General features: G+C 43.2%; 5 protein-coding genes, 2 long non-coding RNA genes, 1 other non-coding gene and 1 pseudogene across 12 annotated transcripts; 5 read left to right on the forward strand and 4 right to left on the reverse strand.

The window, feature by feature from the left end:
• The first annotated feature begins 52888 nt into the window (after positions 1-52888).
• Positions 52889-54472, forward strand: LOC124553469 (vicilin-like seed storage protein At2g18540). The gene has a single exon (XM_047127327.1). The coding sequence runs from the start codon at positions 52889-52891 to the stop codon at positions 54470-54472; it is 1584 nt and encodes a 527-aa protein (XP_046983283.1).
• Positions 54473-75250: 20778 nt separating this feature from the next.
• LOC124553655 lies at positions 75251-351578 on the reverse strand. Its single transcript, XM_047127537.1, has 5 exons — positions 351526-351578; positions 109011-109124; positions 100430-100609; positions 95544-95732; positions 75251-75484 (listed from the first exon to the last, which is right to left on the reverse strand). The coding sequence occupies exons 1-5, from the start codon at positions 351553-351555 to the stop codon at positions 75317-75319; spliced, it is 681 nt and encodes a 226-aa protein (XP_046983493.1). The 5' UTR covers positions 351556-351578; the 3' UTR covers positions 75251-75316.
• LOC124553653 (serine/threonine-protein kinase OSR1) lies at positions 145285-695274 on the forward strand. Of its 5 annotated transcripts, none has more exons than XM_047127534.1 (13): positions 145285-146181; positions 340029-340142; positions 581705-581919; positions 582835-582947; positions 596904-597151; positions 613578-613743; positions 627390-627491; positions 633141-633274; positions 645542-645656; positions 670317-670421; positions 680225-680550; positions 687577-687790; positions 694724-695274. In XM_047127534.1, the coding sequence occupies exons 1-13, from the start codon at positions 146138-146140 to the stop codon at positions 694799-694801; spliced, it is 1974 nt and encodes a 657-aa protein (XP_046983490.1). In that variant the 5' UTR covers positions 145285-146137; the 3' UTR covers positions 694802-695274. The 5 variants fall into 5 exon arrangements, with proteins under 5 accessions (XP_046983490.1, XP_046983488.1, XP_046983492.1 ...); XM_047127532.1 differs by having other exon boundaries at positions 145288-146181; positions 596901-597151; XM_047127533.1 differs by lacking the exon at positions 145285-146181 and adding an exon at positions 296011-296350 and having other exon boundaries at positions 596901-597151.
• Positions 234664-234781, reverse strand: LOC124554336 (annotated as a pseudogene).
• Positions 428684-428755, forward strand: Trnad-guc. The gene has a single exon. It is a non-coding gene; the product is annotated as a tRNA-Asp (tRNA).
• A 29711-nt stretch (positions 695275-724985) lies between the features above and the next one.
• LOC124553912 lies at positions 724986-726346 on the forward strand. The gene is made up of 2 exons (XR_006968163.1): positions 724986-725982; positions 726142-726346. It is a non-coding gene; the product is annotated as an uncharacterized LOC124553912 (long non-coding RNA).
• A 61343-nt stretch (positions 726347-787689) lies between these two features.
• LOC124553836 lies at positions 787690-790224 on the forward strand. The gene is made up of 2 exons (XR_006968146.1): positions 787690-788471; positions 788542-790224. It is a non-coding gene; the product is annotated as an uncharacterized LOC124553836 (long non-coding RNA).
• A 2276-nt stretch (positions 790225-792500) lies between these two features.
• On the reverse strand, positions 792501-795266 carry LOC124553470 (piggyBac transposable element-derived protein 2-like). Its single transcript, XM_047127328.1, has 2 exons — positions 794076-795266; positions 792501-792623 (listed from the first exon to the last, which is right to left on the reverse strand). Exons 1-2 carry the CDS (start codon positions 795264-795266, stop codon positions 792501-792503), a joined length of 1314 nt encoding a protein of 437 aa, XP_046983284.1.
• A 155025-nt stretch (positions 795267-950291) lies between these two features.
• Positions 950292-953057, reverse strand: LOC124553471 (piggyBac transposable element-derived protein 2-like). Its single transcript, XM_047127329.1, has 2 exons — positions 951867-953057; positions 950292-950414 (listed from the first exon to the last, which is right to left on the reverse strand). Exons 1-2 carry the CDS (start codon positions 953055-953057, stop codon positions 950292-950294), a joined length of 1314 nt encoding a protein of 437 aa, XP_046983285.1.
• Between the last annotated feature and the right edge of the window lie 99339 nt (positions 953058-1052396).

The following is a 1052396-nucleotide window of genomic DNA, read 5'->3' on the forward strand; positions in this document are numbered from 1 at the left end:
TAATTTTTAGCATCGTTGTATTCTGAAGTTCACACAGATTGCATGTATAGTAAATTGTGAACATTTCTTTAAATATGGTAATTCTATAAGAACTAAATACATTGTCATCGGCAATTGGTAAATTACACAGTGAATAATGAAGTTTGGTAAAATATTGCCTGAATAAGAAATAAAACAACGGAGAGTTCAGGCCAAAGTGTCCAAGTGTTTGTAGGTTGTGAATATGTGTATGTTTTCCATTTACGGAGGAGGACTTTTTCATACAAAAGTTTAAATGTTTAGCAGCCTCATTGTTGTACTTGTGTGTGACTCAGTTATGGTGACCAAGTATTTTAAAAGAAAATAAGAGAGATACTTTCATCCGTGACAAAAAATAAGGAAGATCTTTAAATGCACAATGAAATTTCACCAAATATCAAAGCAGTATTCATAAAAGATAACAAATATTTACACATATTTTGCGACAGATTTTGCATTAGACAGTAGTTTTACGTCATTCTTAGCAAATTCAGAGAATTCAACTATGTGAATAAGGCAAATTCATGGCAACTGGCAGTTCAGATTTGATTAGGTTTGTACTACTTCCCTTCCTTACATCTGCCCACTTATTATTCATAAGAGGAAATACTTTCTCGGTGTGAGCATACCTTCCTGGTACAACATAACCTACTAAATTATCCAAGTTTTCAAAATTCACATTATTTTACTTTAAAGTTCGTAAAACTTTTGTCCATTTCTGGCTAATGCTACCCCCTATAAAGAGACAGCACATTTAACGGCATCATTAGAACTACAAAATTCCTCATATAATTCCATTTTTTGAAAGCCTTTCTACACGAGATGTGAGAGATAACCATGTAGTGTTTACATATTGCAGGATTTCAGCCTATACATCATCAGCAAATTCAAAAAGACTCAAACTCAGGACCTTTGCCTTTTGCGGGCAAGTGCTCTACCATGCATGCATGTTCCATGGTATTATGAAGCACATGGTTAAAACAACTGGCTTTGAGGATTTTTTTTTTCATTCTCATTACGTAATAATTTTATGACAGAACGGTGCTTGCCATATTTTATATTGGCACCTTCAGAACAATATGATGATCTATTACTGACATTCAAATTATGTGACTTCAGTGAGTTTTTAACAACCTATGGACACCCATTGCAGTTTCATCTGCCTGTTCTATGAAATCCAACAATTTGTTTTGAATTCTATAAAAGGGATCAAAATATCATGTTACAAATGGAAATATGTTCCTGTTTAGGTGACTGGAGACATCTGTTGCTAAAGAAAAGAATATCCTACACTTTTTGGGGGTCATTTAAAACTTCCAAAAAATAGTTCACACTTCTTGGGGCCAATATGTTCATTATGATCATTTCAGCTTTAGTTTGCCTGCAAAATATTTTGTTTGACATATTAGATTGTTTGAACATGTTTTTTGAAAGTTTGGTCACACAATCCAAGCTCCTATAGCTTATATTGTGTTGTATTGTGTAGTAGACTAATGATGGGGAACTTTCAATAGTTTTCACATTGTCATTTGTTAGGTCTGTGCTCAGGAATCCTCGCTGCGAATAATAAAATCTTGAACAATGACTCACAGTAAGAGTGGCACTACAATGAAGTCATGTTTAACCGCCAAGTGTCGATTGACCATTTCTAAGATAATCAGTAGACATAGTGTCAATATGGAATCAGATGTGTCTGCTGTCCAACGTTTCAATGAAGTCTGAAAACACGTGAAAAATTTAAATGCTTGAAAAATATTTGTATGTATGTAAAAAAAAGGGGGGGGGGGTTGAAAACTGGAGGAAAATGCCCAGTGGGCCTGAAAATATGGGAGGCAGGATGATAGGAAGATCCCAGGAAATACAGGAGAGTTGGTCACCCTAGACTCTGTGGTGAGTAGAAGTCTATCCTTTTCATAAAATTGCTGAATAAGAAATTAGTCATTTCATGTAACTATCATGTATGCATTACTAATGACAAGAGATCAGAAGAGAAAAAAATAATATTGACATCAGGAGCAGTATAAGACAAGCAGGATAGTCCCACCTTGCTGTGTTACAAAGTAAAGTACAGACTGCACACTTTTCATCCAATCTGTAATGCTTGGTCAACAAAAATGTGTATTTTGACTGCGAAATGCCACAGATGGTGACAGAGATGTTCCTGCTCTCTCTTGGCTTCCTCATAAAAATCTTTCAGAAGCCATTTGACTATGTGAAGGGGTCAGCAGAAGAAAGTTCTATCTAACTCACAAGAGCTTCATTTTGAGTTGTTACATGATATACACCAGTTGAGTTCAGATACAAGACCATAAATACAGTAAAATGAAGCAATTTATATTGTAGACAGTTCCTTCTAACAGCACAAATGGAATTACTTTTTACCAGCAGATGCTGTGTCGAAAAAAGATAATAGGTGTGATCAGACTGAAAATTACAAAATTGATGGTTAGCACCTTCTTCTACCGACCCTTTTATTTAGTCACCGAGAATTATTTTGCTGCAGGAAGTGATACGTGTTGTGTAGCTGTTGAAAAATACCTCCCTTGCACCTCTGCTACAACTTGTTTAGTTTTGTCCGCAGTACAGGGCAGTTTTCAGCCTTTGCATCAATTTTCATCCATCTCCTGCATGAAAGCATGAAACGCATTATAAAGGCTTATTGTAATCCAGTTTCACAGGACAGAGTGGATCAGGTTATGGTTGTGCAAAGGGGCCTTAGTGAGTTACTGTTAGTTGCACAAACACGCAAACTTTTATTTTGCTAAGAACGACTTAATTGCACATTGCCTTAAAAGGATCAAATTAAAACAATACAGCTGAAGGCTTAGTTAAGAAAACTTGCGATACCTCCTGGGCTGAAGGCCCAAAACCACACCAAAAAAAAAAAGACAGCTGAAGGCCTGAAGACAAGTTATTAAAAATGCTTTAAAGAATGCAGCAGCTGAAAGGCCTTTAAAAGAGAAAATAAATACTTGCCTGAAGGCCACACTGGACATTAAACAACTCAGGTCTTGGGGCCTGGATAACAAGAATTGTGTTTGTCTATCTTTTACAGTTCAGAAGTTACTAATGTTCAAAGTTACCTTGATGCATGTGTTGTAGCAGTCGATATGAAGGTAATTTCCCAACTTTGAACATTAATAACTTCTAAACTGTAAAAGATAGACAAACACAAATTTGAAAATTGATTTGTTTAAAAAGTATTTTTTTTTTTAAAAGTTTTTTATAGACCACAACAACAACAACAGATAAAAAAGTTTTTTTAAAAAAATACTTTTTAAACATATCAATTTTCAAATTTGTGTTTGTCTATCTTTTACAGTTTAGAAGTTATTAATGTTCAAAGTTGGGAAATTACCTTCATATCGACTGCTACAACACATGCATCAAGGTACTTTGAACATTAGTAACTTCTGAACTGTAAAAGATAGACAAACACAAATTACACCACTAAATTCCAGAGCTCAAGTGAGTGTTATTTCCCATTAAAAAAAAAAAAAAAACTTGAATCCAAAATGGTGGATTTCAAGATGGCGGCCATGAATGGCATTCACTCCAAAAGTTGCGGCCCCACATCAAACCTATGTTCCCATCATCACATTTCAGTTTGCCCTTTAATCTTTCCAACTTATGAAGGTGTCCAAGTACTTTTGACTCGCGCTGTACATTGTCATCAGCAAATGGTAAATTACACAGTAATTAATAAAGTTTAGTAAAATACTGCTTGAATAAGAAATAAAACAATGGAAAGTCCTGGCCACAGTGCCCAAGTGTTTGTAGGTTGTGAATGTGTGTCTTTTCCATTTACGAAGCAGGACTTTTTCCTACAAAAGTTTAAATTTTTAGCAGCCTTTGCATTGTGCTTGTGTGTGACTTGATTATGGTGACCAACTATTTTGAAAGAAAATAAGAGAGATACTTATATCCTTGACCAAAAAAAAATAAGGAAGATCTTGAAGAGCACAGTGAAATTTCACCAAAAATCAAAGCAGTATTCATAAAAGATAACTATTTAATTACACATCACAAATATTTATACATATTTTGCAACAGATTTTGCCTTAGGCAGTAGTTTTATATCATTCTTAGCAAATTCAAAGAATTCAACTATATGATGGCTGAAGGCCTTATTTTAAAATTAAAACAAGTAAATTAATAGACAGCTGAAGGCCTCAAACAGTACATCAGACTAAAATGAAAAATGACAATCTAAAACCAACTGAACAGTGTTGCTCAGAAGTGTTCCAAGGGTCGGCCTGAGGAGGTAGCTCTAACGTAAGGTGAGGCGAGACAGGCAGCCAAAAGCAAGGTTAAACAATCAGATGGCAACCCGACCCAGGGACGGCTGAAAGGCCGACCAACGACCTTATCATTTGCCTTCCTCCTGACCGACGGCTCAGCAGCGGAAAGTATCAGCTGAGGACGAAGATATCGGGAGCACTACGTCTTCAAAATTGGCGTCTAAAAACGGCCAAAGCACAATAACCATTCTAAGAAAAAAATATGAACAAACCACTAAAAGGCTGTCGAATGACACGCCGGGCCAGACAGCGTCAGCACGGCGAGGAAAAACACGCTGCCGGAAAGCTACGCTAACGACCAGGGCAGGTACCTGGGGCGTTAATGGCCACAAGGCAGAAAATACTGCTGCTCCACTTCTCTGATAAGTAACAAAGAATTTAATAGTTAGAGACCATACAGGAAGATGGCTGCAAAATTTCGCCGACTTCAACACACCATACGTTGCTGCTAGCTGGGACGGCCCAGGAAGCAACAACCCGGGATGAACGAAGAGACGTCACAGCAGTTGAGGTTTGATAACAGGTTAACTGATCACTCAACTTCAGTGGCCAGGTTCGGTGGGCAACGAACTTTGCAGCTCTCGCAGCTTGCGCCTCTCAACCCGACCGCGCGTGCACACTTGCCAGTGGTCCCGGCCCTCGGAGACATCCTCGCTGCTCTGTCCAGACCAAACGACTCCGTGCAGCACGCAGACAGCATTAAAATAGCTGCTTAGGCAAAACCTCACACGGTTCCACGAAACAATTCCACAGACAACTCGAACAGTAATAAAGCCAGTGACTGTGGAAGAAAAGACGAATCACAAATCAACACACACAGAGAAGCGGTAGGCGACTAAATACACGTTGTTCGATTAGACGACCGACCGAATGACCAACCGAGGTCATCCCCACTCAAGTTACGAGTGTCGGCAACAGTCGGGCGAGTCATGGGTGTATGGGCCTCACTTCTGCTGTGTCCCCGACTGAACCCCCAACACAGGACGCCCCAGAAATATTAGCGGACACTCCAAAGATAGTACGACAGTGCTCGTACCGATAAGTGCTGCTGCTGCCACTCACGGGCAGGCAAAGATGTCAAGCAATAAACGGCACGAACAAGAGCCGCGCCCGGCTCACTTCTAGTATGTGTATAGTAGAGTTGTGACGATTCGTGAATGAGTCTAAATAAAGAATCGAATCGTGATACGGACGAATCGTCGTTCGAAAGAATCGTAAGAACGATTGCGTGATTCCGAGTAGTGACGATTATTAAGTTCCAACGATTCATCAATTCTTAGTACGCTTATGCTTCGAAAGCAACTTCCGAGTCGTGCCGAATGATTACGACCGCCAGATGGCAGTCAAGTGGAGGATGCGTGTGAACAAAGGAAGCAATTTTGCACCACTTTTCGGACAGATCGACTCCTCTTTCCTGGCATACTGAAATAAAACAATAGATGCAATCAAATCAAACGTGACCTTTCATCAATTAAGCCATTACACGTATAAATCGAGAATCACACTTGTAACGTTATATGCATGTTTACTCATAAATAAACTATTTCTCGCATATCTTATCATGACACAGTTCGATTCTAACCCCATTGAAAATTTCAGACGTGTCCTGCCATCTGTAAGTAAGATGTAGAACTTTTTGCATTCCGGGAGGTTAAAGGGACCAGACTGCAACGGTCATCGGTCATTCCGTAAAAATCGTGCCATCGCAGACTAGAATGAATCGTGAACGAATCGTAGGAATCGATTCGCAATGCGAGATTGAATCGTAGGAATCGAATCGGGAAAAAGAATCGTATAGCATCCAACTAAATAATGAAGGTCACATCAATGTGAGACATGGGATTGCACGGTGAGACTTAATCATGCTACTTCAATTGCATCGTTGTGTCAAGGTGGAAGGTGAAGGGAATATACAAAAAGTTTCGTAAACTCTATTGACCCTGATAATGCTTAACTTCCCACCCTACATATGAGTAAATAAAAAATCTACTCACATTATAAAACACAAGTGTACACTGATGGAAAAAAAAATCGCAATAATAAGGAGTTGTGCCACATAACGAAAGTTGGTACGTGTGTTTCTACATCTGAAAGACTGTCTACTCAAATTTTGCACCAGTGCCATGTGCGATCCACTCGTTGCTTATAGGATGCCTAAAGGTTGCTGCGTTCTCGGAATGCTATACAACAATTCAAACAAATCACATTAGTAGTTTTATTTCTATAAAGCAATTGACAGTACCTAACTTTGGAGATACATCGTCATCACAGGCAACACAAATGGTAATAGTCTCTGCTATAGGCAAAGGCCAGACAAGTAACTGATGAGGATCAGTTATCAATTGATAACATTTTTATAGACAAATCAAAGGAACAAAATCATATCATAAAACCTGTTATAAATGGACTGTCAGATCATGACATGCAGCTCCTTGTTTTAGATGTAAATTCTAATTAGGTTATCAAAATATCCACGGGTATGCTGCCGGTCTATAGTGTCCAACGGGCACAATATTTCGGCGATCAAACATGTCGCCATCATCAGGTGAACTGACGGACTGAGCTCCTGTGAACGTGCCGGCACGGAGATCCGTACGCTGTGGCTGCTCAGAGGGAACTGGGTTCGGTCGCGGCGGCGGCCGATTTAAATACCCTCCGCCCGCGGCGCGCTCCCTCCGCAGTCCGCGCCCAGCGCCACGGTCGCGCGGTGGAACAGATTGCGACGGCGTCTGAGATGACGTCGGTGTGATGGCTCTGTCCGCCGCGGTCGTCACAACTATACGTCTGCTCGATTTACTCTTGATTAACCCGATCGCTGGTTCCCAAGCCTTGCTAAGATTATAGCCACAGTCACGGTTTATGAGCGTTGTTAGAGAGGCCATCGAAATTCGCACCAATGACGAACTCATAAACCGTGACTGGCTATAATCTTAGCAAGGCTTGGGAACCAGCGATCGGGTTAATCAAGAGTAAATCGAGCAGACGTATAGTTGTGACGACCACGGCGGACAGAGCCATCACACCGACGTCATCTCGGACGCCGTCGCAATCTGTTCCACCGCGCGACCGTGGCGCTGGGCGCGGACGGCGGAGGGAGCGCGCCGCGAGCGGAGGGTATTTAAATCGGCCGCCGCCGCGACCGAATCCAGTTCCCTCTGAGCAGCCATAGCGTACGGATCTCCGTGCCGGCACGTTCACAGGAGCTCAGTCCGTCAGTTCACCTGATGATGGCGGCATGTTTGATCGCCGAAATATTGTGCCCGTTGGACACTATAGACCGGCAGCATACCCGTGGATATTTTGATTAAATAAATACGCCGGGAGAAACTCAAGAATCTCTAAGCAGATTATCAAGACTTCTAAATCTGAGTACAGGAGAGTAGTCAGTCAACAAAAAATTGAGTGTTTTAGAAAACTTCTCAAAGATATGAACTGGAAAGATGTTTATAGTACGCATGACATGAATGAAAAATACAACACATTCATGAACAATGTCGGTACCATGTTTGAAAACTATTTTCCTCTAAAAGTTACTCAAATTTAACAGAAGTCTATAATAAAACCATGGATTACACAAGGAATAAAGATTTCCTGTAAGAATAGCTCCAACACTGATGATTTAGCTAAATACAAGGAATACTGTAAAATATTAAAAAAAGTAATTCAGACATCTAAACAAATGCACTACGAGAAGACGATAGCAATGCCAGGGAACGAAATAAAAACAATATGGGATATAGTGAAAGAGGAGACTGGTAGAACCAGAAACGAACAGGAGCAAATAGCACTAAGGGTAGATGACACATTAGTAACCGATGGGCATAGTATGGCAAATCTATTTAACAAGTACTTTATATCTGTTACTGATAGAATGGGATTGCCAGGATCAGTAAATAATTCCCTTGAATATCTGAAACTAGCCTTTACAAATAGCTTCAGGTACATGAATATGTCACTCACTTCACCAAAAGAAATAACTTCCATAATAAAATCTTTAAAAACAAAGCATTCTAGTGGTTACAATGGAATATCAACAAAGTTAATTAAGGCATGTTCTTGTGAGTTTAGTACAATTCTGAGTTACTTGTGTAACCAGTCAATTATAACTGGGACATTTCCTGACTGACTACAATATGCAGATGTTAAGCCTCTATTCAAGAAAGGGGATAAAGAGATACCATCAAACTACAGACTGATTTTACTTTTGTCAGCATTCTCAAAAATTTCAGAAAAAGTAATGTACAGGCAGCTTCTCAACCATCTGACCACAAATACCATACTGTCAAGAACACAGTTTGGATTTCTGAAGGGTTCTGATATCGACAAGGCAATTTACACATATAGCGAAAATGTACTTAATTTATTAAATAACAAGTTACAAGCAGCGGGTATTTTCTGTGATTTGTCAAAGGCATTCGATTGTGTGAACCACAACATGCTTTTAAATAAATTAGAATTCTATGGTGTCACGGGCAGTGCTGCAAAATGGTTCAAGTCATACCTCGCTAACAGGAAAGAAAGGGTGTCAGTGCAAGGGACTAGTGGATTAAGTCATCAGTCATCATCAGAATGGGAAGAAATTACATGTGGTGTCCCACAAGGATCCATCTTAGGGCCATTGCTTTTTCTTGTGTACATTAATGATCTCTCATCAGTTACACTGCCAGAAGCAGAGTTCGTTTTGTTTGCAGATGACGCAAGTATTGCAATAAATAGGGTGTCGAGTGTAGTTCTAGAAAGATCTGCTAATGAAATTTTCATGGATATTAATAAATGGTTTAAAGCATACTCACTGACATTAAACTTCGAAAAGACTCACTATATGCAATTCAGAGCCTGTAAGAGGTTTCCACCCAGTATATGTATAAAGTATGAAGAAGAGCAAATAGAAGAGGGTGACAGTTTTAAATTCCTGGGATTACAACTTGATAATAAATTCAGTTGGGAGGAGCACACCACAGAACTGCAGAAACGCCTTAACAAATCTGTATTTGCAATTCGAGTGTTAGCAGACATAGGCGACATAAAAATGAAAAAGCCTGCATACTTTGTCTACTTTCATTCCATAATGTCATATGGTATAATACACTCCTGGAAATTGAAATAAGAACACCGTGAATTCATTGTCCCAGGAAGGGGAAACTTTATTGACACATTCCTGGGGTCAGATACATCACATGATCACACTGACAGAACCACAGGCACATAGACACAGGCAACAGAACATGCACAATGTCGGCACTAGTACAGTGTATATCCACCTTTCGCAGCAATGCAGGCTGCTATTCTCCCATGGAGACGATCGTAGAGATGCTGGATGTAGTCCTGTGGAACGGCTTGCCATGCCATTTCCACCTGGCGCCTCAGTTGGACCAGCGTTCGTGCTGGACGTGCAGACCGCGTGAGACGACGCTTCATCCAGTCCCAAACATGCTCAATGGGGGACAGATCCGGAGATCTTGCTGGCCAGGGTAGTTGACTTAGAGCACGTTGGGTGGCACGGGATACATGCGGACGTGCATTGTCCTGTTGGAACAGCAAGTTCCCTTGCCGGTCTAGGAATGGTAGAACGATGGGTTCGATGACGGTTTGGATGTACCGTGCACTATTCAGTGTCCCCTCGACGATCACCAGTGGTGTACGGCCAGTGTAGGAGATCGCTCCCCACACCATGATGCCGGGTGTTGGCCCTGTGTGCCTCGGTCGTATGCAGTCCTGATTGTGGCGCTCACCTGCACGGCGCCAAACACGCATACGACCATCATTGGCACCAAGGCAGAAGCGACTCTCATCGCTGAAGACGACACGTCTCCATTCGTCCCTCCATTCACGCCTGTCGCGACACCACTGGAGGCGGGCTGCACGATGTTGGGGCGTGAGCGGAAGACGGCCTAACGGTGTGCGGGACCGTAGCCCAGCTTCATGGAGACGGTTGCGAATGGTCCTCGCCGATACCCCAGGAGCAACAGTGTCCCTAATTTGCTGGGAAGTGGCGGTGCGGTCCCCTACGGCACTGCGTAGGATCCTACGGTCTTGGCGTGCATCCGTGCGTCGCTGCGGTCCGGTCCCAGGTCGACGGGCACGTGCACCTTCCGCCGACCACTGGCGACAACATCGATGTACTGTGGAGACCTCACGCCCCACGTGCTGAGCAATTCGGCGGTACGTCCACCCGGCCTCCCGCATGCCCACTATACGCCCTCGCTCAAAGTCCGTCAACTGCACATACGGTTCACGTCCACGCTGTCGCGGCATGCTACCAGTGTTAAAGACTGCGATGGAGCTCCGTATGCCATGGCAAACTGGCTGACACTGACGGCGGCGGTGCACAAATGCTGCGCAGCTAGCGCCATTCGACGGCCAACACCGCGGTTCCTGGTGTGTCCGCTGTGCCGTGCGTGTGATCATTGCTTGTACAGCCCTCTCGCAGTGTCCGGAGCAAGTATGGTGGGTCTGACACACCGGTGTCAATGTGTTCTTTTTTCCATTTCCAGGAGTGTATTTTCAGGTAACTCTTCAAGTCAAACAAAAGTTTTCTGAGTCCAAAAGCGTGTAATACATATTATTTGCGGAGCAAATTCACGGACGTCATGTCAAAACCTCTTCAAAGAACTGGGTTTACTAACTACTGCCTCTCAGTATATTTACTCCTTAATGAAGTTTGTCCTAAATAATATATCTCTTTTTCCAACAAATAGCTCAGTTTGTACAAACAATACCAGGAACAAAAATGATCTGCACAAGGACTTAAAAGCACTTACTTTAGTTCAAAAAGGGCTCCACTACTCAGGAACACTCATCTTCAATAATTTGCCAGCAAATATAAAAAATTTAGTTAGAAATAAAGATCAGTTTAAAAGGAGCCTGAAAGACTTACTAGTGGCCAACTTCCACTCCATTGACGAATTTTTTAATAGAAACAAATGATGTATTGTATATATTCATACTACTCGTATTAGTATTGTTATTTCAGCAAAAAAAAAAAAAAAAAAAAATTGACGTGTTCCACAGCCACAAGGATCTCCTCAGCATGGATCTATGGAACGAAAACCTAATCTAATCTAATCACAACTAGTTGTTGTAGCACACTCTGCAAATACATCCCACTAACAGCAGTACACTGAGGTGCCTGAGCGGCCGTGGTTAGCAGGAGCGGTGCTTCTATTCACTTCTTACAGGTGTCGCCCTCGGTGCGGTGCGGCCCAATTCTGCGCACCATTGGCCATTTCCTCACCGCCTTCTCTCGTCTTTCATTCCACATCTTCGTTCTGGCGCTTGTGGTTACACCAGAACATCCCGTGAGGATCAAACTGGGGTTGCTTTAAACACATGCTGTAATGGTCGTGAGTGTTAGTTATCTTTGAGATCGGACATGGTGAGTTGATGTCAGTCAAGAACGTCTTCAAGGGGAGGTTTACTATCTTTTGGTTCAAAAAATTGTTATTTTTAAGAATTGCATTTTTGGATACATAGAAGTGTTTATAATCCACCCCTGAAACGGTTTTTCCGAATACGCAACGGAAATGTTTGATATTCGCGATTGAACATAACAATGCACCTGCCTGAAATCGGCCTTTTTCACGCACCAGTTCTTTTTTTTTTTTTTTTTTTTCGGAGGGCGGGTTATTGTACCGCTGCTTGGGAGGAAACACACAAAATTTAAATGAAAGTTTGAACGCGTGTGTTTTGAAAGTTAGGCCCCAAGCATTTGCATTCTGGTGCGAAGACTGTACGACTTTCCTGGCAGTGAGCAGCTTCGACTAAGGGTAATCGGCAATTCTGAAGACCGTGACAACAATGGACGTAACCCTGGGACTCTATTCGACGCAGTTCGCCCAGCATTCGGACGACCACCGGATTTGAGCGGCCGAAAACCGCTAGTCACCGACCGTACGAGCGGCTCTGGAGGAGCGCAGCATGGCCCAGATCGAGCAGAACGCCCTCTGTGAGGAAGAGGAAGGACTAGTTTATGGTCCCGAAATAGCAAAAAAATGGTTCAAATGGCTCTGAGCACTATGGGACTTAACATCTATGGTCATCAGTCCCCTAGAACTTAGAACTACTTAAACCTAACTAACCTAAGGACATCACACAACACCCAGTCATCACGAGGCAGAGAAACTCTGACCCCCCCCGGGAATCGAACCCGGGAACCCGGGCGTGGGAAGCGAGAACGCTACCGCACGACCATGAGCTACGGACCCGGAATAGCAGATTCAACGTACGTCGCATAATATTGCATTTATATGTAGTCGAAACTTGAAACGCGTTTTTCTCTAAATGACTTTTTTATCGCACGTATGGTAACTTCAAATGTACCGAACCGATTGGCATGATTCTTTGTTTCCGACTGCGCTAACTACATTGTGTAGGAGTTGTACCACTTTTATTCCGATCCATCAACTATAAATATTTTTACTCGGCCGACGAAATCAAAAAATCGATGAAAAAACCATGTGTTTTTTTTAAACGGCCACCATTTTGTTTCCTATGTCCCAAATACCTTAAGCGAGGTCCAACTCCTAAAGAATCTTATATACTTAATGTGGTGTGCATACTGTAAGACCTTCGGTACACACACCATCAGATTATTTGACTTGTTGCTCTAACGAAATATGCGTGTGTCAGCAATATGTCTCGTGGTCTTATCGTGGCATGTTTATCTTCTGCCGTTAGGTCAGACGGTAGAAATGCCACTTGCACGCTTAGAGTAGCAGATTGACGGTGACGAACTTTAAACAGAACTTGATTAATTTTCACACACATTTATTAAAATAACAACAATCATAAACCTTACTTAACTTGATTCTGGATGCTATTTACAATTGACAATCTAAAGTCCCTGGGTCTTGGTACGTTAATCTTATTCTCACATATCTCTGATACTTGACAAAGTGTCTATTCATTTATCTTCATGGCTATGTAGAGGAATATGATAATCTTATTAGGCGCAGATTGAAACTTGACTATAGACTGGTACAGACAAATGCAGACTGACTAATTGGAGGTCTGAACACTCGTTATAATACCTCGAGCGTTCAGGTATCAATGCGCGAGTGTGATCCATGAGGAGAAAAGGTTCTACGTTAGCAGCAATCTCATTGGCTGCGTTACATATTAATACGCGGATCGGCGGAAGCAGAATTTAGTCCGTCTCTAAGACAGCGCCATCTCGTAGTGCGGAGACGGACGAGCGCTGCGCCTGCGCTGTTGTGCTTAGCGGGGCGCGCTCTAGTGGGAAAGTTGTGTACGCGCTGACTACGCGGAACTATGTACACAACACTTCAGTAACGTCAACTCAATTTTGATTTCAGACGAGCCGTCGGACCTGTGACATACCGCGCATGGAGGTCTACATCGAAATTTTGTTTCGTTCCGACGGCACTTTCGCCTTTGCTGTTCGGCATTTCCGGTCGAAAAAATTGCAGTTTATAGAGGAAATATCAATAAACATTTTGACCAAATTTGACATTGATATCTATAACACACCCTGAGAAAAAAATTCACAAAGAACATGCTGTTTTTCGGACCAAAGATAGTACACTTCCCCTTAAGGCGACAAAGACGGCAATGTCAACACTTCACTGAGGTTCAGCTAGGTCATATAATAGGGCTACAAGAAGCTGGATGGTTCCTTCTGTGCTACTGCAGAAAGACTTGGCAGAAGCGTAGCCTCTTTACATGATTGCTGGCAATGGTGGTCATGACAATGTACAGTTGCAAGAAGACGGAGCTGTGGAAGGCCACGTGGCACTGCCGAGAGGGAAGACCGTCCTGTTCAGCATACAGCTCTGTTACATCGTACTGCATCTGCAGTTGGCACCACACTGACACAATGAACTGTTGCAAATCGGTTACTTCAAGGATAGCTCTGAGCCAAACGCCCTGTACTGTGCCTTCCACTGACCCCATTTGCGACTTCAGTGGTGTCGAGCAAGAGTTCGTTGGAGAGCAGGAGGAAGTCTTGGTTTTTTGTGATGACAGCTGGTTCTGCCTCAATGCCAGTGATGGCCATGTGTCAGGAGGAGGCCAATTAAAGACCTGCAACCAACTCGTCAGCATTCTACACACACTGGATTTACACCTGCAGTTACTGAGACACCCTGCTAAACCCACAGGACAGGTAGTTTAAATTGTGGAAAGGGGCCAAAATAAGGGGCTGTCAGTTACACTTGAACATACAACTTTATTATTTAATCAAACATTACAAGAGCCCAAAAAAAATTATTTTTGAACACACAGCTAAAAATTTTGCGACTTAATTTAAAAATGGCTGAAGGCCAATAACTTAAAACGCAAGCATTGTTTTATATGTTAACCGGGGACCCACAAACGACGGAGAGGCTCCGTCCCACCACAGCCGCAGTGGTCCGCAACCCGACGACGACTACCGCAGTCCACTTCACCCCTCCGCCGCCCCACACCGAACCCAGGGTTATTGTGCGGTTCGGACCCCGGTGGACCCTCCAGGGAACGTCTCACACCAGACGAGTGTAGCCCCTATGTTTGCGTGGTTCAGTAATGGTAGTGTACACATGCGTGGAGAACTTGTTTGCGCAGCAATTGCCGACATAGTGTAACTGAGGCGGAATAAGGGGAACCAGCCCGCATTCTCCGAGGCAGATGGAAAAGCACCTAAAAACCATCAACAGACTGGCCGGTTCCCCGAACCTCGACACAAATCCATTGGGCGGATTCGTGCCGGGGACCAGGCGCTCCCTCCCGCCCGGAAAGCAGTGCGTTAGACTGCACGGCCAACTGCGCGGGCTAAACGAAAGCATAATCAGGAATTTAAAAGGCAAGCCTTATCTTAAAACTGTTCCTCAGTTAGGCTGAAGGGCCAAAGAATCATACACTTCAAGAACAAACAAGTTAAATTCAAATCGGCTGAAGGCCTGACATTTCAAATTCAACAACATTAAAATTTTTAAAATGCCAAAGGCCTTACGTGAAATAGTTCTTTGAACTAGGCCGAAGGTCTAAAGAATCTTACGCCTTAAGGGCAAAAGAACCTTAATTTTTTAAAAAAGTGGGCTAGAAGCCATACAAGTACAAACAACAAGAACAAATAAAAAAAGGCAGTACGCCCAAGGGCGCTCAGATGTTCGAGAGTCGGCCTGTAATTCAGACGCCAGCGCTCGCTTAGGTGAGACAGGCAGTCGGGCCAACCATTCACGATCCGACGACAACCCAACCGACCGACAGTCAGCGGACCCACCGACAAGATAACTTCCACTGCACCCGAACAGTGCACAACAGGGAGTTCAACGGAACAACGTAGAAGATATTGGCGCCCACAACCAATCATACACGGAGCTGTCAAACTACACACAGTGCTGGACAGCAACAACACGATCAGGAAACCACACCGCCTGAAATTTACATCAACGTCCAGGGCAGGTAACCGAAATGTTAATGGCCACAATGCAGAAGATTCCGCTGGTGCACTTCGGTTCAAACAACCAAATACAGTGAAACTCCACCGGAGGGTGGCTAGAATTTTCCACCTTGAAAACCACGTTGTTGCTCGCGGGAATATCCCAACAGCCGACAACGAACTCCGAACGACACAATGTGAACAGTCTTGACTTGCTGGTAGATTAAGTCAAAACTCAACTTTCGTGTCCAGGGTCGGTCAGCCACGGACCTCGTAGCAATGGGAACAGCACCACACACTCCGACACTGCACAGAGGCCGCTAGCAGCCTCGGCCAAACTACGCGCCGCGGACATTTCCTAGCTGCTCCACGGCAACCGACCAACTGCCCAGGCCCGGAAACGGTGAAAGAACCCAATATACGTCGGCCGATGAGACGACCAACCAACAGTCGTCGCACTCTGTCGGACAGTTCATGTGTGTCGCCAGTGGTCGGCGAGCAGTGGCTGTCGGCGCATCACCGGCGCTCCGTCCCAGAACTTCACTGCTGCTGCCTCCCGACTGCACTGCTGGTCCGTCCCGAACTGACTGCCAGACACACGACGACCCGGAAATACTATCGGTCGCTCCAGAGGTGGTACGACAGTGCACTTATCGGCACGCGCTGCTGCTGCCACTCACGGGCAAGTAAGGCAGGAAGTTTGAGACGCCAGTAAATGGAATAAGAAAACGAGGTGGCACTACCGTAATAGAAGATGATAAACAATAAATGGGATACTAAAATGTAGACTTTCACGGCCGGAAATATCATGTCCATTATAATTATCCGGGCTGTTATGCCGTGGTCGGTTGATGAATTTTGTCTCACTTCCCAACGCTTCGTCTCCGACTGCGGGAGACATCTTCAAGGGGGTCTGTAGCTCGATGGAAGGTCCAACACACCCACTGGATCGCTACTGACTGCCGATAACTTCCGTGTCCGCGCGCTCCCGCGCCGCGGCGTGACGTCACAGGGAGGAACTAAGCCGGTTCCACAAACATCTGAATAGTATAAACTCGAGAATTCAGTTTACAAGCCGGCCAGGGTGGCCGAGCGGTTCTGGGCGCTACAGTCTGGAACCGCGCGACCGCTACGGTCGCAGGTTCCAATCCTGCCTCGGGCATGGATGTGTGTGCTGTCCTTAGATAGGTTTAAGTAGTTCTAAGTTCTAGGGGACTGATGACCTCAGAAGTTAAGTCCCATAGTACTCAGAGCCATTTGAGCCATTTTCAGTTTACAATGGAGGAGGAGGTAGACGATAAATTACATTTCCTCGATGTGCTTGTTTTTAGAAACGAAAATGGTAGTTTGGGCCACTCAGTATACCGCAAACCCACGCACACGGACCGTTATTTGCACCGGGATTCGAACCACCAGCCACAACAGAAGCGGGGTGTTATCAAGACGTTAGCGGACAGAGCTAGAAATATTTGTGAACCTGAGTTGCTCGACGCTGAGATGGAACATCTCCACAATGCACTAATGAAGAACGGATATTCGTCCGCCGAAATAAAACGTGCGTTGAGGCAGCCACGCAGAAACCATAGTGACGTACAGGCTACTGCAGAATCTAAGGTTTTCTTGCCGTCTGTTAAAAAAGTAACGGAAAGAATAGGGAGGATCTTGACGAAGCGGAATATCACCGTAATTTACAAGCCCACCAGGAAGATACAGGAATACCTTAAGCCTGTCAAGGACGCTCGCAAACCATTGGAAAAAGCTGGTGCGTATAGGATCCCATGCAGCTGTGGAGATGTTTATGTGGGTACCACTAAAAGAACTGTTTCTAAACGTTTGGAAGAGCGCAAGGGCAATTGTAGAAGAGGAGAAACGGAACGATCAGCTGTTGCGGAGCATGCTTTCCAGCCAGGTAACCACCACATTCGTTTCGAGGAGACGCAAGTACTAGCGGCCACAAACGGATATTACGAAAGGCTCTACAGGGAGGCAATCGAAATCGCCAGACACCCAAATAATTTCAACCGAATGGAGGAGGGTGTGAAATTAAACGGTATACGGGTGCCGGTGTTACAGAAGATGTGTACCACCCGTCCACTACTGGCTGATGGCAACGGCGATCGACGGCAGCGGCCAGCGGCCAATTGCACTGACGTTTCCAAAACACGTGACGTCACGCCTCGGACACGGAATTTAGCGGCAGTCAGTAGCGAGCCAGTGGCTGTGTTGGATCTTCCATCGAGCTACGGATCCTCTTGAAGATGTCTCCCGCAGTCGGAGACGAAACGTTGGGAAGTGAGACAAAATTCATCAACCGACCACGGCATAACAGCCCGGATAATTATAATGGGCAGTAAATGGTATAAACGCGAGCCGTGCACGGCTCAGTTACAGTCTGGGACTCGATTTCGTATGGCGGCACAAGCACTCTTGTGGTTATCCCGTGCACCTTACTGCAGAACTGTATGTCAACTTGGTGATTCGGCCTGTTGTGCTGCTGTACATGAAAAACATTCCAGGGTGTTTTTTCTACCAGGATGAAGCTTTCCCACATACCGCTGTTGAAACCCAATGTACTCCATAGAGTGACAACGTGTTGCCCTGGTCTGCTCGACGACCAGATCTGTCTCTGGTCAAGCAAATATGGGACATCATCGGCCAACACCTCCAGCATCATCCACAACCAGCGTTAACTGTCCCCGTATTGACCGACCGAATGCAACAGGCGGTGAACTCCATCCCACCAACTGACATCGGGCACCTGTACAACACAGTATTTGCACGTTTGCATTCAACATTCAGGTAGTTAAAGCGGTTATTAATATACCAGCATTTCACATTTGGAATGGCTTATCTTGCACTTACACTACTGGCCATTAAAATTGCTACCCCAAGAAGAAATGCAGATGATAAACGGGTATTCATTAGACAAATATATTATACTAGAACTGACATGTGATTACATTTTCACGCAATTTGGGGGCGTAGATCCTGACAAATCAGTACCCAGAACAACCACCTCTGGCCGTAATAACGGCCTCGACACGCCTGGGCATTGAGTCAAACAGAGCTCGGATGGCGTGTACAGGTACAGCTGCCCGTGCAGCTTCAACACGACACCTCAGTTCATCAAGAGTAGTGACTGGCGTATTGTGACGAGCCAGTTGCTCAGCCACCATTAACCAGACGTTTTCAATTGGTGAGAGATCTGGAGAATGTGCTAGTCAGGGCAGCGTCCAGAAAGGCCCGTACAGGACCTGCGACGTGCGGTCGTGCATTATCCTGCTGAAATGTAGGGTTTCGCGGGGATCAAATGAAGGGTAGATTGGTTCAAATGGCTCTGAGTACTATGGGACTTAACATCTATGGTCATCAGTTCCCTAGAACTTAGAACTACTTAAACCTAACTAACCTAAGGACATCATACAACACCCAGTCATCACGAGGCAGAGAAAATCCCTGACCCTGATGGCAATCGAACCCGGGATCCCGGGCGTGGGAAGCGATAACGCTACCGCACGACCACAAGCTGCAGACGAATGAATGAAGGGTAGACCCACGGGTCGTAACACATCTGACATGTAACGTCCACCGTTCAAAGTGCCATCAATGCGAACAAGAGGTGACCGAGACGTGTAACCGATGGCACCCCATATCATCACGCTGGGTGATACGCCAGTACGGCGATGACGAATACACGCTTCCAATGTGCATTCACCGCGATGTCGCCAAACACGGATGCGACCATCGTGATGCTGTAAACAGAACCTGGATTCATCCGAAAAAATGATGTTTTGCCATTCGTGCACCCAGGTTCGTCGTCGAGTACACCATCGCAAGCGCTCCTGTCTGTGATGCAGCGTCAAGGCTAACCGCAGCCACGGTCTCCGAGCTGATAGTCCATGCTGCTGCAAACGTCGTCGAACTGTTCGTGCAGATGGTTGTAGTCTTGCAAACGTCCCCATCTGTTGACTCAGGGATCGAGACGTGGCTGCACGATCCGTTACAGCCATGCGGTTAAGATGCCTGTCATCTCGACCGCTAGTGATACGAGGCCGTTGGGATCCAGCACGGCGTTCCGTATTACCCTCCTGAACCCACCGATTCCATATCTGCTAACAGTCATTGGATCTCGACCAACGCGAGCAGCAATGTCGCGATACGATAAACCGCAACCGCGATAGGCTAGAATCCGACCTTTATCAAAGTCGGAAACGTGATGGTACGCATTTCTCCCTGTTACACGAGGCATCACAGCAACGTTTCACCAGGCAACGCCGGTCAACTGCTGTTTGTGTATGAGAAATCGGTTGGAAACTTTCCTCATGTCAGCACGTTGTAGGTGTCGGCACCGGCGCCAACCTTGTGTGAATGCTCTGAAAAGCTAATCATTTGCATATCACAGCATCTTCTTCCTGTCGCTTAAATTTCGCGTCTGTAGCACGTCATCTTCGTGGTGTAGCAATTTTAATGGCCAGTAGTGTACATTAAGCTGTGATCTTTTAATGTTGATCACTTAAATATGTTACCTAGACAAATGTATTCCTGAAATTACTCTACATTAATTATTCTCTTTTTATTGGCATTTTTTTCTATCAGTGTAATACTGTCTCAGGTCTTCAGTAGTTGCTGTGCAGTTACAACATATTTTACACACGATGTCCAGTGTCAGCGGTGGAAGTCTGAATCTGTTTATTTTTATTGGAAAACACTCTATGCAGATCTGATTGTAATATGCTTCTCACATTCACAGTTATTTCTGTTTTTCAGTCACAAGGCGTGTTTGCACGGTTGCAATACACTACAGATTTTGCTGCATCCCAAAGAAAGGAGTCTGGTGGAGTAAGGCCTGGCGAGCGAGGGGGCCGTAGGTTTTTTGAAGTGCGACTTTCCCCAAAAAACTCTCCCAGAAGATGCGCAGTGTTGTTATCTGTGTGTGCAGTAGAGCCGTCTTCTTGAAACCGTGATTCCTTCCGCCTTTAGCTGGCCAATGAGAGTGTGGAACATTAGACAATAACACTGACTGTTCATGGCTTCTTCAAAATAATAGAGATCCATTACTGAAAAATTTGGGAATTGCTACCCACCCACATTCCAGTTTTCTGATCAAAAATTGGCATTTTGAGAACAGCATGATCTTTCTCCGTTGATTGTAATCGTGTGTCTTGTGTGTTAACATGACCAGATAGGTGAGAGCAGGCCTCATCTGTAAAGAAGGTGACATCAAGAGTAACAGTGGCATTCCTCCCACTAAAAGATGTAAACCATTTGCAGTAAACGGGTTCACTGTTCATGGTCCACATCTTTCAGTTTTTTCACAATTCCAGTGTTTGCCTAACCGCTTTATGTGCTTTTGGAAGCCCAATATCTTATCCTCGTGCCAGCTTCCACAGTGATTTTGCTGGATTCTGTTGCATACAGCCAGAAATAGCCAACAACTTCTGTCTGTTTAATTTAGATAGCCTTCCAGTTCATTCACCATCTGACTTTGATCCCATCTCGCAAAATATCTCAATAAGTTGACATTCGGCATTACGATAAGGTACAGCTCTTTTTGAGAATTTTTCACAAATGCCTGCTGCAGTAAATGCATGCATTTGTCGCCATGTCTAAATGCACGTTGACCAGGAAAAATACACTCCTCAGTTGATCATCATCATCATAAACTAAGGGCTACGCCTTGTCGATTTAGCCACGTCCCTCTCTCCATTGTCATCCTCTTCAATCCTTCATATAATTTTATCCCCGTATCTTCTTTGATGTTATCAAAATACGTTGCTCTTGGCCTGCCTCTTGGTTGTTTTCCCTAAAACTTTTCCTTCAAATACATTATTTAGGAACTGGTTGTGTCTCATTATGTGTCCTATCATTTTTGATTTTTTTCTTCCTACATAATTTAGCAGCGTTCTGTTCTCATTCACTTCTGTTAAGAGTTGATCATTACTTTTTCTATCTACCCAGCTTGTTTTCGTCATTCTCCTACATATCCACATTTCCATTGCTTCCAGTCTCTCTCTTCCTCTGCCTTTCCCAGAGTCCACGCTTCACATCCGTATGTTAAGACACTCCAGACCAAAGTTTTGGCAAACTTTTTCCTACTTTCTAGGCTTACATTATTGTCTGTTCGTAAACTCCTTTTATTTTGGAAAGCTTGCTTTCTTCTCTTTATCTCTGTCATACATTTATTGTCGTCATTGATTGTGCGCCTCAAATAACAGAAGTTCTCAACCTGCTCTAGAACCTCATCTTCTAGTTTAATATTAACTTCACCATTTTCTTTTGTCTTCACTACTACTATAGTTTGTGGTTTTTTCTTATTTATTTTTAGATCAAATTCTCTTAGGATTTTGGCAAATTTTAGCACCTTCATACTGTAGGTGGCGTTACTGTCCTTCCAGCTATCTGTTGATATCGTCGCTATTGGCCATCGAATTTGGCGCCTCCACGCATGCGCCCTTTCTGCCTAAGACTGGCATAAATAGGGGGCCCTGGTCCTACCTTAGCGTCTCCATCTCTCCACCCTCCTTACCCTCTCCCAAGGTGGCTTCCGCCAGCTCCCCCTCCCTGATGATGTCCTCCTCCCCTGCATCTACCCCTCCTATCAACTTTGATCCTCCCCCCCCTCCTGTGTCCTTTCCTTCAGGCACCCTCCCTCCCCCCCCCCTTTTCCCTTCCCTTCTCTTTCCTTTCCCCCCTCCCTCCTACCCTCTCCTCCGGGCTTCACTCCCCCTTCCTCCCTCCCCCTCTCTCCTTTGCCCATGGCATCTCTGCTCTCCCCTCTCCCATTTCCCCTTCCTCCTCCTCCACCTCCTCTCTTGGCAGGTCCCCGGACTCGTACACGCTGAGTGGACATTCGCGCGCCAGAGATCATCGCCATCAGTGTCTCGTGAGTGCCGTCGTGTTTCGTGTTCAGTGTTCCCGTCATACTCCATCGTTCACCTGTGCCATCGCCATCTTCAGTGTTAGTGCGTCGTGACAACAGTTTGTAGTGAATTTTCGTCAAGTGTGAACGGCTCCGTGTTTGTCTTTATGTGTCTACTGTTTTATTACCCACCGTTATGTCACATTTGTGTATTCTTTCTGTTCTATCTTTATCTCCTCTCCGACTGAAGAGCGGCGTACCATGCTGCTGACAGCCTGCCTGTTTGTACGGGTTTGAAAATAACAATAAAGAAAAAAAAAAAAAATCCTACCTTAGCAGTGTGTTCGTCGCACCTGAAGATGTCGGCCAGTTGCGCTGACGAAATATTGTGGAGTTCTCACTATGACATCCGACATCTCGCCCGAGAACCATATATACAACACGTCCGTCGGGAAAGCCTCAAGCAACACAACATAAACTCCATTTTCTTTACTGAGTCAGCAAGTACTACTAAATCATCTGCAAAACGGATACAGTATATTCGTTCCCCATTAATTTTAATTCCTTTGGTTATTCTTTTCAATTTTTTTTTTTAATTCTCAGTCGAAACCACCATAATTTAAAAACAAATTGAACGTGTAAATGCTACACATTTCATGCAATTGCTTTCATTGACTAAACCAAACAGTTAAATTGTACACAACAGTAGAACAAATTAAAAACAATAGTGTATCTATGAAATAATAGTCCTGCCAGTTTTTGTTCTGATGGCTTTGTTTTGAACTTCCGTCTTCATTTTCGTCCACAGTTCAGCGTACAGTTGACTTTCCGAATGTACTGTATCTCCGTGGACATGTTCTGATGGTAGAGCCAAATAATGTTCACAAATACACACCATTGCCGTCAGCACTGTTCTGGTTTGTACGTCTGAATTACAGTAATGTAGAATACCTTATTATATGCTCTCAACTGACTCGTGATAATATCTGTACTAAAGTTGAGAAGCAGCCATAGCTGTATACTGATATAGCTTACGCATCAATAGTGTGGAAGCAGTACCTAAGGATAGCTTCGCTCTCACATTGTGAAACCCTCTGTATCTAACAACACACTTCATACGAGGGGGGACCCAAAAGTAACCGGAATCGTAATGCTGCCCATCGTGTACTTGTAGTAGCAGGTTGCGCCGCCAGAGGGTCGTAGTAGGAGCTCTGCCGAGTCACTCTGCCACGCGGCGTCACCCAACAGTGAGAAGTGTGGTTTCTTTGGCAGTTCTTTGAGTGTGCGAACAGTGCAGACGTGATACGAGGAAGTGGCTCGTTCTTACGAACAACGTGCGGCAGTGGAGTTTTGTTTCTTGCTCGGCAAGAACGCAGCAGAAACTGTTGCGATGATTCGGACAGCCTACAAATACCGTGCTCTTAGTGAAACGCAAGTGTACGAATGGTTTAAAAAGTGAGAAATGGTGGTCGAGGATCAGCCCCATTCCGGTCGACCTTCCACTGCTCGAAGGGAATAAAACATCGACAAAATCCGTGATCTCATCAGTGTAGATCGTCGCAGGACAATCGACCGACTCGAGAACTTGTCCGGCTTGTCCTGGAGCTCAGTTCAGCGCATCTCGACCGTCGATTTGGGGATGTGAACAGTGGCAGCAAAATTCGTGCCGAAGCTTCTTACCAGAGATCAAAGGGATCGTCGTGTTCGAGCCTGTCTCGAAATGAAGGACGCGTTCAAAGATGATCCACATTTTTTCGATAAAATCATTACAGGTGACGAGTCACGGTGCTACGGGTACGATCCAGAAAGTAAACAACAGTCATCACAATGGAAGTCACCTGGCTCACCCCGACCAAAAAAAGCTCGACAAGTGAAATCGAATGTGAAAACGATGTTGATCTGTTTTTTTTTTTTTTGACATCAATGGGATGGTACACTCCGAATTTGTCCCTAAAAACCAGACAGTAAACCAACAATTCTATGTGGAGGTTATGAAACGGGTTCGCAGAAGTTTGTCGCAAAAACGTCCGGCTTTATAGGACTCTGGCATGTGGTTCCTGCATCACGACAACGCTACCGCGGACACGGCTCTCAGCGTTCGCCAGTTTTTGGCCTCAACGAAGACGACTACCTTGACCCACGTGCCCTATTCGCCGGATTTAGCACCCTCGGACTTCTTTCTGTTCCCGAGGATGAAAAGAGACTTCAGAGGGAAGCATTTTGCGCATGTGCAAGACGTAAAATGCAATGTCACGAAAGTGCTAGCAGGTATCAAAGAGGACGAATTTAAAAGGTGCTTCGAACACTGGAATGAACGTTTGGACAAGTGTATTAATGCTAATGGAGAGTACTTCGAAGGAGATTAAGGCTGTATTTGAAAACAATAAAGTATATGCTTTTTAGAAAGAAATTCCAGTTATTTTTCGGTTCCTCCTCGTGTTAGATGTGTAAATAAAACGATGAGACTGATAGCATTGTGTTCGATACGGTGACGCCAGACTTGTAAGGGAGGCAAGTGAGCACGTGATTTGCCAGCAATGCCCGTTGGACTGTGCTATAGTCCGATCCACGAACGACGGCAGTTCGCGCAGGTCTAGACAAGTACAGGGATTGCATTGTTGCAGGTTCCAAGCGACTGTTGTGGTATGTGCAAACATGTGCTTCACTCTTGGAGAAAGCATGTATCCCAAAAATTGCCCCTCCCTTGCTTGTGTAGAAATTGTCACTGACCACCGCCATCACCTATGACAACTCACAACAAATGGATTATACGAGGCGTGTTTTTTAAGTAAGTACTGTTTTGAAATTAAAAAAAGACGTGCTAAGATATCTCAATAATTTTATTTTTACATGAAAGCCTGTACCTTAATCTACGCACTGACGCCATTACAGTCTGACTCTTCCTTGTTTACGTTGTGTACTGAGTGTTTAAGATGCTCCGATAATCGTGAGTCCCGCCAACTGTGAAGTACGGGCTGTTGTAAGATTTCTTACTGCTAAAGGCCTAAAAGCGATCAATATTCATCGTGAGATCTGTGCAGTTTACGGAGAAAACACTATGAGTGACGGAATGTTAAGAAAGTGGGTGAGAGCATTTAAAGATGGCCGCACAAATGTGCACGATGAACAACAGAGTGGACGTCCTTCGGTCTTTAATGAAAGTTTGGTGCAGAAAGTGGACAATAAGGTGAGAGAAAACAGACGCTTTACGATTTTCTCCTTGCGGGATGACTTTCCTAATGTTTCTCGCAGTGTTTTGTATGGCAGTGTGACCGAACACTTGAATTATCGAAAATTGTGTGCACGTTGGGTACCGAAAATGTTGACGGATGTGCACAAAACCAAACGTTTAGACAGTGCATTGACTTTCCTTGAGCGGTACCACAACGGCGGTGATGATTTCTCAAGCCAAATCTCTACGGGCGATGAAACATGCGTGGCCTACGTCACACCGGAATCAAAGCAACAGTCCGTGGAAGTTGAGCAAGGGCATCGTTTTGCTGCAAGACAATGCCCGTCCGCATGTGGCGAATCAGACCAAAGATCTCATCACATCTTTTCGATGGGAAACTCTAGATCATCCTCCGTACAGCCCCGATCTTGCGCCCAGTGCCTACCATCTGTTCCTGCACTTGAAGAAACGCCTGGGCAGTCAGCGTCTTCGAGACGATGACGAAGTCAAAACAGTGGGGATGCAGTGGTAACAAGTCAGGCGGCAGACTTCTATGAGGAGGATATTCAAAAACTGGGTCAACGTTATGACAAGTGCCTCAATATTGACGGAAATTATGTAGAAAAGTAGATTAAGGTACAAGGTTTCACGTAAAAATAAAATTGTTTAGATATCTTAGCACTTCTTTTTTTTTTAATTTCAAAACGGTAATTACTTAGAAAACACGTCTCGTAAATCCACTAAATAACTAACTACAATCACATACATTGCGTACGAAATTCACAGCACAGTGCTGAGAATACTACTGAATGGCCATTGGCTGTCGGAGAATGCGTGACGTAGGTATGTAGAACACGCCAAAACTCGACCGCCATGGTTCATGACTCCAGCTATAGAGCCACATTGGTTGACAGTAGCACTTTTTACTGAAGAAGGTATTTGCTTGTGTGTTCAGACAATGAGCAACATGAATTTCAGGCAAAGGTGAGCAATCAGATTTCAGTTCACACTTGGACTCTGTGTAGTGGAACACGACAGGCAACAGACAGTATTTTGTCGAGGGCTCGAGTGTTTGGTGGTTTCAGGCATTTGCAGACAGCAGATGGACAGTTGAAAATGAACATTACAGTGGAAGGGGTTCAGTTTCCAAAAACTGATGGAAATGTTGAAAGAGACCAGGATGTTGTGCATGCAGATCATTCGTTGACAGAATGATTGGGGCAGAGTTGAATTTGAGTCATACCACTGTTCATCAGATACTGACCTGTGAATTGGAAACGAGAAAACTCAAAACTGGTTCTGAGAAACTTTACACTTGACCAACAGAATATGAGGAGGGACAGGTGTGTTGAATTTTTGGAAGCAATTCAAAATGGTGCTGTTGTTTGGATCATATAGGCCCAGTTGTGGGTAAAGCAGGTGGTGGACTTCAGTTTATTGATAGAATATTGGAGACATGCGATCAGTTTGCAGAGAAGATGCTTGCAAATCACTCGTGTGACCCAGTCTCAGAATATTGCTCAAGTGTGTGGGACCCATACCAGGTAGGGCTAACAGGGGATACTGAATGTATACAGAGAAGGGCAGCATGAATGGTCAGAGGTTGTTCAGACCATGGGAGAGTGTCACAGAGTATCAAATGGTTCAAATGGCTCTGAGCACTATGGGACTCAACTGCGAAGGTCATTAGTCCCCTAGAACTTAGAACTAGTTAAACCTAACTAACCTAAGGACATCACAAACATCCATGCCCGAGGCAGGATTCGAACCTGCGACCGTAGCGGTCTTGCGGTTCCAGACTGCAGCGCCTTTAACCACACGGCCACTTCGGCCGGCCACAGAGTATCGAAGGAACTGAACTGGCAGACTTAAAGACAGACATAAGCTCTGGTGAGAAAGTCTATTAACAAAGTTTCAAGAACTAGCTTAAAATGGTGTCTCTAGGAATATACTACAACCCCTTGGTTACCACCATTTTGGGGTAACTCCACAACAGAGAAAAAAATTTTAGGGTGCAGAAGCGTATAATAAGAGTAACAAGTTGAGTAAATCCAAGAACACCATGTCGAAACCTATTCAAAGAATTGGGCATATTAACCACAGCTTCTCAGTATATTTATGCCTTAATGAAGTTTGTTGTAAATAATACATCTCTTTTTCCAACTAACTGCTTAGTACATAGTATCAATACTAGGAATAAGAACAATATACATAAAGATTTAAAATCACGTACTCTTGCCCAGAAAGGAGTCCAGTATTCAGCAACACATTTTCAGTAAGTTACCAGCAACCATTAAGAGTTTAGTTTCAGACAAGGCCCAATTTAAACATAATTTAAAAGAATTTTTGGTGGCCAACTTCTTCTATTCCATCCATGAGTTTCTCAACAAATGCAGTAGACCATTTTAATGAAAATTTATTATACTTTAATTTTTGGTAATACTTGGTTGTAACAGCCAAGTAACTACCTACTGTGTGAATGATGGATGTATGGAAAGCAGATGTATGTCTTAAGTCTGTAAATAGTGGAAGTTTAATTTTAAATCTTGTACAAAATCTGACTGTTCCTAACTGAGGATCATCCAAATGAATCATTTACTTTAATTTTTGACAATACTTGGTTGTAATAGCCAAGAAACTAGCAAATGTCTGATTGATGGATTTAATGAAAGCAGATGTAAGTATTAAACCTGTAAATGTTAGAAGTTTAATTTTAATTCATGTACATAATTTTACTGTTTATTGACTGAGGATCATTAAAATTAATGAAACTTAAGTTTTTCTAATTACATTTTTGTAATGTTTTTATCTGACACGTTCCACACCCAGGAGGATTCCCCCTTTTATGGGTCTATGGAATGAATAATTAATCTAATTTAATCTGATCTAATCTAACCAACATAGGGACAGTGAGGGCAAGATAAGAATAATTACAGCACGCACAGAAGGATTGAAACAACGATTGTTCACATGCTCCGTGCACGAACGGAACGGGAAGAAACCTTAGTACATGGTAGAGCTGGAGGTATCCACTGCAGTGCGCTTCATAGTGGTTTACAAAGTATGGATGATGTAGATAAAAAATTGTTGGTGGTTGTATGGTGAGTTCTTCGGTAACGAAGCAAGCCAAAGAGTTTGGTGTTTAAAGAGGCTATCGGAGATTTATACCGCAGACAGGTGATGCGGAAAAACATCATAGGCAAAGTCAGAACGCGGACGAAAATGCGTGTCGAGTTATCGAGACAGACGGTCACTGAAGAGGACTGTGACGAAAAATAAAAGGACGATAGCTGCAAAAGCCACTGCAGAAATGCATGTCGCGCTCGTGAATTCTGCCAGCACCAAAGCAACACGAAGGGACCTCCATAAGAATGGATATGGAGGAAAGTGATTCTGTCGGATTACAGTTTGATTTAAAGTAGTTGTCACTTGTTTGCGGCGTTGTCACGTCAAGTACTCAGCGCATGGCCACCCCCGGCGATAGAAAATCGTTTGAAAGCCTGCACCTTCTACAAAAAGTAAGTAAAAATTTCAAACCCACATATGATGTACATCTCTACAATGTCTCTCAATCTGTCAAATATCTATTCTTAATTTTAATTAGGACAAGAGTTACGTTAATTTGTTTGAAACCATTTAAATTCTCGATTTCGGAAACAGCTTCTAACTTATCACGTCATTACTAAAAAACTATTCGTTTTTCGTAGTGCATTACGTTTCCTGTATATAAATTTCTGAGAACAGCGTTTTTAAGCAATCCTATCAGTACTAAACTCGAAACAAGTATGACGTTTAAAATCTCTATCTCCTATAAATATTTTGCCGCGCGGGATTAGCCGAGCGGTTTAAGGCGCTGCAGTCATGGACTGTGTGGCTGGTCCCGGCGGAGGTTCGAGTCCTCCCTCGGGCATGGGTGTGTGTGTGTTTGTCCGTAGGATACTTTAGGTTAAGTAGTGTGTAAGCTTAGGGACTGATAACCTTAGCAGTTACGTCCCATAACATTTCACACATATTTGAACTTTTTTTTATAAATATTTTGTAAATATTTTGAAATTTACGTAGAGTATCGATCTCAGTGGTATCGATAAGCATATCAAATATCTTTTCTTAATTTTAATTAGGGCCGTTGTTACATTAACTATTGAAGTGTCAGAAATTTCCGCGTGCGGAAAAGTTTTCTTCTTTAGATTGCAAATCTCGAGAACTATTACACACATTGAATAACATCTTGGTGTATATACAAAATGAAATAGAATTAAAATTCATCTCTGCGTCGTAGTCGCAGATCTTATTTGAACTGAATAGCAGCAGACAATTTGAAATGAAACCTTTTGAATTTCCGGCATGTGCAACAATTATCCTTTTTCCTCTGCCGATCAAAGCTGCCATACTACCGCTGATGGGTCCGTCTGTCCAGCCTTTCTTTAAACTGTGTCTTGCATTTCATCTACATCTACATGACTACTCTGCAATTCACATTTAAGTGCTTGGCAGAGGGTTCATCGAACCACAATCATACTATCTCTCTACCACTCCACTCCCGAACAGCGCGCGGGAAAAGCGAACACCTAAACCTTTCTGTTCGAGTTCTGATTTCTCTTATTTTATTTTGATGATCATTCCTACCTATGTAGGTTGGGTTCGACAAAATATTTTCGCATTCGGAAGAGAAAGTTGGTGACTGAAATTTCCTAAATAGATCTCGCCGCGACGAAAAACGTCTTTGCTGTAATGACTTCCATCCCAACTCGCGTATCATATCTGCCACACTCTCTCCCCTATTGCGTGATAATACAAAACGAGCTGCCCTTTTTTGCACCCTTTCGATGTCCTCCGTCAATCCCACCTGGTAAGGATCCCACACCGCGCAGCAATATTCTAACAGAGGACGAACGAGTGTAGTGTAAGCTGTCTCTTTAGTTGACTTGTTGCATCTTCTAAGTGTCCTGCCAATGAAACGCAACCTTTGGCTCGCCTTCCCCACAATATTATCTATGTGGTCTTTCCAACTGAAGTTGTTCGTAATTTTAACACCCAGGTACTTAGTTGAATTGACAGCCTCGAGAATTGTACTATTTATCGAGTAATCGAATTCCAACGGATTTCTTTTGGAACTCGTGTGGATCACCTCACACTTTTCGTTATTTAGCGTCAACTGCCACCTGCCACACCATACAGCAATCTTTTCTAAATCGCTTTGCAACTGATACTGGTTTTCGGATGACCTTACTAGACGGTAAATTACAGCATCATCTGCGAACAACCTAAGAGAACTGCTCAGATTGTCACCCAGGTCATTTATATAGACCAGGAACAGCAGAGGTCCCAGGACGCTTCCCTGGGGAACACCTGATATCACTTCAGTTTAACTCGATGATTTGCCGTCTAGTACTACGAACTGCGACCTTCCTGACAGGAAATCACGAATCCAGTCGCACAACTGAGACGATACCCCGTAGGCCCGCAGCTCGATTAGAAGTCGCTTGTGAGGAACGGTGTCGAAAGCTTTCCGGAAATCTAGAAATACGGAATCAACTTGAGATCCCACGTTTCATCAAGCCAAACGATATCATCAGAATTTCTTCCCACTAATTCTCTAAGAAAGCGGCAACGCCAGGCTGCAGTATCTTGGCGTTCCATTAGTAACTTTCCGCCAGAGGTGGATTTACAGCGGAATCCTAACATTTTCACGACTCGTAACACAGACGATTTACTACCCTGAAACAGGTCAGCAGCTGTGAGGGTAGCATGTAGTTTTTTGAGTGTCGGATACTCCTTCCTCGAATAAAATGCGTATATTTGACGACGAATGGCATCTTCCTGAAAAGAGTCAAGTTTTGTGACCCTCTTCTCTAGTCGCCTCTTTTTCCCAGGTGTCTCCAATTTAGACGATTCACTTGAGCCTTCTTTCGCGAACTTCTCCTTGCAGATTCTTATTACTACTGATCGTTCGCTACCTTGCAGAGCAGCTGCAGTTCGCTCCACCACCTTATCCACAGGAACGAGAGGCCCTCCTGCATCTCTCTCTCTCTCTCTCTCTCTCTCAAAATACTCCTTCAAGAGACACACGTATTCACGCGCCTGGCTGCGTACAACGACGCCATGTCCGCCACTTTTTGGAGGTTTCCGAGGAGTGGTCAGCCTCGGCCTCCCTCTCTCGCGACTGCTTTCGTCAGACATCGTAAACACGCGAAGCTACAAGCCACTCAAATCTCTCACCCGCACGTCTACAACGGCTCGCTGACGACCGGCTGGCACAATGGCTCAGTCAGCGCAGCAGAGCCAGGGGGGGCCCAAATGGCCTGCGCAGATCGGCGAATATTTCGTCGTTCTGCGCATGACGTCAGCATAGAAGCACGTTGTGTCGAAACGCCAAAAGAGCTGTTTTACCGGTGTTGTTGTTTTGCTTTAGTGTGTGGTGTTGTTGCGGTGATTCGTAAAAGTGTTGCGTTAAAATGCCCGGGTGTGCTGTAACAGGGTGTCTGTCGTACAGCCGAAAGACAAAAGGCACGGATATAATTTATGATTCGTTCCCAAAAGACGTTAAAGTGCAGAAGGCCTGGATTATGAAGTGCCACCGAAAAGATCGCTTCAACGTTGCGACGTCAACTGTTTGTTCATTGCATTTCACATCCGATGATTATCTACGTGACTTGCGAGCAGAACTTCTCAATTTACCGCCGAAGAAAACACTTAAACCAGACGCAGTGCCGAGTGTGAATATACCAGGAAGTGTTCCCAGTGTTAGTGGAAATTCAGGCCCTGATGACACAGTTTCTCCGAATAGGGCAGACAGGTTGCAGGCAAGAAAGACTATGAAAAATGCAATTGAGCACCTGGTTAGTGTGTCTCCGAAAAAAAAGAAAAATAGACCAGTCAACAACGACAGATGACTGTGGCACTGATAGTAAACAGATCAGCGAACTCTGTAAACGTGTAGAAGAATTAGAATACAGGAACCGCAGACTGACAGCTATGTGTGCAAATCTCAGGTGTTGTGAGAAGCGTTTGAAACTCAAAGTGAAAGCTTGTGGCGAGGAAATAAAATATCAACAAAAGTGTGAAAAGAAGCAAGTGCAGGAGAAGAGTGACTCAAATATTAGGCAAATGGTTTTCAAAAACACAGATAAACTGTTTGTTGAGCGGAAAGAAACGAGCAAAATGGCAAAGGGAAGATATTTGTAAAGTGGTCACACTTCGTGCTGTGTCTAGGAAGTGTTATTTGTTTTTAAGAAATCGGGTCGGTTTCCCACTTCCAGGACTGTAAACATTTAAGAGATGGACGTCACGCTCTTTCAGATGCTTTCCTGGTGTGCTGACAGATGTTTTGCAACTAATGAAAGCCCGCTCGTCAGTATTGACAAAAACTGAACGTGTGTGTGTGTGTGCTATCATTCGACGAAATGAATGTAGACAGCAATATTATTTATGATCCTGTTGAAGATCGTGTTGTAGGGCCACACAGTACTATTTGTTATGGTACGTGGTTTGTTTTCTGGGTGGAAGCAACCCATTTACTATGATTTTGACACACAAATAACAGCTGATAGGTTAAACAGTATTATCTGCTCTGTACAAGATGTTGGTTACGATGTTGTTGCGGTAGTGTGCGACCTTGGAACAAAAAAATCGATCTGTGTGGAAAGATTTTAATGTGACAGAAACAAATTCCTGCTTTTCCAATCCGCAGTATGAAAATAAACGAATCTGGGTGTTTTCAGATGTTCCGCATTTGTTTAAATTAATGAGGAACTACTTTCTGGATGACGGACTAAAGCTTCCAAGTGGGAAAATTGTTAATAAATCTATTGTAGAAAGACTGCTCGCATTAGATAGGAGTGAAATGAAGTTGTGTCCTAAACTGTCACAGCTTCATCTCAGTGTCAAGGGGAGAGAGCGTCAAAGGGTTTATTTGGCAATGGAACTTCTTTCGAGTACCACAGCTAAAGCCATAAAGTACTTAATGCCTGAAGAAGAGGAAGCAGCAAATTTTTTTCAGTTAGCAAACGACGCATTTGACATTCTGAATGCTCGGAGGTACAATAAGAATGTGTTATCATGTGGTTATGGGATACATAAGGATGTTCAAGAAAGAATATTGAGAGAACTGTATACGTGTGCCGAAAAAATGCTCGTAGGCAATGCAAATCACTTGCTCCCATTCCAGAAAGGCATTATGACAACTGTTCGGTCATTATTTGTACTGTTTTCAGATCTTCAGCCACTACAAATAACATATATTTTAACTGCAAGATTGAACCAGGATGCACCGGAAACTTTTTTCTCACAGATCAGAGGAATTGGTCATTTCCATTCGAACCCTTCTCCAACAGAAGTAAAATATCGATTACGGCCGTTACTGCTGGGACACAATGCTCATGACATTCCTCGGTCAAGTGACACATCAGTAGAGGCAGGTGAGTGTGACGGATTTTTGACGTCACATCTGTTCACAGGAATTTTGCCTGACATGAGCGAAGCACTGCAAATGATAGATGGTGAAAAAGAGCTACGAGATATTGACTTTCCTGTTCAACCTGCACCAGAAGAATCTGCTGTCAAAGAGGGATGTTACTGCTCTGCAGAGGGATTCCGTTACCTGGCTGGCTACATTGCATATCGTGCAAACAACTCTGACAAGACACTGGGAACACCGTCTGCTGATATTTTAAGTCCTCCAACAAATGAAAATTATGCTTGGATTGAATTTCTATCTCGCGGTTGGCTTACAGTTCCAACAGATGAGTGGCTACATAAGGTGTCTCAGTTTGAACTAATTTTTAATGAATTTAATGGATTGGATAGTATTTCCAAGGGAAAAAATATAGTAAAAACAAACTAAATATCCGGCATTTTCGTCACACGTTATAAAACTGTATGTCAGAACACGACTTTTCATTCGTATGCGGTACCTCAATACGAAGCATAAAATGCAGAAAGCAGCACAGAAGCGGAAATCAAGACAGTGGCACTCTTCTTCTACTACAAAAATCTAAACAGGTAAATCAATTGCTTTAAATAATTTCCTGAGAACTTATTGGTATTATAAGTAGTTGCTTGTCCTTACAAGGGAACCTCCCATCGCACCCCCCTCAGATTTAGTAATAAGTTGGCACAGTGGATAGGCCTTGAAAAACTGAACACAGATCAATCGAGAAAACAGGAAGAAGTTGTGTGCAACTATGAAAAAAATAAGCAAAATATACAAACTGAGTAGTCCATGCGCAAGATAGGCAACATCAAGGATAGTGTGACATTAGGAGCACCGTGGTCCCGTGGTTAGCGTGAGCAGCTGCGGAACGAGAGATCCCTGATTCAAGTCTTCCCTCGAGTGAAAAGTTTACTTTGTTTATTTTCCCAAAGTTATGATCTGTCCGTTCGTTCATTGACGTCTCTGTTCACTGTAATAAGTTTAGTGTCTGTGTTTTGCGACCGCACCGCAAAACCGTGCGATTAGTAGACGAAAGGACGTGCCTCTCCAATGGGAACCGAAAACATTTGATCGCAAGGTCGTAGGTTAACCGATTCCTCCACAGGAAAACACGTCTGATATATTCTATACGACACTGGTGACGGCATGTGCGTCACATGACAGGAATATGTTGTCGACCCACCTAACTTGTACACTTGGCGAATGGGTAAAAAGATTCTTCTACCTTGCCCGATTTAGATTTTCTTGTGGATGTGATAATCACCCCCAAAAAAGTGATGAAAACATAAGAGTTTGTCACATAAACTGCAACAAATGAATGCAACAGTTTCACAGTCGCGCGGTTTTCCCTGTGCTCTGTCAAAACATATGTTTTTACGTTTTCAAATTTTTCGGTGTGTAGATCGTCAAACCCTGCGTATGTCCAAGCAAATCTGAACATGTCCTGGAATTTTCCAGAGCGGCTGCTCACGCTAACCACGGGACCATGGCGCTCCTGGGCTCGCATTATCTTTGATGTTGCCTATCTTGCCCATGGACTACTCAGTTTGTATATTTTGCTTATTTTTTTCATAGTTCCACACAACTTCTTCCTGTTTTCTCGACTCATCTGTGTTCAGTTTTTCAAGGCCTATTCACTGTGCCAACTTATAACTAAACCTGAGGGGGCTGCGATGGGGAGGTTCCCTTGTCAGTAAGAGTCGCTTGCTGCTCTAGCCGCTGCCTCGCTTTGCCCCTACAGTGACGTCACTGCGCCAGCCAATCACAGCCGACTTAGCTTCGGGCCCAACCTCCCTTTTAAATAACCTTGAGCAGAGCGAAGTGGCAACACAGTGGCAGCCGACAGGGTAGCATTCATCTCACGCTAGGTGAGGAGAACCTTACGTCATAATGACGAAACGCTACGTCATCGTGACGTAAATAATCTAAATCGGCTAAATGAGTACGTATATCGATCTTTGCAGTTGTACCGATAACGCCAAAGCTAAATGTAAATACGTGCGTACAATCGAAGTGGCAGGAGTTGTGTGACATGCTCATCCCAGCTGAATGAATTGTTAAATGTAATCCCAACAATTTGCGATGTTATTGTGTATTTCACGAACATAATTAATGTCTGAGCGCAGAAGCCATAACGAAATAAAAAAAAGGCTTGTCATTCTTTTTAAATCCGAGGAATCGTGCATAAAACGTGTGGACAGAAAAGTGAAGTAATTAATTATTAAGCTGCAATCCAAAGAATGTGGGATGTTATTGTGTGTTTCGTGAACGTAACGAATATCTGAATGAAGGAATCATAACCACAACGAAAGTTAAAAAAGTGTCTAGTCATTTTTTCAGTCCGATTAATATTGAATAAATCATGTCGATAAAAACGTGAAATAGGAAGAAATTAAAGTGTTTCGTATTTTTACAAAATCCAATGAATTGTACATAATTCATGTCGGCAGAACGTTAAACTTAGAAATTGAAGTGGTTCTAAAGATAATTCCGAATGTTGCTAGAAACATTAAACCATCTAGTTCCATTTAATTTTGACTTCGTGTTGTAAATCAACTAAGAAAGATAGTGAAATCTTCCAGACTATCTTCATGCATCTGCTCGAAAGTTATCTCATCTCCGTTAGAGCCCATGTTCAGAACGACGTACACGCTAGCAACACCGGACAATAGGACAATGAAAGCACATAAACCAATAACAATGCAGATTCAAGACGCGCACAACAGTCGATATATATTCAGAATGCACACAACAGTCGATAGGACAACTCGTCAAACTCACGATGACGCGTGCGTACGTCACTATGACGTAGGACTTTCCTCAGCTGCCGTGAGATGAATGCTACCCCAGCCGACAGCGCCGGCTGCCATTGGTTTATTGGTGCCGGGGAAACACAGTGGGGGTTTGTGATATAACAGGGTGTATACGGCCCGGGAGATCCGGGAAAAACCCGGGAATTTTTTCATCCGGGACAAACCCGGGAATTTCTTAGAATTCCGAGATTTTTCATTGTTTTCGATTTCAGTTAAAGTTTTGTAGGTTTGACGTGTAAGATCTGATACTCTGACAAAGAACTTGAGTCCAGTACTGCTGAATAATACTGCAGCAGTGAAACATAAATCAGGGAATAACACCAAAATAAAGGTTTAGTTGCATAGAAAATGGGTAATTTATAGAATGCACAGACCAGTTTGCCGACACCGTAAAGTGTCAAAGGCTTTAGGTCGAAGATTGTGCAGTACGTCCGTAACAACTAACGTGCATTCAATGTGCGTGACGTCACAATTGTTTACATTTCTAACGGATCACCAGAAAATATTACGAATAGTGGCTTGAGATGCGTTACTTTTGTAGAAATGCACTTTGCCGAGTTGAGCGAGTTCGGCCTACCTTCGTAACGTATGCGCCGCGGCCCGTCTTTCTCGTAGGCCTCGTGCTCTGGTTAACTGCCGTCATTCGCTAGCGAGATCACGTGACATGAACTATGACTGGCTGACAAAAGTGCATCGCTCAACGCAATCTCTATTTCAGAGTTTCCGAAGCTACCGTGCTGTAATTTGTGGAATTTGTGTAAATACTTTCGCAATACGAAAATAAACTCTGTGCATATTGTCTTGCATCAAACATCTTTCCAAACGTTATTGTTTTTCCTGGATTTCGTTTTCTTAAGTGCTGGGACGTCCTCCGCCGGTATAAGACCTTTACGATTCAAAGGACTGATAGGTTTTACAGCCCCGAGGGAAAGTATACTGTTGCTTAACACGGATGTATTTTCACCCGCTTTATACGTAATTTCATCCGGGAGAAATCGTGTTTTTAACCGGGAAATCCGGGTATTTTTTTTCTTGTCCACGTAGACACCCTGGTGATGATTTGGGCAGTCATTTCGTGGTAATACATCGGCCCCGTGGTTACCCTGCCCAGGATTCCGTGACCATTTTGGCTGAGCAGGTACATCCCATGCTAAAATGCTTGCTCCCTGAGCGGTGCTGTTGTGTTCCGAGACGGCAGGTGCCCCGTTCGCAAAGCTCGCGTTGTCCAGGCCTGCTTTCGTGAGTACGGGAACGAGCAGTCGCATTTCCCTTGGCAATCACGTTCACCAGGCCTCAGTATCATTGAGCCCTTGGAGAGGAGGGTATGTACTCACAACCCACCTGCCCCATCGTTGCCTGGACTGGCCAGTATTTTGTAGGAAGAACGGTAAAAGACTCCCTTGAAAACCAACCAGGACCCATACTTATCCATTATGAAACGACTGAAAGTTGTTTGAATGCCATCAGGTTTCCTACACCGTATCAGGCACGGCAGTGTGTTTTGTTAAAATGGTGTTCCCATAGTTTTGTCCAATCCCTGTACTTCGCTATAAATGCTAGACGACAATTTTACCATTCTATTTCTCTTCCTCTAACATATCTACCTCTTCTATATCTCTTTCACCCCATTCTATCGTCTTATGTCTCTGCTTGATGAGAATAGCTCACAAGCTGCAAGAATATAACGAGAAAATTCCCAACTAGCAATAGCACTGACATTCATAGAAGAAAAATATGTTTACTTTCATATACATAGTCATTACTATTATTATTATTATTCTTGATTGTTATAATTATTTTTTGATTGTTATAATTATCTTTGTACTACTTTTATAATCTCTATTTTTTTCTTTAACATTAATACTGTATAACATGTTATATGTCCTTAATGTCCTGTAGAAACTGAAATTGGTTGAATCTGAGTATGCCTGGTTAGGTGTAAGAGAGGGCCTGAAGGCCCTAATCTTGCCGGGTAAAATAAATGCATAAATAAATAAATAAACACGAACTACAAGTCAACACTGAATTAGAACTATACAGAGTGGTCCATTGATCGTGACCGGGCCAAATATCTCACGAAATAAGCGTCAAACGAGAAAACTACAAAGAACGAAACTTATGTAGCTTGAAGGGGGAAACCAGATGGTATTATGGTTGGCCCGCTAGATGGCGCTGCCATACGTCAAACAGGTATCAACTGCGTTTTTCTTTTAATATGAAGCACCATTTTTTATTACATATTCGTGCAGTACGTAAAGAAATATCAGTGTTTTAGTTGGACCACTTTTTTCGCTTTGTGATAGATGGCTGTATAATAGTCAGAAACATATGGCTCACAATTTTAGACGAACAGGTAAGTTTTTTAAATTAAAATACAGAACGTAGGTACGTTTGAACATTTTATTTCGGTTGTTCCAATGTGATACATGTACCTTTGTGCACTTATCATTCCTGAGAACGCATGCTGTTACAGTGCGATTGCCTGTAAATACCACATTAATGCAATAAATACTCAAAATGATGTCTGTCAACCTCAATGCATTTGGTAATACGTGTAACGACATTCCTCTTAACAGCGAGTAGTTCGCCTTCCGTAATGCACTCACAATGCGCTGACGCATGTTTTCAGGCGTTGTCGCTGGGTAACGATAGCAAATATCCTTCAACTTTCCCCACAGAAAGAAATCCGGGGACGTCAGATCCGGTGAACGTGCGGGCCACGGTATGGTACTTCGACGACCAATCCACCTGTCATGAAGTATGCTATTCAATACCGCTACAACCGCACGCGAGCTATGTGCCGGACATCCATGATGTTGGGAGTACATCGCCATTCTGTCATGCAGTCAAACATCTTGTAATAACATCGGTATAACATTGAGTAGGAAATCAGCATACATTGCACCATGTAGATTGTCATCGATAAAATGCCGGCCAATTATCCTTCCTCCCATAATGCCGCACCATACATTAACCCGCCAAGGTCGTTGATGTTCCACTTGTCGCAGCCATCGTGGATTTTCCGTTGCCCAATAGTGTATATTATGCCGGTTTACGTTACCGCTGTTGGTGAATGACGCTTCGTCGCTAAAATCTGTCATCGTCCTGTAGTTTCTCTTGTGCCCAGTGGCAGAACTGTACACGACGTTCAAAGTCGTCGCCATGCAATTCCTGGTGCATACAAATACGGCACGGGTGCAGTCGATGTTGACGTAGCATTCTCAACACCGACGTTTTTGAGATTCCCGATTCTCGCGCAATTTGTCTGTTACTGATGTGCGGATTAGCCGCGACAGCAACTAAAACGCCTACTTGGAGATCATCATTTGCTGCAGGTCGTGGTTGACGTTTCACACGTGGCTGAACACTTCCTGTTTCCTTAAATAACGTAACTATCCGGCGAACGGTCCGGACACTTGGATGATGTCGTCCAGGATACCGAGCAGCATACATAGCACATGCCGTTGGGCATTTTGATCACAATAGCCATACATCAACACGATGTCGACCTTTTTCCGCAATTGGTAAACGGTCCATTTTAACACAGGTAATGTATCACGAAGCAAATACCGCCCACACTGGCGGAATGTTACGTGATACCACGTACTTATACGTTTGTGACTATTACAGCGCCATGTATGACAAAGCAAAGAAAGTGGCCCAACTAAAACATTCATATTCCTTTACGTACTACACGAATACGTAATAAAAATGGGGGTTCCCATTTAAAATAACGCAGTTGATATCCGTTTGACCTATGGCAGCGCCATCTAGCGGGCCAACCATAGCGCCATCTGGTTTCCCCCTTCAAGCTAGACGAGTTTCGTTCTTTGTAGTTTTTCCGTTTGATGCTTAATTTGTGAGATATTTGGCCCGGTCACGATCAATGGACCGCCCTGTATAGTGCAGCGGGCTACGGCACAGGAGTCGGCATGGCTCCGTAGCCCTGTCGGTGCCTGCCACAACCTCTCTGATTCCCTTCCTGCTCGCCACGCGGGATTAGCCGAGCGGTCTGAGGCGCTGCAGTCGTGGACTGTGCGGCTGATCCCGGCGGAGGTTCGAGTCCTTCCTCGGGCATGGGTGTGTGTGTGTTTGTCCGTAGGATAATTTAGGTTAAGTAGTGTGTAAGCTCAGAGACTGACGACCTTACCAGTTAAGTCTCATAAGATTTCACACACATTGTTTTGAGAATGTTTGGAGAATTACGGATCTACATCCAACGCGGGATTCTGATGATCTGACACGCCAGCTGTATAGAATTTGACGCTATGTATCTCAGGAGGATGTCCAACAACTGTGTCAATCAGTGCCAACCTGCTTCCATAAGGGCCAGAGGTGGACCAATGCGTTATTGACTTGATCAATTTGTCAAGCTCTTTCTCTTGAATAACTCATCCTATTTTCTGAAATTATAATCATTTGTTTGTATGTACATCACATCTACTGATTCCCGTCCCGTTTGGAGATACAGGGCAGGTTGTACTGAGACATAAACGTTAAGAAGGAAATTGGATACGTTGCTCCGTTTGCGAGTTATTTAGCACAGAATTTAGCCAATCGGGGCGCCGCTCGCTCACACTCAAGTCTCGTTAGCTGGGACTTGAATTTACGCGCGCCACGATCTGATTGGCTAACTTCAATGCTAAATAACTCGGAAACGGCGCAACGTATCGAATTGCTTTCTTAACATTCACGTCTCAGTACAACCTACCCTGTAACATTCCTACAAGCATTTCACACATTTTCTGACCACCCTGTATTCGCTGAAGTACATGTTGTGCCCCGATTTGCGAGGGCATGCTAGAAAGAAATGCCTCCGAACTTTTTTGTTCTGTTCACAATGTCACCCGTAAAATTAAGTCGACTTTCTTGTTTCGCTGATGCAAGTTGAAACCCTCCGCCACTAGAGGGCTACGCTTTGCAGTGGGCAACATTGGTGGCGTGTACTGTAATTATGTCGTTGCGTAAGAAACAACGTGTTGTACTCGCGCCCACACTTGCAGCACCGTCTCCTTCCCTACGACTATGGGAGACCACATACACTCCTGGAAATTGAAATAAGAACACCGTGAATTCATTGTCCCAGGAAGCGGAAACTTTATTGACACATTCCTGGGGTCAGATACATCACATGATCACACTGACAGAACCACAGGCACATAGACACAGGCAACAGAGCATGCACAATGTCGGCACTAGTACAGTGTATATCCACCTTTCGCAGCAATGCAGGCTGCTATTCTCCCATGGAGACGATCGTAGAGATGCTGGATGTAGTCCTGTGGAACGGCTTGCCATGCCATTTCCACCTGGCGCCTCAGTTGGACCAGCGTTCGTGCTGGACGTGCAGACCGCGTGAGACGACGCTTCATCCAGTCCCAAACATGCTCAATGGGGGACAGATCCGGAGATCTTGCTGGCCAGGGTAGTTGACTTACACCTTCTAGAGCACGTTGGGTGGCACGGGATACATGCGGACGTGCATTGTCCTGTTGGAACAGCAAGTTCCCTTGGCGGTCTAGGAATGGTAGAACGATGGGTTCGATGACGGTTTGGATGTACCGTGCACTATTCAGTGTCCCCTCGACGATCACCAGTGGTGTACGGCCAGTGTAGGAGATCGCTCCCCACACCATGATGCCAGGTGTTGGCCCTGTGTGCCTCGGTCGTATGCAGTCCTGATTGTGGCGCTCACCTGCACGGCGCCAAACACGCATACGACCATCATTGGCACCGAGGCAGAAGCGACTCTCATCGCTGAAGACGACACGTCTCCATTCGTCCCTCCATTCACGCCTGTCGCGACACCACTGGAGGCGGGCTGCACGATGTTGGGGCGTGAGCGGAAGACGGCCTAACGGTGTGCGGGACCGTAGCCCAGCTTCATGGAGACGGTTGCGAATGGTCCTCGCCGATACCCCAGGAGCAACAGTGTCCCTAATTTGCTGGGAAGTGGCGGTGCGGTCCCCTACGGCACTGCGTAGGATCCTACGGTCTTGGCGTGCATCCGTGCGTCGCTGCGGTCCGGTCCCAGGTCGACGGGCACGTGCACCTTCCGCCGACCACTGGCGACAACATCGATGTACTGTGGAGACCTCACGCCCCACGTGTTGAGCAATTCGGCGGTACGTCCACCCGGCCTCCCGCATGCCCACTATACGCCCTCGCTCAAAGTCCGTCAACTGCACATACGGTTCACGTCCACGCTGTCGCGGCATGCTACCAGTGTTAAAGACTGCGATGGAGCTCCGTATGCCACGGCAAACTGGCTGACACTGACGGCGGCGGTGCACAAATGCTGCGCAGCTAGCGCCATTCGACGGCCAACACCGCGGTTCCTGGTGTGTCCGCTGTGCCGTGCGTGTGATCATTGCTTGTACAGCCCTCTCGCAGTGTCCGGAGCAAGTATGGTGGGTCTGACACAGCGGTGTCAATGTGTTCTTTTTTCCATTTCCAGGAGTGTATAAACACTGCGACGTCTGTAAGAATCCGACATCACTTTCATCGACTATTTTCCATACGACCGACTTGGCCCCATCTGATTTTCACATCTTTCCAAAAGTTAAAGAACACCTTCGAGGACTTCACCAGCATAGTGATGAAGCGGAGGTGAGGTATGGCTCCGTCAACAAACATTCTGCACTGACGGTATCAACAAACTAGTCTCTTGTTGGGAGAAATATGTTCGTCACCAGTGTAACTATTTTGCGAAATAAATATGTAGGCATGTAGAATAAAGATGTAGAACGTTAATGAACTTCGTTTTATTTAAAAAGTTTTAATAGTTTTAACATAAAACTTTCGAAGGCATTAATTTTCAGCACGTCATCATACCTACACTCTTTCCTGATTACCGGCCCAAGTGGCCGAGCGGTTCTAGGCGCTACAGTCTGGACCCGCGCAGGTTCGAATCCTGCCTCGGGCATGGATGTGTGTGGTGTCCTTAGGTTAGTTAGGTTTAAGTAGTTCTAAGTTCTAGGGGACTGATGACCTCAGATGTTAAGTCCCATAGTGCTCAGAGCCATTTTTTTTCTTGATTAAAAAAAAAATTCTACAAGGTGTACAGCTTTGATTCCGCGGCTTTTTCCCCAACATTTGTGGCCTTAATGAAACAAATTGGTTCCGCATGTATCATTCAAAGTATTTCCCATCGCTGGCCACTACTTTCTCCCTTTTTTCGGGCAGTGTACGAATCCCGCGTCGAAAAAATTGTTTATCTTTTGAAATGATCCACGAATCGATCCAATTTGTGACTTCTTCATGAGATCGAAAGTGTTGGTCAGCCAGGCCATGCGTCGTTGATCTAAACAGGTGATAGTCAGAGGGAGCAATCTCTGGAGAATACGGCGGTGGAGCAGCACTTCCCATCTTAACATTTCCAAGTACCTTTTGATCTCTTTTGCAACGTGCGGTCGAGCGTTGTCGTGCTGAAAAGTCACTTTATCCGGCCTGTCAGTATATTGCGGCCGTTTGTCTTTTAATGCTCCGCTCAAACGCATTGATTGCGTTCGATAACGAACACCTGTGATTGTTTCGCTCGGTTTTAACATCTCATAGTACACGACGCCGAGCTGGTCCCACCAATTGCAGAGCATGATCTCGCAGCCGTGAATATCCGGTTTGGACGCCGACGTGGAAGCATGGCCGGGATATCCCCATGATTTTTTGCCTTTAGGGTTATCGTAATGAACCCATTTTTCGTGCGCAGTCACAATGTGATGCAGAAATCGCTTCTGTTTTTGCCTCTCAAGCAACTGTTCAGCTTACACGGGACCCAAGCTCCTCCTTTCTGAATCATGCCTATAGCCTTGAGACGTTTTGAAATGGCTTGCTGTGTCACTCTCACTAATCGTGCCAATTCTTCTCGAGTTTGACGCGAGTGTTCACTTAGCAATGTTTCCAGTTCTTCAAAATGTTCAAATGTGTGTGAAATCATATGGGACTTAACTGCTAAGGTCATCAGTCCCTAAGCTTACACACTAGTTAAACTAAATTATCCTAAGGACAAACACACACACACCCATGCCCGAGGGAGGACTCGAACCTCCGCCGGGACCAGCCGCACAGTCCATGACTGCAGCGCCTTACACCGTTTCCAGTTCTCCATCTTCAAAAACATTCTCTCTTCCACCACTATCCGGTCTACGACATTAAAATCACCGATCCTGAAGCACTGAAAGCACTCACGGCACGTTCTTTCACTAATGGTGTCCTTACCGTACGTTCTTCAGAGCATTCGATGAGACTCAGCCGCTGTTTCCTTCATATTCAAACAAAACAGTAACACCTCCCGCAAATGACGAGAATTAGGCTCGTAAACTGGCATTTTCAATCAAGAACAGCTTTATGATGCAGACACATATCGAGTAACGTTTGAATGTGGTTATGTTGACCGAGGTCCAAGCTAACTGTCTGACGTCTGCGATCTGTTTCTTTCGACCGCTACTTACCGTCGTAGTCACCTATCGGCAAATGGCGGAAGCAAAGTTGTAAACCTTGTAGATTTATATAAATACTGTATTAAAAAATTTTCACTTTCTATTTCATCCCCATAGGATTAAATTTCCAAAAATGCTGAAATACGTATTTCTGGCCCAGAAACCATTTACCAATTTTAGCTGGCCTAGATTCAAAATTGTCTTATTTCCAACATTTTCAAAAAATCATGCTCTATTTCACTCCCTTAGGGTTGGGATTTCGAAAAATCCCTTCTTAAACGATGCCTACAGGATAAGGTCATCGCCCGCTGCAAAATTCAAGTTTCTGTCTCTGACGGTTTTGCCTGCACGATGATGACTCAGTCAGTCAGGATATTGCCGTTTATATATAGAGATTAATTAATTTCCGTAAAAGATGTTGGTGCTCCTTGTGGTGGCTTAAACTTTTGTGGGATGATATTTTTAATGTATTGTCTTGCTACTTCAGCTGAACCATTCAATCCTACATTTGTTGCTACGTTTAGAAAGTGATTGTTAAAAGTACTTGCAACTGGTGGCTTGTCATTGACAGCTTTATCATTTAGTTTAATTGTTATGGAATGTTGTACACCGACTGGCTGGCCTTGTCTCCTCTCTCATAATTTCCAATATACACTACTGGCCATTAAAATTGCTACACCAAGAAGAAATGCAGATGATAAACGGGAATTCATTGGACAAATATATTATACTAGAACTGACATGTGATTACATTTTCACGCAATTTGGGTGCATAGAACCTGAGAAATCAGTACCCAGAACAACCACCTCTGGCCGTAACAACGGCCTTGATACGCCTGGGCATTGAGTCAAACAGAGCTTGGATGGCGTGTACAGGTACAGCTGCCCATGCAGCTTCAACACGATACCACAGTTCATCAAGAGTAGTGACTGGCGTATTGTGACGAGCCAGTTGCTCGGCCACCATTGACCAGACGTCTTCAATTGGTGAGAGATCTGGAGAATGGGCCGGCCAGGGCAGCAGTCGAACATTTTCTGTATCCAGAAAGGCCCGTACAGGACCTGAAACATGCGGTCGTACATTATCCTGCCGAAATGTAGGGTTTCGCAGGGATCGAATGAACGGTAGAGCCACGGGTCGTAACACATCTGAAATGTAACGTCCACTGTTGAAAGTGCCGTCAATGCGAACAACAGGTGATCGAGACGTGTAACCAATGGCACCCCATACCATCACGCCGGCTGATACGCCAGTATGGCGATGACGATTACACGCTTCCAATGTGCGTTCACCGCGATGTCGCCAAACACGGATGCGACCATCGTGATGCTGTAAGTAGAACCTGGATTCATCCGAAAAAATGACGTTTTGCCATACGAACACCCAGGTTCGTCGTCGAGTACAGCATGGCAGGCGCTCCTGTCTGTGATGCAGCGTCAATGGTAACCGCAACCACGGTCTCCGAGCTGATAGTCCGTGCTGCTGCAAACGTCGTCCAACTGTTCTTTGTCTTGCAAACGTCCCCATCTGTTGACTCAGGGATCGAGACGTGGCTGCACCATCCGTTGCAGCCATACGGATATGATGCCTGTCATCTCGACTGCTAGTGACACGAGGCCGTTGGGATCCAGCATGGCGTTCTGTATTACCCTCCTGAACCCACCGATTCCATATTCTGATAACAGTCATTGGATCTCGACGAACGCGGGCAGCAATGTCGCGATACGATGAACCGCAATCGCGATAGCTATAATCCGACCTTTATCAAACTCGGAAACGTGATGGTACGCGTTTCTCCTCCTTACACGAGGCATCACAACAACGTTTCACCAGGCAACGCCGGTCAACTGCTGTTTGTGTATGAGAAATCGGTTGGAAACTTTCCTCATGTCATCACGTTGTAGGTGTCGCCACCGGCGCCAACCTCGTGTGAATGCTCCGAAAATCTAATCATTTGCATATCACTGCATCTTCTTCCTTTCAGTTAAATTTCACGTCTGTAGCACGTCATCTTCGTGGTGTAGGATTTTTAATTGTCAGTAGTGTAGAAGAAGGAAACAAGTGACGACAGAAGAGTGGGAAATTAATGTTCTCGTTGCTGTTGCAGTTGATCTGCACATTAGCTCTGTGCAACTGCACGACAAAGTGGCTCCGGCCGTACGTGGGCTCTGGACCCCTCCACCATCCTCCACACCTATAAATCCCTCATCCGCCCTATCCTTTGTTATGCCCATCTGGCCTGGATCTCTGCCCCCCCTCCCCCTACCTTTTATAAATCCCTCCAAATCCTTGAACGCCATGCTCTCCGCCTCGCCTATCGCATCCGTCTCCCCTCCCCCACGCGGATCCTGTACGATCTCATCCCCTTCCCCCAATTCCTCTTCTGCCTTGAAAGGATACGGATCCTGTACACCTCCCACAAACTCGATCCTCCTCACCCGCTTGTCTCACTTGTCCTCTCCCACCCCTGCCCCTCTGCCGCGCCTGTACTCCCACGTCCCACCCGGTCTCCATCTCTCCACCCTCCTTACCCTCTCCCAACGTGGCTTCCGCCAGCTCCCCCTCCCTGATGATGTCCTCCTCCCCTCCATCTACCCCTCCTACCAACTGATCCTCCCCCCCCACCTCCTGTGTCCTTTCCTTTAGGCACCCTCCCTCCCTTCTCTTCCCTTCCCTTCTCTTTCCTTTTCCCCCGTCCCCTCCCTCCAGCCCTCTTGTCCCGGGCTTCCCCTCCCCCTTCCTCCCTCCCCCTATCTCCCCTGCCCATGGCATCTGCTCTCCCCTCTCGCTCTCCCACTCCCCTTCCCCCTCCTCCTCTCTTGGCCGGTCCCCAGACTTGCACACGCTCAGTGAACATTAGCGCACCAGAGATCTTCGCCATCACTGTTTCCTGTGTGTGCCTTCGTTTGTGTTTAGTGTTTGTTCGCCATCACGCCACCACTGTTCACGTGTGCCGTCGCCGTCATCCGTGTTATGTGTGCCGTGTCAACTAGTGTTAGTGATGTTTCTCGTCTAGCATGAACGGCTCCATGTTTTTTTGTTTTTTGTTTTTTTTAGTGTCTACATTTTTTTCTCCCGTCGTTTCGATCGTATTCTCTGTGCCACCTATATGTACTACTTATTGTCAACTCAAGGCTGAAGAGCGGCGTACTGTGCTGCTGACAGACCGCCTTTGTATAAGGTGTTTAAAATCACAATAAAGAGAAAAAAAAAAAACGACAAAGTTGGATGAGTCAGGCAAACATCCTATGCATTCTCAATCGATATCTATACCGTCCCGTCTCTCTCAATCAAGAGCTGCACGGAAACAATTATGAGAATCATGTTAACTTGTCTATATGGGTATTAAACGCTGGATACGGTGTTTAGTGGTGAATCCATATTTGCTAATTATGGCCAGGTAAACAGTCGAAACGTGCACTATTGGTCCCTAGACAATCCCCACTGCCCTCATCAAGTGTAATGTCAGCATGCAAGGAGTGCAAACGTGTGGTGTTGCAAGGTGAACCATCAGCTCATGGGCCTGTTTTCCATAAATGGATCAGTGAACGTGCACAAGTATCGGTCTTCTAACAGACCATCTTCCACAGATGCCAGAAGACGATCCTCTGCAGACTAGGAGGAATGTGTGGTACCAACATGACGGCTGTCCAGCCCATAGTGCACAAAGTACTACAGCATGTATTCATGAACTATTTTCAGTTCGTTGTATTGGACGCAGAGGACCTGTATGTTGGCCATCCCATCCCCCATATTTGACGCCTGTAGACGATTTTCTGTGGGGAAGCTGAAACACGCTCTTTACAAGGATATGTCAACAACACCTGATGATATATAACGATGTTTTACTGCAGTCTGCTGGCAAATCTCCGCCGAATAGCTAGCTCGTGTCCAGCAGCCGTTGCACACCAGACTGGAAGCGCACACTGCTGCAGCCGTTGGTCATTTTGGACACAACCTGTGAGGGGCAGTTGTCTCGTTACTGTTCAAAATTCACGTTAACTAGTTTATGCACTTGTGGTGTTCTTTAGTGTGTGCTGCCAGAGGTCTTGTTCAAGTATCAGTGTGGGAACGTTTCAGGGTGTATCAAAAAGAATCATCTGATTTAAGAAAATCATAACTATTATTATCCTGGCCGGCCGAAGTGGCCGTGCGGTTAAAGGCGCTGCAGTCTGGAATCGCAAGACCGCTACGGTCGCAGGTTCGAATCCTGCCTCGGGCATGGATGTTTGTGATGTCCTTAGGTTAGTTAGGTTTAACTAGTTCTAAGTTCTAGGGGACTAATGACCTCAGCAGTTGAGTCCCATAGTGCTCAGAGCCATTTGAACCATTTTTTTTATTATTATGTTGTTTGGGATATGAGCACTGACCCGTGGTCGGCTCGTGTTAATGCCATTTTTCCTTTTGGGCATTTTGTCTCCATCGAATGGTGTCTCATTCCTCCTTCAGTTACTACCTGAACGAGTTGCTCACTTGCCTCTGTCAGTGGCGGCAGCAGAGTTTATCTATACTGGTACTGCTGTAACTTCTTTGGTATGGCAGTTATATTTCTGTGTCACTGTGCGTGTGGGGGTTGGTCAGTTGCGACAGAGCAGCGAGGAAGTCTCTGCGGCATGTGATCGGGCTGGGGCTGCTGGCGGCGTGCAACGGCGGTCGGAGTTTTGTGGCACCAGCTGCTAGAACTGCTGAGTTCGTCGCCCACCGCACCTGCATACTGGAGTTGAGTAATCAGTGGACCTGTCATGAAAGCTCAACCGTTGTGACATCTCTCATCTCTTCCTTGACTCCTGGTTGTTGCATCCTGGGCTGTCCCCGCAAGCAGCAACGGGCCGGTGTGTTGGACTCGGCAAAATTTTGCAGCCGTCTTCCTGTATGGTGTTTAACCTTCGAAATGATTATAATTTACTAGTGAAGTGCACCAACGGTATCTTCTGTCTTGTGGCTGTTAACGTTCCAGTTACCTGCCCTGCCCATTAGCATGAGATAGTGTGTTTTCCTCGCCATGTTGATTGTTGTCCGGCACGGCGTGTATTTCAACAGCTTGGTGTTGTTCTCTTTCTCTCTTTGGGTGTTTATTCTGCCTTGACTGTGTTTATACGCCAATCCTACTGTGATCCTCGCCTTCGCTGGTACCTTTGGTTGTCGTTCTGTTGGTCGGGTGGAAGGGAATTGAGTAGGTAGTTGGTTGGTTCGTCAGCCATCCGCAGGTTGTGCTGCAACCCGATTCTTTAGTGTTATGCTTGGCGATCTGCCTCACCTACACTCTGGTTAGAGTTTCCTCCCCAGGCCGACCCTTGGAACACTTCTGAGCACCACTGTTTGTTGTTTGTGTTGTCATTTTATTTGGTCACAGGTACTGTGCCAGGCCTTTAGCCTTTTAAATTAGGTCTTCAGCCGTGTCTCATTAACAATTCTTGTTGCTCTGTATTTAGGCCTTCAGCCGTGTCTGTTTTAGAATCTGTGGCTTTAATATGTAAAGTAAGGTTTCTCTTTAATTATTCTGAATTCTTGAAATGCCCTTCAGCCATGTTCTGTAAATTTTTATCTTAAGGTTTGTAAGGGGTCTGTAGGCCCTTACTATAAGTTTGCACTCGGCACAGGTCGATAGGGCGAACAATCGATTGTGTCGTGTTGCGGGAGTGAGTGTGAGTTGAGCCAGTGCCATGTTGCGGGTAGAGATGTGTGGAGGTCGTTGTTGTAATGCAAGGCTTTAACGACAAAGGGAGTTGCCATCGCCGTGGTTTAACCCCTTTGTACTAGAATAATACCGGGAAAGTGAAGAAGTATAATTACGAGAGTGATTAGTGATATTCTAGGATCGATATTTTGGTTTCGCGTCTACCACGCCGGCGTCTCTTTGGATTGCAGTGTTGGATTATCGTGTGACGATAATGAAAAATGAAGAAGCCTGTGCTGAGATTAGCCGTAATTAGATATGTATGACGAAGGCAGTGGCTCTCTCCTCCTTTTTGTGTTTTTGAGACGAATATAGGTTCGTAATTAGTGAAACTGCGTTGGTGTTTTTCTTGTTACCAGACATTTCATTATTACAGCGTTTGAGAAGGACGAACTGGAAAGTAACAACTTCTGTAGCAGTCAATTCCTATTGCCAGCCCCATTAGGTACACGGTCACATTAATAATAACTATTGGGCTGCTATTCGACCAGATCAGATCAGGTCGGGATAAATAAACGGAGGTGTTACACCTTGGCTTACCGTGAAAGGACAAGTGCAATCTTTGGACGAATAGTAAGAACAATAGGTAATTTTATCTTGCTTAACTCGAGAAAATATTTTTCAATTTCGGATCAAGACGGAGCATAAACTTCAAAATCGCGACAAGAAACAGTGCATTTTGAACAATACGAAGTAATAGCATCTTATAATTGTGAATAAACTGTTTTTCCGCCATATTAGATGAGAGTAGTAGTGTCGATAAACTGTGTTATAATGTGCAAACGCGTAAATCCGCGCGAAAAACTGTGAAAAGTGAACACCAAAGAAAGACACGTGTGAACATTACCACAGCAAAATGAGCTAAGAATTCGTCACGGGAGCTTTTAAATAAGTGTTTAGTAGTAATATTATGACCGAAATTGCTTTTTGAGTAGTGAAAATCGAGCAACTTCATGTGGACCCATAAAATGTTATGCAGGCGACAATATATGTGGCGACGCAATTGTTGAGTGACGTCATGCACACCCGTGTAGCAGCTGCGCCAAAGAGCTTCGATCCACGAGGTGATTCCACACGTCATCCCAACTACCTGTGCATGGAGTAGGTCAGGCGCAGACGCACTACACTGACACCGAGCGCCAACCCGGCATCTAGCAGCCGAACTACAAACTACGCCCGCCTGCAGCGCCACGGAGCGGCCGACTGAGAACTACGACGACTCGCCACAGATCTTCAGCGCGACTTCACGTGGCTCCGGCGGCAGTACAGCGCCACGCCCACTTGAAACATCAAAACATCGCGAGTCGTGGTAACGTCAGTTGGTGAGTGAAGACAACTGGTTAGCATAACATTAAATTGCAGTGTACTGTTTTCACGATAAATAAACAGTTTTGAACTGTGTTTTACCTTAGGACAAGTGCCCAATTACAGTAATTTCCAAAAAGTTTGCGAAACATACTCTGAAATATAGCATACTTATTGATGCATGCTGCGCTGTCTAAATGGTGATTATACAGATATGCTAATTGTTTTTGGGGATTTTACATTTATAGATTTAATGAATGGTGTGATTTATCTTATTTAAAACATTTTACATAAATTGTGTATGTGAAAATTGATATTTGAAACTATTAGGTTTTTGAGGTTCGTTATGTTCAGTATTCATACGTATTGTATCAATTTTGGAATTAACTGAAGATACTGCAGTTACTGTTTGATTAGTTTCGCGGTAATTAGGAGTGTTTTGGGTTACTAGAGGTTATTTTATATTACTTGCCTGTGCATTAAAAATAAACCAAACATGTCTACTGAAGATAAGCAGGTTTGTGAGGCAGTAGTTGAAAGGAAAGGGATAGGACAGGAAGAGAGAGATGATTCAGGAATCAGTGATTATGGATTGTCATTAGAAAGCCCATTAGCACATTCAACTAGTTACCCCGAAACGCCGGGACAAACGACGAGAAATAAGTCAGTTTCAGAGGGTGCAGATATGTGGTCGATGTTGTCAGATTTGCTAAAGGAAACCACGGCAACATTAGAGAAAGGTTTACAAGAAACTAGAGAATCATTAAAGGAAGATTTACAAGAAACTAGAGAAAGGGAAGAAATATTCCGCAAATCAGTAGAGGAAGGTTTACAAGAAGCTAGAGAAAGGGAAGAAATATTCCGCAAATCATTAAAGGAAGATTTACAAGAAACTAGAGAAAGGGAAGAAATATTCCGCAAATCAGTAGAGGAAGGTTTACAAGAAGCTAGAGAAAGGGAAGAAATATTCCGCAAATTAGTAGAGGAAGGTTTACAAGAAGCTAGAGAAAGGGAAGAAATATTCCGCAAATCAGTAGAGGAAGGTTTACAAGAAACTAGAGAAAGGGAAGAAATATTCCGCAAATCATTAAAGGAATATTTACAAGAAACTAGAGAAAGGGAAGAAATATTCCGCAAATCAGTAGAGGAAGGTTTACAAGAAGCTAGAGAAAGGGAAGAAATATTCCGCAAAGTAGTAGAGGAAGGTTTACAAGAAGCTAGAGAAAGGGAAGAAATATTCCGCAAATCATTAAAGGAAGATTTACAAGAAACTAGAGAAAGGGAAGAAATATTCCGCAAATCAGTAGAGGAAGGTTTACAAGAAGCTAGAGAAAGGGAAGAAATATTCCGCAAATTAGTAGAGGAAGGTCTACAAGAAGCTAGAGAAAGGGAAGAAATATTCCGCAAATCAGTAGAGGAAGGTTTACAAGAAACTAGAGAAAGGGAAGAAATATTCCGCAAATCATTAAAGGAAGATTTACAAGAAACTAGAGAAAGGGAAGAAATATTCCGCAAATCATTAAAGGAAGATTTACAAGAAACCAAAGAAAGCTTAGAAAAATCAGTTAAGGAAACTATAGCACAAGAGATCAAAACGTCGCAGATGAAGATAGAATGTAATCTGAAGAAGGAAATGCAGGAGTTACAAGAACGATTGAAGATGGACATCAATGAGAGAGAGAGTAAGCTACAGAAGAGCATAGACCAAGTCCAGGGAGACGTGGAGAAGGTGGAAAGAAAGTTAACAAAAAAGATAGAAGACGATATTGAAGAAACTAAAGCCGAATTGGGAGAAAGGATCACCGAGGTGGAAACAAATTGCAGTCATCGAATCGCCGAGGTGACGCAGATGCAGAAACAATGCAGTGATGCGGTTAGGGGGATAGGAGATAGGCAAAACCAACTGGCTGTCAATCTGAGAAATGCTATAGCCGTGCAACGAGAAGAGGATAACAACAGGGTTGCAATGGAGGTCAGGCAATTACAACAATTACAACAATTGGAGAGCAAGACAGAACAAATTGATAAACGAATTAGCAGTGCCACTTTAACCTTGGGGAAGGTAGAGTTGTTACCTTGATGAGCGGTGATAATCGGTACGTCCAAAGTAATGCAGGGCAGAAATTTAAACCGAAAAGAGGGTTGCACCCAATGATATTTATGAAATGGTTAAAAAGGAGTTTTCCCAGCACATTTTAAAGACGCAGACAAGATTCAATTTGCAATAGGTAGGATGGAAGGTGAGGCCTTCACTTGGGGAGTCAGGAAGAAGGAAGAGACTACTAGTTATGATCAGTTTGAAGGGGAATTCTTGAAGAAATACTGGTCCAAAAGTCATCAGTGCGCAGCAATTGAGGACCTACTACACCGCAAGTCACTTAATACATGGAGAGGAACGTTGAGAGAGTTTGCCGAACATTTGTGGGAATTGAACGAGACCTTGGAACAACCCCTGAGTGATGACATAATGATATCAGCGATAAAAAGAAGATTGAGCCGGAGAATGCAAGAAACTGTATCCGGGAGCCTAATTAAAGATAGGGAGGCCTTGATGAAGGTACTATCAAGGTCAAAGGAATGGACAGAGATGCTAAATGAACACAAAATAGAGCAAATTGCCATTTCTAGATATAGGCCAGCTTCTAACCCTGCAGAACGAACAATGAAGGAATTGAACCGTTTATGCCGAACATACTGTCATAGGAAGCATGGTTCATGGAAATCTGGGAGAATTTGAGCAGGTCAGGAATCACCTCCCGCATGATTCTACAGGGTTTGCACCATGTGAAGTATTGCTCAATCAAGAACCCGACAGTATTTTTTGCGAGTTGCTAGTCTACCCACCAGGAAGTTCATTGACCTGCGAAAGGAAATTGGAGCTAGTGGAATTAAGTATGAAGGAGAAAGCTAGGAAAAGACAGGAGAGACACGACAAGCTAGTGAAACCGATAACTTACCGAGTGGGAGACTTGGTACTAGTAAAATTCAAGCAAAATCAAGGAAAATAAACTCTGAAATACACAAATTCAACCACGTTTATAAGGGACCATACAGGATTATACAAATTGGTCATCCTAACATGGTGGAGTTGGAATATGCACGGACAAAGAGAGGGCATGGTAAGGAGCATGTGGAAACATAAAGAGGGACTACTCACATGAGAACAGGGATAACCCAGATGAGGAAGAGGAACTCGATTAGGGCGAATGTCTGAAATGAGAGTGTTCAAGCTCCTTGATGTAGTTGGGTAAGACATGTTTAGAACATTTAGTTGTTAAACGGACATTTGAAAAAGGGGAATGTTCATTTGCATTGTATTCTCTGATGTCTTATAACTAGAACTTCATATTTCATATCGATGATTACCTGAGAATGGGTGTAAAACCTGTAACAACTAATTTGTAATATAATAATTCATATGTCCTGTGTTCATGTAATAATTTTTTGATTGTATATTGTGTGTTACATTCAATATGGACTATAGAGGATTATTGCTATTTGATAAAAAAATTGTGATTTGGACAATGCCATGTTTGTGAGATGTAATAACCTTTTGTAGAATATTATTGTGGAGGCAGCCCACTACCGGAGTCGAGGGATTATTTGGTGAATTGTAATTTCATTATTTACACTATGTGTTTTGTTCAGATGTAATGATATCTAATTTTCCTTGCTGATTCTTTCTCACCAAAGGCTCCAAAGAAGTTTTCGAGGGCGGGGATGTAAGGGGTCCGTAGGCCCTTACTATAAGTTTGCACTCGGCACAGGTCGATAGGGCGAACAATCGATTGTGTCGTGTTGCGGGAGTGAGTGTGAGTTGAGCCAGTGCCATGTTGCGGGTAGAGGTGTGCGGAGGTCAGTTGTTGTAATGCAAGGCTTTAACGACAAAGGGAGTTGCCATCGCCGTGGTTTAACCCCTTTGTACTAGAATAATACCGGGAAAGTGAAGAAGTATAATTACGAGAGTGATTAGCGATATTCTAGGGCCGATATTTTGGTTTCGCGTCTACCACGCCGGCGTCTCTTTGGATTGCAGTGTTGGATTAACGTGTGACGATAATGAAAAATGAAGAAGCCTGTGCTGAGATTAGCCGTAATTAGATACGTATGACGAAGGCAGTGGCTCTCTCCTCCTTTTTGTGTTTTTGAGACGAATATAGGTTCCTAATTAGTGAAACTGTGTTGGTGTTTTTCTTGTTACCAGACATTTCATTATTACAGCGTTTGAGAAGGACGAACTGGAAACTAACAACTTCCATAGCAGTCAATTCCGATTGCCAGCCCCATTAGGTACACGGTCACATTAATAATAATTATTGGGCTGCTATTCGACCAGATCAGATCAGGTCGGGATAAATAAACGGAGGTGTTGCAGGTTGCCTTTAATTATTGTTGAGTAAGTGCTTGGGCCTTCAGCCGACAAGTTTTCTTACAATGTTTCTCGGTTTTACTGTGTAAAGGCTTATCTTTAAAGTCTCTCTTTTATTATGCAAAGAAAATTTTTTTAATTGGGCTTTCACCCGAAGAATTAACTTGAATTTTGGCCTTTAGCCAGAATTTCTAGATGCTTTGCTTTTAAGGAATTTCCTTAGCTGAACTGAAATATTATTTCGATGGTTGGTTGGTTGTTTCGGGGAAGGAGACCAGGCAGCGAGGTCATCGGTCTCATCGGATTAGGGAAGGACGAGGAAGGAAGTCGGCCGTGCCCTTTGAAAGGAACCATCCCGGCATTTGCCTGGAGCGATTTAGGGAAATCACGGAAAACCTAAATCAGGAATGCCGGACGCGGGATTGAACCGTCGTCCTCCCGAATGCGAGTCCAGTGTTTAACCACTGCGAAATATTATTTCGGTCTTTAGCCGAGAAGATATTGTGATTTTACTTATGTAAGGCCTTCAGCCGATACTCTAAATCCTGTTGTTTCAAAAGCAATCATTTACACTTATTCTGGAGATGTTACTTGGGCCCACATCTGTGAATTGATCTTTGTTGTTTTAAAGAGAAAACTGTGTATTTGTTTCGAGGAATAAAGTTGTGTGCGTTCTTGTGTAACTACCAGTAATTGACCTTGGCCCCTTTCCACAACCTGATCCGCTCTGTCCTGCGGCACCAGATTTCATGCATGAACAATGCGCTGTTGGATAGAGCCAACTCTCGACTTTTACACGCTTCCCGCTAGGTAGCAGCAGTGTGCGCCACTTCAGTTGTAGTAAAAATGATGTCGGGACAACAGCGTGTTGTGGTCTACGTTTCGCGCAGTGCGGGTCAGTGATAACTGTTCAGGATGACTTTCGTACTACACTGCTGGCCATTAAAATTCCTACACCAACAAGAAATGCAGATGATAAACGGGTATTCATTGCACAAATATATTATATTAGAACTGACGTGTGATCACATTTCCAAGCAATTAGGGTGCACAGATCCTGAGAAATCAGTACCCAGAACAACAACCCTGGCGGTAATAACGGCCTCGATACGCCTGGGCATTGAGTCAAACAGGGCTTGGATAGCGTGTACAGGTACAGCTGCCCATGCAGCTTCAACACGATACCACAGTTCATCAAGAGTAGTGACTGGCGTATTGTGACCAGCCAGTAGATCGGCCACCATTGATCACGTTTTCAATTGGTGTGAGATCTGGAGAATGTGCTGGCCAGGGCAGCAGTAGAACATTTTCTGTATCCAGAAAGGCCCGTACAGGACCTGCAACATGTGGTCGTGCATTATCCTACTGAAATGTAGGGTTTCGCAGGGATAGAGTGAAGGGTAGAGCCACGTGTCGTAAGACATCTGAAATGTAACGTCCACTGTTCAAAGTGCCATCAATGCGAACAAGAGGTGACCGAGACGTGTAACCAATGTCACCCTCTACCATCACGCCGGGTGATACGCCAGTATGGCGATGACGAATACACGCTTCCAATGTGCGTTCACCGCGACGGCGCCAAACACGGACGCGACCATCACGATGCTGTAAACAGAACCTGCAGTCATTCGAAAAAATGACGTTTTGCCATTCATGCACCCAGCTTCGTCGTCGAGTACACCATCACAGGTGCTCCTGTCTGATGCAGCGTCAAGGGTAACCGCAGCCACGGTCTCCGAGCTGATAGTCCACGCTGCTGCAAACGTCGTCGAACTGTTCGTGCAGATGGTTGTTGTCTTGCAAACGCCCCCATCTGTTGACTCAGGGATCGAGACGTGGCTGCGCGGTGCGTTACAGCCATGCGGATAAGATGCCTGTCATCTCGACTGCTAGTGATACGGGGCCGTTGGGATCCAGCACAGCGTTCCGTATTACCCTCCTGAATCCACCGATTACATATTCTGCTAACAGTCATTGGATCTCGACCGACGCGAGCAGCAATGTCGCGATACGATAAACCGCAATCGCGATAGGCTACAATCCGACCTTTATCAAAGTCGGAAACGTGATGGTACGCGTTTCTCCTCCTTACACGAGACATCACAACAACATTTCACCAGGCAACGCCGGTCAACTGCTGTTTGTGTATGAGAAATCGGTTGGAAACTTTTCTCATGTCATCACGTTGTAGGTGCCGCCACCGGCGCCAACCTTGTGTGAATGCTCTGAAAAACTAATCATTTCCATATCACAGCGTCTTCTCGCTGTCGGTTAAATTTTGTGTCTGTAGCACGTCATCTTCGTGATCTAGCAATTTTAATGGCCAGTAGTCTAATACACTCCTGGAAATTGAAATAAGAACACCGTGAATTGATTGTCCCAGGAAGGGGAAACTTTATTGACACATTCCTGGGGTCAGATACATCACATGATCACACTGACAGAACCACAGGCACATAGAGACAGGCAACAGAGCATGCACAATGTCGGCACTAGTACAGTGTATATCCACCTTTCGCAGCAATGCAGGCTGCTATTCTCCCATGGAGACGATCGTAGAGATGCTGGATGTAGTCCTGTGGAACGGCTTGCCATGCCATTTCCACCTGGCGCCTCAGTTGGACCAGCGTTCGTGCTGGACGTGCAGACCGCGTGAGACGACGCTTCATCCAGTCCCAAACATGCTCAATGGGGGACAGATCCGGAGATCTTGCTGGCCAGGGTAGTTGACTTACACCTTCTAGAGCACGTTGGGTGGCACGGGATACATGCGGACGTGCATTGTCCTGTTGGAACAGCAAGTTCCCTTGCCGGTCTAGGAATGGTAGAACGATGGGTTCGATGACGGTTTGGATGTACCGTGCACTATTCAGTGTCCCCTCGACGATCACCAGTGGTGTACGGCCAGTGTAGGAGATCGCTCCCCACACCATGATGCCGGGTGTTGGCCCTGTGTGCCTCGGTCGTATGCAGTCCTGATTGTGGCGCTCACCTGCACGGCGCCAAACACGCATACGACCATCATTGGCACCAAGGCAGAAGCGACTCTCATCGCTGAAGACGACACGTCTCCATTCGTCCCTCCATTCACGCCTGTTGCAACACCACTGGAGGCGGGCTGCATGATGTTGGGGCGTGTGCGGGACCGTAGCCCAGCTTCATGGAGACGGTTGCGAATGGTCCTCGCCGATACCCCAGGAGCAACAGTGTCCCTAATTTGCTGGGAAGTGGCGGTGCGGTCCCCTACGGCACTGCGTAGGATCCTACGGTCTTGGCGTGCATCCGTGCGTCGCTGCGGTCCGGTCCCAGGTCGACGGGCACGTGCACCTTCCGCCGACCACTGGCGACAACATCGATGTACTGTGGAGACCTCACGCCCCACGTGTTGAGCAATTCGGCGGTACGTCCACCCGCCCTCCCGCATGCCCACTATACGCCCTCGCTCAAAGTCCGTCAACTGCACATACGGTTCACGTCCACGCTGTCGCGGCATGCTACCAGTGTTAAAGACTGCGATGGAGCTCCGTATGCCACGGCAAACTGGCTGACACTGACGGCGGCGGTGCACAAATGCTGCGCAGCTAGCGCCATTCGACGGCCAACACCGCGGTTCCTGGTGTGTCCGCTGTGCCGTGCGTGTGATCATTGCTTGTACAGCCCTCTCGCAGTGTCCGGAGCAAGTATGGTGGGTCTGACACACCGGTGTCAATGTGTTCTTTTTTCCATTTCCAGGAGTGTACATTACAACGTAACCCTGCGAAGAACAAAGATTTGGCCACAACTCTAGAAACACCAAATTTTCTGTCTTAATGATAAAGACATTTAATAACAGCTTGAAAATTCCAGATACACGAATTTTGTAGTTGGCGTTACTCCGACCAACCTGCCGGGCAAGTACTAATTTCATCTAATGAGCAAAAAGTAAATGTTAGTTTTGGACAATAAGTCTATATGAACATATTTCCAGTGTTGAAATAAGAAGCTTTACAGAGATGCATTTGTTAAAATACCGGGTGACAATTACTGAACTATATGAAAAAAAAGGAAATTAGTTACAATCTACGGCGCATGCACAATTTATTCAACATGTAAACGTCACTACACATATTCGGATTTCGGTTATGACATGTTCGATATGCCTCCCACTATTGGCGATGATGTGGCGCAAACGAGTAGCGATGTTCTGCATGACCCGCTGAAGTGTCGGAATATCGCTGCTGTGGATGACCTCCTGAATGGCTGTTTTCAGCTCAGCAATGCTTTTGGGTTTATTGCCGTACATCTTGTCTTTAGTATGGCTCCACGGAAAGAAGTCACAAGTGTTCAGATCCAGAGTATATGGCGGCCAATCGAGGCCCATGCCAGCGGCCTCTGGGTACCCCAGAGCCAGAATGCGGTCCCCAAAGTGCTCTTCCAGGACATCAAACACTCTCCTGCTTCGACGGGGTCGAGCTCCATCTTGCATGAACCACATGTTGACGAAATCAGAGTCACTTTGCATGATGGAGGTGAAATCATCTTCCAAAACCTTCACGTACTGTTCGGTCACCGTGAGATTGAGGAATATTGAACAGATTATTCCGTGACTGGACACTGCACACCACACAATCGCCCGTTGAGGATGAAGAGACTTCTCGATCTCCAAATGCGGATTCTCAGTCCCCCCCAAATGCGCCAATTTTGCTTATTGACGAACCCATCCAAATAAAAGAGGGCTGGTCCCGGCGGAGGTTCGAGTCCTCCCTCGGGCATGGGTGTGTGTGTTTGTTCTTAGGATAATTTAGGTTAAGTAGTGTGTAAGCTTAGGGACTGTTGACCTTAGCAGTTAAGTCCCATAACATTTCGCACACATCTGAACATTTTTTGAAAGTGGGCTTCATCGCTAAACCAAACCGTACATGCGCGTACTAATTCCCATCATGCACCGCAACCAACCGTGCAGTGTGAATGTGCTAACGCAAACCGTTCGGAACTTATGACGATTTTATTTCATGTATTTCAATAATTGTAACCCTGTATGTATTTTAAGATTAGAAAAGGACCGCCACTTCTGCAAGTGCCTATATACGGGCAAAAATTAATAAATAGGTACCGATTTTTTCTGTGTAACACCCATCTTTGAAGACACTGCTACCGAATTCTTCATTAAATACATATACGTACACGAAAACTGTAACTGGCAGCCGGCCGGAGTGGCCGAGCGGCCCTAGGCGCTACAGTCTAGAACCGCGCGACCGCTAGGGTCTCAGGTTCGAACCCTGCCTCGGGTGTGGATGTGTGTGATCTCCTTAGGTTAGTTAGGTTTAAGTAGTTCTGAGTTCTAGGGGACTGATGACCTCAGATGTTAAGTCCCATAGTGCTCAGAGACTTTTTTTTTTCCTTGTAACTGGCAGATGTCTGTACATAGGACATATTTAATAAAACTGTATAGGAGGGGTCGTTACAACAGCAATAGAGGTCAAAACAAATATTTTCGGAATTTTTATTAGTTTGTTTGTCTGTCTGTCCATTTGTATGCGCTTCACCCAAAATCTACTCCACGAAATTGAATATAGTTATCACAGCGGTGCTGTTCGAGGTCTAATATAAAATCTGGTACATGTTTTATCTTGATACGCCGCCTAGAAGGAGATTTATCTGTGTACATTGAAGCGTTAAAGGAACAGATATAGGTATACGTATTCAAATGCAGAGGTGTATAAACAGGCAGAATACGGTGCTGCGGTCGGCGCCGTCTATATAAGACACCAAGTGTCTGGCGCAGTTGTTAGATCGGTTACTGCAGCTACAATAGCAGGTTATCAAGATTTAAGTGAGTTTGAGCGTGGTGTTACAGTCGATGCACGAGCGATGGAACACAGAACCTCCAAGGCAGCGAGGAAGTGGGGCTTTTCCCGTACCACCATTTTACGAGTGTTCCGTGAGTATCAGGAATCCGGAAAAATTTCAAATCTCCGATATAGCTGCGGCCGAAAAAAGATCCTGCAAGAACAGGACCGTCGACGACTGACGAGAATCGTTCAGCGTGACAGAAGTGCAACCCTTCCGCAAATTGCTGCAGATTTCAGTACTGGCCCATCAATAAGTGTCAGCGTGCGAACGATTCAACGAAACATCATCGATATGGGCTTTCGAAGCCAAAGGCCCAGTTGTGTACCCATGATGACTATGAAACAAAGCGTTATGCCTCGCTAGGGTCCGTCAACACCGACATTGGACTGTTGATGATTGGAAACCTGTTGCCTGGTCAGACGAGTTTAGTTTCGTATTGTATCGAGCGAGTGGACGTGTACAGGTGTCGAGACAACGTCATGAATCCATGGACACTGCATGTCAGCAAGGGACTGATGAAGTTGGTAGAGGCTGTGTAATGGTGTGGGCCGATGCTGTTGGAGTACTATGGGACCCCTAATATGTCTAGATACGACTCTGAGAAGCGACAGGTGCGTAAGCATCCTGTCTGATCACCTGCATCCTTTCATGTCCATTGTGCATTCTGACGGACTTGGCCAGTTCCAGCAGGACAATGCGACACCCCACACATCCAAAATTGCTACAGAATTGCTCCAGGAACACTGTTCTGAGTTTAAACACTTCCGCTGGCCGTCAAACTTCCTAGACGTGAACATTATCGAGCAAATCTGACGCCGGCCGCTGTGGCCGAGCGTTTCTAGACGCTTCAGTCTGGAACTGCGTTGCTGCTACGGTCTCAGGTTCGAATACTGCCTTGAGCATGGATGTGTGTGATGTGCTTAGGTTAGTAAGGTTTAAGTTGTTCTAAGTCTAGGGGACTGATGACCTCAGATGTTACGGCTCATAATACTTAGAGCCATTAGAACGATTTTTGGGCAAATCTCAGAGGCCTTGCAACGTGCTGTTCAGAAGAGATCTCCACCCCACGTAGTGCTACAGACAGCCCTGCAGGATTCACGGCGTCAGTTCCCTTTAGCACTAGTTCAGACATTGGCAATTCCAGCAGGACAATGCGACACCCCACACATCCCAAATTGCTACAGACTTGCTCCAGGAACACTCTTCTCAGTTTAAACACTTCCGCTGGCCGTCAAACCTCCTAGACGTGAACATTATCGAGCAAATCTGACGCCGGCCGCTGTGGCCGAGCGTTTATAGCCGCTTCAGTCTGGAACTGCGTTGCTGCTACGGTCTCAGGTTCGAATACTGCCTTGGGCATGGATGTGTGTGATGTGCTTAGGTTAGTTAGGTTTAAGTTGTTCTAAGTCTAGGGGACTGATGACCTTAGATGTTACGGCTCATAATACTTAGAGCCATTAGAACCATTTTTGGGCAAATCTCAGAGGCCTTGCAACGTGCTGTTCAGAAGAGATCTCCACCCCACGTAGTGCTACAGACAGCCCTGCAGGATTAACGGCGTCAGTTCCCTCCAGCACTACTTGAGACATTGGCAATTCCAGCAGGACAATGCAACACCCCACACATCCAAAATTGCTACAGAGTGGCTACACGGGTTGGAGCAGGAGTGAGGTTCGCATAGCCATGACTCGCCCTACCGTTGCTATCAGACCATGGCTCCAGTGGGGACGGTACACTATATTAGGCAGGCGTACCAGTTTCTTTGCTCTTCAGTGTGTAACAAAATTGTAACTGGCAGACGTCTGCACGTGAGAAATATTTAAGAAATCTTCATATGAGTGGTCGTTATAACAGCAGTGAGCTGTGCGTAGCTTGTGTTGGAGCCATCTCTTATTTAACATCCTGTATTTGCATACTGCCACCTCATTGTGCTAGTTTCAATTACTTGTGTCACTGAGTTGCTTCTTTGCCTCCCCGTGAGTGGCAGCAGCAGCGCTTATCGATATAAGCCATGCCTTATTATCTTTGCGGCAGTGCTATTACTTCCCGGTCGTCGTGTGTCACGACGTTAAGTTGGAACGCGCCAGCAGTGGGATTCGGACCCGGCAGTCGGACAGTTGGGACGCGGCAGAAGTCGGTCGGGTTGGAGCGGCAGTGAGGTTCGGATAGCCGTGACTCCCCCGACCGTTGCTGGAGGACACGGCTTCAGTGGGGACGGTCTCTGTTGAATGTCAGCAGGCCGTCTTCCCGGACAACATGAATTTGCTCGTTGATCACTTATGGGACGGCTGTGTGTGTCTCACCTCGTGGTTCGTTGTGCAGCCTCTTCTTTAGTATTGGTCACGTTCTGTGTCCAAGTGTTTGTGAAATTGTGTGTGGCCTGTGATGTCGAGTGCCCAGTTATTTTAGTGCTGTCTCCGTGCTGATGTACAGCAGTTGGTCGGTTGCCGTGGAGCAGTGAGGAATTATCGGCGGGGCGTAATTTGGCCGGGCCCACTGGCGGTCTCTACGCGGTGTCGGAGAGTGTGGCGCTGTTCCCAGTGCTACGGGATCCGTGGCTCACCGATCCTGGACACGAAAGTTCAGTTTTGATTTAACCTACCAGCAAGTCAAGACTGTTCACATTGTGTCGTTTGGAGTTGGTATGGCTGTTGGAGTATTCCCGCGAGCAATAACGTGGTTTTCAAGTTGGAAAATTCTAGCGACCCTTCGGTGGAGTTTCACTGTATTTGGTTGTTTGAACCGAAGTGCACCAGCAGAATCTTCTACCTTGTGGCCGTTAACATTTCGGTTACCTGCCCTGGACGTTGACGTAAATTTCAGGCAGTGTGGTTTCCTGATCGTGTTGTTGCTGTCCAGCACGGTGAGTAGTTTGACAGCTCCGTGTATGGTTGGTTGTGGGCGCCAATATCTTCTACGTTGTTCCGTTGAACTCCCTGTTGTGCACTGTTCGGGTGCAGTGGAAGTTATCTTGTCGGTGGGTCCGCTGACTGTTGGTCGGGTGGGTTGTCGTCAGATCGTGAATGGTTGGCCCGACTGCCTGCCTCACCTAAGCGAGCGTTAGTGTTTGAATTACAGGCCGGGCTGGCCGGGGTGGCCGAGCGATTGTAGGCGCTACAGTCTGGAACCGCGCGACCGCTACGGTCGCAGGTTCGAATCCTGCCTCGGGCATGGATGTGTGTGATGTCCTTACGTTACTTAGGTTTAAGCAGTTCTAAGTTCTAGGGGGCTGATGACCTCAGAAGTTAAGTCCCATAGTGCTCAGAGCCATTTGAACCATTTGAATTGCAGGCCGACCCTCGAACATCTGAGCAGCCTCGGGTATACTGCCCTATTTTTTAAAATTTGTTCTTGTTGTTTGTACTTGTATGGCCTCTAGCCGATGTTTTTTTGAGTTGTTTTGCTCTTAAGGCCTTCAGCCTAATTTAAAGTACTGTTTCACGTAAGCCCTTTGGCATTTTAAAAAATTTTAGTGTTGTTGAATTTTTAAGTCTTGGAGCCTTCAGACGATTTTGAGTTTGAGTTGCTGTGGTCTTAAGGCCTTCAGCCTAGTTCAAAGAACTGTCTCACATAAGGCATTAGGCATTTTAAAAATTTTAATGTTCTTGAATTTTAGGTCTTGGGCCTTCAGCCGATTTTGAGTTTGAGTTGTTGTGCTCTTAAGGCTTTCAGCCTAGTTCAAAGAACTGTTTCATGTAAGGCCTTTGGTGTTTAAAAAAATTAGTGTTATGTAGTTTTAAGTCTTAGGCCTTCAGCCGATTTGAATTTAACTTGTTTACTTCAGCCTAACTAAAGAAGTCTTTTAAGAGAAGGCTTGCCTTTTAAATTTCTGATTATGCTTGCGTTTTAGGTTATTGGCCTTCAGCCGTTTTTAAATTAAAAGGCTTCCAGCCGGTAATTAAGTACCAAAGATTAAAACTGTGTGTTTAAGAAAAAAAAATTTTTTTTTGGGCTCCTGTAATGTTTGATCAAATAATAAAGTTGTTTGTTCGAGTGTAACTGACAGTCCCTCACTTTGGCCCCTTTGCACAATTTATATTGTCTATCCTGTCCTGCGGGTTCAAAATGGTTCAAATGGCTCTGAGCACTATGGGACTTAACATCTGAGGTCATCAGTCCCATAGAACTTAGAATTACATAAAACTGTCTAACCTAAGGACATCACACACACCCATGCCCGAGGCAGGATTCGAACCTGCGACCGTAGCGGTCACGCGGTTCCAGACTGTAGCGCCTAGAACCGCTCGGTCACTGTCCTGCGGGGTTAGACGGGCATCTCAAGCAGTAGAACTCAAAAGAATTATTTTTAAAGTTTTGTTAGTTTGTTTGTTTGTTTGTCTGTATGCGCATCACACAAAAAGTACTGCACGAAACTGTGTGTGATTATCACTGTGAGTGTGGCGGTTGCATTGTGGCCGGCCGAGCAGCCGAACTGGAGATGCTGCTGTGACTCGCTGTCAGAAAGTTCCTTCTGTTTACGAGTTCAACCTTCCTCACGCTGGTGTTACTCTGGCCATTACCTTATTAGCCGCATTTTGATTAATATTGTTAAAGGTGAGCTGTTAGTTTGGTGCTTCTTCATCTGGTGGAGGTACAGCGAGACTTGTTTCTGCCGTATTCTGGCTTGTGCTGCTGAGCAGTGAGTGTTCCCACGTCGCGTGTCGAAATACTGACTCGTGCCCAGGTTGATTTACGCATGAACTGGAGTGCTTATGTGGGCGTGTTTGTTTAAATTGTTGATGAAGTGTTTCACAATACCCTTACTCGAGTGTCTTTAAATTGCATTTCAGTTTGTTACTGAAGTTATGTCAGCTAACGGACGCCCAAATTGTCACGCTAGTCAAGTAAAGTTTAAGTCTACTGTGACACCACTGTTTACCTGTTGAATTAAAATTAGTTCAATCTTAACCACAGCCAGGAATAATTCAAGGGCAATTGTAAATGCCGTGTGTGTTTGTTTTTTGTCCATTTCTCTTACTCACTACTGTTGAGTGTTAAACTGTTTTGGAAACCCCTTTGACGTCATTTCACGGTGTGGTTTTAGAAACAGTTCTGTGTGTACTGTTGTTAACGGCTCCTGTTGCAACGGGGTTTCTGGCCCACACATCTATCGCACGCCAGGGGTTTACTGCCAACCTCCAACAGTGCGGTAACTTGAAACTTCCTAGCAGATTAAAACTGTGTGCCAGACCGAGACTCGAACTCGGGACCTTTGCCTTTCGCGGGCAAGTGCTCTACCAACTGGGCTACCCAAGCACGACTCACGCCCGGTACTCACAGCTTTACTTTTGCCAGTACCTCGTCTCCCACTCCGCTGCAGAGTGAAAATCTCATTCTGGAAACATCCCCCAGGCTGTGGCTAAGCCATGTCTCCGCAATATCCTTTCTTTCAGGAGTGCTAGTTCTGCAAGGTTCGCAGGAGAGCTTCTGTAAAGTTTGAAAGGTGGGAGACGAGGTACTGGCAGGAGTAAAGCTGTGAGGACGGGGCGTGAATCGTGCTTCGGTAGCTCAGTCGGTAGAGCACTTGCCCGCGAAAGGCAAAGGTCCCGAGTTCGAGTCTCGGTCTGGCACACAGTTTTAATCTGCCAGGAAGTTTCATATCAGCGCACACTCCGCTGCAGAGCGAAAATCTCATTCTGTAGTGCGGTAACTTGTTATCGTCCCTTTTCGAATCACCGTCTGGCCTACGACTATTCATGGATTTCTGTGGTAAAACTCTTGTTAACTTGTCTGAACTGGATGTGCTTGCCTCGTAAAACCGTCCATTACTGATTCTGAGTAGTTTAACCAGTGGTAGGGCACTCGTTGCTCTGGACCAGACTGTACTTGGCATTAATTGTATTGTGTCATAATTATCTGGGCCGGTATGCCGTGGTCTGTTGATGAATTCTGTTGTCAATTTCCAACGTTTCGTCTCCGACTGCGGGAGACATCTTCAAGGGGGTGTGTAGTTCGATTGAAGGTCCAACACACCCACTGGCTCGCTACTGACTGCCGCTAAATTCCGTGTCCGCGCGCCCCCGCGCCGAGGCGTGACGTCACAGGGAGGAACTGACCCGGTTCCACAAACATCTGAATAGTATAAACTCGAGAATTCAGTTTACAAGCCGGCCAGGGTAGCCGAGCGGTTCTAGGTGCTACAGTCTGGAACCGCGCGACCGCTACGGTCGCAGGTTCGAATCCTGCCTCGGGCGTGGATGTGTGTGATGTTCTTAGGTTAGTTAGGTTTAAGTAGTTCTAAGTTCTAGGGGACTGATGACCTCAGAAGTTAAGTCCCATAGTACTCAGAGCCATTTGAGCCATTTTCAGTTTACAATGGAGGAGGAGGTAGACGACAAATTACATTTCCTCGATGTGCTTGTTTTTAGAAACGAAAATGGTAGTTTGGGCCACTCAGTATACCGCAGACCCACGCACACGGACCGTTATTTGCACCGGGATTCGAACCAACACCCACAACAGAAGCGGGGTGTTATCAAGACGTTAGCGGAAACAGCTAGAAATTTTTGTGAACCTGAGTTGCTCGACGCTGAGATGGAACATCTCCACAATGCACTTATGAAGAACGGATATTCGTCCGCCGAAATAAAACGTGCGTTGAGACAGCCACGCAGAAACCATAGTGACGTACAGGCTACTGCAAAATCTAAGGTTTTGGTTCAAAATGGCTCAAATGGCTCTGAGCACTATGCGACTTAACTTCTGAGGTCATCAGTCGCTTAGAACTAATTAAACCTAACTAACCTAAGGACAGCACACACACTCATGCCCGAGGCAGGATTCGAACCTTTGACCGTAGTGGTCGCTCGGTTCCAGACTGTAGACTTAGAACCGCTCGGCCACCCAGGTCGGCTCTAAGGTTTTCCTGCCGTTTGTTGAAAATGTAACGGAAAGAATAGGAAGGATCTTGACGAAGCGGAATATTACCGTAATTTACAAGCCCACCAGGAAGATACAGCAATACCTTATGCCTGCCAAGGACGCTCGCAAACCATTGGAAAAAGCTGGTGTGTATAGGTTCCCATGCAGCTGTGGAGATGTTTATGTGGGTACCACTAAAAGAACTGTTTCAAAACGTTTGGAAGAGCGCAAGGGCAACTGTAGAAGAGGAGAAACGGAACGATCAGCTGTTGCGGAGCATGCTTTCCAGCCAGGTAACCACCACATTCGTTTTGAGGAGACGCAAGTACTAGCGGCCACAAACGGATATTACGAAAGGCTCTACAGGGAGGCAACCGAAATCGCCAGACACCCAAATAATTTCAACCGAATGGAGGAGGGTGTGAAATTAAACGGTATACGGATGCCGGTGTTACAGAAGATGTGTACCACTCGTCCACTACTGGGTGATGGCAACGGCGATCGACGGCGACGGACAGCGGCCAATTGTACTGACGTTTTCAAAACACGTGACGTCACGCCTCGGACACGGAATTTAGCGGCAGTCAGTAGCGAGCCAGTGGCTGTGTTGGATCTTCCATCGAGCTACGGGCCCCCTTGAAGATGCCTCCCGCAGTCGCAGACGAAACGTTGGGAATCACCACAGAATTCAGCAACAGACCACGGCATAACAGCCCGGTTAATTTAATGGACATGATATTTCCGGCCGTGAAAGTCTACATTTTAGTATTAATTGCATTGTTTTGCTAAATCGGTATGCTACGTAAGATTATAACGCAAGCGTCATTGTGGGTAATATTTACCGTCTGTCTACATGAGTTGGCTCTGTGAATCATTGTGGCATACAAGGTCACGTAAGACACTGCTGTAGTGGGCAGATATTGCTATTCGTCTGTGACATTATTTCCCGTAACCCATTGTGTCCATTAGGTTACGCAAGGCTTAAATACAGTGACCAGTTTGGTAATTTTCTGTGTTTCGTAATAGTAATTTACAAGCATTAAAATGTTGGGAAAGGTTTAAATCTCACATTTGCAGATTGTTTGATGTTAGATAACTTGTTGATGATTCATGTTAAATCAGCGGATGTACCAGGTGATCAAAAAGTAGTATAAATATGAAAACTTAATAAACCACGGAATAATGTAGATAGAGAGGTAAAAATTGACACGCATGCTTGGAATGGCATGGGGTTTTATTAGAACAGAAAAAAAAACATATTGCTAGACGCGTGAAAGAATTCTTGCGCATGTCGTTTGGTGATGCATGTGTGCTCAGCCGTCACTTTCGTCACGCTTGGCCTCCCAGGTCCCCAGACCTCAGTCCGTGCGATTATTGGCTTTGGGGTTACCTGAAGTCGCAAGTGTATCGTGATCGACCGACATCTCTAGGGATGCTGAAAGACAACATCCGACGCCAATGCCTCACCATAACTCCAGACATGCTTTACAGTGTTGTTCACAACATTATCCCTCGACTACAGCTATTGTCGAGGAATGATGGTGGACATATTGAGCATTTCCTGTACAGAACATCATCTTTGCTTTGTCTTACTTTGTTATGCTAATTACTGCTATTCTGATCAGATGAAGCGCCATCTGTCGGACTTTATTTGTACTTTTGTATTTGTTTGGTTCTAATAAAGGCCCATGTCATTCGAAGCATGTGTGTCAATTTGTACCTCTCTATCTACATTATTCCGTGATTTAGTCAGTTTTCAAATTTATACTGACTTTTTGATCACACGGTACATTTAAAATGAGCGAGTTATATGTCAATATGTTGTTACCAGTCCCTTGCATGAATTTCCTTGAGTAATCAATTAAATTTTCATATTCTATCCTCAATTTGTTGCTCAGCCCCTGTATCCTGCTGCCAACCATATCAATCAGAGTTGTGCTGTTGGAGGTCTGACTGAAAATCTGGTACATGTTTCATCTTCATATACCGCCTAGAAGCAGAGTTATACAGGGTGTTACAAAAAGGTACGGCCAAACTTTCAGGAAACATTCCTCACACACAAAGAAAAGATGTTATGTGGACATGTGTCCGGAAACGTTTAATTTCCACGTTAGAGCTCATTTTAGTTTCGTCAGTATGTACTGTACTTCCTCGATTCACCGCCATGATTTCATACGGGATACTCTACCTGTGCTGCTAGAACATGTGCCTTTACAAGTACGACACAACATGTGGTTCATGCACGACGGAGCTCCTGTACATTACAGTCGAAGTTTTCGTACGCTTCTCGACAGCAGATTCGGTGACCGATGGATTGGTAGAGGCGGACCAATTCCGTGGCCTCCACGCTCTCCTGACCTCAACCCTCTCGACTTTCATTTATGGGGGCATTTGAAAGCTCTCGTCTACGCAACCCCGGTACCAAATGTAGAGACTCTTCGTGCTCGTATTGTGGACGGCTGTGATACAATACGCCATTCTCCAGGGCTGCATCAGCGCATCAGGGATTCCATGCGACGGAGGGTGGATGCACGTATCCTCGCTAACGGAGGACATTTCGAACATTTCCTGTAACAAAGTGTTTGAAGTCACGCTGGTACGTTCTGTTGCTGTGTGTTTCCATTCCATGATTAATGTGATTTGAAGAGAAGTAATAAAATGAGCTCTAACATGGAAAGTAAGCGATTCCGGACACATGTCCACATAACATTCGAAAGTAAAATTCTGTGTACCGACTTGACAGAAAATCCTAGGAAGTTCTAGTCTTACGTTAAATCAGTAAGTGGCTCGAAACAGCATATCCAGACACTCCGGGATGATGATGGCATTGAAACAGAGGATGACACGCGTAAAGCTAAAATACTAAACATCTTTTTCCAAAGCTGTTTCACAGAGGAAGACCGCACTGCAGTTCCTTCTCTAAATCCTCGCACAAACTAAAAAATGGCTGACATCGAAATAAGTGTCCAAGGAATAGAAAAGCAACTGGAATCACTCAACAGAGGAAAGTCCACTGGACCTGACGGGATACCAATTCGATTCTACACAGAGTACGCGAAAAAACTTGCCCCCCTTCTAACAGCCGTGTACCGCAAGTCTGTAGAGAAACGGAAGGTTCCAAATGATTGGAAAAGAGCACAGGTAGTCCCAGTCTTCAAGAAGGGTCGTCGAGCAGATGCGCAAAACTATAGACCTATATCTCTGACGTCGATCTGTTGTAGAATTTTAGAACATGTTTTTTGCTCGAGTATCATGTCGTTTTTGGAAACCCAGAATCTACTCTGTAGGAATCAACACGGATTCCGGAAACAGCGATCGTGTGAGACCCAGCTCGCTTTATTTGTTCGTGAGACCCAGAAAATATTGGATACAGGCTCCCAGGTAGATGCTATTTTCCTTGACTTCCGGAAGGCGTTCGATACAGTTCCGCACTGTCGCCTGATAAACAAAGTAAGAGCCTACGGAATATCAGACTACCTGTGTGGCTGGATTGAAGAGTTTTTAGCAAACAGAACACAGCGTGTTGTTAGCAATGGAGAGACGTCTACAGACGTTAAAGTAACCTCTGGCGTGCCACAGGGGAGTGTTATGGGACCATTAATTTTCACAATATATATAAATGACCTAGTAGATAGTGTCGTAAGTTCCGTGCGGCTTTTCGCGGATGATGCTGTAGTATACAGAGAAGTTGCAGCATTAGAAAATTGTAGCGAAATGCTGGAAGATCTGCAGCGGATAGGCACTTGGTGCAGGGAGTGGCAACTGACCCTTAACGTAGACAAATGTAATGTATCGCGAATACATAGAAAGAAGGATCCTTTATTGTACGATTATATGATAGCGGAACAAACACTGGTATCAGTTACTTCTGTAAAATGTCTGGGAGTATGCGTGCGGAACGATTTGAAGTGGAATGATCGTATAAAATTAATTGTTGGTAAGGCGGGTACCAGGTTGAAATTCATTGGGAGAGTCCTTAGAAAATGTAGTCCTTCAACAAAGGAGGTGGCTTACAAAACACTCGTTCGACCTATACTTGAGTATTGCTCATCAGTGTGGGATCCGTACCAGATCGGGTTGACGGAGGAGATAGAGAAGATCCAAAGAAGAGCGGCGCGTTTCGTCACAGGGGTATTTGGTAAGCGTGATAGCGTCATGGAGATGTTTAGCAAACTCAAGTGGCAGACTCTGCAAGAGAGGTGCTCTGCATCACGGTGTAGCTTGCTGTCCAAGTTTCGATAGGGTGCGTTTCTGGATGAGGTATCGAATATATTGCTTCCCCCTACTTATACCTCCCGGGGAGATCACGAATGTAAAATCAGAGAGATTCGAGCGCGCACGGAGGCTTTCCGGCAGTCGTTCTTCCCGCGAACCGTACGCGACTGGAACAGAAAAGGGAGGTAATGACAGTGGCACGTAAAGTGCCCTCCGCCACACACCGTTGGGTGGCTTGCGGAGTATAAATGTAGATGTAGATGTAGATATAGAAAATATTTTCTTTGAAACTTCCTGGCAGATTAAAACTGTGTGCCCGACCGAGACTCGAACTCGGGACCTTTGCCTTTCGCGGGCAAGTGCTCTACCAACTGAGCTAGCCAAGCACGACTCACGCCCGCTACTCACAACTTTACTTCTGCCAGTATCTCGTCTCCTACCTTGCAAACTTTACAGAAGCTCTCCTGCGAATTGTAAATAGCCTTTCGCTCCCTGTATTTCGCAGAACACTTTCACACGAACTATGTTATGCTATGCTGGAAAAGTGTCACTGTCAAAGTGTAAACTAATATAGTTTGTGTGAAAGTGTTCTGGACATCAAAACGGAGGCAGACAGATCCGAAGAAAGCCGCCTATACTGTCGCAGTAAGTAAAAACTAAATTTACATCCAGATCGACAGATGAGCTATAGTCATGGCGATACATTAAAGTGTGACCCATCTGCAGTAATGGTTCGCAGGAGAGCTTCTGTAAAGTTTGGCAGGTAGGAGACGAGATACTGGCAGAAGTGAAGCTGTGAGTAGCGGGCGTGAGTCGTGCTTGGGTAGCTCAGATGGTAGAGCACTTGCCCGCGAAAGGCAAAGGTCCCGAGTTCGAGTCTCCGTCCGGCATACAGTTTTAATCTGCTAGGAAGTTTCATATCAGCGCACACTCCGCTGCAGAGTGAAAATCTCAAATGGTTCAAATGGCTCTGAGCACTATGGGACTCAACTGCTGAGGCCATTAGTCCCCTAGAACTTAGAACTAGTTAAACCTAACTAACCTAAGGACATCACAAACATCCATGCCCGAGGCAGGATTCGAACCTGCGACCGTAGCGGTCTTGCGGTTCCAGACTGCAGCGCCTTTAACCGCACGGCCACTTCGGCCGGCTGAAAATCTCATTCTGGCATATTTTCTTTCTTTGTGTGTGAGGAACGTTTCCTGAAAGTTTGGCCGTACCTTTTTGTAACACCCCTGTATACAGTGTTTTGTTTAACTCGGTCGGTACGGGGAAATCGGAATCCGTAGGAGATACAGTGAAACTGTTTTAGGAACCCTCAGGTGGTTTCTTGTGGAAAGAATTCTGCCATAATCAAATTTTTGGTGAAGCACGATTTGTCCAGATTCGTGCCTCGTACCACAACACGCTCCTTAGCACTTACCGCGTCCCTCCGCTCTGCAGTCTGCGCCGAGGGAGTTTGTCTCGTACGAGACAGGACGTGAGGGAGTGGAGGGAGGTGGGGGAAGAGAGAGACTAGTCGCGCCCAGTTGAGCTTGCACGGAGTTTATTGAGACTAGCGGATACAGTGCAGGGGCGCTATGCGAGCAGAGTGTCCCGGGACACGCTCAGCGCCCGGCGAGTCCGGAGCGGCGTCCACGTCGGCGTCAGTAGTGGCGCGAGATGTCGCCGAAGCGGTTCTCGGGCCACATGCACTCGCAGCCGGAGGGCACGGTGCGCGTCACCATCTCCCAGCAGCTGGACTCGTAGCGGCGGCGCGTCAGCCACACCTTCTGGTAGCGCTGGACGCACGTGAAGCCCGGGTGCACGCACATCTGCAACACCGACCACAACAACCGCGTCGCCTTCACCCTCGAGACCGGGGCCGTCGACAAAATACCTGCACTGGAGCGCCCAAGAAACTGGCATAGGCACGCGTATTCAGCGGGATGGACGTGTACAGCCTCATCAATCCGTGGACCCTGCATGTCAGCAGGGGACTGTTGGAGCTGGTGGAGGCTCTGTAATGGTGTGGGGCGTGTGCAGTTGGAGTGATATGGGACCCCTTATACATCTACACAAAACTCTACCATCTGGGCCGGCAGCCTTATTCAGCGGGATGGACGTGTACAACCTCATCAATCCGTGGACCCTGCATGTCAGCAGGGGACTGTTGGAGCTGGTGGAGGCTCTGTAATGGTGTGGGGCGTGTGCAGTTGGAGTGATATGGGACCCCTTATACATCTACACAAAACTCTACCATCTGGGCCGGCAGACTTATTCAGCGGGATGGACGTGTACAACCTCATCAATCCGTGGACCCTGCATGTCAGCACGGGACTGTTGGAGCTGGTGGAGGCTCTGTAATGGTGTGGGGCGTGTGCAGTTGGAGTGATATGGGACCCCTTATACATCTACACAAAACTCTACCATCTGGGCCGGCAGACTTATTCAGCGGGATGGACGTGTACAACCTCATCAATCCGTGGACCCTGCATGTCAGCACGGGACTGTTGGAGCTGGTGGAGGCTCTGTAATGGTGTGGGGCGTGTGCAGTTGGAGTGATATGGGACCCCTTATACATCTACACAAGACTCTACCATCTGGGCCGGCAGACTTATTCAGCGGGATGGACGTGTACAACCCCATCAATCCCTGGACCCTGCTTGTCAGCAGGGGACTGTTGGAGGTGGTGGACGCTCTGTAATGGTGTGGGGCGTGTGCAGCTGGATTGATATGGGACCCCTTATACATCTACACAAAACTCTACCATCTGGGCCGGCAGACTTATTCAGCGGGATGGACGTGTACAACCTCATCAATCCGTGGACCCTGCATGTCAGCAGGGGACTGTTGGAGCTGGTGGAGGCTCTGTAATGGTGTGGGGCGTGTGCAGTTGGAGTGATATGGGACCCCTTATACATCTACACAAAACTCTACCATCTGCGCCGGCCGGAGTGGCCGTGCGGTTATAGGCGCTACAGTCTGGAATCGCGTGACCGCTACGGTCGCAGGTTCGAATCCTGCCTCGGGCATGGATGTGTGTGATGTCCTTAGGTTAGTTAGGTTTAAAGTAGTTCTAAGTTCTAGGGGACTGATGACCACAGTAGTTAAGTCCCTTAGTACTCAAAGCCATTTGAACCTTTTTTTTTCTACCATCTGGTGAGAAAGATATATGAGTCAGGCGAAATACCCTCAGACTTCAAGAAGAATATAATATAATTGCGTAGGCTTCCGCGGCCAGAGTCAGTCGACATAAAAGTTTTCTGGGTTTGGTACCGCGTCATAATGTAAAAACTACTGCTGCTATAGAAAAGCCAACGTTTCGGCCACGATTGCAGCGGCCTTCTTCTGGGTCTAATGGTGCGTTCTAGCTATGCAGTGTCCTTTATATTTTGTTGTTAGTGTTCACTGCGCATGCCATTACGTCATAATTTTAAAAAGGTAGTTGGTTTATTGGTCACTTAAGGAAGAAGGAGAGGGAACTTTATTTTAATAGGTTATTGTGGTGGAGGGAGAACATGACCTCTGTTGTCCATTGGCTCTTGTGTTATGTGCCATGATTGGTGGCCACCGTCGAATGAGAAGTTTGCTGTGTGTTTACCAGCTGCTGGACGTCGGCCGCGCGGCGGCAGTTACTCGGCGGCAGTGCTCGGGCCTCGTGTTGACAGTGCGGTCTGTTGGGCTCTGATTGCTGGCAGCCAAGATGGGGCAAGCCTGAGTCCATCCTCCCTGTTCATGTTGTTAGGGTGTTTGAGAATTTCGATGGCCTCTCTGATTTTGCGTTTCGTCTTAGTTGGCTGCTTGGCCAACACACAGGCTTCGCTGAATTTTATTTCTTTTCCGCAGTCAAGGTGATGTTCTGCCACTGCGGATTTATTGTGTTGCCCTAGACGAATGTAACGCTCGTGCTCCCGAATGCGCGTTGCTATTGGCCTACCAGTCTCGCCGATGTATGCCTCTCCACATTCGCATTCCACCTTGTAAACACCCAAAGAAAGCAGGTGTTGGCAGATGAGAAAATTACCGAACTATCAGTTTAATAAGTCACAGGCTACAAAATACTAACGCGAATTCTTTACAGACGAATGGAAAAACTCATAGAAGCCGACCTCGGGGAAGATCAGTTTGGATTCCGTAGAAATGTTGGAACGCGTGAGGCAATACTGACCTTACGACTTATCTTAGAAGAAAGATTAAGGAAAGGCAAACCTACGTTTCTAGCATTTGTAGACTTAGAGAAAGCTTTTGACAATGTTGACTGGAATACTCTCCTTCAAATTCTAAAGGTGGCAGGGGTAAAATACAGGGAGCGAAAGGCTATTTACAATTTGTACAGAAACCAGATGGCAGTTATAAGAGTCGAGGGGCACAAAAGGAATGCAGTGGTTGGGAAGGGAGTGAGACAGGGTTGTAGCCTCTCCCTGATGTTATTCAATCTGTATATTGAGCAAGCAGTAAAGCAAACAAAACAAAAATTCGGATTAGGTATTAAAATCCGTGGAGAAGAAATAAAAACTTTCAGGTTCGCCGATGACATTGTAATTCTATCAGAGACAGCAAAGGACCTGGGAGAGCAGTTGAACGGAATGGACAGTGTCTTGAAAGGAGGATATAAGATGAACATCAACAAAAGCAAAACGAGGATAATGGAATGTAGTCGAATTAAGTCGGGTGATGCTGAGGGAATTAGATTAGGAAATGAGACACTTAAAGTAGTACAGGAGTTTTGCTATTTGGGGAGCAAAATAACTGATGATGATTGCAGTAGAGAGGATATAAAATGTAGACTGGCAATGGCAAGGAAAGCGTTTCTGAAGAAGATTAATTAGTTAACATCCAGTATTGATGTAAGTGTCAGGAAGTCGTTTCTGAAAGTATTTGTATGGAGTGTAGCCATGTATGGACAAGAAGAGAATAGAAGCTTTCGAAATGTGGTGCTACAGAAGAATGCTGAAGATTAGATGGATAGATCACATAACTAATGATTGAATAGAATTGGGGAGAAGAGCAGTTTGTGGCACAACTTGACAAGAAGAAGGGACCGGTTGGTAGGACATGCTCTGAGGCATCAAGGGATCACAAATTTAGCATTGGAGGGCAGCGTGGGGGGTAAAAATCGTAGAGGGAGACCAAGATATGAATACACTAAGCAGATTCAGAAGGATGTGGGTTGCAGTAAGTACTGGGAGATGAAGAAGCTTGCACAGGATAGGGTAGTATGGAGAGCTGCATCAAACCAGTCTCAGGACTAAAGACCACAACAACAAACATACTTCTACATGTGATAATGCTTATCCATTACGGATATTTCAGAACCATGACCGTATATTGAATGTAAATAAGTTATACACAACTGCAACCAGTCACTTTTTTGAATAATAATGCTTTATTCCATGAACCGGTTCTCGAACCTTTTCAGGTTCCTCTTCAGATGGTTTTGGGAGGATCAGGGAAGTTACATCATTACTGGTAGTAGCATAATGCTGGGTGCTGGTTCTATGGCAGAAAGATGGGTCATACTTTAATGTATCGCCATGACTATAGCTCATCTGTCGATCTGGATGTAAATTTAGTTTTTACTTACTGCGACAGTATAGGCGGCTTTCTTAGGATCTGTCTGCCTCCATTTTGATGTCCAGAACACTTTCACACGAACTATATTATGCTATGCTGGAAAAGTGTCACTGTCAAAGTGTGAACTAATATAGTTCGTGTGAAAGTGTTCTGGACATCAAAATGGAGGCAGACAGATCCTAAGAAAGCCGCCTATACTGTCGCAGTAAGTAAAAACTAAATTTACATCCAGATCGACAGATGAGCTAACTATTTGTAGTGTCGTTCCCAGAACCGATCGCGGTCCTCTGGTTTGGAGCCGAGTGGAAGGCTTAAACCAGAGGCTCAGACGATTCTGCGGAGATCTGGGGTGCAAATTTCTCGACCTCCGCTATCGGGTGGAGAAACGTAGGGTCCCCCTGAATAGGCCAGGCGTGGACTACACGCCGGAAGCGGCTACAAGGGTAGCGGAGTACGTGTGGAGTGCATATGTCGGTTTTTTAGGTTAGAGAATTCCCTCCCTAGGCCCGACAAGACACCTCCTGAGACGTGGCAAGGTAGGAGAATGCAAAATGCAACAGGGAATAACAATATTAATCTGTTAATAGTAAACTGCAGGAGCGTCTATAGAAAGGTCCCAGAACTGCTCTCATTAATAAACGGTCACAACGCGCATATAGTACTAGGGACAGAAAGTTGGCTGAAACCGGACGTAAACAGTAATGAAATCCTGAACTCAGATTGGAATGTATACCGCAGAGACAGGCTGGACAGTGAAGGGGGAGGCGTGTTTATAGCGATAAGAAGTGCAATAGAACGGAAGGAAATTGACGGAGATCCGAAATGTGAAATGATTTGGGTGAAGGTGACGGTTAAAGCAGGCTCAGACATGGTAATTGGATGTCTCTATAGGCCCCCTGGCTCAGCAGCTGTTGTGGCTGACCACCTGAAGGATAATTTGCAAAATATTTCGAGTAGATTTCCCGACCGTATTATAGTTCTGGGTGGAGATTTTAATTTGCCGGATATAGACTGGGAGACTCAAAGGTTCATAATGGGTGGCAGGGACAAAGAATCCAGTGAAATTTTTTGAAGTGCTTTATCTGAAAACTACCTTGAGCAGTTAAACAGAGAACCGACTCGTGGCGATAACATATTAGACCTTCTGGTGACAACCAGAACCGAACTATTTGAAACAGTTAACGCAGAACAGGGAATCAGCGATCATAAAGCGGTTACGGCATCGATGATTTCAGCCATAAATAGGAATATTAAAAAGGGTAGGAAGATTTTTCTGTTTAGAAAAAGTGACAAAAAGCAGATTTCAGAGTACCTGTTGGCTCAACACAAAAGTTTTGTCTCACGTACAGACAGTGTTGAGGATCAGTGGACGAAGTTCAAAACCATCGTACAATATGCGTTAGATGAGTATGTGCCAAGCAAGATCGTAAGAGATGGGAAAGAGCCACCGTGGTACAGCAACCGAGTTAGAAAACAGCTGCGGAAGCAAAGGGAACTTCACAGCAAACATAAACATAGCCAAAGCCTTGCAGACAAACAAAAATTACGCGAAGCGAAATGTAGTGTGAGGAGGGCTATGCGAGAGGCGTTCAATGAATTCGAAAGTAAAGTTCTATGTACTGACTTGGCAGAAAATCCTAAGAAATTTTGGTCTTATGTCAAAGCAGTAGGTGGATCAAAACAAAATGTCCAGACACTCTGTGACCCAAATGGTACTGAAACAGAGGATGACAGACTAAAGGCCGAAATACTAAATGTCTTTTTCCAAAGCTGTGCCACAGAGGAAGACTGCACTGTAGTTCCTTCTCTAGATTGCCGCACAGATGACAAAATGGTAGATATCGAAATAGACGACAGAGGGATAGAGAAACAATTAAAATCGCTCAAAAGAGGAAAGGCCGCTGGACTTGATGGGATACCAGTTCGATTTTACACAGAGTACGCGAAGGAACTTGCCCCCCTTCTTGCAGCGGTGTACCGTAGGTCTCTAGAAGAGCGTAGCGTTGCAAAGGATTGGAAAAGGGCACAGGGCATCCCAGTTTTCAAGAAGGGACGTCGAAGAGATGTGCAGAACTATACACCTATACCTCTTACGTCGATCAGTTGTAGAATTTTGGAACACGTATTATGTTCGAGTCTAATGACTTTTCTGGAGACTACAAATCTACTCTGTAGCAATCAGCACGGGTTTCGAAAAAGACGGTCGTGTGAAACCCAGCTCGCGCTATTCGTCCACGAGACTCAGAGGGCCGTAGACACGGGTTCCCAGGTAGATGCCGTGTTTCTTGACTTCCGCAAGGCGTTCGGTACAGTTCCCCACAGTCGTTTAATGAACAAAGTAAGAGCATATGGACTATCAGACCAATTGTGTGACTGGATTGAGGAGTTCCTAGATAACAGAACGCAGCATGTCATTCTCAATGGAGAGAAGTCTTCCGAAGTAAGAGTGATTTCAGTTGTGCCGTAGGGGAGTGTCATAGGACAGTTGCTATTCACAATATACATAAATGACCTTGTGGATTACATCGGAAGTTCACTGAGGCTTTTTGCGGATGATACTGTGGTATATCGAGAGGTTGTAACAATGGAAAATTGTACTGAAATGCAGGATGATCTGCAGCGAATTGACGCATGGTGCAGGGAATGGCAATTCAATATCAATATAGACAAGTGTAATGTGCTGCGAATACATAGAAAGATAGATCCCTTATCATTTAGCTACAATATAGCAGGTCAGCAACTGGAAGCAGTTAATTCCATAAATTATCTGGGAGTACGCATTAGGATTGATTTAAAATGGAATGATCATATAAAGTTGATCGTCGGTAAAGCAGATGCCAGACTGAGATTCATTGGAAGAATCCTAAGGAAATGCAATCCGAAAACAAAGGAAGTTGGTTACAGTACGCTTGTTCGCCCACTGCTTGAATACTGCTCAGCAGTGTGGGATCCGTACCAGATAGGGTTGATAGAAGAGATAGAGAAGATCCAACGGAGAGCAGCGCGCTTCGTTACAGGGTCATTTAGTAATCGCGAAAGCGTTACGGAGATGATAGATAAATTCCAGTGGAAGACTCTGCAAGAGAGACGCTCAGTAGCTCGGTACGGGCTTTTGTTGAAGTTTCGAGAACATACCTTCACCGAAGAGTCAAGCAGTATATTGCTCCCTCCTACGTATATCTCGCGAAGCGACCATGAGGATAAAATCAGAGAGATTAGAGCCCACACAGAAGCATACCGACAATCCTTCTTTCCACGAACAATACGAGACTGGAATGGAAGGGAGAACCGATAGATGTACTGAAGGTACCCTCCGCCACACACCGTCAGGTGGCTTGCGGAGTATGGATGTAGATATAGATGTAGATGCAGATATTTTAGAACCGTGACTGTATATTGATGTAAATAAGTTATACAAAAGTGCAACCAGTCACTTTTTTGAATAATAATGCTTTATTCCATGAACCGGTTTTCGAACCTTTTCAGGTTCATCTTCAGATGGTTTCGGAAGGATCCGGGAAGTTACATCATTACTGGTAGTAGCATAATGCTGGGTGCTGGTTCTATGGCAGAAAGATGCGTCACACTTTAATGTATCGCCATGACTATAGCTCATCTGTCGATCTGGATGTAAATTTAGTTTTTACTTACTGCGACAGTATAGGCGGCTTTTTTCGGATCTGTCTGCCTCCATTTTGATTTCCAGAACACTTTCACACAAACTATATTATGCTATGCTGGAAAAGTGTCACTGTCAAAGTGTAAACAGCATGTTAGCAGCGGACTGTTCAAACCGGTGAAGGCTCTCTAATGGTGTGGGGTACATCTACATCTACATCTACATGCCTACTCTGCAACTCACATTTCAGTGCTTGGCAGAGGGTTCATCGAACCACAATCATACTATCTCTCTACCATTCCACTCCCGAACAGCGCGCGGGAAAAACGAACACCTAAACCTTTCTGTTCGACCTCCGATTTCTCTTATTTTATTTTGATGGTCATTCTTACCTATGTATGTTGGGCTTGACAAAATATTTTCGCATTCGGAAGAGAAAGTTGGTGATCGAAATTTCGTAAATAGATCTCGCCGCGACGAAAAACGTCCTTGCTTTAATGACTTCCATCCCAACTCGCGTATCGTATCTGCCACACTCTCTCCCCTATTACATGATAATACAAAACGAGCTGCCCATTTTCGCACCCTTTCGATGTCCTCCGTCAATCCCACCTGACAAGGATCCCACACCGCGCAGCAATATTCTAACAGAGGACGAACGAGTGTAGTGTAAGCTGTCTCTTTAGTGGACTTGTTGCATCTTCCAAGTGTCCTGCCAATGAAACGCAACCTTTGGCTCACCTTCCCCCACAATATTATCTATGTGGTCTTTCCAACTGAAGTTGTTCGTAATTTTAACACCCAGGTACTTAGTTGAACTGACAGACTCGAGAATTGTACTATTTATCGAGTAATCGAATTCCGACGGATTTCTTTCGGAACTCGTGTGGATCACGTCACACTTTTCGTTATTTAGCGTCCACTGCCACCTGCCACACCATACAGCAATATTTTCTAAATCGCTTTGCAACTGATACTGGTTTTCGGATGACCTTACTAGACGGTAAATTACAGCATCATCTGCGAACAACCTAAGAGAACTGCTCAGATTGTCACCCAAGTCATTTACATAGATCAGGAGCAGCAGAGGTCCCGGGACGCTTCCCTGGGGAACACCTGATATCACTTCAGTTTTACTCGATGATTTGCCGTCTATTACTACGAACTGCGACCTTCCAGACAGGAAATCACGAATCCAGTCGCACAACTGAGACGATACCCCATAGGTCCGCAGCTTGATTAGAAGTTGCTTGTGAGGAACGGTGTCAAAAGCTTTCCGGAAATCTAGAGATACGGAATCAACTTGAGATCCCCTGTCGATAGCTGCGTTGCACAGGAACGATGTTTTCTGAGACCGTGCTGATTACGTATCAATAGATCGTTCCCTTCGAGGTGATTCATAATGTTTGAATACAGTATATGCTGCAAAACCCTACTGGAAACCGATGTCAATGTTATAGGTCTGTAGTTCGATGGATTACTCCTACTACCCTTCTTAAACACTGGTGCGACCTGCGCAATTTTCCAATCTGCAGGTACAGATCTATCGGTGAGCGAGCGGTTGTATATGATTGCTAAGTAGGGCGCTATTGTATCAGCGTAATCTGACCAGGGCCGTCGATAAAATATCTGCACTGGAGCGCCGAAGAAACTGGTATAGGCATACGTATTAAAATACAGAGATACGTAAACAGGCAGGATTCGGCGCTGCGGTCGACAAAGCCTATGTTTTACAGCAAGTGTCTGGTGCAGTTGTTGCATCAGTTACTACTGCTACAATGGCAGGTTATCAAGATTTAGGTGAGTCTGAACGTGGTGATATAGTCGGCGTCGCCGAGGTAGCGATGGAGTGGGGATTCCCCCTGTGCAACCATTTCATGAGCGTACTCTGAGTACAAGGAATCTGGTAAAACATCAATCGCTGCGGCTGCAGATGGATCCAGGAAGAATGGGACTGACGACAACTGAAGAGAATCGTTGAGCGTGACAGAAGTGCAACCCTTCCTCAGATTGCTGCAGATTTCAATGCTGGGTCAGCAACAAGTGTCAGTGCCCGAACCATTCTACGAAAACTTTGAACATAGCTGCTAAGGTTCAGTGACCGTGTCAGAATTACACTCCTGGAAATTGAAATAAGAACACCGTGAATTCATTGTCCCTGGAAGGGGAAACTTTATTGACACATTCCTGGGGTCAGATACATCACATGATCACACTGACAGAACCACAGGCACATAGACACAGGCAACAGAGCATGCACAATGTCGGCACTAGTACAGTGTATATCCACCTTTCGCAGCAATGCAGGCTGCTATTCTCCCATGGAGACGATCGTAGAGATGCTGGATGTAGTCCTGTGGAACGGCTTGCCATGCCATTTCCACCTGGCGCCTCAGTTGGACCAGCGTTCGTGCTGGACGTGCAGACCGCGTGAGACGACGCTTCATCCAGTCCCAAACATGCTCAATGGGGGACAGATCCGGAGATCTTGCTGGCCAGGGTAGTTGACTTACACCTTCTAGAGCACGTTGGGTGGCACGGGATACATGCGGACGAGCATTGTCCTGTTGGAACAGCAAGTTCCCTTGCCGGTCTAGGAATGGTAGAACGATGGGTTCGATGACGGTTTGGATGTACCGTGCACTATTCAGTGTCCCCTCGACGATCACCAGTGGTGTACGGCCAGTGTAGGAGATCGCTCCCCACACCATGATGCCGGGTGTTGGCCCTGTGTGCCTCGGTCGTATGCAGTCCTGATTGTGGCGCTCACCTGCACGGCGCCAAACACGCATACGACCATCATTGGCACCAAGGCAGAAGCGACTCTCATCGCTGAAGACGACACGTCTCCATTCGTCCCTCCATTCACGCCTGTCGCGACACCACTGGAGGCGGGCTGCACGATGTTGGGGCGTGAGCGAAAGACGGCCTAACGGTGTGCGGGACCGTAGCCCAGCTTCATGGAGACGGTTGCGAATGGTCCTCGCCGATACCCCAGGAGCAACAGTGTCCCTAATTTGCTGGGAAGTGGCGGTACGGTCCCCTACGGCACTGCGTAGGATCCTACGGTCTTGGCGTGCATCCGTGCGTCGCTGCGGTCCGGTCCCAGGTCGACGGGCACGTGCGCCTTCCGCCGACCACTGGCGACAACATCGATGTACTGTGGAGACCTCACGCCCCACGTGTTGAGCAATTCGGCGGTACGTCCACCCGGCCTCCCGCATGCCCACTATACGCCCTCGCTCAAAGTCCATCAACTGCACATACGGTTCACGTCCACGCTGTTGCGGCATGCTACCAGTGTTAAAGACTGCGATGGAGCTCCGTATGTCACGGCAAACTGGCTGACACTGGCGGCGGCGGTGCACAAATGCTGCGCAGCTAGCGCCATTCGACGGCCAACACCGCGGTTCCTGGTGTGTCCGCTGTGCCGTGCGTGTGATCATTGCTTGTACAGCCCTCTCGCAGTGTCCGGAGCAAGTATGGTGGGTCTGACACACCGATGTCAATGTGTTCTTTTTTCCATTTCCAGGAGTGTATATTGGAACAAATAAGACCTCGGTCACAAATATTAATTCAAAATTGACCTGGTTTCTACGCTGCTATGAGCGTCGTCTTCAGAATTAGACTAACTGTTGTAAAATATATTAGGTATATAGTACATTAATGAAATTAAAGTTTGTACTGAGTGGAAAAGATGCAGTACTTACAAGTCACATATTGAAAAAGATCTGAGCCGGAAAGGCGACGTCATGAACAGTTGTGAGTCTTGCTGCAACCCTTGTTCACAGTACGAGCAGCCCTTAGCGGCTCGCCATGCCACAATTCTGAAGACGACGCTCATAGTAGCTTCGAAACCAGGTCAATTTTGACTTAATATTTCTGACCGAGGGCTTATTTGTTCCAATAACATTCTACGAAACATCGTCGATATGGGCTTTTGGAGCCGAAGGCACCACTCGTGTACCCTTGATGACTGCACGACACAAAGCTTTACACCTCGCCTGTGCCTGTCAACACTGACATTGGACTGTTGACTGGAAACATGTTGCCTGGTCGGACGAGTCTCGTTCGCTTTCGTAGTCCATTCTCGTATTCACAGGCCCTTCGCTTCTGTATCCGTAATGACATCATCATTCCATCTTGTCTGTGGCATTCCTCGGCCCATTCTGCCCTCCACGGATCCTGAGAGTGCTACTCAGGGATAGGTGAACTCAAAAATCAAAACAACCTTTGGTGAAATTCAAAGCAAACGTTGGTGAGTCTCGTTTCAAATTGTATAGAGCGGCTGGGCATGTACGGGTGTGGAGAGGATCTCATGAATCCATGGACCCAGCATGTCAGCAGGGGTCTGTTCAAGCCGGTGAAGGCTCTGTAATGGTGTGGGGCGTGTGTAATTGGAGTGATATGGGGCATCTGATACGTCTAGATACGACTCTGACAGGTGACGCGTACGTAACCATCCTGTCTGATCACTGAGTCCATTCATGTCCATTGTGCATTCCAACAGGACGTGGGCAGCTCCAGCAGGACAATGCGACACTCCACACGTCCATTACTGCTACAGAGTGGCTCCAGCAACACTCTTCTGAGTATAAACACTTCCGCTGGCCATGAACATTATTGAGCATATCTGGGATGTCTCGGAATCTGCTGTTCAGAAGAGATCTCCACCCCTTCATACTCTTATGGGTTTATGGAGAGCCCTATGGCATTCGTGGTGTCAGTTCCCTCCGGCACCACTTCAGACTTAGTCGAGTCCATGCCAGGTGCACTCGCGCTGCCCCTACACGATATTAGGCAGGTGTACCAGTTTCTTTGGCTCTTCTGTGTATGTAGGTGATGGTTTTTTTCACCGCTGTATCGATATCCGATTTCGAGATGGAAATATCGGTTGCCAATATTTTAAGTTTAATTTTGTTCTCAATTTAGACAAAAATTTGAAACTGAGGTAGAACATGATTTTACTTTCACTGCAGGAAGGAGTCTTACCTCTTTTTGAGCTTTCATCACGTCCAATATTTCTCTTTGACTATATGATGCAAGTATAGGTGACACAGACAAGAAGTCCCCATAGCACTGAGGGGGCTGGTGGTGTCAATGAAATAACAAGGTTGCGGATGTGTAGAAACAGCACACCAGATGCGTTAAAAAAATTGGCTCAACCATTGAGCTATTTCTTCACATCGGCATTCTTAAAAAACAGTCGCTGAGACTGGTCAACAAAAATCTAAATGATAAGATTAGTCTTTCCAGTGGGTGGAGACTTGTGAGGGCAAATGCAGATGTAATCGGAGCTCCTACCTCCGTGAACCACGGACGTTGCCGTTGGTGGGGAGGCTTGCGTGTCTCAGCGATACAGATGGCCGCACCGTAGGTGCAACCACAACGGAGGGGTATCTGTTGAGAGGCCAGACAAACGTGTGGTTCCTGAAGAGGGGCAGCAGCCTTTTCAGTAGTTGCAGGGGCAACAGTCTGGATGATTGACTAATCTGGCCTTGCAACACTAACCAAAACGGCCTTGCTGTGCTGGTACTGCGAACGGCTGAAAGCAAGGGGAAACTACGGCCGTAATTTTTCCCGAGGACATGCAGCATTACTGTATGGCATGGAGAGGTGCATGAAACCAGTCTCAGGACTGAAGACAACAACAACAACATCGGAGCTCGGTGCTACCGACAAAAACAACAGGATTTCGACCAAACAGAAGCTGCACAGGGCAACTTCTGAATCTCATTCAGTTTATAGAGAATGGCTTTGAAACCCGACAAGTAATGGACGTGGTCCTCGTGGATGTCACAGCAGCGTATGATACTGTCCAGCATCGGTTACTCCGTGCAAAACTATACAATATGATCAAGAACGCCCACCTCGTAAATCAGCACCTTCCTCTAAAACCGCAGGTTTTTTGTTGAATTTCAAGGACAGCGCAGAAAAATATTCTGCCTCAGGGAAGCGTCTTGCCTCCACTTCTCTTCAACATTTATACCAACGACCAGCCACTCACCCTGATCAGAAAGAGATTCTTATATGCAGATGACCTAGCCCTTGCTACGCAGAGCTCGTGCTTTGAAACAGTGCAGAGAAACCTGACAACTGCGCTTAGAACACTGTCACGCTGCTACAATCGGAACCAACAGACCAAACCCTTCAGAGAGCAAGTTTGTGCCTTTAATTTAAGGACCAGCGGGGCTAATTGTGAGCTACATATTCAATGGTCAGGCATCCAACTCCAGCATCATCATTTCCCTAAATACTTCAGAGTCACTCTCGACAGAGCTCTGATATTCAAAACTCACTGAAAGAACACCAAAATGAAATTCTCCACGCGAAACAACCTAATTCGCAAACTAGCGAGTACACAGTGGGGCTCATATCCACGAACTATTCGCTCCTCTTCAATGGCACTGTGCTTTTCTACTGCCGAATATGCTTCCCCAGTCTGGTGCAGGTCACCTCATGCCAGACAAGTAGACACTGCTCTCAACGAAACCTGCAGGTCGATCACAGGTTGCTTAAGACCTACCCCAACTGATAAGCTCTACCACCTGGCTGGAAAAGCTCCAGCAGAGCAGTGGCTGCCAACAAGGAGAGACTGAAAGTGGAACAGGACAGTGCCCACCCACTGCACGGACATGATCCACCATAGCAAAGGCTGAGCTCGCCAAAGAATTTCCTGAGGACATCCGAGAAGCTCACCATTTCACCAGAGAAGTTAAGGCTGGAGTTAAGGAAGAAGTCGACGCCTCACCAGTACAAATGGATGCCAGAAGCTGAAGAACTACCACCTCAGCACAATGAGAGCTGACTGGCGTGGAAACCTTTCTACAGATTACGATCAGGAGTTAGACGACCCAGAGACAGCCTGAAGAGATGGGACTTCATAGCAGAAGGTACGTCCTGTGATTGTGGACAAGGACAAACCACAAGCCACACGCTTCAGTGCCCATTGTGCCCTACATCCTGTACGAAGAATGATCTCCTGAAAGCCACTCCAAGCGCCTTGGAAGATGCAAAATACCGGGCACATGTAATATAAATACAATTTGTGTATATATACGGGGTGGCCCATTGATCGTGACCAGCCGGCCAGAGTGGCTGCGCGGTTCTGGGCGCTACAGTCTGGAGCCGAGCGACCGCTACGGTCGCAGGTTCGAATCCTGCCTTGGGCATGGATGTGCGTGATGTCCGTAGGTTAGTTAGGTTTAATTAGTTCTAAGTTCTAGGCGGCTGATGACCTCAGCAGTTAAGTCGCATAGTGCTCAGAGCCATTTGAACCATTTTTGATCGTGACCGGGCCAAATATCTCACAAAATACGCGTCAAACGAAAAACTACAAAGAACGAAACTTGTCTAACTTGAAGGGGGAAACCAGATGGCGCTACGGTTGGCCTGCTGGATGGCGCTGCCATAGGTCAAACGGATATCAACTGCGTTTTTTAAATACACTCCTGGAAATGGAAAAAAGAACACATTGACACCGGTGTGTCAGACCCACCATACTTGCTCCGGACACTGCGAGAGGGCTGTACAAGCAATGATCACACGCACGGCACAGCGGACACACCAGGAACCGCGGTGTTGGCCGTCGAATGGCGCTAGCTGCGCAGCATTTGTGCACCGCCGCCGTCAGTGTCAGCCAGTTTGCCGTGGCATACGGAGCTCCATCGCAGTCTTTAACACTGGTAGCATGCCGCGACAGCGTGGACGCGAACCGTATGTGCAGTTGACGGACTTTGAGCGAGGGCGTATAGTGGGCATGCGGGAGGCCGGGTGGACGTACCGCCGAATTGCTCAACACGTGGGCCGTGAGGTCTCCACAGTACATCGATGTTGCCGCCAGTGGTCGGCGGAAGGTGCACGTGCCCGTCGACCTGGGACCGGACCGCAGCGACGCACGGATGCACGCCAAGACCGTAGGATCCTACGCAGTGCCGTAGGGGACCGCACCGCCACTTCCCAGCAAATTAGGGACACTGTTGCTCCTGGGGTATCGGCGAGGACCATTCGCAACCGTCTCCATGAAGCTGGGCTACGGTCCCGCACACCGTTAGGCCGTCTTCCGCTCACGCCCCAACATCGTGCAGCCCGCCTCCAGTGGTGTCGCGACAGGCGTGAATGGAGGGACGAATGGAGACGTGTCGTCTTCAGCGATGAGAGTCGCTTCTGCCTTGGTGCCAATGATGGTCGTATGCGTGTTTGGCGCCGTGCAGGTGAGCGCCACAATCAGGACTGCATACGACCGAGGCACACAGGGCCAACACCCGGCATCATGGTGTGGGGAGCGATCTCCTACACTGGCCGTACACCACTGGTGATCGTCGAGGGGACACTGAATAGTGCACGGTACATCCAAACCGTCATCGAACCCATCGTTCTACCATTCCTAGACCGGCAAGGGAACTTGCTGTTCCAACAGGACAATGCACGTCCGCATGTATCCCGTGCCACCCAACGTGCTCTAGAAGGTGTAAGTCAACTACCCTGGCCAGCAAGATCTCCGGATCTGTCCCCCATTGAGCATGTTTGGGACTGGATGAAGCGTCGTCTCACGCGGTCTGCACGTCCAGCACGAACGCTGGTCCAACTGAGGCGCCAGGTGGAAATGGCATGGCAAGCCGTTCCACAGGACTACATCCAGCATCTCTACGATCGTCTCCATGGGAGAAGCAGCCTGCATTGCTGCGAAAGGTGGATATACACTGTACTAGTGCCGACATTGTGCATGCTCTGTTGCCTTTGTCTATGTGCCTGTGGTTCTGTCAGTGTGATCATGTGATGTATCTGACCCCAGGAATGTGTCAATTAAGTTTCCCCTTCCTGGGACAATGAATTCACGGTGTTCTTATTTCAATTTCCAGGAGTGTAGGAACCCCCATTTTTTATTACATATTAGTGTAGTACGTAAAGAAATATGAATGTTTTAGTTGGACCACTTGTTTCGCTTTGTGATAGATGGCGCTATAATAGTCACAAACATATGGCTCACAATTTTAGACGAACAATTGGTAACACGTAGCTTTTTTAATTAAAACACAGAACGTACATTTGAACATTTTATTTCGGTTGTTCCAATGTGATACACGTACCATTGTGAACATATCATTTCTGAGAACGCATCGTGTTACAGCGTGATTACCTGTAAATACCACATTAATGCAATAAATGCTCAAAATGATGTCTATCAGCCTCAATGCATTTGGCAATACGTGTAACGGCATTCCTCTCAACAGCGAGTAGTTCGCCTTCTGTATTGTTCGCACATGCATTGACAATGTGCTGTTGGTGAATGACGCTTCGTCGCTAAATAGAACGCGTGCAAAAAATCTGTCATCGTCCCGTAATTTCTCTTGTGCCCAGTGGCAAAACTGTACACGACGTTCAAAGTCGTCGCCATGCAATTCCTGGTGCATAGAAATGTGGTACGGGTGTTATCGATGTTGACGTAGCATTCTCAACACCGACGTTTTTGAGATTCCCGATTCTCGCGCAATTTGTCTGCCACTGATGTGCGGATTAGCCGCGACAGCAGCTAAAACACCTACTTGGGCATCATCATTTGTTGCAGGTCGTGGTTGATATTTCACACGTGGCTGAACACTTCCTGTTTCCTTAAATAACGTAACTATCCGGCGAACGGTCCGGACACTTGGATGATGTCGTCCAGGATACCGAGCAGCATACATACCACACGCCCGTTGGGCATTTTGATCATATTAGCCATACATCAACACGAAATGGACCTTTTCCGCAATTAGTAAACGGTCCATTTTAACACAGGTAATGTATCACGAAGCAAATACCGTCCGCACTGGCGGAATGTTACGTGATACCACGTACTTATACATTTGTGACTATTACAGCGCCATCTATCACAAAGCTAAAAAAGGGGTCATACTAAAACATTCATATTTCCTTGCATATTACACGAATATGTAATAAAAATGGGGGTTCCTATTTTAAAAAGAAACGCAGTTGATATCCGTTTGTCCTATGGCAGCACGATCTAGCGGGCCAACCATAGCGCTATCTGGTTTCCCCCTTTGAAGTTAGGCGAGTTTCGTCCTGTGTAGTTTTTCCGTTGGACGCTTATTTCGTGAGATATTTGGCCCAGTCACTATCAATGGACCACCCTGTATATTAGGGATGGGAGGTGTTAGATTACAGAGAGATTTGAGACCCGAGGAATGTAAAGAAAACAACCTGTTGTCTGTCATGTTGCATCCTTGAGAATGTGAGAGCCAGACTGGCCCACAACCAGCTTGCTGACTGTAGAGCTGGATCACTGAAGAAGTCTACAGCCTGGTGGTGCCCCATTATGGAACCCATTTTAAGAATGGGAAAGTTCAGATCAGAGCAGTGTAGAGGTCCACTGGAGCACCACAGAAACTTGGCACCTGGTGCATTACCTGCTTGCTGACTGTGGAGCTGAGCCACTGAGGATGTCTACAGCCTGGTGGTCCCCCATTATGAAACCCACTTTAAGAATGGGAGAGTTCAGGTGAGAGCAGTGTAGAGGTCCACTGGAATGCCACAGAGACTTGGCGCCCGGTGCATTACCTGTTTACTGACTGTGGAGCTGGGCCACTGAGGATGTCTAAAACCTGGTGGTGCCCTGTTATGAAACCCACTTAAAGAATGGGAGGGTTCAGATGAGAGCAGTATAGATGCCCACTGGAACATGACAGAACCTTGATGCCTGGTGCATTGCCTTCTTGCTGACTATGGAGATGGACCTCTGAGGATGTCTACAGCCTGGTGGTGCCCTGTTACGAAAACCACTTTAAGGATGGGAAAGTTTAGATGAGAGCAGTGTGGACGTCCACTGGAACACCACAGAGACTTGGCACCCAATGCATTACCTGCTTGCTTACTGTGGGGATGAGTCATTGAGGATGTCTACAGCCTGGTGTTCACCCTTATGAAACCCACTTTAAAAATGGGAGAGTTCAGGTGAGAGCAGTGTAGAGGTTGACTGGAACACCCCAGAGACTTTGGGCCCAGTGCGTTGCCTGCTTGCTGACTGTGCAGCTGGGCCACTGAGAATGTCTAGAGCCCGGTGGTGCCCCCTTATGAAACCCGCTTAAAGAATGGGAGAGTTCAGATGAGAGCAGTGTAGAGGTCCACTGGAACACCACAGAAACTTGGCACCCAATGCATTACCTGCTTGCTGACTGTGGAGATAGGCCACTTAGGATGTCTACAGCCTGGTGGTGCCCCGTTATGAAATCCTCTTTAAGAATGGGAGGATTCAGATGAGAGCAGTGTAGATGCCCACTGGAACACCACAGAAACTTGGCACCTGGTGCATTACCTGCTTGCTGACTGTGGAGCTGAGCCATTGAAGATGCCTACAGCCTGGTGGTGCCCCATTATGAAACACACTTTAAGAATGGGGGAGTTCAGATGAGAGCAGTGTAGATGCCCACTGGAACACCACAGAAACTTGGCGCCCAGTGCATTACCTGTTTGCTGACTGTGGAGCTGCGCCACTGAGGATGTCTACAATCTGGTGGTGCCCCGTTATGAAACCCACTTTAAGAATGGGAGAGTTCAGATGAGAACAGTGTAGAGGTCCACTGGAAAACCACAGAGACTTGGCGCCCAGTGCATTACCTGCCTGCTGACTGTGGAGATGAGCCACTGAGGATGTCTACAGCCCAGTGTGTTGCCTGCTTGCTGACTATAGAGCTGGACCACTGAGCATGTCTACAACCTGATGGGCTCCTCATTATGAAACCCACTTTAAGAATGGGAGAGTTCAGATGAGAGCAGTGTAGAGGTCCTCTGGAACACCCCAGAGACTTGGCACCCAGTGCATTGCCTGCTTGCTGACTGTGGAGCTGAGCCACTGAGGAAGTCTACAGTCCGTTGGTGCCACAATATGGAACCCACTTTAAGAATGGGAGAGTTCATATGAGAGCAGTGTAGATGCCCACTTGAACACCACAGACTTGGCACCCAGTGCATTACCTGTTTTCTGACTGGAGCTGACCCACTGAGGATGTCTGCAGCCTGGTGTTCCCCCCCTTATGAAACCCACTTTAAGAATGGATGAGTTCAGATGAGAGCAGTGTAGAGGACCACTGGAACACTCCAGAGACTTGGCACCTAGTGCATTGCCTTCTTGCTGGCTGTGGAGCTGGACCACAGAGAATGTGTACAGTCTTATGAAACCCACCACAAGAATGGGAGAGTTCAAATGAGAACAGTGTAGAGGTCCCCTGGATCACCCCAGAGACTTGGTGCCCAGTGTGTTGCCTGCTTGGTGACTGTGGAGATGGACCACTGAGGATGTGTACAGCCTGGTGTTCCCTCCCTTATGAAACCCACTTTAAGAATGGATGAGTTCAAATGAGAGCAGTGTAGAGGTCGGCCGGGGCACCACAGAGACCCGGCTTCCAGTCCATTACCTGCCTGCTGTGGAGATGAGCCACTGAGAATGTCTACAGCATGGTGTGCCCCCATACGAAACCCACTTTAAGAATGGGAGAGTTCAGATGAGAGCAGTGTAGAGGTCCACTGGAACACCACAGAGACTCGGCGCCCAGTGCATTATCTGCTTGCTGACTGTGGAGCTGAGCCACTGAGGATGTCTAGAGCCCGATGGTGCCCCCTTATGGAACCCACTTTAAGAATGGGAGGGTTCAGATGAGAGCAGTGTAGTGGCCACAGAGACTGGGCGGCCGGTGCGTTACCTGCTTGGTGACGACGGAGCTGGTGCGCAGGCTGAGCACGTCCGCGGCCTCTCGGTCCTGCTGCTGCTCCTGGCTGGCGGCCGCGGCCTGCCGGCACAGCACCTCGTGGTAGTGCGGCGGCCGGTACTCGTACACGCCGTCGTTCAGCTCCACCCGGTTCCTCTGCGTCTGGCAAAGCGGCTGGTAGCTCTGCAACACGCGACAGCGCACCGTACACATACTGTTGTGGGATGGCAGGCTAGCTTCACAAACAGACACTCCTTACTCAGTCAACATTACAATATGCATTCCACACTATGTGGACACCCCCTATGTAAAGTGAAATTGGCCACTAGATGTCATGAGCGGTGGACCCACAGGTATAAAATGGGTGGGGAGTATTGTGATCTCAATAGAGAAGCAGCAACAGCAGAATCGGTTAGAACAGCACAGTCACTTCAAATGTTGACTAGTCATGGGACGCCACCTGAGTAATAGACCCATCAGGGACATTCCATCCCTTCCAAACCTGCTGAAGTGACTGTGAACTGGAAATGTGAAGAAACAAGCACAGCTACACTATGTGATCAAAAGTATCCAAACACATGGCTGAAAATGACTTACAAGTTTGTGGCGCCCTCCATCGGTAATGCTAGAATTCAGTGTGGTGTTGGCCCATCCTTAGCCTTGATGACAGCTTCCACTCGCGCAGGCATACGTTCAATCTGGTCCTGGAAGGTTTCCTGGGGAACGGCAGCCCATTCTCCACGGAGTGCTGCACTGAGGAGAATTATCAATGTCGGTCGGTGAGGCCTAGCACGAAGTCGCCGTTCCAAAGCATCCCCAAGGGTTTGTATAGGATTCAGGTCAGGACTCTGTGCAGGCCAGTCCATTACATGGATGTTATTGTCGTGTAACCACTTCACCACTGGCCGTACATTATGAACAGGTGCTCGATCGTCTCGAAAGATGCAATCTCCAGCCCCAAATTGCTCTTCAACAGCAGAAAGCAAGAATGTGCGTAAACGATCAATGTATGCTTTGCTGTGATAGTGTCACGCAAAACAACAAGGAGTGCAAGCCCCCTCCACGAATTAAACGATCACACCATAACACCACCGCCTCCGAATTTTACTGTTCGCACTACACACGCTGGCAGATGACGTTGACTGGGCATTCGCCATGCCCACACCCGACCCTCAGATCGCCACATTGTGTACCGTGATTCGCCAGTCCACACAATGTTTTTCCACTGTTCAGTCGTCCAATGTTTACGCTCCTTGCACCATGCGAGGCGTCGTTTGGCATTTACCGGCGTGTTGTGTGGCTTATGAGCAGCAGCTCAACCGTGAAATCCAAGTTTTCGCGCCTCCTGCCTAACTGTCATAGTACTTGCAGTGGATCGTTATGCAGTTTAGAATTCCTGTGTGATGGTCTGGATAGATGTCTGCCTATTACACATTACGACCCTCTTCAACTGTCGGCGCTCTCTGTCAGTCAACAGACGAGGTCAGCCTGTACGCTTTTGTGGCTGTACGTGTCCCTTCACGTTTCCACTTCACTATCACATCGGAAACAGTGGACATAGGGATGTTTAGGAGTGTGGAAATCTCACGTACAGACGTATGACACAAGTGACACCCAATCACCTGACCACATTGGAAGTCTGTGTGTTCCACGTAGTGCCCCATTCTTCTCTCTCACGATTTCTAATGACTACCGAGGTCGCTGATATGGAGTACCTGGCAGTAGGTGGCAGCACAATGCACCTAATATGAAAAACGTGTGTTTTGGGGGGTGGTCGGATACTTTTGATCACATAGTGTAGGTCTCTCTAAGTCCATCTTTATACAGATGAAGGACCTCGGACGTTGAGTACAGAATGTCGAATCAAAACACCTTCCAGTTGTCAAAATTTTCAATTGTTATTTTATTCAGTAACCAGTTTCAGCGATATATTACGCCATCTTCAGGCCCCTAACCGACGTGTAGAAAGATTCCCACCTCTGGTCCAATCAAAACAGAGACCATCATTCATTGCTTGGTATCCATAGATTTTTGCCGCAGAAATCTCTCGGATCCAAGGGATTGCTACGAATGTATATCTCCTTCCCCGCGATAACACACACGTGTCTCTGCGCCTGAGAGGAGAACACAAACTTGGTTGCACTGCTCTTCCTCATCCACCCTACACCCCAGATTTCGCACATACTGACTTGCATCACTGAAGTATGGATTCCACAAGAAGCACTACGGCAATAATGGCGGAGTTACTGATGCGGCAAGAATTTGGCTTTGACAGACACCTGCAAAGTGCTATCAAGCCAGTGTACAGGCTCTCACCCTAAGATGGTGAAAGGCTGCAGAAATTAAAGGAGATTTACGTAGAATAATCTCTGAATATAAAAGCCAATGACCCCACAGACAAAGTCACCTAGCCCAAACCGCCAAGGACAAGAAATTTGGTGAGGGTGTTGATCTTATACAGTAGGCATCGTTTAAGAAGGGACTCTCGAAATAGGGGAGGATAGGTGTTTTTAAAAAAATTTGTGGCTATTAAGGCAAATTTGAAGCTAGACCTACAAAAACTGGTATTTGTGTTCTCAATAAGAAATAAAGAAATATGTGTTTCAACACTTTTGAAAATTTAACCCCTATGGGGTGAAATAATGGGTGAAAGCTTTTTTTTAAATGTAAATAATTATACAAGAACTGCTAAATAGTTCTTAATGCTACATCTTTGAATACTAGTGTTTGACTTACAAATAAAAAATATGTGATTCATTGTTTTGGAAATTCAACTCCTAAGAGGGGTGCGAAAGGGGATAAATCTTTTACGAAAATATTTCATTATGATAGCGTTTGTAAAAGCTAAATCTATGGAAATTTGAATTTGGCTTCTCAGTTGGAAATAAAAAAATGCGCGTTCCACTGTTTTGGAAATTCAACCCCTAACGTGGTGAAATATGGAATGGAAGTTTTTATGGGAATATTTCATTATGAAGCCTTTATGAAGTATATCTATGAAAATTTGTATTTGGCTTTTTTGTTAGAAGCGAAAAAATACACATTTAACTATTTTTTGAATGTCAACTCCAAAAGGTTTGAAACAGGGGTTGTAATGTATTATGAAAATATTTCATAGCTAAATCTTTGAAAACTCGTATTTCGCTTCTGAATTAGAAAGAAAAAAATACATGTTTCATACTTTTTGGAAATCGGACCCGTAAGAGGGTGATATGGAGCATGAAAATTTTCAAGAAAATATTTAAATTTTTAAAGCAATGAAAATTTTTATTTCATTTCTCGGTTACATACCAAGAAATGCGTGTTAGGGGATAAAATTTTCTATGGAAATATCGCCAAAAGAATGAAAAGGCATGATTAACAATAACACAAGATACCAGAATCGCTTTCTGGTCAGAATGCACCATGCTTCTGTGGATTAGTTTACGTGAGAAGCTTAGATACTGTTGCTGTTTGTCAATAACATAAGAATTCGATTAAATAAAAAATAATCTGCGCAGACCGTACAGTCTACGTGTGTAAAGCAGTGGTTTCTAAGCTTAAGGGTTCTGTATTCAAAGACTCGAGGAACGATACGGTGTATTCAGATTATGAATATACAAGGTGTCCGAAAAGTCTTTCCCTGATTACATAAATTGATAACTCAGGCTGGGAGATACAAATATGAAACTGGTTTCTAATTGTTTACAAATTACCAAAGTTTTTTTCACACATCAGTAAACTTCCACATGAGCACCCTTGGTAGCACGTAGCACATCTAGGCGATATTCAATTTCCTTCCATACATTAGCCAACATCACTGGAGGGATCGATTCAGCGACTGTGGTTATCTGTTGCCGCAGGGTTTCAAGGTCTGGTACACGTGTTCGGTAGAACTCGTCCTTGACATAACCCCATAAAAAGAAGTCTAATGGAGTTATGTCAGGAGAGCGTGGAGGTCATACCGTTGGCCCATCACGACCGATCCATCGCTCAGGAAAGGTCATATCAAGATGGGCTCGCACGTTCAAACTCCAATGAGGCGGTGCACCGTCTTGCTGAAACAAGACATCGGGGTGATACTGAAGCAGCCGAGGAACAGCATACAGCTGCAACATGTCCAGATACACAGCAGATGTGACGGTAGCCTCAGCGAAGAAGAATGGCCCGATAATTCGATCGTGCAATAGCGCGCATCAAACGTTCACCTTTGGACTGCCTATGGTGCACTCCATGACCTCGCCAGGGGGTTGTGAACCCCAAATGCGCACCTTATGGCGATTCACTACTCCACAGACAAAAAAAGGTCGCTTCGTCGGAAAAGGCAATTCGTCTGAGATAACCATCATTGTCCTCTATACGTGATAGCATTTTGACCGCAAAGTCATATCGACGTGTACTGTCATTGGGCAACAATGGAAGTGGAAGTTTACTGATGTGTGAAAAAAACTTTGATAGTTTATAAACAATTAGACACCAGTTTCATATTTGTATCTTACTTCTAGCCTGAGTTATCGATCTATGTAATCAGGGAAAGACTTTTCGGACACCCTGTAGTTGCCTGCTTTGAGGAAAGGATGTGTTCCATTACTTACTGAACTATCCTATAGCTGAGGAGACCAGAGAGGTGTCTCAGAGTTGATGAGTCAGGAACCAGAAGTGATGGTACGTTCTAATGGGACCAGACTGCTGAGATCATCAATCCCTAGGCTTACACACTACTTAATCTAACTTAAACGAACCTACGCGAAGGACGACACACACACCCACACCTGATGGAGGACTCGAACCTCCGACAGGGGAGCTGCGTGATCCGTGGCGAGGCACCTCAGACCACTGGCTCGCGTGACAGGAGCAGCACGTCTGTCAGACAATGAGAGTAAGTGGCGGAGGGTACTCACGACGCCCGAGTCGCGGTCCTGGCGGGAGGTTCCTGCGACGGGCAGCCCACCGCCGTAGGGCTCGACCAGGTCGCCCTCCAGAGCCGAGTCGTCGGGGAGGAACAGCTCGTCCCACGGGAGCACCGCCGGCGGACCGCCGGGCTCCTCGTTCCTGAGGCTCCGGGCCGGCTGCAGCTGCAACTGCGCAGAGACAGAGCACGCTAAAGGTCAGCCCGGTCTGGGGACACCGACACTGGGCACCGCGTCAGGTCACGACAGGTCAGTCCAGTCTGAGGAAACGAATACTACACAACATGTCTCACTGCAAGAGGTCAGCCCTGTCTGGGGATACCGACACCATATCATGTCACCATAAAAAAGGGGTCAACCCAGTCTGGGGACACCAAAACCGTGCCACATCATGTTACAAGATGTCATCCCAGTCTGGGGACACCAGAACCATGCAATGTCATGTTACACGAGGTCAGCCCAGTGGGCGAACACCAAAACCATGCAATGTCATGTTACAAGAGATCAGCCCAGTCTGGGGACACCAAAACCATGCCACATCATGTTACGTCATCCCAGTCTGGGGACACCAGAACCATAGAGTGTCATGTTACAAGAGGTCAGCCCCCTCTGTGATCACCAAAACCATGCCAAATCATGTTACAAGACGTCATCCCAGTGTGGGGACACCAGAACCATGCAATGTCATGTTACAAGAGGTAATCCCAGTCTTTGAACACCAAAACCATGCCACATCATGTTACAAGACGTCATCCCAGTTGGGAACACCACAACCATGCAATGTCATGTTACAAGAGGTCAGCCCAGTCTGCTAACACCTAAATCATGCCAAATCATGTTACAAGACGTCATCCCAGTGTGGGGACACCAGAACCATGCAATGTCATGTTACAAGATATCAGCCCAGTCTGGGGACACCAAAACCATGCTAAATCATGTTACGTCATCCCAGTCTGGGGACATGAGAACCATAGAGTGTCATGTTACAAGAGGTCAGCCCAGTCTGCGATCACCAAAACCATGCCAAATCATGTTAAAGACATCATCCCAGTGTGGGGACACCACAACCATGCAATGTCATGTTACAAGAGGTCAGCCCAGTGTGCGAACACCAAAACCATGCCAAATCATGTTACAAGACGTCATTCCAGTCTGGGGACACCAGAACCATGCAATGTCATGTTACACGAGGTCAGCCAATCCGGCGAACACCAAAACCATGCAATGTCATGTTACAAGAGATCAGCCCAGTCTGGGGACACCAAAACCATGCTAAATCATGTTACGTCATCCCAGTCTGGGGACATCAGAACCATAGAGTGTCCTGTTACAAGAGGTCAGCCCAGTCTGCGATCACCAAAACCATGCCAAATCATGTTAAAGACATCATCCCAGTGTGGGGACACCACAACCATGCAATGTCATGTTACAAGAGGTCAGCCCAGTCTGCGAACACCAAAACCATGCCAAATCAAGTTACAAGACGTCATCCCAGTCTGGGGACACCAGAACCATGCAATGTCATGTTACACGAGGTCAGCCCAGTGTGCGAACACCTAAACCGTGCCACATCGTGTTACAAGACGTCATCCCAGTCTGGGGACACCAGAACCATCCAATGTCATGTTACAAGAGGTCAGCCCAGTCTGCTAACACCAAAACCGTGCCACATCATGTTACAAGACGTCATCCCAGTCTGGGGACACCAGAACCATGCAATGTCATGTTACAAGAGGTCGGGCCAGTCTGGGAACACTAAAACCATGCCAAATCAAGTTACAAGACGTCATCCCAGTCTGGGGACACCAGAACCATGCAATGTCATGTTACACGAGGTCAGCCCAGTGTGCGAACACCTAAACCGTGCCACATCATGTTACAAGACGTCATCCCAGTCTGGGGACACCAGAACCATCCAATGTCATGTTACAAGAGGTCAGCCCAGTCTGCTAACACCAAAACCGTGCCACATCATGTTACAAGACGTCATCCCAGTCTGGGGACACCAGAACCATGCAATGTCATGTTACAAGAGGTTGGGCCAGTCTGGGAACACTAAAACCATGCCAAATCAAGTTACAAGACGTCATCCCAGTCTGGGGACACCAGAACCATGCAATGTCATGTTACACGAGGTCAGCCCAGTGTGCGAACACCAAAACCGTGCCACATCATGTTACAAGACGTCATCCCAGTCTGGGGACACCAGAACCATCCAATGTCATGTTACAAGAGGTCAGCCCAGTCTGCTAACACCAAAACCGTGCCACATCATGTTACAAGACGTCATCCCAGTCTGGGGACACCAGAACCATGCGATGTCATGTTACGTCATCCCAGTCTGGGGACATCAGAACCATAGAGTGTCATGTTACAAGAGGTCAGCCCAGTCTGCGATCACCAAAACCATGCCAAATCATGTTAAAGACATCATCCCAGTGTGGGGACACCAGAACCATGCAATGTCATGTTACACGAGGTCAGCCCAGTGTGCGAACACCAAAACCGTGCCACATCATGTTACAAGACGTCATCCCAGTCTGGGGACACCAGAACCATCCAATGTCATGTTACAAGAGGTCAGCCCAGTCTGCTAACACCAAAACCGTGCCACATCATGTTACAAGAGATCAGCTCAGTCTGGGGACACCAACACCGCACCATGTCATCTTCCAACAGGACAGCCTAGCCTGGGGACACCAACACCGCACTGTGTCACATCACAAACGGTCAGCGATGTTTGCAGACAAGTTAAACTGGCACCAACAGTACATTGTGTCACATCACATGCGGTCAGGCGAAACTGGACACTGATCAAGTTCTGAGACTGGTGCCTCATTCCCTCACCACAAACGAATTCGAATATTTTCATTTATTTATTGATCTATTTACTTAATCTTGCAATATGCGCAACATCGCCACTGTTTGTAACGAAGCAAACGTCTATATTTGTGTACAGTTGCTGACAGGAATAGTACCTGACAAGTTGTGACAACAGCCCACTTTGAAAATTTGGCCATCACGAATTGGTGAACGCATGTGTGGGTGCATTTAAAATGCCTAGGTGCCTACATGACGTCCATCGGTGAACACTACATAATATTCTTACTGCTCGCTTTTGTGCAATCAATACTTTCTTGTCAAGTGACGAGTTACCCCAAAAAATTATTCCCCAAGACATTATTGAGTACAAATGTGCAAAATATGTCAGGAGGTTGATTCTTTTGTTTCCAGTATTAACAACTGTACGAAGAGCAGCACTAACTGATCTTAGTTGTTTGAGAAGCTCAGTAATATGCTTCTCCAATTCAAGTTTTCATCAATTTGTACACCCAAAAATTTGGAGCATTCTACCCTATTTACTGACTCCTGCTCGTGTGCTACATCAATTGTTGGCATGATCCTGCTTATTGTACAGAACTGTGTGTCTGTTTTCTAATTTAAGGGAGTCCATTTTCAGAGAACCACTTAATAATTCTTTGGAAAACATTATTTACCATCTCTTCTTTTGTTTTCCCTCTAAGGGGATTTATTATGGTAGTAGTATCGTCTGCAGAAAGTACCAACTTTGCTTGTTGAATGTTAAGTGGGAAGTCATTAGATAAAAACGGAATAGGTATGGTCCAAAAATTGAACCCTGTGAGACTCCTTTGGTGATTTATTTCCGCAGTCACTAACGTTTCCTACGTTTCCGACACTGTGTGACTTATTCAGCAAAACGTTTTGAATTCTGCTTGTTAAATATGACTCAAACCATCAGTTCCATAAAAGTTGAGTTTCTCCATGAAAGTTAATCAAACACTTTGGGAAGATCACAAAAATACTAACTGGCGATATACTATTATTTAAGGCTTGTACTCTTTGACGAGTGAACGTATAAATAGCATTCTCACTCGATCAGCTCTTCTGGAAGGGCATCACTTATTAAGTTTGAACAACTTTTCGGAATTCTGTTTGAAATTTCATCAGTCTCCCACAACCTTTTCCTTTTTAGAAAATTGGTAATTGTATTACTTTTAGTGAAGGATGTTGGTGCTACTTCTAGCTCCTTTGTTTTGTGGAATTACATTTTTTAATATATTCTCTCGCTTCTTCAACTGAACCATTTAATCTTTCCTGTATCTGCTGCTATGTCTAGAAAGTCACCATTAAAAGTGCTCGTAATTTGTGAATTATCAACCACAGTAATGTCACTTAGTTTAATTGTTGTGAAGTTTTGTATACTGACTGGCTGTCCTGTTCGACAATGTCCAAAATGGGCATTATTTATTTATTTCTAAACAAACATATTTTTGGATATTTTAATGACTTTCCCTAAAATACTACAGTAATCTTTTTAGAAAGCAACTTTCAAATACAGACACGAAATTTACTACGGAATAAACGGAATTTGACATTAGCACCCTTTCTACATATAGCTCACCCCATACTACACTATTGGCCATTAAAATTGCTACACCACGAAGATGACGTGCTACAGACGCGAAATTTAACCGACAGGAAGAAGATGCTGTGATATGCAAATGATTAGCTTTTCAGAGCATTCACACAAGGCTGGCGCCGGTGGCGACACCTACAACGTGCTGACATGAGGAAAGTTTCCAACAGATTTCTCATACACAAACAGCAGTTGACCGGCGTTGCCTGGTGAAACGTTTTTGTGATGCCTCGTGTAAGGAGGAGAAATGCGTACCATCACGTTTCCGACTTTGATAAAGGTCGGATTGTAGCCTATCGCGATTGTGGTTTATCGTATCGCGACATTGCTGCTCGCGTTGGTCGAGATCCAATGACTGTTAGCAGAATATGGAATCGGTGGGTTCGGCAAGGTAATACGGAACGCCGTGCTGGATCCCAACGGCCTCGTATCACTAGCAGTCGAGATGACAGGCATCTTATCCGCATGGCTGTAACGGATCGTGCATCCACGTCTCAATCCCCGAGTCAACAGATGGGGACGTTTGCAAGACAACAATCATCTGCACGAACGGTTCGACGACGTTTGCAGCAGCATGGACTATCAACTCAGAGACAATGGCTGTGGTTACCCTTGACGCTGCATCACAGACAGGAGCGCCTGCGATGGTGCACTGGACGACGAACCTGGGTGCACGAATGGCAAAACGTCATTTTTTCGGATGAATCCAGGTTCTGTTTACAGCTTCATGATGGTCGCATCCGTGTTTGGCGACATCGCGGTGAACGCACATTGGAAGCGTGTATTCGTCATCGCCATACTGGCGTATCATCCGTCGTGATGGTATAGGGTGCTATTGGTTACACGTCTCGGTCACCTCTTGCTCGCATTGACGGCACTTTGAACAGTGGACGTTACATTTCAGATGTGTTAGGACCCGTGGCTCTACCATTCATTCGATCCCTGCGAAACCCTACATTTCAGTAGGATAATGCACAACCGCATGTTGCAGATCCTGTGCGGGCCTTTCTGGATACAGAGAACGTTCGACTGCTGCCCTGGTCAGCACATTCTCCAGATCTCTCACCAATTGAAATCATCTGGTCAATGTTGGCCGAGCAACTGGCTCGTCACAATACGCCAGTCACTACTCTTTATGAACTGTGGTATCGTGTTGAAGCTGCACGGGCAGCTGTACCTGTACACGCTGTCCAAGCTCTGTTTGACTCAATTCCCAGGCGTATTGAGGCCGTTATTACGGCCAGATGTTTTGTTCTGGGTACTGATTTCTCAGTATCTATGCATCCAAATTGCGTGAAAATGTAATCACATGTCAGTTGTAGTATAATATATTTGTCCAATGAATACCCGTTTATCATCTGCATTTCTTCTTGGTGTAGCAATTTTAATGGCCAGTAGTGCAGTATTCCCAGCACACTCTTGACACTGTGAATCTCGGAATATTGAATCCCCTAACGACCTCCAGTATGGAATGTCCCACTCTTCTAGCTTCAACTACCATTCCGTGATCAAAGTCTGTTAATTACCAACGTGCAGCCATCATTTCGGAAGCCTTTTCACATGAATCACCTGAGCTCAAGTGACAACTCTGTCAATGCACTGCCCTTTTATACACTATGTTCGCGATACTACCGTCATCTGTACATGTGCATATCGCTGTCCCACGACTTTTGTCCCCTCACTGTACTACGTTTTACATAGAGCCGTGCAAAGGGCTGATCCTCCTTGGTTCACAAAACGGGTTAGAACACTGTTGCAGACACAACGAAACAAACATGCCAAATTTAAACAGACGCAAAATCCCCAAGATTGGCAATCTTTTACAGAAGCTCGAAATTTAGCGCGGGCTTCAATGCGAGACGCCTATAACAGTGTCCACAACGAAACTTTGTCTCGAAACCTGGCATAAAATCCAAAGAGATTCTGGTCGTATGTGAAGCATGTTAGCGGCAAGAAACAATCGATGCCTTCTGTGCACGACAGCAATGGAGATACTATCGAAGACAGTGCTCCTAAAGCAGAGTTACTGAACACAGCCTTCCGAAATGCCTTCACAAAGGAAGACGAAGTAAATATTCCAGAATTCGAATCGACAACAGCTGCCAACATGTGTAACGTAGAAGTAAATATCCTCGGAGTAGTGAAGCAACTTAAAAATCACTTGATAAAAGCAAGTCTTCTGCTCCAGACCTTATACCAATTAGGTTCCTTTCGGAGTACGCTGATGCATTAGCTCCATACTTAACAATCTTACACAACTGTTCGCTCGACGCAAGATCCGTATCAAAAAAATGGTTCAAACTGCTTAACATCTGAGGTCATCAGTCTCCTAGAACTAAGAACTACTTAAACCTGACTAACCTAAGGACATCACACACATCCATGCCCGAGGCAGGATTCGAACCTGCGACCGTAGCAGCAGCGTGGTTCCAGACTGAAGGGCCTAGAACCGCTCGGCCACAGAATCCGTATCCAAAGACTGGAAAGCTGCACAGGTCACACCAGTATTCAAGGAAGGTAATAGGAGTAATCCACTAAATTACAGACACATACCGTTAACGTCGATATGCAGCAGGATTTTAGAACATATATTGTGTTCGAACAGAATGAATTACCTAGAAGAAATCGGTCTATTGACATATAGTCAACGTGGATTTAGAAGACACCGTTCCTGTGAAACACAACAAGCTCTTTATTCACATGAAGTGTTGAGTGCTATTGACAAGGGATTTCGGATCGATTCCGTATTTATGGATTTCCGGAAGGCTTTTGACACTGTACCACACAAGCAGCTCGTAGTGAAATTGCGTGCTTATGGAATATCGTCTCAGTTATGTGACTGGATTTGTCATTTCCTGTCAGAGAGGTCACAGTTCTTAGCAATTGACGGAAAGTCATCGAGTAAAACAGAAGTGATTTCTGGCGTTCCCAAGGTAGCGTTATAGGCCCTTTCTGATCCTTATCTATATAAATGATTTGGGAGACTATCTGAGCAGCCGTCTTCGGCTGTTTGCAGACGACGCTGTCGTTTATCGACTAATAAAGTCATCAGAAGATCAAAACAAAATGCAAAACTATTTAGAAGAAATATCGGAATGGTGCGAAAACCTTAAATAACGAAAAGTGAGGTCATCCACATGAGTGCTAAAAGGAACTCGTTAAACTGCGGTTACACGATAAATCAGTCTAATCTAAAAGCCGTAAATTCAACTAGATACCTAGCAATTACAATTACGAACAATTTAAATTGGAAGGAACACATAGAAAATGTAGTGGGGAAGGCTAACCAAAGACTGCGTTTTTTTGGCAGGACATTTAGAAAATGTAACAGACCTACTAAGGAGACTGCCTACACTACGCTTGTCCGCCCTCTTTTTGAATACTGCTGCGCGGTGTTGGATCCTTACTAGATAGGACGGACGGAGTACATCGAAAAAGTTCAAAGAAAGGCAGCACGTTTTGTATTATCACGAAATATGCGAGAGAGTGTCACAGAAATGATACAGGATTTGCGATGGGCATCATTAAAAGAAAGGCGTTTTTTGTTGCGACACAATCTTCTCACGAAATTCCAATCTCCAGCTTTCTCCTCCGAACGCGAAAGAATTTTGTTGACACCGACCTAGATAGGGAGGAACGATGACCAATATAAAATAAGGGAAATCAGAGCTCGTACGGAAAAATATAGGTGTTCATTCTTTCAGCGCGCTGTACGAGATTGAAATAATAGAGAATTGTGAAGGTGATTCGATGAATCCTCTGCCCGGCACTTAAATGTGATTTGCAGAGTATCCATGTAGATGCAGATGTAGACGTAGATGAACAGGCTTGTACAAATTGTTTAAGGAAGGAAAGACGTTCTGCAATGAAACAACGAGAAAAAGAGACCAATATGCAACACAATGAAGAGACATCACGACTGGGAGATTATTACGACATGAGTCGTTGCTGAAGAATGTATTTCAAGAGATGGTACAGAGAAATAATGTTAGAGTACATAAGACTGATGGTTGATGTTGCGGTATCCAGCATTGAAATCAAGAGTATACCTGGCAAGTCATAGGAACGCAAAATTGTATCAAACCAACTCTAGCTTTCATGACCAATATAAGCACAGCGCAGGCGGGTACCTACCTGCGATCTGTTATAGCGGCGCACGAATCCCAGCTCCATGGCATCTCCTCCTCCTCCCATGGTCATCATGGTCGCCACCGTCGAGAAGACGACGAACTTCCACAGCCGGCACCACTGCACACACAAGAAACGCAAAAAGTTAAAATGGTGTACGTCATGCAGAAAATGGAAATATTCACGTATATCCACGGAACAGAAACACTATGATCGCTTTCAAGACCAGTTGTTTCAGTCACTGCTGAATCTTGCAGATTTTATGGTAGTGTTCGGTGAAGCTTTTCCATTTTGTGACGTTTCATCCAGAACTGTACACGACGCATTTGGAGATTGCTCCTGGTTCGGCCGAGTTTTGCCGACTGGTGGATGTAGCATTAGAAAGGGAAATAAATGCTGTGAAAAGAGGCATGGTAGGAGTTTATGTGTGATCAGCAGAAGTACAGGGATCAGCAGAAGTACAGGAGATAGGCAAAATAATATGAACAGCGGTAGTAATGGGATGGTTTTGTTTGCCGGTCAACAACGCAGGTAAGACACGTGTCGCACTGGACTGTGCGTGTTGCGTGTTCAGCATGGACTAGGAACCAGTGCAGCTTGTTCACGAGTACTGCACGCTTCTTATTTGCATTCAGAGGCCGAGGTCGACGTGCAGTGAAAGACCTAACAAGAGTTCCAAAGAGGGCAGATTGTGGGAGCCCGATCAGCTGGAGGATCAGTAACCAAGACAGCCAACTTATTGAATGTTTCGAGAGCACCTGTTTCAATGGTCATGACAGCCTGGACAAAACATCATCGTGTAAAAGTAATAGTGGACTATATGACAGAGATCGTCGTACGCTAACATGAATTGTGTGAAAATAAAACAAAACTATGGCGGCAAAAGTGACTGCAGAGCTCAATAGCCATCTTCGAGGCCCAATATCTATCGACACTGTCCGCCGAGAACCCCATAAAGCGAATATTCGTGGACGAACTGTCCGAAACCATTAGTGGCGAAAACCAACGCAAAGAAGCGTAATAAATGGTGTCTAGAGCACAAATCCTGTGCGGCTGATCATTGGAAACACATCAGACGGCCCAATGAGTCAGCGTTTTCGTCATTTCCAATATCGGGCCGGGTTTATGTCTGGAGAACGCCAAAAGAAACCTACGAGGGTCAGTGAAAAAGTAATGCCTCCTATTTTTTTTTTCTACGTTTAATTGTCAGGAAATTTAAATGCAATTACATAGGTTGAAAACCACAACATTGAGGATCATTTTGTCATTTTTCAATGTAATCTCCGCCCATCTTTACAGTTTTGGTCCATCTTTGAACAAGGGCATGTATCCCAGCACGGTAAAAATCACAGCTCTGCTTCCTAAGCCATTGACGCACGGATGTTTTGACGGCCTCCTCATCTTCAAAATGAATCCCACGATGAGCTTCTTTTAGTGGCCCGAACAGATGGAAGTCTGATGGTGGCAGGTCAGGGCTGTATGGGGGATGAGGCAAAACTTCCCATCCAATTTTGACAATCTCGTCAGAGGTGTGACGACTGGTGTGTGGTCTTGCATTGTCATGCAAAAGAAGAACATCTGCCATTGATTTTGTTGGGCGAACTCGCTGAAGACGTGCTTTAAGTTTGTTGAGGGTTGTGACGTATTGAACAGAATTTATTGTGCATCCCTGCTCCAAAAAATCAACCAGAATCACACCCTCTGTATCCCAGAAAACTGTTGCCATAACTTTCCCTGCCGATCGCACAGTTTTGAATTTTTTCTTCCTCGGCGAGCTTGTGTGACGCCACTCCATTGACTGCCTCTTTGATTCGGGTTCAAAAAAATGCACCCATGTTTCGTCCCCGGTCACAATTTTTTCAGAAACTCATCTCCCTCCAAACGGAAGCGCTGCAAGTGTTGGGAGGCTATTGTTTTCCTTGCCTCTTTATTCTGATCGGTTAACATTCTTGGAACCCACCGTGCACAAACTTTTGAGTACCCCAATTGTTTAATAATCGTGATCACACTGCCTTTACTAAGAGAAATAATGCGACACACTTCATCTGCAGTCACCCGACGGTCACCACGAATGATGTCATCAACTTGCTGAATGTTGTGTGGAGTCACTGCACTCACCGGCCTGCCGCTCCGCTTTTCGTCAGTCAACGGTGTTTGCCCTTCAGCTTCCTTACAACGACGAACCCATCGTCTAACAGTGCTGACATCCACTGTCACAACACCATACACCTTCTTCAGTCTTTCATGAATGCGTATGGGCGTTTCACCTTCTGCATTCAAGAATTCAATCACACAACGCTGTCTCAAACGAACATCGATGTCGGCCATCTTACAAACTTCTGCTGTGCTGCCACCTGTTGACACAGAAAGTTACTACTGCAGTGGATTGCAGAAGAAGGTTTGAGGAATGGCGCCAAATTCAAATTTTTCACTTAACTTAATTTCTTTAAGTAGAAAAAAAATGGGAGGCATTACTTTTTGACCGACCCTCGTACAATCCTGGCTGCTTGGTTCTGACAGTTAAGCATGGAGGTGGAAGTGTGATGGTGTGGGCAGCCATATCATGGTATTCTGCTGGTCCCATCATGACTGTCAAAGGCCTAGTTAGAGCCAACGATTATATGAATATTGTAGGTGATCAGGTGCACCCCATGATTCAAATGTTGTTCCCCAACGATGGTGCCATATTTCAAGGCGACAATGGACCCATTCACACAGCCAGGACAGTACAGTCTTAGTATGAGGAGGAGCATGCAGCTGAAGTGCAGCGTCTTCCCTGGCCAGCACAGCCCCCAGACTTAAACATTATCGAACCCTTGTTGGCAGTATTGGAGCACAGACTCCGGAGCAGATTTCCGCCTCCCTCGTCACTACAGGAGTTCTGATCGAAGAGTGGCATAACATTCCACAGGAGACAATACAATCATTACGTGCCAGTATTTGAAGAAGAATCGCAGCTGTATTATGGGCAAATGGGGGCCCAACCCCTTATTAATAAACCATTCCCAGGTAAGTACAGGTGTCCACATTATTTTGCTATCCCCTGTTGTTGTTGTTGTGGTCTTCAGTTCTGAGACTGGTCTGATGCGGCTCTCCATGCTACTCTATCCTGTGCAAGTACCTACTGCAACATACATCCTTCTGAATCTGCTTAGTGTATTCATCTCTTGGTCTCCCTCTACGTATTTTACCCACCACGCTGCCATCCAATGCTAAATTTGTGATCCCTTGATGCCTCAGAACATGCCCTACCAACCGGTCCCTTCTTCTAATCAAGTGCCACAAACTCCTCTTCTCCCCTATTCTATTCAATACCTCCTCAATAGTTACGTGATCTACCCATCTAATCTTCAGCATTCTTCTGTAGCACCACATTTCGAAAGCTTCTATTCTCTTCTTGTCCAAACTATTTATCGTCCACGTTTCACTTCCATACATGGCTACACTCCACACAAATACTTTCAGAAACGACTTCCTGACACTTAAATCTATACCCGATGTTAACAAATTCCTCTTCATCAGGAACGCTTTCCTTGCCATTGCCAGTCTATATTTTATATCCTACTTCGACCATCATCACGCTCCTGGATAAAATATGACCTTGAACTCCCCACCTTGCTCCTTTGCTCTACCCCCTCCCATCCCCTTGTATGCCACACCACATTCTCAGAAATAGGTTAATCAGAGAATTAGCTGATCGAGGTACAGCACACCTCTTCTGGGATTCACTTCATATTGCCAGCCGGCCGTTGCTGGCCGAGCGGTTCTAGGCGCTTCAGTCTGGAACCGCGCGACCGCTACGGTCGCAGGTTCGAATCCTGCCTCGGGCAGGGTGTGTGTGATGTCCTTAGGTTAGTTAGGTTTAAGTAGTTCTGAGTTCTAGGGGACTGATGACCTCAGATGTTAAGTCCCATAGTGCTCAGAGCCATTTGAAGCATTTTTTTGACTCTGCCAGGTGGACTGATGACGAGGGCCAGTCCGGTTTCTAGGCTGTTTCCCGCATCACAGTAGGTGACTACTGGACTGGTACCCCAGTCCCATCTCAGTTGCATGGGTTGGAAACATTTTGAAATATGCTCTATCACTTTCACATGGACAACACTAGACCCAAACAGCCTGGGTTCATAATTTCCATCCTAGGGGAATGGACGGTAGGGGTAGAGGGAAAATGAGGGGATGGTGACAGGAATGGTATCTGACCACCCCATACTACTAACATTGCCAAATCCAGGTTAACATGCTGATGGTGTCTAGATATAGGGTAAAGGTAAGGGAAAAAAGAAGAAGGCCAATCATAGAGTTTCTAAGGGAACACGCACATATTTCACTCTTTCAATAAGAATCTGTTATTTTACCACCATAAAAAATGAAACAACAAATCGGTACATAAGTTAGACCTGGCATCTTGTTCTTATCGATCGATCTCTGTCCCCCACCGGCTGCAAAACGTGACCAAAAGTGCACCAAAAGTAAAACAACACTTTTAAGAAACCAAGAATTGTCTCTATTACTTGTCAAAATATATAAAGATTTATTCAATAAGAGTACGAAAGACACGTGGCACTACTGATGTAAATTTCAGGATAAGATACACTTGGGGCCAATTGTGGTACAGAGACCAAATTATGAGTAAAATATGGCGGATCTAGGGTACATGCTGACTTGCTGCTTCATTTTTTGTGGCAGTATAACTCAGGGCCATGACTGGGAGAGCAAAATATGGGTGCATTGTCTTAGAATCTCTCTGATTGGCACATTTCCAAGAAAGTGGCGTCGCTTAAATGAGAGACAGGGAGTGCGGATGGCAGAGGTGGAGGTGACTTCGAGGCCATATTTTACCCAGAATGCCTATTGCACACCCACTGACACAGATAAAACCTTATCGGAGATGTAACTTTACTGACAAAGATATACCGAGCGAGGTGGCGCAGTGGTTAGCACACTGGACTCGCATTCGGGAGGACAACAGTTCAATCCCGCGTCCGGCCATCCTGATTTAGGTTTTCCGTGATTTCCCTAAATCTCTCCCGGCAAATGCCGGGATGGTTCCTTTGAAAGGGCACGGCCGACTTCCTTCCCCATCCTTCCCTAATCCGATGAGACCGATGACCTCGCAGTTTGGTCTCCTTCCCCAAACAACCAACCAAACAACCAACTGACAAAGATAGAAATTATTCCTCGAGTCAGCAGAGTTACTACCAATATATCGACAAGTTTAAGTTAAAACCTAAAATTCCAGTTTAGCTTGGAAATGAGAAATGATAATGTAATATCCTTTCTGGATATTTTGATAGGAGACAGACTGATGGAGGGCTAGAACATAAGATTTTTGAAAGTCACTCATACAAATGATTGATCTAGCGTATCCCAAATAGGGTGAAACGAAAGAAGAACAAACTTCTAATACTTTACTGATCTGTAGAATTCGTTGTATACATATGAGCAGCACATCCTGCTGTAGCACGGAAATGAAGTGAACCAGTGAAGAAATGCTCCTGTCGGAGCACGAAAATGGCGAACATGTTCCTCTTTAAAAGACTCTGACAAAAATGTCGGGAACCAGCTTCGTAAATCTCAATCCGCCTCCTTCAGCAAAAATTTTGGCATGCGAACTTATTGGGGCTCTTTTACCACAGAACGTTCTAAATCCTTTCTCCGCTAGTATTTGTATCACTAAACAGCTAACACTCCACACAGCTCCGGTTGCAGTTTGCACGTCTAACAGGTTCCAGAGCAACAAAATATTGATTTCCAATATTTAATCTAATTATTTACCAAACTTAAAAACTTAAAATGCTGTCATAATGTCATAATGCACTTGTTAAGAGGTAGAGTCTCACATTAAAGGTTTAACACATTAAAGCTGGAAACTGCGTATATGGGTCCAGACAGGGTGACTCGTATACATGGTGTTACAAAAAGGTACGGCCAACATTCCTCACACACAAATAAACAAAAGATGTTATGTGCACATGTGACCGGAAAGGCTTAATTTCCATGTTAGAGCTCATTTTAGTTTCGTCCACCTACGCTCAATGGAGCACGTTATCACGATTTCATACGGGATACTCTACCTGTGCTGCTAGAACATGTGCCTTTACAAGTACGAAGCAACATGTGGTTCGTGCACGATGGAGCTCCTGCACATTTCAGTCGAAGTGTTCATACGCTTCTCAACAACAGATTCGGTGAGCGATGGATTGGTAGAGACGGACCAATCCCGTGGCCTCCACGCTCTCCTGACCTCAACCCTCTTGACTTTCATTTATGGGGGCATTTGAAATGTCTTGTCTAGGCAACCCCGGTGCCAAATGTAGAGACTCTTCGTGCTCGTATTGTGGACGGCTGTGATACAATACGCCATTCTCCAGGGCTGCATCAGCGCATCAGGGATTCCGTGCGACGGAGGGTGGATGCACGTATCCTCGCTAACGGAGGACATTTTGAACATTTCCTGTAACGAAGTGTTTGAAGTCACGCTGGTACGTTCTGTTGCTGTGTGTTTCCATTCCATGATTAATGTGATTTGAAGAGAAGTAATAAAATGAGCTGTAACATGGAAAGTAAGCGTTTCCGGACACATGTCCACATAACATATTTTCTTTGTTTGTGTGTGAGGAATGTTTCCTGAAAGTTTGGCCGTACCTTTTTATAACACCCTGTGTATTCCACTGCATATTTGTATCAAGTCCAAAGTCCAACTATCATCCACAACAGGAGAGGGGTGTCAAAAGTCTTTGGCAACAGAGGCAAAGAATTTCCACACCAATACATCTGCATGCTGAAGTAAATTATCTGAGGCAGGCTTTCGAAAAAAAAGAAATGGCTGTTTAACGAAAGAAGTAAATAAGAGTTCCACGACCAAATAATAGCAGTGCGAAAGGCAAGAATAAAATACAACAATGAAGGAACACAGTTCCTTTCTCTGTTATTTAAAAAGTAGCTCACCAGATCGGGTAGATTTTACAGAAACATCAGACCAGTTTTCAGACCAACAAAGAAAATATGTCAACTACTCCGTCGACGGTTGGCATGCGAGGTATTTAAAATTCCGTGTGTGTGTGTGTGTGTGTGTGTGTGTGTGTGTGTGTGTGTGTGTAGTGAAGGTCTATATTTAACTACCAGGAGAAGCATGAATACACGGCTGAAGGAACATAAAAGTCTATGCCGACTGGGGAAAATAGAAAAATCATTTGTAGCATAATGACTGTGGAAGTCATGAAGTGTTTCAGAACCATTATTTTTTTTAAATGACGAACTCTTATCCACGATTACAGACAAAAGCCACAGAAATAGATAAACATGGGGATAGTTTTAAAACAAGAGAAGAAGCCATGGAATATGCCGACAAAAGTGCATATACAGGGTGAGTCACCTAACATTACCGCTGGATATATTTCGTAAACCACAACAAATACTGACGAATACACACGATCGGACAGCGGAGGAGTGGTACTCAAGCGTCTACTTTAGGTTACAATATCTCCGGATGTAATTAACAGTTTACAATGCAACAAACGGCACTGATTACGTATTTGTTTATATGTTCAGATGTGCTAACAAAACTAAAGCGGTTCCATTTAAAAAAACGTAGGTTTGTGTTAAAAAACTTACTTGCGTGTATTTTTGTATGGTTTGTATTAACCAATTACACTAGCCCCTCTCCTCACGTTCGGTCTGTGGAATCGGTTCGTCAGTATTTGATGTGGTTTACGAAATATAGCCAGCGGTAACGTTAGGTGACTCACCCTGTATATATGAAGACAGTAACTGTTCTCGAAAGAACAGAATACTGTTGATGACCGCGCAGCTTGCAGCTTTTCCCTGGAATAAATGATGACTAACTGACAACCTCAGCTGCCGACAGGTGTTGTTGATATACCTCGATGAGGACAGTCGAAAATGTGTACCCCGACCAAGACTCGAACCCGGGATCTCCTGCTTACATGGCAGACGCTCTATCCATCTGAACCACCGAGGACACAAGTGAATAGCGCGACTGCAGGGACTTATCCCTTGCACGCTTGCCGTGAGACTCACATTCCCAACTGTCCACAATTCTACATATGTATTGTACCTTATTTTCAGCTGTCCACATCGAGGTATATCAACAACACCTGTCGGCAGCTGAGGGTTTCAGTTAGTCAAAAGTGCAATAGCTCTACATAATCAACGGATAAGTTTTATGTAAACATGGGCTTTCGTGGCCGTTATCACTGTCAATAAAATTCTTCAGGAATGCGACCGCATTGCCAATGTGTAAAATTCTGCGACATTTCAGTCACTGTTGCAAATGGCCCTCCTCATGGTGTTCGCCGAATCAGTCCGCCGCAATAGCCGAAACGTCGGTGAATTTTACATATTGGCAATGCTATCACATCCTGGAGGTAAAAAAAGAAGGAAGTTGTTTGTCACAAACTTAAAGCCGACGTCCGCCATATTAAGTAGTCCAAAAGTCCGCCCCCGGTGGCTGAGTGACGCACGGTCGCTCAGCGTGTTCGGTCAGAGGGTTCGCTGTCTTCTGTAATAAAAAAAACCTGAGTGACTGGATCAATAATGAACTTCAACGGGCGTCTTGCGAAGTCCGCTCCGAGCAGATGCAACCAACAAAAATGAGATTAAAAAAAAAAGAAAAAGTGGTTAGCGCAGTATAATGCAATCCTAAGGGCCCAGGTTCGATACCCGGTCGGGTCGGAGATTTTCTCCGCTCAGGGACTGGGTGTTGTGTTGTCCTACCAAGTGGCGTCAAATCAAAAGACCTGCACCGGGCGGACGGTATACCCGACGGGAGGCCCTAGCCACATGACATTTACATTTTGTTTTAGTAGCCCGCATTCACACCTCCTTGGTTTACCGCAATGATACCACACCTGCGCTTATTGCCAAAAGAACGATCATATGGGGCGTCAAGTGAAATGCCCTCTAGTATTACGGGTAACTCTAAAATATTTCTGTTAGCTGATGACACTAGCTTGGTAGTAAAGGATGTTGTGTGCAACATTGACTCGGTTTCAAGCAGAGCAGTACATGACCTCAGTTCATGGCTTGTAGAAAATAAACTAACGTTAAATCACAGTAAGACTCAGTTTTTACAGTTCCTAACACATAATTCAACGAAACCTGACGTTTTAATCTCACAGAACGGGCATATGATTAGTGAAACTGAACAGTTCAAATTCCTAGGTGTTCAGATAGATAGTAAGCTGTCGTGGAAAGCCCACGTTCAGGATCTTGTTCAAAGATTTAATACTGCCATTTTCACTATTCGAACGGTATCGAATGTGAGTGATACTTCGACACGTAAATTAGTCTACTTTGCTTATTTTCATTCACTTATATCGTATGATGTTATGTTTTGGGGTAACTTTTCGCATTCTAGAAGGATATTTTTGGCTCAGAAACGGGCGGTTCGGGCAGTAAGTGGTGTGAATTCACGAACCTCTTGTCGACCTCTGTTCACGAGAGTCTGGGGATTTTGACATTGGCCTCTCAATACGCATATTCCTTATTGTCGTTTCTTGTTACCAATATTAGTTTATTTCCAACAATAAGCAGCTTTCACTCGGTTAATACTCTGCAGAAATCAAACTTGCATTTGGATAGCACTTCCTTAACTCTTGTGCAAAAAGGTGTGCAGTATACTGCTGCATCCATTTTCAATAAGCTGCCACTCGAATTCAAAAATCTTAGCAGTAATCCACTCGCTTTCAAATCGAAACTGAAGAGTTTCCTCATGAGTCACTCCTTCTATTCTGTCGAGAAGTTCCTTGAACAATTAAGCTGATTCTTATTGTATTGCTGATAGCGTTTGCTTAAACTTATGGACTGATTTTCTTTCAGGTTCATGAACATTTATTTTTATCTGTTATTACTTTTTATGTTGTAAGTTCATGTACTGACACGTTCCATGACCTTGGAGATTTGCTCCTCAATTTGGTCCTACGGAACTTGATGTGTAAATAAAATAAAAATAAATGGAGTGAGGACTTTTTGGTAGGGACGACACAGCATGTTATCTTCGATGCAGTCATCGTCAGATGAAGTAAATTCAGTTGTGCCCCATAGAAGTGTGTTGGGACCCCCTTCTGTTCATGTTGTATATTAAATACCTTGCAGACAATATTAGTAGTAAAACCCTGCTTTTTGCAGCTGATGCAGTCACAGTTGAAATATGCCAACTCATACAAATAACTGGGTTTAACAGTTTATATGGATATGAAGTGGAACGATCTCATAGGTTCAGTCATGGGTAAAGCAGGTGGTAGAATTCGGTTGATTAGTAGAATACTGGGGAAGTACAATCAGTCTACAAAGGAGATTGTTTACAAATCACTCGTGTGATCCATCCTAGAATATTGCTCAAGTGTGTGGGACCCATACCACACAGGACTAACAACGGATATTGAACGCATACAGAGAGGGGCAGCACGAATGGTCACAGGTTTGTTTAATCCGTGCGAGAGTATCACAGAGATACTGAAGCAACTGAACTGGCAGACTCTTGAAGACACAGGTAAACTATCCCGAGAAAGTCTGTTAACGAAGTTTCAAGAACCGGCTTTAAATGTCTACTCTAGGGATATACTACAACCCTTTATGTAACATACTGTGCATACATAGGAAAAGGAATCCACTACCGTACAGCTACACTATTGATGACAAACAGCTGGAGACAGCGTCTGCCGTAAAATATCTAGGCGTAACTATCCAGAGTTCAAATGGCTCTGAGCGCTATGGGACTTAACTTCTGAGGTCATCAGTCCCCTAGAACTTAGAACTACTTAAACCTAACTAACCTAAGGACATCACACACAGCCATGCCCAAGGCAGGATTCGAACCTGCGACCGCAGCGGTCGCGCGGTTTCGGACTGCAGCGCCTAGAACCGCTCGGCCACTCCGGCCGGCGCGACCTCAAGTGGGAAAAGCAGATACCAGACTCAGATTCATAGGAAAAATCTTAAGCAAATGTAACTTATCCACGGAAGAAGTGGCTTGTGAGGAGCTCGTTCGCTCGATTCTTGAGTACTGTTCATCTGTCTGGGATCTCTGTCACGTAGGACTGACGGAGGAGATAGAGAAGACCGAACGAAGAGCGGCGCGTTTCTTCATGGGATCGTTTAGCTGGGGAGAGAGCGCTACGGAGACCCTAAACAAACTCCACTGGCAGACGTTACAAGAGAGGTGTTGTGCATCACGGAGAGATTTACTATTGAAATTTCGGGACAGCACTTTTCAGGAGGAGTCGGACAACATATTACTTCCCGCAACATACATCTCGCACAAGCACGAGGAGAAAATGCGAGAAATAAGAGCCAACACAGTGGCTTACCGACAATCATTCTTCCCACGCACTCTTCGCGAGTGGGACAGGGTTAGATGGATCAGTAGTGGAACCCGAACAACCCTCCTCCGCACACCATTAGGTGGCTTGCGCAGTATGCTGTAGATGTAGATGTATCACACGGGGATAAGTTTAGAATAATGACTGCTCACACAGTTGCATTTGAACAATCATTCTCCCCACGCTCCATACGTGAATGGAACAGGAAGAAACCCTAATAACTGATACAATGGGGCGTACCCTCACGGTGTATGCAGAGTATAGATGTAGATGCATATGTGGATGTAGACTTCCCCGTGACGTGTCTGTGACGTACCTGTGCCCAGTTTCCAAAGAGTTGGGTGCTTTGATTTTGTGGGGACGTAGTTGTTTCATCAAATATGCCAGCTTGCGTTGTTTACTGGTGTACTTACCGATCCGACCGTAATCTACAGGGTATCCGAACAGTCCTTCCCTGATTACATAGCCGGCTGGAGTGACCGAGCGGTTCTAGGCGCTACAGTCTGGAACCGCGCGGCCGCAGCGGTCGCAGGTTCGAGTCCGGCCTCGGGCATGGATGTGTGTGATGTCCTTAGGTTAGTTAAGTTTAAGTAGTCTAAGTTCTAGGGGACTGATGACCACAGATGTTAAGTCCCATAGTGCTCAGAGCCATTTGAACCTTTTTTGAGGAACAGCACACAGTGGCAACATGTCCAGATACACTGCAGATGCGACGGTAGCCTCAGCGAAGAAGAATAGCCCGATAATTCGGTCGTGCAATAGCGCGCACCAAACATTCACCTTTGGACTGCCTCTGGTGCACTCCATGACCTCACCTGTGGGTTGTGAATCCCAAATGCGCAAATTATGGCAATTCACTACTCCACTGACAAAAAAGGTCGTTTCGTCGGAAAAGGCAATACGTCTGAGATAACCATCATCGTCCTCCATACGTGATAGCATTTCGACCGCAAAGTCATATCACGTGTATTGTCACTGGGCAACAATGGAAGTGGAAGTTTACTGATATATGTGAAAAAAACTTTGATAGTCTGTAAACAATTAGACACCAGTTTCATATTTGTATCTTATTTCTAGCCTGAGTTATCAATTTATGTAATCAGGGAAAGACTTTTCGGACACCCTGTAGAATTTAAAGGAATCACATTTCATTCGTAAATGGAGCCGTTCAAGCTATATTTTCTTTTGTATACACGAAATACGGTAGTACTGTTGACTTTTATTGTAGTGGTTTTATTTCTCTCATTTCACTTTACTCTTTCTCTTTTTTCCTGTGTTTTTCATTGCTTTGCAAATCGCAAACGTTCCGACATCCGGGTTACACTGTACCAACGGTCTCGTCCCCGTACAACACACGATCACGCAACAGCGCTAATTGTTGGTGCAACATCTCACGCCTTAAATTATTCTTTGTTCACATTTCCTCCACCCTACCGCAACAAAGGTCAGCATTTAATAACGATTGTGGTGTTGCTCACGCTGCTAAATACTGCATTTTCGGGCAACAACAAAGTTATTATGTGCCAGGTGACATTAGAACACAGTTAATAATCAAAAAACTAGGCACTCATCTTTTTGTGTTTCCCACGCTGGTTTCGTCGTAAAATCATGGCTCAATCGTTGAAAATCTAGGTGGTTATGATTCCAAGCTCGGATGCAAAGAGGCCTAGGTTTTATTCTGCTATATTCAAAAGTTATGTAGATGCGCTTCTCAAACCATTCTTGGAGATTAAACCTTTCAAAGTTAGCACAATAGTGATGTAAAAAAAAAAAAATAATCAGCACTCTGAATTTAAGTTATACTTCCTTCTAACTGCAATATCACGTACACACAAAACATCACTTCACAATACAAAACATACTTGAAAACATCTTCGTCACATTTTATAAGCCAACTACAAAATGCATCTTCCCAACATGACGTCCAAGACTTGGCCTTCTCAAGGTCCGACTCTCTAACAAGTTAACAACTAAATAACTATCGCTTACGCGCCCAGAAATCAGAGTTACAAGTACGTCAAAGATCATAGTGACAAAAGAACGAATACACATAAGAATAATATCATTGCAATATAAACATATCGATGTATCAAAATACCACTACATTAATGAAATCAAATCTGAATGTTGTCTCAGAAATATGGTAAGTAGTTAACAGAAATACGGTAGAATATTGCTGGTATCGAGAGGTTCAGGTGAGGTGCCGTAATGGTTGCGTAATTCAAGTACCATTACAACCTTCAAGAAAGATTCTGACTAAAACAGCCGGAGACAGCGTTCATCTGAGTGTGAGTTTTGTGTACATAATTGTATGAATGAGTGTGTGTGCTCTTTGTTTCCTTTCTGAAGAAAGCATTGGTTGAAAAATTACGGGATCACTCCTTTCGTCGTGCCTGCTACTGCTCGGCGCGTGAGTAGCAATCTATCCGTTTCAACGTATAGTTATTCCCCGATGAAGTTTGTTGTAAATAATCCACTGCACTTCAACAGGAACAATGATGCACATAATTACAATATCAGAAGAAAAATGACATTTGTTACGCTGCTTTAAGGTCGTCGGTAGTACAAACAGTGGTTCAGAATGCTGTAGCCAAAACTTTGGTCACGTACCCTTTGATATAAAATACCTGACAGACAGCAAAGTAAAATTTGAAACTAAGCTGAAAACGTTTATCTCTGACAGCTCCTCCTATTCCGCAGAATATTATCTATTACTGTAATGTGTAAATGTTGATGGCTAAGAGTTACTAACATCCGTCTGTCCTTAATTAAAAAACGAAAAAAGTAATAAATGATCAGCATGAAGGCATATTTGCAAAAAGAATGTTAATATACAGGGTCATTCAGAAGATACGCAAATATTTTAATATGTTATTCTGCAAGGAAACTAAAGAAAAAAGTTCATATAAACGTAGGTCCGCGAATGCTAGTTACGGATAACAAAAGATTTTGCGTGAAATTTAGCAACTTAGCTAATATGAAACCATCGCAAAACTGTAAGAGGGTAAAGTAAAGCACGATTTTCATTCATTTTGTTGTTATTGGTCTGGTGAATCTAATACAACATGTCCCAGACCTATATCTGCATAGTTTTCCAGAACATCTAGAGAAGCAAAGAATTAATTTCGTAAAATTTTGAATTTATTAACTACTTGGCCCAATTTGTTTTTTAAATTCCAGACAATTGCACAAAGTTTTTAACATAAGTTGTAGAGAATTTAATTTTGGAAAAATGTTAGTAACAACGTAAACTGAAACTGTATGAATGTGTCAGATAATCTGCTTTTATTAATACAATAGCACACGTGAATTCACTTAAATACGGTGTTGTTATTATGTTATTTCACTGAACAATACAGAAAACTCGTTTCAAGGTTAGGAAGCGACTGAAATAACACACTAACTGTTGCCAACAATGACATAAAAGTTTCTACATTCTTAAAAGAAACAAAAGGAATTTACTTGTATCATAATCTTTGCTTCTCTGGATGTTCTGGAAAACTACTGCAGATACACGTCTATGTCATGTTTTATTAGATTTGCCAGATCAATAACAACAAAATAAATGAAAATCATGCTTTACTTCAACCTCGTACAGTTTTGCGATGGCTTCATATTAGCAAAGTTGCTAATTTTCAGGCAAAATCTTTTATTAGTTGTAACTCCGTGACTAAACATTCGCGGACCTATGTTTATATGAACTTTTTCTTTAGTTTTACTTGTAGAATAACATATCAAAATGTTTGCATATCTTCCTGACTCACCTTGTATAATGACTCGTTCATCATTACGACTTCTGACGCAAACGAACATGGGACATGAAATCAACTAAGTATCTAACTACTGGTATATCACAATGCGTGGCATACGCTTATACAATTTGAAGACCTCAAAATGAAATTTAAAAGTAGAACAAAATAGACGATGAAGTAGACGTAAATTTCAGTTGTGCTATATTTGGTTACTCCTGAAAAACTGACAGAGTTACTGGCGAGAAATATTTCGGGGAAAGAAGCAAATAGGCTACTGTTGGAAAGGCAGCTCTACATCTTACACAGGTAAGGCTATAATTACTAAAAAATTTACTTACGTACAACTTGAAGAAAATTCCCATTTTAGGGGTCTTCAGCGTTTGATACCATTCCTTATAGCATTCCACAATGCTGGAAAATGTTTCAAAAATTATATATATATGCCTGTAAATTGCTATTATCATCACGCATCATAGGTCAGATTTCAAAGTGAGAAGATATGTAAACTATAGTGAGACTAATGCACTGACAATCTAATAAAAAAAGAACTCTATTCCACATGGAGGTATATTTCAGTGCATTTCCATTTCTATGACATTTCAATAATCGTTCACTTTGATCACATGCAGATGATGCAATAGCATGTTTTGCTTCTTTGCTCATTGAACACGTTTATGATTTAACAAAAGCACGCGTAGATCAGTTTTTTGCACATGTGGACAGTAAAAATGTTGTGCTTACGAGTTGAAAATGTGACGAACAAGAAGCGGTACCAATAAGCAAACAAGCGTTGGTTTCAGGGTTACAGCTTCTTTTGCTATCGACACAAATACTGTAGAAATGGAAATAAGTGGATTATGAATCATGCTTTTGACATCACTTCCTCCTCTTCTTCGTTATTCGAAATATATCAGCATAAATCAGGTTACGTTAACGAGGACAAATGTGACGTATTACTACAGCAAATACGCATCAGAAAGAAAATCCCGCGTACAGGCGACACATCAGTTGATCATTGATGCACGTCTTCTCGAAAGTGTGTGTGAATAAGCGATGAGGGGATCGAATCTGTAAAATGGAAGAAGGGTCACATGTCAGCCGCCCTTTTCACCGATGATCCAGGTGCGAGGGGAGTCGTTGAAAGCGCTCCGGAGAAAGTTCGAGAAATATTGTTGGTACTGCACAATGTCTGCCATTAAGGTACAGCCAGAAATCGAGAGCCGATTTGTCACCGCCACCAAACAGGTATTGGGCTAGAATGAGATTTTTACTCTGCAGCGGAGTGTGCACTGATATGAAACTTCCTGGCAGATTAAAACTGTGTGCCGGACCGAGACTCGAACTCGGGACCTATGCCTTTCGCAGGCAAGTGCTCTACCAACTCGGCTACCCAAGCGCAACTCACGCCCCGGCCTCACAGCGTATTGGCAGAAGTAAAGCTGTGAGGACAGGGCGTGAGTCGTGCTTGGGTAGCTCAGTTGGTAGAGCACTTGCCCATGAAAGGCATAGGTCCCGAGTTCGAGTCTCGGTCCGGCACACAGTTTTAATCTGCCAGGAAGTTTCAGGTATTGGGCTGCATGCCCTCTAATCCAAATCACTGAGGTCTTTGCACGCAGAAAATAGTCTACGTCTGGGAATAGAATGATTTTTGGGGTGATGCTGTCAGGAGTTACACCACTTGACCATTATGAACTCTAATGTCTAACACCTACACACAGGTACATCAGTTTCTTAATAGACGTGTAAAACTTCTCTTGCTGCTGTGTACATAGTTCCGCGTAGCCAGCGGGTTCACAACTTTCCCACTAGAGCGCGCCCCGCTAAGGACAACAGCGCAGGCGCAGCGCTCGACCATCTCCTCACTACGAGATGGCGCTGCCATAGAGACGGACCAAATTCTGTTTCCGCCGATCCGCATATTAATATGTAACGCAGGCAATGAGATTGCTGCTAACGTAGAACCTTTTCTCCTCGCGGATCACACTCGGCAGTGATACCTGAATGCTCGAGGTATTATAACGAGTGTACAGACCTCCGATTAGTCAGTCTGCATTTGTCTGCGCCAGTCTGCCTTGGTCTGCATTAGTCTGTACCAGTCTATAGTCAAGTTTCAGTCTGCGCCTAATAAGCTTACCATATTCCTGTACATAGCCATGAAGAGAAATGTACAGATACGTTGTCAAGTATCAGAGATATGTGAGAATAAGATTAAGGTACCAAGACCAAAGGAACTTCAGATTGTCCATTGTAAACAGCATCCAGAATCAAGTTACGTAATATCTATGATTTTTATTATTTTAATAAATGTGTGTGAAAATTAATCAATTTCTGTTTAAAGTTGGTCACCGTCAATCTGCTACTCTAAGCGTGCAAGTGGCATTTCTATGGTCTGACCGAATGGCAGAAGATAATCACGCCACGATAAGACCACGAGACATATTGCTGACACTCGCCTACTTCGCTAGAGCGACAAGTGAAATAATCTGATGGTGTGTGTACCGAAGGTCTTACAGTACGCACACCACACTTGCTATTTTTTTTCGGAATTGCCAGAGCAGTATACCTTAGTCCTTGCACATTGTGTTGTTTTAATGGCCTACGAAATTTGTACAAAGTTTGAAGCAAATCTTGTAAGTAGGCTGTTTAGGTTTTTTTATTGGTAAAGCCACGTAGCGCTCTGTACGAAAATCACTGGCTGTGCTGTGTGCAGTCTGTGGCTGGTTTGCATTGTTGTTGGCTATTGTAGTGTTGGGCAGTTGGCTGTTAACAGCGCGTAGCGTTGCGCAGTTGGAGGTGAGCCGCCAGCAGTGGTGGATGTGGGGAGAGAGATGGCGGAGTTTTGAGAGCGGATGATCTGGACGTGTGTCCATCACAGACAGCAAATTTGTAATATTGGATGTCATGAACTGCTATATACACTCCTGGAAATGGAAAAAAGAACACATTGACACCGGTGTGTCAGACCCACCATACTTGCTCCGGACACTGCGAGAGGGCTGTACAAGCAATGATCACACGCACGGCACAGCGGACACACCAGGAACCGCGGTGTTGGCCGTCGAATGGCGCTAGCTGCGCAGCATTTGTGCACCGCCGCCGTCAGTGTCAGCCAGTTTGCCGTGGCATACGGAGCTCCATCGCAGTCTTTAACACTGGTAGCATGCCGCGACAGCGTGGACGTGAACCGTATGTGCAGTTGACGTACTTTGAGCGAGGGCGTATAGTGGGCATGCGGGAAGCCGGGTGGACGTACCGCCGAATTGCTCAACACGTGGGGCGTGAGGTCTCCACAGTACATCGATGTTGTCGCCAGTGGTCGGCGGAAGGTGCACGTGCCCGTCGACCTGGGACCGGACCGCAGCGACGCACGGATGCACGCCAAGACCGTAGGATCCTACGCAGTGCTGTAGGGGACCCCACCGCCACTTCCCAGCAAATTAGGGACACTGTTGCTCCTGGGGTATCGGCGAGGACCATTCGCAACCGTCTCCATGAAGCTGGGCTACGGTCCCGCACACCGTTAGGCCGTCTTCCGCTCACGCCCCAACATCGTGCAGCCCGCCTCCAGTGGTGTCGCGACAGGCGTGAATGGAGGGACGAATGGAGACGTGTCGTCTTCAGCGATGAGAGTCGCTTCTGCCTTGGTGCCAATGATGGTCGTATGCGTGTTTGGCGCCGTGCAGGTGAGCGCCACAATCAGGACTGCATACGACCGAGGCACACAGGGCCAACACCCGGCATCATGGTGTGGGGAGCGATCTCCTACACTGGCCGTACACCACTGGTGATCGTCGAGGGGACACTGAATAGTGCACGGTACATCCAAACCGTCATCGAACCCATCGTTCTACCATTCCTAGACCGGCAAGGGAACTTGCTGTTCCAACAGGACAATGCACGTCCGCATGTATCCCGTGCCACCCAACGTGCTCTAGAAGGTGTAAGGCAACTACCCTGGCCAGCAAGATCTCCGGATCTGTCCCCCATTGAGCATGTTTGGGACTGGATGAAGCGTCGTCTCACGCGGTCTGCACGTCCAGCACGAACGCTGGTCCAATTGAGGCGCCAGGTGGAAATGGCATGGCAAGCCGTTCCACAGGACTACATCCAGTATCTCTACGATCGTCTCCATGGGAGAATAGCAGCCTGCATTGCTGCGAAAGGTGGATATACACTGTACTAGTGCCGACATTGTGCATGCTCTGTTGCCTGTGTCTATGTGCCTGTGGTTCTGTCAGTGTGATCATGTGATGTATCTGACCCCAGGAATGTGTCAATAAAGTTTCCCCTTCCTGGGACAATGAATTCACGGTGTTCTTATTTCAATTTCCAGGAGTGTATATCATGACTTATGAACACTATTAAGGTAAATACATTCTGTGTTCTCTATCACAATCTTTCTTTTGCTAACTATGCCTATCAGTAGTTGGTGCCTTCAGTGGTCTGAATCTTTTATTTAGCTAGCAGTAGTGGCGCTCGCTGTATTGCAGCAGTTCGAGTAATGAAGATTTTTGTGAGGTAAGTGATTTGTGAAAGGTATAGGTTAATGTTAGTCAGGGCCATTCTTTTGCAGGGATTTTTGAAAGTCAGATTGCGTTGCACTAAAAAAATATTGTGTGTCAGTTTAAGCCCAGTCACGTATAATTTTTCTAAGGGGATGTTTCAATCTGTGTTCAAAGAATCGCGGCCTTCCCCTGTTAGCTCCACAACGGACAGACGACGCAGACAGGTGAGTGCGCGATGGCGCGTCACATACTGTGCTACGTAAAAAGCGGCGACTGACACTGGCGTACGAGCTCTCCGTCCGAAACGTGCCACGCATCACACACTTACTGCACGTTCTCGATAACGGCTCGTCTTTGAGCAAGCAGAGTTGGTTCGTAACCTCACAAGTCACTCCCTCGGACATACTAGGATGAAATTACAATGAAATGAACACCCTTAGCCGCTTACAGGCGTTGATATACGTCAACGGGGACAGATGAAAATGTGTGCCCCGACTGGGACTCGAACCCAGGATCTCCTGCTTACAGGGTAGGCGCTCTATCCATTTTTTTTAAAGCCTAATGCTCTACCAACTTTTTTTTAAACTGTTTTTTTTTGCTCTACCAACATTTTTTTTAGAAAGCCCCTTAATAAAAAAAAAACCTAAGTGCCACCGCCACTTTTCATCCTATAACAAAAAAATCTGGTCCACTTCAGGCGTTGGCTCCTGGCTAAACCTACTCCAGAGAGCTGCCTATATACCAGGGGAAATCAAGGCTAGGGCTATCCTTTCAAACAACAAAACCTTCTTTTTTTTAATTTTATTTTTATTTTTTTATTTTGTTTTGTGTAGTTTTGTTGTGTATTTGATCAGAGGCCTTCTGCGCCCCGCTGGTAATATGTTCGAGTCACGTCTTCTCGAAATTGATGTGTTCCGTTAAATTGTTCAGAAATGTTCATTGGTTCAAACAGGGAACCTTCTTCTCTCTTGGCTTAACACATTCCAGCTGCGAGGTGGCTCGTGGAAAGCACTCCCAAGGAAGTTCGAGAAAAATTGTCTGTATTTTGGGTGATGGACAACGACATAATGACGGTCATTGAAGTATGTCCAAAAATCGAGTGCAGAGTCTACAGTTTGTCCAACTAGGTAGTCAATGGCATGTCCGCGAATCCAATTCACAGCATTGGTCTTTGTCCGAGGAAAATAGTCACGTTCCGGAAATAATAATGAAAGGGGAGTAATCCGATCCGGAATGTCCCGCGTTAGAAGAGCCGCAATACGTCGAACCTAGTGCCAAACCTCCGCCGCCGGTCCGCAAACAAACCGATGTTCATCATTGTCTGGCACTCCACACGTGGAACATAGAGGTGATGTCCATGTGAGCCACCGAGCACACAGAGGATAGCGCGACTGCAGGGATTTGTCTCTGGCGCGCCTCCCGCGAAACCCACATTCTCAACGTATTGTCCCGCACTACATGCTTAGTGCCCCCGCCCATTATACTCATTACACGCGGCGCGTTGCCGATTCCCGTAAGAGTTCGGGCACTGTTTGTGCATTCGCACACAAGAAGAAGATGGTCAAGTGGCCGGTGAGCCTTAACTATATACATACTACGATGAGTCAAATGAAAAGCTTAAATATTTTTTTAAATATTATTTATTGTGCAGAAGTGGTACAAAGCTGTATCACTTTTCAACATAGATTTCCCCCACGCTCAATGCAAGTCCTCCAGCGCTTACAAAGTGCATAAATTCCTTTAGAAAGAAATTCTTCCGGTAGTCCGCGCAACCACTCGCGCACCGCGTGACGTACCTCTTCATCAGAACGGAACATCTGCGTCTCTGAGTGGTCCAGACTCTAACAACCCTACCACAACAAAGGTCAAAATTTAATCATGATTGTGGTGTTGCTCACGCTGCTAAATACTGCATTTTCGGGCAACAACAGTCATATTATGTGGCAGGTGACATTAGAGCACAGTTAATAAAGTCATTTCATGTAATAATGAATAAACTAGGCACTCATATTTTCGTGTTTCCCACGCTGGTCTCGTTGTAAAATCGTGGCTCAATCGTAGAAAATCTAAGTGGTGATGATTCCAAGCTCGGTTGCAAAGAGGCCTAGGTTTTATTCTGCTATATTCTAAAGTTTTCTAGATGCGCTTCACAAACCATTCTTCAAGATTAAACCTTTGAAAGTTAGCACAATGGTGATGTAAAAAATAATCAGCACTCCGAATTTAAGTTACACTTCCTTTTTATTGCTTTTGTTTGCAATATCGCATAACACACAAAACATCACTTCACAATACAAAACGTACTTGAAAATATCTTCTTTACTGTGAAAGTTCACATTTTATAAGCTGACGACAATATGCGTCTTTCCAACATGACGTCCAAGACTCAAGGTCCCACTCTCTAACTAACTAAAAATCGGTTACGCGCCCAAAAATCAAGAGTTACAAGTACGTCAAAGATCATAGTGATAAAAGAAAGAATATACAAAAGAATAATATCATTGCAACATAAACATATCGATGTATCAAAATACCTCTACATTAATGAAATCAAATCTGAATGTTGTCTCTTAAATATGTTAACTACTTTACAGAAAGTGAGGTGCCATAATGGTTGCGTAATTCAAGTACCATTACAAGATATATTGAAATCACTTGGGGCAAGGTCTGGTGAGTATGGTGGATGAGGAAGACACTCAAAATGCAGGTCCGTGATTGTTGCAACTGTTGTACGGGCAGTGTGGGGCCTTGCACTGTCATGTTGCAAAAGGACACCTGCTGACAGCAATCCACGTCGCTTTGAGTTGATTGCAGGCCGCAGACGATTTTTTTAGGAGATCTTTGTACGATGCACTGGTGACAATGGTCCCTCTAGGCATGTAATGCTCCAAAATGACGTCTCTTTCGTCCCAAAAGAGTCAGCATAACCTTCCCTGCTGATGGTTCTGTTCGAAACTTCTTTGGTTTCGGTGATGAGGAATGGCGCCATTCCTTGCTCGCTCTCTTCCTTTGCGGTTGGTGGAAGTGAATCCAGGTTTCGTCCCCAGTTGCAAGGAAGCCATCACCTTCTCGTTTAAAGCGCCGAAGAAATTCTTCACAAGCATCAACACGTCGTTCTCTCATTTCAGGAGCCAGCTGGCGTAACACCCATCTTGCAGACACTTTGTGAAACTGCAGCACATCATCCACAATGTGGCGTGCTGACCCATGACTAAACTGTAAACATGCTGCAATGTCATTCAGTGTCACTCGGCGGTTTTCCTTCACCATGGCTTCAACTGCTGCAATGTTCTGTGGAGTCACAACTATTTGTGCCTGACCTGGACGAGGAGCATCTTCCACTGACGTCACACCATCTGCGAATTCCTACTCCATTCGTAGACCTGCTGCTGTGACAAACGTGCATCACCGTACTGAACCTTCATTCGTCGATGAATTTCAATAGGTTTCACACCTTCACTACGCAAAAGCCGAATAACAAAACGTTGTTCTTCCCTGGTGCAAGTCGCAAGTGGGGCGGCCATCTTTATACTGATATTGCCACGGTATGCGTGCATCTGCACTATGCTGCCACCTACAGGCCATACTGCAGTGTTTGTAGCACGCTTCCCAACTTACAGGATAACGGCACGAAATTTCGATTTGTTATTACAAATTTAAGGTTTTCCTTTGAGTCACCCTCGTATGCACCTGCGGGGTGGCTCAAAAGGTCAGCTCCAGGATCTAGCCATATATATATATATATATATATACTCTGCAAACCCCTGGAACTGCATGCCAGAGGGTACGTCCCATTGCAGCAATAGTTCGGCCTTTCCTATTCCATATCGACCTTGAGAAAAATTATTAACGTCTCCATGCGTGCTGCAGCTAATCCACGAGATGTGCAAGAAAGGCAGTGACGCTAATTATTTATCTACCAAAGTTTTTATACAGCAGCGGAATTTTTTTTTTTGCCAATTATGGCAGTAGTGTTGATAGGCTTCAACTGGTAGGGCAACATTCTTATTAATTTTCTTCAGAGTCTCAAGATGATGTCTTCCTAAGATATTTTTCATCTTCGAGTAAACAAAACAGACACAATGACTCAGATCAGGTGAATGGGGGGGGGGGGGGGGCTTTGGAACAACGACGGGAATGCCTTCTGACAAGGGAACCTCCCCATCGCACCCCCTCAGATTTAGTTATAAGTTGGCACAGTGGATAGGCGTTGATAAGCTGAACACAGATCAATTGAGAAAACAGGAAGAAGTTGTGTGGAACTGTGAAAAAATAAGCAAAATATACAAACTGAGTAGTCCATGGGCGACATAAGCAATATCATGGACAATGTACGCTCAGGAGCGCCGTGGTACGGTGGTAGCGTGAGCAGCTGCAGAACGAGAGATCCTTGGTTCAAGTCTTCCCTCGACTGAAAATTTTAGTTTCTTTATTTTTGCATAGTTATTATCTGTCCGCTCGTTCATTGACGTCTCTGTTCACTGTAATAAGTTTAGTTTCTGTGTTTTGCGACCGCATCGCAAAACCGTGCGATTAGTAGACGAAAGGACGTGCCTCTCCAATGGGAAGCGAAAACATTTGATCGCAAGGTCATAGGTCAACCGATTCCTCCACAGGAAAACACGTCTGATATATTCTATACGACACTGGTGACGGCATGTGCGTCACATGACAGGAATATGTTGTCGACCCACCTAACTTGTACACTTGGCGAATGGGTAAAATGATTCTTCTACCTTGCCCGATTTAGGTTTTCTTGTGGATGTGATAATCACTCCCAAAAAAGTGATGAAAACATAAGAGTTTGTCACATAAACTGAAAATAAGAAGTTAAACTTTTCACTCAATGGAGGATTCGAACCAAGGACCTTTCGTCCCGCAGCTGCTCACGTTACCACGAGACCACGGCGCTCCTGCGTTTTCAGTCTCCTTGATGTTGCATATCTTCCCATAAACTACTCAGTTTGTATATTTTGTTTACTTTTTCACAGTTCCACACAACTTCTTCCTGTTTTCTCGATTGATCTGTGTTCAGTTTTTCAAGGCCTATCCACTGTGCCAACTTATAACTAAATCTGAGGGGGGTGCGATGGGGAGGTTCCGTTGTGAGGTCAAAAATACGTTGATGTAAATGGCCATGTAACATTGGGTGTTGTCATGTCCACACGTCTACAATGTCCAGTCTCACTTGATTCACGCTTTTCCTGAGACTTTCAGGGACATGTATGTAAAACACTTCAGTGACAGTTTGTCCTCGAGGAACAAATTCTTTGTGCACAATACCCCTACTGTTAAAAAAGCAAATCAGCATTGTTTTGATTTGCTTATTCGAGTTTTTTTCGACCGAGAAAATGTATCGGTGTGCCAGCCCTCACTTTGACTTTTCCATCGGTTTTTGAAATCTCTGGCAGAGGTTCATTTTCAACGAGTTCTCGGCCTCTCGAAAACGATTTGTGCCAGGGAAAAAACTTGTGTCCTTGACAAAGGATGATCCCCACTGGCCTTTCTCTCCGAGTTTAACACAAAAATTGATAGCCTAACGCTGCTCTAACTTCCGCTGTTACATTTTCGTAGCATACAACGAAAACTTCACTGATGACGCTCTCAAAAATCACGTGGTGGCTGTATGGAGCGTTAGAGACGATGAACCCACTGTCTACACAGGTAGAGAAACACAGCATTGCAAGATCCCTTGCAGTGTTGTCAGTCTCATTACTTTCCTCACACACCTCCTAACCTTGTCCTCACGATCACTATGTGAGTGATGTTTAGGGTGTCGTATTATAGCCGGCCGAAGTGGTGCCATAGGAGACGGGTTGACCCCAGCGTGTGTCGAACCCCTACAGCTTCGTGGCACTATCAAATGTCTCGGAATAGAGTTTCACGACGACATACGGCGCACTGCGGCTCTTAACTACCGCCGCTTATTACAACAAATTCGGGTCCAGATCTTCAACCTTCGTCTGCGGACCCTCGACATTCTCCAAAGGACACACTTCGTTAATGTTTACCTCGCATCGCGCCTTCCACACATAGCGCGTGTTCTCCCAATACCGTTACTGATGGCTCGACGTCTATTAGCGGCATTCGGAGCCTACGTCAGTAGAGGCATGCTCTTCAAAGTCAGTTATGAGTCACTGACCCTTCCCCCAGAAAGGGGAGGTCTTGGCCTAGTCCATGTCCACGACAGAGCTGTGTCCCTGTATGTCAGCTCACACATCAAGCTGTGGCGCCACCACCCGGAAAGTTTGACAGGTTTGCTGTTGGAGTCCTTAGCTCCGCCGTCCATTATGCCTCCACTGACGACGCAAGACATACCCCCACCCTTCTACTACTTCGGGAACTTTTACATTGAACACAGCTATTTCCGTATCGCAGTACCACCGACGAAACAGGCGTCGGCGCGGGATATATATCATGTCCTTCAGCAGAGGCGCCCACCAAACATCGTGGAGACGAAAAGCCCTCAGGTTAATTGGAAGGTGGTGTGGAAGACGATTCACGCGGTTCCACTGGACACAGCCGTCCGATCCACATGGTACATCACAGTCAGTGGTAAACAGATCACCCGATCACGCCTCCACAAGATAAACATGGCGGAATCGCCTCTCTGCGTAGACTGCGGGATACCAGACACGGACGAACACCGTCTCACATGTGGCGCGGCAGAAGACGTATGGCTCTTGGTGCGACAAATTTTGTCGTATTTTCTACGAGTGACTCCGGAACACATTACACCTCGGCTTCTACTATTTCCGGATCAACAGTATTTCCCGCGCGCCAAGACCAACGCTGTCACGTGGATCCGTGCGCATGCGGTACACTACTTATTTCACGATGGACCTAAAGATGTATTAGACTTTTGGAACTACCTACAAGAACGTCATTGTAAGATCGTACGGAACCCAAAATACAGACAGTATTTTTCTAATTACTTAGGGAGTGCCCTACGCGACCCTCCGCGCAGCTGGATCATCAACAGGTAGGAGAAGATACCCATTGAGTGAGCTGACATGACTACGTTCGATTCTCGGTGGAACAACATGATATACGTGAAGACGTACCTGGATGATGAAGCGTAAGGAGAGTAGCGACACACCCTTCTGTATCCTGTATGAAGCACTTTTTTTTTCGTTTTCCCCATATACATTACCTCGGTGTCGGAACGTGCCGAGATATTGTTTTCTTTTTCTCAGAGCACGATGCGGTGCGCGAGACCGCTACGGTCGCAGGTTCGAATCCTGCCTGGGGCATGGATGTGTGTGATGTCCTTAGGTTAGTTAGGTTTAACTAGTTCTAAGTTCTAGGGGACTAATGACCTCAGCGGTTGAGTCCCATAGTGCTCAGAGCCATTTGAATTTTTTGTTGTATTATATTCCTGTTATCGTACAATGAAGAGCCAAAGAAACTGGTACATCTGCCTAACGTCGTGTACGGCTCCCGCGAGCACGCTTAAGTGCTGCAACACGACGTTGCATGGACTCAACTAATGTCTGAAGTAGTGCTGGAGGGAACTGACACGATGAATCCTGCAAAATGGTTCAAATGGCTCTGAGCACTATGGGATTTAACATCTGAGGTCATCAGTCCCCTAGAACTTAGAACTACTTAAACCTAACTAGCCTAAGGACATCACACACATCCATGCCCGAGGCACGATTCGACCTTGCGACCGTAGCAGTCGCGCGGTTCCGGACTGAAGTACCTACAGCCGCTCGGCCAGCGCGGCCGGCATGAATCCTGCAGGACTGTCCATAAATTCGGAAGAGTACGACGCGTGGAGATCTCTTCTGAACAGCAGGTTGCAAGGCACTCTAGATATACTCAATAATGTCCATGTCTGGGGAGTTCGGAGGGCAGTGTTTAAACTCACAATTGAAAGAAAATCAGCTCTCGGTCACTATTTTTAACAAATTAACCTGGTTTCGACACTGCTAGGAGTGTCTTCCTCAGATTTTAAATCAAAGAATGGTCTATATTCTATAACACGGGCACAGAGTTATGACTAAAAACGTATGATAGAATGTAAGTAAGGAATCGTCGTCAAATACTGGCAGTTCGATTCCGTACTTATATTCTATCATACGTTTTTAGTCATAACTCTCTGACCCTGTTATAGAATATAGACCATTCTTTGATTTAAATTCTGAGGAAGACACTCCTAGCAGTGTCGAAACCAGGTTAATTTGTTGAAAATAGTGACCGAGGGCTGATTTTCTTTCAATTGTAACTATTCACGGTCTCTGAACGTGCAGCCATGTACAAGATTCCGTTTAAACTCAGAAGAGTGTTCCCGGAGCCACTCCGTAGCAATTCTGGTGTGTCCTGCTGAAATTACCCAAGTCCGCCGGAATGCACAATGGACACGAATGCATGCAGGTGATCAGACAGAATGCTGTCAGAGTCGTATCTAGACCTATCAGGGGTCGCCATAACTGCACACGCCCCACACCATTACAGAGCCTCCGCCAGCTTGAACAGTCCGCTGCTCACACGCAGGGACCATGGATTTATGAGGTTGTCTCCATACCCGTACGCGTCCATCCGCTCAATACAATTTGAAACGAAGCTCGTCCGACCAGTCACGAACAACGTCAGTGTTGACGGGTCCAGGTGATGCGCAAAGCTTTGTGTCGTGCAGTCATAAAGGGTACACGAGTAGGCCTTCGGCTCCGAAAGCCCATATCGATGATGTTTCGTTGAATGGTTCGCTCACTGACACTTGCTGATTGCCCAGCACAGAAATCTGCAGCAGTTTGCGGATGGGTTGCACTTCTGTCACGTTGAACGATTCTCTTCAGTCGTCGTTGGTCCCTTTCTTGCAGGATCCTTTTCCGGCCGCAGCGATGTCGGAGATTTGATGTTTTACCAGATTCCTGATATCTACGGTACACCCGTGAAGTGGTCGTACGGGAAAATCCCCACTTCATCGCTACTTCGGAGATGCTGTGTCCCATCGGTCGTCCGCCGACTGTAACACCACGTTCAAAGTCAGCTACGTTAGGCCGCCCTGGCAGCTGAGTGGTTAGCGCAACAGAATGTCAAGCCTAAGGGCCTGGGTTCGATTCCCGGCTCAGGGACTGGGTGCTGTGTTGTCCTAATCATCATCATTTCATCCCCATCGACACGCAACTCGCCGAAGTGGCGACAAATCGAAAGACTTGCACCTTGCGAACGGTCTAATCGACGGGAGGCCCTAGTCACTCGACATTTACTTATAGCTCACTTAAATCCTGATACCCTGCCATTGCAGGAGCAGAAAGCGATCTAACAACTGCGCCAGACACTTGTACACAGGCGTTGCCGACCGCAGCGCCGTATTCTGCCTGTTTACATATCTCTGTATTTGAATACACGCCTACGCCAGTTTCTTTGTCGCCTCAGTGTAGAACGTGCATCCATTTCGGGAACCGACGATATTCCGGTAATCGAATACCCACATTTAGCCGGCCGGAGTGGCCGAGCGGTTCTACGCGCTTCAGTCTGGAACCGCGCGACCGCTACGGTCGCAGGTTCGAACCCTGCCTCGGGCATGGATGTGTCTGATGTCCTTAAGTTTAAGTTGTTGTAAGCGTAGGGGACTGATGACATCAGATGTTGAGTCCCATAGTGCTCAGAGCCATTATCCACATTTATTCTGGCGAGATATCGCTCCTAGGGATTGCAAAACTTTCGAGTATATTTTAATTTCAAGTGTGAAGTCGGACAACAAACGACAAAAGTATCTTTTTCGTGTGATTTAATTATAAATTAACACTTTTCAGACTTTTTTTCTTTTTCATATACTGTGAAACCTTACTTCTTGCCAAATTTCATGATTCTTTGTCAAGGGGAAGTAGCCCATAGGTTTTAAATGAGTGTGTTTGCGAGTATCAAAACATGTGACATAAATGACCGTCTCTTTTGACTGACTTGTAAGCTTAACATTTTTACATCTCCAAAGACTTAGGTGCGTGACATAAATGTGAACTTGACACGTGTATCATTTCCTGAGAAAAAGGAGGCTTAAGGAGACCACCCTGTGGTTCAGGGCCAAAAAAATCGATTTTCTGATTTCATCATATTTCGATAAATTAAGGTTTTATTTAAGTACTCTGAAGAGGATTCTGATGCAAAAATTTTTTTAGTGCATTTAAAGAGCATTTTCCTACCCCGTGTGTTTATGTTCCACGCCCACTTTTCTGTCACCCACTTTTCTGCATATATTTTAGATCTTTATATCCCCTGGTGCTACAGAAGAGTGCTGAAGATTAGATGGGTCGATCACATAACTAATGAGGAGGTATTCAATAGAATTGGTTAGAAGAGGAGTTTGTGGCACAACTTGACTAGAAGAAGGGATCGGTTGGTAGGACATGTTTTGAGGCATCGAGGGATCACATATTTAGCATTGGAGGGCAGCGTGGAGGGTAAAAATCGTAGAGGGAGATGAATACACTAAGCAGATTCAGAAGGATGTAGGCTGCAGTACGTACTGGGAGATGAAGAAGCTTGCACAGGATAGAGTAGCATGGAGAGCTGCATCAAACCAGTCTCAGGATTGAAGACCACAACAACAACAATCCCTGCATTCCACGTTAGGGATTTTGTTTTTACTCCCGAGTGTGTTGGCTATCCTTGGAATTCAACGGTCGGCATTCTTTTGTTTCTGCTGTTCGTAAACAACACGCTTTCAAACACGCAGTTAGTTTTGTTCAAGTGTGATTGCGAGTAGTTGTTATAGAAAACTTGCAGATATACTATGGGCAGGCAATTAGGAGAAATTAAGAAAACCTGGAGGCAATGAACAGAGCTGTTTGGGCCATATTCTTCCATAAGCCTGGTCATGGATTGTGTCCATCAGGAGAAAATTCGTGGTGCAAATACAATAGGGCTCAGGCAACTGGAGAATCTTATTCTTACCAGCATTCTCTTCCTGCTGCTGTTATTACAGCAATTAAACCTATTTTCAGAGACTTGGCTCGTCCTGCTCTTCTAAGGAAATGTCTGCATGGGCAGACACAGAACCCAAAATGAATGTTCCAACAGCATAATTGTAACTGCCTTACTAAAACTGTATTTGTAGGCATGCATACAATGAAGCTAGGAGTTCATGGCGCTGTTATTACATTCAGTTGTGGTAATATTGGAAAATGTTGGGTACTGAGAAAGCTGGGAATTAATCCTAGTGAAAATATGATCACTGGGCTGCAACATTGCGATAAAATGATGATAGCCGATGCAGACAGGTCTGCATCTAATCTGGCCAATAAAGCAAGACAAACATCCAGGAAGGTGAAAAAGAAGCTGGAATATCTGCTAGAGGCCAAAGAAGGGCCATCATATGTAGCAGGACAGTTTTAATTAACTGTAACTAACAAATTTCAAACCTTTTTCCTTTAAAGTCAATTTTCCGCAAACTAAAATTTTCAGTACATATGCCCCATTATATCAGAAACTATCTATGATAGTTTCTGAAATGAATGAAATTTTCAGAGATTCTGCAGAACATAAAAAGCCACCTCCGGCACAACATTACATACCCATTAGAAAGTTCACAAAAAAAATTTCTGCAGAAAACTTAATAATTTTTGTTGATAAATTTAAAAAAGTATTTCTTAAAAACTATAAAATGGATAAAGTAGATTTTAGTACAGTTGACTCTATTAGCTTCATGTAATATACAGTAAAAATATTAAGGTCCTGCATCAAATACTTTTTTCAGAAATGGGTAAAATACTTGCCTAGATTAACATGGGTTAGATAGGCAGGGTGTTGTCCCCTTAACAGACGGACGGACACTTGGTGACTCAGATAACAATTTTTTTCGTGTGATATAATTACAAATCAACAATTTCGTAGTTTTCCCTTTATTCGTACTGCAAAACCTTCTTGCCAAATTTCATGATTCTAGACCAACGAGAAGTGCACTGTACCTTTTGATGAGTGGGTTTGCGAGTATCAAGATATGTGACATAAGTGGCTATGTCTTTTGATTAGATTGACTTAAAGTTTCCCCCTTTTCTACATCCCCAAGGGATCGTAGACCTTAACATGTGGCGTAAACTTCAACATATTTTTGAACAGTCGGAAAGGTAGACAGACGGACAGACAAACAGACATCAAAAGTGATCCTGTAACCTTTCCGTGTTTACCGACTGCGATGCGGAACCTTAAAACAGATACTATTGAGCGAAAATTTATTACTTGCAACTTTCATATTATGACAAGTGGAGCAGATTTCGAATATTTAAAATTTGTATCCCGCGTTGCATCTCGTACACTGGACGACATTACGGAAATATGTGAAGCAACAGATGAAACATTAACAAACAATATTACTTTTTCGAACTCTCGCTTGTACGAGGCGTGTTTTTTAAGTAAGCACCGTTTTGAAATTTAAAAAAGACGTGCTAAGATATCTCAATAATTTTATTTTTACATGAAAGCCTGTACCTCACTCTACTTTTCTACATAATTTCCGTCAATATTGAGGCACTTGTCATAACGTTGTACCAGTCTGCATAGAAGTCTGCCGCCTGACTTGTTAACCACTGCATCACCATCGTTTTGACTTCGTCATCGTCTCGAAGACGCTGACCGCCCAGCTGTTTCTTCAAGTGCAGGAACAGATGGTAGTCACTGGGCGCAAGATCGGGGCTGTACGGAGGATGATCTAGAGTTTCCCATCGAAAAGATGTGATGACATCTTTGGCCTGATTCGCCACATGCGGACGGGCATTGTCTTGCAGCAAAACGATGTCCTTGCTCAACTTCCACGGACTGTTGCTTTCATTCTGGTGTGTCGTAGGCCACCCACGTTTCATCGCCCGTAACAATTTGGCTTAAGAAATCGTCACCGTCGTTGTGGTACTGCTCAAGGAAAGTCAAAGCAATGTCTCAACGTTTGGTTTTGTGCACATCCGTCAACATTTTCGGTATCCAACGTGCGCACAATTTTCGGTAATTCAAGTGCTCGGTCACAATGCCACACAAAACACTACGAGAAACATTAGGAAAGTCATCCCGCAAGGTGGAAATCGTATAGCGTCTGTTTTCTCTCACGTTATTGTCCACTTCCTGGACCAAACTTTCATTAACAACGGAAGGACGCCCACTCCGTTGTTCATTGTGCACATTTGTGCGGCCATCTTTAAGTGCTCTCACCCACATTCTTAACATTCCATCACTCATATTTTCTTTGTCCGTAAATTGCATAGATCTCACGATGAATATCGATCGCTTTTAGGCCTTTACCACTGAGAAATCTTATAACAGCCCGTACTTCACAGCCGGCAGGACTCACGATAATCGGAGGCACCTTAAACACTCAGTACACAACGTAAACAAGGAAGAGTCAGACTGTAATGGCGTCAGTGTGTAGATTAAGGTACAGGCTTTCATGTAAAAATAAAATTATTAAGAAATCTTAGCACGTCTTTTTAAATTTCAAAACGGTGCTTACTTAAAAAACGCCTTGTACGTCGTACGTAGAATATTGATTTTATTGTTTGCATAGGAAACACTAACACCCCTCTGATTTTGGCAATGGCTTGTGATCCTTTTATTTTTCTTTATATAATTCTTTGATCTTAGTTTCTACAATTGTGGAACCTCGCGATACGAATAGATAACTACAATAAGAAGTCGGTTTTCGTCATAATGTGGAGCGAAAGACTAACATTCGTAGAATCAGTCATCTTCCAAATTTGTCACGCTATTGATTTCTGTTTGAGACTCGCTTGCTGAAACGGACAAACGGTTTGTCAAATCGGCCGTCATTCTAAATTCTCTCAAACACCTCACACACGGCTTTAATTGACAAACGCGACAAACAGAGCTACATTCTATAAAATAATTTGACAAACACACGATGTTTGACAAACTGTATCATCATCTACGAGAATGTTTAGAATGCAGGTTGCTCAAGAGTCGCCAGATGAAGTTAAACAGGGTTCCAGAACTACTCAAACTTGTCACAACAGGTGATGAAATATGGGTTTTGGGGAAAGACAAGACAAAGACAAACTCCCGTGCGGTAAAAGGTAGGAACCCTCACTAGAAATAATAATCTCAGAAACAGGTTTAGTACGGTAAGCTAGGATTTCCCTAGTTTCAAAGGATTCCAAACCTGCTCTTCCTCCATTGTTACAAGCAACGAAAGCTACAGTTAGCCATCCGTTACCCAAACTGGAAGAAGAAGAAACTTTCATTAAAGAAAAATTTAACTTGGCACCACAAAAGAAAGTAGGTCCATGAATAAGAACAAATTGAGTAGTTTTACCTACTCCTCTTACTTCATTCTTTTTACCCTTCACAGAAGATGTCGAAGCACCAAGACTGCCGTCCACATTGACAAGTGATTTGTAAACCAGCATTCGCCGGCGACGACGAAAACAACGTTTACGCGCATTCACTCGGTTTGAGTGAATAGCCACTGAGGCTAAAGAAAAACAAAATAAGCCTGTGCTGAACATATACTGTATTCTACGAGCGTCAAGCATCAGGCGCTAAGCTAGTATAATATAAACGTGAATAACATTCTGAAGATGTGCCTTTCGGTTCGAAACCGATAACGGCGCTATTCGTGTGAATAAATATCATTATTGACTGTGGCCTTGCAAGAATCAGCTTGTGTTTTCTATACAACGGCGATGTCAAAAAGATCTATTTTCGACAGAATAGCGCGAAGACAGTTTTTGTTCAAAGCGCAATCAGTTCTTAGGTACTATATTTTATTTGTGAGAATAATGTACAGAAATACTGTATGAAGTTTTTAGTTAGTACAACTATAACCAACAAATACCGCTTCACGTATCTTTGAAATTTTGGAACTGTAGAGGTAAGCACGTCTGGGCACAAAGATCAAGCGCTATCTCCAAATGCATGTTTGAAAAGACTGGGTCAAGTCTAGGAACATGAAACAGAGTACCGAGAATGCAATGGCTCTGAAAAAGTGTTTCGTGAAAAAATGGCACTTACGTTTTTCTACTTCCACTCCTTAGTCCTTGTGCGCTCATAGTTACGTGTGTGTGTGTGTGTGTGTGTGTGTGTGTGTGTGTGTGTGTGTGTGTGAGTGTGTGTGTGTTTGTGGGTGTGTGTGTGTATGTTTGTGCGCGCACGAGGTTGTGTGTGTGTGAGAGAGAGAGTGAATGAGGTTGTGTATAATAATAACAAGTTAATAATATGCTGTTTAACAATATGTGTTTAGTAAGTTGTTAAAGAAAAAGAGTTACTCCTCAAGTGCCATTTAACACTGGCAATAAGAACGCATTTCCTATAACGAGTACTGCCAAGCGAGGAGGTGAGTACGTGGCGATCATAAAAAATTTTAAAAAGCAAATTTTACTAATTATTATGAATTTTTGTTAACAGAATCTTTTTTAAATAGTTACTTATGTATAAGAAGGGTCCTGCACCTGAAAATATCTTTTAGTATAATCTTAACTGTACTAACACATTCTCCGTAATGTGTACTCGATGACCACCATAAATAAATTTTAAAAAATACAAATTTCATTCACTGCAATTGATTTTTACTCACAACATACTTCTTAATGATATATAGATATGTAAGAAGGATCTTGAACATGATAACAAGAAAATGACATTTGTTGCAAAAAGTCACATTCACTACTAAGACCAAAGTTTTTGAGCTACGTTTTACCGAAAAATTCAAAACAGTAATGGAGACTGGTAGAACAAACAATTTTTTTTTCAGAATTTGAAAATAATAAAACACATCACCAGATTACTACGTTTCCAAAAGGTGGGCATAAGGTATCCCCCTTCCTTGATCTTGCGAGGGTTAATATTCGGGAGAAAAAAAAAAAAAAAATCCACGAAGATAGCGAGGTGCAATTGTTCTCGCCGTGGCCTTGTGGAACTTACTAGATCTAAAAAGCCGTCGCCGAGGTGCCACACACGGCTTCCTCTACTTCAGGCAATTAACCGACGTTGACCCTGAAGGTCAGTTGAATGGGGCCCTCCGTCAGTGTATGTGCTCCGTAGCCAGTGCGAGGGGACCGGGCGGCCGTGGTGGGGGCAGACAAAACACTCACGCCGACCGGCGCGCCGTCAGTTGTCTTCCGTCCGCGGTTGTAGACAAGTGACGGTTTGCCTGAGCGTCTACTGCAGTTCGCGAACAATCACGTCGCTGTCTCCCCGAGGGTTCAAGTCATATGCGCGAAGCCGTGTGTGACAGAAGTCGTTCTAAACTTTTGCCTTCGTAGCTCCTATCGGAAAAAAAGTGCTGGAAATTCAGAATATATCTTAATTAAAATTGCCGCAGGATCAACTACAATAATCTCCCTCCTCATTTTTTATTTAAAAATTTAGACGATAATTTTTTTTCAGATATCTGTTTTAATACATTCAAAGTAAGACATTTTTGTTCATTTCCTCAGAGTGGACCGGCAAAGAAAAACATAGTGTGTAAACATACTGCCACAGATGTATCTTTTCCCACGACTTCAAGCAAATTTTCTCTTGCCCCACTGAAATACGAAAATTACGTGTGTGGATTTGCAACCTTCTTTTTTATCTTTTTGTTTTAAAGATTCTTGTGCGACAGCACTGCCGGCAGAGTACGAGTTCTTTTTTTTTTTTTTTTTTTTTTTGCGCGAACTAATTATCACCGCTTATAAAGTCGATCTCTGAAGAGAAAAACAGAGTAGAATTTATTCCTTGTTATCGCAAGGAGGAACTTACCGCATGGAAAGAGGAAAAACTTTTATAGTGGGGGCACTGAATTGCAGAAGTAGCTGTTTCAAACAGACAAACATTGCTTCTTCGTGCGCTTTCCTCTACACGCTCACGTGAATCCAGTGATCAGAGACGTATTTTTAGCATACGCTGACATATTTCCATAAATTCAGTAATATGCATTCAATAGAGTAATAATCTCCGCGGCTTTGTTAACGCTACCCACATTTATTCGCCAGGGCGTATATTTGACACAAACAATTTTACGTAGGTAAATTTCTTCTGTCTTGATTGAATAACGTTATTCAAACAGAGGAAACTGACATACGAATGACAATCTGGCGGCAGTAAAAGTGAATAACGATCGAAACGGTTTTGTAATTGCCGTTCCAAATTTCGGCCTCTTCTTAACGATAAAGTTGCAGTCGTTATTTTGTAGCTGCTCGGTTACTTCCCCACAGACATTAGCTTTTTAATAAGGCTCAAAGAGTTTACCAGTTCGCCGCTGCAGATATACAGGTGCGAACTATTAAGTTCCTTGACCTAATATCGCAGTCACAGGACACATCATTATCTCTGCTTCCCATCCCCTCCACGTGTGGACCAATCAGAGAGGAAACCTCTGGTGACAGAGGGGCCAAAGAATTTCTCGTGGGAGTTGCTTGCTGGGCGTCATCTCAAGCGCATTGTCCCAGGACAGATTTTTATTTTTCGGTCTTCTGCTTTAGTTTCGGTAACAGTGCGGTTAACATTTGCTTCTCTGGGGGCACCCACTGGAAGGCAAACTGGTGTTATCTCTGGTTAATGTTATACCGAGAAAATTGGCGGAAAACGACAAGGAGAAGAAGAAAATGTCAACAACAGACATCGTGAAGATGCCCTTCCTCGCCACAAGGTAAGACAATGACAACAAAAATAAATATAGAAAATGAAAAACACTAATTTTTTTCTCCTGTATAGTATGCCAGCTTTATTTCCAGTTAGAAAGTTATTCGAGACCTACTAATTTTTCTAGTTTCTCTTATGTACCACTTGAGGAATGGAGCAGACACATATAAGACAAACATTAACGATTAACGAGATTGCCTTAATAATCTACTTAGTTTCTGTATAGTCAAAATGACACTTAAAATTTTTCTGGTAGATTTGAAAGCTTTTTTTTCTCCTCTAACATCTACCTTATACAGGTAAAATTGACAAAGTTATTTAGAAAAATTCATTTGCTTTCCAGAAACCATACAATTTTAGTCTCTTTCTGTCTCTCAATAATTTTCCAAACTTGTTTGACTATCCAGCTTTTACTCAGTCAGCGCTATTCCTTATCGTTTCTGCAAAGTGTGCATTAATATTGCAGCAGTTAAACTTCACGGATAGGGACTATCTCAAACACATTTCTGTTCAAATCAAACATTTTCCAGAAATATTGAACAAGTACATTATCTTTTCAGTTCTTTGAATTTATGCGAAAATCTGCACCAAAAATTAGTACAGTGCCAGATTTTAAAATCAGCTGTAATTTATTTGTTTATTCAATTCATAAACTTGAAGAAACGTGTGTATTCTATAGGGCTTCGTTTCGGTGAATAAATTGAGCTACATCTCACACTTGTAATATGTTTTTCTTCATTGTTTCCTCTCAGCTTATTTTTAGACAACTGAATGAAAAGATGTACCATATTGTCACTACCACAACTACAGTGTTCCATTTTATGTAGTTATGTTTCCTTCTGGTCGAATGTTAAGTGACTGATCAAAACTATATGGATACAGAAAGTGTGTGATTAGTTTAAAAAAAAACACCTCTGGAGGTAAAACATAGAATGAGGGGAGTGACATACAGGCATGTTGAAAGAAATGTTTGATAATCTTATAATTCTTCTTTGAAAATGGCAGTCACAGATTTTAGGAGAACAATTGTAATATTACTTTTTCTTTTATCTTTGATTTAATAAATATTGCTATAATACACATATTACAGAAGGTAGTTCGAAATTCTGCATAGACAAACTAGTACAAAAATCTGTTGTATGAGGATAAACATAAACTATAACAGCTAATAGTAAAATCAGCATCATAAAGTCGTGTAACAGTGGGTATAGCAGTAACTGTGTGTGACTGAAGTTAAAACACTCGCAATGTACGTTACGGCAGGGGTGAAACACAACTCAAACTGCCGTGAATATGTCATGTCTGATAGAATATTTAGTAACATCAGTCAGATTTACTAAATACCTCCAAATTCAAAGATGCTTATATGTGAATAATCGGAGGTAGTATCACATAGGATAATGATAAAATGCCCCATTTTGCAATATTGAGTTTGATAAAACAATAAATTTGATAAAACAGAATTGTTTGTCATCACTGTTTTAAGCTTCTAGTGCTAATATGTGGTTGCTTTTGTACTGTGGCCGAGATACGATACTCATATCCACCATAACGTACATCTACATATTTTTGTAACTTTGGGAATAGACTAGCACTTGCAAATGATAATACTACCATGAATATGTCACACCTGATTGAATATTTAGTAATATCAAAAGAAATCTTAAAAAATTCTCGTCTGACTGAAGACAAGCAGAGAAGTATAAAATTACGCTCTTACTGAATCGTAAAATGTCGTACCTTTTGACTGCTGGATTAGTGAGCTACATCTAGAGTCAATTGTGGCATGCAAAAATTTTGCACCTACAGTGTGTACATATACAAAGTGGAATGGCTACGTCGTCTCCATTGTAGGTCAAGAAAATAGCAGGCTGTGGTTCATCGGTGAGATATTGGCAAACTGGAATTTGCTATAAAAGCTATTACATGAAAAATACTTCCCTGGCCCATACTTAAATGCTGGTCAAGTGTATGTGAACTAAACCAGATCAAGTTAACAAGGGGCATTGGGTATGCACAACAAAGGATGGAGTGAATGCTGCTACTGTTGTTTGATTCTTAAGAATGCCATTATAATAAGTATAAGTGAAATTTATTTGTATTTGACGACTAGTTTCTTATGTTTTGCAAGCTGATTGTCATGTTGTTTCATTGATTTGCTCCAATAGTTCGTTAATTGCCATAATTTAAAGATTTTTTATGCGCCAAGAAATGAATTTGACGAGAGAACACATCCTGGCTGTGATTTTTTCGAGATTTTAAATCGTCATTAACGCATAAACAGTGCAAAGATAGGCTTTGAAATGCATTTGACGAAGAATTCCGACTAAGACAACGATATATAATTGGTACAGCGAATTTAAAAGAGATCGGTTTTTTCTTTGTGATGAATTTCGTAAATAATGTCCAATGACTGCTGTTATCGATGAAAATATTGCCTCTGTTTGAGCAATGCCTGAAGGGCATCGATGAAAATTTTATGAATTTATTAGGATCACATTGGAAATTGGCACGAGTCAAAACTAAGACAATAACGGAAATGAGCAAAATTTGTTGTCGATGGATTCCATATAAAGCAACTCTCATTCCGAAACAATGACGCGTTGACTGGTGGAGAATACTGGAAAAAATTCCAAGGCGGCAATTCAGATTTGATTTGGTGATCATTCTTGGATTAATTGTTATGGTCCTGAAAAGAAAAGTCAACTGGTTCAATGAATTATTCGACAGAACCTAGGACTGCAAAAGTCCGACAAATTCGCAGAGCTGGCAAAAAGACGTTTGCTAGTTTTTTTTTCTGAAACAGGCTAGATTGTTACTATAGCGTTAGAAGACAGACAGACCATTACAACCGATTAGTACACAGATGGGCGTTTACCGCTTACCGCAAGTTGTTGAAAAAATTCGTAAAAAAATTATTTTCCATCACGACAACGCATCATCGCATACTGCAAAAATAACTGACTGTTTGGATGCTCTAGAGATCAACACCATGGTCCCTCCACCATACAGCCCTGACCTAGCACATATTTTCTTTTTTTCTGAAATTAATGAATAAATAGGTGGAATCACTTTTTCATCACCAGATGAAGCAGTGGAACATTATAGAAACCTGGTTTGTGAAGTGCGTCATGAATAGTGGCATCATTACTCTACGGACTGGTTTCATCAACTGCAAAAATGTGTTGACCTTGAAGTGTGATATTTTGAAAAAAAAAAGTCCGCCCCAGTTAGCTGAGTGGTCAGCGCGATGGAATGCCACGCCAAGGGGCCCGGGTTCGATTCCCGGCTGGGGGAAGGAGATTTTCTCCGGTCTGGGACTGGGTATTGTGTTGACCTCATCATCATTTCATCTCCATCTCCGACACGTAAGTCGCCCAATGTGGCGTCGAATGCAATAAAGGTCAGGTCCTGCAGAAAGTGTCGTCACTTCTGTCTCTATGGTGGTCATTTTTGGAACACAGCCTGCAGGACCTGACCATCATTTTGCAGGACAATGCTCAAGCACGTACAGTGCAAAGCTGTTACTGATTTGTTTGGCTGACGGGGCTGCTAAGTGCACTCCCCTGACTTAAGCCCTCGTTGAGTTCAACTCGATTTCTACACTGAAGGAAACACTTCACGGCATTCGCTTCAGAACTGCTACAAATTCGTCGGGCAATAGACCGCGCCGCTCGAACTGTCAACACAATTGGCACTGCTAAGAGCATCCTACGACTTCCACATCGCCAGCAACGCGTTATACACAACGCTGGTGACTACTTTCAAGGTCGATGCACTTGAGGACAATATTATGGAAATGGCAGAGGATGTAGATGAAGATGAAATGGGAGATATGATACTGCGTGAAGAGTTTGACAGAGCACTGAAGGACCTGAGTCGAAACAAGGGTCCCGGAGTAGACAACATTCCATTGGAACTACTGACGGCCTTGGGAGAACCAGTCCTGACAAAACTCTACCATCTGGTGAGCAAGATGTATGAAACAGGCGAAATACCCTCAGACTTCAAGAAGAATGCAATAATTCCAATCCCAAAGAAAGCAGGTGTTGACAGATGTGAAAATTACCGAACAATCAGTTGAATAAGCCACAGCTGCAAAGTACTAACACGAATTCTTTACAGACGAATGGAAAAACTAGTAGAAGCCGACCTCGGGGAAGATCAGTTTGGATTCCGTAGAAATACTGGAACACGTGAGGCAATACTGACCTTACAACTTATCTTAGAAGAAAGATTAAGGAAAGGCAAACCTACGTTTCTAGCATTTGTAGACTTAGAGAAAGCTTTTGACAATGTTGACTGGAATACTCTCTTTCAAATTCTAAAGGTGGCAGGGGTAAAATACAGGGAGCGAAAGGCTATTTACAACTTGTACAGAAACCAGATGGCAGTTATAAGAGATGAGGGACATGAAAGGGAAGCAGTGGTTGGGAAGGGAGTAAGACAGGGTTGTAGCCTCTCGCCGATGTTATTCAATCTCTATATTAAGCAAGCAGTAAAGGAAACAAAAGAAAAATTTGGAGTAGGTATTAAAATCCATGGAGAAGAAATAAAAACTTTGAGGTTCGCCGATGACATTATAATTCTGTCAGAGACAGCAAAGGACTTGGAAGAGCAGTTGAACGGAATGGATGGTGTCTTGCAGGGGGGATATAAGATGAACATCAACAAAAGCAAAACGAGGGTAATGGAATGTAGTCTAATTAAGTCGGGTGATGCTGAGGGAATTAGATTAGGAAATGAGACACTTAAAGTAGTAAAGGAGTTTTGCTATTTGGGGAGCAAAATAACTGATGATGGTCGAAGTAGTGAGGATATAAAATGTAGACTGGCAATGGCAAGGAAAGCGTTTCTGAAGAAGAGAAATTTGTTAACATCGAGTATAGATTTAAGTGTCAGGAAGTCGTTTCTGAAAGTATTTGTATGGAGTGTAGCCATGTATGGAAGTGAAACATGGACGATAAATAGTTTGGACAAGAAGAGAATAGAAGCTTTCGAAATGTGGTGCTACAGAAGAATGCTGAAGATTAGATGGGTAGATCACATAAATAATGAGGAGGTATTGAATAGGATTGGGGAGAAGAAAAGTTTGTGGCACAACTTGACCAGAAGAAGGGATCGGTTGGTAGGACATTTTCTGAGGCATCGAGGGATCACCAATTTAGTATTGGAGGGCAGCGTGGAGGGTAAAAATCGTAGAGGGAGACCAAGAGATGAATACACTAAGCAGATTCAGAAGGATGTAGGTTGCAGTAGGTACTGGGAGATGAAAAAGCTTGCACAGGATAGAGTAGCATGGAGAGCTGCATCAAACCAGTCTCAGGACTGAAGACCACAACAACAACAACAACTTTGAAGGTCAGTAAAGCTTTGAAACACGTGTCTATTTTGTACGAGCTGTAAACAAGTAATTGCCACTATTGAAATTCCAACCCTCGTATATAGCCTCCCTCCATTTGCGTACGCTGCACAGAACGTTGATAACCCTACTGCGGCATCCAGAATGAGATTTTCACTCTGCAGCGGAGTGTGCGCTGATATGAAACTTCCTGGCAGATTAAAACTGTGTGCCCGACCGAGACTCGAACTCGGGACCTTTGCCTTTCGCGTTCGCAGGAGAGCTTCTGTAAAGTTTGGAAGGTAGGAGACGAGATACTGGCAGAAGTAAAGCTGTGAGTACCGGGTGTGAGTCGTGCTTCGGTAGCTCAGATGGTAGAGCACTTGCCCGCGAAAGGCAAAGGTCCCGAGTTCGAGTCTCGGTCGGGCACGCAGTTTTAATCTGCCAGAAAGTTTCTACTGTGGCATGTTGTTCAACTCGAGCATTACACTCGTCCCTTATCCCCTCTTGGCGAACAAAGTGACACACATTCTGCACTTCGTCGTTTTGTGGTAGGCTCCTATTGACAAAATCACCTCCTGCAATCCGTGTTGATTTTTTCCAAGAAGGAATTTTGTGCTTTCTTTCATTTCAATCAAGTCGCGGCAGTCGTCCACGCGTAGTTGTTTTCGATCAAGTGTCAAGGTGTGCGGGACAAACATTGCACACACTTCCCTCTCCAGGGAATGTCTTCAACTCTTGACTTAGGCATGTTGCTCCATTGCAATTTGCGATACGGCAATGTTGACGCACCAAGCCCGCACGTTGACTGCTTAAACGTTGTCTGCCTACAACTCACTGCACAAATGCACATCTTTTGTTTTTAGCTGTCGTTAACTGCGTGACGTCATTATTCGCAAGGAATAAAATCGCTCTCGGAATTTTTTGGGCGGTAGTGCGTGTATTGTGGAAAGTAATTTACATCTACACGATTACTCTGCAGTTCACAATTATATCACACCAAAACATACACACACACATACAAAACAAAAAAAATTAATATCACACCAAAACACACACACACACACACACACACACACACACACACACACACACACACACACAGCCAACAAAAAAAAAAAATTATACCACACCAAAATACAGACACACACACACACACACACACACACACAGCGCAAAAAAAATCATATCACACCAAAACATACACACACACACACACACACACACACACACACACACACATACATACACAAACGCACACACAAATACATACACGAACAGACCACAGATACTTCAGTAGTTACACTCATAAGTTTGGCAATAACCTTCGATCTTTGGCAAAAACATTTGAAAGTCGGCAACAGAAACCAAAACATTGCATTAAAACAAGCGTTCAGTTCATAGTGCTGTGGAATGTGGGGAAAAAAACCGCAAATTGGCGTTCATAAGAAGAAGACCAACACCAAATATGCAACAGGAGCATAATATGTAAGAAATTGTCCACGCGACCTGTAAGTACAGTTCCAAACGTTACTACTTAATAGGAAATACCAACCACCAGAACTGTTTATAACCTATAGGCACAGTGACAAATATGTAAATTAAATACCTAAGGTAAGTACATAGCCGGCCGCGGTGGTCTCGCGGTTCTAGGCGCTCAGTCCGGAATTGCGCGACTGCTACGGTCGCATGTTCGAATCCTGTCTCGGGCATGGATGTGTGTGATGTCCTTAGGTTAGTTAGGTTTAAGTAGTTCTAAGTTCTAGGGGACTGATGACCTCAGATGTTAAGTCCTATAGCGCTCAGAGCCATTTGAACCATTTTGAACGTTATCATGACCACCACGGCCAACTGATCGTGTACAGCGACTGCATTCCTACCAAGTCTTTCTGCAATATGGGAGGAGGAGAATCCAGCTTCTCGTAGCCCGATTACACAGCCTCGTTCAAATTCAGTGAAGTGCTGACAACGGCGTTTTTGTCGCCCTAAAGGCATTCTTGACTAACATCAACTCACCACGTCCAATCTCAAAGACGACTAACACTCCTGAGTGTTACAGCGTGTTTTTAAAGCAAACCTGTTTTGCTTCCTCATAATGCCCACTCTTATACGACTGGCGCCAAATTTGAACAGATCTCCTCTTTCAGGTTGTAATGGTACTTGAATTACGTAACCATTACGGCAGCTCACCTGAACCTCTCGCTACCAGTAATATTATACTGTTTCCGTAAAGTAGTTAACACATTTCTGAGACAATCTTCACATTTGATTTCATTAATGTAGAGGTACTTTGATACATCGATATGTTTATGTTGCAATGATATTATTCTTATGTGAATTCTTTCTTTTGTCACTATGGTCTTTGACGTACTTGTAACTCTTGATTTTTGGGCGCGTAAGCGATTATTAGTTTGTTAGAGAGTCGGACCTTGAGAAAGTCATGTCTTGGACGTCATGTTGGAAAGACGCGTATTGTATCCAGTTTATAAAATGTGAACTTTAACAGTGAGGAAGATGTTTTCAAGTATGTTTTGTATTCTGAAGTGATGTTTTGTGTGTTACGTGATATTGCAATAAAAGCAATGAAAAGGAAGTGTAACTTAAATTCGGAGTGCTGATTATTACAACACCATTGTCCTGCCAAAGTGTAATCTTCAAGAATGGTTTGTGAAGCGCATCTAGAAAACTTCTGAATATAGCACAATAAAACCTAGGCATCTTTGCATCCGAGCTTGGAATCATCACCACCTAGATTTTCGACGATTGAGCCATGATTTTACAACGAGACCAGCGTGGGAAACACGAAAAGATGAGTGTCTAGTTTTTTGATTATTACATGAAATGACTTTATTAACTGTGCTCTAATGACACCTGCCACATAATAACTTTGTTGTTGCCCGAAAATGCAGTATTTAGCAGTGTGAGCAACACTACAACCATAATTATTGGCCTTTGTGTGATAGGGTTGTTAGAAGGTGCAGAAACACGCCTACCAACTTTTGTTTATGTCGCACGTCTCCTGCTTGGTGTTGCGATCTTTTTCCAGTAGTGTCTATTATACAGGGCTATTACAAATGTTTGAAGCGATTTCATAAATTCACTGTAGCTCCATTCATTGACATATGGTCACGACACACTACAGATACGCAGAAAAACTCATAAAGTTTTGTTCGGCTGAAGCCGCACTTCAGGTTTCTGCCGCCAGAGCGTTCGAGAGCGCAGTGAGACAAAATGGCGACAGGAGCCGAGAAAGCGTATGTCGTGCTCGAAATGCACTCACATCAGTCAGTCATAACAGTGCAACGACACTTCAGGACGAAGTTCAACAAAGATCCACCAACTGCTAACTCCATTCGGCGACGGTAAGCGCAGTTTAAAACTTCTGGATGCCTCTGTAAGGGGAAATCAACGGGTCGGCCTGCAGTGAGCGAAGAAACGGTTGAACGCGTGCGGGCAAGTTTCACGCGTAGCCCGCGGAAGTCGACGAATAAAGTAAGCAGGGAGCTAAACGTACCACAGCCGACGGTTTGGAAGATCTTACGGAAAAGGCTAAAGCAGAAGCCTTACCGTTTACAATTGCTACAAGCCCTGACACCCGATGACAAAGTCAAACGCTTTGAATTTTCGGCGCGGTTGCAACAGCTCGTGGGAGAGGATGCGTTCAGTGCGAAACTTGTTTTCCGTGATGAAGCAACATTTTTTCTTGATGGTGAACAGACACAATGTGCGAATCTGGGCGGTAGAGAATCCTCACGCATTCGTGCAGCAAATTCGCAATTCACCAAAAGTTGTGTTTTGTGCAATCTCACGGTTTAAAGTTTACGGCCCCTTTTTCTTCTGCGAAAAAAACGTTACACGACACGTGTATCTGGACATGCTGGAAAATTGGCTCGTGCCACAACTGGAGACCGACAGCGCCGACTTCATCTTTCAACAGGATGGTGCTCCACCGCACTTCCATCATGATGTTCGGCATTTCTTAAACAGGAGATTGGAAAACCGATGGATCGGTCGTGGTGGAGATCACGATCAGCAATTCGTGTCACGGCCTCCACGCTCTCCCGACTTAACCCCATGCGATTTATTTCTGTGGGGTTATGTGAAAGATTCAGCGTTTAAACCTCCTCTACCGAGAAACGTGCCAGAACAGCGAGCTCGCATCAACGATGCTTTCGAACTCATTGATGGGGACATGCTGCGCCGAGTGTGGGAGGAACTAGATTATCGGCTTGATGTCTGCTGAATCACTAAAGGGGCACATATCGAACATTTGTGAATGCCTAAAAAAACTTTTTGAGTTTTAGTATGTGTGTGCAAAGCATTGTGAAAATATCTCAAATAATAAAGTTATTGTAGAGCTGTGAAATCGCTTCAATCATTTGTAATAACCCTGTATATATGTATTACAGATATATATATATATATTACAGATATTAAAAAAGAAACTTAGGTCTATATGAATGTTCATAATAGTATAGTGTAGAAATCTGAAGCAAATCGGTAAAGAACTTTTCGAGATTCTTCGTAACAACTTTTCGTCGTTATATGATGTATATATATTTGTATAACATATATATTAGGAAAAGATACAGCCTATATCCTTCTGAATCTCCTTTAGAGTGTTGTGTAATAATTAGAAGTAAATTCATAATAATTTTTGAGCCTTTGGTATATAGGGTGTAAATTTTAAGTTGACAAACCAGAATAACTCGAAAAATAAGCTTCACACGAAAAAATGTGTAGAATCCCAAGTTGATTATTTTCGAGGGGAACATCTGCTGGAGCTAAAATTAGCCCACCACCCCAGCCAGCCCCCTGGCGGTGGGGCGGGAGGCAACTTTAAAATTTCAAATGGGAACCCCCATTTTTTATTGCATAATCAGATTGTACATAAAAAACAACATACATCTTGTCGTAAACATTTGTTTTGCTTCTCGGTAGTTGGCGCTGTAATTCAAGAAAATCCATGTTCTCATTTTTGCGTGGAAAATGGTTACGGATAAACAAAAAACACTTATTTACTTCGTAAATTTTGATTCGCTAAAACTAAAACTCTCCCTCTCTCTCCCCATAGGGTGGAGTTCGAGAGAGAGGAATTCGAGTTTTACAAATGTCGACTTATCCGAATCTGCGGAAAAAATTAATATTTGGGTCAACGACCTCAGGTCAAATGCACCGCATGGTCATGCCCCGAAGTGATTTAAACCCACAAACCGGCCACCAGAGCGTGTTTCATCACGTATCAGCATTACCCTTAATTTATGAGCATGAGTGTATGTGACCTGTGCATAGACATCAAACGCCACATACCACCGCAAGCCTACCAACAGGCTGTCGGATCCCACATCCGCAGAATCAGTGACTTATTTAGTTCCAAAGATGGACAAACAATCCATTAAGCAAGAGGTCATAATGTTTTGGCGCATTAGTGTGTAAGGTTTACACAAAGCAGTTAGCTTTATATTTTTCTTGTGTGTGTGTGTGTGTGCTTTGCTCATGGATCGCAATCATCAAAAACGACCGGATATGATTTCTACCTGAAAAGAGCAAAACTGTTACTATAAATATTTTACTGAATTTGCAGTCTTTCCAGTTTCACATAATTCTTGGCAGTCAAATGGCTCTGAGCACTATGGGACTTAACATCTGTGGTCATCAGTCCCCTAGAACTTAGAACTACTTAACCCTAACTAACCTAAGGACATCACTCACATCCGTGCCCGAGGCAGGATTCGAACCTGCGACCGTAGCAGCAGTGCGGTTTCGGACTGAAGTGCCTAAAACTGCTCGGCCACAACGGCCGGCCCATTGGCAGTCATTTGAAGTTCTTTTCAGGTATGTTAAGGCACTTTTTAGTCCACTTTGATGTCACAGCAGTAGCAATTTGGACATCCCTGTACAGGTGCAAAGCACGCACTACACAGACACAGGGCTTCATAAAGTTTTATTGGAGAAAATAGCTGACTGACAACATGGTGTGGTAACCTCAGAACCGCTTCGATGAACCCAGAAATCTTACCATGTGGTCGCTTCGTCATTTAAAACCACATTTACGGCTCAAACCGGATTTTACGTGCATTAAGTACAGTATATTTGAACCCCTGGGCATCGGTAAAGGATAATGATATCGAAAAAATTTCCAAGGCTCCCCAAGAACATCATCTTATAATATACGGTAAAAATTTCGACGACTTGCCATGAATAAGCAACTGTAGAAGTGAAACTTCCTGGCAGATTAAAACTGTGTGCCCGACCGAGACTCGAACTCGGGACCTTTGCCTTTCGCGGGCAAGTGCTCTACCAACTGAGCTACCGAAGCACGACTCACGCCCGGGACTGTAGAAGTGACCGTCGTCACAATCGGTGCTTTCGGTACCCAAAAATCGTGGTCTTTCGGGTGTGTCTTGATAACAACACGAAAATGGTGTTTCTAGATGAATGTCTAAAGAATGTACAGCTAAAATTTCAGCCATTTGTTGTGTTTATTTATTTAGATAATTGCGGCCTACGGTGCTAAAAAACACATTTTGCAGTTTTCTGCCCATGTATTGTAAATTTGAACCTCTGGATCTCGGCAAAGAGTAATTATACAGAAAAAAATTTGGAAGTTTCCCCGCGAGAATATTATTTCAAGAAAATACGGTAGAAATTTCGAGGATGTGACGTGAATAGAAATTATAGAAGTAACTGTTCCCACAGTCGGTACTTTTCGAACCCGAAAAATCATGGTTTTTCCTTGTTTTCTAAATAACTGCTCATGAACAAATGGTGGTTTCGCAACCCAAACGAGGCCCATCGTAGACCACACCTCATGCTAAAGAACCAACCAATGTGATCAGTTTGCCTGGGCTGGAGGAAGTGTGTAATTTTGACCCTGTGCTGTAAACTTGAAGCCCGCAGCTCGTGGTCGTGTGGTAGCGTTCTCGCTTCCCACGCCCGGGTTCCCGGGTTCGATTCCCGGCGGGGTCAGGGATTTTCTCTGCCTCGTGATGGCTGGGTGTTGTGTGATGTCCTTAGGTTAGTTAGGTTTAAGTAGTTCTAAGTTCTAGGGGACTGATGACCATAGATGTTAAGTCCCATAGTGCTCAGAGCCATTTGAACCATTTGTAAACTTGAAGAACTGAAGAAAGCAATTCCTCTGGAACTCGTTCGGATTGACAGAGCAATGTTGGGGAGAGTGGAAGCCAACTTCCGAGAGTGGCTTGAGAATTACGTAGCCGAAACGGCCGTCACCTGGGAGATGCTATTTTCACGCAATAAATTTGTACACTGTCAACACCGTTTGAGTATTACTCTGTAAATAAAAAAATTTTTGAAGCACAAGTAACGATTGCATGGGGGCTTAATTGTAATAGATTGCAAATAATTTTAATTTTAGTCGCTGTATGTACGATTACGAAGTCTCGTAACCGGTTGGCCCTGACTGGTTTTTGTACGCAATCTGACTGCATAGAACAACAACAAAGAATGAAAGAAAATTTCCGTTAACACAATTAATTAATTAAGTCCCCAGCAACTATAAAACCTACGAATCAACAAGGCACAAGTGTCGCTGTTCTGTGTGTGGAAGTGTGATTCAACGTACACATTTGGCACGGTTCTTCCTCAATACGACAAGGTATTTTAAATACCATTTATACTGAAGTAATTTAAAAAAACCTGAATTACTATAATTGTACATAGAAACCAGAAATACAGTCTAATACAAGAACACGAGCCAGATGCTTTGTTGACTGAACCTGTGACCAAGAGGCATTTTTGTTTAAGACATTGAAATAAATTTAAAAAAAGGAATTTTTTTTTACCTTCATATATATTGACGAAAAGCACATTACAGCATCCCCAATCCAACAACATCTGGTGTCTAGCCCATCAAAACAATACTACAAGTTCTGAACAAGCACTCTCCATGGGAATTTCTCAACAACGACTCAGCACTGCCACATCTCAACAAGCACTCTCCACCACGAGTTCTCGACAAGCACTGCCAGTGGAGGCGGCTGAATAATACTCTTTGGCGCAATCTCTGGCGCTGTGGCTCAGTGTAGCCACCTTTCAGATATATTTTTTTAAAGCGTCCGTCCCATTCCAGTGACGTTACTTTCATAACTTTTAGGAGTTTAATATTGAATTTTCCGTATACTGCAATTATTTTAATTTTTGTCTGTCATTAATAACATTCACTTTGAATATCTGCTAAAATGTTTAAGAACCATACCAATTTTTTAATTTTTTTAATTCAGTTTTATTTTGCCCAAGAACAATGCAATGAACAACAACATACAAGTTTTCATTGATAAAATCTGAGCTGAGGACCGAAGAGGACGCGTCAGCTACACGGGAGCCTCGCTCTCCTGTACGGTGGCGCAGGTCTGGGTAGCTGCTAGGCATACGACCTTCCCCCATCCTACTGCATCCCTTACAAGGGCGCCGGACCTGCCTGATAGACGAGACGCAGACACTTGTGGTCGGTGGTCGGCTGTGGGGATCGTCCACCGCAGCTTCGCCGCAGAAACCTCGGGCACAAGTCCACAGTTATCACCCAGGTAGCGTGTCCTTGCTGGCTCACCGGATTCATGTTCACCTTGTCGGCTGTTTAGAGGACAAGTACGAATTTTAAGATCATCCGCGTTTTTTTTTTTTTTTTGTTTTTTTTTTTTTTTTTTTTTTGTTTCTGTAAGAGATCAGCCTGGGCACGTAAGTACACAGCAGCTACGCACGAAAAAGCCGACTTTTTAGGAGGCCATATCTCAGGTTCTATTAATCACGCAGATAAGGGGCCAAGTGTTTTCGATAGCCCCTGGACTAACGACCATTTGTACACCTATCGGGACAAGGTGCATACTGTAGCTGTCCTACACCGTCAGTTAAAATTTCAGCCATTTGTTGCGTTTAATTATTTAGATAATTGTGGCCGACGGTGCTAAAAACCACATTTTGCAGTTTTCTGCGCATGTATCGTAAATTTGAGCGTCTGGACCTCGGTAACGAGTAATGACATAGAAAAAAATTTTAGAAGTTCCCCCTCGAGAATATTATTTCAAGAAAATACGGTAGAAATATCGAGGGTATGACGTGAATATAAATTACATAAGTGACTGTTCCGACAGTCGGTACTTTTTGTACCCAAAAATCATGGTTACGTTGTTCTTGGGAAAAATGAGACTGAATTACTAAAATTAAAAAATTGGTATGGTTCTTAAAAATTTCAGAACATATTCAGAGTGAATATTATTAATGATAGAAAAAAATTAGAATAATTGCAGTATACGGAAAATTCAATATTAAACTCCTAAAAGTTATGAAAGTAACGTCACTGGAATGTGGCATACGCTTTAAAAAAAAATATCGTTACTTGTGCTTCAAAAAAAATTTTATTTACAGAATAATACTCAGATGGTGTTGACAGTTTACAAAATTATTGCGTAAAAATAGCATCTCCCAGGTGACGGCCGTTTCGGCTACGTACTTCTCAAGCCACTGTCGGAAGTTGACTTTCACTCTCTCCAACATTGCTCTGTCAATCCGAATGAATTCCACACGAATTGCTTCCTTCAGTACATCAAGTGTACTTGATTTATGCTCGTATACACATAATTTGAGGTAACACACAGGGTGGTGGTAAGTTCCTATGGGACCAAAAGCACTCCGTCTTCAGGCGACAAGTGGCCCATCGGGAACATCCGACCGCCGTGTCATCCTCAGCTGAGGATGCGGATAGGAGGGGCGTGTGGTCAGCACACCCAGTCGTTATGATGGTTTTCTTTGACCAGAGCCGCTACTGTTCGGTCGAGTAGCTCATCAATTGGCATCACGAGGCTGAGTGCACCCCGAAAATTGGCAACAGCGCATGGCGTGCCGCCCACGCCCGACAGCGCCTACATTCGGTGATCTGACGGGAACCGGTGTATCCACTGCGGCAAGGCCGTTGCCTATGGGATCAAACTGCTGAGGAAACTGTCCTAGGCTTACGCACTACTTAATCTAACTTACACTAAGGCTAAGCACAACAGATACACCCATGCCCGAGGGAGGGCTCGAACCGTCGACGGGGCGGAGCCGCGCGAACCGTGACAAAGCGCCTAAGACCACGCGGCTACCCCGGACGGCAGTCGTACATGGACAGGTCTAGGGAACGAAGAGACCAACTAATGTCACCAAACCGGGAAATAACCACGAGAAACAGTCCGAACAGCTTCCACTGGCATTTTTGCTGTGTGAGCTGTGGTCCCATCGTGCTGAAACCAAACTCGCCAAATAGGAATACGTTTTTTTTTTTCTTAGTTCAGCTAGGAAGAATTCTCTGATTGTCTGTTTATAGCATTCCGAGGTTACAGTCATAGTGGTCCCGTTATCATCCTGGAACAAGTATGGACCAATAACATCTGTACTGGTTACAGCACACCGAACACTCACCTTGGGACTATGTAATGGTCTCTCGTGCATTAGTTTTGGATTTTTAGTGGCCCAATAACGACAGTTCAGCTGGTTTACCATGCCTTTCAAATCAAGATGAGCTTCATCACTCATAAACAAAATAACATTGTCATGTACTGGTTACAGCACACCGAACACTCACCTTGGGACTATGTAATGGTCTCTCGTGCATTAGTTTTGGATTTTTAGTGGCCCAATAACGACAGTTCAGCTGGTTTACCATGCCTTTCAAATCAAGATGAGCTTCATCACTCATAAACAAAATAACATTGTCATGTACTGGTTACAGCACACCGAACACTCACCTTGGGACTATGTAATGGTCTCTCGTGCATTAGTTTTGGATTTTTAGTGGCCCAATAACGACAGTTCAGCTGGTTTACCATGCCTTTCAAATCAAGATGAGCTTCATCACTCATAAACAAAATAACATTGTCATGTACTGGTTACAGCACACCGAACACTCACCTTGGGACTATGTAATGGTCTCTCGTGCATTAGTTTTGGATTTTTAGTGGCCCAATAACGACAGTTCAGCTGGTTTACCATGCCTTTCAAATCAAGATGAGCTTCATCACTCATAAACAAAATAACATTGTCATGTACTGGTTACAGCACACCGAACACTCACCTTGGGACTATGTAATGGTCTCTCGTGCATTAGTTTTGGATTTTTAGTGGCCCAATAACGACAGTTCAGCTGGTTTACCATGCCTTTCAAATCAAGATGAGCTTCATCACTCATAAACAAAATAACATTGTCATGTACTGGTTACAGCACACCGAACACTCACCTTGGGACTATGTAATGGTCTCTCGTGCATTAGTTTTGGATTTTTAGTGGCCCAATAACGACAGTTCAGCTGGTTTACCATGCCTTTCAAATCAAGATGAGCTTCATCACTCATAAACAAAATAACATTGTCATGTACTGGTTACAGCACACCGAACACTCACCTTGGGACTATGTAATGGTCTCTCGTGCATTAGTTTTGGATTTTTAGTGGCCCAATAACGACAGTTCAGCTGGTTTACCATGCCTTTCAAATCAAGATGAGCTTCATCACTCATAAACAAAATAACATTGTCATTTTGTTCAAGTTGTGTTGTTGTGGTCTTCAGTCCAGATACTGGTTTGATGCATCTCTCCAGGCTACTCTATGCTGTGCAAGCTTCTTCATCTCCCAGTACTTACTGCAACCTACATCCTTCTGAATCTGCTTAATGTATTCATCTCTTGGTCTCTCTCGACAATTTTTACCCTCCACGCTGCCTTCCAAAACTAAATTGGTGATCCCTTGATGGCTCAGAACATATCCTACCAACCGATCCCTTCTTCTAGTCATACCGTGCCACAAATTTCTCTTCTCCCCAATTCTATTCAATACCTCCTCTTTAGTTATGTGATCTACCCATCTAATCTTCAGCATTCTTCTGTAGCACCACATTTCGAAAGCTTCTATTCTCTTCAAGTATGTCGTCCATTTCTCGAGCAAAATTTAGCTGTTGTACATGATCTGTAGGGTTCAATTGTTGCACCATGGCCATTTTGTAGCTATGAAATCGTAGATAAATACGCAAAATACGCCTTACTCAACGATTACTGAGGCGCACTTCAGCAGAATGCCTCCTAGCATATTGACCAGGATTACGGAGTATGATTTTCCGAACTCTTTCAACAATCTCTGCAGTGCGTACTGTAATCTCCCCGCACCTTCCTAGTTGCAGCTATTGTCCACAATAAGCAAAGTCTTTTATGAAAAACTTGAGCGGAGTGAAGATTACGATACACTTTCTAGTTTATTTAGCTTTTCGTGTGGAGTTGGCTCCAGTTCTTCTTGTCTAGGGGTCTGTTTCTTGAAGCAGAAATTCTCACATTTTAGGTCCTCATTATTCAATTTATCTAAATAAATTCGAAGATTGTTGTAGCAGAATATTTTTCTTACGTTAATATATCTTGTCACATTTTAGTATATCATAGAATCTTTTGAATTTGCACATTAACAAAGTCGAAATTGCATTGTTCGTCCAAAATACAGAAATACATCCGATCACATCAAAGGCATGCTTACTACTCCTTCACTCTTCGGTAATAACCATATTCCCAAGGGTTTACAATTTTTCTTGGCAAATGAATATCCATTAATTTCGATTACTATTTCATAAGTGAATCCAGAAATAAACATAGTTAACAGTACTAGATTGCGTAATTAATAATAGAAATTTTAAACATGGCAAATAATTCGTAATTTCAAATGTTTCAAAAAATATAATTTTTACTGTACATTCAGTGCAGCACAAAGTAATTCCTTTTCATAAACTTCAACTTGAAATATAACATATTCTGAGTGAAATTATATGAAAGTTTTCAAAAATGCAGCTGAGATAGTACCGACCAGCCCAAAATTCGAAAAATAATACTGGTATCGACAACTGCTGTTGAGGAAAAACAGCGCTAGAGGAGGATGTCCCGTTACAATACTGAGAGAGGAGTCCCTGGCGGGTTTCCATTCATCACTGTTCCTCGTACGTGAAATGATTTGGTGCGATGTAAAATGGTGTTAGGAGTGGGAACGATTGGTTCAAATGGCTCTGATCACTATGGGACTTAACATCTGAGGCCATCAGCCCCGTAGAACTTAGAACTAGTTAAAACTAACTAACCTAAGGACATCACACACATCCATGCCCGAGGCAAGATTCGAACCTGCGACCGTAGCGGTCGCGAACCGCTCAGCCACTGCTGGCGGCGCGCAAGATTGAAATGGTGACAAAACTGACGCTGAACTGCAACGATAAACTCATTATTATGCAAAAAACTATCTTAAGGAATCACACGATGTTGCACAGTCTATGAGTAAACAAAACAGCAGGAGCTACAGAGCACGTGACCACATCAGTGCCCGCATCTCGTGGTCGTGCGGTAGCGTTCTCGCTTCCCACGCCCGGGTTCCCGGGTTCGATTCCCGGCGGGGTCAGGGATTTTCTCTGCCTCGTGATGGCTGGGTGTTGTGTGCTGTCCTTAGGTTAGTTAGGTTTAAGTAGTTCTAGGGTACTGATGACCATCGATGTTAAGTCCCATAGTGCTCAGAGCCATTTGAACCATTTGAACCACATCAGTCCCCCACTGAGCCTAAATACTATCTGTTCAAAATACGTTCTTCCTTTCTGCCTGATCCTGTATAAGAAGTTGCCAAATGTGGTCCCAATGCTACATCGAAAACAAAACATCGCTATGTTGTAGTGATGAAATTAACAATCACTTATTCGATTGTGTATGGTCTATTAGCACATTACAGCAGCGTCTAAACGCATTCTGGTACAAACTTAGTAAAAACAAACAGAAATTACGTTTATTTTTCCAAGCTATGCTGGCACCACAATGAGCATCTTTTTTAAGCATCGGTGCGAGCTACTGGGAACATGCAGAGAAGGAAATCAAGTAATGCAGCGAAATCACATGGTCTACAGTATATGTTACAATTAGGCGTAGCAGGTTTGTTTTATTCCCTGAGCTAGAAAGAAATAAAATTTCAATGTACCATTACGATACATAGGGACTGAAGAGGCTGTGTTGCCACTGCCCGCTGCTCTCTACATTCTAGTGTATCATGAAGGACACTAGGTGTAGTGACCACGAAGTCCTTGTAGCGAGAGGAAATACCGTAACATCCAAACCCACCAAAAATAAACCCAAAGTACAGCTCTTTAAAAAAAGCAGGTAAGAATTCGCTTGACGTCTTCATAAAACACAGTCTCCATTCCTTCCAAACTACGAGTAACTAAATGAGCTGAACCAAATGTACGTTGTTGTTTTTGTTGTGGGCTTCAGTCCTGAGACTGGTTCGATGCAGCTCTCCATGCTACTTAATCCTGCTTTATCTCCCAGTCTGTACTGCAGCCTACGTCCTTCTGAATCTGCTTAGTGTATTCATCTCTTGGCCTCCCTCTACGATTTTTACCCTCCACACCTCCCTCCAATACTAAACTGCTGATCCCTTGATGCCTCAGAACATGTCCTACCAACTGATCTCTTCTTCTTGTCAAGTTGTGCCACAAACTCCTCTTCTCGCCAATCCTATTCAATACCTCCTCATTAGTTATGTGATCTACCCATCTAATATTCAGCATTCTTCTGTAGCACCACATTTCGAAAGCTTCCATTCTATTCTTGTCCAACCTATTTATCGTCCATGTTTCACTTCCGTACATGGCTACACTCCATGCAAATACTTTCAGAAACGACTTCCTGACACTTAAATCTATACTCGATGTTAACAAATTTCTCTTCTTCAGAAACGTTTTCCTTGCCATTGCCAGTCTACATTTTATATCCTCTCTACTTCGACCATCATCAGTTATTTTGCTCCCCAAATAGCAAAACTCCTTTACTACTTTAAGTGTCTCATTTCCTAATCTAATTCCCTCAGCATCATCCGACTTAATTCGACTACATTCCATTATCCTCGTTTTGCTTTTGTTGATGTTCATCTTATATCCTCCTTTCAAGACACTATCCATTCCGTTCAACTGCTCTTCCAAGTCCTTTGCTCTCTCTGACAAAATTACAATGTCATCGGCGAACCTCAAAGTTTTTATTTCTTCTCCATGGATTTTAATACCTACTACGAATTTTTCTTTTGTTTCCTTCACTGCTTGCTCAATATAGTGATTGAATAGCATCGGGGATAGACTACAACCCTGTCTCACTCCCTTCTCAACCACTGTTTCCCCTTCATGTCCCTGGACTCTTGTAACTGCTGTCTGCTTTCTGCACAAATTGTAAATAGCCTTTCGCTCCCTGTATTTTACCCCTGCCACCTTCAGAATTTGAAAGAGAGTATTCCAGTCAACATTGTCAAAAGCTTTCTCTAAGTCTACAAATGCTAGAAACGTAGGATTGCACTTCCTTAATCTAGCTTCTAAGATGAGTCGTAGGGTCAGTATTGCCTCACGTGTTCCAACATTTCTACGGAATCCAAACTGATCTTCCCCGAGGTTGGCTTCTACTACTTTTTCCATTCTTCTGTAAAGAATTCGCGTTAGCATTTTGCAGCTGTGACTTATTAAACTCATAGTTCGGTAATTTTCACATCTGTCAACACCTGCTTTCTTTGGGATTGGAATTATTATATTCTTCTTGAAGTCTGAGGGTATTTCGCCTGTTTCATACATATTGCTCACCAGATGGTAGAGTTTTGTCAGGACTGGCTCTCCCAAGGCCGTCAGTAGTTCCAATGGAATGTTGTCTACTCCGGGGCCCTTGTTTCGACTCAGGTCTTTCAGTGCTCTGTCAAACTCTTCACGCAGTATTGTATCTCCCATTTCATCTTCATATACATCCTCTTCCACTTCCATAATATTGTCCTCAAGTACATCGCCCTTGTATAGACCTTCTACACTCCTGGAAATTGAAATAAGAACACCGTGAATTCATTGTCCAAGGAAGGGGAAACTTCATTGACACATTCCTGGGGTCAGATACACCACATGATCACACTGACAGAACCACAGGCACATAGACACAGGCAACAGAGCATGCACAATGTCGGCACTAGTACACTGTATATCCACCTTTCGCAGCAATGCAGGCTGCTATTCTCCCATGGAGACGATCGTAGAGATGCTGGATGTAGTCCTGTGGAACGGCTTGCCATGCCATTTCCACCTGGCGCCTCAGTTGGACCAGCGTTCGTGCTGGACGTGCAGACCGCGTGAGACGACGCTTCATCCAGTCCCAAACATGCTCAATGGGGGACAAATCCGGAGATCTTGCTGGCCAGGGTAGTTCACTTACACCTTCTAGAGCACGTTGGGTGGCACGGGATATATGCGGACGTGCATTGTCCTGTTGGAACAGCAAGTTCCCTTGCCGGTCCAGGAATGGTAGAACGATGGGTTCGATGACGGTTTGGATGTACCGTGCACTATTCAGTGTCCCCTCGACGATCACCAGTGGTGTACGGCCAGTGTAGGAGATCGCTCCCCACACCATGATGCCGGGTGTTGGCCCTGTGTGCCTCGGTCGTATGCAGTCCTGATTGTGGCGCTCACCTGCACGGCGCCAAACACGCATACGACCATCATTGGCACCAAGGCAGAAGCGACTCTCGTCGCTGAAGACGACACGTCTCCATTCGTCTCTCCATTCACGCCTGTCGCGACACCACTGGAGGCGGGCTGCACGATGTTGGGGCGTGAGCGGAAGACGGCCTAACGGTGTGCGGGACCGTAGCCCAGCTTCATGGAGACGGTTGCGAATGGTCCTCGCCGATACCCCAGGAGCAACAGTGTCCCTAATTTGCTGGGAAGTGGCGGTGCGGTCCCCTACGGCACTGCGTAGGATCCTACGGTCTTGGCGTGCATCCGTGCGTCGCTGCGGTCCGGTCCCAGGTCGACGGGCACGTGCACCTTCCGCCGACCACTGGCGACAACATCGATGTACTGTGGAGACCTCACGCCCCACGTGTTGAGCAATTCGGCGGTACGTCCACCCGGCCTCCCGCATGCCCACTATACGCCCTCGCTCAAAGTCCGTCAACTGCACATACGGTTCACGTCCACGCTGTCGCGGCATGCTACCAGTGTTAAAGACTGCGATGGAGCTCCGTATGCCACGGCAAACTGGCTGACACTGACGGCGGCGGTGCACAAATGCTGCGCAGCTAGCGCCATTCGACGGCCAACACCGCGGTTCCTGGTGTGTCCGCTGTGCCGTGCGTGTGATCATTGCTTGTACAGCCCTCTCGCAGTGTCCGGAGCAAGTATGGTGGGTCTGACACACCGGTGTCAATGTGTTCTTTTTTCCATTTCCAGGAGTGTATATACTCCTTTCACCTTTCTGCTTTCCCTTCTTGGCTTAGAACTGGGTTTCCATCTGAGCTTTTAATATTCATACAAGTGGTTCTCTTATCTCCAAAGGCAGTGGTGTAGGCAGCATCTATCTTACCCCTAGTGAGATTAGCCTCTACATCCTTACATTTGTCCTCTAGCCATTCCTGCTTAGCCATTTTGCACTTCCTGTCGATCGCATTTTTGAGACGTTTGTATTCCATTTTGCCTGCTTCATTTACTGCATTTTTATATTTTCTCCTTTCATCAATTAAATTCAATATATCTTCTGTCACCCAAGGATTTCTACTAGCCCTCGTCTTTTTACCCACTTGATCCTCTGCTGCCTTCACTACTTCATCCCTCAAAGCTACCCATTCTTCTTCTACTGTATTTCTTTCCCCCATTCCTGTCAATTGTTTCCTTATGCTCTCCCTGAAACTCCGTACAACCTCTGGTTTAGTCAGTTTATCCAGGTCCCATCGCCTTAAATTCCCACCTTTTTGCAGTTTCTTCAGTTTTAATCTACAGGCCATAACCAATAGATTGTGGTCAGAGTCCACATCTGCCCCTGGAAATGTCTTACAATTGAAAACCTGGTTCCTAAATCTCTGTCTTACCATTAGATAATCTATCTGAAACCTTTTAGTATCTCCAGGGTTCTTCCATGTATACAACCATCTTTGATGATTCTTGAACCAAGTGTTAGCTATGATTAAGTTATGCTCTGTGCAAAATTCGACCAGGCGGCTTCCTCTTTCATTTCTGTCCCCCAATCCATATTCACCTACTACGTTTCCTTCTCTTCCTTTTCCTACTATCAAATTCCAGTCACCCGTGACCATTAAATTTTTGTCTCCCCTCACTATCTGAATAATTTCTTTTATCTCACCATACATTTCTTCAATTTCTTCGTCATCTGCAGAGCTAGTTGGCATATAAACTTGTACTACTGTAGTAGGCGTGGGCTTCGTATCTATCTTAGCCACAATAATGCGTTCAGTATGCTGTTTGTAGTAGCTTACCCGCATTCCTATTTTCCTATTCGTTATTAAACCTACTCCTGCATTACCTCTATTTGATTTTGTGTTTATAACCCTGCTGTCACCTGACCAGAAGTCTTGTTCCTCCTGCCACCGAACTTCACTAATTCCTACTACATCTAACTTTAACCTATCCATTTCGCTTTTTAAATTTTCTAACCTACCTGCCCGATTAAGGGATCTGACATTCCACGCTCCGATCCGTAGAACGCCAGTTTTCTTTCTCCTGATAATGACATCCTCTTGAGTAGTCCCCGCCCGGAGCTCCGAATGGGGGACTATTTTACCTCCGGAATATTTTACCCAAGAGGACGCCATCATCATTTAACCATACAGTAAAGCTGCATGCCCTCGCGAAAAATTACGGCTGTAGTTTCCCCTTGCTTTGAGCCGTTCGCAGTACCACAACAGCAAGGCTGTTTTGGTTAGTGTTACAAGGCCAGATCAGTCAATCATCCAGACTGTTGCCCTTGCAACTACTGAAAAGGCTGCTGCCCCTCTTCAGGAACCACACGTTTGTCTGGTCTCTCAACAGATACCCCTCCGTTGTGGTTGCACCTAGGGTACAGCTATCTGTATCGCTGAGGCACGCAAGCCTCCCCACCAACGGCAAGGTCCATGGTTCATGGGGGGGACATCATATATATACGTGAATAAAAGTAGTTATAAATGTGAAACAAGTTCTATGGGGTGTACCAAAAGTATCATCCGATCTGGCACATCTATATTTCTGAAGATAATAGACTTATACAACGAATTTTGTTTTTTGATGAATGGCAAATTCAAAAAGTTTTCTTTCATACCTTTTCACACATCTTCAATAGGCCCCGCTTGAGATGCATGGCATACGTCGATGCGCTATTCAAATTGTTCCCACACTGCAGCGGGCGTGTCTTTAGTTACAGCTTCCACAGCTGCTGTTACGCGATATCTCAGTTCATTGATTGTGGTCGGTAATGCAAACACACAAACAAAGTCTTTTATAACGCCCACAAGAAATAATCACATACAGTCAGGTCCGGTGACATTGGAGGCCAGTAATGTAAGGCTGAACCATTTGGTCCAGAGCGACCGATTTATGGTTCAGTAATTTTCCGATTTAAAAGTTCCTGCACTTCCAGATCAAGTCTTTTGAATCAGTCTCCAACTGTAGGAAAACAAAATTCTCGAGCATATCGAGATATCTGCTTCCTGTAGCAGTGTTCTCGGCAATGAAAAATGGACGATACACCTTTTCCCGTGAAACTTCACAAAACAAATTAAATTTTGGAGAGACCCACTCAAGTTGTACAACTTCATGTGGTTGTTGGGTACCTCATATTCTCATATTATTACAGTTCAGCCGGCTGTGTTGGCCGAGCGGTTCTAAGCGCTACAGTCTGGAACTGCGCGACCGCTACGGTCGCAGGTTCGAATCCTGCCTCGGGCATGGATGTGTGTAATGTCCTTAGGTTAGTTAGGTTTAAGTAGTTCTAAGTTCTAGGGGACTGATGACCTTAGAAGTTAAGTCCCATAGTGCTCAGAGCCATTTGAACCTTTTTTTTTTTTTTTTTTTTTTTGACAGTTCACCTTTCCATTTAAATGCAACATTGCCTCGTCACTAAACAGTAAGTGTGGAAGAAAACTTTCATCCTCCATCTTGCCAAGAACGAAATTACAGAACTCCACACGTTGTTTGTCACCTTCGCAAAGAGCTTGCAGTAGCTGAATTTTGTACGGTTTCGTGTGTAATCGTCGACGCAACACACGCCAGACGGATATTGGGGGCGTGTTGAACTGTCGAGCTGCACGGCGCAGGGATTTCTGTGGACTCCTCGTGGAACTACGGCGGATGCCCGGCGATTTGCCTTTACACAAACAACCTGTTTCTCGGAGTTGTTCATGGCTCGTCCAATGCTCTGTGCTGTAGACGGATCCACACCATACCTAGTGCGGAAGTCAGGCTCAACAGTTATTACTGACCCGCACTGAGCAAAACGTAGAACACAAAACGCTTTCTCTTGTCCCGACACCGTTTTACTGCAGCCCGGTCCATTAACGATGGCAGTTGCCGCATGTCCAGGCACCACTGGTGACGATTTCAAGCGACAGTCACGGTATGCGCATGCGCGTGCTTCCCGCTTGAAGAAAGTGCATATTCTGCAACTTCTGTCTGTCGCTTGTTTTTGCAGAATTTATCACTTTTCGCCACAATCAGCGATGACAACGCGCAACAAATGAAGTCGAAATTCACTAAACAACTCGCTCCAGTCATGTTTAATGCTCTCATTAGCTACGGCATTCACAACACAGCGCTCAGAACACTACTGTACGCTCATTGGCTGCCGCAGAACACGTGACGTAGCTGCGCAAAACAAGCCTAAACTCAACCGCCATCGTTCGTGATTCCAACTACAGAACTAAAGTGGGTGCATACTGCTGCTACCTAGCGGAAACCGTGTAAAACTCGAGAGTTTGCTCTTTGTAACAGTACGTTGCTCACGCACATATCTCAAATAACATTATAGTTACGATTTTTAAAAATTGGATGATTCTTTCTGATACGCCCAGTATAATGATCTCAAACCTTCCGTAAACTTTTTCTCGCTTACATGCTCAAGGGTAAATGGGTAACGGATTAACTCATTTGGTAAAATAAGCGGACGTTTGGAGCTATTTTCTACATCTACATGGATACTCTGGAAATCACATTCAAGCGCCTGGCAGACGGTTCATTAAACCACCTTCGCAATTCTCTATTATTCCAATCTCGTATAGCGCGCGAAAAGAAGGAACATTTATATCTTTTTGTACGACCTCAGATTTCCCTTATTTTATCGTGGTGATCATTTCTCCCTATGTAGGTCGGCGTCAACAAATTGATTTGCATTCGGACGAGAAAGATGGTAATTGGAATTTCGTGAGAAGATTCCGTAGCAACGAAAAACGCCTTTCTTTTAATGATGTCCAGCCCAAATCCCGTATCATTTCAGTGACACTCTCATATTTCGCGATAATACAAAACGTGCTCCACTTCTTTGAAATTTTTAGATGTACCCCGTCAGTCCTATCTGGTAAGGATCCCACACCGCGCAGCAGTATTCTAAAAGAGGACGGACAAGCGTAGTGTAGGCAGTCTCCTTAGTAGGTCTGTTACATTTTCTAAATGTCCTGCCAATAAAACGCAGTCTTTGGTTAGCCTTCCCCACTACATTTTCTATGTGTTCCTTCCAATTTAAATTGTTCGTAATTGTAATTGCTAGGTATTTAGTTGAATTTACGGCTTTTAGATTAGACTGATTTATCGTGTAACCGCAGATAAACGAGTTCCTTTTAGCACTCATGTGGATGACCTCAGTCTTTTCGTTATTTAAGGTTTTCGCACCATTCCGATATTTCTTCTAAATCGTTTTGCAGTTTGTTTTGATCTTCTGATGACTTTATTAGTCGATAAACGACAGCGTCATCTGCAAACAACTGAAAACGGCTGCTCAGATAGTCTCCCAAATCATTTATATAGATAAGGATCAGAAAGGGCCTATAACGCTACCTTGGGAACGCCAGAAATCGCTTCTGTTTTACTCGATGACTTTCCGTCAATTACTGTGACCTCTCTGACAGGAAATCAAGAATCCGCTCACATGGCTGAGACGATATTGCACAAGCATGCAATTTCACCATAAGCCGCTTGTGTGGTACAGTGTCAAAAGCCTTCCAGAAATCCAGAAATACGGAATCCATTTGAAATGCCTTGTCAATAGCACTCGAAACTTCGTGCGAGTAAAGAGCTAGTTGTGTTTCAGAGCCGGCCGTTGTGGCCGAGCGTTTCTAGGCGCTTCAGTCCGGAACCGCGCTGCTGCTACGGTCGCAGGTTCGAATCCTGCCTCGGGCATGGATGTGTGTAATGTCCTTAGGTAAGTTAGGTTTAAGTAGTTCTAAGTCTAGGGGACTGATGAACTAAGATGTTAAGTCCCATAGTGCTCAGAGCCATTTGAACCATTTGTGTTTCAGAAGAACGATGTTTTCTAAATCCGTGTTGACTACGTGTCAATAGACCATTTCCTTCGAGGTAATTCACAATGTTCGAACACATTACATGTTACAAAATCCAGCTGCATATAGACGTTACTGATATGGGCCTGTAATTTAGTGGAATACTTCTATGACATTTCTAGAATATTGGTGTGACCTGTGCAATTTTGCAGTCTTTGGGTACGTATCTTTCGTCGAGCGAACGGTTGCAGATGATTAAGTATGGAGCTAATACATCAGCATACTCTGAAAGGAACCTAACTGGTATACAGTCTGGACCAGAAGACTTGCTTTTATTAAGTAAATGTACGTGTGACGAGGGCCTCCCGTCGGGTAGACCGTTCGCTGGGTGCAAGTCTTTCGATTTGACGCCACTTCGGCGACTAGCGCGTCGATTGGGATGGAATGATAATGATTAGGACAACACAACACCCAGAAAATCTCCGACCCAGCCGGTAATCGAACTCGGGCCCTCAGAATTGACATTCTGTCGCGCTGAACACTTTTTTTTTCCGGTATTGATCGTTGTGTTCGGTCGTTCCGGAAGTCACATGAATGACATCCGTTCATGTTCGTTTTGTTGAGCCTTCCACTCAGTTTTTTATCACAGAGGCAAAGCAACTCTCTGACCGATCACGCTGAGCTACCGTGCGGGCAAGCTAATCATCTACCGGGGGCGGACTTTTATTAAATGATTTAAGTTGCTTCACTAGAGCGAGGTTATCTTCTTCTATGTTACTCATGTTGGCAGCTGTTCTTGATTCGAATGTGAGTTCGAATGTTTAGAGAATCGATGGTGGGGCGCCGGCCGGGGTGGTGGAGCGGTTCTAGGCGCTACAGTCTGGAACCGCGCGACCGCAACGGTCGCAGGTTCGAATCCTGCCTCGGGCATGTATGTGTGTGATGTCCTTAGGTTAGTTAGGTTTGTTCTAAGTTGTAGGGGACTGATGACCTCAGAAGTTAAGTCCCATAGTGCTCAGGGCCATTTGAACCATTTTTTTTGATGGTGGGGCTATATTCTGAGATTTTGCAGAGGACATATTCGGTTGCAGAGGAGACAAGCAGAAGATCCTCTTGCCCCGTTCGGTTGCACAACGGCCAGCGTAGCTACTGCGAACTCGCCTAAACAGACGTGAGGACAGCATGTCGGTTCCGCCTCGTTCGTCTTGTAATGGACGGCCGTTTTGAGTCCTCACATACCGCACAGCGCACGGCTGGCTGGCTGTAACTCCGTCCGCTGCGCCGAGGTGACGGCCACAATCCACCAGACTTCAGGGCCAGCACTATATTTTCCTGCAGCAGTCGAAATAAGTTTAAAGGCAAGTTGCCTACGAAAGTGATAGTAGAATGTCTGAAGCGCACTGTATCGAATTTACTACGAAAGCAGTTGATACATTTTAGACGTAAACGATCATTATGGTACGAGGGGCGTTTGAAAAGTCCGTGCAAAGCCCGAGAGATGGCACCACCGGGGCGTATCGAGGTCGTGTTTAGTTAGTAGTAGAGATGGGCAAACTGAAACAGGTAACTGTTTCGAAACAAATGAAACAGTACAATGTAATGTTTAGATACGCTGTTTCGAAACAGTGAAACAGTTTGTGTTTTGTAATCTAATAAACCTACACATTTTATCATCTTTTTTTTTCCTTTATTGAGTTTCGATTCCCCCTAAAGGGGGCGGGCTGGCAGCAGCTTATTACGCCGCTCTTCAGCCTACAGAATCCCCCTCCCGGATGGTGCCCTCTCTCCCTCCATTTACCTCTCCTATCAACTCTGATCCTCACTCCCCCTCCTTTCCTCTGTCCTTTTCCCGGGCTCCTTCTCCTCCCCCTTCCATCCTCTTTCTTCCCCACCTCCCCTCTCTTTGCCCCCTTCTCTCCCCCGAGTCCTTTTACATTTCCCTCCTCAGTCCTTTTACATTTCCCTCCTCGGCCTCCTCTCATTCCCTCTCGCGTCTGCCCTTCTCCCCCTTTATTAGTCCTCTCCCTCCTTGGTTCCCCCCCCCCCCCCCTTTTCGTTTTTGCTCTCCTCCCTCCTTGTTTTTCCCCCTACTCCAGGTCCCCCCCACCATCTGCCTTGGATCGGGAGTGCCATCTTTGTGCCGCCTTTTTCGTGCAGTGTTTTACAGTGTGTTTTTCCAGTGTGTGCTCCGTGTTGTCTTTTGGGAAGTGTAGCGAACAGCCATCATACTCCAGAATGAGATTTTCACTGGCAGAAGTAAAGCTGTGAGTACCGAGCGTGAGTCGTGCTTCGGTAGCTCAGTTGGTAGAGCACTTGCCCGCGAAAGGCAAAGGTCCCGAGTTCGAGTCTCGGTCGGGCACACAGTTTTAATCTGCCAGGAAGTTTCAGCCATCATACCGTCGCTGGGTGTGCTTTTTTTTTATCACTTGCGAACAGAAACCAGACTGTCGCCATGTTTTTTAATTGTGTGTCTACTATGTTACTTGTCTGATTCCTGTGTCTTTTATCTACATTGCCAACCCCTTTTGCTTTCTGTTTTAACTTTCCGCCATTTTACGCCCTTTTACACTTTAAATCGCCATTTTATCGCCTGTTTTTCCTTGTTTCTTTCTTCTTCCTTTATTTAAAAAAAGTCTGTAGGCTTTAGAGCAGCGTAGTAAGCTGCTGCCAGCCCGCCCCCTTCGAGGGGAATTGAAAATCAATAAAGAAAAAAAAAACCTACAGAATTTGTTTTAAAAAGATGAAGATAATAAAAAAGTAATAAACGTTGGCGATAAAATCGGTGACTTAAAGGTAAAATGGCAGAAAATTCTGGAGCTTAAAACTTCAAACACACGGTGGATGATGCTAATAAAATACACAGGAAACAGAAAAATAATAGACAGACAATTAAAAAACGCGGCGACAGTCTGGGTTCTGTTCGCAAGAGATATAAAAAGCACACCCAGCGACAGTATGATTTCTGTTCGCAACACTGTGGAAGGACTCACAACACTGAACACTCACTTAAACACTGCGCTAAGAGTTGGCACAAATATGGCATGCCACACCCGAGAGGAGGTGGGGGGAAACTGGTCAGATGACGGGAAAAAAGGGGGGGGGGGAAGGAGAGGAAAAGTGAAGGGGTAGTGGGGGAAAGGAGCCAATGGAGGATCCATAAGAGGGGTGGGGGTTTATCATCTTGAATGTCTACTGTATAAGTATGTCCATATAAACACAAATGAGGTGCGAGAGCGCTAATCATATCCCAGAAAGTATGAAGCTATCACTTGGGCGTCTTGGCAGTTTCGTATTTCCTGCAGCAAATGTGTTGCTTTCGCGTCGTGTTACTTTCATACTTTTCAATTAGGTGAGGACAGCCATAGCTGAAGACAGAAGAACCACCACGAACGGAACTGGAGGTGGGAGCAAACTACAGAAACAACGGATATGCTACTGGGATTCCCACATTCCGTTAGTATGGGTAATATGCCCATCCTGCTAATTTCCATTCACACAAAGGGAATCATTGTGGATAATAGGCACAGTGACTATAGACTCACAAATAACGCCAAATAATTCGAATAAATAACAAAATATAACAGAAAAAAATTTTGTCTTTCAAGATGTTTCGAACCGTTACTATAAATTCACCATGCTTCCCAGCCCTTCCCGTTCACCATGACACTATCAGTGATTTGTCAAACAGATTGCTTGCAATTATACCTACATCAAATTTATGTCTCTGTCTAATAACTGTCACTCCACGCCTTTTTGTATTCAAAATGTTGTAGGCTTCCTTGCGTTTCTTAATATGATTACTGTACATGAACAGAGAAGTGTATGTTATAAAAAAGTGTAATTTAACTGAATGATTTTCACATATTTATTATTTTGAATGTGAATAGTATGCGTTGTTTTATTGCTTGGTTAGTGTTTACAAAGCAGATAATACACCATTTCGGAATATGACAGTCAGCTAGAAACGAAGCTTTATTTTCGGATATCTTAAGCTTCATACTATTGTTTGTCACAAAGATTTTGACACTCTTGAAAGTGTTTCACGAAGTGTTATGCTGTGTTTCAGTACCTGCGCCGAGCCCGAATCTCGTCCGACACAGAGCGGAATGAAACATCACTTTTTCGATTCAATTAGTCGGTTCCAAGCACAGGTGGACTGAAACAGCCTTATTTTGAAACAACGATACAGTTTCTGTGTCTGGCTCGAGATCGAATCTGGCCCGGTTATCAGAGACAGGGGCGGAATGAAACACCACTGTTTCGAAACAGTGAACCACAGTCGTTCCGAAACACTGAAACAGTTCCACGTATCGATACACTGTATCGAAACATAGAAACAGTGGCCAAGTCTAGTTAGTAGCACCTTTGGAAAGAACGCACACCAAGTTTCAGCCATATTGGTCTATTTCTTTGTGTTTGGCATTCGTGTGAATCAAGGAAGTAGAGTGATTGTCAAAAAATGGACGAAAAAGAATTTCGTACGGTGATTAAACATTACTTTATGAAAGGCAAAACGGCTCAGGACAGCTTGATAAACATTACGGTGATTCTGCACCTTCGGTTAGAACAGTTTATAAGTGAAACTTCCTGGCAGATTAAATCTGTGCGCCGGACCGAGACTCGAACTAGGGACCTTTGCCTATCGCGGGCAACTGCTCTGTGAGGACGGGGCGTGAGTCGTGCTTGGGTAGCTCAGATGGTAGAACACTTGCCCGCGAAAGCGACACAGCATCTCTGAGGTAGCGATGAGGTGTGGATTTTTCCCGTATGTCCGTTGCAAGAGTGTACAGCGAATATCAGGAATCCGGTAAAACACCAGATCTCCGACATCGCTGCGGCCGGAAAAAGATCCTGCAAGAACGGGACCAACGAGACTGAAGATAATCGTTAGACGTGACAGAAGTGCAACCCTTCCGCAAATCGCTGCAGGTTTCAATGCTCGGCCATCAACGAACCATTCAACGAAACATCATCGATATGAAACTTCCTCGCAGATTGAAACTGTGTGCGCGACCGAGACTCGAACTCGGGACCTTCGCCTTTCGCTGGCAAGTGCTCTACCAACTGAGCTAACGAAGTACGACTCACGTCCGGTACTCACAGCTTTACTTCTGCCAGTACCTCGTCTCCTACCTTCCAAACTTCACAGAAGCTCTCCTGCGAACCCTGCAGAACTAGCACTCCTGAAGGAAGGGATATTGCGGAGACATGGCTTAGCCACAGCTTGGGGGATGTTTCCAGAATGAGATTTTCACTCTGCAGCGGAGTGTGCGCTGATATGAAACTTCCTAGCAGATTAAAACTGTGTGCTAGGCCGAGACTCGAACTCGGGACCTTTGCGTTTTGTGGGTAAGTGCTCTACCAACTGAGCTACCTAAGCACGACTCACGCCCGGTCTCACAGGTTTACTTCTGCCAGTACCTCGTCTCCTACCTTCCAAACTTTACAGAAGCTCTCCTGCGAATCTTGCAGAACACTCCGCTGCAGAGTGAAAATCTCATTCAGGAAACATCCCCCAGGCTGTCGCTAAGCCATATCTCCGCAATATCCTTTCTTTCAGGAGTGGTAGTTCTGCAAGGTTCGCAGGAGAGTTTCTGTAAAGTTTGGAAGGTAGGAGACGAGATACTGGCAGAAGTAAAGCTGTAAGTACCGGGCGTGAGTCGTGCTTCGGTAGCTCAGTTGGTTCAAATGGCTCTGAGCACTATGGGACTTAACATCTTAGGTCATCAGTCCCCTAGAACTTAGAACTACTTAAACCTAACTAACCTAAGGACATCACACAACACCCAGCCATCACGAGGCAGAGAAAATCCCTGGCCCCGCCGGGAATCGAACCCGGGAACCCGGGCGTGGGAAGCGAGAACGCTACCGCACGACCACGAGATACGGGCAGCTCAGTTGGTAGAGCACTTGCCCGCCAAAGGCAAAGGTCCCGAGTTCGAGTCTCGGTCGGGCACACAGTTTTAATCTGCCAGGAAGTTTCATATCAGCGCACACTCCGCTGCAGAGTGAAAATCTCATTCTGGATCATCGATATGGGCTTTCGAAGCCGAAGGCCCAGATGACAGCACGACACAAAGCTTTACACCATGCCTGGTCCGTCAACACCGACAATGGACTGTTGATGACTGGAAACATGTTCCCTAGTCGGCCGAGTCTCGTTTAAAATTGCCGCCCGCAGTGGCCGAGCGGTTCTAGGCGCTTCAGTCCGGAACCACGCTGCTGCTGCTACGGTCGCAGGTTCGAATCCTGACTCGGGCATGGATGTGTGTGATGTCCTTAGATTAGTTAGGTTTAAGTAGTTCTAAGTTCTAGGGGACTGATGACCTCAGATGTTAAGTTCCTTAGTGCTCAGAGCCATTTGAACCACTTTTTTTTCGTTTCAAATGCTATCGATAGCGGATGGATGTGTATGGATATGGAGAGAACCTCGTGAATCCATGGACCTGCATATCAGCAGGTGACTGTTAGGTCGCGTGAAGGAAGGCTCTCTAATGGTGTGGGGCGTGTGCAGTTGGAGTGATATGAGACCGACGATCTGTCTAGATGCGACTCTGACAGGTGACACGTACGAGGCCTGTTCAGAAAGTAAGCTCCGATTGATTGCCAAATTGAAACCACAGTGAACATCAGAAATGTTTTACTTGTAACAATTAGCTACACCTTTCAGCTACTTCTCTACGTAGTCGCCGTTCTGACTTAGACTTTTGTCATAGCGTTGTACCAACTTTTCAATAGCCTCATCATAGAAGGCAGCCGCCAGTGCTTTCCGCCAATTCTCCACGCTGGCCTACACCTCGTTGTCTGTGTCAAAATGTTGTCTTCAAAGACAGCGGTTCATGTGACCAGAGATGAAACTCAGGGGGAGACAATTGCGGACTGTATTATGGGTAATCTAACATTTCCATTTGAAAACGATGCAGGAGCATCTTCATTGCCCCTGCAGAATGCGGCTGAGAATTGTCGTGAAGACGAAACAGCACGACAGTTATGTAATGTTAGCTGCATAGCTTCAGGCGAAATTTCTCACCAGGCCCTCGTACTTGGCGGCAGACACTATTTTCTAGACATCTTTACGCGCTCACTGCGAGCTCAGAAATGAGAAGAGCGACGTGATGCTAACTGGGGTTATACTAGAGACACTACCCAACACATCTGTGCAAAGCTTTATCGGATTTTCATAGTCGATTCCATTTCGCGACCGATCGGAGCTTACTTTCTGAACGCCCCTCGTACATATGCATCCTATCCGGTCGGCTGCATTCATTCATGTCCATTGTGCATTCCCATGGACTTGGGCAATTCCAGCAGGATAATGCGACACCCCACACGTCCAGAATTGCTACTGAGTGGCTCCAGGAACACTCTTCTGAGTTTAAACACTTCCGCTGGCCACCAAACTCCCCAGACATGAACATTATTGAGCATATCTGGGATGCCTTGCAGCGTGCTGTTCAGAAGAGATCTCCACCCCCTCTTACGGATTTATGGACAGCCCTGCAGGATTCCTGGAGTGATTTCCCTCCAGTACTACTTCACACATTAGTCCATACCACGCATACCACGTCGTGTTGCTGCAGTTTGGCGAGCTCGGGGCCTTTGACGATATTAGGCAGGTGTACCAGTTTCTTTGGCTCTTCAGGCAAGACAGCCAAGTCACAATGAGAGGAAGCCGAAAGGCATGCGCTTAAGCTCACGCAGGCCGGCGCGAGGTCTGGAACAGTTAAGGGAATTACACTCCTGGAAATTGAAATAAGAACACCGTGAATTCATTGTCCCAGGAAGGGGAAACTTTATTGACACATTCCTGGGGTCAGATACATCACATGATCACACTGACAGAACCACAGGCACATAGACACAGGCAACAGAGCATGCACAATGTCGGCACTAGTACAGTGTATATCCACCTTTCGCAGCAATGCAGGCTGCTATTCTCCCATGGAGACGATCGTAGAGATGCTGGATGTAGTCCTGTGGAACGGCTTGCCATGCCATTTCCACCTGGCGCCTCAGTTGGACCAGCGTTCGTGCTGGACGTGCAGACCGCGTGAGACGACGCTTCATCCAGTCCCAAACATGCTCAATGGGGGACAGATCCGGAGATCTTGCTGGCCAGGGTAGTTGCCTTACACCTTCTAGAGCACGTTGGGTGGCACGGGATACATGCGGACGTGCATTGTCCTGTTGGAACAGCAAGTTCCCTTGCCGGTCTAGGAATGGTAGAACGATGGGTTCGATGACGGTTTGGATGTACCGTGCACTATTCAGTGTCCCCTCGACGATCACCAGTGGTGTACGGCCAGTGTAGGAGATCGCTCCCCACACCATGATGCCGGGTGTTGGCCCTGTGTGCCTCGGTCGTATGCAGTCCTGATTGTGGCGCTCACCTGCACGGCGCCAAACACGCATACGACCATCATTGGCACCAAGGCAGAAGCGACTCTCATCGCTGAAGACGACACGTCTCCATTCGTCCCTCCATTCACGCCTGTCGCGACACCACTGGAGGCGGGCTGCACGATGTTGGGGCGTGAGCGGAAGACGGCCTAACGGTGTGCGGGACCGTAGCCCAGCTTCATGGAGACGGTTGCGAATGGTCCTCGCCGATACCCCAGGAGCAACAGTGTCCCTAATTTGCTGGGAAGTGGCGGTGCGGTCCCCTACGGCACTGCGTAGGATCCTACGGTCTTGGCGTGCATCCGTGCGTCGCTGCGGTCCGGTCCCAGGTCGACGGGCACGTGCACCTTCCGCCGACCACTGGCGACAACATCGATGTACTGTGGAGACCTCACGGCCCACGTGTTGAGCAATTCGGCGGTACGTCCACCCGGCCTCCCGCATGCCCACTATATGCCCTCGCTCAAAGTCCGTCAACTGCACATACGGTTCACGTCCACGCTGTCGCGGCATGCTACCAGTGTTAAAGACTGCGATGGAGCTCCGTATGCCACGGCAAACTGGCTGACACTGACGGCGGCGGTGCACAAATGCTGCGCAGCTAGCGCCATTCGACGGCCAACACCGCGGTTCCTGGTGTGTCCGCTACAAATTGGTAATGGCGCCTTGCTAGGTCGTAGCAAATGACGTAGCTGAAGGCTATGCTAACTATCGTCTCGGCCAATGAGAGCGTGTTTGTCAGTGTAGCATCTGTAGCAAAGTCGGCTGTACAACTGGGGCGAGTGCTAGGACGTCTCTCTAGACCTGCCGTGTGGTGGCGCTCGGTCTGCAATCACTGACAGTGGCGACACGCGGGTCCGACGTATACTAATGGACCGCGGCCGATTAAAGGCTACCACCTAGCAAGTGTGGTGTCTAACGGTGACACCACATATTTTATGTTTATTTATTCAATTTTTAGGGGCTCTTGGTGAAGTGCGCAATTCGCCGAGGCGCCATGCCGCGACCTCGGAATTCAGATCGGTTTTTACGTAACGGCTGGGAGTAACCGCAGGAGAGCAGGGAAGCGGCCGCACTGAGATCCAAGGCTGTCGCGTGAAATGTGATACTGGGGCGAGACCGCCAGCCTGGCTGCGGCGCGGTCGAGTTTAGCGCCGGGTATCGATACTAGGAAAGGCGATAGGCGAGCAAAACGGCGGCGTCACCTCGATCACGGCCCCAAGGGGACTCCCCGAACACTGACTCGCAGGCCCACATTTGAGAGATCTGGAGAATGTGCTGGCCAGGGCAGCAGTCGAACATTTTCTGTATCCAGAATGGCGCGTACAGGACCTGCAACGTGCGGTCGTGCATTATCTACATCTACATCTACAGTTGTACTCCGCAAGCCACCCAACGGTGTGTGGCGGAGGGCACTTTACGTGCCACTGTCATTACCTCCCTTTCCTGTTCCAGTCGCGTATGGTTCGCGGGAAGAACGACTGTCTGAAAGCCTCCGTGCGCTCTCTAATCTCTCTAATTTACATTCGTGATCTCCTCGGGAGGTATAAGTAGGGGGAAGCAATATATTCGATACCTCATCCAGAAACGCACCCTCTCGAAACCTGGACAGCAAGCTACACCGCGATGCAGAGCGCCTCTCTTGCAGAGTCTGCCACTCGAGTTTGCTAAACATCTCCGTAACGCTATCACGCTTACCAAATAACCCTGTGACGAAACGCGTCGCTCTTCTTTGGATCTTCTCTATCTCCTCCGTCAACCCGTTCTGGTACAAATGGTTCAAAGGGCTCTGAGCACTATGGGACTCAACTGCTGTGGTCATCAGTCCCCTAGAACATAGAACTACCTAAGGACATCACACACACCCATGCCCGAGGCAGGATTCGAACCTGCGACCGCAGCAGCAGCGCGGCTCCGGACTGGAGCGCCTAGAACCGCACGGCCACCGCGGCCGGCACAACCCGACCTGGTACGGATCCCACACTGATGAGCAATACTCAAGTATAGGTCGAACGAGTGTTTTGTAAGCCACCTCCTTTGTTGATGGACTACATTTTCTAAGCACTCTCCCAATGAATCTCAACCTGGTACCCGCCTTACCAACAATTAATATTATACGATCATTCCACTTCAAATCGTTCCGCACGCATACTCCCAGATATTTTACAGAAGTAACTGCTACCAGTGTTTGTTCCACTATCATATAATCATACAATAAAGGATCCTTCTTTCTATGTATTCGCAATACATAGGGTTTCGCAGGGATCAAATGAAGGGTAGAGCCACGGGTCGTAACACGTCTGAAATGTAACGTCCACTGTTCAAAATGGCGTTAGTGCGAACAAGAGGTGACCGAGACGTGTAACCAATGTCACCCGATACCATCACGCCGGGTGATACGCCAGTATGGCGATGACGAATACACGCTTCCAATGTCGCCAAACACGGATGCCACCATCATGATGCTGTAAACAGAACCTGGATTCATCCGAAAAAAAATGACGTTTTGCCATTCGTGCGCCCAGGTTCGTCGTCGAGTACACAATCCCAAGCGCTCCTGTCTGTGATGCAGCGTCAAGGGTAACCGCAGCTGATAGCCCACGCTGCTGCAAACGTCGTCGAACTGTTCGTGCAGAAGGTTGTTGTGTTGCAAACGTCCCCATCTGTTGACTCAGGGATCGAGACGTGGCTGCACGATCCGTTATAGCCACGCAGATAAGATGCCTGTCATCTCGACTGCTAGTGATACGAGCCTGTTGGGATCCAGCACGGCGTTCCCTATTACCCTCCAGAACCCACCGATTCCATATTCTGCTAACAGTTATTGGATCTCGACCAACGCGAGCAGCAATGTCGCGATACGATAAACCGCAATCGCGATAGGCTACAATCCGACCTGTATCAAAGTCGGAAACGTGATGGTGCGTATTTCTCCTCCTTACACGAGGCATCACAACAACGTTTCACCAGGAAACGCCGGACAACTGCTGTTTGTGTATGAGAAATGGGTTGGAAACTTTCCTCATGTCAGCACGTTGTAGGTGTCGCCACCGGCGCCAACCTTGTGTGAATGCTCTGAAAAGCTAATCATTTGCATATCACAGCATCTTCTTCCTGTCGGTTAAATTTCGCGACTGTAGCACGTCATCTTCGTGGTGTAGGAATTTTAATGGCCAGTACTGTAAATGTCTCTTTCCAAAGCTCTTTCACAGAGGAAGACTGCACTGTAGTTCCTCATTCTCTAGATTCTCGCACAGACGACTACATGGTAGACATCGAAGTAGACGACAGAGAGATAGAGAAACAATTAAAATCGCTCAAAAGAGGAAAGGCCGCTGGACCTGATGGGATACCAGTTCGATTTTACACAGAGTACGCGAAGGAACTTGCCCCCTTCTTGCAGCGGTGTACCGTAGGTCTCTAGAAGAGCGTAGCGTTCCAAAGGATTGGAAAAGGGCAAAGGTCATCCCCGTTTTCAAGAAGGGACGTCGAACAGATGTGCAGAACTATAGACCTATATCTCTAACGTCGATCAGTTGTAGAATTTTGGAACACGTATTACGTTCGAGTCTAATGACTTTTCTGGAGACTATAAATCTACTCTGTAGCAATCAGCATGGGTTTCGAAAAAGACGGTCGTGTGAAACCCAGCTCGCGCTATTCGTCCACGAGACTCAGAGGGCCATAGACACGGGTTCCCAGGTAGATGCCGTGTTTCTTGACTTCCGCAAGGCGTTCGATACATTTCCCCACAGTCGTTTAATGAACAAAGTAAGAGCATATGGACTATCAGACCAATTGTGTCATTGGATTGAAGAGTTCCTAGATAACAGAACGCAGCATGTCATTCCCAATGGAGAGAAGTCTTCCGAAGTAAGAGTGATTTCAGGTGTGCCGCAGGGGAGTGTCGTAGGACCGTTGCTATTCACATTATATATAAATGACCTTGTGGATGACATCGGAAGTTCGCTGAGACTTTTAGCGGATGATGCTGTGGTACATCGAGAGGTTGTAACAATGGAAAATTGTACTGAAATGCAGGACGATCTGCAACGAATTGACGCATGTTGCAGGGAATGGCAAATGAATCTCAATGTAGACAAGTGTAATGTGCTGCGAATACATAGAAAGAAAGATCCCTTATCATTTAGCTACAAAATAGCAGGTCAGCAACTGGAAGCAGTTAATTCTATAAATTATCTGGGAGTAGGCAGTAGGAGTGATTTAAAATGGAATGACCATATAAAATTAATCGTCGGTAAAGCAGATGCCAGACTTACATGTCATGTTGCAAAATACTAACGCGAATTCCTTACAGACGAATGGAAAAACTAGTAGAAGCCGACCTCGGGGAAGATCAGTTTGGATTCCGTAGAAATGTTGGAACACGTGAAACAATACTGACCCTACGACTTATCTTAGAAGAAAGATTAAGGAAAGGCAAACCTACGTTTCTAGCATTTGTAGACGTAGAGAAAGCTTTTGACAATGTTGACTGGAATATTCTCATTCAAAATCTGAAGGAGGCAGGGGTAAAATGCAGGGAGCGAAAGGCTATTTACAATTTCTACAGAAACCAGATGGCAGTTATAAGAGTCGAGGGGCACAAAAGGAATGCAGTGGTTGGGAAGGGAGTGAGACAGGGTTGTAGCCTATCCCCGATGTTATTCAATCTTTGTATTGAGGAAGCAGTGAAGGAAACCAAAGAAAAATTTGGAGTAGGTATTAAAACCCTTGGAGAAGAAATAAAAACTTTGAGGTTCGCCGATGACATTGTAATTCTGTCAGAGACAGCAGAGGACCTGGAAGAGCAGTTGAACGGAATGGACAGTGTCTTGAAAGGATGATATAAGATGAACATCAACAAAAGCAAAACGAGGATAATGGAATGTAGTCGAATTAAGTCGGGTGATGCTGAGGGAATTCGATTAGGAAATGAGACACTTAAAGTAGTAAAGGAGTTTTGCTATTTAGGGAGTAAAATAACTGATGATGGTCGAAGTAGAGACGATATAAAATGTCGACTGGCAATGGCAAGGAAAGCGTTTCTGAAGAAGAGAAATTTGTTAACATCGAGTATAGATTTAAGCGTCAGGAAGTCGTTTCTGAAAGTATTTGTATGGAGTGTAGCCATGTATGGAAGTGAAACATGGACGATAAATAGTTTAGGCAAGAAGAGAATAGAAGCTTTCGAAATGTGGTGCTAGAGAAGAATACTGAAGATTAGATGGGTAGATCACATAACTAATGAGGAGATATTGAATAGAATTGGGGAGAAGAGGAGTTTGTGGCACAACTTGACCAGAAGAAGGGATCGGTTGGTAGGACATGTTCCGCGGCATCAAGGGATCACCAATATATTATTATTGGAGGGCAGCGCGGAGGGTAAAAATCGGAGGGGGACACCACGAGATGAATACCGATTTCCGTCCCGTTGTGGTGAGTCGCTTCCTTTGTCTCCGTGCTATTCTGCGAAATTTCGGGGTCCAGGTCGTACGATTGAGCTCTTAGCACTGTCCTAGTGTTGAAAAGTGGTAGTGCTTCTTGATGCAGAGAACTGCAAACAAAGCTGTCGCCAGTAGCCGGCTGTAGACACAGGTTTGCGCCAGACCGACGTGGAGCCCCAGCGCGTGTTTGTGTTTGTCTGTCCCCGTGTATCGACCGTCGCGTGCAGACGTTCCCCCGCTAAACCACTCGTCACGAGCGGCCGCCGTACGAGCGACGCCAGGAGCCGAGACAAACTGAAACTCGGCTCCGGCGATATTCTCTGCTCACGCCGTCAACACGGCGTGCTCCCGCGGTTAGCACTGCGCTGCCGGCTCCGCTGACACAAATAATCTCTCAGGCCGCAGCGCGCGAGGTCACGTGTCCACGCCGTCGGTGGCGTGCTGCAGACACGTAGCACGTACGGGCACCGACCTCAGCTACACAATAGAGATGGGTAGTTCGCGAACGAACGGGTGCAAAGGAACGGTTCACCAAGATGAACGAAAGCACCGAAGAACGAATTCCAAGGAACGATCGGTTCATAGTTCACTTCGGTCGCGGCGGTCTACTTATAGTCCCCGGGAACGAGGAACGATCGGTTCATAGTTCACTAGTTCACTTCGGCCGCGGCGGTCACTTGGGCAGTTCTCGTTCCAGCCTGGGTCGCGTGCTCGTCTCAGTCTCGGCCTCCCTCGGCCTCCCTCGTCGTTCTTCGCGTGTCCACCTGCCTCACTTCCACTGCCGACTGCTCCTAGTTAGTTCAGCATCCAGTTGCTCGTTTCGTTCACTGCGCTCGCGTGTTTTACATGTCTTCCAAACTGTTCTTGCACTTGGTGCTGGCTATTCAGCGTCCACGACCGGTAATCAAAAAGTATTTTATAGTTACGTAAAGTACATAAAAATTACGTTGTATGTAATAGGCACATCTTTTCAGGTAACAAAACGGCATATCAGCTCACTTCATTATATCGATGAACAGGAGAAGACATACTTATAACAAGGCGTTTTTTTTGTTATTCACATATTTTTTGGTTTCATCGACTTGATTTAGCAGCTAACTTTCAACAATTTGCTTCATTTTTAGTGTAAGAAAATTCATATAAGACGATTTTCGTGTTTCTTTCATATACGAAACATTGCATTTAGAAAGGCTCTAATTATTTTTAAGTTTGGTTGTTTCCAACTTGCATTACCTGCTAGTTTGGTTTCTTTGAAAAAAATAAAATAAAAAACAAGCTGGTTGTGAGTCATTTTGGCTCAGTAGGAAAAACGGTGCCTCTCCGTCTCAAAAGACATAGATTGCCATAAAATCGTATTTACTTATTATCTCAAAAACATTTGTTCAGAAGGAGCTTTCAGACCAAAAACTATATTACTGCGAACTGTATTATTATTATTATTATTATTGCTATCTTAACTTTAACTTTAATAATGCAGCATAAAAACCTAATTTTTAGTAAGCGTGTGACGCAAGTATGAGAAAACCACATTTTATTTTATGCTTCCATAAAGTCTCTACTTCGCCTACGAACTCAGAGACAACGTGAAGTATATATAAGGTGTAAACGATTATTGTTTACAACGTAGCATAGCTATGTAGTGGAAGTCTAAACGAAGAATCTTATACAAGACACTTGTGGTCTATAAAGGTGGGAAACAGCCACCAACAGGCTTAGAAGACTACATGAGCGTCGCGTGAGATTTTCATGATCTCTTCTCCAACTCTCTACACATCGTCATCGATTGTTTCGCAATTGTTGCTTGCATTAGCTTGTTATTTCTTCACTGCCTAATTATTAGTTGTCTGGCTCTGACCACTATGGGACTTAACATCTACGGTCATCAGTCCCCTAGAACTTAGAACTACTTAAACCTAACTAACCTAAGGACATCACACAACACCCAGTCATCACGAGGCAGAGAAAATCCCTGACCCCGCCGGGAATCGAACCCGGGAACCCGGGCGCGGGAAGCGAGAACGCTACCGCACGACCACGAGCTGCGGACTATTAGTTGTCTGTCTGTTTGTTGTATCTGCTCGTAATGGGCAACACATCGTCCGCAATTGGCGAGCAGTCTGAACTCGGGGCCGGTTTTCCGTGCGCCACCCTATATTATTCCCCTGCGACCAGCCACACGAGACTACGGTTGGCTAAACGAGAGGTCCTCCAGACTCACAGACATTACTTCTAAAAGTGTGTAAGAATTCTGTAATGAATAAAAACTCTACACTCCAGGGGGGAGGCAAGTGCCCCCTCTTGGTGCCCTCCATCCTTCAGTCACCTACACTACTATAGTTCAACTCTTTTATCTTGGCGGTTCGCGCATGCCCGCCCTGACGCGGGGGATTGCTGTGTTGCCAGTTGCACGCGCCAAGAGAAGCAGCGCCATAGTATAGTACAGTTCGCAAACTTACGTTTAGGGGGGAGCGCGCAGTTCACGAAGTAAAGCCACCACGGCCGCATTAACCCTTCCGCTGCTACAGAGACGTGTTCCCCGCATTCCGCGATGTGCGCGATTTTGTCATCACTGCACTGCTCGCCTGTGCTGACACACGGTGTTCCGACTGCTTCGACACACTTTATCATTCGATTTCACAAAAACTATTTGGCCCAGAAATTTGATTTTTACACATCTTCTTGATTGATACCTTCCCCCCATAAATGACTTAATTTTGTTTCGATGTTCAACGCAGTTATTGTGCAGCATTAGATGTCGTAAAGCATTGCACGAAATTTTGAACAGTTTGCAGGGGTGAAAGTCCATAGCGTATACTTACCATATGGTCGATTTTAGTTGCTACTGATGATGATGTGTCCCATACTCCTGTACACAGTGTAGGGGAGCGACGCAGGAGACCTGCGCCGCCTTACTAGGCAAGGTCCTAATGGAGGTGGTTTGCCATTGCCTTCCACCGACCGTAATGGAGATGAATGATGATGATGAAGACGACACAACAACACCCAGTCATCTCGTGTCAGGAAAAATCCCTGACCCCGCCGGGAATCGAACCTGGGACCCCGTGCTCGGGAAGCGAGAACGCTACCGCTACTAGAAATTTCAAAAAATTACATTCAAACGAAAAAAATTCATGAAGTAAGACAAGTATCTTTTTTTTAAATAAAGATAATTTTAAGCACTGAAGAAGGTTTGAACTCGCAACCTTTCGCTAACGTAACTCGTCGTTCAATGTGTCTCCCAGAGGACTGTAAAATATCAAGCAAAATACCGACAAACACTGTTGATATGATAATGAATTCCTCACGTTTCGTCGAAGTACAATAGGAAATAAACAAATACCGCTGTTCTTTATTGCGCAAAAGCGGTTAGTGAGAATGATACAAACACGTTTCCTTGCTATCGCCTGAATTAGGAGGCTTATTGCTTGTTTGGTTTAATTAATTAATAGAATATGAAGCAGTTGGCATAAAGAATGTTTTTTCCAAACTTTCTATAAAAGAAAGTCTGCTATCAAGACATTGCTTTTGTTCAATTCCTTTATTTATGACTGAACGTTTCTAAAACTGAAGACACTCGTCCGTGCTCTGCACTGCAGTCGAGCTCTGGCAACGTCGTTCTCTGTTCATTGGCTGACTGTGTTTAATGACGTCAGATGCGCAGAACGAACCTAAACTCGGTCGCCGTCATAAATGACGCGCACTTTAGTTTTCAGTTTTTCATAAGAACCATATACCAAGCACAAATGAACGGTGAACGAGTAAAAATGAACGGTTCCCAAAAAAAGAACGATCAGCAGTGAACTAGTTCCCAAGGATGAACGAGTTTGCCCGTCTCTAGTACACAACGCCGTGTGGCATTCTACACCGAACAGCCAAATAAACTGGTACACCTGCTTAATATCGTGTAGGGCCCCCGCCACCAAGCAGAAGTGTCGCAACACGACGCGGCATGGACTCAACTGATGTGTGAAGTAGTGCTGGAGGGAACTGACACCATTAATCCTGCAGGGCTGTTCATAAATCCATAAGAGTACGAGGGGGTGGAGATCTCGTCTGAACAGCACGTTGCAAGGCATCCCAGATATGCTCGATAATGGTCACGTCTGGGGAGTTTGGTGCCCAGCAGAAGTGTTTAAACTCAGAACGTAGTTCCTGAAGCCACTCTGTACCAATTCTGGACATGTGGGTTGCCGCATTGTCCTGCTGGAATTGCCCAAGTCCGTCGTAATACACAATGGACATGACTGGATGGCAGCTGTTCAGACAGGATGCTTACGTACCTGTCACCTGTCAGAGTCGTACCTACACGTATCAGTGGTCCCGCATCATATCAACTGCACACGCCCCACACCAGTTTGAACAGCCCCCTACTGACATGCTGTGTCATGGATTCATAAGGTTGTCTCCATACCCGTACACGTCCATCTGCTCGATGCAATTTGAAACGAGACCCGTCCGACCAGGCAACAAATGGTTCAAATGGCTCTAACAAGGGAACCTCCCCATCGCACCCCCCCCCCCTCCCCCCCCAGATTTAGTTTTAAGTTGACACAGTGGATAGGCCTTGAAAAACTGATCAATCAAGAAAACAGGAAGAAGTTGTATAGAACTATGAAAAAAACAAGCAAAATATACAAACTGAGTAGTCCATGCGCAAGATAGGAAACATCAAGGATAGCATGAGCTCAGGAGCGCCGTGGTCCCGTGGTTAACGTGAGCAGCTGCCGAGCGAGAGGTCCCTGGTTCAAATCTTCCCTCGAGTGAAAAGTTTAATTTTTTTTTTCAGACAATTATTATCTGACAAACTGTTATGTTTCATACACAATGGACATGAGTGGATGGCAGCTGTTCAGACAGGATGCTTACGTACCTATTGGGAGTGATTATCACATCCACAAGAAAACCTAAATCAGGCAAGGTAGAAGAATCTATTTACCCATTCGCCAAGTGTAAAAGGAAGGTGGGTCGAGAGCATATTCCTGTCATGTGACGCACATGCCCGCACCAGTGTCGTATAGAATATATCAGACGTGTTTACCTGTGGAGGAATCGGTTGACCTATGACATTGCGATCAAATGTTTTCGGTTCCCATTGGAGAGGCACGTCCTTTCCTCTACTAATCGCACGGCGCTCTTGAGCTCACATTGTCCTTGATGTTGCCTATGTTGCGCATTGACTACTCAGTTTGTATATTTTGCTTATTTTTTCATAGTTCCACACAACTTCTTCCTGTTTTCTCGATTGATCTGTGTTCAGTTTTTTAAGGCCTATCCACTGTGCCAACTTATAACTAAATCTGAGGGGGTGCGATGGGGAGGTTCCCTTGTAAGCACTATGGGACTTAACATCTGAGGTCATCAGTCCCCTAGAACTTAGAACTACTTAAACCTAACTAACCTAAGGACATCACACACATCCATGCGCGAGGCAGGATTCGAACCTGCGACCGTAGCAGTCGCGCGGCTCCGGACTGAAGCGCCTAGAACCGCTCGGCCACCCCGGCTGGCCTTCATGGATTATTTTGGTGCCTAAGTACAAGAATTCCGTAAGTTCATCTGCTTCGAGACCATCAATCCTGATGTTAAGTTTCTCGCTGTTCTCATTTCTGCTACTTCTCATTAATTTCGTCTCTCTTCTATTTACTCTCAGTCCACATTCTGTACTCATTACATTGTTAATCCCATTCACCAGGTCCTGGAACTCTTCTTCACTTTCATTCAGGACAGCAACGTCATCAGCGAATTGTATCACTGATATCTTTTCACCTTCAATTTTAATTCTATTTTTGATCCATTTTTTTTATTTCCGTCAATGCTTCTTCGATGTATAGGTTGAAAAGCAGGAGTGAAAGACTACATCCCTGACTTACACGCTTTTTAATCCGAGCTCTTCATTCTTTGTGTTCCAGTCTTATTGTTCCCTCTTGGCTCTTGTACATATTGAATATTACCCGTCTGTCCCTATAGCTTATCCCTATTTTTCTCAGAAATTCGAACATCTTCCACCATTTTACATTGTCGAACGCTTTCTCCCGGTCGACAAATCCAATGAACGTGTCTTGATTTTTATTTAGACTTGCTTCCATTATCAACCTTTACGTCGGAATTGCCTCTCTGGTGCCTGTTTACCTTTCCTAAAGCCAAACTGACCGTCCATCTTGTACATCCCCATTTTTTTCTTCTGTTCTTCTGCATACTTTTCTTGTTGGCAACTTGCATGCATAAGCTGTTACGTTGACTGTAGGTTAATGCCCTTGTCGGCTCTTGTAATCTTGAGAATTGTGAGGATAAATTTTCTTCCGAAATATGTATGGCCAGACTCACACATACTGCACATCAAAGTGAATAGTCACCCCCTGATTTAGCATACTGTGATGGAATGTTATCTGTCCGTTTTGCCTTATTCGATTGTAAGCTCCAAACCTCTATCAAATTCTGATCCTAACACTGGATATCCTATTTCTCATAAATCGACTCGTTTTCCTTCTCTTATCACATCAGACAATTCTTCCTGCTGATAGACGCCTTCAGTGTCCTCTTATTACATATCCCCTCTCTCCTCTGCATTTAACAGTCGGGTTCGGATTGCACTCCTAATGTTACCGCCCTTGCTTTGAATTTCACCAAAGGTTGTTTTGATTGTTCAGTTGAGCTATGCCTGAGTAGCACTCTCAGGATCCGTGGAGAGCAGAATGGGCCGAGGAATGCCACAGACAAGATGGAATGATGATGTCATTACGGATGCGAAGGGCCTGCGAAAAGGAGAATGGGCTACGAAAGCCGGGAAAAGTAATGACTAGTGGAGGAATGTACGTCAGAGGAAAATGAGCTTCGTCTGTCCGTAGGATGGTCCAGGGCCAGCCATCGACAGGTTCAACCATTGCGACAAAGTGGAGAGCGAAGTCAACACGCGGTTGTGCGTCCTGTGGTGCAGGCTGCTGTACCATTTGAGAATGGTTCGAAGCACCTCGCGCACTGCATGACGACCGAGAATTGCGCGCAGTGTTTACTGCCATGTTGTTGTGGTTGTTGTTGTTGTGGTCTTCAGTCCTAACACTGCTTTGATGCAGCTCTCCATGCTACTCTATCCTGTGCAAGCTGCTTCATCTCCCACTACCTACTGCAGCCTACATCCTTCTGATTCTGTTTAGTGGCCGGCCGCGGTGGTCTAGCGGTTCTGGCGCTGCAGTCCGGAACCGCGGGACTACTACGGTCGCAGGTTCGAATCCTGCCTCGGGCATGGGTGTGTGTGATGTCCTTAGGTTAGTTAGGTTTAAGTAGTTCTAAGTTCTAGGGGACTTATGACCTAAGATGTTGAGTCCCATAGTGCTCAGAGCCATTTGAACCATTTCTGTTTAGTGTATTCATCTCTTGGTCTCCCTCTACGATTTTTACCCTCCACGCTGCCCTCCAATACTAAATTGGTGCTCCATTGACGCCTCAGAACATGTCCTACCAAGAGATCCCACAAACTCCTCTTCTCCCCAATTCCATTCAACACCTCATCATTAGTTATGTGATCTACAAATCTAATCTTCAGCATTCTTCTGTAGCACCACATTTCGAAAGCTTCTATGCTCTTCTTGTGTAAACTATTTATCGTCCACGTTTCACTTCCATACATGGCTACACTCCATACAAATACTTTCAGAAACGACTTCCTGACACTTAAATCTATACTCGATGATAACAAATTTCTCTTCTTCAGAAACGCTTTCCTTGCCATTGCCAGTCTACATTTTATATCCTCTCTACTTCGACCATCATCAGTTATTTTGCTCCCCAAATATCAATACTCCTTTACTACTTTAAGGGTCTCATTTCCTAATCTAATTCCCTCAGCATCACCTCATTTAATTCGACTACATTCCATTATCCTCGTTTTGCTTTTGTTGATGTTCATCTTATATCCTCCTTTCAAGACACTGTCCATTCCGTTCAACTGCTCTTCCAAGTCCTTTGCTGTCTCTGCCAGAATTACAATGTCATAGGCGAACCTCAAAGTTTTCATTTTTCTCCATGGATTTTAATCGCTACTCCGAATTTTTCTTTTGTTTCCTTTACGGCTTGCTCAATATAACATCGGGAATAGGCAACAACCCTGTCTCACTCCCTTCCCAACCACTGCTTCCCTTTCATGTCCCTCGACTCTTATAACTGCCATCTGTTTTCTGTACAAATTGTAAATAGCCTTTCGCTACCTGTATTTTACTCCTGCCAGCTTCCGAATTACACTATCATATTTCTTTGACAAAGAAATATGATCAAATATTCGTCAAATTTCTTTGAGAAAGCTTTTTCATGTGGCGCTAAAAAAGGGTATAACACTATCGTCATATTTTTCGTCAGATTTCAAGATGGCCGACAACTTGTTATTGTGCGGTGCTCTTGCTAGTACCACAATTGCGTTGTGTGTGTACTTGGAAGAAAAGCGGCGGAAAAAAGGAAACGTACTTGGATGAAGCCATAGGTATTAGTAGAGATAATAAAAACATTCATCAAGATTTGTTACAAGAGCTGCAAGTGGAGCAAGTCCAAGCTGAGTATACAAATTACTTACGAAGGGATGAGAATGTATTTCAGTATTTTCTCGGTAAAGTGGCTTCTCATATTACAAAACACAATACTCTGTTGAGCAATGCTATATGTGCAGAATACAGGCCAACTCTGGCACTGTGATTTCTTGATAGGGGAGAGAGCTACTCTAGTTTACAACAGAGCACTCGAATGTTACATAGCACATTGACGAAAATACGTGTGAGGCGATTTATAAAGCACTGAAGGGGGAATATGTGAACGTAAATAAATGTTTAATACCATATACGAGCAATACAAACTAGTTCTAGTTTGAATAATTTAATTACTTGAATAAGTGTTCCAATGACTACACAATTAATAAAAAGTACGAAACAGGTGAAGCGCTTTTTAACTTGTTGCGTCCAGAATTCAAAAATTGGCAAAGTAGAATGGAAAGCTAAGAAAGAATTTTTTATTTTATTTTAGAGTGTGACCACATCGTCTGTTCCGTCTTGCTGAAAAGCTGCCTGGATGTTTCCACATGTAGAGGTGGATGGCTATAGCTGTGACTGTGGACGTGGAGTCGCCTGCAGCATATCCCACCCCCGTCAACACACTACTTAGCGGGCACTGTGCTCCCTCGCTCACCTCCCACCCAAGCCGAAACAAGTTTATTAAAAAAAGAAGAGTCGAAGGAAGACACCAACTTTGAAGCCATGTTTACAAGCACACTACAGTGACGCCAGCGCTCCAAGCGGTTACATTGCACATTGCGATCAACAGAGCACGAACTACTTTTATGATCAAATCTACGGTGAGGCCCTACATTTGATCATACACTACTGGCCATTAAAATTGCTACACCAAGAAGAAATGCAGATGATAAACGGGTATTCATTGGACAAAATTATTATACTAGAACTGACATGTGATTACATTATCACGCAATTTGGGTGCATAGATCCTGAGAAATCAGTACCCAGAACAACCACCTCTGACCGTAATAACAGCCTCGATACGCCTGGGCATTCACTCAAACAGAGCTTGGATGGCGTGTACAGGTACAGATGCCCATGCAGCTTCAACACGATACCAAAGTTCATCGAGAGTAGTGACTGGCGTATTGTGACGAGCCAGTTGCTCGGCCACCATTGACCAGACGTTTTCAGTTGGTGAGAGATATGGAGAATGTGCTGGCCAGGGCAGCAGATGAACATTTTCTGTTTCCAGAAAGGCCTGTACAGGACCTGCAACATGTGGTCGTGCATTATCCTGCTGAAATGTAGGGTTTCGCAGGGAACGAATGAAGGATAGAGTCACGGATCGTAACACGTCTGAAATGTAACGTCCACTGTTCAAAGTGCCGTCAATCCGAACAAGAGGTGACCGAGACGTGTAACCAATGGCACCCCATACCATCATGCCGGGTGATACGCCAGTATGGCGATGACGAATACACGCTTCCCATGTGCGTTCACCGCGATGTCGCCAAACACGGATGCGACCATCACGATGCTGTAAACAGAACCTGGATTCATCCGAAAAAATGACGTTTTGGCATTCGTGCACCCAGGTTTGTCGTAGAATACACCATCGCTGGCGCTCCTGTCTGTGATGCAGCGTCAAGGGTAACCGCAGCCACAGTCTCCGAGCTGATAGTACGTGCTGCTGCAAACGTCGTCGAACTGTTCGTGCAGATGGTTGTTGTCTCTCAAACGTCCCCATCTGTTGACTCAGGGATCGAGACGTGGCTGCACGATCCGTTACAGCCATTCTGATGAGATTCCTGTCATCTCGACTGCTAGTGATACGAGGCCGTTGGGATCCAGCACGGCGTTCCGTATTACCCTCCTGAACCCACCGATTCCATATTCTGCTAACAGTCATTGGATGTCTACCAACGCGAGCAGCAATGTCGCGATACGATAAACCGCAATCGCGACAGGCTACAATCCGACGTTTATCAAAGTCGGAAACTTGATGGTACGCATTTCTCCTCCTTACACGAGGCATCACAACAACGTTTCACCAGTGAACGCCGGTCAACTGCTGTTTGTGTATGAGAAATCGGTTGGAGACTTTCCTCATGTCGGCACCAGCCTTGTGTGAATGCTCTGAAAAGCTAATCATTTGCATATCACAGCGTCTTCTTCCTGTTGGTTAAATTTCGCGTCTGCAGCACGTCATCTTCGTGATGTAGCAATTTTAATGGCCAGTAGTGTATTTATTTGACGACAGGCGAAATTTGACAATGTTCCCCATTACATCGTCAAATTTCTTTGACACAAATATTTGACATATCAGCTTTGACAAAGAAGTATGACAGTGTAATTAATCAGAGCATATTAATGCCTACTAAATGGGGTCCGGATACTTCTGAGTAAATAATGTACATCAGACGGATTTTTCGCCAGTGTCACCTTGTATATGCAGCGCCGCCGCTGATACAGAAGGTGATATACACTCCTGGAAATGGAAAAAAGAACACATTGACACCGGTGTGTCAGACCCACCATACTTGCTCCTGACACTGCGAGAGGGCTGTACAAGCAATGATCACACGCACGGCACAGCGGACACACCAGGAACCGCGGTGTTGGCCGTCGAATGGCGCTAGCTGCGCAGCATTTGTGCACCGCCGCCGTCAGTGTCAGCCAGTTTGCCGTGGCATACGGAGCTCCATCGCAGTCTTTAACACTGGTAGCATGCCGCGACAGCGTGGACGTGAACCGTATGTGCAGTTGACGGACTTTGAGCGAGGGCGTATAGTGGGCATGCGGGAGGCCGGGTGGACGTACCGCCGAATTGCTCAACACGTGGGGTGTGAGGTCTCCACAGTACATCAGTGTTGTCGCCAGTGGTTGGCGGAAGGTGCACGTGCCCGTCGACCTGGGACCGGACCGCAGCGACGCACGGATGCACGCCAAGACAGTAGGATCCTACGCAGTGCCGTAGGGGACCGCACCGCCACTTCCCAGCAAATTAGGGACACTGTTGCTCCTGGGGTATCGGCGAGGACCATTCGCAACCGTCTCCATGAAGCTGGGCTACGGTCCCGCACACCGTTAGGCCGTCTTCCGCTCACGCCCCAACATCGTGCAGCCCGCCTCCAGTGGTGTCGCGACAGGCGTGAATGGAGGGACGAATGGAGACGTGTCGTCTTCAGCGATGAGAGTCGCTTCTGCCTTGGTGCCAATGATGGTCGTATGCGTGTTTGGCGCCGTGCAGGTGAGCGCCACAATCAGGACTGCATACGACCGAGGCACACAGGGCCAACACCCGGCATCATGGTGTGGGGAGCGATCTCCTACACTGGCCGTACACCACTGGTGATCGTCGAGGGGACACTGAATAGTGCACGGTACATCCAAACCGTCACAGAACCCATCGTTCTACCATTCCTAGACCGGCAAGGGAACTTGCTGTTCCAACAGGACAATGCACGTCCGCATGAATCCCGTGCCACCCAACGTGCTCTAGAAGGTGTAAGTCAACTACCCTGGCCAGCAAGATCTCCGGATCTGTCCCCCATTGAGCATGTTTGGGACTGGATGAAGCGTCGTCTCACGCGGTCTGCACGTCCAGCACGAACGCTGGTCGCACTGAGGCGCCAGGTGGAAATGGCATGGCAAGCCGTTCCACAGGACTACATCCAGCATCTCTACGATCGTCTCCATGGGAGAATAGCAGCCTGCATTGCTGCGAAAGGTGGATATACACTGTACTAGTGCCGACATTGTGCATGCTCTGTTGCCTGTGTCTATGTGCCTGTGGTTCTGTCAGTGTGATCATGTGATGTATCTGACCCCAGGAATGTGTCAATAAAGTTTCCCCTTCCTGGGACAATGAATTCACGGTGTTCTTATTTCAATTTCCAGGAGTGTATATCGGTGGACGTGCGGGCAGGTGCTGGTAAACGCAGGCCAGATGCGGTCGCAGTCGTCAATACAGCTTGTTTAGGCCGATTTGCGCCTTGTGTATACACACCTCCTGCAGCGCCTTGACGTCACGCCTCGTGTGTAAGTGTGTGTGTGTCTGTGTGTCTTATAGACACAAGTGGCTGTCGCTTTGGCGCCTCCCAGCCTGTGTTTGCATTCCACAGGTGGCAGCAGCTCTGCGGCAACCTGTTGCATCGTCGATGTGCCAAAATGGTAGACCTAGCAATTCGAGAGCAGCACCAACATCCTCTTACCAACAAAACCCGCCATTTGAATCTGCTTTCAGTATTCATGGCTTGATCTCCCTCTACAACATCAACACCTGCCGCAGTCAACGATTTCTTCCTGCCTCAAGGTGTATCCTATCAATCAATGCCTTCTTTTGGTCAACAATTTTTCCTCCAATTCACTTCAGTAACTCCTCACTGCTTACTCTATCTACCGAACTAGTCTCCGTCATTCTTTCGTAACACCACTTTTTCTCTATTTGCCTCAACTGTCTAGAGTCCATGTTGCATTTTCGTACAAGCAAATACCATCAGAAAATAATTCCCAATACCTAACATGTCTTGGGGATAGTCAAGGTTCAAAAAAGGTGTTATATGGGATGATTAAAAAAAGTAAGAGGACGAACGGTACGAGACAGATTATGTTCGAATGGTGAACAAAAGTGGACAAGATGTAGAGAATAAGGAGGAACTGAAATTAAGTGGAAGGAGTATTTTGAACTACTCCTGAACCCGAATGGAGACCTGAATGAGGAGGAAAAAGCCGGGGAGAAAAAAAGAGGAACAGCAAATAGAAAAAGACCTTGGAAAAGTGGAAGAGGCATTGGGATGGTAAGAGCAACAGGAGAGGTGGGGATACAATGGCTATATCGAGTAATGAAAGTTGTGTGCAGACAGAAGGTAATGGTTCAAATGGCTCTGAGCACTATGGGACTCAACATGTGAGGTCATCAGTCCCCTAGACTTAGAACTGCATAAACCTAACTAACCTAAGGACATCACAAACATTTATGCCTGAGGCAGGATTCGAACCTGCGACCGTAGCAGCAGTGCGGTTCCCGACTGAAGCGCCCAGAACCGCTCAGCCACAGCGACTGGCACAGAAGATGATCCCAGAAGACTGGAAGAAGGGAATAATTGTCCAGATCTTTAAGAAGGGATATAGAAGAGAGTGCAAGAACTATTGGGGGATAACACTGATGAGCCATTGTGCAAAGATTTTTGAGAAAATTTTGGAAGTACGAATTTGGGCAAAACTAGAAGGAAGAATGACAGATGAGCAACATGGCTTCAGAACAGGAAGGTCCAAGGTGGATCTAATTTTTGCTGTAAGACAAGTGCAGGAACAGGACTATGAATATGGAGTAGATCTGCTAATGACCTTCCTGGACATTGAAAAAGCGTATAATGTGTACATAGAAGCAAAGTGTGGAAAGCCCTGGAGAACAGAGGAGTAGCAAAACAGATTATTTGGAGGATAAGGGAAATGTATCATGGAAGCTTGAGCTGTGAGAAAATGGGAGGGGAGAGATCAGCTTGGATTGAACAGAGGAATGGCTTGAGACAGGGAAGTGCTCTTCCACCATTACTCTTCATTGTAGTGGTGGATGATATAATGAGTACAGTACAAAGTTATGGGATGAAATTTATTATAAGTAAGAGTGAGATGATTATCATAACGGAGTGGCCGAGCGGTTCTAGGCGCTACAGTCTGGAACCGCGCGACCGCTACGGTCGCAGGTTCGAATCCTGCTGCGGGCATGGATGTGTGTGATGTCCTTAGGTTAGTTAGGTTTAAGTAGTTCTAAGTTCTAGGGGACTGGTGACCTCAGAAGTTAAGTCCCATAGTGCTCAGACCCATTTGAACCGTTTTGATTATCACAACAAGAAAGAAGGAGAGAGGAACAAATGGAATAACAATTGGTGGGGAACGATTAAGGAGAGTGGATGCCTGATGCAGTAAGATGGAAAAACGACAGAGAAACAAAAGAGTGGAGGAGAAAAGCATAAGCATTTCGGAAGAGTGCCAGAAGCCTGATATGGAGCAAGGATGCACCCCCAAATCAGAAATAAAGGTTATATACCGGTCATACTATGTCCCGATCCTGACATAAGCATCAGAAACCTGGGTTATGAAAGGAAGAGAGAAAAGCAAAGTACAAGCTAGTGACGTGAAATTCTTGAGAAACAGTATTGGAGTGACAGGTTAAGAAATGAGAGGATCAGAGAGTTAATGAAGGTGGAACCATGACAGGAGAAACAGTATTGGAGTGACAGGTTAAGAAATGAGAGCACCAGACAGTTAATGAAGGTGGAACCATTACAGGAGAAATCAAAGCTGAGATGGTATGGACACGTTAAGAGAATGGCAGAGGATTCCCAGGAGGATACACGAGATGAAACTAGAAGGAAAGAGACGACGAGGAAGACCGAGAGACAGATGGCTGAAAGGAATAGAGGAATGCGTCCAGAGGAAAGGAGAAGATTGTGGCTAGACAGAGCACGATGGAGAGGCCTATGTTCCATACAGACCCAGCCAGAGGCTGGAAAGTGTCCAAGATGATGATGATGATGACCTAACACGTATTAGATGCTAACATTTTCCTCTTTCCCATATCTATGTTGTCGCTGTAGGCAATCTAAACTGTATACCAGAAACAATTATACTAACAGAAAAAAAATCACAACACCAAAAAGTAATTACTGTAGAGTAACGAAATTTCGGGAATACGTCTGTCTGCGTAACATATTTAAGCGTACCGAGCGAGGAGGCGCAGTGGCTAGCACACTGGACTCGCATTCGGGAGGACGACGGTTCAATCCCGCGTCCGGCCATCCTGATTTCCCTAAATCGCTCCAGGCAAATGCCGGGATGGTTCCTTTGAAAGGGCACGGCCGACTTCCTTCCCCGTCCTTCCCTAATCCGATGAGACCGTGACCTCGCTGTCTGGTCTTCTCCCCGAAACAACCCAACCCAACATATTTAAGTGATTAACAATCCAAGGTGACAGGTTAATGTAAGTGCGAGATATACTATTGCAAATGTGAAGTGCTGGTACATTAATAAAAGGTTTAGCCCGGCAGAATGTTGTATGCAAGCATGCAAACGTGCATGCATTTTCTTGTACAGATGCCAGATGTCCGTCTATGGGATGGAGTTGCACGCTTGTTGTGCTTGGTCGGTAAGTACACGGTCGGTTAATGTTGTTTGTGGGTGACGCTGGAGTTGTTGTCCAATGATGGCCCTCGGTTGCAGACAGGTCTGGTGATGGAGCAGGCCGAGGCAACATGTCAGCACTCTGCAGAGCATGTTAGCTTACTGCAGCGATAGGTAGGCGAGTGTTATCCTGTTGGAAAATACCCCCTGTAATGTTGTTCACGAATGGCAGCACAACAGGTGGAATCGCCAGACTGAGGTACAAATTTGTGCAGTCAGGGCATGCGTGATAACCGCGAGAGTGCTCCTGCTGTCATAGGAAATCCCACCCCAGAGCGTAACTCGGGGTGTATGTCCAGTCAGTCTAACACGCAGACAGGTCGGTTGCAGGGCCTCATCGTAACCACCGAGGCAGAGTCAGCTTTCATCAGAAGAGGTAACAGACCTCACCCTGCCACTCAAGCGGAGGCGGTGGTTTGGGGTCAGTGGAATGAACGATTCTACATCTACATCTACATCTACATCTATACTCCGCGAGCCACCTTACGGTGTGTGGCGGAGGGTACTTATTGTACCACTATCTGATCCCCCCTTCCCTGTTCCATTCACGAATTGTGCGTGGGAAGAACGACTGCTTGTAAGTCTCCGTATTTGCTCTAATTTCTCGGATCTTTTCGTTGTGATCATTACGCGAGATATATGTGGGCGGTAGTAATATGTTGCCCATCTCTTCCCGGAATGTGCTCTCTCGTAATTTCGATAATAAACCTCTCCGTATTGCGTAACGCCTTTCTTGAAGTGTCCGCCACTGGAGCTTGTTCAGCATCTCCGTAACGCTCTCGCGCTGACTAAATGTCCCCATGACGAATCGCGCTGCTTTTCGCTGGATCATGTCTATCTCTTCTATTAATCCAACCTGGTAAGGGTCCCATACTGATGAGCAATACTCAAGAATCGGACGAACAAGCGTTTTGTAAGCTACTTCTTTCGTCGATGAGTCACATTTTCTTAGAATTCTTCCTATGAATCTCAACCTGGCGCCTGCTTTTCCCACTATTTGTTTTATGCGATCATTCCACTTCAGATCGTTCCGGATAGTAACTCCTAAGTATTTTACGGTCGTTACCGCTTCCAATGATTTACCACCTATGGCATAATCGTACTGGAATGGATTTCTGCCCCTATGTATGCGCATTATATTACATTTATCTACGTTTAGGGAAAGCTGCCAGCTGTCGCACCATGCATTAATCCTCTGCAGGTCCTTCTGGAGTACGTACGAGTCTTCTGATGTTGCTACTTTCTTGTAGACAACCGTGTCATCTGCAAATAGCCTCACGGAGCTACCGATGTTGTCAACTAAGTCATTTATGTATATTGTAAGCAATAAAGGTCCTATCACGCTTCCCTGCGGTACTCCCGAAATTACCTCTACATCTGCAGATTTTGAACCGTTAAGAATGACATGTTGTGTTCTTTCTTCTAGGAAATCCTGAATCCAATCACAAACCTGGTCCGATATTCCGTAAGCTCGTATTTTTTTCACTAAACGTAAGTGCGGAACCGTATCAAATGCCTTCCTGAAGTCCAGGAATACGGCATCAATCTGCTCGCCAGTGTCTACGGCACTGTGAATTTCTTGGGCAAATAGGGCGAGCTGAGTTTCACGTGATCTCTGTTTGCGGAATCCATGTTGGTTATGATGAAGGAGATTTGTATTATCTAAGAACGTCATAATACGAGAACACAAAACATGTTCCATTATTCTACAACAGATTGACGTAAGCGAAATAGGCCTATAATTATTCGCATCTGATTTATGACCCTTCTTGAAAATGGGAACGACCTGCGCTTTCTTCCAGTCGCTAGGTACTTTACGTTCTTCCAGCGATCTACGATAAATTGCTGATAGAAAGGGGGCAAGTTCTTTAGCATAATCACTGTAGAATCTTAAGGGTATCTCGTCTGGTCCGGATGCTTTTCCGCTACTAAGTGATAGCAGTTGTTTTTCAATTCCGATATCGTTTATTTCAATATTTTCCATTTTGGCGTCCGTGCGACGGCTGAAGTCAGGGACCGTGTTACGATTTTCCGCAGTGAAACAGTTTCGGAACACTGAATTCAGTATTTCTGCCTTTCTTCGGTCGTCCTCTGTTTCGGTGCCATCGTGGTCAACGAGTGTCTAGCTCGCCGGCCGCTGTGGCCGAGCAGCTCTTGGTGCTTCAGTCCGGAACCGCACTGCAGCTACGATCGCAGGTTCGAATCCTGCCTCGGGCATGGATGTGTGTGATGTCCTTAGGTCAGTTAGGTTTAAAGCACTCCATCTCCAGGCCACAAGTGGCCCATCGGGACCATCCGACCGCCGTGTCATCCTCAGCTGAGGATGCGGATAGGAGGGGCATGTGGTCAGCACACCGCTCTCCTGGTCGTTACGATGGTTTTCTTCGACCGGAGCCGCTACTATTCGGTCGAGTAGCTCCTCAATTGGCATCACGAGGCTGAGTGCACCCCAAAAAATGGCAACAGCGCACGGCGGCCTGGGCGGTCAGCCATCCAAGTACCGGCCACGCCCGACAGCGCTTGACTACGGTGATCTGACGGGAACCGGTGTATCCACTGCGAAAAGGCCGTTGCCATAGTTAGGTTTAAGTAGTTCTAAGTTCTAGGGGACTGATGACCTCAGATGTTAAGTCCCATAATGCTTACGAGGGGACGTTCTGGGAGGTGCATCGAGCTATGAGTTCCCACTTCGCCTGCTTATAGTGTGGGTAGGCACCTATCAGACCCTAAAATTGTAGGTACCAATGCGGTCTCGTTTTTGAAATATATTCAGAAAAGTTTCACTATTGTGGCAAGTGAGCGAGTAGCCGAGTGGGGGAAAAAAATGGCAAGCGAGCGAGACCCCCGTCCAGGCGACCCTGGTTCAATACCTGTCTACGCTACTTTTGTTTTTTTTTTAATGCTTATTTTTATTTGTAATTACTCATGAAAATTTTGCAAGCAATTGATTAAAAAGGATTACAAGCCTCTATAAATCAAAATCACAAATTGAATGTCACATTTTGTTTCAATCTTTTGCGTTTATTTTTATTTTAACAGGAAATTAACCGTAACTAAAACGTTGGCATACGTACATTTGCCTATTTACCTGAAAACTGAGAAAAGTTGTTAAAATATTTCTTCGAAAATAGTCATAAACCCGTCGTACAAATGTTGGGACAGGGTCCTAGAAAATTTTATAGCTGTCAGATCGTTGACGCGCCGTCGCGCCTAATCCAGTTCATTGCCTGTGACCGTTGGCGTTCCACTATTTGTACCTGCCGTTCCACGAATAAAGGGACTCTACTGTCTGTGTACGTGAGTAGCGACGGTTATAACTGGCGAATAAACGTTTCTCGTCAGTTGAAAGCTTGGCTTTGAAGTGTGCAGACGTTTATCCTTTAAAATGGAGCAAAGTGCAAGTTGTTCACGAGTTGTCAATGTGCGCAATTTTGACAACATTGAACATTTGGTGGAAGACCAAGGAGGTTCAAAAAATGTTCAAATGTGTCTGAGATCATATGCGACTTAACTGGTTAGGTCATCAGTCCCTAAGCTTACACACTACTTAACCCAAATTATCCTAAGGACAAACACACACACCCATGCCTGAGGGAGGACTCGAACCTCCGCCGGGACCAGCCGCACAGTCCGTGACTGAAGCGCCTCAGACCAAGCAGGTCTCTTGTGGGCTGCAGCTAACTATGAAGAACGGCAGGAGTTAACAAATTTTGACAAAATTTGACATTCAATGTGTAATTGTGATTCGTAGAGTCTTGTAATTCTTTTTAGTCAATTCCTTGCTGAATATTGATGATAAATTATGAATTAAAAAAGGCATTTGAAATAAAAAAGGAAACAAAAGTAGCATACACGGGTCTCGAACCAGGGTCGCCTGGACGGGAGTCTCGCTCCCTTGTCACTTTTTTTTATTTATTTTTATTTATATAGATATCAATGTGCGAAGAGTCATAGTTAATGAAGCCTGGAAAACTAAAACAGAATGAAGACACCATCGAAGATAGTAAACATAAATAACATGAAAATAAAGCTACCACTTCGTAGTTAGGCTTCCCAGCGACTGCGCCCACTGATAAAGATAGTTCAATATGTGATCGTTTGCAGTTCGTTCTGACCTCATCTGCCACTGCCTGGAACATTCCAGCTGCACGGCGGGCTGTGAAAGGCACTCCAGAGGTGGTTTGCGAAGCATTGTCGATATCTGGTATGCCCGGAAATAGAGCCAGAAGTCAAGGAAATTCTTGTGTCCGTCTCGATAGAGGTAATGGACCGCATGACCACGTATCAAAGTGACGGAGTTGGTCCGAGTCTTGGGGTAGAATGTCTCATCCGGAAACAATAACGTGCGTGCAGATGTATGCTCCGGCGTAACTCGCAAGAGACAAGCCAGCATCTGCCGCACTAGGTGCCAAACCGCTTCCGCCTCTGTACAGGAGAAGGGGTGCTCGTCAGAATCTACTGTATTGCAACCCACACACTTGGGAGATTCTGTCATGTGGCTACTCGGCTACTCGCTCACTTGCCACAATAGTGAAACTTTTCTGTATATAAAGAGCTGCCCTAACTTCAACAGGCAATATTTGAAAAACGAGGTCGCATTGGCACCTATAGTTTTAGGGTCTGATAGGTGCCTACCCACACTGTAAGCAGCCGAACTGGGAGCTCGTAACGCGATGCACCGCTCACAAGTATTATTGTTCCCAATCGCTACAAACACAAAAACAGAACTAATTTCAAATCTATCGCAAAGACACGCGAATTAACTGTCTACACCATATCTACTTACGTTTTCAAAATAAAAAAGTAATTTTCAAACCCACAAATCCGTGCACAAACACCATAAAAACCTCTCTACTTTCCGCCAAAACACACGCGCGGCAGTACATCCATACGGCTGATTGTCGAACTGGTTCAGTTCATCCTGTCATTTACGATCGCTGTGAAGAACTACTACGAGCTTAACAGCAGCAGTAGAGTGTACACACTTAACTAAATAACAAATTTCGTACGAAATGTTGCTCAGTATAGGATACATCGAAGGAATCAAGTCTGTAGCTGATCAGCTGCACTATGCGTTAAAGGGTTAAGTACTTCTACACTACTGGTCATTAAAATTGCTACACCAAGTAGAAATGCAAATGATAAGCGGGTATTCTTTGGACAAATATATTATACTACAACTGACATGTTATTACATTTTCACGCAATTTGGGTGCATAGATCCTGAGAAATCAGTACCCAGAACAACCACCTCTGGCCGTAACAACGGTCTTGATACACCTGGGCATTGAGTCAAACAGAGCTTGGATGGCGTGTACAGGTACAGCTGCTCGTGCAGCTTCAACACGATACCACAGTTCAAGAGTAGTGACTGGCGTATTGTGACAAGCCAGTTGCTCGGCCACCATTGACCAGACGTTTCCAATTGGTGAGAGACCTGGAGAATGTGCTTGCCAGGGCAGCAGTCGAACATTTTCTGTATCCAGAAAGGCCCGTACAGGACCTGCAACATGCGGTCGTGCATTATCCTGCTGAAATGTAGGGTTTAGCAGGGATCGAATGAAGGGTAGAACCACGGGTCGTAACACATCTGAAATGTAACGTCCACTGTTCAAAGTGCCGTCAATGGGAACAAGAGGTGACCGAGACGTGTAACGAATGGCACCCCAAACCATCACGCCGGCTGATACGCCAGTATGGCAAAGACGAATACACGCTTCCAATGTGCGTTCACCGCGATGTCGCCAAACACGGATGCTGTAAACAGAACCTCGATTCATCCGAAAAAATGACGTTTTGACATTCGTGCACCAAGGTTCGTCGTCGAGTACACCATCGCAGGCGCTCCTGTCTGTGTTGCAGTGTCAAGGGTAACCGCAGCCGTGGTCTCCGAGCTGATAGTACGTGCTGCTGCAAACGTCGTCGGACTGTTCGTGCAGATGGTTGTTGTCTTGCAAACGTCCCCATCTGTTGACTCAGGGATCGAGACGTGGCTGCACGATCCGTTACAGCTGTGCGGATAAGATGCCTGTCATCTCGACTGCTAGTGATACGAGGCCGTCGGGATCCAGCACGGCGTTCCGTATTGCCCTCCTGAACCGACCGATTCCATATTCTGCCAACAGTCATTGGATCTCGACCAACGCCAGCAGCAAAGTCGCGATACGGTAAACCGCAATCGCGATGGGCTACAATCGAACCTTTATCAAAGTCGGAAACGTGATGGTACGCAATACTCCTCCTTACACGAGGCATCACAACCACGTTTCACCAGGCAACGACAGTCATCTTCGTGGTGTAGCAATTTTAGTGGCCAGTTGTGTATATGTATGAGGCACTGTGAACAATTAAGTCAGTGATTGGTGCATGGGTCGTGTTTGTTAACTGCTGTAATTGTCACAAATAAACAATTACTTCAATGAGTGACATTCTTCCTGTTGCACTGTAACGCAATAGGCTGCTCAACCTTCTTTCACTTGTCCACTGTAGAGTTAGACAATGTTTACATTGTTTGGCTAGAACCAATTTAGCCTCCGCCATACACCGTACGGAGCCTTGAACAAGAGACTGGATGGTACGCGGTGTTAATCACTGCACCACAGTGGGGCTTTTGATAAATTTGCGGATTTTACGACTGGACCTCGTACTGAGCCTTGCGGGATCTTCCCCTTTTCGCTGCCCCAGGCAGAACGCCAAATCGTCCGGCCGCCGAAACTCGCACGCAGCAGCCTGTGGTCCACTTAGGCCGCCCCACCTCCGCTTGGCTCTGCCCACACTTTATGTCCAGTGGCCGCCCACAAGCGGCTTCTCAGAATTCGCACATCAGACAACACAGGCGCTGCTCGTAGCGCGGGAGTGCCACCTCAACCACACGCATCACCGTCCCTGGAAACTGCCACACTGTGGAAGCAACTTACATGACATGCACCCCACGTTGCGACCACTACTGCTTCACCAAATCCTCTTGCACAGTTCTCCAGCATTCCAGTCTCCAGCGACATACATCCCTGTAGCTCCAGCACGTGTTCTGACGTCGCCGCCCCAACTCCAATCGGGGCACAGTCCAGCGGAGAACTCCCGTGGCCCTTCTGCTCGCTCGATACCGAGCTGGTCCACCTTCAGAACGCAATACAAGAGAGATTCTGCATGCCACAGATTCTACCTCGGTAGGTTTCCAGAAGGAGGTGGCACGTGTCACACAATTCCCGTAAATTATGGGTCGGTGGTTTGGAGACGGAGGGCTGGCGCCAGACAGTGATCGAGATGTGTTCCATTGAATCCACATTAGAAGGCCTTTGTGGCCGAGACATCGACATGAGTCCACTAGAATGCCCCCCAAACCACTGTAGGCTAGTGCGTGCACATTGTCCTGCCGGAAGGTATCACCACTGTCGGCAACTACATCGAGCGTGAAAGGACGCAGGCGATCTGTAGTAATGTTTGTGCAGCTCACAGCTGTCATCCTGCCTTCGATTTATTTATTATTTACTAGCTGTATGAGGCCACACTTGCTGTTCCTCAGTCTGTTTAAATGGAAAAGAAACAAAAGAGAAAGCACACCTTTGTAATATGTATCGGAACTGGACATACTGTACATCCTAATCTGCTGCTCTCCCCTGTCTGTGTCCATCTCCCCCTCACGCTTTCTTTGTGCATGTCCTCCTCCTTCCTTTGTCCATCACCTCCTACCCTTCACTCTGACCTTCTCCTCTCTCTCTCTCTCTCTCCATCCCCTCCTGTGACCTCTCTGTCACTCCCTTTCTGTCGATCACCTCCAACTACTCACTCTCTCCATCTTCTCCTCCCTCCCCTCTCTCGCCGCCTCCTTTTGCCGCATCTCAACCTCTCTTTGTCCTCACCTCCTCCCCCTTTCTCTGTCTAACTTGTCCTCCCTCCCCTCTCCATCATCTCCTGCCCCCCCCCTGCTTCTCTTCCATCACCTAGTCCCCCCTTTCTCTATCCATCTTCCTCCCGCCCCCCCCCCATCTTTCTCCATCTACTCCTGCCCCCCTCACTCTCTCCATCTCCTTTTTTTCCACTTCTGTGTTCATTTCCTCCCACCCCTTTGTGCGTTTCCTGTTCCCCATTCTGTCATGACCTTCAGCCTTATCTATTGTTATTGCAAATCCATATTCTGTAATACTTTTCTAGTCAACAATCGATAAGCCATAAAGGTAAATCTCCTAAGACACTGCGGGAAAAACGGTTTATGTCCATTTCATTCGGAGATTAGTTTATGGCACATTCTGATGGCCAGCTGTCGGTGTTCGAAGGCAGTTAAAACGACTATCAAATATCGTGGCAAGTCACCAAAATACAAAGAATTTTTAAGCCAGTCTTCTCACAGAAAGAGTGGTGCAAGTCCAAGGTCCCCTTACACTGTTTCCCTTACACCTGATGGGTCAGTTGGCTTGGTGATCGGTTGAATTTCTTACTCTGTGGTTCAAAATGGTTCAGATGGCTCTGAGCACTACGGTACTTAGCATCTGAGGTCATCATTCCCCTAGTCTTAGAACTACTTAAACCTAAATAACCTAAGGACAGCACACACATCCATGTCCGAGGCAGGATTCGAAACTGCGACCGTAGCAGCAGCGCGGTTCCGGACTGAAGCGCCTAGAACCGCTCGGCCACAGCGGCCGGCTTTACTTTCTGTTGTGTTCTTTAGTAACATTGTTTACTTTGAAGTGTGATTACTGTGTGATCCTCTTAGGATCTTTAAAATGTGTGGATCAACAAAAGATAAAGGTGAGAAGCTACCTATTAATCAGTCTGCTAAACAGAGACAACGTCGTGGCAGAGTGAGTAATAATTTTGGAAACTTTATGACAATGTCTCATGAGTTAGGCAGTGGCCGAAATTGCCCACTGAGTTTTTCAAAGAAATCAGACCTCATGAAAGAGAACAGATTCTCAGGATATATGAAGTCTTCACGAGTTGTCAGCCAAGTGGCGTCGCCGTCTCGTAGCAACGATTCGCTGGAATGCGTCTCCATCATCTTCAGGCGAGACGACGACGCTATTCTGCTGACAACCCGTGAAGACTTCATATATGGAATTCGCCGAGAAACCATGCGCTCACATACATGTTCTCAGGAACTTTAATTTGTTAGGTAACTGTAATAATCCACGTTCTTATAGAGTGAAGCGCCAAAGAAACTGGTATAGGTGTGCGTATTCAAGTACACAGATATGTAAACAGGCAGAATACGGCGCTGCGGTCGGCAACGCCTATATAAGACAGCAAGTGTCTGGCGCAGTTCTTAGATCGGCTACTGCTGCTACAATGGCAGCTTATCAAGATTTAAGTGAGTCTGAACGTGGTGTTACAGTCGGTGCAAGAGCGGTTGGACATAGCATCTCCGAAGTAGCGATGAAGTGGGCATTTTCCCGTACAACCATTTCGCGACAGTACCGTGAATATCAGGAATCTGGTAAAACATCAAATCTCCGACATCGCTGCGGCCAAAAAAAGATCCTGCAAGAACGGGACCAACGACGACTGAAGAGACTCGTTCAACGTGACAAGAAGTGCAGCCCTTCCGCAAACTGCTGCAGATTTCACTGCTGGGCAATCAACAGGCATCCCACGTCGTTTTGCGGCACTTCCGCGTGCTCGCGGGGGCCCTAAACGATATTAGGCAGTTGTGCCAGTTTATTTGGCTCTTCAGTGTATTTGTGTACTACACATATTTAAAAAATATAGCCTACGTCCATCTGAAAGTTCATTAGAGTATCATGTAGAAACTTGAAGGAAGTTGGTCAAGCCCTTTTGAGATATTGGGTACTAACGTCTCCTTTTATAAACTGCAGATTTACTTATATATAACATATAAATATATTAGATATAAATATATTACATATAAATACACTCCTGGAAATGGAAAAAAGAACACATTGACACCGGTGTGTCAGACCCACCATACTTGCTCCGGACACTGCGAGAGGGCTGTACAAGCAATGATCACACGCACGGCACAGCGGACACACCAGGAACCGCGGTGTTGGCCGTCGAATGGCGCTAGCTGCGCAGCATTTGTGCACCGCCGCCGTCAGTGTCAGCCAGTTTGCCGTGGCATACGGAGCTCCATCGCAGTCTTTAACACTGGTAGCATGCCGCGACAGCGTGGACGTGAACCGTATGTGCAGTTGACGGACTTTGAGCGCGGGCGTATAGTGGGCATGCGGGAGGCCGGGTGGACGTACCGCCGAATTGCTCAACACGTGGGGCGTGAGGTTTCCACAGTACATCGATGTTGTCGCCAGTGGTCGGCGGATGGTGCACGTGCCCGTCGACCTGGGACCGGACCGCAGCGACGCACGGATGCACGCCAAGACCGTAGGATCCCACGCAGTGCCGTAGGGGACCGCACCGCCACTTCCCAGCAAATTAGGGACACTGTTGCTCCTGGGGTATCGGCGAGGACCATTCGCAACCGTCTCTATGAAGCTGGGCTACGGTCCCGCACACCGTTAGGCCGTCTTCCGCTCACGCCCCAACATCGTGCAGCCCGCCTCCAGTGGTGTCGCGACAGGCGTGAATGGAGGGACCAATGGAGACGTGTCGTCTGCAGCGATGAGAGTCGCTTCTGCCTTGGTGCCAATGATGGTCGTATGCGTGTTTGGCGCCGTGCAGGTGAGCGCCACAATCAGGACTGCATACGACCGAGGCACACAGGGCCAACACCCGGCATCATGGTGTGGGGAGCGATCTCCTACACTGGCCGTACACCACTGGTGATCGTCGACGGGACACTGAATAGTGCACGGTACATCCAAACCGTCATCGAACCCATCGTTCTACCATTCCTAGACCGGCAAGGGAACTTGCTGTTCCAACAGGACAATGCACGTCCGCATGTATCCCGTGCCACCCAACGTGCTCTAGAAGGTGTAAGTCAACTACCCTGGCCAGCAAGATCTCCGGATCTGTCCCCCATTGAGCATGTTTGGGACTGGATGAAGCGTCGTCTCACGCGGTCTGCACGTCCAGCACGAACGCTGGTCCAACTGAGGCGCCAGGTGGAAATGGCATGGCAAGCCGTTCCACAGGACTACATCCAGCATCTCTGCGATCGTCTCCATGGGAGAATAGCAGCCTGCATTGCTGCGAAAGGTGGATATACACTGTACTAGTGCCGACATTGTGCATGCTCTGTTGCCTGTGTCTATGTGCCTGTGGTTCTGTCAGTGTGATCATGTGATGTATCTGACCCCAGGAATGTGTCAATAAAGTTTCCCCTTCCTGGGACAATGAATTCACGGTGTTCTTATTTCAATTTCCAGGAGTGTATAAATAGGTACGAAAACGTTGCGCGTATGCTAATGCGACGTTGTGTCAAAATATCAAGTCAAGTCAGTCAACTGACTGCTTTTCGAGTTTTGCCAGCTAAAAAGAAAATAAAAAAATAAAAAAATAAAGGCTAAGTTATATATATATATATATATATATATATATATATATATATATATATATATATATATATACACCTAAAGATTTTTTTCCAGTCTGTATTTTATACTGTCTCTGCTTCGCCCAGCGTGGGTTATATTGCTACTCCAGACAGGAAAACTCGTCTACTTATTCCAACACCTAATTTCTTAGGCTAGTGTTTCAGCATCGATTGATTTGATTCGGCAATACTCCACCACCCATGTTTTACTTTCATTGACCGTCTTTTGAAGACAGTACCCATACCGTTCAACTGGTCTTTAAAACCCCTTGCTGTCACCGACAGAACTGCAGCGTCATCAACAAATCTCACAGATTTTATTTCATTCCCCTGAATTTTAATTTTCCTTGGTTTTCTTTTACTGCCTGCACAGTGCAGAGACTGAATAATACCGGGGACAGGCTACAACGCTGTCTCATTCCCTTGTCAACCGCTGCTTTCCTGTCGTGTCTTTCGACTATTATGACAGCAACCTGCTCTCTGTACAAGTTGTAGGCAACTTTGACTACCTGTAATTTGTCACTGGAACTAAGCCGCAAAACAAATACCTTGGGTAGTCATAAAGGTCGAATTACCAGCACAAAAAAGTTATGTAACACATTTTATGTGGGGGAGTTTGTAATAGTCGGAATCGACATTTGCATTTTACGCCGCAGAAGTTCAATGTATCAATATAACACGCACGTGTTACAAGAGCGATGTTCTTGAGGATAATATTATAGAAATGGAAGGGAATGTAGATGAAGATGAAATGGGAGATACGATACTGCGTGAAGAGTTTGACAGAGCACTGAAAGACCAGAGTCGAAACAAGGCCCCGGGAGAAGACAACATTCCATTAGAGCTACGCACAGCTTTGCGAGAACCAGTCCTGACAAAACTCTACCATCTGGTGAGCAAGATGTATGAGACAGGCGAAATACCCTCAGACTTCAAGAAGAATATAATAATTCCAATCCCAAAGAAAGCACGTGTTCACAGATGTGAAAATTACCGAACTATCAGTTTAATAAGCCACGGCTGCAAAATACTAACGCGAATTCTTTACAGACGACTGGAAAAACTGGTAGAAGCCGACCCCGGGGAAGATCAGTTTGGATTCCGTAGAAATGTTGGAACATGTTAGGCAATACTGACCTTACGACTTATCTTAGAAGAAAGACTAAGGAAAGGCAAACCTACGTTTCTAGCATTTGCAGACTTAGAGAAAGCTTTTTACAGTGTTGACTGGAATACTCTCTTTCAAATTTTGAGGATGGCAGGAGTAAAGTACAAGGAGCGAAAGGCTATTTACAATTTGTGCAGAAACCAGATGGCAGTTATAAGAGTCGAGGGGCATGAATGGAAAGCAGTGGTTCGGAAGGGAGTGAGACAGGGTTGTAGCCTATCCCCGACGTTATTCAATGTGTATATTGAGCAAGCAGTAAAGGAAACAAAAGAAAAATTCGGAGTAGGTATTAAAGTCCACGGAGAAGAAATAAAAACGTTGAGGTTCGCCGATGACATTGTAATTCTGTCAGAGACAGCAAAGGACTTGGAAGAGCAGTTGAACGGAATGGACAGTGTCTTGAAAGTAGGATGTAAGGTGAACATCAACAAAAGCAAAACGAGGATAATGGAATGTAGTCGAGTTAACTATGGTGATGATGAGAGAATTAGATTAGGAAATGACACGCTTAAAGTAGTAAATGAGTTTTGCTATTTGGGGAGCAAAATAACTGATGATGGTTGAAGTAGAGAGGATATAAAATGTAGACTGGCAGTGGCAAGGAAAGCGTTGCTGAAGAAAAGAAATTTGTTAACATCGAGTATAGATTTAAGTGTCAGGAAATCGTTTCTGAAAGTTTTTCTATGGAGCGTAGCCACGTATGGAAGTGAAACATGGATGATAGATAGTTTAGACAAGAAGAGAATAGAAGCTTTCGAAATGTGGTGCTACAGAAGAATGCTGAAGATTAGATGGGTAGATCACATAAATAATGAGGAAGTATTGAATAGGATTGGGGAGAAGAGAAGTTTGTGGCACAACTTGACCAGAAGAAGGGATCGGTTGGTAGGACATGTTCTGAGGCATCAAGGGATCACCAATTTAGTATTGGAGGGCAGCGTGGAGGGTAAAAATCGTAGAGGGAGACCAAGAGATGAATACACTAAACAGAGTCAGAAGGATGTAGGCTGCAGTAGGTACTGGGAGATGAAGAAGCTTGCACAGGATAGAGTAGCATGGAGAGCTGCATCAAACCAGTCTCAGGACTGAAGGCCACAACAACAACAACAACACGCGCGTAGGTAACTTTGGCGCTTTCTGTACTGCCACGCGCGGGCCTTTCACCGTCGGAGGACGACTTCCAGCGTGCGTGACGTCACGATTGAGGGAGGAGCTATAAATAGCCTGTCCGCCCCCACAGGATGGTGTTAACAGGACAGGTCCGGGACACCAGAATGGACCGCCGCGGACCCGTGTCTGGCGAGGGAGCGGCCAGTTCCCGGAGCGGTAAATTCGACCGCGTGAGGTTGGTAATGGTCCAGTTCCTCATTAGGGCGACTCGCGCCCAGAGACGGGCCGCGATCAGAAACGCTGCCCGGCGCGCGACCTGCTGTTAACAGCCGAACATGTGTCTTCGTCTACGTCTACATGGATACTCTGCAAATCACACTTGGAGCATATACTGTATTATGAATCACCTCGAAGGGAACGATCTATTGATACATAATCAGCACGGTTTCAGAAAACATCGTTCCTGTGCAACGCAGCTAGCTCTTTATTCGCACGAAGTAATGGCCGCTATCGACAGGGGATCTCAAGTTGATTCCGTATCTCTAGATTTCCGGAAAGCTTTTGACACCGTTCCTCACAAGCGACTTCTAATCGAGCTGCGGGCCTACGGGGTATCGTCTCAGTTGTGCGACTGAATTCGTGATTTCCTGTCAGGAAGGTCGCAGTTCGTAGTAATAGACGGCAAATCATCGAGTAAAACTGAAGTGACATCAGGTGTTCCCCAGGGAAGCGTCCTGGGACCTCTGCTGTTCCTGATCTATATAAATGACCTGGGTGACAATCTGAGCAGTTCTCTTAGGTTGTTCGCAGATGATGCTGTAATTTACCGTCTAGTAAGGTCATCCGAAGACCAGTATCAGTTGCAAAGCGATTTAGAAAAGATTGCTGTATGGTGTGGCGGGTGGCAGTTGACGCTAAATAACGAAAAGTGTGAGGTGATACACACGAGTTCCAAAAGAAATCCGTCGGAATTCGATTACTCGATAAATAGGCTGTCAATTCAACTAAGTACCTGGGTTGGTTCAAATGGCTCTGAGCACTATGGGATTCAACTGCTGAGGTCATTAGTCCCCTAGAACTTAGAACTAGTTAAACCTAACTAACCTAAGGACATCACAAACATCCATGCCCGAGGCAGGATTCGAACCTGCGACCGGAGCGGTCTTGCGGTTCCAGACTGCAGCGCCTTTAAATACCTGGGTGTTAAAATTGCGAACAACTTCAGTTGGAAAGACCACATAGATACTATTGTGGGGAAGGCGAGCCAAAGGTTGCGTTTCATTGGCAGGACACTTGGAAGATGCAACAAGTCCACTAAAGAGACAGCTTACACTATACTCGTTCGTCCTCTGTTAGAATATTGCTGCGCGTTGTGGGATCCTTACCAGGTGGGATTGACGGAGGACATCGAAAGGGTGCAAAAAAGGGCAGCTCGTTTTGTATTATCACGTAATAGGGGAGAGAGCGTGGCAGATATGATAGGCGAGTTGGGATGGAAGTCATCAAAGCCAAGACGTTTTTCGTCGCGGCGAGGTCTCTTTACGAAATTTAAGTCACCAACTTTCTCTTCCGAATGCGAAAATATTTTGTTGAGCCCAACCTACATAGGTAGGAATGCTCATCACAATAAAATAAGAGCTCGAACAGAAAGGTTTAGGTGTTCGTTTTTCCCGCGCGCTGTTCGGGAGTGGAATGGTAAAGAGATAGTATGATTGTGCTTCGATGAACAAATGTGAATTCCAGAGTAAACATGTAGATGTAGATGTAGAAGTGGCTGCCAGAGGGTTCATAGAACTGCCTTCACGCTAGTTGTGTATTATTCTAGACTCGAACAGCCAGCGGAAAAAACAAACACCAATATCTTTCCTCGCGAGCTCTGATTTCCCTTATTTTACTATGATGATCGTTTCTCCCTACGTAGGTCGGTGTCAACAAAATATTTTCGCATTCGGAGGAGAAATTTGGTGATTGGAATTTCGTGAGAAGATTCCACTGCAACGAAAAACGCCTTTGTTTTAATGGTGTCCAGCCCAAATCCTGCATATGTCCGTGACACTCTCTCCCATATTTCTCGATAATACAAAACGTGGTGCCCTTCTTTGATCTTTTTCGATGTACTCCGCCAGTCCTACCTGGTAAGGATCCCACACTGCGCAGCAGTATTGTACAAGAGGACGGACAAGCGTAGTGTAGGCAGTTTCTTTAGTAGCTCTGTTGCATTTTCTAAGTGCTCTGCCAATAAAATTCAGTCTCTGGTTAGCCTTCTCCACAACGTTTTCTATGTGTTTCATCCAATTTAAGTTGTTCTTAACTGATATTCTTAGTATTTAGTTGAATTTACAGCTTTAGATTCGACTGATTTATAGTGTAACCGAAGTTTAAAGGATTACTTTTAGCACTCGTATGGGTTACCTCACACTTTTCTTTATTTGGGGTCAGTTGCGAATTTTCGCTCCTTACAGATATATTTTCTAAATCGTTTTATAGTTTGTTTTGATCTTCTGATGACTTTACTAGTCGATAGACGACATCGTCACCTGCAAACAACGTAAGACGACTGCTCAAGCCGGCCGTGGTGCCCGAGTGGTTCTAGGCGCTACAGTCTGGAACCGCGCGACCGCTACGGTCGCAGGTTCGAATCTTGCCTCGGGCATGGAAGTGTGTGACGTCCTTAGGTTAGTTAGGTTTAAGTAGTTCTAAGTGTAGGGGAACGATGACCTCAGATGTTAAGTCCCATAGTGCTCAGAGCCATTTGAACCATTTGGAACGGCTGCTCAGATCGTCTCCCAAATCGTTAATATGGATAAGGAACAGCAAAGGGCCTATAGCACTACCTTGGGGAACGCCAGAAAGCACTTCTGTTTTTCTCGATGACTTTCCGTCAATTGCTACGAACTGTGACCTCTCTTACAAGAAATCACAAATCCAGTCACATGACTCAGACGATATTCCATTAGCACACAACTTCACTACGAGCCGCTTGTGTGGTACAATGTCAAAAGCCTGCTGAAAATCCAGAAATACGGAATCGATCTTAAATCCCTTGTCAATAGCACTCAACACTCCATGTGAACAAAGAGCTAGTTGTGTTTCACAGGAACGATGTTTTCTAAACCCATGTTGACTGTGTGTCAATAGACCGTTTTCTTCGAGGTAATTCATAATGTTCAAACACAATATATATTCCAAAATCCTGCTGCATATCGACGTTAACGATATGTGCCTGTAATTTAGTGGATTACTCCTACTCCTTTCTTGAATATTGGTGTGACCTGTGCAAGTTTCCAGTCTTTGGGTGCGGATTTTTCGGCGATCGAAAGGTTGTATATGATTGTTAAGTATGGAGCTAATGCATCAGCATACTCCGGAAGGATCCTTATTGGTATACAGCCTGGACCAGAAGACTTGCTTCTATTAAGTAATTTAAGTTGCTTCACTACTCCGAGGATATTTACTTCTACGTTGATCCTTATTGGTATACAGCCTGGACGGGAAGACTTGCTTGTATTAAGTAATTTAAGTTGCTTCACTACTCGAAGGATATTTACTTCTACGTTACTCGTGTTGGCAGCTGTTTCACGGTATCCCTGCAGTCATGAAGGGGGAGGCTAAGAGCTGTTGTTTTTATAAAAACAGGACCGGTTTGCATGCCGTTCTCTGTCTATAACGAAGCGGTCGTCGACGGGATCTCCCTTCGTCCCTTGAATGGCGCGGGTGCTTGCTCAAGGAATGCCGGACATTTGGCACGCCGGACATTTGCCACACTTGCCCCTTGGCCAGCTAACTTGAGTAGTGATCCCTCAGGTAAGGGACGCCCTTCCTCGTACCTCTTCTGTCCGCATTCAAACCGCCGCCTCCACATCTTACTCGATACGACCAGTACCTAAGGGACCTTCTTCTTCGACATCTCGGCGAAATACGGAGCTTCTTTTCCGAAATCGAAATATTTATAACTTTTGGGAAACGAAAGCAATACCGACGATTATGCCAGTATGTAATTAGTTCTGCCAGCTATAAATATAGATTCCTCTGTCTGTACGGTAGCTTCCTTTCACGATGAAACGAGAATGCGAATGTACGCTAATCATTTCATTCTGATCACTGCATTTGTGCCTACTTTAATTACTACAACTGCATACCCAAAAGACAAAGACAATAGGGAAAGAATAAATGGGTTTGTGAATGTTTGAAAAGAAGAACGACATACTCCATATTAATTTACTCTCTAAAAACATTAGTTAATAAAGTGTAGAGGGACAATGTTCAAAACATGACTGAAAACACGTTCACTAAATAGAGATAAGGAACATCTATGACTGACATGTCATCTAAAGTAGACTTAAAATTTTAAAATGTTAGAAATAAGGATATGAAGTAATACAGAACGCTATGCTTGTAACGTACGTTGTTGTTCTATATTGTTTAGCTCTCGTATTCACAGCGTCACAGAGAAAGCATCTTAGGTTCTGGAGGGAAAAGCCGTAATTGTAATGATCTGCACTACAGCAGAAACAAGAAGCACAACTTAAGGAAAAATAATGTAATGTGTGTTTGAGTTCACAAGCGACATTGAAGCAGATAGTTCCTGTGACTTAGTATGGACAAAGGTTATATTCGACAACCGGAATAAATTAATAACTGGCTCCTTTTACCGACCCCCGGTCTCATATGAAACAGTTGCTGAACAGTTCAAAGAAAGGAAAACTTGAGTCTCATCACAAACAGGTACGCTACTCATACAATTATAGTTGGCAGTTACTTCAATCTACCTTCCGCATGTTGACAAAAATACAAAACCCCTCTGAGCACTATGGGACTTAACATCTATGCTCATCAGTCCCCTAGAAGTTAGAACTACTTAAACCTAACTAACCTAAGGACATCACACAACACCCAGTCATCACGAGGCAGAGAAATAATTCCCCGCCGGGAATCGAACCCGGGCGCGGGAAGCGAGAACGCTACCGCACGACCACGAGCTGCGGACCGACAAAAATACATTTTCAGACCCTATTGTAAATAGAAAACAACTTCCGTAATTGTTCTAAATGCTTTTTTTAAATTATTTTTAACAATTAGTTGACGAGGCCATTCAAATTGTAAATGGTTGCGAAAACACACTTGAACTCTTAGCCACAAATAATCCTGAGCATCACGACGGATACAGGAATTAATGAACACACAGTCGTAGCGAGGCTCACTTCCGTAACAAAAAAATTCACCAAAACTAAACGCGAAATATATCTATTTATAAAAGCAGCTAAAAATTCGGGTGACGTCTTTCCAAGAGGCAGTCTCCAATCCTTCCAAACTATGTAAAATTAAGACCATATGTGGCTTAAGTTCAAAGAAATAGTATCAATAGCACTCGAGATATTCATACCAAATAAATTAATAAGATACGGAACTGATCCTCCATGTTACACAAAACACGACAGAAAGCTGTTGCAGGAGCACCGCAAAAGGCACGTATAATTTAGACGAATGCAAAATCTCCAAGATTGGCGAAGTTTTACTGAGGCTCGAAATTTGGTGCGGATTTCAATGCGAGATGCATTTAATAGCTTCCACAACGAAACTCGCTCTAGGAATGTGGCGGAAAATCCAAAGAGATACTGCTCCCATGTTAAGTAAACCAGCGGAAAGGCTTTACTGCGCGACAGCGAGGGTAATGTTACTGATGACAGTGCCACGTAAGTGGAGTTAGTAAATGCATTTTCCGAAATTCCTCCACCAAAGAAGACGAAGTAAATATTCCAGAATTCGAAATGAGAACAGCTGCAAACATAATTTAGAAGTAGATATCCCCGGTGTTACAAAGCAACTGAAATTACACTGTCAGTGACAGAGGAAATGATCAAATGTCTTTTCAAAAAGTCTCTAATGTATCTATAAGAAAAGTAGGTCTAATACATTTGTTTCTGATGTTCTTTAGTAACAATTAATTTTCAGTAGTAAGGTCCTTGCTTTTACTGACCTGTTTAAAGATAATCAACAATTTAGTAAGAAATTTTAATTTTTAAAGGACTATATTTAAATGTACTTAAGTAGATTTACATCTACTATAAATGTTTGCAGCTAAACTTAAATAAAAAATATTTGAGGTGCCAAAATTGTCAACCTTAGTTTCAGATCAGTTTTGGGATGTCAATTTTAGGTGCAATCCAAAGGTTCAGTTCCCATTTTCTTTTACGAAAGCGTATACTATCAGTTTAACAAACCATGATATTTTAGGTGATAGTTGCGATTCTGAAGCTTCAGAAAATTATTTTAGAACTCACAATTATTTAATAGTATGGCCATAATATTGGAAGGTAGAAAAAAGTTATCTTAACGTGACAACAATAAGGATACTTTTGTGAGGCTTGAAAGACTTTTTAATTTTTACATTAAAGGCTGATTCGCTTCACACTTTGCACAGGCTTTGGACCGTGAAAATGATAAATGACCATCTACACATTCTGGCGTGTGTAAAATCAGCCTAAACACGCTGAACTAATGTACACTCTAGTTACAATTACAACTTACTATTAGCTCCGATAATGCTGCTTCAATCTTTTAATAGTTTTATCTCGGTAACGTGCGAGGACTCGGTGGTCTTCATAGTTTTTAATACATTATTTTTAACGTATTTTAGTCCATTTTCTGAATATGGACAATGGCTTTCAAGCAAGGCCTAATGTTGCCAGCCTCTTCATAATTCTTTACGATTCTCTCTATCCTGTCGTCCAGTTTCAAGTACTTCTTCTTCCTCTTCTTACCTTCAAGATTCATTTCCAATTTCATGTACATGCAGTTTGTGAGCTCTGCTTCCTTTCTCAAGCACTCCACCAAATAGTTGGTTCTAGGGTGAGGGTTTCCAATAATACTATTTATTTTGTTGTGCCACCCTTCAACAGCATTCGTCGTTCGGTGCCTTTTTCCGCAACAGTACCACATTTCTATTGCGATATCGACAAAGTAGTCAAAAAATTGAGAGAACCTTCCGTTATCAGGAGCTTCTGCATGAATCTCAATCCATCCATTGCTTACGTCCTCCGGTTTTACAACTGCCAGCGCTGCACACATGCTGACGTGAAGTCTCAAATCCTCGTTCTAGCGGTACTCCTCAGTTAGACCGGTAACTCGAATTCTTCTCCATAAACTCTTCTTCATATGGAAATAGAATCCATTTATTTCAGTTGTGGGAAAAACTTGACGAATGGCCGATATCGGAGCTGCCTCAAAGTCAACCTTTACTTGTTTAGGACACCAGTCAGAGACTGCCTGTTTTATCAGACGAAACAGACGAACAGATGTGTCTTTCTTCTTATTAGGGAGCAGTGCAAATACAGTAGGAAGAATGTTTGTTTCTTTAATCGGGCCTCCTAAGTCTACGTGTATGGTGTAGATCTGTGCAAACTGCTTGCTGCATCTCTTAAATGTTCCATCCATAAAAAAATGGGAACTTGTTTTTAAACTTTCTTTGCTTCCACTAAAAATCATTATTCTCACCTCTAATCTACCGTCTTCCAGAAGAATACTACTGCCACCTCCCATTTTTAATAGATCTTCATCAAGATTAATTTCATAAGAGTTCTTAGGCTCTTGTTGGTTCCCCCACTCTTGACTCAATCAACGACGCACGGTTCTCTTAATACGTAGATTCTGAATTAGGCATCACTGTAACCAAGTCATAAACTTTATTATGTAGATTTCCCATTTCATCCGCATTTTAAGACCTGCATCGTCAGGTGGTCCACAGAGATGTTCTAATACGCTCAACACTTCTCCGTTCCTCGAAAGCAGCTTTCCCTTGCAATGATCCGCTTTTCGGCGTAAGCACATGCACGTAACAACACCTTCTTTAGATTCCCTCTGTTTAAGATACGCGTAACCTTTATAATGAGAAAGAGGCCGGCCCTTGTTCGTTGTAATAACTTCCATACTGACGGTCACGTTAGGAACTTCGAAATCAAACTGGGCGGGTGGGTGAGGAGGAGGAGGAGGAGGTGGAGGAGGAGGAGGAAGGGGGGGGGGGAGGCAAGGGACCCGACCCTTCGGAGCAGGTAAAACCGTGGCAAATGTCCGGCGTGGCAAATGTCCGGACACCGTTCCACGGTTTCCCTGCAGTCACGAAGGGCGAAGTTAAGAGCTGTTCTTTTTATAAAAACGGGGCCGGTTTGCATCCCGTTCCCTGTCCATAACGATGCGGACGTCGACGGGACGCCGAACGCGGATCTCCCTTCGTCCCTTTAATCGTGCGTGTGCTTGCTCAAGTAGCGACCCGGACAGAACCGGTCGCTGTCGGTCAGCAGGGCAGTGCTACGGGTCCATAAAGCTGTGTTTACGTCCCACAGTAAACAGGTGCAGCGTACAGCTGACCGGGCAGTCCGTCCGGTTACGCAGCCGTCTTGGAGAAGACGGTAGCCACGTTGCTTGAGGCAGTGGCTGTTGCACGTTACAGTCGACGCGTCCCAAACACACGTCTGTAGTTTGCACTACTTGTTTCACAAGAGTGCTAAATGCTTCAAATGGCTCTCAGCACTATGGGACTTAACAGCTGAGGTCACCAGTCCCGTAGACTTAGAACTACTTCAACCTAACTAATCTAAGGACATCACACACATCCATGCCCGAGGCAGGATTCGCACCTGCGACCGTAGAAGCAGCAAGGTTCGGGATTGAAACACGTAGAACCGCTCGGCCACAGCGGCCGGCTGAGAAGAATTGTCCCATGTTCTTACATCAGTTAGTACTGGTCGAAACTAGAAGGAAAATCATGTACCCGGCCGCTGTGGTCTCGCGGTTCTAGGCGCTCAGTCCGGAACCGCGCGGCTGCTACGATCGCAGGTTCGAATCCTGCCTCGGGCATGGATGTGTGTGATGTCCTTAGGTTAGTTAGGTTTAAGTAGTTCTAAGTTCTAGGGGACTGATGACCACAGATGTTAAGTCCCATAGTGCTCAGAGCCATTTTTTTTTTTTTTTTGAAAATCATGTAAACAGACGCCCAGAAACAAGTTGTTAAGACACGATAGCATTATATCCACTGAAGAGCCAAAGAAACAGATAGACCTGCCTAAGATAGGGCCCCCGCGAGTACCAAGAAGTGCCTAAGCATGACGTAGCATGGACTCGACTAACGTCTGAAGTAGTGCTGCACGGAACTGACACCACGAATCCTGCAGGGCTGACCATAAATCCGTAAGAGCACGAGTGGTTGAGATCTCTTCTGAACAGCACGTTCCAAGGTGTCCCAGATATGCCCAATAATATTCATGTCTGCGGAGTTTGGTGGCCAGCGGAAGTGTTTAAACTCAGAACAGTGTTCCTGGAGCCATTGTATAGTAATTGTGGACGTGTGGGGTGTCGCATTGTCCTGCTGGAATTTCCCTAGTCCGTCGGAATGCACCGTGCACATCACTAGATGCAGGTGATCACAGAGGATGCTTACGTACGTGTTGTAAGTAGGCTGTTTAGGTTTTCTTATTGGTAACGCCACGTAGCGCTCTGTGTGAAAATCACTGGCTGTGCTGTGTGCAGTCTGTGGCTAGTTTGCATTGTTGTCTGCCATTGTAGTGTTGGGCAGCGGCAGCTGGATGTGAACAGCGCGTGGTAGAGATGGGCAAACTGAAACACGTAACTTTTTCGAAACAAATGAAACAGTACAATGTAATGTTTCGATACGCTGTTTCGAAACAGTGAAACAGTTTGTGTTTTGTAATCTAATAAACCTACACATTTTGTCATCTTGAATGTCTTACTGTATAAGTATGTCCACATAAACACAAATGAGGTGCGAGAGCGCTAATCATGTCGCAGAAAGTATGAAACTATCACTTAGGCGTCTTGGCAGTTTCGTATTTCTGCAGAAAATGCGCTGCTTTCGTCTCGTGTGGCTTTCATACTTTTCAATTGGCTGACGACAGCCATAGCTGAAGACAGAAGAACCACCACGAACGGAACTGGAGGTGGGAGCAAACTGCAGAAACAACGGATATGCTACTGGGATTCCCACATTCCCTTAGTGTGGGTAATATACCCATCCTGCTAATTTCCATGCACACAAGGGAATCATTGTGGATAATAGGCACAGTGACTGTAGACTCACAAATAACGCCAAATAATTCGAATAAATAACAAAATATAACAGAAAAAAAACTTGTCTTTCAAGATGTTTCGAACCGTTACTATAAATTCACCACGCTTCCCAGCCCTTCCCGTTCACCATTACACTACCAGTGATTTGTCAAACAGATTGCTTGCAATTATACCTACATCAAATTTATGTATATGTCTAATAACTGTCACTCTACGCCTTTTTGTATTCAAAATGTTGTAGGCTTACTTGCGTTTCTTAATATGATTACTGTAGATGAAAAGAGAAGCGTATGTTATAAAAAAGTGTAATTTAACTGAATGATTTTCACATATTTATTACTTTGAATGCGAATAGTATGCGTTGTTTTATTGCTTGGTTAGTGTTTACAAAGCAGATATTACGCCATTTCGGAATATGACAGTCAGCTAGAAACGAAGCTTTATTTTCGGATATCTTAAGCTTCATACTATTGTTTGTCACAAAGATTTCGACACTCTTGAAAGTGTTTCATGAAGTGGTATGTTAAATGTGTTTCAGTACCTGTGCCGAGCCCAAATCTCGTCCGACACAGAGCGGAATGAAACATCACTGTTTCGATACAATTAGTCCGTTCCAAGCACAGGTGGACTGAAACAGCCTTATTTTGAAACAACGATACAGTTTCTCTGTCTGGCTCGAGATCGAATCTGGTCCGGTTATCCGAGACAGGGGGGGGGGGGGGGGGGGGGGGGGAATGAAACACCACTGTTTCGAAACAGTGAACCGCAGCCGTTCCGAAACACTGAAACAGTTCCACGTATCGATACACTGTATCGAAACATAGAAACAGTGGCCAAGTCTAGCGCGTAGCGTTGCGCAGTTGGAGGTGAGCCGCCAGCAGTGGTGGATGTGGGGAGAGAGATGGCGGAGTTTTGAAATTTGTAAGACTGGATGTCATGAACTGCTATATATACACTCCTGGAAATTGAAATAAAAACACCGTGAATTCATTGTCCCAGGAAGGGGAAACTTTATTGACACATTCCTGGGGTCAGATACATCACATGATCACACTGACAGAACCACAGGCACATAGACACAGCCAACAGAGCATGCACAATGTCGGCACTAGTACAGTGTATATCCACCTTTCGCAGCAATGCAGGCTGCTATTCTCCCATGGAGACGATCGTAGAGATGCTGGATGTAGTCCTGTGGAACGGCTTGCCATGCCATTTCCACCTGGCGCCTCAGTTGGACCAGCGTTCGTGCTGGACGTGCAGACCGCGTGAGACGACGCTTCATCCAGTCCCAAACATGCTCAATGGGGGACAGATCCGGAGATCTTGCTGGCCAGGGTAGTTGACTTACACCTTCTAGAGCACGTTGGGTGGCACGGGATACATGCGGACGTGCATTGTCCTGTTGGAACAGCAAGTTCCCTTGCCGGTCTAGGAATGGTAGAACGATGGGTTCGATGACGGTTTGGATGTACCGTGCACTATTCAGTGTCCCCTCGACGATCACCAGTGGTGTACGGCCAGTGTAGGAGATCGCTCCCCACACCATGATGCCGGGTGTTGGCCCTGTGTGCCTCGGTCGTATGCAGTCCTGATTGTGGCGCTCACCTGCACGGCGCCAAACACGCATACGACCATCATTGGCACCAAGGCAGAAGCGACTCTCATCGCTGAAGACGACACGTCTCCATTCGTCCCTCCATTCACGCCTGTCGCGACACCACTGGAGGCGGGCTGCACGATGTTGGGGCGTGTGCGGGACCGTAGCCCAGCTTCATGGAGACGGTTGCGAATGGTCCTCGCCGATACCCCAGAAGCAACAGTGTCCCTAATTTGCTGGGAAGTGGCGGTGCGGTCCCCTACGGCACTGCGTAGGATCCTACGGTCTTGGCGTGCATCCGTGCGTCGCTGCGGTCCGGTCCCAGGTCGACGGGCACGTGCACCTTCCGCCGACCACTGGCGACAACATCGATGTACTGTGGAGACCTCACGCCCCACGTGTTGAGCAATTCGGCGGTACGTCCACCCGGCCTCCCGCATGCCCACTATACGCCCTCGCTCAAAGTCCGTCAACTGCACATACGGTTCACGTCCACGCTGTCGCGGCATGCTACCAGTGTTAAAGACTGCGATGGAGCTCCGTGTGCCACGGCAAACTGGCTGACACTGACGGCGGCGGTGCACAAATGCTGCGCAGCTAGCGCCATTCGACGGCCAACACCGCGGTTCCTGGTGTGTCCGCTGTGCCGTGCGTGTGATCATTGCTTGTACAGCCCTCTCGCAGTGTCCGGAGCAAGTATGGTGGGTCTAACACACCGGTGTCAATGTGTTCTTTTTTCCATTTCCAGGAGTGTATTATGACTATTAAGATAAATACATCATTTGTTCTCTATCAAAATCTTTCATTTGCTAACTATGCCTATCAGTAGTTAGTGCCTTCCGTAGTTTGAATCTTTTATTTAGCTGGCAGTAGTGGCGCTCGCTGTATTGCAGTAGTTCGAGTAACCAAGATTTTTGTGAGGTAAGCGATTTGTGAAACGCATAGGTTAATGTTAGTCAGGGCCATTCTTTTGTAGGGATTTTTGAAAGTCAGATTGCGTTGCGCTAGAAAAATATTGTGTGTCAGTTTAAGCCCAGTCAGGTATATAATTTTTCAAAAGGGGACGTTTCATAGTGTCACCTGTCAGAGTCGTTTCTAGACGTATCTGGCGTCCCATATCTCTCCAACCGCACGCGCCTGACACCACTGTAGAAAATCCACCAGCTTGAACAGTCGCCTGCTGACATACAGCGTCCATGGGTTCCTGAGGTTGTCTCCATACCCGCACACGTCCACCCGCTCGATACAATTTGAAACGAGACTCGCCCGACCAGGCAACATGCTTCCAGTCATCAACAGTCCAACGTCGGTGTTGACGGGCCCAGGTGAGGCGTAAAACTGTGTGTCGTGCAGTCATCAAGGGTACAGAAGTGGGCCTTCGGCTCCGCAAGCCCATATCGATGATGTTTCGTTGAATGGTTCACACACACTGACACTTGTTGATGGCCCAGCATTGAAATCTGCTGCAATTTGCGGAAGGGTTCCACTTCTGTCACATTGAACGATTGTCTTGAATCGTCGTTGCTCCTGTTCTTGCAGGATATCTTTCAGCCCGCAGCGATGTCGGAGATTTTATGTTTTACCGGATTCTGTTCACAGTACACTCGTGAAATGGTCGTACGGGAAAATCCCCACTTCATCGCTACCTCGGAGATGCTGTGTCCCATCGCTCTTGCGCCGACTATAACACGACGTTCAAGCTCACTCAGGTCTTGGTAACCTGCCATTGTAGCAGCAGAAACCTATCTAACAACTGCACGAGACACTTGTAGTCACATATAGTCGTCGCCAACTGCTGCATCGTGTTCTGCCGGTTTATACACTGCTGGCCACCGTAAATGCAACACCAAGAAAGACAAGAGGTAGCACAACAAGATTTATTTTGTAGATAACATGTTGACCAAGTATCAAATGATTACGTTTACAGACGTCTGTGACATGTGGTTCCTGCCAGAATCAGAAGCCAGAGTAGCCGCCATTGTTGGAGATCACTGCTGCCACACGTCTCGGCATTGAGTCAAAGAGACGTTGGATGTGTTCCTGGGCTACAGCAGCCCAAGCAGCTTCCACACGTTGCCAAAGATCATCTGGCGTGGCAGCTGGGGATGTAATCTGGGTCACTCGTTGAGCAACCGTGGACCACATGTTTTCTATCGGCGAAAGATCCGGAGAGCGAGCCGGCCAGGGAAGCACTTCAATCTGGTTATTGACGAAGAACCTTTGGACAATGCGTGCCACGTGTGGTCGCGCATTATCCTGTTGAAATATGGCTGTGGCCGAGCCCTGAAGGTAAGGAAGGACAGCTGGCTCCAGCACCTCGGATATGTAGCGCCGGCTATTTAAAGTACCGGCAATGAGTACTAGAGGCGTGCGAGAGTAATATCCAATACCGCCCCATACCATAATACCCGGTGCAAGACCAGTGTGGCGGTGCATAATGCAGCTGTCCAGCATCCTCTCTCCACGGTGTCTCCACACTCGAATCCGACCATCGTGGTGCTGCAGACAGAAGCGTGCCTCGTCAGTAAAGACAACGTCATTCCATTCTGCCGTCCACATCTGTCTGTCATCACACCATTGGCGACGGAGACTTCTGTGGTTCTGCGTCAATGGTAGACGAAGCAATGGACGTCTTGCGGACAGACCACTCTGCTGTAAACGGCGTCGAATGGTACGCGCAGACACTGGATGATGCGTTACAGACGCAATGTGCTGTGCTATGGTTCGGGATGTCACTGAGCGATCCGTCACTGCCATGCGCACAATTTGCCTATCAGCACGTGCAGTGGTGCACCGAGGTGAATGCGATCGACCACGTCGGTCCGTCGTACCCTCCTGCATCCAACGGTCACATATCCGCATTACAGTTGTTTGGTTTCGTCCAACACGACTAGCGATTTCTCTGTATGATAATCCACAATCTCGGTAAGCCACTATCCTTCCTCTGTCGAACTCGGATACTTGATCAAAAGATGTTCGCTGTTGTCTACGAGGCATAACTGATCGTCTTGTGAAACAACCACCAGGTAAACACACGTGCCGAACGTACACTCGTCGAAGTCGCCAAGCCTTAAATGGCGCTATGAGGTGGCGCCACAGGCGTGCGTGATGTGCGTCTGCGCTGAAATTCTAATCAGTTGCATATCTCATCGCTGCAAACCCATGGTGTAAATTTCACTTGATTCGGATGCTTCCTTCAAGGTGTTGCATTTACGGTGGCCAGCAGTGTATTTCTCTGTATTTGAATACGCATGCACATACCAGTGTCTTTGGCGTTTCAGTGTACTTTAACATGACTCAAGTCGTGGGATATCTCCTAATATCGTGTGCGATCTCCTCTGACCAGCGTAGTATAGCAATTTGGCGCGGCATGGGCTCAATAAGTCGTTGGAAGTCCCCTGCGGAAATACAGGGCCATGCTGCCGCTGTAGCCGCCCATAACTGCGGAACTATTGGTGCCGGTGGAGGGTTTTGTTCACGAACTCACCTCTCGATTATAAAATTTAGCATGGGTTTCAGGTTGGGCGATGTGAGTGACCAAATCATTCCAAATTGTCCAGAGTGTTCTTCAGACCAACCACGAACAATCGTGGTCCGATGACATGGCGTATTGTCATCCATAAAAATGAAGTCAGTAAATGGCCGAAAAAGGTCTCCAAGTAGCCAAGCATTACCATTTCCAATCAATGACAGGTTCTATTGGAGCAGAAGATCCAGTCCAGTCCATGCAAACACAGCCTGTACCACTATGGGGCTACAACTAGCTTGCTTCGTGGGGTCTGCGACACACCTGAACCTTACCATCAGCTCTTACGAACTGAAATTAAGTGGTGTTATAGTCGGCGCACGAACGATGAGACGCAGCACTTCCGAGGTAGCGATAAGGTACGACCATTTCTCGAGTGTATGGTGAATATGAATAACCCAGCAAAGCATCAAATCTCCGACGTCGCTGCCGCCGGAAAACCAATCTGCAAAAACGGGACCAACTACAACTGAAGAGAATCGTTCAACGTGACAGAAGTGGAACCCTTCCGCAAATTCCTGCAGATTTCAATGCTGGGTCATCAATAAGTGTCATCGTGCGAAGCATTCAACGAAACATCATCGATATGGGCTTCCGAAGCCGAAGGCCCACTCGTGTATGCTTGATGACTGCACGACACAAAGCTTTATACCTCATCGACCCCGACGTTGGACTTCTGATGACTGGAAACATGTTGCCTCGTCGGACGAGTCTCGTTTCAAATTCTGTCGAGAGCGGATGGACGTATAGGGGTATGGAGACAACCTCATGATTTCATGGACCCTGCAAGTCAGCAGGGAACTCTTCCAGCTGGTGGAGGCTCAGCAATGGTGTGGGGCGTGTGATATGGGACCCCTGATACGTAAGCATCCTGTCTGATCACCTGCATCCATTCATGTCCATGGTGGATTCCGACAGACTTGGGCAATTCCAGCAGGACAACGCGACACCCCACACGTCCAGAATTGCTACAGAGTGACTCCAGGAGCTCCGACAGGCACTGCAGCAAGAATGATAGGTTATACCCTGCAGCTGCTCGACCACCTGATCTAGAGTATGTCAACCCGTTGTGCGGCTTGGGTACGTGTGCACGGTGATCATATCCCATACTGATGTCGGGGTACATGCGCAGGAAACAGTGGCGTTTTGTAGCACACGTGTTTCGGGACGGTTTTCTCCACTTATCACCAATACCGTGGACTTACAGATGTGTGTCGTGTGTGTTCCCTATGTGGCTACGCTATTAGCGCCAGTTTTGTGTAGTGCCACGGTGTGTGGCACCACATTCTGCAGTTATCCTTAATTTATGAGCATCAGTGTAGTTTCCGTGTTCTAACCCGGTACCTTCCGATCATTTATTGTGTTCGAATATTATGAATTACTTCTAAGACCAGGATCTAATGACATTAGCGGCACACATTCAGAAAATATAATTCTAGCAAGACACAACTGGCTCTTTATACACACGAAGCGACGACTGGTATCGACGGGGGATCTCAAATTTACTCCATATTTTTACATTTCTAGTAGGCTTTTGACAGCGGTCTTCGCAAGCTACTTTTAATCGTATTGTGTTCCTACGGGGTATCGTTTGAGTTGGGCGACTGGATTTATGGTTTCCCGTCAGAAAGGTCAGAGTTCGTAGCAATTGACGAAAAGTCATCGAGGAGGAGGAGGTGGTTGAGATTGGTGTTTAAGGCGCCGTCGACAACGAGGTCATTAAAGACGGAGCACAAGCTCGGGTTAGGGAAGGCTGGGGGAAATCAGTCGCGCCCTTTCGAAGGAACCATCTCGGCATTTGCCGTCAGCGACGCAGGGGAATCACGAAAAACCTAAATCACGGTTGCCGTCGTCTTCCCGAATGCGAATCCACTACGCTGACCACCAAGCTACCCCGCTCGGGGAAAAAAATCATCGAATGAAACGGAAGTAATAGCTGGCGTTCGTCCAGGAAGAGTTATAGGCCCTCAGCTCTTCCTGATCTATATAAACGATGTAGCAGACAATCTGAGCAGTCCTCATAGATCATTTACAGATGATGCTGTTATTTACCTTGTAAAGTCATCAGCTAATCAAGATGAACTACAAAACGATTTAGAGAAGGTATCTGTGTGCAAAAGTGGAAATTGATATTAAATAATGGGAAATGTGAATTCATCCACATGAGTACTAAAAGAAATCCGCTAAATTTCGGTTACAGTGTAAATCAAACTCTGTCCGAACAGGCCTTGGAAGGCCCAACGGTACCGACGGGCCGCCGTGTCGTCCTCAGCCCACAGGCGTCACTGTATGTGGTCAGCACACCGCTCTCCCGGCCGTATATCAGTTTACGAGACCGGAGCCGCTACTTCTCAGTCAAGTAGCTCCTCAGTTTGCCTCACAAGGGCTGAGTGCAGCCCGCTTGCCAACAGCGCTCGGCAGATTGGATGGTCACCCATCCAAGTGCTAGCCCAGCCCGACAGCGCTTAACTGCGGTGATCTGACGGGAACCGGTGTTACCACTGCGGCAAGGCTTTTGGCAAATCAGACAAATCTAAATACTGTAAATTCAACTAAATACTTAGGGAATACAATTACAAACAACTTAAGGGGGGCTTTACTATCTTTTGGTTCAAAAAATCGATTTTTTTAAATTGCATTTTTGTTACATAAAAGTGTTTAGAATCCACCCCTGAAACGGTTTTTCCGAATACGGAACGGAAATGTTTGTTACTCGCGGTTGAACAAAACAATGCACCTGCCTAAAATCGGCCTTTTGCACGCGCGAGTTTTCTTTCTTTCGGGGGACGAGTTATTGTTCCGGTGCTTGCGAGGAAACACACGAAATTCAAATGAAAGTCTGGACGCGTCTGTTTGGAAGTTAGCCCCCAAGCATTTGCATTCTGGAGCGAAGACTGTGGAGACTGCGACTTTCCTGGCAGTGAGCAGCTTCTACAAAGGGCATGCAACATTTCTGAAGACCGTGACAACGACGGACGTCTCCCTGCGACTCTATTCGACGCAGTTCGCCGAGCATTCGGACGACCACCGGATTCGAGCGGCCGAGAACCGCTTGTCACCGGCCGTACGAGCGGCTCTGCAGCAGCGCAGGATGGCCCAGGCCGAGCAGAACGCCCTCTGTGATGAAGAGGAAGGACTAGTTTATGGACCCGGAATAGCAGATAGAACGTACTTCGCATAATATTGCATTTATATGTAGTCAAAACTTCAAACGCGTTTTTATCGAAATGACTTTTTTTTATGCGCGGTATGGTAACATAAAACTTCTGAACCGATTGGCGCGATTCTTTCTTTCCGACGAAGCTAACCAAATTGTCTAGGAGTTGTACCAATTTTATTCCGATCCATCAAATGGAGTAATCGATGAAAATATCCCTATTTTTCAAATGGCCGTCATTTTGTTTCCTATGGTCCAAATAACTCAACCGAGGTACAACTCCTGAAGAATCTTTTATACTTCGCTTCAACTCGATATTGATTTCAGACGAGCCGGCTGACCTGTGACAAACCGCGCGTGGAGGTCTACATCGAAATTTTGTTTCGTTCCGACGGCACTTCCGCCTTTGCTCTTCGACATTTCCGGGCGAAAAAATTCCCATTTGTAGAGGAAACATCAATAAACATTTTGACCAAATTTGACATTGATATCTATAACACATACCTAGAAAAAACATTCTGAAAGAACATGTTTTTTTCGGGCCAACGATAGTACACTTCCCCTTAAACTGGAACGATCACTTGAAAATACGGTGAGGAAGGCGAACCATGGCTATCGTTTTATTGCCAGAACACTGAGAAAATGCAACAGACCTACTAAAGAGACTGCTTACAGAGCTCCTGGAGTGTGGGATGCATACCAGACAGGATTCACGGAGCACATCGGAAACGTTCAAAGAAGGGCAGCTCGTTTTGTAGTATCGCGAAGTGGGACAGAGAGTGGCACGGATATGATAAGCGATTTGGGGTGGCAGTCATTGAAACAAAGGTTTTTTTCGTTGAGACAGGGTCTTTTCACGAAATGTCACCAAATTTCTCCTCCGAATGTGAAAATACACTACTGGCCACTAAAATTGCTACACCACGAAGATGACGTGATACAGACGCGAAATTTAACCGACAGGAAGAAGATGCTGTGATATGCAAATGGTTAGCTGTTCAGAGCATTCACACAAGGTTGGCGCCGGTGGCGACATCTACAACTTGCTCACATGAGGAAAGTTTCCAACCGATTTCTCATACACAAACAGCAGTTGACCGGCGTTGCCTGGTGAAACGTTGTTGTGGTGCCTCGTGTAAGGAGGAGAAATGCGCACCATCACGTTTCCGACTTTGATAAAGGTCGGATTGTAGCCTATCGCGATTGCGGTTTGTCGTATCGCGACATTGCTTCTCGCGTCGGTCGAGATCCAATGACTGTTAGCAGAATATGGAATCAGTCGGTTCAGGAGGGTAATAAGGAACGCCGTGCTGGATCCCAATGGCCTCGTATCAGTAGCAGTCGAGATGACAGGTATCTTATATGCATGGCTGTAACGGATCGTGCAGCCACGTCTCGATCCCTGAGTCAACACATGGGGACGTTTGCAAGACAACAACCATCTGCAGGAACAGTTCGACGACGTTTGCAGCAGCACGGACTATCAGCCCGGAGACCGTGGCTGCGGTTACCCTTGACAGGAGCGCCTGCGATGGTGTACTCGACGACGAACCTGGGTGCACGAATAGCAAAACGTCATTTTTTTGGATGAATCCATGTTCTGTTTACAGCATCACAATGGTCGCATCCGTGTTTGGCGACATCGCGGTGAACGCACATCGGAAGCGTGTATTCGTCATCGCCATACTGGCGTATCACCCGGCGTGATGGTATGGGGTGCCATTGGTTACACGTCTCGGTCACCTCTTGTTCGCATTGACGGTACTTTGAACAGTGGACGCTACATTTCAGATGTGTTACGACCCGTGGCTCTACCCTCCATTCGATCCCTGCGAAACCCTACATTTCAGCAGAATAATGCACGACCGCATGTTGCAGGTCCTGTACAGACCTTTCTGGATACAGAAAATGTTCTACTGCTGCCCTGGCCAACACATTCTCCAGATCTCTCACCAACGGAAAACGTCTGGTCAATGGCGGCCGAGCAACTGGCTCATCACAATACGCCAGTCACTACTCTTGATGAACTGTGGTATCGTGTTGAAGCTGCACGGGCAGCTGTACCTGTACACGCCATCCGAGCTCTGTCTGACTCAAAGCCCAGGCGTATCGAGGCCGTTATTACGGCCAGAGGTGGTTGTTCTGGGTACTGATTTCTCAGGATCTGCGCACCCAAATTGCGTGAAAATGTAATTACATGTCATTTGTCCAACGAATACCCGTTTATCATCTGCATTTCTTCTTGTTGTAGCAAATTTTAATGGCCAGTTGTGTATGTTGGGGGCAGCATAAGGCGTGCGACGTGGCTTAATGGCCACGTAAACTCTCAAGCAATTTGTCCAACTTCAGTATATTTCGCAAACAGTTGAACGTGTATAGTGGCGTTAGAAGTGTTTGTCAAACACTGAGCGTGTCTTACGTGTTTACCAGAAATTTTGGTTGACACAAAACTTGACAACATGGAGGACGTCTTCTGTGTCGACGTTTTGGCGCATATATTTAGTGAAAAATATCTTTATTACGATTTTTCTCACCCTATCGTGAGTGTTCAGAACTATGTGAGCTACGATCAAGGTTAAAAACAAAATAGCACTGTCTAACACACTCTTTTTACTAGGTTCTAACCAAAAGTGTTCGAATAACATACTCTTGGATTACGTGTCTGTGTTAAGTTGAATGAAAAGCTTAGAGTGTATATTTATCTTGTTGGTTTCGATAGTTTTTCTCCACTAGTTCAGTGTTAATTGGGGTCTATAATATAAATTGCTTCACTGGAGAAATCCCAGGAGTCAATGTGAAATGCCAATGGTAATTTACACCAACACGTAGTTTGCATTTTGTGTGAATGTTTATATTGTTCCAGAACATTCGTACAGCGCACAGCCCTTAAGAATCTGGCTTTACAGATCATCTACTAGAATTAACTGAAAACAACTGCCACTCTACTGCCACTCACTGCTTGATACAAGTTCTTTGAAAGTATTGTTCAACAAATCGCATTAACTGAGTAACAACAAAAACGTTTGTTCCATAAGAAACTACAGTTACAAATTTGAAGATAATAAATGACTGATTATAACAAATCTGATTTATAAAACCTAACAATACCTGATACAAAATAATTATTATCTCGTTAATTACAATAGGTATTTTTGACGCTAACACATTTCGGAGTACTTTACATAATGCGGAAATAGATTTTGAGATTCAGATTTCACATACTAATCTCGTTTTGACCAAATGATCGAAACAATAGTTTGTTAATGACGAAGTTACTGAGCTAGTAATTACAGAATTAATTACAATAAATCTGATACGAGTTTTTACAGAAACATAATCTCTCGAAAGTGATCGTAAGTTTCAGTGCAACAGTTAGCTAGAAATCTACCCAACATTAATTTTCGCGTTCTATGGAGTAGTCGAATTTTGACAATTAATTTCCCATTTAATGACGGCAATCATTTTCACACTAACATTTCTATATGATTATAGTCTGATAGTTACATAAATGAAATAGTTAGCTTTTCTGTAAAGTTCGTGCCGGCCGTTTTGGCCCACTGAATATGGTTCCTCATTCTTTGAATTCTGTAATTTATGACTGCAATTATCTGTCACCTTATTTATGCCATTTCATTATAGCCATTTTTGTTACTGTTTTTGTGGAATAAAAAAAAGCTGAGTGGAAAAAAAGCGGTTCTAGGCGCTTCAGTCCGGAACCGCGCGATTTCGCAGGTTCGAATCCTGCCTCCGGCATGGATGTGTGTGATGTCCTTAGGTTAGTTAGGCTTAAGTTGTTCTAAGTTCTAGGTGACTGATGACCTCAGATGTTAAATCCCATAGTGCTCAGAGCCATTTGAACCATTTTTTAAATTTCGTAAAATTGATGATTAAAATAAGATATTTCCACTAACAAGTTTTCTGTTGACTGTATTTAAACGAGCTGTACTTGACTAAATGGATGTGTTACATTTTATATATGGCGTGTACAGTGCTACTTGATACAATACGGAGCACCAAAACTTGAATTTTAACTGTTTAATGTGTAAAAGCGTGGTACCGAACATTTCATAGAAGGGTCTTCATAGTACGTCCTATCACAACTGGCAGCTACCAAAACTGTAGCCATATATTTTTTTACACGTACAACGTACAAGCGGTATGCAGTGAAATAAAAAAAAATAATAAAATAAAAAACAAGTTCCCTTATTCTTGCACGGGCAATGACCGGTATACGCGTATGTTCCCACACAATGGCGTTTTAATGCACTGTCATTAGAGGACCATGTAGAAACAGAATAAGTTTTCGTATACTTTCGCCTTCTTTTTCAGTCCGAGGACAAAGTAACTTTAAACCAGTTATTAAAAGTTTCACCAAACTTCTGCAGAGAGTTGATATAATCATGAGGTTCCCAGTGTAAGATTTCCTTTAGCAGCTTTTCATGTGTATGTTTCTCTGATTTTAAGCCATTCCCTGGACAGTGTCTTGTTTACTACTTCTTCTTCTTCGAATACACTGTTAGTGTTAACAATACTTCATCTGCGTTTGTAACCATTCCCACTAGTTTCAAAGTACAGCATATCGAAGGTAGGCAATTAAAACGTCGTAGCTGTATTTTGATAAATTTTACACCGGCCGCGGTGGTCTAGCGGTTCTAGGCGCTCAGTCGGGAACCGCGCGACTGCTACGGTCGCAGGTTCGAATCCTGCCTCGGGCATGGATGTTTGTGATGTCCTTAGGTTAGTTAGGTGTAAGTAGTTCTAAGTCCTAGGGGACTGATGACCACAGATGTTAAGTCCCATAGTGCTCAGAGCCATTTGAACCATTTGAGCCATAAATTTTACAGGAGAAGCAAAAGCGATTTTTTAAGAAATGTATAAAACCATAAATATATTTTTGTACATGTGTAAGTATACACTGAGGTCACAAAAGTCATGGGACACCTCTCAATATAGTGTCGGACGATTTGTTGAACCTATGCCATATCGAGAAGCCGAGAAATTGACAGATTAGAGAAATCCATGCAGTTTCAAATCTGTCTCTGATAGTGAAGTTACTGGTTACTCGAATTACGAGGTTTTTATAGATTCGTAGAGTTCGAGCTTTTCATTGCCTATCGTCGATATACATAAGGTGACTGTGAAACTGACAAGTTCGTTTGTACGCAAGCGGGCTCGTTTGAAACATCCGTGGCTAGATAAGAGCCAAATTCACAAACACTTTTGCTTGTTTAAGAGGCCCTCCAAAGAGTAACTATAAGTTTCACTGTCCATTCGAAGAAATAAACAGAGATCCTTTGAAAGTCAGCTCGCTCTGTTCCTCCGTGAGATCCACAGCGCAGTGGACGACGGCGTTCAGCTTGATGTCGTGTTTCTCGACTTCAGTCAGGCATTCGACGCCGTCCCGCATTGCCTTTTAATGAAAAAAAATACGAGCAGACTTGCGATTGGATTCAATACTTTCTTGTAGATACAACTCAAGACGTCGCTCTTAACGGAACTAAATCGACAGATCTGGGGGTAAATATCCGGAGTAGCACAGGGGAAGTGTGATATGACGTTCCTGTTTACAATAAGTACACTACTGGCCATTAAAATTGCTACACCACGAAGATGACGTGCTACAGACGCGAAATTTAACCGACAGGAAGAAGATGCTGTGATATGCAAATGATTAGCTTTTCACAGCATTCACACAAGGTTGGCGCCGGTGGCGACACCTACAACGTGCTGACATGAGGAAAGTTTCCAACCGATTTCTCGTACACAAACAGCAGTTGACCGGCGTTGCCTGCTGAAACGTTGTTGTGATGCCCCGTGTAAGGAGGAGAAATGCGCACCGTCACGTTTCTGACTCTGATGAAGGTCGGATTGCAGCCTATCGCGATTGCGGTTTATCGTATCGCGACATTGCTGCTCGCGTTGGTCGAGATCCAATGACTGTTAGCAGAATATGGAATCGGTGGGTTCAGGAGGGTAATACAGACCGCCGTGCTGGATCCCAAAGGCCTCGTATCACTAGCAGTCGAGATGACAGGCGGCTTATCCGCATGGCTGTAACGGATCGTGCAGCCACGTCTCGATCCCTGAGTCAATAGATGGGGACGTTTGCAAGACAACAACCATCTGCACGAACACTTCGACGACGTTTGCAGCAGCGTAGACCATCAGCTTGGAGACCACGGCTGTGGTTACCCTTGACGCTGTATCACAGACAGGAGCGCCTGTGATGGTGTACTCGACAACAACCTGGGTGCACGAATGGCAAAACGTCATTTTTTCGGATGAATCCACGTTCTGTTTACAGCATCATGATGGTCGCATCCGTGTTTGGCGACATCGCGGTGAACGCACATTGGAAGCGTGTATTCGTCAGCGCCATACTGGCGTATCACCCGGCGTGATGGTATGGGGTGCCATTGGTTACACGTCTCGGTCACCTCTTGTTCGCATTGACGGCACTTTGAACAGTGGACGTTACATTTCAGATGTGTTACGACCCATGGCTCTACACTTCATTCGAACCCTGCGAAACCCTACATTTCAGCAGGATAATGCACAACCGCATGTTGCAGGTCCTGTACGGGCCTTTATGGATACAGAAAATGTTCGACTGCTGCGCTGGCCAGCACATTCTCCAGATCTCTCACCAATTGAAAACGTCTGGTCAATGGCGGCCGTCCGCCCAAATTGTGTGAAAATGTAATCACATGTCAGTTCTAGTATAAAATATTTGTCCAATGAATATCCGTTTATCATCTGCATTTTGTTCTTGGTGTAGCAATTTTAATGGCCAGTAGTGTATAAATTATCTTTCAGAAAGCGTCGGATGCTCTTTAATGCTATTCGCAGATGATGCAGTTGTCTGTACCAAAGTAGCAACGCCGCAAGATAGTAAGAATTTGCAGAACGACCTGCAGGGAATTGATGAATGGTGCAGGCTCTCGCAGTGGACCCTGAACGTAAATAAATGCAACTTGTTTCGCATACATAGGAAAAGCAATCCACTACTGTACAGCTACACTATTGATGACCAACAGCGTCTGCCGTAAAATATCTAGGCGTAACTATGCAGAGTGATCTTAAGTGGAATGACCATACAAAACAGATAGTGGGAAAAGCAGACTCAAGACTCATTCATAGGAAGAGTGTTCAGGAAATGTAACTCATCCACAAAAGAGGTGGCGTATAAGGCGCTTGTTCGCCCGATTCTTGAGTATTGTTCATCTATCTGGGATCCCTATCAAGTAGGACTGATAGAGGAGATAGAGAAGATCCAATGAAGAGCGGCGCGTTTCGTCACGGGATCGTTTAGCTGGCGAGAGAGCGTTACGGAGTCGCTAAACAAACTCCGCTGGCAGACGTTACAAGAGAGGCGTTGTGCGTTCGGAGAGATTTACTATTGAAATTTAGCGACAGATCTTTACAGGAGGAGCCGGACAATATATTACTTCCCCCCACCCCTCTCCCACACACACACACACACACACACACACACACACACACACACAATTACGCCTATTGACCACGAGGAGAAATTTAGAGCCAATACAGAGGCTTACAGACAATCATTCATCCCACGCGCTATTCGCGAGTGGAACAAGGTTGGAGGGATCAGATAGTGGTACCGAAGTACCCTCCGCCACACACCATTAAGTGGCTTGCGGAGTAAGATGTAGATGTAGAAAGTTTCACTAGCTGCGAGATCGTCGCGATTAAAACAGTGACCCGTACATACAATAAGTTTTCTTTAATTTAACGTCTATGGTCACAGACTTTTTATTAACAGGTTACCGGTTTCGGTGTATAATGACCATCATCAGATCTGTTTTATAAAAACAAAGTGCTAATGTATGGCTGCAGTACACTAGGACTTTGTTTTTATAGAACAGATCTGATGATGGTCATTATAGATCGAAACAGGTAACTGTTAACAAAAAGTTTGTGAGCATAGACGTTAAATTAAAGAAAACTTATGTAGAAAGTTGATGCAATCGTCAGGTTCTGAGAGTAATATTTCCATTAGTGGATATTAATCCATTCACTAGAGCAGCGTCTTTTTTTCTTGGTCTTCTACATCTACATCTACATACATACTCCGCAATCCACCATACGGTGCGTGGCGGAGGGTACCTCGTACCACAACTAACATCTTCTCTCCCTGTTCCACTCCCAAACAGAGCGAGGGAAAAATGACTGCCTATATGCCTCTGTACGAGCCCTAATCTCTCTTATCTTATCTTTGTGGTCTTTCCGCGAAATGTAAGTTGGCGGCAGTACAATTGTACTGCAGTCAGCCTCAAATGCTGGTTCTCTAAATTTCCTCAGTAGCGATTCACGAAAAGAACGCCTCCTTTCCTCCAGAGACTGCCACCCGAGTTCCTGAAGCATTTCCGTAACACTCGCGTGATGATCAAACCTACCAGTGACAAATCTAGCAGCCCGCCTCTGAATTGCTTCTATGTCCTCCCTCAATCCGACCCGATAGGGATCCCAAACGCTCGAGCAGTGCTCGAGAACACGTCGTATTACTGTTTTATAAGCGGTCTCCTTCACAGATGAACCACATCATCCCAAAATTCTACCAATGAACCGAAGACGATTATCCGCCTTCCCCACAAGTGCCATTACATGCTTGTCCCACTTCATATCGCTCTGCAATGTTACGCCCAAATATTTAATCGACGTGACTGTGTCAAGCGCTACACTACTATGGAGTATTCAGACATTAGGGGATTCTTTTTCCTATTCATCTGCATTAATTTACATTTATCTATATTTAGAGTTAGCTGCCATTCTTTGCACCAATCACAAATCCTGTCCAAGTCATCTCGTATCCTCCTACAGTCACTCAACGACGACACCGTCCCGTACACCACAGCATCATCAGCAAACAGCCGCACATTGCTATCCACCCTATCCAAAAGGTCATTTATGTAGGTAGAGAACAACAGCGGACCTACCACACTTCCCTGGGGCATTCCAGATGATACCCTCACCCCCGATGAACACTCACCATCGAGGACAATGTACTGGGTTCTATAAGTTAAGAAGTCTTCGAGCCACTGACATATTTGGGAACCAATCCCATATGCTCGTACCTTAGTTAGGAGTCTGCAGTGGGGCACCGAGTCAAACGCTTTCCGGAAGTCGAAAAATATGGCATCCGTCTGATACCCTTCATCCATGGTTCGCAAGATATCATGTGAAAAAAGGGCGAGTTGCGTTTCGCAGGAACGATTCTTTCTAAAGCCGTGCTGATGCGTGGACAGCAACTTCTCTGTCTCAAGGAAATTCATTATATTCGAACTGAGAATATGTTCGAGAATCCTGCAACAAACCGATGTTAAGGATATTGGTCTGTAATTTTGAGGATCCGTCCTTCCACCCTTATTATACACAGGCGTCACCTGCGCTTTTTTCCAGTCGCTCGGAACTTTACGTTGGGCAAGAGATTCGCGATAAATGCAAGCTAAGTAAGGAGCCAATGCAGCAGAGTACTCTCTGTAAAACCGAATTGGAATCCCATCAGGACCTGGCGATTTATTTATTTTCTTCTCTGAACACAGTGCCAGAAATGCTTTGTCTGCATTTGTGGCCGTTCTCAGTACTGTCAAAATACTCAACGCACACGAATAGCCGGCCGAAGTGGCCGTGCGGTTAAAGGCGCTGCAGTCTGGAACCGCAAGACCGCTACGGTCGCAGGTTCGAATCCTGCCTCGGGCATGGATGTTTGTGATGTCCTTGGGTTAGTTAGGTTTAAGTAGTTCTAAGTTCTAGGGGACTAATGACCTCAGCAGTTGAGTCCCATAGTGCTCAGAACCATTTGAACCATTTGAACACGAATACCGTCTGCTTCTAATGGGGTTAAACCAACACCGACTCAAAGGAAGGCCTCGGCGCTTGCTGGTGACATCACGTCAGCTAGGCACGGCGAACGACAGGTCTGTTGCAGGCAGAAACGCCTCGGCGTGCTCATCACTATAAATCTCTTATTTTTGGACAAAATGTTTGGTACTGTTTTGGATTCTGCAGTTTTTATTTGTATTGAGTGACTTGTGCAACCAGTGAAATCCATAATTCATCACACTTCTTAGCAAAGCATATACTGCTGTACTTGAATGTCAGTTAACTTTTAGTTTGTTGCACAGTCAGTGTATATTCTACAGTTCTTTTATCACTGAGTGATCTGAAAACGTGTTACATGCATTGCGGGTTTCATAACTAGGCTTTCTTATTAGTGAAAGTGTTGTGGATTGGCAAGACAGCCAGCCCACTATGAGAGGAAGCCGAAAGGCACGCGTTTTAGCTCACGCAGGCTGGCGTGAGGTCTGGAACAGGCCAAGGAAATGAGACTAGCAAAAAAGGACGCAGCTGTGGAATACTTAACTTTAATCCATAATTGGTGAACATCGCTCTTGACGGTACATGTTTTACAGCATCAATAAACTGGTAATGGCGCCTTGCTAGGTCGTAGCAAATGACGTAGCTGAAGGCTATGCTATCGTCTCGGCAAATGAGAGCGTATGTAGACAGTGAACCATCGCTAGCAAAGTCGGCTGTACGACTGGGGCGAGTGCTAGGAAGTCTCTGTAGACCTGCCGTGTGGTGGCGCTCGGTCTGCGATCACTGACAGTGGCGACACGCAGGTCCGACGTATACTAATGGACCGCGGCCGATTTAAAGGCTACCACCTAGCAAGTGTGGTGTCTGGCGGTGACACCACAGAAAGAGATGTATGTCAAAACTTTAAATGTGTATGGAGTGTTGGCACCTGGGACTATTTTTATTATACTCATAATGGTGGTGTCTCCGTGAAACAGGAAAATGTGAAACTATTAGCGGTACTTGTCCAACACACATTGTTCTGAGAGATTTCTGCAATCAATTAATTGTGCAGTTCATTACACTTCTTAACAAATAGTGTACTCCTGAACTTAAATTTCCACCTGTTTTAAGGATTGACATACAAAAACAACTTCATGGTCCAGCACCAACAGAATTCGTGCTTCTTTACCTTATTTGTAAATCTGAGGAAGTTACGTTTGTACTGGGTTGCTTTTACAAGAAACTGTGAACATATTGGTGGTCTTCTTTAGGTATCTTGGGTGACAATGGGGTGAGGAGCACTGAATATTAATGAAATATATTGCGATTGTACACGTTGGGGGAGGGGGTGGGGGACAGAAGAAGAGACAAGAGAGAGATACTTGTTTTATCAAATAAAATTGTTTTATCCTATAAACATTCTCCTTTCAGTTGCAAGAGGGGAATATTTATCTTTTCTAATGTGCTTGTTTAAAAAAGTTTAAGCTCAGCAGTATTTTCGATGTATAAAGCTGTTTTGGTTCCTGTTTAGAATTCCTTTCGTTAAAAACGATTGTAATCTAATGACTGGCAACAGTTGGACATTTACACATGTAAATTAGTAAACATTTCCAGTGACGCTGTCAAACGAAAATAAATAAATAAAAGAAACGAATTCATTGTTAAGGGGGTTGGGGTAAGTTTCGATAACAAAATGGATCAAGTAAATATAGTTACTTGAATGTAAAATTTCCGAAGCTTGCGATGGAGCAAAGCATCTTCTCATATTGATCTACGTTTGTTTCGACAGGATTCAGTAATACAGAACTATGGTCTTCATTTGTAGCTTTACGATAGTAAGAAAATCTTTCACCTAAATAAAACTGCAGAATCCAAAACAATACCAAACATTTTGTCCAAAAATAAGAGATTTATAGTGATAAGCACGGCCAGGCGTTTCTGCCTGCAACAGACCTGGCGTTCGCCGTGCCTAGCTGACGTGACGTCACCGACAAGCGCCGAGGCCTTCCTTTGAGTCGGTGTTGGTTAAACTGACGAACTTGTTTGGCAAATCTGGCTACAAGGTGGCGAATTTGACAAACACGTTTGTTCGCTTACGGCGGCCTCGGTGAGTAAACGTGGGGGCCAACCCGTGTCGCAGACCGTGGCTGGGCTTTCGGAAACTAGACAGTACAGTAGCCCCATGTCCGTGTCCGAGATAAGCCGGGAGGCTGGAGGTTGCGCAACGCAGACATAGCAGCTGCGGCAGGAAGCGGACGATTATCCAATAGCGGCCCGCCGTACTCTGGGTAGCCAGTGGTGGGGGTAAGTAGAGAAGGCGCAAGGTGGGAGGGGGAGAAGGGGGGGGGGGGGAGCAGAGGTCTGCATACGACACGTCCCTCGTCCGCTCCGTCACCGGCTGTATCTAGCCCCGTGCAGTTCACCTCTCTCCATCTACACATCTGATCAAACTTAACCGGACACTATTTAGTGGACATTAACATCGTCTTTCGCATTTGCCATGGCCTGTATTCTGCTGGGGACTCTGTCAATTAGGTGTTTGGATGTCTGTGGACCTCAACACCAGAACCACGGCGTGGTAAGGTGCGGGGTCCAAAGGTTGTCACCTTAGTGCGAGGGAGCCTTGAAAAGTTCTCGAGACAGAACAGTAAACAAGTACTTGCATCACTGAAACTTTATTTATTTTTCAATGTAGGTTAATGCACGATGTTCCTGTGCCTTCATCCCATCTCGAAAATGAGTCTCCTCCAGGCCTACAAAATATCTACATCTACATCTAAATCCGTACTCCGCAAGCCACCCGACGGTGTGTGGCAGAGGGTACTTTGAGTACCTCTATCGCCTCTCCCTTCTATTCCAGTCTCGTATTGTTCGTGGAAAGAAGGATTGTCGGTATGCCTCTGTGTGGGCTCTAATCTCTCTGATTTTATCCTCATGGTCTCTTCGCGAGATATACGTAGGAGGGAGCAATATACTGCTTCACTCCTAGGTGAAGGTATGTTCTCGAAACTGCAGCAAAAGCCCGTACCGAGCTATTGAGAGTCTCTCTTGCGCAGTCTTCCACTGGAGTTTATCTATCACCTCCGTAACGCTTTCGCGATTACTAAATGATCCTGTAACGAAGCGTGCTGCTCTCCGTTGGATCTTCTCTATCTCTTCTATCAACCCTATATGGCACGCATCCCACACCGGTGAGCAGTATTCGAGCAGTGGGCGAACAAGCGTACTGTAACCTACTTCCTTTATTTTCGGACTGCATTTTCTTAGGATTATCCAATGAATCTCAGTCTGGCATCTCCTTTACCGACGATTAATTTTATATGGTCATTCCATTTTAAATCACTCCTAATGCCTACTCCCAGATAATTTATGGAATTAACTGCTTCCAGTTGCTGACCTGCTATATTGTAGCTAAATGATAACGGATCTTTCTTTCTATGTATTCGCAGCACATTACACTTGTCTACATTGAGATTGCCATTCCCTGCACCAGGTGTTAATTCTCCGCAGATCCTTCTGCATTTCAGTACAATTTTCCGTTGCTACAACCTCTAGATGTACTACAGCATCATCTGCAAAAAGCCTCAGTGAACTTCCGATGTCATCCACAAGGTCATTTATACATATTGTGAATAGCAACGGTCCTATGACACTCCCCTGCGGCACACCTGAAATCACTCTTACTTCGGAAGACTTCTCTCCATTGAGAATGACATGCTGCGTTCTGTTATCTAGGAACTCTTCAATCCAATCACACAATTGGTCTGATAGTCCATATGCTCTTACTTTGTTCATTAAACGACTGTGGGGATCTGTATCGAACGCGTTGCGGAAGTCAAGAAATACGGCATCTACCTGGGAACCCGTGTCTATGGCCCTCTGAGTCTCGTGGACGAATAGCGCGAGCTGGGTTTCACACGGTCGTCTTTTTCGAAACCCGTGCTGATTCCTACAGAGTAGATTTCTAGTTTCCAGAAAAGTCATTATACTCGAACATAGTATGTGTTCCAAAATTCTACAACTGATCGACGTTAGAGATATAGGTCTACAGTTCTGCACATCTGTTCGACGTCCCTTCTTGAAAACGGGGATGACCTGTGCCCTTATCAATCTTTTGTTGTCAACTCCGGCTGTCAGTTCTTCGTTTGAAGTGAATCTTCGTCCACCAAGAAAAATTTTCGGTTTTGCAAAGAGATGGAAGTCTGACGGAGCTGTATCAGGTGGATAAGGCGGGCGTGGCAACAATTCATACTTTAGTTTGTATAATTTTTCCATGGCGACGGCACACGTGTGCGGCTGCGCATTGTCTTGATGGAAGATGACTCTCTTTCTTTCTAAACCTGGCCTATTTTCGCATAATTTTTGTTGCACTTTTGTGCAGGAGGTTAGTATAATATTCTCCAGTAATTGTTTGCCCAGTGGGAAGATAATCTAGAAACAGAATCCCCTTCGCATCCCAGAACACTGATGCCACGACCTTTACCGCAGAAGGAATTGTGTTTGCTTTCTTTGGTGGCGGACAATCAGCATGTTTCCACTGCATTGACCGTTGTTTTGTCTCCGGGGAATAGTAGCGCTCTCAAGTTTGATCTGCAGTCACAAACCGGCGCAAAAAATCTTGTTCTTTCCCCCTAAAACGGACCAAACATTTTTCTGATATGTCCGTTCTCACGCGTTTTTGATTCAGCGTCAGGATTCGCGTTACCCATCTTGCAGATAATTTTTTAATTTTTAATTTTTCAGTTAAAATGTGATACACCCTTCCAGGTGACATCTGGCAAGCGTGAGCAATTTCACGCACTTTCAATCGGCGATCCTCCGTGGCCGTTTTGTACACTTTTGCAATGATTTCTGGAGTAGTCACACATCTTGCCCGACGACTGCGCGTACCTTCAGCTAATGTCTCTCGACCAAATTTAAATTCATTTGTCCACTTGGCAACAGTTGAATATGCAGGAGCAAAGTCCCCCAGTGTGTTCTGGAAATCGGCATGAATGTAGTTTGCTTTCATACCGTTGTTTGCTCTTGCCCGCGAAAGACTAAGGTCCCGAGTTCGAGTCTCGGTCCGCCACACAGTTTTAATCTGTCAGAAAGTTTCATATCAGCGCACACTCCGCTGCTAAGTGAAAATCTCATTCGGGAGACATTATCAAATGGTTGGCTCTGAGCACTATGGGACTCAACATCTCAGCTCGTAAGTCCCCTAGAACTTAGAACTCCTTAAACCTAACTAACCTAAGGACATCACACACACCCATGCCCGAGGCAGGATTCGAACCTGCGACCGTAGCAGTCCCGCGGTTCCGGACCGCAGCGCCAGAACCGCACGGCCACCGCGGCCGGCAGACATTATCACTATATTCCTAATCATGCAATTACGCTCAAAAACAATTGTTTTCGCTGGCTACCGCTTCTTAAGGGGGATACGACGTCAAACGGGGCGACTTGGAGCGGGAGAGGAATCACAGCACATTTTAATTTCTACTGTCTATACTTTTACAAACAAATTCATAAAACTTTGTCATCATGACCAGGAAGGATTGAGGACTCACATTCATCGCAGGGGAAGTTCAAAAACGTAGCAAAATACGTTTTTTTACATGTGAAATGTCATCATTTTTTTCACTTATTTCTGGCTGCATTTGTTGCTATAGGCACACTTTTCTTCCTAAGTAAGAGAGATTCCTCGATGAATTTTGCATAGCATACAAACAGTAGTTACAGGTGTATGAAACTCTAGAATTTTCCAAATCTATTAAAAAACTGTGGAAAAAATTGAGATAATTAACTACAAAACTGGAGTTTTTTTCTAAACATTAAGTTTAAAATGTAACAGTTCATTCATTTTTTCATACATTAAATAACTTCTAGAGTTTCATACACCTGAAACTATGGTTTGTATGCTGTGCAAAAGTCATCGAAGAATCTCTCTAACTTAGGAAGAAAAGTATACCTATTGCAACAAATGCAGCCAGTAGTAAATGAAAAAATGATGAAAGTTCACGTGTAAAAAAAAGTGTTTTGTTACGTTCTTGAGCTTTTACTGCGATGTGTGTGAGTCCTCAATTCTTCCTGGTCATGGTGACAAAGTTTTATGAATTTATTTGTAAAAGTAGAGACAATGGAAATGAAAATGTCCTGTGGTGCTTCTCCTGCTCCAAGTCGGCCCGTTTGACGTCCAACCCCCCCCCCCCCCTCCCCACCATTAAGTAGAAATTCGTCAATGGAATAGAAGGAAGTGAGCAGGAAAAGATTTTAAATAGGATTTAAAACTTGCTTCGCTATCTGTCAGACATTTTATATTGTTGGACAAACGATTAAAAAATTTTATTGTTGCGTATTGATCTCCTCTGGGCCACTGACAACTTTAACCACGGGCAATAAAGGTCACTTAGTATTGTACGTATATACATCACTCTTCTTCTAAAATTATGGTGGATTACTTATGACGAGTTTTACTAGCGAAAATACGTACTGTGACGGCGCAGTTAAAATGCCTAGCTCCTTGAAGAGTACGTCCGTGGATGAACACCACATATTACTCTTACGGCTCTCATTTGTGCAATCAATACTTTCTTTGTAAGAGATGAGTTACCCCTGAAAATTATTTGGTGAGGCATTATTGAGTGGAAATATGCAAAATACGTCAAGAGGTTGACACGTTTGTTTGCAAGATTAGCAGTTATACGAAGAGTGAAAGTTCCAAGTTTTCATCAATATGTTCACTCAAAATTTGTAGCATTCTGCTCTACTTAGTCCTGCTCATGTCCTACATCAGTTGTTCATATGACTCTATTTGTTATACAGAACTAAATTTTTGAGAATTTAGGGAGAGTCCATTCCCACAAAACCAGTTATCAATGTTCTGGAAAATATCATTTACCAACTCTTCTGTTGCTTTCTCTCTATTGGGATTTATTGTAACACTGCAAAATGTTCCAAATTTGTTCGTTGCATGTTAAGTGGAAGATCATTCGCATGTATAAGGAACAGACGTGGATCCAACACTGAACACTGTGCAACTCTTTTGTGATTTTTTTTATCCTAGCCACTAAAATTTTTCAGCACAACCTTTTACATTCTGTTTGTCAAGTGTGATTCAGACTAGGTGTGTGTAAAGCCGCCAATTCCATAAAACTTGAGTTTTTCTAAGAGGGTATCACGATCTATACAGTCGAACGCCTTAGAGAGATCGCGAAAAATACCAACAGGCGATGTATTATTATTTAACTATTTGCTGAGTAAATTATAAATTGCATTCTCAGTGGAACAATCTTTCTAGAATTCAAACTGTGATATGCTAAGTAAATTGTTTCCACTTAAATGTGCGACTGACTACTCTTGATTACAGTACTTTTTCGACTGTTTTGGAGGAAGATGTCAGTAAGGAAACTGGTCGACAGTCGTCACTGAGGACATTACTTATTAATTGAAAGAAATTTTCAGAATTCTGTTTGAAATTCCATCAACTCCACTAGAGTTTTTGTTTTTCAAAATTTTTATTATGTGGAAATATAACTGTTGTTATGAAATGCCTTTGAACGTGATTTACAGTACTCGCCATTAAAATTGCTACACTAAGTAGAAATGCCGATGATAAACGGGTATTCATCGGACAAATACACTCCTGGAAATGGAAAAAAGAACACATTGACACCGGTGTGTCAGACCCACCATACTTGCTCCGGACACTGCGAGAGGGCTGTACAAGCAATGATCACACGCACGGCACAGCGGACACACCAGGAACCGCGGTGTTGGCCGTCGAATGGCGCTAGCTGCGCAGCATTTGTGCACCGCCGCCGTCAGTGTCAGCCAGTTTGCCGTGGCATACGGAGCTCCATCGCAGTCTTTAACACTGGTAGCATGCCGCGACAGCGTGGACGCGAACCGTATGTGCAGTTGACGGACTTTGAGCGAGGGCGTATAGTGGGCATGCGGGAGGCCGGGTGGACGTACCGCCGAATTGCTCAACACGTGGGGCGTGAGGTCTCCACAGTACATCGATGTTGTCGCCAGTGGTCGGCGGAAGGTGCACGTGCCCGTCGACATGGGACCGGACCGCAGCGACGCACGGATGCACGCCAAGACCGTAGGATCCTACGCAGTGCCGTAGGGGACCGCACCGCCACTTCCCAGCAAATTAGGGACACTGTTGCTCCTGGGGTATCGGCGAGGACCATTCGCAACCGTCTCCATGAAGCTGGGCTACGGTCCCGCACACCGTTAGGCCGTCTTCCGCTCACGCCCCAACATCGTGCAGCCCGCCTCCAGTGGTGTCGCGACAGGCGTGAATGGAGGGACGAATGGAGACGTGTCGTCTTCAGCGATGAGAGTCGCTTCTGCCTTGGTGCCAATGATGGTCGTATGCGTGTTTGGCGCCGTGCAGGTGAGCGCCACAATCAGGACTGCATACGACCGAGGCACACAGGGCCAACACCCGGCATCATGGTGTGGGGAGCGATCTCCTACACTGGCCGTACACCACTGGTGATCGTCGAGGGGACACTGAATAGTGCACGGTACATCCAAACCGTCATCGAACCCATCGTTCTACCATTCCTAGACCGGCAAGGGAACTTGCCGTTCCAACAGGACAATGCACGTCCGCATGTATCCCGTGCCACCCAACGTGCTCTAGAAGGTGTAAGTCAACTACCCTGGCCAGCAAGATCTCCGGATCTGTCCCCCATTGAGCATGTTTGGGACTGGATGAAGCGTCGTCTCACGCGGTCTGCACGTCCAGCACGAACGCTGGTCCAACTGAGGCGCCAGGTGGAAATGGCATGGCACGCCGTTCCACAGGACTACATCCAGCATCTCTACGATCGTCTCCATAGGAGAATAGCAGCCTGCATTGCTGCGAAAGGTGGATATACACTGTACTAGTGCCGACATTGTGCATGCTCTGTTGCCTGTGTCTATGTGCCTGTGGTTCTGTCAGTGTGATCATGTGATGTATCTGACCCCAGGAATGTGTCAATAAAGTTTCCCCTTCCTGGGACAATGAATTCACGGTGTTCTTATTTCAATTTCCAGGAGTGTATATTATACTAGAACTGACATGTGATTACGTTTTCACGCAATTTGGGTGCATAGATCCTGAGAAATCAGTACCCAGAACAACCACCTCTGGCCGTAATAACGGCCTTGATACGCCTGGCGTGTACAGGTACAGCTGCCCATGCAGCTTCAACACGATACCACAGTTCATCAAGAGTAGTGACTGGCGTATTCTGAAGAGCCAGTTGCTCGGCCACCATTGACCAGAAGTTTTCAATTGGTGAGAGACCTGGAGATTGTGCTGGCAAGGGAAGCAGTCGACCATTTTCTATAGCCAGAACGTACGGCACCTGCAACATGCGGTCGTGCATTATCCTGCTGAAATGTAGGGTTTCGCAGGGATCGAATGAAGGGTAGAGCGACAGGTCGTAACACATCTGATATGTAACGTCCACTGTTCAAAGTGCCGTCAGTGCGGACAAGAGGTGACCGAGACGTGTAACCAATGGCACCCCATACCATCACGCCGGGTGATACGCCAGTATGGCGCTGACGAATACACGCTTCCAATGTGTGTTCGACGCGATGTCGCTAAAAACGGATTCGACCATCATCATGCTGTAAGTAGAACGTGGATTCATCCGAAAAAAATTACGTTTTGCCATTCGTGCACCCAGGTTCGTCGTCGAGTACACCATGGCAGGCGCTCCTGTCTGTGATGCAGCGTCAAGGGTAACCGCAGCCACGGTGTCCGAGCTGATAGTCCGTGCTGCTGCAAACGTCGTCGAACTGTTCGTGCAGATGGTTGTTGTCTTGCAAACGTCCCCATCTATTGACTCAGGGATGGAGACGTGGCTGCACGATCCGTTACAGCCGTGCGGATAAGATGCCTGTCATCTCGACTGCTATTAATTCGAGGCCGTTGGGATCCAGCACGGCGTTCCGTATTACCCTCCTGAACCGACCGATTCCATATTCTGCTAACAGTCATTGGATCTCGACCAACGCGAGCAGCAATGTCGCGATACGATAAACCACAATCGCGATAGGCTACAATCCGACCTTTATCAAAGTCGGAAACCTGATGGTCCGCATTTCTCCTCCTTACACGAGGCATCACAACAGCGTTTCACCAGGCAACGCCGGTCAACTGCTAATTGTGTATGAGAAATCTGTTGGAAACTTTCCTCATATCAGCACGTTGTAGGTGTCGCCATCGGCGCCAACCTTATGTGAATGCTCTGAAAACCTAATCATTTGCATATCACAGCATCTTCTTCCTGTCGGTTAAATTTCGCGTCTGTAGCACGTCATCTGCGTAGTACGGCAATTTTAATGGGCAGTAGTGTAGGAGTTGAACAGTATCATCTGCTGATGTGACTGGGTGAGCTGCCTGATGTGTTACATCATGGTTTTCTAGTGCCCTTCTGATGAATTTACTGGTGGTAATTTAGTCAGTGATTTTATTAGCAACTGTATTTGATTTATTTTGCGAACGTGAAGTATTCCTCAATTTTCGTGAAATTTTTCTCGCTTGTGGTTAAAACGTTAAGTTTCTTCTTTTGATTAGTCAGAATTAGTCAGGGCCTCTTCACGATTACCAAAAACTCGCTTACGTGAAGGGGATTGCATGCTTCTAGTAGCTTACCAGCGTAGCCCCTGATCTGTGTGGGTTCGCGTCACCCCCTCCCCCAAACCCCCCACCCCCCGAGGTAGTAGTCAATGAAGCCCTCAACTTTCAAGAAATTGGAACGGTGGAGAAACACATACTCCCGAAGCAAAACAAAGAGTGACTCATACGGGAATCGTCATAGCGCATTAGATGAAAGATTTCATTTTCGTTCTTGGCTTCCATTCTTAATGCCCCGCAAAACAGGGCTAATTTGAGTATTGCACTAGTATTGTTGCTCGGCCTACGATGTCTGTCACTTTACAATTTGAGTATTGCACTGGTATTGTTGCTCGGCCTACGATGTTTGTCATTTTACACTCATGCTCATAAATTAAGGACAATGCTCATTGATACATGGTGAAACAATGCTCTGCCGGCCGGAGTGGCCGAGCGGTTCTAGGCGCTACAGTCTGGAACCGCGTGACTGCTACGGTCGCAGGTTGGAATCCTGCCTCGGGCATGGATGTGTGTGATGTCCTTAGCTTAGTTAGGTTTAAGTAGTTCTGAGTTCCAGGGGACTGATGACCTCAGAAGTCCCATAGTGATCAGAGCCATTTTAACCAAACAATGCTCTGGTGGGCTTAAATTACTCCGGTGTACGACCATGCGGTGCATTTGAACTGTGGTCGTCGCACGGTGGCGCTGGCAGCAGTCCACATACGCACAGGTGTGTTGGTGCTGTCAGAGTACGGTGCAGCGAGTAAGTGTGCAGACGTGCTAATGGTGACTGTGTGTTGAAAATGGCTCAAAGAACACACATTGATGACGTTTTGAGGGGTAGAATACCAGGGCGACTGGAGGCTGGTCAAACACAGCAGGTCGTAGCACGGGCCCTCCGTGAGCCACAAAGTGTGATATCCAGATTATGGCAACGATTCCAGCAGACAGGAAACGTGTCCAGGCGTTACAGTACGGGACGTCCACAGTGTACAGCACCACAAGAAGACCGATATCTCACCATCAGTGCCCGCAGACGGCCACGGAGTACTGCAGGTAGCCTCGCTCGGGACCTTACCGCAGCCACTGGAACAGTTGTCTCCAGACACACAGTCTACAGACGAATGAACGGACATGCTGTATTCGCCCAGAGACCTGCAAGGTGCATTCCACTGACCCCTGGTCACAGGAGAGCCCGTAAAGCGTGGTGTCGAGAACACAGTACATGGTCATTGGAACAGTGGTCCCAGGTTACGTTCACAGACGAGTCCAGGTATAGTCTCAACAAGTGATTCTCGGCGGGTTTTCATCTGGCGTGAACCAGCAACCAGATACCAACCCCTTAATGTCCTCGAAAGGGACCTGTATCTAGGTTGTGGTTTGATGGTGTGGGATGGGATTATGATTGGTGGACGTACACCCCTGCATGTCTTTGACAGAGTAACTGTAACAGGCCAGGTGTATCGGGACGTCATTTTGCACCAGTATGTCCGCCTTTTCAGGGTTGCAGTGGGTCTCACCTTCCTCCTGGTGGATGATAACGCACAGCCCCACCGAGCTGCCATCGTGGAGGAGTACCTTGAAACAGAAGATATCAGGAGAATGGAGTGGCCTGCCTGTTCTCCAGACCTAAACCCCGTCGAGCACGTCTGGAATGCTCTCGGTCGACGTATCGCTGCGCGTCTTCAAACCCCTACCACACTTCAGGAACTCCGGCAGGCACTGGTGCAAGAATGGGAGGCTATACCCCAGCAGCTGCTCGACCACCTGATCCAGAGTATACCAACCTGTTGTGCGGCCTGTGTACGTGTGCACGGTGATCATACGCCGTCCCGAGTGAGGTGGCGCAGTGGCTAGCACACTGGACTCGCATTCGGGAGGACAACGGTTCAATCCCGCGTCCGGCCATCCTGATTTACGTTTTCCGTGACTTCCCTAAATCGCTCCAGGCAAATGCCGGGATGGTGCCTCTGAAAGGGCACGGCCGACTTCCTTCCCCATCCTTCCCTAATCAGATGAGACCGATGACCCCGCTGCCTGGTCTCCTTCCCCGCCCCCCCCCCCAAAAAAAAATAAAAGAAGTGTTTCGGGACGGTTTTCTGAACTTATCACCAATACCGTGAACTTACAGATCTGTGTCGCGTGTGTTCCCTATGTGCCTATGCTATTAGCGCCAGTTTTGTGTATTGCCACGTTGTGTGGCACCACATTCTGCAATTGTCCTCAATTTATTAGCATTAGTGCAGCATTACTCTTTTCCAGCACATTACAACTAACATTTGTACAAGTTTACACGTACTGTACTGTTTATTTACATGTGCACTCTCCATTCCCTGGAAGGAAACAAGGAGGACAAGCCTGTTTACTGGGAAGTCATGATTACTGGGAAGTCATTACTCGTCCATAATGTGGCTCCGTTCTGTCATACTTACGTTGTCCCTGCTGGCTGTTCGTGAGACACAGCACATCCTCACTTTAGTGTTGATGTCCTCAACCATCTCAATGCTATATTTCCTGGTCGCCGGATTGGAAGCGGAGGTCCTATTCCATGGCCTGCGACGTCATCTGACCTGATTCGCCTTGATCATTTCCTATGGCTGTTCGTGAGACAGAGCACATCCTCACTTTAGTGTCGATGTCCTCAACCATCTCAATGCTATATTTCCTGGTCGCCGGATTGGAAGCGGAGGTCCTATTCCATGGCCTGCGACGTCATCTGACCTGATTCGCCTTGATCATTTCCTATGGCTGTTCGTGAGACAGAGCACATCCTCACTTTAGTGTCGATGTCCTCAACCATCTCAATGCTGTATTTCCTGGTCGCCGGATTGGAAGCGGAGGTCCTATTCCATGGCCTGCGACGTCATCTGACCTGATTCGCCTTGATCATTTCCTATGGCTGTTCGTGAGACAGAGCACATCCTCACTTTAGTGTCGATGTCCTCAACCATCTCAATGCTATATTTCCTGGTCGCCGGATTGGAAGCGGAGGTCCTATTCCATGGCCTGCGACGTCATCTGACCTGATTCGCCTTGATCATTTCCTATGGCTGTTCGTGAGACAGAGCACATCCTCACTTTAGTGTCGATGTCCTCAACCATCTCAATGCTATATTTCCTGGTCGCCGGATTGGAAGCGGAGGTCCTATTCCATGGCCTGCGACGTCATCTGACCTGATTCGCCTTGATCATTTCCTATGGCTGTTCGTGAGACAGAGCACATCCTCACTTTAGTGTCGATGTCCTCAACCATCTCAATGCTATATTTCCTGGTCGCCGGATTGGAAGCGGAGGTCCTATTCCATGGCCTGCGACGTCATCTGACCTGATTCGCCTTGATCATTTCCTATGGCTGTTCGTGAGACAGAGCACATCCTCACTTTAGTGTCGATGTCCTCAACCATCTCAATGCTATATTTCCTGGTCGCCGGATTGGAAGCGGAGGTCCTATTCCATGGCCTGCGACGTCATCTGACCTGATTCGCCTTGATCATTTCCTATGGCTGTTCGTGAGACAGAGCACATCCTCACTTTAGTGTCGATGTCCTCAACCATCTCAATGCTATATTTCCTGGTCGCCGGATTGGAAGCGGAGGTCCTATTCCATGGCCTGCGACGTCATCTGACCTGATTCGCCTTGATCATTCCCTGTGGGGATATCTAAGGCCACTTATGTTTGAGAGCGCAGTGGAAACAGAGACGAAATTAGTTGCCAGAATTGTAGGTGCCTGTGATTCGAAACACAACAGGGGTATTTGTCAGCGTGCGTCAGAATCTTGTTCGCCAATGTCATGCTTGCAATGAGGGTGATGGCCGCAGTTTCAGCACATTTGGAAGATTCAGTATAAATGATAAGGTTTTTAACATGACTGTCAGTTGGCGACTGCTGTATAATACAAAATTTTGAAAAACAGAGCCCTCAGTCGCGAACACAATCAGATTGTAACCTAGGTTTCGGTGTCACAAGGGATACCTTCTTCGGACAAAATTGAAACTGAATGTTATACCATGACGTACCAAAAAAATACGAAAGCTGCGGTTATACCTGACAACGTCAGATAGAATTAAAATAAAATACAACAGCGGTGCAAGCCACTAGGGGCTGCCACGTGTCCTCAGCTACAGTCAACACAAAACTGAAACATCGTGTGGCTTGTGCGCCACAGCAACTCAAGACAATACCGCCATCTGGTGGCTAATTGGTAAAACAAGCTATTTTGTAAACATCTCTCGTAACTGTAGAGGGGGAAATAAACAAACAGCTGAACGGTGTACGTGAAGTAATTACAATACCGGGATAATGCATGATTTTTTTAAATTTTTATTTATATGTCAAGTTTCGTAGGACCAAATTGAAGAGCAAATCTCCAAGGTCATAGAACGTGTCAGCACGTGAACGTACAACATAAAAGTAATAACAGATAAAAATAAATGTTCATAAACCTGAAAAAAAGTCAGTCCATATGTTTAAGTAAACGCTATCAGCAATACAATAAGAATCAGCTTAATTGTTCAAGGAACTCCTCGACAGAATAGAAGGAATGACCCATGAGGAAACTCTTCAGTTTCGATTTGAAAGCGCGTGGATTACTGCTAAGATTTTTGAATTCGAGTGGCAGCTAATTGAAAATGGATGCAGCAGTATACTGCACACCTTTTTGTACAGGAGTTAAGGAACTCCGATCGAAATGCAGGTTTGATTTCTGCCGAGTATTAACCGAGTGAAAGCTGCTTATTCTTTGGAATAAACCAGTATTGGTAACAAGAAAAGGAATATACGTATTGAGAGGCCAGTGTCAAAATACCCAGACTCGTGGACAGAGGTCGACAAGAGGCTCGCGAACTTACACCACTTATTGTCCGAACCGCCCCTTTCTGAGTCAAAAATATTCTTCTAGAATGGGAAGAGTTACCCCAAAACATAATACCGTATGACATAAGTGATCGAAAATAAGCAAAGTAGACTAATTTACGTCTCGAAGTATCACTCACTTTTGATACCGTTCGAATAGTAAAAATGGCAGTATTAAGTCTTTCAACAAGATCCTGAACGTGGGCTTTCCACGACAGCTTTCTATCTAACTGAACACCTAGAAATTTGAACTGTTCAGTTTCACTAATCATATCCCCGTTCTGTGAGATTAAAACGTCAGGTTTTGTTGAATTGTGTGTTAGAAACTGTAAAAACTGAGTCTTACTGTGATTTAACGTTAGTTTATTTTCTACAAGCCATGAACTGAGGTCATGTACTGCTCTACTTGAAACCGAGTCAATGTTGCACACAACATCCTTTACTGCCAAGCTAGTGTCATCAGCAAGCAGATGTATTTTAGAGTTATCCGTAATACGAGGTGCATTCAAGTTCTAAGGCCTCCGATTTTTTTTCTAATTAACTACTCACCCGAAAGCGATGAAACTGGCGTTACTTCTCGACGTAATCGCCCTGCAGACGTACACATTTTTCACAACGCTGACGCCATGATTCCATGGCAGCGGCGAAGGCTTCTTTAGGAGTCTGTTTTGACCACTGGAAAATCGCTGAGGCAATAGCAGGACGGCTGGTGAATGTGCGGCCACGGAGAATGTCTTTCATTGTTGGAAAAAGCCAAAAGTCACTAGGAGCCAGGTCAGGTGAGTAGGGAGCATGAGGAATCACTTCAAACTTGTTATCACGAAGAAACTGTTGCGTAACGTTAGCTCGATGTGCGGGTGCGTTGTCTCGGTGAAACAGCACACGCGCAGCCCTTCCTGGACATTTTTGTTGCAGTGCAGGAAGGAATTTGTTCCTCAAAACATTTTCGTAGGATGCACCTGTTACCGTAGTGCCCTTTGGAACGCAATGGGTAAGGATTACGCTCGCTGTCCCAGAACATGGACACCATTATTTTTTCAGCACTGGCGGTTACCCGAAATTTTTTTGGTGGCGGTGAATCTGTGTGCTTCCATTGAGCTGACTGGCGCTTTGTATCTGGATTGAAAAACGGCATCCACGTCTCATCCACTGTCACAACCGACGAAAAGAAAGTCCCATTCGTGCTGTCGTTGCGCGTCAACATTGCTCGGCAACATGCCACACGGGCAGCCGTGTGGTCGTCCGTCAACATTCGTGGCACCCACCTGGATGACACTTTTCGCATTTTCAGGTCGTCATGCAGGATTGTGTGCACAGAACCCACAGAAATGCCAACTCTGGAGGCGATCTGTTCAACAGTCATTCGGCGATCCCCCAAAACAATTCTCTCCACTTTCTCGATCGTGTCGTCAGACCGGCTTGTGCGAGCCCGAGGTTGTTTCGGTTTGTTGTCACATGATGTTCATTAAAATGTCGCACCCACGAACGCACTTTCGACACATCCATAACTCCATCACCACATGTCTCCTTCAACTGTCGATGAATTTCAATTGGTTTCACACCACGCAAATTCAGAAAACGAATGATTGCACACTGTTCAAGTAAGGAAAACGTCGCCATTTTAAGTATTTAAGACAGTTCTCATTCTCGCCGCTGGCGGTAAAATTCCATCTGCCATACGGTGCTGCCATCTCTGGGACGTATTGACAATGAACGCAGCCTCATTTTAAAACAATGCGCACGTTTCTATCTCTTTGCAGTCCGGAGAAAAAAAATCGGAGGCCTTAGAACTTGAATGCACCTCGTACTAGACGGCATATCATTTATATAAATAAGGAACAGGAGTGGCCCCAACACTAATCCCTGGGGCACCCCCCACTTAACAGTACCCCACTCACATCCCACATCACAGCCGTTATCAACATTGTGAATAATGAGCTTTTCCTGCCTGTTGCTAAAGTAAGACGTGAACCAACTGTGAGCTATTCCCCTTATTCCGTAATGGTTCAGCTTCTGGAGCAATGTTGTGAGATCAACACAGTCAAATGCCTTAGTTAAATTAAAAAATACGCCAAGCGTTCGAAACTTTTTGTTTAGCCCTTCCAGTACCTCACAGAGAAAAGAGAATATAGCATTTTCAGTTGTTAAACGATTTCTAAAGCCGAACTGTACGTTTGATAGCAAATCGTGTGATATAAAATGATCAATTAACCTTACATACACAGCCTTTTCGATAACTTTTGCAAACACTGATGGCATTGAAATAGGTCTAAAATTATCTACATTATCCCTTTCTCCCTTTCTATAAAGCGGCTTTACTACTGAGTACTTTAATCGCTCAGGAAACTGACTATTCCTAAAGGAAAAATCACAAATATGGCTAAATTCAGGGCTAGTATGTGCAGCACAGTACTTTAATATTCTTCTAGATACTCCATCATAACCATCAGAGTCCTTAGTCTTCAGTGATTTAATTATTGACTCAATCTCCCTCTTGTCTGTATCACAGACGAGTATTTCAGACATCAATCTTGGAAAGACGTTTGCTAAGAAATGCAAATGATTTCCTGTAGAAACTAAATCTTTATTTAATTCACCAGCAATGCTCAGAAAATGGTTGTTAAATACTGTACATATATCTGATTTATCAGTAACAGAAATATTATTACTGCGAATTGACTTTATATCGTCAACCTTGTGCTTCTGACCAGACGCTTCCTTCACAACTTACCATACGGCTTTAATTTTATCCTGTGAATTAGCTATTCTATTTGCATACCACATACTCTTTGCCTTGCTACTAACATTTTTAAGCACCTTACGATACTGTTTGTAATGGGCTACTGTAGCTTGATTGTGGCTACTTCTAACATAAAATACAACTAATCCATGAGGGTTGTTCAGTATAAATGGTATGTTCAATGTGTCCATGACAGTATTTGCAGTTAACTGTCACTAATGTAAATTAAAAAGTAGACAGTAGTGTAATTTTATTCCTGTCATAAGATGGCTTCTCCGACCCCAGGTTCCCTGCCTCAAATTGGTCAACGAAGCATCCTCTACTTCCTGTTAAATTTTTTCATGTTCTTACCAAATCACGCTGTGGAGCGTTGTGACTATACCGCAATTTATCCTATGTTTGTTGTATATTTTTATGAATGAATATCGAGTTTTGAAATCGGGTTATTCTTTTTGAATTTGAAAATTGTCCTTATCCCACAGGTGTAAAAACAATCTACAGGGTATTTCAAAAATGACCGGTACATTTGAAACGGCAATAAAAACTAAACGAGCAGCGATAGAAATATACCGTTTGTTGCAAAATGCTTAGGACAACAGTACATTTTCAGGCAGACAAACTTTCGAAATTACAGTAGTTACAATTTTCAACAACAGATGGCGCTGCGGTCTGGGAAACTCTATAGTACGATATTTTCCACATATCCACCATGCGTAGCAATAATATGGCGTAGTCTCTGAATGAAATTACCCGAAACCTTTGACAACGTGTCTGGCGGAATGGCTTCACATGCAGATGAGATGTACTGCTTCAGCTGTTCAATTGTTTCTGGATTCTGGCGGTACACCTGGTCTTTCAAGTGTCCCCACAGAAAGAAGTCACAGGGGTTCATGTCTGGCGAATAGGGAGGCCAATCCACGCCGCCTCCTGTATATTTCGGATAGCCCAAAGCAATCACACGATCATCGAAATATTCATTCAGGAAATTAAAGACGTCGGCCGTGCGATGTGGCCGGGCACCATCTTGCATAAACCACGAGGTGTTCGCAGTGTCGTCTAAGGCAGTTTGTACCGCCACAAATTCACGAAGAATGTCCAGATAGCGTGATGCAGTAATCGTTTCGGATCTGAAAAATGGGCCAATGATTCCTTTGGAAGAAATGGCGGCCCAGACCAGTACTTTTTGAGGATGCAGGGACGATGGGACTGCAACATGGGGCTTTTCGGTTCCCCATATGCGCCAGTTCTGTTTATTGACGAAGCTGTCCAGGTAAAAATAAGCTTCGTCAGTAAACCAAATGCTGCCCACATGCATATCGCCGTCATCGATCCTGTGCACTATATCGTTAGCGAATGTCTCTCGTTCAGCAATGGTAGCGGCGCTGAGGGGTTGCCGCGTTTGAATTTTGTACGGATAGAGGTGTAAACTCTGGGGCATCAGACGATACGTGGGCGTTGGCGTCATTTGGACCGCAGCTGCAACACGGCGAACGGAAACCCGAGGCCGCTGTCGGATCACCTGCTGCACTAGCTGCGCGTTGCCCTCTGTGGTTGCCGTACGCGGTCGCCCTACCTTTCCGGCACGTTCATCCGTCACGTTCCCAGTCCGTTGAAATTTTTCAAACAGATCCTTTATTGTATCGCTTTTCGGTCCTTTGGTTACATTAAACCTCCGTTGAAAACTTCGTCTTGTTGCAACAACACTGTGTTCTAGGCGGTGGAATTCCAACACCAGAAAAATCCTCTGTTCTAAGGAATAAACCATGTTGTCTACAGCACACTTGCACATTGTGAACAGCACACGCTTACAGCAGAAAGACGACGTACAGAATGGCGCACCCACAGACTGCGTTGTCTTCTATATCTTTCACATCACTTGCAGCGCCATCTGTTGTTGAAAACTGTAACTACTGTAATTTCGAAAGTTTGTCCGCCTGAAAATGTACTGTTGTCCCAAGCATATTGCAACAAACGGTGTATTTCTATCGCTTCTCGTTTAGTTCTTATTGCCGTTTCGAATATACCGGTCATTTTTGAAACACCCTGTACTTTCGAATATTGACCGGTTAACTATCGAACGCGTGAGATAATTTAGTTCTGTATATTTCCTGTTACGGTCGTCAAAAATGGCAGTTTTGGAATCTTGCTGCGTCTAGGTACAATGTTTGCAGACGCCCATGTAAGCTTTCGCCTTTTCTAACTTGTCAGAATACTTTTAATCCACGCGCCTGTTTGCATCCTGATCCCAACTTTAGGGAGCCTGTATAGGCTCTCTACCCAACTTCAGTTTGCAATGCCATCTGTCGGTCGCTGCATGAACTGTCCAGTGCAAGCTAGCGCAGTTACCGCTCTCGCCGCTAGGGTACACTACACGACGACAGCCGTCGACTATTGATGCCTTCGCATACAAAACGAAACGGGTCTAGGTTGTAGTCTGTTGGGCTCGTAATTTACATCTGCGCCGACATAAATACTTTGCAAACCACCGGAATGTGCCTGGCAGAGTGTACATCCTATTGTACCTGTTATTAGGTTTCTTCCAGTTCCTATCACGTGGTGAACGCGGAAAGGATGATTGTTTGAATGGTTCCGTGCGTGCCGTAATTATTCTAACCTTATCCGCACAATCCCTATGCAGTGGCGCCCGCAGGAAGAAGGGGGAGGGGTGGGGGTCAGGGGGGTGCGATTGCCCCTAGTGAGAATTCATTCAGTTTACGAATATAAAAAAATACCTGTAACTTCAGGGCTCAGTTATGTATGATTTAAAATACCTTTAAAATTACCACTAAAATAACCGGAATATATCAATGGAACGACGTAAAAATGATATTAAAACATATGTAAACAGAATTAAAGGATGAACTAGAGCAATGAAAAACTTTAAAGGAGAATCGAACTAAAATTAAAAAATGATGATAAATTTAAAAATTGAGTGTTTTTCTTTAAGAAATCTCGCTCGTTGAAAATGTGCAAAATTGTTATACAGGGTGTTACAAAAAGGTACGGCCAAACTTTCAGGAAACATTCCTCACACACATTTAAAGAAAAGATGTTATGTGGACATGTGTCCGGAAACGCTTAATTTCCATGTTAGAGCTCATTTTAGCTTCGTCAGTATGTACTGTACTTCCTCGATTCTGATGATCAAATTGTAAATTTTCAACAGCGGAGTGTGCGCTGATATGAAACTTCCTGGCGGATTAAAACTGTGTGCTGGACCGAGACTCGAACTCGGGACCTTTGCCTTTTGCGGGCGGCACACAATTTTAATCTGCCAGGAAGTTTCAATCCTGTGACCTTTCGTGCAGTTAGACCTGTCTGGTACGGGTCCCACATACTTGAGCAATAATCTAGAATCGGTCGCATGAGTGATTTGTAAACAGTCTCCTTTGTAGACGTATCACACTTACCCAGCATTCTACCCACAAACCGAAGTCTGCCACCTGCTTGATCCATGACTGAGCGTATGTGAACATTCCGCTTCATATCCTTACAAAGTGTTGCCCCCAGGTGCGACTCACTGATATTATAGTCATTGGATACTACTTTTTTTCGTTTGTAAAGTGCACAATTTTACATTTCTAAACATTTAAAACAAGTTGCCAGTCTGTGCGCCACTTTGAAATCTTATCAACATCTGACTGCGCGTATGTGTACCAAATTACATCGACTTTCGACCATGTCTGCTCGTTATTTTATTTCCTTGTCATGCGGTGTAGACCATTGTGGCCGAGCGGTTCTAGGCGCTTCAGTCCGGACCCACGCGGCTGCTACGGTCGCAGGTTCGAATCCTGCCTCTGGCATGACAAAATGGTAGATATCGAAATAGACGACAGAGGGATAGAGAAACAATTAAAATCGCTCAAAAGAGAAAAGGCCGCTGGACCTGATGGGATACCAGTTCGATTTTACACAGAGTACGCGAAGGAACTTGCCCCCTTCTTGCAGCGGTGTACCGTAGGTCTCTAGAAGAGCGTAGCGTTCCAAAGGATTGGAAAAGGGCACAGGTCATCCCCGTTCTCAAGAAGGGACGTCGAACAGATGTGCAGAACTATAGACCTATATTTGTAACGTCGATCAGTTGTAGAATTTTGGAACACGTATTATGTTCGAGTATAATGACTTTTCTGGAGACTAGAAATCTACTCTGTAGGAATCAGCATGGGTTTCGAAAAAGATGATCGTGTGAAACCCAGCTCGCGCTATTCGTCCACGAGACTCAGAGGGCCATAGACACGGGTTCCCAGGTAGATGCCGTGTTTCTTGACTTCCGCAAGGCGTTCGATACAGTTGCCCACAGTCGTTTAATGAACAAAGTAAGAGCATATGGACTATCAGACCAATTGTGTGATTGGATTGAAGAGTTCCTGGATAACAGAACGCAGCATGTCATTCTCAATGGAGAGAAGTCTTCCGAAGTAAGAGTGATTTCAGGTGTGCCGCAGGGGAGTGTCATAGGACCGTTGCTATTCACAATATACACTCCTGGAAATTGAAATAAGAACACCGTGAATTCATTGTCCCAGGAAGGGGAAACTTTATTGACACATTCCTGGGGTCAGATACATCACATGATCACACTGACAGAACCACAGGCACATAGACACAGGCAACAGAGCATGCACAATGTCGGCACTAGTACAGTGTATATCCACCTTTCGCAGCAATGCAGGCTGCTATTCTCCCATGGAGACGATCGTAGAGATGCTGGATGTAGTCCTGTGGAACGGCGTGCCATGCCATTTCCACCTGGCGCCTCAGTTGGACCAGCGTTCGTGCTGGACGTGCAGACCGCGTGAGACGACGCTTCATCCAGTCCCAAACATGCTCAATGGGGGACAGATCCGGAGATCTTGCTGGCCAGGGTAGTTGACTTACACCTTCTAGAGCACGTTGGGTGGCACGGGATACATGCGGACGTGCATTGTCCTGTTGGAACGGCAAGTTCCCTTGCCGGTCTAGGAATGGTAGAACGATGGGTTCGATGACGGTTTGGATGTACCGTGCACTATTCAGTGTCCCCTCGACGATCACCAGTGGTGTACGGCCAGTGTAGGAGATCGCTCCCCACACCATGATGCCGGGTGTTGGCCCTGTGTGCCTCGGTCGTATGCAGTCCTGATTGTGGCGCTCACCTGCACGGCGCCAAACACGCATACGACCATCATTGGCACCAAGGCAGAAGCGACTCTCATCGCTGAAGACGACACGTCTCCATTCGTCCCTCCATTCACGCCTGTCGCGTAACCACTGGAGGCGGGCTGCACGATGTTGGGGCGTGAGCGGAAGACGGCCTAACGGTGTGCGGGACCGTAGCCCAGCTTCATGGAGACGGTTGCGAATGGTCCTCGCCGATACCCCAGGAGCAACAGTGTCCCTAATTTGCTGGGAAGTGGCGGTGCGGTCCCCTACGGCACTGCGTAGGATCCTACGGTCTTGGCGTGCATCCGTGCGTCGCTGCGGTCCGGTCCCAGGTCGACGGGCACGTGCACCTTCCGCCGACCACTGGCGACAACATCGATGTACTGTGGAGACCTCACGCCCCACGTGTTGAGTAATTCGGCGGTACGTCCACCCGGCCTCCCGCATGCCCACTATACGCCCTCGCTCAAAGTCCGTCAACTGCACATAAGGTTCACGTCCACGCTGTCGCGGCATGCTACCAGTGTTAAAGACTGCGATGGAGCTCCGTATGCCACGGCAAACTGGCTGACACTGACGGCGGCGGTGCACAAATGCTGCGCAGCTAGCGCCATTCGACGGCCAACACCGCGGTTCCTGGTGTGTCCGCTGTGCCGTGCGTGTGATCATTGCTTGTACAGCCCTCTCGCAGTGTCCGGAGCAAGTATGGTGGGTCTGACACGCCGGTGTCAATGTGTTCTTTTTTCCATTTCCAGGAGTGTACATAAATGACCTTGTGGATGACATCGGAAGTTCACTCAGGCTTTTTGCAGATGATGCTGTAGTATCTCGAGAGGTTGTAACAATGGAAAATTGTACTGAAATGCAGGAGAATCTGCAGCGAATTGACGCATGGTGCTGGGAATGGCAATTGAATCTCAATGTAGACAAGTGTAATGTGCTGCGAATACATAGAAAGAAAGATCCTTTATCATTTAGCTACAATATAGCAGGTCAGCAACTGGAAGGAAATGCAATCCGAAAACAAAGGAAGTAGGTTACAGTACGCTTGTTCGCCCACTGCTCGAATACTGCTCACCGGTGTGGGATCCGTACCAGATAGGGTCGATAGAAGAGAGAGAGAAGATCCAACGGAGAGCAGCGCGCTTCGTTACAGGATCATTTAGTAATCGCGAAAGCGTTACGGAGGTGATAGATAAACTCCAGTGGAAGACTCTGCAGGAGAGACGCTCAGTAGCTCGGTACGGGCTTTTGTTAAAGTTTCGAGAACATACCTTCACCGAAGAGTCAAGCAGTATATTAGTCCCTCCCACGTATATCTCGCGAAGAGACCATGAGGATAAAATCAGAGAGATTAGAGCCCACACAGAAGCATACCGACAATCCTTCTTTCCACGAACAATACGAGACTGGAATAGAAGGGAGAACCGATAGAGGTACTCAAGGTACCCTCTGCCACACACCGTCGGGTGGCCTGCGGAGTATGGATGTAGATGTAGATGTAGATGGATGTATGTGATGTCCTTAGGTTAGTTAGTTCTAAGTGCTAGGGGCCTGATGACATCGGATGTTGAGTTCCATAGTGCTTAAAGGCATTTGAACCATTTTTTGGACCATGCGGTGTACAAAGATCCATCTGAGAATGTTCACTCCTTACCGGTACGGTACTTCCTCTGTTACAGGTACGAATCGTCGTAATCGCGAAAGGTGACCTCGCAACTCGCCCACAGTGGCAGGTTTATTGGTAAGATGTGTTCTCTGTCAGTAGTCGCTGCCATATTGTTGTTCTCAGAATTGTATAAAGAAATATAATATATATGTTGCATATCTTCAAGTGTACACACATCAGGCATTCATCAAGATGGTTCAAATGGCTCTGAGCACTATGGGACTTAACATCTGTGGTCATCAGTCCCCTAGAACTTAGAACTACTTAAACCTAACTAACCTAAAGACATCACACACATCCATGCCCGAGGCAGGATTCGAACCTGCGACCGCAGCAGTCGCGCGGTTTCGGACTGAGCGCCTAGAACCGCTAGACCAACGCGGCCGGCATTCATGAAAAAGAACTCACGCTTCCCAACAGGGTGGACAGTATGTACATAAGATACTTTACCACTTTGGCTAACTTCAAAGTAAATGTCATTTTCAAGCATATCTGCTAACCATAAAACATGGAGTGATTTGTGCCACGGCACTGTCTCATTTCCGTCCCTCCCTCTCACCAACTCAAATACGAGGGTGGTTTGAAAGGCCTGATAAGAAAGCAAGAAAAATGTATATTTCGTAAACATTTTACATCTCCACACTGTCTTCTTTGAGGGATATACCCTCGGTCCAGCGATCCACCAGTTTTTTCATCCCATCGAAAAAACAGATTCTCTCAAACTCTGCCAAATAGCCGTTTGCTGCAGCTATCACTTCTTTGATGAAAATTTCTTCCCACAAAGCCAAAGTTTCAAGTTAGGGAACAGGGAGGAGTTACTTTGGGTTACGTCTGGTGAACACAGTAAATGAGGAACCAATTTAAAGCCCAGTTCATGCACTTTCGGTATTGTTGTTGTTGTTGTGGTCTTCAGTCCTGAGACTGGTTTGATGCAGCTCTCCATGCTACTCTATCCTGTGCAAGCTTCTTCATCTCCCACTACCTACTGCAGCCTACATCCTTCTGACTCTGTTTAGTGTATTGATCTCTTGGTCTCCCTGTACGATTTTTACTCTCCACACTACCCTCCAATACTAAACTGGTGATCCCCTGATGCCTCAGAACATGTCCTACCAACCGATCCCTTCTTCTAGTCAAGTTGTGCCACAAACTTCTCTTCTCCCCAATCCTATTCAATACTTCCTCATTAGGTGATCTACCCACCTTATCTTCAGCATTCTTCTGTAGCACCACATTTCGAAAGCTTCTATTCTCTTCTTGTCCATACTATTTATCGTCCATGTTTCACTTCCATACATGGCTACACTCCATACATATACTTTCAGAAATGACTTCCTGACACTTAAATCTACACTTGATGTTAACAAATTTCTCTTCTTGAGAAACGCTTTCCTTGCCATTGCCAGTCTACATTTTATATCCTCACTACTTCGACCATCATCAGTTATTTTGATCCCCTAATACCAAAACCTCTTTACTACTTTAAGTGTCTCATTTCCTAATCTAATTCCCTCAGCATCAAACGATTTAATTCGACTACTTTCCATTATCCTCGTTTTGCTTTTGTTGATGTTCATCTTATATCCTCCTTTCAAGACACTGTCTATTCCGTTCAACTGCTCTTCCAAGTCCTTTGCTGTCTCTGACAGAATTACAATGTCATCGTCGAACCTCAAACTTTTTATTTCTTCTCCGTGTATTTTAATACCTACTCCGAATTTTTCTTTTGTTTCCTTTACTGCTTCCTCAATATACAGATTGAATAACATCGGGGGTGGGCTACAACCCTGTCTCACTCCCTTCCCAACCACTGCTTCCCTTTCATGCCCCTCGACTCTTATAACTGCCATCTGGTTTCTGTACAAATTGTAAATAGCCTTTCGCTCCCTGTATTTTACCGCTGCCTCCTTCATAATTTGAAAGAGAGTATTCCAGTCAACATTGTCAAAAGCTTTCTCTAAGTCTACAAATGTTAGAAACGTAGGTTTGCCTTTCCTTAATCTATTTTCTAAGATAAGTCGTAGGGTCAGTACTGGCTCGTGTGTTCCAGCATTTTTAGAGAATACAAACTGATCTTCCCCGAGGTCCGCTTCTACCAGTTTTTCCATTTGTCTGTAAAGAATTCGTGTTAGTATTTTCCAATCATGACTTATTAAACTGATAGTTCGGCAATTTTAACACCTGTTGACACCTGATTTCTTTGGGATTGGAATTATTACATTCTTCTTGAAGTCTGTGGGTATTTCGCCTGTCTCATACATTTTGCTCACCAGATGGTTGAGTTTCGTCTGGACTGGCTCTCCCAAGGCCGTCAGTAGTTCTAATAGAATTTTGTCTACTCCTGGGGCCTTGTTTCGACTCAGGTCTTTCAGTGCTCTGTCAAACTCTTCACGCAGTATCGTATCTCCCATTTCATCTTCATCTGCATCCTCTTCCATTTCCATAATATTGTCCTCAAGTACATCGCCCTTGTATAAACCCTCTATATACCTCTTCCACCTTTCTGCCTTCCCTTCTTTGCTTAGAACTGGGTTGCCATCTGAGCTCTTGATATTCATACAAGTGGTTCTCTTCTCTCCAAAGGTCTCTTTAATTTTCCTGTAGGCAGTATCTATCTAACCCCTAGTGAGATAAGCCTCTACATCCTTACATTTGTCCTCTAGCCATCCCTGCTTAGCCATTTTGCACTTCCTGTCGATCTCATTTTTGAGACGTTTGTATTCCTTTTTGCCTGCTTCATTTACTGCATTTTTAAATTTTCTCCTTTCATCAATTAAATTCAATATTTCTTCTGTTACCCAAGGATTTCTATTAGCCCTCGTCTTTTTACCTACTTGATCCTCTGCTGCCTTCACTACTTCATCCCTCAGAGCTACCCATTCTTCTTCTACTGTATTTCTTTCCCCCACTCCTGTCAATTGTTCCCTTATGCTCTCCCTGAAACTTTCTACGTCCTCTGGTTCCTTCAGTTTATCCAGGTCCCATCTCCTTAAATTCCCGCCTTTTTGCAGTTTCTTCAGTTTCAATCTGCAGTTCATAACCAATAGATTGTGGTCAGAATCCACATCTGCCCCTGGAAATGTCTTACAATTTAAAACCTGGTTCCTAAATCTCTGCCTTACCATTACGTAATCTATCTGATACCTTTTAGTATCTCCAGGATTCTTCCAGGTATACAACCTTCTTTCATGATTCTTGAACCAAGTGTTAGCTATGATTAAGTTATGCTCTGTGCAAAATTCTACAAGACGGCTTCCTCTTTCATTTCTTCCCCCCAATCCATATTCACCTACTACGTTTCCTTCTCTCCCTTTTCCTACTGACGAATTCCAGTCACCCATGACTATTAAATTTTCGTCTCCCTTCACTACCTAAATAACTTCTTTTATCTCGTCATACATTTCATCAATTTCTTCATCATCCGCAGAGCTAGTTGGCATATAAACTTGTACTACGGTAGTAGGCATGGGCTTTGTGTCTATCTTGGCCACAATAATGCGTTCACTATGCTGTTTGTAGTAGCTAACCCGCACTCCTATTTTTTTATTCATTATTAAACCTACTCCTGCATTACCCCTATTTGATTTTGTGTTTATAACCCTGCTGTCACCTGACCAGAAGTCTTGTTCCTCCTGCCACCGAACTTCACTAATTCCTACTATATCTAACTTTAACCTATCCATTTCGCTTTTTAAATTTTCTAATCTACCTGCCCGATTAAGAGATCTGACATTCCACGCTCCGATCCGTAGAACGCCAGTTTTCTTTCTCCCGATAATGACATCGTCTTGAGTAGTCCCCGCCCGGAGATCCGAATAGGGGACTATTTTACCTCCGGAATATTTTACCCAAGAGGACGCCATCATCATTTAATCATACAGTAAAGCTGCATGTCCTCGGGAGAAATTACAGCTGTAGTTTCCCCTCGCTTTCAGCCGTTCGCAGTACCAGCACAGCAAGGCCGTTTTGGTTATTGTTAGAAAGCCAGATCAGTCAATCATCCAGACTGTTGTCCCTGCAACTACTGAAAAGGCTGCTGCCCCTCTTCAGGAACCACACGTTTGTCTGGCCTCTCAACAGATACCCCTCCGTTGTGGTTGCACCTACGGTACGGCTATCTGTATCGCTGAGGCACGCAATCTTCCCCATCAACGGCAAGGTCCATGGTTCATGGGTGGTGATAACTCATATGATCGTACTTTTGACAATAACAGTCGGTGGTACCGAGTGAAATGCCTTTAGGAAGTAAAGAAATATAGCATTCACGTGACCGCCCTGAAGCAAAGCGCACAGCATGTCACGTGAGAAAAGGGCGAGTTCGGCTTCGCATGGTCGATGCGTTCGAAAGACATTATGGTTGGCATTGTTCTGCCAACGCTTTTTTTGTGTTTATTAATGAAAAGAAGAGAATTGTATGTTACATTTTCGTGACACACACGCCCTAGGGACAGGTGAGCAGTCTACTCTGCAGCCCGCACCTGCCATCTGTCGGTGACCGTTCGCACCACACCAGTCGGGCTATTCTCCACTGCAGGCAGCTGCTGCCCTCACGCGTCACTCCTCTACACTACTTACAGCTGGCTTGCTTGCCTGGATTTCCAACTCTGAACGCAGCGGACAGCATGACGCCGTAGACGAAAGAAAAATTTATTGTCATTTCAATACTGGAGCGAGGGAAGACTAATGCCAAACCAGTTGGTACGAAAGAAGATATATTCATGGCATTTAACCAGCACTTTTCGTCATAATTCACGCGTTCCACTGGGTGAGACGAAATGCGGGATTAATTTTTACGTGAAGCACCCTGCTTTTTGGCTGACGGCATTTTGCTGTTTACATCTAGTCCACATAAACCCGGAGGACAGTCGATGAAAGAACCTAATGTAGCAAGTTTGAAATTATGCTTGGAATGCGATACAAAAAACTAAACTAACATACAACGAACAAATCGATAAAAGATACAGGTTGGGCCGAGAAGAAAGATAAACAGGAAAATAAAAGTTCAGCTGTTTCACTGTAAACTCAATATATGCTTTCCAAAACAAATTTTCCAACTTGTTTGAAAGACGAAGCTTGGAAATACAACCAGTTTTGACTTTTAGTACCGGAATTATCGCGTTGTGACTTGACCCTGATACGCGATGTCTAAAATGCACATTTTGACATAATATATGGACTTGGAAGTATATCACTCAAGCCCTCCAAAAATTTTGTTAATGACTTAATATACTTTGTAACTGGTAATCGTTTTGTAGGAAGTTACCATATGTAAGGAATACCTTACCAAGAAAGTTTGTGGGTATGAAACTCATTCTTCTCAGATAATAAAAAGACTTGGGCCTTTATTGCTATTTTTTTAGCCAATTAGAAAAAAGCAATTGTTGTAGCAGCGGAGATGTTTGTTACTTCCAATATTTTCGTGCTAAACTTGAAGTAAAATAAGCAACGCTTGAATACTTCAGTGTTGCTCGGTGGTGCCAACAGATGTCAGCTCGAGACGCTGCCTCAGAAATTATGGCGATCCTTTTTGCCCCGTCTTTTATCCGCGTCTACAGTTAGTGTTTGGCTGAACACGAATCGCATTGGCGGCGTAAGTTAGGTTCGTTTAAGCAGTTGCAGGCGGGCTCATGCGCAGAGCCCACGTTTCGTACGAGCAGCGCTTCCTGCCGCTCCCGACTGTTTGCGGTGTGCCTGTCACCTCTGCGAGCAGCGACAGCAAGCAGCCAGATTCGCGCATGCGCAGAGTGGTCTCAGTTGTCGTTCGGGCTGGTCTTCACGTCACCCTGTTTATTGTTTCGTGAATTCGTTTTTGACTCGCTACCGCAATAACGGCAAATAAACAACTGCATCATAATGTATGTACAGGGTGATCCATTAATCGGGACCGGGCCAAATATCTCACGAAATAAGCGTCAAACGAAAAAACTACAAAGAACGAAACTTGTCTAGCTTGAAGGGGGAAACCAGATGGCGCTATGGTTGGCCCGCTAGATGGCGCTGCTATAGGTCAAACGGATATCAACTGCGTTTTGTTTTTTTTTTTAAATAGGACCCCCAGTTTTTATTAGATATTCGTGTAGTACGTAAAGAAATATGAATGTTTCATTCAGTTGGACCACTTTTTTCGCTTTGTGATAGATGGTGCTGTAATAGTCACAGACATATGGCTCACAATCTTTGACGAACAGTTGCTAACATGTAGGTTTTTTAAACTACAATACAGAACTTTGGTACGTTTGAACATCTTTTTTCGGTTGTTCCAATGTGATACAGGAACCTTTGTGAACTTGTCATTTATGAAAACATACTGTTACAGTGCGATTGCCTGTAAATACCACATTAATGCAATAAATGCTCAAAATGATGTCCGTCAACCTCAATGCATTTGGCAATACGTGTAACGACATTCCTCTCAACAGCGAGTAGTTCGCCTTCCGTAATGTTCGCACATGCATTGACACTGCGCTGACGCATGTTGTCAGGCGTTGTCGGTGGATCACCATAGCAAATATCCTTCAACTTTCCCCACAGAAAGAAATCCGGGGACGTCAGATCCGGTGAACGTGCGGGCCACGGTATGGTGCTTCGACGACCAGTCCACCTGTCATGAAATATGCTGTTCAATACCCCTACAACCGCACGCGAGCTATGTGCCGGACATCCATCATGTTGGAAGTACATCGACATTCTGCCATGCAGTGACACATCTTGTACTATCATCGGTAGAAAATTACGTAGGAAATCAGCATACACTGCACCATTTAGATAAAATGGGGGGCCAATTATCCTTCCTCCCATAGTGCCGCAGCATTCATTAACCCGCCAAGGTCGCTGATGTTCCACTTGTCGCGACCATCGTGGATTTTCCGTTCCCCAATAGTGCATATTATGCCGGTTTACGTTACCGCTGTTAGTGAATGACGTATCGTCGACTAAATAGAACGCGTGAAAAAAATCTGTCATCGTCCTGTAATTTCTCTTGTGCCCAGTGGCAGAACTGTACACGACGTTCAAAGTCGTTGCCATGCAATTCCTGGCGCATAGAAATATGGCACGGGTGCAGTCGATGTTGATGTAGCATTCTCAACCCCGACGTTATTGAGATTCCCGATTCTCGCGTGATTCGTCTGCTACTGATGTGCGGATTAGCCGCGACAGCAGCTAAAACACCTACTTGGGCATCATCATTTGTTGCAGGTCGTGGTTGACGTTTCACACGTGGCTGAACTTTTCCTGTTTCCTTAAATAACGTAAGTATCCGGCGAACGGTCCGGACACTTGGATGATGTCGTCCAGGATACCGAGCAGCATACACAGCACACGCCCGATGGGCAGTTTGATCACAATAACCATACATCAACACGATATCGACCTTTTCCGCATTTGTTAAATGGTCCATTTTAACACGGGTAATGTATCACGAAGCAAATACCGTCGGCACTGGCGGAATGTTACGTGATTTCACGTACTTTTACGTTTGTGACTATTACAGCGCCATCTATCACAAAGCGAAAAAAGTGGTCCAACTAAAACATCCATATTCCTTTACGTACTACACGAATATGTAATAAAAAAAATGGGGGTTCCTATTTTAAAAAAAACGCAGTTGATATCCGTTTTACCTATGGCAGCGCCATCTAGCGGGCCAACCATAGCGCTATCTGGTTTCCCCCTTCAAGGTAGACGAGTTTCGTTCTTTGTAGTTTTTTCGTTTGATGCTTATTTCGTGAGATATTTGGCCCGGTCACTATCAATGGAACACCCTGTATAATATAACAGAGCACACAATTTCGATAACGGAGATTATTTTCATAAGCATTTGATGATGACTGATATCTTGAACGCAATACGGCAAACAGTTTACAACATAAGTTATAACCGAAACTGTGACTTCTCGCTCTACGTCTTATAATGATGATGATGAAGCAATAAGTAACTGATATTCGTACCTTTTCGCTCACCATTTTACGCTGACGATTGCGCAGTTCCATACAGCCCCCCATCATTGCTGCAGTCGGGCTCAGCACCAAAACCGTCTTCATGGTCGTCATCACAAACACAAATCATGAGCCATAACAATACGCACATTTTCTAACAGGACTCTGCTTTCGCCTAGCGCTTTGTAACGGTAATTTGTACATTTCAGCACAATTTTTAGTTACGTTTTCCCAGCCTTGAAAAGTTCACTTTCTTCTAGCGACAGAATTAGCTCTGAATTCTTGAAACTCACGTTTACATCTTTCAACTTTTGATATAACACACTGTCGCTTACTACTGCTCTTGCACTAATTCCAAGAACTTTTGATATTCGCCCCACAACTTTATGTATGTGTCATACAGTGCCGTAATTTTGCAGGTGCGTTCAGTCATATATTCTTCTTCTTTCGTTTCACCCTCTTTGGGGTGCGCTGGCTCCATCATTTCTTTGTGCGTTGTCCTTCACTTAGGGCCCAGTATTTCTTCATTCTTTCTGATCTTTTCCTCTCTTCTTCGGAGACGAAGGGTTTGGACTTTTGTGTAGATTTGTCTCGGAACCTTATGTTTTCATCTTCAGTAATTAACTTAGCTGTTCGATCAATAAGTGAATTTTCTGAAATCTTTAGTTCTACTAGGTCCTTCTCAGTTTCTTTATACCAGGTAGCTTTCGTTTTGCGCTTTCGGAAAAAGTGAAAGATTTGTTTAGTTAATCTGTTGGAATTCATTATGAGACGATGACCATAAAAATTTATTCTCCTTTTTCGCATAGTATCTGAAAGTTTTTTATTTTTCTTGTAGACTGTTTCATTTTTTTTATTGTCTTGAAATTTTGGCCCTATGATTTTTCTTACAATTTTCCTGTCCTTTAGCTCAAGTTTCTCCATTTGGCCTTTGAAATTCTTGTTTCTCTTTCTGCTGCATACAATGCTTCTGGCTTAACCACTGTCTTGTAATGTGTAATTTTGGACCCCCATGAAAGGGATGTTTTGTTGTATGTGTTTTTTGTTAGTTGGAAGGCCAATTCCAGTTTATTTTTTCTGGATTCCTTTGCTTTGCTTTCCTCAGCATTCCAACTATGCCATTCTCCGAGATATTTGAATTTTTTTACTATTTCAATCTTTTGTTCTTGAACTTTGAGGTATTTACACGAGTGCTTGATGTTTGTCAATACCTTAGTTTTTACAAAGGAGATGTGAAGACCTATTTTAGCTGCTTGTTTCTTTAGTTCAAGGATTTGCTCCCGTGCTTCTGCCATTGTTTCAACAAACAGGGCCATATCTGTAAAAGCAGTGAAATTTACTTGCAACGCAGCCTTACACCACTCTTAATATTTCTGTTCCATTCTCTGACTACTTTCTCAAGCGCACAATTGAGAAGCAACAGTGAGAGCCCATCCCTCTGTCGCACTCCCGTTTTTATTTCAAAGGGTTCCGATAATACGTCCGTAAATTTAACTTTCGAAAATGGGGGGTCGCTTTCCACTAGTGGCCATTAAAATTGCTACAGAAAGAAGAAATGCAGATGATAAACGGGTAGTCATTGGACAAATATATTATACTAGAAGACATTGGACTACATTATCATGCAGTTTGGGTGCATAGATCCTGAGAAATCAGTACCCAGAACAACCACCTCTGGCCATAATAACGGCCTCGATACGCCTGGGCATCGAGTCAAACAGAGCTCGCATGGCGTGTACAGGTACAGCTGCCCGTGCAGCTTCAACACGATACCACAGTTCATCAAGAGTAGTGACTGGCGTATTGTGACGAGCCAGTTGGTCGGCCACCATTGACCAGACGTTTTCAATTGGTGAGAGATCTAGAGGAAGTGCTGGCCAGGGCAGCAGTCCAACATTTTCTGTATCCAGAAAGGCCCGTACAGGACCTGAAACATGCGGTCGTACATTATCCTGCCGAAATGTAGGGTTTCGTATTGAAGGGTAGAGCCACGGGTCGTAACACATCTGAATTGTAACGTCCACTGTTCAAAGTGCCGCCAATGCGAACAAGAGGTGAAAGGGACGTGTAACCAATGACACCCCATATTCTGCTAACAGTCATTGGATCTCGACCAACGCAAGCAGCAATGTCGCGATACGAGAAACAGCAATCGCGATAGGCTACAATCCGACCTTTTTCAAAGTCGGAAACGTGATGGTACCCATTTCTCCTCCTTACACGAGGCGTCACAACAACGTTTCACCAGGTAACGCCGGCCAACTGCTGTTTGTGTATGAGAAATCGGTTGGAAACTTTCCTCATGTCAGCATGTTGTAGGTGTCGCCACCGTCGCCAACCTTGTGTGAATGCTCTGAAAAGCAAATCATTTGCATATCACAGCATCTTCTTCCTGTCGGTTAAATTTCGCGACTGTAGCACGTCATCTTCGTGGTGTGGCAATTTTAATGGCGAGTAGTTGTTTTCTTATCCAAACCCATTTCTTCCAGGACTAATAGTAGAGATTCTCTATCAATCGAATCGTATCTTTTTTTTTAAATCAATGAAGGAGATTACGTACGTCTTTGCCCTTCATTTTTACAATGCCATAATGTTTTTGAGGTTTAGTATTTGTTCCGAACATGATCTACCCTTTCTAAAACCTCCTGGTATTCCCCGATTTGATGGGTCCAATTGCGGCTCTGCCCTGTTTATTAAAGGAAAAGAAAAAAATCAAACACCCTCCGAATAGGCCTTGAAGTCCCGAGGGATACCGACCGGCCGCCGTGTCATCCTCATATATTGGCGTCAGTGGATGGGGATACGGAGGGGCATGTGGTCAGCACACCGCTCTCCCGGCCGTACGTCAGTTTCCGAGACCGGAGCCGCTACTTCTCAGTCAAGTAGCTCCTCAGTTTGCCTCAGAAGGGCTGAGAGCACCCCGCTTGCCATCATTTCTCGGCCGACCCAGGCGGTCACCCATCCAAGTGCCAGCCAAGCCCAGCAGCGCTTAACTTTGGTGATCTGTCGGGGACCGGTGTCACCCCGCGGTAAGCTGTTGGCGGTATGTGCACATAATGTCTGCAGAGGGTAACGCCAGTATAATTAGTTACAAAAAAAGGAAAAAGTTTAAACATCGTGTCTGATGTTTTACGGCACGCCATTTTAATAAGAGGCAACTTACTACATCTACATGGATACTCTGCAAATCACATTTAAGTGCCTGGCAGAGGGTTCATCTAACCACCTTCACAATTCTCTATTATTCCAATCTCGTATAGCGCGCGGAAGGAATCAACACCTATATCTTTATGTACGGGCTCTGATTTCCCTTATTTCATCTTGGTTATCGTTCCTCCCTATGTAGGTCGGTGTCAACAAAATATTTTCGCATTCGGCAGAGAAATACGGTGATTGGAATTTCTTGAGAAGATTCCGTCGCAACGAAAAAAGCCTTTCTTTTAATGATGTCCAGTCCAAATCGTGTATCAATTCCGTGACACTGTCTTCCATATTTGGCGATAATACAAAACGTGCTGCCTTTCTTTCAACTTTTTCGATGCACTCCGTCAGTCCTGTCTGGTAAGGATCCCACACCGCGCAGCAGTATTCTACAAGAGGACGGACAAGCGTAGTGTAGGCAGTCTCCTTAGTACCTCTGTTACATTTTCTAAGTGTCCTGCCAATAAAACGCAGTCTTTGGTTAGCCTTCCCCACAATGTTTTCTATGTGTTCTTCCCAATTTAAGTTGTTCGTAACTGTAATACCTAGGTATTTAGTTGAATTTAGATTAGACTGATCTATATTGTAACCGAAGTTTAACGAGTTCCTTTTAGCACTCATGTGGATGATCTCACACTTTTCGTCAACTACCAGTTTTCGCAGCACCAGATATCTTTTCTAAATCGTTTTGCAGTTTGTTTTGATCTTATAATGACTTTATTAGTCGATAAACGACAGCGTGTTCTGCAAACAACCGAACATGGCTGCTCAGATTGTCTCCCAAATCGTTTATATAGATAAGGAACAGCAAAGGGCCTATAGCACTACCTTGGGGAACGCCAGATATCACTTCTGTTTTACTCGATGACTTTCCGTCAGTTAGTACGAACTGTGACCTCTCTGACAGGAAAGCACAAATCCAGTCACATAACTGAGACGATATTCCACAAGCACGCAATTTCACTACGAGCCGCTTATGTGGTACAGTGTCAAAAGCCGTCCGGAAATCCAGAAATACGGAATCAATTTGAAACCCCTTGTCAACACTTCATGTGTATAAAGAGCTAGTTGTGTTTCACATGAGCGATGTTTTCTAAACCCATCTTGACTGTGTGTCAATAGACCGTTTTCTTCGAGGTAATTCATAATGTTCGAACACAATATATTTTCCAAAATCCTGCTAAACATCGACGTTAACGATATGGGCCTGTAATTAATTGGATTACTCCTGCTACCTTTGTTGAAAATTGCTGTGACCTGTGCAACTTTGCAGTCTGTGGGTACAGGTCTTTCCTCGAGCGAACGGTTGTAAATGATTGTTAAGTATGGAGCTAATGCATCAGCATGCTCCGAAAGGAACCTAATTGGTATACAGTCTGGACCAGAAGACTTTCTTTTATCAAGTGATCTGAGTTGCTTCACTACTCCGAGGATATCTACTTCTACAGTACTCATGTTGGCAGCTGTTCTCGATTCGAATTCTGGAATATTTACTTCATCTTCTTTTGTGAAGGCATTTCGGAAGGCTGCGTTTAGTAACTCTGCTTTGGCAGCACTGTCTTCGATAGTATCTCCATTTTTATCGCGCAGAGAAGGCATTGATTGTTTCTTGCCGCTAACATACTTCACATACGATCAGAATCTCTTTGGATTTTCTGCCAGGTTTCGAGACAAAGTTTCGTTGTGGAAATTATTATAGGCATCTCGGATTGAAGCCCGCGCTAAATTTCGAGCTTCTATAAAGGATCGAAAATCTTGGGGATTATGCGTCTGTTTGAATTTGGCATGTTTGTTTCGTTGTTTCTGCAACAGTGTTCTAACCCGTTCTGTGTGCCAAGGAGGATCAGCTTCGTCGTTTGCTAGTTTATTTGGTATAAACCCGTCAGTTGCTGCCGATACTATTTTTTTGAATTTAAGCCACATCTGGTCTACACTTGTATTTTAACCTGGAATGAGTGGAGATTGTCTCTCAGGAAGGCGTCAAGTGAATTTTTATCTGCCTTTTTGAATAGGTGCTTTTCACGTATATAAATACACTCCTGGAAATTGAAATAAGAACACCGTGAATTCATTGTCCCAGGAAGGGGAAACTTTATTGACACATTCCTGGGGTCAGATACATCACATGATCACACTGACAGAACCACAGGCACATAGACACAGGCAACAGAGCATGCACAATGTCGGCACTAGTATAGTGTATATCCACCTTTCGCAGCAATGCACGCTGCTATTCTCCCATGGAGACGATCGTAGAGATGCTGGATGTAGTCCTGTGGAACGGCTTGCCATTCCATTTCCACCTGGCGCCTCAGTTGGACCAGCGTTCGTGCTGGACGTGCAGACCGCGTGAGACGACGCTTCATCCAGTCCCAAACATGCTCAATGGGGGACAGATCCGGAGATCTTGCTGGCCAGGGTAGTTGACTTACACCTTCTAGAGCACGTTGGGTGGCACGGGATACATGCGGACGTGCATTGTCCTGTTGGAACAGCAAGTTCCCTTGCCGGTCTAGGAATGGTAGAACGATGGGTTCCATGACGGTTTGGATGTACCGTGCACTATTCAGTGTGCCCTCGACGATCACCAGTGGTGTACGGCCAGTGTAGGAGATCGCTCCCCACACCATGATGCCGGGTGTTGGCCCTGTGTGCCTCGGTCGTATGCAGTCCTGATTGTGGCGCTCACCTGCACGGCGCCAAACACGCATACGACCATCATTGGCACCAAGGCAGAAGCGACTCTCATCGCTGAAGACGACACGTCTCCATTCGTCCCTCCATTCACGCCTGTCGCGACACCACTGGAGGCGGGCTGCACGATGTTGGGGCGTGAGCGGAAGACGGCCTAACGGTGTGCGGGACCGTAGCCCAGCTTCATGGAGACGGTTGCGAATGGTCCTCGCCGATACCCCAGGAGCAACAGTGTCCCTAATTTGCTGGGAAGTGGCGGTGCGGTCCCCTACGGCACTGCGTAGGATCCTACGGTCTTGGCATGCATCCGTGCGTCGCTGCGGTCCGGTCCCAGGTCGACGGGCACTTGCACCTTCCGCCGACCACAGGCGACAACATCGATGTACTGTGGAGACCTCACGCCCCACGTGTTGAGCAATTCGGCGGTACGTCCACCCGGCCTCCCGCATGCCCACTATACGCCCTCGCTCAAAGTCCGTCAACTGCACATACGGCTCACGTCCACGCTGTCGCGGCATGCTACCAGTGTTAAAGACTGCGATGGAGCTCCGTATGCCACAGCAAACTGGCTGACACTGACGGCGGCGGTGCACAAATGCTGCGCAGCTAGCGCCATTCGACGGCCAACACCGCGGTTCCTGGTGTGTCCGCCGTGCCGTGCGTGTGATCATTGCTTGTACAGCCCTCTCGCAGTGTCCGGAGCAAGTATGGTGGGTCTGACACACCGGTGTCAATGTGTTCTTTTTTCCATTTCCAGGAGTGTATTTATGGCATCGTATCTGATGAGGTCTGTCGTACAAATTCTGCGGGTGCCTCCACTGATATGTGTAGTAGAGGCGTGCATTAAGTAATGCAACGTAATTTTTTCTACACTGCTGGCCACCGTAAATGCAACACCCTGAAGGAAGCATCCGAATCAAGTGAAATTTACACCATGGGGTTGCAGCAATGAGATATGCTACTGATTAGAATTTCAGCGCAGACGCACATCACGCGCGCCTGTGGCGCCACCTCATAGCGCCATTTAAGGCTTGGCGATTTCGACGAGTGTACGTTCGGCACGTGTGTTTACCTTGTGGTTGTTTCACAAGACGATCAGTTATGCCTCGTAGACAACAGCGAACATCGTTTGATCAAGTATCCGACTTCGACAGAGGAAGGATAGTGGCTTACCGAGATTGTGGATTATCATACAGAGAAATCGCTAGTCGTGTTGGGTCGAAACCAAACAACTGTAATGCGGATATGTGACCGTTGGATGCAGGAGGGTACGACGGACCGACGTGGTCGATCGCATTCACCTCGGTGCACCACTGCACGTGCTGATAGGCAAATTGTGCGCATGGCAGTGACGGATCGCCCAGTGACATCCCGAACCGTAGCACACCACATTGCGTCTGTAACGCATCATCCAGTGTCTGCGCGTACCATTCGACGCCGTTTACAGCAGAGTGGTCTGTCCGCAAGACGTCCACTGCTTCGTCTACCATTGACGCAGAACCACAGACGTCTCCGTCGCCAATGGTGTGATGACAGACGGATGTGGACGGCAGAATGGAATGACGTTGTCTTTACTGACGAGGCACGCTTCTGTCTGCAGCACCACGATGGTCGGATTCGTGTGGAGACACCGTGGAGAGAGGACGCTGGACAGCTGCATTATGCACCGCCACACTGGTCTTGCACCGGGTATTATGGTATGGGGCGCACGCCTCTAGTACGCATTGCCGGTACTTTAAATAGCCGGCGCTACATATCCGAGGTGCTGGAGCCAGTTGTCCTTCCTTACCTTCAGGGCTCGGCCACAGCCATATTTCAACAGGATAATGCGCGACCACACGTGGCACGCATTGTCCAAAGGTTCTTCGTCAATAACCAGATTGAATTGCTTCCCTGGCCGGCTCGCTCTCCGGATCTTTCGCCGATAGAAAACATGTGGTCCACGGTTGCTCAACGAGTGACCCAGATTACATCCCCAGCTGCCACGCCAGATGATCTTTGGCAACGTGTGGAAGCTGCTTGGGCTGCTGTACCCCAGGAACACATCCAACGTCTCTTTGACTCAATGCCGAGACGTGTGGCAGCGGTGATCTCCAACAATGGCGGCTACTCTGGCTACTGATTCTGGCAGGAACCACATGTCACAGACGTCTGTAAACGTAATCATTTCATACTTGGTCAACATGTTATCTACAAAATAAATCTTGTTGTGCTACCTCTTGTCTTTCTTGGTGTTGCATTTACGGTGGCCAGCAGTGTACAATCACGTTGGTTTTCTTTAGGATTCCATTACTCCACATTATTCTTCATTCTTGTGGCAATGAAAACCCTACTTTTCAACATACTCTCCGTTCAACGCGACGGTCTTGCGCCCCTACCCATCACCCACGTGTTACTTCTCGCAGAGTGTATCCTTCATTGGGCCAAACCGATGGAAGTCGGAAGGTGCGACATCCGGGCTGTAGGGTGGGTGAGGAAGAACAGTCCAGTGAAGTTTTGTTATCTTCTCTCCGGTGTGTAGACTTGTGCGAGGCCTTGCACTGTCATGGAGAGGGAGGAGTTCCTTTGCAATTTTGCGGCGATGATTATCTCGAATGAGAGTGTCCGCACGTTCCGACATTGCAGGATTCACAGTTGCGTGCAGCCGGTCGCTACGCGGGAGATACGAGAGGTTTGCGCGGCCTCGTTGCGATGAAGACAGCCTGCTCGCACAACGACTTTTTGTTCACTGCCAGGCCCCGTAGACATTCTGCGAGCGCCTACGAATATCTGTGATGCTCTCGTTTCCCGCCAAAAGAAACCCAATGACAGCCGTCTGCTTGGATCGTACATCTACATCTACATTTAAAGCCCGCAAGCCACCCAACGGTGTGTGGCCGAGGGCACTTTACGTGCCACTGTCGTTACCTCCCTTTCCTGTTCCAGTCGCGTACGGTTCGCGGGAAGAACGACTGCCGGACAGTCGATGTAAGAACCTGAAGTAGAGATTTTGGAAGTATGCTTGGAACTCGATCCAAAAAAACTAAACTAACATGCAACGAACAAATCGATAAAACGTACAGGTTGGGCAGAGAGGAAAAATATACAGGAAAATAAAAGTTCACCTGCTTTACTGTAAACTCTATATAGACTTTCAAAAACAAAGTTAGTAACTTGTTCGAAAGACGAAGCTTGGAAACACTACCAGTTTTGATTTTTAGTACCGGCATTATCACGTTTCTAATGTAAAATGCACATTTTCACAAAATTTATGGACTCGGATTATATCATCCGAGCCCTTCAAAAATTTTCGGTTAGTTTGTATGAACAATTAGCAATTATAGTGTAGGAAGTTACCATATCTAAGGAATACCTTACCAAGAAAGTTTGTGGGTTAGAAATACGTTCTTTACAGATATTCAAAATACATGGGCTCTTATTGCTATTTTGCTAGCAAACTTGAAATAAGCAATTGTTGTAGCAGCGGAGATGTTGTCACTTTCAATATTTTCGTGCTAAACTTGTAAATACGAAATAAAATAAGCAGCGCTTGAATACTACGGTGTTGCTCGGTGTTGTCAACAGATGTCAGCTCGAGACGCTGCCTCAGAAAATATGGCGATCGTTTTAGCCCCGTCTTTTGTCCCCGTCCTCAGTTTGTGATTGGCTGAACACGAGCCGCATTGGCGGTGTAATGTTAGTTTCGTTTAAGCAGTTGCAGATGTATTCATGCGCATGCGCAGAGCCGACGTTGCGTACGAGCAGCGCTTTTTGCCGCTCCCGACTGTTTGCGGTGTGCCTGTCACGTATGCGAGCAGCGGCAGCAAGCAGCCAGATTCGCGCATGCGCGAATTGCTGTTTTCTCTTCGTTTACAGCTCTCCCGCAAAATGAAAACATCACGGATTTCTGTGACTAGATGCTGTCAACTGAATTACAATATTTTTACACAATCACCGAAGACTGAAATATGCTATTATACATGCGGGGAAACATTGCAGTTGACATTTCGCACTGCGTCAAATTCGGTTGGCTACACTGCAATAACGATGTTACAACAGCAGCCTCTACACACATAGCAGACCGTAAGCTATGAGGAATAACTGTATATATAAGAATCCGTTTTTGACTTGCTATCGCAATAACGGAAAATAAACAGTTGCATAACGATGTATATATAATCATAAGGAAGCACACGATTTCGATAACGGATATTACCTTATGACTGGAAAGTTGCACAAGTCACACCAATATTCAAGAAAGGTAGTAGGAGTAATGCACTAAATTACAGGCACATATCGTTAACGTCGATATGCAGCGGGGTTTTGGAACATATATTGTGTTTGAACATTATGAATTATCTCGAAGGAAACGGTCTATTGACACACAGTCAACATGGGTTTAGAGAACATCGTTCCTGTGAAACACAACTAGCTTTTTATTCACATGAAGTGTTGACTGCTATTGACAAGGGATTTCAGATCAATTCCGTATTTTTGGATTTCCGGGAGCGGCTCGTAGTGAATTTGCGTGCTTATGGAATATCGTCTCAGTTATGTGACTGGATTTGGGATATCCTGTCAGAGAGGTCACAGTTCGTAGTAACTGAGGCAAAGCCATCGAGTAAAACAGAAGTGATTTCTGGCGTTCCCCAATGTTGTGTTATAGGCTCTTTGCTGTTCCTTATCTATACAAACGATTTGGGAGACAATCTGAGCAGCCGTCTTCGGTTGTTTGCAGATGACGCTGTCGTTTATCGACTAATAAAGTCATTATAAGATCAAAACAAAGTGCAAAACGATTTAGAAAAGATATCTGAATGCTGCGAAAAGTGGCAGTTGGCCCTAAATACAGAAAAGTGTGAGGTCATCCACATGACTGGTAAAAGGACCTCGTTAAAGTTCGGTTACACGATAGATCAGGCTAATCTAAAAGCCGTAAATTCAACGAAATACCTAGGTATTACGATTACGAACAACTTAAATTGGAAGGAACACATAGAAAATGTTGTGGGGAAGACTAACCAGAGACTGAGTTTTATTGGCAGGACCTACAGAAAATGTAACAGACCTACTGAGGAGACTGCCTGCACTACGCTTGTCCGTCCTCTTTTAGAATACTGCTGCGCGGTGTGGGATCCTTACCAGATAGGACTGACGGAGTACATCGAAAAAGTTCAAAGAAAGGCAGCACGTTTTGTATTATCGCGAATTATGGGAGAGAGTGTCACAGAAATGATACAGGATTTGGGCTGGATATCATTAAAAGAAAGGCGTTTTTCGTTGCGACGGAATCTTTCTTACGAAACTCCAATCAGCAACTTTCTCCCCCGAATGCGAAAATATTTTGTTGACACCGACCTACATAGGGCGGAACGTTCACCACTATAAAATACGGGAAATCAGCGCTCGTACGGAGGGATATAGGTGTTCATTCTTTCCACGCGCTTTACGAGATTGGAATAATGGAGAATTATGAAGGTGGTTCGATGTACCCTCTGCCAGGCACTTAAATGCGATTTGCAGAGTATCGATGTAGATGTATATGTAGATTATTTCCATAAGCATTTGATGATGACCGATATCGTGAACACAATACGGCAAACAGTTTACAACATAAGTTATAACCGAAACTGTGACTTCTCGCTCTACGTCTTATAATGATGATGATGATGATGAATCAATAAATAGCTGATATTCGTCCCTTTTCGCTCACCATTTTAATCCGACGATTGCGCAGTTCCATACAGCCCCCCATCATTACTGTGTCGGGCTCAGCACCAAAACCGTCTTCATGGTCGTCATCACAAACACAAATCATGAGCCATAACAACACGTACATTTTCTAACGGGACTCTCCGTTCGCCTAGCGCTTTGTAACGGTAGTCTGTACTTTTCAGCACAATTTTTAGTTACGTTTTCCCAGCCTTGAAAAGTTCACTCTCTTTTTGCGAAACCATTAGCTTTGCCGCTCTAGGATGCTCTTTCCTGCTGTTGTACGCATAAATATGCCTCTGAACGTCACCAGTCTTGAAATAATCCATGTCAGGCTGAAGCTGCTTTTTCTTCTTTCCAAGAGTCGCTAAAAATATATTATGTGATCCAGACGGCTCCGAATTGTTGCAACTGACGTTTACATCTTTCAACTTCTGTAATAACACACTGTCGCTTAGTACTGTTCTTTACACTAATTGCAAGAACTATTCATATTCGTTCCACAACTTTATGTACACTATGTGAATTTTTTTTAGTTAGTTATTTTGTCTGTTTATGTGCACATCACGCAAAAACTGCTGCACGAAACTGATTTTCATTACGAAAGTTGTGTTTTTGGAGATCTAACTTAAAATCTGGCACATCTCATCTTGATACGCGGCCCAGAAGCAGAGTTATCTATGTACACTATGTGATCAAAAATACCCGGACACCTGGCTGAAAATGACTTACAAGTTCGTGGCGCCGTCCATCGGTAATGCTGGAATTCGATATAGTGTTGGTCCACCCTTAGCTTTGATGACAGCTTCCACTCTCTCGGGCTTACGTTCAATCAGGTGCTGGAACGTTTCTTGGCGAAAGGCAACCCGTGCTTCAGGGCCTGCCGCACTGAGGAGAGGTATTGACGTCGGTCGGTGAGGCCTGGCACGAAGTCGGCGGTCACAAAACATCCCAGAGGTGTTCTATAGGATTCAGTCGGGACTCTGTGCAGGCCAGTCCATTACAGGGGTGTTACTATCGTGTGACCACTCCGTCGCGGATCGCCATCCCGGAATTGCTCTTCAGCCAATGTATGCCTGTGCTATGATAGTGTCCCGCAAAACAAGAGGTGGAAGCCCCCTTCGCGAAACACACGACCACACCATGACACCACCGCCTCCGAATTTTACTGTTGGCTATACACACGCTGGAAGATGACTTTCAGCGGGCATTCGCCATAGCCACACCCTGCCATCGGATCGCCACATTGTGTACTGTGATTCGTCACTCCACACAACGTTTTTCCACTGTTCAGTCGTCCAATGTTTACGCTCCTTACACCAAGCGAGGCGTCGTTTGGCATTTACCGGCGTGATGTGTGGCTTATGAGCAGCCGCTCGACCACGAAATCCAGGTTTTCTCGCCTCCCGCCTGTCACAGTAGTTGGAGTGGATCCTGATGCAGTTTGCAATTCCTCTGGGATGGTCTGGATAGATGTCTGCCTCTTTACGCATTACGACACTTTTCAACTGTCGGAGGTCTGTCAGTGGGGTTGTACGCTAATGTGATGTACGTGTCCCTTCACGTTTCCATTTCACTATCACCTCGGAAATAGTGGACCTAGGGATGTTTAGGAGTGTGGAAATCTCGCGTACAAACGTATGACACATGTTGTTGTTGTTGGTGGTGGTGTTGTGGTCTTCAGTCCTGAGACTGGTCTGATGCAGCTCTCCATGCTACTCTATCCTGTGCAAGCTTCTTCATCTCCCAGTACCTACTGCAACCTACATCCTTCTGAATCTGCTTAGTGTATTCATCTCTTGGTCTCCATCTACAATTTTTACCCTCCACGCTGCCCTCCAATACTAAATTGGTCATCCCTTGATGACTCAGAACATGCCCTACCAACCGATCCCTTCTTCTAGTCAAGTTGTGCCACAAACTCCTCTTCTCCACAATTCTGTTCAGTACCTCCTCATTAGTTATGTGATCTACCCATCTAATCTTCAGCATTCTTCTGTACGACCACATTTCAAAAGCTTCTATTCCCTTATTGTCCAAACTATTTATCGTCCACGTTTCACTTCCATACATGGCTACACTCCATACAAATACTTTCAGAAACGACTTCCTGACACTTAAATCTATACTCGATGTTAACAAATTTCTATTCTTCAGCAACGCTTTCCTTGCCATTGCCAGTCTACATTTTATATCCTCCCAATTCGACCATCATCAGTTATTTTGTTCCACAAATAGCAAAACTCCTTTCCTACTTTAAGTGTCTCATTTCGTAATCTAATTCCCTCAGCATCACCCGACTTAATTCGACTACATTCCATTATCTTCGTTTGGCTTTTGTTGATGTTCATCTCATATCCTCCTTTCAAGACACTGCCCATTCCGTGCAACTGCTCTTCCAAGTCCTTTGCTGCCTCTGACAAAATTATAATGTCATCGGCGAACCTGAAAGTCTTTATTTCTCCTCCATGGATTTTAATCCCTACTCCGAACTTTTCTTTTGACTCCTTTATTGCCTGCTCAATATACAGATTGAATAGCATCGGGGAGAGGCTACAACCCTGTCTCACTCCCTTCCCAACCACTGCCTCCCTTTCATGCCCCTCGACTCTTATAACTGCCATCTGGTTTCTGTACAAGTTGTAAATAGCCTTTCGCTCCCTGTATTTTACCCCTGCCACCTTTAGAATTTGAAAGAGACACATGCGACACCGAATCACCTGACCACGTTCGAAGTCCGCGGAGCGCCCCATTCTGCTCTCTCGTGATGTCTAATGACTACTGAGATCGCTGATTCGGAGTACCTGGCAGTAGGTGGCAGCACAATGCACCTAATATGAAAAACGTATGTTTTTGGGGGTATCTGGATACTTTTGATGACATGATGTACGTGTCATACAATGGCGTAATTTCGCAGGTGCGTTCAGTCATATATGTTGATAAATAGAAAAGAAAAAAAAACAAAGACCGTCTGAACTGGCCTTGAAGGCCCACCGGTACCGACCAACCGCTGTATCATCCTGAGGCTGTTGACGTCTCCAGATGGGCATATGGAGGGGCATGTGGTCAGCACACCGCTCTCCCGAGCGTATGTCAGTTCAGGAGACTGGAGCCGCTACTTCTCAGTCAAGCAGCTCCTCAGTTTGCCTCCCGAGGGCTGGGTGCATCGCGCTTGCCAACAGCGCTCGGCAGACCGGATGGTTACCCATCCAAGTGGCTGCCAAGCCAGCGCGTAGTTTTGCTGATCTGCCGGGAACCGGTGTTGCCACTGCAGCAAGGGGGTTGGCGGTATGTGCACGTAATGTCCCCAAAGCATATGGCGAATAGAAATATTTACAAAAAAAAGTAAAAAATTAATAATTTGTGTCTGATGTTGAATTTTTAGGGCACGCCATTTTAAAAAGATGCGAGTTCACGTATCTACATACTTATACCGACCAACATCTCATGAACTGTGTCGTACAAACAATATAATATTGCGGATACCTTCAGTGATATACAGGGTTATTACAAATGATTGAAGCGATTTCACAGCTCTACAATAACTTTATTATTTGAGATATTTTCACGCTTTGTACACACATACAAAAACTCAACAAGTTTTTTTTAGGCATTCACAAATGTTCGATATGTGCCCCTTTAGTGATTCGGCAGACATCAAGCCGATAATCAAGTTCCTCCCACACTCGGCGCAGCTTGTCCCCATCAATGAGTTCGAAAGCATCGTTGATGCGAGCTCGCAGTTCTGGCACGTTTCTGGGTAGAGGAGGTTTAAACACTGAATCTTTCACATAACCCCACAGAAATAAATCGCATGGGGTTAAGTCGGGAGAGCGTGGAGGCCGTGACAGGAATTGCTGATCGTGATCTCCACCACGACCGATCCATCGGTTTTCCAATCTCCTGTTTAAGAAATGCCGAACATCACGATGGAAGTGCGGTGGAGCACCATCCTGTTGAAAGATGGAGTCGGCGCTGTCGGTCTCCAGTTGCGGCATGAGCCAATTTTCCGCGGGCTACGCGTGAAACTTGCCCGCACGCGTTCAACCGTTTCTTCGCTCACTGAAGGCCGACCCGTCGATTTCCCCTTACAGAGGCATCCAGAAGCTTTAAACTGCGCATACCATCGCCGAATGGTGTTAGCAGTCGGTGGATCTTTGTTGAACTTGGTCCTGAAGTGTCGTTGCACTGTTATGACTGACTGATGTGAGTGCATTTCAAGCACGACATACGCTTTCTCGTCTCCTGTCGCCATTTTGTCTCACTGCGCTCTCGAGCGCTCTGGCGGCAGAAATCTGAAGTGCGGCTTCAGCCGAACAAAACTTTATGAGTTTTTCTACGTATCTGTAGTGTGTCGTGACCATATGTCAATGAATGGAGCTACAGTGAATTTATGAAATCGCTTCAATCATTTGTAATAGCCCTGTATATACGAGTGGCGAGCAATAAGTAATGCAATGCGTTTTTTTTTTCTACAATTAGGTTGGTTTTCTTCAGGATTCCAATACACATTATTCTTCATTCTTTTGGCTGCAAAACCCTATTTTTCAACATGCACTCCGTTCAATGCGACGGCCTTACGCCACCTTATTCAGCGAGCCTACGAGGGTTGAATGAAAAGTAATGCCTCCACCTTCGTTAATTGGGTTTGGATGGGAATTTTTTTAATAAATCAAACGCACGAATAATCCTTAGAGCGTGATATTTAATTACCAATATTCACTTTTCCACATAATCACCAACCAGTTGGATACATATCTGCCAACGATGAACGACTTTTGTGAAGCCATCACGGAAGAAATCGACACTCTGCTTCCGCATCCACAGTGTCACGTTTCGTCTCCGGGTCGTAAAGGTGTACCCACGTTTCTTCTCCTTTTACAGTTGAATGGAGGAAGGCGTCACCTTCATTCTCGTAACGCGAGAGCAGTTCCTGGCAAATTTCAAGTCTGTGCGCCTTCATTTCAGGAGTCAGCATCCGGGGTGCCCATTGTGCACAGATCTTCCGATAGCCAGGCAAAGCAATAAAGTGAACCACGCGTTCTTGTGAAATGCCTATTGTGCTTGCAAATTCTCTCTGAGTGATACAACGATCGTCCTGAATCAATCTGTCAACATTTTGCTTGTGAAACTCGGTGGTTGCTGTCACAAGACGTCCAACTCTTTGTTTGCCACGCACCTTTTGAAAATATTGTAATCTAGCCAGTTCCTTTACATTTGAAAATTTTGAAAAAAAAAATATTAATTCTTTTTCATGAATTTTTCTACCAGATTCCATATATGTTTAAAATTTTTCATTTAAACGTAATATAAAAATTTAAGTATCAGTAGCAGATGTCACTTGCCCAGCGAATGTCATATTCAGTACTGTCAGGTTCACGCCCTTACTTGCACATCAGTAGTTCTTTAAAAAGTGCGCTGAGAGTTAAAATCAACAGCAACGAAGGAAATTTGCATATTGTTTTTGGTGGTGGTCATAAAGTCCGTAGCAGACGTTATTGGAACAGCGTTGATATTGATGAGAGTGTGTTAAAAAGTCATTTTCAGGTGCTACTCGCGCATCAGTAGCTTTTCAAAAAGTATGTTGTTAAAATGATTCTCGTACAACTAACGAATTTTGTATTTTTATTTTTGTATTGTGGGCGCAAAGTAACCCCTCCCTTCAGTAATGCACGTTGTGGAAAATGCTGTGGTACTGATAGAATTACTGAGTAGATTATGACAGAATCCAGGATTTTTGAATTACGTTCATAATTTCATGAGATACTGAAATCCAAAATTTTGATGCTGCTAGCAACGTTTAGATTGACAGCCTTCAAATGGGATCATGCTCTGTTTTAGTTCAGTAATACAGATTTCTTCATTCACAGGGAGACTACCCCTTGGTATCATCTTGGTACCGCAATTTGTGTGTATGTTTTATGTTTGTATGTATGTATGTGTCAGAGGGGGAGCGGGGGGGGGGGGGGGGGGGGGGGAACGCCAACCTTGGAGTCCTGAGATTGCGAAGGCGCTGGCGCCAGCAGAGTTAGATTCCGCGAATTTGGAAGCGAACCGAAACGCACTCACAGCGAGACATGGCAGATTTCGCGACGCGGCGGAACAGATAAATTTGTAGACAAGCAAAGAAGTTGGGAAAACACAGGCCGTTGTGGCGCCGCCGTGTTGCGTCACTCCCGATGAAACGGAAGCCGAAAATTTGTAGGAGCGGTGGCAAATAGGCGGTTTAATGGGGCAGTCAGCTAGTGGTAGCATTTGACTCTGGGCCTGCTCTGGGCGTAGCATCTCTGGTAGGGATTGTTGGCTGCCGCGAGCCGCTCGATCATTATCTCTGTTCGCGTTGCTTAGTTGATTGTTGTCGTGGCTCTGTCGCTGTTTTCGTTGTGTAAAGGGACTGTTACAGATCTTTTGTTGTCACGATTTCATTCATACGCTTTTTGAGAAATACGTGTACGCATTTTACAGAGACTCATTAAAATATAGTGTTGGTGGTACGGCTGCAGGACAGTTAGATCAGAAGAAATTATGTGTTTGTGTGGAATCGTTGCTGCTTACTTTCAGGAGAAAAGGTACGTTCAAGACAAATAGCATCCATTTGTAGACTTTGTACCAGATAATTTTTATTTGCCCACTAGTTTCCATCAACTGTGATTGTGAAAGCTTGACATGGTGCCAAGTGGAACTAAATCTGTGGGAAATGAATTAATATTGCTATTTTTTATAGCTATAAAGAGCTTCTCTTGGCCTGCATTTTCATTTTTGTTTTCTGACAACACTCCAAACCATTCGAGAAACTCGAGAACATCGTGAAAATTAACAGACTAAACTTGCATTTAACACACAGTTCACTACCTTAAACAAATCAATTTCACTTTAAGAGGGGTAGGGCGTCAGACAGGCCGACTTCGAGCAGGAGAGGCACCACAGGACATTTTATTTTCTACTGTCTATACTTTTACAAATAAATTCATAAAACTTTGAAAGCATGACCAGGAAGGATACTCATAGCATTGGAAACTCACAAACGTAACAAAATACATTTTTTTACATCTGAAATTTCATCATTTTTCACTTACTACTGGCTGCATTTGTTGCTATAGGTACACTTTTCTTCCTGAGTAAGAGAGACTGTTCAATGAATTTTGCACAGCATACAAACTATAGTTACATGTGTATGAAAATCTAGAGTTTATTTAATTTATGAAAAAAATGAATGAACTGTTACATTTGAAACTTCTTGTATAGAAAAAACTAAAATTTTATAGTTAATTATCTCAATTTTTACCACAGTTTTTAATAGATTTGGAAAATTCTAGAGTTTCATACACCTGTAAGTACTGCTTGTATGCTGTGCAAAATTCATCGAAGAATCTCTCTTACTTAGAAAGAAAAGTGTACCTACAGAAACAAATGCAGCCAGTAATAAGTGAAAAAATGATGAAATTTCACATGTAAAAGAAGGTATTTTGCTACGTTTTTGAACTTCCCCTGCGATAAGTGTGAGTCCTCAATCTTCCTGGCCATGGTGACAAAGTTTTATGAATTTATTTGTAAAAGTTAGACAGTGGAAATTAAAATATCCTGTGGTGCCTCTCCTGCTCCAAGTCGGCCCGTTTCACGTCCTACCCCCCCTTAATTTATTTCATTTTCTATAACATTAACCTTTCCTTGATGCGATCTAAGTGATTTCGAATAGTATACCGACACATGAATCGGTAATTTACAAGAACGATTGCCTATCGAAGTCGCGGAGTCCCAACGATACATATCGAACGTGCGATCCTAAATCGATCACGCGATCTGGTGGCGGGCATTATGAGTATGTTTACGGTGGTCACTACAGGAGCGACAAAAGAAGAGCTTTACAAACATACTTGTAATTACAAAGGAGACGACTTACCTTACTCGTCGTCATGTGAAAGTCCGTGTAATGTGTGCGCTACGGGAACAATTCCCTTTTTGGCATAGCCTGGGTAAACTCTGCCAATATCATGCAAACGCAAGTTGTGGAAATAGAGGTACTGAAACAAGTGTAGTCCGTCTCTATCTCCTGGACGACCTTCTCTTTTAAGCAAACAATTAAAATCGCTCAAAAGAGGAAAGGCCGCTGGACCTGATGGGACACCAGTTCGATTTTACACAGAGTACGCGAAGGAACTTGCCCCCCTTCTTGCAGCGGTGTACCGTAGGTCTCTAGAAGAGCGTAGCGTTCCAAAGGATTGGAAAAGGGCACAGGTCATCCCCGTTTTCAAGAAGGGACGTCGAACAGATGTGCAGATCTATAGACCTATATCTCTAACGTCGATCAGTTGTAGAATTTTGGAGACTAGAAACCTACTCTGTAGGAATCAGTATGGGTTTCGAAAAAGACGGTCGTATGAAACCCAGCTCGCGCTATTCGTCCACAAGACTCAGAGGGCCATAGACACGGGTTCCCAGGTAGATGCCGTGTTTCTTGACTTCCGCAAGGCGTTCGATACAGTTCCCCACAGTCGTTTAATGATCGAAGTAAGATCATATGGACCATCAGACCAATTGCGTGATAGGATTGAAGAGTTCCTAGATAACAGAACGCAGCATGTCATTCTCAATGGAGAGAAGTTTTCCAAAGTAAGAGTGATTTCAGGTGTGCCGCAGGGGAGTGTCGTAGGACCGTTGCTATTCACAATATGCATAAATGACCTTGTGGATGACATCGGAAGTTCACTGAGGCTTTTTGCAGATGATGCTGTGGTGTATTGAGAGGTTGTAACAATGGAAAATTGTACTGAAATGCAGGAGGATCTGCGGAGAATTAACACCTGGTGCAGGGAATGGCAATTGAATCTCAATGTAGACAAGTGTAATGTGCTGCGAATACATAGAAAGAAAGATCCCTTATCATTTAGCTACAAAATAGCAGGTCAGCAACTGGAAGCAGTTAATACCATAAATTATCTGTGAGTACGCATTAGGAGTGATTTAAAAGGGAATGACCATATAAAATTAATCGTCGGTAAAGCAGATGCCAGACTGAGATTCATTGGAAGAATCGTAAGAAAATGCAATCCGAAAACAAAGGAAGTAGGTTGCAGTGCGCTTGTTCGCCCACTGCTCGAATACTGCTGAGCAGTATGGGATCCGTACCAGATAGAGTTGATAGAAGAGATAGAGAAGATCCAACGGAGAGCAGCGCGCTTCGTTACAGGATCATTTAGTAATCGCGAAAGCGTTACGGAGATGACAGATAAACTCCAGTGGAAGACTCTGCAGGAGAGACGCTCAGTAGCTCGGTACGGGCTTTTGTTGAAGTTTCGAGAACATACCTTCACCGAAGAGTCCAGCAGTATATTGCTCCCTCCTACGTATATCTCGCGAAGAGACCATGAGGATAAAATCAAAGAGATTAGAGCCCACACAGAGGCATACCGACAATCCTTCTTTCCACGAACAATACGAGACTGGAATAGAAGGGAGAACCGATAGAGGTACTCAAGGTACCCTCCGCCACACACCGTCAGGTGGCTTGGGAGTATCGATGTAGATGTAGATAGATGTAGATATAATGGAAGACTTCACAGATTCCCACAGCCGCCCGATATTCTGCGTGTGCACACTGGGGCCATCCAAAGACACCAAGTCTACAGAGTGGTTGACGAACTCGTGGTCCAATCCTTCTGCTTTGAGTGTCATGTTGGACTGGAACCCGTCGGTAATGAGTTTACTACCAGGCAATATAAAGTGCTGTATCAGAGCCACTAAAGTGACCTTGTCCGTGGACAATATTGTGGCAACGAAACACTTCCGGAACTCTCTTTCTATTCCACCAAATAGCCTAATATGTTCGAATTCACTCTTTGAAGGTCGTCCTCTATGGTTCTTCCTTCTTGCTATGTGAGATTCGTCCACTTCAACAACTTTACTCGGACCACCAGTAGCTCCACTGTCGTTCGTGGCTACCACATAACACACTTCTCTGCAAATCCGGTAATAGTCGCACACGGTAGCAGCAGAGAAGTCAGTTTCCGATGCTGTTGCTTGCGAGGTGTAATCTCGAATCCAGCAAGATAGAAGAATTACGTTGGTCTGGATGGATGATTGGTAAGAGTCGAACCATGTATTCTTCCTGGTACTCAAATGGTTCAAATGGCTCTGAGCACTATGAGACTTAACTTCTGAGGTCATCAGTCGCCTAGAACTTAGAACTAATTAAACCTAACTAACCTAAGGACATCACACACATCCATGTCCGAGGCAGGATTCGAACCTGCGACCGTAGCGGTCGCTCGGCTCCAGACTGTAGTGCCTAGCCGGCCGGGGTGGCCGAACGGTTCTAGGCGCTACAGTCTGGAACCGCGCGACCTGCTACGGTCGCAGGTTCGAATCCTGCCTAGGGCATGGATGTGTGTGATGTCCTTAGGTTAGTTAGGTTTTAGTAGTTCTAAGTTCTAGGGGACTGATGACCTCAGAAGTTAAGTCCCATAGTGCTCAGAGCCATTTTTTTTTTGTAGCGCCTAGAACCGCACGGCCACTCCGGCCGGCCGTGGTACTCAGTTTTCCGCACTGTCTGCAATGAAATTTTCACGCTATTTCAGCATCGAAACACTTCTTAATGAAGTTTTACACACATGGAGTTTTACACACTTCGCACCACCACAGTATACATGGTCCCTCCTTTCCTCGAAGAAACGTCAATAACACCACACATCCCACTCACTACCGACATAAATCGTCTGGTTTTCCCTAGCGACTCACAAATAATTCGCGGGAGTACGTAACGTAGAGCAACTAAGGGAACGACGCAAAACAGATAAAAATGACGATGATAACGCCCGCCACCAGAGTAGCATGACCGATTTACAATCGCACTTTCGATATGCATCGCTTGGATTCCGTGACTGCGAAAGGCAATCATTCTTGGAAATTACCCATGCATCTCATCGTCTCGTATGCCTACCCTTATCAACTCGAATGTATCCTCACCACAACAGAATAATGAAACATTCGAGGATATTCTCGAATGTTCTGTAAAATTCTAGAATATTTTGAATATTCTCGAAGTTTCTGAAAGATTCTGGAACATTCTAGAATACTCTACAACATTCTCGAACATTCCAGAAAGAACATTCCAGCCAGTCTCGGCCACTTTGCTAATCAGTTGCCAGCTGCTTCACCTACTTCCCATAAGAAGTTTATTGGTGCGATGTCCTCTTTTTGAGACCCATATATTCAAACCCAACCACTGAAGTTCCAAACCGAAACCATCTTCATGGATGGGGAGTAGACCCCGCAAGAAGCTGTAGAGGTGGTTTGCTGAGTTATAGAGGCAGGCACACAGAAGACACATTTGTAAATATTACCAAAATACATTATACACGGTGTTACAAAAAGGTACGACCGAACTTTCAGGAAACATTCCTCACACACAAAGAAAGAAAATATGTTATGTGGACATGTGTCCGGAAACGCTTACGTTCGATGTTATAGCTCATTTTATTACTTCTCTTCAAATCACATTAATCATGGAACGGAAATACACAGCAACAGAACTTACCAGCGTGAATTCAAACACTTTGTTACAGGAAATGTTCAAAATGTCCTCCGTTAGCGAGGATACGTGCATCCACCTTCCGCCGCACGGAATCCCTGATGCGCTGATGCAGCCCTGGAGGATGGCGTATTGTATCACACCCGTCCACAATACGAGCACGAACAGTCTCTACATTTGGTACCGGGGTTGCGTAGACGAGAGCTTTCAAATGCCCCCATAAATGAAAGTCGAGAGGGTTGAGGTCAGGAGGGCGTGGAGGCCACGGAATCGGTCCGTCTCTACCAATCCGTCGGTCACCGAATCTGTTGTTGAGAAGCGTACGAACACGTCGACTGAAATGTGCAGGAGCTCCATCGTGCATGAACCACATGTTGTGTCGTACTTGTAAAGGCACATGTTCTAGCAGCACGGGTAGAGCATCCCGTATGAAATCAAGATAACGTGCTCCATTGAGCGTAGGTGGAAGAACATGGGGCCCAATCAAGACATCACCAACAATGCCTGCCCAAACGTTCACAGAAAATCTGTGTCGATGGCGTGATTGCACAACTGCGTGCGGATTCTCGTCAGCCCACACGTGTTGATTGTGAAAATTTACAATCTGATCACGTCGGAATGAAGCCTCATCCGTAAAGAGAACATTTGCACTGAAATGAGGATTGACACATTGTCGGATGAACCATTCGCAGAAGTGTACCCCTGTAGGCCAGTCAGCTGCTGATAGTGCCTGCACACGCTGTACACGGTACGGAAACAACTGGTTCTCCCGTAGCACTCTCCATACAGTAACGTGGTCAGCGTTACCTTGTACAGCAGCAACTTCTCTGACGCTGACATTAGGGTTATCGTCAACTGCACGAAGAATTGCCTCGTTCATTGCAGGTGTCCTCGTCGTTCTAGGTCTTCCCCAGTCTCGAGTCATAGGCTGGAATGTTCCGTGCTCCCTAAGACGCCGATCAATTGCTTCGAACGTCTTCCTGTCGGGACACCTTCGTTCTGGAAATCTGTCTCGATACAAACGTACCGCGCCACGGCTATTGCCCCGTGCTAATCCGTACATCAAATGGGCATCTGCCAACTCCGCATTTGTAAACATTGCAATGACTGCAAAACCACGTTCGTGATGAACACTAACCTGTTGATGCTACGTACTGATGTGCTTGATGCAGAGCAATGAGTCGCATGTCAACACAAGTACCGAAGTCAACATTACCTTCCTTCAATTGGGCCAACTGGCGGTGAATCTAGGAAGTACAGTACATACTGACGAAACTAAAATGAGCTCTAACATGGAAAGTAAGCGTTTCCGGACACATGTCCACATAACATCTTTTCTTCATTTATGTGTGAGGAATGTTTCCTGAAAGTTTGGCCGTACCTTTTTGTAACACCCTGTATATGTGTGTATGTCTCATATCTCCTCCTAAACTACTGCAGCGATGTCGAATGTACACGTATCCTTTACCGTTAGGCGACAATCGCTGTGCGGGTAAGAACAATCTGCCTATCATAGTTCAGGAGGCCTGACAATCATAAACAACGACGTGCATGAAGAACTGTCACATGGTGCATAACGCTTAAATTTGTTACTTCTTTGCTGCTAACTCCACTGCAACAAATTTTCTCAGACACCATCCACATACGATAATGCAGTGCTTGTGTTGCGTTCGCGTAGCCTATTTGTGCACGGTATACAACATGCTCTAGATACCGGCTCGCAGGTTGATGCCATATTATCGACTTTCGAAAGGCGTTCGACTCAGTTCCCCACTGTCGCTTGCTACAAATAGTGCGCGCTTACGGTCTATCCAATGACATACGCGGTTGTATAGAAAGTTTTCTAACATACAGTGAGCAGTATGGCGTCCTGAATGGCGAGACTTCAACAGAAACAAGCGTAACTTCAGGTGTGCCCCAGGGCAGCGTAATAGATCCGCTGGTTTTTACGATTTACATAAATGATCTGGTTGATGGTATTGACAGCGGCATTAGGTTGTTTGCCGATGATGCTGTAGTCTACAGGAAACTAGTATCACACGAAAGTTGTGAACAAATGATTGAGGATTTGCACAAAATAAATGCGTGGTGTAATGACTGGCTGTTATTTCTCACTATTAGTAAGTGTAACCTACGGCGGGTAACAGGGCGAAAATCCCCATTAATGTCTATCTATATCCGAATCCCGCTCCAGCTACTGCCGGGTCTGAGTCCTCTCCATTTGGCTCGGTCCTCCCACCACTTTTCTTCCCCCACTTGCTGCCAGGTCACCCCTCTCCTTTCTACAGATTTTCTCACTCCCATTTTCCACCGTGTTCTTGAGCGCCCTCTAGGTCTTTTCCCATCCATCTTCAGTTCTTCCATAATTTTGGGGAGTCTCTGCCCATGCATCCTTTAACATGCTCATACCATCGCAATCTGTTTTTTTTTTTTCAATTTCTTCTCGTGTACTTTCTTGTTTAAGGTCCTTTCTAATCTCTACATTCCTTACTCTTTCCATTCTTGTTTTTCCCTTAACTGCTCTGAGAAATTTCATTTCCCCTGCTTGCAGTCTGCTCCAGTCCCTTTCTGTCATTGTCCATGTTTGTCCACCATAGGTGACAATAGGGATGTAATAATTCTTATACATAAGGAGTTTCGCTCTTTATGAAACTTCATTAGTCCAAATCTGCCAGGAAGTTACATATCAGCGCACACTCCGCTGCTGAGTGAAAATCTCACTCTGGAAACACCCCCCAGGCTGTGGCTAAGCCATGTCTCCGCAATATCCTTTCTTTCAGGAATGCTAGTTCTGCAAGGTTCGCAGGAGAGCTTCTGTAAAGTTTGGAAGGTAGGAGACGAGATACTGGCAGAAGTAAAGCTGTGAGTACCGGGCGTGAGTCGTGCTTGGGTAGCTCAGATGGTAGAGCACTTGCCCGCGAAAGGCAGAGGTCCCGAGTTCGAGTCTCGGTCGGGCACACAGTTTTAATCTGCTAGGAAGTTTCATATCAGCGCACACTCCGCTGCAGAGTGAAAATCTCATTCAGGTGTTTTATTGTTTGGTAAAAATTGCCTCCCTTCTGTAACCTTCTATTAATTTCGTTAGTTATTCTTCCATCACTAGATATTTTACTCCCTAAATAAGTGAAACTTTCTACCACTTTGAGGGGTCAAGTATCTCGGTGTGACTATTCGAAATTATCTCAAATGGCTCAAATGGAACGATCAGATTCGACAGCTACGGTCGCAGGTTCGAATCCTGCCTCGGGCATGGATGTGTGTGATGTCCTTAGGTTAGTTAGGTTTAAGTAGTTCTAAGTTCTAGGGAACTGATGATGACCTCAAAAATTAAGTGCTCAGAGCGGATTTTTTTTTTATTTTTTTGGAACGATCAGTTTACACTAGTAACGGGCAAGGAGAACTCTGGATTGCAGTTTATTAGTAGAATCCTGAAGCGATGCAGTCCTTCAACAAAGGAAATTGCTTAGAATTCGTTAGTTCGTCCAGTCTTGGAGTACTGTTCGTCTGTATGGGACCCTTACCAGTTGGGTCCGATTCAAGAGATTGAGAAGGTCCAAAGAAGAGCAGCAAGATTCGTGACTGGTACATTTAGCCATCGCGAGAACGTTACAAATCTCATAGAAAGTTTGAAGTGGGACACTCTTGCAGATACACGGCGCGCTAAACAGAAGGGGCTGCTCACTAAATTCCGAAATCTGATCTTCGCTGAGGATGTAGAGCATATATTGTTACCACCAACTTTCATATCGCGCAGTGATCACCATTCAAAGGTAAGGGAAATTAGAGCTCGTACTGAGGCGTTCAGACAGTCTTTTTCTCTCGCGCGATCCGTGAGTGGAACGGGGGGGGGAGAGGGGAATATGACTTTGGCGCGAATTGTGCCCTCCGCCACACACCGCCTGGTGGCTAACGGAGTATATATGTAGATGTTCACGATTAGCGGAAAATCGTGTTCGAGTCCCAGTCCGACACTAGTTTTTACTGTCGTCATTCCATTATACAGTTGATGGTTGTCCATACTGCGAATAGATTTCATGACTGTCAACATATGCCGCTAAATGCACCTCCAAAATTATATTGCGGTGGCACACACAGTTAAAGGAGACATGACACAAACACTAAGAAGCTTGAAAAGCTGCCGTATTGTACATGATGTTTAAATTTGTTACTTCGTTGCTACTAAGTCTGTTCGCAACACATTTTATAGAAGGCATTCACATATGCCGCTGAATGTACGTACAAAATTATATCATTGTATGACGCATGAAGCCGGAGATGTGACGTCATAAACACTATGATGCGTGAAAAACTGCCGCAGAATGCTTGACGTTTAAGTTTATTACTCTTTCGCTACAAACTCTATTCGCAAATTTCGCAGGCAGTATCCACATATGCCGCTGACTGTACCCACACAAACGTATCACCGTACAGCACATGGGTCAAGAGTGTGTGAAAAAATTCCGCATATTGCATGAAGTGTTAATACATGTACTCTTTACCTGCAGTTTAGTCAGCTTAAGGGAATCCCTGAAACCCGGTAATGCCTTGACAACTTTCAACCGCGAAGCGCAAAACCACTGCAGGCGAAAACAATAGCCGTCTACAGAGCTATGTAGAGGCGTTGCAAAAGAGGCATTTTAAAATCGCCTTGCAGAGACGCGAAGCAATTGCGCCCTGCGTGCACAAACTGTCAGGGATCATGTTTCTTAATTTGGATACTGTGCTTTTGTGCATTATGCGTATTTATTTCAACGATTGTTTCAGAATTCAAAGGGGTTGTCACGAAAACGCGCATATGAATTTTTTTTCGGTATTACACTACAAGCACAATTCATTTTATGTTTTCGTTTCTAGTAAAAAATCAGCAAAGTGATCACCCAGCCAACGCCGAGTGTGTCAGCTACTTTACGTTGTTGTTGTTGTGGTCTTCAGTCCTGAGACTGGTTTGATGCAGCTCTCCATGCTACTCTATCCTGAACAAGCTTCTTCATCTCCCAGTACATACTGCAGCCTACATCCTTCTGAATCTGCTTAGTGTATTCATCTCTCGGTCTCCCTCTACGATTTTTACCCTCCATGCTGCCCTCCAATGCTAAATTGGTGATCCCTTGATGCCTCAGAACATGTCCTACCGACCGATCCCTTCTTCTAGTCAAGTTGTGCCACAAACTCCTCTTCTCCACAATTCTGTTCAGTACCTCCTCATTAGTTATGTGATCTAATCATCTAATCTTCAGCATTCTTCTGTAGCACCACATTTCGAAAGCTTCTATTCTCTTCTTGTCTAAACTATTTATCGTCCACGTTTCACTTCCATACATGGCTATGCTCCATACAAATACTTTCAGAAACGACTTTCTGACATTTGAATCTACACTCGATGTTAACAAATTTCTCTTCTTCAGAAACGCTTTCCTAGCCATTGCCAGTCTACATTTTATATCCTCCCTATACGACCATCATCAGTTATTTTGCTCCCAAATAGCAAAACTCCTTTACTACTTTAAGTGTCTCATTTCCTAATCTAATTCCCTCAGCATCACCCGACTTAATTCGACTACATTGCATCATCCTCGTTTTGCTTTTGTTGATGTTCATCTTATATCCTCCCTTCAACACACTGCCCATTCCGTTCAACTGCTCTTCCAAGTCCCTTGCTGTCTCTGACAGAATTATAATGTCATCGGCGAACCTGAAAGTTTTTATTTCTTCTCCATGGATTTTAATCCCTACTCCGAACTTTTCTTTTGTTTCCTTTGTTGCTTGCTCAATATACAGATTGAATAACACCGGGGATAGGCTACAACCCTGTCTCACTCCCTTCCCAACCACTGCTTCCCTTTCATACCCCTCGACTCTTATAACAGCCATCTGGTTTCTGTACAAATTGTAAATAGCCTTTCGCTCTCTGTATTTTACCCCTGCCACCTTCAGAATTTGAAAGAGAGTGTTCCAGTCAACATTGTCAAAAGCCTTCTCTAAGTCTACAAATGCTAGAAACGTAGGTTTGCCTCTCCTAGGAAAGGCGCAAAGCTATTTTATAGTATACAATAATTAGAGTCTATTGTCACATTGTCTTACAAAGATAACTGCATCCATTACTATTCTTAACATGTTCACATTTGTTAAAATAGGTAAGAGATGTTAGGTTTATCTACATAACTAGTCATGAACAAATATAATGATAAAATGTAGTACACCTACGTCCACACCCTCATGGATACTCTGAAAATCACACTTAGGTGTCTGCAGAGGGGTCATCGAACTACGTTCACAACATTCTCTATTATTACAATCTCGAACAGTGAACAGCAAAAACTAGCACTCATATCTTCCCTTGCGAACCCTGTCTACATCAGCATCAACAAAATATTCGCATTCGGAGCAGAAAGTTGATGATTGAAAGGATTGAAGGATGCTGTTAGGGAAAGAACGTGTCGTGAGTGGCTTCAACGTTTCAGGAACGGCGATTTTAACGTCTTAGACCGGATAGTGGTGGAAGAGAGAGCGTTTTCTGAGATGCAAAATTTAAGAGATTACTGAGCGAAGACTCGCGTCGAACTCGAGAAGAGTTGGTGCGATTAGTCGGAGTGACACAGCAAGCCATTTCAAAACGTCTCAAGGCTATGCGCACGATTCAGAAAGAAGGAACTTGGTTCCTGTGTGAGATGAAACCGGGATACGTTGAATGGCGTTTGTGAACCGTTGCTTCAGAGGCAAAAACGGAAGGGATTTCTGCGTCGCATTGTGACCAGGGACGGAAAATGGGTTCATTACAATAACCCTAAACGCAAAAAATCGTGGTGATATCCAGGCCATGCTTCCGCGACGATGGCCAAACCGGATATTCACGGCTCCGAGATCATGCTCTGCATTTGGTGGGACCAGCTCGGCGTCGTGTACTATGAGATGTTAAAACCGAGCGAAACAATCACAGGTGTTCGTTATCGAACGCCATTAATGCGTCTGAGCACAGCATTAAAAGACAAACGGCCGCAATACAGGGAGAGGCACGATACAGTGACTTTTCAGCACGACAACGCTCGACCCCACGTTGCAAAAGAGGTCAAAAGGTACTTGGGAACGTTAAAATGGGAAGTCCTACCCCAGCCGCCGCATTCTCCAGACATTGCTCCCTCTGACTATCACCTGTTTAGATCAATGGCGCATGGCCTGGCTGACCAACACTTCCGATCTCATGAAGAACTCACAAATTCGATCGATTCAAAAAATGGTTCAAATGGCTCTGAGCACTATGTGACTGAACATCTGAGGTCATCAGTCCCCTAGAACTTAGAACTACTTAAACCTAACTAACCTAAGGACATCACACACATTCATGCCCGAGGCAGAATTCGAACCTGCGACCGCAGTAGTCGCACGGTTCCAGACTGTAGCGCCTAGAACCGCTCGGCCACTCCAGCCGGCCGATCGATTCGAGAATCGCTTCCAAAGATGAACAATTTTTTCGATGCGGGATCGAACACTGCCTGAAAGACGGGCTAAAGTAGTGGCCAGCGACGGAAAATACTTTGAATGATACATGTGTAACCAATTTGTTTCATTAAAGCCTCAAATGTTGGGCAAAAACGGCGGAAGCAAAGTTGTACACCTTGTAGGAAAAAAATTTTACAATTTTGAAATTTTAAAAATACGTCTTTGCAGCAGATATATTTGAAAACGATGACTTACCTGAGTAAAAAAAATTGCATTTTGTGTATGTGAAGTAACTCAATTGTGACATTTTATTAAAACTTCAATGCACATTTTTCAAACTAACATGTCTCTTACAATCGATAACAACCGACGTCTTCAGATGATTGTTGTTGTTGTGGTCTTCAGTCCTGAGACTGGTTTGATGCAGCTCTCCATGCTACTCTATCCTGTGCAAGTTTCTTCATCTCCCAGTACCTACTGCAACCTACATCCTTCTGAATCTGCTTAGTGTATTCATCCCTTGATCTCCCTCCACGCTGCCCTCCGATACTAAATTGGTGATCCCTTCATGCCTCAGCACATGTCCTACCAACCGATCCCTTCTTCTACTTAAGTTGTGCCACAAACTCCTCCCCAATTCTGTTCAATACCTCCTCATTAGTTACGTGATCTAACCATCTAATCTTCAGCATTCTTCTGTAGCATCACATTTCGAAAGCTTATATTCTCTTCTTGTCTAAACTATTTATCGTCCGCGTTTCACTTCCATACATGGCTACACTCCATACGAACACTTTCAGAAATGACTTCCTGACACTTAAATCAGCTGATTATGCGTTGCATAAATAACTAAGAACGTAGCGTATTACAGAATCAGAATTTTAAACCGAGTTCTTGGAGATCTCCTAGAGTCACTACGATCCTTCCAATTGGACGTTGGGACGGGAGATTTTTTTTTTATTTGACAAAAGGTCTTTCGGGGCTAATAATATCAGTTTCCAGATAGGGTGACTGTAAGGTCTTATTACGCTTGAGGTCAAATAGTGATTAAAATGCAGAAATAACAGCGACTGCGGATGTCTCGTGTCGAGGTCGCAGCCTTTACATTGAGCGTGTCGGCATGAATGGAGTGTGGCTATTGCATCAGCTGGAGTTGTTTGTAAACAAAACGGCATTGCGTGCCAGCTGCAACGGTTCGCTAATAATTGCCAGCGACCCTTGTAAAAGGCGAGCTGTCACTGCGACACACACACACACACACACACACACACACACACACACAAACGTCACTCGCCAGGGAGCGTCTCAAGGGCAGCTACACCCTGTTTCGCAAGTCTGATGCAGCTTCGGTGTGAAACACAAGTATTCGTCGTCAAACCAATTTGGTCGACTTGTGCTGATATTTTTGGGCTCTATACCTCTCTCGGCAAGAAAGAAACCCGTATAGGATCACAGTGTTAATTGTCTGTATGTCTGCCCGACTGTTAAAAATCCTTTTTCTCAGGAGTGGGTAGACATGTAGTTTTGAAATTTATGTGACATACTAACTTCTACTGTCCCTTGGCGGCGTAAAAAAACTGAAGCTTCTAATTCAATCGAGTAAAAAGATACGGGCATTTATGTCACATATTTTGATACTCACAGACTGACTCATCAAAACCTACTGTGTACATCCCGTTGACCTAGAATCATGATATTTGACAAGAAGCAAGGTTTCACTGTAAAACCACAGGCAAATCCGACAATTGTTAATTTGAAATTTTATTAGACGAAAAAAATTTTTTTCTCATTTGTCAACTGACTGTTTATTTGTCCGTCCATCTGTTAAGGGGACCACACCGTGGTTCAGGTCGAAAAAAAATTTCTGTTTTCATCATATTTCGATAGATTAAGGTTTTATTTAAGTACTCTGAAAAGGATTTTGACGAAAAAAATTTTTTCGAGCATTTTCCCACCACATGTGTTTATGTGCCACACCCACTTTTCTGTCACCCACTGCCAACTCTAAGCCATGTGGAGATGCCATTATTAACAAAACAGAATGTATAGGCCATGTTCAAAAACGTCTGGGAACAAGGCTGAGAAAACTAACTGTTGATATGAGAGGAAAAAAATTAGAACATGGAAAATTGTTGACCGGACAGGGACGGTTAACTAAAACTGAAATAGAAAACTTGCAGGTACACTATGGGCAGGCAAGTAGGACGAATAAAGAAAATCTGGAGGCAATGAAGAGAGATGTTTGGGCCATATTTTTCCACAAGTCCTCTACTGATGTCATGGATTGTGTCCATCAGGAGAAAATTCGTGGTGCAAATACAATAGAGCTCAGGCAACTGGAGAATCTTATTCTTACCAGCATTCTCTTCCTGCTGCTGTTATTACAGCAATTAAAGCTATTTTCAGAGACTTGGCTCGTCCTGCCCTTCTAAGGAAATGTCTGCATGGGCAGACACAGAACCCAAATTGAATGTTTCAACAGCATAATTGGAACTGCCTTCCTAAAACTGCATTTGTAGGGACGCATACAATGAACCTACGAGTTCATTATGCTGTTATTACATTCATTTGTGGTAATATTGGAAAGTGTTGGGTACTGAAAAAGTTGGAAATTAATGCTGGTAAAAATACGATCACTGCCTGCAACATTGCGATAAAATTAGGATAGCCGATGTAGACAGGTCTGCACCTAATATAGCCAAGAAACCAAGACAAACATCCAGGAAGGTGAAAAAGAAGCTGGAAGCCCTGGTAGAGGCCAAAGAAGGGCCATCACATGCAGCAGGACAGTTTTAATTAATTGTAAGATACAAATTTCAAAAATTTTTTCTTTAAAGTCAATTAACGACCAACTAAAATGTTCAGTACATATGCCCCATTATATATCAGAAACTATCATAGATAAATAAATGAAATTATCAGAGACTCTGCATAACATAAAAAGCCACCTCTGGTAATACATTCATTAATATTCCCCCATTAGGAAGTTCACAAAAAAATATTTTCTGCAGAAAAAAGTTAATATTTTTGTTAATAAATTTAAAAAAGGATTTCTTAAAAACTATAACATGGATAAAGTAGATTTTCGTACAGTTGACTCCATTAGCATCATGTAATATACAGTAAAAATATTAAAGTCCTGCATCAAATAGTTTTTTTTCACAAATGGGTCAAATACTTGCCTAAATTAACATGGGTTACATGGGCAGGGTGTGGTCCCCTTAACACTCCATTTTATCAGGAATGGGAGGACGTATTATGTTGAAATTTATGTCACATACTATGTCTATGGTCTCTCCTGAGACAATGCAATCAGAATATACGGGCATTTGTGTCAATTTTGATAGTCCCAAACTCACTCAGCAAAAGCTATAGGGTTCTTCCGGCAGATCTAGCATCACGAAATGTGGCTCGAAGCAAGGTTTCACAATACAAACAAAGGAGAAACCGAAAATTGTGAATTTGACATTACATCACACAAAAAAAGGTCATTTATTAACTGATTAACTGTCTGTCCGTCCATGTTTTAAGACTCCTTTTTGGCAAGAATGGGTTGACGTATCAACATAATGGGGTCTATAGTCCCGCAGTGGTGCAAGCTCCTAAGCTAATGCAATCAAAAGATAAGTCCATCTGTGTCACATACTTCGATATTCGCAAACTCAGTCATTAAAATCTATAAGGTATTTCCCGTTCACCTAGAATCATGAAATGTGGAAGGAAGCAGCGTTTTACGGTACAACCAAAGGAAAAAGTCCGAAAATTGTGAATTTGTAATTGTTGTTGTGGTCTTCAGTCCTGCGACTGGTTTGATGCAGCTCTCCATGCTACCCTATCCTGTGCAAGCTTCTTCATCTCCCAGTACCTACTGCAACCTACATCCTTCTGAATCTGCTTAGTGTGTTCATCTCTTGGTCTCCCTCTACGATTTTTACCCTCCACGCTGCCTTCCAATACTAAATTGGTGATTCCTCGATGTCTCAGAACATGTCCTACCAACCGATCCCTTCTTCTGGTCAAGTTGTGCCACAAACTCCTCTTCTCCCCAATCCTGTTCAATACCTTCTCATTAGTTACGTGATCTACCCATCTAATCTTCAACATTCTTCTGTAGCACCACATTTCAAAAGCTTCTATTCTCTTCTTGTCTAAACTATTTATCGTCCACATTTCACTTCCATACATGGCTACATACAAATACTTTCAGAAAAGACTTCTTTACACTTGAATCTATACTCGATATTAACAAGTTTCTCTTCTTCAGAAACGCTTTCCTTCCCATTGTCAGTCTACATTTTATATCCTCCCTATTCGACCATCATCAGTTACTTTGCTCCCCAAATAGCAAAACTCCTTTACTACTTTAAGTGTCTCATTTCCTAATCTAATTCCTTCATCATCACCCGACTTAATTGGACTACATTTCATTATCTTCGTTTTGCTTTTGTTGATGTTCACCTTATACCCTCCTTTCAAGACACTGTCCATTCCGTTCAGTTGCTCTTCCAGGTCCTTTGCTGTCTCTGGCAGAATTACAATGTCATCGGCAAACCTCAAAGATTTTATTTCTTCTCCCTGGACTTAAATTCCTATGGCATATTTTTCCTTTTGTTTTCTCTACTCCTTGCTCAATATACAGACTGAATAACATCGGGGATAGGCTACAACCCTGTCTCACTCCCTTCCCAACCATTGCTTCCCTCTTATAACTGCCATCTGGTTTCTGTTCAAACTGTAAATAGCCTTTCGCTCCCTGTATTTTACCCCTGCCACCTTTAGAATTTGAAAGAGAGTATTCCAGTCAACATTGTCAAAAGCTTTCTCTAAGTCTACACCTTCGAAATTAAAATTATTTGTGGTCACTAAAACAATCAGAAGCATACATTCGAAGCGGGAGAGAAATTACATAACATTGATAATAATCGAAACATTTTAGATATCAGATTCCTATTGAGACATATTACAGTATATTGATAATTTTTTCTTGTGGACCGTAATATTACTCGCAACTGAGGAATACAGGACTAGAAAAGTTGTAGATGTCCTATTGAGACAGTTTACTGTATATAAAAATGCCTGTTGTGCACTGTGCACAACCACAATGTGGAAGAAAGATTTCATCTTCTTTAGCATTTCTTAAATAGAGCGCCATGGTAATTGCAGTTTACGCCTAAAGTCGGTTTCACACACGCAACGAAAGTATCGGCACAAGTCAAGTCATGCTGGAGTGGCGGTGTGAGCTACCGTTCACACAGGACGCCACAAATTCTTCGTCATTGCGCAGTTTGCAGCTGTCCCAGCTCATTAAACGGCTGTACATGTTACTAAATAAGATGTTTTGGAATCATAATAAATGTAAAATATTACTTACCCAAAGTGTTTCTCGTCTCTCCTGTCTCGACTGCATGTTTTAAGAACCGGTCTGCAGCTTCAAACGAAGCAAGGCTGGGTTTATAAATACCGTCTGTAGACGCACCTCTCTTAAGTGATTTCAGCACTTTTTTATGTTCATTCACGTAAGCATTTCGAATGCTTCGAATTTTTAATTTTGTTGTAGTTACATCAATTCCAGGTACATATTCACGCATACTGTTTACTATTTCAATTAATGCAGCATCTCTGAAATTTCTGTCTTTGTATGATTCGCTTTTGTGGTTCCAAAGGCATTCTCGTTCTTGATACACCTCCAAGAATCTTATAATTGTCGCTGTTGACCACTTTTTCGACATATTAATAGCAAAAGCACGAACAAAAGCACTATCTGCGAACGAATACGCACTAGATAGGTTTGAATCCAGCCGCGAGGTAGCAATCGAATGACGTTATTCGATTGTGGAGAAGGCAAAATGGCGCAACAAAGTAGAACCAAGTTCAACTTTTTGTGGCGTGACAAAAGTTGCGCTTCTGAAATGGCGCCACCGAAAACTAGGAGTTCACAGATGCAACTACAAAGCGACTGCAGTTCGCCATTAGCAGTGGCGATACTTTAGTTGCCTGTGTGAACCCGGCTTAACAGAAGGCGCAGCCGTAAGGCAGGTCAAGTAGTTTTCCTCTGTTTCACAGTACGCTATCTGTCTGCACACATCACATCTTCACCAACCTGAGGTGTGTGCAAACCTGGAAGTTGGAGTTGGAGGTTTGAGCGAAGCCTCTCAAATCTGTGGGTTCAAACCACATCTGCGCAGACAAGTTGGAGCGTGTGGACCGGAGATCGCCGCAAATCTGGCGCGAAACAGCTGTTTGCTCAGTCTAGTGTTTGTATTTGTGGCTGATACTCGTCAGTGTTCTCGAGAGTTTGTAAGTGAATTCATTGAAATATATAGAAACCACCCATGTTTGTGGAACACCTCTTGCAATATGCCGATGACACCGCATTCCTTGCCCTCGCTCCTACCCTCCAATGGTCCCAATGTCTTCTCCAGAATCACCTTGACCTTATTGCTGCACGGTGTAACCAGTGGCTCCTGAAAATCAATCCTTCCGACACCCAGGCAATCGTCGTAGTTCGTACCACTCGCTCCTTCCGGCTCCTGGATTTCTCCCTTACCGTCGGTGTCTGTCCTGTCCGCCTCACCCCCACCCTCACCTACCTCGGCCTCACCATTGACCGTCACCTCACCTGGATCCCTCATCTCCACTCCATCCAATCCAAAGCCCACAACCGCCTCCGTCTCCTCAAACTCCTCTCTGGCCGGACATGGGGGTTGCACCCCTCTACCATCCTCCACACCTACAAATCCTTAATCCGTCCCATCCTCTGTTCTGCCAGTCCTGCCTGAATATCTGCCCCCCCAAATTCTATAAGTCCCTCCAGATCCTCGAGCGTCACGCACTCCGCCTCACGTTCCGTATACGCCTCCCGTCCCCCACCCGGATCCTCTATGATCTCATTCCTTTCCCCCATCTGCTCCTGTTCCTCGAACATATCCGCATCCTCTACAACTCCCGCCGCCTCGAACCCCCTCACCCCCTGGCTGCTCCTCTCCTCTCCCATCCCCGCCCCCTGCCACGTCTTCACCATTGTGTCCCCCCTACCCTCCATCTCTACACCCTACACATCTCCTTTCCCAAGGTGGCTTCCATCAACTCCCCCTCCCGGATGATCCTCACTTCCCCTCCTTTCCTCTGTCCTTTTCCTGGGCTCCCTCTCCCCCCTTCCATCCTCTTTTTTCCCCACCTCCCCTCTCACTGCCCCCTTCTCTCCCCCGAGTCCTTTCGCATTTCCCTCCACTGCCTCCTCCCATTTCCTCTCGCGTCTGCCCTTCTCCCCCTTTATTAGTCCTCTCCCTCCTTGGTTCCCCCCCTTTTTCGTTTTTTTCCTTCCTCCCTCCTTGTTCTTCCCCCTCCTGCAGCTCCCCCCCCCCATCTGCCTTTGGCTCGGGAGTGTCATCTTTGTGCTGCCACTTTCGTGCAGTGTACTACAGTGAGTGTTCTACAGTGAGTGTCTTACAGTGGGTGTTCCGTGTTGTGTTTTTTGGGAAGTGTTGCGAACGGCCATCATACTGTCGCTGGGTGTGCTTTTTATCTCTTGCGAACAGAAACCAGTCTGTCGCCGTGTTTTTTTAATTGCGTGTGTGCTATATTACTTGTCTGATTCCTCTGTCTTTTATTAACGTTGCCAACACCTTTTGCTTTCTGTTTTAACTTTCCGCATTTTTCCGCCATTTTACACTTGACATCACCATTTTATCGCCTGTTTTTCTTGTTTCTTTTCTTCTTCCGTTTTTTAAAATAAAAGTCTGTAGGCTGTAGAGCAGCGTACTAAGCTGCTGCCAGCCCGCCCCCTTTGGGAGGAATTGAAAATCAATAAAGAAAAAAAAAAGTTTGTGGAAGACTAAAGTAAAGAATATAGTGACTGAGACAAAAAGACAGCAGCATACAATGCTCTAATTGAAAAATTGCGGGTATTATTTTACTCAACGCTTGTTTCGATATTGCAGTTGAAAATTCCAAATCCTTGTAGCTCCTCCCTGTTGCTAGGAATCTAAATGTTACCGCCAGCCGTTCGTGAGGAGAAATTGCCCTCCTCTATACAAGTATTTTTTCTCATAATATGAGGGGTTACAAGGATATGAGATGAACATCAACAAAAGCAAAACGAGGATAATGGAATGTAGTCGAAGTCGGGTGATGTTGAGGGAATTAGATTAGAAAATGAGACACTTAAAGTAGTAAAGGAGTTTTGCTATTTGGGGAGCAAAATAACTGATGATGGTCGAAGTAGAGAGGATATAAACTGTAGACTGGCAATGGCAAGGAAAGCGTTTCTGAAGAAGAGAAATTTGTTAACATCGAGTATAGAGTTCAGTGTTAGGAAGTCGTTTCTGAAAGTATATGTATGGAGTGTAGCCATGTATGGAAATGAAACATGGACGATAACTAGTTTGGACAAGAAGAGAATAGAAGCTTCGAAATGTGGTGCTACAGAAGAATGCTGGAGAGTAGATGGGTAGATCACATAACTAATGACGAGGCATTGAATAGGATTGGGGAGAAGAGGAGTTTGTGGCACAACTTGACTAGAAGAAGGGATCGGTTGGTAGGACATGTTCTGAGGCATCAAGGGATCACCAATTTAGTATTGGAGGGCAGCGTGGAGGGTAAAAATCGTAGAGGGAGACCAAGAGATGAATACACTAAGCAGTTTCAGAAGGATGTAGGCTGCAGTATGTACTGAGAGATGAAGAAGCTTGCACAGTATAGAGTAGCATCAAAGCAGTCTCTGGACTGACGACCACAACAACAACAGCAACAAGCTTTAAGAGATAATTGTAAGTTTCGACATCCATCCACAAATAATTTCGCCAGTCATTAGGTTCGCCCTGGAACTCTCGCAGTAAATTTACGTGAGAAAACTGCTTTCGCTTTAGCAACCACTGTCTACACCATTTTGACCGCTTTCTCTATTTCCTGCGGTTGGTCTGAATGTTTTTTGCAACACAAGTTGCCAACACAGACCACAACAGAACTTCCTCCATTTCTATACTTAAAAATAACTGAATTAATTTTTTGACGTTTACAGGTAGTCGCTTGCCACTGATATTTCTTTTCTACACCGACAGATGGCGGGCGATTAGTAAATTGGGATTTGTGTCGTGTGAACACACCACATATGCAGCGATCGTTTGCACGTACAGACATCTGAGCCGATGTCTGCGCAGACACATCGTTGCGTGTGGACCGTGCTTAAAGAAATGGCAGAACGTGTCACGTGAACGGTATTTATCCACGCCGTCGTAGTTGCAGTGGCACCTCAATAGATGGCAGAGCTACGTCGAATGTCACTGCAGCACTGGCGTAGTCGCCCGGCCTTTTTAGTTTGAGCGGTAAGCCACCAGGTGGCAGGCTATGAAACATGAACAGCATCCTCCACCGTAGTTGCTGCGCGTGGCCCATAGATGGCAGAGCCACATCGAGAGGTGAGTCGTGCTGTTCCTCTGCCGCTAGATGGTACTGGCGTCGGTCTCTCTGCACACGATTGGTGTTTTTGTTTTCTTTATTGCATTCGGCTGCCGCGAGTTCACGTGTACTCTACAGCGCAGCGGGACAATAAAAGAAAAAGGAAGGCGAAGAAAGCATTTGTGTTCCTCCGTGAGGAGGCAATTCAAGTAGTCGGCGGCGCATATTAATGTCGGTAATTGAGGCAACGAGCTGGAAGCACGCGGACGAGTTTGTTGACGCGCTTCGGCCCTGTGAGCAAGAGGAGGGTCGCAGGAACGCCAGCTCTAGTGGAGAGGCTCAGAGGACCCTTCTTCCACCTCCAGCCCACTTCGCCGGCTCTGCCGCTCGCTGCGACGCAGTTCTGCCACGGGACGCGTGTGCAGCCAACAGTGTCTTTTTCTTCCCTGACTATGCAAATGTAGACGAGATGTGGCTCAAATTCAAAGATATAGTAGCAACAGCAATTGAGAGATTCATACCTCATAAACTGGTAAGAGATGGAACTGATCCCCCATGGTACACAAAACAGGTCCGAACGCTGTTGCAGAGGCAACGGAAAAAGCATGCGAAATTCAGAAGAACGCGAAATACCGAAGATTGGCTAAAATTTACAGACGCGCGAAATTCGGCACGGACTTCAATGCGAGATGCCTTTAATAGGTTCCACAACGAAACATTGTCTCGAAATTTGGTAGAAAATCCGAAGAAATTCTGGTCGTATGTAAAGTACACAAGCGGCAAGACGCAGTCAAATACCTTCGCTGCGCAGTGCCGATGGTACTGTTACCGACGACTGCGCCGCTAAAGCGGAGTTATTGAACGCAGTTTTCCGAAATTCCTTCACCAGGGAAGACGAATGGAATATTCCAGAATTTGAAACACGAACAGCTTCTAGCATGAGTTTCTTAGAAGTAGATACGTTAGGGGTTGCGAAGCAACTCAAATCGCTTGATACGAGCAAGTCTTCAGGTCCAGATTGTATACCGATTAGGTTCCTTTTCAGATTACGCTGATACAATAGCTCCCTTCTTAGCAATCATATACAACCGCTCGCTCACCGATAGATCTGTACCTACAGATTGGAAAATTGTGCAGGTCGCACCAGTGTTTAAGAGGGGAAGTACGAGTAATCCATCGAACTACAGACCCATATCGAAGGGCACGATCTATTGATACGTAATCAGCACGGTTTCAGAAAACATCGTTCTTGTGCAACGCCGCTATCGACAGGGGATCTCAAGTTGATTCCGTATCTCTAGATTTCCGGAAAGCTTTTGACACCGTTCCTCACAAGCGACTTCTAATCAAGCTGCGGGCCTACGGGGTATCGTCTCAGTTGTGCGACTGGATTCGTGATTTCCTGTCTGGAAGGTCGCAGTTCGTAGTAATAGACGGCAAATCATCGAGTAAAACTGAAGTGATATCAGGTGTTCCCCAGGGAAGCGTCCTGGGACCTCTGCTGTTCCTGATCAATATAAATGACCTGGGTAACAATCTGAGCAGTTCTCTTAGGTTGTTCGCAGATGATGCTGTAATTTACCATCTAGTAAGGTCATCCGAAGACCAGTATCAGTTGCAAAGCGATTTAGAAAAGATTGCTGTATGGTGTGGCAGGTGGCAGTTGACGCTAAATAACGAAAAGTGGGAGGTGATCCACACGAGTTCCAAAAGAAATCCGTTGGAATTCGATTACTCGATAAATAGTACAATTCTCCAGGCTGTCAATCAACTAAGTACCTGGGTGTTAAAATTACGAACAACTTCAGTTGGAAAGACCACATAGATAATATTGTGGAGAAGGCGAGCCAAAAGTTACGTTTCATTGGCAGGACACTTAGAAGATACAACAAGTCCATTAAAGAGACAGAATACACTACACTCGTTCGTCCTCTGTTAGAATATCGCTGCGCGGTGTGGGATCCTTGCCAGGTGGGATTGACGGAGGACATCGAAAGGGTGCAAAAAAGGGCAGCTCGTTTTGTATTGTCACGTAATAGGGGAGAGAGTGTGGCAGATACGATACGCGACTTGGGATGGAAGTCATTAAAGCAAAGACGTTTTTCGTCGCGGCGAGATCTATTTACGAAATTTCAGTCACCAACTTTTTCTTCCGAATGCGAAAATATTTTGTTGAGCCCAACCTGCATAGGTAGGAATGATCATCAAAATAAAATAAGAGAAATCAGAGCTCGAACAGAAAGGTTTAGGTGTTCGTTTTTCCCGCACGCTGTTCGGAAGTGGAATGGTAGACAGATAGTATGATTGTGGTTCGATGAACCCCCTGCCAAGCACTTAAATGTGAATTGCAGAGTAGTCATGTAGATGGTTATTTCATTCAGCCTGCACCATTTGGGCACAGGGTGGGCTGTCAGAGGCAACAATTTACCGCTCTTCAGCCACAGGAGAGAAAAATTTTAAAAACTTAATACAAAAACTAGACATGGCGTTTTGTACAATAAACAGACAGACTTCAGTTGGATAAGTTAATATATAAATTTAATAACTTACATTCAACGTATTAATGTCCCACAATAATATTTATTAGTTCGTTATGTACCAGCTTTCGGCTTCTTAGCCCATCGTCAGATACATCTATACCACTGGCCATTAAAATTGCTTCACCAAGCGGAAATGCAGATGATAAACGGCTATTCATTGGACAAATATATACTAGAGCTGACATGTGATTACATATTGACGCAATTTGGGTGCATAGATCCGGAGAAATCAGTACCCAGAACAACCACCTCTGGCCGTAATAACGGCCTCGATACGCCTGGGCATTGAGTCAAACAGAGCTCGGATGGCGTGTACAGGTACAGCTGCCCATGCAGCTTCAACACGATGCCACAGTTCATCAAGAGTAGTGACTGGCGTATTGTGACGAGCCAGTTGCTCGGCCTCCATTGACCAGACGTTTTCAGTTGGTGAGAGATCTGGAGAATGTGCTAGCCAGGGCAGCAGTCGAACATTTTCTGTATCCAGAAAGGCCCGTACAGGACCTGAAACATGCGGTCGTACATTATCCTGCCGAAATGTAGGGTTTCGTATTGAAGGGTAGAGCCACGGGTCGTAACACATCTGAAGTGTAACGTCCACTGTTCAAAGTAACGTCAGTGCGAACAAGAGGTGGCCGAGACGTGTAACCAATGGCACCCCATACCATCACGCCGGGTGATACACCAGTATGGCGATGACGAATACACGCTTCCAGTGTGCGTTCACCGCGATGTCGCCAAACATGGATGCGACCATCACGATGCTGTACACAGAACCTGGATTCATACGAAAAAAATGACGTTTTGCCATCGTGCACCCAGGTTCGTCGTTAAGTGCACCATAGCAGGCGCTCCTGTCTGTGATGCAGCGTCAAGGGTAACCGCAGTTGTGGTCTCCGAGCTGATAGTCCGTGCTGCTGCAAACGTCGTCGAACTGTTCGTGCAGATGGTTGTTGTCTCGCAAACGTCCCCATCTGCTGACTCAGGGATCGAGACGTGGCTGCAGTATCCGTTACAGCAATGCGGATAAGATGCCTGTCATCTCGACTGCTAGTGATACGTGGTGGTTGGGATCCAGCACGGCGTTCCGTATTACCCTCCTGAACCCATCGATTCCATATTCTGCTAACAGTCATTGGATCTCCACCAAAGCGAGCAGCAGTGTCGCGATACGATAAACCGGAATCGCGATTGGCTACAATCCGACCTTTATCAAAGTCGGAAACTTGATGCTACGCATTTCTCCTCCTCACACGAGGCATCACAATAACGTTTCACCAGGCAACGCCGGTCGACTGCTGTTTGTGTATGAGAAATCGGTTGGAAACTTTCCTCATGTGAGCACGTTGTAGGTGTCGCCACCGGCGCCAACCTTGTGTGAATGCTCTGAAAAGCTAATCATTTGCACATCACAGTATCTTCTTCCTGTCGGTTAAATTTCGCGTGTGTAGCATGTCATCTTCGTGGTGTAGCAATTTTAATGGCCAGTACATGGTTACTCTGAAATTCACACTTAAGTGCCTGGCAGAGGGTTCATCGATCCATTTTCATACAACTTCTCTTCCATTCCTCTCTCGAATGGCGCGCGGGAAACAGGAACACCGAAATCTTTTCGTTCGATTTCTCTTATTTTATTATGATGATCATTTCTCCCTACGTAGGTGGGTGTCAACAATGTATTTACGCTTTCAGAAGAGAAAGTTGGTGATTGAAATTTCGTAAACAGATCTCGCCGCAAAGAAAACCGCCTTTGCTTCAGTGACTGCCACCGCAACTCGCGTATCATATCAGTGATTCTCTCATCCCTATTGCGCGATAACACGAAGCGAGCTGCCCTTCCTTGAACTTTTTCCATGTCCTCCGTCAGTCCTACCTGGTAAGGATCCCATAGCACGCAGCAATATTCCAGCAGAGGACGAACGTGTAATGGGTTTGTCGCATCTTCTAAGTGTTCAGCCGACAAAGCGCAGTCTTTGTTTCGCGTTCCCCACAATATTATCTATGTGATCTTTCCAATTTAAGCTGCTCGTATTTGTAATTCCTACGTATTTAGTCGATTTGTGCGATTATCGTATACCCAAAATTTGTCGGATTTCTTTTATTACCCATGTGAATGGCCTCTCACTTTTCTTTGTTTAGTGCTAATTGCCACTTTTCGCACCATAGAGAAATTCTCTGTAGATCATTTTGTAATTGGAATTGATCGTCTGATGACTTTACTAGACGGTAAATTACAGCGTCAACAATCCAAGGGGACTGCTCAGATTATCACCTAGATCATTTATATAAATCAGGAACAGCAGAGGGCCTATGACACTACCTTGCGGAACGCCAGATATCACTTCTGTTCTACTCGATGACTTTCCGTCAGTTTCTACGAACTGTGACCTCTCTGACAGGAAATCACGAATCCAGTCAACCAACTGAGACGATACTCCATATGCACACAATTTGATTAATAGTAGCTTGTGAGGAACGGTATCAAACGCCTTCTGGAACTCTAGGAATATGGAATCGATCTGAGATCCCTTGTCGACAACACTCATTACTTCATGGGAATAAACAGCTAGCTGTGTTGCACAAGAAAGATATTTTCTGAATCCGTGTTGGTTATGCATCAATAAGTCATTTTCTTCAAGGTGATTCATAATGTTCGAGTACAGATACGCTCCAAAATCCTACTGCAAATTGAGGTCAGTGATATGGGTCTGTAATTCAATGGGTTACTCCTATTTTGTTTCTTGAATATTGGTGTGACCTGTGCTACTATCCAGTCTTTAAGAACAGACCCTTTCGTCAAGTGAGCGGTTGTATACGATTGCTAAGAAAGGCGCTATTGTGTCTGCATACTCTGAGAGGAACCTGTCTGGTATACCATCTGGATCGAAGACTTGCATTTCTTAAGTGATTTCAGTTGTTTCGCAACACCTGTGATATCTACTTTTATGTCACTCAAGCTAACAGCTGTTCTGGTTTCGAATTCTGGAATATTTACATCGTCTTCTTTCGTGAAGAAATTGCGGAAAACTGTATTCAGTAACTCCGCTTCAGTGGCACCATCATCGGTAACATTTCCATCGCTGTCGCGCAGTGACGGTGTTGACTTTTTTTTTTGCCACTGGTGTACTTTACATACGACCAGAATCTCTCTGGGTTTTCTACCATATTTTGAGACAATATTTGATTGTGGAAACTATTAGAAGCATCTCGCATTGACGTCCGCACTAAATTTCGAGTTTCCGTGAAACTTGGCCAGTATTGGCGATTTTGCGTTCTTTTGAATTTGGCATGCTTTTTTCGTTGATTCTGCAACAGTCTTCTGACGTGTTTTGTGTACCATGGTGGAGCAGTCCCGTCTCTTATTAACTTACGCGGTATGAATCTATCTGTTGCTGTCGTTACTGTATCTTTGAATCTTAGCCATATCTGGTCTACACTTACATAATTAACTTGGAAGGAATGGAGACTCTCTCTCTTAGGAAGGCATCAAGCGAATTTTTATATGCTGTTTTAAATAGATATATTTTGCGTTTATTTTTAGTGGTTTTGGTTGATACGGTTTTGAACTTAACGCTCAACAGATAGTCAATAAGGCAGGGCTATAACCACCAGACTGACTTAGAATGGAGACAATAACCGGTCCGGCACAAATTTTCATTGTCGTCATTCCACTCTACAGCTGATGGTAGTCACTAATCGCAATTGCGAATTCATCTGATATGAGTGCGATTGGAGTTGGTGACCAAGGAAGAAACTACTGAACATGCTCTGAATATACATCTATCATCATCTACATGGATACTCTGGAAATCACATTCAAGTGCTTAGCAGAGGGTTCATCTCTTTTATTCCAAATTCGTATAGGGCGCAGAAAGAATGAACACCTGTATCTTTCCGTACGAGCTCTGATTTCCCTTATTTTATCGTGGTGATCGTTCCTCCCTATGCAGATCGGTGTCAACAAAATATTTTCGCATTCGGCGGAGAAAGTTGGTGACTGGAATTTCGTCAGAAGATTCTGTCGCAACGAAAAACGCCCTTCTTTTAATGATGCCCAGCCCAAATCCTGTATCATTTCAGTGACATTCTCTCCCATATTTCGCGATAATAACAAAACGTGCTGTCTTTCTTTGAACTTTTTCGATGTTCTCCGTCAGTCCTATCTGGTGAGGATCCCACACCGCGCAGCAGTATTCTAAAAGAGGACGGGCAAGCGTAGTGTAGGCAGTCTTTTTAGTAGATCTGTTGCATTTTCTAAGTGTCCTGCCAATAAAATGCAGTCTTTGGTTAGGCTTTCCCACAACATTTTCTATGTGTTCCTTCCAATTTAAGTTGACCCTAATTGTAATTGACAGGTATTTACTTGAATTTCCGGCCTTTAGATTAGACTGATTTATCGTGGAACTTGTTTTGATCTTCTGATGACTTTATTAATCGATAAACGGCAGCGACATCTGCAAACAGCCTAAGACGGCTGCTCAGATAGTCTTCCAAATCGTTTATACAGATAAAGAACAGCAAAGGGCCTTTAACAGTACCTTGGGGAGCGCCAGAAACCACTTCTGTTTTACTCGATGACTTTCCGTCAATTACTACGAACTGTGAGCTCTCTGACAGGAAATCACAAATCCAGTCACATAACTGAGACGATATTCCATAAGCACGCAATTTCAGTACGAGCCGCTTGTGTGGTGCAGTGTCAAAAGCCTTCCGGAAATCCAGAAATGCGGAATCGATCTGAAATCCCTTGTCAATAGCACTCAGCACTTCATGTGAATATGGAGCTAGTTGCGTTTCACAGGAACGATGTTTTCTAAATCCGTGTTTACCGTATTTCATTATACCGTTTTGTTCGAGGTAAGTGATAATGTTCGAACACAATATATATTCCAAAATCATGCTGAATATCGGCGTTAATGATATGGGCCTGTAATTTAGTGGATTACTCCTGCTACCTTTTTTGAATATTGGTGTGACCTGTGCAACTTTCCAGTCTTCGGGTACGGATCTTTCGTCGAGCGAACGTTTGTATATGATTGTAAAGAATGCATGAGCATACTCTGAAAGGAACCTAATTGGTATACAGTCTGGACCAGAAGATTTGCGTTTATTAAGTGATTTAAGTTGCTTCACTACTGCGAGGGTATTTACTTCTACGTTACTCATGTTGGCAGCTGTTCTTGTTTCGAATTCTGGAATATTTAGTTCGTCTTCTTTGGTGAAGGTATTTAGAAATCTGTGTTTAGTAACTCTGCTTTGGCAGCACTGTCTTCGAGAGTATCTCCATTGCTATCGCGCAGAGAAGGCATTGATTGTTTACCGAGCGAGGTGGCGCAGTGGTTAGCACACTGGACTCGCATTCGGGAGGACGACGGTTCAATCCCGTCTCCGGCCATCCAGATTTAGGTTTTCCGTGATTTCCCTAAATCGTTTCAGGCAAATGCCGAGATGGTTCCTTTGAAAGGGCACGGCCGATTTCCTTCCCAATCCTTCCCTAACCCGAGCTTGCGCTCCGTCTCTAATGACCTCGTTGTCGACGGGACGTTAAACACTAACCACCACCACAACCGCATTGATTGTTTCTTGCCGCTAGCATACTTCACATACGGACAGAATCTCTTTGGCTTTTCTGCCAGGTTTCGAGACAAAGTTTCGTTGTAGAAACTATTATAAGCATCTCGCATTGAAGTTCGCGTTAAATTTAAGCTTCTGTGAAAGATGACCAATCTTGGAGATTTTGCGTCTGTTTCAGTTTGTTCCTTTTTTTTCCGTGGAGGAGCCTAGCGGAATATGGGCCGGATTAGGGCTTTATTGATGTGGAGGATTGTGGAAGGATGCGATCCCCATGTTCGGCCGGTTACTAGTTTTAGTATCAACAGAGAGTTTCTATGTCTACGTTTATACTGCGCAAGTGTCTGGCGGAGGGTACTTCTTGTACCAGTGTCCCTCGCCGTTTGCTCTTCCAGTCGCGAAAGGTTCGCGCGAAGAAAGATTCTTGGTAAGTCTCTGTGTGAGCTGGTTTTCCTCTAATTTGATCTTTACGGCCTTCCGTGAGATATACGTCCCAGGAAGCAATACGTTGGTCGACACTTCTAGGAACCTACGTTCTCGGGAACTTCAGCAGTAGATGATACTGCGATGCAGAACGCCCCTCACAGAGCGTTTGCCATTGGATTCAGGTGAGCAAGACTGACACGTATCCGCTTAGTTTTATTTATTTATTTATCCGACTTCACTGAGGTGCTAAACGTCTTGGGATAGCGATATATATAGGGTATCACAAAAAGGTACGGCCAAACTTTCAGGAAACATTCCTCACACACAAAGAAAGAAAAGATGTTATGTGGACATGTGTCCGGAAACGCTTACTTTCCATGTTAGAGCTCATTTTATTACTTCTCTTCAAATCACATTAATCATGGAATGGAAACACACAGCAACAGAACGTACCAGCGTGACTTCAAACACTTTGCTACAGGATATGTTCAAAATGTCCTCCGTTAGCGAGGATACGTGCATCCACCCTCCGTCGCATGGAATCCCTGATGCGCTGATGCAGCCCTGGAGAATGGCGTATTGTATCACAGCCGTCCACAATACGAGCACGAAGAGTCTCTACATTTGGTACCGGGGTTGCGCAGATGAGAGCTTTCAAATGCCCCCATAAATGAAAGTCGAGAGGGTTGAGGTCAGGAGAGCGTGGAGGCCACGGAATTGGTCCGCCTCTACCAATCCGTCGGTCACCGAATCTGTTGTTGTTGAGAAGCGTACGAACACTTGGACTGAAATGTGCAGGAGCTCCATCGTGCATGAACCACATGTTGTGTCGTACTTGTAAAGGGACGTGTTCTAGCAGCACAGGTAGAGTATCCCGTATGAAATCGTGATAACGTGCTCCATTGAGCGTAGGTGGAAGAACATGGGGCCCAATCGAGACATCACCAACAATGCCTGCCCAAACGTTCACAGAAACTCTGTGTTGATGACGTGATTGCACAATTGCGTGCGGATTCTCGTCAGCCCACACGTGTTGATTGTCAAAATTTACAAGTACATAATGTACATACTGAAGTACAGTACATACTGACGAAACTAAAATGAGCTCTAACATGGAAATTAAGTGTTTCCGGACACATGTCCACATAACATCTTTTCTTTATTTGTGTGTGAAGAATGTTTCCTGAAAGTTTGGCCGTACCTTTTTGTAACACCCTGTATATATATATAAATCGTCGAGTAAAACTGAAGTGATATCAGGGAAGCGTCCTGGGACCTCTGCTGTTCCTGATCTATATAAATGACCTGGGTGACAATCTGAGCAGTTCTCTTAGGTTGTTCGCAGATGATGCTGTAATTTACCGTCTAGTAAGGTGATCCGAAGACCAGTATCAGTTGCAAAGCGATTTAGAAAAGATTGCTGTATGGTGTGGCAGGTGGCAGTTGACGCTAAATAACGAAAAGTGTGAGGTGATCCACACGAGTTCCAAACGAAATCCGTCGGAATTCGATTACTCGATAAATAGTACAATTCTCGAGGCTGTCAATTCAACTAAGTACCTGGGTGTTAAAATTACGAACAACTTCAGTTGGAAAGACCACATAGATAATATTGTGGGGAAGGCGAGCCAAAAGTTGCTTACACAGCTTACACTACACTCGTTCGTCCTCTGTTAGAATATCGCTGCGCGGTGTGGGATCCTTGTCAGGTGGGATTGACGGAGGACATCGAAAGGGTGCAAAAAAGGGCAGCTCGTTTTGTATTATCACGTAATAGGGGAGAGAGTGTGGCAGATACGATACGCGATTTGGGATGGAAGTCATTAAAGCAAAGACGTTTTTCGTCGCGGCGAGATCTATTTACGAAATTTCAGTCACCAACTTTCTCTTCCAAATGCGAAAATATTTTGTTAAGCCCAACCTACATAGGTAGGAATGATCATCAAAATAAAATAAGGGAAATCGGAGCTCGAACAGAAAGGTTTAGGTGTTCGTTTTTCCCGCGCGCTGTTCGGGAGTGGAATGGTAGGGAGATAGTATGATTGTGGTTCGATGAACTCTCTGCCAAGCACTTAAATGTGAATTGCAGAGTAATCACGTAGATGTAGATGTAGACAGTAGTGGTGCCTGCATAGAGTTGTCAGTGCTAACAGACAAGCAAGACTGCGTGAAATAACCACAGAAACCAATGTGGGACATATGACTGACATATCCGCTGGGACAGTGCGACGAAATCTGCCTTAAGTCGGCTACGGCAGCAGACGAGAGATGCGAGTGCCTTTGCGCGAAAAATGGTTCAAATGGCTCTGAGCACTATGGGACTTAACATCTGAGGTCATCAGTCACCTAGAAGTTAGAACTAATTAAACCTAACTAACCTAAGGACATCACACACATCCATGCCCGAGACAGGACTCGAACCTGCGACCGTAGCAGCAGCAGCGTGGTTCCGGACTGAAGCGCGTAGAACCGCTCGGCCACAGCGGGCGGGCGTGCATTGCTAACAGCAAGACTTCGCCTGCAGCGCCTCTTCTGGACCCTAGATGTCTCGAAACCGTAGCCTGCTCAGATGAGTCCCGATTTCAGTTGGTGAGAGCTGATGGTGGTGTTCGCAGATCCCCCAAACACATGGTCCCAAGTCTCTGCATGTCCATCTTTTCACAGATGATAGCGGGACGTCCACTGTTCAGTACACAATGTGAGATCAAACACGTTTCAATCTCTACGTTTCGAGGCGAAATACCCTCAGATTTCAAGAAGAATATAATAATTGCAATTCCAAAGATAACAGGTGCTTACAGGTGTGAAAACTACCAAACTATCAGTTCGATAAGTCACAGCTGCAAAATATGTACTAATACGAGTCCTTAGAATGGAAAACCTGGTCGAAGCCGACCTCGGGGAAGATCAGTTTGGATTCCGGAGAAATGTAGGAACACGTGAGGCAATACTGACCCTACGGCTTATCTTAGGAGCTAGATTAAGGCAAACCTACGTCTCTAGCATTTGTAGACTTAGAGAAAGCTTTTGACAATGTTGACTGGAATACTCTCTTTCAAATTCTGCGGGTGGCAGGGGTAAAATACAGGGAACGAAAGGCTATTTACAATTTGTACAGAAACCAGAAGGCAGTTATAAGAGTCGAGCGACATGAAAGGGAAGCAATGGTTGGGAAGGGAGTGAGACAGGGTTATTCAATCTGTATATTGAGCAAACAGTAAAGAAAACAAAAGAAAAGTTCGGAGAAGGTATTAAAATCTGTGGAGAAGAAATAAAATCTTTGAGGTTCGCCAATGTCATTGTAATTCTGTCAGAGACAGCAAAGGACTTGGAAGAGCAGTTGAACGGAATGGACAGTGTCTTGAAAGAAGGATATAAGATGAACATCAACAAAAGCAAAACAAGGATAATGGAATGTAGTCGAATTAAGTCGGGTGATGCTGAGGGGATTAGATTAGGAAATGAGACACTTAAAGTAGTAAAGGAGTTTTGCTATTTGGGAGCAAAATAACTGATGATGGTCGAAGTAAAGAGAATATAAAATGTAAACTGACGATAGCAAGGAAAGCGCTTCTGAAGAAGAGAAACTTGTTGATATCGAATATAGATTTAAGTATGGAGTGTAGCTATGTATGGAAGTGAAGCATGGACTATAAACAATTTAGAAAACAAGAGAATAGAAGCATTCAAAATGTTGTGCTACAGGAAAATACTGAAGATTAGATGGGTAGAAAACAAACTAATGGGGAGGTATTGAATGGAATTGGGGAGAAGAGGAGTTTGTGGCACGACTTGAGTAGAAGAAGGGATCGGTTGGTAGGACATGTTCAGAGATATCGGAGGATCACCAATTTAGTATTAGAGGGCAGCGTGGAGGGTAAAAATCGTAGAGAGAGACCAAGAGATGAACACACTAAGCAGATTCAGAAGGATGTAGACTGCAGTAGGTACTGCGAGTTGAAGAAGCTTGCACAGGATAGAGTAGCATGGAGAGCTGCATCAAACCAGTCTCAGGACTGAAGACCACAACAACAAGAACAACAGGTGATAATCTGAGCAGCTCCCTTAGATTGTTTGCAGATGACGCTGTAATCTACCGTCTGATGAGACGATCAATTCCAATTAGAAAATGATCTAGAGAGACGTTTTTATAATTTAGGATGTCATGATGTTGTTCCGTCGAAACAAGCAATAAAATGTTTATATAAAAACTTTTAGGAGACTGGATCTGCCATCAAGAAGAAACGCAACAGGACGACCAAGAAATGTGCGTTCTGCATCTACATCTACATCTACATGGTTACAATTCACATTAAAGTCCCTCGTAGAGGGTTCATCGAACCATTTTCATACAGCTTCTCTTCCGTTCCTCTCTCGAATGGAGCATGGGAAAAAGGGACACCTAAATCTTTCCGTTCGAGCTCTGATTTCTCTTATTTTATTATGATGATCATTTCTCCCTACTTAGGTGGGTGTCAACAAAATATTTTCGCATTCGGAAAAGAAAGTTGGTGATTGAAATTTCGTAAATAGATCTCGCCGCAAAGAAAACCGCCTTTGTTTCCGTGACTGCCACCCGAACTCGCGTATCATATCAGTGACGCTCTCACCCCTATTGCGCGATAACAGGAAACGGGCTGCCCTTCTTTGCACTTTTTCGATGTCCTCCGTCAATGCTACGTGGTAAGGATCCCACACCGTTGAGCAATATTCCAGCAGAGGACGGACAAGTGTAATGTAGGCTGCCTCTTTAGTGGATTTGTCGCATCTTCTACGTGTTCTGCCAACAAAGCGTAGTATTTGTTTCGCCGTCCTCACAATGTATAAATGTCGCTGTAGTTGTAGGATTCATGGTGTCAGGTCCCTCCAGCACTACGTCAGACATTAGTCGATCCCCTGCCACGTGGCGTTGCGGCCCCTCTGTGTGCTGGCGGGGGCCCTACGCGATATTAGGCAGGAGTACCAGTTTCTTTGGCTCTTCAGTGTCTCTCGTTGGCCCCATCGTAACTCGGGGCTGAGACGTACTCGCCGCAGCCTGTCTTCCTCGTGTGCCTCGCCGCAGCTACAGGCGAGACGGGCTTCGCTTAAAACGCGACACCGCCCGCCGTTATGGCTGAACAATGGGGCGTGACGGAATGCCGTCAGCTTTTGTGGCGCTTCGCTTCACAATGGCGCAGCCGAGTAGACTACCAGCTTCTGGAGCCAAATGCCAGTTGTAACTGCCCATCGCGCTGTGTGCGGCCGCAGCAGAGTGCACGGCGGAGGGCTCTTTGTACAAAAACAGAAGCCGTTCCCCGTCCCACTCCGGTCGAGTTTTCTTACAGCACACTAAAACCCATCCACCACTGTTTCTTTAACATTCTCAGTACAAGTGAGACAGAGGGATGCGTAAAACACATTACCAAGCCTGACACGGTGTAGGAAAACAGTTAGCATTCAAATAGGGCGACCAACATGAAGTTTTCACTCTGCAGCGGAGTGTGCGTATGAAACGTCCTCTCAGATTAAAACTGTGTGCCGGACCGTGACTCGAACTCGGGATCTTTGCCTTTCGCAGGCAAGTGCTCTACCAACTGAGCTACCCAAGCACGACTCACGCCCGGTACTCACAGCTTTACTTCTGCCAGTACCTCGTCTCCTACCATCCAGACTTTAGAGAAGCTCTCCTGCGAACCCTGCAGAACTAGCACTCCTGAAAGAAAGGATACTGCGGAGACATGGCTTAGTCACAGCCTTGGGGATGTTTCCAGAATGAGATTTTCACTCTGCAGCGGAGTGTGCGCTGATATGAAACTTCCTGGCAGATTAAAACAGTGTGCTGGACCGAGACTCGAACTCGGGACCTTTGCCTTTCACGGGCAGGAGAGCTTCTGTAAAGTTTGGAAGGTAGGAGACGAGGTACTGGCAGAAGTAAAGCTGTGAGGACGGGGCGCGAGCCGTGCTTGGGTAGCTTAGTTGGGAGAGCAATTGCCCGTGAAAGGCAAAGGTACCGAGTTCGAGTCTCGGTCCAGCACACTGTTTTAATCTGCCAGGAAGTTTCATATCAACGCAGACTCCGCTGCAGAGTGAAAATTTCATTCTGGAAACATTCCCCAAGGCTGTGGCTAAGCCATGTCTCCATAATATCATTTCTTCCAGGACTGCTAGTTCTGCAAGGTTCGCAGGAGAGCTTCTGTGGAGTTCGTAAGGTAGGAGACGAAGTACTGGCAGAAGTAAAGCTGTGAGGACGGGGCGTGAGTCGTGCTTGGGTAGCCCAGGTGGCAGAGCACTTGCCCAGGAAAGCCAAAGGTCCCGAGTTCGAGTCTCGGTCCGGCACACCGTTTTAATCTGCCAGGAAGTTTCAGGGTGACCAACATTTGATCATGATTTTAAGGGCCTCCCATCGGGTAGACCGTTCGCCTGGTGCAAGTCTTTCGATTTGACGCCACTTCGGTGACTTGCGCGTCGATGGGGATGAAATGATGATGATTAGGACAACACAACACCCAGCCCCTGAGCGGAGAAAATCTCCGACCCAGCCGGGAATCGAACCCGGGCTCTTAGGATTGACATTTTGTCGCGCTGACCACCCAGCTACTGGGGGTGGACACCATGATTTTAAGGGAGGTTTAAGAGAAGTCTGGTAGGAATAAATTTCTTCAGCACAACTACGCCACATTTTCTTGGAATGGGAGACAATGGAGAATTCCTTGAAAAATTCAGCTAATGCCTGTCTTGCATTGTTGATTGCATCTATATAAATTTATCTCTTTAAGATTCATAAACATTTCGTTTTATCTATCATTTCTCTTCTGTTATAATTTCATGTACTGACACGTCCTATGAGCGTTTTCTTGTTTGAACTGCACAGTAGAGTTGATTGTGATGTCTTTTAAATGTCCTTTTCAAATTTATAAACAGCAATGGATGTCACTTAAATCACTGCAAGAAGACAGGGATTGCATATGAACAAACTGAATGATCATTAAAAAAATTATATGTGAACAGCAGACTAACAAACAAAATAAATATTCTTTAATGTTACGTTAACCATCACATCCTCCACAGTACATGTGAATACTATAAAGAACATCCTTAACATCTGTACGTTCTTTGGTTAAATGTTATTTCCATTACGACCTGAAGATGACGTTTCTGCCTGGAAACATGTTGTGTTATTAAATAATTTAAGTAAATCAACAGAAATGTGTGAGTGGCAACGTTATCTGCATTTCTTATTTTCGGAACAGTCATGCACAATTTTCACTGAATATGACTTTAAATGATATTACAGGATTGGAACTCATCTCAGACTTTCGCCTGTAGCCAGCCCTGCAGTAGAAGTTTAATACCTATACTTATTCTAGTTTGAAGTGATTGCATTCACTTTGTGTCTGCTACAGTCTTTTACGAAATTACGAAAATTACGCTAGAAATGTAAGGTTTTTCAAACGTGAAAAAATATTCCAAGGTACGAGATTCAAATTTAAAAGGGCTGACATCGAGAAAAATCTTGTCAAAACTGTATTTAATATTCTTGGTGTTACAGCATTATCCCTTCTACACACCAGTAATCAGCAATTGAAATCAAGTTAAGAAGAAGTATTATCAAAAACCAGCTATAAGTTAAGAACATTTTTAAATAGAAGTTATTGTCAACTGACACAGATTTGCATTTCGAAGACAAGGAAAATTGTTAAGACTTTAAAGAAGCTCAGTTCACTTGCACATATCACGTGTTCTATGGTAGAAGACCTCATTGCCTTTCAAGGTACAAGATGGCGGATGGCCAAAAAAGTATCGCTCAACCTTTCACACGTTATGTAACTAATGTTAAAAATGTACAGAATTTTACCCCCAGCATAAGACACTGTAACTGAATAATTGAGAATATGCTCGAAATAGCTTCAATGCATTACACAGCACTTACATGGAGGGGTCCCTAGCAGTGGAACTGCCATTTTGAAGCTGTCGTGTATGGTGATGTAGGTTAAGGTTCCATATATGACACACTGCAGCCATTCACCATGCTGGACCCTCATTTGCAAGTAGTCAAAAAAAAAAAAAAATTCCGAAATTTCGCTTGATACTCTATCGCTTTAAAAAAGACACATTTTTGGAATATGACTGGCAACAGCCATTAAGTAATGTATAAAATACATATTTGAATTATCAGCTGTTATTATTTTAAACCCAAATTTCGGTTTCGGTCATGGATCATCTTCACAGATGAAGGGTTAAAATATTTTAAGCCGCCATTACTTAAATTGTGTAGTGCATGCCATGAATATAAATATATGATATAAGACTTTAAAAGCAAACATCCGAATTAGTATTCAGATGTTTACTATTAAAGTCCTGTGTCATACATTTACATTCATGGCATGCTCTACACATTTTAAGTAATGACTAATGCTATATGGTTGCTAAACCATTTTAACGCTTCATCCATGAAGATGGTCCAAGACCAAAAGTGGTAGAATTTGGGCTTAAAATAAAAACAGCTGATGGTTCAAATATGCACTTTATACATTAAAAAAGAAAGATTACACAAGCTGCTTCTGTAGTGTAATAGTTCAAATGGCTCTCAGCACTATCTGATGTCATCAGTTCCCTAGACTTACAGGTACTTAAACCTACCTAACCTAAGGACATCAGACACGTCCATGCCCGAGGCAGGATTCGAACCTGCGACCGTAGCAGCAGCGCGGTTTCGGACTGAAGCGCCTAGAACCGCTCGGTCACAAAGACTGACTTAGCGTAATGGATATATTACAAGTCTGCTATGCAAGAGGTTGTTGTATTGGATCGCGTGAGATACTTTGCAATTCTTTATATTTAAATCGTTATGAAAATGTCTGTGATCATTGTTTTAATTCAGTTAATGAGTTTAAATGTATTTTTTTATTTCTGTTCCTTTGTCACATCATTTTTAATGAATATATTAAATTTTTCAATTGCTCTCTTTTTTTCCTTGCTGTCATTCTTTTTCTAGTTTGATTTTTATTTCTGTATCACAATATTTAAACATTTGGAAATGTCGGTCAATCAGTTAAATAAAAACGAAATAATGTATTTATATGTGCAATGGTGTGAAAAATTTAATTGTCGTTACAAAATGTAAGTTTTCTTGGATTGTGATCGTCATATAAACACGTAAAACATAAATTCTTATTGCACTAAGGACAAAAGAATATAGATGAAGGTTTAAGCGAAAGAAGAGGTTATATGCAAAATGAAATACAAACAAACTGAGGAATAGAAATGATGGATAATGAATGTTGTAACAAAAATACGGATGATGAAATGGAAGTAATTAAATCGACATTAATTCATGCAAATAATGAAAGTCATGTATTCGAAGTTTTGAACTGGAAAAAGCATTAGGGGAAGAAAAATTAGAGGAACTGAAGAAGTTAATGCAGTGATTAAAAATTTCGTGACAAAGAAATAGAAATAAAAATTACATTTGAACCCTTTAGTTGAAATAAAATAATTATTAAAGTAATTTTGATAAAGATTTAAAAATTAAAATTTTCAAAGAACCTAACGAGACTTGAACCCAAAATCTCTTGCATAGGAGAGTTATAATATATATATGACGCGATGCAACCATCCTGTAAATTGTTACCAGCTTTAAGTCTATAGAGCATCACGTGGAATTCCGAAACTACACTACTGGCCATTAAAATTGCTACACCACGAAGATGACGCGCTACAGATGCGAAATTTAACCGACAGGAAGAAGATGCTGTGATATGCAAATGATTAGCTTTTCAGAGCATTCACACAAGGCTGGCGCCGGTGGCGACACCTACAACGTGCTGACACGAGGAAATTTTCCATCCGATTTCTCATACACAAACAGCAGTTGACCGGCGTTGCCTGGTGAAACGTTTTTGTGATGCCTCGTGTAATGAGGAGAAATGTGTACCATCACGATTACGACTTTTATAAAGGTCGGATTGTAGCCAATGGCGTTTGCGGTTTATCGTATCGCAACATTGCTGCTCGTGTTGGTCGAGATTCAGTGACTATTAGCAGTATATGGAATCGGTGGGTTCAGGAGGGTAATACGGAACACCGTGCTGGATCCCAACGGCCTCGTATCACTAGCAGTCGAGATGACAGGCATCTTATCTGAATGGCTGTAACGGATCGTGCGCCCACGTCTCGATCCCTGAGTCAACAGATGGGGACGTTGGCAAGACAACAACCATCTGCACGAACAGTTCGACGACGTTTGAATCAGCACGGACTATCAGCTCGGAGACCACGGCTGCGGTTAGCCTTGAAGCTGCATCACAGAGAGGAGCGCTTGCGATGGTGTACTCGACGACGAACCTGGGTGCACGGATGGCAAAACGTCATTTTTTCGGATGAATCCAGGTTCTGTTTACAGCATCGAGATGGTCGCCTCCGTGTTTGGCGACATCGCGGTGAACGCACATTGGAAGCGTGTATTCGTCATCGCCATATTGGCGTATCACCCGGCGTGACGGTATTGGGTGCCATTGGTTACACGTCTCGGACACCTCTTGTTCGCATTGACGGCACTTTGAACAGTGGACGTTACATATCAGATGTGTTACGACCCGTGGCTCTACCCTTCATTCGATTTCAGCAGGATAGTGCACGACCGCATGTTGCAGGTCCCGTACGGGCCTTTCTGGATACAGAACATGTTCGACTGCTGCCCTGGCCAGCACATTCTCCAGATCTCTCACCAACTGAACACGTCTGGTCAATGGTGGCCGAGCAACTGGCTCGTCACAATACGCCAGTCACTACTCTTGATGAACTGTGGTATCGTGCTGAAACCGCATGGGCAGCTGTACCTGTACACGCCATTCGAGCTCTGTTTGACTCGATGCCCAGGCGTATCGAGGCCATTATTACGGCCAGAGGGGTTGTTCTGGGTACTGATTTCTCAGGATCTATGCACCCAAATTGCGTGAAAATGTAATCACATGTCAGTTCTAGTATAATATATTTGTCCAATGGATACCCATTTATCATCCGCATTTCTTCTTGGTATGGCAATTTTAATGGCTAGTAGTGTATTTTTCCGTAGATTACTTGCAAATGAGGGTTCATCAGGATGAATTGCTCCAGGAGACCTTAACATACCTCACCGTATAAATAGCTTCAAAATGTCGATCCCACTGCTGGGGGCGCCTGCTGGTTAAACATGTAGAACTTATAATATTTACAAATGCTGCAGGAATCACAGCCTTATGTCTAGAACAAAATAAAAATGCTGAAAGCGGTATATGGGTGTTTCTAGTCCACATTCCTTCATATCTAACAGCAACGAAAACAATATAAAATGCTGCAAGGTATTTATAGGGTTTCTAATGCACATTTCTTCGTGTGGCTCTAAAAGTGGCCGCTAGATTGAAACACCAACATGGAAGCATCATGGCTTGTGCTCCTAGGTATACTATGCTCCAGATACGACACACTCTCTCCCACCGTAGATTCACTGCAGCCGACGGCCATCACAGACAAGCGTATACACCATAGAGTAAATATCTCTAGAGTGAGCATTGTGTTCTGGGCATGTTGTCAACATTAAACCAGGATTGTCACGTGTTTTCGGTACTTCGCTGTGCGTGTGTGCTTTCCTCAGAGTTTGAAGTTTATATTATCAAGAGTTTTCGTTGTGTTTTCACCGTTTGTTGATAGTGTAACAGCGATGCTGAATTACTGTTGTTGCTACGGATGCAAATAAAAATATGTGAAAGGAGGGATCGTAACTTTTCATGGGTACTATGTTTAAAAATTTCGAGACGCTTTATAATTAAGGCTCGATTCTGTAGACCTATTTTTCTACGATTTTATGACTTTATAAAAGATATGACGGCTCGTGCAAAAGCTTACAAACAATCGCTTCCTCTCGTAAATTTTCTAGTGGATCAGGAAAGGGAATTGTTAGTTGTCTAAGCAAATACAATCCTCCATGCATTTATCAGTGACTTGTCGATTATGTATATAGACTTGAAAGGCCGGAGACAGATAAATTCAACAGAGTGGGAGTCTGTAATTGTCTTCGTATAATATGTGTGCCCGAACCTTTTTGTTTACTATAAAGTTACAATAGGAGACCATGTTAAGTGTGTCTAGGACATGGAGAATGATTATGTGTGATTTATATTTTAGTTTCCCGAAGGATGAACAATGAGTAAAGACGTGGCTCCAGAAAATAAGGAGGAGTAATTTTGTCGCCACAAAATATTCCATGGTATGTTCGAAACACTTTGAAGAGGAATGTTTAGACAGAAAAATTTGGACGTGTGTGGCTGAAGGCAGATGCTATACCAACTATTTTTAATTTTCCACAGCACCTACTACCAATTTCTGCATTCCGCTTAAATACATTTTCTGCACAAATCAAATAAAGAACACAATAGTGTAGTTAATCAAAGTACACACTCATCTTCTTTGGTGTATTTTGCCTTCAGTTTATTTTCTTCACCATTTGGTTAAGAAGTGTAAAATGTTAGTGAACATGTCCCCAAATTCTTTGATTTGTGTCATTTTCCACTTCCCTTAATGGTGTTATATGGGTTGACTGTTACATGACCAACTGTATTTGCCTTACAGTATATTTATTCTCCGATCGCTTTTTTTCCCCCTTCTCAGTCTACTATTTATTTAATAAACTGGGAGCAAGTACGTAAAATGAGTTAAATAAACACTTCAAAGTGTTACCAGTAAGAAAAATTGTGCTTTAGGTAGCAAGAAACGAGAAAATAAATACGCAGAAATAGCAGAAAAAAGGACGAATTAGCAGGGAGATAATGGCTAATATGTGGCAAATTCGATGTTTTTCGGACACTTGTAAAAGTACTAGCGTACTGTCAAGTCGTTTTGCAGGACTATCACCGCAAAAATGTACGTCAGGCTCTGTAATACTATAAAGTGCCGTATCAGACCGAAAACTACCAAAAATCGAGTGCATCTGAACTGTGACACCTATCGCAAAGAAGCAGAATGCAATATCACTTGCCCTTAAAAGTTACGTAGCTGGTTTATTCACGGTATCAAATGGATATTGTTAAAGTGTCTGCGCAACATATATAAATAATCCACGACACGTACGAAAAGAATCCGTCTGTAGTAGGGATGTAGTGACATTCGAAATATACAGGACGCTATAGGGACAAACACACGACGTCCCGAAATCACGTGACCAGGCCGGCAATGTATGTTGGCAACACAAAATCTGTTCTGCGCATGTGAATGCTCACTCCAGAGATATTTACTCTATGGTTTACACGTCAGTTCAAGACTGAAGCGTGAAGAAGAGAGCACGGAGACAGCGGATGTGTTGACACGTGATGGAGGTGCTGGATCTTTTTGCAGAACCGTGCCCGACGTTCGCCGCCGGAGAACTGGAGCTGTGATTGGGCCCGACGCGCCAATCATATTCCAGCACGACTCGGGCGGTTTCCTCGGTCACGTGATGGGCCGCTGCAGGTAAACATCCCCACCGTTCTCCAGCTGGTACGGCCTGCATGGCTTACCACCACCCAGCGCGGCTTGTGCACCACACACTGCTTCCGCTGTGCAACCCGACAACTGTTGACACCATTTTCTTTATTTTAGGCCATCACTCGCCAGCCTGTCAAGGCTTCTTCTCCTGCGCCAGTGTCATCTTCTGACAACAGTGTTGCCACACGACCTCCTCAATTATTCCTTGCATACACGGCAACTTGATAATAAGATATCTCTGATTTCAGCACACTTCTGTAGCAACATATCCCAAACGCCTTGGTTCTCTTCTGTTCCAGTTTGCTCACAGTCCATGATTCACCACCATTATTTTGGGTCATCAGTCTTCTGTCTGGTTTGACGTGGCCCACCAATAATTCCTCTCCTACACTAACCTCTTCTTCTCAGAGTGGCACTTGCAATCTCCATTGCCAATTATTTGCTGGATATTCTCTGTCTTCTTCTATAGTTTTTACTCTCTACAGCTCCCTCTAGTACCACAGAAGTTGTTCCTTGATCTCTTCAGAGATGTCCTATGATCGTGTCCCTTCTTCTTGTCAGTGTTTTCCGTATATTCTTTTCCTCCTCAATTCTGTGGAGAGTCCCTCTTTCTTACCTCATCAGTCCATACAATTTTAATTATTCTTCTGTAGCACCACATCTCAAATGCTTTGATTCTCTTCCATCCTAGTTTTTCCACTGACGATGTTTCACTACTATACAATGCTGTACTCCTAATCTACATTCTCAAAAATGTCTTCCTCAAATTAAGGCCGAACTCTGATACTAACAGACTTCTTTTTTCGAGAAATTTCCTTTTTGCCTTGTGCTATTTTGCCTTTTATATCTTCCTTTCTTCACCCATTACGTGTTAATTTGCTTCTGAGGTAGCACGATTTCTTAATTTTCTCTTTCATGGTCCCAAATTTTGATATTAAGCTTTCTTGTAATCTCATTTCTACCACTCCTCATTTGTTTCACCTTTCTTTGATTGGCTCTCAGTCCAAATTCAGTGCTCATCAGACTGTTCATTCCATTCACCAGGTCCTTCAGTTCTCCCTCACTTTCACTGAACAATTCATCAGTGATTCTTATTACTGATATCCTTTCACCCTGAATTTTAGTCCTAATCCTGAACCATTCCGTTATTTCCTCCGATCGATGCTCGATATGCAGGTTGAACAACACATGTCAAACACTGTATCGTAACCTTATGCCCTTTCTAATCAGCGCCCTTCAGTTCTTGGTCTTCCATTCTTCTTGATTCTCGTACAGATTTACATTACCCCCATTTTCTATTTTTCTGATTATTTCAAAGATTCTTACTGTACTCTGTTGATTCTCGTGCAGATTTACATTACCCTTCCCACTTTCCTATTTTTCTGATTATTTCAGTCATCTTGCACGACTTGCGTTTTCAGAACCCCTTTCGATTTCGACAAATCAGTATAAAATTTCAGCAAGTTGCGACAGTGAAGATCTCAGCACATTCACCCAGTGCATTGAATAGACCACTTGCATCCATACACTGATACTGCCTGCTAAACTTGCATGCATATTTTGGGCTCCATACTTTTTTTTCGCATTCTATCTGATTAATTTGAGGAACCACAAAACTTTTATTTTTGCACATTCTGCTTTATATCACGTTTGCACGTAGGAATCCATTTGCACATTTGGTGCAGACGATAGTAGCATATGGAACATACACCAATGCATGACTTTATTTTTAAGGAGACAGTTTCTTCTGGAAAACATAGTAAGCAACCAGAGGAAAGCGACACAAAGTTTCTAGATTAGCCACTAATTTAATAATCAGAGTTGTTAAACACTCTGTCAATGATCTGTTTTCCTCCAATTCCTAATTTTTACAATCAAACAAAAAAATAATTTGCCTTTTATGAGCAACTTCTCTGATTTGTCAACAAACTAAACAACACTTGCAACAAACAGAGGATTGAATGAATTTTTGAAACAGCCTCCTGTGGGGTGTGTGGTTTCAAGAAACTGATTAAGGCAAATAAAACATGCTGCAGTGTGAGTGATTCCAGGTGATAATACAACGAACTTCTGAACGGCAAATAACAACGGAAATCCTTAAATTAATCTGCATCGACGTGGATACTCTGGAAATCGCATTTCATGTGTATCCTGGCGAACAATATACTCGAGCTTCGTCTCTCTATGGCATTTTTCATTTACTTGATCACATGCATGTTCCAACAAATCATTTTAAACATAGTAACAACGCATGTTGTTCTCTACACCATCAGATATGTAGTAGGTATATATGTACGCACAGTGAATATATATACAGGGTGGTCCATTGATCTTGACTGGACCAAATATCTCACGAAATAAACGTCAAACGAAAAAACTAAAAAGAACGTAACTTATTTAGCTTGAAGGGGGAAACCAAATGGCGCTATGGTTGGCCCGCTAGATGGCGCTGCCATACGTCAAACGGTTATCAACTGCGTTTTTTAAAATAGGAACCCCCATTTTTATTACATATTCGTGTAGCACGTAAAGAAATATGAGTGTTTCAGTTGGACCACTTTTTTCGCTTTGTGATAGATGGCGCTGAATAGTCACAAACACATGGCCCACAATTCTAGACGAACAGTTGCTAACAGGTAGATTTTTTAAATTAAAATACAGAACGTAGGTACGTTTGAACATTTTATTTCGGTTGTTGCCATGTGATACGTGTACCTTTGTGAACTTATCATTTCTGAGAACGCATGCAGTTACAGCGTGATTTTACGCATGCAGTTACAGCGTGATTACCTGTAAATATCACATTAATACAATAAATGCTCAAAATGATGTCCGTCAACCTCTATGCATTTGGCAATACGTGTAACGACATTCCTCTCAACAGCGAGTAGTTCGCCTTCCGTAATGTTCGCACATGCATTGACACTGCGCTGACGCGTGTTGTCAGGCGTTGTCGGTGGATCACCATAGCAAATATCCTTCAACTTTCGCCACAGAAAGAAATCCGGGGACGTCAGATCCGGTGAACGTGCGGGCCACGGTGTGGTGCTTCGACGACCAATCCACCTGCCATGAAATATGCTATTCAATACCGCTTCAACCGCACGCGAGCCATGTGACGGACATGCATCATGTTGGAAGTACATCGCCATTCTGTTATGCTGCGAAACATCTTGTAGCAACATCGGTAGAACATTACGTAGGAAATCGGCATACACTGCGCCATTTAGATAAAATGTGGGCCAATTATCCTTCCTCCCATAATGCCGCACGATACATTAACCCGCCAAGGTCGCTGCTGTTCCACTTGTCGCAGCCATCGTGGTTTTCCGTTGCCCAGTAGTGCATATTATGCCGTTTTACGTTACCGCTGTTGGTGAACGACGCTTCGTCGCAAAATAGAACGCGTGCAAAAAAATCTGTCATCGTCCCGTAATTTCTCTTGTGCCCAGTGGCAGAACTGTACACGTCATTCAAAGTCGTCGCCATGCAATTCCTGGTGCACAGAAATATGGTACGGGTGCAATCGATGTTGATGTAGCATTCCCAACACCGACGTTTTTGAGATTCTCGATTCTCGCGCAATGTGTCTGCTACTGATGTGCGGATTAGCCGCGACAGCAGCTTAAACTTGGGCATCATGATTTGTTGCAGGTCGTGGTTGACGTTTCACACGTGGCTGAACACTTCCTGTTTCCTTAAATAACGTAAGTATCCGGCGAACGGTCCGGAAACTTGGATGATGTCGTCCAGGATACCGAGCAGCATACATAGCACACGCCCGTTGGGCATTTTGATCACAATAGCCGTACATCAACACGATACCGACCTTTTCCGCAATTGGTAAACGGTCCATTTTTACACGGGTTATACCGTCCGCACTGGCGGAATGTTACGTGATACCACGTACTTATACGTTTGTGACTATTACAGCGCCATCTATCACAAAGCGAAAAAAGTGGTCCAACTAAAACATTCATATTTCTTTACGTACTATCCGGATATGTAATAAAAATGGGGGCTCCTATTTAAAAAAACGCAGTTGATATCCGTTTGACCTATGGCAGCGCCATCTAGCGGGACAGCCATAGCGCCATCTGGTTTCCCCCTTCAAGCTGGACGAGTTTCGTTCTTTGTAGTTTTTTCGTTTGACGCGTATTTCGTGAGATATTTGGCCCGGTCACTATCAATGGACCACCCCGTATATGGTGAAGCGAAATTCGTGCACTCGGGCATCGCTGCGCAACTTCCCACACGCCAGGGATAAAAAAAAATGTCTCTCGCAAAATTTCTTCTGGCGAGTTCATCCGCCAGAAAAAGGACGTTAAAGAGTGGCAATCCGGCAACACTGTAACCACATGTATGGTAAGTACTTCTGTCAGTACACAAGAGCTATGAGAACTTCTTCATCTTCGATACTGTGAAACCAAATTCTTTTACTGCAAGCGGTTTGCTTTCCATATTTTGGGAGGCGTTAGTACGGACCAAACCAACAAAAAACGTCCAGCTAAACATGGGTCTAAAATGCCAACTTTAAGATTTATGAGCACTTGTTGATTTTCGCTAGTGTGAAACGCATTTCTTCTACTGAACAAATGCTCATTGCTCTTAAGGTATGGATTTTAGGGCTCATGATCGCTATACTTTTTTTATTATTTTTGTGTAGGGGACCTGCCCCTAAAGCATTTTTTTTTGGGCGGGGGGGGGGGGGGGGGGAACCCTGTCGTATTTGTGTCTACACTAGAGGGTGACAATTACTACACTATACGAAAAAAAAGTAACTTAGTTACAAACTACGGCGTGCGCACACTTTATTCAACATGTAAACGTCACTACAGATACTTAGATTTAGGGACCGAGCGAGGTGGCGTGCAGTGGTTGCACACTGGACTCGTATTCGGAAGGACGACAGTTCAATCCCGCGTCCGGCCATCCTGATTTAGGTTTTCCGTGATTTCCCTAAATCGCTCCAGGCAAATACTGGGATGGTTCCTTTCAATGGGCACGGCCGACTTCCTTCCCCATCCTTCCCTAATGCGATGAGACCGATGACTTCGGTGTTTGGTCTCTTTCCCCAAACTACCCAACCCAACCCAACTCAGATTTAGGTTATGACACTTTCGATGTGTCTACCATCATTGGCGATGATGTGGCACACATGAATAGCGAAATTCTGCATGGCCCGCTGAAGTGTTGGAACATCGATGCTGTCGACGACATCCTGAATGGCTGTTTCCAGCTCAGCAATGGTTTTGGGCTTATTGCTGTACACCTTATCTTTAACATAGCCCCATAAAAGGCAGTCCCACGTGTTCAGATCCGGAGTGTATGGCGGCTAATCGAGGCCCATGCCAGTGACTACCCCAGAGCCAGAATGTGGTCCCCAAAGTGCTCCTCCAGGACATCGAACACTCTCCTGCTTCGATGGGGCCGAGCTCCGTCTTGCATGAACCACATCTTGTAGAAATCAGGGTCACTTTGGATGTTGTTGTTGTGGTCTTCAGTCCTGAGACTGGTTTGATGCAGCTGTCCATGCTACTCTATCCTGTGCAAGCTTCTTCAACTCCCAGTACCTACTGCAGACTACATCCTTCTGAATCTGCTTAGTGTATTCATCTCTTGGTCTCTCTCTACGGTTTTTACCCTCCACGCTGCCCTCCAATGCTAAATTGGTGATCCCTTGATGCCTCAGAAAATGTCCTACCAACCGATCCCTTCTTCTTGTCAAATTGTGCCACAAACTCCTCTTCTCCCCAATTCTATTCAATACCTCCTCATTACTTATGTGATCTACCCATCTAATCTTCAGCATTCTTCTGTAGCACCACATTTCGAAAGCTTCTATTCTCTTCTTGTCCAAACTATTTATCGTCCATGTTTCACTTCTATACATGGCTACACTCCATACAAATACTTTCAGAAATGGCTTCCTGACACTTAAATCTATACTCGATGTTAACAAATTTCTCTTCTTCAGAAACGCTTTCCTTACCATTGCCACTCTACATTTTATATCCTCTCTGCTTCGACCATGATCAGTTATTTTGCTCCCCAAATAGCAAAACTCCTTTACTACTTTAAGTGTCTCATTTCCTAATCTAATTCCCTCAGCATCACCCGACTTAATTCGACTACATTCCATTATCCTCGTTTTGCTTTTGTTGATGTCCTCCCTTCAAGACGCTATCCACTCCATTCAACTGCTCTTCCAAGTCCTTTGCTGTCTCTGACAGAATTACAATGAAATCATTTTCCAAAACCTTCACGTACCGTTCGGTAGTCACAATGCCGTCGAGGAACATCGTACCGATTATTCAGTGACTGGACGTTGCCCTTCACATAGCCACCAGTTGAGGGTGAAGAGACTTCTCGATCACCAAATGCGGATTCTCAGTCCCCCAAATGCGCCAGTTTTGCTTACTGACCAACACATCCAAATGAAAGTGGACTTCGTCGCTAAACCAAAGCATATTCACATCAAAAGTTCCCATCATGCCTCGCGGTACAGTTTGAACGTCCTAACGCAAAATGTTCAGAAGTTATGACGATTCTATTATAAATAGTTCAATAATTGTCGCGCTATATTTTACTTTACACACTAAACACTGTACTTTCACGTTGGAAACGGTTCTGGAACTTTCCACTTTCTATATTACGTTATAGAAATTCAGAAACTGTTTCTAGCGCTGAACTACAGTGTCTGGCATGTAAAGCAAAGTAGTATACACAGAAATACCTATATACAGGGTGATTCAAAAAGAATACCACAACTTTAGGAATTCAAAACTCTGCAACGACAAAAGGCAGAGCTAAGCACTATCTGTCGGCGAATTAAGGGAGCTATAAAGTTTCATTTAGTTGTACATTTGTTCGCTTGAGGCGCTGTTGACTAGGCGTCAGCATCAGTTGATGCTAAGATGGCGACCGCTCAACAGAAAGCTTTTTGTGTTATTGAGTACGGCAGAAGTGAATCGACGACAGTTGTTCAGCGTGCATTTCGAATGAAGTATGGTGTTAAACCTCCTGATAGGTGGTGTATTAAACGTTGGTATAAACAGTTTACAGAGAATGGGTGTTTGTGCAAAGGGAAAAGTTCTGGACGGCCGAGAACGAGTGATGAAAATGTAGCACGCATCCAGCAAGCATTTGTTCGCAGCCCAGGAAAATCGACTCGCAGAGCTAGCAGAGAGTTGCAAATTCCACAATCAACTGTATGGAGAGTCCTACGAAAAAGGTTAGTTATGAAACCTTATCCCGAGGCGATGGATCGGCCGCCAGGCAGCCCGTGACAGAGCACTTCATCACTGGCCTCCAAGAAGCCCTGATCTTACCCCCTGCGATTTTTTCTTATGGGGGTATGTTAAGGATATGGTGTTTCGGCCACCTCTCCCAGCCACCATTGATGATTTGAAACGAGAAATAACAGCAGCTATCCAAACTGTTACGCCTGATATGCTACAGAGAGTGTGGAACGAGTTGGAGTATCGGGCAGATATTGCTCGAGTGTCTGGAGGGGCCATATTGAACATCTCTGAACTTGTTTTTGAGTGAAAAAAAACCTTTTTAAATACTCTTTGTAATGATGTATAACAGAAGGTTATATTATGTTTCTTTCATTAAATACACATTTTTAAAGTTGTGGTATTCTTTTTGAATCACCCTGTATTTCAGGTAATTGATGATGCTCTTCAAAAAATAAAGCCTAAACGCATTCAAAAAATAAAGCCTAAACGCATTCAAAAAACAAAGCCTAAACGCATTCAAAAAATAAAGCCTAAACGCATTCAAAAAATAAAGCCTAAACGCATTCAAAAAATAAAGCCTAAACGCATTCAAAAAATAAAGCCTAAACGCATATGGTACAATAAAACTGCTTTCACTCGATTGCGCATAGACGAATAAAACATAAAAATTATCAACATAATGTTTCATGTGTATCTTCAAAAGCTACATCATCAGTCAGAAGCAAAACTGAAATAAGACGTTTATGTTGCACCTGACGAAATCACAACGGAACTAAGCTATACGTAAAATTTGTTTTGTAGGACATACGCAAACGAGAAGCATGATTAATAGAATGACATCAGCTTCAGTTGCGATAAGATTTATTCAATCGCACGACCGATTTTTGGATTATAAAATCCCACCTTCAGGTGTATAAAAAGCTTGAAACCGGCCGTGGATCGAAGAAATCAATATTACAACTGAGGCGAATGTCACACTATTAAAAACTATACGTGACAGGAAAAAAAATTAGGTCAGATATGGATTCACTGGGCAAAAAATCATAAGGTTATTCTATATCTAACAAAATAAAACAAAAAAATATTTTTCCACTCGCCTATGTAAGCGTTGATAGATCGCAAATTGTAGTACAATCCATAAAGGATGGAGAGGCCTTGCGAGGTGCCGGGGTGGAGATGAGTTTGTACCTCTCTAATTCTGACGAATTTTGCATGAGAACGAGAAATGCACTCAACCCCTCCTTACCTATCACCTAATTAATTATGTGCAGAACGGTAACGAAGGGAAATGATGGTGGACCCTGCTAGTTGGTAAAATAAGGAGTGCACACTCAAAATAATTTAATAAATATCGTAATCTACTCAGAGAGAGAAAAAGAGAACTTTATCATAATAAACAACAGGAAATGGGATTCTGCGTATATCAACGAAATGATATGCGGCTTAAATATTACAATACGATTTATTACACATCAGAACATAAAGGCACCTGATTATAGACACAAACAGTAGGTTAAAGGATAGGGTATTCTGAACTATTATGCGAATAAGAGTTGGCTCGAGAACAAGGGGCTCCTACTCTCTGTGAGGCAATAGATTGACGATAATGACTGGAGGTCCTAATGAATCAAATATTAGTCTCCCGACTATACAGGGTGAGTCACCTAACGTTACCGCCGGATATATTTCGTAAACCACATCAAATACTGACGAACCGATTCCACAGACCGAACGTGAGGAGAGGGGCTAATGTTATTGGTTAATACAAACCATAAAAAAATGCACGGAAGTATGTTTTTTAACACAAACCTACGTTTTTGTAAATGGAACCCCGTTAGTTTTGTTAGCACATCTGAACATATAAACAAATACATAATCAGTGCCGTTTGTTGCATTGTAAAATGTTAATTACATCCGGAGATATTGTAACCTAAAGTTGACGCTTGAGTACCACTCCTCCGCTATTCGATCGTGTGTATCGGAGAGCACCGAATTACGTAGGAATCCAAAGGGAACAGTGATGGACCTTAGGTACAGAAGAGACTGGAACAGCACATTACGTCCACATGCTAACACCTTTTTATTGGTCTTTTTCACTGACGCACATGTACATTACCATGAGGGGTGAGGTACACGCACACACGTGGTTTCCGTTTTCAATTACGGAGTGGAATAGTGTGTGTCCCGACATGTCAGGCCAATAGATGTTCAATCTGGTGGCCATCATGTACCGTGTGTACCGTGATGCGCCTACAACCCCAGAGGATATGAAACAACGTATTGTGGCAGCCTGCGGCGACATTACACCAGATGTACTGCGGCGTGTACGACATTCATTACGCCAGAGATTGCAATTATGTGCAGCAAATGATGGCCACCACATTGAACATGGTAATGTACATGTGCGTCAGTGAAAAAGACCAATAAAAAGGTGTTAGCATGTGGACGTAATGTGCTGTTGCAGTCTCTTCTGTACCTAAGGTCCATCACCGTTCCCTTTGGATCCCTACGTAATTCGGTGCTCTCCGATACACACGATCGAACCGCGGAGGAGTGGTACTCAAGCGTCAACTTTAGGTTACAATATCTCCTGATGTAATTAACATTTTACAATGCAACAAACGGCACTGATTACGTATTTGTTTATATGTTCAGATGTGCTAACAAAACTAAAGGGGTTCCATTAAAAAAAACGTAGGTTTGTGTTAAAAAACATACTTCCGTGCATATTTTTAATGGTTTGTATTAACCAATTACACTAGCCCCTCTCCTCACGTTCGGTCTGTGGAATCGATTCGTCAGTATTTGATGTGGTTTACGAAATATATCCAGCGGTAATGTTAGGTGACTCACCCTGTATAGCAGTATCGCAATTAGTGAGAGCTCAAATGGGATCGCATGGAGAAACAAGCAAGGTGGACTTGTAGCAAAGCGAGCGCGCATGATGTTGAGGACTTGAGTATCAAATTGATAGCTCCTACAATGTCGGAGCCGCAAAATACCACACCAGACCTGAAATCTGCAGCACGTCCTCGGTAGGTAACTTTCTGATGATGTAGGCGCCGATTTCTGCCATGCAGCAACTCTATATGTCAACCCCTGGCCTCGAAGGCTGTCCGAGAATTCTAAGTTCTGCGACCAAGTCGTAAGACCGTCCGACTCCGACGAAGATCAGAACCCGAATACCTACTGCCCGCGCAACGCAAGAGCGAAGCAAACATTGCTCAATTCCCTACTCTCCTCGAAAACCGCAAATCAGCATTCTGTTCTGACTCCAATATTCCCCCCACAGTGTCTCAGAACATCATTCGCGCCAATAGCGACCGTTCCCTCCAATTCTGAGCAGGGCGTTATGACGTGAACTAGCCTCGGTTTAAGTTGACCAGTCATGCCTCTGCTATTCAGCTGAGGGCACTGAACTTGCCGTTTGACCAGCTACAGAAACAACCGGCCTAGACCACCGGCCATCTGGTGCCGGACAGTTGCACCTAGCAGAGCACAGTCCACAAGTATTCCCAGAATCAAGAGGACAATGCAGTCAGTCGGCGTAAGGTATGTTCGTTCTGATCGCGCCAGAACGGTAAACACACTCAGACGTCTCGCAGGTCGTTTCCCCCTGCATACAATAGGCGAAACTCGACCGATGTCAGTCGTTCCGGCTGGCGCTTAACCCCATTGTACGAAACCCTCAGAATTCAGTCAAGTGCAGCCCGAAATGCAGTGTGCCGCGTCCTCCAATGCTAGCCTCGCGCAGATCAGGCAACTAACCCAATATGCATAGGAATCAAGTGAAAAGTATTTTTGAGCTCTCAGTACAAATACTCTCATTACAACAACCTTATTCGGTCTGTTACTACAGTGCAATGACACAGAACATTAATAAAATTCATCAAAATGAGAGGCGACATGCGAAAGAGGGCATGGAACCTCTCAGCCTATTAGCTGAGATAGAGCACTTTTCCTGAGCAGGAATTATTTTTGAACTGCAGGCACATAGCTAACGTTTCCAACAAACTGGATACATTTGGAATTTACTTCAGTGTACTATAAAGTAGCTGATCCGACGCTTTCGTCGGCTGTGTCGACAAAAGTTTATTCTCCGAGAAAAAAGTGGGAGGTCCTACCTGGTGCATGAAAGTCGGCCCTGAAGCCATTCTACAGTCGGTGTTGTCTTGCGACGTCGCTCAACACAAGTAACATCCCCGGCGCTGTCGCCGTTCCCTTATATAGCGCTCTCCCGCGCCTGTTAATCTCCCCCTTGCTGATACCACAATTTTGTTTTGCGAAATTCCATCTCCAAACAGATAAACGCCTCCATACTTTCTCCTACTTCCTAACCCTACCCTTTCTTCCTACTCCTCCCGCCTCCTCCTCCTCTCAAAAACAAAAAAAAAAAAACAAAAAACAAAAAAAATTCGCGCCCTCGGGCGACCATAGTTACAAGAATATCACAGACAGAAAAGTAATTAAAGATTAGTCTGTTTCGCAGTATATTTCCACGAAGCCGGAATGAGCCGCCGCCATTTTGTCCCCGTCAGGGAGATTAAAACAATAGAAAGCGTGTGGGAGGAGTGGAGGAAGGGGGGAGAAAAAAAAAAACACCCAACGGTCGCGCAGACATTTGACGATCGTGTTCCGGTCTGGGCGCATTTTTTTTTTAACCGCTGGTGCGCGAGCCACTCAGAGATAATTAAATGTTAGCAGTCGAGCGGCACGGCTTGCCCCATTTGACAGATGACAGTCGTGGCGACGAGGCTCCACCATTATTGAGCCAGCCGGGATGAATCACGGTGGTGCCGGCGTGCGATATTACAATTCTCTCGCGTAGGATTTGCCCGTCCGTGCCGTTCGACACGCTGCGATCCGAGTTATCGCCAATCAGGGCTGCGCTTAGCCAGGGATTTCGCCTCCGATTAGTTCGTCCTATTGCCGAGGTGTCACTCTTGCGGCTGCGAAATCGCGGCGGTGTGACATGCAGAACTTAATCAGACTGCGTGAGTCAGCCTTAATGAAATGTGTCACATTAGTCCTGGGTTCTGCCTCAGGTAAAACACCCACACACAAATACATGTACAAATCTGTATTGCTAAATGACTAAAACCGTTCAACACCCACGTTCCAGATTGTCTGTATAACGGTTTCCAAAGACAACGAAAATTTTATTTTCGGTACGTCATGTAATTACTGATTGAATTTAAAATTTTAAAATGCTGCCATAATCTATTCATTAAGGGGTACTAATATCGCCTGCGCTCGAAATTTGATCGCTAAATGGCTAAAAGCGTTCAACACTCACGTTCCAGGTTGTCTGTCTAACGGTTTCCAAAGACAACGAAAATTTTATTTTCGGCACGTCATGTAATTACTGATTGAATTTAAAATTTTAAAATGCTGCCATAATCTATTCAATAAGAGGTACTAATATCGTCTGCGCTCGAAATTTGATCGCTAAATGGCTAAAACCGTTCAACACCCACGTTCCAGGTTGTCTGTCCAACGGTTTCCAAAGGCAACGAAAATTTTATTTCCAGTACTTCATGTAATTATTGATTGTATTAAAAATTTTAAAATGCTTTCATAATCTACTCATGAAGAGGTACTAGTATTGCTTGCCGTCGAAATTCGACCAGTTACGTCAGTGGACCTGATCTGTGATAGCAAATGTCACGTATCGTAGAATTGTCTGAAATTTTTGCCGCGGAACTGATCCGTGACAAATGCTGCATTATAGGTACGTGTATTCGTAAAATAATTCTTTGATTTTTCTTTAATTGCTCGATCATTTGAAGGGAGTTTTTGATATACTGCGTTGAAAAATAAATTTTGTGGAAATGTCAAGCTAAGTTTTCCCTTTATGACAACACAGTGTGAACGCCGTTGTATGGCGTAAATTCACCTCAGACGCGAAATGATTTGCATTACAAAAACTGCACTGTAAATTCATCAAACTGCAATTACAGTTCTCAAAATTGTTTAGAATTATGTTCAGCGCAAATTTAAATGTATCACAACGACAACAGAATGATAGCTATAAGATCTGCATTATTCCTATCACTTTCTCTGCACAAAAATTGTATCTCTCTAGCTCTTCGTCTTTCACTCCAACCTGTTAACGTTATTCTTTGAAGCATAGCTTAAAACAAATATGCGAGGAACATTCAATAATTAAAGAGACAAATTGGTCTGGGGGAAAAAGCGTTTATTTTTACAAAACAATACTTTTTCTACTTTTCAATATAATCCTCTTGAACATTTATGCACTTGATCCAACGGGCTACAAGCTACAAGCTTTTTTATTCCGGCTGCAAAGAACTCTTTATCTTGATGTTTGAACCAATTTCCCACAAACTTTTTCACGTCCTCGTTGTCCTGGAACCTCTTCCCATATAATGCCTCCGTCAGTTCACCAAACAAACGGAAATCACTAGGTGCTAAATCAGGGCTGTAAGGGGAATTAGCAGCACTTCCCAGCCCATTTTGTCGATGGTTTCACAGGTTACTTGAGCAATATGAGGACGTGCGTTGTCTTGCTGGAGAATCACACCTCTCCTCTGAGATCTACATCTACACCTACATTTATACTTCTCAAGCCACCCAACGGTGTGTGGCGGAGGGCACTTTACGTGCCACTGTCATTACCTCCCTTTCCTGTTCCTGTCGCGTACGGTTCGCGAGAAGAACGACTGCCGGAAAGCCTCCGAGCGCGCTCGAATCTCTCTCATTTTACGTTCGTGATCTCCTCGGGTGGTATAAGCTAGGGGGAAGCAATATATTCGATACCTAATCCAGAAACGCACCCTCTCGAAACCTGGCGAGCAAGCTACACCGCGATGCAGAGCGCCTCTCTTGCAGAGTCTGCCACTCGAGTTTGCTAAACATCTCCGTAACGCTATCACGCTTACCAAATAACCCTGTGACGAAACGCGCCGCTGTTCTTTGGATCTTCTCTACTCCTCTGTCAACTCGACCTGATACGGATCCCACTCTGATGAGCAATACTCAAGTATAGATCGAACGAGTGTTTTGTAAGCCATCTCCTTCGTTTATGGACTACATTTTCTAAGGACTCTCCCAATGAATCTCAACCTGCTACCTGCCTTACCAACAATTAATTTTATACGATCATTCCACTTCAAATCGCTCCGTACGCATACTCCCAAATATTTTACAGAAGAAACTGCTACCAGTGTTTGTTCCGCTATCATATAATCGTACAATAAAGGATCCTTCTTTCTACGTATTCGCAATACATTACATTTGTCTGTGTTAAGGGTCAGTTGCCACTCCCTGCACAAAGGGCCTATCCGCTGCATTTCGTTTCTAATGCTGCAACTTCTCTGTAAACTACAGCATCATCCCCGAAAAGCCACATGGATCTTCCGACACTATCTACTAGGTCATTTATACATATTGTGAAAAGCAATGGTCCCATAACACTCTCCTGTGGCACACCAGAGGTTACTTTAACGTCTGTAGACGTCTCTCCATTGATAACAACATGCTGTGTTCTGTTTGCTAAAACCTCTTCAATCCAGCCACACAGCTGGTCTGATATTCCGTAGGCTCTTACTTTGTTTATCAGGCGACAGTACGGAACTGTATAGAACGCCTTCCGGAAGACAAGGAAAATGGCATCTACATGGGAGCCTGTATCCAATATTTTCTGGGTCTCACGAACAAATACAGCAAGATGGGTCTCACACGATCGCTGTTTCCGGAATCCGTGTTGATTCCTACGGAGTAGATTCTGGGTTTCGAGAAATGACATGATACGCGAGCAAAAAAACGTGTTCTATAATTCTACAACAGATCGATGTATAGTTTTGCGCATCTGCTCGACGACCCTTCTTAAAATCTGGGACTACCTTTCCTCTTTTCCAATCATTTGGAACCTTCCGTTTCTCTAGAGACTTGCGGTACACGGCTGTTAGAAGGGGGGCAAGTTCTTTCGCGTACTCTGTGTAGAATCGAATTGGTATCCCGTCAGGTGCAGTGGACTTTCCTCTGTTGAGTGGTTTCAGTTGCTTTTCTATTCCTTGGCCACTTATTTCGATGTCAGCCATTTTTTCGTTCGTGCGAGGATTTAGAGAAGGAACTGCAGTGCGGTCTTCCTCTGTGAAACAGCTTTGGAAAAAGGTATTTAGTATTTCAGCTTTACGGCGTCTCTCTCCCATAGCTGGCTTGACCTTGTTTAAAAGCAAACGCGAGTAGTTCATTGTATGCTGCTCTCCGAGATAATCATAACAAACTGGATCTTCAGCAACCCAAAACACCGTCAACATGACTTTTCCTCCTGATGCTTGGGTTTCGAGCTGGTGTGCTTCCGATCCACGCTTTGTCTTTCTGATTTTGGCTCGTAACAGTGAACCCAAGTTTCATCACAAATTAAATTTTTGTTGAGGAAGTGCTCACCTTCTCTTTCATAACGTTCCTTTATCTCTGTGCACACTCTCAACCTTGTTTCCTTGTGTAGCCGCGTCAACTCCTTTGGGACTCATCTTGCACATGTTTCGCGGTACTTCAGCTTGTTACAGATAATGTTATGAACTGTACCATTACTAACTTGAACCTTAGCAACTATCATTTCCACAACAACACTGAGGTCTGCACGAATAATGTCATCAAATCGATTTTCAAGTGAGGGAGTTGAAACTGCAACTGGTCGGCCAGAACGGTGTTCATCAAGTCACTGAGCCGCGACCATTTTGAACTGCTCTACCCAATTGTAAAAATTTGCACGATTCACACAACCTTCACCATAAACTTCAGACATACTACAGTATATACAGTATTCACTGGTTTCTCGCCTTCAGCAAGTAAAAAACGAATAACAGAACGTTTCCAGAAAGAGATTTTCACTCTGCAGCGGAGTGTGCGCTGATATGAAACTTCCTGGCAGATTAAATCTGTGTGTCGAACCGAGACTCGAACTCGGGACCTTTGCCTTTCGCGGGCAAGTGCTCTACCATCTGAGCTACCGAAGCACGACTCACGGCCGGTACTCACAGCTTTACTTCTGGCAGTGTCTCGTCTCCTACCTTCCAAAGTTTACAAAAGCTCTCCTGCGAACCTTGCAGAACTAGCACTCCTGAAAGAAAGGATACTGCGGAGACATGGCTTAGCCACAGCCTGGGGGATGTTTCCAGAATGAGATTTTCATTCTGCACCGGAGTGTGCGCTGATATGAAACTTTCTGGCAGATTAAATCTGTGTGTCGGACCGAGACTCGAACTCGGGACCTTTGCCTTTCGCGGGCAAGTTCTCTACCACCTTATTTTATTTTCTTTTTACTTTTTTATTTATTTTTTCGCTAACCACATTTTATTACACAGTAAATTAATTGACAAATAACGACAACATTGTTTCAACATAAATTGGAATAAACATTCGTAGATAATTCAGAGAGTGAGGGGGACAAAAAAAAAGAACAAACTTATTTTTTTACAAAGAAAATAAAAATCTCTGGTGTTCTAAAATAAATGACGGTCTTCGGCATAAAACAAAATAAAAATATTTCTTGAAAATGTAAATATACCCGAAGTGGCCATGCGGTTAAAGGCGCTACAGTCTGGAACCGCAGGACCGCTACGGTCGCAGGTTCGAATCCTGCCTCGGGCATGGATGTTTGTGATGTCCTTAGGTTAGTTAGGTTTAACTAGTTCTAAGTTCTAGGGGACTAATGACCTCAGCAGTTGAGTCCCATAGTGCTCAGAGCCATTTTTTTTTGTAAATATACCTTTTCGATATCAGGTTTGTGTTTTCTGATAGTAACTGAGCTACCCAAGCACAACTCACGCCCCGTCCTCACAGTTTTACTTCTGCCAGTACCTCGCCTCCTACCTTCCAAACTTTCCAGAAGCTCTCCTGCGAACCCTGCAGAACTAGCACACCTGAAAGAAAGGATATTGCGGAGACATGGCTTAGCCACAGTCTTGTGGATGTTTCCAGAATGATATTTTCACTCTGTAGCGGAGTGTGCGCTGATATGAAACTTCCTGGCAGATTAAAATTGTGTGCCGGAGCGAGACTCGAACTCGGGACCTTTGCCTTTCGCGGACAAGTGCTCTACCGTCTGAGCTACCGAAGCACGACCCACGCCCGGTCCTCACAGCTTCACTTCTTCCAGTATCTCGTCTCCTACCTTCCAAACTTTACAGAAGCTCTCCTGCTAACCTCGCAGAACTAGCACTCCTGAAAGAAAGGATATTGCAGAGACATGGCTTAGCCACAGCCACACAGTGGTAGAGCACTTGCCCGCGAAAGGCAAAGGTCCCGAGTTCGAGTCTCGCTCCGACATAGTTTTAATCTTCCAGGAAGTTCCAACAGAACGTTGTTCAACTAATGTGGACGTTTCAAGCGAAGTCTCCATCTTGAAATGTATTTTTGAGGTTATAAACAAAAGAATGTTGATACATCAGCTGATTTGGGCTCATCCCAGTGATGCCAACTTAAAGCCATAAAAGCACAAAACTTGTCCTACTAATAGTTTTTCCCCATACCAATTTCTCTCTCTAATTATTGACTTATCTTCGTAGTTTCCTTAAAGGACGTTGTAGCTACTCAAAATGAAGATACGGAAAAATAGGTTCAAGTGGCTCTAAGCACTACGGGACTTACCATCTGAGCTCATCAGTCCCCAGTCCCCTAGACTTAGAACTACTTAAACTTAATTAGCCTAAGGACATCACACACATCCATGCCCGCGGCAGGATTCGAACCTGCGACCACAGCAGCAGGGCGGTTGCGGACTGAAGCGCCTAGAACCTCTCGGCCACAGCGGCCGCCCGGAAAATTAGGAACACACTCAATTTTGTGGTGACGGAGACAAACGAACACAAAGTTAGTTCCGTTTACTCTTAGGCCAAAGTAAGTGAAAAACTGACGCTAATGAACAACGTTTGTTGTTGCCAATGTCTTCGTTACTACCTTTCGTTTTCCACCGTTACCAACGTCAACAAATTGGCATTTCCGGCTTTTTAGCTGTCCGGTATGCATGTGTTACTTCAAATGAACTATCTGCAACAATGGAACGTGAACGTCTCTAGAACGCAACTTCACGAAACGTTATTACCTTCGTGTGTCGTTTCTGCTGTAGTACCCGATCGTTACGCGTGGCAGAAGTTGGTAGCAATGCCAGAGACGAAGGAAAACTTTTCTCATGTGTTTGTCTGCTTCCTTTTACCTCTCCTAACGGCTATGTATACATATGATTCTCTTCTGTTATGCACGTCAAAGCGAAGTTCCTTTTCATTGGCCTCATCGCATAATTAATTTTAAAAATCGGTACTTCAATTTTCGATTTTCACGTATTAATATTATGATCGTTAAATAAAAGATGCGCATTATCATTAAGAATATCCACATGGATAATACTTTCTCTTTGCAGAAATTGTGTCTCTCTAGCTCTGCGTCTTTCATTCTGACCCGCTGGATTTCTCCTTTTAGGCAACCCTAAAACAAATTTAGTTTCCGCATAACAAGGGAAGTTAGAAGTCGTAATTATTCAAAATGCACAAAATAAATATTAGGAACATCCTTCAAATTCCCTGGTAACGGCGGCAAATGACCACACATTTACTCTTACCAAAAAGTACAGACTTTGTTACAACGATATGTTAATTTTCACTGCTGACAACAACATCGACCAAGCACTTGTCTCATTGAAGGTGCATGTTGTAGTATTTCGTGCACTATGCCATGGAGAGCCATCATTTCAGTACCACAGGTTCCTCCTAATCTACAGAGGTACATCTTCTAACCATCCGTGGAAGATGGTGTGTTAGAAGGCTGGGATGCTTGTGCGCGTCCAGTTTTCCATCTATAAAAAACGGGCTTATGAGCTGATGGTTCACTATCCCACACCACACGTTTACACTCCATAGAGGCTAAAGTTCCATCTGACTAAGCCAATGGGAATCGTCAATAGACCAATAATGCATGCTTCGGTGTTTTACGTGACTACGATTGGTAAATATGGCTTCATCACTAAACAAGATACATGATGCATCTGGAGTATACTGTGTTAATGCCTATGCACAGAAGTTATCACGATTCTCATAACCGATAAAAAAAAATGGCTCCAATCACTATGGGACTTAACATCTTACCAGGTGTACCGGTATGAAATGAGCGTTTTTTTGTGAAAATGAAAGACAAATTTTGAATTGAAAAGCAAAAAAAAGTATTCAAAGTACTGACCATTGCTTTCTATAGATTTTGACCACCATTCTGGCAATTTGTGGACAGCACGCCAATAGAAATGTTCGTCGTTTGAAGAAAACCAATCAGACACCCAATTTTCGACTTCTTCGTAGGAATCGAAATGTTCCTCAGTCAAAGCGTGTCCCATTGATGAAAACAAATCGTAGTCGGAAGAGGCCAAGTCTGGTGAATACGGCGGGCGGGGTAGCAGCTCGCAGCCAAGTGTTTTGATTGTATCCTGAACCAGTTTTGCTTTGTGAGCAGGTGCATTGTCGTGTAAAAAAATTACTTTGCCATGTCTTCTGGCCCATTATGGTCTTTTTTCGATCAATGCGTAGTTCAAATTGATCATTTGTTGTCTGTAGCGATTAGTATTCACAGATTCACCGGGTTTTAGAAGCTCATGATACACCACACCTTTCTGATCCCACCAAACAGAGAGCATTGCCTTTATGCCAAATTAATCTCGTTTCGCAGTCGATGTTGATGGTTGTGTCGGATTAACCACTGATTTTTCCCATTTAGGATTCTTAAAATAAATCCATTTTTCATCGCCAGTAACAATTCGATGCAAAATTGATTTTCTTTCGTGTCTTCGAAGCAAAATTTGACAAATGGTTTTTCGGTTTTCCATCTTTCATTCAATTCATTTTCCACACTTTTGGATCTTTCCCGTAGCTTTCAAACGGTCAGAAATTGTTTGTTGTGCAACATTTAGCATTGCTGCCATTTGCTTCTGACTCAAAGTATCATCTTCATCCAATATTCCTTGCAATTCAGTGTCTTCGAACTTTTTTGGTGGTCTTCCACATTCTTCATTTCTTACATCAAAATCATTATTTCCGAACCGTTGAAACCAACTTTTGCATGTCGCTTCTGATTGAGCACGATCGCCATATGCCTCAACAAGCATTCGATGCGACTCTGCAGCACTTTTTTTTTTTTTTTTTCAAATGAAAAAAAAAAAAATTAATGCTTTCCGCAAATCGTCACTTTCTAGTACAAAATTCTACACTGTTAACACGATGAAAACATATGAAGTTGTTCGTCCCATGACTTGATGTATACCAAATATCTTTGACAGAAGATATACCAACCAAAAACAAATTAAGGCTCGTTCACAACTACTGTTCCCTATCGACACATTTGTATGTTAACGTTCATTTCATACCGGTACACCTGGTAGGTCATCAGTCCCCTAGTACTTAGAACTACTTAAACCTAACTAACCTAAGGACATCACACACACCCATGCCCGAGGCAGGATTCGAACCTGCGACCGTAGCAGCAGCGCGGTTCCGGACTGAAGCGCCTGGAGCCGCTCGGTCACAGCGGCCGGCTCATAATCGCTTCCATGCAGCTCTTGAAGGAGAGAGTTGCGAAAGAGATGGAACCTTTGTCAATGGAAAATGCGTAGCAGACCTGGGTGACTCATGCCACTTCCTGGTGCGATTGCGCGGGAACCAACTTGCGGATCAGTTGCAACTGCAGCAGGAAAATTAATTTCCCCCTCTCTGTCATCACGTGTTTCCTTCTGTTACGCTGTCTAAGTGTTACACTACCACTTTCACGTAACTGGTTGAAGACGTTGATAAATAACTGCCGAAATGGTTAATGTCTATTGGGATATCTTGCCAATACACTGTGCGAGAAGGAACTGCATTCTTCCTAGACTCTCCATACACCATGAACATGTCGTCCTTTTATGCACTGGTAAATCTCATCGTTCACTCCGAACCTATTGTTTGGACTGTCACACGCTAACCACACTACTGGCCATTAAAATTGCTACACCAAGAAGAAATGCAGATGATAAAAGGGTATTCATTGGATAAATATGTATATTACACTAGAACTGACATGTGATTATATTTCCACGCAGTTTGGGTGCATAGATCCTGAGAAATCAGTACCCAGAACAACCACCTCTGGCCGTAATAACGGCCTTCATACGCCTGGGCATTGGGTCAAACAGAGCTCGGATGGCGTGTACAGGTACAGCTGCCCGTGCAGCTTCAACACGATGCCACAGTTCATCGAGAGTAGTGACTGGCGTGTTGTGACGAGCCATTGAGCAGACGTTTCCAATTGGTGAGAGATCTGGAGAATGTGCTGGCCAGTCCAGCAGTCGAACATTTTCTGTATCCACAAAGGCCCGTACAGGACCTGCAACATGCGGTCGTGCATTATCCTGCTGAAATGTAGAGTTTCGCAGGAATCGAATGAAGGGTAGAGCCACGGGTCGTAACACATCTGATATGTAACGTCCACTGCTCAAAGTGCCGTCAGTTCGAACATTTATCAGGTGACCGAGACGTGTAACCAATGTCACCCCATACCATCACCCCGGGTGACACGCCAGTATGGCGATGACGAATACACACTTCCAATGTCCATTCACCGCGATGTCGCCAAACACGGATGTGACCATCGGGATGCTGTAAACAGAATCTGGACTCATCCGAAAAAATGACGTTTTGCCATTCGTGCACCCAGGTTCGTCGTCGAGTACACCATCGCAGGCGCTCCTGTCTGTGATGCAGCGTCAAGGGTAACCGCAGCCGTGGTCTCCGAGCTGATAGTCCGTGCTGCTGCAAGCGTCATCGAACTGTTCGTGCAGATGGTTGTTGTCTTCCCAACGTCCCCATCTGTTGACTCGGGGATCGAGACGTGGCTGCACGATCCGTTACAGCCATGTGGTTAAGATGCCTGTCATCTCGACTGCTAGTGATACGAGGCCATTGGGATCCAGCACCGCGTTCCGTATTACCCTCCTGAACCCACCGATTCCGTATTCTGCTAACAGTCATTGGATCTCGACCGACGCGAGCAGCAATGTCGCGATACGATAAACCGCAATCGCTATAGGCTACAATCCGTGTTTATCAAAGTCGGAAACGTGACGGTACGCATTTCTCCGCCTTACACGAGGCATCACAACAACGTTTCAGCAGGCAACGCCGGTCAACTGCTGTTTGTGTATGAGAAATCGGTTGGAAACTTTCCTCATGTCAGCACGTTGTAGGTGTCGCCACCGGCGCCAACCTTGTGTGCATGCTCTGAAAAGCTAATCATTTGAATATCACAGCATCTTCTTCCTGTCGGTTAAATTTCGCGTCTGTAGCACGTCATCTTCGTGATGTAGCAATTTTAATGGCCAGTAGTGTACGTGTGCAAAATACATTCCATTGACAAAAAGTTATGTCTTCAGTATGATGAATGAATATAAGTACATACTTCATTTTTTATTGAAAGTCATTGTTTATTTTTTAGTTTACTTAGATGATCATTACTAGATATCAAAATTTGCTTCTGAACGTTGTTGAAGTACATTTTCTTTTCTTTTTTTTTTGAGTTAATTCCAAAACCTCTGTTTACGTGGCCCTCGTATGTTGAAAAATAGGGTTTTGCAGCCAAAACAGTGTGAAGATGTTGTTCGAATGGAGATAGTGTAATGATCAGAGTGCTTTTCGTCAATATGTATGAAGGTAAAAAAAAAAATTCCTTTTTTTTATTATTTCAATGTCTTAAACAAAGCTTTGTCACAGGTTCAGTCAACAAAGCATCTGGCTCGTGTTCTTGTATTAGAGTGTAATTCTGGTTTTCTTGCGCAATTATAGTATTTCTAATTTTTTTTTTTTACCTTCATATATATGACGAAAAGCACTCTGATCATTACACATCTCCATTCGAACAACATCTGCTGTCTAGCCCATCAAACAACTGCATACAACATGGAACAAGCACTCCCTACTACAACATCTCAACACCGACTGACTACTGCTACTTCTCAACAAGCACTCTCTACTGCCACATCTCGACAAACACTTCCAGTGGAGGCGGCGCAATAAAACTCTTTGGCGCAATCTCTGGCGCTGTGGCTCAGTGTAGTCACCTTTCAGTAGTGCCAGGCTAAACTGCGGACGTTGAAGCGAAGCGACCACTACGTAGTGACCGTTGTATTTCAATAACCGGAAAATGCAGAGTGAATCGAGGAAACGGAGAAGTGGAGATTTGCTACCTTTTAAAAAGGAATGGGAGAATCATTTTTTCTCTGTGCAAAAACGTGAAAATTGGAAATGTATAATATGTGACAGTATTCTCGCTGGTCAGCGGAAGTTTAATATTGAACGCCATTATAATAAATTTCAGTATGTTGCCGTTCTTAGTGCAATAAAAGAGGAATTTCTCAAGCCATTTGGGGGTATATCTTACTTATCCCAAGGTTTTGAATAGTTCTCGAGACAATCTGCTGTTTCTGTAGATGATATTCATCCCAGTTTGCAAATGGAATTAATAGGTCTACAACGTAATTCTCGTCTGAGAGACAGGTTCCTTTTGGCAAGACGTGTGATAGATTTTTATCACGACTTCCCACAACAAGTATCCTCGTCTCCATCGTGAAGCCGCGAAGATAATGTCAATGTTTGGCTCGACATACGTTTGTGAGATATTTTTTTCTGTTATGTAAATTAATAAGTCTCGGTTAACAGCAAACATCAGTAATGAAAATTTACGTAACTGTTTGCATTTGTCTGTATGTAGAAATTTTGTTCCAGACATTAAACGTATTGTAAACTCCACCTGTGATAATTAAATAAAACGTATCGTAGGTAATAGGTACCCTTTCAAACGATGATTAGTTTCAAGCACTCCTACTAAACTTATTCCTTCATTCAAGGCCAGGAAACAAAACGCATTACAGAGGAAGAAGCGGAGAGACGGTATGGTGGGGAGGGGAGAGAAGCGGGTGGCCAGCTTGGCCCTGTGTGAACGGAGAACACCTGTTAACTGCACACGTGCATGTGCACCCCACACGTGCAGGATTCCTGCCTGCCCCTGACTTAGGTGATTATTTTTTGGTTGTGATCTTCCGCAAGCTGATCGATGTCATTGTTATCGACATGTAGTCCAGTGCTCTCAGTCAAAGACACAATGTCGTTGACTACAGGCTCCACACTACCGACTCAAGTGCCTCAGAGTCACATTTGATAACGCACTCCAGCCAAAAGCTTCTTCGCAACAGAAGCTTGTGTTCTCTTGCTAAGTCCTTCCCACGCCTTTTCGATGATCTTGACACAGGCAACGCTGTTGAAATGATATTTCCAAAACTCTGTGAGAGTGAGACTGGTAGCTTCAGTCAACTCAAAGCAAAACTCGCAGAGTGCTTTAGTGCAGAGCTTCGTAAAGTTAGAAATAGTCTGCTGGTCCATAGTCCGGAGTAACATACTGGTGTTGGGAGGCGGAAATGGGATCTTGATGAGCTGAAATTCTTCAAGGAGGTAGTCTTGTAGGCCTGGAGAATGGGCAGCAACACGTGGAGTGGCAGATTCAATCCGAGAAAGTGATTTTTCACTGAAGGACCAAATAGTTCATTGATCCAATCACAAAAAAGAGCACGTATCATCCAAGCCTTGTTGTTGGACCTCCACATCGTGTTTAACCTGCTCTTCTGGACTTTACACTCCTTTAAGGTTCGTGTACTTTCTGAATGGTAAACAAGCAGGGGCTTAAGTTTCAAACCGCTGCTTACATTTGTCAGAATACCAGAGTAAGATCATCTTTCATCTGCTTGTGGCCGGGAAATGCATTCTCCTCTGCTGTTACAGGTACGCTTCGGCATCTTTTTCCAGAATAGACCCGTCTCGTCGCAATTAAAAACCTGTTGCGGCAGATAATTCTCAGAAGCTTCGAGCATCTTGAAGTTGCGGATGAAGTCCTCTGCTGCCTTTGTGTCGGAGCTGGCTGCTTCGCCGTGCCTGACAATGCAGTGGATGTCGGCTCTCGTCTTAAACTTCTCGAACCACCCACAGCTTCCCTTAAACACTTCTTCGGGCGCTGACGATGTTGGCGTGTTCTTGACCATAATCCGTTCATCATAAGAATAAACCTGCTGTAAACATTGCACGATGTATTCTTCCGCGTTTGCTGGAACCTCATTGGATTTCCGTTTCACGCGGGACTGCTGCCAGCCTGCCTCGAGTACTATCAAGTACGATAATAACGGTACGCTTTGTGCTGTGCGTTACGCGCATATCGACTCACCCAAGGTTACTAAATAATAAGGTTGGGCAGTAAGCGCTCTGCTCTGCCTTTGGCTGGCCTAGTGACGTCAGCGTGGAAGCAAGCGCTCACAAGCAGACGAGACGGCATGCGCGGTTTACGTCAAGTTTTTGGCGGAAGATTTTGTTTATACCAGAATTGAGATGTCTAAACTGCTTTTCTGCTGCTAAAATATTACAGTAAAAACTGATGAGTTATATTCTTTCGCAGCTTATGCCTCACACATCGGTAAAATCTCAGATTACAACCACACTGACACACACTTGAAATTCGAAACCTCTGGTCAAATAAATCAGAAACTATTCATTTAATCGCATTGAAATGAATTTACTTAAGAAAATGGTTCAAATGGCTCTGAGCACTATGGGACTCAACATCTTAGGTCATCAGTCCCCTAGAACTACTTAAACCTAACTAACCTAAGGACATCACACACACCCATGCCCGAGGCAGGATTCGAACCTGCGACCGTAGCAGTCCCGCGGTTCCGGACTGCAGCGCCAGAACCGCACGGCCACCGCGGCCGGCAATATACTTAAGAGCTCGAAGTTGCAGACACTTGTTTGTAAGAACAGCATTCCTTCTTTCTAAAGCCACTATAGTATTCATCAAAGTAACTTTATCTGTGTCTGAAAAAAAAAACTGTCATCTGTACATGTGCTCTTATTATGATGTTTCTAATTTGGTGACAGCTTTTCCAGAGATCTTTTATGTAGTTCTCGTTCTTTATACCGTTTGGTTCTGTCTTCTGTTGCGGGTGACACATTGACAGTCGCACCACTGCACGGCAAATTGCACGAAGGAACTGCATCTGGCTTGAGCATTCTTTTTCGGGGAGAATTAAGCAATTCAGACTGTAAATCCCTTAAGTAATCTGTTTCTGCGAAATGGCGAGAGCATATTCGTGCATGCGCAACATTTACACTGTCTTTCCTACAACATTTCGACAGCCATAGTTTTTGTAATGTTTCATTACGCTGGAAACTGTGATACATTACGTCAGTTCCCTTTGTGCTCCGGTTGTAGGAAGAACAGCCCGTAACAGCACAGCGTGGCATTGTAAAAATTAATTTTCTCACTCACTTGTAGATTCTCCAATAAGAATTTCACAGGACGGACCATAAACTGTAGAGCTGGCGAACACAATGTTGATCCCGCTGTCCACTATCGCTAACTATTTCGGTTCCGAATCAAATATCACTTACAGCAAAAACCGTTAACACTCCCGAATTCCGAATGTTTCCGCTGTTGACTGGGTACCTCAGAAGAAAGAACCCAATCAAAATACTCCTTCAAACACAAAACAACACAAGAAAAACAATCACACACAATTCGAACTGTGTACTGTTTGGCACAGCTGCTTCTACCGTGACGTCATGCGCACAACTGAGAAAACACGTTGCTTTCTACGCATAGCTTTCTGCGCCCCCCTGGACTTAGCGGGGGTACGGGACAACAGCTTTAGCGGCGCATTTGACTTGGGACAGCTCTGGCCGGTCAGCTGGTACAGCTAGCCTGCAGTGGCGTGGTCAGCTGCAGTTCACACGTAAAAGTTGACGAGCAGAGGAGCAATACAGCTTCGCATGTAATGTTTAAGCAGAATGAAATAATACACTGCAAATCTCCCACAATACGCTCCTTAGACGACTAGACGAAAACCGCAACACGTTATGGTTTTTATCTAACTTACTATTATAATTAAAAACAAGAATGATGAAAATTCCTTACTTACCTACAGAGTAATTTTTCTGCATAAGCTGTGTGTGACGTAAGAGAGCACTGAAGGATTTCACCATATAGTTAAATATTGAAGCCGCCGAAGGTATTACTCACAGTCAGTCGTCTGGTAATCTCTTAGCTCCTTCCTTACCCGAATCCGATAAATACATTTCAGTTCTGGGAGTGTCACCTGCTGCGTTGATAACGAACCTATCATCATCAGAATCCAGGAAGCCAACCAGGCGCAGTATTTTCTCTTCTTCTTTTATGACGAGCCGTTCTATATCCCACCAGCGTGAAAAAGCATTGCGTAAGTCTTGGTACTTCTCGGACCAAATCCCGGAACTTGGCTCCAGATCAGTTCTGATGGGTTCATATCGTAACGGTACAGCAGCAAACGTAAAAATGCAGCATTTGTATGATGTGCTCGATGCGGTGAAAATGATCGTTTTTCGTGTTCCTACGATACTTATCTACTTCTGTGGTAGAAACCGGTGGACATAGTCCAAATATAGAGGATTTGATTTTTCGTTTTTCCCTTAAAAAATTAAATTCTTATGATTTCTAAAAAAAAAAAAAACTTTTATTAAGAGTCTTTCATAAAAAGAAAAATGGTTCAAATGGCTCTGAGCACTACGGGACTTAACATCTGTAACATCTGACGTCATCAGTCCCGTAGACGCACAACTGCTTAAACCTAACTAACCTAAGGACCTCACACACATCCATGCCCGGGGCAGGATTCGAACCTGCGACCGTAGCGGTCGCGCGGTTCCAGACTGAAGAGCCTAGAACCACTCGGCCACACCGGCCGGCATTTTTTCACAAAACATCGATAGTTAAGAATTTGTATTTGAAATGCAGACTGGACTATCGCGTCCAATATGTAATTAGAAACAAGAAGACGTGGATTATTCATAAAAAATAATGATGAGTTTTATAATTACGAGATGCAGGTAATTCAAATTGAACGAGAAAAAAAATGATAGAGGGGAGCTTTGAACCAACTCGTGCGTAACCGCATATTTTTGAGAGTTTATTAATTTACCAAATACGCTACACGTTTAACTTAAATCTTTTCATTAAGTGCAATATATACAGCACTGGGAAAACTTCAAAGCCGATTATCTCCGTAACTTTATGACAAACATTAAGAACAGTCTATTTCTCGGTACTTTTTAACCGTGTTCGACGCGCATGTTTCACTAGGAACAGAAAGCAGCCTCAGGCATTTTCATACAGTTCGATAATCAGAGCACAACCTGCAGAGATGTGACTGTACACGATTTTTGAAATAAAAACCACGTAGCTAAAGCGTGATTAAGAAAAACGTTGATGACTCTTAATACATGTGAATATCTTAAAGTTTCATTTAATGTAACTTAGTAATTATATACCGGGTGATCAAAAAGTCAGTATAAATTTGAAAACTTAATAAACCACGTAATAATGTAGATAGAGAGGTAAAAATTGACACACATGCTTGGAATGACATGGGGTTTTATTAGAACCGAAAAAAAACAAAGTTCACAAAATGTCCGATAGATCTCTTGCGCGCGACGTTTGGTGCTGATCGTGTGCTCAGCCGTCACTTTCGTCATGCTTGGCCTCCCAGGTCCCCAGACCTCAGTCCGTGCGATTATTCGCTTTTGGGTTACCTGAAGTCGCAAGTGTATAGTGATCGACCGACATCTCTACGGATGCTGAAAGACAACATCCGACGCCAATACGTCACCACAACTCCGGACATGCTTTACAGTGCTGTTCACAACATTATTCCTCGACTACAGCTATTGTTGAGGAATGATGGTGGACATATTGAGCATTTCCTGTAAAGAACATCATCTTTGCTTTGTCTTACTTTGTTATGGTAATTATTGCTATTCTGATCAGATGAAGCGCCATCTGCCGGACATTTTTTGAATTTTTTTTTTCTCTCTCTAATGAAACCCGATGTCATTCCAAGCATGTGTGTCAATTTGTACCTCTCTATCTACATTATTCCGTGATTTATTTATTTTTCAAATTTATACCGACTTTTTGATCACCCAGTATATATAATACATAAGTGGGACCTACTTACAAGAGCGTAACAACACCAGTGTACGTGTGCTACGGCTTCTGACCAATCATTGCGTTTGTGTTTGTTTACATCAGGTTTATTCTTATGATGAACGCATTATAGGTCGGCGAAAATCATTCTCACTTCTCACAAATGATGTCCCGTTAATAGTGTCGTCTTGCAATTGCTTTTCATTTATGCATATAAGGAGCAATTTTTCCTACATCTTCCAGAATCCGAAACAGTTGTTCAGGTACGCCTGAAGCATCTATCTCTTAAATTTATCCCTGTTCATGAGGTCAGTGCAAATAGTATATGTAGACCGATTTTATGTGCGTGCTAAATCAGCAACGCTTACACCACCTTCGTGTTTTTCAATGATTCTGTGTTTAATTTGTAAGGAGTTTTGTTTCTCTTATGGTTATCTTCTTGCGGCGTTATCTTTGGGGACGTATCAACGAAGATTATTACAATTTTACAACAAAAATACACTGCGTGACCACAAGTTTAGAAGAATGTGTGACCACAAGCTGCACTAAGATGGTAGCAGAAAGAGCGCTAAAACCCGACTGCAGTACGTACTAAACACATTTTCATATGCCGCTGCCGAAAACGAAAGGTGTTAATATTGTTGAACGTTTACGCCGGCGCGCACTAACAGCTGGTGACGTCACGCTAAACGGTCGTCACCTGTTACGCGAAACATGCTCGTTAAGCGAGTCATCTTTTTACAGTTCGTGTTGCTCGTTATGTGAATTGCGTTTTACGGCAGGTACTCTTTAAGCGGGGTTGCGCTGTACCTTTAAAAAGGCACCAATCCGTTGTGTGGTGGTTTTGGGTTTGCCGTCTGCTTCAGATACTGCATACGTAACTGCACAGTACGGATGGCGATTGGCGCGAAGATGGCAAAAGTGAAGGAGACGGGCACTGATAAGGCGAGAGTGGCAGATCGCAAGTTGATCACATTCCTTCACCCTTACTTTCGGATGCCATCAATTTTTCCAACTCGAGCAAACACAAAATTATGTGTTGTGCTCTACGAGGTGCATTCAAGTTCTAAGGCCCCCGATTTTTTTTCTAATTAATTACTTACCCGAAATCGATAAAACTGGCGTTACTTCTCGACGTAATCGCCCTGCAGACGTACACATTTTTCACAACGCTGACGCCATGATTCCATGGCAGCGGCGAAGGCTTCATTAGGAGTCTGTTTTGACCACTGGAAAATCGCTGAGGCAATAGCAGCACGGCTGGTGAATGTGCGGCCACGGAGAGTGTCTTTCATTGTTGGAAAAAGCCAAAAGTCACTAGGAGCCAGGTCAGGTGAGTAGGGAGCATGAGGAATCACTTCAAAGTTGTTATCACGAAGAAACTGTTGCGTAACGTTAGCTCGATGTGCGGGTGCGTTGTCTCGGTGAAACAGCACACGCGCAGCCCTTCCCGGACGTTTTTGTTGCAGTGCAGGAAGGAATTTGTTCTTCAAAACATTTTCGTATGATGCACCTGTTACCGTAGTGCCCTTTGGAGCGCAATGGGTAAGGATTACGCCCCCGCTGTCCCAGAACGTGGACACCATCATTTTTTCAGCACTGGCGGTTACCCGAAATTTTTTTGGTGGCGGTGAATCTGTGTGCTTCCATTGAGCTGACTGGCGCTTTGTTTCTGCATTGAAAAATGGCATCCACGTCTCATCCATTGTCACAACCGACGAAAAGAAAGTCCCATTCGTGCTGTCGTTGCACGTCAACATTGCTCGGCAACGTGCCACACGGGCAGCCGTGTGGTCGTCCGTCAGCATTCGTGGCACCCACCTGGATGACACTTTTCGCATTTTCAGGTCGTTATGCAGGATTGTGTGCACAGAACCCACAGAAATGCCAACTCTGGAGGCGATCTGTTCAACAGTCATTCGGCAATCCCCCAAAACAATTCTCTCCACTTTCTCGATCGTGTCGTCAGACCAGCTCGTGCGAGCCCGAGGTTGTTTCGGTTTGTCGTCACACGATGTTCTGCCTTCATTAAACTGTCGCATCCACGAACGCACTTTCGACACATCCGTAACACCATCACCGCATGTCTCCTTCAACTGTTGATGAATTTCAATTAGGTTTCACACCACGCAAATTCAGAAAACGAATGATTGCACGCTGTTCAAGTAAGGAAAACGTCGCCATTTTAAGTATTTAAAACAGTTCTCATTCTAGCCGCTGGCGGTAAAATTCCATGTGCCGTACGGTGCTGCATCTCTGGGACGTATTGACAATGAACGCGGCCTCATTTTAAGACAATGCACATGTTTCTATCTCATTCCAGTCCGGAGAAAAAAAATCGGAGGCCTTAGAAATTGAATGCACCTCGTACATCCACAAATGGTTCAAATGGGTCTGAGCACAATGGGACTTACTATCTGAGGTCATCAGTCCCCTAGAACTTGGAACTACTTACACCTAACAAACACAAGGACATCACATCATCCATGCCCGAGACAGGATTCGAACCTGCGACCACAGCGGTCTCGCGGTTCCAGACTGAAGCGCGTAGCCTAGAACCGCTTGGCCTCTACATCTATATCTACATGGTTACTCTGCAATTCACACTTAAGTGCCTGGCAGAGGGTTCATCAAACCATTTTCATACTACTTCTCTACCTTTCCACGCTCGAAAGGAGCGTGGGAAAAAGGGACACCTAAATCTTTTCGTTCGAACTCTGAATTCTCTTATATTACTGTGATGATGATTTCTCCCTACGTAGATGGATGTCAAAAAAGTATTTCCGCATTCGGAAGAGAAAGTTGGTGATTGAAATTTCGTAAATAGATCTCGCCGCAAAGAAAACTGCCTTTGATTCAGTGATTGCCACCCCAACTCGCGTATCATATCAGTGACACTCTCACCCGTATTGCGCGATAAGATGAAACGAGCTGCCCTTCTTTGCACTTTTTCCATGTCCTCCATCAATCCTACGTGATAAGGATCCCGTACCGCGCAGCAGTATTCCAGCAAAGGACGGAAAAGTCTAATGTAGGCTGTGTCTTCAGTGCGTTTCTCGCATCTTCTAAGTGTTCTGCCAACAAAGCGCAGTCTTTGTTTCGCCTTCCCCACAATGTTATCTATATGGTCTTTCCAATTTACACTACTGGCCATTAAAATTGCTACACCAAGAAGAAATACAGATGATAAATGGGTATTCATTGGACAAATATACTAGAACTGGCGTGTGATTACATTTTCACGCAATTTGGGTGCATAGATCCTGAGAAATCAGTACCCAGAACAACCACATCTGGCCGTAATAACGGCCTTGATACGCCTGGGCATTGAGTCAAACAGAGCTCGGATGCCGTGTACAGGTACAGTTGCCCGTTCAGCTTCAACACGATACCACAGTTCATCAAGAGTAGTGACTGGCGTATTGTGATGAGCCAGTTGCTCGGCCACCATTGACCAGACGTTTTCAATTGGTGAGAGGTCTGGAGAATGTGCTGGCCAGGGCAGCAGTCGAACATTTTCTGTGTCCAGAAAGGCCCGTACAGGACCTGCAACAGGCGGTCGTGCATTATCCTGCCGAAATGTAGGGTCGTAACACATCTGAAATGTAACGTCCACTGTTCAAAGTGCCGTCAATGCGAACAAGAGGTGGCCGAGACGTGTAACCGATGGCACCCCGTACCATCACGCCGGGTGAGACGCCAGTATGGCGATGACGAATACACGCTTCCAATGTCCATTCACCGCGATGTCGCCAAACACGGATGTGACCATCGGGATGCTGTAAACAGAATCTGGACTCATCCGAAAAAATGACGTTTTGCCATTCGTGCACCCAGGTTCGTCGTCGAGTACACCATTGCGGGCGCTCCTGTCTGTGATGCAGCGTCAAGGGTAACCGCAGCCGTGGTCTCCGAGCTGATAGTCCGTGCTGCTGCAGGCGTCATCGAACTGTTCGTGCAGATGGTTGTTGTCTTCCCAACGTCCCCATCTGTTGACTCGGGGATCGAGACGTGGCTGCACGATCCGTTACAGCCATGCGGTTAAGATGCCTGTCATCTCGACTGCTAGTGATTCGAGGCCGTTGGGATCCAGCACCGCGTTCCGTATTACCCTCCTGAACCCACCGATTCCGTATTCTGCTAACAGTCATTGGATCTCGACCGACGCGAGCAGCAATGTCGCGATACGATAAACCGCAATCGCTATAGGCTACAATCCGAGTTTATCAAAGTCGGAAACGTGATGGTACGCATTTCTCCTCCTTACACGAGGCATCACAACGTTTCACCAGGCAACGCCGGTCAATTGCTGTTTCTGTATGAGAAATCTGTTGGAAACTTTCCTCATGTCAGCACGTTGTAGGTGTCGCCACCGGCGCCCGTCTTGTGTGAATTCTCGAAAAGCTAATAATTTGCATATCACAGCATCTTGTTCCTGTCGGTTAAATTTTGCGCCTGTAGCACGTCACCTTCGTGGTGCAGCAATTTTAATGGCCAGTAGTGTAAGTTGCTAGAAATTTTAATTCCTAGGTATTTGTGCGATTTATCGTATACTTAAAATTTCTTTTAGTACCCATGTGGATGACCTCGCACTTTTCTTTGTTTAGTGCTAATTGCCACTTTTCGCACCATACAGAAATTCTCTCTAGATCATTTTGTAATTGGAATTGATCGTTTGACGAGTTTACTGGATGGTAAATTACAGCGTCATCTGCAAACAACCTAAGGGGCTGCTCAGATTATCTCCTAGATCATTTATGTAAATCAGGAACAGCAGAGGGCCTATGACGCTACCTTGCGGAATGCCAGAGGAAGTTGTGGTCGAAGATTTACCGTCCATCACTACGAACTGTGACCTCTCTGAGAGGAAATCACAAATCGTGTCTCATTCTCCCAAGTCTACAGCATGTCACGAAAACTATATGTATATCTGTCACATTTACCTTCTCTTCCAAGAAACATTTTGGATGTTTTCTCCTCGTATGACGTCGCAAGTTTGTTGTGAGTCGTCTCGTTTTTAATTTTTTAAACCAAATACAGCACAGTGCTTGATCGCTACCGCGCATCGTAAAATACCTTAGGTTGGTAGATAAGGTCGTAGCGTTTGTGTTTGCATGTTGGTAATCCGGTTGCTATAGATTTATTTATCGATTTATTTATAGATTTGTTTGTAGTTCACTGTTACTATTTGAGTTTACATAATGTCATTTTGTCATTTGGCGATAGTGAGAAGAGCTGTGGGCGCTGTAATATGGAGTGCCAAATGTTTGAGTTCAGTAGAAGGGGAACTGGAGCGGAGGCAGGCAGGCACATCTGCGCCGTGTGTGGGGATAATGCCACTGGACAGAGCACGGCAAGGAAATGGTTATGTCGTTATTTTTTTATTTATTGATTTATTTAACCGGCAAGATTAGGGCCATGAGGCCCTCTCTTACATCTAACCAGGCATTCTACTTATGTTACATTCATATGTTTTAGTAGGCATGTTAAACTACATCTAGTACAAAAAGTGAAACAAACAATTAGAAAGGTACACCTGGAGAAATACATACGTATAGAGTTTATAATCGTAGATCATAAGTACTGTCATAATTAGACATTATTGAAGAGACGGATTTTAGATAGGAGTGCTAGCAGCAGGGAGTATGAGGGAGACTCATGGTGAATGGAGGAGAAGAATAGAGAGACATGATGAAACATAATCAAGGAAATATAAAGGAAAAGAAGATTGCGTGGCTAATATAGATCTCGGGAGCAAGATAGGAGACGCTAGCTTTGCTATTTGACAGATGAGAGGATGGTTCAACTTCTTCTTAAAAGCAGCAGAAGATTGAATTTTGCGCAAGGCAAGGGGCAGTTTGTTCCAGAGGCGGACAGCGGCAACTGAGAAGGACTTTGCAAAAATTTTTGTTTTGTGAGTGGGCACAGTTAGGATACCAAATAAGAGTGACCTCGTGTTTCGATTATGATAGCATGACAGGTTTTTAATCTCTGAGGCAAGGTACTGGGGTTCTTGCGCGACGAGGAGTCGGTGAAGTAGACATAGAGTGTGGCAGTCACGCAATTTGTCCGACCGCAGCCACCCTAGCTGGGAGTACGAAGCACTAACGTGACCGTATCGGCGAATGTTGCAGGTGTGACGCACACAGGCAATCTTTTGTTGTCACTACTCGTGCCTTGTTGAATCACATCACAATAGTGGAGGATCGGTAGAACGAGTGCTTGCACGAGCTGGCGTTTCAAGTCCTGTGGAAATATGTTCCGAAACTTTTTTAGGAGAATCATTTTGACATTAGTGGCTCTGCACGTTCAGAAACATCTTCAGAGTTTAATGAGGATCGTTGAAAGGTATTAATCCGCAATGATGCACGCCAGTGTACTCGAGAACTGGTAAACGTGATGAACTGTGCACATTCCACCGGTGTGCAACCAGTGGGGAAAGTTCAAATGCCGTGTATATCGGTATCGCAGGCTCTACGGCAGAATGACAAAAATCACGCCATATGCGCATCTCTGGTTGCTCGTGAATAATTGCCTCGTGAACAAAACCGATCGTTCTATTCCTGTATGGTTACTGATGACGAGAAATGGTGTCTTTACGCTAATACGCTGAAGAGCCAAAGAAATAGGTACACCTGCGCAATATGTACATCTACATCTACATTTATACTCCGCAAGCCACCCAATGGTGTGTGGTGGAGGGCACTTTACGTGCCACTCTCATTACCTCCCTTTCCTGTTCCAGTCGCATATGGTTCGCGGGAAGAACGACTTGCAGAAAGCCTCCGTGCGCGCTCCAATCTCTCTAATTTTACATTCGTGATCTCCTCGGGAGGTATAAGTACGGGGAAGCAATACATTCGATAACTCATCCAGAAACGCACCCTCTCGAAATCTGGACAGCAAGCTACACCGCGATGCAGAGCGCCTCTCTTGCAGAGTCTGCCAAACATCTCCGTAACGTTATCACGCTTACCAAATAACCGTGTGACGAAACGCGCCGCTCTTCTTTGGATCTTCTCTATCTCCTCCGTCAACCCGACCTGGTACGGATCCCACACTGACGAGCAGTACTCGAGTATAGATCGAACGTGTGTTTTGTAAGCCACCTTCTTTGTTGATGGACTACACTTTCTAAGGACTCTCCCAATGAATCTGAACCTGGCACCCGCCTTACCAACAATTAATTTTATACGATCATTCCACTTCAAACCGTTCCGCACGCATACTCCCAGATATTTTACAGAAGTAACTGCTACCAGTGTTTGTTCCGCTATCATATAATCATACAATAAAGGATCCTTCTTTCTATGTATTCGCAATACATTACATTTGTCTATGTTAAGGGACAGTTGCCACTCCCTGCACCAAGTGCCTATCCGGTGCAGATCTTGCTGCTACGTAAACATCGCGTAGGGCTCCCGCGAGCAAGCAGAGGTGCCGGAACACGATGTGGCATGGACTCGACTAATGTCTGAAGTAGGGCTGGAGGGAATTGAGACTACGAATCCTGCAGGGCTGTCCATAAATCCGTAAAAGCACGAGAGGGTGGAGATACACTCCTGGAAATGGAAAGAAGAACACATTGACACCGGTGTGTCAGACCCACCATACTTGCTCCGGACACTGCGAGAGGGCTGTACAAGCAATGATCACACGCACGGCACAGCGGACACACCAGGAACCGCGGTGTTGGCCGTCGAGTGGCGCTAGCTGCGCAGCATTTGTGCACCGCCGCCGTCAGTGTCAGCCAGTTTGCCGTGGCATACGGAGCTCCATCGCAGTCTTTAACACTGGTAGCATGCCGCGACAGCGTGGACGTGAACCGTATGTGCAGTTGACGGACTTTGAGCGAGGGCGTATAGTGGGCATGCGGGAGGCCGGGTGGACGTACCGCCGAATTGCTCAACACGTGGGGCGTGAGGTCTCCACAGTACATCGATGTTGTCGCCAGTGGTCGGCGGAAGGTGCACGTGCCCGTCGACCTGGGACCGGACCGCAGCGACGCACGGATCCACGCCAAGACCGTAGGATCCTACGCAGTGCCGTAGGGGACCGCACCGCCACATCCCTCCAAATTAGGGACACTGTTGCTCCTGGGGTATCGGCGAGGACCATTCGCAACCGTCTCCATGAAGCTGGGCTACGGTCCCGCACACCGTTAGGCCGTCTTCCGCTCACGCCCCAACATCGTGCAGCCCGCCTCCGGTGGTGTCGCGACAGGCGTGAATGGAGGGACGAATGGAGACGTGTCGTCTTCAGCGATGAGAGTCGCTTCTGCCTTGGTGCCAATGATGGTCGTATGCGTGTTTGGCGCCGAGCAGGTGAGCGCCACAATCAGGACTGCATACGACCGAGGCACACAGGGCCAACACCCGGCATCATGGTGTGGGGAGCGATCTCCTACACTGGCCGTACACCACTGGTGATCGTCGAGGGGACACTGAATAGTGCACGGTACATCCAAACCGTCATCGAACCCATCGTTCTACCATTCCTAAACCGGCAAGGGAACTTGCTGTTCCAACAGGACAATGCACGTCCGCATGTATCCCGTGCCACCCAACGTGCTCTAGAAGGTGTAAGTCAACTACCCTGGCCAGCAAGATCTCCGGATCTGTCCCCCATTGAGCATGTTTGGGACTGGATGAAGCGTCGTCTCACGCGGTCTGCACGTCCAGCACGAACGCTGGTCCAACTGAGGCGCCAGGTGGAAATGGCATGGCAAGCCGTTCCACAGGACTACATCCAGCATCTCTACGATCGTCTCCATGGGAGAATAGCAGCCTGCATTGCTGCGAAGGGTGGATATACACTGTACTAGTGCCGACATTGTGCATGCTCTGTTGCCTGTGTCTATGTGCCTGTGGTTCTGTCAGTGTGATCATGTGATGTATCTGACCCCAGGAATGTCTCAATAAAGTTTCCCCTTCCTGGGACAATGAATTCACGGTGTTCTTATTTCAATTTCCAGGAGTGTATGTTCTGGACGACACGTTGCGAGGCATAGTAGTATGCTGAATAATGTTCGTGTCTGGGGAGTCTGGTGGCCAGCGGAAGTGTTTAAACTCAGATGAGTGTTCCTGGAGCCACTCTGTACCAATTCTGGACGTGTGGGGCGTCGCATTGTCTTGCTGGAATTGCCCAAGTCCATCGGAATGCGCAATGGACATGAATGGATGCATCTGATCAGACAGGAGTCTTATGTACACGTGACCTCTCACAGTCGAATGTAGACGTATCAGGGGTTCCATGTTACTGCAACTGCACGCGCTCCACACCATTACACAGCCTCCACCAGCTTGAACAGTCCCCTGCTGATACACAGGGTCCATGTATTCACGAGATCGTCTCCATACCCGTACACGTTCATCCGGTCGATACAATTTGAAACGAGACTCGTCCGACCAGGCAACATGTTTCCAGTCATCAACAGTGCAGTCTCGGTGTTGACGGGTCCAGGTCAGGCGTAAAGCTTTGTGTCGCGCAGTCATCAAGTGTACACGAGTGTGCCTTGAGCCCAAAGGTCCGTATCTACACTCCTGGAAATGGAAAAAAGAACACATTGACACCGGTGTGTCAGACCCACCATACTTGCTCCGGACACTGCGAGAGGGCTGTACAAGCAATGATCACACGCACGGTGCAGCGGACACACCAGGAACCGCGGTGTTGGCCGTCGAATGGCGCTAGCTGCGCAGCATTTGTGCACCGCCGCCGTCAGTGTCAACCAGTTTGCCGTGGCATACGGAGCTCCATCGCAGTCATTAACACTGGTAGCATGCCGCGACAGCGTGGACGTGAACCGTATGTGCAATTGACGGACTTTGAGCGAGGGCGTATAGTGGGCATGCGGGAGGCCGGGTGGACGTACCGCCGAATTGCTCAACACGTGGGGCGTGAGGTCTCCACAGTACATCGATGTTGTCGCCAGTGGTCGGCGGAAGGTGCACGTGCCCGTCGACCTGGGACCGGACCGCAGCGACGCACGGATGCACGCCAAGACCGTAGGATCCTACGCAGTGCCGTAGGGGACCGCACCGCCACTTCCCAGCAAATTAGGGACACTGTTGCTCCTGGGGTATCGGCGAGGACCATTCGCAACCGTCTCCATGAAGCTGGGCTACGGTCCCGCACACCGTTAGGCCGTCTTCCGCTCACGCCCCAACATCGTGCAGCCCGCCTCCAGTGGTGTCGCGACAGGCGTGATTGGAGGGACGAATGGAGACGTGTCGTCTTCAGTGATGAGAGTCGCTTCTGCCTTGGTGCCAATGATGGTCGTATGCGTGTTTGGCGCCGTGCAGGTGAGCGCCACAATAAGGACTGCATACGACCGAGGCACACAGGGCCAACACCCGGCATCATGGTGTGGGGAGCGATCTCCTACACTGGCCGTACACCACTGGTGATCGTCGAGGGGACACGGAATAGTGCACGGTACATCCAAACCGTCATCGAACCCATCGTTCTACCATTCCTAGACCGGCAAGGGAACTTGCTGTTCCAACAGGACAATGCACGTCCTCATGTATCCCGTGCCACCCAACGTGCTCTAGAAGGTGTAAGTCAACTACCCTGGCCAGCAAGATCTCTGGATCTGTCCCCCATTGAGCATGTTTGGGACTGGATGAAGCGTCGTCTCACGCGGTCTGCACGTCCAGCACGAACGCTGGTCCAACTGAGGCGCCAGGTGGAAATGGCATGGCAAGCCGTTCCACAGGACTACATCCAGCATCTCTACGATCGTCTCCATGGGAGAATAGCAGCCTGCATTGCTGCGAAAGGTGGATATACACTGTACTAGTGCCGACATTGTGCATGCTCTGTTGCCTGTGTCTATGTGCCTGTGGTTCTGTCAGTGTGATCATGTGATGTATCTGATCCCAGGAATGTGTCAATAAAGTTTCCCCTTCCTGGGACAATGAATTCACGGTGTTCTGATTTCAATTTCCAGGAGTGTATTATGTTTAATTGAATTGTACTTCTGTCACGTTGAACCATTCTCCTAGTCGTCGTCTGTCTCGTTCTTGCAGTACCTTTTTCCAGCCCCAGCGATGTGGGAGATTTGATGTTTTACCGGTACTCTCGTGAAATGGTCGTATGGAAAAATCCCCACGTCATCGCTACCTCAGAAATCCTGTGTTCCATCGCTCGTGAGCGAATTTTAACACCACGTTCAAACTCACTGAAATTTTGATAACCCGCCATTGCAGGAGCATCTAACAACTGCACGGGGCACTTGTTGTTCTGATACAGGCGTTGCCGACCGCAGCGCCGTATTCTGCCTGTTTACGTATCTCAGTACAGGGTTGTTACAAATGATTGAAGCGATTTCACAGCTCTACAATAACTTTATTATTTGAGATATTTTCACAATGCTTTGTACACACATACAAAAACTCAAATAGTTTTTTTACGCATTCACAAATGTTCGATATGTGCCCCTTTAGTGATTCGGCAGACATCAAGCCGATAATATAGTTCCTCCCACACTCGGCGCAGCATGTCCCCATCAATGAGTTCGAAAGCATCGTTGATGTGAGCTCGCAGTTCTGGCACGTTTCTCAGTAGAGGAGGCTTAAACACTGAATCTTTCACCTAACCCCACAGAAAGAAATCGCATGGGGTTAAGTCGGGAGAGCGTGGAGGCCATGACACGAATTGCTGATCATGATCTCCACCACGACCGATTCATCGGTTTTCCAATCTCCTGTTTAAGAAATGCCGAACATCACGATGGAAGTGCGGTGGAGCACCATCCTGTTAAAAGATGAAGTTGGTGCTGTCGGTCTCCAGTTGTGGCATGAGCCAATTTTCCAGCATGTCCAGATACACGTGTCCTGTAATGTTTTTTTTTGCAGAAGAAAAAGGGGCCGTAAACTTTAAACCGTGAGATTAACTTTTGGTGAATTGCGAATTTGCTGCACGAATGCGTGAGGATTCTCTACCGCCCAGATTCGCACATTGTGTCTGTTCACTTCACCATTAAGAAAAAATGTTGCTTCATCACTGAAAACAAGTTTCGCATTGAACGCATCCTCTTCCACGAGCTGTTGCAACCGCGCCAAAAATTCAAAGCGTGTGAATTTGTCATCGGGTGTCAGGGCTTGTAGCAATTGTAAACGGTAAGGCTTCTGCTTTAGCCTTTTCCGTAAGATTTTCCAAACCGTCGGCTGTGGTACGTTTAGCTCCCTGCTTGCTTTATTCGTCGACTTCCGCGGGCTACGCGTGAAACTTGCCCGCACGCGTTCAACCGTTTCTTCGCTCACTGCAGGCCGACCCGTTGATTTCCCCTTACAGAGGCATCCAGAAGCTTTAAACTGCGCATACCGTCGCCGAATGGAGTTAGCAGTTGGTGGATCTTTGTTGAACTTGGTCCTGAAGTGTCGTTGCACTGTTATGACTGACTGATGTGAGTGCGTTTGAAGCACGACATACGCTTTCTCGGCTCCTGTCGCCATTTTGTCTCACTGCGCTCTCGAGCGCTCTGGCGGCAGAAACCTGAAGTGCGGCTTCAGCCGAACAAAACTTTGTGAGTTTTTCTACGTATCTCTAGTGTGTCGTGACCATATGTCAATGAATGGAGCTACAGTGAATTTATAAAATCGCTTCAATCATTTGTAATAGCCCTCTATTTGAATACACACGCCTGTACCAGTTTCTCTGGCGCTTCGGCCGGCCGAAGTGGCCGTGCGGTTAAAGGCGCTGCAGTCTGGAACCGCGCGCCCGCTACGGTCGCAGGTTCGAATCCTGCCTCGGGCATGGGTGTTTGTGATGTCCTTAGGTTAGTTAGGTTTAACTAGTTCTAAGTTCTAGGGGACTAATGACCTCAGCAGTTGAGTCCCATAGTGCTCAGAGCCATTTGAACCATTTTGAATCTGGCGCTTCAGTGTATATGCCGCTCGTTGCTGCCCTGAGTGGGTAATGCTTGCGCCGGTTTTTCATTGACAGGTAGCAGCGCTTGTGCATCAAATTTTGACATAAATTTGGCGACAGCCAGGTGGAATCCGTTCGGAAGAATCAAACGGCTATTGGTGACGACGCTATTGGCACCACACCAGATTAAGGAGTGGTGCAGCTAGTTTAGAGATGCCTGCACATCGGTGGAGAGGGAGCCACGCTCTGATGGGCCATCAACATGTACCTCTACATCATACGCCGCTAGCTACCTAATGGTGTGTGGTCGAGGGTACTTTCGATACCACTATCTGATCCCTGCAACCCTGTTCCACTCGCGAATCGCGCTTGGGAGGAAGCCTCTGTATTGCCTCTAATTTCTCGTATTTTCTCCTCGCCGTCAATACGCGAAATGTACCTGGAGGGAAGTAATATGTTGTCCGACTCCTCCTTAAAAAGTGCTGTCCCGAAATTTCAATAGTAAACCTCTCCGTGATGTACAACGCGTCTCTTGTAACGTCTGGCAGTGGAGTTTGTTTAGCGACTCCGTGACGCTCTCTCGCCAGCTAAGCGATCCCATGACGAAGCGCGCCGCTCTTCGTTGGATCTTCTCTATCTCCTCTCTCAGCCTACCTGATAGGGATCTACATCTACATCTACATCTACATCTACATCTACATGATTACTCTGCAATTCACATTTAAGTGCTTGGCAGAGGGTTCATCGAACCACAATCATACTATCTCTCTACCATTCCACTCCCGAACAGCGCGCGGGAAAAACGAACACCTAAACCTTTCTGTTCGAGCTATGACTTCTCTTATTTTATTTTTATGATCATTCCTACCTATGTAGGTTGGGCTCGACAAAATATTTTCGCATTCGGAAGAGAAAGTTGGTGACTGAAATTTCGTAAATAGATCTCGCCGCGACGAAAAACGTCTTTGCTTTAATGACTTCCATCCCGACTCGCGTACCATATCTGCCACACTCTCTCCCCTATTACGTGATAATACAAAACGAGCTACCCTTTTTTGCACCCTTTCGATGTTCTCCGTCAATCCCACCTGGTAAGGATCCGACACCGCGCAGCGATATTCTAACAGAGGACGAACGAGTGTAGTGTAAGCTGTCTCTTTAGTGGACTTGTTGCATCTTCCAAGCGTCCTGCCAATGAAACGCAACCTTTGGCTCGCCTTCCCCACAATATTATCTATGAGGTCTTTCCGACTGAAGTTGTTCGTAATTTTAACACCCAGGTACTTAGTTGAATTGACAGACTCGAGAATTGTACTATTTATCGAGTAATCGAATTCCGACGGATTTCTTTTGGAACTCGTGTGGATCACCTCACACTTTTCGTTATTTAGCGTCAACTGCCACCTGCCACACCGTACGGCAATCTTTTCTAAATCGCTTTGCAACTGATACTGGCCTTCGGATGACCTTACTCAACGGTATATTACAGCATCATCTGCGAACAACCTAAGAGAACTGCTCAGATTGTCACCCAGGTCATCCTAGATGGATGAACAATACTCAAAAATCGGTCTAAGAAGCGCATTATAACCCACTTTTTCTGTGGATGAGTTACATTTCCTTAAGATTCTTCCCATGAATTTCTGGATAGTTACGCCTAGAAATTTTACATCAGAAGATGTCTCCAGCTGTTTGTCATCAATTGTGTAGCTATGAGACCTTAACTTTTCCCGGCAGAATGAATGTTCAAACAAGTCACGGGTTTGCTGCCGGGTGACGTCGTCGACCATCGCCGATATTTCGACAGGAGCACACCCTGCCATTCTCGAGGCACAACTTCAGGGTGTGCTCCTGTCGAAATATCGGCGGTGGTCGGACGTCACCCGGCAGCAAACCCGTAACTTATTTGAACAATCGTGTAGCTGTACAGTAGTGGATTTCTTAGATTTATTTACGTCCAGGTCAACTAAAAATGGTTCAAATGGCTCTGAGCACTATGGGACTTAACATCTTAGGTCATCAGTCCCCTAGAACATAGAACTAGTTAAACCTAACTAATCTAAGGACATCTCACACATCCATGCCCTAGGTAGGATTCGAACCTGCGACCGTAGCAGTCGCGCGGTTCCGGACTGCGCGCCTAGAACCGCGAGACCACCGCGGCCGGCCCAGGTCAACTGATAGAGCCTACACCGTTCATCAGTTCTCTGAAGATCGTCCTGGAAATTCTTACTATCTTATGGCGTTGCTACTGTGTTGTAAACTGCATCATCTGCGAGTAGCCTTAAAGAGCATCCGACGCTTTTTACTATCGGACATGCCGAAATGACAGGGTCGCTGCTAAAGTGAATGTTGCGGGCGGTGGACTGTGTGTAACAGTCAGGGGAATTGCGGAAGAGGTGGGCATCGGCACTTTTTCGGCACACTCCACTGTGACCGAAGATTTGGCCGCGAAGAGTGTGTCGGCGAAATTCGAGCCGAAGCTGCTGACGGCGCACCAGAAGTACGTCTCAGGGGACATGCTCGGCTCCACAAACAGTGACCCCGACTTCGTGAACACCGTAATCACTCGTGAAGAGTCGTGGGTGTACGGGTACAACCCGGAAACCAATTTTATAATTTAATAATAATAATTTAATAACTTTAATAATTTAATAAATTTAATAATAATAATAATTTTATAATTTTAAATTCCTTCCTTTTTCATTATTTTTATTTGCTTATAAGACTGGCATATAACTTGAGGAATAGTAACGCCTTTAAAAATTGTCACACGTAATCTACATACCAACTTCATAGACAATATTTCATATATACGGACAACTACTTCATACCGTATTTGTGCAGCATGTAGTGTACATGTCAGCTACAGATTATTGCAGCCTACTCATTGAAAATCGTTTCAATAAAGACATGTTACTGCTCAATAGTACATCGTCTGACGCGACAGCCATTCCACTTTCGCAACAACTTCAGTGGAAAGATGCCTGCTGCCACATCTTTGCACTGGCGTTTGTCCTCACCATGGCGACCACTAGTTCGGCTGTCGACTTGACAACTTCAGTGGAAAGAAGACTGCTGCCTCATCTTTGCAACGGCGTCCAACTTCACCATGGAACAGGGTTGCAGGGATCAGATAGTGGTATCGAAAGTACCCTCGACCACATACCATTAGGTAGCTTGCGGAGTATGATGTAGAGGTACATGTTGATGGACCATCGGAACGTGGCTCCCTCTCCACCGATGTGCAGGCATCTCTAAACTAGCTGCACCACTCCTTAATCTGTGTGGTTCCAATAGCGTCGTCACCAATAGCCGTTTGATTCTTCCGAACGGATTCCACCTGGCTTTCGCCCAATTTCTGTCAAAATTTGATGCAGAAGCGCTGCTACCTATCAATGAAAAACCGACGCAAGCATTACCCACTCAGGGGCAGCAACGAGCCGCATGTAAACTGAAGCGCCAGAGAAACTGGTACAGGCGTGCGTATTCAAATACTGAGATACCTAAACAGGCAGAATACGGCGCTGCGGTCGGCAACCTACAGGATTCAAATCATCATCCACAACAGAAAAGAGGCCTAGTGGATAGAGCTAAAAGGAATTGTACGCCGGAACACCTGGAAGCTGAGTTAAAATATCTAGAGCAGGCTTTTGAGAAGAATGGGTACTCTAGTAAGGAAATAAATAGAGTTTTGCGACCGAATAACAGGAGGCCTAAGGACAAGGATAGGACACAGCGATGGAAGAACACGGTTTCTCTACCATTCATCAAAAAAGTAACGGATCAAATCGGCAAGATTCTAAGGAAACATGACGTTCGGCCGATTTTCAGACGAACTAAGAACATAGGCCAAGCACTTCTTTCCGTTAAGAATAAACGTCCCCCTCTGTCTGCAAGTAGTGTATATAATATTCCGCGTACGTGTGGCAAGATCTACATTGGAACTACAAAGAGAAGTGTGGATACACGGTTGAAGAACATAACAGTCTTTGCCGACTTGGGGAAAACAGGCAAATCAGATGTAGCAGAATATGCTCTTCAGTCAGCTGATCACGTAGTGCAATTTTCAGAAACTGAAGTTTTATGTACTATGACGAACTATTATCCACGGCTATATAGGAAGCCATCGGAATATATAAACATGGGGATAATTTTAAAAGAAAAGAAGAAGCCATGAAACTCAGTGGTATATGGACTGTGGCGCTACAGAATCGATGAGACGTTTTTACCCCTGAAGTGCACTTTTTTTAATTTTTTTATTTTTTTTTTTTATCAGTCTACTGACTGGTTTGATGCGGCCCGCCACGAATTCCTTTCCTGTGCTAACCTCTTCATCTCAGAGTAGCACTTGCAACCTACGTCCTCAATTATTTGCTTCACGTATTCCAATCTCTGTCTTCCCCTACAGTTTTTGCCCTCTACAGCTCCCTCTAGTACCATGGAAATTATTCCCTCATCGTCTATAGCACCACATCTCAAATGCTTCGATTCTCTTCTGTTCCGGTTTTCCCACAGTCCATGTTTCACTACCATACAATGCTGTACTCCAGACGTACATCCTCAGAAATTTCTTCCTCAAATTAAGGCCGGTATTTGATATTAGTAGACTTCTCTTGGCCAGAAATGCCTTTTTTCCGATAGCGAGTCTGCTTTTGATGTCCTCCTTGCTGCGTCCGTCACTGCTTATTTTACTGCGTAGGTAGCAGAATTCCTTAACTTCATTGACTTCGTGACCATCAATCCTGATGTTAAGTTTCTCGCTGTTCTCATTACCTTCGTCTTTCTCCGATTTACTCTCAAACCATACTGTGTACTCATTAGACTGTTCATTCCGTTCAGCAGATCATTTAATTGTTCTTCACTTTCACTCAGGATAGCAATGTCATCAGCGAATCGTATCATTGATATCCTTTCACCTTGTATTTTAATTCCACTCCTCAACCTTTCTTTTATTTCCATCATTGCATCCTCTATGTACAGATTGAACAGTAGGGGCGAAAGTCTACAGCCTTGTCTTACACCCTTCTTAATACGAGCACTTCGTTCTTGATCGTCCACTCTTATATGTGCTATAATCGATAGTTAAAAATTTTTATCTTTGACAAGGTTTATCTGTGCTATCACGTGAAATCCCGTTTTCCACAGTATTTAAGCCGCTCTTCGACGTCCGACTCGTCAGTCGGGAAGACTCAGCACAACCAGGGGCACCTCCGAAGATGTCCAGCGTAGCTTGGGACGAAACGTCAGGGACTGAAGAGTTCCGTGGACCACGGCCATACAACTCGGAAAAATTCTCAGCACCCAATAATAGTCCTTATTGCCCATATAGTGTACTAAACATATTGCTCCTTCAGTGCTTTTTAAATCGGTTCACAGCTTTCTGGAATTATTTTGGTTATTGTGCAATGTGATATTCGAGTGCTGTGTTGTAAACTAGAGTAGCTCTCTCCTGTGTCAAGAAATCCCAGTGTCACAGTTTGCCTGTCTTCTGCACGTGAAGCATTTCTCAAATGAGTATTCTCTTTTGTAATATGAGAAGGCACTTTACTGAGCAACTACTGAAATACACTCCCACCCATTCGTAAGTAATTTACGTCCTCCATTGGCAGCTCTCGTAACACATTTTCCTGAATGTTTTTAGTGTCTCGACATAATACCAATGGCTTCATCCAAGTACATTTTCTTTTTTTTCGCCACTTTTCTTCCAAATACACACACAATGCAATTGTGGTACTAGCAACTGCAGCGCATAATAAGAGGCTGTTGTCTACCGTCTTGAAATTTGATGAGAAATATGATGACAGTGTAATATCCCTTTCTAGGGCGACGTCAAATGTCTTTGTCAAACAGCTTTGACGAATATTTGATCATATATTTGATCAAACCTTTGCCACAGAAATATGATAACGTAATACCGGCCTAACCGACGTCGTGGGACGAAAGTTAGAATGTACCCTACATAAGACGTGGCGGGCAGTCTTACACACGTACCGTCTAATGGGCCACGCCACAAGGCAACAGTTACGTCACTGCCTCTGCAGTGCTATACCGCTTCCTGTCAGGAAGGTCGCAGTTCGTAGTAATAGACGGCAAATCGTCGAGTAAAACTGAAGTGATGTCAGGTGTTCCCCAGGGAAGCGTCCTGGGGCCTCTGCTGTTCCTGATCTATATAAATGACCTGGGTGACAATCTGAGCAGTTCTCTTAGGTTGTTCGAAGATGATGCTAGTAAGGTTATCCGAAACCAGTATCAGTTGCAAAGCGATTTAGAAAAGATTGCTGTACGGTGTGGCAGGTGGCAGTTGACGCTAAATAACGAAAAGTGTGAGGTGATCCACACGAGTTCCAAAAGAAATCCGTTGGAATTCGATTACTCGATAAATAGTACAATTCTCGAGGCTGTCAATTCAACTAAGTACCTGGGTGTTAAAATTACGAACAACTTCAGTTGGAAAGACCACATAGATAATATTGTGGAGAAGGCGAGCCAAAAGTTGCGTTTCATTGGCAGGACACTTAGAAGATACAACAAGTCCATTAAAGAGACAGAATACACTACACTCGTTCGTCCTCTGTTAGAATATTGCTGCGCGGTGTGGGATCCTTGCCAGGTGGGATTGACGGAGGATATCGAAAGGGTGCAAAAAAGGGCAGCTCGTTTTGTATTATCACGTAATAGGGGAGAGAGTGTGGCAGATATGACACGCGAGGTGGGATGGAAGTCATTAAAGCAAAGACGTTTTTCGTCGAGGCGAGATCTATTTACGAAATTTCAGTCACCAACTTTCTATTCCGAATGCGAAAATATTTTGTTGAGCCCAGCCTACATAGGTAGGAATGATCATCAAAATAAAATAAGAGAAATCGGAGCTCGAACAGAAAGGTTTAGGTGTTCGTTTTTCCCGCGCGCTGTTCGGGAGTGGAATGGTAGAGAGATAGTATGATTGTGGTTCGATGAACCCTCTGCCAAGCACTTAAATGTGAATTGCAGAGTAGTCATGTAGATGTAGATGTAGGTGTCACGTCTTTCTTGTTCCTAACTGTCGTCGTTGTTATTAAAATAGCACAGATCGCTTTTCGCAGTATTTCAAAAAAATGGAAATTTACGAATAAACATTACTCGTCGTTTAAGAAAAGTTCATTTAAGAACGAATAATTTTAGCGGTGATGCCTGTGGCAGTTTGGTATGCCAATTTTCTTTAGCCAGTTATTAGTAAAAAATGAAAAAAGCCTCTTATAACCTAGACGAAACAAATGCCGAAAGACACCAATTACTCAGAAGTATCGCTTTTAAGCGGTTGGTTTTTTTTTCTATTCGTACTGCACAAACTGACACCAAATTGATACCTGTCGGTCAGTATAGGTTCTGTAGGATTCCGAAAAACAATGTCATATTTATAGAGGCATCAGCCAACGACTCATCCCCGTTTTAAATGTAGAGAAGCATCAGTCGTGACTCGTGCAGCTTCGAAAATAAAAGTTGGTGGAGCTCTCTGTGTATGTAACGTAGAAGTAAATACCCTCTGAGTAATGAAGCAACTTAAATCGCTTAATAAAAGCAAGTCTTCTGGTCCAGACTGTACACCAATTAGGTTCCTTTCGGAGTATGCTGATGCATTAGCTCCATACTTAACAATCATATACAACCTTTCGCTCGGCGAAAGATCCGTACCCAAAGACTGGAAACTTGCACAGGTCACACCAATATTCAAGAAAGGAGTAGGAATAATCCACTAAATTACAGGCACATATCGTTAACGTCGATATGCAGCAGGATTTTAGAACATAAATTGTGTTCGAACATTATGAATTACCTCGAAGCAAACGGTCTATTGACACACAGTCAACATGGGTTTAGAAAACATCGTTTCTGTGATACACAACTAGCTCTTTATTCAGATGAGTGCTATTTTAGATCGATTCCGTATTTCTGGATTTTCAGAAACCTTTTGACACTATGCCACACAAGCGGCTCGTAGTGAAATTGCGTGCTTATGGAATATCGTCTCAGTTATGTGACTGGATTTGTGATTTCCTGTCAGAGAGGTCACAGTTCGTAGTAATTGACGGAAAGTCATCAAGTAAAACAGAAGTGATTTCTGGCGTTCCGCAAGGTAGTGTTATAGGGCCTCTGCTGTTCCTTATCTATATAAAAGATTTGGGAGACAATCTGAGCAGCCGTCTTCGGTTGTTTGCAGATGACGCTGTCGTTTATCGACTAATAAAGTCATCAGAAGACCAAAACAAACTGCAAAACGATTTAGGAAATATATCTGAATGGTGTGAATAGTGGCAGTTGACCCTAAATAACAAAAAGTGTGAGGTCATCCACAGGAGTGCTAAAAGGAACTCGTTAAAGTTCGGTTAAACGATTAAACAATCTAATCTAAAAGCCGTAAATTCAACTAAATACCTAGGTATTACAATTACGAACAACTTAAATTGGAAGGAACACATAGAAAATGTTGTGGGGAAGGCTAACCAAAGGCTGCGTTTTATTGGCATGACACTTAGAAAATGTAACAGACCTACTAAGGAGACTGCCTACACTACGCTTGTCCGTCCTCTTTTTGAATACTGCTGCGTGGTGTGGGATCCTTACCAGATAGGACTGACGGAGTACATCGAAAAAGTTCAAAGAAAGGCAGCACGTTTTGCACTATCGGGAAATATGGGAGAGAGTGTCACAAAAATGACAAAGGATTTGGGCTGTAAATCATTAAAAAAGGCGTTTTCCGTTGCGACAGAATCTTCTCACGAAATTCCAGTCACCAACTTTCTCCTCCGAATGCGAAAATATTTTGTTGACATATAAGATATAGGTGTTCATTCTTTCCGCGCGCTATACGAGATTGGAATAATAGAGAATTGTGATGGTGATTCGATGAACACTCTGCCAGGCACTTAAATGTGATTTGCAGTGTCCATGTAGATGTAGATGTAGATTATCAGTGAAAGGGTAGAACAGGCGTGGAAAATCAGTATCAATACTTACAGAGAGAGGAGAAGGGGGAAAGAGGGAAGGTAAGACAGGTTCTAAGCTGCATACTCTCTATCCACACACCGAGCTGATGACACGTGCATTCTCGTGGTGGAAGATTTGTTTTCTTTCGATAGCTGTGCGATGTTATTACAGTGTTTTGCTTCCCGTAGAACCAGGGCTGGGATGCACTTGCAGCATAACATAGACGGTGCCATTGCTATTTTTTTTTTAAATGTAGTTGTTCTAGTTGTTTGGAGTAGGAATTAAAATCCATGGAGAAAGAATAAAATCTTTGAGGTTTGCCGACGACATTGTAATTCTGTCAGGGACAGCAAAGGACCTGGCAGAGCAGCTGAACGGAATGGATATAGTAAGATGAACGTACAACAAAACAAAACAAGGATAGACCGCGCCGGGTAGCCGCCCGTTCTTAGGCGTCTTGTCATGGACAGCGCGGCTTTCCCCCCCCCCCCCCCCCCCCCCCCCCTCCCGTCAAAGGGTCGAGTCCGCCCTCGGGCATGGGTGTGTGTGTGTGTGTGTGTGTGTGTTGTCCATAACGTAAGTTAGTTTAAGTTAAGAGTAAGTAGCGTGTAAGCTTAGGGACCGATGACAAATTATAATTAATTAAAACAAGGATAAAGGAATGTAGTTGAATGAAATCAGGTGATGCTGAGGGAATTAGATTAGGAAATGAGACACTTAATGTAGTTAATGAGTTCTGCTATTTGCGAAGCAAAATAACTGATGATGGTCCGATTAGGGAGGATATAAAATGAAGACTGGCTGCAGCAAGGAAAGCGTTTCTGAAGAAGAGAAATTTGTCACCATCGATTATAGATTTAAGTGTTAGGAAGTCTTTTCTGAAAGTATTTGTATGGAGTGTAGCCATGTATGGAAGTGAGACGTGGACGATAAATAGTTTATACAGGAAGAGAATAGAAGCTTTCGAAATGTGTTGCTACAGAAGAATGCTGAAGATTAGATGATTAGATCACATAACTAATGAGGAGGTATTGAATAGAATTGGGGAGAAGAGAAGTTTGTGGCTCAACTTGACTAGAAGAAGGGATCGGTTGGTAGGACACGTTCTGAGACATCAAGGGATCACCAATTTAGTATTTGAGGGGAGCGTGGAGGGTAAGAATCGTAGAGGGAGACCAAGAGATGAATACACTAAGCAGATTCAGAAGGATGTAGGTTGCAGTGGGTACTGGGAGATGAAGAAGCTTGCACAAGATAGAGTAGCATGGAGAGCTGCATCAACCCAGACTTTGGACTGAAGACCATAACAACAGTTGTTATCTCCTCCCTAGACACACTGGTACCACTCACAAGAAACATGTCTGACCATCCCGGAATGTTCGCTCAATATTGATTATCGTGTTGTTTGGTCCTACCAGCATTATGTTATTGGTGAAGTCTTCTACTCACCATAGTATGTGGGACTTGTTAACTGAATGTATGTTTACCGGCAGCTGGATTGTGTTAAGTGCTTATTTTGTAGTATACTAAACGAAGATTCAACATTCTCGGTTTATATACACGCTATTTACAATTTTGCCGCCACAGTATTCGTTTCAAAGGCGTAATTCTACTCCCTTTACACGAAGTGAGGTGAAGCTTGTCGGTACAGTATTCGTTGTAGCAAGCATAAGAATCATACCAGGAGAATGCACGGTGCTGATAGTTCAGTCTGTGGGAAGCCCCTAGAAGCGTCACAGAAACATCTGTAATGGTTACCCGGCGAGTGTTACCCGACTGCAGGAAAAAAATTACTCACCATGCAGAGGGACACTCATGAACAATGTAATTAATTAGTCAATCAGTTTGATATCGGTGACTGGCGCCGCGTGGGTGGAAGCGAGGGCGAGAGAACCACAGATATGATTCGCGAGTTGGAGTGGTAATCAGACGTTTTTTCGTCGCGGCGCGGTGAGATCTTTTAATGAAATTTCAGTCTCCCACCTGAAAAGGCAGAGACGGTCGTCCTAATAAAATCAGCTATATCATCGAATTTATAACGTGATACGAGGTATAAACCTGATTCTTACAACTCCACTGTGCTGCTAACTTAAGAGAAATTTTAGGTGCAGAGTCATGCGGCTATCTTGTGGACCACACCGTGCTTCAGGTCGAAAAAAATCGATTTCCGGTTTTCATCATATTTCGATAGATTAAGTGCTCTGAAAAGGATTTTGCTGAAAAAAATGTTTTTCGAGCATTTAAAGAGCATTTTCCTACCACGTGTGTTTATGTGCCACGCCCACTTTTCTGTCACCCACTTTTCTGCATATATTTTAGATCTTTACGTCTCCTACATTGCGTGTTAGCGATTTTTATTACTCCCGAGTGTGTTGACTATCCTTGGAATGCAACGTTTGGTATTCTTTTGTTTCTGCTGTTCGTAAACAACACGCTTTCAAACCATAGAGTAAATATCTCTGGAGTGAGCATTCAAATGCGCAGAACAGATTTTGTGTTGTCAACATACATTGCCGGCCTGGTCAGGTGATCTCGGGACGTCGTGTGTTTGTCCGTATAGCGCCCTGTATATTTAGAATGTCACTACATCCCTAGTACAGACGGATTCTTTTCGTACGTGTCGTGGATTATTTATATATGTTGTGCAGACATTTTAACAGAATCCATTTGATACCGGGAATAAACCACCCTACGCAACTTTTAAGGGCAAGTGATATTGCATTCTGCTTCTTTGCGATAGGTGTCAACAGTTCAGATGCACTCGATTTTTGATATTTTTCGGTATGGTACGGCACTTCATAGTATTACAGAGCCTGACGTACATTTTTGCAGTGATAGTCCTGCAAAACGACTTGACAGTACGCTAGTACTCATGCAAGTGTCCGAAAAACACCGAATACGCCACACATTAGCGATTATATCCCTGCTAATTCGTCCTTTGTTCGGCTATTTCTGCGTATTTATTTTCTCGTTTTTGCGACCTAAACCACAATTTTTCCTACTGGTGGCACTTTGAAGTATTTATTTAACGCATTTTACGTACTTGCTCCCAGTTTCTTAAATAAATACTAGACTGAGTAAGAAGGGGGAAAAAAAGGCGATCGGAGAATAAATGTACTGTAAAGCAAATACAGTTGGTCATGTAACAGTCAACCCATATAACACCATTAAGGGAAGTGGAAAGTGACACAAATGAAAGCGTTTGGGGACATGTTAACTAATATTTTATGCTTCTTAATCAAATGGTGACTCCCACTCTATTGAATTTATCTGTCTCCCGTCTTTCAAATCTATATAGATAATCGACAAGTCACTGATAAATGCATGGAGGATAGTATTTGCTGAAACAACTAACCATTCCCTTTCCTGTTCCACTAGCAAATTTACGAGAGGAAGCAATTTTTTGTAAGCTTTTGTACGAGCCGTAATATCTATTATATAGTTATAAAATCGTAGAAAAATAGGTCCGCTATTACACTATCAACAAACGGTGAAAACACAACAAAAACTCTTGATATTATAAACTTCAAACGTTGCAGAAAGCACACACGCACAGCGAAGTCCCGCAAACACGTGACAATCCTGGTTTAATGATGACAACATGGGCAGAACGCAATGCTCACTCCAGAGATATTTACTCTATGTTTCAAACACGTGGTTAGTTTTGTTCAAGTGTGATTGCGATTAGTTGTTATAGTTACTTTTGCAGTGCTTGTTTACTTGTGTTTTGTTGTCTTTATTGATGATGACGAAACGTAACGTATTTTCAAGAAACGACAATTTAGAGGAAATAGGTTTAGAAAGCTTTCTGTACAAGAGGTTATGTCGCCCGGCAACGATGTTTCTGACTGTAATTCTTCAACAAGTGCATCATCGAAGAAGCTCTCACCATTTCAAGAGAGTTACAACGAATTTACTGTAAGTGACAAGGGGTGCAGTAACATTATTATAAATTTGAGAATGTATCATATGTAATTTCTAAATTAGTACAATGTAGACAGTGTGGTGAGTCACAGGGTGTGAAAATTTGTGAGAGTGCCAGTGGGAGAAAAGGCCTAGCAATTGCTTTGGATTTAATTTGCACTAAATTCTCAGCTGTGATTTCGTTTATGAGTTCTTCAAAGATGCAAGTGGCCCTTATGAAATCGATACTAGCTTAGTCTACGCCTTACGATCCATTGGCAAGGGCATGGCTGCAGGGAGAACATTTTGTTCAGTAATGAACTTACATCAACCACCAAATAAATTTGAAAAACTGACTGCAATATTAGAGAAAGCTGTATGTGAGGTCAGTGAGGAAATCATGAAACATACTGCTAGGGAAGCAGTGGAAGAAAATGATGGATGTTCGGATATTGCAGTTGCAGTTGATGGAAGTTGGCAGAAAAGAGGACATACTTCTCTGAATGGAGTAGTGACTGCCACGAGTGCAGACACCGGTAAAGTGTTAGATGTGGAGATAATGTCTAAATATTGCAAATGTTGTAAAGTCAGTGAACATAAAGAACACAACTGTGAGGCTAAGTTTAGAGGAACAAGTGGTGGTATGGGAGTTCATGGAGTACAACAAATATTTCATCACTCCGTAGAAACAAGAGGTGTACGGTACACCAAATATTTGGGCGATGGTGGCAATAAGGCATACAACAATGTGGTGAACTCTAAGCCATATGGAGATGCCATTATTAGCAAAATAGAATGTGCAGGCCATGTTCAAAAACGTTTGGGAACAAGGCTGAGAAAACTAACTGTTGATACGAGAGGGAAAAAATTAGAAGATGGAAAATTCTTGACCGGACAGGGTCGGTTAACTAAAACTGAAGTAGAAAACATGCAGGTATACAATGGGCAGGCAATTAAGAGAAATAAAGATAATCTGGAGGCAATGAAGACAGATGTTTGGGCCATATTCTTCCACAAGTCCTCTACTGATGATAAGTCATGTCATGGATTGCGTCCATCAGGAGAAAATTCGTGGTGCAAGGGCTCAGGCAGAATCTTTTTCTCACCAGCATTCTCTTCCTGCTGCTGTTATTACAGCAATTTAACCTATCTTCAGAGACTTGGCTCATCCTGACCTTCTTAGATGTCTGCATGGGCAGGCACAGAACCCAAATGAATATTTCAACAGCATAATTTGGAACCGCCTTCCTAAAACTGTATTTGTAGGCATGCATACAATGAAACTAGGAGTTCGTGATGCTGTTATTACATTCAATTGTGGTAATATTGAAAAGTGTTGGGTACTGAAAAAGCTGGGAATTAATCCTGGTGAAAATATGACCACTGGGCTGCAACATTGCGATAAAATGAGGCTAGCCGATGCAGACAGGTCTGCATCTAATATGGCCAAGAAAGCAAGACAAACATGCAGGAAGGTGAAAAAGAAGCTGGAATACCTGATAGAGGCCAAAGAAGGGTCATCATTTGCAGCAGGACAGTTTTAATTAACTGTAAGTAACAAATTTCGAAATTTTTTTCTTTGAAGTCGATTCCCCGCAAACTAAAATTTTCAGTACATATTCCCCATTATATCAGAAACTATCACAGATAAATTAATGATATTTTCAGACACTCTGCATAACATAAAAAGCCACCTCTGGTACTACATTCATTAATATTCCCCCATTAGGAAGTTCACAAAAAAATGTTTTCTGCAGAAAAAACTTAATATTTTTTGTTAAGAAATTTAAAAAAGTATTTCTTAAAAACTATAAAATGGATAAAGTAGATTTTAGTACAGTTGACTCTATTAGCATCATCTAACATACAGTACAAATATTAAGGTCCTGCATCAAATATTTTTTTCAGAAATGGGTCAAATACTAGCCTAAATTAACGTGGGTTTGATAGGCAGGGTGTGGTCCCCTGAAGAAAGTGCGAAGTTGAGGAATGTAATAAACCTTTTGCTTTTCTTTCATGTTTTCGTCTTCTTTAAAGGCAAAGAGACAAGATGAAACGGTAGCCCATCACAGAACCTATGCCTACCGTCAGGTATTTTTGATTTTCATTTGTTAAAAAAGAGAGGAGTTTCTCTTGTACCAATATGAGGAAGGGAGGATTCGCGCTCAGCTAGTGAACGAGTGAGAACCACGCCATTTTAAGCGAGTAATTGTAGATCGCCATTTTGGGGCCGCTATGAATAAGTTAGGAGGATGTATTTCAAATGTGCACCGTTTAGAAAAATAGAGTATTGTTTTATTAACAGAAAGTCGCGGTGAGTTTTTATTTCAAATAGTACGATAATTACAAGAACTGAAGCCCACCTGTATACTTTGGAAAATTACGAACATCCGAAAAGCTTAATGGGAACACGGTCAAGACCTCAAAGGTGAAAACGGCGACCAAACGTAGAATGGTAAGCACAAATCTACAGCGGAGAAAGAAACTACTTCGCCCTCCAAAATAGTGAGAACCAATACGAACTTATTTCCAGGCATAGCTCAGCTTATTGTGCTTGTCATTCATGCCGAAAAATTAATCTCATTAATTCAATACATTTTAAAAAGCTACGCATTTGAACATTTTATTATCATCTATTCCATTATTTATTATATTATAGGAGGCATCCCGTGACAGAGACGGAGTATGCTCTTAGCACTTCTTCATGAGCCAAAAATGAGTTGAATATGTTACTCTTATGATGTAGAATGTAACAGTTATTAATCTGATGAGAGAATACTTGGAGGAAATACAGCCAATGTTATACTGTTGTACAGGATTTGCACAATAAGTAACTATACCTTACCGATGTGAAAATGCATGTATGCTCCGATTTTTTCTGTCTTCGAAAATAACTCGTATAAAAGGGAGGTATTTAAATTTCGCGTGGTAAATTCGAGGTGTATTGATAAGAACATCTACGTTTCAGATTCGATAAAGTGGACTTTCTAAACTGGGCAGAATCTATGATGGTGGTGGAATTGCAGTTAGGGCCTAAGTATGGGCTAAACTGCGATTTTTTGATATCAGTGATTTCTGTGTATGCTACTTTTCTGTAACTGCGATTTGTCGCAGTTAAGAATCGCAGTTTACCGAATTCACAACTTGTTTCCCTCTGCGATTTTTGCTACTCCTGCGATTTACCCGATTTCTGCGGCTTACGCGATTTCTGTGACTTCTGCGATTTCTGCGTTTTACGCGATTTCTGCGATTTATCACCGTAAATGGTACACTGTCATTAGGCGCAAGTAAGAAACGGACTGTGTTGATGCAACCGAGAAATACGTTCTGCCTGTAAAGGCGATTATTTATGAGGGCCTAATGTAACATCCAGTAACCCAGCTGACAAAAGGTTACCTGAAATGGTTTTATTAATATTTCCAACGATTCTTCCTCAATTATACGATATACGAAAGGTACGCTTGCCCACAGAAAAAATTTCGTCTCAACAAAACAGTCAATATTAAGAATGTTTTACTTATCTTCTTCCTTTGGCTTTAGTTTTATATTAATGGAACAAGTGTGAAAATATTGATAGTGTGATGTTGAGACTCATAACACAAATGCCACATAGTACGAGAGGAGTGCTTGTTTAGAGTAAGGATTCCACCAGTGTTGTTATGTTCACAAGTATCTGAACCACATTGCCGGTCCGATATAGCGATAATTCAGAATATCAGTGACGGCAGAACTGGAAAAGTTGCCACAGTGTTTTTATACCGTCTTCGTCAGAAGTAAGGTCAGTTTCTGAAAAATGGTTCAGTGGCTTTGAGCACTATGGGACTTAACATCTGAGGTCATCAGTCCCCTACACTTAGAACAATTCAAACCTAACTAACCTAAGGACATCACACACATCCATGTCCGAGGCAGGATTCGAACCTGCGACCGTAGCAGCAGCGCGGTTCCGGACGGTTAGCTTCTGAGTTTGTGAATGAACGTAGGGGCATCGTTTATGCGAAGTGTGAAACCTCCCCATACTCAAGTGCTTTCGTTACCAGAAATATTAGCAGTTGTGTAATATGAATTATATCGCTAGTAATTAGCAGCAGTATAAAAGTTTAACAATCCTCGTGATTTTCCAGACACAGTTCTCATTTCGATTACTGGCAGCTCTATGTACCCATCCACATCTAGAAGAGACAATCGTAAAGATTCAAAACTACTCTTGAAAGATTCCCAGCCCAAAAGAGCCATAATTGAAAACTTAAGTGTGCAAAATCAGTGTTGGTACAGTGCGTCATTGAAGTCAGTATGTGATTTGAAGAGGATAATAAGTAAATCTGAAGTTCACTGTGCGTGAACTGTGAAAATTCCATTCTCACCTTTCATCCCATACCGCAAAATTTTCTGCCGCGTACTCACAAGGGAACCTCCCCATCGCACCCCCCTCAGATTTAGTTATAAGTTGGCACAGTGGATAGGCCTTGGAAAACTGAACACAGATCAATCGAGAAAACAGGAAGAAGTTGTGTGGAAGTATGAAAAAAAATGAGCAAAATATACAAAGTGAGTAGTCCATGCGTGACATAGGCAACATCAAGGATAAAGTGACCCAAAGAGCGCCGTGGTTCCGTGGTTAGCGTGAGCAGCTGCGGAACGAGAGGTACTTGGTTCAAGTCTTCCCTCAAGTGAAAAGTTTAATTCTTTATTTTCAGACAATTATCAAAATTCATGCACTCAAACATAATCAATTTAGCTCTCCAAAATACCAGGACATGTTCAGATTTGCTTGGACATATGCAGGATTTGACTGTCTACACACGGAAAAATTTGAAAACGTTAAAAACATATGTTTTGACTGAGCACGGGGAAAACTGAGACTGTGAAACTGTTGTATTCATTTGTTGCAGTTTATGTGACACACTCTTATGTTTTCATCAATTTTTTGGGAGTGATTATCACATCCACAAGAAAACCTAAATCGGGCAAGGTAGAAGAACCATTTTACCCATTCGCCAAGTGTGCAAGTTAGGTGGGTCGACAACATATTCCTGTCATGTGACGCACATGCCGTCACCAGTGTCGTATAGAATATATCAGACGTGTTTTCCAGTGGAGGAATCGGTTGACCTATGACCTTGCGATCAAATGTTTTCGGTTCCCATTGGAGAGGCACGTCCTTTTGTGTACTAATAGCACGGTTTTGCGGTGCAGTCGCAAAACACAGGCACTAAACTTATTATAATGAACAGAGACGTCCAAGGACCTCTCATTCCGCAGCTGCCCACGCTAACCACGGGACCACGGCACTCCTGAGCTTACACTATCCTTGATGTGGCTTACATTACGCATGGACTACTCAGTTTGTATATTTTGCTTAATTTTTTTTTCACAGTTCCACACAACTTCTTCCTGTTTTCTCGATTGATCTGTGTTCAGTTTTCCAAGGCCTATCCACTGTGTCAACTTATAACTAAATCTGAGGGGGGTGCGATGGGGGGGTTCCCTTGTCAGTAATAAAGACTTGATAGAGTGTGATACAGATCCGTCCATCCCTCGCGCCTTGAATGTTAGTTCTGATAACAAGACTGACCTGCAGCGTAGCCCAGGGTCTAGGTTAGGATGGAAGGTTGCGTGTTACAGGGTTGATGATGTGCAAGTGAAAACAGTGGAAAGTACTGATCTCACAGGTAAAAGTTGACAGTGGGAATATTATTAATGTAATATTTGAAAATCAGGCAAAAGTTTAATTGCGTATTGTACTGTCGGAAAAAATATCCATCTTGTGAATACAGTAGCTAAACACTTGGTAAAACTTACGTTAGTAGACACCCGATTGCATTTTTAGTACTTTATGTGCTATACAGGGTGTTACAAAAAGGTGCGGCCAAACTTTCAGCAAGCATTCCTCACACACAAATAAAGAAAAGATGTTACGTGGACATGTGTCCGGAAACTCTTAATTTCCATGTTAGAGCTCACTTTAGTTTCCTTCTTCCACCTACGCTCAATGGAGCACGTTATCACGATTTCATACAGGATACTCTACCTGTGCTGCTAGAACGTGTGCCTTTACAAGCACGACACAACATGTGGTTCATGCACGATGGAGCTCCTGCACATTTCAGTCGAAGTGTTCGTACGCTTCTCAACAACAGATTCGGTGACCGACGGATTGGTAGAGGCGGACCAATTCCGTGGCCTCCACGCTCTCCTGACTTCAACCCTCTCGACTTTCATTTATGGGGGCATTTGAAAGCTCTCGTCTACGCAACCCCGGTACCAAATGTAGAGACTCTTCGTGCTCGTATTGTGGACGGCTGTGATACAATACGCCATTCTCCAGGGCTGCATCAGCGCATCGGGGATTCCATGCGACGGAGGGTGGATGCACGTATCCTCGCTAACGGAGGACATTTTGAACATTTCCTGTAACAAAGTGTTTGAAGTCACGCTGGTACGTTCTGCTGCTGTGTGTTGCCATTCCATGATTAATGTGATTTGAATAGAAGTAATAAAATGAGCTCTAACATGGAAAGTAAGCGTTTCCGGACACATGTCCACATACCATATTTTCTTTCTTTGTGTGTGAGGAATGTTTCCTGAAAGTTTAGCCGTACCTTTTTGTAACACCCTGTATATGTGTGTAATATGCATCAAAATTCTCAGCGGGGCCTTATCCACTATATTTTTCTTGAAATTACCCTGTTGTTTTAGGTTTTATGATCAGTGTGCTTAAATATGCCACGAAAATTTCAGCCTACGCTTTAGGTCGACTATTTAGCACGACTTATATTCCGCCTTCGCATTCCTCGACTCCACCAGTTCTCAACCGAGTATAAAGTTTTTTTCAAAATAAATTGGCATAGATCGCATGGGGCATTATATGTTACCTGCGGTTTTTAGTTGCTACTTGCGACTTCTAGTTGTGACTTGTCATAGAAATCGCAGCTAGACTCGATAACGTGTCACAAGGAAAAACAGTAGTACGAACTTAGGCCGTCAGATGGCATTCGGCGTTCATTGTTAAGTGCGCTTTTTAGTTGAGACTTGTCAGTGAATTAACAGATAGACAAGAGGTTAACAGGAAGAAGTACGAAATTCTGCCAACAGATGGCACACACCGTTGAATGTTAACTGCACATTTTAGTTGCTACTTGTGACTTGTCATTGAAATCGCAGTTCAGACAAAAGGTTCAAAGGAAGAAGTACGAAACGCTGCCAACAGATGGCACACAACGTTGAATGTTAACTGCGCATTTTAGTTGCTACTTGTGACTTGTCACTGAAATCGCAGCTAGACAGAAGGTTAACAGGAAGAAGTACGAAATTCGACCAACAGATGGCAAACGGCGTTGCATGTTAAATGCTACTTGCGACTCCTACTTGTGACTGAAATCGCAGTCAGATTTTGTAAAGTTGTTATTGTGATGTCTGTGACTTCTCAGTCACTGTGATTTGTATTGTTGTTGTTGTTGTTGTCGTCAGTCCTGAGACTGGTTTGATGCAGCTCTCCATACTACTCTAGCCTGTGCAAGCTGAATCATCTCCCAGTACCTACTGCAACCTACATCCTTTTGAATCTGCTTAGAGTATTCATCTCTTGGTCTCTCTCTACGATTTTTACCCTCCACGCTACCCTCCAATGCTAAATTTGTGATCCCTTGATGTCTCAGGACATGTCCTACCAACCGATCGCTTCTTCTAGTCAAGTTGTGCCACAAACTCCTCTTCTCCCCAATTCTATTCAACACCTCCTCATTAGTTATGTGATCTACCCATCTAATCTTCAGCATTCTTCTGTAGCACCACATTTCGAAAGCTTCTATTCTCCTCTTATCTAAACTATTTATCGTCCATATTTCTCTTCCATACGTGGCTACACTCCATACAAATACTTTCAAAAACAACTTCCTGACACTTAAATCTATACTCGATGTTAACAAATTTCTCTTCTTCAGAAACGCTTTCCTTGCCATTGCCAGTCTACATTTTATATCCTCTCTACTTCGACCATCATCAGTTATTTTGCTCCCCAAGTAGCAAAACTCCTTTACTACTTTAAGTGTCTCATTTCCTAATCTAATTCCCTCAGCATCACCTGACTTAATTCGACTACAGACCATTATCCTCGTTTTGGTTCTGTTGATGTTCATCTTATATCATCCTTTCAAGACACTATCCATTTCGTTCAACTGCTCTTCCAAGTCCTTTGCTGTCTCTGACAGAATTACAATGTCATCGGCAAACCTCAAAGTTTTTATTTCTTCTCCGTGGATTTTAATACCTACTCTGAATTTTTCTTTTGTTTCCTTTACTGCTTGCTCAATATACAGATTGAATAACATTGGGGAGAGGCTACAACCCTGTCTCACTCCCTTCCCAACCACTGCTTCCCTTTCATGCCCCTCGACTCATAACTGCCATCTGGTTTCTGTACAAATTGTAAATAGCCTTTCGCTCCCTGTATTTTACCCCTGCCACCTTCAGAATTTGAAAGAGAGTATTACAGTTAACATTCTCGAAAGCTTTCTCTAAGTCTACAAATGCTAGAAATGTAGGTTCGCCTTTTCTTAATGTTTCTTCTAAGATAAGTTGTAAGGTCAGTATTGCCTCACGTGTTCCAACATTTCTACGGAATCCAAACTGATCTTCCCCGAGGTCGGCTTCTACTAGTATTCCATTCGTCTGTAAAGAATTCGCGTTAGTATTTTGCAGCTGTGGCTTATTAAACAAATTGTTCGGTAATTTTCACATCTGTCTACACCTGCCTTCTTTGGGATTGGAATTATTATATTCTTCGTGAAGTCTGGAGGTATTTCGCCTGTTTCATACATCTTGCTCACCAGATGGTAGAGTTTTGTCAGGACTGGCTCTCCCAAGGCCGTCAGTAGTTCTAATAGAATTTTGTCTACTCCTGGGGCCTTGTTTCGACTCAGATCTTTCAGTGCTCTGTCAAACTCTTCACGCAGTATCATATCTCCCATTTCATCTTCATCTACATCCTCTTCCATTTCCATAATATTGTCCTCAAGTACATCGCACTTGTATAGACCCTCTATATATATATATATATATATATATATATATATATATATATATATATATATATATATTAAGTGCGGCCCCTCCACGCCCACCATGGTGACCATTCAAAAAGATCTACTGTCACCTCTGCTTTCATTAGTATTTAGAAAGAATTCCGCCGAAAATGCAGCGATTTATTTTCGCCTGGCGCGTTAACCATTTGTAACTTTCAGAGAAGCGTCATGAGTGGCGAATATTGAATAAAACCTACACATTTATCTGGTTGCTAAGTCAACACTTGCTTCTTTCGCCAAAACACAGTGCTGTTTACACTGTCTCACCTCACTAATATTTTGTGTAGGCGCAAGTGCGAGAGAATTCTGAAACAGAAGTTTATTGAGTTTATTAAGCGAAGAACTGAGGAAAAAAGTCAGTAGCATACGAAAAAGCACATCATCGGCACAGAAAAAACGTGTAATGTCTTCACTTACGTTGTTCCAAAACCCATAGCAATTCTCGTTTCACCAGCTATCGATGGCCCTTAAAAATTACGTTCTTTCACCGAAAAAGTCTGTAGTTATTAGAATAAAACGGTAGATAGTGAGGTTTTACACAATAACAATATGGTAAAATACTCTCCTCTTTGCTTCCTATTATTTCCTAAAATCTCATTTCGATATCTGAAACAGTTTATGAAATATGAGCAATGCTGCGGATATTTCAACTGGCTTTATCGCTGGCGCGGCGCGATCGCAGATGAGTGTGTTACGTCAGATCAATTTTCTCGAGATTGTTGACAGATAGAGACCTCTACCCAAGTCTAAAGAAAAATCCCAACATGTTAGCTAAATTTCTTACGCAACATTATGTAATACGCAGCAAACGCAAAATCATAGTGACCTTTATTTTTCATTGCACACTTTTCCGAAATCATGTAGTGTCTTACGAAATGAAGGGCACATCATCCCGAACCTGACATATAAAGCTGTAAGTAAAGCAAAAATGAATTTCTTTTTGTTTTTGCCGAATAGTTTCTGTGAAAGTAGGTAAAAAGACGAGGGCCAGTAGAAATCCTTGCCTGACAGAAGAAATATTGAATTTAATTGATGATAGGAGAAAATATAAAAATGAAATAAATGAAGCAGCCAAAAGGGAACCCCTCAAAAATGAGATCGACAGGAAGTGCAAAATGGCTAAGCAGCCATGGCTAGAGGCCAAATGTAAGGATGTAGAGGCTTATCTCACAAGGGTTAAGATAGATACTGCCTACAGGAAAATTAAAGAGACCTTTGGAGAAAAGAGAACCACTTGTATGAATATCAAGAGCTCAGATGGAAACCCAGTTCTAAGCAAAGAAGGCAAAGCAGAAAGGTGGAAGGAGTATATAGAGGGTCTATACAAGGGCGATGTACTTGAGGACAATATTATGGAAATGGAAGAGGATGTAGATGAAGATGAAATGGGAGATATGATACTGCGTGAAGAGTTTGACAGAGCACTGAAAGACCTGAGTGGAAACAAGGCCCAGGGAGTAGACAACATTCCATTAGAACCACTGACAGCCTTGGGAGAGCCAGCCCTGACAAAACTCTACCATCTGGTGAGCAAGATGTATGAGACAGGCGAAATACCCTCAGACTTCGAGAAGAATATAATAATTCCAGTCCCAAAGAAAGGAGGCGTTGACAGATGTGAAAATTACCGAACTATCAGTTCTTTACAGACGAATGGAAAAACTGGTAGAAGCCGACCTCGGGGAAGATTAGTTTGGATCCCGTAGAAATATTGGAACACATGAGGGTCACCCTACGACTTATCTTAGAAGCTAGATTAAGGAAAGGCAAGCCTACATTTCTAGCATCTGTAGAGAAAGCTTTTGACAATGTTGACTGGAATACTCTCTTTCAAATTCTGAAGGTGTTGTTGTTGTTGTTGTGGTCTTCAGTCCTGAGACTGGTTTGATGCAGCTCTCCATGCTACTCTATCCTGTGCAAGCTTTTTCATCTCCCAGTACCTACTGCAACCTACATCCTTCTGAATCTGCTTAGTGTATTCATCTCTTGGTCTCCCTCTACGATTTTTACCCTCCACGCTGCCCTCCAATACTAAATTGGTGATCCCTTGATGCCTCAGAACATGTCCTACCAACCGATCCCTTCTTCTGGTCAAGTTGTGCCACAAACTTCTCTTCTCCCCAATCCTATTCAATACTTCCTCATTAGTTATGTGATCTACCCATCTAATCTTCAGCATTCTTCTGTAGCACCACATTTCGAAAGCTTCTATTCTCTTCTTGTCCAAACTATTTATCGTCCATGTTTCACTTCCATACATGGCTACACTCCATACTAATACTTTCAGAAATGACTTCCTGACACTTAAATCAATACTGGATGTTAACAAATTTCTCTTCTTCAGAAACGCTTTCCTTGCCATTGCCAGCCTACATTTTATATCCTCTCTACTTCGACCATCATCAGTTATTTTGCTCCCCAAATAGCAAAACTCCTTTACTACTTTAAGTGCCTCATTTCCTAATCTAATTCCCTCAGCATCACCCGACTTAATTAGACTACATTCCAATATCCTTGTTTTGCTTTTGTTGATGTTCATCTTATATCCTCTTTTCAAGACACTGTCCATTCCATTCAACTGCTCTTCCAAGTCCTTTGCTGTCTCTGACAGAATTACAATGTCATCGGCGAACCTCAAAGTTTTTATTTCTTCTCCATGAATTTTAATACCTACTCCGAATTTTTCTTTTGTTTCCTTTACTGCTTGCTCAATATACAGATTTAATAACATCGGGGAGAGGCTACAACCCTGTCTTACTCCCTTCCCAACCACTGCTTCCCTTTCATGTCCCTCGACTCTTATAACTGCCATCTGGTTTCTGTACAAATTGTAAATAGCCTTTCGCTCCCTGTATTTTACCCCTGCCACCTTTAGAATTTGAAAGAGAGTATTCCAGTCAACATTGTCAAAAGCTTTCTCTAAGTCTACAAATGCTAGAAACGTAGGTTTGCCTTTCCTTAATCTGTCTTCTAAGATAAGTCGTAAGGTCAGTATTGCCTCACGTGTTCCAGTGTTTCTACGGAATCCAAACTGATCTTCCCCGAGGTTGGCTTCTACTAGTTTTTCCATTCGTCTGTAAAGAATTCGTGTTAGTATTTTGCAGCTGTGACTTATTAAGCTGATAGTTCGGTAATTTTCACATCTGTCAACACCTGCTTTCTTTGGGATTGGAATTATTATATTCTTCTTGAAGTCTGAGGGTATTTCGCCTGTTTCATACATCTTGCTCACCAGATGGTAGAGTTTTGTCAGGACTGGCTCTCCCACGGCCGTCAGTAGTTCCAATGGAATATTGTCTACTCCGGGGGCCTTGTTTCGACTCAGGTCTTTCAGTGCTCTGTCAAACTCTTCACGCAGTATCATATCTCCCATTTCATCTTCATCTACATCCTCTTCCATTTCCATAATATTGTCCTCAAGTACATCGCCCTTGTATAGACCCTCTATATACTCCTTCCACCTTTCTGCTTTCCCTTCTTTGCTTAGAACTGGGTTTCCATCTGAGCTCTTGATATTCATACAAGTCGTTCTCTTATCTCCAAAGGCCTCTTTAATTGTCCTGTAGGCGGTATCTATCTTACCCCTAGTGAGATAGGCCTCTACATCCTTACATTTGTCCTCTAGCCATCCCTGCTTAGCCATTTTGCACTTCCTGTCGATCTCATTTTTGAGACGTTTGTATTCCTTTTTGCCTGTTTCACTTACTGCATTTTTATATTTTCTCCTTTCATCAATTAAATTCAATATTTCTTCTGTTACCCAAGGATTTCTACTAGCCCTAGTCTTTTTACCTACTTGATCCTCTGCTGCCTTCACTACTTCATCCCTCAAAGCTACCCATTCTTCTTCTACTGTATTTATTTCCCCCATTCCTGTCAATTGCTCCCTTATGCTCTCCCTGAATCTCTGTACAACCTCTGGTTCTTTTAGTTTATCCAGGTCCCATCTCCTTAAATTCCCACCTTTTTGCAGTTTCTTCAGTTTTAATCTACAGGTCATAACCAATAGATTGTGGTCAGAGTCCACATCTGCCCCTGGAAATGTCTTACAATTTAAAACCTGGTTCCTAAATCTCTGTCTTACCATTATATAATCTATCTGATACCTTTTAGTATCTCCAGGGTTCTTCCATGTATACAACCTTCTTTCATGATTCTTAAACCAAGTGTTAGTTATGATTATGTTGTGCTCTGTGCAAAATTCGACCAGGCGGCTTCCTCTTTCATTTCTGTCCCCCAATCCATATTCACCTACTACGTTTCCTTCTCTCCCTTTTCCTACACTCGAATTCCAGTCACCCATGACTATTAAATTTTCGTCTCCCTTCACAATCTGAATAATTTCTTTTATTTCATCATACATTTCTTCAATTTCTTCGTCATCTGCAGAGCTAGTTGGCATATAAACTTGTACTATTGTAGTAGGCGTGGGCTTCGTATCTATCTTGGCCACAATAATGCGTTCACTATGCTGTTTGTAGTAGCTTACCCGCATTCCTATTTTCCTATTCATTATTAAACCTACTCCTGCATTACCCCTATTTGATTTTGTGTTTATAACCCTGTAGTCACCTGACCAGAAGTCTTGTTCCTCCTGCCACCGAACTTCACTAATTCCCACTATATCTAACTTCAACCTATCCATTTCCCTTTTTAAATTTTCTAACCTACCTGCCCGATTAAGGGATCTGACATTCCACGCTCCGATCCGTAGAACGCCAGTTTTCTTTCTCCTGATAACGACATCCTCTTGAGTAGTCCCCACCCGGAGATCCGAATGGGGGACTATTTTACCTCCGGAATATTTTACCCAAGAGGACGCCATCATCATGTAAGCATACAGTAAAGCTGCATGCCCTCGGGAAAAATTACGGCTGTAGTTTCCCCTTGCTTTCAGCCGTTCGCAGTACCAGCACAGCAAGGCCGTTTTGGTTATTGTTACAAGGCCAGATCAGTCAATCATCCAGACTGTTGCCCTTGCAACTACTGAAAAGGCTGCTGCCCCTCTTCAGGAACCACACGTTTGTCTGGCCTCTCAACAGATACCCCTCCGTTGTGGTTGCACCTACGGTACGGCTATCTGTATCGCTGAGGCACGCAAGCCTCCCCACCAACGGCAAGGTCCATGGTTCATGGGGGGGGGGGGGGGGGGATTCTGAAGGTGGCAGGCGTAAAATACAGGGGGCGAAAGGCTATTTACAATTTGTACAGAAACCAGATGGCAGTTATAAGAGTCGAGGGACATGAAAGGGAAGCAGTGGTTGGGAAGGGAGTGAGACAGGGTTGTAGCCTCTCCCCGATGTTATTCCATCTGTGTATTGAGCAAGCAGTAAAGGAAACAAAAGAAAAATTCGGAGGAGGTATTAAACTGCATGGAGAAGAAATAGAAACTTTGAGGTTCGCCGATGACATTGTAATTATGTCAGAGACAGCAAAAGACTTGGAAGAGCAGTTGAACGGAATGGATAGTGTCTTGCAAGAAGGATATAAGATGAACATCAACAAAAGCATAACGAGGATAATGGAATGTAGTCGAATTAAGTCGGGTGATGCTGAGGGAATTAGATTAGGAAATGAGACACTTAAAGTAGTAAAGGAGTTTTGCTACTTGGGGAGCAAAATAACTGATGATGGTCGAAGTAGAGAGGATATAAAATGTAGACTGGCAATGGCATGGTATCCGTTTCTGAAGATGAGAAATTTGTTAACATCGAGTATAGATTTAAGGTTCAGGAAGTCGTTTCTGAAAGTATTTGTATGGAGTGTAGCCATGTATGGAAGTGAAACGTGGACGATACATAGTTTGGACGAGAAGAGAATAGAAGCTTTCGAAATGTGGTGCTACAGAAGAATGCTGAGGATTAGATGGGTAGATCACATAACTAATGAGGAGGTATTGAACAGGATTGGAGACATGAGAAATTTGTGGCACAGCTTGACTAGAAGAAGGGATCGGTTGCTAGGACATGTTCTGAGACATCGAGGGATCACCAGTTTAGTATTGGAGGGCAGCGTGGAGCGTAAAAATCGTAGAGGGAGACCAAGGGATGAATACACTAAGCAGATTCAGAAGGATGTAGGTTGCAGTAGGTACTGGGAGATGAAGAAGCTTGCACAGGATAGAGTAACATGGAGAGCTGCATGAAACCAGTCTCAGGACTGAAGTCCACAACAACAACAGTTTCTGTAAAATCGTTTGGGGAAGATTGCAGTGTGTGCGCCTCGATTCTGCCCTCGTTGACCGTTTCCGTAACAGTTGCCACTCACAGTGACGACAGCTCTCTCATCATTTTCAAAAAAGTACCGGCCGATCTCTCGGCCCGCCCAGAACCCACATCACAGAGTCGTGAGTTGTGGACGCATCTCGTCTTCCTCAGTCAATCGCGGATTTTCACTATCCCAAATTCTGCAGTTCTGCGTATTGACGTACTCACCATGGAGGTTGAACGGCTCATCTGAGAAAATTATTCTTTTTGTGAAGTTCTCATTCTCCGATTGTCGAGCCAAAACGCACCGAGCAGATCGATGTCTCTTTCCATGATCTGAAGCCTTCTACAAGTTAAATCTCGTACGCATGAATTTTCAGATCTTTCGAAAGGATTTCATGCAGTGAACATGGTGCTAAATTCAACTGTTGAGCTCGTCGGCGAACCGATTTTCTGGCCCTTACGGTCAGAATGTCAAGCACAACAACGATGTTTTCTTGTGTTCGAACAGAACGCCGTCGTCCTGGTTTCTTAACGTGTGAAACAGAACCTGTGGTCTCAACTTCCGGATCAACTTCGGAACTCATGATTCGGTTGGACTTGGTGGGACTTTCACTGTTTTTGTAATAACGTTTTATCTCTCGGGTACGTTGCTCAGTTGTTATATACTCCGGCCGGCCGGTGTGGCCGAGTGGTTCTAGGCGCTTCAGTCTGGAACCGCGCGACCACTACGGTCGCAGGTTCGAATCCTGCCTCGGGCATGGATGTGTGTGATGTCCTTAGGTTAGTTAGCTTTAAGTAGTTGTAAGTTCTAGGGGATTGATGACATCAGAAGTTAAGTCCCATAGTGCTCAGTCATTTCAACCATTTCTTATATACTCCATGATGAAAATGAACATCAAACAACAATGCTCGACACGCAAAAGATATTAGGCTACCAGTGGCAAAGATCGCAGATAACACTGCAAGTTTATAAAGAGAGAGTGAGAGGGAGAGATTGAGAAGGCGGTAAGGGGTGTTCAAAAAGTCTCTCCGCACTGCCGTATGATTGTTCGCCAGCCTGGGTTGCTTCCCTTCGAGTGGACTCTCCCAACATTCCACTGTTTCCTTTATCTCTGCCAGCGTCAGTAGTATCGTTGGTGTGTGTGTGTGTGTGTGTGTGTGCGCGTGTTGACGTCAACGTTTAACTTTAGTTCCTTTGTTCGTTTGGTTCGTTTTCGTCACTGTTAAAATGCCAACCATTAAAGAACGTGTGTTTTTAGTCGAATAAGTGTTCAAAGCTGTCGGTAAATACACAGTTTGTCCGTCAAACATTTAATTCCGTTTTCCCGTAGAAACACTCCCACATCGCGATACTGTGCGAGATCTGATTAGCAAATTTCGAAGTACGGGTTCAGTGACAGATGCACCGCGAAGTGGTCGTCCTAGCGTTTTCTCCGAGGATAAACTACTCTATATATCCGATAAAATTTCCACGAGTCCGAACAAGTCCGTAAGAAAAACCGCCCAGGAAATCGATGTTAGTGTCGGAACGGCCCACACAGCTGTAAGGGAAAAATTTGAACTTTTCCCATACAAAGTGACAGTCGTGCAAGAACTGAAAAATACTGATCAAGGCAAGAGACTGCATTATTGCCAAAGGTTCAAAAATTTCGTTCAACAAAATGGAAAGGATATTCTTAATGAAACGTTTTTCACTGATGAGGTGTGGTTTCATTTATCTGGGTACATGAACTCGCAAAATTCTCGTGTGTGGATTGCTGCAAATCCATTGTGTATTCATGAGGAACCACTTCATTCTGTGAGAATAGGGGTTCGGATTGCAATTTCCAGACGTCGTATTGTCGGTCCCATATTTTTCAGCGAAACAATAAACGCACAAAGATACTGCAGTGACATTCTGTACCCATTCATAGGAGAACTCGTGTTAAGTGAAAGACTGAACGGTTATTTTCAACAAGATGGTGCAACTGCGGATACAGCTCGCGTTGCAATGTTACTGCGTGCTGATGTTTTTGGTGATCGCATAACTTCACAGGGACTTGGCCTCCACTATCGCCTGACCTAACACCACCTGGCTTTTTCTTCTGGGGTGCAGCGAAAGCAACTGTCTATAAAAACCGTCCAAAATCCATCTACGAAGTGAAAACTGCAATCTCCACTTTCACTGCTTCTGTTAGAGAAGAAATGGTACAGCTTGTGTTTGGAAACATGACTAGACGAATTGAATTGTGTATTCAACAACAGGTGGGGCACTTTCAACATTTAATGTGAAAATTTGTAAGTAAAAATGAATATTGAATTAATTAGTAACTTGTATTTCACTGCGTTTCATTTCGGTATATTCACTGCGACATACAGGACGCGCGCCTAACAAGCATACGGCACTGCGGAGAGACATTTTGAATACCCCGTTCATGCGTGCGTATGAAAACCCCTTCTCTCAAAAATAAAACTTCCCTCTCCTTCGTACCTCCTCTGTGTTACCACAGATGACGTGTCACTGATCTCATTTGTACACAGATTGCAGCACAAGCAAGGTGGCTCTGTGCTTCCAACGTCCTCAGGGGACGCTACAGTTCTAATAAGTGTTCACCAACCTGCAATCTTCTCTATCTGCTGTTCCCTGCGCAGAAAACATCACGTACGTCGTGAATCCGTTATGTTGGGGCTGTACGAAATTCTTGTCGAGAAACTGTTATTTTAGAAATAATGAAATTTCAAATCACTTTGATTATATGGGATGCCACACCCATTTTATTACACTACTGGCCATTAAAACTGCTACACCACGAAGATGATGTAATACGGACGCAAAATTTAACCGACAAGAAGAAGATGCTGTGATATGCAAATGATTAGCTTTTCAGAGCATTCACACAAGGTTGGCGCCGGTGGCGACACCTACAACGTGCTGACATGAGGAAAGTTTCCAACCGATTTCTCATACACAAACAGCAGTTGACCGGCGTTGTCTAATCAAACGTTGTAGTGATGCCTCGTGTAAGGAGGAGAAATGCTTACCATCACGTTTCCGACTTTGATAAAGGTCGGATTGTAGCCTATCGTGATTGTGGTTTATCGTATCGCGACATTGCTGCTCGCGTTGGTCGAGATCCAATGACTGTTAGCAGAATATGGAATCGGTGGGTTCGGCAAGGTAATACGGAACGCCGTGCTGGATCCCGACGGCCTCGTATCACTAGCAATGGAGATGACAGGCATCTTATCCGCATGGCTGTAACGGATCGTGCAGCCACGTCTCGATCCCTGAGTCAACAGATGGGGGCGTTGGCAAGACAACAACCATCTGCACGAACAGTTCGACGACGTTTGCAGCAGCACGGACTATCAGCTCGGAGACCGTGGCTGCGGTTACCCTTGACACTGCAACACAGACAGGAGCGCCTGCCATGCTGTACTCTACGACGAACCTGGTTGCACGAATGGCAAAACGTCATTTTTTCGGATGAATCCAGGTTCTGTTTACAGCATCATGATGGTCGCATCCGTGTTTGGCGACATCGCGGTGAACGCACATTGGAAGCGTGTATTCGTCATCGCCATACTGGCGTATCATCCGGCGTGATGGTATGGGGTGCCATTGGTTACACGTCTCGGTCACCTCTTGTTCGCATTGACGGCACTTTGAACAGTGGACGTTACATTTCAGATGTGTTACGACCCGTGGCTCTGCCCTTCATTCAATCCCTGCTAAACTCTACATTTCAGCAGGATAATGCACGACCGCGTGTTGCAGGTGCTGTACGGGCCTTTCTGGATACAGAAAATGTTCTACTGCTGCCAGCACAAGCTCCAGATCTCTCACCAATTGGAAGCGTCTGGTCAATGGTGGCCGAGCAACTGGCTCGTCACAAAACGCCAGTCGCTACTCTTGATGAACTGTGGTATCGTGTCGAAGCTGCACGGGCAGCTGTACCTGCACACGCCATCCAAGCTCTGTTTGACTCAATGCCCAGGCGTATCGAGGCCGTTCTGGGTAGTGATTTCTCAGGATCTATGCACCCAAACTGCGTGAAAATGTAATCACATGTCAGTTCTAGTATAATATATTTGTCTAATGAATACCCGTGTATAATCTGGATTTCTTCATGGTGTAGCAATTTTAATGGTAAGTAGTGTACATATACACCCAATTCGTGAAGACTCGTTTCGCTGTCTACTTCCTGCGTGCTTCGCTGTCTTGTCGGGGTGTGTACGTTTGCACATTTCCCGCGTTATGATAACCGTCCAAGTGCCAAATCGTGAAGATAAGTTAAAGCTGTGAACGAAGGCGAGCAGAAGCACACGGTGTGTCTACGCCGCTGGTTTCACGACTTCCTGGAAGGTCTGGCACGGCAGATAAGGACAGCGGCCGGGGTTTCCAGAAAGAAGTCTTTTCCCGGCGCTCCGTGGCTACCTGCAGGGTATAATTAAGCAGGCGTGATGCAGAGAGCTTCTGCTGCGGCAGCACTGCCGAGGTGCGGCCGGCAGACTCCACCGATAAGCCGGCCCCTTCTCGACTCCCCGGCGTGGGCGGCCATTACTGCTGATTGCCACGGCCCAGGCGCCAAGTCTGCCGCGCAGCGCATGAATACACTGCAGAGCCGAACAAACTGCCATCTACATCTACGTGATTACTCTGCTATTCACTATAAAGTGCCTGGCAGAGGGTGGAATGAACCACCCGCCTGCCTCCCTGGTTGCTCCAGAGGCCCAGCGTCCTTTTAGACTTGTCAGAGTACCGGAGGAGCTGCACTCCTGCGTTTGTTTGTACCTCCTTATTTTACGATATTTTAAACCAGCATCCCGGCCGCGTACCAGTATTTACGGATGGCTCTAAACTGGGGGACCGAGCGGGGTGGCGCAGTGGTTAGACACTGGACTCGCATTCGGGAGGACGACGGTTCAATCCCGCGTCCGGCCATCCTGATTTAGGTTTTCCGTGATTTGCCTAAATCGCTTCAGGCAAATGCCGGGATGCTTGCGCTCCGTCTCTAATGATCTCGTTGCCTACATCTACATCTACATCTGTACTCCGCAACCCATCCAACGGTGTGTGGCGGAGGGCACTTTACGTGCCACTGTCATTACCTCCCTTTTCTGTTCCAGTCGCGTATGGTTCGCGGAAAGAACGACTGTCTGAAAGCCTCCGTGCGCGCTCGAATCTCTCTAATTTTACATTCGTGATGTCCTCGGGAGGTATAAATAGGGGGGAAGCAATATATTCGATACCTCATCCAGAAACGCACCCTCTCGAAACCTGGCGAGCAAACTACACCCGATACGAGCACGAAGAGTCTCTACATTTGGTACCGGGGTTGCGTAGACGAGAACTTTCAAATGTCCCCATAAATGAAAGTCAAGAGGGTTGAGGTCAGGAGAGCGTGGAGGCCACGGAATTGGTTCGCCTCTACCAATACGTCGGTCACCTAATCTGTTGTTAAGAAGCGTACGAACACTTGGAGTGAAATGTGCAGGAGCTCCATTGTGCACGAACCACATGTTGTGTCGTACTTGTAAAGGCACATGTTCTAGCAGCACAGGTAGAGTATCCCGTAATAAATCGTGATAACGTGCTCCATTGAGCGTAGGTGGAAGAACATGGGGCCCAATCGAGACATCAGCAACAAACCGCGACGCAGAGCCCGCTGACGCCGTTTCCATGGCAACCACGCCGCTGACGCGCGGCTTTGACGCGCGGCAGCCCTAGTGGAAACCGGCCTTAAGTCAGAGGTTGCACATTAAGCGGAAGAAAAAACGAGCGGTAAATCTGACGTGAGGAGAGGAGAAAGTACAAACTGGATCAGACTAGAGAAAGGAGTAAGACAAGGATGCTGTTTATCACCTACTCTTTTCAACCTGTTCTTGGAAAATATGATTGACCAATGCCCATTAGATGACAAAGGAGTAGAAATTGGAGGAAGAAGAGTAGGGTGCTTGAGATTTCCTCATGACATGGTTCTTCTAGCCACAGGGGAAAAAGAATTACAGGATTTGGTGGACATCATTGCAACTAACGGAAAAAGATATGGAATGAAATGGTTCAAATGGCTCTGAGCACTATGGGACTCAACTGCTGAGGTCATTAGTCCCCTAGAACTTAGAACTAGTTAAACCTAACTAACCTAAGGACATCACAAACATCCATGCCCGAGGCAGGATTCGAACCTGCGACCGTAGCGGTCTTGCGGTTCCAGACTGCAGCGCCTTTAACCGCACGGCCACTTCGGCCGGCATATGGAATGAAAATTAACACAAATAAAACAAAAGTATTGGCAATAGGAGGATATAAGGAAATAAAAATTGTCCTGAATGGAGAAACACTAGAACAGATGCAAAATTTTAAGTATCTTGGAAGCAGGATAGACACCGACTGGAAGTGCACCATAGAAATTAAAACAAGGATAGCAATGGTAAAAGAGGCGTTTTATACGAAAAGGAGAATCTTCTGCAGCAGTCTGGACAGAGAACTCAGAAAGAGACTCATACAGTGTCTTGTATGGAGTGTTCTTCTATATGGCGCTGAAACATGGACTATTAGGAAAAAAAGACAGAGAAAGGCTGGAGGCTTTTGAGATCTGGACGTGGCGGAAGATGGAAAGAATAAGTTGGATGGACAGAGTAAAAAATGAAGAGGTACTGAGAAGAGTGGGAGAGAAAAGACAGTTACTAGATGCAATAAAGAGAAGAAAAAGAAATTGGATTGGGCATATATTAAGAAAGAATGACGGACTGATAAAAACAGTTTTAGAAGGTTATGTAGAAGGGAAAAGGAAGCGAGGAAGGAAGAGATTCCAGATACTGGATGACATGATGGACGGTATAACATACAGCAGCCTTAAGAAGGAAGCAATGGATCGCAGAAAATGGATAGGCAAAGGACCTGCTAATATAGCAGATAACGGATGATGGTGAAATCTGACGTCGGCGGTAGGTGTGTGACCGCCGGCTGTCACTGGCGCCGACGGCAACTCTACCGCCACGGTCAAAGTAGTGGAACACTTGACCAAATGCACGCTTACACACGTAGCGGTTTTTCTACCATCGACAGCGGTTTTGTACAGTGTGAACAGAGTCGAGTCGTGATGGTCACAGTTGTTAACTGGTCTCTTCTTTCAGACATGAGTAAGCTAGACATAGATAATGAATTCGTCGACTACAATGGACATCAATTTCTAATACTACACTCCTGGAAATTGAAAGAAGAACACCGTGAATTCATTGTCCCAGGAAGGGGAAACTTTATTGACACATTCCTGGGGTCAGATACATCACATGATCACAGGCACATAGACACAGGCAACAGAGCATGCACAATGTCGGCACTAGTACAGTGTATATCCACCTTTCGCAGCAATGCAGGCTGCTATTCTCCCATGGAGACGATCGTAGAGATGCTGGATGTAGTCCTGTGGAACGGCTTGCCATGCCATTTCCACCTGGCGCCTCAGTTGGACCAGCGTTCGTGCTGGACGTGCAGACCGCGTGAGACGACGCTTCATCCAGTCCCAAACATGCTCAATGGGGGACAGATCCGGAGATCTTGCTGGCCAGGGTAGTTGACTTACACCTTCTAGAGCACGTTGGGTGGCACGGGATACATGCGGACTTGCATTGTCCTGTTGGAACAGCAAGTTCCCTTGCCGGTCTAGGAATGGTAGAACGATGGGTTCGATGTCGGTTTGGATGTACCGTGCACTATTCAGTGTCCCCTCGACGATCACCAGTGGTGTACGGCCAGTGTAGGAGATTGCTCCCCACACCATGATGCCGGGTGTTGGCCCTGTGTGCCTCGGTCGTATGCAGTCCTGATTGTGGCGCTCACCTGCACGGCGCCAAACACGCATACGACCATCATTGGCACCAAGGCAGAAGCGACTCTCATCGCTGAAGACGACACGTCTCCATTCGTCCCTCCATTCACGCCTGTCGCGACACCACTGGAGGCGGGCTGCACGATGTTGGGGCGTGAGCGGAAGACGGCCTAACGGTGTGCGGGACCGTAGCCCAGCTTCATGGAGACGGTTGCGAATGGTCCTCGCCGATACCCCAGGAGCAACAGTGTCCCTAATTTGCTGGGAAGTGGCGGTGCGGTCCCCTACGGCACTGCGTAGGATCCTACGGTCTTGGCGTGCATCCGTGCGTCGCTGCGGTCCGGTCCCAGGTCGACGGGCACGTGCACCTTCCACCGACCACTGGCGACAACATCGATGTACTGTGGAAACCTCACGCCCCACGTGTTGAGCAATTCGGCGGTACGTCCACCCGGCTTCCCGCATGCCCACTATACGCCCTCGCTCAAAGTCCGTCAACTGCACATACGGTTCACGTCCACGCTTTCGCGGCATGCTACCAGTGTTAAAGACTGCGATGGAGCTCCGTATGCCACGGCAAACTGGCTGACACTGACGGCGGCGGTGCACAAATGCTGCGCAGCTAGCGCCATTCGACGACCAACACCGCGGTTCCTGGTGAGTCCGCTGTGCCGTGCGTGTGATCATTGCTTGTACAGCCCTCTCGCAGTGTCCGGCGCAAGTATGGTGGGTCTGACACACCGGTGTCAATGTGTTCTTTTTTTCATTTCCAGGAGTGTATATTGTGTACTAATGTGTGTTTGTTTATTTAAAGTTTTGGTAATGTAGATATTTTGTATCTTTCTTCGGAATTTTATCATTAAATACCGTTACTTTAAAACTACTTTGAAAATGATTATCCCAAACTTACCTCAGTGTTGTTGCCAGCATTTCTACAGCCTGAATACAATTCCTCATTTTGGTATTTTTCCGCTGAATAGTATCTTTCAACCGCCCATGGAGCCTATCAAAGGTAGACACCGACATTCTGAAATAATTGAAGAATTTCGCGCCGTCCTGCCTCAACTCTTCAAACAACGTGCAGAAAGCTCCAGCCTCCCTTCATCTTTCATTAATTGGATGCACCCAAATTAATCGATTATTTCTTCTCCTTTTCATTCGTCGACGTAATAACAATAAACTTATAATTCGCACTCTGTTCCTTTCAGACGACACCGTGTGCTTAAAAGCAACAAATACTTCAAATAAAGTAGTAAACTTGTGTCAACTGGTTTGATCATGTACGAGCACTGCCAGTAAAAAACTGCCTGTCTCGTTTAGGCCGGTATTACACTATCAAACTTCTTTGTCAAACAGTTGATCAAAGATGTGATCATATATTCCGTCAAATATATTTGACAAAGATCTTTGACGTAGTGCTAGAAGCTACACTGTCATCAAATTTATCGTCAAAGTTCAATATGGCTGACAACAACTTGTTATTAACCGCAGCAGTTCCACGTACCGCAATTGCATTGTGTGCACAGGCGGAAAAGAAGTGGGGGAAAAAAAGGAACCATACATACGAGGTTGACACTCTTAAATTCCTGGGATTACAACTTGATAATAAATTCAGTTGGGAGGAGCACACCACAGAACTGCAGAAACGCCTTAACAAATCTGTATTTGCAATTCGAGTGTTAGCAGACATAGGCGACATAAAACTGAAAAAGCTTGCATACTTTCATTCCATACTGTCATATGGTGTAATAGTTTGTGGTGAATCATCAATTCAAACAGAAGTTTTCAGCGGCCAAAAGCGTGTAATACGTATTATTTGTGGAGTGAATTCACGGACGTCCTACAGAAACCTCTTCAAAGAACTGGATATACTAACTATTGCCTCTCAGTATATTTACTTCTTAATGAAATTTGTCCTAAATAATATATCTCTTTTTCCAACAAACAACTCAGTTCATACATACAATACCAGGAACAAAAATGATCTGCACAAGGACTTAAAAGCACTTACTTTAGTTCAAAAAGGGGTCCACTACTCAGGAACACTCAGCTTCAATAATTTGCCAGCAAACATAAAAAAATGTAGTTACAAATAAAGATCAGTTTAAAAGAAGCCTGAAAGACTTACTAGTGGCCAACTCCTTCTACTCCATTGACGAAATTTTTAATATAAACAAATGATGTATTTATTCATACTATTAGTATTGTTATTTCAGCTTTAAAAAAAAATTGACATGTTCCACATCCACGAGGATCTCCTCAGCACGGATCTATGGAATGAAAAACTAATCTAATCTGGGTGAAGCCGTGGGTTTCACGACGACACGATAAAAGCATTCAACAAAACTTGTTACGTGAGATTACAGTGGAAGACGTCAAGTCGTACATCAATTACTTAAGAATGGATGAGCATACATTTCTGTATGTGCTCAGTGAAGTGTATCCTCATATCACAAAGCACAATACTCACTTAAGAACTGCTACATCTGCAGAAGACAGGCTCACTGTGACACTCCGATTCCTTGCTACAGGAGAGGGTTATGTTAGGTTAGGTTAGGTCAGGTCTGCAATCTTCTTAATCTATTTTTGTATTCGGGGTGCCTCACGTTGTAAAGCGCCTCGTCAGCTTCATACATCTCTATTAATTTTGTAGTTGTCGGCACACACCAATTGTATTTACCGGCAATGCTTATAAAAACACTACAGACGACAGAACGCTGCAGCGATGCTAGCGCTCCATGTGGTAACATGTCACATTGCAGTGAACAGAAGACAAGCGACTTCTTTGAACAGATCTACAGCGAGGCCTTAGATTTGATCAAATATTGGACGACATTTGACAAAGTTCCTATTACACCATCAAATATCTTTGACAAAGATATTGGACAAAGAAATTTGATAGTGTAATACTGGCCTTAGATGCCCAGGCGCACCGCAAAGCAACACGTGACCTGCCGACGACGGAGTTTTTACCGCCGTGTGTGTAGACGCCAGAGTTCTGCGAGTGGCGGCGGTCAACTGACCGCGGCGGAAAAAATCCGCCGTGTGTGCAGCCGGCCGTACTGTGCCACACGCGCACGTTGGCTGAGCGGTAATACAGGACAACAGCTTCAGCGGCGCATTTAACTACGGAGCAAAAAAGGCAACCAGCTGGTCCCACTGACCTGCATGGTCTGGGCAGTTGCAGTTCACACGTAAAAAGAGACGATGCGAGAAACAATATAGTTTCGAATGTCATTTAATTTTTAAAGAGAGTGAAATAATATTCGGAAAAACTCCTGCACTACCTCACGCTTCTTATGTGACCAGACGGAAAGCGTAAAATTCTCTACTCCTCACTAAACATAGTACTATAATTACAAACAAGAGTGGTGAAAATTCGTAACTTAAACAGAGGGTAATTTATCTGAGGGAGCCGTGTGTGACTCAGAAGCGTATTTCAGGGATTTCACCGTATTGTTGAGTACCGACGCCACTGAAGGTATTAATTACAGTCAGTCGTCTGGTAATCTCTTAGGTCCTTCCTTATCTGAATCCTAGAAATACGTTTCAGTTCTGGAACTGTCATCTACTACGTTGATAAGGAGTCGAAAAACAACACAGTCCATGAAGCCACACAGCCGTCCCATTTTCCCCGCTTTTTTCGTCACATGCCGTTCTATGACCCGCCAGCGTTCGGCAGTGACGTGTGAAGAAGCTGCGTGCGTTGGTTCCAGTGCGTCTGACAGCTTAACAGTATCGTCATTTCTCGCGACAAATTCCGGAACGCGGCTCTAGATCAGTTCTGTTGGATTTATATATAATCGTACACTGACAAACGTAAAAATGCAGCATTTGTATGGTGTGATCAATGCTGTGAAAATAACTGTTTGTCATGTTTGTACGACACTTTATCACTCTCCTTCGCGTGAGACTACATCTGAGGTATGAAACAATGGACAAAGGCAAAGTTTTTTTCATTTTTGTCCTAAAAAATTAAACTGTTTTGTTTTCTTAATTTGTTGTTCTTGTTGTGGTCTTCAGTCCAGAGACTCGTTTCACGCAGCTCTCCATGCTACTCTGTCCTATGCAAGTTTCTTCATCTCCCAGTACCTGCTGCAACCTACATCCTTCTGAATCTGCTTAGTGTATTCATCTCTTGGTCTCCCTCTACGATTTTTTTCAATACTAAATTGGTCACCCCTTGATGCCTCAGAACATGTCCTACCAACCAATCTCTTCTTCTAGTGAAGCTGTGCCACAAATTTCTCTTCTCTCCAATTCTATTCAATACTTCCTCATTAGTTATGTGATCTACCCACCTTATCTTCCGCATTCTTCTGTAGCACCACATTTCCAAAGCTTCTATTCTCTTCTTGTCCAAAGTATTTATCGTCCATGTTTCACTTCCATCTTAGAGGAAGCTTTTGACAATGTTGGCTGGAATACTCTCTTTCAAATTCTGAGGGTGGTAGGGGTCAAATACAGGGAGCGAAAGGCTATTTACAATTTGTACAGAAAACAGATAGCAGTTATAAGAGACGAGGGACATGAAAAGGAAGCAGTGGTTGGGAAGGGAGTGAGCCTCCCTGTTATTCAATCTGTATATTGAGCAAGCAGTAAAGGAAACAAAAGGAAAATTCGGAGTAGGTATTAAAATCCATGGAGAAGAAATAAAAACTTTGGGTTTTGCCGATGACATTGTAATTCTGTCAGAGACAGCAAAGGACTTGGAAGAGCATTTGCATGGAATGGACAGTGTCTTGAAAGGAGGATATAAGATGAACATCAACAAAAGGAAAATGAGGATAATGGAATGTAGTCGAATTAAGTCGGGTGATGCTGCGGGAATTAGATTAGGAAATGAGACACTTAAAGTAGTAAAGGAGTTTTGCTATTTGGGGAGCAAAATAACTCATGCTGGTCGAAGTAGAGAGGATATAAAATGTAGACTGGCAATGGCAAGGAAAGCGTTTCTGAAGAAGAGAAATTTGTAAACATCGAGTATATATTTAAGTGTCAGGAAGTCGTTTCTGAAAGTATTTGTATGGAATGTAGCCATGTATGGAAGTGAAACATGGACGATAAATAGTTTGGACAAGAAGAGAATAGAAGCTTTCGAAATGTGGTGCTACAGGAGAATGCTGAAGATTAGATGGGTAGATCACATAACTAATGAGGAGGTATGAATAGAATTGGGGAGAAGAGGAGTTTGTGACACAACTTGACTAGAAGAAGGGATCGGTTGGTATGACATGTTCTGAGGCATCAAGGGATCACCAATTTAGTATTGGAGGGCAGTGTGGAAGGTAAAAATCGTAGAGGGAGACCAAGAGATGAATACACCAAGCAGATTCAGAAGGATGTAGGCTGCAGTAGGTAGTGGGAGATGATGAAGCTTGCACAGGATAGAGTAGCGTGGAGAGCTGCATCAAACCAGTCTCAGGACTGAAGACCACAACAACAACAACAGATTCAAGATACATGGAATCAAAATATTGAATAAAAGGAAACTTGGTCCGTCCACTGTTCGCTGCTCTTCTCGAAGAGTGAGAAGTGGTTGAAAATATTACAAAAGTTGTATACTACGTAAAATCAACGGCGTTCTTCTATTGATTCTAGTTTTTTGATACTCTGCACGAAAATCATGTTGTAATGGGGGATGATACCACTATTTGAGCATTACGAACAATCAGTGCGAAGAGTTGAAATCTGACGTTGAAGGACTCTGTTTTTCGTGTTAATTTGTCCGTTTTTAAGGGCTATAAGCAGACAAAAGTATGTTAGGTACACAGAGACAGCATGTCAGCTACTTTCTAGTTTTATTGCATGCTGTCAATGAACACGTGTTCAATTATTTTAGTTTATTACTGTTAGCACCATCTCCTTCGTCTTTTATTATTTCATAGAAACGGCAGGCAAATCTTTAATTTCTTGAAACAAATCAAGAAGTATAATTGCGTAGGCTTCCGCGGCCAGAGTCAGTCGACATAAAAGTTTACTGGGGGGGGGGGGGGGGGGGGGGTTGGGCTGGGTTGTTTGGGGGAGACCAGACAGCGAGGGAAGGAAGGGTAAGGAAGTCGGCCGTGCCCTTTGAAAGGAACCATCCCGGCATTCGCCTGGGGCGATTTAGGGAAATCACGGGAAACCTAAATCAGGATGGCCGGATGCGGGATTGAACCATCGTCCTCCCGGATGCGAGTCCAGTGTCTTAAGTTTTCTGGATATGGTACCGCGTCGTAATGTATAAAACTATAGACCCCAAAGAAGGCCGCTGCAACCGTGGCGGAAACGTTTTTTTTTTTTTTTTTATTTCTCCAGCAGGAGTAGTTTTATACATTATGACGCGATACCGTACCCAGAAAACTTTTATGTCGAAATCAAGAAGTGTATTTCACTGCTACGCCATTTCTTAAAAATATTTCCAGACTAGGTTTGGTGCCATTCTGCAGTACAGTGTCCGGCAAACTCAGCGAGAAACCCACGTACAGAACAGGTGGCGGTAAGTCTGGCGTCATCGTACGTCACGCCCATAGAGTAAATATCTCTGGAGTGAGCATTCACATGCGCAGAACAGATTTAGTGTTTTCAACATACATTGGTCACGTGTTCTCGGGACGCCGTGTGTTTGTCCGTATAGCGTCCTGTATATTTCGAATGTCACTACATCCCTAGTACATCTACATCTACATCTATACTCCGCGAGCCACCTTACGGTGTGTGGCGGAGGGTACTTATTGTACCACTATCTGGTCCCCCCCTTCCCTGTTCCATTCATGAATTGTGCGTGGGAAGAACGACTGCTTGTAAGTCTCCGTATTTGCTCTAATTTCTCGGATCTTTTCGTTGTGATCATTACGCGAGATATATGTGGGCGGTAGTAATATGTTGCCCATCTCTTCCCGGAATGTGCTCTCTCGTAATTTCGATAATAAACCTCTCCGTATTGCGTAACGCCTTTCTTGAAGTGTCCGCCACTGGAGCTTGTTCAGCATCTCCGTAACGCTCTCGCGCTGACTAAATGTCCCCATGACGAATCGCGCTGCTTTTCGCTGGATCATGTCTATCTCTTCTATTAATCCAACCTGGTAAGGGTCCCATACTGATGAGCAATACTCAAGAATCGGACGAACAAGCGTTTTGTAAGCTACTTCTTTCGTCGATGAGTCACATTTTCTTAGAATTCTTCCTATGAATCTCAACCTGGCGCCTGCTTTTCCCACTATTTGTTTTATGTGATCATTCCACTTCAGATCGCTCCGGATAGTAACTCCTAAGTATTTTACGGTCGTTACCGCTTCCAATGATTTACCACCTATGGCATAATCGTACTGGAATGGATTTCTGCCCCTATGTATGCGCATTATATTACATTTATCTACGTTTAGGGAAAGCTGCCAGCTGTCGCACCATGCATTAATCCTCTGCAGGTCCTCCTGGAGTACGTACGAGTCTTCTGATGTTGCTACTTTCTTGTAGACAACCGTGTCATCTGCAAATAGCCTCACGGAGCTACCGATGTTGTCAACTAAGTCATTTATGTATATTGTAAACAATAAAGGTCCTATCACGCTTCCCTGCGGTACTCCCGAAATTACCTCTACATCTGCAGATTTTGAACCGTTAAGAATGACATGTTGTGTTCTTTCTTCTAGGAAATCCTGAATCCAATCACAAACCTGGTCCGATATTCCGTAAGCTCGTATTTTTTTCACTAAACGTAAGTGCGGAACCGTATCAAATGCCTTCCTGAAGTCCAGGAATACGGCATCAATCTGCTCGCCAGTGTCTACGGCACTGTGAATTTCTTGGGCAAATAGGGCGAGCTGAGTTTCACATGATCTCTGTTTGCGGAATCCATGTTGGTTATGATGAAGGAGATTTGTATTATCTAAGAACGTCATAATACGAGAACACAAAACATGTTCCATTATTCTACAACAGATTGACGTAAGCGAAATAGGCCTATAATTATTCGCATCTGATTTATGACCCTTCTTGAAAATGGGAACGACCTGCGCTTTCTTCCAGTCGCTAGGTACTTTACGTTCTTCCAGCGATCTACGATAAATTGCTGATAGAAAGGGGGCAAGTTCTTTAGCATAATCACTGTAGAATCTTAAGGGTATCTCGTCTGGTCCGGATGCTTTTCCGCTACTAAGTGATAGCAGTTGTTTTTCAATTCCGATATCGTTTATTTCAATATTTTCCATTTTGGCGTCCGTGCGACGGCTGAAGTCAGGGACCGTGTTACGATTTTCCGCAGTAAAACAGTTTCGGAACACTGAATTCAGTATTTCTGCCTTTCTTCGGCCGTCCTCTGTTTCGGTGCCATCGTGGTCAACGAGGGACTGAATAGGGGATTTAGATCCGCTTACCGATTTTACATATGACCAAAACTTTTTAGGGTTCTTGTTTAGATTGTTTGCCACAGACGGATTCTTTTCGTACGTGTCGTGGATTATTTATATATGTTGCGCAGACATTTTAACAGTATCCATTTGATACCGGGAATAAACCAGCTACGTAACTTTTAACGGCAAGTGATATTGCATTCTGCTTCTTTGCGATAGGTGTCACAGTTCAGATGCACTCGATTTTTGGTAGTTTTCGGTATGTACGACACTTTGTAGTATTACAGAGCCTTTTGCGGTGATAGTCTTGAAAAACGACTTGACAGTACGCTAGTACTTTTGCAAGTGTCCGAAAAACGCCGAATGGCCACACATTAGCGATTATATTCCTGCTAATTCGTCCTCTTTTCTGCTATTTCTGCGTATTTATTTTCTCGTTTTTGCGACCTAAAGCACAATTTTTCCTACTGGTGACACTTTGAAGTAGGCTATTTATTTAAGGCATTTTACGTACTTGCTCCCAGTTTATTAAATAAATACTAGACTGAGTAAGAAGGGGTGGAGGGGGGGGGGGGAAGGCGATAGGAGAATAAATGTACTGTAAAGCAAATACAGTTGCTCACGTAACAGTCAATTCATATAACACCATTAAGGGAAGTGGAAAGTGACACAACTGAAAAAGTTTGGGGACATGTTTACTAATATTTTAGGCTTCTTAACCAAATGGTGAAGAAAATAAACTGAAGGCAAAATACACCAAAGAAGATGAATGTGTACTTTGATTAGCTACCTTCAGCCACACACGTCCAAATTTTTCTCTGTCTAAACATTCCTCTTCAAAGTGTTTTGAACATACCTTGGAATATTTTGTGGGGACAAAATTACTCCTCCTTATTTTCGGGAGCCACATCTTTACTCGTTGTTCATCCTTCGGGAAACTAAAATATAAATCACACATAATCATTCTCCGTGTCCTAGACACACTTAACATGGTCTCCTACTGTAACCTTGTAGTAAACAAAAAGGTTTGGCCACACATATTATACGATGACAATTACAGTCTCTCACTCTTTTGAATTTATCTGTCTCCCATCTTTCAAATCTATATACATAATCGACAAGTCACTGATAAATGCATGGAGGATAGTATTTGCTGAAACAACTAGCCATTCCCTTTCCTGTTCCACTAGAAAATTTACGAGAGGAAGCGATTGTTTGTAAGCTTTTGTACGAGTCGTTATATCTATTATATAGTTGTAAAATCGTAGAAAAATAGGTCTACAGAATCAAGTCTTAATTATAATACGTCTCGAAATTTTTAAACATGTACAGTGTCTCTTACTAATATGATAACTATAATTAGAGCTACATGGTATGTACCCATAAAAGTTACTACCACTCCTTTCACATATTTGTCTTTACACCCTTAGCAACAACAGTAATTCACCATCGCTATTACACTACCAACAAACGGTGAAAACACAACAAAAACTCTTGATATTATAAACCTCAAACTCTGCGGAAAGCACACACGCACAGCGAAGTCCCGAAAACACGTGACAATCCTGGTTTAATGTTGACAACATGCGCATTACGCAATGCTCACTCGAGAGATATGTACTTTATGGTCACGCCACATGATGACAGGGACATTATTGTCGCAGCATGCCATCTGTTTGTTGCTGTTGTAATGGAGACCAAACAGATACCAATAAATATCGGTTATTCAGAACCAAAATGCCGGTATCGCCTTTAATCGGTCGGTTCTTCCCATCCTTATCTTGTAGAAAATTGTATGTGCGACTATCCACAGAGGTGCATTGCCGCATCAGCTCGCGAAAGTTCCTACAGCGTGCCTTCGTCTTATTAATGACGATTAGCCGCTGACTGAGAAAATTGCACCCTTCCCGCGCTGACCCACAAACATATCTCCGCGTGAGTGAGTCGAGATTCCGCATTTGTGGCAGCCGATTGTTACTGTAACGAATATCAATGGTTATCGTCTTATCACTAGTCGAATTTACTGTGTTTGTATGTAGGTGAGAGCATGGGATACAAAGCATCCTCGGTAGTATAGTGGTCAGTATCCCCGCCTGTCACGCGGGAGACCGGGGTTCGATTCCCCGCCGGGGAGATGCGATTTTTATACCGCAAGATTTCCCTGGTATTACAGCAATGACACGATTGCTGCACAATCTTAAGTGGATGCGGCTTTTTTGCACTTAAAGTGTTGTTTGTTTAACATTTTGTTGGTCTGGCAAGTTTCGGATTTTAAGTCATCGTCCACTGTTTTTAGCTCTAAGCAACAGCATACCACATTACAGCTGTTACCATAACACGGGAAGAACTGCGAAATTATAGTAATATACTAAACTAAAGAGCCAAAACTTTTTTAAACAAAAAATCAGTATTGGATTTTTCACTGAAGACCATGTATTAAATCTATTGTAATAACTATACAAGGGTGAGACAGCAGGAAAGCTACAGGCTTTGATAGGTGATAGTATTAGTGATTCTGAGCAAAAAAACTTCATATGGACGCATGACCTATTCCGAATGGCTTCCGAGATAGAACACATTTTATATCACTTTTATACGTTTTTCTTGAATAACTCGACAACCGCAACCACCAGCGAGAACGTGTCCCAGCACAAAATTAAACTATATTAAATTTCTTTGCAAAAAAGGTCCTACTCATTTTTTTCTCTAGAACCAATGGGGTGTGCGAAGAGAGAGCGAGAATGTTGAAAAACTCGCTCGACGCGCATGCGCTGTAGCTTACGTAGTTTTCGTAGGACAATTTGAGGTAGCGTATCGAGGTACCAAGTTGAACAGTTTGATACGGGACACCTGTGGTCTATCAAGTCGGGAAACTACCTCAAATTGGCCTGTTCTACTGATTTTTGTTCATTTCGAGCTATTTTTCGGCTTATTAGGCCATCTTCAACTGGCTCTGAGCACTATGGGACTTAACATCTTAGGTCATCAGTCCCCTAGAACTTAGAACTAGTTAAACCTAACTTACCTAAGGACATCACACACATCCATGCCCGAGGCAGGATTCGAACCTGCGACCGTAGCAGTCGCGCGGTTCCGGACTGCGCGCCTAGAACCGCGAGACCACCGCGGCCGGCCCATCTTCAGCAAACAACTGAAGATAGCCAAATAATTCGAAAACTAGTTCGAAATAACGAAAACTCAGCACAACAAAAATTGTGTACCTGCTACTTAACTGCAAATATTAAACTGTTCTACCAAGAAGTAGCTGTAGAATCCATAAATAATATTCTAATGCATTAACAGCCATCAACGTTTTTCTTAATAATACTTTAGCTATCTAACTTTTATTTCAAAAATCATGTACAGTCGTAGTCTCTGTACTCACTACGTTTGCGTCTTCCGAAAGACGAAAACCGAATTTCGTAAACCGTTTTTAGTTGTCGTTCTTACATGGTAAGGTCGAAGCTGATTTTTGTAAGCCAGTTAAATATTGCGCCTGGGAAGGACGTGTTCCAGTTTCTGATACAGTCAGCACAATTGCTGTATCTCTTCACTTAAATATTAACCCATTAACTACCAGTGTCCTATTTTGAGGGCAGAGCACATATCTATTTATAAATACACAATAAATTATTAATTTGCAACTATTACTGTTATACGTCATTTGTTGATGCCTTTTATAACAAATGTATGCTTACAGGAAATTAAAAGCAATAAATCCTACCATTAATTGATTATTGAATACTAAGGCACACTTTTCGTTATTACAGGTATTTACTTCATCGACAATTTAGTAATATTTGAAATATTTTGCAAAGATCTTTTTCTGATTATTTATAGTCAACAATGTGTCTTTTAAACTACTTGCATTGTTAGCTCAATTGGAGCTATATTCATTTTTTTTCCATTGTTATAAAATTTGGTGTACTCGAAATAGGACACAGGTTCTTGGTGTTATCATTTCAGTTATTTGTATTTCTGCACGTTCGAATATGAAACTCTGCTACTGCGGATGTATTTTCTATTTAGAACGTGGTAATTTTACCAGATTTTGTTGCTGGGGTAAGTAACGACCCCTCTTTTATAAATATATATTACAGGCTATGAAGTTACTCTGAAATTTACAGCGTATTATGTAAGTATATTTATGAATTCGTTACCCATTAGTAAATAATACAGTTCCAGATGGACAGAGGTATTTACACATCCCCTTTTCGGTAGTTTGTGATAATGTATTATTCTTTCATTTCACTTTATTTTATTACATTTTATTTCATTTCATTTTATATAAATTATAATGGCCTCCAGACGAAATTGATACCTCACTAACGAAGAAATAGAAGAAATAATAAACAGTGACGCATTCTATAATGTGGTGTCAGATGATCAGGACCATATTGATATCACCGTATGTCCTCCTGAAGTAGACTATATGACCAGCGAAGAAGAAGGTCCAGACGATGTTACTGGAACCGGGGAAGTCTCAGATGTGACAGGGGCTATTGAATTACATTATGTTGCATCAGAGAATAACGAAGAAACTGTATGTAAAACTTCACTGCCAAGCACATCCCAAGTTTCCAGAAGTAAATCGAAGAATGGCCCTCGTAAATGTCTGGCTCTTTTACAGACTAGTACGTGGGAAAAATTCACTGGATTTACTTGATTTCAGACGTGCTGTTACAGTTACATACCTGAAATTGGACACTGGAAGACCGAATATTGGATGTCCAATGGAATACCCATCAAGTCATTTGAGAGTGATACCAGACATCAGGTTTGGTGGAACTGATCATATGATTGACAAAAGAAGCATGCAAAGATGATGTGTAAGACGTAAATGCAACGGGAAACCAAAAACATATTGTGTTAAATGCCGTGTAACACTGTGTGTGAAGTGTTATGTAACATTTCACAAGAAATAAATAGTTAAGACTTGAATAAAGTTTAGTATGCTATATGATACTGTTAGATCCCAGTGTCCTATTTTGAGGACGGCCATTATATCAGAATGTATAAATATTGTTAGGCTATTTTTGTACTTATTGTGGTTCATATACTATGTACATTATAATTCAGGAATAAAAAATTCAGTTTTAAAAATAAATTAATTTGGACTTAATGGGTTAAAGGCAGATAGTTTCATTCTCAGTGTAATATTTGTGCATCTCCTTCGTTGCACAGTAAGGTCACTCCGTCCATATTAGGCGAATATTTTGAAAACAAGACATAATATGATTCCCAAACACGTTTCAGAAACGGTTGTGTGTTCACTTCGTAGCGAAGAGCTATTGCAGAAGTAGAAAACTGGCAACCATATGCGGAATTTCAGAAACGATTTTGGAGTGTTTAGATGACAACCAGAAGCGGTATTGGTAAATCGGTTTACGAAATCCGGTTTTGAGAGCGCATGCAAACATAGTGACTGTTGTGCTCTGATTGTCACGCTGTCGATTTATTAGTGTGAAAGTGGCTTCCGCTGCTCCCAGCAAGTAGGTGGAACGATGTTAAAAAGTGGCAACAAATAGGTTGTTTTTCGCAAGTATACAGAAAAAATTGGGTTTTGAAGTAATCCAAGTACATTAGTTACGAAATCTAAGGCGAATTTGTAAATCAGGTGCGTAGTTGAATTGGGGCGTTGTAGAACTGTAATGCGGGGTAGTCCACAGTTCATTGGTTCAAATCTTACTTCGATTTTGTGTTTTTCGTTCAGTTTGAAATACCTACATATTTTAAATATAAAAGTCATCAAATATATGGTAACTAACACATGTTTAGCCGGCCGTTGTGGCCATGCGGTTCTAGGCGCTTCAGTCTGGAACCGCGGACAGCTACGGTCGCAGGTTCGAATCCTGCCTCGGGCATGGATGTGTGTGATGTCCTTAGATTAGTTAGGTTTAAGTAGTTCTAAGTTCTAGGAGACTGATGACCACAGATGTTAAGTCCCATAGTGCCCAGAGCCATTTTTTTAACGCATGTTTAATGATCTTTCCTATGAAAAATGCATGTATTCTTTTTTCTAATGACATATTACATAAAAAGTTCCAGTTTTCATCGCGAAAATAAATTCTTAATTATCCAAGATCGTATAAATTAAGAAGACATAGCAAATTAAATTGTAGAACAAAAATAAAAAATATGAAATATTCTTAACTTGGATTATGGCCATTGTTTTATATCACAGACGTGGTATCACATGAGCCAGAATGATAAGCGTCGTGGAAACATGGAGCACACTAATTTTCACAGCATCGAGCACACGGTACAAATGCTGCATATTTACATCTGCCACCGCACCACTGCAATATTACCCGAACAGAGCTGATGTGGAGCCAAGTTAAGGGACTTGTCGCGAGAAATAACAAGGCATTTAACTCACCAGACGTACCGAAACTAAAGAACGCAGATTCGTCACACACTGCTGCGAAACACGGTCGGGACACGGAACGGCAGGTCGTAAAAGAAGAGGGGAAAATGTGGGGCTTGGATAGCTCCCTGGGTTCTGTTGTCGGTCGACTCTTCATCAACGTAGCAGATGGCAGTTCCAGTACTGAACTGTATTTCCGGATTCGGATAGAGTTCAAACATCAGAGGCTTCAATACTTAACTACACGACCAAATCCCGTCAAAACGCCTTAGAGTCACACATAGCTCGAGCTGAAAAATTCCGAGTTTAAGTTGGAAATTTTCCTCACTCTTGTTTTGAGCACAAGACAATGTTACACTCACCGTCTAGTTGGAGGAATTTTCCCGACCATTATTTCATTCTGTTCAAAAATTAAATGCCATTCCACGCTTTTCACGTCTTACCTGCAGCTACAAACATCACCGCTGGTTAATTGGACCAGCTGGTTGACTTTTTTGTTCCGTAGTTAAATGCGCCGGTGAAGCAGTTGCCCCATATTGTCGCTCAGGCGGTGTGCGCGTGTAGCACAGCTTATAGCGTATCCCCGTTGTGCTTGTCTGTTCTCGAGACAGCTTGGTTTCCGCTCTGCGTGGAACGAAATCCAATTACACTACTGGGCATTAAAATTGCTACATCACGAAGATGACGTGCTACAGACGCGAAATTTAACCGACAGGAAGAAGATGCTGTGATATGCAAATGATTAGCTTTTCGGAGCATTCACATAAGGCTGACGTCGGTGGCGACTCCTACAACATGTTGACATGAGGAAAGTTCCCAACCGATTTCTCATACACAAACAGCAGTTGACCGGCGTTGCCTGGTGAAACGTTGTTGTGATGCCTCGTGTAAAGAGGAGAAATGCGTACCATCACGTTTCCGACTTTGATAAAGGTCGGATTGTAGCCTATCGCAATTGCGGTTTATCGTATCGCGACATTGCTGCTCGCGTTGGTCGAGATCCAGTGACTGTTAGCTGAATATGGAATCGGTGGGTTCAGGAGGGTAATACGGAACGCCGGCCTCGTATCACTAGCAGTCGAGATGACAGGCATCTTATCCGCATGGGCGTAACGGATCGTGCAGCCACGTCTCGATCCTTGAGTCAACAGATGGGGACGCTTGCAAGACAACAACCATCTGCACGAACAGTTGGACGACGTTTGCAGCAGCACGGACTATCAGCTCGGAGACCGTGGCTGCGGTTACCTTTGACGCTCCATCACAGACAGGAGCGCCTGCGATGGTGTACTAAACGAAACCTGGGTGCACGAAAGACAAAACGTCATTTTTTCGGATGAATCCAGGTCCTGTTTACAGCATCATGATGGGCGCATCCGTGTTTGGCGACATCGCGGTGAACGCACATTGGAAGCGTGTATTCGTCATCGCCATACTGGCGTATCACCCGGCGTGACGGTATCGGATGCCATTGGTTACACGTCTCGGTCACCTCTTGTTCGCGTTGACGGCGCAGTGGACGTTACATTTCAGATGTGTTACGACCCGTAGCTCTACCCTTCGTTCGATGCCTGCGAAACCCTACATTTCAGCAGGATAATGCACGACCGCATGTTGCAGGTCCTGTACGGGCCTTTCTGGATACAGAAAATGTTCGACTGCTGCACTGGCCAATATATTCTCCAAAGCTCTCACCGATTGAAAGCGTCTGGTCAATGGTCGCCGAGCGACTGGCTCGTCACAATACTTGGTGAACTGTGGTATCGTGTTGAAGCTGCCTGGGCAGCTGTACCTGTACACGCCATCCGAGCTCTGTTTGACTCAATGCCCAGGCGTATCAAGGCCGTTATTATGGCCAGAGGTGGTTGTTCTGGGTACTGGTTTCTCAGGATCTATGCACCCAAATTGCGTGAAAATGTAATCACATGTCAGTTCTAGTATATTTGCCTAATTAATATCCGTTTATCGTCTGCATTTCTTCTTGGTGTAGAAATTTTAATGGTCAGTAGTGTAGGTTCCAGCAAACTGGGGAGAATACATACGGTGATGTTGCCATCAGGTTCATTCTTACGATGAACACAAGTTAGAGTGTCTCGCAGTGGGGCATGTTGACGAGCGCCTTTTTTAGCCGAGACGGCCGGAAGAATGCGGCGCACCTCTGCCACAAGAATTCCAGCGCCGCGTGCCGTTGCTGCGACACGTCACCGCCATTCCAGCTCCAGTCCGGCTCCAGAGTTTACAGGTTCCCTTCAAGAATTGTGATAGGAGGAATTCTGATAATGAGGCAGCAAATGTCGCTACATCGTCATCGTCTCCATCTACACAGCTTGTGGAGTTTTTATTAATGGCTCACGACTGCTGTATTTAGTTGGTGTGGCGATGTTTTGCCTGCTTGGGCAACGTCTGACCTATTACTCCATGCAACTACACCTAACACCGCCGCCTTAAAAATCCCTTAACAGATTCGTGTAAAGATTCAGCCTTGCAACTTTTGTGACTTATCTCAGGGTCCAGCTGTGCTGTTCCCTGTCGGAATTGGCATCTAACTTCTTTCTTCCGCGCCGATTTCTGTAAGTGAAGTGGCTATAAAACAAAACAGTGCTTCTTTGCTTAAACAAAGTGTACATTGGTTCTAATTCTCTCTGTATATTGTCACACACTTTCATATGTGCTTACACGGTACATGGGAATTTACCATTCCGTGAACGAACTAACAATTTTTTATGTAGCTGAGCAACAGTCGTACAGTATTCTTTGAAGGAACATACCGCCATTTCACTGTTTTATTGTTTATTTAACCACAGTTCAGCTTTTATGCCATTTTCAAGTATTGATTTTGCATCTTCAACATATTGCCAAGCTCAAAGTTGGCCATTGTTGTTGTTGTTGGTATTGTTGAGACTGGTTTGATGCAGCTCTCCATTCTACTCTATCCTGTGCAAGTTTCTTCATCTCCCAGTACCTACTGCAACCTACATCCTTTTGAATCTGTGTAGTGTATTCATCTCTTCGTCTCCCTCTACGATTTTTACCCTCCACGCTGCCCTCCAATACCAAATTTGTGATCCCCTGATGCCTCAGAACATGCCCTACCAACCGATCCCTTCTTCTAGTCAAGTTGTGCCACAAACTCCTCTTCTCCCCAATTCCATTCAATACCTCCTCATTAGTTATGTGATCTACCCATCTAATCTTCAGCATTCTCCTGTAGCACCACATTTCGAAAGCTTCTATTTTCTTCTTGTCTATACTATTTTTCGTCCACGTTTCACTTCCATACATGGCTACACTCCATACAAATATTTTCAGAAACGACTTCCTGACACTTAAATCTATACTCGATGTTAACAAATTTCTCTTCTTCAGAAACGCTTTCCTTGCCATCGCCATTCTACATTTTATATCCTCTCTCATCATCAGTTATTTTGCTCCCCAAATAACAAACCTCCTTTACTACTTGAAGTGTCTCATTTCCTAATCTAATTCCCGCAGCCTCACTCGATTTAAATCGACTACATTCCATTATTCTCGTTTTGCTTTTTTTGATGTTCGTCTTACATCCTCCTTTCAAGACACTGTCCATTCCGTTCAGCTGCTCTTCCAGGTCCTTTGCTGTCTCTGACAGAATTACAATGTCATCGGCGAAAAGAAAAATATTGGCACCGCACGAAATGCGAGATGTAAACTCGCCATCTTGTAACAAATCAGTAAATAACCGTGGGGTCGCTTCGAATTTAGTGAAAACAGGCTTACGCTGGTTGATGAAAGATGAGCACATGTCTTTAAAACAATGATAGTCATTACGTTTCTAAGGACATTTGCCTATCTTTCAAAGCAAAGTGATGTTGTTCGGACATGGAGGAGATACAGAGAGACAGGAGCTGCCGAAGACATGCCTCGCTCAGGCCGCGCAGGGGCTACTACTGCAGTGGATGACCGCTACCTACTGTGACGTCCCGTCTCTCCTTTTGTTGTCGCTGTTGATGTTGAGCCGCTACTACTACAGGTCGGTCGGTGGAATGGAGACGCGACACGGAATGATGGTCGTCCCCGTCGGATAACGTGGAACAGCACCTAAAAGCCTCTAACGAAAATCGTTCATCGCGTAATGTATGAAAGTCCGTTTGCAGGACCGCACAGTCTTCTCAGCGATGCTAGCTGCTGCTGTTGATTGTCTGTTATGGTTTTGTGATGATTTGCTATGCCCGGTTAGTTAGTTATTGCAGTATTGACTGAACCATTCATCACCGGCGTCGTTTCACGCCACTGAAGAGAGGAAAAATTCATTTCCGGTTCACTATGAGTAGTTGCTAGGCAGAATTGTTCACTACGGACGACGCAAATCCAGAGACAATTTATAATGCGAGCTTGCTTTCGTGCGTCGTGATATTATTTCGGCAAAACACTCTTTCCAATGCTCAATGTTCATCAAGTCACTCTTTCAATTAAAATGTTCACAGTTAATTAATTTTGATTATCAACTATCACACATTCAATTAATGATGGAGCCAACACGTGAGAGTTCCATTATTAATTTTATTGTTCCTTCTTAGCAATTAGTTTATAATCATCACTCCACACGCACACCGATGGATCAGATCAATCACGATTCTTTTCAGTTCGGTGATCGTGACAATTACGAAACTTTTACAATCGGCGTGTTTGTATTATCTTCGTGTGGTCGTATTAATGTTTCCTACTCCAGGCTAATCAGGTATTGCAGTCTTCGATACTATGTCCATTCTCCGTTGTAACTGTTCACTTTGAAGAAGGTTGAGTCCAACAATAATACCTCCTATAATTAAGGTTCATTAACTCGTGGTACACTATCAGAATATCACTTCAGTTCAAGTCCTCAACTCAGAATAACTGAGAACAAAGTCCGCGCATCTCTATCACGCAATAGTACTTTTTTTTTTTTTAAGAAACAATCTCGTAGCGTTCCGTTTGTAGTACTATAACAAACGGTGCTCTCTCTCGACTTGATACCAAGCAAGCTAGCAAGCGACTAACATTTCCACGATGTAGCGTTGTAGACGCATTGAATTTCCTATTCGCGGCATTTACAACTCTCTTTCACAATAAATGTTATCTCTGACCGACATATTACTTTGGACTTAACTTTCGTCGTACTGATTTGCAGTTATTACTGAGATATTTGACAGCTAATTGAAAATAACCTTACTTTCTTTCCAGCTTTATATCATGGCAGACTTAGTAATTATTGAAATTGGTGTTCATCAAAACTTTAAGGTGTTATATTGTTGTCAAAGTTGTCGCACCTGTCAGGCTAACACTATTCCCTACTTTAATTATGATGGCATTCTTATTTGGGTTTTCGGGTTTCTTAGGGTGTTACGCTACGGATTATGGCTCGGAGGAACCCCGACAGATACGCCACCATGTTCAATAATGCTTTTCGTACAGCCACAGGACGTCGTGTTGCGACTCAAACTGTGCGCAACAGGTTGCATGATGCGCAACATCACTCCCGACATCCGTGGCGATGTCCATCTTTGCAACCACGACACCGTGCAGCGCGGTACAGATGGGCCCAACAACATGCCGAATGGACCGCTCAGGATTGGCATCACGTTCTCTTCACCGATGAGTGTCGCATATGCCTTCAGCCAGACAATCGTCTGAGAGGTGTTTGGAGGCAACCCGGTCAGGTTGAACGCCTTAGACACACTGTCCAGCGAGTGCAGCAAGGTGGAGGTACCCTTCTGTTTTGGGGAGGCATTATGTGGGGCCGACGTCCGCCGCTGTTGGTCTGGAAGGCACCGTAACGCCTGTACGATACCTGAATGCCATCCACCGACCGACAGTGCAACAATATCGGCGGCATACTGGGGAGTCATTCGTCTTCGTGGACGACAATTCGCGCCCCCATCGTACACATCTCGTGAATGACTCCCTTCAGCATAACGACATCGCTCGACTAGAGTGGCCAGCATGTTCTCCAGACATGAACCCTATCCAACATGTCTGGGATAAATTGAAAAGGACTGTTTATGGACGACGTGGCCCACCAACCACTCTGAGGGATCTACGCCGAATCGCCGTTGACGAGTTGGACAATCTGCCCCGACAGTGCCTTGATGAACTTGTGGAAAGTATGCCACGACGAATACAGGCATACATCAAAGCAAGAGGACGTGCTACTGGGTATTAGAGGTACCGGTGTGTACAGCAGTCTGGACCACGACCTCTGAAGATCTCGCTGTATGGTGGTACAACATGCAATGTGTGCTTCTCATGAGCAATAAAAAGAGCGAAATGATGTTTATGTTGAGCTCTATTCCAATTTCTGTACAGGTTCCAGAAGTCTCGGAACCGAGGTCATGCAAAACTTTTTTTGATATGTGTAAATTGTTTTTTAAACCCCGAAGGATATCGCTATCTATCTCCAATGTAGCGAAAATGGAATGTATGTAAAGAGATCTGTCACGAACGTAGTCGCCAGTGAAAAAGCCAGAATGAAATAATCATTAATCCCTCGTATCTCATATAAGGTCTGAGGTATCGAAACAAGATTTATGCTAATTATAGCACGCAAAAGGAACGGTATTTTGCCATATGATTTATATGCGGAACTTCCATATCTACGGCGATCTCCAAGCAACTAAATATTTTTGTAAATGAAATAATGTAATTTTTAAGGACCATCAATAGACTGTGAAACGAGAATTGCTGCGGGTTTTTGCAATAATATAAGTGAAGAAGCAGCACATTTATTTTTATACTGACAACGAGCTTTCTCATAACTATTGATAAGTCTCGCCTTTAGTTACCAGTTCAATAATACGCTATTTTAAGATTCTGCAACAATTTCAATTGCATTACATTGTTAGTGGGATGTACACCTATAAACGCTGCTGCCTTTAGGCAACAGAAACAGATGTTAACACAGCAGCAAGAAAAGTAACGTATTACTCAAAACTCGACACAGTGCTTCATGAATCCCTGTCTCCTCAACTACAATCTTGGTATGGCTGACAACTTGAGACCAGCCCTGTGTCATAACATTTGCAATCGCTTCTTTTGCCAGCATTTCAGTCTCGCTGAGCGTAAATTTCTTGATGTTTTTTGCCATATTACTTTTCAACTATGCCCCGGCTTTAATGAACATGATGCGGTGGAAACGTGTTTAAACTATGCTCTTTAGGGTAAACCATTTCCACGACCTGATAGCTTGGAGTATTTAGCTTGTACAGTAGTACAAGTGCCATTAACTTCACCTTACATAAGCTAGGTTCAACATTATCCCGTCGAACATTTCTTTTTACCCTAAAAAAAATAACCGCTTTCCTCCGCTGCATTGTTGGAGCTTAATCCATCACAATTCACAGCCGAGTGGTATTGCGCATTTTCTATTATTATTGCCGAATTCGGACGAATGTTTTGCAACGGAACATTATCTTCCTAGCCCGTGAACGTGTTCTCGGACACCCACTTATACTGCGAATCTCGTGTTCATATATGCTGCAACGAATACCTCACGACTGTAGGAGACTTCAACGCCAGAAAATATCACTTTACAACGAGAGTTAACGAACGTAGTGCCCCTAATGCGTGACACCACATGGTACTGTTTAGACATGGGGGATCCGCTCTTGAACTAATTCATAGAGTTAAATCTTTCAAAGGAGTGAACAATCAGTGATTCAGAAAAAAAGAACGGTAGCTCCAAACGTTTCCCACGGCAGAGAGAGAGAGAGAGAGAGAGAGAGAGAGAGAGAGAGAGAGAGAGCATATCAGCAGCGCCTCTGCTGGTCACAGCACAGTGCACGCCACACAACACAGCCAGCGCCGGCCTCTGCCCTGCTTCTACCTTGGCTGCCTGCATTGTGCAGTGCCCCATTGGATTTTGTGTTTCACATATGCCGTGCCGTCTCTGTGCGTCGTCTGGCGCAGCTTAACTTCGCATCGCACTCTGTCGGCGATCGTTTCAGTCGCAAGTCCTGCCCTCTGGGCAGTTGATGTGAGCAACAGGACAGAGAGCCACCTAGCGGATAACATAGTAACTACTTGCAACAACCTGCTGGCAAGGGAACGGACGATTTGTCTCGGAGCGGGTGAGTTCACCGCTCCCCCCACCCTCGGAACTCGCCCGCTCAACGCTCACCCCACCGTCTCGACTCTAGCCAGAGCGTTGAGGAAAGCGACTCAGGTGTCACTCTGGTCTCTGCGGTCTCAGCTCACGCAGTAATACAGCTCGCGGCTCGACCTGCTCGACTCAGCGCCTCTGCATCAGAGTTCGTCCCTACTGGATATTGTTCTTCGTAGTAATACCGCTATGTATATTACATTATTATGTTATGTATACATCAATTGTTTTTATTTTATTTTTATTTGTTTAAACTGATTAGATTAGGTTCCTGATGACTCCTCTTACTATAGGATTTTTATTATGGACACTTGAATTTACGCTTTAATTACGAGCGAAACGATAAACGTATCACAAAATGTGAAACACCAATATTTTCCTTGTTTTATTCTGTGTAAGGCTATATGCAGCACTTTCGTTTTACAGTCAAATTTATATTTTTTTTTCTTATTCTGGTACAGATTTTGCGATTTTAGGCGTCTTCGGAAAGAAACGTTCACTTTAAAAATATATGGCTTGCGATGTATTTGTATGAGGTTAATGAAATTTTAATACATTATAGCCAAATATATTGTTAATGTAAATCTCAAGTTACAACATTTCCCGATCACCCAAAAAATCACGATAGTGCAAAATAAATCAATAATCAAAAACTTTGTCATATCGTGGAAATTTCAATAAACAATATAAAATTCTTACTCATTATCTGTGTTACTTCAAAATAGGATCAAATAAGATCAAAATACAGGTATAGTACTGGAATAAACCAAGTTTAAAGTGCAATGTGCCTTCCATTTATTTTCTATTGTAAATGAGTGGTGAGTCATGAAAAAGAGCTAATTCATTTCAGGGAGTGAACAGATCTGATCCAATCTCTGAAAAGAACGGTTTTGCCCATCTCTAGTACTGTTTATCCACGGCGTGGCAACAGGGCCGCTTTACCTAGCGAACCGCTAGGGTAAGCTGGCTCGCCATTGACGTTACCCGGGCAATGGCGACATGCCACCTACGCTGAGCCAAACGTCAAAAGTCGCAACTAATTTTAAACGCACTATAGTCGAAGAGAGTTTATTAAAAAAAAAAGGAACAAACCAAGTTTTAAGCCTTGTTTGCAAACACACTACAGGGACGTCTAATATCTGTAGCGACGCCAGCGCTCGAAGCGGTTACGTTTCATATTGCAGTGAACAGAAGACGAACGCCGTTTGTGATCGAATATAGGGCGAGACTTGACAAAGTTCCCTCTTACACCATGAAATTTCTATGACATAAATATTTGACAGGAATCGTATCGAAGATTTACCTGCATACCAAGCACTCTGTCTTCAGGCCACAAGTGACCCATAGGGACCATCCGACCGCCGTGTCGTCCTCAGCTGAGGATGCGGATAGGAGGGGCGTGTGGTCAGCACACCGCTCTCCCGGTCGTTATTAGGGTTTTATTTGACGGGTCGAGTGGCTCCTTAATTGGCATCACGAGGCTGAGTGCGGCCCAAAAAATGGCAACAGCGCATGGCGGACAAGATGGTCACCCATCCAACTGCCGGCCACCCCCGACATCGATTAACTTCGGTGATGTGACGGGAACCGGTTGTATCCACTGCAGCGGCAAGGCCGTTGCTACATGGATACCAGGAAAGCGGAAAAGCAGCATCCACTAATTCACAACACGGACAAAAGTGTGTGTTCCTGATCTATATAAATGACCTGGGTGACAATCTGAGCAGTTCTCTTAGGTTGTTCGCAGATGATGCTGTAATTTACCGTCTAGTAAGGTCATCTGAAGACCAGTATCAGTTGCAAAGCGATTTAGAAAAGATTGCTGTATGGTGTGGCAGGTGGCAGTTGACGCTAAATAACGAAAAGTGTAAGGTGATCCACACGAGTTCCAAAAGAAATCCGTCGGAATTCGATTACGCGATAAATAGTACAATTCTCAAGGCTGTCAATTCAACTAAGTACCTGGGTGTTAAAATTACGAAAAACTTCAGTTGGAAAGACCACATAGATAATATTGTGGCGAAGGCGAGCCAAAGGCTGCGTTTCATTGGCAGGACACTTAGAAGATGCAACAAGTCCACTAAAGAGACAGCTTACACTACACTCGTTCGTCCTCTGTTAGAATATTGCTGCGCGGTGTGGGATCCTTACCAGGTGGGATTGACGGAGGACATCGAAAGGGTGCAGAAAAGGGCAGCTCGTTTTGTATTATCACGTAATAGGGGAGAGAGTGTGGCAGATATGATACGCGAGTTGAACGGAAGTCATTAAAGCAAAGACGTTTTTCATCGGGGCGAGATCTATTTACGAAATTTCAGTCACCAACTTTCTCTTCCGAATGCGAGCCCAGCCTACATAGGTAGGAATGATCATCAAAATAAAATAAGAGAAATCGGAGCTCGAACAGAAAGGTTTAGGTGTTCGTTTTTCCCGCGCGCTGTTCGGGAGTGGAATGGTAGAGAGATAGTATGATTGTGGTTCGATGAACCCTCTGCCAAGCACTTAAATGTGAATTGCAGAGTAATCATGTAGATGTAGATGTAGATGTTGATGTTGAGTCATCGTGCCGGCCGCGGTGACCGAGCGCTTCAAGGCACTTCAGTCCGGAACTGCACTGCTGCTACGGTCGCAGGTTCGAATCCTGCCTCGGGCAAGGATGTGTGTGATGTCCTCAGTTTAGGTTAGGTTTCAGTAGTTCTAAGTTCTAGGGGACTGATGACAGATCTTAAGGCCCATAGTGCTCAGAGCCATTTGAGCCATGTAGGGGGCCTGATGACCTCCATTGTTAAGTCCCATTGTGTTCAGAGCCATTTGAACCATTCTGTATTTGAGTACGCATGCCTATAACAGTTTCCTTGGCGGTTCAGTGTAAATAGATGTTTGGTTCGGACTGTATCGACTCACAACTTTTGTATTGATACGAGTGTCTGACATCTGGTTCAAAAATGGCTCTGAGCACTATGGGACTTAACATCTGAGGTCATCAGTCCCCTAGAACTTAGAACTACTTAAACCTAACTAACCTAAGGACATCACACACATCCATGCCCCAAGCAGGATTCGAACCTGCGACCGTAGTAGTAGCGCGGTGCCGAACTGAAGCACCTAGAACCCCTCGGCCACCGCGGCCGGCTCTGACATCTGCACGTGAGACTGCAGGGACAAGATAAGATGAGACAAATCAGGTCTCGTACGAGGGCTTTCAGACAGTCGTTTTTACCTCGGTCTATTTGCGAGTGGAGTAGGAAGTAACTAGCCGTGGTATAAGATCCTCCCTCCGCTATACACCACTAGATGAGTGGAGGAGTATCTACATACATGCACAGTGAGGTGACAAAAGACGTGGGACACCAGCTAATATTGTGTCTGATATTCTTGTGGCCTATGTAGCGCGACGTCTCGACGCGGCGTGGACTGGACAAGTCGTTGAAAGTCCCCTGCAAAAATACTGAAGCATGAAGCCTCTAGCCTGCCGCTGTGGCCGAGCGGTTCCAGGCGCTTCAGTCTGGAACCGCGTGACTGCTACGGTCGCAGGTTCGACTCCTGCCTCGGGAATGGATGTGAGTGATGTCTGTAGGTAAGTTAGGTTTAAGTAGCTCTAAGTTCTAGGGGACTGATGAGCTCAGAAGTTAAGTGCCGTAGTGCTCAGAGCCATCTTTTTTTATGCCTCTACAGCCGCCTATAACTGCGAAGGTGTTGCCGATGCAGAATTTTGTGCACGAACGTACCTCTCGACTGCAGAATGAGATTTTCACTCTGCAGCGGAGTGTGCGCTGATATGAAACGTCCTGTCAGATTAAAACTGTGTGCCGGACCGAGACTTGAACTCGGGACCTTTGCCTTTCGCTAGCACGTCTCACGCCCGGCACTCACAGCTTTACTTCTGCCAGTATCTCGTCTCCTACCTTCCAAACTTTACAGAAGCTCTCCTGCGAAACTTGCAGAACTAGCACTCCTGAAAGAAAGGATATTGTGGAGACATGGCTTAGCCACAGCCTGGGGGATGTTTCCAGAATGAGATTTTCACTCTGCAGCGGAGTGTGCGCTGATATGAAGCTTCTGTGAAGTTTGGAATGTAGGAGACGAGGTACTGGCAGAAGTAAAACTGTGAGGACGGGGCGTGAGTCGTGCTTGGGTAGCTCAGTTGGTAGAGCACTTGCCCGCGAATGGCAAAGGTCCCGAGCCCAAGTCTCGGTCCGGCACACAGTTTTAATCTGCCAGGAAGTTTCGTACCTGTCGATTACGTCTCGTAAATGATCGATGGGATTCATGTCGGGCGATCTTGGTGACCAAATCATTGCTCGAATTGTCCAGAACGTTCTAACACGGCGCATTGTCGTCCATAAAAATTCCATCGTTGTTTGAGGACATGAAGTCCGCGAATGGCTGCAAATGGTCTCCCTGTAGCCGAACATAACCATTTGCAGTCAATGGTTTTTTCAATTGGACAGAGGACCCAGTCCATTCCATACAGACGCAGCCCACGCCATTAAGGAGCCACCACCAGCTTGCACAGAGCCTCGCTGACAACTTGGATCCACGGCTTCGTGGGTTCTGTGCCGCACTCTAACCCTGGCATCAGATCTTACCATCTGAAATCGGGACTCATGTGAGCACGGTTTCTCAGTCGTCTGGGGTCCAACCGATACGGTCACGAGCCCACAACAGGCGCTACTGTCGACGTCGAGCTGTTAGCAAACACCCTCGCATCGGTCGTCTGATGCCATCGCCCATTAACGCCAAATTTCGCCGCGCTGTCCTAAGGAATACGTTCGTTGCACGTCCCACACTGATTTCTGCGCTTACTTCGCAGACTGTTGCTTGTCTGTTAGCACCGACAATTCTACGCAAACGCTGCTACCTCTGTCGTTAAGTGAAGGCCGTCGGCCACTACTTTGTCCGGGGGAGGGGGGTTAGGCCGGCATTACATTATCACACTTCTTTTTGACAAAAAAATATGATCAAATATTCGTCAAATTTCTTCGACAATGATATTTTGATGTGGCGCTAAAAAGGGGTACTACACTATCTCATATTTTTCGTCAAATTTCAAGATGGCCGACAACAACTTGTTATTATGCGCTCCAGTTGCTAGTACCACAACATTGTGTCTGTACACTACTGGCCATTAAAATTCCTACACCAAGAAGAAATGCAGATCATAAACGGGTATTCATTTGACAAATATATTATACTAGAACTGTCATTTTCATGCGGTTTGGGTGCATAGATCCTGACAAATCAGTACCCAGAACAACCACCTCTGGCCGTAATAACGGCCTCGATACGCCTAGGCATTGAGTCAAACAGAGCTCGGATGGCGTGTATAGGTACAGCTGCCCGTGCAGCTTAAACACGATACCACAGTTCATCGAGAGTAGTGACTGGCGTATTGTGACGAGTCAGTTGCTCGGCCACCATTGACCAGACGTTTTCAGTTGGTGAGAGACCTGGAGAATGTGCTGGCCAGGGCAGCAGTCGAACATTTTCTGTATCCAGAAAGGTCCGTACAGGACCTGCAACATGCGGTCGTGCATTATCCTGCTGAAATATAGGGTTTCGCAGGGATCGAATGAAGGGTAGTGCCACGGGTCGTAACACATCTTAAATCTGACGCTCACTGTTCAAAGTGCCGTCCATGCGAACAAGAGGTAACCGAGACGTGTAGCCGATGGCACCCCATACCATCACGCCGGGTGATACGCCACTATGGCGATGACGAATACACGCTTCCAATGTGCGTTCACCGCGATGTCGCCAAACACGGATGCGACCATCGTGATGCTGTAAACAGAACCTGGATTCATCCGAAAAAATGACGTTTTGCCATTCGTGCACCCAGGTTTTTCGTCGAGTACACCATCGCAGGCGCTCCTGTCTGTGTTGCAGTGTCAAGGGTAACCGCAGCCACGGTCTCCGAGCTGATAGTCCGTGCTACTGACAACGTCGTCGAACTGTTCGTGCAGATGGTTGTTGTCTTGCAAACGTCCCCATCTGGTGACTCAGGGATCGAGACGTGGCTGCACGATCCATTACAGCCGTGCGGATGAGATGCCTGTCATCTCGACTGCTAGTGATACGAGGCTGAGACGGTTCTGCGACCGTGTGGGCTGCAGATTCCTCGACTTGCGCCATAGGGTGGTGGGATTTCGGGTTCCGCTGGATAGGTCAGGAGTCCACTACACGCAACAAGCGGCTACACGGGTAGCAGGGGTTGTGTGGCGTGGGCTGGGCGGTTTTTTAGGTTAGATGGCCTCGGGCAGGTACAGAAAGGGCAACAGCCTCAACGGGTGTGGGGCAAAGTCAGGACATGCGGGGACCAAGCAGCAATCGGTATTGTAATTGTCAACTGTCGAAGTTGCGTTGGTAAAGTACCGGAACTTCAAGCGCTGATAGAAAGCACCGAAGCTGAAATCGTTATAGGTACAGAAAGCTGGCTTAAGCCAGAGATAAATTCTGCCGAAATTTTTACAAAGGTACAGACGGTGTTTAGAAAGGATAGATTGCATGCAACCGGTGGTGGAGTGTTCGTCGCTGTTAGTAGTAGTTTATCCTGTAGTGAAGTAGAAGTGGATAGTTCCTGTGAATTATTATGGGTGGAGGTTACACTAAACAACCGAACTAGGTTAATAATTGGCTCCTTTTACCGACCTCCCGACTCAGCAGCATTAGTGGCAGAACAACTGAGAGAAAATTTGGAATACATTTCACATAAATTTTCTCAGCATGTTATAGTCTTAGGTGGAGATTTCAATTTACCAGATATAGACTGGGACACTCAGATGTTTAGGACGGGTGGTAGGGACAGAGCATCGAGTGACATTATACTGAGTGCACTATCCGAAAATTACCTCGAGCAATTAAACAGAGAACCGACTCGTGGAGATAACATCTTGGACCTACTGATAACAAACAGACCCGAACTTTTCGACTCTGTATGTACAGAACAGGGAATCAGTGATCATAAGGCCGTTGCAGCATCCCTGAATATGGAAGTTAATAGGAATATAAAAAAAGGGAGGAAGGTTTATCTGTTTAGCAAGAGTAATAGAAGGCAGATTTCAGACTACCTAACAGATCAAAACGAAAATTTCTGTTCCGACACTGACAATGTTGAGTGTTTATGGAAAAAGTTCAAGGCAATCGTAAAATGCGTTTTAGACAGGTACGTGCCGAGTAAAACTGTGAGGGACGGGAAAAACCCACCGTGGTACAACAACAAAGTTAGGAAACTACTGCGAAAGCAAAGAGAGCTCCACTCCAAGTTTAAACGCAGCCAAAACCTCTCAGACAAACAGAAGCTAAACGATGTCAAAGTTAGCGTAAGGAGGGCTATGCGTGAAGCGTCCATTGAATTCGAAAGTAAAATTCTATGTACCGACTTGACAGAAAATCCTAGGAAGTTCTGGTCTTACGTTAAATCAGTAAGTGGCTCGAAACAGCATATCCAGACACTACGGGATGATGATGGCATTGAAACAGAGGATGACACGCGTAAAGCTGAAATACTAAACACCTTTTTCCAAAGCTGTTTCACAGAGGAAGACCGCACTGCAGTTCCTTCTCTAAATCCTCGCACAAACGAAAAAATGGCTGACATCGAAATAAGTGTCCAAGGAATAGAAAAGCAACTGGAATCACTCAATAGAGGAAAGTCCACTGGACCTGACGGGATACCAATTCGATTCTACACAGAGTACGCAAAAGAACTTGCCCCCCTTCTAACAGCCGTGTACCGCAAGTCTCTAGAGGAACGGAGGGTTCCAAATGATTGGAAAAGAGCACAGATAGTCCCAGTCTTCAAGAAGGGTCGTCGAGCAGATGCGCAAAACTATAGACCTATATCTCTTACGTCGATCTCTTGTAGAATTTTAGAACATGTTTTTTGCTCGCATATCATGTTGTTTTTGGAAACCCAGAATCTACTCTGTAGGAATCAACACAGATTCCGGAAACAGCGATTGTGTGAGACCCAACTCGCCTTATTTGTTCATGAGACCCAGAAAATATTAGATACAGGCTCCCAGGTAGATGCTATTTTTCTTGACTTCCAGAAGGCGTTCGATACAGTTCTGCACTGTCGCCTGATAAACAAAGTAAGAGCCTACAGAATATCAGACCAGCTGTGTGGCTGGATTGAAGAGTTTTTAGCAAACAGAACACAGCATGTTGTTATCAATGGAGAGACGTCTACTGACGTTAAAGTAACCTCTGGCGTGCCACAGGGGAGTGTTATGGGACCATTGCTTTTCACAATATATATAAATGACTTAGTAGATAGTGTCGGAAGTTCCATGCGGCTTTTCGCGGATGATGCTGTAGTATACAGAGAAGTTGCTGCATTAGAAAATTGTAGCGAAATACAGGAAGATCTGCAGCGGATAGGCACTTGGTGCAGGGAGTGGCAACTGACCCTTAACCTAGACAAATGTAATGTATTGCGAATACATAGAAAGAAGGATCCTTTATTGTATGATTATATGATAGCGGAACAAACACTGGTAGCAGTTACTTCTGTAAAATATCTGGGAGTATGCGTACGGAACGATTTGAAGTGGAATGATCATATAAAATTTATTGTTGGTAAGGCGGGTACCAGGTTGAGATTCATTGGGAGAGTCCTTAGAAAATGTAGTCCATCAACAAAGGAGGTGGCTTACAAAACACTCGTTCGACCTATACTCGAGTGTTGCTCATCAGTGTGGGATCCGTACCAGGTCGGGTTGACGGAGGCGATAGAGAAAATACAAAGAAGAGCGGCGCGTTTCGTCACAGGGTTATTTGGTAACCGTGATAGCGTTACAGAGATGTTTAATAAACTCAAGTGGCAGACTCTGCAAGAGAGGTGCTCTGCATCGCGGTGTAGCTTGCTGTCCAGGTTTCGAGAGGGTGCGTTTCTGGATGAGGTATCGAATATATTGCTTCCCCCTACTTATACCTCCCGAGGACATCACGAATGTAAAATTAGAGAGATTAGAGCGCGCACGGAGGCTTTCAGACAGTCGTTCTTCCCGCGAACCATACGCGACTGGAACAGGAAAGGGAGGTAATGACAGTGGCACGTAAAGTGCCCTCCGCCACACACCGTTGGGTGGCTTGCGGAGTATCAATGTAGATGTAGATGTAGATGTAGATCCAGCACGGCGTTCCGTATTACCCTCCTGAACCCACCGATTCCATATTCTGCTAACAGTCATTGGATCTCGACCAACGCGAGCAGCAATGTCGCGATACGATAAACCGCAACCGCGATAGGCTACAATCCGACCTTTATCAAAGTCGGAAACGTGATGGTACGCATTTCTCCTCCTTACACGAGGCATCACAACAACGTTTCACCAGGCAACGCCGGTCAACTGCAGTTCGTGTATGAGAAATCGGTTGGAAACTTTCCTCATGTCAGCACGTTGTAGGTGTCGCCACCGGCGCCAACCTTGTGTGCATGCTCTGAAAACCTAATCATTTGCCGGCCGGAGTGGCCGAGCGGTTAAAGGCGCTACAGTCTGGAACCGCACGACCGCTACGGTCGCAGGTTCGAATCCTGCCTCGGGCATGGATGTGTGTGATGTCCTTAGGTTAGTTAGGTTTAAGTAGTTCTAAGTTCTAGGGGACTTATGACCACAGCAGTTGAGTCCCATAGTGCTCAGAGCCATTTTGAACCTAATCATTTGCATATCACAGCATCTTCTACTTGTCGGTTAAATTTCGCGTCTGTAGCACGTCATCTTGGTGGTGTGGCAATTTTAATGGTCCTTAGTGTATTTTTCGTCAATTCTCAAGGCGGCCGACAACAACTTGTTATTATGCGCTCCAGTTGCTGGTACCACAACATTGTGTGTGTATGTGGGACGATGTGGTGGGGAGAAAGGAAACATACTTGGATGAAGCCAAAGTTACCACAAATGACAGTAAAAGCATTCAGCAAAATTTGTTACGAGAGCTGCAAGTGGAGGAAGTCAGCTCGAAATATATAAATTACTTACTGATGGATGAGAGTACATTTCAGTATTCTGTCAGTAAAGCGGTTTCTCATATTACAAAGACAGTGCTCTCTTGAAAAACGCTATTTGTGCAGAACACATTCAAGCTGTGACATTGGTATTTCTTGATACGGGAGAGAGCTACTCTAGGTTACGACACAGCACTCGAATATCACGTTGCACATTAACCAAAATAATTCCATAATTCCAGAAACGCGTGAAGCGATGTATAACGAACTGAAGGGAGAACATGTGACGGTAAATAAATGTTTAGAACACTATATGAGCAATAAGAACTACTTCTATTTTCGAATACTTTAATTCATGGAATTAGTGTTCCAACAAGTACAAAATTAATAAAAAGTACGGAACAGATGAAGCGCTTTTTAACTGGTAGCATCCAGAGCTGAAAATAAAGAAATTGGAATGTAGAGCTAAGAAAGATTTTTTTTATTTTAGAGTGTGATCACATGCTGTATTCCGGCTCGCTGAAAAGCTGCCTGGATGTTTCCACATGTAGAGGTGTATAGCTGTAGTGGTGACTGTGGACATGGAGCCGCCTGCAGCATACTGCACCTGCCCGTCAACGCGCAACATCATTCTCTGTGCTCCTTGCTCACCCCCAACCCCGGACGGTGCAAGTTTATTATATATAAAAAAAGAAGAGTGGGAAGAACCATGTTTACAAACACACTTCAGAGTGGACAGACGACGAACGACTATTATGATCAAAACTGCGTCGAAGCCCTAGATTTGATCATATTTATTTGACGACAGGCGGGATTTTATAAAGTTCCCTACTACACCATCAAATTTCTTTGACGTAAGTATTTGACATACCTAGACAAACAAATATGATACTGTAGCACCGGCCTTATATGTGAAACTTGGCATTCTCGACACGCTATTGACTCTGTGCATCTCGGAATACTGGTTTCGCTAACAATTTCAGAAATGAAATGTCCCATGCTCCAAACTCCAACTACCATTTCGCGTTCAAAATCTGTTAATTGCTATCGTGTGTCTACAGTCATGTAGGAAACCTCATGCACTGCCCTTTTTACACCTTGTGTTCGCGATACTGCTGCCATCTGTGTGCATATACGTATCCTGTGACTCAGCGCAGATGGCAGAACTGCTTCGCCGGTGCCTTTACATCTACATGGATACTCTGCAAATCGCATTTAAGTGTCTGGCAGAGGGTTCATCGAACCACCTTCACAATTCTCTATTATTCCCATCTCGTATAGCGCATGAAAAGAATGAACCCCTATAGCTTTCCGTACGAACTCTGATTTCCCTTATTTTTATCGTGGTGATCGTTCCTCCCTATCTAAGTCGGTGTCAACAAAATATTTTCGCATTCGGAGGAGAAAGTTGGTGATTGGAATTTCGTAAGAAGATACCGTCGCAACGAAAAACGCCTTTCTTTTAATGATTTCGAGCCCAAATCCTGTATCATTTCAGTGACACTCTCTCCCATATTTCGCGATAATACAAAACGTGCTGCCTTTCTGTGGACTTTTTTCGATGTACTCCGTCAGTCCTATCTGGTAAGGATCCCACACCGCGCAGCAGTATTCTAAAACAGGACAGACAAGCGTAGTGTAGGCAGTCTCCTTAGTAGGTCTGTTACATTTTCTAAGTGTCATGCCAATAAAACGCAGTCTTTGGTTAGCCTTCCCCTCAACATTTTCTATGTGTTCCTCCCTATTTAAGTTGTTCGTAATTGTAATACCTAGGTATTTAGTTGAATTTACGGCTTTTACATTAGACTGATTTATCGTGTAACCGAAGTTTAACGAATTCCTTTTAGCACTCATGTGGATGACCTCACACTTTTCGTTATTTAGGGCCAACTGCCACTTTTCGCACCATTCCGATATTTCTTCTAAATCGTTTTGCACTTTGTTTTGATCTTCTGATGACTTTATAAACGACAGCGTCATCTGCAAACAACCGAAGAAGTCTGCTCAGATTGTCTCCCAAATTGTTTATATGATAAGGAAGAGCAAAGGGCCTATAGCGCTACCTTGAGGAGCGCCAGAAATCACTTCTGTTTTACTCTATGACTTTCCGTCAATTTCTACGAACTGTGACCTCTCTGACAGGAAAGCACAAATCCAGTCACATAACTGGGAAGATATTCCATAAGCATGCAATTTTACTACGAGCCGCTTGTGTGGTACAGTGTCAAAAGCCTTCTGGAAATCCAGAAATACGGAATCGATCTGAAATCCGTTGTAATAGCACTCAACACTTCATGTGAATAAAGACCTAGTTGTGTTTCACAGGAATGATGTTTTCTAAACTCATGTTGACTGTGTGTCAATAGACTGTTTTCTTCGAGGTAATTCATGATGTTCGAACACAATATATGTTCTAAAATCCTGCTGCATATCGACGTTACCGATATGGGCCTGTAATTTAGTGGATTACTCCTACTACCTTTCTTGAATATTCGTGTGACCTGTGCAACTTTCCAGTGTTTGAGTACGGATCTTTGGTCGAGCGAACGGTTGTATATGATTGTTAAGTATGGAGCTAATGCAACAGCATACTGCGAAAGGAACCTAACTGGTATACAGTCTGGACCAGAAGACTTTCTTTTATTAAGTGATTTGAGTTGCTTCACTACTCCGAGGATATCTACTTCTACAGTACTCATGTTGGCAGCTGTTCTCGATTCGAATTCTGGAATATTTACTTCATCTTCTTTTGTGAAGGCATTTCGGAAGGCTGCGTTTAGTAACTCTGCTTTGGCAGCACTGTCTTCGATAGTATCTCCATTGCAATCGCGCAGAGAAGGCATTGATTGTTTCTTGCCGCTAACATACTTCACATACGACCAGAATCTCTTTGGATTTTCTGCCAGGTTTCGCGACAAAGTTTCGTTGTGGAAACTGTTATAGGCGTCTCGCATTGAAGTCCGCGCTAAATTTCGAGCTTCTGTAAAAGATTGCCAATCTTGGGGATTTTGCGTCTGTTAAAATTTGGCATGTTTGTTTCGTTGTTTCTGTAACAGTGTTCTGACCCGTTTTGTGTACCAAGGAGGACCAGCTCCGTCGTTTGTTAATTTATTTGGTGTAAATCTCTCAATCGATGTCGTACCATTTCTTTGAATTTAAGCCACATGTGGTCTACTCTTATATTATTAATTTGGAATGAGTGGAGATTGTCTGTCAGGAAGGCGCAAGTGAATTTTTATCTACTTTTTTGAATAGGTACATTTTTCTTTTGAGGATTTGGGGATTACAATATTCAATCTTGCTATGACAGCCCTGTGTTCACTAATCCCTGAATCGGTTTTGATGCTCGTTATTAACTCAGGATTATTTGTTGCTAAGAGGTCAAGTGTGTTTTCACAACCGTTTACTATTCGCGTGGGCTCATGAACTAACTGCTCGAAATAATTTTCAGAGAATGCGTTTAGAACAATTTCGGATGGTATTTTATGCGTACCTACGGAAGTAAACATGTATTTTCGCCAACATATCGAGGGTAAATTAAAGTCGCCACTAACTATTATCGTATGAGTCGGGTACGTGTTCGAAATCAAACTCCAGTTTTCTTTGAACCTTTCAGCAACTGAATCATCTGAATTGGGAGGTTCGGAAAGCCGAACTACCAGATCTTTTCCACACTTTCATGTACTATTCTTGCGCCTTCTTAGCCGTCCTTCCTTATCTGCCCCATCTGTGACGCACGCTTTGTTCTTCAGTCTGGCAATATTTGCGCCAGTTCCGGAGATAGTATGTTGTGTGGGGACCAACGCGCAGCATGGCGTTTGCCTAGTGAGCTCACACTGACCTATGGCTACAGCGCAAACTCCACGCGGGGTGTATCTCGTCTCATCTCACGTAGCAGAGCGAGATTTGGGATCCTAACAGAAGGCTGGCAAAACAGCAACCACAGGGAGAAAAAAGGTGGCAAAATTCAAACTTTACGTGGATCTGAGTACATTTACATTCGCAGTCGGTCAATCAGTGTGAAGCGCATGGGGCAGAAAGTACTCGTACGCATGGGCTATGGAGGCTTTAGCCCCCCCCCCCCCCCCCCCCCCCCCCGTGGAGTATCATATTACACTGGATAAAATGACTACAGAAATCAGGGAATATATTACTACAACAGATTCAATCATTTTTTTATAATTATGTAGCAATATAGGTTTGAGTGTATTTCTAACACATTTTAACAAAATAGTAAGAGTATTTCTAAACCAGTTAATATGATTTAATCTTAGTATTTACTAATACACGTTTTTTTCCTGAACTCCAAAACAGTTACCAAAAACTATTTTGAGTAACACCAAATTTTACCAATTTGTCGGTAGAGGCCCCCAACTCTCCTTTTGTTAAGCGATGTTTCAGTCCCTCAACCCCCCCCCCCCCATTATCCCCCCCCCCCCTTGACCGACTTCTAGAATCGCGCCTGACTCAGTAGGCAGTACAGTTGAAGAGGAATGCACATCTCTAAAAACGGCACTCGGTGAAGTTGGAAAGAAAAAGATAAGTACAAAAGTAACTGTGAAAAAACCCTGCTTAACAAAAGAAATACTTCAGTTGACCGATGAAAGGAGGAAGTGCAAAAATGTTCAGGGCAATTCAGGAATATAGAAATACAAGTCGCTGAGGAATGAAATAAATACGAAGTGCAAGGAAGCTGAGACGACATGGCTACATGAAAAATGTGAAGAAATCGAAAAAGAAATGATTGTCGGTAGGACTGACTCATCGTATGGGAAAGTGCAACGGGAATCCCACTGTTAAATGCAGAAGAGAGACCGGATAGGTGGAAAGAATACATTGAAAGCCTCTATGAGGGGGAAGATTTGTCTGATGTGATAGAAGAAGGCACAAGATAGAGTTGCATGGAGTAGCATGGAGAGCTGCATCAAACCAGTCTCTGGACTGAAGACCACAACAACAACAACGATAGAAAAAGAAACAAGAGACGATCTAAAAAAGATAGGGATGCAGTATTGGAATCGGAGGACTGAAGATCAAATAAGGTAGAAGGCGTAGATAACATTCCATCAGAATTTATAAAATCATTGGGGGAAGTGGCAACAAAAGAATTAATCACGTTGGTTTGTAGAATATATGAGTCTGGCGTCATACCATCTGACTTTCGGAAAAGCATCATCCACACAATTCCGAAGACGACAAGTGCGAGAATTATCGCACAATCAGCTTAACAGCTCATGCGTCCAACTTACTTACAATATATAGAAGAATGGAAAATAAAATTGAGGATGCGCTAGATGACGATCATTTTGGCTTTAGAAAAGGTAAAGGCACCCGAGAGGCAATTCTGACGTTTCGTTTGATAACAGAAACAAGATTAAAGAAAAATCAAGACAGTTTCTTAGGATTTGTCGCCCTGGAAAAAGCGTTTGGCAATCTAAAATGGTGCAAGATGTTCGAAATTCTGAGAAAAATAGGGGTAAGCTATAGGGAGAGACGAGTAATTTACAATACGTAGAAGAGGCAAGAGGGAATAATAAGAGTGGACGACCAAGAACGAAGCACTCGGATTAAAAAGGGTGTAAGACAGGGATGTAGTCTGTCACCCCCACTGTTCAATCTGTACAACGGAAACGTAATGAAAAATGTTGAAATGTGTGTGAAATCTTATGGGACTTAACTGCTAAGGTCATCAGTCGCCTGGAACGTAGAACTACTTAAACCTAACTAACCTAAAGACAAACACACACACCCATGCCCGAGGGAGGACTCGAACCTCCGCCGGGACCAGCCGCACAGTCCATGACTGCAGCGCCCAAGACCGCTCGGCTAATCCCGCGCGGCAAAAGTAATGACGGAAATAAAAGAAAGGTTCAGGAGCGGAATTAAAATACATGGTGAAAGAATATTAATGATACGATTCGCTGATGACATTGCTATCCTGAGTGAAAGTTAAGAAGAATTACATGATCTGCTGAACGGAATGAACAGACTAATGAGTACACAGTATGGTTTGAGAGTAAATCGAAGAAAGACGAAGGTAATGAGACGTAGTGGAAATGATAACAGCGACAAACTTAATATCAGGATCGATGGTCACGAAGTAGAGGAAGCTAAGAAATTCTGCTACCTAGGCAGTAAAATAACCAATGACGGACGGAGCAAGGAGGACATCAAAAGCAGACTCGCTATGGCAAAAAAGGCATTTCTGGCCAAGAGAAGTCTACTAATGTCAATTATCGGCCTTAATTTGAGGAAGAAATTTCTGAGGATGTACGTCTGGAGTACAGCATTGTATGGTAGTGAAACATGGACTGTGGGAAAACGGGAACAGAAGAGAATCGAAGCATTTGAGATGTGGTGCTACAGACGAATGTTGAAAACTAGGTGGACTGATAAGGTAAGGAATGAGGAGGTTCTACGCAGAATCGGAGAGGAAAGGAATATGTGGAAAACACTGATAAGGAGAAGGGACAGGATGATAGGACATCTGCTAAGACATGAGGGAATGACTTCTATGGTACTAGAGGGAGCCGTAGAGGGCAAAAACTGTAGAGGAAGACAGAGACTGGAATACGTCAAGCAAATAATTGAGGACGTAAGTTGCAAATGTGAGATGAGGAGGTTGGCACGGGGGACAAATTCGTGGCTGGCCGCATCAAGTCAGCCAGAAAAAAAGAACGAATTTAAAAATTTAAAACGCTATCATAATCTACTCATCAAGAAGTACAATAACGCAATAAGGCAGTTACTACAGTTAGAAACTGTGTATATCTATTGCGGCAGCATACCTCACTGCGCGGAAATTGCACAGACTGCATCCATTCAGTATCCAAGAATAAGAGCAGTTAGCGACTTCCAACAATCCTTACACGTAATTTGACAAAATTCGGAACTCTTTCTCGCTGACAACCCCAAAACAAAATAATGAAAGGAACAAATAATTATCGCTTATTACACTACTGACCATTAACATTGCTACACCAAGAAGAAATTGAACAAATATATTATACTAGAAACGACATGTGATTACATTTTCAAGCAATTTGGGTGCATAGATCCTGAGAAATCAGTACCCTGAACAACAACCTCTGGCCGTAATAACGGCCTTGATACGTCTGGGCATTGACTCTAACAGAGCTTGGATGGCGTGCACAGGTACAGCTGCCCATGCAGCTTCAACACGATACACCAGTTCATCAAGAGTAGTGACTGGCGTATTGTCACGAGCCAGTTGCTCGGCCACCATTGACCAGACGTTTACAATTCGTGAGAGATCTGGAGAATGTGCTGGTCAGGGCAGCAGTCGAACATTTTCTGTATCCAGAAAGGCCCGTACAGGACCTGCAACATGCGGTCATGCATTATCCTTCTGAAATGTAGAGTTTCGCAGGGATCGAACGGAGGGTAGGGCCACGGGTCGTAACATATCTGAAATGCAACGTCCACTGTTCAAAGTGCCGACAATGCGGACAAGAGGTGACCGAGACGTGTAACCAATGGCACCCCATACCATCACGCCGGGTGATACGCCAGTATGGCGATGACGAATACACGCTTCCAATGTGCGTTCACCGCGATGTCGCCAAACACGGATGCGACCATCGTGATGCTGTAAACAGAACCTGGATTCATCCGAAAAAATGACGTTTAGCCATCCGTGCACCCAGGTTCGTCGTTGAGTACACCATCGCAGGCGCTCCTGTATGTGATGCAGCGTCAAGGGTAACCGGATCCACGATCTCCGAGCTGATAGTCCGTGCTGCTGCAAACGTCGTCGAACTGTTCGTGCAGAAGGTTGTTGTCTTGCAAACGTCCCCATCTATTGACTCAGGGATGGAGACGTGGCTGCACGATCCATTACAGCCGTGCGGATAAGATGCCTGTCATCTCGACTGCTAGTGACACGAGGCCGTCGGGATCCAGCACGGCGTTCCGTATTACCCTCCTGAACCCACCGATTCCGTATTCTGCTAACAGTCATTGGATCTCGACCGACGCGAGCAGCAATGTCACGAGACGATAAACCACAATCGCGATAGGCTACAATCCGACCTTTATCAAAGTCGGAAACGTGATGGTACGCATTTCTCCTGCTTACACTAGGCATCACAACAACGTTTCACCAGGCAACGCCGGTCAACTGCTGTTTGTGTATGAGAAATCGGTTGGAAAGTTTCCTTATGTCAGCACGTTGTAGGTGTCGGCACCGGCGCCAACCTTGTGTGAATGCTCTGAAAAGCTAATCATTTGCATATCACAGCATCTTCTTCCTGTCGGTTAAATTTCGCGTCTGTAGCACGTCATCTTCGTGGTGTAGCAATTTTAATGGCCAGTAGTGTACATTTCCGCTGTTTGTTAAGCGAAACTTCACCATCAGGCATGAGGTTTTCATCTGTTACTTCTTCACTGCAAAGTGTATTCGCAACACATTTTGCAGGCGGTATACACGTATTGGTATATAGCTGCAAAATTATTCCGTTGTGTGGGACATAGGAGAGGAGATGTGACGTCATAAACACTGAGACGACTCAAAAGTTAAAACGGAGCAGTTTTATACACGGGAATCAGGTTCTTTAAGGTATAGGGAATGGAGATTGGACGTTACTGGTTGAACTCTTAACTTTCCAGAAACACAGATTTATCGGGATGTTCGAATCGGTTGAGCGAAGATCGTGTTCCGAAGATTCGTGTTTAAAAACATTCAACTGCCGCAAGACAGTTTAGCGGGCAGCTATCTGCTCTTTCTCTATGAACAACAATTTTGTGGAACAATCTTTAGAGCAAAATACACGACAGGTTCAATCGAATACTGTATTCATCGTACCAATAAACCTGATGTAAACATTACAGCTTGTATTCTTTCGCGTTTACTGGAATTTCATTGCATATCTTTTCACGTGGAGTGGAAGCCAAGCTGTCTCGAGTACACTCAAGTACGATAACAGAGTTAGGTTTTACGCTATGCTTTCCGCGCACATCGACTCAGCGATAATGCGGGACAACAGCTTTACCGCCGCATTTGACTAGGAAGCAAAAACTCAACCAGCTGGTCCAACTAACCTGCAGCGATGTGAACAGTTGCACTCAAGACGTAAAAAAGAGACAAGCGGAGAAACAATGTAGTGTCGAATGTCTTTTAATTTTTGAACAGAACGAAATAATATTCGGCAAAATTCCGGTAATACTGCACGCTTCTTAGGCGACAAGACGGAAAGTCTAACACGCTCTCGGTTAGACACTGGACTCGCATTCGGGAGGACGACGGTTCAATCCCGCGTCCGGCCATCCTGATTTAGGTTTTCCGTGATTTCCCTAAATCGCTGCAGGCAAATGCCGGGATGGTTCCTTTCAAAGGGCACGTCAGACTTCCTTCCCCATCCTTCCCTAATCCGATGACACCGATGACCACGCTGTCTGGTCTCCTTCCCCGAACCAACCAACCAACCATCTAACACGCTCTCGTCATGCGCGCCGGCTATGGGGATGCGCCGGGGTTCCAGCGCCCACATACATATTCTTGTGGATGCGCTGCACGCACAAAATATTTAGTTCGATAAAAACAAAATAAAATAGTTCTTACTTGCCTTTATTAAAAAAAGTGATCAACTATTGAAATGAAATGATGGTATGGCATTGTTGGCCGTATTATCAAGTCCTTTTTACTTGGCGCCACTTCGGCGACTTGCGAGCCAATAATGACACACACCACCCAGTCATCACGAGGCAGAGAAAATCCCTGACCCCGCCGGGAATCGAACCCGGGACCCAGAGCGCGAGAAGCGAGAACGCTACCGCAACACCACCAGCTCCGGACAATCAACTAGCAAAAAATGAGATAGAAGTTAAAATTTTTGAGTTCTAACACACATCTGTTTGTTCTCGATGTCTTTGTGCAAAGGCAACCAAGCAATACGCTACCCCCGTTCTTTGCCTTTCTCTGGCCAAGTCAAAAGCAGTCGCATTGTACTACGAACGGAATCCCGTTTTTTTTTTTTTTGCCTGCTTTAATTCTTTTTTTTTTTCTAGAGATCCGCTACAGTGCGCCCACGCCATACGTCAATAATTGTTTTAATGTATCTGCTTGCAAATACTGAGCAATAATAAAGAGTCATTCAAGATACATGAACGCCGATTATTAAAGACGACGTCAACAGCATTTTTTAAACATAACAGCGGAGTGATTTAAGATTTCAGTGAAACTGTTTTCGCGTAATCTGGATTGTTCTAGTTTTGTTTGTTGAGAGAATGGCTTTGGGATTTGCGGGACCTTATATTGTACACTGAGGGGACAGTAGATGAAAATGCATTTTCTGGCATATTAGCGAAGTTTCGACATGCCGGGAAACTTTTTTGTTACTGAACCTAGGTGGGCACATTATGCGGCGAAATCTTGAGAATGAATCATATTTTCATCTACTCCAAACCGGAATCTGTCAAGAGTTTTCTATTACGTGATAACTTTCGTTATATGTGACCCATAATGTTCCACTCGCTAGTCAAGTACTTTGAACGGCCGCCCGCGCGGTTTCGTTACGAGAAACAGATCGCTAAGTTTGTAGTAATGAAAGAACAGGGGCCAAACTTTCAGGCGAACCGAAAATGAAAATATTTTTGTGCTATACAGCAGACGCAGGTATTCAGTCTGATGTAGAAGACTCAGGACTTAGATACACTGCAGCCAACTGTGTTACTAACATTTTTAGATGCTTATCAATCATCATTATGTTTCCTCACAGCATATATCTTAGATTTTGCTACGTTAGAAATAGGCGGATCGGAAAATATAATACTTTGAATATAGTAAACGAATGGTGTCTTTGATTATATCACATTCGATTTTGCAACACACTCCATTAAACTTCTGCTTCTACCCGCTGTAATGAAAGTTGCGTTAGGTAATTATAGGTTATACATTTTTGTTTTTTCGTGCGTACGTTATGCCTCAGGGTCTGTGGGTTCGTCCAAGTACGTTTGAGCCCGACCTTGACCTCATTTCTGTTGCTTTTAAGTCAGCTGTATTACCACCTGAGCTAAGGCAGTCTCAACGTACGCTTATAGTAGCGGCATATTTTTTGGAAATTTGTGGTAAGTTCCTGTGGGACTAAACTGCTGAGGTCGCTGGTCCCTAGACTTACACACTACTACTTGATCTAACTTAACCTTAAGTTACGCTAAGGACGACGACACACACACACACCCATGCCCAAGAAAGGGCTCAAACCTCCGACGGAGAGGGGGGGGGGGGGGGGGAGGGGAACGCGCGAACTTTGGCAAGGAGTCCTGGACCACGCGGCGGTATATTTTATTTTTATCACAGCACAGTTCTTCATGACACAGGCAGTGTTCATAACATATTATGAATGAAAGACAATCTTTATAAAAAAAAAAAATGCCGAGAGTCCTCAGAAAACATATACTACATTCCGCCATCGATATGAACCCACAGAAATTTTGACAAGTCGTTGGCCTACGCTTTCGTTGTTAGATAACACAGCTTTGTAATTAAATAAGAAACATATATATGTTTGCAGGTACATTCGTCGGTGTACGTGGATATTGTCTCCAGAACGTATTGCCACTGGAGTTGTTAGTACAGAAGTGGTAAACCAAAACGTCGTGTCTGATGTCGAAGTTTTACTGCGGGAAGAGCGAAAATCTAAGTGGAAAATCAAAGGTACTTTAGTCCTTTTCTTTTAGGAAGTCAGTTAATTTTTCCAGATATCGTCTGTGTTTTAATTCCGTCTGTTCGTACGAAGATCGTGACAAAGTTTAGATCGGGAAACAGGTAGGAACTTCGCAGTTAGGTTGATGGGACACACATGAATAGGTCAAAGAACGGACGCAAAATTGTGGAAGCAATGAAACTTACGTTTCGTATACACTTACGCAACCAAAAACACAAAGCAGAAGGAACAGAAACTGCAATGAAAGTTCTACAACGTCCACCCAAAGGGTCGGCCGTTGTGACCGGGCGGTTCTAGGCGCTTCAGTCCGGAACCGCGCTGCTGCTACGGTCGCGGGTTCGAATCCTGCCTCGGGCATGGATGTGTGTGATCCCCTTACGTTAGTTAAGTTCAAGTAGTTGTAAGTCTAAGTGACTAATGACCTCACATGTTAAGTCCCGTGGCACTTAGAGTCATTTGAACCATTTCAACGACCCAAAGGAACTCCAAAGGATTCCCTGGAAGAACTTGAAACCTAAATGGTAATGTGGTGAAAATGTTACAAACTTTCAGGTTTGATGACGAAGGGTAGATGTATCAATTTGATATGAGAGACGCTGATCCAGAAACGACAGAATCGAGAGTTAAAAGCGAAAATTGTTCTAATACCTCTCACAGTGGAATACATGTACCGGTACTGTTGTTGCTAAGATTGTAGGGTAGGCAACTTTCAGAGGAGGCAGTATGGACCAAAACAAGGAAAAGAGTCCAGTAAACACGCGCATTAGAATGCATAGCTTAAGGACTACGAGCAGTTGTTCATCTTCGATACTGTCAAACACACGTTTTCCGCTGCAAGCTTTCTGCTTTCCACAATTTCGAACGGGATGGTATGCAGCAAAACAAGAAATATCTGTCTAGTATACACGAACAAGGAGCGAAAGGCTATTTACAATTTGCACAGAAACGAGATGGCAGTTATAAGAGCTGAGGGGCATGAAAGGGAAGCAGCGGTTGGAAAGGGAGTGAGACAGGGTTGTAGCCTCTCCCCGATGTTATTCAATCTGTGTATTGAGCAAGCAGTAAAGGAAACAAAACAAAAATTCGGAGTACGTATTAAAATCCATGGAGAAGAAATAAAAACTTTGAGGTTCGCGGATGACATTGTAATTCTGTCAGAGACAGCAAAGGACTTGGAAGAGCAGTTGAACGGAATGGACAGTGTCTTGAAAGAAGGATATAAGATGAACATCAACAAAAGCAAAACGAGGATAACGGAATGTAGCCGAATTAAGTCGGGTGATGCTGAGGGAATTAGATTAGGAAATGAGACACTTAAAGTAGTAAAGGAGTTTTGCTATTTGGGGAGCAAAATAACTTATGGTGGTCGAAGTAGAGAGGAAATAAAATGTAGACTGGCAATGGCAAGGAAAGCGATTCTGAAGAAGAGAAATTTGTTAACATCGAGTATAGATTTAAGTGTCAGGAAGTCGTTTCTGAAAGTAATTATATGGAGTGTAGCCATGTATGGAAGTGAAACATGGACGATAAATAGTTTGGACAAGAAGAGAATAGAAGCTTTCGAAATGTGGTGCTTCAGAAGAATGCTGAATATTAGATGGGTAGATCACATAACTAATGAGGAGGTATTGAATAGAATTGGCGAGAAGAGGAGTTTGTGGCACAACTTGACTAGAAGAAGGGATCGGTTGGTAGGACATGTTCTGAGGCATCAAGAGATCACCAATTTAGTATTGGAGGGCAGCGTGGAGGGTAAAAATCGTAGACGGAGACCGAGAGATGAATACACTAAGCAGATTCAGAAGGATGTAGGCTGCAGTACGTACTGGGAGATGAAGCAGCTTGCACAGGATAGAGTAGCATGGAGAGCTGCATCAAACCAGTCTCAGGACTGAATAACAACATCAGTAAGGAATGAGATTTTCACTCTGCAGCGGAGTGTGCGCTGATATGAAACTTCCTGGCAGATTAAAACTGTGTGCCCGACCGAGACTCGAACTCGGGACCTTTGCCTTTCTCGGGCGAGTGCTCTACCAACTCAGCTACCCAAGCACGACTCACGCCCGCTCCTCACTGCTTTACTTATGCCAGTATCTCGTCTCCTACCTTCCAAACTTTACGGAAGCTCTCCTCAGATGGTAGAGCACTTGCCCGCGAAAGCCAAAGGTCCCGAGTTCGAGTCTCGGTCGGGCACACAGTTTTAATCTGCCAGGAAGTTTCATATCAGTAAGGAAGCCTGTCGTATTTTTTTGGTTAACTTTAAACCACGTCTGCGCATTGAATTCACATGAGAACGAATTAGCTTGACTTTAATACATCGTACCTGAGAACAGATCAAGATTATTGGCTAAAAAACTTATTTTTTACTTTTATCCAGTTATCTACTACCTTCGTGCCAAAGTTTGAGCTGATTCGAACACTATACTTTATAGAAGCGGTGCACGGTAAAGACCTCCCAGAAAAACGTGCTATTTCGGATGTAAAATCCAAACGCAGCAAGATTTAGTGAAACGGTTAGAAGTTCTCTTAGACCAGGGTCCTATACACCGGTGAGCCAAATTTGAAGCATCATTGTCGCTCTAGTCATGAGATTTAAAGGTGACTGTCATTACACGTAAACGAGGGTGAGTCTTTTGCACGTAAAATATGAACGGTGCCCATACAAATGGTGTCATTTGCTGAACAATAATTTCAGCTCAATTAAAATCTTTCACAAAAGGAATTAATCGATTTGCACAATTTGCCTTGGCGCCAAAAATGTTCAAATGTATGTGAAATCTTATGGGACTTAACTGCTAAGTTAAGCTTACACACTACTTAACCTAAATTGTCGTAAGGACAAACACACAAACCCCCATGCCCGAGGGAGGACTCGAACCTCCGCCGGGACCAGCTGGACAGTCCATGACTGCAGCGCCCAAGACCGCTCGGCTAATCCCACGCGGCTTGGCGCAAATTCCGGTTTGTCGTTCAAACATTGTAACGTAGCTACAGTAAGACTGATGTCCGAATGGCTGTACCGGTGGCCCCTGGTTTGCGTTCCGAACACCGAGACCTCTCTCCCCGTCGAACTACGATTTTGCGCGCAGTCTTCCGCGCTGTAACGATACTAAAAGCCATAGAACATTAGAAATGCTAAGTCAGGCCGTGGAGATAATACCAGTAAAGTCTTTAGATCGGCGGCCTATCGAGATATAGGGCAGGACGAGAAGTTTGTCGAGCTCTGACGTAGACAGCTGGCGGCGCGGCGCGACTTGCGCGGCCCCCTGTGCCGTGGCGCCTCGTCGCGCCGTGACGTCACGCGCGGCACGTGACTCCCGGCATGCAGTGCGTCAGCCGCCGGCGTTCCACAGGTGGCAGTCTGGCTGCTGCAGTGCTGAGCGTTTGTAACAAGCACAGCTCAGCCGCGCTCACGCGGAGCCACGAAAATACGGCAGGACGTTCGATGGACTCGCGTGGCCTGCGATAAATACAGGCCCGAGCGCACGTCCGTGTGACGTCAGTAATGTGTGTTAGTGCTGGCCGACACTAACACACGAAGCCTGAGGCGCGTATTAAACTGTAGAAGATCTTTTGCATCGATCTTTGTCAAAGCTTTCACTAAGGCCGGTATTACACTATCAAATTTCTTTGTCAAAGATTTGATCAAAGATGTGACCAAATATTCCGTCAAATATATTTGACAAAGATCTTTGACGTATCGCTAGAAGGGGTATTACACTGTCAACATATTTTTCGTCAAAGTTCAAGATGGCTGACAACAACAACTTGTTATTAACCGTAGCAGTTGCATGTACCAACTGCACTGTGTGCATATGCAGAAGAGAAGCGGAGAAAAAAAAGGAAACATACCTGGGTGAAGCCGTGGGTTTTACGACGACACGATAAAAGATTTCAACAAAACTTGTTACGTGAGCTTACAACGTCAAGGGCGTACCCAGGATCTGAACTGGGGGGAGGGGGCGGGGGCAGGTCATACTAGTCTCAGGAAACAAGGACTCGAGACAACATACAGCACTTCTTATTAAATAAAACAGTAAACCAGTGAAAACTGCTTTTAATAAACGTTTTAAATACAAGAATGCACTTGTACAATCCGAGAAAACATGCAGCATTTCTTATCAAATAAAACAGTAAACTAGAGAAAAACTGCGAATATCTTCTAGGGGGGGGGGGGGCAGTTGCTCCCCCCCCCCCTGTCCCTCGCTGGGTACGCCCATGGAGGACGTCAAGTCGTACATCAATTACTTAACAATGGATGAGCATACATTTCTGTATGTGCTCAATGAAGTGTATCCTCACATCACAAAGCACAATATCCACTTAAGAACTGCTACATCTTCAGAAGACAGGCTCACTGTAACACTCCGATTCCTTGCTACAGGAGAGGGTTAGGTTAGGTCAGGTTAGGTCAGGTCTCCAATCTTCTTAATCTATTTTTGTATTCAGCGTGCCTCACGTTGTAAAGCGCCTCATCAGCATCATACATCTCTATTAATTTTGTAGTTCTCGGCACACACCAATTGCATTTACCCGCAATGTTTATAAAAATTCTACGGACGCGGCACTATGCAGCGATGCATGTGGTGACATGTCACATTGCAGTGAACAGAAAAGCGATTTCTTTGATCAAATCTACAGCGAGGCCCTAGACTTGATCAAATATCGGACGACGTTTGACAAAGTTCCCTATTACACCATCAAATATCATTGACAAACATATTGGACATAGATATTTGACAAAGAAATTTGATAGTGTAATACCGGCCTTAGCGAGGTGGCGCAGTGGTTAGCACACTGGACTGGCATTCGCGAGGGAAACAGTTCAAACCCGTGTCCGGCCGTACAGATTTAGGCGAAAGAGTACTGATAACTGGTCCAGTATTTCATTATTTACATCGTGAATGCTACCGGTACTGCTCCTACAGATGCTTTCGTGGTAAGGTGAAGACTCTTAGCAACAGGGGAAAGCCATTCCAGCTTGCAATGAATTCACTGCACTCAAATTCCACAGTGTACCAGTTTACATATTATTTCAGAAGCGTGCGAACCAATGTGTACAAATCACCTAGGCAGAATTTATGAAGGCTAAGTTGAGTTATTTAGATATACAATTATGTAATTTACGTACAGTTTGAACACGCTGGGATTCTCACATCTCCATCTACTTCCACATCGTTTGTTTTTATAACTATGTAAGCTTAACATCATTCACAGAGCAGCCACTTCGAATGCAAAAAATTGGTGCAGCTATTCCAACCGCTTATTACGGTTTTTGTAGTTAGCATGGTTTGTGTTTCGAATAATTTCGTATTCTCCACGCTTCCCAATGATCACTGTGGTAGCTTAGGCCAGTATTACACTATCAAATTTCTTTGTCAAAGATTTGATCAAAGATGTGATCCAATATTCCGTCCAATATATTTGACAAAGATCTTTGACGTAGCGCTACAAGGGGTATTACACTGTCATCATATTTTTCGTCAAAGTTCAAGATGGCTGACAACAACTTGTTATTAACCGCAGCAGTTCTACGTACTCCAATTGCATTGTGTACACATGCGAAAAGAAGTGGGGGGAGAAAATGGAACCATACATACGAGGTTGACAGTCTTAAAAGACCTGGGATTACAACTTGATAATAAATTCAGTTGGGAGGAGCACACCACAGAACTGCAGAAACGCCTTAACAAATCTGTATTTGCAATTCGAGTGTTAGCAGACATAGGCAACATAAAAACGAAAAAGCTTCCATACTTTCATTCCATAATGTCATATGGGATAATATTTTGGGGTAAATCTTGAAGTCAAACAAAAGTTTTCAAGGTCCAAAAGCGTGTAATACGTATTATTTGTGGAGTAAATTCACGGACCTCCTGCAGAAACCTCTTCAAAGAACTGGGTACTTCAGATTCTTGCATTGGTACTTGGGGAAAATAAGAAAGAAAATGAAACTGTTGGCGGGCCAGAAGTACAGTGAGACTATCGTTTGGACGTACGAGATTTGCAGGTTAGCTTTTTTTGTTTTGTATTTCATGCCTAGATACTTCCGTAGAGATATTGTTGCATGTGGATCATTATATGTAATGATTATTACAATACATGCAACGATCTGTTTGTACAGTTATCTAGGCATGAGAAACAAACAAAAAAAAACAATAACTCTCGTAGGCCCAAATGACAGAGTCTCACTATACTTCCGGCTCGCAGATTAACTACTGCCTCTCAGTATATTTACTTCTTAATAAAATTTGTCGTAAATAATATATCTCTTTTTCCAACAAACAAGTCAGTTCATACATACAATACCAGGAACAAAAATGATCTGCACAAGGACTTAAAAACACTTACTTTAGTTCAAAAAGGGGTCCACTACTCAGGAACACTCATCTTCAATAATTTGCCAGGAAACATAAAAAATTTAGTTAGAAATAAAGATCAGTTTAAAAGGAGCCTGAAAGACTTACTACTGGCCAACTCCTTCTACTCCATTGGCGAAATTTTTAATAGAAACAAATGATGTATTGTATTTACTCATACTATTAGTATTTTTATTTCAGCTTAAAAAAAATCGACATGTTCCACATCCACGAGGATCTCCTCAGCACGGATCTATGGAACGAAAAACTAATCTAATCTGGGTGAAGCCGTGGGTTTTACGTCGACACGATAAAAGCATTCAACAAAACTTGTTACGTGAGCTTACAGTGGAAGACGTCAAGTCGTACATCAATTACTTAAGAATGGATGAGCATACGTTTCTGTATGTGCTCAGTGAAGTGTATCCTCATATCACAAAGCACAATATTCACTTAAGAACTGCTACATCTTCAGAAGACAGGATCACTGTAACACTCCGATTCCTTGCTACAGGAGAGGGTTAGGTTAGGTTAGGTCAGGTTAGGTCAGGTCTCCAATCTTCTTAATGTATTTTTGTATTCAGGGTGCCTCACGTTGTAAAGCGCCTCATAAGCTTCAGGCATCTCTATCAATTCTGTAGTTGTCGGCACACACCAATTGTATTTACCGGCAATGGTTATAAAAACACTACAGACGACAGAACGCTGCAGCGATGCTAGTGCTCTGCGTGGTAACATATCGCATTGCAGTGAACAGAAGACAAGCGATTTCTTTGATCAAATATACGGCCTCGGCCTAGATTTGATCAAATATTGGACGACATTTGTCAAAGATCCCTATTACACTGTCAAATATCTTTGACAAAGATATTGGACAAAGAAATTTGATAGTGTAATACCGGCCTTAAATGCGCTAAAGCAAGCGAATCGACATGTAATCAATGGCAAACTTTGTTTGTTGCGTTGGTTAGACCCTCGCTTTAACTTTTATCAAAGATCTTGGCTAACAGCTTGCCTTCTACACTGTCAAAGATTTGACCTAAGGGCTTTGATAAATATTAATCGTTGACCACGGAAACGATATTGCTATTGTCACACCGACGTGCGCTTAGGTCAGGGTATAGTGTTCGTGCCCAACGATTAATACTAGCCAAAGACCAAAGATGTCAGTATGTCTGCGAGAAAACCCTTATATCAGTTATTTGACAGTGTAGCAGCGCAGCTTTTAGCAAAGATCGTTGATAAAAGTTACATGTCGTTTCGCTTGCTTTCGTTAGTTTAAGCTATAAAATGGCAAAGTATAATTTGGTGCTTGGCTGGCACCACAGTGATCGTTGCAAAGTATGAAAACTACGAAATTCTTCAGACCAAATAGCAGGCTGGTTAGAAAAAACCGTAATAAGCGGTTGGAATAGCTGCAGCAATCAGCTGATTCTGAATTTGCTGAACTGTGGATGATATCAAGCTCACATATTTAAACGAATGAAATAGAAGGAGACAGATGTGTGAAAAGCCAATTATGTTCAAAGTGTACGTAAGTGGAACGAATGTGTTTTTATACACTCCAAATAACGTAACGTAACCTTCATAAATTCCTCATTGGGTGATTTATATATTGGTTTACAGGTTTCTGGAATAATACGTAAAATGGTACATTCTGGGATTCGTGTACTATATTGAAAGCTGGAATAGCTTTCGCCTGTTACTATAAAACTTAAATTAGACATGAGAGCATCTTTAGCAGATGTAACATTCATGATTTAAAGAATGGAACACTCTACCAATTATGTACTTGTTTCAAGATTTGCACAATGCTTTGCGAGAATTTATTCTCATGATCAAGTACAAATATTTACAAAGTTATTTTATGTGATGATTCGAAGAAACGTCCAAAAAAAATGTGGTCGATTGGAGTTGATCATAATAACTGAAGGCGAGAGAGGCTGAACAAAACACATACAAACACTACATAAAATATCTATGTAGATATTACCTTTTGATTATGAGAATAAATGCTCGAAAAGCGTCATATTAAACATGAAAAAATACGTAACTAGTGTAGCGTTTCATAATTTAAATAATGAATGATACTGTTGCACGCTTTCGAAAAACATCGATTGTTGTTGTTGTGGTCTTCAGTCCTGAGACTGGTTTGATGTAGCTCTCCATGCTACTCTATCCTGTGCAAGCTTCTTCATCTCCCAACACCAACTGCAGCCTACGTCCTTCTGAATCTGTTTAGTGTATTCACCTCTTGGTCTCCCTCTACGATTTTTACCCTCCACGCTGCCCTGCAATACTGAACTGGTGATCCCTTGATGCCTCAGAACATGTCCTGCCAACCGATCCCTTCTTCTAGTCAAGTTGTGCCACAAACTCCTCTTCTCCCCAGTCCTATTCAATACCTCCTCATTAGTTATGTGATCTACCCATCTAATCTTCAGCATTCTTCTGTAGCACCACGTGTCAAAAGCTTCTATTCTCTTCTCGTCCAAACTATTTATCGTCCATGTTTCACTTCCATACATGGCTACACTCTATACAAATACTTTCAGAAACGACTTCCTGACACTTAAATCTATACTCGATGTTAACAAATTTCTCTTCTTCAGAAACGCTTTCCTTGCCATCGCCATTCTACATTTTATATCCTCTCTCATCATCAGTTATTTTGCTCCCCAAATAACAAACCTCCTTTACTACTTGAAGTGTCTCATTTCCTACTCTAATTCCCGCAGCATCACCCGACTTAATTCGACTACATTCCGTTATCCTCGTTTTGCTTTTGTTGATGTTAATTTTATATCCTCCTTTCAAGACACTGTCCATTCCGTTCAACTGCTCTTCCAAGTCCTTTGCTGTCTCTGACAGAATTACAATGTCATCGGCGAACCTCAAAGTTTTTATTTCTTCCCCATGGAGTTTATACCTACTCCGAATTTTTCTTTTGTTTCCTTTACAGCTTGCTCAATATGAAGATTGAATAACAGCGGGGAGAGGCTGCAACCCTGTCTCACTCCCTTCCCAACCGCTGCTTCCCTTTCATGCCCCTCGACTCTTATAACTGCCATTTGGTTTTTGTACAAATTGTAAATAGCCTTTCGCTCCCTGTATTTTACCCCTGCCACCTTCAGAATTTGAAAGAGAGTATTCCACTCAACATTGTCAAAAGCTTTCTCTAAGTCTACAAATGCTAGAAACGTAGGTTTGCCTTTCCTTAATCTTTCTTCTAAGATAAGTCGTAGGGTCAGTATTGCCTCACGTGTTCCAGTATTTCTACGGAATCCAAACGTATGTCCCCCGAGGTCGGCTTCTACCAGTTTTCCATTCATCTTTAAAGAATTCGCGTTAATGCTCTATTGAAGTGATCTGTTCAAAGTAGCTTCACGAAACCTTCGAGAAAGCACGGGTTTGTGTCGGCCGGCTGTTAACGCTACCTTGCTGACGTCACATAGACGTGCGGTTAGGCCTGTATTTATCGTAGCCCACCCTTAAGGCCGGTTCCCACTAGGGCTGCCGCGCGTCAAAACGGCGCGTCAGCGGCGTGGTTGCCATGGAAATGGCGTCAGCGGCAAGGCGCGGCGGGCTCTGCGTCGCGGTTTGACCATGTCGAACCGCTTCCGCTGCCGCGTGCCGCGCTCCAGGTGCGCGCCGCCAATCACAGAACGCGCTGAGCGTGACGTCAGGTACGGACTCCCGGGCCACACGAACTTTCGCCGAACCGCTGGCGCGGACGCGGCGGCAGCTATGAAAAACATATCATCCGATTCCAAGGAAACTATTCGGTAGAAAAATTTGATTCTTGGGCATGTTATAGCCTGATATCTTCTCTCGATAAAGGACCGAATTTCTTTTCGTTATTCGTCGTAGTTACTTGCTGTATCGCATTTACGTAAACCTTTACACGAAATTTTAATGAGTGTGCAGAGGTGAAAACGCATTGCGTGGACTTTGCGTACAGTTCATTTTAGGTAATACATTATTGCGTATGAAATTTAGTCAACATATCGAAATTGTTTTTAAAGCTGAGAGCAGATCGATAGCTATCACCGTTCTCGAGATATTGACTGATATGTCGGCGGACGGGCTGTGCCGTCACCGCTCGCGGGTTGCTCGCGACGCGACCGGTACTTCGTCCTGCTCGTCGTAAACCATGTGGTTGTATCAACCGCAAATTTCGTAAACGGTTCAAGAAATCGTATTGGTTTTTTTTTTTCTTTTTTTTTTTTTTTTTTTTTTTTTTTGCAAACGGTAACTTGTGAAAAGTCATGTATTTCGTCGCATGATAAATATCCTAAATCTGTTTATCTACCAAGATATGAAAGTAACTACAGTTTTTCAGAAGGGATAGATGAATTTTTTTAAATGGCATTAATAGCATGTCGAATGAGAAGTTAAACCGAAACTAATTTGCTGGTATGTCATAAGATGTAATTTACTAAATATGTAGAGCTATTGATTATTTCCTTTCTTTTTTCTTTATCCAGTGTACTTTACAGATTCAAGACGCGTTTCGCCTTTTACTTTAAGGCATCTTCGGTGGAATCTAGAATGACTCAGTTTTGTTTTGATCTGTGATACTTGGAGATTATAAAACAGTTCACATCTTTTTTTTACGTGAATGACTGATTACTTACAGTGAATTGAGTTTTTGGCGGACATATACGTTTCCCCTCACCTGCTCACATGCTGGAGGTTGAACTAAAACTTATATTATGGAACATAAGCACATTTTCATGTTCGCTCTTTTCTCTTCTGTCACTAGCAGTAGACGTTTTACCGAAAACTCTGATTTAAAGTCGTAACTACAGTGTGTTCACCTCATGTCCCTTCCTGTCTGGTTTGTTTATGTACATGTTGCCAACCTGCAGAATTATATGCTGAAAACTAATGTTTGTTTATTTTTGTTCTCCTTATATCTGTATGTGTGTGTGGCTAGCCAGTGATAGTTATAGAAAGTTGAAAGTGAATCCAGTAGTTGTCAGACAGTGGTTGAAAGATTTGGTGTTCAGCTGATTTCAGTTTTGGTTTAAATGTTTTAAGGAGTGCATGGAAGAGTAAATTCACTGCTTACATTAATAGATAAAATAGTAGAATAGTATTTCAACAGATGATTATTATCAGAATACTATCACCCAACCCCTTTGTCCTCACTCTTTGACGCCCCACAATACGCCCTGTCAACTAACCCCTATTGTCGTCAAAGTTGTACCGTAATTTCCTCTTCCTCCTCTATTTAATTCCGTACCTCTTCTTTAGTCACACGATCCTCGTATCTAATGTTCAGCATTCTTATGAATCACCACGTTTTGAAAGCGTCCATTGTCTTCTTGACAGAAGTGTTCATCGTCCACGTTTCACTTACATACAAGGCTGCACTCCACACAAATACCTTTGTAAAATAGTATCCAACCATTAGCATTTATATTCAGTGTGAACAAATTTTCTTTTTCAGAACGCTTTTCTTGCTATTGACAGTCTTCAGTCAGGTTTGCGTCTGCACCAGAAAATGCCTTACAATTTACAATCTGGTTTCGAAAACTGTTCCAAATATATATTATTCTTTCGTGATTCTTAAGCAAGGTGCTGGCGATGATTACATTATGCTCTGTGGGAAATTCTATCAGGTGGCTTCCACTTTCATCCCCTCCACCTAGCCTTTGTGTTCTTACTGTTTTCGTGTACCTGCTACCGTACCACATTTAAAATTTTGTCTCGCTTAGCTATCTGAATAATCTCTCTTGTTGTACATTGTTTCACTGTGCTAGGAGATAGTGAACAATCGTGAACGGTAGTCATGAAATCTGTTTATGGTGAAATGAGAAAACATGAATAATGAAGTATGTGAAAGAGCACATTGTACAGAAAATGAAAAATTGGTATGTCTTCACCCAACTTCGTCTTTCCTTCACGTAGGTGTAAGATATAGTTAATCAAACGCACCGCGCGTTTCAGTGGGTCCTGCCCCGTACCTCAGTGGCTGTCCGTCATTGGCTACCGCTAAGGTCTGCCGCTTCCAGATGGGAACGCCAATTCCGCGAGCCGCCGCGTCAACGCGGAAAACGCTTGCCGCTGCCGTTTCCGCACGCCGCGCTGCCGCGCTCTAGTGGGAACCGGCCTTTACTGGGGAGGCGCACGAGAAAGACACGCCGTGGTGCGTACGTCACAGCACGTGACACTGCTCGCGTGACGAGTGCCAGAAACCGTCTCTGGCGGCGGGTGAGTGACTATTTCAGACGAGTTTAATAACTCTTGACGGCGCGTTTAAATGCATACAAGCTATTGACGGCATACGAAAAAATCAAGGCCTTGCCGTAGATAGGCTACCTTCTCGGTTACATATCGATATCCCGTGGGCCCTGCAAGGAGCCGAGCGTTCGCGAAGTGTGACGTCACAAGTTCGTTGCGAGGCCCGTATTTCTCGTGGGTCCCGCCTATTCGGAAGTGACGTCAGAATGAGTTGTCTGTCGCTGCGACCACCAAACTCGACATGAGTGTTGTAGAAGTAGATATCATCGGAGTAGTGAAGCAACTTAAATCACTTAATAAAAGTAAGCCTTCTGGACCAGACAGTATACCAACTAGGTTCCTTTCGGAGTATGCTGATGCATTAGCTCCATACTTAACAATCATATACAACCGTTCGCTCGACCAAAGATCCGTACCCAAGGACTGGAAAGTTGCACAGGTCACACCAATATTCAAAAAAGGCAGTAGGAGTAATCCACTAAATTACAGGCCCATATCGTTAACGTCGATATGCAGCAGGATTTTAGAACATAAATTGTGTTCGAACATTATGAATTACCTCGAAGCAAACGGTCTATTGACACACAGTCAATACGCATTTACAAAACATTGTTCTTGTGAAACACAACTGTCTCTTCACTCGCATGAAATGTTGAGTGCAATTGACAAGAGATTTCAGATTTATTTCGTATTTCTGCATTTCCTGAAGGCTTTGGACACTGCACCACACAAGCGGCTCGTACTGAAATTGCGTGCTTATGGAATATCGTCTCAGTTATGTGACTGGATTTGTGATTTCGTGCGAGTGAGTTCGCAGTTCGTAGTAATTGACGGAAAGTCATCGAGTAAAACAGAAGTCATTTCTGGCGTTCCGCAAGGTAGTGTTATAGGGCCTCTGCTGTTCCTTATCTATATAAACGATTTGGGAGACAATGTGAGCAGCCGTCTTAGCTTGTTTACAGATAACGCTGTCGTTTATCGACCTGTGGTCATCAGAAGATCAAAAGAAACGGCAAAACTATTTAGAAAAGAAATCTGTATCGTGCGAAAATTGCCAATTCTCCCTAAATAACGGTCGGCCACTGTGACAGAGCGGTTCTAGGCGCTTCAGTCCGGAACCGCGGGACCGCTACGGTCGTAGGTTCGAATCCTGCCTTGGGGTCCGCAGCTCGTGGTCGTGTGGTAGCGTTCTCGCTTCCCACGACCGGGTTCCCGGATTCGATTCCCGGCGGTGTCAGGGGTTTTCTCTGCCTCGTGATGACTGGGTGTTGTGTGATGTCCTTAGGTTAGTTAGGTTTAAGCAGTTCTAAGTTCTAGGGGACTGATGACCTCAGATGTTAAGCCTCATAGTGCTCAGAGCCATTTGAACCATTTTTTTTTTTATGAAGGCAGATTGCAATGTTTGTTCCGCCACAGAGCCAAAGCAAATTTTGGTGAACACTCTGGTCTTCTCTTCTCGCTATTTCACCCACAAAAACTGATCGACATCCATTTCCGTACAACTATGACGAAATATTTTACGATCGTGTAACAGCTCCAGGGCTGTAGTCTGATCAAAGAAGTTCGACGAAAGCTTTGGAAGAATGAAGGAAGGAAGACTGGGTTTAATGGCCCGTCGACATCGAGGTCATTAGCGACGGAGGGGCCCACCGCTGTGGCCGTGCGGTTCTAGGCGCTTCAGTCCGGAACTGCGCTGCTGCTACGGTCGCAGCTTCGAATCCTGCCTGGATGTATGTGATGTCCTTAGGTTAGTTGGGTTTAAGTAGTTCTAAGTACTAGGGGACTGATGACCTCCCATAGTGCTTAGAGCCATTTTTATACGTCAATAATAGAATTTATGTTACGAAACAACTACTGATTTCACCCTATAACAAAAGATAACTAGGCATAGTCAAATTGTTGTTGTTGTTGTGGTCTTCAGTCCTGAGACTGGTTTGATGCAGCTCTCCATGCTACTCTATCCTGTGCAAGCTTCTTCATCTCCCAGTACCTACTGCAGCCTACATCCTTCTGAATCTGCTTAGTGTATTCATCTCTTGGTCTCCCACTACGATTTTTACCCTCCGCGCTGCCCTCCAGTACTAAATTGGCGATCCGTTGATGCCTCAGAACATGTCCTACCAACCGATCCCTTCTTCTAGTCAAGCTGTGCCACAAACTCCTCTTCTCCCCAATCCTATTCAATACCTCCTCATTAGTTATGTGATCTACCCACCTTATCTTCAGCATTCTTCTGTAGCACCACATTTCGAAAGCTTCTATTCTCTTCTTGTCTAAACTATTTATCGTCCATGTTTCACTTTCATACATGGCTACACTCCATACAAATACTTTCAGAAACGACTTCCTAACACTGAACTCTATACTCGATGTTAACAAATTTCTCTTCTTCAGAAACGCTTTCCTTGCCATTGCCAGTCTACATTTTGAATGATTGTCGGTAAGCCTCTGTACAGGCTGCAATTTGTTGAATTTTCTCGTCGTGGTTCCGCGAGACGTAAACTGCTCTACCAGAACATTACGACCACCTTCCTAATAGCCGGTATGTCCACCATTGGCAGGGGTGACGGCAGGGACGTGTCGTGCCATGGAAGCACTGAGCCATTTACCGGCGTGATGTGTGGCTTACGAGCAGCTGCTCGACCATGAAATGCAAGTTTTCTAACCTCCAGCCTAACTGTCACAGTATTTGCATAGTACCGATGTAATTTGAAATTCCTGTGTGATGGTCTGGATAGATGTCTGCCTATTACACGTTAAGACACTCTTCAACTGTCGGCGCTCTCTGTCAGTCAACAGACGAGGTCGGCCTGTACGCTTTTGTGCTGTACGTGTCCACTTCACGTTTCCGTTTCACTATCACATCGGAAACAGTGGACATAGGGATGTTTAGGAGTGTGGAAATTTCTCGTACAAACGTATGACACAAGTGACACCCAGTCACCTTACTACGTTCGAAGTCCTTGAGTTCCACGTAGAGCCCCATTCTGCTCTCTCACGATGTCTAATGACTACTGAGGTCGCTGATCTGGCAGTAGGTGGCAGCACAATGCACCTAATATGAAATACCTATGGTTTTTGGGGTGTCCGGATACTTTTCATCACATAGTCGTTTAATGAACGAAGTAAGAGCATATGGACTATCAGACCAATTGTGTGATGGGATTGAAGAGTTCCTAAATAACAGAACGCAGCACGTCATTCTCAATGGAGAGAAGTCTTCCGAAGTAAGAGTGATTTCAGGTGTGCCGCAGGGGGGTGTCGTAGGACCGTTGCTATTCACAATATATATAAATGACCTTGTGGATAACATCGGAAGTTCACTGAGGCTTTTTGCGGATGATGCTGTGGTATATCGAGAGGTTGTAACAATGGAAAATTGTACTGAAATGCAGGATGATCTGCAGCGAATTGACGCATGGTGCAGGGAATGGCAATTGAATCTCAATGTAGACAAGTGTAATGTGCTGCGAATACATAGAAAGATAGATCCCTTATCATTTAGCTACAAAATAGCAGGTCAGCAACTGGAGGCAGTTAATTCCATAAATTATCTGGGAGTAGGCATTAAGAGTGATTTAAAATGGAATGATCATATAATGTTGATCGTCGGTAAAGCAGATGCCAGACTGAGATTCATTGGAAGAATCCTAAGGAAATGCAATCCGAAAACAAAGGAAGTAGGATACAGTACGCTTGTTCGCCCACTGCTTGAATACTGCTGAGCAGTATGGGATCCGTACCAGATAGGGTTGATAGAAGAGATAGAGAAGATCGAACGGAGAGCAGCGCGCTTCGTTACAGGATCATTTAGTAATCGCGAAAGCGTTACGGAGATGATAGATAAACTCCAGTGGAAGACTCTGCAGGAGAGACGCTCAGTAGCTCGGTACGGGCTTTTGTTGAAGTTTCGAGAACATACCTTCACCGAAGAGTCAAGCAGTATATTACTCCCTCCTACGTATATCTCGCGAAGAGACCATGAGGATAAAATGAGAGAAGCATACAGACAATCCTTCTTTCCACTAACAATACGAGACTGGAATAGAAGGCAGAACCTACAGAGGTACTCATGGTACCCTCCGCCACACAGCGTCAGGTCGCTTGCGGAGTATGGATGTAGATGTAGATGTAGATAGTGTACGTATTCTGCTACAGACGATAATCTTTCTGTAAATTGCTCTTGCACTACTATTCAGACTATATAATCAAATTTTTTGATCACAGGATGCCCTGAATGTGGTACTGAGTACCCAAACCGGTAGGCGGCCGGTAAAAGAAGCTGCAACTATAGACTAGAAGATGCACTTTTTCATTATAGTTATTGATAGTATAAACAGTAATGGTAAAGCGAGCTAGCACTATGTAGGAGATAATAATGAACACTGCAACTATAGACTAGAAGATGCACTTTTTCATTATAGTTATTGATAGTATAAACAGTAATGGTAAAGCGAGCTAGCACTATGTAGGAGATAATAATGAACACTGCATAATTTGGGTAAGAATCTGTGCGACAACTAGTAGAGCCTGCTTGTAAATTATAGGTACCAAACTAGACGGAAACAATTCCATAGAAAATCGACGCCGCCAAGGGCACACAGCCTGGAGCGACCTGTACCCGTTACCAAGTGACGCAGCTTGCTCCATTGATCCAACGACACACGGCTGTCTGACGCCACACCTACATCTACATCTACATGACTACTCTGCAATTCACATTTAAGTGCTTGGCAGGGGGTTCATCGAACCACAATCATACTATCTCTCTACCATTCCACTCCCGAACAGCGCGCGGGAAAAACGAGCACCTAAACCTTTCTGTTCGAGCTCTGACTTCTCTTATTTTATTTTTATGATCATTCCTACCTATGTAGGTTGGGCTCGACAAAATATTTTCGCATTCGGAAGAGAAAATTGGTGACTGAAATTTCGTAAATAGATCTCGCCGCGACGAAAAACGTCTTTGCTGTAATGACTTCCATCCCAACTCGCGTATCGTATCTACCACACTCTCTCCCCTATTACGTGATAATACAAAACGAGCTGCCCTTTTTTGCACCCTTTAGATGCCCTCCGTCAATCCCACCCGGTAAGGATCCCACACCGCTCAGCAATATTCTAACAGAGGACGAACGAGTGTATTGTAAGCTGTCTCTTTAGTGGACTTGTTGCATCTTCTAAGTGTCCTGCCAATGAAACGCAACCTTTGGCTCGCCTTCCCCACAATATTATCTATGTGGTCTTTCCAACTGAAGTTGTTCGTAATTTTAACACCCAGGTACTTAGTTGAATTGACAGCCTCGAGAATTGTACTATTTATCGAGTAATCGAATTCCAACGGATTTCTTTTGGAACTCGTGTGGATCACCTCACACTTTTGGTTATTTAGCGTCAACTGCCACCTGCCACACCCTACAGCAATCTTTCCTAAATCGCTTTGCAACTGATACTGGTCTTCGGATGACCTTACTAGACGGTAAATTACAGCATCATCTGCGAGCAACCTAAGAGAACTGCTCAAATTGTCACCCAGGTCATTTATATAGATCAGGAACAGCAGAGGTCCCAGGACGCTTCCCTAGGGAACACCCGATATCGCTTCAGTTTTACTCGACGATTTGCTGTCTATTACTACGAACTGCGACCTTCCTGACGGGAAATCACGAATCCAGTCGCACAACTGAGACGATACCCCGTAGGCCCGCAGCTTGATTAGAAGTCGCTTGTGAGGAACGGTGTCAAAAGCTTTCCGGAAATCTAGAGATACGGAATCAACTTGAGATCCCCTGTCGATAGCGGCCATTACTTCGTGCGAATAAAGAGCTAGCGGCGTTGCACAAGAACGATGTTTTCTGAAACCGTGCTGATTACGTATCAATAGATCGTTCCCTTCGATATAGGTCTGTAGTTCGATGGATTACTCGCACTTCCCCTCTTAAACACTGGTGCGACCTGCGCAATTTTCCAATCTGTAGGTACAGATCTATCGGCGAGCGGTTGTATATGAGTGCTAAGTAGGGAGCTATTGTATCAGCGTAATCTGAAGGGAACCTAATCGGTATACAATCTGGAGGGACAGTTGCTCCCCATATTCGGTTTTACAAAACGACCGTCCAATGTCCTCGACATGGATTTGTCACAGGACCTTGGGACATATTCTGAGCTCAAACCTAATGAGGCACGTTGAACAGAATGACCTCCTCCATGCCAACCAGCATACATTCCGTAAAACATCGATCAGCTGAAACTCAATTCACGCTTTTCTCACATGACATAGTCAATTCTTTGGATCAAGGCAACCATATGGATGCAGTGTTTCTTGATTTCCGAAAAGCATTTGACTCAGTACTGAACCTACGCTTATTGTCATACTATCATATGGGTTTCTATGGGGTATCAAGTGAAATCTGTGGCTGGATTGAGGATTTTATGGTAGGGAAGACCCAGCAGGTTATGTCGATTGGAGAGTCGTCGTGAGGCGTAGAAGTAACTTCAGGTGTGGCCGAGGAAAGTGTGTTGGGACTCTTACTGTTCATGTTGTATATTAATGGCCTTGCAGACAGTGTTAAAAGTAACGTCAGGTTTTTTTGCCGTTATCTACACACTGCATCTCCTCGGTTCAAAGAGTTCCGGAACCTGTACATAAACTTGGAATAGAGATCAACATAAATATCATTTCCACCCTTTTTATTGTTCATGAAAACCACACTTTGCATGTTGTACCACCAATTTGTATACAGGGTGTTACAAAAAGGTACGGCCAAACGTTCAGGAAACATTCCTCACACACAAAGAAAGAAAAGATGTTATGTGGACATGTGTCCGGAAACGCTTACTTTCCATGTTAGAGCTCATTTTATTACTTCTCTTGAAATCACATTAATCATGGAATGGAAACACACAGCAACAGAACGTACCAGCGTGACTTCAAAAACACTTTGTTACAGGAAATGTTCAAAATGTCCTCCGTTAGCGAGGATACGTGCATCCACCCTCCGTCGCACGGAATCCCTGATGCGCTGATGCAGCCCTGGAGAATGGAGTATTGTATCACAGCCGTCCACAATACGAGCACGAAGAGTCTCTACATCTGGTACCGGGGTTGCGTAGACGAGAGCTTTCAAATGCCCCCATAAATGAAAGTCGAGAGGGTTGAGGTCAGGAGAGCGTGGAGGCCACGGAATTGGTCCGCCTCTACCAATCCGTCGGTGACCGAATCTGTTGTCGAGAAGCGTACGAACACTTCGACTGAAATGTGCAGGAGCTCCATCGTGCATGAACCACATGTTGTGTCGTACTTGTAAAGGCACATGTTCTACCAGCACAGGTAGAGTATCCCGTGTGAAATCATGGCGGTGAATCGAGGAAATACGGTAGATACTGACGAAACTAAAATGAGCTCTAACATGGAAATTAAGCGTTTCCGGACACATGTCCACATAACATCTTTATTTGTGTGTGAGGAATGTTTCCTGAAAGTTTGGCCGTACCTTTTTGTAACACCCTGTATTAATGACCCTGCTGGCAATATTAACAGTAAAGTCAGTCTTTATCCAGATGATGCAGTTATCTATAGTGAAGTACCGACTGAAAGAAGCTGCATAAATACTCAGTCAGATCTTGATAAGATTTCAAAGTGGTGCAGAAATTGGCAACTTGCTGTAAATGTTCAGAAATGTAAAGTTGTGAGCTTCAGAAAATGAAAAAGAAAAAAAAAAAAAAAAAAAGAAAACTTTGTGTCTTATTACTCACACAAACACCTGGGCGTAACACTTTGTGGGGATATGGAATGGAATGATCACAAAGGCTGACTCGTTGGTAAAGCAGGTGGGAGACTTTGGTTTAGTGGTAGAATACTAGGATACGCAATCCGTCTTCAAAGAAGATTGCTTAAAAGATAACTCATGTGACCAGTTCTAGAATATTGCTCAAGTGTGTTGGGTCCATACCAGATAGGACTAACAGGGGATATTGAACGTATACAGAGAAGGGCAGTACGAATGGCCACAGTGTACTCATCTCTTGGTCTCCCTCTACGATATTTACCCTCCACGCTGCCCTCCAATACTGAACTGGTGATCCCTTGATGCCTCAGAACATGCCCTGCCAACCGATCCCTTCTTCTAGTAATGTTGTGCCACAAACTCCTCTTCTCCCCAATCCTATTCAATACCTCCTCATTAGTTATGTGATCTACCCATGTAATCTTCAGCATTCTTCTGTAGCACCACATTTCGAAAGCTTCTATTCTCTTCTTATCTAAGCTATTTATCGTCCATATTTCTCTTCCATACGTGGCTACACTCCATACAAATACTTTCAAAAACAACTTCCTGACACTTAAATCTATACTCGACGTTAACAAATTTCTCTTCTTCAGAAACGCTTTCCTTGCCGTTGCCAGTCTACATTTTATATCCTCTCTACTTCGACCATCATCAGTTATTTTGCTCCACAAATAGCAAAACACCTTTACTACTTTAAGTGTCTCATTCCCTAATCTAATTCCCTCAGCATTACCCGAGTTAATTGGACTATATTCCATTATCCTCGTTTTGCTTTTGTTGATGTTCATCTTATATCTTCCTTTCAAGACACTATCCATTCCGTTCAACTGCTCTTCCAAGTCCTTTGCTGTCTCTGACAGAATTACAATGTCATCGGCGACCTCAAAGTTTTTATTTCTTCTCCATGGATTTTAATACCTACTCCGAATTTTTCTTTTGTTTCCTTTACTGCTTGCTCAATATACAGATTGAATAACATTGGGGATAGGCTACAACCCTGTCTCACTCCCTTCGCAACCACTGCTTCCCTTTCATGTCCCTCAACTCTTTATAACTGCCATCTGCTTTCTGTACAAATTGTAAATAGCCTTTCGCTCCCTGTATTTTACCCCTGCCACCTTTAGAATTCGGAAGAGAGTATTCCAGTCAACATTGTCAAAAGCTTTCTCTAAGTCTACAGATGCTAGAAATGTAGGTTTGCCTTTCCTTAATCTAGCTTCTAAGATATGTGGTAGGGTCAGTATTGCCTCACGTGTTCCGACATTTCTACGGAATCCAAACTGATCTTCCCCGATGTCAGCTTCTACTAGTTTTTCCATTCGTCTGTAAAGAATTCGCGTTAGTATTTTGCAGCCGTGATGTAGCCAAGATGTAGTATGAACATAATTAGTGCAACTGTGGGGTGGTTTTCGTTCGAAAACTTTTTTCCAGTCGTTAGGTATATTTCGTTGCTCAAGCGATGTACGATAATTTACTGCTGGAAGGGAGAAAGTTCTTTCGCGTAATGTTTAAAGGATTTTGTAGGTATCTCATGTGGTCGTGACGCGTTTCCACTACTAACAAGGGGAGGCCGCCAATTGCGAAATTCAGATTCGATTCATACTGCGCATAATAAAAGCTCATGGCCAGAGGTGTAATGTGGCAAAGCACCAATATGCACTTCTCAGCCGTTGTCGAGAAAATCGACAGTTAAAAGAAATCGTTGCGGCGAAATACTCTCTACGATTAATAATTTTCTACAGCGTCGTGGCGCAGCGGTAAGCGCTGGGGTTTGTAATCCAAAGGTCGCCAGATCGAATCTCGCGCTATGCACCTTTTTTTATTATTTGTTTTTTGTAATTCATATATATATATATATATATATATATATATATATATATATACATATATATATAATTCTCGGCAATCAGTTGCAACAATTATGCATATAATAAGTTGTTGAAAGTCGTTTGTCGTGGAAAAATAATACTTGAAATAAAACACAATATCACAAATTTCGACGATGTTATAAATTGCGCTAGGGACCGCATCTACCTTCTTTCGAAGTTAGCAGGCAACTACGCTGTTATGCGGCGGCTCGTTTCGGCCCATTCAACATCTGTCATTCAAGTGTAACGAGCGAGTAAGGGAGTTTATATTTCATACCTGCCACAGCAAATTTGTGTTCGTGGGGTCTCTATTCTAATTCGAACGTTTGACTTACACTACACGTATACGTTTCGGAATATCGTTTCTACGTCTTCCGTTAACTATACGTGGTAAACATTATGAAGACAATTAATAACATTTGTGAAATACAACTTTGTTTGCGGAAAACATAATGATGTTCGAAGTCGCCAGTTTTTCCACGACAAACGACTTTCAACAACTTATTATATGCATAATTGTTGCAAATGATTGCCGAGAATTATATATATATATATATATATATATATATATATATATATATATATATAGTACAAATACTAAAAAAATGGTTGCATGGCGCGAGATTCGATCCGGCAACCTTCGCATTACGAACCCGAGGGCTTACCGCTGCGCCACGACGCTGTGCAAAATTATAAATCGTAGAGAGTATTTCATCGAAACGATTTCTTTTAACTGTCCATTTTCTCGACAACGGCTGAGAAGTGCATCTTGGTGCTTTGCCACATTACACCTCTGGCCATGAGCTTTTATTATGCGCAGTATGAATCGAATCTGAATTTCACAATTGGCGGCCTCCCCTTGTAAGCGATTGTAGCTGCTTTTCAATTCCGCGATCAGTGATCTCAATATCTGCTATTTCGACGTTCGCACGACGATTGAAAGGAGAGACAGTACTACGATCTTCCGCGGTGACGCAACTTCGGAAGACCGAATTCAGCATTTCGGCCTTCTCTCTGTTATCTTCCGTTTCGGTGGCGGTGTGGTCGCTGAGACAATGAATAGATGATGGTGACCCACCTACTGATTTCTACATACGACCAAGATGTCTTAAGGTTTTTACTCAGGTCGGTTGACAACGTCTTACTTTCAAAATCATTCAACGCTTCTCTCATTGCTCTCCTTACGCCAGTGTTCGATTTGTGCTTCTGCCAGTGGGGGGGATGTTTTAGGGGGTTAGTAGAATTATATATGTTACTAGCTTGGACCGTGGTGTTACGCATGGTTAAACAGCTATTTATAAATAGATGTTAATGGTGAAACTCACTATTGACGTATTTTGATTAAAGTTCAGTCTTGATCACGTCATGTATGTTTTAATGATACAGGTAACCGGTTTCGGTTCTTTTTACAAAACCATCATCAGACCTGTGGATAAATTTTAAGAAATACTAGATACCAATCTTTAAATAAGATAAAAGTGTCTAATAATGTCAAAATTTAACAAGATAAAATAAAATTAGTTATACCCATGTCAATTTAATATATATATATATATATATATATATATATATATATATATATATATATATTTATTGTGCAGCATATTTTACATACATTGCTTTTGCCATGGGTATAACTAGTCTTATATTTAAATATATTCCGATATACATAATGTGGAACGTACTCTTGGCTGCTACCCTACTGCTATAAAGAATATTGCTATAAAAACTACAGTTAAAATAAGACGATTCTGCAGCATCCAACAAAGATGCAATTGTGATGTAGGCGACTCGGTATAATCGATATATACCACAACGCCAAGGACTTTTACATACATTGCTTTTGCCATGGGTATAACTAGTCTTATATTTAAATATATTCCGATATACATAATGTGGAACGTACTCTTGGCTGCTACCCTACTGCTATAAAGAATATTGCTATAAAAACTACAGTTAAAATAAGACGATTCTGCAGCATCCAACAAAGATGCAATTGTGATGTAGGCGACTCGGTATAATCGATATATACCACAACGCCAAGGACTTTCACATCTTTGATGTAACTGGCACTGTAATAGTATTAAGGTTGCCCATAGAGGGCACAACTGCTACAAATCGTAGTTCACTGTTTTTATCCAAAATATAAATAAGCTGTAGACATACTAACTATCTGTTAATCAGACATTTAAATGAATCAATTTTATGTTATTAGTGTATTTCCTACTTTTATACTTTGACGATGGCGTCATATTATGAACGCTGATTGGCAGTTGTGAAGTAGTGTGACAGGAAGTAGGCGGAGCCTCTGCATATTTAAGCTCACTCTCAGCACTCTTAACCATCAGTTGACTGCGTAGCAGCGAGGAGAGCTCCGCCTACCATCCTAAGGAGCCATGGGTATAATAAATTTTATTTTATCTTGTTAAATTTTGACATTATTAGACACTTTCATCTTATTTAAAGATTGGTATCTAGTATTTCTTAAAATTTATCCACAGGTCTGATGATGGTTTTGTAAAAAGAACCGAAACCGGTTACCTGTATCATTAAAACATGCATGACGTGATCAAGACTGAACTTTAATCAAAATATAACAATTAATTGATCACTGCTTTCCAAAAATGTTTACCAAAATCACTATTGACGCTTATACACTGTCAGAAAATCCATCCCTTGTTATATCTTTAAAAGCACATTATAGGTAAAGCTTATTTACAAAATCATCTACATACGGGTAGAGATATACGAGGGGAATTGAAAAAGAAGACGCACATTTGTGAAAGGTTGTACTTATTCTGATGATAGAAAACTGAAACATATTAATAGTATTAATACTAAGACTTAGTAAAAACTTCCAATGTTCGGCTCCACAAATTTAAATTATATGTAAAGTTTTGCTCCAGTGCGTGGGAAATAGAGATCCCATGTAGGCATGCATAAACTAAAACCAGAGGAGGGGATGGTCTGATGCAGAGGGGGGGGGGAAATCCCCCCCTTCCTCCCCTGCAAATCGCACACTGCCTCACGCTCACTTTCACTTCGTTCAGCTCTTCTGTCTGCCTCTCTCGCACCTACGTGTGAGTCGGCTGTAGAAATTGCGGACGCTATTTTTTTGGCAGAAGCAGCTCCGAAAATATTTCCACGTACATTGTGTCATCTTCAGTTTCGGGCCCAACCGGTTTCAGGATTTCTTCACGAGTCAGCAGGTGAGCTCACGCTTGCGACTCACTAAACACTTCTCACATACCTCTGCTTGTGCTCCATCACATTGATTTTATTTCTTTCGATTGAACGTATTATGTAGCTCTGAAAATATCGACGTCTGCAGGAAATAGGTTGACGATGATGATCTGAGGTGAGGGACGCTCAACACCGTTGTCATCGGCGCCCTGACGAAAAGTCAGCACACCAGTCTCACAGGTGGGGACGGAGGCTGCCGCCACGTGCGGAGCACTTGGTAACGCATTTAAGTCTGCCTCCCTTCCCCGCCAGTTGAGGTGTAAGGCCTCACGGTTCACAACATGTCACCACTCTTGTAATGCTGGGATCAGTATCGGCAAGGATGGTGGCTGAGACTGAGAGCTGCCCTAATATCAGTATACAGGGTGATTCAAAAACAATACCACAACTTTAGGAATTTAAAACTCTGCAACGACAAAAGGCAGAGCTAAGCACTATCTGTCGGTGAATTAAGGGAGCTATAAAGTTTCATTTAGTTGTACATTTGTTCGCTTGAGGCGCTGTTGACTAGGCCTCAGCGTCAGTTGATGCTAAGATGGCGACCGCTCAACAGAAAGCTTTTTGTGTTATTGAGTACGGCAGAAGTGAATCGACGACAGTTGCTCAGCGTGCATTTCGAACGAAGTATGGTGTTAAACCTCCTGATAGGTGGTGTATTAAACGTTGGTATAAACAGTTTACAGAGAATGGGTGTTTGTGCAAAGGGAAAAGTTTCAGCCAATAAAGTTTTTGGTCCCTTTTTCTTCGAAGGTGCTACAGTAACTGGACTACAGTATCTGGAGATGTTAGAGAATTGGCTGTTCCCTCAGCTCGAACAAGAAGCACAACAATTCATATTTCAGCAGGATGGAACGCCACCACATTGCCACTTATCTGGCTGTAACTACCTGAACGTCAACTACCCGCCAGAGGCAGATGTTCTCACATCCAGTACTGTGCTTTCATCACCTCCAACTATCATGCCTGACTTGCACACAGAAATTGTTGTCAACTACCCGAGGCGATGGATCGGCCTCCAGGCAGCCCGTGACAGAGCACTTCATCACTGGCCTCCAAGAAGCCCTGGGATTTTTTCTTATGGGGGTATCTTAAGGATATGGTGTTTCGGCCACCTCTCCCAGCCACCATTGATGATTTGAAACGAGAAATAACAGCAGCTATCCAAACTGTTACGCCTGATATGCTACAGAGAGTGTGGAACGAGTTGGAGTATCGGGTTGGTATTGCTCGAGTGTCTGGAGGGGGCCATATTGAAAATCTCTGAACTTGTTTTTGAGTGAAAAAAAACCTTTTTAAATACTCTTTGTAATGATGTATAACAGAAGGTTATATTATGTTTCTTTCATTAAATACACATTTTTAAAGTTGTGGTATTCTTTTTGGATCACCCTGTATAACAGGTCACACGTTGCCAAAATATGCTGAACTGGGAGTGGTGGATCCTCCCGCCGGAGGAGGAAACCGTGTGTTAAAAGGGCTGTGTCCGAGGCGCAGCACCTTCCGTCGGTGAGGCTCACACGAATTCCGCCATGCCTGTGTTGTCCACCGCAGTTTGTTTTCTGTTACGTTGATTTCTCAAACTCGTGCAATTATTCTGCTGCTTTCCATACAGCGATACATGTGGCGTCATTCCGCACCCATATCCAATTGCGAAACAAAACGACACAAGTGCTTTTGTTAACAACACATTGCCAAAGTACAGGGCTATTACAAATGATTGAAGCGATTTCATAAATTCACTGTAGCTCCATTCATTGACATATGGTCACGACACACTACAGATACGTAGAAAAACTCATAAAGTTTTGTTCGGCTGAAGCCGCACTTCAGGTTTCTGCCGCCAGAGCACTGGAGAGCGCAGTGAGACAGAATGGCGACAGGAGCCGAGAAAGCGTATGTCTTGCTTGAAATGCACTCACATCAGTCAGTCATAACAGTGCAACGACACTTCAGGACCAAGTTCAACAAAGATCCACCAACTGCTAACTCCATTCGGCGATGGTATGCGCAGTTTAAAGCTTCTGGATGCCTCTGTAAGGGGAAATCAACGGGTCGGCCTGCAGTGAGCGAAGAAACGGTTGAACGCGTGCGGGCAAGTTTCACGCGTAGCCCGCGGAAGTCGACGAATAAAGCAAGCAGGGAGCTAAACGTACCACAGCCGACGGTTTGGAAAATCTTACGGAAAAGGCTAAAGCAGAAGCCTTACCGTTTACAATTGCTACAAGTCCTGACAACCGATGACAAAGTCAAACGCTTTGAATTTTCGGCGCGGTTGCAACAGCTCGTGGAAGAGGGTGCGTTCAGTGCGAAACTTGTTTTCAGTGATGAAGCAACATTTTTTCTTAATGGTGAAGTGAACAGACACAATGTGCGAATCTGGGCGGTAGAGAATCCTCACGCATTCGTGCAGCAAATTCGCAATTCACCAAAAGTTAACGTGTTTTGTGCAATCTCACGGTTTAAAGTTTACGGCCCCTTTTTCTTCTGCGAAAAAAAAAAAAAACGTTACAGGACACGTGTATCTGGACATGCTGGAAAATTGGCTCGTGCCACAACTGGAGACCGACAGCGCCGACTTCATCTTTCAGCAGGATGGTGCTCCACCGCACTTCCATCACGATGTTCGGCATTTCTTAAACAGGAGATTGGAAAACCGATGAATCGGTCGTGGTGGAGATCATGATCAGCAATTCGTGTCATGGCCACCACGCTCTCCCGACTTAACCCCGTGCAATTTCTTTCTGTGGGGTTATGTGAAAGATTCAGTGTTTAAACCTCCTCTACCAAGAAACGTGCCAGAACTGCGAGCTCGCATCAACGATGCTTTCGAACTCATTGATGGGGACATGCTGCGCCGAGTGTGGGAGGAACTTGATTATCGGCTTGATGTCTGCCGAATCACTAAAGGGGCACATATCGAACATTTGTGAATGCCTAAAAAAACTATTTGAGTTTTTGTATGTGTGTGCAAAGCATTGTGAAAATATCTCAAATAATAAAGTTATTGTAGAGCTGTGAAATCGCTTCAACCATTTGTAATAACCCTGTACATACTTGTAAAGCGACTACTATATTTTACTACTGCCCGGTGAGTTTCAGACTTCCTTTCTAATACCACACCTACAGGAAAATATGTAGATGTAGAAATTGATTTTGAGAATGCTGACTGGGCAAGTGTTTGAAATTCTGAATGTAGCAAGAATAAACTACGGGGAGCCCAAGGTTATTCACAACGTATACAGAAACTAGACTGCAGCGATAACAGTCGAAGGGCATGAAGGGGAAGCGGTAGTTGAGAAGGAAGTGAGACAGGTTTGTTGAGTATCCGTGACGTTATTCATTCTGGAGCGTGCGAGTAGAACAAAATGTGAAACAAACTATAGAGATTTTTGCGAAGCAATTAAGATTCAAGGAGAAGAAATAAATACTTTGACTTTGGCCGATGACACTGTAATAATGTCAGAGACGGAAAAGATAAAAAAATGGAGAAAGTGACCATCAACAAATGTAAAACAAGGTAATGGAATGTACACTACTGGCCATTAAAATTGCTACACCACCAAGATGACGTGCTACAGACGCGAAATTTAACCGACAGGAAGAAGATGCTGTGATATGCAAATGATTAGCTTTTCAGAGCATTCACACAAAGTTGGCACCGATGGCGACACCTTCAACGTGCTGAAATGCGGAAAGTTTCCAACCGATTTCTCATACACAAACAGCAGGTAACCGGCGTTGCCTGGTGAAACGTTGTTGTGACAATCGTGTAAGGAGGAGAAATGCGTACCATCACGATTCCGACTTTGATAAAGGTCGGATTGTAGCCTATCGAGATTGCGCTTTATCGTATCGCGACATTGCAGCTCGCGTTGGTCGAGATCCAATGACTGTTAGCAGAATATGGAATCGGTGGGTTCAGGAGGGTAATACGGAACGCCGTGCTGGATCCCAACGGCCTCGTATCACTTGCAGTCGAGATGACAGGCATCTTATCCCCATGGCTGTAACGGATCGTGCAGCCACGTCTCCATCCCTGAGTCAACAGATCGGGACGTTTGCAAGACAACAACCATCTGCACGAACAATTCGACGACGTTTACAGCAGCACGGACCATCAGCTTGGAGACCACGGCTGCGGTTACCCTTGACGCTGCATCACAGACAGGAGCGCCTGCGATGGTGTACGAATGGCAAAACGTCATTTTTTCGGATGAATCCAGGTTCTGTTTACAGCATCACGATGGTCGCATCCGTGTTTGGCGACATCGCGGTGAACGCACATTGGAAGCGTGTATTCGTCATCGCCATACTGGTGTATCACCCGGCGTGATGGTACGGGGTGCCATTGGTTACACGTCTCGGTCACCTCTCGTTCGCATTGAAGGCACTTTGCACAGTGGACGTTACATTTCAGGTGTGTTACGACCGGGGCTCTACCCCTCATTCGATCCCTGCGAAACCCTATATTTCAGCAGGATAATGCACGACCGCGTGTTGCAGGTCCTGTACGGGCCTTTCTGGGTACAGAAAACGTTCGACTGCTGCCCTGGCCAGCACATTCTTCAGATCTCTAACCAACTGAAAACGTCTGGTCAATGGTGGACGAGCAACTGGCTCGTGACAATACGCCAGTCACTACTCTCGATGAACTGTGGTATCGTGTTGAAGCTGCATGGGCAGCTGTATACCTCTACACGCCATCCAAGCTCTGTTTGAGTCAATGCCCAGGCGTATCAAGGCCAGAGGTGGTTGTTCTGGGTACTGATTTCTCAGGATCTATGCACCCTAATTGCGTGAAAATGTAATCACATGTCGGTTCTAGTAATATATATATGTCCAATGAATACCCGTTCATCATCTGCATTTCTTCTTGGTGTAGCAATTTTAATGGCCAGTAGTGTAGTTGAATTAAATCATGTGATGGTGAGGGAGTTAGACTAGGAAATAAGACGCTATATCTAGCAGATGAGATTTGCTATTTGTGCAGAAAAATAACTAGTGATGGCTGAAGTAGAGAGGATATAAAATGCAGACTGGCCACGGTTAAAAAAGTCGTTTCTGAAGGAGAGGAGTTTGTTATTATCGTATTTAGATTTAAGGGCTTGGACTATTTTTTTTTTTTTTTGTAAGTATTTGTCTGGAGCGTAACCATGTATGGAAGTGAAACATTAGCAGTAAACGGTTTAGACTTGAAGATAATAGAAGGAAGATAATAGAAGCTTTTGAAATATGATGAAATATGATGCTACAGAAGAATGCTGAAGATTAGATGGGCAGATCACGAAGCAAATGAGGAGGTACTGAACAGAATCGAGCAGACAAGAAATTTGTGGCAGAACTTTATAAAAGAAGGAATCGGATCACAGGACATTCTGAGGCATCACCAGTTTAGTATTGGATGGAAGCGTGGGAGTGAAAATCGTTGAGGGAGACCAAGGAATCAATAAAGTAAGCAGGTTCAGAGGATGTAGTTTTGCAGAGATCAAGAGGCTTTCACAGGACAGACTAACATGAAGGGCTGCAGCGGACCAGTCTACCAGTTAATGAGCACATCAGCATCGTGAAGACTTGTAATATTGTTCTAACATGGACTGTGGGAAAACAAGAACAGAAGAGAATCGAAGTATTTGAGATGTGGTGCTGCAGACGAATGTTGAGAAGTAGGTGGTCTGATAAGGTACGGAATGAGGAGGTTCTACGCAGAATCGGAGAGGAAAGGAATATGTGGAAAACACTGACAAGGAGAAGGGACGGGTCGATAGAACATCTGTTAAGAGATGAGGGAATGACTTGCATGGTACTAGAGGGAGCTGTAGAGGGCAAAAACTACAGAGGAAGACAGACTGGGATACATCCAGCGAATAATGTTGAGGACGTAGGTTGCAAATGTGAGATGAAGAGGTTGCCACGGGAGAGGAATTCGTGGCGGGCCTCATCAAACCAGTCAGAAGACTGATGGCTCAAAAAAAATTGTCTTAACTTTTCCGCAAAAGGAGAAGGCCGAGTAGAGTTAAACGCCATCGACGTCGATGTCATTAGAAATCCGAGGAGCAGGCGCGAAGGGAGCGAGGGGGGGGGGGGGGGGGGCAAGGAGGATGGTGGGGGGGGGGGGGGAGGATGGAGGATGAGAGATGAAATTGACGATGTCCTTTTAAAGGAATCATCCCAGGATTTCCCTTTCGTGAGCTGGGGAAGTCACAGAAAACCTTAATCTGGTAGGCCAGACACGCTTCGAACGTGCCGAATACATTCGAGTCCAGGGATTGTCGATAGTATTGCCTTATACACAGAAGAGCCAAAGAAAATGGTAGACCTGCTTAATATTGTGAATACACAATAGACATGAATGGATGGAGCTGATCAGACAGGGTGCTTACGTACGTGTCACCTGTCAGTCGTATCTAGGTATATCAGGTGCCCCATATCACTCCAACTGCACACCACCCACACCATTACAGAGCCTCCACCGGCTTGAACAGTCCCCTGTTGACATGCAGGGTCCATGGATTCATGAGGTTGTCTCCATACCCGTACACGTCCATTCTGTCGATACAATAGAAACTAGAAGGCAACATGTTTCCAGTCATCAACAGTCCAATGTCGGTGTTGACGGTCCCAGGCAAGCCGTGAAGCTTTGTGTCGTGCAGTCATCAAGGGTACACGAGTGGGCCTTCGACTCCGAAAGCCCGTTCAAAAAATGGTTCAAATGGCTCTGAGCACTATGGGTCTTAACTCCTGAGGTCATCAGTCCCCTAGAACTTATAACTACTTAAACTTAACTAACCTGAGGACATCACACACATCCATGCCCGAGGCAGGGTTCGAACCTGCGACCGTAGCGGTCTCGCGGTTCCAGACTGTAACGCCTAAAACCGCTCGGCCACTCTGGCCGGCCCGAAAGCGCGTATCAATGATCTTTTGTTGAATGGTTCGCACGCTGACACTTGCTGATGGCCCAGCATTGTAATCTGCAGCAATTTGGTGAAGGGTTGTACTTCTGTCACGCTGAACTGTTCTCTTCAGTCGCCGTTGGTCTTGTTCTTGCAGAATCTTTTTCCGGCGGCTGCGATGTCGGAGATATTCACTGTACACTCGTGAAATGGTCGTACGGGAAAATCCCCACTTCATCGCTAGCTCGATACTGTGTCCCATCGCTAGTGCTCCGACTTTAACACCACGTTCAGACTCACTTAAATCTTGATAACCTGCCATAGTAGCAGCAGTAACCGATCTAACAACTGCGCCAGACACTTGCTGTCTTATACAGGCGTTGCCGACCGCAGCGCCGTATTCTGCCTGTTTACATATCTGTGTACTTGAATACGCACACCTATACCAGTTTCTTTGGCGCTTCGGTGTATACAGGGTGGTCCATTGATAGTGACCGGGCCAAATATCTCACGAAGTAAGCGACAATCGAAAAAACTACAACGAACGAAACTTGTCTAACGTGAAGGGGGAAACCAGATGGAGCTATGCTTGGCCCGCTAGATGGCGCTGCCATAGGTCAAACGGATATCAACTGCGTTTTTTTAAAATAGGAACCCCTATTTTTATTACATATTCGTGTAATACGTAAAGAAATATGAATGTTTTAGTCGGGCCACTTTTTTCGCTTTGTGATCGATGGCGTTGTAATAGTCACAAACATATGGCTCACAATTTTAGACCAACAGTTGGTAACAAGTAGGTTTTTTTAAATTAAGATACAGAACGTAGGTACATTTGGACATTTTATTTCGGTTGTTCCAATGTGATACATGTGCCTTTGTGAACTTATCATTTCTGAGAACGGATGCTGGTACAGCGTGATTACCTGTAAATACCACATTAATGCAATAAATGCTCAAAATGATGTCCGTCAACCTCAATGCATTTGGCAATACGTGTAACGACATTCCTCTCAACAGCGAGTAGTTCGCCTTCCGTAATGTTCGCAAATGCATTGACAATGCGCTGACGCATGTTGTCAGGCGTTGTCGGTGGATCACGGTAGCAAATATCCTTCAACTTTCCCCACAGATAGAAATCCGGGGACGTCAGATCCGGTGAACGTGCGGGCCACGGTATGGTGCTTCGACGACCAATCCACCTGTCATGAAATATGCTATTCAATACCGCTACAACCGCACGCGAGCTATGTGCCGGACATCCATCATGTTGGAAGTACATCGCCATTCTGTCATCCAGTGAAGCATCTTGTAGTAACATCGGTAGAAAATTACGCAGGAAATCAGCATACATTGCACCATTTACATAAAATGGGGGAAAATTATCCTTGCTCCCATAATGCCGCACGATACATTAACCCGCCAAGGTCGCTGATGTTCCACTTGTCGCAGTCATCGTGGATTTTCCGTTGCCCAATAGTACATATTATACTGGTTTACGTTACCGCTGTTGGTGAACGACGCTTCGTCGCTAAATAGAACGAGTGCAAAAAAATCTGTCATCGTCCTGTAGTTTCTCTTGTGCCCAGTGGCAGAACTGTACACGTCGTTCAAAGTCGTCGCCATGCAATTCCTGGAGCATAGAAATATGGTACGGGTGCAATCAATGTTGATGTACCATTCTCAACACCGACGTTTTTGAGATTCCCGATTCTCGCGCAATTTGTCTGCTACTGATGTGCGAATTAGCCACGACAGCAGCTAAAACTCCTACTTGGGCATCATCATTTGTTGCAGGTTGTGGCTGACGTTTCACACGTCGCTAAACACTTCCTGTTTCCTTAAATAACGTAACTATCCGGCGAACGGTCCGGACACTTGAATGATGTCGTCCAGGATACCGAACAGCATACATAGCACACGGCCGTCGGGCATTTTGATCACAATAGCCATACATCAACACGGTATCGACCTTTTCCGCAATTGGCAAACGGTCCATTTTAACACGGGTAATGTATTACGAAGCAAATACCGTCCGGACTGCGGAATGTTACACGATACCACGTACTTATACGTTTTTGACTATTACAGCGCCATCTATCACAAAGCGAAAAATTGGTCCAACTAGAACATTCATATTTCTTTACGTACTATACGAATATGTAATAAAAATGGGGGTTCGCATTTAAAAAAAAAAACACACACACAGTTGACATCCGTTTGACCTATGGCAGCGCCATCTAGCGGGCCAACCATAGCGCCATCTGCTTTCCCCCTTCAAGCTAGACTAGTTTCGTTCTTTGTAATTTTTTCGTTTGATGCTTATTTCGTCAGATATTTGGCCCGGTCACGATCAATGGACCACCCTGTATAGGCGTCGTCGGCCGCAGCGCTGTATTCTGCCTGTTGACATATCTCTGTATTTGAATACGCCTGCGTACACCAGTTCTTTGGCGCTTCAGTGTAGAAACGTACTGTCCCTGTACGCTGGCGAGGAGGGGGATGTTGTCTGAGGCGCGCTCAACATCGTGGTCATCAGCGCCCATACACGTTCCAAATCTTTCCATTTCCAGTCTCGGCACTCCCCGAATGATGATATGGTGAGGACAACACAAACACGCAGTCCCCTGGCGGAGAAAATCCCCTCTCCGGCCGGGAATCGAACCCGGGACCCTGTGATCCAGAGGCAGTAACGCTAGCCACTAGACCAGGAGCTGCGGGCCGTGTACGCTGGGTGCAGATCCTTCAGCTGTCTACAACGCGATTTCGCAACGGGGCTGTGGCAACGCCTCTTCACAGCTCTATAGACTGCTGTCGTTTTTGCCTTCGGGCGTTTACGCTTTGCGGTTGAAAGCTGTCAAAATCGCTGCTATGCGTCAGAGATTTTTCTTACGTTGACTCATCGGTACGAGTGTGTTAGTAATAAAGAATAAATGCATCAAATCTTCACGCTTGATGCGGCATTTTCTCGCTGCTCTCAGTGTTTATTGTGTCATATCTCTGTGTCGTACTATGATGTATTTGTCTAGGTACATTCAGCGGCATATTGGGTACTGCCTGCGAAATTTAGTACGAATAGAGTTAATATCACTGAAGTAATACAATTAAACATCATGCATGAGACGGCAGTTTTTCACACATCTTATTGGTTATAGCATCAACACCGACATTGGACTGTTGATGACTGGAAGCATGTTGCCTGGTCGGGCGAGTCTCGTTTCAAATTGCATCTAGTGGATGGACGTGTACGGGTATGGAGACAACCTCATGAATCTATGGACTGTGCATGTCAGCAGGGGACTGTTCAAGCTGGTGGAGGCTCTGTAATGGTGTGGGGCGTGTGTAGTTGGAGTGATGTGGGGCATCTGATACGCCTAGATAAGATTCTGACAGGTGACACGGACGTAAGCATGCTGTCTGATGACCCGAATCCATCCATGTCCATTGCGCATTTTGATTGACATGGACAATTCCAGCAGGACAATGCGACACGCCACACTCCCAGAATTGCTATAGAGTGGCTCCAGGAACGCTCTTCTGAGTTTAAACACTTCCGCTTGTCACCAAAATCCCCAGACATGAACATTATCGAGCATATCGGGATTCCTCGCAACGTGCTGTTCATAAGAGATCTACATCTACATCCACATCTACACATCTACATGATTACTCTGCAATTCACATTTAAGTGCTTGGCAGAGAGTTCATCGAACCACAATCATACTATCTCTCTACCATTCCACTCCCGAACAGCGCGCGGGAAAAACGAACACCTAAACCTTTCTGTTCGAACTCTGATTTCTCTTATTTTATTTTGATGATCATTCCTACCTATGTAGGTTGGGCTCAACAAAATATTTTCGCATTCGGAAGAGAAAGTTGGTGACTGAAATTTCGTAAAGAGATCTCGCCGCGACGAAAAACGTCTTCGCTTTAATGACTTCAATCCCAACTCGCGTATCGTATCTGCCACACTCTCTCCCCTATTACGTGATAACACAAAACGAGCTGCCCTTTTTTGCACCCTTTCGATGTCCTCCGTCAATCCCACCCGGTAAGGATCCCACACCGCGCAGCAATATTCTAACAGAGGACGAACGAGTGTAGTGTAAGCTGTCTCTTTAGTGGACTTGTTGCATCTTCCAAGTGTCCTGCCAATGAAACGCAACCTTCGGCTCGCCTTCCCCACAATATTATCTATGTGGTCTTTCCAACTGAAGTTGTTCGTAATTTTAACACCGAGGTACTTAGTTGAGTTGACAGCCTTGAGAATTGTACTATTTATCGAGTAATCGAATTCCAACGGATTTCTTTTGGAACTCGTGTGGATCACCTCACACTTTTGGTTATTTAGCGTCAACTGCCACCTGCCACACCATACAGCAATCTTTTCTAAATCGCTTTGCGACTGATACTGGTCTTCGGATGACCTTACTAGACGGTAAATTACAGCATCATCTGCGAACAACCTAAGAGAACTGCTCAGATTGTCACCCAGGTCATTTATATAGATCAGGAACAGCAGAGGTCCCAGGACGCTTCCCTGGGGAACACCTGATATCACTTCAATTTTACTCGATGATTTGCCATCTATTAGTACGAACTGCGACCTTCCTGACAGGAAATCACGAATCCAGTCGCACAACTGAGACGATACCCCATAGGCCCGCAGCTCGATTAGAAGTCGCTTGTGAGGAACGGTGTCAAAAGCTTTCCGGAAATCTTGAAATACGGAATCAACCCCCTCGTAATCTTACGGATTTATGGACAGGCCTATAGGATTCATGATATCAGTTCCCTACAGCACTATTTCAGACATTATTCGAGTCCATACCAGGAAAGTGTTGCGGCACTTCTGCGTGCTCGCGGAGGCCCTACGTGATATTAGGCAGGTGTTCCAGTTTCTTTGGCTCTTCAGTGTATTTCACAAAGCGTAAATACGAATTATCACGCCATATGTTCACTGCCAGGCCACTTGGACTATTACTATCAGTCCCTGCTTCCATATCGTGACACGGGCCTTGTACTTCTGATTATTTTGGTGTTCTGTGGCTTCCATACAGAGAACACAATACGCTCTGGCTCCTTTTATAGTGCCGTGGCCAGCTCCTGCGACAATTCTGCGTTATTGTTGATAATTCTTCCGGGTTATATGGCCGTGGTCCATGAAATTCTTCTAACGTTTCGTCCAATACTACGTTGGACATCTTCAGAGGTATGGGTGGTCCTGCTGAGTCCTGCCGACTGACATACGTCTGAAGATGTCCAACGTAGTATTGGACGAAACGTTAGGAATAGAAGAATTCCATGGACCGCGGCCATATAACCCGGAAGAATCATCAACACCAGTACCATCCGGTCGTGAAAGCCTTCATTGTATAATTCTGCATTACATAGGGCTGTCCGCATCCTTATGATCGGGTAGATTACGTGCCGTCTGTGGTGACGCAGATAAGGACGGCCGATTCTCTTCATATTCGGTGGTGACCAATGTAAGGTGTCAGGCAAATCCAACACCTTCCGTGAAAACCTATGTAAGGTGTCAGGCAAATCCAACACCTTCCATGAAAACCCTGACATGATAAGCAAATCCAGCAATATGTCACATAGCTCCGAATAAATCGTGACATTAAATTAACCAAAGTAATACGAGTAACGAGTGAGCAAATGGAATACCACAGACTAACACAAGAATGCCTAAATGCATGTCATACCTTCTCATCGTGAGACAGACGCAGTTCCGAGGGGAGAAACGAGAACAGAAGCCGAGAGGAGAACCGTGTTAAGCTGGAAGGCCCTGCGATAAGGGACGGACACCCACGTGGCCAGCTAACCGCTAGGACCACCCCCCAGCCCATGTTAAAAGATAGAGCCCTCCAGAAGAACAGTATAGATCTTACGATAACACTAAAAGGACCACACCAGCTGCAAGTTTTAGCGTGAGACTCTGTTACGTTGCAAACTTTAAAAACATTGCCCCACCACGAAATGTATAACGTTTCTCATTGGATAGACAGAATTTTTGTAGGTGGAGCTTAAGGTTAACATTGAGACCCTGATTGGTCAGATGAAAACACAGCCAGATAGTTTTTTTAAACCAGCTTCGGTAAATTGTAGTAAGGAGACGTTAGGAGAGAGTTGCTTCCGAGACGGCGAGGTGCGTGGAGCTGTGCTGGCTGCCACCCCCTGACGAACACCGACAAGGTAATGAACGCACGCGATGCCGCATAACAGCGCATAAAGCTTCACTCAGAACTGCAGAAATCTCATCTGTTACACCCCCTTTTTGCGTAATACTAGTGTCGATCGTCAATTAAAGCTCATGGTGTTCACATTTGCCACTTGAAGTAAAAATCTGAAACACGATGATTTTTGTGTTATATAGTTATTGAGAAGCCACATCAGCCACTATAATTTACGACAAGTTAGATAAGTAATTAAAGATAATTGAGGGTCACTGTAGACCATTTTGATAGTTTTCTCTTTTGTGAAACTTAATTTAAACCTAGATTATAGATGTGATATGGCATAGGTCATCCTTCGATCCATTGTAGAACTTGGAAACCCATTCAGGGAATATTCGTTCACATTTTTGTTGAACGCAGTTGGTTTTTACCATCCTGTATTAAAACATTTCCTTTTATCAATAGTGCAATTTATAAACAACGTTTTGTGAGTAGAATAAAATTTCCAATGGTAAACTTAACTGCATTTTCGACGTTATTTTACCAGCTAACTAAAAATAGGAAAGCCTTGAACCCCTTCCACTAAATTTAGTTAGTATTAAGATTCTTTTACAGGGAGTGCAGTGGAGCTGACGCTGAAATCATTAAGTATTTGGTTATATCATCGCTAGTCTCACTGAACTCTTCTGAATTCTACATGCCATGTGTGGTCTGGCGTCTCCTTACCAGCAACAGGTCCCAGGTTCAAACTAGTCAATTCCCTAAAAAACACGCTTAGAGCGTCGTTGCGCGAAAGTGGTAGGGAGACAGGATGTAGAACAGTCGCAGAAACCACGCAGAATGTTAGACCAATTTCTTTTTCCTGAGGATCGCCGCAGAAGAGGGACGAGAGAAGTGGAGTCTGGTTTCACGGTCCAGTGAGCGGACGCTAGACAGACGGGTAGTCGGGTGCAGCCGGCGCCATAGTAAACCTCGGCGATTTACGAGGTGCATTCAAGTTCTAAGGCCTCCGATTTTTTTTCTAATTAACTACTCACCCGAAATCGATGAAACTGGCGTTACTTCTCGACGTAATCGCCCTGCAGACGTGCACATTTTTCACAACGCTGACGCCATGAGTCCATGGCAGCGGCGAAGGCTTCTTTAGGAGTCTGTTTTGACCACTGGAAAATCTCTGAGGCAATAGCAGCACGGCTGGTGAATGTGCGGCCACGGAGAGTGTCTTTCATTGTTGGAAAAAGCCAAAAGTCACTAGGAGCCAGGTCAGGTGAGCAGGGAGCATGAGGAATCACTTCAAAGTTGTTATCACGAAGAAACTGTTGCGTAACGTTAGCTCGATGTGCGGGTGCGTTGTCTCGGTGAAACAGCACACGCGCAGCCCTTCCCGGACGTTTTTGTTGCAGTGCAGGAAGGAATTTGTTCTTCAAAACATTTTCGTAGGATGCACCTGTTACCGTAGTGCCCTTTGGAACGCAATGGGTAAGGATTACGCCCTCGCTGTCCCAGAACGTGGACACCATCATTTTGTCAGCACTGGCGGTTACCCGAAATTTTTTTGGTGGCGGTGAATCTGTGTGCTTCCATTTAGCTGACTGGCGCTTTGTTCCTGGATTGAAAAATGGCATCCACGTCTCATCCATTGTCACAACCGACGAAAAGAAAGTCCCATTCGTGCTGTCATTGCGCGTCAACATTGCTCGGCAACATGCCAGACGGGCAGCCGTGTGGTCGTCCGTCAGCATTCGTGGCACCCACCTGGATGACACTTTTCGCATTTTCAGGTCGTCATGCAGGATTGTGTGCACAGAACCCACAGAAATGCCAACTCTGGAGGCGATCTGTTCAACAGTCATTCGGCGATCCCGCAAAACAATTCTCTCCACTTTCTCGATCGTGTCGTCAGACCGGCTCGTGCGAGCCCGAGGTTGTTTCGGTTTGTCGTCACACGACGTTCTGCCTTCATTAAACTGCCGCACCCACGAACGCACTTTCGACACATCCATAACTCCGTCACCACATGTCTCCTTCAACTGTCGATGAATTTCAATTGGTTTCACACCACGCAAATTCAGAAAACGAATGAGTGCACGCTGTTCAAGTAAGTAAAACGTCGCCATTTTGAGTATTTAAAACAGTTCTCATTCTCGCCGCTGGCGGTAAAATTCCATCTGCCGTACGGTGCTGCCGTCTCTGGGACGTATTGACAATAAACGCGGCCTCATTTTAAAACAATGCGCATGTTTCTATCTCTTTCCAGTCCGGAGAAAAAAATCGGTGGCCTTAGAACTTGAATGCACCTCGTACGGCAGCTTACGGCCGCGCGCCGCGGAACAGTACCGCAGTCATGCAGGGCTGTGAAGGTCGCGACAGAAACGACGGGGAAAAACGGCGGACTCGCGGAAATGTGGCGCAACGGCGCTGCAAACTGCCCAGAGGCGACGTTCTTCCTTACCTGAGCAGCGAACCACACAGCAGGAATGCCTGTCCACGGAACACAGCGTCCTGATAACTATTTTCGCTAACAAATTGGTTTGCGTTCCCATCATCGGCAGCATCCGCACCACCCAACCCCATTCCACCCACTTGTCCATGAACCCTTGCATAAAGCATTTAAGTCATATCAGCTCAACATCGAGACTTTCAGCCTGTCTCTCACAGCTATTACACTCATATTCAACATCCCATACTTCGCACTGAATAACCAGCCGACACACACTACTCACTGACACACACACACACACACACACACACACACACACACACACACTAAAAAAATGTGTATACTCTCTCTCTCTCCCTTACACACACACAAAATACTAATACATACGTATATACTCTCTCTCTATATATACACTATGTGATCAAAAGTATCCGGACAGCTAGCTGAAAATGACTTATGATTTCGTAGCGCCCTCCATCGGTAATACTGGAATTCAGTATGGCGTTGGCCCACCCTTAGCCCTAATGATAACTTCCACTCTCGCAGGCATACGTTCAATCAGGTGCTGATAGGTTTCTTGGGGAATATCAGCCCATTCTTCACGGAGTGCTGCACTGAGGAGAGGTATCGATGTCGGTCGGTGATGCCTGGCACGAAGTCGGCGTTCCAAAACATCCCAAAGGAGTTCAATAGGATTCAGGTCAGGATTCCGTGCAGGCCAGTCCATTACAGGGATGTTATTGTCGTGTAACCACTCCGACACAGGCCGTGCATTATGAACAGGTGCTCGATCGCGTTGAAAGATGGAATCGTCAGCCCCGAATTGCTCTTCAACAGTAGGAAACAAGAAGATGCTTGAAACATCAATGTAGGCCTGAGCTGTGATAGTGCCACAGGAAACAACAAAGGGTACAAGCCCCCTCCATTAAAAACACGGTCACACCGCAACACCACCGCCTCCGAATTTTACTGTTGGCACTACATACGCTGGCAGATGACGTTCACCGGGCATTCGCCATACCCACACCCTGCCAGCGGATCGCCACATTGTGTACCGTGATTCCTCACTCCACAGAACGTTTTTCCACTGTTCAATCGTCCAATGTTTACGCTCCTTACACCAAGCGAGGCGTCGTTTGGCATATACCGGCATGATGTTTGGCTTATGAGCAGCCGCTCGACCATGAAATCCAAGTTTTCTCAACTCCCGCCTGACTTAGTACTTGCAGTGGATCCTGATGCAGTTTGAAATTCCTGTGTGATGGTCTGGATAGATGTCTGCCTATTTATACATTACGACCCTCTTCGACTGTCGGCGGTCTCTGTCAGTCAACAGACGAGGTCGGCCTGTACGCTTTTGTGGTGTACGTGTCCCTTCACCTTTCCACATTACTATCACCTCGGAAACAGTCGACCTAGGAATGTTTAGGAGTGTGGAAATCTCGCATACAGACATATGACACAAGTGACGCCCAGTCACCTTACTACGTTCGAAGCCCTTGAGTTCCACGGTGAGCCCCATTTTGCTCTCACACGATGTCTAATGACTACTGAGGTCGCTGATATGGAGTACCTGGCAGCACAATGCACCTAATATGAAAATCGTAAGTTTTGGGGGGTTTCGGGTACTTTTTATTGCGTAGCGTGTATAGGGATTAGTGTTGAAAAGTAGGGTTTTGTAGCCAAATGAGTGGGAAATAATATGGTGTACAGGAATCGTGAATAAGTCAGCTTGCTTCCAGAAAAAAAGTTTGCACGCCCCACGTAGATCTAGATGCGAGAGTGCAACGTAGCGACTGAGGCGCTGCAGCCGGCAGTGAGGTAAGTTTCCACCGGCTGTTATCAGCAGGGTGCAATGGCTGACCCTGCAGGCGGCTCCACACGGACGCAGAATTAGGAGAGCGTAAACACGGCACAGGCGGTCGACAGCGCGCTTAATTTACGGCGCGTCGCCCGCACATCCCGGCTTAACGCGTCGCAGAGATGCGATGCGGGGCAGTCTACACAGCAGGCGCCCAACAACTCGGCCCAACTACAGACTTCTTTGCGACCGGGCATCTAGGGCAAGCGTAAGCGCACTGCAGCAAAAACAGTTATCACCACTGTCCCGTGCGGGTTGAATGGCGCCGGGCGGCGTGGTGGGCCAAGGACGCTGCAAGAAAAGGGTACACCGAGATGACAATAGTCTTGGGATAAGTTTCCATGTATTTACGTCTATGGTCACAAACTTTTTGTTAACAGATTACCGGTTTCGGTCTATAATGACCATCATCAGATCTGCAGCAAAAAATGAAAAAACATAAATACACTCGCAGACTGTCTACAGCTTAAAAACAATACATAGACCATAATGAAAAGTACTACTGACAATATATGCATTTGTGCGCTTTAAGTATGAAGAAGCATACCTGTTCGATAAAAACAAACTCCTAATGTACTGCAGCCATAGTGGCATCGTCAAATGTTAAATGCAGAACCGGCACAAGCATCGTCAAATATATATAAATAACACTACTGCTTAAAACAAGCTACCGTACAGTAGCCACAAGATGTTTGTGTTGTAAGCTCACCAGATGTCGCTAATGTCGGCATATACTAGTTTTCAGTATTTAACTGAACAGCGAAAATAAAGGGGGATACAATAGTTGAAGTCTGGAATAAACTTATAACGTATAAAAGGCATTACAGTAATAAAAAGCAATAAAAAGAATACGGCAAAAGTAATATTGTTAAAAAGAGGAAGAGTTAAGAAACAGTAGTTGACATACGCTCTAGTGCCAATATTCTAGATAATGACGTAAAGATTGAACACCTTTGATAGAGCAGCGGATAATATTAAACAACCATAAAACAAATCGCTAAAGAAGCCACAAATGAAAGAAAACATAGTGCTGCACATAATCAGCGGCCTCTGTTAGCGCTAACGCTAGAATTCCGTTATACAGGGCTATTACAAATGATTGAAGCGATTTCATAAATTCACTGTAGCTCCATTCATTGACATATGGTCACGACACACTACAGATACGTAGAAAAACTCATAAAGTTTTGTTCGGCTGAAGCCGCACTTCAGGTTTCTGCTGCCAGAGCACTGGAGAGCGCAGTGAGACAAAATGGCGACAGGAGCCGAGAAAGCGTATGTCGTGCTTGAAATGCACTCACATCAGTCAGTCATAACAGTGCAACGACACTTCAGGACCAAGTTCAAGAAAGATCCACCAACTGCTAACTCCATTCGGCGATGGTATGCGCAGTTTAAACCTTCTGGATGCCTCTGTAAGGGGAAATCAACGGGTCGGCCTGCAGTGAGCGAAGAAACGGTTGAACGCGTGCGGGCAAGTTTCACGCGTAGCCCGCGGAAGTCGACGAATAAAGCGAGCAGGGAGCTAAACGTACCACAGCCGACGGTTTGGAAAATCTTACGGAAAAGGCTAAAGCAGAAGCCTTACCGTTTACAATTGCTACAAGCCCTGACACCCGATGACAAAGTCAAACGCTTTGAATTTTCGGCGCGGTTGCAACAGCTCAAGGAAGAGGATGCGTTCAGTGCGAAACTTGTTTTCAGTGATGAAGCAACATTTTTTCTTAATGGTGAAGTGAACAGACACAATGTGCGAATCTGGGCGGTAGAGAATCCTCACGCATTCGTGCAGCAAATTCGCAATTCACCAAAAGTTAACGTGTTTTGTGCAATCTCACGGTTTAAAGTTTACGGCCCCTTTTTCTTCTGCGAAAAAAAAAAAACGTTACAGGACACGTGTATCTGGACATGCTGGAAAATTGGCTCGTGCCACAACTGGAGACCGACAGCGCCGACTTCATCTTTCAGCAGGATGGTGCTCCACCGCACTTCCATCATGATGTTCGGCATTTCTTAAACAGGAGATTGGAAAACCGATGGATCGGTCGGGGTGGAGATCACGATCAGCAATTCATGTCATGGCCACCACGCTCTCCCGACTTAACCCCATGCGATTTCTTTCTGTGGCGTTATGTGAAAGATTCAGTGTTTAAACCTCCTCTACCAAGAAACGTGCCAGAACTGCGAGCTCGCATCAACGATGCTTTCGAACTCATTGATGGGGACATGCTGCGCCGAGTGTGGCAGGAACTTGATTATTGGCTTGATGTCTGCCGAATCACTAAAGGGGCACATATCGAACATTTGTGAATTCCTGAAAAAACTTTTTGAGTTTTTGTATGTGTGTGTAAAGCATTGTGAAAATATCTCAAATAATAAAGTTATTGTAGAACTGTGAAATCGCTTCAATCATTTGTAATAACCCTATATATATATATATATATATATATATATATATATATATATATATATATGTATAGGGTTATTACAAATGATATATATTGTTGATTGTGTTTATTTATGGATTGATATATATGACGATGCTGGAGCAGATTCTGCGTTTAACATTTGACGATGCCACTGTGGCGGCAGTACATTAGGAGTTTGTTTTTATCGAACAAGTATGCTTCTTCATACTTAAAGCGCACAAATGCATATATTGTCAGTAGTACTTTTCAATATGGTCTATGTATTGTTTTTAAGCTGTAGACAATCTGCGAGTGTATTTATGTTTCTCCCATTTTTTTGCTGCAGATCTGTTGATGGTCATTATAGACCGAAACCGGTAATATCTTAACAAAAAATTTGTGACCATAGACGTAAATTAAAGGAAACTTATTGTATATACGGGTCACCCTTTTATTCGCGACAATGGTACAGCTTGTGAAAATAGTCTTGCGATTGCGAAATGCACACACACAAATGGTGACAGCACCGCGTACACAAGGTGTAATAGGGCAGCACAGTGGCGGAGCTGTCATTTGTCATCTGGTGATTCACGTGGAAAGGTTTCCGACGTGACTGCTCACACGACGGGAATAAACAGACTTTCAAAGCTGAATGGTTTGTTTATTTATTTACACATCAAGTTCCATAGGACCAAACTGAGGAGCAAATCTCCAAGGTGATGGAACGTGTCAGTACATGAAATTACAACATAAAAGTAATAACTGATGAAAAAAAATGTTTATGAACCCAGAAAAAATCAATCCATAAATAAACACAATCAACAATATAACATAAGAATGAGCTTAATTTTTCAAGGAACTCTTCAACAGAATAGAAGCAGTGACCCATGAAGAAACTTCAGTTTCGATTTGAAAGCGCGTGGACTACTGCTAAGATTTTTTGAATTCTTGTGGTAGCTTATTAAAAGTGAATTTGAAGCCATTTTGACTATTTTCGACCGTGACTGTCTCAAGAAATATGCAAAGGTTTTTTAAATTACCGATACTAGTCACAAACTTCGTCAACTATTGTATTATTTATTTATTTATTTAGCGACATGGTTCGAGGTTTGAACCTCATCTTCAGGCTAAATGGCATTACAAAAACAACTTTGCAATAAGGCCATAGTGATGTTGCATTGTCTTTTCGTAAATGCTGTGGTCATCTTTTTTCTTCTGGCGTGGCAGTCTCGTTGTGATGTGTTGCGGTGCTTCCATTTCCGTGGCTCTCTTGACTACTGTTCACAAATTGTCACTAACGTAGCAGTTAACTTGGAAACACCTGTTCAGAATGCACGGCCTGTGGCGGAGTAGTTACACGACAGTATGTAACCTCCCCCTCACTTATCGACCTTAATGACAGTGAAAGATTAAACCGTGTGTACCTAATGGAAATTGGGAAAAGCAATCGTCACCGAAGATAATCTGTCGGTAAAGAGGGAGGAAAGGGTTACATCTAAATGAAAGGAAAAATGCAAATGAAACTGGTGGATATTAATTTTGAAAAGGGGTAAAGTTAATAATGAAAGTAAATGTGCGGCCGTTACGTTAACAATTAACTAGCGGTAATTAGATATTAGAGATTTGGGGGAAATTACGGTTCCAGTCCTATGGACAATTACTATAGTAACTGAAAAAGAAAGGTTATTACACATATAATTAGCACTAGAAGTGTGGCAACTGATGGTTGACACGTGTAGTGTGAAAACTGAAAGATTGTCAGAAGTAATAAATTTCGCTACACTCTGACTTAATTTAACAAAAGAATTAATAAAACCGGAAAATTGAAAGTTAATTTAGTGACTGAAATTAATAGTGAGCTATGTTTCTGAAGCACATCGAGATTCAGTAAAATACGGTTAGTCTTGGGCTACCTCAACAATCATTTCAAAAGCTACTTGAATCTACGCAATTTAGAAATAAGAGATTTAACTTTGAACTTGAATTAAATGATTCTGAACAATTAACAATAGTAAAATTTAGTATGTATCAAGCTGAGCTTCAGTCACAGGCAAGCTAAAATACGGTAACAAAACTCACACTCTTAATTTGTGCTTGAGTAATCTAAATATTGTAGCCAGCTATGAATACTTTAACTGAACTTTGAGATTAAAGCAGTGAAATGGAATGATATTACTTTAATGCTGGCGTTTGAATTTCAACGTCACTCGGGTTCATTCCGGAAAAGGAAGGGACCCTGCTTGGTAATGCAATTGGGACAATGACCAACAAAGGTTCGTGCTAAGTTGCTGTAATTTTGATGCAACAGTTTGAAAAGCTGAGGTCTGCCGTACAGTTCTAAAACTTTACGTGCTTTTAGTATTCCTTGTTGGTTGATTGAAGGTCTGAAGTCGTCGATTAGGGAGGTGGCGACAGTCACTCATTGTCGGCCGTCGCTGTTGCAGAAGCTGGATGTTGGCGCGCCTTCTTCTCGACACGGTCACCAGGCGAAACGGGCTCTTGATGTGCGCCAGCTGATGCTTCCCGTCCGTGTCAGAAACTATCATAGCAAGTCGAGCGCAATGACATGCTGCCAAACCCCGAAAGCGCGGCAACTCGCGGGAGCGTCACACAACACACCTGCTCCACCGCCCTACTCCAGCCAGACTCTGCTCTGCCCGCGCTCCATGCGCCAGAGTTAACACTACCCAAGATCCTAAACACTTTGGATCTCCACACGACCTATCGATGTAATCGTTCAATAGCATAGTTTTCCCTAGGCAAGACCCAGCGTAAAAATGCAAATACTATTTACAGACAAATCAATTATACATCGACATAAATGCATATATACATATACAAGTAGTAAAACAATTACAATGTATAAAGACACAGAAATGTCATAAAAAAATGGCTCTGAGCACTATGCGACTTAACTTCTGAGGTCATCAGTCGCCTAGAACGTAGAACTAATTAAACCTAACCAACCTAAGGACACCACACACATCCATGCCCGAGGCAGGATTCGAACCCGCGGCCGTAGCAGTCGCTCGGTTCCAGACTGTAGCGGCTAGAACCGCACGGCCACTGCGGCCGGCAGAAATGTCATATCTTCAGGTAACAAAATAAGGAAAAAAATTTATAGTACAATAGATGGAAATAGGAGGATATGCATTTCCGGCGTTACAAGTAACATCTCTGCAATGGACTGGCCTGCACAGAGTCCTGACCTGAGTCCTATAGAACACCTTTGGGATGTTTTGGAACGCCGACTTCGTGCGAGGCATCACCGACCGACATCGATACCTCTCCTTAGTGCAGCGGTCCATAAAGAATGGACTGCCATTCCCCAGCACCCTGATTGACCGTATGCCTTCGAGAGTGGAAGCTGTCATCAAGGCTAAGAGTGGGCAAACACCATATTGAATTCCAGCATTACCGACGGACGGCACCACAAACTTGTAAGCCATTGTCAGCCAGGTGTCGGATACTTTTGATCACATAGTGTATTACGAGGACATGAGCTGTGCGTGTCTGACTAGCAGTCATTCCACCCCAGGTGACGCTGCTATCGCCTGGGCGGGTTCATATCGTAATTAGGTCTGTGATTATAATGTTCTGGTTAATCAGCGTATATTCTCCACTGCTAGTCGTACCACTGGCTGTCTGTGAGTGTTTATCGCACGTTGGCATTGAACTTAGTTGTTGGTCTCGTTAATCTGACTGGAGCGCGTACATTTATCCGACCGTGAAACAGGACGTCAATGCCTTCATGGAAAAATGTTTGTGGTTGCCTACGGAACTATGATTGTACCCTAACGTGGACATCTTCGTCCCAAGGAATCGGCTGCCACAAACAATATGGAAATCTCATGTGGAGAGGTCGTCACTGTATGGAGTATATATAAGGGCTTAGAAACTTTTGCAGCGTTGTCGACACAACCTTCGCAACATGTAGCCCGTAACATGATGCCATCAGTCAATATTCCTGGGCGTTTGGACTTGATGGCTCGCTCGCGAACTGTCCACGTAGCATTGTGAGTTAATTGTGGCACTGTGTACCAGAAAGTCAAAGAGCAGCGTGTTTAAGCAACACCGACTCAAAGGAAGGCCTCGGCGCTTGCCCGCATCTCGTGGTCGTGCGGTAGCGTTCTCGCTTCCCACGCCCGGGTTCGATTCCCGGCGGGGTCAGGGATTTTCTCTGCCTCGTGATGGCAGGGTGTTGTGTGATGTCCTTAGGTTAGTTAGGTTTAAGTAGTTCTAAGTTCTAGGGGACTGATGACCATGGATGTTAAGTCCCATAGTGCTCAGAGCTATTTGAACCAGCCTCGGCGCTTGTTGGTGACGTCACGTCAGCTAGGCACGGCGAACGCCAGGTCTGTTGCAGGCAGAAACGCCTGGGCGTGCCTCTTATTTTTGGACAAAATGTTTGGTATTGTTTTGGATTCTGCAGTTTTATTTAGATGAAAGTTTTCCTTACTATCGTAAAGCTACATATGAAGATCATAGTTCCGTATTACTGAAGCCTGTAGAAAAAAACGTAGATCAATATGAGTAGATGCTTCGCCCCATTGCAAACTTCGGAAATTTTACATTCAAGTAACTATATTTACTTGATCCATTTTGTTATCGAAACTTACCCCAACCCCCTTACAATGAACTCGTTTCTTTTATTTATTTATTTATTTTCGTTTGACATCGTCACTGGAAATGTGAACTAATTTACATGTGTAAATGTCCATCTGTTGCCAGTCATTAGATTACAGTCGTTTTCAACGAAAGGAATTCTAAACAGGAAACAAAATAGCTTCATACATGGAAAATACTGCTGAGCTTAAACTTTTTTAAACATGCACATTACAAAAGATAAATATTCCCCTCTTGCAACTGAAAGGAGAAACTTTATAAGATAAAAAAATTTTATTTGATAAAACAAGTATCTCTCTTGCCTCTTCTTCTGTCCCCCACCCCCTCCTCCAGCGTGTAAAATCGCAAGATATTTCATTACCATTCAGTGCTCCTCACCCCATAGTCAACTGAGATACCTAAAGTAGAGCACCAATATGTTCACAGTTTCTTGTAAAAGCAACCCAGTACAAACGTAACTTCCTCAGATTTACAAATAAGGTAAGGAAACACGAATTCTGTTGCAGCTGGACCATGAAGTTGCTTTTGTATGTCAATCCTTAAAACAGGTGGAAATTTAAGTTCAGGAGTACACTAGTTGTTAACAAGTGTAATGAAGTGCACAATTAATTGATTGCAGAAATCTCTCAGAGCAATGTGTGTTGGTCAACTACCGGCAACAGTTTCACATTTTCCTGTGTCAGAGAGGGAGACACCACCATTATGAGTATGTCTGCAACAGACCTGGCGTTCGCCGTGCCTAGCTGACGTGACGTCACGAACAAGCGCCGAGGCCTTCCTTTGAGTCGGTGTTGGTTGAAGGCGCCTTCGTTCTCCTGCTTCTTAGTGCCCGCCCATATGTTGTCAAGGTTGTTTCGACTACGCTGAAGAAATTTCCAAGTCATTAGATGTACTCCATACAGTGCCGACCTATGCGCATGCGATTTCCATATTTTTGGAACCCTGAAGAAAGACATTAGCGGCCATCGGTTTGCTTCAAACGAAGAGGGCACGCTTGCTTACAATCATAGCTCCACAGGCAAGCCAGAAGATATTCATTTTATTCTCGCTTACGGATGCATTAATTGATATTCCGACACCAAGCGTGCCTCTAAATTACGTAAACATGCATGTAATGAAACGTCCCCTTAGAAATATTATACATGACTGTGTTTAAACTGACACACAATATTTTTAGCGCAACGCAATCTGACTTTCAAAAATCCCTACAAGAGAATGGCCCTGACTAACATTAACCTATCCCTTTCACAAATCACTTACCTCACAAAAATCTTCATTACTCGAACTACTGCAATACAGCGAGCGCCACTACTGCCAGCTAAATAAAAGATTCAGACTACTGAAGGCACTAACTACTGATAGGCATAGTTAGCAAATGAAAGATTTTGATAGAGAACAAACAATGTATTTACCTTACTAGTGTTCAACAGTCATAATATATATAGCAGTTCATGACATCCAGTCTTACAAATTTCAAAACTCCGCCATTTGTCTCCCCACATCCACCACCGCTGGCGGCTCACCTCCAACTGCGCAACGCTACGCGCTGTTAACATCCAGCTGCCTAACACTACAATGGCAGACAACAATGCAAACTAGCCACAGACTGCACACAGCACAGCCAGTAATTTTCATACAGAGCACTACGTGGCGTTACCAATATAAAAACCTAAACAGCCTACTTACAGTAATAAAGGTCAGACTTCCGTAGGCAAGTCAGTGAAAGAAGAATATGTAAAGAGAATAAAATACTGGGTCTGCAATTACCTTCTGTTGATGGGTTCACTTTTATCATACAAGGCGCCTAAACAGTTTATATATTTTAATATTCTTTTATTCGTAGTCAAGGCCAAAACTGCTGTATCTGCCTTGGATCTAATATTTTGTAGGTACTGACACTGTAATAAAATAAACCATAAACTATGCACGCTGTTATTAAGTGAGATAGTTTGAACCGGTTTGTGGGTGCTACTGTGGAAAATGACAAGAAATATTTTGTGATGTTAGAAATCGCCGCGTAATGGCGGAAAATTGTTGCACACCAGCAGTGTTCTGTTTCCTGCCGGCGCGGCAGCTACAAATTGTTAGAAATTGTTTTAACATTCAAAACATTGATACAAGAGATCGGAAGGTTACTTTCAATAATAACAAGGCTAACATTTCATACACTGCAAAACCAAAGAAACTGGTACACCTGCCAAATATGGTGTAGCGCCCCCGCGACCACGCAAAAGTGCCGCAACAGGACGTGGCATGGACTGGACTAATGTCTGGAGTAGTGCTGGAGGGAGCTGACACCATGAATCCTGCACGGCTGTCCATACATCCGTAAGAGGGGGTGGAGATCTCTTCTGAACAGCACGTTGTAAGGCATCCCAGATATGCTCAACAATGTTCATCAGTGGTGAGTTTTGTGGCCAGCAGAAGTGTTTAAACTCGGAAGAGTGTTCCTGGAGCCACTCTGTAGCAGTTCAGGATATGTGGGATGTCGCATTGTCCTGCTGGATCTGTTCAAGTCCATCGGAATGTACAATGGACATGAACGGATGCAGGTGATCAGACAGGATGCTCACGTACGTGTCATCTGTCAGAGTCGTATCAGGGGTCCCATATCACTCCAACTGCATCCGCACCACACCATTACAGAGCCTCCACCAGCTTGATCAGTCCCCTGCTGACATGCAGGGTCCATGGATTCGTGAGGTTGTCTCCACGCCCGTACACGTCCATCCTCTCGATACAATTTGAAACAAGACTCGCCCGATCAGGCAACATGTTTCCAGTCATCAACAGTCCAAAGTGTTGACGGGCCCAGGGGATGCGTGAAGCTTTGTGTCATGCAGTCATCAAGGGTACACGAGTGGGCCTTCGGCTCCGAAAGCCCGTACTGATGATATTTCATTGAATAGTTCGCACGCTGACACTTGTTGATGGCCCAGCATTGAAATCTGCAGCAGTTTCCGGAAGGCCTGCATCTCTGTCACGTTGAAGGATTTTCTTCAGTCGTCGTTGGTCTCGTTCTTGCAGGAAGATTTTCCGGCCGCAGCGATGTCGGAGATTTGTTGCTTTACCGGACTCCTGATATTCACGGTACACTCGTGAAATGACCGTACTGAAAAATCCCCACTTCATCGCTACCTCGGCGATGCTGAATCCCATCGCTCGTGCGCCGACTATAGCACCACGTTCAAACTCACTTAAATCTTGATAACCTGCTATTGTAACAGCAGTAACTGATCGAACAACTGCGCCAGACACTTGTAGTCTTATATAGGCGTTTCCGACCGCAGCGCCGTATTCTGCCTGTCTACATATCTCTGTATTTGAATTCGCATGCCTATACCAGTGTCTTTGGCGCTCCAGTGTAACTGATTCTAAATTCCTCAAATATATTTTAGCAAACGCGCAATTCGTTCTTCTTATTATGATAATCTAAAGAGTGCATTGCTGAAATAAGAAGTTTAGCTGGCCGCTGTGGCCGAGAGTTTCTAGGCGCCTCAGTCGGGAACCGCACTGCTGCTACAATCGCAGGTTCGAATCCTGCCTCGGGCATGGATGTCTGTGATGTCCTTAGGTTAGTTAGGTTTAAGAAGTTCTAAGTTCTAGGGGACTGATGACCTCGCATGTTGAGTCCCATAGTGCTCAGAGCCATTTAGAGCCAATAAGAAGTTTTTGTTTCATACTGCATACCATCAGAATCTGATTTTCGAAATCCACAGAGCCATATTTTTTTCCTATTTCATTTAATGTTTGCCCTAAATTCAGGAAGCCTGTATCTGCTAAGTGATCTCAAGTCATTAGCACTCGTTTCCAGACAATTGTAAGCCAGTAAGTCTTTGTCCTCTTTCAAAATGTTAATGGAGAGAGGAAGCTGCTGGTCAGATTTACAAACATGTAGTAACATACTCTAGGACCCAGAATGAGTGTTCAGTAACTTTTTAACTAGTTCGCGTTGCGAGACACCTACTGATGTTTATGAAGCTGCCTCATAAACAGACTAAAACGTTTCGCTTGTCGGAGCTGGGCTCATTTTCGTGACTAAAGTGCGGCCGAGTTTAGGTTCGTTCCGCGCATCTGACGTCACAAAATAGCCGAGCGATTCTGAAGTGACACGGAATATCAGCACAGGTTTCAACGGCTACCGTCAAGTTTGCACGAGTTATGAAACACTTGATCGGTGGCCAGTGGCAAAACTTGCGTAAAATTTTTTTTTTTACTTAATAGCCACTTTTTTCGCGGACATTTTCCTCTTCGTCCATGACACCCGTCTTCGAGCATAATATCGCGGACTGTCCGCGAAATCCGTGACGTATGGCAACCCTACACAGAGAAGTCCGATTGGGGGTGGCGGAGTGAATGGACTAACACGATATCCGATGTGAAGAAATAGCACACCAGCTGCGTTAGAAGACAATTTTTAACGCAACTAGTATGCTACGTATTTCTTCACGTCGTCATTGTTCAGAACCAGTAGCTGAAGCTGATGAACAAAAATCTAAATAACAGGATCGGTCTTTGTGAAGGGCGGAGAGGTGTGAGGGGAAATGCTGCAGTAATACGGCGTTCGGCGCTAACAACACAAACTGCTGCGTTTAACTTCACCACTCAATTTTGACACAACTGCTAATTCGCTGGCGATTGCAGAAATGAAAAAAACAGGGAAGTCGACATGAAGCGTTTCAGACAAATCCGATATGTGACGAAACCGAACGACAGACCTTTTATTGTGCTGTCAGCATTGTTAGTAAAGCGTTAACGTGCGGCGTGTTTCTTTCAATTATTGTTCTAAAGGGGATAAGCAGGCTGCTGCGTACAGAATATCCAATAATAAATATACAGCTCTAAAATTGGCAGTATATTTACAATGTGCAGCCGATATATTTTTTGGCCCGTACGTCATTATTTTTCCTTCCATATATCCACAATATACAGGGGGTCCAAAAAATGTATCCACTCTTTGAAAGACCATAACTTGCAAACTAATTGACGAAGTTGTCTCATTTTTGGTGAAAGTGTAGCTTAAGGTCCAACTTAAAGACATCACTGTAGGTGTTCGAAATGGTCACCATTAACATCCACACACAAACGATGCCGCCGAACTGCAGCACGAACTACTGACTGCAGTGTGTTCAGTTGGATATTTGCACATGAATGTACGATGGATTCACGAAGTTCATCCCATGTGCGTGGCTTTTGTCGATAAACGACGTCCTTTAGTGTTCCCCACAGGTAAAAGTCCAGAGGAGTTAGGTGGATACTCCACAGCACCTCTACGCCGTATCCATCTTCCTGGTAGATTCTCGTCGAGATACGCCGTAACACGATTTTGGTAGTGGGCTGGGGCACCATCTTGTTGAAAGTAAACTCTTCCGTCTCCATACAAGTCTCGGGTGGCAGGTAAAATGGATGTCTGAAGCTTCTGAAAGTACAAAATGGCTCTGAGCACTTCTTTGGTCATCAGTCCCCTAGAACTTGGAACTACTTAAACCTAACGACATCACACACATCCATGCCCGAGGCAGGATTCGTACCTGCGACCGTAGCGGTCGCGCGGTTCCAGACTGTAGCGCCTTTAACCGCATGGTCACTGCGGCCGGCCCTCTGAAGGTACACCTCACCGGTAACTGTGCCGTCAAAGAAGAATGGCCCAATCGAGTAAGACAACCCACACCACACATTTACTCCTGGCAAATTCACAGCTATGTCTACACGGACGTTCGATTTTCGGCGGCCCAGTAGATGCAATTGTGGCGGTTTACTGTACCACTGAGTCTGAACTGTGCCTCATCAGACTACACAATCATCTCTGCAAACTCTTCATCGTTGCGCACCATGTTAGTAAACCACTCGCAGTACTGCATTCTACGATCTGAGTCGTCCTCGTACATTGCGTGTAGCAATCGTGGGATGTAGCACATCCACTTTGCTGTCTTCAAAATTCGCCGAACACTTGAGCGACTCACTGCAGTTTCACGGGCACATTTCTGTTGCGAGCGAGTGAATTGTTCTTAACACACGACAAAAGTTAGCTGGACTTGTTACTGTTACAGGTTGTCCAGATCGCAGTTTGTGTATATCTTTAACACAGCCTTCGGCTTCAAATTTGTCTCGAATGTGACGAATCGTTAAACGTTTGATACTCATTTCGCCATTGCCATTGAACCTCATTAATGTTTTCGTATTTGAAATACCATTTCAAAACTGACTTCCTTTCACTGAATGTAAGCCTCGCGCCAGCCATGTTTACTCGAATAACTAGGCGCAACTAAGAACAAAACAGTGACTATGTGGCGACTCTCATCTGACAAAACAAAACAACGCAATACAACGCTTGTGTGGCGATTGCCGGAACTACAAACTATTACACTACCAAACATAAGACAGTTCTGTCAGTTAGTTTGCTAGTTATGGACTTTTGAACAGTGGATGCATTTTTTGGACCCCTCTGTATTTCGGTACATCGAGGGCCGATATAGATATTTTTTAAATATCGATATATTGGATTCCCGATATTTTTAAAAATAGCAACAGTCATAATTTGTATACCTACATGTGGACACAACTTTCAGCGATCGCTAACTTAGGTCGTGGATGTAACGCATTTACGAAATTCATAGCTCTGTCACTGCGCTGGCGGACCACACTTAAATATTGACACAAACATTCCATTGTTATTTCAGACTAATTTAATGAATTAATGTAATGAAACCTCTGGTACCACCGGCATTTACACTCTGGTGCAAAACTTAGGCACGAAAATAACTTCCCATTGTCGCGTCACTGCCAAGTTGCATAGCTCGGTGAAACTTGGACCACACATACAAAGAACTGCTATAGTATGGTACAGAAAGTAACTGCAGGAAACTGGCAGAGAGACGAAGAGAAATGATACTTTTATTTAAAGAGAATAATTCCAATGACCTACCCCCATGAACCATGGACCTTGCCGTTGGTGGGGAGGCTTGCGTGCCTCAGCGATACAGATGGCCGTACCGTAGGTACAACCACAACGGAGGGGTATCTGTTGAGAGGCCAGACAAACGTGTGGTTCCTGAAGAGGGGCAGCAGCCTTTTCAGTAGTTGCAGGGGCAACAGTCTGGATGATTGACTGATCTGGCCTTGCAACACTAACCAAAACAGCCTTGCTGTGCTGGTACTGCGAACGACTGAAAGCAAGGGGAAACTACAGCCGTAATTTTTCCCGAGGGCATGCAGCTTTATTGTATGGTTAAACATCAACAAAAGCAAAACGAGGATAATGGAATGTAGTCGAATTAAGTCGGGTGATGCTGAGGGAATTAGATTAGGAAATGAGACACTTAAAGTAGTAAAGGAGTTTTGCTATTTGGGGAGCAAAATGACTGATGATCGTCGCAGTAGAGAGGATATAAAATGTAGACTGGGAATGGCAAGGAAAGCGTTTCTGAAGAAGAGGAATTTGTTAACATCGAGTGTAGATTTAAGTGTCAGGAAGTCGTTTCTGAAAGTATTTGTATGGAGTGTAGCCATGTATGGAAGTGAAACATGCACGATAAATAGTTTGGACGAGAAGAGAATAGAAGCTTTCGAAATGTAGTGCTACAGAAGAATGCTGAAGATTAGATGGGTAGATCACATAACTAATGAGGAGGTATTGAATAGAATTGGGGAGAAGAGGAGTTTGTGGCACAACTTGACAAGGAGAAGGGATCGGTTGGTAGGGCATACTCTGAGGCATCAAGGGATCACAAATTTAGCTTTGGAGGGCTGCGTGGAGGGTAAAAATCGTAGAGGGAGACCAAGAGATGAATACACTAAGCAGATTCAGAAGGATGTCGGTTGCAGTAGGTACTGGGAGATGAAGAAGCTTGCACAGGATAGAGTAGCATGGAGAGCTGCATCAAACCAGTCTCAGGACTGAAGACAATAACAACAACAATTCGAATGAAGTCACTGCGATTTACCAGGGCGCCCAGTACGATACAAAAGGTGGTACGTAGTTCTTAATAGGGTGTACGATCACCAAGAACGGTAAAGCGTGCTACGCCATTCCTGCACCAGTGCGAATGATAGCTGCTTCGTGGTTGTTGGTGCGTGTGGACGCGTTGCGGTACGTCTCCCGATCGCATACCAAACGTGCTCAATGCGATTTAAGTCGGGGGAGCAGGTAGGTCAATCGATTCGCCAAACATCCTCTACATCTACATCTACACCGAACCGCTAAATAATCTTGTATCGGCATGTGTATTCGAATACAGAGATACGTAAACAGGCAGAATACGGCGGTGCGGTCGGAAACGCCTATAGAAGACAAGTGCCTGGCGCAGTTGTTAGATCGGTTACTGCTGCTACAACGGCAGGTTATCAAGATTTGAGTGAGTTTGAACGTGGTGCTATAGTCGGCGCACGAGCGATGGGATATACCATCTTCGAGATAGCGACGAAGTGGGGATTTTCCCTTTCGAGCATTTCAAGAGTGTAACGTGAATATCAGTAAGAATCTCAAATCTCCAACATCGCTGCGACCGGAAAAACATCCTGCAAGAACGAGACCAACGACGACTGAAGAGAATCTATCAACGCGACAGAAGTGCAACCCTTCCGCAAATTGCTGCAGACTTCATTACTGGGCCGTCAACAAGTGTCTGCGTGCGAACCACTCAACGAAACATCATCGATATGGGCTTTCGGAGCCGAAAGTCCTCTCGTGAAACCTTGCATGATCTGTTTCCAGCCGCAGCGATGTCGCAGATTGGATGTTTTACCGGATTCCTGATATTCACAGTAGACTCGTGAGATGGCCGTACCGGAAAATCCTCACTTCATCGCTACCTGGGAGATGCTGTGTCCCATCGATCCTGCGCCGACTATAGCACCACGTTCAAACTCACTTAAATCTTGGTAACCTGCCATCGTAGCAGCAGTAACCGATCTAACAACTGCGGCAGACACCTGTTGTCCTATATAGTGGCCGTGCGGTTCTAGGCGCTACAGTCTGGAACCGCGCGACCGCTACGGTCGCCTGCCTCGGACTTGGTTGTGTGTGATGTCCTTAGGTTAGTTAGGTTTAAGTAGTTCTAGGGGACTGATGTCCTTCGAAGTTAAGTCCCATAGTGCTCAGAGCCATTTGAACCATTTGTCCTATATAGGCGTTAACAAAAGTGAAAATTTGTACCGTACCGGCGGTGCGTCGTAGTTTGAATAACAGGCACTGCAATATCGTATTTGTGTGCCGATGCGAGGCATGCCACCTTCCAGTATAGCGTCTCATCTGTTTGGGAATACACATATTGGATATGCGAGTTCAGATCGTAGACATGTTGTTGACGGAAAGGGGAAGTTTGGGTGTGGCCGTGAGTTCTGCATGGACAGCCAAATGGTGAGGGGACCCCTCGCGATAAGCTTGAATTGCGGGTTCGAGTCCCGGTGCGGCACAACTTTTCACTGTCGTCACTCCATATCACAGCCGATGGTAGCCATCATTTGCAATTGCGGATTCATCTGATGTGCCAGTTATAACTGTATGAGTCGGGTACGTGTTCGAAATTAAACTTAACTTATATTTCAGCAATTGTATCATCTGAGTTGGTAGGACGGTAAAAGGATCAAATTATTATTTTATTTCGCCTGGATTCATCCGAAAAAAATGACGATTTGTCATTCGTGCACCCAGGTTCGTCGTCGAGTTCACCGTCGCAGGCACTCCTGTCTGTGTTGCTGCGTCAAGGGTAAGCGCAGCCACGGTCTCCGAGCTGACAGTCCACGCTGCTGCAAACATCGTCAAACTGTTCGTGCATATGGTTGTTGTCTTGCAAACGTCCCCATCTGTTGACTCAGGGATCGACACGTGGCTGCACTATCTGTTACATCCATGTGCATAAGATGCTTGTCATCTCGACTGCTAGTGATACGAGGCCGTCGGGATCCAGCACTGCGTTCCGTATTACCCTCCTGAACCCACCGATTCCATATTCTGCTAACAGTTCATTGGATCTCGACGAACGCGAGCAGCAATGTCGCGATTCGATAAACCGCAATCGCGATAGGCTACAATCCGACCTTTATCAAAGTCGGAAACGTGATGGTACGGATTTCTCCTCCTTACACGAGGCATCACAACAACGTTTCACCAGGCAACGCCGGTCAACTGCTGTTTGTGTATGAGAAATCGGTTGGAAACTTTCCTCGTGTCAGCACGTTGTAGGTGTCGCCACCGGCGCCAACCTCGTGTGAATGCTCTGAAAAGCTAATCATTTGCATATCACACCATCTCCTTCCTGTCGGTTAAATGTCGCTTCTGTAGCACGTCATCTTGGTGGTGTAGCAATTTTAATGGCCAGTAGTGTATTTCTGACAGCAACAAACACGCCACCGCGAACTGTGTTTAGCCTATCCTTTCAGAACACCGTTGACTTCTTCGCAAAAATTTCGGGCGATGTTATCACCGGCTTTAGCCAGCTTTCACTGCCTATAACGATTTGAGCATCAGTGCTTTCTATTAGCGCCCTGGTACTTTCCCAACACAGCTATGACAATTAACAACTGTTTTACCGATTGTTCCTGTATCTAAGTTCTTCCCGTGTTCGGCCTGCCCCATTGAGACTGAAACCCTTATTGTGTTTTCCGGAGACCCTCTAAACTAAATTCTAAAAGACCGCCCGGTCCACGCCACACAGCCCCTGCTACCAGTGTAGCCGCTTCCTGCGTGTTGTGGACTCTGACACGACAGGTAAGGGGTACGACCATCAACATTTTGGATGCGTAGCACTTGAAAGCCTCTATGAGGGTGAAGATTTGTTTGATGTGATAGAAGAAGAAACAGGAGTCGATTTAGAAGAGATTGGGGATCCAGTATTAGAATCGGAATTTAAAAGAGCTTTGGAGGACATACGGTCAAGTAAAGCAGAAGGGATAGATAACATTCCATCAGAATTTCTAAAATCATTGGGGGAAGTGGCAACAAAACGACTATTCACGTTGGTGTGTAGAATACATGAGTCTGGCGATATACCATCTGACTTTCGGAAAAGCATCATCCACACAATTCCGAAGACGGCAAGAGCTGACAAGTGCGAGAATTATCGCACAATCAGCTTAACAGCTCATACATCGAAGCTGCTTACAAGAATAATATACAGAAGAATGGAAAAGAAAATTGAGAATGCGCTAGGTGACGATCAGTTTGGCTTTAGGAAAAGTAAAGGGACGAGAGAGGCAATTCTGACGTTACGGCTAATAATGGAAGCAAGGCTAAAGAAAAATCAAGACACTTTCATAGGATCTGTCGACCTGGAAAAACCGTTCGACAATATAAAATGGTGCAAGCTGTTCGAGATTCTGAAAAAAGTAGGGGTAAGCTATAGGGAGAGACGGGTCATATACAATATGTACAACAACCAAGAGGGAATAATAAGAGTGGACGATCAAGAACGAAGTGCTCGTATTAAGAAGGGTGTAAGACAAGGCTGTAGCCTTTCGCCCCTACTCTTCAATCTGTACATCGAGGAAGCAATGATGAAAATAAAAGAAAGGTTCAGGAGTGGAATTAAAATACAAGGTGAAAGGATATCAATGATACGATTCGCTGATGACATTGCTATCCTGAGTGAAAGTGAAGAAGAATTAAATGATCTGCTGAACGGAATGAACAGTCTAATGAGTACACAGTATGGTTTGAGAGTAAATCGGAGAAAGACGAAGGTAATGAGAAGTAGTAGAAATGAGAACAGCGAGAAACTTAACATCAGGATTGATGGTCACGAAGTGAATGAAGTTAAGGAATTCTGCTACCTAGGCGTAAAATAACCAATGACGGACGGAGCAAGGAGGACATCAAAAGCAGACTCGCTATGGCAAGAAAGGCATTTATGGCCAAGAGAAGTCTACTAATATCAAATACCGGCCTTAATTTGAGGAAGAAATTTCTGAGGATGTACGTCTGGAGTACGGCATTGTATGGTAGTGAAACATGGACTGTGGGAAAACCGGAACAGAAGAGAATCGAAGCATTTGAGATGTGGTGCTATAGACGAATGTTGAAAATTAGGTGGACTGATAAGGTAAGGAATGAGGAGGTTCTACGCAGAATCGGAGAGGAAAGGAATATGTGGAAAACACTGATAAGGGGAAGGGACAGGATGATAGGACATCTGCTAAGACATGAGGGAATGACTTCCATGGTACTAGAGGGAGCTGAAGAGGGCAAAAACTGTAGAGGAAGACAGAGATTGGAATACGTCAAGCAAATAATTGAGGACGTAGGTTGCAAGTGCTACTCTGAGATGAAGAGGTTAGCACAGGAAAGGAATTCGTGGCGGGCCGCATCAAACCAGTCAGTAGACTGATGACCAAAAAAAAAAAGGCACTTTAACATGGAAGTAAAATGGCATATTAAAAGTGACCTCAGAAGAGTGACCGCAGTTATCCATAATGAAGAGCTGTCTGAAAGAAGTGCGCAAATATTCAGTCTCGTCTTGTTACGGCTTTAAAGTGGTGCAAAGAGTGGCAACTTGCTTTCAATATTCAGAAGTGTGAAGATACATGTAAAGTATCCCAAGAAAGTCTACGAACAAACTTGCAAGAATCGGCTTCGTATCATGACTCTAGATCTGCAATCCCCTATGTATCGCTCACATGGAGATCGTGAGGATAAATATACAATAATCACTGCACGCACTGAGGAATCAATCATTCTTCCCGCACTCCACACATGAATGGAACGGGAAGAAACCCTAATAACTGGTACAATGGGGCATACCCTTCGCCATGCACTTCACAGTGGATTGCAGAGCGTAGATGTTCAGGTAGATAATAATTGACACTGACTAGAAAGTGATTTCGCATTTGTCTCGTAATTCTTAAGGATCCTGGGAAGTATGAAACGATACATGGCAGGACAGTTTTCATTAATGTATTGGCTTTCGTGCCGTGCCCCTTTAGTCATCTCACTAGTGTAAAGTCAACGCAACAGCCAGTGCATAAGCGGAGATTTCCGACCCAGCCTGGAATCGAACCCGCGCCCCTTCTCTTAGCAGTTTGCCACTCTGAGCAAGCAACTACCGAGGCGGACAGGACACTTTATTTAGGATTATGTTGTAACCAACTGGTATTAAATAAAGAGTTTCGTTTTCTTTAAGAACAAAACACTGGCTAGTAAACAGCAGTAGACCCTATATTTTGCAGAAAGACATCGTATATGACTATATGTAGTAAATATTGGGAAGTTTTCTTCACTACGCTTTGAGTGAAATTAGTGAAAGCGGAACGTACGAAACTTGTATGGAATGTGAGGTCTACATTATTTAACGTACGAAATAAGGTATTAAAATTGTAGCTGAAGGGAAAACCACACAGACGTGGTAATAAAACATCAAAAGGACAACAGAGTAGAAAGCCGAGCGGTTCTAGGCGCTTCAGTCCGGAACCTCTCGACCGCTACGGTCGCAGGTTCGAGTCCTGCCTCGGGCATGGATGTGTGTGATATCCTTAGGTGAGTTAGGTTTACGTAGTTTTAAGTCTAGGGGACTGATGAGCTCAGATATTAAGTCTCATAGTGCTTAGAGCCTTTTGAACGATTTTGTTGTCCCGTTATTATTGCTCAGTCGTAACGCCCGTTACGGAGAGCATTGAACGTATGACTTGTTATGGTACCTGACTGTACTTGAAACAGCTTCGTTTCGGCTCCACGTGAAACGAAACCCAATGAGATTGCAACAAACGCGGAGGAATACATGAAAAAGGATTATTCTTATGATGGAGACAGTACACACGCCATGGAATGCGTTTCCAGCGCCTGCGAGTAGACTCATATATGTGTGTGTGTGTGTATGTGTGTGTGTTAAACAGCTGCGCGTGGCACGGCGCGACACAAGGACACACACACACACACACACACACACACACACACACGGCGAGGCGTTAACCTGGCCCACTTAGGACGACGTAGCTCGCTGGGGCCTTTCCGGAAGCGTGACACCTCCGCGCAAAACAGCTCGCTGTCACAACAGCAACAGAAGTATATGCACCGACCCAGTGGTGGGTTCTGGAGGTCCGTGGGCGGCAGGTATAGGCGGAAAGGGGTGGGATTCGGGGGGGGGGGGGCGGAAGAGTGTCACTGGTTGGAACGATCACATAGATAATATTGTGGGTAGAGCAAATCAAAGACTGCGCTTCATTGGCAGCACACTTAGAAGGTGTAACAGTGCAACTTACACCACGTTTTCCGCCCTATTCTGGAGCACTGCTGTCTGCTGTGGGATCCACATCAGGTGGGACTGACAGATGACATTGAAAAAGTACAAAGAAGGGCAGCTCGTTTTGTATTGTCTCGAAATAGGGGGGATGGTGTCACAGACGTGACACGTTAATTAGAGTGGCAATCATTAAAATGAAGGCGTTTTTCGTTGCGACGGGATCTTGTCACGAAATTTCAATCACTAGATTTCTCCCCCGAGTACGAAAACATTCTGTTGGCACCCACCTACATAGGGAGAAATGATGATCACGATAAAATGAGAGAAATCAGGGCTCGCACAGAGAAAATTAAGTGCTCGTTTTTCCTGCGTGCCATTGGAGAGTGGAACGGTAGAGAGACAGCATGAAGGTGGTTCATTGAACCCTCTGCCAGGCACTTTATTGGGAATAGCAGAGTAATCACGTAGATGTAGATGTTTATTGGTTTCGATAGTAAGCTGTTTGCCGCTCTTATTCTTTTGTTAAAATGTGTTTGAAATGCACCGAAACCTATATTGCTAGATAATTATTAAAAACGGGTTGACTCTGTTGAAGTAATATATTCGCTGATTTCTGTAGTCATTTTATCCAGTGTAATATGATACTCCACGGGGGGGGGGGGGGGGGGGGGGGCTAAAGCCTCCATAGCCCATGTGTACGAGTACTTTCTGCCCCATGCGCTTCACACTGATTGACCGACTGCGAATGTAAATGTACTCAGATCCACGTAAAGTTTGAATTTTGCCACCTTTTTTCTCCCTGTGGTTGCTGTTTTGCCAGCCTTCTGTTAGGATCCCAAATCTCGCTCTGCTACGTGAGATAAGACGAGATGCACCACGCGTGGAGTTTGCGCTGTAGCCATAGGACAGTGTGAGCTCACTAGGCAAACGCCACGCTGCGCGTTGGTCCCCACACAACATACTATCTCCGGAACTGGCGCAAATATTGCCAGACTGAAGAACAAAGCGTGCGTCACAGATGGGGCAGATAACGAAGAACGGCTAAGTCGACACAAGAATAATATGCAGAAGTATCGAAAAGACAACTGACAAGGGAACCTCCCCATGGTACCTCCCTCAGATTTAGTTTTAAGTTGCACAGTGGATAGGCCTTGGAAAACTGAACAGAGATCAATCGAGAAAACAGGAAGAAGTTGTGTGGAACTATGAAAAAAAATAAGCAAAACATACAAACTGAGTAGTCCATGGGCAAGATAGGCAACATCAAGGATAGCGTAAGCTCGGGGGCGCCGTGATCCCGTGGTTAGCGTGAGCAGCTATGGAACGAGAAGTCTTTGGTTCAAGTCTTCCCTCGAGTGAAAAGTTTAATTTTTTTATTTCCGCAACGTTATGATCTGTCCGTTCGTTCATTGACGTCTCTGTTCACTGTAATAAGTTTAGTGCCTGTGTTTTGCGACCGCACCGCAAAACCGTGCGATTGTTATTGAAGTCGCGAGCTATCTTTGCTGGATTCATATTGCCCACGGAATACATCTCACGTATTTAATGCACTCTCGTCCAAAGCAGCGAACAGTCAACTGCCAGCCAGGGAGCCTCGTTAGCAGGAATACTCTCTCCTCCGTGCGCTGTAGTCGACTGACGTCGTGTGTTTCGATGTTTGTTTAGGTGTGGCGTCCCCATACTACGGCGCAGTTACCTCGCATCGGACGGACGGACGGACAGATAATAATTGTCTGAAAATAAAAAATTAAACTTTTCACTCCGGGGAACATTTGAACCACGGACCTCTCGTTCCGCAGCTGCTCACGCTAACCGCGGGACCACACGGCTTGTGGGAGAACATCATCCTTGATGTTGCCTATCTTGCGCATGGACTACTCAGTTTGTTTATTTTGCTTATTTTTTTCGTAGTTCCACACAACTTCTTCCTGTTTTCTTGATTGATCTGTGTTCAGTTTTTCAAGGCCTATCCACTGTGCCAACTTATAACTAAATCTGAGGGGGGTGCGATGGGGAGGTTCCCTTGTGAGAATCTATTAAGTGACGATAAGTTTGGTTTTCGGAAAGGTAAGGAGAACGGAGAGGCAGTTCTCACGTCTACGTCTGTGTACACTACGTGATCAAAGTATCCTGAAACCCCCAAAAAACATACGTTTTTCATATTAGGTGCATTGCGCTGCCACCTACTGCCTCCATATCACCGACCTCAATAGTCATTAGACATCGTGAGAGAGCAGAATGGGGCGCTCCGCGGAACTCACGGACTTCGAACGTGGTCAGGTGATTGGGTGTCACTTGTGTCATACGTCTGTACGCGAGATTTCCACACTCCTAAACATTCCGAGGTTGACTGTTTCCGAGGTGATAGTAATGTGGAAAGGTGAAGGGACACGTACAACACAAAAGCGTACAGGCCGACCTCGTCTGTTGACTGACAGAGACCGCCGACAGTTGAAGAGGGTCGTAGTGTGTCATTGACAGCCGGCCGCGATGACCGAGCGGTTGTAGACGCTTCAGTCTGGAACAGCGCAGCTGCTACGGTCGCAGGTTCGAATCCTGCCTCGGGCATGGATGTGTGTGATGTCCTTAGGTTAGTTAGGTTTAAGTAGTTCTAATTCCAGGAGACTGATAACCTCAGATGTTAAGTCCCATAGTGCTCAGAGCCATTTGAACGATTTTTTGTAATTGGCAGACATGTATCCAGACCCTCACACAGGAATTCCAGACTACATGAGAATCCACTGCAAGTACTGTCACAGTTAGGCGGGAGGCGAGAAAACTTGGATTTCATGGTCGAGTGGCTGCTCATAAGCCAAAGATCATGCCGGTAAATGCCAAACGACGCCTCGCTTGGTGTAAGGAGCGTAAACATTGGACGATTGAACAGTGGAAAAACGTCGTGTGGAGTGAGGAATCACGGTACACAATGTGGCGATCCGATGGCGGGGTGTGGGTATGGCGAATGCCCGGTGAACGTCATCTGCCAGCGTGTGTAGTGCCTACAGTAAAATTCGGAGTCGGTGGTGTTTTGGTATGGTCGTGTTTTTCGTGGAGGGAATTGTACCCTAGGTTGTTTTGCGTGGCACTGTCACAGCACAGTCCTACATTGATGTTTTAAGCACTTTATTGCTTCCCACTATTGAACAGCATTTCGGGGATGGCGACTGAATCTTTGATCACGGTCGAGCATCTGTTCATAATGCACGGCCTGTGGCGGAGTGGTTACTCGACAGTAACATCCTTGTAATTGACTGGCCTGCACAGAGTCCTGACCTGAATCATAAACAACACCTCTGGGATGTTTTGGAACGCCGTTCGACGCCTCACCGACCGACATCGATACCTCTCCTCAGTGCAGCACTCTGTGAAGAATGGGCTGCCATTCCCCAAGAAGACACCCTAATACCTGATACAGTGGGACGTACCCTCTGCCATGCGCTTCGCGCTGACTGACCGACAAATTCACATAGAGTTGGCCACCTGTCAGAGATTTTTTCTCCCTGTAGTTGCTGTTTCGCCCACTTTCTCTTAGGATTCCAAATCTCACTCTGATGCGTGAGACAAGATGAGCGCAGAGCGCGCGTGGAGTTTACGCTTTAGCCATAGGTCAGTGTGAGCTCACTCGGCAAACCCACGGTGCGTGTTGCTCCCCACACAACATACTATCTCTGGAACTGGCGCAAATATTGTCAGACTGAAAAACACAGTGTGCGTCAGAGATGGGGCAGATACCGAAGGTCGGCTAAGAAGATCCGAGAGTAGAACATGAACGTATGGAAAAGATCTGCCACTTCGGCTTTCCGAAAGGTAAAGGGCTCAGGGAAGACTTCTGACATCTTCGTTGAGTTGACGATAGTTGCAGGGCAGCGATATGTACACAGATGGCGCTAGTGTCACGAGCACAAAGTACACTCCTGGAAATGGAAAAAAGAACACATTGACACCGGTGTGTCAGACCCACCATACTTGCTCCGGACACTGCGAGAGGGCTGTACAAGCAATGATCACGCGCACGGCACAGCGGACACACCAGGAACCGCGGTGTTGGCCGTCGAATGGCGCTAGCTGCGCAGCATTTGTGCACCGCCGCCGTCAGTGTCAGCCAGTTTGCCGTGGCATACGGAGCTCCATCGCAGTCTTTAACACTGGTAGCATGCCGCGACAGCGTGGACGTGAACCGTATGTGCAGTTGACGGACTTTGAGCGAGGGCGTATAGTGGGCATGCGGGAGGCCGGGTGGACGTACCGCCGAATTGCTCAACACGTGGGGCGTGAGGTCTCCACAGTACATCGATGTTGTCGCCAGTGGTCGGCGGAAGGTGCACGTGCCCGTCGACCTGGGACCGGACCGCAGCGACGCACGGATGCACGCCAAGACCGTAGGATCCTACGCAGTGCCGTAGGGGACCGCACCGCCACTTCCCAGCAAATCAGGGACACTGTTGCTCCTGGGGTATCGGCGAGGACCATTCGCAACCGTCTCCATGAAGCTGGGCTACGGTCCCGCACACCGTTAGGCCGTCTTCCGCTCACGCCCCAACATCGTGCAGCCCGCCTCCAGTGGTGTCGCGACAGGCGTGAATGGAGGGACGAATGGAGACGTGTCGTCTTCAGCCATGAGAGTCGCTTCTGCCTTGGTGCCAATGATGGTCGTACGCATGTTTGGCGCCGTGCAGGTGAGCGCCACAATCAGGACTGCATACGACCGAGGCACACAGTGCCAACACCCGGCATCATGGTGTGGGGAGCGATCTCCTACACTGGCCGTACACCACTGGTGATCGTCGAGGGGACACTGAATAGTGCACGGTACATCCAAACCGTCATCGAACCCATCGTTCTACCATTCCTAGACCGGCAAGGGAACTTGCTGCTCCAACAGGACAATGCACGTCCGCATGTATCCCGTGCCACCCAACGTGCTCTAGAAGGTGTAAGTCAACTACCCTGGCCAGCAAGATCTCCGGATCTGTCCCCCATTGAGCATGTTTGGGACTGGATGAAGCGTCGTCTCACGCGGTCTGCACGTCCAGCACGAACGTTGGTCCAACTGAGGCGCCAGGTGGAAATGGCATGGCAAGCCGTTCCACAGGACTACATCCAGCATCTCTACGATCGTCTCCATGGGAGAATAGCAGCCTGCATTGCTGCGAAAGGTGGATATACACTGTACTAGTGCCGACATTGTGCATGCTCTGTTGCCTGTGTCTATGTGCCTGTGGTTCTGTCAGTGTGATCATGTGATGTATCTGACCCCAGGAATGTGTCAATAAAGTTTCCCCTTCCTGGGACAATGAATTCACGGTGTTCTTATTTCAATTTCCAGGAGTGTATATAAAGGACAGTGCATAGGCTAAATTTGTACTCAGGTGATTCGTGTCAGGGGGTTTCCGACATGGTTGTGTCCCCCAGATGGGAATTAGCACACTTTGAACGCGGAGTGGTAATTGGAGCTAGACGCATGGGACATTTCATTTCTGAAATCTCTAACGAAATCAGTATTCCGAGATGCACAGAGTCAATAGCGTGCCGAGAATGGTATAGGGCCTGTACTTCATTATCATATTTCTTTGTCAAAGTTGATATGTCAAATACTTATGTCAAAGAAATTTGATGATGTAGTAGGGAACTTTATCAAATCCCGCCTGTCGTCAAATAAATATGATCAAATCCAGGGCATCGCCGTAGTTATGATGGCTCTGAGCACTGTGGGACTTAACTTCTGAAGTCATCAGTCCCCTAGAACTTTAGAACTACTTAAACCTAACTAACCTAAGGACATCACACACATCCATGCCCAAGGCAGGATTGTAGCCTGCGACCGTTGCAGGTCGCGCGGTTCCAGACTATAGGGCCTAGAACTGCTCGGCCACTATGGCCGGCGTAGTTTTGATCATAATAGTCGTTCGTCATCTGAAGTGTGTTTGTAAACATGGAGTTTTGATCATAATAGTCGTTCGTCATCTGAAGTGTGTTTGTAAACATGGTTCTTCCGACTCTTCTTTTGTCATATATAATAAACTTGTACGGACTGGGTTTGGGGGTGAGCAAGGGGCACAGAAAATGATAATGTGTGTTGACGGGCAGGTGGAGTATGCTGCAGGCGACTCCATGTCGACAATCACAGCTACAGCCATCCACCTCTACATCTGGAAACATAAAGGCAGCTTTTCAGCGAGCCGGAATATAGGATGTGGCCACACTCTAAAATAAAAAAATTATTTCTTAGCTCTACATTCTACTTTCTCTGTTTCTGACTCTGGATGCTATCAGTTAAAAAGCGCTTCATCTGTTCCGTACTTTTTATTAATTTTGTATTTGTTGGAACACTAATTCCTTGAATTAAAGTATTCGAAAATAGAAGTAGTTCTTATTGCTCATATAGTGTTCTAAACATTTATTTACCTTCACATATTCTCCCTTCAGTGCTTTATAAATCACTTCACGCGTTTCTGGAATTATTTTGGTTAATGTGCAACGTGATATTCGAGTGCTGTGTCGTAACCTAGAGTAGCTCTCTCCCGTATCAAGAAATACCAATGTCACAGCTTGCCTGTGTTCTGCACAAATAGCGTTTTTCAAGAGAGCACTGTCTTTGTAATATGAGAAACCGCTTCACTGACAAAATACTGAAATGAACTCTCATCCATCAGTAAGTAATTTATATATTTCGAGCTGACTTCCTCCACTTGCAGCTCTCGTAACAAATTTTGCTGAATGCTTTTACTGTCATTTGTGGTAACTTTGACTTCATCCAAGTATGTTTCCTTTCTCCCCACCGCATCGTCCCACATACACACACAATGTTGTGGTACCAGCAACTGGAGCGCATAATAACAAGTTGTTGTCGGCCATCTTGGGATTTGACGAAAAATATGAGATAATGTAGTACCCATTTTTAGCGCCACATCAAAATATCCTTGTCGAAGAAATCTGACGAATATGTGATCATATTTTTTGTCAAAAAGAAGTGTGATAATGTAATGCCGGCCTAACCCCCCTTCCCCGGGCAAAGTAGTGGCCGACAGCCTTCACTTAACGACAGAGGCAGCAGCGTTTGCGTAGAATTGTCGGTGCTAACAGACAAGCAACAGTCTGCGAAGTAAGCGCAGAAACCAATGTGGGACGTGCAACGAACGTATTCCTTAGGACAGTGCGGCGAAATTTGGCGTTAATGGGCCATGGCATCAGACGACCGATGTGAGGGCCTTTGCTAACAGCTCGACATCGCGTGTAGCGCCTGTTGTGGGCTCGTGACCGTATCGGTTAGACCCCAGACGACTGAAAAACCGTGCTCACATGAGTCCCGGTTTCAGATGGTAAGATCTGATGCCGAGGCTTGAGTGCGGCACAGAACCCTCAAAGCCGTGGACCCAAGTTATCAGTGAGGCACTGTGCAAGCTGATGGTGGGTCCTTAATGGCGTGGGCTGCGTCTATATTGAGTGGACTGGGTCCTCTGTCCAATTGAAAAAAAAACATTGACTGCAAATGGTTATCTTGGGCTACTCGGAGACCATTTGCAGCCATTCGCGGACTTCATGTCCTCAAACAACGATGGAATTTTTTTGGAAGGCAATGCGCCATGTTAGAACGTTCTGGACAATTCCAGCAATGATTTGGTCACCAAGATCGCCCGACATGAATCCCATCGATCATTTACGATATATAATCGAGACTTCCAGGCAGATTAAAACTGTGTGCCGGACCGAGACTCGAACTCGGGACCTTTGCCTTTCGCGGGCAAGTGCTCCTCCAACTGGGCTACCCAAGCACGACTCACGCACCGTCCTTACAGCTTTAATTCCGCCAGTACCTCGTCTCTTACCTTCCAAACTCCACAGAAGTTCTCCTGCGGACCTTGCTGAACTAGCACTCCTGAAAGAAAGGATATTGCGGAGACATGGCTTAGCCACAGCCTGGGGGATGTTTCTAGAATGAGATTTTCACTCTGCAGCGGAGTGTGCGCTGATATGAAGCTTCTGTGAAGTTTGGAATGTAGGAGACGAGGTACTGGCAGAAGTAAAGCTGTGAGGACGGGGCGTGAGTCGTGCTTGGGTAGCTCAGGTGGTAGAGCACTTGCCCGCGAAAGGCAAAGGTCCCGAGTTCGAGTCTCGGTCGGGCACACAGTTTTAATCTGCCAGGAAGTTTCATATCAGCGCACACTCCGATGCAGAGTGAAAATCTCATTCTGGAATCGAGAGGTACGTTCGTCCACAAAATCCTGCACCGGCAACACCTTCGCAGTTACAGGCGTCAGTAGAGGCATCATGGTCCAATATTTCTGCATTGGACTTTGAACGACTTGTTCAGTTCATGCCGCGTCGAGACGCCGCGAAATTTGAATAGACAGTAAGAGCGGCCCTATCACAGTTCACTGGGGCACTCCTGACGGTACCCTTGCCTCTGACGAACTATGGCCGTCGAGGACAATGTACTGGCTTCTACAGGGTGTCCGAAAAGTCTTTCCCTGATTACATAAATTGATAACTCAGGCTAGAAGTAAGATACAAATATGAAACTGGTGTCTAATTGTTTACAAACTATCAAAGTTTTTTTTCACATGTCAGTAAACTTCCACATGAACACCCTTGGTAGCACGTAGCACATCTAGGCGATATTCAATTTCCTTCCACACATTAGCCAACATCACTGGAGGGATCGATTCAACAACTGTGGTTATCCATTGCCGCAGGGTTTCAAGATCTGGTACACGTGTTCGGTAGACCTCGTGCTTCACATAACCCCATAAAAAGAAGTCTAATGGTGTTATGTCAGGAGAGCGTGGGGACCAAACCGTTGGTCCATGACGACCAATCCATCGCCCAGGAAAGGTCATATCGAGATAGGCACGGACGTCCAAACCTCAATGAGGCGGTGCACCGTCTTGCTAAAACAAGACATCGGGATGATACTAAAGCAGCTGAGGATGTAGTGTAACGACGTAAGTTTTGTATAAATGATTTTCTTTTGACATATGACTATGTGCAGACTTCGTCACCTACGTCAGTTACAACACACTTCAAAATTATTTAAATTCTTTTTAAAATTGTCACTGAATGGTTCTTGAGCGAAACTGTAATTAAAATATCATCATTTGAGTCGTATGCGCAGAATTACGTCACTCAGTCCAATTGGTTTGCGTAAACTTTTTCAATTTAGATGTCGTTTGTTTCTCCTCAGAAATTATATTAACTCAAGTGATCAGCTTTAATAAATATTAGAACCACATTGAATAAACTTTCAAGAATCACACTCGCGATGAACGCTGTCACAAATTAAGAATCTTGTCAAATAAATTGCGTAACATAATTCTTCATAAATAAATTCTCGGAACACGTATCTAAACTTTAGTAGCATCCACTACTTTATTATCTTCCTACATATAGACGTGAACCTGAGCCTTGACACGGTAGAACTGAACATTTACAACATGATTAAACTTTCTATGACGTCATTGTTGTAGAAACATTACAAATTCTCAATTTTTTTCAGTTTTTAGAAGCACGACGCAACAACTCGGTTTCAGAATCTTCTGTTGCTCTCTGGCTGTCGACCCGCGACGTATAGTGGTCAGCAGTTTTCTCTCTGGCCCCGGCAGTGAAGATGCTGTCTCCGTTCGTTGCGCCGCCCTCTCCGTACATGAAACATAAAAAATAAATACAAAAACTTGAGACAATTCACAGCCATTACAAATATTACAAAAAATACATAAACAAAAACTAAATTAAGCTTATATTCACCTGCAAACTGGGCTGACACTGGCGGATGGGTGACGCTTCAATTTCACGTCCCACTACAAGGAACAGAATACAGTTGCAATATGTCCAGATACACTGCAGATGTGATGGTAGTCTCAGCGCAGAAGAATGGCCCTATAATCCGATCGTGCTATAGCGCGCACCAAACATTCACCTTTGGACTGCCTCTGGTGCACTTCATGGCGTTGACCTCGCCAGGGGGTTGTGAACCCCAAATGCGCACATTATGGCGATTCGCTACTCCACTGACAAAAAAGGTCGCTTCGTCGGAAAAGGCAATTCGTCTGAGATAACCATCATCGTCCTCAATACGTGATATCATATCGACCGCAATGTCATATCGACGTGTACTGTCACTGGGCAACAATGGAAGTGGAAGTTTACTGACGTGTGAAAAAAAACTTTGATACTTTGTAAACAATTAGACACCAGTTTCATATTTGTATCTTACTTCTAGCCTGAGTTATCAATTTATGTAATCAGGGAAAGACTTTTCGGACACCCTGTATAACTAAGATGCCGGCCGAAGTGGCCGTGCGGTTCTAGGCGCTGCAGTCTGGAACCGCGCGACCGCTACGGTCACAGGTTCGAATCCTGCCTCGGGCATGGATATGTGTGATGTCCTTAGTTAGGTTTAAGTAGTTCTAAGTTCTAGGGGACTGATGACCACAGCAGTTAAGTCCCATAGTGCTCACAAGGGAACCTCCCCATCGCACCCCCCTCAGATTTAGTTATAAGTTAGCACAGTGCGTAGGCCTTGAAAAACTGAACACAGATCAATCGAGAAAACAGGAAGAAGTTGTGTGGAACTATGAAAAAAATAAACAAAATATACAAACTGAGTAGTCCATGCGCAAGATGGCAACATTAAGGATCAGGTGAGCTCAGGAGCGCCGTGGTCCCGTGGTTAGCGTGAGCAGCTGGGGAACGAGAGGTCCTTGGTTCAAGTCGTCCCTCGAGTGAAAAGTTTACTTTCTTTATTTTCGCAAAGTTATGATCTGTCCGTTCGTTCATTGGCGTCTCTGTTCACTCTAATAAGTTTAGTGTCTGTGTTTTACGACCGCACCGCAAAACCGTGCGATTAGTAGACGAAAGGACGTGCCTCTCCAATGGGAACCGAAAACATTTGATCGCAAGGTCATAGGTCAACCGATTCCTCCACAGGAAAACACGTCTGATATATTCTATACGACACTGGTGACGGCATGTGCGTCACATGACAGGAATATGTTGTCGACCCACCTAACTTGTACACTTGGCGAGAGGGTAAAAAGATTCTTCTACCTTGCCCGATTTAGGTTTTCTTGTGGATGTGATAATCACCCCCAAAAAAGTGATGGAAACATAAGAGTTTGTCACATAAACTGAAAATAAAAAGTTAAATTTTTCACTCGAGGGAAGATTTGAACCAAGGACCTCTCGTTCCGCACCTGCTCACGCTAACCACGGGACACGGCGCTTCTGAGCTCAGAGTAACCTGATTGTTGCTTATCTTGCACATGGACTACTCAGTTTGTATATTTTGCTTATTTTTTCATAGTTCCACACAATTTCTTCCTATTTTCTCGATTGATCTGTGTTCAGTTTTCCAAGGCCTATCCACTATGTCAACTTATAACTAAATCTGAGGGGGGTGCGATGGGGAGGTTCCCTTGTCAGAGCCATTTGAACCATTTTCTATAACTAAGATGTCTTCAAACCAGTCACATATGTGGAAACCTATTCGGTATTAGAATTCTAAAGTTATGGAATCTGCCTGTTGCCCTTCATACATAGTTCGCTGGATACCATGTGAGAAAAAGCGAAGCTGTGTTTCGCAGGAGGGATGCTTTCTAAATCGGTGTTTATTTTGTGGACAAAAGCTTTCCAGCTCAAGTTAATTTATTATATTTGCTCTCAAAATCGGTTGCATTGCTCAAGAAACTGGCGTCGTAACACCACTCAAAGTGTACCTTACTTACACTATGTGATCGAAAGTATCCAGAGACACCCCAAAAACATGCCTTTTTCATATTAGGTGCATTGCGCTGCCACCTACTGCCAGGTACTCCATATCAGCGACCTCAGTAGTCATTAGACATCGTGAGAGAGCAGAATGGGGCGCGCCGCGGAACTTAAGGACTTCGAACGTGGTCAGGTGATTGGCTATCACTTGTGTCATACGTCTGTATGCGAGATTTCCACACTCCTAAACATCCCTAGGTCCACTGTTTCCGATGTGATAGTGAAGTGGAAACGTGAAGGGGCACGTACAGCACGAAAGCGTACAGGCCGACATTGTCTGTTGACTGACAGAGACAGTCGACAGTTGAAGAGGGTCGTAGTGTGTAATTGACAGCCGGCCGCGATGACCGAGCGGTTGTAAACGCTTCAGTCTGGAACCGCGCAACTGCTACGGTCGCAGGTTCCAATCCTGCCTCGGGCATGGATGTGTGTGATGTCCTTAGGTTAGTAAAGTTTAAGTAGTTCTAATTCCAGGGGACTGATAACCTCAGATGTTAAGTCGCATAGAGCCATTTGAACCATTTTTTGTAATTGGCAGACATGTATCCAGACCCTCACACAGGAATTCCAAATTACATGAGAATCCACTGCAAGTACTATGACAGTTAGGCGGGAGGCGAGAATACTTGGATTTCATGGTCGAGCGGCTGCTCATAAGCCAAAGATCATGCCGGTAAATGCCAAACGACGCCTCGCTTGGTGTAAGGAGCGTAAACATTATACGAGTGAACAGTGGAAAAACGTTGTGTGTAGTGACGAATCACGGTACACAGTGTGGCGATCCGATGGCAGAGTGAGGGTATGGCGAATGCCCGGTGAACGTCATCTGCCAGCGTGTGTAGAGCCAGCAGTAAAATTCGGAGGCGGTGGTGTTTTGGTGTGGTCGTGTTTTTCGTGGAGGGGGCTTGCTCGCCCTGTTGTTTTGCGTGGCACTATCACAGCACAGGCCTACATTGATGTTTTAAGCACCTTCTTGCTTCCCACTGTTGAAGAGCAGTTTGGGGACGGCGATTGCATCTTTCAACACGCTCGAGCATCTGTTCATAATGCACGGCCTGTGGCGGAGTGGTTACAAGACAATAACATCCATGTAATGGACTGGCCTGCACAGAGTCCTCACCTGAATCCTATAGAACACCTTTGGTATGTTTTGGAACGCCGACTTCGTGCCAGGCCTCACCGACCGACATCGATACCTCTCCTCATTGCAGCACTCCGTGAAGAATGGGCTGCCATTCCCCAAGAAACCTTCCAGCACCTGATTGAACGTATGCCTGCGAGAGTGGAAGTTATCATTAGGGCTAAGGGTGGGCCAACGCCATACTGAATTCCAGTATTACCAATGGAGGGCGCTACGAAATCATAAGTCATTTTCAGCTAGGTGTCCGGATACTTTTGATCGCATAGTGTATACTATATCTCAGCCTCAGTTGTCGCTGAGCCTGACAACGGTACTTACATGGGCGTGTCGTTTGTATACGTGCATACGAGCGTAGGAGAAATGTAGAATGGTAGTTCTATGTGGGTGGGAAGTCCTGTCGACGCAGCTTTGTCCTGGCGACGCAGTATGACATCGCTATGGCTCTGTGAAAAATCTTTGTGTTTGGTCGAATGCTTGAGTGGACCATAAACGCCGGTCCCTGGAAATTACATAGTGGTTTTTGGTCCAGATTTTCATAGATTGGGAAATGGACAGATGAGGTTCAAATTGAGACCAGCGTGATTCCTAGTTTTGCAAAAGCAGATTTAATTGCTTGAAAGTAAACAGGATAGTTAAGAAAATGCCGACCGGAGTGGCCGTGCGGTTCTAGGCGCTACAGTCTGGAGCCGAACGACCGCTACGGTCGCAGGTTCGAACCCTGCCTCGGGCATGGATGTGTGTGATGTCCTTAGGTTAGTTAGGTTTAATTAGTTCTAAGTTCTAGGCGACTGATGACCTCAGAAGTTAAGTCACATAGTGCTCAGAGCCATTTGAACCATTTTTGAGTTAAGAAAATCTTGCACACTTCCAGCATGCTGGGGTAGGTTGGGTCAGCTACTTCTATGAATCAGTAGAACGAACAACCAGTAAAAGTTGTAAATTTTTACTTTTTATTCATTTGATGGTTAGTTTCGGGCGGTGATCCATTCTCAAACCGTCATAACCAAGTTACACAGTGCATACAGTTATCCGTATGCACTGTAAATAACGAACATTATTTTGGAAATCTTCGGAAATGCCATTTTCGGCTTGGCTATGAAGATTTAAAAATGGGTCTCGTCACGAAAACAGTCATCGAAAGAATAAAAAGTAAAAATTTGCAACTTGGACTGGTTTTTCGGTCTGTTGAAGAAAAATTTCATTAGTTGCTTGAGGGGAAAATTCCACGATGGATTTCTGTCCGAATTTTCGTGGCCAAACGAAGATTGAGAAATGGGCTAATGGGATATGAAACTGACCAGTGTGAGCTCTAGCCTTGCAGTACAAAGTGAATATACAGCTTTGACAAAGTTGTCAAGTACATCAAAAGTGACAAAAGTTTTACAGTTCCACTTTATATCTTACGTCCTAAATAACTTGTTGCGTTATGGTGCTTTAGTATGGGAGCGCCACTTATACACGTGTGTAATTTTACATGATTGTAACAAAAATATATTTGTCATCAAATCATCTAAAGACAAGCAGAGCCCGAAACGCAAGTGAATTAAAAACGGATCCAGAAACATCCTGTAACTATTATTTCGCGACCAACCAGCTGTTTTAAAACCATTTTAATTTTTGTGAGTACAATGGTCGCAGCCTCTACCACGACTTTTAGTCACGTCAGCGATCGACGACGACATGCCACAGACATCACAGACAGGTCAGACACATTTCAACATGCACCTGAGAATGGCTACAAAGCCGAAATCGCAATTGTGTAAAATAAACCAACAATTAATAGTCAAATTGTGAAATTTTCTTCCAAAAAATTCTAATCAGAATCTTAAGAGTTTTAAAGGGTGGTAGACTACAGATTTCTGGTGAGTTTCATTCAGTGGTCTGCTTACGTCACTGGTGTGAGAGCATCTATGCCGCTTACACGATTTATAGCGTTATTCAAAGGCGAGTCAAATGCTTATCCAGTGATTTTATTTCTTACTTTTAGAGAAGTGATTTCACAAAACACTTGACCGTTCTATTTTCCAACTGTTTTATGGACCTAATCTCGAGGTTGGCAACGCGAGGCAATCCATTACGCAACTGCAGTCAGTGCAGAGGCGGTCGTGTGTGCATAGCCCGCTGCCGGTGCCGGTCAAACGGGGCGCGCGGACAAGTGACGGTCGGTCAAATGGGGCCTTGTTTATGCGGCCCGCGTACCGCGCGAACCCGTCGAAACCGACCTGTCGTTAAGAGCTGACGTCAGTAGAGGACGGAAGGAAGGAAGGAATAAGGGAGGAGCGCGGCACGGAATAAGAAGAGGAGCCAAGGCCAGGCGGCAGACGTGAACCTGACGGACCTATCGCCCCACTCGCCGCGATTTATTGCTGCTATTATTGAAGCGGCCGAGTGTGCAGTGCAGTGCTGCCAACTGCCCCACCGCCGCGATCAGCTGAAGTGAACGTTCCAAAAACGTTTGCTCCGCTTTCCCATGAGAGTTTTCTTTATATTTTTAGTTTTTATTTTTCTGCCGAGGCCACAACCGTAGTAGCAGCTTTACACTGATGAGCTAAAACATAAAGAGCACGTACTTAAAAGTGTGTTGGTCCACCTTTGGAACGCAATTCAGCAGTGATTCTGCGTGCCACGGATTCAACAAGCACTTGATAGGTTTTCGACTTCGCCGCACAGGTCAAAAACTTCCGCAATTTGCGTGCGGTTGGTTTGTGGGCGCGGGACTAGCAACTGACAAGTGTCCCAGTACGGTTTCATCGTATTCAGATAGGTTTGCGGACATTTGCCACGCAGGACATTTGCCACGCTGGACATTTGCCACTATTTTACTTGTTCCGAAGGGTTGGGTCCCTTGTCTCCTCCTCATCGCTGTCGCGCAGTAAAGGTACTTACTGAGCCTTTCCGCTGGTTTACTTAACATAGGACCAGAATCTCTTTGGATTTTCCGCCACATTTCTAGAGAGACTTTCGTTGTGGAAACTATTAAATGCATCTCGCATTGAAATCCGCACCAAATTTCGAGCCTCAGTAAAACTTCGCCAATCTTGGAGATTTTGCTTTCGTCTAAATTATACGTGCCTTTTTCGGTGCTCCTGCAGCAGCTTTCTGTCGTGTTTTGTGTAACATGGAGGATCAGTTCCGTATCTTATTAATTTATTTGGTACGAATCTCTCGAGTGCTGTTGATACTATTTCTTTGAACTTAAGCCACATATTGTCTTCACTTACATAGTTTGGAAGAATTGGAGACTGTCTCTTACAAAGACATCAACCGAATTTTTAGCTGCTTTTATAAATAGATATATAACTCGTGTTTAGTTTTGGTGAATTTCTTTTTACGGAATTGAGCCACGCTACGACTGTGTGTTCATTAATTCCTGTATCCGTCGTGATGCTTAGGATTATTTGTGGCTAAGAGGTCAAGTGTGTTTTCGTAACCATTTACAATTTGAATGGCCTCGTGAACTAATTGTTCAAAATAATCAAAAAAAGCATTTAGAACTATTATAGAAGTTGTTTTCTATCTACAATAGGGTCTGAAAATGTAGTTTTGTCAACATACGGAAGGTTGATTGAAGTTCAAAATGGCTCTGAGCACTATGGGACAACATCTATGGTCATCAGTCCCCTAGAACTTAGAACTACTTAAACCTAACTAACCTAAGGACATCACACAACACCCAGTCATCAAGAGGCAGAGAAAAACCTTGACCCCGCCGGGAATCGAACCCGGGCGCGGGAAGCGAGAACGCTACCGCACGACCACGAGCTGCGGACGTAGGTTGAAGTCACTGCCAACTATAATCGTATGGGTAGCGTACCTATTTGTGATGAGACTTCTTTCTTTGAACTGTTTCATCTGAGACCGGGGGTCGGTAAAAGGAGCCAGTTATTAACTTATTCCGGTTGTCGAATATAACCTCTGCCCATAGTAAGTCACAGGAACTATCTGCTTCAATGTCGCTTGTGAACTCAAACACACATTACATTATTTTTCCTTAAGTTGCGCTTCTTGTTTCTGTTGTAGTGCAGATCATTACAATTACGGCTTTTCCCGCCAAAACCTAGGATGCTTTCTCTGTGACCCTGTAAATACCAGAGCTGAACAATGTAGAACAACAACGTACGTTACAAGCATAGCATTCTGTATTACTTCATTTCCTTATTTCTAACATTTTAAAATTGTACGTTGACTTTAGATGACATGTCAATCATAGATGTTCTTATCTCTATTTAGTGAACGTATTTTCAGTCATGTTTTGAACACTGTCCCGCTACACTTTATTAACGAATGTTTCACCGCAAGGGATATCGGATTTTAGAGAGTAAATTAATATGGAGTATGTCGTTCTTCTTTTCAAACATTCACATTCTCATTTCTTCTTTCCTCATTGTCTTTAAGGCATACAGTCGTAGTAATTAAAGTAGGCACAAATGCAGTGATCAGAAAGAAATGATTAGCGTACATTCGCATTCTCTTTACATCGTTCCTTTCGTGTTGCTCCCCTGCCGATGGAGTGTTTCTATCGCGGTCAGTAAGCGTGAAAGGGAGCTACCGTACAGGCAGAGGGATCTATATTTATACTTGGCAGAACTAATTAAAAAATGGTTCAAATGGCTCTGAGCACTACGGGACTCAACTGCTGTGGTCACAAGTCCCCTAGAACGTAGAACTACTTAAACCTAACTAACCTAAGGACAGCACACAACACCCAGCCATCACGAGGCAGAGAAAATACCTGACCCCGCCGGGAATCGAACCCGGGAACCCGGGCGTGGGAAGCAAGAACGCTACCGCACGACCACGAGATGCGGGCGCAGAACTAATTACATACTGACATAATCGTCGGTATTGCTTTCGTTTCCCAAAAGTTATAAATATTTCGATTTCGGAAAAGAAGCTCTGTATTCCGCCAAGATGTCGAAGAAGAAGGTCCCTTAAGTGCTGGTTGTATCGAGTAAGATATGGAGAAGGCCGTTTGAAAGCGGCCAGAAGAAGTACGAGGAAGGGCATCCCTTCCGTTAGGCGCAAATTAAGACGCGTACAGCACGTGTGACGTGACACGACACTACAGCACGATTCGCGCGGCTGCAGCGCATGTTGCGACGCGTACGCCGTACTTCGCCGGCCGCGGTGGTCTAGCCGTTATAGGCGCTCAGTCCGCAACCGCGCGACTGCTACGGTCGCAGGTTCGAATCCTGCCTCGGGCATGGATGCGTGTGATGTCCTTAGGTTAGTTAGGTTTGAGTAGTTCTAAGTTCTAGGGGACTGATGACCTCAGCTGTTAAGTCCCATAGTGCTCAGAGCCATTTGAACCATTTTTTTACACCGTACTTCGCACGCGGCGACTGGCGACGCTCTGCGCTGAGAGAACCGAAGCGCGCGCAACCTGTTATCTTACTCAAACGATTTTACAGAAACTATTCACTCAAAATATTTGATTTTTGCCGTACTTGTAGCGTTATATGTCAGCTTCGTGGCGAAGCTAATGACCATTCTTATTGTGATGTACACATTTTAGTAAGACACTACGAGAAATTCAAAAAGTTTGCAACGAAAATGAAAGGTCTCTATGATTTTGCGTTTGTTTACACCATATGCTGCTGCGTATGAAATTTAGCTAACATGTTGAAATTTTGTTTAGACTTGGGAGGAGGTCTCTATCTGCCTCCGATCTCGACAAAATGGATCCTATGTAGCGCGCTCACTTCCGATCTCACGCCCGCGAGAATGAAATACTCGCAACATCTCTCGTATCTCCTAAACCGCTCGAGACATCGAAACGAAAGTTTGATGAACGATAGCACACAAGGAGGAGAGTGTTTTGCCAATTCTTAAACACACGGAACTTTTTTTATCTATGGCGATATGTCAGTACTTATACTTCCCTTTCTATTTATTTCACTCCAGTTACTGTAATTTTTTAAGAGTTATCGACAGCTAGCTAAACAAGAGCTTCCTAGTATGAAAATAAACATGAAATTTCTTCTTTTATGTCACTGCAGACCGACACTATGAGGTTTTTCGTAAGCTATTGAGCTCTGTGATTGCCAGTTACTTGTTTAATGAGGCTCTACGTTTCGGAATTCTGTCTCAATAGCTGCTGTGAGATGAGTTTGGCAAATTACACTGTGACAAAGGAAGTACAAATAAACCGGTCACCAAGAGAAATGTAGCCGTTACTCACAAACGGTGATGCTTCTCCGAATGAGAAAAGATTAACAACTCAGACAAAAATAGATTGCCAATTCCATTGGAATTTTGGTGGAAGACACGTAACCCATCGATTTTTATCACTGAGCGACTGGAATGGAATCTTACCAAAGGATTTTATTCCTTCTCTCGATCTGAGCAGTATTAAAATAATGACGAGCGTTCCTGTTTACTCACCTAGGGCTTACCAAACTGACAATGCGTGATCGAGAATGAAATAGTTGTTATTGAGAAAAATAAACAATTGATCTGTCGCACAACACAATGGTCAGTGTATAGTCAGCAGCGGAGGATATGCGCGCGACAGGATTGCACAAGTTAGCCATGTGTGCCTTGTGAGTTGGAGTTCGAAAAACATTGTCATGAAAGTGGATCTGCCTTTGTTAGCAGTACATTGCAACAAATTAAATATATCTAATCATAACACTCTTTTAGGATATTCCTACTTTCGTGATAATACCGATCATTTTCTTCATTTGTGTAGCCTGTTGTATAATTAGTTTATTAATGCTGATAATGTGCATGCAACAATTGAAATGCTTTTTCTCATCACTGCGAACCAATTAAAACATTGTTATTTGTGACTGCTTTTCGACTGTTTCTAGCTTGCAGTGGAAATGTGATGTTCACATGCATGTAGTGCAGTGTGTCGTATTACATTATTACATCCATATCAGAGTAATCACAGTGAAACTTCTATACTTCAGATCTTGGACGCTTTTTACCAGGAGCACAAAGGGATCACACCTGTGGAGATTATCCCTTTCAAAATTTTCTGTAACAGGTCGTACAGATACGCCACCATACTAGGCAGTGTGAAGATAACCTTGTTTTACTTTCCTACCTTGCTTCTTAATCACATGATTTTATAATATCCCTTGCTTCCTTATTCACTACCCTCTGTCCCTTCTTGCGATCTGAAAACACTGCGGAGGCATATGGTGCAATTCCAGCGGCCAATGGCTCATCAGTTACTGAAGTATGCATTTCTCTTGACAGAAGAGAAACAAAACAAAACAAAACCCTACAGATAAAAAAAATGGCTCTGAGCACTCAACTTCTGAGGTCATTAGTCCCCTAGAACTTAGAACTAGTTAAACCTAACTAACCTAAGGACATCACATACATCCATGCCCGAGGCAGGATTCGAACCTGCGACCGTAGCAGTCGCGCGGTTCCGGACTGAGCGCCTAGAACCACTAGACCACCGCGGCCGGCACCATACAGATATAAATAACAGAAAAGTATAATGTACTAACGAAGAAAGCTGGAGCGTTTAAATGCCGAAAAACGAAACACCCAAAGGCAATAAAATGTAGTAGACAGTAAGGCAAAATTTATCGTACGGACAATGCTACCACCGCTCATATGCGTCGTTCCGATGTGAGCATATGGCCGGGCTACTTTTCCGCTCCCCGCCTCAAATTTCCCACGGTGCTAGCGAGGCAAGCGCGACGCGCGGCGCGAGAAACTGTGCCGCAACCGCAACGCCGCGCGACCTGGCGCAGGCGCGCGTCGCGTCCCAGTCGCGTCCCAGTCGCGTGCCCGTCGCGTCCCAATTTGCGCGGCCCCATTTGAACCTGTGGAGTTACGAAAAATGCGGGCTGTGCTGCGTCGCTCCACATGCGCTATACGCGTCTCAATTTGCGCCTAGCCTTACGTGAGGGATCGCTACCTCGCGAAGGGGCAAGTGTGGCAAAACTCCAGCGTGGCAAATGGCCGGCGTGGCAAAAGTCCGCCATTCATTCAGATAAGCCGAATTTGGTTTCCAAGACATGAACGTGAGTTCACTATAGTCTTCCTCCAACCATTGCAGCACGACTCTCGACTTGTGACTCGGACAGTTACCTTGTCGGAAGATGCCATAGCTGTTGGGGAACGCATCAAGCATAAGGACTTACAGGTGGTCCTTAATAATGCACACGTGGTCCAAAGCTGTCATGGTGCGTTCGATTACTACTGCAGGTCCCATGGAAGCCAAGTGAGTGTCCCCCACAACATGCGAGGTGCCGGGGCTAGCACTGTATTTAACACTAAATTCTTCTAGAATCTACATATGTAAATGGTGCTCTAAGCCCCCGCCCCCCTATTCTAACTCCGACTTTTGCTGTTGCACATGGATTAAAAAAAAAAAACGCGAACTGACTGTAATCAACCCTGCCAGTGGAGTAGAAAAGAGTTTGGCACCTGCAATAATTTAATTTGATAAATACCTTAAATAAACGAAGGTTTCATTAACGTATTGAGAAATGATAGGGTTGCTCTACCGATTAACAGAATGAAAGTTCTGTCCAAAATAACAATATGATTTATTAAGACTAAACACAAAATAATAAACAAAAACACATGAAACATTTACAATACATCAAATTGGCTCAAATAGGATACTCAAACAAACGCTGTGAAGGTGAAGTTGTCCCTAAACTAGATTGTGAGGATTATGATGAAGTGGTATGTGGAGCCAATTCCTTGCCACTCAAATCTTAAGAGAGACACACAGCTAACCCAACATTAATTGCTGCTACATTAGTGAGAACTCAGACGATGAACACCCAAGAGAGAACAAAGCTAGAGAAAGACGAACAGGCGCGCTCTGCTTAGCTCTGATTATCACCAAGGAAAATCCCTATCTGCCGGTGCTGCGGACATACATTACCAAACTGTCTTCTTAACTGCAAGAACACGATCTGGCGTACCGGAGGCGATGGCTGGTTGCTTCGACATCCCGTCGTGGTGATGATAATGTCGCAAGTATAGCTCAAAACTAATTATCCTGGTCTGGTTGTTCCAGACTAAAGACTTCCTAGCAATAGAAATGCGCCTCTGAGGGAGACGAAGAAGGCTCGCCACACAATCACTGACGGTACAGTGATTGATTTTAACAAGTGAAGTCATACTGTAACTCCGATACAGTCAACTTTAGCCAAAACTGCTCAAGACAGACAACATAGGCCTCTTGTACGCAGAACGCTCAATTGCCAACTGTACTCGGAAAGTTACGTTGAAGTCGAAACTTCAGCAACTTCGTCAAACAGTTACAATTAAATAAAAGTATATTAGACAGCCAACGGAAGGCCGGCTGTCCAGAGCGATGAGAGCTCAATCTTGTAACCTACTCCGACCGAAAGGCGAGAACAGACTACTCACAAGAGCACCCATACAAACCTAACCCAGAACATTCCCGCCGCCACGACAGTGGTCGTGGTTAACCGTTCCAATCAGCAACTCGAAAACCGGCGGAAAATTCCACTCTATTGCCGGAGCACTACCATTCCACCAATGGAGATTCTTGGCGCCAATTTCTGCGCCGATTTAGCTACGTCACGGAGCTATGCCCTGAGCAAGCCAATCACAGTTACTATACGGCAGAAAACGCGGGAATTTGCGCGCCAAGGCTGCTTGGGAACACAAGTCATTCCCACGCCTCGCTGGTAGCCCGCCAGAAAGTGTTTTCGCTAAGTTTCTGCGAAGTAACGGAACCTCTAGCCCAGCCGCTACTTCAGGCCCCTCCCCTCTTTTGACAATGTCGGCGTCTGGAAAGCATTCACTCGACTCCCTCACACCCGTCGGCTTACCCTTTCAATATCAGCAGAGCCCGCCTGTCACCGGTAGAGATGGGGGATGCACTCTTGAACTAATTCATAGAGTTGAATCTTTCAAAGGAGTGAACAATCAGTGATTCAGAAAAAAAGAACGGTAGCTCCAAACGTTTCCCACGGCAGAGAGAGAGAGAGAGAGAGAGAGAGAGAGAGAGAGAGAGACGGAGCATATCAGCGGCGCCTCTGCTGGTCAGAGCACAGTGCACGCCACACAACACAGCCAGCGCCGGCCTCTGCCCTGCTTCTACCTTGGCTGCCTCCATTGTGCAGTGCCCCATTGGATTTAGTGTTTCACATATGCCGTGCCGTCTCTGTGCGTCGTCTGCCGCGCGCAGCTTGACTTCGCATCGCACTCTGTCGGCGATCGTTTCAGTCGCACGTCCTGCCCTCTGGGCAGTTGATGCGAGCAACAGGACAGAGAGCCACCTAGCGGATAACATAGTAACTACTTGCAACAACCTGCTGGCAAGGGAACGGACGATTTGTCTCGGAGCGGGTGAGTTCACCGCTCCCCCCACCCTCGGAACTCGCCCGCTCAACGCTCACCCCACCGTCTCGACTCTAGCCAGAGCGCTGAGCAAAGCGACTCAGGTGTCACTCTGGTCTCTGCGGTCTCGGCTCACGCAGTAATACAGCTCGCGGCTCGACCTGCTCGACTCAGCGGCTCTGCATCGGAGTTCGTCTCTACTGGATATTGTTCTTCGTAGTAATACCGCTACGTATATTACATTATTATGTTATGTATACATCATTTGTTTTTATTTTATTTTTATTTGTTTAAACTGATTAGATTAGGTTCCTGACGACTCCTCTTACTATAGGATTTTTATTATGGACACTCGAATTTACGCTTTAATTATGAGCGAACCGATAAACGTATCGCAAAATGTGATACACCAATATTTTCCTTGTTTTATTCTGCGTAAGGCTATATGCAGCACTTTCGTTTTACAGTCAAATTTATAGTTTTTTTCTTATTCTGGTACGGATTTTGCGATTTTAGGCGTCTTCGGAAGGAAACGTTCACTTTAAAAATATATGGCTTGCGATGTATTTGTATGAGGTTAATGAAATTTTAATACATTGTAGCCAAATATATTGTTAATGTAAATCTCAAGTTACAACATTTTCCGATCACCCAAAAAACCACGATAGTGCAAAATAAATCAATAATCAAAAACTTTGTCATATCGTGGAAATTTCAATAAACAATACAAAATTCTTACTCATTATCTGTGTTACTTCAAAATAGGATCAAATAAGATCAAAATACAGGTATAGTACTGGAATAAACCAAGTTTAAAGGGCAATGTGCCTTCCATTTATTTTCTATTGTAAATGAGTGGTGAGTCATGAAAAAGAGCTAATTCATTTCAGGGAGTGAACAGTTCTGATCCGATCTCTGAAAAGAACAGTTTTGCCCATCTCTAGTCACCGGGCCACCCGGGTGATGAGAGACGCTGCGTGGGAAGTCCACGTATGAAGGAATAGCAACTTTTCACCGCATGCAATTAGAGAGGAAAATCGTAAGATAGAAATATGAGAGGGGGCTCATGCCACCTCTCAAACATAATAGCAGCCTGCTTCCGTGGCGCGCTACATACGAGGTGCATTCAAGTTCTAAGGCCTCCGATTTTTTTCTCTGGACTGGAAAGAGATAGAAACATGCGCATTGTTTTAAAATGAGGCCGCGTTCATTGTCAATACGTCCCAGAGATGGCAGCACCATACGGCAGATGGAATTTTATCGCCAGCGGCGAGAATGAGAACTGTTTTAAATACTTAAAATGGCGACGTTTTACTTACTTGAACAGCGTGCAATCATTCGTTTTCTGAATTTGCGTGGTGTGAAACCAATTGAAATTCATCGACAGTTGAAGGAGACATGTGGTGATGGAGTTACAGATGTGTCGAAAGTGCGTTCGTGGGTGCGACAGTTTAATGAAGGCAGAACATCGTGTGACAACAAACCGAAACAACCTCGGGCCCGCACAAGCCGGTCTGACGACATGATCGAGAAAGTGGAGAGAATTGTTTTGGGGGATCGCCGAATGACTGTTGAACAGATCACCTCCAGAGCTGGCATTTCTGTGGGTTCTGTGAACACAATCCTGCACGATGACCTGAAAATGCGAAAAGTGTCATCCAGGTGGGTGCCACGAATGCTGACGGACGACCACACGGCTGCTCGTGTGGCACGTTGCCGAGCAATGCTGACGCGGAACGACAGCACGAATGGGACTTTCTTTTCGTCGGTTGTGACAATGGATGAGACGTGGATGCCATTTTTCGACCCAGAAACAAAGCGCCAGTCAGCTCAATGGAAGCACACAGATTCGCTGCCACCAAAAAAATTTCGGGTAACCGCCAGTGCTGAAAAAACGGTGTCCACGTTCTGGGACAGCAAGTGCGTAATCCTTACCCATTGCGTTCCAAAGGGCACTACAGTAACAGGTGCATCCTACGAAAATGTTTTGAAGAACAAATTCCTTCCTGCACTGCAACAAAAACGTCCGGGAAGGGCTGCACGTGTGCTGTTTCACCAAGACAATGCACCCGCACATCGAGCTAATGTTACGCAACAGTTTCTTCGTGATAACAACTTTGAAATCATTCCTTATGCTCCCTACTCACCTGACCTGGCTCCTAGTGACTTTTGGCTTTTTCCAACAATGAAAGACACTCTCCGTGGCCGCACATTCACCAGCCGTGCTGCTATTGCCTCAGCGATTTTCCAGTGGTCAGAACAGACTCCTAAAGAAGCCTTCGCCGCTGCCACGGAATCATGGCGTCAGCGTTGTGAAAAATGTGTACGTCCGCAGGGCAATTACGTCGAGAAGTAACGCCAGTTTCATTGATTTCGGGTGAGCAGTTAATTAGAAAAAAAATCGGAGGCCTTAGAACTTGAATGCACCTCGTATTTCGAGTAGCTGTTCGCCGCGACCATCGTCCTGATGTAACAATAAACGGGATCCGTCCGACCACGCGACACGATTCTGTTGATCCGTGGTGCAATCTCGATGATCCCACGCCCACCCTAATCATACACTCAGACGCCGAAGAAACTGGTATAGGCATGCGAATTCAAATACAGAGATATGTGAACGGGCAGAGTACGTCGCTGCGATCAGCGACTCCTATATAAAACAACAAGTGTCTGGCGCAGTTCTTAACTCGGTTACTGCAGCCACAATGGCAGGTTATCAAGATTTAAGTGAGTTTGAACGGGGTGTTACAGTCGGCGCACGAGCGATGGGTCGCAGCATCGAGCTAGCGTTGAAGTGGGGATTTTTCCCGTACGACCACTTCACGTGTGTACTGTGACTATCAAGAATCTGGCAAAACATCAGATCTCCGACATCGCTGCGGCCGGAAAAGGATCCTGCAAGAACGGGTCCAACGACGTCTGGAGAGGATCGTTCAACGTCAGGTCACACCAATATTCAAGAAAGGTAGTAGGAGTAATGCACTAAATCACAGGGCCATATCGCTAACGTGGATACGCAGCAGGATTTTAGAACATGTATTGTGTTCGAACATTATGAATTGCCTCGAAGAAAACGGTCTTTTGGCACACAGTCAACATGGGCTTAGATAACATCGTTCGTGTGAAACACAACTTGCTCTTTATTCATATGAGGTGTTGAGTACTATTGACAAGGGATTTCAGATCGATTCCGTATTCCTGGATTTCCGGAAGGCTTTTGACACTGTACTTATAAAAAAAATAGGACACCTTACTTTTGAGACTACCCACGTACATGCAGTAGTCCATAAACTGGTTGATTACTCGCTTCGAAACAAATAAATGAATTAATTGACAGCACAACACAGCAGTAACTACATAAGAGCTACTATAGTGCTGTAGACAGTATTATTATTAGACACAAAGCATTAACAACATAAAGTCTTCCAATTTCTGCCAGTTCAGAGGTAAGGAGTGCAGCAATGGAGGGATGTACGAACAGTAAGTATAGCGCACACATCTGAACTTGTTTGATTTTAAATGGGGTTGCAGTGTGTAGGTCAAGCAAATTCCTCAATGGAGAGGAGTAATAAAGGATAAGTATGTTTTGTAACAAGTGTCTGCTCTCACTGTGGAGAGTTAGCTTTCTTACCTGAGAAGGAATTGTGGACAGCAGCCGGCCGGTGTGACCGAGCGGTTCTAGACACTTCAGTCTGGAACCGAGCGACCCCTACAGTCGCAGGTTCGAATCCTGCCTCGGGCATGGATGTGTGTGAAGCCCTTAGGTTAGTTAGGTTTACGTAGTTCTAAGTTCTAGGGGACAGATGACCTCACATGTTAAGTCCCATAGTGCTCAGAGCCATTTGAACCGTTTTGTACAGCTATCTGGATCACCACCTCTGAAGGTCTCGCTGTATGGTGGTACAACATGCATTGTGTGATTTTTATGAGAAATAAAAAGGGCTGCAATCTTGTTATGTTGATCTCTATTCCAGTTTTCTGTACAGGTTCCGGAACTTTCGGAACGGAGTTGGTGCAAAACTTTTTTTGGTGTGTGTGTATGTTAACTACCTAGGAGACAATCTAACAAGGGAACCTCCACATCGCACCCCCCTCAGATTTAGTTATAAGTTGGCACAGTGGATAGGCCTTGAAAAACTGGACACAGATCAATTGAGGAAACAGGAAGAAGTTGTGTGGAACTGTGAAAAAATAAGCAAAATATACAAACTGAGTAGTTCATGGGAAGATAGGCAACATCAAGGACACTTGAAACGCAGGAGCGCCGTGGTCTCGTGGTAACGTGAGCAGCTGCGGAACGAAAGGTCCTTGGTTCAAATTTTCCATCGAGTGAAAAGTTTAGTTTTTTATTTTCAGTTTATGTGACAAACTCTTATGTTTTCATCACTTTTTTGGGAGTGATTATCACATCCACAAGAAAACCTAAATCTGGCAAGATAGAAGAATCTTTTTACCCATTCGCCAAGTGTACAAGTTAGGTGGGTCGACAACATATGTGACGCACATGCCGTCACCAGTGTCGTATAGAATATATCAGATGTGTTTTTCTGTGGAGGAATCGGCTGCCCTATGACCTTGCGATCAAATGTTTTCGGTTCCCATTGGAGAGGCACGTCCTTTCGTCTACTAATCGCACGGTTTTGCGATGCGGTAGCAAAACACAGACACTAAACTTATTACAGTGAACAGAGACGTCAATGAACGAACGGACAGATAATAACTATGCAAAAATAAAGAAAGTAAAATTCTCATTCGAGGGAAGACTTGAACCAAAGACTCTCGTTCTGCAGCTGTTCACGCTACCACGGGACCACGGCGCTCCTGAGCTCACATTTGTCCTTGATGTTGCCTATGTCGCCCATGGACTACTCAGTTTATATATTTTGCTTATTTTTTCACAGTTCCACACAACTTCTTCCTGTTTTCTCAATTGATCTGTCTTCAGTTTACCAAGGCCTATCCACTGTGCCAACTTATAACTAAATCTGGGGGGATGGGGGGGGGGTGCGATGGGGAGGTTCCCTTGTGAGTAGCCCTCGATGTTTGCAGATGCTGCTGTTATTTACCGTCTTGTAAAGTCCCGTAGTGCTCAGAGCCATTTGAACCATTTTTTGTGAGCAGCACTGACGAGGCACCACGAATCTCTTCATCATTCGTTCTAACACATACACACACACACACACACACACACACACACACACACACACACAAACTATATATCATTCATCTTTCATCAGTTTAAAAATAAAAGGGTTCCAAGTCTTTAATGTGGGAGAGGGGAGGGGAACAGGGGGGCAAATGACGCCGGGGGTACTAGCTAATGTCAGATTGCACTCAGGGGGAATGGTCTAAGAAAGATTGGGGACCACGGAGCTAGACAGACGCCGTTCTGCAAAATGTCCCACAGCAGTCGCCTTGTGCAGCGCGCCTTGTGGAAAAAAAAAAGCCATTTACAGCTCAGTTGGACTTCTCTTTGATATGTGCCAAGTGCTAAATAGGCCAGAGAAACTACGCGCGAGTTTAGTTTCCCAGATGCTGTAGGTAACCCGCACACGGGGACGCAGTTTGTCTCCCGGTTGCGCATTGCAGCACCGATCGATCTGACGAAAGTAATTTCGCAGATGCAGCCTGGTGCCTCGCTCGTCTCCACGTGTCTGCATCTACATCTACATCTATACTGCTGCGAAACACTGTAAAATGCGTGGAAGAGGGTGCTTTCCACTGTACCGTGTGTTAGTGTTACTGGAACGTGGGAAGAGTCAGTTGTTTTACACCTCTGTATCACTTATAATTTGTCTAATATTAGCGGCACTAGATAGATGGCAAAGCCAGTCCTGACAAAACTCTACCATCTGGTGAGCAAGATGTATGAGACAGGCAAAATACCCTCAGACTTCAAGAAGAATATAATGATTCCAATCCCAAAGAAAACAGGTGTTGACAGATGTGAAAATTACCGAACTATCAGTTTAATAAGTCACAGCTGCAAAATACTAACGCGAATTCTGTACGGACGAGTGGAAAAACTGCTAGAAGCCGACCTCGGGGAACATGTTTGGATTCCATAGAAATGGTGGAACACGTGAGGCAATACTGACCCTACGACTTACCTTAGAAGAAAGATTAGGGAAAGGCAAACCTACGTTTCTAGCATTTGTAGACTTAGAGAAAGCTTTTGACAATGTTGACTGGAATACTCTCATTCAAATTCTGAAAGTGGCAGGGGTAAAATACAGAGAGCGAAAGGCTATTTACAATTTGTACAGAAATCAGATGGCAGTTATAAGAGTCGAGGGGTATGAAAGGGAAGCAGTGGTTCGGAAGGGAGTGAGACAGTGTTGTAGCCTATCCCCGATGTCATTCAGTCTGTATATTGAGCAAGCAGTAAAGGAAACAAAAGAAAAGTTCTGAGTAGGTATTAAAATCCATGGAGAAGAAATAAAAACTTTGAGGTTCGCCGATGACATTGTAATTCTGTCAGAGACAGCAAAGGACTTGGAAGAGCAGTTGAACGGAATGGACAGTGTCTTGAAAGGAGGATATAAGATGAACATCAACAAAAGCAAAACGAGGATAGTGGTATGTAGTCGAATTAAGTCGGGTGATGCTGAGGGAATTAAATTAGGAAATGAGACAGTTAAAGTAGTAAAGGAGTTTTGCTATTTGGGGAGCAAAATAACTGAAGATGGTCGAAGTAGAGAGGATATAAAATGTAGACTGGCAGTGGCAAGGAAAACTTTTCTGAAGAAGAGAAATTTGTTAACACCGAGTATAGATTTAAATGTCGGGAAGTCATTTCTGAAAGTATTTGTAGGGAGTGTAGCCATGTAGGGAAGTGAAACGTGAACGATAAATAAGTAGCCGGCCGCGGTGGTCTCGCGGTTAAGGCGCTCAGTCCGGAACCGCGCGACTGCTACGGTCGCAGGTTCGAATCCTGCCTCGGGCATGGATGTGTGTGATGTCCTTAGGTTAGTTAGGTTTAAGTAGTTCTAAGTTCTAGGGGACTGATGACCACAGATGTTAAGTCCCATAGTTCTCAGAGCCATTTGAACCATTTTTGATAAATAAGTTTGGACAAGAAGAGAATAGAAGCTTTCGAAATGTGGTGCTACAGAAGTATGCTGAAGATTAGATGGGTAGATCACGTAAGTAATGAGGAGGTATTGAATAGAATAGGGGAGAAGAGGAGTTTGTGGCACAACTTGACCAGAAGAAGGGATCGGTTGGTAGGACATGTTCTGAGATATCGAGGGATCACGAATTTGGTATTGGAGGGCAGCGTGGAGGGTAAAAATTGTAGAGGGAGACCAAGAGATGAATACACTAAGCAAATTCAGAAGGATGTAGGTTGCAGTAGGTACTGGGAGATGAAGAAGCTTGCACAGGATAGAGTAGCGTGGAGAGCTGCATCAAACCAGTCTGAGGACTGAAGACCACCACCACAACAACAACAGATAGATACGTAGCTGGCTCAAGAAAGCTTCTGCTCTGAAAGACAGCTCTTGATTTTTTTTTATTTATCTGTGTAATTAATCTTTTTTTCGCCCGCGGACGCATATGTCACATTTTCATACATTTACTGCATAAAGGGTGATTCCGTGGTAATGTTAACAGTTTCATGGATGATGGAGAAGGGTAAATTATCAGTTTTGAACCCTGGACGGGAAACGACCGACTCGAAACAAGCGAAAATCGTTCTGACACCTCTGACCCTCGACCTCTTCTACTGCATTTTACCTTCCACATTTTGAGAGCTGGAGGTATGGAACAAATCAAGGAATAAAATCTTCAGTAAACATGTGCTCTCAGGCACATACCTTAAGAGCTACGAGTACTTTTTCATCTTCGTTACTGTGAAACGCATCTCTTCTACTCAACGAATGCTCACTGCTCTTAATCTAGAAGCCGTAAGTCGGCCGGTGTGGCAGAGCGGTGTAGGTGCTTCAATCTGGAACCGAGCGACCGCTACGGTCGCAGGTTGGAATACTGCCTCGGGCATGAATGTGTGTGATGTCCTTAGGTTAGTTAGGTTTAAGTAGTTCTAAGTTCAACGGGACTGATGACCTCAGATCTTAAGTCCCATAGTGCTCAGAGCCATTTGAACCATTTTTGAAAAGCCGTAAATTCAACTAAATACCTAGGTATTAAAATTACGAACAACTTTAATTGGAAGGGACACACAGAAGATATTGTGGGGAAGGCTAACCAAACGCTGCGTTTTATTGGCAGGACACTTAGAAAATGTGACAGACCTACTAAGGAGACTGCCTACACTACGCTTGTCCGTCCTCTTTTAGAATACTGCTGCGCGGTGTGGGATCCTTACCAGATAGGACTGACGGAGTACATGAAAAACTTCAAAGAAAGGCAGCACGTTTTGTATTATGGCGAAATATGGGAGAGAGTGTCACTGAAATGATACAGGATTTGGGCTGGAAATCATTAAAAGAAAGGCGTTTTTCGTTGCGACGGAATCTTCTCAAGAAATTCCAATCACCAGCTTTCTCCTCCGAATGCGAATTGTTGACACCGACCTACATAGGGAGGAACGATCACCACGATAAAATAAGGGAAATTAGAGCTCGTACGGAGGGATATAGGTGTTCATTCTTTCCACGCATTATACGAGATTGGGATAACAGAGAATTGTGAAGGTGGTTCGATGAACCCTCTGCCAGGCACTTAAATGTGATTTGCAGAGTATCCATGTAGATGTAGATGTGGATCCTTTCAGACTCTCTGGCTATAATTGTGTAAATTAACTTTAACTGTGCCTTAGCGGCCGGCCGCGGTGGTCTAGCGGTTCTAGGCGCTCAGTCCGGAACCGCGCGACTGCTACGGTCGCAGGTTCGAATCCTGCTTGGGGCATGGATGTGTGTGATGTCCTTAGGTTAGTTAGGTTTAAGTAGTTCTAAGTTCTAGGGGACTGATGACCATAGATGTTAAGTCTCATAGTGCTCAGAGCCATTTTTTTGTGCCTTAGCTGCGACAGAAGTATTTTCGTCCCAGTGGAAACCCGAGCTACACATTTGTGAATGTTCAACCTTTCCGTAATGCGCAAGTGCTACCAACTGTTGGGCATCACTATCAAAACATCGGCAAGCCAGTGCACGAACAGACAGCAGGTCATGACCACCAGAACACACGGATGTGGTTGGTTCGCTCTATTCCACTTGTAATCTCTCCCCTCCTTCCATCTTCCTTCTATAGTCCACATTAAACAATGACCAGGCCAAGTAATTAATAAGCAAAGTCTTTTATGAAGATTTGCGAGGAGCGAAGATTACAATAAACATTCATGCTTACTTACATAACGTTGAAATGACTGCAGTTCTTCATGTCTAGGGGTCTGATTCTTGAAGCTGAAAATCTCAAATCAGGTTTGAACTAAATAAATCTGAAGACTGTTGTTGCAGCATTATTTTAACGTAAATATATTTTCTCACATCGTACAGTATTTTGATTTTTCACATTAACAAAACAGAAGTTACATTGTTCGCACCTATTATACAAAAATGCGTCCGAACACATCAGATGCAAGCTTACAACTCTGACACACTGCGGAAATAAGAATATTACAAAGGATTTACATTTTTTCTTAACAAATGAATTTCTATTAGTTTTCGTTACAGTATTAATTTCGATTATTATTTCATAAATGAATCCAGAAATAAACATTCTAAACACTACAGTATTGCGTAATTAATAACAGAAATTTTAAGTGTGCAGATAATTCGTGATTTCAGACGCGAAAAAAAAAAATAATTTTGACTGTACATTCTGAGCTAGTACTTTTCGATTATAACATTTCTTTTCATAAATTTTAGATTGAAATACGACATACTGTGTATAAAATTATATGAAAGTTTTGAGAAAAGCAACTGAGATAATCCTGACCTGTCCAAAATTCGAAAAATAATAGTGGAAGGGTAAATTGGGGTAAATCCGACCGGGTGTGTAAACCCGACCGCCCTCTATTTGCGAGAAACGGCAAAGCGGAGCGATTTCGCATTAGTGTTACCATACAGAGCATTCGGAATGTAGAAAATCTCACCCTGACAGCTTTGCCGCATTTGACAATTAGACACCCAAATGACAACAAGTGTGTTTTCGAGTTTCAATTAAATTTTTGTGTAAAATTCCACCACTAGGTTTACCTTATTAAATAGAACGATCGCAAAGAAAACGGTTAGTGATTTTGTAGTGCATTTAGTGACCTATACAGTGTATTTATCGTTTTTGTTGGAAATTTCGTGTAAATTGTTTCTATGTGTGTTAAATGAAAAATGGCGTGGTGGGATAAACCCGACCGCATGTTTTTTACCGTTTATTTGTATGGAATTATTTATTTATGGAAACAAAGTCAATTTTTGTTTATTTTTAGGAAAATGGTACGAAATTACGAACGAAAAACGACAAAACGCAATCAAAACGATATTCGCCGAGCAGTTGCTGCAGTGCAGATGGGAATGTCTTTACGAGCTGTCGCTCATGATTTTAACATTCCGAGATCGACATTGCTGTTGCACCGCCGTGCAATGAAATCATCTTTTTTTCAATTAAAATTTACATTCATTTACCTTTGAGTACATTTAGTAAACTAAACATTATTATTTTTTAATACATTTTGTTCATTTATGTAAAAAACATAATTGCTTATAATTATTTCCCAAAAAAAACGTTCATTTAGAACTATTTCTGCGCAAAATCAGCCAAACAAATAGGGGGTCGGATTTACCCCACCATTTTTGCAAATGGAAAAAAAATGGACGTTTCTTAAAATACGGACATCTCAAAAACTATTGATAGTATAGCAAAAATATTTTGCAAACAGTTGCTCCTTTATATTACCTATAATTTAACGTATATAACGTTAAGATCCCACCTCCGAAAATCGTTTTATAGCCACAGGAAATTACTAGGGCGGATTTACGCCACCTTACCCTATCGACAACTACTGTTGAGGAAAAGTAATGCTAGAGGAGGATGTCCCGTCACACATTGTATAACTGAATCGTTCTTGTTATTTTGCATGGTTATTATTGATTGATCATTTTACTATTTGTTACAATAGAGAATATTACGTAATTATTTATTTTAGCCCATAAAATGAAGCAAAATGTACAAAGTATGTTTTGAAAACGCGTACATAATTTTGTCTAAATCTTGTATCTAAAACAGGGTGTATACGGCCCGGGACATCCGGGAATTCCAGGAAAAACCCGGGAATTTTTTCATCCGGGACAAATCCGGGAAAAACCCGAGAATTTTTTAGAATTCCGGGATTTTTCGTTGTTTTAGATTTCAGTTAAAGTTTTGTAGGTGTGACGTGTAAGATCTGATACGCTGACAAAGAACTTGAGTCCAGTACTGCTGAATAATACTGCAGCAGTGAAACATAAATCAGGGAATAACACCAAAATAAAGGTTTAGTTGCATAGAAAATGGGTAATTTATAGAATGCACAGACCAGTTTGCCGACACCGTAAAGTGTCAAAGGCTTTAGGTCGAAGATTGTGCAGTACGTCCGTAACAACTAACGTGCATTCAATATGCGTGACGTCACAATTGTTTACATTTCTAACAGATCACCAGAAAATATTACGAATTGTGGCTTGAGATGCGTTACTTTCAAAGGAAATTTCCACGCAAGATGATTTATGTTACGTGTGAGAATGTGCAGTGAATTTCTTAAATCACAGGGCGTTATAACTCTCATTCAAAACGGAACACTTTGAGGATCAGCCATTTGAAAAATGTAGGGCCGAGAAGATAAGTCATTTATGCCACTATTTAAAATTTTACCGGCACATTTGTATTTGATATTACTTAACGTCTAACACACGCTAAAAAACGACAGAGCTTCACGTTAGTTTTCATATTTAATGTTGTTTTTACATAGATAAAAAATTATGCGATCGATGGCAAAAAGTGTAATTGACCTTCAAAAAAATGTGCATAATGTGTTACTGGGTAATGTCACAAGGCTCTTCATGCCAGAACACCTCGACTTTTCTACGCAACTGTTAATCATTTTGGCACGACTTTAATTGCCAAATTAGAGCCTGTTAGTAGGCCTACGGACTTCCTATCATTGTAGGACTAATATCAGTGGACGCCAATAGACGATGCAATTCTCGTTCGTACATACACGTCTACTTACGAGTTAACCAGTGTAGAAACGCACTTTGCTGAGTTGAGCGAGCTCGGCCCACGTTCGTAACGTACGCGCCGCGGCCCGTCTTTCTCGTAGGCCTCGTGCTCTGGTTAACTGCCGTCATTCGCTAGCGAGATCACGTGACATGAACTATGACTCGCTGACAAAAGTGCATCGCTCAACGAAATCTCTATTTTAGAGTTTCGGAAGCTACCGTGCTGTAATTTGTGGAATTTGTGTATGTACTTTAGCAATACGAAAAAAACTCTGTGCATATTGTCTCGCAGCAAACGACTTTCCAAACGCATTGTTTTTCCTGGATTTCGTTTCCTTAAGTGCTGGGACGTCCTCCGCCGGTATAAGACCTTTACGATTCAAAGGACTGATAGGTTTTACAGCTCCGAGGGAAAGTATACTGTTACTTAACACGGATGTATTTTCACCCGCTTTATACGTAATTTCATCCGGGAGAAATTGTGTTTTTAACCGGGAAATCCGGGGAAAATCTGGGAATTTTTTTTTCTTGTCCACGTAGACACCCTGTAAAATCATCAAAACATCGCCTAGGAATATTACCACTGAACTGAAAATTTTTCTTCCTCCAGAAAAATTTCTGGTCTGAAATGGCTATGGTGTTCATTTCAGAGCCCATGTTTACTGGACAGTTTTTTCTAGTTTTCTTGTTTGACCTCCCAAACTGCTGAAAGCAAAGAAATTGCAGCAGAAGAGCTGCCCTGTCAGAGGCATCAGAACGGTTGTCCCTTATAATTTTACTCGACTGCTTCTGGGCAAGGTCCCTTACCTCAAATTGGTACGTTTACCATTTTCCGTCGACACTCAAAGTTTGTAACATCATCATGGAATCACCCAGCGTATTTCACATACTTCACACATATTTGTACGCACATTTCATTCGTATCTCTAGCGAATTTCGCCCTGCAGTTTCATCTGAATGCCAGTAACTGACTGTCACTTCGAGAATAACGCTGTCGCTGGCAATGTCTGATTTCAAATCAACTATTTGTTGCTGTTGGCCGGCCGCTGAGGCCGAGCGGTTCTAGGGGCTTCAGTCCGGAACCGCGGGACTGCTACGATCGCAGTTTCGTATCCTGCCTCTGGCATGGATGTGTGTGATGTCCTTAACGTTAGTTAAGTTTAAGTAGTTCCAAGTCCAGGGGACTGATAACCTCAGATGTTAAGTGCCATTGTGCTCAGAGCCATTTGAACCATTTTGTTGTTGTTGTTGTTGTTGTCTTCAGTCCAAAGACTGGATTGATGCAGCACTCCATGCAACTCTATCCTGTGTGAACCTCGTCATCTCCGAGTAACTACTGCAACCTACAGCCTTCTGAATCTGCTTTCTCTATTCATCTTTTGGTCTCCCTCTACGATTTTTACCCTCCACGCTGCCCGCCAATACTAAATTGGTGATCCCTCGATGCCTCAGAATATGCCCTACCAACCGATCCCTTCTTCTAGTCAAGTTGTGGCACAAATTCCTCTTCTTCCCAATTCTATTCCGTACCTACTCATTAGTTATGTGATCTACTCATCTAATCTTCAGCATCCTTCCGTAGCACCACATTTCAAAATCTTATATTCTCTTCTTGTCTAAACTGTTTATCGTCCGTGTTTCACTTCCACACATGGCTACACTCCATACAAATAATTTCAGAAACGACTTCCTGACACTTAAATCAGTTATTTTGCTCCCCAAATAGCAAAACTCCTTTACTACTTTAAGTGTCTCATTTCCTAATCCAGTTCCCTCAGCATCAGCTGATTCACTTCGACTACATTCCATTATCCTCGTTTTCCTTTTGTTGGTGTTCATCTGATATCCCCCTTTCAAGACACTGTCCATTACATTCAACTGCTCTTCCATGTCCTTTTCTGTCTGTGACTACTTACACGAAAGAAATACCAACTGATCGTTTTCAGACGTTTTTACACTGATAATCCAAAACATTATGACCACCTGTTTGCCAGCTTGTTTGTCCATAAGAAATACACCACTGATCCTGCTTATCGGGGATCCCACAGTTTGTTGGTAGGTTCGTGGAGATATGTGGCATTAGATGTCCACGCACAGGTCATGTCTATATCTATATCCGTATCCCGCTCCAGCTACTGCCGGGTCTGGGTGCTGACGAGTCCTCTCCATTTGGCTCGGTCCTCCCACCAGTTTCCTTCCTCCACTTGCTGCCAGGTCACACCTCTCCTCTCTACAGATATTCTCACTCCCATTTTCCACCGTGTTCTTGGGCGCCCTCTAGGTCTTTTCCCATCCCTCTTTAGTTCTTCCATAATTTTGGGGAGTCTCTGCCCATGCATCCTTTAACATGCCCATACCATCGTAATTTTTTTTTCAATTTCTTCTCGTGTACATTCTTGTTTAAGGTCCTTTCTAATCTCTGCATTCCTTACTCTGTCCATTCTTGTTTTTCCCTTAACTGCTCTAAGAAATTTCATTTCCCCTGCTTGGAGTCTGCTCCAGTCCCTTTGTGTCATTGTCCACGTTTGTCCACCATAGGTGACAATACGGATGTAATAATTCTTATACTTAAGGAGTTTCGCTCTTTCTGAAACTTCATTATTCCAAATCAGGTGTTTTATTGTTTGGTAAAAATTGCCTCCCTTCTGTAACCTCCTATTAATTTCGTTAGTTATTCTTCCATCCCTAGATATTTTACTCCCTAAATAAGTGAAACTTTCTACTACTTTGAGGGGTCAAGTATCTGGGCGTGACTATTCGAAATTATCTCAAATGGCTCAAATGGAACGATCAGATTCGACCGCTACGGTCGCAGGTTCGAATCCTACCTCGGGCATGGACGTATATGATGTGCTTAGGTTAGATAGGTTTAAGTAGTTCTAAGTTCTACGGGACTGATGACCTCAGAAGTCAAGTCCCATAGTGCTCAGAGCCATTTGAACAATTTTGTACAGCTATCTGGATCACCACCTCTGAAGGTCTCGCTGTAGGGTGGTACAACATGCATTGTATGGTTTTTATGAGCAATACAAAGGGCTGTAATCTTGTTATGTTGATCTGTATTCCAGTTTTCTGTACAGGTTCCAGAACTCTCGGAACGGAGTTGGTGCAAAACGTTTTTTGGTGTGTGTGTATGTTAGCTACCTAGGAGACAATCTGAGTAGCCCTCGATGTTTGCAGATGCTGCTGTCATTTACCGTCTTGTAAAGTCATCAGATGACCAAAACGAATTGCAAAATGATGTAGATAAGATATCTGTATGCTGGGAAAAATGGCAATTTACCATGAATAAAGAAAAGTGTGAAGTTATTCACGTGAGTGGTAAAAGAAATCTGCTAAATTTCGAATACGCGATAAGTCACACAAATCTGAATGCTGTAAATCCAACTAAATACTTAGGGATTACAATTACAAGTAGCCTAAATGGGAACAATCACATAGATAATGTTGTGGGTAGAGCAGACCAAAGACTGCGACTTATTGGCAGAACACTTAGAAGGTGCAACAGGTCTACTAAAGAGACTGCTTTCACCACGCTTGTCCGTCCTGTTCTGGAATACTAGTGTGCGGTGTGGGATCCGCGTCAGGTGCCCTCTGCCAGTCACTTGAATGTGATCTACAGATTATCCATGGAGATGTAGATGTAGACTGACGGATCACATCGAGAAAGTTCAGAGAAGGGCAGCTCGTTTTGTATTGTCGCGAAATGGGGGAGATAGTGACACAGACATGATACGTGAATAGTAGTGGCAATCATTAAAACAGAGGTGGGTTTCGTTGCGACGGGATCTTCTCACGAAATTTCAATCACCAGTTTTCTCCTCCGATTGCAGAAACATTCTGTTGGCATCCACCTACATAGGGAGAAATGATCATCACGATAAAATAAGAGAAGTCAGGGCTCGCACAGAAAAATTTAAGTGCTCGTTTTTCACGCGTGCCGTTCGAGAGTGGTACGGTAGAGAGGTTGAAGGTGGTTCATTGAACCCTTGTAAGTAGGCTGTTTAGGTTCTTATATTGGTAACGCCACCGCCACGTAGCGCTCTGTATGAAAATCACTGGCTGTGCTGTGTGCAGTCTGTGGCTGGTTTGCATTGTTGTTGGCTATTGTAGTGTTGGGCAGTTGGATGTGAACAGCGCGTAGCGTTGCGCAGTTGGAGGTGAGCCGCCAGCAGTGGTGGATGTGGGGAGTGAGATGGCGGAGTTTTGAGAGCGGATGATCTGGACGTGTGTCTACATCTACATCTACATCCATACTCCGCAAGCCACCTGACGGTGTGTGGCGGAGGGTACCCTGAGTACCTCTATCGGTTCTCCCTTCTATTCCAGTCTCGTATTGTTCGTGGAAAGAAGGATTGTCGGTATGCCTCTGTGTGGGCTCTAATCTCTCTGATTTTATCCTTATGGTCTCTTCGCGAGATATACGTAGGAGGGAGCAATATACTGCTTGACTCTTCGGTGAAGGTATGTTCTCGAAACTTTGACAAAAGCCCGTACCGAGCTACTGAGCGTCTCTCCTGCAGAGTCTTCCACTGGAGTTTATCTATCATCTCCGTAACGCTTTCGCGATTACTAAATGATCCTGTAACGAAGCGCGCTGCTCTCCGTTGCATCTTCTCTATATCTTCTATCAACCCTATCTGGTACGGATCCCAAACTGGTGAGCAGTATTCAAGCAGTGGGCGAACTAGCGTACTGTAACCTACTTCCTTTGTTTTCGGATTGCATTTCCTTAGGATTCTTCCAATGAATCTCAGTCTGGCATCTGCTTTACCGACGATCATCATTATATGATCATTCCATTTTAAATCACTCCTAATGCGTACTCCCAGATAATTTATGGTATTAACTGCTTCCAGTTGCTGACCTATTTTGTAGCTAAATGATAAAAGGATCTGTCTTTCTGTGTATTCGAAGCACATTACACTTGTCTACATTGAGATTCAGTTGCCATTCCCAGCACCATGCGTCAATTCGCTGCAGATCCTCCTGCATTTCAGTACAATTTTCCATTGTTACAACCTCTCGATACACCAGAGCATCATCTGCAAAAAGCCTCAGTGAACTTCCGATGCCATTCACCAGGTCATTTATGTATATTGTGAATAGCAACGGTCCTCCGCCAGAAAGAGTAAATTTGTAATACTGGATATCATGAACTGAGATATATATATATATATATATATATATATATATATATATATATATATATATATATATATATAGTTTTTAAACACTTTTAAGGTAAATACATTGTTTGTTCTCTATCAAAATCTTTTATTTGCTAACTATGCCTATCAGTAGTTAGTGCCTTCAGTAGTTTGAATCTTTTATTTAGCTAGCAGTACTGGCGCTCGCTGTATTGCAGTAGTTAGAGTAACGAAGATTTTTGTGAGGTAAGTGATTTGTGAAAGGTATAGGTTAATGTTAGTCAGGGCCATTCTTTTGTAGGGATTATTGAAAGTCAGATTGCGTTGCGCTAAAAATATTGTGTGTCGGTTTAAGCACAGTCATGTATAACTTTTCTAAGGGGACGTTACACCCTCTGTCAGACACTTTATTGTGAAGAGCAGAGTAATCGCGTAGATGTAGATGTCAGCATCTATGGAAAGTGGTTGAAGGGTGGTGAAATAACGAGTAGGCCAGATGATTTTGGACGATCACGGCCCATCACAAAACGAAGAGGTCTTAGGATGCCTCGCTGTGTAATCAGACCTGATGACAAAGTGCAGTGCTGGTGCCGGCGCAAGTGTTTGGAGTGCACCGTTCAGAGGCTATTGTGGAACGTGGAGCTCCACATCACACGACCCCTGTGTGTTCCTGTATTGGCCCGACGAGATCGTAGTTACGATTGCAGTGGACACAGCATCACCGAGTTTGCTTATATTCCATCAGAACTGCTGCGAACAACTGCTGATCATATCGTTTTACAGATGAGCATAGCGTCGACGTCTCCGGCGCTCATATTGGATAAATCAATAGAGACGTGTCGTCTGTCGAATGCATCGCATTTCTACACACATCAAAAAAAGTTTTGCATCACCTCGGCTCCGAGAGTTCCGGAACCTGTTCTCGCTTCCCACGCCCGGGTTCTCGGGTTCGATTCCCGGCGGGGTCAGGGATTTTCTCTGCCTCGTGATGGCTGGGTGTTGTGTGATGTCCTTAGGTTAGTTAGGTTTAAGTAGTTCTAAGTTCTAGGGGACTGATGACCATAGATGTTAAGTCCCATAGTGCTCAGAGCCATTTGAACCAACCGGAACCTGTACAGAAAACTGGAATAGAGATCAACATAAACATCATTTCCGCCCTTCGTATTGCTCACGAACACAACACATTGTATGTTGTACCACCATGCAGCGAGACCTTCAGAGGTGGTGGTCCAGATTGCTGTACACACCGGTACCTCTAATACCCAGTAGCACATCCTGTTGCATTCGTGCATGCCTGTATTCATCGTGGCATTCTATCCACAAGTTCATCAAGGCACTGTTGGTCCAAACTGTCCCATTTCCTCAACGGCTATTCGGCGTAGGTACATCAGAGTGGTTGGTGGGTCACATCGTCCCTAAACGGCCTCCACTCTCCGCACCTCTGCTTTAGCAATTGTATTCTCGGCTGCCGAATACTGTGCTCCGATTTGGCTAAACAGCCCACATGTAAAAAAGGTGGATGTCCAGTTGCATAACACTCTAAGGATGATTTCTGGAGTAATTAAACCCACTCCAATGCAATGGCTCCCAATATTAGGCCACATCCCGCCGCCACACCTGCGACGTACTGACGCCCTTGTACGTGAATACAAAAACATCACGGGAAATCGAAGCCTGCCAATCCACCAAGACACTGAGGCTGCAAACACTAATAGGCTTCGATCTAGGAACCCGCCAACAAGAACAGCAAGGACCTGTGTACAAGAAGGTTTCAGTATCACAAACGCATGGTCTCAAAAATGGAATGCATGGAAAAATCATAACATGCCTTGCATCACACAAAATCCACCTGGTTTTGAGCTACCACGCAAAACGTAGTCCACTCTAAATAGGATTAGAACTCGTCATGGCACATGTGCTTACTCCCTGCATAAATGGGGTCAAATACCATCCCCTCAGCGTGACTGCGGAGAAAGACCATCAGCCACATTGTTGAAGTGTTCCAGAAGAGTCTATAATGGGAGCCCCGACGTCTTCCTGCTCGCAACTCCAAGAGTCGATAGATTATATTAATAGACTTGATGTTTGTTTGTAATCCGTAAACTTTGTTATATTATAGTTCAATTCTTTTATCTTGGCGGTTCGCGCACGCCCGCCCAGACGCGGGAGATTGCTGTGTTGCCAGTTGTACGCGCCAAGAGAAGCAGCGCCATAGTATAGTCCGCAAACTTACGTTTAGGGGGGAGCGCGCAGTGTATGAGATAAAGCTACCACGGCCGCATTAACCCTTTTGCTGCTACGGACACGTGCTCCCTGCATTCCGCGATGTGAGCGATTTTGTCTTCACTGTATTGCTCGCCTGTGCAGACACATGGTATTTCGACTGCTTTGACACACTTTATCATTCGATTTCACAAAAAGTATTTGGCCCAAAAATTTGATTTTCACGTATCTTATTGACTGATACCTTCTCCCCATAAATGACTTAATTTTGTTTCGACATTCAACGCAGTTATTGTGCAGCATTGGATGTAGTAAACCATTGCACGAAATTTTGAAGAGTTTGCAGAGGTAAAAGTCCATAAGGTATACTTTCCGTATGGTCGGTTTTAGTTGCCACTAGAAATTTCAAATAATTACATTCAAACGAATAAAATTCATGAAGTAAGACACTTCGATATTGTTTTTAAAATAAAGAAAATATTAAGCACCTATCAAGGTTTGAACTTAAAACCTTTCGCATAGCAGCCATACACCTTTTTTTTTTGTTTTTGTTTTTTTTTCATTTTGTTCGTTATTGATCGTTGTGTTTGGTCGTTGCGGACGTCGCAAGACATCCTGTGCGAGTTCGGTGGTTGATCCTTCCACTCAGGTTTTTATTACAGAGGCCAACCGGCTCTCTGATCGAACACGCTGAGCTACCGTGCCAGCGAGCACTTTAACCATTACGCTTACGCAGCTCGTCAGTCAATATATTTCCTGGAGGACTTTAAAATATGACGCAAAATACCGACAAATACTGTTGGTATGATTATGAATTTCTCACGTTTCGTCGAAGTACAATAGGAAATAAACAATTACCACTGTTCTTTACCACGAAAAAGCGGTTATTGAGAATGATACAAACACCTTTCCTTGCTATCGCCTTAATTAGGAGGCTTTTTGCTTGTTTGGTTTAATTAATTAATAGAATATGAAGCAATTGGTATAAAGAATGCTTTTTCCAAACTTTCTATAAAAGAAAGTCAGCTATCAAGACATTGCTTTTGTTCAATTACTTTATTTATGACTGAACGTTTCTAAAACTGAAGACACTCATCTGTGCTCTGCACTTAAGTCGAGCTCTGGCAACGTCGTTCTCTGTTCATTGGTTGACTGTGTTTTGTGACGTCAGATGCGCAGAACGAACCCAAACTCGGCCGCTGTCGTAAATGACGCGCACTTTAGTAATGTTGGTTTGCAGTTATTGACGTTTGTTATATTAGTGATTTGTCTGTTTGTTTCTTATGTGTCTGTATTGCCATACGATAAATAAATAAATAAATAAGCCCTTTTCAAACTATCCCAGGTGTATTCGGTAGGATTCATGTCTGGAGAACAGGTTGGCCACTCTAGTCGTTATCCTGAAGGAACTCATTCGCAAGATGTGCACGATGGGGGCGCGAATTGTCGTCACCTATATGCTGCCGATATTGTTGCACTGTCGGTCGGAGGATGGCATTCACGTATCGTACAGCCGTTACGGCACCTTCCGTGACCACCAGCGGCGTATGTCGGCCCCATATAATGCCACCCAAAACACCACGGAACCTCCACCTTGCTGCACTCGCTGGACAGTGTGTCTGAGGCCTTTAGCCTGACCGGGTTGCCTCCAGACACGTCTCCGAGGATTATCTGGTTGAAGGCATATGCGACACTCATCGGTGAAGAGAACGTGATGCCTGTCCTGAGAGGTCCATTCGCCATGTTGTTGGGCCCATCTGTACTGCGCTACCTGGTGTCGTGGTTAGTTAGTTAGTTACGCGTTCCATTGATCAATAGCACGGAAAAACCGTTATGATGTGGAACGTGTCAAATGCACAAGAAATGCGCACAGGAAACAATTTCTTTTTGTTTACATTATACTGTTATACCTAAATATTTCTATTATCTATCCCATTCCCGTAAATGACACAAAATGCATATATTATATCACCAGATTTATGTATCCATATTCAAGAATTCATCTATGGTATAGAAGGAGTTGTCAAGGAGGTATGATTTCAATTTGTTTTTGAAACTATTGCTGCTGTCTGTCAGACATTTTATTTCACCTGGTAATTTATCAAAAAGTTTTGTAGCAGCATATTGTACCCCTTTCTGTGCCAAAGATAGGTTAAGTAAAGGATAGTGTAGGTCTTTCTTTTTTTATGTTAAACTGGTCCATGTTGTTGAGAAAAAATTTCATTACTGACAAGGAAACCTCCCCATCGCACCCCCATTAGATTTAGTTATAAGTTGGCACAGTGGATAGGTCTTGAAAAACTGAACACAGATCAATCGAGAAAACAGGAAGAAGTTGTGTGGAGCTATGAAAAAAATAAGCAAAATATACAAACTGAGTTGTCCACGTGCAAGATAGGCAACATCAAGGACAATGTGAGCTCAGGAGCGCCCCGGTCCCGTGGTTAGCGTGAGCAACTACCGAACGAGAGGTCCGTGGTTCAAGTCTTCCCTCGAGTGAAAAGCTTATTTTCCTAAAGTTAAGATCTGTCCGTTCGTCCATTGACGTCTCTGTTCACTGTAATAATTTTAGTGTCTGTGTTTTGCGACCGCACCGCAAAACCGTGCGATTAGTAGACGAAAGGACGTGCCTCTCCAATGGGAACCAAAAACATTTCGTCGCAAAGTCATTGGTCAACCGATTCCTCCACAGAAAAACACGTCTGATATATTCTATACGACACTGGTGACGGCATATGCGTCACATGACAGGAATATGTTGTCGACCCACCTAACTTGTACACTTGGCGAATGGGTAAAAAGATTGTTCTACCTTGCCCGATTTAGATTTTCTTGTGGATGTGATAACCACCCCCAAAAAATGTGATGAAAACATAAGAGTTTGTCACATAAACTGCAACAAATGAATGCAACAGTTTCACAGTCGCATCGGACGGACGGACGGACAGATAATAATTGTCTGAAAAAAAAAAAAATGAACTTTTCACTCGAGGGACGACTTGAACCAAGGACGTCTCGTTCAGCAGCTGCTCACGCTAACCACGGGACCACGGCGCTCCTGATCTCACGCTATCCTTGATGGTGCCTATGTGCGCATGGACTACTCAGTTTGTATATTTTGCTTATTTTTTTCATAGTTCCACACAACTTCTTCCTGTTTTCTCGATTGATCTGTGTTCAGTTTTTCAAGGCCTGTCGACTGTGCCAACTTATAACTAAATCTGAGGGGGTTGCGATGGGGAGGTTCCCTTGTGAGGAAATGTACTGTGAAGCAGTGGTTGCAAAGATGGACCTCGCCATGGACGTCGGGAGTGAAGTTGCGCATCGTGCAGCCTATTGCGCAGGGTTTGAGGCCTAACACGACGTCCTGTGGCTGCAAGAAAAGCATTATTCAACATGGTGGCGTTGCTGCCAGGGTTCCTCCGAGCCTATTTTTTTACGGACCTTGCTCCGAGCCATAATCCGTAGGTAACGGTCATCCACTGCAGTAGTAGCCCTCGGGCGGCCTGAGCGAGGCATGTCATCGACAGTTGCTGTCACTCTGTATCTCCTCCATGTCCGAACAACATCTACATCTACATCTACATCCATGCTCCGCAAGCCACCTGACGGTGTGTGGCGGAGGGTACCTTGAGTACCTCCATCGGTTCTCCCTTCTATTCTAGTCTCGTATTGCTCGTGGAAAGAAGGATTGTCGGTATGCTTCTGTGTAGGCTCTAATCTCTCTGATTTTATCCTCAGGGTCTCTTCGCGAGATATACGTAGGAGGGAGCAATATACTGCTTGACTCTTCGATGAAGGTATGTTCTCGAAACTTCAACAAAAGCCCGTACCGAGCTACTGAGCGTCTCTCCTGCAGAGTCTTCCACTGGAGTTTATCTATCATCTCCGTAACGCTTTCGCGATTACTAAATGATCCTGTAACGAAGCGCGCTGCTCTCCGTTGGATCTTCTCTATCTCATCTATCAACCCTACCTGGTACGGATCCCACACCGGTGAGCAGTATTCGAGCAGTGGGCGAACAAGCGTACTGTATCCTACTTCCTTTGTTTTCGGATTGCATTTCCTTAGGATTCTTCCAATGAATCTCAGTCTGGCATCTGCTTTACCGACGATCAACTTTATATGATCATTCCATTTTAAATCACTCCTAATGCCTCCTCCCAGATAATTTATGGAATTAACTGCTTCCAGTTGCTGACCTGCTATATTGTAGCTAAATGATAAGGGATCTTTCTTTCTATGTATTCGCAGCACATTACACTTGTCTACATTGAGATTCAATTGCCATTCCCTGCACCATGCGTCAATTCGCTGCAGATTCTCCTGCATTTCAGTACAATGTTCCATTGTTACAACCTCTCGATATGCCACAGCATCATTCGCAAAAAGCCTCAGTGAACTTCCGATGTCGTCCACATGGTCATTTATGTATATTGTGAATAGCAACGGTCCTACGACACTCCCCTGCGGCACACCTGAAATCACTCTTACTTTGGAAGACTTCTCTCCATTGAGAATGACATGCTGCGTTCTGTTACCTGTGAAACAGCTTTGGAAAAAGACATTTAGTATTTCGGCCTTTAGTTTGTCATCCTCTGTTTCAGTACCATTTTGGTCACAGAGTGTCTGGACATTTTGTTTTGATCCAACTACGGCTTTGACGTAAGACCAAAATTTCTTAGGATTTTCAGCCAAGTCAGTACATAGAACTTTACTTTCGAATTCATTGAACGCCTCTCGCATAGCCCTCCTCACACTACATTTCGCTTCGCGTAATTTTTGTTTGTCTGCAAGGCTCTGGCTATGTTTATGTTTGCTGTGAGGGCATCGCTTTAGTTCTCTCCGAGACACCTGAACACTTCCCTGGTAGTGAGCCGTTCCTGGCGCAAAGTAACATTGCGGACGCGGTACTGACCGTCTAGGCATGAACTACAGACAACACGAACCGTGTACCTCCTCCCTGGAGGAATGACTGGAACTGATCGGCTGTCGGACCGCCTCCATCTAATAGGCGCTGCTCATGCGTGGTTACTTACATCTTTGGGTGGGTTTAGTGACATCTCTGACCAGTCAGTGTCTGTGATGCTATATCCACAGTCAATGTCTGTCTTCAGGAGTTCTGGGAACCAGGCGAATTGCTACACGAAATATGCACCACGCCCCAGATGGCAGGCCGGTGGGAGCAGAATTACACTATGGGGTGCACTGAGTTGGGCTTCTATGGGAGCTGGGGTGGTGATCTACATCTACATGATGTAGATCACCACCTACATCTACATCTACATAATAACTCTGCAATTCACATTTAAGTGCTTGGCAGAGGGTTCATCGAACCACAATCATACTATCTCTCTACCATTCCACTCCCGAACAGCGCGCGGGAAAAACGAACACCTAAACCTTTCTGTCCGAGCTCTGATTTCTCTTATTTTATTTTGATGATCATTCCTACCTATGTAGGTTGGGCTCGACAAAATATTTTCGCATTCGGAAGAGAAAGTTGGTGACTGAAATTTCGTGAATAGATCTCGCCGCGACGAAAAACGTCTTTGCTGTAATGACTTCCATGCCAATTCGCGTATCATATCTGCCACACTCTCTCCCCTATTACGTGATAATACAAAACGAGCTGCCCTTTTTTGCACCCTTTCGATGTCCTCCGTCAATCCCACTTGGTAAGGATCCCACACCGGGCAGCAATATTCTAACAGAGGACGAACGAGTGTAGTGTAAGCTGCCTCTTTAGTGGACTTGTTACATCTTCCAAGTGTCCTGCCAATGAAAGGCAACCTTTGGCTCGCCTTCCCCTCAATATTTTCTATGTGGTCTTTCCAACTGAAGTTGTTCGTAATTTTAACACCCAGGTACTTAGTTGAATTGACAGCCTCGAGAATTGTACTATTTATCGAGTAATCGAATTCCACCTGATTTCTTTTGGAACTCGTGTGGATCATCTCACACTTTTCGTTATTTAGCGTCAACTGCCACCTGCCACACCACACAGCAATCTTTTCTAAATCGCTTTGCAACTGATACTGGTCTTCGGATGACCTTACTAGACGGTAAATTACAGCATCATCTGCGAACAGCCTAACAGAACTGCTCAGATTGTCACCCAGGTCATTTATATAGATCCGGAACAGCAGAGGTCCCAGGACGCTTCCCTGGGGAACACCTGATATCACTTCAGTTTTACTCGACGATTTGCCGTGTATTACTACGAACTGCGACCTTCCTGACAGGAAATCACGAATCCGGTCGCACAACTGAGACGATACCCCATAGGCCCGCAGCTTGATTAGAAGTCGCTTGTGAGGAACGGTGTCAAAAGCTTTCCGGAAATCTAGAAATACGGAATCAACTTGAGACCCCCTGTCGATAGCGGCCATTACTTCGTGCACAAGAACGATGTTTTCTGAAACCGTGCTGATTACGCATCAACAGATCGAAGGCATCATGACAGGAATGAACATTACGGACCACATGCATTGCTTCATGCTTGAAGTCTCCCACTACTGCCATGATATCTTCCAGCAGGATAACTGTCCGTGTTGCAGGGCCAAAACCGTGCTGCAGTGGTTTGAGGGACATTATAGTGACCTCACATTCATGTCTTGCCCAGCGAATGTTTTTGGTCTGTACCGGCTGCGGGAATTGCTTGACCTGTGCTTACAAATCTGGCGACACACACTTCTGGAATCCTGTGAAGGACCTGTAGAATCCATGCCAAGCAGAAACCGTTGTACTGCGTTTGAAAAGTGCAACAACAGGCTGCTAAGCAGGTGATATTTTGGCTCATATGTATACAGGATGGTCCATTGATAGTGGCCGGGCCAAATATCTCACGAAATAAACATCTAACGAAAAAACTACAAAGAACGAAACTCGTCTAGCTTGAAGGGGGAAACCAGATGGCGCTATGGTTGGCCCGCTAGATGGCGCTGCCATAGGTCAAACGGATAAACTGCGTTTTTTTTAAATAGGGGCTCTCATTTTTATTACGTATTCGTGTAGTACGTAAAGAAATATGAAAGTTTTAATTGGACCACTTTTTTCGCTTTGTGATGGATGGCGCTGTAATAGTCACAAGCGTATAAGTACGTGGTTATCACGTAACATTCCGCCAGTGCGGACGGTATTTGCTTCGTGATACATTACCCGTGTTAAAATGGACCGTTTACCAATTGCGGCAAAGGTCGATATCGTGTTGATGTACGGCTATTGTGATAAAAATGCCCAACGGGCGTGTGCTATGTATGCTGCTCGGTATCCTGGACGACATCATCCAAGTGTCCGGACCGTTCGCCGGATAGTTACGTTATTTAAGGAAACAGGAAGTGTTCAGCCACGTGTGAAACGTCAACCACGACCTGCAACAAATGATGATGCCCAAGTAGGTATTTTAGCTTCTGTCGTGGCTAATCCGCACATCAGTAGCAGACAAATTGCGCGACAATCGGGAATCTCAAAAACGTCGGTGTTGAGAATGCTACATCGACATCGATTGCACCAGTACCATATTTCTGTGCACCAGGAATTGCATGGCGACGACTTTGAACGTCGTGTACAGTTCTGCCACTGGGCACAAGAGAAATTACAGGACGATGACAGACTTTTGCACTCGTTCTATTTAGCGATGAAGCGTCTTTCACCAACGTAAACCGGCATAATATGCACTATTGGGCAACGGAAAATCCACGATGACTGCGACAAGTGGAACATCAGCGACCTTGGCGGGTTAATGTATGGTGCGGCATTATGGGAGCAAGGATAATTATCCCCCATTTTATCTAAATGGTGCAATGTATGCTGATTTCCTACGTAATGTTCTACTCGATGTTACTACAAGATGTTTCACTGCATGACAGAATGGCGATGTACTTCCAACATGATGGATGACCGGCACACAGCTCACGTGCAGTTGAAGCGGTATTGAATAGCATATTTCATGACAGGTGGATTGGTCGTCGAAGCACCATACCGTGGCCCGCATGTTCTCCGGATCTGACGTCCCCGGATTTCTTTCTGTGGGGAAAGTTGAAAGATATTTGCTGCCGTGATCCACCGACAACGCCTGACAACATGCGTCAGCGCATAGTCAATGCATGTGCGAACATTACGGAAGGCGAACTACTCGCTGTTGAGAGGAATGTCGTTACACGTATTGCCAAATGCATTGAGGTTGACGGACATCATTTTGAGCATTTATTGCATTAATGTGGTATTTACAGGTAATCACGCTGTTCCAGCATCCGTTCTCAGAAATGATAAGTTTACAAAGGCACATGTATCACACTGGAACAACCGAAATAAAATGTCCAAATGTACCTACGTTCTGTATTTTAATTTTAAAAAACCTGCTTGTTATCAACTGTTGTTCTAAAATTGTGAGCCGTATGTTTGTGACTATTACAACGCCATCTATCACAAAGCGAAAAAAGTGGCCCGAATAAAACATTAATATTTCTTTACGTATTACACGAATATGTAATAAAAATAGGGGCTCCTATTTTAAAAAAAACGCAGTTGATGTCCGTTTGACCTATGGCAGCGCCATCTAGCGGGCCAAGCATAGCCCCATCTGGTTTCCCCCTTCACGCTAGACAAGTTTCGTTCGTTGTAGTTTTTTCGTTTGACGCTTATTTCGTGAGATATTTGGCCCGGTCACTATCAATGGACCACCCTGTATACACCGAAGCGCCAAAGAAACTGTTATAGGTGTGCGTATTCAAGTACACAGATATGTAAACAGGCAGAATACGGCGCTGCGGTCGGCAACGCCTGTATAAGACAGCAAGTGTCTGGCGCAGTTGTTAGATCGGTTACTGCTGCTACAATGGCAGGTTATCAAGATTTAAGTGAGTTAGAATGTGGTGTTATAGTCGGCGCACTAGCGATGTGACACAGTATCGAGCTAGCGATGAAGTGGGGATTTTCCCGTACGACCATTTCACGAGTGTACAGTGGATATCTCCGACATCGCAGCCGCCGGAAAAAGATCCTGCAAGAGCGGGACCAACGCCGACTGGAGAGAATCGTTGAATGTGACAGAAATGCAACCCTTCCGCAAATTGCTGCAGATTTCAATGCTGGGCCATCAGCAAGTGTCGGCGTGCGAACCATTCAACGAAACATTATCGATGTGGACTTTCGGAGTCGAAGGCCCACTCGTGTACCCTTGATGACTGCACGACACAAAGCTTTACGCCTCGCCAGGGCCCGTCAGCACCGACATTGGACTGTTGATGGCGGGAAACACGTTGCCTGGTCAGACGAGTCTCGTTTCAAATTGTATCGAGCGAGTGGACGTGTACGGATGTGGAGACAACCTCATGGATCCATGGAACCTTCATATCAGCAGGGGGGCATTCAAGCTGTTGAAGGCTCTGTAATGGTGTGGGGCGTGTGCAGTTGGAGTGATATTGGACCACTTATACGTCTAGATACGACTCTGACCGGTGACAGTCTGATCACCGACTTCCATTCATGTCCATTGTGCATTCCGACGCACTTGGGCAATTCCAGTAGGACAATGCGACACCCCAAACGTCCAGAACTCTTCTGAGTTTAAACACTCCCTTTGGCCACCAATCGTCTCACACATGAACATTATGGACCATATCTGGGATTCCTTGCAACGTGCTGTCCAGAAGAGATCTCCACATCCTCGTACTCTTACGGATTTATGGACAGCCCTGCAGGATTCATGGTGTCGATTCCCTCCAGCACTACTTCAGACATTAGTCGAGTCCATGACACGTCGTGTTGCGGCACTTCTGCGTGCTCCCGGGGCCCTACATGATATTAGGTAAGTGTCCCAGTTTCTTTAGCTTTCCAGTGTATTACACTGGTACCCGTACAAGATCCAAACAGTGCAGGACCTAAACAACCTCTTGATCCGCAGCAATGTTCTGAATTTGCTCTCTGGTGTCCGGTACGGATCGAAGTTGATAAGATGGAGTGACGAGGCACATTTTACACTCAGGGTGCAGTAAGTACACAGAACTGACGAGTTGCCGGCCGCTGTGGCCGAGCGGCTCTAGGCGCTTCAGTCCGGAACCGCGCTGCTGCTACGGTCGCAGGCTCGAATCCTGCCTCGGGCATGGATGTGTGTGATGTCCTTAGTTTAGTAAGGTTTAAGTAGTTCTAAGTCTAGGGGACTGATGCTCTCAGATGTTAAGTCCTATAGTGCATAGAGCCATTTGAATTTGAACTCACGATTTTGGGTTGCTGTGCGCGAAGAAGCTTTGCACTTGCCTCATGTGACCATGTGTTGTGGATTCACAACGCTGTCCGTTCTTCTTTTAAGAGAATTCACGAAGAGGGCCTGTCAGGTGTATCGTGACGCATGCAAGTTATCGAGACCACTTTTTACAGCGTGTGATTCCTGCTTTGCGTGGTCGCAACTGTGTGGAAACCACTATTTTCATTTCGCACGCAAGACGAGGCAACACCTCATGGCGATCGTCTAGAGAAATATCTGCTTGATACAACTTTCCACGAACGTGTTATCTGCACAGGTGTTTCAGATGTATGACCTGCGAGACGATCTCATCTGAATAGTTTTTACTTTTGGCTCTGGGACTATATAAAAGAACGCTTTTACCACGGATACGCTCGGTCTGTACCTGATCTGACGGAGAGTGTAATATGAACGCGTTGCTCAGATTCCACCTAAACTGCTGCGAGCAACTGCTGATCACATCGTTTTATGGATGCAGCATCTCGTCGGCCTCTCCAGTGCTCACATTCATTGAACAAATCCTGTAGTAATCGGTTAATAATAACATCATCAGCATAACGCCTTCCTCGCTTTTTTGACCTTTTCTGTCCACATTCCGTTCCTCAGCCATTACACGTGGAAATAGTTCCGTACGCCTTGCACCTTGTGCCAAAATCGGAACTATTTTTATCCACGTTAATCGGCTCTGTATTAACACATTAGAATATCTATCAAGTTTCGCTGCAATACAGCCCACACTGTGAGTAGCTGCATTTTATTTACAGTCACTCGGTACATATTTTTGTAGAGCTTGGTCGGCGGCTATTTGATGATCACAAATCATGAAGAAAGGAAGAATGGTGAACATGACAATAGGAGATCAATCATGAGCGTTGATATGCAGGACAACACCCAGAAACGTAAGCTTGCTTCCAACAGGCGGGGATCCTCCTCCCCCCCCCCCCCAAAAAAAAATAACCAAAAAGGCAAAAGCACTGTACTAAAAACTGATGTTAACAAATGATTATGATCATGAAATATTGTATATATTTTACTGTTATTTTTATTAAAATTCTGAGCATATGTAGCGCATTTCGTGGGGGAGAGAGACTGAAGAACTCTGACCCTCCTTCCCTCCGCATCTTTTCTTAACCCTGTATCCATGCCTTGTGCCTGTCTTCCAAACAGCACTTGGTTGCTGTTATTGAAGCACGCAGTCGGGCAGAGGGAGATCCGATTACGTAAAAAGGATTGGCTGCCAAGAAAAGCTCGTTTACCTTGATTTGTCAGAAATGAATATTGATCTGACTGCGGCAAACACTCACTACTGTTGCGGAAAAGAAATCTCCGATCACAACCTTCTGTGTTCAGTCTATTGATTGTAACAGCAACGCCACAGCCACTTTGTACACTTTTACGCAAACAAATGAAGCTAAGTAAACAGCCACCGTGTCAGATGCAGTCTCACCTCAACAAAGTGCTATGAGGCATCCTTCTCTGCTATTAGGAATAAATAAGGTGCATGCAATATCTGTACACTGTAAAGACTGTATTTGTTGCATTTTACTAAACTATATCGCTCTTTCTAGAAGAAAATACAGTGCCGTTATGAGGCGAGCCAAGAAGTCCGGTTTACTCGGTTAATGAACCGATTGGGCGATCGCAAATATGACCTTTGTCCGTGTAGTCTACAAGAGCGATAGTCGCTTGCTGCGTGCTGTCGTCACCACGTGTGGACCCGCCCCCTTCTTACGCGTACAGTCTTTTGTTTCTCCTGCTTACGTTGTCCTATTTGCTTTATTGCGCTCAGAGTTATCTTTTAATAACTTTCGTTCCGCACGCTTTTCCTTGCTGCCAGTGTACTAAATATTGAGAAAGTGTCTTTTACAATAAGAATGCTGAATTACATGTGTTTGTGTCCCCTCCTTTCAGGAAAATCTCTCCCGGGCTCATGCCGCCTGGCTCGCCCGGTATTTTCCGGCGGAAAACATCCAACTGCACAGGCCCGGACGGCTTAGGTCCGCATTTGGCCGCCAGAGCTTCCATCGGAGATATTCTCGCTCACAAAATGGCGACGACTGGTGCCGGCTCGACGACGCAAGGCTGGCCCAACTCTAAGGATGACTACGAACTGAAGGAAGTTATCGGTCAGTAAAATAACTGTCTATAACGTGACGGCGAAATCTGCCTGGTGTCGTTCAGCGTTTGTATTATTTGCAATATGAAGTTCGTGTGATCGTTTGGAGTGTGTGTATACATTTTCTCTCTTTTTATTGGAAGTCGAATGAAGTTTGTACCGCAGCTTGCTATTTTACGTGGCCTTTGTTTTTCATTTTTTGTGGAGTAAGACTGTATGACTGCATCATGCAGTCCCTAGACAGTTGTTAGTTGAATGACAGTGCGAGAAAGAAGCGGAAAACGTGACGTACCGGGAGTGAAACCAGTGTTTTATTGAATGTTTTGTTAAAAGTAAGAGTTTTTAATGAAATGTTGTGAACTTGACATAGTTTTCTAACAGTTATTCTAAACACAGGTAATGCTCCTAAGATAACATTCTGCTGAACTGCAAAAAATGAATGTTTTTGTGGATTTTTTACGTCGTGGCATGACTGCAGTTGAATTCTGGGCGTTATGCTATGGTGTTCTTGTAACTTAAAGGCAATGGAGACGTAACATATTAGTAGACGAACAGTTGGGTGGTTAACTTATAATAAAATACTGTTTCTGTTTAGGTGATAGTGCACAGTAAATTTTGCACGTAATGACATATGACAGCCTTTGACATTTAGACTCCGTGTATTTCACTCGTTTCTTCTTCCCTTCGTACAGTCACACTTATCTTGTAGATAGTTGTTTCCATCCCGGAGTGTTTTATCATACTTTTACCTCGAATAAAGAAAAATAATGGCGATTTTTGCAGACTAGTGTACAAAACATGTCGCAAACTTCACAATATAAACGACTAATGTCAATAGTTAGTTACTTAATGTTAAAATCACTATAAATATGAATATTTCTGCAGAATATGTGCCAACGTATTGAAATTCTACTTTTATTTCTAGGTGTCGGAGCAACAGCAGTTGTTCACGGCGCTTTTTGCAAACCACGGCAAGAAAAATGTGCCATCAAACGAATAAATCTGGAAAAATGGAACACGAGCATGGACGAATTGCTGGTAATTATTTAAGATAGAGCAAGACTTGTTCTCTCCAGCCCATCGCCCTTCCCAGACCTCACTGTAACACTTTTTCGAACATTTTTACAAGTAGGAAGTAGTAAGATTTTTTTGCAATTGTTTTTCAGTGTGTTGATACTTGCACATTAATGAAACGTTTCAGGTACGTAACAGCAATATTGTAGCTTCAGTATGTTTGTGAAACAAAACACACATTTTAACTAAATCTTCAGCAGAAAGTTTCCCATTTATTTTGGGGAAAAACAGGAAAAGAAAATGAGCAATATGGTGTGAAGAATCACTGCTGTTACATTGGAAGAACTAGCTTTGAAGTACTATATGAAATAAGGATGTCCATGGTGGATTTGACAGCAAGTTTTGTCCAAGGTGCTTATGTGACTAGATAATGTGTTGCCTGTGAGAAAGTGTATTTTATTTTTTTCTATCTTGAAGCACTTACAGTGAATCTTTCATCTTTGTATTATAAACTGTTATAATAAATGTTACTGGAATAGTTGCCCTACCTTAAAATTTCTGAAATAGATAAAGAGGAGTAAATGTTACGGATGTGATCAGAGATTCACTGTAAGAGAAATTTGCATGTTAGCTGTAAGCAGATTGATGATTTCACCTGGCATTGATTGTTGTCCAGATTGAGTTACTGTCCACAGGCATAATTTCAAAGTGGTGAGGCTTTTTTCCTTGTTTGATAACTTTGATTTTTTTTTTCTTTTAATTAAGTAAATAAAGCCTTTTATGTGTGCCGTTTGAAAATCCTGTCTAGCATATGTATTACTTAAAATGATAGATGGCTAGAGGCTGTTAACATAAGATTTTGTTGAAAGGGAATATGCCAAGCCTTTTTCAGCAAAGAAAAATGCGGAACATATATTTCTTATATTGTTACCACGACGTATTAAAATTGTTTTTGGAGAATAGTATTCATTTCTGTCTCTTTACTTGCTTTTAGAAATCTTGTTATAAAATTACTAATGTTCCTTTCAGTGTTTAATTGCGTCAAGTGTCATGCATGAGCCATTAAGTGGGATTCTATGTCAGGATATGTATATTAAGACTGTTGGTAATTAATATTATACTTTGCTCACAACCACAGGAGATGAGTGATCTGCATCCATGGTTTCATTGCTGAACACACTGCTATTGAGACAGATTTTAAGGGAAAATGTCTTATTTACAATAATTGCTCTCTGTGATCGTGAAAAAAAGTAAATTATTTATAGTATATTTTATGAAGAGGGTGCTCACAGCTCATAAATATTTAAAGAATGGCATAGCATTATTTATTCAAAATATGCAAATTATCTTTTGATACATGATCTGTGCACTTGGAACAGATTGGTAAATAATTGTTGAATTAGCAGCTCATTATGGTGAATTAGACATTCTTTAAATGTTTGTTTATATTTCATTCATTGTTGGACAGTGGCATTATGAGAAAAGTGTCTGCAATGCATTAATAATTTTTATTGTTTTTACTGCCTAATTGTGTTATGAGAGAGACCGTTTTGTCCTCCATGAAACTGTTTGTGAGGTAACAAACAGCTGATGGTTAGTTTTAAAGGTACACTTTGTGTTAACAAATAGCAAGTGTATTGCTGATTGTATTTCACTTCAACTTTGTTAGTTCTCAAAACAATAGACTGATAGCAATTTGTGGACCGACAGTGTGGTTCCCTTTTCATTCTACTAACATTACCTACATCACTAGTGGTTGTAAGACCCATTTGGGCAGTATCTGCTTTGTAATTAGCTTGTTTTTACACATTTATCCTATTCTAAATATTTTTCCTCATCTCCTATCATTGACTCGGAGTTCAGCCATCTTATTAAATTGTGGAATCATATCTGATCAATTCTATATATCAGTGTGTTGTTGATGTTTGGTCTGCTTATACTGCACCAGCTCTGTATTTACCCATGAGCAATGGGCATGCCGATTCTCATTACCATTGAAATGTAGTGACTAGAGAAATTGGGCTATAAAGGTATACCATTTCTGAAAACAGCAGTATTGGCTGGAAGATCAGTATATCATATGAAAACACAACTTGTCACTTTTTGCAGACGATTGCTGGGAGCAAAAGTCCTCTGTCTGAAATGTTACTACTATGAATTACAAATAAATATGACAAGGTTTACAATTTCAAGTGGACAGACTTACAGAATATGAGCTAAAGCACTTATTAATCAAACAATAATGAAATAAACTTTCACTAGACCACTCTGTTGCCACGGATAGATGTTACCCGCACAGTAATGACCCACTCGAAGCAATAAACAGTGCAGTTGCATCAGATCCCAGATGACTGCCTATTTGATTACTAATTATATCATAGACAATAGCTTGCTGTGTGTGTTGTGTTACGGCTGATCACTTGGACATACAAGAACACAGTCTATCATTGTTAGCTGAAGCAAAAATAAAGTAATAGCTATGGGCCCACAATTCCAAAACAACAATGGAATGGGGCAGAACAATTTTTTTTGTCACACCTTTCTATGTAGGTTGCATCTGCTCAAGGTTTAAATAATTTTTTTAAACTGTTATTGTGGCTGGTTACTGTTTTATAATTTAAAATCTTAAAATTGTGCTACATCCACAGTTCTCGCGTCAATTTCTACTAGATAGTGTACAAAGTTATTGTGAGTCACCAACCGAACGGTAGGTTAGCTGCAGTTCATTTAAGCTTAACTGCTGTATCTGACATTGAGAATGATCCATATTCATAATCATGTCTAAGCCATCCTTTGTGTCTTTTATTCCATCGTACCTTAAACTAAAATTTTTAGCAGTTACTCATGTTGCAGTACGTGTCGAACCATTTTATATTTTTGATTAATTATGTTATGGGTTGACAGAAGCGTCCGATCCCATGTGTCGGCTTTGACCCGTGACGTAAGGGTGTTGTCGTGTGTGACGTCATGACGGCGCGGAGTTTGGTTTGACGTGTGGCTGTCTCCAGTTCTGTTTCATCTTATTTTATTTACTTTTCTGATCTGTTCGTTCTATCTCGTGAGATTTTTTAAATTTAAAAAGACTTATTACTTATTTTAATTATCTGTTTCCTCGAATATCTGTTTTAGTTTATTATATTTATCTTTCTGATCTGTTCGTTCTAATCCCATGAGATTTTTTTTACAAAAAGACAAAAAACACTAATCAGCTACTGAAGCATCTTTATCTTCTATGGGTTGCAGGAGTTACGACCCCTGGGGAGGTGGGTGGGTATTCATGCATGGCTGTCTTCACTTACACGTTGTAGCTACGCTAGGCGTCTAAATTTGTTTATATTTAGTTTGCCCCCCCCCCCCCCACCCCCACCCAAAACACCCCATTTCCTGCGCGTGTCCCGTTAGTGTCATTAGGCTTCTTGTGGAAAGTGTGTGTGTGTGTGTGTGTGTGTGTGTGTGTTTTTGTTTCCGCCATATTTGTGACGTCATGGGTCAAAGCAGACAGGTGGGATCGGACGCTTCCGTATTTCCTATGTTGTTTATTTTACATTTTTTTCTGATTATGCAAAGGGCTGTCAGATGAGCTGCACTTGTTCAAAGATGAGGCAATGTTGACAAGAAGTTCCTATGTGGAGAAAGGTGGTAGCCAACGAAAGGAAAGTGTGTGTTACCCAGTCAGCAGCTGTTGACTAGATAAATCTTTATACGGCAAATATACTAATTAATCATATTTTGTGGATGGCCTTTCCTTCACATTCTGCTTTTGACACTGAAATGTTATTAATCATTTCATCTGGAATACGAATCTCGGTTGGAGTATTAATGACTTTATCTGCATAGTGGTGACACTAATTGGTAGTGTAGCCTGAGGTCTATGTTAGGTTAGCTTCATTTCACTTTTCATAATTTTTAGTTTAGTTGCGGTACGAGTCCTGCTGTATACACTCCAGTAACAGAAATAGTGACGGACTGTTAAATTATTACATGATGTGTGTGTGTGTGTGTGTGTGTGTGTGTGTGTGTGTGTGTTTTTCTCCAAAATTTGTTTGATAATACTCTAGCACCTAGTGTGTTAAGGTTGTTGGCACTTTAAATACTTAACATGTCTCGTGCAATCGAAACAAAAATGTATTCAAAAATGTGTGAGAATTTCTAAGGGACCAAACTGCTTAGGTCATCGGTCCCTAACGTATGGTTACGTCAATGGCTACCCAAATAGCTCTTCTGTCATCATAACTTTCCACTCCCGCTTGTGACCGGCATTACTGACACACAATTAGAGGTTGGAGCTTGGATAGTCCCTTGTAAAGTTTAATCTTTTATCTCTTATTGCTTGCTTGATCAGTCCTGTAGTTCTGCAGCAGTCACCTGTGACATCACATTCCAAAGGCTTGCAACTTACTCCATTTCTGTCTTCCCAGTTGTCTGTCTGCTTCTGTTGTCCTTCTCAAATGCTAGCACCATTGTGTTGCTTTGCAATAATTTTCCTACTATTTGTTTCTTAAAATCATTATTATTCTGTTGTGGTACACACAGCCCTACAGCATACACTCCCTGCCACCTGCCTATTACATGTGATACGATTGTTGCTCTTATTTTTGCCTCTTATGTTGTGGATTTAACAATAGTAATACCAATGCATTTTTCATAAAGCCTGTTACTAGGAGAGGCGGAGTACTTTATGCCACCCCTAAAAAACTTTTTAAAAAATCATTAATTATTGTTGAAGTATATGAAAACGTGCTTTTTGAAGAGGTACTCACATGTAAGTATGGTACAGAACCTGAAAATACCTTTTAGGGCACTTTTGGCAAAGCAGTCCAATGCCCCTTCAACAATGTGTGCTGGCAACATTTACAACCAGACATTACAAAAATACTGATTTTGTTCATTGTTGTTGACTTTTACTCTCAAAACAGTTTTTAGAGAGATTGTGTAACTAAAGCCTTCACCCTGGAAGTACTGAATGTGACATAATTGAGGAAGTGACATGGAGGGGAATAGGAATTGGATAACCTGGAACTTGGCAGTTTTTGTTTAGGATGTGTAGAATGGAGGAAAGTTGTTTGTCTTTGCTGAAATAAGATATGTGGCTTGTGATTATATTTGTCATGTTTGTTTTGGACGTGTGGTGATAGTTTTGTAGATTACAAAAGTTTGATCTGAGTAGAGTGAAGAGAGAAACCTCCCATCTCATCGTTACTTGGTATAATGGAATGTGTAACAGTGATAACACTTTTCTTGGAAATACTATGTCTGTCTTCTGTCATAAAATTCCTCTCTCTCTCTCTCTCTCTCTCTCTCTCTCTCTCTCTCTCTCTCTCTCTCCCCCCTCCCTCTCCCCCCCTCCCGGCCCCCCTCTCCATCCCGGTCCCCCTCTCCCTCCCTCACCCCACCCCCTTGTGACAACAACTTCAACTCAAAGCAGCACTTGCACCCTATGTCCTCAATTGCTTGATGGATTTATAAGGTGCGCCCACATGAAAAGCAGATTCAGTTATATGTAAGGAAATTTTAATAACAATATTGTGATTACAGTTGGTGTGGGGCTGTAAAACTACACATGGGAAGGGAGTGGATTGGTTCAGTGTAGAAAGTCATGGGATAGTAACAGATCCAGTTTTCCACAGTGCCGTGCACTTCCTTGTCACTGTTGAACCTGTTACCTTTTAAAGATTATTTTAAGGGGCAGAAGATATTAGTCATGTGGGGAGAGAGATCGGGGATGTAAGAACATCCCATTAAAATTTTTGAAGGTCTTCTTGGCTACATGTGGCTTTGTGCTGTTCTGGAGAAGTGCTGTCCCATTTAAGGCTTGTTCTTTATGACCTGTCCAATGTTAATTTTGGGGGGGGGGGGATGGTTGAGCTAAGGTTATTAGTCATGTGGGGAGAGATCATAAAGCGTTTACTGCATCGATAATTTCGGCCGTAAATAGAAATATTAAAAAAGGTAGGAAGATTTTTCTGTTTAGCAAAAGTGACAAAAAGCAGATTTCAGAGTACCTGACGGCTCAACCCAAAAGTTTTGTCTCAAGTACAGATAGTGTTGAGGATCAGTGGACAAAGTTCAAAACCATCGTACAATATGCGTTAGATGAGTATGTGCCAAGCAAGATCGTAAGAGATGGAAAAGAGCCACCGTGGTACAACAACAGAGTAAAAAACTGCTGCGGAAGCAAAGGGAACTTCACAGCAAACATAAACATAACCAAAGCCTTGCAGACAAACAAAAATTACGCTAAGCGAAATGTAGTGTGAGGAGGGCTATGCGAGAGGCGTTCAATGAATTCGAAAGTTAAATTCTGTGTACTGACTTTGCATAAAATCCTAAGAAATTTTGGTCTTGTGTCAAAGCCGTAGGTAGATCAAAACAAAATGTCCAGACACTCTGTGACCGAAATGGTACTGAAACAGAGGATGACAGACTAAAGGCCGAAATACTAAATGTCTTATTTTCCAAAGCTTTTTCAGAGAGGAAGACTGCACTGTAGTTCCTTCTCTAGATTGTCGCACAGATGACAAAATTGTAGATATCGAAATAGACGACAGAGGGATAGAGAAACAATTAAAATCGCTCAAAAGAGGAAAGGCCACTGGACCTGGTGGGATACCAGTTCGATTTTACACAGAGTATGTGAAGGAACTTGGTCCCCTTGTTGCAGCGGTGTACCGTAGGTCTCTAGAAGAGCGTAGCGTTCCAAAGGATTGGAAAAGGGCACAGGTCACCCCCGTTTTGAAGAAGGGACGTCGAACAGATGTGCAGAACTGTAGACCAATATCTGTATATCGATCAGTTGTAGAATTTTGGAACACATATTGTGTTACAGTATAATGACTTTTCTGGAGACTAAAAATCTACTGTGTAGGAATCAGCAGGGGTTTCGAAAAAGACGGTCGTGTGAAACCCAGCTCGCGCTATTCCTCCACGAGACTCAGAGGGCCATAGACACGGGTTCACAGGTAGATGCCGTGTTTCCTGACTTCTGCAAGGCATTTGATATAGTTCCCCACAGTCGTTTAATGAACAAAGTGAGAGCATATGGACTATCAGACCAATTGTGTGATTGGATTGAAGAGTTCCTAGATAACAGAACGCAGCATGTCATTCTCAGTGGAGAGAAGTCTTCCGAAGTAAGAGTGATTTCAGGTGTGCCGCAAGGGAGTGTCGTAGGACCGTTGCTATTCACAATATACATAAGTGACCTTGTGGATGACATTGGAAGTTCACTGAGGCTTTTTGCGGATGATGCTGTGGTATATCGAGAGGTTGTAACAATGGAACATTGTACTTAAATGCAGGAGGATCTGCAGCGAATTGACGCATGGTGCAGGAAATGGCAATTGAATCTCAATGTAGACAAGTGTAATGTGCTGTGAATTCATAGAAAGAAAGGTCCCTTATCATTTAGCTACAATATAGCAGGTCAGCAACTGGAAGCAGTTAATTCCATAAATTATCTGTGAGTAGGCATTAGGAGTGATTTAAAATGGAATGATCATATAAAGTTGATCATTGGTAAAGCAGATGCCAGACTGAGATTCATTGGAAGAATCCTAGGGAAATGCAATCCGAAAACAAAGTAAGTAGGATACAGTACGCTTGTTCGCCCACTGTTTGAATACTGCTCAGCAGTGTGGGATCCGTACCAGATAGGGTTGATAGAGGTAGAGAAGATCCAACGGAGAGCAGCACGCTTTGTTATAGGAAGTTGAAGTTTTGAGAACATACCTTCACCGAGGAGTCAAGCAGTATATTGCTCCCTCCTACGTATATCTCGCGAAGAGACCATAAGGATAAAATCGGAGAGATTAGAGCCCACACAGAGGCATACCGACAATCCTTCTTTCCACGAACAATACGAGACTGGATAGAATGGAGTGCTGATAGAGGCACTCAAGGTACCCTCCGCCACATACAGTCAGGTGGCTCGCGGAGTATGGATGTGGATGTAGATGTAGAAGGTGCTGCTGCTCCTCCTTGTTCATCCGTTTGTAGGCAATGTCAAAGTGGTGACAGCACATTTCATCTTGTGCCACAGTCTGAGTAATGAAATCTGTTCCTTGGTCTGCATATCTCAACAGATGGGTCAAGCAAACATCCATTCTTGCTGCCTTCTGATTCTGTGATATATGCTTGGGCACAAATGTGCACAAACTTTGCTACAACAAAGCTACTCATCGGTTACGTGATACACAACTCGGCGACATCAGGAAGTAATTTCACCTTGGTTTTGTCACATGTTGAAGACTCTCACCACAGCACTCCTCGAACATCTAACAAGTCGTGGAGTTTCGGAGATGCTTATGCTGAGCCTTTGGGGCATCACAGTCTGTCCTCGATCAAACTCGGATTGCGTGCCTTCCCCATTCTACACGCGGACAATCCGCCCGCTGATACTTCATGCACTGTGCAAGTGTCTGATTAACAGTTATTCCTTGCCAGGTGACACTGCTGTCACCTGGACAGATTTATATGGAAAGGTCAGTGGTGATAATGTTTTGGCTGATCGGTGTGCATCAGTTTGAAGAAAGGCTGAAAATGTAATTGATACTAGTGGCAAGTGTACACAGCATTATTTCTCATGGAATGTGAAAACTATATCACCTTCAACCGCAAAACTAGTGACTGCTGCCCATCTGTCTTTTCCTCTCCCTCAGTTTCATGTCCAGGTTGAGTGTTATTGATACATTTTATTCATTGTGGAAATGCAGGTTTGGCCAGCAGTTTTCAGCTCTTGCAATTCATTTTTGTTCCGTGTAAACACACTCCTACATTTGGGTCGCAGATGACTCCTCAGGTTGCTTCTTGCTTTTTTGCTTTTTTTAAGTGTTGGTTAATGTTGGAGAAAAGAGGTGTGTGTGTGTGTGTGTGTGTGTGTGTGTGTGTGTGTGTGTGTGTGTGTGTGTAAGGGGAGGGGCAGGAATTGTCAAGGAAGCTGTGCATTTCCATTTTGTAATTTCTTTCTTTCTTTTGTTCTTCTTCTTCTATTTTTTCTTTTAAATCTTCATTAGATGGAAACTGATACAAAACTGCTGACTTTTCTGAGTTAGTGAAATTAAACTGATTGCTAACAACCTTATTTCCTTTGCAGCTGGCTTGTAAATTGCTATACTCACTTGATCTTTTAGTGGCAAAGACTTTTGTACACAATCTTTGGAGTGTGGTGAAACATCCTCTAATTGGGCACAGAAAAAGTAATGTGTGTTTACTCATACTAGAGCTTTTGTAGTCAAACCTTTCACCGACAATCCCTTTGAAATTTTTTTTCCACAAGACATTCGATCTAAGTAGATTTAATAAAGAAGTTTGTTTGTGTTAATTTGCGTGGATCTTTTAAACATCTCTTCTTGACCAATCACTTGTTTCTTTTTAGTTCACTGACATCCAGAAGTAAATCACATTTTCTATGTACTAAGGATAATACCAATATACTTCAATTTAAATGCACCTTGGTGACTAAACTAGAACATTTGTGATTTGTAGACACAGTTTGTGTATATAACTGACACTCGAGGTAACTAATATTGGATCAGGGCAACAAAATCAGTTGGCCCTAATGTGTAATAAGACAGTGAAAAAAAGTTTTTGAAATGTTAGTTGGATTTCTTGGGAGTTGTCACAGGGTCTTTAAAGAAAGTGTCACATAATCCCACAGGGGGTAGTGTTGTTCCAAGTTCCTATGTCTGGAAGCAAATGCCTGTTCAGATATGGAGCCAACATGTCCTCTCATTCCGATCTGTCTTGTTACGCAGAAGGAGGCAGGCAGGCTGGTTTTCAAAGATCCTGACACATACACTAGACCTTTGCTACAAATTGCACTCTTTCAAATACTTCTGTCTGTATTCGAATAGTACCACACTCTTGTGTAACGTCTGAACATTGTTAGTGGGTTGGGCATCCATCATTGCCTTTAAATGTCTCTGTTACCAGAAATCCAATGGATTCAGGTTTTGTGAATGGGAGGACCTGGCTGCTGGACCTCTTCGACCAAAGTCTTGTCCCCGCAACATTGCGGTGAGGTACTGGTGCACCAACCACAGGAATGGGGTGGTGCTCTGTCACGGATAAAGCACAATAGTCTCCTTCCTGCAAGGTAATGTTCCTATGTAGCTCAGGCAATTCATCGCGCAGAAATCGGCGGCACTTAGCACCTCTTAACCTGTTTGGTAATGAGTTATTCGGTGCCAGATGGTCTAGACTCTAGAGGTTCCCGCACAACCGTAGCGGATTTTGATGAAATTTTGTATGAATGATTGCACGTGTTCCCAATGAACATCACAACTGTTAATTCAATACTTCCAGAGATATAGTCATTTGTTTGATCTTGTAGTGCAACTCTTGACAGTGCACCTGTGAGTTTTCAGCAGTTTTGAGACATCTCATCTCTGGCAGTATTTTCTTGAACGAAACAAAACTAGGCCATCTTATACAACTTTCTGCACTTTCTTTAGTGAAACAATAAAAAGTTTTCGATGGTTATTTGTGTAAGAATAAGTTAATCCAAAGTTGGCCAGAAGAATAGATACCCAAAAAAAGTGAAGTTTCACTTTTTATATCTCTGAAAGTAACACGAGACACCTTGCACCTAAAACTTTCATATGCAGGGTCTTGGAATGTAAAATTTCATTCTCCTATGGCGTTCTAATAGTTTGCAAATTCTGGGCAAAGTTGACGATTTTTCTCAAAATGTCAAAAATGGCTGTTTTTGGCACACTTTTACAAAAAGTGTTCTGCAAACTTATTTTCATTAGAAAGACCATATTCTAAACCATCTGAAATCCATATTTGGTTTTTTAATGCGAATGTGTAAGGCCCTAAAAAGTCAGTGTGGAGGTGCATTGAAAATAGGCCCATATTCTGCTGTCAGTCAAATTAAATCTCACATCTTTTATTATGTTCTACAATTGTTTAGCATTCTGTGGGAAAGGCAGTATCAAGTCTTGATGACTGGGAAGTGAGATAGTCTGAATAACTTGAAACACTTCAAAAAAAGTGTGTGTTTTGTCACGACTCGCCATTACATTTACCTGTTTCTCTGCTGTAAATGCAGAATAAAACTTGTTTTAAACTTCACAGTTTAACTGTGCATTAACAGGGCAGTAAAATTATTGCAAAACAACTGCAGCACTCATCGTATAAATAGGCTGTGGGTTTTACACCACTGTCAAATTGTATAAATTTATCACATTGTGTACATTTTGAAGAAGATCACAGCAGTCTTCCTGACATTTTTTGGAATTGATTAATGTTACAGAGAATTATTAGTATATGTTTTTAATGGATAATGCTATTGATCTGCTAGTTTAATCCTGGTTTAAGTATAGCATATTTTGTGCCAGCGTTATTTGCCATTAATGTGGAATGTCGGTGTACACACGAAAAATTGTATAAGTGTTTTGGTTTCATTTGTGGTGGCTTAACCACTGCTAGTTCCTTTTAAAGTGAGGAAAAGAGGTTCCCATCACGATAGGGGCCATGCCTGATATCTGTGCAGCAGCATCAGCATGGGTGAGTTTCTTATCACAGATTCTCAACCTGATAAGGGTTTCCTTACACAGGATCCCAAGCTGATGATCCATTTCTAGAAGTGTCAGAGGCCAAAGCTAGAAGAGATCTCTTTTAAGATCCTGAGCTTATATTTACTTCAAGCTAATTGAATTTTTAACAGGTTTCATTGATTTGCTGTAGTGTGTCACTAGGAAAACTACTGATGGCCAAGAGATATCACTGTTGGGATTGTTTAGGAAGAAATTTTGGCAAGACACAATCCAAAAAATACTTTTCAAATGTTTTTACATCAAATTACCAATTACCAGAGCTACAAGAAAGAGAACTATTCTTTTTATTGTGTTCCTTACTCCATTTCACTTTCTATAAAAAGAATGCTGCAGAGACATAAAAAAAGGGGGAGGGAGACAGTTTTTCTGAGTCAAGCTCATTTCCTAGTCATTGGGACTTCTTATATTATGTACCATAGAGAGCACTAAACAATTGTAGAACATAATAAAAAAGTCAGATTTAATTAGAGTATCAGTTGAATATGGTCCCATTTTCAGTGTGTCTCCACCTTCTCGTACTCTTTTAGTGCCATATATGCTCCATTGCAAAAATAAATATAGTTCCTTAGGTAGTGTAGAATATAGTATTTCTAATGAAAAAATGGTTCAGTAGAATGTGTAGAAGACACTTTTGCAAATGTGGGCCAAAAATAGCAATTTTTGGGGTTTTTAGAAAAATTGCCGACTTTGCCCTCAATTTGTAAACTACTGAAAATCAGTAGGAAAATGAAATTTTGTTTTGTAAGACTTTGTACTGGTAAGTTATTAGTGTAAAGCTTAATGTTCATCTTGCTGTTACTTTTGGAGATATAAATAGCTAAACTTTTTTTAGAGGTTTTTTTGTTTTTTTTTTTTTTTTTTTTTTTTTTTTTTTTGCCAACTTTGCTTCAAATTATCTGTATGCAGACCTCTCAGAAATCTTTTTTCTTTATTATTATTATTTCATGTAAGAGAGGGTTAAAAGGTGCAGAAGAGTGCCTAGTTTTGTTTCATTCGAAAAAATATTGCTGGAGGTGTTGCACGTCAGCTGCTGAAAACTTGCGGGTGCATAATTGGTAGCTGTTCTATGGGGTCACTTGATTATATCCTCACAAGCATTAGATTGCTGAAAATAAAACTTTACCAATGTTCATTAGGAATACGTGTGAATGTTCACGCAAATTTTCAGCAAAATCTATGACTGTCATCTGGAAACTATCTCTGAAATTGGACCACTTGGCACGGAATGGCCGTAAAGTGTAGGGCCCTACGAGTCGGTCAAGAGTTCCCGCACACACATTGATGCTGAAGTGATCCTGGTGCCCCACATCCACAATGACTTGAGAATTTACATCTGCCCACAGCAGCAGTCTTTCGATAATTTAGTAAACTGCCTCTTCTTGCGAACAGTAAGGTAGCCTGCTCACAGTCCGAACAGGCCTCGGAAGGTCCAACAGTACCAACTGGCCGCTGTGTCACCCTCTCAGCCCAGGGGCAGTATTAGATGCACGTGGTCAGTACACCACTTTCCTGACCGTTGTCAGTTTTTGTGGCCAGAGCCGCTACTTCTCACTCGAGTAGCTCCTCAGTTTGACTCGTAAGGGCAAAGTGCGCCCCGCTTGCAACAGTGCTCAGCAGTCCAGACTGTCTGGCCCGGTTACGAATTGGACACTGCCGGTTCAGCCATTGCCATCTGCTGACGGCTGCGCCGGCGCCGTTCTGCCCGTGTGGGCACTTGCTGACGGTCCGCCACATTTTAACGTCCTGTCCGGATTTTACTACACTGCGTCTTGATCTTGGCCTGCCGTGTACTCTCGATGCCATTTTAGCGGATGACCCAGGAGCAGCTGCTCGCGTTCTTCGTTTTATCAAATTGACCGACCTGTCTAAGGACATTTAATTATGCTGTTTTTTTAATCCTATGCCTGTCGATCTTTTATCGTGTTTTCCCTTTTAGTTGCTGTTTTAAACTTGTGCCTCGCGGTGCATTCCTAACGTAGTCCGGGCGCTAATGACCGTTGAAGTTGTGCGCCCTAAAACCACAAAAAAAAAGTCCAGACGGTCACTCGTCAGAGTGCTAGCCCAGCCCGACAGCGTTTAACTTCGGTGATTTGGCGGGAACCGGTGTCACCACTGCGGCAAGAGCGTTGGCTGCTCGGCTGACTGTTACGCTAATTATTTGTCACAAGTAAATGGCCTTTATCTGAGCAGATACTGATTTCTTGGCATGTAATTATAGGAACTTTTCTTCCAATTTTGTCCAATACTACGTCTTGTAGAAATATGTAACTCTTCCTTTTAAACATCCTGTACGGTGTACGTATCTCGTAATGCCACTGTCAATTTTAGTTTAGAGTGAAACTGCAGATTTTTTTGACATTAAGTGCTCGCATAACCTGTGGAGAGTGGTACTGAGGTGCGGTGGCGCGCGTGCCCTCAGAAGGAGATCCAGGCGATGTCGTCGTGCAACCACGAGAACGTGGTGACGTACTACACGTCGTTCGTGGTGCGCGAGGAGCTGTGGCTGGTGCTGCGTCTGCTGGAGGGAGGCTCGCTGCTCGACATCATCAAGCACAAGATGCGCGTCGCAGACTGCCGCCACGGCGTCTTCGACGAGGCCACCATCGCCACGGTGCTGCGCGAGGTGCTCAAGGGGCTCGAGTACTTCCACAGCAATGGCCAGATACACAGGTAGTGTAGTGTAATGTGGTTAGTGGCTAAAGTGCACTCAGTGTCTGTGGCTAGTGGGTTCGTTGGCGTCAGTCGTGGCAAATCGGGTGGTACAAAGTGTCCCACATAAAACCAGTATGTCTGTTGCTCAAGTTTCGAGTAACCGTGAACTAAGTAAAAAAAGAGTATATAATAGTAATGTTGAAAAACATGTAGGTACCTATTTATAAGAGATAGTGGAAGTGGTGGTGGTCACAGGCATCGCTGACTTTATGTAAAGACATTATCGGCATAACATTGTAATTCTGCAGGTGTGACGACAATAATTTCTCTAGTAATGTTCTGTTGTAAGGTCTTCTGTTGTGTGAGGATTGTCAGCACACATTAGTGTTCCCCATCAATAAAAATCAGTGCTAAGCCTGAGGACCTTGAGGGGTAAGAGGCCTGTGGCACTGTTGTTAGTTCGTGTGCCCAGATCAATCTGTGAACATGGTGTAGTCCTTGCTCCAGTGAGCAGTGACTTAACAGAGCTAGTAGAATGTCACGTCGCATGTTCTGGGCAGCAATTGTATAGAAGTTGTGAGGCTGTCATGAGGAACGGTGCTGAAACTGTCAAACTGACTGACGGTGCATTCTGAGTAGAGCCGTGCATCCACATATATTGGCGTTCGGCAGAGGATGTCCACTTGGCACTGCCTGTGTGTCATAAGGCTGGAGGAAAATACAGGGTGTCCCAGCTATCTTGTCCACCCAAAATATCTCTGGAACAATAACAGCTATTGGAAAAAGACTTTCACCGGTATCAATGTAGGTCTGGGGCCCATGAATGTACATATTTGGAAACATTATAAAACGAAAGCATATGTGTTTTTTAACGCAAACTTATGTTTTTTAAATGTACCTCCTATATTTTTTCTTCAGCAATCAATAGCATAACAAAGCACACACACAATGGCATTGATTGCATCGCAATATTCCCATTACATCCCGAGGTATTGAGACGCAAAGTTGACTCTTGAAACACCCGACATGCGCTGCTAGCGCACGTCCTGAGGCTCAGGCGTGAACCCCATGCTGCCCGTAATCGCAGCAGGATGACAGCAGACCGTATTATTCGTTTCGGACCTCTTGATAAGTATGGAAGTGTGATTACGCATGTCAATCACATCGCGATTACGGGCAGCATGGGGTTCACGCCTGAGCCTCAGGACGTGCGCTAGCAGCGCATGTCGGGTGTTTCAAGCGTCAACTTCGCGTCTTAATATCTCGGGATGTAATGGGAATATTGCGATGCAATCAATGCCATTGTGTATGTGCTTTGTCATGCTATGGATTGCTGAAGAAAAAATATAGGAGGTCCATTTAAAAAAACATAAGTTTGTGTTAAAAAACACATATGCTTTCATTTTAGAATGTTTACAAATATGTACATTCATGGGACCCAGCCCTACATTGATACTGGTGAAAGTCTTTTTCCGATAGCTGTTATTGTTCCAGAGATATTTTGGGTGGACAAGATAGCTGGGACACCCTGTATAGTCTGTGTTATGTGCGCCATCTACAGTGTGTGACCGTAACTGTATTTCACCTCTCAGGAGCATAGTGTTTTCGTGTCGTGCCCTCTCTGTGTGTGGCTGCATGTTGTATCTTCTGGCGGAAACAGCAGGTAAATTTGTTGTCGATATGGAGAGCGGGAAGAAAACGAGGTGTGCTGAAATTGGCCTGTCGTGTAGCTCGAGGCCTAGGTTGGTGTGGAATGCGACAGTTTGCTTGTAAGGTGGCAAAGCTGCCAAATCTTAACTCAAAAATACAATAACTGTAATATATTGATGATGTGTAGCGTAGACAGAGATCAGTTTTTCGTTGCAGTAACCTACTTGTGTGCAGTTTGAGTTCTTTGAAAATTCTGACTGGTCATCACACTCAAGTTATCGACAATGGCATACAATGCAATACCAGTGTATATTGTAAGTACATGTTTACTACGGGATGCTGCATATGTGTGATACGAGGGCATTTCGAAAAGTAAAGATACAATGGCTCGCAGTCCTTAAATAGAACATTTAGAAAACGTCAGTTACAACTTGTTAACTGGATTATTTGCTATTTTTCGACATAATCACCCCTGCTATCCAAACATTTAAGTCGGTGCACAAGCTTTTGTATCCCACAGACATAGAAGGTTGCCGCCTGTTGTCAGAACCACATTTGAACTTCATCTTTGATCTCTTAATCGTTGTGGAATGGTTTCCCACCAAAATGTGACTTCAGGTAACGGAAGACGTGGAAGTTGGCGGGCGCAAGGTCCGGGCTGTATGGCGTATGGTCCAATACGTCCCATTTGAATTGTTTGAGTAGTGCTTTGGTTACGAGCGCTGTGTTAGGCCGAACGTTGTTATGAAGCAAGCTGACTCCACTTGTCAGCATTCCCCTGCATTTGTTTCGAATTGCCCTTCAAAGACGTTTCAAAGTCTGGCAATATGCAGCAGCATTAATTGTCGTTCCAGGAGGCATAAATTCCATCAGAAGAATGCCTTGTCTGTCCCAAAAAACAGAAGCCATGATTTTCTTGGCTGAAATCGACGTTCTGCATTTTTTGGCTTTTGGTGAATTCGCAATTCTTTCAATGTGAGACATCTATTAGCACAAATTGCTTCCTCCGTTCTCCGAAGAAGGGCATCAGAGATCACAGATGGCCAACCTGTTCTTTGTTTGTCATGAACATCTGTCCTACCTTCAGAGAAATGACGACACCATTTCGTTACATTTTGTTGATTCGTAATGTTCCCATAAACAGAAACAATTTCTTTTGTGAATATCTGCTGGTCGTTGACCTTTTGCATGAAGAAAATGTATGATGGAGCGCACTTTGCGTTGGGCGGGATTCTGAATCGGCGCAGCCATTTTTACCACGACCTACTCCAGCCAAAAGCAACGTTCAACTGCCGAACGACCGTGAGGAGAAAGCTAACGGTTCAAGGTTAACACCAGTGTTTCCAACTTGCTCATCAAAATTCTTCTGTTCCTCTGGCGTACGGTGTATCTTTACTTTCTGAAATACCCTCGTAGATAAGTCAAGTCTAGAGCTGGGGCATAGTTAGACAGCCTATCCAGTTCACTAAACCAGTCGGGTCAAGGAGGGACAAAAAAAATAGGTTGTGATGTATTTTTGAGTGCTGAAATTTAAACTGTTAGATACAATTTACGGTTATGGATTGAGGAACACTGTAACAGTGTCATATATTACTGAGTAAGAAACTGCAGCGATCACCCACCATTGTGTGGTACACATCTGTTTGTTAGCTTGATATGTCAAGCTAATGTAAAAACTAGTGTTATTGCACATTTTACAGTATATTCAACAGTCATCTGTCAGTGCTACACACACAGACAAGGCCATGTGCATAAGATGCTTTTTGATTGTAAACTTTTTGTTCTGACAAAACTTTGCATGATGTGCTACATTTTATTTGCTAACATGACAACTTGGCATGAGGTTCCAAGTCACAGTGAAAACATACTGTAACATAATTTTTGATGACTAGATGATGACAGCAAAGCCTGTTGAAACCAGTTGTCAAAAATAAGTATGTGAGTATTTATGCAAATTTGGTTGTAGAAATGTTAGTAGATAAAATGTAACACATTTTGCAAAGTTTTGTCAGAAATAAAAAATGAAAGATCGCTCATTCTCGTTTTTGACAATGAGAAATTTCAACGAAATACGGTACATAAATAACCATGGAAAAAATTCTAATTTACATTTGAATTATTTAATTACCTAATTACTAATCTTGGACAGGTACTGAGAAAGTTGTTATAGACAGATATTTCATGAAGAAGGGGGGAAAAAAAATTTTAAGGTGATGTCACGTTCTAGACCATTCCAAACAGCACTTTTTTGTATAAAATAATGATGTCGTCCAACAGTATATGTTACATACAACAATAATGTTACCAATAACTATAATTGTGAACTAGTGAAACATCAAAACCTTGAATGTTGAAGTTAACAAGAACTACAAAAGGAAATGTATTCACGACCTGTGGATAGCGTTGTTGTGGCATGTCTAAGTTCAATTTAGTATTTCTTTTTCTGTCGCATTACAATGGCAGTGTTAATTTGTGGGTTTCCCCCTCAAATTTTTCATATTTTGGTACTGTACCAACCCTGATTGGAATGGTAGGCCATTAGATGTTTGATTGCGATGATAAATTTTGTCTCACTTTTACTGTCATTCATGTTTGTGGCATGCAACTAATGACGCTGCTGTATTCGTTCTTGTCGCCGATTTGATGCAGTCCGCCACGAATTCTTCTCGTGTGATAAACTCTTCATCTGGAATTAGTGCTTGCACCCTAAACCCTCAGTTGCTTGCTGAATGTTTTGCCATCTCTGTCTTTCCCTTTGGTTTTTACCGTCTACAGCTCCCTCAAGTTCCATTGAGTTATTCCTCAATATCTTCCCAACACATCCTGTCCCTTCAAGTTGCTGTTTCAACATGTTTCTTATATTGCCAGTTCTGCACAGAACTACCAAATTTCTTATTTGAGCTTACAAGAAAATAATCAATTTTGTGTGACTTTCATATCTGTGACGTGCGTGGGCTTAAATTCGTGGGAATAGGGAATGAGAGTAAGCCTTACCAAACTAAAATGGTAGCTTTACTTTAAATTAAAAACAAAGCAATAACTAAAATGAAGCCAATTGTTTCAGAGAGCATTTATTTGTACATTTGTGGAATCAAAATCTGCCAAGTAACATTCAGTATCCTGTTGGTTGCCTCACCTCGTGTGTTGCAGCCCTCTTGGTATGCTGTACACAAGATGATGGAGGAGAACGTCCCTGTAGCTCGTCCCACTCTTATATGTGATCTTAGGTTTTCCTGGTGTATTTCTAACTTTCAGAATTCTTGAGTGTCTGCCCCAGATCACATTGTAACTTCTCCACGATATTTCAGTTAACAGCCTTGTTACCACATTCAGGCAGTTCCCCATGACTGCTGCTCACCTCTGATGAGCTCATGGCCGATAGGTGTGATCAGAGGGTAAAGGGAATTATTGTTTTTCTTAAAGAACCATTATTTATTCATCATCATCATGAAGAACATAAACTTTGCCCCCCTTCAAAGTAATCCTCCTCAGATCTAATGCACTTTTCCAATCTTGGAAGCACATCTGGAACTTGTGTTTTGTTGTTGTGTTCAGCTCCTTGTCAGTCTGTTACTTTTATCTGATGAATGGTGGCAAAATGTCATTTCAGGGTTCTCTTCAGTCTCAGGGATAGAAAGTCGTCACAGGTGGCTATGTCCAGCAAATACAGAATCTGTGGCAACATAAGTTTTGTGTTTTTGCCAAAACATCACGAACAAGCATTGAGGTGTGAGGGAGAGCATTATTGTGATGCATTTTCCGTGAGTGATTTTTTCCACGCATCTAGTCACTTTCTTCAGATTGCTTCACGCAATCTGCGCATAATTTCGAGTTAGTATTTCTTACTGACTGTATGACTGTAAGGCAGGAACTCGTGACACATTGTCCCATTGTAATCTAAGAAAACCATGAAGGATTCACGTGTGATCGAGCTTGTCAAATATTTACTGCTTTTGGCTCTTCAAGGCAGTTTTGGTGGGGAAAATGGTTTCAGCATCATACCCATATGCCCATGTTTTGTCTGTATTACAGCCTTCTATAGAAGTACCAGTTCATTATTGACTTCATTCAGCAATTTCTGTACAGTGTCTATGTGATATTGTTTTTGACGTAAATTCAACAGTTTATACCAAAACTTTGCTGCTGCAAATTTTGTACTCAAAACATCTGAAAAAATTGCTTGTCATGAGCCAAATGATATGCCTATATGATCAGCAAACTCTCTGAGGGTGATTCAGTGATTTTTCAGAAAAATTTTGTTTCCTTCTTCCGTATCGTCAGTCAGTCATTGATGTGCTACGACACAAAAGGCGGTCAATGTCTTCAACGTCTTCTCGACAATCTTTCAAACATTTATACCACTGGTAAACACATGACTTAACCATATTCATTTAGCCAAAAGCCACGCTCAACATTTCAAATGTATGGCTGCACTTTCTTCAGTTTTTCAAGCAAAATTGAATACAGGTTCTATGATTCATCTTTTTCGAAAGTAAAAATTCACCGAGCACTTGAAAACGCACAAAATGTAGTGTTAGGAGAGCTATGCGAGAGACGTTCAATGAATTCGAAAGTAAAATTCTCTGTACTGACCTGGCAGAAAATCCTAAGAAATTTTGGTCTTGTGTCAAAGCGGTAGCTGGATCAAAACAAAATGTCCAGACACTCTGTGACCAAAATGGTACTGAAACAGAGGAGGACAGACTAAAGGCCGAAATACTAAATGTCTTATTTTCCAAAGCTGTTTCATAGAGGAAGACTGCACTGTAGTTCCTTATCTAGATTGTCGCACAGATGACAAAATGGTAGATATCGAAATAGACGACAGAGGGATAGAGAAACAATTAAAATCGCTCAAAAGAGGAAAGGCCGCTGGACCTGATGGGATACCAGTTCGATTGTACACAGAGTACGCGAAGGAACTTGCCCCCTTCTTGCAGCGGTGTACTGTAGGTCTCTAGAAGAGCGTAATGTTCCGAAAGATTGGAAAAGGGCACAGGTCATCCCCGTTTTGAAGAAGGGACGTCGAACAGATGTGCAGAACTATAGACCTATATCTCTAACGTCGATCAGTTGTAGAATTTTGGAACACGTATTGTGTTAGAGTATAATGACTTTTCTGGAGATTAGAAATCTACTCTGTAGGAATCAGGAGTGCTTTCAAAAAGGACGATCGTGTGAAACTCAGCTCGCGCTATTCGTCCACGAGACTCGGAGGGCCGTAGACACGGGTTCACAGGTAGATGCCGTGTTTCCTGACTTCTGCAAGGCATTTGATATAGTTCCCCACAGTCGTTTAATGAACAAAGTAAGAGCATATGGACTATCAGACCAATTGTGTGATTGGATTGAAGAGTTCCTAGATAACAGAATGCAGCATGTCATTCTCAATGGAGAGAAGTCTTCCGAAGTAAGAGTGATTTCAGGTGTGCCGCAGGGGAGTGTCGTAGGACCGTTGCTATTCACAATATACATAAATGACCATGTGGATGACATCGGAAGTTCACTGAGGCTTTTTGCGGATGATGCTGTGGCATATCGAGAGGTTGTAACAATGTAAGATTGTACTGAAATGCAGGAGAATCTGCAACGAATTGACGCATGTTGCAGGGAATGGCTATTGAATCTCAATGTAGACTAGTGTAATGTGCTGCGAATACATAGAAAGAAAGATCATGAAATATCCCTTATCATTTAGCTACAATATAGCAGGTCAGCAACTGGAAGCAGTTAATTCCATAAATTATCTGGGAGAAGGCATTAGCAGTGATTTAAAATGGAATGACCATATAAAATTAATCGTCGGTAAAGCAGATGCCAGGCTGAGATTCATTGGAAGAATCCTAAGGAAATGCAGTCTGAAAACAAAGGATGTAGGTTACAGTACGCTTGTTCGCCCACTGCTCGAATACTGCTCACCGGTGTGGAATCTGTACCAGATAGGGTCGATAGAAGAGATAGAGAAGATTCGAGGGAGAGAAGCGCGCTTCGTTACAGTAATCGTTACAGTAATCGCAAAAGCGTTACGGAGATGATAGATAAACTCCAGTGGAAGACTCTGCAGGAGAGACGCTCAGTAGATCGGTACGGTCTTTTGTTGAAGTTTCGAGAACGTACCTTCACCGAGGAGTCGAACAGTATATTGCTCCCTCCTACGTATATCTAGCGAAGAGACCATTAGTATAAAATCGGAGAGACCAGAGCACACACAGTGGCATACTGACAATCCTTCTTTCCACGAACAATACGAGACTGGAATAGAAGGGAGAACCGATAAAGGTACTCAAGGCACCCTCCGCCACACACCGTCAGGTGGCTTGCGGAGTATGGCTGTAGATGTAGACTGTCGGCACTAGATTAAATATTCAAAACAGCTGAAAATGCAGTCAAACATCAGGAACATGTCCACCAATCACATAAAAACTTCTTATTGAGAGTGGGATTTATAAAACCCACAAAATTAAAAAATTCTCATCACTTTTTGGGTCACACCTCATACACGTTGGCTGTTACCATGTCCATCACTAGACTCCCGTTGCTTTCTGTGCAGCCACCGTGGTGTTCAGGGACAGCACTGCCAAATCTGCCGTGGCCGATCAAAGTTTAAAAACGGGCTGTGCCGTAGATTACAACAAACCTAGTTACTTGGGCAGTCTTCCTCTTCCTACAGTTCATTGATTAAAGTGGCTGTTCGAATTAGTCGATGTGATTAACAAAGATAGTGGTCTACAACTAACAAGGGAACCTCCCCATCGCACCCTCTCAGATTTAGTTATAAGTTGGCACATTGGATAGGCCTCGAAAAACTGAACACAGATCAATAGAGAAAACAGGAAGAAGTTGTGTGGAACTATGAAAAAAATAAGCAAAATATTGTGAGTAGTCCGTGCACAAGATAGGCAACATCAAGGATAGTATCAGCTCAGGAGTGCCGTGGTCCCGTGATTAGTGTGAGCAGCTGCGAAACGAGAGGTCCTCGGTTCAGGTCTTCCCTCGAGTGAAAAGTTCAATTTTTTATATAATCAACTTCGCTCTCCAAAATTCCAGGCCATGTTCAGATTTGCTTGGACATATGCAGGATTTGACAGTCTACACACGGAAAAATTTGAAAACGTTAAAAACATATGTTTTGACTGAGCACAGGGAAAACTGTGCGACTGTGAAACTGTCGCATTCATTTATTGCAGTTTGTGACAAACTCTTATGTTTTCATCACTTTTTTGGGAGAAAACCTAAATCGGGCAAGGTAGAAGAATCTTTTTACCCATTCACCAAGTGTACAAGTTAGGTGGGTCGACAACATATTCCTGTCATGTGACGCACATGCCGTCACCAGTGTCGTATAGAATATATCAGACGTGCTTTCCTGTGGAGGAATCGGTTGACCTATGACCTTGCGATCAAATGTTTTCGGTTCCCATTGGAGAGGCACGTCCTTTCGTCTACTAATCGCACGGTTTTGCGGTGCGGTCGCAAAATACAGACACTAAACTTATTACAGTTAACAGAGACGTCAATGAACGAATGGACAGACCATAACTTTGTGGTAATAAAGAAAGTAAACTTATCACTCGAGTGAAGACTTGAACCGAGGACCTCTCGTTCCGCAGCCGCTCACGCTAACCACGGGACCACGGTGCTCCTGAGCTCAGACTCTCCTTGATGTTGCCTATCTTGCGCATGGACTATTCAGAGTGTATATTTTGCTTATTTTTTTCATAGTTCCATACAACTTCTTCCTGTTTTCTCAATTGATCTGTGTTCAGTTTTTCAAGGCCTATCCACTGTGCCAACTTATAACTAAATCTGCGGGGGGTGCGATGGGGAGGTTCCCTTGAGAGTCGGGTGTGGAATCCTGCACTGAGCTGAGAAGAAGCAAAGTGTTCCCAAACCGTAAGGTCTGCTTCCAGTGGTGGTGGCAGAGAATGGGAATAACAATTGGCCGCCAGGCATAACTACTGCTACCACGCACTGTGGTGGACGCGCCGACAGTGAAAGGAACGGAGTGATGCAGGAGGCGACGGCCGATGTACGAGGGCCGTACTGAAAGTAACTGGTACGAGGGCCGTACTGAAAGTAACTGGAGCGGGTGTCGCGTATCTTGGCGGGTGGTGGGGGAGTTCTGCGCAGCCAGCAGTTAGTGGTGGGGGAGCCAGCTGCGGCAGTGTAGCCACACTGTGCGTTACCTCTCCGTTAGACTGTCTGCTTCTGATCGCTGCGCATTGAAGTATGTGCGCGTGCAGGAAAGTTAAGAGCGCAATAATACCTGTACGTCTTTGTGAGAAAGGCGTTGTCATCGAATCGTCTGCCTTTAAAATATGGAGTTGTATAAAATGTGTAAAAATAAAAAAGCTGTGATCATTGGCAAGGATAATGGACAGACTTGCATTGTTTATTCTGTTGCCGATCAACACAAGAGTACTGTGTTCAGTAACTGGGAAAACTGCTGCGCATTTATCTATCTTTGCTATTCTAATTCAGGAAATACAATCTTCTTGTGCTGCCTTGAAAAATAAAATTTGAAAAGTAGAAGAAACCTTGCGAAAAGATGTATTCCTACTGATACTCACATGATTTTTGTAAAACACACGAAATGTTTTGCAATACGTGTGAGTACTGGGAAAAATCGTGGCACATACAGGAGTATTTCTGTCTCTTTCGAACCCAGAGAATACATTCACCCTGTGATGGCTTGCCATCCATAGTCAAAATTGTTTATTTGGATTGCAGGGGAAATATTTGCACATGTGAAATTTTTACATGCCAGTTTTTTAAGTGACCTAAGCAAACTTCTGAGCAGTTTATACGTAGAGCATCTTTTCGGCACATAACTGAAAGAGTCATATTTCAGAAAATATAAAAAGAGCCTGTCATACATTAAAAATAGTTATTAGAAGATCCAAAGGCACTTTGTTTCTAGACATCTCACTTACAACAAATAATTTATAGTGTTTATATTGTGTCTATTGTACATAGTTGCTGTCATACATAATATAAAACAAGTTTCCATGTGCTGTTTGTTGGGACTAATTTTCGGGAAAGCAAGAACAATTACTTTTCAAAAATGAAGAGAGCAGTCCGACTAGCATAAATACAAACGAAATTTTACATTTTTTGATGGATATAGATGGAAAGTAGACGAGTGTAATCACTAAAGGCAAGCTTTAAACAGTCCACAACAAAATTGTGTAAGAAACTAAAATCTTTTTATAATTACTTTACCAGCCAGGCAAATCTAGACTCAAGTTACATAATATAGGCTTATGATTTACGATGTATGTTTAAATGCTTACCGCATCATTGCAGTACTGTCACAGGTATCCCAAAATGTTGTCTTCATCCTCGCTGTCTGAAGACGAATCCAAATGAAAGGCTCCATCACAGTGTGTCTGTCAATTTTCTTTTTAAAATCATCTTCCTGGAGTATTTCTGAATGTCTGACGCAGTTTGCCCATGCAGATATGCTTACGTTGTCTGCTGCTTCATGTGAGAGTCTTTCCACATCAGCAATTTGGAAGGTGCTGTTTCTTCCTGAGATACTGCTTTTAACTAGGCCCATACCAGCTCAGTAGGATTGTAGTGGCAGTGATATGGTGGTAACCTGATCACTCGGTGACCATGCTGTCTTGCCAGTTCATCTGTCTTGTAAGTGTGGTATTTAGGCTTGTACGCATTTAGAGCATGAGTAACTCTGCCCCGGTCTGTGACGCTGTGTGAGGAATTCCATTAGGCGACAACCGTGAAATAATTTAATCCGTCCTGGTATTTGAAGTAGGAGCCTTATTCACTTGTACAAAGTGCACACTTGCATTGTCCATGACAATAACAGAATTCTGTCATTTACAGAAGTAGCTGTTATACAAACCGCCACTGAAAGACAGTGTAGGTCATTTCAGAGTGATAGTCATCCGATTCCTTCATCTTTGGTGCCTTAAATATTAATTTTTTCTCTGGTATGAAGCCTGTCTCAGCAAACCCGCGTGAAGCACAACAGGGTGTCTGTTTTCCCACAGGAACCTTCAGGCCGCCAACATCGTCACTTATCTTCCAGCGCGTTGGTCTAGAATGGTTCTGGTGGACGTATGTTTCATCGAGATAATAAATATGTGATTTTCCGGCTTGTTTTATGTCTTGAATTTCTCTCAAGAACACAATTATTGCTGCTACAATGCCACTTCTCTCTAAGAGTAGTTTTGTTCCGTCATTGCTCTATCTGTATTTAAATCCCATCTCCCTTAATAATCTCAACATGGTAGATTTGCTGTCATTGAAGCTTTCAGCTTCTTTCATGTAGGAACATGATTTATCTGTCGTAGGATATTCACCTTGCCTATACATATCAAATATGTTGTGCCGTAACACGTTCTTGCTGAAATCGTCGATCTCACTTACGAATTTCTTTCGATTTCGGCACTTACCAGGCGACTTAAAAATATGTGATTCGTTCTCTTCAGTAGATGTTTTTTCACTGGTGATCTTTTGTACAGTTCTAAAACGGATACCACACGCCTCAGCTGTTTATTGGCACTTGGCAACACTGGGCAATGCTATTTTGTCATCTGTGGCTGCCGCTTCCAGCTCCCGTCTAAAGAATTGAGATGCAAAACATTATTTCTCTCACCTGCCTGTGTAATACTGGGTGAGATTTGCTGTTGCCACTCATATTACCACAATGCCTTGCTATAACTTCCGAAAAAGCACCATACACAATGCTAAAACCAGTTGTAAACTTGCTCCGCACAGAACGACATTAAATCGGGCGCTCGCTACGGCTGACTGACTCCTATTGGTCGGCATGTCATGTGACTTCCATGCTAATGCGCATCCAGTCCTCACCCGCCAAATTACATGACGCCCGCTCTAGCAACAGTTTTTAAAATTTTTAATCTTTGTTTTTTAGACACACCAAATACATCCTAATCTGGAGTGTTGGCACTGTAATATTTATTTATACAAAAAAGATACACGTTTCAATGTTTTGCTGCCCGTGAGTAGTCACAAACGTTGTGGGTGTCATTGTGTTGACGGTCAAGAATGGATCTGCCTATTGTCCGACAAATCTCTGCGACAGTTCTGAAGGGAGTGCTGTGCATCACTTTCTGCCATTTAGGACTCAAGTTGCAATGACAGGGGTTCAAGTCCAGGGAATTGTGGTAGCTGGTAGAAAACCTCCCAGGCCCGTCAATCGAATAGATTGGTTACAGTACGCGCCATAAGTGCTTGAGCGTTGTCCTGCAAAATTACGAACAGGTCCAGTAGAAAGTATTACTGTTTCTTTGTCTAAGCTGTTCACAGGCAGTGCTTTAAAAACATGCATGTGGGTTTGATTGAAAGGAAGCAGAAAGCTGAAAATTCAGTAATGTGCTTTGCTGCTTAAAAAATTCTTTATGTAAAGGTATTAGATGTGTCCCTTGCTGGAGTAGTTTTTTGGAAAATGTAATTTTTGCATAAAAAATTAAAAACCACAGATTTTGGCTTTGCATGTTTTCTTGCTAGACAGTTATGATTAAAACTGAAGTAACTCACTGCCAGTTTTTCAAAGAATGTGCAATGTGTCATGAGTGCAAATTGGGATTGCACATATGACACAAGCAGAAATTGACAGTCTTAAATGGTAGTCAAAATGGGTCCCCCAACCATCTGTAGAAGTGTTTCGAAATTTCTGTAGTCATCTACTAGTTTTTAAATGACATTACATCCTCTGTTTCTAAGGTGTCAAGAAGATCCTGTCCATGTCTGATTCCTTCTTTAAGATCATCACAAATTGGCCAATGTTTGCATGCAATACATCTGCTTTTGGCTGTTCCGCTTATTGAATGGTTCGCAAGAAATGTACCTTAATTTCAAAGTGTCCAAACGAATATTATCTGAACACAAGTCCCTGCCAGACTGACTGCTCAACACCAAACACATTCCTTTTGTTATTGGTGTATCACAGGAAGCAGAGCAACTGTATCCATAGTTTGGCCATGTGCTGTGCAGAGTTACACATCCAGAGTTCTACCGTTCACTGCTAGGTGGCAGTGGCATTGTTTTCACAGCGACAGTTGACGAATTCATCGCATTTCACCCAATCTGTGAAATTTTTAGTGTATATACACAAACCTTTATCATAAATCAGTCTATTAGTAAAACTGTATTAAAGGCCCTACAGTACTTCCTGAGATAAGCCCGAATATACGGAGAGAAGCGAGTAGGGGAAGTGAATTTGTATATATAGGTTTGTGATGAATGGTGTGTATAGATTGTTGACAAACTCTGTGGAATGTGTGGTCAGTGTAATAATGTAGATTGGTACTTACTGTAAAGAAGACAGGTTACATTGCAAACATGCACAATTAAGATGCTGTGCCTGTCTGCTACTTAATGTGTCTTCTTTGTGGTAAGTAGCAGTCTATCTTTTACACATTGTTGATATTCCTACGTGGAGTTTGCATTTTTTAATGCACTAGGCAAGTAGACAGTGATGAGAGCAATAGCTAAATTTGAGAAAATTGACTGAGTTGTGGACGTTAAACACCTGGCGTGTCCTCGTTTTAACCATCCTGTGGAAGACATCGCCTTCACGAGTGTTAATGTTGTTGCAAATTCGGTGAAATCTGTTTGCTCACATTCACAGCAGGTGGGATGTTTCCAGAACCAGCATGCAAGGAATTCTGAAATACAAAGTGAACCTCGGTGCATTTAGAATCGAACTGACATGAGAACTGAAGCCAATCACGAAAGGTACTGAGCATTTGGCTGTCGGGCCCTTGCGAAACAAAGAACAGACAATAATGTCATCGAGAAAATGATGTTCGTTGGTGAAGCACGCTTCACCTACTTCTGTATGTACCGGATACTCTGCAAATTGCATTTAAGTGCCTAGCACAGGGCTCATCGAACTACCTTCACAATAATTCTCTATTTCACTCTCAAACAATGTACGGAAAAAACTAGCACCCATATCTTTCTGTGCAAGCTGTGATTTCCCTTATTGTATTATGATGGTTTATCCCTACTAGGTCGGCAGTCGACAAAATATTTTGGCATTCGGATGAGAAAGCTAGTGATTGAAATTTCGTGAGAAGATCGTACAGCAGTGAGAAACATGTTTGTTTTAATGATGTCCACCCCAAATCCTGTATCGTGTCCTCTATTTCTCAGTAAAACAAAATGTGCTGTCCTGCTTTGAACTTCCTAACTGTCCTATTTGATGTACGTCCCGAACTGCACAGCAATACTCCAGAAGACTGTGGTCAAGTCTAGTGTAAGTCTCTTTAGCACACCTGTTGCATCTTTTACATGTTCTGCTAATAAAATGCAATCTTTGGTTCCCATTCCCCACAACATTTTGTACGTGTTCTTTCCAATTTAAGCTGTTCATAATTATGATTCGTAGATATTTAGTTGAATTTACGGCCTTCAGATTTGATTGGTTTATTGTGTAACCAATGTTTAATGGTTCCAGAATGAGATTTTCACTCTGCAGCGGAGTGTGCGCTGATATGAAACTTCCTGGCAGATTAAAACTGTGTGCCCGACCGAGACTCGAACTCGGGACCCTTGCCTTTCGCGGGCAAGTGCTCTACCAACTGAGCTACCGAAGCACGACTCACGTCCGGTACTCACAGCTTTACTTCCGCCAGTACCTCGTCTCCTACCTTCCAAACTTTACAGAAGCTCTCCTCTGCCAGGAAGTTTCATATCAGCGCACACTCCGCTGAAGAGTGAAAATCTCATTCTGGAAACATCCCCCAGGCTGTGGCTAAGCCATGTCTCCGCAATATCCTTTCTTTCAGGAGTGCTAGTTCTGCAAGGTTTGCAGGAGAGCTTCTGTAAAGTTTGGAAGGTAGGAGACGAGGTACTGGCGGAAGTAAAGCTGTGAGTAGCGGGCGTGAGTCGTGCTTCGGTAGCTCAGATGGTAGAGCACTTGCCCGCGAAAGGCAAGGGTCCCGAGTTCGAGTCTCGGTCGGGCACACAGTTTTAATCTGCCAGGAAGTTTCAATGTTTAATGGTTTCCTTTAAGCACTTGTGTGGATGACCTCACACTTTCCATTATTTAGGGTCAATTGACATATTTGCACCATACAGATATCTTTCCTAAATTGTTTCGCAATTTGTTTTAATCTTCTAGACGATAAATGACAGCATCATCTGCAAACAACCTAAGGCAGCTGCTCACATAGTCCCCTAAATCATTTGTACAGATAAGCAACAGCAGAGGGCCTATAACACTACCTTGGGTAACCCAGAAATCGTTCCTGTTTTACGTGATAACTTTCCATCAATTAGTAAAAACTGTGACTTCTCTAACAGGAAATCATATATCACATAACTGAGATGATATTCCATAAGCACACAATTTGATTACAAGCTGCTTGTGAGGTACGGTGTCAAAAGCCTTCTGGAAATCTAGAAAAACTGAATCAGTTTAAAATCTCTTGTCTGTAGCACTTCCTGTGGAATGGCTTCATGAACTAGCAAAATGGCAGGATAGGGGCACAGAAAACTGTTGAGTGATTAGGGAGAATCCATTACATCTATAAGTTACTGGGGGTGTAGCATTTCAGACGAGGGTATAATCGAGATGTACTGCTTCGAAGATAGCGTGATGCTGCAGACTCGTAGAGGCCATTTGTATAATATTGTATTTCGTACATAATCACGTGTACCGTACACAGCAACAATATGTAAATTACTGAATTTCACCAATTAACTTGTTTGTAGTTATGCGTTTTTATGGGGCGCGCTTTAAGTTCCATTTCGGGAACAGTTAGTTCTCTGTCACAGTGTGGTACACTTTTTGTTTCAGGGATATAAAAGCCGGTAACATCCTTCTGGGTGAGGACGGCACAGTGCAGATAGCAGACTTTGGCGTGTCGGCGTGGCTGGCGACTGGCAGAGACCTTTCGCGGCAGAAGGTGCGCCACACTTTTGTCGGCACCCCCTGCTGGATGGCGCCAGAGGTCATGGAACAGGTACAGTCCCACTTTCCCTTACCATTTGTCTGTGGATACTTGACGTAATTTGGCAGTATTTATTGTGCAGTGTGTGGTGATCATTAGGAAAAATGTTTGGCTGTAGGTGCTTCGTACAGGTCTCTGTATAAAAACTTTGTTGTGATATGAAAAAGTCTTCCTGAAATATTAGATTTACGAGTGCTGTTGATTACAAAACATTTGAACATTGACACTGTAGCCAGTAGTTCAGTGTGTTGCAGAAAAGTCCACAGTCGGAGTTACTTGTTCAAATATCACTGGTTGCAACTTTTTTTTTAACTTTTATTTCAATTCTATATTTATCATCAAATCGATTTGTTAATTAACAAATTTTGAATCTTAATTATTTAATAAAAATAACATATTTTTATTTTAATTACTGATCTCGCAGAAATGCAAATAAATGAAAATATGACATTTTGGGTTGTCGGGTGTTCTGCCGGATATCAGCGTCGTACTTGCACGATATTTCGGTCACGTAGCTCGTGACCTTCATCAGGTGCGACCTGAGACTGCTCCTCGAGTGGACCTGGTCCAGTATTTATGCCTATGGCCTTCCCCCTCCTCCAACGGCTGCAGGCGCTTCCTCTGTGGTCCGCGCCCATTCCCTCGACCTGCTGGAGCGTTGCTGCTCCGTTTTCCGTCCGCTGCGGTTCTAGGTGTTCCCTCTGCGGTCCGCACCCACCAAACCCACTCCTGGGGGTTTCATCAACGGTCTGGGGTACCAAGCGTTCCCCCTGTGGTCCGCACCCGCTCACCACGACCTGTTGGAGCGTTGCCGCTCCGTTTTTCGTCCGCTGCGGCTCTGGAACCAGCGACCAACAGGTCGTGGTGAGCGGGCGCGGACCGCAGGGGGAACGCTTGGTACCCCAGACCGTTGATGAAACCCCCAGGAGCGGGTTTGGTGGGTGCGGACCGCAGAGGGAACACCTAGAACCGCAGCGGATGGAAAACGGAGCAGCAACTCTCCAGCAGGTCGCAGGGAATGGGCGCGGACCACAGAGGATGCGTCTGCAGCCGTTGGTGGAGGGGGAAGGCCATAGGCATAAATACTGGACCAGGTCCACTCGAGGAGCAGTCTCAGGTCGCACCTGATGAAGGTCACGAGCTACGTGACCGAAATATCGTGCAAGTACGACACTGATATCCGGCAGAACACCCGACAACCCGAGATGTCATTAGATCGCCGGGAAAGCCTGAAGAGTTACAAATGAAAATATGATAAAAGTGCAAAACGTGAAATAGGAAATAAAATAAATTGCAGTAGTTTAAAAGAATAACACATTCTGCGTGTGACATATTAAGTTTTTTATTTAATTTGCACATCCAGATCTGTTTCATCGTATTTACGAGGCATCTTCAATGGGTTTTCTGAAATATTACACGATCTTTTCGTTGGAAAATATAGGCGATTGTTTATACGTGTAGGTTATAGATTTAAGACAGTTCGTAAAATACTTTTTTACTTCTAGATACTGAATAGTTATTTGATGTATATAATTTTAACAGCAAACCGTTTCACCTCTGTGTATCAAATTTTAATAAATTTTTGTAAATGAGTAATTAAAAGAATTGTACTAGATTCTGTTTCAGCATTTGTTAATTACCATTTGCTTTTGTTAATAAATATGGAATTTAAATGAAAGTAAAGAAGTAGTTGCTGTTAGTTAATTTGAACCAGTGACCGCAAGACTACTAGACTTTTATGGTACTGCCGGCTGCGGTGGTCTAGCGGTTCTAGGCACTCAGTCCGGAACCGCGCGACTGCTACGGTCGCAGGTTCGAATCCTGCCTCGGACATGAATGTGTGTGATGTCCTTAGGTTAGTTAGGTTTAAGTAGTTCTAAGTTCTAGGGGACTGATGACCACAGATGTTTAGTCCCATAGTGCTCAGAGCCATTTTTTTATGCTACCCTCTCAGCTAACAGGAACTGTGAACAGTAGATTATTCATCTCATGACATACATTAGCAGTCCATATGGGTTGCATACAGACGTGTCAAAAATTTACATTACAGTTGTAATGATTATTTGACAGTAGTAAATAGCGACACTGAAATTATGTTTATATGGACAAGTATTTGCGTGTATATGTAACAAGTTGTATACAGGTCAAATTACCATTTCGTCCTACGAGATTCATCCACTGAGTAACAGCATTTCAGTATCACTGCTATGTATATAGCTTCCTTTTGAGTGGACCTAAGTTCATTTGCATTATCATGTCCTCTTATAGTTTATAATTAATTTCATTCTCATGTATGGTAGAGCCTGGGTGTATGGGAAGCATAAAGTGTCTTGTATTGTATGTGAACAGAATGGTTACTCTCAGATAGTGGAAGAGTTACTGTTTGATAATGGCTGACATGGTTCTTTATGCTGTACAGTGCACAATTACTAAATGATTTTTTCCCATGTATCTGCAGTGTCCACACTGTTAGCTGAATTTCCCCAAAAACAATACCATTGCATGCCTACGGGGTATTGCCTCGGTTGTGCAACTGGGTTCATGATTTTTTGCCAGAAAGGTCACAGTTTGTAGTAAATTTATGGAATGTCATTAAATAAAAAGGAAGTAATATGTGTTTCCGAAGGAAGTAGTACAGGTCATCTGCTGTTAAGTCTACATAATTGATTCAGGTGACAATCTGACCAGCCCTCTGTAGGTTGTTTGCAGAAGACTCTTGTCATTTACCTTCTAGTCAAGTCCTCAGAAGATAAAACCCAATTGCCCAGAACTATGGAACACACTTAACGTTTGCGAATTACACTGTGGTATCCAAAGTATCCGGACAACTGGTTGAAAATGACGTAAAAATTCGTGGCGCCCTCCATCGGTAATGCTGGAATTCAGTATGGTGTTGGCCCACACTTAGCCTTGATGACAGCTTCTACTCCCTCAGGCATACGTTTTATCAGGTGCTGGAAGGTTTGTTGGGGAATGACAGCCCATTCTTCACGGAGTGCTGCACTGAGGAGAAGTATCGATGTCGGCCGGTGAGGCCTGGCACGAAGTCGGTGTTCCAAAAGATCGCAAAGGTGTTCTATAGGATTCAGGTGAGCTCTGTGCAGGCCAGTCCACTACAGGGATGTTATTGTCGTGTAACCATTCTGCAACAGGCCGTGCATTATGAACAGGTGCCCGATCATGTTAAAAGCTGCAGTCGCCATCCTCCAATTGCTCTTCAAGAGTGGGAAGTGAGAAGGTGCTTAAAACATCAACGGAGGCCTGTGCTGTGATAGTGTCTCTCAAAACAAGGGATGCAAGCCCCCTCCAAGAAAAACATGACCACACCATAACACCACCGCCTCCGAATTTTACTGTTGGCACTACATACACTGGCAGATAACGTTCACCAGGCATTCGCCATACGCACACCCTGCCATTGGATTGCCACATTGTGTACCGTTATTCGTCACTCCAAACTGTTCTATCGGCCAATGTTTATGCTTTTTCCACCGAGCAAGGTGTCATTTGGCATTTACCAGCGTGATGTGTGACTTAACGAGCAGCCACTCAACTGTGAAATCAGAGTTTCTGAGCCCATGCCAGACTGTCTTATACTTGCAGTGGACCCTGATGCAGTTTGGAATTTCTGTGTGATGGCCTGGATGGATGTCTGCCTACACGGATGTCTGCCTATTACACATCATGACCCTCTTCAACTGTCAGAGGTCTGTGTCAGTCAACCGATGAGGTCGGCCTGTACGCTATTGTGCTGTACGTGTCCCTTCACGTTTCCACTTCACTATCACATCGGAAACAGTGCACGTAGGGATGTTTAGGAGTGTGGAAATCTCGCGTACCGACGTATGACACGAGTAACATCCGGTCACCTGACCATGTTTGAAGCCCGTGAGTTCTGCGGAGCGTCCCATTCTGCTCTCTCATGATGTCTAATGGCTACTGAGGTCGCTGATACGGAGTACCTGGCAGCAGGTGGCAGCACAGTGCACCTAATATGAAAAACGTATGTTTTTTGGTGTGTCCAGATACTTTCGATCACATAGTGTATCTGTATGGTTGGAAAATACTCTAAAGACTGTAAATTCAACTAAATACCTATGAATTATAGTTACAAACAAATTAAGCCATGTAGGTATTGTCATGGGCAACATGAAACAAAAAGTGCTTGTTTTTGGCAGGACACTTACAAAAGTATATGCAACAGATCTACTAGAGACTGCTACATTAGACTCGTCCATTCTTTTCTGGGGTAAGAGATTGTCAGCAGGTAGAATTTTTCGGAGTACATCGAAAATGCTCAAAGTAGTTTAACTCGTCCTGTGTTTTTGTGAAATACAGAAGAGTCACAGATGCAATAAGCGACTTGGGCTAGCAGTCATTAAAACGAAGGCATTTTTTTCGTGGTGAGGTCTTTGCACAAAATTTCAATCAATTCTTTCTCCACTGAATGCTCCTACACCGAGAGTAATGATAAAAAGAAGAGAAATCAGTGTGCAGGGAAAGATTTGAGTGTTTTTGTGTACACACCGTCCAACCCCAAAGAAAGCAGGTGTTGACAGATGTGAAAATTACCGAACTATCAGTTTAATAAGTCACAGCTGCAAAATACTAAAATGAATACTTTACAGACGAATGGAAAAATTTGTAGAAGCCGACCTCGGGGAAGATCAGTTTGCATTCCGTAGAAATGTTGGAACACGTGAGGCAATACTGACCTTACGACTTACCTTAGAAGAAAGATTAAGGAAAGGCAAACCTACGTTTCTAGCATTTGTAGACTTAGAGAAAGCTTTTGACAACGTTAACTGGAATACTCTCTTCCAAATTCTGAAGGTGGCAGTGGTAAAATACAGGGAGCGAAAGGCTATTTACAATTTGTACAGAAACCAGATGGCAGTTATAAGAGTCGAGGGGCATGAAAGGGGAGCAGTGGTTGGGAAGGGAGTGAGAAAGGGTTGTAGCCTCTCCCCGATGTTATTCAATCTGTATATTGAGCAAGCAGTAAAGGAAACAAAAGAAAAATTCAGAGTAGGTATTAAAATCCACGGAGAAGAAATAAAAACTTTGAGGTTCGCCGATGACATTGTAATTCTATCAGAGACAGCAAAGGACTTGGAAGAGCAGTTGAACGGAATGGACAGTGTCTTGAAAGGAGGCTATAATATCAACCTAAAAAAAAGCAAAGCGAGGATAATGGAATGTAGTCGAATTAAATCGGGTGATGCTGAGGGAATTAGATTAGGAAATGAGACGCTTAAAGTAGTAAATGAGTTTTGCTGTTTGGGGAACAAAATAACTGATGATGGTCGAAGTAGAGAGGATATAAAATGTAGACTGGCAATGGCAAGGAAAGAGTTTCTGAAGAAGAGAAATTTGTTAACATCGAGTATAGATTTAAGTGTCAGGAAGTCGTTTCTGAAAGTATTTGGAGTGTAGCCATGTATGGAAGTGAAACGTGGACAATAAATAGTTTGGACAAGAAGAGAATAGAAGCTTTCGAAATGTGGTGCTACAGAAGAATGCTGAAGATTGGATGGGGAGATCACATAACTAATGAGGAAGTATTGAATAGAATTGGGGAGAAGAGGAGTTTGTGGCACAACTTGACAAAAAGAAGGGACTGGTTAGTAGGACATGTTCTGAGGCATCAAGGGATCACAAATTTAGTACTGGAGAGCAGCGTGGAGGGTAAAAATCGTAGAGGGAGACCAAGAGATGAATACACTAAGCAGATTCAGAAGGATGTAGGCTGCAGTAGGTACTGGGAGATGAAGAAGCTTGCACAGGATAGAGTAGCATGGAGAGCTGCATCAAACCAGTCTCAGGACTGAAGACAACAACAACAACAACAACAACAACAACAACAACCGTTCAAGAGTGGAACGGTAGAGAAATTCAGTGAATTCTATGCCAAACACTTAACTATAAATTGCAGAGTAGATCTTTAGATGTACAGGGGGTGGAGAAAGTAATGTGAACATCACATACATAATATTTATTTATTAATAAGGTGTTGGTCCACCATTGGCTTTGGGAACAGCTTCAGTTCTTCACAGAATAGTTGCGTGGAGTGTCAGAATAGTTACTGACGGAGTGTTCTCCCAGTTTTGTACAGAAACATCTGCCTATTGCTTCAGTGATGTCGGAGCTTTTGCCCTCTATTCCTGTTCGCCAATGGTGTCTTACAGAGTTTTGTGTGTGTGCTGTTATTACTGTCGATACTGTTGCTTGTGAAATGTTAAATGGTTCGGCCATTTGTCACAAACAAGTTGACCTGTCTTGAAGTCTGATCTTTCACCGAGTGCTTGTATCGAGTCGCAGAAAAAATGTAAAATACACTGAAAGATAACCTCCTAGAGGAAAAAGATAACCTCAAAGACTTGGCATGTCAACTGGGCACTTCAGCCGCGTCAGTGTTTATATGTTCACAGTGGTGCCAACTTGCAACAAGATGTACTATATTGCATGGTGTTTGTATTAGTTTGTCCACCCTCTGTTGATACCTAATAATAGATTCAAACCAACTTTTAAATTGTTAATAATTTCGAAATTTTTAAATGAGAGTTATAGCAAAAGTAAGGTTCCCATATTTTTTACAAATAGAAGACATCAAAATCTTACACTTTTGTCTATTTTTCTACAGTCTCCTTCTTTCTCTCTCTGTCTCTCTCTCTCTCTTTTTTTTTAACTCGCTTTTGAAGACGGTGCTCCAGTTTTTGTATTACTAAGTCGAGGTAGTCTCCCGCCAACCCATTGAGGAAGCATGTGACATTTGATCGGACATCGTTGCTCTTGAAGTGTTTGCCACCTAAGTGTTTCTTTATCTTTGAGCTAAGTCTTGGCTGTATGCGGAATGGGGCATACCAGTCCTCCCAAATATCTTCAAAATCTCACGCATTTGACGAGCGAATGGGGTCGAGTGTTGTCGTGAAGAAGCACTACTACCTCCGTCAGTAGTCCTCTCCGGTGATTCGGGATTGGTCAGTGTCTCACAATATCTGTCTCGAGTTTATCATCATTCTAAGTTGCACGAAATTGATGAGGAGTACCCCCTTCCGATCCCAAAACAGTCGCCATAACCTTTCCTGCCGACTGCGTTTGTTTGAATTTCTTTGGTGGCAGTGAATCGAAGTGACACCACTGACATTGTTGTTTTGTTTCGGGGGTGTAATGAAACACCCACATTTCATCTCCCGTGATGATAGTCCAGCTACTTTTCCTTGTTGCCTGCCCCCTCACTTCATTGAAGGAACTTGCGAGCACTGTCGAGGTGTCGCTCGTCGTGTTTGTCAGTCAGCACCCGGGGGACCCAACGAGCACACGCCTTGCAGTAGTCCAATGTTTCTGTTAAAAGTTCTTTCAGTTGTGCAATGGGAAGCTTCAGGAATTGCGTCTACAAGTTCACGGACAGTGACCGTCCGATCTTTGAGCAGCTCGCTGTCGATCTTCGGGACAATCACATCCGAAACCGATGGTCTTCCACTCCGTTCGTCGTGAACTTCTGTGCGACCCCCGGCAAAAGCCCTGCACCATTCGCGGAAGTGCTGAACGGACATGCACTCTTCGCCATAAAACTGTCAGTTGCCGACGAATCTCCACAGGCGGTAACTTCCTCGCGTGGAGAAACCGGAGTACCGCTCGAACCTCACACTAGGTGGGAGCGGCGATCGACTCTTCCACCTCTGACGGCTGCCGAGCAGACCCTGAGCGACATAGAGAATTGTGGACGGTGGGCTCGAGAGCAGGGGAACTGCTGCGCATTACACCGTTGTCGAATTTAGCGTAGTACCTTCCCTCGAAGCTGTAGCTTGTCGGAAACCTTACGTTTGGTGCAACCCTCGTACTTAACGGCTCTAGACGGTGGTTGAATTCGAGTATTTTTGAGAATTGCTGTGTAATGCCGTAGGGAACTGATGTTGAATGCTGACATACGGAGCCTATAGGTTTAAGGGGTGGTCCAAAAGTTTCCTTTTGAGAGCACTGCTGTTGTGTATATGCAGTGTATGCAATGTTGGGTGGCTCTGATCTTGGTACATTAGCACTGTCATATAGGCAACGGATCGGAGTGGCATTCGTTACTTTCCGACACGTGCACAGTACGTGCACTAACGTGAACTGCGATTACATAATTACCAAATATGTCCAGACAGGAGCAGAGTGCTGTCATCCTGTTCTATGCTGCCGAAGTAAACGTGCATCTGCAAATGAAGCGTGTAGGCGGGTCAGCAGGTCTGTCAAAACCGGGAGGACTGCGAGAGGGGTTTCTGCTGTCGCACGATAATGCGTTTCCCCGTATTACGTATGTCGTAACTCAGAAATTACGCCAACTCGTGCAGGAGAAACCCTAGCACTCCACACCTTTAGTCCCGATACCTTCCCACATAGTCATCGCACCTTCGGTTACTTAAAGGTCTCGCAGGTGACGATTTCTGTCAGATGAGGGTGTGCAGCACGCAGTAAGCAACTTCTTCTCGCAGCAGGACGTGGTGTTTCATCAGATAGTTGTTTTCCACCTGGTGACTCAGTGGGGTGCTTCTCATGATTTTGCACAATTGGCATACGAATTCAGGACTGTATGGCATTCAAACGGAAACTTTTGGATAGCTCCTTATGTAATGTGAATTGAAGTGGGCAAGTGCGTAAGCTCCCCTTGTTAGTGCAGTGGCTAGATGTCGGGGTTTAATTACACCACAGACAGATAAGTTTTTGAAACTTGCTGGCAGATTAAAACTGTGTGCCCGATCGAGACTCGAACTCGGGATATTTGCCTTTCGTGGGCAAGTGCTCTACCATCTGAGCTACCGAAGCACGACTCACGCCCGGTACTCACAGCTTTACTTCTGCCAGTATCTCGTCTCCTACCTTCCAAACTTTACAGAAGCTCTCCTACGAAGGTTCACAGGAGAGCTTCTGTAAAGTTTGGAAGGTAGGAGATGAGATACTGGCAGAAGTAAAGCTGTGAGACCGGGCGTGAATGGTGCTTCGGTAGCTCAGATGGTAGAGCACTTGCCCGCGAAAGGCAAAGGTCCCGAGTTCGAGTCTCGATCGGGCACACAGTTTTAATCTGCCGGGAAGTTTCATATCAGCACACACTCTGCTGCAGAGTGAAAATCTCATTCTGGAGATAAGTTTTTGTCTGCAATGCTGGTAGCAATTGAAATACTACCACATCAGTACTCTAGTACACCAGTAGGAGAGCCAATTGCTTTGAGAATCACCAAGCTTTTGACAAAATATAATGCAGTATCTTTGCTCCACACATTCAGTTATCTCGAGAGAATCGGTAATCTGACAAACACATTGTAGCATCTCACTCGGCGACCGACAGGCGGCGACTGACGTGCTGGAAGGCGAGGACAAAATCTTCCTGACTTAAAACAATTCATCTGTCTCTTGGTCTTAATCTAGATCTCTTGCTTTCTATTGTCATTTTCTGGGCCTGTCTGTGTCCTGCCAATTCTCCATATAGTGGAGATGCTGAGTTGCTGAAAGGCACAACAAAAGGCTTTTGGAAAGTTTGCTTTCAGCCAAGGGCAAGGCCTTTGTCAAAAATAGACAGCCCCCCCCCCACACACACACACACACACTTTCCCATTATTTATCCTGCTAATTCTTATTCTTTTAACATGTACGTACCATTGTAGTCTTGTCTTTTCCATTATCTCTTCCAAAGGCTTCTTTAATTATTTCTCTCACTTTCTCATTCATGCTCTTACTCAGTCTTATCCTGCTTCTAGCAAGCCAGTGTCCTGCTCTCCTTCCTTTTCTTCGTTACCCACATTTCTGGTGCACACAAGTATTGGAGCACAATACGTGCGTTGTAACATTTGCATGCTTTTGGTGGTACATCCTTGATCCAGATTTGGCTTGTTGCTCTGCAAGAAAGTGTTGTTGTCTTTCCCTTTCACTTATCTCCGGCTGTCTTCTATTGTGCTCCCCAGTTACTTCAGACATTCCACTTTAGTACTTGCACTGTAAAACTTGCATCCATTCTTATTCTACTCGTACTCCTCGTTCAGTCATTTCATATTTCTTTGCACTAAATTTGAATACACGTAGTCGCACCACTAGCTTCAGTACATTTCAGTTTTCGAACCTCTCCTTCCCAATTTTCCTACACAACAATCATCTGCAAGCACCACTGCTTTCATATTTTCCTCTCCTATTCACGCTGCTACCAGTATCATCTTCTTATGCGTAAGGGAGATAAAAAGTAGATGGGATTTAGGGTTGTGTAGTTCTTAACTCTGGCAAACATTTATCTGAATCTAGCCCTCTTATTCTGGAACCATAAGACTAGTCCCCTCTTTCTCATTGCACTTGTAATGTGGTGTAATTGTTTCTAGTTCTCTGTTGTGTCCAGTTCTTTATGCTCTCATCTCTTTTCGTGGGATCCACAATTTTTCTCAGGATTTTTAACCCTTTAATTCTAAAGAGTTCACCATTTCTGACCGTGTTAAATTCTGGGGCATACAGTATGGGAGGTATTGCTGTGGTGTCGTAGCATCACAGTTTAAGATTGAGGGAAAAGGTTTTCGATCTGGAAATGTCTTGTTTCTATAATATTTTTACATTCCATCCTGGTTTTCCCATAGTTTGATTAGCTCTGGTATCTAAGCTCATTGACAGTTTCTCTCTGAATTTTGCTTTTGGTAGCATATTTGTAACTATCTCCTTCACAAATTTTCAGGTCTTTTTCTCTAGTCCCCATTTGGTTACGTCTGGAAGAGAAAAGTCTGTCCATTGACTTGTAGCCCATTTGGAAGTTGACAGACATTGCTTGTACGGCAAGGCTCTGTAAATCATTGTATGTGAGAATGTTTTTGAGTCTCAGCATATGTTCTGCACATGAACTTGACTTCCTGAGTCCAGCTTAGTATTCTTCTCAATATTTTAGAAACTTATTTCTGGACGGTGATTGTCGTAACTTTATTTGGCTAAAATGGAATTCAGTGATGATTCTCAGGAACTGTTGGTTAGATGGCATTCTTAGGTTTCAGCTTAGGTGGGTTTGGATTTTCACAATTTGTTGGTAGTTTCATTGCTTCAGTTGGCTAGAAGAGATACTTTGTTAGAACAGGTACCAACACCTCAGCTGACATACAGATTGAGTTGAGGCACTGTTTTAAATATCAGACTTGCTCTCGAGAGGTGCTGGGTTCGTATCTCTGTCCGGTGATACAAATTTGCGATTTCTGTGGTTTCCTTAGATTGTGTAAAGTGAATGCCAGTATCTAGTCTTGGATGAGGACACAGCCGAATTCTGATTTCCTTCCTTCCCCATCCTGTTGTATTCAAGTGTGTGGTCATAGTCAAGATTGTGCCCCATCTCTAATGACTCGTCATTGAAAGGACATTACATCCTAATCTTCCTTCACCTAACACAGTTGCAAAATCTCACTTAAAGCTGTGGATGATATCACGAGGGAAGGTCTCACCTATACAGTGGTGTAGGTTACCGTCCCAGGCATCACACATTGCAGCTGTTCATTCTAGTGAACCCTAAAATAAGTAAATAAATATATAAATAAATACTTCCTTGTTAATCAATAACCCCTTGAAATAACTATAATTTTTGTCTAGCATAGCGTAGCAGAAAAGTTATTTTACTGGTGTGCTAAAAGTTGCAGATTAAAGTCCCATTGGGTGTCAAGAGTGTTTATCATGCATCTTTATTGAAGTGGCTGGCGTTATTATTTCTATTCAGTTAATTGGTGTGTGTGTCTGTTTCTTTATTTGCAGTCGTTCACCACATAATTGCAATAATGTCTTAGGTTTTTTAGTAGCTCTCATTTTTTGTCCTTCACTCGTTTTTCATTTGGAAACTATGCCCATTTGATTTTAATTATTTTTATGTATTTACTTTGATTTATTTCTTCCTTCTCATCATTTATTTTCACCCTTACTGCAATCATCATTTCTATTACTCATTTTGCTTGACTTTTATTTTTGTTTATAAAACCTTCTTTCATTTAAATCTTCTTCTATTTTACTATGCCCATGGTGTGAGAAGAATTTATGCTTTTAATCTTTTGTAAAATGGTTCCCATTTTATAAAAATTTACATGTTACAACAAGAATTAAATTTGACACCATTGTGTAGCCAATATAAATAGATTATTTTCTCCTCTGGTTTTTAACCATTACATCATTATTTTTTAACCTTTAAATAGTTAGATAGATAGATAAAAATAATTAAAATTGTGTGGACAAAGATTCCAGATGAAAAAAGAATAAAAGGAATGATTTAAATGAGAGCAAATAAAAATATATTAATATGACTATTAAAATCAAGTGCCTAAGTGTTACAAGTAAAAAAATATATATTTATATAATGCTCCATCACTTATGTTTCCAGTATAAAGAATAGATGAAATCCACCAGAAGCTCTCAATGTATCCTTAATTGTCCATCAGTTGTCCTTTTCTCAGCTCCTGATAGGTTGGAATCATGGTAAATGATCTGTATCATTTCGCCAAAGAGGAAATATTATTGTGGAATAATGCGCTTGAAAATGACAGTGATAATTTATATTATCACTTATTTGTGTTAACATTTTTTGCAAACTCCTACTATATGTTATCCGAGTAATCCTTTAAACCTCTCTAATCAACTTGGCGACTTAGTGTACAGTTTAATTCCTCGGTAGAAAATGCTGCATTGAGATTCGTGTTTGTATTTTGTTGGTGGGTGAGAGTTAGTCTAACTCTCACTCCACGGTTATGGACAGAGCTGTTTGTGCAGTACTTATCAACACTCTTTTTTGCCTACATGCACTTACTTGTGGTTAGAAACCCCCAAGGTTCTGAATAGATCTTTACAGTGAGCTAGATCACTCTTGCGGCTCTTTTATGTATGTTTATATTTTCTATGGTTGTCTCCTCACTCTCAATGTGACTCCCAACAAAAAATAAAAAAACAGATAATACAAAAGTTGTTACAAAGAAATAAGTGTATATATGAATAATATATAAATGAAATGTATTGGCTGTTACTGACAACAAATACTACTATGCATGTAACATGCTAATAGGCATATTGCATTATCCGATCGAGTGTCCGGACACCCCTCTAATGCACAATGGATCACTGGATTTCTTAAGAGGTGGACTCTCCAGTGTAGGAGGATGGAGAGAGTATTGTGTTTCTTGTAGACAATGATAGATTGTATGAGCATGACAGTGCACCTTGTCATAAAGTGGCATGTGTGAGGAAATATTTGGCAGACAATAACTTTCCTGAATTGGACTGCCCTCCCCAAAGTCATGACCTGAACCCTGTGGAACACCTTTGGGGTGAGTTAGAATGTCAGATTCGCTCCCGTCCCTGGCAATCAAAATCATTATCTTCTCTGGTTTTGGCTCTTGGGCTGGCACACCTTCAGTCATTGACACTTCATTGAAACTCACCAGTAGAGTCGAAGCTATATTTAAGGTGAAGGGTGGACACATCCCATATTAATGTTCACTAATAATTGTTCGGATATTTTGTATCAGATCGAGTACTGCAGTTGGTCGAGCTAATTGCTTGTTTTGTTACGTGTACTATCGTTATAAAAGCTGTCAATACAGTTATGCGTGTTTTGAAGTATCAGAGAAATATTTGTTCTAGTTTGAAAATAGAAATGATATCTGGAATAATAAAATTGTTGTTTGCAGGACCATGGGTATGACTTCAAAGCTGACATATGGTCTTTCGGCATTACAGCCATAGAGATGGCCACAGGAACCGCACCGTACCACAAATACCCTCCCATGAAGGTGAGTCAGTCTTGAATTCTGCAGTCCATATAAGACAAAGAATAAATTTTGAGATCAACAATACTTGTTAAGTGTGTTGTAAATTCTCTCTCTCTCTCTCTCTCTCTCTCTCTCTCTCTCTCTCACACACACACACACACACACACACACACACACACACACACATTACCATGTTGGTGGATTGTAACTATTAAATCTATGCATTTTCATCTGCATTTAATGGTCTGGGTAGTGGAGATCATTTTCTAGTGACTTTCCTGCAATTAAGTTATTGTGTTGTTGTTGTTGTTGTTGTTGTTGTTGCGGTCTTCAGTCCTGAGACTGGTTTGATGCAGCTCTCCATGCTACTCTATCCTGTGCAAGCTTCATCATCTCCCAGTACCTACTGCAACCTACATCCTTCTCAATCTGCTTAGTGTATTCATCTCTTGGTCTCCCCGTACGATTTTTACCCTCCACGCTGCCCTCCAATACTAAATTGGTGATCCTTTGATGCCCCAGAACATGTCCTACCAACCGATCCCTTCTTCTGGTCAAGTTGTGCCACAAACTTCTCTTCTCCCCAATCCTATTCAATACTTGCTCATTAGTTATGTGATCTACCCATCTAATCTTCAGCATTCTTCTGTAGCACCACATTTCGAAAGCTTCTATTCTCTTCTTGTCCAAACTATTTACTGTCCATGTTTCACTTCCATACATGGCTACACTCCATACAAATACTTTCAGAAATGACTTCCTGACACTTAAATCTATACTCGATGTTAACAAATTTCTCTTCTTCAGAAACGCTTTCCTTGCCATTGCCAGTCTACATTTTATATCCTCTGTACTTCGACCATCATCAGTTCTTTTGCTCCCCAAATAGCAAAACTCCTTTACTACTTTAAGTGTCTCATTTCCTAATCTAATACCCTCAACATCACCCGACTTAATTCGACTACATTCCATTATCCTCGTTTTGCTTTTGTTGATGTTCATCTTATATCCTCCCTTCAAGACACCATTCGTTCCGTTCAACTGCTCTTCCAAGTCCTTTGCTGTCTCTGACAGAATTACGATGTCATTAAGTTATTAAGAAGTGATATATTTGGATGTTATATGACAAAGTGTATATCGTCCTTTAACTATGCCAATTTTGGGACCCAGTGTGAACTTGGTTTAACATTTTGTGGTGTACTTGAGTTTACTTCTAGGTTTTTGTGTCTCCCCTGTGATTTATACGGAACAGTTTGCATCTGGTTTGGTTGAGCACTACTCCGTATATAAAATCCACTGTGAGATAGTTTAGTAGTAGTAGTAGTAGTAGCAGCTTTTTCCCCTTCCCTACAACTTCCGATAACGAGACTACTGCCAATGATGATCTTTCCATAGATACTCCTCAGAGGTATGATGATAGGAATTTTCTGCCCAAAAATTGATGTTGTTTTCTCATCTCATAAATAGTGTTCTTTCAATAGGTAATATAATAACCTTGCTGGTACTGTTGTAAAAGGTGTGCTTTTTAAAAGCTTAATGTATGCAATATCCACTTCTCGTTTTTGGTTTCCTTCATCTTATTACATGGGTGGGCACACAGTTTTACATTTTAGTCATCATCCTAGTATTATTATGGTTCCTCCTTACTGAGTGTTGTCTAATAACCATTGAGAAAATCTGTGGTGTTCCAATAGCTGTAATTCCTCTTTTGTCATTCCTTTTTGTTTACTTACTGTGCAGATTATCATAACTTACAGTGAACCCCCTTCACTGTACATGATATATGATACTGTTATCTTACTTTGCATACGATGAGTCGGTCCCTTTGCCCACCTCTTTTACTTTTTGACAAAAACCGATAGTCTTACCACGCATAATCGTACATATTTGCAGACAATGGGTATACAGGTTGCATTGCTTTGACACTTCTGTTTTATGATTACTTCCATTAGGTTACTGATGTTTTCGCGGTATGCAGGAATAACTGGTTAATTTCTGATAGTACAAATTACGTTTTAAAATGTAGATTTTAATTAAGACTGTTTTCTTTTACTTATGTAAATTAACATGTAAGACTTGCTTCACTTAGACAATACTCTCTGACTTTTTACCATGTATGTATTACTCTCTCCCTTAAAACCCACATCCTTTCATCTTTCCCTCTCCTTCCCTCTTTCCTGACGAAGCAACCGTGGGTTGCGAAAGCTTGAAATTTTGTGTGTGTGTTTGTGTGTTTTTCTATTGTGCCTATCCATCAGTGCTTTCCCATTTGGTAAGTCATGGAATCTTTGTTTTTAATATATTTTTCCCATGTGGAATGTTTCTTTCTATTTTATTTACTCTTTTGTAACCTTCACTGTACAGGCCTGAAGATGACATAATGAAATGTTGAAACTGGTTGCCTAACAAATAAAACAGAAATAATGCCTGTTGGTGTTCTATTATTGGAAATCGACCAGCCGAAGTCCCACAGGCCAAACGTAGGATGGAGCTACATTTATTTAGTAAATGTCGGCAGTGATGGTGACACCTCAGGAAAGCTATTTATAGTGCAACATACCATCACTGTTCCACCAGATGTGTAACTCTATCTTTTGTGGATTTGTGCAGGTCTTTGTACGGGGAGCTGCTGCTTTGTTTGGGCTCAAGCTTTCCCTTCTTCTCCTTATGGTAGTATAAAGACACCATTTCTTGTCAGCGGTAATGATACGAATTTCGAGTAGTCGGTGTCATTCACGAGCTGTTCGATGACAAGTGAGAAGAGATGCACATACAGCTTCCCACTGATGTTTGTGATTTTGCTTGGAGCATGCAGTACCTGTAAATCTTATTTTTGAACCTTCGCCATTAAATGCGAGTGTCACACAATCGTGGAATGATCAGTGTTCATCACATTTGGCAGTTCTCGACTACACTGATGTGGATCACGGTGGACTAATGCGTTCAAGCAATCGTCCAACCCCAAAGGTCTTTTTGAATGTGGAGAGTCACTAATGTCAAAATGATCCTCCTTAAAACAAGAAAACAATTTCCTTGCTGTGCTCTGTCAAATGGCTTTACTCCCCCACATGGTGCAAATGTTTTTGGCTGTCACCGCTGCTGCTGCCACCCCTGTATTGAACTCGGACAGAAGGAAATGTCAGAAAGTTCAGATTTCTCCTCTTGGCATCCAGTTTTCAAGCATCCACAGCTCGACTTCCTAACTTCAAATGATGAAATGGCAATATGTAAACTGAAATAACAACATTGAACTACAAATAGAAAATAGCTATTGATAAATAAACCCATAGCAGCTAGAAAACCAGTATGCAAAACAAAAATGCTAGTAATTCATGCATCGATTGATTGTTTCATCGGTTATTGGCAGAATAGTTTGTACATTATCAATGAAACACACACAACACTGGTGTAATATTCTACAATGTTCATTATTTGTTCCACAGACCAGTTTTCATCTGTTATGCAATCATTGGGTACAAAGATAAGTGTGTGGTGCAGTGAAATTTTGTTGGATCGAAGATTTTAAACTAGTGCATGTACAGAGTATCTCCATTTCCAGAGATGTATTACATCACACCCACAAATGAAGGGAAATCATGGAAATTAATGAATACATGACCATCAACCCAAGTCTAGTACTGAACGACCATACACAGTTCCCTTACTCACCTCCTCTAACAGCAAATACTAACTCATAATGCCATGCAGGCCAGGTTGTTAATTACCCCACTTATTCACATGCTCCAATTCCTTTATTTCAGTTAGTACAATTTCTCTCGTGGCTCAGACGTAATGTTAAGAGTACCAAACTTGACACGACGTTGTCTTGCAGCTCGCCCTCAATTCTGCCATTTCCGTCTGAACTGGCAACTTGTCACTGGCTAAATGTGTCATTCTCACAAATTTCTGAGATTCTGTGGTGCTGTGGGGAGGCTTTAGTGTTAACACCGCTACGGACTGTGTCGTCGTCCACGATATACTTACCACCGAGCAGTACATTGAACAGACCCTGTTGGACTGTGTGGTGGCTGCTGCATATGGTGGTGACTGAATTCGTTCTAATGCCTGCACCCATGTGGCAGGTGTCAGCAGGGATGTCTTGCGAAGCCTTGACATTTAAGTGATGAAATTTTCAGTGGTAAGTCCTAACCTAAACCCCGTCACGCATGTGTGGGACGTGCTTCACAGTTCTGTTCGTGGTTGTGCTGCTCCACCACACTCTCTGAGAACTCGTCGAATCTCGGTGAAGAACGAGAACAGATACCACAATGTGGTCTCTGTACATTCACGCGGAGCCTGCCACACCATTGTCAGGCAGTGATAAACTCTCACGGAAGGCACACACGTTACTGAACATCTCAAAGTATGATGAAAAGCATCCAGAATGACACACTGAATGATGGTTTGCAGTTCGTTCCTGGCACGTGTCAGATATTTTGGTTCTTTTTATGTAAACGATTGGACGTGTAATGATGATATTTGGTTGTATACTTGAATTGTGAAAGATAAAGATATAATTCGGTAGCATACCAGTTCTAAGTAATTGTTCAGTGGACTATGATAGATGGCCAAAGTCTTGTTCCCATAGTTCTTTAGAGCAGTGTATATACAGGGTGTATATGAAGTGTGGCAACACTTTCAATTATTTATTGCACAAGAACTAAACATTGTACAGATGTCATACATATTGCATTATGAAGAGAAATTCTGAAGGTTTTTTTTTACAAACATTCAACACGTGAACCGTGAGTGACCCGGCAGATGTCAATACGGTAATCGAATTCTTGCCGTACCCACCCCAGTACGATATTGTCGACTGTGGCAGTCACTTCCTGTATTCTCTCCTGGAGCTCTGCTACATCACTTGGTAGAGGCAGTACACACATGAGATCTTTAAGGTGTCCCCGCAGAGAAAAATCACACGGAGTGAGATCTGGTGATCAGTAAGGTCATTTCGTGAAACAGCTGTCCCATTCTGTAACACGGCCGATCCACCGATGTGGCAACTCAGTGTTCAGGTACCCGTGAACTTCACGATGGAAACGGGGTGGACCCCCATCCTGCTGAAAGATGAACAGTCAGTCAGATTGCATTTGGGGTATCAGCCATCGCTGCAACATGTCCGAGTAGGAATATCTAGTGACAGTGCTCTCAGCGAAGAAGAATGGCCCGTACAGTTTTGGACATGAGGTGTCACTAAAAACATTTATCTTTGGGGAATCGCACTCAAATTCAGTGCATTTGTGTGGATACTTTGTACCCGAGATTCAACAATTATACCTGTTCACTTTTCTGTTGAACAGCTGTATCACACTTGTTTCTGTTGAACTCCAATACACAGACAGCTTGCTCCGCACATGAACTTGCCATGTTTGCGACTAGTGCTGACTATCGGCAAATTACTAAACTACGTTGAGGCGGTATACAACTTTCAGGATTTCTCTTCTAAATGACATATGTATGATCTCTACAATGTTTGGTTCTTGTGTAGTAAATAATTAATAGTGTTCCTGTATTTTAAAAGTAGGATATTGATTGCTCATGAGACCACACAGTCGTAAGTAGTGGAACATGTACATTGTGTGTGTGTGTGTGTGTGTGTGTGTGTGTGTGTGTGTGTGTGTGTGTGTGTGTTCGTTTGTTTTCTTAGTTAATGTGTGCTTTTGGCAGGTTCTGATGCTGACACTGCAGAACGATCCGCCGACACTGGACACGGGGGCAGAAGAGAAGGACCAGTACAAGGCGTACGGCAAAACGTTCCGCAAGATGATTGTCGATTGTCTGCAGAAGGACCCCTCCAAGAGGTATGTACTGCATTGTGACAGTCGTGTAGGCCAGTGGGTCGATGGGTGAATACTTGGCATGTAATTACTCGGAACTGATAAATTGTTCCACAGTATTAGGTATGTTGTGACCACACATATTCTGCTGCAGAGTGGAATATGGACTCTAGAAACAACTGCTCTACAACTGCTTTTCAGTGCCACAGGCACAACTTGAAGTTATTTTCTTCCACTTCAGCAGAGAATTGAAATACCTGCCTGTGACGGTTCCCGTTCAGTTAAGAATTGGCCAGAATCTCGTCTGGCAATTGAGCCGAGTGGATCTGTCGATATGCACGGCATCTCAAGTTGTTCGTTCGTAGCATTAGGCAGCTTTGTGTGAGTGTGCAGGATAAGGGCCATTCAAATACAACCAAACACCTGCCATTGTGCGCAGTTTGTGGAACAGGTGGCCCCACGGTTGTCAAGTTTCTATTCTGTCACTGCTGTGATGGGAATGAGTTTGTGCCACGTAACAAGTGTACGCAGTTACTGGGTTGTACCACATTTGTTGGTGGACTGGTCTAGTGCGTTCATCCAGCTGTAAACGTGGAGGCGAGCAAAGAGGAGCACAGGTGTGTGGTTTGTTTTGTGGTTGCCGAGGGTGCTGGAGAATGCGAAATTCCTTATTGCGTGTCCACTCTGTATGGTGAAAAGTGCGTGTCTGTAACGTGTGTGCACGAGTGACAGGAGATTCTGGGAAGGGCCCACATTGCCGTGAGACTATCTTCACGCCGGACGAGCCCGATGAGCCATTATCCCTGATCCCAGATTTGATGGCCTTATCTGAAGAGACTGACGAATCACGAAAGATGAAATTCGTGTTTGGGTAGGCGTGCCGTCGTCAAAGACCACTTGCATTACTGCAAAATTTGCACGCAGTGGGTGTCACGTCAGCTAATGGAGGGACAAAATAGGAATAGAATGGTGTCAAGTCTGACTCATCTGCTGTGCTCCCACGAGGAAGAGGATGCATTTCAGACGTGTATCGTCACGAACCGAATGTGGTGCCACCTTTTCGAGCCTGAGGGCAAATGGCCCCGTCAAAAAAATCGGAAGCTGTTCACACGAGTCACGATGACCTCCTCCTTTGAAAGTAGGGGCTCACTACGCGTCGAGTTCCTCGAGTGTGGAGCCACAGTTCATATGCAGTGCTGTGAAGACACTTTGCAGAAACTGCAATGCGTCCTGAAGTCAAAACGCCCAGGAATTCTGTCACGAAAACATCCCCCCCCCCGGTTGATCTGTTGTCACTGGTAGGCGCAGTGAAAGAAGATTCAAAAGTAGTTGTTTATTTCCATAAGTTACAAGCAGTTGCTCGACTCGCCGTTGACATTGGCAGTCGATGTCCGCCGAAGAACCGCCTCGTAAGCAGCAGTCGGTCTGCTAGAGGTAGTTGACGCCGCGTGTCCGTTCCTCGCCGGCAACTGCTGCGACGGCTGCACCCGCGGTGGCTTCGTTGCTGGCTGTACGGCAATGCCACGGCAGTGACAGGAGGTGTGTGTTGGACTTACTCGACAATTTTGGATGTGCCGAATGCTCTGTCCCTCCTGCTGATTGCTGTTCTTCTTCGTCTGTTGAACTGTGATTATTTCTGTCGTGTAGCCGTGTAGGAGGACGATCCTGGCCTGCCGATTAAATAGCCCCTGGTCCGTCCGCTAAAGTATGAGGAATGCTGTCGTACTGGAGCGGGATGATAAGGGAGACACCCAAATCCGCACATTTGCGGCAGTGGCAGGCGGTAATGTTGAAGTCTGTGTTTGGAGATCGTGGCGAGGTATCCCTCTCTCCCAGTAGCGGCTGCCGTCGCCCAGTAGTATGCGAGAAATCTACGAGGAGGCTTGTGCCGAGTGCGACCTTACTGTAATCGGGGAACAGAGTGCTGTTGACCTGTCTGCATTACAAGCTAAAATGCTGGTGTATTTTTATGGGGCAAAGTAGTGGCTAATGTCTACCCGACATCACTTTTCATTACTGCATATGTCTCGCTATTACAAAGGTGTCGGCAGTTCTCATTCTGCTCAGTGCGTTTGTTATAGTAGAATACTGCTACGTAAAAGCTCTTGGCACGTGTGGTTGCATTAGGAGTAGCGTTTCTTTTGTCACGTAATGAAGATCTTGTCCACCTGCTCTGCCTACTGCAGTCTGCTGAGGGCCATGTGTGGCTCCCTAGAAGCATCGATGTTCTGTCTTTCCCTGGCCCACTCTCAGAGGTGAAGTATTATTCTTTGCACTCGTCTCGTGTCGACACCACCCTAATGCGAGCGAGGTATCTTCGCTCGGGGAGTTAGGAAATGTTAACGGTTTGCTGCCTTCGTACGAGGTTGGCATGCGACAGGATGATGGGTACACTTCAGCAGTTTGGTTGGGAAACACTGCAACATCCTTTGTACAGCCAGGATCTATCACCATTCGATTTTCACACTTTTGGTGACCTGAAGAAAGACAAACGTGGACATCGGTTCCAGTCGGACGAGGAAGTGCAAGAGTGGGTGGAGTTGTGAATCTGTCAGGTGCCTACTGTGTTCTGCGAAACAGGAACTGGGTGTCTCGTCTCTCAGTTGGATAAATGTCTCAATGTGTGTGGTGGTTACTTTTTAACGGAACCATTCCGTAGTCCCATTGTGTCAGGTGTTTGGTTTTCATTTGACTGCCTCTATTATTATTATTATTATTATTATTATTATTAATGCCCTTACCAGCTTGCAGTTCACAGGGGTGGATGACGAAAGTGAAGCCTTGCTTTGGTTACGGTTGAAATGTTTCAGTAGATAGGAAGGTGAGCATCTTGCTGTAGGTTTTTGTACTTCCATATAAGTTCTCTTTCTTGCCACAGAGATGGTACTAGTATGTAGCTAAACATGGGTAGTCAGAAAGTAGGTGTTGGTTTGATTGTGTTAGTTACAATATGCTCAGTACGGTTAAGCTGTGTGTCAACAAGTCTTGTGCGAGTACTATCCGTCAGAGCTGGGAGCAATAGTCCGCAACAGCGTAAGTCGATCCTACAGTTGAAGAACAGTGTGTCAGTGCATAGGATACCTATTTTGCAGATATTTTGGAAACTTCTAGTGGATTAAAACTGCATGCCAGGTGGAAATTAGAATGTGGAATTTTGCCTGCTACAGGTGTGCTCTGCTGACTGACCGTCCAAACTAGATTCGTAACGTACTCTTAGAGCTATGCTTCTGTCAGTATGTCTTGTTCTACCTCCTATACTTAACGAAAGTTCTCCCACACAGCTTGAGGGACTAGTACTCCTAGAAGAAAGGACATTGTGGAAGTGTGTTTTAGACACAGCCTGGTGGTTTGTTTCCAGAATGAATGACCACTCTGCAGTAGAGAGTGTGCTGTTTCGAAACTTCCTGGCAGGTTCCTGTTTGGAGTTCAGGTCAGACACACAGTTTTATCTGTCAGGAAGTTTCAAACCATTTTATCTGTCAGGAAGTTTCAAAACTGTGCACAGTCCACTACAAATTGGCAGTAGTCATTCAGAATAAGGTGAGTAGCATGGTATTGCAGAGCCAGTTGAAAATATGTTGCTGAAATTGTTTTCAGAATAAAATTGTCTGCTAGTCCATGAAAACTATGCTGAATTATTCCATTTTGTAGAGTGTTTGACAGCATACAAGCTTTCATTTAGATTGGAGGAGGGACACTTAATCTACATACCCTAGTGTAAGATGATCCCATTGTTTATAAGAGGCTCCTAGAGAATTTTTTTAAACATATTCTGACTGAGCAAAATTACATACCATTTTAATGATATAAACTATATGCCTTAAAATATTAACATTGTACCCACTCTAAACTTATGCCATTTGTTGATTGTCTATATTTTGGTAATACAAGGAGAAATATAATAATTAAAAAGAAATAGTTTATCATCATCTTTTTTGCTTACTATATAAGCCAGTCACAATTGCTGAAGTAGTGGGACCTAATAGCACAGCTTAAATTGCTGCAAACGAAACAGGCGTTGACAGAACTTGATTTTGGTTTGGTATTTGGCTGTTTCTTCCGAATATACTGTGATTTTCAGTGTTGTGGTTACAGTGGCACCTGGGAACACAGCTTTTTCTGAATATATAGTGAATTGTGCACGTATATCGACACGAGACAATATTCCTACTATCTTGCTTCCAAACATGTCTACCTGCTGCCCCCCTCATTGGCTGTGTTGAACACTGGGTGTTTATGCCCTGGGACATCTGGGAAAAAGCCGGTAATTTTTTCGTCTGGCAGAAAACTGGGAAAAGCCAGAGAATTTTAGAATGCCGGAAATTTTTCATTGTTTCAGTTTTCAGTTAAATTTTGTTATTTTGACTGGTGGTTAGAACTGGTATTCTAACAAAGAATATTAATATATCCCACTACAGCTGAATAGTACAGAAATGAGACACCACCACCAAAATAAAACTGAAGTTACAAGGAAAATGCACCATTTACAACAACAAAACACAGTGTAACACAAGCGTCTTCCAACAGCACGATGTATCAAAGGCCTTGTGACGAAGACTGTGCAAGACTTCATAGCAACAAACTGCTTCTGCTGAGCGTGACATCACAACTATTTACATTAGTTGCATTTGAGCAGTCGTAAACAGGCTCATGCACATATGCATGTGCAGAGCTGAAGTCGCATGTGGGCAGCACGGCGCCCCCACTTCCCTCCAAATTTAGAGTCATTTTTTGGGTTTGGCTTACATTCAGGTTCCTTACTTTTTTATTGAATTTTGAGTACCATTTTCCAGGTGTGGCTTTGAATCGGGTGAATACAATATGGCGATTGTGGGCGGAGGAATAGTGAGCAGGCACCAAATTACGTCATGTCACCAACTGTGGGAAACTATACTGTGTACTTTGGCTTCTTACGTACGTCTATCATGTTTAAACTGCAATTTGCCTGTTTGTCCAATTTTGAAGTCTATACAAACACACAACTAGGGTATACATTTCCGCAGGAGATGGTAAAAGTCTAGAAAGGCCTGTGACATACTTACATGTTTCCTGCAACAATGTTGACAGTGCTCACTGTGACGTATGCTGGGAAAGAAAGGGTGTGGGTCGGCTGCTCGTTCTCTGCAGCCAGTGGGAAAGTGCTGGGCGGATGATATGTTTGGAAGTGAGACATTGTAACATTCTCACGTCAGCATAGAAGAAAATCCAATATGTATTCAGTAAAAAACAGCTGCGTTCTCTGGTTCCATCTTAACTACAACCTCAGGTATTGCAACGTATTCAGAAGAAATGGCGAATATTTGTGACAGTGAAGATATGAATTCCACAATTGTGCTATGAGGATGATGATGCTGGTAGTGATACCACATATGACAGGCGTAGTATGCAGAAAAGGTAGTAAAGATGAAAATTAATGTAACCATGTCTTTTATTTTTCTTGTATTATCAAAATGTAGATAATCAGTAAAAGGCCTAATTTTGAAATAGGTGTAATGCTAATGTTTTGGGCAGATACTAAATGTCTGTAAACCAGTGTGTAATTTTGATTAGTAAGAATATGTTAAAAATAAATTTTTCACAAGGGCCATCTTAAAAAAAAGGTCATCTTATATTAGGGTCCTCTTATACTCGGGTAAATATGGTGTACCACTAAATCACTAAATGAGCCTCCAAAATGATATAATCATGTGATATGAAGTTCAGGAGACATGACACCCGAAACACTTAGATGCATGAAAAACTTGTTTTTGCCTAAAATGGAGTGCAAATGACCCACTTTTATATATGTGTTACATAGTGAGACAATTCACCACTTCCAACAAACTTTAAGCATAATTTGAAATGTTTCCTAAACTTCTCCCCATTTTTGAAGACAAATATTCAACACATTAATTCATTTGTAATGTAATCAGACATTTGAAGCTGTTTTATACTAAAGAATTCAGTTCTTCAAGGAATCAGAGGTTTACTAATATTAATCTATTGCAGAGCATAAAAATGTTGAATTTGGCAACAATAGTTTAATATGCGAGTGTAATAAAACTCTGCATTTTTTAATGATGAATTTGGAAAAAATATCAGGTACATACTCAGTCACTGTATGGTGCAATGCAGAAAGTACTCTTCCTGATATTAACAATCCTCTGCCTTATTCCAGTCACATACAAGCCAAACCTGAAAATTTTGGTGAATCATCTCAGAAAATAAAGGAAACAAAAGTTTCAAATAAAATACCTTTACTCGCTATCAAAGTAATCACCATCAGTCACATCACACTTCTGAAATCAGTTGTAAAGCTGTTGGAAATTGTCAGCAAACACTTATTGTGTAATTGCTCGAAGTGCTGTTGTTGTACATTGTTAGATATAGGCTATGTCTGTAGAGCATACACCTTTCATGCCTTATTTAAGGGAGGGGAAACAAAATGAAGTCTACTGTGGGCAAATCTGTAGAATAGGAAGGGTGTTGAACAGCCTTACAACTGATACCACTTGTGTGTTGTGGCTAATGGTGATTGCTTTGAAGGCCATGAAAGGTGTTTTGTTTGTAACTCTCATTTCCTTTGTTTTCTGAGACCATTAAACCGAATAATTTCAGACATGCCTTCTATTAAGCAAGATGGGGAAATCCATCTGCATCTCTCTGTAAGTGCCCTAATTTCTTATATATTATTTTCGTTATCTGTACAGGATATATGATGGTCGTTGCACAATGATTGCACAGTCTTCATTGTCTACAGTTTCTTTAAATCTCTAAGACTAGAGTTTTGTGAAAATTTGTGGTATAACTATTCAACCCATTGCACTTTTCATAAATTGGAGATCACTTCCAAAACGGTTGCTTCAAGTGACAACTCTTCTGTTCATCCCAACCTAAATTATACACAATAAAAGGTATTTCTGTTGTAATATGCTTTGAGCCACTTCACAAAATTGCTTGGAATTATCTGACCCTTTCTGTATCACTAGTTTTACTTACTCAGTCACGAGCTATTTTCATGTGTTCCAAATTTACATGTTTGCCTTGTCCGTTAGAAATTATCCCCAGCTTTACTGACACTTCTCGAAATCGGAACCAATTCTTATAAATAATGATTTAACAGCTTTTGTGGGGAGTTGCTTCCATCACCTAGTCCTACAAACCCCGGTATGAGAACTCGGCACATCTCAGTCCATTAACTGCGAAATGTTTGTCTTCAGTCTACACATATTTCTGGATTGCCTTTTGGAAATAGAGATTGGAAAAACAAAGAAATAACCTTGAAATAAATGTTAAACAGTAAATCCCATTTGTAATGAACCACTGGGGACCCATTTTCCTTAAATAGGGGTTTTTCTTAAGTGGGGGTTTTGCCTAGGCACACGGAAGGTGTTACCCAGAATCATAATTCAAGCAGCTTTAGGTGATGTAAGACCTATTTAATCACAAACTTAGCAATAATCTGCTACAAATTTAAATGCACCACACACACAGATCTCACTTTGCATTCAGTGTGCATTCTTTACTTTTTAAAAAAATCAAGAGGAGTTGTTTGGTCTCTGCTTCCAGTATATTCCAGTTGGTTGTTGTTTCTTATAATTGACTCATCTCCATCAAACGATGAAAAGTAGTTGGAGACCGTAAATGGCCCTTTTACAGCATACAGCAGCCTCCCTCCCCCCCCCCCCCCCCCCCCACCTCCTCTTCTTCGTAATCATTGCCACCACCACTTCCTACGTCACACTGTTCTTTTATTAGAATTTCAGGCATCTCACTCCTTAATCTCAGGCATAGAAGTAAAAACTTAAGTCATCACAAAAACAGTCCTGGAATGTCACATTTTCAGGATCATCTATGATTCTACTCAATTCTTCTTCAGGAACTGTGTCATTTTCTTCAGCAGCCAACATACTACAACCAGCCTTTGCAAAACAGTAACACAGTCTGTTGTATTACATGATTCTGTGCAGAAACAAACATGCATGGCCTATAAAACGTCAAGTCTCATCACTTCCTTCATCTCAAGGAATGTAATTGATTTGTGGATGACGTCCACCCTCGAAACAGTGTATTATGCCCCAGTCCAAAGGCTGCAGACGAGGTGTACAGTTTGATGGAAGAAACATGACGTTACTATTTCTCAGAAATGATGTTTCCTGTGGATGTGCAAGGTATCGGTCAATTGTAAGTAATATTTTCCTAGCTGCTCCACCCATTTTGTCATCTAAACACTTGAGAAAGCTTGTAAAGTTTTCTGGATGTCATCAGGCCTTTCTGTCATACTCATAACTACAAGGTAGTGTCTTAATGTTTTAAAAACACCTGGGAGTTTTAAATTTTCATATATACTGTGGCGGTAACTTTTCGGTCCCGTCACAGTTAACAATGGTGCAGTAATTCTTTCATTACTTTTCGTACCTCCGTGGCATTTTTCTCCCTTAACAGAATAAGTTTTTTGCAGGAAATAAATTGTAAAACATGCCTGTTTCATCTGTGTTAAAAATGTTTCTAGGCTCGTAACACTGTATTAATCGCAGCAGTGTAGTGTTCTTACGGTGGTTACCTCTTTCTACATCCACAGCCTCACTCTCTCCAATTCCACTGTGAAACGAAAGATTGTGACGTTTCCTGAAACAGTCTAACCATCCGTTTGATGCACTGACATTTATGATGCCGATCTTCAGAAAGATTTCTCGAGCTTTCTGTTGCAAATTGTTCTGCTTATAGGAATGGTGCCTCTTCACATTCCTTTAAACCATTTTGAAATCATAGATTCCATATCACTGAACATTGACGTGTGGATGTTTTTCTTTTGCAGCCAGAGGAATCACAAGCTTTGTCTTTTAACAACGCTTCCTTGTTTTTGAGAATGTTGTGCATTGAAGACTGTGCCAAACCGTAGTTTTTCGCTGTCTCTGAAAGTTTTATGTTAAGATTTTCGTCTCCGTCTTGGATGATTGTCAGCTTTTGCTCATTCGTAAACTTTCTACATTCACATGCCAGAATTCCATAAAACTGTAAAACTTTTAAATTCGACTACAGCAAAGACAACACTTCATGGTTCATGTTTCGTGTGACTGTGATGTCAGATCGTGTAACCAGAATCGCATGGTAGACAGGACAAAAATTGTTTTCAGATTTGTTTGTTTTCTCCGGTGTCGCTACAATGGAATTTTATCTAGATAAGCATTGGCTGAAAGAATCGATTATCATATACTGCCATCACACGACTTGAAGTACAGCCAGTGTAAAACTGAAATAAATTTATCCCTGAAAGAGCAGACTTTTTCTTAAAGCCCAATTTGTTAAAAGCGGCGGAGAATAACATTGTTCTTAGGGGAGTTTCACGTGGACCGACAGAAGTATTCCATAAAAGTGGGTTTGTTAATTCGGGTTTTTACTTATTTTAGTCCATCACCAAATGGAGTTCATAACCTATGCCACTCTTTTCACATTTTCTTTAATTTTTTTTGTGCCAGGCAACAAAGAATTCAGTGTGGATTCCCACAATACACACAAAGCACTGCTTCCTTGTATTTTTTTCTTTGTTTCCCCAATGTCGTGGGTTCAATCACATGTCCGATTCCAGAAGTCCTGAGTTCAACTGGGACATGTGAAATGGCTGCCTCAGGATATGGAAGACATCCTGCCCTTCTTGGTTCAGAAGAAGCAGACGATCGAAACAAAATACACACTTGCCCCCACCCTTCTGAAATGGAGCAGCGGAATATTTTAATTTGTGAGGCAGCTAGATGTGGGGATTGACTAGCGGTACATCTGTTGCACTGGTGAACAACGGAAAGTAGTGTTTCTCAGACGGTACTTATGCGCATTCCAGTCCATTGTGTCCACACCTCCCATATGCTTATTGTATATTGCCGTTGTTTGCTATGGAACTTGTGTTTTTTGATTCTCAGCTTTGCTCCATCTCTTTGCTTGACTTACTGTGTGCACTGTCTCATGTTTTGACGAGAGTTTTACATGATTTTTATCTTTCCACATTATTGCCACAATCTCCATGTTCTTATCAAAGTTATAGTCATTCCATTGTTTCTTTTTTTCATGGTGTTCTCACTTTCTATGTGCCAGTTATTCATTCAGTTCATTTGGGCAGTTCCAGTCATCCTTAGTCGTTACTGAGAGCTCTTTCATCCAATGGAATCTTGTGGAAAAGTTGTCAAAATAGATTTTGTGAAGTTTAGGAGATTCCAAAACAGAAATGTTCAGTGCAACTGATCTGTGAAGTCCCAAAACTGTAATGTCACTCCAATCCTTCAATTTTACTTCATATACTGACATACAACAAAATTAACTGCTTTGGGAACAGCACACAGCCCACCCTTTTGAACCCGAATCTCGAAGATTTTCCGCAGATGAATTGTTTTAGATAATGGCATCGGTAATATAAAACCGTTCGCTCATCAGTCCTGCGGCTGTCAGAAAGAAACTTGTAAGAAATTTTTGTTTGGCAAGTCCATGAAGGTACAGACTTTGAAAAGTTCATCCCTTTAATCGGCTGCGATTCTGTTCAGATCTTAATCATCGAAGTGAAGGTGGCGCTCGATTTCCAGGTATCTGTTGAGTTTGTACACTGTTGTATGCATTTTGTATTGACGTCCTCATCTTCATTCCAATATAACTGTTCATGTGGGGAAAACATGGTATCCAGTGAAGAGCAGTAAATCTAACCCCTCTTTTGTGTGTTCGTTGGATAAATCAAGGCTAAATTTTCTTCTGAGTGGCATATCAGACCCTTTCACTGGCTAACAGTGTAAGCTGCGTCTTCTTTTGTCCAGTTTGAACTGATATCAACTTTGATTTTCTTCTTACAGTGGCTCGCAATTTCCTCGTCCTTCCATTCTTCATTATAATGAACTTCCAAGGTACCTGGCACATCAGCCAGAAGAATGTCTTCCAATACATTTTCGTCAATATCGTCACAGTCGAATGTGTCGTCTACGAGATCTGTAGGTAGCTCGACAGTGTCTGTGGTCTCATTAATTTCACCCTGATCACCAGAAGCAGCCTTGGAGTTGGGGGTCTTTCAAAATCTCGTCAATTTCCCTTACAGAAAGTGCTTTATAATGTCTCGATTGTGCCTGGAAGAAAAGAAAAACAAAATGGGGATAGAAGTTCAGAAAGTCCTTGCAGGAAAGTAAGTCTTGGAAATAAATAGATAAACGTGTAATAAAACCATTAAGGAATATGCCAGTATAGTTGCTGCAGAATAACATAGCTGGTAGATGTGCAATCAGCAGGGCATGGGTGGGGAGTGGTGGAGGTTGCAGACGAGCACTGCAGGGGAAATGACGAGCACTGGAGAGGGAGGTGCCATTATAAACTGAAGCCTATGCTCACATTTTTTGTAAATATTAAGTGGGGCCCTTCCACATCCACACTTGCATGGTGACATTGAAAAAGATCTTTCACCTCTTCTTTGGTTAGTATCTAAAAAGAGTTCCGCCAAAAATGCAGAGATTTATTTTTACCTGGCTTGTTAAGCATTTGTAACTTTCAGAGAAACCACAGTTAATAAAATATTCTGGGCTGTTATGCCGTGTCTTAGGGATTTCACTTCAAAACCTGACTTTTCGTTCCCATCTGCGGGGGACATTTTAGAGGGGGATCGTAGCTTTATTGTACATCAGATTCACGTCCTGGCTCACTACTGACTACAGCGAAATTCCTCGTCTGCGCAGTGGCGTGACGTCACGTGTTTTGAATACGCGAGCACAATTGGTTGTTGTCAACTGCAGTCGTTCGCTGTTACTGTCGTCCCGTGGTGGAAGATTGGTACACATCTTCAGCACCGGAATCCAAATTTCATTCAGTTTCACCCCCTCCTCCTTCGTATTAAAATTTCCGGGGTGTTGCACAATCTCTATGAACTCTCTGTATAGCCTTTGGCACGTGCGCAATGTACCTCACTCGGGCAAATTATGTGTACGAACACCGCGTGCAAGTTTTTTCAGAGTAAAAACTGGACTCGGTAAAACATGTTGTATATCTGCTAGTTTTGATCTTCTGTAATGAGATTTTTAAAAATAGGGAAAACCGGGGTTCATAGTTTCAAAGAAATATCACACAAATTTATTGCCTTCAGTTACAAAGCTATGATTTTTCAAAAATGGTTTAAAACAGCAGTTCAGGTGCCCCATCCAGGGTAACTGAGGCCAGTCTTGAATGTGTTAACCCTTTGCAATCCAACTTTTCTACTCAGTGCATTGTCCCCGACTCTTGTTTATAGTACAGTAGAGGAGTAATACACACACTGTATTGAGGAGATTGTAATGTTGTCCTCTTTTCTTATAGACCAACAGCGAGTGAGCTGCTGAAGCACCCATTCTTCAAAAAGGCCAAGGACAGGAAATATTTGCAGTCCACTTTGGTTGCTATCGGTCCCAGCCTGGAGACGAGGGTGCAGAAGGTAAGGCTAGCGGCAAACGTAAACGCTTTTCTAGTTCTCGGTATAGGGTAAACACTGTGAAGAGCAGGGCTTAAATACCACAAATTTATTTCTATGATCGTGTTTTGTGACTAAGATCTGAACTACCGTATTTACTCGAATCTAAGCCGCACTTTTTTTCCGGTTTTTGTAATCCAAAAAACCGCCTGCGGCTTAGAATCGAGTGCAAAGTAAGCGGAAGTTCTGAAAAATGTTGGTAGGTGCCGCCACGACTAACTTCTGCCGTCGAATATATGTAGCGCTACACAGGCACGCTTTGCAGGCACAAAAATAAATACTGGCGCCAAAAACTCTGAGTCAGTAAATAAATTTAAAAAAAAGGAGGAAGACGAGCTTATTTTCTCCGTCCAGAGTTTCGACCACTGCATTTTCATACGTTATCCAACGAAGTAAATGCAAATTCCGTATTGTTCATCTTCGAATGTAGCAACATTTCAATGTACTACGAAAATCCGACTGGCAAGACTGTTTGGGATGTTTGTCAATATGGCCAATTCTATGTTCTGAATTTTTTCCCACCTGTGAGAAGAGACGGTTGCTAATAGGAACTTCTATGAATTGTGAATCACATGCAGTATTCTCTTCACCATAAGAATAATCCAAATATAAATATTTTGCCATGTATTCCTTTGTGTTTGCTGCTATCTCATTTAAATCCTGTCTGCCTAATAAAATATGAAACTAGAGTGAGACAACAGCAAACGCGGAAGAATATACATATTACGTCATGTTTATATTCGTGTTATTCTTATGCCTAATAGTGATACAGTTAGAAATGAAGCATGGCAACTGACTAGATTTTTAAATCTAAGATGACTAATTTCTGTGCAGAATGAAATGTACTAAAGAGGCGCCTGCAAAGATTTTCAAACAAAGAAAAATTTTCACTAAACTCTTGTTCAGAACATCTTCTATCATACGCAGTCTATTATTTGGTTCTTGTTGATCATTATCAAAGAAAGCAGCAGTGTAAGTAACACCATTGTTTCGCTAATGAGAGCCATGCCGCGAGCGGCAACAGGTCGTAAACACTCAATATCAGAATACGACAAACAATGCATGACACAGTACAGTAATGCATTTTCAGCTTGGAGTGACGTAAACACCTATAACAAAGAGAATGGCACTTATCTGATCAAAGAAAAATAAGCAATCAATTCAAACCAGATGAAGCACGTGAAAAAGGAAGGGTACCCGTATGAATAGGGACGGAGCGAATGACGCATAGCAATGGCTACCTGGTAAAGCTTAACTGCTAAGCTTACGACTCGAACCAAACTACTGTAGCTGTATCATCATTCATTTGACCTAAATTGTTTCTCATATTACTGTGGACCAACTTTGTTTCGATGTGGAGGTGCGGCCTAAAACTTCTCTCACCTCGAATTTAGAGTCTCAAATTTCAGGTGCGGCTTAGATTCGGGAAAATTTTTTTCCGTCGATTTCGAGTCTCAAATTTCAGGTGCGGCTTAGATTCGAGTAAATACGGTACTCTATCAAAAATGGTTTCAGTAGTATTCTGTATGAGAATGTGTACTCCAGTACTTTTATAACAACTTCCATAAAGGTGTGTTCGTGCAGTCTATACACTGATGTGTGACCACAGTGTTGTCAACATTGTTGCAATATGGTGGCAATGCAGATGCAGGATGATGTCGGAGGTACTTTCCGATGTACGGTCGAAGTGTTGTCCGTTTTGCCCTGTGAGGTTGGAGAATGTTTTGTGTGTCTGAGCTGTATTTGCATCTGTCGTGATTTGTAAATGCTTCCTTCTCACTTTTAACCGTGCTTCCTCTTTGTCGCACTGATAGCTCTGCAGTGCCAGGTTGTGTAATCTGAGTGGGGAGTTCGGAGTTCAGCATGTGTACACGTGTCGATCGTCTACAGGAATTTAGGAGTCAGCAAAAAGTGAGGACTTTGGAGCACAAAAAGTAATATATGAAAGGTGCAGTCAAGTTATAACACCTCCATTGCCCTCACACCCCCCCCCCCCCCCCTTTTCCCTGCCCACACCATCACAAACTGATAGCACAGAAAATGTGGAATTTGAATCACTTCTTGGCATGATTTCTCTGCCACTGTACACATTTTTGAGAAAGTTGATGCTGGAATTTGTGGCTGGTGCGAATGTTTCTGTAGGAGTCCGGTTACACCAATGGAAACATCACCTCTCTCTCGCTATCGTCACACATAAGTATTGCCTGGCAACATGTGCCATGTGCACAGCCTTGTAGTCGTCTACCAATGTTTGTGGCACCCACTTGGAGGACACTGTATGGCGTTTTTAAGTATAAAAAACAATCCTCTTACCTCGCCACTGCTGGTAGAATTCTGCGTGCCGTTCAGTGCTGTAATGTCTGTCATTGTCGCAAGTGCACACACATTTCTCTCTCGTTTCCAATCCTGAGAGAAAAATCAGAGGTTTATAACTTCAGTGCACCTCGTACAAGAGTGACAATCTGAAAAAGGGCACTCCCAGTGGTGTCATCATATTGTATTCTCCTTAGATTCTTAAACCTTCTGAACTGTTTTGAAACTTCATCACATGTTTTCGTGTTCATGGGTGGCTATTTGCCAACTGTGTATTTTTTTATTATTGTCTTCATATACGTATTTTCCGTGTTCCGTTATTGTGGTTGTAGGTGTATTTCATGTGCGAAATTCAGTTCTCTCTTACTGTGCTGGTGAACTACAGTAATGTATTAATATGAATGTTTGACTGTTATTTCACATTTTCTTAGATAGTTCCTTGAGACCTTCTGCCATAGCATTGGAGGCTCATGCTGTCAAGAGGTTTATCACTGAGAAGTTTACTTTAAATAAAGTAAATCTACTGAAGGGTGAGTCTGTATATGCCCAGAACAAGTACGAAATCTGGGAAAAATGCAGGACTTTTTTCGTCGATGAAAGAACCGGAGAACTTAAATTATTTTGTTTTATTGCACTCCTGTGTGTAAGTTGTGTGTAGAATATTTACTTTCTTCTCACCATTTCCCATGTAATATATGGCTGGGAGAGAAGCAATGTCACTATGAATTTTGTCTTTGCTGGTGCCGTTTTGTTTTTGTCCTCGATTGTAGTTTCCATTGTTGTGGAAACTCGGAGTACAGTAAGATAAAAAAAGAAACCTCTTTTATACTAAACATATGGCACAGATCAACAACACAACATCTGCCATCTTGTCAGATTTTCCGTCAGCGAAAATTTGTGTCCAATGCATCAGATGTGCTCTATGTTTGACAAACATGCACTAGAGTGTGGAAATGCATAGAGAATGTGCATTTCACGGTATATCAGTGTGGGCTCTGAAAAACAAGAGCATCAAAAGGTGTAACGGGAATTGAGAACTGAACTTAAAGTAAACTGTAAATAGTAGCATGAGAGTAACCATAGTTGACAGCCTGGTTGGAATGCAGGCAGCGAAAACACACAACAGTCCACGTTTCACTTCCATATTATTATTATTATTATTATTGTTGTTGTTGTTGTTGTTGTTGTTGTTGTTGTCTTCAGTCCTGAGACTGGTTTGATGCAGCTCTCCATGCTACTCTATCCTGTGCAAGCTTCATCATCTCCCAGTACTTACTGCAACCTATGTCCTTCTGAATCTGCAAGGCTACACTAAAGACTACTATCTTCAGAAGACTTCCTAACACCTAAATTTATATTTGATGTTAAATTTCAGTACTTCTGAAACAATTTTCTTGCCATTGCCTGTCTAAATTTTGCAAGCTATCTACCTTGGCCGTCATCTGTTATTTTACTGCCTAAATATCAAAACTCATCTACTGTGTGTCTCGTTTCCCAGTGTAACTGCGTCAGCATTGCTTTTGTTGAAGTTCATTGTGTCTCCTCTGCCAGAGACACTGTCCATTTCATTAAACTGCGTGTCTGACAATATTACAATGTCATCAGCAAAATCTCGGACTTTTTATTTCTTCTCCCTGAGCTTTAATTGCTTCTACAAAGTTTTCTTTGCTACTTGCTCAACATACAGGTTGAATAACATCAAGGATAGGCTGCAACAGTCCTGTCTCAATCCCTTCTTTACCAGTGCTTTCTTTCGTGCCCCTTGACTCTTGTAAGTGGTGTCTGTTGTGTCTGACATCTGATTATTGCTCGCAGGCACCTACTGTCACCTTCATATGTGTACTCAGAGTGACAGTTACTCTTGTTCACTGGTGGTTGGCCATAATAATGCGATCCTGACGTATAAATAATTTGGTTCAATGGTCGATCATTGAAAGAATTTAGTTTGTTCAATTTACACTGTATGTGATACATTTTGGGAAACAAATCCATTTAATAATGTTTGTCTTCATCTATGTCTACATCTGCACAATTACTCTGCAATTCATAATTAAGTGCCTGACAGATTTCACGAGGTGGTCCTGCCGCAGCAGAATAGACTTTGTTTTTGATGACTGCCACCCCATTTCATGTACTGTATCCGTTGGACACTCTCCCATATTTTGCAGTAATACGAAATATGCTACCCTTCTTCAGACTTTTTCAATGACCTCCGTTAAACCTTTCTGATGTGTATCCCACACTGCACAGCAGTATTCCAGAAGAGGGTGGACAACCATAGTGTTAGCAGTCTCTATTGTAGAGTTGTTGCACATTCCCAGTGTTCTGCCAATAAATCAGTCTTTGGTTTGCTTTCCTCGGAACACTATCTGTGTGATTGTTAGTTTAATTTATTTGTAATTGTAATTCCTAAGTATTCAATTGAGTTTACTGATTTTAGATTTGTGTGATTTGTTATGCAACTAAAATTTTGTGGATCCTTTTAAGTGTTTGTGTGGACGACTTCACACTTTTCACGATTTAGAGCCCATTTTTGCACCATACAGATCTTGACTAAATCATTTTGCAATTTGTTTTGGTCATATGATGACTTTACAAGACCATAAATGGCAGCATCATCTGCAGACAGTCAGAGGGGTTCTCAGATTTTTTTCCTAAAACGTTTATGAAGATCAGGAACAACTGTGGGCCTGTAATACTTCCTTGGGAATGCCAGATATTACTTCTGTTTTACTCAATGACTTTCTGTCCATTACTATGTACTGTCATCTTCCTGACATGAAGTCACGAATCCAGTCACACATCTGAGACGGTACTCCATAGGTGCGCAATTTAATTGGAAATTACTTGTGAGAAACTTTGTCAAAAGCCTTCTCGAAGTCTAAAAATATATACCGTATTTACTCGAATCTAAGCCGCACTTGAATCTACGCCGCACCTGAAAAATGAGACTCGAAATCAAGGAAAAAAAAAATTCCCGAATCTAAGCTGCACCTGAAATTTGAGACTCGAAATTCAAGGGGAGAGAGAAGTTTTAGGCCGCACGTTCAAATCGAAACAAAGTTGGTCCATTGTAATATGAGCCACAATTTAGGTCGAATGAAAGACGATACAGCTACAACAGTTTGGTTCGAGTCGTAAGCTTAGCAGTTAAGCTTTACCAGGTAGCCATTGCTATGCGTCAGGCGCTCCGTCCGTATTTATACGGGTACCCTTCCTTTTTCACGTGCTTCGTCTGGTTTGAATCGATTGCTTATTTTGCTTTGATCTGATAAGTGCCGTTTTCTTTGTTATAGGTGATTACGTCACTCTAAGCTGAAAATGCATTACTGTACTGTGTCATGCATTGTTTGTCGCATTCTGATAGTGCGTGTTTATGGCCTGTCGCCGCCCGCGGCATGGCTTGCTTTTGTGCGCGCTACCGCCGCTTACGATTAAAAAAAGAGAGGAATTGTCTCATTAGTGAAACAATGGCAAGTGACTGTTACTTGTTGTTACTTACACTGCTGCTTTCTTTGATAATGATCAACAAGAACAAAATAATAGGCTGCGTATGATAGAACATGTTCTGAACGAGTTAGGCGAAAATTTTTCTCCGTTTGAAAATCTTTGCGGCTGCTTCTTTAGTACATCAAATTCTGCACAGAAATTAGTCATTTTAGACTTAAAAATCTAGTCAGTTGACTGTATTACTATTAGGCATAAAAATAATACGAATATAAACAGGACACGATACGTATTTTCTTCCGCGTTTGCTGTTGTCTCACTCTAGTTTCGTAGTTTATTAGGCAGACAGGATTTAAATGAGATAGCAACAAACACGAAAGAATACATGGCAAAATGGTTATATTCGTATTATTCTTATGGTGAAGAGAATACTGCATGTGATTCGCATTTCATCAGGTTCCTATTAGCAACAGTCTTGCCAGTCGGATTTTCGTAGTACATTGAAATTCTGCTACTTTCGAAGATGAACAATACGGAATTTGTATTTACTTCGTTGGATAATGTATGAAAATGCAGTGGTCGAAACTCGGGGCGGAGAGAAAAAAGCTCGTCTTCCACCTTTTTTTTTAATTTACTGACGCAGAGGTTTTGGCGCCAGTATTTATCTCGTTGCCTATAAAGCATGCCTGTGTAGCACTACATATATTTGACGGCAAAAGTTAGTTGTGGCGGCACCTACCAACATTTTTCAGAACTTTAGCTTGCTTTTCACTCGATTCTTAGCCGCAGGCGATTTTTTTTGGATTACAAAAACCGGAAAAAATGTGCGGCTTGGATTCGAGTAAATACGGTAATCAATTTGACGTCCCCTGTCAATAGCACTGATTATTTCATGAGAATAAATAACTAGTTGTTTCAGAATTCATAATTTTAAAGCACAGTATACGAGGTGCGACAATAAAGTAATGAGACTGATGTGAAAAAAAAAGTTGCTTACCGTTTTTGTCAAGTTTAGTGTTGTCTCCTTCAAAGTAGTTTCCTTCTGATTGCACACATTTTTTCCAGCGCTTCTGCCATTGATGGTAACATTCCTGGAACTCATCTTCTGTAATATCCTCAAAGATCCTTGTCACAGCTTTTTGGAAATCTTGTGTTGTTTGAAAATGGTGTCCCTTGAGCGTCGTTTTGAAAGGTAGCTGTGGTAGTACTGAAATTTGTTTTGTGGTTAAAAATTGCTGTTGTGGGTGTCAGATTTTTGGACATCATTTTTGCACAAATCTTTCTCATACCAAGATCTCCAGTTATTATTAGACGAACCATTTCTTGATTGATGTTCAGTTCTTCTGCAGTCATTTTCACGGATATTCTTCAATCAGATCATGCGTTGTTCACGCACCCTGGCCAAGTTGACATCCATCCATGAGGTCGATGGTCATCCACTGAGGTCTTCATCTTCAACATTCTTTCTGCCTTCACTAAACATTTTATGCCAACGAAAGACCTGAGCTCTTGACATAATCTCCTCTCCAAAAGCCTTCTGAATCTTATCGTAAATTGTTGTCGCATTTTCACCCAATTTAACACAGAAAGAAATGGCATACCGTTGCACAATATTATGCGGTTCCATTTCCGTGACGAGAGACACGGACACGTCTTAACTTATTACAGCACAACTCACGACTGAGCAGTTGCATCGATGTGCCACTTGGACTAGAAGCAGCTTATAGACTGAGGTCAAAGATATTGTGCCTACGCGAGCCTGCGGGGTTGCCACATCTTACAAAGAAAATGTCTCATTACTTTGTCACACCTCATATGTTCCAAAATCCTACTGCGAATCAACATCAGTGATATGGGTCTGTAAGTCAGAGGATTACTCTCATATCCTGTCTTGGCCATTTGTTTGACTTTTTGCAACTTTAACGTCGTTGGGTATGGATCTGAGCTGTCAGGATATGGATCTTTCTACAAATGAGCTGTCGTATATGATTGCTAAGTATGGAGCTGTTGTATCAGCATACCCTAAAAGGAATGTGATTGGTACACAGTCTGGACCAAAAGTCTTGCCTCGCCTTTAAGTGTTTTAAGCTACTTTGCTACACTGTAAATATCTACTGCTAAGGTACTCATGTTGGCAGTTGCTCTTGATTCAAATTTTAGAATATTTCCTTTGTCGTCTTTTATGAAAACGGTGCTTAATTACTCTGCTTTAGTGGCACTGTCGTCAATAAAATCATTATTGTTATTGCGCGGTGAGGGTATTGATTGCACCTTGCCACTGGTGTATTTTATGTACAACCAGAATCTCTTTGGGTTATCTGCCAGTTTTCGAGACGGAGTTCCATTGTGGAAACTATTTCGAGCATCTCGCATTGAAGTTTGTGCTAAACTTCAATCTTCTGTATAACTTTCAGAATTTTGGGGATTTTGTGTACTTTCAAATTTGGCATGCTTTTTTCTTTGCTACTGCAATAGTGTTCTGGGCTGTTTAGTGTACCGATATTGGTACTATTTCTTTGAATTCAAACCACATCTGCTCTTTGCGTACATAGTCAAAGTGGAAGGACTGGAGACTGTCTCTTAGGAAGGTCTCGAGCAGAATTTTTACCTGATTTTTTTTTTTTTTTTTTTAAATAGATGTATTTTGCATTTGGATGTCACGGGAGTCAGTCTGGGTACAACCACCATTATGGTCACAGATCCCTGTATCTGTCATGATGATCCTTATTTGGTCAAGCTTATTTGTTAGTAAGAGCTCAAGTATATTTTTGCAACCATTTACACTTTGAGTGGGCTTTTGAATTAGTTGTTCAAAATAGTTTACTGAGAAGGCATTCAGGCGTTTTGGGGATCTTTAATGCCTATCACCGGCTTTAAACTTGTATTGCTGCCAGCATATTGAGGGCAGCTTGAAATTACTATGAACTAAAACTGTGTCAATTATGTGAGGTGGGGTACCTATTTGAAATGAGAATCAAGTTTCTTTGAACTGTTAGGAAACTGTATCATTGGAGCCAGGGGGCTGGGGCATTGGTAAAAGGGGTCTAGTGAAGCAGGGGATACAACCCGTTGGCTTTGACCAATGACGTCAGAATTAGCCAGAGAGCATTTATTACACTGATGAAAGAGCTGACAAGACTGTTCAGAAACAAAGGAATATGAGGGACGAAAGTATAGTTGACGTATATCAAGTCAAGTAATATTTTCACGTTAAGGATATCGGGTGTTTGTATCGTATTAGTTCTGTGGAAAATGAAGGGGAAAAAATGGATGGAAATGTTGGTAGCATAGAATACCTCACATCACATATATATGGGTTGTATCTCGAACCTTATTCCAACTGTGTTGGTTAACTGCAGTATGGGATAAAAGTATAGTGTGTGTCGATTTCTTCGTTTTTGTTAGCATTAATATCCTGTTGTTCAGTTGAACTATATAGATCAACTGAAGTATGGGATACAGATTTCTTTCGCCTCCGCTACCACTAATGGTCTGTTCTTACGTAGATAGTAGTACTATCGATGGCAGAAGGAGCTATGTATATAATATTTGTATCCCATACTTCCGTTGACCTATATACATTACATTGCTAACAAAGAGTGGAAATGGCGTAAGTTACATTTGTAACCTGTACCTCAGTTGAACTACGCGAAGAGGCAATAAAACGACATATATATACAATTTGTATCCCATTCTACACTATGGGGTACAGCTTGCCCCCCCCCCCCCCCCCCCCCCCCAACCCTTGATGCTAATTGTATCGACTGAAAGTTATAGTTTTGATCACATCAGTGACAATAATATCCCATTCTTTAGTTGAGCTATATATCTGTACACAACATTTGTATCCTGCCCTCCAGTTGACATACATAGGTAAATCTTATCAATGATATGAATATAATAGAGGGAAACATTCCACGTGGGAAAAATATATCTAAAACCAAAGATGATGTGACTTACCAAACGAAAGCGCTGGCACGTCGATGGACACACAAACATACACACAAAATTCTAGCTTTCGCAACCAATGGTTGCTTCATCGGGAAAGAGGGAAGGAGAGGGAAAGATGAAAGAATGTGGGTTTTAAGGGAGAGGGTAAGGAGTCATTCCAATCCCGGGAGTGGAAAGACTTACCTTAGGGGGGGAAAAGTGACGGGTATACGCTCGCTCGCGCGCACGCACGCACACACACACACACACACACACACACACACACACACACACACACACACACCCAAGCAGACATATTAAAAGGCAAAAAGCTCTTTCCTGACGAAGCAACCGTTGGTTGTAAAAGCTAGAATTTTGTGTGTATATTTGTTTGTTTGTGTGTCTATCAACGTGCCAGCGCTTTCGTTTGGTAAGTCACATCATCTTTGTTTTTAGATATAAATCTCATCAATGTTACATATGTTGTTCTTTTCAAATAGGTGGTGTCAGTGTAAAGATCAGCTGAAGGATGGGATACAAATTTTAGTTGTCTGGCGTTTGGCCTTCAGTATTGCTCGTACAGGTCTGAAAATATCGGTCCTGATACCAGTGCTGAGAAACAAAAGAATGAAAGCTGCAAAATTTCTATTACATAGTGGAGTACACGAAAACATATGTAATGGTGTAATACAACAATTAAATACGTCAAAATAGTCAAATACAGTAAAAGAAAAAAAATGGGAAACTGAACTTACCACACGGGAACTTCTTAAAAGAACCGAAGATTGCCTAGAAAGCCATCAACAAAAATAACACACACACACACACACACACACACACACACAAAATCCTAATGTGAAATTAGCTAACATATTTCGGATGGTAAATTTGCCCAACACATTTAACGAAACATTTAAACGGGCAATATGGGGAATACTGCACCTCCACGAGCATTCGTCCAAGTGACTTTGAAGTGTGGAAATTCGGCGTTTCCCCTTCCCTACAAGAGGTTTCACAGCTGACCAGTAATCCTCTTTGCTATTTGTGCAAGCCCTTGTAGATAATGATCTGAACTCAGTATTGTGATTAACTATGAGATGCTGATAAGCCCTTTTCCCTAAATCCCTATATGAAGAAAAACCGTCTGAAATTAAAGTGGAACCCTCTGCAAAGTGATCTTCAATTAAGCTGAGCAAAACTTACTTCCTTCGATTGGGTACTACTTTAAACACTACATTGTCACACTCTTGACCTGAAACTACAGCCCCCCAGACCCATAATCCCATAAGAGGTTCCCCCCTGTTGCGACTCGTCAATTTCGACCATAACACCTGCCCCCCCCCCTCCCCCCCCGCCCCCGCACACACACACACACACACACACACACACACACACACACACACACACACACACACACACACACACACCAATCCACAACTGTACACTTATTCACCCGACTTTCATGGACACAGAGCTATACAGGATATCTCAAAACACCAACAGTGAGAGACATTAGGAAAATCACGCAAGCCGAGCTTAGATTTTTTGAATCACATCCCACGTCTAATGGACCGCCACAACCGATCTTTGTTGCAGCGCCATTCGAATAAGTTGTGAGTACGGCGACGAGATACACTTGTGAGGTGCATATGGTCGCCGCACTCACATCGGACATACTCAGCAATGAGACCACACATTTGTAAAAAAAACAAATTGTGGCCAACATTCTACGCCCATAGCCTCTCTCGAATCGTCCAGATTCATCAGAACAGATAAATCCGTACCTACAAACTAAAATGAGATACTAAAAATTGTCCTAAAATAAGAAACTAATAGTCCATATTACCTAACTATCACTAAGAATGAAATTAAGTACCGAATGAATTGCAAACAACCAATTATTTAAATAAATGCACACGAAGAATGTTTAGAGTTATATGTAGTGATCCCTTTTAACATCACATTCAGTTATTTTAATGTACAATGATAGCACTTACCGGGAATACAGAACTGTTTTATTATCTATGGCTGAAAGTGAAGACATTATCTACGAGTAATGTATGACGTCATTGGTCAAAGCCGACGGGTTGTATCCCCTGCTTCACTAGACCCGGTAAAAGGAACCAATTATTATTTTTAGCATTAACTGTTGAAATTGTGAATTCGTTGTTCCAGATGTAAGATGTTCTCTCTTTTTTGAAAGTTTGTGTTAATGTGAAAACACGCAAATTTATCAGTACTTAGGTTCCTTGTTATATAGACTGGAATGTGTGTTTTTGGGCTTCAATCCACTTGCATTGGAGTTCTTAAATTATGCCCTGTAATACCACCCCCTCCAAGGAACATGAGAGAAAAGTGTACACTGTCATATTCTGATTTCCATGGAATACCAGAGTAAGCACAGATATGACTGTAGTATTCTTTGGAGTTGTTGAAAAAAGTTGAATGTAAGTGTTGCTCAGAGTAACGTTTTGTGGGCATTTTATGTGAGTATGTTGAACTATAGTTTTCCAGCAAATCTATCAGATACACTGCACAAATAGAATATTAATCTGTTAATATTAATCTGTTCAAACATTTGAACTCTTACCAAGATTTTACTGATTGAGAATATTTCCATAATTACGAGAAAATGATATTAAGTGTACTAAGATTTGAGTGTGGAAATGATTGAATAGTGCTTGCTCACATTCAACTACCATTTGCAATAGGGAGAGTGCTTGTTCAGTGATGCTCATTTGCTTTTTGTGTGTGAGAAATTGAGTGCTCATTAACTGGTGTTAAACATTATGTGGGTGGTTGGGCTAGAAAGGTTTTTGAAATGCTGAAGGAACTTCCACAACTCCCCATTTTATGGTTTCTTATCTGCATCTGGCTGCTAATACTTGATAGATATTCAGATTCAAATGATGTGAGTAATTCTGAAATTCTAGAGGTTGTTGCACCCTAAAAACTGTTCACTGAATTTTCTCTAAATGCGGTATTGTATTATTTCCTTTCATTTATTGGTAATGATGCATCAAAAATATTAGGTGCGTAGTGTAACAATAAATTGAACTCTAAATCAAATTAAAAAGAAAACCCAGGGCACTCAGATAGTTTCTTGGAAATAGGAAAAATAAATTGTGTACCAAAATACTTGAAATTTTGCAACTGAAATTACTTCACTGTATTTCAGCATGTGTAGGGCTAGACATACAGGGTTACGATTATTGAACTACATTAAATAAAATTGTCAAAACTTCTGAACGGTTTGTTAGGACGTTCAAACTGCACGGTTGGCCACAGGGCATAACGGGAATTAGTATGCAGACACGCACGAGCCTTTGTCCATTTGCACGGGAAAATGTCTTGGTACAGTGTGCCTGAGCGTATAGCACTTGTAAAGGCCAATTATACGAGCAATAACAGCCCAATGTGGTTCAAAGTAAGTTTGCGACCAAGTTCGAGCTGCAGACAACTGATCCAAGTGTGCTAGTAATCAAGAATTTGTTTTGTAATTTTGTGAGAACAGGTAGTGTTTGTGATGACAGTGTTGCCAATGTTGGTCATCCCAAACAGGGTGAAACCGCCTGAAAACATTGAGAAGACACACGCTGCATTTCAAACCATCCCCAGAAAATGTCAGATGAGCTGCACAGCAGGGAGACAGTGTGACAAAATTTAAAACCATCAGCTGTGAAAGCCCGGGGCACGGAACAGCGGTTTTGTTTCGCCAACACTGTTGTTCACAGAACAGACAAACAGAACTTCGATGTGAATATGGTTTGGTCTTGTGACGAAGCCCACTTTCATTTGGATGGGTTTGTCAGTAAGCAAAATGTGCCCATTTGGGGAACTGAGAATCCACATTTTGTGACCAAGAAATATCTTCACCCTTATCAGGTGACAGTGTGGTGTGCAATATCCAGTCACAGAACAATCTGTGCAGTATTCTTTGATGGCACGGTGACTACCGAATGGAACGTGAAGATTTTGGAAGACATTTCATCCCCGTTATCCAAAGTGACCTTGATTTTGACAAGAGGTGGTTTATGCAAGATGGAGCTCGACCTTTCAGGAGTGTGTTTGATGTCGTGGAGTAATACTTTGGGGGACCGCATTCTGCCTCTGGGGTAGCCAGAGGAGACTGGCATGGGCCTCGATTGGCCACCGTATTCTGCAGATCTGAACGCATGTGACTCCTTTTTGTGGGGGCTATATTAAAGACGAGGTGTACAGTAATAACCCCAAAACAATTGTTAAGCTGAAAACAGCCATTCAGTAGGTCATGGGCAGCATCGATGTTCAGACACTACAGTGGATTGTGCAAGATTTCACTATTCATCTGCACCACGTCATCGCCAATGATAGCACGCATATCGAGCGTGTCGTAACCTAAACTCAAATATCTATAGTGATGTTTACACGTTAAATAAAGTGTGTGCACGCCGTAGTTTGTAACTAATTTACGTACGTTTTTTTCCCTTATAGGTCAATAATTCTCACCTCGTATGAGGAACAATACATTTTAAAATTCTTGCTTTACAGGGAAATATCCAGAATAAATCAGCAGCTTTACCAATTGTGTATAATGGTCTCCACTATGGCTGCAGTGCTTTTTTTACGATACTTGATTCGTTTTCTTTCACAAAAAGTTGAAAAGCTTTTCTTATTCAAATCTTTTAAGAGCTGAAATCACAAGTGAAACATTGATGACTGGTTTCAGCTGATGATACAGCGATCTTAAAAATCCGCATTGAAGTATTGTATTTTGCACGCTAAACAGTTTCACCAGTTAGTTGAAACCCAAACTTTATATACAGGAATGCTAGCGGTCCAGTAGCGTGTTGCCCCATTCTGAATTGTGAGCAGAATCTGATACTGTATCTGTATATAATGTTTTGGTGGACAAGTTACTGGTGTTACTATTTAGTGTGCAAAATATATCATTGTGGACTTGTATGATGGGTCTTATATACCTAATGTTTAATCTCAATGGTATTTGCCATTATTTTACTGAGATCTGGTTTTCACCTGAGTGTCCACTGAGAAGCTGATGGTTTCCTGGCCTCATTTTATGAGCAGGCACTGTACGTGTTTTTTTGTTTTTGTTTTTGTTTTTTTATAATCAATCTGAAGATGACTGTATAATCAGCTGAAACTAGTCATAACTTAATGTCTTAATTACAATCTTGGTTGTTACATGATTTTATTAATTTTATAACTTTTTATAAATGATTAGATTGTCTCCACCCTGTCAGGAACTGGACCTGACAAGTTTGCTTTCAGATTAATGATAACGTTTGATTCTACCAACTTTGCACTTTCCACCATTTTAGAAAAAGAAACCTTATCAGAAATAATTAATTTTGGAGAGATCATCAGTGTGTGACTCCAATTCTTGGCTCTGAGCAACATCATCATGTATGACATCAAGAGTTCATGATATTAAATGATTTGGCAGACAATGAATGTTACCTACGGTTGCCTCAGTAATTCGTGTAAATTATGATTCTAGCCTAGTTTATTTCACATATGTGTGTTTTCTTTCCTTTTAGTGATATATTCATTTCTTTTAATTTGTGTGCTACATATATATTTAATGCTCAAATGTTGTGGCAAGGTGTGAGGTTTCTTGAGTCTTGTATGAATTGGTCCAGAAATTAGGATTTATCAGTGATTACTACAAATGCCACATACGTGGGAATAACGTGAAACTGGGGAAGGCCCCTCTTTTGAGATAATCATGTGGCATTGCCAAAGTGATAATTTGTGATGATCCATCAGCTGTTGACTGTAATTTCAAAGATAGAGGCTGACTTTCATCATCATCATCATAATGTTTACTTACTCCTTTTTTTTATTATGAGTCATCTGTCCGTTACGTTGTGTAGTTGCTGTTGATCGCTTTTTGTTTTACAGACAGGTTTCTGCAGAATTTATCAAGCGTAGGTGCTTGTAGTGGGGGGGGGGGGGGGGGGGGGGGGGTCTGGTTGAACTACGTAGCTCAATTTTGGTTGTTGTTTCCATGGTTGTTTTCCTGAATTTTCATTAGGTAGGTGTTGTGATTTATTTTAGAATTTATTTTGACTACTTGAGCTATAGAGCTCAATTCTAGTTGTTTGTTCCATGCTTCATTACTTTTTTTAGCTTATCTTGTTCCTGTCTCTGTTTAGATTCCCATAGTGTACTATTACTGTGATTGTTAGGTTCATTACGCTGCATGTTATTTTCTTCCCATGCAGAACCCCATTTTACTGTAATTTTAGTTTCTATATTTATTATTAAGAATTCCCCATGATCTATAATTCGTGAATACATTTTGGCCCCATTGGAAATGTTTGAGCATTGTTGCCATTATGGAATCTTTCGTGTGTTGCATCTTAGAGTTTGGTATGATGTCACTGGTCGAAGCTAAGTGGAACTGTGTGCTAGAATTTATCCAAGACACTCAAAATTTTGCAAATTAAATTACTATATTTCAGTATGTACAGGACTAGACATATTTGCAATGATACATTTTTACATTCTTACAATACAGGGAAGTTTCCAGAAAAATGCTGCTTTTTTTCTGATACTTCATTTGTTTTCTTTCAGATTAACAGTAATGCTACCCTATACGGGTTTCACACTTCTCACCATTTTAGAAAACGAAATTTCACCAAAAATAATGTGTGTTGGAGAGATATTTAATGCAGTTTTTCATTGAAATTGCATTAAAAAAAAAAAAATAAAATAAGCAAGTGTAAATACGAAATCCAGCAAATACAGTATGTTAGCTCCACAGGCATGTTGCACAAACATAGAAACACCAAAAAAACATTAAGCATGATTTATGAATAAAACAGGAATGGTTGATGCCTCAAAGTAATATATAAACTATATAGTAACAAGAAAAGTAGGCTTTAACCATCCTTTAATTGTGAAGAAAAGGAATGTGCTTGTTTCCCCGAAAGGCACAGAATTGTAGTTGCTAGTTGTGCTTGTAACATTCTTAGAAAGAATTATTGCATCACAGCCCCACTGGGAGTGTAAAGTTTACCTGCCTCAATGAAAAAGTGATGTAATCTCTCTTTTGAGTGATAGCTTAATGGAACGTGTACTAAGCTAGATGACCCATGAAATGCTCAGTGGAATGGCACTTTGGACATCTCACCACATTCTGTGTGTGAATGATTGGAACGAACTGGTGAATCTACTGTGTTGACCCTGTGGTTCACTCTTAACAAGGAAACCTCACCAACTTGATCTCATATGTTAAGAAGAAAAAAACTCACATCCAAGACATCAGCCACAGAAATCATCCCACATAAAAATATGGGCCACAATTCTCATAGTAAGAAATTACGATGTTCTAAATGTTCAGCTTTTAATCGAGCATGCTCACCAGCTGTCACTCGCTTCGCTCCGCTGCAGCTATTTAATGTGAAAAGTACTAACAAAGGAAGTCTCTCGGCTTGAACAGAAATTCAGTATTTCAGATATATTTAGAACTGTACACACCACTTTGATTAGAATGGTGAAAGCATTCAGTTGTTTTACTCTTAGTTTGCCCTCTATCACATTTTGAAAATATACATAAGGGGTCTCAACAAAATGCACGGATCAATGTGCAGAATCACAATAGGTATGTTTGGCAACAGCGGTATCTGAACTAACATCAGAACCACGGCTTGAGCTGCAGAACCACATTCTTGAATTCAGCAACATGTGTGCATGTGTGGGAGTTTTGCACCCCACTGCTTGCCAGGAATATTGAAGCATTGACTGATAAACTGGAGATGTTTACAAACAATACGAGGTCTGTTCAAAAAATTCTGGAACTTTGTTCCTCAAAATTTTTGTGTGCTTACCTTTTACTTATTGTGTGTGGTCTCCTTCAAAATACTCTCTTCAATTGATACACTACTACCAACACTGTTTCCACTGCTTCCACTTCTAGAAGCAGTCTTTGTACGCCTCTTGCCAGATTGCGGGAAGTGCTGTCTGTGAATTTTCTTTTATGCCAATTTTCTTTTATGCCATTTGTTGTTGCAGATCTTAATACTTTCAACGGGGGTTTCAACTTTGGAAATAAAAGGTCTGCTGGGGCCAGGTCAGGAGAGTGCAGCAGATGAGACAGCACAGTGATTTAATTTTTTGTGCAATAGTCATGCACCAATAGGGATGAATGTGCAGTTGTGTTACCGTGATGCAAGAGCCATGAATTGTCTCGCCACATTTCAAGTTGTTTCCTTGTCACATTTTCTCACGGACATTGCAACACGTCCCAGTAGTAACATTAACAGCTTGTCCTTGTGGCATGAATTCATAATGAACTAATCGTTCAGTCAGTGAAAACTGTCAGCATGGTGTTGACATTTGACCTGACCTGACAAGCTTTTGTTGGTCTTGAAGAACCTTTCCTGACCCATTGTGGAGATTGAACCTTGATCTCAAACATCATAACCATAGACCCATGTCTCATCACGAGTTAAGATTCTCTTAGGAACATCTCATTCTCATGTGCACAATCCAAAAGCTTTTCACAAATTGTGACAGTGAGAGACAAAGGTCTTTCTGGTCTCAGATCATGCCGTGGGACCAACTTCACGGCAGCATGATGCATTCCAAGATACTGTCAGATTTTTCATGACATGATGCAACAGAAATGTTACATTTTGCTGCAGTCTCTAGGAGAGTCAGTCGTCGATTGGCACACACTATTTTGTTGACATTGCTGACAAGTGTGTTGTCGGTAGATACCAAAGGCTTCCTGAATGAGGGTTATGTTTAACTTCCGTCCAACCATTTTCAAACTACAGAATCTGTTATCTGTCGTGCATATACATTAACTTGGATTTCACAATATTCAAAATGTTGCAAACATTAATGGTTTCGTTTATTGTTACTGTATATGTATAAAAATATTGAAACACACATACTAAACGTGTCAGCTACTTGCTGAGGTAACTGATTGACTGGCATGTTAAACCCCATCCCACCTCCTAAGATTGCAAGTGCTGTTGTGTACATACTGAGAGAGATGGAACAGTGTACAAATGTTTAAATAGAAATTCCTGTTGAAGCAAAGAGATGTCCCTTGTACGTATTGTACAGTCGAGTAAGAGGTATGTGAAATACTCTTTTGACACTGATAGAATGCCATGTTCGTTGCGCTAAAGTGTGTGGTTTCTAACTTGTACCTGGTGCCAATGAGCTCTTCACTTCAAAAATTTTCATGTTGCGATTCAGAAATGCAGTACAAAGGAATGAAAGCAATGAGAGTGTCATTAAAAAAGTAGCATAGTGCTGTTTGATTATTGGCATTGCTGATTTGTGATATTTTCTTTTTTTTTCGGTTGGCACTTTTAAATTGAAGTACATTTGCAACGGATGCACATGAGTGGCAGGATCAAATTGTCAACAAAAATTAACTTCATTTCACAATAATTCTTCAGTTGCTTAGGTTTATTAATTTTGATTTTGAGGCATATATAGCGCAAAAAGGTGGGAATTTAAGGAGATGTGACTTGGATAAACTGACAGAAACAGAGGTTGTAGAGAGTTTCAGGGAGAGCATTAGGGAATGATTGAAAAGAATAGAGGAAAGAAATACAGAAGAAAAAGAATGGGTAGCTTTGAGAGATGAATTAATGAAGGCAGCAAAGGACCAAGTAGGTAAAAAGACGAGGGCTAATAGAAATCCTTGCGTAACAGAAGAGATATTGAATTTAATTGATGAAAGGAGATAATATAAAAATGCAGTAAATTAAGCAGGCAAAAAGGAATACAAATGTCTCAAAAATGAGATAGACAGGAAGTGCAAAATGGCTAAGCAGGGATGGCTAGAGGACAAATGTAAGGATGTAGAGGCGTATATCACTAGGGGTAAGATAGATACTGCCTATAGGAAAATTAAAGAGACCTTTGGAGAAAAGAGAGCGACTTGTATCAATATCAAGAGCTCAGATGGAACCCCGGTCCTAAGCAAAGAAGGGAAAGCAGAACGGTGGGAGCAGTATGTAGAGGGTCTATACAAGGACGATGTTCTTGAGGACAATATTATGGAAATGGAAGAGGGTGTAGATGAAGATGAAATGGGAGCTACAATACTGCGTGAAGAGTTTGACAGAGTACTGAAAGACCTAAGTCGAAACAAGGCCCCGGGAGTAGACAACATTCCATTACAACTACTGACAACCTTTGGAGGGCCAGTCCTGACAAAACTCTACCATCTGGTGAGAAAGATGTATGAGACAGGTGAAGTACCCCTTCAAGAAGAATGTAATAATTCCAACCCCAAAGGAAACTGGTGGAGGCGAGGAAAGCGATTCTGAAGAAGAAAAATATGTTAACATAGAGTATAGATGTAAGTATCAGGAAGTTGTTTCTGAAGGTATTTGTATGGAGTGTAGCCATGTATGGAAGTGAAGCATGGATGGTAAATAGTTTAGACGGGAAGAGAGTAGAGGCTTTCGAAATGAGGCGCTACAGAAGAATGCTGAAGATTAGATGGGTAGTTCACGTAACTAATGAGGAAGTATTGAATAGGATTGGGGAGAAGAGAAGTTTGTGGCACAACGTGACTATAAGAAGGGATCGGTTGGTAAGACATGTTCTGAGGCATCAAGGGATCACCAATTTAGTATTGGAGGGCAGTGTGGAGGGTAAAAATCGTAGAGGGAGACCAAGAGATGAATACACTAAGCAGATTCAGAAGGATGTAGGTTGCAGTAGGTACTGGGAGGTGAAGAAGCTTGCACAGGATAGAGTAGCATGGAGATCTGCATCAAACCAGTCTCAGGACTGAAGATGACGACCACAACAACAACAACAACATATATAGCTGCAAAATTTCAGAACGATAAGGTTGTTAAATTAATATTGAACGTATACACTGAGAAACCGGGCACGTGACATGGTAAGAGTAGTATACGAGCAGAGCAGAGATTAACAGGAAATCCTTCTAGCGACAATAAGTGAAGCAAAAGTGGAAATCCACCGATTTGAGTGACTTTGACAAAAGAAAGGTTGTTGTGGCCCAGTACCTGGCTGCGAACATCTCAGAAATTGTGAAGCTGGTCGGCTGTTTGTGTACTATAGTTCTGAGCATCTATGGAAAATGGTTAAAGAACGCTGAAACCACAGGTGAGTGACAAGAAGTTTGATTCCCGTACCTCATCACAGAACATAGCGATCGGAGACTTTCCTTCTGTATAATGCAGGGTAAGCAGTGGTCTGTGGCAGATCTCATGTCACAGTACAGTGCCGGTGCAGCACAAGTGTTTCAGAGCACACCGTACGGCGCACAGTGTCGAACGTGTTTCGCAGCAGAGGACCCTTACGTGTTCCCGTGTTGAACCGGGATCGTCACCAGTTACAATTACGTCAGGCACGGGGGTCGTCGAGGTTGGATCGCAGATCGTCGGAATCGTGTCACCTGGTCCGACGAGTCCCATTTATTGTTACACTGGGTCGACGCTCGTGTCGGGATCCGCCGTCATCTGGGTGAACGGCTGCTAGAAACGTGCAGTGTGTCACGTATGCAGGATGGTGGGAGCAGTATTATGTTATGAGGGACACTCACCCGCTCTTCCCTGCAACCTGAGTTAGTAATCGAAGACACCGTGACAGCTGTGGACTGTTTGAACATAATTGAGGGCCACCCGTAACCCCTCGTTCTCGATGTCTTTCCCGACGGGGGTGGCATGTTCCAGCAGGATAACAGTCCCTTTCACGTGGCCAGAATTATGCTAGAGAGGTTTGAGAAGCGTAATAATTAACTCGGGTTGCTGTCTCGGCCATGAAATTCGGTGTACCCGAATCAGACGAAATCCGAGAGGGACGCTGTCGGGCACCAGCTCTGTGCCCACAAACTGACTGCTCGTAAATTACGGAAAGTGTGTAACTGGTACGAGAGCATCTGAAGCCACAAACCTCTGGAAACCTATTAACTACTTGTCGAATCTGTAACGTGCAGAATCACTGCGGGATTGCGTTTCAGAAGTGGACAGATGTGCTTTTTAAGTAGGTGGTCACAATGTTTTGGCTCATGAGTACACGTATTTGAGGTTGACATATTATGTACTTACTATTTTTTGTATAGAATAATGTATTTTCAAACAAGATTTCAAAACACGTCGGGCAGATGTGTCCACCTCCCCTCTATTCTTCTGGCGCTCTCTACGTTCTGCGAAGAGGAGGGCTCCAGTTACCACTTTGGTGCTCAGTAGGCTACTTCGTGGTTAGGCATTAGGTGGCTGCAGTGGTTTGGAATGAACGACAGACAGCTTCCTGACAGATTAAAACTGTGTGCCGGACCGAGACTCGAACTCGGGACCTTTCCCTTTTGCGGGCAAGTGCTCTACCGTCTGAGCTACCCGAGCACGACTCACGCCCCGTCCTCACAGCTTTACTTCTGCCAGTACCTCGTCTCCTACCTTCCAAACTTTACAGAATCTCTCCTGCTTTTGTCCACATGAAAAAAACATGATGTTTCGCAGGATTTGTCCAAAAGGTTGCAAGTGTTCATTCTTTTTCATATGCCTGCAAACAACTCAGTGTTACTACTATTTGGCGAGTGGTGTCCTTTGTTCCTAAATTGTTACATTCTACCAGAACTTTCCTCCATATCACGACAGTATAATTTTGATGAAAACTAAAGTGCAATTCTATCAGGTTTAACTCCATTGGGAAGTAGTTGTGCTCAGTGACTACATTTATTTATAGTAGTAAAGGGTACAGCAATTAGTCACAAATAATATTTACTGCAAATATGCGTCAGTCAGTCACAAACAACATTATTTGCATATGTGCAATGAACATTATTTGCATATGTGCAATGAACATTATTTGCAACTGATTGCTGTGCCCATTGCTACTTAAAGTGCAATTGTTCAAAATTGAAGTTTTATGTTGTCTGTAGTTTAACCCTTAAAGTAGCTCTGGTAAATATATACAGGGTGGCATATTTTCTCTTGTGTTTCAGCAGATATATGCAGTTTCCTTTCCAAATTGTGTAACTGGAGTCGGATAGAGCTCCTCGTCTCTCTTATGAGACACCCACTGTCAACAAAGCATAAGTTTTTTTCCCATTACAAACAAAATGAAGTGGAATTTTTTGTGCTTATTTGATAGTGTGGTTCCGGGTTAGTCTAGTCTGACATTCCTTTTAGCGAGGAACAGTAAAATGTAAAGAATAACTAGTACTCCTGCAGCGACAGTACTGCCCTGTCCTGCACTGACTACTAGCACTAAGCACCCGGCACTACTGAGTCACTTACTTTCGTGTTTTACTGGTTATACATATTGACAAAATGAATATTTGACTAGACTAAATTTGGAGCGCTCTGTTGAATGGGGATGTAAAATTCTGATTTAAATAATTTTGTTTGTTAAGGGTAACAAACCAATACTTTTTGTTGTCACTGGGCATCGCGTGAAAGACGGTGAGCAGTAACTGTTGGGTTGACTCTAGCTATGCAGTGCAAAAAAGAAGTTGCAAGTATCTACCAAAACACCAGAGAAAAAGCGTGTGATGATTCCTACGAGGTGTATCCAGTATACCACTGGCAAACAATTCGAATTACCGTGTATAATTGCTTTGTTCCTAATTCACCGGTGTGAATATTTACCGCCTCATACTTCGTGGTAGACTCTGGAGTAGGTAATAAATTGAACAGGTTAAATCACCATCCTGTCTGTTGTGCAGTTTCCAGGTTTTGTTTCCTCATGAGCTGTTCAGATTCTGTGGTCTTAACAGATGTAATTATGAGGAAAATAGCTGAAAACAAAATATCATTGCAGATTGGTACGTTAACAAACAGTTACTAGATGATGATCGGAGTGGTCTGGAAGTGTGAGAAGTTACTGTGAATCGTGGAAATATTAGGTGCTACCCAAAAGCTCACAGAATGTACATATAGCTTCTCAAGTCCAGCTGGTACGACGAAACGCCATCAGGCTCTATCCCGAACGTGCTTTGTGAGTCGGTGTCTCGATCAGGTTTGTGCTAAGTGGTGGTGTTTAGTTTTTATGGAGTTTCCATTGCCGTGTGTTGCACGTCTTGCGAAATTGACAATTGTGGGGGTCTGGGAGCGAGGTGTGTGCATTAACTTTTGTTTTGTCCGACGAACTGCAATGTGACGGATTGCCACAAAGTTTGCGCGACGGATTGTCAGTGATGAGCAGAAACGGCATTGTGTGCAAGTTTCCAGAGAACTTCAGGAAAGGCTTGAAACTGAACCAGACTTTCTTTCGACAGATATTAATCGTGATGGAAGCTGGGTTTGAGTACAATCCCAAAACCGAGCAGCAATCGTGAAGATGGAAGAGACGTTTGTCAATCCGTCTCGAGAAAGCTCGGCAAATGAAGAGTGATGTGAAAAGTGCTCATCTGTTTGACACAGAACCTCGAGTTAATACACTTCTCAGTCTGTCACTGTAGTGTTCTCCCGCAATGTCCTTATGCAGTTGAAGGAGAGCAGAAAACACCTGGAAAAGTGGAACAAAGGCAACAGGTTCCTCCATTGTGACAGTCTGAAGTTATAATCTGTGTCAGTCACCTCTCCTGCACAAGTGACTTTCGTTTAATTCTCCAGAATGAAAGTAAAGTTAAAAGTTTAAAGATTTGACACAATTGAGGAGACTAACATAATCACAAGTGGCACTAAACTGTATCGTGAAAAATGCATTTCAGGGAACTTTCAGTTCATGGAAAAACTGCTGGAAATGATGTATTTACTTGCAAGGGAACTTCTTTGGTGGTGGTGGTGGTGGTGGTGGTGGTGGATATTTTAAATGATAGGTTCCAATGACACTATATAACAGTTTCCGATAAGTGTAATGTTTCTGGCAACTTCACTAATTTCTTGTATTGTGTGTAAGTGATGAGAAATTGTGCTTACACCTTACAAAATTAGTATTTTAGTGATGCGGATATATAATTGCATGCTACGGACATAATTTCAGGCATCCAAAAGGCAGCCCGGAGCATCGGGGCGGCTTCACCGCACAGTGACTGGCGAGTGGGTGTGGTCTTCAGAGGACGAGGAGGGCGACTCGTCAGACGAAGACGTGAGTTCTGTTTTTTGTTACTCTCCCTCCTGCTTCACCTCGAGGCATGTTCTTTCCAACAGCACATTAACTCAAACCAGTTCTGTTTAATCTCGTTGTATGGTTGTCACTATGCACCTACAGAGTTCATAGTTTCTTTTTATTTTCCTACTTCTTCCTTTATTTTCCTACCTGTGCTGTTTACACAAATAGACTTCAGCAAAAAACAAACAATAGAAAATCCTGGATGGATTGTAGAAAGGGTAGATTGCTAGTCACCGTATAGTGGAGCAGTTGAGTTAGGGGCAGGCACAACAAAAAGATTGCTAAACAAACATTTGGCTGAAAGACCTTCTGAAATAGACAGTGCAGAATAAATCCTTTTGTCCGTAAACTTACATGTTTAGCAGTATTTTTGCCGTGCCTGTCTGCGATTCGGCATCTCCATTATACAGTGGGTAGCGATCTATCCTTTCTGTAATATTTACTAAAAGTAAGTAATTTGTTACCCTTGGATTCAGTACAGCATATTTAAACTGTGTGTGTTCAGTATTCTGACCTAAGGTTAACTCTCAGCTTGACTTGGATCTAACTAACATCATAGGTGCCAACAGTGACAGTGTAATGTACATTTTAAATTTTAAGAGTGGGGAATTTACGAGTAGCACACTAACTACTGACATGAAGAAAGACAGGGATTTTTGCTCTTAGCACACTGAGACAGCTATGTTAGCAATTGTTTCACATTTCTGTATCTAATTTACCTCTTATACTTTCTGATGTCTGGAGTGACATGTGATCTACTCGAGGATCTTACTAAAATATGGTGTAATTTTCCGCTTTTACTGCATTAATTTTCTTTGTTCACAACTAGTTCCATCCTTCTAGACCATTATATTATATTATATAATATTATATTATTATTTCATTTTTTACTATCCCTCCCCCCTTCCGCCCGCTCCCCCCTCTTCGCAAATTGGTTCTCTGATTAACTGCTCGAGGTAATTTTTGGATAACACCCACACCAACTCGATACTAGCTGTTTTTGCATCTTCCAAAAAGTGGTCTATCAACCAAAGCACTCACAAAGTTCCAATTTTGGTCTCGGGGTCACAGCTTCATGCTTTTTTTAGCATTCAGAAAGCTTTTTCTGAGTGAATCACAGAGAAGAGTGTCAACCTATTTTGCAAAATAAAGGCACAGAAATTTGTTACAGATATATTTGGTCATCAGTGAGTTCTGAAAGAACTACTAGAGCTTCGTTTTCAGCTGGAACAATAACTTGACCCTGCTCCAAAACTCCACTTCCCTTCGAATTTCTATAGTGTACCACACATTGAAATGTTAATATAGGGCACTTAAAACTAAGTTAATGTAAGCACATTCCAACTTGGAATATCAACTATGTAAGGAAAATATTATGAAAATGAAAGTTGCTACTCACCATATTGGGGACTGGGTTCGATTCCCTGGGGGGGGGGGGGGGGGGGGGGTCAGGGATTTTCACCTGCCTCGAGATGACTGGGTGTTTCTGTTGTCCTCGTCATTTCATCATCATCATCATCATCCAGCACAGTGACGAAATTGGGCTGAGCAAAGGTTGGGAAATTGTACAGGTGCTGTGATAACCTCGCAGTTGAGTGCCCCAAAAACCAATCATCATCTCACCATATAGGGGAGTTGCTGAGTCGCAGATAGGCACAACAAAGTGACTGTCACAAATAAACAAAGCTTTCGGCCATCAATGCATTCGTCAACAATAGACGTGTAGAACACACACACACACACACACACACACACACACACACACACACACACACACGAGACTGCCAGTTCCACAACTCCAGTGGCTCAGACAATGCCACTAGTTATGTAAATAGTGAGGAAGAATCAACACTTCCTTGAACTTTGAAGGTACAGCAGACACCATAGTACATACACTTCTAAATACACTGAAGGGAAAAAAGTTAGTACACCCTTTTTACGTATCCAAATTGTTCAAAATTCATTGTTCCAACAGTGCATATGGGTACATGAAATGACCACCTCTACAAATCTGTAGCACATATGGCTCTGAGATACCAGATACTGACGTACACTGAAACACCATATTAGTATGTGGCGTAGCCCCCACAGGCAGCAATGCAGGTGCCGACTCTGGCAACCAGTCGATCATACAGATGACGAATAGTGTTCTGAGGTACATTATGCTACACCAGCTCGACCTGTTCATGTAGTTCTGTGAGAGTTGTCGGTTGACGAGTTGCACGAGACTTCTTGTGCCGTCGTATCCTACATGTGCTCAATTGAAGGCAAGTCTGGAGATTGTGCTGGCGAGAGAAGTTGCTCCGGTTGTAGTTGCTCCGGTTGTAGTTGCCCGGGGGGGGGGAGTTGCTTATCACAGCACAGACTGTGTACGGCCTGGGATGGGGCCACTGTGTCTTGGACAAATGCACTCTACCAGAAAGAAAGTGTTCACTGGGTCTAGGTCATACGCACAAACGACTGTCACTTGCGTGCGGGCAGAATCTGCTTTCGTTGTTGAAGACCACGACGTGCCATTCCCTCTTCCAAGTGATCCTCTGACAGCACCAGTCGATCTGTGCACGTCGAAGGTGTGGGTGGATGGAAGACGGGCTAAAGGTGTGCGTGTCCGCGGTCTCACTGCTAATAACCGGTTTGCAACAGTTCCTGTTGATGGGTCTGGACTAACGAGGTCCCTTATCAGTGCTGTGGTAGCTGTCACAGCTGCCCTTGTTGCCCAAGTGATGCAGCACATACAACTTACTTGGCAATTATCTGAGAGGAGCGTTCCACCACTTGGAAGACCACAATTTCATCCCTTTCAAACTGGCTCGGTTGGCTGTAGGAAGCACGTGTGCATCTCTGTCCTGGTTGCCTGCTTTTTTCACTCATTTGCATCCCACTGAGGCTTCTGGCTGTGAGCATCCCTTATTTAAGGGTAGACACAGGTGGTGCTGTGTAAGCTGTGCCACAATGCTATCTTTCAGCATATGATGTTGACACCATTATCACTCTCCCCTAGGCAGCACATACCATCATTGGGTCAGAGTTGGCTGTATCGATCCAGGTGTCCTAAATTTTTTCCCCAGCATCATATTTCAGTAACTTCATTGATATTTGTACACACACATGGCAATTAAAAACTGCTAGAGAAGTTACAGTATGTTATTGTGGTCTCCGAATACTAGAATGATGAAGCTCTCCATCTTGTGCAAGCCTCTCCCATCTCAGTAGCAGCTCACATTCACTGGAGCATGCTTACTGTAGTGAAGTCTCGGTTAACCACCTCTCCCCCTACCGTCCCTCCCCCTCCCCTCACTTTCCACCATTGCTAAATTAACTATTCCATGATGATTCAAGATGTCTCACATTAACTAATCCCTTTTTTAGTCTAGTTATGCCACAAACCTTTTTTTCTTTAATTCAGTACCTTCTCATTTATTATTTGATCGAATCATTATAGCACTATACTTCAAAAGCTTCTGTTATCTTCATATCTAAACTCAGTTTCAATTCTGTACAGATCTACACTCTTGACAAACTCCTCCAGAAAAGACTTCCCAGCATGTAAAGTGTGTGTTTCAGAAACGCTTTCTCCACTTTTACCAATCTGCATTTTATATCCTCTCTACTTTGGCCACCATCATTTATTGCGCTGCCTAAATACAGATACGCATCTATCACTTTTTCTCTCACTTCCTAACCTTATTCTCTCAGCTTTGGCTGATTTGACTACATTCCATTGCGTTTGTTTTACTTTTGTTTGTTTTACTTTTGTTGATGTTCATCTTATCTCTTGTTGAGATACTGTCCATTCCGTTCATATGTTCTTCCAAGTCCTTTACTGTCTGACAGAATTGTAATGTCTTGGAACTTTAATTCCCTTTCCAAATTTGTCTTCAGTTTCTTTCGTAGCTTACTCCGTGTGTTCATAATGAACATCGGGGATAAGCTACAATCCCGTCACACTGCCATCTCAACCACCACTTCCCTTTCGTGTTCTTCAACTTTTATAATTACAGTCTGCTTTTTTCACAAATTGTAAATAATCTGTATTGTACTCCTGCTACCTTCAGAATTTGAGAGAGAGAGAGAGAGAGAGAGAGAGAGAGAGAGAGAGAGAGAGTGAGAGAGAGAGTGTAGTCCACTCAACATTGTCAAAAGCTTTCTCTGAATTGACAGATGCTATAAACATAGTTCCGCCTTGTCACTCTTCAAGCTTTCCCGGCATATGTGTTGTAAATAGTCTTCATGGGTTTGCTGCCGGATCACGTTGTGCAAATTCCACAATATTTCTTCAGAGCAACTGTCAAACATTGTCATGTGGTTTCGCCTTTCTTCAACTTATTTTCTAGGATAAGTCTTAGGGCCAGTATTGCTTCACATGCTTCTACATATCTCCAGAACTTGAACTGATGTTTCATAATATAAGATTTTTATTCTCCTTTGCATAATTTTTTGTATTCACAGCTGTCAGCACATACCCTCTGTGAAATTGGAATTTTTGCATTCTTATTACAGGGTGTGTAGAGACTCCTTGTACTTCTTAGAAACACTTCAATTGTCAAAGTTCTAAATAGTGCTCAAAATTTTGTACGCAAAGAACTTGTTAGAAACTCCTTATATTATCGTGATGTGAAAAGTGTGTGACTTCAAATGCATATTACCACCATGAAAATAATTTCAACATATTGTGATCTCAAAGTGAAGAGCAATGCTCTTAGCATGTCATTCAGCTCGAGCACAGTATGGTTTGGGTCACCTTCATAACTACACCTAGTCTTCTACAGTCAGAAGAGGAAGGTGGTTAATCAAGAGACTCCCTTTCCTCCGCCACCCTCTCTTGCAAAGCTCCAAAAAGTGGGTCATGACGGTATTGCCAGATTGCAGTTAATTACCTGGAATTCGGATGTTTCGGGGTTTCGGGGCTTTACATAAGTTACTTAATACGACACGAGATGGCACTAGGTAATTCTAAACTTGTAAAATGAAAATGATGCATGTGAAAAGGTTCAAGTGATTGATGTTTTAAACTAACAAATTTGGAAATTGTCACCAATTTTTCGTCTATGAAGTGCTTTTGTTTTCCTTTGCACAATTTACTAACAAATTCGATGTGCACATGACAAAGAGCAAGAGTGTTTAGGGTTTATTTGGTCAGCATATATGACCATTTATCATGTTCAAATACCATTGTTTGCCATTCTGTATTTAGGCTTAGCAACCAATAAGCAATATTGTGAATACCTTGCAGTTTTAGCAATAACTGTTAGATTCTAATAGAATAAAATTTGCTTGAAATCTTTCTTCCCCAAATTACTGTGCGCGCTTGTGCTGTGAATATGAAATAATACATGGTGGATACTCCTTAGATTTTTTTGTCAACTCTGTACATACCTGATTCTAAAGTCTGAGGATATTTTGCCTATGTTGTATATCTTGTGCACCGGTGGAATAATTTTGTCATAGCTAGCTGTCCCAAACATCTCGGTATGTATGAGGGAATGTTGTCTACTCCAGGGGCCTTGTTTCCACTTAGGTCTTTCAGTGCTCTGCCACATTCTTCTCACAGTATCATATCTATCTCATCTCACCTACATCTTCGCTTTCTATAATATCGTCCCCAAAGTTTGTTTCATTCTATAGTCCCTCTACATAGTCCTGCCACATCTTTGCATTCTGTTCTTTACCCAGTACTGGCTTGTCGTTTGAGCTGTTTGACAACCATATAGCTGCTTCTCTATCCTCCAAAGGTCTCCTTAATTTTAAGGGTCTCTCTAATTTTCCTGTAGGGAGTATCTGTCTTTGTCCTTAGTTATGCATACTTATAAACCCATGCTTTTGTACTCCATTTCTGCTAAGCCACATTGCACTTTCTGTCGATCTCATTTTTTGTGTGTCTGAACTCGCTTTCACTTGCTTACAAGAGAAAATTTGCTGCATACAAATGTATCAGTATGTGCATTGTACATAGAATAAGTGTTGGGTAGAACTAATACAATCAAATTAAAGAAATTACACAGGATTTTCAGTGAAAACATGACCCCCAAGAAATTTCTGCTGCAAAGGATGAGGGTGAACATTTTATAAGCCATGTTTAATTTCAATCGTGAGCAGTAGCTTGTAACTCCTTTTACTTTCCTGTAAGAATCAGCTTGTAAATATACCTATCATCACTGTTTGTGGTAATTGAGTGTCTATTAATACTTGATGTGGTCTTTCATTGCACTATGGCACCATGGCACCATATTGCCGCAGTTCTGTCATATATTCTTTCTGTAATGCAAAAGCAGATCCCTGACAGTTACAGTGTGCTATGCTCATCTGCTTGGAGTGATGATGTTAATTGATTTTATATACAGGGGATCTGATACGTCATCCCCATTTTTAAACGGTTAAGAAAATTGGTTCATAAATAAATTATAAAACTACTTTTGATAGAAACAGCACTCCTTGAGGTTGTGTTAAACATCATTTTAAACCTCCACATAAGCCCTACCAATCTGTGTACATTTTTGAAAATGAACTGGTATGCATCATTTGCACAATGTGCAGGTGTTCCATCCTACATGAAGTGAAGTGAAGCTGTGGGTTGTTCTGTTGTGAAATTACTGGCTGTACACGATCTTGCAACATTTCCATTTATCTTTCACCATTCGTTGTGTTCCGACAACTTTGGATGACATGATACCACACCATACTGTCACATGTGGATGGCCCTGTGCTTTTTTTGATACATTCGTCTGGATTTTTGGCTGCCGTGTGAAGACAGTTACACCTGTTTACAATTCCTCCAATGTGGAAAACTGTCTCATCAGTTCACAGAATGTTCTCAAAGAGTTTAGGCCAATCATCATTCCAGCCCAAGGAAATTTCTCCAGATTCCATTCTTCTCTCACAGTCATCAGGGAACAATTGCTGCACGTATGTGGCTTCCATGGTATAAAAGCAAGAACTGTTGCAACTGCATAACGTGAAACATCAGTTTCACGAGATCCTTGTTACCTTGATTTCTTAGGTGCCCTCGCGGCTGTCACGAACTCTGTAAACATTCTCATACTGAGATAACTAGATTGCATACACCCTTCTCACACCTGCTCAGAAGACTGACAGTCAGCGAGATCAGTGAAAAAAGTCAAATGAGGTACATAAAATAATTGCTATTTTTGTTCTTAAATTTTCTGTCAGCTGAGATATAATCGTACATTCCTACAATATCTTTGCCATACTGGGACGGCGTGTATGTTTATCTACATGTGTAGGCCATTTCAAGAACTTTCACTCTTTCCGGCTCTATTTATATAAGATTGTAGCAGACGGTCGAACGAAACATCTGCTACCAACTGCTCTAGGTACAGGTAGCAGCATCTAAATGGCCCCTTTCTCAGACACATTAATTCATATCTCTGTTGTGTAACAGTTTACAATCTTCTTGATGAGTAGCAGAAACGACATGAGCGGAAGCGAGGAGAACATGCAAAACAGACTAGTGTAGGCAAAGGGGGACGTCAAACATTGGCCATAATCTGAGGAATAACATGCTAAGAATGTACCTCTGGGGCGTGGCATTGTATGTTATTGAATTGTGGACTGTGGGAAAACTGGAACAGAATAAAATTGAAATGTTTGTGATGTGGTGCTGTGTAAGGGTGTTGACAATTAGGTGGAGTGATACCAGGAATTAGGAGGTTCTCTGAAGAACTGTCAAAGAAAGGAATGTAAAACAAAACCTGGAGTAAGTGGAACAAATAGTCATGTTGTAGGTTGCAAGTGCTGCTCTTGATGAAGAGCGTGACACAATGGAGGAATTAGTGGTGGGCCATTTCAAACCAGTTAGAAAACGGGTGATTCAAAAAAAGTAAATGCTAGTATAGGGTTTGAAGACTGCCAGTGACTGTGGATACTTGTAATTGTTTTTCGAAATTTTATAGGTGTGTGTCAGATAATCCACAAATTTCAAGATTGGTAAGCTACATTAGTACAATATTTGTATGCTCTTACTGCCGTTATTTTCTACTACAGAATGTACACAACTTTTAACCGTGATCACAATTTGCTCCAAAACAGCGAGATTGTTGCAGCACATTTATAGTCATTAGAGAGCAGCAAGTGAAACTTCTTGGCAGATTGAAATTATGTGCTGGACCGAGATTCTAAGTCACGATGTTTGCCTTTCTCAGGCAAGCGCTCTATCAGATGAGCTACTTGAGCACAACTTGTGACCTGTCCTCGCAATGTTACTTCCAGCAGTACCTCGTCTCCTACATTCCTAACTTCACAGAAGTGTGGAGATGTGGCCTAGCCACAGCCTGGGGGATGTTTCCAGAATGAAATTATCACTCTGCAGCAGAGTATGCGCTGATTTTAAACTTCCTGGAAGATTACCTCAGTTGGTAGAGCAATTGTCCACAAAAGGCAAAGGTCAGTTTTAATCTGGCAGGAAGTTTCGTATCAGCGCACACTCTGCTGCAGAGTGAACATTTCATTCTAGAAGCAGGGAGATAAACAAAAATTTTATCTTTGTGGATTAATCTCTGAGTGATTGTTGTTGTAGTAGTTCCATTTAGGTGACTAGATTCCTTAGATTTTCCATATGCGTGGAACACACTACCTTTTTAAAAAAAAAACTCGTTTTGAATAATTTTTCCATTTATCCTTAATTCCTTGGTCAAAAAATATAAATAAAAAAATTGGACAGCACACTACTTGTCAGCCACAGCTGTGTTACAGCCATTCCTGCCATAACTCTCGATACAAAGTTGATTGAAGCTAGAACGTAACAAAAAAAAGTAGTGAAATATCTTTTCTGTGAGTCAGCATATAATAATTTTCATTTTAAGTTTTCTTTATATAATTTTTACAGAAACTTCGTTTCATGGAAATGAATTTTATAAAATGAAATAATTATTTTGAAACAGTTTAGTTTTACATTGAAACTTCAGTAATTAAATAAAAAACATTTCTATTAGTTGATTTCGCGTGTGGCAGGATTGCGTGCGTCTCGTTATATGTGCAGTCTGAAATCCGAAAGGTAAAACGGAGAGAGCAGTACCTGTATAGATGAATACATGTACCTGGAATATATCGCAGTGCCAGATGCATTGCGTCCTGAAATGTTTTTGACCCTTTTCTTATGTGTTTGAAGCTGAATCAGAACACTTTAAACTGTCACCCGATGTATTGTGCGTTAATTTACCTTTAATGTAACTCGTTCACCGTTAGTTATCTTCTTTATGTGGAGGTCCTGCAAAGCAATATCTCCGTAGAAATATGCTCAGACCTGGAAAGACTTGAACTTTTCTCCTTTTTGTTACGAAATGACATCAGCATTTCATCACTTAGTGCCTCGTATTTGTTTCAGTGGGTGTAAAGGTCACAATTACTTAACTCGGAGCAGATACAATATAAATGTAAGAGAAGGTACATCCAGTAGGCTCGACAAGAAGTAAGTGACATTTCATTTTAGAGCTTCCTCCGTCCATTGCAGTGTACGTTCTCGGAGAGGGTGTCCGCTCCTCGACAGTCGAGACGCCGCAGAGTTGTGACGTCGACACGTAAAGGTCCCGCCCACAGGAGGTGGAGACGTTTACTTGCCACCGCACCTTGCCGGTTACTCGAACTGCGCACCTCTGTATTCGACTGTGTACAAATGTGAAACGAAACGACCGCACACAGTACGCGTTCGGCGACATATTGCCTAACTGATACTATTTTGTCACGATCGTCTTTCCTCATTTCAAACTGGGAGTGGGAAATGTCGTTCACCCGAATGGCACTCGACGCTTGTCTCCGCATTTCAGCGCGTGAAGCCCATGAACAACATTGACACGGTGGGCTCGTCGGGCAGCGAGAGCGACAAACACGAGGAAGGGGGAGGCAGCAGCAGCGCGGGGGGTGGCAGCGGAGGCAGCACGGCGTCCGGACACTCGCAGCAGACGGGCGGCGCGGCTGCGCAGCAGGCGCTGGCGGGCGCTGCGGCGGTGCAGGGTGCCGGCGAGCGGCTGGCGGCGATGAGCCTCGGCATGGGCGTGCCGCCGGTGCCCCCGCAGCAGCAACAGCAGCAGACGCTGGCCGCCATGCAGCACGTCATGGAGCCCGTGCCCATCAATCTGGTGCTGCGCATGAGGTGAGCTGCTGCTTCAGCTGCATTAGTAGTAGTAGATCTACATTTATATCTACACCTACTGTGCAAGGCGAACGAGAAGAATTATTGTTCAAATGCCTCTGTGTGCTGTGATTATTCTTATCCTTAGGATATGTCTGTGAACGATACATAAGGCATTGTTGTACACGCATAGAATCATCATTGAAAGCCAGTTCCTTAAACTTTGGGGTTGTTTTTTTTCCCATATTTTACATGACACCTTTAGGGAAATGATTCCCATTTTCTAGCGTGGTTTCTCTTTATACTGTGCCATTTTGACATAATGTTTTCGATGTGTGAGACTATTGTATTGACTTTACTGCTGTACATAAAAAATACACAATTTCTAGTTACCTACTGATTTTTACATTTAGTTAGTGGTGAAATTGGAAAGAATCTGTATTACAGTTTTCTTATGATCCATTTGTGCATAGACCCACACATCTTAAACATCACACACAACTTTCAGTGAACAGAATAAGTAGAGAATAACATACGTAAACAAACAGTTGCAAAGATGTTTTTAGATGTAGTTGACACAAATAATGTTACAAGTTTCCCACAGACACGTTTTTGTACAGAAGGTATTTATTTTGACAATATTGATTATAATTTGCCTACACTTAGTTTACAGTAGTGATTGTTTCTGTGTGTTTCTACTTATTTTAGTACATTGTTGAAATATCTGAAAAAATTCGTCGATTACTTTAAAGTTTTTCGTTTAAGATTTTAGTTTCGTATTTTTTGTAATGTGTGTTTATCTCCAATTCTTGTAACTAATCCATTTTCTACATTTTCAAAAATCACAAAGTAAAAGTTTGGTTTTCTACATCATATAAATTGCAATGAAAACTAATACATAATATAAAGTGCAATAATGACCCACACTGAGACTCTGGAATATACCGGGTGAGCGAACAAACAAACCAAAATTTCAGTATAGGTACACAGAGCACGTTAACGTTTACCCACACAAGAGATAAGTCAGTATAAATTTGAAAACTGAATAAATCAGGGAATAATGTAGATAGAGAGGTAAAAGTTAACACACATGCTTGGAATGGCATTTGGTTTTTATTAGAACCAAAAAAACACAAACATTCAAAAAATGTCTTGACAGATGGTGGGTGCTTCATCTGATCAGAATAGCAATAATTAGCATAACAAAGTAAGACAAAGCAAAGATGATGATCTTTACAGGAAATGCTCAATATGTCCACCATCATTCCTGAACAATAGCTGTAGTCGAGGAATAATGTTGTGAACAGCACTGTAAAGCATGTCCGGAGTTATGGTGAGGCATTGGCGTCGGATGTTGTCTTTCAGCATCCCTAGAAATGTCGGTCGATCACGATACACTTGCGACTTCAGGTAACCCCAAAGCCAATAACCGCACGGACTGAGGTCTGGGGACCTGGGAGGCCAAGCATGACGAAAGTGGCGGCTGAGCACACGCTCATCACCAAACGACGCACGCAAGAGGTCTTTCACGCGTCTAGCAATATGGTCCCCCCCACCCCATGTCATTCCAAGCATGTGTGTCAATTTTTACCCCTCTATCTACATTATTCCGTGGTTTATTAAGTTTTCAAAATTATACTGACTTTTTGATCATCCGGTACAAAGTAAACTGCCAGGAATGCTCCATGTTCTACGTAGGACAAACAAACCAAAATTTCAGTATAGGTACACAGAGCACATTAACATTTACCCACACAAGAGATAAGTCGTCAGCTATGGCTACACATATACAAAATACAGGATATCCATTTGGAAAAGTACTGCAATATATCAAAGTACTCCACTGACTAAATGAAGGGTGTAAAATGGAATTGTTAGAACAACTGGATATGTATATACATTACAAAAAATTTGAAGACAAAATGTTTAATGAAAGACTTTGAAATGAAATGGTGATTCTTTTTCAGATGCTTCAACAGTATACTTAAATAATAGTAGTATCATACAGAAACAAACACTATTGTAAACTAGATGAAAGCAAATTGTAAACCATATTGTTAAGTTAAATACCATCTATCCAAAAGCTTATCTATGGAAGACCTGTAACATTATCTCTGTCAACCACATCTAAAAGCACCTTTGTAACCGTTTTATGTAAGTTATTCTCGATGTATACTGTGCACTGAAAGCTGTACGTAATGTTTACATGTGTGAGACTCTGCACAAATGGACCAATGGACCATAAGAAAACTGAAAGCACACGTTCTTCTAAACTTTTACCACTAACTACATTCAGAAATCAATAACTAACTAGAAATTGTGTGTTTTTTAATTTATTGCAGTAAAATCTAGAAAACAAAGCTTTAACAGTTGCAGGCTTTCAAAAAATCCTGAAACTTCATTAGTAGATTTTCTTGGGATGCTTTACGGCTATTTTACAGATTCTGCCAGTTCAGTTGCTTAAGCTCTCCCAGGGATCAAACAAACCTGTGATCATTTGTGCTGCCATTCTCTGTATATGTTCCATTGAGAATAGATGCAAAGCATACTGCCCAACACACTAGCACAATTTGAGCATATTTCAGGATGATGTCACTAACTACAAATAGACTGGCCCATGAACTGCTTAATCCCTTAATGTCCAACAGAAGAGGAGTAAGGGTACAGCAGGTAAAGGAATTTGTTTTCTGACACAACATGCTATTTAACTATAACTCGTGGCAATATGCTGAATTGCTTCCTATCTTCTTGTCGTATTAAAAGATATATTAGGTCCACATACAACTTTTGATCCACCATTTTGCAGTAGAAGGAGGTAGTTGCAAATGGTAGGTCACGTCGTACGATAAGCTTAGGCATTGGTAAACATAGCACCACCAAAATATTGATTGATTTGTGATTGCCCCCATAAAGTTATTCTTAATTGAATATGTCAACTTAGGAGCTCAGTCTTAATCATTTGTCGGAAGTTTTTGATTTTCTGTTTTAACATGAAGAAATCTGCAGTTGAGGCTCATAAAATGCTGGGTAAGAGCTACGGTTACTAAGCTATTTGTGAAAGAACATTCAGAGAATGGTTTCAATGCTTCAAGAATGGTGATTTTTGATGTCAAAGATAGGTGTGGATGTGAAAGAGACAAGGTTTTCAAAACTATTGAAACGGAAACAACTGCAGGAGATCATTATCAAATGCAATTGATTTGTTTGAGCTGAGGACTGAAGGATAAATGACTACCATACAGCAACAGATATGAAGATGATTTTACAGCATGGAAATTGTGGTCCCATATCCCAAAACCTGTCAAAATGTACTTTGAAACATTAAAATGGGAAGTCCTACCCACCCATCATATTCTCTAGACATTGCTTCCTCTGACAATCTGCTTTTCCTATCAGTGGCACTCGGTGTGACTGACCATCACTTCTGGTCATATGGATGATTGCAAAATTCCTAGAGACTACCCAGTTCTTCTGCCCTGGGATTTGTATGCTGCCCAAAAGATAAGACAAAGCAGTGACTAGTGAGGACCAATACTTCCAATTGTAAATCATTTATCTTTTTCACAATAAAGCCTCAGACTTTGAGACAGAGGAGGGAAGCAAAGTTGTAGACTTTATATATTACTAACTTAAGAATGCCCGATCTGAAGGTGAGCCTGAGAAGACACACAACCTAGTTTATTGGAATAAACAAATATTTGTATCTTTATGTGTGACTGCTGGGCCCTTCAAGTTTTTCAAACTTTTTCTCTAGTTATCATTGCTTTAAAGTACGGAATTAAAACTCGACATTTCCGAAACAACTTGTGACAATCCCATTAACGACTTGTATCTTCTCTTCACCGATATGTAGTTTAACCAGATTACATAAACACTGTCTTGCTTCACTACTCGAGCTATGAGTGAAAACAAGTGCATTTCACGTTCTAAGAAAGTTCCATTGTTAATATACCTACACGTTGGAAGTCTGCACATATTGGTGATCGCCAGATTGGCAATCTGTGGTGTATATTTTTTTTTTTTACTGCATCTGAGCAGGCATTTTTTTTCTTGCAAAGTTGCTGCGATTACCGTCCAGTGTCGAAGACACGTGTTGTTCTGTGATAATGCTAACAACGTACAGAATAAAAATAACACCCACTGTGAACATCTGAATTTCTACATTTGTCATATTCTGTTACAAATTTTAGTTGTGAATATTATTCGTAGGTAAGATAATGTAGGACTATGCGTCACTCCTCTGGAATGGTATTTATCACTACAGAAGTTATACAGGTTGCCCCCACATGATACTGGTATACCTCACTCCCGAGATTCCAGTAACAGTCAACTAACTAAAAAAATAGATAATAGTGGTGATAAAAAAAAGTAGATGTGCTCTAAATGGTTGCAATGGGCATTAAGGCATTGCCGACTTTGTGTGATGATTGTTACCAGCAGTACTCCGTAATTCTGCAGGTGTGATGTTTTTAATTTCTGTAGTAATTTCCAGTTTAAGATCGTCTGTTGGGTGAAGATTGTCAGCATACACTTTGCGTTTAATGAGCCCCATAAATAAAAATCACACAATGCTCAAGTGCAAGGACCTATGGGGCCAGAGGCCTCTGCTGACGAGTCTGTCTTCAGGGAACACATTCCTCCTGTGGGCCACGGATGTGTGAGCGGTTGCTCCATCTTGTTTGAACGCTGTGTTCAGCTTCTCTGCATCTGTGAATTGTGCATACAAGGTGTCAAAGATCATCTGATGTGAAGTAGACCAAGGGGTCCGAGTAATCATTAGCAGTCGATGTTAACAACCAGTTTTCCTGATGACCAGATTTCAGCTCTTGCATCAGACTTGGCCTTTAACTTTGTATCTTTCAGTACACAATGACACACTGTAAGATATCTACCAACCTGCTGTGATAACCTCTACAGGGTGTTACAAAAACGTACGGCCAAACTTTCAGGAAACATTCCTCACACACAAAGAAAGAAAATATGTTATGTGGACATGTGTCCGGAAACGCTTACTTTCCATGTTAGAGCTCATTTTATTACTTCTCTTCAAATCACATTAATCATGGAATGGAAACACACAGCAACAGAACGTACCAGCGTGACTTCAAACACTTTGTTAGAGGAAATGTTCAAAATGTCCTCCGTTAGCGAGGATACGTGCATCCACCCTCCGTCACACGGAATCCCTGTTGGGCTGATGTAGCCCTGGAGAATGGCGTATTGTATCACAGCCGTCCAGAATACGAGCACAAAGGGTCTCTACATTTGGTACCGGGGTTGCGTAGACAAGAGCTTTCAAATGCCCCCATAAATGAAAGTCAAGAGGGTTGAGGTCAGGAGAGCGTGGAGGCCATGAAATTGGTCCGCCTCTACCAATCAGTCGGTCACCGAATCTGTTGAGAAGCGTACGAACACTTCGACTGAAATGTGCAGGAGCTCCATCGTGCATGAACCACATGTTGTGTCGTACTTGTAAAGGCACATGTTCTAGCAGCACAGGTAGAGTATCCCGTATGAAATCATGATAACGTGCTCCATTGAGCGTAGGTGGAAGAACGTGGGGCCCAATTGAGACATCACCAACAATGCGTGCCCAAACATTCACAGAAAATCTGTGTTGATGACGTGATTGCACAATTGCGTGCGGATTCTCGTCAGCCCACACATGTTGATTGTGAAAATTTACATTCTGATCACGTCGGAATGAAGCCTCATCCGTAAAGAGAACATTTGCACTGAAATGAGGATTGACACATTGTCGGATGAACCATTCGCAGAAGTGTACCCGTGGAGGCCAATCAGCTGCTGATAGTGCCTGCACACGCTGTACACGGTACGGAAAAAACTGGTTCTCCCGTAGCATTCTCCATACAGTGACGTGGTCAACGTTACCTTGTACAGCAGCAACTTCTCTGACGCTGACATTAGGGATATCGTCAACTGCACGAAGAATTGCCTCGTCCATTGCAGGTGTCCTCGTCGTTCTAGGTCTTCCCCAGTCGCGAGTCGTAGGCTGGAATGTTCCGTGCTCCCTAAGACGCCGATCAATTGCTTCGAATGTCTTCCTGTCGGGACACCTCCGTTCTGGAAATTGTCTCGATACAAACGTACCGCGACACAGCTATTGTCCCGTGCTAATCCATACTTCAAATGGGCATCTGCCAACTCCTCATTTGTAAACATTGCACTGACCGCAAAACCACGTTCGTGATGAACACTAACCTGTTGATGCTATGTACTGATGTGCTCGATACTAGTACTGTAGAGCAATGAGTCGCATGTCAACACGAGCACCAAAGTCAACATTACCTTCCTTCAATTGGGCCAACTGTCGGTGAATCGAGGAAGTACAGTACATACTGACGAAACTAAAATGAGCTCTAACATGGAAATTAAGCGTTTCCGGACACATGTCCACGTAACATCTTTTCTTTCTTTGTGTGTGAGGAATGTTTCCTGAGAGTTTGGCCGTACCTTTTTGTAACACCCTGTATACCTACTTGCAGGGACTTCTCATAATGTGTGTGTGAATTCTGTTTATAATTTCAGAGGTCCTCACTGTCAGTCGCCTACTTCTCTGCACATTCTGAATGGATCCTACAGCCTACCATCTCTTTTTCAGATCTCGAATAGTACTGCTCGTGCGAAGTTTCTTACCGGGATACTTCGCTTGAAACATTTCTTTACGTTCCTTGATGGAGCCTATCTTTGTGTACCACTCCACAATATTGATTCACTGTTCTGATGCAAATTGCTCCACGTTTCTAACAACTCAGCAATACGAGCTTCTCTCTGTGTTTCCACTTCACAAGCAATTCAACTAGGAATTATTAATCAGTATGTTCAGCATACCAGTGGGACACCACGAGTTTCATTTTACGCTATGTATGTGTTTGTCTACACACCTGTAATGATTCTAACACAAATAAAATAAATGAACCTGTGAAAATAAATGTGTAAGGTCATAACATACCTCGTCTAATTATTTCATGTTTTAGATGCACTGGTTACACCGCACACGGTGACTTATTTCTCGTGGAATTACAGGAACCCACGCGGCGAGCTGAACGACATCCGGTTCGAATTCGCCCTGGGCAAGGACACTGCGGACGGGATAGCCGGGGAACTGGTGGGTGCGGGGCTGGTGGACGGCCGCGACGTGACGGTCATCGCCCTCAACCTGCACCGTCTCATCCAGCTGGCCGTCCAGCCGCCCAACCCTGCCATGCCGCACATCGCCAGGACCGTCACCTTCATGCTGGTGAGTGCCGGTTGTCGCACAAAATGCAAGACTCGGTTGAGGGTTTTGTGATACGTGGGACCGGCAGATGTAGAAGTAACCTAATCGGTGACAAACGGGCAGCCTGGTGATTTATCGTGTCACAGGGAACAACCTGTCTCGACAAAGTTCGTGTGCCGAGAGTAAATTGTAGGCCTGCTCGGAGTTTTTTTAGTGTATTCGGTGCAAAGTTTATACCAAACAGTTTTTGCAGAGTTCACTTCACGAAACTGGAATACACAGCGAGCATGCTATGTACCAGTGAAAGTAGCCATTTTAACTGTGCACTGCACTGGCGATCCTGGTGGTGGAATGGGGTACTGATGTACTATGTGAATCAAACTTTTGATTGTTTGCTAAAAAGTGACACATCTACAGATTGTATAAGTTATCTCAACAGATCTGTATGTCATTCCAAAGTTGTAAAGTTTTTTTGACCTGCCCTATACGCTGTATATTAACGACCTGGCAATCGTTATTGATAGTAGTAACTTGAGACTTCCTGCAGATGATAGTTATCTGTAATGTACAGTCTGAAAAAATTGCACAAAGGTTTGATTAGAGAGTTATAGGATTTCAGTGTGTTGCAAATATTTTGATAGCTTGCTTTCAATGGTCAGAAATGTAAAACTGTGTTTACAGAAAAGTTTGAAAATCCTGAACTGATGAACTCTTTAATTTAAATTCTAATTATCTCGTGAAAACCTAGTTAAAATTTTTGAGAACAAGTACTAACAAAGAGAGATTCCTGAAGGTAGGATTGTCTTTTTGAAACCATACGACGATGTAGCTTAAATTCCCAGATATCACAACCATTCACCTTGGTGGGCCCTCAAAAAAGAATTGTGTGGTCCTCAATAGCATTGAAGAAGCACCATTGAATGGACTGGTTGTGTGGTGTAATGGATAAGGTAAGACGTTTATTTTTAAATGTTTATTGAAACAACTCTGATCATTATTTTTATTCAATTAATTGGTTTAAATGTAATTTTTTATTTCCTTTGTCATATTTTAACCATCATACCCACTACATCTGCTCTCATTTTTCCTGCTATCATTCTTTTTCTGCTTGAAGTCTTTGTTCATGTGATTTTAATTAATTTTATGTATTTTGATTTCTCTCTTTATCATTCTATTTTTCATCCATGTATTATTGTATTATTCCTATTCCTCATTTTGCTTGAATTTCGTTTTGCTTATAATCGCTTCTTTCATTAAAATCATCTGCGTTATTTTTGTCCATAGTGGAATAGGAATTTAAGTATGGTTTAAACATTTGTATGTCAGTTACCATAAAAATCCACGCCTTATAACAAATGCATTTCTGAGACCATTGTGTAGTCAGTATAGGTAGATTTCATCTTTTGTTTTTTAACTGATCATCATTTTCAAATATTTAATTATTATAATAAATAAATATAATTAAATTCACATTCACAAAAATTGCAAATGGAAAAAGAATGATATAAAGAAAAAAATGAGTGAAGGAAAAAGTTCCATACGATATTAAAATGGTGTGACAAAGGAATAGAAATAAAAATTTACATTTAAACCAGTTAATTGAATAAGTAATTTTGATAAAGATTTAAAAATAAAAAAATTATTGCACTTGGCAAGATTCAAAGCCACAACCGCCTGCACAGGAAGGCTATACCCTATCCATTACACCACAGAACCAATCAACACAATACTACTCTATTCTTTAATAGTATTGAGCATCGCATAAAATTTCAAAAATTTAAAATTTTTTTTTTGTCGATTACTTGCAAGCGAGGGCCCACTCGGTGAATGACTGTACGATTTGATACCTGAGATCTTAACCTACGTGACCCATATAGATTTTCCTTCTCATCCCGTACGGTAAAGTCTCCCCTAACCTGCAGTTGTGGGTGACTTTCCTGAAATCTACCCCTTTTCCTAGACCTCTCCAGTCCTTTCCCTCCACCCCTCTTCCTTCCCCTTCAACCCTTCTGGATGGAGGAGGAGCCACTGGCTCGAAAAGCTTGCCAGTCACAATTGTCTTTTATGTGTGTGTGTGTTCTGCCACCGCTTGGCAAGTAGATTTTTTATCTACTACTTGTTATGTATTATTATAGATGCTAGTGGGTATTATACATGCGACAATTTGTCCATAAGAAATGCTATTGCTGCACAGTGTAACAGATGATTGAAACATAGCACAGGAGCACTATAAACAAGAGTTAACGCTTATTTATTTTTTCAGTTTATGAGGCAATCGCATGCTGATACTTCTTCACAAAAAGATGTTGAAGTGCAAAATGAGTCTACTAGGCTACATTAGACATTAAATATAATATTAGACAGAGACATTAAATATGAAACAAAGCAATAGAATACTTAAACCAACTACCTAACACATATTGTACCCAGAAAACTCAACAGTAAGAACAAACTTATTCCTCATTCCAGGTGTTGTATTTACCTGAGTATAAGACGACCCTGAATGTAAGATGACACCCTCCCCATTTATTTTTTAGATGTAAGGGATCTGTCTAAAAAGTTTCAGTGCACTTATTCTAAATTTATGCTATTTATTGATTGACCACAGTTTGATAATGCAAAGAGAAATAAAATAAACAAAAGAAAATATTTACAGCAATTTTGATCTTCACTGCCATTCTTTTTAACTTAGCCTGTCATCTCTGGTATCACTATTTTTAATCATCATCATCTTAACATTAAGCTCCGTTGTCACCAATATTTGGCTACTTTTCCCGAATATGTTGCGATTTATGAGGTCTCGGGTACTGTGGGAACAAGAACACAGCTGTTTCTTTTTTCCCTTCCGAACACACGGCAGATCTCGTGAGAACGTTCCCGTGTCTCTTGCTGATAAACGTATCGTCTGCCAGTTGCTCTCTCGTCGGCTGTGTAGAACCAGAAGCTGACACACCCTCTTGAGTGTTGACAACATTGGTGCCCAGAACACGTAAGTATGCCACTGGCCTCCATCTGGTCTTTTACTGTCTCCTGTGGAAGTGTATGCTGTTGTTGAGTATTTGTCCATTGTAAAGTCAGTTCGATTCAGAGTGCAAATGGATTGAGGCAAGCTGCATTTAAATGTGTTCGTAGAAAGCCAAAGTACGTTGTGTGCATTCCCACGGTTGACTGCACAATGAAATTTTTGCATGCTCATCTCTCCTCTTCCTGCATTCACTGGGGGTATCACTGCCCTCCTCCCAACTTTTCATAATGCCGTGCTTGAGCAACAGTGAAACATGGATGGCAGTGCCTTCTAGGGTACAGGTCACATGTAACGACAGCAACTAATACATAAATAAAAGATCGCAATCACTATTCGGTAGAGTTATCAAACTTTTTTTCATCCTGCATCTAGTGACCACTGTTTGCATTATCTTCATGTCGAGTCTTGCCACTGTAATTTATTCCCTTAACAATTGCAGTCAATTTGATATATTTCATTTGCTAGACATTTTATTCTGGACTAATTTTCTTTCTCTTTCGATCGGAGTGTTACCTCAATCTGAAGCTGATTTAAAGCTGGTGATGTTTTTCTCTGATATTCTAATACATTTACAGTGACCGAATTTCTTATTTGCAACTCACACGGTAAATAAAGAGTTTCTCATAACAAAATAAGTTATTGACTTAGATTCAGAATCGAGTAGTGGTTTTTGAAGGACAATATTTTTGCCTTTGAATGTTACCTTTACTTAAAAGGCAGCACAAATGTGTGTATGCGGCAACTGTACATTCGTGAAGACTTTGTGAGTCTGTTTAAATATGACAAAAGTTTGTGAGTTAAGTTTTAATTTTATTTCCTACTGTATTTCACAAAATTTTCAATTTTTAAGCAGAGCATTAGATTGTTGCAGTTGCTAATTAAGTTTCTTGCGTATCCCTTGCACTAGCGCTGCATGTCAAATGTCAGTCGAGCGAGCTTGATACTGTATTGTGCACTTCAGTGTATTGGGAAATCTTGAGCATATTAGAGTGCAAGCAAAATAAAGTGTTGTTTAATATGCCCGATCCTTCGGGATTGTTCAAAATAAATTGATACGAAATGTAAATAGCCAAACTTTATCTGTAAGTGTAGGATGACCCCTGTATTACTCTATTAAACAATATAAAAACATTGACATCATTAATCTGTGAATATAAGACAACCTTGTATTTTTCGAATGACTAATTTGGGAAAAAAAACTTCATCTTATAATAGAGTAAATAAGGTATTCGTCCTTGTCATCCGATGACACAAAGGTGGCATTAGTTTTACAAAATTGGCCTCTTCAGTCCCCTACATTTGGCATAACAGAAATATGTAGGCCTACAGCAGACTAAGAATTGATAAGTGCTAATATCACGGACATAGGAAACTGTAATCACATCAGATATTATATCCAGTGGTATCAGATCTCTCCGTGCATGATGTTGCCTCAACAGCTATGTCTTTAGAACGAGATTTTCACTCTGCAGCGGAGTGCGCGCTGATATGAAACTTCTGGCAGATTAAAACTGTGTGCCGGACCGAGACTCGAACTCGGGACCTTTGCCTTTCGTAGGTAAGTGCTCTACAAACAGAGCTACCCAAGCACGACTCACGCCCCATCCTCACAGCTTTACTCCTGCCAGTATCTCGTCTCCTACCTCCCAAACTTTACAGAAGCTCTCCTGGTAGAGCAATTGCCCACGAAAGGCAAAGGTCCCGAGTTCGTGTCTCGGTCCGGCACACAATTTTAATCAGCCAGGAAGTTTCAGCTATGTCTTTGTTTGGTTAGTGACAATTTGTAGTAAATTTGCTGTTGAATTACTGCCTGTTTATTGGGTGACTTTGGCAGTTCTTTCTTAGCCTTGCATACTGCTTTTCCCAATGTCTAAGGCAAAATTGTATGAACATTCTTGTCTCGTTGCTTATTTTTAAGTTTTTCTCAGTCTCGCTGACAGTTTCTTTCTACAGCCATTTTACGTTGCTCTTCCTTTTCTGCCAGTGCTGCACTACTTTCCTGTTGGTGGTACTCTCTGCCTCTCTCTTACTACTTCACTTTCAGGTGTTTTTCTTCTCCCCCTGCTAGGTGCTTCTTCCAGTTTTGCCAGTTTCCTTTTCTAGGTATACGAGACCTGGCCACTAAAATGTAGCCAATATTCTGGAGTAAGAACAGGATTCTCACATGCCTAACAAAATAAAACTTACAGCTCATATTTTTACACAAAATTGTTAAATGAGAACTGATTGTTCGGATAGACTTATTTGATGACTGAATTAGAGCACAGAAGTTCTCAGTCCAGAAGCCACTGTTTCACAGCTTCAGCAAAGAAAACCTAGCTTACAACAAGAGGTGACTTTCTGAAACCGTCTATACAGTGATGTAGGTTAAGGTCCCCCGGATCTCACCTTGCAGCTATTCACCATCGTGGGCCCCCGTTTGCGAGTAATTGATGGGAGGGGGGGGGGGGGGGGGACCTTGGAATTTTACGCAACACTCGGTAGCCTTAAAAAAGTAGTATATTATGGACTGGCTGTGTGGTGTGGTGGATAAGGCAAGACTGTCATGGGCAGAATGTTGTTGTGGGTTCAGATCTTGTCAAATGCTGTTTTTTTTTTCCTTTTTAAATCTTTATTTAATATACTTTGATCATTTTTATTTAATTAATTGGTTGAAATGTAATTTTTTATTTCTGTTCCTTTGTAACATCATTTTAAGCACCCTATGAAATTTTTCAATTGTTGTAATTTTTTTCTTTATATCATTCTTTTGCCACTCATAATTTGAGTGAATGTAACAATATTTATCTATTGTAATGGTTAAATACTTGAAAATTTTGATGTGTAATTTAAAAACAAAAGACGGAGTAATCTATTTATACTGAGTGTGCAGTTTTTTATTTTTTATTTTTTTACTGCAGTCGCCAAACAAACATTTAAAACATAGCCTAAATTCTCATTGCACTATTGAAAAAATACTGCAGATGATGATTTGAACAAAAGAAGGTATTATAAATAAACTAAATTCAAGCAAAATGAGGAGTAGAAGTAATGAACGCAGTAACATGGGTAAAAAATAGTGATAAAATGAAAAAATTGAATTGAAATTAATACATAAAATCAATTAAAATCACATGAACGAAGATTTCATGGGGAAAAAGCATGATAGCAAGAAAATGAGAGCAAATGAAGTTTATATGCCAGTTAAAATGTGGTAAAGGAATAGAAATAGAAAAATTACACCTACACCAATTAACTGAATAAAAATAATGATCAGCCATTTCGAAAAAATTAAAACATTTAAAGCACCTGACAAGATTCAAACTCGTGACGTTCTGCACATGAAGGTCTTGCTCTCTACATTACACCACACAACAAATCTGTAAAATTATACCTTCTTAATGCTATTGAGTGTTGCATAAAATTACGAATTTTTTGGTATAGATTATATGCAACCAAGGGGCCCATCAGGGTGAATGGCTGAAGTGTGTGATACCTGACACCTCACTTCATAAAGTTGATCCCATTGCTGGAAACCGTTCCTTGTTACAGTGTTTGCCATGTGTCAGAAAAGGCCATTGGAAGCTGTTTTGAATAATTTGGGCAGTGTTGCCAGAGATGATTCACAGACGCTAGGTGCAACTATCAGTGGTACTAAGTTTGGAATGTACTTTGTTCTGCTCTGGGAAGAAAAAAAATTGTCACATACTTAACAGAAATTTTACAGTTTTCATCTTCACTGTTTACACCAGTCTTGAGACAAGAGTTTTTGGTGGTTAATTTTGTTATATTTGGAAAGTACATATAATTATCTTTCTTTTCATATGCTACTTTCATTAGTTTTGTGAAATGTTAAATACATGTATCTTGCCCAAAATATTGTGAATTGTCCCCTGTGCACGATTTCACAGAATTTTCTTTATGCAAATTGAGCAATTTGTGTGTTGCAGACATCCAGCCAAGCCATGAACGAGCCACTGGACGAGAAGGCCCTGATCGGCTTTGCGCAGATCTCGATAACGGACTGAGAAGTGCCGGGGGAGTGTGATTGAGGGGTGGACGGACACTGGTGCATAGTGAGTCGAGTGTACAGGGTATCACACCCTCTCTGCCGTCCTGTGGGGGAGAGGCTACAGACTGTTCAGTGTGTGGCACTTTTGTGCCATTTGTGGAGGCGGAGGCGGAGGTTGTAAAAACTGGCCGGTTTGAGCTCCCGGCTCTTGGCAACGTATACTACATTGGGAATGGCAGACACACATTTTATGGAGAGCTCGAGTGTTTTAAATGAGACAGTGAAATATGGTGCATGCAAATTGTAATTCTTTCCTTCTTTGTAGTTGGAAGAGGAGTGAGGATATTGTTATTAACTCTGCTCTATCTGTTACTGTGGTTCCTCTAAACAAGAGTGCAAAGGAATTTCTGGCCAATGTTGTCTTTAATTTAATCACATTTACTTTTTTCCCTCCTCGTGTAAATAAATGATTTTATTTCAGTTACAGCATATTGTTGTTTCCACAATTTTTTTTGCTTCTTGTCTTTCTGTTGTTTTTGTAGTTGTAAGTGTATGGCAATATTTGACAGTTTGTAAATAGTTTATTGAAGCAGAGCCTGGTGGTATTATTAGCGCTTAAATACTGTTCATTAGTGACTTTGGTTACAAATGTATAGAAAGGGAAAGTATTTCCATGATACTACTGTGGAATATTTCCTTGGTTCTTACCTTGCTATTTCCATTTTCTTCTGATAACTGTTTTATTGCGGAGTTTACTGCCCTGTCACATAAGGAGTAGGGACACAGATATTTCATTTTGACGATAATGGGGAAATTACACACAATCGGCACGTCAAGTCACGTAATGCAAAGATGGGGGGTATTTACTACTATGGAATTTCCTGTGCAGTCGAGTAAAAATGTTGTATATCTAAGGGCAACAGTTGATTGATGTTGATTACGTCCTTCATACACTGTGACTATCAGTGATTTGTATCATTTATACTTATTTCGTCCGTGGGCAACATGTCGAATAAAACTAGTTATTCACAAGTAACGCATTTATTGACATTCTCAGAGGGATAGTGTTTTCTCATGTTTCTTTTTGCTCACCGCAGCTATTTGTTTTCAGTACATTTTTATTTATCAACAAAAATAATCAGTTTTTGGGAATATACAGTAATGGAATAGATAAAAAAATTCAGTCACCAAGTAGTGGCAGGTGAACACACTTATAAAGGCATTGACATTTGCAAGCTTTCGGAGTCACTTCTTCTTGTGTAATTGTTGAAGAGAAAGGAACAGGAGTGAAGGAAAAGGGCTGGTGAGGTTTGGGAAAAGGAGTAGAGTACAGAAAAGTTGCCCAGAACCCTGATTCAGGGGAGACTTTGTGGATGGGATGAGAAAAAATGACTGACTGTTGGGGACTGTACCGGCTAAGACTTAAAAACCTGAGAGCTTCAAGGTGGGAGATACGGGAATATAAAAGATAGAGGTTGTTGCTGAAACATTGTGGACGATTTAATAAGAGCATAAAGCTAAGTGTGTTGTACATGATAGGGGTGGGAGGGGGATGGCAGGTCAGAAAATGAAAGATGTGGAAAACTGATGTAAATAGTCTGCATCTGACGTGGAAAGGATAGCTGCTGAAGAAATGTAAGTACTGTTGTTTGTTAGTGGGTTTTCTACGAACGGAAGTGTGTAGCTGGCCTTCGATGAGGACGAGATCGACATAAAGGAAAGGGGCATGGGATTCTGAACAGGACCGTGAGAAATTTAATTGGAAGAATGTATCTAGAGATTCTAGGAATTTTAACAGTTCAGCCTCATCTTATGTACATTACTTTTGTCAGTCTCGCCATTTACTCACAAACTGTTCCTTTTTTTACCTGTACATAGTTATTTTCTGACCTGTCTATTTTTCACTATCACCCTCCTATTTCTATCATATAAAATTCATTTAGCTTTTCGCTCTTAGCAACACGTGCGTGATGTTTTAGCAATAATCTCTGTCTTGCACATTACCCTATCTTCCACCTCAAAGCTCCCAGGTTGTCAAATCTCACCTGGTGCTGTCCCCAACAGTCACTCTTTTGTCCCATCTGGTAAGTATCCTCGGACCTGGGGTTCTGGATGACTTTTGCAAATCCCACCCCCTTTTCCCTAAACCTCACCAGTCCTTTTCTTTCAACCCATCTGCCTGGAGGAGGAGGAGCTACCCGCTCTGAAAGCTTGCAAACTTTAATACCTTTATACGTGTGTTCTGCTGCCACTGCTTGGTGAGTAGAATTTTTATCCATCCTTACCTAGGAAGAATATTTTTTCTTGCAAGTAAGGAATCCTGGGACAGCCTTTGGTATGGATGTTAAGAAGATCGATGATTGATTGATGGATTGATTGGATGATGATGATGATGATGATGATGATGATGATGATGATGATGATGATGATATGAAATGGCAGGAGATGCAGGTGTCGGATATGAAGAGGATAATTGGCAATGAACTGGTGTAAAAAAACTGCACATCGTAATTTGCAGATGACCAAAACACCTGTAGCTAAATTTATATTAAGAGCAGGAAGACCCAAGGGGCGTAATAGTTAACTGACACAGTATCTCTCTATATATTGTAAAATCACTTATGAAGTTTGGCAAGGTATGTTCACTTGCAGTGTACATGAACTAAATACTATCTGTGAGTTTCGACCCATCCAGTAATTCTTCTAGAACCCACTGAAGAGACAGGGTAGGATGTCCAGATCTGTGGGAAATAGGCCAACAGGGCCGCTAGGAACTATGAAAATTAATAGACAAAGTCTCTCTCTCTCTCTCTCTCTCTCTCTCTCTCTCTCTCTCTCTCACACACACACACACACACACACACACACACACACACACACACACACACACACACACACATTAGGAGACTAGGTACTGACGGAAGAAAAGCTGTGCGGACGGGGCGTGAGTCCTGCTTGGGTAGCTCAGATGGTAGAGCACTTGCCTGCGAAAGGCAAAGATCCCGAGTTTGAGTCTCAGTCCAGCACACAGTTTTAATCTGCCAGGAAGTTCCAAATAAATTAGTGATTTTGCATTGCTAACTAGATATTTGTATTGTAATTAGTGAACCATACACAAAACCCTGGTCTTTGTTACCACTGATACAGGACTGACTTCTAAGTGTGGTAAATGCTCTGCAAGAACTGCCTTACTTTATTATTACCCCTGTAGATGTGGTGGAATTTTTTTCTGTATAGAAGCTAGATGGGTTACACTGAATAAATTTGCTTATACTTAATTTGCTTCTACCCAGTATTATCCAAACAAAAACTTTTTGTTTTTCATTTTCTATTATTTTACATGTGTCGTTTTGTATTATTGAGAAATGAGTTGTTTGCCCTGTACATATTTCTTGGCACTCTTGTTAAGAAGCAGTCAGTGATTGTACTGGAAGTTGTATTGATGAGCTAGAAATTGCACACGGAGATTGTTTACCTGTGTGACTTCTGTGCCTTTACACATTTTCAATTATCACTTGATGTTAAATTCAAAACTACACTGTTACAGTTGCAAAAATGTACGTTATTGTCTGTGTTGCGGGAGTCCACCTTAATGGCAAATGCAGGTCTGTGTAACGGAGTTCTTCCTTCGTCATCTGTGTAGATGAGGCAGGAGGTGATTAGTAATATGACACAGCAATGTCGAAGACTGAGGTAGGTGGAGTTAAAACTGATGGAGCATGCAGAAGAAGAGATACCTCACTTCTTCATATGGATTCCCTCTCTACCGTATCTTCCTTCGCCGGCGGCGTTGTCGTTGTTACTGTGAGACACCGTTATACCAAGAGGAAAGGTGCGTCGATCTTAGAGCATGAGATAAGATGACCTTAAGCCATTGACAACACACAACGGTCACGGAAGCACTTGATTCCAGAATAGCTGCAGTAGTTACAATCTACGAACTATCCCCTCTTGACCAGGTCCCCAAAACTTAACTCGTAACGAGATCCCTTCAAAGCAAATTGTCATAACGATCGTCTATAAAGGCTTCGTACAACGAGAAGAAATGTTACGGTTTATGGAATAATAACAGATACGACCAAACTGTCTTGTCTCTTCTGCTTTATTTAACATAACTTCGTTCACAGTTTCATTTCGCATTCACCACTCATTCACCGAAACCCTTTGATGAACAGTTTTGGTTGCTTAACACCAACAGTCAATGATAATGATACAGCTTTTGTCCTTTTTATAAATTGAAGCCCGCCCTCCGCGATATAATTAAAAAAAAAGGTCTCAATACCGCGTCCCTCGTGAGATGTGAATAGACTTATCCCGGAATTGACCGCCCTGTAGGTGTACTCAATTTAATGACCACACTTCGCTGTCCGCTATTTTGCGTAACTGAATGTCCATTTGTTAGTCTGATTATACACTGTAACTATTTAAAATTCGCCCCTATATTTTTCACAACGCACAATTAGCACTTCGTTACTTGTTTTTTTTTTTCTAAGAGTAAATGGAAAACAAGACGCCATATCATCGGCTTAGTCGACATAAAGCAAAACACCTTAATATACCCAATTTCACCTCTTCTTATAGGATCGGCTACCTTACTCATTAATTTACTACATATTATTTCCAATAACACTAAACAGGTATCGTCGTTATATTTTAATTGCATTCAAAAGCATGTTACTACTATTATGACCAACCAAATCGTCACAAATCGCGCGGCGTGCGTTTTTAATGATAACTTTACGCTATTCAATTTCCGTTACAGCTATCTTGACTCGTAATGTTACACCTCTACTGTACAGTACTTGATTTGATTCGTAAAAGGTTCCAAACATTCATCCCTGAGTGAGTGAGGTTTAATGTCAGCCAATACCCCGACAAAGTTGAGCATCTAATTAAAATACAGGGTGAATCAAAAAGGACTCGACAACAACTTTGGAATGATACAGAAATTTATTGAGATAGCCCCTAGAATAAGTAGTGACATTTTGTTTCCATGCGACTACCATTTGTGATGCGGCAAACATCCCACTGGTAATAAGTTTCTTCTCACACTAGTTGCAGCAAATTGGGCATAACTTGTGCAATGACACTTTAGAATACATTTTTCAGGTTGGCTAAATTATTTTGGTAGTGGAGGAACGTAAACACGGTCTTTAATGAAACTGTACAGAATAAAATCCAGTGGTGTTAAGTCTGGGGAGAGAGGTGGCCATGCGATTGGCCCTTCAGTCAATCCACCAGCCTGGGAAGCAACTATCGAGGAAACCTCAAACTATCATGAGGAAATGAGATGCTGCACCATTTTGCCGGACTTAAACCATTTTTTCTCAGTCATCTTCATTGGTCTTTGAAATTAAGCATTTTCAAGTATATCCAGATACACAATACCAGTGACAAGTTTTCTCCATGAAGAAGAAAGGGCTGTAAACTTTGTTTCCAGAGGGCACAAAATATATTAACTTTGAGGCTGTCACAAACATGTTCCAGGGTTGCATGTGTATATTTGCTGCCCCATATTCTGCAGTTGTGGGTGCTCACCATGCCACTGATAAGAAACGTTGACTGATTGATGAAGATTATTGTGTTCAGCAATGTCTTGTCATCCTCCAACAGTTGTAACATTTCCGCACCAAATCCCCCACGAGCAAACTTACCTGCATCAGTAGTCTGCTATGCCGTTGTGAAAGTGTACGGTTCAGAGTGTAGACGCCTACACAGTACTTGCCAGACAGTCTCTTGTGGAATGCCAGTCTCACGAGATGCACATCATGTTGTTTTTTGTGGACTACAGACAAAGCTGTCCCTAACCTCTTTGACATAATCATCAATATGCGGGTGACGTGGTGATTTGTTGTGTTGCAGTTAGCAACCTGTCTTGACGAAGTTCTTCTGCCGAGAGTACGTTGTAGACCTGCTCGGGTCTTCTTTTGCGTATTCGGTGCAAAATTTATACTCAACAGTTGTTGCAGATTTTGTTTCGTGATTCAAAAACACACAGCAAGCACGCTTTCCACCACTGAAAGTAGCCATTTTAATTGTGCACTATGATGCCGCTCCTGGTGGCAGAATGGGGTACTGATACGCTACATGAATCAAACTTGAGGTCGTTTGCTGCAAAACGACACATTACTGATTCTGTAAGCTATGAAGTTGTAAATCCCTTTTTGATTGATGAAATTAGCCACATTTTTAAAATGACAAAAGATACATAATTTTTAGTTAACATTAAAAAAAAACTAAAGCTTTTTTAGACTTTTCATTAAGCTGATGCCACTGTTTCAGTTGGATGCCACTTCGCTGACGTGTCCATAACCTGCTACAGTAAGCTGACCAGAAAAATGGGACCGACAATTTAACACAGAATCTGAACCATATATGGTTTCTGGTGACTCCGCACATCATTGAGAGGTGAAGGGTAGGTTAAAAGACAGACTAAAAACTCGACGATCAGATTGTCCTGCGGCCTCTGTTTCCGGGCACATACATAGATGTTCAGGCCTGACAAACTGATAATGATGCGATGAGATGGTTGTTATCCTCAGTTTTCTTCAATATATTTTTTATTCAGTTCCTCATTTTTCTTACCAGTCAAAATCCAGTTTCAGGTATGTAATTTGGGCCTAATGAAGTCGGAAGTCTTAAGTTGGTTAAAATTATTTCACACTGTTCTTGGTCATTTTTAAATGCATCGAGTCTCTTTTCTGCAGACCTCAGGAAATCTCATTAATCATATTCGACATTCTCCATCCACATTTTGAGCCACACAGCAAAACTGGTGCAGCTATTGATGTATAATGTGTAATTCTTGTTGTATTTTCTCTGGATTGTTCCACTTAAGTCCTAGTACTTGCCCAGCTTGTGATCGATAATGAGATTGGTGTCATAAGTTGTCGCAGCTGAGACATTGAAAGTGACACACTTCCTCAACAAGCGTGTTACCTAACAGTTGTTTCTGGCAGGATTCAGTTTTTTTTTTTTTTAGCTATATTCTTTGCATTCTGTGCAGAGTGTTACATGGTGGGTTGGTCTGTGAAGGCCCCTCAGTTTGTTAAATAACAACTTGGGTGTCATAGAATGTAATCTTCCGTTAGTGATTGTTCTGTATACTTTACAAGTAGCTTTTAGTACACTTACTCCTCTGCAGTTTGTCAAATATTAAAAAAAATTGTTAATGGGTTTTGGTTATTACATAGTCCTTTTCAGTGTGTCTGGTGCAGTCTACAAGCTTGCATATAACACCCACTTGTCCCAACCATTTATATAGCACTTTTCTTTCCCATTGCCCATTAAAAAAATTGCAAACATCAAAAAGCATCTTTGACTAGCACAAAGACTTGACAGGGAGGCCTGTATTGTAGATTTGCAGATGTTATAAAACCCATTATGGTCATTCTGATCATAACTGCTTGTTGTCTTCTGTACAAGTATGTGCTAACCGCCTATATATGGCCTTCTGACACCCATCTAAATCGTACAGAAATCAAAATTGTCTTTTGAACGATTATTAGCCCTCGACCATTTCTGTGTAGCTTCTTGGGTCTTCTCATCAGTGTTAAACAGTACTTAAACCTTTCAATGCAATGGTGTGGCACTATTATACAGTACAATATTGTTTACATTCTGTGATAAATTTGAGTCTGTGACACACATTCCGAGCACGGGATGGGAAAACTCATTTTTGCTCCTTCTCTTTGCTAAAAGATAATGGACTGATGATGATGATTGTTGCCATAGCAGCAAGCAAACTTACATGGGCTGAGGCTAACTTAATGTAACCATCTGTAAGCATGCTAGAGTACGAGACAGTATAACTGACATCCACATGTTGCAGTGGGCCGACCTAATCGTAGAGACTTCCCTGTGTGCTCCACCACAACCCATTCTGTTTTGCTCAGTAAATCCATACACCACTGGACTTTGATCACATTTGCAATTTCTTAATCTTACCATTACACAATATGCAGTCTTTGTTCAAATTTCCAGTTCAATTTTTTATGAACTATTAGATAATTGGTGTCGATCTTGTCATATTAACTTGCATGCAGTGTTGCAGTTCAGGAATACTTTTGTACTTAAACTTTCCTTAATATTTCGTCTTCCCACAAATGCAGTGTACCATCACAATGTTGTTTCTTCATTAGCCATGAAAATAACTTAGGAAAAAAAAATTCTTTTGACTTTCACAGACAGCTAAAAAAACATCAACCACTGTTTTGAATTTTGTGTGTATGTTTGTGTTTGTTTGTGTGTCTATCGACCTGCCAGCGTTTTTGTTCGGTAAGTCACCTCATCTTTGTTTTTATATATAACTGTTTATTGTTAACGTGACATACAACACACTACTTCAGTAATATAAAATGTATGTATTGGAAAATGTTGATTTTCCAAGACGAGCCAAACATAGACTCTCTTCTTCCAGCCATGTTCTTCTTAACCATAAAAATACTTGATTTGTTTAGAAACACTTTTGTTCACTTTGTTGGGTTCATTCTAACCTCTGCTTTTGATCAACTGGTTGTCCCCAGCGGTAGTTACATTCATTTAGTGAAATGGTAAGTGGCACTAATGAAATTGTCATGCTGGCACCTCCTCCACAGATTGCCAAGTACACGAGGTAGAAAATATAACAATGATTAATCCTCCTTATTACTGCCAAAATGAATAAAAATTAAAATGTAGTTGATTGAGAGGATATTACCCAAGTTTTTATTTTTCCTTTGCCATAATTCTCATTTTTGGTGATCTAGAGGGGCCGCCATTTTACAACAGGTGGGCTTTAAAAAGTGTCAGAGTGACAACTTGAGAGAGATAAACATTTTGACAATGGTGGATATGTGGAAAAACTTTCTAGTGAAAGGGTAGGAAGCAAAAGTGAGCCCTGGAGCAAAATGTGGGAATAATCTTGCATTCATTATAACATATTTTGTTAAATAAAAGAAATCCATTCATATTTATTTTTTCCGTAAGACTAACACTTCGTAAGCAACTCTCCCTAACGAAATAAATTAACTTTTATTTAAATCCCTGTCCTCCACACGTGTGTGAAATGTCGACCGAGGAAACAGGTCCGTGTCGAGGGGAAGAAGTGAGATTGTCGACTGCATTAAGGTGGTCACCCACAGCATCGTACAAATGTTTTTATTGTATTCTAAAGAATCTGCATCAAGCGCAACGAATTTAAAGTGAGGCTGTGATTAACAATACTCACTGTGGAATTGAGAGAAGTGACATAATATGTACGTCTCGAGAGGCCGATGATATTTTTGACCTGCTGCTGTTGTGATGTGCAGTAGACAGTGAAATTTATGGAAGGCACAAAAAAGAATGTGGCAAACTAGTTTTAGAAAGGGGAAAATAAAGCACAAAGTCTTGCCTTGCCTTACAGTATTAGCATTAGCATACTAGCTGTTTTGTGTTAAACAAAGAAGCGTCGGTGCCAGAAATTGAAATAGAGCAAGACTGAGACTTGAACCTAGTCCTTAGCACAGACAACCAGTTCCTGAAATATCCCATGTGGCTCAGTTGGAATGACACCTACCATCAGGCTGTGGGTTTGAGACCCAGTGTGGCTTGCAGTTGTGATTGTTCCTTACACTTCTGTAAGAAATTCACAATAGCAGCTGTGTACTGAGGTGGGTGTGTATATCTAAAGTTTTCCCAGTTCTTTTGAGTGTATGTTCTGTGCTATGAACGTATGAATGATCCTCTGAGTGTGTGTGCACAACATGGCAGTTCAGACTGAACACTGTGGTATTTGTTTGGAGGATAGCTTAGTTTCGTACCTATTGTCGACTCCTTCCTCAGAATAGCAGACAGTATGTAAGCTGTGCAAATGCCTGTCCACTATAACTGTTAAGTGCTCCTTTTCCATGAGGTACAGTGTTAAAACGGTTCATTCGAATATGGAACCTGGTGAGGTGCTTGTGTATAATGGAAACTAATGTGTTCCCAGAGGGTAAAGCCGTTCTCACACGGGACACGGATGTCCAGCAGGATGATATTTGTGACTTACGAATTCTTCTGGTTCAGATGTTGTGCCACAAGAATTAAATTTTATAGGTGACACAAAAAGCTTACTGTATCCCAGAGTATTGATAGTTATCCATTCAGTATCCTCAGTGCCTATAACTGAAGTGCAACTACTCACTGAGATCAGAGTTGGCTGTCATTATCATATGGCAGCAAAACTTGGTAGATATTCTGATGTGTCAAAGTGGAACTGATTTACACTGGAAAAAAAATTGGGTCCAGTTCTGGCCTCCACGTGTAAATCTGGTGCTTTAAATGCAAGAAAGACACATAGAACTGTTTCCATAAGTAATGGATTACGAACAGCACTTGGACAGAAGAGGTCAAACAAGTGAGAAAGACAGTGTCGATTTTTATTATTAATTTGTTCAATACGAGCACTGGAGACATCTATAAGATACTGTACGGCGCCCGATTTGGACCTGGTGGCCAAAATAAGAACTATTTTTCTTTTCAGCATAAATTGGTTCGGCATTAACGCATTGTCATATCTACCAAGTTTCGCTGCCGTACGATAATTGTAGCTCGCACTGGACCTCTGTGAGTCACTAATTCAGTTATAACGACCTTTTAGATCACTTTGATACTTAGGTGAGCAAGATTTCACAATTATCTTCAAAGTACATCTTTTTGTATTATTAAAAATATTTTTTTAAGTTTGTCTGAAATTATATCGTTATAGGCTGTGATTAAGTCTGACAACAAGCACACTTCCTGTTCAACACGGCTGCATTCTTCAGGATTCTGCCCTATGTGTAAAACTAAATGTGGTCTCAGCAAGCTGCCACAGGGTCAGTTACTGCACGGGCAAAAGATCAAGTCATGTGTGGTGCGAGAGAGTGCAGGTGACCTGAGAACTGGTTGCGGATGCTGGCCTCGTGTGTGACTACGATCTTGAGGTTGTGCAGCAGTGTATATGGGGCAGGAGTCACCTTTGGAATTTGTTGCAGCCTGCCGACATGTTCGATCGGTCCTTTCTGTACCCCAACAAAACTGCAGACAACGAATTAATAGGAAAAAGTGATGCTCAGTTTCAACACTGGGCTACAAAGGTCAGCATAAATATGCAGCTGTGCGACTGGAAGTAATGTAATTTTTGATGAACAGTGTGAGAATCTAACAAATATAAGTTAACAGCAATTTACTAAGAGCGTAGTATTGTCTCGGTGCGATCAGTTATACAGGGGTTTCAAAACTCAAGTTGGAGAAGGATAAATGTATCAATTTGAAGTAATGGACCTCGATCTGGAAATAATGGAGCCGAAAGGTATAAGTGAAAATAGTTCTGATACCTCTGACAGTGGACCTATTCTACTGCAAGCTCTTTGCTTTCTGTATTTTCAGAGCCAGTGGTATGGTCCCAAAACAAGGGAAAAAGTCCAGTAAATGTGGGCTCCAAAAAGCATATCTTTGGAGCTGTGAGTACCTTTTCATCTTTGCTACTGTGAAACACACATCTTCTACTGAGCAAGTCCTCATAGCTGTTAGGTACATATTTTAGAGCCCACGTTTGCTACACATTTTTTCCTTGTTTTGGTCCACACTACCTCCTCCCAAAATATGGAAAGCAAAGAGCTTACATTAGAAGAGGTCCTCTGTCAAGGTATCAGAACAATTTCTTCTTATAACTTGAGACTTGGTCTTTACTGGACTGCGATCCCTCGCATGAAATTAATACATTTATCCTTCTCCGTCATCGCTGAATGTTTGTATTATCACGGGATCGTTATGTTTATCTACATCTATATAATTTGTCAGCACACACTGCGTAACAGTAACATCCTCGAATAACTTGTAACTGTACATTTCTGGATCCGTGTTGCTCTATGAGGAATCCATTCCTCAAATTTAACTGTCTAGTTTTGAACACCTTATACAATTTTGTCATCTGATTGGTTTGGTGTGGTTGCTACAACTTCCTCTCCCGTGTCAATCTCTTCATCTAATGACCTTAATTATTTGTTGGATGTATTCAAATCTCTGTTTTCCATTTCAGTTTTTACACTCTGTAATGTACTCTAGTACCATGGAGGTTACTCTCAGATGTTTTTACACCCATCCTGCCATTCTGTCCTTTCTTCTTATCAGTGTTTTGCACATGTTGGTCTCCTCACCAATCCTGGGGAGAATCTCCTCATTCCTTATCCGTCTAGTTAATTTTCAGCAACCTTCTACAATGCCACATGTTAAATGCTTCAACTTCTTTTTCTCTGTCTCCCCACGCAACCCCACCCCCCATCTTTCCTCCAGTCCACTATTCACTTCCACATAGTGCTGCGCTTGAGACATACTCTCAGAAAGATCTTCCTCGAATAAAAGACGAAGTTCCATACTGCTAGATTTCTTTTGGACTGGAGTGTCCTTATTGCTTGTGTGAGTCTGCTGCTTATGTCCGTGCTTTGTCCATCATACATTAATTTCCAGAATGAGATTTTCACTCTGCAGCGGAGTGTGCACTGATACGAAACTTCCTGGCAGATTAAAACTGTGTGCCCAACCGAGACTCGAACTCGGAGTCTTTCAGGAGTGCTAGTTCTGCAAGGTTCGCAGGAGAGCTCCTGTAAAGTTTGGAAGGTAGGAGACGAGATACTGGCAGAAGTAAAGCTGTGAGGACCAGGCGTGAGTTGTGCTTCGGTAGCTCAGTTGGTAGAGCACTTGTCCGCGAAAGGCAAAGGTCCCCGAGATCGAGCAATAAGCGCCCCTCTTCCGCTTACCTGGTTTCTTACCGAGCGAGGTGGCGCAGTGTTTAGCACACTGGACTCGCATTCGGGAGGACGACGGTTCAATCCCGTCTCCAGCCATCCTGATTTAGGTTTTCCGTGATTTCCCTAAATCGTTTCAGGCAAATGCCGGGATGGTTCCTTTGAAAGGGCACGGCCGATTTCCTTTCCCATCCTTCCCTAACCCGAGCTTGCGCTCCGTCTCTAATGACCTCGTTGTCGACGGGACGTTAAACACTAACCTCCTCCTCCTCCTGGTTTCTTCAGAAAGAGAAAATGTTGCCCCCAAGTATCACTAAAGAGCTGATATCTCGAGAAGAATCCTTCAACAATTGCTGGCTAAAGTATTGCAGACATTCCATCAATGTACATTTTCGGAGGAGAGAGGTGGATGTCGCCAGCAGCTGTTGCCCGTGTGTGCTACTGTCACAGTTCTCGGCAAGTGTGTACTGTGTTTTTTGAGCGCTCGGCGACCTTGTGGAAAACTGCGTCTGCATTCGTGTCCTGTTTGAGGATGGCTTAAGGATAGACTTTCTACTTTTTGCCATTTACAAAAATAAGTTGACTATGCTGGTAAGACAACAGAAATAATGAAATTCTTATTTCTGGGTACGCAGCTGAGTTAGTCATCTTTTTCGTTTCACAACATGTCGACATTTTCGTTCAACAATATGTTGGAAATTGCAGTTTTTGCTGAGGAACCTAGTAATGTAACTGTTTATTGGGATTGTCAGGCTGTCAAAATGACCAAGGTGGACATTTATGAGTGTAGCAGAAACTTTTTCTTTTGTCCCCTCTATTTTTTCCATATACTACATAATGGAGTCTGGTGAATGTGCAAATACTGCTGTTAAACGTACAAGGTGGTGCAGAGGAAAAGGATATCTCTTATCTCAAGTGAGTTGTATGTTTAAAGGGGCAATTAATTGTTTCTTTATCTGTGGGTCCTCTGATGTTAGAGCGATGATTCCTGATGAGACTTTCAGTCCCATTGTATGGAACTGCTGTAGAAGCTGGTGTGTATGTAGTATCTTACAAATAAAGGCAGTTATGTTTACTCCAAACAATCCATTTCCTCTTCCCCACCCTGTACTTAGTGTTGTTCTGAACTATTTTTTTTTTTTGTCAGTGCCAGAAAATCGTACGATATTTATCAAAATGTACAAGCAGAATGACTGAGGTTCCTTTCTGTCAAGCAGTTGTAACAGACATTTTCACTAAATAAGGCATTTTGTTACAATCATTTCCTTTTTTAATGAAGAAAAGTCCTCTTATTAAGACATAATATACACATTGTAATAAGTAAGCTGTGGTAAAATTGAAGATAGTTTTAAAATGAGGCTTGTTCATCATAGGAAAGTAAGCTTTTAGAAAAGTTTAAAGAACTCTTGACTTTTCTCCTGAGATCGTTCTTTCTGTGTAAAGGTGCTATGTTCCTTTCTTGAATAAAGTGTCATTGCTGAGTACAACTTAATAGTTCTTTCTGAGGATGTTTACAGAGTGGGACTGAAAAAAAGGGACTGTTGTATTATTTTAACTGTACACTTCAGTATCCTAGTTCTTGTATAAAGAAAGAATTTGTCAATTTCACACTTTAGATGTTAAAAATTTTATTATAGCTGAATGCAGTGAAGCAAAACATGAAAGTTAGTAACAAGCAACTGGTGTCTGTTTTGATACAACTGGTGTCTAGTTTGAGACAATTCTCAAAAGAATGTAATTTGCAGAGTCTGCATTTTCTGAATATAATATTTTGTTATTTTCCAGAAACCCATAGACCGTGGTGGGACATGCAGACTGTAGGGTGTGTAGGTGGCACTTGTGATGACATGTCTGGCGTTAGGAACTTGCTTATTCTGTATAAGAAATAGTAGTAAATAATAATAATAGTGGTGCTGTCGCTGTTGGTTGGTAATATTTGCTGGCAAAATGCAACCTAACACTAGATTGCGTACTTACAGCTATCGTGTGTGGCCGTTTTCAGTACAACTTGAAAAGAGAAAGAGATTATTAATTGATCAGCTATTCGTCGGTTCCCGATTGTGTTCAGGAGGCGTACGGATTGATTACGCGAAGGGGTTTTCTTAATTGACCTTTTGACCCAGATTGCCTTCATGCAATCAGAATCTTCGATGAAAATACCAATTTGAATATGAAAATGAAAGCAAATTAGTGGAATTTTGTAAGAGAAAGATTAACAGATCGGAAGTTGAACACATTAGTGGTCTCCCAAATACAAATGAGACACCGCTATAGAGCGAACCTATAACAAAGCTGATATACAATTTGAACATCATTTTTGGTTAGACAAGGAAAAGAATAAGAAGACAATTAAATCATAAAATATTAATATATTTTGAACAAATTGGCTTTAAACTTCTAGACATTGACAAATATACAATAAAGACATGACTTACATCTGATATTTCTTTTGTACATGATGCAGTCCAATAATTGCTGCTTTGTCAGTCCATTCCTTCCTAAAATTAAGTGTCCTTGCATGTGCGTAAGTATATTGTATCTTCACCCAAGTTATCTAAACTTTTGTTCGTCTTTTCACATAGTTTTAATACAAGTTGTAGCAATGTTATGTAGTACGTTTCAACATGTCGGCAACCAAAAGTACAAAGGTAATCAAGTCTCTAGAGTATTTCTTAACAAAAGATTAGATAGTTCTTACTTCTGTTTCGCAGCTTCTTGCTATCAAATGCTGCGGCAATAATTTTAAATATCTGCGCCCAGCTGGTCATAGTGTTTAAAGTATTTAAACGCTGGATGCATGTCTTGGTATAGGCGCACATTTAAAAAATATTTCATCTCTTTCGCACTGTGATGCCTAGCTTTTTTACGAACTACAGCTCGTTGGCTGTCCTTTACTTCAATGATAAATATCTCATATGCAAAGAATCTGAAATCCAATAATATTACACATGCCAACTACCAGCATAACAAGGATAACAACTCCCAACAGGTACTGCGGGGCCTGCTCTAACTTGGCATCTTCTTTACAGGACTGTATAGACTGCTATCTTAATGTACAGAGAAACTGTAAGCTGCTGAATCTTGTCACTGCGTGGAATAGATACCAGTTTATGGTTGATTCTACATCAGCATAGACTGATGAGCAAAACATTATGACCACTTGCATAATAGCTTCTTTGTCTGTCTTCAGAATGAAATACATCACTGATTCTGCATATATGGGGGACCCTACAGTTTGTTGGTACGAGGGTCACTCCAAAAGAAATGCACACTATTTTTTTAAAAATACAGTTCTCATTCTGTATATGTGAAAGTTTTACAGTGTGTAGATACATCCTTCCCGCTTGTTTTCAAAGTTAGTTCAACCTGTTCCCGTGAGTGGTGCCGTCACAGCATGTCTTCAAGTTGGCTGCTACACTTGATGTTCGTCAGAAGCAACCTGCTGTCATAGAATTCCTGTGCTGTGAAAATGAGACAGTGGGAGACATCCACAAGAGGTGCTGCTGATGATCACAGTAGAGTTAGTCGGTCGGGCAAGCAGATTACGTGATGAAAGCGGGCACGGCAATATTGAGGATTGTCTTCGCACCGGTAGGCCTCGTACTGCACACTCTCCACACGTTGTGCAGAGAGTTAACGAATTTGTGACTGCTGACAGACGCATCACAGTGAACGAATTGTCACGCTACGTTGGGATAGGTGCTGGTGTTAAAAAAGGTTTGTACCAAGTGGGTTCCCAGGATGTTGACAGTTGCTCACAAAGAAACAAGAAAAACAGTATGCAGCGAACTTTTGGAACGGTACGAGAGTGGTGGAGATGAATTTCTTGGAAGAACTGTGACAGGTAATGAACCGTGGCTCCATCACTTTTCACCAGAGACTAAGAGGCAATCAATGGAGTGGCATCATGAGAATTCACCCAAGAAAAAAAAAATTCAAGACCACACCTGCTGGAAAAGTTATGGCTACGGTGTTTTTTGATTCCGAAGGATTCTCGCTTGTGGACATCGTACCGAGTGGAACCACCATAAATTCTGAAGAAACTTCGAGCTCGACTGAGTCATGTTCGACCACATCGGCAAAACCACGATGTTTTGCTGTTGCACGACAATGCACGGCCACACGTCAGTCAAAAAACCGTGGAAGCGATCACAAAACTCGGATGGACAACACTGAAACACCCGCCTTACGGTCCTGACCTGGCTCCGTGTGACTATCATCTCTTTGGGAAACTGAAAGACACTCTTTGTGGAACAAGGTTTGAAGATGATGACTCCCTTGTGCACGCTGCCAAACAGTGCCTCCAACAGGTTGGTCCAGAATTTTACCTTGCGGGTATACAGGTGCTGGTTCCAAGATGGCATAAGGCAGTTGAGAGGGATGGAAATTATGTGGAGAAATGAAAATATTTTTCCTAAAGGATGTATCTACACACTGTAAAACTTTCAACCATGTAGAATAAAAGATGGATTTTTAAAAAAATAGTGTGCATTTCTTTTCGAGTGACCCTTGTATGTTTGTAGAGGTATGTGGCATCAGATGTCTATCCACAGGTTGTGTAATTTGTATAAATAACGGGCAGCTGATTTTTGTATAGGGTGATGGTGCCCGATAACAACCCAGATGGAGTCCATAGGATTTACATCAAGTGGATTTCGGCACAGACACATAGTGAGTTCACTAAAATGCTCCTCTAACACTATCACACGGTTCTGGCTCCAAGACAAAGGCAATCATATTGGTGAAAGATGAAATCGCTGTTGGGGAAGACATTAAGCGTGAAGTGATGCAGGTGGTCTGCAGCTGTCAGCATGTCTTAGATTACCACCACAGGTCCCATGCGAGTGCAGGAGACTGTCTCGCATAGCGTAATTACTGTTCCTGCCAGCCTGCGTCCGTGGTGTGCTGCACGTTTCGAACCACCGTTCACCTTGATGCTGGCGTTTGTGGAGATGACCGTCAAACTAGTGAAGCAAAACTGTGATTCACCTGAAGAGCTGACAAGTTGCCCACTACAGTCATAATTGATGACGACGCGTGTCAACCCTTTGAATAAATAGGGGTGGTCTGCTACCGAACTCCACGTTCGACAATGTGCGATGGACAGTGTGCTCTGAAACACTTGTGTGTGACCCAGCATTCTGCTCGTTTGGCAGAGATGCCACAGATCACCATCTATGCCACCTTAAAGGGCAGACAAGCCTCTGTGCCCCAAGTTTTGTGAAGAGTCATAGATGTCCGACCATTTAGTGCCTTGTGGTACTTTCATTGTCCTCCTACCTCTTCCCGTAGATGCTCGTGACAGTAGCTTGTGAGAGTTTGATTAGGTTCGCCGTTTTCAAGATACTTATTCACAGGCTCTGTGTTCTAGAGATCTGACCTTCGCCATTGTCGCTTATCTCGATGTATTTCCCCACATGCAACCCATATCTGGGGTGATCCCCTGTCTGTGTCTGCTCCACTTTTGTTATTTGTAGATTCTTACTTACATTGTGTGTGAGTTTCGTATAGGAGGTGTAATTTCGAGTTTTAGTTACTGTAAATTCAGGCAGATTGTAGCGCAGTCATTAGGCATTTGTACAGGTTAGTTCATACATTCTTTGCACGTTTCCCTTGCGTTATCTAAGCACGGACCCGTGTTTCAGTAACTGCTGTTCAACATCGATTAGACTGTGATTGCTGTGTTCGGATGAGAGCCGAGTTGCCATCCCTTCGCTCACAGCTGCAGGTGGCGCTGACTTCGGTTGCGCCTTTTGAGGCTGTTGCCAATGGGCACCACTGTGGGGAGCCGAACTTGGGTATCACGGGGATGTCAACCTCGTCCCGTCTGTCCCCAGATTGGTCTGCCGCTTTGGTTGCCCCGGTTGCTGCCCGCAGTGGGGCTGAGCCCTCGCCTGTGGTCGATTGGGAGGTCGTTCTGAGGCGTGGCAGGCAGCGAAAGACGTCCCCGGAGGCTGATAGGAAAGCCTCCCTGGTGTGTCTGACAAACAGGTTTCAGGTACTGTCTCTGGCTGAGCCAGATGCAGCTGCCTGCCCTGTTTCAGAGGATGATTCTCAGCCTTCAAGGTCTGGGTAATCACAGAGGGTGGGCTTATTGGTAGTTGGGAGCTCCAATGTTAGGCGCGTAATGGGGCCCCTTAGGGATACGGCGGCTAAGGAGGGGAAGAAATCCAGTGTGCATTCCAGATGGAGTCATTCCTGATGTGGAAAGGGTCCTTCCGGATGCCATGAAGAGCACAGGGTGCAGCCAGCTTCAGGTGGTGGCACATGTCGGCACTAATGACGTGTGTCACTTTGGATCTGAGGAAATTCTCTCTGGATTCCAGTGGCTATCTGATTTGGTGAAGGCTGCCGGTCTTGCTTATGAGATGAAGGCAGAGCTCACCATCTGCAGCATCGTTGACAGAACCGACTGCGGACGTTTGGTGGAGAGCTGGGTGGAGGGTTTGAATCAGAGGCTCAGACGGTTTTGCGACCGTTTTGGCTGCAGATTCCTTGATTTGCGCCATAGGGTGGTGGGGTTTCGGGTTCCGCAGAATAGGTCAGGAGTTCACTACACTCAGCTGGCGGCTACACGGGTAGCGGAGGCTGTGTGGCGTGGACTGGGCGGTTTTTTAGGTTAGAAGGCCTCGGGAAAGTACGGGGTGGGCTGCAATCTCAAAGGGTGCATGGCAAATACAGGACGTGCTTGGATCAAGGAACAGTCTGAATTGTAGTTGTTAATTGTTGTAGTTGTGCTGGGAAAGTCCCTGAGCTTCAAGCGCTAATAGAAAGCACAGAAGCTGAAATCTTTATAGGTACAGCCTGAAATAAGTTCTGCAGAAACTTTTACAAAGTCTCAGATGGTGTTCAGGAAAGATAGATTATGCAGAATTTGTGGTGGAGTGTTTGTGTCTATCAGTAGTGGTTTATCTTGTAGTGAAGTCGAAGTAGATACTGCGTGCGAATTGGTATGGGTGGAAGTTATACTTAACAGCCGAACTAAGTTAATAATTGGTTCCTTCTACCGACCCCCAGACTCCGACGATATTGTTTCTGAACAATTGAGAGAAAATTTGAGTCTCGTAATAAATAAGTACCCCATTCATACGGTTATAGTTGGTGGGGACTTCAACCTTCCCTCAATATGTTGGCAAAAATACTTGTTCAAAACCAGTGGTAGGCAGAAGACATCTTCCGAGGTTGTCCTAAATGCTTTCTCCGAAAATTATTCCTAGCAGTTAGTCTACGAGCCCACGCGAATTGTAAATGGTTGCGAAAACACACTTGACCTCTTAGCCACAAACAATCCAGAGCTAATACAGAGCATCGTGACTGATTCAGGGATTAGTGATCACAAGGTCGTTGTAGCTAGACTCAATACCGTTTCTTCCAAATCCACCAGAAACAAACTCAAAATAATTTTATTTAAAAAGCGGATAAAGTGTCACTAGAAGCCTTCCTAAGAGACAATCTCCATTCCTTCCGACATCTATTTACGAAATTCCGACATCTATTTACGAAATTTCAGTCGCCAACTTTCTCTTCCGAATGCGAAAATATTTTGTTGAGCCCAACCTACACAGGTAGGAATGATCATCAACGTAAAATAAGAGAAACCAGAGCTCGAACAGAAAGGTTTAGGTGTTCGTTTTTCCTGCGCGCTGTTCGGGAGGGGAGTGGTAGAGAGATAGTATGATTGTGGTTCGATGAACCCTCTGCCAAGCACTTAAATGTGAATTGCAGAGTAATCATGTAGATGTAGATGTATTGCGTCACGTGACCGCAATGTCACCAGCTGGCATGCAACGTTACCGTGCGTGGTGTGCGTACTGCAAGACCTTCGGTACACACACTATCAGATTGTGAATCTTCAGGTTTTCGCGGCGCAAAGACTGCTCCATTAAATTTCGGGAATGCAGCCGCGTAAATTCTGCTTCTTCTTCTAATATTTCGGCTGTATATCTTTGAGCCGTACGGCTCTCTCTGAAGATGGCTCAAAGATATACAGCCGAAATATTAGAAGAAGAAGCAGAATTTATGCGGCTGCATTCCCGAAATTTAATGGAGCACACTATCAGATTGTTTGACTTGTCGCTCTAACGAAGTAGGCGAGTGTCAGCAATACGTCTCGTGGTCTTATCGTGGCGTGTTTATCTTCTGCCGTTAGGTCAGACGATAGAAATGCCACTTGCATGCTTGGAATAGCTGATTGACGGTGACCAACTTTAAACATAACTTGATTAATTTTCACACACATTTATTAAAAGAATAAAAAGCATAGATATTACGTAACTTGATTCTGGATGCTGTTTACAATTGACAATCTGAAGTTCCTTTTGTCTTGGTATGTTAATCTTATTCTCACATATCTCTGATACTTGACAAAGTGTCTAGTCATTTATCTTCATGGCTATGTACAGGAATATGGCAATCTTATTAGGCGCAGACTGAAACTTAACTATATACACAAATGCAGACTGACTAATCGGAGGTCTGTACACTCGTTATAATACCTCGCGCATTCAGGTATCGCTGCGCGAGTGTGATCTGTGAGGAGAAAAGGTTCTACGTTAGCAGCAATCTCATTGGCTGCGTTACATATTAATACGTGGATCGGCGGAAGCAGAATTTGGTCCGTCTCTAAGACAGCGCCATCTCGTAGTGCGGAGACGGACGAGCGCTGCGCCTGCGCTGTTGTGCTTAGCGGGGCGCGCTCTAGTGGGAAAGTTGTGTACGCGCTGACTACGTGGAACTATGTACACAACACCGTGGGTAGTGACCATAATGTTCTGGCTTATCGGTGTACAAACTCCACAGACCAAAGTGAAGTGCATAGCACAGTCTGCTTTCCATTGTACCAGTTGTTAGGGCTTATGCCCACTCCATCCACATATGGAGTGTGGGAGGAATGTTTAAGCACCTCTGTGTGTATGTAGTTTAATCTTTTCCTTGTGGTTCCTACGGGATCCGTACATAGGTGGTTATAGCGTATTCTTAGACACATCCCTTAAAGTTGCTGCTTGAAATTGTAAGCAGTCTTTCTCAGGATAGACAGAAAAGCCAACATTGTATGAGGTGCGCTCAACTATCAAGCGAACCAATAGATATTGCTGTGGTCACGGAGCCATTATCCTTTGCGAGTCCATGTTGCCTGTTCACCTGTGCTCAGCTAACACTGAAAGTGTCTTCTGGAAGTCATTTTACTAGTATTATGTTAAACACAATGAAGATGTTTATTATGCCACATCACAAATGTCACAGATACAATTGCTTAATTTCCCAATATCAAATCAACCATGTTCTTATGAACACAGCTGTATTATTGAGATTATGGATTACAACATTCTCATCACGTTATTGTATTTGCATCTTAAATTCTTTCTTTGACATAATTAAGCTGTGGCGTGTGGCATATGTGCGCAATTTACTCATATGTTTTTATAGGTTTTGACAGATGTGTAAAATAGCCTGAAGTCTAGCTTAGCTTAAAGATGGCAGTCTTATGGTAAGTTGCCTTGAGAATAACTCTAATTATTGTTATGGTTACGCATGTTGCATTCAAAGAGTCGTTTATGACCGCTATTTTGATGTGGTGGTGCTGAATGCTTCAATTAGCCTGGCGAAATGATGAGCATTTAATTTTTGAAAATTAGAGTGACATACCTATTCCACCTACGTGCGCAAGGCCTCAATGCAGAATACAACACAGCAATCGAAACAAGTTTCTGAGAAGGAAGGGTATTCAACACAGCAGTTTACCGCCACCAGTGATTTTAAAGTATAGATACAAAAAACGTCATTGAGGTGTTTAAATTAGAAATAAATCTGAATGACTTTCGCCCGGAAATTCGTTTAAGATCCCCAGACACAGTTTTCGAAACAAATAAGGTACCTTCTCAAAACATGCCCCTTATTAAAGACACAAAATACATGAATATTTCCGTGTACATTACGCTCTTCGGTTTTAACATTTACTTTCACGGTAAAAGTCGCGTTGTAGACCCCACTCTCATTTTTTATAGTTCATGCTGCTTCAAAATACTCACCTGACACATGCCCACGATCTAATACAGGTTCTCTGAATTTACCATGCAATTTTAGTTTTCATGACGAAAGGTTCGTCAAATGAGGCATAATGCGTTGTACAGGGTGATTATAAATAAACTTTCAAGCCGCTGTACGAATAACATCACTGGTCAGAATGACGTGAAATTGCAACGGAATATTATCGGAGAAAGGGAAAACGTACGGCAGCACTACAGAGGGGTGTAAGCATCAATTTAATAGTGGTCGATTACAAATAACAAATGAATCGTACAACAATGCCCAAGGTGTACGTTTGACGTTAAGCAAACTGTACTATTCAGTGTGGATGGATGTACAGGTGTCATAACTGATAGTTACGTAAGCCCATCCACTACGGCAAGGTCATATCACATCAGATGGGAAAAATCGGTTTTTAATTGTCCTGTGGCCAAAAACCGCATAAAAAGCATCAGTCACACCGGTTTTTAATTTTCCTGACGCCAAAAACCGCATAAAAATCATCAATCAAAATCAAATCGGATAATTAATTTCGTGTGACTGGCACAAAACATGTTCAATACGCTGTCCACCGTTTCCTGCAGCAAGTTGAAGTCTTGAAACAGCATGTTCCCCAACTGCGGGTCGGGGGGTTGGAATAGGCCCGCGGTATTCCTGCCTGTCGTAAGGAGTTTCACACGTTTTGGCCTTTGTGATGGTACCCTGTAGGGTTTGACCTCCATATCTCAATTTTTCCGAAGAGCGAACCAACTGGGGAAGAACGCCTTACACGGTGCATTGTGTCCATCATGGATTGAGAACTTTATCCTGCTTACTCGTCGTCGCATTGCAGTCCTGCATGTACTCCATCTCTTATGCGTGGAAACGTTCCTGGGTGCGTTTTCCGCCACGCACTGTGCAGAGTCGCTTTCTGCAGAGACAACGACCGTGGACTTACTTGCACCTAGTATTCTACATCTACATCCATACTCCGCAAGCCACCTGACGGTGTGTGGCGGAGGGTACCTTGAGTACCTCTATCGGTTCTCCCTTCTATTCCAGTCTCGTATTGTTCGTGGAAAGAAGGATTGTCGGTATGCCTCTGTGTGGGCTCTAATCTCTCTGATTTTATCCTCATGGTCTCTTCGCGAGATATACGTAGGAGGGAGCAATATACTGCTCGACTCTTCGGTGGAGGTATGTTCTCGAAACTTTGACAAAAGCTCGTACCGAGCTACTGAGCGTCTCTCCTGCACAGTCTTCCACTGGAGTTTATCTATCATCTCCGTAACGCTTTCACGATTACTAAATGATCCTGTAACGAAGCGCACTGCTCTCCGTTGGATCTTCTCTATATCTTCTATCAACCCTATCTGGTACGGATCCCACACTGGTGAGCAGTATTCAAGCAGTGGGCGAACAAGCGTACTGTAACCTACTTCCTTTGTTTTCGGATTGCATTTCCTTAGGATTCTTCCAATGAATCTCAGTCTGGCATCTGCTTTACCGACGATCAACATTATATGATCATTCCATTTTAAATCACTCCTAATGCGTACTCCCAGATAATTTATGGTATTAACTGCTTCCAGTTGCTGACTTGCTATTTTGTAGCTAAATGATAAAGGATCTATCTTTCTGTGTATTCGCAGCACATTACACTTGTCTACATTGAGATTCAATTGCCATTCCCTGCACCATGCGTCAATTCGCTGCAGATCCTCCTGCATTTCAGTATAATTTTCCATTGTTACAACCTCTCAATACACCACAGCATCATCTGCAAAAATCCTCAGTGAACTTCCGATGTCATCCACAAGGTCATTTATGCATATTGTGAATAGCAACGGTCCTATGACAGTCCCCTGCGGCACACCTGAAATCACTCTTACTTCGGAAGACTTCTCTCCATTGAGAATGACATGCTGCGTCCTGTTATCTAGGAACTCCTCAATCCAATCACGCAATTGGTCTGATAGTCCATATGCTCTTACTTTGTTCATTAAACGACTGTGGGGAACTGTATCGAACGCCTTGCGGAAGTCAAGAAACACGGCATCTACCTGTGAACCCGTGTCTGTGGCCCTCTGAGTCTCGTGGACGAATAGCGCAAGCTGGGTTTCACATGACCGTCTTTTTCGAAACCCATGCTGATTCCTACAGAGTATATTTCTAGTCTCCAGAAAAGTCATTATACAAGAACACAATTCAGCACGGTATCCATTCTGTTGTGGTGGGGCCGCCATGTACCCTGTGGTAGCCCTGTGACAACACAGGGATCACTCTGCTGATGCCTGCACCATTAACTCCCCACCTATGCTAAGGAGTAGATGCCTATCTCCCTGGGGCATCGGGACTCCCAGCAATGGCCATCCTGCCAGGTGGCCCTTGCTGAGGCTGGGTGGCGCCCGTCGGAAGGGCCCTTGGTTGGAGTGGGTGGCATCAGTGCGGATGACCTGCAATGAAGCGTGGTACATCGTCTCTCGCTGGTGGGCCTCCACCAGCAGTCTCTAAGCGATCGAGGTGTAACCTCAATGGAAGAAAAAGCGACCCGAGAGTGTTCCCCTCCCTGGTCACTCCATGGGAGGAAGACAGCGAAGGTTAGTCACCCTGGTACCTCATCTGTACACGAGTTGATTCATGTCAACGAAGCCTCAGTTTTTTGTGGAGCATTTAGAGGACAAGTTTGGGGAGGTGGAGGGGTTGTCGAAAATGCACTCTGGGGCAGTTTTGAGCAAAACAGCATCCTCTGCCGAGTCATGAAGGTTACTAGCTTGTGACAAGTTGGGGGATGTTTCAGTTACCATCACACCCCATAAGAGTTAAAATATGGTCCAGGGTATTATATTCCACAGGGATCATCTTTTGCAGTCTGACGATGAATTGCGCGCCAACCTAGAACGACCAGCCGTTCACTTCATCCGACGCGTCCATCGGTGCCTTCATCTTGGCCTTCGAGTGTGACGCATTACCCGTAAAGGTCAAGGTGATCGTTTACCACTGTGATGTGAAGCCATTTATCCCTCCACCAAAGCGGTGTTTTAAGTGTTGAATGTTTGGGCAAATAACATCCCGGTGTACTTCCAGCGTCACGTGTCGAGTTTGTCGACGACCTTCGCATCCCAGTACTCCGTATGCCCCACTTCCTATCTGTGTTAACAGCGGAGAGCACCATTCCCCTTGCTCGACGGACTGTAGGAATCTACAGAAAGAACAAAAGATAATGGAATATAAGACCCTGGACTGCCTGACCGACACTGAGGCTAAGCAGAAATATGAGACACTCCATGCTCTGCAGATGACGTCTACCTATGCCACCGCTGTGACAACGGTTCGGCCCTCTCCCATTTCGGCGTGTACAGTAAGCTCTCCGAGCAGTGAGACTCCACCTGCCCCCTTGATGGTGGGGGCATTTCCCTCCCTGTTGCTCCTGCACCACCTACTTGGGGAGCAACACCCCCCAACCATCGGGGACACCAGTCCCCACTTCTCACCAGACGAAGAGTACATCATCTTCGGCTCATCTCGCCAGGAAGGAGTCCCTTAGTTTTTCCCGGGTGCTAACTGGTGTAAAAGCAGATGCCCGCCAGTGGCTGAAGGAACCACAGGTGGCTAGTCGTAGGGATTCACGGTATTCCTCAGTCCCTGAGACTGACACAGTGAAGCCCTCCCAGCCAGAACCACCGAAGGAACAGTGGGAAAAACCGAAAAAGAAGGTGACACCCAAGAATCCCGACCTTGCGGTACACCCGTACCACCGCTCCCTACAAGCTCTGTATCTGAGGATGAGGTGGAGATTCTTGCGTCTGCTGAGGACCTAGATCTTGCCAGACCCGATTTTTATCTGGAACTTTCTCTCCCTCCGTACCTTCCATGTTCAAGTTGGAGGCTCCTTTAGCTCCTCCCATATCCAAGAAAATGGGGTCCTGAAGGGCTCTGTATTGAGTGTTCCACTGTTTTTAGTCACTATAAATGGCCTGGTAGCAGCTGTAGGGCCGTCAGTATCACCCTCCTTTTATTCTGACGATTTCAGCATTTTCTTCAGTTCCTTCACCATTGGTATTGTTGACACTCTACAGGGAGCCATTCGGAATGCGCAGTCATGGGCTCTCGCCCACGGGTTTCACTTCTCTGCCGACAAGACCTGCGTTTTGCACTTCTGTCGGTGATGGACAGTCCATCCTGACCCTGCACCTTTTCTTGATGGCCATCCACTAAGGGTAGTCGAAACATATCGCCTATTAGGACTGGTTTTCGACGCCCGGCTAACATGGATCCCCCACATTTGTCAGCTCAAGCGACAGTGCTAGCGGCATTTTAACGCCCTCCACTGCCCGAGCAACACCATTTGGGGGGCAGATCGCTCTACACTGCTGTTGCTCTACAAAGCCCTAGTTCAGTCACGACTCAATTATGGTAGTGTAAAGTATGGTTCGTCAGCGCCCTCAGCATTGAAATTGCTTGATCCTGTGCACCACTGCAGGGTCCATCTAGTGACGGGCGCTTTTAGAACGAGTCAAGGGCCAGTCTACTAGTGGAGGCTGGAGTCTCTCCATTGCACATCAGGCTCCGCCAACTGCTCGCCCACTACGTAGCGCACATCCGTAGCTTGCCTCAGCATCTGAATTACCATCTTTTGTCCCCAAACACAGTAGTTCATCTCCACGAACGGCGGCCTCAGTCAGCGATAACGACCGCCGTACGTGTCCGATCCCTGTTGTCTGAACTCGAGTCATTTCTTTTACAGCGTTTCATGCGGGTCCGTACACATATATCTCCTTATATGCCTTGGCCAAAACTGCGACTGGACCTTTCGCAATTCCCTAAGGACTCCGTTCCTCCTGAGGTACTCCGTGGTCACTTTTTATCGATCCTTGACGCGTCCCAGGTTTCTGAAGTCATCTACACCAACGGTCACATAGGCTTTGCCTATGCACACTCGGCGCATATTGAACAGTGCTCCTTGCCGGATGGCTGCAGTGTCTTCACTGCAAAGCTGGTGGCCATCCCTCGTGCCCTTGAGCACATTCGTCCCTGCCCCGGTGTGTCCTACCTGGTTTGCAGTGATTCGCTGAGTGACTTACAGGCCACCAATCAGTGCTACCCACGCCATCATCTGGTAGCAGCTGTCCAGGAATCGGTTTATGCCCTCAAACGATCTGGTCTGTCAGTAGTTTTTGTATGGACGCCGGGGCATGTTGGAATCCCGGAAAATGAGCTCGCTGACAGGCTGACCAAACAGGCCACACCTAAGCCACTTCTAGAGATTGGAATACCCGAACCTGACCTCCAGTCGGTGTTATGCCGCTAGGGATTTGGGATGCTGAATGGCGCAGCTTAGTTACACCCAGTAAACTCCGCGTGATCAACGAGAGCACAACTGAGTGGACGTCTTCTCTGCAGGCTTCTCGCAGGGACTCTGTGGTCCTCTGCTGCCTTCACATTGGCCACACTTTGGTGAAGCGTGGATATTTATTACACCGCGAGGACCCACCTCTCTGTTGATGTGGTTCAGTATTGACGGTGGTCCACATATTGTTGGACTGTCCTTTTTAACTCCGCTCAGGCAGGCATTTGTGCTGCCTGATGCGCTCCCTGCACTTTTATCAGATGATGATACAATGGCAAACTTAGTTTTGCGTTTTATTCGTGCAGGGGGCTTTTATTGCTCGATCTAAGTGTTTGTCTCTTTTTTTTTGTGTTGAGTCCGGCCTTTGGCCTACGATTTTAGATTTGGGTTTTTAGTGGGTTTCTTGGTGGTTGGCTTTTCCTTCTTTTTCTATGGTCAGCCAACCACTGTGTTACTCCGTGCTTTTATTTCCTTGCTTTCTGGTCTTTGTCTGTGTCTTTCTTGTTCTGTGTCATCCCTTGTTACCTCTTTCACTTGGTTTTACTCCTCGTCTTTTCTTATGGTCGTGGAACAAGGGACTGATGAGCCTGTAGTGTGGTCCTTTTATCCCTCAAACCAACCAACCAACCAACTGATCGAAGTGTTTCCGGGGTCACATTCAGAATGCAAAGTGTGTCTTCAATGGAGCCAAGTTTGCAACCGGAACACTGAACACGTTTTTTTTAGATAGTCCCCCAGCCACAAGTCACACCGATTATGATCAGGTAATTGGGACAGCCAGGTTGTAGGAAAATGGCGGCTGATAATTCTAGCATTTCCGAAATGGCGCTTCAGCAGCTGCTTAACTGGATTTGCGAAGTGCGGAGGTGCGCCATCTTGCATAAAAATGATCCTATCCACACATCCACACTGTTGGAGAGCTGGAATGACGTGGTTGCTCAAAAGACACTCATAGTGCTTATCAGTAACGGTACAGGTAACAGGACCAGAAGCACCTGTCTCTCCAAAAAGATATGGCCCTATGATAAATGATGCCATAAACCCACGTGCACCACACAGTAACCTTTTCAGGATAAACTGGTACTGGTCGATTTGCGTGTGGATTTTCCATTGCCTGTAACCTCCCCCTCACTTATCGACCTTAATGACAGTGAAAAATTAAACCGCGTGTACCTAATGGAAATTTGGGAAAAGCAATCGTCACCGAAGTTAATCTGTCGGTAAAGAGGGAGGAAAGGGTTACATCTAAATGAAAGGAAAAATGCAAATGAAACTGGTGGAAATTAATTTTGAAAAGGGGTAAAGTTAATAAAGAAAGTAAATGTGCGGCCGTTACGTTAACAATTAGCTAGTGGTAATTAGATATTTGAGATTTGGGGGAAATTATGGTCGCCAGTCCTAAGGACAATTACTATAGTAACTGAAAAAGAAAGGTTATTACACATATAATTAGCACTAGAAGCGTGGCAACTGAAGGTTGACACGTGTAGTGTGAAAACTGAAAGTTTGTCACAAGTAATAAATTTCGCTACACTCTGACTTAATTTAGCAAAAGAATTAATAAAACCGGAAAATCGAAAGTTAATTTAGCGACTGAAGTTAATAGTGAGCTTTCTTTCTGAAGCACATCGAAATTCAGTAAAATACGGTTAGTCTTGGACTACCTCAACAATCATTTCAAAAGCTAATGCTTCCCGTCCGCGACACCGTGTCAGAAACTACATAGCAAGTCGAGCGTAATTACATGCTGCCCAACCCCGAAAGCGCGGCAACTCGCGGGAGCGTCACACAACACCCTCCTCCACTGCACCACCCCAGCCAGACCCTCTCTGCACGCGCTCCATGACAGGCGTCTAAAGCTAGCGAAATGTGGGATGCTCAACTACCGGACCTACCGATAGATGGCTCTACCAGCTGATCACTATCGTCTGTGTGGCACACTGACGATGACCAAAACAGAGGATCTGCCAGGCGCTAGGAGACGAGGGAGACCCGAAGAAGGGAGGGAGTAGAAGAGATGGGGGAGGGGAGCAGGGGGCGCACGGGAGAGGGCCAGGTAGGGTGATAATATCTCGTTATTTTATAGCTGTTTTAATACTACAGTAAAATGTGTCATGTGCAAATAGTAGTACAACACGCATGTACAATGTTCATGAAACTTATCAAAATGCATCACATCTCCTATTTTAAACAAGCGAAGTATAAGACTTATGCGGCTATAAATATTCGGTAACTGCCGATTGCTGACTGTGTTATTAAAAGCAAATGAGAACCGCTACACTTTCTCAGCCAGTGTATCAGGGTGCCATCTGTCGGTGACGTCTGGCAACACTGCTGTCCGGAGCTTCTCACTAAATGATTTGAATTCTTCATATTTGATTTCAGTTAGTAGTTAGAAGCCCTAAAGGCAGATGTTGGATAAGCAGTTTATTCGTTTCAGCTGTTTTTGTTCTGCTCTTATAAACGCATGTATCTTCCAATTCTTTATGACGAGAATCATCATACTTTGCAATATTTGTGGTAAAATGTTCTACATAGTCAACCATTCGAAGCGCTCGGTATGACATTTCAGGATTAGATCTATATGACGTCAATTTTTGAATGGTGCGGGCGTTGTTGCCCGCGCTACCATATAAAATGAACGACAAGGTTAAGTTGTAAATTGGTAATCAGTAATTAGTTTACTGATTGGTGTCGCAGTTAACGAATTCGTTAGCAACTGTTGTCCCTCTCCTATTTCGGCGATTTCTGCTATTAATCACCGTACATGTTACACGGGCATTCGTCGCAAATGAGACTTGCCCACAGGCAAAATTTCAACTAAAGAATCAGTATGAAGTATATATTACCTACGTTCTTCCTTTGGCTTTAATTTAAATTGTCAGTTTAGTTTACATTAATAGTGTTATGTCGAGAATCATAACAGAAATTACCACACAGTACCATAGGAGTTCATGTTTAGAATATGGATTCTAAACACTTTTTTTACGCCTTCACAAGTATCTGAACCACAATGTAAGTCAGTCGATGTAGCGATAATTCGAAATATCAGTGAAAAGGGAACTGGAAAAGTTGTCACATCGTCTTTACACAGTCTTCGTCAGAAGTAAGGTTAGTTTCTATGTTTGTAAATGAACGTACATCATTTGTGCAAAGTGTGAAACCTTCCCACACTAACGTGCTTTCATTACCAGAAATATTAGCAGTTGTATAATGTGAAATATATTGCTAGTAATTAGTAGAAGTTTAATAATCCTCGTGATTTTCCAGACACAGTTCCCATTTGGATTAGTGGATGCTGCATGTACCCAGCCACATCTAGAAGAGATAATCGCGAAGATTCAAAATGACTCTTGAAGAATTCCCAGAGCCATAGTTGATAATAAAGTGTGCAAAATGAGTATTGGTACAGTGCGTAACTGAAGACATTATGTAATTAGAAAGGGATGATAAATAAATGTGAACTATACTGTAATTGAATAACGAAAATTCCATTCTGATCTTTCATCCTATTTCCCCAAAATTTTCTGCCATATATTTAATGATAAAGGCCTGCTAGATTCTCGTACTCATCACTGTATCCCTCCCACCTTTAATGTTGGTTGTGATGACAGACTGACCTGTAGCTAAGCCCAAGGTCTAGGTTAGGTCGGAAACTTGCGTGTTTTAAGATTGATGATGTGCACGTCAAAACAGTGGAATGTACTGATCTTACTGTTACAGGTTGAAATTGGAAATTGTACTAACGGAAAATTTTGAGATACAGACAAAAGTTTAGCTGAGTATTGTACTGTTGCAAAAAATATCCGCCTTTTGAATAGAGCTGTTAAACGTACTAGACACCAGATTGAATTTTTTGTAGTTTATGGATGACATATGTGTGTAATACGGTACTCATGAAAATACTCATAAGAGGCATGTCTATAATCTGTTTTCGAAATGACCATGCAATTTTAGTCTTTATGAATGAGTGTGTTTAAATATCTGTCTATTACCACAACCTTTGTATTTTTCTGTTATTCGGTTTCAAATCCCCCTGGTACGGGTCAGGCTGGCAGTAGCTTTGTACGCTGCTCTACAACCTATAGAATTTGTAAAACATAATAAGAAGATAATAAGTAATAAAAGCAGGCAATTCAAACAAGTGACTTATCAATTGTAAAATGGCAGAAAGTTGTGGAAGTTAAAATATAAAACAAAGAGTTGGTGCTGCTAATTAAATACACAGGAAGAAGACAGGTGCACTAGTAGACAGAAAATTGAGAAACACTGTGACAGTCTGGTTTCTGTTCGCAAGAGAGAAAAATTACACCCATCAACAGTACAACAAATACCACACATTTAAAACACTGCACTAAAAATTTCGCACAAAGAAGACACTTCACAGAGTAGGGCGGATGGGGGTGGCATGGACAGATGAGGGGGGGAAGGGGGGGAGCAGCCAGTGGAGGGAGAGTACTCATAAGGGGTGGGGCGGCAATGTCTTTGCAGAACTAGCTAATCATATTAATTGTAAATATATTCTTAGACAACTTACATGCGAGTGTGTCAACATGTGTGTCCCACTTTAGATTGCTTTGAATTGTTAAATCAAGGAATTTTACACTAAAGTCTTTTTTACTAATTCATTCCCTTTGTATACTTTAATTTCATCATTAAAACTACTGTTGTTAAACTCCATGAGTCATGTTTTACTATCACTTACATTTGATGGCTTTCGTTAAAGTACTGTGCAATTTCATTTGTCACGTTATTACAATGGGCCTCTAGTTCATTAAATGATTCCTTTTTCCACATGATGGATGTATAAGCTGCACTCAGAACTATTTTGGAATTCTCAGTGCAACATCTTACATCATTTACATAAATTAAAAACAGCAGAGGACCCAATACCGAGCTCTGGGCACTCCATTTTTTATATTAGTTATTTTGGATTTGTGAACACCTGTTTCAGCTTTGAGCAGTACAAACTGTTTTCGATTACTCACGTAAGATTTTATTATGTAATGAGAAGTGCTTCTGATTCCAATATTCTGCGCTTTTCTAACAGGATTGTGGCGCTCACACAGTTGAAAGCTTTCTCCAGGTAGAGGTATACACCTGCAACATGTTGCTTGTTCTCGGTGTCACTTGTTATCTCTTCAATTAGTTGAGCAGGTGCTCTGCTGGTTGATTTACATATTAAGAAACAATTTTGATTTTCAAACATTAGGTAGTGCATCTGGAGAGAGCTCATAATTCTGCTGTATATTTCAACTATTTTGGAAAAGACTGGAAGTATTGAGGTGGGTCTGTAGTTTTGAATTTTGAGTTTGTCCCCTTTTTTAAAGATTTGTGTTACTTGAGCTATTTTTAGTCTTTCTGGGAAGGTGCCTGATTCTATTACATTATTTACTGCTACAGACACAGTTTGTCTGCATGCTTTTAATACATTAATACTGAGGCCATCATGCCTGTGAATTGGGAAGATTTTAGAGAGCTAATGATGTTAATTATTTCTTTGCAGGTTGTGGGGCTGGATGTATGTTATGCTCAGATGGATTTCCTTTAAAATTATACTGCAGATTATTATGTTTGTCATTGATAGCTTCCCCCACTGAAGAAGTATGTTCATTGAATATGTTAGCAATTTCAAGTTCATCTTTTGTTACCATCCCATTGTGGTCAATATTAAAGTCTATACATCTTTTGCCCTGCCTGTTATAAAATAGTTTGTCACTCCCAAGACACCAGTGGTAACACTGTGTGAAGTCTGGAGCTTGTTTGCAACATAGCTGCTCCTGGTCTGTATCAATAAATCTTTATAGTATTCTTGGTAAGTTTTGAAAGCTTCCTTTAGCTTGAAATTTAGTCTGTTATTCAACATTGCACTATGGAATAATTTTAATATTTCCCTTGCTTCAATGACATCATTATTTTTCCATATACTTCTGTTTATATTTTTAGTTTGTTCAACTTCTGTGGCTGCAAGGGGGCATGTGGCATCAAAACAATAGTTTTCTTCTGGTGGAGTGTCGTCATCTATGGAGTCACTACTATTGTCGATATTGAAGCCATTTCCGATATTTCTCGACGAGTAAGATTTACACTAAACATTTTACTTATCTTTTTTTCTCACAGAGTTTGCTCCAGTTCTTCATGTCTAGGATTCTGATTCCTGAAGCAGAATTTTTCACATTTTAGGTTCTCATGGTTCCAATTGATGTAACTAATTTAGAAAAATGCCTGCACAGAATTTTGTTTCTTTTTGGAATTTATTTGCTCCACATTTTACTATATCACACTGTCTTTTGAATTTTAACATTAACAAAGCTGAAATTACATTGTTCCTCCAAAATACAGAAACACGTCTGATCACATTAGAGGCATGCCCACTACTCCCTACTCACTCTGTGTTAATAACAATACTCCAAATGGTTTATAAATTTTCTTGACAAATGAATTTCTATTAATTTATAAATGAATCATGAAACAGACATAATAAACGGTACTAAATTGTGTAATTAACAATAGAAATTTTAACTGAGCCAAATATTTCATAATTTCATATGTTCCTAAAAAAATAATTTTAACTTTAAATACAGAGCTAGTACATATTGATTGTAACAATGGACAGAATTTTACATGGAGGAACTCAACATTCTCAGAAATAAATTAGGGCTGGTCTAGTATTAAATATGATTTCAAATTGTGAAAAACCTGTTGAAGAATGTTGTAAGCTCTTCATAATATCCCCAAAATCACTGACATAATTTATGCAACTGATATGATTCTTACAACAATACGTTCTAAACTGTCTACCAATTTCTCTGGTGTATCTTTCTGCAAGATTACTCGACGGACGGTACACTAAGGTTAGAATATGGCTTACTTTTGTGTGATCAATAGAATCTTTCCAAGCTTGTGATGTAAACTGTGAACTGTTGTCAGATAAAATTGTTTTAGGAATACCCAACTGAAGAAAACATGTTTTCAAACTTAGAGATGATTTGCTTACTTGTAGCTTTCTTAAGAGGAAATGCCTTTATGAACTTTGAAAATACATCAACCACCACAAAGACAAAACAAAATCCATTTTTAGAATTAGGCAAAGGTCCATAAATGTCCACAGACACGGTATAACATAAGATACTGTATTGTCACATAACATGTTTTAATACAGTCATTCGATTGAGAACATTGGTGACTTGTCAGTCTTTAACCTCAGTTGTTACAGTATTTTATATACTACAGGAAATACATAATACATTCATTGCTTATTATAATAACAATACAACATTAAAATTTAAATCTTTTCGTAACTCATCGAAACACTCCCATAGCCTTCACACACCTATATGACGTATGGATGTACTGGATGGACTACAAAACACCATTCAAACTATAATTCTATTTATAAACATGAATATACAGTGAATGTGTATACTTTGTATCTATAAGGCTTTGAAAGTATACCATTTGTACTTGTATCCTTACTCCCTATTCCTATTTATAAATTCTTCTAAATTATAATATTTGATTTTTATCCATATAGAAAGTCTTCTAGACTATAACAACATTTGCTTTTTAGGTTTGTGCCAATGGTCTCCATTGTGGATTCCCCAGATGTTGACCTTACCTTATTTCTGACCTTCAGAGCCATGTAATATGGAGTATTTTCATATAATGTGAGTCTGTGACAAGGTAGCATGTATTTCAATTTATGTGTAGTTTCATAGGCATGTGTGAATGGATTTCCTTCAGACAGATGCAAGTTTTTCTGATCAAAGAGAAGTATTTCATAGATGGAGATGGAAGGGATTGTCATGAAGTCCAGGCTTTCGAATAGTGGTTTGCATGAATTTCTACTATTAGTTATTGTCATTGCTCTTTTTTTTTTTAGAAGATTCGAAGGAAGTTTGTCTTTTCAACACCCCAAAAAGTTGTTCCATATCTTATAACTGTTATGAAATACGTGTGGTATACAATTTTCTTCACCGTTAAATCTATTACTTTGTGTAGTACCCTCATTATATAAACTAAATTATTTAATCTCTTCAGTAAACTGTCCACATGGTTGGTCCACTGCAAGTTTTTATTTAAAGTTATCCCAAGAAATTGTACAGAATCAATGTGGTCAGTTCTTTACCTCAATATTCTATTTGCGATATACATTCAGTAGTTCGTTTGGTCCTCTAGTGTATGATTTGGGTTTTTTCACGATTTAATTTCACAGCATTATTTTTTATCCATTGTTAAATTTCTTGTAGAGTTTGTTTCGTGGTCCATACTAATTATTCAGTGTTTTTACAACAGGCTACAGCAGTTGAGACATCTGCATAAAGTATTGTATCTGTATTTACTTTGATAGGCGTGTCATTTATGTAATATAAGAACAGAAGTGATCCTAATATTGAGCCCTTGGGCACGCCTGCTTGTATTTTTCTCCAGCTAGAGCAAGTTTTCTCTCCCTTTTGATGTATAACCCCCCTTTGGTGCCTTTTTTGAGATAAGATGAAAACCATCTTATAGATTTTCCATGGAAGCCATAGGTACCCAATTTTTGGAGCAGTAGCTTATGGTGACCTTTGAGAGGTCACAAAAAATACCAGATACACTTTGTTTCTTGTTGAGGCATTTACTTACTTTAGAGATTAGTTCATTTACAGCTTGTAAAGTGTTTTGTCACTTCCAAAACCCATATTAGTTATTGAGAATAATATTACCTTCTTTATTGTATTTTTCTAATTGATTACATACTATTCGTTCAACTACACTCCTGGAAATTGAAATAAGAACACCGTGAATTCATTGTCCCAGGAAGGGGAAACTTTATTGACACATTCCTGGGGTCAGATACATCACATGATCACACTGACAGAACCACAGGCACATAGACACAGGCAACAGAGCATGCACAATGTCGGCACTAGTACAGTGTATATCCACCTTTCGCAGCAATGCAGGCTGCTATTCTCCCATGGAGACGATCGTAGAGATGCTGGATGTAGTCCTGTGGAACGGCTTGCCATGCCATTTCCACCTGGCACCTCAGTTGGACCAGCGTTCGTGCTGGACGTGCAGACCGCGTGAGACGACGCTTCATCCAGTCCCAAACATGCTCAATGGGGGACAGATCCGGAGATCTTGCTGGCCAGGGTAGTTGACTTACACCTTCTAGAGCACGTTGGGTGGCACGGGATACATGCGGACGTGCATTGTCCTGTTGGAACAACAAGTTCCTTTGCCGGTCTAGGAATGGTAGAACGATGGGTTCGATGACGGTTTGGATGTACCGTGCACTATTCAGTGTCCCCTCGACGATCACCAGTGGTGTACGGCCAGTGTAGGAGATCGCTCCCCACACCATGATGCCGGGTGTTGGCCCTGTGTGCCTCGGTCGTATGCAGTCCTGATAGTGGCGCTCACCTGCACGGCGCCAAACACGCATACGACCATCATTGGCACCAAGGCAGAAGCGACTCTCATCGCTGAAGACGACACGTCTCCATTCGTCCCTCCATTCACGCCTGTCTCGACACCACCGGAGGCGGGCTGCACGATGTTGGGGCGTGAGCGGAAGACGGCCTAACGGTGTGCGGGACCGTAGCCCAGCTTCATGGAGACGGTTGCGAATGGTCCTCGCCGATACCCCAGGAGCAACGGTGTCCCTAATTTGCTGGGAAGTGGCGGTGCGGTCCCCTACGGCACTGCGTAGGATCCTACGGTCTTGGCGTACATCCGTGCGTCGCTGCGGTCCGGTCCCAGGTCGACGGGCACGTGCACCTTCCGCCGACCACTGGCGACAACATCGATGTACTGTGGAGACCTCACGCCCCACGTGTTGAGCAATTCGGCGGTACGTCCACCCGGCCTCCCGCATGCCCACTATACGCCCTCGCTCAAAGTCCGTCAACTGCACATACGGTTCACGTCCACGCTGTCGCGGCATGCTACCAGTGTTAAAGACTGCGATGGAGCTCCGTATGCCACGGCAAACTGGCTGACACTGACGGCGGCGGTGCACAAATGCTGCGCAGCTAGCGCCATTCGACGGCCAACACCGCGGTTCCTGGTGTGTCCGCTGTGCCGTGCGTGTGATCATTGCTTGTACAGCCCTCTCGCAGTGTCCGGAGCAAGTATGGTGGGTCTGACACACCGGTGTCAATGTGTTCTTTTTTCCATTTCCAGGAGTGTATTTTAATGAAAACTGGGAGTATAGACACTGGGTGGAAATTTACTAAATCATCTTGTTTTTCCCTTTTTGTAGATTGGACAAACTTCAGCATATTTCAGTCTGTCTGGAAAGCAGCCCTCATCAAATGATTGGTTTATTATTTTACAGAGTTGAGGTGCAATGCTGTCACTTCCTGCCTTTATGATATTTGTTGGAATTTCATCCCAGCCCACAGATTTAAGATTTTTTAGGGATTGTATGATATTAGCTACTTCCTGACACGATACTGCAGTAAATTTAAACTCTCTTGATTCCTGCAGTACTGCATCAGGTCTTATTTGTGAAAACAAGAAGCTATGAATTTTGTTTGTGGTTATGATGTACTTATTAAATTCTTCACAGATGTGCCGAGCGTTAGTAACAGTATTCCCACCAATTTCTAGTTTGTAATTAAAATGTTTGGTTTCTTCAGTACCTGTTTCTTTCTTGACAACCTGCCATACTACTTTTGATTTATTTGAGGCATTAGCTATATATTTACTGTTTGCCATTTGTTTTGCTTGTTTGACAACCCGATCAAATATTTTTTGTACTTGATTTTGTACCTAATAAATTCAGCATCATGGTTTGTTTTCGCTTCCTTATGCATTTCCCTCTTTTTAATACTAGAGATCCTGATACCTTCTGTAATCCATGTCTTACTTTTATTGTATTTATCATGGGTTGATACGAGGGGAAAGCATTTGTTGAAAATGTTCTTGAATTCAGATATGAAAGGGTTGTAATTATTGTTTACTGACCACTGGTTGCTGAAGGTCCAGTGGGTTTCCTTTAATTTCAAGATAAATGTGTTTATATTTGGCTGGCTGAAATTTCTGACCAATTTTACTGTGGGCCTATATGTTTTGTCTATGTATGGCAATGACATAAAAAGTGCTGAGTGATCAGATATTCCTAATTCTAATACATATTTTTCTGTATTTCCATAATTTTTCCTGCTCCCTATATTATCAATGATTGTGGCAGAAGTGGCTATTACCCTGGTGTACTCAGTAAAATTTAGTGTTAAGCCATTTGTAGCCAACAAATCCTTCAGAGTGGTAACAAATCTGTTTTCGTCTCTTATATCTATATTAAAATCAGAACAAATTACAATCTTTTTATATAGTTTCCCTGCCTGCAACCTACTTAGCAGTGTTTCAAATTTCTCTAGAAATGCCCTAGTAGCCCAATATTCCGGGATGTGATATATGCTTGTGATTAGTAAACCGTATTCAGACAGTTCAATGCAACAGCTTTTGAGTACCTGTTCCTTATTTAAACAATCAAAAGTTGTTTTGGCTTCGAAGTTTTGTGTCTGTTCAACTAATATAAATGATCCCCCAAACCCCTTTTTTCTGCAAAAACTCGATGCTAACTTGTATCCTGAGAGTGAATTTAGTAGCTTAACATTGTCCCATTTAAGCCAATGTTCATTCTAACATATGACTTTTACAGAGTTTATTTGCCTAAGAGTATTTCTAAGTTATATAGTTTGTTCTTCATTTCTCCTGACACACCACCTATATTTATGTGCATTATGAAGCTATTTTTACTGACTAAAGGACTTACGGTATCCGGTTAAACTGTCAGAAAAGTTGACACCTATGTGAATTTTTACTGCAAATTTACGGTCCCTTGCTTCGTTAGTTCTTTCGGACCTAATTCCATAGGAATTGGTCCACTGTCTTAGTTTCCTGTGAAGGCGCTTCCATTGCAATAACAGGTCTGTTATCGTTATCGTGAGATTTCTGTTCACGTACATCGTTAACGTTCACAGCTAATCTTTGCCTACCCTGTTTGTTGTGATGCATTCCATGGCGTGTAAAACAGTTTCTTTCGTAAGTATCAATATCCATGAGCTTTACATTTACAAATTTGGCACAGAAGCTTTTTAACTTATAATTCGTTCATTGAATTTATTTGTTAATGCACGACCAGTTCGGAAGATCGTACCTTTGTGGGAGTGTTGTTACAATTACATTTGTGAAATGCAGGAACCGCAGCACTGCGATCAGCTTCTCAACAAAAGCAGTGGCTTCATTTCTGTAAACATTGTTTGCACTTCCTATTATCACCACACTGTCTTTTCTTTGTGAGTTCTGAGCAATCTTCGTTAACACTTTTAATCAAGAGGAAGCCATCATCATTTATCTATACAGTAAAGCTGCATGCCCTCGGGGAAAAATTAATGCCGTAGTTTCCCCTCGCTTTCAGCCGTTCGCCGTAACGGCACAGAAAGGCCGCTTTGGTTAGTGTTGCAAGGCCAGATCAGTCAATCGTCCAGACTGTTGACCCTGCAACTACTGAAAAGGCTGCTGCACCTCTTCAGGAACCGCACGTTTGTCTGGCCTCTCAACAGATACCCCTCCGTTGTGGTTGCACCTACGGTACGGCTATCTGTATCACTGAGGGACACAACCCTCCCCACCAATGGCAAGATCCATAGTTCACGGTGGGGTGAGTAGTATTAACAAAAGCAAATGACGTGTGGCATTATCACTAACTGGATATTGCGAACACACTGTAAATGAAGTGACATAAGTTATCCACATGTAACAATTGCTGGTGAGCCATTGATATTTACAGAAAGCTGCTGTGTGGATAGTAGGACTACACTGAACTGTTTCAACAATGTGTTGTGGATTACTGAACTGCACAATCAGAAGAAAAATGGGAATTTGGAAGAATACCTGTTTTGCACAGTTTCCTGAAAACTCTGAAACACACACTATACAATCGGGAATTTGAAGTGTCAGAGAGCCACAATTGTATCCTTGAACTGCAGCAGGAGCACAACAATTGCAGAAGCTGTAAATATATACCACATCTGTGCATTCATTGTCTGTGTAGATACATTGCATTTTAGCCAGCGTGTGACCGAAGATTGCCCCTCACACTACTTCACACACATCACACCATGGATAATTGCATTGTTTGACGCTTTGTTTAATGGCAGAAAGACATCGTGTGCAGAGAGGTTGAAAGCAGTGAGATACATTGGGCTAGAATGTAATGTCAAGGAGGTTGGGTGGGTAAGGCATGTATGTGCGCACAACTCACCTAAAAACAAAGGTACATTAAATGTGCTATTCTGAGTAGAGAAAATGCCTGTATGATGTTTTTTGTTTCAAATAAACATTGCTGTCATATCCCTGAAAACTGACACTCTTCTTCATAGGACACAGTCTACATATTAGGCTATTGAAGATGTTTCTATAAATTGATGCCACAACCTTATAGCATTTCAGGTGTTTTCAATGTAACTGTTTCTTCAAACTTGGGGTTATTATATGTGTATAGTAGCAAACTGACCGTGTACTTTCTATATTAATCTTCCAGACCTCGAAACCAAAACTGTAAGAACTCTCTTAATTCCAAAAAATATTATCTCATTTACATCACATTTTAGAAATACATTTGCACATCATTTACTATTGGTTGTGTGATATATTAAATTCTTCTCTCAATACTTCAGTAATTAAAAATAATTTGCTGTGTCAAGCTTCCATATACAACATCAATATGCATCTCAAAAATTCATCACCCTTCAATTCCACCACTTTTCTTTTACTGTTACAACTGTTCTTCTGCACATGGCCAGGGCAGCACGGTGAATGCTCAGAATACTTTTTGTCACGCCCAAGCAGGTATTTCCTCTCACTAAGTCACTGGACCAGAGTCCTGTGGTAGACGTGTATATCATTGTTCAGTACACTTCACCACAAGCACAGCATAAATAAGACCACGACGTAGAACCTGCCGATTCACATTAGGCATATTATTTTATATTATTATTTACTCACTATATGAATTACTTTCATTGCAAGTATCGTTTGTCAGTAAGGAGAGGTAGGTATACCCACCACTCACCTGGAGTGGTACGTGTGTTCTTATGTATTGCTCTTATGTAACCAGTTTACAAAGATTCAATGACTGTAACCACAATGGACGTTGTTGATGGGAGACAAAACACAGCAAATCATCTGTTGGAAAATGGAGGGTATAAATATTAAGGCTGCGGGCAATGACATAACTAAACGCAACAGTTTTCTTGATGATGCCTGTCTGAATTACAAGAAAATGAAATGTAAAAAGTAAATATGTAGTACATGGAACACTGATACATTTGGAATTTCAAGTAGTAGTTCAATTAGTTTGGCACAAAACTCTGTACCAAGCAAAGTGGCTTATTGTTTAGGACACTGTGTTCATATTGTGAAGGTCAACAGTTCAAATCTGTCTCTGGCCATCCCTGTTTAGGTATTTTGCGATTTTCCTAAACTGCTCCGACAAGTGCTGCGATGCTTCCTTCGAAAGGACACAGCTGATTTCTTTTCCATAGTTCAAATGAGCTCAACTTACGCTCTGTCTCTACTGATCACATTACTGATGGGACACTAAAACTAAATTTTCCTTCCTCTTTAACTTTTACGAAACACCATAGATGAGACATCGAACGCCAATGAGAAACGAAACAGACAATTGGGAATAACAGTGTGTCTGGCTGTGTGGAAGTTATAAATGTCATGTAAATGCTTTCTTGTGTGGTTGATCAGAGCTTATAATGATATGCAGATTGAAATTTGAGACATAAAACTATTAGCGATCTCTACCTAAACTACAGTCGAGAAAGCACTGGAGCTGACATTGGCTCACATTTGAAAACATACAGCCATCATGTTGTTTATGAGCAGCAGTTACCTATTAGGTCCCTCCACTGAGCACATGAGCAAATGCTGTAGCACAGTGGTCAAAATGTGCACAAAAGTGGAATTGTCAAGTGGGTAAGATACCTGCTAACACACTGAGACTTGTATGTGTTTTTATCACTACACATCTGTAACTAGAACGTTTGCCAGACAAAATTGAGAATTATGGAATATTATGAATTCCATGTTATTCAACTAAAATTTGTACAGGATTTTTACTCTGTGACTTGAGGGGTTCATATTATACTTGGCCCATCATTTCCCTCCGTGCAGTCATTTTACAAATGTCATTGTTTTTATGCCTTGCTTTTACCACCTTCTGTTGTAGATTATTGCTGAAATTCTGTCTCAAAGTAGGTTCATGGGGCTACTGTATATCTACCCTTTCACATTATATCTGGAATGGACTTTCAGATTGAGCTGGAACTGTTACTTTACTCATCCACAGGAGTATTTTCTATTATCACATCAGTTAATGCATTAAAACCGCACGAGTGGTGCTTCCCGAACTGTTCCAACTTACTGCCCTTTTGTCTGATGGAACACTGCTCAGTACCAGTTGTGAGTAGGATATCGAGTTTTAAAGGGGATATATGTGTTGAAAATAATAACCTTCTCATAACAACTGAACCTTGTAAATTTAGCATTTTTCCCCATATGAAAAGCACACTTTCTAAATCACTTTAGACCAGAGTGATCAGACTGAATGTTAGGGAAAAAGGATCTGTATTCTAGTGCTCACATTTTCAGACTATGTTTCTCATGTGGAGCACATCATGTTTTATTATTATTATTATTATTTCTTTCTATTCTCAGACGTTCTGTCTGGTCAAAAATGGACAGTGACGCAGACCTTGATCAAGTGTGACTTCCTTTTAACTGTACGGTATATGTTATATTGCATTTAGGAACTTTCGGGTCATTGAACATGTATCAATAATTACAGATTTTTGTAGTTGTATATATGTGTTTGGATGTAGCTGTATTGCGTTGATGTACTGGTGGATATTGTGTGGTATGACTCCTGTAGTTGATAGTATAATTGGTATAATGTCGACTTTATCCTGATGCCACATGTCCTTGACTTCCTCAGCCAGTTGGATGTATTTTTCAATTTTTTCTCCTGTTTTCTTCTGTATATTTGTTGTGTTGGGTATGGATATTTCGATTAGTTGTGTTAATGTCTTCTTTTTATTGGTGAGTATGATGTCAGGTTTGTTATGTGGCGTTGTTTTATCTGTTATAATGGTTCTGTTCCAGTATAATTTGTATTCATCATTCTCCAGTACATTTTGTGGTGCATACTTGTATGTGGGAACGTGTTGTTTTATTAGTTTATGTTTTATGGCAAGTTGTTGATGTATTATTTTTGCTACACTGTCATGTCTTCTGGGGTATTCTGTATTTGCTAGTATTGTACATCCGCTTGTGATGTGATCTACTGTTTCTATTTGTTGTTTGCAAAGTCTGCATTTATCTGTTGTGGTATTGGGATCTTTAATAATATGCTTGCTGTAATATCTGGTGTTTATTGTTTGATCCTGTATTGCGATCATGAATCCTTCCGTCTCACTGTATATATTGCCGTTTCTTAGCCATGTGTTGGATGCGTTTTGATCTATGTGTGGCTGTGTCAGATGATACGGGTGCTTGCCGTGTAGTGTTTTCTTTTTCCAATTTACTTTCTTTGTATCTGTTGATGTTATGTGATCTAAAGGGTTGTAGAAGTGGTTATGAAATTGCAATGGTGTAGCTGATGTATTTATATGAGTGATTGCTTTGTGTATTTTGCTAGTTTCTGCTCGTTCTAGAAAGAATTTTCTTAAATTGTCTACCTGTCCATAATGTAGGTTTTTTATATCTATAAATCCCCTTCCACCTTCCTTTCTGCTTAATGTGAATCTTTCTGTTGCTGAATGTATGTGATGTATTCTATATTTGTGGCATTGTGATCGTGTAAGTGTATTGAGTGCTTCTAGGTCTGTGTCACTCCATTTCACTACTCCAAATGAGTAGGTCAATACTGGTATAGCATAAGTATTTATAGCTTTTGTCTTGTTTCTTGCTGTCAATTCTGTTTTCAGTATTTTTGTTAGTCTTTGTCTATATTTTTCTTTTAGTTCTTCTTTAATATTTGTATTATCTATTCCTATTTTTTGTCTGTATCCTAGGTATTTATAGGCATCTGTTTTTTTCCATCGCTTCTATGCAGTCGCTGTGGTTATCCAATATGTAATCTTCTTGTTTAGTGTGTTTTCCCTTGACTATGCTATTTTTCTTACATTTGTCTGTTCCAAAAGCCATTATTATTATTATTATTATTATTATTATTATTATTATTATTATTATTATTATTATTACTAGCTTAGCGCCGTTGCTTTGCCCATGTAGACTGTATGGCCTGCAGAGAATTTTAGTTTTTATTTAATCCGATTTTTATATTGTTCAGAAATTGCAACAATTTCTAAGCTTTCTTTCCACACTAATGAAGGCCATATAAGCATGCTCTTTTCTGAATGTAATGGTGACCAAAAAGTGATTCTGGTAGCTGGAGTCCAAAGTTTTTGTTAATTATGCCTTTTACTTTGTTGTGGACATATGTCTGTAGCATTTATAATTTGCTAGCCAATATTTACTGACATCTAACTGAGAATTGAAGTACCAATTTTCATAAAACTGACTTTGTATTTTTTTTATTGTAACAAAATATTTTCTTAAAAATATTCACCCACTGTTGCATTCCCTAAGGAGTTAAATTTCCAGAAACACTGAAAAATTTATTTTTTATATTTCTAACCAGTTGTCATAGATGTAGCCTTAAAAATCTGTTAGTAGTTATTTATTTTCAAAAATAACTTTCACCCACTATTTTACCCCCGTAGTGGTTGAATTCCCAAAGAGTTGAAACACGAGTTTTTTATTTTCCAACAGATAAATCAATGTCAGTTTTCATAGTCTTAGCTTCAAAAATCCCTTGTTGTTGTTGTGGTCTTCAGTCCTGAGACTGATTTGATGCAGCTCTTCACGCTACTCTATCCTGTGCAAGCTTCTTCATCTCCCAGTACCTACTGCAACCTACATCCTTCTGAATCTGCTTAGTGTATTCATCTCTTGGTCTCCCCCTACGATTTTTACCCTCCACGCTGCCCTCCAATACTAAATTGGTGATCCCTTGATGCCTCAGAACATGTCCTACCAACCGATCCCTTCTTCTGGTCAAGTTGTGCCACAAACTTCTCTTCTCCCCAATCCTATTCAATACTTCCTCATTAGTTATGTGATCTACCCATCTAATCTTCAGCATTCTTCTGTAGCACCACATTTCGAAAGCTTCTATTCTCTTCTTGTCCAAACTATTTATTGTCCATGTCTCACTTCCATACATGGCTACTTTCAGAAACGACTTCCTGATGCTTAAATCTATACTCAATGTTAACAAATTTCTCTTCTTCAGAAACGCTTTCCTTGCCATTGCCAGTCTACATTTTATATCCTCTCTACTTCGACCATCATCAGTTATTTTGCTTCCCAAATAGCAAAACTCATTTACTACTTTAAGTGTCTCATTTCCTAATCTAATTTCCTCAGCATCACCCGACTTAATTCGACTACATTCCATCATCCTCGTTTTGCTTTTGTTGATGTTCATCTTAAATCCTCCTTTCAAGACACCGTCCATTCCATTCAACTGCTCTTGCAAGTCCTTTGCTGCCTCTGACAGAATTACAATGTCATCGGCGAACCTCAAGGTTTTTATTTCTTCTCCATGGATTTTAATACCTACTCTGAATTTTTCTTTTGTTTCCTTTACTGCTTGCTCAGTATACAGATTGAATAACATCGGCGAGAGGCTACAACCCTGTCTCAGTCCCTTCCCAACCACTGCTTCCCTTTCATGCCCCTCGACTCTTATAACTGCCATCTGCTTTCTGTACAAATGGTAAATAGCCTTTCACTCCCTGTATTTTACCCCTGACACCTTCAGAATTTGAAAGAGAGTATTCCAGTCAACATTGTCGAAAGCTTTCTCTAAGTCCACAAATGCTAGAAACGTAGGTTTGCCTTTCATTAATCCTTCTTCTAAGATAAGTCGTAAGGTCAGTATTGCCTCACGTGTTCCAATATTTCTATGGAATCCAAACTGATCTTCCCCAAGGTTGGCTTTTACTAGTCTTTCCATTCGTCTGTAAAGAATTCGCGTTAGTATTTTGCAGCTGTGGCTTATTAAACTGATTGTTTGGTAATTTTCACATCTGTCAACACCTGCTTTCTTTGGGATTGGAATTATTATATTCTTCTTGAAGTCTGAGGGTATTTCGCCTGTCTCATACATCTTGCTCACCAGATGGTAGAGTTTTGTCAGGACTGGCTCTCCCAAGGCCGTCAGTAGTTCTAATGGAATGTTGTCTACTCCCAGGGCCTTGTTTCGACTCTCTCTGTTTCAGTGCTCTGTCAAACTCTTCACGCGGTATCGTATCTCCCATTTCGTCTTCTTCTACATTCTCTTCCATTTCCAGAATATTGTCCTCAAGTACGTCGCCCTTGTATAGACCCTCTTTATACTCCTTCCACCTTTCTGCTTTCCCTTCTTTGCTTAGAACTGGGTTTCCATCTGAGCTCTTGGTATTGATACAAGTGGTTGTCTTTTCTCCAAAGGTCTCTTTAATTTTCCTGTAGGCAGTATCTATCTCGCCCCTAATGAGATAAGCCTCTACATCCTTACATTTGTCCTCTAGCCATCCCTGCTTAGCCATTTTGCACTTCCTGTCGATCTCATTTTTGAGATGTTTGTATTCCTTTTTGCCTGCTTCATTTACTGCATTTTTATATTTTCTCCTTTCATCAATTAAATTCAATATTTCTTCTTTTACCCAAGGATTTCTACTAGCCCTCATCTTTTTACCTACTTGATCCTCTGCTGCCTTCACTACTTCATCCCTCCGAGCTACCCATTCTTCTTCTACTGTATTTCTTTCCCCCATTTGTGACAATTGTTCCCTTATACTCTCCCTGAAACTCTGTACAACCTCTGGTTTAATCAGTTTGTCCAGATCTCATCTCCTTAAATTCTCACCTTTTTGCAGTTTCTTCAGTTTTAATCTACAGCTCATAACCAATAGATTGTGGTCAGAGTCCACATCTGCCCCTGGAAATGTCTTACAATTTAATACCTGGTTCCTAAATCTGTCTTACCATTATATAATCTATCTGATACCTTGTAGTATTTCCAGGATTCTTCCATGTGTACAACCTTATTTTATGATTCTTGAACCAAGTGTTAGCTATGATTGAGTTATGCTCTGTGCAAAAGTCTACCAGACGACTTCCTCTTTCATTTCTTTCCCCCAATCCATATTCACCTACTATGTTTCCTTCTCTCCCTTTCCCTACTCTCGAATTCCAATCACCCATGACTATTAAATTTTCGTCTCCCTTCACTACCTGAATAATTTCTTTTATCTCATGATACATATCATCAATTTCTTCATCATCTGCAGAGCTAGTTGGCATATAAACTTGTACTGTTGTAGTAGGTGTGGCCTTTGTGTCTATCTTTGCCACAATAATGCGTTCACTATGCTGTTTGTAGTAGCTTACCCGCACTCCTATTTTTTTTATTCATTGTTAAACCTACTCCTGCATTACCCCTACTTGATTTTGTATTTATAACCCTGTATTCACCTGACCAAAAGTCTTGTTCCTCCTGCCACTGAACTTCACTACCTACTATATCTTACTTTAACCTATCCATTTCTCTTTTTAAGTTTTCTAACCTACCTGCCCGATTAAGGGATCTGACATTCCACGCTACGATCCGCAGAACGCCAGTTTTCTTTCTCCTGATAACGAAGTCCTCTTGAGTAGTCCCTGCCCGGAAATCCAAATGGGGGAGTATTTCACCTCCGGATACCCCTCTGTTTTGGTCGCACCTATGGTACGGCTATCTGTATCGTCGAGGCATGCAAGCCTCCCCACCAATGGCAAGTTCCATGGTTCATGGGGGGGGGGGGGGGAATCCCTTAATAGTGATGTACTTTAAAAATGCTTTCATCCCCCATTTCACCTCCTTAGAGTGGAATTTTGGACAGACCCTTCTTAAACGGTGCCTACAGTAAAAGATCAACATCCTCTTCACTTTTCTACCCTTAGCAGTTTGGGCTGGGCAATGAGTAGTTAGTTAGTTAGTCATGACATTGTCTTTTGTATATAGAGATTATTATTAATTGAATGAATCTTGTTAGCATTCTTTAACAAACTTTATTATTATTGTATGACCTAGGTTTTGGCTTATAACCCATTTTTTAGTGCACAGTTGATCATACTTTGGAATCAGTGGTGTACCATAAGGGACATCCAATAAGTAAGTTTCCCTGTTTTATATAAAAAAACCTTATTAATTCCGTCATGTTGAAACAATTTTACTGACATAATGGAAAGCATCTGCAGCTTTTCTACATAAGTGTCATTTTTCTATCAGCATTTTTGGTAACGTGACACGAACCAGTGGTATGCTGGGTCAAGTCCTGTGCTCGTAACTAGCTGTTAAGTGGTGTTGTGACTTCATACTTCAGTGTTGGCTCCAAAGGGCTTCCCTCCAAAATGACCTTTGAAGGGGTGGAACACGTAAAACTCACTTGGGACAATATCTGGTGAATATGGAGACTGCAGGAAGACTTCACAGCTGCATTTTCCAAGCCAGCATTGAACCATTTGAATGCTCATTCAGCTTTCCCCATAGATAGAGGCGAACTCCTGGTGGACATCAACAGTAGACGGCTCTTTTGGTGCAAAAGGATGGATGTGAGAGCCGAACCTGCAAGTGAACACACTTTGAAGCAGTAACACTGTGCTAGCTGGCAGTAGTGTGAATTCCACTGACCCTAAACCACCACCAATTTTGACAAAAGTTGTGTCGAGTGAAAACTCGCCGGAGGGTGTGGTGGAGCACTGTCGTGTTCTCGTCGGAGGCCGGTTCTGCCTCGGGCCGGCGATAGCCTCACGTTTCTTAGGAGGAGACCAGTCGGGCGTCTGAAACCAGTGTGTCTGTGTGCTAGACACAGATTTCTTATGACAGCAGGAGCACTCTTTCTCTTATCCCAGCCACCGTGGCTGCAAAATATTGTCAGTCTAGTGATTCCGTCTGTTGTGCTGCTATTCGTGAACTGCATTCCAGGACGTTTTCCAACACTACAACACGTGCCCACATACTGTTGTCGTAACACAACATTCTCGATAACAAGATCTGTCTGCAGTTGAGCACATTTCGGACAACAATTCCGGCATCATCCACAAACAGCATCAACAGTTCCTGTACTGCCCGACCAAGTGCAACAGGCACAAACTGACATATGGTATCATTGCAAGACAACCGTGCTTCCATTCGACATCCTGGCAGTTACAACAGTTGTTAATGTACGAGCATTACATTTACAATGGCATATCTTGCACCTACTTATATTAATAAGTGATCTTGCAGTGTTAATCACTTGAATATGCTGATCAGCCAGAATATTATGGTTACCTACCTGGTAGGCAGAATATCCACATTTTGGAGGGAAAATAGCTGGATCCTGTCAAGGGATGGAAGCAATGAGGCCCTGGTAGGTCACTGGACGGAGGTGGCATCAAATCTGCACACACAAGTCACCATATTCCCAAAGGTTCCGCCGGCTGGAGTGGCTGTGCGGTTCTAGGCGCTACAGCCTGGAGCTGACAGACCGCTCCGGTCGCAGGTTCGAATCCTGCCTCGGGCACGGATGTGTGTGATGTCCTTAGGTTAGTTAGGTTTAATTAGTTCTAAGTTCTAGGCGACTGATGACCTCAGAAGTTAAGTCGCATAGTGCTCAGAGCCATTTGAACCCAAAGGTTCCAGGAGGGGGGAATGGGGGGATGAGCTCTGATGACACGTTCAGTCACGTCCCAGATGCATTCAGTCGGGTTCAGATCTGGCGAGATGGGAGCCACCACATCAATTGAAATGCGCCACTGTATTCCCCGAACCCTTTTTGTCACACTCCTGATCTTGTGACGTAGCACACTACCTTGTTGAAAAATGCCACGATTGACGGGAAACACGATTGTCGTGAAGGGGTGTATGTGGTCTGCAACGAGTGTTGAGATACTCCTCATTGCACGAGCTGCACCGGACCCACGGCTGCCCAAGTGAATGTTCCCTAGAGCTTAAAGGAGCTGCCACCAGCTTGTCTCCATCCTGCACTACGCGTGTCGAGGAACTCTTCCCCCTGTAAAATGACAGCTTCCCACCATCTCATTGGCACGATATAGAATGTATTGTAATTTGTCGGATCGTGTAATGCACTGCCACTGCCCCAATGTACAGTCCCGATGGTGACGTGCCCGTTTCGATCGTAGTTGCCGATGTCGTGGTGTTAACATCGGCACGTGCACGGGTCGACGGCTGTGGAGGCTCATCGTTGGGAGTATTAGTTTGGTCCACTGTGCGTTCAGACACACTTGTACTCTGCCTGGCACTAAAGTCAGATTTTAGTTCCACCACCTGTCCCGTTTTACCAGTGTGCCCAGCCTTAAAAGTCCGACATTTTTAATGAGGGGTGGCCATTTAACTCCAAGGCGTCTGGGTATGGTTTCACCTCGAGTTTGCCACGTGTTGGAGACACTTACCAAAGCACTCCTCCAACACACGACATGTCGAGCAGTTTCCCAAATGCTCATGCTCACCCTCGATCAAACTCTGATAGATCGCTCGCCTTCCGCATTCTACCCATGTTACTGAAAAATAAGAAATTGTTTATGGCTGGGTGTTAACAAGTACATACTTCGTTGTTCCAGACCTTTACATGCTTTTTTATTAACGGGATAAAATCTCTATCAGATTTCTGTGAAGTGCTTGCACTCGTGAAGGGAACACAGCGAAAAACCATTCCGTTCTTTAATTGTCCGGTCGCTTGCTTTTCTCTCCCGTTCCATCGGGACAATAGTCCTGCACGTTCCTGCTAGTCTGCTCCTCTACTACGGAGTGTGAGACGAGTCTGCTCTGCACCTCGCGCTTGCCCTCTGTCGGCCGCTGTCCGTACTACGTGGGGCTATGGTGGTCACGACTGCTAGCAGCTGCTGCCCTCTCGCGTCACTCTCTTTCACTACGTGGAGACGGTGGAGTGTCCCCACCATTACACCTCCTGCGCTGTTCTTCGCGCCTGGGTCTTCACTGCTAAATGCGACGGACGGACGCATTGCTATGACTGTGAATATAATTATAATTCCCTTCTTGTCATCATAGCTGGAGCGAGGGAAGACTGACTCCAAATCAGTTGGAGCGGAAATAAAAATTAATATCATTTAACCAGCACTTGACATCATTAGCTGACAGCGAGACAAAACAGGTGAAATAATTTTATGCCAAGCAGCTTCCTTTCCATTATGTTGTTTGCAATCTAGAAAAAAAAAAAGAAACAAAAAAAAAACAACATAGAAATTGAAGTAGTAAGTTTGAAAGTATGCTTCTAATGCAGTTTCACCGAGACCAAAGGCAATTTACAGTGCACAAATTGATGAAAGTCTTAGAGGATAAGGCTGTTTTTATTTATTTATGGTAATTGAAGATGATGACTGGGCTGCTATACTATAAACTGATGAATGTTTTCAAAACCAAACTGCTAATCTTTGCGAACGGTATGTTTAGAAGTACAGCAGTTAGCAGTTTGCTAATCTTTGCGAATGGTATGTTTAGAAGTACAGCAATTAGCAGTTTGGACTATTAGCAATGAGACAATGCCGTGAGTCTCAAATGCGCGAGAGCTATAGGAAGTCTGAGGGTTGGTTTGAGAGCTATGCGGACACAGAGTGTTGTGAATTACTAAGGAAGACAGGACAATAGACATGGGTCAGGGAGCAGACTGGAGTGGTAGGGGTAATTACGGCTTTGCGTGAAATGAATTGTATGTGGGCGGTACATGTATGTAAGACAATGGATACAGATAGATCGATAGAGAAACTTCGTCCGTACATTTGAAGACGCGTCAGTAAATTCGCAATATACACGGCGTTTATCACAAGCATTCTTACGCAATACACATTTACTGAATAATGTTTACTTGTAATAATGGCATGGAACACAATATCCTCGAATTTCAAAAATTGAAAGATGCGCTTAATCATTTTTTTTTTTTTTTCTTTATTGTAATTTTCAAACCTGGGTACAGGCAGGCCAGCAGCAGCATGCTACGCCGCTCTTCAGCCTCAGATATACACACAAGATATAAAGGAGGACATCGAGAGAAAAAACAGGGTGGACATAGAAACGGAGACAAGCACTATATAAAACACGTGGAGGCGTTCACGGGCGTAGAGTCCAAGGTAACATTTGTTCAGACACTTGGACAGAGACGAAAATTATCATACGTGAACAGAGGTGCACAAAACGAATAAGACATAAACACTAAAGCACAAAACGACGATACACACAGAACATGAGGCGTAGATCTCCGCCGCGCGAATGTTCACTAACCGTGTACGAGTCCGGGGACCTGCCAAGAAAGGAGGAGAGGGGGTGGGAGAGGGAGAGGGAGAGGGAGAGGGGAGAGCAGATGCCAAGGGCAGGGTAGACGGGTGGAAGGGAGGAATGGGGAGGGGAAGCCCGGGGGAAGAGGGGAGGAGGGAGGAGACAAGGGAAAAGGAAAGAGAAGGGAAGGGAAGAGAAAGGAGGGAGGGTGCCGAAAGGAAAGGACACAGGAAGTGAGGGGGAGGATCAAAGTTGGTAGGAGGGGTAGATGGACGGGAGGAGGACATCATCAGGGAGGGGGAGCTGGCGGAAGCCACCTCGGGAGAGGGTAAGGAGGGTGGAGAGATGGAGACCGGGTGGGACGTAGGAATACAGGCGCGGCAGCGGGCGGGGGTGGGAGAGGAGCGGGGAGACGAGCGGGTGAGGAGGATCGAGTTTGCGGGAGGTGTACAGGATCCGTATCCTTTCAAGGAAGAGGAGAAGGTGGGGGAAGGGGATGAGATCGTAGAGGATTTGCGTGGGGGAGGGGAGACGGATGCGATAGGCGAGGCGGAGAGCATGGAGTTCAAGGATTTGGAGGGATTTGTAATAGGGAGGGGGGGCGGAGATCCAAGCCGGATGGGCATAACAAAGGATAGGGCGGATGAGGGATTTATAGGTGTGGATGATGGTGGAAGGGTCCAGACCCCACGTACGGCCGGAGAGGAGCTTGAGGAGACTGAGGCGGGAGCGTGCCTTGGCTTGGATTGTCCGGAGGTGGGGAATCCAGGAGAGGCGACGGTCGAGGGTGACGCCAAGGTACTTGAGGGTGGGAGTGAGGGTGATAGGACGGCCATAGATGGTGAGATAGAAATCAAGGAGGCGGAAGGAAGGGGTGGTTTTGCCTACAATGATCGCCTGGGTTTTGGAGGGATTGACCTTGAGCAACCACTGGTTGCACCAAGTGGTGAACTGGTCAAGATGGGATTGGAGAAGGTGTTGGGAGCGCTGCAGGGTGGGGGCAAGGGCAAGGAAGGCGGTGTCATCGGCAAACTGGAGAAGGTGGATGGGTGGCGACGCTTGTGGCATGTCCGCCGTGTACAAAGGTACAGAAGGGGGGAGAGGACGGAGCCTTGGGGCACACCGGCAGAGGGGAAAAAGGTGTAGGAATCTGTGTTATGGACGGTGGCATAGGAAGGACGGCGGGAGAGAAAGGAGCCGATCAGACGGACGTAGTTAATGGGAAGGGCGAAGGTTTGGAGCTTGAAGAGGAGGCCGGAATGCCATACGCAGTCATAGGCACGTTCGAGGTCCAGGGAGAGGAAGATTGCGGAGCGACGGGAATTAAGCTGTTCGGAAAGGAGATGAGTGAGGTGAAGGAGAAGGTCGTCAGAAGAGAAGGATGGCCGAAAGCCACACTGGGTAACGGGAAGGAGGCGGTGCTGGCGGAGATGCTGGTGGATGCGTAGGGCCAGGATAGATTCCAGGATCTTGCTGAAGACCGAGGTAAGGCTGATAGGACAGTAGGAGGAGACGGCGGTTTGCCAGGTTTAAGGAACATGAGGATACGGGAGGTTTTCCACAGGTCGGGGTAGTAACCGGTGGACAGGACTACATTGTAGAGCCTGGCCAGGGTGGAGAGGAAAGAGACAGGAGCTTCACGAAGGTGACGGTAGGTGGCACGATCGTGACCAGGAGCGGTGTTGCGTTTCGTGCGGAGGGTATCAATGAGATCCTGTGTAGTGATAGGGGCATTGAGTTCCATGTGTTGAATGTTGTCCAAGTACTGGAAACCAGGAGCGAGGGGAGGGACAGAGGTGTCAGTGCGATCGCGGATATTCGGGAAGAGGGAGTAATCGAACTGGGGATCATCGGGGATGGAAAAAACATTGTAGAGGTAGGAGGCAAAGTGGTTGGCCTTACTAAGGGTGTCAGGGAAGGGGTGATCATCGTGGAGAAGAGGATAGTAGGGGGAGGGTTTAGTTCCGGTAAGGCGACGGAAGGCCGACCAGAACTTGGACGAGTTGATTGGTAGGGTAGCATTTAAACGGGTGCATGTCTGTCGCCAGTCCCGGCGTTTCTTAGCCGCGAGCAAATTACGAACGTGTCGCTGGAGTTGCCGGTGGCGTCGTAGTGTGTCCGGGTCACGCGTGCGGAGGAAGGCACGGTAGAGATGACGGGATTCATGGTGGAGGAGAACGGCCTGTAGGGGTAAGGTAGGACGGTGGGGGTGGATGGCGACAGTTGGGACGTGGGCCTCCACGGCCTCAGACAAGGTCTGCTGGAGAAAGGAGGCGGCATGGGTGACATCGTCAGGGTGGTGGTAGGTGAGAGGGTGGCTATCAACCTGGGTGGAAAGGGTATCCCGGTAGGCATTCCAGTTGGCTCGGGAATAGTCGTGGACATACTTAGGGGGAGGATCAGTACGAGGGTCGGGGCGAGGGCGACGACCGTCTGAAATGGTGAGGAGGACAGGGAGATGGTCGCTACCAATAGGCTCCAGGACATCCACCGTTATGCGGCCAAGGAGGTTGGGGGAGAATAGGATAACATCAGGAGTGGAGTTAGAGTCGGGAGGGGTGTGCTGGGGGATGGGAATGAGGTCGCCTTGAAGGGAGGAGAGGAACCGATGCCACAGGGAAAGGAAGGCGGATACGGAAGGCAAGGCGGAGCGCATGGGGAAGGCAAGGCGGAGCGCATGGCGTTCTAGGATTTGGAGGGCCTTGTAAAAGTGGGTGGGGGCGGAGATCCAGGCAATGCTGGCATAACAGAGGATAGGACGGATGAGGGATTTGTAGGTGTGGAGGATGGTAGAAGGATGCAATCCCCAGGTCCGGCCAGACAGGAGTTTCAGAAGGCGGAGGCGGGAATGGGCTTTCTCGCTTAATCATTTGCTGGTGCTGTATATAACCAGTACATACACCACAACAATTGCTGGGTATGAAATATTCTCTTTACAAAATATCAATAAATATGGGCGCTTATAGCTATGTTATTAACGAAGTAGAAATAAGTAGTTGATATAGCTAAAGAAATTTTGTTGTTAACATTAATTTGCTTGTACACGTCACGTTGTGTAATAAAATAAATGTTACACAAAGCACCAGTGTTGCTTGGCATCTCCAACAGATGTCAGCACAACTCACCACCTGGCGAAACCCTCGACTTGTCGCTGTCTGACGTTCGTAATGGTTAGAAATCGAGTCGCATAATGTTTCCAGCTACATTGGTCGTGCTGTCGCCTGTTTAAGATAGGAAGTGTTGTATATGTTCGCAAATTTCGTGGTGGATAATGCCCAGTGTTGTGGTTTCGTCAGTACTTTGCCAGGCCAGAAGCCGTAGCCGTCAATCCACAGGTATTGCTTCATATTTGTTTAATGCTAATACTAAATTATTAAAGTATCAATGTTTTTATTTGCGTACTTACCTCATTCCGTTCCCCCACCTCCTCCTTTTCCTTGAACAGATACGGATCCTGTACACCTCCCGCAAACTCAATCCCCCTCACTCGCTGGTCTCCCCATCCCACCCCCACCCCCGCCCGCTGCCGCGCCTGTATTCCCACTTCCCTCCCGGTCTCCATCTCTCCACCCTCGTTACCCTCTCCCAAGGTGGCTTCCGCCAGCTCCCCCTCCCTGATGATGCCCTCCTCCCCTCCATCTACCCCTCCTATCAACTTTGACCCTCCCTCCCTCTTCCTCTGTTTGTTCCTTTCGGCACCCTCTCTCCCTTCTCTCCCTCTTCCACCCCTCCTCCATTTCTCCCCACTCCTCCCTCGGGCTTCCCCTCCCCTGTCCCTCTCCTCTTCCCCCCCATCTCCTCAGCCATTGGCATCTTTGTTCTCCCCTCTCCCCCCCCCCCCCCCCCCCCCGCCCTTCTTCCCCTCTTGGCAGGTCCCCGGACTCGCACATGCTCAGTGGACATTCCCGCGCCGGAGATCATCGCCATCAGTGTCTCGTGTGTGCCGTCGTGTTTAGTGTTCAGTGTTCACCGTCGCACTCCATCGTTCACTTGTGCCATTGACACCTTCAGTGTTTGTGCATCGTGTCATCAGTTTGTAATGTGGCTTATCGTTGAGTGTGAACGGCTCCGTGTTTGTCTTTATGTGTCTACTGTTTTATTACCCACCGTTATGTCTATGTGTATTCTTTCTGTTGTTTATTTATCTATTCTATGGCTGGAGAGCGGCGTAAGATGCTGCTGACAGCGTGCCTGTTTGTACGGGTTTGAAAATAACAATAAAGAAAAAGAAAATCAATTTTTTTATTTGATTTGATTTAATTTATTGATCCATTAGCATCTGCAGATGCACAATGTGCAAGAGATATTTGGATTTTTTTTTTTTTGTTAATATTAACAGTTTTACGTAAAATATACCTTTTTACATAATAACACACATTAACATATCAATTAATGATGAATAGTTAAATAAATGTTGTTACACTATATTCAGAGAGATAAAATACAATGTCCTTCTGAATGAGACTACAGTGGGTAACCACACAAAAATTTAACTTTGTAGGTATTCATTTACTGTGTAAAAGTAGTGATCAACTAAGTATGACTTCAGTTTAGATTTGAAGTGACGAATGTTTTGTATGTGTTCAATGGTATCTGGTATGGCATTGTATAGTTTGATACTAGGATGGATAAGGCTGTTTTGAAATAACTTTGTGTTGGCACTTTGAACATGTACATCCAATTTTTGTCTTGTATCATAGCTGTGTATTGTGTGATTTTGAGTGATGAGTGGTCTTTTTGTATGTAAGTTTTGCTTTAAATACATTACATTTTCAAGTATATATATGCAAGGAAGTGGCAGGATCAAATCTTTTTGGAAACAATGGTCTACATGATTTGCGATTATCTACCCCTTCCATTATTCTTATAAATTTTTTTTTTTTTTTAAAATTTTGAATGTTTTGATGGCATCTCCAGAATTTCCCCAGAACATAATCCCATACTGCAGGTGAGAGTGTACAATTGCATAATACACACACTGAATGGTGTTGTAGCTGGTACAATTTTTTAATGTACGCAGCACAAAACAAGAAGTACTTCATTTTTTGTTCATTTGCTCAATATATGCTTTCCATTTCAAGTTGTCTTGTAGATGAAGTCCAAGAAATATGGTACAGGCTGTTTTGGCAATTGTCTGTCCGTATAGCTCTAGATTTGGTGATATCAGATTTTTTGTTTGTGCTGTGTGTATATCCATAGCTACAGTTTTTTCAGTGTTTATTATTAAGTCATTGTCATCAAAGTAACATGTTAGCCTGTCAATGGTTTCTTTTATGTTTTTTACAACAGTTTCTCCTGAATTTCCTGTAATTAGAACACTTGTATCATCAGCAAATTGAAATATTTTGCTGCTGTCATTGCTTATGTTTAGGTCATTTACATAGAGTAAGAACAGAACAGGACCCATTACTGATCCTTGTGGCACTCCATATTTAAAAGTCAGTAGCTTGGAATTATATTTCCTAATGACATTGTCTCGTTCTTCATCTATTTCCACACATTGTTCCCTGTTTTTAAGATAAGAGCTGAGCCAGTTGTTAGATGTTCCCCTAATGCCAAGATTTTCTAGCTTGTGTAGCAATTTATCATGATTTATGGTGTCAAACGCCTTTGACAAATCTAAAAATATGCCCATGGTAAGTTTTTTGTTGTCTAATGCTATCAGTGCCTCTAATAGACAGGAGTGAACTGCAGATTCGGTTGAGTGGTTTGCTCTAAATCCATGCTGAGATTCTGACAGAATGCCATTTACCTCTAAGAACTCTGTTAGCCTCTTATTGAAAAGTCTTTCTAATATTTTTGAGAAAACAGAAAGAAGTGCCAGTGGTCTGTAGTTGGAAACATCATCTTTGTTTCCTTTCTTGTATATTGGCTTTACTTTTGCTATTTTCAAACATGAAGGAAAAGTTCCTGTAGCAAAAGATAGGTCACATAGGTGGGTTAAGGGCTCAGTAATCAAGTCCCCACACTTCTTTATAATGAAATCAGGTATATCATCTATAGCTGCAGAGTATTTCATTTTGAGACTTTTTATTGTAACATGTACTTCTTCTACATTTGTTGGGTACAGAAACGTTGATCTGCTTGAGACTTTTTTCCCTGTTTCTGTATGCTGTTTTCTATTAGAAGTCTGTTGTAGTAGTTTCTCTGTTACATTTATAAAATAATTATTAAACGTATTAGCTACTTCCTGTGGGTTATTAATGTTTTCCAAGCCAGCCTTTAATACTATATTATTAACTGTACTTTTGTAAGATTTGGTTTCTTTTTTTTTTTTTGCAACTTGCCAGATTGCTTTGGTTCTGTTTGAAGCATCTTCTATGTATTTGTCATTGTCTCGTTTCTTTGCCTCCTTTATTATTTTATTTAAGACAGATTTAAATTTTTTAAAGTAACTATCAATTTTTTTCCTTGATTTCGAGTCTCATTTTTCAGGTGCGGCTTAATTACTTTAATTACTATATCTTTGTCGTTTACCAGCCACGGCTGGACAGACTGCGTCACAAATACAATGTTTATCAACTAACATTTATACAACACCATATACAAAATTTATATTACAAATAAAAGAAAATATTTATACAGTGCACAAAAACACACAGAACCTAGAGAAAATGAAATATAACTAAACAGGAAAGTAAAACTTCATAGGAGCAAATGAAAATACCATAAAGCAAAATGTTTACAAGACCATGTAGATCACAAGCATAAAGTTTCATTTTGGCAACATATGTACTTTAAGTAAAACACAAAATTAAATGTGCAGTTAACTGAGAACATAAAAATAAGATTAAATTTAGGGAAAATTATATATAAAACATAACAATATTTATTATTTTGTCCATTCACTAGAACCACTGTTTCAAGTCCCGAGCAATTTTTTTCCGAAATAATTCAGGTGGCAGGGATTTCACTTCTGGAGGCAGTTGACTGTACATTTTTAGGGCGACTGTCGGAAAGCTGTCTCGTGTACTCGATAGGCGACACCTCGGCACTTCAACGTTCGTCTTACAGCGAGTGTCACGATTATGTATTTCTTGTCTTGTGCTAAAATTCCTTTGATTTTCTTTTGTATAAATGAAGCAGTAAAACACATACTGGCTAAAAACAGTCATTATGCCTATCCTGGTGAAAATAGGCTTACATTCGTCCAGTCTTTTGCTAGAGGGTATGAGCGCCTGAGGAGTCCCCCCACAACAACAGTCCATAGCTAATGTGGCTGTGGAAGAGTGCACGGTAGACGATTGACAGAAACTGGTCAGTTATTACCCTCTTCAGCTTCCTCAGGAGGTATATCACACGAGAAAGTTTGGTGCATACATACGCAGTGTGATCATTCGTGGACAGTTTGCCGTCAATCTCGAAGCCCGGCAGTGTGACAGTCTCCACGTTTTTTAGGTCTTCAATGTTGGTTGGACTGCATATCAAATGTTGGATTTTTTCCTCATTGATCTTCATTTTGTTTGTGACGAACCATTCTTTTATTTCTTCAAACATCAAATTTGTTGCACCAAGAGCTTCTGCAGCTGTATGTCCTTTGGCAATAAGGGTAGTGTCATCTGCAAACTGCAACATAAGACTATTACAGCTCATATCATTGACATATATGAGGAATAGGAGAGGTCCTAAGACTGATCCTTGGGGCACTCCATGTTCCAGTTTTTGTTCAAGAGAAGTTGCTCCGTGCACTGATACTACCTGCTTTCGGTTTTCCAAATAAGATTGGAGTGTCGATAGAACAACACCTCCAACACTGTACCGTCTTACGTTGGCTATTAGTGTTGTGTGTGAGATGCAGTCAAAGGCTTTGCTGAGGTCACAACGTGTCAGTGCCACACACTCTCTCTCTTCAAAACTCTGTCGAATTGTTTTTAATAAGACCAGTGTGGCTGTCACTGTTGATCTCCCTTTGCAGAATCCGTGCTGTGTGTTTTGGAATAAGTTGTTTTCCTCAAAGTAATTCAGTACCTGGCAGTGCATCACAGACTCAGTAGCTTTGGCTAGTACTGGTACCACTGAGATTGGTCTGAAGCTGGACACCTCGCACGGATCCACCTTCTTATATATTGATACTGTGCGCGCCACTTTAAGGAAGTCTGGGAAGATACCAGAAGATAGACATTTGTTTATTGCTATGGCTAGTGGCTGAGCTAATTCTGCAATAATTTTCTTTAGCAGTGTGCAGGAGATGCCATAGATGTCTACAATTTCTGAGTGTTTGTAGGAGTTCACAATTTTTATCATGTCTTCAGGGTTTACTTCCTTCCAGTTCCGAATACTGCAACTGTCTACATTTCTTATGTTTGCCGTCAGATCTAGGTCAGAGTGTGGAATTTCACTCACTGTCTTTTCCACTATTCTGACAAAATATTCATTGAAGTGATCAGGGCTACACGAATGTAAGCAGGAGGTAGTCTTCTTTCTGTTAACGTTTACAAGACTCCGCGCAGCTTGACAAGGATTTTGGGCCTCTTTAATGTATGTATCATTATATTTCTTTTTTCCTTCCTCTACTGCCTTCCTATAAGCTTTTTTGGCTTTTAGGGAGTTGTGGTGATGTAATTCTTTGGCTGGAATGTCTAAAGCTGATTTCATTCGGTCCTTGCACATTGTTACAATACACTTCAATTTATTGAGCTCGGGGGTGTACCATTGTTTCACATTGATAACTTTCTGCCTGCCTTGTGATTTGTCCACGGAATTCTTCACTGGTCTTACCGGAAACATGTCACCAAATATTGCTTTTAAGGTTTGGAACAGACGTAAGAAAGAATCACTGCTTACTAACTCTGCATTTTTCTGCTGCCAGTTTACACAAGACAGAGCTGCTTTGAGATCATTTAGTCTCTCTTCTTTAACAAATCTTCTTTTGAATGTGTAGTTTGAATGCCATGTGCTTATCTGCAGTTTGCTCCTCATACTGGTTTCCATTACTAGTGCACAGTGATCTGCTATCATAGGTTCAACTGCACTGAGTTTATAATCCCAGATGTTGAGGTTGGTGATTATGGTGTCCAGGCATGCACCACCCCTTGTTGGGAGCTTATTTGCAATAAACAACCCATAACTGGTAATTAATCTCATAAAGACCCTCTCTCTGGCATCTCCATCACCTATGTGTATGTTAAAATCTCCACACAGTGCGATTTTTGATTTTAGGCGTGTTAGGTAACACAAACAGTTCTCCATATGCGCAATAAAATTCTCAAAGTTACCATCTGGTGAATGGTACACAGCAACAACAAGTAAATCATTATTAGTTAATAACAGTGCAGCTAATTCAAGACCAAAATCCGCACAAAAACTGCTTAAATCAATTTCCTTGATGCTATGGTCTCTGTTGGCATACACAGAGACCCCACCGTGGGTTGCAGTTCTTTGAAACCGAGCACTGGCCGTGTCTAAGTATCAACAGATTTATAGAAATCATCTTCTGCTTCAGCTAGCCAGTGTTCACAAATACATAAAACATCTTATTTAATTTCTTCTATAAAAATGATAGGAGATCCATTTTGGTTCTTATGCACTGCACATTTACACTTGCAATGACTACAGGTGTATGGTTTTCAGTACTAGCAACATTCTTGTACAGTGATCCTTGTTTTTAACTTCATAATCTATTTTATTGGCATAATGGTTGGTCTCCAGAACAAAAAACGACTAATTTCAACATTTTTGGGCCATACAGCAGTGTCCATTAGCTTGTCTTTTAGATGAAAGTCTACACCAATCTTAAAACTACTATTTACACCCTTAGATTCCAATTTTTCTACATGAAAGTTGCTATGACCTGGTAGGAGTTTCAAGAAGTTAATTACGTTTTCTGCTGTCGTTCCACTTTTCACCTTTCGTAAATGAAACCGTGCTCTCTTTTCCCCATACAGCATTCCTTAGTCATCACCAGTGCCTTTTATTTTATTTTTCCTGTCATTAACACTTGAATTTCCAACTACTGAGATGGCATTGGTTGGAGGAGTTGATCTGATAGTCACTGTCTGTGGCAGTTTGCATGGTATAGCTGTATTTAGTGCTATGTTATTTGTTTGTTGTTCTGCAGAAGTTGTTGGGGTTTTCTTGTCCCTATGGCGAACACTTCTTTTCCTAGAACTTACTACACGCCACACTGTATTGGGCGTAAATATGGTAGTTTCATTTTGCAGCATGCTGTTCCATAAGCATCATTTCCTCATTTGCTTACATGCATTCTGTGTGTCTTTACAGGGAATGAGGTATTGACCAAAATTATAAAGGCTTAAGAAACATGAAAACGCAAATATTATGGCAATAGTAGGCCTATAGACTTTTTTTTAATTTCTCGATGTTTTATAGCTCTTTCTATACGGCACTAACGTAAGCAACATTTTCTTTCCTTGAACTTAGTTTAGACATGTTACGTAAGTAAATTAGTAGGCCTACATATGTAATATATGGGTAAGGAGTCATAGTGGATTATTCAGACACATAATGTACATTGTATGTTAAGATATTATCAGTCATATGTACAAATGTTTTTTGTTCTACAAATTAATAAAATTTTCCTTATAAATATTATAGCAATGGACAGTTGAAAAGATTCTGTGCTTCTCACGGCAACAATCATAATGAGATTCACTGCTTGTAATTTGACTGATATCCAGAATTATTTGACTCCAGACCAAGATGATACCAACAGAAGAGTGATGCACAGCCATTGTTATCACCATAAAAAACCGTTTGTGTTCTATGTTATGCTATTGAGATTGTCTCCTTTATTGTTATTTCATAGCCCAGCCCCATGTGGGGAATACATAAAAAATGGGGATAAAAGATGTTTACACATGAGAAGGGGAACAATGGAAGTTAAAATTCACAAAAAGGGGGTGTTTTCACAAGGCACATTTACATAAATTACATCTATAATTAAAATGACACTCGACGAAGACGTAGCACAAACACTGGTGGCACGAAGAGCACAATTAAAAATGGAGTTTTCAGTAATGTGAACCACACGGGATGACGACACTCGACACACACTGCACTTATGTTACATACATGGCGAGGATCATTACACGACAAAGTAACTGGATTAAAATTGGAAGGAGCTGCCAAGAGAGGAGAGATCAGTGAGGTGGGAGAGAGGAAAGAAAGGCATGGGTCGGTGAGGAAGGGGAGTGGGGGGCAAGAAAGAGGGATGGGGGAAGCTGGCAGCACAGCAAGGGGCTGGAGGTGGAGAGGGTGGGGAGAGAGCAGCCGAGGAAGGAGGGGCAAAGGACAGGGGGGCAGGGGGGAGAAACAGAGGATGGTGTGGGGAAGGAGAGAGAGCACGAGGGAGGAGGGGAGGGTAAAATAATGGTCAGAGGTAGAAGGAAGGGTAAATATCAGGACGAAGCACCTTATCCAGAACAGAGAGATGATGTAAGTTTCTTTAGGAGAGAAGGTGGAGGGTGTGGAGGTGGACAGAAGGTGGAACACGCAGGTAGAGGTGTGGCAGCGGGTGGGGAGTGGAGAGGAAGGGAGACGTCAGGAGCAGACGGCGAGCGAGGTGGTGGTCGGTGTAGGGGATACGGATGTGTTCGAGGAATAGAAGGAGATTGGGAAGGGTATGAGTTCGTAGAAGATCCTCATGGGGGACAGGAGACGGATACGGAAAGTGAGGCAGAGAGCATGGCGTTCAATGATTTGGATTGCTTTTTAGAATTTTGGAGCGATGGAAATCCAGGCAACACTGGTGTAACAAAGGATGGGACGGACCGGGGGTTTGTAGGTATGAAGGCTGGTAGAAGTGTGCAATCCCCAGGTCCAGCTAGTCAGGAGTTGCAGTAGGTGGAGTCTACTGTGGGTTTTTCGTTGGATGCTAAAGAGATGGGGAGTCGGATGTGACAGTCAAGTGTGAGACCCAGATATTTCAAGGTGGGGTAAGTTATATAGGGCGGTTGTAGATGTTCAGGTAGAAATCATGGAGCCAGAAGAAGTGGGTGGTATGTCCTATAATGATTGCCTCGGTTTTGGAAGGATTGATTGAAATGAGTCACTGCTTTTACCAAGGAGTGACTGGTTTTGGTTCGTTTGGAGGGAGCACTGAGACTTGAAGGGTAGGACAGAGAGCAAGGAAGGCAGTGTCCTCAGAATATTGAAGAAGATGGACTGGTGGGGGTGGTTTGGGCATGCCAGCGGAGTACAGAAGATATAGGAGAGCAGAAAGGACGGAGCGCTGGGGCACACCTGTGGTACGGTAGAAGATTCAGGAATTGGTATTATGAATTGTGACATAGGAAGGACGATGGGAGAGGAAGGGGCAATGAGATGAACGAAATTGGTAGGAAGGGCATAGGTCTGGAGCCCGGATTGCCACTGACTTGTGGTGTGATAGCAGAGTTCAATTCTGAGTGCAGTAACTCATCCAAGTAATGGATGTTGGGTGCAAGTGGTGGACAGTGGTATTGCAGTGGCCACGACATAGGGGAAGAGGGAGTAATCCAAGTGAGGGTCATTGGGTATGGAGAAGTGTTTGTAGGGTTGGAAACAAAATGATTAACTTTACAGATGATGATAGGGATGGGGCGGTTGTCATGGAGGAGTAGGTAATGCATGCGGGGGGGGGGGGGGGGGGGGGGGGGATGTTCAGCCCCAGATCTACGATACTTTTGAATGAGGGCAATATGTTGATAGTGACGCTGCTCCTACCCCCAGCATCACAAATGTTTGAAATAGGATATAAAATATTTTAGAAAAAAAGGGTTTTTCAGAAATAGGGTCAGTTTGCAGTGCACATCTGTCTGAAGTGTTTGGTACACATAAAACGTATATGCTTGAGGAAATGTAAGATATGTTACTTGCACTTAAGTGCAACAAAGTGCAGTGCCATACCTCTTCACACAGCATTCATCTATAGCATGTCACTGTATTTTGCTCTGTGGAATGCAAATCAGCATATTTTGTAATGAAAGATATCAAACCTATATCCACGACAGTAGGAATTGAGATTTTCAGTGGACCGTGCAGCAGAGGTAGTCACTCATTGTGATGTTTCTGAGTTTCTATTCCATCCAATGATAGACTATTAAATAAAATTACTATTCACTATAGAACCTAATGCATTCTGTGATTACTATCACCTTTTACAAATGTTTCATCCAGAAATCGTACATTAGTTCATCAGATATGATATGGAAGTTAATCTTTGGTTCTCTTCTGAAATATATTTGTTAACTTAATGAGACGGAATTATGTTTTTCTACTTTTAAGGTGGCACTTGGGTCAAGATTCTGGGTTTCTCCTGCAAAGTGAGCTGGTCACGTGATTGGCCCTTCACAGAAAATCCACCGACCTGGAAAGCAATTTTTGAGGAAGCCTTGCTGTTGTTAAACCATCCCATCTCTGTCATCTTCATCAAAGTGGGGAATTAAAGTTTTCAAGCAGATCCAGATACACAATACCAGTGACAACTGTCTCCACGAAGAAGAAATGGTCGTACGCTTTCAGTCTGCTAAGGGCACAAAACGCAATAACAAAGCGCATTAACTATGGGGTTGTCATGAACATGTTCCAGGGTCGCATATGTATCTTTGCTTCCTCGTATCCTGCACCTGGGTGTTTTCACCGTGCCATTGATATGAAATGTTGACCGAAGAGTATTGTTTTCACGACTGTCTCGTTATCCTCTATCTGATGCAACTTTTTAACTGTGCCCTATACTGGCATTCCTAGTGGCAGAATGGGGTACTGATGCACTACGTGAATCTAACTTGAGGTTGGTTGCCATTTTGGTGGCATAAGCAAAAACAGTACAAAGCAGTATACTGATAGTTTATTTTGAGCCTTCTGTTGGTTTTATACACCTAGAGTCATGCTTTGGCCACCTTTTTACCACACGTGAGTTCCACACAGTAATGACATGGCCAACTTTGTGATCAGGCAGCAATTCTTTAGTAAGAAGAATATGAGTTACACTTAGCAACAGTGGTGTCATGGCCAACATTATACTTATTTTTAGGTAGGCACGACATCAGAATTGTTATTAGTCAACCGAACCCAGAAATTGGTGAAATGTAATTACCTTTTATTACAATCAATACTAATAATTTTTATCAAGTAATAAAGATTGCTGATCTCCTTCACCTGATGATGACCATTCTTACAAATACTGCAACTTCACTGTTACTAAGGTTTCTAAGAGTCCCTTGACTGGTTCCTATAGTGTTCTTATGACATTTAAAAGTAAGAGCTTCTACTTACTTCTGTCAGCAGGGATTGAATACCATTCTGGTTTTTCTTCTTAGATGAAGGTGGCCTTTGCTGCAGTATCCAGGACTTCTGCTTATAATGCTATATATCCTGGAAGGCAATGACATAGAACAATTTCTGTTTTCTTCAATAAGGGAATATAAATTTTTCGTAGATCTCTCGTGTATTCTTCAAAGTGATTTACAGTTTTCTTCAATATTCAAAGCCAGAAAGACTACTTACAAACACAGAGTACACAATGAAAATTGACAGTTCAATTAATTTGCTTTTTTTTTTTATTGTCATCAGTCTACTGACTGGTTTGATGCGGCCCGCCACGAATTCCTTTCCTGTGCTAACCTCTTCATCTCAGAGTAGCACTAGCAACCTACGTCCTCAATTATTTGCTTGACGTATTCCAATCTCTGTCTTCCTCTACAGTTTTTGCCCTCTACAGCTCCCTCTAGTACCACGGAAGTCATTCCCTCATGTCTTAGCAGATGTCCTATCATCCTGACCCTTCTCCCTATCAGTGTTTTCCACATATTCCTTTCCTCTCCGATTCTGCGTAGAACCTCCTCATTCCTTACCTTATCAGTCCACCTAATTTTCAACATTCGTCTATAGCACCACATCAGAAATGCTTCGATTCTCTTCTGTTCCGGTTTTCCCACAGTCCATGTTTCACTACCATACAATGCTGTACTCCAGACCTACATCCTCAGAAATTTCTTCCTCAAATTAAGGCCAGTATTTGATATTAGTAGACTTCTCTTGGCCAGAAATGCCTTTTTTGCCATAGCGAGTCTGCTTTTGATGTCCTCCTTGCTCTGTCCGTCATTGGTTATTTTACTGCCTAGGTAGCAGAATTCCTTAACTTCATTGACATTGTGACCATCAATCCTGATGTTAAGTTTCTCGCTGTTCTCATTTCTACTACTTCTCATTACCTTCGTCTTTCTCCGATTTACTCTCAAACCATGCTGTGTACTCATTAGACTGTTCATTCCGTTTAGCAGATCATTTAATTCTTCTTCACTTTCACTCAGGATAGCAATGTCATCAGCGAATTGTATCATTGATATCCTTTCACTTTGTATTTTAATTCCACTCCTGAACCTTTCTATTATTTCAATCATTGCTTCCTTGATGTACAGATTGAAGAGTAGGGGGGAAAGGCTACAGCCTTGTCTTATACCCTTCTTAATATGAGCACTTCGTTCTTGAAAGTCCACTCTTATTATTCCCTCTTGGTTGTTGTACATATTGTATGTGACCCATCTCTCCCTATAGCTTACCCCTACTTTTTTCAGAATCTCGAACAACTTGCATCATTTTATGTTGTCGAATGCTTTTTCCAGGTCGACAAATCCTATGAAAGTGTCTTGATTTTTCTTTAGCCTTGCTTCCCTTATTAGCCGTAACGTCAGAATTGCCTCTCTCATCCCTTTACTTTTCCTAAAGCCAAACTGATCGTCAATTAGTGCATTCTCAATTTTCTTTTCCATTTTTCTGTATATTATTCTTGTAAGCAGCTTCGATGCATGAGCTGTTAAGCTGATTGTGCGATAATTCTCGCACTTGTCAGCTCTTGCCATCTTCGGAATTGTGTGGATGATGCTTTTCCGAAAGTCATATGGTATATCGCCAGACTCATATATTCTACACACCAACATGAATAGTCGTTTTTTTGCCACTTCCCCCAATGATTTTAGAAATTCTGATGGAATGTTATCTATCCCTTCTGCCTTATTTGACTGTAAGTCCTCCAAAGCTCTTTTAAATTCTGATTCTAATACTGGATCCCCTATCTCTTCTAAATCGACTCCTGTTTCTTCTTCTATCACATCAGACAAACCTTCACCCTCATACAGGCTTTCAATGTATTCTTTCTACCTATCTGCTCTCTCCTCTGCATTTAACAGTGGAATTCCCATTGCACTCTTAATGTTACCACCGTTGCTTATAATGTCACCAAAGGTTGTTTTGACTTTCCTGTATGCTGAGTCTGTCCTTCCGACAATCATATCTTTTTCGATGTCTTCACATTTTTCCTGCAGCCATTTCATCTTAGCTTCCCTGCACTTCCTATTTATTTCATTCCTCAGCGACTTGTATTTCTGTATTCCTGATTTTCCAGAACATATTTGTACTTCCTCCTTTCATCAATCAACTGAAGTATTTCTTCTGTTACCCATGGTTTTTTCACAGCTACCTTCTTTGTACCTATGTTTTCCTTCCCAACTTCTGCGATGGCCCTTTTTAGCGATGTCCATTCCTCTTCAACTGTACTGCCTACTGCGCTATTCCTTATTGCTGTATCTATAGCGTTAGAGAACTTCAAACGTATCTCGTCATTCCCTAGTACTTCCGTATCCCAGTTCTTTGCGTATTGATTCTTCCTGGCTAATGTCTTGAACTTCAGCCTACTCTTCATCACTACTATATTGTGATCTGAGTCTATATCTGCTCCTGGGTATGCCTTACAATCCAGTATCTAATTTCGGAATCTCTGTCTGACCATGATGTAATCAAATTGAAATCTTTCCGTATGTCCCGGCCTTTTCCAAGTATACCTCCTCCTCTTGTGATTCTTGAACAGGGTATTGCTATTACTAGCTGAAACTTGTTACAGAACTTAATATGTCTTTCTCCTCTTTCATTCCTTGTCCCAAGCCCATATTCTCCTGTAATCTTTTCTTCTTCTCCTTCCCCTACAACTGCATTCCAGTCACTCATGACTATTAGATTTTCGTCCCCCTTTACATACTGCATTACCCTTTCAATATCCTCATACACTTTCTCTATCTGTTCATCTTCAGTTGGCGACGTCGGCATGTATACCTGAACTATTGTTGTCAGTGCTGGTCTGCTGTCGATTTTGATTAGAACAACCCGGTCACTGAACTGTTCACAGTAACACACCCTCTGCCCTACCTTACTATTCATAACGAATCCTACACCTGTTATACCATTTTCTGCTACTGTTGATATTACCCGATACTCATCTGACCAGAAATCCATGTCTTCCTTCCACTTCACTTAACTGACCCCTACTATATCTAGATTGAGCCTTTGCATTTCCCTTTTCAGATTTTCTAGTTTCCCTACCACGTTCAAGCTGCTGACATTCCACGCCCTGACTCGTAGAACATTATCCTTTCGCTGATTATTATATCTTTTCTCATGGTAACCTCCCCCTTGGCAGTCCCCTCCCGGAGATCCGAATGGGGGACTATTCCGGAATCTTTTGCCAATGGAGAGATCATCATGACACTTCTTCAATTACAGGCCACATGTCCTGTGGATACACGTTAGTGTCTTTAATGCAGTGGTTTCCATTGCCTTCTGCATCCTCATGTCATTGATCACTGCTGATTCTTCCGCCTTTAGGCGCAATTTCCCACCCCTAGCACAAGAGAATGCCCTGAACCTCTATCCGCTCCTCCACCCTCTTTGACAAGGCCGTTGATAGAATAAGGGTGACTTTTTATGCCGGAAGTCTTCGGCCGCCAATGCTGATTATTTATCAAAATTTAGGCAGTGGCGGGGATCGAACCCGGGGCCGAAGACGTTTAGATTGTGAATCAAAGACGCTACCCCTACACCACGGGTACGATTTTTTAATTTGCTTTACGGAGATTATTTCTATTGTTCTCTAAGGGCATTTATTCTTCAGACAACACAATGCTTCAACACAAGCCAGTGATGAACAGAAATTGTATGCTCAGTGTCCTAGCACGCAGTTCCTCTCGCAAAGTTATTGCAGTCACTGTTCCACCTCGAACACACGCACGGACACTCGATATGACACGACAATGCAAATAAGAAAAACAACCCCACACAACACATGTAACCTTACATTCAACACCTTATTTTGTAACTTTCATAAAGTTTCAAGCATCATTCATTAGTAAGGTATATGGAGGGACACGCGGCACTGTTCTGGAGCTATGTGTAACACCATATACTGCAGCACTAAAGGTTCTTCATTATCGGGTCTACAAAACACGATTGATAAATAAATAAATGAAGGCCTCCTTTCCCAGTGAGTTGTCTTCCTCGGTATCCAGATTGCAGCACGACCTCAGAACTGGCACTAACTGGTCCACAGGCTTCTGGATTTCATCTAAAAGTCCACATTGTCAATCCAATGTGAAGAATGAAAATGTGTTGCTGAAGATGAATGTTTGTGTCTTTTCAGCAAGATATTCAAATAATTGCATTTTTAAGGAATTCTCTGCAATCACAATGCATGATTCATGTACAGCAAGACTTCAAGTAATGAAGATGGAGGTGGTTGTGCTTACTGAAATACCAGCAGTCGTATTGAAATGAAATTTAATCTCCCCGAGGAAGTCACGATTATGATGGCTGAGCTTTTGTCTATTCGACCCCTTCAATACATAAAGTAATGCTTGGGCCCCTTCTAGTTTCAGATTAGTGCTGCAACTATTAAGTCATCTGCACAACACAAGATACAACCTCATAACAGAAAATGACATTATGCGCCTGATGTTGTTGTCGTTGTTGTGGTCTTCAGTCCTGTAACTGATTTGATGCAGCTCTCCATGCTACTCTATCCTGTGCAAGCTTCTTCATCTCCCAGTACCTACTGCAGCCTACATCCTTCTGAATCTGCATAGTGTATTCATCTCTTGGTCTCCCTCTATGATTTTTACCCTCCACACTGCCCTCCAATACTAAATTGGTGATTCCTTGATGCCTCAGAACATGTCCTACCAACCGATCCCTTCCTCTAGTCAAGTTGTGCCACAAACTCCTCTTCTCCCCAATTCTATTCAAAACCTCTTCATTAGTTATGTGATCTAACCATCTAATCTTCAGCATTCTTCAGTAGCACCAAATTTCAAAAGCTTCTATTCTCTTCCTGTCCAAACTATTTATCATCCTTGATTCACTTCTGTACATGGCTGCACTCCATACAAATACTTTCAGAAACGACTTCCTGGCACTTAAATCTATACTTGATGTTAACAAATTTCTCTTCTTCAGAAATGCTTTCCTTGCCATTGCCAGTCTACATTTTATATACTCCCTACTTCGACCATCATCAGTTATTTTGCTCTCTAAATAGCAAAACTCCATTACTACTTTAAGTCTCTCATTTCCTAATCTAATTCCCTCAGCATCACTCGAATTAACTTGACTACATTCCATTATCCTCATTCTGCTTTTGTTGATGTTCATCTTATATCCTCCTTTCAAGACACTGTCCTTCCCGCTCAACTGCTCTTCCAAGTCCTTTGCTGTCCCTGACAGAATTACAATGTCATCAGCGAACCTTAAAGTTTTTACTTCATCTCCATGGATTTTAATACCTTTTCCAAATTTTTCTTTCGTTTACTTTACTGCTTGCTTAATATACAGATTGAATAACATCGGGGAGAGGCTACAACCCTGTCTCACTCCCTTCCCAACCACTGCTCCCCTTTCATGTCCCTCAACTCTTATAACTGCCATCTGGTTTCTGTACAAATTGTAAATAGCCTTTCACTCCCATTATTTTACCCCTGCCACCTTCAGAATTTGAAAGAGATTATTCCAATCAACATTGTCAAGAACTTTCTCTAAGTCTACAAATGCTAGAAATGTAGGTTTGCCTTTTCTTAATCTAGCTTCTAAGATAAGCCGTAGGGTCAGTATTGCCTCACGTGTTCCAACATTTCTGCAGAATCCAAACTGATCTTCCCTGAGGTTGGCTTCTACATTTTTCCATTCGTCTGTAAAGAATTCGCGTTAGTATTTTGCAGCTGTGACTTATTAAACTGATAGTTCAATAATTTTCATATCTGTCAACACCTGCTTTCTTTGGGGTTGGAATTATTATATTCTTCTTGAAGTCTGAGGGTATTTTGCCTGTCTCATACATTTAGCTCAACAGATGGTAGAGTTTTGTCAGGACTGGCTCTCCCAAGGCCGTCAGCAGTTCTAATGGAATGTTGTCTACTCCCGGGGCCTTGTTTCGACTCAGGTCTTTCAGTGCTCTGTCATACTCTTCATGCAGTGTCATATCTCCCATTTCATCTTCATCTACTTCCTCTTCCATTTCCATAATATTGCCCTCAAGTACATCACCCTTGTATAGACCCTCTATATACTCCTTCCACCTTTCCGCTTTCCCTTCTTTGCTTAGAACTGGGTTTCCATCTTATCTCCAAAGGTCTCTTTAATTTTCCTGTAGGCAGTATCTATCTTACCCCTAGTGAGATAAGCCTCTACATCCTTACATTTGTCCTCTAGCCATGCCTGCTTAGCCATTTTGCACTTCCTGTCGATCTCATTTTTGAGACGTTTGTATACCTTTTTGCCTCCTTCATTTACTGCATTTTTGTATTTCCTCCTTTCATCAATTAAATTCCATATCTCTTCTGTTACCCAAGGATTTCTACTAGCCCTTGTCTTTTTACCTACTTGGTCCTCTGCTGCCTTCAGTACTTCATCCCTCAAAGCTACCCATTCTTCTTCTACTGTATTTCCTTCCCCCATCCTTTTCAATTGTTTCCTTGTGCTCTCCCTGAAACTCTGTACAACCTCTGGTTTAGTCAGCTTATCCAGGTCCCATCTCCTTAAATTGCCACCTTATTGCAGTTTCTTCAGTTTTAATCTACAGTTCATAACCAATAGATTGTGGTCAGAGTCCACATCCGCCCTTGGAAATGTCTTACAGTTTAAAACCTGGTTCCTAAATCTCTGTCTTACCATTACAGAATCTATCTGAAACCTGTCACTATCTCCAGGTTTCTACCATGTGTACAACCTTCTTTTATGATTCTTGAACCAAGTGTTAGCTATGATTAAGTTATACTCTGTGCAAAATTCTACAAGACGGCTTCCTCTTTCATTTCTTCCCCCCAATCCATATTCACCTATTACGTTTCCTTCTCTTCCTTTTCCCACTGTCGAGTTGCAGTCACCCATGACTATTAAATTTTCGTCTCCCTCCACTATCTGAATAATTTCTTTTATCTCATCATACATTTCTTCAATTTCTTCGTCATCTGCAGAGCTAGTTGGCATATAAACTTTTACTACTGTAGTAGGCCTGATGTTACAGGTGACAAATAAGAATCATGAAGTTACCACATGCTGGGTTAAAGCATACTGTGGAATATCTGGGAAAGAAAATGTAGAAGAGCTCACAAAATCAGCCCTCTATGACAGAGTGATGTCTTCACACCTTTCTCAGCTGCACGAACAGATACAACGCTACAAGGCACCCCTTGCAGTATCTGTTCACCATCACTAGGAATTTGCCAATGTGTACCACCATATGGCTCTGCTTGAGACTTCAGAATATATCGCCCTTTATATGCCTTTGCATTGGAAGACAAGTCCACTTCCAATTTTGTGATATGTAATGTATGAAATTGAACGTCCATACTTCTCTTTAATGTGTTAAATCTTGTATGTATGCTGACAGCTGTGAGGCCAGCTCAGATGCCAAAACAAATAAAAAATTATAACAGATTAAACTGTGGGTTTTTAGTGAAACACTGCATATATTGTTAACCAAACAAAACATTTTTTTCAGCCCTGTTTCACCAACTTTATTATTATTGTATGACTAGGTTTCAGTTTATAAGCCCACTTCATACAAGGGTCATTCAATAATATTGGGGGACAAACCAGAAGCCTTTACATATACGAGGATCAGAATAACAAAGTTACTGAGCCGACATAAAAATAACCATCCGCGAACAAGATTGGCTGTGCTTCCAATTTGTTCACAGTTGTTGCATTGCTTCTCGAGCACAACAGTCATGGCCAGAAACACAACTGTCATGATTTGTTTTTGTTATGTTGTTCTTTCTTTAGGGTGCTCAACATTGCAGTCAACCTTGCCCATAAACTGGCTGTAAGAGACAAATAGGGCTCGATCACAAAGCATGATGCCACCCTAAAATGCAAACTAAGGTCACATATGCTCCCTTCTACTCCTCCTAATATGAACACATTTGATACCTCTGAATGGTACAATGGAGGAAGTGAGTGAAGACAGACCATTACAAATATTGATATCAGATCTGACCAGCCGCTAAGAGTCAAGCCCAGAGCTGAACACTGGCTGATCATGAAGATGATACATCTACATCTACACCTACATCTAAATCTATACTCTGCAAACAACACTGAGGTGCATGGCAGAGGTATGTCCCATTGTGCCAGTTATTATGGTCTCTACCAGTTACATCCACATATGGAGTGCAGGAAGAATGATTGTTTAAATGGCTCTGTGTGTGCAGTAATTGTTCTGATCTTATCTTCACAGTCCCTATGTAAGCGATAAGCAGGGGATTCCTGTATATTCCTAGAGTCATCATTTAAAGCCCATTCTTGAAACATTGTTAATATACTTTCTCAGGATAGTTTGTGTCTACCTTCAAGAGTCTTCCAGGTCAGTTCCTTCAGTATCTCTGTGACACTCTCCCACAGAATAAACAAACCATTCATGCTGCCCTTCTCTGTATATGTCTAGTATCCTCCGTTAGTCCCATCTGGTGTGGGTCCCACACACTTGAGCAATAGTCTATAACTGCTTGCATAAGTGATTTGCTTGTTTTTTTTTTTCTTTTTTTGTTTTAGGGTGCAGAAACAACTGGGCCACACACGTCCAATTCAAAGCTATAGAACACAAAGACAGAGAGGAGTTAAAAATGATTAATGTAAGAGAAGACAGCTAAAAACAGAGATGTGGAGAAAGGGCTATGAAAGACACCGTACAGAAACGGAGGTCCAGAACTAAAATTTAAATGGCCTTCAACATATTGTTATGACAGATAAAAAGTAAAATGTGGTCAACAGCCCATGCATTGTTCACTAAAACGGCCGATAACTTAGACAGCAAACCCAGGTGGGAACGTATGTGGTTAAAAACGAGCATTCTGTCAGGAAATGGTGGACAGTTAAAACTTGTGTGCAATGTGTACAACGTGGTGGGGAAGCGCCACTTAAGAAATGATTATGGCTAAAAAGGCAGTGCCCAATACGCAACCTAGTTAAAATTACTCTCTTGGAGGGTGGGTCGAGAAGAAAGGCTTCATAAGGTCAGGAGGAAAGGCTTAATAATCTGCAGTTTATTCCCACAAAGAGAGGACCAATGGCGATGCCAAAGTGACGCCACCTCCCGACAGACAGCAACAAAGAGATCACGAAAGGGAATACAGGAACTAGTGGTCTGAGGTACGAGGACTACAGCTGTGGCAGCTGCATCAGCAACCTCATTTCCTGGCAAACCGACGTGACCAGGAACCTATATAAACATCACAGTGGCACCAGTAAGAGTGAGCAAGTGACAGTTTTCCTGGACCTGGTGCACTAAGGGACAGGCAGTGTACAGCGCACATAGATTATGAAGGGCACGGAGTGAGTCTGAGCAGAGGATACAATTGAAAAGGCTGCGCCACCAGATGTACTGTGTGGACTGATAAGGGCAAAGAGCTCGGCTGTAAATACCGAGCAGTGTACCGGAAGCCGATATCGAAAGACACGGGTGGCAATAGCGAAGGCAATCCGAGAGCCGTCAGTGTACACAAAGGTACTATTGCGAAGTTCCGTGTGAAGGTCGTGAAACTGAAAGTGACAGGTCGAGGCAGGAGTAGTGTCCTTAGGAAGTGAATGAAGGCCAAGGTTAACACAGGTCGTTTCATGAGGCCAATGTGGTGAAGGGTTCACACCCACTGGGAAAGTTGCAGGTAGTGTGAATTTAAGCTACTGTAGCAAGTGCCAAAAGCAGACTCCAGGAGGTAACAGAGAAGAGGGATGCACCCCATACTGGTGATCAAAGGAATCGTCGAAGAAGGAGGCATAGGCTGGGTCGTTACACGTGGAATGCATACCTGCTGAGGGGAAAGTCACAGCAGTAGGACAGTGGCAGTTCAGCAACTTCAGCATACAGACTCTCAACCTGGCTAGTGTAAATGGCACCCGTGGCCATACGGATGCCACAGTGGTGGATAGTGTTGAGATGGCGTAAGAGGGATGGATGTGCAGATGCGTAGACGAAGCACCATTAGTCGAATTTCGAACGTACAAACGACCAGTACAACCAGAGGATGGTCGTCCGATTGGCACCCGGGAAGTACCATTGAGGACATGTAGGGCTTTAAGGAACTGCATACAGCGGGCTTCCAGGTAAGAAACCAGGGAGGACCAAGAGAGTTTCCTATAGAGCACGAGCTTCAGGAATTTCGTACTTCAAGTGAATGGTAGGGCAACACCCCAGGATGTGAAGGTGGTGCGAGAAACCAATTGCGCCACCAGAAATTCGTACAGATGTTTTCGTCAGTGGGAAATGAAAGCCATTGTCAAAGCTCAGGGAGTAGAGATGATCAACAAATTGCTGAAGACGCCGCTCAGTGAGACAGGTCCGTGGAGAACTGCAATAGACGGCAAAATCATCAACAAAAAGGGAGCCGGAGATGCGGCGGGATACAGGCCATTATAGGGTTAATGGCGACAGTGAAAAGGATGACGCTCAGGATGGAATCCTGAGACACACCATTGTCCAGGATAACGGTATCCGACAAGGCAGAACCCACAAGCACCTCTGAAACTAGGTATTTTAAAAATTCCTGAAGGAAATGGGGCAGGTGGCCACGGAAGCCCCACATGTAGATGGTACGGAGGATACCAGTTCTCCAGCTGGTGTCGTAGGCCTTCTCCAAATCAAAAAACGTGAACACAGTCCGAGATTTCTGCAGAAAACCATCTGTGACGTGGGTGGACATAGTGACGAAATGGTAAACTGCAGAACAGCGTGCTCGAAATCCACACTGTACAGTCGTTAGTAAATTTCGAGACTTGAGCCACCGTACTTACTGGGCTTGAATCGTATGTTTCATGACCATGTGAACACAGCTGGTGAGAGAAATGGGGCAGTTGCTAGAAGGAAGGTGTTTGTCCTTACTGGGCTTAGGTACGGGTACAATGGCGGCTTCACACCAGCTTCTGAGAAACGTGCCCTCTGCTCAGATGAAGTTGTACCTATTACACAGAAAGTGGTTGCCTGCAAGAGAAAGGTGCTGAAACATCTAAATGTGGCAGTGGCTGGCCCTGGGGTGGAGGATCAGGAGGAACTGAGAGCACTCTCATAGCAAAGGCGGCATTGTAGCACTCACGATTCTGAGAACACGAGGGTATGACTCGAGTCTCCTCTGCTCATTTACGATGGAGGAAGGCAGGGTAATAGTGGGAAGAGCTCAAAATTTCCTAAAAATGGCCACCCAGGGTGATGGAGATAGCAATAGGGCCCACGATGACACTGTCTGCTACTGTCAGGCTGGAAATTGGGGTACGGACCTCGGTCCCACTGAACTGTCAGAGGCTGGCCCACGTGACAGAGGAACGAGTGGAACTGTTAAAAGAACTAGTGAATGAAATCCAGCTAGTGTTCTTGCCAACCCGAAGAACACAACGACACTGTGCACGCATGTGTTTATAACAAATGCAGTTTGCCATCGTAGGATGACTGTTAAAAATGCAGAGAGCATGTCTGCATGCACAAATTATGTTGTGGCATGCCTCAGTCCAGCAAGGGACTGGGACATGGTGTGGTAAAGAAAAAGTGCAAGGAATGGAATGTTCTGCAGCAGAAAGTACACATTTGTAAGATATTCCACCCGGTCATGAAAACTGGAGATATCTTGTTCTCCGAAGGTCGCCACAGAGGAGTAAAGCCACCGGTCAGGCTTAGTAAGCTGCCATTTGGGTGTGCACGCAGGTGGGGTAGGAGTCAGCAGACGGTTAGCACATGGAAAATGGATGCTCGAGTAGGTGTCAGAAAGAAAAGAGCACTCGAGGCGATGAGCAAGCTGGGCAGTGCAGAAGGAGAGGTCTAAAGGGGAATAGCTGTGCGAGGAGTCAGAAAGGTACGTGGGGGCTCCTGTGTTAAGGCAGAAGAGGTTAAGGTGGCTAAGCAGATCTGTCAGATCCGGGGAGAGCCCAAAAGGAGATGATGCATATTAAAGTCATCGAGTAGCAGAAATGGGTGAGGTATCTGTCCAATAAATTGAAGGAACTCTGTCCTGGTGACAGCGAATGTCAGAGAGACCTAAATGGTACAAAGGGAAAAAGTCAGGTGAGGAAGGAATAGGTGAACTGCAACAGCTTGAAGTCAGGGAGACTGGTCGACTCTGAACGTCGTCCCGTATGAGCAGTATGACACCCCAGTGAGATGGGATGCCGACCTCAGGGGGAAGGTCAAAACAGACCGGAAAGAAATGCGCAAGCTCAAAGTGGTCACGAAGATGCATTTTTAGTTCCTGAAGGGAACGTACCATTGGAGGAGAATCGTGACGAAGAAAAAATTAAGAGTTGTCATCTCGGCAGCAGCCGAGTGCCGAACTGCAAAGACTCACTGCTACAGGGCACAGAAGCAAGAGGATCCTACTCCGTGAGGTCCACAGAAGCAATGGCTTTCTCGTGCTGTCAGTCTGTGGAGTCCGACGCAGAAAAACAGTCGGTGGTGTGCACTGGCGAAACGGAGGCCAGCTGGGTGTAGGTATCTCGTGGTGACACCGTCGAAGGGGATCTTCGAGTCGGTGAAGGAACAGACCGTTTGCTTCTGTAGGACTTTTTCGAGTCTTTCCTGTTAGCAGCAGAAGACTCAGGTGTCGGTCGGCTGGAGAGACGGAGCAAGTCTTCATGGGAGTACTCCTTCTGTGCTTGCCAGCCTGACAGTTGTGTAGCTAGGGGCTTCGCCCCTTGAGGCGAGGGTTTGGTGGCTTTTTGCACAGCTGGTCAAGGGGACGGTGATGCTACCTGGGCGCTGGGTATTTCACAACCTCATAGATGAATTTGAAGCCTCATCTCTGCATGTCCACGTCCTTCGTGGAGCAAAATGTAGCAAGAACAGCACTGTTAGTGCGAGACGTTAGAACTCAGGGTTCACAACTAGCCAATAACTTGCAAGCGCACATTTTCCTTTACCGGATCTCCTGGACAGCCCGCTCATCGAGATACACAGGACAATCTCGAGAGAAGATGGCACGGCTGCCATTGCAGTTGATACAGTGGGTAGAAGGAGGTGAACAATCGCCCTCGTGTGCATCCCTACCACAGGTTAGACATTTGACCGAGTGTCGATAACATGTTCTAGTGTGACACTGGGAACAGTGCATTGCGTTCAGAATGTACAGTCAAACTGTGATAATTTCATACCCTGCTTTGATTTTGAAAGGAAGCACCACTCTATCAAAAGTGAGAAAAGAGTTGTCTGGCTACTAAGGAGGAATCGATCTTTCTCATCACCCGATGGACAGCAATGACAGCTACTGATAACAACTTAACACACAATTTACATAATGTGTTTGAATAACACACTGTGAATCCGTCTCCATCTATCGCGTATGTACTAATTTACTTACATAACCGCTCGAAAGTAAGCTGAAAAAAAGTGACGTACATATGCCACTCTTTGGCCAAAAGAAAAACAGATAGTAAACATGGAGTTAGAAAAACAAATATACATGAATGGTAAAAACAGGAGATCTACAGAAGAAATGAAATGAAGGCGTTTGTGGAAGCCACTGATTTTACAAACAAGTTCTACAGTGCACATAAACACAGACAAACAGTTTTACATTCGAACGAAGGAGCACACAGGAGAAAGCACTGATGGACATAGATTAAGAGTGACGATCTTTGGCACACTGAACACACTGGGTGCAGGGGAAGGGCAGGGGGTAGGAGGGGGGGGGGGTGAAGAAGCCACTGTGAGAAGGGAAGTGTGAGGGTAGGGGAGAGGGTAGAGTCAGGTGTGGAAACCCAAGGGGGGGAGGGAGTGGAGGGGGAGAACTAGAAGAGGGGAGGGGGAGGGAGAAAGGTAGCTCTGGAGAAAAAGGGGAAGGCAGGAAAGGGAGGGGAGGGTTAAAGCTGATAGGAGGGGTATATGGAAGGAACGAGGACATCATCAGAAAGGGGGAGTTGGCGGAAGCCATCTTGGGCAAGAGTGTGGGGAATGTGAAGATGGAGAGCAGGTGCGATGCAAGATTATGGGCGCGGCAGCAGGATGGGGTGGGAGAAGATGGGAGAGACAAGTGGGTGGGGAGGATCGAACTTGTGGGAGCCGTATCTGGTCGAAGGAAAGGAGGAGGTGCGGGAAAGGGATCAAGTCGTAAAGGATCTGCACGGGGGATGGGAGGCAGATGTGGTAGATGAGGCGGAGTGCGTGGCGTTCAAGGATTTGAAACAGCCTAAAATTGGTGGGGGGGGGGGGGGGGGGGAGATATCCAGGAAGGGTGGGCATAACAAAGGAGGGGGTGGATGAGGGACTTACAAGTGTGGAGGATTGTGGAGGGGTCCAGACCCCATGTTCGGCCAGAGAGGAGTTTCAGGAGGTGGAGACGCGTTTGTGCCTCAGCTTGGACTGTCCGGAGATGGGGGGGTTCAGAAAAGGCGGCGGTCGAGGGCGACGCCGATGTACTTGAGGGTGGGGTCAAAGGAAATGGGGTGGCCATAGATTGTAAGGTAGAAATCCCGGAGAAAGAAGGAAGGGGTAGTGTGGCATACGATGATTGCCTGGGTTTTGGAAGGACTGACATTGAGCAGCCACTGGTTGCACCAAGTGGTGAACACGCCAAGATGGCATTGGAGAAGGCATTGGGAGCGTTGAAGGGTGAGGGTAAGGGCAAGGAAGGCGATGTCATCGACATATTGGAGGAGGTGGATGGGGGGTTGGGGTGACGGCATGTCCGCCATATACAGAAGGTAGAGAACAGGGAAGACGACGAAACCTTGGGGCACACTGGTGAAGGGGTAGAAGGTGCAGAATCGGTGTTGTGGATGGTAACATAAGAAGGGCGATGAGTAAGGAAGGAGGCGATGAGATGGACGTAATTAATACGAAGGGCGAAGGTTTGGAGCTTGAAGAGGAGACCGGAATGCCATACACAGTCATAGGCACATTCAAGATCGGGGGAGAAGAAGATGGCAGAGCGATGGGAACTGAATTGTTCGGAGAGGAGGTGAGGTGAGTGAGCTTCAGGAGAAGGTCATCGGCAGAGGAGGGGGGTCAGAAGCCACAATGGGTGGGGAGGAGGATGTGGTGCAGGTGGAGGTGCTGGTGGATTCGTCGCATGAGGATGGATTCCAAGACCTTGCTGAAGACCGAGGTGACACTGATAGGACGGTAGGAGGAGACGTTAGAGGGTGGTTTGGTGGGATTGCGGAACATCAGGATCCGGGAGGTTTTCCACAGGTCAGGTTAGTAGCCGCAGGACAGGACCACATTATAGATGGTAGCCAGGATGGTGAGGAAGGAAATGCGAGCTTTGTGGAGATGATGGTAGGTGACATGGAAAAGACCGGGAGTGGTGTTGCATTTTGAGTGAAGCATGGCTATGATGTCTTGAGTGGTGATGGGGTTGTTAAGATCCATGTGTGGGATGTTGTCTTAGTATCGGAAGCTAGGAGCGAGTGGAGGGGCAGAGGTGTCAGTCCGATCACGGACGTCGGGGAAGAGGGAGTAATCGAATAGAGGATCATCGGGGATTGTAAGGAAATTGGAAAGGTAGGATGCAAAATGATTGGAGGTTGTTGGGAAAGCGTTGTTCATTATGAAGATGGAGATACTGTGGAGAGGGTTTAGATCCAGTAAGGCGGTGGAAGGCTGACCAGTACTTAAATGAGTTTATAGGTAGGGTAGCATTTAGGTAGGTGGAGGTCTGATGCCAATCCAGGCGTTTTTGGCCACAAGCAAATTCCAAATGTGTCTCTGGAGTTGCCAGTGGTGTCGGAGTGTATCCCAGTCCCGTGTATGGAGGAAGGATGGTAGAGACGACGGGATTCTTGCAGGAGGAGGATGGCATGTGGGGGTAAAGTGGGACAGTGTGGGTAAAGGGCGGTAGTGGGAATGTGAGCCTCAGTCAAGGTCTGCTGGAGAAAGGAGGCGGCATGAGTGATGTCATCAGGGTGGTGGTAGGTGACGGGGAAGCTTTCAACCCGGGTATTGAGGGTGTCCCCCCGGAAGGCATTCCAGTTGGCACGGGAGTAGTTGTGGACATACTTCGGGGCAGGGTCATTGCGAGGAGGTTACGTCCGTCTGACACAGTAAGGAGGATGGATAGATGGTCACTACCGATGGGGTCGAGGACGTCCACTGTAATGCGTCCAAGGAGGTTGGGGGAGGCCAGGGCTACATCGAGAGAGGTATGAGATTCAGGGTGGGTGTGCTGTGGAAGGGGGAGGAGATCACCTTGCAGGGAGGCAAGGAACCGATGCCACCGACAGAGCTGGGCGTGGGTCGAGTACGGATGTTGAGGCCGGTGGCAATCACGAAGGAGGAGAAGGTAGGGTCAATGAGGGAAATGAAGTCAAATGGGATGGGGGCTGCAGGACAGACATAGACGGTGGTGCAGGTAATGGTAAGGCTGGAGAAGAAGAGGGTAAGGATTAGGTGTTCAGTGGGGTTGGGTCGAACAGGGAAACTGGTGAAGAAAAGGAAGAATGGAACTAACAATACCACTTACCTTCATACATATACTGAAAGAGGAAGACGGAATTGTCCGAAATAAATCTCTCTCAGTACAGAAAAGGGTGAGTTCCTGGAGGATTAACACTGTGTGCCAGACAGGGACTCGAACCCAGAGCTTTTGCCTTTTGCTCCACCGACTGAGCTACCTGAGCACGACTCACGACCTGCCCTCACAGCTTTATTCCTGCCAGTACCTTATCTCCTACCTTCGAAACATGACAGAAGTTCTGCATACCTTGGGCATTAGCACTCCTGGGAGAAGGGATATTGCAGAGGAATAGCTCAGGCACAAGCAAGGAGAGTGATGGAAATGAGATCTGCCCCACTCATGGGTGTGTCCCTGTTCGAGTTCAGTGCAAGCACAACTTCTCACAGGAAAGGTTTCCTGGCATCTGCAGCCATACTGTTCATCACAAATGGAAAAAGTGCATATACTTCAGCACACACATTTAGTGCAGTCAGTTTCAAAACACTGTAATATATTTTTAATTTCAAAATTACAAATAGAAAAAACACAAATTAACAAGTAAAGAATTTCTGATGTTCATTAGTAATCTACATCTACGTCTCCATCCACATTCCGCAAACCACTGTAAGGTGCACCAAAGGGGTACATAATATTGTGCCAGTTATTAGGGTTTCTTCCTGTTCCATTCACATATGGAGTGCAGGGAGAATAATCCATTCAATGCCTCTGAGCATCCAGTGATTATTCTAATCTTATCTTCACGATTCCTATGTGAGTGATACATAGGGAGTTGCTGTGTAATCCTTGAGACATCATTTAAAGCCAGTTTTGAAAGTCTGTTAATAGACTTTCTCGGGATAGTTTAAGTCTATCTTCAAGAGCCTTCAAGTTCAGTTCCTACAGTATCTCCGTGATATTCTCCCATGGATTAAACAAACCTGTGGCCATCCGTGCTGCCCTTCTCTGTCTACGTTCAGTATACCCTGTTAGTCCTATTTGGAATAGATCCCACACACTTGAGCAATAATCTAGAACCAGTCACATGAGTGATCTTTTAAGCAATCTCCTTTGGAGACTGATTGCATTTCCCAGTATTCTACCAATAAACCAAAGTCTCCCACCTGCTATGCCTACAACTGAGCATATGTGATCATTGCACTTCATATCCCTACAAAGTGTTACACCCAGGTGTTTGTACCAGTTGGCTGATTCCAACGGAGACTCATTGATATTACAGTTCTTTTACTTTGTGAAGTGCACAATTTTAAATTTTTGAGCATAAAAGAAAATTGCCAAATCTTTGCACCACTTTGAAACCTTAGCAAGATCTGACTAAACATCTGTGCAGCTTCTTTCAGACAATACTTCATTACACATAACTGCATCCTCTGCAAAAAATCTGAGGTTACAAATAATATCATCTGGGTGGTCATTATTATACAATGTGAACAGCAAGTCGTCCTAACACACATACCTGTGGCACTCCTGAATTTACTTCTACATCTGATGATGACTCTCCCTGCCAAAAGCCCTCAATCCAGTCACACATGTCACTTGATACCTCATATGATTGTACTTTTAACAAAAGTGTAGGTTCAATATTGAGTCAAAACTTTTTGGAAATCAAGAAACACTTCATCTACCTGGTTGCCTTGATCTAATGCTTTCAGTACATCATGTCAGAAAAGTGTGAACTGGGTTTTACGTGGTCAACGTTCTCAAAATCCATCATGGCTGGCATTGAGGAGACCATTCTGTTCAGATGCCTCATTAGCTTTGAGCCCAGAATATGTTCTAAGATTCTACACAAATTGATGTCAAGGACATTCGACAGTAGTTTTGTGGATCACTTCTACTACCCTTTTTGTAGGCAGGTGTGATCTGTGTTTTTTTTTCAAAAACTGTGCAGTTTTTTATTAAAAGGACCAATGACAAATTATAGTTAGAAAAGGAGCTTACACAGCACAGATTCAGTATAGAATATGACAGGAATTCCATTGGGTCCTGGAGCTTTGATCAATTTTAACAATTTCAGCTATTTCTCAACACCACTGACACTAGCACTTATTTCATCACCTTTCCAGTGGTATGAGGATTAAACTGGGGAAATTCCCCTAGGTATCCTTTGTCAATGAACATTTGAAAATGGAGTTAACCATTTCAGCTTTTGTTTTGCTGCCCTCAATTTCAGTTTCTGTCTCATTCACTATTGAATGGACACTAACTTTGGTGCCACTAACACCATTTACGTTTGTCCAGATTCTTTTGGGTTCTGTGAAAGATCATTTGACAATATTCTGCTACAGTAAACACTGAAAGCAACATGTAACATCCGTTACATTATCAAAAGAAGTCAAACACAAAAAAGCCTTTATTGCTATCTCAACTGTGTTACCACATCAATCACCATTTCTTCAATATGTCCGTAAAGTTTTCACCCCAGAATAAGAGCTGTTCCAAAAAGAGGAATTTCTGGAGATGTATTGAAGATGAATATGCTAAATGACAGTTAAGAACTATTCTCCACGTCTAAGGAGGAATGAAAGGAATTTCTCCTTCAGTGATTCAGAGCTTTGTCAAAAGCCACCCCTGAAAATTATTCACTGCAGTTTTAAAGATTACTCACTGATGATCTAATGTGAAAAATTACTTGTGTAAATACTCCATTCTGAAGTCATCCTTTAAATATGGGCTGTACAGAAGTACATTCCTCAAGTATTTAAAGCAAAAAGCTGTAATTACTCACCCAAAAGCCCATTCTGTCCAAGCAATTTACATGAGCTGCACAGAGATATTCTCCTACTCAACTTTCGGTCACCACACAAGAATCAAATCAATGTTTGAAATATGCGCATTGGATGTCAATGAAATGGTGGAAATTTGTGGCACCTGTTACAGTTCCAGTATTTTCAAACAATATGCATAAAATTAAAGACAATGTTTAAAACAAACAATGGAAAATCCAGGATGGAATAATGACAATATTTTGAAAAGGACAGACTGCTACTAACCATACAGTGGAAATGATGGATCACACACAGGCACAACAAAAATACTTTCAGAAAGTAAGCTTTTGGCCAAAAAGACCTTCATAATGATTCCATAATTTGAGGTTCAACAGCTGTAAAGTATTTCATACAATAGATTTTAACCATCAGCTGTTTATTAGGTAAAACCCTGTAATGTCTGTCTATTTGACATGAGATATGATTGTCAATGTACTAAGACAACTTATGTCAGGTGTTTGTATAATTTCACTTGATAATTTTTATATTGCTTAACTTCAAATGGATATGGGATGCTTTTACTAGTCTGTTGTACCCTACAACCTGGATGATGGATAATAACTGAAAGTGATAGATGACTAATGGGACAAATAAACAGCTGGTGGTTCAAATGCATTTTAGTAGAAAAAGACCTTTGTCAGAATAAGTCAACACATGTTTGATTCTTTTCCTTGTGCCAGTCTGTGACTCAACATCTTCGCTATAGGGTCAGTATCAACCTATTCTTTTCATAAAACTTTTTTGAAGACAATGTTTGTAATACGAAATCACAAGCAGAAAAATACACAGTCAAGTGACAAAGGTACTTTGTTTTTGATTGCCTTCACATTCCATTCATACTACACTGCACCTTTTCATTTGTCCTAGGGTCCTGACCGACATTCCTTCCTTATTCTTGACCAGGTCTTTTCCCTTCACTCCCTTTTCCTATCCAAAGTTCTGTGCACTGAAAAGACTAAATGAGCAGTACACAATTATTTTTGTTACTAACCTCATTTGATCCAAATATGTACAAATGTAACAGAACTGAATGTCAGGAATAACTGATTGAGGTATTGCATTTGTCAAGACACGAACCTCAAATTCAGGAGGCTGGAGGCTTGTGCACTCTCATTCATCCTAACTTATGTTTTCTTATATCACTTATTGCCAAAGTATTTGTATTTATTTATTGGTTCCATAATGATATGGTATGTCGTTTCCACATATAATATAAGATCCATCAGGTTTGAGGCAATAAATACAATTTATACATACCACCACTATGAATTTTAAATAGATCTTACAGGCCAATAAATGTTGCATATTGGTACCACAATTAGAAAACAAACAAGATTATTGAAAGCAATAAGTATAGTTAAAATATGTGAACAATTACAATAATTTTAATGGCATTGCAGAAACTCAAACAGAATATCAGTAGTGGCCAAAGGAGAATTGTTCCTGTTTGACTTCAAACATGTATAAATTTGATATCTGTTTTAAGTGTGATGGTATATTATACAGCATAATGTTCATATCATATACTCCTCCCCCTACAAATGTTTGTACTTTTGTGTCAATGTGTTCTACCTAATATCATAAAGGTGCAAAGTAAAGTTATGCTTGAAGATGCTTACTTATTTTAAAGCACTTCCTTTTGTAAATATCTGGCTTCATAGATGTGTAAAAGAGGCAGGGGTATTAAACTGAGAGTTTTTAATATTGGTTTAAGGGAATCTCTATATTTGGTTTGTTTTATTTTTCTAACAATTTTTGTATGTGGGTTAAAAGTTTTTCTGCCAATCAGTCGTGGTCAGATACCGCAATGGTACACTGCTCGGGCACATGGGTTGTATTGCATGAGGATTCTTACAGTGGTTGTGAATGTATTTTAATTTTCATTTAGATTATTCAGGTGCATCTGCTCCATGCATTAGAGTTTTTTTACCGTCTATTTACTAACTCTCTCAACTTTTGCAATATTATTCTTTAAAGTTAGTTTACAGAGAAATTCTAAGAATATTACCGCTTCAACCTGAGCACGTGATAACAATATGACATATGACTGTTAACAATACTATGAACATAACATAAAGGAAATTCATAAACTATGGTAAACCTGTATCTGTGTGGGGGATACGATGTATATTCTCCTGAAGACAAACCCAGAATCTTGACCCAAGTGCCACCTTAAAAGTAGAAAAAACATATTTCTGTTTAATTAAGGTAACAAATGTAATTCAGAACAGAACCAAAGATTAACTTCCATATCATATCCCACAAACTAATGTATGATTTCTGGATGAAACATTCGTAAAAGGTGATAGTAATTACAGAATGCATTAGGTTCTATAATGAACAGTAGTTTTATTTAATAGTCTATCATAGGATGGAACAGAAACTCAGAAACATCACAATGAGTGACTACCTCTGCTGTACGGTGCACTGAAAATCTCAGTTTCTACTGTCCAGGATATAGGTTTGATATCTTTCATTACAAAATACGCTGATATGCATTCCACAGAGCGAAATACAGTGACATGCTATAGATGAATGCTGTGTGAAGAGGTATAGCACTGCACTTTGGTACACTTAAGTGCAAGTAACATATCTTACATTTCCTCAAACATATTTTTTTATATGTACCAAACTCTTCAGACAGATGTGTGCTGCTGCAAACTGACCGTTTTTTCTAAAATATTTTATATCCTATTTCAAACAGTTGCGATGAGGGGGAAGGGGGGGGGGGGAGGGCAATCACTATCAACTTTTTCCCTCATTCGGAAGTATCCTAGATCCGATACTGGACATCCCCGCCCCAACCCCCCGCATTAACTACTCCACCATAACAACCCCTTCCCTATCAACCTTTGTAAAGTTAACCATTTTGCTTTCCAGCTCTCCAAAGACTTTTCCATACCACATGACCCTCACTTTGATTACTCCCTCTTCTCCTATGCCGTGACCACTCTGATACCACTGTCCACCACTTGACCCAACATCCACTACTTGGATGAGTTACTGTCCTCAAAATTGAACACTCCTTAATCACACCACAAGTCATTGGCAATCCGTGCTCCTTTTCAAGCTCCAGACCTCAGCCCTTCCTCTCCCATCGTCCATCTCATTGCCCCTTCCTCTCCCATCGTCCTTCCTATGTCACAATTCATAATACCTATTCCTGAACCTTCTACGCTACCACAGGTGTGCCCCAGGGCTCCGTCCTTTCTCCTCTCCTATACCTCCTGTACTCCACTGACATACCCAAACCACCCCCACCAGTCCATCTTCTTCAATATGCTGAGAACACTGCCTTTCTTGCTCTCTATCCTCCCGTTCAACAGCCTCAGGGCTCCCTCCAAACCAACCTAAACCAGTCGCTGCTTGGTGAAACCAGTGACTCATTTCAATCAATCCTTCCAAAATCGAGTCAATCATTATAGGACATACCACCCACTTCTTCCGGCTCCATGATTTCTACCTGAACATCTACAACCGCGCTATATAACTTACCCCATCTTGAAATATCTGGGTCTCACACTTGACTGTCACACCTGACTCCCCATCTCTTTAGCATCCAACGAAAAGCCCACAGTAGACTCCACCTCCTGCAACTCCTGACCACCTGGACCTGGGGATTGCACACTTCTACCAGCCTTCATACCTACAAACCCCCGGTCCGTCCCATCTTGTGTTACACCAGTGTTGCCTGGATTTCCATCGCTCCAAAATTCTAAAAAGCAATCCAAATCATTGAACCCCATGCTCTCCGCCTCACTTTCCGCATCCGTCTCCTGTCCCCCATGAGGATCTTCTACGAACTCATACCCTTCCCAATCTCCTCCTATTCCTCGAACACATCCGTATCCCCTACACCGACCACCACCTCACTCTCCGTCTGCTCCTGACGTCTCCCTTCCTCTCCACTCCCCACCTGCGGCCACACCTCTACCTGTGTGTTCCACCTTCTATCTGACTCCACACCCTCCACCTTCTCTCCCAAAGAGACTTACATCATCTCTCTGATCTGGATAATGTGCTTCGTCCTGATATTTACCCTTCCTTCCACCTCCGACCATTATTTTACCCACCCCTCCTCCCTAGTGTTCTCTCTCCTTCCCCACACCATCCTCTGTTTCCTCCCTCCTACCCCCCTGTCCTTTGCCCCTCCTTCCTCGGCTGCTCTCTCCCCACCCTCTCCACCTCCAGCCCCTTGCTGTGCTACCAGCTTCCCCCATCCGTCATTGTAACCCCCCCCCCCTCTTCCTTTCCTCACTGACCCACACCTTTCTTTCCTCTCTCCCTCCTCACTGATCTTCCTTCTGTTTGGCAGCTCCTTCCAATTTTAATCCAGTTACTTCGTCGTGTAATGATGCTCGCCGTGTATGTAACGTAAGTGAAGTGTGTGTAGAGTGTCGTCATCCCATGTGGTTCACATTACTGTAAACGACCATTTTTAATTGTGCTCTTAGTGCCACCAGTGTTTGTGCTACGTCTTTGTCGAATGTCATTTTAATTATAGCTGTAATTTATGTAAATGTGTCTTGTGAAACTACCCCCTTTTTTTGTAAATTTTGATTTCTGTTGTTCCCCTTCTCATATCTAAATACACTCCTGGAAATTGAAATAAGAACACCGTGAATTCATTGTCCCAGGAAGGGGAAACTTTATTGACACATTCTTGGGATACATCACATGATCACACTGACAGAACCACAGGCACATAGACACAGGCAACAGAGCATGCACAATGTCGGCACTAGTACAGTGTATATCCACCTTTCGCAGCAATGCAGGCTGCTATTCTCCCATGGAGACGATCGTAGAGATGCTGGATGTAGTCCTGTGGAACGGCTTGCCATGCCATTTCCACCTGGCGCCTCAGTTGGACCAGCGTTCGTGCTGGACGTGCTGACTGCGTGGGACGACGGTTCATCCAGTCCAAAACATGCTCAATGGGGGACAGATCCAGAGATCTTGCTTGCCAGGGTAGTTGACTTACACCTTCTAGAGCACGTTGGGTGGCACGGGATACATGCGGACGTGCATTGTCCTGTTGGAACAGCAAGTTCCCTTGCCGGTCTAGGAATGGTAGAACGATGGGTTCGATGACGGTTTGGATGTACCGTGCACTATTCAGTGTCCCCTCGACGATCACCAGTGGTGTACGGCCAGTGTAGGAGATCGCTCCCCACACCATGATGCTGGGTGTTGGCCCTGTGTGCCTCGGTCGTATGCAGTCCTGATTGTGGCGCTCACCTGCACGGCGCCAAACACGCATACGACCATCATTGGCACCAAGGCAGAAGCGACTCTCATCGCTGAAGACGACACGTCTCCATTCGTCCCTCCATTCACGCCTGTCGCGACACCACTGGAGGCGGGCTGCACGATGTTGGGGCGTGAGCGGAAGACGGCCTAACGGTGTGCGGGACCGTAGCCCAGCTTCATGGAGACGGTTGCGAAGTGTCCTCGCCGATACCCCAGGAGCAACAGTGTCCCTAATTTGCTGGGAAGTGGCGGTGCGGTCCCCTACGGCACTGCGTAGGATCCTACGGTCTTGGCGTGCATCCGTGCGTCGCTGCAGTCCGGTCCCAGGTCAACGGGCACGTGCACCTTCCGCCGACCACTGGCGACAACATCGATGTACTGTGGAGACCTCACGCCCCAAGTGTTGAGCAATTCGGTGGTACGTCCACCCGGCCTCCCGCATGCCCACTATACGCCCTCGCTCAAAGTCCGTCAACTGCACATATGGTTCACGTCCACGCTGTCGCGGCATGCTACCAGTGTTAAAGACTGCGATGGAGCTCCGTATGCCACGGCAAACTGGCTGACACTGACGGCGGTGGTGCACAAATGCTGCGCACCTAGCGCCATTCGACGGCCAACACCGCGGTTCCTGGTGTGTCCGCTGTGCCGTGCGTGTGATCATTGCTTGTACAGCCCTCTCGCAGTGTCCGGAGCAAGTATGGTGGGTCTGACACACCGGTGTCAATGTGTTCTTTTTTCCATTTCCAGGAGTGTATCTTTTATCCCCATTTATTATGTATTCCCACAATGGACTGGGCTATGAAATAACAATAAAGGAGACAAAATCTCAATAACATAACACAGGACACAAATGGTTTTTTATGGTGATAACAATGGCTGTGCAACACTGGGTGTAAGATATGCTAATCCACCTCTTCTGTTGGTATCATCTTGGTCTGGAGTCAAATATTTCTGGATATCAGTCAAATTACAAGCAGGGTATCTCATTATGATTGTTGTCGTGAGAAGCGCAAAATCTTTTCAACTGTCTATTTCTACAACATAAGAAAAATTTATGTTAATTTGTAGAGCAAAAAAAAAAATACATACGACTGATAATATCGTAACATACCATGCACATTATGTGTCTGAATAATACACTATGACTCCTTACCCATATATCACGTATATAGCCCTACTAATTTTCTTACATAACAGCTCTAAATTAAGTTCAAGAAAAGAAAACGTTGCTTACGTTAGTACTGTATATAAAGAGCTATAAAACACAGAGAAAATAAAAAAAAGTCTGTAGGTCTACTATTGCCATTATATTTGCATTTCCATGCCTTTATAATCTCATTTCCTGTAACGATGGCAGTCAGTAACACACAGAACTTTGTTCCAGTTATAGCTCCAGAAGTCAGTCACCAGCAGCAGATGTCACATGGTTATAAAATGGGAAACTTGAAGAATAAGCTACTAGTGGTTTGGATACACACTTGGCAAATTTCACCTTTCACTTAAAATGTAGGTACAGTTACAGTCCTTAAGAGTATACTGGCAAATGGTAACTCAAAGCTCTTTGTTCCTGTTACAGCTCCAGAAGTCAGTCGGAGCAGCAGCAGCAGACGTCACACAGCCATAATGCGAGAAGCTTGAAGAATAATGTGGTAGTGGTTTGGATACATATGACATATTTCACCTTCAGTTTAGAATTGAAGTTTGTTTATATTGGCAGGTGGTAACTCGGAGCTCTTTGTTCCAGTTATGGCTCCGATAGTCTTCCAGCAGCAGCAAATGTTACACAGTCCTATAGAGGCAAACTTGAAGTATGAGGTAATAGCGTTTTGCATACAATAGCAAACTTGACCTTTCACTCAAAATGGAGGTACATTTGCAGTGAGTTTAATGTTATGACACATAAATGGATTACCAGTGATGTATAGGTAAATTTCAACTTAATTTCAGTATCGGCTCTGAAATTTGGTCACTGGATACAGCTATATTATTTTTCATGTTGATAGCAGCAATCATCAGATTGCAATCCAGTTAAGTACCTGTGAGGCATGAGATGTCAAAAATACTTGTGGGTTATTGGTAGCCTGTGTCAAGGCATGTGGCACCTCAAAGTTGTAAGTACAGTAGCATTTTGTTTTCTGCTTTACTTAAAAATTGTTAGCTGTAGCGCCCATTCTGACATTCAATTATTTTGAATTTCAAGTTTCTTAAAATGATACTGACATCAGTTTCATGTGTGTTAACACTAATCCGTATATTATTGTTAATATATGCTGCTATTTTCCTCAGATGTTAACTGAAATTGTTTTATTGTAATGATAACAACACTTCAGCCTATGCAAACTTGCAGTATAGGCTACCTGCTGAGAAATATTTACTGGAAGAAATGGTTTCTTGAATAGGACAAAAAGGAATACCACTGAAAATGCCAAACGTGAATTGGTGAAACATCTTGTGCTGAATAATAAATTTCATTTGCAAAACATGGAAGTTTTCCTATCTTTGTGGTGGAACACAACAAATTCTCATAATTTTGCTAGTTTGTATTCTAGAAAGGGTGCCAGAAATGGAAGAGTATAATTTTTTTAAATCGGGCATTAAATGTAAGGTTGGACTACAGAAAGGGTGCGACTGGCCTTCCCCACTGAGGTGCTCCAACATGCATTTGTACTGATGTGCAGGTGGTTATAACACTAGTATCAAACTGCACAGTACCCACTTACTAATGTGACCTACCCTTGCATGATCTGCTGCAGACAGCAAGAAATCTGCTACTGCTCTTACTACCTGTCCAACTGTTGCGGAGGATTTTTTTCCCTTGGTGCTTGCCATGACATGTTTTGCCCTCTGCTCTTAAAATCTCAATTCTTGTTACATTTTTCATCCATTTTTCTATCTCCTGATGGACCTGTATTGATTAAAAAACTAACCAATGCAGAGGTGATTGTAGAACTTTCGTTATGGTCGCCATGCTAGTGGCAGTGTGGAGGGACTCCACTCTTTAAAAAATACAATTACCTTGTGGGACATGGAATTATTTATTATTAGAGGCTTTCATGGACATTTTGTTTACTGAAAAAGTCAGTCATTATCTGAGGTATTTAAATGTTAACTTCAAATCTAAAACTGCATCAAAAGATAAATTTCAGTAAGTCTTAAACAAGTTTCAGTATCTTGCTTCACATGCTCGACCCTCCAACTATAAAAAACAGTGTTTTGCAGAGAACAGCTATTCAGATGTTAACATCCCAGAATTTGTGTAGAAGGCATCCCTTACATTGTTAGTTTCATTGTGGTCACACTCTATAGTGTAGTGTTATCAGCATACATATAGAAGTTTGAAGAACATATTAAATTAATTGCTAGAGACATGCCTTAAGTGAATATGTTTACTACTTATGTGAGTCAGCTAAGTAGTTGCTGCAAGTTTTTTTGTTGTTTCTAAAGTGTCTTTAGACAAGGATATTTCTGCTGTTTGTTTCCTGTTCTTCTGTTTCGGATAACTACTCATATATGCAGCAACTGCTGAAGCAGCCTCTGGTGGTTTATTGAAGTTCCGTGAACAAAGTGTTGTGTGGTCTGTTTGTGTAAAGTGATAAAGAAAAATGTTAAAGTGTAATTGCATATGTAATTGTGCATATATTTAATCATTATTTTTGCTAGTTGTAAGATCTATTTTCATGTAAATCAGAACATTGTATAATAGGTAACAACCGAATGAGGCAGTGTAGCTATTAACAGCACTGACCTCATATTCGGGAGGATGGGGTTCGCTCTGTCTGGCCATCCTGATTCGGGTTTTCCGTGGTTTTCCTGGATCACTAAGGCAAATGCCGGGATGGTTCCTTCATCGAGGCCACGGCTGACCACCTGTCCTGCCCTTAAAGAGATCCTTTAAACATTCTGTGTATACCCATATTTTGAATTATTGATGTTTGTTGTATTGCTGTGACAACTGTTGCATTATGTTGAGATATTCTTGGATGAAATAAAAAAGTTTATATATTTGTATTTGTGGTCACACGTTAAAGTACTGAGAAAATTGCAGAATGGTTATGGCACCGAATTTCCATTCGGGTGCATTGGGATCCTTCGCCTGTTTGAACATCCTCATTTACATTTTATGTGGCTTCCCTAAATTCCTTTAAGGCAAATACTTTTGTTGGTTCCACTGAATAGGCCGTGGCAGAGTACCTGCCATTTCCAGTCTGAGTTTCTGCTCAGTCTCTGACATGTTAATTATTTATTCATTCTTTTTATAATGCTGTAATATGTTTTAAGTGTTCCATATCATTGTGGAAAAGTCAGAATAAAATTGATCACCTCACATGTACATACATTTGTGTTGGTTACCATTTTTTATTTTAACTTATCTTCCTTTTGTTCCCTGTACTCCTAAGTAATTTGTTGAAAACCCATGAGCTCAAAGACGAGCACTTACTACCATTTTAGGATATATTTTACATACAAATATGGTAATCTCTCATATGGCATGGTAATGTGTCTTTGTTGAGGTGATATTACTGTCTCATGAACATAGGTGTCTTACATAGAACATACAGAAATTAAACAGCTGTGCAGTAATCTTGTAAGAATATATTTTGTTAATTTTGGGGCAGGATAGGAAACTCATCTCAAGTGATACATGTATCATATCTCCTACCTTCTCAAGAAATGTCTCAAAATTTGTGGCACTACTGCGAACACAAACACTTGCTGTCTCATACATAGTATGGAAAGCTATGAAATATAGTAGTGTGTATGCAACATGTTAATACTTTCTAGGGATTTTAAACTTACTGAAATGCCTTGAGTATTGGAGGTGATCTAAAAATGGAACATAGTTGAGTATCTTCTCCAAGTATACCCCATCACTAATGCTTGGTAGCATCATGATGAAAAAGTGGCAGTGATGTATCAGGTCAACTTGAATACAAAGAAACTTAATGTAATTTGGTGAAACTTAGCTTTGTGGCATTAGCGAGAGAAAAATGAGTTTTCTCAATTTGTACACATCCATTGAAAATAGGCTTTTTTTCGTTTAATTAGTTTTTGGCCATTGACTTTGAAACATTTTATACATAGTTTTGAGCATATCACTTATGCAGGAAAATTGTCCAGTGTACACTTCAAACATATGTATTGCAATTGAAGCACTTCACGGAGGTATATTTGGCATGAATACAATATGATTACAACAATAATCATGTCGGATACTTTGTCAGTGTATTTAAATAAAAGTATATGAATGGAAACATTCCACGTGGGAAAAATATATCTAAAAACACACGCTCTCCTTCCCTCTTTCCTGATGAGGCAACAGTTTGTTTCGAGAGCTTGAATTTCGTGTGTATGTTTGTGTGTCTATCGACCTGCCAGCACTTTCGTTCGGTAAGTCACATCATCTGTGTTTTTAGATAAATAAAAGTATAGATTTACTTACATTTGGGCCTATTAGCACTTGTGCATACTGCATGAACGTTTTTGAATAAAATATGCTTTTTTGTTTTCAAAGAGCTCAAGTCAGTTCATTTTCTATTATGTTAAGCAACACTGAAAAACTCTGTTAGGTGCACTCATTGCTATGTTGAGGTTGTTATATGCAAGACTTAGCCCATCATTTTGAGTGCTCATCTTGTCTTGTTCATTAATTGGCCCTACCTATTCAGACAGTTAACTGTCATGATATTAAACTGCAAAAAGATCAAAGTAGGCAGCTGGCATTGACAGATGAAGTGTTTTGAAAGGATTCATATTATTGCAAAGCGTGGAATCCACAGGTAAAGCATTCCCCAGGAAAGGAAATTTTGTCCAAGGTAAGTGATCTTAGATCTTTATGTAGATTGCTGTTCTTATTCCTAGTATTGATACTATGTATTGTGCTATTGGTTGGAAATACTTGCAACAAATTTAATTACGGAATAAATATACTATAAAGCAGTGATTAGAATATGAAATTCCTTGAACAGGTGTCTACATAGTGTTCTTGAATTTATACCACAAACGATTTTTATTAGACCTACACGCTTTTACATGCCAAAAACTTTTGCTCCGTTGATGAGTTACCCCAGAATATGATCCCTCATGACATAACAATAAAAGTATGTAAACTTTTTTACATTTGTCTCTCCTACATCTGACACCATTCTAACTGCAATTACAGACCTGTTTAGGAGCTTTAGCAATTCTGTGGTAAGCCCTTCCCAACTGAATTTATTATCGAGTTATAATCCCAGAAATTTATCACTGTCGATCTCTTCGATCTGCATGTCTTTATATCTTATGGGATTACAGAACCTTACGTCACGGGTCAAAGCAGACAGGTGGAATCGGACACTTCCATTCATCCTATGTTATACACATGCTGCAGCTGGAGAAATCGAGCAGTTTTCCAATTAGAGTACTCACACTTTCAACCATATTACTATCTTGTAGAGGAGTAAACGAATCTGTCGCATTACGTATATTTTTGTGTTGTATTACGAGGCAGTACACTTATTCCATTAAGTAAACAACACAAGAAATTAAGCATCGAATTTAACCTAAAGTATTCAGTTTACATATTTCTTCAAACTTAAAAAAGCACGTTGTTAACCCTTAAATGCATGATTTTTTATTTCAAGCTGTAAAAATTACCATGTTTAGTTTATAGTGCCTACATTTCGAAAAAAATATTGAAAAATTTTTTAAATTAAATTAACAAAGCACTATTGTTGAAAATCGCTTTGTAGCTGATCAGCTGCATTTTGAGTTAACACCTTACGAGCCACAATAAATGTGCTTATTTTGCTCCCTCAATTTTGACCAAATCTCTCGTAATTTAATTGTTGATTATGATTAAATACTTTGTATAGGAAGGGAAAAATCCTAAAATAATAAATAGGACATTAATGTTGTAAATATTGAGCATTTATTGTATATTTTATACACTTTTGTATATGAACAATAAGGTATCTAGTTCCAACAGGTTTGTACCCAAGCATGTGATAATCACTTTACATGAAAAGTTTGAAAACAGTTCTTTTGTTTGTGCAAACACAATGCAACTGCACATTTATTACACTGAACCCAGGAAAATCCCTTGCATCCTGGCATTTTGCACCTCTGTCTCACTTGCAAGTACGAAGGCGGGTGACCTACTTGATCCAGCCTTACATCTTGTGGAGGTGCATGTGCTGTGGGCCCCTTTGTCTTCTTAGCTTGTATTTGGTTTTCGAGTTCATTACTTGGCCTTCCACGTTTTGCTGAAGTTTGACCTGAGCGACACAAACAGTGAGCAATTTCCATTCGAAATTCGGAGAGTTTCATAGTTCTCCTAATCCCTTTGGTTTCTGCTACTCTCCTATACAACAGCCAGGAATTGACTACTCCCATGTCCAGGAGATGGTAAAACAATCTTATATACCATTTTCGACTTTTCACAAGAATTTTATGTCGACCCATTATGCTGTCAAGGTCAACACCTCCCATATGTTTATTGTAGAGGTTAATTATTTGTGGACAAGGTATTGTTATTCTTGACTTTGCTTTTTTGTCATACCTCCCTGCTTCATGAATAGGCTGCTGTCCAGCAAGTGTAGAAAGCAACATTACACTCTTGTTATCTTTCCACACTACATTTGATATGTCGACACCATCCACTGTTGTGACGCGCTCTACTGATGCACCTCGGGCCATTTTCTTCAGCTCAGCTTCTGAAGGGAGCTTGCAGTCTGGCACTCTGTTTCTTCTGACTGTCCCAAGTGAGTAAATTCCTTGTTTATGTAACCATACAAGCAGTGGCAGACTTGTGTAATAATTGTCACAGTACAGTTTGAGGTTCATATTTCTTGGTAGTATCCTACTGAGTCGAACTACAACATTTGCACTTGCTCCCAAGTCTTCCTCCCCAGTCACTCTTTTTTCTGGTTCATTTTCATCTCCAGTGAAAATCTCAAAATCGTAGGCATAACCAGATATGCCACTAATAACAAATAATTTGTATCCATATTTATGAGGCTTGTTTGGCATGTATTGTTTCAAATAACTTCTAGCCTTTGTTGAACATATCCGTTCATCAACAGAAACACACTCCTCAACATGTATTGTTTGAAACCGAGATCTCATCAATTCTATTATGGGTCTTATCTTGAAGAGTCTATCATGACCTTTTTCACCCCTGGGTATCATTGCACTGTTGTCATTGAAGTGAAGAAACTTATGTATTTGCTCATACTGATTCACTGTCATTGTTGTCTTGATCAGATGAGTACCAGTATCTTCTCCCCAGTAATCCCTCGTATTAGGTACATGAACTATTGACATTACGAGACAGATGCCTATAAATTTTTTTATGTCATCGCAGGATAAATCTATTGGTCTATCAGGATTACACTGCACACTGTATCTATGAGACTCTTCGACAATTAGATCAAACAATTTAGACGGAAATATATGTTTGAAGAATTGGTATGAAGTATTTAAGTTTATTACTTCTTCTGGTAACGAAGTATTGCCATGAAATTTTGACTGCAGTTCGGGAATAATCAACTGTTTATCTTTCCAAACCACACTCGTGCTGTTTTTGGTAACATTTTTGCTGCTGCATGGCAGCTTCAGAGCATTATCAGACAACTGTGACGTCGATTCCTTCATTATAACATCAGATTATCTTGTTCCAGAAACATCTTCAGTCCTAATTACTGGTACTTGACTTTCTTCGTCACTACTGTCACTATCACAATCAACAGATTCTGGAGCAACATATGTCTCATCTTGAATGGAATAGTCAGAGAAACACTCAAGATCGTCATCACTGCTTAGTGGAATCTCTAACCATTCCATCCATAAGCATTTCTTCTTGACTCTTTCGAGACATTTTTACGTCAGCGCCTGAAATGCAGTAAATGAAAAATGTAGCTGATAAGCTACATACACAAAAACAGGCCTCATTTCAAATCTATCGCAAAGACACTCGAATTAACTGTTTACACCATATCTACTTACAATTTCAAAATGAAAAAGTAATTTTCAAACCCAGAAATCAGTGCACAAACACCAAAAACACACCTCAACTTTCCGCCAAAACACACACTTGGCAGTATGTCCACACAGCTCACTGTCGAACTGCTTCAGCTCGTCCTGCCATCTATGAACTACTAGAAACTGCAGCGGAGTGTATACACTTAGCTACATAACGAATTTGATCGAAAATGTTTCTCCATATGGAATAAATCGAAGAAATGAGGTCTGTAGCTTATCAGCTACAGTATGCATTAAAGGGTTAACATTTTACTTAAACAGTGCTGTGGCGAAGTTCCGTGTACTTTCTGTTGCAGCTGCGAGGATAATATTTCTAATAGCGACCGATAACCTACATACATATAATATGAAACACTAATAATCGTTCTAACATCAACTAAAATATACCCGGAGTTAATTAGCTAAGGTTATGACACGATTCATACGACATTCCTGCCATTTCACACTACTCGGTACTCGCAGTTATACTGATAAGTTATCAGTGATAACTATTAACTGGATTCCAACTATGTCGTTATTTAACTGTAGCCACGTCGGAGTATTCGGTATTCGCTAGCGAAAAATAACTTGACAGTTACTAATAACCGTTAAAAGCAGCGGTTATCAAAGAATAACTGGAACTGTGATAACGGTCACTCCATAATAACCGTTTGGCCCACCTCTATACGACTCGATTTCTACCTATTACGAACTTCAGACAGCAACAAGAGTCGAGGGGTTTCGCCAAGCGGTGATTCGTGCCGGCATCTGTTGGCGACGCCAAGCAACACTGGTGCTTTGCTAACGTTTATTTTATTACACAACAATACGTGTACAAGGAAAATGGTGTTAACAACAACATTTCCTTAGCTATATCAATTACTTATTTCTACTTCGTTAATAAAAAGCTATAAGCGCCCCCATTTCGTGATATTTTATGAAGGGAATATTTCATACCCAGCAATTCTTGTGGTACATGTGTTGGTTACATATAGCACCAGGAATAGTCACATTGTAATTTAGTGTGAAAATGAAACAGCAATTTTTGGAGGGCGAGGATCATGTGATCCATGCCAATAATTAAAATAAACGTGATGTTAGCAAGTGCGTGTTAAATTAGAAAACATTCATCATCTTCAGTTACCATAAATAAATAAAAATGGCCTTATCCTCTATGACATCCATCAATTTGAGCATTGTACATTGCTTTTGGTCTCAGTGAAACTGCATTACAAGCATACTTTCAAACTTAGTACCTTAGATTCATACCTCGATTTCCATGGTTTTTTTGTGCTCTAGATTGCAAACAACACAGTGGAAAGGAAGCTGCTTGGCATAAAATTATTTCACCTGTTTCGTCTCACCGAATGAAACTCGCTGTCAGCTAATGATGTCAAGTGCAATTAATTTCTATTTTCACTCGAACTGGTTGGAGTCAGTCTTCCCTCGCTCCTGCTATGATGACAAGAAGGTAATTTTTATATTATTATTATTATTTATTATTCACAGTCATAGCAGTGCGGCCGTCGCGTTTAGCAGTGAAGACCCAGGCGGGAAGAACAGCGCAGGAGGTGTAAAGACCGGTTCCCACTAGGGCTGCCGCGGCGAGTACTGACTTGACCCAGGGTCTACCCATCTCCCCTCCACACTGTCTGAGCACTGTAGCTAGCGACCAATAAGGAGCCACCAGACGACTACTAATGTAAAAGTGCTGTGCATCAGGCGCGCGCGAAATTTTGTTAGTCACTACCGACTATTGTGTTTGTATGTGTATGCGTGTCCTGCGTCAACGTGTCCTCGTACTGTATTTTCGAAATGATTTCGTTCGTAGATAGTGTTGTGGACGAGCGAAAGGCTGAAGTATTTGTAAGTACCATATTTAGTATGAATTTTCTGCACTTTTTTTTGTTTTTTTTAGCGTTGAAATTCATTGCTTTCAATGATAATGCTGTCGGTGAACGAAAGGAAGAGTGAAATAGTTAATACTATTTCTCAAGTGGGTGTATTCTCTGCTTGCTTTTTGAAGCTATTAATCCAGACTGCTCACCTGCCAGTTGTTATTGGCAACTTGGTAATGCTGGCTACTTAAGATTATAGAATTACGGGGATCGCAGCAGCGGCATGGTTGCCATGGAAACGTCGTCAGCGGCGCGGCGCGACGGGCTCTGCGTCGCGGTTTGCCCATGTCGAACCACTTCCGCTGGCGCGCGCCGCGCTTCAGGTGCGCGCCGCCAATCACAGAACGCGCTGAGCGTGACGTCAGGAACGGAACCCCGGGCCACACCAACTTTCGCCGAACCGCTGGCGCGGCGGCAGCTATGAAATACTTATCATCCGATTCCGAGGAAACTATTCGGTAGAAAAACTTGATTTTTGGGTATGTTACAGCCTGATATCTTCTCTCGATAAAGGACCGAATTTCATTTCGTTATTCGTCGTGGTTACTTGCTGTATCGCATTTACGTAAATCTTTACACTAAATTTTAATTCGTGTGCAGAGGTAAAAACGCATTGCCTGGACTTTGCGTACAGTTCACTTTAGGCAATACATGATTGCGTATGAAATTTAGTCGACATATCGAAATTGTTTTTAAAGCTGAAAGCAGAACGATAGCTATCACCGTTCTCGAGATACTGAATGATATGTCGGCGGACGATACTTTCGTCCTGCTCGTCGTAAACCGTGTGCAAATTTCGCAAACGGTTCAAGAAATCGAAACGTGTTTTTTTGCTAACGATAACTTGAAAAAAGTCATGTATTTCGTCGCATGATAAATATCCAAAATCCGTTTATCTACCGAGATATGAAAGAAACTACAGTTTTTCGGAAGGGATAGATGAATCTTTTTAAACGGCATTTAACAGCGTGTGGAATGAGAAGTTAAACCGAGACTAATTTGCTGGTATGTCATAAGATTTAATTTGCTAAGTATCTACAGCTATTGACTATTTCCTTTGGAAGTAACAAACGTTTTTTTCTTTATCCACTGTACTTTGTTTCAAGACGCGTTTCGCCTTTTACTTTAAGGCATCGTCGGTGGAATCTTCAATGATTCAGTTTTGTTTTGATATGTGATACTTGCAGATTATAAAACAGTTCACATCTTTTTTTACGTGAATAACTGATTACTTACAGTGAATCGAGTTTTTGGCGGACATCTGCATTTCCCCTCACCTGGTCACATGCTGGAGGTTGAACTAAAACTTAGATTATGGAACATAAGAACAATTTCATATTCGCTCTTTTTTCTTTTGTCACTAGCTGTAGACATTTTACCGAAAACACTGATTCGAAGTCGTAACTACAGTGTGTTCACCTCATGTTCCTTCCTGTTTGGTTTGTTTCTGTACATGTTGCCAACCTAAAGAATTATGTGCTGAAAACTAATGTTTGTTTATTTCTGTTCTCCTTATATCTGTATGTGTGTGTGGCTAGCCATTGATAGTTATAGAAAGTTGAAAGTGAATGCAGTAGTAGTCAGACAGTGGTTCAAAGATTTGGTGTTCAGCTGATTTCAGTTTTAGTTTAAATGTTCTGTGGAGCATTGCATGGAAGAGTAAATTCACTGCTTACATTAATAGATAAAATAGTAGAATAGCATTTCAACAGATGATTATTATCAGAATACTATCACCCAACCCCTTTGCCCTCACTCTTTCACGCCTCATAGTATGTCCTTTCAACTTACCCCTCTTGTAGTCAAAGTTGTGCCGTAATTTGCTCTTCCTCTATTTAATTCCGTTCCTCTTCTTTAGTTACACGATCCTCATATCTAATCTTCAGCATTCTTATTGATCACCACGTTTTAAAAGTGTCCATTGTCTTCTTAACAGAACTGTTCATCGCCAACATTTCACTTACATACAAGGCTGCACTCCACACAAATACCTTTGTAAAATAGTACCCAATCATTAGAATTTATATTCGATGTGAACAAATTTTCTTTTTCAGAACGATTTTCTTGCTATTCACATTCTTCATTTTATATCCTCTCTACTTCTGCCTTCTCAATTATTGCTTCCCTTTCAAGTCATTGAAGTCTTAGAAATGCAGTTTGGTTTCCGTACAAGTTGTAGATAATCTTATGGCTCTGTGTTTTATGGATGACATCTCCAGAGCTTCAAAGAATGTTTTAATGAAGATTGTCAAAACCTTTCTCTAAACATGGAAATTCTATGAACACATTTTCGCAGTTCTTCAGTGTGTCTACTTAGCTAAGTGGTAGGATCAGTATTGCCTTGAGTGTTCAGACATCTCATAGGAATCTAACATTGTGCTTATGTTAGTTTGTACAACCCCTCCCCCTCTACATATTCCTTCCACTTTCTAGCCTTCTCTTATTTGCTTAGTTCTGGCTTGCCAAATGAGTTTTTGACCGTTGCTTCTCCTTTGAGCAAAGTTTTCTTTGTTCTTTCTCATTTTCATTCCCCTACGTTTTCCAAGTGCAAAATCGCGTTGCAGTTTTCGACTTTGTCAACGTCATGTTTAAACATTTCTATTTCCCATGTCCTACTTTATTTGCTGCTTTTTTATATTTTTCCCCGTTGTCAAATTTAATATATCACGTTTCATCTAACGATTTCTACTCTACCTTCTTCCCGTTCACATACTTTACTGCATTCACCACATCTTCTCTCAAAGATATCCATTCGTATTCTAGCGGATTCCTTCCTCTGTTTCAATCAGTCATTGCATTACGGTAACTTTAAGATTATCGAAACACTGTGGGTCTTGACTTATTCAAGTTCCATTTCCTTAATTTGCTACCGTTTACTGTCTCTTCAGTTGTAAACTGCAGCTCGTAACCAATAAGGTATTGTAGGTTTGTGTCTGCACTGGGAAATGTCTTATAATTTAAAATCTGGTTTCGAAAACTTTGTTCCAAATATGTATTATTCTTTCATGATTCTTAAGCAAGGTGCTGGCGATGATTACATTATGCTCTGTGCGAAATTCTATCAGGTGACTTCCACTTTCTTCACTTCTCCCCCAAGCCTTTGCGTTCTTACTGTTTTCCTGTACCTGCTACCGAATCACATTTTAAATTTTTGTCTCGCTTAACTATCTGAATAATCTCTTTTGTCGTACATTGTTTCAGTTTGTTAGGAGATAGTGAACAATCACGAACGGTAGTCGTGAAATCTGTTTATGATGAAATGAGAAAACACGATAATGAAATATGTGAAAAAGTACATTTTACAGAAAATGATTTTTTTTTCTTTTCCTTTATTGTGATTTTGATACCCATACTACAACAGGTAGACTGGGAGCAGCACCTTATGCCGCTCTTCAGCCCAAGAATGAACAATGATAAAACATATAGAAGACACATGAGTTTGAACAATCGGCAGGTAAACAGTAGACACAGGAACATAAAAAACAGGAAGCTGTTCACACTCGACGACAATCTACACTACAAACTGTTGACATGACGCACAAACACGGACGATGTCAATGGCACATGTGAACGATGGAGCGGAACGGTGAACACTAAACACAAAACACGACGGCACACACTAGAAACGGATGGCGATGATCTCCGGCGCGCGAATTTCCATGTAACGTGTGCAAGTCCGGGGACCTGCCAAGAGGGGGAGGGAGAGGGGAGAGCAAAGATGCCAAATGGCAGAGGAGATGGAAGAAGGAGTGGAGGGACAGGGGTAGGGGAAGCCTGGGGGAGGGGTGGGGAGAAAGGGAGGAGGGAGGGAAGGGGGAGAGAAGGGAGGGAGGGTGCCCAAAGGGACAAATACAGGAATAGGGAGGGAGGATCAAAGTTGGTAGGAGGGGTAGATGGAGGGCATCATCAGGAAGGGGCAGCTGGCGGAAGCCACCTTGGGAGAGCGTAAGGAGGGTGGAGAGATGGAGCGCAGGTGGGATGTGGAGATACAGGTACGGCTGCGGGCAGGGTTGGGAGAGGATGGGTGAGACAAGCGGGTGAGGAGGATCGAGTTTACAGGAGGTGTAGAGGATCCGTATCAGTTCGAGGAAAAGAGGGAGGTGGGGGAACGGAATGAGGTCATACAGGATCCATGTGGGGGAGGGGAGACGGATGCGATAGGTGAGGCAGAGAGGATGGCGTTCAAGGATCTGAAGGGATTTGTAAAAGGTAGGGGGGGCGGAGGTCCAGGCAGGATGGGTGTAACAGAGGATAGGGCAGATGAGGGATTTATAGGTGTGGAGTATGGTGGAGGGGTCCAGGCCCCACGTACGGCCGGAAAGGAGCTTGAGGAGACGGAGTCGGAAGCTCGCCTTGGCTCGGATTGTCCGGAGATGGGGGGTCCAGAAGAGGCGATGGTCGAGGGTGACGCTAAGGTACTTAAGGGTGGGGGTGAGGGCGATAGGATGGTTAGATAGATGGTTAGATAGAAATCGAGGAGGTGGAAGGAAGGGGTTGTTTTGCCTACAATGATCGCCTGGGTTTTGGAGGGATTGACCTTAAGCAACCACTGGTTGCACCAAGCGGTGAACTGGTCAAGATGGGATTGGAGAAGGTGTTGGGAACACTGCAGGGTGGGGGCGAGGGCAAGGAAGGCTGTGTCATCGGCAAACTGGAGGAGGTGGACGGGGGGTGATGGCGGCGGCATGTCAGACGTATATAAAAGGTGCAGAAGGGGGGAAGAGGACGGAGCCTTGGGGCACACTGTCGAAGGGAAAAAAGGTGTAGGAAGGACGTTAGGAGAGAAAGGAGTCGATCAGACGGACATAGTTAATAGGAAGGGCGAAGGTTTGGAGCTTGAAGAGGAGACTGGAATGCCATATGCGGTCATAGGCACTTTCGAGGTCCAGGGAGAGGAAGATAGCGGAGCGACGGGAATTAAGCTGTTTGGAACGGAGATGAGTGATGTGAAGGAGAAGGTCATCGGAAGAGAAGGACAGCCGAAAGCCACACTGGGTAACGGGAAGGAGGTGGTGGTGGTGGTGGTGGAGATGCTGGTGCATGCGGCGGGTGAGGATGGATTCCAGGACCTTGCTGAAGACCAAGGTAAGGCTGATGGGATGGTAGGAGGAGACGGCGGACGGCGGTTTACTGGGTTTAAGGAACATCAGGATACAGGAGGTTTCCCGTAGGTCGGGGTAGTAGCCGGTGGGCAGGACGACATTGGTGAGCCTGGCCAGGGTGGAGAGGAAAGAGACAGGAGCTTCACAAAGGTGGCGGTAGGTGACTTGATCGTGACCAGGAGTGGTGTTGCGGTTTGTGTGGAGTGTAGCAATGAGATCCTGTGTAGTGATAGGGGCATTGAGTTCTGTGTGTACCATGTTGTCCAAGTACTGGAAACTAGGTGCAAGGGGGGGGGGGGGGGGGGACAGAGGTGTCAGTTTGATCGCAAACATCCGGGAAGAGGGCGTAATCGAACTGGGGATCGTCAGGAATGGTAAGGACATTGGAGAGGTAGGAGGCAAAGTGATTGGCCTTACTAAGGTTGTCAGGGAAGGGGTGATCATCATGGAGAAGAGGATAGTAGGGGGAGGGTTTAGTTCCGGTAAGGCGACAGAAGGCTGACCAGAACTTGGACGTGTTTATAGGTAGGGTAGCATTTAAACGGGTGCACGTCTGTCGCCAGTCCTGGCGTTTCTTAGCCGTGAGCGTGTTTCGGATGTGTCGCTGGAGTTGCCGGAGGCGTCGTAGTGTGTTCGGGTCACGCGTGTGGAGGAAGGCACGGTAAAGACGGCGGGATTCACGGAAGAGGACGACGGCCTGTGGGGGCAAGGTAGGACGGTGGGGGTGGATGGCAACAGTAGGGGCATGGGCCTCCACGGCCTCAGACAAGGTCTGCTGGAGAAAGCAGGCGGCATGGGTAATATCTTCAGGGTGGTGGTAGGTGAAGGGGTGGCTATCAACCTGTGTGGAGAGGATATCTCTGTAGGCATTCCTGTCAGCACGGGAATAATCATGGACATACTTCGGGGGAGGGTCATTACAAGGGTCAGGGCGGGCCGACGACCGTCTGAAATGGTGAGGAGGACAGGGAGGTGGTCGCTACCAATGCGGTTCAGGACATCCACCGCTATGCCGCCAAGGAGGTTAGGGGAGGCGAGTATGACATCGGGAGTGGAGTTGGATTCGGGGCGGGTGTGCTGCGGAATGGGAATGAGGTCGCCTCGGAGGGAGGAGAGGAACCGATGCCACCGCCATAACTGGGCGGCGGAACGACTAAGGATGTTGAGGTCGGCAGCGATCACATAGGAGGAGAAGGTACGGTCAATGTGGGAGAGGAAGTCGAAAGGAATAGGGGCGTTAGGGATGGACATAGATGGTGGCGCAGGTGACGGTAAGGCCGGGGAAGAAGATACTAAGGATCAGGTGTTCGGTGGGGTCGGGAAGGAGAGGTTGGCGCTGAACCGGGATCTGGCGGTGGTGACCAATGGCAACTCTGCCACGTGCGATCGGGAAGGGATTATCAGAGTTGTGAAGGAAGTAGGGCGAAGTGTGGACGGTGTGGTGGGGTTGGAGCAAGGTTTCATTTAGGAGGAAGGCATCCATGCAATGGGTGGCAAGGGTGTGCAGGAAGAGGGTCTTGTTGGCGGGGAGGGAGCGGATGTTGTTGAATAGGATCCGGTGCTGTCGCGCCATGACAAGGATTTAAACGATTGTGTCGAGATGGGAAAAGGTGAAATGGGCCTGGTTGTGGGAGTAGGTGGCATACATTTTAAGGTGGAAGACGGAACGGGCGACGAGGGATATCTGTTATAGGGTGTGGGGGCGCTGGAAAGGGTGAACATTTTGGAGTACGATGGTAAGGAATCTGATGGTGTCCTCAGCGGTAGGGGGGAAGGGGGGGGACGAAGGGAATTGCCAGGAGGGGTGGGAGCGTCAAGAGGGCAGACAGGGAACTCACAGTTCAGGAGTGGTAGGAGGGGGTCGGGCCTTACATTTCTGGGAGTACATAGGATGAGGGAGGTTACAGGTATTACAGGAGGGGGGGGGGGGGGGGACTGGAGATTGGGGCACTGCCGTAAAAAGTGGGATTGCCTACAGTGCGGGCAGGTGGGGGCCTCGCGGCACTCAGATGTTGGGTGTGCGTTGTACTGCAAACACCTCTGGCAGCAGAAGTATTGAGGAGGGGAACAGGAGGGGTAAACCTTGTAACATCGGTTAAAGTGGTGGGCACCTTCCTTCAGGAGGCGGTCTATGGAGGGGGAGTGTTCAGAAAAAACCCACATAAGGAAGGTGGGGTTGGCGGAGTTTTGAATGCGGCGAACTGCACGCACCTCCAGATAGGGATGCGCCTCGAGCTCCGCCAACACCTCCCCCTCCATGATCGTCGGACTGAGCTGAGTGATAACGGCAGTGAGGGCTGGCAGGCGAGACGGGGGCTGGGGTTGGCAGGAGGGAGGCGGGGAAGGGGCAGGGGTGAGGGAGGCGTTAGGGCCAAAGCGGTGTGACGGGGATGCGGGAAAGGACATCGGTGTGAAGGGTAGGGCTGGTGGAAGAGAGAAGGACCGAGTCACGGCAAGGAGTGAGGAGGGAGATGGGGACACCAGGAAAATGCTGGCAAATGAAGAGGGTGAGGTTCCGGGCCTCGAGAAGGGAGGGATCAGGACGGGAGAGGAGGTAGAGGCAGGAAGAGGGGGGGGGAGGAGGAGGGGGCAGGGACAGGCGGGGAGACATCCGTGACATCCTGGGCAGTGGAAGGGGAACGAGGCGGAGCCTTTTTAGGTGCAGAGGGGGCACGGGTGCCACTGGGGCATTTGACGATGGCGGAGGAGGTGTGGGGGATGGGAGCAACTAGAAGGTGGCGTGGAGTGGCAGGTTCCGGTGCTGGAGTCGGAGCCGGAGACGGCGAGGGTGAGGGTGGTGGCGACGACGTAGACGACAAAGAGGGCGAAGGTGAAAGTGGAGCGTGTGCCGTGGGCCGCGGAAACGGAAGGAGCAGAGGGGGGGAGTGGAGGGAAGGGATCAGAGGGGGCGCGGCAGGGAGGAGCCGGGGATGGGGCAAAAAAAGTGAGGGAGACGGGAGAGTCAGGAGTGGGTGGATGGACTGAGGAGTGGGGGTGATTGGGCACACCACGTGATAGTGGTGGCAGCGGGGAGCGAATGTGTAGATGATCATGGTGGGGGTCGACATTGTGACAAGGAGAAAGACACAGGACAGGACAAAAGGACAGAGGCAAACGAGAGATGGGCAAGCAGACGAAAAACAGAAGAAAAAGTATGTAGAGCAACAAAGAAGACTGGGGCTGAAGCCCCACTCTGCTGCTGCTGGCGGGGGGTGACCCGCCTGGCTGGCAGGCAGGAACACTGACTGACTGGCTGGCTGGCTGGCTGGCTGGCTGGCACCTGCAAAAACCTATCGCTTTGATTAGTGACCAAATGTCACAATCGAAGGGTGGTATTCTTGTGAATTACTGCCAGAGATGACAGAAAATGAAAAATTGGTATGTCTTTACCCAGATTCGTCTTTCCTTCATGTAGTTGTAAGATATAGTTAATCAAACACACCGGGCATTTCAGTTGGTCCTGCGTCGTACCTCAGTGGCTGTCCGTCATTGGCTACTGCGAGGGTCTGCCGCTTCCAGATGGCAACGCCAATTCCGGGAGCTGCCGCGTCAAAGCGGAAAACGCTTGCCACTGCCGTTGCCGCGCTCTACTGTGAACCAGCTTTAATGGTGGGGACACTCCACCATCTCCACGTAGTGAAAGAGAGTGACATGAGAGGGCAGCAGCTGCTAACAGTGGTGAGCACCGTAGCCGCACGTAGTAAGGGCAGTGGCCGACAGAGGGCAAGTGCGAGGTGCAGAGCGGACTCGTCTCAGTCCTGCACGTTCCTACTAGTTTGGTCCTCCACTGCACAGTGCACGATTGTCTTGCACTGGTGCCATATGTCAGTTTGTGCCTGTTGCACTCGGTCGGTCAGTACAGGGATGGTTAACGATGTTTGTGGACGATGCCGGAATTGTCGTCATAAATGTGCTCAACTGCAGACAGATCTTGTCATCGAGAATGTTGCGTTACCACACCAGTATGTGGGCAAGTGTTATACTGTTGGAAAACATGTCCTGGAATGCAGTCCACCGATGGCAGCACAACAGATGGAATCACTAGGCTGACATAATATTTTGCAGCCATGGTGCCCGGGATAAGAGAGAGAGTGCTCCTGCTGTCACAAGAAATCTGGGTCTAGCACACAGACACACTGGTTGCAGACGCCCGACTGTCCTCATAACAAACAAGTGGCTATCGCTGGCCCCGAGGCACAGCCGGCCTCCATCGAGAACACAACAGTGATTCACCCCGCCCTCCAGCGAGTTTTCACTCGACACCACTCGCGTCAAAATTGGCGGTGGTTTAGGGTCAGTCGAATACACACTATTGCCAGCTAGCACGGTGATACTGCTACAAAATGTGTCCACTTGCGGGTTCAGCTCTCACATCCATCTTTTTGCACCAAAAGAGCTGTCTACTGCTGATGTCCACCAGGAGTTCACCTCTGTCTATGCGGAAGGCTGAATGAGCATTCAGATGGTTCAATGCTGGCTTGGAAAATTCAGCTGTGAAGTCTTCCTGCATTCTCCATATTCACCAAATATTGTCCCAAGTGAGTTTTACTTGTTCCACCCCTTCAAATGTCATTTTGGAGCTAAGTCCTTCAGAGCCAACACTGAAATCTGAAGTCACATCACCAGTGAACAGCTACTTACGAGCACAGGACTCGACCCAGCATCCACTGGTTTGTGTCACGTTACCAAGAATGCTTATAGAAAAATGGCAATTATGTAGAAAAGTTGCAAATGCTTTCCATTATGTCACTAAAATTGTTTCAACATGACAAAATCAGTAAGGTTTTTTTAATATAAAACAAGGAAACTTACTTATTGGATGCCCCTTGTGGTACCCCACTGATTCCAAAGTGTGATTAATTGTGCACTAAAAAAATGCATTATAAGCCAAAACCTAAGTCATACAATAACAATAAAGTTTGTTAAAGAATGCTAAAAAGCTTCTTTCAATTAATAATAATCTCTACACACAAAAGGCAATGTCATGACTAACTACTCATTGCCCAACCCAAACTGCCAAGAGTAGAAAAGGGAAGAGGATGTGGATCTTTTACTGTTGACACCGTTGAAGAATGGACTGTCCAAAATTCGACTCTAAGGAGGTGAAATGGGGGATGAAAGCATTTTTGAAAGTACGTCACTATTAAGGGACTATGAAAACTGACATTTGATTTCTCTGTTGCAAAAAAAAAAAAAATCATGTTTCAACTCTATGGGAATTCAACCACTATGGGGGTAATATAGTGGGTGAAAGTTATTTTTGAAAATAAATAACTACTAACAGATTTTTAAGGCTATATCTGTGACAACTGGTTAGAAATTAAAAAAAATAAAGTTTTCATTGTTTCTGGAAATTTAACTCCTTAGAGAATACAACAGGGGGTGAATATTTTTAAGAAAATATGTTTTTACAATTAAAAAAATATGAAGTCAGTTTTACGAAAATTGGCGTTTCACTTCTCGGTTAGATGTAAGTAAATATCTGTTAGGGGATTATAAATGCTACAGACATACGTCCACAACAAAGTAAAAGGCACGATTAACAAAAAATTTGGACTCCAGCTACCAGAATCACGTTTTCGTCACCATTACATTTGGAAAAGAGCATGCTTATATGGTCTTCATTAGTGTGGAAAGAAAGCTTAGAAATTGTTGCAATTTCTGAACAACATAAAAATTTGATTAAATAAAAACTAAAATTCTCTGCAGGCCATACAGTCTACATGGGCAAAGCAGCGGCGCTAAGCTAGTAGTAGTAGTAGTAGTAGTAGTAGTAGTAATAATAATAATAACAACAATAACAATAATCCCCGTGGAGGCCCGGGAAAAGAATAGGCCTCCGGTGTGTTCTGCCAGTCGTAAAAGGCGACGAAAAGAACAAACCACTAATAGGGCTAACCCCCCTTTTAGTGTGATTAGTTGGTTCAGGACAGAACTAAAGAAGCCTCGGACAAGTGCCGTCATGGTCGGGGACGACGCTTGAACCCTATGCCCGCCCACAATCGTAATGACACTGCTAGCCAACTGGAAAATGATTTAAATCCAAATAGAGGTGTTTTGCAACCACCCTAGAAGGAAAACAAAGACAGAGGATGAGATGGTCAGATGAAGTTAATCGACACCTCATGTTCTGTTATTACCAAGCAACAAACCTAGGAACCAACACAACTGGATACAGATCACAAGTATACACAACATTTATTACCAGATACCCAGAATTAAAATTTTTAACAGAACAACGACTAGCTGATCAGATCCGTGTAATAATAAAAAATAACAGGATACCGCAGTCAGAATTAGAAAACATCAAACAACAAGTACAACAAATACTGGAACAAAATAATGCGCAATCAGAAGAAGAAGAAAATACAGTAATGGAGCAAACAAACAAAGAACAACACGCACCAATTAAACAATCAGAGGAAAACAAAATCTTAAGACAGCCACCAGAACAAGCACAAATAGAACACGAAGTGACACAGATGTTAGATATAGAAGAAAAATTTCAGCTAACATATATAGAACACAAAGACACAAATACAGACATTAGACCATTCTTGCATAGACCACCAAATAACCCACAAGTCGAAACAACAATAAAAACTATCAACAAAATCATACACAACAAAATAAATGAAAACACAACTATGGAAGAGTTACAACTACTGGTTTATGTAGGAGCACTCACTACACTAAATATACACACTAGGCAGAGATCAGAACCAACCAACACACAGAAGAAACCCACAAAACCAGCATGGCAACACAGGCTACAGATCAAAATAGAAAAACTGAGAAAAGACATCGGACAGCTAACACAATTTATAAGAAATGAAATCTCGGAAAAAAAAACGAAAAAGGTTAGGTAAAATCTCACAACAAGAAGCGACAAAGCAATTAGACGAAAAGAAGCAGAAATTACAAGCATTAGCCAAACGACTCAGAAGATACAAAAAAAAGTGAAAATAGAAGGAAATAAAACCAAACATTCAACACAAACCAAAAGAAATTTTACCAGACGATAGATAACACACATATTAAAATAAACAATCCACCAAAAATTACAGACATGGAACATTTCTGGAGCAACATATGGTCAAACCCGGTACAACATAACAGGCATGCACAGTGGATACAAGCAGAAACAGACACATACAAGATGATACCACAAATGCCTGAAGTGATAATTTTGCAACATGAAATCACCCAAGCAATTAATTCTACTCACAATTGGAAAGCCCCTGGAAATGATAAAACAGCAAATTTCTGGCTAAAGAAATTCACCTCAACACATTCACATCTAACTAAATTACACTCCTGGAAATGGAAAAAGAACACATTGACACCGGTGTGTCAGACCCACCATACTTGCTCTGGACACTGCGAGAGGGCTGTACAAGCAATGATCACACGCACGGCACAGCGGACACACCAGGACCCGCGGTGTTGGCCATCGAATGGCGCTAGCTGCGCAGCATTTGTGCACCGCCGCCGTCAATGTCAGCCAGTTTGCCGTGGCATACGGAGCTCCATCGCAGACTTTAACACTGGTAGCATGCCGCGACAGCGTGGACGTGAACCGTATGTGCAGTTGACGGACTTTGCGCGAGGGCGTACAGTGGGCATGCGGGAGGCCGGGTGGATGTACCGCCGAATTGCTCAACACGTGGGGCGTGAGGTCTCCACAGTACATCGATGTTGTCGCCAGTGGTCAGCGGAAGGTGCACGTGCCCGTCGACCTGACACCGGACCGCAGCGACGCACGGATGCACGCCAAGACCGTAGGATCCTACGCAGTGCCGTAGGGGACCGCACCGCCACTTCCCAGCAAATTAGGGACACTGTTGCTCCTGGGGTATCGGCGAGGACCATTCGCAACCGTCTCCATGAAGCTGGGCTACGGTCCCGCACACCGTTAGGCCGTCTTCCGCTCACGCCCCAACATCGTGCAGCCCGCCTCCAGTGGTGTCGCGACAGGCGTGAATGGAGGGACGAATGGAGACGTGTCGTCTTCAGCGATGAGAGTCGCTTCTGCCTTGGTGCCAATGATGGTCGTATGCGTGTTTGGCGCCGTGCAGGTGAGCGCCACAATCAGGACTGCATACGACCGAGGCACACAGGGCCAACACCCGGCATCATGGTGTGGGGAGCGATCTCCTACACTGGCCGTACACCACTGGTGATCGTCGAGGGGACACTGAATAGTGCACGGTACATCCAAACCGTCATCGAACCCATCGTTCTACCATTCCTAGACCGGCAAGGGAACTTGCTGTTCCAACAGGACAATGCACGCCCGCATGTATCCCGTGCCACCCAACGTGCTCTAGAAGGTGTAAGTCAACTACCCTGGCCAGCAAGATCTCCGGATCTGTCCCCCATTGAGCATGTTTGGGACTGGATGAAGCGTCGTCTCAGGTGGTCTGCACGTCCAGCACGAACGCTGGTCCAACTGAGGCGCCAGGTGGAAATGGCATGGCAAGCCGTTCCACAGGACTACATCCAGCATCTCTACGATCGTCTCCATGGGAGAATAGCAGCCTGCATTGCTGCGAAAGGTGTATATACACTGTACTAGTGCCGACATTGTGCATGCTCTGTTGCTTGTGTCTATGTGCCTGTGGTTCTGTCAGTGTGATCATGTGATGTATCTGACCCCAGGAATGTGTCAATAAAGTTTCCCCTTCCTGGGACAATGAATTCACGGTGTTCTTATTTCAATTTCCAGGAGTGTATTTAACAGTTACATTGCAGACCCATACACATTCCCTGATACACTTACACACGGAATAACATATCTGAAACCTAAAGATCAAGCAGACACAGCGAACCCAGCTAAATATCGCCCCATAACATGCCTACCAAAAATATACAAAATATTAACTTCAGTCATTAAACAGAAATTAATGACACATACAACACAGAACAAAATTATAAATGAAGAACAAAAAGGCTGTTGCAAAGGAGCACGAGGATGTAAAGAGCAACTGATTATAGATGCAGAGGTGACATATCAAGCTAAAACTAAACAAAGGTCGCTACACTAAACATACATTGATTACCAAAAAGCTTTTGATAGTGTACCCCACTCATGGTTACTACAAATATTGGAAATATACAAAGTAGATCCTAAATTGATACAGTTCCTAAACATAGTAATGAAAAATTGGAAAACCACACTTAATATCCAAACAAATTCAAATAATAGCACATCACAGCCAATACAGATTAAGCGTGGAATATACCAAGGAGACTCATTAAGTCCTTTCTGGTTCTGCCTTGCTCTGAACCCACTGTCCAACATGCTAAATAATACAAATTATGGATACAATATTACTGGAACATACCCACACAAAATCACACATTTGCTATACATGGATGATCTAAAACTACTGGCAGCAACAAATCAACAACTCAACCAACTACTAAAGATAACAGAAGGATTCAGCAATGATATAAGTATGGCTTTTGGAACAGACAAATGTAAGAAAAATAGCATAGTCAAGGGAAAACACACTAAACAAGAAGATTACATACTGGATAACCACAGCGACTGCATAGAAGCGATGGAAAAAACGGATGCCTATAAATATCTAGGATACAGACAAAAAATAGGAATAGATAATACAAATATTAAAGAAGAACTAAAAGAAAAATATAGACAAAGACTAACAAAAATACTGAAAACAGAATTGACAGCAAGAAACAAGACAAAAGCTATAAATACTTATGCCATACCAATACTGACCTACTCATTTGGAGTAGTGAAATGGAGTAACACAGACCTAGAAGCACTCAATACACTTACACGATCACAATGCCACAAATATAGAATACATCACATACATTCAGCAACAGAAAGATTCACATTAAGCAGAAAGGAAGGAGGAAGGGGATTTATCGACATAAAAAAACCTACATCATGGACAGGTAGACAATTTAAGAAAATTCTTTATAGAACGAGCAGAAACTAGCAAAATACACAAGGCAATCACTCATATAAATACATCGGCTACACCACTGCAATTTCATAACCACTTCTACAACCCTTTAGATCACATAACATCAACAGATACGAAGAAAGTAAATTGGAAAAAGAAAACACTTCATGGCAAGCACCCGTATCATCTAACACAGCCACACATCGATCAAGACGCATCCAACACATGGCTAAGAAAAGGCAATATATACAGTGAGACAGAAGGATTCATGATTGCAAAACAGGATCAAACAATAAACACCAGGTATTACAGCAAGCACATTATTAAAGATCCCAATACCACAACGGATAAATGCAGACTTTGTAAACAACAAATAGAAACAGTAGATCACATCACAAGCGGATGTACAATACTAGCAAATACAGAATACCCCAGAAGACATGACAATGTCGCAAAAATAATACATCAACAGCTTGCCTTACAACATAAACTTTTAAAACAACACGTTCCTACATACAAGTATACACCACAAAATGTACTGGAGAATGATGAATACAAATTATACTGGAACAGAACCATTATAACAGATAAAACAACGCCACATAACAAACCTGACATCATACTCACCAATAAAAAGAAGAAATTAACACAACTAATTGAAATATCCATACCCAATACAACAAATATACAAAAGAAAACAGGAGAAAAAAATTGAAAAATACATCCAACTGGCTGAGGAAGTCAAGGACATGTGGCATTATACCAATTATACTATCAACTACAAGAGTCATACCACACAATATCCACCAGTACATCAATGCAATACAGCTACATCCAAACATATATATACAACTACAGAAATCCGTAATTATTGATACATGTTCAATTACCCGAAAGTTCCTAAATGCAATATAACACATACTGTACAGTTAAAAGGAAGTCACGCTTCATCAAGGTCCGCGTCACTCCATTTTTAACCGGACTTAACGTCTGAGAAAGTGAAGGAAATAATAATAATAACAATAATAATAATAAAACATGATGTGCTCCGCGTGAGAAACATAGTCTGAAAATGTGACCACTAGAATACAGATCCTTTTTCCTTAACATTCAATCTGATCACTCTAGTGTAAAGTGATTTAGAAAGTGTGCTTTTCATATGGAGAAAAATGCTAAATTTACAAGGTTCAGTTGTTATGAGAAGGTTATTATTTTCAACAAATGTATCCCCTTTAAAACTCTGTATCCTACTCCCAACTGGTGCTGAGCAGTTTTCCGTCAGACAAAAGGGCAGTAAGTTGGAGCAGTTCAGGAAGCACCACAAGTATGGTCTTAATGCATTAACTGAAGTGATAACAAAAAATACTCCTGTGGATGAGTAAAGTAACAGTTCCAGCTCAATCTGAAAGTCCATTCCAGACATAATGTGAAAGGGTAGATATACAGTAGCCCCATGAACTTACTTTGAGACAGAATTTCAGCAATAATCTACACAGAATGTGGTAAAAGCAAGGCATAAAAACAATGACATTTGTAAAATGACTGCGCGGAGGGAAATGATGGGCCAAGTATAATATGAACCCCTCAAGTCAGAGTAAAAATCCTGCACAGATTTCAGTTGTATGACATGGAATTCATAATATTCCATAATTCTCAATTTTGTCTGGCAAACGTTCTAGTTACAGGTGTGTAGTGATAAAAACACATACAAGTCTCCGTGTGTTACCGGGTGACTTACCCACTTGACAATTCCACTTTTGTGCACATTTCGACCACTGCCCTACAGCATTTGCTCATGTGCTCAGTGGAGTGACCTAATGGGTAACTGCTGCTCATAAACAACATGATGGCTGTATGTTTTCAAATGTGAGCCAATGTCAGCTCCAGTGCTTTCTCGACTGTAGTTTAGGTAGAGATTGCTAATAGTTTTATGTCTCAAATTTCAATCTGCATATCATTATAAGCTCTGATTGGCCACACAAGAAAGCATTTACACGACATTTATAACTTCCACACAGCCAGACACACTGTTATTCCCAATTGTCTGTTTCATTTCTGATTGGCGTTCGATGTCTCATCTACAGTGTTTCGTAAAAGTTAAAGAGGAAGGAAGATTTAGTTTTAGTGTCCCATCAGTAATGAGATCAGTAGAGACAGAGCGTAAGTTGAGCTCATTTGAACTACGGAAAAGAAATCAGCTGTGTCCTTTCGAAGGAAGCATCGCAGCACTTGTCGGAGCAGTTTAGGAAAATCGCAAAATACCTAAACAGGGAAGGCCAGACACAGATTTGAACTGTTGACATTCAGAATATGAACACAGTGTCCTAAACAATAAGCCACCTTGCTTGGTACAGAGTTTTGTGCCAAACTAATTGAACTACTACTTGAAATTCCAAATGTATCAGTGTTCCATGTACTACATATTTACTTTTTACATTTCATTTTCTTGTAATTCAGACAGGCATCATCAAGAAAACTGTTGCGTTTAGTTATGTCATTGCCCGCAGCCTTAATATTTACACCCTCCATTTTCCAACGGATGATTTGCCGAGTTTTGTCTCCCATCAACAATGTCCATTGTGGTTACAGTCATTGAATCTTTGTAAACTGGTTACATAAGAGCACACGTACCACTCCAGGTGAGTGGTGGGTATACCTACCTCTCCTTACTGACGAATGATACTTGCAACGAAAGTAATTCATATAGTGAGTAAATAATAATATCAAATAATATGCCTAATGTGAATCGGCAGGTTCTATGTGGTGGTTTTATTTCTGCTGTGCGTGTGGTGAAGTGTACTGAAGAATGATACACACATCTACCACAGGACACTGATCCGGTGACTTAGCGAGAGGAAATACCTGGTTGGATGTGACAATAAGTATTCAGAGCATTCACCGTACTGCCCTCTCCGTGCACAGAACAGTTGTAACAATAAAAGAAAAGTGGTGGAATTGAAGCTAATGAATTTTTAAGATGCATATTGATATTGCATGTGGAAGCTTGACACAGTAAATTAGTTTTAATTACTGAAGTGTTGAGAGAAGAAGTAAATATATCACAAAACCAATAGTAAATGATGTGCAAATCTATTTCTAAAATGTGATGTAAATGAGATAATATCTTTTGAATTAAGAGAGTTCTTACAGTTTTGGTGACAAAGTCTAGAATAGTAGCATAGAAAGTACATGGTCAGTTTTCATACAGATATAATAACCCCACGTTTGAAGAAACAGTTACATTGAAAACACCTGAAATGCTATAAGGTTGTGGCATCAATTTATAGAAACATCTTCAATAGCCTAATATGTATAGTGTGTCTCATGAGGAAGAGTGTCAGTTTTCAGGGATATGACAGCAATGTTTATTTGAAACAAAAAACTTCATACTGGCATTTTCTATACTCAGAATAGCACATTTAATGTACCTTTGCTTTTAGGCGAGTTGTGTGCACATACATGTCTTACCCAGCTGTCCTCCTTGACATTACATTCTAGCCCAATGTATCTCACTGCTTTCAACCTCTCTGCACACGATGTCTTTCTGCCATTAAACAAAGCATCGAACAATGCAATTATCCACGGTGCGATGTGTGTGAAGTAGTGTGAGGGACAATCGTCGGTCACACGCTTGCTAAAATACAACGTATCTACACAGACAATGAATGCACAGATGTGGTATATATTTACAGCTTCTGCGATTGTAGTGCTCCTGCTGCAGTCGAAGGATACAATTGTGGCTTTCCGACACTTCAAATTCCCGATTGTATAGTGTGTGTGCCAGAGTTTTCAGGAAACTGTGCAAAAACAGGTATTCTTCCAAATTCCCATTTTTCTTCTGATTGTGCAGTTCAGTAACCCACAACACATTGTTGAAAGAGTTCCATGTAGTCCTACTATCCACACAGCAGCTTTCTGTAAATATGAATGGCTTACCAGCAATTGTTACATGTGGAAAACTTATGTCACTTCATTTACAGTGTGTTCGCAATATCCAGTTAGTGATAATGCCACACGTCATTTGCTTTTGTTAATACTACTCACCCCCCCCCCCTCCCGCCATCAACCATGGACCTTGCCATTGGTGGGGAGGGTTGTGTGCCTCAGTGATACAGATAGCCATACCGTAGGTCCAACCACAACGGAGGGATATCTGTTGACAGGCATGGTTCCTGAAGAGGGTCAGCAGCCTTTTCAGTAGCTGCAGGGGCCACTGTCTACATGATTGACTGATCTGGACTTTTAACACTAACCAAAATGGCCTTTCTGTGCCGGTACTGCAAACGGCTGAAAGCAAGGGGAAACTACGGCATTAATTTTTCCCCGAGGGCATGCAGCTTTACTGTATGGTTAAATGATGATGGCGTCCTCCCGGTTAAAAGTGTTAACGACAGTATAGTGATAATAGGAAGTGCAAACAATGTTTACAGAAATGAAGCCACTGCTTTTGTTAAGAAGCTGATCGCAGTGCTGCGGTTCCTGCATTTCACAAACGTAATTGTAATAACACTTTCACAAAGGTATGATCTTCCAGACTGGTCATACGTTAACAGAGAAATTAGATGAATGAATTATAAGTTAAACAGCTTTTGTGCCAAATTTGTAAATGTAAAGCTCATGGATATTGATACATGTGAAAGAAACTATTTTACACACCGTGGAATGCATCACAACAAACATGGTAGGAAAAGATTAGCTGCGAGCATTAACGATGTAGGTGAACAGATATCTCACGATAACGGAAACAGACCTGTTATCGCAATGGAAGCTCCTTCACAGGGAAAGTAATATGGAGGACCAAGTCCTATGGAATTAGGTCCCAAAGAACTAACAAAGTGAGGGACTGTAAATTAGCAGTACAGACACACAAAGGTGTAACCTTTGCCAACAGTTTAATAGGTACTGTAAGTTCTTTAGTCAGTAAAAATAGCTTCATAATGCAATTAAATATAGGTGGTGTGTTGGGAGAAATTATGAACAAACTATATGACTTATAAATACTCTTAGGGCAAATAAACTCTGTAAAAGTCATATGTTAGAATGAACATTGGCTTAAATCGGACAATGTCAAGCTACTACATTCACTCTCAGGATACAAGTTAGCATCGAGCTTTTGCAGAAAAATGGGCATGGGAGATCATGTATATTAGTTGAACAGACACAAAACTTTGAAGCCAAAACAACTTTTGATGGTTTAAATTAGGAACAGGTATTTGAATGCTGTTGCTTTGAGCTGTCTGAATACGGTTTACTAATCACAAGCACATATCATATCCCTGAATATTGGGCTACTTGGGTATTTCTAGAGAAATTTGAAACTCTGCTAAGTAGGTTGCAGGTAGGGAAACCATATAAAAAGATTGTAATTTGTTCTGATTTTAATATAGATATGAGAGACAAAAACAGATTTGTTACCACTCTGAAGGATTTGTTGGCTACAAATGGCTTAATACTAAATTTCACTGAGTACACCAGGGTAATAGCCACTTCTGCCACAAGCATTGATAATATAGTGAGCAGCACTTTTTATGTCATTGCCATACATAGACAAAATATATAGGCCCATAGTATAATTGGTCAGAAATTTCAGCCAGCCAAATATAAAAACATTTATCTTGAAATTAAAGGAAACCCACTGGACCTTCAGCAACCAGTGTTCAGTAAACAATAATTACAACCCTTTCATATCTGAATTCAAGAACATTTTCAACAAATTCTTTCCCCTCGTATTAACACATGATAAATACAATAAAAGTAAGACATAGATTACAGAAGGTATCAGGATCTCTAGTATTAGAAAGAGAGAAATGCATAAGGAAGTGAAAACTAACCATGATGCTGACTTTATTAGATACAAAATCAAATACAAAAAATATTTGATCGGGTAGTTAAACAAGCAAAACAAATGGCAAACAGTAAATATATAGCTAATGCCTCAAATAAATCAAAAGCAGTATGGCAGGTTGTCAAGAAAGGAACAGGTACTGAAGAAACAAAACATTTTAATTACAAACTAGAAATTGGTGGGAATACTGTTACTAACGCTCGGCACATCTGTGAAGAATTTAATAAGTACATCATAACCACAAACAAAATTCATAGGAAGTAGCTAATATCCTACAATCCCTACAAAATCTTAAATCTGAGGGCTGGGATGAAATTCCAACAAATATCATAAAGGCAGGAAGCGACACCATTGCACCTCAACTCTGTAAAATAATAAACCAATCATTTGCTGGGGGCTGCTTTCCAGATGACTTAACTGCTGTAGTCTGCTGCAAAAACAGTGAAGAATTAGTATGGACCACGAAACAAACTCTACAGGAACTTGAACAATGGATAAAAAATAATGCTATGAAATTAAATCTTGAAATAACCCAAATCATGCACTTGAGGACTAAACAAACTACTGAATGTATGAAACTTCCTGGCAGATTAAAACTGTGTGCCCGACCGAGACTCGAACTCGGGACCTTTGCCTTTCGCGGGCAAGTGCTCTACCAACTGAGCTACCGAAGCACGACTCACGCCCGGTACTCACAGCTTTACTTCTGCCAGTATACTGAATGTATATCACAAATAGAATATTCGGGTAAAGAACTGACCATAGTTGATTCTGTAAAATTTCTTGGGATAGCTTTAAATAAAAACTTGCAATGGAATGCCCATGTGGACAGTTTTCTGAAGAGATTAAATAGTTTAGTTTATGCAATGAGGGTGCTACACAAAGTAACGGATTTAACGGTGAAGAAATTTGTATACCACGCATATTTCATAACAGTTATAAGATATGGAATATTTTTTGGGGTGCTGAAAAGACAAACCTCCTTCGAATCTTCTAAAAAAAAAACAGGGCAATGACAGAAACTAATAGTAGACATTCATGCAAACCACTATTTGAAAGCCTGGCCTGGACTTCATGACAATCCCTTCCATTTCCATATATGAAATACTTCTCTTTGAACATAAAAACTCGCATCTGTCTGAAGGAAATACATTCACACATGCCTATGAAACTAGACATAAATTGAAATAAATGCTACCTTGTCACAGACTCACACTATATGAAAATACTCCATGTTACATGGCTCTGAAGATCAGAAATAAGATAAGGTCAATATTTGGGGAATCCACATTGGAGACCATTGGCACTTACCCAAAAAGCAAATGTTATTATAGTCTAGAAGACTTTCTAAATGAATAAAAAGCAAATGTTATAGTTTAGAAGAATTTATAAATAGGAATAGGGAGTAAGGATACAGGTACAAATGGTATACTTTTGAAGCCATGTAGATACAAAGTATACACGTTCACTGTATATTCATGTTTATATATAGAATTATAGTTTGAATGGCGGTTTGTGTTCCGTTCAGTACATCCATACTTCATCTAGGTGTGTGAAGTCTATGGTAATGATTCGATGAGTTACGAAAAGATTGAGATTATAATGTTGTATTTTTATTATAATAAGCAATGAATGTATTACATATTTCCTGTAGCATATAAAATACTGTAACAACTTAGGTTAAAGACTGACAAGTCACCAATGTTCTAAATCGAATGACTGTATTAAAACATGTTATGTGACATTACAGTATTTTATCTTCGATATCGTATCTGTGGACACTTATGGACCTTTGTCTAAATCTAAAAATGGATTTTGTTGTGGCTGATATACTTTCAAAGTTCAGAAAGCCGTTTCCTCTTAAGAAAGCTACCAGTAAGAAAATCATCTTTAAGTTTAAAAAGATGTTTTCTTCACTTGGGTATTCCTAAAACAATTTTATCTGACAATAGTTCACAATTTACATCACAAGCTTGGAAAGATTTTGTTGATCACACAAAAGTAAGCCATATTCTAAATTCAGTGTACCATCCATCGAGTAATCTTGCAGAAAGATATACCAGAGAGATTGGTGGACAGTTTAGAACATGTTGTAAGAATCATACCAGTTGCATAAGTTATGACAGTGATTTTGGGGATATTATGAAGAACTTACAAAATTCTTCAACAGGTTTTTCACAATTTGAAATCATGTTTAATACTAGACCAGCCTTACTTTATTTCTGAGAATGTTGAGTTTCCTCCGTATAAAACGCTGTTCATTGTTACAATCAGTATGTAATAGCTCTGCATTTAAAGTTAAATTTTTTTTAGAAACATTTGAAATTATGAAAAATTTGGCTCAGTTAAAATTTCTATTGTTAATTACGCAATTTAGTACTGTTTATTGTGTTTATTTCAGGATTCATCTATACATTAATAGAAATTCATTTGCCAAGAAAATTTATAAACCATATGGAGTATTGTTATTACCGCAGAGTGAGGAGGCAGTAGTGGGCATGCCTCTAATGTGATCGGACGTGTTTCTGCATTTTGGAGGAATAACGTAATTTCAGCTTTGTTAATGTTACAATTCAAAAGACAGTGTGATATAGTAAAATGTGAAGCAAATAAACCCCAAAAAGAAACAAAATTCTGTGCAGGCATTTTTCAAAATTAGTTACATCAATTGGAACCATGAGAACCTAAAATGTGAAAATTTCTGCTTCAAGAATCAGAACCCTAGACATGAAGAACTGGAGCAAACTGTGTGAGAAAAGAAGGTAAGTAAAAAATTTAGTGTAAATTTTACTCGTCTAGAATTATCTGAAATGGCTTTAATATTGACGATAGTAGTGACTCCATGGATGACGACGTTCCACCAGAGGAAGCCAACAGGGAATGTCAAGAGGCAAATAAGGCATGTTTTGGTGGTTTATCTGGATACTGATTCCATTACCGTTACGTGGAATGACATTAACTTTCATTACACCTGCATTGAATTACTTTCCAAATGTTCAAGATGCCTGGTTTCAACAGGACGGAGTGACATCACACATTGCACGGCAATCAATGGCATATGGGCAAGAATTGTTTGGCAACCGTGTGATCTTACGATTTGGTAACATGCTCTGGCCACCTAGATGGCCAGATTTACCGATTTGTGATTTTTTTCTTTTGTGGCTACCTCAAGAACAACGTCTATACAACTTGACCAAGAGCCCTGGTGAGTTAAAACAGAATATTCGGGATGCTATTCACAGTATCCCAGCTGTGATATTGCAGCAGTCAATGAGTAATCTCAACAGCAGATTTCACGAACGTATTTGTATGGAATGACACGATCTAAAAGATATAATTTCTAAAAAAATGATAAATGCCATCAATGTTTTGTAAATGGCAAAGTTGTAAGGTTTCAATTACTATGAATGCAATTCCTTTCCTTCACCACTTCTTGTTTTATTGGAATGTGGAAATGTTCCCATTTTTCTGTGTCACCCTGTACATTCAGCGCAAAAGTAATTGCAGAATTTGCTGCAATAAATCTAAAATGGGGTGGCAGAGAAAATACAGCAATTGTCAGTGTGTATACTTCACCCAGGGCATGTATGGATACATCTTTCAAAAATCTCTCTAACTTGCTGGTATATACAGACTGTACATTTTTTGTATTAAATGGCCATGTAGATACTATAATATAAGGGGATATAAACACAGACTTATAACTAATGATGCCAACACCAAAAAGCTACACCTCCTACTCGACAGATTCAGTTTGACACGAGTTATCCACGAGCCAACTAGAGAGATTAGCAACACCAAAACATGTCTGGTTAATACACTACTGGCCATTAAAATAGCTACACCACGAATATGACGTTCTACAGACGCGAAACTTAACCGACAGGAAGAAGATGCAGTGATATGCAAATGAGCTTTTCAGAGCATGCACATAAGTTTGGTGCTGGTCGCGACACCTACAATGTGCTGACATTTCTCATACACAAACAGCAGTTGACAGGCATTGCCTGGTGAAACATTGCTGTGATGCCTCGTTTAAAGAAGAGAAATGCGTACCATCACGTTTCCGACTTTGTAGCCTATCGCGATTGCAGTTTATCATATCGCTACATTGCTGCTCACGATGGTTGAGATCCAATGACTGTTAGCAGAATATGGAATCTGTGGGTTCGGGAGGGTAATACAGAATGCCGTGCTGGATCCCAAAGGCCTCGTATCACTAGCAGTCAGGATGACAGGCATCTTATCCACATGGTTGTAATGGATCATGCAGCCACATCTCGATTCCTGAATCAATAGATGGGGAAGTTTGCAAGACAACAACCATCTGTACGAACAGTTTGACGATGCTTGCAGCAGCACGGACTATCAGCTCGGAGACCGTGGCTGCGGTTACCCTTGATGCTGCATCACAGACAGGAGTGCCTATGATGGTGTACTCGACGACGAACCTGGGTGCACGAATAGCAAAACGTCATTTTTTCGGATGAATCCAGGTTCTGTTTACAGCATCATGATTGCCGCAACCATGTTTGTTGGCATTGCCGTGAACTCACACTGGAAGCGTGTAGTCGTCATCGCCATACTAGGGTATCACCCTGGCGTGATGGTATGAGGTGGCATTGGTTACACGTCTCGGTCACCTCTTGTTCGCATTGACGGCACTTTGAACAGTGGACACTACATTTCAGATGTGTTACGACCTGTGGCTCTACCCTTCATTCGATCCCTGGGAAACGCTACATATCAGCAGGACAATGCACGACCACATGCTGCAGGTCCTGTACAGGCCTTTCTGGATACAGAAAATGTTCGACTGCTGCCCTGGCCAGCACATTCTCCAGATCTCTCACCAATTGAAAACATCTGGTCAATGGTGGCTGAGCAACTGGCTCGTTACAATATGCCAGTCACTACTCTTGATGAACTGTGGTATCGTGTTGAAGCTGCATGCACAGCTGTACCTGTACACGCCATCAAAGCTCTGTTTGACTCAATGCCCAGGCATATCAAGGCCTTTATTATGGCCAGAGGTGGTTGTTCTGGGTACTGATTTCTCAGGATCTATGCACCCAAATTGTGTGAAAATGTAATCACACATCAGTTCTAATATAATATGTTTGTGCAATGAATACCTGTTTATAATCTGCATTTCTTCTTGGCGTAGCAATTTTAATGGCCAGTAGTGTATAATAATAAACATGACCCATCTTACCTACAGAACAGCTGTTCTAAAACTAGCCATCTATGATCAAAATGCAGTACAGCTTCAATTGGAGGCAAATGAGATGCCCTTTGCCACTAAAAAGAAACTATATGTAAGAAAAAGAAATATGTATAATGAAAACACCAATAGACTGACCTGCATGTTAGCACACATATCATGATTTTTAGAACAATAGGTTTCCCTACGAGAGCTTTGTTTCTCACTTCTACTGTTGTTTTGGTGCCTCATGCCCCCCTGCAGCCACAGAAGTTGAACAAACTAAAACTATAAACAGAAGTACATGGGAAAATAATGATGTCATTGAAGCAAGGGAAAAATTAAAATTATTCCATAGAGCAATGTTGAATAACAGACTAAATTTCAAGCTAAAGGAGGCTTTCAAAACTTATCAAGAATACTATAAAGACTTATTGATACAGACCAGGAGCAGCTATGTTGCAAACAAGCTTCAGGCTTCACACAATGTTACTACTGGTGTCTTGGGAGTGACAAACTATTTTATAACAGGCAGGGCAAAAGCTGCATAGACTTTAATATTGACCACAATGGGATGGTAACAAAAGACGAACTTGGAATTGCTAACATATTCTATGAACATACTTCTTCAGTGGGGGCAGCTATCAATGACAAACATAATAACCTGCAGTATAATTTTAAAGGAAATCCATCTGAGCATAACACACATCTAGCCCCACAAACTGCAAAGAAATAATTAACATCATTAGCTCTCCAAAATCTTCCCATTTCACAGGCATGATGGCCTTAGTATTAATGTATTAAAATCATGCAGACAAACTGTGTCTGTAGCAGTAAATAATGTAATAGAATCAGGCACCTTCCCAGACAGACTAAAAATAGCTCAAGTAACACAAATCTTTAAAAAGGGGACAAACTCAAAATTCAAAACTACAGACCCACCTCAATACTTCCAGTCTTTTCCAAAATAGTTGAAATATACAGCAGAATTATGAGCTCTCTCCGGATGCACTACCCAATGTTTGTAAATCAAAATTGTTTCTTAATATGTAAATCAACTACCACAGCAGCTGCTCAATTAATTGAAGACATAACAAGTGACACCGAGAACAAGCAACATGTTGCAGGTATATACCTCTACGTTGAGAAAGCTTTCAACTGTGTGAGCGCCACAATCCTGTTAGAAAAGCGTGGAATATTGGAATCAGAGGCACTTCTCATTACATAGCAAAATCTTGCATGAGTAACCCAAAAAAGTTTGTACTGCTTAAAGTTGAAAGAGATGTTCAAAAATCCAAAATAACTAATATAAAAATGAAGTGCCCGGGGCTCAGTATGGGATCCTCTTCTGTTTTTAATTTAAGTAAATGACACAAGATATTGCACTCAGAATTCCAAAATAGTTCTGTATGCAGCTTATACATCCATTGTGTGGAAAAAGGAATCATTTAATGAACTAGAGACCCATTGTAACAACGTGACAAATGAAATTGCACAGTACTTTAACGAAAGCCATCAAATGTAAGTGGTAGTAAAACATGACTCACGTAGTTTAACAACATTAGTTTTAATGATGAAATTAAACAATACATATGCAATGAATTGGTAAAAAAGACTGTAGTGTAAAATTCCTTGATTTAACAATTCAAAGCAATCTAAAGTGGGACACACATGTTGACACACTCGCATGTAAGTTGTCTAAGAATATATTTACAATTAATATGATTAGCTAGTTCTGCAAAGACATTGCCGCCCCACCCCTTATGAGTACTCTCCCTCCATCAGATGCTTCATCCCCCCCCTCCCCTCTTCTGTCCATGCCAACCCCATCTGCCCGAGACTGTGCAGTGTCTTCTTCGTGCCTAATTTTTAGTGCAGTGTTTTAAACGGGTGATAACTGTTGTGTGTCTTTTCCAAAGTGTTGCGAACAGAAACCCTACTGTTGCTGGGTGTGATTTTTCTCTCTCTTGAGAACAGAAACCAGACTGTCACAGTGTTTCTCAATTGTCTGTCTACTAGTGTACCTGTCTTCTTCCAGTGTATTTAATTAGCAGCACCAACCCTTTGTTTTATATTTTAACTTCCACAACTTTCTGCCATTTTACAATTGAAAAGTCACCTGTTTTAATCGCCTGCTTTTATTACTTATTATCTTCTTATTATGTTTTACAAATTCTGTAGGTTGTAGAGCAGCGTACAAAGCTACTGCCAGCCCGACCCATTCCGGGGGATTTGAAACCGAATAAAAGAAAAATAAAAAGGTTGTGGTTATAGACAGATATTTAAACACACTCCATCATAAAGGCTAAAATTGCACGGTCATTTCGAAAACAGATTATAGATAAGCCTCTTATGAGTATTTTCATGCGTATTACACACATATACCATCCATTAACTACAAAAATATTCAATCTGGTGTCTACTATGTAACTTTTACCAAATGTTTAACAGCTGTATTCAAAAGGCGGATATTTTTTGCAACAGTACAATACTCAGCTAAACTTTTGTCTGTATCTCAAAATTTTCCGTTAGTACAATTTCCAATTTCAACCTGTAACAGTAAGATCAGTACATTCCACTGTTTTGACGTGCACATCATCAATCTTAAAACACGCAAGTTTCCGACCTAACCTAGACCTTGGGCTTAGCTACAGGTCAGTCTGTCATCACAACCAACATTAAAGGTGGGAGGGATACAGTGATGAGTACGAGAATCTAGCAGGCCTTTATCATTAAATATATGGCAGAAAATTTTGGGGAATAGGATGAAAGATCAGAATGGAATTTTCGTTATTCAATTACAGTATAGTTCACATTTATTTAGCATCCCTTTCTTATCACATAACGTCTTCAGTTACGCACTGTACCAATACTCATTTTGCACAGTTTATTATCAACTATGGCTCTTTTAGGCTGGGAATTCTTGACGAGTCATTTTGAATCTTCGTGATTATCTCTTTTAGATGTGGCTGGGTACATAGAGCATCCACTAATCGAAATGGGAACTGTGTCTGGAAATCCACGAGGATTATTAAACTTCTACTAGTCACTAGCAATATAATTCACATTATACAACTGCTAATATTTCTGGTAATGAAAGCACTTTAGTGTGGGGAGGTTTCACACTTTGCACAAATGATGTGTAGGTTCATTCACAAACACAGAAACTAACCTTACTTCTGTCGAAGATGGTGTAAAGCCGACGTGACAACTTTTCCAGTTCTGTTATCACTGATATTTTGAATTACCGCTACATCGACTGACTTACATTGTGGTTCAGGTACTTGTGAAGGCGTAAAAACGTGTTCAGAACACATTCTAAACATGAACTCCTATGGACCAGTGTGGTAATTGCTGGTATGATTCTCGACATAACACTATTAATTTAAATTAAACTAACAATTTAAAGTAAAGCCAAAGGAAGGACGTAAGTAATACATACTTCATAATGATTGTTTCGTTGAAATTTTGCCTGTGGGCGAGTCTCATTGGCGGCAAATGACCGTGTAACATCTACCGTGATTAATAGCAGAAATCGCCGAAATAGGACAGGGATAAATGTTGTTAGCGAATTCGTGAACTGCGACACCAATCATTGAATAACTTACTGAATATCAATCAATCAATGGAACCTAAACTTATATTAAATACGGTAGTGCGGGCAACAAGGCCCGCACCATTCAAAAATTGATCTACAACTATTTAATGACATACGAAACAAGAACTCCGAATGGTCGACTATGTAGAACATTTTACCACAAATATTGTTAAGTATGATGATTCTCGTCATAAAGAATTGGAAGATAAATGCGTTTATAAGAGCAGAATAAAAACAGATGAAACGAGTTAATTGCTTATCCAACACTTGCCTGTAGAGCTTCTAATTGTGAACTGAAATCAAATATGAAGAATTCAAATGATTTAGAGTGAAGCTCTCGACAGCAGTGTTGCTAGACACCACCGACAGATGGCACCCTGATACGCTGGCTGAGAAAGTGTGGCGGTTCTCATTTGCTTTACTAACACAGCAATCGGCTGTTACCTGATATTTGTAGCCGCACAAGTCTTATACTTCGCTTGTTTAAAATAGGAGATGTGATCCATTTTGATAAGTTTCATGAACATTGTACATGCGTGTTGCACTACTATTTGCACTTGACACATTTTACTTTTAGTATGAAAACAGCTATAAAATAACGAGAAATTAAAAAAAAAAATCGATAATATTATTTACATTACATTTGCACGTCTGTTATAGTTTTCATGTCTTGTTACAATTCCACGTGTCCTGTAATAATACAGTACACGCAAATAAACAGATAATAAAAGCATATTTCAGGGACTAGATACTTTACCATGTGTTGGTCCAGTCACATGCGTTACTGTTAGTATCATTCCAACAACTTCTCGCGACTAAATGCGACGACTCATCAACACAACACTATGCGGATATTTCATCACATGTTAGTTCAAGTTAAAAATTCTTCGTTGATGCAGCTTCTGTTGTATGTTCCCCGTATTTACGTTTTTTTTATTTTTTTATTTTTCTTTATTTGATTTTGATTTACCCCCAAAGGGGGGGGGGGGGGACTGGCAGCAGCATAATATGGCGCTTTGCTGCCTGCAGAAGAGTCTTAAAAACATAATGAGTACAGAGTACAGTATAAACAATAAAAACAGGCGATAAACCGGCTGTTTAAACCACATAGTAATTAGACAGGCACAATTCAAAAACCTGGTGACAGTCTTGTTTCTGTTCGCAAGAGTTAAAAAACACATCTAGTGACAGTATGGTATCTATCTGTTCACAGCACATAAAAAAAAAGCGGCACGTACAACACTTAAACACTGCACTATAAAGCAGACACGAAGGCTGATTTGGGGGGGGGGGGGGGTGGACCCTTTCAAAAGAGAAGGCAGAAGGAGAGGAATAGCAAAAAGGGAGGAGCCAATGGAGGGAGAGGACACAGTAAAAGAGGGGGGGAAGGGGGCGTGGCGAATGCGAGAAGGAGTGGGGAAAGCAGTGAAGGGGAAAGCAAAAGTACTCGGGGGAGAGAAAGGAGTCAAAGAGAGGGTAGGTGGGCAGAAGGGAACAGGATGGAAGGGGAGGGGGTGAAGGAGACAAGGAAAAGGACAGTGGGAGGGGACAGCCAGAGTTGATAGGAGGGACAAATGGAGGGAGAGAGAGCATCATCCAGGAGGGGGAGTTTACAGAAGCCACTTGGGGAAAAAAGATGTAGGGGTGAAGGGTAGGGGCAACACAAGGGTGGAGGCGCAGCAGCGGGCAGAGGTTGGAGAGGAGAGGAGCAACCAGGGGATGGGGGACATCAAGTCAGTGGGAGGTAAAGAGGCCTTGGATATGGTCAAGTAAAAGCAGCAGATGGGGGAAAAGAATCAAGTCATAGGGGATCCACGTGGAGGATGGGAGGCGTATACGGAAGGCGAGGCAAAGTGCATGGTGCTCGAGGTTTTTTTTTTTTTGGGGGGGGGGGGTTATTCAGGCGGGACTGGCATAACAGAGAATGGGACGGATTAAGGATTTGTACGTGTGGAGGGTGGTAGAGGGGTTCAATGCCCACGACCAACCAGAGAGGAGTTTAAGGCTGTTGTGGGCTTTGGATTGGATAGGGCAGAGATGAGGGATCCAGGTAAGATGATGGTCAATGGTGAGTCCAAGGTAGGTGAGTGGGGGGTTAAGAGACGGACAGGATGGGCAGAGATGGTAAGGGGAAAATCAAGGAGCCGGAAGGAGTGAGCGGTTTGACCTACAATGATTGCCTAGGCCATGCAAGGATTGATTTAGAGGAGCCACTGGCTACACTATGTGGCAAAAAGGTCAAGGTGATTCTGGAGAAGATGTTTGGACAGTTGAAGTAGGAGGGGCGGCAGGAGAGGAAGGAGGCATTCAGATGGATACAGATGATAGGAAGGGTGCAGGTCTGGAGTTTAAATGGGAGAGTGGGAGGCCAAACAGGGTCGTAGGCATTTTCGAGCTCTGGAGAGACAGAAATGACAGTGCGACGCGAATTAAACTGGAGGGAGAGGTGACGAGTGAGACGTAGAACTCGGTCGTCGGCAGAGGTGGAAGGTCGAAAGACAAACTGGGTGTTGGGAAGGAGGTGATGTTGGTGAAGGTGGTGACGGCTGTGCTGGGTAAGGATGGATTCCGAGAGCTTGCTGACTACGGAGGTGACACATTTAGGGTGATAGGAAAAGGCATCAGATAAAGGCTTTTTGGGTTTGGAGAACATAAGGATACGGGAGGTTTTCCACAGGTCGGGGTAGAAGCTGGTGGCAAGGATTACGTTGTAGATTGTGGCGAGGACTGCAAGGATGGAGGGAGGGCAGTGTTTGACATGGCAGTAGGTAATGTGGTCACGGCCAGGGGTGGTGTTGCATTTAGTGTGGAGTGTGAGATTTACAAAGGAGAAGGATGGTCTGTGAGGGCAGGGCTGGCCGGTGAGTTTGAATGGCTCTGGTAGGGATACAGGTGGTTACAGCGTCAGACGAGGTCCAGTGGAGGACAGCAGATCGTGAGATGTCATCGGGAGATTGGAGGGTAGGGTCATCGCGTTTGACCTGGGTGTGTACGGAGTATCGGTAGGCATCCCAGCTGGTGTGGGAGTAATCGTGGACAAGTTTAGATGGAACGTCAGGGGAGGAACAGGACGGGGACGGCGATCGTCACAGATAGTGAGGAGGACCGGGGCGTGGTTGCTGCCAGTTATGTCAGGGACTTCCGCAGTGATGTACCCAAGGAGGTTGGGAGAAACTAGGATCACGTCAGCAGGGGTGTGGGACTCTGGTCGGGTGTGATGGGGAGGGTAACCAGGTGTCCCTGTAGGGTGGTGAGAAAACGATGGAACCGCTGAAGTTCGTCAGGAACGCGGCTGTGGATATTGAGGTCTGCAGCAATCACACAGGTGGAAAGGTGCGGTCAATGTAGGCCAGGAAATCGTGTGTGTGTGGGGGGCGGGGGGGGGGGGGGGTACAATGGCGGATGTAGATGGTGGCACATGTGACGGTAAGGGTGGGGAAGAAGAGGCTGAGGGTGAGATGCTCTGCAGGATTGTTGAGGAGAGGCATATTTCTGTCGGCCAGACTGTAACTTAAGGCATTTCTCACTTTCAGAGAGCTGAGGCATATAGTGTCAAAAGCGCAGTTCCTTTGGTTTAGCGAACATGAAACTTACCAAAATACTTCACATCTCTGAGTTTTAAACAAGCAAAGTATAAGACTCGCGTGGCTAGAAATATTGGGGTGCTGCCGACTGCTGCGTGCTGTAAGCAAAACAAATGAGAGACCCGCCACACTTCCTCAGGAATAGTATCTTGCTACCACATGTCGGTGACATCTTGCAACACTGTGTTGCAGAGCTGCATGCTAAAAAATTCAATTTCTGTTTGCAATTCGTTCTGCAGGCAGACGCTGCAAGTAATAAACAATACCTTCGCTCCAAGTGTTTTTGGTCTGCTGCTATAAATGCATATTTCTTCCAATTATTTATGACGAGAATACTTCAGAGCTAGCAGTATTTGTGGTAGAGTCTTCTATATATAGGACTATTTATCACATTTCCTTACGGCTGGGTATGACATCCACCCCAGACTTATGCCCTGCCTATCAATTTTGTTTGTCTGGTCACTGCCTTCCTCTCATGCCATCCTGCCTATGTCACCCTCCATGATACCAACACCCGTATCTTTTACCCCACTGCTGGCATCCCCCACGGCTCAGTCCTCTCCCCTCTCCTCTATCTCTAGCACACCGCAGATATGCCCAAGTCACCCCCACCTGTTCACCTGCTGATGACACCACCTTCCTGGCTCTCTATCCCACCCTTCAATGGTAACAACACACCCTCCAAACCCACACTGACCACTTCACCACCTGGTGCAACCAGTGTTTCCATTGTATCAACCCCTCCAAAACCCAGGCCGCACCACTCGCTACTTCCATCTCCACAATTTCAACCTAATCGTTCATGGTCATCTCATCCAGCTCAGCCTCACCCTGAGATAGCTTGGCCTCACCTTGACCACCACCTCACCTAGACCCCCCATCTCCCGAACATCCAGCAGAAAGCCCATTCCCACCTCTGTCTTCTGAAACTCCTGTCTGGCCGGAAATGGGGTTTCACCCTTCCACCATCCCCCACACCTACAAATCCCTCATCCGTGCTATCCCCTGTCATCCCAGCGCTACCTGGATCTCCTATCCTCCCACTTTTGTAAGGCTCTCCAAATTCTAGAACACCACACGCTCCGCATTGCCTTCCGTATCTGCCTTCTGTCCCCACACAACTCCTGTATGACTTCATCCCCTTCCCACACCTCCTCCTTTTCCTCCAACATCTCTGCATCCTTTACACTGTCCGCAGGCTCGATGCTCCCTACCCCCTGGTGTCCTCTGTCCCCTCCACCCCCCGCGCATTGCCGCACCTCTGTTGCTATATCCCTACCTCTCTTCACCTCCACACACTCCGGCTTGGTGAGGATGGGTGGAAGGGGAAGAAGGGGGTAGGAGAAGTATGAGAAAGGGAGGAGAGGAAGCCTTGATGATGTGGAATGGGTAGGGTGGGTTTAAAGTTGGTAGGAGGGGTAACTATCTGGACACAGTTCATAATTTGGGAGGGTAAAACAGTTGAAGTTACTCTGGGGAAGTATGTGGAGGGTGTGTAGGGTAGGGTTGGTGGGATGTGTTGGTAGAGGTGCAGCAGCACACTATGGTTGGAAAGTGTATGAGAAACTATAGGATTATTTGAGTAAAGTTTGCAGATGGTGTAGTTTGTTCAGGGTTGATCTGTGTGAGTGAGAAGAGGTGGGAATTTGATGAGTTGGTAAGGGATCCGTGTCAGAGAAGGTAGAAAGAAGCAAGGTTGAGGGCACGGAGTTCGAGGATATGAAGGAACTTACAGAACTCGGGCAGCAAGTATCTGTGTAACATTTGCTTGGTAAAGGATAGGTTGGATTAGGGTTTTGTATGCGTGAAGGACGGTGGAGGGCTGCAATCTCCATGTTTGGCCAATTAGTACTCTCAGTCTATCGCACACTTTCTGTTGGATGGTTAGTAGATAAGATTTCCACAGTAAAATAATGGAGCTGACAGACATTATTGATTAATGAAAAAGATAACTGTATAAAAACGAATGTGTGTAACTATATTGACAATCTAATTTTGAACTAGGCAACATAGGGAACTGCGTATATTGTGAAATTCATGATGCTGCAGCTGGCAATGAGAGCTTAGCAGAAAGAGCAGTATTTCAGTGAGGTTCAGTTCATATAACGCTGCATTATTGGGTCTGTATGTTATCTGAAAACTTATATTTGTGTTCTGAGGAATTATGAGCTTAAAGAGGTAATACTGGAATGAAGAAAAGTAATTTTGCTGGTTAGCTGATTACTGTGGTGCTAGAGTGATGTGAATATCCTGACGGGCCAACTATTTGGTAACAATTTGTGAGGATTTATTTTTCTGGTTGAATGAGAGTAGTTCTCATAGTTGAGTGGAGAAGTAGGGCAAGGATTTGGTACAACTTCTATTCCCTTAATTTTGAATTGAGTAGTAATTAAGTTACGTGATGGTGACTATTTTTTTTCATAATGTAATGATTAGTAAATCTAAACTACTGCAAATCTTGAGTTTTAGCTAGAGGTAATGTCCATATTTTGGAGATTAAGGTGATAGGAGTCCACAAGTGAAGTGAATTTCAAACCAGGACTTGGCATTTAAGTGATTTTGCAAATGGGAAAGAAACCCAAAGCTTTCAAGTTTAACCAGTTTCAGACAGAGTTATAAACTAGAGTAACATTTTGCAGTGTAATGTATACTTGATTTTAAAATTTTTACTAGTCCCCACCTTTTGTACTACAGTCAATTTAATGCCAGTATTTATTTACAAAGTAATGAGCATTATTTTCTATAAGTGTGAAACATTTTTTCCTTATACTTAATTAGAAGTAAAAGTGAGTGTACTAAAATATGGTAATTTGTCTTACTTTTTTGTGTACTGTGGCTGAGAAGAACCACCTCCAAGGAAACTGATAGCAGTGCATTTCCTTAATAAGTGCCACTTGGACCTGTTGAAGGAATGAACATCTTGGTGAAAAAATGTGTTACAACTCTGTAAAAGAGTGAAAGTGCTTTTGCAAAATACTAAACATTGAAATTTTCTGTCTGAAAATTAACTGCAATGTGCAGTGCAATTTAACTTTTGGCAACCCATGATGATTTATTGTTTGAAGCAGGACTGAACTTGTACAAAGTGATATGTGTTTTAGAATGTAAACTTTGTTTATCCAAAAAGGACATTACTTACAATGAAGACCTCTAATTTTTATTAAAAATATAACTAATGGATATTTTGTGCCATTGTATAACACTGTATGTAAATATTATATATAAAAACAAAGATGAGGTGACTTACCGAACAAAAGCGCTGGCAGGTCGATAGACACACAAACAAACACAAACACACACACAAAATTCAAGCTTTTGCAACAAACTGTTGCCTCATCAGGAAAGAGGGAAGGAGAGGGGAAGACGAAAGGAAGTGGGTTTTTCCAATCCCGGGAGCGGAAAGACTTACCTTAGGGGGAAAAAAGGACAGGTATACACTCGCACACACACACATATCCATCCACACATACACTTCCTTTTGTCTTCCCCTCTCCTTCCCTCTTTCCTGATGAGGCAACAGTTTGTTGCAAAAGCTTGAATTTTGTGTGTATGTTTGTGTTTGTTTGTGTGTCTATCGACCTGCCAGCGCTTTTGTACGGTAAGTCACCTCATCTTTGTTTTTATATATAATTTTTCCCATGTGGAATGTTTCCTTCCATTATACTGTATGTAAATATTTTGTTTGGGGATTTTCAAATGGCCAGTTCATATAACTACAAATTTGAAAAACATATGTATTGTAATTTTGATAAGGAGATTTCTGATGTAATATTCTTTTGTGTGTCGATTGTTAGACCCACTTTCTGAGGTCAGTTGCGGTTATTGAACTGCCCAGTTAGCTCCTTCATGTCTCAAAGAATTGGTGAATTTTGGAACACCTTATATACGTTGAAAAGACATTGTTCATATAACAATCGGATTTCGTTTTCCACAATGCTTGAATAGTCTATAATATAATCCTGAAAAAGAGGGGGACACATTATTGTACAGCCGTGCTCCTCAAATGTGGCCTGTGGTTCTCAGTCGTATTTTATATTAATATGTGTATAGCAGTTAACAGCCCAATCCTGCAACGTCAACAAGTGCTATGATCTAATTAACAGTGCAATGTTCTCTCTGTAACAAATAAAAATACTTAGAGAGAGAGTGTGTTATTTTAAGATGTGCTTAATTTTAATTAATGTTTGTAAATTCGAGCACGGGCTTAGTAAAGGTGGCCTCTTACCTCAGGGGAAGATGAGAGAGGGAGAATGTTTTATTGCCAGCCAGTACTCAAAGCTCAAGGATGTGTGCAGCTCATACCAATGAGTTGCTATGGTATAATTTTCAAATGGAAGAAACATGGATTTGTAAATGTGTACATAATTGTAACTATGAATATGAAAGTAAATGAAGGCTTTTGCAATGCAATGCAATGCAGTGAGAAGAAAGAAAATTAATTCAAAGAACAGTACACACAAAGTTTTCCAAATGGTGCTGGCTTTCAACAGTAAGCCGTCAGCCCCCAACTTGCTGCAGCTAGTCTACTGGGAGCTCGTGACATACTAATTTTTGTAGGTTACCAGTTAATAATAAGATTGGTACATATGCAGCCCTGATGATTGCTCCACAGTACCTACACTGGCTCTCGAGCAGCTAAGTTCGATTGCCGCTGTCACAGAGGATCAGTACCGTAAGCCGTGCTGTTATTTATTTCGGCAGTATACAGGATGGACAATAATAAAACTGACGAACTGCACGGGTGGATTCCTGACTGGAATTGGAGGAAAAAAGGTTCTACGAACGTGTGTCCTGAAATGGACAGTGTGCCTGTAATGACAAGAAATCCTTCTGGAACACAGTGCAGAGCTGCACAACATCCACATCACAACAGATGTTCAAAATGGCCTCCACGGGGTGCAGGGGACGAATTCACATGTCGCACTGTGTACTGCCACACCCTTTCGCGCGTTCCGGCCTCTCTCCGAATCGTGTCACGAGCATCGTGAACGTGCTGTCAAAGGGTCTGTTCGACAGGAACTGGTGCAGCATACACAATGGTTTTCAGATACCCCCAGGGGTAAAAATCCAGGAGGTTTAAGTCCAGTGATAAAGTAGGAAATGCTACGAGGCCTCCGTGTCCCATTCCCATTCAGTGTCTGGGGAGGATGCTGTGCAGATGTGAGCAAACTGTAATGCGGAAGTATGGCGGTACTCCATCGTGCAGAAACTACAGAACCTGTCGTACAGTTAAAGGCACATTCTCAAGCAGTCCATCCAGAGCATTTTTGAGAAAGTCCAGGTACATTCCTCTGTTGAGGCATTGAGAAATAAAAACTGGTCCAAGTATGTGGTCACCAAGAATCAATTCTCAAATGATGATTCTCAATCATTGCTGTTGAACCACTTCAACAATTCACCGAGAATTTTCTGTAGCCCACACATGGTGACTATGTAGAGTAATTAATGATGCCACTTTTGATAAAGGTTGCTTCGTCAGTAAAGAAGACTGCTGAAGGAAATCCCATAATTGCGGTGATCTGACGCAACAACCATCAACCAAATCCTTCCCACAGGGGGAAATCCACTGTTGACAATCCTTTCACTCACTGCAGGTGATAGGGATAATAGGGGTTGTCATGCAGGATACACATAATTGTACTTTGGTTTAAACGGTGTTGGTGGGCCACTTGCCTGGAGCTTGTATTAGGGTTTGTCTCAGTATCCCGTAGAACCCAGTCATCCAAATCTGATGAACACACATGCCACTACCTCCCTGTATGTTAATCTGTCTGAGAGGGCCCATCATCACACAAATTCCCAAAAAGGTCTTGAAATGTTGTGTGATGTGGTTGGTGTCTGTGAGGACACTTTGTTTGGTACAGTCGTGCTGCCTCTGGACCACCTCAGCTTGTTATCGACATAAATACCAAACTACTCTGCTGCTTACAGTTCTCTGCATCAATCGTGCTGCCTGGAACACACAAGGAACACATGGCATGTGGACACAGGAACTTTCATTCATCAGCACAATTTATCATGTCAATAATGCATTTCCAGACACATGTTCATATGACCTCTCTTCCTCCATTTCAGTCAGGAACCTGTCCCTGCAGTGTATCAGTTTTAGAAGTGTTCAACCTGTATAATACAAGTTTGTGAAATGAATGCACAAGCAGCTGCAGTGTTATTTCCCTGCATTTACATACTTTTATCTAGTTTCAACAGTTAATTGCTGAATAAGCATTAAATATCTAATAAACCTACTGTCCTGAATATACTTGAGCGGATGATTGCTGTCATCTGTCTTTGCTGATGTATTCACTCACATGGCAATGTTGTATTGGTTGTCTGCATATCACCAAGACCCGGCAGAAACTGCTTAACACAGTATCACCTTTACATGGTACAATATATTCCGAAGTATACTGAGATACTGAGCAAGAGTCAATATTACTAAAGCTCTGCCAACTCCTTCAATACTCAAATATTGTGCAAAGTGTCAAAACCACTCTCAGGTGGTCAATACAAGTATTGCATAATAAATATTGACTGTGTGAGAGCATTTATCAGTGAAAAATTCACACCTACTGAAGGGAAAAAAAACTGTTGTCATTTTTGGCATTATTGGGTATTTAGAAAGAAAAGCCTCAATATATCAGGTAAATAGGCTCTATACAGTGTGTTTCACAAGTCCTGTTATATACTTCCAGGTGCTCTGGAGGAGACAAGTAGATGAAGTTTTGACAAATAACCCATGCTGAGAAATGTACCATTTGGACACAAAGTAAGTTTGCTGGTCCTAACTTACTTTGAATGAGATATGATTGGTGTATTATGGGGCTAAATGGTGAGATCATAAGCACCCTTACTTTTTCAAGCCTCTACTTAACATATGTAGGCTACATCACTCCACTGTTACAGAGAAACTGATTGTATTTCAGGGATAATCTGGAGACAGACATAAGAATTCCAGATGTGATGGTTAATATTTGTGGCATCCATACAATGTAGGAAAAATGAAACTATAAACCATTTGTGTTTATTTATTTAGCTGATATGTGGATCAGATCCAAGTACATATTTCATATGCCAGTTATACACAATAACAATCACATATTCTAGCTAATTATCACAGGAGTGACTTTATACACTATAGCTTCATACATAATTACATATTTTTTACCTACTCTGCAGTCTATTTACACACATTGTATTTCAATTCACAATACATAAGAACATATCTTGAATTTACTGCCCATCTCAATATGCACATTTTAGTTTTATCTGGGAAGTTTTCCTGTAAAAAGTTCTTTGGCTGAGATCAAGTACTTAACCCATGTTATCTGCTGCAAAGAGTTGATCCGCTGTAGAAAACAAGAATAAACAAAGGCTCTGGTGTTACAAATACTGACAAGTAGGTAGTAATGCCCACATTAATTCATGCCACACACAGTCTTGAGTTTCTGTCTTACTTATTTCCAGGTAAACTGTACAAAGTTGGCACAATGTGTGCCTTTTAGAATTGATTTACTAAACTGATCAGCACAGGTGCCACATAGATACTTCAAGCACAACTGGGAGTACAACAGTGATTCCTCAAGGGTCTTATGTACACTTTGCAACAATAACACAATAGTGAAAAACAGAAAATTAAAGAATTGCAATGAATTTTGTACATTAAATAACATATTAATTTTGTTGCAGAGTAGTCTCATTCACAATGAAAATAGACATGTAAATATAACAACCCAGAACATAGTGGAAGAATGGCTAGTTCGAGCTCACGAGCGAACCTTCATCGACTTCCTTGCTGCAACAGAGGAGGCTATCAATTATATTCAATGCCTGGATGCCAATTTGTGATTAAATTGTATAAGAATACCAATGTATGCCATACAATAGAGAAATAAACAGTCACTTAAGGTATAAGGAATATATTCTGTAGCTTTACATCATGATCACATTTTCCAAAGTGTATCATTACTGATATTGCCCATATTTGGCAATCCTTAGGATTGTTGTTGACTTGCTATTAGCTGTTCTATTAATTAATGTGACTGAAACTGCTGGTAACAAACCTTAATGAACCAGTAACGGCATAGCTGTTATGTTTCATACTACGCTGTGTGCTTATTTCCAATTTCTTTTTGCGTATGGTATGTATTCATTGACAAAATAGAAAGGTATCCTTACAAGGAATGGTTTTATTTTTGTTTACACTTCGCTCACAAGCTGGTATTTGGAACATGAAATGAACTGTACAGTTTTATTGGCTTCTTCTGAAGCTAAGCCATGTTATGTGAAAGAAACCTTAAATTTATGCAGTTTCTGCTAGGATGGTTATGTATAACTTCATTTTTATTGAACTTGTTTCTATGTTCCTATGCAAACAATAGTATTTTGAGTACATAAATATTGCAGAAAGTTGAAATTTTAATTTTTTCAACTGTTGCCTACAGCTGTTTGATCTTCTTGCATTGGTGGTCATTCTAATGGTTACATTTTTCAGTTTGAATATTTCTTTTGCATCACTTGACTGACCTCATATTTCAATTCCATAGGTCACGATAACATCAACAGCATTCACATAGCATCATCAGTTACTAGCTGTTTATTGTTCTCAAGAACAAATATAGCTGAACTCAGTTTGCTTGTTATGATACCGATTAAGTCTTTCCACAGTAAACTGTTATCCATGGTGAGGCCTAAGAATTTTGTTTTTTGAAGCATACTTGTTACTGAGATGACTCCGGTAGTCTTCTTCTGTTGTCCTCAAACATTGTTTTAGTTTTCTCTTTACTGAGAATTAGTCTATTGATTCCAAGTCACTGCGTTACAGAATCAAATATCATTTTGCTTTTTGTTATGGCATCAACTAAAATGCGGCACTGGTTATGCTGGTGGTACCACCTGCAAATACAATAATGTCACTTTCAGTATTAAGAGCTAAGTATGTTTATCTCTGCATATTTATCTCAGAAACATTAGGGATCCTAACACGCTGCCTTGTGGTACGGAATGACTCATTTGTTAAAATCCAAGTAATTATTGTTATTGTTCTAATTGTGTTTCTACTGTTTTCTATTTTGCAGGTATCACTTAACAGTACTAAGAGCTGTTCCTCTAATCCCAAATTAATGAAGTCTCCTTACTGAAACATTGTGATCAAATAGATCAAAAGCTTTCCGCAAGTCACACAGTAGTCATAAAATATATCATGAGGATTTTGCCAATGATTTAATCCCTGTGAATGATTTACACATTCAAATACACAGAAACTATTGATTTTCCTTTCTGCCGTTCAAATCATCTGCTATTTATGATGCCATTCTTTTCTTCTTCAAAATATGGCATAAATCTGAAGTACTTTATTTTCTCAGGAACTTTTGAGAAAATGGTCTGCGGTTGACACAGCACATTGGATCTCTATTTTTGTATAGTGGCAAGTCTATGGCTAATATCATTCTATCCAGAAAACTGCCTTTTATCAGAGATGAATAAACTATGTGGCAATGCTTTAAATCTCTTGATCTGTCGTAGGATAGAAATCACACGAGTTCATTGAGGAGTGCTTTAATTCCTGCAGGGGATCAATTTTGTCATTTTGTGTACATCTGTCATATGTTCGTAAAACATGTATTGACAATGCTACTAACAGCTATGAGACCTTCTGATACTCTGTTAATTACTTTTAGCTAAGATCCTACAGACCCCAGCGTATTTTTTATTGTGTATTACAAAGAGTATGTTAGCAACAGTTTATTGAAAATAGTGTATATTAAGTTGGTAACACTGCCTACACATATGCGATGTTAACTCAAACATTTGCATTGTTGTTGTGGCAGTGTAAAGCTGTAAAGATTGTTGAATGTCCGTAGGGTCTACATTACAGTGTAAAGCTATAAAGATTTTTGAATGTCCATAGTGTTTACATTACCCCAGAGTGCATTCCGTGTAGCTCATTCATGCATATTGAAAATAATAAATTGGTAAGTATACAATATTGAAATATATATTGAATGTAACTTATAACTGTTTCCTTTCAATGTTGCCCTATTTTTTTTTCAGTTACAATGAGTAAATGGACTCGTTACAGACGACGATCTACATAATACATTTATGGACGAGTTGGACCACGAAGACGATTCATTTGGAGGCATAGATTCTGATAAAGATCCTGATTTTGTCAAAATACAGGAACTATTAGGTACGGAAGAGGCTGGAGAAGGGGGCGATGATACCCATGCTAGTTCTTCCAACGCAAACATCGTTCCATCCTTCTAGGTAAGAATGGCTGTAAGTGGTCTTCAACTGTACCATCTAAAACAGGAAGAATTAAATCCAGAAATTTAGTTACTCACCTCCCAAGACCAAAGGATCAAACAAGATCTATTTCTAGTCCAATTGAAGCATGGCAGTTATTAGTGACAGATGAAATGCTAGACAAGATTGTTACTTACACAAACACCAAAATTACTTGCAAATGTTCTTCAACTGGAAATGCGGAAAGTTATCATAACACTACAAAAATTCTGTAGAGCTAAGAGCTGCCATTGGACTCTCGTATCTCTGTGGCGTAAACAAGGCAGCTCACACCAGTGTAGAAGAACTCTGGTCTGCTAAATTTGGCAATGCCGTTTCACGATACAACATCACCAAGGGGATTTCAGTCTTCGACTAGTTGCCTAAGATTTGATGACAAAGCAACCAGCATGCAAAGAAAACAAGAAGAAATATTTTCACCCATTTGGTACATCTGGACTAAATTTATTGACAACTGCAAGTCCCTATAGACCCCTTTCGATTACTGCACAACAGACAAGCAGCTAATGGGCTTCCATGGCAGATGCCCATTCAGAATATACATGTCTTCGAAATCGGCAAATATGGAATTAAGATTTTGATGTTCAATGATTGCAAGTCTTAGTACATGCTAAACGCTATTCCAAGCATTGGCAAAGAAGTAACAGAAAAAATGAAGCTGTCCCATCTTATTATGTGAGAAAGTTATCAAAACCCATTCATTCATAGTATTAATAGGAACCTAACTGTTGACAACTGGTTTTTGTCAGTTCCTCTTTATCAGACAATGACTGAAAACTTTCGTTTGACGATGTTGGGAACTGTAAGAAAAAATAAACCCGTAATACCACAATCATTTTTAAGTTCTTAAAATGTAAGAAAACCACAATTTGCTTTTGATGTGAATAAGTCGCTACTGTCATATGTCCCAAAGAGGAATAAAGTTGTTCTCTTGCTGTATACCATGCTCTACTCAAACAACATCAACAAAACAACAGGAAAACCTGAAATGATAATTTCATACAATAAAACAAAAGGTGTTACTGACACTTTTGATCAGCTATGCAAAACTTACACCACTGCACATGCAACAAGAAGATGGCCTATGTGGGTTTTCTGTGGCATTCTCAGTCAAAGTGGGAGAAACGCCATGATTCTCTTTACCCTTTCCAGCACTGACGTAAAGAAGCCACGAAGGAAATATTCTGCATGAACTGGCATGGAACTTAATTGCACCTCACCTAAGGGCTACATTGGATTATACCTACACAATGAAGGAATGTGAAGAGAACTCTAGAAGAAATACTGAAAATAGATACTGTGGCACCAGACGGACCAGAACCTCTAACCAGCAAACTGAGATGTTCACTACTTTCAAAGAAAAGGAACAGAAAAACAAAAATGTTGCTAAGATTGTAAAAGGGAAATTAACTAAATAAAGTCAAGTAAGACATTGTGTTGCATTATACACATTCAGATATGAGAAAGTTAAACATAAAGAAATACAAAATGTTATTTATTAACAATACTACACTCATTTTATATACATCATGTGTTACTCGTTGTTGTAATAATAAAAAAACACTAAAGGTAACTAAATAGTATTTACAACGTCCCATATACATAAGACAGTCCAATATATATATTAATGAGCTTCAAATGCATGGTATATGATAACATTTTACTGGGGTCCTGTGGACCCCAGTGTGAGGTGCAAGGTAATTCAATTCAAGTGCGCAGTGCAAGGGTTAATTATCTTTCACATACTCCTGACTTGTTTGAAGACAGTAATCTGGTTCCCCACATTTTTTGCAGCTTTTAGCTTCTTAGCCGGCCGAAATGGCCGTGCGGTTAAAGGCGCTGCAGTCTGGAACCGCAAGACCGCTACGGTCGCAGGTTCGAATCCTGCCTCGGGCATGGATGTTTGTGATGTCCTTTGGTTAGTTAGGTTTAACTAGTTCTAAGTTCGAGGAGACTAATGACTTCAGCAGTTGAGTCCCATAGTGCTCAGAGCCATTTGAACCATTTTTTTAGTTTCTTATTTTGTCTTCTTGTAACCTTTATAGTATTAAAGGGATAGGCCGGTATTACAATATCAAATTACTTTGTCAAAGATCTGATCTTTGACACGGCACTAAAAAAAAAGTTACTACGCTGTCGTCACATTTTTTGTCAAAGTTCAAGATGGCTGACAACAACAACAACTTGTTATTAACCGCAACAGTTGCACGTACCACAATTGCACTGTGTGCACACGTGATACAGATGTGGGTGAAAAAAAGGAAACGTACCTGGGTGAAGCCGTGTGTTTCACGGCGAGACGATAGAAGCATTCGACAAAACTTGTTATTTGAGCTTATAGTGGAGGATGTCAAGTCGTACATCAATTACTTAAGAATGGTTGAGCATACATTTCAGTATGTGCTCAGTGAAGTGATTCCTCATATCTGAAAGTGCAATACTCACTTAAGAACTGCTACATCTTCAGAAGACAGGCTCACTGTAACACTCCGATTCCTTGCTACAGGAGACAGTTACTCTAGCTTACAGTACAGCACTCGAATTCCACAGTGCACATTAAGTAAAATAATAACTGAAACGTGTGAAGCAACATATAAAGCACTAAAGGGCCAAGCTCTGAAGGCAAATAAATGTTCAATACACTTTATGTTCATTAAGATCAATTTTTATTTCATTTTATTTTATTAACACAGCATGTACCAATTGGTGTCCGAAACTACAAAATTAATAGAGATTTATGAGGCCGATTAGGTGTTTTACAACATGAGGCATCCTGAGTACAAAAATAAATTAAGAAGATTGGAGAGCTACAAAAAAATTATACGGTATTCTCTTCTATACCAGCCTGCTGCAAGGCAGCCTGGATATACCCAGAGGTGGATGGTCGTGCTTCTTGTGTTGTCAAATGCAGCAAATCCCACCTGTCCATCAAATACCACTGCAAACCGTGACTTCCGGCAGTTGTAAATATCTTACTACCCACATTATCCATCTCACACAGTTCAGCTGCGATGTGGGTGGCAAGGGCACTGTATTGGTCTCCTCGGACAGGCTGGGGCAGAGTTCCGGCCATATCAGCCACAGCCTTCATGTCCTGGTAGCCTCCACAATGACGTCTGTTGTGCCATTCCTTCTTTTTGTGGGAGGCCGCTCTTGATGCTGGGGCTGTGGCTGTGGCTCACGGCATGCAACAGAAGGCTCTCGCATCTCGTGCTATAAAATAAGACATGAAAGCCATTAGCTACATACTTGCTTGCACATACATAAATCTTATTTACAGGTACCCACAAGCAGAGAAAGGTGGGGGCAAATGGCAGAGGATTTTGAGACAAATTGGAACTGTTATAATACTATAGGAGCAATGGATGGAAAGCATATTCGTACTAAATGCCCACAAGCTACTGGATCTCACTTTTTCAATTACAAATCCTTCAACAGTATCGTTTTATTTGCCATGGTAGATGCTTCCTACAAATTTTTCTATGTTGATGTAGGAACTAATGGGCACGTTGGTGATGCCAGAGTGTTTTCAAAAAGCAAACTACGGGAGTCTCTCATTGACCGATCTATTCAAAACATTCCTGAAGGCAGGAAGCTTGCAAACACACACATTACAACTCCAATGGTTGTACTGGCAGACGATGCTTCTCTGAGTATGCTTCAAGGTGCTGCAGTGAACAAATTAACGCTAATCATTTGTATAACATGTGAACTTTACTTGCATAAATAAAAAGAAAGAAATACGTCGAGACGTACTTTTGATTTCTCGTAGGAGTAACTTGTGCTGAGGCCATTAATTTTCTTTTTATTGTAGTCAGCTGTACACCCAGGCCGTATGTCACGGCTAATAACCTCCGCAATATTTTTGTAGATCTCCAATCTTCGTAATCTATTTTTATATTCAGGGTGCCTCACATTGTAAATCACCTTATCAGCTTCATGTTGTTGTTGTGGTCTTCAGTCCTGAGACTGGTTTGATGCAGCTCTCCATGCTACTCTGTCCTGTGCAAGCTTCTTCACCTCCCAGTACCTACTGCAACCTACATCCTTTTGAAACTGCTTAGTGTATTCATCTCTCGGTCTCCCTCTACGATTTTTACCCTCCACGCTGCCCTCCAGTACTAAATTGGTGATCCCTTGATGCCTCAGAACATGTCCTACCAACTGGTCCCTTCTTGTGGTCAAGTTGTGCCACAAAATTCTCTTCTCCCCAATCCTATTCAATATTTCCTCATTAGTTATGTGATCTACCCATTTAATCTTCAGCATTCATCTGTAGCACCACATTTCGAAAGCTTCTATTCTCTTCTTGTCCAAACTATTTATCGTCCATGTTTCATTCCATACATGGCTACACTCCATACAAATACGTTCAGAAACGACTTCCTGACACTTAAATCTATACTCGATGTTAACGAATTTCTCTTCTTCAGAAACGCTTTCCTTGCCATTGCCAGTCTACATTTTATACCCTCCCTACTTCAACCATCATCAGTTATTTTGCTCCCCAAATAGCAAAATTACTTTAAGTGTCTCATTCCTAATCTAATTCCCTCAGCTTCATACATCTCTCTTAATTCTGTGGTAGATGCCACACACCAATTGTATTTTCCCGTCATGTTTACAAACGCACTACAGATGACAGAACGCTGCACCGATGCTAGGCGCTCCACGTGGTAACATATCACATTGCAGTGAACAGAAGACAAGCGACTTCTTTGATCAAATCTATAGTGAGGCCCTAGATTTGATCAAATATTTGACAACATTTGACAAAGTTTCCTATTACACCATCAAATTTCGTTTACAAAGATATTTGACAAAGATATTGTAATACCAGCCTGTGTGGAGCTGTGCTAATACCACAAAGATGTTTTAGCTTTTAAATAAATATGAAATCCATGACTGAGTATTCTTGCTTATGCTAGCAAAACCCTTAACAATATTATGTAAACCATGTGTTCTAAGAAGTAACCACAACACAAGTATCAACAAATGGAGAATAAATGATTGTAGTTTTCAGCCTGAATGAGGTTCTGGCACGGCTCTCCACACTTGTCTGCTCCGTGGAAGCCCCTTCATCACCACAAAACTACTGCAACCTCCATCCATTTGAACCTGCTTACTGCAGTAAAGCCTCAGTCTCTCCCTCTCCCTACAATTTTTACTTCCGACACTTCCTCGAATAACCGAATGTCTTACTGTGTGTCCCATTAACTAATTGTTTCTTCTAGTCAGGTTTTGCCAAAAGTTTCTTTCTTTTCCCTAGTTCGTTTCAGTATCTCCTCATTAGTTGTTCGGTATACCCACCAAATCTTCAGTATTCTTTTGTATCACGACATTTAAAATGCTTATGTTCCATCATCCACATTACACATCTGTAAAAAGGAACAACCCAGACAATCAGAAAAGACTTCTTGACATTTAAATTTACGTAAAATATTAACAAATGCATCATTTTGAAAAATTCTTGCATTGCTAAATCCAGTGAGCATTTTATATCCCCTCCACCTTGGTCTGCACAAATAATAGAACTTGTCTAATATTTTTAGTGCCTCAAACAATGGAACAATTGTTATTTTTAGTGCCTCAGTTTCTAATCAAATTCCCTCAGCACCGCCTAATTTAATTCAACTACATGCCAATACACTTGCTTTACTTTTGATGACATTCATCTTATAATGTCTTTTTAATACACTATTTGTTCTGTATAACTTCTAAGGGCACTGCTAGCTTTTATGTTATGATGTAGTGATATTGTACTCTTTTCTTACAGCTGGCTCTGGAATTTTTGAGGCTGAAAGCCTATTTTTTTCCTGGAAGTGGTGGTGTTTTGCTGTATAATGTCAAAAATGCTGCAGCACTACTGCTTATATACTAAGTCAGAGTGGATGTAAGGCCCTTGTAGGACTTCAGCACAGAGCAGACAACCACAGTTGTGTTGCTGAGAAAATAGTATGCAGAATTTGCTAGAAACGATGATTAAGAGTCGAAAGTGTTACTTCAGTTCATAGGAGATAAGTGTGAGTAATTCAGTTAATTCATGTAAAGGTGTGTGGGATTACTTTTGATATTTACTGTGCTGTGTTTCTGAATCAGTAACTTTTGTGCATAGTGAAAATGAACAGTATATGAAGATTACCATCTTCATGTGTCCTTTCGGACATGTCTGAAAGAACAGATACCATTTTCGTATAGTTAAGGCTAACCGGCCATTGACCTCCTCCTCCTGTGCTGGATGCACACTCGGTAAGATTGTATGCCACGAGTAATGAGTGTAATGGGCAAGGGCACTACAAATGAAGTGTGTGGACGTTAAGCTGGGAATGTGGGTCTCACGGGGAATGTGCGAGGGATAAATCCCTGCAGTCGCACTATCCTCTGTGCCTTCGATGGCTCAGATGGATAGAGCATCTGCCATGTCAGCAAAAGTTCCCTGTTTCGAGTCCCGGTTGCGGCACACATTTTCACCTGTCCCCACTGTTGTATATCAACGCCTGTCGACAGCTTAGGGTCTCGATTTAGTTATTATTTCAAAATGAACAGTTTTCAATTATCAGTAATTGGAAGTTACATTAAGGTGCAAAGACTGTTGTAATGGATAATTCTGAATGTAGATGAAATAAGCTTCACTGTTTAACACAGGACTGGACGAGTTTAGCCATTGTTACAGAAGCATGTTAAATGCTAAAGTCACAATATGACAAAGAAATATGACTTCTACTGTTTTTATTTCAAAGTAACATGTTCAATTTTTCAACTGAATAAGTCATATATGAAATGATATCTGTAAATGTCCTTGTCACCGTTACTGTTCTCGCAAGAGTTACTGTCGTGGCAAGAGTCACATTCAATTTAGGGGAGCCTTCTTATGGCTGCACAATCTCGTGCACATATAACTGATCCCCAGATGCACATCTTCTGTGTGTTCACATTTCCACTTAGGTGAAATGTCAATTCATCACTGAAGAAGTCACAATCCGGAAAATTCTCACCATCATGGAACAGCATTTTGTTTGCAATGTTAGCATATAAACCCCAGTCTGAGGAGTATAGAGCTTGTAACAACTGCAAATGATAAGGCTATAGTTGTAAGTGTCTCGTTAGAAGTTTCCACACAGACTTCACTGGAACTGTTAATTCAACACCAGCCTTCCACACTGACGTTTTGGGGCTACATCTACATCTACATTTATACTTCCCAAGCCACCCAACGGTGTGTGGCGGAGGGCACTTAACGTGCCACTGTCATTACTTACCTTTCCTGTTCCAGTCGCGTATGGTTCGCGGGAAGAATGACTGCAGGAAAGCCTCTGTGCGCGCTCTAATCTCTCTAATTTTACATTCGTGATCTCCTCGGGAGGTATAAGTAGGGGGAAGCAATATATTCGATACCTCATCCAGAAACACACCCTCTCGAAACCTGGGCAGCAAGCTACACCACGATGCAGAGCGCCTCTCTTCCAGAGTCTGCCACTTGAGTTTGTTAAACATCTCTGTATGGAAGACTCTCTCACTGATTCACATTGTTCCGCAGTCACTCTTCGTTGTCCCACACTCTTCCCTTTGCAAAGACATTTGCTGTCTTCAAACTAATGCCATCTACAGATATCATCTGGAGGATTACAATAGAACTTACACCATATGATCAAAAGTACCAGGACACCTGGCTGAAAATGACTTATAAGTTCGTGGTGCCCTCTATCGGTAATGCTGGAATCCAATATGGCGATGGCCCACCTTTAGCCATGATGACAGCTTCCATTCTTACAGGCATATATTTAAAATGGAGATTGGTTCACTGAAAATATTGCTCTTTACTCTTCTGGTGGAAAAGTGTTATTATTCTGTCGATGAATTCATTGAGGACAGCTTCACAATCTGAACACAGGGATTGTATTACATGTATTATTTTATGTACATGTGTAGCTGTAACTTAGAAATGTAAAATATAATGTAAACTTTTGTATTTCTCTTAAAAAAAACCTTGACATGTCTCCTGTACATCAAATCAAATGATTTGAAAATTGTACGTAATGAGATGAATAAAACACATACCACATATGTTCAATCAGGTGCTGAAAGGTTTCCAGGGGAATGGCTGCCCATTCTGCACGGAGTGCTGCACTGAGGAGGGGTACTGATGAACGTTGCTTCTGGTTGGAGTAGGTCACGTTTAAAATGGCTGCGCCGATTCAGAATCCCGCCAAATGCGACGTGCGCTCCGTCAAACGTTTTCTTCGTGCAAAAGGTCAGCGACCAGCGGATATTCACAAAGAAATTGTTTCTGTTTATGGGAACATTACGAATCTACAAAATGTAATGAAATGGTGTCACCATTTCTCTGAAGGTAGGACCGATGTTCGTGATGAACAAAGAACAGGTCGGCCATCTGTGATCTCTGATGCCCTTCTTCGGAGAACGGAGGAAGCAATTCCTGCGAATAGACTTCTCACATTGAAAGAATTGCTTCAGATCGTACCGGACGTGTCAATGACAACTGTTTATAATGTTGTTACTGTCAAGTTAGGGTACAGGAAATTGTGTGCACACTGGGTTCCAAAACTGTTAGCAGAAGAACACAAAAAGAAAAGGATAGGCTTTGCACTCTACTTCCTCACACGCTATGCTGAAGCAGGTGATGAGTTCCTCGATAACATTGTGACAGATGACGAGACGTGGATTTATCACCATACACCTAAATCCAAGCAACAATTGATGCAATGGCGCCATTCGAATTCACCAAAAGCTAAGTAATGCAAAACGTCGATATCAGTGAAGAAAATCATGGCTTCTGTTTTTTGGGACAGACAAGGCATTTTTCTGTTGGAATTTATGCCTCCTGGAACGACAATTAATGCTGCTGCATATTGCCAGACTTTGAAATGTCTTCGAAGGGCAACGCAGGGGAATGCTGACAAGTGGAGTCCGCTTGCTCCATGGCAATGCTCGGCCTCACACAGCGCTCCTAACCAAAACACTACTCAAACAATTCAAATGGGACGTATTGGACCTGAAGTCACATCTTGCTGGAAAATCAAAGATGAAGTTGAAATGTGGTTCTGATAACAGGCGGCAACCTTCTACGACTGTGGGATACAAAAGCTTGACTTAACTAATGTTTGGATAACGGGGGAGATTATGTCTAAAAATAACAAATAATCCAGTTAAAAAGATGTAACTGACGTTTTCTAAATAAATGTTCTATTCAAGGACTGCGAGCCATTGTATCTTTACTTTTTGAAATGCCCTCGTATGAAATATTTTTCACAGTTAAAATTTCTATTGTTAATTACTCAATTTAGAACTGTTTATTATGTTTATTTCAGGATTCATTTATAAATTAGTAGAAATTCATTTGTCAAAAAAATTTATAAACCATTTGGAATATTGTTATTACCACAGGGTGAGAAGATAGTAGTGGGCATGCCTCTCATGTGATCAGACGGGTTTCTGTATTTTGGAGGAACAATGTAATTCGGCTTTGTTAACCTGAAAATTCAAAAGACAGTGTGATATAGTAAAATGTGACGCCAATAAATTCCAAAAAGAAAGAAAATTCTGTGCAGGCATTTTTCAAAATTATTTACATCAATTGGAACCATGAGAACCTAAAATGTGAAAATTTCTGCTTCAAGAATCAGAACCCTAGACAAGAAGAACTCAAGCAAACTGTGTGAGAAAAGAAGGTAAGTAAAAAGTTTAGTGAAAATCTTACTCGTCTAGAATTATCTGAAATGGCTTTAATATCGACGTTAGTAGTGACTCCATGGATGACGACGTTCCTCCAGAGGAAGCCAACAGGGAATGTCAAGAGGCAAATAAGGCATGTTTTGGTGGTTTATCTGGCCACTGATTCCATTAAAGTTACGTGGAATGTCATGAACTTTCGTTACGCCTGCACTGAACTACTTTCCTGGTTTCAACAGGATGGAGTGACATCACACATTGCACGGCAATCAATGGCATATATGGGCGAGAATTGTTTGGCAACCGTGTGATCTATCTCACGATTCGGTAACATTCCCTGGCCACCTAGATGGCCAAATTTAGCTGTTTGTGATTTTTTCTTGTGAGGTTACCTCGAGAGCAAAGTCTACATGACTCGACCAAGAACCCAGGATGAGTTAAAACAGAGTATTCGGTATGCAGTTCACAGTATCTCGGCTGTGATATTGCAGCGGTCAATGAGTAATCCCAACAGCAGATTTCACGAATGTATTCGTACATAATGACGCAATCTAAAGGATATAATTTCTAAAAAATGAGAAATGCCATCTATTTTTTGTAAATGGCAAAGTTGTAAGATTTCAATTACTATGAATGCAATTTCTTTCCTTCATCGCTTCTTGTTTTATTGGAATGTGGAAATGTTCCGATTTTTCTGTGTCACCCTGTACATTCTGTGCAAAAGGAATCACAGAATTTGCTGCAATAAATCTAAAATGGGGTGGCAGAGAAAATACAGCAATTGTCGGTGTGTACAGGCCACCTGGGGCATGTATGGATACAGTTTTCAAAAATCTCTCTGACTTGCTGATATACACAGACTGTACATTTTTTGTATCACACAGCCATGTAAATGCTATAATAGAAGGGGATACAAATACAGATTGATGCCAACACCAAAAAGCTACACCTTCTATACGATAGATTCAGTCTGACGGGAGTTATCCATGAGACAACTAGTGAGATTAGCAACAGCAAAACATGTCTGGATAATATAATAATAAATGTGACCCATCTTACCTACAGAACAGCTGTTCTAAAACTAGCAATCTATGATCAAAATGCAGCACAGCTTCAACTGGGGGCAAATGAGATGCCCTTTGCCACTAAAAGAAACTGTATGTAAGAAAAAGAATTATGTATAATGAAAACATCAACAGACTGACCTGCACGTTAGCACACATATCATGATTTTTAGAACAATAGGTTTCCCTATGATAGCTTTGCTTCTGACTTCTACTATTGTTTTGATGCTACATGCCCCCTTGCAGCCACAAAAGTTGAACGAACTAAAACTATAAACAGAAGTATCTGGAAAAATAATGATGTCATTGAAGCAAGGGAAAATTTAAAATTATTCCATAGTGCGATGTTGAATAATAGACTGCATCTCAAGCTAAACGACGTTTTCAAAACTTATCATGAATATTATAAACCTTTATTGATACAGATCAGGAGCAGCTATGTTGCAAACAAGCTCCAGGCTTCACACAGTGTTACCACTGGTGTCTTGGGAGTGACAAACTATTTTATAGCAGGCAGGGCAAATGCCGTATAGAATTTAATATTGACCACAATGGGATGGTAGTAAAAGATGAACTTGAAATTGCTGGCATATTCAATGAATATATTTCTTCAGTGGGGGAAGCTATCAATGACAAAAATAACAACCTGCAGTATAATTTTAAAGGAAATCCATCTGAGCATAACATACATCCAGCCCCCACAAACTGCAAAGAAATAATCAACATCATTAGCTCTCTAAAGTCTTCCCATTTCACAGGCATGATGGCCTAAGTATTAATGTATTAAAAGCATGGAGACAAACTGTGTCTGTAGCAGTAAATAATGTAATAGAATCAGGCACCTTCCCAGACAGACTAAAAATAGCTCAAGTAACACCAATCTTTAAAAAAGGGGACAAACTCAAAATTTAAAACTACAGACCCACCTCAATACTTCCAGTCTTTTCCAAATAGTTGAAAAAGTCATATACAGCAGAATTATAAGCTCTCTCTGGATGCACTACCTATTGTTTGAAAATCAAAATTGTCCCTTAATATGTAAATCAACCACCACAGCAGCTGCTCAATTAATTGAAGACATAACAAGTGACACCGAGAACAAGCAACATGTTGCAGGTATATACCTCTACGTTGAGAAAGCTTTCAACTGTGTGAGCGCCACAATCCTGTTAGAAAAGCGTGGAATATTGGAATCAGAGGCACTTCTCATTACATAGTAAAAACTTGCATGAGTAACCAAAAACAGTTTGTACTGCTTAAAGTTGAAAGAGATGTTCAAAAATCCAAAATAACTAATATAAAAATGAAGTGCCCGGGGCTCAGTATGGGATCCTCTTCTGTTTTTAATTTAAGTAAATGACACAAGATATTGCACTCAGAATTCCAAAATAGTTCTGTATGCAGCTTATACATCCATTGTGTGGAAAAAGGAATCATTTAATGAACTAGAGACCCATTGTAACAACGTGACAAATGAAATTGCACAGTACTTTAACGAAAGCCATCAAATGTAAGTGGTAGTAAAACATGACTCACGTAGTTTAACAACATTAGTTTTAATGATGAAATTAAACAATACATATGCAATGAATTGGTAAAAAAGACTGTAGTGTAAAATTCCTTGATTTAACAATTCAAAGCAATCTAAAGTGGGACACACATGTTGACACACTCGCATGTAAGTTGTCTAAGAATATATTTACAATTAATATGATTAGCTAGTTCTGCAAAGACATTGCCGCCCCACCCCTTATGATTACTCTCCCTCCATCAGATGCTTCATCCCCCCCCCCCCCCCCTCTTCTGTCCATGCCAACCCCATCTGCCCGAGACTGTGCAGTGTCTTCTTCGTGCCTAATTTTTAGTGCAGTGTTTTAAACGGGTGATAACTGTTGTGTGTCTTTTGCGAAGTGTTGCGAACAGAAACCGTACTGTTGCTGGGTGTGATTTTTCTCTCTCTTGCGAACAGAAACCAGACTGTCACAGTGTTTCTCAATTGTCTGTCTACTAGTGTACCTGTCTTCTTCCAGTGTATTTAATTAGCAGCACCAACCCTTTGTTTTATATTTTAACTTCCACAACTTTCTGCCATTTTACAATTGAAAAGTCACCTGTTTTAATCGCCTGCTTTTATTACTTATTATCTTCTTATTATGTTTTACAAATTCTGTAGGTTGTAGAGCAGCGTACAAAGCTACTGCCAGCCCGACCCATTCCGGGGGATTTGAAACCGAATAAAAGAAAAATAAAAAGGTTGTGGTTATAGACAGATATTTAAACACACTCCATCATAAAGGCTAAAATTGCACGGTCATTTCGAAATCAGATTATAGATAAGCCTCTTATGAGTATTTTCATGCGTATTACACACATATACCATCCATTAACTACAAAAATATTCAATCTGGTGTCTACTATGTAACTTTTACCAAATGTTTAACAGCTGTATTCAAAAGGCGGATATTTTTTGCAACAGTACAATACTCAGCTAAACTTTTGTCTGTATCTCAAAATTTTCCGTTAGTACAATTTCCAATTTCAACCTGTAACAGTAAGATCAGTACATTCCACTGTTTTGACGTGCACATCATCAATCTTAAAACACGCAAGTTTCCGACCTAACCTAGACCTTGGGCTTAGCTACAGGTCAGTCTGTCATCACAACCAACATTAAAGGTGGGAGGGATACAGTGATGAGTACGAGAATCTAGCAGGCCTTTATCATTAAATATATGGCAGAAAATTTTGGGGAATAGGATGAAAGATCAGAATGGAATTTTCGTTATTCAATTACAGTATAGTTCACATTTATTTAGCATCCCTTTCTTATCACATAACGTCTTCAGTTACGCACTGTACCAATACTCATTTTGCACAGTTTATTATCAACTATGGCTCTTTTACGCTGGGAATTCTTAACGAGTCATTTTGAATCTTCGTGATTATCTCTTTTAGATGTGGCTGGGTACATAGAGCATCCACTAATCGAAATGGGAACTGTGTCTGGAAATCCACGAGGATTATTAAACTTCTACTAATCACTAGCAATATAATTCACATTATACAACTGCTAATATTTCTGGTAATGAAAGCACTTTAGTGTGGGGAGGTTTCACACTTTGCACAAATGATGTGTAAGTTCATTCACAAACACAGAAACTAACCTTACTTCTGTCGAAGATGGTGTAAAGCCGACGTGACAACTTTTCCAGTTCTGTTATCACTGATATTTTGAATTATCGCTACATCGACTGACTTACATTGTGGTTCAGGTACTTGTGAAGGCGTAAAAACGTGTTCAGAACACATTCTAAACATGAACTCCTATGGACCAGTATGGTAATTGCTGGTATGATTCTCCACATAACACTATTAATTTAAATTAAACTAACAATTTAAAGTAAAGCCAAATGAAGGACGTAAGTAATACATACTTCATAATGATTGTTTCGTTGAAATTTTCCTGTGGGCAAGTCTCATTGGCGGCAAATGACCGTGTAACATCTACCGTGATTAATAGCAGAAATCGCCGAAATAGGACAGGGATAAAAGTTGTTAGCGAATTCGTGAACTGCGACACCAATCATTAAATAACTTACTGAATATCAATCAATCAATGTAACCTAAACTTATATTAAATACGGTAGTGCGGGCAACAAGGCCCGCACCACTCAAAAATTGATCTACAACTATTTAATGACATACGAAGCAAGAACTCCGAATGGTTGACTATGTAGAACATTTTACCACAAATATTGTTAAGTATGATGATTCTCGTCATAAAGAATTGGAAGATAAATGCGTTTATAAGAGCAGAATAAAAACAGATGAAACGAGTTAATTGCTTATCCAACACTTGCCTGTAGAGCTTCTAATTGTGAACTGAAATCAAATATGAAGAATTCAAATGATTTAGAGTGAAGCTCTCGACAGCAGTGTTGCTAGACACCACCGACAGATGGCACCCTGATACGCTGGCTGAGAAAGTGTGGCGGTTCTCATTTGCTTTACTAACACAGCAATCGGCAGTTACCTAATATTTGTAGCCGCACAAGTCTTATACTTCGCTTGTTTAAAATAGGAGATGTGATCCATTTTGATAAGTTTCATGAACATTGTACATGCGTGTTGCACTACTATTTGCACTTGACACATTTTACTTTTAGTATGAAAACAGCTATAAAATAACGAGAAATTAAAAAAAAAAATCGATAATATTATTTACATTACATTTGCACGTCTGTTATAGTTTTCATGTCTTGTTACAATTCCACGTGTCCTGTAATAATACAGTACACGCAAATAAACAGATAATAAAAGCATATTTCAGGGACTAGATACTTTACCATGTGTTGGTCCAGTCACATGCGTTACTGTAGTATCATTCCAACAACTTCTCGCGACTAAATGCGACGACTCATCAACACAACACTATGCGGATATTTCATCACATGTTAGTTCAAGTTAAAAATTCTTCGTTGATGCAGCTTCTGTTGTATGTTCCCAGTATTTACGTTTTTTTTATTTTTTTCTTTATTTGATTTTGATTTACCCCCAAAGGGGGGGGGGGGGACTGGCAGCAGCGTAATATGCCGCTTTGCTGCCTGCAGAAGAGTCTTAAAAACATAATGAGTACAGAGTACAGTATAAACAATAAAAACAGGCGATAAACCGGCTGTTTAAACCACATAGTAATTAGACAGGCACAATTCAAAAACCTGGTGACAGTCTTGTTTCTGTTCGCAAGAGTTAAAAAACACATCTAGTGACAGTATGGTATCTATCTGTTCACAGCACATAAAAAAAAAAGCGGCATGTACAACACTTAAACACTGCACTATAAAGCAGACACGAAGGCTGATTGGTGGGGGGGGGGGGGGGGGGTGGACCCTTTCAAAAGAGAAGGCAGAAGGAGAGGAATAGCAAAAAGGGAGGAGCCAATGGAGGGAGAGGACACAGTAAAAGAGGGGGGGAAGGGGGCATGGCGAATGCGAGAAGGAGTGGGGAAAGCAGTGAAGGGGAAAGCAAAAGTACTCAGGGGAGAGAAAGGAGTCAAAGAGAGGGTAGGTGGGCAAAAGGGAACAGGATGGAAGGGGAGGGGGTGAAGGAGACAAGGAAAAGGACAGTGGGAGGGGGGGAGGGGACAGCCAGAGTTGATAGGAGTTATAAATGGAGGGAGAGAGAGCATCATCCAGGAGGGGGAGTTTACAGAAGCCACTTGGGGAAAAAAGATGTAGGGGTGAAGGGTAGGGGCAACACAAGGGTGGAGGCGCAGCAGCGGGCAGAGGTTGGAGAGGAGAGGAGCAACCAGGGGATGGGGGACATCAAGTCAGTGGGAGGTAAAGAGGCCTTGGATATGGTCAAGTAAAAGCAGCAGATGGGGGAAAAGAATCAAGTCATAGGGGATCCACGTGGAGGATGGGAGGCGTATACGGAAGGCGAGGCAAAGTGCATGGTGCTCGAGTTTTTTTTTTTTTTTGGGGGGGGGGGGGGGGGGGGTTATTCAGGCGGGACTGGAATAACAGAGAATGGGACGGATTATGGATTTGTACGTGTGGAGGGTGGTAGAGGGGTTCAATGCCCACGTCCAACCAGAGAGGAGTTTAAGGCTGTTGTGGGCTTTGGATTGGATAGGGCAGAGATGAGGGATCCAGGTAAGATGATGGTCAATGGTGAGTCCAAGGTAGGTGAGTGGGGGGGTTAAGAGACGGACAGGATGGGCAGAGATGGTAAGGGGAAAATCAAGGAGCCGGAAGGAGTGAGCGGTTTGACCTACAATGATTGCCTAGGCCATGCAAGGATTGATTTAGAGGAGCCACTGGCTACACTATGTGGCAAAAAGGTCAAGGTGATTCTGGAGAAGATGTTTGGACAGTTGAAGTAGGTAGGGCGGCAGGAGAGGAAGGAGGCATTCAGATGGATACAGATGATAGGAAGGGTGTAGGTCTGGAGTTTAAATGGGAGAGTGGGAGGCCAAACAGGGTCGTAGGCATTTTCGAGCTCTGGAGAGACAGAAATGACAGTGCGACGCGAATTAAACTGGAGGGAGAGGTGACGAGTGAGACGTAGAACTCGGTCGTCGGCAGAGGTGGAAGGTCGAAAGACAAACTGGGTGTTGGGAAGGAGGTGATGTTGGTGGAGGTGGTGACGGCTGTGCTGGGTAAGGATGGATTCTGAGAGCTTGCTGACTACGGAGGTGACACATTTAGGGTGATAGGAAAAGGCATCAGATAAAGGCTTTTTGGGTTTGGAGAACATAAGGATACGGGAGGTTTTCCACAGGTCGGGGTAGAAGCTGGTGGCAAGGATTACGTTGTAGAGTGTGGCGAGGACTGCAAGGATGGAGGGAGGGCAGTGTTTGACATGGCAGTAGGTAATGTGGTCACGGCCAGGGGTGGTGTTGCATTTAGTGTGGAGTGTGAGGCTGATGTCTAGTGTAGTGATGGGGTGTTAAGTTCTGATGGTGGTGTGTGTCCCAAGTAATGGAAGGTAGGAGCACGGGGAGGAGCGGTGGTATCCAGACATTTGATGATGTTGGGGAGGAGGGAAAACCAAATTGTGGAACAACAGGAACCGAAAATCATTCGGATACGTGAGAGGCAAAGTGGTTGGCCTTACTGAGGTTGTCAGGAAAGGGACGGTCATCACGGAGGAGAAGGTAGTGCGGGGTAGAGCGGTTCCCAGTAAGGCAGTGGAAATCAGAACAGTACTTGGAAGAGATTATTGAGAGCACGGCATTGAGTTGTACACAGGTCTGTCGCCAGGCACGGCGTTTCTTCGCAGTGAGCACGTTGCAGATACGTCATAATTGCCAGTGGCGGGTGAGTGTGTCTCGGTCACGAGTGTGCGGAGGAAGGATCGGTAGAGGCGACGAGATTTACAAAGGAGAAGGATGGTCTGTGAGGGCAGGGCTGGCCGGTGAGTTTGAATGGCTCTGGTAGGGATACAGGTGGTTACAGCGTCAGACGAGGTCCAGTGGAGGACAGCAGATCGTGAGATGTCATCGGGAGATTGGAGGGTAGGGTCATCGCGTTTGACCTGGGTGTGTACGGAGTATCGGTAGGCATCCCAGCTGGTGTGGGAGTAATCGTGGACAAGTTTAGATGGAACGTCAGGGGAGGAACAGGACGGGGACGGCGATCGTCACAGATAGTGAGGAGGACCGGGGCGTGGTTGCTGCCAGTTATGTCAGGGACTTCCGCAGTGATGTACCCAAGGAGGTTGGGAGAAACTAGGATCACGTCAGCAGGGGTGTGGGACTCTGGTCGGGTGTGATGGGGAGGGTAACCAGGTGTCTCTGTAGGGTGGTGAGAAAACGATGGAACCGCTGAAGTTCGTCAGGAACGCGACTGTGGATATTGAGGTCTGCAGCAATCACACATGTGGAAAGGTGCGGTCAATGTGGGCCAGGAAATCGTGTGTGTGTGGGGGGTGGGGGGGGGGGGGTACAAGGGCGGATGTAGATGGTGGCACATGTGACGGTAAGGGTGGGGAAGAAGAGGCTGAGGGTGAGATGCTCTGCAGGATTGTTGAGGAGAGGCATATTTCTGTCGGCCAGACTGTAACTTAAGGCATTTCTCACTTTCAGAGAGCTGAGGCATATAGTGTCAAAAGCGCAGTTCCTTTGGTTTAGCGAACATGAAACTTACCAAAATACTTCACATCTCTGAGTTTTAAACAAGCAAAGTATAAGACTCGCGTGGCTAGAAATATTGGGGTGCTGCCGACTGCTGCGTGCTGTAAGCAAAACAAATGAGAGACCCGCCACACTTCCTCAGGAATAGTATCTTGCTACCATATGTCGGTGACATCTTGCAACACTGTGTTGCAGAGCTGCATGCTAAAAAATTCAATTTCTGTTTGCAATTCGTTCTGCAGGCAGACGCTGCAAGTAATAAACAATACCTTCGCTCCAAGTGTTTTTGGTCTGCTGCTATAAATGCATATTTCTTCCAATTATTTATGACGAGAATACTTCAGAGCTAGCAGTATTTGTGGTAGAGTCTTCTATATATAGGACTATTTATCACATTTCCTTTCGGCTGGGTATGACATCCACCCCAGACCTATGCCCTGCCTATCAATTTTGTTTGTCTGGTCACTGCCTTCCTCTCATGCCATCCTGCCTATGTCACCCTCCATGATACCAACACCCGTATCTTTTACCCCACTGCTGGCATCCCCCACGGCTCAGTCCTCTCCCCTCTCCTCTATCTCTAGCACACCGCAGATATGCCCAAGCCACCCCCACCTGTTCACCTGCTCCAATATGCTGATGACACCACCTTCCTGGCTCTCTATCCCACCCTTCAATGGTAACAACACACCCTCCAAACCCACACTGACCAGCTCACCACCTGGTGCAACCAGTGTTTCCATTGTATCAATCCCTCCAAAACCCAGGCCGCACCACTCGCTACTTCCATCTCCACAATTTCAACCTAATCGTTCATGGTCATCTCATCCAGCTCAGCCTCACCCTGAGATAGCTTGGCCTCACCTTGACCACCACCTCACCTAGACCCTCCCATCTCCCGAACATCCAGCAGAAAGCCCATTCCCACCTCTGTCTTCTGAAACTCCTGTCTGGCCGGAAATGGGGTTTCACCCTTCCACCATCCCCCACACCTACAAATCCCTCATCCGTGCTATCCCCTGTCATCCCAGCGCTACCTGGATCTCCTATCCTCCCACTTTTGTAAGGCTCTCCAAATTCTAGAACACCACACGCTCCGCATTGCCTTCCGTATCTGCCTTCTGTCCCCACACAACTCCTGTATGACTTCATCCCCTTCCCACACCTCCTCCTTTTCCTCCAACAACTCTGCATCCTTTACACTGTCCGCAGGCTCGATGCTCCCTACCCCCTGGTGTCCTCTGTCCCCTCCACCCCCCGCGCATTGCCGTACCTCTGTTGCCATATCCCTACCTCTCTTCACCTCCACACACTCCGGCTTGGTGAGGATGTGTGGAAGGGGAAGAAGGGGGTAGGAGAAGTATGAGAAAGGGAGGAGAGGAAGCCTTGATGATGTGGAATGGGTAGGGTGGGTTTAAAGTTGGTAGGAGGGGTAACTATCTGGACACAGTTCATAATTTGGGAGGGTAAAACAGTTGAAGTTACTCTGGGGAAGTATGTGGAGGGTGTGTAGGGTAGGGTTGGTGGGATGTGTTGGTAGAGGTGCAGCAGCACACTATGGTTGGAAAGTGTATGAGAAACTATAGGATTATTTGAGTAAAGTTTGCAGATGGTGTAGTTTGTTCAGGGTTGATCTGTGTGAGTGAGAAGAGGTGGGAATTTGATGAGTTGGTAAGGGATCCGTGTCAGAGAAGGTAGAAAGAAGCAAGGTTGAGGGCACGGAGTTCGAGGATATGAAGGAACTTACAGAACTCGGGCAGCAAGTATCTGTGTAACATTTGCTTGGTAAAGGATAGGTTGGATTAGGGTTTTGTATGCGTGAAGGACAGTGGAGGGCTGCAATCTCCATGTTTGGCCAATTAGTACTCTCAGTCTATCGCACACTTTCTGTTGGATGGTTAGTAGATAAGATTTCCACAGTAAAATAATGGAGCTGACAGACATTATTGATTAATGAAAAAGATAACTGTATAAAAACGAATGTGTGTAACTATATTGACAATCTAATTTTGAACTAGGCAACATAGGGAACTGCGTATATTGTGAAATTCATGATGCTGCAGCTGGCAATGAGAGCTTAGCAGAAAGAGCAGTATTTCAGTGAGGTTCAGTTCATATAACGCTGCATTATTGGGTCTGTATGTTATCTGAAAACTTATATTTGTGTTCTGAGGAATTATGAGCTTAAAGAGGTAATACTGGAATGAAGAAAAGTAATTTTGCTGGTTAGCTGATTACTGTGGTGCTAGAGTGATGTGAATATCCTGACGGGCCAACTATTTGGTAACAATTTGTGAGGATTTATTTTTCTGGTTGAATGAGAGTAGTTCTCATAGTTGAGTGGAGAAGTAGGGCAAGGATTTGGTACAACTTCTGTTCCCTTAATTTTGAATTGAGTAGTAATTAAGTTACGTGATGGTGACTATTTTTTTTCATAATGTAATGATTAGTAAATCTACACTACTGCAAATCTTGAGTTTTAGCTAGAGGTAATGTCCTTATTTTGGAGATTAAGGTGATAGGAGTCCACAAGTGAAGTGAATTTCAAACCAGGACTTGGCATTTAAGTGATTTTGCAAATGGGAAAGAAACCCAAAGCTTTCAAGTTTAACCAGTTTCAGACAGAGTTACAAACTAGAGTAACATTTTGCAGTGTAATGTATACTTGATTTTAAAATTTTTACTAGTCCCCACCTTTTGTACTACAGTCAATTTAATGCCAGTATTTATTTACAAAGTAATGAGCATTATTTTCTATAAGTGTGAAACATTTTTTCCTTATACTTAATTAGAAGTAAAAGTGAGTGTACTAAAATATGGTAATTTGTCTTACTTTTTTGTGTACTGTGGCTGAGAAGAACCACCTCCAAGGAAACTGATAGCAGTGCATTTCCTTAATAAGTGCCACTTGGACCTGTTGAAGGAATGAACATCTTGGTGAAAAAATGTGTTACAACTCTGTAAAAGAGTGAAAGTGCTTTTGCAAAATACTAAACATTGAAATTTTCTGTCTGAAAATTAACTGCAATGTGCAGTGCAATTTAACTTTTGGCAACCCATGATGATTTATTGTTTGAAGCAGGACTGAACTTGTACAAATGTAAACTTTGTTTATCCAAAAAGGACATTACTTACAATGAAGACCTCTAATTTTTATTAAAAATATAACTAATGGATATTTTGTGCCATTGTATAACACTGTATGTAAATATTATATATAAAAACAAAGATGAGGTGACTTACCGAACAAAAGCGCTGGCAGGTCGATAGACACACAAACAAACACAAACATACACACAAAATTGAAGCTTTCGCAACAAACTGTTGCCTCATCAGGAAAGAGGGAAGGAGAGGGGAAGACGAAAGGAAGTGGGTTTTTCCAATCCCGGGAGCGGAAAAACTTACCTTAGGGGGAAAAAAGGACAGGTATACACTCGCACACACACACATATCCATCCACACATACACTTCCTTTCGTCTTCCCCTCTCCTTCCCTCTTTCCTGATGAGGCAACAGTTTGTTGCGAAAGCTTGAATTTTGTGTGTATGTTTGTGTTTGTTTGTGTGTCTATAGACCTGCCAGCGCTTTTGTTCGGTAAGTCACCTCATCTTTGTTTTTATATATAATTTTTCCCATGTGGAATGTTTCCTTCCATTATACTGTATGTAAATATTTTGTTTGGGGATTTTCAAATGGCCAGTTCATATAACTACAAATTTGAAAAACATATGTATTGTAATTTTGATAAGGAGATTTCTGATGTAATATTCTTTTGTGTGTCGATTGTTAGACCCACTTTCTGAGGTCAGTTGCGGTTATTGAACTGCCCAGTTAGCTCCTTCATGTCTCAAAGAATTGGTGAATTTTGGAACACCTTATATACGTTGAAAAGACATTGTTCATATAACAGTCGGATTTCGTTTTCCACAATGCTTGAATAGTCTATAATATAATCCTGAAAAAGAGGGGGACACATTATTGTACAGCTGTGCTCCTCAAATGTGGCCTGTGGTTCTCAGTCGTATTTTATATTAATATGTGTATAGCAGTTAACAGCCCAATCCTGCAACGTCAACAAGTGCTATGATCTAATTAACAGTGCAATGTTCTCTCTGTAACAAATAAAAATACTTAGAGAGAGAGTGTGTTATTTTAAGATGTGCTTAATTTTAATTAATGTTTGTAAATTCGAGCACGGGCTTAGTAAAGGTGGCCTCTTACCTCAGGGGAAGATGAGAGAGGGAGAATGTTTTATTGCCAGCCAGTACTCAAAGCTCAAGGATGTGTGCAGCTCATACCAATGAGTTGCTATGGTATAATTTTCAAATGGAAGAAACATGGATTTGTAAATGTGTACATAATTGTAACTACGAATATGAAAGTAAATGAAGGCTTTTGCAATGCAATGCAATGCAGTGAGAAGAAAGAAAATTAATTCAAAGAACAGTACACACAAAGTTTTCCAAATGGTGCTGGCTTTCAACAGTAAGCCGTCAGCCCCCAACTTGCTGCAGCTAGTCTACTGGGAGCTCGTGCCATACTAATTTTTGTAGGTTACCAGTTAATAATAAGATTGGTACATATGCAGCCCTGATGATTGCTCCACAGTACCTACACTGGCTCTCGAGCAGCTAAGTTCGATTGCCGCTGTCACAGAGGATCAGTACCATAAGCCGTGCTGTTATATATTTCGGCAGTATACAGGATGGACAATAATAAAACTGACGAACTGCACGGGTGGATTCCTGACTGGAATTGGAGGAAAAAAGGTTCTACGAACATGTGTTCTGAAATGGACAGTGTGCCTGTAATGACAAGAAATCCTTCTGCAACACAGTGCAGAGCTGCACAACATCCACATCACAACAGATGTTCAAAATGGCCTCCACGGGGTGCAGGGGACGAATTCACATGTCGCACTGTGTACTGCCACACCCTTTCGCGCATTCCGGCCTCTCTCCGAATCGTGTCACGAGCATCGTGAACGTGCTGTCAAAGGGTCTGTTCGACAGGAACTGGTGCAGCATACACAATGGTTTTCAGATACCCCCAGGGGTAAAAATCCAGGAGGTTTAAGTCCAGTGATAAAGTAGGAAATGCTACGAGGCCTCCGTGTCCCATTCCCATTCAGTGTCTGGGGAGGATGCTGTGCAGATGTGAGCAAACTGTAATGCGGAAGTATGGCGGTACTCCATCGTGCAGAAACTACAGAACCTGTCGTACAGTTAAAGGCACATTCTCAAGCAGTCCATCCAGAGCATTTTTGAGAAAGTCCAGGTACATTCCTCTGTTGAGGCATTGAGAAATAAAAACTGGTCCAAGTATGTGGTCACCAAGAATCAATTCCCAAATGATGATTCTCAATCATTGCTGTTGAACCACTTCAACAATTCACCGAGAATTTTCTGTAGCCCACACATGGTGACTATGTAGAGTAATTAATGATGCCACTTTTGATAAAGGTTGCTGCGTCAGTAAAGAAGACTGCTGAAGGAAATCCCATAATTGCGGTGATCTGACGCAACAACCATCAACCAAATCCTTCCCACAGGGGGAAATCCACTGTTGACAATCCTTTCACTCACTGCAGGTGATAGGGATAATAGGGGTTGTCATGCAGGATACACATAATTGTACTTTGGTTTAAACGGTGTTGGTGGGCCACTTGCCTGGAGCTTGTATTAGGGTTTGTCTCAGTATCCCGTAGAACCCAGTCATCCAAATCTGATGAAAACACATGCCACTACCTCCCTGTATGTTAATCTGTCTGAGAGGGCCCATCATCACACAAATTCCCAAAAAGGTCTTGAAATGTTGTGTGATGTGGTTGGTGTCTGTGAGGACACTTTGTTTGGTACAGTCGTGCTGCCTCTGGACCACCTCAGCTTGTTCTCGACATAAATACCAAACTACTCTGCTGCTTACAGTTCTCTGCATCAATCGTGCTGCCTGGAACACACAAGGAACACATGGCATGTGGACACAGGAACTTTCATTCATCAGCACAATTTATCATGTCAATAATGCATTTCCAGACACATGTTCATATGACCTCTCTTCCTCCATTTCAGTCAGGAACCTGTCCCTGCAGTGTATCAGTTTTAGAAGTGTTCAACCTGTATAATACAAGTTTGTGAAATGAATGCACAAGCAGCTGCAGTGTTATTTCCCTGCATTTACATACTTTTATCTAGTTTCAACAGTTAATTGCTGAATAAGCATTAAATATCTAATAAACCTACTGTCCTGAATATACTTGAGCGGATGATTGCTGTCATCTGTCTTTGCTGATGTATTCACTCACATGGCAATGTTGTATTGGTTGTCTGCATATCACCAAGACCCGGCAGAAACTGCTTAACACAGTATCACCTTTACATGGTACAATATATTCCGAAGTATACTGAGATACTGAGCAAGAGTCAATATTACTAAAGCTCTGCCAACTCCTTCAATACTCAAATATTGTGCAAAGTGTCAAAACCACTCTCAGGTGGTCAATACAAGTATTGCATAATAAATATTGACTGTGTGAGAGCATTTATCAGTGAAAAATTCACACCTACTGAAGGAAAAAAAAACTGTTGTCATTTTTGGCATTATTGGGTATTTAGAAAGAAAAGCCTCAATATATCAGGTAAATAGGCTCTATACAGTGTGTTTCACAAGTCCTGTTATATACTTCCAGGTGCTCTGGAGGAGACAAGTAGATGAAGTTTTGACAAATAACCCATGCTGAGAAATGTACCATTTGGACACAAAGTAAGTTTGCTGGTCCTAACTTACTTTGAATGAGATATGATTGGTGTATTATGGGGCTAAATGGTGAGATCATAAGCACCCTTACTTTTTCAAGCCTCTACTTAACATATGTAGGCTACATCACTCCACTGTTACAGAGAAACTGATTGTATTTCAGGAATAATCTGGAGACAGACATAAGAATTCCAGATGTGATGGTTAATATTTGTGGCATCCATACAATGTAGGAAAAATGAAACTATAAACCATTTGTGTTTATTTATTTAGCTGATATGTGGATCAGATCCAAGTACATATTTCATATGCCAGTTATACACAATAACAATCACATATTCTAGCTAATTATCACAGGAGTGACATTAAATAACATATTAATTTTGTTGCAGAGTAGTCTCATTCACAATGAAAATAGACGTGTAAATATAACAACCCAGAACATAGTGGAAGAATGGCTAGTTCGAGCTCACGAGCGAACCTTCATCGACTTCCTTGCTGCAACAGAGGAGGTTATCAATTATATTCAATGCCTGGATGCCAATTTGTGATTAAATTGTATAAGAATACCAATGTATGCCATACAATAGAGAAATAAACAGTCACTTAAGGTATAAGGAATATATTCTGTAGCTTTACATCATGATCACATTTTCCAAAGTGTATCATTACTGATATTGCCCATATTTGGCAATCCTTAGGATTGTTGTTGACTTGCTATTAGCTGTTCTATTAATTAATGTGACTGAAACTGCTGGTAACAAACCTTAATGAACCAGTAACGGCATAGCTGTTATGTTTCATACTACGCTGTGTGCCTATTTCCAATTTCTTTTTGCGTATGGTATGTATTCATTGACAAAATAGAAAGGTATCCTTACAAGGAATGGTTTTATTTTTGTTTACACTTCGCTCACAAGCTGGTATTTGGAACATGAAATGAACTGTACAGTTTTATTGGCTTCTTCTGAAGCTAAGCCATGTTATGTGAAAGAAACCTTAAATTTATGCAGTTTCTGCTAGGATGGTTATGTATAACTTCATTTTTATTGAACTTGTTTCTATGTTCCTATGCAAACAATAGTATTTTGAGTACATAAATATTGCAGAAAGCTGAAATTTTAATTTTTTCAACTGTTGCCTACAGCTGTTTGATCTTCTTGCATTGGTGGTCATTCTAATGGTTACATTTTTCAGTTTGAATATTTCTTTTGCATCACTTGACTGACCTCATATTTCAATTCCATAGGTCACGATAACATCAACAGCATTCACATAGCATCATCAGTTACTAGCTGTTTATTGTTCTCAAGAACAAATATAGCTGAACTCAGTTTGCTTGTTATGATACCGATTAAGTCTTTCCACAGTAAACTGTTATCCATGGTGAGGCCTAAGAATTTTGTTTTTTGAAGCATACTTGTTACTGAGATGACTCCGGTAGTCTTCTTCTGTTGTCCTCAAACATTGTTTTAGTTTTCTCTTTACTGAGAATTAGTCTATTGATTCCAAGTCACTGCGTTACAGAATCAAATATCATTTTGCTTTTTGTTATGGCATCAACTAAAATGCGGCACTGGTTATGCTGGTGGTACCACCTGCAAATACAATAATGTCACTTTCAGTATTAAGAGCTAAGTATGTTTATCTCTGCATATTTATCTCAGAAACATTAGGGATCCTAACACGCTGCCTTGTGGTACGGAATGACTCATTTGTTAAAATCCAAGTAATTATTGTTATTGTTCTAATTGTGTTTCTACTGTTTTCTATTTTGCAGGTATCACTTAACAGTACTAAGAGCTGTTCCTCTAATCCCAAATTAATGAAGTCTCCTTACTGAAACATTGTGATCAAATAGATCAAAAGCTTTCCGCAAGTCACACAGTAGTCATAAAATATATCATGAGGATTTTGCCAATGATTTAATCCCTGTGAATGATTTACACATTCAAATACACAGAAACTATTGATTTTCCTTTCTGCCGTTCAAATCATCTGCTATTTATGATGCCATTCTTTTCTTCTTCAAAATATGGCATAAATCTGAAGTACTTTATTTTCTCAGGAACTTTTGAGAAAATGGTCTGCGGTTGACACAGCACATTGGATCTCTATTTTTGTATAGTGGCAAGTCTATGGCTAATATCATTCTATCCAGAAAACTGCCTTTTATCAGAGATGAATAAACTATGTGGCAATGCTTTAAATCTCTTGATCTGTCGTAGGATAGAAATCACACGAGTTCATTGAGGAGTGCTTTAATTCCTGCAGGGGATCAATTTTGTCATTTTGTGTACATCTGTCATATGTTCGTAAAACATGTATTGACAATGCTACTAACAGCTATGAGACCTTCTGATACTCTGTTAATTACTTTTAGCTAAGATCCTACAGACCCCAGCGTATTTTTTATTGTGTATTACAAAGAGTATGTTAGCAACAGTTTATTGAAAATAGTGTATATTAAGTTGGTAACACTGCCTACACATATGCGATGTTAACTCAAACATTTGCATTGTTGTTGTGGCAGTGTAAAGCTGTAAAGATTGTTGAATGTCCGTAGGGTCTACATTACAGTGTAAAGCTATAAAGATTTTTGAATGTCCATAGTGTTTACATTACCCCAGAGTGCATTCCGTGTAGCTCATTCATGCATATTGAAAATAATAAATTGGTAAGTATACAATATTGAAATATATATTGAATGTAACTTATAACTGTTTCCTTTCAATGTTGCCCTATTTTTTTTTTCAGTTACAATGAGTAAATGGACTCGTTACAGATGACGATCTACATAATACATTTATGGACGAGTTGGACCACGAAGACGATTCATTTGGAGGCATAGATTCTGATGAAGATCCTGATTTTGTCAAAATACAGGAACTATTAGGTACGGAAGAGGCTGGAGAAGGGGGCGATGATACCCATGCTAGTTCTTCCAACGCAAACATCGTTCCATCCTTCTAGGTAAGAATGGCTGTAAGTGGTCTTCAACTGTACCATCTAAAACAGGAAGAATTAAATCCAGAAATTTAGTTACTCACCTCCCAAGACCAAAGGATCAAACAAGATCTATTTCTAGTCCAATTGAAGCATGGCAGTTATTAGTGACAGATGAAATGCTAGACAAGATTGTTACTTACACAAACACCAAAATTACTTGCAAATGTTCTTCAACTGGAAATGCGGAAAGTTATCATAACACTACAAAAATTCTGTAGAGCTAAGAGCTGCCATTGGACTCTCGTATCTCTGTGGCATAAACAAGGCAGCTCACACCAGTGTAGAAGAACTCTGGTCTGCTAAATTTGGCAATGCCGTTTCACGATACAACATCACCAAGGGGATTTCAGTCTTCGACTAGTTGCCTAAGATTTGATGACAAAGCAACCAGCATGCAAAGAAAACAAGAAGAAATATTTTCACCCATTTGGTACATCTGGACTAAATTTATTGACAACTGCAAGTCCCTATAGACCCCTTTCGATTACTGCACAACAGACAAGCAGCTAATGGGCTTCCATGGCAGATGCCCATTCAGAATATACATGTCTTCGAAATCGGCAAATATGGAATTAAGATTTTGATGTTCAATGATTGCAAGTCTTAGTACATGCTAAACGCTATTCCAAGCATTGGCAAAGAAGTAACAGAAAAAATGAAGCTGTCCCATCTTATTATGTGAGAAAGTTATCAAAACCCATTCATTCATAGTATTAATAGGAACCTAACTGTTGACAACTGGTTTTTGTCAGTTCCTCTTTATCAGACAATGACTGAAAACTTTCGTTTGATGATGTTGGGAACTGTAAGAAAAAATAAACCCGTAATACCACAATCATTTTTAAGTTCTTAAAATGTAAGAAAACCACAATTTGCTTTTGATGTGAATAAGTCGCTACTGTCATATGTCCCAAAGAGGAATAAAGTTGTTCTCTTCCTGTATACCATGCTCTACTCAAACAACATCAACAAAACAACAGGAAAACCTGAAATGATAATTTCATACAATAAAAGAAAAGGTGTTACTGACACTTTTGATCAGCTATACAAAACTTACACCACTGCACATGCAACAAGAAGATGGCCTATGTGGGTTTTCTGTGGCATTCTCAGTCAAAGTGGGAGAAACGCCATGATTCTCTTTACCCTTTCCAGCACTGACGTAAAGAAGCCACGAAGGAAATTTCTGCATGAACTGGCATGGAACTTAATTGCACCTCACCTAAGGGCTACATTGGATTATACCTACACAATGAAGGAATGTGAAGAGAACTCTAGAAGAAATACTGAAAATAGATACTGTGGCACCAGACGGACCAGAACCTCTAACCAGCAAATTGAGATGTTCACTACTTTCAAAGAAAAGGAACAGAAAAACAAAAATGTTGCTAAGATTGTAAAAGGGAAATTAACTAAATAAAGTCAAGTAAGACATTGTGTTGCATTATACACATTCAGATATGAGAAAGTTAAACATAAAGAAATACAAAATGTTATTTATTAACAATACTACACTCATTTTATATACATCATGTGTTACTCGTTGTTGTAATAATAAAAAAACACTAAAGGTAACTAAATAGTATTTACAACGTCCCATATACATAAGACAGTCCAATATATATATTAATGAGCTTCAAATGCATGGTATATGATAACATTTTACTGGGGTCCTGTGGACCCCAGTGTGAGGTGCAAGGTAATTCAATTCAAGTGCGCAGTGCAAGGGTTAATTATCTTTCACATACTCCTGACTTGTTTGAAGACAGTAATCTGGTTCCCCACATTTTTTGCAGCTTTTAGCTTCTTAGCCGGCCGAAATGGCCGTGCGGTTAAAGGCGCTGCAGTCTGGAACCGCAAGACCGCTACGGTCGCAGGTTCGAATCCTGCCTCGGGCATGGATGTTTGTGATGTCCTTTGGTTAGTTAGGTTTAACTAGTTCTAAGTTCTAGGAGACGAATGACTTCAGCAGTTGAGTCCCATAGTGCTCAGAGCCATTTGAACCATTTTTTTAGTTTCTTATTTTGTCTTCTTGTAACCTTTATAGTATTAAAGGGATAGGCCGGTATTACAATATCACATTACTTTGTCAAAGATTTGATCAAAGAGGTGATCAAATATTCGTCAAATATATTTGACAAAGATCTTTGACACGGCACTAAAAAAAAGTTACTACGCTGTCGTCACATTTTTTGTCAAAGTTCAAGATGGCTGACAACAACAACAACTTGTTATTAACCGCAACAGTTGCACGTACCACAATTGCACTGTGTGCACACGTGATACAGATGTGGGTGAAAAAAAGGAAACGTACCTGGGTGAAGCCGTGTGTTTCACGGCGAGACGATAGAAGCATTCGACAAAACTTGTTATTTGAGCTTATAGTGGAGGATGTCAAGTCGTACATCAATTACTTAAGAATGGTTGAGCATACATTTCAGTATGTGCTCAGTGAAGTGATTCCTCATATCTGAAAGTGCAATACTCACTTAAGAACTGCTACATCTTCAGAAGACAGGCTCACTGTAACACTCCGATTCCTTGCTACAGGAGACAGTTACTCTAGCTTACAGTACAGCACTCGAATTCCACAGTGCACATTAAGTAAAATAATAACTGAAACGTGTGAAGCAACATATAAAGCACTAAAGGGCCAAGCTCTGAAGGCAAATAAATGTTCAATACACTTTATGTTCATTAAGATCAATTTTTATTTCATTTTATTTTATTAACACAGCATGTACCAATTGGTGTCCGAAACTACAAAATTAATAGAGATTTATGAGGCCGATTAGGTGTTTTACAACATGAGGCATCCTGAGTACAAAAATAAATTAAGAAGATTGGAGAGCTACAAAAAAATTATACGGTATTCTCTTCTATACCAGCCTGCTGCAAGGCAGCCTGGATATACCCAGAGGTGGATGGTCGTGCTTCTTGTGTTGTCAAATGCAGCAAATCCCACCTGTCCATCAAATACCACTGCAAACCGTGACTTCCGGCAGTTGTAAATATCTTACTACCCACATTATCCATCTCACACAGTTCAGCTGCGATGTGGGTGGCAAGGGCACTGTATTGGTCTCCTCGGACAGGCTGGGGCAGAGTTCCGGCCATATCAGCCACAGCCTTCATGTCCTGGTAGCCTCCACAATGACGTCTGTTGTGCCATTCCTTCTTTTTGTGGGAGGCCGCTCTTGATGCTGGGGCTGTGGCTGTGGCTCACGGCATGCAACAGAAGGCTCTCGCATCTCGTGCTATAAAATAAGACATGAAAGCCATTAGCTACATACTTGCTTGCACATACATAAATCTTATTTACAGGTACCCACAAGCAGAGAAAGGTGGGGGCAAATGGCAGAGGATTTTGAGACAAATTGGAACTGTTATAATACTATAGGAGCAATGGATGGAAAGCATATTCGTACTAAATGCCCACAAGCTACTGGATCTCACTTTTTCAATTACAAATCCTTCAACAGTATCGTTTTATTTGCCATGGTAGATGCTTCCTACAAATTTTTCTATGTTGATGTAGGAACTAATGGGCACGTTGGTGATGCCAGAGTGTTTTCAAAAAGCAAACTACGGGAGTCTCTCATTGACCGATCTATCATCTCCGTAACGCTTTCGCGATTACTAAATGATCCTGTAACGAAGCACGCTGCTCTCCGTTGGATCTTCTCTATATCTTCTATCAACCCTATCTGGTACGGATCCCACACTGGTGAGCAGTATTCAAGCAGTGGGCGAACAAGCGTACTGTAACCTACTTCCTTTGTTTTCGGATTGCATTTCCTTAGGATTCTTCCAATGAATCTCAGTCTGGCAACTGCTTTACCAACGATCAACATTATATGATCATTCCATTTTAAATCACTCCTAATGCGTACTCCCAGATAATTTATGGTATTAACTGCTTCCAGTTGCTGACTTGCTATTTTGTAGCTAAATGATAAAGGATCTATCTTTCTGTGTATTCGCAGCACATTACACTTGTCTACATTGAGATTCAATTGCCATTCCCTGCACCATGCGTCAATTCGCTGCAGATCCTCCTGCATTTCAGTATAATTTTCCATTGTTACAACCTCTCAATACACCACAGCATCATCCGCAAAAAGCCTCCGTGAACTTCCGATGTCATCCACAAGGTCATTTATGCATATTGTGAATAGCAACGGTCCTATGACAGTCCCCTGCGGCACACCTGAAATCACTCTTACTTCGGAAGACTTCTCTCCATTGAGAATGACATGCTGCGTTCTGTTATCTAGGAACTCCTCAATCCAATCACGCAATTGGTCTGATAGTCCATATGCTCTTACTTTGTTCATTAAACGACTGTGGGGAACTGTATCGAACGCCTTGCGGAAGTCAAGAAACACGGCATCTACCTGTGAACCCGTGTCTGTGGCCCTCTGAGTCTCGTGGACGAATAGCGCGAGCTGGGTTTCACATGACCGTCTTTTTCGAAACCCATGCTGATTCCTACAGAGTAGATTTCTAGTCTCCAGAAAAGTCATTATACAAGAACACAATTCAGCACGGTATCCATTCTGTTGTGGTGGGGCCGCCATGTACCCTGTGGTAGCCCCGTGACAACACAGGGATCACTCTGCTGATGCCTGCACCATTAACTCCCCACCTATGCTAAGGAGTAGATGCCTATCTCCCTGGGGCATCGGGACTCCCAGCAATGGCCATCCTGCCAGGTGGCCCTTGCTGAGGCTGGGTGGCGCCCATCGGAAGGGCCCTTGGTTGGAGTGGGTGGCATCAGTGCGGATGACCTGCAATGAAGCGCTGGTGGGCCTCCACCAGCAGTCTCTAAGCGATCGAGGTGTAACCTCAATGGAAGAAAAAGCGACCCGAGAGTGTTCCCCTCCCTGGTCACTCCATGGGAGGAAGACAGCGAAGGTTAGTCACCCTGGTACCTCATCTGTACACGAGTTGATTCATGTCAACGAAGCCTCAGTTTTTTGTGGAGCATTTAGAGGACAAGTTTGGGGAGGTGGAGGGGTTGTCGAAAATGCACTCTGGGGCAGTTTTGAGCAAAACAGCATCCTCTGCCGAGTCATGAATGTTACTAGCTTGTGACAAGTTGGGGGATGTTTCAGTTACCATCACACCCCATAAGAGTTAAAATATGGTCCAGGGTATTATATTCCACAGGGATCATCTTTTGCAGTCTGACGATGAATTGCGCGCCAACCTAGAACGACCAGCCGTTCACTTCATCCGACGCGTCCATCGGTGCCTTCATCTTGGCCTTCGAGTGTGACGCATTACCCGTAAAGGTCAAGGTGATCGTTTACCACTGTGATGTGAAGCCATTTATCCCTCCACCAAAGCGGTGTTTTAAGTGTTGAATGTTTGGGCAAATAACATCCCGGTGTACTTCCAGCGTCACGTGTCGAGTTTGTCGACGACCTTCGCATCCCAGTACTCCGTATGCCCCACTTCCTATCTGTGTTAACAGCGGAGAGCACCATTCCCCTTGCTCGACGGACTGTAGGAATCTACAGAAAGAACAAAAGATAATGGAATATAAGACCCTGGACTGCCTGACCGACACTGAGGCTAAGCAGAAATATGAGACACTCCATGCTCTGCAGATGACGTCTACCTATGCCACCGCTGTGACAACGGTTCGGCCCTCTCCCATTTCGGCGTGTACAGTAAGCTCTCCGAGCAGTGAGACTCCACCTGCCCCCTTGATGGTGGGGGCATTTCCCTCCCTGTTGCTCCTGCACCACCTACTTGGGGAGCAACACCCCCCAACCATCGGGGACACCAGTCCCCACTTCTCACCAGACGAAGAGTACATCATCTTCGGCTCATCTCGCCAGGAAGGAGTCCCTTAGTTTTTCCCGGGTGCTAACTGGTGTAAAAGCAGATGCCCGCCAGTGGCTGAAGGAACCACAGGTGGCTAGTCGTAGGGATTCACGGTATTCCTCAGTCCCTGAGACTGACACAGTGAAGCCCTCCCAGCCAGAACCACCGAAGGAACAGTGGGAAAAACCGAAAAAGAAGGTGACACCCAAGAATCCCGACCTTGCGGTACACCCGTACCACCGCTCCCTACAAGCTCTGTATCTGAGGATGAGGTGGAGATTCTTGCGTCTGCTGAGGACCTAGATCTTGCCAGACCCGATTTTTATCTGGAACTTTCTCTCCCTCCGTACCTTCCATGTTCAAGTTGGAGGCTCCTTTAGCTCCTCCCATATCCAAGAAAATGGGGTCCTGAAGGGCTCTGTATTGAGTGTTCCACTGTTTTTAGTCACTATAAATGGCCTGGTAGCAGCTGTAGGGCCGTCAGTATCACCCTCCTTTTATTCTGACGATTTCAGCATTTTCTTCAGTTCCTTCACCATTGGTATTGTTGACACTCTACAGGGAGCCATTCGGAATGCGCAGTCATGGGCTCTCGCCCACGGGTTTCACTTCTCTGCCGACAAGACCTGCGTTTTGCACTTCTGTCGGTGATGGACAGTCCATCCTGACCCTGCACCTTTTCTTGATGGCCATCCACTAAGGGTAGTCGAAACATATCGCCTATTAGGACTGGTTTTCGACGCCCGGCTAACATGGATCCCCCACATTCGTCAGCTCAAGCGACAGTGCTAGCGGCATTTTAACGCCCTCCACTGCCCGAGCAACACCATTTGGGGGGCAGATCGCTCTACACTGCTGTTGCTCTACAAAGCCCTAGTTCAGTCACGACTCAATTATGGTAGTGTAAAGTATGGTTCGTCAGCGCCCTCAGCATTGAAATTGCTTGATCCTGTGCACCACTGCAGGGTCCATCTAGTGACGGGCGCTTTTAGAACGAGTCAAGGGCCAGTCTACTAGTGGAGGCTGGAGTCTCTCCATTGCACATCAGGCTCCGCCAACTGCTCGCCCACTACGTAGCGCACATCCGTAGCTTGCCTCAGCATCTGAATTACCATCTTTTGTCCCCAAACACAGTAGTTCATCTCCACGAACGGCGGCCTCAGTCAGCGATAACGACCGCTGTACGTGTCCGATCCCTGTTGTCTGAACTCGAGTCATTTCTTTTACAGCGTTTCATGCGGGTCCGTACACATATATCTCCTTATATGCCTTGGCCAAAACTGCGACTGGACCTTTCGCAATTCCTAAGGACTCCGTTCCTCCTGAGGTACTCCGTGGTCACTTTTTATCGATCCTTGACGCGTCCCAGGTTTCTGAAGTCATCTACACCAACGGTCACATAGGCTTTGCCTATGCACACTCGGCGCATATTGAACAGTGCTCCTTGCCGGATGGCTGCAGTGTCTTCACTGCAAAGCTGGTGGCCATCCCTCGTGCCCTTGAGCACATTCGTCCCTGCCCCGGTGTGTCCTACCTGGTTTGCAGTGATTCGCTGAGTGACTTACAGGCCACCAATCAGTGCTACCCACGCCATCATCTGGTAGCAGCTGTCCAGGAATCGGTTTATGCCCTCAAACGATCTGGTCTGTCAGTAGTTTTTGTATGGACGCCGGGGCATGTTGGAATCCCGGAAAATGAGCTCGCTGACAGGCTGACCAAACAGGCCACACCTAAGCCACTTCTAGAGATTGGAATACCCGAACCTGACCTCCAGTCGGTGTTATGCCGCTAGGGATTTGGGATGCTGAATGGCGCAGCTTAGTTACACCCAGTAAACTCCGCGTGATCAACGAGAGCACAACTGAGTGGACGTCTTCTCTGCAGGCTTCTCGCAGGGACTCTGTGGTCCTCTGCTGCCTTCACATTGGCCACACTTTGGTGAAGCGTGGATATTTATTACACCGCGAGGACCCACCTCTCTGTTGATGTGGTTCAGTATTGACGGTGGTCCACATATTGTTGGACTGTCCTTTTTAACTCCGCTCAGGCAGGCATTTGTGCTGCCTGATGCGCTCCCTGCACTTTTATCAGATGATGATACAATGGCAAACTTAGTTTTGCGTTTTATTCGTGCAGGGGGCTTTTATTGCTCGATCTAAGTGTTTGTCTCTTTTTTTTGTGTTGAGTCCGGCCTTTGGCCTACGATTTTAGATTTGGGTTTTTAGTGGGTTTCTTGGTGGTTGGCTTTTCCTTCTTTTTCTATGGTCAGCCAACCACTGTGTTACTCCGTGCTTTTATTTCCTTGCTTTCTGGTCTTTGTCTGTGTCTTTCTTGTTCTGTGTCATCCCTTGTTACCTCTTTCACTTGGTTTTACTCCTCGTCTTTTCTTATGGTCGTGGAACAAGGGACTGACGAGCCTGTAGTGTGGTCCTTTTATCCCTCAAACCAACCAACCAACCAACTGATCGAAGTGTTTCCGGGGTCACATTCAGAATGCAAAGTGTGTCTTCAATGGAGCTAAGTTTGCAACCGGAACACTGAACACGTTTTTTTTAGATAGTCCCCCAGCCACAAGTCACACCGATTATGATCAGGTAATTGGGACAGCCAGGTTGTAGGAAAATGGCGGCTGATAATTCTAGCATTTCCGAAATGGCGCTTCAGCAGCTGCTTAACTGGATTTGCGAAGTGCGGAGGTGCGCCATCTTGCATAAAAATGATCCTATCCACACATCCACACTGTTGGAGAGCTGGAATGACGTGGTTGCTCAAAAGACACTCATAGTGCTTATCAGTAACGGTACAGGTAACAGGACCAGAAGCACCTGTCTCTCCAAAAAGATATGGCCCTATGATAAATGATGCCATAAACCCACGTGCACCACACAGTAACCTTTTCAGGATAAACTGGTACTGGTCGATTTGCGTGTGGATTTTCCATTGCCTGTAACCTCCCCCTCACTTATCGACCTTAATGACAGTGAAAAATTAAACCGCGTGTACCTAATGGAAATTTGGGAAAAGCAATCGTCACCGAAGTTAATCTGTCGGTAAAGAGGGAGGAAAGGGTTACATCTAAATGAAAGGAAAAATGCAAATGAAACTGGTGGAAATTAATTTTGAAAAGGGGTAAAGTTAATAAAGAAAGTAAATGTGCGGCCGTTACGTTAACAATTAGCTAGTGGTAATTAGATATTTGAGATTTGGGGGAAATTATGGTCGCCAGTCCTAAGGACAATTACTATAGTAACTGAAAAAGAAAGGTTATTACACATATAATTAGCACTAGAAGCGTGGCAACTGAAGGTTGACACGTGTAGTGTGAAAACTGAAAGTTTGTCACAAGTAATAAATTTCGCTACACTCTGACTTAATTTAGCAAAAGAATTAATAAAACCGGAAAATCGAAAGTTAATTTAGCGACTGAAGTTAATAGTGAGCTTTCTTTCTGAAGCACATCGAAATTCAGTAAAATACGGTTAGTCTTGGACTACCTCAACAATCATTTCAAAAGCTAATGCTTCCCGTCCGCGACACCGTGTCAGAAACTACATAGCAAGTCGAGCGTAATTACATGCTGCCCAACCCCGAAAGCGCGGCAACTCGCGGGAGCGTCACACAACACCCTCCTCCACTGCACCACCCCAGCCAGACCCTCTCTGCACGCGCTCCATGACAGGCGTCTAAAGCTAGCGAAATGTGGGATGCTCAACTACCGGACCTACCGATAGATGGCTCTACCAGCTGATCACTATCGTCTGTGTGGCACACTGACGATGACCAAAACAGAGGATCTGCCAGGCGCTAGGAGACGAGGGAGACCCGAAGAAGGGAGGGAGTAGAAGAGATGGGGGAGGGGAGCAGGGGGCGCACGGGAGAGGGCCAGGTAGGGTGATTTTTTTTTTTTTTTTTTACTTTATTGTTATTTTAAAGCCTGTACAGCAGGCAGGCTGTCAGCAGCATACTACGCTGCTCTTCAGCCATAGAAGGTACAATCAGCAAAAACAGGAGAAAAACATAAAAGTTACAAAACGGTGGGCAATAAAACAGGAGACACAGAGAAACAAACACGGAGCCGTTCACACTCGACGATAAGCCACACTGCAAACTGTTGAGACGACGCACAAACACTGAAGGAGACGATGGCACTGGTGAACGATGGAGTGTGACGGTAAACACTGAACACTAAACATGACGGCACACACGATACACTGATGGCGGTGATCTCCGGCGCGCGAATGTCCACTGAGCGTGTGCGAGTCCGGGGACCTGCCAAGAGGGCAACAGGGATGAGGAGGGGGAGAGGGGAGGAAAAGAGGATGCCATGGCTTAGGAGACGGGGACAGGAGGAGAGGGACAGGGGAGGGGGGGCCCGGGGGACGAGGGACGAGAAAAGGAGGAGGGAGGGAAAAGGGAGAGAAGGGAGGGAGGGTGCCCCGAGGAGCAAGCACAGGAGGAGGGTGGGAGGATCAAAGTTGGTAGGAGGGGTAGATGGAGGGGAGGAGGGCATCATCAGGGAGGGGGAGCTGGCGGAAGCCACCTTGGGAGAGGGTAAGGAGGGTGGAGAGATGGAGACCGGGTGGGACGTGGGAGTACAGGCGTGGCAGCGGGCGGGGGTGGGAGAGGATCGGGGAGACGAGCGGGTGAGGAGGATCGAGTTTACGGGAGGTGTATAGGATGCGTATCCTTTCGAGGAAGAGGAGGAGGTGGGGGAAGGGGATAAGGTCATACAGGATCCGCGTGGGGGAAGGGAGACGGATGCGATAGGCAAGGCGGAGAGCATGGCGTTCAAGGATTTGGAGGGATCTATAAAAGGAAGGGGGGGCGGAGATCCAGGCGGGATGGGCGTAACAGAGGATAGGGCGGATGAGGGACTTATAGGTGTGGAGGATGGTGGAGGGGTCCAGACCCCACGTACGGCCGGAAAGGAGCTTGAGGAGACGGAGGCGGGAACGTGCCTTGGCTTGGATTGTCTGGAGATGGGGAGTCCAGGAGAGGCGACAGTCGAGGGTGACGCCAAGGTACTTAAGGGTGGGGGTGAGAGCGATGGGACGGCCATAAACGGTGAGATAGAAATCAAGGAGGCGGAAGGAGGGAGTGGTTTTGCCTACAATGATCGCCTGGGTTTTGGAAGGATTGACCTTGAGCAACCACTGGTTGCACCAAGCGGTGAACCGGTCAAGATGGGATTGGAGAAGGTGTTGGGAGCGTCGCAGGGTGGGGGCAAGGGCAAGGAAGGCGGTGTCATCGGCAAACTGGAGAAGGTGGACGGGGGGTGACGGCGGCGGCATGTCCGCCGTGGTAGGGTGATAATATCTCGTTATTTTATAGCTGTTTTAATACTACAGTAAAATGTGTCATGTGCAAATAGTAGTACAACACGCATGTACAATGTTCATGAAACTTATCAAAATGCATCACATCTCCTATTTTAAACAAGCGAAGTATAAGACTTATGCGGCTATAAATATTCGGTAACTGCCGATTGCTGACTGTGTTATTAAAAGCAAATGAGAACCGCTACACTTTCTCAGCCAGTGTATCAGGGTGCCATCTGTCGGTGACGTCTGGCAACACTGCTGTCCGGAGCTTCTCACTAAATGATTTGAATTCTTCATATTTGATTTCAGTTAGTAGTTAGAAGCCCTAAAGGCAGATGTTGGATAAGCAGTTTATTCGTTTCAGCTGTTTTTGTTCTGCTCTTATAAACGCATGTATCTTCCAATTCTTTATGACGAGAATCATCATACTTTGCAATATTTGTGGTAAAATGTTCTACATAGTCAACCATTCGAAGCGCTCGATATGACATTTCAGGATTAGCTCTATATGACGTCAATTTTTGAATGGTAGGGGCGTTGTTGCCCGCGCTACCATATGAATGAACGACAAGGTTAAGTTGTAAATTGGTAATCAGTAATTAGTTTACTGATTGGTGTCGCAGTTAACGAATTCGTTAGCAACTGTTGTCCCTCTCCTATTTCGGCGATTTCTGCTATTAATCACCGTACATGTTACACGGGCATTCGTCGCAAATGAGACTTGCCCACAGGCAAAATTTCAACTAAAGAATCAGTATGAAGTATATATTACCTACGTTCTTCCTTTGGCTTTAATTTAAATTGTCAGTTTAGTTTACATTAATAGTGTTATGTCGAGAATCATAACAGAAATTACCACACAGTACCATAGGAGTTCATGTTTAGAATATGGATTCTAAACACTTTTTTTACGCCTTCACAAGTATCTGAACCACAATGTAAGTCAGTCGATGTAGCGATAATTCGAAATATCAGTGAAAAGGGAACTGGAAAAGTTGTCACATCGTCTTTACACAGTCTTCGTCAGAAGTAAGGTTAGTTTCTATGTTTGTAAATGAACGTACATCATTTGTGCAAAGTGTGAAACCTTCCCACACTAACGTGCTTTCATTACCAGAAATATTAGCAGTTGTATAATGTGAAATATATTGCTAGTAATTAGTAGAAGTTTAATAATCCTCGTGATTTTCCAGACACAGTTCCCATTTGGATTAGTGGATGCTGCATGTACCCAGCCACATCTAGAAGAGATAATCGCGAAGATTGAAAATGACTCTTGAAGAATTCCCAGAGCCATAGTTGATAATAAAGTGTGCAAAATGAGTATTGGTACAGTGCGTAACTGAAGACATTATGTAATTAGAAAGGGATGATAAATAAATGTGAACTATACTGTAATTGAATAACGAAAATTCCATTCTGATCTTTCATCCTATTTCCCCAAAATTTTCTGCCATATATTTAATGATAAAGGCCTGCTAGATTCTCGTACTCATCACTGTATCCCTCCCACCTTTAATGTTGGTTGTGATGACAGACTGACCTGTAGCTAAGCCCAAGGTCTAGGTTAGGTCGGAAACTTGCGTGTTTTAAGATTGATGATGTGCACGTCAAAACAGTGGAATGTACTGATCTTACTGTTACAGGTTGAAATTGGAAATTGTACTAACGGAAAATTTTGAGATACAGACAAAAGTTTAGCTGAGTATTGTACTGTTGCAAAAAATATCCGCCTTTTGAATAGAGCTGTTAAACGTACTAGACACCAGATTGAATTTTTTGTAGTTTATGGATGACATATGTGTGTAATACGGTACTCATGAAAATACTCATAAGAGGCATGTCTATAATCTGTTTTCGAAATGACCATGCAATTTTAGTCTTTATGAATGAGTGTGTTTAAATATCTGTCTATTACCACAACCTTTGTATTTTTCTGTTATTCGGTTTCAAATCCCCCTGGTACGGGTCAGGCTGGCAGTAGCTTTGTACGCTGCTCTACAACCTATAGAATTTGTAAAACATAATAAGAAGATGATAAGTAATAAAAGCAGGCAATTCAAACAAGTGACTTTTCAATTGTAAAATGGCAGAAAGTTGTGGAAGTTAAAATATAAAACAAAGAGTTGGTGCTGCTAATTAAATACACAGGAAGAAGACAGGTGCACTAGTAGACAGAAAATTGAGAAACACTGTGACAGTCTGGTTTCTGTTCGCAAGAGAGAAAAATTACACCCATCAACAGTACAACAAATACCACCCATTTAAAACACTGCACTAAAAATTTCGCACAAAGAAGACACTTCACAGAGTAGGGCGGATGGGGGTGGCATGGACAGATGAGGGGGGGAAGGGGGGGAGCAGCCAGTGGAGGGAGAGTACTCATAAGGGGTGGGGCGGCAATGTCTTTGCAGAACTAGCTAATCGTATTAATTGTAAATATATTCTTAGACAACTTACATGCGAGTGTGTCAACATGTGTGTCCCACTTTAGATTGCTTTGAATTGTTAAATCAAGGAATTTTACACTAAAGTCTTTTTTACTAATTTATTCCCTTTGTATACTTTAATTTCATCATTAAAACTACTGTTGTTAAACTCCATGAGTCATGTTTTACTATCACTTACATTTGATGGCTTTCGTTAAAGTACTGTGCAATTTCATTTGTCACGTTATTACAATGGGCCTCTAGTTCATTAAATGATTCCTTTTTCCACATGATGGATGTATAAGCTGCACTCAGAACTATTTTGGAATTCTCAGTGCAACATCTTACATCATTTACATAAATTAAAAACAGCAGAGGACCCAATACCGAGCTCTGGGCACTCCATTTTTTATATTAGTTATTTTGGATTTGTGAACACCTGTTTCAGCTTTGAGCAGTACAAACTGTTTTCGATTACTCACGTAAGATTTTATTATGTAATGAGAAGTGCTTCTGATTCCAATATTCTGCGCTTTTCTAACAGGATTGTGGCGCTCACACAGTTGAAAGCTTTCTCCAGGTAGAGGTATACACCTGCAACATGTTGCTTGTTCTCGGTGTCACTTGTTATCTCTTCAATTAGTTGAGCAGGTGCTCTGTTGGTTGATTTACATATTAAGAAACAATTTTGATTTTCAAACATTAGGTAGTGCATCTGGAGAGAGCTCATAATTCTGCTGTATATTTCAACTATTTTGGAAAAGACTGGAAGTATTGAGGTGGGTCTGTAGTTTTGAATTTTGAGTTTGTCCCCTTTTTTAAAGATTTGTGTTACTTGAGCTATTTTTAGTCTTTCTGGGAAGGTGCCTGATTCTATTACATTATTTACTGCTACAGACACAGTTTGTCTGCATGCTTTTAATACATTAATACTGAGGCCATCATGCCTGTGAATTGGGAAGATTTTAGAGAGCTAATGATGTTAATTATTTCTTTGCAGGTTGTGGGGCTGGATGTATGTTATGCTCAGATGGATTTCCTTTAAAATTATACTGCAGATTATTATGTTTGTCATTGATAGCTTCCCCCACTGAAGAAGTATGTTCATTGAATATGTTAGCAATTTCAAGTTCATCTTTTGTTACCATCCCATTGTGGTCAATATTAAAGTCTATACATCTTTTGCCCTGCCTGTTATAAAATAGTTTGTCACTCCCAAGACACCAGTGGTAACACTGTGTGAAGTCTGGAGCTTGTTTGCAACATAGCTGCTCCTGGTCTGTATCAATAAATCTTTATAGTATTCTTGGTAAGTTTTGAAAGCTTCCTTTAGCTTGAAATTTAGTCTGTTATTCAACATTGCACTATGGAATAATTTTAATATTTCCCTTGCTTCAATGACATCATTATTTTTCCATATACTTCTGTTTATATTTTTAGTTTGTTCAACTTCTGTGGCTGCAAGGGGGCATGTGGCATCAAAACAATAGTTTTCTTCTGGTGGAGTGTCGTCATCTATGGAGTCACTACTATTGTCGATATTGAAGCCATTTCCGATATTTCTCGACGAGTAAGATTTACACTAAACATTTTACTTATCTTTTTTTCTCACAGAGTTTGCTCCAGTTCTTCATGTCTAGGATTCTGATTCCTGAAGCAGAATTTTTCACATTTTAGGTTCTCATGGTTCCAATTGATGTAACTAATTTAGAAAAATGCCTGCACAGAATTTTGTTTCTTTTTGGAATTTATTTGCTCCACATTTTACTATATCACACTGTCTTTTGAATTTTAACATTAACAAAGCTGAAATTACATTGTTCCTCCAAAATACAGAAACACGTCTGATCACATTAGAGGCATGCCCACTACTCCCTACTCACTCTGTGTTAATAACAATACTCCAAATGGTTTATAAATTTTCTTGACAAATGAATTTCTATTAATTTATAAATGAATCATGAAACAGACATAATAAACGGTACTAAATTGTGTAATTAACAATAGAAATTTTAACTGAGCCAAATATTTCATAATTTCATATGTTCCTAAAAAAATAATTTTAACTTTAAATACAGAGCTAGTACATATTGATTGTAACAATGGACAGAATTTTACATGGAGGAACTCAACATTCTCAGAAATAAATTAGGGCTGGTCTAGTATTAAATATGATTTCAAATTGTGAAAAACCTGTTGAAGAATGTTGTAAGCTCTTCATAATATCCCCAAAATCACTGACATAATTTATGCAACTGATATGATTCTTACAACAATATGTTCTAAACTGTCTACCAATTTCTCTGGTGTATCTTTCTGCAAGATTACTCGACGGACGGTACACTAAGGTTAGAATATGGCTTACTTTTGTGTGATCAATAGAATCTTTCCAAGCTTGTGATGTAAACTGTGAACTGTTGTCAGATAAAATTGTTTTAGGAATACCCAACTGAAGAAAACATGTTTTCAAACTTAGAGATGATTTGCTTACTTGTAGCTTTCTTAAGAGGAAATGCCTTTATGAACTTTGAAAATACATCAACCACCACAAAGACAAAACAAAATCCATTTTTAGAATTAGGCAAAGGTCCATAAATGTCCACAGACACGGTATAACATAAGATACTGTATTGTCACATAACATGTTTTAATACAGTCATTCGATTGAGAACATTGGTGACTTGTCAGTCTTTAACCTCAGTTGTTACAATATTTTATATACTACAGGAAATACATAATACATTCATTGCTTATTATAATAACAATACAACATTAAAATTTAAATCTTTTCGTAACTCATCGAAACACTCCCATAGCCTTCACACACCTATATGACGTATGGATGTACTGGACGGACTACAAAACACCATTCAAACTATAATTCTATTTATAAACATGAATATACAGTGAATGTGTATACTTTGTATCTATAAGGCTTTGAAAGTATACCATTTGTACTTGTATCCTTACTCCCTATTCCTATTTATAAATTCTTCTAAATTATAATATTTGATTTTTATCCATATAGAAAGTCTTCTAGACTATAACAACATTTGCTTTTTAGGTTTGTGCCAATGGTCTCCATTGTGGATTCCCCAGATGTTGACCTTACCTTATTTCTGACCTTCAGAGCCATGTAATATGGAGTATTTTCATATAATGTGAGTCTGTGACAAGGTAGCATGTATTTCAATTTATGTGTAGTTTCATAGGCATGTGTGAATGGATTTCCTTCAGACAGATGCAAGTTTTTCTGATCAAAGAGAAGTATTTCATAGATGGAGATGGAAGGGATTGTCATGAAGTCCAGGCTTTCGAATAGTGGTTTGCATGAATTTCTACTATTAGTTATTGTCATTGCTCTTTTTTTTTTAGAAGATTCGAAGGAAGTTTGTCTTTTCAACACCCCAAAAAGTTGTTCCATATCTTATAACTGTTATGAAATACGTGTGGTATACAATTTTCTTCACCGTTAAATCTATTACTTTGTGTAGTACCCTCATTATATAAACTAAATTATTTAATCTCTTCAGTAAACTGTCCACATGGTTGGTCCACTGCAAGTTTTTATTTAAAGTTATCCCAAGAAATTGTACAGAATCAATGTGGTCAGTTCTTTACCTCAATATTCTATTTGCGATATACATTCAGTAGTTCGTTTGGTCCTCTAGTGTATGATTTGGGTTTTTTCACGATTTAATTTCACAGCATTATTTTTTATCCATTGTTAAATTTCTTGTAGAGTTTGTTTCGTGGTCCATACTAATTATTCAGTGTTTTTACAACAGGCTACAGCAGTTGAGACATCTGCATAAAGTATTGTATCTGTATTTACTTTGATAGGCGTGTCATTTATGTAATATAAGAACAGAAGTGATCCTAATATTGAGCCCTTGGGCACGCCTGCTTGTATTTTTCTCCAGCTAGAGCAAGTTTTCTCTCCCTTTTGATGTATAACCCCCCTTTGGTGCCTTTTTTGAGATAAGATGAAAACCATCTTATAGATTTTCCATGGAAGCCATAGGTACCCAATTTTTGGAGCAGTAGCTTATGATGACCTTTGAGAGGTCACAAAAAATACCAGATACACTTTGTTTCTTGTTGAGGCATTTACTTACTTTAGAGATTAGTTCATTTACAGCTTGTAAAGTGTTTTGTCACTTCCAAAACCCATATTAGTTATTGAGAATAATATTACCTTCTTTATTGTATTTTTCTAATTGATTACATACTATTCGTTCAACTACACTCCTGGAAATTGAAATAAGAACACCGTGAATTCATTGTCCCAGGAAGGGGAAACTTTATTGACACATTCCTGGGGTCAGATACATCACATGATCACACTGACAGAACCACAGGCACATAGACACAGGCAACAGAGCATGCACAATGTCGGCACTAGTACAGTGTATATCCACCTTTCGCAGCAATGCAGGCTGCTATTCTCCCATGGAGACGATCGTAGAGATGCTGGATGTAGTCCTGTGGAACGGCTTGCCATGCCATTTCCACCTGGCGCCTCAGTTGGACCAGCGTTCGTGCTGGACGTGCAGACCGCGTGAGACGACGCTTCATCCAGTCCCAAACATGCTCAATGGGGGACAGATCCGGAGATCTTGCTGGCCAGGGTAGTTGACTTACACCTTCTAGAGCACGTTGGGTGGCACGGGATACATGCGGACGTGCATTGTCCTGTTGGAACAACAAGTTCCTTTGCCGGTCTAGGAATGGTAGAACGATGGGTTCGATGACGGTTTGGATGTACCGTGCACTATTCAGTGTCCCCTCGACGATCACCAGTGGTGGACGGCCAGTGTAGGAGATCGCTCCCCACACCATGATGCCGGGTGTTGGCCCTGTGTGCCTCGGTCGTATGCAGTCCTGATAGTGGCGCTCACCTGCACGGCCCCAAACACGCATACGACCATCATTGGCACCAAGGCAGAAGCGACTCTCATCGCTGAAGACGACACGTCTCCATTCGTCCCTCCATTCACGCCTGTCTCGACACCACTGGAGGCGGGCTGCACGATGTTGGGGCGTGAGCGGAAGACGGCCTAACGGTGTGCGGGACCGTAGCCCAGCTTCATGGAGACGGTTGCGAATGGTCCTCGCCGATACCCCAGGAGCAACGGTGTCCCTAATTTGCTGGGAAGTGGCGGTGCGGTCCCCTACGGCACTGCGTAGGATCCTACGGTCTTGGCGTACATCCGTGCGTCGCTGCGGTCCGGTCCCAGGTCGACGGGCACGTGCACCTTCCGCCGACCACTGGCGACAACATCGATGTACTGTGGAGACCTCACGCCCCACGTGTTGAGCAATTCGGCGGTACGTCCACCCGGCCTCCCGCATGCCCACTATACGCCCTCGCTCAAAGTCCGTCAACTGCACATACGGTTCACGTCCACGCTGTCGCGGCATGCTACCAGTGTTAAAGACTGCGATGGAGCTCCGTATGCCACGGCAAACTGGCTGACACTGACGGCGGCGGTGCACAAATGCTGCGCAGCTAGCGCCATTCGACGGCCAACACCGCGGTTCCTGGTGTGTCCGCTGTGCCGTGCGTGTGATCATTGCTTGTACAGCCCTCTCGCAGTGTCCGGAGCAAGTATGGTGGGTCTGACACACCGGTGTCAATGTGTTCTTTTTTCCATTTCCAGGAGTGTATTTTAAAGAAAACTGGGAGTATAGACACTGGGTGGAAATTTACTAAATCATCTTGTTTTTCCCTTTTTGTAGATTGGACAAACTTCAGCATATTTCAGTCTGTCTGGAAAGCAGCCCTCATCAAATGATTGGTTTATTATTTTACAGAGTTGAGGTGCAATGCTGTCACTTCCTGCCTTTATGATATTTGTTGGAATTTCATCCCAGCCCACAGATTTAAGATTTTTTAGGGATTGTATGATATTAGCTACTTCCTGACACGATACTGCAGTAAATTTAAACTCTCTTGATTCCTGCAGTACTGCATCAGGTCTTATTTGTGAAAACAAGAAGCTATGAATTTTGTTTGTGGTTATGATGTACTTATTAAATTCTTCACAGATGTGCCGAGCGTTAGTAACAGTATTCCCACCAATTTCTAGTTTGTAATTAAAATGTTTGGTTTCTTCAGTACCTGTTTCTTTCTTGACAACCTGCCATACTACTTTTGATTTATTTGAGGCATTAGCTATATATTTACTGTTTGCCATTTGTTTTGCTTGTTTGACAACCCGATCAAATATTTTTTGTACTTGATTTTGTACCTAATAAATTCAGCATCATGGTTTGTTTTCGCTTCCTTATGCATTTCCCTCTTTTTAATACTAGAGATCCTGATACCTTCTGTAATCCATGTCTTACTTTTATTGTATTTATCATGGGTTGATACGAGGGGAAAGCATTTGTTGAAAATGTTCTTGAATTCAGATATGAAAGGGTTGTAATTATTGTTTACTGACCACTGGTTGCTGAAGGTCCAGTGGGTTTCCTTTAATTTCAAGATAAATGTGTTTATATTTGGCTGGCTGAAATTTCTGACCAATTTTACTGTGGGCCTACATGTTTTGTCTATGTATGGCAATGACATAAAAAGTGCTGAGTGATCAGATATTCCTAATTCTAATACATATTTTTCTGTATTTCCATAATTTTTCCTGCTCCCTATATTATCAATGATTGTGGCAGAAGTGGCTATTACCCTGGTGTACTCAGTAAAATTTAGTGTTAAGCCATTTGTAGCCAACAAATCCTTCAGAGTGGTAACAAATCTGTTTTCGTCTCTTATATCTATATTAAAATCAGAACAAATTACAATCTTTTTATATAGTTTCCCTGCCTGCAACCTACTTAGCAGTGTTTCAAATTTCTCTAGAAATGCCCTAGTAGCCCAATATTCCGGGATGTGATATATGCTTGTGATTAGTAAACCGTATTCAGACAGCTCAATGCAACAGCTTTTGAGTACCTGTTCCTTATTTAAACAATCAAAAGTTGTTTTGGCTTCGAAGTTTTGTGTCTGTTCAACTAATATAAATGATCCCCCAAACCCCTTTTTTCTGCAAAAACTCGATGCTAACTTGTATCCTGAGAGTGAATTTAGTAGCTTGACATTGTCCCATTTAAGCCAATGTTCATTCTAACATATGACTTTTACAGAGTTTATTTGCCTAAGAGTATTTCTAAGTTATATAGTTTGTTCTTCATTTCTCCTGACACACCACCTATATTTATGTGCATTATGAAGCTATTTTTACTGACTAAAGGACTTACGGTATCTGTTAAACTGTCAGAAAAGTTGACACCAATGTGAATTTTTACTGCAAATTTACGGTCCCTTGCTTCGTTAGTTCTTTCGGACCTAATTCCATAGGAATTGGTCCACTGTCTTAGTTTCCTGTGAAGGCGCTTCCATTGCAATAACAGGTCTGTTATCGTTATCGTGAGATTTCTGTTCACGTACATCGTTAACGTTCACAGCTAATCTTTGCCTACCCTGTTTGTTGTGATGCATTCCATGGCGTGTAAAACAGTTTCTTTCGTAAGTGTCAATATCCATGAGCTTTACATTTACAAATTTGGCACAAAAGCTTTTTAACTTATAATTCGTTCATTGAATTTATTTGTTAATGCACGACCAGTTCGGAAGATCGTACCTTTGTGGGAGTGTTGTTACAATTACATTTGTGAAATGCAGGAACCGCAGCACTGCGATCAGCTTCTCAACAAAAGCAGTGGCTTCATTTCTGTAAACATTGTTTGCACTTCCTATTATCACCACACTGTCTTTTCTTTGTGAGTTCTGAGCAATCTTCGTTAACACTTTTAATCAAGAGGAAGCCATCATCATTTATCTATACAGTAAAGCTGCATGCCCTCGGGGAAAAATTAATGCCGTAGTTTCCCCTCGCTTTCAGCCGTTCGCCGTAACGGCACAGAAAGGCCGCTTTGGTTAGTGTTGCAAGGCCAGATCAGTCAATCGTCCAGACTGTTGACCCTGCAACTACTGAAAAGGCTGCTGCGCCTCTTCAGGAACCGCACGTTTGTCTGGCCTCTCAACAGATACCCCTCCGTTGTGGTTACACCTACGGTACGGCTATCTGTATCACTGAGGGACACAACCCTCCCCACCAATGGCAAGATCCATAGTTCACGGTGGGGTGAGTAGTATTAACAAAAGCAAATGACGTGTGGCATTATCACTAACTGGATATTGCGAACACACTGTAAATGAAGTGACATAAGTTTTCCACATGTAACAATTGCTGGTGAGCCATTGATATTTACAGAAAGCTGCTGTGTGGATAGTAGGACTACACTGAACTGTTTCAACAATGTGTTGTGGATTACTGAACTGCACAATCAGAAGAAAAATGGGAATTTGGAAGAATACCTGTTTTGCACAGTTTCCTGAAAACTCTGGAACACACACTATACAATCGGGAATTTGAAGTGTCAGAGAGCCACAATTGTATCCTTGAACTGCAGCAGGAGCACAACAATTGCAGAAGCTGTAAATATATACCACATCTGTGCATTCATTGTCTGTGTAGATACATTGCATTTTAGCCAGCGTGTGACCGAAGATTGCCCCTCACACTACTTCACACACATCACACCATGGATAATTGCATTGTTTGACGCTTTGTTTAATGGCAGAAAGACATCGTGTGCAGAGAGGTTGAAAGCAGTGAGATACATTGGGCTAGAATGTAATGTCAAGGAGGTTGGGTGGGTAAGGCATGTATGTGCGCACAACTCACCTAAAAACAAAGGTACATTAAATGTGCTATTCTGAGTAGAGAAAATGCCTGTATGATGTTTTTTGTTTCAAATAAACATTGCTGTCATATCCCTGAAAACTGACACTCTTCTTCATAGGACACAGTCTACATATTAGGCTATTGAAGATGTTTCTATAAATTGATGCCACAACCTTATAGCATTTCTGGTGTTTTCAATGTAACTGTTTCTTCAAACTTGGGGTTATTATATGTGTATAGTAGCAAACTGACCGTGTACTTTCTATGTTAATCTTCCAGACCTCGAAACCAAAACTGTAAGAACTCTCTTAATTCCAAAAAATATTATCTCATTTACATCACATTTTAGAAATACATTTGCACATCATTTACTATTGGTTGTGTGATATATTAAATTCTTCTCTCAATACTTCAGTAATTAAAAATAATTTGCTGTGTCAAGCTTCCATATACAACATCAATATGCATCTCAAAAATTCATCACCCTTCAATTCCACCACTTTTCTTTTACTGTTACAACTGTTCTTCTGCACATGGCCAGGGCAGCACGGTGAATGCTCAGAATACTTTTTGTCACGCCCAAGCAGGTATTTCCTCTCGCTAAGTCACTGGACCAGAGTCCTGTGGTAGACGTGTATATCATTGTTCAGTACACTTCACCACAAGCACAGCATAAATAAGACCACGACGTAGAACCTGCCGATTCACATTAGGCATATTATTTTATATTATTATTTACTCACTATATGAATTACTTTCATTGCAAGTATCGTTTGTCAGTAAGGAGAGGTAGGTATACCCACCACTCACCTGGAGTGGTACGTGTGTTCTTATGTATTGCTCTTATGTAACCAGTTTACAAAGATTCAATGACTGTAACCACAATGGACGTTGTTGATGGGAGACAAAACACAGCAAATCATCTGTTGGAAAATGGAGGGTGTAAATATTAAGGCTGCGGGCAATGACATAACTAAACGCAACAGTTTTCTTGATGATGCCTGTCTGAATTACAAGAAAATGAAATGTAAAAAGTAAATATGTAGTACATGGAACACTGATACATTTGGAATTTCAAGTAGTAGTTCAATTAGTTTGGCACAAAACTCTGTACCAAGCAAAGTGGCTTATTGTTTAGGACACTGTGTTCATATTGTGAAGGTCAACAGTTCAAATCTGTCTCTGGCCATCCCTGTTTAGGTATTTTGCGATTTTCCTAAACTGCTCCGACAAGTGCTGCGATGCTTCCTTCGAAAGGACACAGCTGATTTCTTTTCCATAGTTCAAATGAGCTCAACTTACGCTCTGTCTCTACTGATCACATTACTGATGGGACACTAAAACTAAATTTTCCTTCCTCTTTAACTTTTACGAAACACCATAGATGAGACATCGAACGCCAATGAGAAACGAAACAGACAATTGGGAATAACAGTGCGTCTGGCTGTGTGGAAGTTATAAATGTCATGTAAATGCTTTCTTGTGTGGTTGATCAGAGCTTATAATGATATGCAGATTGAAATTTGAGACATAAAACTATTAGCGATCTCTACCTAAACTACAGTCGAGAAAGCACTGGAGCTGACATTGGCTCACATTTGAAAACATACAGCCATCATGTTGTTTATGAGCAGCAGTTACCTATTAGGTCCCTCCACTGAGCACATGAGCAAATGCTGTAGCACAGTGGTCAAAATGTGCACAAAAGTGGAATTGTCAAGTGGGTAAGATACCTGCTAACACACTGAGACTTGTATGTGTTTTTATCACTACACATCTGTAACTAGAACGTTTGCCAGACAAAATTGAGAATTATGGAATATTATGAATTCCATGTTATTCAACTAAAATCTGTACAGGATTTTTACTCTGTGACTTGAGGGGTTCATATTATACTTGGCCCATCATTTCCCTCCGTGCAGTCATTTTACAAATGTCATTGTTTTTATGCCTTGCTTTTACCACCTTCTGTTGTAGATTATTGCTGAAATTCTGTCTCAAAGTAAGTTCATGGGGCTACTGTATATCTACCCTTTCACATTATATCTGGAATGGACTTTCAGATTGAGCTGGAACTGTTACTTTACTCATCCACAGGAGTATTTTCTATTATCACATCAGTTAATGCATTAAAACCGCACGAGTGGTGCTTCCCGAACTGCTCCAACTTACTGCCCTTTTGTCTGATGGAACACTGCTCAGTACCAGTTGTGAGTAGGATATCGAGTTTTAAAGGGGATACATGTGTTGAAAATAATAACCTTCTCATAACAACTGAACCTTGTAAATTTAGCATTTTTCCCCATATGAAAAGCACACTTTCTAAATCACTTTAGACCAGAGTGATCAGACTGAATGTTAGGGAAAAAGGATCTGTATTCTAGTGCTCACATTTTCAGACTATGTTTCTCATGTGGAGCACATCATGTTTTATTATTATTATTATTATTTCTTTCTATTCTCAGACGTTCTGTCTGGTCAAAAATGGACAGTGACGCAGACCTCGATCAAGCGTGACTTCCTTTTAACTGTACAGTATGTGTTATATTGCATTTAGGAACTTTCGGGTCATTGAACATGTATCAATAATTACAGATTTTTGTAGTTGTATATATGTGTTTGGATGTAGCTGTATTGCGTTGATGTACTGGTGCATATTGTGTGGTATGACTCCTGTAGTTGATAGTATAATTGGTATAATGTCAACTTTATCCTGATGCCACATGTCCTTGACTTCCTCAGCCAGTTGGATGTATTTTTCAATTTTTTCTCCTGTTTTCTTCTGTATATTTGTTGTATTGGGTATGGATATTTCAATTAGTTGCGTTAATTTCTTCTTTTTATTGGTGAGTATGATGTCAGGTTTGTTATGTGGTGTTGTTTTATCTGTTATAATCGTTCTGTTCCAGTATAATTTGTATTCATCATTCTCCAGTACATTTTGTGGTGTGTACTTGTATGTGGGAACGTGTTGTTTTATTAGTTTATGTTGTATGGCAAGCTGTTGATGTATTATTTTTGCTACATTGTCACGTCTTCTGGGGTATTCTGTATTTGCTAGTATTGTACATCCACTTGTGATGTGATCTACTGTTTCTGTTTGTTGTTTGCAAAGTCTGCATTTATCTGTTGTGGTATTGGGATCTTTAATAATATGCTTGCTGTAATATCTGGTGTTTATTGTTTGATCATGTATTGCAATCATGAATCCTTCTGTCTCACTGTATATACTGCCTTTTATTAGCCATGTGTTGCATGCGTTTTGATCTATGTGTGGCAGTGTTAGATGATACGGGTGCTTGCCATGTAATGTTTTCTTTTTCCAATTTACTTTCTTCGTATCTGTTGATGTTATGTGATCTAAAGGGTTGTAAGAGTGGTTATGAAATTGCAATGGTGTAGCCGATGTATTTATATGAGTGATCGCTTTGTGTATTTTGCTAGTTTCTGCTCGTTCTATAAAGAATTTTCTTAAATTGTCTACCTGTCCATGATGTAGGTTTTCTATATCTATAAATCCCCTTCCACCTTCCTTTCTGCTTAATGTGAATCTTTCTGTTGCTGAATGTATGTGATGTATTCTATATTTGTGGCATTGTGATCGTGTAAGTGTATTGAGTGCTTCTAGGTCTGTGTTACTCCATTTCACTACTCCAAATGAGTAGGTCAATATTGGTATAGCATAAGTATTTATAGCTTTTGTCTTGTTTCTTGCTGTCAATTCTGTTTTCAGTATTTTTGTTAGTCTTTGCCTATATTTTTCTATTAGTTCTTCTTTAATATTTGTATTATCTATTCCTATTTTTTGTCTGTATCCTAGATATTTATATGCATCTGTTTTTTCCATCGCTTCTATGCAGTCACTGTGGTTATCCAATATGTAATCTTCTTGTTTAGTGTGTTTTCCCTTGACTATGCTATTTTTCTTACATTTGTCTGTTCCAAAAACCATATTTATATCATTGCTGAATACTTCTGTTATCTTTAGTAATTGGTTAAGTTGCTGATTTGTTGCTGCCAGTAGTTTTAGATCATCCATGTATAGCAAATGTGTTATTTTGTGTGGGTATGTTCCAGTAATATTATATCCATAATTTGTACTATGTAGCTTGTTGGATAGTGGGTTCAGAGCAAGGCAGAACCAGAAAGGACTTAATGAAAGGACTTATTGTTATTATTATTATTGACTTTTTTTTTCTCAGACTTAAGTCTGGTTAAAAATGGAACGTGACGCGGACCTCGGTCAAGCGTGACTTCCTTGTAACTGTATGGTATATGTTATATTGCATTTAGGAACTTTCGGGTAATTGAACATGTATCAATAATTACAGATTTTTGTAGTTGTATATATATGTTTGGATGTAGCTGTATTGCATTGATGTACTGGTGGATATTGTGAGGTATGACTCCTGTAGTTGATAGTATAATTGGGATAATGTCGACTTTATCCTGATGCCACATGTCCTTGACTTCCTCAGCCAGTTGGATGTATTTTTCAATTTTTTCTCCTGTTTTCTTCTGTATATTTGTTGTGTTGGGTATGGATATTTCGATTAGTTGTGTTAATTTCTTCTTTTTATTGGTGAGTATGATGTCAGGTTTGTTATGTGGTGTTGTTTTATCTGTTATAATGGTTCTGTTCCAGTATAATTTGTATTCATCATTCTCCAGTACATTTTGTGGTGTGTACTTGTATGTGGGAACGTGTTGTTTTATTAGTTTATGTTTTATGGCAAGTTGTTGATGTATTATTTTTGCTACATTGTCATGTCTTCTGGGGTATTCTGTATTTGCTAGTATTGTACATCCGCTTGTGATGTGATCTACTGTTTCTATTTGTTGTTTGCAAAGTCTGCATTTATCTGTTGTGGTATTGGGATCTTTAATAATATGCTTGCTGTAATATCTGGTGTTTATTGTTTGATCCTGTATTGCGATCATGAATCCTTCCGTCTCACTGTATATATTGCCGTTTCTTAGCCATGTGTTGGATGCGTTTTGATCTATGTGTGGCTGTGTCAGATGATACGGGTGCTTGCCGTGTAGTGTTTTCTTTTTCCAATTTACTTTCTTTGTATCTGTTGATGTTATGTGATCTAAAGGGTTGTAGAAGTGGTTATGAAATTGCAATGGTGTAGCTGATGTATTTATATGAGTGATTGCTTTGTGTATTTTGCTAGTCTCTGCTCGTTCTAGAAAGAATTTTCTTAAATTGTCTACCTGTCCATAATGTAGGTTTTTTATATCTATAAATCCCCTTCCACCTTCCTTTCTGCTTAATGTGAATCTTTCTGTTGCTGAATGTATGTGATGTATTCTATATTTGTGGCATTGTGATCGTGTAAGTGTATTGAGTGCTTCTAGGTCTGTGTCACTCCATTTCACTACTCCAAATGAGTAGGTCAATACTGGTGTAGCATAAGTATTTATAGCTTTTGTCTTGTTTCTTGCTGTCAATTCTGTTTTCAGTATTTTTGTTAGTCTTTGTCTATATTTTTCTTTTAGTTCTTCTTTAATATTTGTATTATCTATTCCTATTTTTTGTCTGTATCCTAGGTATTTATAGGCATCTGTTTTTTCCATCGCTTCTATGCAGTCGCTGTGGTTATCCAATATGTAATCTTCTTGTTTAGTGTGTTTTCCCTTGACTATGCTATTTTTCTTACATTTGTCTGTTCCAAAAGCCATTATTATTATTATTATTATTATTATTATTATTATTATTATTATTATTATTATTATTATTATTATTACTAGCTTAGCGCCGCTGCTTTGCCCATGTAGACTGTATGGCCTGCAGAGAATTTTAGTTTTTATTTAATCCGATTTTTGTATTGTTCAGAAATTGCAACAATTTCTAAGCTTTCTTTCCACACTAATGAAGGCCATATAAGCATGCTCTTTTCTGAATGTAATGGTGACCAAAAAGTGATTCTGGTAGCTGGAGTCCAAAGTTTTTGTTAATTATGCCTTTTACTTTGTTGTGGACATATGTCTGTAGCATTTATAATTTGCTAGCCAATATTTACTGACATCTAACTGAGAATTGAAGTACCAATTTTCATAAAACTGACTTTGTATTTTTTTTATTGTAACAAAATATTTTCTTAAAAATATTCACCCACTGTTGCATTCCCTAAGGAGTTAAATTTCCAGAAACACTGAAAAATTTATTTTTTATATTTCTAACCAGTTGTCATAGATGTAGCCTTAAAAATCTGTTAGTAGTTATTTATTTTCAAAAATAACTTTCACCCACTATTTTACCCCCGTAGTGGTTGAATTCCCAAAGAGTTGAAACACGAGTTTTTTATTTTCCAACAGATAAATCAATGTCAGTTTTCATAGTCTTAGCTTCAAAAATCCCTTGTTGTTGTTGTGGTCTTCAGTCCTGAGACTGATTTGATGCAGCTCTTCACGCTACTCTATCCTGTGCAAGCTTCTTCATCTCCCAGTACCTACTGCAACCTACATCCTTCTGAATCTGCTTATTGTATTCATCTCTTGGTCTCCTTCTATGATTTTTACCCTCCACGCTGCCCTCCAATGCTAAATTTGTGATCCCCTGATGCCTCAGAACATGTCCTACTAACCGGTCTCTTCTTCTTGTCAAGTTGTGCCACAAACTCCTCTTCTCCCCAATTCTATTCAATACCTCCTAATTAGTTATGTGATCTACCCATCTAATCTTCAGCATTCTTCTGTAGCACCACATTTCGAAAGCTTCTATTCTCTTCTTGTCCAAACTATTTATTGTCCATGTTTCACTTCCATACATGGCTACTTTCAGAAACGACTTCCTGATACTTAAATCTATACTCAATGTTAACAAATTTCTCTTCTTCAGAAACGCTTTCCTTGCCATTGCCAGTCTACATTTTATATCCTCTCTACTTCGACCATCATCAGTTATTTTGCTTCCCAAATAGCAAAACTCATTTACTACTTTAAGTGTCTCATTTCCTAATCTAATTTCCTCAGCATCACCCGACTTAATTCGACTACATTCCATCATCCTCGTTTTGCTTTTGTTGATGTTCATCTTATATCCTCCTTTCAAGACACCGTCCATTCCATTCAACTGCTCTTGCAAGTCCTTTGCTGCCTCTGACAGAATTACAATGTCATCGGCGAACCTCAAGGTTTTTATTTCTTCTCCATGGATTTTAATACCTACTCTGAATTTTTCTTTTGTTTCCTTTACTGCTTGCTCAGTATACAGATTGAATAACATTGGCGAGAGGCTACAACCCTGTCTCAGTCCCTTCCCAACCACTGCTTCCCTTTCATCCCCCTCGACTCTTATAATTGCCATCTGCTTTCTGTACAAATGGTAAATAGCCTTTCACTCCCTGTATTTTACCCCTGACACCTTCAGAATTTGAAAGAGAGTATTCCAGTCAACATTGTCAAAAGCGTTCTCTAAGTCCACAAATGCTAGAAACGTAGGTTTGCCTTTCATTAATCCTTCTTCTAAGATAAGTCGTAAGGTCAGTATTGCCTCACGTGTTCCAATATTTCTATGGAATCCAAACTGATCTTCCCCAAGGTTGGCTTTTACTAGTCTTTCCATTCGTCTGTAAAGAATTCGCGTTAGTATTTTGCAGCTGTGGCTTATTAAACTGATTGTTTGGTAATTTTCACATCTGTCAACACCTGCTTTCTTTGGGATTGGAATTATTATATTCTTCTTGAAGTCTGAGGGTATTTCGCCTGTCTCATACATCTTGCTCACCAGATGGTAGAGTTTTGTCAGGACTGGCTCTCCCAAGGCCGTCAGTAGTTCTAATGGAATGTTGTCTACTCCCAGGGCCTTGTTTCGACTCTCTCTGTTTCAGTGCTCTGTCAAACTCTTCACGCAGTATCGTATCTCCCATTTCGTCTTCTTCTACATTCTCTTCCATTTCCAGAATATTGTCCTCAAGTACGTCGCCCTTGTATAGACCCTCTTTATACTCCTTCCACCTTTCTGCTTTCCCTTCTTTGCTTAGAACTGGGTTTCCATCTGAGCTCTTGGTATTGATACAAGTGGTTCTCTTTTCTCCAAAGGTCTCTTTAATTTTCCTGTAGGCAGTATCTATCTCGCCCCTAGTGAGATAAGCCTCTACATCCTTACATTTGTCCTCTAGCCATCCCTGCTTAGCCATTTTGCACTTCCTGTCGATCTCATTTTTGAGATGTTTGTATTCCTTTTTGCCTGCTTCATTTACTGCATTTTTATATTTTCTCCTTTCATCAATTAAATTCAATATTTCTTCTTTTACCCAAGGATTTCTACTAGCCCTCATCTTTTTACCTACTTGATCCTCTGCTGCCTTCACTACTTCATCCCTCCGAGCTACCCATTCTTCTTCTACTGTATTTCTTTCCCCCATTTGTGACAATTGTTCCCTTATACTCTCCCTGAAACTCTGTACAACCTCTGGTTTAATCAGTTTGTCCAGATCTCATCTCCTTAAATTCTCACCTTTTTGCAGTTTCTTCAGTTTTAATCTACAGCTCATAACCAATAGATTGTGGTCAGAGTCCACATCTGCCCCTGGAAATGTCTTACAATTTAATACCTGGTTCCTAAATCTGTCTTACCATTATATAATCTATCTGATACCTTGTAGTATTTCCAGGATTCTTCCATGTGTACAACCTTATTTTATGATTCTTGAACCAAGTGTTAGCTATGATTGAGTTATGCTCTGTGCAAAAGTCTACCAGACGACTTCCTCTTTCATTTCTTTCCCCCAATCCATATTCACCTACTATGTTTCCTTCTCTCCCTTTCCCTACTCTCGAATTCCAATCACCCATGACTATTAAATTTTCGTCTCCCTTCACTACCTGAATAATTTCTTTTATCTCATGATACATATCATCAATTTCTTCATCATCTGCAGAGCTAGTTGGCATATAAACTTGTACTGTTGTAGTAGGTGTGGCCTTTGTGTCTATCTTTGCCACAATAATGCGTTCACTATGCTGTTTGTAGTAGCTTACCCGCACTCCTATTTTTTTTATTCATTGTTAAACCTACTCCTGCATTACCCCTACTTGATTTTGTATTTATAACCCTGTATTCACCTGACCAAAAGTCTTGTTCCTCCTGCCACTGAACTTCACTACCTACTATATCTTACTTTAACCTATCCATTTCTCTTTTTAAGTTTTCTAACCTACCTGCCCGATTAAGGGATCTGACATTCCACGCTACGATCCGCAGAACGCCAGTTTTCTTTCTCCTGATAACGAAGTCCTCTTGAGTAGTCCCTGCCCGGAAATCCAAATGGGGGAGTATTTCACCTCCGGAATACTTTGCCCAAAAGGACGCCATCATCATTTAATCATACAGTAAAGCTGCATGCCGTCGGGAAAAAATTACGGCCTTAGTTGCCCCTTGCTTTCAGCCATTCGCAGTACCAGCACAGCGAGGCCATTTTGGTTAGTGTTACAAGGCCAGATCAGTTAATCATCCAGACTGTTGCCCTTGCAACTACGAAAAGGCTGCTGCCCTTCTTCAGGAACCACACGTTTGTCTGGCCTCTCAACAGATACCCCTCTGTTTTGGTCGCACCTATGGTACGGCTATCTGTATCGTCGAGGCATGCAAGCCTCCCCACCAATGGCAAGTTCCATGGTTCATGGGGGGGGGGGGGGGGGGGGAATCCCTTAATAGTGATGTACTTTAAAAATGCTTTCATCCCCCATTTCACCTCCTTAGAGTGGAATTTTGGACAGACCCTTCTTAAACGGTGCCTACAGTAAAAGATCAACATCCTCTTCACTTTTCTACCCTTAGCAGTTTGGGCTGGGCAATGAGTAGTTAGTTAGTTAGTCATGACATTGTCTTTTGTATATAGAGATTATTATTAATTGAATGAATCTTGTTAGCATTCTTTAACAAACTTTATTATTATTGTATGACCTAGGTTTTGGCTTATAACCCATTTTTTAGTGCACAGTTGATCATACTTTGGAATCAGTGGTGTACCATAAGGGACATCCAATAAGTAAGTTTCCCTGTTTTATATAAAAAAACCTTATTAATTCCGTCATGTTGAAACAATTTTACTGACATAATGGAAAGCATCTGCAGCTTTTCTACATAAGTGTCATTTTTCTATCAGCATTTTTGGTAACGTGACACGAACCAGTGGTATGCTGGGTCAAGTCCTGTGCTCGTAACTAGCTGTTAAGTGGTGTTGTGACTTCATACTTCAGTGTTGGCTCCAAAGGGCTTCCCTCCAAAATGACCTTTGAAGGGGTGGAACACGTAAAACTCACTTGGGACAATATCTGGTGAATATGGAGACTGCAGGAAGACTTCACAGCTGCATTTTCCAAGCCAGCATTGAACCATTTGAATGCTCATTCAGCTTTCCCCAAAGATAGAGGCGAACTCCTGGTGGACATCAACAGTAGACGGCTCTTTTGGTGCAAAAGGATGGATGTGAGAGCCGAACCTGCAAGTGAACACACTTTGAAGCAGTAACACTGTGCTAGCTGGCAGTAGTGTGAATTCCACTGACCCTAAACCACCACCAATTTTGACAAAAGTTGTGTCGAGTGAAAACTCGCCGGAGGGTGTGGTGGAGCACTGTCGTGTTCTCGTCGGAGGCCGGTTCTGCCTCGGGCCGGCGATAGCCTCACGTTTCTTAGGAGGAGACCAGTCGGGCGTCTGAAACCAGTGTGTCTGTGTGCTAGACACAGATTTCTTATGACAGCAGGAGCACTCTTTCTCTTATCCCAGCCACCATGGCTGCAAAATATTGTCAGTCTAGTGATTCCGTCTGTTGTGCTGCTATTCGTGAACTGCATTCCAGGACGTTTTCCAACACTACAACACGTGCCCACATACTGTTGTCGTAACACAACATTCTCGATAACAAGATCTGTCTGCAGTTGAGCACATTTCGGACAACAATTCCGGCATCATCCACAAACAGCATCAACAGTTCCTGTACTGCCCGACCAAGTGCAACAGGCACAAACTGACATATGGTATCATTGCAAGACAACCGTGCTTCCATTCGACATCCTGGCAGTTACAACAGTTGTTAATGTACGAGCATTACATTTACAATGGCATATCTTGCACCTACTTATATTAATAAGTGATCTTGCAGTGTTAATCACTTGAATATGCTGATCAGCCAGAATATTATGGTTACCTACCTGGTAGGCAGAATATCCACATTTTGGAGGGAAAATAGCTGGATCCTGTCAAGGGATGGAAGCAATGAGGCCCTGGTAGGTCACTGGACGGAGGTGGCATCAAATCTGCACACACAAGTCACCATATTCCCAAAGGTTCCGCCGGCTGGAGTGGCTGTGCGGTTCTAGGCGCTACAGTCTGGAGCTGACAGACCGCTCCGGTCGCAGGTTCGAATCCTGCCTCGGGCACGGATGTGTGTGATGTCCTTAGGTTAGTTAGGTTTAATTAGTTCTAAGTTCTAGGCGACTGATGACCTCAGAAGTTAAGTCGCATAGTGCTCAGAGCCATTTGAACCCAAAGGTTCCAGGAGGGGGGAATGGGGGGATGAGCTCTGATGACACGTTCAGTCACGTCGCAGATGCATTCAGTCGGGTTCAGATCTGGCGAGATGGGAGCCACCACATCAATTGAAATGCGCCACTGTATTCCCCGAACCCTTTTTGTCACACTCCTGATCTTGTGACGTAGCACACTACCTTGTTGAAAAATGCCACGATTGACGGGAAACACGATTGTCGTGAAGGGGTGTATGTGGTCTGCAACGAGTGTTGAGATACTCCTCATTGCACGAGCTGCACCGGACCCACGGCTGCCCAAGTGAATGTTCCCTAGAGCTTAAAGGAGCTGCCACCAGCTTGTCTCCATCCTGCACTACGCGTGTCGAGGAACTCTTCCCCCTGTAAAATGACAGCTTCCCACCATCTCATTGGCACGATATAGAATGTATTGTAATTTGTCGGATCGTGTAATGCACTGCCACTGCCCCAATGTACAGTCCCGATGGTGACGTGCCCGTTTCGATCGTAGTTGCCGATGTCGTGGTGTTAACATCGGCACGTGCACGGGTCGACGGCTGTGGAGGCTCGTCGTTGGGAGTATTAGTTTGGTCCACTGTGCGTTCAGACACACTTGTACTCTGCCTGGCACTAAAGTCAGATTTTAGTTCCACCACCTGTCCCGTTTTACCAGTGTGCCCAGCCTTAAAAGTCCGACATTTTTAATGAGGGGTGGCCATTTAACTCCAAGGCGTCTGGGTATGGTTTCACCTCGAGTTTGCCACGTGTTGGAGACACTTACCAAAGCACTCCTCCAACACACGACATGTCGAGCAGTTTCCCAAATGCTCATGCTCACCCTCGATCAAACTCTGATAGATCGCTCGCCTTCCGCATTCTACCCACGTTACTGAAAAATAAGAAATTGTTTATGGCTGGGTGTTAACAAGTACATACTTCGTTGTTCCAGACCTTTACATGCTTTTTTATTAACGGGATAAAATCTCTATCAGATTTCTGTGAAGTGCTTGCACTCGTGAAGGGAACACAGCGAAAAACCATTCCGTTCTTTAATTGTCCGGTCGCTTGCTTTTCTCTCCCGTTCCATCGGGACAATAGTCCTGCACGTTCCTGCTAGTCTGCTCCTCTACTACGGAGTGTGAGACGAGTCTGCTCTGCACCTCGCGCTTGCCCTCTGTCGGCCGCTGTCCGTACTACGTGGGGCTATGGTGGTCACGACTGCTAGCAGCTGCTGCCCTCTCGCGTCACTCTCTTTCACTACGTGGAGACGGTGGAGTGTCCCCACCATTACACCTCCTGCGCTGTTCTTCGCGCCTGGGTCTTCACTGCTAAACGCGACGGACGGACGCATTGCTATGACTGTGAATATAATTATAATTCCCTTCTTGTCATCATAGCTGGAGCGAGGGAAGACTGACTCCAAACCAGTTGGAGCGAAAATAAAAATTAATATCATTTAACCAGCACTTGACATCATTAGCTGACAGCGAGACAAAACAGGTGAAATAATTTTATGCCAAGCAGCTTCCTTTCCATTATGTTGTTTGCAATCTAGAAAAAAAAAAAGAAACAAAAAAAAAAACAACATAGAAATTGAAGTAGTAAGTTTGAAAGTATGCTTCTAATGCAGTTTCACCGAGACCAAAGGCAATTTACAATGCACAAATTGATGAAAGTCTTAGAGGATAAGGCTGTTTTTATTTATTTATGGTAATTGAAGATGATGACTGGGCTGCTATACTATAAACTGATGAATGTTTTCAAAACCAAACTGCTAATCTTTGCGAACGGTATGTTTAGAAGTACAGCAGTTAGCAGTTTGCTAATCTTTGCGAATGGTATGTTTAGAAGTACAGCAATTAGCAGTTTGGACTATTAGCAATGAGACAATGCCGTGAGTCTCAAATGCGCGAGAGCTATAGGAAGTCTGAGGGTTGGTTTGAGAGCTATGCGGACACAGAGTGTTGTGAATTACTAAGGAAGACAGGACAATAGACATGGGTCAGGGAGCAGACTGGAGTGGTAGGGGTAATTACGGCTTTGCGTGAAATGAATTGTATGTGGGCGGTACATGTATGTAAGACAATGGATACAGATAGATCGATAGAGAAACTTCGTCCGTACATTTGAAGACGCGTCAGTAAATTCGCAATATACACGGCGTTTATCACAAGCATTCTTACGCAATACACATTTACTGAATAATGTTTACTTGTAATAATGGCATGGAACACAAGATCCTCGAATTTCAAAAATTGAAAGATGCGCTTAATCATTTTTTTTTTTTTTTCTTTATTGTAATTTTCAAACCTGGGTACAGGCAGGCCAGCAGCAGCATGCTACGCCGCTCTTCAGCCTCAGATATACACACAAGATATAAAGGAGGACATCGAGAGAAAAAACAGGGTGGACATAGAAACGGAGACAAGCACTATATAAAACACGTGGAGGCGTTCACGGGCGTAGAGTCCAAGGTAACATTTGTTCAGACACTTGGACAGAGACGAAAATTATCATACGTGAACAGAGGTGCACAAAACGAATAAGACATAAACACTAAAGCACAAAACGACGATACACACAGAACATGAGGCGTAGATCTCCGCCGCGCGAATGTTCACTAACCGTGTACGAGTCCGGGGACCTGCCAAGAAAGGAGGAGAGGGGGTGGGAGAGGGAGAGGGAGAGGGAGAGGGGAGAGCAGATGCCAAGGGCAGGGTAGACGGGTGGAAGGGAGGAATGGGGAGGAGAAGCCCGGGGGAAGAGGGGAGGAGGGAGGAGACAAGGGAAAAGGAAAGAGAAGGGAAGGGAAGAGAAAGGAGGGAGGGTGCCGAAAGGAAAGGACACAGGAAGTGAGGGGGAGGATCAAAGTTGGTAGGAGGGGTAGATGGACGGGAGGAGGACATCATCAGGGAGGGGGAGCTGGCGGAAGCCACCTCGGGAGAGGGTAAGGAGGGTGGAGAGATGGAGACCGGGTGGGACGTAGGAATACAGGCGCGGCAGCGGGCGGGGGTGGGAGAGGAGCGGGGAGACGAGCGGGTGAGGAGGATCGAGTTTGCGGGAGGTGTACAGGATCCGTATCCTTTCAAGGAAGAGGAGAAGGTGGGGGAAGGGGATGAGATCGTAGAGGATTTGCGTGGGGGAGGGGAGACGGATGCGATAGGCGAGGCGGAGAGCATGGCGTTCAAGGATTTGGAGGGATTTGTAATAGGGAGGGGGGGCGGAGATCCAAGCCGGATGGGCATAACAAAGGATAGGGCGGATGAGGGATTTATAGGTGTGGAGGATGGTGGAGGTGTCCAGACCCCACGTACGGCCGGAGAGGAGCTTGAGGAGACTGAGGCGGGAGCGTGCCTTGGCTTGGATTGTCCGGAGGTGGGGAGTCCAGGAGAGGCGACGGTCGAGGGTGACGCCAAGGTACTTGAGGGTGGGAGTGAGGGTGATAGGACGGCCATAGATGGTGAGATAGAAATCAAGGAGGCGGAAGGAAGGGGTGGTTTTGCCTACAATGATCGCCTGGGTTTTGGAGGGATTGACCTTGAGCAACCACTGGTTGCACCAAGTGGTGAACCGGTCAAGATGGGATTGGAGAAGGTGTTGGGAGCGCTGCAGGGTGGGGGCAAGGGCAAGGAAGGCGGTGTCATCGGCAAACTGGAGAAGGTGGATGGGTGGCGACGGTTGTGGCATGTCCGCCGTGTACAAAGGTACAGAAGGGGGGAGAGGACGGAGCCTTGGGGCACACCGGCAGAGGGGAAAAAGGTGTAGGAATCTGTGTTATGGACGGTGGCATAGGAAGGACGGCGGGAGAGAAAGGAGCCGATCAGACGGACGTAGTTAATGGGAAGGGGGAAGGTTTGGAGCTTGAAGAGGAGGCCGGAATGCCATACGCAGTCATAGGCACGTTCGAGGTCCAGGGAGAGGAAGATTGCGGAGCGACGGGAATTAAGCTGTTCGGAAAGGAGATGAGTGAGGTGAAGGAGAAGGTCGTCAGAAGAGAAGGATGGCCGAAAGCCGCACTGGGTAACGGGAAGGAGGCGGTGCTGGCGGAGATGCTGGTGGATGCGTAGGGCCAGGATAGATTCCAGGATCTTGCTGAAGACCGAGGTAAGGCTGATAGGACAGTAGGAGGAGACGGCGGTTTGCCAGGTTTAAGGAACATGAGGATACGGGAGGTTTTCCACAGGTCGGGGTAGTAACCGGTGGACAGGACTACATTGTAGAGCCTGGCCAGGGTGGAGAGGAAAGATACAGGAGCTTCACGAAGGTGACGGTAGGTGGCACGATCGTGACCAGGAGCGGTGTTGCGTTTCGTGCGGAGGGTATCAATGAGATCCTGTGTAGTGATAGGGGCATTGAGTTCCATGTGTTGAATGTTGTCCAAGTACTGGAAACCAGGAGCGAGGGGAGGGACAGAGGTGTCAGTGCGATCGCGGATATTCGGGAAGAGGGAGTAATCGAACTGGGGATCATCGGGGATGGAAAAAACATTGTAGAGGTAGGAGGCAAAGTGGTTGGCCTTACTAAGGGTGTCAGGGAAGGGGTGATCATCGTGGAGAAGTTTAGTTCCGGTAAAGCGACGGAAGGCCGACCAGAACTTGGACGAGTTGATTGGTAGGGTAGCATTTAAACGGGTGCATGTCTGTCGCCAGTCCCGGCGTTTCTTAGCCGCGAGCAAATTACGAACGTGTCGCTGGAGTTGCCGGTGGCGTCGTAGTGTGTCCGGGTCACGCGTGCGGAGGAAGGCACGGTAGAGATGACGGGATTCATGGTGGAGGAGAACGGCCTGTAGGGGGTAAGGTAGGACGGTGGGGGTGGATGGCGACAGTTGGGACGTGGGCCTCCACGGCCTCAGACAAGGTCTGCTGGAGAAAGGAGGCGGCATGGGTGACATCGTCAGGGTGGTGGTAGGTGAGAGGGTGGCTATCAACCTGGGTGGAAAGGGTATCCCGGTAGGCATTCCAGTTGGCTCGGGAATAGTCGTGGACATACTTAGGGGGAGGATCAGTACGAGGGTCGGGGCGAGGGCGACGACCGTCTGAAATGGTGAGGAGGACAGGGAGATGGTCGCTACCAATAGGCTCCAGGACATCCACCGTTATGCGGCCAAGGAGGTTGGGGGAGAATAGGATAACATCAGGAGTGGAGTTAGAGTCGGGAGGGGTGTGCTGGGGGATGGGAATGAGGTCGCCTTGAAGGGAGGAGAGGAACCGATGCCACAGGGAAAGGAAGGCGGATACGGAAGGCAAGGCGGAGCGCATGGGGAAGGCAAGGCGGAGCGCATGGCGTTCTAGGATTTGGAGGGCCTTGTAAAAGTGGGTGGGGGCGGAGATCCAGGCAATGCTGGCATAACAGAGGATAGGACGGATGAGGGATTTGTAGGTGTGGAGGATGGTAGAAGGATGCAATCCCCAGGTCCAGCCAGACAGGAGTTTCAGAAGGCGGAGGCGGGAATGGGCTTTCTCGCTTAATCATTTGCTGGTGCTGTATATAACCAGTACATACACCACAACAATTGCTGGGTATGAAATATTCTCTTTACAAAATATCAATAAATATGGGCGCTTATAGCTATGTTATTAACGAAGTAGAAATAAGTAGTTGATATAGCTAAAGAAATTTTGTTGTTAACATTAATTTGCTTGTACACGTCACGTTGTGTAATAAAATAAATGTTACACAAAGCACCAGTGTTGCTTGGCATCTCCAACAGATGTCAGCACAACTCACCACCTGGCGAAACCCTCGACTTGTCGCTGTCTGACGTTCGTAATGGGTAGAAATCGAGTCGCATAATGTTTCCAGCTACATTGGTCGTGCTGTCGCCTGTTTAAGATAGGAAGTGTTGTATATGTTCGCAAATTTCGTGGTGGATAATGCCCAGTGTTGTGGTTTCGTCAGTACTTTGCCAGGCCAGAAGCCGTAGCCGTCAATCCACAGGTATTGCTTCATATTTGTTTAATGCTAATACTAAATTATTAAAGTATCAATGTTTTTATTTGCGTACTTACCTCATTCCGTTCCCCCACCTCCTCCTTTTCCTTGAACAGATACGGATCCTGTACACCTCCCGCAAACTCAATCCCCCTCACCCGCTGGTCTCCCCATCCCACCCCCACCCCCGCCCGCTGCCGCGCCTGTATTCCCACTTCCCTCCCGGTCTCCATCTCTCCACCCTCGTTACCCTCTCCCAAGGTGGCTTCCGCCAGCTCCCCCTCCCTGCTGATGCCCTCCTCCCCTCCATCTACCCCTCCTATCAACTTTGACCCTCCCTCCCTCTTCCTCTGTTTGTTCCTTTCGGCACCCTCCCTCCCTTCTCTCCCTCTTCCACCCCTCCTCCATTTCTCCCCACTCCTCCCTCGGGCTTCCCCTCCCCTGTCCCTCTCCTCTTCCCCCCATCTCCTCAGCCATTGGCATCTTTGTTCTCCCCTCTCTCCCCCCCCCCCCCCCCCCCGCCCTTCTTCCCCTCTTGGCAGGTCCCCGGACTCGCACATGCTCAGTGGACATTCCCGCGCCGGAGATCATCGCCATCAGTGTCTCGTGTGTGCCGTCGTGTTTAGTGTTCAGTGTTCACCGTCGCACTCCATCGTTCACTTGTGCCATTGACACCTTCAGTGTTTGTGCATCGTGTCATCAGTTTGTAATGTGGCTTATCGTTGAGTGTGAACGGCTCCGTGTTTGTCTTTATGTGTCTACTGTTTTATTACCCACCGTTATGTCTATGTGTATTCTTTCTGTTGTTTATTTATCTATTCTATGGCTGGAGAGCGGCGTAAGATGCTGCTGACAGCGTGCCTGTTTGTACGGGTTTGAAAATAACAATAAAGAAAAAGAAAATCAATTTTTTTATTTGATTTGATTTAATTTATTGATCCATTAGCATCTGCAGATGCACAATGTGCAAGAGATATTTGGATTTTTTTTTTTTTTTTGTTAATATTAACAGTTTTACGTAAAATATACCTTTTTACATAATAACACACATTAACATATCAATTAATGATGAATAGTTAAATAAATGTTGTTACACTATATTCAGAGAGATAAAATACAATGTCCTTCTGAATGAGACTACAGTGGGTAACCACACAAAAATTTAACTTTGTAGGTATTCATTTACTGTGTAAAAGTAGTGATCAACTAAATATGACTTCAGTTTAGATTTGAAGTGACGAATGTTTTGTATGTGTTCAATGGTATCTGGTATGGCATTGTATAGTTTGATACTAGGATGGATAAGGCTGTTTTGAAATAACTTTGTGTTGGCACTTTGAACATGTACATCCAATTTTTGTCTTGTATCATAGCTGTGTATTGTGTGATTTTGAGTGATGAGTGGTCTTTTTGTATGTAAGTTTTGCTTTAAATACATTACATTTTCAAGTATATATATGCAAGGAAGTGGCAGGATCAAATCTTTTTGGAAACAATGGTCTACATGATTTGCGATTATCTACCCCTTCCATTATTCTTGTAAATTTTTTTTTTTTTTTAAATTTTGAATGTTTTGATGGCATCTCCAGAATTTCCCCAGAACATAATCCCATACTGCAGGTGAGAGTGTACAATTGCATAATACACACACTGAATGGTGTTGTAGCTGGTACAATTTTTTAATGTACGCAGCACAAAACAAGAAGTACTTCATTTTTTGTTCATTTGCTCAATATATGCTTTCCATTTCAAGTTGTCTTGTAGATGAAGTCCAAGAAATATGGTACAGGCTGTTTTGGCAATTGTCTGTCCGTATAGCTCTAGATTTGGTGATATCAGATTTTTTGTTTGTGCTGTGTGTATATCCATAGCTACAGTTTTTTGAGTGTTTATTATTAAGTCATTGTCATCAAAGTAACATGTTAGCCTGTCAATGGTTTCTTTTATGTTTTTTACAACAGTTTCTCCTGAATTTCCTGTAATTAGAACACTTGTATCATCAGCAAATTGAAATATTTTGCTGCTGTCATTGCTTATGTTTAGGTCATTTACATAGAGTAAGAACAGAACAGGACCCATTACTGATCCTTGTGGCACTCCATATTTAAAAGTCAGTAGCTTGGAATTATATTTCCTAATGACATTGTCTCGTTCTTCATCTATTTCCACACATTGTTCCCTGTTTTTAAGATAAGAGCTGAGCCAGTTGTTAGATGTTCCCCTAATGCCAAGATTTTCTAGCTTGTGTAGCAATTTATCATGATTTATGGTGTCAAACGCCTTTGACAAATCTAAAAATATGCCCATGGTAAGTTTTTTGTTGTCTAATGCTATCAGTGCCTCTAATAGACAGGAGTGAACTGCAGATACGGTTGAGTGGTTTGCTCTAAATCCATGCTGAGATTCTGACAGAATGCCATTTACCTCTAAGAACTCTGTTAGCCTCTTATTGAAAAGTCTTTCTAATATTTTTGAGAAAACAGAAAGAAGTGCCAGTGGTCTGTAGTTGGAAACATCATCTTTGTTTCCTTTCTTGTATATTGGCTTTACTTTTGCTATTTTCAAACATGAAGGAAAAGTTCCTGTAGCAAAAGATAGGTCACATAGGTGGGTTAAGGGCTCAGTAATCAAGTCCCCACACTTCTTTATAATGAAATCAGGTATATCATCTATAGCTGCAGAGTATTTCATTTTGAGACTTTTTATTGTAACATGTACTTCTTCTACATTTGTTGGGTACAGAAACGTTGATCTGCTTGAGACTTTTTTCCCTGTTTCTGTATGCTGTTTTCTATTAGAAGTCTGTTGTAGTAGTTTCTCTGTTACATTTATAAAATAATTATTAAACGTATTAGCTACTTCCTGTGGGTTATTAATGTTTTCCAAGCCAGCCTTTAATACTATATTATTAACTGTACTTTTGTAAGATTTGGTTTCTTTTTTTTTTTTGCAACTTGCCAGATTGCTTTGGTTCTGTTTGAAGCATCTTCTATGTATTTGTCATTGTCTCGTTTCTTTGCCTCCTTTATTATTTTATTTAAGACAGATTTAAATTTTTTAAAGTAACTATCAATTTTTTTCCTTGATTTCGAGTCTCATTTTTCAGGTGCGGCTTAATTACTTTAATTACTATATCTTTGTCGTTTACCAGCCACGGCTGGACAGACTGCGTCACAAATACAATGTTTATCAACTAACATTTATACAACACCATATACAAAATTTATATTACAAATAAAAGAAAATATTTATACAGTGCACAAAAACACACAGAACCTAGAGAAAATGAAATATAACTAAACAGGAAAGTAAAACTTCATAGGAGCAAATGAAAATACCATAAAGCAAAATGTTTACAAGACCATGTAGATCACAAGCATAAAGTTTCATTTTGGCAACATATGTACTTTAAGTAAAACACAAAATTAAATGTGCAGTTAACTGAGAACATAAAAATAAGATTAAATTTAGGGAAAATTATATATAAAACATAACAATATTTATTATTTTGTCCATTCACTAGAACCACTGTTTCAAGTCCCGAGCAATTTTTTTCCGAAATAATTCAGGTGGCAGGGATTTCACTTCTGGAGGCAGTTGACTGTACATTTTTAGGGCGACTGTTGGAAAGCTGTCTCGTGTACTCGATAGGCGACACCTCGGCACTTCAACGTTCGTCTTACAGCGAGTGTCACGATTATGTATTTCTTGTCTTATGCTAAAATTCCTTTGATTTTCTTTTGTATAAATGAAGCAGTAAAACACATACTGGCTAAAAACAGTCATTATGCCTATCCTGGTGAAAATAGGCTTACATTCGTCCAGTCTTTTGCTAGAGGGTATGAGCGCCTGAGGAGTCCCCCCACAACAACAGTCCATAGCTAATGTGGCTGTGGAAGAGTGCACGGTAGACGATTGACAGAAACTGGTCAGTTATTACCCTCTTCAGCTTCCTCAGGAGGTATATCACACGAGAAAGTTTGGTGCATACATACGCAGTGTGATCATTCGTGGACAGTTTGCCGTCAATCTCGAAGCCCGGCAGTGTGACAGTCTCCACGTTTTTTTGGTCTTCAATGTTGGTTGGACTGCATATCAAATGTTGGATTTTTTCCTCATTGATCTTCATTTTGTTTGTGACGAACCATTCTTTTATTTCTTCAAACATCAAATTTGTTGCACCAAGAGCTTCTGCAGCTGTATGTCCTTTGGCAATAAGGGTAGTGTCATCTGCAAACTGCAACATAAGACTATTACAGCTCATATCATTGACATATATGAGGAATAGGAGAGGTCCTAAGACTGATCCTTGGGGCACTCCATGTTCCAGTTTTTGTTCAAGAGAAGTTGCTCCGTGCACTGATACTACCTGCTTTCGGTTTTCCAAATAAGATTGGAGTGTCGATAGAACAACACCTCCAACACCGTACCGTCTTACGTTGGCTATTAGTGTTGTGTGTGAGATGCAGTCAAAGGCTTTGCTGAGGTCACAACGTGTCAGTGCCACACACTCTCTCTCTTCAAAACTCTGTCGAATTGTTTTTAATAAGACCAGTGTGGCTGTCACTGTTGATCTCCCTTTGCAGAATCCGTGCTGTGTGTTTTGGAATAAGTTGTTTTCCTCAAAGTAATTCAGTACCTGGCAGTGCATCACAGACTCAGTAGCTTTGGCTAGTACTGGTACCACTGAGATTGGTCTGAAGCTGGACACCTCGCACGGATCCACCTTCTTATATATTGATACTGTGCGCGCCACTTTAAGGAAGTCTGGGAAGATACCAGAAGATAGACATTTGTTTATTGCTATGGCTAGTGGCTGAGCTAATTCTGCAATAATTTTCTTTAGCAGTGTGCAGGAGATGCCATAGATGTCTACAATTTCTGAGTGTTTGTAGGAGTTCACAATTTTTATCATGTCTTCAGGGTTTACTTCCTTCCAGTTCCGAATACTGCAACTGTCTACATTTCTTATGTTTGCCGTCAGATCTAGGTCAGAGTGTGGAATTTCACTCACTGTCTTTTCCACTATTCTGACAAAATATTCATTGAAGTGATCAGGGCTACACGAATGTAAGCAGGAGGTAGTCTTCTTTCTGTTAACGTTTACAAGACTCCGCGCAGCTTGACAAGGATTTTGGGCCTCTTTAATGTATGTATCATTATATTTGTTTTTTCCTTCCTCTACTGCCTTCCTATAAGCTTTTTTGGCTTTTAGGGAGTTGCGGTGATGTAATTCTTTGGCTGGAATGTCTAAAGCTGATTTCATTCGGTCCTTGCACATTGTTACAATACACTTCAATTTATTGAGCTCGGGGGTGTACCATTGTTTCACATTGATAACTTTCTGCCTGCCTTGTGATTTGTCCACGGAATTCTTCACTGGTCTTACCGGAAACATGTCACCAAATATTGCTTTTAAGGTTTGGAACAGACGTAAGAAAGAATCACTGCTTACTAACTCTGCATTTTTCTGCTGCCAGTTTACACAAGACAGAGCTGCTTTGAGATCATTTAGTCTCTCTTCTTTAACAAATCTTCTTTTGAATGTGTAGTTTGAATGCCATGTGCTTATCTGCAGTTTGCTCCTCATACTGGTTTCCATTACTAGTGCACAGTGATCTGCTATCATAGGTTCAACTGCACTGAGTTTATAATCCCAGATGTTGAGGTTGGTGATTATGGTGTCCAGGCATGCACCACCCCTTGTTGGGAGCTTATTTGCAATAAACAACCCATAACTGGTAATTAATCTCATAAAGACCCTCTCTCTGGCATCTCCATCACCTATGTGTATGTTAAAATCTCCACACAGTGCGATTTTTGATTTTAGGCGTGTTAGGTAACACAAACAGTTCTCCATATGCGCAATAAAATTCTCAAAGTTACCATCTGGTGAATGGTACACAGCAACAACAAGTAAATCATTATTAGTTAATAACAGTGCAGCTAATTCAAGACCAAAATCCGCACAAAAACTGCTTAAATCAATTTCCTTGATGCTATGGTCTCTGTTGGCATACACAGAGACCCCACCGTGGGTTGCAGTTCTTTGAAACCGAGCACTGGCCGTGTCTAAGTATCAACAGATTTATAGAAATCATCTTCTGCTTCAGCTAGCCAGTGTTCACAAATACATAAAACATCTTATTTAATTTCTTCTATAAAAATGATAGGAGATCCATTTTGGTTCTTATGCACTGCACATTTACACTTGCAATGACTACAGGTGTATGGTTTTCAGTACTAGCAACATTCTTGTACAGTGATCCTTGATCCTTGTTTTTAACTTCATAATCTATTTTATTGGCATAATGGTTGGTCTCCAGAACAAAAAACGACTAATTTCAACATTTTTGGGCCATACAGCAGTGTCCATTAGCTTGTCTTTTAGATGAAAGTCTACACCAATCTTAAAACTACTATTTACACCCTTAGATTCCAATTTTTCTACATGAAAGTTGCTATGACCTGGTAGGAGTTTCAAGAAGTTAATTACGTTTTCTGCTGTCGTTCCACTTTTCACCTTTCGTAAATGAAACCGTGCTCTCTTTTCCCCATACAGCATTCCTTAGTCATCACCAGTGCCTTTTATTTTATTTTTCCTGTCATTAACACTTGAATTTCCAACTACTGAGATGGCATTGGTTGGAGGAGTTGATCTGATAGTCACTGTCTGTGGCAGTTTGCATGGTATAGCTGTATTTAGTGCTATGTTATTTGTTTGTTGTTCTGCAGAAGTTGTTGGGGTTTTCTTGTCCCTATGGCGAACACTTCTTTTCCTAGAACTTACTACACGTCACACTGTATTGGGCGTAAATATGGTAGTTTCATTTTGCAGCATGCTGTTCCATAAGCATCATTTCCTCATTTGCTTACATGCATTCTGTGTGTCTTTACAGGGAATGAGGTATTGACCAAAATTATAAAGGCTTAAGAAACATGAAAACGCAAATATTATGGCAATAGTAGGCCTATAGACTTTTTTTTTAATTTCTCGATGTTTTATAGCTCTTTCTATACGGCACTAACGTAAGCAACATTTTCTTTCCTTGAACTTAGTTTAGACATGTTACGTAAGTAAATTAGTAGGCCTACATATGTAATATATGGGTAAGGAGTCATAGTGGATTATTCAGAAACATAATGTACATTGTATGTTAAGATATTATCAGTCATATGTACAAATGTTTTTTGTTCTACAAATTAATAAAATTTTCCTTATAAATATTATAGCAATGGACAGTTGAAAAGATTCTGTGCTTCTCACGGCAACAATCATAATGAGATTCACTGCTTGTAATTTGACTGATATCCAGAATTATTTGACTCCAGACCAAGATGATACCAACAGAAGAGTGATGCACAGCCATTGTTATCACCATAAAAAACCGTTTGTGTTCTATGTTATGCTATTGAGATTGTCTCCTTTATTGTTATTTCATAGCCCAGTCCCATGTGGGGAATACATAAAAAATGGGGATAAAAGATGTTTACACATGAGAAGGGGAACAATGGAAGTTAAAATTCACAAAAAGGGGGTGTTTTCACAAGGCACATTTACATAAATTACATCTATAATTAAAATGACACTCGACGAAGACGTAGCACAAACACTGGTGGCACGAAGAGCACAATTAAAAATGGAGTTTTCAGTAATGTGAACCACACGGGATGATGACACTCGACACACACTGCACTTATGTTACATACATGGCGAGGATCATTACACGACAAAGTAACTGGATTAAAATTGGAAGGAGCTGCCAAGAGAGGAGAGATCAGTGAGGTGGGAGAGAGGAAAGAAAGGCATGGGTCGGTGAGGAAGGGGAGTGGGGGGCAAGAAAGAGGGATGGGGGAAGCTGGCAGCACAGCAAGGGGCTGGAGGTGGAGAGGGTGGGGAGAGAGCAGCCGAGGAAGGAGGGGCAAAGGACAGGGGGGCAGGGGGGAGAAACAGAGGATGGTGTGGGGAAGGAGAGAGAGCACGAGGGAGGAGGGGAGGGTAAAATAATGGTCAGAGGTAGAAGGAAGGGTAAATATCAGGACGAAGCACCTTATCCAGAACAGAGAGATGATGTAAGTTTCTTTAGGAGAGAAGGTGGAGGGTGTGGAGGTGGACAGAAGGTGGAACACGCAGGTAGAGGTGTGGCAGCGGGTGGGGAGTGGAGAGGAAGGGAGACGTCAGGAGCAGACGGCGAGCGAGGTGGTGGTCGGTGTAGGGGATACGGATGTGTTCGAGGAATAGAAGGAGATTGGGAAGGGTATGAGTTCGTAGAAGATCCTCATGGGGGACAGGAGACGGATACGGAAAGTGAGGCGGAGAGCATGGCGTTCAATGATTTGGATTGCTTTTTAGAATTTTGGAGTGATGGAAATCCAGGCAACACTGGTGTAACAAAGGATGGGACGGACCGGGGGTTTGTAGGTATGAAGGCTGGTAGAAGTGTGCAATCCCCAGGTCCAGCTAGTCAGGAGTTGCAGTAGGTGGAGTCTACTGTGGGTTTTTCGTTGGATGCTAAAGAGATGGGGAGTCGGATGTGACAGTCAAGTGTGAGACCCAGATATTTCAAGGTGGGGTAAGTTATATAGGGCGGTTGTAGATGTTCAGGTAGAAATCATGGAGCCAGAAGAAGTGGGTTGTATGTCCTATAATGATTGCCTCGGTTTTGGAAGGATTGATTGAAATGAGTCACTGCTTTTACCAAGGAGTGACTGGTTTTGGTTCGTTTGGAGGGAGCACTGAGACTTGAAGGGTAGGACAGAGAGCAAGGAAGGCAGTGTCCTCAGAATATTGAAGAAGATGGACTGGTGGGGGTGGTTTGGGCATGCCAGCGGAGTACAGAAGATATAGGAGAGCAGAAAGGACGGAGCGCTGGGGCACACCTGTGGTACGGTAGAAGATTCAGGAATTGGTATTATGAATTGTGACATAGGAAGGACGATGGGAGAGGAAGGGGCAATGAGATGAACGAAATTGGTAGGAAGGGCATAGGTCTGGAGCCCGGATTGCCACTGACTTGTGGTGTGATAGCAGAGTTCAATTCTGAGTGCAGTAACTCATCCAAGTAATGGATGTTGGGTGCAAGTGGTGGACAGTGGTATTGCAGTGGCCACGACATAGGGGAAGAGGGAGTAATCCAAGTGAGGGTCATTGGGTATGGAGAAGTGTTTGTAGGGTTGGAAACAAAATGATTAACTTTACAGATGATGATAGGGATGGGGCGGTTGTCATGGAGGAGTAGGTACTGCATGCGGGGGGGGGGGGGGATGTTCAGCCCCATATCTACGATACTTTTGAATGAGGGCAATATGTTGATAGTGACGCTGCTCCTACCCCCAGCATCACAAATGTTTGAAATAGGATATAAAATATTTTAGAAAAAAAGGATTTTTCAGAAATAGGGTCAGTTTGCAGTGCACATCTGTCTGAAGTGTTTGGTACACATAAAACGTATATGCTTGAGGAAATGTAAGATATGTTACTTGCACTTAAGTGCAACAAAGTGCAGTGCCATACCTCTTCACACAGCATTCATCTATAGCATGTCACTGTATTTTGCTCTGTGGAATGCAAATCAGCATATTTTGTAATGAAAGATATCAAACCTATATCCACGACAGTAGGAATTGAGATTTTCAGTGGACCGTGCAGCAGAGGTAGTCACTCATTGTGATGTTTCTGAGTTTCTATTCCATCCAATGATAGACTATTAAATAAAATTACTATTCACTATAGAACCTAATGCATTCTGTGATTACTATCACCTTTTACAAATGTTTCATCCAGAAATCGTACATTAGTTCATCAGATATGATATGGAAGTTAATCTTTGGTTCTCTTCTGAAATATATTTGTTAACTTAATGAGACGGAATTATGTTTTTCTACTTTTAAGGTGGCACTTGGGTCAAGATTCTGGGTTTCTCCTGCAAAGTGAGCTGGTCACGTGATTGGCCCTTCACAGAAAATCCACCGACCTGGAAAGCAATTTTTGAGGAAGCCTTGCTGTTGTTAAACCATCCCATCTCTGTCATCTTCATCAAAGTGGGGAATTAAAGTTTTCAAGCAGATCCAGATACACAATACCAGTGACAACTGTCTCCACGAAGAAGAAATGGTCGTACGCTTTCAGTCTGCTAAGGGCACAAAACGCAATAACAAAGCGCATTAACTATGGGGTTGTCATGAACATGTTCCAGGGTCGCATATGTATCTTTGCTTCCTCGTATCCTGCACCTGGGTGTTTTCACCGTGCCATTGATATGAAATGTTGACCGAAGAGTATTGTTTTCACGACTGTCTCGTTATCCTCTATCTGATGCAACTTTTTAACTGTGCCCTATACTGGCATTCCTAGTGGCAGAATGGGGTACTGATGCACTACGTGAATCTAACTTGAGGTTGGTTGCCATTTTGGTGGCATAAGCAAAAACAGTACAAAGCAGTATACTGATAGTTTATTTTGAGCCTTCTGTTGGTTTTATACACCTAGAGTCATGCTTTGGCCACCTTTTTACCACACGTGAGTTCCACACAGTAATGACATGGCCAACTTTGTGATCAGGCAGCAATTCTTTAGTAAGAAGAATATGAGTTACACTTAGCAACAGTGGTGTCATGGCCAACATTATACTTATTTTTAGGTAGGCACGACATCAGAATTGTTATTAGTCAACCGAACCCAGAAATTGGTGAAATGTAATTACCTTTTATTACAATCAATACTAATAATTTTTATCAAGTAATAAAGATTGCTGATCTCCTTCACCTGATGATGACCATTCTTACAAATACTGCAACTTCACTGTTACTAAGGTTTCTAAGAGTCCCTTGACTGGTTCCTATAGTGTTCTTATGACATTTAAAAGTAAGAGCTTCTACTTACTTCTGTCAGCAGGGATTGAATACCATTCTGGTTTTTCTTCTTAGATGAAGGTGGCCTTTGCTGCAGTATCCAGGACTTCTGCTTATAATGCTATATATCCTGGAAGGCAATGACATAGAACAATTTCTGTTTTCTTCAATAAGGGAATATAAATTTTTCGTAGATCTCTCGTGTATTCTTCAAAGTGATTTACAGTTTTCTTCAATATTCAAAGCCAGAAAGACTACTTACAAACACAGAGTACACAATGAAAATTGACAGTTCAATTAATTTGCTTTTTTTTTTATTGTCATCAGTCTACTGACTGGTTTGATGCGGCCCGCCACGAATTCCTTTCCTGTGCTAACCTCTTCATCTCAGAGTAGCACTAGCAACCTACGTCCTCAATTATTTGCTTGACTTATTCCAATCTCTGTCTTCCTCTACAGTTTTTGCCCTCTACAGCTCCCTCTAGTACCACGGAAGTCATTCCCTCATGTCTTAGCAGATGTCCTATCATCCTGACCCTTCTCCCTATCAGTGTTTTCCACATATTCCTTTCCTCTCCGATTCTGCGTAGAACCTCCTCATTCCTTACCTTATCAGTCCACCTAATTTTCAACATTCGTCTATAGCACCACATCTGAAATGCTTCGATTCTCTTCTGTTCCGGTTTTCCCACAGTCCATGTTTCACTACCATACAATGCTGTACTCCAGACCTACATCCTCAGAAATTTCTTCCTCAAATTAAGGCCAGTATTTGATATCAGGAGACTTCTCTTGGCCAGAAATGCCTTTTTTGCCATAGCGAGTCTGCTTTTGATGTCCTCCTTGCTCTGTCCGTCATTGGTTATTTTACTGCCTAGGTAGCAGAATTCCTTAACTTCATTGACATTGTGACCATCAATCCTGATGTTAAGTTTCTCGCTGTTCTCATTTCTACTACTTCTCATTACCTTCGTCTTTCTCCGATTTACTCTCAAACCATGCTGTGTACTCATTAGACTGTTCATTCCGTTTAGCAGATCATTTAATTCTTCTTCACTTTCACTCAGGATAGCAATGTCATCAGCGAATTGTATCATTGATATCCTTTCACTTTGTATTTTAATTCCACTCCTGAACCTTTCTATTATTTCAATCATTGCTTCCTTGATGTACAGATTGAAGAGTAGGGGGGAAAGGCTACAGCCTTGTCTTATACCCTTCTTAATATGAGCACTTCGTTCTTGAAAGTCCACTCTTATTATTCCCTCTTGGTTGTTGTACATATTGTATGTGACCCATCTCTCCCTATAGCTTACCCCTACTTTTTTCAGAATCTCGAACAACTTGCATCATTTTATGTTGTCGAATGCTTTTTCCAGGTCGACAAATCCTATGAAAGTGTCTTGATTTTTCTTTAGCCTTGCTTCCCTTATTAGCCGTAACGTCAGAATTGCCTCTCTCATCCCTTTACTTTTCCTAAAGCCAAACTGATCGTCAATTAGTGCATTCTCAATTTTCTTTTCCATTTTTCTGTATATTATTCTTGTAAGCAGCTTCGATGCATGAGCTGTTAAGCTGATTGTGCGATAATTCTCGCACTTGTCAGCTCTTGCCATCTTCGGAATTGTGTGGATGATGCTTTTCCGAAAGTCATATGGTATATCGCCAGACTCATATATTCTACACACCAACATGAATAGTCGTTTTTTTGCCACTTCCCCCAATGATTTTAGAAATTCTGATGGAATGTTATCTATCCCTTCTGCCTTATTTGACTGTAAGTCCTCCAAAGCTCTTTTAAATTCCGATTCTAATACTGGATCCCCTATCTCTTCTAAATCGACTCCTGTTTCTTCTTCTATCACATCAGACAAACCTTCACCCTCATACAGGCTTTCAATGTATTCTTTCTACCTATCTGCTCTCTCCTCTGCATTTAACAGTGGAATTCCCATTGCACTCTTAATGTTACCACCGTTGCTTATAATGTCACCAAAGGTTGTTTTGACTTTCCTGTATGCTGAGTCTGTCCTTCCGACAATCATATCTTTTTCGATGTCTTCACATTTTTCCTGCAGCCATTTCATCTTAGCTTCCCTGCACTTCCTATTTATTTCATTCCTCAGCGACTTGTATTTCTGTATTCCTGATTTTCCAGAACATATTTGTACTTCCTCCTTTCATCAATCAACTGAAGTATTTCTTCTGTTACCCATGGTTTCTTCACAGCTACCTTCTTTGTACCTATGTTTTCCTTCCCAACTTCTGTGATGGCCCTTTTTAGAGATGTCCATTCCTCTTCAACTGTACTGCCTACTGCGCTATTCCTTATTGCTGTATCTATAGCGTTAGAGAACTTCAAACGTATCTCGTCATTCCCTAGTACTTCCGTATCCCAGTTCTTTGCGTATTGATTCTTCCTGGCTAATGTCTTGAACTTCAGCCTACTCTTCATCACTACTATATTGTGATCTGAGTCTATATCTGCTCCTGGGTATGCCTTACAATCCAGTATCTAATTTCGGAATCTCTGTCTGACCATGATGTAATCTAATTGAAATCTTTCCGTATGTCCCGGCCTTTTCCAAGTATACCTCCTCCTCTTGTGATTCTTGAACAGGGTATTGCTATTACTAGCTGAAACTTGTTACAGAACTTAATATGTCTTTCTCCTCTTTCATTCCTTGTCCCAAGCCCATATTCTCCTGTAATCTTTTCTTCTTCTCCTTCCCCTACAACTGCATTCCAGTCACTCATGACTATTAGATTTTCGTCCCCCTTTACATACTGCATTACCCTTTCAATATCCTCATACACTTTCTCTATCTGTTCATCTTCAGTTGGCGACGTCGGCATGTATACCTGAACTATTGTTGTCAGTGTTGGTCTGCTGTCGATTTTGATTAGAACAACCCGGTCACTGAACTGTTCACAGTAACACACCCTCTGCCCTACCTTACTATTCATAACGAATCCTACACCTGTTATACCATTTTCTGCTGCTGTTGATATTACCCGATACTCATCTGACCAGAAATCCATGTCTTCCTTCCACTTCACTTAACTGACCCCTACTATATCTAGATTGAGCCTTTGCATTTCCCTTTTCAGATTTTCTAGTTTCCCTACCACGTTCAAGCTGCTGACATTCCACGCCCTGACTCGTAGAACATTATCCTTTCGCTGATTATTATATCTTTTCTCATGGTAACCTCCCCCTTGGCAGTCCCCTCCCGGAGATCCGAATGGGGGACTATTCCGGAATCTTTTGCCAATGGAGAGATCATCATGACACTTCTTCAATTACAGGCCACATGTCCTGTGGATACACGTTAGTGTCTTTAATGCAGTGGTTTCCATTGCCTTCTGCATCCTCATGTCATTGATCACTGCTGATTCTTCCGCCTTTAGGCGCAATTTCCCACCCCTAGCACAAGAGAATGCCCTGAACCTCTATCCGCTCCTCCACCCTCTTTGACAAGGCCGTTGATAGAATAAGGGTGACTTTTTATGCCGGAAGTCTTCGGCCGCCAATGCTGATTATTTATCAAAATTTAGGCAGTGGCGGGGATCGAACCCGGGGCCGAAGACGTTTAGATTGTGAATCAAAGACGCTACCCCTACACCACGGGTACGATTTTTTAATTTGCTTTATGGAGATTATTTCTATTGTTCTCTAAGGGCATTTATTCTTCAGACAACACAATGCTTCAACACAAGCCAGTGATGAACAGAAATTGTATGCTCAGTGTCCTAGCACGCAGTTCCTCTCGCAAAGTTATTGCAGTCACTGTTCCACCTCGAACACACGCACGGACACTCGATATGACACGACAATGCAAATAAGAAAAACAACGCCACACAACACATGTAACCTTACATTCAACACCTTATTTTGTAACTTTCATAAAGTTTCAAGCATCATTCATTAGTAAGGTATATGGAGGGACACGCGGCACTGTTCTGGAGCTATGTGTAACACCATATACTGCAGCACTAAAGGTTCTTCATTATCGGGTCTACAAAACACGATTGATAAATAAATAAATGAAGGCCTCCTTTCCCAGTGAGTTGTCTTCCTCGGTATCCAGATTGCAGCACGACCTCAGAACTGGCACTAACTGGTCCACAGGCTTCTGGATTTCATCTAAAAGTCCACATTGTCAATCCAATGTGAAGAATGAAAATGTGTTGCTGAAGATGAATGTTTGTGTCTTTTCAGCAAGATATTCAAATAATTGTATTTTTAAGGAATTCTCTGCAATCACAATGCATGATTCATGTACAGCAAGACTTCAAGTAATGAAGATGGAGGTGGTTGTGCTTACTGAAATACCAGCAGTCGTATTGAAATGAAATTTAATCTCCCCGAGGAAGTCACGATTATGATGGCTGAGCTTTTGTCTATTCGACCCCTTCAATACATAAAGTAATGCTTGGGCCCCTTCTAGTTTCAGATTAGTGCTGCAACTATTAAGTCATCTGCACAACACAAGATACAACCTCATAACAGAAAATGACATTATGCGCCTGATGTTGTTGTCGTTGTTGTGGTCTTCAGTCCTGTAACTGATTTGATGCAGCTCTCCATGCTACTCTATCCTGTGCAAGCTTCTTCATCTCCCAGTACCTACTGCAGCCTACATCCTTCTGAATCTGCATAGTGTATTCATCTCTTGGTCTCCCTCTATGATTTTTACCCTCCACACTGCCCTCCAATACTAAATTGGTGATTCCTTGATGCCTCAGAACATGTCCTACCAACCGATCCCTTCCTCTAGTCAAGTTGTGCCACAAACTCCTCTTCTCCCCAATTCTATTCAAAACCTCTTCATTAGTTATGTGATCTAACCATCTAATCTTCAGCATTCTTCAGTAGCACCAAATTTCAAAAGCTTCTATTCTCTTCCTGTCCAAACTATTTATCATCCTTGATTCACTTCTGTACATGGCTGCACTCCATACAAATACTTTCAGAAACGACTTCCTGACACTTAAATCTATACTTGATGTTAACAAATTTCTCTTCTTCAGAAATGCTTTCCTTGCCATTGCCAGTCTACATTTTATATACTCCCTACTTCGACCATCATCAGTTATTTTGCTCTCTAAATAGCAAAACTCCATTACTACTTTAAGTCTCTCATTTCCTAATCTAATTCCCTCAGCATCACTCGAATTAACTTGACTACATTCCATTATCCTCATTCTGCTTTTGTTGATGTTCATCTTATATCCTCCTTTCAAGACACTGTCCTTCCCGCTCAACTGCTCTTCCAAGTCCTTTGCTGTCCCTGACAGAATTACAATGTCATCAGCGAACCTTACAGTTTTTACTTCATCTCCATGGATTTTAATACCTTTTCCAAATTTTTCTTTCGTTTACTTTACTGCTTGCTTAATATACAGATTGAATAACATCGGGGAGAGGCTACAACCCTGTCTCACTCCCTTCCCAACCACTGCTCCCCTTTCATGTCCCTCAACTCTTATAACTGCCATCTGGTTTCTGTACAAATTGTAAATAGCCTTTCACTCCCATTATTTTACCCCTGCCACCTTCAGAATTTGAAAGAGATTATTCCAATCAACATTGTCAAGAACTTTCTCTAAGTCTACAAATGCTAGAAACGTAGGTTTGCCTTTTCTTAATCTAGCTTCTAAGATAAGCCGTAGGGTCAGTATTGCCTCACGTGTTCCAACATTTCTGCAGAATCCAAACTGATCTTCCCTGAGGTTGGCTTCTACATTTTTCCATTCGTCTGTAAAGAATTCGCGTTAGTATTTTGCAGCTGTGACTTATTAAACTGATAGTTCAATAATTTTCATATCTGTCAACACCTGCTTTCTTTGGGGTTGGAATTATTATATTCTTCTTGAAGTCTGAGGGTATTTTGCCTGTCTCATACATTTAGCTCAACAGATGGTAGAGTTTTGTCAGGACTGGCTCTCCCAAGGCCGTCAGCAGTTCTAATGGAATGTTGTCTACTCCCGGGGCCTTGTTTCGACTCAGGTCTTTCAGTGCTCTGTCATACTCTTCATGCAGTGTCATATCTCCCATTTCATCTTCATCTACTTCCTCTTCCATTTCCATAATATTGCCCTCAAGTACATCACCCTTGTATAGACCCTCTATATACTCCTTCCACCTTTCCGCTTTCCCTTCTTTGCTTAGAACTGGGTTTCCATCTTATCTCCAAAGGTCTCTTTAATTTTCCTGTAGGCAGTATCTATCTTACCCCTAGTGAGATAAGCCTCTACATCCTTACATTTGTCCTCTAGCCATGCCTGCTTAGCCATTTTGCACTTCCTGTCGATCTCATTTTTGAGACGTTTGTATACCTTTTTGCCTCCTTCATTTACTGCATTTTTGTATTTCCTCCTTTCATCAATTAAATTCCATATCTCTTCTGTTACCCAAGGATTTCTACTAGCCCTTGTCTTTTTACCTACTTGGTCCTCTGCTGCCTTCAGTACTTCATCCCTCAAAGCTACCCATTCTTCTTCTACTGTATTTCCTTCCCCCATCCTTTTCAATTGTTTCCTTGTGCTCTCCCTGAAACTCTGTACAACCTCTGGTTTAGTCAGCTTATCCAGGTCCCATCTCCTTAAATTGCCACCTTATTGCAGTTTCTTCAGTTTTAATCTACAGTTCATAACCAATAGATTGTGGTCAGAGTCCACATCCGCCCTTGGAAATGTCTTACAGTTTAAAACCTGGTTCCTAAATCTCTGTCTTACCATTACAGAATCTATCTGAAACCTGTCACTATCTCCAGGTTTCTACCATGTGTACAACCTTCTTTTATGATTCTTGAACCAAGTGTTAGCTATGATTAAGTTATACTCTGTGCAAAATTCTACAAGACGGCTTCCTCTTTCATTTCTTCCCCCCAATCCATATTCACCTATTACGTTTCCTTCTCTTCCTTTTCCCACTGTCGAGTTGCAGTCACCCATGACTATTAAATTTTCGTCTCCCTTCACTATCTGAATAATTTCTTTTATCTCATCATACATTTCTTCAATTTCTTCGTCATCTGCAGAGCTAGTTGGCATATAAACTTTTACTACTGTAGTAGGCCTGATGTTACAGGTGACAAATAAGAATCATGAAGTTACCACATGCTGGGTTAAAGCATACTGTGGAATATCTGGGAAAGAAAATGTAGAAGAGCTCACAAAATCAGCCCTCTATGACAGAGTGATGTCTTCACACCTTTCTCAGCTGCACGAACAGATACAACGCTACAAGGCACCCCTTGCAGTATCTGTTCACCATCACTAGGAATTTGCCAATGTGTACCACCATATGGCTCTGCTTGAGACTTCAGAATATATCGCCCTTTATATGCCTTTGCATTGGAAGACAAGTCCACTTCCAATTTTGTGATATGTAATGTATGAAATTGAACGTCCATACTTCTCTTTAATGTGTTAAATCTTGTATGTATGCTGACAGCTGTGAGGCCAGCTCAGATGCCAAAACAAATAAAAAATTATAACAGATTAAACTGTGGGTTTTTAGTGAAACACTGCATATATTGTTAACCAAACAAAACATTTTTTTCAGCCCTGTTTCACCAACTTTATTATTATTGTATGACTAGGTTTCAGTTTATAAGCCCACTTCATACAAGGGTCATTCAATAATATTGGGGGACAAACCAGAAGCCTTTACATATACGAGGATCAGAATAACAAAGTTACTGAGCCGACATAAAAATAACCATCCGCGAACAAGATTGGCTGTGCTTCCAATTTGTTCACAGTTGTTGCATTGCTTCTCGAGCACAACAGTCATGGCCAGAAACACAACTGTCATGATTTGTTTTTGTTATGTTGTTCTTTCTTTAGGGTGCTCAACATTGCAGTCAACCTTGCCCATAAACTGGCTGTAAGAGACAAATAGGGCTCGATCACAAAGCATGATGCCACCCTAAAATGCAAACTAAGGTCACATATGCTCCCTTCTACTCCTCCTAATATGAACACATTTGATACCTCTGAATGGTACAATGGAGGAAGTGAGTGAAGACAGACCATTACAAATATTGATATCAGATCTGACCAGCCACTAAGAGTCAAGCCCAGAGCTGAACACTGGCTGATCATGAAGATGATACATCTACATCTACACCTACATCTAAATCTATACTCTGCAAACAACACTGAGGTGCATGGCAGAGGTATGTCCCATTGTGCCAGTTATTATGGTCTCTACCAGTTACATCCACATATGGAGTGCAGGAAGAATGATTGTTTAAATGGCTCTGTGTGTGCAGTAATTGTTCTGATCTTATCTTCACAGTCCCTATGTAAGCGATAAGCAGGGGATTCCTGTATATTCCTAGAGTCATCATTTAAAGCCCATTCTTGAAACATTGTTAATATACTTTCTCAGGATAGTTTGTGTCTACCTTCAAGAGTCTTCCAGGTCAGTTCCTTCAGTATCTCTGTGACACTCTCCCACAGAATAAACAAACCATTCATGCTGCCCTTCTCTGTATATGTCTAGTATCCTCCGTTAGTCCCATCTGGTGTGGGTCCCACACACTTGAGCAATAGTCTATAACTGCTTGCATAAGTGATTTGCTTGTTTTTTTTTTCTTTTTTTGTTTTAGGGTGCAGAAACAACTGGGCCACACACGTCCAATTCAAAGCTATAGAACACAAAGACAGAGAGGAGTTAAAAATGATTAATGTAAGAGAAGACAGCTAAAAACAGAGATGTGGAGAAAGGGCTATGAAAGACACCGTACAGAAACGGAGGTCCAGAACTAAAATTTAAATGGCCTTCAACATATTGCTATGACAGATAAAAAGTAAAATGTGGTCAACAGCCCATGCATTGTTCACTAAAACGGCCGATAACTTAGACAGCAAACCCAGGTGGGAACGTATGTGGTTAAAAACGAGCATTCTGTCAGGAAATGGTGGACAGTTAAAACTTGTGTACAATGTGTACAACGTGGTGGGGAAGCGCCACTTAAGAAATGATTATGGCTAAAAAGGCAGTGCCCAATACGCAACCTAGTTAAAATTACTCTCTTGGAGGGTGGGTCGAGAAGAAAGGCTTCATAAGGTGAGGAGGAAAGGCTTAATAATCTGCAGTTTATTCCCACAAAGAGAGGACCAATGGCGATGCCAAAGTGACGCCACCTCCCGACAGACAGCAACAAAGAGATCACGAAAGGGAATACAGGAACTAGTGGTCTGAGGTACGAGGACTACAGCTGTGGCAGCTGCATCAGCAACCTCATTTCCTGGCAAACCGACGTGACCAGGAACCTATATAAACATCACAGTGGCACCAGTAAGAGTGAGCAAGTGACAGTTTTCCCGGACCTGGTGCACTAAGGGACAGGCAGTGTACAGCGCACATAGATTATGAAGGGCACGGAGTGAGTCTGAGCAGAGGATACAACTGAAAAGGCTGCGCCACCAGATGTACTGTGTGGACTGATAAGGGCAAAGAGCTCGGCTGTAAATACCGAGCAGTGTACCGGAAGCCGATATCGAAAGACACGGGTGGCAATAGCGAAGGCAATCCGAGAGCCGTCAGTGTACACAAAGGTACTATTGCGAAGTTCCGTGTGAAGGTCGTGAAACTGAAAGTGACAGGTCGAGGCAGGAGTAGTGTCCTTAGGAAGTGAATGAAGGCCAAGGTTAACACAGGTCGTTTCATGAGGCCAATGTGGTGAAGGGTTCACACCCACTGGGAAAGTTGCAGGTAGTGTGAATTTAAGCTACTGTAGCAAGTGCCAAAAGCAGACTCCAGGAGGTAACAGAGAAGAGGGATGCACCCCATACTGGTGATCAAAGGAATCGTCGAAGAAGGAGGCATAGGCTGGGTCGTTACACGTGGAATGCATACCTGCTGAGGGGAAAGTCACAGCAGTAGGACAGTGGCAGTTCAGCAACTTCAGCATACAGACTCTCAACCTGGCTAGTGTAAATGGCACCCGTGGCCATACGGATGCCACAGTGGTGGATAGTGTTGAGATGGCGTAAGAGGGATGGATGTGCAGATGCGTAGACGAAGCACCATTAGTCGAATTTCGAACGTACAAACGACCAGTACAACCAGAGGATGGTCGTCCGATTGGCACCCGGGAAGTACCATTGAGGACATGTAGGGCTTTAAGGAACTGCATACAGCGGGCTTCCAGGTAAGAAACCAGGGAGGACCAAGAGATTTTCCTATAGAGCACGAGCTTCAGGAATTTCGTACTTCAAGTGAATGGTAGGGCAACACCCCAGGATGTGAAGGTGGTGCGAGAAACCAATTGCGCCACCAGAAATTCGTACAGATGTTTTCGTCAGTGGGAAATGAAAGCCATTGTCAAAGCTCAGGGAGTAGAGATGATCAACAAATTGCTGAAGACGCCGCTCAGTGAGACAGGTCCGTGGAGAACTGCAATAGACGGCAAAATCGTCAACAAAAAGGGAGCCGGAGATGCGGCGGGATACAGGCCATTATAGGGTTAATGGCGACAGTGAAAAGGATGACGCTCAGGATGGAATCCCGAGACACACCATTGTCCAGGATAACGGTATCCGACAAGGCAGAACCCACAAGCACCTCTGAAACTAGGTATTTTAAAAATTCCTGAAGGAAATGGGGCAGGTGGCCACGGAAGCCCCACATGTAGATGGTACGGAGGATACCAGTTCTCCAGCTGGTGTCGTAGGCCTTCTCCAAATCAAAAAACGTGAACACAGTCCGAGATTTCTGCAGAAAACCATCTGTGACGTGGGTGGACATAGTGACGAGATGGTAAACTGCAGAACAGCGTGCTCGAAATCCACACTGTACAGTCGTTAGTAAATTTCGAGACTTGAGCCACCATACTTACTGGGCTTGAATCGTATGTTTCATGACCATGTGAACACAGCTGGTGAGAGAAATGGGGCAGTTGCTAGAAGGAAGGTGTTTGTCCTTACTGGGCTTAGGTACGGGTACAATGGCGGCTTCACACCAGCTTCTGAGAAACGTGCCCTCTGCTCAGATGAAGTTGTACCTATTACACAGAAAGTGGTTGCCTGCAAGAGAAAGGTGCTGAAACATCTAAATGTGGCAGTGGCTGGCCCTGGGGTGGAGGATCAGGAGGAACTGAGAGCACTCTCATAGCAAAGGCGGCATTGTAGCACTCACGATTCTGAGAACACGAGGGTATGACTCGAGCCTCCTCTGCTCATTTACGATGGAGGAAGGCAGGGTAATAGTGGGAAGAGCTCAAAATTTCCTAAAAATGGCCACCCAGGGTGATGGAGATAGCAATAGGGCCCACGATGACACTGTCTGCTACTGTCAGGCTGGAAATTGGGGTACGGACCTCGGTCCCACTGAACTGTCAGAGGCTGGCCCACGTGACAGAGGAACGAGTGGAACTGTTAAAAGAACTAGTGAATGAAATCCAGCTAGTGTTCTTGCCAACCCGAAGAACACAACGACACTGTGCACGCATGTGTTTATAACAAATGCAGTTTGCCATCGTAGGATGATTGTTAAAAATGCAGAGAGCATGTCTGCATGCACAAATTATGTTGTGGCATGCCTCAGTCCAGCAAGGGACTGGGACATGGTGTGGTAAAGAAAAAGTGCAAGGAATGGAATGTTCTGCAGCAGAAAGTACACATTTGTAAGATATTCCACCCGGTCATGAAAACTGGAGATATCTTGTTCTCCGAAGGTCGCCACAGAGGAGTAAAGCCACCGGTCAGGCTTAGTAAGCTGCCATTTGGGTGTGCACGCAGGTGGGGTAGGAGTCAGCAGACGGTTAGCACATGGAAAATGGATGCTCGAGTAGGTGTCAGAAAGAAAAGAGCACTCGAGGCGATGAGCAAGCTGGGCAGTGCAGAAGGAGAGGTCTAAAGGGGAATAGCTGTGCGAGGAGTCAGAAAGGTACGTGGGGGCTCCTGTGTTAAGGCAGAAGAGGTTAAGGTGGCTAAGCAGATCTGTCAGATCCGGGGAGAGCCCAAAAGGAGATGATGCATATTAAAGTCATCGAGTAGCAGAAATGGGTGAGGTATCTGTCCAATAAATTGAAGGAACTCTGTCCTGGTGACAGCGAATGTCAGAGAGACCTAAATGGTACAAAGGGAAAAAGTCAGGTGAGGAAGGAATAGGTGAACTGCAACAGCTTGAAGTCAGGGAGACTGGTCGACTCTGAACGTCGTCCCGTATGAGCAGTATGACACCCCAGTGAGATGGGATGCCGACCTCAGGGGGAAGGTCAAAACAGACCGGAAAGAAATGCGCAAGCTCAAAGTGGTCACGAAGATGCATTTTTAGTTCCTGAAGGGAACGTACCATTGGAGGAGAATCGTGACGAAGAAAAAATTAAGAGTTGTCATCTCGGCAGCAGCCGAGTGCCGAACTGCAAAGACTCACTGCTACAGGGCACAGAAGCAAGAGGATCCTACTCCGTGAGGTCCACAGAAGCAATGGCTTTCTCGTGCTGTCAGTCTGTGGAGTCCGACGCAGAAAAACAGTCGGTGGTGTGCACTGGCGAAACGGAGGCCGGCTGGGTGTAGGTATCTCGTGGTGACACCGTCGAAGGGGATCTTCGAGTCGGTGAAGGAACAGACCGTTTGCTTCTGTAGGACTTTTTCGAGTCTTTCCTGTTAGCAGCAGAAGACTCAGGTGTCGGTCGGCTGGAGAGACGGAGCAAGTCTTCATGGGAGTACTCCTTCTGTGCTTGCCAGCCTGACAGTTGTGTAGCTAGGGGCTTCGCCCCTTGAGGCGAGGGTTTGGTGGCTTTTTGCACAGCTGGTCAAGGGGACGGTGATGCTACCTGGGCGCTGGGCATTTCACAACCTCATAGATGAATTTGAAGCCTCATCTCTGCATGTCCACGTCCTTCGTGGAGCAAAATGTAGCAAGAACAGCACTGTTAGTGCGAGACGTTAGAACTCAGGGTTCACAACTAGCCAATAACTTGCAAGCGCACATTTTCCTTTACCGGATCTCCTGGACAGCCCGCTCATCGAGATACACAGGACAATCTCGAGAGAAGATGGCACGGCTGCCATTGCAGTTGATACAGTGGGTAGAAGGAGGTGAACAATTGCCCTCGTGTGCATCCCTACCACAGGTTAGACATTTGACCGAGTGTCGATAACATGTTCTAGTGTGACACTGGGAACAGTGCATTGCGTTCAGAATGTACAGTCAAACTGTGATAATTTCATACCCTGCTTTGATTTTGAAAGGAAGCACCACTCTATCAAAAGTGAGAAAAGAGTTGTCTGGCTACTAAGGAGGAATCGATCTTTCTCATCACCCGATGGACAGCAATGACAGCTACTGATAACAACTTAACACACAATTTACATAATGTGTTTGAATAACACACTGTGAATCCGTCTCCATCTATCGCGTATGTACTAATTTACTTACGTAACCGCTCGAAAGTAAGCTGAAAAAAAGTGACGTACATATGCCACTCTTTGGCCAAAAGAAAAACAGATAGTAAACATGGAGTTAGAAAAACAAATATACATGAATGGTAAAAACAGGAGATCTACAGAAGAAATGAAATGAAGGCGTTTGTGGAAGCCACTGATTTTACAAGCAAGTTCTACAGTGCACATAAACACAGACAAACAGTTTTACATTCGAACGAAGGAGCACACAGGAGAAAGCACTGATGGACATAGATTAAGAGTGACGATCTTTGGCACACTGAACACACTGGGTGCAGGGGAAGGGCAGGGGGTAGGAGGGGGGGGGGGGGGGGTGAAGAAGCCACTGTGAGAAGGGAAGTGTGAGGGTAGGGGAGAGGGTAGAGTCAGGTGTGGAAACCCAAGGGGGGGAGGGAGTGGAGGGGGAGAACTAGAAGAGGGGAGGGGGAGGGAGAAAGGTAGCTCTGGAGAAAAAGGGGAAGGCAGGAAAGGGAGGGGAGGGTTAAAGCTGATAGGAGGGGTATATGGAAGGAACGAGGACATCATCAGAAAGGGGGAGTTGGCGGAAGCCATCTTGGGCAAGAGTGTGGGGAATGTGAAGATGGAGAGCAGGTGCGATGCAAGATTATGGGCGCGGCAGCAGGATGGGGTGGGAGAAGATCGGAGAGACAAGTGGGTGGGGAGGATCGAACTTGTGGGAGCCGTATCTGGTCGAAGGAAAGGAGGAGGTGCGGGAAAGGGATCAAGTCGTAAAGGATCTGCACGGGGGATGGGAGGCAGATGTGGTAGATGAGGGGGAGTGCGTGGCGTTCAAGGATTTGAAACAGCCTAAAATTGGTGGGGGGGGGGGGAGATATCCAGGAAGGGTGGGCATAACAAAGGAGGGGGTGGATGAGGGACTTACAAGTGTGGAGGATTGTGGAGGGGTCCAGACCCCATGTTCGGCCAGAGAGGAGTTTCAGGAGGTGGAGACGCGTTTGTGCCTCAGCTTGGACTGTCCGGAGATGGGGGGGTTCAGAAAAGGCGGCGGTCGAGGGCGACGCCGATGTACTTGAGGGTGGGGTCAAAGGAAATGGGGTGGCCATAGATTGTAAGGTAGAAATCCCGGAGAAAGAAGGAAGGGGTAGTGTGGCATACGATGATTGCCTGGGTTTTGGAAGGACTGACATTGAGCAGCCACTGGTTGCACCAAGTGGTGAACACGCCAAGATGGCATTGGAGAAGGCATTGGGAGCGTTGAAGGGTGAGGGTAAGGGCAAGGAAGGTGATGTCATCGACATATTGGAGGAGGTGGATGGGGGGGTTGGGGTGACGGCATGTCCGCCATATACAGAAGGTAGAGAACAGGGAAGACGACGAAACCTTGGGGCACACTGGTGAAGGGGTAGAAGGTGCAGAATCGGTGTTGTGGATGGTAACATAAGAAGGGCGATGAGTAAGGAAGGAGGCGATGAGATGGACGTAATTAATACGAAGGGCGAAGGTTTGGAGCTTGAAGAGGAGACCGGAATGCCATACACAGTCATAGGCACATTCAAGATCGGGGGAGAAGAAGATGGCAGAGCGATGGGAACTGAATTGTTCGGAGAGGAGGTGAGGTGAGTGAGCTTCAGGAGAAGGTCATCGGCAGAGGAGGGGGGTCAGAAGCCACAATGGGTGGGGAGGAGGATGTGGTGCAGGTGGAGATGCTGGTGGATTCGTCGCATGAGGATGGATTCCAAGACCTTGCGGAAGACCGAGGTGACACTGATAGGACGGTAGGAGGAGACGTTAGAGGGTGGTTTGGTGGGATTGCAGAACATCAGGATCCGGGAGGTTTTCCACAGGTCAGGTTAGTAGCCGCAGGACAGGACCACATTATAGATGGTAGCCAGGATGGTGAGGAAGGAAATGCGAGCTTTGTGAAGATGATGGTAGGTGACATGGAAAAGACCGGGAGTGGTGTTGCATTTTGAGTGAAGCATGGCTATGATGTCTTGAGTGGTGATGGGGTTGTTAAGATCCATGTGTGGGATGTTGTCTTAGTATCGGAAGCTAGGAGCGAGTGGAGGGGCAGAGGTGTCAGTCCGATCACGGACGTCGGGGAAGAGGGAGTAATCGAATAGAGGATCATCGGGGATTGTAAGGAAATTGGAAAGGTAGGATGCAAAATGATTGGAGGTTGTTGGGAAAGCGTTGTTCATTATGAAGATGGAGATACTGTGGAGAGGGTTTAGATCCAGTAAGGCGGTGGAAGGCTGACCAGTACTTAAATGAGTTTATAGGTAGGGTAGCATTTAGGTAGGTGGAGGTCTGATGCCAATCCAGGCGTTTTTGGCCACAAGCAAATTCCAAATGTGTCTCTGGAGTTGCCAGTGGTGTCGGAGTGTATCCCAGTCCCGTGTATGGAGGAAGGATGGTAGAGACGACGGGATTCTTGCAGGAGGAGGATGGCATGTGGGGGTAAAGTGGGACAGTGTGGGTAAAGGGCGGTAGTGGGAATGTGAGCCTCAGTCAAGGTCTGCTGGAGAAAGGAGGCGGCATGAGTGATGTCATCAGGGTGGTGGTAGGTGACGGGGAAGCTTTCAACCCGGGTATTGAGGGTGTCCCCCCGGAAGGCATTCCAGTTGGCACGGGAGTAGTTGTGGACATACTTCGGGGCAGGGTCATTGCGAGGAGGTTACGTCCGTCTGACACAGTAAGGAGGATGGATAGATGGTCACTACCGATGGGGTCGAGGACGTCCACTGTAATGCGTCCAAGGAGGTTGGGGGAGGCCAGGGCTACATCGAGAGAGGTATGAGATTCAGGGTGGGTGTGCTGTGGAAGGGGGAGGAGATCACCTTGCAGGGAGGCAAGGAACCGATGCCACCGACAGAGCTGGGCGTGGGTCGAGTACGGATGTTGAGGCCGGTGGCAATCACGAAGGAGGAGAAGGTAGGGTCAATGAGGGAAATGAAGTCAAATGGGATGGGGGCTGCAGGACAGACATAGACGGTGGTGCAGGTAATGGTAAGGCTGGAGAAGAAGAGGGTAAGGATTAGGTGTTCAGTGGGGTTGGGTCGAACAGGGAAACTGGTGAAGAAAAGGAAGAATGGAACTAACAATACCACTTACCTTCATACATATACTGAAAGAGGAAGACGGAATTGTCCGAAATAAATCTCTCTCAGTACAGAAAAGGGTGAGTTCCTGGAGGATTAACACTGTGTGCCAGACAGGGACTCGAACCCAGAGCTTTTGCCTTTTGCTCCACCGACTGAGCTACCTGAGCACGACTCACGACCTGCCCTCACAGCTTTATTCCTGCCAGTACCTTATCTCCTACCTTCGAAACATGACAGAAGTTCTGCATACCTTGGGCATTAGCACTCCTGGGAGAAGGGATATTGCAGAGGAATAGCTCAGGCACAAGCAAGGAGAGTGATGGAAATGAGATCTGCCCCACTCATGGGTGTGTCCCTGTTCGAGTTCAGTGCAAGCACAACTTCTCACAGGAAAGGTTTCCTGGCATCTGCAGCCATACTGTTCATCACAAATGGAAAAAGTGCATATACTTCAGCACACACATTTAGTGCAGTCAGTTTCAAAACACTGTAATATATTTTTAATTTCAAAATTACAAATAGAAAAAACACAAATTAACAAGTAAAGAATTTCTGATGTTCATTAGTAATCTACATCTACGTCTCCATCCACATTCCGCAAACCACTGTAAGGTGCACCAAAGGGGTACATAATATTGTGCCAGTTATTAGGGTTTCTTCCTGTTCCATTCACATATGGAGTGCAGGGAGAATAATCCATTCAATGCCTCTGAGCATCCAGTGATTATTCTAATCTTATCTTCACGATTCCTATGTGAGTGATACATAGGGAGTTGCTGTGTAATCCTTGAGACATCATTTAAAGCCAGTTTTGAAAGTCTGTTAATAGACTTTCTCGGGATAGTTTAAGTCTATCTTCAAGAGCCTTCAAGTTCAGTTCCTACAGTATCTCCGTGATATTCTCCCATGGATTAAACAAACCTGTGGCCATCCGTGCTGCCCTTCTCTGTCTACGTTCAGTATACCCTGTTAGTCCTATTTGGAATAGATCCCACACACTTGAGCAATAATCTAGAACCAGTCACATGAGTGATCTTTTAAGCAATCTCCTTTGGAGACTGATTGCATTTCCCAGTATTCTACCAATAAACCAAAGTCTCCCACCTGCTATGCCTACAACTGAGCATATGTGATCATTGCACTTCATATCCCTACAAAGTGTTACACCCAGGTGTTTGTACCAGTTGGCTGATTCCAACGGAGACTCATTGATATTACAGTTCTTTTACTTTGTGAAGTGCACAATTTTAAATTTTTGAGCATAAAAGAAAATTGCCAAATCTTTGCACCACTTTGAAACCTTAGCAAGATCTGACTAAACATCTGTGCAGCTTCTTTCAGACAATACTTCATTACACATAACTGCATCCTCTGCAAAAAATCTGAGGTTACAAATAATATCATCTGGGTGGTCATTATTATACAATGTGAACAGCAAGTCGTCCTAACACACATACCTGTGGCACTCCTGAATTTACTTCTACATCTGATGATGACTCTCCCTGCCAAAAGCCCTCAATCCAGTCACACATGTCACTTGATACCTCATATGATTGTACTTTTAACAAAAGTGTAGGTTCAATATTGAGTCAAAACTTTTTGGAAATCAAGAAACACTTCATCTACCTGGTTGCCTTGATCTAATGCTTTCAGTACATCACGTCAGAAAAGTGTGAACTGGGTTTTACGTGGTCAACGTTCTCAAAATCCATCATGGCTGGCATTGAGGAGACCATTCTGTTCAGATGCCTCATTAGCTTTGAGCCCAGAATATGTTCTAAGATTCTACACAAATTGATGTCAAGGACATTCGACAGTAGTTTTGTGGATCACTTCTACTACCCTTTTTGTAGGCAGGTGTGATCTGTGTTTTTTTTTCAAAAACTGTGCAGTTTTTTATTAAAAGGACCAATGACAAATTATAGTTAGAAAAGGAGCTTACACAGCACAGATTCAGTATAGAATATGACAGGAATTCCATTGGGTCCTGGAGCTTTGATCAATTTTAACAATTTCAGCTATTTCTCAACACCACTGACACTAGCACTTATTTCATCACCTTTCCAGTGGTATGAGGATTAAACTGGGGAAATTCCCCTAGGTATCCTTTGTCAATGAACATTTGAAAATGGAGTTAACCATTTCAGCTTTTGTTTTGCTGCCCTCAATTTCAGTTTCTGTCTCATTCACTATTGAATGGACACTAACTTTGGTGCCACTAACACCATTTACGTTTGTCCAGATTCTTTTGGGTTCTGTGAAAGATCATTTGACAATATTCTGCTACAGTAAACACTGAAAGCAACATGTAACATCCGTTACATTATCAAAAGAAGTCAAACACAAAAAAGCCTTTATTGCTATCTCAACTGTGTTACCACATCAATCACCATTTCTTCAATATGTCCGTAAAGTTTTCACCCCAGAATAAGAGCTGTTCCAAAAAGAGGAATTTCTGGAGATGTATTGAAGATGAATATGCTAAATGACAGTTAAGAACTATTCTCCACGTCTAAGGAGGAATGAAAGGAATTTCTCCTTCAATGATTCAGAGCTTTGTCAAAAGCCACCCCTGAAAATTATTCACTGCAGTTTTAAAGATTACTCACTGATGATCTAATGTGAAAAATTACTTGTGTAAATACTCCATTCTGAAGTCATCCTTTAAATATGGGCTGTACAGAAGTACATTCCTCAAGTATTTAAAGCAAAAAGCTGTAATTACTCACCCAAAAGCCCATTCTGTCCAAGCAATTTACATGAGCTGCACAGAGATATTCTCCTACTCAACTTTCGGTCACCACACAAGAATCAAATCAATGTTTGAGATATCCGCATTGGATGTCAATGAAATGGTGGAAATTTGTGGCACCTGTTACAGTTCCAGTATTTTCAAACAATATGCATAAAATTAAAGACAATGTTTAAAACAAACAATGGAAAATCCAGGATGGAATAATGACAATATTTTGAAAAGGACAGACTGCTACTAACCATACAGTGGAAATGATGGATCACACACAGGCACAACAAAAATACTTTCAGAAAGTAAGCTTTTGGCCAAAAAGACCTTCATAATGATTCCATAATTTGAGGTTCAACAGCTGTAAAGTATTTCATACAATAGATTTTAACCATCAGCTGTTTATTAGGTAAAACCCTGTAATGTCTGTCTATTTGACATGAGATATGATTGTCAATGTACTAAGACAACTTATGTCAGGTGTTTGTATAATTTCACTTGATAATTTTTATATTGCTTAACTTCAAATGGATATGGGATGCTTTTACTAGTCTGTTGTACCCTACAACCTGGATGATGGATAATAACTGAAAGTGATAGATGACTAATGGGACAAATAAACAGCTGGTGGTTCAAATGCATTTTAGTAGAAAAAGACCTTTGTCAGAATAAGTCAACACATGTTTGATTCTTTTCCTTGTGCCAGTCTGTGACTCAACATCTTCGCTATAGGGTCAGTATCAACCTATTCTTTTCATAAAACTTTTTTGAAGACAATGTTTGTAATACGAAATCACAAGCAGAAAAATACACAGTCAAGTGACAAAGGTACTTTGTTTTTGATTGCCTTCACATTCCATTCATACTACACTGCACCTTTTCATTTGTCCTAGGGTCCTGACCGACATTCCTTCCTTATTCTTGACCAGGTCTTTTCCCTTCACTCCCTTTTCCTATCCAAAGTTCTGTGCACTGAAAAGACTAAATGAGCAGTACACAATTATTTTTGTTACTAACCTCATTTGATCCAAATATGTACAAATGTAACAGAACTGAATGTCAGGAATAACTGATTGAGGTATTGCATTTGTCAAGACACGAACCTCAAATTCAGGAGGCTGGAGGCTTGTGCACTCTCATTCATCCTAACTTATGTTTTCTTATATCACTTATTGCCAAAGTATTTGTATTTATTTATTGGTTCCATAATGATATGGTATGTCGTTTCCACATATAATATAAGATCCATCAGGTTTGAGGCAATAAATACAATTTATACATACCACCACTATGAATTTTAAATAGATCTTACAGGCCAATAAATGTTGCATATTGGTACCACAATTAGAAAACAAACAAGATTATTGAAAGCAATAAGTATAGTTAAAATATGTGAACAATTACAATAATTTTAATGGCATTGCAGAAACTCAAACAGAATATCAGTAGTGGCCAAAGGAGAATTGTTCCTGTTTGACTTCAAACATGTATAAATTTGATATCTGTTTTAAGTGTGATGGTATATTATACAGCATAATGTTCATATCATATACTCCTCCCCCTACAAATGTTTGTACTTTTGTGTCAATGTGTTCTACCTAATATCATAAAGGTGCAAAGTAAAGTTATGCTTGAAGATGCTTACTTATTTTAAAGCACTTCCTTTTGTAAATATCTGGCTTCATAGATGTGTAAAAGAGGCAGGGGTATTAAACTGAGAGTTTTTAATATTGGTTTAAGGGAATCTCTATATTTGGTTTGTTTTATTTTTCTAACAATTTTTGTATGTGGGTTAAAAGTTTTTCTGCCAATTACGGACTTCCCACAATAGATAATCAGTCGTGGTCAGATACCGCAATGGTACACTGCTCGGGCACATGGGTTGTATTGCATGAGGATTCTTACAGTGGTTGTGAATGTATTTTAATTTTCATTTAGATTATTCAGGTGCATCTGCTCCATGCATTAGAGTTTTTTTACCGTCTATTTACTAACTCTCTCAACTTTTGCAATATTATTCTTTAAAGTTAGTTTACAGAGAAATTCTAAGAATATTACCGCTTCAACCTGAGCACGTGATAACAATATGACATATGACTGTTAACAATACTATGAACATAACATAAAGGAAATTCATAAACTATGGTAAACCTGTATCTGTGTGGGGGATACGATGTATATTCTCCTGAAGACAAACCCAGAATCTTGACCCAAGTGCCACCTTAAAAGTAGAAAAAACATATTTCTGTTTAATTAAGGTAACAAATGTAATTCAGAACAGAACCAAAGATTAACTTCCATATCATATCCCACAAACTAATGTATGATTTCTGGATGAAACATTCGTAAAAGGTGATAGTAATTACAGAATGCATTAGGTTCTATAATGAACAGTAGTTTTATTTAATAGTCTATCATAGGATGGAACAGAAACTCAGAAACATCACAATGAGTGACTACCTCTGCTGTACGGTGCACTGAAAATCTCAGTTTCTACTGTCCAGGATATAGGTTTGATATCTTTCATTACAAAATACGCTGATATGCATTCCACAGAGCGAAATACAGTGACATGCTATAGATGAATGCTGTGTGAAGAGGTATAGCACTGCACTTTGGTACACTTAAGTGCAAGTAACATATCTTACATTTCCTCAAACATATTTTTTTATATGTACCAAACTCTTCAGACAGATGTGTGCTGCTGCAAACTGACCGTTTTTTCTAAAATATTTTATATCCTATTTCAAACAGTTGCGATGAGGGGGAAGGGGGGGGGGAGGGCAATCACTATCAACTTTTTCCCTCATACGGAAGTATCCTAGATCCGATACTGGACATCCCCGCCCCAACCCCCCGCATTAACTACTCCACCATAACAACCCCTTCCCTATCAACCTTTGTAAAGTTAACCATTTTGCTTTCCAGCTCTCCAAAGACTTTTCCATACCACATGACCCTCACTTTGATTACTCCCTATTCTCCTATGCCGTGACCACTCTGATACCACTGTCCACCACTTGACCCAACATCCACTACTTGGATGAGTTACTGTCCTCAAAATTGAACACTCCTTAATCACACCACAAGTCATTGGCAATCCGTGCTCCTTTTCAAGCTCCAGACCTCAGCCCTTCCTCTCCCATCGTCCATCTCATTGCCCCTTCCTCTCCCATCGTCCTTCCTATGTCACAATTCATAATACCTATTCCTGAACCTTCTACGCTACCACAGGTGTGCCCCAGGGCTCCGTCCTTTCTCCTCTCCTATACCTCCTGTACTCCACTGACATGCCCAAACCACCCCCACCAGTCCATCTTCTTCAATATGCTGAGAACACTGCCTTTCTTGCTCTCTATCCTCCCGTTCAACAGCCTCAGGGCTCCCTCCAAACCAACCTAAACCAGTCACTGCTTGGTGAAACCAGTGACTCATTTCAATCAATCCTTCCAAAATCGAGTCAATCATTATAGGACATACCACCCACTTCTTCCGGCTCCATGATTTCTACCTGAACATCTACAACCGCGCTATATAACTTACCCCATCTTGAAATATCTGGGTCTCACACTTGACTGTCACACCTGACTCCCCATCTCTTTAGCATCCAACGAAAAGCCCACAGTAGACTCCACCTCCTGCAACTCCTGACCACCTGGACCTGGGGATTGCACACTTCTACCAGCCTTCATACCTACAAACCCCCGGTCCGTCCCATCTTGTGTTACACCAGTGTTGCCTGGATTTCCATCGCTCCAAAATTCTAAAAAGCAATCCAAATCATTGAACCCCATGCTCTCCGCCTCACTTTCCGCATCCGTCTCCTGTCCCCCATGAGGATCTTCTACGAACTCATACCCTTCCCAATCTCCTCCTATTCCTCGAACACATCCGTATCCCCTACACCGACCACCACCTCACTCTCCGTCTGCTCCTGACGTCTCCCTTCCTCTCCACTCCCCACCTGTGGCCACACCTCTACCTGTGTGTTCCACCTTCTATCTGTCTCCACACCCTCCACCTTCTCTCCCAAAGAGACTTACATCATCTCTCTGTTCTGGATAATGTGCTTCGTCCTGATATTTACCCTTCCTTCCACCTCCGACCATTATTTTACCCACCCCTCCTCCCTAGTGTTCTCTCTCCTTCCCCACACCATCCTCTGTTTCCTCCCTCCTCCCCCCTGTCCTTTGCCCCTCCTTCCTCGGCTGCTCTCTCCCCACCCTCTCCACCTCCAGCCCCTTGCTGTGCTACCAGCTTCCCCCATCCGTCATTGTAACCCCCCCCCCCCCCTCTTCCTTTCCTCACTGACCCACACCTTTCTTTCCTCTCTCCCTCCTCACTGATCTTCCTTCTGTTTGGCAGCTCCTTCCAATTTTAATCCAGTTACTTCGTCGTGTAATGATGCTCGCCGTGTATGTAACGTAAGTGAAGTGTGTGTAGAGTGTCGTCATCCCATGTGGTTCACATTACTGTAAACGACCATTTTTAATTGTGCTCTTAGTGCCACCAGTGTTTGTGCTACGTCTTTGTCGAATGTCATTTTAATTATAGCTGTAATTTATGTAAATGTGTCTTGTGAAACTACCCCCTTTTTTTGTAAATTTTGATTTCTGTTGTTCCCCTTCTCATATCTAAATACACTCCTGGAAATTGAAATAAGAACACCGTGAATTCATTGTCCCAGGAAGGGGAAACTTTATTGACACATTCCTGGGATACATCACATGATCACACTGACAGAACCACAGGCACATAGACACAGGCAACAGAGCATGCACAATGTCGGCACTAGTACAGTGTATATACACCTTTCGCAGCAATGCAGGCTGCTATTCTCCCATGGAGACGATCGTAGAGATGCTCGATGTAGTCCTGTGGAACGGCTTGCCATGCCATTTCCACCTGGCGCCTCAGTTGGACCAGCGTCCGTGCTGGACGTGCAGACCGCGTGAGACGACGCTTCATCCAGTCCCAAACATGCTCAATGGGGGACAGATCCGGAGATCTTGCTGGCCAGGGTAGTTGACTTACACCTTCTAGAGCACGTTGGGTGGCACGGGATACATGCGGACGTGCATTGTCCTGTTGGAACACCAAGTTCCCTTGCCGGTCTAGGAATGGTAGAACGATGGGTTCGATGACGGTTTGGATGTACCGTGCACTATTCAGTGTCCCCTCGACGATCACCAGTGGTGTACGGCCAGTGTAGGAGATCGCTCCCCACACCATGATGCCGGGTGTTGGCCCTGTGTGCCTCAGTCGTATGCAGTCCTGATTGTGGCGCTCACCTGCACGGCGCCAAACACGCATATGACCATCATTGGCACCAAGGCAGAAGCGACTCTCATCGCTGAAGACGACACGTCTCCATTCGTCCCTCCATTCACGCCTGTCGCGACACCACTGGAGGCGGGCTGCACGATGTTGGGGCGTGAGCGGAAGACGGCCTAACGGTGTGCGGGACCGTAGCCCAGCTTCATGGAGACGGTTGCGAAGTGTCCTCGCCGATACCCCAGGAGCAACAGTGTCCCTAATTTGCTGGGAAGTGGCGGTGCGGTCCCCTACGGCACTGCGTAGGATCCTACGGTCTTGGCGTGCATCCGTGCGTCGCTGCAGTCCGGTCCCAGGTCGACGGGCACGTGCACCTTCCGCCGACCACTGGCGACAACATCGATGTACTGTGGAGACCTCACGCCCCACGTGTTGAGCAATTCGGTGGTACGTCCACCCGGCCTCCCGCATGCCCACTATACGCCCTCGCTCAAAGTCCGTCAACTGCACATACGGTTCACGTCCACGCTGTCGCGGCATGCTACCAGTGTTAAAGACTGCGATGGAGCTCCGTATGCCACGGCAAACTGGCTGACACTGACGGCGGCGGTGCACAAATGCTGCGCACCTAGCGCCATTCGACGGCCAACACCGCGGTTCCTGGTGTGTCCGCTGTGCCGTGCGTGTGATCATTGCTTGTACAGCCCTCTCGCAGTGTCCGGAGCAAGTATGGTGGGTCTGACACACCGGTGTCAATGTGTTCTTTTTTCCATTTCCAGGAGTGTATCTTTTATCCCCATTTATTATGTATTCCCACAATGGACTGGGCTATGAAATAACAATAAAGGAGACAAAATCTCAATAACATAACACAGGACACAAATGGTTTTTTATGGTGATAACAATGGCTGTGCAACACTGGGTGTAAGATATGCTAATCCACCTCTTCTGTTGGTATCATCTTGGTCTGGAGTCAAATATTTCTGGATATCAGTCAAATTACAAGCAGGGTATCTCATTATGATTGTTGTCGTGAGAAGCGCAAAATCTTTTCAACTGTCTATTTCTACAACATAAGAAAAATTTATGTTAATTTGTAGAGCAAAAAAAAAAATACATACGACTGATAATATCGTAACATACCATGCACATTATGTGTCTGAATAATACACTATGACTCCTTACCCATATATCATGTATATAGCCCTACTAATTTTCTTACATAACAGCTCTAAATTAAGTTCAAGAAAAGAAAACGTTGCTTACGTTAGTACTGTATATAAAGAGCTATAAAACACAGAGAAAATAAAAAAAAGTCTGTAGGTCTACTATTGCCATTATATTTGCATTTCCATGCCTTTATAATCTCATTTCCTGTAACGATGGCAGTCAGTAACACACAGAACTTTGTTCCAGTTATAGCTCCAGAAGTCAGTCACCAGCAGCAGATGTCACATGGTTATAAAATGGGAAACTTGAAGAATAAGCTACTAGTGGTTTGGATACACACTTGGCAAATTTCACCTTTCACTTAAAATGTAGGTACAGTTACAGTCCTTAAGAGTATACTGGCAAATGGTAACTCAAAGCTCTTTGTTCCTGTTACAGCTCCAGAAGTCAGTCGGAGCAGCAGCAGCAGACGTCACACAGCCATAATGCGAGAAGCTTGAAGAATAATGTGGTAGTGGTTTGGATACATATGACATATTTCACCTTCAGTTTAGAATTGAAGTTTGTTTATATTGGCAGGTGGTAACTCGGAGCTCTTTGTTCCAGTTATGGCTCCGATAGTCTTCCAGCAGCAGCAAATGTTACACAGTCCTATAGAGGCAAACTTGAAGTATGAGGTAATAGCGTTTTGCATACAATAGCAAACTTGACCTTTCACTCAAAATGGAGGTACATTTGCAGTGAGTTTAATGTTATGACACATAAATGGATTACCAGTGATGTATAGGTAAATTTCAACTTAATTTCAGTATCGGCTCTGAAATTTGGTCACGGGATACAGCTATATTATTTTTCATGTTGATAGCAGCAATCATCAGATTGCAATCCAGTTAAGTACCTGTGAGGCATGAGATGTCAAAAATACTTGTGGGTTATTGGTAGCCTGTGTCAAGGCATGTGGCACCTCAAAGTTGTAAGTACAGTAGCATTTTGTTTTCTGCTTTACTTAAAAATTGTTAGCTGTAGCGCCCATTCTGACATTCAATTATTTTGAATTTCAAGTTTCTTAAAATGATACTGACATCAGTTTCATGTGTGTTAACACTAATCCGTATATTATTGTTAATATATGCTGCTATTTTCCTCAGATGTTAACTGAAATTGTTTTATTGTAATGATAACAACACTTCAGCCTATGCAAACTTGCAGTATAGGCTACCTGCTGAGAAATATTTACTGGAAGAAATGGTTTCTTGAATAGGACAAAAAGGAATACCACTGAAAATGCCAAACGTGAATTGGTGAAACATCTTGTGCTGAATAATAAATTTCATTTGCAAAACATGGAAGTTTTCCTATCTTTGTGGTGGAACACAACAAATTCTCATAATTTTGCTAGTTTGTATTCTAGAAAGGGTGCCAGAAATGGAAGAGTATAATTTTTTTAAATCGGGCATTAAATGTAAGGTTGGACTACAGAAAGGGTGCGACTGGCCTTCCCCACTGAGGTGCTCCAACATGCATTTGTACTGATGTGCAGGTGGTTATAACACTAGTATCAAACTGCACAGTACCCACTTACTAATGTGACCTACCCTTGCATGATCTGCTGCAGACAGCAAGAAATCTGCTACTGCTCTTACTACCTGTCCAACTGTTGCGGAGGATTTTTTTCCCTTGGTGCTTGCCATGACATGTTTTGCCCTCTGCTCTTAAAATCTCAATTCTTGTTACATTTTTCATCCATTTTTCTATCTCCTGATGGACCTGTATTGATTAAAAAACTAACCAATGCAGAGGTGATTGTAGAACTTCCGTTATGGTCGCCATGCTAGTGGCAGTGTGGAGGGACTCCACTCTTTAAAAAATACAATTACCTTGTGGGACATGGAATGATTTATTATTAGAGGCTTTCATGGACATTTTGTTTACTGAAAAGTCAGTCATTATCTGAGGTATTTAAATGTTAACTTCAAATCTAAAACTGCATCAAAAGATAAATTTCAGTAAGTCTTAAACAAGTTTCAGTATCTTGCTTCACATGCTCGACCCTCCAACTATAAAAAACAGTGTTTTGCAGAGAACAGCTATTCAGATGTTAACATCCCAGAATTTGTGTAGAAGGCATCCCTTACATTGTTAGTTTCATTGTGGTCACACTCTATAGTGTAGTGTTATCAGCATACATATAGAAGTTTGAAGAACATATTAAATTAATTGCTAGAGACATGCCTTAAGTGAATATGTTTACTACTAATGTGAGTCAGCTAAGTAGTTGCTGCAAGTTTTTTTGTTGTTTCTAAAGTGTCTTTAGACAAGGATATTTCTGCTGTTTGTTTCCTGTTCTTCTGTTTCGGATAACTACTCATATATGCAGCAACTGCTGAAGCAGCCTCTGGTGGTTTATTGAAGTTCCGTGAACAAAGTGTTGTGTGGTCTGTTTGTGTAAAGTGATAAAGAAAAATGTTAAAGCGTAATTGCATATGTAATTGTGCATATATTTAATCATTATTTTTGCTAGTTGTAAGATCTATTTTCATGTAAATCAGAACATTGTATAATAGGTAACAACCGAATGAGGCAGTGTAGCTATTAACAGCACTGACCTCATATTCGGGAGGATGGGGTTCGCTCTGTCTGGCCATCCTGATTCGGGTTTTCCGTGGTTTTCCTGGATCACTAAGGCAAATGCCGGGATGGTTCCTTCATCGAGGCCACGGCTGACCACCTGTCCTGCCCTTAAAGAGATCCTTTAAACATTCTGTGTATACCCATATTTTGAATTATTGATGTTTGTTGTATTGCTGTGACAACTGTTGCATTATGTTGAGATATTCTTGGATGAAATAAAAAAGTTTATATATTTGTATTTGTGGTCACACGTTAAAGTACTGAGAAAATTGCAGAATGGTTATGGCACCGAATTTCCATTCGGGTGCATTGGGATCCTTCGCCTGTTTGAACATCCTCATTTACATTTTATGTGGCTTCCCTAAATTCCTTTAAGGCAAATACTTTTGTTGGTTCCACTGAATAGGCCATGGCAGAGTACCTGCCATTTCCAGTCTGAGTTTCTGCTCAGTCTCTGACATGTTAATTATTTATTCATTCTTTTTATAATGCTGTAATATGTTTTAAGTGTTCCATATCATTGTGGAAAAGTCAGAATAAAATTGATCACCTCACATGTACATACATTTGTGTTGGTTACCATTTTTTATTTTAACTTATCTTCCTTTTGTTCCCTGTACTCCTAAGTAATTTGTTGAAAACCCATGAGCTCAAAGACGAGCACTTACTACCATTTTAGGATATATTTTACATACAAATATGGTAATCTCTCATATGGCATGGTAATGTGTCTTTGTTGAGGTGATATTACTGTCTCATGAACATAGGTGTCTTACATAGAACATACAGAAATTAAACAGCTGTGCAGTAATCTTGTAAGAATATATTTTGTTAATTTTGGGGCAGGATAGGAAACTCATCTCAAGTGATACATGTATCATATCTCCTACCTTCTCAAGAAATGTCTCAAAATTTGTGGCACTACTGCGAACACAAACACTTGCTGTCTCATACATAGTATGGAAAGCTATGAAATATAGTAGTGTGTATGCAACATGTTAATACTTTCTAGGGATTTTAAACTTACTGAAATGCCTTGAGTATTGGAGGTGATCTAAAAATGGAACATAGTTGAGTATCTTCTCCAAGTATACCCCATCACTAATGCTTGGTAGCATCATGATGAAAAAGTGGCAGTGATGTATCAGGTCAACTTGAATACAAAGAAACTTAATGTAATTTGGTGAAACTTAGCTTTGTGGCATTAGCGAGAGAAAAATGAGTTTTCTCAATTTGTACACATCCATTGAAAATAGGCTTTTTTTCGTTTAATTAGTTTTTGGCCATTGACTTTGAAACATTTTATACATAGTTTTGAGCATATCACTTATGCAGGAAAATTGTCCAGTGTACACTTCAAACATATGTATTGCAATTGAAGCACTTCACGGAGGTATATTTGGCATGAATACAATATGATTACAACAATAATCATGTCGGATACTTTGTCAGTGTATTTAAATAAAAGTATATGAATGGAAACATTCCACGTGGGAAAAATATATCTAAAAACACACGCTCTCCTTCCCTCTTTCCTGATGAGGCAACAGTTTGTTTCGAAAGCTTGAATTTCGTGTGTATGTTTGTGTGTCTATCGACCTGCCAGCACTTTCGTTCGGTAAGTCACATCATCTGTGTTTTTAGATAAATAAAAGTATAGATTTACTTACATTTGGGCCTATTAGCACTTGTGCATACTGCATGAACGTTTTTGAATAAAATATGCTTTTTTGTTTTCAAAGAGCTCAAGTCAGTTCATTTTCTATTATGTTAAGCAACACTGAAAAACTCTGTTAGGTGCACTCATTGCTATGTTGAGGTTGTTATATGCAAGACTTAGCCCATCATTTTGAGTGCTCATCTTGTCTTGTTCATTAATTGGCCCTACCTATTCAGACAGTTAACTGTCATGATATTAAACTGCAAAAAGATCAAAGTAGGCAGCTGGCATTGACAGATGAAGTGTTTTGAAAGGATTCATATTATTGCAAAGCGTGGAATCCACAGGTAAAGCATTCCCCAGGAAAGGAAATTTTGTCCAAGGTAAGTGATCTTAGATCTTTATGTAGATTGCTGTTCTTATTCCTAGTATTGATACTATGTATTGTGCTATTGGTTGGAAATACTTGCAACAAATTTAATTACGGAATAAATATACTATAAAGCAGTGATTAGAATATGAAATTCCTTGAACAGGTGTCTACATAGTGTTCTTGAATTTATACCACAAACGATTTTTATTAGACCTACACGCTTTTACATGCCAAAAACTTTTGCTCCGTTGATGAGTTACCCCAGAATATGATCCCTCATGACATAACAATAAAAGTATGTAAACTTTTTTACATTTGTCTCTCCTACATCTGACACCATTCTAACTGCAATTACAGACCTGTTTAGGAGCTTTAGCAATTCTGTGGTAAGCCCTTCCCAACTGAATTTATTATCGAGTTATAATCCCAGAAATTTATCACTGTCGATCTCTTCGATCTGCATGTCTTTATATCTTATGGGATTACAGAACCTTACGTCACGGGTCAAAGCAGACAGGTGGAATCGGACACTTCCATTCATCCTATGTTATACACATGCTGCAGCTGGAGAAATCGAGCAGTTTTCCAATTAGAGTACTCACACTTTCAACCATATTACTATCTTGTAGAGGAGTAAACGAATCTGTCGCATTACGTATATTTTTGTGTTGTATTACGAGGCAGTACACTTATTCCATTAAGTAAACAACACAAGAAATTAAGCATCGAATTTAACCTAAAGTATTCAGTTTACATATTTCTTCAAACTTAAAAAAGCACGTTGTTAACCCTTAAATGCATGATTTTTTATTTCAAGCTGTAAAAATTACCATGTTTAGTTTATAGTGCCTACATTTCGAAAAAAATATTGAAAATTTTTTTAAATTAAATTAACAAAGCACTATTGTTGAAAATCGCTTTGTAGCTGATCAGCTGCATTTTGAGTTAACACCTTACGAGCCACAATAAATGTGCTTATTTTGCTCCCTCAATTTTGACCAAATCTCTCGTAATTTAATTGTTGATTATGATTAAATACTTTGTATAGGAAGGGAAAAATCCTAAAATAATAAATAGGACATTAATGTTGTAAATATTGAGCATTTATTGTATATTTTATACACTTTTGTATATGAACAATAAGGTATCTAGTTCCAACAGGTTTGTACCCAAGCATGTGATAATCACTTTACATGAAAAGTTTGAAAACAGTTCTTTTGTTTGTGCAAACACAATGCAACTGCACATTTATTACACTGAACCCAGGAAAATCCCTTGCATCCTGGCATTTTGCACCTCTGTCTCACTTGCAAGTACGAAGGCGGGTGACCTACTTGATCCAGCCTTACATCTTGTGGAGGTGCATGTGCTGTGGGCCCCTTTGTCTTCTTAGCTTGTATTTGGTTTTCGAGTTCATTACTTGGCCTTCCACGTTTTGCTGAAGTTTGACCTGAGCGACACAAACAGTGAGCAATTTCCATTCGAAATTCGGAGAGTTTCATAGTTCTCCTAATCCCTTTGGTTTCTGCTACTCTCCTATACAACAGCCAGGAATTGACTACTCCCATGTCCAGGAGATGGTAAAACAATCTTATATACCATTTTCGACTTTTCACAAGAATTTTATGTCGACCCATTATGCTGTCAAGGTCAACACCTCCCATATGTTTATTGTAGAGCTTAATTATTTGTGGACAAGGTATTGTTATTCTTGACTTTGCTTTTTTGTCATACCTCCCTGCTTCATGAATAGGCTGCTGTCCAGCAAGTGTAGAAAGCAACATTACACTCTTGTTATCTTTCCACACTACATTTGATATGTCGACACCATCCACTGTTGTGACGCGCTCTACTGATGCACCTCGGGCCATTTTCTTCAGCTCAGCTTCTGAAGGGAGCTTGCAGTCTGGCACTCTGTTTCTTCTGACTGTCCCAAGTGAGTAAATTCCTTGTTTATGTAACCATACAAGCAGTGGCAGACTTGTGTAATAATTGTCACAGTACAGTTTGAGGTTCATATTTCTTGGTAGTATCCTACTGAGTCGAACTACAACATTTGCACTTGCTCCCAAGTCTTCCTCCCCAGTCACTCTTTTTTCTGGTTCATTTTCATCTCCAGTGAAAATCTCAAAATCGTAGGCATAACCAGATATGCCACTAATAACAAATAATTTGTATCCATATTTATGAGGCTTGTTTGGCATGTATTGTTTCAAATAACTTCTAGCCTTTGTTGAACATATCTGTTCATCAACAGAAACACACTCCTCAACAGGTATTGTTTGAAACCGAGATCTCATCAATTCTATTATGGGTCTTATCTTGAAGAGTCTATCATGACCTTTTTCACCCCTGGGTATCATTGCACTGTTGTCATTGAAGTGAAGAAACTTATGTATTTGCTCATACTGATTCACTGTCATTGTTGTCTTGATCAGATGAGTACCAGTATCTTCTCCCCAGTAATCCCTCGTATTAGGTACATGAACTATTGACATTACGAGACAGATGCCTATAAATTTTTTTATGTCATCGCAGGATAAATCTATTGGTCTATCAGGATTACACTGCACACTGTATCTATGAGACTCTTCGACAATTAGATCAAACAATTTAGACGGAAATATATGTTTGAAGAATTGGTATGAAGTATTTAAGTTCATTACTTCTTCTGGTAACGAAGTATTGCCATGAAATTTTGACTGCAGTTCGGGAATAATCAACTGTTTATCTTTCCAAACCACACTCGTGCTGTTTTTGGTAACATTTTTGCTGCTGCATGGCAGCTTCAGAGCATTATCAGACAACTGTGACGTCGATTCCTTCATTATAACATCAGATTATCTTGTTCCAGAAACATCTTCAGTCCTAATTACTGGTACTTGACTTTCTTCGTCACTACTGTCACTATCACAATCAACAGATTCTGGAGCAACATATGTCTCATCTTGAATGGAATAGTCAGAGAAACACTCAAGATCGTCATCACTGCTTAGTGGAATCTCTAACCATTCCATCCATAAGCATTTCTTCTTGACTCTTTCGAGACATTTTTACGTCAGCGCCTGAAATGCAGTAAATGAAAAATGTAGCTGATAAGCTACATACACAAAAACAGGCCTCATTTCAAATCTATCGCAAAGACACTCGAATTAACTGTTTACACCATATCTACTTACGTTTTCAAAATGAAAAAGTAATTTTCAAACCCAGAAATCAGTGCACAAACACCAAAAACACACCTCAACTTTCCGCCAAAACACACACTTGGCAGTATGTCCACACAGCTCACTGTCGAACTGCTTCAGCTCGTCCTGCCATCTATGAACTACTAGAAACTGCAGCGGAGTGTATACACTTAGCTACATAACGAATTTGATCGAAAATGTTTCTCCATATGGAATAAATCGAAGAAATGAGGTCTGTAGCTTATCAGCTACAGTATGCATTAAAGGGTTAACATTTTACTTAAACAGTGCTGTGGCGAAGTTCCGTGTACTTTCTGTTGCAGCTGCGAGGATAATATTTCTAATAGCGACCGATAACCTACATACATATAGTATGAAACACTAATAATCGTTCTAACATCAACTAAAATATACCCGGAGTTAATTAGCTAAGGTTATGACACGATTCATACGACATTCCTGCCATTTCACACTACTCGGTACTCGCAGTTATACTGATAAGTTATCAGTGATAACTATTAACTGGTTTTTTGTACTTTATTGTTATTTTAAAACCTGTACAATTCAGGTAGGCTGGCAGCGGCACACTACGCCGCTCTTCAGCCATAGCGTTTTACAAGAGTATGAAACATGGTGAATGACAATGAACAAAGTGACGGGCAAAAGAGAGAGGTCACAGAGACATAAAAAACACGGAGTCGTTCACAGGTGACGATAACAACACTGAAAACACGTTGGCACGGCGCACAAAACACTGGTGAGTCCGACGGCACAAGTGAACGTAGGAGTGGGACGGCGGACACCAAAAACACTATATGACGTCACACACACGAGACACAAAAGGCAACGATCTCCGGCGCGCGAATGTTCACTATACGTGTGCGAGTCCGGGGACCTGCCAAGAGAGGAGGAGGAGGGAGGGGAGTGGGAGAGCGAGAGGGGAGAGCAGAGATGCCACGGGCAGGGGAGATAGGGGGAGGGAGGAAGGGGGAGAGGAAGCCCGGAGGAAGAGGGGGAAGGGAGGGGACAGGGAGATGGGAAAAGAAGGGAAGAGAAGAGAAGGGAGGGAGGGTGCCGAAAGGAAAGGACACGGGAAGTGGGGGGTGGGGCAGGGTCAAAGTTGATAGGAGGGGTAGATGGAGGGGACGAGGACATCATCAGGGAGAGGGAGCCGGCGGAAGCCACCTTGGGAGAGGGCATGGAGGGTGGAGAGATGGAGACCGGGTGGGACGTGCGAATACAGGCGCGGCAGCGGGCGGGGGTGGGAGAGGAGTGGGGAAACGAGCGGGTGAGGAGGATCAAGTTTACGTGAGGTGTACAGGATACGAATCCTTTCAAGGAAAAGGAGGAGGTGGGGGAAGGGGATGAGATCATACAGGATCCGCGTGGGGGAGGGGAGATGGATGCGATAGGCAAGGCGGAGAGCATGGCGTTCAAGGATTTGGAGGGATTTATAGAAGGTAGGGGGGGCGGAGATCCAGGCTGGATGGGCGTAACAAAGGATAGGGCGGATGAGGGATTTATAGGTGTGGAGGATTGTGGAGGGGTCCAGACCCCACGTGCGGCCGGAAAGGAGCTTGAGGAGACGGAGTCGGGAACGTGCCTTGGCTTGGATTGTCTGGAGATGGGGAGTCCAGGAGAGGCGACGGTCGAGGGTGACGCCAAGGTACTTAAGGGTGGGAGTGAGGGCGATAGGACGGCCATAGACGGTGAGATAGAAATCAAGGAGGCGGAAGGAAGGGGTGGTTTTGCCTACAATGATCGCCTGGGTTTTGGAGGGATTGACCTTGAGCAACCACTGGTTGCACCAAGCGGTGAACCGGTCAAGATGGGATTGGAGAAGGCGTTGGGAGCGTTGCAGGGTGGGGGCAAGGGCGAGGAAGGCGGTGTCATCGGCAAACTGGAGGAGGTGGACGGGGGGCGACGGCGGCGGCATGTCCGCCGTGTACAAAAGGTACAGAAGGGGGGAGAGGACGGAGCCTTGGGGCACACCGGCGGAGGGGAAAAAGGTGTAGGAATCGGTGTTATGGATGGTGACATAGGAAGGACGGCGGGAGAGAAAGGAACCGATCAGACGGACGTAGTTAATGGGAAGGGCAAAGGTTTGGAGCTTGAAGAGGAGACCGGAATGCCAAACGCGGTCATAAGCGCGTTCGAGGTCAAGTGAGAGGAAGATGGCGGAGCGACGGGAATTAAGCTGTTCGGAAAGGAGATGAGTGAGGTGAAGGAGAAGATCGTCGGAAGAGAAGGATGGCCGAAAGCCACACTGGGTGACGGGAAGGAGGCGGTGCTGGCGGAGATGCTGGTGGATGCGGCGGGTGAGAATAGATTCTAGGACCTTGCTGAAGACCGAGGTAAGGCTGATGGGACGGTAGGAGGAGACTGCGGACGGCGGTTTGCCAGGTTTTAGGAACATGAGGATACGGGAGGTTTTCCACAGGTCGGGGTAGTAACCGGTGGACAGGACTACATTGTAGAGCCTGGCCAGGGTGGAGAGGAAAGAGACAGGAGCTTCACGAAGGTGACGGTAGGTGGCACGATCGTGACCAGGAGCGGTGTTGCGTTTTGTGCGGAGTGTATCAATGAGATCCTGTGTAGTGATAGGGGCATTGAGTTCCGTGTGTGTAATGTTGTCCAAGTACTGGAAGCCAGGAGCGAGGGGAGGGGAAGAGGTGTCAGTTCGATCGCGGACATCTGGGAAGAGGGAGTAATCGAACTGGGGATCATCGGGGACGGAAAATACATCGGAGAGGTAGGAGGCAAAGTGATTGGCCTTACTAAGGGAGTCAGGGAAAGGGTGATCATCATGGAGAAGAGGATAATAGGGGGAGGGTTTAGTTCCGGTAAGGCGACGGAAGGCCAACCAGAACTTGGACGAGTTGATTGGTAGGGTTGCATTTAAACGGGTGCATGTCTGTCGCCAGTCCCGGCGTTTCTTAGCCGCGAGCAAATTACGAACGTGTCGCTGGAGTTGCCGGTGGCGTCGTAGTGTGTCCGGGTCACGCGTGCGGAGGAAGGCACGGTAGAGATGACGGGATTCATGGTGGAGGAGAACGGCCTGTGGGGGTAAGGGAGGACGGTGGGGTTGGATGGCGACAGTAGGAACGTGGGCCTCCACGGCCTCAGACAAGGTCCGCTGGAGAAAGGAGGCGGCATGGGTGACATCGTCAGGGTGGTGGTAGGTGAGAGGGTGGCTATCGACCTGGGTGGAAAGGGTATCCCGGTAGGCATTCCAGTCGGCTCGGGAATAGTCGTGGACATACTTAGGGGGAGGGTCAGTACGAGGGTCGGGGCGAGGGCGACGACCGTCTGAAACGGTGAGGAGGACAGGGAGATGGTCGCTACCAATAGGCTCCAGGACATCCACCGTGATGCGGCCAAAGAGGTTGGGGGAGGAGAGGATAACATCAGGAGTGGAGTTGGATTCAGGACGGGTATGCCGGGGGATGGGGACGAGGTCACCTTGAAGGGTGGAGAGGAACCGATGCCATCGCCGTAACTGGGCAGCGGAACGACTATGGATGTTGAGGTCGGCGGCGATCACGTAGGAGGAAAAGGTACGATCGACGTGGGAGAGGAAGTCGAAGGGAATAGGAGCGTTGGGGCGGACATAGATGGTGGCGCAGGTAACGGTAAGGCCGGGGAAGAAGAGACTAAGGATCAGGTGTTCGGTGGGGTCGGGAAGGAGAGGTTGGAGCCGAACGGGGATCTGGCGGTGGTGACCAATGGCAACTCCGCCACGCGCAATCGGGAGGGGATTATCGGAGCGGTGGAGGAGGTAGGGCGAAGTGTGGACTGTGTGTTGGGGTTGCAGGAAGGTTTCATTGAGGAGGAAGGCATCCACGCGGTGGGTGGCAAGGGTGTGCAGGAAGAGGGTCTTGTTGGCGGGGAGGGAGCGGATGTTGTTGAATAGGATCCGGTGCTGTCGCGCCATGACAAGGATTTAAACGATTGTGTCGAGATGGGAAAAGGTGAAATGGGCCTGGTTGTGGGAGTAGGTGGCATACATTTTAAGGTGGAAGACGGAACGGGCGACGAGGGATATCTGTTATAAGGTGTGGGGGCGCTGGAAAGGGTGAACATTTTGGAGTACGATGGTAAGGAATCTGATGGTGTCCTCAGCGGTAGGGGGGAAGGGGGGGGACGAAGGGAATTGCCAGGAGGGGTGGGAGCGTCAAGAGGGCAGACAGGGAACTCACAGTTCAGGAGTGGTAGGAGGGGGTCGGGCCTTACATTTCTGGGAGTACATAGGATGAGGGAGGTTACAGGTATTACAGGAGGGGGGGGGGGGGACTGGAGATTGGGGCACTGCCGTAAAAAGTGGGATTGCCTACAGTGCGGGCAGGTGGGGGCCTCGCGGCACTCAGATGTTGGGTGTGCGTTGTACTGCAAACACCTCTGGCAGCAGAAGTATTGAGGAGGGGAACAGGAGGGGTAAACCTTGTAACATCGGTTAAAGTGGTGGGCACCTTCCTTCAGGAGGCGGTCTATGGAGGGGGAGTGTTCGGAAAAAACCCACATAAGGAAGGTGGGGTTGGCGGAGTTTTGAATGCGGCGAACTGCACGCACCTCCAGATAGGGATGCGCCTCGAGCTCCGCCAACACCTCCCCCTCCATGATCGTCGGACTGAGCTGAGTGATAACGGCAGTGAGGGCTGGCAGGCGAGGCGGGGGCTGGGGTTGGCAGGAGGGAGGCGGGGAAGGGGCAGGGGTGAGGGAGGCGTTAGGGCCAAAGCGGTGTGACGGGGATGCGGGAAAGGACATCGGTGTGAAGGGTAGGGCTGGTGGAAGAGAGAAGGACCGAGTCACGGCAAGGAGTGAGGAGGGAGATGGGGACACCAGGAAAATGCTGGCAAATGAAGAGGGTGAGGTTCCGGGCCTCGAGAAGGGAGGGATCAGGACGGGAGAGGAGGTAGAGGCAGGAAGAGGGGGGGGGGGGGAGGAGGAGGGGGCAGGGACAGGCGGGGAGACATCCGTGACATCCTGGGCAGTGGAAGGGGGACGAGGCGGAGCCTTTTTAGGTGCAGAGGGGGCACGGGTGCCACTGGGGCGTTTGACGATGGCGGAGGAGGTGTGGGGGATGGGAGCAACTAGAAGGTGGCGTGGAGTGGCAGGTTCCGGTGCTGGAGTCTGAGCCGGAGACGGCGAGGGTGAGGGTGGTGGCGACGACGTAGACGACAAAGAGGGCGAAGGTGAAAGTGGAGCGTGTGCCGTGGGTCGCGGAAACGGAAGGATCAGAGGGGGGGAGTGGAGGGAAGGGATCAGAGGGGGCGCGGCAGGGAGGAGCCGGGGATGGGGCAAAAAAAGTGAGGGAGACGGGAGAGTCAGGAGTGGGTGGATGGACTGAGGAGTGGGGGTGATTGGGCACACCACGTGATAGTGGTGGCAGCGGGGAGCGAGATGTGTAGATGATCATGGTGGGGGTCGACATTGTGACAAGGAGAAAGACACAGGACAGGACAAAAGGACAGAGGCAAACGAGAGATGGGCAAGCAGACGAAAAACAGAAGAAAAAGTATGTAGAGCAACAAAGAAGACTGGGGCTGAAGCCCCACTCTGCTGCTGCTGGCGGGGGGTGACCCGCCTGGCTGGCAGGCAGGAACACTGGCTGGCTGGCTGGCTGGCACCTGCAAAAACCTATCGCTTTGATTAGTGACCAAATGTCACAATCGAAGGGTGGTATTCTTGTGAATTACTGCCAGAGATGACAGAAAATGAAAAATTGGTATGTCTTTACCCAGATTCGTCTTTCCTTCATGTAGTTGTAAGATATAGTTAATCAAACACACCGGGCATTTCAGTTGGTCCTGCGTCGTACCTCAGTGGCTGTCCGTCATTGGCTACTGCGAGGGTCTGCCGCTTCCAGATGGCAACGCCAATTCCGGGAGCTGCCGCGTCAAAGCGGAAAACGCTTGCCACTGCCGTTGCCGCGCTCTACTGTGAACCAGCTTTAATGGTGGGGACACTCCACCATCTCCACGTAGTGAAAGAGAGTGACATGAGAGGGCAGCAGCTGCTAACAGTGGTGAGCACCGTAGCCGCACGTAGTAAGGGCAGTGGCCGACAGAGGGCAAGTGCGAGGTGCAGAGCGGACTCGTCTCAGTCCTGCACGTTCCTACTAGTTTGGTCCTCCACTGCACAGTGCACGATTGTCTTGCACTGGTGCCATATGTCAGTTTGTGCCTGTTGCACTCGGTCGGTCAGTACAGGGATGGTTAACGATGTTTGTGGACGATGCCGGAATTGTCGTCATAAATGTGCTCAACTGCAGACAGATCTTGTCATCGAGAATGTTGCGTTACCACACCAGTATGTGGGCAAGTGTTATACTGTTGGAAAACATGTCCTGGAATGCAGTCCACCGATGGCAGCACAACAGATGGAATCACTAGGCTGACATAATATTTTGCAGCCATGGTGCCCGGGATAAGAGAGAGAGTGCTCCTGCTGTCACAAGAAATCTGGGTCTAGCACACAGACACACTGGTTGCAGACGCCCGACTGTCCTCATAACAAACAAGTGGCTATCGCTGGCCCCGAGGCACAGCCGGCCTCCATCGAGAACACAACAGTGATTCACCCCGCCCTCCAGCGAGTTTTCACTCGACACCACTCGCGTCAAAATTGGCGGTGGTTTAGGGTCAGTCGAATACACACTATTGCCAGCTAGCACGGTGATACTGCTACAAAATGTGTCCACTTGCGGGTTCAGCTCTCACATCCATCTTTTTGCACCAAAAGAGCTGTCTACTGCTGATGTCCACCAGGAGTTCACCTCTGTCTATGCGGAAGGCTGAATGAGCATTCAGATGGTTCAATGCTGGCTTGGAAAATTCAGCTGTGAAGTCTTCCTGCATTCTCCATATTCACCAAATATTGTCCCAAGTGAGTTTTACTTGTTCCACCCCTTCAAATGTCATTTTGGAGCTAAGTCCTTCAGAGCCAACACTGAAATCTGAAGTCACATCACCAGTGAACAGCTACTTACGAGCACAGGACTCGACCCAGCATCCACTGGTTTGTGTCACGTTACCAAGAATGCTTATAGAAAAATGGCAATTATGTAGAAAAGTTGCAAATGCTTTCCATTATGTCACTAAAATTGTTTCAACATGACAAAATCAGTAAGGTTTTTTTAATATAAAACAAGGAAACTTACTTATTGGATGCCCCTTGTGGTACCCCACTGATTCCAAAGTGTGATTAATTGTGCACTAAAAAAATGCATTATAAGCCAAAACCTAAGTCATACAATAACAATAAAGTTTGTTAAAGAATGCTAAAAAGCTTCTTTCAATTAATAATAATCTCTATACACAAAAGGCACTGTCATGACTAACTACTCATTGCCCAACCCAAACTGCCAAGAGTAGAAAAGGGAAGAGGATGTGGATCTTTTACTGTTGACACCGTTGAAGAATGGACTGTCCAAAATTCGACTCTAAGGAGGTGAAATGGGGGATGAAAGCATTTTTGAAAGTACGTCACTATTAAGGGACTATGAAAACTGACATTTGATTTCTCTGTTGCAAAAAAAAAAAAAATCATGTTTCAACTCTATGGGAATTCAACCACTATGGGGGTAATATAGTGGGTGAAAGTTATTTTTGAAAATAAATAACTACTAACAGATTTTTAAGGCTATATCTGTGACAACTGGTTAGAAATTAAAAAAAATAAAGTTTTCATTGTTTCTGGAAATTTAACTCCTTAGGGAATACAACAGGGGGTGAATATTTTTAAGAAAATATGTTTTTACAATAAAAAAAATATGAAGTCAGTTTTACGAAAATTGGTGTTTCACTTCTCGGTTAGATGTAAGTAAATATCTGTTAGGGGATTATAAATGCTACAGACATACGTCCACAACAAAGTAAAAGGCACGATTAACAAAAAATTTGGACTCCAGCTACCAGAATCACGTTTTCGTCACCATTACATTTGGAAAAGAGCATGCTTATATGGTCTTCATTAGTGTGGAAAGAAAGCTTAGAAATTGTTGCAATTTCTGAACAACATAAAAATTTGATTAAATAAAAACTAAAATTCTCTGCAGGCCATACAGTCTACATGGGCAAAGCAGCGGCGCTAAGCTAGTAGTAGTAGTAGTAGTAGTAGTAGTAGTAATAATAATAATAATAACAACAATAACAATAATCCCCGTGGAGGCCCGGGAAAAGAATAGGCCTCCGGTGTGTTCTGCCAGTCGTAAAAGGCGACGAAAAGAACAAACCACTAATAGGGCTAACCCCCCTTTTAGTGTGATTAGTTGGTTCAGGACAGAACTAAAGAAGCCTCGGACAAGTGCCGTCATGGTCGGGGACGACGCTTGAACCCTATGCCCGCCCACAATCGTAATGACACTGCTAGCCAACTGGAAAATGATTTAAATCCAAATAGAGGTGTTTTGCAACCACCCTAGAAGGAAAACAAAGACAGAGGATGAGATGGTCAGATGAAGTTAATCGACACCTCATGTTCTGTTATTACCAAGCAACAAACCTAGGAACCAACACAACTGGATACAGATCACAAGTATACACAACATTTATTACCAGATACCCAGAATTAAAATTTTTAACAGAACAACGACTAGCTGATCAGATCCGTGTAATAATAAAAAATAACAGGATACCGCAGTCAGAATTAGAAAACATCAAACAACAAGTACAACAAATACTGGAACAAAATAATGCGCAATCAGAAGAAGAAGAAAATACAGTAATGGAGCAAACAAACAAAGAACAACACGCACCAATTAAACAATCAGAGGAAAACGAAATCTTAAGACAGCCACCAGAACAAGCACAAATAGAACACGAAGTGACACAGATGTTAGATATAGAAGAAAAATTTCAGCTAACATATATAGAATACAAAGACACAAATACAGACATTAGACCATTCTTGCATAGACCACCAAATAACCCACAAGTCGAAACAACAATAAAAACTATCAACAAAATCATACACAACAAAATAAATGAAAACACAACTATGGAAGAGTTACAACTACTGGTTTATGTAGGAGCACTCACTACACTAAATATACACACTAGGCAGAGATCAGAACCAACCAACACACAGAAGAAACCCACAAAACCAGCATGGCAACACAGGCTACAGATCAAAATAGAAAAACTGAGAAAAGACATCGGACAGCTAACACAATTTATAAGAAATGAAATCTCAGAAAAAAAAACGAGAAAGGTTAGGTAAAATCTCACAACAAGAAGCGACAGAGCAATTAGACGAAAAGAAGCAGAAATTACAAGCATTAGCCAAACGACTCAGAAGATACAAAAAAAAGTGAAAATAGAAGGAAATAAAACCAAACATTCAACACAAACCAAAAGAAATTTTACCAGACGATAGATAACACACATATTAAAATAAACAATCCACCAAAAATTACAGACATGGAACATTTCTGGAGCAACATATGGTCAAACCCGGTACAACATAACAGGCATGCACAGTGGATACAAGCAGAAACAGACACATACAAGATGATACCACAAATGCCTGAAGTGATAATTTTGCAACATGAAATCACCCAAGCAATTAATTCTACTCGCAATTGGAAAGCCCCTGGAAATGATAAAACAGCAAATTTCTGGTTAAAGAAATTCACCTCAACACATTCACATCTAACTAAATTACACTCCTGGAAATGGAAAAAGAACACATTGACACCGGTGTGTCAGACCCACCATACTTGCTCTGGACACTGCGAGAGGGCTGTACAAGCAATGATCACACGCACGGCACAGCGGACACACCAGGACCCGCGGTGTTGGCCATCGAATGGTGCTAGCTGCGCAGCATTTGTGCACCGCCGCCGTCAATGTCAGCCAGTTTGCCGTGGCATACGGAGCTCCATCGCAGACTTTAACACTGGTAGCATGCCGCGACAGCGTGGACGTGAACCGTATGTGCAGTTGACGGACTTTGAGCGAGGGCGTACAGTGGGCATGCGGGAGGTCAGGTGGACGTACCGCCGAATTGCTCAACACGTGGGGCGTGAGGTCTCCACAGTACATCGATGTTGTCGCCAGTGGTCAGCGGAAGGTGCACGTGCCCGTCGACCTGGGACCGGACCGCAGCGACGCACGGATGCATGCCAAGACCGTAGGATCCTACGCAGTGCCGTAGGGGACCGCACCGCCACTTCCCAGCAAATTAGGGACACTGTTGCTCCTGGGGTATCGGCGAGGACCATTCGCAACTGTCTCCATGAAGCTGGGCTACGGTCCCGCACACCGTTAGGCCGTCTTCCGCTCACGCCCCAACATCGTGCAGCCCGCCTCCAGTGGTGTCGCGACAGGCGTGAATGGAGGGACGAATGAAGACGTGTCGTCTTCAGCGATGAGAGTCGCTTCTGCCTTGGTGCCAATGATGGTCATATGCGTGTTTGGCGCCGTGCGGGTGAGCGCCACAATCAGGACTGCATACGACCGAGGCACACAGGGCCAACACCCGGCATCATGGTGTGGGGAGCGATCTCCTACACTGGCCGTACACCACTGGTGATCGTCGAGGGGACACTGAATAGTGCACGGTACATCCAAACCGTCATCGAACCCATCGTTCTACCATTCCTAGACCGGCAAGGGAACTTGCTGTTCCAACAGGACAATGCACGTCCGCATGTATCCCGTGCCACCCAACGTGCTCTAGAAGGTGTAAGTCAACTACCCTGGCCAGCAAGATCTCCGGATCTGTCCCCCATTGAGCATGTTTGGGACTGGATGAAGCGTCGTCTCAGGTGGTCTGCACGTCCAGCACGAACGCTGGTCCAACTGAGGCGCCAGGTGGAAATGGCATGGCAAGCCGTTCCACAGGACTACATCCAGCATCTCTACGATCGTCTCCATGGGAGAATAGCAGCCTGCATTGCTGCGAAAGGTGTATATACACTGTACTAGTGCCGACATTGTGCATGCTCTGTTGCCTGTGTCTATGTGCCTGTGGTTCTGTCAGTGTGATCATGTGATGTATCTGACCCCAGGAATGTGTCAATAAAGTTTCCCCTTCCTGGGACAATGAATTCACGGTGTTCTTATTTCAATTTCCAGGAGTGTATTTAACAGTTACATTGCAGACCCATACACATTCCCTGATACACTTACACACGGAATAACATATCTGAAACCTAAAGATCAAGCAGACACAGCGAACCCAGCTAAATATCGCCCCATAACATGCCTACCAACAATATACAAAATATTAACTTCAGTCATTAAACAGAAATTAATGACACATACAACACAGAACAAAATTATAAATGAAGAACAAAAAGGCTGTTGCAAAGGAGGACGAGGATGTAAAGAGCAACTGATTATAGATGCAGAGGTGACATATCAAGCTAAAACTAAACAAAGGTCGCTACACTAAACATACATTGATTACCAAAAAGCTTTTGATAGTGTACCCCACTCATGGTTACTACAAATATTGGAAATATACAAAGTAGATCCTAAATTGATACAGTTCCTAAACATAGTAATGAAAAATTGGAAAACCACACTTAATATCCAAACAAATTCAAATAATATCACATCACAGCCAATACAGATTAAGCGTGGAATATACCAAGGAGACTCATTAAGTCCTTTCTGGTTCTGCCTTGCTCTGAACCCACTGTCCAACATGCTAAATAATACAAATTATGGATACAATATTACTGGAACATACCCACACAAAATCACACATTTGCTATACATGGATGATCTAAAACTACTGGCAGCAACAAATCAACAACTCAACCAACTACTAAAGATAACAGAAGGATTCAGCAATGATATAAGTATGGCTTTTGGAACAGACAAATGTAAGAAAAATAGCATAGTCAAGGGAAAACACACTAAACAAGAAGATTACATATTGGATAACCACAGCGACTGCATAGAAGCGATGGAAAAAACGGATGCCTATAAATATCTAGGATACAGACAAAAAATAGGAATAGATAATACAAATATTAAAGAAGAACTAAAAGAAAAATATAGACAAAGACTAACAAAAATACTGAAAACAGAATTGACAGCAAGAAACAAGACAAAAGCTATAAATACTTATGCCATACCAATACTGACCTACTCATTTGGAGTAGTGAAATGGAGTAACACAGACCTAGAAGCACTCAATACACTTACACGATCACAATGCCACAAATATAGAATACATCACATACATTCAGCAACAGAAAGATTCACATTAAGCAGAAAGGAAGGAGGAAGGGGATTTATCGACATAAAAAAACCTACATTATGGACAGGTAGACAATTTAAGAAAATTCTTTCTAGAACGAGCAGAAACTAGCAAAATACACAAGGCAATCACTCATATAAATACATCGGCTACACCACTGCAATTTCATAACCACTTCTACAACCCTTTAGATCACATAACATCAACAGATACGAAGATAGTAAATTGGAAAAAGAAAACACTTCATGGCAAGCACCCGTATCATCTAACACAGCCACACATCGATCAAGACGCATCCAACACATGGCTAAGAAAAGGCAATATATACAGTGAGACAGAAGGATTCATGATTGCAAAACAGGATCAAACAATAAACACCAGGTATTACAGCAAGCACATTATTAAAGATCCCAATACCACAACGGATAAATGCAGACTTTGTAAACAACAAATAGAAACAGTAGATCACATCACAAGCGGATGTACAATACTAGCAAATACAGAATACCCCAGAAGACATGACAATGTCGCAAAAATAATACATCAACAGCTTGCCTTACAACATAAACTTTTAAAACAACACGTTCCTACATACAAGTATACACCACAAAATGTACTGGAGAATGATGAATACAAATTATACTGGAACAGAACCATTATAACAGATAAAACAACACCACATAACAAACCTGACATCATACTCACCAATAAAAAAAAGAAATTAACGCAACTAATTGAAATATCCATACCCAATACAACAAATATACAGAAGAAAACAGGAGAAAAAAATTGAAAAATACATCCAACTGGCTGAGGAAGTCAAGGACATGTGGCATTATACCAATTATACTATCAACTACAGGAGTCATACCACACAATATCCACCAGTACCTCAATGCAATACAGCTACATCCAAACATATATATACAACTACAGAAATCCGTAATTATTGATACATGTTCAATTACCCAAAAGTTCCTAAATGCAATATAACACATACTGTACAGTTAAAAGGAAGTCACGCTTCATCAAGGTCCGCGTCACTCCATTTTTAACCGGACTTAACGTCTGAGAAAGTGAAGGAAATAATAATAATAACAATAATCATAATAAAACATGATGTGCTCCGCGTGAGAAACATAGTCTGAAAATGTGACCACTAGAATACAGATCCTTTTTCCTTAACATTCAATCTGATCACTCTAGTGTAAAGTGATTTAGAAAGTGTGCTTTTCATATGGAGAAAAATGCTAAATTTACAAGGTTCAGTTGTTATGAGAAGGTTATTATTTTCAACAAATGTATCCCCTTTAAAACTCTGTATCCTACTCCCAACTGGTGCTGAGCAGTTTTCCGTCAGACAAAAGGGCAGTAAGTTGGAGCAGTTCAGGAAGCACCACAAGTATGGTCTTAATGCATTAACTGACGTGATAACAAAAAATACTCCTGTGGATGAGTAAAGTAACAGTTCCAGCTCAATCTGAAAGTCCATTCCAGACATAATGTGAAAGGGTAGATACACAGTAGCCCCATGAACTTACTTTGAGACAGAATTTCAGCAATAATCTACACAGAATGTGGTAAAAGCAAGGCATAAAAACAATGACATTTGTAAAATGACTGCGCAGAGGGAAATGATGGGCCAAGTATAATATGAACCCCTCAAGTCAGAGTAAAAATCCTGCACAGATTTCAGTTGTATGACATGGAATTCATAATATTCCATAATTCTCAATTTTGTCTGGCAAACGTTCTAGTTACAGGTGTGTAGTGATAAAAACACATACAAGTCTCAGTGTGTTAGCAGGTATCTTACCCACTTGACAATTCCACTTTTGTGCACATTTCGACCACTGCCCTACAGCATTTGCTCATGTGCTCAGTGGAGTGACCTAATGGGTAACTGCTGCTCATAAACAACATGATGGCTGTACGTTCTCAAATGTGAGCCAATGTCAGCTCCAGTGCTTTCTCGACTGTAGTTTAGGTAGAGATTGCTAATAGTTTTATGTCTCAAATTTCAATCTGCATATCATTATAAGCTCTGATTGGCCACACAAGAAAGCATTTACACGACATTTATAACTTCCACACAGCCAGACACACTGTTATTCCCAATTGTCTGTTTCATTTCTGATTGGCGTTCGATGTCTCATCTACAGTGTTTCGTAAAAGTTAAAGAGGAAGGAAGATTTAGTTTTAGTGTCCCATCAGTAATGAGATCAGTAGAGACAGAGCGTAAGTTGAGCTCATTTGAACTACGGAAAAGAAATCAGCTGTGTCCTTTCGAAGGAAGCATCGCAGCACTTGTCGGAGCAGTTTAGGAAAATCGCAAAATACCTAAACAGGGAAGGCCAGACACAGATTTGAACTGTTGACATTCAGAATATGAACACAGTGTCCTAAACAATAAGCCACCTTGCTTGGTACAGAGTTTTGTGCCAAACTAATTGAACTACTACTTGAAATTCCAAATGTATCAGTGTTCCATGTACTACATATTTACTTTTTACATTTCATTTTCTTGTAATTCAGACAGGCATCATCAAGAAAACTGTTGCGTTTAGTTATGTCATTGCCCGCAGCCTTAATATTTACACCCTCCATTTTCCAACGGATGATTTGCCGAGTTTTGTCTCCCATCAACAATGTCCATTGTGGTTACAGTCATTGAGTCTTTGTAAACTGGTTACATAAGAGCACACGTACCACTCCAGGTGAGTGGTGGGTATACCTACCTCTCCTTACTGACGAATGATACTTGCAACGAAAGTAATTCATATAGTGAGTAAATAATAATATCAAATAATATGCCTAATGTGAATCGGCAGGTTCTATGTGGTGGTTTTATTTCTGCTGTGCGTGTGGTGAAGTGTACTGAAGAATGATACACACATCTACCACAGGACACTGATCCGGTGACTTAGCGAGAGGAAATACCTGGTTGGATGTGACAATAAGTATTCAGAGCATTCACCGTACTGCCCTCTCCGTGCACAGAACAGTTGTAACAATAAAAGAAAAGTGGTGGAATTGAAGCTAATGAATTTTTAAGATGCATATTGATATTGCATGTGGAAGCTTGACACAGTAAATTAGTTTTAATTACTGAAGTGTTGAGAGAAGAAGTAAATATATCACAAAACCAATAGTAAATGATGTGCAAATCTATTTCTAAAATGTGATGTAAATGAGATAATATCTTTTGAATTAAGAGAGTTCTTACAGTTTTGGTGACAAAGTCTAGAATAGTAGCATAGAAAGTACATGGTCAGTTTTCATACAGATATAATAACCCCACGTTTGAAGAAACAGTTACATTGAAAACACCTGAAATGCTATAAGGTTGTGGCATCAATTTATAGAAACATCTTCAATAGCCTAATATGTATAGTGTGTCTCATGAGGAAGAGTGTCAGTTTTCAGGGATATGACAGCAATGTTTATTTGAAACAAAAAACTTCATACTGGCATTTTCTATACTCAGAATAGCACATTTAATGTACCTTTGTTTTTAGGCGAGTTGTGTGCACATACATGTCTTACCCAGCTGTCCTCCTTGACATTACATTCTAGCCCAATGTATCTCACTGCTTTCAACCTCTCTGCACACGATGTCTTTCTGCCATTAAACAAAGCATCGAACAATGCAATTATCCACGGTGCGATGTGTGTGAAGTAGTGTGAGGGACAATCGTCGGTCACACGCTTGCTAAAATACAACGTATCTACACAGACAATGAATGCACAGATGTGGTATATATTTACAGCTTCTGCGATTGTAGTGCTCCTGCTGCAGTCGAAGGATACAATTGTGGCTTTCCGACACTTCAAATTCCCGATTGTATAGTGTGTGTGCCAGAGTTTTCAGGAAACTGTGCAAAAACAGGTATTCTTCCAAATTCCCATTTTTCTTCTGATTGTGCAGTTCAGTAACCCACAACACATTGTTGAAAGAGTTCCATGTAGTCCTACTATCCACACAGCAGCTTTCTGTAAATATGAATGGCTCACCAGCAATTGTTACATGTGGAAAACTTATGTCACTTCATTTACAGTGTGTTCGCAATATCCAGTTAGTGATAATGCCACACGTCATTTGCTTTTGTTAATACTACTCACCCCCCCCCCCCCCCCCCCATCAACCATGGACCTTGCCATTGGTGGGGAGGGTTGTGTGCCTCAGTGATACAGATAGCCATACCGTAGGTCCAACCACAACGGAGGGATATCTGTTGACAGGCATGGTTCCTGAAGAGGGTCAGCAGCCTTTTCAGTAGCTGCAGGGGCCACTGTCTACATGATTGACTGATCTGGACTTTTAACACTAACCAAAATGGCCTTTCTGTGCCGGTACTGCAAACGGCTGAAAGCAAGGGGAAACTACGGCATTAATTTTTCCCCGAGGGCATGCAGCTTTACTGTATGGTTAAATGATGATGGCGTCCTCCCGGTTAAAAGTGTTAACGACAGTATAGTGATAATAGGAAGTGCAAACAATGTTTACAGAAATGAAGCCACTGCTTTTGTTAAGAAGCTGATCGCAGTGCTGCGGTTCCTGCATTTCACAAACGTAATTGTAATAACACTTTCACAAAGGTATGATCTTCCAGACTGGTCATGCGTTAACAGAGAAATTAGATGAATGAATAATAAGTTAAACAGCTTTTGTGCCAAATTTGTAAATGTAAAGCTCATGGATATTGATACATGTGAAAGAAACTATTTTACACACCGTGGAATGCATCACAACAAACATGGTAGGAAAACATTAGCTGCGAGCATTAACGATGTAGGTGAACAGATATCTCACGATAACGGAAACAGACCTGTTATCGCAATGGAAGCTCCTTCACAGGGAAAGTAATATGGAGGACCAAGTCCTATGGAATTAGGTCCCAAAGAACTAACAAAGTGAGGGACTGTAAATTAGCAGTACAGACACACAAAGGTGTAACCTTTGCCAACAGTTTAATAGGTACTGTAAGTTCTTTAGTTAGTAAAAATAGCTTCATAATGCAATTAAATATAGGTGGTGTGTTGGGAGAAATTATGAACAAACTATATGACTTATAAATACTCTTAGGGCAAATAAACTCTGTAAAAGTCATATGTTAGAATGAACATTGGCTTAAATCGGACAATGTCAAGCTACTACATTCACTCTCAGGATACAAGTTAGCATCGAGCTTTTGCAGAAAAATGGGCATGGGAGATCATGTATATTAGTTGAACAGACACAAAACTTTGAAGCCAAAACAACTTTTGATGGTTTAAATTAGGAACAGGTATTTGAATGCTGTTGCTTTGAGCTGTCTGAATACGGTTTACTAATCACAAGCACATATCATATCCCTGAATATTGGGCTACTTGGGTATTTCTAGAGAAATTTGAAACTCTGCTAAGTAGGTTGCAGGTAGGGAAACCATATAAAAAGATTGTAATTTGTTCTGATTTTAATATAGATATGAGAGACAAAAACAGATTTGTTACCACTCTGAAGGATTTGTTGGCTACAAATGGCTTAATACTAAATTTCACTGAGTACACCAGGGTAATAGCCACTTCTGCCACAAGCATTGATAATATAGTGAGCAGCACTTTTTATGTCATTGCCATACATAGACAAAATATATAGGCCCATAGTATAATTGGTCAGAAATTTCAGCCAGCCAAATATAAAAACATTTATCTTGAAATTAAAGGAAACCCACTGGACCTTCAGCAACCAGTATTCAGTAAACAATAATTACAACCCTTTCATATCTGAATTCAAGAACATTTTCAACAAATTCTTTCCCCTCGTATTAACACATGATAAATACAATAAAAGTAAGACATAGATTACAGAAGGTATCAGGATCTCTAGTATTAGAAAGAGAGAAATGCATAAGGAAGCGAAAACTAACCATGATGCTGACTTTATTAGATACAAAATCAAATACAAAAAATATTTGATCGGGTAGTTAAACAAGCAAAACAAATGGCAAACAGTAAATATATAGCTAATGCCTCAAATAAATCAAAAGCAGTATGGCAGGTTGTCAAGAAAGGAACAGGTACTGAAGAAACAAAACATTTTAATTACAAACTAGAAATTGGTGGGAATACTGTTACTAACGCTCGGCACATCTGTGAAGAATTTAATAAGTACATCATAACCACAAACAAAATTCATAGGAAGTAGCTAATATCCTACAATCCCTACAAAATCTTAAATCTGAGGGCTGGGATGAAATTCCAACAAATATCATAAAGGCAGGAAGCAACACCATTGCACCTCAACTCTGTAAAATAATAAACCAATCATTTGCTGGGGGCTGCTTTCCAGATGACTTAACTGCTGTAGTCTGCTGCAAAAACAGTGAAGAATTAGTATGGACCACGAAACAAACTCTACAGGAACTTGAACAATGGATAAAAAATAATGCTATGAAATTAAATCTTGAAATAACCCAAATCATGCACTTGAGGACTAAACAAACTACTGAATGTATGAAACTTCCTGGCAGATTAAAACTGTGTGCCCGACCGAGACTCGAACTCGGGACCTTTGCCTTTCGCGGGCAAGTGCTCTACCAACTGAGCTACCGAAGCACGACTCACGCCCGGTACTCACAGCTTTACTTCTGCCAGTATACTGAATGTATATCACAAATAGAATATTCGGGTAAAGAACTGACCATAGTTGATTCTGTAAAATTTCTTGGGATAGCTTTAAATAAAAACTTGCAATGGAATGCCCATGTGGACAGTTTTCTGAAGAGATTAAATAGTTTAGTTTATGCAATGAGGGTGCTACACAAAGTAACGGATTTAACGGTGAAGAAATTTGTATACCACGCATATTTCATAACAGTTATAAGATATGGAATATTTTTTGGGGTGCTGAAAAGACAAACCTCCTTCGAATCTTCTAAAAAAAAACAGGGCAATGACAGGAACTAATAGTAGACATTCATGCAAACCACTATTTGAAAGCCTGGCCTGGACTTCATGACAATCCCTTCCATTTCCATATATGAAATACTTCTCTTTGAACATAAAAACTCGCATCTGTCTGAAGGAAATACATTCACACATGCCTATGAAACTAGACATAAATTGAAATAAATGCTACCTTGTCACAGACTCACACTATATGAAAATACTCCATGTTACATGGCTCTGAAGATCAGAAATAAGATAAGGTCAATATTTGGGGAATCCACATTGGAGACCATTGGCACTTACCCAAAAAGCAAATGTTATTATAGTCTAGAAGACTTTCTAAATGAATAAAAAGCAAATGTTATAGTTTAGAAGAATTTATAAATAGGAATAGGGAGTAAGGATACAGGTACAAATGGTATACTTTTGAAGCCATGTAGATACAAAGTATACACGTTCACTGTATATTCATGTTTATATATAGAATTATAGTTTGAATGGCGGTTTGTGTTCCGTTCAGTACATCCACACTTCATCTAGGTGTGTGAAGTCTATGGTAATGATTCGATGAGTTACGAAAAGATTGAGATTATAATGTTGTATTTTTATTATAATAAGCAATGAATGTATTACATATTTCCTGTAGCATATAAAATACTGTAACAACTTAGGTTAAAGACTGACAAGTCACCAATGTTCTAAATCGAATGACTGTATTAAAACATGTTATGTGACATTACAGTATTTTATCTTCGATATCGTATCTGTGGACACTTATGGACCTTTGTCTAAATCTAAAAATGGATTTTGTTGTGGCTGATATACTTTCAAAGTTCAGAAAGCCGTTTCCTCTTAAGAAAGCTACCAGTAAGAAAATCATCTTTAAGTTTAAAAATGATGTTTTCTTCACTTGGGTATTCCTAAAACAATTTTATCTGACAATAGTTCACAATTTACATCACAAGCTTGGAAAGATTTTGTTGATCACACAAAAGTAAGCCATATTCTAAATTCAGTGTACCATCCATCGAGTAATCTTGCAGAAAGATATACCAGAGAGATTGGTGGACAGTTTAGAACATGTTGTAAGAATCATACCAGTTGCATAAGTTATGACAGTGATTTTGGGGATATTATGAAGAGCTTACAAAATTCTTCAACAGGTTTTTCACAATTTGAAATCATGTTTAATACTAGACCAGCCTTACTTTATTTCTGAGAATGTTGAGTTTCCTCCGTATAAAACGCTGTTCATTGTTACAATCAGTATGTAATAGCTCTGTATTTAAAGTTAAATTTTTTTTAGAAACATTTGAAATTATGAAAAATTTGGCTCAGTTAAAATTTCTATTGTTAATTACGCAATTTAGTACTGTTTATTGTGTTTATTTCAGGATTCATCTATACATTAATAGAAATTCATTTGCCAAGAAAATTTATAAACCATATGGAGTATTGTTATTACCGCAGAGTGAGGAGGCAGTAGTGGGCATGCCTCTAATGTGATCGGACGTGTTTCTGCATTTTGGAGGAATAACGTAATTTCAGCTTTGTTAATGTTACAATTCAAAAGACAGTGTGATATAGTAAAATGTGAAGCAAATAAACCCCAAAAAGAAACAAAATTCTGTGCAGGCATTTTTCAAAATTAGTTACATCAATTGGAACCATGAGAACCTAAAATGTGAAAATTTCTGCTTCAAGAATCAGAACCCTAGACATGAAGAACTGGAGCAAACTGTGTGAGAAAAGAAGGTAAGTAAAAAATTTAGTGTAAATTTTACTCGTCTAGAATTATCTGAAATGGCTTTAATATTGACGATAGTAGTGACTCCATGGATGACGACGTTCCACCAGAGGAAGCCAACAGGGAATGTCAAGAGGCAAATAAGGCATGTTTTGGTGGTTTATCTGGATACTGATTCCATTACCGTTACGTGGAATGACATTAACTTTCATTACACCTGCATTGAATTACTTTCCAAATGTTCAAGATGCCTGGTTTCAACAGGACGGAGTGACATCACACATTGCACGGCAATCAATGGCATATGGGCAAGAATTGTTTGGCAACCGTGTGATCTTACGATTTGGTAACATTCTCTGGCCACCTAGATGGCCATATTTACCGATTTGTGATTTTTTTCTTTTGTGGCTACCTCAAGAACAACGTCTATACAACTTGACCAAGAGCCCTGGTGAGTTAAAACAGAATATTCGGGATGCTATTCACAGTATCCCAGCTGTGATATTGCAGCAGTCAATGAGTAATCTCAACAGCAGATTTCACGAACGTATTTGTATGGAATGACACGATCTAAAAGATATAATTTCTAAAAAAATGATAAATGCCATCAATGTTTTGTAAATGGCAAAGTTGTAAGGTTTCAATTACTATGAATGCAATTCCTTTCCTTCACCACTTCTTGTTTTATTGGAATGTGGAAATGTTCCCATTTTTCTGTGTCACCCTGTACATTCTGCGCAAAAGTAATTGCAGAATTTGCTGCAATAAATCTAAAATGGGGTGGCAGAGAAAATACAGCAATTGTCAGTGTGTATACTTCACCCAGGGCATGTATGGATACATCTTTCAAAAATCTCTCTAACTTGCTGGTATATACAGACTGTACATTTTTTGTATTAAATGGCCATGTAGATACTATAATATAAGGGGATATAAACACAGACTTATAACTAATGATGCCAACACCAAAAAGCTACACCTCCTACTCGACAGATTCAGTTTGACACGAGTTATCCATGAGCCAACTAGAGAGATTAGCAACACCAAAACATGTCTGGTTAATACACTACTGGCCATTAAAATAGCTACACCACGAATATGACGTTCTACAGACGCGAAACTTAACCGACAGGAAGAAGATGCAGTGATATGCAAATGAGCTTTTCAGAGCATGCACATAAGTTTGGTGCTGGTCGCGACACCTACAATGTGCTGACATTTCTCATACACAAACAGCAGTTGACAGGCATTGCCTGGTGAAACATTGCTGTGATGCCTCGTTTAAAGAAGAGAAATGCGTACCATCACGTTTCCGACTTTGTAGCCTATCGCGATTGCAGTTTATCATATCGCTACATTGCTGCTCACGATGGTTGAGATCCAATGACGGTTAGCAGAATATGGAATCTGTGGGTTCGGGAGGGTAATACAGAATGCCGTGCTGGATCCCAAAGGCCTCGTATCACTAGCAGTCGGGATGACAGGCATCTTATCCACATGGTTGTAATGGATCATGCAGCCACATCTCGATTCCTGAATCAATAGATGGGGAAGTTTGCAAGACAACAACCATCTGTACGAACAGTTTGACGATGCTTGCAGCAGCACGGACTATCAGCTCGGAGACCGTGGCTGCGGTTACCCTTGATGCTGCATCACATACAGGAGTGCCTATGATGGTGTACTCGACGACGAACCTGGGTGCACGAATAGCAAAACGTCATTTTTTCGGATGAATCCAGGTTCTGTTTACAGCATCATGATTGCCGCAACCATGTTTGTTGGCATTGCCATGAACTCACACTGGAAGCGTGTAGTCGTCATCGCCATACTAGGGTATCACCCTGGCGTGATGGTATGAGGTGGCATTGGTTACACGTCTCGGTCACCTCTTGTTCGCATTGACGGCACTTTGAACAGTGGACACTACATTTCAGATGTGTTACGACCTGTGGCTCTACCCTTCATTCGATCCCTGGGAAACGCTACATATCAGCAGGACAATGCACGACCACATGCTGCAGGTCCTGTACAGGCCTTTCTGGACACAGAAAACGTTCGACTGCTGCCCTGGCCAGCACATTCTCCAGATCTCTCACCAATTGAAAACATCTGGTCAATGGTGGCTGAGCAACTGGCTCGTTACAATATGCCAGTCACTACTCTTGATGAACTGTGGTATCGTGTTGAAGCTGCATGCACAGCTGTACCTGTACACACCATCCAAGCTCTGTTTGACTCAATGCCCAGGCATATCAAGGCCTTTATTATGGCCAGAGGTGGTTGTTCTGGGCACTGTTTTCTCAGGATCTATGCACCCAAATTGTGTGAAAATGTAATCACACATCAGTTCTAATATAATATGTTTGTGCAATGAATACCTGTTTATAATCTGCATTTCTTCTTGGCGTAGCAATTTTAATGGCCAGTAGTGTATAATAATAAACATGACCCATCTTACCTACAGAACAGCTGTTCTAAAACTAGCCATCTATGATCAAAATGCAGTACAGCTTCAATTGGAGGCAAATGAGATGCCCTTTGCCACTAAAAAGAAACTATATGTAAGAAAAAGAAATATGTATAATGAAAACACCAATAGACTGACCTGCATGTTAGCACACATATCATGATTTTTAGAACAATAGGTTTCCCTATGAGAGCTTTGTTTCTCACTTCTACTGTTGTTTTGATGCCACATGCCCCCCTGCAGCCACAGAAGTTGAACAAACTAAAACTATAAACAGAAGTACATGGGAAAATAATGATGTCATTGAAGCAAGGAAAAATTAAAATTATTCCATAGAGCAATGTTGAATAACAGACTAAATTTCAAGCTAAAGGAGGCTTTCAAAACTTATCAAGAATACTATAAAGACTTATTGATACAGACCAGGAGCAGCTATGTTGCAAACAAGCTTCAGGCTTCACACAATGTTACTACTGGTGTCTTGGGAGTGACAAACTATTTTATAACAGGCAGGGCAAAAGCTGCATAGACTTTAATATTGACCACAATGGGATGGTAACAAAAGACGAAATTGGAATTGCTAACATATTCTATGAACATACTTCTTCAGTGGGGGCAGCTATCAATGACAAACATAATAACCTGCAGTATAATTTTAAAGGAAATCCATCTGAGCATAACACACATCTAGCCCCACAAACTGCAAAGAAATAATTAACATCATTAGCTCTCCAAAATCTTCCCATTTCACAGGCATGATGGCCTTAGTATTAATGTATTAAAAGCATGCAGACAAACTGTGTCTGTAGCAGTAAATAATGTAATAGAATCAGGCACCTTCCCAGACAGACTAAAAATAGCTCAAGTAACACAAATCTTTAAAAAGGGGACAAACTCAAAATTCAAAACTACAGACCCACCTCAATACTTCCAGTCTTTTCCAAAATAGTTGAAATATACAGCAGAATTATGAGCTCTCTCCGGATGCACTACCCAATGTTTGTAAATCACAATTGTTTCTTAATATGTAAATCAACTACCACAGCAGCTGCTCAATTAATTGAAGACATAACAAGTGACACCGAGAACAAGCAACATGTTGCACGTATATACCTCTACGTTGAGAAAGCTTTCAACTGTGTGAGCACCACAATCCTGTTAGAAAAGCGTGGAATATTGGAATCAGAGGCACTTCTCATTACATAGTAAAATCTTGCATGAGTAACCCAAAAAAGTTTGTACTGCTTAAAGTTGAAAGAGATGTTCAAAAATCCAAAATAACTAATATAAAAATGAAGTGCCCGGGGCTCAGTATGGGATCCTCTTCTGTTTTTAATTTAAGTAAATGACACAAGATATTGCACTCAGAATTCCAAAATAGTTCTGTATGCAGCTTATACATCCATTGTGTGGAAAAAGGAATCATTTAATGAACTAGAGACCCATTGTAACAACGTGACAAATGAAATTGCACAGTACTTTAACGAAAGCCATCAAATGTAAGTGGTAGTAAAACATGACTCACGTAGTTTAACAACATTAGTTTTAATGATGAAATTAAACAATACATATGCAATGAATTGGTAAAAAAGACTGTAGTGTAAAATTCCTTGATTTAACAATTCAAAGCAATCTAAAGTGGGACACACATGTTGACACACTCGCATGTAAGTTGTCTAAGAATATATTTACAATTAATATGATTAGCTAGTTCTGCAAAGACATTGCCGCCCCACCCCTTATGAGTACTCTCCCTCCATCAGATGCTTCATCCCCCCCCCCCTCCCCTCTTCTGTCCATGCCAACCCCATCTGCCCGAGACTGTGCAGTGTCTTCTTCGTGCCTAATTTTTAGTGCAGTGTTTTAAACGGGTGATAACTGTTGTGTGTCTTTTCCGAAGTGTTGCGAACAGAAACCGTACTGTTGCTGGGTGTGATTTTTCTCTCTCTTGAGAACAGAAACCAGACTGTCACAGTGTTTCTCAATTGTCTGTCTACTAGTGTACCTGTCTTCTTCCAGTGTATTTAATTAGCAGCACCAACCCTTTGTTTTATATTTTAACTTCCACAACTTTCTGCCATTTTACAATTGAAAAGTCACCTGTTTTAATCGCCTGCTTTTATTACTTATTATCTTCTTATTATGTTTTACAAATTCTGTAGGTTGTAGAGCAGCGTACAAAGCTACTGCCAGCCCGACCCATTCCGGGGGATTTGAAACCGAATAAAAGAAAAATAAAAAGGTTGTGGTTATAGACAGATATTTAAACACACTCCATCATAAAGGCTAAAATTGCACGGTCATTTCGAAAACAGATTATAGATAAGCCTCTTATGAGTATTTTCATGCGTATTACACACATATACCATCCATTAACTACAAAAATATTCAATCTGGTGTCTACTATGTAACTTTTACCAAATGTTTAACAGCTGTATTCAAAAGGCGGATATTTTTTGCAACAGTACAATACTCAGCTAAACTTTTGTCTGTATCTCAAAATTTTCCGTTAGTACAATTTCCAATTTCAACCTGTAACAGTAAGATCAGTACATTCCACTGTTTTGACGTGCACATCATCAATCTTAAAACACGCAAGTTTCCGACCTAACCTAGACCTTGGGCTTAGCTACAGGTCAGTCTGTCATCACAACCAACATTAAAGGTGGGAGGGATACAGTGATGAGTACGAGAATCTAGCAGGCCTTTATCATTAAATATATGGCAGAAAATTTTGGGGAATAGGATGAAAGATCAGAATGGAATTTTCGTTATTCAATTACAGTATAGTTCACATTTATTTAGCATCCCTTTCTTATCACATAACGTCTTCAGTTACGCACTGTACCAATACTCATTTTGCACAGTTTATTATCAACTATGGCTCTTTTACGCTGGGAATTCTTGACGAGTCATTTTGAATCTTCGTGATTATCTCTTTTAGATGTGGCTGGGTACATAGAGCATCCACTAATCGAAATGGGAACTGTGTCTGGAAATCCACGAGGATTATTAAACTTCTACTAATCACTAGCAATATAATTCACATTATACAACTGCTAATATTTCTGGTAATGAAAGCACTTTAGTGTGGGGAGGTTTCACACTTTGCACAAATGATGTGTAGGTTCATTCACAAACACAGAAACTAACCTTACTTCTGTCGAAGATGGTGTAAAGCCGACGTGACAACTTTTCCAGTTCTGTTATCACTGATATTTTGAATTACCGCTACATCGACTGACTTACATTGTGGTTCAGGTACTTGTGAAGGCGTAAAAACGTGTTCAGAACACATTCTAAACATGAACTCCTATGGACCAGTGTGGTAATTGCTGGTATGATTCTCGACATAACACTATTAATTTAAATTAAACTAACAATTTAAAGTAAAGCCAAAGGAAGGACGTAAGTAATACATACTTCATAATGATTGTTTCGTTGAAATTTTGCCTGTGGGCGAGTCTCATTGGCGGCAAATGACCGTGTAACATCTACCGTGATTAATAGCAGAAATCGCCGAAATAGGACAGGGATAAATGTTGTTAGCGAATTCGTGAACTGCGACACCAATCATTGAATAACTTACTGAATATCAATCAATCAATGTAACCTAAACTTATATTAAATACGGTAGTGCGGGCAACAAGGCCCGCACCATTCACAAATTGATCTACAACTATTTAATGACATACGAAACAAGTACTCCGAATGGTTGACTATGTAGAACATTTTACCACAAATATTGTTAAGTATGATGATTCTCGTCATAAAGAATTGGAAGATAAATGCGTTTATAAGAGCAGAATAAAAACAGATGAAACGAGTTAATTGCTTATCCAACACTCGCCTGTAGAGCTTCTAATTGTGAACTGAAATCAAATATGAAGAATTCAAATGATTTAGAGTGAAGCTCTCGACAGCAGTGTTGCTAGACACCACCGACAGATGGCACCCTGATACGCTGGCTGAGAAAGTGTGGCGGTTCTCATTTGCTTTACTAACACAGCAATCGGCTGTTACCTGATATTTGTAGCCGCATAAGTCTTATACTTCGCTTGTTTAAAATAGAAGATGTGATCCATTTTGATAAGTTTCATGAACATTGTACATGCGTGTTGCACTACTATTTGCACTTGACACATTTTACTGTAGTATGAAAACAGCTATAAAATAACGAGAAATAAAAAAAAAAAAAATCGATAATATTATTTACATTACATTTGCACGTCTGTTATAGTTTTCATGTCTTGTTACAATTCCACGTGTCCTGTAATAATACAGTACACGCAAATAAACAGATAATAAAAGCATATTTCAGGGACTAGATACTTTACCATGTGTTGGTCCAGTCACATGCGTTACTGTTAGTATCATTCCAACAACTTCTCGCGACTAAATGCGACGACTCATCAACAAAACACTATGCGGATATTTCATCACATGTTAGTTCAAGTTAAAAATTCTTCGTTGATGCAGCTTCTGTTGTATGTTCCCCGTATTTACGTTTTTTTTATTTTTTTATTTTTCTTTAATTGTTTTTGATTTACCCCCAAAGGGGGGGGGGGGGGACTGGCAGCAGCATAATATGGCGCTTTGCTGCCTGCAGAAGAGTCTTAAAAACATAATGAGTACAGAGTACAGTATAAACAATAAAAACAGGCGATAAACCGGCTGTTTAAACCACATAGTAATTAGACAGGCACAATTCAAAAACCTGGTGACAGTCTTGTTTCTGTTCGCAAGAGTTAAAAAACACATCTAGTGACAGTATGGTATCTATCTGTTCACAGCACATAAAAAAAAAAGCGGCACGTACAACACTTAAACACTGCACTATAAAGCAGACACGAAGGCTGATTGGGGGGGGGGGGGGGGTGGACCCTTTCAAAAGAGAAGGCAGAAGGAGAGGAATAGCAAAAAGGGAGGAGCCAATGGAGGGAGAGGACACAGTAAAAGAGGGGGGGAAGGGGGCATGGCGAATGCGAGAAGGAGTGGGGAAAGCAGTGAAGGGGAAAGCAAAAGTACTCGGGGGAGAGAAAGGAGTCAAAGAGAGGGTAGGTGGGCAAAAGGGAACAGGATGGAAGGGGAGGGGGTGAAGGAGACAAGGAAAAGGACAGTGGGAGGGGGAGAGGGGACAGCCAGAGTTGATAGGAGGGACAAATGGAGGGAGAGAGAGCATCATCCAGGAGGGGGAGTTTACAGAAGCCACTTGGGGAAAAAAGATGTAGGGGTGAAGGGTAGGGGCAACACAAGGGTGGAGGCGCAGCAGCGGGCAGAGGTTGGAGAGGAGAGGAGCAACCAGGGGATGGGGGACATCAAGTCAGTGGGAGGTAAAGAGGCCTTGGATATGGTCAAGTAAAAGCAGCAGATGGGGGAAAAGAATCAAGTCATAGGGGATCCACGTGGAGGATGGGAGGCGTATACGGAAGGCGAGGCAAAGTGCATGGTGCTCGAGGTTTTTTTTTTTTGGGGGGGGGGGGGTTATTCAGGCGGGACTGGCATAACAGAGAATGGGACGGATTAAGGATTTGTACGTGTGGAGGGTGGTAGAGGGGTTCAATGCCCACGTCCAACCAGAGAGGAGTTTAAGGCTGTTGTGGGCTTTGGATTAGATAGGGCAGAGATGAGGGATCCAGGTAAGATGATGGTCAATGGTGAGTCCAAGGTAGGTGAGTGGGGGGTTAAGAGACGGACAGGATGGGCAGAGATGGTAAGGGGAAAATCAAGGAGCCGGAAGGAGTGAGCGGTTTGACCTACAATGATTGCCTAGGCCATGCAAGGATTGATTTAGAGGAGCCACTGGCTACACTATGTGGCAAAAAGGTCAAGGTGATTCTGGAGAAGATGTTTGGACAGTTGAAGTAGGAGGGGCGGCAGGAGAGGAAGGAGGCATTCAGATGGATACAGATGATAGGAAGGGTGCAGGTCTGGAGTTTAAATGGGAGAGTGGGAGGCCAAACAGGGTCGTAGGCATTTTCGAGCTCTGGAGAGACAGAAATGACAGTGCGACGCGAATTAAACTGGAGGGAGAGGTGACGAGTGAGACGTAGAACTCGGTCGTCGGCAGAGGTGGAAGGTCGAAAGACAAACTGGGTGTTGGGAAGGAGGTGATGTTGGTGGAGGTGGTGACGGCTGTGCTGGGTAAGGATGGATTCCGAGAGCTTGCTGACTATGGAGGTGACACATTTAGGGTGATAGGAAAAGGCATCAGATAAAGGCTTTTTGGGTTTGGAGAACATAAGGATACGGGAGGTTTTCCACAGGTCGGGGTAGAAGCTGGTGGCAAGGATTACGTTGTAGATTGTGGCGAGGACTGCAAGGATGGAGGGAGGGCAGTGTTTGACATGGCAGTAGGTAATGTGGTCACGGCCAGGGGTGGTGTTGCATTTAGTGTGGAGTGTGAGGCTGATGTCCAGTGTAGTGATGGGGTGTTAAGTTCTGATGGTGGTGTGTGTCCCAAGTAATGGAAGGTAGGAGCACGGGGAGGAGCGGTGGTATCCAGACATTTGATGATGTTGGGGAGGAGGGAAAACCAAATTGTGGAACAACAGGAACCGAAAATCATTCGGATACGTGAGAGGCAAAGTGGTTGGCCTTACTGAGGTTGTCAGGAAAGGGACGGTCATCACGGAGGAGAAGGTAGTGCGGGGTAGAGCGGTTCCCAGTAAGGCAGTGGAAATCAGAACAGTACTTGGAAGAGATTATTGAGAGCACGGCATTGAGTTGTAGACAGGTCTGTCGCCAGGCACGGCGTTTCTTCGCAGTGAGCACGTTGCAGATACGTCATAATTGCCAGTGGCGGGTGAGTGTGTCTCGGTCACGAGTGTGCGGAGGAAGGATCGGTAGAGGCGACGAGATTTACAAAGGAGAAGGATGGTCTGTGAGGGCAGGGCTGGCCGGTGAGTTTGAATGGCTCTGGTAGGGATACAGGTGGTTACAGCGTCAGACGAGGTCCAGTGGAGGACAGCAGATCGTGAGATGTCATCGGGAGATTGGAGGGTAGGGTCATCGCGTTTGACCTGGGTGTGTACGGAGTATCGGTAGGCATCCCAGCTGGTGTGGGAGTAATCATGGACAAGTTTAGATGGAACGTCAGGGGAGGAACAGGACGGGGACGGCGATCGTCACAGATAGTGAGGAGGACCGGGGCGTCGTTGCTGCCAGTTATGTCAGGGACTTCCGCAGTGATGTACCCAAGGAGGTTGGGAGAAACTAGGATCACGTCAGCAGGGGTGTGGGACTCTGGTCGGGTGTGATGGGGAGGGTAACCAGGTGTCCCTGTAGGGTGGTGAGAAAACGATGGAACCGCTGAAGTTCGTCAGGAACGCGACTGTGGATATTGAGGTCTGCAGCAATCACACAGGTGGAAAGGTGCGGTCAATGTGGGCCAGGAAATCGTGTGTGTGTGGGGGGTGGGGGGGGGCGGTACAAGGGCGGATGTAGATGGTGGCACATGTGACGGTAAGGGTGGGGAAGAAGAGGCTGAGGGTGAGATGCTCTGCAGGATTGTTGAGGAGAGGCATATTTCTGTCGGCCAGACTGTAACTTAAGGCATTTCTCACTTTCAGAGAGCTGAGGCATATAGTGTCAAAAGCGCAGTTCCTTTGGTTTAGCGAACATGAAACTTACCAAAATACTTCACATCTCTGAGTTTTAAACAAGCAAAGTATAAGACTCGCGTGGCTAGAAATATTGGGGTGCTGCCGACTGCTGCGTGCTGTAAGCAAAACAAATGAGAGACCCGCCACACTTCCTCAGGAATAGTATCTTGCTACCATATGTCGGTGACATCTTGCAACACTGTGTTGCAGAGCTGCATGCTAAAAAATTCAATTTCTGTTTGCAATTCGTTCTGCAGGCAGACGCTGCAAGTAATAAACAATACCTTCGCTCCAAGTGTTTTTGGTCTGCTGCTATAAATGCATATTTCTTCCAATTATTTATGACGAGAATACTTCAGAGCTAGCAGTATTTGTGGTAGAGTCTTCTATATATAGGACTATTTATCACATTTCCTTTCGGCTGGGTATGACATCCACCCCAGACCTATGCCCTGCCTATCAATTTTGTTTGTCTGGTCACTGCCTTCCTCTCATGCCATCCTGCCTATGTCACCCTCCATGATACCAACACCCGTATCTTTTACCCCACTGCTGGCATCCCCCACGGCTCAGTCCTCTCCCCTCTCCTCTATCTCTAGCACACCGCAGATATGCCCAAGCCACCCCCACCTGTTCACCTGCTCCAATATGCTGATGACACCACCTTCCTGGCTCTCTATCCCACCCTTCAATGGTAACAACACACCCTCCAAACCCACACTGACCAGCTCACCACCTGGTGCAACCAGTGTTTCCATTGTATCAATCCCTCCAAAACCCAGGCCGCACCACTCGCTACTTCCATCTCCACAATTTCAACCTAATCGTTCATGGTCATCTCATCCAGCTCAGCCTCACCCTGAGATAGCTTGGCCTCACCTTGACCACCACCTCACCTAGACCCTCCCATCTCCCGAACATCCAGCAGAAAGCCCATTCCCACCTCTGTCTTCTGAAACTCCTGTCTGGCCGGAAATGGGGTTTCACCCTTCCACCATCCCCCACACCTACAAATCCCTCATCCGTGCTATCCCCTGTCATCCCAGCGCTACCTGGATCTCCTATCCTCCCACTTTTGTAAGGCTCTCCAAATTCTAGAACACCACACGCTCCGCATTGCCTTCCGTATCTGCCTTCTGTCCCCACACAACTCCTCCTTTTCCTCCAACATCTCTGCATCCTTTACACTGTCCGCAGGCTCGATGCTCCCTACCCCCTGGTGTCCTCTGTCCCCTCCACCCCCCGCGCATTGCCGTACCTCTGTTGCTATATCCCTACCTCTCTTCACCTCCACACACTTCGGCTTGGTGAGGATGGGTGGAAGGGGAAGAAGGGGGTAGGAGAAGTATGAGAAAGGGAGGAGAGGAAGCCTTGATGATGTGGAATGGGTAGGGTGGGTTTAAAGTTGGTAGGAGGGGTAACTATCTGGATACAGTTCATAATTTGGGAGGGTAAAACAGTTGAAGTTACTCTGGGGAAGTATGTGGAGGGTGTGTAGGGTAGGGTTGGTGGGATGTGTTGGTAGAGGTGCAGCAGCACACTATGGTTGGAAAGTGTATGAGAAACTATAGGATTATTTGAGTAAAGTTTGCAGATGGTGTAGTTTGTTCAGGGTTGATCTGTGTGAGTGAGAAGAGGTGGGAATTTGATGAGTTGGTAAGGGATCCGTGTCAGAGAAGGTAGAAAGAAGCAAGGTTGAGGGCACGGAGTTCGAGGATATGAAGGAACTTACAGAACTCGGGCAGCAAGTATCTGTGTAACATTTGCTTGGTAAAGGATAGGTTGGATTAGGGTTTTGTATGCGTGAAGGACGGTGGAGGGCTGCAATCTCCATGTTTGGCCAATTAGTACTCTCAGTCTATCGCACACTTTCTGTTGGATGGTTAGTAGATAAGATTTCCACAGTAAAATAATGGAGCTGACAGACATTATTGATTAATGAAAAAGATAACTGTATAAAAACGAATGCGTGTAACTATATTGACAATCTAATTTTGAACTAGGCAACATAGGGAACTGCGTATATTGTGAAATTCATGATGCTGCAGCTGGCAATGAGAGCTTAGCAGAAAGAGCAGTATTTCAGTGAGGTTCAGTTCATATAACGCTGCATTATTGGGTCTGTATGTTATCTGAAAACTTATATTTGTGTTCTGAGGAATTATGAGCTTAAAGAGGTAATACTGGAATGAAGAAAAGTAATTTTGCTGGTTAGCTGATTACATTGGTGCTAGAGTGATGTGAATATCCTGACGGGCCAACTATTTGGTAACAATTTGTGAGGATTTATTTTTCTGGTTGAATGAGAGTAGTTCTCATGGTTGAGTGGAGAAGTAGGGCAAGGATTTGGTACAACTTCTATTCTCTTAATTTTGAATTGAGTAGTAATTAAGTTACGTGATGGTGACTATTTTTTTTTCATAATGTAATGATTAGTAAATCTAAACTACTGCAAATCTTGAGTTTTAGCTAGAGGTAATGTCCATATTTTGGAGATTAAGGTGATAGGAGTCCACAAGTGAAGTGAATTTCAAACCAGGACTTGGCATTTAAGTGATTTTGCAAATGGGAAAGAAACCCAAAGCTTTCAAGTTTAACCAGTTTCAGACAGAGTTATAAACTAGAGTAACATTTTGCAGTGTAATGTATACTTGATTTTAAAATTTTTACTAGTCCCCACCTTTTGTACTACAGTCAATTTAATGCCAGTATTTATTTACAAAGTAATGAGCATTATTTTCTATAAGTGTGAAACATTTTTTCCTTATACTTAATTAGAAGTAAAAGTGAGTGTACTAAAATATGGTAATTTGTCTTACTTTTTTGTGTACTGTGGCTGAAAAGAACCACCTCCAAGGAAACTGATAGCAGTGCATTTCCTTAATAAGTGCCACTTGGACCTGTTGAAGGAATGAACATCTTGGTGAAAAAATGTGTTACAACTCTGTAAAAGAGTGAAAGTGCTTTTGCAAAATACTAAACATTGAAATTTTCTGTCTGAAAATTAACTGCAATGTGCAGTGCAATTTAACTTTTGGCAACCCATGATGATTTATTGTTTGAAGCAGGACTGAACTTGTACAAAGTGATATGTGTTTTAGAATGTAAACTTTGTTTATCCAAAAAGGACATTACTTACAATGAAGACCTCTAATTTTTATTAAAAATATAACTAATGGATATTTTGTGCCATTGTATAACACTGTATGTAAATATTATATATAAAAACAAAGATGAGGTGACTTACCGAACAAAAGCGCTGGCAGGTCGATAGACACACAAACAAACACAAACATACACACAAAATTGAAGCTTTCGCAACAAACTGTTGCCTCATCAGGAAAGAGGGAAGGAGAGGGGAAGACGAAAGGAAGTGGGTTTTTCCAATCCCGGGAGCGGAAAAACTTACCTTAGGGGGAAAAAAGGACAGGTATACACTCGCACACACACACATATCCATCCACACATACACTTCCTTTCGTCTTCCCCTCTCCTTCCCTCTTTCCTGATGAGGCAACAGTTTGTTGCGAAAGCTTGAATTTTGTGTGTATGTTTGTGTTTGTTTGTGTGTCTATAGACCTGCCAGCGCTTTTGTTCGGTAAGTCACCTCATCTTTGTTTTTATATATAATTTTTCCCATGTGGAATGTTTCCTTCCATTATACTGTATGTAAATATTTTGTTTGGGGATTTTCAAATGGCCAGTTCATATAACTACAAATTTGAAAAACATATGTATTGTAATTTTGATAAGGAGATTTCTGATGTAATATTCTTTTGTGTGTCGATTGTTAAACCCACTTTCTGAGGTCAGTTGCGGTTATTGAACTGCCCAGTTAGCTCCTTCATGTCTCAAAGAATTGGTGAATTTTGGAACACCTTATATACGTTGAAAAGACATTGTTCATATAACAATCGGATTTCGTTTTCCACAATGCTTGAATAGTCTATAATATAATCCTGAAAAAGAGGGGGACACATTATTGTACAGCCGTGCTCCTCAAATGTGGCCTGTGGTTCTCAGTCGTATTTTATATTAATATGTGTATAGCAGTTAACAGCCCAATCCTGCAACGTCAACAAGTGCTATGATCTAATTAACAGTGCAATGTTCTCTCTGTAACAAATAAAAATACTTAGAGAGAGAGTGTGTTATTTTAAGATGTGCTTAATTTTAATTAATGTTTGTAAATTCGAGCACGGGCTTAGTAAAGGTGGCCTCTTACCTCAGGGGAAGATGAGAGAGGGAGAATGTTTTATTGCCAGCCAGTACTCAAAGCTCAAGGATGTGTGCAGCTCATACCAATGAGTTGCTATGGTATAATTTTCAAATGGAAGAAACATGGATTTGTAAATGTGTACATAATTGTAACTACGAATATGAAAGTAAATGAAGGCTTTTGCAATGCAATGCAATGCAGTGAGAAGAAAGAAAATTAATTCAAAGAACAGTACACACAAAGTTTTCCAAATGGTGCTGGCTTTCAACAGTAAGCCGTCAGCCCCCAACCTGCTGCAGCTAGTCTACTGGGAGCTCGTGCCATACTAATTTTTGTAGGTTACCAGTTAATAATAAGATTGGTACATATGCAGCCCTGATGATTGCTCCACAGTACCTACACTGGCTCTCGAGCAGCTAAGTTCGATTGCCGCTGTCACAGAGGATCAGTACCGTAAGCCGTGCTGTTATATATTTCGGCAGTATACAGGATGGACAATAATAAAACTGACGAACGGCACGGGTGGATTCCTGACTGGAATTGGAGGAAAAAAGGTTCTACGAACGTGTGTCCTGAAATGGACAGTGTGCCTGTAATGACAAGAAATCCTTCTGGAACACAGTGCAGAGCTGCACAACATCCACATCACAACAGATGTTCAAAATGGCCTCCACGGGGTGCAGGGGACGAATTCACATGTCGCACTGTGTACTGCCACACCCTTTCGCGCGTTCCGGCCTCTCTCCGAATCGTGTCACGAGCATCGTGAACGTGCTGTCAAAGGGTCTGTTCGACAGGAACTGGTGCAGCATACACAATGGTTTTCAGATACCCCCAGGGGTAAAAATCCAGGAGGTTTAAGTCCAGTGATAAAGTAGGAAATGCTACGAGGCCTCCGTGTCCCATTCCCATTCAGTGTCTGGGGAGGATGCTGTGCAGATGTGAGCAAACTGTAATGCGGAAGTATGGCGGTACTCCATCGTGCAGAAACTACAGAACCTGTCGTACAGTTAAAGGCACATTCTCAAGCAGTCCATCCAGAGCATTTTTGAGAAAGTCCAGGTACATTCCTCTGTTGAGGCATTGAGAAATAAAAACTGGTCCAAGTATGTGGTCACCAAGAATCAATTCTCAAATGATGATTCTCAATCATTGCTGTTGAACCACTTCAACAATTCACCGAGAATTTTCTGTAGCCCACACATGGTGACTATGTAGAGTAATTAATGATGCCACTTTTGATAAAGGTTGCTTCGTCAGTAAAGAAGACTGCTGAAGGAAATCCCATAATTGCGGTGATCTGACGCAACAACCATCAACCAAATCCTTCCCACAGGGGGAAATCCACTGTTGACAATCCTTTCACTCACTGCAGGTGATAGGGATAATAGGGGTTGTCATGCAGGATACACATAATTGTACTTTGGTTTAAACGGTGTTGGTGGGCCACTTGCCTGGAGCTTGTATTAGGGTTTGTCTCAGTGTCCCGTAGAACCCAGACATCCAAATCTGATGAACACACATGCCACTACCTCCCTGTATGTTAATCTGTCTGAGAGGGCCCATCATCACACAAATTCCCAAAAAGGTCTTGAAATGTTGTGTGATGTGGTTGGTGTCTGTGAGGACACTTTGTTTGGTACAGTCGTGCTGCCTCTGGACCACCTCAGCTTGTTCTCGACATAAATACCAAACTACTCTGCTGCTTACAGTTCTCTGCATCAATCGTGCTGCCTGGAACACACAAGGAACACATGGCATGTGGACACAGGAACTTTCATTCATCAGCACAATTTATCATGTCAATAATGCATTTCCAGACACATGTTCATATGACCTCTCTTCCTCCATTTCAGTCAGGAACCTGTCCCTGCAGTGTATCAGTTTTAGAAGTGTTCAACCTGTATAATACAAGTTTGTGAAATGAATGCACAAGCAGCTGCAGTGTTATTTCCCTGCATTTACATACTTTTATCTAGTTTCAACAGTTAATTGCTGAATAAGCATTAAATATCTAATAAACCTACTGTCCTGAATATACTTGAGCGGATGATTGCTGTCATCTGTCTTTGCTGATGTATTCACTCACATGGCAATGTTGTATTGGTTGTCTGCATATCACCAAGACCCGGCAGAAACTGCTTAACACAGTATCACCTTTACATGGTACAATATATTCCGAAGTATACTGAGATACTGAGCAAGAGTCAATATTACTAAAGCTCTGCCAACTCCTTCAATACTCAAATATTGTGCAAAGTGTCAAAACCACTCTCAGGTGGTCAATACAAGTATTGCATAATAAATATTGACTGTGTGAGAGCATTTATCAGTGAAAAATTCACACCTACTGAAGGGAAAAAAAAACTGTTGTCATTTTTGGCATTATTGGGTATTTAGAAAGAAAAGCCTCAATATATCAGGTAAATAGGCTCTATACAGTGTGTTTCACAAGTCCTGTTATATACTTCCAGGTGCTCTGGAGGAGACAAGTAGATGAAGTTTTGACAAATAACCCATGCTGAGAAATGTACCATTTGGACACAAAGTAAGTTTGCTGGTCCTAACTTACTTTGAATGAGATATGATTGGTGTATTATGGGGCTAAATGGTGAGATCATAAGCACCCTTACTTTTTCAAGCCTCTACTTAACATATGTAGGCTACATCACTCCACTGTTACAGAGAAACTGATTGTATTTCAGGGATAATCTGGAGACAGACATAAGAATTCCAGATGTGATGGTTAATATTTGTGGCATCCATACAATGTAGGAAAAATGAAACTATAAACCATTTGTGTTTATTTATTTAGCTGATATGTGGATCAGATCCAAGTACATATTTCATATGCCAGTTATACACAATAACAATCACATATTCTAGCTAATTATCACAGGAGTGACTTTATACACTATAGCTTCATACATAATTACATATTTTTTACCTACTCTGCAGTCTATTTACACACATTGTATTTCAATTCACAATACATAAGAACATATCTTGAATTTACTGCCCATCTCAATATGCACATTTTAGTTTTATCTGGGAAGTTTTCCTGTAAAAAGTTCTTTGGCTGAGATCAAGTACTTAACCCATGTTATCTGCTGCAAAGAGTTGATCCGCTGTAGAAAACAAGAATAAACAAAGGCTCTGGTGTTACAAATACTGACAAGTAGGTAGTAATGCCCACATTAATTCATGCCACACACAGTCTTGAGTTTCTGTCTTACTTATTTCCAGGTAAACTGTACAAAGTTGGCACAATGTGTGCCTTTTAGAATTGATTTACTAAACTGATCAGCACAGGTGCCACATAGATACTTCAAGCACAACTGGGAGTACAACAGTGATTCCTCAAGGGTCTTATGTACACTTTGCAACAATAACACAATAGTGAAAAACAGAAAATTAAAGAATTGCAATGAATTTTGTACATTAAATAACATATTAATTTTGTTGCAGAGTAGTCTCATTCACAATGAAAATAGACATGTAAATATAACAACCCAGAACATAGTGGAAGAATGGCTAGTTCGAGCTCACGAGCGAACCTTCATCGACTTCCTTGCTGCAACAGAGGAGGCTATCAATTATATTCAATGCCTGGATGCCAATTTGTGATTAAATTGTATAAGAATACCAATGTATGCCATACAATAGAGAAATAAACAGTCACTTAAGGTATAAGGAATATATTCTGTAGCTTTACATCATGATCACATTTTCCAAAGTGTATCATTACTGATATTGCCCATATTTGGCAATCCTTAGGATTGTTGTTGACTTGCTATTAGCTGTTCTATTAATTAATGTGACTGAAACTGCTGGTAACAAACCTTAATGAACCAGTAACGGCATAGCTGTTATGTTTCATACTACGCTGTGTGCCTATTTCCAATTTCTTTTTGCGTATGGTATGTATTCATTGACAAAATAGAAAGGTATCCTTACAAGGAATGGTTTTATTTTTGTTTACACTTCGCTCACAAGCTGGTATTTGGAACATGAAATGAACTGTACAGTTTTATTGGCTTCTTCTGAAGCTAAGCCATGTTATGTGAAAGAAACCTTAAATTTATGCAGTTTCTGCTAGAATGGTTATGTATAACTTCATTTTTATTGAACTTGTTTCTATGTTCCTATGCAAACAATAGTATTTTGAGTACATAAATATTGCAGAAAGTTGAAATTTTAATTTTTTCAACTGTTGCCTACAGCTGTTTGATCTTCTTGCATTGGTGGTCATTCTAATGGTTACATTTTTCAGTTTGAATATTTCTTTTGCATCACTTGACTGACCTCATATTTCAATTCCATAGGTCACGATAACATCAACAGCATTCACATAGCATCATCAGTTACTAGCTGTTTATTGTTCTCAAGAACAAATATAGCTGAACTCAGTTTGCTTGTTATGATACCGATTAAGTCTTTCCACAGTAAACTGTTATCCATGGTGAGGCCTAAGAATTTTGTTTTTTGAAGCATACTTGTTACTGAGATGACTCCGGTAGTCTTCTTCTGTTGTCCTCAAACATTGTTTTAGTTTTCTCTTTACTGAGAATTAGTCTATTGATTCCAAGTCACTGCGTTACAGAATCAAATATCATTTTGCTTTTTGTTATGGCATCAACTAAAATGCGGCACTGGTTATGCTGGTGGTACCACCTGCAAATACAATAATGTCACTTTCAGTATTAAGAGCTAAGTATGTTTATCTCTGCATATTTATCTCAGAAACATTAGGGATCCTAACACGCTGCCTTGTGGTACGGAATGACTCATTTGTTAAAATCCAAGTAATTATTGTTATTGTTCTAATTGTGTTTCTACTGTTTTCTATTTTGCAGGTATCACTTAACAGTACTAAGAGCTGTTCCTCTAATCCCAAATTAATGAAGTCTCCTTACTGAAACATTGTGATCAAATAGATCAAAAGCTTTCCGCAAGTCACACAGTAGTCATAAAATATATCATGAGGATTTTGCCAATGATTTAATCCCTGTGAATGATTTACACATTCAAATACACAGAAACTATTGATTTTCCTTTCTGCCGTTCAAATCATCTGCTATTTATGATGCCATTCTTTTCTTCTTCAAAATATGGCATAAATCTGAAGTACTTTATTTTCTCAGGAACTTTTGAGAAAATGGTCTGCGGTTGACACAGCACATTGGATCTCTATTTTTGTATAGTGGCAAGTCTATGGCTAATATCATTCTATCCAGAAAACTGCCTTTTATCAGAGATGAATAAACTATGTGGCAATGCTTTAAATCTCTTGATCTGTCGTAGGATAGAAATCACACGAGTTCATTGAGGAGTGCTTTAATTCCTGCAGGGGATCAATTTTGTCATTTTGTGTACATCTGTCATATGTTCGTAAAACATGTATTGACAATGCTACTAACAGCTATGAGACCTTCTGATACTCTGTTAATTACTTTTAGCTAAGATCCTACAGACCCCAGCGTATTTTTTATTGTGTATTACAAAGAGTATGTTAGCAACAGTTTATTGAAAATAGTGTATATTAAGTTGGTAACACTGCCTACACATATGCGATGTTAACTCAAACATTTGCATTGTTGTTGTGGCAGTGTAAAGCTGTAAAGATTGTTGAATGTCCGTAGGGTCTACATTACAGTGTAAAGCTATAAAGATTTTTGAATGTCCATAGTGTTTACATTACCCCAGAGTGCATTCCGTGTAGCTCATTCATGCATATTGAAAATAATAAATTGGTAAGTATACAATATTGAAATATATATTGAATGTAACTTATAACTGTTTCCTTTCAATGTTGCCCTATTTTTTTTTCAGTTACAATGAGTAAATGGACTCGTTACAGACGACGATCTACATAATACATTTATGGACGAGTTGGACCACGAAGACGATTCATTTGGAGGCATAGATTCTGATGAAGATCCTGATTTTGTCAAAATACAGGAACTATTAGGTACGGAAGAGGCTGGAGAAGGGGGCGATGATACCCATGCTAGTTCTTCCAACGCAAACATCGTTCCATCCTTCTAGGTAAGAATGGCTGTAAGTGGTCTTCAACTGTACCATCTAAAACAGGAAGAATTAAATCCAGAAATTTAGTTACTCACCTCCCAAGACCAAAGGATCAAACAAGATCTATTTCTAGTCCAATTGAAGCATGGCAGTTATTAGTGACAGATGGAATGCTAGACAAGATTGTTACTTACACAAACACCAAAATTACTTGCAAATGTTCTTCAACTGGAAATGCGGAAAGTTATCATAACACTACAAAAATTCTGTAGAGCTAAGAGCTGCCATTGGACTCTCGTATCTCTGTGGCGTAAACAAGGCAGCTCACACCAGTGTAGAAGAACTCTGGTCTGCTAAATTTGGCAATGCCGTTTCACGATACAACATCACCAAGGGGATTTCAGTCTTCGACTAGTTGCCTAAGATTTGATGACAAAGCAACCAGCATGCAAAGAAAACAAGAAGAAATATTTTCACCCATTTGGTACATCTGGACTAAATTTATTGACAACTGCAAGTCCCTATAGACCCCTTTCGATTACTGCACAACAGACAAGCAGCTAATGGGCTTCCATGGCAGATGCCCATTCAGAATATACATGTCTTCGAAATCGGCAAATATGGAATTAAGATTTTGATGTTCAATGATTGCAAGTCTTAGTACATGCTAAACGCTATTCCAAGCATTGGCAAAGAAGTAACAGAAAAAATGAAGCTGTCCCATCTTATTATGTGAGAAAGTTATCAAAACCCATTCATTCATAGTATTAATAGGAACCTAACTGTTGACAACTGGTTTTTGTCAGTTCCTCTTTATCAGACAATGACTGAAAACTTTCGTTTGACGATGTTGGGAACTGTAAGAAAAAATAAACCCGTAATACCACAATCATTTTTAAGTTCTTAAAATGTAAGAAAACCACAATTTGCTTTTGATGTGAATAAGTCGCTACTGTCATATGTCCCAAAGAGGAATAAAGTTGTTCTCTTGCTGTATACCATGCTCTACTCAAACAACATCAACAAAACAACAGGAAAACCTGAAATGATAATTTCATACAATAAAACAAAAGGTGTTACTGACACTTTTGATCAGCTATGCAAAACTTACACCACTGCACATGCAACAAGAAGATGGCCTATGTGGGTTTTCTGTGGCATTCTCAGTCAAAGTGGGAGAAACGCCATGATTCTCTTTACCCTTTCCAGCACTGACGTAAAGAAGCCACGAAGGAAATATTCTGCATGAACTGGCATGGAACTTAATTGCACCTCACCTAAGGGCTACATTGGATTATACCTACACAATGAAGGAATGTGAAGAGAACTCTAGAAGAAATACTGAAAATAGATACTGTGGCACCAGACGGACCAGAACCTCTAACCAGCAAACTGAGATGTTCACTACTTTCAAAGAAAAGGAACAGAAAAACAAAAATGTTGCTAAGATTGTAAAAGGGAAATTAACTAAATAAAGTCAAGTAAGACATTGTGTTGCATTATACACATTCAGATATGAGAAAGTTAAACATAAAGAAATACAAAATGTTATTTATTAACAATACTACACTCATTTTATATACATCATGTGTTACTCGTTGTTGTAATAATAAAAAAACACTAAAGGTAACTAAATAGTATTTACAACGTCCCATATACATAAGACAGTCCAATATATATATTAATGAGCTTCAAATGCATGGTATATGATAACATTTTACTGGGGTCCTGTGGACCCCAGTGTGAGGTGCAAGGTAATTCAATTCAAGTGCGCAGTGCAAGGGTTAATTATCTTTCACATACTCCTGACTTGTTTGAAGACAGTAATCTGGTTCCCCACTTTTTTGCAGCTTTTAGCTTCTTAGCCGGCCGAAATGGCCGTGCGGTTAAAGGCGCTGCAGTCTGGAACCGCAAGACCGCTACGGTCGCAGGTTCGAATCCTGCCTCGGGCATGGATGTTTGTGATGTCCTTTGGTTAGTTAGGTTTAACTAGTTCTAAGTTCTAGGAGACTAATGACTTCAGCAGTTGAGTCCCATAGTGCTCAGAGCCATTTGAACCATTTTTTTAGTTTCTTATTTTGTCTTCTTGTAACCTTTATAGTATTAAAGGGATAGGCCGGTATTACAATATCAAATTACTTTGTCAAAGATTTGATCAAAGAGGTGATCAAATATTCGTCAAATATATTTGACAAAGATCTTTGACACGGCACTAAAAAAAAGTTACTACGCTGTCGTCACATTTTTTGTCAAAGTTCAAGATGGCTGACAACAACAATAACTTGTTATTAACCGCAACAGTTGCACGTACCACAATTGCACTGTGTGCACACGTGATACAGATGTGGGTGAAAAAAAGGAAACGTACCTGGGTGAAGCCGTGTGTTTCACGGCGAGACGATAGAAGCATTCGACAAAACTTGTTATTTGAGCTTATAGTGGAGGATGTCAAGTCGTACATCAATTACTTAAGAATGGTTGAGCATACATTTCAGTATGTGCTCAGTGAAGTGATTCCTCATATCTGAAAGTGCAATACTCACTTAAGAACTGCTATATCTGAAGAAGACAGGCTCACTGTAACACTCCGATTCCTTGCTACAGGAGACAGTTACTCTAGCTTACAGTACAGCACTCGAATTCCACAGTGCACATTAAGTAAAATAATAACTGATACGTGTGAAGCAACATATAAAGCACTAAAGGGCCAAGCTCTGAAGGCAAATAAATGTTCAATACACTTTATGTTCATTAAGATCAATTTTTATTTCATTTTATTTTATTAACACAGCATGTACCAATTGGTGTCCGAAACTACAAAATTAATAGAGATTTATGAGGCCGATTAGGTGTTTTACAACATGAGGCATCCTGAGTACAAAAATAAATTAAGAAGATTGGAGAGCTACAAAAAAATTATACGGTATTCTCTTCTATACCAGCCTGCTGCAAGGCAGCCTGGATATACACAGAGGTGGATGGTCGTGCTTCTTGTGTTGTCAAATGCAGCAAATCCCACCTGTCCATCAAATACCACTGCAAACCGTGACTTCCGGCAGTTGTAAATATCTTACTACCCACATTATCCATCTCACGCAGTTCAGCTGCGATGTGGGTGGCAAGGGCACTGTATTGGTCTCCTCGGACAGGCTGGGGCAGAGTTCCGGCCATATCAGCCACAGCCTTCATGTCCTGGTAGCCTCCACAATGACGTCTGTTGTGCCATTCCTTCTTTTTGTGGGAGGCCGCTCTTGATGCTGGGGCTGTGGCTGTGGCTCACGGCATGCAACAGAAGGCTCTCGCATCTCGTGCTATAAAATAAGACATGAAAGCCATTAGCTACATACTTGCTTGCACATACATAAATCTTATTTACAGGTACCCACAAGCAGAGAAAGGTGGGGGCAAATGGCAGAGGATTTTGAGACAAATTGGAACTGTTATAATACTATAGGAGCAATGGATGGAAAGCATATTCGTACTAAATGCCCACAAGCTACTGGATCTCACTTTTTCAATTACAAATCCTTCAACAGTATCGTTTTATTTGCCATGGTAGATGCTTCCTACAAATTTTTCTATGTTGATGTAGGAACTAATGGGCACGTTGGTGATGCCAGAGTGTTTTCAAAAAGCAAACTACGGGAGTCTCTCATTGACCGATCTATTCAAAACATTCCTGAAGGCAGGAAGCTTGCAAACACACACATTACAACTCCAATGGTTGTACTGGCAGACGATGCTTCTCTGAGTATGCTTCAAGGTGCTGCAGTGAACAAATTAACGCTAATCATTTGTATAACATGTGAACTTTACTTGCATAAATAAAAAGAAAGAAATACGTCGAGACGTACTTTTGATTTCTCGTAGGAGTAACTTGTGCTGAGGCCATTAATTTTCTTTTTATTGTAGTCAGCTGTACACCCAGGCCGTATGTCACGGCTAATAACCTCCGCAATATTTTTGTAGATCTCCAATCTTCGTAATCTATTTTTATATTCAGGGTGCCTCACATTGTAAATCACCTTATCAGCTTCATGTTGTTGTTGTGGTCTTCAGTCCTGAGACTGGTTTGATGCAGCTCTCCATGCTACTCTGTCCTGTGCAAGCTTCTTCACCTCCCAGTACCTACTGCAACCTACATCCTTTTGAAACTGCTTAGTGTATTCATCTCTCGGTCTCCCTCTACGATTTTTACCCTCCACGCTGCCCTCCAGTACTAAATTGGTGATCCCTTGATGCCTCAGAACATGTCCTACCAACTGGTCCCTTCTTGTAGTCAAGTTGTGCCACAAACTTCTCTTCTCCCCAATCCTATTCAATATTTCCTCATAAGTTATGTGATCTACCCATTTAATCTTCAGCATTCATCTGTAGCACCACATTTCGAAAGCTTCTATTCTCTTCTTGTCCAAACTATTTATCGTCCATGTTTCATTCCATACATGGCTACACTCCATACAAATACTTTCAGAAACGACTTCCTGACACTTAAATCTATACTCGATGTTAACGAATTTCTCTTCTTCAGAAACGCTTTCCTTGCCATTGCCAGTCTACATTTTATACCCTCCCTACTTCAACCATCATCAGTTATTTTGCTCCCCAAATAGCAAAATTACTTTAAGTGTCTCATTCCTAATCTAATTCCCTCAGCTTCATACATCTCTCTTAATTCTGTGGTAGATGCCACACACCAATTGTATTTTCCCGTCATGTTTACAAACGCACTACAGATGACAGAACGCTGCACCGATGCTAGGCGCTCCACGTGGTAACATATCACATTGCAGTGAACAGAAGACAAGCGACTTCTTTGATCAAATCTATAGTGAGGCCCTAGATTTGATCAAATATTTGACAACATTTGACAAAGTTTCCTATTACACCATCAAATTTCGTTTACAAAGATATTTGACAAAGATATTGTAATACCAGCCTGTGTGGAGCTGTGCTAATACCACAAAGATGTTTTAGCTTTTAAATAAATATGAAATCCATGACAGTATTCTTGCTTATGCTAGCAAAACCCTTAACAATATTATGTAAACCATGTGTTCTAAGAAGTAACCACAACACAAGTATCAACAAATGGAGAATAAATGATTGTAGTTTTCAGCCTGAATGAGGTTCTGGCACGGCTCTCCACACTTGTCTGCTCCGTGGAAGCCCCTTCATCACCACAAAACTACTGCAACCTCCATCCATTTGAACCTGCTTACTGCAGTAAAGCCTCAGTCTCTCCCTCTCCCTACAATTTTTACTTCCGACACTTCCTCGAATAACCGAATGTCTTACTGTGTGTCCCATTAACTAATTGTTTCTTCTAGTCAGGTTTTGCCAAAAGTTTCTTTCTTTTCCCTAGTTCGTTTCAGTATCTCCTCATTAGTTGTTCGGTATACCCACCAAATCTTCAGTATTCTTTTGTATCACGACATTTAAAATGCTTATGTTCCATCATCCACATTACACATCTGTAAAAAGGAACAACCCAGACAATCAGAAAAGACTTCGTGACATTTAAATTTACATAAAATATTAACAAATGCATCATTTTGAAAAATTCTTGCATTGCTAAATCCAGTGAGCATTTTATATCCCCTCCACCTTGGTCTGCACAAATAATAGAACTTGTCTAATATTTTTAGTGCCTCAAACAATGGAACAATTGTTATTTTTAGTGCCTCAGTTTCTAATCAAATTCCCTCAGCACCGCCTAATTTAATTCAACTACATGCCAATACACTTGCTTTACTTTTGATGACATTCATCTTATAATGTCTTTTTAATACACTATTTGTTCTGTATAACTTCTAAGGGCACTGCTAGCTTTTATGTTATGATGTAGTGATATTGTACTCTTTTCTTACAGCTGGCTCTGGAATTTTTGAGGCTGAAAGCCTATTTTTTTCCTGGAAGTGGTGGTGTTTTGCTGTATAATGTCAAAAATGCTGCAGCACTACTGCTTATATACTAAGTCAGAGTGGATGTAAGGCCCTTGTAGGACTTCAGCACAGAGCAGACAACCACAGTTGTGTTGCTGAGAAAATAGTATGCAGAATTTGCTAGAAACGATGATTAAGAGTCGAAAGTGTTACTTCAGTTCATAGGAGATAAGTGTTTGAGTAATTCAGTTAATTCATGTAAAGGTGCGTGGGATTACTTTTGATATTTACTGTACTGTGTTTCTGAATCAGTAACTTTTGTGCATAGTGAAAATGAACAGTATATGAAGATTACCATCTTCATGTGTCCTTTCGGACATGTCTGAAAGAACAGATACCATTTTCGTATAGTTAAGGCTAACCGGCCATTGACCTCCTCCTCCTGTGCTGGATGCACACGCACTGCCCGAACTCTTTCGGGACTCGGTAAGATTGTATGCCACGAGTAATGAGTGTAATGGGCAAGGGCACTACAAATGAAGTGTGTGGACGTTAAGCTGGGAATGTGGGTCTCACGGGGAATGTGCGAGGGATAAATCCCTGCAGTCGCACTATCCTCTGTGCCTTCGATGGCTCAGATGGATAGATCATCTGCCATGTCAGCTAAAGTTCCCTGTTTCGAGTCCCGGTTGCGGCACACATTTTCACCTGTCCCCGCTGGTGTATATCAACGCCTGTCGACAGCTTAGGGTCTCGATTTAGTTATTATTTCAAAATGAACAGTTTTCAATTATCAGTAATTGGAAGTTACATTAAGGTGCAAAGACTGTTGTAATGGATAATTCTGAATGTAGATGAAATAAGCTTCACTGTTTAACACAGGACTGGACGAGTTTAGCCATTGTTACAGAAGCATGTTAAATGCTAAAGTCACAATATGACAAAGAAATATGACTTCTACTGTTTTTATTTCAAAGTAACATGTTCAATTTTTCAACTGAATAAGTCATATATGAAATGATATCTGTAAATGTCCTTGTCACCGTTACTGTTCTCGCAAGAGTTACTGTCGTGGCAAGAGTCACATTCAATTTAGGGGAGCCTTCTTATGGCTGCACAATCTCGTGCACATATAACTGATCCCCAGATGCACATCTTCTGTGTGTTCACATTTCCACTTAGGTGAAATGTCAATTCATCACTGAAGAAGTCACAATCCAGAAAATTCTCACCATCATGGAACAGCATTTTGTTTGCAATGTTAGCATATAAACCCCAGTCTGAGGAGTATAGAGCTTGTAACAACTGCAAATGATAAGGCTATAGTTGTAAGTGTCTCGTTAGAAGTTTCCACACAGACTTCACTGGAACTGTTAATTCAACACCAGCCTTCCACACTGACGTTTTGGGGCTACATCTACATCTACATTTATACTTCCCAAGCCACCCAACGGTGTGTGTTTTTTTTTTTTTTTTTTTTTTTTTTGTGGTGTTCGGGCGCACAACTTCAATGGTCATTAGCGCCCTGACTACTCTAAGAATGCACCGCGAGGCACAAGTTGACAACAACAACTAAAAGGGAAAACACAATAAAAGACAGACTGACGGGCATAGGATTAAAAAACATCATCAAATGTCCTTAGCGAGGTGTGTCAAATTGATAAAACAAAGAACACGAGCAGCTGCTCGTGGGTCATCCGCTAAAATGGCATCGAAAGTATTAGGCAGGTTAAGATCGAGGCGCAGTGTGTTAAGATCAGGACAGGACATTAAAATGTGTCTAACCGTCAGCAAGTGCCCACATGGGCAGAACGGCGCCGGCGCAGCCGTCAGCAGATGGCGATGGCTGAACCGGCAGTGTCCAATTCTTAACCTTGCTAAAACGACCTCCTCCCGCCGAGAAGGGCGTGAGGAGGACGTCCAAGCCACGGGAAGAGGTTTTAAGGCCCGAAGCTTGTTGTCGGTAAGTGCAGCCCAATCGGCATGCCACAGCGACACAACGCGCCGACAAATGACCCTGCTAAAATCGGACGAAGGGACACAACAAGAAGCTGTCCGAGGCTGGAGGACCGCAGCCTTGGCCGCGGCATCTGCAGCTTCGTTCCCAGGGATACCGACATGGCCAGGAACCCACATAAAGCTAACCGGCGTACCGACGTCCACCAGCTGCTGAAGAGAGCGTTGGATCCGGTGTACGAAAGGGTGAACCGGGTACGGATCACTGAGGCTCTGGATGGCGCTCAGGGAATCTGAGCAGATGACATAAGCAGAATGTCGGTGGCGGCAGATGTAAAGAACAGCCTGGTAGAGGGCAAAGAGCTCAGCTGTGAAGACCGAACAATGGCCATGGAGCCGGTATTGGAAACTTTGTGCCCCGACAATAAAGGAACACCCGACCCCGTCATTGGTCTTAGAGCCATCTGTATAAATAAAAGTCATGTTGTTGAACTTCGAACGAAGTTCCAAAAAACGGGAGTGGTAGACCGAACCGGGGGTGACCTCTTTTGGGAGTGAGCTGAGGTCGAGGTGAACGCGGACCTGAGCCTGGAGCCAAGGTGGCGTGCGGCTCTCGCCCACTCGAAAGGTTGCAGGGAGTGAAAAATGAAGGTGTTGAAGGAGGCGACGAAAGCGAACTCCAGGGGGTAGCAAGGCAGAGACATACAACCCGTATTGAAGGTCAAGAGAGTCGTCAAAAAAGGAACGATAAGACGGATGGTCGGGCATTGACAGTAGCCGACAGGCATACCGACAAAGCAGTATATCGCGCCGGTAGGTGAGTGGCAATTCGCCAGCGTCAGCATGAAGACTCTCTACGGGACTGGTATAAAATGCTCCGATCGCAAGTCGTAAACCCCGATGTTGTATGGAGTTGAGGCGGCGTAAGATGGATGGCCGTGCAGAGGAGTATACGAAGCTCCCATAATCCAGCTTGGAGCGGACGATCGACCGATATAGACGAAGTAGGACGGTTCGATCCGCTCCCCACGACATACCACTGAGAACACGGAGGACATTTAAAGAACGGGTACAACGGGCGGCCAAATATGACACATGTGGAGACCAGCTAAGTTTCCTGTCAAAGGTAAGGCCTAAAAATTTGATTGTCTCCACGAGTGGGAGAGCAACGGGACCGAGTCGTAAGGACGGTGGGAGAAACTCTTTGTAGCGCCAGAAGTTAATACAGACCGTCTTCTCGGCAGAAAAACGGAAGCCATTGGCGACACTCCAGGAGTAAAGACGGTCAAGAGAACGCTGAAGACAGCGCTCCAGGACACGTGCACACTGCGCGCTGCAATAGATGGTAAAATCGTCCACGAAAAGGGAGCCTGATACATCAGCTGGGAGGCAATCCATTATTGGATTGATCGCGATGGCGAAGAGAGCGACGCTCAAAACTGAGCCCTGTGGCACCCCATTCTCCTGGCGAAAGGTGTCGGACAGGACAGAACCCACACGTACCCGAAACTGTCGATCCATTAAAAAGGAATGAATAAAAAGAGGGAGGCGACCGCGAAAGCCCCATGTATGCATGGTGCGGAGAATGCCCGCCCTCCAACAGGTGTCGTAAGCCTTCTCCAAATCAAAGAACACAGCCGCGGTCGGGCGCTTCTGCAAGAAGTTATTCATAATGAAGGTCGACAAGGTAACCAGATGGTCAACAGCAGAGCGGCGCCTTCGAAATCCACATTGTACATTGGTAAGTAGGCGTCGAGACTCGAGCAGCCAAACCAATCGAGAGTTAACCATTCGCTCCATCACTTTACAGACACAGCTGGTAAGCGAGATGGGTCGATAACTGGAAGGCAAGTGCTTGTCCTTCCCCGGCTTAGGAATCGGGACAACAATAGACTCGCGCCAGCATGCGGGAACATGTCCCTCAATCCAGATGCGATTGTATTTACGAAGAAGAAAACCTTTACCCGCAGGAGAAAGGTTCTTCAGCATCTGAATATGAATAGAATCAGGCCCTGGAGCGGAGGACCGTGATCGGCCAAGTGCGGTTTCGAGTTCCCGCATGGTGAATGGGGCATTATAACTTTCACAATTCGAGGAGCGGAAGTCAGGTGGCCTAACCTCCTCTGCCTGTTTGCGGGGGAGGAAGGCAGGGTGGTAATGAGCGGAGCTCGAAACCTCGGCGAAAAAGCGGCCGAAGGCATTGGAGACAGCCTCAGGGGCCACAAGGACTTCATTCGCGACCTTCAAGCCAGAAACTGGGGAGTGGACCTTAGTGCCAGATAGCCGGCGCAGGCTACCCCAAACAGAAGGAGTAAAACTGTTGAAGGTGCTTGTGAAAGCAGCCCAGCTGGCTTTCTTGCTTTCTTTAATAATACGACGACACTGAGCACGTAATCGTTTATAATTAATACAATTCGCCACTGTAGGGTGGCGCTTAAAGGTGCGTAAAGCACGTCGACGAGCACGTAAAGCGTCTCTACATGCTGCGGTCCACCAGGGGACCGGTACGCGACGTGGAGAAGAAGTAGGGTGAGGGATGGAATATTCAGCAGCAGCGAGAATGACTTCCGTGAGGTGTGCGACCTGACGATCGCAGCTTGTGAAGGTTTGATCCTGAAAGGTAGCCCTGGAAGAGAAGAGCTCCCAGTCTGCCTTGGAGATGGTCCAACGAGAGGAGCACGGAGAGGGAGTATGCTGCAGGAGATGGATAACACACGGGAAATGGTCGCTCGAATATGTATCAGAAAGTGCATACCACTCAAACCGGCGTGCAAGTTGGGGAGTACATATAGAGAGGTCTAAATGGGAATAGGTGTGAGATGTGTCCGAAAGAAAAGTAGGGGCGCCAGTATTGAGGCAGACAAGATCGAGCTGGTTGAAAAGGTCTGCTAACAAGGAGCCCCTCGGGCAGGATGCTGGAGAGCCCCAAAGGGGATGGTGGGCATTGAAGTCTCCAGTTAACAAAAATGGTGCAGGTAGCTGAGCAGTAAGTTGCATCACGTCTGCCCTGGTAACGGCAGATGACGATGGAGTGTAAACGGTACAAAAGGAAAACGTAAAAGTGGGGAGAGTAATGCGGATGGCAACTGCCTGCAGGCCGGTGTGCAACGTGATGGGATCGTAGTAAATATCATCCCGGACCAGCAACATAACCCCTCCATGAGCTGGGATACCTACCACAGGGGGTAGGTCAAAACGCACAGAGGTGTAGTGTGCCAAGGCAATTTGATCGCATGGGCGTAGCTTCGTTTCCTGGAGGGCTACGACAAGCGGACGGTGCAAGCGGAGCAGCAACTTCAAGTCCTCTCGGTTGGAGCGAATGCTGCGAATATTCCAGTGAATAAGTGCCATCGTAAGAAAAGAAAGATGAGAGAAGGGGTCACCTCGAAGGCCGCTTAGGGCCTGGCTTCGAGCGAGCACTGCCGCCGCTAGCAGGAGGCGGACAGTCATCGTCCATGGGGTCTATAGGGTCATCGGCCATCTCGGGAGGATGGACGGGAGGGGGAGCTTCCTCCGCCAGTGAACGGCCAGATGTACGGCGACCAGTGGTGCGGCCAGGCGAAACGGATGACGGCCTGGGGCGGCAGCCGCTGGGTGGCGCAGGGGAAGAAATGCGCCGTGGCGGGGAAGGAGAACTGTGCTTCCTATGCGCCTTTTTGGAAGGACGTGTAGTGGAAGTACCGGTCGAAGGCTGTGAGGTCGAGGTACGGAGGAAGTCTGCACGGGATGGTTCCTTCTTGAAGGCCCGTGCATCTGACTTCGGTGTCTTCGTTTTAGCAGAAGCTGAAGAAGGTGCTCGTGTCTGTGGGGTGATGGGAGGAAGAGGAGACGTCGACCGCGCGATCTTAGCACTGGCCGAACGGACGACCGTGGTGCTGAAGGTCAGATCGCATGTCTGGGTTGCTACCTCCCGGGTAGTCCGAGGAGAGGCGAGGACAGTACTGTATTTCCCCGCTGGGAGCAGCGTGGGCTTCCTACTAGCCAATAGCTTGCGAGCAGCCGAGGTGGACACTTTCTCTTTGACCCGAATTTCCTGGATACAGCGTTCTTCCTTATAGACAGGACAGTCGCGGGAGGATGCTGCATGGTCACCCTGACAGTTCACACAACGAGGAGACGGAGGTGGACAGTCACCCTCATGGGCATCCCTGCCACAGGTGACACATTTAGCCGCATTGGAACAAGACTGTCGAGTGTGATTGAAACGCTGACACTGGTAGCAGCGCGTAGGTGTCGGGATATAGGGGCGAACAGAAATAACCTCGTAGCCCGCCTTGATGCGCGATGGCAGCTTAACACTATCGAAGGTCAAGAAAATTGTCCGGGTCGGTACAAGGTCATTGTTGACCTTTTTCATGACCCTATGGACAGCCGTCACGCCCTGCTCAGCGAGGAATGATTGAAGCTCCTCGTCAGTCAATCCGTCGAGGGAGTCAGTATAGACCACACCACGAGACGAATTCAAAGTTCGGTGGGCCTCCACCCGGACAGGGAACGTGTACAGGAGATTGGCCCGAAGCAGTTTTTGTGCCTGAAAGGCATTCTCAGTTTCCAGTAATAAGGTGCCGTTACGCAACCTGGTACAGGATTTGACAGATCCGGCTATGGCATCTACGCCCTTCTGAATAACGAAAGGGTTGACAGAGGAAAAATCCTTTCCGTCCTCAGTTCGAGAAACTACGAGGAACTGTGGGGCAGGCGGTAGTACTTTTGTCACTGTTGGCTGGTCACGTTTCCGTTTTTGGGTCGAAGTCGAAAGAGATGGAGTAGAATCCATTGCGGAGGAATCCCCCATGATTGCCAGCGTCTCCGATGGCGCGCTCCTTCCTTGTGGGGACCCTCTCAGAGGGCACTCCCGCCTTAGGTGAATGTTTACACCTCAGGTCACACCTCCCGAGAAACAGACGGAGGGACCAATCGGCATGGTCAGAAGGTATCAGCTCAGGCAATCACCCCTCCCCGGGCCTGGCCTTTACCAGGGGGTACGCGCGTGCCTTACATGTCTACCCAGGGCGGGGACTTACGCGTTACCCCGTCACCGGCTACGCGTGCGAACGCGTGGGTCGGCCTTCAGGCACGCACAGGGAGGAAGGAAGAAGAGGAAAAAGAAGAGAGAGAGGGAGAAAGAGGACAGACTGTCTCAAACGCCGAGGCGGAGACCAGAGAAGGCAAGGAGAAGAAGGCAATGAGAAAGCAAGGGGAAGAAGGCAATAAGAAGGCAAGGAGAAGAAGGCAATGAGAAGGCAAGGAGAAAAAGGCAATGAGAAGGCAAGGAGAAAAAGGCAATGAGAAGGCAAGGAGAAAAAGGCAATGAGAAGGCAAGGAGAAAAAGGCAATGAGAAGGCAAGGAGAAAAAGGCAACGAGAAGGCAAGGAGAAAAAGGCAATGAGAAGGCAAGGAGAAGGCAAGGGAAAGAGTAAGGAAGACAGTGAGGTGGAGAAGAGCAAAGAAAGGAACCAACAAAAGGAAGGAAGAAACGAGAAGTGAAAAAACCAAAAGGACCACGATGATAGGTCGTGGAACCGTCCGTCTCCGGACGCAGGCGCGAACTACCTCCGTGAGGGGGATGGACTCCTTTTAGTCGCCTCTTACGACAGGCAGGAATACCGCGGGCCTATTCTAATCCCCGGACCCGCAGGGGGGAACGGTGTGTGGCGGAGGGCACTTAACGTGCCACTGTCATTACTTACCTTTCCTGTTCCAGTCGCGTATGGTTCGCGGGAAGAATGACTGCAGGAAAGCCTCCGTGCGCGCTCTAATCTCTCTAATTTTACATTCGTGATCTCCTCGGGAGGTATAAGTAGGGGGAAGCAATATATTCGATACCTCATCCAGAAACGCACCCTCTCGAAACCTGGGCAGCAAGCTACACCACGATGCAGAGCGCCTCTCTTGCAGAGTCTGCCACTTGAGTTTGTTAAACATCTCTGTATGGAAGACTCTCTCACTGATTCACATTGTTCCGCAGTCACTCTTCGTTGTCCCACACTCTTCCCTTTGCAAAGACATTTGCTGTCTTCAAACTAATGCCATCTACAGATATCATCTGGAGGATTACAATAGAACTTACACCATATGATCAAAAGTACCAGGACACCTGGCTGAAAATGACTTATAAGTTCGTGGTGCCCTCTATCGGTAATGCTGGAATCCAATATGGCGATGGCCCACCTTTAGCCATGATGACAGCTTCCATTCTTACAGGCATATATTTAAAATGGAGATTGGTTCACTGAAAATATTGCTCTTTACTCTTCTGGTGGAAAAGTGTTATTATTCTGTCGATGAATTCATTGAGGACAGCTTCACAATCTGAACACAGGGATTGTATTACATGTATTATTTTATGTACATGTGTAGCTGTAACTTAGAAATGTAAAATATAATGTAAACTTTTGTATTTCTCTTAAAAAAAACCTTGACATGTCTCCTGTACATCAAATCAAATGATTTGAAAATTGTACGTAATGAGATGAATAAAACACATACCACATATGTTCAATCAGGTGCTGAAAGGTTTCCAGGGGAATGGCTGCCCATTCTTCACGGAGTGCTGCACTGAGGAGGGGTACTGATGAACGTTGCTTCTGGTTGGAGTAGGTCACGTTTAAAATGGCTGCGCCGATTCAGAATCCCGCCAAATGCGACGTGCGCTCCGTCAAACGTTTTCTTCGTGCAAAAGGTCAGCGACCAGCGGATATTCACAAAGAAATTGTTTCTGTTTATGGGAACATTATGAATCTACAAAATGTAATGAAATGGTGTCACCATTTCTCTGAAGGTAGGACCGATGTTCGTGACGAACAAAGAACAGGTCGGCCATCTGTGATCTCTGATGCCCTTCTTCGGAGAACGGAGGAAGCAATTCCTGCGAATAGACTTCTCACATTGAAAGAATTGCTTCAGATCGTACCGGACGTGTCAATGACAACTGTTTATGATGTTGTTACTGTCAAGTTAGGGTACAGGAAATTGTGTGCACACTGGGTTCCAAAACTGTTAGCAGAAGAACACAAAAAGAAAAGGATAGGCTTTGCACTCTACTTCCTCACACGCTATGCTGAAGCAGGTGATGAGTTCCTCGATAACATTGTGACAGATGACGAGACGTGGATTTATCACCATACACCTAAATCCAAGCAACAATTGATGCAATGGCGCCATTCGAATTCACCAAAAGCTAAGTAATGCAAAACGTCGATATCAGTGAAGAAAATCATGGCTTCTGTTTTTTGGGACAGACAAGGCATTTTTCTGTTGGAATTTATGCCTCCTGGAATGACAATTAATGCTGCTGCATATTGCCGGACTTTGAAATGTCTTCGAAGGGCAACGCAGGGGAATGCTGACAAGTGGAGTCCGCTTGCTCCATGGCAATGCTCGGCCTCACACAGCGCTCCTAACCAAAACACTACTCAAACAATTCAAATGGGACGTATTGGACCATCCGCCATACAGCCAGGACATTGCGCCCACCGACTTCCGTGTCTTCCGTTACCTGAAGTCACATCTTGCTGGAAAATCAAAGATGAAGTTGAAATGTGGTTCTGATAACAGGCGGCAACCTTCTACGACTGTGGGATACAAAAGCTTGACTTAACTAATGTTTGGATAACGGGGGAGATTATGTCTAAAAATAACAAATAATCCAGTTAAAAAGATGTAACTGACGTTTTCTAAATAAATGTTCTATTCAAGGACTGCGAGCCATTGTATCTTTACTTTTTGAAATGCCCTCGTATGAAATATTTGGCACAGTTAAAATTTCTATTGTTAATTACTCAATTTAGAACTGTTTATTATGTTTATTTCAGGATTCATTTATAAATTAGTAGAAATTTATTTGTCAAAAAAAATTTATAAACCATTTGGAATATTGTTATTACCACGGGGTGAGAAGATAGTAGTGGGCATGCCTCTCATGTGATCAGACGGGTTTCTGTATTTTGGAGGAACAATGTAATTCGGCTTTGTTAACGTGAAAATTCAAAAGACAGTGTGATATAGTAAAATGTGACGCCAATAAATTCCAAAAAGAAAGAAAATTCTGTGCAGGCATTTTTCAAAATTATTTACATCAATTGGAACCATGAGAACCTAAAATGTGAAAATTTCTGCTTCAAGAATCAGAACCCTAGACAAGAAGAACTCAAGCAAACTGTGTGAGAAAAGAAGGTAAGTAAAAAGTTTAGTGAAAATCTTACTCGTCTAGAATTATCTGAAATGGCTTTAATATCGACGTTAGTAGTGACTCCATGGATGACGACGTTCCTCCAGAGGAAGCCAACAGGGAATGTCAAGAGGCAAATAAGGCATGTTTTGGTGGTTTATCTGGCCACTGATTCCATTAAAGTTACGTGGAATGTCATGAACTTTCGTTACGCCTGCACTGAACTACTTTCCTGGTTTCAACAGGATGGAGTGACATCACACATTGCACGGCAATCAATGGCATATATGGGCGAGAATTGTTTGGCAACCGTGTGATCTATCTCACGATTCGGTAACATTCCCTGGCCACCTAGATGGCCAAATTTAGCTGTTTGTGATTTTTTCTTGTGAGGTTACCTCGAGAGCAAAGTCTACATGACTCGACCAAGAACCCAGGATGAGTTAAAACAGAGTATTCGGTATGCAGTTCACAGTATCTCGGCTGTGATATTGCAGCGGTGAATGAGTAATCCCAACAGCAGATTTCACGAATGTATTCGTACATAATGACGCAATCTAAAGGATATAATTTCTAAAAAATGAGAAATGCCATCTATTTTTTGTAAATGGCAAAGTTGTAAGATTTCAATTACTATGAATGCAATTTCTTTCCTTCATCGCTTCTTGTTTTATTGGAATGTGGAAATGTTCCGATTTTTCTGTGTCACCCTGTACATTCTGTGCAAAAGGAATCACAGAATTTGCTGCAATAAATCTAAAATGGGGGTGGCAGAGAAAATACAGCAATTGTCGGTGTGTACAGGCCACCTGGGGCATGTATGGATACAGTTTTCAAAAATCTCTCTGACTTGCTGATATACACAGACTGTACATTTTTTGTATCACACAGCCATGTAAATGCTATAATAGAAGGGGATACAAATACAGATTGATGCCAACACCAAAAAGCTACACCTTCTATACGATAGATTCAGTCTGACGGGAGTTATCCATGAGACAACTAGTGAGATTAGCAACAGCAAAACATGTCTGGATAATATAATAATAAATGTGACCCATCTTACCTACAGAACAGCTGTTCTAAAACTAGCAATCTATGATCAAAATGCAGCACAGCTTCAACTGGGGGCAAATGAGATGCCCTTTGCCACTAAAAGAAACTGTATGTAAGAAAAAGAATTATGTATAATGAAAACATCAACAGACTGACCTGCACGTTAGCACACATATCATGATTTTTAGAACAATAGGTTTCCCTATGATAGCTTTGCTTCTGACTTCTACTATTGTTTTGATGCTACATGCCCCCTTGCAGCCACAAAAGTTGAACGAACTAAAACTATAAACAGAAGTATCTGGAAAAATAATGATGTCATTGAAGCAAGGGAAAATTTAAAATTATTCCATAGTGCGATGTTGAATAATAGACTGAATCTCAAGCTAAACGACGTTTTCAAAACTTATCATGAATATTATAAACCTTTATTGATACAGATCAGGAGCAGCTATGTTGCAAACAAGCTCCAGGCTTCACACAGTGTTACCACTGGTGTCTTGGGAGTGACAAACTATTTTATAGCAGGCAGGGCAAATGCCGTATAGAATTTAATATTGACCACAATGGGGTGGTAGTAAAAGATGAACTTGAAATTGCTGGCATATTCAATGAATATATTTCTTCAGTGGGGGAAGCTATCAATGACAAAAATAACAACCTGCAGTATAATTTTAAAGGAAATCCATCTGAGCATAACATACATCCAGCCCCCACAAACTGCAAAGAAATAATCAACATCATTAGCTCTCTAAAGTCTTCCCATTTCACAGGCATGATGGCCTCAGTATTAATGTATTAAAAGCATGCAGACAAACTGTGTCTGTAGCAGTAAATAATGTAATAGAATCAGGCACCTTCCCAGACAGACTAAAAATAGCTCAAGTAACACCAATCTTTAAAAAAGGGGACAAACTCAAAATTTAAAACTACAGACCCACCTCAATACTTCCAGTCTTTTCCAAATAGTTGAAAAAGTCATATACAGCAGAATTATAAGCTCTCTCTGGATGCACTACCTATTGTTTGAAAATCAAAATTGTCTCTTAATATGTAAATCAACCACCACAGCAGCTGCTCAATTAATTGAAGACATAACAAGTGACACCGAGAACAAGCAACATGTTGCAGGTATATACCTCTACGTTGAGAAAGCTTTCAACTGTGTGAGCGCCACAATCCTGTTAGAAAAGTGTGGAATATTGGAATCAGAGGCACTTCTCATTACATAGTAAAATCTTGCATGAGTAACCGAAAACAGTTTGTACTGCTTAAAGTTGAAAGAGATGTTCAAAAATCCAAAATAACTAATATAAAAATGAAGTGCCCGGGGTTCAGTATGGGATCCTCTTCTGTTTTTAATTTAAGTAAATGACACAAGATATTGCACTCAGAATTCCAAAATAGTTCTGTATGCAGCTTATACATCCATTGTGTGGAAAAAGGAATCATTTAATGAACTAGAGACCCATTGTAACAACGTGACAAATGAAATTGCACAGTACTTTAACGAAAGCCATCAAATGTAAGTGGTAGTAAAACATGACTCACGTAGTTTAACAACATTAGTTTTAATGATGAAATTAAACAATACATATGCAATGAATTGGTAAAAAAGACTGTAGTGTAAAATTCCTTGATTTAACAATTCAAAGCAATCTAAAGTGGGACACACATGTTGACACACTCGCATGTAAGTTGTCTAAGAATATATTTACAATTAATATGATTAGCTAGTTCTGCAAAGACATTGCCGCCCCACCCCTTATGATTACTCTCCCTCCATCAGATGCTTCATCCCCCCCCCCCCCCTCTTCTGTCCATGCCAACCCCATCTGCCCGAGACTGTGCAGTGTCTTCTTCGTGCCTAATTTTTAGTGCAGTGTTTTAAACGGGTGATAACTGTTGTGTGTCTTTTCCGAAGTGTTGCGAACAGAAACCGTACTGTTGCTGGGTGTGATTTTTCCCTCTCTTGAGAACAGAAACCAGACTGTCACAGTGTTTCTCAATTGTCTGTCTACTAGTGTACCTGTCTTCTTCCAGTGTATTTAATTAGCAGCACCAACCCTTTGTTTTATATTTTAACTTCCACAACTTTCTGCCATTTTACAATTGAAAAGTCACCTGTTTTAATCGCCTGCTTTTATTACTTATTATCTTCTTATTATGTTTTACAAATTCTGTAGGTTGTAGAGCAGCGTACAAAGCTACTGCCAGCCCGACCCATTCCGGGGGATTTGAAACCGAATAAAAGAAAAATAAAAAGGTTGTGGTTATAGACAGATATTTAAACACACTCCACCATAAAGGCTAAAATTGCACGGTCATTTCGAAAACAGATTATAGATAAGCCTCTTATGAGTATTTTCATGCGTATTACACACATATACCATCCATTAACTACAAAAATATTCAATCTGGTGTCTACTATGTAACTTTTACCAAATGTTTAACAGCTGTATTCAAAAGGCGGATATTTTTTGCAACAGTACAATACTCAGCTAAACTTTTGTCTGTATCTCAAAATTTTCCGTTAGTACAATTTCCAATTTCAACCTGTAACAGTAAGATCAGTACATTCCACTGTTTTGACGTGCACATCATCAATCTTAAAACACGCAAGTTTCCGACCTAACCTAGACCTTGGGCTTAGCTACAGGCCAGTCTGTCATCACAACCAACATTAAAGGTGGGAGGGATACAGTGATGAGTACGAGAATCTAGCAGGCCTTTATCATTAAATATATGGCAGAAAATTTTGGGGAATAGGATGAAAGATCAGAATGGAATTTTCGTTATTCAATTACAGTATAGTTCACATTTATTTAGCATCCCTTTCTTATCACATAACGTCTTCAGTTACGCACTGTACCAATACTCATTTTGCACAGTTTATTATCAACTATGGCTCTTTTAGGCTGGGAATTCTTAACGAGTCATTTTGAATCTTCGTGATTATCTCTTTTAGATGTGGCTGGGTACATAGAGCATCCACTAATCGAAATGGGAACTGTGTCTGGAAATCCACGAGGATTATTAAACTTCTACTAATCACTAGCAATATAATTCACATTATACAACTGCTAATATTTCTGGTAATGAAAGCACTTTAGTGTGGGGAGGTTTCACACTTTGCACAAATGATGTGTAAGTTCATTCACAAACACAGAAACTAACCTTACTTCTGTCGAAGATGGTGTAAAGCCGACGTGACAACTTTTCCAGTTCTGTTATCACTGATATTTTGAATTATCGCTACATCGACTGACTTACATTGTGGTTCAGGTACTTGTGAAGGCGTAAAAACGTGTTCAGAACACATTCTAAACATGAACTCCTATGGACCAGTGTGGTAATTGCTGTTATGATTCTCCACATAACACTATTAATTTAAATTAAACTAACAATTTAAAGTAAAGCCAAAGGAAGGACGTAAGTAATACATACTTCATAATGATTGTTTCGTTGAAATTTTGCCTGTGGGCAAGTCTCATTGGCGGCAAATGACCGTGTAACATCTACCGTGATTAATAGCAGAAATCGCCGAAATAGGACAGGGATAAATGTTGTTAGCGAATTCGTGAACTGCGACACCAATCATTAAATAACTTACTGAATATCAATCAATCAATGTAACCTAAACTTATATTAAATACGGTAGTGCGGGCAACAAGGCCCGCACCATTCAAAAATTGATCTACAACTATTTAATGACATACGAAACAAGTACTCCGAATGGTTGACTATGTAGAACATTTTACCACAAATATTGTTAAGTATGATGATTCTCGTCATAAAGAATTGGAAGATAAATGCGTTTATAAGAGCAGAATAAAAACAGATGAAACGAGTTAATTGCTTATCCAACACTCGCCTGTAGAGCTTCTAATTGTGAACTGAAATCAAATATGAAGAATTCAAATGATTTAGAGTGAAGCTCTCGACAGCAGTGTTGCTAGACACCACCGACAGATGGCACCCTGATACGCTGGCTGAGAAAGTGTGGCGGTTCTCATTTGCTTTACTAACACAGCAATCGGCAGTTACCTAATATTTGTAGCCGCACAAGTCTTATACTTCGCTTGTTTAAAATAGGAGACGTGATCCATTTTGATAAGTTTCATGAACATTGTACATGCGTGTTGCACTACTATTTGCACTTGACACATTTTACTTTTAGTATGAAAACAGCTATAAAATAACGAGAAATTAAAAAAAAAATCGATAATATTATTTACATTACATTTGCACGTCTGTTATAGTTTTCATGTCTTGTTACAATTCCACGTGTCCTGTAATAATACAGTACACGCAAATAAACAGATAATAAAAGCATATTTCAGGGACTAGATACTTTACCATGTGTTGGTCCAGTCACATGCGTTACTGTTAGTATCATTCCAACAACTTCTCGCGACTAAATGCGACGACTCATCAACACAACACTATGCGGCAATTTTCATCACATGTTAGTTCAAGTTAAAAATTCTTCGTTGATGCAGCTTCTGTTGTATGTTCCCAGTATTTACGTTTTTTTTATTTTTTTCTTTATTTGATTTTGATTTACACCCAAAGGGGGGGGGGGGGGGGGGACTGGCAGCAGCGTAATATGCCGCTTTGCTGCCTGCAGAAGAGTCTAAAAAACATAATGAGTACAGAGTACAGTATAAACAATAAAAACAGGCGATAAACCGGCTGTTTAAACCACATAGTAATTAGACAGGCACAATTCAAAAACCTGGTGACAGTCTTGTTTCTGTTCGCAGGAGTTAAAAAACACATCTAGTGACAGTATGGTAACTGTTCACAGCACATTAAAAAAAAAAAAAAAAGCGGCACTTACAACACTTAAACACTGCACTATAAAGCAGACACGAAGGCTGATTGGGGGGGGGGGGGGGGGGGTGGACCCTTTCAAAAGAGAAGGCAGAAGGAGAGGAATAGCAAAAAGGGAGGAGCCAATGGAGGGAGAGGACACAGTAAAAGAGGGGGGGAAGGGGGCATGGCGAATGCGAGAAGGAGTGGGGAAAGCAGTGAAGGGGAAAGCAAAAGTACTCGGGGGAGAGAAAGGAGTCAAAGAGAGGGTAGGTGGGCAAAAGGGAACAGGATGGAAGGGGAGGGGGTGAAGGAGACAAGGAAAAGGACAGTGGGAGGGGGGGAGGGGACAGCCAGAGTTGATAGGAGGGACAAATGGAGGGAGAGAGAGCATCATCCAGGAGGGGGAGTTTACAGAAGCCACTTGGGGAAAAAAGATGTAGGGGTGAAGGGTAGGGGCAACACAAGGGTGGAGGCGCAGCAGCGGGCAGAGGTTGGAGAGGAGAGGAGCAACCAGGGGATGGGGGACATCAAGTCAGTGGGAGGTAAAGAGGCCTTGGATATGGTCAAGTAAAAGCAGCAGATGGGGGAAAAGAATCAAGTCATAGGGGATCCACGTGGAGGATGGGAGGCGTATACGGAAGGCGAGGCAAAGTGCATGGTGCTCGAGGTTTTTTTTTTTTGGGGGGGGGGGGGGGGTTATTCAGGCGGGACTGGAATAACAGAGAATGGGACGGATTATGGATTTGTACGTGTGGAGGGTGGTAGAGGGGTTCAATGCCCACGTCCAACCAGAGAGGAGTTTAAGGCTGTTGTGGGCTTTGGATTGGATAGGGCAGAGATGAGGGATCCAGGTAAGATGATGGTCAATGGTGAGTCCAAGGTAGGTGAGTGGGGGGGTTAAGAGACGGACAGGATGGGCAGAGATGGTAAGGGGAAAATCAAGGAGCCGGAAGGAGTGAGCGGTTTGACCTACAATGATTGCCTAGGCCATGCAAGGATTGATTTAGAGGAGCCACTGGCTACACTATGTGGCAAAAAGGTCAAGGTGATTCTGGAGAAGATGTTTGGACAGTTGAAGTAGGTAGGGCGGCAGGAGAGGAAGGAGGCATTCAGATGGATACAGATGATAGGAAGGGTGTAGGTCTGGAGTTTAAATGGGAGAGTGGGAGGCCAAACAGGGTCGTAGGCATTTTCGAGCTCTGGAGAGACAGAAATGACAGTGCGACGCGAATTAAACTGGAGGGAGAGGTGACGAGTGAGACGTAGAACTCGGTCGTCGGCAGAGGTGGAAGGTCGAAAGACAAACTGGGTGTTGGGAAGGAGGTGATGTTGGTGGAGGTGGTGACGGCTGTGCTGGGTAAGGATGGATTCCGAGAGCTTGCTGACTACGGAGGTGACACATTTAGGGTGATAGGAAAAGGCATCAGATAAAGGCTTTTTGGGTTTGGAGAACATAAGGATACGGGAGGTTTTCCACAGGTCGGGGTAGAAGCTGGTGGCAAGGATTACGTTGTAGAGTGTGGCGAGGACTGCAAGGATGGAGGGAGGGCAGTGTTTGACATGGCAGTAGGTAATGTGGTCACGGCCAGGGGTGGTGTTGCATTTAGTGTGGAGTGTGAGGCTGATGTCCAGTGTAGTGATGGGGTGTTAAGTTCTGATGGTGGTGTGTGTCCCAAGTAATGGAAGGTAGGAGCACGGGGAGGAGCGGTGGTATCCAGACATTTGATGATGTTGGGGAGGAGGGAAAACCAAATTGTGGAACAACTGGAACCGAAAATCATTCGGATACGTGAGAGGCAAAGTGGTTGGCCTTACTGAGGTTGTCAGGAAAGGGACGGTCATCACGGAGGAGAAGGTAGTGCGGGGTAGAGCGGTTCCCAGTAAGGCAGTGGAAATCAGACCAGTACTTGGAAGAGATTATTGAGAGCACGGCATTGAGTTGTAGACAGGTCTGTCGCCAGGCACGGCGTTTCTTCGCAGTGAGCACGTTGCAGATACGTCATAATTGCCAGTGGCGGGTGAGTGTGTCTCGGTCACGAGTGTGCGTAGGAAGGATCGGTAGAGGCGACGAGATTTACAAAGGAGAAGGATGGTCTGTGAGGGCAGGGCTGGCCGGTGAGTTTGAATGGCTCTGGTAGGGATACAGGTGGTTACAGCGTCAGACGAGGTCCAGTGGAGGACAGCAGATCGTGAGATGTCATCGGGAGATTGGAGGGTAGGGTCATCGCGTTTGACCTGGGTGTGTACGGAGTATCGGTAGGCATCCCAGCTGGTGTGGGAGTAATCATGGACAAGTTTAGATGGAACGTCAGGGGAGGAACAGGACGGGGACGGCGATCGTCACAGATAGTGAGGAGGACCGGGGCGTCGTTGCTGCCAGTTATGTCAGGGACTTCCGCAGTGATGTACCCAAGGAGGTTGGGAGAAACTAGAATCACGTCAGCAGGGGTGTGGGACTCTGGTCGGGTGTGATGGGGAGGGTAACCAGGTGTCCCTGTAGGGTGGTGAGAAAACGATGGAACCGCTGAAGTTCGTCAGGAACGCGACTGTGGATATTGAGGTCTGCAGCAATCACACAGGTGGAAAGGTGCGGTCAATGTGGGCCAGGAAATCGTGTGTGTGTGGGGGGTGGGGGGGGGGGGGGGGGTACAAGGGTGGATGTAGATGGTGGCACATGTGGCGGTAAGGGTGGGGAAGAAGAGGCTGAGGGTGAGATGCTCTGCAGGATTGTTGAGGAGAGGCATATTTCTGTCGGCCAGACTGTAACTTAAGGCATTTCTCACTTTCAGAGAGCTGAGGCATATAGTGTCAAAAGCGCAGTTCCTTTGGTTTAGCGAACATGAAACTTACCAAAATACTTCACATCTCTGAGTTTTAAACAAGCAAAGTATAAGACTCGCGTGGCTAGAAATATTGGGGTGCTGCCGACTGCTGCGTGCTGTAAGCAAAACAAATGAGAGACCCGCCACACTTCCTCAGGAATAGTATCTTGCTACCATATGTCGGTGACATCTTGCAACACTGTGTTGCAGAGCTGCATGCTAAAAAATTCAATTTCTGTTTGCAATTCGTTCTGCAGGCAGACGCTGCAAGTAATAAACAATACCTTCGCTCCAAGTGTTTTTGGTCTGCTGCTATAAATGCATATTTCTTCCAATTATTTATGACGAGAATACTTCAGAGCTAGCAGTATTTGTGGTAGAGTCTTCTATATATAGGACTATTTATCACATTTCCTTTCGGCTGGGTATGACATCCACCCCAGACCTATGCCCTGCCTATCAATTTTGTTTGTCTGGTCACTGCCTTCCTCTCATGCCATCCTGCCTATGTCACCCTCCATGATACCAACACCCGTATCTTTTACCCCACTGCTGGCATCCCCCACGGCTCAGTCCTCTCCCCTCTCCTCTATCTCTAGCACACCGCAGATATGCCCAAGCCACCCCCACCTGTTCACCTGCTCCAATATGCTGATGACACCACCTTCCTGGCTCTCTATCCCACCCTTCAATGGTAACAACACACCCTCCAAACCCACACTGACCAGCTCACCACCTGGTGCAACCAGTGTTTCCATTGTATCAATCCCTCCAAAACCCAGGCCGCACCACTCGCTACTTCCATCTCCACAATTTCAACCTAATCGTTCATGGTCATCTCATCCAGCTCAGCCTCACCCTGAGATAGCTTGGCCTCACCTTGACCACCACCTCACCTAGACCCTCCCATCTCCCGAACATCCAGCAGAAAGCCCATTCCCACCTCTGTCTTCTGAAACTCCTGTCTGGCCGGAAATGGGGTTTCACCCTTCCACCATCCCCCACACCTACAAATCCCTCATCCGTGCTATCCCCTGTCATCCCAGCGCTACCTGGATCTCCTATCCTCCCACTTTTGTAAGGCTCTCCAAATTCTAGAACACCACACGCTCCGCATTGCCTTCCGTATCTGCCTTCTGTCCCCACACAACTCCTCCTTTTCCTCCAACATCTCTGCATCCTTTACACTGTCCGCAGGCTCGATGCTCCCTACCCCCTGGTGTCCTCTGTCCCCTCCACCCCCCGCGCATTGCCGCACCTCTGTTGCTATATCCCTACCTCTCTTCACCTCCACACACTCCGGCTTGGTGAGGATGGGTGGAAGGGGAAGAAGGGGGTAGGAGAAGTATGAGAAAGGGAGGAGAGGAAGCCTTGATGATGTGGAATGGGTAGGGTGGGTTTAAAGTTGGTAGGAGGGGTAACTATCTGGATACAGTTCATAATTTGGGAGGGTAAAACAGTTGAAGTTACTCTGGGGAAGTATGTGGAGGGTGTGTAGGGTAGGGTTGGTGGGATGTGTTGGTAGAGGTGCAGCAGCACACTATGGTTGGAAAGTGTATGAGAAACTATAGGATTATTTGAGTAAAGTTTGCAGATGGTGTAGTTTGTTCAGGGTTGATCTGTGTGAGTGAGAAGAGGTGGGAATTTGATGAGTTGGTAAGGGATCCGTGTCAGAGAAGGTAGAAAGAAGCAAGGTTGAGGGCACGGAGTTCGAGGATATGAAGGAACTTACAGAACTCGGGCAGCAAGTATCTGTGTAACATTTGCTTGGTAAAGGATAGGTTGGATTAGGGTTTTGTATGCGTGAAGGACAGTGGAGGGCTGCAATCTCCATGTTTGGCCAATTAGTACTCTCAGTCTATCGCACACTTTCTGTTGGATGGTTAGTAGATAAGATTTCCACAGTAAAATAATGGAGCTGACAGACATTATTGATTAATGAAAAAGATAACTGTATAAAAACGAATGCGTGTAACTATATTGACAATCTAATTTTGAACTAGGCAACATAGGGAACTGCGTATATTGTGAAATTCATGATGCTGCAGCTGGCAATGAGAGCTTAGCAGAAAGAGCAGTATTTCAGTGAGGTTCAGTTCATATAACGCTGCATTATTGGGTCTGTATGTTATCTGAAAACTTATATTTGTGTTCTGAGGAATTATGAGCTTAAAGAGGTAATACTGGAATGAAGAAAAGTAATTTTGCTGGTTAGCTGATTACATTGGTGCTAGAGTGATGTGAATATCCTGACGGGCCAACTATTTGGTAACAATTTGTGAGGATTTATTTTTCTGGTTGAATGAGAGTAGTTCTCATGGTTGAGTGGAGAAGTAGGGCAAGGATTTGGTACAACTTCTATTCTCTTAATTTTGAATTGAGTAGTAATTAAGTTACGTGATGGTGACTATTTTTTTTTCATAATGTAATGATTAGTAAATCTAAACTACTGCAAATCTTGAGTTTTAGCTAGAGGTAATGTCCATATTTTGGAGATTAAGGTGATAGGAGTCCACAAGTGAAGTGAATTTCAAACCAGGACTTGGCATTTAAGTGATTTTGCAAATGGGAAAGAAACCCAAAGCTTTCAAGTTTAACCAGTTTCAGACAGAGTTATAAACTAGAGTAACATTTTGCAGTGTAATGTATACTTGATTTTAAAATTTTTACTAGTCCCCACCTTTTGTACTACAGTCAATTTAATGCCAGTATTTATTTACAAAGTAATGAGCATTATTTTCTATAAGTGTGAAACATTTTTTCCTTATACTTAATTAGAAGTAAAAGTGAGTGTACTAAAATATGGTAATTTGTCTTACTTTTTTGTGTACTGTGGCTGAAAAGAACCACCTCCAAGGAAACTGATAGCAGTGCATTTCCTTAATAAGTGCCACTTGGACCTGTTGAAGGAATGAACATCTTGGTGAAAAAATGTGTTACAACTCTGTAAAAGAGTGAAAGTGCTTTTGCAAAATACTAAACATTGAAATTTTCTGTCTGAAAATTAACTGCAATGTGCAGTGCAATTTAACTTTTGGCAACCCATGATGATTTATTGTTTGAAGCAGGACTGAACTTGTACAAAGTGATATGTGTTTTAGAATGTAAACTTTGTTTATCCAAAAAGGACATTACTTACAATGAAGACCTCTAATTTTTATTAAAAATATAACTAATGGATATTTTGTGCCATTGTATAACACTGTATGTAAATATTATATATAAAAACAAAGATGAGGTGACTTACCGAACAAAAGCGCTGGCAGGTCGATAGACACACAAACAAACACAAACATACACACAAAATTGAAGCTTTCGCAACAAACTGTTGCCTCATCAGGAAAGAGGGAAGGAGAGGGGAAGACGAAAGGAAGTGGGTTTTTCCAATCCCGGGAGCGGAAAAACTTACCTTAGGGGGAAAAAAGGACAGGTATACACTCGCACACACACACATATCCATCCACACATACACTTCCTTTCGTCTTCCCCTCTCCTTCCCTCTTTCCTGATGAGGCAACAGTTTGTTGCGAAAGCTTGAATTTTGTGTGTATGTTTGTGTTTGTTTGTGTGTCTATAGACCTGCCAGCGCTTTTGTTCGGTAAGTCACCTCATCTTTGTTTTTATATATAATTTTTCCCATGTGGAATGTTTCCTTCCATTATACTGTATGTAAATATTTTGTTTGGGGATTTTCAAATGGCCAGTTCATATAACTACAAATTTGAAAAACATATGTATTGTAATTTTGATAAGGAGATTTCTGATGTAATATTCTTTTGTGTGTCGATTGTTAAACCCACTTTCTGAGGTCAGTTGCGGTTATTGAACTGCCCAGTTAGCTCCTTCATGTCTCAAAGAATTGGTGAATTTTGGAACACCTTATATACGTTGAAAAGACATTGTTCATATAACAATCGGATTTCGTTTTCCACAATGCTTGAATAGTCTATAATATAATCCTGAAAAAGAGGGGGACACATTATTGTACAGCCGTGCTCCTCAAATGTGGCCTGTGGTTCTCAGTCGTATTTTATATTAATATGTGTATAGCAGTTAACAGCCCAATCCTGCAACGTCAACAAGTGCTATGATCTAATTAACAGTGCAATGTTCTCTCTGTAACAAATAAAAATACTTAGAGAGAGAGTGTGTTATTTTAAGATGTGCTTAATTTTAATTAATGTTTGTAAATTCGAGCACGGGCTTAGTAAAGGTGGCCTCTTACCTCAGGGGAAGATGAGAGAGGGAGAATGTTTTATTGCCAGCCAGTACTCAAAGCTCAAGGATGTGTGCAGCTCATACCAATGAGTTGCTATGGTATAATTTTCAAATGGAAGAAACATGGATTTGTAAATGTGTACATAATTGTAACTACGAATATGAAAGTAAATGAAGGCTTTTGCAATGCAATGCAATGCAGTGAGAAGAAAGAAAATTAATTCAAAGAACAGTACACACAAAGTTTTCCAAATGGTGCTGGCTTTCAACAGTAAGCCGTCAGCCCCCAACCTGCTGCAGCTAGTCTACTGGGAGCTCGTGCCATACTAATTTTTGTAGGTTACCAGTTAATAATAAGATTGGTACATATGCAGCCCTGATGATTGCTCCACAGTACCTACACTGGCTCTCGAGCAGCTAAGTTCGATTGCCGCTGTCACAGAGGATCAGTACCGTAAGCCGTGCTGTTATATATTTCGGCAGTATACAGGATGGACAATAATAAAACTGACGAACGGCACGGGTGGATTCCTGACTGGAATTGGAGGAAAAAAGGTTCTACGAACGTGTGTCCTGAAATGGACAGTGTGCCTGTAATGACAAGAAATCCTTCTGCAACACAGTGCAGAGCTGCACAACATCCACATCACAACAGATGTTCAAAATGGCCTCCACGGGGTGCAGGAGACGAATTCACATGTCGCACTGTGTACTGCCACACCCTTTCGCGCGTTCCGGCCTCTCTCCGAATCGTGTCACGAGCATCGTGAACGTGCTGTCAAAGGGTCTGTTCGACAGGAACTGGTGCAGCATACACAATGGTTTTCAGATACCCCCAGGGGTAAAAATCCAGGAGGTTTAAGTCCAGTGATAAAGTAGGAAATGCTACGAGGCCTCCGTGTCCCATTCCCATTCAGTGTCTGGGGAGGATGCTGTGCAGATGTGAGCAAACTGTAATGCGGAAGTATGGCGGTACTCCATCGTGCAGAAACTACAGAACCTGTCGTACAGTTAAAGGCACATTCTCAAGCAGTCCATCCAGAGCATTTTTGAGAAAGTCCAGGTACATTCCTCTGTTGAGGCATTGAGAAATAAAAACTGGTCCAAGTATGTGGTCACCAAGAATCAATTCTCAAATGATGATTCTCAATCATTGCTGTTGAACCACTTCAACAATTCACCGAGAATTTTCTGTAGCCCACACATGGTGACTATGTAGAGTAATTAATGATGCCACTTTTGATAAAGGTTGCTTCGTCAGTAAAGAAGACTGCTGAAGGAAATCCCATAATTGCGGTGATCTGACGCAACAACCATCAACCAAATCCTTCCCACAGGGGGAAATCCACTGTTGACAATCCTTTCACTCACTGCAGGTGATAGGGATAATAGGGGTTGTCATGCAGGATACACATAATTGTACTTTGGTTTAAACGGTGTTGGTGGGCCACTTGCCTGGAGCTTGTATTAGGGTTTGTCTCAGTGTCCCGTAGAACCCAGACATCCAAATCTGATGAACACACATGCCACTACCTCCCTGTATGTTAATCTGTCTGAGAGGGCCCATCATCACACAAATTCCCAAAAAGGTCTTGAAATGTTGTGTGATGTGGTTGGTGTCTGTGAGGACACTTTGTTTGGTACAGTCGTGCTGCCTCTGGACCACCTCAGCTTGTTCTCGACATAAATACCAAACTACTCTGCTGCTTACAGTTCTCTGCATCAATCGTGCTGCCTGGAACACACAAGGAACACATGGCATGTGGACACAGGAACTTTCATTCATCAGCACAATTTATCATGTCAATAATGCATTTCCAGACACATGTTCATATGACCTCTCTTCCTCCATTTCAGTCAGGAACCTGTCCCTGCAGTGTATCAGTTTTAGAAGTGTTCAACCTGTATAATACAAGTTTGTGAAATGAATGCACAAGCAGCTGCAGTGTTATTTCCCTGCATTTACATACTTTTATCTAGTTTCAACAGTTAATTGCTGAATAAGCATTAAATATCTAATAAACCTACTGTCCTGAATATACTTGAGCGGATGATTGCTGTCATCTGTCTTTGCTGATGTATTCACTCACATGGCAATGTTGTATTGGTTGTCTGCATATCACCAAGACCCGGCAGAAACTGCTTAACACAGTATCACCTTTACATGGTACAATATATTCCGAAGTATACTGAGATACTGAGCAAGAGTCAATATTACTAAAGCTCTGCCAACTCCTTCAATACTCAAATATTGTGCAAAGTGTCAAAACCACTCTCAGGTGGTCAATACAAGTATTGCATAATAAATATTGACTGTGTGAGAGCATTTATCAGTGAAAAATTCACACCTACTGAAGGGAAAAAAAACTGTTGTCATTTTTGGCATTATTGGGTATTTAGAAAGAAAAGCCTCAATATATCAGGTAAATAGGCTCTATACAGTGTGTTTCACAAGTCCTGTTATATACTTCCAGGTGCTCTGGAGGAGACAAGTAGATGAAGTTTTGACAAATAACCCATGCTGAGAAATGTACCATTTGGACACAAAGTAAGTTTGCTGGTCCTAACTTACTTTGAATGAGATATGATTGGTGTATTATGGGGCTAAATGGTGAGATCATAAGCACCCTTACTTTTTCAAGCCTCTACTTAACATATGTAGGCTACATCACTCCACTGTTACAGAGAAACTGATTGTATTTCAGGGATAATCTGGAGACAGACATAAGAATTCCAGATGTGATGGTTAATATTTGTGGCATCCACACAATGTAGGAAAAATGAAACTATAAACCATTTGTGTTTATTTATTTAGCTGATATGTGGATCAGATCCAAGTACATATTTCATATGCCAGTTATACACAATAACAATCACATATTCTAGCTAATTATCACAGGAGTGACTTTATACACTATAGCTTCATACATAATTACATATTTTTTACCTACTCTGCAGTCTATTTACACACATTGTATTTCAATTCACAATACAAAAGAACATATCTTGAATTTACTGCCCATCTCAATATGCACATTTTAGTTTTATCTGGGAAGTTTTCCTGTAAAAAGTTCTTTGGCTGAGATCAAGTACTTAACCCATGTTATCTGCTGCAAAGAGTTGATCCGCTGTAGAAAACAAGAATAAACAAAGGCTCTGGTGTTACAAATACTGACAAGTAGGTAGTAATGCCCACATTAATTCATGCCACACACAGTCTTGAGTTTCTGTCTTACTTATTTCCAGGTAAACTGTACAAAGTTGGCACAATGTGTGCCTTTTAGAATTGATTTACTAAACTGATCAGCACAGGTGCCACATAGATACTTCAAGCACAACTGGGAGTACAACAGTGATTCCTCAAGGGTCTTATGTACACTTTGCAACAATAACACAATAGTGAAAAACAGAAAATTAAAGAATTGCAATGAATTTTGTACATTAAATAACATATTAATTTTGTTGCAGAGTAGTCTCATTCACAATGAAAATAGACATGTAAATATAACAACCCAGAACATAGTGGAAGAATGGCTAGTTCGAGTTCACGAGCGAACCTTCATCGACTTCCTTGCTGCAACAGAGGAGGCTATCAATTATATTCAATGCCTGGATGCCAATTTGTGATTAAATTGTGTAAGAATACCAATGTATGCCATACAATAGAGAAATAAACAGTCACTTAAGGTATAAGGAATATATTCTGTAGCTTTACATCATGATCACATTTTCCAAAGTGTATCATTACTGATATTGCCCATATTTGGCAATCCTTAGGATTGTTGTTGACTTGCTATTAGCTGTTCTATTAATTAATGTGACTGAAACTGCTGGTAACAAACCTTAATGAACCAGTAACGGCATAGCTGTTATGTTTCATACTACGCTGTGTGCCTATTTCCAATTTCTTTTTGCGTATGGTATGTATTCATTGACAAAATAGAAAGGTATCCTTACAAGGAATGGTTTTATTTTTGTTTACACTTCGCTCACAAGCTGGTATTTGGAACATGAAATGAACTGTACAGTTTATTGGCTTCTTCTGAAGCTAAGCCATGTTATGTGAAAGAAACCTTAAATTTATGCAGTTTCTGCTAGGATGGTTATGTATAACTTCATTTTTATTGAACTCGTTTCTATGTTCCTATGCAAACAATAGTATTTTGAGTACATAAATATTGCAGAAAGTTGAAATTTTAATTTTTTCAACTGTTGCCTACAGCTGTTTGATCTTCTTGCATTGGTGGTCATTCTAATGGTTACATTTTTCAGTTTGAATATTTCTTTTGCATCACTTGACTGACCTCATATTTCAATTCCATAGGTCACGATAACATCAACAGCATTCACATAGCATCATCAGTTACTAGCTGTTTATTGTTCTCAAGAACAAATATAGCTGAACTCAGTTTGCTTGTTATGATACCGATTAAGTCTTTCCACAGTAAACTGTTATCCATGGTGAGGCCTAAGAATTTTGTTTTTTGAAGCATACTTGTTACTGAGATGACTCCGGTAGTCTTCTTCTGTTGTCCTCAAACATTGTTTTAGTTTTCTCTTTACTGAGAATTAGTCTATTGATTCCAAGTCACTGCGTTACAGAATCAAATATCATTTTGCTTTTTGTTATGGCATCAACTAAAATGCGGCACTGGTTATGCTGGTGGTACCACCTGCAAATACAATAATGTCACTTTCAGTATTAAGAGCTAAGTATGTTTATCTCTGCATATTTATCTCAGAAACATTAGGGATCCTAACACGCTGCCTTGTGGTACGGAATGACTCATTTGTTAAAATCCAAGTAATTATTGTTATTGTTCTAATTGTGTTTCTACTGTTTTCTATTTTGCAGGTATCACTTAACAGTACTAAGAGCTGTTCCTCTAATCCCAAATTAATGAAGTCTCCTTACTGAAACATTGTGATCAAATAGATCAAAAGCTTTCCGCAAGTCACACAGTAGTCATAAAATATATCATGAGGATTTTGCCAATGATTTAATCCCTGTGAATGATTTACACATTCAAATACACAGAAACTATTGATTTTCCTTTCTGCCGTTCAAATCATCTGCTATTTATGATGCCATTCTTTTCTTCTTCAAAATATGGCATAAATCTGAAGTACTTTATTTTCTCAGGAACTTTTGAGAAAATGGTCTGCGGTTGACACAGCACATTGGATCTCTATTTTTGTATAGTGGCAAGTCTATGGCTAATATCATTCTATCCAGAAAACTGCCTTTTATCAGAGATGAATAAACTATGTGGCAATGCTTTAAATCTCTTGATCTGTCGTAGGATAGAAATCACACGAGTTCATTGAGGAGTGCTTTAATTCCTGCAGGGGATCAATTTTGTCATTTTGTGTACATCTGTCATATGTTCGTAAAACATGTATTGACAATGCTACTAACAGCTATGAGACCTTCTGATACTCTGTTAATTACTTTTAGCTAAGATCCTACAGACCCCAGCGTATTTTTTATTGTGTATTACAAAGAGTATGTTAGCAACAGTTTATTGAAAATAGTGTATATTAAGTTGGTAACACTGCCTACACATATGCGATGTTAACTCAAACATTTGCATTGTTGTTGTGGCAGTGTAAAGCTGTAAAGATTGTTGAATGTCCGTAGGGTCTACATTACAGTGTAAAGCTATAAAGATTTTTGAATGTCCATAGTGTTTACATTACCCCAGAGTGCATTCCGTGTAGCTCATTCATGCATATTGAAAATAATAAATTGGTAAGTATACAATATTGAAATATATATTGAATGTAACTTATAACTGTTTCCTTTCAATGTTGCCCTATTTTTTTTTCAGTTACAATGAGTAAATGGACTCGTTACAGACGACGATCTACATAATACATTTATGGACGAGTTGGACCACGAAGACGATTCATTTGGAGGCATAGATTCTGATGAAGATCCTGATTTTGTCAAAATACAGGAACTATTAGGTACGGAAGAGGCTGGAGAAGGGGGCGATGATACCCATGCTAGTTCTTCCAACGCAAACATCGTTCCATCCTTCTAGGTAAGAATGGCTGTAAGTGGTCTTCAACTGTACCATCTAAAACAGGAAGAATTAAATCCAGAAATTTAGTTACTCACCTCCCAAGACCAAAGGATCAAACAAGATCTATTTCTAGTCCAATTGAAGCATGGCAGTTATTAGTGACAGATGAAATGCTAGACAAGATTGTTACTTACACAAACACCAAAATTACTTGCAAATGTTCTTCAACTGGAAATGCGGAAAGTTATCATAACACTACAAAAATTCTGTAGAGCTAAGAGCTGCCATTGGACTCTCGTATCTCTGTGGCGTAAACAAGGCAGCTCACACCAGTGTAGAAGAACTCTGGTCTGCTAAATTTGGCAATGCCGTTTCACGATACAACATCACCAAGGGGATTTCAGTCTTCGACTAGTTGCCTAAGATTTGATGACAAAGCAACCAGCATACAAAGAAAACAATAAGAAATATTTTCACCCATTTGGTACATCTAGACTAAATTTATTGACAACTGCAAGTCCCTATAGACCCCTTTCGATTACTGCACAACAGACAAGCAGCTAATGGGCTTCCATGGCAGATGCCCATTCAGAATATACATGTCTTCGAAATCGGCAAATATGGAATTAAGATTTTGATGTTCAATGATTGCAAGTCTTAGTACATGCTAAACGCTATTCCAAGCATTGGCAAAGAAGTAACAGAAAAAATGAAGCTGTCCCATCTTATTATGTGAGAAAGTTATCAAAACCCATTCATTCATAGTATTAATAGGAACCTAACTGTTGACAACTGGTTTTTGTCAGTTCCTCTTTATCAGACAATGACTGAAAACTTTCGTTTGACGATGTTGGGAACTGTAAGAAAAAATAAACCCGTAATACCACAATCATTTTTAAGTTCTTAAAATGTAAGAAAACCACAATTTGCTTTTGATGTGAATAAGTCGCTACTGTCATATGTCCCAAAGAGGAATAAAGTTGTTCTCTTGCTGTATACCATGCTCTACTCAAACAACATCAACAAAACAACAGGAAAACCTGAAATGATAATTTCATACAATAAAAGAAAAGGTGTTACTGACACTTTTGATCAGCTATACAAAACTTACACCACTGCACATGCAACAAGAAGATGGCCTATGTGGGTTTTCTGTGGCATTCTCAGTCAAAGTGGGAGAAACGCCATGATTCTCTTTACCCTTTCCAGCACTGACGTAAAGAAGCCACGAAGGAAATTTCTGCATGAACTGGCATGGGACTTAATTGCACATCACCTAAGGGCTACATTGGATTATACCTACACAATGAAGGAATGTGAAGAGAACTCTAGAAGAAATACTGAAAATAGATACTGTGGCACCAGACGGACCAGAACCTCTAACCAGCAAACTGAGATGTTCACTACTTTCAAAGAAAAGGAACAGAAAAACAAAAATGTTGCTAAGATTGTAAAAGGGAAATTAACTAAATAAAGTCAAGTAAGACATTGTGTTGCATTATACACATTCAGATATGAGAAAGTTAAACATAAAGAAATACAAAATGTTATTTATTAACAATACTACACTCATTTTATATACATCATGTGTTACTCGTTGTTGTAATAATAAAAAAACACTAAAGGTAACTAAATAGTATTTACAACGTCCCATATACATAAGACAGTCCAATATATATATTAATGAGCTTCAAATGCATGGTATATGATAACATTTTACTGGGGTCCTGTGGACCCCAGTGTGAGGTGCAAGGTAATTCAATTCAAGTGCGCAGTGCAAGGGTTAATTATCTTTCACATACTCCTGACTTGTTTGAAGACAGTAATCTGGTTCCCCACATTTTTTGCAGCTTTTAGCTTCTTAGCCGGCCGAAATGGCCGTGCGGTTAAAGGCGCTGCAGTCTGGAACCGCAAGACCGCTATGGTCGCAGGTTCGAATCCTGCCTCGGGCATGGATGTTTGTGATGTCCTTTGGTTAGTTAGGTTTAACTAGTTCTAAATTCTAGGAGACTAATGACTTCAGCAGTTGAGTCCCATAGTGCTCAGAGCCATTTGAACCATTTTTTTAGTTTCTTATTTTGTCTTCTTGTAACCTTTATAGTATTAAAGGGATAGGCCGGTATTACAATATCATATTACTTTGTCAAAGATTTGATCAAAGAGGTGATCAAATATTCGTCAAATATATTTGACAAAGATCTTTGACACGGCACTAAAAAAAAAGTTACTACGCTGTCGTCACATTTTTTGTCAAAGTTCAAGATGGCTGACAACAACAACAACTTGTTATTAACCGCAACAGTTGCACGTACCACAATTGCACTGTGTGCACACGTGATACAGATGTGGGTGAAAAAAAGGAAACGTACCTGGGTGAAGCCGTGTGTTTCACGGCGAGACGATAGAAGCATTCGACAAAACTTGTTATTTGAGCTTATAGTGGAGGATGTCAAGTCGTACATCAATTACTTAAGAATGGTTGAGCATACATTTCAGTATGTGCTCAGTGAAGTGATTCCTCATATCTGAAAGTGCAATACTCACTTAAGAACTGCTACATCTTCAGAAGACAGGCTCACTGTAACACTCCGATTCCTTGCTACAGGAGACAGTTACTCTAGCTTACAGTACAGCACTCGAATTCCACAGTGCACATTAAGTAAAATAATAACTGAAACGTGTGAAGCAACATATAAAGCACTAAAGGGCCAAGCTCTGAAGGCAAATAAATGTTCAATACACTTTATGTTCATTAAGATCAATTTTTATTTCATTTTATTTTATTAACACAGCATGTACCAATTGGTGTCCGAAACTACAAAATTAATAGAGATTTATGAGGCCGATTAGGTGTTTTACAACATGAGGCATCCTGAGTACAAAAATAAATTAAGAAGATTGGAGAGCTACAAAAAAATTATACGGTATTCTCTTCTATACCAGCCTGCTGCAAGGCAGCCTGGATATACCCAGAGGTGGATGGTCGTGCTTCTTGTGTTGTCAAATGCAGCAAATCCCACCTGTCCATCAAATACCACTGCAAACCGTGACTTCCGGCAGTTGTAAATATCTTACTACCCACATTATCCATCTCACGCAGTTCAGCTGCGATGTGGGTGGCAAGGGCACTGTATTGGTCTCCTCGGACAGGCTGGGGCAGAGTTCCGGCCATATCAGCCACAGCCTTCATGTCCTGGTAGCCTCCACAATGACGTCTGTTGTGCCATTCCTTCTTTTTGTGGGAGGCCGCTCTTGATGCTGGGGCTGTGGCTGTGGCTCACGGCATGCAACAGAAGGCTCTCGCATCTCGTGCTATAAAATAAGACATGAAAGCCATTAGCTACATACTTGCTTGCACATACATAAATCTTATTTACAGGTACCCACAAGCAGAGAAAGGTGGGGGCAAATGGCAGAGGATTTTGAGACAAATTGGAACTGTTATAATACTATAGGAGCAATGGATGGAAAGCATATTCGTACTAAATGCCCACAAGCTACTGGATCTCACTTTTTCAATTACAAATCCTTCAACAGTATCGTTTTATTTGCCATGGTAGATGCTTCCTACAAATTTTTCTATGTTGATGTAGGAACTAATGGGCACGTTGGTGATGCCAGAGTGTTTTCAAAAAGCAAACTACGGGAGTCTCTCATTGACCGATCTATTCAAAACATTCCTGAAGGCAGGAAGCTTGCAAACACACACATTACAACTCCAATGGTTGTACTGGCAGACGATGCTTCTCTGAGTATGCTTCAAGGTGCTGCAGTGAACAAATTAACGCTAATCATTTGTATAACATGTGAACTTTACTTGCATAAATAAAAAGAAAGAAATACGTCGAGACGTACTTTTGATTTCTCGTAGGAGTAACTTGTGCTGAGGCCATTAATTTTCTTTTTATTGTAGTCAGCTGTACACCCAGGCCGTATGTCACGGCTAATAACCTCCGCAATATTTTTGTAGATCTCCAATCTTCGTAATCTATTTTTATATTCAGGGTGCCTCACATTGTAAATCACCTTATCAGCTTCATGTTGTTGTTGTGGTCTTCAGTCCTGAGACTGGTTTGATGCAGCTCTCCATGCTACTCTGTCCTGTGCAAGCTTCTTCACCTCCCAGTACCTACTGCAACCTACATCCTTTTGAAACTGCTCAGTGTATTCATCTCTCGGTCTCCCTCTACGATTTTTACCCTCCACGCTGCCCTCCAGTACTAAATTGGTGATCCCTTGATGCCTCAGAACATGTCCTACCAACTGGTCCCTTCTTGTAGTCAAGTTGTGCCACAAACTTCTCTTCTCCCCAATCCTATTCAATATTTCCTCATTAGTTATGTGATCTACCCATTTAATCTTCAGCATTCATCTGTAGCACCACATTTCGAAAGCTTCTATTCTCTTCTTGTCCAAACTATTTATCGTCCATGTTTCATTCCATACATGGCTACACTCCATACAAATACTTTCAGAAACGACTTCCTGACACTTAAATCTATACTCGATGTTAACGAATTTCTCTTCTTCAGAAATGCTTTCCTTGCCATTGCCAGTCTACATTTTATACCCTCCCTACTTCAACCATCATCAGTTATTTTGCTCCCCACATAGCAAAATTACTTTAAGTGTCTCATTCCTAATCTAATTCCCTCAGCTTCATACATCTCTCTTAATTCTGTGGTAGATGCCACACACCAATTGTATTTTCCCGTCATGTTTACAAACGCACTACAGATGACAGAACGCTGCACCGATGCTAGGCGCTCCACGTGGTAACATATCACATTGCAGTGAACAGAAGACAAGCGACTTCTTTGATCAAATCTATAGTGAGGCCCTAGATTTGATCAAATATTTGACAACATTTGACAAAGTTTCCTATTACACCATCAAATTTCGTTTACAAAGATATTTGACAAAGATATTGTAATACCAGCCTGTGTGGAGCTGTGCTAATACCACAAAGATGTTTTAGCTTTTAAATAAATATGAAATCCATGACTGAGTATTCTTGCTTATGCTAGCAAAACCCTTAACAATATTATGTAAACCATGTGTTCTAAGAAGTAACCACAACACAAGTATCAACAAATGGAGAATAAATGATTGTAGTTTTCGGCCTGAATGAGGTTCTGGCACGGCTCTCCACACTTGTCTGCTCCGTGGAAGCCTCTTCATCACCACAAAACTACTGCAACCTCCATCCATTTGAACCTGCTTACTGCAGTAAAGCCTCAGTCTCTCCCTCTCCCTACAATTTTTACTTCCGACACTTCCTCGAATAACCGAATGTCTTACTGTGTGTCCCATTAACTAATTGTTTCTTCTAGTCAGGTTTTGCCAAAAGTTTCTTTCTTTTCCCTAGTTCGTTTCAGTATCTCCTCATTAGTTGTTCGGTATACCCACCAAATCTTCAGTATTCTTTTGTATCACGACATTTAAAATGCTTATGTTCCATCATCCACATTACACATCTGTAAAAAGGAACAACCCAGACAATCAGAAAAGACTTCTTGACATTTAAATTTACATAAAATATTAACAAATGCATCATTTTGAAAAATTCTTGCATTGCTAAATCCAGTGAGCATTTTATATCCCCTCCACCTTGGTCTGCACAAATAATAGAACTTGTCTAATATTTTTAGTGCCTCAAACAATGGAACAATTGTTATTTTTAGTGCCTCAGTTTCTAATCAAATTCCCTCAGCACCGCCTAATTTAATTCAACTACATGCCAATACACTTGCTTTACTTTTGATGACATTCATCTTATAATGTCTTTTTAATACACTATTTGTTCTGTATAACTTCTAAGGGCACTGCTAGCTTTTATGTTATGATGTAGTGATATTGTACTCTTTTCTTACAGCTGGCTCTGGAATTTTTGAGGCTGAAAGCCTATTTTTTTCCTGGAAGTGGTGGTGTTTTGCTGTATAATGTCAAAAATGCTGCAGCACTACTGCTTATATACTAAGTCAGAGTGGATGTAAGGCCCTTGTAGGACTTCAGCACAGAGCAGACAACCACAGTTGTGTTGCTGAGAAAATAGTATGCAGAATTTGCTAGAAACGATGATTAAGAGTCGAAAGTGTTACTTCAGTTCATAGGAGATAAGTGTGAGTAATTCAGTTAATTCATGTAAAGGTGTGTGGGATTACTTTTGATATTTACTGTGCTGTGTTTCTGAATCAGTAACTTTTGTGCATAGTGAAAATGAACAGTATATGAAGATTACCATCTTCATGTGTCCTTTCGGACATGTCTGAAAGAACAGATACCATTTTCGTATAGTTAAGGCTAACCGGCCATTGACCTCCTCCTCCTGTGCTGGATGCACACTCGGTAAGATTGTATGCCACGAGTAATGAGTGTAATGGGCAAGGGCACTACAAATGAAGTGTGTGGACGTTAAGCTGGGAATGTGGGTCTCACGGGGAATGTGCGAGGGATAAATCCCTGCAGTCGCACTATCCTCTGTGCCTTCGATGGCTCAGATGGATAGAGCATCTGCCATGTCAGCAAAAGTTCCCTGTTTCGAGTCCCGGTTGCGGCACACATTTTCACCTGTCCCCGCTGGTGTATATCAACGCCTGTCGACAGCTTAGGGTCTCGATTTAGTTATTATTTCAAAATGAACAGTTTTCAATTATCAGTAATTGGAAGTTACATTAAGGTGCAAAGACTGTTGTAATGGATAATTCTGAATGTAGATGAAATAAGCTTCACTGTTTAACACAGGACTGGACGAGTTTAGCCATTGTTACAGAAGCATGTTAAATGCTAAAGTCACAATATGACAAAGAAATATGACTGCTACTGTTTTTATTTCAAAGTAACATGTTCAATTTTTCAACTGAATAAGTCATATATGAAATGATATCTGTAAATGTCCTTGTCACCGTTACTGTTCTCGCAAGAGTTACTGTCGTGGCAAGAGTCACATTCAATTTAGGGGAGCCTTCTTATGGCTGCGCATATAACTGATCCCCAGATGCACATCTTCTGTGTGTTCACATTTCCACTTAGGTGAAATGTCAAGTCATCACTGAAGAAGTCACAATCCGGAAAATTCTCACCATCATGGAACAGCATTTTGTTTGCAATGTTAGCATATAAACCCCAGTCTGAGGAGTATAGAGCTTGTAACAACTGCAAATGATAAGGCTATAGTTGTAAGTGTCTCGTTAGAAGTTTCCACACAGACTTCACTGGAACTGTTAATTCAACACCAGCCTTCCACACTGACGTTTTGGGGCTACATCTACATCTACATTTATACTTTCCACGCCACCCAACGGTGTGTGGCGGAGGGCACTTAACGTGCCACTGTCATTACTTACCTTTCCTGTTCCAGTCGCGTATGGTTCGCGGGAAGAATGACTGCAGGAAAGCCTCCGTGCGCGCTCTAATCTCTCTAATTTTACATTCGTGATCTCCTCGGGAGGTATAAGTAGGGGGAAGCAATATATTCGATACCTCATCCAGAAACGCACCCTCTCGAAACCTGGGCAGCAAGCTACACCACGATGCAGAGCGCCTCTCTTGCAGAGTCTGCCACTTGAGTTTGTTAAACATCTCTGTATGGAAGACTCTCTCACTGATTCACATTGTTCCGCAGTCACTCTTCGTTGTCCCACACTCTTCCCTTTGCAAAGACATTTGCTGTCTTCAAACTAATGCCATCTACAGATATCATCTGGAGGATTACAATAGAACTTACACCATATGATCAAAAGTACCAGGACACCTGGCTGAAAATGACTTATAAGTTCGTGGTGCCCTCTATCGGTAATGCTGGAATCCAATATGGCGATGGCCCACCTTTAGCCTTGATGACAGCTTCCATTCTTACAGGCATATATTTAAAATGGAGATTGGTTCACTGAAAATATTGCTCTTTACTCTTCTGGTGGAAAAGTGTTATTATTCTGTCGATGAATTCATTGAGGACAGCTTCACAATCTGAACACAGGGATTGTATTACATGTATTATTTTATGTACATGTGTAGCTGTAACTTAGAAATGTAAAATATAATGTAAACTTTTGTATTTCTCTTAAAAAAAAACCTTGACATGTCTCCTGTACATCAAATCAAATGATTTGAAAATTGTACGTAATGAGATGAATAAAACACATACCACATATGTTCAATCAGGTGCTGAAAGGTTTCCAGGGGAATGGCTGCCCATTCTTCACGGAGTGCTGCACTGAGGAGGGGTACTGATGAATGTTGCTTCTGGTTGGAGTAGGTCACGTTTAAAATGGCTGCGCCGATTCAGAATCCCGCCAAATGCGACGTGCGCTCCGTCAAATGTTTTCTTCGTGCAAAAGGTCAGCGACCAGCAGATATTCACAAAGAAATTGTTTCTGTTTATGGGAACATTATGAATCTACAAAATGTAATGAAATGGTGTCACCATTTCTCTGAAGGTAGGACCGATGTTCGTGATGAACAAAGAACAGGTCGGCCATCTGTGATCTCTGATGCCCTTCTTCGGAGAACGGAGGAAGCAATTCCTGCGAATAGACTTCTCACATTGAAAGAATTGCTTCAGATTGTACCGGACGTGTCAATGACAACTGTTTATGATGTTGTTACTGTCAAGTTAGGGTACAGGAAATTGTGTGCACACTGGGTTCCAAAACTGTTAGCAGAAGAACACAAAAAGAAAAGGATAGGCTTTGCACGCTACTGCCTCACACGCTATGCTGAAGCAGGTGATGAGTTCCTCGATAACATTGTGACAGATGACGAGACGTGGATTTATCACCATACACCTAAATCCAAGCAACAATCGATGCAATGGCGCCATTCGAATTCACCAAAAGCTAAGTAATGCAGAACGTCGATATCAGTGAAGAAAATCATGGCTTCTGTTTTTTGGGACAGACAAGGCATTTTTCTGTTGGAATTTATGCCTCCTGGAACGACAATTAATGCTGCTGCATATTGCCAGACTTTGAAACGGCCTCAAAGGGCAACGCAGGAGAATGCTCGGCCTCACACAGCGCTCCTAACCAAAACACTACTCAAACAATTCAAATGGGACGTATTGGACCATCCGCCATACAGCCCGGACATTGCGCCCACCGACTTCCGTGTCTTCCGTTACCTGAAGTCACATCTTGCTGGAAAATCAAAGATGAAGTTGAAATGTGGTTCTGATAACAGGCGGCAACCTTCTACGACTGTGGGATACAAAAGCTTGACTTAACTAATGTTTGGATAACGGGGGAGATTATGTCTAAAAATAACAAATAATCCAGTTAAAAAGATGTAACTGACGTTTTCTAAATGAATGTTCTATTCAAGGACTGCGAGCCATTGTATCTTTACTTTTTGAAATGCCCTCGTATGAAATATTTGGCACAGTTAAAATTTCTATTGTTAATTACTCAATTTAGAACTGTTTATTATGTTTATTTCAGGATTCATTTATAAATTAGTAGAAATTCATTTGTCAAAAAAATTTATAAACCATTTGGAATATTGTTATTACCACGGGGTGAGAAGATAGTAGTGGGCATTCCTCTCATGTGATCAGACGGGTTTCTGTATTTTGGAGGAACAATGTAATTCGGCTTTGTTAACGTGAAAATTCAAAAGACAGTGTGATATAGTAAAATGTGACGCCAATAAATTCCAAAAAGAAAGAAAATTCTGTGCAGGCATTTTTCAAAATTATTTACATCAATTGGGACCATGAGAACCTAAAATGTGAAAATTTCTGCTTCAAGAATCAGAACCCTAGACAAGAAGAACTCAAGCAAACTGTGTGAGAAAAGAAGGTAAGTAAAAAGTTTAGTGTAAATCTTACTCGTCTAGAATTATCTGAAATGGCTTTAATATCGACGTTAGTAGTGACTCCATGGATGACGACGTTCCTCCAGAGGAAGCCAACAGGGAATGTCAAGAGGCAAATAAGGCATGTTTTGGTGGTTTATCTGGCCACTGATTCCATTACTGTTACGTGGAATGTCATGAACTTTCGTTACGCCTGCACTGAACTACTTTCCTGGTTTCAACAGGACGGAGTGACATCACACATTGCACGGCAATCAATGGCATATGGGCGAGAATTGTTTGGCAACCGTGTGATCTATCTCACGATTCGGTAACATTCCCTGGCCACCTAGATGGCCAAATTTAGCTGTTTGTGATTTTTTCTTGTGAGGTTACCTCGAGAGCAAAGTCTACATGACTCGACCAAGAACCCAGGATGAGTTAAAACAGAGTATTCGGTATGCAGTTCACAGTATCTCGGCTGTGATATTGCAGCGGTCAATGAGTAATCCCAACAGCAGATTTCACGAATGTATTCGTACATAATGACGCAATCTAAAGGATATAATTTCTAAAAAATGAGAAATGCCATCTATTTTTTGTAAATGGCAAAGTTGTAAGATTTCAATTACTATGAATGCAATTTCTTTCCTTCATCGCTTCTTGTTTTATTGGAATGTGGAAATGTTCCGATTTTTCTGTGTCACCCTGTACATTCTGTGCAAAAGGAATCACAGAATTTGCTGCAATAAATCTAAAATGGGGTGGCAGAGAAAATACAGCAATTGTCGGTGTGTATAGGCCACCTGGGGCATGTATGGATACAGTTTTCAAAAATCTCTCTGACTTGCTGATATACACAGACTGTACATTTTTTGTATCACACAGCCATGTAAATGCTATAATACAAATACAGATTGATGCCAACACCAAAAAGCTACACCTTCTATACGATAGATTCAGTCTGACGGGAGTTATCCATGAGACAACTAGTGAGATTAGCAACAGCAAAACATGTCTGGATAATATAATAATAAATGTGACCCATCTTACCTACAGAACAGCTGTTCTAAAACTAGCCATCTATGATCAAAATGCAGCACAGCTTCAACTGGGGGCAAATGAGATGCCCTTTGCCACTAAAAGAAACTGTATGTAAGAAAAAGAATTATGTATAATGAAAACATCAACAGACTGACCTGCACGTTAGCACACATATCATGATTTTTAGAACAATAGGTTTCCCTATGATAGCTTTGCTTCTGACTTCTACTATTGTTTTGATGCTACATGCCCCCTTGCAGCCACAAAAATTGAACGAACTAAAACTATAAACAGACGTATCTGGAAAAATAATGATGTCATTGAAGCAAGGGAAAATTTAAAATTATTCCATAGTGCGATGTTGAATAATAGACTGAATCTCAAGCTAAACGACGTTTTCAAAACTTATCATGAATATTATAAACCTTTATTGATACAGATCAGGAGCAGCTATGTTGCAAACAAGCTCCAGGCTTCACACAGTGTTACCACTGGTGTCTTGGGAGTGACAAACTATTTTATAGCAGGCAGGGCAAATGCCGTATAGAATTTAATATTGACCACAATGGGATGATAGTAAAAGATGAACTTGAAATTGCTGACATATTCAATGAATATATTTCTTCAGTGGGGGAAGCTATCAATGACAAAAATAACAACCCGCAGTATAATTTTAAAGGAAATCCATCTGAGCATAACATACATCCAGCCCCCACAAACTGCAAAGAAATAATCAACATCATTAGCTCTCTAAAGTCTTCCCATTTCACAGGCATGATGGCCTCAGTATTAATGTATTAAAAGCATGCAGACAAACTGTGTCTGTAGCAGTAAATAATGTAATAGAATCAGGCACCTTCCCAGACAGACTAAAAATAGCTCAAGTAACACCAATCTTTAAAAAAGGGGACAAACTCAAAATTTAAAACTACAGACCCACCTCAATACTTCCAGTCTTTTCCAAATAGTTGAAAAAGTCATATACAGCAGAATTATAAGCTCTCTCTGGATGCACTACCTATTGTTTTAAAATCAAAATTGTCTCTTAATATGTAAATCAACCACCACAGCAGCTGCTCAATTAATTGAAGACATAACAAGTGACACCGAGAACAAGCAACATGTTGCAGGTATATACCTCTACGTTGAGAAAGCTTTCAACTGTGTGAGCACCACAATCCTGTTAGAAAAGCGTGGAATATTGGAATCAGAGGCACTTCTCATTACATAGTAAAATCTTGCATGAGTAACCGAAAACAGTTTGTACTGCTTAAAGTTGAAAGAGATGTTCAAAAATCCAAAATAACTAATATAAAAATGAAGTGCCCGGGGCTCAGTATGGGATCCTCTTCTGTTTTTAATTTAAGTAAATGACACAAGATATTGCACTCAGAATTCCAAAATAGTTCTGTATGCAGCTTATACATCCATTGTGTGGAAAAAGGAATCATTTAATGAACTAGAGACCCATTGTAACAACGTGACAAATGAAATTGCACAGTACTTTAACGAAAGCCATCAAATGTAAGTGGTAGTAAAACATGACTCACGTAGTTTAACAACATTAGTTTTAATGATGAAATTAAACAATACATATGCAATGAATTGGTAAAAAAGACTGTAGTGTAAAATTCCTTGATTTAACAATTCAAAGCAATCTAAAGTGGGACACGCATGTTGACACACTCGCATGTAAGTTGTCTAAGAATATATTTACAATTAATATGATTAGCTAGTTCTGCAAAGACATTGCCGCCCCACCCCTTATGAGTACTCTCCCTCCATCAGATGCTTCATCCCCCCCCCCCCCCTTCCCCTCTACTGCCATGCCAACCCCATCTGCCAGAGACTGTGCAGTGTCTTCTTCGTGCCTAATTTTTAGTGCAGTGTTTTAAACGGGTGATAACTGTTGTGTGTCTTTTCCGAAGTGTTGCGAACAGAAACCGTACTGTTGCTGGGTGTGATTTTTCTCTCTCTTGCGAACAGAAACCAGACTGTCACAGTGTTTCTCAACTGTCTGTCTACTAGTGTACCTGTCTTCTTCCAGTGTATTTAATTAGCAGCACCAACCCTTTGTTTTATATTTTAACTTCCACAACTTTCTGCCATTTTACAATTGAAAAGTCACCTGTTTTAATCGCCTGCTTTTATTACTTATTATCTTCTTATTATGTTTTGCATATTCTGTAGGTTGTAGAGCAGCGTACAAAGCTACTGCCAGCCTGACCCATTCCGGGGGGATTTGAAACCGAATAAAAGAAAAATAAAAAGGTTGTGGTTATAGACAGATATTTAAACACACTCCATCATAAAGGCTAAAATTGCACGGTCATTTCGAAAACAGATTATAGATAAGCCTCTTATGAGTATTTTCATGCATATTACACACATATACCATCCATTAACTACAAAAATATTCAATCTGGTGTCTACTATGTAACTTTTACCAAATGTTTAACAGCTGTATTCAAAAGGCGGATATTTTTTGCAACAGTACAATACTCAGCTAAACTTTTGTCTGTATCTCAAAATTTTCCGTTAGTACAATTTCCAATTTCAACCTGTAACAGTAAGATCAGTACATTCCACTGTTTTGACGTGCACATCATCAATCTTAAAACACGCAAGTTTTCGACCTAACCTAGACCTTGGGCTTAGCTACAGGTCAGTCTGTCATCACAACCAACATTAAAGGTGGGAGGGATACAGAGATGAGTACGAGAATCTAGCAGGCCTTTATCATTAAATATATGGCAGAAAATTTTGGGGAATAGGATGAAAGATCAGAATGGAATTTTCGTTATTCAATTACAGTATAGTTCACATTTATTTAGCATCCCTTTCTTATCACATAACGTCTTCAGTTACGCACTGTACCAATACTCATTTTGCACAGTTTATTATCAACTATGGCTCTTTTAGGCTGGGAATTCTTGACGAGTCATTTTGAATCTTCGTGATTATCTCTTTTAGATGTGGCTGGGTACATAGAGCATCCACTAATCGAAATGGGAACTGTGTCTGGAAATCCACGAGGATTATTAAACTTCTACTAATCACTAGCAATATAATTCACATTATACAACTGCTAATATTTCTGGTAATGAAAGCACTTTAGTGTGGGGAGGTTTCACACTTTGCACAAATGATGTGTAAGTTCATTCACAAACACAGAAACTAACCTTACTTCTGTCGAAGATGGTGTAAAGCCGACGTGACAACTTTTCCAGTTCTGTTATCACTGATATTTTGAATTATCGCTACATCGACTGACTTACTTGTGGTTCAGGTACTTGTGAAGGCGTAAAAACGTGTTCAGAACACATTCTAAACATGAACTCCTATGGACCAGTGTGGTAATTGCTGTTATGATTCTCGACATAACACTATTAATTTAAATTAAACTAACAATTTAAAGTAAAGCCAAAGGAAGGACGTAAGTAATACATACTTCATAATGACTGTTTCGTTGAAATTTTGCCTGTGGGCAAGTCTCATTGGCGGCAAATGACCGTGTAACATCTACCGTGAGTAATAGCAGAAATCGCCGAAATAGGACAGGGATAAAAGTTGTTAGCGAATTCGTGAACTGCGACACCAATCATTAAACAACTTACTGAATATCAATCAATCAATGTAACCTAAACTTATATTAAATACGATAGTGCGGGCAACAATGCCCGCACCATCCAAAAATTGATCTACAACTATTTAATGACATACGAAATAAGGACTCCGAATGGTTGACTATGTAGAACATTTTACCACAAATATTGTTAAGTATGATGATTCTCGTCATAAAGAATTGGAAGATAAATGCGTTTATAAGAGCAGAATAAAAACAGACGAAACGAGTTAATTGCTTATCCAACACTTGCCTGTAGAGCTTCTAATTGTGAACTGAAATCAAATATGAAGAATTCAAATGATTTAGAGTGAAGCTCTCGACAGCAGTGTTGCTAGACACCACCGACAGATGGCACCCTGATACGCTGGCTGAGAAAGTGTGGCGGTTCTCATTTGCTTAACTAACACAGCAATCGGCAGTTACCTAATATTTGTAGCCGCACAAGTCTTATACTTCGCTTGTTTAAAATAGGAGATGTGATCCATTTTGATAAGTTTCATGAACATTGTACATGCGTGTTGCACTACTATTTGCACTTGACACATTTTACTGTAGTATGAAAACAGCTATAAAATAACGAGAAATTAAAAAAAAATCGATAATATTATTTACATTACATTTGCACGTCTGTTATAGTTTTCATGTCTTGTTACAATTCCACGTGTCCTGTAATAATACAGTACACGCAAATAAACAGATAATAAAAGCATATTTCAGGGACTAGGTACTTTACCATGTGTTGGTCCAGTCACATGCGTTACTGTTAGTATCATTCCAACAACTTCTCGCGACTAAATGCGACGACTCATCAACACAACACTATGCGGCAATTTTCATCACATGTTAGTTCAAGTTAAAAATTCTTCGTTGATGCAGCTTCTGTTGTATGTTCCCCGTATTTACGTTTTTTTTCTTTTTTTCTTTTTCTTTATTTGATTTTGATTTACCCCCAAAGGGGGGGGGGGGGGGGACTGGCAGCAGCATAATATGGCGCTTTGCTGCCTGCAGAAGAGTCTTAAAAACATAATGAGTACAGAGTACAGTATAAACAATAAAAACAGGCGATAAACCGGCTGTTTAAACCACATAGTAATTAGACAGGCACAATTCAAAAACCTGGTGACAGTCTTGTTTCTGTTCGCAAGAGTTAAAAAACACATCTAGTGACAGTATGGTATCTATCTGTTCACAGCACATAAAAAAAAAAGCGGCACGTACAACACTTAAACACTGCACTATAAAGCAGACACGAAGGCTGATTGGGGGGGGGGGGGGGGGTGGACCCTTTCAAAAGAGAAGGCAGAAGGAGAGGAATAGCAAAAAGGGAGGAGCCAATGGAGGGAGAGGACACAGTAAAAGAGGGGGGGAAGGGGGCATGGCGAATGCGAGAAGGAGTGGGGAAAGCAGTGAAGGGGAAAGCAAAAGTACTCGGGGGAGAGAAAGGAGTCAAAGAGAGGGTAGGTGGGCAAAAGGGAACAGGATGGAAGGGGAGGGGGTGAAGGAGACAAGGAAAAGGACAGTGGGAGGGGGGGAGGGGACAGCCAGAGTTGATAGGAGGGACAAATGGAGGGAGAGAGAGCATCATTCAGGAGGGGGAGTTTACAGAAGCCACTTGGGGAAAAAAAGATGTAGGGGTGAAGGGTAGGGGCAACACAAGGGTGGAGGCGCAGCAGCGGGCAGAGGTTGGAGAGGAGAGGAGCAACCAGGGGATGGGGGACATCAAGTCAGTGGGAGGTAAAGAGGCCTTGGATATGGTCAAGTAAAAGCAGCAGATGGGGGAAAAGAATCAAGTCATAGGGGATCCACGTGGAGGATGGGAGGCGTATACGGAAGGCGAGGCAAAGTGCATGGTGCTCGAGGTTTTTTTTTTTTGGGGGGGGGGGGGGGGGGGTTATTCAGGCGGGACTGGCATAACAGAGAATGGGACGGATTAAGGATTTGTACGTGTGGAGGGTGGTAGAGGGGTTCAATGCCCACGTCCAACCAGAGAGGAGTTTAAGGCTGTTGTGGGCTTTGGATTGGATAGGGCAGAGATGAGGGATCCAGGTAAGATGATGGTCAATGGTGAGTCCAAGGTAGGTGAGTGGGGGGGTTAAGAGACAGACAGGATGGGCAGAGATGGTAAGGGGAAAATCAAGGAGCCGGAAGGAGTGAGCGGTTTGACCTACAATGATTGCCTAGGCCATGCAAGGATTGATTTAGAGGAGCCACTGGCTACACTATGTGGCAAAAAGGTCAAGGTGATTCTGGAGAAGATGTTTGGACAGTTGAAGTAGGAGGGCCGGCAGGAGAGGAAGGAGGCATTCAGATGGATACAGATGATAGGAAGGGTGTAGGTCTGGAGTTTAAATGGGAGAGTGGGAGGCCAAACAGGGTCGTAGGCATTTTCGAGCTCTGGAGAGACAGAAATGACAGTGCGACGCGAATTAAACTGGAGGGAGAGGTGACGAGTGAGACGTAGAACTCGGTCGTCGGCAGAGGTGGAAGGTCGAAAGACAAACTGGGTGTTGGGAAGTAGGTGATGTTGGTGGAGGTGGTGACGGCTGTGCTGGGTGAGGATGGATTCCGAGAGCTTGCTGACAACGTAGGTGACACATTTAGGGTGATAGGAAAAGGCATCAGATAAAGGCTTTTTGGGTTTGGAGAACATAAGGATACGGGAGGTTTTCCACAGGTCGGGGTAGAAGCTGGTGGCAAGGATTACGTTGTAGAGTGTGGCGAGGACTGCAAGGATGGAGGGAGGGCAGTGTTTGACATGGCAGTAGGTAATGTGGTCACGGCCAGGGGTGGTGTTGCATTTAGTGTGGAGTGTGAGGCTGATGTCCAGTGTAGTGATGGGGTGTTAAGTTCTGATGGTGGTGTGTGTCCCAAGTAATGGAAGGTAGGAGCACGGGGAGGAGCGGTGGTATCCAGACATTTGATGATGTTGGGGAGGAGGGAAAACCAAATTGTGGAACAACAGGAACCAAAAATCATTCGGATACGTGAGAGGCAAAGTGGTTGGCCTTACTGAGGTTGTCAGGAAAGGGACGGTCATCATGGAGGAGAAGGTAGTGCGGGGTAGAGCGGTTCCCAGTAAGGCAGTGGAAATCAGAACAGTACTTGGAAGAGATTATTGAGAGCACGGCATTGAGTTGTACACAGGTCTGTCGCCAGGCACGGCGTTTCTTCGCAGTGAGCACGTTGCAGATACGTCATAATTGCCAGTGGCGGGTGAGTGTGTCTCGGTCACGAGTGTGCGGAGGAAGGATCGGTAGAGGCGACGAGATTTACAAAGGAGAAGGATGGTCTGTGAGGGCAGGGCTGGCCGGTGAGTTTGAATGGCTCTGGTAGGGATACAGGTGGTTACAGCGTCAGACGAGGTCCAGTGGAGGACAGCAGATCGTGAGATGTCATCGGGAGATTGGAGGGTAGGGTCATCGCGTTTGACCTGGGTGTGTACGGAGTATCGGTAGGCATCCCAGCTGGTGTGGGAGTAATCGTGGACAAGTTTAGATGGAACGTCAGGGGAGGAACAGGACGGGGACGGCGATCGTCACAGATAGTGAGGAGGACCGGGGCGTGGTTGCTGCCAGTTATGTCAGGGACTTCCGCAGTGATGTACCCAAGGAGGTTGGGAGAAACTAGGATCACGTCAGCAGGGGTGTGGGACTCTGGTCGGGTGTGATGGGGAGGGTAACCAGGTGTCCCTGTAGGGTGGTGAGAAAACGATGGAACTGCTGAAGTTCGTCAGGAACGCGGCTGTGGATATTGAGGTCTGCAGCAATCACACAGGTGGAAAGGTGCGGTCAATGTGGGCCAGGAAATCGTGTGTGTGTGAAGGGCGGGGGGGGGGGGGGGGTACAAGGGCGGATGTAGATGGTGGCACATGTGACGGTAAGGGTGGGGAAGAAGGGGCTGAGGGTGAGATGCTCTGCAGGATTGTTGAGGAGAGGCATATTTCTGTCGGCCAGACTGTAACTTAAGGCATTTCTCACTTTCAGAGAGCTGAGGCATATAGTGTCAAAAGCACAGTTCCTTTGGTTTAGCGAACATGAAACTTACCAAAATACTTCACATCGCTGAGTTTTAAACAAGCAAAGTATAAGACTCGCGTGGCTAGAAATATTGGGGTGCTGCCGACTGCTGCGTGCTGTAAGCAAAACAAATGAGAGACCCGCCACACTTCCTCAGGAATAGTATCTTGCTACCATATGTCGGTGACATCTTGCAACACTGTGTTGCAGAGCTGCATGCTAAAAAATTCAATTTCTGTTTGCAATTCGTTCTGCAGGCAGACGCTGCAAGTAATAAACAATACCTTCGCTCCAAGTGTTTTTGGTCTGCTGCTATAAATGCATATTTCTTCCAATTATTTATGACGAGAATACTTCAGAGCTAGCAGTATTTGTGGTAGAGTCTTCTATATATAGGACTATTTATCACATTTCCTTTCGGCTGGGTATGACATCCACCCCAGACCTATGCCCTGCCTATCAATTTTGTTTGTCTGGTCACTGCCTTCCTCTCATGCCATCCTGCCTATGTCACCCTCCATGATACCAACACCCGTATCTTTTACCCCACTGCTGGCATCCCCCACGGCTCAGTCCTCTCCCCTCTCCTCTATCTCTAGCACACCGCAGATATGCCCAAGCCACCCCCACCTGTTCACCTGCTCCAATATGCTGATGACACCACCTTCCTGGCTCTCTATCCCACCCTTCAATGGTAACAACACACCCTCCAAACCCACACTGACCAGTTCACCACCTGGTGCATCCAGTGTTTCCATTGTATCAACCCCTCCAAAACCCAGGCCGCACCACTCGCTACTTCCATCTCCACAATTTCAACCTAATCGTTCATGGTCATCTCATCCAGCTCAGCCTCACCCTGAGATAGCTTGGCCTCACCTTGACCACCACCTCACCTAGACCCCCCATCTCCCGAATATCCAGCAGAAAGCCCATTCCCACCTCTGTCTTCTGAAACTCCTGTCTGGCCGGAAATGGGGTTTCACCCTTCCACCATCCCCCACACCTACAAATCCCTCATCCGTGCTATCCCCTGTCATCCCAGCGCTACCTGGATCTCCTATCCTCCCACTTTTGTAAGGCTCTCCAAATTCTAGAACACCACACGCTCCGCATTGCCTTCCGTATCTGCCTTCTGTCCCCACACAACTCCTGTATGACTTCATCCCCTTCCCACACCTCCTCCTTTTCCTCCAACATCTCTGCATCCTTTACACTGTCCGCAGGCTCGATGCTCCCTACCCCCTGGTGTCCTCTGTCCCCTCCACCCCCCGCGCATTGCCGCACCTCTGTTGCTATATCCCTACCTCTCTTCACCTCCACACACTCCGGCTTGGTGAGGATGGGTGGAAGGGGAAGAAGGGGGTAGGAGAAGTATGAGAAAGGGAGGAGAGGAAGCCTTGATGATGTGGAATGGGTAGGGTGGGTTTAAAGTTGGTAGGAGGGGTAACTATCTGGATACAGTTCATAATTTGGGAGGGTAAAACAGTTGAAGTTACTCTGGGGAAGTATGTGGAGGGTGTGTAGGGTAGGGTTGGTGGGATGTGTTGGTAGAGGTGCAGCAGCACACTATGGTTGGAAAGTGTATGAGAAACTATAGGATTATTTGAGTCAAGTTTGCAGATGGTGTAGTTTGTTCAGGGTTGATCTGTGTGAGTGAGAAGAGGTGGGAATTTGATGAGTTGGTAAGGGATCCATGTCAGAGAAGGTAGAAAGAAGCAAGGTTGAGGGCACGGAGTTCGAGGATATGAAGGAACTTACAGAACTCGGGCAGCAAGTATCTGTGTAACATTTGCTTGGTAAAGGATAGGTTGGATTAGGGTTTTGTATGCGTGAAGGACGGTGGAGGGCTGCAATCTCCATGTTTGGCCAATTAGTACTCTCAGTCTATCGCACACTTTCTGTTGGATGGTTAGTAGATAAGATTTCCACAGTAAAATAATGGAGCTGACAGACATTATTGATTAATGAAAAAGATAACTGTATAAAAACGAATGTGTGTAACTATATTGACAATCTAATTTTGAACTAGGCAACATAGGGAACTGCGTATATTGTGAAATTCATGATGCTGCAGCTGGCAATGAGAGCTTAGCAGAAAGAGCAGTATTTCAGTGAGGTTCAGTTCATATAACGCTGCATTATTGGGTCTGTATGTTATCTGAAAACTTATATTTGTGTTCTGAGGAATTATGAGCTTAAAGAGGTAATACTGGAATGAAGAAAAGTAATTTTGCTGGTTAGCTGATTACTGTGGTGCTAGAGTGATGTGAATATCCTGACGGGCCAACTATTTGGTAACAATTTGTGAGGATTTATTTTTCTGGTTGAATGAGAGTAGTTCTCATAGTTGAGTGGAGAAGTAGGGCAAGGATTTGGTACAACTTCTATTCCCTTAATTTTGAATTGAGTAGTAATTAAGTTACGTGATGGTGACTATTTTTTTTTTTCATAATGTAATGATTAGTAAATCTACACTACTGCAAATCTTGAGTTTTAGCTAGAGGTAATGTCCATATTTTGGAGATTAAGGTGATAGGAGTCCACAAGTGAAGTGAATTTCAAACCAGGACTTGGCATTTAAGTGATTTTGCAAATGGGAAAGAAACCCAAAGCTTTCAAGTTTAACCAGTTTCAGACAGAGGTATAAACTAGAGTAACATTTTGCAGTGTAATGTATACTTGATTTTAAAATTTTTTCTAGTCCCCACCTTTTGTACTACAGTCAATTTAATGCCAGTATTTATTTACAAAGTAATGAGCATTATTTTCTATAAGTGTGAAACATTTTTTCCTTATACTTAATTAGAAGTAAAAGTGAGTGTACTAAAATATGGTAATTTGTCTTACTTTTTTGTGTACTGTGGCTGAGAAGAACCACCTCCAAGGAAACTGATAGCAGTGCATTTCCTTAATAAGTGCCACTTGGACCTGTTGAAGGAATGAACATCTTGGTGAAAAAATGTGTTACAACTCTGTAAAAGAGTGAAAGTGCTTTTGCAAAATACTAAACATTGAAATTTTCTGTCTGAAAATTAACTGCAATGTGCAGTGCAATTTAAATTTTGGCAACCCATGATGATTTATTGTTTGAATCAGGACTGAACTTGTACAAAGTGATATGTGTTTTAGAATGTAAACTTTGTTTATCCAAAAAGGACATTACTTACAATGAAGACCTCTAATTTTTATTAAAAATATAACTAATGGATATTTTGTGCCATTGTATAACACTGTATGTAAATATTATATATAAAAACAAAGATGAGGTGACTTACCGAACAAAAGCGCTGGCAGGTCGATAGACACACAAACAAACACAAACATACACACAAAATTCAAGCTTTCGCAACAAACTGTTGCCTCATCAGGAAAGAGGGAAGGAGAGGGGGAGACGAAAGGAAGTGGGTTTTTCCAATCCCGGGAGCGGAAAGACTTACCTTAGGGGGAAAAAAGGACAGGTATACACTCGCACACACACACATATCCATCCACACATACACTTCCTTTCGTCTTCCCCTCTCCTTCCCTCTTTCCTGATGAGGCAACAGTTTGTTGCAAAAGCTTGAATTTTGTGTGTATGTTTGTGTTTGTTTGTGTGTCTATCGACCTGCCAGCGCTTTTGTTCGGTAAGTCACCTCATCTTTGTTTTTATATATAATTTTTCCCATGTGGAATGTTTCCTTCCATTATACTGTATGTAAATATTTTGTTTGGGGATTTTCAAATGGCCAGTTCATATAACTACAAATTTGAAAAACATATGTATTGTAATTTTGATAAGGAGATTTCTGATGTAATATTCTTTTGTGTGTCGATTGTTAGACCCACTTTCTGAGGTCAGTTGCGGTTATTGAACTGCCCAGTTAGCTCCTTCATGTCTCAAAGAATTGGTGAATTTTTGAAAACCTTATATACGTTGAAAAGTCATTGTTCATATAACAATCGGATTTCATTTTCCACAATGCTTGAATAGTCTATAATATAATCCTGAAAAAGAG

Source organism: Schistocerca americana, chromosome 11, assembly GCF_021461395.2.
Source record: "Schistocerca americana isolate TAMUIC-IGC-003095 chromosome 11, iqSchAmer2.1, whole genome shotgun sequence".
Taxonomy (NCBI): Eukaryota; Metazoa; Arthropoda; class Insecta; order Orthoptera; family Acrididae; genus Schistocerca; species Schistocerca americana.

Excerpts from the sequence above, each read along its gene's own strand:
- LOC124553469 (XM_047127327.1), top strand. The coding sequence starts at position 52,889 with ATGTCTACTGAAGATAAGCAGGTTTGTGAGGCAGTAGTTGAAAGGAAA.
- LOC124553653 (XM_047127532.1), top strand. The coding sequence starts at position 146,138 with ATGTCAACAACAGACATCGTGAAGATGCCCTTCCTCGCCACAAG. Across the intron at positions 340,143-581,704 it reads CACGTGATGGGCCGCTGCAG|GAAAATCTCTCCCGGGCTCA; the intron begins GTAAACATCCCC and ends CCCTCCTTTCAG. Across the intron at positions 633,275-645,541 it reads CAGAAGGACCCCTCCAAGAG|ACCAACAGCGAGTGAGCTGC; the intron begins GTATGTACTGCA and ends CTTTTCTTATAG.
- LOC124553655 (XM_047127537.1), bottom strand. The coding sequence starts at position 351,555 with ATGGCTTCAGGGCCGACTTTCATGCACCAG. Across the intron at positions 109,125-351,525 it reads GGCCGACTTTCATGCACCAG|TGGTGCCGGCTGTGGAAGTT; the intron begins GTAGGACCTCCC and ends TTGTGTGTGCAG. Across the intron at positions 75,485-95,543 it reads GCTCCGTCGTCACCAAGCAG|ATGTGCGTGCACCCGGGCTT; the intron begins GTAACGCACCGG and ends TCGGTGTTGCAG.
- LOC124553470 (XM_047127328.1), bottom strand. The coding sequence starts at position 795,266 with ATGTCAATAGTTCATGTACCTAATACGAGGGATTACTGGGGAGAAGAT. Across the intron at positions 792,624-794,075 it reads ACCCGCCTTCGTACTTGCAA|GTAGGGCCAATTAATGAACA; the intron begins GTGAGACAGAGG and ends CTGTCTGAATAG.
- LOC124553471 (XM_047127329.1), bottom strand. The coding sequence starts at position 953,057 with ATGTCAATAGTTCATGTACCTAATACGAGGGATTACTGGGGAGAAGAT. Across the intron at positions 950,415-951,866 it reads ACCCGCCTTCGTACTTGCAA|GTAGGGCCAATTAATGAACA; the intron begins GTGAGACAGAGG and ends CTGTCTGAATAG.